At 30.5% G+C, this 1,070,895-nt stretch overlaps 122 protein-coding genes, 3 non-coding genes and 1 pseudogene across 166 annotated transcripts; 62 read left to right on the forward strand and 64 right to left on the reverse strand.

Annotated features, from left to right (window-relative positions):
- Window positions 1–206: 206 nt before the first annotated feature.
- Window positions 207–107,501, reverse strand: LOC134832165 (protein still life, isoforms C/SIF type 2-like). 5 transcript variants are annotated; one of them, XM_063846092.1, is made up of 32 exons: window positions 107,379–107,501; window positions 100,907–101,345; window positions 100,731–100,849; window positions 98,753–98,930; window positions 98,065–98,698; window positions 97,109–97,334; window positions 96,890–97,049; window positions 96,603–96,659; window positions 96,402–96,513; window positions 94,931–95,248; window positions 94,737–94,866; window positions 60,197–60,342; window positions 57,401–57,680; window positions 54,962–55,093; window positions 40,486–40,668; window positions 32,351–32,551; window positions 26,848–27,075; window positions 25,442–25,628; window positions 18,639–18,753; window positions 15,508–15,659; window positions 15,211–15,374; window positions 14,890–15,060; window positions 12,439–12,633; window positions 11,384–11,492; window positions 9,289–9,468; window positions 9,054–9,191; window positions 7,254–7,411; window positions 6,543–6,875; window positions 6,269–6,464; window positions 5,161–5,335; window positions 4,995–5,098; window positions 207–1,347 (listed from the first exon to the last, which is right to left on the reverse strand). In XM_063846092.1, exons 2-32 carry the CDS (start codon window positions 101,196–101,198, stop codon window positions 1,268–1,270), a joined length of 5,853 nt encoding a protein of 1,950 aa, XP_063702162.1. In that variant the 5' UTR covers window positions 101,199–101,345; window positions 107,379–107,501; the 3' UTR covers window positions 207–1,267. The 5 variants fall into 5 exon arrangements, with proteins under 5 accessions (XP_063702162.1, XP_063702161.1, XP_063702160.1 ...); XM_063846091.1 differs by having other exon boundaries at window positions 96,905–97,049; window positions 98,753–98,957; XM_063846090.1 differs by having other exon boundaries at window positions 98,753–98,957.
- On the forward strand, window positions 37,847–39,681 carry LOC134831724 (leucine-rich repeat-containing G-protein coupled receptor 5-like). The gene has a single exon (XM_063845530.1). It carries the CDS (start codon window positions 38,025–38,027, stop codon window positions 39,411–39,413), a length of 1,389 nt encoding a protein of 462 aa, XP_063701600.1. The 5' UTR covers window positions 37,847–38,024; the 3' UTR covers window positions 39,414–39,681.
- Trnah-gug (transfer RNA histidin (anticodon GUG)) lies at window positions 95,313–95,383 on the reverse strand. Its single transcript has one exon. It is a non-coding gene; the product is annotated as a tRNA-His (tRNA).
- A 5,381-nt stretch (window positions 107,502–112,882) lies between the features above and the next one.
- On the reverse strand, window positions 112,883–114,823 carry LOC134831117 (protein artichoke-like). Its single transcript, XM_063844770.1, has one exon. The coding sequence runs from the start codon at window positions 114,798–114,800 to the stop codon at window positions 113,277–113,279; it is 1,524 nt and encodes a 507-aa protein (XP_063700840.1). The 5' UTR covers window positions 114,801–114,823; the 3' UTR covers window positions 112,883–113,276.
- Window positions 114,824–124,611: 9,788 nt separating this feature from the next.
- LOC134829974 (nose resistant to fluoxetine protein 6-like) lies at window positions 124,612–129,067 on the reverse strand. Its single transcript, XM_063843298.1, has 7 exons — window positions 128,920–129,067; window positions 128,718–128,863; window positions 126,623–126,763; window positions 126,268–126,571; window positions 125,650–126,210; window positions 125,404–125,584; window positions 124,612–125,344 (listed from the first exon to the last, which is right to left on the reverse strand). Exons 1-7 carry the CDS (start codon window positions 128,993–128,995, stop codon window positions 124,648–124,650), a joined length of 2,106 nt encoding a protein of 701 aa, XP_063699368.1. The 5' UTR covers window positions 128,996–129,067; the 3' UTR covers window positions 124,612–124,647.
- A 1,493-nt stretch (window positions 129,068–130,560) lies between these two features.
- Window positions 130,561–133,234, reverse strand: LOC134828902 (nose resistant to fluoxetine protein 6-like). The gene is made up of 8 exons (XM_063841893.1): window positions 133,165–133,234; window positions 132,962–133,107; window positions 132,565–132,705; window positions 132,210–132,513; window positions 131,593–132,153; window positions 131,348–131,528; window positions 131,179–131,288; window positions 130,561–131,135 (listed from the first exon to the last, which is right to left on the reverse strand). Exons 1-8 carry the CDS (start codon window positions 133,232–133,234, stop codon window positions 130,561–130,563), a joined length of 2,088 nt encoding a protein of 695 aa, XP_063697963.1.
- A 1,952-nt stretch (window positions 133,235–135,186) lies between these two features.
- On the forward strand, window positions 135,187–142,369 carry LOC134831219 (adenylyl cyclase X E). The gene is made up of 12 exons (XM_063844893.1): window positions 135,187–135,890; window positions 136,712–137,394; window positions 137,958–138,338; window positions 138,402–138,603; window positions 138,918–138,980; window positions 139,043–139,170; window positions 139,226–139,438; window positions 139,492–139,864; window positions 139,922–140,065; window positions 140,136–140,260; window positions 140,316–140,410; window positions 141,149–142,369. The coding sequence occupies exons 1-12, from the start codon at window positions 135,642–135,644 to the stop codon at window positions 141,961–141,963; spliced, it is 3,471 nt and encodes a 1,156-aa protein (XP_063700963.1). The 5' UTR covers window positions 135,187–135,641; the 3' UTR covers window positions 141,964–142,369.
- Window positions 142,370–153,788: 11,419 nt separating this feature from the next.
- LOC134828903 (protein eiger) lies at window positions 153,789–161,565 on the forward strand. The gene is made up of 7 exons (XM_063841894.1): window positions 153,789–154,142; window positions 154,433–154,567; window positions 159,247–159,503; window positions 160,313–160,471; window positions 160,531–160,684; window positions 160,861–161,142; window positions 161,197–161,565. The coding sequence occupies exons 1-7, from the start codon at window positions 153,972–153,974 to the stop codon at window positions 161,428–161,430; spliced, it is 1,392 nt and encodes a 463-aa protein (XP_063697964.1). The 5' UTR covers window positions 153,789–153,971; the 3' UTR covers window positions 161,431–161,565.
- A 712-nt stretch (window positions 161,566–162,277) lies between these two features.
- Window positions 162,278–163,601, reverse strand: LOC134832126 (DNA repair protein RAD51 homolog 1-like). The gene is made up of 3 exons (XM_063846028.1): window positions 163,395–163,601; window positions 162,986–163,333; window positions 162,278–162,928 (listed from the first exon to the last, which is right to left on the reverse strand). Exons 1-3 carry the CDS (start codon window positions 163,500–163,502, stop codon window positions 162,344–162,346), a joined length of 1,041 nt encoding a protein of 346 aa, XP_063702098.1. The 5' UTR covers window positions 163,503–163,601; the 3' UTR covers window positions 162,278–162,343.
- An 862-nt stretch (window positions 163,602–164,463) lies between these two features.
- Window positions 164,464–168,181, reverse strand: LOC134832124 (putative alpha-L-fucosidase). The gene is made up of 2 exons (XM_063846023.1): window positions 167,079–168,181; window positions 164,464–164,942 (listed from the first exon to the last, which is right to left on the reverse strand). Exons 1-2 carry the CDS (start codon window positions 168,173–168,175, stop codon window positions 164,540–164,542), a joined length of 1,500 nt encoding a protein of 499 aa, XP_063702093.1. The 5' UTR covers window positions 168,176–168,181; the 3' UTR covers window positions 164,464–164,539.
- Window positions 168,182–169,611: 1,430 nt separating this feature from the next.
- LOC134828904 (putative alpha-L-fucosidase) lies at window positions 169,612–171,256 on the forward strand. Its single transcript, XM_063841895.1, has 2 exons — window positions 169,612–170,982; window positions 171,040–171,256. The coding sequence occupies exons 1-2, from the start codon at window positions 169,612–169,614 to the stop codon at window positions 171,148–171,150; spliced, it is 1,482 nt and encodes a 493-aa protein (XP_063697965.1). The 3' UTR covers window positions 171,151–171,256.
- Window positions 171,257–171,798: 542 nt separating this feature from the next.
- LOC134832125 (proton-coupled amino acid transporter-like protein pathetic) lies at window positions 171,799–183,941 on the forward strand. Of its 3 annotated transcripts, none has more exons than XM_063846027.1 (7): window positions 171,799–172,010; window positions 178,685–178,795; window positions 181,656–181,745; window positions 181,803–182,482; window positions 182,537–182,669; window positions 182,733–182,988; window positions 183,050–183,941. In XM_063846027.1, the coding sequence occupies exons 2-7, from the start codon at window positions 178,713–178,715 to the stop codon at window positions 183,212–183,214; spliced, it is 1,407 nt and encodes a 468-aa protein (XP_063702097.1). In that variant the 5' UTR covers window positions 171,799–172,010; window positions 178,685–178,712; the 3' UTR covers window positions 183,215–183,941. The 3 variants fall into 3 exon arrangements, with proteins under 3 accessions (XP_063702097.1, XP_063702095.1, XP_063702094.1); XM_063846025.1 differs by lacking the exon at window positions 171,799–172,010 and adding an exon at window positions 178,264–178,380; XM_063846024.1 differs by lacking the exons at window positions 171,799–172,010; window positions 178,685–178,795 and adding an exon at window positions 180,030–180,345.
- Window positions 183,942–185,050: 1,109 nt separating this feature from the next.
- On the forward strand, window positions 185,051–185,972 carry LOC134831088 (iodotyrosine deiodinase). Its single transcript, XM_063844731.1, has one exon. It carries the CDS (start codon window positions 185,073–185,075, stop codon window positions 185,970–185,972), a length of 900 nt encoding a protein of 299 aa, XP_063700801.1. The 5' UTR covers window positions 185,051–185,072.
- A 4-nt stretch (window positions 185,973–185,976) lies between these two features.
- On the reverse strand, window positions 185,977–189,219 carry LOC134831087 (CCAAT/enhancer-binding protein zeta). The gene is made up of 4 exons (XM_063844730.1): window positions 188,993–189,219; window positions 187,254–188,931; window positions 186,981–187,197; window positions 185,977–186,915 (listed from the first exon to the last, which is right to left on the reverse strand). Exons 1-4 carry the CDS (start codon window positions 189,155–189,157, stop codon window positions 186,033–186,035), a joined length of 2,943 nt encoding a protein of 980 aa, XP_063700800.1. The 5' UTR covers window positions 189,158–189,219; the 3' UTR covers window positions 185,977–186,032.
- Window positions 189,220–189,308: 89 nt separating this feature from the next.
- Window positions 189,309–190,126, forward strand: LOC134829504 (kxDL motif-containing protein CG10681). Its single transcript, XM_063842588.1, has 2 exons — window positions 189,309–189,483; window positions 189,539–190,126. Exons 1-2 carry the CDS (start codon window positions 189,329–189,331, stop codon window positions 189,903–189,905), a joined length of 522 nt encoding a protein of 173 aa, XP_063698658.1. The 5' UTR covers window positions 189,309–189,328; the 3' UTR covers window positions 189,906–190,126.
- LOC134829503 (cytochrome b-c1 complex subunit 2, mitochondrial) lies at window positions 189,986–192,720 on the reverse strand. The gene is made up of 4 exons (XM_063842587.1): window positions 192,569–192,720; window positions 192,279–192,424; window positions 191,390–192,218; window positions 189,986–190,440 (listed from the first exon to the last, which is right to left on the reverse strand). Exons 1-4 carry the CDS (start codon window positions 192,611–192,613, stop codon window positions 190,132–190,134), a joined length of 1,329 nt encoding a protein of 442 aa, XP_063698657.1. The 5' UTR covers window positions 192,614–192,720; the 3' UTR covers window positions 189,986–190,131.
- Window positions 192,721–194,620: 1,900 nt separating this feature from the next.
- LOC134829677 (TOM1-like protein 2) lies at window positions 194,621–197,862 on the forward strand. Its single transcript, XM_063842888.1, has 4 exons — window positions 194,621–194,859; window positions 195,733–196,184; window positions 196,242–197,085; window positions 197,148–197,862. The coding sequence occupies exons 1-4, from the start codon at window positions 194,790–194,792 to the stop codon at window positions 197,228–197,230; spliced, it is 1,449 nt and encodes a 482-aa protein (XP_063698958.1). The 5' UTR covers window positions 194,621–194,789; the 3' UTR covers window positions 197,231–197,862.
- Window positions 197,863–199,674: 1,812 nt separating this feature from the next.
- On the forward strand, window positions 199,675–201,968 carry LOC134828370 (succinyl-CoA:3-ketoacid coenzyme A transferase 1, mitochondrial). Its single transcript, XM_063841319.1, has 4 exons — window positions 199,675–199,835; window positions 199,958–200,153; window positions 200,499–200,885; window positions 200,943–201,968. Exons 1-4 carry the CDS (start codon window positions 199,761–199,763, stop codon window positions 201,833–201,835), a joined length of 1,551 nt encoding a protein of 516 aa, XP_063697389.1. The 5' UTR covers window positions 199,675–199,760; the 3' UTR covers window positions 201,836–201,968.
- Window positions 201,969–202,000: 32 nt separating this feature from the next.
- Window positions 202,001–203,018, reverse strand: LOC134828371 (syntaxin-8-like). The gene is made up of 2 exons (XM_063841320.1): window positions 202,351–203,018; window positions 202,001–202,292 (listed from the first exon to the last, which is right to left on the reverse strand). Exons 1-2 carry the CDS (start codon window positions 202,916–202,918, stop codon window positions 202,129–202,131), a joined length of 732 nt encoding a protein of 243 aa, XP_063697390.1. The 5' UTR covers window positions 202,919–203,018; the 3' UTR covers window positions 202,001–202,128.
- Window positions 203,019–203,230: 212 nt separating this feature from the next.
- LOC134831596 (1-acyl-sn-glycerol-3-phosphate acyltransferase gamma-like) lies at window positions 203,231–210,360 on the forward strand. Of its 2 annotated transcripts, none has more exons than XM_063845370.1 (6): window positions 203,231–203,403; window positions 207,091–207,424; window positions 208,097–208,428; window positions 208,488–208,688; window positions 208,749–209,106; window positions 209,386–210,360. In XM_063845370.1, the coding sequence occupies exons 2-6, from the start codon at window positions 207,241–207,243 to the stop codon at window positions 209,529–209,531; spliced, it is 1,221 nt and encodes a 406-aa protein (XP_063701440.1). In that variant the 5' UTR covers window positions 203,231–203,403; window positions 207,091–207,240; the 3' UTR covers window positions 209,532–210,360. The 2 variants fall into 2 exon arrangements, with proteins under 2 accessions (XP_063701440.1, XP_063701441.1); XM_063845371.1 differs by lacking the exon at window positions 203,231–203,403 and adding an exon at window positions 203,825–204,079.
- Window positions 210,361–211,328: 968 nt separating this feature from the next.
- On the forward strand, window positions 211,329–212,443 carry LOC134828905 (1-acyl-sn-glycerol-3-phosphate acyltransferase gamma-like). Its single transcript, XM_063841896.1, has 4 exons — window positions 211,329–211,616; window positions 211,732–211,932; window positions 211,988–212,333; window positions 212,391–212,443. Exons 1-4 carry the CDS (start codon window positions 211,329–211,331, stop codon window positions 212,441–212,443), a joined length of 888 nt encoding a protein of 295 aa, XP_063697966.1.
- A 1,781-nt stretch (window positions 212,444–214,224) lies between these two features.
- Window positions 214,225–214,695, reverse strand: LOC134828906 (zinc finger Y-chromosomal protein-like). Its single transcript, XM_063841897.1, has one exon. It carries the CDS (start codon window positions 214,693–214,695, stop codon window positions 214,225–214,227), a length of 471 nt encoding a protein of 156 aa, XP_063697967.1.
- Window positions 214,696–216,069: 1,374 nt separating this feature from the next.
- On the reverse strand, window positions 216,070–217,405 carry LOC134828907 (phospholipase B1, membrane-associated-like). The gene is made up of 3 exons (XM_063841898.1): window positions 217,214–217,405; window positions 216,567–217,155; window positions 216,070–216,512 (listed from the first exon to the last, which is right to left on the reverse strand). The coding sequence occupies exons 1-3, from the start codon at window positions 217,403–217,405 to the stop codon at window positions 216,070–216,072; spliced, it is 1,224 nt and encodes a 407-aa protein (XP_063697968.1).
- A 1,888-nt stretch (window positions 217,406–219,293) lies between these two features.
- On the reverse strand, window positions 219,294–220,960 carry LOC134828908 (phospholipase B1, membrane-associated-like). The gene is made up of 3 exons (XM_063841899.1): window positions 220,739–220,960; window positions 220,068–220,674; window positions 219,294–219,826 (listed from the first exon to the last, which is right to left on the reverse strand). The coding sequence occupies exons 1-3, from the start codon at window positions 220,958–220,960 to the stop codon at window positions 219,381–219,383; spliced, it is 1,275 nt and encodes a 424-aa protein (XP_063697969.1). The 3' UTR covers window positions 219,294–219,380.
- Window positions 220,961–235,546: 14,586 nt separating this feature from the next.
- Window positions 235,547–236,104, forward strand: LOC134828910 (zinc finger protein 135-like). Its single transcript, XM_063841900.1, has one exon. The coding sequence runs from the start codon at window positions 235,547–235,549 to the stop codon at window positions 236,102–236,104; it is 558 nt and encodes a 185-aa protein (XP_063697970.1).
- Window positions 236,105–258,546: 22,442 nt separating this feature from the next.
- On the reverse strand, window positions 258,547–270,540 carry LOC134830834 (protein suppressor 2 of zeste-like). 2 transcript variants are annotated; one of them, XM_063844423.1, is made up of 5 exons: window positions 270,400–270,540; window positions 264,730–264,990; window positions 263,162–263,429; window positions 262,591–262,822; window positions 258,547–262,159 (listed from the first exon to the last, which is right to left on the reverse strand). In XM_063844423.1, exons 2-5 carry the CDS (start codon window positions 264,923–264,925, stop codon window positions 259,367–259,369), a joined length of 3,489 nt encoding a protein of 1,162 aa, XP_063700493.1. In that variant the 5' UTR covers window positions 264,926–264,990; window positions 270,400–270,540; the 3' UTR covers window positions 258,547–259,366. The 2 variants fall into 2 exon arrangements, with proteins under 2 accessions (XP_063700493.1, XP_063700494.1); XM_063844424.1 differs by having other exon boundaries at window positions 264,730–264,993.
- A 9,745-nt stretch (window positions 270,541–280,285) lies between these two features.
- Window positions 280,286–285,229, forward strand: LOC134828911 (polycomb group protein Psc). The gene is made up of 5 exons (XM_063841901.1): window positions 280,286–280,993; window positions 281,153–281,243; window positions 281,404–281,607; window positions 281,996–282,119; window positions 282,185–285,229. Exons 1-5 carry the CDS (start codon window positions 280,603–280,605, stop codon window positions 285,227–285,229), a joined length of 3,855 nt encoding a protein of 1,284 aa, XP_063697971.1. The 5' UTR covers window positions 280,286–280,602.
- A 12,484-nt stretch (window positions 285,230–297,713) lies between these two features.
- On the reverse strand, window positions 297,714–300,759 carry LOC134828912 (tyrosine-protein kinase RYK). Its single transcript, XM_063841902.1, has 6 exons — window positions 300,651–300,759; window positions 300,455–300,582; window positions 300,140–300,395; window positions 298,992–299,324; window positions 297,978–298,932; window positions 297,714–297,926 (listed from the first exon to the last, which is right to left on the reverse strand). The coding sequence occupies exons 1-6, from the start codon at window positions 300,757–300,759 to the stop codon at window positions 297,815–297,817; spliced, it is 1,893 nt and encodes a 630-aa protein (XP_063697972.1). The 3' UTR covers window positions 297,714–297,814.
- A 3,503-nt stretch (window positions 300,760–304,262) lies between these two features.
- On the forward strand, window positions 304,263–306,643 carry LOC134829819 (uncharacterized). Its single transcript, XM_063843093.1, has 2 exons — window positions 304,263–306,005; window positions 306,064–306,643. The coding sequence occupies exons 1-2, from the start codon at window positions 304,788–304,790 to the stop codon at window positions 306,271–306,273; spliced, it is 1,428 nt and encodes a 475-aa protein (XP_063699163.1). The 5' UTR covers window positions 304,263–304,787; the 3' UTR covers window positions 306,274–306,643.
- Window positions 306,644–310,586: 3,943 nt separating this feature from the next.
- Window positions 310,587–313,702, forward strand: LOC134831096 (lysosome membrane protein 2-like). Its single transcript, XM_063844743.1, has 7 exons — window positions 310,587–310,870; window positions 310,973–311,373; window positions 312,347–312,550; window positions 312,601–312,991; window positions 313,053–313,178; window positions 313,232–313,356; window positions 313,420–313,702. The coding sequence occupies exons 1-7, from the start codon at window positions 310,750–310,752 to the stop codon at window positions 313,609–313,611; spliced, it is 1,560 nt and encodes a 519-aa protein (XP_063700813.1). The 5' UTR covers window positions 310,587–310,749; the 3' UTR covers window positions 313,612–313,702.
- A 142-nt stretch (window positions 313,703–313,844) lies between these two features.
- LOC134828372 (scavenger receptor class B member 1-like) lies at window positions 313,845–339,782 on the reverse strand. 3 transcript variants are annotated; one of them, XM_063841322.1, is made up of 8 exons: window positions 338,840–338,865; window positions 320,835–321,135; window positions 317,881–318,133; window positions 315,621–315,987; window positions 315,339–315,560; window positions 315,124–315,277; window positions 314,943–315,064; window positions 313,845–314,884 (listed from the first exon to the last, which is right to left on the reverse strand). In XM_063841322.1, exons 2-8 carry the CDS (start codon window positions 320,893–320,895, stop codon window positions 314,504–314,506), a joined length of 1,560 nt encoding a protein of 519 aa, XP_063697392.1. In that variant the 5' UTR covers window positions 320,896–321,135; window positions 338,840–338,865; the 3' UTR covers window positions 313,845–314,503. The 3 variants fall into 3 exon arrangements, with proteins under 3 accessions (XP_063697392.1, XP_063697391.1, XP_063697393.1); XM_063841321.1 differs by lacking the exon at window positions 338,840–338,865 and adding an exon at window positions 330,406–330,621; XM_063841323.1 differs by lacking the exon at window positions 320,835–321,135 and having other exon boundaries at window positions 338,840–339,782.
- A 2,298-nt stretch (window positions 339,783–342,080) lies between these two features.
- Window positions 342,081–345,972, forward strand: LOC134829243 (lysosome membrane protein 2). The gene is made up of 5 exons (XM_063842247.1): window positions 342,081–342,385; window positions 343,974–344,287; window positions 344,349–344,645; window positions 344,701–345,289; window positions 345,351–345,972. Exons 1-5 carry the CDS (start codon window positions 342,154–342,156, stop codon window positions 345,632–345,634), a joined length of 1,716 nt encoding a protein of 571 aa, XP_063698317.1. The 5' UTR covers window positions 342,081–342,153; the 3' UTR covers window positions 345,635–345,972.
- Window positions 345,973–346,117: 145 nt separating this feature from the next.
- On the reverse strand, window positions 346,118–347,782 carry LOC134829244 (protein lin-7 homolog C). 7 transcript variants are annotated; one of them, XR_010161915.1, is made up of 4 exons: window positions 347,619–347,782; window positions 347,089–347,489; window positions 346,721–347,032; window positions 346,118–346,213 (listed from the first exon to the last, which is right to left on the reverse strand). XR_010161915.1 is itself a non-coding variant. In XM_063842248.1 (3 exons), the coding sequence occupies exons 1-3, from the start codon at window positions 347,653–347,655 to the stop codon at window positions 346,877–346,879; spliced, it is 594 nt and encodes a 197-aa protein (XP_063698318.1). In that variant the 5' UTR covers window positions 347,656–347,782; the 3' UTR covers window positions 346,118–346,876. The 7 variants fall into 7 exon arrangements, 1 of the variants encoding a protein (XP_063698318.1); XR_010161914.1 differs by having other exon boundaries at window positions 346,700–347,032; XR_010161913.1 differs by having other exon boundaries at window positions 346,684–347,032.
- Window positions 347,783–347,864: 82 nt separating this feature from the next.
- On the forward strand, window positions 347,865–350,350 carry LOC134829658 (spermine synthase). The gene is made up of 4 exons (XM_063842860.1): window positions 347,865–348,447; window positions 349,094–349,202; window positions 349,291–349,413; window positions 349,466–350,350. Exons 1-4 carry the CDS (start codon window positions 348,169–348,171, stop codon window positions 350,056–350,058), a joined length of 1,104 nt encoding a protein of 367 aa, XP_063698930.1. The 5' UTR covers window positions 347,865–348,168; the 3' UTR covers window positions 350,059–350,350.
- A 1,552-nt stretch (window positions 350,351–351,902) lies between these two features.
- On the reverse strand, window positions 351,903–359,164 carry LOC134829972 (protein nervous wreck). Of its 3 annotated transcripts, XM_063843296.1 has the most exons (7): window positions 359,117–359,164; window positions 357,917–358,146; window positions 355,735–357,857; window positions 353,321–353,398; window positions 353,195–353,220; window positions 353,048–353,075; window positions 351,903–352,993 (listed from the first exon to the last, which is right to left on the reverse strand). In XM_063843296.1, the coding sequence occupies exons 1-7, from the start codon at window positions 359,147–359,149 to the stop codon at window positions 352,536–352,538; spliced, it is 2,976 nt and encodes a 991-aa protein (XP_063699366.1). In that variant the 5' UTR covers window positions 359,150–359,164; the 3' UTR covers window positions 351,903–352,535. The 3 variants fall into 3 exon arrangements, with proteins under 3 accessions (XP_063699366.1, XP_063699364.1, XP_063699365.1); XM_063843294.1 differs by having other exon boundaries at window positions 351,903–353,075; XM_063843295.1 differs by lacking the exon at window positions 359,117–359,164 and adding an exon at window positions 358,375–358,702 and having other exon boundaries at window positions 351,903–353,075.
- Window positions 359,165–361,882: 2,718 nt separating this feature from the next.
- Window positions 361,883–374,101, reverse strand: LOC134829602 (PHD finger protein rhinoceros). Of its 2 annotated transcripts, none has more exons than XM_063842768.1 (5): window positions 373,582–374,101; window positions 371,641–372,228; window positions 371,360–371,576; window positions 370,476–370,665; window positions 361,883–370,415 (listed from the first exon to the last, which is right to left on the reverse strand). In XM_063842768.1, the coding sequence occupies exons 2-5, from the start codon at window positions 372,141–372,143 to the stop codon at window positions 362,629–362,631; spliced, it is 8,697 nt and encodes a 2,898-aa protein (XP_063698838.1). In that variant the 5' UTR covers window positions 372,144–372,228; window positions 373,582–374,101; the 3' UTR covers window positions 361,883–362,628. The 2 variants fall into 2 exon arrangements, with proteins under 2 accessions (XP_063698838.1, XP_063698837.1); XM_063842767.1 differs by lacking the exon at window positions 373,582–374,101 and adding an exon at window positions 372,915–373,002.
- A 340-nt stretch (window positions 374,102–374,441) lies between these two features.
- LOC134831920 (uncharacterized) lies at window positions 374,442–375,765 on the forward strand. Its single transcript, XM_063845760.1, has 2 exons — window positions 374,442–374,614; window positions 374,668–375,765. The coding sequence occupies exons 1-2, from the start codon at window positions 374,573–374,575 to the stop codon at window positions 375,763–375,765; spliced, it is 1,140 nt and encodes a 379-aa protein (XP_063701830.1). The 5' UTR covers window positions 374,442–374,572.
- Window positions 375,766–375,826: 61 nt separating this feature from the next.
- LOC134831919 (armadillo repeat-containing protein 6 homolog) lies at window positions 375,827–377,835 on the reverse strand. 2 transcript variants are annotated; one of them, XM_063845758.1, is made up of 6 exons: window positions 377,757–377,835; window positions 377,592–377,684; window positions 377,287–377,418; window positions 376,573–377,230; window positions 376,255–376,520; window positions 375,827–376,195 (listed from the first exon to the last, which is right to left on the reverse strand). In XM_063845758.1, the coding sequence occupies exons 3-6, from the start codon at window positions 377,401–377,403 to the stop codon at window positions 375,827–375,829; spliced, it is 1,410 nt and encodes a 469-aa protein (XP_063701828.1). In that variant the 5' UTR covers window positions 377,404–377,418; window positions 377,592–377,684; window positions 377,757–377,835. The 2 variants fall into 2 exon arrangements, with proteins under 2 accessions (XP_063701828.1, XP_063701829.1); XM_063845759.1 differs by lacking the exons at window positions 377,592–377,684; window positions 377,757–377,835 and adding an exon at window positions 377,482–377,552.
- Window positions 377,836–378,143: 308 nt separating this feature from the next.
- Window positions 378,144–408,711, forward strand: LOC134828363 (homeodomain-interacting protein kinase 2). Its single transcript, XM_063841309.1, has 7 exons — window positions 378,144–379,364; window positions 390,718–390,983; window positions 396,803–397,123; window positions 402,939–403,039; window positions 403,756–403,965; window positions 405,033–407,283; window positions 408,208–408,711. The coding sequence occupies exons 1-7, from the start codon at window positions 378,971–378,973 to the stop codon at window positions 408,337–408,339; spliced, it is 3,675 nt and encodes a 1,224-aa protein (XP_063697379.1). The 5' UTR covers window positions 378,144–378,970; the 3' UTR covers window positions 408,340–408,711.
- Window positions 408,712–414,761: 6,050 nt separating this feature from the next.
- On the forward strand, window positions 414,762–422,106 carry LOC134831420 (tetraspanin-9). The gene is made up of 4 exons (XM_063845147.1): window positions 414,762–415,014; window positions 420,647–420,835; window positions 420,893–421,288; window positions 421,645–422,106. The coding sequence occupies exons 1-4, from the start codon at window positions 414,949–414,951 to the stop codon at window positions 421,906–421,908; spliced, it is 915 nt and encodes a 304-aa protein (XP_063701217.1). The 5' UTR covers window positions 414,762–414,948; the 3' UTR covers window positions 421,909–422,106.
- A 2,172-nt stretch (window positions 422,107–424,278) lies between these two features.
- Window positions 424,279–436,770, reverse strand: LOC134832528 (TRPL translocation defect protein 14). 2 transcript variants are annotated; one of them, XM_063846587.1, is made up of 11 exons: window positions 436,018–436,770; window positions 435,439–435,506; window positions 435,105–435,142; window positions 433,566–433,603; window positions 430,497–430,643; window positions 427,209–427,337; window positions 427,015–427,151; window positions 426,737–426,950; window positions 426,346–426,676; window positions 425,366–425,547; window positions 424,279–424,657 (listed from the first exon to the last, which is right to left on the reverse strand). In XM_063846587.1, exons 1-11 carry the CDS (start codon window positions 436,112–436,114, stop codon window positions 424,563–424,565), a joined length of 1,476 nt encoding a protein of 491 aa, XP_063702657.1. In that variant the 5' UTR covers window positions 436,115–436,770; the 3' UTR covers window positions 424,279–424,562. The 2 variants fall into 2 exon arrangements, with proteins under 2 accessions (XP_063702657.1, XP_063702658.1); XM_063846588.1 differs by lacking the exon at window positions 430,497–430,643 and having other exon boundaries at window positions 424,283–424,657; window positions 436,018–436,769.
- A 2,534-nt stretch (window positions 436,771–439,304) lies between these two features.
- Window positions 439,305–441,629, forward strand: LOC134831200 (RNA polymerase II subunit A C-terminal domain phosphatase). The gene is made up of 3 exons (XM_063844864.1): window positions 439,305–439,513; window positions 439,572–439,665; window positions 439,719–441,629. The coding sequence occupies exons 1-3, from the start codon at window positions 439,305–439,307 to the stop codon at window positions 441,543–441,545; spliced, it is 2,130 nt and encodes a 709-aa protein (XP_063700934.1). The 3' UTR covers window positions 441,546–441,629.
- Window positions 441,630–441,641: 12 nt separating this feature from the next.
- On the reverse strand, window positions 441,642–442,250 carry LOC134831201 (small ribosomal subunit protein uS17m). The gene is made up of 2 exons (XM_063844866.1): window positions 442,056–442,250; window positions 441,642–442,001 (listed from the first exon to the last, which is right to left on the reverse strand). The coding sequence occupies exons 1-2, from the start codon at window positions 442,164–442,166 to the stop codon at window positions 441,642–441,644; spliced, it is 471 nt and encodes a 156-aa protein (XP_063700936.1). The 5' UTR covers window positions 442,167–442,250.
- An 85-nt stretch (window positions 442,251–442,335) lies between these two features.
- LOC134830556 (transmembrane protein 11 homolog, mitochondrial) lies at window positions 442,336–444,871 on the forward strand. 2 transcript variants are annotated; one of them, XM_063844075.1, is made up of 3 exons: window positions 442,336–442,352; window positions 443,271–443,601; window positions 444,366–444,868. In XM_063844075.1, the coding sequence occupies exons 1-3, from the start codon at window positions 442,336–442,338 to the stop codon at window positions 444,585–444,587; spliced, it is 570 nt and encodes a 189-aa protein (XP_063700145.1). In that variant the 3' UTR covers window positions 444,588–444,868. The 2 variants fall into 2 exon arrangements, with proteins under 2 accessions (XP_063700145.1, XP_063700144.1); XM_063844074.1 differs by lacking the exon at window positions 442,336–442,352 and adding an exon at window positions 442,383–442,735 and having other exon boundaries at window positions 444,366–444,871.
- Window positions 444,872–445,925: 1,054 nt separating this feature from the next.
- LOC134828913 (alpha-tocopherol transfer protein-like) lies at window positions 445,926–446,554 on the reverse strand. Its single transcript, XM_063841904.1, has 2 exons — window positions 446,173–446,554; window positions 445,926–446,113 (listed from the first exon to the last, which is right to left on the reverse strand). Exons 1-2 carry the CDS (start codon window positions 446,552–446,554, stop codon window positions 445,926–445,928), a joined length of 570 nt encoding a protein of 189 aa, XP_063697974.1.
- A 2,485-nt stretch (window positions 446,555–449,039) lies between these two features.
- LOC134828914 (clavesin-2-like) lies at window positions 449,040–451,138 on the reverse strand. Its single transcript, XM_063841905.1, has 5 exons — window positions 450,727–451,138; window positions 450,365–450,448; window positions 449,501–449,647; window positions 449,303–449,447; window positions 449,040–449,247 (listed from the first exon to the last, which is right to left on the reverse strand). Exons 1-5 carry the CDS (start codon window positions 451,136–451,138, stop codon window positions 449,040–449,042), a joined length of 996 nt encoding a protein of 331 aa, XP_063697975.1.
- A 905-nt stretch (window positions 451,139–452,043) lies between these two features.
- LOC134828915 (protein FAM135A) lies at window positions 452,044–457,324 on the reverse strand. Its single transcript, XM_063841906.1, has 10 exons — window positions 457,007–457,324; window positions 456,762–456,949; window positions 456,373–456,706; window positions 456,242–456,316; window positions 453,786–456,180; window positions 452,926–453,064; window positions 452,794–452,873; window positions 452,603–452,734; window positions 452,364–452,547; window positions 452,044–452,302 (listed from the first exon to the last, which is right to left on the reverse strand). The coding sequence occupies exons 1-10, from the start codon at window positions 457,322–457,324 to the stop codon at window positions 452,044–452,046; spliced, it is 4,104 nt and encodes a 1,367-aa protein (XP_063697976.1).
- Window positions 457,325–462,433: 5,109 nt separating this feature from the next.
- On the forward strand, window positions 462,434–491,038 carry LOC134829941 (capon-like protein). Of its 4 annotated transcripts, none has more exons than XM_063843252.1 (10): window positions 462,434–462,533; window positions 464,093–464,302; window positions 481,412–481,483; window positions 481,551–481,646; window positions 481,703–481,867; window positions 486,194–486,359; window positions 487,397–487,500; window positions 487,562–487,729; window positions 487,791–487,907; window positions 488,197–489,209. In XM_063843252.1, the coding sequence occupies exons 2-10, from the start codon at window positions 464,192–464,194 to the stop codon at window positions 489,073–489,075; spliced, it is 1,878 nt and encodes a 625-aa protein (XP_063699322.1). In that variant the 5' UTR covers window positions 462,434–462,533; window positions 464,093–464,191; the 3' UTR covers window positions 489,076–489,209. The 4 variants fall into 4 exon arrangements, with proteins under 4 accessions (XP_063699322.1, XP_063699324.1, XP_063699321.1 ...); XM_063843254.1 differs by lacking the exon at window positions 488,197–489,209 and adding an exon at window positions 490,173–491,038 and having other exon boundaries at window positions 462,447–462,730; XM_063843251.1 differs by having other exon boundaries at window positions 462,447–462,730.
- Window positions 484,667–485,852, forward strand: LOC134832387 (uncharacterized). The gene is made up of 2 exons (XM_063846392.1): window positions 484,667–485,778; window positions 485,840–485,852. The coding sequence occupies exons 1-2, from the start codon at window positions 484,667–484,669 to the stop codon at window positions 485,850–485,852; spliced, it is 1,125 nt and encodes a 374-aa protein (XP_063702462.1).
- A 4,512-nt stretch (window positions 491,039–495,550) lies between the features above and the next one.
- LOC134828916 (leucine-rich repeat-containing G-protein coupled receptor 4-like) lies at window positions 495,551–498,545 on the reverse strand. The gene is made up of 4 exons (XM_063841907.1): window positions 498,417–498,545; window positions 497,937–498,280; window positions 497,167–497,737; window positions 495,551–496,597 (listed from the first exon to the last, which is right to left on the reverse strand). The coding sequence occupies exons 1-4, from the start codon at window positions 498,543–498,545 to the stop codon at window positions 495,551–495,553; spliced, it is 2,091 nt and encodes a 696-aa protein (XP_063697977.1).
- Window positions 498,546–499,582: 1,037 nt separating this feature from the next.
- Window positions 499,583–510,667, reverse strand: LOC134830107 (laminin subunit gamma-1). Its single transcript, XM_063843478.1, has 14 exons — window positions 510,584–510,667; window positions 507,883–508,398; window positions 507,429–507,733; window positions 506,025–506,334; window positions 504,235–505,620; window positions 503,506–503,703; window positions 502,476–502,589; window positions 501,663–502,411; window positions 501,047–501,600; window positions 500,856–500,989; window positions 500,671–500,786; window positions 500,522–500,608; window positions 500,163–500,463; window positions 499,583–500,095 (listed from the first exon to the last, which is right to left on the reverse strand). Exons 2-14 carry the CDS (start codon window positions 508,268–508,270, stop codon window positions 499,884–499,886), a joined length of 4,854 nt encoding a protein of 1,617 aa, XP_063699548.1. The 5' UTR covers window positions 508,271–508,398; window positions 510,584–510,667; the 3' UTR covers window positions 499,583–499,883.
- Window positions 510,668–512,091: 1,424 nt separating this feature from the next.
- On the forward strand, window positions 512,092–513,763 carry LOC134832777 (small ribosomal subunit protein eS4). The gene is made up of 4 exons (XM_063846927.1): window positions 512,092–512,150; window positions 512,450–512,708; window positions 512,952–513,049; window positions 513,259–513,763. The coding sequence occupies exons 1-4, from the start codon at window positions 512,148–512,150 to the stop codon at window positions 513,682–513,684; spliced, it is 786 nt and encodes a 261-aa protein (XP_063702997.1). The 5' UTR covers window positions 512,092–512,147; the 3' UTR covers window positions 513,685–513,763.
- Window positions 513,764–514,530: 767 nt separating this feature from the next.
- On the reverse strand, window positions 514,531–515,119 carry LOC134829597 (DNA-directed RNA polymerase II subunit RPB9). The gene is made up of 2 exons (XM_063842760.1): window positions 514,915–515,119; window positions 514,531–514,850 (listed from the first exon to the last, which is right to left on the reverse strand). The coding sequence occupies exons 1-2, from the start codon at window positions 515,017–515,019 to the stop codon at window positions 514,572–514,574; spliced, it is 384 nt and encodes a 127-aa protein (XP_063698830.1). The 5' UTR covers window positions 515,020–515,119; the 3' UTR covers window positions 514,531–514,571.
- A 39-nt stretch (window positions 515,120–515,158) lies between these two features.
- On the forward strand, window positions 515,159–528,816 carry LOC134829596 (uncharacterized). The gene is made up of 4 exons (XM_063842759.1): window positions 515,159–515,320; window positions 520,634–520,906; window positions 525,990–526,565; window positions 526,628–528,816. The coding sequence occupies exons 2-4, from the start codon at window positions 520,764–520,766 to the stop codon at window positions 528,705–528,707; spliced, it is 2,799 nt and encodes a 932-aa protein (XP_063698829.1). The 5' UTR covers window positions 515,159–515,320; window positions 520,634–520,763; the 3' UTR covers window positions 528,708–528,816.
- Window positions 516,430–518,437, reverse strand: LOC134831813 (uncharacterized). The gene is made up of 2 exons (XM_063845635.1): window positions 518,216–518,437; window positions 516,430–518,094 (listed from the first exon to the last, which is right to left on the reverse strand). The coding sequence occupies exons 1-2, from the start codon at window positions 518,234–518,236 to the stop codon at window positions 516,844–516,846; spliced, it is 1,272 nt and encodes a 423-aa protein (XP_063701705.1). The 5' UTR covers window positions 518,237–518,437; the 3' UTR covers window positions 516,430–516,843.
- A 2,187-nt stretch (window positions 528,817–531,003) lies between the features above and the next one.
- Window positions 531,004–531,600, reverse strand: LOC134828917 (oocyte zinc finger protein XlCOF15-like). The gene has a single exon (XM_063841908.1). It carries the CDS (start codon window positions 531,598–531,600, stop codon window positions 531,004–531,006), a length of 597 nt encoding a protein of 198 aa, XP_063697978.1.
- Window positions 531,601–537,980: 6,380 nt separating this feature from the next.
- Window positions 537,981–538,551, reverse strand: LOC134831850 (probable DNA-directed RNA polymerases I and III subunit RPAC2). The gene is made up of 3 exons (XM_063845674.1): window positions 538,455–538,551; window positions 538,303–538,400; window positions 537,981–538,244 (listed from the first exon to the last, which is right to left on the reverse strand). The coding sequence occupies exons 1-3, from the start codon at window positions 538,470–538,472 to the stop codon at window positions 538,046–538,048; spliced, it is 315 nt and encodes a 104-aa protein (XP_063701744.1). The 5' UTR covers window positions 538,473–538,551; the 3' UTR covers window positions 537,981–538,045.
- A 52-nt stretch (window positions 538,552–538,603) lies between these two features.
- On the forward strand, window positions 538,604–539,632 carry LOC134831050 (partner of Y14 and mago-like). The gene is made up of 2 exons (XM_063844689.1): window positions 538,604–538,795; window positions 538,873–539,632. Exons 1-2 carry the CDS (start codon window positions 538,768–538,770, stop codon window positions 539,499–539,501), a joined length of 657 nt encoding a protein of 218 aa, XP_063700759.1. The 5' UTR covers window positions 538,604–538,767; the 3' UTR covers window positions 539,502–539,632.
- Window positions 539,633–539,783: 151 nt separating this feature from the next.
- Window positions 539,784–541,422, forward strand: LOC134830950 (zinc finger protein 154-like). The gene is made up of 2 exons (XM_063844569.1): window positions 539,784–539,941; window positions 540,000–541,422. The coding sequence occupies exons 1-2, from the start codon at window positions 539,792–539,794 to the stop codon at window positions 541,272–541,274; spliced, it is 1,425 nt and encodes a 474-aa protein (XP_063700639.1). The 5' UTR covers window positions 539,784–539,791; the 3' UTR covers window positions 541,275–541,422.
- A 2,277-nt stretch (window positions 541,423–543,699) lies between these two features.
- On the reverse strand, window positions 543,700–548,044 carry LOC134830290 (probable cytochrome P450 305a1). The gene is made up of 3 exons (XM_063843718.1): window positions 547,524–548,044; window positions 545,034–545,283; window positions 543,700–544,974 (listed from the first exon to the last, which is right to left on the reverse strand). Exons 1-3 carry the CDS (start codon window positions 547,609–547,611, stop codon window positions 543,819–543,821), a joined length of 1,494 nt encoding a protein of 497 aa, XP_063699788.1. The 5' UTR covers window positions 547,612–548,044; the 3' UTR covers window positions 543,700–543,818.
- Window positions 548,045–548,488: 444 nt separating this feature from the next.
- On the forward strand, window positions 548,489–548,580 carry Trnay-gua (transfer RNA tyrosine (anticodon GUA)). The gene is made up of 2 exons: window positions 548,489–548,524; window positions 548,545–548,580. It is a non-coding gene; the product is annotated as a tRNA-Tyr (tRNA).
- Window positions 548,581–549,791: 1,211 nt separating this feature from the next.
- Window positions 549,792–550,682, forward strand: LOC134831818 (uncharacterized). Its single transcript, XM_063845640.1, has 4 exons — window positions 549,792–549,940; window positions 550,005–550,101; window positions 550,156–550,430; window positions 550,482–550,682. Exons 1-4 carry the CDS (start codon window positions 549,853–549,855, stop codon window positions 550,541–550,543), a joined length of 522 nt encoding a protein of 173 aa, XP_063701710.1. The 5' UTR covers window positions 549,792–549,852; the 3' UTR covers window positions 550,544–550,682.
- A 153-nt stretch (window positions 550,683–550,835) lies between these two features.
- LOC134831957 (methyl farnesoate epoxidase-like) lies at window positions 550,836–553,197 on the forward strand. The gene is made up of 2 exons (XM_063845813.1): window positions 550,836–551,582; window positions 552,430–553,197. Exons 1-2 carry the CDS (start codon window positions 550,836–550,838, stop codon window positions 553,165–553,167), a joined length of 1,485 nt encoding a protein of 494 aa, XP_063701883.1. The 3' UTR covers window positions 553,168–553,197.
- A 4,260-nt stretch (window positions 553,198–557,457) lies between these two features.
- On the reverse strand, window positions 557,458–625,694 carry LOC134832636 (nuclear hormone receptor FTZ-F1). Of its 2 annotated transcripts, none has more exons than XM_063846729.1 (9): window positions 624,153–625,694; window positions 581,283–581,657; window positions 568,336–568,553; window positions 567,049–567,356; window positions 566,783–566,981; window positions 558,902–559,160; window positions 558,719–558,819; window positions 558,335–558,659; window positions 557,458–558,252 (listed from the first exon to the last, which is right to left on the reverse strand). In XM_063846729.1, the coding sequence occupies exons 1-8, from the start codon at window positions 624,961–624,963 to the stop codon at window positions 558,513–558,515; spliced, it is 2,418 nt and encodes an 805-aa protein (XP_063702799.1). In that variant the 5' UTR covers window positions 624,964–625,694; the 3' UTR covers window positions 557,458–558,252; window positions 558,335–558,512. The 2 variants fall into 2 exon arrangements, with proteins under 2 accessions (XP_063702799.1, XP_063702797.1); XM_063846727.1 differs by having other exon boundaries at window positions 558,719–558,843.
- Window positions 598,081–600,133, reverse strand: LOC134832388 (all trans-polyprenyl-diphosphate synthase PDSS2-like). The gene is made up of 3 exons (XM_063846394.1): window positions 599,964–600,133; window positions 599,465–599,908; window positions 598,081–598,753 (listed from the first exon to the last, which is right to left on the reverse strand). The coding sequence occupies exons 1-3, from the start codon at window positions 600,131–600,133 to the stop codon at window positions 598,081–598,083; spliced, it is 1,287 nt and encodes a 428-aa protein (XP_063702464.1).
- LOC134832391 (all trans-polyprenyl-diphosphate synthase PDSS2-like) lies at window positions 602,563–603,841 on the forward strand. The gene is made up of 2 exons (XM_063846397.1): window positions 602,563–602,702; window positions 602,758–603,841. The coding sequence occupies exons 1-2, from the start codon at window positions 602,563–602,565 to the stop codon at window positions 603,839–603,841; spliced, it is 1,224 nt and encodes a 407-aa protein (XP_063702467.1).
- On the forward strand, window positions 606,278–607,958 carry LOC134829726 (all trans-polyprenyl-diphosphate synthase PDSS2-like). Its single transcript, XM_063842956.1, has 3 exons — window positions 606,278–606,688; window positions 606,747–607,187; window positions 607,242–607,958. Exons 1-3 carry the CDS (start codon window positions 606,330–606,332, stop codon window positions 607,900–607,902), a joined length of 1,461 nt encoding a protein of 486 aa, XP_063699026.1. The 5' UTR covers window positions 606,278–606,329; the 3' UTR covers window positions 607,903–607,958.
- LOC134829727 (facilitated trehalose transporter Tret1-like) lies at window positions 607,916–609,545 on the reverse strand. Its single transcript, XM_063842957.1, has 3 exons — window positions 609,421–609,545; window positions 609,129–609,361; window positions 607,916–609,074 (listed from the first exon to the last, which is right to left on the reverse strand). The coding sequence occupies exons 1-3, from the start codon at window positions 609,458–609,460 to the stop codon at window positions 607,980–607,982; spliced, it is 1,368 nt and encodes a 455-aa protein (XP_063699027.1). The 5' UTR covers window positions 609,461–609,545; the 3' UTR covers window positions 607,916–607,979.
- LOC134832394 (facilitated trehalose transporter Tret1-2 homolog) lies at window positions 610,764–613,406 on the reverse strand. Its single transcript, XM_063846400.1, has 2 exons — window positions 613,128–613,406; window positions 610,764–612,185 (listed from the first exon to the last, which is right to left on the reverse strand). Exons 1-2 carry the CDS (start codon window positions 613,404–613,406, stop codon window positions 611,115–611,117), a joined length of 1,350 nt encoding a protein of 449 aa, XP_063702470.1. The 3' UTR covers window positions 610,764–611,114.
- LOC134829234 (facilitated trehalose transporter Tret1-like) lies at window positions 615,367–620,174 on the reverse strand. 2 transcript variants are annotated; one of them, XM_063842234.1, is made up of 3 exons: window positions 620,138–620,174; window positions 616,948–617,026; window positions 615,367–616,886 (listed from the first exon to the last, which is right to left on the reverse strand). In XM_063842234.1, the coding sequence occupies exons 2-3, from the start codon at window positions 617,024–617,026 to the stop codon at window positions 615,520–615,522; spliced, it is 1,446 nt and encodes a 481-aa protein (XP_063698304.1). In that variant the 5' UTR covers window positions 620,138–620,174; the 3' UTR covers window positions 615,367–615,519. The 2 variants fall into 2 exon arrangements, with proteins under 2 accessions (XP_063698304.1, XP_063698303.1); XM_063842233.1 differs by having other exon boundaries at window positions 616,948–617,077; window positions 620,138–620,157.
- On the forward strand, window positions 620,296–622,427 carry LOC134829235 (facilitated trehalose transporter Tret1-like). The gene is made up of 3 exons (XM_063842236.1): window positions 620,296–620,422; window positions 620,485–620,717; window positions 620,787–622,427. The coding sequence occupies exons 1-3, from the start codon at window positions 620,383–620,385 to the stop codon at window positions 621,879–621,881; spliced, it is 1,368 nt and encodes a 455-aa protein (XP_063698306.1). The 5' UTR covers window positions 620,296–620,382; the 3' UTR covers window positions 621,882–622,427.
- A 1,086-nt stretch (window positions 625,695–626,780) lies between the features above and the next one.
- LOC134829291 (medium-chain specific acyl-CoA dehydrogenase, mitochondrial) lies at window positions 626,781–628,828 on the reverse strand. Its single transcript, XM_063842317.1, has 3 exons — window positions 628,447–628,828; window positions 627,115–628,252; window positions 626,781–627,052 (listed from the first exon to the last, which is right to left on the reverse strand). The coding sequence occupies exons 1-3, from the start codon at window positions 628,462–628,464 to the stop codon at window positions 626,943–626,945; spliced, it is 1,266 nt and encodes a 421-aa protein (XP_063698387.1). The 5' UTR covers window positions 628,465–628,828; the 3' UTR covers window positions 626,781–626,942.
- Window positions 628,829–628,833: 5 nt separating this feature from the next.
- Window positions 628,834–637,921, forward strand: LOC134829290 (mitogen-activated protein kinase kinase kinase 7). The gene is made up of 8 exons (XM_063842316.1): window positions 628,834–628,962; window positions 629,032–629,139; window positions 629,208–629,393; window positions 629,454–630,197; window positions 631,423–631,492; window positions 637,053–637,282; window positions 637,342–637,452; window positions 637,514–637,921. The coding sequence occupies exons 1-8, from the start codon at window positions 628,873–628,875 to the stop codon at window positions 637,655–637,657; spliced, it is 1,683 nt and encodes a 560-aa protein (XP_063698386.1). The 5' UTR covers window positions 628,834–628,872; the 3' UTR covers window positions 637,658–637,921.
- Window positions 637,922–639,807: 1,886 nt separating this feature from the next.
- Window positions 639,808–641,870, forward strand: LOC134830459 (probable peptidoglycan muropeptide transporter SLC46). Its single transcript, XM_063843958.1, has 2 exons — window positions 639,808–639,975; window positions 640,154–641,870. The coding sequence occupies exon 2, from the start codon at window positions 640,208–640,210 to the stop codon at window positions 641,678–641,680; it is 1,473 nt and encodes a 490-aa protein (XP_063700028.1). The 5' UTR covers window positions 639,808–639,975; window positions 640,154–640,207; the 3' UTR covers window positions 641,681–641,870.
- LOC134830460 (pre-mRNA-splicing factor 38) lies at window positions 641,815–642,927 on the reverse strand. The gene has a single exon (XM_063843959.1). The coding sequence runs from the start codon at window positions 642,879–642,881 to the stop codon at window positions 641,904–641,906; it is 978 nt and encodes a 325-aa protein (XP_063700029.1). The 5' UTR covers window positions 642,882–642,927; the 3' UTR covers window positions 641,815–641,903.
- A 64-nt stretch (window positions 642,928–642,991) lies between these two features.
- On the forward strand, window positions 642,992–643,937 carry LOC134829539 (kelch-like protein 22). Its single transcript, XM_063842639.1, has 2 exons — window positions 642,992–643,143; window positions 643,199–643,937. The coding sequence occupies exons 1-2, from the start codon at window positions 643,039–643,041 to the stop codon at window positions 643,925–643,927; spliced, it is 834 nt and encodes a 277-aa protein (XP_063698709.1). The 5' UTR covers window positions 642,992–643,038; the 3' UTR covers window positions 643,928–643,937.
- LOC134829537 (solute carrier family 35 member C2) lies at window positions 643,920–645,835 on the reverse strand. The gene is made up of 3 exons (XM_063842638.1): window positions 645,705–645,835; window positions 645,326–645,625; window positions 643,920–645,264 (listed from the first exon to the last, which is right to left on the reverse strand). Exons 2-3 carry the CDS (start codon window positions 645,575–645,577, stop codon window positions 644,224–644,226), a joined length of 1,293 nt encoding a protein of 430 aa, XP_063698708.1. The 5' UTR covers window positions 645,578–645,625; window positions 645,705–645,835; the 3' UTR covers window positions 643,920–644,223.
- A 1,749-nt stretch (window positions 645,836–647,584) lies between these two features.
- On the forward strand, window positions 647,585–690,996 carry LOC134831830 (uncharacterized). 3 transcript variants are annotated; one of them, XM_063845655.1, is made up of 8 exons: window positions 653,730–654,204; window positions 659,021–660,047; window positions 677,685–677,744; window positions 681,361–681,418; window positions 685,714–686,022; window positions 686,091–687,974; window positions 688,033–688,377; window positions 690,678–690,996. In XM_063845655.1, exons 2-8 carry the CDS (start codon window positions 659,934–659,936, stop codon window positions 690,692–690,694), a joined length of 2,787 nt encoding a protein of 928 aa, XP_063701725.1. In that variant the 5' UTR covers window positions 653,730–654,204; window positions 659,021–659,933; the 3' UTR covers window positions 690,695–690,996. The 3 variants fall into 3 exon arrangements, with proteins under 3 accessions (XP_063701724.1, XP_063701725.1, XP_063701726.1); XM_063845656.1 differs by lacking the exon at window positions 677,685–677,744; XM_063845654.1 differs by lacking the exons at window positions 653,730–654,204; window positions 659,021–660,047; window positions 677,685–677,744 and adding an exon at window positions 647,585–648,167.
- Window positions 690,997–694,573: 3,577 nt separating this feature from the next.
- LOC134831527 (phenylalanine--tRNA ligase beta subunit-like) lies at window positions 694,574–696,343 on the reverse strand (annotated as a pseudogene).
- Window positions 696,344–696,539: 196 nt separating this feature from the next.
- LOC134830649 (ER membrane protein complex subunit 10) lies at window positions 696,540–697,464 on the forward strand. Its single transcript, XM_063844198.1, has 2 exons — window positions 696,540–696,704; window positions 696,769–697,464. Exons 1-2 carry the CDS (start codon window positions 696,633–696,635, stop codon window positions 697,402–697,404), a joined length of 708 nt encoding a protein of 235 aa, XP_063700268.1. The 5' UTR covers window positions 696,540–696,632; the 3' UTR covers window positions 697,405–697,464.
- LOC134830648 (large ribosomal subunit protein mL64) lies at window positions 697,461–698,424 on the reverse strand. The gene is made up of 2 exons (XM_063844197.1): window positions 698,016–698,424; window positions 697,461–697,960 (listed from the first exon to the last, which is right to left on the reverse strand). Exons 1-2 carry the CDS (start codon window positions 698,359–698,361, stop codon window positions 697,461–697,463), a joined length of 846 nt encoding a protein of 281 aa, XP_063700267.1. The 5' UTR covers window positions 698,362–698,424.
- A 177-nt stretch (window positions 698,425–698,601) lies between these two features.
- LOC134831192 (G2/mitotic-specific cyclin-B) lies at window positions 698,602–700,800 on the forward strand. The gene is made up of 4 exons (XM_063844854.1): window positions 698,602–698,729; window positions 698,943–699,070; window positions 699,130–699,311; window positions 699,372–700,800. Exons 1-4 carry the CDS (start codon window positions 698,694–698,696, stop codon window positions 700,460–700,462), a joined length of 1,437 nt encoding a protein of 478 aa, XP_063700924.1. The 5' UTR covers window positions 698,602–698,693; the 3' UTR covers window positions 700,463–700,800.
- Window positions 700,801–715,090: 14,290 nt separating this feature from the next.
- LOC134831976 (uncharacterized) lies at window positions 715,091–782,070 on the forward strand. Its single transcript, XM_063845832.1, has 6 exons — window positions 715,091–715,210; window positions 758,653–758,820; window positions 772,719–772,789; window positions 779,422–779,795; window positions 779,856–779,973; window positions 781,715–782,070. Exons 3-6 carry the CDS (start codon window positions 772,721–772,723, stop codon window positions 782,039–782,041), a joined length of 888 nt encoding a protein of 295 aa, XP_063701902.1. The 5' UTR covers window positions 715,091–715,210; window positions 758,653–758,820; window positions 772,719–772,720; the 3' UTR covers window positions 782,042–782,070.
- LOC134831707 (holotricin-3-like) lies at window positions 732,412–733,418 on the reverse strand. Its single transcript, XM_063845508.1, has 2 exons — window positions 733,380–733,418; window positions 732,412–733,321 (listed from the first exon to the last, which is right to left on the reverse strand). The coding sequence occupies exons 1-2, from the start codon at window positions 733,392–733,394 to the stop codon at window positions 732,857–732,859; spliced, it is 480 nt and encodes a 159-aa protein (XP_063701578.1). The 5' UTR covers window positions 733,395–733,418; the 3' UTR covers window positions 732,412–732,856.
- An 18,707-nt stretch (window positions 782,071–800,777) lies between the features above and the next one.
- On the forward strand, window positions 800,778–810,371 carry LOC134831884 (uncharacterized). The gene is made up of 5 exons (XM_063845714.1): window positions 800,778–801,097; window positions 806,697–806,860; window positions 808,210–808,411; window positions 808,470–808,804; window positions 810,253–810,371. The coding sequence occupies exons 1-5, from the start codon at window positions 800,785–800,787 to the stop codon at window positions 810,343–810,345; spliced, it is 1,107 nt and encodes a 368-aa protein (XP_063701784.1). The 5' UTR covers window positions 800,778–800,784; the 3' UTR covers window positions 810,346–810,371.
- A 5,768-nt stretch (window positions 810,372–816,139) lies between these two features.
- LOC134829341 (serine/threonine-protein kinase NLK-like) lies at window positions 816,140–819,227 on the reverse strand. Its single transcript, XM_063842381.1, is given in 4 exon segments — window positions 816,140–816,989; window positions 816,992–818,176; window positions 818,231–818,837; window positions 818,907–819,227. Coding segments are annotated over 3 exon segments (1,362 nt in total). The 5' UTR covers window positions 818,322–818,837; window positions 818,907–819,227; the 3' UTR covers window positions 816,140–816,903.
- A 1,411-nt stretch (window positions 819,228–820,638) lies between these two features.
- On the reverse strand, window positions 820,639–821,635 carry LOC134830961 (SAGA-associated factor 29). Its single transcript, XM_063844579.1, has one exon. The coding sequence runs from the start codon at window positions 821,588–821,590 to the stop codon at window positions 820,736–820,738; it is 855 nt and encodes a 284-aa protein (XP_063700649.1). The 5' UTR covers window positions 821,591–821,635; the 3' UTR covers window positions 820,639–820,735.
- A 52-nt stretch (window positions 821,636–821,687) lies between these two features.
- LOC134828723 (peroxiredoxin-4-like) lies at window positions 821,688–822,739 on the forward strand. Its single transcript, XM_063841709.1, has 2 exons — window positions 821,688–821,794; window positions 821,929–822,739. Exon 2 carries the CDS (start codon window positions 821,942–821,944, stop codon window positions 822,671–822,673), a length of 732 nt encoding a protein of 243 aa, XP_063697779.1. The 5' UTR covers window positions 821,688–821,794; window positions 821,929–821,941; the 3' UTR covers window positions 822,674–822,739.
- A 630-nt stretch (window positions 822,740–823,369) lies between these two features.
- Window positions 823,370–825,441, reverse strand: LOC134831479 (tRNA pseudouridine synthase-like 1). Its single transcript, XM_063845213.1, has 5 exons — window positions 825,347–825,441; window positions 825,157–825,291; window positions 824,870–825,088; window positions 824,056–824,145; window positions 823,370–823,987 (listed from the first exon to the last, which is right to left on the reverse strand). Exons 1-5 carry the CDS (start codon window positions 825,391–825,393, stop codon window positions 823,492–823,494), a joined length of 987 nt encoding a protein of 328 aa, XP_063701283.1. The 5' UTR covers window positions 825,394–825,441; the 3' UTR covers window positions 823,370–823,491.
- Window positions 825,442–826,593: 1,152 nt separating this feature from the next.
- On the reverse strand, window positions 826,594–829,133 carry LOC134830476 (chromatin assembly factor 1 subunit B). Its single transcript, XM_063843978.1, has 4 exons — window positions 828,927–829,133; window positions 828,620–828,809; window positions 827,726–828,233; window positions 826,594–827,661 (listed from the first exon to the last, which is right to left on the reverse strand). The coding sequence occupies exons 1-4, from the start codon at window positions 829,047–829,049 to the stop codon at window positions 826,716–826,718; spliced, it is 1,767 nt and encodes a 588-aa protein (XP_063700048.1). The 5' UTR covers window positions 829,050–829,133; the 3' UTR covers window positions 826,594–826,715.
- Window positions 829,134–829,414: 281 nt separating this feature from the next.
- LOC134829451 (integrator complex subunit 14) lies at window positions 829,415–849,576 on the reverse strand. The gene is made up of 3 exons (XM_063842519.1): window positions 849,324–849,576; window positions 830,776–830,946; window positions 829,415–830,711 (listed from the first exon to the last, which is right to left on the reverse strand). Exons 1-3 carry the CDS (start codon window positions 849,474–849,476, stop codon window positions 829,425–829,427), a joined length of 1,611 nt encoding a protein of 536 aa, XP_063698589.1. The 5' UTR covers window positions 849,477–849,576; the 3' UTR covers window positions 829,415–829,424.
- Window positions 831,097–832,442, forward strand: LOC134829456 (replication factor C subunit 5). Its single transcript, XM_063842525.1, has 5 exons — window positions 831,097–831,289; window positions 831,351–831,641; window positions 831,701–832,075; window positions 832,137–832,214; window positions 832,270–832,442. The coding sequence occupies exons 1-5, from the start codon at window positions 831,175–831,177 to the stop codon at window positions 832,416–832,418; spliced, it is 1,008 nt and encodes a 335-aa protein (XP_063698595.1). The 5' UTR covers window positions 831,097–831,174; the 3' UTR covers window positions 832,419–832,442.
- On the forward strand, window positions 832,947–834,515 carry LOC134829452 (transcription factor grauzone-like). Its single transcript, XM_063842520.1, has 2 exons — window positions 832,947–833,057; window positions 833,116–834,515. The coding sequence occupies exons 1-2, from the start codon at window positions 832,947–832,949 to the stop codon at window positions 834,502–834,504; spliced, it is 1,500 nt and encodes a 499-aa protein (XP_063698590.1). The 3' UTR covers window positions 834,505–834,515.
- On the reverse strand, window positions 835,604–844,303 carry LOC134832401 (uncharacterized). The gene is made up of 5 exons (XM_063846413.1): window positions 844,111–844,303; window positions 842,812–844,054; window positions 838,719–838,910; window positions 837,901–838,070; window positions 835,604–836,985 (listed from the first exon to the last, which is right to left on the reverse strand). The coding sequence occupies exons 1-5, from the start codon at window positions 844,237–844,239 to the stop codon at window positions 835,633–835,635; spliced, it is 3,087 nt and encodes a 1,028-aa protein (XP_063702483.1). The 5' UTR covers window positions 844,240–844,303; the 3' UTR covers window positions 835,604–835,632.
- Window positions 837,136–839,548, forward strand: LOC134829449 (dnaJ homolog subfamily C member 2). The gene is made up of 2 exons (XM_063842517.1): window positions 837,136–837,664; window positions 837,729–839,548. Exons 1-2 carry the CDS (start codon window positions 837,405–837,407, stop codon window positions 839,371–839,373), a joined length of 1,905 nt encoding a protein of 634 aa, XP_063698587.1. The 5' UTR covers window positions 837,136–837,404; the 3' UTR covers window positions 839,374–839,548.
- Window positions 841,230–841,945, forward strand: LOC134829458 (mitochondrial inner membrane protease subunit 2). The gene is made up of 2 exons (XM_063842527.1): window positions 841,230–841,399; window positions 841,457–841,945. Exons 1-2 carry the CDS (start codon window positions 841,342–841,344, stop codon window positions 841,906–841,908), a joined length of 510 nt encoding a protein of 169 aa, XP_063698597.1. The 5' UTR covers window positions 841,230–841,341; the 3' UTR covers window positions 841,909–841,945.
- LOC134829453 (zinc finger protein 85-like) lies at window positions 844,362–845,949 on the forward strand. The gene is made up of 3 exons (XM_063842522.1): window positions 844,362–844,515; window positions 844,574–845,669; window positions 845,739–845,949. Exons 1-3 carry the CDS (start codon window positions 844,402–844,404, stop codon window positions 845,909–845,911), a joined length of 1,383 nt encoding a protein of 460 aa, XP_063698592.1. The 5' UTR covers window positions 844,362–844,401; the 3' UTR covers window positions 845,912–845,949.
- On the forward strand, window positions 846,995–848,445 carry LOC134829455 (zinc finger protein 567-like). Its single transcript, XM_063842524.1, has 2 exons — window positions 846,995–847,178; window positions 847,232–848,445. Exons 1-2 carry the CDS (start codon window positions 847,065–847,067, stop codon window positions 848,414–848,416), a joined length of 1,299 nt encoding a protein of 432 aa, XP_063698594.1. The 5' UTR covers window positions 846,995–847,064; the 3' UTR covers window positions 848,417–848,445.
- A 127-nt stretch (window positions 849,577–849,703) lies between the features above and the next one.
- On the reverse strand, window positions 849,704–852,005 carry LOC134829450 (uncharacterized). Its single transcript, XM_063842518.1, has 6 exons — window positions 851,826–852,005; window positions 851,615–851,745; window positions 851,456–851,557; window positions 850,559–851,395; window positions 850,348–850,501; window positions 849,704–850,275 (listed from the first exon to the last, which is right to left on the reverse strand). The coding sequence occupies exons 1-6, from the start codon at window positions 851,890–851,892 to the stop codon at window positions 849,752–849,754; spliced, it is 1,815 nt and encodes a 604-aa protein (XP_063698588.1). The 5' UTR covers window positions 851,893–852,005; the 3' UTR covers window positions 849,704–849,751.
- Window positions 852,006–854,983: 2,978 nt separating this feature from the next.
- Window positions 854,984–870,690, reverse strand: LOC134829457 (homeobox protein orthopedia). The gene is made up of 8 exons (XM_063842526.1): window positions 870,475–870,690; window positions 867,808–867,989; window positions 867,555–867,713; window positions 856,435–856,504; window positions 856,238–856,366; window positions 855,989–856,114; window positions 855,338–855,522; window positions 854,984–855,203 (listed from the first exon to the last, which is right to left on the reverse strand). The coding sequence occupies exons 1-8, from the start codon at window positions 870,506–870,508 to the stop codon at window positions 855,018–855,020; spliced, it is 1,071 nt and encodes a 356-aa protein (XP_063698596.1). The 5' UTR covers window positions 870,509–870,690; the 3' UTR covers window positions 854,984–855,017.
- A 6,752-nt stretch (window positions 870,691–877,442) lies between these two features.
- Window positions 877,443–878,998, forward strand: LOC134829454 (oocyte zinc finger protein XlCOF6-like). The gene has a single exon (XM_063842523.1). The coding sequence runs from the start codon at window positions 877,450–877,452 to the stop codon at window positions 878,899–878,901; it is 1,452 nt and encodes a 483-aa protein (XP_063698593.1). The 5' UTR covers window positions 877,443–877,449; the 3' UTR covers window positions 878,902–878,998.
- A 12,549-nt stretch (window positions 878,999–891,547) lies between these two features.
- Window positions 891,548–914,901, forward strand: LOC134828918 (retinal homeobox protein Rx). The gene is made up of 6 exons (XM_063841909.1): window positions 891,548–891,803; window positions 892,308–892,433; window positions 896,440–897,333; window positions 897,935–898,101; window positions 914,113–914,278; window positions 914,339–914,901. The coding sequence occupies exons 1-6, from the start codon at window positions 891,548–891,550 to the stop codon at window positions 914,899–914,901; spliced, it is 2,172 nt and encodes a 723-aa protein (XP_063697979.1).
- Window positions 914,902–917,264: 2,363 nt separating this feature from the next.
- On the reverse strand, window positions 917,265–918,104 carry LOC134830787 (transcription initiation factor TFIID subunit 11). The gene has a single exon (XM_063844370.1). The coding sequence runs from the start codon at window positions 918,051–918,053 to the stop codon at window positions 917,382–917,384; it is 672 nt and encodes a 223-aa protein (XP_063700440.1). The 5' UTR covers window positions 918,054–918,104; the 3' UTR covers window positions 917,265–917,381.
- A 1,120-nt stretch (window positions 918,105–919,224) lies between these two features.
- LOC134832448 (SH3 domain-binding glutamic acid-rich protein homolog) lies at window positions 919,225–921,844 on the forward strand. The gene is made up of 2 exons (XM_063846465.1): window positions 919,225–919,388; window positions 920,784–921,844. The coding sequence occupies exons 1-2, from the start codon at window positions 919,335–919,337 to the stop codon at window positions 921,315–921,317; spliced, it is 588 nt and encodes a 195-aa protein (XP_063702535.1). The 5' UTR covers window positions 919,225–919,334; the 3' UTR covers window positions 921,318–921,844.
- Window positions 921,845–923,373: 1,529 nt separating this feature from the next.
- On the forward strand, window positions 923,374–924,188 carry LOC134832447 (ubiquinol-cytochrome-c reductase complex assembly factor 1). The gene has a single exon (XM_063846464.1). It carries the CDS (start codon window positions 923,459–923,461, stop codon window positions 924,140–924,142), a length of 684 nt encoding a protein of 227 aa, XP_063702534.1. The 5' UTR covers window positions 923,374–923,458; the 3' UTR covers window positions 924,143–924,188.
- LOC134832446 (transmembrane protein 70 homolog, mitochondrial) lies at window positions 924,099–925,060 on the reverse strand. Its single transcript, XM_063846462.1, has 2 exons — window positions 924,489–925,060; window positions 924,099–924,432 (listed from the first exon to the last, which is right to left on the reverse strand). The coding sequence occupies exons 1-2, from the start codon at window positions 924,978–924,980 to the stop codon at window positions 924,226–924,228; spliced, it is 699 nt and encodes a 232-aa protein (XP_063702532.1). The 5' UTR covers window positions 924,981–925,060; the 3' UTR covers window positions 924,099–924,225.
- A 77-nt stretch (window positions 925,061–925,137) lies between these two features.
- On the reverse strand, window positions 925,138–927,665 carry LOC134832445 (general transcription and DNA repair factor IIH helicase subunit XPD). The gene is made up of 3 exons (XM_063846461.1): window positions 927,481–927,665; window positions 925,529–927,426; window positions 925,138–925,470 (listed from the first exon to the last, which is right to left on the reverse strand). Exons 1-3 carry the CDS (start codon window positions 927,611–927,613, stop codon window positions 925,213–925,215), a joined length of 2,289 nt encoding a protein of 762 aa, XP_063702531.1. The 5' UTR covers window positions 927,614–927,665; the 3' UTR covers window positions 925,138–925,212.
- Window positions 927,666–929,680: 2,015 nt separating this feature from the next.
- LOC134832878 (retinoblastoma-like protein 2) lies at window positions 929,681–933,377 on the forward strand. The gene is made up of 6 exons (XM_063847081.1): window positions 929,681–930,011; window positions 930,079–930,218; window positions 930,277–932,336; window positions 932,399–932,562; window positions 932,634–932,819; window positions 932,879–933,377. Exons 1-6 carry the CDS (start codon window positions 929,835–929,837, stop codon window positions 933,053–933,055), a joined length of 2,904 nt encoding a protein of 967 aa, XP_063703151.1. The 5' UTR covers window positions 929,681–929,834; the 3' UTR covers window positions 933,056–933,377.
- A 47-nt stretch (window positions 933,378–933,424) lies between these two features.
- LOC134832877 (probable E3 ubiquitin-protein ligase HERC4) lies at window positions 933,425–939,606 on the reverse strand. Of its 3 annotated transcripts, none has more exons than XM_063847080.1 (7): window positions 939,469–939,606; window positions 939,063–939,148; window positions 938,843–939,005; window positions 938,455–938,688; window positions 936,165–938,391; window positions 935,757–936,096; window positions 933,425–933,677 (listed from the first exon to the last, which is right to left on the reverse strand). In XM_063847080.1, exons 2-7 carry the CDS (start codon window positions 939,129–939,131, stop codon window positions 933,525–933,527), a joined length of 3,186 nt encoding a protein of 1,061 aa, XP_063703150.1. In that variant the 5' UTR covers window positions 939,132–939,148; window positions 939,469–939,606; the 3' UTR covers window positions 933,425–933,524. The 3 variants fall into 3 exon arrangements, with proteins under 3 accessions (XP_063703150.1, XP_063703148.1, XP_063703149.1); XM_063847078.1 differs by having other exon boundaries at window positions 938,828–939,005; XM_063847079.1 differs by lacking the exon at window positions 939,469–939,606 and having other exon boundaries at window positions 938,828–939,005; window positions 939,063–939,352.
- A 1,709-nt stretch (window positions 939,607–941,315) lies between these two features.
- Window positions 941,316–945,537, forward strand: LOC134829478 (dnaJ homolog subfamily C member 5 homolog). Of its 3 annotated transcripts, XR_010161918.1 has the most exons (9): window positions 941,316–941,442; window positions 941,906–942,044; window positions 942,109–942,261; window positions 942,327–942,399; window positions 942,460–942,524; window positions 943,966–944,028; window positions 944,278–944,482; window positions 944,579–944,899; window positions 945,057–945,537. XR_010161918.1 is itself a non-coding variant. In XM_063842556.1 (8 exons), exons 1-8 carry the CDS (start codon window positions 941,420–941,422, stop codon window positions 945,071–945,073), a joined length of 738 nt encoding a protein of 245 aa, XP_063698626.1. In that variant the 5' UTR covers window positions 941,316–941,419; the 3' UTR covers window positions 945,074–945,515. The 3 variants fall into 3 exon arrangements, 2 of the variants coding, with proteins under 2 accessions (XP_063698626.1, XP_063698627.1); XM_063842556.1 differs by lacking the exon at window positions 944,579–944,899 and having other exon boundaries at window positions 945,057–945,515; XM_063842557.1 differs by lacking the exons at window positions 943,966–944,028; window positions 944,579–944,899 and having other exon boundaries at window positions 945,057–945,520.
- Window positions 945,538–947,130: 1,593 nt separating this feature from the next.
- LOC134829981 (uncharacterized) lies at window positions 947,131–952,680 on the forward strand. Of its 2 annotated transcripts, none has more exons than XM_063843307.1 (3): window positions 947,131–947,318; window positions 950,078–950,158; window positions 950,212–952,680. In XM_063843307.1, the coding sequence occupies exons 2-3, from the start codon at window positions 950,078–950,080 to the stop codon at window positions 952,519–952,521; spliced, it is 2,391 nt and encodes a 796-aa protein (XP_063699377.1). In that variant the 5' UTR covers window positions 947,131–947,318; the 3' UTR covers window positions 952,522–952,680. The 2 variants fall into 2 exon arrangements, with proteins under 2 accessions (XP_063699377.1, XP_063699378.1); XM_063843308.1 differs by lacking the exon at window positions 947,131–947,318 and adding an exon at window positions 947,714–947,777.
- Window positions 952,681–954,369: 1,689 nt separating this feature from the next.
- LOC134831735 (uncharacterized) lies at window positions 954,370–962,049 on the forward strand. The gene is made up of 4 exons (XM_063845541.1): window positions 954,370–954,411; window positions 959,871–960,190; window positions 960,245–960,806; window positions 961,932–962,049. Exons 2-4 carry the CDS (start codon window positions 959,872–959,874, stop codon window positions 961,972–961,974), a joined length of 924 nt encoding a protein of 307 aa, XP_063701611.1. The 5' UTR covers window positions 954,370–954,411; window position 959,871; the 3' UTR covers window positions 961,975–962,049.
- Window positions 962,050–962,885: 836 nt separating this feature from the next.
- LOC134829715 (calcium-transporting ATPase sarcoplasmic/endoplasmic reticulum type) lies at window positions 962,886–981,507 on the reverse strand. Of its 5 annotated transcripts, none has more exons than XR_010161935.1 (11): window positions 978,442–978,584; window positions 977,356–977,504; window positions 971,536–971,553; window positions 970,738–970,820; window positions 968,102–970,270; window positions 967,110–967,225; window positions 966,815–967,051; window positions 966,643–966,760; window positions 966,462–966,579; window positions 963,144–963,481; window positions 962,886–962,963 (listed from the first exon to the last, which is right to left on the reverse strand). XR_010161935.1 is itself a non-coding variant. In XM_063842937.1 (10 exons), the coding sequence occupies exons 2-10, from the start codon at window positions 977,471–977,473 to the stop codon at window positions 962,929–962,931; spliced, it is 3,012 nt and encodes a 1,003-aa protein (XP_063699007.1). In that variant the 5' UTR covers window positions 977,474–977,504; window positions 978,442–978,584; the 3' UTR covers window positions 962,886–962,928. The 5 variants fall into 5 exon arrangements, 3 of the variants coding, with proteins under 3 accessions (XP_063699007.1, XP_063699006.1, XP_063699005.1); XR_010161934.1 differs by lacking the exon at window positions 963,144–963,481 and adding an exon at window positions 963,751–963,873; XM_063842937.1 differs by lacking the exon at window positions 963,144–963,481.
- A 12,728-nt stretch (window positions 981,508–994,235) lies between these two features.
- LOC134830494 (NADH dehydrogenase [ubiquinone] 1 alpha subcomplex subunit 5) lies at window positions 994,236–994,764 on the reverse strand. The gene has a single exon (XM_063843996.1). It carries the CDS (start codon window positions 994,694–994,696, stop codon window positions 994,325–994,327), a length of 372 nt encoding a protein of 123 aa, XP_063700066.1. The 5' UTR covers window positions 994,697–994,764; the 3' UTR covers window positions 994,236–994,324.
- Window positions 994,765–994,803: 39 nt separating this feature from the next.
- On the reverse strand, window positions 994,804–996,436 carry LOC134830642 (transcription factor TFIIIB component B'' homolog). Its single transcript, XM_063844189.1, has 2 exons — window positions 996,314–996,436; window positions 994,804–996,244 (listed from the first exon to the last, which is right to left on the reverse strand). The coding sequence occupies exons 1-2, from the start codon at window positions 996,356–996,358 to the stop codon at window positions 994,832–994,834; spliced, it is 1,458 nt and encodes a 485-aa protein (XP_063700259.1). The 5' UTR covers window positions 996,359–996,436; the 3' UTR covers window positions 994,804–994,831.
- Window positions 996,437–996,502: 66 nt separating this feature from the next.
- Window positions 996,503–998,808, forward strand: LOC134829521 (uncharacterized). The gene is made up of 2 exons (XM_063842611.1): window positions 996,503–996,675; window positions 996,736–998,808. The coding sequence occupies exons 1-2, from the start codon at window positions 996,579–996,581 to the stop codon at window positions 998,730–998,732; spliced, it is 2,094 nt and encodes a 697-aa protein (XP_063698681.1). The 5' UTR covers window positions 996,503–996,578; the 3' UTR covers window positions 998,733–998,808.
- A 1,584-nt stretch (window positions 998,809–1,000,392) lies between these two features.
- Window positions 1,000,393–1,004,506, reverse strand: LOC134830385 (monocarboxylate transporter 14-like). The gene is made up of 3 exons (XM_063843849.1): window positions 1,004,369–1,004,506; window positions 1,004,222–1,004,300; window positions 1,000,393–1,003,645 (listed from the first exon to the last, which is right to left on the reverse strand). The coding sequence occupies exons 1-3, from the start codon at window positions 1,004,396–1,004,398 to the stop codon at window positions 1,001,550–1,001,552; spliced, it is 2,205 nt and encodes a 734-aa protein (XP_063699919.1). The 5' UTR covers window positions 1,004,399–1,004,506; the 3' UTR covers window positions 1,000,393–1,001,549.
- A 7,485-nt stretch (window positions 1,004,507–1,011,991) lies between these two features.
- On the forward strand, window positions 1,011,992–1,015,797 carry LOC134828919 (uncharacterized). The gene is made up of 4 exons (XM_063841910.1): window positions 1,011,992–1,012,040; window positions 1,014,326–1,015,164; window positions 1,015,225–1,015,457; window positions 1,015,512–1,015,797. The coding sequence occupies exons 1-4, from the start codon at window positions 1,011,992–1,011,994 to the stop codon at window positions 1,015,795–1,015,797; spliced, it is 1,407 nt and encodes a 468-aa protein (XP_063697980.1).
- LOC134831610 (uncharacterized) lies at window positions 1,015,744–1,017,233 on the reverse strand. The gene is made up of 4 exons (XM_063845390.1): window positions 1,017,051–1,017,233; window positions 1,016,878–1,016,996; window positions 1,016,632–1,016,822; window positions 1,015,744–1,016,571 (listed from the first exon to the last, which is right to left on the reverse strand). The coding sequence occupies exons 1-4, from the start codon at window positions 1,017,056–1,017,058 to the stop codon at window positions 1,015,813–1,015,815; spliced, it is 1,077 nt and encodes a 358-aa protein (XP_063701460.1). The 5' UTR covers window positions 1,017,059–1,017,233; the 3' UTR covers window positions 1,015,744–1,015,812.
- Window positions 1,017,234–1,017,458: 225 nt separating this feature from the next.
- LOC134828921 (angiotensin-converting enzyme-like) lies at window positions 1,017,459–1,020,801 on the reverse strand. Its single transcript, XM_063841911.1, has 5 exons — window positions 1,020,472–1,020,801; window positions 1,019,510–1,019,698; window positions 1,019,209–1,019,453; window positions 1,017,702–1,019,151; window positions 1,017,459–1,017,634 (listed from the first exon to the last, which is right to left on the reverse strand). The coding sequence occupies exons 1-5, from the start codon at window positions 1,020,711–1,020,713 to the stop codon at window positions 1,017,460–1,017,462; spliced, it is 2,301 nt and encodes a 766-aa protein (XP_063697981.1). The 5' UTR covers window positions 1,020,714–1,020,801; the 3' UTR covers window position 1,017,459.
- A 9,647-nt stretch (window positions 1,020,802–1,030,448) lies between these two features.
- LOC134830406 (CLIP-associating protein) lies at window positions 1,030,449–1,042,544 on the reverse strand. Of its 4 annotated transcripts, XM_063843879.1 has the most exons (21): window positions 1,042,410–1,042,544; window positions 1,041,302–1,041,800; window positions 1,037,065–1,037,874; window positions 1,036,872–1,036,988; window positions 1,035,581–1,035,957; window positions 1,035,335–1,035,522; window positions 1,035,136–1,035,186; window positions 1,034,850–1,034,984; window positions 1,034,568–1,034,681; window positions 1,034,372–1,034,392; window positions 1,034,119–1,034,211; window positions 1,032,956–1,034,061; window positions 1,032,807–1,032,894; window positions 1,032,646–1,032,744; window positions 1,032,360–1,032,588; window positions 1,031,881–1,032,050; window positions 1,031,681–1,031,822; window positions 1,031,446–1,031,620; window positions 1,031,184–1,031,390; window positions 1,031,003–1,031,127; window positions 1,030,449–1,030,938 (listed from the first exon to the last, which is right to left on the reverse strand). In XM_063843879.1, exons 2-21 carry the CDS (start codon window positions 1,041,491–1,041,493, stop codon window positions 1,030,884–1,030,886), a joined length of 4,494 nt encoding a protein of 1,497 aa, XP_063699949.1. In that variant the 5' UTR covers window positions 1,041,494–1,041,800; window positions 1,042,410–1,042,544; the 3' UTR covers window positions 1,030,449–1,030,883. The 4 variants fall into 4 exon arrangements, with proteins under 4 accessions (XP_063699949.1, XP_063699951.1, XP_063699950.1 ...); XM_063843881.1 differs by lacking the exon at window positions 1,034,850–1,034,984; XM_063843880.1 differs by lacking the exon at window positions 1,034,372–1,034,392.
- Trnal-uag (transfer RNA leucine (anticodon UAG)) lies at window positions 1,039,714–1,039,795 on the forward strand. The gene has a single exon. It is a non-coding gene; the product is annotated as a tRNA-Leu (tRNA).
- A 445-nt stretch (window positions 1,042,545–1,042,989) lies between the features above and the next one.
- On the reverse strand, window positions 1,042,990–1,044,046 carry LOC134831480 (uncharacterized). Its single transcript, XM_063845215.1, has 3 exons — window positions 1,043,598–1,044,046; window positions 1,043,242–1,043,535; window positions 1,042,990–1,043,181 (listed from the first exon to the last, which is right to left on the reverse strand). The coding sequence occupies exons 1-3, from the start codon at window positions 1,043,838–1,043,840 to the stop codon at window positions 1,043,107–1,043,109; spliced, it is 612 nt and encodes a 203-aa protein (XP_063701285.1). The 5' UTR covers window positions 1,043,841–1,044,046; the 3' UTR covers window positions 1,042,990–1,043,106.
- A 96-nt stretch (window positions 1,044,047–1,044,142) lies between these two features.
- On the forward strand, window positions 1,044,143–1,045,670 carry LOC134828922 (G patch domain-containing protein 4). The gene is made up of 2 exons (XM_063841912.1): window positions 1,044,143–1,044,237; window positions 1,044,295–1,045,670. Exons 1-2 carry the CDS (start codon window positions 1,044,192–1,044,194, stop codon window positions 1,045,668–1,045,670), a joined length of 1,422 nt encoding a protein of 473 aa, XP_063697982.1. The 5' UTR covers window positions 1,044,143–1,044,191.
- Window positions 1,045,671–1,045,820: 150 nt separating this feature from the next.
- On the forward strand, window positions 1,045,821–1,053,067 carry LOC134831392 (cytosolic carboxypeptidase-like protein 5). The gene is made up of 10 exons (XM_063845112.1): window positions 1,045,821–1,046,306; window positions 1,046,488–1,046,610; window positions 1,046,725–1,046,867; window positions 1,047,741–1,048,597; window positions 1,048,658–1,048,816; window positions 1,048,873–1,049,075; window positions 1,049,666–1,050,476; window positions 1,050,538–1,050,748; window positions 1,051,492–1,051,647; window positions 1,052,012–1,053,067. The coding sequence occupies exons 1-10, from the start codon at window positions 1,046,210–1,046,212 to the stop codon at window positions 1,052,888–1,052,890; spliced, it is 3,639 nt and encodes a 1,212-aa protein (XP_063701182.1). The 5' UTR covers window positions 1,045,821–1,046,209; the 3' UTR covers window positions 1,052,891–1,053,067.
- Window positions 1,053,068–1,054,359: 1,292 nt separating this feature from the next.
- Window positions 1,054,360–1,057,189, reverse strand: LOC134828923 (protein lethal(3)malignant blood neoplasm 1). Its single transcript, XM_063841913.1, has 5 exons — window positions 1,057,181–1,057,189; window positions 1,055,717–1,055,837; window positions 1,055,537–1,055,668; window positions 1,054,645–1,055,479; window positions 1,054,360–1,054,585 (listed from the first exon to the last, which is right to left on the reverse strand). The coding sequence occupies exons 1-5, from the start codon at window positions 1,057,187–1,057,189 to the stop codon at window positions 1,054,360–1,054,362; spliced, it is 1,323 nt and encodes a 440-aa protein (XP_063697983.1).
- Between the last annotated feature and the right edge of the window lie 13,706 nt (window positions 1,057,190–1,070,895).

A 1,070,895-nucleotide genomic window follows, 5' to 3' on the forward strand; every position in this document is an offset into this window, starting at 1 on the left:
CTTTTTTATTAATATTTTAATTAATAATATATTTTGTATTAGTATAAAATATTGAATTCGTTATTTTTTTTAAAGATTGTGAACGCATAATAATAAATTAATAAAAATTTCAAATAAACAACATTAAATTCAGTCTATTCTATATGTTTGGAGTATTAATAATAATAAAAATTATTTATTTTTATATAAAAAAAGGAAAAATTGTGTGTGTCTTGTGTAATTTTGTGTGTGTAATTTATCGTAATATCATGTATTTATCATTATAGTGCCATTTTTAGTGATTCAAAGTGATAAAAGGAAAAAAAGTTATCATCTTTGACTATTTCTTCATATATTTTTTTATTTTTTTATGAATTGCGGACTAATATAGAAGCAACTTTTGCAAAAAAGTGTCGGTTCGGGAGAAAAAAAAACTCAAAACTTGATAAAAGGAACAAACAAAGTAACGCCGAAAAAAAATTCGCCGAGAAACGTTCGATCACTGTCTATCAATTCTCAAAAGTGAACCCCCAAACTTTCCTCGTAGCGCAGTTTTAGCAGGACTGGATCCGACAAAGTGCTTCATCAAGGAGACTGCGGGAGCCCCACTGCGCATTTTTTTTGTGTGTGTATATAAATTTATTGAGGAACCTTGTTCTCTTTGGAGTAGTGATCTACAATGATAACCTCAGGTTTTCTTGGGCATTTTTTGTTTGTCATTCGGGTGAAAGGAAAATTTTTGGATTTTTTTTTTGAGTAAAGTTTTTTCTTTTTGTCATGCATTTTTTTATAATACATCTTTTTTTCAGCATGACACGATCTCGGACTGTCGTTTCGTGGAAGGACAGTCGACTTTACCCCCAGGATGACTCTCCCGGTACTCAAATTGGTTGAGGAGGCTGAGTGGGCCCCCATTTGACGCGAAATTTTTTCATCACTTTGCATCACTAAAAAATTGGTGTTTGACTAGAATTCGTTTATATTTGCATTAAAATCTATTTTTCATCTAAAAACATATTTTTTTGCATTAAATTTTTTGTCTTTAAGTTTATAATGTTTATTTTTTGGGTTTATACATGTAATAGTAGGGTGTACATTACTTTCGAGTGAGTTTTTTTTTTATTTAGTGTATAAGTGAGTGACGTGAGCGTTTTATTTTTTTTTTCTTGTCAAAAATGAGGTTTTTTTATATAATTTTTCTATTAAATTTTTTTTTTTCATATTATTATTATCATTATTTATTTTTATTAGATTATTTTAGATTTTTTTTTTGTTTTTTTTTTTAAATCTATTTAGTGTCATCTTTGCGTGATGTTGACTGTGCATCGCCTAAACTAGTCATGTCTCGTGGTTTCCACACTGGGGACCCTACAATTAAAAAAGAAAAGAAATGGAAAAATTGGCCAGATTAGAATTTATAATCATAATAAAAATTAAAAATTAAGAATGATGATGCAGATGAAGTATTTGTAAAAAACAACAAAAATGTGCAGTCTAGGATTAATTTTTTTTTAATTATTTTTTTTTTATTAAAATTATAATTTTTAATGATAATTCTAAGATATTTTTTTTAAATTATTTTTTTTCATGCAATTAATTATTATTTATTTATTAATAATTAATTAATAATAATAATTAAGTATGATAACTTTTTTTTTTTTTGGAGATGCGCACCAATTCGTATTAAAAATCGATTAAAAATTTATAAACATTAAAATTTTTAATGATAAAAATAAATAAAATTTTATACTTTATTTTTTAGTGCAAAAAAGCAATGTTGCAAAAATGTGCAGGTTTTATGCAAGATACATAAAAAAATTTAAACATAGTAAAAAAAAAGAAAAGCTGATGCTAACATGTAAGAATAACAATGAAAAAACATATATGAAACATGAGTGATGAGTAAAAATTTTGAGTAAAGTAGAAGATAGGAAGATAGAATGAATAAGGAGGATGATAAGCAACAAAAAGTTGTAGGATCTCCCGTTTTATAACACATCATTATGATGCAAGTAATGTATAATATATGATATAGTGTGTGATAACCAACTGACTTCCTAAAAAACAGGTGGTGCACAGTAATTATATATAATATATATTTTTTTATGGTGATGTGAGGAGTTATCATATTTATTTATTATTATTTTTTTTTCATGTGTTTTTTTTATATAAATTTTTTGTTTTAAATAAAAAAGTAACAAAAGGGGCTGTGCATGTTATATATTTTTTTTAGTTTTACTCTATCTATTGTTTTTAAATATTATTATGTTTTGTTTATAAACATTAATATATGTATGTAGTAAAATTTTTATTATTTCATATTTTGTTTAGAATTCCATCGGTTATGTTTTTTGTATGTAAATATTTTATTTTTTTGATTTGCGACTATTTTATTATTATTTTTTTAAACAACAACATTTTTTTTTGTATTTGTTATAATAATTTAATATATAATAATATAATTTTACTATTTTTTTTTATTAGAAATTTGATAAAAACTTTTACATCATATAATTTAATTTTATTAATAATGTAAAAATTTCTAATAATAATTAAAAAATCAACAACAAATAAATTTAAATAAAATAATTTTATAAATCCTACAAGTATTATTAAAAATGTATAAAAATTGAATTTATAGATTAGAGTGTCATATTTTTTAATTTTTTTTTTGTATTTATAAAAAATAGCAAATTCTATAAAAATTTATAATAAATTCAGCTGTTCAGGATGTTGATGATGATGATAAAAAGTATACATTAGAAATATTTTTTTTTAGAATAAGGATTTTTTTTTGATCTATTTATTTTTGCAACGTCTATAAACATTAAAACAGATATAGACACATGTTATTATTTTTAATATTTTTTTTTTAGAAGAAAATTCCGAGTTATTATTTTTTTTTTATTTATTTATTTATTTAGAATTGGTTAATTTTTTCAGGTTTCCTGTAAATTTTTGTTATATTTTTTTATGGTTAATAATATTTTAATGTTATTAAATATGTTGCATAAAAATGTATGTTGAGCAAATTCCTTGAGCAATTTTCATTTGTTTAAAAAAAAATTTTTTTTTAATGATAAATTTTGATTTTTTTTTTCGAAAAAAGCAAGGAACGATAGGAAAATTATTTTTTTTTTATTTTTTTTCAAAGGAAATTTCAAAAATTTCATTATTTGCTCGTTTTTTGGTGTATTTTTTTTAATATTTATTTTTCGGGATTAGATTTTGATTTTTTTTTTAAGGAACTGCTTTATTTTGATTTAATTGCTATTAAGCCATCGTTTATTTTTTTAATATTTATGAGATTATTTTTGATTTTCATCACGGGGAACATATAAAACGTTTTCAACGACGACGACGAGAATTTCAATTTTTTTAGACGTGAATTTCGTAAACATCATGACAATCGATACAACCTTGATCGAAGGAGTTTCCGCGCTCAAACGAACTATTCGAGGCTGAATTTTGCAGCGTGCCTCGCGGTACCTTCTTCCGTGGACGACTAACGCGCCCACGGGCCTTATGCTAGGAGGGTTTTCGCGCGTACAAACATTCAACGCATGCCGGATGCTCAATGGATGGATGTCGCGGCAAACTGTCGGCACTGTACCCGAGTTGTGGCGGGTAGTCCGGATATGCGGATCTCGCGATAATTGTCTCATCGGAATACGATCTTTGACTGCCGGCGCTGTCTTGTCTGAAATACCGCGGATCTGGCGGCAAATAAAATGGCGGCGGCCCATGCCCATAAGGACTTCCGTTGCGCGGGGATCGATCGAGACTTTTCGAGGGACGTTGTCGCGGATCCCGAGGTTCGGGACTGGAACACTCGAAACTCGGATATGGCGAATATTTGTAATAACGCTCCGAGCTGCGTTGCGAATCGAAGCTGCTACGAGCCGAAGCACTCAAACTGCGACGCCCACGATCCGGCGAACGACTTTCGAAGCTACTGCGGGGCGAAATTTGACGTACAAGTAAACGTGGATGATCGTAACCGCGATCTGGGGACCGGGCATCAAAGCTCGAACGAGGCGAAATCGAAGATTGAACGAATAAACGTGATCCGGAACGATCAGGTGATCGACTTTCGCAAACACTGCCACGTGGGGAAAGTCCCGTATTGGGGGAACGAATGTCAAAACTGCTACAGGGACTAAGACTTTTTCGAATTGTGCCATCGGGGCTTCGCGCTTTGTTATTTGGGCTTGTGGCGCGTTTCAAAATTCCGATTGGAGCGCCATCTTTATCCGTTTTTGGACTCAAACTGCGTTTCAAGATGCCCGTTTCCGAGGATCTACGAGACGATGGGCTATGACGACGTCCCTTTTCATCGGGGCTTTTGTCGCGGGACCCCTGTTTGATCACCGTTAAGCGCTCAATGTCGAGAGAATCTTTCGGCGTTTTGACGCGATAAATTTTCACGGGACTATTTCCGTTGGATTTTGATCGATCAGGTGATCGAGAAAGTTCGATGCTTTGTCGCGGGGATTTTAAAATCTTTTTCGGGGTTTGCGCGCCATCACCTTTGGGCGTCGGAGTTTTTTCGCCAGTGGATTTGCGACGTTCCGTCGAGACGAAAACCTTGTCGACTTTCTTGTCGATTGTGACAACTTTTGTTTTGAGCTCCTCGGCAGGCGATTCGTCCGATGTGTTTGTCGTGGTTTCCGGTCCCGTTGAGATTCCGGCATCGCTGCTGTCGGTACGTGGCGGCAATTCTTTGTTCGTGAGCGGTTTCGTGGATGTTTGTTGGTACTCGTAATGCTTTTCCTTCAAATTTTCCATGTACTTTTCGATGTCGTGCGTCATATCTGTTTCAATGCTCGTTTCGCGCTCCAAACCCTTCAAGTGATTGTCCATCACTCGATCTGTATACTTTTCATCATCATTATTATTTCGGGCGTTTTTCGCGCCATTTTCGTTAGAATTATTGCTAGTGTTGCTGCCATTTTCGACGACAACATCGGCATCATCAACGTGGGAGGAGGGAGTAGAAGTGAATTCTTGCTTACCTAAATCTTTCAATAATACTGGTTGGTAGTTTGATGGTGCATGGGATGATTGTATTAGTCGTGCTTGGCTTCCTGTACTTCCGACCGATAAGGTTGATGTGGTGCTAAAAACGAGAAAATTTCAATTAATTTTTTTTTGGCGGGAAAAAATGGCGGGAAAACTAACCTTAAAGTTAAGTGATTTGGTGTTCTGCCTAAGGTTGCTTTACTTTTTGGCATTGTGCCAGTTTGGGAATCATCTTCACCCTCAGATTTAGTTCCTGGATCGATTTTTTCGTGATCGTGGATGTTTGTCGTGGTAATTGTTGTCGTTGTTCTACGAGGCGGCGGAGGAGGAGGAGCTGAAAATTTTTTTTTTATTAAAAATGTCCTTTTAGGTTTTTTTTAAATTAAAAATTAATAGATTTGACCAAAACTTTGAAATAAAAATTTTGTAAAGTTGTCAATTTTTCGAAAAAAAATTCTAAAATGAGTTTTTTTAAAATAAAAATTTTTTTTTTTTAATTTAAATGATTTTTTTTAATTAGAAATTAGAATTAAATAAAATAAAATTTTAGAAATGGCTTTTAATTTTGATATTCATCAATTAGAATTTATTTTTAAAATTTATTTATTTGTTAATTTATTTATTTTAAATATTAATTTTAATATAAATCAAAAAAATTTTAATGTCTTGAATTTTAAACCTAATTAAAATATTTTTTTCGTTTATTAAATTTAATTAAAAATTATTTTTTATTTTTATCTATCTGATTTAAAATGAAATTTTTATTAAAAAAATTAAAATTTTTATATTTTAAATTTTTTTTACTTAAATTTTATTAATCTTTTGAAAAATTTTCAAAAAAATAATTTTTTTTAAGAAATTTAAATAAAAAAATTTCAAACAATTAACTTTAGATCTTTAAAATAATTTTTTTTTAATTATTAAATTTAAAAATATATTTTTTTTAAAATATTTTTTTTAAAATAATTTTTTTAAAAACATTTTTTTTCGCTGCATTGAAACATTCGTTATTCCAATTAATTTGATTTTTTTTTTCTGTCCAAAGAATTTTTTTTTAAATTTAAATTAATTTTTATTTTAATTTTTTTTTCTTTGAATATTAAACAAAAAGTGCAAAAAAAAATCAACAAAATAATTGGAAAATCGTTCATTTTAGATAAAATTTTAAATTTTTTTTCTCAAATCGATTTTTTTCTCTAAAATCAAAAAACGGACAAAACTATTTGGATTCATTTGCCTTAAAAATGTAAAAATTTCCAAAACTCACTCTTGCCACTCGATTCTCCGACCGTTTTGCTACGTGTTCTGAAACCGCATTGCGTTACGACCTGCACAACGGGAGGCTCGTCAGCGTCTTGGCTGCCCGACAAGTTATCGTAATCGATATTTCCCGACGAATGACGTTGAGTATTCTTATTTTTACGTGTCTTGCCGAGCGTTTGTGACCCTTGCATGATCGTGATCTGATGCGGGAAGCGGATTTTTATGGGAAAAGGTAATGTTAGTAAATGCAAAAAAATTTGGTTAGTTCATCATCTCACTTGTTGCTTGGGGCGTTCTAGTGTCTGCGACGACATGGAACTCGTGCTGCCCATGAGACCTTTCATCGGGATCGACATGTTGCGCACACTTTCGCGAATTATCTGCCGAATTGTCTTGAGGAATGCGTTGCGGAAGTCCGAGGTGCTGTTCGAGAGCACGTAGACCTTTTCGCTGCGTCGCTGCAACTGGGACCGCAAGTGAATTAGCTCCCAGAGGAAATGCGAATCCATGTCTTTGGCAGATGAAGCTCTAACTTGCACTTCGGTGACTGGAATGAGAACCTGATACCGTATTATTTCTACTTCGTTTGGTGCGTTCTTGTTCGAGACGCCCTAAAAATAGAAAAAAATAGCATTAATGTCATTAAATCTTTCTCTCGTTTTCATTGTTATCCTTCTACTTTATTCACGTATTTTTCGCACACACACAAAAAACGACTCATTCGCACTGCATTTGGAAAGAATTTATCTTTCTAGCAGTAAAAAACCGCTGTAAGGGACGTTACATACCGCCTTCTATTAATTTTAATCCTATTATGCAAAAATTTCGACAATGCGTTACTCGGCAAACTCATTCGTTGCTCGTTACTTTCGGAAGGATAATATGCGCTTTCCTGCTTAGCAGCATATTTCGCACACCACTCGACGCACCGAGCATAAAGTAGAATGAAAACGCAAAAAAAAGGAGTAAAATAAAAAAAAAATATTTACCATAATTTTCTTTTTTTGCCGCAAACGTTCCTTACAAAGGAAAACCACAGCGGTTTTAAACACAAAGCACATGGCATGTAGTTCAAGACCCTTTTTAATTTTACCCAAAAAGTCTGAAATATTAAGCCATTCGACGCCACCGTAGTACAGGAGATCACCTGAAATTAGAAAAAAATTTAAATTTTTAATCCTTTTTTTCGGCTTTAAATTTTAATTTAAATAAAAAAATAAATAAATAAATATCAATAATGAACAAAACACGTCAAAGTGTCGCCTTTTTTTGATTTTGAATCACGGGACGACATTTTTTTCAAAGGAGAAAGGGAAAATTGGAAATGAAATGAGGGAAAGTTATTTGCAAAGTCAATTTATCATACACAAATTTAGACACTCTTGACACATTCCCTGAAGCTAACAGCTCGAACTTTTTATTTATTTAATAAATTAAATGTGTCCTTTTTTACCCAATTTTCAAATGTTGAAAGTTTTTGTAGCGAAAAAAAAATTGTGAGATAGAAGCGTATTTTTTAAACGAATAAATTTAATTTTAGTTCAAAAAAATTTTGAATAAAAATTATTTAAGGCTTTTTAGCTTATTTTTTTTATTTTCATGAAAATTCTTTAATTTTTCAACAATTTTTAATTTTCAACAAGGCATCATTAATAATAAAAAAAAAAAATATGGGAAAAATTTTTTAAAATTCAAAAAATTAAAAAAAAAATAAATTTTGTGAAAAAATTTAAAAAAATAAATAGAATTTATTAAAAAAATAATTAATTAAAATTAAAAAATATTTCATAAATAAAAATTAAATATGCTTAAAATATGTAAAAAAAATCATAATTAATAAATTGATTCTAATTTTTTTATAAAATTAATTTTTAGTTTAAAATTTTGTGATATTTAAAATGATTTAAATTTTTTTCATGATCAAATAAAAAATTCTGGGAAAATTAAAAAAATTTTTAAAAATTTAAATTAAAATTTCGAAAATTTTTCATTAATTTTTTAAAAAATAATTAATTTCATATTTTATTAAGAATTTTTAAAAAAAATTAAATTTGCGATTTTTTGTAAAAAAAATATTTAAAAATTTCGTTAATTTTAAATTAAAATAAATTTAATTTTTTTAAAAAAATTAAAATATTTTTTTTAATTATTTGGCTTAAAAGAATTGAAAAAAAAAATAAATTTAATTTCAATTATGTAATTTTATAAAATTTTAAAGTTCACCTTTATTTTATAAAATTAATTGTAAAAATAATTCCATAAAAATGTTCAAAAAATAATTTACAGAATTTTAAAAAATAAATCTTAAAATATAAAAAATTAAAACCCTAAAATTTTAACTAAAAATTTAAACGAAAATTTTTTATAAGTTTTTTTTATTAAAAATAAATTTTTGATTAATTTTCAACTTCAAACGTCAGAAATTATTTTTTTAATGAAATTTTTTGATCCAAAAAACTCTTCAATAATATTTTAAACTTCATTAAACTCGAAAAAAATCAATAATTTCTGATATTATTTTTGTCTATTAAATCAATCAACTGTTAAAAAATCCCTAAAAAGGTCCCCCTAAATCCCCTTCAATAAATTCGGGTCCCGAAATCCCCCCAAGGTAACACAAAAAAATGTTCATTGATTCACAGACACCCGTCATTCCGCTTCAAAACCCAATTCCATCAACTTTGCCGTTTGTTGTTCATCATCATCATCAAACACGATGAACCCGCCTACCCTCGCTGTGCTACACGCAAAAAAAATCATATTTACATAATTTAAAATGCCCACTTTACCTGGACTCAAGTCAATTGGTTGTTTACACGACTTTTGATGTTGTCGGAACAAGTGATCAAATATTGCGCCATACTCCTCGTGAATTCGTTGCATCTCGTTTATGTGTTCCGCCACTTTTTCCATGCCTTTGAGTGCCTCTGCAGCGCGCGATGAAATAAAAAAAAATTTGTTAGAACGAATTTTTTTCAATCAGAAAAATTAGCGAACAAACAACCGCATGACGATTTTACTCACCTACGAGATGTAAATGCTCCTCGCAATGGGGATCCGTTAAATTTCTTAATTGCTGCAACAACAAAGGATACTTTAATATCCTTTGTATTGGCTTAATTAGATACGATTCAAGGGTGCTGCTGTGCTGTTGTTTCGGGTTACGAGCCAATAAAAATTCCTGTAGTGCCTGATTACCTTCGTCTACGATGCGGCGGCGGTGAGAAAAATATTGAAATAAATAGAAAAAGCAAGAAAAATTCGTTTAAAAAGAGGGTGGAACGAGAGAAAATAAAAAAAAACACGAAAAGGATTGTGTGTGTGTCGAAAATTTATGGCTTTTTACATAATTTTATCATTTAATTTGTTCCCTTTTATGCGTCTTTTAAACGTTTTGTTGTGTGCCGCCCGGAGAGAGAAGGAAATCAGATTTTCACTCCTTTTTACTTATATCCTAATAATGCCGTAAATATGGTCAAATATTGACAAATTTTGGGGTATATTAACCCATTTTGTGTGTGTCTGATGTGTTGGCTCCTCATCATCCATCTTTTTCTCTTGAAGTGTCAATCATTTAACGTAAAACTCGAGATTTAATCATAATCTCTTTTTCTCCGTTCTCTTTAACTTTTTTTTTCTTCTTCTTGTTTGAATTGACAAATTGAAAGCAAACGCAAATTTTCGATAGAGATACCGGAGGAGATTACAAATTTTGAATTTTTAAGTTTAGTCGAAGCTCGAAAAATCTTCAAAAATAAATTTAAAAAACTATTTTTTGAGGATTTTTTATGATTTAATGGAAAATTTTCTATTAAATATTAAAAAATTAAAAAAAAAATAAATAAAAATTTCATTAATTTTAGAAAAAAATTTAAAAAAAATTTGCTTAAGCTTAAGTCACTTACTGACGCTGTGACTTAAGGCAACTTAAGAAATCTTAATTCTCATGATATTCTTAAGTCATGATATTTTTTTCCCGCAATTTCGTATAAAATTCATAAAAATGTTTGATTTTTGATTTATTTCTAATTTTTCTTAAACTTAAGCTTAAGTCAAGAGCATATTAAGTCAAAATATTCTTTAAGTTTACGTTTAAGTCTTTTAAGTTTTTTAAGCTTATTTTAAGTCATCAGTTTTTGTAGCCCTGATTTGAAATTTTTTAATTTGAATTTTTTCAAACTTAAGCTTAAGTTATAAAATTTTAGTTAATTTTACTTTTAAGTTAATGTTTAAAGCTTACGTTACAAACTTAAGTTTCTTAAATTTTGAAATAAATCAACTTTTAAAACTCAGATCAACAAAAAATTATTTTTTTGAAAAACTATGTTAATTTTAACTTAAACTGATAAAAATGTTGACTTAAACTTAAACTTAAAAGATTTAAACTAAACTTAAATTAGAAAAATCTTTTGACTTAAGAGATATTCGACTGAAACTTAGGTTTCAGCTTTCACTTTCTGATCGAACTTTAGAAAAAAATTCTGTTTTTTGTAAATTTTAGAAAAAAAATATAAATTAAATATTTATTTAAGTCGACTTAAGTCAAATGAAAATGACTTTTACCTAAGCTTAAGTTTTAAATTTTGACTTAAAATATTTTTTCAACTTTAATTTTAATAAAAATTAATTTTTAAATAATTTTAGAACTGAAATTTTAGAAAAATATTTTTAAAAAATCATAAAATTGCAAATTCTAAGCTCGAGATTCAAAAATTTAAATTTTTATAAAATCTACTAAAGGACGACGTTTAGCGGCGATACAAGGGAAATATTAGGGAGGGAGATCAAAGCAGGCAAAAATTCCCTTTAATCAAGTTTCGCACACCTTTAATTTGATTTTGGAACACACTCAATATTTTTTATTGCTTTACGTCAGAAAATTTACATTTTTTTTTCTCTCATCGATGATGACGACGATGACGATGTAGAACGAGAGAGATGCGGAAATTGTAAATTTATATAAATAAATTGGACACAAAATCATGATTTTTCGTATTTTTTTTTTGCATTTATCCCATCCGACACACACACAAAAAAAATGATGAAAAATAAATATCCTGCGAGAAGGAAATTTCGATCCATCCGAGGTTGGGCCACTATTTAGCTACAAAATACTCACTTGGATGAAGAACCTTTTGTGCCTTGCTGTGACTTGCACAAAATGATGAATACAATTTGAAATGATTAACATAATACAAAAATGCCGATCCAATGGCAAAGAGAACGCTCTGTAACGAGAAAAAAAAAAAAATGTGATGTAATAAAATGTTTTTTTTTCATTCTCGCTGGCATGGCGTGCTTAAGAGAGGAAGCTGATGATGATGTGTGAAGCTGTAACGCGCCCACTTTTGGCTGATTGACGTATTAAATGGGAAATTACGTAATAGTGACAAATGATACTGACTTTCCATTCATTTTTGGCGCTTAGGAGACGAACGAATGCGAGGAGACGACGATGATGGTGGAAAAATTCTTCGATTTTTTTATTTTTGTCGATATTTCGGACGATAAATTGGGCTGCGATGGAGTTGTTGGTGTCATGCTGGGTGCGAAATTGAACGGCGATTGGAAGTGTGTCACTCAAAAGTGGTCAAAATCCATCAAAGAGTAAGTTTTTGTTTGTTTTTGGATCATTTTGGTGGCAAAAATGCCATTTTTATGAAAATTTTTATTTAAAAAAAATTAAATTTCTTGAATTTTTGTGTTAAATTATGAATTTTTGTGAGTTTGGTAGTGAAATTCGACCAAAAATTTAAATTAAGGTACTTCACGGATCCTAAAATTTATAAATTTTGAATAAATTTAATCGAAAAAAATTTCTTAGCATGAAAATAATTAATATTTAGAACATTTTTTGCTCAAATTTCAATTTTTCATAAAATTAAAAATTTTTTTGACTCATTTTTTACTCAGATTTTTGATAAAAATTTTCAAAAAAAATTTTTTACGAAAAAAAATATAGTCTTCAAAAGTTCAAAAATTCTTAAATTTTCATAAAAACTCCCCTTTTCAGCCAAAATTTGTCTTATTTAATTCATAAATGAGCAAATCTTTTGTCTTCACATCCCATAAAATCATCTTTTGTTTCGCATTTTCACCCCTAAAATCCGGTCAGCTCCTCTTTCAAGCACAATTAAACCCGAAATTTATGACCTTTGCACAATAAAAACTCACCTTAAACTGACTTGAATGGTCAAATTTATGGAAATCTGGCTCCAATTCGAGCGCTTCCTCCAAATTTTGCAGGAATTGTCGTTGAAAATTGAAAATCTCTTGTATATTTCCAAACAACGCGGCAATCTCGGCATTTGACAAAAATGTTTCGCGTTTCAATGGCTCCAAATAATGCTCGAGTAAGTTGTTAAGATTCTGTAAAGAAAGAAAAAAATTACGAATAAGAAAAAAAGTCGAGAGAAAAAAAGAGGAAAGGCGTTATTATTATGAAATACACGCAGAAGAAAAGAATTTAAATCATTTTCATAAATAATGTGCTTGTATTTCCTTTTTACGAGTCGAAGTCGTCGTCGTCGTCGTTTTTGTTGTCGCTGTCGTCATGAGTTTGTGTTAAATAAAGAAAATTTTTTTTCAGGACGAAAAAGTTTTCCTTCATTTTTCATTCTATTCAACTATGAAATGAGTCATGGGAAATGTAATTATTAATGTGTCGTTTTTTTTGCTTCACAACGACGACAGATTTTCGCTACTATACAACTTATTTATAAATTAATTTCTTTGTGGTGGTTACTGGTTCACATCCCGTAATTTTTTCTTCTTATTTTTTTTTTATTAATAATCTCAATAATAATTTTCTTTGTTTAAAATTAATTACTTTGTTCCTTTCTCGCTTTTTTTTTTGTTTTTTTTTCGTTTCTGTCATTGAACCAATCATTTTTTGCGAAATATCTTTTTTTTTGTCAATTAAGGGGATGGACAGTTAGTTCATTTTTCATCCAAAGTTGTACCGCTGTCTAAAGAAGATATTTTTTAAAAAGTAAGAAGAAGAAGATGTCTTCAAGTTAATCACTCCGAAAAAAAAATTGGAGATGCGAAATTTTTCGTAACTAGGACACATTTTTCCATTTCAAGTATTTAGAGGATGCCAAAGTGTAAATTTAACACGCAATAGAACGATTTTTGCATGAAAAAATTGTTTTCGATCCCATTAAGCAATCATGATTGAAGGATTTGTTTGAAAAAAATATTGAAGTGGATTATGTGAAATAAAAAGTCTGTCTGTTAAAGTTAGTGAATATTTTAAATTTTACGAATTGAGCTTCAATTCAATATTAAAAAAAATATTCAGAAAATTTATTTAAGTTTTTTAAAAAATTTGTTTTTTAAATTTTAATTTAATTTTTTTAATAAAAAAACCAAATAAATTTTTTTATTAAAATTTTAATTTAATTGAATTGAAAAAATTTGAAAAAATTTAATTGAATTTTATTAAAAAGTAAATAAATAAATAAATTCAATTAAATTTTATTAGAAAATTTTTAAATTTTATTTAAAATAAAAAAACATATTATTATTATTTTAATTTCATTAAATAAATTATTAAATTTTCATTTATTAAATTAATTTAAATAAAATTATTAAATAATTATTTTAAAAAATAATTTTAATAAAATTATTAATTTTTAATTTAATTAAAAAAATTAAAATTGGCTTTAAAATATTTATTAAATTAAAAATTATTTAAAATTTAAAAAAATATATTAAAAGTATTTTTATTTAAAATATTTTTATTTTATTTTTTTTATTTAAATTTTTTTTATCCAAGTGATTTTTATTTCTATATTAAAATTTATTTGAAATTAACAATTTGTCTCTAATTTTTTTTAGATCTTTTTAAATTATTTTTTAAATTTCTAAATAATTTTTAATATAAATATTTTAAAATCAATAATTAATTTATCATTCAATATTAAACAATTAATTAATAATTTTAATAATAATATTTAAATTAATTTAAATTAATATAAATTTTAAAAAATGAAAAAAATATCTAATAAAATTTAATTTAATTTATTTAAAAAATTGAATTTGCCCAACTTTAAATAAAAAATTATATTTTTAAAAACTTTTTTTTTTGAAAATTATTAAAAATTGACAAAAATTAGTCAAAATAATACGCTTTTGCATTATAAACCAGACACTTAATCAAGTTTCAAATTTTCCATTCTTTTTTCTATTCCTCTAATATTTTTTTCTTCACAGTAGAAAATGCTTTTCCACCAATTTAAATTATCTTACATATTTTTCTCTTTTATCTTTCTTTCTATTTTTTTTTGGTGCTCACTGTTTCACGAAAATTTTATGGAATAATATTAAAAACAATATTTCGCGGAAAAGAATTTAGAAGCGAAAGTTGATTGGTTTCCACGAAAGCTCGGTGCCCGTCAGAAAAAGAAATGTCTGTAGAACTGTCACAGAAGCGCGTGTTAATATCGAATTACTTTGCCTTGTTCCTCAAGTTTTTCAGATTTTTTTTTTGCGTCATTCGTCGTCGTTCTCGTCAATGTTTTTGTCACGAAGATTAAAATCATTAAAAAGTTTTTTTTTGTCTTTTTGTTTTTTTTTTTGTCTTGTCTTGCGTGTGAAAAATGATGTGTCGATTACACTTACCTTAACGTACGAGCGCTCCGTATCAATCAATTCCATCACTACTTTACGTAACTTTTCGGCGTCAGATAATTGACGTGAGCCTGTCAGCATGGTGTTACAAACTGATGATGCAGCTGATCCAGTAGGACTGGATTTGCGGGTTTCTTGCGGCGAACGACAAAATCCCGTCACCTATTTTTTTTGAGTGATCGAAGAAAAAAAATGTTTTCGTAACTAATGATGTTTGTATTGAACTCTAATGCGCATTATCTTTTAATGGAAACCTAATTGATTGCGATAATCCCTTTTGATTGAACGAATTTTCGCAGCGCGATAACTTACCTCGCCAGCTGTTTTCAGCAAATTTTCAATTTCAAAGCTATTGCCACGGGAAGACTGCTTGGAATGCGGTTGTCCCATCATCATGCCGGGATCCGCAGACGATGGTGCCGGAGAGCTTTCGACTTCGGGCGAGTACGTTTCTTTGCCTGAAAAATACGGACGTCCTTCAAAAGGTGAAGGCGACAAAAATTTTTTGGTTGCAATTAACAAGAAGCATTGGGAACTAATTTTCTATGCTAAATCACTAAAAGGACGCAGCACAACGAAAAATTTTGAAATTTGGCATTTTATACTTACTCCAACCAGGCGCCGGCACAATTAGCCCAGAAATCATCTCCTCGCTAATGACGGGCGGCTCCGAGGGCGGCGGCGGGCAAACTAACGACTCAATCATGTCGTCTGTCGACCGCATAACGCAACCCAGTTCGGGAGGCTCCGTACGCGATGATCTTTAATAAAATTAAGGAAATTATTTTTTGGTGAAACCAAATGAGGGAGAAGAAGCGAGTGAGAGAGAAGAAAAATACGCAAGTAAGTAATGGATTTTATTGTCGTTTTTATTGAAATGTACACACAAAATATTTGCATACGCATTGTTTCAAGTTGATTTCGCAAGAAGAAGAAGCGAGCGAACGTACGCCGAATGTTGTAGATTTAATTGAATTTAGTTGTTATGTCCCTTTTGAATGCGAGAGATGATACGAAACAAAAACTCGTAAAAAACTTGAAAGAAGTACTTCATGATTAAGAAGACAACGAAGAGGATAACTGCACTGTGGAAAATTGAGTTTCTCATTGTTTTTTACGAAACAGGTAGGTATGCTGAAATTTTGGTAAGTTCTAAGATTTTCATAGTGAATGTTTTTTTCGAATTTTAGATGAAGCTTGAAAGACCAAATGTTGACTTAAAATGTATCAATTTTCTTTCATGAAGTCCAAATTTAAGTTTCTGACAGGTTCTTCTAGCAAAATCTAATATGAAGTGTCAAACACGTTTGAGATAAATGGATGTTTCAAGTAAGATTTTTAAATAGTAAAGAGAAGACTTTCTATATTTCATTTCAACAGGGCAGCAGAGCAACCAGGGCTTAACGATTCCTTCCATGCCAATTATTTTTCTCTATTTCTCTTCCGAATCAACTCATCTGATCCAAAAATCATCAATATCATATTTAACATCAACTTTGACATCATCTTTAATCATAGAAGCCTGAATTAGCAGCCATAGACTGAGAAGACCTTCCTTCTGAATTATCCTTGACTGATTTTCAAAACTGTAGCCATTTTCTCAAGAAGGTTTAATTTATCAGCAAAACGAATCTGTGAGATTCTTACTTGTTATATTGGTCCACGCTTACAGGATGATATTAGATTTTTTCACTTGCGATCTTACTTATAGCAAATACTAGCATTTGACGTACTCTTTGATATGGTCTTTGGCGACGCGCAAGTCACTTGACAACTCAATCGCAGCACTCATCTTGTTGAACTTAATCGCTCCCTTATAAAAAAATGAGTTATGGCTATTTGCAGTTCGATATTGTGGCATACGGAGCTTAGCGCAACTTGTTCGGTTAGGGTTCACTGATAATTGTGAGGATCTCGGTTATGTAAGTCGGAAGGAGACTAATTTTTGCTTTTTGAATCATCAAGAGTGTATTGAAGTAAATTCGCTGTTTCAAAACCTACAGATTCATAGTATGGCAGTATCGTTTCAGGATTGTTTATCAATCCATTAAAGTGACTTAAAAGCCTTCAACATCGATCTTCTCAATTCAAGTGATATTTGTTGACAAGGTTAAAACTGAATCTCTTTTACTGTTGTTCTTCTTAGAATAATCTTTGGATGATTTGATCCAGATTACTAAAAATATTTAAATATTTGTTTGTATTGCACTTTCAACATATTTCAAAGCGTTTCTTTAAAATTCTTCAACACTATCACAGTCTGTTGTACATTGTTTTGACATTTGATCAAGCATTCTTACATCTCTATACCACAATGATCCTTGTTCATTGTATGATATGTCTTGTCGTGGTCTTAAAATTGCATTGTTTCTCAGGTTTTATGGTTCGAAGATTTTATGGTCGAAGATTTTGGTCAAGTAACGAGATCGATTTGGAAATTTTGGAAACTCCTGTTTGGAAACTCGTGGTTTGACTTCAACACTGTTTATTTCACCCAACTTTTCACGACGAGACTCGAATCAAAACTGACTCGCTCTCGTTTCTTTCTTTCATTATATTCTCAATCTTATTTTAAAAACTACTACTTGGTTTACTATTGCTTTCTACTATTCTTCCATACGATACAGACCTCGATACAGACAAATGTTGGCAACTTTGTATTTTTGAGCTCCAGGTTCCTCAAATTTCTTCATTGAATAGTCTTTTGTTCAAAAATTTTTTCATCTCGCTTCATATCTCACGAAAAAAACTCTACTGCGAAACACCAATTTTTCACAAAGCAAGATAATGTAAACGAAACGCTCAAAACAGGTCGACTTAGTCCAGTGCGTATTTTGACAATTTTCCTAATGATATGACATCTTCTCCACTGTCGATGACGACGACGACGACAAAGTTTTGAGTGTAAAAAACTTTTCCTCTTCTCCACTTTTTTTTTTGTCTGTCTTTCATTTTTCTTGGTTCATGCCGAAAATTTTCCTCTGTCACTTTTTTTACTCGTACTTTTATTTTATTTTATTTTACTAATCATCATTATTTCAAATGGGCTCCTCTCGTCCCTTTCCGCCATCGTCGTCGGTGCTGACGTTGTTGTTGTTGTTAGAATCGAGCAAATCGACGAAAAAAAAAGTAAAATAAAAAGATAAATAAACAAAGATTGCCAAGATTAGTCGAGGAATTAAGGAAAAATTAACAGCATTGGTTGTGTTCGCGTCGCTTTCATTAAACTTTTTCTTTATAATAACAATAAATATTTTAATAAAAATAATCATAATAGCGAAAAATCTAAATAAAAAAAGACAATAAAATAAAAAGACAGATACCAGATTTTCGAACAATGACGTCGTCGTAGTTGTCGACAACATCGCCACCAAACGACGACGAGCAGCGATGGCTTAATTAAAAATGTTTTTGATTTTTTTTTCTGTGCGACTGACAAACTTTCGCACAAACTTTGTACTGGATTAACGTTGGTTCGGTCGGTTACTAGCAATTTTCAATTAAATTTTATCACACAAAAAAAGGCTTGGAAGCCTTTCGCTGCTTTAGCGTCGCATCGCATCGCATCGAAAACGGAGCATAGTAAATAATTGAATCACGTCTCACTTTTAATGCGGTTAAATTTCTGTTTTTTCTATCTCTCTACAACTCGCTTTATCTCAATTTTCTAACGAAATTGGACAAAGTTGATTACTTCAACGAGGCTAGAAGGAAAAAGAAAAAAAAATAGGATAACTTACCTCATCATCATGCAGAGAGCTTGCTCCTCTTGCAGCACACTTTCCAAATACATCATATCGAGATCGGAGACAATTGCACCATTGATTACCATTATTTCATCTCCTTTTATGATTCCTGTGGTGTTTGTTGTTGTTGTTGTTGTTCGTGTAATAAATGCAAAACAATGAAGAAAAAGGCCATTGAGTATAATGATAAATATTTCAGATAAAAGCGAGATGTTTCATATATATATTTATTGGGTATCCATTGGATGAGGACGAAGGGATTCTCTCTCGTACAAAAGGTAAAATTATGCCGATATAATAATGGAATGATGAAATGATACAGATATTTAATAATAATGGACAGAGTTCATTGCTCACCCACCCAGCCATACGACGCGCTGCTTTTGTATTGCAAAATAGTTGTTGCTATTTGCGGAGAATGGAATTGGTGTCAAAAGAACAATGAGAAAATATGCAGTTACTTTGTCATTATTCAACCTTCCCCCACACACACAACACGATATCGTTCAATGAGATAATTAATAGCTTTCGGTTAGATTTTGCGAAACGGGAAATCGAGTTTTGTGTGGTTTGGCGACTGTCTGAAACGTGGTTTAGAAAATGAGAATTTATTGTGAAGAGTAACAAAGAATTATTTTTAAATTTTTTCTTTGGGAATTTCACTAAAAAAAACTAAGTTTCATAAAATTTTCAGTAAAAATTTAAAATATATAACCCACAAATTAAAAAAAAATATTAAAAAATCTATTTTGAGTTTTAGAATCATAATTTTTTAAAATATGAATTTTTGTTGAACAAAATGTTCGTGAAAGCAATTTTCAAATTTTATTTTTTTTATATTTTTAATTTAAATAAAAAATTCATTAAAAATGCGTAAAATTTATTATTTTTGTTTTGTTTTTATTTAAATTAAATTGTTCTTTTAAATTTAAAAGAATTAACTTTGGGATAAATTAAAAAAAAATCATAATTGAAAATAAAAATAAAATAAAATTAATTAAATTAAATAAAATTTTTTTAAAAATTTAATTAAAAATTAAATTAAATTAATTTTTACAAATTTATATTTAATACTAAAAAAATTAAATTTTACTATTATTATTTAATTTTTAAAATTTTATTTTTTTTGGAATAAAAATTTAAATGATTTGACATAAAAAATAACCAGATAAAAATTTTTGATTATAATTTCAAAATTTCTAATAATTTTATAAAATAAATATTTATTATTAAAAAATTAAAAATAATTTAAATTAAGTAAAATAATTTTAAAAAAATATTTTTTAAAATTTAAATCATTTACCTAATTATTTAATTTTTATTATTTAAAAATAAATATTTTTTTTTGAGAGTGCCAAATTAAAACTTTTGACTAAAATCCTGGAATTTTTAAGAATTTTTCTACTTTTTGTAAAAAAAATTATCCTCTTTTAAATAAAATAAAATTTTTAAAATTAAAATTTTATGATTTTAGCTCAATTTTAACGAATTTTTATAATTTTTTTGTCTTCTAAAATAGAAAACTTCACAAATAATCGAAAATGTACTTGAATGAATCCTTAAAAATCGATTTCTTTTTATATATTGACCGTTTTAAAAGAATTTTCTTCTTGTGTTCAAATCCAGACAGACTTCTGTCTCACACGCGAAACAAAAAAAAAACGGATAAACACAGAGGAGGTAGGTACAAAAGGAAAAAGGAACGAGATAAGCATTTTATCATTGAGATTACACGTTCCGGGCGCAAAAAAGAAAAAGATTCCAATAAATTTCTTCCATTGTGCGAGCGATGAACACAGACACGGGCGGGCTAAAGAGAAGCTTTATAAATGATTGAAAAGATTGGTTTGAAAGGAGCGACGAAGAAAAAAAGCGAGGAATTTAATAAGATTTTTATTTAATTTTTTTCCTCCTGCTGCAGCGTCGTTTTAGCTGAATTTGATAAAAATCTGCCGTTATTTTTTTTTTCGGGGGTTGTTGTAATAAAAGTCAATCATCCATGGTGATTATAATTGTTTCTGGATCTATTTAACAATTATTCGGTAGGCACAACTAGCGCGCGAAAAAAGGTACTTAATGACCGAAAATCTCCGACATATTTGCCAGATAAGGTTTGAATAATGACGAAAACGCGGCAAGTAACGGGAGAAAGGGGAAAAAAGTACAAACACTTAATCATTCCGAAACAATTAGAAGATAGATAGAGAGAGAGAGAAGAAAGAATAAAATTTCTATTTGTGTTGTTTCTTCATTATACAATTTTTTTTTTGTTTTCGTGTGAGTTCTTCGCTTTTCGTCTTATATATATTTATATTCATTTTCGTTTCCTTCCGTTTTTTTTCAACTTTGCTGAGTGTGACGACGACGACGACGAAGAAACAACTTTAATGAAGATGTAAGATGACAGCTCGTAGAAACAACACGGAAGCACAACACACAAAAATTTTATCGCACTTCGGAGAGATATCGTCTTAATTAAAATGTAAACAACAACAGAAAACAAGAAGGATACATGACTTATATCTGTTGGCTCATTAGTTACAAACACCGGAGTAGCAAAGGCACGAGAGCGCTAGAGTGCCAAGAGATCATGTGGACATCCTTTTTTTGTTGTTTCAAGTGTACGCGACAGGGATGGCGAATTAATTTGCGACAATTTTTGGTAATTTTTTTCTGGGAAAAGTTTCAAGGGAAGGTCAGTTATTGATTTTGAGCAAGAAAAATAGTGACAGATTTCTGATATTTTTGTAAGAAAATTTTCAGTTTGAGGTCAAATGTGATTTTTGATTTAAAAATTATTCATTTTTAAATTATAATAGTCAAAAAGTCAAATTTTTAAAAATAAAAATCCGATTAGTGAGTACTTTTTAAAACAAAAGTTACTCTTAAATTGCTCAAATTGTAAATTTTCTTAGAAAAAAATTCAGAAATCAGTCAATTTTTTTCTTGTCAAAATAATTAAATGACCTTGCCTTGAAATTTTTCTAAGTAAAAAATTACCAAAAATTGAGAAATAACTTTTCCTTGAAGATTTTTTAGAAAAAAAATTATAGAAAATTATAAATTTTAAATAGGTACAGAAAATTCATCAAAAAGTCAAATTTTAGTATTAAAGATTGAAAGTCTACTCTTAAAATTTTTTAGACTTAAACTTAAAGGTAATTTGATAGAAAACAATAATTTTTTAGTCCACATATTTTATTTTTTTACATTTTAGTACTCCTCAATTTTTGAAGAATGTGTAGCGGAAATATTAAAACTACGTGTTTACTTGTTTTAATCACTCGACTGATTTTTATTTCATCATAAATTGAGTAAAATTATTTTCTAAGCATACTTCAATTAAATTAAAATTTTTAGGCTCAACGTAAGTTTAAGGTTCAACGTGTATCACTCACTATAAATGTGAGTCAAATTCAATTTTCTTGTTTTCTAATGATTTTTTAAAAATCAAAAAATAAACAAAATTAAAGAAATTTAACTTGAGACAAAAATTTAAATCAATTTACTTAAACGAGTGGCTAAAAGATTCAATTTTCACATTTTAGTACTCCTCAATATGACATTTAGACAGACAGACAAACACAAGACATATTAATTTTTGTCTAAAATTTCTTAAAATGCAAGAAATAATCATAAAAATATTCATTATTTGTTGCATTTTTAGAATAAATAATAAGTATGTCCATTGTGTTTGTCTGTCTGTCTACATGTCACATTGAGGAGTACTAAAATGTGAAAAATTCTTCTATTGCCTTCCATTGAGTAAAATTGATTTTAATTTTCTTTTCTAATGTAAATTCCATTAATTTTGTTTTGTTTCTCGCTATTTAAAAACTCATTAAACTACAAGAAAATGGAATTTTGCTCATCATTGCGCTCAACATCCCTGCTTTCTCATCCTCACTTACTCCAAACATTTATTTTTAAATCAACAGCATTTTTTGATAGTCATCATCAACAAGACTCACATTTATCTTGCCGCGCGCCATGAATTGTCTTCTCGGAGGCACAAGATGATGTTATGCAAATGGGACTTGTCACTTGTAAAAAATTATATATCAGACAAATAACGAGAAGTAAAAACAGAGAATTTCATTAAAGATTATCGCATTAATACATGTCACTGAGAGCTTTTAAAAATACAAACAAATAAATATTTTCTTCGCATCTTCTGCCGCCATCCACCCGATGACGATAAAATTATTTGACGAAGTAATTGCCAGAAAGTTGTTTACTTAGACGAAAACTCTCTGTGAGTTTTTTTCCGCAACTACTTTCCTCTTAGCTATTATTTTGTTATTATCAACGAGCTGAACACGAAAAACACATCAAAATATTGTTTGCGCATAAAAAAAGGGAAAAAAACTTATAGAGCGCAAAAAAACATGCGGATAAAAAAAAACGGAGGATGAGAACGAGAGAGAGAGAGACAGTTTGTAACTGGGTCACGTCTTGCAAATCAATCAAGACATACATGGAAAAATATTGCGTTCGGCCGACGCCGTCGTCATTATGTCATTTGTGGAAGTTGTTGTTGTTGTTATTGTCGCAAAAACTAAAAAATGTTAGTTTAAGAGCTCTCGTCAATAAAACCCCATAAAACTTGTAACAATGCTCAAAATTTGTTTCATGTTTTGCCAAAATGGATTTTGGATGTAAAAATCGAGATTTTTGGGCAACTAATGTTTGGATTGCGTGAGTGGACTACTACCACTGGTCGAGTGTCATGCAAAATTTTCATTTTAACTCGAAATGTGACGAGCTGCAGCTGCAATGGATCGAGATTGTTCAAATATTATGAAGATTTTTGGATTGGAATGAATTGAAGTGCGTTTCGAGTGTTGTTTAGATTGACAAAAAAGGTAAAATTTTGTTTTATGGATGAAGTTCATTTGGGTGAGTGATTTTTTAAAGAAATACTTGAAAAAAAAATTTATTTTAAAATAAAATTTTATTTTTTTTCACTTTTTTTATGATGTCAAATAATAATTTTTATGCATTTTTAGCCATAGGAAGATTTTAATTTAAAACTGACAAAAATAAATTTTTCATGAGATTTTGTTACTTTTCTTCCATTTTTTGAAGAAAATTTATGATTTTTGTAAAATTCAGATGTAAAGTACTAAATATTGTACTAAAAAGAAATTTGTACATTTTTTTCATTTTAAGGAATATTTTTATAGCCAAAAAATTGTCAAATTAATTTTTACGATTAATTTTTAAAATTTTGACAAAAAAATTATTTTACTGAATTTTATTAAAATTTTTAAATTTTTTATCTGATTTTTATTGCAGCAATTTTACTACTTTTTATTAATTATTTTTTCCAATTTTAATTTTTTTTAAATATTTTTTAATAAAATTTCACGAAAAGCGTTAGAAAGAAAATTTTAGAGCATTTTTTATTAATTAAAAATTTTTAATTAATAAAAAAATATTTAAGGTTTAAATTTTTAATATTTTTTAATTAATTTGGAGATTAATTCTTTAATTTTTCTTAGCAAAATATTAAAAATTGATGAAAATATTTAATTTTTCAAAATTTTTACTAACAAAATATTAAAAATTGAGCAAAAAACAAAATTTCTTTTAATGTGCTTTTAACCAAAAAAATAAATTTCTAAAAAATTTTTACCTTAGAAGCAAAATTTTTAGCATTTTTAATTTAATTATTTACATGAAAATTTTTTTTTGGCAAAAAATCTGATTTTTAAAGAATTTTTCTGAATAAAAACAATAAAAAAATTATTCAAAAAATTTACAAATTTTCAACTTTAAAGCCAAATTTGAGAATTTTAACTTCAATTTTTGGTTAAAAAAAAATTTTTTTACGGCAACAATTCTGATTCTTTAAGAATTTTTCTTTGCCTCAAAGGTGATTTATGTTCATTTTCATTTAATTTCCCTCAAATTTTTCCTAATTTCTGTCGCTATCTCGTTGCGATCGAAGTTTTGTCCCTTTAATTGCGCTCCAATCGAATTAATGGGCCATTTTCTTGCATCAACGAGCTATCTCTTACTCCGTAAACACGCTTTAATGTCCATTCGTCCCTTTCCAATTCCATTAAACTCCCGTTTTCATGATTGATGTAACTTTTTCGTATAAATTCATCTGCGAAGAAGACATTTTTCTCCGTTCGTCGATGTTGTTGTATCAAAACATGCTAAATAAATTCCAAATTAATTTTTCTTTTCTCGTGTGTGTGTGTGTGTTCGGTATTTTTGGTTATTTGCTCCTATTTCGCATCTAGATCGAACAGTAGTCGGTTCGAAGCTAACCTTGTTCACATTAAAAGGTAATTGCTTTAGTGCGGACTACGTGATGTGAAAGAGAATGGATTTTTGTTTGATTAAACTTGTGTGCTCGCATGTGTGTGATGTATTTAATTGTAAATGTTCAGGAAAATGTTTTTGTACAAATTTTTGCGGAATTAAGTCATAGAGAAAGTATTTCTCTTTTTTTTTCGGAGCATTTCGGATTTTGCTATCTAATACAATAAAGGTAACCACAAAAACTTTTTAATTTAATTTAGGGGTTGCCATGACACTCGACACACGACGTTCGCCAAAAGGAAGAGGATCAAAAGTTATCAGAACGGGGAGTTTTACCTTCGTCACCTCGAGATTTATAGTTTTCGGATGAATTTATGGCTGAATACATTACAACACGGCACGGAGTGAGGAGCAATGAACAATAAAATTGATATCTGATAAATTTCGCGTCGACACAAAGACGACGCAAGCACAAGGGGTGACGCAAGAAGTAGGAAAAAAATACATAATAAATCACTTACCATTTTGCATAGCAACACTTTTATCTTCGACACGACTAACGTAGCAGCACAACTCATCTTGACGATCCGCATTCTCAATAAGTTCCGCTTCGACAGAAAAACCCCACATTTGATCAAGTGTACTTCGTTGTATCTCGACTTGATATAATATTTTGGCACATACCTCTACGATCTCGTGCGTGTGCAACTGGATGGAAGACGAAGGAAAAAAATAAAAAAGGAAGAAAAGAAATTCTTATTATTATATTGAAAGTTGTTAGGTGCGGTAAAAAAAGGAGAAAAAGGGAACATATTGACAAATCTCTTTGTCGATAAATAAATTTTTCTTCGGCTTTTCAAAAAGAAAATAAGGCTGAGGCAATTATTAAAAATATTTTCGATTTTTTTTCTTTGAGAAATTTTTAAGAAATGCAATTTTTTATAAAAAAAAAAATAATTAAAATTTTATTAAATTTTTTTTATTAATTTAAATAAAAAAAAAAAATAATTAATTTTTAATTCAGTTTGAGTAAAAGTCCGAGAATTTATTCAATTTTTTAAATTAATTTAATTTAATTTTTTAAATTTAAATTAATTTAATTTAATTCGGATTTAATTTAATTTAAATTATTTTTTTTTAATTAATTTTTATAATTAAATTCGATTATTAATTAATTTAAATTTTTTTAATTTTTTAAATTTATTAAATTTTACTAATTTATTTTAATTTAATTTTTAATTATTTATTTTTTTTTTAATTATTTAAAAAAAAATTTCATGTTGTATTTATTAATTGAATTAAATTTTATTTATTTAGGTAATTATTTAAATTTTTTTTCATAATTTTGTTCCAAATTTGTAAAAAAATTATGAAAAACCCTAAATTTATTGATTTTTTATTTACTTTTAAGGTTTTAAGTCAAAAAACTATTAAAAAATTTAATTTTGCCTGATTTTTTTAAAGATCAAATTTTACCGTTACATGAGCTTTAAATTTAATTTTTTCTCAATTATTCAATTTTTTTTTTGTTAAAAATCATTAAAAAAATTATAACTTTTATGAATTTAATGAAGAAAAAAACCCTCTTGATTTTATTTTAAGTCAATTTAATAATTTTTAATTTGGTAATTAATTTTTTTTTAAATTATTTAATTAATTTTTTGTAATCAATTTATTTAATAATTTTTAATTTAAATAAAAAAATTATTTATTTTAATTAATTTTATTTAATTTTAATAATTTCAATATTGACGCAAAATTTTAAGAAAATTTCTTTTCTATTCGATATGAGATAAAAAACTTAATTTTAATTCTTAAAAACATTTTCAACTTTTGTATCGTCCTAAAATCCTTTAAACACATTTTCTTTGAGAAAAAATAAAAAAAAAATAATCAAGCAATAAATAAAAAATTCGCAAATACTTACAAATGTCTCAATTAAGTCATTCCGGTGTGGCACAAAGTAGTTGTGATCCTCCATGTCACGTCGCTTCTTGACACGCACAAAGTGCTCCATCTGATTCAAATTTTTGCGAGCGCATGCCGATGCCAAAAATTCCTCCACAGACATGGCATCCCGTAAATATACTGTCACATATTGATTATCTGGCACAGCAACTTTGTATGTTTTTTCTGGATCATCGCGTGAATTCATCTGATATTTCAATTTTTTTTTGTTTTTTTTTTTCAATCCGATTTCAAATCAATTGCAAGAGTCAATAAAACATCGGGTGAGAGAGCAATGCGCGAGTAGCGAAGAGAAAAAGGAATAAAAAAGAGGTAGAATGTGTGAGATTCAATTTAAATTGGCATATTAATTGATATACTTTCGTTCCTGTTTTGCTTTTTTTCAAGTTTTTTTTTTATTTTTGATTTGCGTTTGAAGAGGAGACCGTTTTAATGACGAAAAAATTCGAAGAGAAGCTTAATTGTGATTCAAATTTGTACACTTTATCAAGTTACGACGAGAATTTTTTAGCAGTAGAAAATTGAAAAAGTTTATCAGGACACTTTTTTAAACTTTTATTGACAGAAACGGATTTTTCGAGCTTAAAACTTTTATTTTTGGGAAAAATAATTTTAGGGTTGATTTTTTTTAAATATTGATTATTTTTTTAAGATTTGCTGAAAAAATGGAATTTTTAGCTTAAAAATTAAAATTTAATAAATTTATTAAAAATTTAGATTGAATTTTATCTTGAATCGAAATCTTGAAAATTTTGTCAATTTTATATTTTTTTATAATTTTAAAATTTTAATTTAAAAAGAATTTTTTAATTTAATTTTTAATTTTTTTTTATTTAAAAAATAATTATTTTAAAATAATTAATAAAGTAATTATTTAAAAAATCTAATATAAAAAGAATTCTACCATATATTTTAGACAACTTTTTTCTCCATGGCGTTGAATAATTTTTTTTCATCAATTTAATGATTTTAAAATCATAGAAATTATTTTTTATTAAAATATTTAATAAGATAAAATTGAAAAAAATATTTTTTTATTGTAAATTAAATTTAAAAAGGTCAATTTTTGTCAAAAAATATTAAAAACATCGAAAAATCTCCCTTTAATGTTCTTTTATTTACACATTTTTCCCACTTTTTAACATAAAAGCCTCGAAAAAATGTCTGTCATGATCAAATTCAATCGCTTTTTGTCTGCCAAAACACGATAACCTCTCAAAATATTGAATTTAAAACTTTTTTTATTGCGTTTCTCTACCTCGTCATGCCAACAATTCCGATTTTGAGCCATTTTCCACTGATAATCCTCGCGTTACATCATCAATCATGCATTGATCCCGCAAACCAAACAATTTTCGCAAAGTGCGTCAAGATTAACTTCCCCCGTAATAAAAGTACCTTCAGCTAAAACTAACATCATTACTTCGCATTTCGTCCTTGGCATGCGTGTCTCTTCGCACGTCGCTCGCTGACAAATTCTCATGCATAAATACACAAATTCACCCCAACAACGCAAACCGTCGTCATCAATAAGTCATTTGTAAATAGTTTTGGCTTTTCCTGCGAGTGCGATTAGAATTTCTGCTGAATTGAGAATTGGAACGTGTGTGTATTGTGATGCAAATAAATCGGAGCAAGAGGCCATCAATCATTATTCCGTCGTTCGTTCGCTGCTCGCGAGATTCATTTGTTTTGTTTGTTGTTTGGAGAGGAGCTTAATTTTTTTTATTGCTAGATGGAGACGTCTGGTTGATGAAATTTTCGCTGCAACAAGCACTTATCGGGGATACCGCAAAGTACTACTCGCAAATAAGTTTGAGCGCTAACCAAACAATTTTCGACGATCGTCGGTTTCATTATTTTTATTATTATTAGAAATCTGATACAACAACTCGAAGTTGGTTTAATGATGATGACGACATGTTTGCCAGCTAAACAACATTCATGTTCAGTTATTACAATATTCATCACAATATTATCTCGCATTCTCTCTAAAATAATAATAATAAACGACATGTCATGTGAGTGTATCAGTATTAAAAAAATTGGGATTTCATGGTGTCTCGAAAACCAAAATTTTTTGCGAGAATTAAAAATTTAAAAAATTTTTTTATTATTTTTATAAATATTAAATCACAAAAATCATCACCAAAAATGATAAAAATAATTTTTAAAAATTAATAAAATAAAATTTATTTAATTTAAATTAATTAATAAATTTTAAAAATTAATTAAAAAATTTTAAATAAATTTAATTTAATAAATTTAATTTTAATATTTTTCTCTTATAAACAAAAATAGCATTAAAAATTATTTTTAGAATATTTTCACAAATATATTTTTTTTTCTTTAGTGAAAAATATTTTAAAATTAAAAAAATAAAAAAAAAATTAAAAATTATAAAAAAATTAAAATAAAACAATAATCTCTAAAAAGAGAATTTTTTTAAATTGAAAATATTTATTTTTTTATAATTCGAATATTTTTATTTAAATTTATTTTTTTTTAATTTTATGCAAGATCCACTAGAAAAAAAATAATGAATTTAATTTTTATAAAATATTTTTTTATTTAATTAATTTTTAATTTGACCGACAACATATTAATATTTTTTTTATTTTTGAAGATTAAAATTAAAAATTTCTTTTACGAGCCAATAATGTTTTTTCAATTTGAAAAAATAACAAAATTTTCCATTAAAATTTATGTTAAATATTGTTTTCGATTTTCAATCATGTAATTTTGTTTGAAATCTTAATAAAAAAAAAATAATTTATTTAAATAAAAAAAAAATATTTTAAATAAATTTTATTTAATATTTTAGTTAATTTATTTTTCCATAAATTTTCTTATTTTTTGAAAAAAAATAAATTTTTTTTTCGCGAAATTTTTTCAGCTGGCGAAACACAATTTTTTCACAATTTACGCAGAAAAGGTTATTATGATATTTTATTCAAAGAACGACATGGAGTGATAAAATATATATTTTCACCTGCCTTTCTAATAATTTTCCTCAAGAGAATTCCCCGCCATGCTACATATTTCTGTTATCATCATCCACATCATTATATTATCATGAATATCAAAAGCGAACCATCACACACCGCAATAACATTGTGTACCTTTCAGCTTATCCTCCTCCACATGCGTCTATTTTCCATTTTTAGTGCTCGACCATAATTTGTGTGCCTTTTGTTCGTAATAACAACGCGACGCTGCCGAAAAAAGTCATTATTTGCATTGTAACCTCGCGCGCCGCCAGTTCCCGCTAACGTATTTGATTAAAAATGAATGCACACAAATTGGAAAATTGCTCCGATATATAATAATAATATACTTTCGCTCTAATAAATTTTCGGCAGACAACTTTGTCAAACAACGAAAAAAAAAATCTCTCATAATAAAAATAATAATAATCGAAGCGAAATCGTGTGTGACTGTGAGCGGTGTGTGTGCAATGAATTTGTTTGTTTTTTTCCCTTAATTTTCATTTGTGGACAATCATCGGGCAAGCAAGCAAAATAACGTTGACAAGGCAGCAGTGAAAAGGAAGACGAAGCAGAAGAAAAAAAAAACATCAGAAAATTTCCACTTGAATTAACTACAAACAAGGTTATTTATAGGTAGGTAAGAATTTTTATATATTTTTAGTGATGGAGAAGAGGCAAGCAGAGTGCCGGAGATGAATGAAGAAAAACAGCGAATTGACATTTTTTTTCGTCTTCAGTTTTTTTTTTTTCTTTTTGTGTTTGGCTCGAACTTTTAACCGCAATACTGAATTATTTATATGTACTGGAGAGAAGAGCATAATAATCAGTGCGTGACAGTGTCGTTTTTGAGTGGATTTTGAATGGAAAATGGCTCTGAAGAGGGTTGTCTGTCAATTTTTTTTGAGTGAAAAATTGCTTGAGAGTTGATTGTTAATGATTTGTCGAATTAGAGGATTTTTTATTCAACGGAAATGAGCTATATTTATTAAAAAGATGTTAGGGAGTGTTCGGAGGATGATTTATTGAGGTTGTCTTATCGAACGAAGCTCAGATGTTTTTTTTTTTTGTAAATTTGCTTAACGAACGAAGCTCAGAAGTATTTTCCCCAATTTTGCTTATCGAACGAAGCTCAGATTTTTTTCATTTCTGAATTTGCTTAACGAACGAAGCTCCCATTTTTTGAAAATTGCTTAATTCGTTCGTTAAAGGATTTTTTTTTAAATATTCGCTTAATGAGCAAAGCTCAAAAGTATTTCCCCCAATTTTGCTTATCAAACGAAGCTTTTTTTCTAAAAGATTTTTTTTCCAAATTTGCTTAACGAACGAAGCTCAGAAGTATTTTCCCCAATTTTGCTTATCGAACGAAGCTTAAAAGATTTTTTTCCAAATTTTCTTAACGAACGAAGCTCAGAAGTATTTTCCCCAATTTTGCTTATCGAACGAAGCTTAAAAGATTTTTTTCCAAATTTGCTTAACGAACGAAGCTCAGAAATATTTTTCCCAATTTTGCTTATCGAACGAAGCCTAAAGATTTTTTTTTCAAATTTGCTTAACGAACGAAACTCAGAAGTATTTTCCCCAATTTTGCTTATCGAACGAAGCTTAAAAGATTGTTTTTTTCAAATTGGCTTAACGAACGAAGCTCAGAAGTATTTCCCCAATTATGCTTATCGAAGGAAGCTTAAAAGATTTTTTTTCAAATTTGCTTAACGAACGAAGCTCAGAAGTATTTTCCCCAATTTTGCTTATCAAACGAAGCTTTTTTTTCTAAAATATTTTTTTTCCAAATTTGCTTAACGAACGAATCTAAGACATTTTTTTAAATATAAGCTTAACGAACGAAGCCATTAAAAAAAATATTCTTTGATTTTTTTTGAAAATATTCTTCAAAAGTGTTTCTAAAAAATTACTCAGAAACATTCGAAAAATTTAAACTTGAAACGAAAACTGACAAAAATCAAAAAATATTGATTTAATCTTTCGAACGAACCTTGATCTCAAATTTTAACGGTCATAATTTCAAATTTGAAAATTAGTTGAGTTTGTCAATTTTTATCATTTTCAGTGAATTTCTTGAAAGACTTAAATATACTAATAGAAATTAAAAAAAAAAATTTCTTGTATATATATATTTAGACATTGACCTATCGAACGAAGCTTTTAATTTTTTTTGATATTAATTTTAATTTTGAGTTTTGTAATTTTTTTTAGTTAGAATTGTTTTAATAAAATGTTCATTTTATGTTTATTAATTTATAGCTTGAGTATTATCTCCAGTAAAAAAAAATATTTTTTTTAAGTTCTGTATTTAAGAATTTAGCTCATCGAACGAACCTAAAAAATATTTTAACGGTTTTTTCGAATTCGAATTTTTGAATTTATCTCCTCTGGATGCAAAACAGGAACGAACTTAATTTTTCAAATATTTTTAAACAAAATATTGAAAATCCATAAAAATAATTCAAAACTTACCTGCATCGATCGTCGACTCGATCCACTATTCGATCGCGACAACAATGGCGGTCGACGCTTCGTTGCGCCGCGTCCTGCGAGCAAATTGTTCAACAGCGACGGCGACCTTGCACAAATAAATGCATGGAATGATGAAACGGTGAAAACGCCTAATTTATTCAGGATGTTCTTCGTTGGCCGTGACACGTGTGTCAGTAATGACTGTAATGATACGAGGAAAAAAAGATGAGAAAATTTATTATTTTATTTTTTGAATTTATGTCAACGTTTCGTGTTTGTCTCGAAAGCAAGGAAAAAAATTTGCTGCTTTTATTTATGGCGCGTCGGCGTTGCTTGGGAGTTCTTCTATTTAGTCGAGAGAGAGTGTAAGAATAACATTTAAATTTTTCGTGTATGCCAAGATAGACACATCTTATAAAATGCATAATTCATAAGATACTTTTATGCAAAGTAAAAACAAAAGAAGGCTTTAGCTGCTCGTCTCTCGTTCCTAGATAGTGCTTCTTGGCAAGTAATGTTCAGCAACAATTTGTCCCACATTTGTCGACGTCGTCGTCGTTGTTGTTGTTGTTGTCTTGTGGCGATAAATTTCTATTTTATTTACCGTTCATTTGAATAAATAAACATAAAAAGAAACTTTGTGATAATGGAGACGCCCAGTAAGTTGTCAAAAACTTTAAATAAATTTATCATTTGATAAGCTGATGTTGAAGTTATTATTTTTTATTGTGCAAATAATGTCGTCTCTGCCAAACAGAGAGACGGAGCGAAAAAAGATGAAACACACACAAAAATATATAAAACAATAAACTTTTAAAGTCTCTAAAGGAGTTGTGAAATGAAATTGTTTTTGTTTAACCACATGGGGAATTATTTTCTGACTATTTTCATGTTTCTTTATCTTTCCTACTTTTTTTTCTCTCTCTCTCTCTCTGGCAACGTTGCTTCATAATTACACAGATCACAGATACACAGACGGAGGGAGCGAGCGAATGGCAGTCCACAGGTACACTATTAGTGGTTGAAATGTTTGTCTATGGCTTTGTTACTGCAGAAACACGCACGAGGAGCAAAACAGAGGGACAAAAAAATAAATGAAAAGGATATCAAAAGAGGAGAAGAAGAGTTTTTTTTTGTACATATCACATACAAAAAAAAAGGAAAAAAAATGCGAAAAACAAAAGATATAGTCAAAGCTCTTGATGATGATAGTGAGACTATTTGTGAACATTGCGACTCGGTGCTGATGAACAAAAAAAAAGTGAAGAGAAAAATATTTTTTATTATGTACGCGTGGGGTATACAAAGAACTATTGGAGCACACGAACGCTGGAAAATAATTTTCTATGATATGTTTTTTTCTGTTGTTGGATTTTTTTTCATGAAATTAAATGAAAAAAAGTGGTTTTTGAGGCTTTTATGTCTTTTCACATGTATGAGACTTTTTTTTTAAATTCACTAAAAATCATCAACTTTAAATTTGAATTAAAAAATTTTTGAAAAAACTTTAAAAATTGAAAATTTTAACAAAAAAATTAAATTTAAAAATAATTTTAAATTACTTAAATTTTATTTTTTTACCTAATTATTAATTTTTCAAAATTATTTTGTGTAAATTTTTAGAAAAAATTTTTTTTTTACAATTTTTTTTAAATAAATAAATATTTTCAAAATAAATTAACAAAAAAAAAAACAAAAGAAAAAAAATAATAATTAATAAATAAATTTTTTAATATAAATTCCTTGACATTATTTTAAAATATTTTGATTTTTTTCAATAGCAAAATTCAAAGGTCGAAAACTAAAAACTGAAAATTTTAACTTGATAATCATAAATTTTTTAAAAAAAAAAATTCCTTGACATTATTTTAAAATATTTTGAATTTTTTTCAATAGCAAAATTTAAAGGTCAAAAACTCGAGTTGGAGTTTTATTGATAAAAACTGAAAATTCTAACTTGAGTCTTCAAGATTTAAATTTTGATATTAAAAAAATCAGAATGTTTTAAAATAATGTTGAGGAATTTTTATTAAAATTTTTATTTATTATTATTTTATTTCTTTTGATTTTTTTTGTTTATTTATTTTGAAAATATTTATTTTAAATAAAAAAATTAAAAAAAAAATTTCTAAAGAAATTTATTAAAAATTATTTCTTTTGAATTTTCTTTCAGTTTATTTATTTTGAACTGTTTTATTGATAAAAAGTACTTTAAAAACTCAATGAGAAAATAAAATGTTTTTTTTTCTAAGACTCTGAAGGTCTAAAAATAAAGTTAAATTTTCATAGGAAATTTTCCAAATTTTTTAAATTTCTCAAAAAATAAAAACAAAAATAATTATTAAAATTTAATTAAAAATTTTATTTTTTTTAAAATGAAAATTTGAGTAACAAAAGTTCGAAAATTAAAAAAAAATTAAATTCTAACCGAAAATACGCTCAAAAAAATCCTCAACTAAAACCATGACTTTCCCCTTAACTTTTCATCTCTCGCTGGCTCATCACTTCTGATGGCACACAATCAAAGAAACAGCACAAAAAACGGAACAGATAAATAGAACAATACCAACTTCTGTAGTAGAGGCAAAAAAAAGCATGCAGGAAACTTCGTCTTTAATGATAATGATAAAACTTAGTTTCACAAGCACTTTTATTGATCAACATCAACAAAAAAAAAGGAGTCCAACTCAGTCATAAAATTCCAATTTAAAATCGAAAGAGACGAGAGAAAGATGAAAAATCAAACCGCTCATCATAATCAGAAACAAATGCCACTTAAAATTCCCTAAATTATCATTCATCTGCACGTTCTTGCCTGAAATTTCATCGCATATCTCTCCTAATTTTCACAGTATGGTGCTAAAGTGACACACTATCCTCATCATTTTTTTTTCTGCTTCTATTCCGAATCGAATGTTGTTTGCGAGCGTTATTTAAACAATATGAGAACTTTTCTCCTCTGTTTGTTTATTATCATTGTTATTATTATTATTATATATGACGAGTGAGCGGAGTGTATTGTTTTTCAGAAAAGCAACGAACGAACGAATGTGTGGTGTTAAAATCACATCCTCAAAAACTAACTGACTGACTGAGGTATAGAATATCACACAATTGAACATTTTTCGGAAAACATGCCAGAAATGCTAGTCAAAAATGGATGCTATTCAATTCATGGCGTGTTGTTGCCGTTCTCTAAATGAAATTTCGCTCGTACATTGCCTGCTGGAATATTTTTGAGTACGCTAGACAAAACAAGACAAAAATATCAAATTTAATTTTAATGATTCTTTTTATTTTTTAGGCGTTTTGAGTGGGTGTCTAGATACTTTCTCTCGCACTACGCCGCACGTCGAGACAGACAGACAAACAAATGTTTGATTGAAAGGCTTAAAATCCACTTAAAGTTCTTGTTGTTTGTGTCTGTCAGGCTTTCAGGCGTTTCAACTTGAAATTTAATCAATTTCTAAGCTTTTGGAATCCTCGAAAGCTCTTCAACGAAAAAAAAGAAAGAGGTGTAAAAAGGAGTCAGTATGTCAAAAAATGTCTATCTCCTTTTTTCTTGTGAACAACCGACAGAAGTGGCTCAAAGTTATCTTTCTTTCTTTTTTTTGCTGCAGTGAAAACCCTTTTTTGTCGTCCTTTGTGTTGTTATCTATTGATGATACAATGTCCTCCAATAATAAGTACACACAAAAAAAAACTTTTTGATTTTCAATATATTTTTCTTCGTCATCTTCTTTGGGCTGTGCTGCAGATGAAGATGAGCAGAAGATGAAAAACGACAAAGATAGGATCTTTGAACGGCAGCAAAAAAACACGAGAGAGAGAGAACTTAAATGACACTCCAGGCAAGCTGTTGTCGTTAAAGTGTCATAAAAACTGAAAAGGGCATTTTTTGCGTGTGTCTTTTGTTTCGGGATCTCGCTATGGACGAGAAGAAAAGTCATTTCGTCTAATAAAATGGTTGATTTGATATAAAAGAGATGTCAATTGATCTCTTTTGCTGTATTTATTTATTGGGATGTTTCAACCGATTCATGTGATGAGCAGGGATTTTTTAGCGCAATTGTGTCAGAAATATCCTCATGGAGTTTCATGAAACTGTGATTTTTTGAATTCAAGTCAAAACTGATGATGAAATGAACCTGAAACCTGAACCTGAAATGAGGTTTATTTCATCATCAGGTTTGACTTGAATTCAAAAACTTACAGTTTCATGAAACTCCTAAAGATTTTTCTGACACAATTTTGTTAAGACATCTTTGCTCATCACATGAATCGGTTGAAACACTTTGATTTTGGGCTTCATGAGGATAATGAAAATTTCATGATCCTATTGAGTTCAAGAGGGATTAGATTAACTCTATAGAAATTGAATTAACCCTTTAGAGAAAGCCCTCAAGGGTTAATTGAAGTTCTAAAAGTTTAATCTATTCCTTTTTGAATCCTTTTCTCAGGTTAGGTTTAAGGATGCATCAACGCGGTCCGGAGATCTATTGTGATCTTCTGATCAGAGGATTATTTTTTATTTTTATTTATTTCTTTCATCTAATAAAGACTACATTAATTAAAATTATTTGTATCTGACGGAGATCACTTTCTTCAGCTTTTCACTAAAGGCATTTCGTGCTCATTAAAAAGACACGTACATGTGTGGATTGTGCTGTTTTGCGAGTAAGTTGTGTGTTGCGTTTTCGATTGGAAGGCTCTAGCGTGGCGCAGCTGATATTCGTATGACGAAGGGATGAATTAAAGGGATTAAAAAAGATTTTCTTCATCAAAAAGCCAACTTTTTCTGTTGAAGACTTGAAATTATCATCATGTAGACCTAAGAAGACCTAATGATCATTGTAGATCTTTCATGGTTTGTTCTAACCAGTAAAGAATGACTTCAAGGAACAAACCATGGAAGATCAACAATGATCATTAATACTTCTTAGGTCTATATGATGATAGTTTTAAATTTTTGATTGAGAAACAAAGCGTAGAGTAAGTAGTATGAAAACTAACTGCTTACTCTACCCTTTGATCTTCAATAGAAGACTTGTGGTTGCAGATTTTTCCCATTGATGTAGATGATATATTTATTCAATTCATGGTTAATGGTTTAGGGCTAGTTTACTTTATTTTAACGTTTTTAATCACATAGCCTTTAGATTTCTTTTTAAATCAAGTCAATGTCAATACAATAGTATCACAGGTTTTATACAATTCGTTCGAAAAATGATGCTCCTTGAAGCTAGAAGCTTCCAATATAATTAAGCTGTCGTTCAAAAAGTTACTTTAAAAATTCTGAACAGAACTTTATCGATAAATGTAACCATGAGTAACACTTACGAAACAAATTTCTATAGAAAACGATTTGAAAGTCATCTGTTATCGCATAAAATGCAATTCAATGTCTCGCCTACGCTTCCATGAGAATTCTTTCTTTGAATCTTTGCATTGCAGTTTACTTCTGATTGTGAAACACTTCGCATCGAAAATGAAAAGTCTCATAATTGCGCTTTTGTATCTTACATCGATTTATGTTTTTGTAACTTCTCATTCTATTTTTGAGGTAGAATGTGATGTCGATTCTGATCACTTTGACTTTTGTGATCCCGATGGGACTTCAATTATTTGCAACATTGATGACCTTCATCTTTCGCATAACTATTCAAAGGAAGCTATGCATTCGCATCAAGAACAACTTTTAATCACAAATGCCGACGAACATAATTTTACAAAAGTTGTCATTCATACCGGATATTTTTATCGCTTTCCAAAAGAGCTGCTGACACAAATGCCAAAAGTAGAGGAAATTACTTTTCCTCCGAGTAAAATGCATGAAATTTTGCCTGAGACATTTTCAGAAGCAAAGTCGCTTAAATCTTTGTCGCTGTCTTCAAGTGAGTTAAGGGAATTGAAAGCGAACGTTTTTCAAGGAGCAGATTCGTTGAGGGTTCTGAACTTAATGGAGAATAAAATTAAGGAAATTAATGTGAAAGCTTTCAATGGTCTTAGTGCATTGAGAGACTTGGATTTGACGTTCAATGAATTGACAAACATCCATCCGAAAGTTTTTGATAGTCTCACTAGCTTAGAAGTTCTTCATCTTTCGCATAATAAGCTCAATGTTATTGATTCAAAATTCTTTAAAAATAATAAAAACTTGGCGGAACTCATTCTGGATTGGAATCATTTGGATACCGTTGAACTTCAGCTTCCCAGTAAATTCAAAAGTCTTCATTTGTCCTTCAACGGAATCAATAAATTATCTTTAAAATCTAAAAACGAAGTGAAAATGACAAATCTTGAAGCTCCCTTTAACCGTCTCGAGGATTTGAAGATTGGAGATGACATCGAGATCAAAGAGTTGGATCTCGAGCACAATACATTTGAGTCTTTAAGCTCTTTGAAAAAATTAAGAACACTAAAAGTGCTTCGACTAGGCGGCAATCCAATAACGGATTTAACTGACCTCAAAGTTTTTGATAACTTGTCAAAATTGTACTTGAACGACGCCTTTATGGGTTATAATCATAAAACATTTTCCGGTTTAACAAATCTCCAATTTTTATCTTTAGGTGGTGCGGGACTCAAAACTGTCGACGTAGCATGGTTCAAAAATCTCCCAAAACTGACAACTTTGGAATTAAGTTTAAATAAAATTAAAGAGATAGACTATGAAGCTTTTGAAAAGCTGCCTTCTTTGAAGAGATTGGAAATCGGTATGAATCGCTTTAATTGTTCTTACATCGAAAAAATGTTGGAATTTTTCAATGGCACAGAAATTAAAATAACTGATATGAATTTAGAAGATTTTGTTAATGGCAGAGACCTACATAGCATTTGGTGTGAAAATGTCTGGGAAGATGATGATGATGATGAAGATGAATTTAGTGAAAATGGAATTTCGGGAATCCTTTTTGTCGTACTTGGAGTTGTAATTGTTGGAATAGTAACATTTTTCTTGGTGAAGAAGTTTGTGATAAAAAGTGGCGTCTCTCGTCGACCAAATAGCAACATCAGAAGTCCTGAAGAAGGTACTGAAGTTGGTTCAGTTGAAGTTCCATAAAGAAATGGGGAAGATTTTTACTTCAAATTTCAATAATTCGCATATTTTTGTTAATCTTAAGTGAAATTATTTTAAATAAATGTAAATTTTTTTTTCACGCTATACCTTTAGGACGTCAAAACTAACATTTTTCTCCATGGAACATATGCTCGGAAATGCATCGTTTCGCTAAACATTTATTACCTTCAAATTTTTGGAATGCAAAATGAATTAAAAATATTTAAAAAATAAGGCAGTCCAAATTTTTGTTCAAAATTTATTTTTTTTTTAGATGAAAATATTATTTTTAAAAAATGAAAATTCAAAAAATTTTCATTTAGAAGGGTCTTGGAGCTCTTTACAATTTTCATAAATCAAATTTTTTGATTAATTTTTGCTTTGAAAATGTACTTTTGATATTATTATTAAATCAAAAACAAGGTTAAGGGCAGTTATGTTGCATAAAATAACTTCATATTTGCTAACTCAAATGCAATTTTTGCATCGTTTCTATAATATTTATAATTTATTATGTTCTAAAAGACCAAAAGCTAAATAAAATATTTTTACAAATTGTGAGCTCTAAATTTATTTTATTTTAATATTTATTTTTATTTTGTCTAAAAATGAACTTCAATTGCTCCTTCAAACGAACGAATTTATTTTTAAGATTTCATAAACATTTATTAGAATTTTATTGCATTCTGATTCCACGAATCTCCCCGCATTGGATCCCATTCCATATTTTTTTCTAATTTTTTTTTCATATGACTGACTGACATTCCATCATCATTAAATTCCTTCAGAAGACGAAAGTCATTCAGGTGAAAAAAATTGACAATTGAAAAACAACGGGATGTTTCTTTCTTCTCCTTCAGTTACTTAGGTAGGGAAAAAAAGGAAAAAAATCGATTTCCCAAAATCGGATATAAAAAAAATTCCCTTTCTTTTTGTTTATACAACAACAACAACAACGAAAAAAACGACGACAAAAATAATGTCGGGTTTATTGACTTTACTTGATTGGATATAAATTTTTGAATAACTACTTTATCTTTTATTCCGTTGTCTTGCGATATAATCTTCCACTTACCTTGGGGTTGGGTAGCTCGCCACTTTGAAGCGACGCCATGTAGCAACGGAGGCGGAATTGCTCGCAATGCAAACGTTCCAAGTTTTCCTCCCACTGCAGAATTTGGTTGTTGATCTGGATGCGGGTGTCCTGGTCAGTGACGACACTTTGTTGCAAATCGGCCATGTGCTTCAATTTGTGATCCTACGAAAAAAAGGGAAAAATTTAATATTCAAATAACATTTTTATGTCTCTCCCACTCTCTCCTCCTTTGTCTCTAAATTTTATTTCGTATTCATGATTTGATTCCGAGTCTCGCACAAACTCACAACTTATCATGTTTATATTACTTGCAAATCATAAAAATATGAGAAAATTTATTATTATTATATATTTCGTGTGCATGCCAGGCGTCGCATGGGATTTGCCCAATACACACAATAACATTACGTGGAATGCAGATTAGAGCTGGAGCGAAGACGGAAGAGTCCCAATAACGTTGCCGCACCACAAATGAATATAAATTGAGCATTCTTTGACATTTGAGGTTTATTTGCATGCAAAGTCGACGCGTTCACAGGGCAAAAAGTACTAATCGTGTGAAGAGGTAAATCATTTTTACTGCTTTTAATTTTTTTTTTTTCATTTCAGTTTGTAACAAAGGCAGAACGCAAAGAATTCTCAAAAATATCAAGTTCATGCTCAAGCAAGCGAATGATGTACGTTGTGTTGTGGCTTGCAGAGCAATAATAATGTAACATGAAATGTTTGTGTTCGACATAAATTTATTCAGATTTGCGTTTTTTCTTTTCTTTTAACTGATGTTGCTGTTTATGGTGGTTCTTTGGCAGCATCGGTTGTGAAATGACTTTGTAGCTATAATGATGATTTAAGGGTTTTCTTATTGAACAAAAAATAAGATGAATGGCTTTCAAGAAGTAATTTTAGAATATTTTTTTCGGATAAAAAAAAATATAAAATTCTTTAAGATTAAAAATTTTCCAATTTAAAGATTTTTTTCATTAAATAAATTAAATATTCTGAATTAAATAAAAAAAAATATTTTTGGAGTCAATTAAAAAATTAATTTTTATGTAAAAATATTTTTTTTAAATCCATTTTTTATCAAAAATAATTCTAATAAATTTATTTAAAAATCAAAAATATGAAAAATCTTAAAAAAATATTTTTTTTCTCAAAAATAGATACTTTAATATTATGAATGTCCCATAAATTTAATATTTTAGGTGCCAAAATATTTAAAGTAAAAGTCCCCTCAATAAGGTTGGCAGTGATCAATCATAAAAAATAGGTCATTGGACCATTATATCTAGATTTCGCACTTTATTTACTTTGAATTTTATTATCAAGAGAGATTCTTTGAAATTTTTATCTTATTTAATGACATTTGACCCAAATTCGATATGAAAAAAATAGTATTTAAAAAAAAAGAATGTAATATAATTTTTGATATTTTTAAAATTTTGAAAAATATAAAAAACAGACCCAAATAATTCAATATTTTTTTTTTAATTTAAAAAATTTATTGAATAATTTCTGAATTTAATTATTTTTTTTAATAATTTATAAAAAAAATAAATTAATTTATATTTTATTTATTTTTTTATCCCTTTCCGTGTTTTGTCCACAGAGGAGGACATTTCAAAATTTGGAAAAACTAATTTTTCAATAACTTTAAGTTCAGAAAGCCAAGGCTTCAAGCTTTTCAACAAAAAAATATTTTTGAATTTTGGTCTTTGAAATTTAAGAGAAATTTCAAAACGCGCAAAAAATCGAAAAAAATTTGGCCACGGAAAGGGATTTAATTTAAAATTTTTATTTAATTTTCATATTTTTTTTAATTAAGAAAAAAGGAAAATTAATAATTTACATTAAGGCCGCTCCAAATTTTTTTCTATGTTTTTGTCCCCTGCCCCATTTCAAAAGCCGAAAATTCAATGGGGCAAAATTTAAAAATTTCATCAAATTTTTTGGTTCTTTTCCTTACTTTTTCAAGGAATTTTCAAAAATTTTTTAAAATATTTTTTTTTATTTTTTTTTGTGCTGAAAATTGTATTTCAAAACTTTAATTTTTTTTTTTTCAAAAAATTACTTTTCAAAATTTTTTGATAGTATTTTTATGAAATTTTTTTGTTAAAATTTTTAACTTGAAATACATTCAGATCAATTTTAAATCATCAAATCTCAATGTATATACCATAAAAACATCTAAAATATTCATGAAAGACCAAAATTTGTTAAAATTTTTTCATTTTGTATGAAACAGTATTTCAAAACTTTTTTTTTTATTTTGCCCCCCCCCATTTTGAAAAAAATGTTTTGGGACAAAAACATCGGAAAAAATTTGGAACGGCCTAAATTTAATTATTAAAATTATTATAAGAACCTCGATAAGAACATTAAATGAAATATTTTTTTTTTATTTTTGGTTTTTTAATTCAAAAAATAATTTTCGTCACAAAAATTGTTTTTAAATAAATTCAGAAATTATTCAATACTTAAATTTTTTTAATTATTTTTTTTTTATTTAAAGTATCTAAAAATTATATTATTTTCTTTTAAAAATATTTTTCATATCGAATTCGGATCAAATGACATTGAATAAACTCAAAAACTTCAAAAAATCTCCATTTACTTATTTTTCGACTTAAGCTCAGTTCAGAATATTTTTTCATTCAAAATTAATTTTTCTTCACATATTAAAGCTTAATTCTCATAAGTTTTTTTAAGTTTAAGCCAAAATTTTTTTTCAATGAAAATGACTGCCAAAAAATTAAAAAAAAATAATTTATAATTTTTTTTAAAAAATTGCAATTTTTAAAAGATTTTATTTTGAATATTTTTTTTTAATTTTAAACAATATTTAATCGTCTTTTGTAAAAAAATCATCTCAGTAAACAACCAGTCGTCTCCACTAAATTTTTTCCCTCAAACGTTCTTCTCCCATAATGCCCATGAATGCGGCAAAAAAAGATTGAATTCAAAGAAAAAAAAACGCTTTTTGCTTTTGTTAGTAGCTTTGTAACTCAAAATCTCTCTCTACCACTCTCTACACTTTCGCATACAAAAAAACTTGCCCTGATTATGATTATACGATATAATTTTAAAATGATTTCCCCAGAGAACTAAATCAACATATCCCCATCCGTAGTCGCATTATTTTCTTTGAAGCAGCCCAGATTAAAACCACACACACACACACACTCGAACACACGCGTTGCCTTATTTTCCCTTTACTTGACCAGACCACGACGAACACTGTCTGCCATTTTCACAAATTGATTCCGACAGGCAAAGCGACACAGCGATTAACCGGAATTTAATTTACGTTCGTGCTCGTAATTAAGGTTTGCAGCGAGCAACAATGTTTAAATGCCATATAGCAGTAATAATGACAATAAAACATATACAAGACATTAAATGCAACCATAATTAAGGTAAATGTCAATTTAAGTGCATCAAATGCTGTTTTTGTTGCGTCCTGCGGGACACAAAATTTCCTCGCACGAAATGCTCCTTTTTTAAATTTTTAGATACTTATCTAGCAAAATGTTATCCGAAATGTATTATCATTGTTATTACACTCATTTTAGTGTATTATTCTCGATTTTTTTCCGTTTTCTTCCTCGTCGTCGTTGTCGTCATTGTCATCGGGATTTCAACTTTTCAACGTGGTGAGTGAGTAAAGTTACTACAAGGGGACGATGAGCAAGAAGAAAAAAAAAATAAAAAAAAATCTTGCTCATTTTATTGTCATTAAAAACAGGGGCGATGTAAATTTTTTTTCTCTGTGTTATTTTTTTTTTTATTTTACGACATCCTTCTGGTAATTCCTTAGTTGTTATTTTTTCTGTTGTTGTCCGTTTTTTTATTATATTATTATTATTGTGTTCCTTTTTCTATTCTTGCAGGATCAGATACAGCAGCAGCAACAACAGAACGGAAGAAAAAGACGACGATGGGGTTGAAAGCGAGTGGATTATAATAAAAAAAAAAGTGTGTGTTGTCATGATACTTGTCTCGTTGCCGTCTTCTTTTTCTTCTGCTGCTACCACTCCAACTTGGATTGAAATAAAAATTCAAGCAAAAAAAGGAGTACTCATTGCGTGCGATGGAATGCTATAAAAAATGTGAGTTTCGCAAGTTTAAATTTTCGGAATGTGCATTGGGGCAAAATTTTTAAATTGGCCTTGGGAAAAGTTTTCAGAATGTACATCGGGGCAAATTTTCAGAATTTTTCTTTGGGAAAAATTCTACAAAGTTTATTGGGACAAGCCTTTAGAATTTGCATTAGAATGAAATTTTAAATGTGCTTTGGGAAAAAATTTCAGAATGTGCCTTGGGACAAAATCTTAGAAAGTGCTTGGGACAAAATTTTTAGAATGTGCCTTGGGACAAAATTTTAGAATTTGTCTTGGGGCAAAATCTTAGAAAAAGCCTTAGGATAAAATTTCAGAAGTTGCACTATGGGATAACATTTAAGAATGTGCATTGGAGAAAAATTTATATGTCCCAATGCACATTCTGAAACTTTGTCTCAAGGCAAATTCTAAAATTTTGTCCCAGTACAACTTCTAAAATTTTACCCTAATGCACTTTCTATAATTTTGGCCCAATGTATATTTTAAATTTTTCTCAAGACACATTTCAAAATTTGCCCCAATGCACATTCTGAAAATTTTCCCCTTATTGTTGGTTGGTTAATTATTAATTTTCACGTCTCGCAGATATGTTAGCTTGCGAAAGATAATTTTTTATAATTTTAACATAAACTGAAGGAGTGTAAATGCACCTGTGTGCCACCATTAATTATATTTTCATGTTTTCAAGTGCTAACAATGTTGCTTGGCTCGTAGGTAATGAAATTCCATGAATTATTTGGATCACTAAATGCGCTGTAGAAATGTTATATTTTTTTTTGTCTGCTGTAGTGAAATATCATTTATCATAACAAAGTAACTAGCTTACGCTTTTATTTTTGCAATTTTGTGCGATTTTTCGAACAAACACTCGTTCCGCATGAAGAACATTATGAAAAACGAGAGAGATCATAATTTTATGAGTCATATCTATCTTGAATCACTTGTAATCCGTTTTAATCTGTTTTGTTCTTTCATCTTTATTAAGATTAATGTTTCAAGCCTTTTTTTTACATCGGGATTTTTTGCACTCGTTTAAGCTAAGGCTCACTTCTCGGCGTAGGAACAACAAAAATTTAATAATAAAAAGTTGTACATATTTTATATTCAATTAAGAGGAGTTTGTAATCCAAGGATAAAGCACTTTTAGTGTTATGACACGAGACGATTGCATTGTTAGCATGTGGAAAAAGGAGTGAAATCGTAAGTTGAGGGAAATGTAAAATATTGTATTAAAATTGTCAATTTATGAAGGCACTTTCTAATTTCGATTTTGGCCCAATAAGTTTTAAATTTGATTTAATCTTAAGAAAAATTTAAAAATTTGCCCAATTTTAAAAATTTAGGCCCTACATTCTAAAGTTGGTTGGTTGGTTGGTTCATACTTAATTTCATGTCTCGCAGATATGTTAGCTTGCGAAAGATAATTTTTTATAATTTTAACATAAACTGAAGGAGTGTAAATGCACCTGTGTGCCACCATTAATTATATTTTCATGTTTTCAAGTGCTAACAATGTTGCTTGGCTCGTAGGTAATGAAATTCCATGAATTATTTGGATCACTAAATGCGCTGTAGAAATGTTATATTTTTTTTTGTCTGCTGTAGTGAAATATCATTTATCATAACAAAGTAACTAGCTTACGCTTTTATTTTTGCAATTTTGTGCGATTTTTCGAACAAACACTCGTTCCGCATAAAGAACATGCGGGGGAAAAAATATGAAAAACGAGAGAGATCATAATTTTATGAGTCATATCTATCTTGAATCACTTGTAATCCGTTTTAATCTGTTTTGTTCTTTCATCTTTATTAAGATTAATGTTTCAAGCCTTTTTTTACATCGGGATTTTTTGTTGCCTCTCACTCGTAACAGAGCTTAAGCTCACTCAGGCTCACTTCTCGGCGTAGGAACAACAAAAATTTAATAATAAAAAGTTGTACATATTTTATATTCAATTAAGAGGAGTTTGTAATCCAAGGATAAAGCTTTTAGTGTTATGACACGAGACGATTGCATTGTTAGCATGTGGAAAAAGGAGTGAAATCGTAAGTTGAGGGAAATGTAAAATATTGTATGTTCCTTTGGGATAAACGAATGAGGCTTACATTTGGCTTAATTTCGTGTTTTTGAGGTAAAATTGACAATTTATGAAGGAACACTAGCAGAACTTTTCGATAAATTTATTTTTTAACAGAAATTTGATTTATTTGCAAGAAAAATTTAATTTATAATTTTTTTAATTTAATTAAATAATTTTAATTAAAAATTAATTTTTTTAATTTTATTTGTTAAATATTGGTTAAAAATTTATTTAAAAAATTAATAAAAAAAATATTTTAAAAAATAAATTTATACTAAAATTAGATTAAATAAAAATAAAATTAATTTAATTTATTTAAATAAATTAATTTAAATTTAATTAAATTTATTTAATAAATTAATTTATATTAAATTTATTTAATTAGTTAATTTAAATTTAATTTAATTTATTTAATTATAATTAAATTTAATTTATTATTTCTAATAAAAAATAATTATTTTAAAATTTTTATACTTTAATTTTTTATCGTAAAAAAATAGTGGCAATTATCATAAGTTTTTTTTAAATATTTTTTTGTAATTCTATTGAAAATTAGTTAAAATTTATTTTTAAAATTTTATTTTTAATTTTAAAATAATTATCAATTTTACTTTAAGTATCTAAATATCAGATTTTTAAATTAATTAAATAATTTTAATTTAATTTAATTTATATATTTTTTTTTTATAAAAAATACGGAAATTTTTTCATCGAAAAAAAAAAAAATTGGCAAAAAATTTTTTGATTCAATTTTCGTAAAATTAATTTAAATAAAATTAAAATTAATTATTAAAAATTAATTTAATTTTTTTTAATAAATTTTTAAATAAATTATTAATTTTACATTAAATGACTTAAAGTTATATTTTTCAATAAGAATTTTAAAATTAAAAAAAAATTGGCAAATAAAATAAATATTTGCAAAGATCAAAGAAAAAAAAAATATCGCCATTAGAAAAATCTACAGAAAAAGACTAATAAGCTAACAACATCAACCCTGAGGATGGATCAATTTTTTAAACAAGGAAGTAAAAGTTAAAAGAAAATTTTATCCTATTAGAAGGAAGCTTTAAAATCACATGACCAAAAATTTCAAAAAACATTATTTAAAAAATTATTTAAAGCTTAGTAAAAATATCATTTCTTTAAAAAAATTTTTCCTTCCTCATTTTTGTCTCACGAAGAAAAAATTCGTTCGTACGAAAATCCTGCACAACACTTTAAACCCCATAAATATTCACGCTGACACGTATCTTGCCGCACACACACACACTTCACTTCACACGATTCATGCTCGACACACAGAGAAAAAACGACGACGACGACGAGAGAAGTCGACTGATGCGAGCTTACGGAGTTCGTATCCACTCACAGTCCTTATAATATTTGTTTTTAAACGAGGCTGGATTAAATATGGCAAACCAAAAATGAACGCATATAATATAAATAAATGTCAACCATGTTAGACACGTACTTTAGTGCCTTAGCAGAGCGTTCTCGTGTCGTGTCGGTTGTTAAAATGAAACTTAGTCAGCAGGAGCAAGCAAGCAGTTTGGACAAATTATGACTACGGCGCATTTTTCGCCATATCGTCTACAAAGTTACAATGATTGAGCGATAAACCGACTGCTAGTTTTAACGCTTGAGCCGCAGAAAAAAAGTTGACATAAAATTTTTTGAGCTAACAATGTTGCTCTCTTTATGGTTATAAAATATTGTAATGAAAGTTTTATTATTGCAGACGTTAAAATTAATTGAGATTTCTGTGTAAATTCCGTGCTGCTGCTGCTGCTAAGCACATGACACGAGACGGCAACTTTGTAGTTGCTCCCAACTTTTTAGAGGAATTTTCATTATGATTGTAGACTTTTATTAATAAAACAAAAGTGACATTGTGTGTCAGCCACACACATCGAGTGAGTGTCACACAGAGCAAAGGAAAAACGAGATGACGACAAAAAAAAATAAATATAAGCAAACGATAAAACTTTGTGACTGACAAACGACTAACAACTTCAAAAGCTTTCATCTCGACGTTAATTAATGTTTTTAAAGCGTTTTCATTATTATTTTTTTTTTCGGAAAAGGGATTGAAAGAGGATTAAAAGTCGTCGTAGCACTACTTTTTACTATGTTTTAAAAGATTTTTCCATAGATGAAGTTTTGATTTTAAAATAATTTTTGTCCAGGTTTTGAGATGGGTTTCTTAATTAATTTTACTATTTTAGTCCTTTTCCGGGAAGTGCTTTTGAAGTTGAAGACGGATTTGAGGTTTAAAGGATTTAAAAAAAAAAATTTTTTTCCTCAACGTTGTCACGTTGGATATTTTTTGATATTTTTTATCCACAATTTTATTCAGTTTTTAATGTAAAGTGCCTCAGAATTTAATTGTAAAGAAAGAATTTAGCAAAAATTAATTTAATTTTTTTTTTGCAAATTTATATCATTTTTTAAAATTAAATTTAATTATAATTAAATTAATTTCATTAATTAAATATTAAATTAAATATAATTAATTAAAATAAATTAATTTAATAAAATTTTATTTAAATATTTTTTCTTAATATTTCAATATTTATTTACCTATTGATTTTTTAATTTGTGTTAAATTTGAGTTTCCGAGCTTAATTTTTTTTAAATATACTGAATTTTTATATCACGTCATATTAAAATTTTAAAGCAATTTTCTACATAAAATGACATAATTCTTGATGAAAAATTGCCAAAATCAATTTTTTGTTCAATTTCTCAACTATTTTGGACGAATTTTAGAATTTTTTGTTAATTTGAGTTATTTTTATTTTTTTATTTTTGAATTAAAAATTTTTAAAGTCTTTAAAATTAGAATAAAAAAAAATTAAAAAAAATTAAAAAAAAAATAAAAAATTTAAAAAAAAAATATAAAAATCAAAAAAAAAAAAAAATTAGAAATTAAAAAAAAATATATTTAAAACAATTAAAATAAATAAACTTAATATAAGAAATAATAAGAAATAAATAAAAAAAAATAAATAAAATTTAAATAATAAAATTTTAAAATAATAAATTAAAATAATTTTTTTTAAATTTGTTTTTAAACTAAAAATTAAAGAAAATTAACATAAAAAATTCATATTCTTAGTATTTTTTTTAAAATTTTTTATCCAAGTAACTTTAAAGATTTTTTTTTATCAAATAATATTTTTTTACCTCAAATTTTTCTTCAAAAGTAGCAAAAACATCTTAAAAAAGAAATTACTCAAAAAATCCATCAAAATTCTTGAAAACTCTATTAAACCGACACTTAATGGTCAATCGTAACACGAAATGACGTCTTTCGCTCCCATCCAACGGCAACAAAAAATCATTGGAAAAAAGGGAAAATCATTACCCTTCACTTCACGGATGGCTAATATAGCAATAACGCTAACTAATAAAAATAACCTGACGAATATTTTCACGTCTCCGCCGAGAGATATCATCCAGAGATTTTCACACACGCCATTAACATCACCGTTTATGAGCTAATTTCATCCACACATGTACCTGCGTTAATAGGAATTTTTCTCGCTCCATCTTTATCTTTTTAGTTTTTATCACTTTTTTTCTTCTTTTTTCTCGTCTTCTTGAAAATTGCTCCGTGCTGTCGTCGTCGTCGTCGTTGTAATAATAATCATCATTTCATTTTAAGAAATTGGACTATTTATTTCTGTGTTTTTCTCTCATTTTTTTTTTGCCAGAAGAATGTTCGCACAGGTAACAAGGTGCGCGAGTGACAGAGAAGGCACGAGAACTGTCACTGGTGTTATTAAGAAAATTGCATATATTAAAGTTACTTGTCTGAGGTTGATAGCGCACGACAAAGTAACACAAGTGGCAGCCGTGTCATGAAAATTGTAATAAAAATGATAATAAAAATAAAAGAAATTCTTTAATGGAGGTACCTTTGACATTGTCTTCGTTGTTCGTATTTGTTTACAAAGGTACTTCTAGTAGGTCCCGACACTGATTATCTTTTTTTTTTATTTTTTTGTTATAAAACACCGGAATATTTTAATTTCTACCGGAAATGAAAAGATAAAGACTTGTGACATCAGAGGAAAATATAAAGTTTCGCCACTTCACAAAATTTTTATCACAAATTTTAATGATACTTTGACACATTTTGGAGATAAAATTGGGTATTTTGCTGGATTTGTCGTCATTGTATCTTAATAATTTCCATTAAAAGTTTAATTTTCAGTAGTTTTTGAAAAATTTCTAAGAAAATTCGAGAAAAACTCGTAAAAAATCATAAATTTTCCGAAAAATCTTGGAATTTTTTTTATTTTATTTGAAAAGTCGTAAAAATTTAAAAATATAATTTCAAAAATCATGAATTTTCTGGAAAATAATAAAAAATCAAACTTTTATTTATTTTTTGAAAAATTATATTTGAAAAAAAAATTGAAAAAATAATAAAAAATACAAAAATTTCTTAATTTTTTTTTTCTATTGGTGAAAATTGGTCAAAAGTTTGAATAAAATTAAAAAAAATCTGGAAAATTGCGGAAGAATAGATTTTTTTTTCATTTTTCAAAAAAAAAAAAAATAAATAAATAAATAATTAAATTAAAAGCTCTTAAAACATCTTTAAAAACTTATGAAAATTCATGGAAAGCTCTAAAATTGATGGAAAATCATGTAAAACTATTTTTTTTCAATTTTTTTTATTCAAGGAAGTTTACAAAAAAAGTTTTAAAAAACTTTTGAAAAACCATGAAGTTTGAGGAGTTTTAACTAAATTAAATATTAAAATTATAATTATCATTAATTAATTATTGAAATATTAAAAAAAAAATATTTAATGAATTATTATAATTTTAATAAAAATTTATTTTTGGTATTTTTTTTTATTTATTATGGATAACTTAAAAAATTTATATGTTCGTGAATTTTAAGCAAAAATAGTTAAAATTTAAAAATTGGTTAAAAGGTTCTTAACATATCAAAACAAAAAAATATCATGGATAAATTAAAATTTTTGCAAAAAATCGAAAAAATAAGACGAATCTTTAAAAATGATGAAAAATTGTAAAAACTCTAGAAAAACCATAAAATTTTCGAAAAATTCATGAAAAACTTAAAAAGAAAATCAAAATGCGTCAAAGTTAATTCTTCCATTAAGAATAAAATGTTAAATATTTCAATCTCGTTTCCTCCTCTCGAATTGTAACTTTTTGTAAGGTAGGCGCGTTGATAAAGACACGAACACGGATTTGTTCATCTGTGATAATTAACTCAAATCTTGTCCCGGTACGCGTTGTTGTTACTCGGACAAACATAATCTGACATGATTTCTCCCTAAATGAAATAATTTCATTTTCGCAACTCCTTATCATAAAATATGTATTTTAAGATTTTTCCTTTGCTGTTTTTTTTTATTTTCGTTCGTGCTCTTTCACCTTTTTCTACGACGCGCTCATGTACCTCATACAAAATTATTATAATAAATTATTTTTGTAAACAATGCTGATAGCAAACGTATAATTTTTCGCATTAACGAAGAAGAAGAAGACGCGCCAAAGACGAAGAAGCAAAAAGGAGAAAAAAAATACAAAACATTCTGTGATATAAATAATGTTGAAAGAAAACGATTTAGCTTCAGCTTCACTTTTGATTAAAAATTTCCTCTTTGCTGAATAAATAACACAACACAACACAAGCGAAAAAAAAAGATGAAAATCAAAAAGTGCTCTCCGTGGCATGGCAACCAATCATTATTATATTACACAACATTTTAACAAACATTCATTATACATTACTTACACAACAAGCAGCGTTCGGGGAAAACTAAAACGCGAGGATTTTTAATATTATTTTGTAAATGCTTATAATTTTGTATTATAATAACATCATATCAGAAACGAAATCAGCTTAGCGCGAATTTAAGATTTACTTTTTTTTCCTAGTTATTTATCGTTCGTTGCAGGAAAATTTTTCATCTTTTCCCGTTTTTCATCTTTTTTGAATTTTCGAGGTGCATAATTTAATATAATGCCGTTATATAATTAAAAAAGTAATGAAAATGTCTTAAAAAGTTAAATTTTTGACATATTTTACGTCTTATTTTGCACTTTTTAGATTGCAATGCTGATTGCATACATTCCGGGGACCGCCTCTTATTTCAATATTAATTTTGTCAAAAACCCGCAAAATAATGAATGATGTTGCTATCCTCTCTAACGGCACGACGGACGAACTAACTCATAAATAATGTAATTAGAGACCGCAACAAAATAAATTTTAGTCAATTCATCTAGCAATTAATTGAGTTTTGTCATAAATTCGGTCGTACAAATAGTACTTAGTAGGTCAGGTCTAGAGATCGCAGGCCATTTATCATTTACGGAAAATTTTCTGTAAATATTTTAATTCCTTAAATGTGGAGGACCCGAAATTTGATCAATTTGACACTCAGTCGCGATATATTTTCTAGTTTACCTCCGGCTGCTGGCATTTTACATCAATCGAATCATCCCATCGACAACGACACAACGACGACACACGATGATGATGACTCTAACAAGTTATTAACGTGTGATATGAACCAAAAATCGCTCGAGGGACTGAAATTCAAGCATCATGCATTTAAAATGAAATTAAAGTCTCATTTATCTGCCGACGGATGATGATGTTATTGCAAAACTGTAATGCACATAACACTGGATTTTTAGATATGGTATCGTTTTCAACACGCAGACACTGGCACGATGAGGTGCACGGTGGGTTAAAAATTAAAAAAAAATCAAAATTTATTCCAATTTTTCCAAACCAAGCATTTTTTCATAAACGGCTTTGACTTTAAAATAATTTTTTTAAGTCAAAACTTATTGACTTAAGCTTAAGTTAAAGTAACTTAAGTCAAATTATTTGACTTAATTTTTCTAATTTATTTTTGAAACTTTGAAATAAATTTTTTTTTCTAAAATTTGATCAAAAATCTTTAAAAAGTCAAAATTTTATTAACTTTTGACTTTTTATTAAACTTAAACTTAAGCTTTTATAAGTCAAGTGAAAAATAAAGCTTTTTAAGTTTTAATTCTAAGTTTAAGTTAAAAAATTTTTAGGGCCCTTTTAACGGTCAAAAATGTTTTGGAAATTAAGTCGTAACTTAACTTAACTTAAAATATTTTTTAATTTTTTACAATAGCTTTAAGTATTTAAAGTTTATTAAGTTTAAGTTTAAGTTTTATGTTTAAGTCAAAAATTTTTTTTTGACCTCATGAGGTTAAAGTCAATTTGAAGTCAAGAGTTCCTTTTAACGAAAGTTTAAGCAGGGTTGTCAATCTTATTAAGTCAAAAGTCTAAATTATTTGACTTATGACTTAAGCTTGAATAAAAATCTTTTAAGTATGACTTAAGTTAAATAAATTGACTTAATATACCAATTTTTTTTTAAATTAAAAAAACAGAAATTTTTTTGGCTTTGTTGAATCGAAAATTACAAAAAAAAAAATTTTTGACTTAATTCAACTTTTTCCTAATTTTAAATTTCTTAAGTCAAAATACTCTTTAAACTTAAATTTAAGTTAAAGTTTAAGTTCAATAATTTTTATAAGCTTAAGTTTGATTCATAATTTTTTTTAGCTCTGTTCTTAAAAATATAAGGTTGCAAAATCGACTCTGAGACTTTTTTTATTAAATTTTTTTGGAAAATAAACTCAAACAAGGGCCCACCGTGCAACGATACCTTTACTGAGAGAATATATACAAGAGAGAGGATTTACTTTATGGTAAAAAAGGATTGTCGTCATCTCATCTAGGGTTTAATTATTATCATTACGATGATAGTGTAGCAAACTTTTTTCGTTAGTGTGGCGCACAAGGTAAAAAGGAGCATCATTAAGGAGATAATGTCAGAAAAAGGGATAAAAGATAAAATCAATTATTGATAATCACTCCATTTGGTGTTGCTTACGTGCTCATCTACCTCTTGCCAGCCAGTCGTCGAGAGGCACGACAAAAGACACACAGGAAATTGAAAAAAAATCCCTATTTCATACTTTTGAGTGCGAAATGTGATGAGAATTGCATATCGATAGGGGTAAGGCGTCGAAATTGAAAGAAAAAAAAAACATATCTCGACGACGATGATCGCACATGATAATAAATAATGATTACACGTCATTGTTGACTTGCAACAACGCACGGATGCGACATGAGAGCAAGGAGAGCGAGTGTGAGAGAGAGAAAATATTCAGGAAGTAAAATAAAATTCCTTTCGGCACTTACCGATTCAATTGCCTTTTCTAAACGATAAATTTCCTCTTGTAGCAGATGAAGTGTTCCGGTCTTGCCTCGGTGTCGGGCGAACGCTGCAGCACAAGCGCTGTGAATACTATTTACCCAATTCTCCAATTCAACCTATAATGATGTTGTAGGAAAAGAAAAATAGAAAAAAATATATTAGAGACATTTTTTTCAGCATTAAATCTAATACGAGAAAGGTATTAGAGTTTAAGTTGGAATCGAACGATGATGATGATGACATTTGTCTCATTTTGTTATTTCTCATAATAATTATCGGTGCAAATGCAATTGAATGCACATGAGAATGAGATTTTTGAGATAAAATATGAAACAAGAGAGAGTGAGTGTAAAATGTAATTAAAATCCAATCAAATTGAAATCCCTGAATGTGTGTCGCTTTTACAAAATGACTTGAATGCAAAAGTGAAATAATATGAAAAAAAAACTTAAGTTAAATTATTTTTATCTCGTAGTTCATTTCGTTCGTCTTTCTGTTTTTGTTTCTGTTCTTCTCTGTTTTGATGAAGGTTGTTTTTTCTGTAAACTTAAATTAATTAACGCCAAATTTTCTTGATGTGTTTTTTTGATAAAAAGTGAATTTTATTGATTTTTTTAGAAGTTTTATCAATTTTCTTTATGAAATTATTCTTTAAATAAAAATAAATTATTTTTTGAAGAACGTTTATTAAAAAACTACTGAATTTTATTTCTTAGCTCAAACTCGATTTTTAGTTTATAGTTGATTTTGAGTTGAAAAAAATTTTTTTTTAAATATTCAATAAAAACATTTTATTTAATTGAAAATTATTTAATTTTTTTCTGTAAATTTAAATAAATTTTTTGAATTCTTTCCACTAATCTTCAAAAAAATTTTTTTTGTTATTTTATTAAATTTAAAAATTAAATTAATTTTAATAATTTTTTTTATTATTAAATTAATTAATTTTTTTCTGTCAATTTAAATTATTTTTTTTAATTTTTAATTTTAATTTCCAAATTATATTTTTTTTAAAAAATATCAATTTTATTTTAATTTTATTTTAATTTATTTTAATTTTAATTTAATTTTAAATTTAATTAATTTTAATTTTATTTAATTTAATTTTTTTAATTTAATTTTAATTTAATTTTAATTTTAATTTTAATTTTAATTTAATTTTAATTTAATTTTAATTTAATTTTAATTTAATTTTAATTTAATTTTAATTTAATTTTAATTTAATTTTAATTTAATTTTAATTTAATTTTGATTTAATTTTAATTTTAATTTTATTTTAATTTAATTTTATTTTTAATTAAATTTAATTTTAATTTTAAATTTAATTTTAATTTAAATTTAATTTTAATTTTAATTTTAATTTAATTTTAATTTAATTTTAATTTTAATTTAATTTTAATTTAATTTTAATTTAATTTAATTTTAATTTAATTTTAATTTAATTTTAATTTAATTTAATTTTAATTTAATTTAATTTTAATTTAATTTAATAATTTAATTTTAATTTAATTTAAATTTAATTTTAATTTAATTTTAAATATTTTTTTTTATTTAATTTTTTTTTTATTTAATTATTTTTATTATTATTTAAAAAATAATTATTTAATATTATTTTGATCCTATATATATATTTTAATATTTTTATTTAATTCTAAAAATTATTTTAAAAATTTTCAAAACTTCTTTTAAAAACACAAAAATATTTTTTTAAAGATCATTTATGCAGAAAATTATATTTATTTAAAAAAAAATGAAAAAATTTAAATTAAAATGAAAAAGATGAATATCAAATTTTCATTTAATTTCTCAAAATGAAATATCTTTTAAACTCAATTTTCCCTTAAAATCAATATTATTCTTTATTTTGATATTTCCAGTCATAATTCCAGTAAATTCTCACATATTTTATATTATTTTTTTTACATCGAAAGCTATTTTTATTTTTACTTTGCAAGGAATCTTACGTGACAATTTTTTATCATGTCAAAGCATTTCTTGTTGCTACTTTTTTTTCTTTTCTGGCATTTCTGCCAATGAAAATTATGCGATTGGAACAGACTTTTATCTTCAATATTTTTTCCTCTTTTTTTTCTCCCTATTTTGCCTCTCCTCGTAGATCGTGCGCGATTCATAAAGAGAATGAAAAAAATAAATAAATACATGTTTTTGCAGGAACTGCAGTGTCACAAAGTAAAATGAAATGTGTCATCCTTTTATACAAAAGCAGTAGAACAGAAGCAGCGTCGCATCAGAGAATAGAGCTGAATAGAATAAAACCGAAACGACTTTTTTTCAACAAAAAAAATAAAGAACAAAGAAGGTAAAAATATGGAAAGAAGGAAAAAAAACGCAAACGGATATAAATTTCAAGAGATTATAGAAGCATCATCATCATCGTGTGATCGTGTTTGTTTTAGTCTTACCTGACACGGTGCTTGGAATAAATATGCATCGCCGAATGCCGTGCTCAAGCAGAAGATGTAATCACGTTTCGGGTGCTCGGGAATCGGTTGCATGATGGCACCATCGACAATGATGAGATGTTTGGGTGCCGCCTCGACACTGCGTCCTTCGCGCGAGTCGCACGGGTAAAAAAGCAACGTCGTGCCTTTCAGACATACCCAGTAGCCTTTCCAGCCGCGTTTGCGTGCCAGCTCGATTTGGTGCTTTTTGCGGAGTAACCATTTTTTAACAGATAAAAATCTAGAACGAGAGAGAGAGCAAATAAATAATTTTGTAAATAACCGTAAATCGCAGAAACACGCAATATTGACATTTTAAAATGAATAAAATTAAATTATTAAAATAAATTGTAAATGTTCGACGATAATAATAAATATGTACATTTTAGTTTGTAGTACATTGGCTGAAGGGCATTGCTACCTGTCTATCTATTTTTGACACAACATGGATTTTCTGTCACCGCACGAAACAACTTTTATTACGTCGTCGGCAGTGAGAGAGACACATGGCAAGCCTGGCATGGTATTTAAATTGAATTTAAAGAAAAAGGAAATTCAATTAGTTTTTAGTATAATTTGAATAACATTCGCACACAGCCTCATCTCTCTGGGTTTTTCTCCGGTTTGAGTGTGTGACATCATTTCTGTTGTCATTTTCCATCAGCATGACGAGCGACAACTCGGCAAAAGACGTAGAATAGAGGTAGAATAATATAATATGGATGGTAGGTGAAATTTGTAATACACACAAAATAACAACTGTAAAATTTATATTTTAAATGATTATTTTGCGGCAGGTGCAATATTATTATAGGTAATGATGATGATACAATTTTCAGGTAACAAAATTCAAGGAACCAGTGTGGGAAGGAGTAATGACGATGTTAGGAGAACATTTTCAACAAGGTTTGAGGAAAAACTATTTTTTTTTGTTAAATAAGACTGAGTTTTTGCAAATTTTTACTTTGTCTTGAGGAACATTTTTTTTAGTTTTTAATAAAAATTTCATATTTTTATTATTTTTGATAAAAAATAAATTTTTAGATTTTTTTTTTGGCAAAATTTCTCTTAAGAAATAAATAATAATTGTAATAATTTTAAATCTAAAAAATCTTAAATATTTTTTCAAAAAAAATAATAAAAAAATATTTTAAAAATTATTTACTTATTTTAATAATTAATGTTAAAAAAAATGGAATTATTTTAAATTTTTGGTTTGAAAATAAAAAAAAAATCGAAAAAACATTAAAAATATTTTAAAAATAATTATTTTTATAATGTAAATTTTTTTTATTCAAATTAAAATTTATTTTTTTTATTTCAAAAATTTAAAATCTTTAAAAAATTTTAACTCTCAAAAATTTGATGATTGAAAAAAATAATTATCTCTAAATAATAAATATTTTTTTTTTAATTTATAAGTCCAAATAAAAAATATTTAAATAAAATTAAAATTTTTTTTAAACTGAAATTAGATGAAAAAAACGCCTTTAAATGGCTTTATATTTTTTAAATAATTTTTTTACATGAAATCTTAATTCTCATAAAAATAAATTGAAAAAAAAAATAAAATAATTAATTAAATTCAATCAATAAGTTAAAAATTTTTAAAAGTAAAAAATTATTCTTCATAATTTTATAATGAAAATTTTAAAAGGACTCTTAAATGTTTCTCCTTATCTTATAAAACGAAGAAAATTCAAATTTAATTTAGAAATTTAGAAAGTTTCAACTCTGACGAAAATTTGAAATGCGGTAAAAATACTTAAAAAGACATTTTTCCAATTGAAAAAACCTGCCTCACATTAATTTGAACTAATTCTTGAGAAATTCAATTAATTTTCTAACAGACAGACAGTTTCCCCGAAAATCCACTAAAAATCCTTTAACTCTTTAAAAACTTTCGATACACACGAAACTTGTTCGTTTTCTTGATGATCTGTCATTACTGGCGCGTCGCGTATGTAGAATGTCGTCAAAAACTCTTTCTCGGAAAATGTTTTAACTTTACAATTTTCTTCTTCGTTACGTTTCATCATCGTCGTAGTTTTCCATGTTTTTACCTTGGATTGTTACGTGATTTTACTCGAGAAAATAAACTATAATTTTCTTTGTTCGCAAACTCACGACGACGACGGAGCGCAGAAAATATCTGTATGTGACACAATTTTGTGCAAGTTTTCGGGTAAAAATATATATTCATAGAGAGAGATATTTTCAATAGTAGTTGTTTTACAACAATGACGACAATACACGTACATCGAAAAAAAATGAAAAAAATAGAAAAATAAAAAAAATTGGTATGCCTTTAGGTGCCTGCTCAAAATTTCCATATTCAAACAATTTTCTCTACAATTATCTATGCATCGCATGGCAAAAAATGCAAATTACAGCAAGAGGAGCTGCTCTACCATGTAAAATCTCTCACATTTTATAACAAATTGTGTGCTTTAAAAAAAAAGTTGTTTCAAAAGTTTTTCTCCGTAACGAACGTTTAATTTTCGCAAAATTTTCTCTCCTATATTTATAAAGACTTGTCGTTTTTCCAAATGTCTTAATTTGCCATGTCATGGAACTGTAAATGTTTCACAAATTACTGGAATTGTTGAAGCGTGTAAAAACATTGTTTTTTCTTTTAAACGAAAACTACAGAAAAATAAAAATTAATGCCACACCGAGTGAATTAAACGACATGACGAGTAACGAGCAACAACACCTCGCCTTGTCCATTAAAACAAAAACGAGCAAATTACTTACCCAGCTTTTCTTACTGCACCTGTACAATTGAACGATGCAGCAGCTGTGCCAGTTGCCTTTGCTTTGTACGGTGACGCCATGACACTTTCTCCATCATCCTCGTCGGAGACAGCAGTAGTTAAGCTCATACGATCATCATCTGAAATCTGAAACGAGAGAGAGACACGAAAAGTTCATTAGAAAAAAAAAAGTTTTTTTTTTGTTTCGATAAAATTCTCCGGAGCATGACCTTCTGTGCCCTAATTTGTGCCATAAATTCGAAAATAACACAAAAAATATTTACAAAGTTGTCGTTTGGAGAACAACTAACGATATTAACGCATTTTAACATACAAAATTTTGAAACCACGTGACCTTAGAAAATTTTCAAGCCACTTGATCTGAACAAATTTTCATACCACGTTACTTAAAAGATTTTTTTAAACCACATGACTTGGATAATTCTTCAAACCACGTGATCTAAAAAGTTTTTCAAGCCACGTGAGCTAAAAAAAATCAAACCACGTGACCTAAGAAATTTTTTAAGCCATGTGATATGAAAGAATCTTAAACCAGGTGATCTGAAAAGAAATTCAAACCACGTGATCTAAATTTTTTAAATACGTGATGTTATGGATCTTCAACCCACGTGACTTAAAAGAATTTAAACCATGAGATCTGAAAAAACATTCAAATCACGTTATCTAAGAAGTTTTCAAGCCACATAATCTGAAAAAATTTCAAACCACGTGACTCAAGAAATTTTACGCCACGGGATTTAAATAATTTTTAAACCACGTGATCTGAAAAAATGTTTAAACCACGTGACTTAACAAATTTAAAACCACGTGACTTAAAAATATCTTCAAACCACGTGACCTAATATATTTTCAAAACTGCGAGAATTTTAACCCACGTGACTTAGGAAACTTTACGCAACGTGATCTAAATAAGCTTTTAAACCACGTGACCTAAAATATCTTCAAACCACTTGAACGAATTTTTCTTCGAAATGCGGTAAAAAAAAATTCAGACATTTCACGGTTAATTTGTTGTACTTAATGTTCTCTAGGACGCAACACAGATCTCGCTACTTAGGGCAATGTTGATTGAAATGCGAGAGGGTCTCTAATTGTTCGCACAAAACAAAGCAGAACGTAAAAACAGGCAGATAGAACGAGATGGAGCGAAAGAAAGAAAAATATTCCAGTTCATTTGATACGCTTAATTAAGTCCATAATAGGGAGGAAAACATTTGAAACTCAAATTTTCAGTTTATTCATGACGATGATGAGGACGACGACGACGAACGTTTCGTTGTCTATTTGTCTACACGAGCAAACCAGTCAAGCTAAACGTGAACAATGAACGTCTAAATAACTTTAGGCATTTAAATTGCTCACGTTCGTTTTTTCGTTTCGCACACACACACACAAAACAACACGAAAAAAGATGACAAAACTAAAGGAATATAAAGCAGCCAGCAAGCAACCTCTGCGAACAAGCGTCACATAGGCATATAATTATAATCATTATTATTAAATCTACTTTTTGTGTGGTGTCATAAATTTATTTTTCCTCCTCTCGTTCTCTCTCACTCGAAGCAGAAGAAAAAGAAGCAGCAGAAAAAAAAACTAAAAATAAAGTAAAGGATCATGATGTGCTTTATTATGTGAGATGAAAAGAGAGTGTGCCAGAGATATTTTCTTGCTTTGTTGGCAAGAAAGAGTCTATTATTAAATTTTGCGTTTGAAGCATCATCTGCGTTTTAGGTGAGTTTAAGACTGTCATGTCCCCTTTTGTGAATATTTAAGGTGGAAATTTATTTTCACACATACACGTTGTCATTTAAGATAAAGACAAAGAAAGACATCACGAACATCCTTCATCTCTTCTGCGTTGTTGTTCTCGCATAAAATCCCTTAAAATGTTTATTAATTGATATTTTCCGTACTTTTCCCATGATTAAGAGTTTAAATGTCATTTTTTGCGAAATAATTCTCCTTGTTGAAATTTAGACGTTTTTTCTTATATATTTTTAGAATTTGTGAAGAACGGAGCACAAAAGAAAATTTTCCCTCTTAGTGAGAGATTAATTAATTTTTGTTTTTCTTCAAGTTTTTTTCTGCTGCTTTTCTTCAAATCTGGTGAATAAACAAAGATTTCAGTCATAAAGCGATTATTTATGATGGAGATGGATAAGGAACAGAAAGTGACAAAAGATGGATTTTCAAGAAAATTGTTGAAGGACGGAAATTCGCAAAGGGGAGATGTCTGGTTGTTGGTTGTTTTTTTGTCAGACTCGTTAAAAGTTTTTCTAATACAATTAGAAAGTTTTTTTTTGGCGGATATCATGACGTCTTTTGTGACGACTTTCTGACAGAAAATGGTAAAAGGTTATAATTTTCAACTTTTTTGCTAAATGGTAAGTCCAACAATTTTCTTTTTTTTTTTTTTTGTATGAAAATTATACTTTGGGCATTTTTTCTTGAGAAATCAAAAATTGCCAGAAATTTTTTATTTCAAAGTTGATTTTGACAGAAAATATTAGAAAGTTAAAGTTTTTTATATGAAGTTAGATGAAGATTTATTTTAATGAAAAATTTTATAGAATATCAAATTAGTGAATTATTCAAAAAAAATTAAATATTAATTTTTAATTAATTTAAAATTTTTATTATTTTATTAATTTTTTTTAAATAATTTTTTTAAAATTTTATTTAAATTTTTTTTTAACTATTTTTTGCCTTGTTTTTAAATTAAATTATTTATTATATTTTTTTTAAAGAAAAAATTAACATTCGAAAATAAAAAATCGACAAAAATATTGATTTTTCTCTTTTTTCGAGATTTTATTTGTCAATTATTCGCAAAATAGCGAAATTAACATTTTTTGACCTTCCAGTCACTCAAAAAGTTGACATTTTTCTTCATTTATTTACTCATAACGTCTTTGGAAGCTAAATCACTTTATTTGACCCGAATCTGTCCCTTTTTCTCCAAACATTTCTTTCTTTCTCACTTTCTTCAATTATTTTATTTATACTTTCCCAAAAAAAGCAGTATCGCAACCGTCATCGTCGTCTCCTGTGTCATTAACTGCCATTCCTTTATTGGGTTCATGCGTGTCCAATTACCGAGAACGAAGTCGCTTGCTCACCAAACGAAGAAAAAAACAAAAGCGCAAAAAAGGTCTCGATGCTAATAACAGCAATAATAATAATATAATGGATGATATTTAATCAAAGGTACGCAGAAAACCCCGTTTTTTGACAGAGAAGAAAGGTCGTGACATGTTCTCACCTTTACTTAACTATTGAGTACGCAATTTCAATTCATGACAACGACGACGACGATGACGAAGGAAGAAAATTTATGCAAGACTGAATCTGAACGGACTTGTCTATTTATATCTGCTTTGCGTATCTAATTTACCCAGAAATACTTAATATTAAGCAACTATTATCATTATTTCGTTGCCCGCCTCTTTCATTCCCCACACTCCTTATACGACGACAAAGCCGTACATAAGCAACATGCGTATTAATAATTCAATTAAAAATCGATTATTATTAATTAGGAATGCTTTTCCCTCATGGTTATTGCTAATATTGCTATCTCGCGAAGAACGTAAGCCGCTCATGACGATGATGAATGTCAGTCACTAACTCTTCCATTCATCATTCATACGCCAAAATTATAGGGAAATTACAGGAAAAACCCTAATTTGACCCAAATTTCGTCTGAAATTCCGGGTTTAATCAGCAAAGTACTCGCAGCGAATTAAGACGAAAGATTAAGACTGTGCGTTGTCGTGCCCGTGCGTGAAAAATAAATAAATATGAGGATTATTATTAAAAAACTTTTTTTTTCGGGCTACGTATCTGCATGGAGAAGCAGAAGTTTGTCAAACTTTTAGTCATAAACATGCCAAGTTTCTTTGTCTTTCGTTGGCACAAAATCGTTGATTGGAATCATGAAACTTGTATTTTTTCATCTTTCTAGAGAACAAGACACAAGAAAAAACAGCAAAAAGTCATATCCATTAAATATTTATTAGGTGTCTGAATATTACTCTGGAGAACAATTCTCTCACAATTTTTTTGTTTTTGTAAAAAATTATAGTTGGGGATTCCAATTGATGGACAGTTTTATTGCTCGAGCATTGAACGGGAATTTTCTGAATATAACAAAGTCGAATTTGGAAAAAAAAGGTAAGTAAATTTATTTTTATTATTTTTATTTTAATTTTCTTTTACAGAAGAAGTTAAATCACATGCATAATATCAGTATGAAGACAAAACTTGAATCAAAATTTGAAAACCAACTAGTGAGAAAAAGGACTATCCTGAAGCGAATATTGCCTTCAAAAATTTATTCATTAAGCGAGCAAGAATCACCATGCACTTGCAAAAGTAAAAACCCTTTTTAAGCAGAATTTGTTTAACGACTCAAAGTGCTTAGATGGAAACACATTGTATTTTATCATTTCATATTTCGAAGAATTTTGATGACCTAAGACCTTGTAAGCCGATTTTCAAGCCTACTTCATGGTTTGTGTGCGTAGTCTGGACTCAGAATGTTGAGTCATGTGAACAATGGACATCAAAGTACGAAAATTTTTGCTTTAGTAAAGCCTTTGATGGTCCAACCATTAAAAAGATCATAATGAATTTTGAAATAAGGGATATTTACGACGCGTCAGATTTGGCTGCAGGCGCAGGTGCAAGGCGAAATTGTTATCGGATACTTCTTAAAAATACGGAACGATGCACAAAAATCTTACGGAGCAATCAAAAAGGAAGCAGTAGACGTTATCTTGGCTATAAAATATTTCAAGAGCTACCCGTTTCCAAAGTCATGCGTATCATGTCTCTCGTTTCGCCACTCCGCAAGAAACTGTCCGAAGAACGACCCCACAATGTTCCTTTGCCGAAAGTGCGGGATCGAGAGCAAACAACAAGCTCGTGTTGAAATATGGGGTGGAAAATTCACGGTAATCATGGACCTTCAGGCTCTAACTTACACCCGTACTTGCGCTTGGAAATTACGACATGATTTTAAAAGACAGAGCGGCAGATAAACACCTTTGAAGTAACTAAACTTCATGTGAAGTGAACAATAAAGAAAAAAATTACAAGAAAATTGGTTTGGAGTCGGTATTGAGGCAAAAAAAGCATCACCTGATATGGTCACTTTAAAGGAATTTTAAATCAAACTTATTTCACCCAACAAAGACAAAGTTAAAATATTTTCCTCTGTCTATAAAATTTATTTTAAAAAATTAACTCACATTCAATTTGATAACTCAGAAACTGTATTTCAGTTCAGTTCAATTTTTTTTTTAAGAAATCAGAGTTAAAAATTTTCAAAATTTATTAAATTAAAATAATACTCGAGCTTCAATCCGACCCAATGTTTGGAAATCCCTAATTAAAAAAAAAGTTCCAAGCATTCCAAAAATAAATCAGGATAGATGCGTCAGTGCGTTCAGTGGTATTTTTGTAACCCAAGCCCATTCAAATTAATGAATTCAGATTAAATTAAACTAATTGAATTTTACATCCTTTAATTTGATTAGCAGGCAAACGTGCGACGACGACTTTTTGTTCTGTAGCTACATTTGTGTTTGTGTATGTGGAAACCTTTTTGTTCAAAATGTATAATAATAATAATAATATTTATTAAAATCTAGCGTATAGTAAAGAGGAGCCTCATAACTTGATTTTCAATGATGATGATGATTTGTTTGTCGTCATGAAGTGTTAGCATGTGTGTGTGTGTCAGGCAGGCAAGCAGGTACGTCGTCGTCGACGAGCTTTTTATGTAAATTTTCAATTGTGTGACAAACTTTTGAATGTGCGGAGGATAAAGCGAGATGTGAATATGCAAATGACGTTCTTCATTATCAACCAATGTGTGTGTGTGTGTGCGTAAATGTGGTTGTGTGTGAAAAGACAAAAACGACACTCGAAACGACAGAAGAGGTGCTGAAAGGTTAAAGGTGTGTTTGTCCTACAATTGACGTGATTATTATTATTTTATCTACTATCGTCGCTATAGCGATTCTCTTTTGAAGTTTAGCGCGTGAGCGAGGTGTTGAAAGAGCCCTTATTTTATTTTTAATCTACTTTAACTTTCGAATAAATTGAAATGAAATGTCTGTCAAGCGAGAAAAGACGAGGAGTTGCGGCGAGATGAGGAGTGAAGAACGAGACAGAGAGAGAGAAAGAGAGGCTTTATTATGAATGCATTAAACTAATTAAAAAAGTTAAAACCATATTTACATCCAGGAAAGTTTTTATTGCTCGTCGTCGTCTGTTTTCTTAACTACCTTCCTCCTGCTAGAAGGTAGAAGGAAAAAGTATGAGAAGGATTTAGAGAGCGACGAAAATGTGTACTGTCCAATGATGTCGTCGTCGTCGAGAAAAGACGTTAACAATAGAATTTAATCGCAAATATCTGACTGCACCATCATTTTATTCTCATTCATTTATTATTATTATAATAACAACACAAAGCTCCCTTTTGTTCTTTTATCCTTCGCTTCATCGTCGTCGTCGTCGTCGTTTTCGTCGAAGTTGTCGTCAACGTAGAACCGAGTTCAAACAATTTGCTGCTATTCTCGTGGTACTAATATATTAGCAACACATCATTGTTTTTATTATCGATATTTTGTTTCCTATTAACACAAACACACGCTCGCATTGAAAAACTACACAACTTATGTTTCCCCAATGCCTACTTTATGTAACAACATTCTTATCTTCACTCCCTCTCATTCGCACATGTATGCCAGAGACACATTCCCAATGACAGAATTATATTCATCACTTACGACGCGTCCTCTGCAAGCTTTCTTACAACAAGAAATAAAATATGGTTCGTTACAATGAATGAAGAGCCCGAAACCGAAGAAGATGTAGAGGAGACCTGTATCTGCAAAAAAGCAGAAGAAGAAGACCAATTGTTGTTACATGCATATGTGGATGAAAATGGATCGTCTAATTTTATTATATTTTGTATATGGACGACGATGGTGGTCGGAGCTTTCATGTTTTTCAACATCTCCAACGCATAAATTCTCTGATATTATTTTAAGGAATTTTCGGTTAGATTGAACAGACGAGGCATTGTCGTGGTCACAAGAGAAATGCAATCAAAGTGAGGTGATTGATTAATTGGGACAGAGAGATAAAGATTAACATGGTGCCAGGTTACTCCATCTCGTACGTATGGATAAGGGTTTGAAGTAATTTCAAGGATATAAATTTAATATATTGCAAAGTAAACATGAGCTCATCAGGTAATGTTTGGAATTTTGGACATGTTTTGAAATTATTTGAGATGAGTTGATTTAATTAGTAAGTTAATTTTTTATGAAAATCTGTTTAAAAATCTAAATTTGATTTTTTTTAAATTTTATTAACTGTAAAAAATAATTATTTTTGAAAAAATTTAAACTCTGGTTCAAAATTGATAAATAAAAAAAAAAATTTTTAATATAAATATTTATTTTTTTTAAATAAATTTAATTAATTTTTTTAAAATAAATTTAATTAATTTTTTTTATAAAAATATTTTTAAAAAATTACCAAAGAAGTATTTAATTTTCTTGATAATTGCATCAAAAATTGAAAATTCGATGATTTAATTTAAAATTAAAAAAAATACCTTTTTAAAAAACTTTTTTGTAAAAAATTGCTATATGAGAGATTTTTATCTAATTTTGTAGGAACCAATTTTGGTTAGTTATAGCAAGTTTGAAATTTTTACATTCATTAAACTTTAATATAAAATTCCACAAAATACCAGACGTTTCCACTTTCACACAAGATTTCCTCTTGATTCCGGAACAACCTCTTTTTTTTGACTGGATTTAAAAAAAAAGATTTACGTTAATATTAAGCCTTCAAAGCAACTTTGCGGTTTTTAAAATTAAAATTTCAGATAAAAATCAAGCAAGCGTCCATTCATCTCATCGCAGCAGAACTTTTTGCATCTCTTTCTCGGTAAAACGAAAAATGTAATTCAATGTTTGCACAACCAGAAAAACCCAACACATTACAGCATTATTGCTCCAACGAGAAGCATTCGAGCAGAGCAGTAAGCAGCCATAAATTACACAAAACAGGAAATTAAATCTCGTTGTAACTAATTTTAAAAGTTCAATCATGCTGTAATAAATAAAAGTGCCTGAAACAGAATCGCTCCTCCGTTTACTTTACACTTTTCCACTTCAATGTCGTTCTCGTCGTCGTCGTCGCCACGCACGATAAATATCTTCTTTTTCTCTCACTCTCGCTGCTGCTGTCGCTGCTGTTTCTTAACAACCTCCAACACGCTGTAGTACATTATTGTTATTATTTTTCTTTTATTTGGATAAATATCGTTGTACATGGCACAAGTACAAGAAAAAAATAAAGAAGTAAAAAAAGGGAATTTACACAAATCGAAACTTTTTTAAGCGTATCGTAATCTGAAAATAATGCGCAGATACATCCATCGCTCGCTCGTTTTATGTGTCACGCCTAATTTTTGAGCGAAAACTCATCATCTGAGAAAAAAAAAATACGAAAGTTGTCGTTTTGAGGAACAACCAACGATAGTATCGCATTTCTAATTTTATACATTTTTATAAACTTATTAAAAATTTCAAACCACGTGACCTGAGAATTTTTCAAAATACCAAAAAAGGTTCAAAATAGGTCACGTGGTTTGAAAGTCTTTAATTTTTTCAAACCACGTGACTTGAAAAATTTTTAAAGCACGTGACTTGCAAAGTTTAAAGTCATGTGGTTTGAAATAATTTCAAGTCACGTGGTTTGAAATACTTTCAAGTCACGTGGTTTAAAAATTTTTCAGATCACGTGGTTTGAATAACTTTCAAGTCACGTGGTTTAAAAAACTCTCAAGTCACGGGGTTTGAAAAACCCTCAAGTCACGTGGTTTGAAAAATTCTCAGGTCATGTGATTTTAAATTTTTTTCAAGTCACGTGGTTTGAAAAACTTTCAAGTCACGTGGTTTGAAAAACTTTCAAGTCACGTGGTTTGAAAATCTAAAAAGACCCAAAGATTTTCAAACCACGTGACCTAAAATTTTTCTAAGCTACGTGACTTTAAAGTATTTTCAACCACGTGACCTGAAAAAATTTTCTCAACATTTTTTCTTCGAAATGCGTTAAAAAAAATAAAGGAAAAAACACTCAGCTCAGAGATAAGTTACGAGTAATCGAATACTTCTTCAGCTAGTCGTCGTAAGTAGATGATTGTTACGCGTGGCTGCGTGCTGCTGCTGCCTGCCACTAAAATAGCACACAAAAAAACGCACAAAGAAACAACTATAGAAGCATGGCGAGTTGTTTAGTATGCCAGAAGCATCCAACCTTTTATTTTGATGCCTCTTCTCCCGAAAATACACACAGAAAAAAATATGATATCCTTTTACCTGGCGCACAAAAGCAAGGCGAAAAACGTGGCTTGTGTATTTATTTTGTAAAAAGCCGTAACTTAACCTTTTATTCGAAACACACAACTTTTTCTTTTTTGCGTGCCACAATGCTCACTTTCTGCTGACACAAAAATTATGATTTGAAGTTGCTTTTTCTGCTTCTTTTGTTATAATAAACATATAATTTTATTTATTGCTTTGCTGCTCATTCGGCAGTCCCAGCCACACATGATTTTATTAAAATTAAGTAAATTTTTCCATTTTACACCCAATTCGAATCCCCTCCGCGCTTTTTGCACGTAATAAAATGTTAATACGTAATTATGTTATTCGTGTGTCTGTGAGGATATAAAAAAAGTTGCAAATATTCATTTTTATTATAAAATCGTTTAAATCCACATAAATAAATAATGAGTAAGTGAACGCAAACAAACACGCATGAACGCACACGATAATGATCAACTCAGCTCGGCAACGCATGAAAAAGTAAAAAGTATGCGGTTTATCTAATACGCACGACCTTTATTATTACCTTCCAGTCCTTCACGTTTTGTCGATCTCTCTCTTTGTATCTCGTTCTGTTATTCTTTTTTTTCCGCTGCCTGCCTTAAATTTCATGATTATTACCGTTATTATCATCATCCATATTTAATACGTGTGGGTTCTGTCTCGGTTATGTTTTTATCTCTTTAGGGATTTATTTGTATTTCAGCTTGTTATGCGAGAGTTCAAGCGATTTATACGGGCATGCAAAAGAAGATTGTTTCCTAAGATGAATTGTTTTTTTTTCTGTTACAATTGCTGATGGTTTTTTTTTTATTTTCTCTTCTGTTTCGTGTACCTGATTAACAAAAGTTAACAACAAACAGAATTTTAGATTTGAATCAAAGTTCATGAGAAAATTTCTTCTTTTCCCCTTTTTTCGAAGGCAATCATCTTCCTTCCTTCCTTCCTAACATAATAAATATATTTGAAATAATCCAATAGACATTTTTCTCGAAAATATTCGAAAATCCTTTTTGACCAAAAATAACACAAACATTTTTCACACCATTATTAAAAATGTTTATAAAAAGAGGGTTCGTTGTGTGTTTGTAAGTGGCAAGTGAATGGAGGTTCATTCATATTTTGAAACCCAATTTTTTTTTTTTTTTGGCCATAAAGAAGACATACATACAAACTGAACTTTATTGTTTGTTCAATTTAGACATCATTTTATTTTATTTATTTTTTGTCGAAAAAAATTATTATGGAAGTCCTAAAAATGAAGAGAAATAAAGTTATGTCATGTAAAGAACTGAACTCAAATGAGCTGTTCTGTGTGTTTGCCACGACACAAAATTTTGTAAGAAGAAGAAGAAGAATAAGGAAAAAAAGTGGATAAGAAAGAAATTTTAAATGGAATTTGGTTTATCTGGAGAATTTTGCTTCGTTCTCATTTTCATTTAATTTCTTATTTTTATGAATTGGAACGTTTTGCGAGGGAAAATTGTGTTTAATGGTTGATTTTTGTCTGTCTTTTGTTTATTCAACCATTTTTTTTTAATTTTTAGTAATTTTCATCTAAGCCGATGTTGAGTTTTTGTTTAAATTTAAAATTTTTGATCTAAAAATCTGAAAAATAATTTTGAATTCTTGAATCCGTAATTTTTCTCAAATATTTCTAAATTTTTTTTAAATCCAAATCGTTTTAACTAAAAATTTAATAATTTTTTTTTTAATTTTTAATTAAATTGTTAAAATTATTGAAAGTTTTGATGTTTTTTTTTAGCTCATTTTTAGCTTATCAAAAAATTTTCTGAAAACTTGAAAAATAATTTTTAATTTCGTTCCATTTTTTAGTAATTTTAAGTTAAGTTAAGTTACTTTAGTTAAAATTGTGAAAAATTTAAAATAAAATAAAAAAATAAAATTTAATTTTCAATAAAAATTTTAAATTTTTTTAGTATTTTTTATTATTCATTATTATTATTTTTTATTATTTTATTATTTTTTTTATTATTTTAGTTATTTTCAGAGTATTTCAATTAAAAAATTAAATAAATTAAAAAAAAAATAAAAATTACTGTCAAAAAATTGTGAAAAATTTAAAATAAAATAAAAAATTAAATTTTAATTTTTAATTAAATTTTCAAATTAATTTTAATTTAAATTTTAATTAAAAATAAAAAAAAGTTAGAATAAGAAAATTAAGGATAAATTTCGTTTTTCAATACGAAAATTCTTAAACATTGAAAATATTTTAAAATTTTTTTTAAGAATTTTAAAATTTTCATTTTTTTATATTGCCCCATTGGATTTTCTACTTTTGAAAAGGAGTAAAAAAAAACGTAAAAAAAAATTTAGAGCGGCCTAAATCATTTTTTAATTAAAAAAAAATTTTTTCTTGAACTGCTGAGTTTTAAAAATTTAAATCCGTAATTTATCTCAAAATTACATTTTTTTTTTAATTTTTAATATTTCAAAAATTCTTAAAATGTGATATTTAATGCATTAAAATATTCTGGAGTGCTTTAAAGAAGAGATTTCTGTTTACTTTTTCCTTCCAAAACAACACAATTCTCTTAAATTTACTTTTGTTCAGATACCTTTTAAATCAAAAACAGAAAAAAACATTTCTTGTATTGACTTGAAAAACTTTCAATTGAAATCCAATTTTCTGCCAAAAAAGCGCTTTGAGGCGAATTCTCTTGCTCGAGCCATGTCATTCATGTCAAAATCAAGTTTTTTATCCACACATTTTTTTTTTATTTGTATATTAAATTTATTATCGTTTTTAAAGCTCTCTCTGTGTATGGGGCGGCATTAACAACAGCATATTCACAAGTAGTAGACACTCAAAAATAAATACACGTTAAGGAAAAATGATATTTGATTTTATGATTTGCTTCAATAATGTATCAATTTGCATATAAGAGACATGCGTAATTTATGTTCTTGTCGGAGAATTGCTGGAAGAAAATTTATTGGCATGTATTTTATGACTTTTGCTCTTTGTGCTCACATAAAATTTGTCCTGATTCTATGCTTCCTTGCACACTGCTGCTATTGCTGTAAGTTGATGGCAAAAGGAAGTAAAAGCAAAGCAAGAGCAAAGAAAGAAAAAAAAATGAAGTACGTTCTTGTGATTTTGAAGACAAGTACCCATAAATTTGTGAGTAAGGAGAGTAGTAAATAATTTGCAGAAGGGCTTTCCCGATCAAGCGTACTTGTGAATATACTCGGATATAAATTCACTTTATCGATAAATAATATTATTTTCCGTTTTGATGGATAGATTACGGCACACTGACACACTGACAAGTAGCATAAATCATCTTCCGTTTGATCTCATCTCACTCATTTATCTCGCACAACTAGAGGCGAATTACGTCATAAAAATCAAATAAACAAGTTTTTTTTTGTTTACCTTTCTGAGGAAGCGTTCGTTGCAATCCTTTGCCGTACTGCGCCAATGTCGATGCCGGAAACGGGAATTGCCCAATTTGAGGGCTCCTCGTAGTTCGGCAGCTTCGTCGACGATTCGTTTGATCGTGAGAAAGCGTATGCGGTTACATCGATGAAGGGGTTTAACTAAAGCACCAAGTTCTGGCTCCGATTCTGGACCGGATTTGTGGTCGTCATCTTCATCGACCCAAGCGCTCAGGACGCCCTCTACAAAGTTGTAGAGCATTTGGATATTTGGCTGGCATGGTTGCCCCGCGTTCGCTGGTTGATTTTGTTGCGCGGAATCTTGCAAAGGTTTTATTAATTTACGGTTTTGACAGACTTCGCGTAGCAAGTTTTCGCCAAAATGCACAGTTTTGTTACGAGGTCTTCGCGAATTGAGCGACGCGGCGGAGATGCTTTTGATGAGTTTGCCATTGGGCGTGCCGCCATTGTGTTTGTGATGCGACTTGGCAATGGTTGATTTTAGACGTGGCAGCGAGGATTTGCCATCCTCTGTGGTTTTGAGACTCGTGGGATGCGAACTCGAACGATGTGTCGACGAAACGCACCTTGGCAGTGAGTTACTTTTGACTTTGTTGCAACGCGTGGTGTGCGCGGGCATTTGTTGCGTATTGCATTCGTAGCACGTGGATGCACAGACTTTGTCTTTGGTTCTCGGCAGAGAGGCACAACGAGGCGTATCATACATGTTCATGTAGCAGTTGGGATCCGTGCATACGGGCAAGTAAGGGCACGACGGGTCTGTGCACGGTTCCCAGGGCTGCGGCGTTCGTGAGCGCGAATGCGACGAACGTTTCTTGTGGTTGTTTTTGTTTTGGATCTCCATTTCGCTCACGGTCGCCGAACGTTGTGTCGTGTGGCGTTTCGAGCGATCTTTGCGACTGCGATGATGTTCTTTCGCATCGCCGGTTGATGTTGTCGTGGCTGTGTGAGAATGTGGCGTTTGTTTATGGGCAGAGTCCTTCTTCGCAGAAGAAGAAGACGAAGGTTTTGGCTGATACTCGTAATGAAATGTCGTTTTTCCTCCCGCTTGTACGGGAGCGCGTTCCGATGTGGGGGTCACAACCTCACTCGCAGAGTGTTTTAGTTTCCTATCGTGATGCGTTCGATGATGATGTCCCGAAGACGCAGATGATGCAACTGTCGTCGTCGTCGTCGTATGATCAATCCTATCACTATTCCTATGGATATCGACACAACTACTTGGTAGCTCTATTATATTTGGCTTATCTCTAGTTTGTATCCGCTGCTGATACTGAATATTACGAAAGTTTGTTATTGGCTCAAAAAATATTTCTTCACCAGGGCCAAAGGAGAATCTCTTGTCCAGCTTAGGCACACTCTTACTTTTTGCGGCAATTGGCGCCGGTCGAATCATATCCAAGTCCTCTTCGCGCCTTCGTCTCATATCCTTGGCATCCGCCAGTTGCTGCTTCGTCAACCACTGAATCAGATCAATTTTCATCGCCGTATAATCCGGGGGACCCGAACTTTGACGCTCTATCGGTTTCTTTAGAATTTCTTTAAGCTCATCTTTGAATTGAAGACGCATTTTCTGACTTGGATCTCCGCTGCTGCGTTCATTTCCGCCACTCGGGGGCTTTGATTGCCCCGGCTTTGGCGGCAATGCTGGCGGAGGTGCCTGACTCGATTGCTGCGATTGAAGTTGCTTCTCTCGTTTTTTCGTTAAACTCAGAGCATAGATCACCTCACTGATGTCACATGTGAGCAAGGACAAATCACTCGGGCCCGATGGGAATTTTTTTCGCATACTTTTTCGCGTCCATTCGTCATCTTTTGAGCGACCTCCTTCCGCGGAGCGTGACGATTGTCGCTGATCATGGGAACGATCGAAAACTTCGCTACGGAGGAGATTTTCGATCGTTGCATGTTCAGCTTCAAAGCTCTTGCGAGCGGAGGAAGATGCGCCGTGTTTGGATGACAATGCGGATTTGCTGCGGGATAGGGTGTGAGATTTGTCGTGCGAGGACTGTTGTGCAGGCTGCTGCTGCTGCTGTTTGAGAGAAGAGACAACATCGCCATTGCTCAAGTGATATGAGTTTTGTTTGGACAATTTGAGTGCCGATGCCTGTCCCGGTTGCTGCTTTGATTGTTGCTGTTTGTTGCTTCGTTGCTGGATGATGCGGTCAACAACGGCTTTTAAAAATTCATAATCTTTTGTTAACTGTTTTAACTGTGCCTGGTCTATCCACTTAAGATCGCCATTTAGCTCCTGTAAAAATTTAATTAATTCCTCATTGGTAAGTTCTCTACTTTGTTTTGCCAATGAGTCTGCTTGTGAAGAGGATTTTGCATGTTGTTGTTGCTGCTGCGTTTGCTGTAAATCTAAGGAAGTTCCACTCGTCGATGCATGTTGTAACTTTTGTTGATGAGGGATGTTATTGGAAGTAGTTGTCGCGGTTGTCGTCGTCGTCGTTGTTGTTGGTACGGAAGAAGAAGCTGCTGCTTGCGCTACATTACTGGCAGACGCCGACGTGCCAAGTGACGCCAATCGATTGCCAGTCTTTTGCGCCAAAAGTGCTCGCTGCAACTTCTCCATGTCGACGTTACAACTGCATACTGCGCCGGGACGCGGTGTTTGTTGTGACCCGCCACCGCCATCTTTTTTCGAGGCCGTTGTTACGCGGCTCCTGCCCGGGGCCACTGGCGTAATTTGCACTATCACACAACAACAATGCAACGATAGGGTCTTGTTATTATTGTTGAGCGGTGTGTTTTGTGTGTCTGTGTCTGATTGTGACGCTGCCAGAATGTCCGGATTTTACTGCGACGCCGTTGTCGTTGTCGTCGTGCTGCTTCTGTGTCTCGACGTGACTCGACGCGCCTCTCACTTGTTGTTACTGCTACTACTTCAGCTTCGGAACAACAACGATTACTTAAGCTTTGTTCACTTTTTGTTATCCTATTATGCGTTACTTTACACTTATACATTCCCTCCTGTTATTTTTGCATGAAACATTAATTTTTTTTGTATCTTGAAACGCTGCAGCAGTCAAAATTTTTCTTAATAATTTTTTTCTACTAATTTTTTAACTCTAATAGTGTTCTACATTAAATTCGTTACACAACCTTCTCAATACAAATAATGGCATTTTATGATTTTTTTTTTGTTTTGTTCTACAAGAAGACAAATTTTTTGATGTTGCTCCGCCAATATCTACGTGAGATAGCTCCACTCAATCACTTTTGATTGATTAGACGAAAAATTATTTCTTCTCTCGTTTTTTTTTTCGTTTGCAGTCTTGAGTTGAATAAGTGTCTGTGCTTTTCTCCCCTTTTTAAACAATAACACGTATGCTTTCAATTTAGACGTTTCACTTTTTTTTCTTATGTTATTTTCTCTGTTGTTGTTGTTGTTTCGCTGGCTGCTCGTTCATTCGCGTAAGTGAGGGAGAAAAATGAGAAACAATTTTCTTCAAATCCTTCACAAGATTCTTTTGATTATTATTTATCAAAATGTAATCATCCGTTCATTCACTAAAATGTTATTTTTTTTCCACCAATTTTTTTCTTTTATTATTTTTTTACACGTGTAAAAAAGTGTGTTTCTTTATATTTATATATTTTTTTTTGTTATATTTACACAGGATTTGATGTCATGTCACGTCACGCAAGTCACACACAATAAACGAAGAGGTAAGGACTAAAATCCTGTTTATTATTATTAAAATCTATCTTTTTTTTTAATCACAAATTATTTGACTTTTTTTTCACAAATTTACATGATTTTTATTTTATTTTTTTTTTTTGTTTATTTAATTATTTATTTATTAATAATTTATTATTATTTTTTACATTTTTTTTTTGCTACAGAAAATTTCGAATCTCTTCAATTCTTCTTACATAACAACATTTTTTCGCATGTCACTGCTACTGATAGTGACTGGAGATTCACAAGTCTTCAAAGAAATATTTTATGTATGTATAACTTTTTTTTCTCTTATTTTTTTTTTATTTTATCTATCGTCGTATCCTGAGCAACTGATGTTGCTTGATGATGATGATGATAATGTCTTCGAAACCATGTATAACTACAAGTACTTATATAACAAACATAAAAAAATTGTGTATCAAGGGTTCGTCTATTATTTTTTATTATTATTATTAACACAACACACGTCTGTATATTTTATATAGATATATTTTTTTTTTGTTATTGATGTCGAATCTGTGAAATATGATGTATAGTTGTTACACAAACACTCGGAAAAATAATAAAAATTTTTTTGTTATTTTTTTATTTCAACAAAAAAAAATATTTTGTAGCATTTTTAATAAATATTTGTTGTTGTTTTAGTTTTTGCTATTTTTTTCTAAAATATTTTAGTTTTCCATATTTTTTCTGTTCCAACTTTTTACATCATCATATTTTGTATTTTATTTTATTTTATTCCATACACGATTTTATACACGACACAATAATTTGCATTTGCCATATTGATCGATTGCATCTTTTTCATGTCCTTTTGTTTTTTTTTCTCGCATCTCTTGGTTTTATCTCACCCAATAATAATACATCTTCTGTACTGCTACAGACTTTCCGTATATCTTTGATTTGTTTGCGTTTTATGTGATATATTTTTTTATATTTTTTTTTTCTATATTTTGACTAGAAGTTAGTTAGTAATAATCCGAATTCCACACACGTTCACACACTGTAAGCGTTTGCGACTGGAGATAGTTTGTCCATTTTTTTCTAGTCATTTTTTCATCCTTTTCGCCGTTGTGAGTGTGTGTTTGGTGCGCGAGATGAAAATATATAAATCTTGTTGTGTTTATATTGTGTAGCAAAAATATTCGCGTATCCTTAGACTTCTAAAGTTTCTTAAGTTCTGTTTTTATTTATTTTTTTGTTGTTTGTTTGTTAATGATAATGGACCGCAGTCCCAAAATATCTAATAATAATGGACGCAATTTTGCAAATAACTACTCTTTCCTTTCCTCGTTAGCTTTTTTTGGCCTTCGCGCGCGACGACGATCTCATTTAGACTGAATTCGGTCCGCTCTGTCACAGTCCTTGAACGCCCATATTTTTTCATTAGCAGCGTTCGCTCTCTCTTTCTCTCTCTCTCTCGTCACGGCAAATTCTCTCGTTGCTGCTTTGTGTGTTTAACGACGAATGGAGCTCTTGACTAACAAAGGCTCGAAGGTAGCAAAGTTGCTGTCAGATGTAAAATTTCGATGGTAGCAAAATGTAGAGTTTTTAACGAAAAGAGCGCGCATCGCATGGCGGAAGGAAATGCGTGCGCCAGAACTGTCCTTGCTTACTTTTTGTGTCGCGTAGAGTACAAATAATAATAACAAAATCTCATCGAGATGAATCTCGTACGGGCACGAGATGACATACGATGCATGTGGCTACCAAACAAAAGCTGGTGATGATTTTGCGCAATGAAAAAACTAGGATAGAGACTCTACTCTAGTGAAGTAAGATCAGTTTCATCTCTGAATCTACTCGAATTTACGAATGTTTCGTGTAGGTACGAACGTTATACGAAACAGTGAAAAAGGATGACGTACTTTGTCCTGCTTTTGGTGTTTGTGCGAATAAATGTGTGTGTGTGTGTTGGAATAAAAGAGACCTGAGCTACGACAGTCAATTGCATGTTTTTTAGGGATTTGCTATCATCGCAGCAGGACCTCGTCCTCGCTCGTTCGTTGTATGCGCTACCAATGTATGTTATAAAATAATTTGTTGTACAGCGAAACATACAACATTTATGTTCGTCATGTACAACAACAACAATTGTACATAAATTGAACATCACATTACATTGGGAATATTCATAGAAAAACGGCGAAATACACATAGCGCAGCGAAATAAAAAAAAAATAAAGAGTGGAGTTGCTATAAATAGCACACGGCAGAAAAATTGTATATTTTTGCTCTAGCAACCTCCACCTAGCAACATATACATCGCAAGATATAATGATGTGAGGCAGCAAAAAAATAAAATAAAAGCGAAACCACGAAATGAGAGAAACAAGTGGAAACGTCTGGTCACAGGACACACATGATGCATGCCAGAGATGCTTGGGAAATTTTCGTTCGAAATAATTGTTCGACACAGAGTAACAATTAACATTTAATTACAGGAAAATATTCTGCACACGACAAGTACATAATGAGAAGTTAATTGTTGGTTAACATCATGAAAAGGACGACGATACCTCTTCGTAAATTTTATTTCTCACCCCCGCCTCCGTCACCCCATTGCTCGCTATGATATACAAACAACTCTCCAAACACGAATTAAAATTGAAAAAACTCACAACGAAAATTCGTCATAATTATTTATCACAATATGAATCACTTGCGCCGAGAAAAATAAAGGGAAGTGATTACGGCAAAAGTTTGAATGTACCACAATAGGATATTATGATTGTTATTTGTGAGCGAGTGCAGCAGCAGCAACAAAAAAAATCGTATATACAGAAATATTTATAAAACCACGAAAATAATGATGACACTCATTTCGTGCCTTGGCTTGCTTACGAGCTGTCTCGGTGTAACAGATTTTTTTTTAATATTAAGCGAACGGGTGTTAATAATCATAATAAAAGTCACAAAGAAGGGAAAAAATGATAAATCTACGTGTTTAGTGAATGCGGCGAAGATGTATACGAAATTTTTGTAACATGTCAGATATTGTCATCAAATACGCGGGATAACAAAAAAAAAATTGAAAAATTATTAAAGAATTTGTTTTGAAATTTTTGGTAAAAGATGTGAGCGCATTCTGTAAGGTAAGTTTTTTTTAAATGTAATGGTGAGTATTTTTTTTTCTTTATTTAATATGTAAAATAGTTTTTTTTTTCTTTTTCAGATTTAAAATGATTAAGAATGCATTTCTAAGATTTTTTCTTCTATCTAAGAAGCTAAGAATGATATCCAAGATGGTAGAAGTAGATTATGAAAGTTCCATGTCTTAATTAAAAATTTTTCATCGTTAAATATTGAACACAAAAGATAAGCCGAAACAGCCGAAAACGATATTTGGTTCGATTTTAGTTAGCTGAACTATATTACGACTGACCTACCTTAGGTCAGACTAGACATACAATTTTTGGAAAGATATTCCTTGGATTACTTATAGCTCTTCATTATCATAGATATTGAAAACAAAGGACGAATAGGATGCACAGGATCCGCTAATTGAGCTTGAGTTTATTGTGGACATGTGTAATGCTTGCGTTCCATTGTGGTTGGGTCAAGAGAATCCAGAACATGCAGGAAGACGTTCATTGCCCAAGAAAACAATGGACCGTTCCTCTGAATCATCTTCATCAGTTCGCTAATGTAAGATTTTAGATTTAAGAGAATTTAGATTTTAAGTGAAAGCCTAAAACCGCAAATGAATAAATATAACCATGCAACTAATTCATAGGAGCAACTCTTGGGAAGTGCTTGTAATCACATTTGGAGTGTAGGTAGAGGTTTGACAAATTTATATATATGGACATCAAAACGACATTCCATTGATTATGAGACGTTGCCTTCTATTTTATTTTGAAAGAAATATCGTGATTATAGAGCCAATGAAAAAACTTATATCCCAAAAAAAAAATTTAGTATAGTAAAGCTATTCAGTTTTTATTAAAAAAATCTATAATTGCAAAAATTTGCTCAAAGTAGCTTATTTCTTTTCATTTTCTTTTAAATTAATTTCAAATATTTTAAATTTAAAAGTAATTTATTTAAAACCCATTTATCAAAATTATTAGAAAGTTTTATTAATTGATCTAACGGACAGACACTTCAATGCCACCAAAAACGAAATTTTTTCTCGAAAATGCCTAAATTAACAGAAAATGTACATAAGTTACAATTTACAACACATTGTGTTCCATTCTAAATATAAATATTTTTTCATTATTAATTTTTTAAAAGCATAAATATTGCCCGTAATTTAAACTTATTGAAATTTTTTTCTCGCAGACTTGTAATTTAATTTTTTCCCCCTCATGAACAAAAATGGGCACAAAAAACAGCACAGAATGGTCTTTGACAATAAAATAATTGTAATTACAAAATAATTAAACAACGTCCTTAGCAAGGATTTTCACTTACAAAGCACGAAGAAGTATTCGAGATAAAAAGAAAAAAAAATAGAAAGACATACTTACGATTACTGCTTCGCAAAAAAAATGCATTGAATGTATTTTAAACTTACCTGAAAGAAAAAGAACAAAGAAATTATTAGTATTATTAGAAAATTTTTCTGTGCAAGAGAGAAGGAACGTGCATGACCGAGAATGAACTCAAAGAGGCAATTATTCTGTCTGATTCTCTCTGGAATCCAGACCGATTGTCGAAATTTATCGCTCAACTTTCGAAACAGCAAGAAATCTTTATACAAAACGATCCTCATTATAATATTTTGTAGTTTTATTACACAGAAAATCTTCAATCATCCACACGAGAAATTTTTTGGGTTGAACGTCCCTTTTTGCACTTGAGGCGATTACGATGCCAAACCCCCCGAAAAAAAAAGAGAAAATATTCGTCAAAAAGTATCGCGCTAAATAAATTTCCATATCCTACACTCATCATTATTATTATTATCATTTACACGACGAAACCGAAAAAAAATATCGCGCCATTGCGAAGATGAAGGAGGATGATGATGGCATTAAAATATGTCTAAAAGGTGTATAAAAGTGGAATACAAAGATGATGAGGAGAACGGAAAAATATATGCAAATCAGGATACTTTTTAAAGGGATGCCGACTACTGCAGCCTCTTTAATGTATGAAAATGATATTAAGTGGGGTTTGCTTCATTAAAAAACTTTCAAAAGTTGTGTTTGAGTAACCTCAAAACTCATTCGAAATGGAACGGAACGGAAAAACCACGTTTTTTTACGTTAAAATAACCAACCAAAACAAAGGTGAATTTGCAATTTAAATGTTTTTTTTTGCTGTGCTAAAGTGAGTGAGAGTTGCAATATTCAAATATATTTTATAAACAAATACAAAACTGATTGTTCACTAACAATAAAGCACCCAGAGAAAGCGAGAGACAGTCACACAAAGACAAAACACACACAGAAGAAGAAGAAAAATCACAAAACTTTAGTCACAAATCTATTTTGGATTTTAAAAAGTTTTGTTGGCGTTTGTTCAAGAAATTCAATTTGGTGAGTTTTTCTCTGTGTGTGTGTGCTTTTTAAAAAAGTATGGAGGTAAAATAAACGTAGAAAGGAATCGAAAGGAAAGCACAATAATAAAATTGTCTAGAAAACTATCTGTTTATTTTATTTATCATTATGCTTACGGTCGGCATTTAAATACGACGAGAGAGAGAGGAAAAAAAAGGAGGACGACGATACAAAAAACACAAAGAATTGATTCAAAGAGAAAGAAGTATTGGCAAAAGTATTTGAGTTTTCTACAACAATATTCAAATTGGGATTTTAATTTTATTCGTTTCGTTTTTTTTTTTTGGAGCAAAACGAAAGAGGAAGAGGAGACAAAAACAGTGCTAAAAGAATCATTAGTAACAATTAAAACTTAAAAGGTACATAAATTTATTGAATGTTTTGCTACGTGTTTTTTCGTTTATTTGTTTTTATGTTATTTACTTTTGTGAACAAACTTGCACTTGCAAAGGGCACTTTAATTATTAGTTTTTATTAAAAAAAAAAAAAATATATAGGAACAAAAAGTTGCAGCTGTATATTGCTTTTTGATCAGTCATGATTTTTTTTCGTTTCTATGAAGAACTATTAAAATTTTTCAATATTTGTTCGATATTCAAGTGACATATTTTTGTGACATTTTAAATAAAAGTCATGCACCTAGATTTGGTCTTAAATATTTTAAAATTGATATTTTTCATAATTTTACACAAATTTTGTCATTTTTAAAAATTTTATTATTTTTAATTTCTAAATTTTTCAAAATATTTAAACTTTAGAAAAGCTTTTGGAACAATTTAGGCAAAAATTAAATTTTTAAATATTTTAAATTAAATATTTTATTATTAAATTTTTAATTATAAAATTAATAAAATAAAATGATAAAATTCATTTGAAAATTATAAAATTAATTATTAATTTTTAATTATAGATATTTTTTTAAATTTTAATTTTAACATTTAAAATTATTAAAGTTAAAATTATTTTTTAATTTTTATTAACTAATTTATTATTTTGTTTTTAATTTATTTTTTATTTAATTTTTATGATTTTAACTAAGGCTGCAAAAATTTATGATCAAAACTTAAAAGACTTCAGATTAAAATTAAGTGAATATTCAAAAAGTTTTAATTTTTTCCCACATCATCCGATATCAGCATTTCATCGAAAAATAAATGGCATGAGATTTTTTGATTTTTTGTAGCTTAAAATTGAAAAAAAATTTTCTAAAAATAGGATTTAGTGCAAAAAATCTAAGAATTTGTTTTTAACTCCAAATCAATGACCAAAAAAATTCATAACTAAATGATTTTCTACCGAAGTTTAAGAAAAAGTTACTTAAGTCAAATTAAAAAACTTAACTTTTTATGAGCTATTTTGAGCAACTCTGGGATTGAAATTGAACTTAAAAGACTTATGAAACTTAATATAAAAAAATTTTAAAATATGTATTTCGACCTAAGATTTTTTTTTTTAAGAAAAAGTCAATTATTTTTTGATTAAATTTTAGAAAACAAATTAATTTTTTTTTCTAAAATTTAATCGAAAAATGATCGACTTTTTCTTAAAAACTAAATTTTAGGTAGAAATATTTTAGATTTTTTTTAAGATTGAGTTTCTAAGTCTCTTTAGTTTGACTTTAAGCCCCGAGTTTGTAAAGTTCAGCTCAAAATATCTCATAAAAAATGTAAACAAGTCACATTTAATATTCCTCAACTTCACCTCATCAGTTTCTCCCCCTATTTTTTTTCCTTACAATTCCAACAAAAAGCTACAAAATAATGACACTGCTGCGGCAGAAATAAACAATACGAGAAAGAATGTTTACAAAAATGGAATGGCAAAACGCATTTTGTAAGAAAATATAACCTTTTTCTTCCACATTCTCCATCATCATCATCATCATCGTCGTCGTCGTTCTTTTTTCATCATCATCCTTAACAACACACTACACATTAGTCCTCGATGTCACCGTTGTGCCGAACCGAAGAATGTAAAGGGAACCAAAATACATTTCTCTACGTGCGTAAACAATTATTTCTGAACTAAAAGAACACTGGTTGTTAATTAGGTCAAAAGCTATTTTGAAGAATTGTTTTCTTCTTCGTCTTCGTTTTTTTCCCTCTACCTTCCTCTCGTCGTTTTGTATCTTTTACAACTATTTTTTTTAGTTGGTAGGTTTCTAGTTTAGAATTACACATGCGGGCTTCCATTGTTATGATGTCATATTTTTATCAAAAAAACGAACACAAACAAACAATTTTCGGTGAGCAATTTTTTTTCTTGTTTTTTTTCTTCTTGTTTACTTTCGTCTCGATTATTTTTCTGGGATGGTGATGTCATTCTCGTTCACTCATTAAGCAATATTGCAAGAAATTCCTTCCAGGTGAAAGTTTTTCGTGCTAAGACAAAGGTCCATTGTGAATGAAAAATGCGTGAAAACACTTCCGTGCAAAAGCAAGATGAAGAAAAAAAAACTAAACAAGAGAGAGAGCGAGCGAAGAACATTAAATAACAACAAACAGAAGCAAATGTTTTTCTACGGTTTCTCTATTATTTATAGCAGAAAGTTTTTGTTGTTGCAGCATCTATTTACGGCAACTGATGCTTTATGGCTGTTAAGAAGTCTTATAATAGTTTACCATGTTAGCATGTGTTTTAAAATATTATATTTTGTAAAATATTTTGCTGTCTGTGAAGTTTTTTTTTGTGTGCTTTGCTTTATTTTTTTTCCTTTTTCTTCCGCATCTTATCTCACTTTCTGCTGAAAACTGCTTTGAGTCCGTAATTGACCGTCCTTTCATTCATTCACTTTAATGTTTATTACGGTTGTTACTACAAAGAAGTACAAAAATTGACTCTCTTTCGCCGTATTTCTCGGCAAAAAAAAAATACGTAACGCGGGACAGACAATAAAATTTACGATGCATGTGTTGTAAAAAGCGTTTTTTTATCTCTCAATTTTCTCGTCTTTCGTTTTTTTTTCATGTCTGCTTTTTTTACATCCTGTTTTTTTTTTCGTGTATTTCTTGTGATGCAAGAAGAAGAAAAAGTTTCCTTATGGAGAATGTAATAATAATAATTATTGTTATAAAGAAAATGATAGTACCTAGTAAAGCGAACGAGAGGAGGCAGCAAAAAGAAAACAGAGACATTCATTTAATTTTCATTCAAATTTGTAGCGATTTATTTCTGATGACATAAGGTTGATATTGAACAAAGGAAGGACATCACCCGGAGAAATGCGAGATGCGGAGAGAAATAATAGATTAATTCAATGAAAATGGCCTCTAATAAAGGTTTTTTTTTGTGTGGAGATTTTTTTTTCGCTTGTTGTTGTTGTTGTGAGAGATGGAAGCCCCATTGGCATAAGGAGAAGAATGAAAAATGATGACAAATTTTTGTTGGAGGGTAGAAGTGCTGATAAGAGCGTATTTTTTTGAGGAAATTTTTTGAAGGAAAAAGGTAAGTTTTGTAAAGTTTAAAGATAACTTGAGAGTCAAATAAAAAATAAATGATTGGCTTGGTGCTTCTAAAATCTTATTTTAACATTTTCGGTCTCCTTTTGGGGAAAAACAAGGTCAATTGTTAACTCATTCGTAATATATCTCAAAAAGTGATTTGGAAAGAAGTAAATTGTTCGAGCTGGAAAACTTTAAAAAAAAAATATTTAAATTCTGATCAAAAATTTAGTTAAAAGTCGTAATTATTTTTTAGGTTTTGAAAAGTTAAAATTTTGGCAAAAGTAAAGATAATTTCTTTATAAAATTGATAAAATTGTAGAAATTTTAATAAAAAAAAAAAAAATTTTTACAAAAATTAATTTTTTAAGATACTTTTTTTTGCTTTTGTAGCAATTTCAAAATAATTAATTTTTAAAAACTGATAAAATTGCAGAAAATTGAATAAAAAAATTAAAAAGAATTTTGGATAAGATGGGTGACGACAAAATGGGTGATGATTCCAAAAAACAAAATGGAACCTGATTAAACGTAGAAATAATTTTAGAATTTAATGTTGAAGTCACAGATTTTCTTGTCTTTTTATGTACCTATTATTGAGAAATATAAAAAAATACGTCTTAATTTGTCTGTAGTTTCTCTCAAAGTGAAGAACTCTCGCTCAAATTGTGACTTTTTAACATTATTAAAATTCTTTAAATGCTACTAGGGAAAATTTAAATTTTTAAGCGGGTATTTCTTGTTCAAATTTTTCAATATTTTTAAAAATATATATTATGTCATTAATACGACAAATTCATATTGAAACTAAAAATAAAAATTTTAATTTCAATTTTAGCTCCAGAAGAAATTTTTAATAAACTGTTTTCCATAAATTAAAAAAATTCGCAAAAAAATTTTAAAACAAATTTTACTTAAATTTTTTTTTTCACTGAATTTCTGAAAAACGAGAAAAAAATTAAAAATATTGCTTGAATTTCTTTAAAAAAAAAATTCATGTTAAGATTTTTCGGGTCTTAAAATTTTTTTTCTAACTATACAAAAATTATCTATGATTTCAAATTAGTCACTTCTTAGGTAAATATAAGGGATTTGATCACTTTTAATTATAGAATAGATGGACAAAATTATACAAATTTACACAAATGGATAATTACAGATTTCCTAAACTATAATTGTGGTTCAGTACAAATTATGACTTTTATAACAAATAAATGTTCAATATCAATTTTCGAACATCAACATTTAATTTTTTTAAAAATAACTTACAAGAATTTCTTCAAAAGCAATATATTGGCTTTGAGGCTTAAAAAAATTATTTTATTATTTTCTTGCAAAAATTCATAAAATAAATAAATAAATGAAAATTTTCTTAAAGCTGTATTTTAAATCTGATTTTAAACAAAACTTGCTCAGAAAATTTTCAAACCACAATGGAGCTTTTAACCACATTTCCAACCAAAAAACATCATGCAAAACACACAAAGAGAAAAAACTTGATGATTGAAGCTAAATTGTGCCAAATTGCGGTTATTTAGCAAGAAAAACGTCTGTCCATCCATTTTTCTTCCATTTCTCTATACGAAAGCCTACGACAAAAAATTCTCCTCTAGTAATAATTTTTTTATTACACAAACAGAGAGAAAACTGTCCAAAATTACCCTCAAAAAAAAAAAGAACAGAAAAGATAATCAACAAACACAGTTCTTTTTGTCTATTTGTTTCCTTTCACTATTCGCCGCGGAGAAAGAGAGTGAATTGAGTGAGTGATGCCCTTGTCCTCATTCACTTCACTTCAAATATTCATGTGTCAAAAACAATGTAACTAGAACACCACACAATTTTTTTTGTTGATATCTCATCTAAATACACCGCATTTATTTTATATAGTTCATCATGTCAAATTATTACCTGAAGCGATTCCTTTTTTCGTCTTAACGGGAATAATATTTATGATGAACGAAAATGGGAAAAAGTGCAAGAAAAAATGTTTACACCTCCCTTGTTTCGCCTTAAAAAAATGAGCTAAAAAAAATAATTTACTTATTTGCCCTCCAGGTGTTTGTTATGTGCACTTTTTGTTAATGTTGCATCACGATTCGCCGTAAAAAAGACAAAAACTCTTTTTTTAACGATTTTTTTTGTCTTTAGAGCAAAATGACTTGGATGGCGTCATATAAAAAAGTGTCAAAGGTCAAGTATCGACAAGTTTGTTTGAACAAAATGCGTGTGAAAAAAAGCTCCTGATTCGAAGGAAAAACTAACGAAAGTTTTTTAAAAGGAAAATTCATTAAAGCGCCCTCTAGCGGAGCTTTTCAAAAGTTGGAAATCGGTAAAAATTCGTGAAAAATGGAATGAATCGGTTATTTAATCAGTTATCAGTGAGGAACAGAGAAAAATAAAGAGAAAGTAAAGAAGTGTACTTCACTTCAATTTTCGATGGATTTTTAAGATAATTGAAGTAAGGCTTAAAGTAATGAGTAATGAAATTTTTTACCGTATGTCATGCTGTTTCATGTCCTAAATTTTTCTTCCTTATAAATTTTTTGACCGGCACAAATTTCACTTAAATTTTTTTTTTCACTTTTTTCTTTGGTCTGTTTATTAAATTTAAAATCTTTTTAAGAGTTATTAATTTTTTTCTCAACTTTTCATTTAATTTGATTTTTTTTTATCACGAGACGTGGCTCTAAAATTAAATTATTCAGTCAAATTAATTCATTAACACACTCCTCCCAGAGGACTCGTCAAGCGTTTAAATAGCTTTAAATTTTGCGTCAAAAATTGTACGTTTCACCGGAATATCTCACTGTTTACTGTTGATTGTTTGTTTCGTTACATTGTCTCTCTTTCTCTCTCCTTTTTCCATCAAAAAAAAAACTTTCTAATGTAAATTAGTCCGTAAGTCACGCACATGTCATGACGACTCTTATTTGCCGCCGATAAACAATAAAAACTAAATTATTTGTTTGGGTTCGATTTTTTTTTCTTCGGTTTTCCTTTTTAATGAAATTTTTCTTTTTGATCTGTTGTTGATTTCTATGATCCTGCACTTTCGATGCTAAATCATCGTGAATGCATTGAAATAGGTCAGACATGCCAGCGACGTGAATTTATCGCCTTCGCTGCATTAACATTCTTGACATAATTAGACTTTTTTTCTGCTTGTAATAACAATGAAATAATTGTAATTGCTGTGTAATTGTGTTACTTTGCATGTGCCATGCGAAAATCTCTAATGGCGAAAATAATAAAATAAAAAAAACACGAGGAAGGAGATATAGTGGCAAAAGTTTGATGACTCGACAAATTCTCAAGAGCAATAAAGGATAATATGAGAAAAAATTAAAAAAAAAATGTTTGAAAATTTTGCTTGAAAAAGTTTCATCGAAGTAATTTGAGCGCATTTTTAGAGCAAATTTAAAACAAAAAGTGACGTTTATTGACGTTTTAAAAGTTGAACAAAAGTCAAAAGTGTCAAAATGAATCTTTTGTTGTGAATTGATGTTAAAAAATTAACAAAATTCAATAAAAAATGAAAACTTTTAAAAAAAAATTGTGAATAAACGTCAAAATAAATGACAAGTTTTGACGTTTCACCCATCAAAACTGTCAAAATTTGGCTTTGTTCTTTCTTTCATGTTCAAATAATGAGAAATGTTGACAAAATTTATCAAGTTTTTGCACTTTTTGTTCATCAACTTTTGAAAATTCTCTTGTTAAAGTACTTTAAAAATATTTTTTGACAGTTTAAACGTCAACCTGTCAAATAAACGTCAAAGAAAAATTTTTTATTATTTTTTATCGAATTTTAGAAAAGATTTTTTTTTTTTATAAATTTTTGAAAATTCTGCAAGATCTTTTAAAAATTTCTCACTTAAGTACGAAGTTTGACACTTCATCTGTCAAATAAACGTCAAAAATGTCAAAAAATTTCATTTTCTTTAAATTCACTTAAATTTATGAAGTTTTTGATACAATTTTTGACTTTTTAAAATTGAACTTATGAATTTTTAAAAAATTAGATTTACTTTTAAAAAAATTCACGAAATTAAATTTTTTGACAGCTGTCACTTTTTCACCAAATGTCAAATTTAATTAAAATTTTCTCATTTTATCCTTTAGCTTTACAAAAAAACCGAAAATCCTTCTTGTAAATCCATAAAATGCACATTTTCCCCCTCAACCTTCACGAAACGCTTTTTAAAAAAATGACAACTAAACGATTTTCCACAACAATAAAAAGAAATCTCGTACACAAAAGGTTCATCGATATCTTTTATTAGTTTTTCCTTTTATTTTATTATAATCTGCAACCTTCAATCGTTAATCGCTGGCAAAACGCTTTGAATATTGGATGCGAAAACATGGAAAAGCGATCGTTAAACACGTGTCATTAAAAAAATCATCATAAAGTCGATTTAAATATTTTATCAAGTAAGAAGCATTAAAAAAAGAGAGATAATTAAAGCTTTCTTCTTCCTTTTTTTCCTTCTTCTTTTTCTTCTTTTTTATGACATAACAAGACGACCTCAGGTCAAATGCCTCGTAACAAAAATGACCTTGAAACGGAAAAGTCCTCACGTGAGTCAACTTTATGTTAATGGCTTGACAAATATTTGATGTCCCCTCAAAAAAAAAATATAGAGTACCCATCACCTCTATGCGAACATAATTAAATAAACATTGATGTCATGAATTCAAATGATGATTAATTGACTGTATTTGTAATCAATCAGGCAGTCGTCGACGTCTCTTTTTTGACGTTAAATTCCACTTTTCCTCGATTCTTTCTCCTACATTCAATTATTTTCGCATAAAACTTTCATTTTGCACGTATTTGGATCAATTTGATGCCGAATACGACAGAAAGAGTAGCTGAACGGAGAGATTGTCTTGTCTGACCTATTTTGTCGTCGTCATCTCGTACTTGATGGATTTTTGAATGGAAAACGTTTTTGACAGGTCAAGTCATCAAAATATGTGGGTTAGTATGCAAATTTTCAGGTGAGTTCATTTTTCGTTGGAAGTCGATAAATTTCCACGTTTTGACTTAACCTCAAAAAAAATCCCACTATTAATCATGCGAAAGCCAGAATTTAACTTGAACTCGCACGAGTCATTGACTTTGAATGTCGTTCAACAATTTTTCATATGAAAATTTTCCATCGACTTATCATTATATCCTTGTTATTACAGATACACAGATGGTTTCTTGTACAATATTATTTTTCTTTCATCACTTCTTTTCCATGTGTTTCTTCTTCTTCTTTTATTTAATGAAAAGAACACTGTCACAAAATTTTTGGTTTTTCCCAAGTTTGACAGGCAAAAGGGAGACAATTCAAACCACAACTAAATTGTAAGTATTATTCGTTTGTTTATTTTTGGGTTTCTTCACTCAACTATTTTGCCATGTTTCTATTTTTTTGGAGGAGACAGCTAATTATTAATCCCGCAACTGTTCGCAACGAGATTCGGTAACGAAACAAACAATCATCGATAAATTATTAAAAATATATTTTTTGTACAATTTATGGCTGTTGGTAAATAATTCTCTTTATGTCTCTTTCCTCAAACACAAAACAGATACAGAGAGATCCGAGTCACCAAAATATCGCGCGCGTATGCGAACTGAAGTCACGTCAGAGTGTAACTAGTGAAAGAAAAGAAAGAAAAAGCTTTTACTTTACTTTTCCTAAATTTATGCGTATGTACGGCGCGCGTACATTGACACCGATGTAGTAGTGTTTGTGAAAACTCAAACAAAAAGTTACGGTATCGTGTTTAGTGGTAGTGGTACGATGGTCGCAAATACTATAAACACGACGAATATGCACGAAGGGGAGCTTTTCGCACGATCGCACGTGAATGAAAAACAGCATCCCACAACAAAAACGGGAAAAGATGAAAGTACGCGTCGTAGGTCAGGAGATGATTTTTGGCGCACTGTGAGAAGGAAGAAGGTTCGGCTGAAACGAACGTGAACCGAACACCGATGTCACAATATTTGTACACGGTATGTGAGTGGAAAATGCAACAACGTATGACAAGCAGCTGTGTCCTAGTTTCCCTTTTTAAGTTTCGAAACGGAATCTGTGTCACATTTAAAGGTATTCAAGGACGTTCGACAGGCGATCGGATATGGGGTTCAATTGTGACGGGTCCTTTTTTGGTTTTCTTTGATTTTTTGTTTGCTATTAATATGCTCTTTTAAAGACAGTGATGACATTCTAATAGAGTTTCCTCTATTCAATGGGCAGTAAAATTTCTGCATCTCCAAGCTCTATTTATTTATTGCAACAACAGGTTTAAAACCCTTGGCTACATAAAAACTAATTTTCATTTGGGGCGAAAAAGCCATTGGAGACATTAGGACAATCAGGATGGCTTTTAGCATAAATCCTCTGTATAAACTAAAAACCAGGATGTTTTACATCAATTTGAACTATCGCTTATGGCATACTTGGTCTAGTGAAAGGACGGTGACAAATAAAATTTTTAGGGACGACATTTAAATAATTTTTCTGTTCTCCTTCAAAAAGCTGGCGATTATTGGTTCCAAAAAATATTCAATCAACGAAATTTTTCAAAATAAATAAAAAAGAATGTGATGAGGTATGCAATGAATTTTACACGCCATATTTGGGAAATTTTCCACGATTTTTCCATTAATTGTCTCGATTTTTCTGTTCCAAAACTTTCTTTTAGTTAAACCTGACACACTTGAAAAAACTCCGAAGAGATTCGTGAAGCAGAATTTGCGTGATTGCATTTCAAAGTTTGTATGGATTCTAAGTTTCAATTTAATTTAGAAAATTGAAACTGAAAATCCAAATAAATTATATCAAAAGTCAAATTCTGCTTCACGAATTTCTTTGGGGTTTTTTGAAGTGTGTCAGGCTTAGAAACAGAAAAATCAGGACGATTTATGGAAAAATTCGTGAAAATATAAGAAAATTTCCCAAATTTGGCATGTAAGATTCATTGCATACCTCATCAAATTCTATTCTATTTTTTGTAAATTTCGTTGATTGAAAAAAATCGATGGATAGAACGAAGTATACGGGTCACGCTAATTTTCCTAAAATAAAAATAAAAAAAATAATTAAAGTCATAAAAAATAATATTTTCGGTTCTCCGTCACTTTCTTCGACGAAAATGAGGTGGGTGACCTACAACAAAAAAAAACGTTAACATCGAAACCTACAAACAACGTTCGAAACAAAAGAAAGCTCTTCGTGAGAGATGTGGCAAAAATCCATCCTCCTCCGAGCATGCGCAAAACGTCTCACTAGCAGGTCACTTTCCCAAACCTGCCTGAATGTTTATTGCCTACGGATGCTGTGTGTGCGGTACCGTAAATCCTTACCGTAAAACTTAACAGAAAAAAAAACTGAATCAAAATCGTTCGCCATGAATACGCTTAATTAGTGTACGACGCACTCAAACACTCACATTCAAACGATTATCTAAGACACGACGAGTACGTAGCTCACTCGCCAGCCACATGCAAAAATGATGTAATAATTTTTCGCGGATTCGTACGGTTTTTTGCCTCTGTTTGTTTCTGTCATATGGTACGTAGGTGGGCTTTTTCATCGTAACGTCAAACGAGGAGGTTATTTATGAATGTGAAGTGTGTGCAAAAGGAAGAACGAGCGCTAAATATCGATGGAATGCCAAATGAAGCGCTCAAATATTTATGGGACATCTCGTGTGTGAGTGTGTTGGCGTATGGACCAGTTTATGGAACGAGGAATTGGCCCGAATTGGAGAGAAATAAAGGGAAGTTGAGTTAAGCGCCTTTTTGGTTTGAAATTTTTATTAGTTTGGGGCTTTAAGCCAGAAATTTGTTGATTTTGAGAAAAATTATGATTGAAAAAGCCAAGATTTCAAAAATTTTTAAGGATTTTGAAATAAAAATCACAGAAATTTAATTAAAAATAAAAAATCAAATATTTTTTAAAAGCAAAATTTTTAATAAAAATCTCATAAAATAAATTTTTGAAGAAAACAAAGTAAAAGAAAAAAATTTTTAAAAATCATTTTAATGCAAATTTTTCACTAAATCTTATTAAAAATGTTGAAAGCGACCTAAAAATGTCTTTTAAAATTTAATTTTTTTTAGTTTTTTAACTCAAAATAACAAAAATATTTAAAAACGATCAAAAATTAAAAAAAAAATTGTATGAAAAAATGTATTTAAAAATTTTTTTATTTTTTTAAATTTATTTAATTTAATTTTGATTTTTTAAAAATCAAATCTTGGCTTTTAAGATCAATAAAAAAAATTTTTTACAAAAAAATATTAGACAAATATCTTAATTTTTCATGAAGATTTATTCAAATATTTAAATACTCAAAAAACGTAAAAATTAATTGAAAAATATTAATTTTACTCTCAAATTTTTTTTTAAATGTTCGTAAAGTCAAAAATTTATCTTTAAAAGATCAAAATTTAAAAAAAATATTTCTCAAAAATTTCAAAAAATTACAAAAATTTTAATTTTCTGAAAAAACTTTGAAAATTATAGTAAAAAATGTCTCAAAAAGACAAAAAACCCACTTTGGAGCCATTTTCAGCCGTCAAACCAACACAAAAATGTTCCATAAAAATAACACTAAAATATGTTTTTCCAATAAAATCGGTCCGTTGTCTCATGACAAATTGAAATAAATTGAATTAGGTTATGTAGGACGCCATTTGAAAAAATAATAAAATTAAATTATAAAAAAGCGATGAACTGCCTCGAAATTTGCTAATCAATCAATTTTTGTGCAGTAAGGAAGAAAAAGTGCGATAAGAGTCTATTCATGTTCATTCTTGATTCGGCAAACAATGAACTGCTAAAAATAAACTTTTTCCATCAAATCGAGTGGATTGAATTTTGCATTATCAAGCAGTTTTGGAGCACACTTTTCTCAAATATACGAGAGTTTGAGGATTGTTTAATAATTAGATCCTAAGTAAACATTTTAATCTTCGGTCATACACGCGAAAAATGTTAATTTTAGAAAATAATTTGTGACTTACCTCAGAGGATGTCAAGTAGCAAAGACGTGAATCTGTCGACTCGATAGATGCTTGATGAACCATTCCGTAACGAGACTCACGATCGCTCAAATAATCCGAACGTAAGCTGTCTTGACGGTCAAATTGTCCCCTGAAATTAATTTTTTTCATTAAATTTCTCATTTTTTTCGTAGATTTTCAAAGAATTTCCTTACCTTTGCTCAAAGGAATCTGCTCGCGTGCTTTTGTAACCCGAATCATTCAAACTGCTATCTTGTCTCAAAGACGGCAGAGAATCCCATGGCGAGCGTTTATGTCCACTGGATGAACTAACGAGTCCCGTACCAGATCCGGAGCCAAGTGTCGAACTGCCTGAACGCCATCCATCCGAATGACGGAACCACTGAGCACGTGCCGACTCGCCAATGCAAGAAGCGCAACGAGATGTCGTGTAACTCGAATTATGGTCGCTCAAGTAACCGCGATCTCGTTCAATTTCGCGTTGACGTTCGCGGATTAATTCGTTGCGATCACTAAAAAAAATTAAAAAATCAAGGTGAGATAAAAAAAAAAATAAAAAAAAATGACAAAAAAGTTTGTCACTTGAGTGAATCGAACACTCGCCGTCACAGCCACAATGTGAAGTCCTGCCACTAGACCAAAGTGACTACATGCATATGGCACGCTTAAAATGGAATATATTGTGTGTACGATGCGTCTAACGTGAAGTAACGAAGAGAAAAGAGGGCAATGGGAACGTTACAAATTCTACTATGGGAACCTTATAAATTATTTTTCTTCGAAAAAAGTCGGTAATGTAGAATATTATTTGAATTGGCTGGTAGAGAAATGCCGTTTTACTAAAGAAAAAATCAAATTTTATCAGAAATTTCTGATTTTTCTTTAAAATTCGTCAAAAAAATACTTAATTTGAGAAAAAAATTAAATTATTAAACTTTTAGGTTAAATTATTTTAATTAAAAATCGAATATTTGATCATCAAAATATTTAATTTGTAAATAAAAGTTAAATTTCTATTCAATTTTTACAAAAAATAAGACTTTTGAAGGAATAAAAGTCCCTAAAGCTCCTCAAAGTGCCACTAAAAAGTCAAATTTTGTCAATTGACTCTTAAAAATTATCATTTTTTAAAATATTTCTAATTTTTTTAAGCTTTTGATCATTAAAATTGATAATTTTTCAATTTTCTTTTTAAAAACTGAATTAACAAGTCTCTTGAGGGCATAAAAACTACGAAAAATCACTAAAAATGACACAAAAAATTAACTTTTGAGCTCTTGACTTTAAAAAAATTTTCATTAATTCTTAGAATATTTTGACCTTTTTTCAGTTTTTAATCAAATTTTTTCATAATTATTTAATATTGATGATTTTTTGATATTTTTCAAATTTTAGACATTAAAAAAATCTTCTAACGAATTTAAATTTATAAAATTCCCTCAAATTAACCGAAAAAGAAAATTTTGATCCAAAAATTTTGAATTTTTTAAATATTTTTAGATTTTTTTTTTTTTTTTGTCAAATTTGAAAATTTTTACAATTTTCTTCAATTTTAACATACCGACAAGCGAAAATCCAATAAAAATCGCTCAAAAGCCACAAAAAATCAACTTTGGTCTAATAACTCTTCACAATTTCGCTTTAAAATGACAAAAAAAGTCTCACCTGTAATACCCATCCATTCCTCCGCGATCTCTTTCACGATTCGATGGAGGTTTTTCCACATTCAACCTGTGTGGCAATGGCAATGTCGATGATTTTGCACCAGCGGAAGCACCTTTATTCGAAAAAAATTGAAAATTATTCAAAATTCTCTGAAAAAAACTTGAAAGCTATTCAAAAGAACATAAAAATATAAATAATTACGTCTTTTATTAGTAGGATATGGACTCCGCTGTGTATTAGGCAAACTTTCAGCCAGCTCTGTAAAACACACACGTTGATAGAAAATTTATCATTTTTGAAAAAAAAATGAAAGAAAGAAAAAGCAAAAAAGCAATGACGAAAATTTGTTTTGAAAAATCAATTTTTGGGCCAATTGGGATGAAATCCGGCTCGAAATGATATTTTTTTGTTTCGGGTGTTAGTACTGCGAAGCGCGCGGCGCAAACATGAGAGCCATCAGAGAGGAGACCAGAAGGAAAGAGTGTTACCTAAATTTTCCATACTTTGTGATAAAAGAGCCTCGAAGGTGTGCAAGCTGTACGATTCGGCATCCATTCCCTTGGCCAAAGTGTTGCGCAAGTGCATTTCGTACTCGAGCAGGAGTCGTGATGTCGGACTTCCGGGAGTTGGTGTCACATTTGGTTGTTTCTACGACAAAAATTGAGCTTTAAATGTGAATTTTTGATAAAAATTGAAAAATTTCTTACCGGATGATGATGCGAATGACGAGAATTGGATCGCGATCCGTAACCCTGAGGTTGATCTTGATCGGAATTGCCGTTGCTGGAACTCGGGGTTGTCGCGTAGCACTGATTATCGAACATTACGTTGTCCGATGGCGGTGAACTCTCTAAACATCCACGTTCGCGTTCAAGATCGAGATACATGCCACGAGGGGCTTGTTGGTAACCACGTCCGATTTCGTGTGAGGATCTGAAATTAAATTTTTTTTATTAAATTTTGGTCAAAATAGAACTTTAACTGATATTAATAATATCCAATAGTTTTTTTTTAATAAAATTTTTAAAAATTTAAAGGACAACAAAAAAAATTTTTTGAAGTAGAAATTTAGCTAAAAAATGACTAAAAATATGAAAAAAAAATTAAAAAAAATTTATTGAAATAAAAAAAATAAAAAAAAAAATTTTTTTGCAATAAAAAATTAAAAAAAAAAAATTGAAAAAAAATTTTTTTTTTTTCATTCCTTGGGAATTTTTTAAAAAGTGAACTATAAAAAATATTTTGTTGGTTAAAAATATGAAAAAAGCAAAACAAATCTCATAATAAAAATTTATTTTAATTTTTTTCTCTTTTTTTTTTTTGTAAATTTTTTTAAAAAACTATTTTAAAATCTCTTATTTTTTTAATTTTTTTTTCTAAATTTTATATTTTTTAGTTTTATAAAATTTATTTTTTTTTAATTTTGAAAATATTATTTTTAAATTATATAAATTTTTATTTATTTAAAAAAATTTCTAATGATAATTTTTTACTCAAATACCGCAAAAAATTTGAAAATCAAAATTTTTATTTAGGAAAATTTAGTAAAATTTGCTAAAAATTCCGTAAAAAATTAATAAGTTTGATCATAATTTTATTTTTTTTCTATTTTTTTCAGAAAAATTATTCGATTTTATTTGAAACGAGCTTAAAAGAGACTCACCTCGATCCGGAGAAACGCGATGCCTGACTAGAAGGTCGTGAAAGCGTATTATTGTTAATAATATGCGGATTATGCATCCCTCCATGCGAATGTCCCATCGTATTTGACCCAATATTGTAATAATTATAGCGTCTCCGTGTCATTTCGGGCGACGTTACGGGACTTTCTGTACTCGGCATGGGCTTCATCATGCGTTTCAACGTCGAATTCTGCTCCGAAAAGATATTCATGTCCTCCGTGCTCTTACTCTTGCTGCGTCTCGTGTTATTATTGATGATATTGTGATGCATTTCGGTGCCCGTTGATGTCGTTGACTTTTGTTGGAGCGTTCCGCCGGCTTGTGTGCCCTCAGATTTGCTCGTTTCCTGTCGTTGCAACGTTCCGCGCGTCTCATTTCCGGTTCCCGTGGTCTCATCTTGACTCTGAGACCCCACATGGTTCTGCGTGGATGTTGTTTCGGTCGATGTCATGGTGCCCGTTTCCGATTTGACGGGACGATCAGTTGCGGTGCCGCCTGCTTGACTTCCCGCAGCGACATTATCGTACAAGGAGGTGCTCGAAGTGGCGGTTGCGACCTTTTTGGAGTCTTCGGCGTCGCCGGTGCGCGTTGTGGTGCGTGGAAGAGTCGAGGAACCTGAAATTTTTTCAAGTTAAAATGAGTTTTAAAGAAATTTTTGTCAAAAATTACCTCGATAACGGGGATCTTGAGCGCGAATTCGCGCATATTGCTCCGCTGTCATGCACGTACATTGCGGTTCGCGGGCCCTCGATGGCGATGCTGGCGTACTCAAAGGCTTCCGTTTGGTCTTCACTTTGCTGCCACTCTTGCCGGGCGGATCCAACTTCAGCGAGTAGCTCGAGGATGCCTTTCGTGAAAATTTGAATGAAGGCGACTGCAAAACGTCGCACTATCATTAAGTGAGTCCATTGGGATATTGTAGGGATGTGTTTACGTGACTAGGATTTTTATTTTGTTTGTTTCGTACTTATCTTTTTTTATTTTTTTTTTTGCAGCACGACGGTGGAAAATGTGTCAAGACCAACAGAAGCTTTCTTTGAAATTATATTCAAACTCACATAAAATTCAATTTAAATAAAAGGAGAAGAGAAAGGAGCAAAAAATTGAATAGAATGGAAAAATAAGTTAAAATTTATTTCATTAAAGGAGAAGTACGGAAAAAATCCATAAATAAATTAAGGAAAGAGACAACGAAAATTCTTTTTAATTGAGAGAAAGACACAAAATGAAGGATACAAGACACACAGAACAAGAGGAGAGGTACACATATGCACTACAAATATCCCATTGCGCTTCATTTATTTTTTTTTATTTAATTAGAATTAGGTGTTAGATGTAAATTATAACGAGAAAGAACTGAAAATTGGAAGAAAGCGGCAGAAGCAGGTAACAAAAGGTTTACAGGACACAAGCTATGAAGGGACATCGAGTTTTTTAAAGGAAATTTTAACAGACCACGCAAGTAATTTTTCTTTTTTAATGTCAAAAATTCTACCAAAAATTTATTTTTTAAATTAATTTAATTTAATTAATTAATTTTATTTTAATGTAATTTTTTTAAATAATTTAATTTAATTTAATTTAAAAATTTTTAAAATTTAAGTTTTTAGAAGATTTTTAAATAATATTTTTCAAAAATTTAAAAATGTCATAGAATCAAAGCCAAAAACTAATGAAAAAGTCCAAAATCTTACAAAAATAATTTTTTAAAATATTTCAAAAGGAAATAAATTTTAATTTTTATTGAATTTTGAGCTCAAAATAGACAAATAACAAATTTTAAGGAATAATTAAATATTATTTTTTTCGTTAGTTTCAAATTTTTTTAAACTTCAAAATTCATTAGTTTGAAAAAAATGTCAGTAATTTTTATTTTTGACAATTTTTGAGCAGAAATAAATTTTTCAAGAATTATTTAACAATTTTTGTTACTTTTAAATTTTTTAAAAATTCCAAATTTTAAAATTTTCATTTTTTGTGTCAAATTCAGTAAAAAACAAGCAAAAAGTTACAAATTGCAATAAAAATTAAAAAAATTTAATAGAATCAAAGTCAAAATACACTAAAAAAAATAATCAAAATCTTAAAAAAAAAAATTCTAAATAATTTTAAATATTTAAAAAGGATTTAATTAAATTAAGTAAATTTTCATTAATGTTTGATTATAAAAATTGAAATATTTTTTAACAAAAAAAAATTAATGATTGGAAGAATGGTAAAAATTTTGATAAAAATTAACGCGTGCGATATATTTTTAATTTTTTTTTTTAGAAAATTTTAATTAAAAACTTGCAAAATATTAAAATTAAAGAGAATCCATATCAAAAAATTTTTTTTAAATTGCAAAAATTTATTTAAAAAATGTCACTTGCATGGTCTCAAAAGGAAATTGGGAAAAATTTCACAAAAAAAAAATTCTAAAGGAATTTCAAAAAGGTTCTCTACAACTCTAAGGAAGACTCTTGTACAAAAATCGAGTCCTTAAAAGGTGATTTTTTTGTATAATTTTCATGAAGTTATTGTCTGCTTATGAAATGTGTGTAAAAATTTTGTGTAAAAAACTTTTTTTTTTTCAGCAAAAGCTGCTTCGCCAATTTTCAACTCAAAACAAAAATCAAAAAAATGAAAAATGTGTCAAATGACTTACACAGCACTCTCGGAATTGCTTTGCGTCAATGGGCGAAGTGAAGTTCAAGCCCCACGTGTCGTTCGTCATCGGGTCTTTCCAGTAAACGAAGCATTCGGATGCTTGTCCAATGCGAGTTCCTAAAAATAAATTGAGAATTTTAGGTTTTTTCAAGGATTTAAGGAAAAATAACGTACCTGGTTGCACAAGTCGCACATCGAGTATCTTGTCGACCTGACTGTTGTACGCGGTAATGTGAAAAACGCATTCGGGCGAATCCTGGATGCATGTGATGTTAACGGGCACCAAATCCTCGGATACTTGCTGCCATTTGACGGTGCCGGCGCCACTTGCTGACACGTGGAATACTTCGGCCCACAACCTCAGGAGATGACCGTCGCGACGTCGTGACGATTGCCATGGCGAGTCCTCGTAGCGGTATGCCTTGCGCATGAGGGGCGCACACGAACAACTCAATTTGTTGCCCATGGCGCAACTTGGACAGCCCGATTGACCTCCCGAGGCACCTGAGTGTCACCACATCCCGCCGCCAACGTCAGCTCTCGACAGCGCCTGCCCCCTATTGAGCGATTGTGATCGTTGATTATGTCTGTGGCTGTGATATCGGCCGCCTCGCTGCAACGGGAAACGAGATAAAGCGAGATTAGAAGGGCGGAAATTCCGGATTTTTGGTGATTTTCGCGACTTTTTCTGCATTAACGGGCCGAAAGCGAGCGAAAAAGTCATAAAGATCCAATCGATTGCGTAAAAAATTAACATTTTGCATATAAACATCGCATTATCGCACTTTTCTATTAGCACAACGACGACAACGACACAAAGAGAAATGTGCGAGAAGACGAAGAACGGCAAAGATAAGCAATATAATGGGAGTAAGCACATGGTTTTTATTCCTTCGTCACACTGCCACGTACTGGCAACGCAGATAACAATAACACAGACACACACGTACCGCGACGGAGAAAGAAAACTCTCGCAAAAACAACATTTTCGTATGTAGGGCAAGGTATATCTCCATTTATGCTCCAGCAGCAACACACACAATGGAATGTCAGATGTAAAATATTGATTTTTTGATTTTTTTTTTCGTTCCCCCCGTTTTTGTGTTACTTTCTTGTCTTTTGTTCAAAAAAAAAAAAAAAGAAAAACTTTTATTAAATCAACAATTTTTCCCTTTCATGGAGGCACCGCTCATGAATATTTGTGTGAGTCTGGTCAATAAATCGATATTTGAAAGAAAATTGCTTCGTAAGATGGCAGAATATCTGCCGCTTGATAAGTCATAAATAATGTGAAATGTAATGAAGAATCTCGTTTAATTGACCTGGTACGTGATGTTGCCAGAATTATGATGATAATGATGATGACGATGATGGGTGTTTTGCGTTGAGAATGGTTAAAGTGGCATTTTTTTCTTTTTTTCAAAGAGAAAATTCGATGGAAATTGGAAAATGAAGGAAAATAAAATTAATGGAGAAAAGGAGTGAAGAGGTTTTGAAGTAATCTCTCGTCATTAATTTGAATAAAAAGCGTTAAATTTGTTTGAAATGTATTGAGAGATACTCTCGAAAGTGTTGAAAATGATTTTTTAAAAAATTAAATAGAGCTCAAAATGTCATTTTCTAACATTTTTTCATAAAAATATCTTACAAATACTAATTTTTTCAACAAATTATATGAAATTTCTTCAAAAAATTTACTTTTATTCATTTTATTACAATTTTCAATCAATATAAAGTATTGAAAAAATTCAATATTGAGTAGATTTCTTGTGCAGAAGCCATTTAGAAGTGAATTTTTGCTATCAATAATTTTTTTTTAAATTAAATTATTGAAATTTTAGAAATTTTTAAGCGTCAAGCAACTCTAAAATTGAATTTGATACAAAATTTAGGCAAATTTAAATATAAAAACAATTGAAATTGACAAATTAACATCCTGAAGTAGTTAAATTAGGCGAAAAATTTTTAAAATTTTTTAAAAATCGGGTATAAAGAAAATTTGGCTTGAAAAATTAACATTTATTTTCTTCTCTAAAATTTTAAAAAAAAAATTTTTTAAAATTGTTCAAAAATTAAATTTTTCTCATTTTTTTATGAATTTGATAAATTAAAAATTAGCTTAAGTAAACATTGAAAAAGTTAAGTTTTGCGAAAAATTTTGAATTCTAAAATTTGAAAAATGTTCACAAAGAATTAATAAAAATTGAATTTAGTCAATTTTATGGAAAATTAAGAATTTTCTTAAGTAATTATTCAAAAATTAAGTTTTGTAAATATTTTGAAGCTATTTTCTGAAAAAAAATAACAAAAAGTAGACAAAATTTGCAGCTTTTTGCTCAAAAATTTAGAAAAAACTGATAATTTTTCTACTTTTTGTTATTTTTTACCACAAAAAGTTAAAATTTAACGTTAATTTGCTCATCTTCTAGGTCAATAACTCTTCCATAATGCCAAATTAGGACTTTTAAGCTAATTTTTCACCTAAGCTGATCATAAGACATAATTTTATGACAGTTCTTCTTCAATAATGTTAATCGATAATTTATTCGAAAGAATTTTTGCAATTTTTATGAAGAAAATCGAGCATTTTTAGTAAAAACACTCAAAAATTGAGTTTTGATGCTCCTTTCCATCACTTTAGTTACCAAAATCGGCAAATTTTGAACTATTTTGTAAATATTTACTCACTAAATTGAATTTCTGAGCAAAATTAGAGCTTTTATAAGTCGCATTAAGGCTAAAAGTTAACGTCACGACTCAAAAATGTTGAGTTTTTAAAACAAATTTTCAAAAATTTTACTTCTGTCAATAATCTGATGCTCTCAAAATCTCTTTTTAGTCACAATTTTGATGAATTTCACTAAATTTTAACTAAAATTCACTCCCAAACCCCGTCACTTCCGCCTTTTAGTCAATTTTTCATACTTATAACCTCCCCAATTCACATGTTTTCTCCTTTAAATGCACTTCTCATTAACAATAACACCTCTTTATCTCATCCATTCACTGCCAAACCTCGATGCACCTCTTCTTTTCCATTCATCGTCTCATAGGTCACCGCATTTTTTTTTTTTTGCTTTGACAGTGACACAAATCTCGCCTATTCACAACTTTACTCGACACTCGGTACGGTTTTTATTCATCAAAAACCATTCACGGCTCACAATTTCTTTTGTTTAGTTAACTTTTAGTCTCTATTTTTTTTTTATTGCTAAACACACTTTAGTTTTATTTTTTTAACAATTTCAACCATATGCCGCTTTTGCTGCTGCCTCATACGTGCCCTGTGTCTACTGGCTCACCTTTAAACGCATTGATTGACCACTTTGTTCATTCAAAAACAGCTGTTAACTCGTTAAATACGACTTCTTTTGCAGTAATTTTTATTTTTTTTTTTTTGTGTTTGGCAATGGCAGCTTCTTAAAAAAGTCTCGTAGGTACCGAACGTGTGTGTAGAAATAACGGCTGGAATTTGTCTAGGTACGGAGTCGGGTCGAATAAATATGGAAAGACAACGTTTCACTTATTATTATTATTATTTTATCTCATATGTGAGATTTATGGCACGTTTATGAATTCTTTTTGTATCTCTACAGATTTTGCATCTGTTTTTGTTTGTTTGTTTGATGGTTATTTATGTTTTCGTTATCATTTTTTTCTCTTATCTGTTTTAATTTTTTTTTCTCTGTTTGTGATTTTGCAATTCCCAACATGAATTTCTTAATATTTCACGGCGTTAAATATTTTTTTCTGAAGTAGCTGCGAGAGTTAGAAGTACCAATTAACACCTTTTTTGCTACTTTTTTGTTTGAATTCTCGTTAAATATTTATTTTTACATGGTTTTTGTTGATTTTTCGGTCAAATTTTTACATTATTTAATTTTTTAATTAATTAATATTTTTTTTATTTTTTGAAAGTTTTATAAATAATAATTTTTAATAATATAAAATAAAAATTTAAAGTATTTAAATTTTTTAAAAAATTAATAATAAAATGATTTTATAAATTAATTAATATTTCAAAAATAAAAAAATAAAATTGTTTAATAATTTAAAAATTATTTTAAATATTTTTTTTATTATTTATAAATTATGCATTTTATATAATTTATTTAAAATAATTTTTAAATTATTAAACAATTTATTTTTTTATTTTTCTATTTTTAATTGATTAATAAAATTATTTTATTTAGAAATTTTATTTTATATTATTTTTTAAAATTATTTTTAAAATATTTAAAAAAATTAAACAATTTAAAAATTTTTAATTTTTTCACAATTTCTTTTATTTTAAAAATTTTGTATTATTATTTTTTTTAATTTTTCAATAGTTTTTAAATAATTTTTGAATAATTTAATATTTTTTTAAATATTTAATTTTTATCACTTTTTTATTTTTAAATTTTTAATTAATTAATATTTTTTTATTTTTATTTTTAAAATTTTTTTAATAATTTTTTAATTAAATATTTTTAAAAATTTGAATTTTTAATACTTTTTAAAATTTTTAATTAATTATTATTATTTTATTTTTACAGTTGGCGCGATTTTAACACGCGGCTTAACATTACGACTGAAAGATTTACACTGCGACAAAGTTACGATACACAACGTTGGACTTATTAGAGATATTAGAGGTGTTTGTACAAAAAATAAAAAAAAATATGTGTGAAGAGAGACGATCGTCATTCATTCCATATGTGTCGAGCATAGAAGAAATTTTGTTATTATGATTGTAAATGAATTTACACTTAATTTATTGGGGAACGAGAAATGACAAAAATGACTTAAGACGAACGCTTCTAATGGAAAGCAAATTAAAAGAGGGGCAATAAGAACTTTTTTAACGTTTATTTCACGTGTTTTCTCAGAAAATAACAACAAAAAATAGTAAGTGAATGAAATGTTTACTATTAAATAAGATTAAAATGTTACAGTTAAACAATAAAAGATAGAAAAGAAACATGGAATATCTGTAGGAGAATTTCTTCGCCCACGACAGACAAATTTACTATTTTTATGTTTTGATATCTTTTTATAATTTTTTTTTGTTTTCTATCTTTTTTTTCGTCGTTTGTTGGATTATTAGATGAATGTTTTTGATGTTCAGTGAAGAAATTTGGAATATTTTCATCGATCACGCGTCGGGTGTGGGTTAATGCGGTTTTTAATGTTAATCATGATGATAGAGAGTTCACGAGTGATCTATTTCGATAAATTTATAAAAAAAAATAAATAAATAAGTATTGAAGTGATATGAGGTTGAGTTTTTAATTTATGGGCGATTTGTGCCACAGGTGGTTTTAATATCGAGAGATCTTTGGTCTAAAAGGTAATTTTTAATATTGAATTTCGTCGATTAGTGGAGAGAAAAGACAAAAAAAGTTAATTTGTCGTTTTAAAATTAAAAATTTTGTTAATTAAATTAATTTTTGCATCAATTTTTGGGAATCGGTGCTTTCTAATTATTAATTTTGCGAGACAAATCAAAAAATATATTTTTTTATTAAATAATTTATTTTAATATTTACAACAATTAATGAAATTTTAATTTTTTTTCGGAATAAATTTAAAATTTAATTTAATTTAAATATTTACCAAATTTTAACTTTTTTAAAAATTATATAAAAAAAATATTTTTATTATTAATTATTTATTTTATTTTATTATTTTTTTTTGTAAATCTAAATGTTGACTTTTTATCTTAAAAATTTATTATTTCTCAATATTTTTAGTTAAAAAATTTAAAAAAAAACTGTAAAGTTGCAAAAAAATTAATTTTTTTATAATTATTTATTTTCATTACCTTGAGAACAAAATACATTTTTAGAAGGATTTTTTTTAAATAATTTCAATAACTTCTTTTTTTTTATTTTTAAAATTCAAAGATGATATTTTCAAAGAAAATTTGAAAAAAGTTACTTTATGGTAACATTTTAAAATAAATTTAGCAATATTAGCATGAATTTAATAAATTTTTTGGACAGGTATAAATTATTTTTCAAATACAAAATTTTGATTGGAGAATTTCTAAGTTATCGTTATTTTTAAAATTATTTATTATATTTTAAATTTATTTTATTTTTTAAAAAATTACTAAAAATTCAGGTATATATTTTAAAAATTTTAGGGCTTTTGTTAATTTATTTGTTTTCACAGAAAATTCAAATTTTTTGATAATTTAACTAATTTTAGAAAAAAAATCTTTAAAAATATTTTCCTGAATTTTTAATTAATTTATTTTTAATTTTTATGAATCATAAAAGCAACTTAATATTTTAAAAATCTCAATTTTTAAATTTAATGAATACAGAAATTAATTTAAAATTTTCTAAAGCTCTTAAATTTAATAAAATAATTTTAACTTTCAATAATTTTTAATAATTTTCCATAAAAAAACATTAATTCCTTTAAATTCACCGAAATAATCACAAGAATCATTCCATAATGACATCATCATTGTCCTTAATTACATTTCCACGTACGTCACACTTCCACATAGTTTTCCTTATAAATTCACACAAAATTTTACATTAACTTGCATTTTTCGCACACAGACACGAAATTTTCCGACAACGACACAGAGGAAACCAAACTTAATTAACTCCCCAATGCCAACGCGAGAGAAACAAGTCCAAAAAATTACCTCTGAAAGGTGGCTCCAATTTTCAGCATTTAATTTAGCTGCTTCAACACTACCTTTAGCGCCCATGATTAATTACTTTTAATATTTTTGTGCACTTTTTTCGTGTTCTGCGAGACTTTTTTTTATTTTAATTTCGAGATTTTAATAATGGATTTTTTGTGTTTTTTCACAAAAATGCCTTTTTTTACTCTAACGTAGTATTTTAGTAGTAGGAGAATGACGAGTAAAGTGTCTCTATATAATTTTATTTTTTTCGTTATACGAAGTGAGTTAGATTATGCAGGAGGACGACGACTAGTCATCATAATTTTTGGTGAACATTTATTTTATTTTATTTTATAAACACTTTTTTGTTGGTTTTTATTTAAAAATATGAATAAATGGTTAAAATTTTTGTTGGTTATCACTTGGTTTTAAAATATTTATGGTGTTATTTAATGTTTATGGTGATTATTATTATTAATTTTTATTTTTATAAATATTTTTTAGTAACACTTTTTATTAAAAGTTTGCTTAAATTTACTTTACGAACAAACACTTAGTGGGTTTTTATTTAAAAAATCTGCAAAAATCTAAAATTTGGTTATTTTTCATCCGTTTTTTGTACATTTTTCAGCATTTGAGGACATTTTTATTCACTCACACACCCCTTTTACGCGAAAATTATCTAAAAATGGCACGAAAATTTTTTTTAAATTGATATTTTTGGTAAATTTTTCACTTTTTTTGAGGAAAAAAACTTTAATTTTCCTTTTTTGTCAATTTTATCGATTAAACTTGTCCCAAAAACACTTAATTAACTTTTTTCTTTGCAACTTTTGTCTTTCCTTGCACAATTTATGTTGTCTTGTCTCGTGATTTTTTGAGTTTTTGAGAGATTTTTCACACTTTTTCCTGTAAAAACTTATTTTTCTTCCCGTTTTAATGCAAAATTTTCCGAAAAAGTCGATTTTTTCATCGCCAAAACGGAAAATATCTCCAATAAATCCCACTTAAAAACAAAAAGTGTGCTGGTACGCTATTTCGATCGATAGTGAACACATCGGCTGGTCCTTTTCCATGCAATTCTCTATTATTCAGGCAGCTCCGTACGCAAAACGACGAGAAGAGAAATAACAAAATTTTTGTACACAGAGATTTTCCGCGCTTGTACGACTTTTCGCCCGAGATGAAATCTCTCGGAGAAAATGTCATCTCAGTTGAATCGCATCAAAACATCATCACAGCGCGCTTGTGAGAGAATTTGCTGCTGCTGCCGGAGAGAAATTCGCAGCAGAAGAGCAAAAGTGTTGTTTGTATTGGTTACAGACTAAAATGTAAATGTGGGTGTTTTATGTATTTTTTTTTTGTGTGTCGTTCAAAGTCGCAACCACCCATCGACGATATACGCGCGGAGAACGATGACGATGACGACGACGACGACGTGTAAGCATGGGAGCCAAGTGTTGGAAAATAGGCCAAAGAAGTTTAAATTAAAGTTTTATTAATCATTTTGTACGAATAAATTCGAGAGTGGAGCATAATAGAAATTCAATGCAAGGTGACGTCTTCTTCTTCGTTTCTTTTGTTTTTTTTTGTCGAGTGTCGAAAAGTGTCGAGAATAGAAAATGGTTAATAAAATACTGACAAAGGGAAATAAATTTGAATAAATTAGATGAGAATTGCATAAAACGCAATGCAGATGGGGAGGGAAAAGGTCTGAAAGGTTGAAAAATGTGTCGATTGAAGGTCAGAAAGTTGTGAAAAATGGTTTTTTATGATTTTCAGAGGGATCTGAGGTCGGAGAGAAGGAAAATCTCGAATCAAACAGGTGGGAAGTTATGAAGAAATAGGTCAGGAGTGTCGTTACTGGAGAAAGTTTAAAGTAGGTATGTGACTTTTGGGACGTTTTTAATTAAATTTTGTCAGGATTTGGTAGAAAAGTTATTTTTAGGATGATTTTTTGATGAATTTTTAAAGGTTTTAAATAAAATTATTTAATTATTCGTTAATATTCATAGAAATTCATAGCTTAATATATTTTTTATTGAATTTTTAAGTTAAAACTTAACAAAAAAGAAGTTTTTTAAGGAAAATCCTTCGGTTTTAAGGATTAAAAAATAAATAAATTTTTAAGTTTTCATGATTTAAGTCAAAAAGTGCAAAAAAATTACAAAATTTAACTTTATTAAAATTAAAAAAAAAAATTGATAAAATTTAAAATATTGAATTATGATTTAAATTTTTTAATATTTAATTTAATATAAATTATTTCTTAGCTGAATTTTTTTTTTATTTATTTTGATAAACAATTATTTTTTAAATTTAAAAATATTTTGGGAAATTTTTAAGTTACAATTTAATTAAAATTAAGCAATTTCTCGGTAATTTTATAAGTTTTTGATTTCAAGATTTTAGGATGTAAGAAGAAAATAATTTACAAAAAATTTCATAATTTAAATCAAAAAAAAGTTTATAAAAAATATTTCCGTTAGGCCAACAAATCAAAATTTTTTTGATTTAAAAAAAAAATTAATTATTTTTAAAAAAATTTTTTAATTATTTGAAAAAAAATTTATTAAAAAAAAAATAATTTTTTTGAAATTTTTTAATTTAAAAAAAAATCTTTAATTTTTTTAAAAAAAAATCTTTAATTTAAAAAAAAATTCTTTAATTTAAAAAAAAAGTTACCAAATTCAAGTATAGGAAATGTACGAAATTTACTTATGAATTGAATTTTTTTTTACTCTCTGGCAAAGAATTATCCAAAAAATTTTAAATTTCATGAAATTTAGCATTTTAATGGATTTTAAGAAGACTTTTAAAGGCAAAAGTCAAGTTTAAATCATTAAATTAAACAAAATAACAACGAAAAAATTTATTAGGCTCTTTTACATCGAAAATTTCTATTAAAAATTAATTTTTGCATAAACAATTCAAAAATTATCCAAATAAGACTTAAAATTCATAAAATTTATCAAAAATCATCCCAAAAATCCTAAATTTTGAAGTACCTGCACACTTTTTTAGCTCTTTAACCCTAATTTCTCACAAATTTCAACCCTTTTCCTGTAAAATCTCCCAAAAACTCCTTTAGACAAAAAAAAAACCCTTGTATCGCACCCACTCGTTTAAACATTAACCCCTCATTCCTTAATCCATTTTCTCAGCTTTTTCGCAATTTTTTCTTTGCAATCCCTTCCTCTTGCATGCCAATTCCACGTCAGTCAGCAAGCGAGCGATATCTTTTCTTGCGGGGCGTGTAAGTGAATAAAAATATAAATTTTATTAGCTGCGCTCACATACTCGCTACTAGAGTATTCAATTCCTTTGCAATATATATTTTTTTTATGTTTTATTATGATGATGATGATTACGTATATATTCGTTACTTTTTTTATTTTATTTTACACACGACTTCAGTGACTTCACTTTTTTTTTTTGCTCTATGAACTTTTCTTTTTGCACGAGAATGTTTGGTTTTTATTTATGATTCGAATGATGAATTATGACATTTTTTCTTCGAGAAAAAGATATTTTTTTTTTCGTTAAAGGTGTCGTCGCATAATTTTTACGATCGGGAGGGCAAAAAGTGACCGATCGAAGTTTTTACGGGGCAAAAAAGTGATTTTTTTGAGTATTTGAAGGTAATTTTAGTGCAAAAATGTACAAAAAAGGATGAAAAATTTTCCTTCCTTATTTTTTTTTTCACAAATATACACTTTTAAGGTAGTCTCGTACTATGAGACGAGAGACGACGATGATGAGTCCTTTACAAATGTACACAGAATGAATGGTGGAAACACATACATGCGCGTTTCGTACGCACACACACTCTGCACACTCACTGATTAATGTTTTATATAATATGATTTTTCACAAGAAACTCCTCGATTTTTTTTTTGCTGCTGCTTCTGCTGCTTTTTTGAAGATTTATTTACACTGAGATGCTTTTCGCACGGTTTGAGTTGAGATTTTTACAAAAGAAACTTCACTACTCGCGTTTAAATTTACAAAAAATATCAAGCTTGAGCTTTTCCAAGGGAATTTTTCCCTTTTCTACTTTTCTTCTGCTGCTTTTCTTCTGTGTGTGTTGTGTAGGAAAAATGTTTTATCCAATTTTATGTCCGACACAATGGATGTACAATCTCAAACTGAGTCGAATTTTGTGTGCCAAATTGAACGACGAGAGGAAATTTATTTTTTTCATCACTTTAAGGGATGCTGCGAGAGAGAGAGAGAGCTTTTTGTATAGGAAACTAATTCGAAGTGAATCTAGTATGATATTTTTTTGAAAATTCGGAAGTTGATTTTTGGCTCGAAAGGTTAAAGGTCAGCTTAAAAGACCTTGTAAAAATTATTTATTAAAATTTTTAAAAAAATTTTATTAAAAAAAATTTTTTTTGATTTTTTTATTTAATTTTTCATGAAAAAAAAATTCAAATCCATAAAAAAAGATAAACAAATGACAAGGGATTTACCTCCACATCCATGATTTATTTATGAAAGTATCAACGTAGCTCCAGTGACACAAAACTGACAACTCTCTTTACTTTTCCATACGAACGACGCAGAAAAAAAATAGAGAATCAGATAAACCAAAACAAGAGAAAATCCACGTAAATGGGAAGCTGCGGGCGTGGTTCGTAGACTGAAATTCGTTAGGGTGAAAATTTGGAAAACTTTTGTATAGGAAAAGTTTAGCGGAGACACGAACACGGCAGTGACACGAACGACATGTAAATTAGCTCAAAAGGATGAGAATCGGGAAAATCAGATGTTTTGCTCTCGCAAATTTTTGTTTGTTGTGGATGGTTATGTTAGGCATCATACAATAATGAATTACATAATCATCGTGTCTCGGGCGGTTGTCTGGTTGAGCAAATGAGTGAATGATGAAATTGAATAATATGTGGTAGAATGCGTTGCTAAATTTTTGTTAATTTTTTTTAAGAAATTTTTTCGGGAACTAAAAAATGGGAAGAAATTTGATGATATGAATTAATATTTGTGAATGAAAATTTCAAGGACATATCTTAATATTTTATATTAAAGAAAATTGTTGAGTTTCTTTGAGAAAAATTTGTTAAATTTGGGTATTTTGACAAGCTTTCTAATTTTTCTAATTGAGTTTAACGTCATCAATAGTTTTTTTTTTTCATTTCGCAAATTGAAAAAATTTTGCAATTTTTTTTCCCCGAGAGTTCCTGAATTCTAAGCAATTCTTCCGTGAAGGTATCATCTCCTTTGTTTGAATTTCCATCATTAATTTCAATTATGTCATCTTTCAGAATATTTTTTCCGCCATTTTGTTGCGATTTCTCAGCTGCATTTTAATAGGTGTTCTTTGTAGGCTCATTTTAATAAATTCGTTAGACAAAATGTTCAGCTTTGTTTTTGAATTTAGAATGGAGTTGATAACTTATTAAAAGTGCTTAAATTTATTTTTTAAATTAAATTTTCATTAGCAGAAAAAATTTAACTATATTCCTTTCAACGCCTACTCAAAATGTTGTATTTTATTTTATGTTTTTTTTTTAAATTTTATTTCACATTTCATTGACCTAAACCTTAAGAATTTTTTAAACTTAAAATTTATAAAATTTTATCTAATAGTTATATCTAAGAGATTCTAACTTTTTCATGTATTTTTTTACTGATTTTTCTATTTTTTTCAGTTCCTAAACCTTCTCATAACTTTTTCTAAAAATTATCAAAAATTTCCATAGAGATTCTTGAAAACAAAACTGAGTTATTGCGTTACATCACAATTTTTTTTATAAATTTTTAAGTTTGATTTTACACAACTTGATCAATAAGATTTAATTTTACAATCTGAATAAAAATTTTTAATTAATTTAATTTTAATTGAATTTTTTTTTTATATTTTTGATTCTTAGCTAAAGATTATTATTCATTTCATGGATCCATTATTTCAGAATTTCTCATATTACTAGATGGTCGATAACTAAAACTTACTGGATCTACTGCCTTACTCCTTTTATACTTATAAACTGCAAATCCAATGACGATACCAAGGGCCGCCATCCCAAAAACTAATCCCCAAATTAGAGTCCTATGTGGATGAGGATCCTCTTTTGTCTCTGTTTGACATTTGACATGTTCAACATTTGTTTCTGGACTTTCTGTATCGGCATCCCAAACTTGAATTTTTGTCTGCAACTCAAAATACTTCAACATTTGTTCCACGAACGAGCAATTGAACGGATTATCGTTGACCATGATTCCTCTCAATCCGGGAAAATATCTATGAACCTCGGTAAAATCAAATTCTGTCAATTTGTTTTGATTTATTTCCAAAGTTTGAAGATTTTCTAATGAGTTTTCAGGAGTTCCGAACCATTCAAAGTCAAATTTGGTCATGGCTGTGTTTGATAGTTTTATCCACTTGAGGTTCTTTAAAGGATTGAAAACTCCCTGGTCCAAGCTTACTTTGTTTTGACTAAGATCCAATCGTTTCAAGTTTGGAAACTTATCAAGGCCCTGAATGTGTTTCAGTGAATTATTAGAAAGAGATAGGACAATTAAAGATGACAGAGATAAGAGACTATCTAAATTTTCCATTTTGTTGTTGTCCAATCGAATCTGTTTCACATCTATGGTTGAATCAATTGTCATGGAGGAAAGTTCATTGTTGTTTGCTACGATCTCTATTACTGAGGCTGCAGAGTTGCTTGATTTCAAACTAAATGATTTCAACTTGTTATTTGACACTTTGATATCCCTGACTTCTGTTCCGATGTTCAGCTCTAAATTGTTTAACTTATTATCACTTAAAATTAGTCCATATTTTAGGGGATTGTTGACGAATGCATTTGATGCAATTTCTTTTAATTTGTTATTGTTCATATCCAAATACTTCAAATTTGTCAAAGGTGCAAAAGTTTCGGCTTCAATTAATTCCAATTCGTTGAAACTAAGAACCAAAAATCTCACTTTTGGTGTACACAAAAAAGCCTTTTTGGAAATAATTTTTATCTTATTGCCATGAAGAGTCAAAGATTCTAGATTTTCCGCACCGCAAAAGGTTTTTTCACCAATTTCCGTCAAGTTGTTTTTTGAAAGATCCAAGGTCTCGAGATGTTGTGCACTGGCAAATGTAGATTCGGGAATTATTTTCAACTGGACTGATGTCATTAAGATTGTAGTTACTTCTGGCAGCTGCTCGATCAGTTCCACAGGAAAGACGAAAAATGTCGAATTCTGAAAAAGCACTTCGGGAAATTCGATAAATTCGCTGTCCAATATTCTAATTTTTGTGAAATTATTTTTCACATGTACTTGATGGAATTCACAACTATGTTCAGTTTTGTAAGGACTCCGCCATGTCTTGGGGATTTTTTCGCATTCCAATTCAATTTCTTTCACACTATAAACTGTGACAAAGTATGATGAAATTATTATTGAAATTAAAAGGCGCATCTTCAAAGGCACGTCCACACTTGATAAGAGACTGAAATAAACTGATTTGCTTGTTTTGAAGTTCGACAAAGAAAGATTAATTTCAATTACGAATTTAATGATTACTAATATGATCACGTCATCTCTAATGTCTCATAGACGGAATATGATGAAATTATTAATTACATGTCGGCTTATCAAAAGTTCCGCAATTAATCAAACTTTGATTCTTCGCAGATAATTGACCTTTTGTCTGAGATTTATTTTGATTTCACAATTTCACAAAAACGAACTTGACTATCCCCCTAATTAGTGAACGACACAGCCATGACACCCGACGAAGATCTAGACTACAAATCCCGCTATCCAGGACAAACTACTCGCGAAATAGCATCTTTCACGAGGGCTTGAACTTTTACAACGAACTCCCTGTGAATGTCCGTCGAACTGAAAACGTTGTGTACTTTAAAACTGAACTGAAAAAAATCTTGACCAACGTGTACTGATCTGTTCCTACGTCCCTTAAGTTAAGATAGCTTTAAGTATTAGAATTAGTCAAAACTCTGAATTGTTATCCTAATTAATGTTCCCTACTACCGAAAACAGCAAATGCTTAACAAATGTCTAACCTTGAAACTATGCAAAAATTACTTTTTCAAATGATAGAATTTTTGACTCTTAGTTTCCTTCAGTTTGTTCAAAAATTACCTGATCCTTCTTCTTGAAAAACCTTCATATAGCTAATCTTAACTCACTACAAAAAGCCCTAAAGAAATTTTTGAAGTAAAACTTGAGTTATTGCGTTACAAATGGATTTCGAGTTTCAATTTTATACAAAGATGAATCAAGTTCATTCACTTTAACTTCTCATTCCCTTGTCATAACAAATTTAAATCACCTCCATTATCACTAAAGATCACGAAAACTTTCCCATAGTTTCTCGTCATATCTCTTAACGTGGTGAAATTCAATCTTTTGCTAAAATCCAACAAACTTTCTTTTCTTTATTCCAAATACCTCAAGGCACCAATTTTGTCACTCTAGTTTTCTTAACTCTCACAAAAATCATTTCCTCTACCAATATCAATTCATTCAATATAATAATTCAATAATTTTTTGTCTTTGATTGCTTTTCTTCCGATTTCACACATTTACTCTCAGCTTTAGTACACGTGATACGATATGAATGGCCTAAAGTGCTAAAATTCCTTCATTTCCAAAACTTTCGAGTAATTAATTTAATTTGTACAGAAGAAAAAAATTGTAAAATGGACAAATTTGAACAAATTTAAATGAAATGAGTAAGCAAGTCGTTGCAGAAAACAAAACAGAAAAACAACAAAACTTTTTTGCAGAAAAGTTTTCATCTCCATTCATAACAATAATTTATTATGATATTACTAATAATAAGAATAAAGTGTACTTTTGCTCACACACTTGTTCATTCATACATTTTCCATCATCAAAAAACTTTATCTCATTATTATTATGGTTTTTTGCGTCAAAGTTGCTCTTTTTACATAAATCATTTTTTTTTCTTCCTCTGTCCGTTTCTTTTTTTTTTACTTTTCAATTTCATTCCGAATTTAAAACAAAATTTAATCACGTTGGGATCGTTTGATGATGATGACACTCTTTCTAGTTTTTCCTTTTGAACTTTGAAACCAAAACTTTTTCTCTCGCGCGCGCACTCATTTCACCTACAGGCACACAAACAGGCGAGAAACGTAATTTGTTTCACTTGTCATCTTTTTATCTTTGGCAATAAATTCCGTATCTTATATTCACCTAAGGATTTGTTCCTCTTCTTCTCGCGTTGAATTTTTACTCGAAGTACATCGACATGTTATTGACTTATGCGAACGTATGTCTTCGTCGTCGTCGTTTTCCTTCGTATGAAGGAGGAAAAAAGGCAAAAACATAAAATTTCGTAACTTTTCCTCGCTTCGATACTTTTGCTTGAAACATTGCAAGTAAATATCTCTAAGTGACGAAGGAAGAGCAAACTATACGCTCGGATGTTACATTGATAAATAAATAAAAAAAAACAACATAAAAAGTCAATATATTCATATTATTTTGTCGGTACAGTAATAAAATGTTTCTTATTACCATTATTATTATTATTTTTTACGCACACTCACATTGACGCGTGAAAACTTGACCTTTTTTGCCGTAGATGCACGAGAGACAGGTGAAAAATGATGGTTCACGTGTCGTGATCGTCTGTTTCTACATCTCGTTCTCTTGACTTCTAAGAGAGAAAAAAAGCACGAAAAATCAGAGGTGAAGATAAATACATTAACTTTGAAATATTTCATTCAATTATCGCGCCACGGAACGGTAGTCTGTGCGTTGCTCGTAAGGTGTTAATTACGAAAATGATGTTTTATTCAATAAAAACGGATAAAACTGAGGAACAGATATCGGAGTGATGGCGATATTTGTTGCTGTGGAGAAATGAACAGAAAGGACAAGAACGAGTGGGAAAAGGAAGTAATTTACTGCTTTCCGTTTTCTTGACTTTTAGTGCTGTTTTTTTGCTTTGTATGGAAATTTATTAGAGGTTGTTGCTTTTTGTGTCTTTTTAAATTTTCTATTTTTATAGAAAATTAAAAATTTTCAGGGATCGTTTTTAATCAATCGGAGAAAAATCTCTTCAAAAATCTCCATTTTCTGTAAAATTCATTCAGAAGGATTGATACTCAAAGTAAGTTTGGAATCATGAGGAGGAGTGGTTGTTAATTGTCACAGTGACGTCATTGATCATAGAGGCAGTTGACTTCCGGATTATCGACGAAATAGCAACTTTGTTCAAAAGCAAGCGTTAGGTCAAAATTAATTGGAAATTTTTTGGTAAGTTTTTTCGAGCAACTTTTTTTTGTCAATCTCCAAGTTTGAAAAATAGAATTCCAGTGATAGCTAAAAAATAAAAAAAAATAATAAAAATACATATCAAATATACCTTCCCTATGAAAAAAATTTTAATCGTCCATAACGTGCATAATCTCGAACAATTCCGCGCCACAGGACACTCTTTCAAATATTTATGCTTTGTATAAAATGCTTTGAAAACGGTCATTTTTCGGTTGACAATACAACAAAAGGATGCCAACAAACAAAACAACCGACTTTAAAGATTACACGCGAACTAGGTTGATCAACAACTCAGATAAATCTACGTTTTTTCCTCCTGTACAGAACACAAATGGTATCAAACATCAAGTACAGACAACATTCTCACGTCTTCTTTACATTTCCTTTAATTATTTATTTACAAAAAAAAAGAAACCTTTGCCTTAAATCAGGACTATATTTTTGTATTTGACACATTCATTGAATCCGTATTAAGGTTATTTTTTTGTTGTTGTAGTAAAGTTTAGTAAATAAATGTAATTTAACGTTAAATTGAGAGTGAATTCCTCGCATTATTCCGCTATTTATTTGTAGAAAAGAGTTAAAACTTACCTTTGGTTGTTGTTGCCTTAACTAGTTGCTCAATGTATTACAAGCACGGAATAAACTCCCAAGTTATTTTTTCTTTTTTTTCTAGATTTTATATTTTTTTCATGCACTACTACGAGCTATTTAAAAGTGGGTGAAGAGGAAATTTATTTTTAAATTCAATTTAACTCTATTTGCTGTAGTTTTTTTTCGTAATGCACTGCCACTGACTATATCACTTTTATTTACTTATTGCATTTTTTTATCACTTGCTTTTTCTCGCTCGTTGGCTGCTGCCTGCCGAGGACTTTCCTATGTAAACATTATCTTTTTTACTTATATTTTTTAATACTTTTCCTCCATTTATTTTCTTGTATTTCTTTCAAAATATTTCCATTATAAGATAATCCACTTTAATCCTGGGTAAATCTTTAATTTTCTGTTATATGTATTAATTACTTGTTCAACCCAATTTTCTCGTTTTTCCTTTTTTTGGTTCTTTCAATTCCGAAAATATTGTCAATTTCGTTACTTCTGGTCGGCGAGTCAGTCAAAAGATAGCAGAGACAAACATCATCACCCAAGGGCATCTCATATTGTCTTCTTTCTGTTTGGTTGGTCGTGCGTAGAGATTCGCAGAAAATACATAATAAAAATAATAATAAAGAAGAAAGAAAAACTATTAAGAAAATAGCATCAAATTGTGTTACAAAAACAGACGAGGGAAAAAATAACACAAAATAAATGACAAATTTGAAATGGGCTCGATCAGTGAGTGACAAGTTATGAGTGACGAGAGCGCATTTTGGAATTATTTTGAAATAAAATTGAGCTTTTTGACAGGAAAACTTAGAATACGAAGATCAGCTTTTAATTAGGAAAGGTAAGTAGTTTTGAAAAAACTTTATAAAATATTTATTTTTATTACAGGAAGATGAAATGAAAACCTACAGATTGTGGTTGATCGCAGTTTTCTGATGAATAGAAGAAGATCTTTGACAAAAAAATTAAGAAATTCAAAGACGTTTGGTTATCGTAATTATTTATACGGCGTAAAGGAAGTCGGTCGAACTTTAAATTTTGTGAAGAAGAAATCGTGAAGTTTAGTACTAAAGTGTTACATTTTTGCGAGTGTTATTCTCAAGCTCTATAGATCAAGCAGAAGTTGGATAGAAGAAGTAGGTCACTGGCAATATCGAGTTAAATTTTTACTCGATTTTCCAATAGTGAATTACAATAACGCCTGAATACAAGGTTAAAAGAAGAGACTTAATGCTAATTAAGCAACCAATTATAAAGCTTAAATACTCTTAATAAGGCTTCATAACCAAAATTTGGGTTCTTTTGAATAGTTACTTAAGAGTCTGTCTTTTCTGTGGTCAGAAATATCCACTAAAGTGAAATACTTTAATTTAAAACCAAAATTACTTGCAAGTCAAATAAAAATAGAGATGGCAGAAGAACAAAAATTCTTTCGGCGAGTTCAACAGCCGGGGAAACTATTAGTGAGTTTGCACTAAAATTTCTTAATATGAACTGGACTTAAATAAAAATTAAAAATGTAAATATGACCAAACCTAAAATATTTACAATAATTAAAAATTATTATTGAACACTACGATATAGCTATTGACAGTGAATAAATTCATATTTTTTCTCTACGATAAACAGACAGACACTTTAACAAAAGCAATTTTTTTATTTTTTTTTTAATGCATTTTTAAAAAAATCTCATAGCTTTCACAGTTTGTCATTTTCACTTTCAGCCTTTTTACACTTAAAACAAAAAAGAGCTTAAAAGAGTTTTCTAAAGTCTTTTATCCCTTTCATTTCTCCTGCCTTTTCACTGGCAAACAAACAACGTGACTCTGTTCAAACAATAAAAAATAAATAAAATACAGAAAACTGTCGTCATGATATCAAAATGTTTCGTTTTCAAAAAAAGAAATCTCTTCGTTTTTCTATTCCTCCTATTCAAAACAATTAAGTAATGGAAGAAGAACAAGAAGATGATGAAGACATCAAACTCATTGTTTACACAAAGTAACGTTAGATAAAGGAAACCAATCACCAAACAAAATTCTGCCAGTTCATTCAAGTTGTGTGCTCGTGTGTATCAATTTCGACCAACAGCGTTCATAATATTCATAAATTTCATTACTTTATGTAAATATTTATCACACATACTGTTCTAGTAGTATGTTCTGTTACGTAATGTCACAAAAAAAATTAAATTGGGATCCAACTATCATCATAATAGTATTTATTTACATTACATGTGGATGAAGAAATATGCGAGCACTACTGCAAAAAAAGAGGTCAAAAAGCTGGCAGATGACAAAATTCAAAAGTGCAATGCGCTTTTAATGGCGCTTTAAATGCCAAGTAGGACCGAATTTTTATATCACGTAACTGAAATTTGATCTAGATTCGTGTCTGGAAGATAAATTTCCATGCATGAAAAGACACCTAGTTAATTAATTTTTGCGCAAATATCTTAATTGTTCAATTAACATGTAAGGTGATGATGTTTGTCGTCTGCTTTTAACACTGCAGTCACTTTAAAATATATTTACATTTTTAATTTAGCACGTTTTGTTAACAATTTTTTTATAGTTTTATATTAGTTTATTAATTATATTTTAGTTTTTTTGTCTTTTAGAATTTTTTTCACTGTAAAAACGGCACACCGATGATCGAATTGAGGCAGAGGATTCGCGAGACGAAGTGCGCTCCAGTCAAAATTTAATTTCGTTCTGAGGCGCTATCAATTTGGGAAGATCCATGTAAGTTGTTTGGTAACTCACGCGAGTTGCGCCGTTCGAGTGAGTGGCATGGAGGCAAGGACATTGTATTCACAAAGAAAAATAAATTTCCGTACTAGAGACTGTCTGGAAGATAGAACGAAAAAAAAAGGATGAATGATAAGAGAAAGATTTTTTCTTCTATTCATAGAGTAAGTAGAAGAAACGGACATTTTAAACTTTTTTTTTCGTCACTTTTCTTTATAAGACGAACATTGCACGGGGAATTCTTTCTATGCACAAAAATATTTGCAAAGAAGAAGAAGCAGGAAAATGTGAAAATTTCTTTTTCCGAAACTTTCCTTGTTTGTCTAAATATTTTTGTAGCATTCCTGGCATGTTCATTGAAGCAAACAGCACGAGGCACGAGAGTGTATGTTAATTTATGTCTATCACATTCGAGCGACGAGAGGGAGGTACAAGTAACATGTAACATGTTGTAGCTACGGGGCGAGTAAAGTTAAGTTAATATAATAATTTGTTTGTATTAGCGAGGTTATTTATCTTTTGCGATATCAATGTCACGACTCACGACGACCCATCTACGAGATGACGCGAATTTGGCGGATGTCGAGGGAAAAATCCATTTCAAAGTCAAATCATAATCTGATGCAACATACTCCTCTCTTCTCTCGCTCTCGACGAGGACAATGCCAACGACGACGACGACTTCTTTGCGTGTTTAAGTGACATAACGGGCACTTTACTCGAGTGAATTCCGTTGCTGACTTTACAAAATTTTTCAAACATATATCATCACGTCTCTCGTGTCGCTCGTTGTCTCTTCGTCCAATGTATCGGTAGCTTTTTTACGCTACAATCCCGCTTTTTATAGGCAACAATTTGTAGTATTTCTCTGTGTGAGAGTGGAAGTAGTAGCACAAAAGGGAGGAAATGAACGGGAAATGCAAGTGCTTTTGTAACTTTTACATGGCTCGAAGGTAAGTGAAGTTTTTCAATTTCTAATTTAATGTTCTTTTTAATTTTTTTTTAGGGAAAATAAGGAGATTCTTCTATGAAAGAAAATATTGGTAAGTAACAAAAATGATACGAACTTCTGTTGACCTTTGAGAGAAAAGTTCTCAGATCAATTTTAGGTTCCAAGCTGAATTGAAGTTAGAGAATGGTAACTGCAGAAAAAGATACAAATTCGGATATGTAAGTGTGTTTTTCAGATCAAAGCCTCACGAAAGAAGAAAAGCTGCTCTTAAACTAACCGTGAGTTGCACGAAAGATGCGAGCAGGAACTTGTCGAAGTCGAAGTGAAAAGAAGAAAATAGGGCTGGGTGGGGCATACACTTCGTCGCGACGCCGATCACATTAGCAGAAAAGCTCTTTCGTGGAATCCTCAGGGCTCAAGGCGACGCGGAGCTCCCCGTAAAACTTGAAGACGAAGTATGGAGGCCGAAATTCGAAAAATTGATCGCAATCTCACCATGCGATCCATCGCAACGTTGGCAACGAACCGCTAAAACTGGAGGGAAATGACCGCGACCCTATGTCTCTGAAAAGGGGTGAAAAGGAATTAAGTCAAGTAAGTAAATTAATCCAGGAACGATCCATGAGGTAAGTTCTAAAAACTTAACAAATCCATGTGCCAATGTAGCAACCTGAACTGAAACTATTGTGGATGAAATGTAAAAGAAATGTACTATTGTCGTGATATAAAAAATGAATTAAACCTAAAGATAATTTTGACATGGAACAGCTTTATTGCCAACCATCTACGAGTCTCTACAGTATAATAATCGTAAACATATCAAAACGCGACTGTAAAGAAACTATGAGACAACAGATCCTCTGGGATTGGCAATTAATGATTAGTCTGATAACCTGGCTATCAAACTTACAACGCAATAAAAACGATGAAAACACCTAATCAGCCCAATAAATCAAAATCAACCTAAACCGAATCAATATCGACGTGAACTATGTGAATTTCAAAAAAGCTGCGCGCAAATTTGTGAAAACCAGATTTCGATCTCACTGAGACACTGAAAACAAACATCATCCAATAGAATGAACCAACTCTGGAACGTTGGAATCTCATCTTAAGCTCGACTAAATCCAAAAACCTACCATCCTCCAGAAATCCCGCCAAATTTTCTCTTTCACGTGAACATTGTATGCCAAACCATTAAAAGCCATAAACATAAAAGGCCACTCCTTTCACGCTTCGTGTCCCCCATTCAAAATGCAATTTACCTAATCATATATGACTTGACGGTGTCTCTTGTGTGTCGTGTTTCACTTACATACGTCATCATCATCAAAGGACCTCATCGAATTCGCTCTTCATTTCAAGTTCGTTCGTCTTTTGATCTAACTTCCTTCTTAAGAGTTGCCTTCCTTTAACTAGCTCTCAAGTACCAAAAGGAGAAGAAGAGCAAGAAGGTCAAGTTAAACAACACTCATAAAAGTCATTTGGAAATTAATGCGAAGCGAAACTTATCGTTCAATCCTTTTTCGTACATTCCTTTTTATTCTCTGTCGTCATGTAGCTTCTCTCGTAATACGACAAGAAGGCATATCAAAGCGACTACTATACAAAATCCCATCAACATCATCATCATCTTCTTCTTCTTGTGTCATGTTAGTTTATGAAAGGAGACGAAAATAAAAGGAGAGTAGTGTTGTAACGAAGTGTACATAAGTGAGACGTTGAAGAGGGTAAGCGAGACTGAATTCACAAAAACACAAGAAAAAAAATCCACGAAACGACAAAAAGGGGAAAGATGCGCATGACTACGAACTCATACAGCGGTTTAGTCACGAATTCATTCATTTCCACAGGAATGTGAGTTCCTGCGATTCCTCTTCCTGTTTAACTTTACTTTGCTTATCAGCCGGAAATTTGCTCGGTCATTAAGGCATTTAGAATATTTTCGATTTAAATTCCTTAAAAATTAAAATTTTTCCCTTACGAAAAATAAAATTATATAAAGTCGATAAAGTAGTTAGCTCCTCCCCATTGTGAGTACGTTCCATACGCGATACGTGATTTTATCGGTTTTTCTTGCATTTTTCGTATATTTCGCTAAACCAAATGCCTTTTTAACCTCGTCGCACGTACATTTCAATTAATTTGCATTAAAATTCAACTAGATCTCGCTCCCTTCGTGGTCATTTCTGCAAAGAATTTTTTATTAAAATAGCGCATGATCACATTTTCTCCCCTCTCGCAGTCTAAAATTAGTTGAAATTCGCATAAATTTTGCAAAAGCGAGATCCGCCATGGCGTAAGTATAAGAGGAAATTTCGCATCTACTGTAAATGGGTCGATATGTCACTTGCTCTGTGCAAAGAGTTTCGGGTGTCACTCTTCCAAACGATGCCCAACAAAAAAAAAAACAAAACACTGTATCTGATATCTATGATGTCAAAACACAAAAACGGAAACCAAAAACCCAAAAATGAGAAGATGATTCAACTTCTAGATAATGCAAAAAAAAAAACTGAAAAACGCTGGCACGGGAAAATTTCTCGGTGTCACAAGTCATTTGAAAAAGTAAAACTAAAATGTCATTAATAATGTCATTGAAAAACACTCTAATTACAGAGAAGTGGATGCGATTGACCTTTTTTTGGTGAATTATTTATTTTAAAATTAATTATTTAGTCTATGAATCTTTTTTCGTTAAACTGCCATTCGTTGTTTTAATTTCTGAGTGAAATCCATTCACTGATTTAACGGTTCCATTTCCGTTTTTATCGACAACTTTCGGCTTTGATTCCCATTCTTTTTGCAAATTCGCTGCTGGAAGTTCTACAAGAACGTGCACTGCTGCGCCTGAGAGATATGAAAGACCCGTTGTGGCAAGTACAAGCCACACAATTTTGATGAGACTCATGTAATGTGGTTCATACATGTCGCCCAAGATTAATTTTATCATCGTAATATGCGTTAAATAGAAGCCAAAGTTAATTTTGCCCAAAGGACGGAACACGGAAGCATTGAAAAAGTCTTTCCATTGTCCTCCCATGCCGGCACTGTAACCTAAAATGATGACGCCGAGCATCCAGCCCCACATATTGCGATGAAAGGCGCCATAAAACGTAATCCACCAAGCGGGTTTTTGAAATTCGTATGTAGAGAAAATGTATGGGGCTCCAAAGATGCCAAAAAGGATCAAAGGCACGACTGAATTCCATAAAAACATGAAAAGTTTGGATTTTTTGACGTCAATGTTGTTGTCTTTGACTTCACGATAGATGAAAGCTGTTAACATGCCGAAAATATAACTTCCCATGCTGGCGTAAAATGGAATGTGGAAGTATTTGTATGAGTTTTCATGGCGGTAGAAGTAACGAGCAGCTCTGAAATTAAGAAAAAAATTAAAATTTCTTCAAAAAAAATTTTTTTGATAATTTCTTACTCGACTGTTCCAACATATAATCCATCAAGATGATATTTGTAGACAATATAACCCGGAATAAGGAAGGTAATGAAGAGACTTGTACTGAAAATGAGTGATTTACGTCTCGGAATGCGAGAGATGATCGCCAAAAGTATGAATCGCATGATGAAAAGTTGCATGTCAGTTGCTAAATACCACGCTGCAAAAAAATAAAAAGGTCAAATTTCGATTAAAATGTTAAATTTCGATCAAACAAATGCTTACTTGGCAAAATACAAGGTTCTCCTGCTCCAACAAAGTTATTAATGTACAACAAATTAGTCCACCAATTCGCTCGACATGAAGCTCTTTCCTGTCCTGCAAGCTGAGCCCAAATTGGTCCATTATAAGCTTTGCTTACCCAAGTAGCCTCCATTAAAATCGCAAAAGCATGCAAAGGTGTCAGTCTCAAATATCGTTTTTTCAGGGCGTCCCAAAAATCTGACGTCGTTAAAACTTTTCCTTGTTTAATTTGCTTAGCTGGACCCAATGTCAACAAAAAACCAGCGATCGCTAAATAAATTTGGTTCGTAAACGTCGCTCCAGAGAAGATTTTGTGAATGAAATTTTGCGAATTTGTCTCCAGGACGTCATGATTCATCGAAGGCAACATACTTAAAATGGAAAAAATATGAACGACAGTATTTCCGAGCATCACAATGATTTTAATTGACTCAAAATACGTAAAATCATCTGCTGGCGGTCGATTATTGTTCACCGGTTCAGGATGGTTCACAAGTTGATTCCAATTTCGAACGACAGAAAATGCCAAAAGTGTTCGATTTGCTAAAAAAAATAATTTTTTAAAATAAATTTTCTTGAAAAATCATTAAAAATACTCACAATTAATGGGAAATTTCCGATAATGTTCGGGATTTTTCCCGCCCTCATCACGTAATTGAGCGTCATAAAGACTTCCGATGAGCGTCAAAGCAATTAGCGACAAAACCACGACAAGAGCAAAGAAATCCAAGAGATCAATGGAAAACGATTCCGACTCGTTCGTGTTACAAAACTCAATTTCCGACCAAGATTCGAGTCCGTACTCGTTCAGCATTTCCTGATTCACGCATCGGTTAATTGCCTCGTGATAAACGATCCGCTGCTCTTTCGTCGTCGCATGCAACTCAATACCTGGATGGTAAATCTGAAAAAAAAAATAATTAAATTGTTCTCGGCACGTTCAAATGTAAATTACCGCACTGTCGATGTCGAACGTTAACGTAACTCGCTGTTGTTGCGGCTTCTGTTGAGTCAGCTGTTTTTCACAGCGATTCATGCACACACCTCGCGTGACGGTATCGTGTCTAAAAAAGTGGATTTTGTACGATGAGAATTCCTGAAAAAAATATTTTTTTAAAAAAATGTTTTTTTTTTGTATCAATATTTGCGTAAAACGCGTAAATCACAAATTCTAATAATTTTTCAAATATTTGCTTAAAAATGACAAATTTCTTACGAATTTGTTTCTTTTTGTTTGTTCACCGAATTAAACGCAAATGTGAAAGGTTTCAAAAATATTATCAAATGTCTGTGTTTATCTTTGTGTCATCATCACCATCATGATCACCGTCGATCGATCGTCGCTTTTTTTCTTTTAATTAAAAATAAACAAAGTAACAACATCGTGACGGAAATACTCTTCTTGCAAATAAGAAACACAAATCAAATACGATGAATCGTTTGATCTTTTTCTCGTTGTACGATGACCTTGACAACGACTTGCAGCAACGAGATCTGTGGCGTGTATTGCGGCAGTGGAAATTTATTGCGGCGATGAATAATAAGTTAATGCGTGTCATTATAATTAAGGGATTTTTCCCCATTGAATACAAAAGTTGTTTTGAATGGAAACAATTAAAAGGTCGAAGTCATTGCGATGAAAAGAATTTAAAAAGCACTTGATGAGTGCAATTAATGCGTTAAATCAAATAAGTTTCTAAATTATTTTAATTTTATAATTTTTCCATACAAAATTTTCAAGCGAAAATTAAAATTTCAATTTTTCTGAAAGGTGCAAACCAAATATTTTTTAAAAAAATGTAAAATTAACATGATTTTTGGTTGAATTGTTCGAAAAATTGCCAAAAAAAAATCATGTCTAATTTATATCAATTTTATATACCTAATTTTAGTATCAATTTAATATGAAAAAAAAAAATTAATATCAAAAATCATTAAACCTGAACATATAAAAAAATTTGCAGCGATTTTGTTGCTATTTATATCTATATTTCGTTTGTGTCAAATTGTTAACTTTATTTTTTTCAAAAAAAAATATTTTTCTTCTTTATTCAGAACAAGTTACTGCAGTAAAAACAAAAACAAATTTGACAGAATCTCATATAAAAATCTTTTAGCTTTTTCAATAATTAAAATTTGCATTTTTTGAAAATATCGATAAATTTTTATTTCTAAACAGGGATGTACACAGTAAAAAATCTCACCATTCGATATTTGACGATTTTCAAATTTTTGGTCGAAAATCAAAACTTTTTCAAAAAATTTTTTTTTTAAAATTTGCATTTTTTGAAAATATCGAGTAAATTTTTTTCACCAAGAAACATATGCCCGCAAGATTTTTTACTGTGTAGCTAACCGAATTTTTTTTTAAAAGTTAAAATTCCCCAAAGCACCCTATGACCCTACGCGACTGTTTCTAAAATTTTTGATTCCTTTTGCCTAAATCTCCTCCGATTAATCGAACATTGACATTTAAATTCAAAACAATCCAATTAGAATTTTTTGTTAAAAAAAAACAAAAACACAATAAAAAAAATTCGTTAAAAATATTTGAAACTCACTTCTCTGTCTTTAAATACCAAGCCTGCAATTTGTGAATGTAAATCACACCCGAGTCGAATAATTGACCCAATAATGGATAAAAACATGACCCAATAGATCACTTTTATATTCAATAAATCCTTTCACTTTTTTTCTTTTGTTTTTTAATGCAAAAAATGCAATTTTGCAAAAAAAAAAATTACTAAAAAAATTCCAGATGAATTTTTTTTTGTTTAAATAAAAAAAATCACAAGTTTCATAAAATTAAACTATTTTTTTTAAATTTAGAAAATTTCTTTCAAAGTTCAAGTTTTCATCAATTTTAGATAAAAATAAAAATTTAATTAGTTAAATGAACAAAAAAAATTATTCTGTCCTAAAAAAATTATTTGACTCAATTCGGTGAAAAACAAATATTTGTCCATAAATTTCGTTAAAATTCCCATTAATGCCCCAAAAATTCGCTGCTTCTCAAATTTCACAACTTCCGTTTAACCGTTAAAGCTTACCTTTATGTACCTCCACACCTCCGAATTATTGTCCGGCTTTATATAAGTTTTCGCCACACAATAAACTGCCTTTTCTCTAAATTTCTTCGTGCAATCCAAATAACTGTCGTGCTTATGTAATGGCGGCATTAATTCATAATTTTTCACTAAAACACAATTTTTTTTTATTTTTCAATTAATTTGACTCGAATTTGACACTTACTATCAATTACATCATTGCTGCCCTTCACACAAACAGCAATGAGTGACAAGAGCGCCAAAACACACAAAATCTTCATAACGAACTTCTTTCTTATTGCGCACGGCGAAAAGTGAAATAAATAAAAAAAATTGTTACACCAAAAAGTGTTGAAGAAATTATTTAAGTCAACAAAAAAAAAATAATTTTTTTTCCGTAATTTTTTTTTACGAGGTTTCGTGGTGAGATGCTAATAGTGCGACAAATAATTCAAAACTAAAAGTTGCGGATGAACAGCAACAAGACGAGACTCGGAAGACGAAGAATTGCTGTTTATTGAACAATGTTTAACACGCGTCGTTCGTCATGCAATTGTAGCCAATTAAAATCCTTTACCTCTTCAAATAGCCGTACGTTAGTTTGTTACTCGCCGCAGTTCTAAAAGGTTTGAATGGAGATAATGATGAATAAAAAAGCCGCGCGTTCTCGTATTTTTACCTCAAAAACGTCATTTATTGGGATTTTTTATTGACCGTCAATGAGTAGGTATCAAACGTAAAAATATCGTACGATGGAGACGACTGGTTTGCTTCTGAATTGAATTAATTAGCACCTTTTTTATGAAACACTTGCTTTAACGATCGAGTTCCGTCAAAATTTGTTTTCATAAAAAATCGTAAATTATGAAGCTCTAATGATTTTTTATTAGACTTGTGAGTGATTTGGATGATTTTTAACAATGCAACAAGTTAATTTAATTAATGAGAAGTTAATGCAAATTAATGTAAAAATTGTTTTGATTGCTTATCGGATTAAGTTTGAAAACTTTTAATAAGATTTACAGCTTTTAATGATTTTTATAATTAAAGTTTTTCAACAATAAATAATAAATTTATACTTATTGCCCTTTGTCTATATGAAAGGTAAGGTAGGGCGAATATGTATTTTTGGTTTTTCTAAAAAATGGTTTGTGGGCGAAGAATCTACTCAAGACAACGAGCAATATTACTGGAAAAAATTTTTTTTGATTTTCGACCAAAAATTTCAAAATTGCTTGAAAATTTTGAAAATCGCCAAAAATCGAAGTTGAGGTGAAATTTTTTGAGAAAAAATTTTTTCACTAAAATTGTTCGTTGTCTCATTAAAAATTCTATCATAGGGCACCCAAAATTCAAATAATCCTCAAAAATATACTTTCTTCAAACAAAATTAAGTAAAAATAAGAAAATAAATGATGGTTTTACAAATAATTTTGATCGTTTAGCTTAATTATTCAATATTTTAATCAAAAAATTTCAAAAAGCAGGAAATTTATTAAAAAATTTCAAAATGATGAATTTCTTTTAATTTTCTTTTTTTATCCCTTATTTTAATATTTTTTGAACAATTTTGAACTTTTTTCTATTAAAAATAATTAAAATAAACCCAAAACTTGAGATTTTTATTAACAGTAACATAGAAATTGTAAAATTGTGCAAAATATTATTAATTGATCGTTCGTCCTTGAAGGACAAGTTCGAAGGATAAAATATGGAAATGAGAAAAAAATATAACTAAATAAAAATAAATTTTTTCTATAATCTATAAGTAAAAAAAAAATATGAACCTAATTTAACAATCAATTGTAAGTAAATAATTTTTTCTAAATTTATTTAAAAACTTCTTCTAAAAATCTTTTTTCTTTACAGTGCCATTTACCATCATTTCCTGTGTTTCTGATAGAAATCCATTCAAATTTTTTGTTTGTATGTTATTCCCATTTTGATCTACACGATCTACAACTTTTGCCTCGACTTTTGGTTTAGACTGCCATTCTTTCTGCAAATTCGCTGCTGGTAATTCAACCAAAATATGAACTACCGCTCCCGAAAGATACGAAAAGCCTGTCACAAAGGTTGTTAAACACACAATTTTGGAAAAACTCATGTGATGTGGTTCATACATGTCACCCAACATCAATTTTATGATCGTAATGTGCGTCAAATAGAATCCAAAATTAATTTTTCCTAAAGGTCGAAACACGGAAGCATTGAAAAAGTCTTTCCATTGTCCTCCCATGCCAGCACTGTAACCTAAAATGATCACGCCGAGCATCCAGCCCCACATATTGCGATGAAAGGCGCCGTAAATTGAGATCCACAACGAGGGTTTTTTGAATTCGTACTCGAGGAAGATTAACGGAGCCCCGAAGATACCAAAGACAATCAATGGGACCACGGAACGCCATAGGAACATGAAAACTTTTGGATTTTTGAACGTCAATGTTGTTGTCTTTTACTTCACGATAGATGAAAGCTGTTAACATGCCGAAAATATAGCTGCCCATGTTGGCGTAAAATGGAATGTGGAAGTATTTGTATGAATTTTCGTGACGATAGAAGTAACGAGCAGCCCTAAAATGAAGAAAAAAGTTAAAAATTTATTAAAATTTTAGAAATTGATGATTTCTTACTCAATCGTTCCAACATATAATCCATCAAGATGATATTTGTAGACAATATAACCCGGAATAAGGAAGGTGATGAAGAGACTTGTACTGAAAATGAGTGATTTACGTCTCGGAATACGAGAGATGATCGCCAAAAGTATGAATCGCATGATAAAAAGTTGCATGTCAGTTGCTAAATACCACGCTGTAAAAAATTAAAAGGTCAAATTTCGATTAAAATGTTAAATTTCAATGAAAAAATCACTTACTTGGCAAAATACAAGGCTCTCCAGCTCCAACAAAATTATTAATGTACAACAAATTAGTCCACCAATTCGCTCGACATGAAGCTCTTTCCTGTCCTGCAAGTTGAGCCCAAATTGGTCCATTATAAGCTTTGCTCACCCAAGTAGCTTCCATTAAAATGGCAAAAGCATGCAAAGGTGTCAGTCTCAAATATCGTTTTTTCAAGGCGTCCCAAAAATCTGACGTCGTTAAAACTTTTCCATGCTTAATTTGTTTGGCAGGCGCTAAAGTCAATAGAAAACCCGCGATCGCCAGATAAACTTGATTTGTAAATGTCGAGCCCGCAAAAGCTGTATAACTAACATTTTGTGCATGTGATTCCAGCATCTCGTGATTTTGTGAGGGTAACATACAAAGAATGCATAAAATGTGAACTGCAGTATTTCCAAGCATCACAATGATTTTAATGGACTCAAAATAAGTAAAATCATCTGCTGGCGGTCGATTATTGTTCACCGGTTCAGGATGGTTCACAAGTTGATTCCAATTTCGAACGACAGAAAATGCCAAAAGTGTTCGATTTGCTAAAAAAAAAATTTTTTTAAATAAATTTTCTTGAAAAATCATCAAAAATACTCACAATTAATGGGAAATTTCCGATAATGTTCGGGATTTTTCCCTCCCTCATCACGTAATTGAGCGTCATAAAGACTTCCGATGAGCGTCAATGCAATTAGCGACAAAACCACGACAAGAGCAAAGAAATCCAAGAGATCAATGGAAAACGATTCCGACTCGTTCGTGTTACAAAACTCAATTTCCGACCAAGATTCGAGTCCGTACTCGTTCAGCATTTCCTGATTCACGCATCGGTTAATTGCCTCGTGATAAACGATCCGCTGCTCTTTCGTCGTCGCATGCAACTCAATACCTGGATGGTAAATCTGAAAAAAAAATTAATTAAATTGTTCTCGGCACGTTCAAATGTAAATTACCGCACTGTCGATGTCGAACGTTAACGTAACTCGCTGTTGTTGCGGCTTCTGTTGAGTCAGCTGTTTTTCACAGCGATTCATGCACACACCTCGCGTGACGGTATCGTGTCTAAAAAAATGTATCTTGTGTGACGAGTATTCCTAAAAAAAATCAAAACAAAAAATTATTTAAATATTTCGCTCAAAAGGCAATAAAAGTTTATTTTAGGTATAAAAGAGAACACAAAAATTCACTTCATTTTTATTCATTAATGCAAAAAAACCTGAATTTTTGCCCAAATTCATTCAAATGACCAAAAATTTAGGTCATTAACATTAATGATATTCAAGTGTCTCGTTTTTAGTGCGTTTTATTGCACTTTAAACTTTATGAGTTCTGGTTTTCCGAAAAGATTACCTTTATGTACCTCCATACTTCTGAATTATTGTCTGGCTTTATATAAGTTTTCGCTACACAATAAACTGCCTTTTCTTTAAATTGCTTTGTGCAATCAAAATAACTGTCGTGCTTATGTAACGGCGGCATTAATTCATAATTTTTCACTAAAACACAAAATTTTCTTTAAAAAAAAATTTTTTTTCAATTAATTTTTCACTTACTATCGTATCTACTGCTCTTTACACAAACAGCAATCTGTGCCAAAACTACCAAACTACACAAGATCTTCATTATAATATTCTTGCGAAATTTAAAAAAAAATTATTTCAAAATATTTGTCCAAAAATTTAGCAAAAAAAAATATTTTTGCATCCTTTTATCACGACGTCCAAAACGAAACTAAAATTTGCGAATCAATAGCAACAAGAAGAGAGACCGAAAACTTTTTTAAAATATTCAACAAGATCACGAAATGATAAAACTGACCCCTGTTTTAAATAAATTTTCCATAACATCTGTTTTGATAAAATTTCGGCAAAAAAAAAGCAGTGAATGAACTGTCAAAGCGTGTAAAAAATTAAGAAATTGAATAAGACTGCTAATTTATGCAGTTTAAATTTTGGATGTCACAAACCTGTTAGACAAGAAAGCCGTTCGTTGACATCGGATATAAAAATAAAATAAGCGGTATGAGCAATAAAAATATTACCTAGACAAGCGCCAGACGTAGTAAAAATACCGGAAAAAAGTATAGACGTATAGTTCATTGAGAAAAACAATGCACTCTATAATTTGAGGCAAAAATTAATTGAGGTTCAATTGTTACTTTTAATGTTGGGCTCTCAATTCATTGTAATTAATAAATTAAACTTCATTGAGGAAAAGTGAGGAAATAACTACAGTTTTGAAAATCAGTCAAGGATAATTCAGAAGGAAGGTCTTTTCAGGCTATGGCTGCTAATATAGGCTTTCAAGGTCAAGAAAATGCTAAAACCGGTAAGGATGATGATGCTGATGATATTTAAGAAGGTGTTAAGTTGTCGTTTATTTGATGTTGATGATTTTTGGATCAGATGAGTTGACTCGGTAAATAAGAGATAGAAGGAGATAACTGGTAGAAATTGATCGTTAAGCCCAGGTATCTTTGCTGTCAATTGTTTTGTATCGGATGTGTTACAACAAAGTAAATTACAAATTTAAATCAAGGTTCATCAGCCAATTTTAGGCTTCTTTCGTTGCTTGATGCAGAAACAATATGCCTTCTGGAAAGCGCCTCGCTACAAATTTTTCTACGATGTTTGTCTTTCTGTTCTTCTTCCCAGGTTAGTTAAAGGTAAAATAAAGCAGTGGGACTCAAGGGCACGTACCTGTTGGGTATTTTTAAGAGTTTCCGTAGAAAAGAAAGAAATTTTTTAATTTAATTAGGAGTAATATTTAACACGTCTATTTAAGTCGACGTCAGAAATAGAAAGAGACGACTTACGACCTGTCAAAGGTCAGCTGATATCGTTGACCGGTCTTGTTCATGTACTTTCACAACAATAAGGTTCTCCAACGTTTCATAGGAAAGTTTTCCAAATCTTATTTTTTTTAATAAATTTTCTTTTCATTTCCTCTAAACAGTTAAAAATTTGAAATGAAGAATAAAGAAAGTTGGAAGGCCTTAGAATTATTCTTTGTTTGACACTTAGTAAATTCGTTTGATGGAGCAATTCCCTTATCCTGTATCAGGATCAGTAAAAAATTAGTTTAACTTCTTCATATGGGTTTCTTCTCATTATTCGTAGAAAATGTAGTTTTTTGCGATCTTTTTCATCAGTGAGGTCCAGTTTAAAAAGTACCAATCGAATCCATCCAATGATTTTCCTAAAAATTAATTTATTTTAAATAAATTTAAAACATAAAAAAAACTTACCTTAAATTAATTTCCAGTCAGGGCTCTTGACTTCTTATTTCCGTTCCTGCTTTTCATTCATCTCCATTTCTTGCGCTGCCCCTTAAAGTCGGCAATCTGTAACTCACTTTTCAATTAACGAATATCACTTTTTATGATTCACAGTTCACATCAAGTCACTTAAAATCCATTTATTATCGGAGAATCTCGTGTAAAATTTTTATTTTATCAAAGCTCTGTTTGCCGATAATGAAGTCTCGATATCATTGTTTTACATTATATCGCTTATCAATAAAATTTTACAAAAGTGATAGCAATAATCAGTAGCTGATTAGACGTCGCAGTGTTCAGACCGTAGATTTTTTACTGTGGCTCGATTGGAATTCGCAGATCAAGTTAGACATTTGGGCTACTTTTCATCGTTTCTAGTACACTTGACTTAATAAGGATTAACAAAAATAGGTCATGAAAGAATTTTTATCAATGAAATATTGAAAAATCAATGAAATTAGTGCAAAAATAAACCAAAAAAAATGAAATAAGTCCATCAAATTTAATCAATTAATCAAAAAAAAAGTCTATTATTATGTCGTTATCACGTACCATTGATTCCACTACCTAGTCAAGTAGAGTGTGTCAGATAAGAGAACTTGTCACGAATATGATGCAAATATTTCTATGATAACGACGATAATAAAAAATTGAATGAGTGACAAAAACAATAACAGAGAGATCGAAAGAGAGTGATTTATCGTTGTTAGTTCTGAGTAAACAAATAAACGGTAGCAAAAATAGTGAATTAATATGGATTACACTGAAGACTATGCCGTGGAATTTGACACATGCGATACCACGTCACTCAAGTCGAATCCGCATTTTAACCTCGGAAAATGGGAAATTTCCTTTCTCAAGAAGGAGTGTCAGAATCTTGGCTTGGAGAATATTTATCAAACGTACATTCAGCGCGTGCAAAGGAGTTTTTTGTCCATTTTCTTTGTGCTGCAAACAATTATTAATCTCATTCATGTGATTATTATTTCGACGAATTCGAGAGTGAGTGCAATTATTTTGAAGAATTTGAGGAATTAATGCATTTTAAAGAATTTCTAAGAAATTTAAAAAGAAAAATCGAGTTATTGAGGAGTATGAAATTGAGAAAAAAAATTTTTTTTTTGATAACAATTTTACAGATTTTGGAAATTTTGTTAAGTATTCATTCAAATTTTAATTTAAAAATTAATTTAAAAAAAAATGAAAATCAGTAAAATTGGGATCAAGCAAAATATTTAATATTTTTCTGTATAAAAATTTAATTTTTTTTTTAAATTTTCAAGATATTCACAGGGTTTGAAAACTTTAAGTACTTCAATGTCAAAAAATTTACTTACTTGCTTTTGCTACAGAAAAAGTCAAAAATAGATTAAAGGTTTAACTTAAACCTAAAACTTAGTTTATTTCTCCTTAAAGTTCAAGATTGAAGTCATTTTGGTTCATTTTTCAACAAAAAAAAATCAAAAATTTCGTTATTTTTAACCAAAAACTGATCAAACAAATGAAATTGACTATTTCTCATAGATCGCTAAAGTCAAAATATTTTTTACTTCAAAATTTAGCCAATTTATTCCTAATCAAGTCTCAAATTCTCCATTAAGTACAAAACTCTATTAAGCAAAAATTGTATTAAGTAAAAGTCAAAAAGTTTTTTAAACCCTGATGAGGAGTACAGAATTGTGAAAATTTTATATTTTGGCACTGAAAAGTAATAAAAAAACTAATCTGGCTTTTTAAAATATTTTTTAAAATTTTATCTGACTTTAAGATATATTTCGCGATTAAAACTTTAACTTTTAAATTACTTCATCTTACCTTTACAGCACAGCTCGGATTTATTTCCAGACATAATTTGTTACACAGTCCCGTTACTCGTCGTTTGGATCTCCTTATTCGCCACCTTCAAAGAGGATTTTGTCAAAAAATACCCTTACGTTCCTTTCGTGGCATCATGTATCGCTTTATTCTCTCTCATTATCGCTGACTTGACGATCCCGATCTACCATGCGATGCACACCTTCGTGAATCCCCCACTGCGAGTAGCTTACGCCTCACACTTACTCTTCGTCATTTACATGTTTTTACCTTTAAAAGACAACTGGTTAACTGTAATTTTGGGCACTGCAGCTACTGGCAGCTACATCATCGTCTTCATTTACGTCACGTACGACATTTCCGAGCAAACGACGCCACTGACAAAAGTCATCACCGAAAGTATTTTCCTTGTCGCCGTCAACTTTTTCGGAATTTATCACAGATTGATGAACGAAATTGCGATTCGAAGCACTTTTCTTGATCGTCGGGAATGTGTGGTTGGAAATTTGTTGCTGAAATTCGCGAGAAATCAAGAAAATGACTTGTTGCTGAGTATTTTACCGGACCACACGGCACAAGCGCTGGAAAAAGATATTGCCGAGTTGTTGCTGAAAATAAGAGCGGAAAAGCAGAAAAATCGGATTCCGCAACAGGTTCATATTGGGAAGCAGTGGCGAGGACATGCAATTAAGTGAGTGAGACTTATACAAAAATCTTTTTTTTTTTCGATTTCGTAGATTTTCAAAGCAATAATAGGGAAATTTATCTAACAAGCAATATTGAAAAGTGCATTTTTCCTTAAATTTTTTAAGAAAAATTCAAATTTTCTTCTTAAAATTTAGAAAAATTATAGAAATTTCATAGTTTTCTTTACAAATTTTTCCACTTTTTATCAAAAATTTAACATTTTGTTAAATCTGAATTTTTTTCAGTAAAAAATTGGTTTGTTTCATTTGAAAATTGATCATTTTGCACTAAAAATTAAAATTTTTTATCAAAAAATCTAAAAAAGTAAGAAATTATTGAATTTTAAGCTGATTTTTTGAAAGTTTTTATTACTTTAAAAAAAAAAGTTGGATCGAAAATATAAAAATTTGAAATTTTTTAAAATTCTTAACTCTCGATATTAAATAATTCTTTAAAAAATCTCAAAATATTTTGGGAAAAAATCGAAAATAAAATTTTAAATATTATTTTTTTCCAAAATTCACACTTTTCAATAAAAATCTTCTAAAAATTTAAATTTCTTTGCAGCAAATTATACGTCGAAGAACACAAAGACGTCTCAATTTTGTATGCGGATGTCGTCAACTACACAATGATGACCACGCAACTTCCTGTTCGAACCTTAGTTGAAACCCTTCACGAGCTTTTTGTCAAATTCGATGACGCCTCAAAGGAATTCAACGTTTTACGCATAAAATTCTTGGGCGATTGCTATTATTGCGTCGCTGGCGTTCCCGTGCGAAACAAAAGACACGCCAAAAGTTGCGTTGATCTCGGATTGCGAATGATTCGTGACATCAGAGACGTGCGATTGTCGCGAAATTTGGATATTGACATGAGAATCGGAGTGCATTCGGGCAGCATCATATCGGGAGTTATTGGTTCGTGCAAGTGGCAGTACGATATTTGGTGAGAAATTGAAGTTTTTTTGAATTTTTTCGAAAGTTTTGATTAAAAAATGAAAAATTTTAGGTCTCGTGATGTGAATATTGCGAATAAAATGGAGTCGACGGGATGTCCGGGAAAAGTTCATGTCACTGCGCAGACATTGGAGTTGCTGGAAGGCGAGTACATGTACGAAGATGGCACGGAGGCAGCGAAAAAGGATCCCACGTTGAAGCAATATAACATTCAGACGTATTTGATTGGACCGCATTATTACATGGATAATATTGTAAGAGCTTTTTAATGGGGTTTTGATGATTTTTGTAGCGATCTTGTGCTTTTTATGGCTTTAAAATCACAAAATCGATCTTAAAATGACTCTGAAAGGAATTTAAATACATAAAAATTGAATTTTTGTTCGAAAAAGTGGCTTAAGGCGTTCAAAAATGATAAATTTCAACATAAATTTTCCTTGACTAAGGCCAAAAATTAAAAATTTTGAACATAAATTCACTTTTTTGACGTAAAATCTCTAAATTTTTCATCAAAATATCAATTTTTCGAAATTATTCTTAACAAAAACTAATTTTATGATTTTTTTAGTTCTATTCTCAAGACGATACCAGTGGACTGCGACTAAGTTCGGGTGTGAAACGTAAGGTTGGGGTAAGAATTTTACTTTTTTGATGCATTTTTCTTCACTTTTACTAATTTTTAACACTTAAAAGTCCCGTAACATGGATGGAAGTCGCTCTAATTTCATGAAAAGCAGCATGGAACGCTATCGGGACATCATGAAGCAAGCAGATATTGAAATGGCGCGCGAACTCGATCGCATGCCAATCGGAAAATTCAAGTAATTTCTCATTTTTGTTATTTTTTTACGATTTTCTAAAAAAAATTTCTTGTAGTTTGAACAAAGTTTTCACCACAAAATCTCGTGAGCCGCGCAGAACTCCCGAAGATGAAGATCGTGACTCAATTTCAACCCTTTGTTTGTGTTTGTCGCCCAAATCCCGTGAAATAAGCTTTCTATCAGAGCCGGATAACGTCTTGAAATACAGTACCTTGATGGTATTTTTCGTTTTTGTGGTCATTTTTATCATTCAGAACATGAATAAGCCGTAAGTTTTGTTAAAATTCTCCAAAAAATTGCTGAAATGAAGATTTTTTTCAGTTTCAGCACAATTTATTGGACAATAATCTCCGTTTCCGGCATAATTCTTGCATCAATTCTGCCAATTACGTGGTTTAATCGCTTGTGGGACATCACAAACCCCGATGTTGACGTTTCCATGCCCAAAAATCCCTTTGCCAATCGTTTGTACAGGTTTTCAGATAAGCTAACAAGGAATGCTTTGGCTCGTCATTGCATTTATTTGGTCTCAGTACTGATTTTGGTGATCGTTTCCTTCATCCATCTCGTGGATTGTAGCTCAGATAAGGTCGTGTATCCGACAGTGGAGCCAATTCCAACCGTTTATACCGGATTTATATCTCGAGCTGGTATTATTGGGGATATTAGTACTAAATGGTGTCTTAATCCGTGGGTAAGAGACTTAAAAAATTGATTTTTCAAGCAAATTTTGATTAATTTTCGTTAAAAGTCTGTTACAGAATGTCTTATTTTGACCATCGGAGTGACTTTTATGTTCCAAAAGATACATTTTATACTGAAATTGACGATTGCTCTCATGATTTTGTCGTTTTATTCGTGGATTGTGTTTGGAGCGCTGCATACAATGTTTAGTGTAAGCTCTAAAAGTTGAAAATTTTGAATTTTTGAATGAAATTCGATGAAATTTGGTTCAAAATTTACAGAATAGTGCGTCGGTTAATCCAACTCTCAGTCCAAATGTGGCTCATTTTCTTGCAATTCTCTTCACAACTGTCATTTTTCACTTAATTGATCGTAATTCCGAGTATATTGCGAAAGTTGATTACAAGTAAGGTTGATTTTTATCACTTTTCGAATGAATTTAATTAATTTTTTACTTTTAGTTGGAAGCAGCAACTTCTGAGGAAGCAACAAGAAGCTGAATTGACCAAGGAAACAAACAAAATTTTGGTTCACAATATTTTGCCAGCTCATGTTGGTATGTTTTTTGTCATTTTTTATAATTTTCTTAAAATCATAAACAATTTCTGTCAATTTTCTTCGAATTTTTAATTTTTTTTTATCAAATTTTTGAGAAAGTTCAATTAGTTTTGTCAGTTTTATGCGAATTTCAGTTTTTATTATAAATATTTTTGACAATTTAAGATTATGTTTTTAAATTTTCTGAAAATTTTTATTTTTTCTTATAAAATTTTAAGATTTTCTCCGAAATAATTAAATTTTATAATTTTTTTGAAAATTTCAAGTTATGTTTGGAGATTTTCTTGAAAATTTAAACTATTTTTTATAATTTTTTTTAGAAATTCAAACTATTTTTATCTGTAAATTTAAATTATTTTTGTAAATTTTCTCGAATTTTCAGTTATTTTATTATTTTCTTAAGAAATTTATTTTATCTCAAAAATTTAAAAGAAATTATTGTCAATTTTTTAAAATTTTAAATTTTTCTGTCCTTTTTCCTGAATTTTTTTTTTCAATTTTTCTTGAGTTTTAATTTTTTTTTCAATTTTTTGAGAATTTTGAATCATTTTCTAAAAAATTTTAATTATTTTTCAAAAATTATCTATATTTTAAATTATTTTTATCAATTTTTACCAAATTTTCTTATAAATTTAACTTTTTTGTCCATTTTCTCAAAATTCAATTGAATTTTCTTAAAACTTTTAATTAATTATGTAAAATTTTTGCTAATTTAGAATATTTTTTATTTTTTCAGCCGAAATTTACATCAACCAACAATCCCTGGCATACGAATTTTACAACGAAGAATACGAAAATGTCGCCGTTCTCTTTGCCACCATCACAAATTTCGACGTAACGAGTGACGTGCAAAACGAAAAAGGCATTTTGAACGTTCTCAACGAGATAATTTGCGATTTTGACGATGTCCTGCTCTCGTATCGCGGTCCCCAAAAGATTGAAAAGATCAAAGTTGCTGGCTGGACTTATATGGCGGCATGCGGTTTGGATCCCGGGCGTGGCGATGCTTCTGTGGCATATCCTCACTCCTTAATTGGACACAATTCGTCACTCGGCAGGTCTTCTCACTTAAGTTCGACTGGTCGTCGCAGCTTTAAACCGATTTTTCCGGCGCCGAAACAAAACCAACGAAAATCTCAGAACGTCGTGATGGTTTTAACGGAATTTGCGTTGGATTTAATGCGAAATTTCCAGAAATTTAACGTGGAAAATTTCAAAGATACGTCCCCAGGATTGCTTCGGATCGGCATTTCGCATGGAAAAGTGATGGCAGGCGTGGTTGGAAGCAGTAAACCGTTGTACGATATCTGGGGCAATAGTGTCAACATGGCGTCGCGAATGGATTCGACGGGAGTTCCGGGCAAAATTCAAGTCACGAAGGAAACGGCGAACGTTTTGCAGCAATATGGCGTGCAATGTGACTACCGAGGCGACATATTCGTCAAAGGTCGCGGGGAGATTCCAACCTTTTTCGTGCGAATTGACGAAGAATTGAACTTTGTTCGACGAAATCCGAACTCGTTCCGGCCCGCCTTCGAAACGAAACTCTAACATTTGACGTGATTACGAAAAATTTTATTATTTATTGTTTGTCTTTCGTAAAAAATAAATGAAAAAAATTGTATTATTTGCTCACGGAATAATTACACAAACAAAACAACTGCCTCGAGAACGGAGAATTTCCTTATCTGCTTTAATATTTATATCAAATTCCTACACAACATGACAAATATTTGGGTAAGATGATGATACAAACGCACGCAAGACGTTAACTCTCTCACTTGTCAACTTGCCCGTTGCCTCGTAAGTACTTGAAAACAAAAAAATATAATGAATGGTAGAGTAGACGAGGAGAAGTCGCATTTTTTTCGCGAAACGAGACACTTTGATGGATATACAATAAAAAAAACTTCGTATGTTTAAAAATAACAACAAAAACAACAACATTTTTGGAATTCCATTAAATGATAACTTTATGGCACCTCGTATGACACTGATGATCTGTTTTAATTTTTTTCTTGTTTTATTTTTGCGGAGATATATTTTCCAGAACACCATGATGGAGACGGCTAGTCCGTGATTTTTTTTTTATTTAATTTTTTCGAGGTTTAATGGGCTAATAGTCTGTCTGAAGTTAATTTTTTTATTCAAAATTTCCTGAAATTGATAAAAAAAAAGAATAAAAGCGAATACGTACAACTTCCTATATTTAATAATTTGGTTTGTTTTTCCAAAATTTGTTATATAGCAAAATCGTATTTTTAATTTAAAACCGGATTTTTCTCGTCCCAGTGCATATTTTACTTTTTTTTAAATATTATACACTCGACATTTGCCCCAGTTGACATTTTCAAAGATCTGGCCCAATGCATAATAAAGATTTTTAACCCAATGCGCATTTTCAAACTTTTATTTAATGCACAATAAGCATTTTTTTGCCAGTTCACATCCTAATATGATTGACCCAATGTACATTCAAGATTTTTGATCCAATGCACATTTAAAATTTTTGACCTAGATGACATTTTGACATTTTTACCCTAACAAACATAGGCTCAAATAAATTGGGCAAATAAAAAACAAATCACCAAATAAAAATTACTTCAAAAACAATTCTAGGTGTAATACTTAATTTAAAAAAAATGTATAAAATAGAAATGGAAAAACAAAATTAAAAACTTTTGCACACCAAAGCTGAATATACATTTCATAATGTTTGACAAATATTTTTTATGTTGTTTTTCTCACGTTTTGAATTATATTTTAAACATGAAAGCAAAAAAAATTAATAATTAATCACCATTGATAACCTTTCACGGATAAGAATTCTGAACATCTTTAAAAATTAATAGAATGTTGGTTTCAGTTTCTGTTCAGATTTCGCAACAAAATGAAGCTTAAGCTCATTATTCTTGCTTTTATTATTTCAACTTGTTCTGGAGATTCAATTAAATCTCATAAATGTGAACAATATTTTGGAACTTGTATTTTTCCTGGCATAAACTTGACTTTAGCCGATTACGAATGGCAACCAATGGCAGATGACCCGGGATCAGTTACATGGATTAGTTTTGAATCAAGTGTCATTCCATTTGTGTACGATAATATTTGCAAGACTTTTCCAAATTTAAATTACTTACATTTGACTTCAAAAAATATTGAAAAAGTAGCGGAAAATGCTTTTCATAACTGCACAAATTTAAACAGTTTGTATCTAGATAGAAATCATATCAAAAAATTACACCGAAATACCTTCAAGGGATTGACAAATTTGGAAGAACTTTGGCTTGACTCTAACAAATTAACAGAGCTCGATGACAATTTGTTTGAAGATTTGCACAACTTGAACACTTTGTATCTATCCGGAAATGACTTAACCAGTTTCGAACCAGGAATTTTAAGAAATAATCCAAATTTAGAAAAAGTCACGTTGGATTCAAATGACTTGCTGAATTTAGATGTTGAAAAAATTTTGAAGTTGTGTCCAAACCTCACAAGATTATTATGGAGTGACAATCAAGTATCTTGTTCTCGAGCTGAAGAAGGAAACACTTTTTTGAAATCCAAAAATATTGATTTTAAAGATTTAATGAACTTCAAAAGTCGTAATTATACAACAGACACAATCGATGGCTTTCAGTGTGTTCCAGACGAAACATGGAAAACGTTATTCTCGAAATCAGATGAAATCGAAGAAATTAATGAAAAAGTTCAGGAAGTAAAAGTCGGAGAAAAAAAACTTGAAACTTTTGGAGACGAACACGAAGAATTAAAGCTTAAAATGGAGTCAATGGAAAAAGACATAAAAAGTTTAACTGAAAATATGGAAGCAGTGATCTTTCTCTTATACTCCATCAAAGATGAAATGAAGAAAATGAATGAAAAATTAAACAATTTTAATTGCGTTGATGACCGAAAAGAAGAAATTTCTCAAAATGCGCAATCAGTTTATGAATACTTTAAAAAACAAAACAGATTGAGATTTTTGAAAGAAAAATATTTTTGAATAAGTTCAAACAAATTTGTATAAAAATAAATGAAAATTAAAAAGAAATCGTAAGCATTTTTGCTGAATATACATTTCATAATGTTTGACAAATATTTTTTATAATTTTTTTTCTCACGTTTTGAATTATATTTTAAACCTGAAAACAAAAAATTAAGAATTAAGCACCATTGATAACCTTTCACGGATAAGAACTCCGAACATCTTGAGAAACAAATAGAGTGTTTGTTTTAGGTTCAGTTTCTGTTCAGATTTGGCAACAAAATGACGCTTAAGCTCATTATTCTTGCTATTATTATTTTAAGTTGTTCAGGAGATTCAATTACATCTCATAGCTGTGAAAAAGGTTATGGACTTTGTACTTTTTCTGGCATATACTTGACTTTGTCCAATTACGAGTGGCAACCAATGGCAGATGACCCGGATTCAGTTGATTCTATTGATTTTCAACGAAGTATAGTTCCGATTCTGTACGATAATATTTGCAAAGCTTTTCTAAAATTAGAATACTGGATTATGGATTCAATGAGAATAGAAGAAGTAACAGAAAATGCTTTTCATAACTGCACAAATTTAAAAAGTTTGGATCTCTCTGGTAATCATATCAAAAAGTTACACCCAAATACATTCAAGGGATTGATAAATTTGAATGAATTTCGGTTAAGGTCTAATAAATTGACAGAACTCGATGAAAATTTGTTTGAAGATTTACACAACTTATGGAAGTTTGATTTATCCGACAATCGCATAACCAGTTTTCGCCCGGAAATTTTAAGAAATAATGAAAATTTAAACGAAATCTGGTTGTATTTAAATGACTTGCCGAATTTAGATGTTGAAAAAATTGTGGAATCGTGTCCGAATCTTACAAAATTATACTGGAATGACAATCAAGTATCATGTTCTCGAGCTGAAGAAGGAAACACTTTTTTGAAATCCAAAAATATTGTTTTTAAAAAATCAATTACTTCACTTTACTACTCTAGAAGTCGTAATTATACAACCGACACAATCGATGATTTTGAGTGCGTTCCAGACAGCACATGGAATACGTTATTTTCGAAATCAGATGAAAACAACGAAGTTGATGAAAAAGTACAAGAAGTAAAAGTCGAAGAAAAATAACTTGAAACTTTTGGAGATGAAAATGAATTCAAGCCTAAAATGGAGTCAATGGAAAAAGACATTAAAAGTTTAACTGAAAATATGGAAGCAGTGATCTTTCTCTTATTCTCCATCAAAGATGAAATGAAGAAAATGAATGAAAAATTGGACAATTTCAGAGATAACCGAAAAGAAGAAATTTCTCAAAATGCGCAATCAGTTTATGAATACTTTAAAAAACAAAACAAATTGAGGTTATTGAAAGAAAAACAATTTTAATAATAAGTTTTAATAAGTCTAGGCATTTAAAAAAGGATGAAAAATAAAAAGAAATTGTAATCATCAATAACAGATTTATTGTTTTGCCAAATTTGCGTTTATTACGGTTTATTATGGCTTTTTCTCTTTGCATTATCTGCATTAAGGTGATAACCTTTCACGGATAAGAATTGCTAGCATTTTGTGAAATAAGAAGAATGTTGTTTTTAATTTCAGTTTCTTTTCAGATTTCGCAACAAAATGAAGCTTCAGCTTATTATTCTCGTTTTTATTATTTCAACGTGTTCGGGAAATGCAATTAAATCTCATACCTGTGTAAAATATGATGATCCTTGTATTTTTTCTGGCATAAACTTAACTTTGACCAATTACGAGTGGCAACCAATGGCAGATGACCCGGATTTAATTTGGAATATTAATTTTGCATCAAGTGTAGTTCCAATTGTATACGATAATATTTGCAAGGCCTTCCCGAAATTAGAAATTTTATATATATATTCACTGAAAATTGAAGAAATAGCAGAAAATGCGTTTCAGAACTGCACAAATTTAAAAAGATTGTATCTATATGATAATCGTATCAAAAAACTACATCCAAATACCTTCATGGGATTGACAAATTTGGAACATCTTTGGCTTGACTCTAATAAATTGACAGAACTCGATGTCAATTTGTTTGAAGATTTGCACAACTTAAAAAAGCTAGGTTTAGCCAGAAATGACTTAACCAGATTTTCACCAAAAATTTTAAAAAACAATAAAAATTTGGAATATCTCTGGTTGAATTCAAATGACTTGCTAAATTTAGATGTTGAAAAAATTGTGGAATTGTGTCCGAATCTCACAAAATTGAACTGGAAGGACAATCAAGTATCTTGTTCTCGAGTTAAAGAAGCAAAAAATTTTTTGAAATCCAAAAATATTTATTTTTATTCTTCTTTGAGTTACAAAAATCGTAATTATACAACAGACAAAATCGATGATTTTGAGTGTGTTCCAGACGAAACATGGAATACGTTATTTTTTAAATCAGATGAAATTGATGAAAAAATCCAAGAAGTTGATTTATTGAGCGATACTCAGAAGCAACTTGAAACTCGTGAAGACGAACACGAATTAAGGCTTAAAATCGCTTAAAATGGAAACAACGGAAAGAGACATTAAAAGTTTAACTGAAATTATAGAAGCAGTGGTCTTTTTATTATTCTCCATCAAAGATTAAATAAAGAAAATGAATGAAAAATTGGACAATTTCAGAGATAACCGAAAAGAAGAAATTTCTCAAAATGCGCAATCAGTTTATGGCTCCATCCATTTACGGCGTCGGATAAAAATGGACATTTTTTGACCCCCACCCTCCCTATAATCGGAAACCGTCGGAATTTAAAGACCCCCCTAATTTACGACGTACTTTTTTGCAACATATACCCACCCCCCTTTCAGGAAAAATTGTTTAAAATTTAGCTCAAATTTAAATAAAAATTTGGGAAAAATTGTACATGTTTACTCTGTAAGTTACAAAACAAAACAAAAAATTTTGAAGCGCTTAAATATGTATTTCTGAAAAACTGAGACAAAAAATCTTAACTATAGAGAATTTGTACGACGTCGTATTTTCCTTTTAACCCCCCCTCCCCCTACGTCGAAATCCATCGGAAACTCATGTACCCCCACCCCCCCTCAAACTTCCGACGCCGTAAATGGATGGCGCCTTATGAATACTTAAAAAAACAAAACAAATTGAAAATATCGAAGAAAAAACAATTTTAACAAAAAATTTTAAAAAGTCTAAGCAGTTAAAAATGGATGAAAAATAAAAAGAAATCGTAATCATCAATTTCAGATTTCTTGTTTTGTCAAATTTGCGTTTATTACGGTTTAATATGATTTTTTTCTCTTTACCTTTGATAACCTTTCACGGATAAGAATTGCGAAAATTTTGTGAAAAAAATAGAATGTTGAATTTAGATTCAGTTTCTGTTCAGATTTCGCAGCAAAATGAAGCTTCATCTCATTATTCTCGTTTTAATTATCTCAACTTGTTCAGGAGATTCAATTAAATCTCATAGCTGTGTAAGAGATTATGAAGTTTGTACTTTTTCTGGCATAAACTTGACTTTGGCCGATTACGAGTGGCAACCAATGGCGGATGATCCGGATTTAGTTTTAAATATTCAGTTTGAATCAAGTGTAATCCCAGTTGTGTACGATAATATTTGCAAGACTTTTCCAAAATTGCATTACCTTAATTTATATTCAATAGAAGTTGAAGAAGTAACGGAAGATGCTTTTCATCACTGCACAAATTTAGAGATTCTAAGTCTCCTTGGCAATAATATCAAAAAATTTCACCCAAATACCTTCAAGGGATTAACGAATTTGGAAAATCTTTGGTTTCAAAGTAATGAATTGACAGAGCTCGATGATAATTTGTTCGAAGATTTGCGCAACTTAAACTCTTTGTTTATATCTGGAAATTACATAACTAATTTTTCACCAGAAATTTTAAGAAATAATAAAAATTTGAAAGAAATCCGGATAAATTCAAATGACTTGCTGAATTTAGATGTTGAAAAAATTGTGGAATCGTGTCCGAATCTTACAAAATTATACTGGAATGACAATCAAGTATCCTGCTCTCGAGCTGAAGCAGCAAACAATTTTTTAAAATCCAAAAATATTGAGTTTGATGATTTACTTAACTTCAAAAGTCGTAGTTACATGACAAAAAAAATTAACGATTTTAAGTGCGTTCCAGACAGCACATGGAAAATATTATTTTCGAAATCAGATGAAATTGATGAAAAAGTTCAAGAAGTCGATTCATTGAGTGATATTCAGAAACAACTTGAAACGCTTGGAGACAAGCACGAAGAATTTAAGCTTAAAATGGAATCAACGGAAAAAGAAATAAAAAGTTTAACTGAAAATATGGAAGCAGTGGTCTTTCTATTATTTTCCATCAAAGACGAAATGAAGAAAATGAATGAAAAATTGGACAATTTCAGTGATAATCGAAAAGAAGAAGTTCCTAAAAATACGCAATTAATATATGAATACTTTAAAAAACAAAACAAATTGAGATTATTGAAAGAAAAACAATTAAAATAACAAATTCTCAGAAAAACTTACTCGATTTCAATTAAATAGTTTCTGTTCTAATCCAAATTTCATATCAAATTTATTTTTATAATTTGCTTTTCTCGGAAAATGTTGGAAATTTTTGAAAAATAGTTTTCAAAGGGAGACTAAGGGGGGATCTTGGAGTGTCCAGAAGTATCCATATAAGATGGCATATTTGGATTTTTAAAATTTTGAGGTCCCCCGAACAAGTTTTTTCAAATTTCAATGATTTTTGGGCTATTTTTCACCAAAATTTCAGGTATAATACATAATCAAAAAATGTATAAAAAGTAGAAAAAAACCAAAAACTTGAAACTGTAGGTTTCGTAAAATTAAGGCTCACACCAAGACTAAAAATACATTTCATTATGTTTGACAATTTTTTTCTACCTTAATCTAAAATATTAAGAATTAATTACCATTGATAACCTTTCACGAATAAGAATTCCGAACATCTTGAGAAATTAATAGAATGTTGAATTTAGATTCAGTTTCTGTTCAGATTTCGCAATATAATGAAGCTTAAGCTTTTTATTCTCGCTTTCATTTTTTCTACTTGCTCTGGAGATTCAATTAAATCTCATAGCTGTGTAAAAAATTATGGAGCTTGTACTTTTTCTGGCATAAACTTGACTTTATCCAATTACGAGTGGCAACCAATGGCAGATGACCTGGATTCAGTTACATGGATTGATTTTGAATCAAGTGTGGTTCCGATTGTGTACGATAATATTTGCAAGGCCTTTCCGAAATTAAAAATTTTATATATGGATTTACTCCAAATTGAAGAAGTAACGGAAAATGCCTTTCATAACTGTAAAAATTTAATAACTTTGAGCTTTTCTTCTAATAATATCAAAAAATTACACCCAAATACCTTCAAAGGATTGACAAATTTGGAAAAACTTTGGCTTAACTTTAATAAATTGGCAGAACTTGATGACAGTTTGTTTGAAGATTTGCACAACTTAAAATTTTTATATTTATACAAAAATGGCATAACCAGTTTTGCGCCAGAAATTTTAAGAAATACAAAAAAATTAGAATCCCTCCGGTTGCATTCAAATGATTTGCTGAATTTAGATGTTGAAAAAATTGTGGAGATGTGTCCGAATCTCACAATATTATACTGGAATGACAATCAAGTATCTTGTTCTCGAGCTGAAGAAGGAAACACTTTTTTGAAAACCAAAAATATTGATTTTAAAGATTTAATGAACTTCAAAATACGTAATTATACAAAAGATATAATCGATGGTTTTCTGTGCGTTCCAGACGATACATGGAATACATTATTCTCGAAATCAGATAAAATCGAAAAAATTGATGAAAAAGTTCAAGAAGTCGATTTGTTGAGCGGTGTTCAGAAGAGATTTGAAAAGCTTGGAGACGAACACGAAGAATTAAAGCTTAAAATGGAGTCAATGGAAAAAGACATAAAAAGTTTAACTGAAAATATGGAAGCAGTGATCTTTCTCTTATTCTCCATCAAAGATGAAATGAAGAAAATGAATGAAAAATTGGAAAATTTCAATAACGTCGAAATCCGAAAAGGAAAAATTCCTCAAAATACACAATCAATTTATGAATACTTTAAAAAACAAAACAAATTGAGGTTATTAAAAGAAAAACAATTTAATTGACAAATTTGTGGGAAAACTTAGTCGACTTCAATTTTTGTTCTAATCCAAATTTAATATCAAAATTTATCAAGTTTAAAATGATATTAATAAACCAATTTAAAAAAAAAATATGTAGGTGATGCATTATATATTAAAACGACCGAGTCTGGAAATCATGGCTTGGAGATTGAAAGACCTATAAAAGATAAGAACTTTTGCGTTTTTTGGATTTTTTTGATTTCCGAAAATTAAGTTTTTTCGTTATTCAGCCCAATTGACTACAGTAGACCCAAAATCGTAGGCTTAAATTAGGTAGAATTAAATTATACCCTGAAAACAAAAAAAAAATTAAGAATTAATTACCTTTGATAACCTTTCACGGATAAGAATTGCGAATATTTTGTGAAATATTTGTTTTAAAATTCAGTTTCTGTTCAGATTTCGCAACAAAATGAAGCTTAAACTCATTATTCTCGCTCTTATTATTTCAACTTGCTCGGGAGATTCAATTAAATCTCATAAATGTGAACAACCTTTTGGAATTTGTACTTTTTCTGGCATTAATTTGACTTTGGCCGAATACGAGTGGCAACCAACAGCGGATGATCCGGAATCAGTTTCAAAGATTGATTTTGAATCAAGTGTAGTTCCGATTGTATACGATAACATTTGCAAGGCTTTTCCAAAAATGAATTACTTATATTTGGTTTCAATAAAAGTTGAAGAAGTAACGGAAGATGCTTTTCATCACTGCACAAATATAGAGATTTTGAATCTACTTGACAATAATATCAAAAAATTTCACCCAAATACCTTCAAGGGATTAACGAATTTGGAAAATCTTTGGTTTCAAAGTAATGAATTGACAGAGCTCGATGATAATTTGTTCGAAGATTTGCGCAACTTAAACTCTTTGTTTATATCTGGAAATTACATAACTAATTTTTCACCAGAAATTTTAAGAAATAATAAAAATTTGAAAGAAATCCAGATAAATTCAAATGACTTGCCGAATTTAGATGTTGAAAAAATTGTGGAATTGTGTCCAAACCTCACAGGATTATACTGGAATGACAATGAAATATCTTGTTCTCGAGCTAAAGAAGCAAACAAATTTTTGAAATCCAAAAATATTGAGTTTTCTTCTGGTTGGAGCTACAAAAGTCGTAATTATACAACAGACAAAATTAATGGTTTTGAGTGCGTTCCAGACGATACATGGAAAACGTTATTTCCGAACGAAAAACAATTTAAATAACAGATTTGCAGAAATTTACGAGCCCTTACGAAAAAAAAAATCAAAATTTGTTATAATTGCTTTAAAATTTCCGTCATTTTGGTAGGTACATTTCAATTTTTGATTTTCATGCCGAAAATGGAGATAGTTGGCTTTTGAAGGATGCCCCATGCTTAAATTTACCCCATTTTCCCCTACATTTTTAAATAAATTTTAGTACTAAAATATTTTAAAACTTTCATTTGGGGTCCTCACAATTCGTGTTGAAACTGTTGGAATTGGAATTTGAATGGAAATTGTTAAAAAGTTTGTAAGTTATTTCGATTCAACAATTGTTGGAAATTCCAACAGCAAAATTTTTGAAAAGACAATTTTTTGGAATTTTGACAGAAGCTGTCAAATGAATATTTTTTGAAATATCAGTTATTTTTATTTTTCTGGCTATTTTGAACCATTTAAGCCGCATAAATGAAAATCAAAAATAAAGTCCAAAATTTTTTAAAATAAAATTTCATAAAAAATAACTGTAAAAAAATTTTGAAAAAAAAAAAAAATTAATAATTTTATTAAAAATATTTTTAGAGAAGAAAATTTATGATAAAATATGATTTCTAAAACAAAAATTAGAATAAATTGAAAATTTTTCAAAAATTTAATGGAAATTTTCTTGAAAAATTATGAAGATACACCCAAAAACGGTAATTTTTGGTTAAATTTTCAACTTTTTTTTATTTTGCCCCATTAGATTTTCGACTTTTAAAATGGGACATCGGATTTTATTAATAAAAATCATTTTTTTCAAGACTTTTAATTTTTTTTAATTTTAATTTGTTTTTTTAATCTTTAAATTTGTTTTTAAAAAATAAAATTATTTTTAAATTATGCACCTATTTTAAATAATTAATTTTTATAAATTTATATTAATAATATTATTATTGGGAAAATTTTATTATTTTAATTGTAGAAAAAATTATTATTAATAAAGGTAAGGAAAAAAATATACATAATTAATATTATAAAAAAATAATAAAAAATTTTTAAAATTTAATTCAGTTTTTTAATTTAATTAATTAATTATTTTTTCATTTTTAGAAAATAAATTTTAAAAACTTCTGAAAATAACAAAGAAAAAAATCTAAATTTTTCCTTCAATAATTTAAGTAAAAAAAAGCGCTCTAAATAATTTTTTCCGCATCACTTTAAATTTTTAACCCACTTCGACCTATGATTAATTGATAGAGTCAACATCATCATCTCGTCTAGTCCAAAAATTTCTATTCCAACAAAAAAGTCAGAAAAAAAAATCGTTTCCTTTTATGCTCATTTTTTATCCACACACACACTGACTCGTTAACTTAATTTAACAAACATCTCGCCAATAATAAAAAAAATATTATTTATTAAATCTCGTAACATGTTACATTTAACCAAACACACAAACACACATAATAGTAATAAAAAAAGCATGCAAAGTGTCTCATATAGTTCGCTCCGCACACAGAACAAATAGACTCTCATCACCTTCATTTAAAGCATTAGAGATACGACGACGACGACGTTTATCGCGCGCTCTCTGTACGACGGAGATATGTTCAAAAACGCAAACCGACCTAACAGAGAAGAGTTACACGAAAAAAAAGCGCGTCGTCAGTTGTTACCGACACTCTGTCCGCTCAAAACGTGTTTCTAGCGCGCTGCCCGCGAGAAATTCATTTAACGGGAACTTGCCTATTTTTGAACAAAAAGTGGAAAAATTTCAAGTCTGTTTAATAATTCGCGATAAATTTATCACGAGTGTGTTTATTATTACTTCACATTCTATTTTTACGAGTATTTGCAATTTTTTTTATTTTTAATTTTTTTTTTGGTCTTGTTAACATGAGTGCATTGACGATGGTGGTTGTGAACGACAAAAAATAGAATTTAAAAAAAAAAAGTGAATGAAAAAAAAATTAGAAATTTGCGTCGAAGAAGAAATGACGACAACGAAATGCAAAACAAAAAAATAAACCACTAAAAAAAAATTCGCAGAAAAAAAATATAAAATTAAATAAAGAAAAGCAAAAAAAAAACAAAAGTTGGTGCCAAAGTTGCCTACGAGTGAAAGAAAAATAAATTAAAATAATTTGGAGTGAAACGAAAACACGAAAAAAAAAACAGAAAATTGTTCAAATAAATTTCCAATAAAATGACCGCTGAAACCCTAAAGCCATTTTTGTCACTTACGAACGGAAACATGTTGACACCGGGCAACAACGACGCCACCGACACCGATGGCAAACGCAGCAAAACAACGTTTCTCCTGTTCCTTTTCGCTGGACTCGTGTTGATATTTACCGTTACGGTGCTAAGTTTGTTGGTACGTAAAAAAAATTTAATTTTAGAATCTGCTTTATTCGATTACGCACGCAGAAATCCATTAAAAACACTCTCGCCTCTCGTGTATAATTTATAGTTCTTTTTTTATCTGACACGGGTGAAAAGGTCAACTATACGCAAATTTATCTATTTTTATATCGCTTTTGATGAGATGTGGTTGATTTTAACGAAAAATTTAAAACAAAGTTGACTCATGTGCGAATTTTAGCGAAGGGTTAATGTCCGAATGAATTTTTTTGACATTTTTTTTTTTTTAATTTTTCATTGCAGATCATTTATATCGTGAAAGTGAATGATTTGGAGAAGAAAGTTGGCGAGATCGAGCATAAATTGGTAGAGACAAGAAAACATTTCAGATTTGCGGAATATGATGAACTGAAGGATTTGGACGATTTTGAAGATACGGTGAGTTGGAATTTCTTTTGAAAATTTTTTCTTTAGTGAAATGGCCTTGAACGAAAGAACGAACAATGACTTTCGTTTTCATTAATGAACGTAAGAGACGTCGTGGATTAATTGTAATAAAAGGCGTGACAAGAGCATTTTTTGTTGTTGTTGCCAAGATTGACTCTCGTAAAAATTTTATAGGGTTTTAATGCAATTAAATGAGGAAAATTTCGATTTTTGTCTTTTGAAGATGAATTAAAAAAAAAAATTAAGATTAAAAAAAAAATAATTTATATATCGCATTGACAATTTATCTTGAAAAAATTATGTAAAAAAAAATATTATTTTTCTTCTATTTTTATTTAAAATTTATTATTTGAAACTTTAGGTTTTTAAATATTTTTTTTTTTTCAATTTTTCTAATTATTTCATTTGATAATTTTTAAAAGTCATTTATTTTAAATTAATTTTCTTAAAATAATATATTTAAGTATTTTGCATTTATTTAAGAAAATTATTTAATAAAAAAAAAATAAAATTAAAAAAAAATTATATTAAATTTATTTAAATATTTATTTAATTTTAAAAAACTACTTTTAATTGAAATCATTTCTTGAAAAATATTTAGTTTTATAAGTAAGAATTAATTTTAAATTAATTTACTTAATTAATTAATTAAAAATGATTTTTTTAAATATTTTTTTTGACAAAAAAATTTGCCATTTTTTAAGAAAAAATCTGGCAAATAAATAATTTTTATTAACATATTTTTGGAACTTTTATTGCTTTGTCGCAGTTTAATTCCATCAAATGCAAAATTTATTGCACAAAAAAAAAATAAAATCCAACTCATAAAATTCGACTTTGTACAAGTTCACATTCGTTCACAAAAATTTTACAATTTTTTTAAAGTTCATGATCAAAGTCGCGTTACAGATGTCTTTTTAAAATGCTTCAAGAATAGACTGTGACAAATTGCTCTGCGTTTCACAGAGAATTTTGATTAATTTAGTTCTGCTTCGTCTGATAATGACAATGACTTGCAATGCACTCAATTTGTGCGTTATTTGTCAAAAATAAATCGCCTTTCATTAGTCATCATCTCATTACAAATTTTTTTCGATGTTCATTTTTTTTTATTTAATTTCAAAGAGCAAAAGAAACCTCTTAAAAAATTATTTTTAAATAGAAATTTTAAGGGGTATCCCATATGTTTCATTACTTGTCGGCAATTTATTATTTTTTTGCGTCAAGGTCACTTTTGAAAACTAAAAATAAATTAATTCTATCAACAAATTGTTATTATTAGCGAACATTTTGTATTATTATTATTTTAAACGAAATAATCTATCTCTCTGCTGGAATAATACGAGAAACAATTTTTCGCTAAAAATGAAATCATCTCGAAATTATTCATTAATTAGTTCATAAATTCCGTTGTTTATTATTTTTAGTGCGAGAGTAGCATCTGTTAATGATTTTGAACTCGTTACTGGAATTTTCGTGTTTTGTAACAAAAAAATCGGAACCCATTAATAAATAATTTTAAATCGCTTTGATAAAATGCGGAAATGTAATACGCGATCTTGCACAAAAAAGTTTAAATTTTTTTTAGACAATTTAATAAAAGAGAGATTTTTCACCAAATTACACCCACAATCCGCACTTTGTGTTATTATTTATCGTTATTTATGGTCCACTTGTAACAAAAACTTGTAATAAGTGTTGTAAATTACTTTAAATGATGGTAGGCTGCTGGCAGGATTGGTCCACTTCTATTTGTTTAAATTCGTTTAAAAACCGGGAATTATTTACACATGTTTTGAATTTACTCGAAAGAATTTCAAAACTTCCGTGGCGGTGCTTTTTAAGCTACACATTGACCTATTGTCCTCTATTATTGCATCAGCTAGTTGCTGTAAACACGATTTTTCAATTATTTTATTAATACACTAAAATTTTTGTAAATAAATAACTCAATCATTATAAACAAAAAATTGAAATCGTGTAGCAAGCCACAAAAATATCCCATGAGCAATCAAATCAATGAAATCACTTCATAACTTTTTTAACGATATGCAAATAACCAAGTAAATTAATCCATTTATGGTATTGACATTGCTCGTGCAATTTATATTTTTTATTGATACATATTTGAAAGTTTTTCGTCTGACATTAGAGACGAAATAAAGCGCGTATTTGTGCGATGCACAATACTTTCCTGACCTTTTACACTTTATTATGCGACCCCGTCTCGCGTAGTAACTTCAGTAAGTGAGATGATCATGATGCGGTTACGATAAATCATAAACAGAAATAAAAATAAAAACACAACAGCGACATTTTATTCAATTATCTGCTAATCATGAACGCCGCGTTATTTGAATTTTACATTCGTATGTAAAATGTAAAGTTATAGTGTGAGATGATGAATGGTTGTTATTGTGTCTAGTTTTGTAAAGCGTTCATAAATTATTTATGCGGGAAAAAAAGTTTTAATTAGTGTGCATCATCATCATCATCTGACGGACGACTACTGGTACTAGGTAAGAGATTATTATTGTGTAAAGTTGTTGCATTTCGTACTTTGTTCTAAATTAGAACTTTTGATTTTTAGAGACTTTGTCGAAGTTTAAAAGAGGAGGAGATGTGAGCGCATTTTTATCGATGAACCACAAATATAAGGAATTTATCAATTTTATTTAATGATTAACATTTATATATGAAGACTAAAAGGAAGAAATTTTTGAATAAGGCATGTATTTTCATAAGAATTACAAATCAATTTAGGCTGAGGCGAATACTTGACACATAACTACTTGATCTCATGGAAAGACAAAAAAACAAAACATAAAACTCATGGTACAATAGTTGTAATAGATATTGAACTTGATGACAGTCTTCACAAATATGAACTGATACTAAAAAAAGCAACAAACAAGGCATTTGCAAAGCACGATAGAAAATTATGCAAACAAAAATTATGATAACAAGCGAGATGATCTGAACTTAGATCTACTCAGAATTTTTTGAATTGGAAACGACAAAATCTTTGAAAACCGAAAATCCAAGCCATACAGATACTTTTTTCCCATAGGAATGTATGAAGGTATTTCTAAGACTAAAAACATTGACAACTTTGTGTATGGGTTAGTCTAGAAGTTGCAGCAAAAGACCCACAAAAATAGTCCAATGTAACTAAATTCAGCGAGTGCACTTGTTTTAGACACAAAAAACCCACCAGGTTATAAATGCTGTCACCGATTGATGGATACAAGGAGTGTTTCTTATAGCAATGTAAGACAATTTTATTTCCGATACCCAGTCAGCTTGTCTTTTGCAAATCGACTCATAGGAATTCACACCAAATAATGGTTTAATTGCTACAGAACTAATTTTTTAAGCTACTGATCAACAAACATTTGAAAATTATAAATTCAGTAGAATTTTCTTGCCATGGATGCATTCAGGAACGCTTATTGCTTCCATCATGAATTATTTCTGTATTTTTTCTTCAAATGCGTTAAAGTTAAAATTTGATGAATACATCGGAAAACATTCTAAAATGTTAAAATATGTCATTAAAAGTCAAACATATTGATTAAAAACAACATGTCTTGTTATATGCTTCAGTAACAGACAGACACCTTCAAAACTTCAAACGAAACGCCCTACCAACAAAAAAAAATTGTCGAAACACGTTCAAATTTCGTCTGCTCTTTTTGTCGTGCTCGGCACGCATGGCACACATTCAAACCCATATTTTTTCATGAAAAAAATAAAAATAAAATATTAACTAAAAAATAAATCAGAATTGAGATGACAACAGACAGGCTCTAGACATTTTTCAAAATAAACTCTACAAGTGTAATAAAATGTTACAGTTTTTGTTAAATAAACCAGCTAAACGTAAATACAGACATCGACACTCTCTGCGTACTTGATTATTATTATGATAATTGAAAGTTATTGTAGGACTGTAGGTTCAAGTTGTACTCACTCGTCACTTGCTGGTTGATTTGCTGTGTGTGCATATTCACAAAAATAAAAAAATTATATGAAAAAAAAGTATGTAAGAAATTATTATAATTTGAACAATGAACAACCGCCCGGAAATGTGTAGTCCGACGACAACATGTTTATCTTTATTTAGTTGAAGACAGCTCTTTCAATTTTCTTCTTTCATTCAATTCATTCATTCGGAGCGAAATTTCATTCGATAATTATTATTGTTTACTCTTTTCATCATCATTGGTTCTATTCAAGGCCTCATTCCCCCCGAAAATAAATAAAAATTAAACTGAAACATTTTTTGATTAATTTAATTTTTTTTTTCATCTCTTCGAATGAATACGCACATTTTTGTGATAATAAATCAGCAGCTTATTTGCTGTGCCAAAACTATTTATGACATTAATGACTTCACTCAAAGCCTTTCGACAGAAAAAAAGTAAAATTATGTGTGAATCGCAATTCTTTCAACACATTAATAACTCTTAATGTGTCTGTTTGTTATTTTGTTCAGAAATTACTTTTTTTTTTCTATGAAATCGATCGTGACATGATTAAGATTTATTGAGTTTACCAGACTTGCGACTAGTAGTGACAAGGCCAATGTCCATACCTGACAACTTTTCAAGAATTTCCATAAAAGGATTGAAATTTTTGTTAATCTGTTGCTCCATTTCCTTTTACAGTACAACCGAAACCGTCATGTGGACGATGCCAAAGACGAGAGACGATTGTATGGCAAGGAGAAAAATGTTCCCGAAGAATATGACGACGAGACATTTTTAGATGAGGACTTTGGAAGTGGCGATTACGCCTACGACGATGAAGACGAAGATGATAGCTTGGAATTGTACAGCGACGAGAACGACAATGAGAAGAAAATTAGCGAAGAAAGTGATAAAAATAATATTTATGATGACATTCTGAAGAGTGAATTGAAAAGGTATGACTTAAAATTTTTAAAAAATTTTTGACTTAACCTTTAACTTAAAAAAAACTTAAGAGACTTAAGCCTTAAGTTGGAGTAAAATTTAAAAAAAAATTGACTTAAGCTTAAGTTTAACAATAAGTCAAAAAAAAAAAAAGATTTTTAAACTATTTTTGAGGAAAAAAAAAATTAGGTATATATAATAAAATTATATAAAAACTAAATTTTGCAAAAATATTAAAAAAATTAATTTTTACCCAAAAATTGTTCAAAAGTCAAAACTTAATTAATTTTTGACTTAAACTTGAAATTTTTTTGTCCCAAAGTCTTATTAACTTTTGACTTAAAAGCTTAAGTTAAGTTGTTTTCAAAAATTTATACAAATTTTTTTCACAAAAATTGTTAAAAATTAAAATTTTATTAAATTTAGACTTAAAAACTTAAGTTATAAAAACTTAATTTGTTATTTTTTAAGTTTTTAAAACTACATACATATGCAGTTTATTAATTTTTAACAATTTTTGTGAAAAAAAATTGTAAAAACTTTTGATAACAACTTTACTTAAGCTTTTAAGTCAAAAGTTAAGAAGACTTTACTACAAAAAAATTTCTAACTTAAGCTGACTTATCCTTAAGTTTAAGTCAAAAATTATCTAAGTTTTGACTTTTGAACAATTTTTGGGTAAAAATTATTTTTTTTCAAAATATTTTTGCAAAATTTAGTTTTTGTATCTGACTTAAGCTGACTTAATGTTAAACTTAAGTCAATAAATTTTGACTTAACCTTTTTTTGGCTCAAATTTTAATGAAAACTTACCTTTCAGAACTCGTCATCGTCGCGCTTTAGCTGGATTAACACGTCAAGGAGTCCCCATAATGGAAGAATCGTACTTGGAACGCCGAAATCGCACATCAAACGAATATTTGGATCCCTTGTTGACCTCTAACCGACCACGTATGAAGTTGGATTGGAATGATGCAAAGTAAATTTCTTCATTTTCCTTCAAAAAACTGATTTTTACTAATTTTTTTTTTTTTTTAGCCATCCACGCCGCTACCATCATCAACAATCGCACCACAATGCACATGAAATCCACAACCAACATCACGCTGCGCTTCCAGTTCATCACAAACACCGACAAGATGACAAAATTGTCCTTACCGATCGCAACGGAGTACCACGAGGTTACGCTCAGGTGATTAATAAACGAGCTCAAAGCAGTAGAACAAACGGATATTACTACAGACGGGTGGTAAATACGAAAAAAAAGTGTTAAATGTCTTCTGGAATGTTTAATTGTTGTACTGTTTTGTCGTCTATGGTCTTAAAATCCCTCAAAAAACAATTTTTAACAAAAATTTCATCTTTTAGGAGTCAATTCAAGCCCCCGTGGAATACGCCATGCCTCCAGTTCGCCCAATAACCGCAGCAAAAGCTGGAAAACCTCGAACTGCTTTACATAAATTCGCTGTTCAGCTTGTTCGAGACCCTCGGATTACTTCGCAGCATGGGCATCATGTCCGTCAAGGCATCATTTACAACGATTGGATGGTCAAGCAATCGCATAACATGCCGCACATTCATCACTTTATGAAAATCGATGCTGGTGTCGTCAAAATTAAAGTCGAGGGATTGTATTATGTGTATGCTCAGGTAAGAATTTTCCCCAAATTTTTCTAATTTTTGCTAAAATCGATGTTTTTTTAGATTTCATACGATTCTAACATGAACACCAACAGTTTCGTGATCGAACGAAATCAATCGCCCGAGTTGCAGTGTTCGTTGTCGCCGACAATCTATCCGAATCCAAGTACTTGCTTCACCGCAGGCACGCTCTATCTCAAGAGTAACGACATGATCTACGTCAAAGATCTGAATAGTCACAAAAGTAACATTAAGGATCCCCATAAATCGTATTTTGGTATCATAAAGTTAGCGTAAAAATTTTTTTTTTCATCAGAATTTATTTAAATGTGCCAAGGAAAAAGTTGAATATTTAAAAACAAAAAAAAAAGTTAGGAGATAAGTTAAAACTACAATTTTTATAGGAGATAAGATAAGCAGATAAGGTATTATCAAGATATTATGTTTATGTTGTTTTTTTTTTGTAATAATTTTATGAATGCCACTGTTAATGTTTCGTAGAAACTGCGATTTATGGAAATTTTTTTGACCTAATTTTAGTGCGTTATTGTTCTGAAACGAAAAATATGAGAATTACGAAGGAGAATCGTTGAACAAGGTGATGGGAGATAGTTGGGATGATCGAAAAAGTGCTCCAGGCACATCTCAAGAGGATCTTACGAGATAATTGGAACAGTTTTTAGCCATTTTTTAATCATAAAAGGCTTAAAATGAACAAATTTTGTCATTTTTTGAACTAAGAAATTTTTAAAATGATCAAAAAAGTGATCTGAGTACTTCTCAAGATGACTTTTCGAGATAAATTGACAAATTTTTGACAAAATATGAAGATTTTTAGGCATTTTTGGCTCATTGGAAGACTTTCAAGCATGAAATATGCCATTTTTGAACCAATAAATGATCAATCTTCAAGATGAAAGGGACTTTTAGTTCCGTAAATGGACTAAAAATGTCATTTTTTGATCTCTGCGTCAGTTTTTTGAAGGTTAAAAAGTTTTTTTAGCATTCAAAAAAAGCTCCAAGGTCATTCTCGAAGACACATTTTGATAGAAAAATTAATTTTTCCACATCTGGATTTAAAATTCTCGCCTTTCAGTCTCTCCTATGTCATTTTTTGACATTTCAAGCACCTCAAAACCTAAAATTACATATTAAGACAAATATTTATTAATCAAAAAAAGTAAAATCTCATCAAAGATCAAAGAAAAAATCACTCAGTAGCATCGCCAATCCCGGATGCCTTGATCGCGAACATGCATTCCGACTCTGGCAGGCATGGCGAATCATAAATCTTGCACATTCGGTTCTCGCCGCGTCCTTTTCTCAAGTACAAACGCGTTGTACTTGCATGCGCGATGATATTCCCGCCGATCGGCTTCTTCGGATCTGCCGCAAACATCGAAGCGCCATCTACTTGTGCCACAACTTGGTTCGTTATCAACACTGCGACCCCATATTCGTCTGCCAACTTCAATAACATTCGCAAAAACCGGGCGAGATGCATTTGACGAGCACTTAATTCCCCGCGACCACTGAAATCGGTGCGATATAAGGCTGTGGCGCTGTCTACGATGAGCAAAGCGTAACGAGATTCCGCCATCATGGAAGCTGCTTGGATCAGAAGTTGCGTTTGGTGGTCCGTATTGAAGGCACGAGCAAAGGCGACGTGATCTAGCACGGCATTGGCATCCATTTTGTAACGTTCGGCGATGCTGAGTAAGCGTTCGGGACGAAAAGTGCCTTCGGTGTCGATGTACAAGCATTTTCCTTCGGCGCCTCCTTGGGAAATTGGGAGCTGCGGATGAAATTTTGTTATAAAAAATGACAAGAATTAAAATTTTTCGTGATTTACTTGACAAGTAACAGCCAACGTCAAACACAATTGAGTCTTTCCAGTGCGAAATTCGCCGAAAACTTCTGTGATGGATCCCGTTTCCAAGCCGCCTCCCAATAATTTGTCCAATTCACGTGAACCAGTGGTGATTTGAATAATTTCCGCGCGTTTCTGATGGAAATCTGTGGCAGTTGTGAATCCAATGGGCACGAGTTTGTGTGCCTCGGTGACAAGTTTCTCTGCTTTGGCTTCCGAAATGCCTTTTATCATACAGAGAGCTTTCTTTGGAGTAAAAGCGATCGATTCGACGGTGTAATATCCGTTTTCTTGCAATTTTTTGATGTCGCCAGAGGTGATTCCGTTGCCCTAAAAGTTAAAAATTTCTTAAATTTCATAGGAAAAATGAAAATAAAGCCAAAAAATTTACCTCCAATTTCGAGACAGGAATAGGTCCTCCGATTTCTTCCTCGTCTTCTGCCACAGATTGGCCCGTTGCGGTTGTTTGAATCGTCGAACGACTTGCTTGGTCAGTCATTTTTGTAGCTGGCAGGATTTTGGTTCAAAAAAATCTAAATTTGATTAAATTTTCCAACAAATGCTTTGTTTATGCAGTGATCGCGGGAAAATTTCGATAAGTGAAACGTCATTTGTTTTGAAAATGTCAGCCAATCAGAGCACAGTAGAGTGGGTAGAATTTTTGATCATTTAAAAAATCGTTTTAATGCTCAAAATTGGCTTATTAGGACTCAAAAAGATCAAATTGAGATTAAAAATTAATTTTTAATAGAAAATCTAAAGATTTTTAAAGAAAAAATTAATACTTGAGGTTTTATCTTTAAAAATATAAATTTTTGAGGTTAGGATTCCTTTTTTTGATCAAATTTTGAGGTTAAGTTTTTCAAATCGAATATTTTTGATAATTTATTGAACTTAAAATATAAAAATTAGAATATTTGAAGTTATAAAAGCTTAAAAACAAAATTAAACTATTGCAGAAAATCAAATTTCTAACTTTATAATGATCACTTTTTGAGGTTATGAAGATCTTAATTTGAGGTTAGTCAACGTTTTGAGTAATAATTTAATTTTAAAGAACAAAAAGTGAGTTTCAAAGACTTTTCCAAGTACATATTTATCTAATGATCTCTTATTTGCCATTTAGAAGTCCGAAATTCAAAGATTTTGAGGTTATCAAAATTTTTAGGTTATCTAAAAATCAATAAATGAGCGCCAAAAGCCAAAATTTACCTTTTGAAGTCAATTTTTTCTCAAAATTTAAAAAAATATCGTACAGAACTCTTCTTGAAAAATTTTTCGATCGAAAATAAAAAAAAAAAAACTATCAACCACACCTTGTATTACCTAGAAATAATTTAAAATAGCAATTAAATTAAATATTAACACGATGTAAATAAATCATAACACAACCAAACCTACTAAATATTTAGTTTTTAGAACAAAAAGAAAAAAAAACACGAAATTGTTATAATATATAAATGATTATATAGTATTTGCATTTGTTTAAAGAAAAAATGAAAAATAAAAAATTATTTAACATTGACCAAAATTCACTCATTCACTGAATGTCGAACTTTTTTTCACCACAGTACTGACTTTGAATGTCCAAGCCAAGCTCAGGCCATAAACATCGATCTCTTGCTTGTTTGGAAAATATAAAATGACTCCTTTTCGAGAACTTTCCGTTTTAATTCTACCTGAAAAACCAATTAGTTCGACAGGAACATCAGCATTGAAGGTTTTTGCCAAGTCTCGTAACTCAACGAAGCCTGTTTCGTATGGATATTCCAAGACAATCGCGTAGACATTTTGTGTAAGGGTCGTCGTGTTGTTTTCTTTATCCACGATGCGATGAATTTTCTTATCAGCTGTATACCACACGTCTTTCGTGAGTGAGTCGTTTTGGTGTTGCCATGGAATGGATCCGTAAATTGCTTCGCCGTTGTTTTTGAGCCAACTAAAAATAATTTTATTAAGGTAATGCCGCATTTCGATGTTATATATCTACGCTTTTTTGTATTCCTCATTTTACAATTTCATACTCCTCATGACCCTTTTGCAATTCATACACTTTCAAAACAAAACCATGTCAAAGAAAAAATTTTTTTTCAGTTTCAAATTTTTGGCAGTTTTGAGTTATAAAATGATTAAAAATGATAATTATTGATAAATGATAAATTTTTATCCATTTGGAGCAAGATTTGACAAAAATTGCTTTGACACAGTTTTTGACATAGTTTTTGATTTAGTTTTTCTTTATGTCAAAGAAAAAATTTTTTTTCAGTTTCAATTTTTTGGCAGTTTTAAGTTATAAAATAATTAAAAATGATAAATTAGAGCCCTCTGACAAATTTTTATCCATTTGGAGCAAAATTTTACAAAAATTGCTTTGACACAGTTTTTGACATAGTTTTTGATTTAGTTTTTCTCTTGATTTAGTTTTCAAAACAAAACTATGTCAAAGGAAAAAATTTTTTTTCAGTTTCAATTTTTGGCAGTTTTAAGTTATAAAATAATTAAAAATGATAAATTAGAGCCCTCTGACAAATTTTTATCCATTTGGAGCAAAATTTGACAAAAATTGCTTTGACACAGTTTTTGACATAGTTTTTGATTTAGTTTTTCTCTTGATTTGGTTTTCAAAACAAAACTATGTCAAAGAAAAAATTTTTTTTCAGTTTCAATTTTTTGGCAGTTTTAAGTTATAAAATAATTAAAAATGATAAATTAGAGCCCTGTAACAAATTTTTATCCATTTGGAGCAAAATCTGACAAAAATTGCTTTGACACAGTTTTTGACATAGTTTTTGATTTAGTTTTTCTCTTGATTTGGTTTTCAAAACAAAACTATGTCAAAGAAAAAATTTTTTTTCAGTTTCAATTTTTTGGCAGTTTTAAGTTATAAAATAATTAAAAATGATAAATTAGAGCCCTCTGACAAATTTTTATCCATTTGGAGCAAAATCTGACAAAAATTGCTTTGACACAGTTTTTGACATAGTTTTTGATTTAGTTTTTCTCTTGATTTGGTTTTCAAAACAAAACTATGTCAAAGAAAAAATTTTTTTTCAGTTTCAATTTTTTGGCAGTTTTAAGTTATAAAATAATTAAAAATGATAAATTAGAGCCCTGTAACAAATTTTTATCCATTTGGAGCAAGATTTGACAAAAATTTTGACACAGTTTTTGACATAGTTTTTGATTTAGTTTTTCTCTTGATTTGGTTTTCAAAACAAAACTATGTCAAAGAAAAAATTTTTTTTCAGTTTCAATTTTTTGGCAGTTTTAAGTTATAAAATAATTAAAAATGATAAATTAGAGCCCTGTAACAAATTTTTATCCATTTGGAGCAAAATCTGACAAAAATTGCTTTGACACAGTTTTTGACATAGTTTTTGATTTAGTTTTTCTCTTGATTTGGTTTTCAAAACAAAACTATGTCAAAGAAAAAATTTTTTTTCAGTTTCAATTTTTTGGCAGTTTTAAGTTATAAAATAATTAAAAATGATAAATTAGAGCCCTCTGACAAATTTTTATCCATTTGGAGCAAGATTTGACAAAAATTGCTTTGACACAGTTTTTGACATAATTTTTGATTTAGTTTTTCTCTTGATTTGGTTTTCAAAACAAAACTATGTCAAAGAAAAAATTTTTTTTCAGTTTCAATTTTTTGGCAGTTTTAAGTTATAAAATGATGAAAAATGATAAATTAGAGCCCTGTAACAAATTTTTATCCATTTGGAGCAAAATCTGACAAAAATTGCTTTGACACAGTTTTTGACATAGTTTTTGATTTAGTTTTTCTCTTGATTTGGTTTTCAAAACAAAACTGTGTCAAAGAAAAAAAATTTTTTCAGTTTCAAATTTTTGGCAGTTTTGAGTTATAAAATGATTAAAAATGATAAATTAGAGCCTTCTGACAGATTTTCATCCATTTGGAGCAAGATTTGACAAAAATTGCTTTGACTCAAATAACTAGAAATTACTAACAAAAATTTTGGGGCACACCGGAACACACGACAAGTCGAGTTTAATACCGCATTTTTTCTATGAAATGCGGTAAAAATTAATTTTTGAAAAAAATGAAACTTACCGTCCCATTTGGGTCAAACGTTCAACGAAAATAGGTTCAATAGTGCCAAATTTCGTAGGTCCTACGTTAATTAAAATGTTTCCATTGCAACTAACGGTTGTCACAAGTTCCCGGATGATCTCTTTAGCTGACATGAAGTCCTCGAATTTGGCATTTCCACGATTTCCCCAACTTTTTCTGTCGATCGTGAAGGCATTTTCCCATTTATGATGCTGAAGTGTCCCTGGATTGAATCTGTCGGCGCAATTATAGAAGTCGCCATGTTTGCATCCAGTTCCGCGTCCCCAGCGATCATTCGTGACGATCGAGTTCCGCACTGGGCTTTCGTTATAAAGCCACGCCAGAAATTCTTCCGACTCCCAATAAGTGTCGTCTGTCTCCCAATCGCCATCGGACCATAAAACTTCGGGTTTGTACTTTTCAATTATTTCTTTCATCTCGGGCCACACTTTGTTCTTGACGAAATTATTCGTGGAACAATTCGATTTTATATCAGCTAAGTAGACAGGATTGAACCATTCAAACAGCGAATGATACAAACCGAATCGTAATTTGGTATTTTTCGTTACAGCTTCCCTTAATTCGCCCACCAAATCACGATGCGGCCCATTTTCGACGGCATTCCATCCGAAAGAATACTTGCTCGGCCATAATGTGAAGCCGTCATGATGTTTACTTGTCAGTACGATATATTTGGCGCCAGATTGCTCGAAAATTTTCGCCCATTCCAGCGGATTAAAGAGTTCAGCAGTGAAATCTGGCGCGAATTCTTGATACGTGAATCCAGGTTTGTAATTATCTTGCATGAATTTCACGTAATTTTCATCATGGATGCCTTTCCAGTTCCACCAAAACCATTCCGAGCCGAAAGGAGGCACCGAATAAACTCCCCAATGGATAAAAATCCCGACTTTTGCTTCGTCATACCATTTTGGCAGCGGGCGAGTATCCAGGGAGTCCCAATCTGGCGTGTAATTTCGACGAGGGGGGAAAATAATGTCGAGCTCGTCTTCGTGTTTCGTGACAATTTTATATTCTTCCGCCGCCGCCGCAGAAATGAAAACGACGACGATAAGTACTAAAGTACGTCCGTTCATGTTTAATTTAACTCATAGACTGATTAATGGAGTGACTGTTGGTCAAGTAACGACAACGATTGTGATTGTTTTATCAGTTGTGGTGCCTTTGTATGGGTGACTGATGTGCCGGTTGTAAACAAAAACAAAATGTATTGACAACATTAAACAATAGGTTGGCTGGATTAGGCGCATTATCTAAATTGTGACCGATAAATAGTGGAGATACGGGTTGGAAAACAATCGAGATTTGCAAATAATCAATCAAGGATGGGATTTTTATCGCTTTTATCAGGAGCATTGTTAACAGAGGTTTGTATGATTTTTAATGAAAATGAAATTTTGAATTTATTTTTCAACAGTTTTGAATTTAAAAGTTTTTTAAAGGTTAGAAAAGTTCAAAAATGAGCTCAAAAAATTTTTTAAGGTTAAAAATTGAAGTTTTATACAAAAAAAAAATCTAAAATTTCATTCAAAAAAATTTAAAAACTGTAAAATTTCTAATTAAAAAAAGACAAATATTTTCTCATTTTTTTAGACCCAAAATATGGTACCTATTTTTTTTAATTTTTTAATTTTTCAAAAATTTTAATTTTTTAAAAATTTTTAATTTTTTTTAAAAAATTTTAATAATTTTTTTGTCCGATTTTTTTTAAAAATTAATGTTTTAATTTTTTAAAAATTTTTAATTTTTTTAAATTTTTAAAAAATTTTTAAAAATTTTAAAATTTAATTTTTTAACTTTTTTTTTAATTTTTTTAAATTTTTTAATACAAATTTTAAAAAATTTTAAATTTCATAAATTTTTAACCATTTTAAACATTTTTTTATGAAAAAAAGTTTTCAAATTTTTTTATCTGAATTAGAAAATTTAAAATTTTTAAGTAAAATAAAATTCATTTTTTCGGACAAATTTTAAAACTTCAAAAATCCAATGGGGCAAAATTTTTTTTAAAAATTTTGAAATCAAAATTGAAAAAATTTATTTGTATTTTCAAATTTTATCAAAAATTTTTGATTATTTTAAAAATGTTTTTGAAAATTTTTGAAATTTGGAAAAAAAAATTGTCTTCTTAAAAATATTTTTCAAAAAATTTTTAAATTTTTTTTTTAATTTTAAAAAATTTTTTTTAATTTTTTGGGGATTATTTTAATTTAAAATTCTTCTAAAAATTTTTAAAAATCTAAAAAAGATTCAATTAAAATTTGAAATTTCTTAAGAGAATTGAAAAATTTGATTAAGAAAAATTCCTTGCTTTATACTTTTTAGGACACTTCACTTAAAAATTTAAATTTCATCAAAATTTTTTCATTCCCCTTTTGTTTTTATAACACAAACTAAACATTTTATAAAAAAAAATATACAACTCTTAACAACACTCGACTCTACTTATTCAGTTAGTCACTTCACTTCATTCCGTTTAAACAATTTGTTTAAACAGACCGCAGAAAAAAAAATGAAACATTTTTTATCAACAACACTTTTTTTCTTCATTGCATTCGCGTTATTCATTGAAATTTCTTCTTTTGACTCATCATCAGAGGACGAATCCCGCAACGAACTTGACTGGATTTTCCCTCCGTGGAAAAAATACACGCCCGATTGGAAGAGTTTGGATTCTCGCCCTCTCCCGAAATGGTATGACGAAGCAAAAGTTGGAATTTTCATCCATTGGGGAGTCTATTCCGTGCCAAGTTACGGCTCCGAATGGTTCTGGTGGTACTGGAAAGGCGCCAAAAAATCCGATTACGTGAGTTTTATGGAAAATAATTACAAACCTGGGTTCACGTATCAAGAATTCGCGCGAGATTTCACCGCGGAACTTTTTAATCCGAACGAATGGGCGAAAATTTTCAACGATTCCGGAGCGAAATACATCGTTTTGACAAGTAAACATCACGAGGGCTTCACCTTATGGCCTAGCAGGTATTCGTTCAGCTGGAATGCGATGGAAGTTGGACCTCACCGAGATCTCGTTGGAGAATTGAGAGAAGCGATAACGAGCGATACCGGTATTCATTTTGGACTTTATCACTCACTTTTTGAGTGGTTCAACCCCGTTCACGAGGCAGATAAGCAAAATAATTTTACGACACAAGAATTCGTGTGGAACAAAGTTTGGCCCGAGATGAAAGAGCTCGTAGAAAAATACAAACCTGAAGTTTTTTGGTCTGACGGTGATGGCGGCACGACACCCGAATATTGGAATTCCACAGATTTCTTGGCGTGGCTTTATAACGAAAGTCCTGTGAGGAAAACAGTTGTCACAAATGATCGCTGGGGCGACGGAACTGCCGGAAAACACGGAGATTTCTTCAATTTCGCCGACAGATTCAATCCGGGACATCTTTTGACGCATAAATGGGAAAATGCCTTCACCATTGATCGTCGTAGCTGGGGACATCGTGACGAAGCCAAGTACGAAGACTTTATGACGCCTGAAGAAATCATCCATGAAATTGTTTCAACGGTGAGTTGCAATGGAAATGTCTTAATAAATGTGGGTCCAACGCGTTTTGGGACTATTGAACCAATTTTCGTCGAAAGATTTACCCAAATGGGACGCTGGTTGAGACGTAATGGAGAAGCAATTTACAAAACGAAGCCTTGGATCCATCAAAATGACACTTTGAGTGGTAATGTTTGGTACACTGCCAGCAAAAAAGTTCAAAAAGACCCCGAGAGTGGAAATAAGACTCAATTCATCTACGCCACAGTCTTAAAATATCCATATGAAACGAATTTCGTTGAGCTCGGAGCTTTAAATGAAGAAATTTTCAACGAAAAAGTACCTGTTGAACTTTTAGGATACCCCGAAGAGATAAAAGTAAGCTTTAAATCCAAAATTTTTAAACAAATTTCTAATATTTTTTTTTTTTTTTAGATTGTCCAATCGAAAAAGGGATTTTTCATCAAATTCCCATATAAGCACTTAATCGACCATTATGGGCTTGAATACGCTTGGACATTCAAAATTAATGTTTTCGTCAAGTAAACGAACCAAACATTCAAAAATTTCGTCAACAAAATTTTGAGGAGTACTAAAATGTGGTCCCAAGCCAAATTCCATTAACGAGGGAAAAAAATTCAAATAAATTCAAGAAACACGTGTTCAATATTTTTAAACATTTCTCTCATCGTATACAAAATTGACCGCCGAGTTCATTGAAAAAAAAATTTTTTTTTAAAAAATCTCAAATTACGAGACCCAAATATTTATGTCTCTATTACAAATTTTTTTTTTACAAAAAAAAATTTGTTCTTCCGCGAATGACTCACAAAAAAATTCTTGCCAAATTTCTCTCTCAAAAATTTTTGATAACACAAAAAATGAGCAGACATGCGCGGTTTAATGAGTTCCCCCTGAATCCATTCCCTCTCATTTATATTTACAACTTACCGAAAAATTTTACTACTACTACAACTGACGTGCTTTCATACCGGTAACACATTTAGTTTTTCATTCACGTAACGTTCTACGATAAATTTTGTGTGTGAGAGATTTAACGTGCTTGTGCGAGAGGCAGAAAAAAGTAAACTCACACATGTGTTCCTGCTGATGTTTCATTAACAAAGTTCTATGTAGCGGCGCGCCGTCACATTTGCGCTCTGAATTCGATTTTCTGCTATAAAGTGATGAAAAAATATTTTTTGTCTTTAGTGTACTCTCGGCAGCAGACCAGAAAAAACACGAATCGATAAAAAAAATTGTAATTTTTTGAAGTTTCGGGTGTGTTTGTGTCTTGTAACAGAGTGCAAAGTAAACACTGACAAAAAATTTAATTTTTTGTGACAAAAAAGTGAATTAAGAAATTAACAAAAATTAAAAAAAAAATATTTTCCTTGAAAAAAAAAGTACGTATTTATTTTTAAATTTCTTAATTTAATTTTGTATGAAAGAAAAGAAATTTTGTGTTTAAAAATAAATGTTCCCTTTTTATTTATACGTATTTAAATATTAATTCTCATGGAAAAGAAAAAAATCAATAACGATATTTCCTTTTAATCATAACGACGTGGCGTGAATAATTTGAACAATGTGAACGTATTGCGAAAAAAAAATCTAATGACAAAATGATGCCACGTGGTTTCGGTAAATAATACGCCGACGTAACACAATGCATTTCCGATAAGCAAGTTTTGTAGTACTAGAAAAATGTTTTTGCGACAGACGATGCCATGGAATGCATTAGAGTAACGAGAAACTAATACCTTCCTTCATAAATTTACCTTTAAATGATTTTACAAGGAAAGACGAAGTTTACACTGAATCGCACGCTTTAGTAAACAAATCATTCACACAACGATTGACTAGGCAAGCAACAGTTCGCGCTATTAAGCGGATTGCTTTTTTGTTATTATTTATTGATAAATAACAACTTTGACCGTGATTTGATTTCTTTTCTCTTTTTTTTTTGTGATTTAGTTTAAATTGCGGTTCATTCCCCTTTTTAATTTTGTCAATTCTCTTTCTTTTGTATAAGAAAAGAAACGTAGACTAGACAGCTGGCTTTTGCGCGTAGCATACGTGCTTATTCCTTTTATTCCCGTATTGTCTGTGTATTCGTCTAACAACTTTTTTTTTGTTGCCTTTTTGTTGTTAAATACACGTGACTCTGGTTACCGGTTTTATATGTGAGATACATATCATAAAAGAAAAAGTTTATAAAACATTAATAAAAGTTCAAAAATGGCAATTGTGAATGTCTCAAAAATCTTGATTAATAGTTTGTGATTTTTAGCTTCAATTTTGATTGAGTTGATGAAATTAACGTCATTTCTCGACACTTGAAACCGTCATTTATCACTTTATGCGGCTTTTCTTCTCGTTGGTGGTCGATTTCGGGTTTTGTTTGTTTGAGCACTCTCACTTAACGAAGTGCCTTTTTAAATGATTCTTATCAAATTGTGTCTTATAAATATTTGTGTCTACAGGCGAGTGCATTTTATTTTATCATATTTGTGACAATTTTCTGCTACCTACTTGCTCATTTAATTTTTGTCGAAAAGTATTAAGGAAGTATTTTATTTGAAAAATTAACGCATTTTGGGTTGGTTTGTCTGTCTGTTTAAGTCAACTTAAGTCGTTGACATAAAGAAACTTAATGAATTATTTTTTTTTTAAAAGAGATTTTAATTTAATTGTCAAACGCTCAACAGGCAAGAACCCTTGGCACTCAAAAAATTTTTTGGGGTAAAAAAAGTCATCGAAAAACGTTCTCCGGCATAAAAAAAAACCATCTTTTCAAATAAAATACAATAAATCAATAAATTCTCAGAGTTCAGGAGTTTTGCTTCTTTGGCCCAGTTTGGTGATGCGATTTGAGTTACAGTTGACATCACATAAGACATAAAAAGATACAAGAAGAACTGAAAGAATTTATTTAATTTGAGTTAATTTTGTTGATTTATTTATTTGAGTTAAATAGTAACTGCGAAATACCTTGAAGAAAGCTGTGAACAATGATTCTAAAATTATTTGAATTTTTTCTATAGTTCTTCTTCTTTTAATACACGAAACCATAGTTCTAATCTTTCAAATCTAAAATAGACCTGGGCAAAAATTCTTTTTTTCCAAATCTTTCGGTACTAGATTCCGTAATCTATTCGTAGCCACTTTTCGTTGAGGTACAACATGGCCTAATGAAAACATGAAACAGCTATTAATGTTAATCCAAAACGCTATGTCAGGACGGTATGTGGTCTTCTGTTTTAGGAAGACAATTCACCATCAATTCATTGCACAAGCCTAAAGGTAGAATCGTAATAAAACTTTTACAGTATTCGAATCGCATCAAAGGACAGTTTCAGAAAAGGAGAATGATAAACAAACAACTTCAGTATTAGGGTTTGAGGGAACTTATCAGACAAAAGCTCATCATCAGGAATTGCACCAACAATGAAATTTAAGCTCAAAACATCGTTAATTCCAACAAAACATCCATATTGTCCAGGCCTAAATGCGAGAATATACTCCAATTTCCTTTTTGTGCAATGAGATCAACTGCCCTGAACTGACATCAACAAACTAATATTATGAACTAGAAGAATATTTCTTGAACATTTTCAGATTTGCATTTCACAAGTTCAATAGTTTTTCCTTAGAACAGAACCTTCATTTTTTCCCTCTAGATTTTCTTACAAATTTAAAGTCCGTGTACCTGAATTTCAGGTCCTGAAACAAAAAATATATTATGTACCAAAAATCCATCTTTCCATAAAATGCGCTTTTATCCAATTTAAAATTCTTACCGCCATCCACACAAATTCTCATTTCAGAACACACCTGTGTATGATAAGACGAGATTGCATAACAAAAATTTGTACAAGTACCGCGTTTATTTATTTTTAATGTGACGCTAATAGATTGTCATAACGTGTCTCTCTGGTTCCGTGCAAAGAAAATAAAAATTAAGACGCATATTAAAAGTTCATTAGCATATTTGAAAGCATTTTATGTCAAGTTTTAACGAATAATCGCCCCATAAATTAGCATCTCATAACCCTATTTCTTTTACAATAGTTGCCTACGACAATCAATTAGAACGGAATTGATAATTTAATTCTTTCCACAAATAAATTACATACGCGAAAATGCTACTCAGAGACAGTGTCTTGCATCTTTTAAGCAAATCGAGCGCCAGTCTCAATTTAGAGAGATTATCTGCATTCTCGTCAAAATGATTGAATGCCAATCATTGTTTCTAACCTCTAATCCATAAATTGCGTCTAATTTCTATAGAAATATTTTCATATGGCAAAAATTTATCCGCATTAGTATCGCATTAAAATTGGATTGCCAATATTATCGATTTATCATTAATTTAATAAATGCAATCAATTTCGTCGTAACATGAAGAAATACGAAGAAATTTGATACAAAAATTTTTTTTCATGTCAACTAAGTACATACAAGATGTCGATAACCGACGACATTCTTTAACAAGAAACTAAAATAAATATTAAAGGAACACGAAAATGTAGTTTGATGTTGCGTCAGTCAATTCAAACTCAACCTCAGTGTTTGGGTGTTTCATACGAATGTGAATGATGAATGGGTGCAACAATTGTACCTACGTAACATAAATATTTAACACAGCAAAAAAAAAAAGTTGTACAAGAAGACGCTATAAATAGAAAGGGCAAAAATTTTCATGACGTTTTGATGATGCAACTTGCAACGCCATTTCACGTGTGCGCAAGTTTTTCTCGGCAAGAATGTTTATTATCGGGAATTTCTGATGGCTCACTGTTTACACTTAGTCATGTTATACAAGCTTTGATTTTAGCGGGAAAGTGTTATGCAATATGCCGTATAAATATTGCGAGTTTATTTTTAAATAAAAAAATTTGCAAATAAATTGAGAATCAAGTTTCTTCAGTAGAATGAAATAAAAGTAACAAAGTGAACTTTGGAAAAATATTTTTTAAATAAAAAATAACTCACCTGTCAGTCAGTCGAAACCATTCCAAACAATAACAACGAATCAATAATTTATTTACAAACTTCGTTCTTCTTCTTCAACATTAATAAGTGGTAACAACTAGACATCAACGTTTAGTTTTCAAGTTATCGATTTTTTTCGTTTAACGAGTTCAAGGTTAGTTGCTGTAAACTTTTCGTAACTAAAAATTTCATAATTAGGGTTAATCAATTGTTATCAATTTTTTACATTCTAGTTATCTACTTGATCGACAATTTATGATTTCCTAAATATTTTATTGATTGTTAGCATAAGTGTTCTAAATTAGGTCGTCGCTGCCGCATATTCCGCCAATGTAATTGCCTTAAATAGTGAGACATTTGTTAGAATCAGACCTTTCACACACGGATCAGGTTTAGCGGTTTACATTGAAAAATGTGACAGACAAAAAGCCGTAAATAAACATAAAATTTGTCGTTTGTTCATTTACACTTTTTTTTTGTTAGAGAAGAACGTGTCTAGTGACGACAAAAATAAATATTGATCAATTTTTGTTAGAAGTTAACAATCAGCGTGACTTGACATAAATAGATATGTGTATTTTTAGCCAGGTGAAAAGTAAATAGTTTTTGGTGATAATTATTTATTTTTTTGCGAAATATGCAATGCACGCAATGTTTGTTTTTTGATTACTTTGTGGAAAGTAGAATGAAAAAAAATGCAAAAAAGCAGAATTTTTGTGCTACTTGGCAGCAGGTTCATTCATATCCAAAAATGTGTTAATTTTATTTATTTACAAACAAAGAAATTATTTTTAACTGGAAAGTCTGTGATATACGAACCAAAGCGTTTTTTCGTCGAATTTTTAAATTTTAATAAGAATTTATTTATTTTTAATATTTATTGTTTTAAATGTTTTAAAAAGTCAAGTTCAGTTCTGTTTTTCAAGGTTTTTGTTTAATATTTCAATTTTTATTATTGAATTTTGAGAAATTTAATAAAAACTTTTATTGAAAAAAATATTTGTGATGTATTTTTGAAGAGTAGTCTTTTATAGAATATTTTTTAAAAAAATGTGAATTTCTTATTTAATTGAATTAAAGAAAAATTTAAATTAAAATTAATTCTAAATTATAAGTTAAATTAAAATAATTTTTTAATTAATTAAATAATTATATTTATTTTTTTTTTAATAAACTACAGAAAGTGGAATTAAAAATTATAAAAAAAAATTTCTTAAATTTGCAAGAAAAAAAAAATTTTTTTCCAAATTTATTTTCAAAAAAAACATTAATTTGGTTTTTATTGATTTCTGATTGAATTTTTTCATCAAGATCGTTTAAAAATCCAAAAAGCTTAAAATTAATTCAAAAACTAAAAAAATTATTTTTATTAATTAATTTATTCCAAAGCTAAAAAAAGAAAGAATTCCAAAACCAGACAATTTAATTTTAAAAAAAATTACCAATAATTTTAAAAAAATTTTAGTTTGAAATTAATTTAAAAAAAAATTACCAATAATTTTAAATTGAAATTTTATTTTTTATAAATTTTATTTTAAAATTATTTAAAAACTTTATTTTTATTAATTAATTTAATTTAAAACTAAAATTTATTTAAAATTATTGGTAATTTTTATTTTTTTTTATTAATTAATTTAAAACTAAAATTTATTTTTATTTAAATTAATTAAACTCATAATTTGTTAAATAAAATATTTAATTAAAATTCTTATTTAATGTATTAAAAAAAACCCAAAAACTGATAAAATAAAATGAAATATTTTTTAAAATATTTTTAAAAATTTTTAAATTAATTTAACAGACCGACAAAAATTTTTTTTAAATTTTTTTGAAAATAAATTAAAAGCAGAATCAATGAGCTCGGTCATCGACTTTTGTGAATGAAAAACCTTGACAAATTCCTTTGTACACATTTCGCGGGGTTGTTGATATTTAAAATTAAACTGCAAGTGAAGTGCACCAACGACGACGACGCAAAAATTTTTTTCGGTACCTTTCAAAATGATAATAATAAAAAAATTAAATGTGGATCACACGACAGCCGAAAAATTGATTAAATTACATTCGGAACATGTCACTGGGACGCAAAACGACGACAGCGGCGTCAAAAGTTATCTTCTCTCAGGTGATAAAAGTCAAGGCGAAACTCGAAACAAGAACAAAACAACTTTGATTATTTCAATAAATAAATGTGTGAAATATGAAAAATAAACAAAAAACAATGTACTCGACGATAATGTACTCTTCTAGGGACTTTTTTGTTTATTTTTCCTGCCAAACAATAGCAAATAAACAAATAATGATCTTTTTTACTGATTGGAGGCACATGATTAAGCTCATTAAGGGCAGAATTAAAAAAAATCACATTAAATTATGTCATGCACGAAGATTGTCTCGTCATTAATTTTGGCAAATCGCCTGCGAGAGATGCGTTTCTACATCAAAACTTCCGACAAAAAAAATTACGACTTGACAAAATTAAAAAAAAAAAATTAAGCACAACGCACTTCTATCTTTTGTTGTGATCTTGCACTACATAAGATTTTGTCTGCTCTCTTTTTTCGCCTTTAAATACTTTTCTTTATGTCTGCGAACCGACCTAACGTACAGCGAGCGTCTAAATTCTTTTATAAAATTTTAAAATTAGATTCAGTCTAGTTTAAAGCGTTGTAACAAACGGTCGTTCACACGAGTGATAAGAATTTTTTTTTAAAAATTATTTTTTTTGTGTGTTTTTAAAGATAAAAAATTGTTTTAAGAGAAAAAAAATAAAAATCGGTAAAGAAAAGAAAATTTATTATCATAAAAAAAATATTTGCGTCAAGCTCAAGTTCAAGTTTATGGTTTTATTGATCAAATATTGAATTGCTTTACATTTCTCGTCTTGTGCTTTGTTGTTATTATTCGTGTTTCATGCGTCTTTTGTTTCATAGTTTGTGATTTTTTTATTAAATAAATTTAAAAAACTAAAAAAAAATTAGAAAATAAAGAATTTTTAATTTTTTTTATAAAACAAAGAAAAATAATTTTTAAAAAAATTAATTAAAAATTCAATTTAATTTTTTTTTTCTTTTTTTTCCAGCTGAAAATCTTCCAAAAATTATCTAAAAATGGTACAGAATGATTTCGAATCGCCTCCATCGCAGGAGATGGACACTTTTTTGCCGAAAGATAGTGTCAATGGAAATGGCAAGTAAGTAAAAAAAAAATTTTTTTTGACATAGACTTGATCCCGGACTATAAATAAGAAACAAAAAAAACGTGAATAGAACAAAATTAAATATTATGCAATGGTCATTCATTCATTTTTATTATCAGCAGTTAATGGCGTCTATGATTTGGCTAGTCAGACATGGGGAATTTTAAGCCGCAATTAAATTTTTATTGGCTTAAAGAGTTTTTTATTTGCGAGTTTCCCACACGGATTCTTGTTTGTGAGTTTTTATTTAAAAATTCGATGTTCCGAACGTTTTGATGTCCGTCGGATTTTTAAAAATATTTTTTTTTTTTAATAAAAAAAGAATATTCAGGAAAAAAAATGTTAGTAAAAATTTAAAAAAAAAAATAATTTTTATATTATTTTCGATAAAAATTTAAAAATCATGAAAAAAATTAATTTCTGAATTAAAAAAAAATTATCATTTCAAAATTACTTAAAAATTTTTCTTCAGAATTTTTTTTCAGTTTTGAACAAAATTAAGATTTAAAAAAAAAAATTTTAATTTTTATATTATTTTCGAAAAAAATTAAAAAATCATAAAAAAACTTAATTTCTGAATTAAAAAAAAAATTATCATTTCAAAATTGCTTAAAAATTTTATTTAAAAAAAATTTATTTATTTATTTAAAAAAAATTTAAATTTTAAAAAATAATTTTTTATTAATTTTTTTTATGTTAGAAAATTTTTTCAAAATGAATTTTAAGCAATTTTTAATGAAATTTTAGGCTTTTAAGATTTCAAACTGCTCAAATGATGACAAAAGTAATTTTTAAATTTAATCAATTTCAAAAGAATATTTTTTTGAACAAAAAAATTTAGTCAATTAATTTTTAAAAAAATATTTTTTAACTCTTTTTACAAAAAATTGTTGATTCTGAGCTTTTTTGACTAAAAAAATTCTAAAATATTGAAAAAATAAAAACAAAAAAAAAATTTTAGAACCAAAATATGCTAAAGTCATAAAAAATTTTCATCCATTGACGACTTTCAATCACCTTTTATTGTCATGATGCTCATTTAAGCATCACTTTCATGTTTTGTGACTATCTTGACCTTGAACAACGGCACATCACATCCTTATCACCTGCCTTTCTCCGCTGTCATCCACTTTTGTTGTTATCCGAAACGTGGTCTAACGGTCAATATTTTTTATCGAAATCGCTTCCATGTGTCGATCATTGCAGTTTTTGTTTATTTGCACACGACACGTCGTAAAAACGAAAGAAATTTGTATCTACTTACAAAATACCCACAAATAAAAAAAATCAAAATACGAAGAAATTATTACAAATTTTATGATTAGTGTGCAGCTTTTTTTAATCGTTTTTGCTGTTGCCGCGTAATTTTAGAAGCAAAAAAAAATGCATTTTAATTTTGTTTTAAAGCAAAAAGAAATAAATTCAGTGTAAATTCTGAACTCGATGGACACAGGTGGCGGCGAGAAAAGACGCGATTTTTGGATAAGCAGTGCAAGTATCGTTGGAACAATGAGCGTCGAGGAAACGCAAGACGGCGAAGTCAGGTGTCTATTAATAAAATATTTTTAATAAAATGCGAGAGAATTTCTTCGATCGACGATGATGATGATGATGAAAAAATGACGACTACGCGTGTTTTGTCTAAAAAAATTTTTAATTTTTGTTGTGAACGATTTGAAGGATAAGAAAATTATAAATCACGAAAGCAAAACAATCGAGAGAGAGAAATTGTGAAAGAAATCGTGATATTATGAAGACATTAAGTGCTATATATCGTGAATTATTGCCTCAGAGTGGTTTTTAAAAAAATTAGAAAATTTTTTTTGAGGCTTTTTGATAATTTTTTTTAAAGTGACGTGATCGCATTTGATCAAAAAGTCCCAAAATTTAAAATTTTAATATTTTTTTTTATTTTTACTCAAAATGAAGCTTTTTTTAATTTATTTTATCATTTTTTTGACTGAAATTCAGTAAAACTCATGATTTTTGGGTTCTTAAGCCTTGTTGAAGAAGAATTTTTAAAAAACAAGCCTTAAAAATAAAAATGTTAGTCGATTTTAGTGCAATTTTAGCCAAAATGATCCTTAATTAGGCAATTATAGACAAAAATCATAAAAAATTGTGATAGAAAAATTCAAATTTGTTCAATTTTTACTCAAAACGTTATAAAAAGAAGCTTTTTGAACTTAATTTTTTAAATTAAAATTTAAATTTTTGACAAAATTTATCATAAATCATTAATTTTGAGGTTTTTTGAACTAATTAATAGATAAATTTTCATGTTTGAGGTCAAAAATTTAAAAATTTGAAATTTTTTAGCTAATATTGGCTCATCAATAAAAATCGAAAGCTTTTCAATACAATTTACTTAATTTTAGGTCAAAATTTTGACTTAAAGTCATCAAAAATAATTAATTTTAGTGTTCTTTAGCCATTTTTAGGATAAGTTTTCATGTCTAAAGTTAAAATTTTAACATTTTTTAGCTAATCTTTGCTTAAAACTTTAAACACGAAAGCTTTTTTCAATTTAATTTACTTATTTTGGGTCAAACTTCTGACTTAAAGCCAATAAAAATCATAAATTTTGGATTTTTAAACCACTTCAAGGGTGGCTTTTAATCGAGAAAAGCTCAAAATTTTATAAATTTAGCTGAATTTGATCAAAACTCACCCAATAAAATACTTTTTGAGGCATTTTTAAGCAAAAATTGGGCAAAAATCATAAAAAATTGTAACGGACAGACCAAAAATTGACCAATTGAACGACATTTTTTACCCCTGAAATGCTTGAACTTGACCGTGAACGCTAATCCGAAAATTTTCACATTCCATTTCTTTCATTTTTTTCTTTCAGATATAAAATCACACCTGCCAAAGATGCAGAAAATGGAACTTTATCCGAATTTGATCCTTTTAAGGAGCGGCATGTGGAACATCCAACAACGTAAGTCCTCTGATTTCACTAAAAATTCATTTTTTAATAATTTTTTTCCATTTTTAGTGATCGCGACACTTTGATGCATTTACTGAAGGCGAGTCTTGGCACCGGAATTCTCTCGATGCCCGTTGCTTTTTCGAATGCCGGAACAGTTGTCGGTATTTTTGCCACCATTTTTACTGCCATCATTTGTACGCATTGTGCCTATGTGCTTGTCAAGTGTGCCCACGTCTTGTATCGTCGCACGCGGAAGACCCAAATGACCTTTGCCGAAGTCGCGCAATATTCCTTTGAAAAAGGCCCGAAATTCTTGCGACCTTTTTCGAAACTCTCCTCGATGACGATCCTGTTTTCGCTTTTTGTGACATATTTCGGCACGTGTTCCGTGTACACGGTCATCATTGCGGCGAATTTTAATCAAGTGTTCGAACATTATGCCGGTTACGAGGTGAATATGCAAATGGCGATTGCTGCGTTGTTGATTCCGTTGATCTTGCTTGCTTGGGTGCCGAATTTGAAGTATTTGGCGCCCGTTTCGGCTGTGGCGAATGTTTTCATGGGCGTCGGATTGGGAATTACCTTCTATTATTTGGTTACGGATGCACCTCCAGTCAGCGATAGACCGATGGCAGTGGATATTTTGAGGATTCCGTCGTTCTTTTCGATTGTAATTTTTGCCATGGAAGCTATTGGAGTCGTGATGCCCTTGGAAAATTCCATGAAAACTCCCCAAAACTTCATTGGTAAGATTTTTTTGTGAAAAAATTGACATTTTTTAACATTTTTTGCTGTTTTAGGTCTCTGTGGTGTCCTTAATCAAGGCATGGCTGGCGTAACTCTCGTCTATATCTTGCTCGGCTTTCTTGGTTTTGTCAAATACGGTGAAGCAGCACTCGGAAGTATCACTCTTAACTTACCAGTTGACGAATAGTGAGTATTTTTTGCCTAAAAAATCGTGAAAAAATGTTAAAAATTCAAAAATTTACTTTTTAGTCCTGCACAAGCCGTGAAACTCTTGATCGCATTGGCTGTTTATTGCACATTTGGCTTGCAATTCTACGTTTGTGTTGAAATTGGATGGAATGCCATCAAAGAAAAGTTTACCAAGCGCCCATTGCTCGTCGAATACGTCATGAGAACAGTTTTTGTTACCGGATCTGTCTTGTTAGCTATCGCCGTGCCCACAATTGCTCCATTTGTTGGTCTCATTGGCGCCTTTTGCTTCTCCATTTTGGGTTTGATCATGCCGGTAAGTCAATTTTTTCACAATTTCACTTCTGAAACCTTAAAAATTTAAATTTTTATTAAAGGTTCTTATTGAATTCGCCACTTATTGGGACACGGGCTTCGGAAAGTACAACTGGATTGTATGGAAGAACATCGTTTTGATCCTCTTCGGTCTCTTTGCGCTCATTTTCGGTACAAAAGACGCCATTAGAGACATCATTGCGGAATATGGAGGAGATAAATCCTAAACTGGAAAAATGTGTTGAACACCCCTGATGAGAAAATTGCAGCTGAATGGACAAAATTTTGTGTTTGTGTTTGTACAAGTACAATAATTATTATTTATTTGCAAGCTAATTTTGTTAAAAAATATTTTTTTTTATTTTGTCATTTTCAAAGAAAATCGTGAATGTTGAATGAAAGCTATAGCAAAAGATTAAAAATGGGTGAAAAATATTTATAGTATTATAAAAAAAAATAAAATTTTCAATTAAAAGGCCAATTATTAAAAAAATTGTGTGATGCTTAAAAATACAAAAAAAAAAAATAAATATTTAAAAATTTCAATGCAATATAAAAAAAAAATAAATTCAAAAAAAAATCTAAAAAAAAAGCAATTAATTTTTAATATTCGTTCATTTTATCGAGCCTCGCTTTTACAACAACCAAAAAAAAAAAAAAAATTATAAAAAACATTTTTTTTAATAGAAAATTTTATGAAGTAGGTAAAAATCAATTATTTTGAGAGGAAGTGTAAATTTTGGCTTTTTCGGTAAAAATTAAGAGAAAAAGCTGAAATTCTTGTTTTATAAAATTTATACAATATCCTAAAAAGAGTATGAAAGACGTAAATCAAGTGCCTCTTGATCATTATTTTAATTTTTTAGAATTTTTTTAGAAATTTTTTTAATTGAATGATTTAGTTAAAATTTAAATTTTAATGAAAAAAAAAACAATTGAGACGAAAGTAACTAGACATATGATAATAATAAAAATGAATGAAAAATATATAAAAAAAAATACATTGAAATAAATCAATAAAAGTATACTAATAAATATTAAATTTAAAAAAATATTTTTTTTTGTTGATTGGAAAAATTTCTGTAGAACTAGAACTTTTGACGAGTTGGTAAGTAAATTTTATTTTGAATAAAAATATTAATTTTTTATTAAATTAAAATAATAATTTTATCACCTATAATTAATAATTTTACTTAACAAAATTATTTATTTTTTTTAATTTAACCAAAAGTTTTATTTTATTTAAAATTTTATTTTTAAAATTTTTTAAAAACAACTTCTTTCATTATTTATTTTATAAAAAGTCATTTAAAAATTCAAATTAAAAAATTAAATTAAATTATTTAAGAAAATTTTAAATAAATTTTTTTAAAGCAAAAAACAGAAAATTTCATTTAAAAATATTGTTTAATTAATAATTAATTTTTTAAAAAATATTTTTAGCATTTTATTTTCATAAAAATATTATTTTATTTCAATTAAATTTTTAAATTTTGATGAAAAATTATTTTTTAAAATAAAAAAAATAAATTAAAAATGAAATTAAGTATATAAATTTCAAATTTCAAAATTTTCGCAAAAAAAAAAACAGTAAATTTATTTTAAAAATTTTTTTATTTTTTTAATTTTTAAATAAAATAATAATAAATTTTAATTTTCTAAAGATTTTTGCTTCCATTTTTTTTATTTTAAAATTTTTATTATTCTAGTTTTTACAATTTAATAACCAAAAAATAATCATAAATCCCAAAATCTCATTTCCTGCTTTGATGGAGACGCCTGATACCAATTTTATTCACCTTTTGCCGTTATTTAAAAATTCATTTCTCACATGGAGACGCCTTGTACATTTTTTGCCTCTAAAACATTCGTAATCTGCCGTTTACAACTTCATTCATTCATCGTTTTGTTTGTTTCTGCTGCGTATTTTGTATTTCACACACGTACGTCGGCGTTTTTAATCGGTCAAGTTTAACCACATATTTACTGTTTACCCTTTATTTACAATCTCATTGTCGTTACAACTTTGTTTCATTCACAGCCTCAGTCTTTTATCAACATTTGTCGCGCACACAACTCAAAAAAATGATTTCTTGGAACTTTTATGAGTCGTGGGTGGTTCAAAATTGGCAATATTCCGTTCCGACGTTGGCTTTTGCGCTCGTTTTGTGGAAAGTTTTGTCTTATCAAGCGCCGCAGTTCGAAGAATGTGACGAAGAAGTGACCAAAGTGGCTCCCCAAAATCAAACGAAGAAGAAATTAAGCGAAGAGGAGTACATTGGCGAATTTCAGGACGACTCTTATGACGAAGTTGACACCCCTGCGTTGGAAGAAAAGCCTCACATCCCATTTTACGGAGCTACGGTCATCTTGGATTCGGATCCGACGAAATTTTATGAGATCATGAACGATCGCCGGAGTGTCAGGATGTTCAGTGATCGCCCAATTGACTATGAAATCATTGAAAAATGCGTTCAAACTGCCGCTACAAGTCCTTCGGGAGCTCATACCGAGCCATGGACCTTTTGTGTGGTCCAAGATGCGCTCCTAAAGGCTCAGATACGCGACATTATCGAGTCCGAAGAACTTGAAAACTACGAAAGACGCATGTCGCGAAGATGGGTCACAGATTTGAAGCCGCTAAAGACGAATTTCGTGAAGGAATATCTCACGACGGCACCTTATTTGATCCTAATCTTCAAACAAACGTACGGAATGATGGAAAATGGCAGGAAAAAGCAACATTATTACAATGAAATATCAGTTTCGATTGCGACAGGCATCTTACTTTGTGCCTTACAAGCAGCAGGATTGAGTTCATTGGTGACAACTCCCCTAAATTGTGGTCCCGCATTATCGAATTTGCTCAAAAGACCGAAAAATGAGAAACTTTTGGTACTTTTGCCGGTTGGATATGCCGCGGATGACTGCACAATCCCAGATTTGACGCGAAAATCCATCGATGAGGTCCTAGTTAAATATTAAAATGTTAATTTTTACAATTGTTTTTTATTATAATTTGTTAGATTTCACTAATCTACGATTTTATTTCCGTTTTTGGAACTTCCGGTTGACAGGTTTTTGCGTCACGAATTTTTTTCCATCGAATTTTTTGCCTTTGCCAACTTTTCCTGTTGCTTTAAAGTTCGTTGCGAATTTTTTGCCGCCTTTTTTATTTGCCATATAATTTTTAGCACCACCTTTTTTGCCTTTTCCATGAAAATCGTTCATTTTCGAGGCTTCCCATGCGAGTTGCTTCAACGATGACTTGTCTTTGTTGAAAATTTCCCCTAATGTGCCGTGATCTTTGCCATTTGTCTTGCTTGATTGCTCCAACATTTCCGAAAAATCATCCGCAGCAGCGAAAAGTGACTCAGAATTAGCAGATTTGAGCTTTTTCGCGAAAGCTTTGTCCGACATTTGCTTCCGCCCGCGTTTTTTACCGCCGAATGAGCCGTCACTGTCGGAATTTTCGTCGTCGTCGTCGTCATCCTCGTCTCCGGAGAAGGTCATGACCGAAGCATCATCATCCTCGTCGTCATCGAGTTCATTTTCGTCGAAAGAAACGGACCCAGCATCACTTCCCATTTCCATTTCGTCGTCGAGTTCTTCGTCGGAACCGCCTTCTTCGCCATCCGAGTCCCATTTGTCGTCGTCCTCGCTATCATCTTCCTCATTTTTCTTTTCTTTCTTCGATTTTTTGTCTTTTTTCGACAATTTTTGGCCCAATTCCTCCATGTAGTCGATATTTTCGTCGTCACTTTCCATGGCGCCAGCTGCCCCCAAGTTATCCAAATATTCGTTGAACTCGTCGTCGTCCACGGATTCCACTGAGGAAGCAACTGAAGCGGCATCATCTCCATTTTCTTCCTTTTCTTTGAGTTTTTCGTCGATTTTATTCTTTTTGTCGCGTTTTTTCTCAAGGAACCTAAAAATTTTTAAAAATTTGGATTAAAAAAAAAATTTTTATGGAAAAATTGAAGGAAAACTCACTCAAAAATGAACCTTTCCTCTTCGGTACAATTTTGTTTGGTCAAAAGATGCACAGAAATGCCCCTCGAACCCTGAGGTTGATATTTATTTTTATAGATGAGACTTTTCTTGTGACTTTTGGCTGCCTCAGCTTTGGGATTTTTGAAAGAAAATCTATCCAAAAACGTTGAAACTGAAAAATCTCGCAATGGATCGCCATAATAGGTGAGATTTTTGTCTAAAAATAAAATTATTTTTTAAAAATTTGAGTTTTTCAAGTGAAAAATGACTTACGATTGATAGTTTGTTCCGTAATTTTTTGCACCGAAGGATGGAAATGCTTCAAAAGTTGAATCAACTCATATTTTCGGGTAAATTGAGCCCCACTATACTTGGGATCACGTTTGTGCGGATCATATTTCGTCGGTTTGCGTTCGTCTTCCGTTTTTATTTCAGCATTTTCAGTGTTTTTCTCGTTTTTTTCTGTATGAACCCATCCTTTGGCCTCTTTTTTGCTATTTTTTGTGACTTTTTCGGGTTTTTTCGGTTCATCTTCTAACGCGACATCGTGATAAACTTCTTCTTCGTCGTCATCTTCGTTGAATTTCGCTAATTGCTCTTCTAAATTCTTTTCTACCTCTGCTGGAAGCTCTGGCGATTGTCCATCGATCAATAATGGAGCCCTTGCTTTCAGGATTTTATTCACAACAACCAAAACTCCGATGATTTTCGACGGCGGATAAGCCAAAGCTGCTTGTAAAAGTCTTTTCAGGAACGCTTGAGCTCGTGGCACGTCCCGATCATTCTGAACCGCGCGATGGAACAAGTGGAAAAATAAATTTGCGACTTTATTTCCCGCCAAAATCAGTGCTGGGTCGTTAATTTTCTTGTAAAGTGCCGAATAGAAGCGATCCTGGTCCGACATTCGTTGATGAAGAGTTACTTCCAGCAAAACACTCAACGTTTGAAGAGAAGTTTCAATTTCCGCCAAATGAATGAGGCGATACATGGTCGCGATTGTCTCGTCCGGCACCGAAACCTTCGATCCCAGCGTTTCCATGGAGGTTCGAATGCACAACAAGATGAGTTTCATCATTTTTCGGTTAATTTCGCCCTTTTCCGTCATAATTTTGAACATGGAGAAGCAAATTTTCATCAAACGATTAGCAGCGCTTTCCGTTGCATACCGCGCGAGGCACGTCAAGAAGCTCAGAGTGAAATGTCGCGCATTATCGGAGATGTTATCACGAAAAAGGACCTTTTCCGCTTCAATTACCATGACTTCGACCATATTTGGATGCGCCCGCATGACTTCCATCAAGCGATAACTAGCGGTTGAGGCGATTTTTGGCTGCGGATCTCCCAATTTGTTCACCAGGATGTTCAGTAAAAGCGCTTCCTTCTCCGGACCATGCGCTAAAAGCTTGGAAGCAACGCGAATTGCAACAGATTTTGCTTTTTCATTCCCTTTGCTTAGGGTTTCCTTCAAATTTTGTATGAAAGTCATGTAATTCTCGCGAATTTTCTCTTCAAAGTACCAAAAAGCGTAAATTTTACTTTTTTCCTCCTCACTCAAGGTCGTTTCGTTCTTAACTTTTTTCCAATCGTTGCCGCGCTGCATCAAAGACATCAGTTTTCGATCTTTGGGGATGAGGGAATTCATAAAAAGCTGCGATAGCACTTCCACGACATCAGGCGATGCTTTGTTGGTGTGTTTCGTTTGTCCGATGAGCGTTTCCAGGGCGGGTAAATTCGAAAGAGGGTTCGTTTGGACAAGCAGAGCTCCAGAATTTGCTTTATCCCGGGCTGTTCCTTGATGTAAAGCCGTTTCCAACCATTTACTGTCACTTGGGTTGTTTTTCTTTGCCGCCTCGGACTCGTGTTGGAAGGATTTTTCACATTTTTTGAGGATTTCTTGCTGTTCGGCGTCTTTTAGTTCTTTGAAATCTACGAGAGTGTTGAATTTTTCATACTAAAAATGGAAATTAATGTCAATTATTGATAATTTTTGAAGGAAAATCGAAATTTCTTACATGTTCGAACCAACGTTTGTCCAAATTTTTCACATCAGCATCGAATGTTTGAAAGGCATTCCCGTTTTTCTTGTGTTTGTAAGGCTTGAAGACCTTTTCCGGGGCTTTTTTCTGCTCCTCAGCCTTTTTTGTGCTTCCATCGTCATCGAAATAAATCTTTCCCATGGTTAATTTCTTTAATTTTTATTAAAAATTGTTTTTCAGATCAACATTCTACACGTGAGAATTGTTTTCCTTGAATTAACAAAGCGATTTTACACTTCAAGTCACTTGGATTTCCTCGTGAATTCCAGTCACGTTCATTAAACAGCTGAAAATTCATCAAAAACATCAAAAATGGAAAATCCGATGGAGACTTCGATGCAAGAATCCGAGCTGGAATCGATAGAATGCTTTCAAAACTACACCGCGGCGGAGGTTTTCGTGCAAGGACTTGCGGGTCTCGTTAATTTTTCCGATTCCGAGGTCATGATACGAGCTCAGAAACAAATGTAATTAAAATTTTCTTAGAAAAAATTGCAAAAAAATAATTTTTTATCATTTTAGGCTCCAACGCTTTGAAAAAACCAACGAAATGCTCGTGAATTGCAACGCCTTGAGCTCATCGAGACTAAAACTCGCCCAAGATGAATACAAAAAAATGACAAAGTTACTGCTCGAGATGAAAAAGGACTTGGATTACATTTTCAAGAAGGTCCGAATCATCAAGGGGAAGCTCAACACGCAATATCCAACAGCTTTCACACTTGCCGAAGCGAAATTTAAAGCAACGCAAGTCCTAGACGAGAACGAAGAGGACGAGGAAATTCTCGGAGTGCAAATAACGGAGGAAGGAACGGAAGCAAAACCCGAAAAACCATCAGAAATTCAATATGTGACATTAGAAAGTAACAAAACCGACTCTAGCGAATAAGAAAAAAAAATGAATTAAAATTAAAAAGATCTCAATCATTCCTCTAGTCGTTATTTTTTTCAATAAATCTCGAAAATTCCTTTTTTTAACATATTTTTCGATTTTATTTAAGTTTTTTTTTTGTAATTTTTTTAATAATTTTTTGACAATACTAGACTCGCCTCGTTAATTATCCTTTATTTTTTACACTAAGTCAAGCATTGGAGCGGGAAAAATTTGTTTTAATTTAGTTTAATTGGTTTACTCGTGGTACATGTGAGAGGTTGCCGACAGCACCAACGCTGACTTTCTTCGTTTGCAAGTTGCGGGCAGCCGATTTGACGTCGGAAGCGGAAACGCCATCGATGGCAGCGCAAGTTTCAGCCAAGCTTTGAACGGTACCCAAGGTGCCAGCTTGTTGTCCCATGCAATCAACCAAACCGGCTTCGGATTCCATGGCGAAAGCAACAGCTGCCTTGAGGGCTTCCTTGCCACGTTTGATGTCGTCGTCAGAGACAGAGCACGATTTCATGGTTTTGACGCCAGTTTCGACGGCCTGGAATGAGATTTTGGGTTAAAATTTATTTATTTTTTTATTTAAATTGAATTTTTTGCAATTTTAAAAAATTATTCAAAAAAAAAATTAAATTTTTAATAGTAAAATTTTAAATTTTTTCATCTTTTTAAATTCTTCAAATCCAAAAATTTCATTTTCTAAAATTTACATTTTAATATTTTTGTCAATTTTTTATAGAAATTCACCAAAATTTGAATATTTTATTTATTTTTTATATTTTTACTTTTAAAAAATTTTCAAAATTGCTAAATTTTTAAATTTTCCAATTTTTAAAAAAATAAAAAATAATAATTTTTGAAGATTTTTTGTAAAAATATGAAACTAAAAAATAAGAAAAATTTGTCGAAAAGTCATAATTTAATTTACTTTTAATTTTTTTTAATTAAAAAAATTTTTGACTTTTCAAAATATAAAATTTTAATTTTTGATACGACTTTCAAAAAATAATAAAATAATTTTTTACCAAAATTAATTATTTTTTTTTAAATTTTTTATAATAAAAACATTAAAATGATTTTTTTTACCAATTTTTGGTTCATATTTGCCAAATTTGTTAAGAAAAAATAAAAATTCAATTTTTTTAAGGCTTTAAAAAAATGTTAAAGAAATTTATAAGCTCTAAAAAAATTAAATTTTAATTTTTTCTTCCAAAATTTGGCAAATATGAGCCAAAAAATTGTAAAAAAATACAATTTTAAAATTAATTTAATTTTTTAAATTAAAAATTTATTTTTAAAAATTTTTTATGTCGAACTCCGACAAAAAAATTACCAAAAATTTAATTTTTTAAAAAAATTTTTAGATGAATTCTTTATCAAAATTGAAAAAATTACTATTTTTAATATTTTTTTCGAAAAAAAAAATTAAAAAGATTGGAAAATTAAACTTTTTTTTTCTGAAAAATTGAACTTTAAAGAAAATTTCTTACTTGTCCAACAGCCTTAGCTTCACCAGAAACGACAAATCCGAACAATCCAGTGTCAGAATAGCATGCATTCAATGTTTTAACCGAAGCACATCCAGTAACTTGCTTCGTCAAAGCTCCATTGTTGGCACCGTACTTGGTATGTGGACCAACTCCTGCAGCATATTGCAAAACAAGATGAGCCAAAGCCTCCTTTTGGTTCTTCCAGCCAACGCCTTCGGCAGCAACGGCAACCGAAGCAACATTTCCTCCCTTTTCCCAACGAATTTCGCTTGGGCCAACGTGCTTCGAGACGGAATCTGGTCCAGCGCCCGAATCCAAGCCCAAACTTTGCGCATAACCGACGAGTTGTTGATGATCGACATTGATTCCGACAACGGCACAACGATTTGCGGTGCAAGTCGAGGCGAAATAGTGTTGCAACGTTTCACTTGACAACTTGCCAGCCTTGTGTTTGGGACAGAAAATGGAATTTCCCAAACCGCCATCGAACGAAGCTTCGTGCACGAGTTCCAAGGCCTTGACGCAGTCGGAAATGCGTTTAATGTCTTCCTTAACACGTTTCGCGTTGTCTGCCAATTCCCATGGCTTGAAAACTTGACCGGTGACGGCAGCTTCCAAGAACTTCAAACCCGTTTCCAAGTGATTGCGCGTCACTTCGACGTTGTAGGCGACGAGTTCGCGATCTGTGGTGCACGACAAATTGCCACCGACTTCTTGCAAGTTGCGGGTAATGGCGAAGCCAGTTGCGTTCTTCGTGGACAAACCAGCGGCGATGCGCAACAAATGAGTGGCACCCAAGGAGTCGGAGGTTTCGTTGCGGGAACCAGCTCTAAAAATTGAAATTTGCGTTAAATTTGAAAAAATTTCAAAAAAAAAAAATAGAGGTTACCTGAAAACAATCGACACTCGCGAAACGGGAGAGTTGGACTCGCATGAAGCAACAACCATCTTGCTGGGGAGCGTTGTGGTGTGGATTTCTCCGGATTTGCGGGCGCCATGAGCCTGTGCGGGAGCGGCATGTGCGAAACCGCGTTTCTATTTGGCGAAAAAAGATAAACAAAAGTCACTTTGAGACCATTGGAAAAGTTTACGTAACATTTTCGGGCACTCGTATTTTCACGGAAACCAACTTGGCAACTGTCGTTTCGTGTGAATTTTCACAAATGCGCGTTCACTTACCGTCAAATGTCTCAAAAGAGGCGTCTTGCTAGCGTTACAGGCCATTTTTGTCCTTGTTTAAGCAGAAAATTGAGAATTTTTTTGATCGTTCGAACCACAATCTCGAATCCAATCACCAATGTTATACGGTGAGTCGGTTGAAAATGATGAATTTGCGTTTTAATCGACGGAAAACGTCATTGTTATACGTGAGACGAATGAAATTGATAAATGTCAAACAGTGATTTAATTTACAGAGGTGTGGCTTTAGAGGGCCTGAAAAGGGGCAGTGCCCTTTGAGAAATCTCAATTTTTTAAGAAAGGCACTTTTGAGCACTTTAAACATTTGATGAAACTAATTAACTTAAAAAAACCTGAAATATTTTCATTCAAAAAAAAATTTTCCTTTGACATAGTTTTGTTTTGAAAACTAAATCAAGAGCAAAACTAAATCAAAAACTGTGTCAAAGCAATTTTTTGTCAAATCTTGCTCCAAATGGATAAAAATTTGTCAGAGGGCTCTAATTTATCATTTTTAATCATTTTATAACTCAAAACTGCCAAAAAATTGAAACTGAAAAAAAAATTTTTCTTTGACATAGTTTTGTTTTGAAAACTAAATCAAGAGCAAAACTAAATCAAAAACTGTGTCAAAAACTGTGTCAAAGCCATTTTTGTCAAATCTTGCGCCAAATGGATAAAAATTTGTCAGAGGGCTCTAATTTATCATTTTTAATCATTTTATAACTCAAAACTGCCAAAAAATTGAAACTGAAAAAAAAATTTTTCTTTGACATAGTTTTGTTTTGAAAACTAAATCAAGAGCAAAACTAAATCAAAAACTGTGTCAAAGCTATTTTTGTCAAATCTTGCTCCAAATGGATAAAAATTTGTCAGAGGGCTCTAATTTATCATTTTTAATCATTTTATAACTCAAAACTGCCAAAAAATTGAATGAAAATATTCAAAAGATGAAATCTATCCCGAAATTATGCAATGCAATTTTCAAAACAAATTTTGTGGAGTTCTTGTTTCTAAATAATGCAATGAAGTTTACACGACATATAAATATAAGAAGTTTTCTTAATTCTTAACGAATTTTTCGAGATTTTTTTTTGCTTTTCTATTCTTAGCCTGATACGCTACAAAAAATTCACGAAGTAAAATTTGGCTTATAGTAAAAATTTATTTGAATTTTCAGTTTTAATCTTCTAAATAAAAATAAAGCTCGAAAAACCATAGAAATTTTTAAAATTTTGAATTTCATTTCACAAACTCTACTTCACGAATCTTTCAAAAATGTGTCAGAATAAGATAAAAAAATGTTTTGGAATTCAAAAAATAGGACAATTCTTAGAAATTTGTACAAAATTAAGAAAATTTCGTAAATATGGCGTGTAAGATTTATTGCATACCTTATCATATTCTACTCGGTTTATTTTGAAAATATCGCCAATTGCATACTTTTGGGATTATTTTTTTTCATAAAACAAAAAAAGTTCAAAATAAAACCAAAGAAAGCAAAACATCACTTAATGAAGCGTTAAATGGTCTAATTATTTTCGGAATTTGGATTCTGAACTGATACATTATAAATTTTGAAAAAATATTTTGAAAATTAGATTTTTGTTAAGGATCATATTCAATACAAAAATCACGTAAAAGCAAAATTTCTCTAAATTTTTTGAAATTTTCTAAAATCTTAAACTTTGAAATTTTCAAATACAATTTTTTAAAAAATTATCCGAGGCAAAAAAGAGAATGAAATTTTCTTAGGAAATAATATTTTTGAAAGTTAATAAAAATTTAGTTCTATCTATACAGATTTCTATTCAAATTTATTCAAAAATAGTAAATATTATAAAAAATTCAAAAAAATTAAAAATTATAAAAAAAATTAAAATTTTTCCCAAAATTTAATTTTTGATGATTTTAAAATTTTGTGAAATTTGTGCAATTTAAATGCTTTTTCAACTAAAAATTCAATAAAAAATTAATTTTCTTTCCAAATAAAAATTTTCTATGTGCCTGTCCCAAAAAACCTCCCCCCAATTCCGTCCCTGTTTTCTGTTATACTGTTATTGTGAAGCGAGAGAGTGAACAGGAAAATCGCGAAAAAACATAAAAACCTCTTGAAAAAATCTCCTCGTATCTCGATAAATGCAACTAAAAGTGCATTGAGACCCCCGAAAACGCAGCAAAAACGTATTAAATCCGGAAAATACAAAAAAGTGACGCAAAAATGGCATCATTATTGAACCAACTAAACTCAACTCTAAATCCGTTTAGCACGGTAATCGGTCAGAAAATCGGTGAGTATTTGTCTAGCCAGCTGCTTTTCGGTGCTTAATTGAATTAAAACCTGCTGTGGAACTCTGGCATCTGCCTTGCGAGAGATCAATTCTCGTCCAATTAAGTGATGAATCATTGTTTTGCGTGAAAAGTGAGAATTGACGTCGTACGTTTTTTTTTGTGTTCTACGACTCGAGAACGACGAAGATGGACAAGGAAGGGGGGCAAGCGGTGTTTTTTCGCCACTTTTCATGTTGACTTGCTACACAGACAGCCATCTGATAAGGTTTTTAGGATGGTGTCTGATGATAAAGACAAATAAATTCGTCATGATACGAACTAATTGCGCGATAAGATAAGACCAAAAGCCGAGTTTTCGAATATTTGACCTTTCACGATGAAAAAAATTGATGTTTTTCGATGGAAATCGTAATTAAAACAAACATTGTTGGGAATTACATAAAAAATTGTGCTTTTGAGCGGCAGCTGGAACGGTGTTTACTTCACTTTACGCTCCAGTTGGCTGTGTCACAACAATTATTGTTGTTTTTCCGTGGGTTTTTTCACGCATTCTTAAAGAAATTGTCATTTTTTGAACGTTTCACGGTCTTTTGACCCGAATTTCGTTCAATAAAAAATAATTTCTTGTCGAAAATGCGCTTTTAAGTCGAATTTTTAGTAAATTTCTTTGAATTATTCATTATGTCCATTACTTCGTCTTCTATAATTTCATGTCTAATGACGTGTTATGACAATTTGAACGTAGCCTGATTGCTTTTCGATGTAAATTGAGATTGCCTGTGGTTAATGCGTTCCACATTACTTCGATTTTTTTTTATTTTTCTCTAAAGTATGTTAATCTAATTATCGATTTTGCTTTTTTTTCTCTGCAGAACAAGCAACGGATGCTAATCTTCCGACAGAGGATTGGGCTCTGAACATGGAAATTTGTGATTTGATCAACGAGTCATCAGACGTTGCCAAAGATGCGGTCAAAGCCATACGGAAACGCCTCAACCAGAATGCCGGCAAGAATTATACGGTGATCAAGTACACGTTGACGGTGCTAGAAACTTGCGTAAAAAATTGCGAAAAGCCATTTCACGTGCTGATATGCAGCAAGGAGTTTTGCAACGATTTGGTGAAGTTAATTGGACCCAAAAATGGGCCTCCTGGCGATGTGCAAGACAAAGTTTTGAGTTTAATCCAAATTTGGGCCGACGCTTTTCGATCGCAGCCCGACTTGAAAGGCGTTTCTGAGGTTTATGAGGAACTACGAAGTAAGGGAATTGAGTTTCCGCCCACAGATTTGGATTCTTTGGCGCCCATTTATACGCCGCAAAGGGTAAAAATTTCATTTTTTCACCTAAAAAAATTTTTTTTTGATAAAAATCATTTTTAGAGTGTTCCCGAAGAGCCCCATAGTCGTCCATCGAGCTCGCCGTCGAACCATCCGCCGCCACAAGCACAACAGCATCCGCCATCGCCCGCCATGCACGCCATTCCAACGTCGTCGCCGGGTCACGTGACGCCCGAACAACTCGTCAAACTCCAATCCGAGCTGGAAATTGTCCAAGTGAACTTGACAATTTTCTCCGAAATGCTCGCCGAGCTGAAACCGGGTCAAGAAGATCCCTCGGAATACCAACTTTTGACTGAACTCGCTGCAACGTGCAAAGAAATGCGCGGGCGCATCGTCGAGCTGATCGGAAAAGTAAACAACGACGAAATCACGGCGGAACTTTTGCGACTTAATGACGAACTGAACAACGCTTTTCTCATTTATGCGCGTTACGAGAAAAATCGCGATCCCAAAGCTGTGCAAGCTCCGTCGGCGATTTTGGGCGCGGCATTGGGTGTCGGGCCGAAATCCGCGGCGCAGAAGGAACTGATTGACTTGAGTGGCGAAGCGAGTGGCGGTTCAGATCTGACATCGCAACTTTCCGGCTTGACAATGGGCACGGCATCGTCGCAACTTTCCAAGCTGAATAGCGTTCAGGCACAATCTGGCGCGAAAGACGAGTTTGATTTGTTGGCACAATCGCGAAAAGGGTCGGGAGATGCAGCAAAAGCACCCTCGGGAGGTTCGACTGCCGTTGGATCGTTGAAAGATAACGAAATTGACGAGATGGAAGCGTGGCTTGGGAAGTCAGGACCCACATCGGTAGTTGGCGGAGGCACTGGCGATGGCGAGGAAAGTCTCACAAGCAAGGAATTTGATAAATTTTTGGCTGAACGAGCTGCTGGTAAGAAATTTAACTAAAAAAAAATTAAAAAATTTTTAAAAATTGAAAAAAAATATTTTTAGCTGCTGAAAATCTACCAAATGTCACAAACAACTCGGGCACGCCACGAAAAAAGAAGGCAGAAGAACAAGACTTGCTATCGTAAGATGAAGAAACAATCTTGCCCCTCACAACTTATGATAGAGAAAGAGAGATGATTTGAATTAAACATTTATTTTATGCGTGAGTTCTGTATAGAATTTAAGTTCAAAAAAAAAATTATATCGAATTTCGATATTAATTGGTGTAAAATTTACGAAAAAAAAATTATTCAAGACAGATTTATATGCAAAAGAGTGTAAATTGTTTTTAGAAAAGTGCTTTTATTGTTGTTTATTAATTTTAAGTGAAAAAAACGATGAAAAAAGTCAAAAAATTGTCTGTGAAGAGACTCTTATATACCATTGTATTTATATTTATTCTAATATTTTTTTAATAATTTTAATGAAATATATATTTAAAAAAAAATTTCCACCCTAAAATTGAAGCCATCACAAAAGGCAACAAGCTACGAAAAATAAATTTGTAACAAAGCTTTAGCATCCTTTTATTACATTAAAATTTCTAATCGTCATAAAACTAAAGAAGAAAAACCTCGAAAAATAATTAAATAAAGAATGACACCGATATATCTACACGAAAAAAAATATTAATTAAAGGAGAAAAAGTGTTAAAAAGGGGTTTTTATAAAAAAATAAAAACTACAGAATTTTTTCATAACAGTACTAAATAAATATTTCAACATAATATTAAAAATAAATAATAATAATAAACAAAATATTATCTATAATAGTTCAAAAAAAAAAAAGAAAAATAAACAAACATTTATATAGAAAATTAATTCTGAAAAATAAAATAAAAATATGTGCACTAAAAATTTGTTTTATTTCATTAATTTTAGCCCAATTTATTATTTAAAATTAATTAAAAAATTAATTTTAAAAATTGATAAGGCCGCTCCAAATTTTTTTTGAACTTTTTGTCCCATGCCCCATTTCAAATGTCGAAAATCCAATGGGGCAAAATAAAAAAAAAAGTTAAAAATTTCATCAAAATTTACCGTTTTTTGGTCTTTTTTCATATTTTTTAAAGGAAATTCCCAAAAATTTTTGAAAATATCTCAATTTTTTAGAATTTTTGTATTAAAAATCGTATTTGAACATGAATTTTCTTTCAAAATTTTTCGATAGTTATTTTTACGAAATTTTTTTGTTTAAATTTTTAACTTGAAATACTCTGAGATAAATTTTAAATTATCAAATCTCAATGTAGATACCATAAAATCAACTAAAATATTGATTAATGACAAAAAACTGTTAAAATTTTGTCATTTTGTATGAAAAAGTATTTAATTTTTTTTTATTTTGAAAAATTTTTTATATTTTGAAAAAGAGATTTTGGGACAAAAAGTTCGAAATAAATTTGAAGCGGCCTAATTTTCAATTAATTTTTTTTTAAATTTTTATTATTATTTTTGTTTTTTGTTGATCTACATTAAAAATTTTTTATTTAAATTTTTTTCAAAGCGATTCAACTTAAAAAAATTTAAAATAAATTTTCTTAAAAAAAATTTTTTGAATGATTTTCGAAAAAAATATTTTAACAGCAGAAAATTCTTGTAAAAAAGTCATTTATTTATTTTAGGCAAAAATTATTTATTTTTTTGAGAATTTGTCAAAAAATTATGAAAATAAACCAAGAGCCATTTTTCAAATCAAACAGATTAAATTTTTAACTTTTTTTTTTTATATTTTTCCCATTGTACATAAGAAAATAATAAAAAAAATTGTTTGATAAATTTTTAATTAAAAAATTTTGTAATTGATACATTTTTTTTCATAAAAAGACTTAAAAATATTTGTTTGCTTAAATTTTCTATTGAAAAAAAAATACTTTTGAAATTTGTTTCAAATTATCAGTTTAAAAAAAACATAAATTTAACCAAAATTTAAAAAAATATCAAAAATCCAACAAATATTAATACAAAGTCACAAATTTATATAAATGGATAAAAAGGTAAATGACTCCCGTTAAACGACTTTTTGACATTCTGTTTCAAGTTTCATTAAATATTTTCATTAAAAAATTAAATATTTATACTGTTGATAATTTAATCAAAAATTATACAAATTTCTCAAATAAAAAAAATGAAGCTATAAGATTTTTTAAATTAAAAATTGTTGAAAAATTTGAAGCTGAAAATTTCCTTTTGAAAATTAATAATTTTTTTTCATGTTTTTAAAATCTTTATTTAAAATTTTATTCAAAAAAGTTTGAATAATTTTAAAATTTATTAAAAAATTATTTAAAAAAAAAATTATTAAAAATTTTACCAAATTTTAATTCCTCATAAATTTCTCATTTTTTTTTCGAGTAATGAAAAAATAAAAATTTCTTAAAAAAAACTACAAAACAAAAATTAACTCTTAACTCACCTTCCTAATTTCTGCATTCCACACGAACAACCAGGCGTATGCTCGCTGGGTCATTTTTTTCCGTAGCTGCATAGAAACATCAACATCAACAAATGCCTCAGTACGATCCGCACCACGAACGTGAAAACAAGTCGGTGACGCAGAATTAATATTATTATTTTTCGCTTTTATCCACATTTTGCCTTTAAAAAATCGCTCAAAATGAGTTTATCACGTTTGTCCAGCAAAATATTGACGAATTATCGCCTGAATTCGCGAACTTTCGAGGTGTCAAAGGTAGGAATTTGCATAAAATCGGTTGTTGTGCAAAAAATTTCCGGATACAATGTTGCGCTGCTAAAGTGGTTGCGACTTATTTTTAACTTAATTTATGCAAAAAATTAAATTTTTCGTTGCAGATATTGACTTGTCGCTTCTACTCGGTGAAAGCTTCGAAGAAAATTTTCGCAAATTGTGACGACGCGGTCAAAGATATTCCCGATGGAGCAAAATTACTTGTCGGCGGTTTCGGACTTTGTGGCATTCCGGAGAATTTAATTGGAGCCCTGCTGAAAAAAGGCACGAAAGACTTGACAATTGTCTCCAATAATGCCGGTAAGTGAGCCAAAACATCAACAAGGAAGAGAAATTTTCACACTTTTTCGAAAAATTCACACGGTTCGATGCCATCACGACACGTAAATATTTATTAAGTAATTCTTCAAGGTCGTGACGTCGTCGTTTATTTGCCGTAGATTTGTGCGCGTGTTATCTGCCTCTCGGTAAATAAACAAATTTTTTCCTCTCATAAATTAAAACAATTATAAAAATTTAAATCTTGCTCTTACAACATTGTTAGAAGCCACCTCCCTGGCGTTACAGTTGATTAATTAGTCCGTAACAAAAGAAGAACACGACAATAAAATATATTATTATTAAATAAACAAATTTAATCCATAGGCGTTGCGGACTTTGGTTTAGGACTTTTGCTACAAAATCATCAGATAAAACGCATGATCGCCTCTTACGTCGGCGAAAATGCAGAATTTGAACGGCAATATCTCTCCGGCGAGTTGGAGCTGGAATTGACGCCACAAGGAACTTTAGCGGAGCGTTTGAGGGCAGGAGGCGCGGGAATTCCAGCATTTTACACCCCAACCGGGTATGGAACGTTAATCCACGAGGGCGGAGCTCCCATCAAATACGGCGAAAAAGGAAAAATTGACATCGCAAGTCAACCGCGACAGATGCAAATGTTCAACGGAAAGCCTTATATCCTCGAGGAAGGCATCACGGGCGACTTTGCGCTCATTAAGGCCTACAAAGCTGACGAATTAGGGAATTTAAGTAAGAAATTTTGATTTAAAATGACAAAATTTACCTCTAAATTTAAATTTTTTTCAGTTTTCCGCAAATCCGCTCGTAATTTCAACCCCCCAATGTGCAAAGCTGCCAAATGTACAATTGTCGAAGTCGAAGAAATCGTTCCTGTTGGCTCCCTAGACCCCGATTTCATCCATATGCCAAGTATTTTCGTGCATCGCATCATAAAATGCACCCATGAGAAACGTATCGAACGTACAAAAATCCGCGATCCTTCGAAACCCGTCGCTGCCGGCACTTCTCCCGCCGCCAAAGTGCGCGAAACCATCGCACGACGTGCCGCACTCGAATTCAAAGACGGCATGCACATCAATTTAGGCATCGGAATGCCAATGTTGAGTGCGAATTACATCCCCGAGTCCGCCACAGTACTCCTTCAATCGGAAAATGGCATTTTAGGTCTCGGTCCGTACCCGCTAAAAGACGAAGTTGATGCCGATCTCATAAATGCGGGCAAGGAAACAGTCACTCTCGTTACAGGAGCCTCTTATTTCTCATCTGACGACAGTTTTGCGATGATTCGCGGCGGGCACATCGATGTCACGGTCCTTGGGGCGATGGAGGTGTCGCAATATGGCGACTTGGCGAATTACATGATTCCCGGAAAGCTTGTGAAAGGCATGGGAGGCGCCATGGATCTTGTTAGTGCGCCAGGAACGAAATGTATAATCACGATGGAGCACACGGCGAAAGACGGATCACCGAAAATCCTTCCAGAATGTCAATTGCCGGTGACGGGCAAGAATTGTGTTGACATGATCATCACGGAAAAGTGCGTTTTTACCGTCGACAAGGAAAGTGGATTGACTTTGACGGAATTGGCGGAGGGAGTGACGGTAGAAGATGTCGTCACGAGTACCGGAGTCGAATTCCAAGTCGCTGAAGACGTTAAACCGATGGGACAGGCAGCTTAAAAGCTGATTTTTGAGCATTTACGATATTTTTACAAAAAATTTCTATTAAAAATTTGACCAAAACTCAGTTTTTTGGATAAAAATCCATTTTTGACACACAGAAGATCCCCAGAAAGTAACTTTTTGAGCCTCATCGCTGCAGTTTTTCATCAAATTGGCATCAAACTCCTCTAAAAATATATTTTTTTGCTCATTTTCGTAACAAAAAGGCATTAAATCGGTTAAAAATTAATTCAAATTGAGTAGATATGGGGTTATTTGGTATAAAATCCTGTTTCAGACACACTCGATACTCATTTCAGCCATATGACAAGTACCAAAATGAGTATCAAGACAGCCAATAGCATGTAATAACGACATAACGAGGGACTTCTCACGATTTGTGTAATGTGTCGTGTTTCCGCAGCCATTCTAACGTCAACGTTTTCCATGTCATTTCCGATTCCATCGAGTAATTCTATGAAAAAATCATTTTTCAACAAATTTTCTTCACAAAAATTTTTTTTTTCACTCACCTGATTGATTTTCTACTTCATCATAAATGCGAGTTGCAATGTCCTTTTGCCTAGAAATAATTTTTGACAAACTTTCGAGTCCCTCATCTTGTTCCCGTAGCACTCGAGCGTTCTGTTCCTTCATTTTTTGAAGAGTTTTCTTGCTCAAAAGCCCTTCTCGGTCATCGGCAATTGGATCGTCATCATCCTCGTCGTCTTCTTGCAGATATTTGTTCCGTCCGAGCAGTTCTTTCCTCTCCACGGTCTCTAAAGCGACACTTGAAACACCTCCAAACGCCTGGTTGAACTGAATTATCTTCGACTCGAGCTTCTCAATACTCCGAATTCGTCGTTCCTCTTCAGCAGGCGTCAATTCTTCGTCACTTTCACGCAATTTTCGCTTCAGTTCCTTCACTTCGCCACTAAATTGCGTCAGTCTGGTACGAATTCCTGCGGAAATGCTTTGATATCGTTCCGAATTCGGGAGTTCATTGTTCCTTTGTTGGATTTGCGAGTGAATTTCCACCGCTAAACGATCACAACTCTCGAATTCTGTCTGCCAATCAGTCTCAATCGGGATGAGAGTCATTTTTTGCAAGAGAAATGGAGTTAATTAAATTAAAAAATGCGTGGAATAACAACAAATTGTTGCGTTTTGCGAGTCCTTGACAATGTAAACAAAAATATGCCAAAATCAGGTGTTTCCGAATTGTGCCTCGGGTCTTTGTGAGATGTATGAGAGTGATGAACAGCTGATCCGCACCAGCATGCAAAAAAAAATTCCTGCCAGCCCCAGAGCACATGGGCAGGAATTTTTTTTTGCATGCTGGGGCCGATCAGCTGTTTATCAATTTCATTCGTCTCACCCACAACCTGAATGTGACATCTGGTCAGCGTAACTCCGACGACACTCGAAGACGTAATTTAGTGTTGTTCATCGCTTTTTCGCGTTAAATTCCTTTAATTTGCACAAAATTCAAGCAGTAGTTAAAAAATCGGACTAGAACTAAAACAACTTCAACAATCACTTTACCACAAAGAGAAATCTAGATGTCTATTTTATAGAATATTTATGTAAGTAAATATCGAAAAACTCTCCAAAATAACACACGAAAACGTGGAATACAGAATTTTTCGCTGCTCCAGTGATTTTTTACAATAACACGGCATCAAAATGAGTCACAACAACAAATGACGCTTCAAAATTATGGAAAATTTCAGAATCAGTCCCGTTCTGGGGGTCTTCTGTGTGTCAAAAAATACAAAAAAAAATCTTCCGATCACGAAATTTCTTCAAAAAAAAATTCTTATCTGCCGCAGAAGAGGAGAAAGCGAGATAGAACATGCACCGGTCGTACGTTCAACAAGCGATCGATTAGCTAATCTTATCACTCTTAATCAATCATTGGAATTTTTTCAGTGCCAATAATTTATTTTCGGCCCGAATCGCGGCGATTTGCCTTCTAAACACGTAGTTGCTGCATGACTTCGTTCTAGCGCAAAAATAACAACACAAGTGGCCGATTAAACGATAGTTCGCGATTGTTGGCGCAGTGTAAACAAGTGACGGAGGTGTTGATGTCGATTAAAGTGCAAAAAAAATGCAAAAAATCGCAATTAAGTGTCAATGAATGGATGCCATAAAAATTTATAATCAAAAGATTGTCCCCCAAAGTAGTTCCAAGTCTAAAGTACGTGCGAAGAATCGTCGATAAGTGATATCATCATTGAAGAACTCTCGATTTGTGTCGTATGTACTTTGACTTTAACCCCTTTTTACACTTTTTTATTTGTTCGTCGCGTACTTACACAGCGATAAATTGCGATAAACGACGTTGAAAAGTTAAAATCAATCAATTCCTCGCGATTATTCGAACGGAAAAACATAAATTTTTGATGATGAAATATTGATGAAAATTTTCCCACGCGAACAGTGTTTACATTTTTTTATCGTGAAAATTGAGAAAGTAATGAAAAAATTCTTCTGGTGAAATTTTTTTTTGGCAAGAACTTGTTTCCGTAAGTCGAGACGCGATTAACTTTATTTGGGTTATGCAATGCGGCAATAATAATAAAAAAGTTGCAATAAACCGGTTTTGATAAAAGATTTTTTTTTTCGTGTAAATTTAAAGTGAAATTTGATTACTTTTTTAATAGAGTCAGATGGTTTTGGCGTGGCAAGGTTAAGAATTTTTTTATGTTTGTTTATTTTTAGATTTAATTTGCGGTTAGGAATTTACATAAAAATGGAATTAAAGTGTGGTTTAGTGGAAAATTTTAGTCAATAGATGGTCTGAAGTGACTTTTAAAGTGAAAAGTTAAAGTTATTTACAAAAAAAAATTAAAAGTTTTAAAATTTAATATTTTGATCATGTTTGGTTAAAAAAAGTGATAATAGTAAAGAGTGAGAATTTTTTTTTAATTTTTATTTTTTTAGAAAATGTAAAGAAATGAAAGTAAATGAAAAATTCTTAACAAAAGCAACTGGAATTGAGCCAAAGTTATCAAGATCGATAAATTTTTATGAAAAAAAAAAAAAAAAAATCGACAGTGAAAATGAATAAATTTTAAGTAATTAATTTTTTAACTCAAGAATTAAATGTATTCTTTTGTAGATGAGTCTGAATAATTAAAAATTCATGGATCTTTTAATAATTCCGTGCGCGATTTTTAATTAAAAAAAATACGAAGAACAATTGAACCGCTTGACAATTAAAGTATTTTTTGAGAAAAGAAGCTTTTTAAATTTTTTTTTTTTTTTAATGAGCGAAATTTGTATGAAAATTTTAAGTTTTTTGATCTCAAAAGTTCATTTTGAGCCGGATTTACATAAGAATCGAGTGATTTGTGGACAAAGATTTTTTTGTGAATTTTTTTTTACTTTTTTTGCAAAGAAATCTTGACTTTTGAACAAAAATCTGCTTGTAAAAAGAAACATTAAGAAAATTATAATTTCAGACGCTTCAAAATATCTTTAGATCTTGTAGTGGAATGACTTAAAATTATTTTTCTCAAATAATTTTTTAAAAAATTCTCGGTAAATTTTTAAAAAAGTTAAATTAAAATAAATTTAATAAATTATACCTAATAAATAAATTAAATAACTTTTTTTTAATTTTAAAAAAATTGAAAATCACTTAAAAAAAATACAATTTTAAAAAGCAGGGCTTAAACTAAAGCAAAAGCAATATAAAAGCACATTATTTTCCAAAAGTTTTTATGGTTTTTGATATAAAAAATGAAAAAAAAAATCTAAAATAATTTACTTTATTCACATTTAAGGATATTATACACAAAAATTGGGCAAAAAATGAAAAAGTGAAGAAAAAAGTCGAATAAAGCAAAAGCAAAAGTCGAAAGCAGTTTAAGACCTGTTAAAAAGTTTAAAGGTTACAAAAATATATTTAAAAAAAATTAAAAGAAATATTCTGGTAAAGTCTATTGAAAACCGGTGTCTAATGCGAAAAATTTGAAAGTCATTAATTTCAATTAAATGAAAATTCAAAATCGAAAATGTTCTATTGAATCACTCTAAAAACGCTTAAAAGTGTGAAAATTTAATGAAATTGAAAATTACAGAGAATTCATTAAATTTTCAAATTATTAATAGTTCACTAGAATTACTGTTCGATAATTTTTATCGATTCTACAGAGTAACAAAATTATAATTTCTTCTGAAATTTATTGTAGACTTAATGAAGAGTGTATTTAGTTACAAAGAGGAGAGAAAACAAAACTTTGCAAGTAAATTTATATTTTTCTGCACAGCAAAAGTTAATTTTTAAGCAAAATTATATAAATTTCTGTTCAAAGTTTAAACATTTTTTTTTAATTATTTTTTAAAAATAATAAAAATAAAATTAATTTTTCATAAAATTTTTTTTGGTCTCAAATCGACCATTTTATAAAAAAATTTGTCTCACAGGAAATATTTTTTTAATAAAAATTACTGCTTTGCCATCACTTTTAAGTAGGTATTTACTACATTTTTGTATTTTGTGTCAATTTTGTTTGCTTGTAAAGTGTGAAAATTAACTCTCACTTGAATCAGCACTTTTCTAATTGAATTATCAAGAAAGTGTTGTTATCTAGTCACGTTCATTTATTTGACCAATTTCGATATCTTAAAAGAAAAAAAAATGCTTTCTCATGAAAAAAGTAAGGAAGCTACTTCTCGTCCTTTTTTTGTAAATCACGCATTTGTAGAAAATTTAAGGTAGCATATTGGGTTGAAATAAAAATATTTTTTTTTTTCGATAAAAATACAAAATTCACAAAGTTCAATATTATCATTAACTTTTGGGTAAAATCATTTTTCACGATCAATATTTGACCTTGAACTTGAATTATTTTCGATAAAATAAACAAAAAATGTTTAAAAATTACTTGCGAAAACCCAAATAAACCATAAAAATAAATATTTTATGTGAAGCAATAACAATTATGAGATTATCTCTTTACTTCTGCAACAAAATATTTCGTGCCCACAACAGATTATCGCAATTTGTTATCATTTGAAACGATTTTCAACAATTTTATCTACCGGTTGATAAACACCTGTGTGTAATGAATCGATTAATGATCAAAGCGATTAGAAACTTCTCCAAAATTATTTTTTACCAAGCCATTTACTGCGAAACCTTTGACCACAAAAGACGGAAGCTCGTCAAGTTTTTTGATATTTTGTAATAATTTCACCTCAAAAATTATTCTGCGACCTTTTTTTTATTAATTTTTCTTTTTCCTTTTGTTTCCTTTCAGACACGAAACGTTTATATCTATAACCATTGCTGAAAAGAAGAAGAAAAGTAACCACCTGTAGTATTCATATACGAAAAAAAAAATATTTATATAAGGATCTTTATATACAATAAGCAACTTAAATAAGGCCAATAAGGGAGAAATTTCGACATGTCAAACATATTAGCAACAATAAAAAAGTCAACAATTTGCCACTTGACTTTAGCAATTTCGTACTTCACGTCAGGACTGATAATAAATGTGGCACAATGCATTCTCTTTATCTGCGTCAAGCCATTTAACGTAAAATTGTACAGATATTTGATGTATTATCTCTGCTATTCCTTTTACTGTCGTGAGTATTTTCTATTCCTAAATTTAAAATTTTAATAAATTTTTGTGTTAAAAATTTTTTTTTTAAATTTAATTAAAAAAAAATTGCAAAAAATAAGAAAAAAAAATTCAACTTAAATATTATTTAAAAAATATTAATTTAATTAATTTTAAAATAATTATTTTTAAATATTCTAATTTTTACTCCCAAAAAAAAATTATTTTCATGATGAAAAAATTTAATGAGCTTTTTTTTGATTATTAAAAATTAATTTTAAATTAATTTTTTAAAAAAAAAAAATAAATAAATTTTAATTTTTTTTTTATTTAAAATATTTTTTTAAATAAATATTTAATTTAAAATTAATTATTTAAAGTTTTTTTCAAATTTTTTAAAGTTTTCATTAAAAAAATATTTTTATTTTATTTTAATAATTTTTTAAAAATTGAAAATAATTTTTTAAAAATTGAAAATATTTTTTTAAAAATTGAAAATAATTTTTTTTAAAATAAAATTATTTTTTTTGTTTCAAAAATTAAATTTTCATTCAAAAAAATATTTTTATAACTGAAAAATAAAATTAAAAAATTTTTTGAATATATTTTGAATTAATTTGTGACAAAAATAATTAAATTAAAATTTCAAAAAATATTTTAAAAAATTTTTAAAATTAACGCAAATTATCTCTTACAGAGTTGGTATTTATCGCTGATTGGTGGGCCGGATGTAAAATTAAGATTTATATAAGCAAAGAGGATTTGGCGACGTGCGGCAAAGAACACGGTCTCCTCCTCATGAACCATTTCTACGAAGTCGATTGGCTCCTTGGATGGGTCTTTTGTGATAAAATTGGCGTTTTAGGGAATTGCAAGGCGTACGCGAAGAAAGCCATCCAGTACATTCCCACGATTGGATGGGCATGGAAATTCGCGGAATTTGTCTTTTTGGAACGGAATTTGCAGAAAGATCGCGAAATTATCGGAAAACAAATCCGAAAAATTTTGGCGTATCCACATGCGGTCTGGGTAAGTTCAGAAAATTTCAAAAATTGGAAGAAAAAATTAAATTTTCTTATTTTTTGTAGCTTTTGCTAAATGCTGAGGGAACTCGTTTCACTAAAACCAAACACGAAGCATCCGTTAAATTCGCCGAGGAACGTGGAATGACTCCTTTGCAGTATCATTTGATCCCGAGAACGAAGGGATTTACCGTGAGTCTCCCATATTTGAAGGAAAATTGTCCAAATGTGTACGATATTAACCTCGCTATCACCGATGATCAAGTTGTAAGTTCCTTTTATCTTCAAATTTCTACAAATTTAATAAAAAATTAAAATATTTTTTAGGAAAAAGCGACAATTTCGAATCTTTTGAAGGGAGAAGGTGTCGAAGCTCACATGTACGTTCAACGTTACGACACAAAATCCATCCCCGATGGCGAAGAAGCAGCTGCGGAATGGTTGCAGGAGCTTTTCCGTCACAAAGATCGCATGCAACAGAATTTCCACAAACATGGAAGCTTCTTCCATGGCTTAGATATCGCACCAATTGAGCCTATTACCTTCGAGCCACGTCTCGCATGTCTTTTGAACACCGCTGGATGGACCTTGACGACACTTTCCGTCATGTTGTACTACTTAGGACTCTTGTTGCTGAGTGGGCGCTTGATACCATTCTCCATTGGTATCGGACTGCTTGGTCTTTGTAAGTTTTTTACTGAAAAAAAGGATTTTATGAGAAAAAAAGTTATTTTTTTTAATTTTCAACTTTAATTTTATTTTTAAAATTAATTTGAAGGATAAATTTAATTGAAAATTGAACAAAAAATTATTTTAAAGCTCAATTTTATCATAAAAAATAATTTTTTAACTTAAAAAATTTTAATTTTTAGTCCAACTTAATTAAAAAAAATTTAAATTTTCTCATAAAATCACTTTTGTTCTCAAAAAAATCAAAAACTTAAATTTTTCTTCCATTTTTCAGTCTACTGGTTGCTAAACAAGTCAATCTCCTACTCAAAAATCGAAAAAGGCTCATCGTATGGCAGCAAAGTATCCACTCCCATCAACGGCAACAGTCGCCACGAGAAAAACCACAACAACGGAAATTACGTGAAAAAGGACGATTAATATTATCTGCAACAACAAGCAAAAATTATCATTGATGACGTAACTCTGTCCCACAGAAAATCACACAAAAATCGACAAAAACTTGTAAATGTGTGTCCAAGTACAAACAATAATAATTATTATTACATTTGAAAAAAAAATCGGAAAAAATCGTAGAAATCGAACAAAAAAATTAGGAACAATATTTTTGCAACAAAAACACTCGTAGACGATAATTTAGAAATTTCTTTTGTAGCTTGTAAGTTTTCTTATTAAATTTTTTCCTGTCTTTGTCTCAAAAAAATTTTTTAATAATTTTTTTTTTCGTACTAAAAATTGCCAAAAAATGCAGAATAATTTTTTTTTTTCGAAAAACCGCCTAAAAATGTAAATATAAGCCGATCTCGATCAGATACGACGCCAAATTTTCAGAAACTAAATAAAAAAAATATATTTTAAGAGCAACTCTTCACTATATCCTACCGTGGCTATACTTGTTGTAACTACTTATTATATTCTTTATACTCTATTTAAAAAATATATATAAAATGTTGTTTCTAAGATGATGAAAAAAATAATTAGGAAAACAAATTTCACTGTTTTTTGATAAGAAAAAAAAATAAACGAAAAAAAAATTTTATGAGCCGTTGTCATTGCAATAAAAAAAAACACAAAAAGTTAGTTATTAGTTGTCTGTTTTTAATAAAAGCGCAAATTTTTATCATTATATTATTATTGTATGTTATAAACTTCAAAATATTATAAAAAGGCCCTATTTTAAACATACTCATAATGTTTAACTGAAAAAAAATACTGTTAAAGCTGTGAATTTTTTACACTTTTATATGCTTGAATTTGATCTGTTTTTGCTTAAAAAATTTAAATTTACAATAAAAATTATTTTAAAAAATATTTTTGGTTACGGAAAATATTCTAAAAAAAAGTTTGATGGTCTACTGATGTTTTTTTTTGTATTAAAAATTAAGAAAAAATTACTTATACGAAATTTTGAATAAAAAATTTTCTGTTTTTGGACAAATGATGGAAAAAAATGTGTTTTATTTATAATGTTAATCAATAAAAATTTTAAAAAATAATTATTTAATTTATTTTTCTATTTAATTTTTTTTAAATTTATTTAATTAAATTTTATTTTAATTTCTCAAATTTTTATTGAATTTCCTTAAATTAAAAATTATTTTAAAAATTAAGAAAATATTATTTTTTATTATTTTAATATATATTTTTTTATTAAATATTAGAATAAATTTGAAAGTAAAAAATATTTAAATTAATTTTAATTTAAAAAAAAAACCTAAATTAAACAAAATGACAATTTTTATCTAGTGATAGTTAAAACCGGATTTAAATGTCAACAACCGTTATCGTTCTTGCAAAAAATTTGACAAAATTAAATTCAAATCATTGTAAAAGTGAAACCGGTTGTGTGTCATTAGAAATTTTGGACCATTTTAGTGAGAGAAATGACGCCGAACGGTTGTTATTGTTGATTTTTTGAAAATTTAAGTGATTAAAAAAATGTTGGCATCCATTAAAAACTCAAATTGGTGTCATTTAATTTTAGCAATTTCATTTTTCACGTCTGGATTGATATTAAATGCCACTCAATTCGTTCTATTTTGTCTCGTGAAGCCTTTTAATGAGAAGTTATACCGATTTTTCATGTATTATTTGGTTTATTCGATTCATGCTCGTGAGTAAAATTTTTGTTATTTTTAAAAATTTTTGGTTTTAAATAAAATTTTCTCTGTAGAAATAGTTTTTATTGCTGATTGGTGGGCTGGATGCAAAATAAAAATGTATATTAGCAAAAAAGATTTACCGGCTTGTAAAAAGGAACATGCATTTTTACTCATGAATCAGTATTATGAAGTAGATAAGCTTCTTGGAATGTCTTTTTGTGATAAAATAGGAGATTTGGACAATTTTAAGGCATTAACGAATAAGGCAAATCAATATATTCCAACAATTGGATTTGCATGGAAATTCGCTGAATTTATTTTTCTCGAAAGGAATTTCCAAAAAGACAGAAATAATAACGGAAATAAATTAAGGAATGTTTTTGCGTATCCACATCCAGCTTGGGTGAGTAAATCTTAAGAAATTAATTAATTTAAAAATAAAAAAGTAATTTAATTAAATTAATTTAATTATTTAGGTATTTAATTTTTTCAAGAAATTTTTTTTTTAATTTTTATAGTTTTTATTGAACGCTCAAGGAACTCGATTCACAAACACTAAACATAAAGAAAGTGAGAATTTTGCAAAAGAAATCGATTTGGAGCCCCTGGAATATCATTTGACCCGGAGAACGAAGGGATTTTCAGCTAACATCCCTTATTTGAAGAAAATTTGTCCAAACATTTACGATATAAATCTCGCAATCACCAAAAATCAAGCTGTAAGTTTATTTAAAAAATCAATTTTCATCTAAAAAAAAAATTTTTTTTTTGTAGCAAAACGCGCCAAATTTCTTTAACGATGAAAGTATTGAAGCACACATTTACATCAGACGCTTCGATACAAAAGAAATTCCTGATGACGAAGAAAAATCCGCCGAATGGCTACAAAACTTATTTCGAGAAAAAGATCATTTTCAACAAAATTTTCAAAAGCACGGAAGCTTTTTTCATGATTTGGAACCAATTGAGCCAATTACGTTAAAACCGAGACTTGTGTGTTTGTTAAATACTGTTGGATGGATATTCGTAACAATTTCTTTTGTGATAATTTATTTTGGGTATTTATTGGTTAAAGGACGATTTTTGACATTTTCTGTTGGAGTCGCTGTTTTGGGACATTGTGAGTTTTTAAAATTTATTTTTTTTAATGAAAATTTTATTTTTATTTATTTTTTAGTTTATTATTTGATGAATAAGACGATCTCATACAGTCAAATTGAAAAAAGTTAATTATTAATTAATATTTATTAAGAAAATTATTAAAAATAAAACAAAAGCGTAATTTTAATACATTTTATTCATATATTTAATTCTAATTTAAAATCTAATTTTTTTTTCACATTTTTATTGATTTTTTTTTTCATGAATCATGTTTATATGGCGGTTAAGGCTATGTTTAGTACTATAACTTTTATCACAAATTGAGCATTTGTAAAGCTTTTGACTTAAATGCTTAGTTGCTAGATGTTCTCTTAATCGCGTTGAGGATTGAAAGCCTTTTTTGCAAACGATACATATTTGTTTAAAGTTTTTCTCATGCATAATCTTAATGTGTGTTTGCATATAATTAGTGAAGAATATTTTGTCACAAAATTTACACTGTAATCGAGAAAAAGTTTTCAGATGGATAGTTTTCATATGGGTTCCTAATTGTTGTTTAGTAACGCTCTTTTTTCCACAAATATCGCAAGTAAATTTTGGTTGTTCGTGTGTTTTTTTATGTTGATTAAAATGACTTGCATTGAAGAAATACTTTCCGCATTTTTCACACTTTCTTGGTTTGTGATTTTTCAAGTTATGTTCTTCCATATTTTCTTTTAAGATAAATTTCCTGCAGTATTTACATTTTTTACTGATTGGATGATCTCTAATAAATTGATTGAGATGGATTTCCATGTGTTTTTGTAAAGAACCTTTTGTTCCGAATGATTTCTGACAATAATCGCAGACAAATATTTTTGATGCTTTTGCCATCCTAGATTTTCGTATGATTTTCTGAATGGTACTGTACAAAAAAATTTAAAATAGGTTCTTTATATTCTTTTTTTTAGTACTCAATATGAATCATGATATGGGTATGAGCAATAAACTCCCTATTTTTTGACTTAGGCCGTTCCAAAATTTTTTTGATGTTTTTGTTTTATTTAAAAAATATTTTTAAAACACTTTTTCATACAAAATGACAAAATTTTAATAATTTTTGGTCATTAATGAATATTTTAATTGTTTTTGTGCTATCTACATGAGTTTTGATAATTTAAATTTGATATCAAAGTATTTTAATTTAAAAATTTAAAAAAAATAACTGTCAAAATATTTTTTTGGAAATATTTTTAATAATTCTGTCAAAATATTTTTAATAATTCATATTAAATTTTAAATTTAGTTTATGAATAACAAATTCTTGAAAATTTAATATATTTTAAAAAATTTTTGAAAATTTCTTAAAAAAATATCGAAAAATACCAAAAAATGGTCCATTTTTGAACTTTTTTTTTTATATTGCACTCCAAATTTTTTTCGAACTTTTTGTCCCAAAAACTTTTTTTCAAAATGGAAGGTGCCAAAAAAAAATTTGAAATACTTTTTAATGCAAAAATGCAAGAAATATTTCATGAATTTTTGACCGTTGATCAATATTTTCGTAAACTTTAATGTATAGAGAATTTCTTATTTAAAATTGATTTGATAGCAATTCAACTAAAAAATTGAAAAATAATTTTTCATAAAAAAACTTTTAAAAAAATTTTTCGATCATTAATTCATTAATTAATCATTTCAATCATTTAATGATTTTTGAAAAAAAAATTTTTGAAAAGTTATTGAAAAATTATGAAAATAGACCAAGAACGGTAATTTTTGGTGAAATTTTCAACTTTTTTTTTATTTTGCCCTTTTGGGTTTTCGACTTTTAAAATGGGGCATGGGACAAAAAGATAGAAAAAAATTTAGAGCAGCCTGGATTTTTAATGGATTTTTAATTTATTTGAAGAATTTCGAAATTTTGTAACTTAATGTTTAATTTTTTTGTGTCTTTTTAACAATCGTCCATTACCATAACTTTTATCACACTGGTCACACTTAAAGCCATATGTATGTTTAACCGTTATGTGGTTCTTCAGATTAATTTCAGTCTTAAACATTTTGAAACATGAATTTTGAGTGCAACAAAATGGATTGTTTTCATGTAGTTTGATGTGTCTTCGGTAGTTTGATGTGAATGATTTTCCGCATTTTTCACATTTACCAGCAATAGTTCTTTTGTGAATTGCCTTGATGTGCATCTCGACGGATTGTTGAGTTGAAAATGATTTTTCACATATTGAGCACTTGTAAAGTTCCTTCTCTAAATGTTTCAATGCTAGATGATCTCGTAAGTCTGATGATTTTTGAAAACCTTTTTCACAAACGATGCATTTATGTTTGTAGTTTTTCTCGTGAACTTGTTGAATGTGATTTTTCATATATGTAACATACATCATTTTGTTACAAAATTCACATTTTTCTCGAGGAAAATTTTTAAGATGAATAAACATCATGTGACTTTCCATTTCTTGTTTTCGTGTTTTTTCCTGTCCACACAGATCGCAAGTAAATTTTTTACTGTTGTGTGCTTTTTTATGTTTATAAAAAGGACCTGCATTGAAGAAATACTTTCCGCATTTTTCACACTTTCGTGGTTTGTGATTCTTTCGATAATGATCTTTCCAATTTTCTTTTAAGACAAATTTCGAACAGCGCTTGCATTTCCGACTGTTAGGATGATCTTTGATGATTTCACTGATATGGGATTCAATATGTCTACTTATGTTAAATTTAGTTGTAAACGAGTTCTGACAAAGATCACAAATAAATTTTTTCTCCTCTTCTGTCATTTTTTGGTTGATTTTCGGAACTGTACTGTTTAAAATTATGACAATGAGTTTATTTTATACCAAAAGACAATTTAAAGCAACTTGAAAGCTCCTCCTATTACCGCTCATTGAAATGATTCATCTTCATATCCTTCTTTTAACGAAATGGAGTTACCCGTAAGCTTCGTCATACCCGTCGACAATCTTATTCGTTATTAGAAGCAAAAATATATCCGAAAACTATGCCACTTTTTAAATAAATCGACTAAGGCTGATACAATTATCAAAAATGTTCTTGGTTTTATAGATTTTCTGAATATTATGTGGGATGTATATCGAGTATCTCACAAAGCAGAAAAGTACAATTTTCTGTCTAATTGTTGAGAATTTTGTTTTTTTTTTCAAAACCAATTTATAAAATTGGAATATTTTCTCTTCTAAATTGATGATTTTCAACTAAAAATGTTAAAATGTATGAAAATATTTAATTTTGAACTAGTTTTAACGCAATTTTTTAACTTTTTCGACAGATTTTGATTTTCGATACAATTAATACCTGAATTTGCTTTTTTTTGAAAAACTTTGATTTTCAAAAAACTCGAAAAAAATTGAGGTTGAAATTTTTTGAAAAATTTTTTTTTTTCACTAGAATTGTTCATTGTCTCGAGTAGATTATTTTTTGCCAAGAAACATATGCCCGCAAACCTACCATTGCTTCAGAAAAGCCAAAAATATCAGTTTTCGACGTCTCGCTTTTTTGTGATGTAGATTTTTTACTGTGTATGGAAATATTTAATTTTGAACTAGTTTCAACGGAAATTTTTATCTTTTTCGACAGAATTTCTCAAAAAATTATATGTTAAAAAACCGAAAACATTTTTGATAATTGTATCAGCCTAAGTCAGCCTAATTCGTAATTTTTATGTTTTTTTCATTTTTTTTTATAATTTTTCTGAAAAACTCAAAGTCAATCAAATTTATCCAAAAACTAAAAATCTTTATTCAACTATTTCCTTTTGTCCTTAAATACGGCATCTCCTTCGTCGGACACTTGAATTCCGTGAATTCCTTCTTCCAAGTCGTACTTTTCCTCCCATACGGTTCCAACATGTTATTCCAATAGGCATTTACTGCTCTTGCATATCCTCTCTGACTAAAATGGAAACAATCATCCGACAGATACCGATAATCCGTGGTTCCATCGTCATTCGATTGAAAATCCGAATTTATCGTAAAAGGATTGTAATTCACTGTAAAATCCGTCAAATTATGAAATTCATCACGATCTGTGACATCTTTTTCCACAGCATGCCATTGATGGATAACTTTCTTGTATTTTTTTCGATTTTTCCCGAAACGAGTCGAAAAGAAGCAGGAACAGAAGAAATGTTGCATTGGAATGCATTCCAGAGGGATTTTTGTGTATTTAAGGGAAATTGTGACGTCTGAAAAAAGATTTTTGATGAAAAATTTATTAAAATTTTAAAAAATAAACTTACCTGGAGTGGAAATGACGTTCACCATTGTTCGTGGAAGATTATCACGAAGTATCCTTAAAGCATTGAGCAAATTTTTTTCATGTAATTTTGCGATGACTTCTGGATTTTCGTAATGACAAACATCTGAACAAAAGTCATTTGCTCCAACAAGGAGAGTTATGAGCTTCCAATGTTTGTGAAGATCGATTTTTGTCTCATTTTTCATCCGATTCACCAAAACTTGTGCCATAAATGGAAGATCTCGAGACCAAGTAGCTGCAACTGCCACATTCAGTTCGGGACCTTTTTGATGCGAATATCCATACAAATTTGGATTGAATTCCTTTAAAATATTTGGTAATGTTAGAAATTTCCTCCAAGTTGCTTCACCGCCACCGGACCATGACATTTTCTTGTTCGTGAAAAGGATTTGCAAAATATTCGTCGCCATGGCGCCATTTCCGGTCGTTAGTGAGTCTCCCATAGCTGCAATGACATCAATATCACCGGGACGTAACTTATGCACAGAAGTTGGAACTTTTCGACTTCGCCACGGAATACTCAAGTCGCAGAAAAATGGCTCAGAAACGTTAAACTGCTTTTGGATTTTCTGTCAAACGAATCAAGGTAACTTAATTTTAGCTTTTTTTCAGCGAAAAATAACTTACACCACGCTTCATGTTAATATTGAACGAAGTATCATCTTTTCGAGGATCAATGAAGTTTCGGAGTCGAGCAACTGCTGCTCGTAACATTGGGCGATACTGAAGTCCATCTGCGGGATTGACATCTTTAATACTCCACGACCTGCCCACGAAGCTCGTCGTGATAACAAAAAATACAATAATGACAGATTTCATAATTTTATAGCCGATATTTTTAGATACACGCAAAATTTTTTGACAAAAGAAACTGGTTTAACGAGATGCGTAACAAAATCAATAAATTTGTCAAATTTTTTTGAAGATGAAACAAAACAAACCATCGCGCACAGATGTTAAAGATCAACTGAAAGTGAAACCATTAACGGCACGATCCTGATGTTTTTGTCGCGGAACCTGATTTGTATCGGTGCGGATTATAAATGGGTTGGTGTGTGTTTCCGTAATACGAAAAATGACGTAGACATGAAGGTGTTAGACTAAATATTTTATTTTTTTATCTTTTTTTTATGATTAGGTAAGTTTATTGAACTTTTGTGTTTATTTTTTGTTAAAAGAATTTTAATAACGTAAGAATTTAAATTTTTTGTAGCGTTTAGTTGCGTTTTTTAAAACAAAGTCGTGGCTTTTAAGAAGGTTCTTATAAAATTTTATGAGTTTTTTTTTTTTGAATATGAGCCAAAAGCTAATTTGAAATTTTTTACTGTAAAGAATTGTTTTAGAAGAAAAAATTTTTTTTTAGGTAAGATTTTATCAAAAAATAATTGAAATATTAAAAATTAAAAAAAAATAAAATTTAAAAAATTAAAAAAAAAATTTAAATTTAAAAATTAAAAAAAAAATAAATTTAAAAAATTACGAATTACGAATTACCCAAGAATTACGAATCCGTTGTCGACAATTTTAAGAAAACACGGCATCCACGTTGTAACTAGGAACCATAACACCATTCAAGATGCCCTCGTAAATCTGAAGGACAAACAGTTGCCAAAAAATACATCCGGAATTTACAGCATTTCCTGCAAAAATTGCGATTCCATCTACATTGGTCAAAGTCGACGCGCCATCAAGGATCGCTTAAAAGAGCACGTAAGTGCAACAATTAACGGACATGCATGGAAAACGAGCGTAAGTGAACATATGATCAATCTGAATCACGAAATTGGCAGCATGCAACGAAAAAAGTTTGTGAAAAATGATGCAAAACTTGACGCATGGGAAAGTTTGCTAATGTCACGAGAAAGCAAACTCATGAATAGAGAGCCGCCACCCGTATCATCTTATCTATTCAATTCGATAAGATGATAAAAAACGTTTTTTCTTCAGTCGTGTGCCAGACGATGACCTGACAAGTCGAAACATGTTGCACAAATAAATGTTTTTTAATTGAGGAATTAAAAAGGTGTTTTAATTGTTTCTTTGTGTTAAATTAAATTAATTTAATTAATTATTTTCATTAAAAAATTTCAATTAATTCAAAAAAAAAAAAATTACGATTAGGTATTTTGAGATTCTGGGATCTTTTGTGTGTCAACAACTCATTACCTATTGATGCTTAAGTTTTTTATTCCTTGCAACCGATGAGACACTGAAAAAGCTACAAATACTCTGCAACCTTGCATTGAGCTCAATTCACCTAAAAGACAACAGATCCAACGTAGAATCAATGCTACGGGATATGAATCTGCTGGATGTGAAACATCGAGTATACTTCAATACACTCCTGCTGATTCACAAAGCAAAAATTGGTCTTCTCTCGACTTATACAACCGAGCGCCTCACAATTGTCTGCCACAATATCGAACTTCAAATAGCCAGAACTCATTTTTTTATAAAAAAGCAAGTGAATTCATTAAGATTAGTGCTGCGATTGAGTTGTCAAGTGACTTTCGTGTCGCCAAAGATCAAAATAAAGGAGTACGTTAAAGGCCAGTATTCGCTAAGATAAAGTCGCGAGTGAAAAAATCTAATATCATCCTGTAAAGATGGAGCTAAAGAGCTTTTTATTTATATCTTATATGAATGCCCTTGAATTCTTGAAAAAATATGTGACGTTAAGAAAAAAGTCGTTCTAAAATTCTTCAAAATTAAAGCTCAAATGTATTTAAACTAAACTAAGCATCAACGCAGTCTTAAAGTTTATTTCTTCATTTTAATTTAAATTCCATCTACCTTAACTATTTCCCTTTGTTCGTAGATATGGCATCTCCTTTGTCGGACACTTGAAATCCACAAATTCCTTCCTACTCCACGTCGTACTCTTATTCCCGTACGGCTCCATCATATTATTCCAGTACCCATTTGTCGCAATGGCATATCCCCTCTGACTCAAGTGAAAGCAGTCCATGGACAAATACCGAAAATCTGTGCGCCCTTCTTCGTTCAACGGGAACACTAATTTGCTCGTAAATGGATTGTAATTGACTGTAAAATCTGCCAAATTATGAAATTCATCTCGATCAGTGACGTTCCTCTCCATTGCATGCCAATCTTTGATAATTTTCACATATCGTTTGCGATTCTTGCCGAAACGAGACGAGAAGAAGCACGGGCACTCGACATAGTGCACTGCTACACACTCCATTGGCTTCCCAGTGAATTTGAGGAGGATTGTTACGTCTGTTTTGAGGAAGAAGAAGAGGAAAAAAATGTAAATATGTAATAAAGAAGTGAATTGCTTAGGGTTGAAATATTGGATTAGATGTTTCGAATAATAGGTGAGGGGAGTGAAAATGCGGTTCAAGTCAAAAGAGGTTAAAGTGTTGATTCATCTTCTGTTTTTGAGTAACTTGAAACTTGGATTGCATCAGAAAAATAATAATTACATGTAAATAAATAAGGGTGCCTAAGAGATATTTACCAGGGGCGGATACAACATTAACTATCGTACGTGGCAGATTATCACGAATGGTTCGTAATGCAGCGAGCAAATGTTTTTCATGCAATTTTGTGATAACCTCTGGTGTGTCGTGGTAACACATGTCCGAACAGAAATCGTTCGCCCCAATTAGGAGTGTTATCAGTTTCCAATGATGTTTGATATCGACCTTCGGATCACTTTTCATGCGTTTAACAAGCACTTTGGCCATGTAAGGGATATCGCGAGACATTGCTCCAATTTCCGCTACGTTAAACACTGAGCTTTTGTGATACGACAAGCCATCAGCTAACGAATATCCGTAAATGTTCGGGTTATATTCCTTCAAAATATTTGGTAGTGTTAAAAACTTTCTCCAAGTTCCTTGACCACCAATCGACCAAGACATGCCCTTGTTCTCTGTCATAATTTGCAAAATGTTTGTCGCCATGGCACCATTTCCAGCTGTCAACGAGTCACCAAATGCCCCAATGATGTCAATGTCACCCGGAAGCAATTTGTGCACGGAATCAGGAACCTTTTGACTGCGACGACCAACATTCACGTCGCACAAAAACGGCTCGGAAGCCTTGAACTGCCTCTGCAATTTCTGCCGAAAGAAACTTGATTAAAAAATTTTCACGTTCGCGCAATAAAGCAACGAAGCGACTCACACCACGTTTCATGTTGAGATTAAACGAGTACTCGTCATTCCCGTTGGAGCCGATAAAATTGAAAAATCCTTCACGTGCAGTTCGTAAAATCGGACGATACTGATGCCCGTCAACGGGATTGACGTTTTTGATACCCGCACTGAGGTCAAGGACGTTCATCACAATGAATATTAGGAAAAATACAGCAATGGCACTTTTGTGTGATATCACAGATGATGGCATGATGGATAGTTCTTTATTTAGTAATTCTAGCCTAGAATTTGATATAAATCAGAAATGTGTCATAATAAATCGAGAGTGATTGATGAAATCTCGCATAGATTGTTAATGACATGGAAATTGAGAGTGAATGCTATAACGGATAGTTCAAACAACGCAAAACATCGTTATGATTCTGATGCATGATACGCATTTTAATCTGTGGATAATTTGTTTTTGTGGGTTTTTTGTCTTATTAAAAGCAATTTATGTTAAACAGTCACGCAATAAGGTGTGATAATAAAAAGTGTAGCATAAAAAATAGTGCGGAGTGCCAAAATATTACGAGATAATTGTCGTGAAACGAAAGACTTGAGCGCATTTTGTTTCAATTTTTTTATTGGATTGAATTCAACCTAATATTTAGATAACTTACGAAAAATAAATCGGTAAGTATCATAAGATAAATTTATATTTAATTTTTTTTTAATTTATTTTTTTTTTATTTAATTTTTTTATAAATGGCCAACCATGGAATAAAAAAAATGAAATCGTATTGAGAAAGAGAAGATAACGATTTTGCAAAATTGGTACTGATGATGAGAATGATTTTGAATGGACAATCGATCACAAAACAGCAAAAGAAATTTGTGGTTAGCGATCTTAAGATAAAAGTACTCAGAATTTCATTGAAGTTGGGTACACTAACGTTGGGTACGACACTTTATGGGATACGTTAATAAAAAGTCTCCTGGCAAACTTGAGGGCAAAAAAAAAGAAAGAGGTTGAACCGCTATACAATGCCGATAAGTTTTACGAGTAAGACAAATCAAAAAAAAAAACGTAAACTTCCTCAACAGTCCTCTTTTAAAATATTATAAGTATACAATGAGGTAATATTTCGGCAACATATCCAAGCCATTAGGATATTCTAAGATATCATCAAAAGGTACAAATTCATAATTTCAAAGTTCAATTTAAAATGGAAATGACATTATTAGATTTAAAAGGAGTAACTGCTTAGTAAGAAAGCAATCCAGTCAGACTTGCGGCTATTGTTCGTTGAAACAAATTAAGTATTAGATCTATAAAAAAAAACGTACATCTAACATCAACTCGGGTTATTTTCACCGTTTAGTTAAATATCACTGAATGACTCAATTTTTAGAAATAATTTTGTTGAACTATAGCATTTCTCATATATTCGGACAGACTCCTTAATGAACATAAGACAATTTTTTCTAAATAAAATGTAAAACAGACCGGAATGTAAAAAATCAAATTTAATCGGTAATAACTTTTTGATATTGACGCATTTTTTGCCTATGAGGAAATATTTGTTTTTTTTTGCGTAAGAACACAAGAACTTTTTAAAAATTACTCTGACAAAAATCTAATCTAACGCGTCGTGCCTTACCGAATATTTATCAACTACTCAATCTATCACATCGAAAAATGATAAACATTTAGCACATTCCTCATAAATGCTTCTTCTGGTCGTTTCGATACGCAAACACTTATGTCGCACGCATGTACAAAAACTTTTATCACACCTCAGTTTAATCATCACTAATTCGTTTACTCTAACGTTTTTTAACATTTTTTTTTTATCTAAACAAAATCTCGTCGTTGACACGTTCCGAATATTTCTTCCGATTTGTTTTTGCACGACAAAAACTTCAAGCGGTTATCAAGGACAACGAAATGCAGGTCAATGCAGTTTTAATTGATGATGTTATTAGGGTTAAGGGTAAAAACAATCTTAAATCATCAGCAGTAGGTGGTCAAACTGCAACATTAAAATTTATGTTCATATATTGTTTACGGTGGTAGTTAAACCCTTTTTTCTCACATAAGATAATTTATTGTCAATTTGTGAGAAAAATACAACGGAACTGCTCAAATAATTAAATATCAGCAAAAACAGATACTTATCGAGTGCAACACTAATAATAATAATTACAGCAATGATATAATAGCCACGTAACTAAACAGGTAGTTAATTCAGAATAAATTTTAACATTGTCTCAGTCAATATTGTTTACATTTTGATTAACAACTTCAAGTGGTTGATAGGTAGGTGTTTTGTTCATGATCTTTGAACGGCTTACTAAAGATGACAATTACGAAAATGATATGATTAATGTTTTGATACATCGTAATTTTATTAATCGAGGATCTTTTATGAAAAAAGGGATGATGACGGTCATTTGATAGCTAGTGATTCACTTTTGGTGTCGAGATAGAATAATTGAGTAGGAGATTATTAAGGATAATTATAGATGACAATTTTATTATTATTATTAAAAGTGTATTAGAGGCTCGTCAAGGCAGTATTAGAATGTTTTTGACAATGTGATGCAATTTACTTGTCGGAAATTACTTTGATGAAGTGTAGTTGGAATCATTCGAACGTAAAAAAATGCATTCAAGATCTCAGGAAAATATCTATAGTATGATGAAAAGTTAATAAATCACTCTCTGTATCTTTAGTTCTATTGTTCTTGCCAAAGGCAACCTAACTGACTGGGAAATAATTTAAATGAATTCAGTCTTATCTCTTCAAAATCAAACTTCAATGATTTTATCAACTTGGCGTTGTATTTTTATCAAGACCCAAATTGATCAATATCTGAAGATTTTTGGAATCACTTGAGGAAGAATGCGGAAACCTGGGGCCTTGTTCCCGGGAAATTTGCAAAAATTATAAAGATGTTTCAAATTTTTGAGAGAAAAATGAGGAGAATTTGCAATTTTAAAATTGAAATTTTTAAAAAACGTACAAATTTGACTTAAATAAAATTGTACATCTAATTTTGAGGATTGAGTTTGGATCTCGGAAAATAATTAATTTTTTCCACGTCTAAAAAATAATTGGAGTTAGTAATATATTTCATGATTTTGTTCTTTAGTTTAGTTGAACCTGCTAAGAGGACTATAAAGATTTTCTTTTAGGTTCTCTTCTTCGAACTGGGTCCGTTTAAGTTGAAAAATCGCTTCAGTATCGAGTTTTCATTTTGTAAGCTTATAACTTTTGGTTCTTTTTTGAAAATAATTGAAGCTTCTTTTGATATTTTTTTGTCAATTCAGTTCAAAAGAAATAACACAGCAAAAAAAATTATTGTTGGTAATTTTCCAGAATTGCTTGTTTGAAATTCCTTTTTGTTTACAAAAAAAAACTGAACTTTGAGATTTAATCATAAAAGTTCTAAAATATTTATTATTTCCTTTTTAAAACGATCTTTCCGTACACTAACACTTCCCATTCTTCTTTTGATATAAAAAAATCAACGTGACATTGACAATTTTAATTTGTTTGTTCCTCTTGTCTCATCTTCAGATGACTTATAATCATCACTTTAGTCTTTTCACTTCTTATTATTATAAATAAGTACCTAAAAACTACAACGGCAAAAAAATAATCAGGTCGTTCAACCTTCTTGTACGTTTCTGACCGTTTTTAAATCATTTTACAATTACAATCATTACAACAATAATATTTTTTTATTTACAACAATTTACATACAAAATTCATCATCGAGGTCATGCAAGTTCATTTTCACGTGTTTCGTTCACGTTCAATACTCAATAAATCGACATACTTGACACCTAACTATCCAATTGACCCAAATCATTACATCATGTTCTAACGAAAAAAAATTAACATATCAAAACATAAAGCGCATTTTAAGATCTCACATGCTAAAAAAATAAACAAACAACCGGCAACAACATATGATTCGTGTACGAATTCGTTGCACTTGATACGACCGACACCAAAACTCGTTGTTGACTTGGATTAAATTCATTGCCTTTGCGACGTATGTATTTCAAGTTCAAAGCTGCTGCATTTTTTGCATTATGCGCGCGAGACAAATGCATAAAAAAAAACACAAAAACCGTAATTATTTCATTGGGTGTCACTTTTCTTGATGGATTTCTCTTTTTTTTCGCAAGGACTTTTCTTTCCAATTCTCGTTTTGCTTTGTTTTAAATTCTTGTTTAAATAATTGGAATTGTTTATTAACCTTGAACGTGAATTACGAGCCTTTATTTGGTGCATTTATTGAGTCATTCAACTGCCGTTACGTTGCAGCTATTTTTTTCTTTGCAAGAATTTGCAGAAGAAGAAGGAGAAGAAGCAAAAGTAGTGGCAAGGATGCGCTACTCAGAAGTTTTTTTTATGGGAAACTGGTTAGACTGGATTTGAGGTCAAAATTCTGGAAAATTTATGGAGTGTTCTTGTTTTTTTTTGTTTGATATTCTTTAACTTTCGTATTCTTTCTTTGTTGATTTTTTTATTTTTTCGTTTTTATTGAATTTGCATCTTTGAATAATTAAATTATTTAACGAATTTTTTGAAATTAGCTTATCATTGATTTTTTAGTTGATTAATTTAAATTATTTTTTTTTAAATTTAATTTAATTTAATTTTGTTTTTTTAATTAATTAATTTTTTTTTAATTATTTTTTTAATTAATTAATTTAATTTTTTTAATTTAATTTAATTTTTTTTATTTAAAATATTTTTTTTTAATTAATTAATTTAAAAATATTTTTTTATTAATTAATTCAAATTAATTGATTAAAATTTAAAAAAATTAAATTATTTTAAAATTTAAAAAATTAAATTAATTAATTTTATTTAAAATAATTAATTAATTAAATTAAGTTGATTTTTTTTTAAATTTAAAATTAAATTTAGAAAAAATTAAAATTAATTAAATTGACTTTTTCATTTTTTTTCTGTTAAATTTAAATTAAATTATTATTTTTTGTCTCTTAACGCTTTAACCAATCTTAAGGTTATTACCGATTAAGTTACGATTTCATTCATGAAATGAGTATTTTTTCAATTATTTTTTTTTTTATTAAAAATTCTATCGAAATTTAAATTGAACTTTCGCGCACGACTGCTAAATAATGACTGAATATCGCTGAAACTGAAATCTCTCACGGAATAATCAGCGCGACTGTACAGAACGCATTTTATCTTCCTGTAATTCTGTTTAGCATGTACGTGAGTCAATGCACTCTTGATACAAAATTATCTGAGATTTAAATTATTTTTTGTTTAAATATTTTATATCATAAAAAAAAATTATTTTTGGAAAAAAAAAATTTTTTTTGGCGATTAGTAAAAACCTCTCAGGTAATTTTCTTCTCAATGCGTAAATGTTGTTGAGTTAACAGACAGTCGGGCTTCTCCATCTCTATACCGACAATTAAACGCGTGTTCTAGCATGCTGTCAACATACGAAGCATGCTGTCGGAGCAGTACAGACAGTCCATAAATAATAAAGTAAGTTATGAAAATGTTGTGTGTTGGACAAAAGTTGCGTTGTTGATATAGTGAAAATTGAGTAAATAAATTATTTCGTACACACAGTAAGGAACATAAATTCTCGAGAATGCGAAATGTGTGGTGCCTTTTGTTTAAATTCTATAGTAGGATGTTACTCGTTTATTTATTCATTTGGACAGCATTTTATACGTCAGCAACATTCAGATTTGTAATGTTCTTTTTTTATTGTTACAATACAAGACGGTTACAGTGCAAGTATTCAGTTCAAAAGGAAGAGATCAAAATTTAAACAAATGAGTTACAAAAGAATAATAACAATTTAATAAAACGTCTAGACATCAGGTCCAAAGTTTAATGTGACTTAATTAATTATTGTTAAAAAAGTTACAAATTAAATTTGAGTTATTATAAAATATTTATACAATGACATTTACACAGTAAAAAATCTACGTCTCGCGCGGCGAGACTTGAAAAAAAATTATATTTTTGGCTTTTCTGAAGCAATGGTAGATTTGCAGGCATATGTTTCTTGGTGAAAAATGATCTACTCGAGACAACAAACAATTCTAGTGAAAAAAAAATTTTCTTTCAAAAAAATCTTTTTTTTTTTAAACAAATTTTTTTTTTTTCAAAAAATTTTACCTCAACCTCGATGTTTGGGGATTTTCATGATTTTCAAGCAATTTTTGAATTTTTGGTCGAAAATCAAAATTAAAAAAAAATTTTTTTTCAAAAATTCAATAGGTTTGCTTGTTATGCCTAAAAAAGTCTTGAACAAAGCCACTAACATTTTTTTTAAAAACTCGTAATGTAATAATCAAAAAAATTTGAAATATTTGGCTTTTAGAGTTTCTTAAAAAATGTATGAAATTTTTCGACTTTTGAATTTAGCTTGTATTTTCAAAATTTTTTTTTTGATTTATTTTTATCCTTTTTTTTCAATTGAGCTAATAGAGTTCATAATTCCTTCGAAAAAATAAGCCTTTTCTGTAGTTTTCAAATGAGTTTTTTAACTCATTAAAATTGAATCAAAATCAAAATGTATATGATACGGGGATAAATTTTTCATAAAAATTTGGTACCCCAACGTTAATTATTATTACCTTTTTTATGATAAGACAAATAGCTATTATGAAGAATTTGTGTTCAGCCAAATTAAAGACTTGAAGTAAGTTAATAAAGATCTGTTAAATTATATTAATTTAATAAGTATAGTGTGTCATAAAAATTTAATGGAGTTCTCTGTGTTTTTATATTCTCCCTCTTTTTTAATACGAACACATGAGCGACGCATAATAGAGGCATTGTCCCCTAGGAGTTTCAATTAACAAAGGCAATTTTTCTAATTTTGACTTCTAGTCAAATTTTTTTGACTCAGTCTTACACGTCGCATTATGACTTATCAAATTTCTTTTATGAGAAATCAAAATTAAAATTCAATTTATCTGTTCATTTTTGATTTTGCAGAGCAACATAAAAACTCAAACTTTCATTCAAGTTGAATTGATTAATAAAAATTCTTTTATTTTATTGAAAAATACGTTGAACTGTGCAATAATTGTTATATAGCGATATTCTAAAGACATTCTTCTAAGTTTTTCATAAGTCAGTTTGACTTAAAAGCTCCTTTTTCATTCAAAAAATCTCGAAAAATTTCCTAACAACAAACATTTCTCGCTTTCGTGAGTTGTTTCGCCATTTTGGAGAGAGACTCAATATTTGGTGATTTGCGCGCCATCTACTTGTTAAACAAGGAAACGACGAATTTTTTCTCTACTTGTCAAGAAAATCAATGGAATTCATTAAAGAAAAATCTCTTATGAAAAATTATAAAAAATACGCAAATTTTTGGGTTTTAAGAATCTAATTTACTTTTTATTAAAAAAAAATCTTTAAATAAAACTAAAATCCAATAGCTCATAACATTTTCATAGAAAATTCATCTGAAAAGTCAAAATTTTCTTAAATTTAGAAATTTTTCTTAAATCAATCAAAAACCCATCTAATGTCATTGAATAATTTCATATAATTTCATTCAAAATTCTCTCAAATTTCCGAAATTTTCACTAAAATCAAAATCTAAACCTCATTGCACTTTTTCTTTAATCCAACTTCGGCTGCTTTTGCTTACTTTTGCACCATTTTCCTCCAAGCACTTTTGAAAAAACTGCCACTATGGCACTTTTTTCCTCCAAGCAGTTTTGAAAGCAAATGCTTACTATCTCCTTCTCACTCTTTTTTATCTTTTCTCTCGCTCTTTTTTTTCGTTCGTCAACGCCCCCTGAAAATTCAACCAATCATCGCTCTTTTGAACACCGAACAAGGGGAAATCCGAAAAGCTTCACTTCGGCTCGCTAACAAAATGTCGAAAAAGTGAAATTGAGTTCGACAAAAATTATTTTAACAAAAAACGAGAAGAAACTGACGCAAGGGTTCGTGACAGTCGCTTAGAAGAAAATTTCGGGTGCGAGAAAAAATGGAGAATTTCTTTGTTTGTCTGAATAAAATTTGTTAAAATTTGTAAAGAAAACTTTCGATTATGACAATTTGAGGTAATGAAAAATATTTTAGAGCACTCAAAGATTGTGACAGAACAAAATTTTGAAACTTTTTAATGAAAAAAATCAGAAAATATAGAAAAAATGGAAAAGCCGCACCCAATTTTAATGAGAATATTTTTTTGCGATTTGTTCAAAATTATCGCAGCTAAAAGCAAAATTTTGATAAAAATGAAAAGAAATCAAACTTGATAACTCATTCCAAGTTCATTTCAATATTTCATGCGAATTTTAATGAAATTTATAAAAAATTCAATTTCCTGTCTCGTAAATCTCCATTTTTTTCATAACAACAAAAAAACTCGTTTTTATAACAAAGAAGATAAATCTTGAATCGCACACCCTGCAGCAATAAAAGGAACAAAAGCCTCATCTTGCCATAAAAGAACATCGCTGCGTCTCATAAATCAGCAATAATATGCAACGACGAGAAAAAATCCAATATTTTTTAGCTTTATTAGAGTTCAACGCCCACGCATGCGTTCTTTTAGATTTATGCTTTGCTGCCTTCGTAAGAGCGAAGAAAGGCATCACGAACGTGTTGGTGGTTAGACTCGAACGAAGAATATTTTATGTCGTGATATTTTTTATTTGCTTTGTTCTTGTCTTTTTTTCTTGTTTAAACAAAAGAAAGAATGTGGAGGAATTTGTCGCGTCGCTTTCATGGAGGATTTTCAACCTTAACTCAGACTTTGATGAATCGACTCGTTCCCGAATTCATTCAAATGAACACCAATTTAAATTTTTTATTAACAATTGTTACGCAAGTTTCAACAGAAAAAAATTGAACGCACGACGCTCGATGAAGCACACACAAAAAAAGCAAACAAATATAACCTTCAACGAAACTTGTTAATTAAAATTTATATTTCGTTTTTTTGTTGTGTTGTGTTGCGCGTTATTGTATAAAAAGTCATGTCATGAGTGCCAAGTTTTGTGCGTATTGAAATTTTTCATCGTTTTTTGTTCGTAGTCGATATGAAGTAATGTAGAAAATGTAAATTTAAACAAAAAAGGTCGAATTTATTTAAAAATAAGTAGATTAAAAGGGCGACACAAAAACGTCGAAATGACTTTTGCTTTACAAAGGAAGTCGTCTGTTTGTCAAAAGTGACTTGAAATTCACTTCAGATGCTAATCTCGAGTCTCGACATTTTTCAAGTCAAGTAGTTGAAGTACTCTGAACAAGACGATAAGTGCATTAAAGCAGTAATGAAGATGAGTGATGAGTAAATTTGCTAATGTTTGAAATTGAGAAGTGACATTTTCTATTTCGACGTTTAAATGATTGAAGAGATATTTTTGACATCTTGAAAGTAAATTATATTGACTAAACTTTCAAAAATTAATTTTACTTCTTTTTTGCTAGGTACAATTTTTATTTTAATTTTGTTTATTTTTAGGCATATCTGCCCCTCTTGTTCATCTTATTACAAGCCTTAATGAGCCTTAATATCAAAATGGAAGGAGAGACTACCCAACTAAGAGCCCTTACATCAATTTATCGAACTTGAAGTTTCGATTGCTGATTCTCAATCGATAAAAGTCTCGAAATAACAAAGTAAAAAAAATGGAGAATATCTCAAAAATTTCTTACAATATCTACACGAAGAAGGTTCTCAAGTTCAGAGGTAAGTTTTAATAATTTTTTTTGTTTTAAATCAAAATCAAGGAAAATATCCCGCATTACGATCGTAGACTCGCCAAAATGCGACTGTGGAATGAGCTACGAAACGATCGATCATGTTCTGTGGGACTGTCACTTGCTGATAGGCGACCTGGCATCCGAACTACAAGAAATAGGAATTGACAAAAACACAGGAAATTCGACGTGCTTCCGATAAACGCCAACTATTTGAAGGAAAATCGGAAAATTATTTAATGTCGTCCCAAAAATTTTTATGTATTTGTTCTCGTCCTGTCTCTAAACCAATTATGCCTTCCGCGATGGGTCTATGTTGATGTAAAACATCCTTGTTTTTATTGAAAAAAAAGGAAAATATCACATTGATAAAAGAATCGAAAGAAAAGTTTAACAGCCATAAGGAAGACCATTAAATCACAGGCAACAAGTGGTAATAATTGAAAGTCAACTGGACTCAATTCACAAAAAAACGTAACGAAATGTACCCACTTTTATATCGTCAATAGTTGCTAAAAATCGTAAATGTTGCTCAATAAGCGATTAATAGCGAGCTCTTCAACTTGTTTTAAAAAAAAGTCAAACCAAATGACGACTATTTGTGGACTACCTTTGCTTAACCAGAAGATAATCTAGAATTATTTAACAAGAAATACAACTCTGAATGATCTCTGAAGGAAAATTGAAGGCAGTGAAGAGTTTAGTTCGTACCTTGATACAAACAAGTCGAAAAACAAAACCTAATAATTAAAAAGAAAACCCTCATGCTTGATATTAAAACAAAGACCCCGTGATAATATTTTGTATGGAACGAAGGCTTGAACTTTTTTAATAAACTCCCTGTGAATATTCGCCGAACCGAGAACGTTGTCTATTTTAAATCAGAACTAAAGAAAATCTTGACTAACGAATACTGATCTGTCCATTAAGTTAAGATAGCTTTAAGTATTAGAATAAGTCAAAACTGCAAATTGTCTTCCCAATTTACGTCTCCTACTGCCAAAAACAGCAAATGCTGAAGTTTAAGCAAAGAAAAAATAAATAACTATAATATTTTGAAATTTTTGAGCAGAATCAAGACATTAAAAAATTTAAAAAAATATTAAGAAAAAATCTTAAAAGTCAATTTTTATAGAAATGGCAGTTCTAAAAAAATGAAATAACAAATTTTTGATTTTTTTCCATACTTTGTTAGATACAGACCACATTAAAAATGTATTTAAAATTAAATACACTTTAAATGCCCCATAGCATAATAAACTCATTAATTTCACAAATTCATACAAAAAGCCCATTCCATTATTTTTTCAAAAATCAATCCAATTTTCCCAAAAATTCAACACAACCAAATAATACAAACGCTCAACCACATCCAATTCATCAAACACGCTGCCCATTTAAATTTGACGTAATTAAAATTAAACACCTTCATTAATCGCTTTCATGTTTCGCTATTACTGCTAAATGCTCATCGAATTTCACTTCATCATTACCTCGCATGTTCCCTCTCCCTGCTCTTTATACATTTACGAACAACGCGACGCATCAAAAACACAGCAAGTGTCCAATTTACTGCTGTAAAAAAAAGTATACAACACACTCTCTAAACGCACAAGGCACACAACATATTTGCAATGTGCTACAGCTACGTTCCCCCAAAACACCAATAAATCCCTCACAATACAAATATCTCATCCCATCGACAACGCATCCAATTACTCCTATAAATTATTCCTCTCTACAACTTTTTGCATTTATATTCCGGCTTCAATTGTACGACAACACTCGGCGTGCCTCACGTACAAAATTTTCCTTTTTTTTTTCGCAAAACGTGTATATGATGCGCATACAGTTCATCACGATGATGATCACGAACAATTGTAGCAATGACACATTTTTATTTCCAAATGTCCGCAATATACGAGAGACGCTTTTCTCAACGGCATGCGAGCAGTAACGAGCAAACAACAACAAAAAAAAAAACGTTCAATACATTCTCGCCATTCCATTTTTTCTCCCCCAATTTATTATTCCTTCGTCAACAACAACAACAACAACAACGATGATGATGAACATTTGTGCTTCGTATTTTTTGTTGATCCTTTTTAAATAAAAAAAATATAAATTGCATCGACAATAAGAATAGGGCAGGCAGTTCGTCTCATATACGCACACAAAAAATGATTCTAATATCCGGCATGAAAAAACGATTAACGTTGTTGTTGTTGTACTATAATTTGTTGTGCTTAGATGAAAAAAATCTCATAAAAAAAGTTTAAAATGCCTCTTTTATCTTCTTTTTTTTTGTAGATTCTTCTTTCTCTTCTTCATTCTTTTCTCACCACTTTGATGAAGTTGTTCAAGTTTTATTCTGCTTTTATGATTTTTATTTTATGTGTGGCGCTGTATTTTTTTTCCTTCATTCCGTTTTATTTAATTTGTTCTTCAGGGCATTCTGCTGCAAGAACTGAAGGTTCGCCATGAAACAATATCAAAAAAAGTTTCGAGTTAAAACTTCTTCTTCTTTTATTTCACGGTTCAGTTAAATTATAAATTAACAACTTTTTAAATTACAATGCACGAGACAAGTAATTTGTAATTACGCTCCTCTCTTTGCTGCATTTTACTCGTCCAGGCTAATGTATAGATATATAACTCGTTTGTGGATTTTTTTTCCGCAGAAGAAGCACGTTTTGTTGTTTTCGCTTTAATATCAATAATTTTATTTTTCATATTTTTTTTATTATGCATGTTGGCAGTAGTGTGCAGTTAACATGAAGCAGCGATGTGATACGTGAGTTCTTGGAAAAATAAATGGCTGTTATGCATTTTTAATGATTTCGCATTGCGGTATTGGATTTTGAGTTGACGATGTCAGAAAGCGTGGAAAGTGGCATGATGAGTATCTAATTATTATTAGAGATTAACTGAAATAGATTCCGCATGAATTGTGGTTTTATGCACATTTGCTTAGCATCCTAGCTCGACTTGTAGCGTGAATATCATTTCTTCCCAGTGGAACAAAATCACCTTTTTTAAGGCCCTGTGGTCTTGAAAATAAGGCCCTGAAAGAAATATAAAAATATTGAAGAAATATAGCTAATGCATAGCCTACTTCTTCACCCCCACTCAATTTAGTAATTCGTTTCTAAATTTTAGAAACTTGACCTTTTCCAATGGTTTGGTCTTTGCCAGTTGATCCTTCACGAGAAAAAATTGGAAAGCCGTTTCCAAATCGATCATATGTATAATTTTTCCTTCTTTTCTTTTTTGTTGGAATTTTGGAGACACTTGAAACGCCTTCTACCGGAAATACTCCCCCACTTGTTTCAAGCTCTAAGATGTTTCCTTCTTCGACTTTCCTATAATCACTTCCAAATACGTCCAATTGATACAAATCATCCTGAAGATATGCATTTGCAAGTACGTTCTTATCCTTCATTATAATTTGAAGAAGTAGGCTATGAATTAGCTATATTTCACAAATATAGAATAATTCATAGTCTTTAAATATAATGAACTTTAAGTTATCTGTTGACGAAATGTCTAGCCATGGTATTTTTTGCTAAAATAAATTTCCAACTGATTAAGAGTAAAATCAAAACAAATAATACCGCGCTTAAAAGACTTTGTGAACGGCATATGAGCCATCAAAGAGTCTTTTGCTTTTATCAAAAGACCTGTCAAAGCCAAAGTAGGCGAAAAAAATATCGATAAATCATTTTTGTAACCATCCAAAACTAAATTCTCTGTAAAATTGCTTTTTTACGATTTCGGTAAAAACTTTACTTTCTTAATTGGCGGTAGTATTCCATTTAGCTGAACTTAAGATGAGATTCCAAAGTTACCTGTTTTTCGTAATAATTTATAATTTTTTTAGTTGATATCATCAAAGTGTACCGACATGGTATATTTTCATTCACGCTTTCCAATCTCATGTCGATAATATTTTGCCAAGGGTATTTGTTTTCATTTTACCTTTACTTTTCATCAATTAATTAGTTTAAGTTGTCAATTAGGCCTTCTTCGAGCATGACAGAATGAATATTTGAATTAATTCAAGTCAATTCAAGCAATTCTGATTCGTAGCTCTTTGGTTTGAAAAATTCATGAACATATGTCTAATTGAATGGGTTATTTCCTTTTAAAGAAAAAATGTACATTTGCGATTTTTGAAAATCATTTTCGATAAAACCTCATATAGGTTTGAAGTTCACGTGAATGAAATATTCTGTTTTGAGTTCGTTTTCATTTTAATATAAAAATTACCCTATTTATTAATTATTTTATTTAAAAATTTAATTTATTATTCGATGTGTGTATTGTGATGGCTGGATTAGAACTGAACGAGAAGAGAGAGTGAAGGGAGAAAAAATATTTTTTATCCCGAGTAAAGAGAGGATATGCAAGTTCAAACATTTATAAAAACCAATCGAATTAAGGGTTATTTGTTTTTCTAAAGCTTTGTTTCAAAGTATCATAACAAAAAAAAGAACTTACCTCACCCAAACTGAAAAGTTTCCGCCCCTTAACTCATTAAAGAGCTTTATAAAGAGCAAACAAGTAATAAAACTTGTTTTCTTGTCGCACTTATGAATCATCAAACTACCTGCAAGAATAAAATAAAAAGAAATTTACTTTAATTTTTTAAACAGTTCAAATTCAAACGTAATTCAAACAAGACAAGTATTCTTTTAAAAAGAGAAAAAATGTACATTTGCGATTTTTGTGGAAAATCATTTTCGATAAAACCTCATATAGAAACTCACTTGTTTGAAGTTCACGTGAATGAAATCATCAAGCAACATCCAGAGAGCCGAAAATGCAACTTTTGCACAAAATTTGTCTTAAAAGAGACGATTCGTGATCATTATCGACGAAAGCACAAAAAGTGGCAATGTGACAAGTGTCCTCGGAGCTACCGTAACGGAGGTTCACTTAGGGAGCACAGAATAACTCACTCGGAGCCCAAGTACATGTGTGACATCTGCAATATTCTTTTGCATAAAAAACATACTTTAGCAAAGCATATGGAAAATGTTCATCTGAAAACAACGCCTCGTTCAAAGTGTGAGATATGCGAAAAGGTTCTTCTGACGTCAGAAATGAAACGACACATCCGGAATGTCCACGAGAAAGATTTACAATACAAATGCGATATTTGCAGTAAGGGCTTTCGAAATATCACCGGGTTACGAATTCATTTGGCTCAGAAACACTTGGAACAAAAACTTTACTTTTGCTCAATTTGTGATAAAAATTACGAAACAAAAGTTGGACTTAATCACCATATTGACACTTTTCATGGAGCAAAACCGAAGTTTGAATGCAACTTGTGCGGAAAAAAGTTCGCTTCTCGTAATTATTATTTTAAGCATATGGAAACTCACAAAACGAAGCCGATTTCTTGCACTGTAGCCACTTGCCGACGAATGTTTCCAACCGAAACCCTGATGAAAAAACATGCAAAAGTTCACGAAAAGAAAAAAGTTGCTTTCAATTGTGAAAAATGTGAAAAATCTTACACGACAAAACAAATGTTGAATCGACATGTCGCAAGCGTGCATCTTGGAACCAAATACCAGTGTCAGCAATGTAGTGCAAAGTGGACTTGGGAGAACGATTTGTTCAAACACATTCAACAGAAACATCGTAAGGCTTAAAAATGAATCACAAAAAAATATGTTTTCAATAAATTATGAGACAAGACGGCTTTCTTTACCCAATAATCCCTTGATACCACACAAAATGTCCTGTCGAGCAAACTTTGAGACGCAGAATATTTGAGACAGTCACGCGATATTGTACAAAATTTATCATATTTTTACCTTTATTGCTTGCACATAAACTTTTGCATGTCACAATATTGACTCCGTAACAACAAAACTAGCGAGAGAGAGAAGAGTTTATTTCATTTCGAAAGCCATGTATGAGTTAGCGAACGTGTTTATTTGCCACTCGAGTGAGAATGACAAACTATGACATATTCAGCAAAAATTGTCTTTCCATCTCGTCTATTCCTATGTGTTACTATTGTTGCACAAGTTTCAAAAAAGTCATTTGTAATCTGATTATTGTTTTGTCTTGTTTTGTTTTCGATTTCGACATCAAATATGGCACAAAGTTTTAGTCTCTTGTGAAATTAGTTTTTTTTTGTCGCGTTGCGACATTTTGTGAGAGATAAGATTAGAGTTTTTATTTATCTCGTTCAATGTTCAATGCTATATGTGCTGGGCATGTATGAAAAAAAGTATAAATTAAGTTTAATTTGTGATAATTTGATAAGATAATTTTCTAAATTCTGATGCAAAATGAATATTTTTGTCGTATTGTTAGTTTATGGTTACGAGGTAATTTTAAATGATCAATTGAACAGGTCCATTACGGTAACTGAGATTATATTCTGGATGCAATTTTAAGTTAATTTAAAAAATTAATCAAAATCCATTGTAATCAATAAAAATCCATCAGATACTGTTAAAAACAAAAAAAAAATGAAACAGAGGTGTAACAAGGGTGCGGCAATTCGTTGACGGGACCAATATGCAAAAAGACGCAGTTTTGGAGGAAAAAATATTAAGAAAATTTTTAACTTATTTTGTCACATTTTTATCATTTTAGAGCACCAAATAGACCTTTTCTATTATAAATTGATTAATTTTTGTTAGTTTTAATCAAAATAACGCAAATTTAAGGATATTTTATTCAAAATTGTAAAAAAATTAAAGTGCCATTGGATAAAAATGTGCATTTTTCAAATCGCCGCACCTAAATTTAACGGTAAGCCTTGAAAGATAGGAAAAATTATAAAAATTTTGACCATCGCGACGATTATTTATACAAATTTTCTATATACATTCTTTTATTTGAGCCAACCAACGAGGAAAATTCGACAACCGCAACTGCCTCATTGTCTCAGGCGTAATTTTGCCAACCGGCGCACAGAAGGTACAAATGACTTTTCCAATTCGGAAATTGTTTTCAATATTTTTGGATTTCATGGAGCAAATTTTTCAAATGAGGTGCCGTTTTTTTGGAATGAAATTTCTTTCTAACTGTTCGTTAAAACGTCATCAGAGTAGAATGAATATAAAAGTTTTATCGCGGCGTCTTCACATGCAACGTCTTCTCAAGCGGTATCGCAACACTCATCTTCGACACCTGTAACCTCAAATCACGCAGCCTCGAAAAAAGCATTCCGCATACCCAAAATTGATAAATGCTTAATCCCAACACCCGAACGGAATGCAGCAATTACCGATCGAACAAAAACGACAGAAGCCAAACCAACAACAACATCTAGGAACAAAAAGCAATGACACAAACCAAGGTATAACTTATCAGCCACAAAATGACCAGCGTAATATCGGTTCCTTTCGTCGTAAAAAGCATCATAATGGATCTGGGAAACGCAATTTCTCTTATTGCAAGGGCGAAAATTCTGCCAGCCGTGAAAATCGCCTTCAATGTTTAAATAACTTTCTCAAATTCATCTCCAATGCAATTTCACTGTCATTGAACGACATTTCAAAATCTTCGAAAGAAAACCAATTGAAAGTCCTACTCTGTGTCTCATCATGGTACGAAATATTTCTGTAGGTCCGGATCCTCTCAGCACCCTATGAAGCTACGTGCCTGCCGAAAGGTAACTGATTAGTTGTTTGCTCGTTTTAATAATTGAATATAATCTTCCGAAAACTTAGATTCTTTGTGATGTTTTTGGCTTTTATCTCGGCGAAAATATGCTCATGTAGATAGCTTTTTCTGTCTAAAGCTTTATTTCATGATCTAAAATCATCTTTCACAGTTTAAATTAGTTGAAATAGCAGCATTGAAAATTTAATTAGAAAATTTGGGCAATATTTTCTAAGACTCTTGAATATCATTTTTTAAACGAAATGAATGAGTCGGCTAATAAATTAAAATGAATAAAAATTAGTTACCTTAAAATATTTTATAAACTTGTTTTAAAGAATCCTTAAAAGCTTGTTAATATCCAAACGCAGACCAAAAAGAATCCATATTGAAACAATTAAACCAAAAAACTTTCAGATAAACTTCATCTTTGTTCCCTTTCAACGCCAGCCAGCTCTTATTACTCTCTGCATCAGTCATAACATTGCAACATCTGCTCTATTTTTCTAAAAAGAATCAAAGTTGTTAATGATATCCCAAAGCATTTGAAATTCTAGACATCCCCAAAGACACTCATAAATTTTCAACATCAAATCTCTGTAACAATTTTTTTACTGCTTCAAAGGTGTTAAATATCACCGAGCACTCATTAAAATGACCATCAACGACATCTCTATCATCATTGTAATTTATCATCATCGTCATAAAAAAAAATATAAACCTCAACATTTTTTATTAGATAAATTTCCATTTTTATGACTGGTACAACTTGCATGTTGTCTTTTGCCCATAAAATGCACACGTTCCGATTCTAATCAAAAGCTATCATCTCTACATTTTTTTATCTGCTTTTTCTTTGCCATCGTCTCATCGAAACGACAATGGATATTGCTACTAAAAGTAATGAAATGATATCGATATGATCCTGTTCGTTGCATGTTTTCCCATCATTTTCTTCGTTTCATAGGTTGGCAGAACTCACATGTTCTGTTCGTTGTACTCCACTCCAAAGACCAGTCAATAACACTTTAATTTTGTATGAGTTCTTCATGTTCTTCTTGTTCGTCGTCGTGTTCTCCATGTATAAAAAAAAATATTATTGTAATTCTTGTGGCCTCGTGCGTTTCGTTCTTCGGTACGACGTAGCATAACTCTGCATCGACAGACGGTTTGTTTGCACGAAGAATTACTTTAAATTTGTTAGCATTAACAATAATAACGTCCAAATCTCAAAAGTTGTCGGGAACATGTTTCTTCAGTATTTCAAAAAGTTTTAAAGAAATTCGAAATTTTTTGAAAAATTACCAATTAGAAGCCCAGACAGACCCTTGAACGTTCAAAAATGCATCAAAAAATGCCCCAAACACGGTTATCGACAAAATGCCTTAAAAAGAAAAACTTTTTTTTGGATCGATATGCCGACGACACGAGACGACGCGCAAACACTCCAACTGCGCATTTGTCGTAGTAGCAAAACCCGAACGCCATCCGATGGATGGTCGATTTCCACTCGGGTCGTGTCTCATCGTGCATCGCTTTTTTCACGTTGAAAGTTGTTTTGCTATATGCTGAATCGGCATTTAGGGCAATATCACTTTAGTAGATATTTTTTTTTTTGTATTTTAATTTATTTAATGAATACGTAAGTGTACAAAACGAGAGAGAGAGAAGTGGAGTGTTGTCGATCCCATGTACGGAATATTGTTGTTGTTTGAATTATTCAAGAGGGTATCTGATTTTGGTTTGGAAATTAATTTTTTTTTTGTTTGATTCGGAGCACGTTGTTCGAACAGCGGCCACTAGAGAGCGTCTGGCGAGTAAACGTGAAAATTGGCGACGAGGGGTGCTGATGTTTGATTGCCAATTTTTTCGGCATTAAATTTAGAATATGAAGGTAGTTGTGTCGGTTGATGTTATGACAATGACACGCTATAAATAATCGACGCATTCGTTGATACGTCGCTCACTCAACTTGCATGTTGCATACGAGGAATGAAAGGAAAAAAAAAGAGAACGAATTGAAAAACTATTTTTAATTATGGAGGGTAAATAAAAGTCTGTTTTTCGTGTTTTGTTCTCTCTTTTGCTCGTTATGCTTTTGAGGCATTTTGATTGCATTGCATGCTTGTTTTGCATTGTTTTCGGTCGGTGGGTGGAGGAGTGATATGTTTTTGAAATATATGAATAAATATTGATGAATGATGATTATTAAATGTTATGCGGTGGACACGAAACCGAACAATTTTCGAGGGAAATTTGATTTGACAACGCGGAAGAAACGAAAGTCGTTCACGCGATACTCGACATTTTGTTGAGTTTTTGCAATTATTTTGCGACTTGAGACAGCAATCACGTCAACAAAATGTCAATATCGGTAAAATCACGATTTTTTGCATATAAATAAGGAAACTCGATAGACGATTGATGTTTGTATGTTTGCTTACATGACTTCCGATCAGTGGCGGATTAAATTTTTTTGAATTCAGGCTTTCCAAAAATCATAAGTTTTTTGCTTGGTTTGGATTAATTGGAAAAATGATGATGCTTGAAGAAATTTTTTGGTTCTTCTCGATGCTCATGGACTAAATTTGAGCCTGAAGTAAGTCCGCAACTGCTTCCGATGCGAAACTGAAAAGATAAATAAAATTGGAGATGAATAAAAAATGCACGAGATTTTGGTGAAAACTTTGTTGTAGAAAAGTAGAGTGATGTATAGATGAAGCAAAAGTTTGTATCATTTATAAATGATTTTTATGTTGTTGGATGTTCGTCTTATGCATGTTTGAAGAACGTGAATTTCTTTTAAATTGAATTTTTTGTAGCAAGATTTTCCAAGTCAGATGGGAGAAGTTTTCGTAATTCTTGTTTGAATTTTTTATTTCATTGAATTTCTTTTGCCGAGAAGAGTTTAGTCTGTTGGGTATATTGGTTACATGTTTAACAAGATTTTGGTTGGAAATAAAGGAAATATGTAGAATTTGGCAGTTGCATTAGCAATTCCAATCTCGACAATTGTTTCAATGAATCTTTGATTGGTCATTAGGGAGAATTGGGAGAGTTATCAGTTAGTCGGTCAATAGTGGATTTTTTTTATTTAGAGCAAAAAATTAAAGTTAAATATTTCAGAATTAAAATTTAGGTTAAATTTTTTACCAACTTGCCTTTTATGGGAAAAACTAGAAAAATCATCTATAAATTACTCATTAACTCAGAAAATTTCAAACAAGTAACCAAATTTTGTGAATTTTGTAAAAGAAAAAAGAACAAAAATAGCGGAATTCATACTTGAAAGTCATATTAAATGCCAGATTAAAGATTTTTAAATATTTGAAGAGAGTAAAATTTTGTCAAAAATCAAAAAATTCATCTTTTATGGACCTCATAAGTTTATTATTATTATCAATTTAAAGTAAAAATTAGCGAAATTCATTTTTAAAAAAATATTTCTAAAACAATAAAAAAAAATTGGTTCAATTTTACAAAATTTTCAGATGAAGATTAAGATGTATTAAATAAAAACTAAAATTTTTAAAATTAAAATATGAAATTTTCCATAAGTTTGGTTCGAAAATTCAAATTTAAGCTATTTAAATGAAAAATCAACATTTTTTTTCATTTTTCTTCAATTTTGTTGAGTTAAGCTCGATATTTGATATATCTTAATATAAAACTCCATTAATAATCCATTAGTCGACATGTGACAAGCCAACACGAGACGAGCAAAAAGCAGCAAAACAGATGAGTCTGCTTTCAATTTACCAAAAATGATGATGAAACGGATGACAAAATGATAAAGTAATTTGATTGAAAACATATTTTGGTAACGAAAATGTGATGATATGAAAAAGTGACTATTTGATTTACTTTCAAAGAGAAAACTTACGAAATTTTGGCTATTAAATTTATTAAATCACTCTTTGGAGCAAAATAATATTTTTAAAGTTATTTTTTTCCCAAAATTGAATTAAATTTTGACATTTTAGAAAGATTTTTTTCAATGAAAATTCCTTTGAATAGTAAAAAATTTTTTATTTTCTGATATTTTCAGTCTTTAAAGGTTAAAATATAAAAAAAAGAACCTAATGTGAGATGGAATTTAAATTTTTTGCTCCATGAGGCTTTATGAGGGAACATTTTTAAGTAAACAAGCCATAAATATCAAAATATTTTCATTTCCGGTTAAAAAAATTCTTTAACTTCCGATAAGTAATGAAAACTTCAAGAAAAAATATTTACATAAAATATGTAAATAAATTCTCTTCTTACAAAAATTTATCCAGGAAACGCTCAATATTTATCAAAGAGTAACTTTTTGAATATTAAATATTTACTCAACAAAATATGCTAATGCTCCATTTTTCAATTTATTCCTTCGAAATAATTTCACGTAATAGATTTCAATAGATCAACTCCTCGTAATTACGTCTAATTTTTCACGAACAAAATTAATCAACTTTGTTGCCTGCGCGTTTCTAGATTATTTTCGTGATTAATGTCTTTCCATATTTCATCCAATAGGTACGACGTGGAAATCTCTGTACAAACAAGTAAATATAGAAACAAGTGAAATATTAGACAAAATAAACAGAAAATGACGACAGTGATTGATTTTTTACTGATAAGTCACTTGACTCCATTCTTTACTTTGACACTCCATTCTTTCAACAAAAATCTCAAGCGATAAGAAAATCTTTAGAGAAGAGACATCATCAAACCAAAAGAGCAATTTCATTCAATTTCTCTTGTTGTAAGCCATAAATCCTTCCAATATTTCACTTTAAGACATTTTTGAAGCCTTATCTGCAGTTTTTTTATGTGTGTCACCTACTGCAACATTTTTCTATAATTTTTTTGCTCAAGCCACAAATTTAAAGATACACTTTTGTGCGAATTCCAACACAAAAGCTTGACGGAAATTTCACATATAACTCTCTCCCTGGCGAATAGTTTTTCATTATTTTCATTTTTCTCTCTTCCTTTCGCATGTCAATACAAAAAATAATGGAAAATGTCACAAAAATTCTGCTTGTCGTTCATTTTTGCATTATTTCTATTTTTTTATTTATTGAGTTATCTCCGTGTGCCTTTTGAACAGTTCAGGACCTTTTTCTCTTTTATTAAGGTTTCCACTTCAATACCAACGAAAACAATTTGTACGGAAATAAAAGTAATTTTTGGCATTAGTCCAACTTTTTTTTTGTTTAAAACGGAAATTCGTGACATTTTCAACAATTTAAAGAAAAAATGTCTTGAAGTCAGAAACGTGGAAAAGGGAAAGTTTTGACATTTCTTAGCCAATTTTTCCATTAAAAAGTTTCTTTTGTACATCATCAAGTGTCAAAAAGTTTGTTTTTCTCGTACTTCTTGGACACTTATGACATTTTTTTCTCACACAAATTAATCAAATGAAGCCATATTTCGGGCAACAAACTTTCCAACACTTGACATCTAATATCATTTCGATCCCTCACAATTTCCTTTTTCTATCAATTTTTGTTTAATTAAATTTTTCGTATTCCTTTTTGTTCACTTTTCCGGATTTTTTCTTCGTTCCAATCAACGAAATATGTCACATTCAGGGATGGATTAGATATTTTTGTTAAATTTTGCGGTCAATATGAAATTTTTTTTATTTTTTAATGATTTTTATTTGCATTTTCCAAAGTAAAATGGTTGATTTTTCTACATAGATTTAGTAAAAAAAATTTAAATTATCAAAAAAATTTTTTTTTCACGAAATTTCATAAAAAATGATGAAAATGTCAAATTTTTCCTTAAAAATTTAAGTTTTAGAAAATGTTTTTGAAAAATTTTTGGGTATGTAAGGTCTTTTAATTTTTTTCATGATCCAATATCAAATCTAAATTTTACTTTAATAAAAAAAATGTCACTTTTAGAGACGGTATAAGAAAAAATTTTATAAGTTTTTACGAAACACTTATTAATTTTTAACTAAAATTCAATTTTTTTAAATTAAAATTCTTCAATTTCTTGGTCTAAAAATGAAAAAAAAATAAAAATTTTATAAAATATTTGACAAATTTTTCATTGTATTTTCTTAAAAAGTAAATTTTTCGACTTAATTTTTTGTAAATTTAAAAATTTTCAGTTATTATGGCTTTCAAATTTCCAAATTTTTCTCAATTGATAGTTAAATCAATCAATTTCTATGAAATTTACCAAGTTTTCACAAAAATTGAATACTGCAAAAAAATTCTGAGACACATTTCACTCCATCTCTGCTCAAACGAAATCCTTTTATTAAAGAAAATTCATAAAACAAAAGAGAAAAAAATTAAAGTCTCTTTCATAAACTACACCAAAAAATGCCAAAAAACTTATTCTTCCGACAAACGACGACGTGGCTGTGTTGTTCCACATTGTGAAAGCGCTTCAAGCTGTTTTCCTGAATGTTGAATGAGAATGCATTTTTGTGCCAAATTTTCCTTGTGCATTTTTATGTGAAGCTCGTTCAATGTGCCTGCTGCTGCTGCTGCCACAATCAAAAAAACAAAAAAAAAACGAGAACAATGTTCGCATTCATCGCATACAATAACGGAACGGAAACACAATTTTTGCCTACTTTTTCCATTGTTTTAATTTATTCTCGCTCTTTCTCTATCATTTTATGCCCGTTTTTTTTTTTGCATTTTCTACCTCTATGTGAAGTGTTTTAACGCGAAATAATAGAAAAAAAGCTAATCACTAAAAAGTAACTGTTTAGCGAAGTGAACAAAAGAAAGAAAGCATTCATTGTCGAGTGCGACCAAGTAACGTGTAATTACTTTTCTTTCTTTTTGCTTGTTCAGTTGTCTAAAATTAAAACTTTGATTGATCGGAAATTAATTGAAAAGAATTTTTAATAACAAAAAAAAAAAATCGCCTAAGAGTTCAAGAGTTGCGTTCGTTAAGCGCGTCAAGTTCCCTAATCCGCATCTAATCCATTTTGTAAACAATACAAGTGCTTTTTTTTTCGAAAGTTCAACACACTTTTTCATGTTGTTCGGTGTATTCGCGCGTACAACTTTTCGAAAGTTTAGTGATGCGCGTCCGACATGACACACAGCAAGAAGAAAACCCGCAAGCTGCTTGTTATCTCCATCCAACGATCGTGTTAATTTATAACTTTTTTTGTACAAATTTCTCCACTCCACGCCGTCATGTCATAAATTTTGAACAATTCAATGCAAGGCATTCATTCAAAGAGACCAGCGTTGAATTAAGCTGAATAAAAAAGAGATTTTAGTAGGAGATAGTATCACCGCACGTCACATATATGTACGAGCTACATACGTACTGACGACTCGACTCTGATTTTAATACATTTAACATTATTATTATTATTTTATTATATATATTTTTACATAACTTAGCAACCCAAAACCAATTTAAGCGTTGTACGAGAACGTATTAAAGCAAATAAGGCAGTAACAATGCGCGTGTACGACGAGAGTTGTTGTTGTTGTACGACGTTGATGCATGAGGGTCTGTGGTTTGGTCTGAAAATGAATATAAAGTGGAATATTAATTGAAGGCAGTGGCGGCGTTACATTTTTTTTTTTGTTCGAAAAATGAGATTTTTTAGCTTTTTGAGAGAAATTTTGACCGAAAATTTAATTTTTGTATAAATATTTAATTAAAAAGTCTTCTATAGAGCTTTGGGTAGATCCTAATTTAGAGTAAATAGTATTTTAGAAAAATTTTAGACAAATTTTAGTACTCATTCTAATAAAAAAGTTTTTTTCAAAAAGCTAAAATAGGATTTACAGACTTGGGGTCTATCCTAATATATAAAATCTTATACAAATTTTTAATTTGCTTAATTCAAAAAATTCTAATTTTAATTAATTCTTATATTGAAAAGAGTCCGTAAATTGAACACAATGCCATTTAACTCAAACAAACAAGAACTATTAATTTATTCTTTAAATTGCCTTAGCCATTTGCAGCCTTAGGAGACCTCATGAATAACTTATTTGGGTCGAAAATGCCTTTTCAAACTCTCAGTTTTTGGGCGATTAAATATGTTCAAATATGTACATCATATTCTACGTCTCCATGTTCCGCCTTTAATCCAAATACTTTCTGGAGCTTCTCATCGAAAATTAGAAGTTGATTTTGTTCATCCATGTCATATATTTCAGCTAAATGGAATTCATCGATCGATAAATGAAAATCGTTGCAAGTTAAGTAAGGTTGTAGTCTCTATCCAGTCGTCTGTGTTAATCGATAGGCATGATCCTCTTCTTTTCTTTACATTAACAGATTTCACGTCTTAACCGGTGCTTGGTTAGAATACAAGAAATAATCTGGTAGTGTCTGAAAATAACATTAAAGTATGAAAATGTCATAAAAAACTTAAAAATTTCAATGATCTCTGTTATACCATCACCAATTTTTATTTTAGGCACTGCTTTGATCCACAAATTTAAATTTTAAATAAAAAAAAAATTTAAATGACTTTTAATTAATTTATAGCCAAATTTTTCAATATATTAATTAGTCTTCGAAACTAAATATCTCTAATTTTGCATAGTTTAGAACCCATCTTGGTAAAAAAAATCTGAAAAAATTATTTTTGTTAATTAAAGACACAAGAATAACTTACCTCACAATATTTTCAGACCCCTTTCCTTTCATCTGATCCATAAAATCACCGTCACTTGACCTTCCGATCGTAATTTTTCAATCCCCTTTTCTGTTGACGTCACTGCCACCCATGCCTCGTAAGTCGAATATGATCCCATGATGATTATATTTTATGTACCTCTATTCTCCTCGTATGTGGGCATTACACGCTGGTGGCGCACATACACGAATTGAAAACATACAATTTGTGTTATTACTTCGGCTCGTACATCTGTGGCACCTACGCACCTACTCTTTACGCTCTATGCTCCTCGTACAGCGGCGGCTTTCTGTAAATAAATGAACGAACGTAAACCAATTTAAAAACATTTTCTATCCAACTTTAATATGAAACAACTCAATATTTTATATCATCGCATTATTTAGCGCATGAATGTTTTTGCTCAAAAAATCAGATTTGAACGCCGTATCTCTCCGTTCGTTGTGAGAACAAACAATATGATTTTTATGCAGAGGGGTTACTTTTTTTTCGGTAAATGGAAAATTTTTTGACGAAGGGAAAGAACAGTGCTTGAAGCATTAGCAAAACTTTCTCCCCCTTATTTTTTGCTGCCTATTTTGAGTAAAAAAGGTATTAAATATTCCGTGCTACGATGCTTCGACGTAGCGAACGAGGAGCTTTTTGGCATCAAAAACGATGATGAGGAGGAAAATCAAGTTAAACGAGTGATTTTATTTGTTTGCCTATGGATAAAGGTATTAATTTTCTCTCGTCTTTTTGGCCGAACGTCGTTCGTTTGTATAACATTTTGTAACATCATCCGACGAAATACCGATAAACTTTGTCTAATGTTGATGACTTGCGTCTTTTTCGAAGGACACAGACTGGTCTCTAAATTGCTTTGTGATAAATTCAATTTTCGTTCTTTCGGTGTCGGTTTTTGATTGTTTCCAGATGAAAATTGGAAAATTCAATAGAAATGAGGGAATTGACGCAAATTGGTAGAGGTCTTTGTGGTGAACGTTACATGTGTGATGCATCATTTAGTACGTCAATCTCGACCTTTTTAGCAGGCAGGTAAACAAGATGGACGAAATGATTGAAGGCAAGAATTTTTACTGGACCTGCAACTGTATAAGGTAAGTTAATGATGTTCTGAAAAAGATTCGAAAACTGAAGATAATAAAAAAAACTTAAGGATCTGTAGTAATTATGACCAAAAAATGATCGATGAAGATATCAATCATGCTGAAATTGGATATTTTGCTTTTTGTGTGAAGAGTTTCAGGTGAGATTTTGACAGAAAAAGGTCTGTTTTGTATCGTTTAGGAGAATTTTGTTTCATGTTTGCCTCCATTTTCGATGTAATGATTCACAAAGTAAATAATTTTTGTAAAAAATCCATTAAGACTAATTTCACAAAAAATATTAAATTAGAAAATTTTGTGAAAATTTTTAGCTAAAAATTTAAAAAAAAATTAAAATTTTATTTTATTTTAAAATTAAAAAAAAAATTTTTTCGATTTTTTTTTTCGAACTCAGATTAAGTATTCATTTAAATTACGAAAATTAATAAAAATTTAATAATTTTTATTTGATTTTTAATCTTAAATGTTGGTCATTATATTCAATTTCTCTGCAAAACTCGTAAAAAATGGATTACTTTTGATAATCTTTTCACCTTTTCTCAAAGTCATTGTTTGATAAGAGTCATTAAATTTGGCTGTTAAAGATAAAGCTTTTTATATTTTTTTTTAAGTTATTTTATATTTTTTTTTATATTTTTTTAAATATTTTTTTAAATATATTTTTTTTAATTTTAATTTTAATTAAAATAAAAAATAATATAGAATTCTTAATTTTACTTAAAATTTCTTTAAAAATTTAATTTAATTTTTAATTAAAAACTTCACAAAAAATATGATTTTGTTGATTCTAAGCGCAATTTATAACCTTAGAAGCCTTTTTAGAGCATGAACTAAGAAAATTAAGAAATTAAAAAAAAATCAATGAGATAATTTTATATTTTCATTAAAAAAATCGGATTAAAAATAAATAAAATTTAATTTTTTAAAATAATTTTTCATCATAAAGACCTTTTTTGATAAAAATTTTACGAAAAATTACCTTGCAAACCAAAAATTCGATTAAATTTCGTTAAGATTATCAAATTTCTTTTGCTATTATTTATTTTTGCACATTTTTTACGAATAACGACAAATAAAAAACATTTAATCTCACTCCTCAGACAACTTTTCCCATTTTATTAAGTGATAAATCCCTAAAATCGGTCAATTTTGTCTCAAATTCACCTTAATTTAATAGAAAAATAAAGTTTTTGGGTCGTTTTCACACAAAAATCGTTAGGGTGACTTCTTTAATTGTGATTTATCTCTCCAATTGTTCCGTATTTTATTACTTTTCGTTCATATTGCCACTTGAAATCTTGCAAAAAGGTAGTTTCTTGGTTCGACGAGTAAATCTTGAGTAAATCTCCAAGTCATGATTAGATGCAAATCATTCTGATTTTTGATTGGAAAGACAATTTTTGCGTCTTGCGTGTATTTAATTAAATGCAAGTCATATTTGCAAATCAAAAAGCTATTAAAAGCAACATCCTGCAGAAAATTGAAGTGAACAACGCCAACAAATAGACAGGTGGCAAGCAATGCTTCATCGAACAAAATGGCCACTTCGACAAAAGCTGCTTTTTTTATGGACAACAATTCATTAACGAAACCCGCATTTAAGGTAATTTTGGTATTTTTTTAACGATTTAACTGTTAACAGTTGGTTTTTTGATTATTTTTTTTTTCGAGACATTGAACGAACGAAGGAACGAAAAAAGAAAAATTGTGAGAGAAGAAGAAAAAAATTGTTTTAAAACTAATTTGCAGTAAATCAAACGAAAAAGTCTTGCAGACCGAGAGGAAGCACCAGCAGCAAATATTTCACTGCACAGAGAGAAATAGGTTGAAAGGTCAACTTTCACATGTTATCGGATGGCAGCAAACTTTTCCTCCGCTGCACAAAAGACAAAGTCTTGACCAACACACGATAAATGATTGCATCCGAACGGAAAGGAATGACATGAAAAGTTATTGGATGCCTAGGAGAGTACATGGATAAATTGTTTTTCGCATAAAAGGAAAGTTTTGTTTCGTTTTTAAATAAATACCAGAAGGAAGAGAGCGAGATTGCATCTCTCTGGGCAGCAATAAATATGTGAAGTTAAGTCATGTGGAGAAAAGTTTCATAAATTTCCAATTTTTTGTTAAAAATGAATTATAAGGAGAAGCTTTTTTTCTTCACAAAAGGTCAGTTTTATTTTTAATATCGGTTGGAAAGGAATTTTTGACATCAAAAGAAATCATTAAATAGGTCAATGATTGCGTAAAATCAGAACATGAGACTTTTGTGACCGAGTTTAAGAACTATTTTACAGAAGAAATTGTTCAGAAAATCGTTTAAAATGTGAATTTTGTTTAATTTTTTGTACTTTAGATCTTTTTCATGTGATTTAAAATTTATTTATTTTTTTAGATCTCATAAGGTACCATCCATTTACGGCGTAAAAATTAGTTCAAATTTGAATGGAAATTTGTGAAAATAGTTAAGCAAGTTAAAAAAAAACAGATCAAAAAATTTGAAGCGCTTGAATATTTCTTTTTTTGGATTTATTCTTTTGGATCCCATAAGCAGTTGAAGATGCATTTTTAAGCCCATTTTTTCAAAATAAAACCTAAAATATTTTCTAATTAATCCAAATCAAGCAAAATCTCAACGAATTCATGTTTTTTTGGAAACTAATAATTTTTTACCAAAATATGAAAATTCACTATTTTTCAAATTTAAGCTTGTGTTTTACTTTTTGTTATTTTAAATTATTTTTCTTTCTATTTTAAACTATGTCCTATTCGTGCCCAATGAAGAATTTAATTATCGATAAAATATTTTCTTACATTAAACAAACAATCAAATATTGACAAAAACGAGACTTTTTAAAGGTTTCATCGATAAAATTATTTTGATGAATTTTGCATCAAATTACTGTTTTGAGAACAAATTTGTTTGATATGATTCCTAAAATATACCTCGAAATATTATTTTTTTACATTTTTTCTTACTTTTGATTCTTATGTAGCAAAAAGAGGTCATAAAATTTTCAACAAAAATGAAAATATCAAATCTATGAATTCTTGTATCACTTTTTAAAGCTCAAATATGCTTATTAAAACATACAAAGAAGAAATTCAAGAGTAACTTCTAAGTATTCTTATATGTTATAAATTGGATATCTCAACCAATTCTGTGGCTTTTCACTATAATTCCTTTCACTATTCTTACAATTTCTTTTTTATTTCGATATGATATCATCAAGAGCAAACTTTGAGCAAAAGGAAAGGAAAGGAAAGATAAAAAACTTTTGCCAATTAAATAAATTTCTTTTATGTGCAAGAAAACTTAATTTAATAATATCGTTCCTTATGATTCTTTTTATAAAAAAAAAATTGTGTGAAAGGGACTTTAATAAGTTTCATTGTTGAAAAAAATATATTCAAATGAATTTTACTACAAAATGTATTGAAAAAAAAAGTTAAATTTGACTAAGAATTGTCATTCAAATAAAAAAAAATGAAACTTTATTACAAAGAACATCGAACAAAAAATACTTCAAGCACCCTTTCACTGACAAAATTAAAAGCTAGTCATCCCATTTATAAATAATTCATTAGAAATCGATATTTTTTGTATAGTTGTTAAAGGGTTTTAAATGAAAAGTTTTTGATTCAATGTTTATTTAAACGAATCGTTTCTTTTTTAAAAATTGGTATAATCTTAGTTTTTTATGCAAAATGTATTCAAGAAAATCTGAATGAGCCTAATTATCACTAAAAAAACTTTTTTTATGAATATCTTTGAGTTTTAAGAACTTTTGTCTTTATAATTTTTGTCAAATTAATTAATCGAAAAGGTTAAAGATAAAATTTTTTGATACATTACAACAGGAAGAGCAGTTTTTTGGAAAATTTTATTTTTTTTATTAAAATTTATTGATTAATTTATTATTTTATTTTAAATAATTTTATTTAAATTTTATTCTGACCAATTCGTCAAAAAAATATCAACAAACTATTACAAATAAGAAATTTTTTCATTTTCTGATGAATTTTCAAAATTTTTTTTACAAATTTTTAAACTTTTTTTTTTTGTTTTGAATTAGAAATGTTTCTGCCTCACAAAAAAATCAAAGAAAATAATCGTAAAAAAAATAAGATTTTTTTTTATCTTAGATAGAAAATTATTTTTTTTTTAATTTATTGATTAGAAAAAATATATTAAAACATCTTATATATAAATATAAATTAATAATTAATTAATTAATAAAAAGAAATTTGGAAAATTCGGTTGGATCGGGCATACCCTTCGCAAAGATCCCGAGAAAGTATGCAACAGGGCCCTTGTATACAACCCACAAAGATCCCACAGAAGAATTCGCCTTTAAAACACCTGGTGAGTGGCAACTAACTAACCTCGGAGATTTGAAAGATCTTGCGAATCAACGAACCAGATGGCGACAATTCGTGGACCGCCTTTGCTCAACATGAGGACAGTCTCGAATCTTCGGACAAGAGACAAGACGTAAAGTAATTTTTCAATTAAATTCTGAAACTATTTATTCAATTCAATCTCACCTTTCCATAAAAAAAACTTCATTAAACATTCAATCAATCTCCATTTGTTTCTTGTTAATCAATCACTTACCTTGATGGTTTCCTCCTTCTCATTATTAGACGCATTATTTTGTATAACAATAAAAATACTCACAAACAATAACAAGCTCAACTTCCTTGACAACCACGACTGACGACGACGACAAATGCGTTCAATAGCAATAAATAACAAAACAACAATCGAACAATAAAGAATAAAAATAAAACAAAATTTATACGATTTGATATAATTTTCCAATATATTTTATTTAAATTAAATTTACACAATTTTGCATTAATTTCTATTTTTATAATAAAATTTCTAACACAATTTATACTCATATAGCGTAATATATTGACATAAATTAGTTTTTGTAATAAATAATATAATATTTTACTTTTTCATAGACTTATCATAATAATATTGCAATAATTAAACTTCTACTATACTTCTACTAGCATAGACGACGACAATGTACGGTAGCTAAGTAGCGTAATGTGTGTTTTTGTATTTTATTTTCGCTCGTTCATCATCATTTGTGCACTGCTGAGAGCATCAGCAACCACAACGACGACAACGTTCGACGAGAAAGAAGAAAGGAAAATATTTTATTTATAAATATACAAACAATGACCACTCTAATAATAGTATCTTTTGTTTTTATTATATTATTACACATTTATATGTTTTTTTTTTTAAATTATTATTATCTTCATTTTATTTCCTACTCATGATTTTTTTTTCTGAGTATGTACGAGATTTCATTGGGAATCGTTCTAATTGCTACTAGTTATTTAGGTACATTTTTCATTATTTTTTTTTTTTTAATTTAAATTTTATAATTTACTAAAATATCAAATATATATATAGAGAGAAAAAAAAACAAGTAGACACAATTTTATTTATTTTTATACATTATGATGATGATGTTTTATTTTATTTTTTTTTTCATACAATTATTTAATATATACACATATTGAATAAATACACAACGAGTGAAGAATGAATGAATGAGTGAAATAGAGCCGAGCAACTACAAATATGCTTTCAAAATAAGTAGTAAAGTGAAGTATAATTTGTGTTGTTGGAGAGATGAAAGAGGTATTGTACGTTGATATTTTTTTTTGTATTTCACGAATATAATGACTACAACAGTTATGTGCTTTTTTTGTTGTTACCTAGTTGTAAATATGATGTTGATGGAAAAAAAGAGCTTTAATGTTATTATTTTTTGTTACTTCTAAATTCATTCAACTTGATTTTTTGCTGATATTACAACAAGAGAGTTATATTTTATTAACAACGAATACAGTACGAAACTTTTATTTACAATTTTTTTTGTTGTGTAATTTATTTTTTTTTATTTAGTTTTTTTTTTTTTTTGAAAGGCTAGTGAAGTGACTGATGTTTTAATTTACGAGTACAATATGATGATGATGATGGAACGTTTTTTGCAATAAAATGATGCCGAGTCGGGTTAACAGGTGTTTTAAAGTGGGATATTAGTGTTGAAAGGTATGAAGGATTGATACTAAAAATTAGGTTTTGAGTCCATTTGGGTAATATTTTTAGAGAAAAGTCTTTTTAAAGGAAATTTTTTGATGAATTATGAATTAGAAAACCCTAAATGGGAGATTTATGAAAGTTTGAAATACTTTAAACGAAGCTTCTTGAGATAATTTTTGTTCAAATGTTCTCTGTTTTGCTATTTTTCGCAACCTAATGGGAAAAAATTCTATAGATTAGTCTAAAATTATTTCCTAAAAGTCGGTCCCGGAAAATTTACAAAAATCATAAAGAAATTTTGAATTTAAAAAAAAAATTGAAAATTTTTAATTTGTAGAATTACTTAAAAAATGTATAAAATTGACTTAATTTATGTTTTTTTTTTCAATATCTTGGGGTTACAATAATTTTGGGAAATGAGTTTGGCTCCCGGGAAAAAATAAACTTTTTCCATAATTTTTTTCAAAAAGTAAAAAATTGTTCAATTTTGTGAAGTGTTAAAATTGAAAAATTTATGACTTAATTTTTTTAATAATAGAATTTTCTATTTTAATTGAAAGTCAAGTGGTAGCATGACAAATTTTGCTTCTGAGTTCAAAAAAAAAAAATTTCTGAAGCTTAAAAATCTTAAAAATTTTATCAAAAAATTTCGATTTATTGATAAATTAGCTTAAAAATCTTGTATTTTATACCTTTGAAAGACTATTGAAAGAGTCTCCAAAAAAATTGTCTTAAAAATTTTTAATCTTTGGATTTTTTTGGACTCTTTTAAGAGGTTTTTGAACTTTTTTTTGATTCAAAAATGTATTTTGAAACCATCTAGGGATTTAAAATGTTGAAATTTTCGAAGATTTTTTAAAATTTGACGTTTTCTATTGACTTATTGTCCAGAAAAAGGTCTATAGATTCTAAATTTTTAATTTACGAAATGAAAAATTTTCATAAATTTGGTCTCCAATTATTTTTAAGCTTAATTTCTTGAAATTTCACGAAAAATTTAAAAAAATCAAACTTTTGAAGACCATTAAAAATTAAAACTATTCATTTTATCATCCAAAAACATTAAAAATAATTTAATAGATAAACTTCGAAGTAAAATTAAATGTAAAACCTCGTCAAACAATCCCAACATTTGACCAAAAAACCAACTTGTTTTCATTCCAAATTCATTTTAAAACCACCTCTGTTGACAGAAATATGTGGTGTTAAAATATTTAATTGATTCCACAAATAAAATAGTAGTCAGTGCACGTTGTGTTGAATCAATTGACATCGATTGAGTAAAAATAAAACATTTCAGTAAATTGAAAAGAATGACCAGAATTTTAATTAACGTCCTTGTCTCATGATTTTTTTCTTTCTTTCTCTTCAGATATCTCCTTCTTTATCACTAAATACATTCAACAACATTTCAGAGAGACAGAGGAGAGATAAGAAAACCGACAACATTATTATTAACAAACAAAAGCAATATAAATGAAATACCAGAAATGTTGTTGTCACCACACAATTTTGTATTTAAATTTCATATTTTATTTTCATTAATCATACATTTGTATGGTATTCACATTCATGAAAGAAAAAAAAATATGTTGTTGTACATTTATCCATTGTCATAAATAATAAATAAAAATAAAATAACATATAACCGACAATCATCCGCACGCAAACATTTTCAGTTTCTATGCGACGACGACGACGCGACGAGTTCGTATTGCACTTTGGACGACGACGACGATAAACGAGTGCGTTGCGTTCGAGTTCATTGAAAATAAGAAACAAACACACAAAATAAAAACACAGAAAATATCAAACAGAAATGATCTCATTCATTTATTCATTTTTATTCGAACTCGGCTTCGCTTTTGGGTGAATATTGATTTCAAAATGGCTAAAAAACCTTTTTTCATTAATTTTTTTTTCTTTTCTGCTTTTTGTTAGTTTTTTTTTTTGTAGCCACGTGAATTCATTTCAAAAAAACTTGAACAATGCGGGAGGTCAACCTTTCAGTTTTTTGTTTGTCCATCATAAATTTTGTTAGAAAAAGTGAGAGGTTTTTTTAAATTTTAGTGAAATGGAGAAAAAATCTCAGCAAAAATTGACCTGATTTTTTTTCTTCTCTTAAGCAGGCTTTGTGACTTAATCCTCACCACAGAGCTATACCACAAGTCAACTTTAATAATAACAGCAATAAAAATGATGATAATACGATATTTTTATGCCAAGCCAGAGACACTGAAGAGTCACAGAGGAAAAGTAAATATTATTGTATGAGCAAATCTAAACATTTGCGGTAATCCAGCAGTTATAAAATACTTAATTTATGAACAAGCTGGTGGCTTAGTGTGCTTGACGAAACTGAATATCATGCCATGTAGGCAATTTTGGTGTCAAATTTCATGAAAAAAAATGTTGTTTCATTTTTTTTATCATCATCGAGTTAATTTGAAATGATTTTTATTGGCAAATTTTGTGGTAAAAATTAAAAAATTATTTTTAAAAAAAATTTTAAATTCAAAAAAATTAATAAAAATTGAAAATTATTTTAAAAAATTTTTTTAAAAATAAAAAAATTGAAAAATTAATAAAATTAAAAAATAATTAAATCCAAAAAAATTAAAAAAATTTAAAATTATTTTTAAAAAATTTTTTAAATAAAAAAAAATTTAAATTTTTACCTAAAAATCATTTCTAAGCATCACTTTCAGCTGTTTTTTCCGGTCGTTATCGGAAAATCTCTCTAATTAATTCAATTTTCTTTTGTGTCTCTTTGCATATTGACAAATAATTTGAATATATTTTCTCATTCCACACAGCCGGCGTCGTTGTTATCACGGGGAAACTCGATAAAATTTTCTCCAGAGTCTTTGTCATGCGCAGTTCCAACTTTTTTTCTCTACGAAATTCCCGAAGTGACGCTCGTTCGGCTTTTTCGCATGAATATTTGAGTCGAGTTTAACAATAAATGGAAATTTAATGAGGTGTGATACGATCCTTTTGTCACATCATTAGGTAACGGGGGGACAGAAAATCTCAGTATGTCCTTTCTAATTTTTTTTTCGTGTTGGCATTGACGGAAGTTGAGTGATGATTATCACTGTTAATGTCGTTAAAACGCGTATTTTTTTTCTCTCTCAAACACAGAAAACATGCACTCATAATTAACACGAGAATGCCAGACATTGTCAAAGTAGCTTGTTATGAATTTCAAGAATTTGTTTTTAAAACTGTTTCAAGCGCATTCCATGTGAAGCAATAAAATATTACGTGCAGTTGTATTTAGTTAAAATAAATATGTATAAATTTTTTGTAACAAAACATACACAATTGAGTGTCTTTTATCGCACAAAAGTTGGATATTGTTTGAGGAAGTGACGCAGAAGTGCATTTTTTGTGGAATGATAAAATAATTTTTAGTCGAAAAGTTGGTTTTTTGTTGGATTTTGATATTTTCAGGACTTTTAATGAACATTTTAACAGAAATTAGTGAAATAAACTACTTTAAATTTTCTCGAATTGAGATTTTTAAGAGTTTTAAGGCTGTTTTCTTAACGATAATGACCAATCTTGGGCATAACTTGTTCAGATTTCTATCAAACTTGTCATAAAAAGCCTTAAAATGTGTATTTTTTGCAGAAATAATAAACTTTCTGAAAGATTTTTACACTTTTACTGATACTTCATGCTTAAGAATTTTCTGATTTTCATCAAAATTCACTTAAACTTTTTAAATTTTAATTCAAAAATTGAAATTTAGAAATTAAATTTATTCTACAAAACCCTGAAGAGGTTTTGGAATAGAAATTTTTGGGCAGTAAAACTCACTTTTTTATATTAGGAGACTTTAATTGTCAAGAAGTTTACAATATTGAATAGCTTTTGGCCATTTTTTACTCAAAAGATTAACTTTATCTCAAAGCTCAAAACGATTCTTAAATTTTTATTTTTTAAAGAAAAAAAAAATTAAAATTTTAAAATAATTTTAAAATTAATTAATTTAAAATTAAATTATTTTTTTTTTAAATAAAAAAAAATTTTTGAAAATTTTGAATTTTTTTTTTAATGAAAAAAATTAAAATAGTTTAATTTTAATAAATTTGGAAGACTTTTTGTTTATTTATGATTTTTTAATCCAAGCTTAACCATTTTTTTTTTTGACAAAAGATAGTATTTTATTTGAAAATTATGTTTCTTTTTTTCAATTTTTGACAATTAAAGTCTCCTAATGTAAAAAAGTGAGTTTTACGTCCCAAAAATTTCTATTCGAAGGCCTCTTTAGGGTTTTGTAGAATAAATTTAGTCTCTAAAGTTCAGTTTCTGAATAAAAATTTAAGAATTTTAAGAAATTTTGATGAAAAACTTTTGAATTGAAACCTTATTTAAATATTTTTACTCAGAAACTACAATTTTCAGCCCATTTCAAGCTAAAATTGAATCAAAAGTTGTAAAAAATGAGTCATTAAAAAAAACAACGACATTCCGTTGATTCTTTCCAGAAGCTCGTTATGCAGAAATTTGCTCTAAATTCATTAGCGTAAGTGCTCTTAACAATTTGCTTCACATTCAAACACATTTGCGATTGGATAAAATTTTACGACTTGTTATTAACGTTGTGCCTGTTTAACAATATAATTTTTTTCTTTTCCTTCCTTCATTATATTATTTATAAATATAAATCTTGAACAACGAAACTCGTTTTCTTTATCAAGTTTTTTTTTCAATTTTTTCTACAAACAAGATTTTGCTTTATCGATAAAAATATTTGTTACGGCGATGCTTCGTTTTGATAAGAAAACGTTGACGATGATGATGCATTCAAATGTTTCGATGGTTTATTTAAAAATTTTTAAAACAACCTCCATAAATGGAATAAAGATGTTTTAAATGCATCATAAAAGTTAGTTGTTCATTTGTATGAGCAATGCATCGCTATCGAATGTGACAGAAGCGTGCTCGTTGCTTTTCAACTAGTAGATTCGACATTCGAGGTATGGACCTACGGCTACGTGCGTTGTTTAAAAATACATTTTTGCAATAAAATTTGCATTTTCATGTCGACGCAAACGGGCACAGGTTGGTGCAAAAGCAGAAGAGAACATTTAAAACGTTTGTAACGAGAATAAAGACAGAAGAAATATTTAAGGGGAGATTTATGCTTTTTTATATCTCTCTCATGTGTAGTTCTTCCGTGCATGTGCTTAAAAAGGGACTAAACTGTTCATTTTATTGTATTCGTTTCCTTCATCATCATCAAAAATGTTTTGTATAGAGAAGGTGTCGGTGTACATTGCGTACGAAAAGTAAGTAAAAAGGGTCACTTTATCCGTAGTTCTATACAATTTTTTAATGCCCTGCAGCGTATCTGTAGTCAAGTCATCATCATATTAGTATTGTTTTAATGACATTTTTAATTTTATTTATTTGACAGTAGCTCTAGATTTATATTTTTACGTACCTTCGAGGCAATATCAAGTTAATTCTAGTCTTCGGGTGCGATGCGTTGTCGCTGTTGTTCCTTCATGTTGTGCAATTGTTGCACTTTTTCGTTTAATTTTGACGAGGGATTGTTAGCTCCAACTTTCGCTAATGACGGTAATTGTCCCTGATTTCTAAACGCTAAGATTGAGGGATTTGGAACATTTCTCACTGACAAGTTTTGTTGTCGCATTAATCCACGATTCTTTAACATTTCTTGATTTTTGGGATGAAGTGCAGTAAGTCCAGGCATCATGGGTTTCGCAGGTTTATTGGTACCATTAGTGCTTTTGGGAGCTGCTGTACTATTGTTACTTGTAGCTGATGTTGGTTTTTGTCGTTCTTCCGGTTGTTTCTTTGCGTTAGTTGTCTCGCTGCTATCCGTTAAGTCGATTACTTGATCAATTTTCTTGCTGCTTGCACCTCCAGTTGGCGATAATGACAAATCCAGTGCCTTATCTCCTTCGGCACGTGGCTTACCGGAAGCCGCTGTAGCAATTGCCTTACCCATTTGAAGTGACTTTTGTATCTTAAACAAGGGAATTGTGCCCGGTGGTGGTCTTGTGGTCTTTTGTGCGGGCTTTGCGGATTGTTTTTGGTCGATTGCAGGTACGGTTGATGGAATTTTGAGGATTTCCACGGCGGGACGATTCGACTGTGGAGCAGGTACTTGAGAGGATTCGCCAACGCGTGTCACGCTAATTGATGATGGAGCAATCAAGCGTGGCAACGGTTTCTTTTGTTGTTGTTCATTGCCTTTTTGTTGCTGAGGCGTTGTTGGCGGAGATTTGGGAGTAGGAGGTTTGCTCATGACGGGACGAGGTTCAGGCTTCATTGGAGGCATCATGGGGGCATAAACGTTCTTACGAACACTCTTTTGGTCGTCCATGATGTGACGCGGTGTCTTGGGCATCGGCATGGGAGTATCAGAGCCAGCTGGGCGTTTCATGCCGTGCGTTGGTTGTTTATTGGGGAACAAAGTTGGCAATTCGAAGGATTTTGGTCGGTTTTGTGGGAGAGATGTTGGCGGCATTGAGAGCGATAAAGGACTTGTGCTTGTTGGTCGAGGACTGAAAGCTCTTCCAGCATTACTTGGCGAGCTCATTCTTTGCATTCGAATATCAAATAAGGAGGCTTGATTGAATGGAGGCATGAGAACCATTTGATTAGCTGCCGCAGCTTGTAACTGTTGTGCCTTTTGGAACATTTGGAAAGCTTCCATGGGACTCATAGACTTTTGCATGGGATTTTGCGGTTTGTTTTGTTGTTGTAACTGAGATTGCACTTTATTCTGTTGTTGTTGTTGTTTCTGTTCTTGTCTTTGATTCTGATTCGCATGAATAGGAGACGCCGCTTTTTGTAAGGGACTTGCACGATGCTGTTGTTGCTGAATTTGTTGTACGGGACTATTAATTTTTGGCGGCGTTTGAGGCGGTTTTGGAGATTGAACCGGCGATTTATTCGGTTGTTGTACACGTTTTACGATATCCGAGATGCTATCTTGCTCCTCAGGAATGTTTTTGTCCATGTTCGGGATGAAAACCATTGCTTGCGGTGCTTGTGGTTTATGCCTCACAGTGCGTAAAATTGAACTAGTTGGTGGTGTTTTGTCTGTATTTGTATCGACTTTGCTTGGGCTTTTGTTTGATTGATGATGCTCATTCGATTTCTGGCTTTGTTCTGAATGACGTTTTTCATGCTTGGATGGTGGCTTACTGATCTTTACTTTCAACTTGACTTCATCGTCTAATGTTAGAGACGAAACCTCGGCATGAATTTTGCGTTTCTTACTATTTGGCTCTTTGGAATGTTTCGCCTTTTTACGCTTTTTGTGAGATAATTCATCAGAGCTTCTATCACTTTCGCGTTTTTTACGTTCTTGTAGCTCAGAAACGGGCAATAATCCAATATTTTTCGCGTATTCCTTAACGTCGACATTCGCATTTGGACTCGGTCTCTTTTCAATCGGAGAAGGGAGCTTCAAGATAAGTTTTGGCATTGTACCTTCAGTTTTGGAATCGCCTTTGTCCTTTGACTTGATCGTCGGTAATTCTATCCTCAATTTGGGGATCTCAGGTTTGTTTTCAGACGACGAGCTCTTTGGCGACGAGGAACTTTTCTTTGTGTTAGTGTAACATTTCTTGTCAACGTCAATACGGAATTTCAGCTCATCTTTTGTCGGATTATTTTGATTTTTTGCTTCTTTCTTTGCACTTTGTCCCGTTTCTTTGGCTTTTGACTTTTCATCGCCGGCTGATTGTTTGGGCGATGTTGTAACAACAGAATTTGTTGTTGCTGTCGTAGATGATGCCACTGTTTGTTGCGTCGGTAAAGACGACGTTTTGTTGTTGTATTCAGATTGTTTTGCTACCTCATGCGTGACGGTTCCACTTTTGTTGTTCGTACTAACGTTAGTTTGTTTCTTTGTTGCCGAATCTTTCGGCGGTGAACTAAGATTCGTTCCGGAACTCGCACACCCATAACTTCGGAGTCGCTTGAAATCCGTCGAGGGAACTAGGAACTGGGAATCGTCTGCCGCTTTTGTCACGTCATTTGTCGCGTAGCTTCTGCCATTGCTACTGCCGTGATTGTTTCGACTGTCGTTCATCGTGTTTGTATAGCGATTCTCGGCATTGTTTGAAAAATCACTTTTATCAGTTGTTTGCTTACGGCTGTCATAATGCGACTTATTGTTGTAGTCAACGGGTAAGGCAATGTCTTTGGCATTTTGTCCTTGTTGCTCGTCATTGTTGGTCGGTTGAAGGAAAATGCGGTACATGAGTTGCAAGGGCGCAGCCTAATTTTGACGCGAGGAACAAAAATTTGATTGTCGTTAAAAAAAATGTTTTTTTTAATTTTATTTTGTCGTGATTTTGCGAGAAAATTGCATAAATTTTGCAAGAATTCCAAATCGGATTTTTTTAAAGTCAAAATTTTTTCATATTTCTTTAAATATAATTACAAAAAGTTTTTGAAAGTTGATTTTAAGTAAAGAAAATTGTAAAAAGTATTTTAAAAAATTATGCGAATCTCTCGCAAAATCATAACAAAGAGGCAGATTTGCTCCATTTTATATCGAAAAGTCGTTAGCAGCTCATTAAAATGGTGGTAAATATAAAAAACGTCAGTCAAAAAGTTTCGGCATCAATAATATAACAACAATAAAAGAGATGAAACAAGAGCATGCACGTGACTCATACGAGCGCTTGAACGTGTGTATGTACTTACCCTTGTCCAATTGAAACAATATGCCACATCCATCAACGTAAACTCTTCCGTCAATACTCTGTCTTCGCATATAATTTCAATATTCACATCGCGGTCCACATTGATGCCGTACTTGGCCGAAACAAATCGCTTTAAATGATGCACGGTGACTGCCGCTGGGCATTGTAAATAATTAATTGGTGGTGCTATTCCACTCCCAACTAATGATTCTGCATGGTAGGTGAGTGACAGGCTAATAACGTTTTTTTTTATTTTTTATTGTGTATCATAAACCAAACAATCATCATTTTTTTCCACAGCAACGGCAAAACGACGACGACGACGACGAAGGATGGAATATAAGAGAAGGAAAAAATATTGTATATAAATAAATATAACCGGAGAATATAGAATAATATTATAGGCGTCAATTTTAAATGTGCATACACAAAACTCTTTTGCGATAAACTTAAACACACAAAATAAAATTCCGACATATGTAAATCATAAAAAAAAAATAACAAATCTCAGTCAACGTTTGTTTGTCGCAGTTAAACAAGCGCGCAAAGAAAGTTTGTCGTTCAGTATTTACCTGATTGGTTCGTCGGGCGAGAAGAAATGTTGTTTGCCAGATTGACCCGCATTGGCGGTTTCCTCGTCACTCGGTGTCTGAATGTTGTTCATTTTGTTGAATTTTTTCGTCTTTTGCACCTCGGATGCGAATAATCCGGGCACGACTTTGTACACGAGGGCATTGATGATGTCGTCAGGTCGCAAACTGGCCTTGGAGAGATTTTGCAAGTTGCATTTGGGGCAGTACGTGTGTTCGCTAAAGTGTTTGACGATGCAGGAGCGACAGACTGTAAAGAGAAAATTTTGTTTTTGAGTAATTTTCAATGTTTTGCGTTCCAGAAAAACTACTGAGGGCTTAAAAATGCTTAAAGAGCAATATTTTAAAAGTTATTTTCAAAAAATTGACCAAAGTGACATTTTTCAAGAAAAAATTTGAATTGAAAACTGCTTTCGAGACATTTAAAGGATTTAAGTTTTCCACGTAAGTTTCCTGAAACTCCGAGTAAATTAAATTTTTTCACACAAATGCCTTTAATTGTTCCTAAAACGCCACAAAAGTTGCTAATTTCTACAAATTTGCGTCATATAATTACTAAGAATGAATGACTTTCTTAAGGAAATTGATTTTTAAGTTATTTTGAGGCCATTTTAAAGACTTTTGTGTTTTATACAAGGAAGCCAATAAACTTATAAATAAAAATTTTTATACAAAAATGCCTAAAATGGATCAATAAACTCCAGAAAACCATTTTCTAGGACTATTTTTTTCAAGTTTGTTTAAAAAAATTTCTCAGGTTTGAAGACCTTCAGTAGAAAATTGTGGTTTTCAAGTATTTTTAGGATATTTTCGCCAATTTTTTCTTCCACAAAAGTTTCTGAAGGCCTTAGAAAATAAAAATTTCAATACAGAAACATCTAAAATCTTCCATAAATTGTCCTACGAGCATTTTCTGGAGCTAAATAGTTCAAGTTTGCTTAAAAAATTTACTCAGAATTGAAGACCTTCAATAGAAAATTGTAATTTTCAGGTATTTTGAGGACATTTTTACTAATTTGGTCTTCCACGAAAGTTTCTCAAGGCCTTAACAAATCTAAATTTTAATACAGTATCGCCTAAAATCTTTCAGAAATCGCTTTACGAGCATTTTCTCGAGCAAAGTTTTGATTTTTTCAAGCAACATTCGCCAGTACGCTTCAAAAATTTGTCATTATCATTCCGAAACAAGTAAAATCCGAACGAAAAATGTTGAAAATCCGAAGTGTCGCATGTGTGTGTGTACTGTATGTCGTGTAATTGCATACATGAAACGATCGCGAAAAACACACGTAAGAGTATTTGTGTCGCATGCGCAATTTTTGCGTCACTACCGACGACGACGTTACTGTTGCTACTCTAGTGGCGTGTTTAAAGACATCTGAATAAACAATTTGTATGTGGCATTCAATTCCGAGTTTACAGAAAATATAAAGTATCAAAAGTTGATAAAACTTTGTCTTCTTAGCTGGTTGTCGTTGGCCCCCGTGTGAAAAACGGCGAAAAAGGACGAATGTGCGTCAAAGTGTGAAAAATTGATTTTTAATACTCACAGGAATGCAAACAATCTGATATCGCTGTCGCATCGATGATGTATCCCTTGCACACGCTGCACATCAGGAAATTATTAATTGCCTTTAATTTTGGCCGCGGTTTGCGTGTCTGCTGGGCGCTGCCGCCTTGATTGGTTTCCATCGTTTTGCTGACGATGTTGTTGTTGTTCGTATAATTAGTATTGATGCGATTCATTATAATTTTTTTTTTCGAATGTTTCGTGAGTTGCTGCTCGAATATCCACAAAGTTGTCTTAATATCTGCTGGAAGAAAAAAAAGAGAAAATTATAAATTTAGCCAAAAATGCGGTAATTATGGACACGATGTTGATTGATTGCGGGAAATTATGAAATAATGAGATGAGTGCTTCTGAATATGAAATTATGAGTCATTAGAAAATTTTACGTTTCCTCGAAGTTAGCCGATAAAACAAAAAAGTATGACGCATGTTAAAAAATTACGTAAAATTATGAAATGCAAATCAGGTTAAAAGTTCCTGATAAGAAATTATAGTTGAAAAAATTCCAAACTTCGTTATTTATGGAACGCTTTTTGTATAATTTTTGGAAAATTCGAACAATATTCAACTAAAAAATTCTAATTTTTGTAGTTAATGGATCAACATATTTCATCCATCTTTGATTTTTATAAAAAAAGTGTCTTCAGAAGAGCCTTTTTCTCAGTAATTTCGAGCATTTACGTTTTCAGGTTACTTTTTAGGGGCAATTATTTGACTCAAAATAATATCGAAATAAGATCAAAGGAACTTTTTGACCTTGTCAAACAAGAAAGATCTTGAAAACTTATTCTATAAAGAGATTTTTAAGTCAATTTATTGAAAAATTATCATTCTAGAGGCTTTATCGAAGGTTTTAAGGTTCAGAAAATTGAAAAGTGTTAAAATTTTCATCTCTTTTTTTCACAAAAAAAAACTTTTTAATTCAAAATTTAGCAAATTGAGATCTGATTTTGACATTTTTATATTAAAAAGAGCTTGTAGGTTGAAAAGCAAAAGGTTAAAGGTTGAAAAAGTTCAATTTTTGACTTCAAAATGAAGACCTCAAGATGGATTCTTCGCAAAAATGATTTTAAAAAATGTCAACATGCTTACTAAAATAATATTTTTCAAGAATATTTTAAAGCTTTTTTGTAAAATTTATATCTCACATCACCCGATATCAGCATTTCATCGGAAAAAATGGCATGAGATTTTTTGATGGTTTTGTATTATTAGGCCTAAAGTAGTCCAACCTAAATTCTATACCAAACCAAACGGATTTTAGACATTTTTAGTGCATTTGGGTATATTCAAGTACCTTTTTGACATACCCGATCTCACTAAAAATGCATAGAAACACTTTGGTTCGTTCTAGAATTTCAAATTTAGGTTTTTTGGACTACTTTAGGCCTAAATAATACAAAATCATAAGATATGTCATTTTTTTCGATGAAATGCTGATATCGGGTGATATGGGCTATTTGATCAAAATTTACAATAAAAAAAATTTAGATAATTTTAGATTCAAAATCTAATCTATTTAATTAGATTTTAATTAAAAAAAAAATGGAGTCTTATCGACATTTTTATAAGGCTCTTCATTTTTTTTTTAAATTTTCACAACCCATGTAAAGACCCAAAGTCTATGATTTTTAGCAAAATTCGAAAAGTTAAACCAATTTTCTAAAATCCTTTCTGTCATTTTTTGACTTTTTTTTTTGAGAAGAATCACCTTCAAAGCTTTGATAACCAAAAATCTCCAACAAAAACTTTTTAGCACCTTCCAGCAAAAATAAACAATCTTCAAAAAAAAAACACAAATAAACATCAAACCAATACCACGTGCTCCATTTATCTTGATGTTAATTTATTGCTGGCAACTGCGTAGGTGTCTTCATCATCAAACCAAACGTCAACGGACGTCGTCGTCTCTCGTGTTAATGTCTTCGCATCGCCCAAAAATAGTTCATACAAATTACATTCTAATACGCGCACGTTGCACGAAGGAACGAAGATCGAAAAATAAACAAACACTCGTCGTTCGTCTTCTTCTTTTTTTTTGTTCTTCTCCTTGCACGTCGCCGTTCTCTTCTCCGTTCGCTTCTCGACTGCTGCCAGAACAATGTTCAACAATATGTCGTGAAACCTTCGATTCATTTTTGTTTTTTTTTTTCTTCGATGTTTGTTTGAAAAATAAAAGCTCTGTATGCGTCTCACACAAGTTATGCCTACATGATTAATTCTTGTGTTTGAATTCTGTGGAACGGCAACAACAACGCCGTTTGATGATGGTGATGTGATGATAATAAACTCAACGTACACTGCAATTGATAGCGAAAAGCATAGCAACATAGAATATGCGCATTTTATCGTCGTGCATTGAGGAATACAATTCACTTCAATCGCAGAGCAACGTGAATATGCTCGAAAGACGACGCGAACGAAGAAACGAAGAATAAAGAGAAAAAAGCAGAATAATAATAATAACAAGTAGTGTAATTTTTCTTCATTCTTTTCTTTTTTTTTCTCTCAATTCAAATTATCAAGACTCGAAAACGAAGAAAAAAGAAGCGAAAGAACAAACCTTTCAATGGCATTAAAGTTCGTTGGTCGTCATCGCGGTTGTCCAGTTGTCGTTACTTGTTCTCCCGTGTAAGATGATGTTTATCAGGAATGATAAAATGTTTGCCACTGTGCAGTAACTGCAATTGTGATGCAGTAAAAATGCAGCAAAACGGAGAGAACACTAAATAAGGCGTAATTGCTGTACTTGACGACAACGACGACGAAAGAGTATTTTTTATCGGCTTCCTTATTTTATGTTTGGCTTGTGTACAAAAGTGGTTGTAATTGAACAACAATTTAAATGATTTAGCTGGAAATTGTCGCGGAAACAATGAAACAACTTGCGACATTTCTGTCCTTCTATGATGAGAAGCAGAAACTGGCAAAACGTGATTTGATTTGGACAGAATTTGATTGAAATTGAAGTTTTTCTGATTTTTTGCAAAATGAAAAATCGTTAAAAGGTGACAATTTCTTTAGTTTATGTCAATCTTAGTAGGAAATCAAAGAAAAAATGTTAAAAAATTATTGATTTCATGAAAGTTTTAAGTTTTGACAAGCAAAACTTGTCTCATTAATACAAAAAAAGTTTAATTTTGAACTAAATTAAAAATTTTTATTCAGAAAATTAACACTTTAAGTGAATTTTCAGACAGTTTTCATCAATTAATTATTCAAATTAAAAAAAAAATATTTAAAAAAACAAAATTTTTTGATCATTAACGGATTAAAAATATTGAATTTTCCTTTAAAAATGGCTAAAACCTCAAGGAAAAGCTAAGAAATTTGTCATTTTATCCATTTCAGTTCAAAATTAAACTTTTTTTTTTGTATTAATGAGACAAGTTTTGCTTGTCAAAACTTAAAACTTTCATGAAATTAATAATTTTTGAACATTTTTTTCTTTGATTTCCTACTAAAATTCTCAAGAACTAAAGAAATTTTCACCTTTTGACGAATTTCCATTTTGCAAGAAATCACAAAAACTTCAATTTCAATCAAATTCTGTCCAAATCAAAGTGCAAGAAATCATAAATTACCATTTTCTCTTTGACTCTCTGTTTAATCACCTCTCATTTCAACTGCTTTCATATCATCAAAGTTCATATACTTTCAACAACGAGTCACTCAAGGTGATAAATTAACATCAATTAGCGGATGGTGCAGAAAAAGTTTAATTATCAGATGATTGATATGAGGTAAGATGTTGTTTCGTTTAACTTTTGTTGTTTTAAAAAAGTAAAGTGAGAGCAAAATCTTCCACTGAATGGCTACAAGAAGAAATTTATGAATGAATTTGCGTTGATCGTGACTGAGACATAAACAAAAAATGTTGCAAAAATTAAGAAATCGCTTAAAATATGAATTAAATTATAGGTTCGCTATCGGTTTTGAGTTTTTCGATCATTCGTTGAAGGAAATATTTTGAGCGGTATATAATTTTTTGAGGAAGAAAATATTTTTAGAGTGATTTTTGATTTGCGAAAGGATTTTAACTTGATAAAAATGCAACAAGAAGATTTTTTATTGACTAGAAATGTTAAAAGAGGCTCTTTTTCATTAAATTTTTGTAAAAAATTAATTCAAAATACATTTTTTGACACACAAAAGTGTTTTAGAATGACAAAAGTTAAAAATTTTACTTTATTTTAGGACAAATATTGTAAAAGTTTGAACTTTTGTCATTCTGAAAGCCTTTTGTGTGTCAAAAAATGTATTTTGAAGTAAGTTTCTTTCTCAAAAAAACCTTTTAAAGCCCAAATTTAGGCTTTAACGGAGCTAAAAAAAATTAGATTTAAATAATGCCTTGTTTTCATAAAAGAGTTTCTTCATTTTTGCTTAATTATTATGATTATTTGTTATCAAAAACTCGTTCAAATACCTCAAAACGGATTTTAAAAAAAAAATTATATAAAATTTTTATACATTTTTTTTATAAAATTTTAAACTTAAGGTAAGTTTTAGCATATTTTGACCCAAAAATAAATCAAAACCATATTTAATAAAGTAAAAATTCATGCAAAAAATTATAAAAATCAAATATTTCATTCACCTAGAAACAGCCAAACACCTCTCAATCACTCAAAAAGATCATTCTTATCACCAAAAGTCACGTACCTTGAAGGTTTTTTTTTGTGCCAAGATAAGACAAAACAAATCGAGAATCGAAAACCAATTGGTCTAATCTACAAATTAAAATCTGCGGATCTTGCTATATCTTATCAAAAATTTACACATATACCTAACACGCCATCGCGATCTCACGAGGTCGCTTCATGACTTTTTGCTCGTTTTTTTCAATCGAGGTTACAAAATGTTTAAAAAAATAGTTAAATTGAAAGTAACTGAACCACTAACTGTAATATTTTTGCTCTACAAAAGCTAAATAACACACGAAAAAAAATCGAGATTTTCAGTGAATATAACACGAATTTACGAACAAAACCTCACAAAATCAACCAAACAATAATAATAATGAATATCATCAAATATAATAAGTAGAATCGTGATTGTAATAAAAAAATTTGTGTATGGATTATTATTATTTTTATGTTATACGACGCGAGTTTTTGTTTTGTATTTTCTGTACGAGACCCTACGAACGTACAGCGCAAGAGATAGTCAAAGCTAACATCGACACCGACGAATTTTCACGAATTTCTATGCACATCCATTCACTCCGAACAAGCGTACGAGGTGAGATTATTGCCAAAATTCACCGCCAAGAAAATTCAACATCACCACAAACGTGCAAACTCACCAACTCACCACTCAGATGAAATGCTTTGCGGGAAAAAAGATAGTAAAAAAAAGAGAAAATGTGTGTTCTTCTGACATCTTTTGTACCAAACAACGCTCTCTGTACGAGACCACGAAACGACGCACATACAAACAAATTTCACTCTATCTAATAATACGTGAAACGTGCAGTGATCGTAAAAGTTATTATTAATTCGGGTCGCAGTACGTATCATACGCCTACAGGCTGTACGAGTATACGAGAGAATCATGTGTGTTTTTACGCTACTCTAGCGGTATGTGTTTTATTATTATTGTAGCGTAGTAAAAAAAAAATAAAATAAAAATATAAAAAATTCAAACATACCTTTGGTGATCGCAAAAAATCGTCTTCCAAAATTAATTGACACTTTTTTCACCACAAACACTCATTTTTCACTTTTTCCGATTTTTAATTAATTTTCCGCTAATTCACTTTTTTTTTGTAATTAACACAGAGCACAGATTTTATGGCCGGAGCGGTAACAAGATGCTTCCATTCACCACGAGAAATCGTACTCGACTAAACATAATGTGCACGAGTTTCGTGTGCCAGACCGCCGCTGTCGTCGTACGTCATACTCATACAGCTAAAGAGAAAACTTGAAAAATCGAACCGCCTGCCGAGCCACACCCCCAAGCGGAGCAGTTAGCCAATCAACGGGCTTGACGTCGCGTCGAATTTTGACGACATTGCCCGACGACACGAACTTTAATATCCATTTTGTACTGCGTCGTGTGCTATTTTTGAATGCACGACGACGCCGAACACTTTTTCGTACAACATCACACATCGCATGAAGCAACAAAAAAGGTTTTGTGTTCGAGACAAAAAAAAAACAAAAAAAGCACAAGAGAAAAGAATGAAAAGAAAAATGTAGAATATGTTCGTTGTATTGTGTTCACGAAGGTAACCCTCGCACAATACCTACTCTCAAGAAAATAACAAAAATATATTTCTTCCGTTATTGCGTCGTAGCGCGGCGGTCGGTAGCATACATTTTATAAATGGGTACTAAAAAACTTTACGATTGATGAGTTGTTGTTGTTGTAGCTGTTATTATGTAATAATTTGGACTGATTGATGATGAACGTTTTATGCGTCGTGGTTGATGCGAACCAAAACTGCTGGTTGTTGTTATGTTTCGAGAAAATGATGCGATGATAAAAAAGGGTTTATAGCGCGCCATATACTTTTATATCGCACCGCGTTATTGTGAAGAGTAGTTGATAAGCTGGTTGCTGGATGATTGTATTGGGTGTGGCTGGGCATTGGTCAAGATTAAGAATTAAAAGAGAACAAGGCAAGAATCATAAAAAGTGTCAATAAAAATGATTGTTTAGAAATACTATAAGAGGATTAAAACGTCGTATAAATATGAAGTCAATATTGTGACTTAATGTTAATTGACGTAATAAATAAATTATACAATAAACGAATTGATCTCAATTTATTGACGCAAATTAAAGCTTTAGAGATGAATTTCACGTGTATGAAGCAAATTGTTATTGGAATGAAAATGTTTGACTAATTTCTTTGTTCACAGAGACATTTAATTGATATAATTGGTTTTTTGTTTTTAAACTGAAATATGAATTGATATTTTTAAAAGGAAAAAATTAAAATACTTCGCGCTAAATCTGAACATAGACATTTGGAATCGAGTCAGAGCCTTCTACTTTACATGTAATTTTGATAATCTTAAATAATTTCTTTAGTTAGAGCCCAACAGGTTTCAATTGAATCAGACTTGAATAAGGTTCAGACGTCAATAAAACTTTTATAACTATGTATCATTAAAAAACAGTAATGGTTTTGAAAATTCAAATCACATTTGCCACACGCTTTCAAAAATAATGATATTTTAATTTGTGACCATTCTTCAATATAACCTTTGTTTTGTTTTACATTTTGGAACTCACGTACGGTTCTTATGCGACGCTTACTGAAAACTTATACTTATTTAACCAGAAATAACTTATGTTTCATCATCCATTACAACTCAACGTTGTTATCCATGTTAAATTCGTAGCATTTTTGCACAGATACTTAATACATGAGCCTGTTGGATTGAACTTTTTAGATCCTTGAATTATCACAAACATAATTTCTGTAGTTTTTGAACCAATAAGTTGCCTATTATTGTTCTGATAGTTATTTAACTTACCACTTACTACATTATTTTCTACCTTTTATGCTTTACTGACATTTGTTAGTCTTAACTTGTTGGAAAATTGTCCTCAGAGTGCGTTTTTTTTATTTATTATGTTTTTTTCAACGCACAACAGACGAAAGCCTTTGGCAGGTCTCATATACATAATTATAATGTTATGGGAAAGATCGATGCAAAATCTCCAACATAAAAAACCCATCTTTTCAAATAAAAAAATATGATGAATTTCATGGCTTCACGACTGTCTGTTTTATTTGTTCCATCCGATGTCTATATAATGTATCATCAGCTCTCAATTTCTTATTAAAGTTTTCGTCATTCATCAGAATTATTGTAGTATCACATTAGTCGATTCAAGACTAGATAAAAAAAACTTATTTATATGTACAGCGATAATTTCGTTTTTTGTCTTAATTCTCTATAATTGCTCATCCGGAAGTAATTATTCATAGCCACTTTTGTGATTACTTTTTTCGCGTACAACCTGAAATTAAATTTTTCATCATGAAATTAACTTGTTACAATTTTATCCTTTCAAAAACGGGCTATCCGTTTAAACGTGAGCATCATCCCACTCATATGGGACATTAATTTTTATGTATGTTGCTGTAAAACGTGTTATTATGCTATTTAGAAAAAAGTGTCTCACAGCTGGGACATCCTTAAAATATTTTAATGTTCGAGATTGTAACTTTTTATAGCGCCTTTACAATAAAATTTACGTAAAGTTGTGTTCTTTTAGCTAACTTAAAAGTTTTCACTTTTTACGTTTATCGTATCTTTTGCCTTTGGTAAGCTAATGTAAGAAAACTTGAGAAAATTGAATAATTTCCAACATTTCCTCTTACATAATATTCTTGATTTTACAAAAACAAGTTTCCCTAATATGCCTCGTTAAATGCTTTAAAAACATATAAAAAACACTTTGTTTTTGTAATAAAAAAAAATCGGGACGTAAAAGTAAGACTAAAGGCTTAAAGAGGATTAAGTTGTTCTATTTACAAACCTCCTATTGTCACAATTTTGCATAAAAACACACACAAATGAGAATACATAAAGAGACGTAACTTTCGGACAAAAAAGGTAACAAAATATGCAAATTACTTAAATATCTTTTTCAATATCTTTCTATTATTTTGTGCTATCAATATTTTTGCGTAATACCTCGAGCAACAGTGTCCCTCATTTGGAATTTTCTTATGTATTTCTTGTTTTTGTCACTGTCGATTAAAAAGTTTGTTTCTTAGGCAGAAGAAAATTCAAAATATTTAAAAGGAATTTTTGCATTTGTACTTGTAGGTATTTATGTAAATGTAAGAAGATGAGCCAGTGGATTTTCGTATAATTGTAGTATGAATAATTCACACTTCTTCAGTGACTTGTTAAAATGCAAAGGAGCAATTTGGTTTGAAAATATTTCACTCCTTAACTTTTAACATTTAAAAGATGTTTTAATTCAACGAAATTAAATGTAACTGCAATGAGGATAAAGTAAGTAATTAGCAAGAGTGACAATTATAGTTTTCATTAAACTTGAATGGACTTACAATTCGTAACAAATGATAAGTGAGCCTCGCTTAGATACTTCCTAATTTGATTCTATTTCTATTTCATTTATTGCAACTACAGGTTTAAAACCCTTAGCTACATAAATACTAATTTTCATTTGGGGCGAAAAAGCCATTGGAGCCATCCACCGGCATAAAAAACCCATCTTTTCAAAAAACATTTATTCATAGTGTTTCGTCATCCTTCTCAGAGTAAAGGTCCTGCATCCTTCTTGCGACGGCCACCGGAAACATTCAATGGCCAACCAGAAGAGATTCTCCAACTTCCTGATGCAGCTAAAAATTGGTTAAAAGGATTGACTTTATGATTCTTTTTGAATTTGTTAAGGCAAAAGTTGCTATTTTAGTTCATTTTAGACAACGAAAAAAAATTTTTGACTTAAACTTAAATTTAAATAAGACTTAATTTTCAAATTTAAGTAACAAAATCTATAATACTTTGTTTAAGTTTGAGTTATAATTAGTCATAAGTCAATTAATTTATGATTTTTTACCATTTTTAGGAAAAATATATTTATATATAATTTTTCTATTATAAATTTTTGCAAAATAAATTTTAATTTAACTAATTTTTTTTTGCAAATTAAGCTTCAGTTAAGAGAAAAATAAGTTAAATTTCTATAATTTCTGACTTATGGCTCAATTTATCCAAAAATAAGACTCTTAAAGATAAAAGGAAATTATTCGAAATTTATGACATCCATTAATTACAGATCAATATTTGTCACAAACATCAGCACCTCCAATAACAATAAAAATGATTTGTTTTCAATCTTAAAAGCCACTTTTTTTCTAAAGGGTAACATACAGTTGGCACATATTATGGCAACATATGTTCATAGTGTGTTGAAATAAAAAAGTCATTCGAAAACGCATCAAATATAGGCCCATATTGCGTAATATTATACATTCGTCCCCGGATAGATATTCCATAAAACAGTGAATTTTCATCAACTTTTATTATTATTACTTTTTGTAACGAAAATACGCCCTTGCCTTTACACAAAAGAGTAGAAACGACTATCTCTAATCAAAATTAATTCTTCAATAAAATTCAAAATATGTACATGTTCATTTGAAACGATTGATGTTTCGATGAATTGAATAATAATGCGAGCCTTCACGAATCAATACACACATATACACTCGCCACATGCTCAATACAACTTTGTTTCACATTACAATTCAACCTGATTAAGATTATCTTGTTTGTTGCTGTTGTCGTTTGACTGAGCATTTTATTGCGTCATGTGACAGAGAAGTTTGAATTCATTAGTATGCATGATTAAGAGAGATAAATGACTGCTATCCACACAACACAATCGCTGTAACAAATAGTCACACCTCTAAATTGACTGTTTGCCATAACAATGCCACTCAAGTCAGGCCGATTAAGACCGATTGTCATGTTGACACATTTTCCGATGAAATGTAGAACGAACAATTGACAATCATCGTCGTCGATGAGGAGATTTATCTCGCAATGCGGACTGCTATTTATCAATTTTGCCGCACATTCCATCACTTTGCGTCGAGACAGACATTCAATTTCCGATTTGAAAAGAGTCTCTCACTCCAACGACGCGCGGTTTTTTCGCTATTTACTGAAATCATTTATTTATAGAGTTATATAAAAGACCAGCCAGCTCCTGAATGAGCAACAACAAAGATTTTTCTTCATGCATTTTAAAGAAAATAAACAGGAAATTGCCTATTCGCTAGCGCAGCGCCATCCACGAAGATAGATGAGACAACGACAACGGTACATTCATATTAGGTCAAGTGTGAAATAAGGGATAAAAGTCGTCGTTCTTCGCATCTTGCAATTTATTTACGAAAATAAGGAGCAGACGGAAGATCTTTTTTGCACACACACAATAAATATAATTCGGAAGAAGAATAGAAAAAATTTAACGAGCAGCTGATGCAAAGTCTTTTGATATAAAAATATATAAATTGTGACAAATTTATCACATGGCGCTACTTCTAGGATTTACGCAAAAATAATTTAATTTTTTTTTCTTACCTATTTTTTGTTTTTTATTTTTAGTGAGATGTCAGAAATGTATCCAACTGTTGTTACTTTCTCCTCGTGGCATGGTTTACCGACATTTTTTTTCCAGCATTTCATGCCTATCAAACTTTATGATCCAGAATTGTCAGGAACAAATGAACCCCTGCCGTTGCTCGGAACCTTAATTTCTGTCAGGTACCAATTTTCCCTAAAAAAAATAGACTCACTTAACATTAAATATTCAAGGAAAAAATCTTCGTTTACATACGTACTTACTTACTTTGATCGGTCCGTGTCCCCTTCTCTTCTTCTTCTCTTAATATGTTAAAAAAAATAAATTCCATACATTATATATATTTTTACATAACATTTTAAATGTACAAGGAAAAAGAGCGCGTCCCTTCCATTTGTAATTCTGTCAAAAAAAAATAAAATAAAGAAAAAAATAAAAGAATAAAAGCGAACAACAGAAGAAAAAGAGAGGAAGGAAAAAAGGTACAGAGGATTTACTTTTACATTAGATGGCATTTGTCTTACTTTGGTCGTTGTCGCCTTTGTCGCATACACACGTGAACTTGAGTTCGAGAAAGACCACGCAAACGATAGATGACTGTATTTAAAAAGATATTTGTTGGTATGAAGATATCATTCTTGCTGCGCATTTGTCTTTGCTGGTTAAGGACCAGTTTGGATTATTTATTCTTAGAAATCTAATGAAAAGTAACGAGCAGAAATTTTTCATGTGAATTTTCACACAAAAGAGCCTTAAAGGGTTAAAGACATGTTTCAAGGAAAAATTGTTCTTTGATGGGATTTTAGCTCTTATGTCTTAATTGGAGACCATTAAGAATCAATTAATAGATTTATCGATGATAAATTACTTTTTAATGAAGTATCCGATAGAAAGTAGAAAATTTTCCGATTTTCTTTTTTCAATAAGCGAGACCTTTCAATATGCTTCTTAGTTATTTTAACCATACTTCTTAGATTTTTTTTTCCATTTTTTGGTATATGATGAAAATTCTACTAAAACATTTATCAAAAAAATTACGCGCTAAAAATCTTCATCAAACGACATTTCCAGTTTTTCAACTAGTTTCTTACGAAATCTTCAAAACATCAACAATGATCGCCCTTCCAGTAGTTCACATAAGCGATCTAATTGATTTTGCATCTCAAATTAGAATTTCACAGTTGTTAGGTAACAAATAACACACAGAAAAAAATGAACAGCAAATATAATAATTAATAACTTACGGTTGCAACACACTCATACATATGTACTCACCTCGTACGAGGAGTTAAGCTACTTGATATTATTTACTCTGCTCTCTATCGCCTCACATAATTTGCTTTTAAATTTGCCTTTCGTTCGCTTGCCGCTGCTGTTGCTGCACTTATGTGCTTCGGACCATATGCTCGATTTGTACACTTTTAATGCACCATACGGACCATATGTGAGTGTGCGTGTGTGTTTGTGTGAATGTGTAATTAATGCATATTTACAAAGCAATTTTATATAAACGAAGAGGGCACCACATGTGATGTTTTTTTATAAGTGCAATATTTACACAGACCATATATACTGCATGAGCCTGTATACGGTACGTACATAAATGTTTAATAGATGATTTCGAAGAAAAACCTTCAGAAGACTAAATTTGTGAGGCAAGTCACATCTATGACACTCGACTCCAGTCTCATTCTCAAAGCCTTCGTATTCTTGTGATAGCTCGAATATTTATCATCATCATCTATAAAAGTATTCTAGAGTAAGAGCGTCAATTCATGAAGTAAATACTCGTACAGGTCCATACCTCTATATACACAAGCTTTAAAACCTGAAATTAACGGACAGAATACATCAAGGCACGAAAGATAAACAACAACTGTACGTACGAACGAAAGAAATTCCTCGTACACATCGTGTTTCTGTAGTATTATACGCCGTACGACACGTATGCGATGCCATCGACACATGATCATTTAAGCATTACCCCCCTTTGAAATGATGCAGCTGTATTGGTCCCTTTATACGTCACAGACCGTACACACGTTTCGTTCGAATTCTAAAAGACTTTAATTTTTGCCACCACTTTCAGTTACAGTCGTGCTTTGATCCGGTGCAGATGTGCCATTACCGTGCTCTGTGGAAAAAATAAATAAAAATATTTTTATCAATGGAATTGAATACTGAATATTGATAAAAGAAAATAATTAAAAATAATAATTATTCGAATTGAAAATAGTGCCTGAAGAGCAAATAATAAATAAAATTGTGCTTTTTAAAATAATAATTTAAAATAAAAAACGTCTGCAAAGAGAACGACAAAATGTGTAAAAGACAACAATCTATATAATACATACAACCAATACAGACAAGGATATTAACGATAGTTAACTATATACTAGACATCGTACATACTCATACTATCATATACACAGCGGTGTATACATATATGGATGGATTTATATACAATACAAAAACATTAATATTTTAATGTGATACAGAACGAGGTTTATTATTTTTATTATATATATATTATAAATATATAAAATAATTTACCCCTCATCTGTAACATTATTATTATTATATAAATAAATTTTACATACAAAGGTAGGTAATTCTTTTATTATACAGTTTTTATTATTATTTTTTTAGTTTTTGCCTTTCTTTTTCTTTTGTTGGCTGCATTTGCAACCAAACCTGACAGCAATGTAGTGATGTTGCTTGCGATGTATAATGATTATTATTATTGTTATTTGTAGTCATAATAATAATAATAATGTGTGCATAATGTAGACAGGAGTACAGCAATTGTAAGAGCGCCTTTTTCGCGCTGCTTCTGCTGTTGTTGTCGCTTGTTGTACATTGCGACTCTGCCAGTAGTATATAAAATATACATGTTTGTTTTCGTGCAGTATTTATAATATAGGAAAAATATTAAACATATATAGTATATTTATTTATTTATACATAAATATAATGTTGATTCAGTACAACTGCACGGCAGAGCGAAAGATGTGTTATTAATATTATTATGTGACATAGGGGATAAAAAAATAATATTGAATTGAATTGAATTCAATTTGTGCTCTCGCATGGAAATTTATTTCTGTTGTAAAGAAATTTTTAAGTGGTGTCGTAATTTTTTTTTCTTGTTCATGGATTTAATGAAAAGTAATAAATAACGTAAACGAGCAGATTGAAGTGTCCTTTATTTATTACATTAGGACTGCAGCTTTAAAAGTTTATCCGATTTTTATATTCTCGTAAATTAAACAAACAAGATTTGTTTAAGAGTCATATAAAAAAGGAGTATATATTGCGAAATTGGCGCGCGCTTAAAAGTTGGTGAAGTGAATTAAAGTAATTATTATTATATAAAATTTAATTTAATAATTTTATCGTCCTACCCAATCCTATGAAAAGCGTCTTTAATACATTAAGCAATGTTTAAGTTGTTTAATCGCTTGTACATCCTTTCTGATCCAAATGTAACCCGCAGAGTTGAAAGGGTAACAACATTCGACATCTATTCACCGTTCGTACACGGCAGCAGCTCAGATGTTTGAAGGAAACCTATATATTTCGCACGGTTTATTTTCGCCGAAATAATCTCCTCTCATTTCATTCGCATTTTATCTTTGCTAATATTTATTTTTAACGTACTGCTCGTGTATGGCTGTATTGTGTTGCCTTTGTACGCATAGGAGAGCTGCATGAGCTGAATGAATGAGAATGTCTAAAACATGTGAAAACTCTTTTTTCGGTCTTTCTCTGTGTTGCCGCTGCTACAATGCGAACGTATATAAAGAGTACTTTATATCTATCACGCACCCTAAAAAACATGTTAGCATTGTCATGTTCGTACTACACTTTTTTTGTTAGAAAAAAAAAATAAAATAAAAGTTTTAAAAGTAAGGAGAGAAGTAAAGGAAAGAAGAAATGAGAATTAACTAGTAAACTTTTTTTTAGCTGTTAAAGCAAATTTCGGGTAAAAGCAGTTTTTGTTGTATTAAATTTTAAATTTTATATTCAAAAATGCTCGGATTATATTTCTCTTTCTCATATAGTGCCATGTACAAAGTGCTGTGTTATTTATTTATTCAACATGCGCGCTGTATATAGGTACATGTCGAATATTGAAGTAAAATATAAAGCAAAGCAAACAACAGACCAACGTTCCATCGTAGATACCGGGAATTTGATTTAGAAATCGTTTTATATCAGTACATGGGCTATAAAGCGATGTGAGTCCTATTTGTAGCAAGCAGCGATAAAAGATATTGTATTATGTGCTGTGTGAAAATATTTAGAGGAAATTTGATCGGCTGAGTTAGATATTATTTTTTCGTATTACGTATGGGAAAGTAAACTTTAAAGACACACGGACTCCCACTAAGCCGTACAAACACAGAAATATCATCAAAATATAATTGAACGATACACGATAATATATTACGAGATAAGGTTCATTTTATTCATTCCAACGAGGAGCTGCTACTCTGTGATTTGAATACTAAAAACATCGTACATTCAAATTGTGTCTGCTTGTTTCGTTATAAGAAAAAAAAAGTAAATAAATTCACGCTTTTTGTTTACGTTCCGACCGATGTCTGTGTTAGTGCATGTTTTTCTTTAACTTTAATATCTTTAAGGCCAATACAAAGTTACTTGGTCGTAATCGTATTAAATATATCTTTGACAGTTTTCTAACCTTTTTTTGTTTGTATCTGATTTGTATCTTATTAGAATATCCAATCTACCAATAATGGCGCCAGTTACATCGGATTTGGTACAAATCGCGCGCAAAAGTATCAAAACTAGTCCTGTCATGCAACATCATCATCATGAGCAGCAACAACAGCAAGCAGCTGTAGCAATGCAGCAACCACAACAACAACTACAAACGCCAGTCATCGTCAAAGAAGAACCCAAAGAGACTGATTTGAAGTCTGTGGTGACGACGACGACACCACCAACATCTACCATCAAATTACCCGAAAAGATGATAAAGCAAGCTGTTTCGACGGACGAGTTACTCTCACTACAGCAAAAATCCAATAAAATTCCATTAAAATTTGTCAACGCACATATCACCTGTAGCATTTGCAAGGGATACTTAATTGATGCGACAACACTTGTGGAGTGTTTACATTCATGTGAGTTTCCATTGTTTTACCAAATTTTATTTGTTGTGCTTTTAATATTATCGACATCGACATCCACTGATGACCGCAAATGATGTTGTTGTTTGCCGATGCTCGCTCGAAAGTTTAGTCAGTAAATTAAAATTAATGAAAATTTTACCCGTTTTACAGTTTGCCATAGCTGTATAATGAAGCATTTACGTATACAGGACTACTGCCCAAAATGCGATGTGCTCGTGAATAAAGCAAAGCTCAATATAAAGTAAGTAGTATTGTTATCGAGAGTTAATTGAATTTGAAATAAGCAATTTATTCCACTTACCCTCTTGTAATGTTCATAATAGCGGGATAAGACATCTTCTTAACACAAAATCTAATAAACTAACGTCTTGTCTTTTTATTACCTTTCTATGAATATGTAGACCAGACACAACGTTGCAGGCAATCGTTTACAAATTAGTACCTGAGTTATATGAGAAGGAATTGTTAAGGCGAAGGGCTTTCTATAAGATGTGCCCGAAGGAGGCGGCTCTCGCCACACCCGATCAGCGTGGTGACGATACAGAAAATTTAATTTTCAGTCCAAAGGAAGCGCTTTCCCTATCACTCGAGTTTGCCGATATAGAGTGAGTAGTAATTCAATTTAAATGCATGTTTCTTCTTCGTTTCATTCGTTTTTATTTTTTTGCGTGATAAATGACGTCTACATAACTTTTGGCAAAAAATTCTGCTAGTTTTTTTTCTGCTGAACGTTTGTCTCGCACATCGCATGTCCATTAAATTTTCGTTTCGTTTCCTGTTTAAATGACCTATCTCCTATCGTTTTTTGTGCGGAAAGTGTCTTTTTTTTAACAAACACGAACTTGGAGCACAAAAGAAACGAAAGTTGAATAGAACGAACTGTGATACAACTTTACGACAAATGATAAATGGATATTATGTTAACATATAACAAACGATATTTCAATTCAGTTTGTTCATGTTTCTTTCGTTTATCTTCCTTTTTCCATATAGGGATTTGCCAAAAAAGTCTGAGCTCAAGAAGCCCATTTACTTACAATGTCCTGCGATATTCCAAGTGTCTCATTTAAAGAAATTTGTATTGTCAAAATTTGGCATCGATGGCAATCTACTGAGTGTAAGTGTATCAATTTTGCATCTTGCAACGACAGATTTTTTCTAATAAAAACGTTTTCTTGACAGGTTGAACTCATGTACAAGGTAAAGACGATTGTCTTGCCAGATCATTACACGCTCATGGATATTGCGTACATTTACACGTGGAAACGTGACGCTCCAATGCGCTTCTACTTTCGTGTCATTAAAAACTTGCAGCCTCTAACAAAGACGGAGAAACCTATGGAAGAGGCAAAAGCAAAAATCAAACAAGAAAGTGATATCAAGTGCGAAACAAACAATAATAGTGTTGATAATGTGATAAACAAAAATGAAAAACACGAATCGATTAAACTGAAGATTGAATTATCGAAACAGGGTAACATGGTGAGCATACTTAAATCCGGCTCACAATCAGAAAACAATCAAAGTGATAAGAAAGAAAGCAAAAGTGTGAGTTTCAAGCCATTAATACCAAAATTACTGCTAATTAACAAACCAAAAGATCTTAAACACAAATCCTCAAGTGATATAGACAAAGCTAAGCTCAAAGAAACAGTGAAAAAGATAATGAAAAACAATGAAGGCAAGCATGAAAGAAAGAAGCTTGTTGCTTCGGAAAAATTAGCGAGAAAAATTAGTGAACTCGCGAAAAAACACGAAACATCGACAAAAACTACCGTGCCAGAAATTGATCCCAAAAAGTCTGAATTTTTAAATGCATTCCAATTAGCGCCGCGTAAAGTTGTCACACCAATCGTCGGTGCAACGTCATCAACATCGTCACCGTCCAAAACTCCATCTCAGTCATCATCGAGTACCGTAACGCCAACATCGCAGTCATCCGTCACATCATCGCCACAAAAACCGCTTCGCCCGATTGCACCAAAAGCTGCGATACCCAGTCTCAAGCCATTGTCTGCGTATCTCGGTGCAATGCCGAAACGTAAAAATAAGGAACCAACAAAGAACGGCATGCATAATGGCGGTGCAAGCAATAAAAAAGCAAAAACGAACGACCTGAAGCAAGTACTTGAAAAAATTATTCGCGAAAAAAGTAATCAGAGTAGCATGGCGAACGATAAAAAAGAAACGATATCATTCAATTTGGCACCGTTCCCAATTGGGTCATCAAAAGCCGAGAATACAACGTCGTCATCTCTAACAACTACAAATACGACAGCAACACCAACAAAGACATCACAGTCACCTAAAATCGACAATCATATGCCAGTTTCTGTCGCTAATGCTTCTGTTGCTACTGCTCCCACCTTGCCATCGTTGAAAGGGATTTTACCTGTATCAAATGTCAATGGCGGGCTACAAATGCAATATCAGCAGCAACAACAACAACCACAGCAGACAGATGTAAGTAATAAGAATAAAAATAATGTTAGTCCTAAGCAAATAGTTCCTAAGCGAGCATTGTCTCCAAATGCAACAAAGAACCCGTTAGAACCAGTGTTCAAGAAACCAATGAATATCACTCCGACATCTACAGCTAAGAAACCAACTCCCGAAAAAGCTAAAGACAATCAAAAGACACCAAATAAGAATGTTAATGCCGCGAAAAAGGGTCCAAACTTTCCGCCGATCGCGCCTCGTAATGTGCCATTTACGCCTCCACACAAACCAAGTAATTATTTGAACTTTGCACTCATGAATTCATCTAAAAATGGCTCAATGCCAATGAATCGTACACCCATGTACAGTCCTTTCTCACCAATTTATGCTCCAAATTCTCCTCAGTACACACCGAACTTTAACATTCAACCACGACCCACGTACAAGTACACGAATCCACAGGCCTATGCGAACTTGATGGATAACATGTACAAAACTAATGAGCTTTTCCCTGCCAACAATAATGCTCCAAAAGCAAATTCTCCGAAAAACATTGAGCCTCCAAAGAAGAGTCCAAATGGAGAAATGCGAAAATCTCCTCAACTCTCATCTCAAAATAAGTCACTTATACCGCCAATTTCCAATCCTCCAATGAATCAAGTCAAGAGTATTAGCCCTACAATGAAGAACCAAGACAACAATAACAAGAAACCGAACGCCAATTCCCTCTTGAACAAACTCAATTTTCCATCGTCCTTATCGGTAACACTAACAACAGACACGGATGATTCACGCACCAATTCTCCAAGTAACAAAAACCATTCCAGCGTTAATAATTATATTGAGATTGTCAAGTTACCCGAATCACCTACAAATCATAATACGACAAATAATACGATGAACGGTAACAACAACGGCATCCCAACGAACATTGTTGGCGGCAAACAAACGCCATCACCCGGCAGTATTTCACCGCCAAAAACTATTATTAAAATCGACGATGTCAAGAAAATGGGTGAAAATGTGCATAAAGACATCATCAACAAGGTAAACGAAATGTGTTCGACAAACGGTAATGCCACACCAAATAATAACAAAAGTCCCAAGACTACCGCCGAGAATGATAATAAATTAAACAAAGAGAACGGATCGAATGCAAACGTGCCACCCCCTGCTGCCGCTAAGCAAAACGGCAATAGCAAGGAGACGTTCCAAACGAAATTCCTCGAGTCGATTCTCCCTAAGCTCAGTGAAAAACAAAACGAAAATGAAAAAACAAAATCGCCAAAAAACAATCAGAAAAGTCCTACGTCACCTGCCTACAGCAAAGCTGTACAAAACAAACTCGGTGAATTGCGAAAGATTTCTCCCAAGCCTCCACAAAACAAAGTAAAAATCACGCCGCCACCCAAGGCATCTCCTACTGGCATTCCTCCCCCATCTCAATCGCCTCTTCATTTCGATCAACGTTCCATGCAACAAATCCCGAGTCCCACATCGACTCCAAATTACGCATACGATCCCGCTAAATTGGCAACTTTGTTCCAAGATTTCGCAGCTGCCTCGCAAAATCCCATGCAAAACATGTTCACTGGCATGCAAGCGAATCAAGTAACGCCCTTCAATGCCGTGCCGATGGTAAATCTCATGCAACAAGCATACTTGATGGAACAATGGCAAAAGTTGCAGCAAATGCAAAAGAGTGCGGAAAAGACGTACATCGAAAATTGCCTGCAAAGCTTAAAATCCTCCAACAACAATCAAGCGTCGAGTAATAGACTTGAATAGCAATTAATTACAACATCGCCGCGCAAAAGTAACAATAGCAGCAGCATGGAAAATGAGCCATAAATTATGTGGAAAAAATCCGTTCCTTATACTCCCAAAAAATAAGTTTCTTTCGTAATAATTACAGCAGAGTGGTTCAATTAAAAGTTGTTGGCTTGGAAATGATTCATTAACAGACCGAGCTTAGTAGTGGAAATGGTTGTGATAAAGTGTATTAAGTAAAAAAGATTGTTCGAACAAACTACAAACTAATTGAATGTGTGTCTCCTCAAACAAAAACTCATACCTACCTAGACACGAAATTCAGTAGAATTATGTGGTGCATCGCTTGTGTTTGACGATAACAAATACAACGACACATTCTGTGTCTGTGTATTGGTAAATGCAGTCGGCATTCATACCGACAACATATATGAGAATTTAATTATACTTTATTTTGAATGTGTCGTCGTGCACAGAGTACATTTTTGTTTATGAATTGGCATTCATTCAGAGACGCTCCATAATATCTGCTAGCATTAACATTTGAAAGAAACAGCAGAAAAAAAGTATAATTTTAACTCATAAATATTACAACATTTGTCAAAGTTACGCTTTTTCGTCTTAGCTGGTTTCTTTTTATTATTAAATATATCATAAAATATAAGGGTTGCCTTTTGAAACTTTTTTTTTGTTATTGTAAAAACATTCCCCTTCGTCTCTCCTCGTCGTGCAAACTCTGTCAGTCCGTGTGTTAAATAATCTGTCGTTCGTCTTATGCTGTTATTTTTGTTTAGAAAATACAGTTTTACCCTAACCTCTACAGTATACAGTTATACACACGAAAAAAACCCTTGTATTTTGTTAGAAATTCTACAAGTTTTTCGACAGTACGGTAGCGGTTAAAATATAATAATAATAATGATCTCTGTTATGTATTACTTTACAACTTTACAAAAAAAGACGTTTTAAGATATCGACGTCATTCTACTACTCACTTATACTATCATACATAGATACCCAGAAATATGTATTAATGACGTGAGAATGCACAGGAAAACAGCTTACGTCATTATAAATAATTTAGTCTTTCACTCTCTCTGATTATTATTTTATTGATTTATGTCTTTTTTTTCTCGAATGGAAAGAGACTCTCAGTCAACTTCAAAATCTTCGTCGTGTTTCAAATTAAGGCCTTTATGAGATGTTTCTAATATGTAACAAAGTATATACTACTACCATGGAAAAAGTTTCCTTGACAATAATTTTAAGAGTCTCGATGTTTACTTATTATTATAATGATACAAAAACAAAAATGAAAACAAACAAAAAAAAAACTTTGAGCCAAAATTGCTTTTCTAGTTAGTTTACGCTGGATGTAATTAAATGATAAGCCACGATGAAGATAAGTTATGTGTTAAAAATAATATGTTGTTACACTGTAGATATAAAGTTACTTAATTATATTATTATCAACTACTTACTCCTATTTATAATACTTAAGAAAAGATGAAAAACACACAAAAAAGTCATAATGTTTAGAATTTTTGTACATTTCTGTAATTATTTTTATTAATTTATGTGTAAGTTGTCTAACATTATTCATTTTTATAACATAAAGTCATGATAATAAAACAAAAACTTATTTTGTACAATGAACGTAAAATGTTTTAATTAATTACATTTAAAAGTTTTCTTGAAAAGTGAGTGAAACCAAAGGTAAAATTATAGAGTGGAAATCCAGATAAAGGTAAGTTTTTCTTCTTCTTTACACAACATTATAAACTTTTTCATGATACTGATTTGCATGAATTGCGTTATAAAATGTGTTCTAACTCATACTCGAGTCGTCGAACTTGAGACATTTTATAAAGTAAATATTTGAAAAAGTTTTTATTAACTAAACTAGCTTATCCTTTAGCTCTTGAAGTGTTTCTTAGTCAATTAGTCCATTTAAATTTTGGACAGAAAAATAAAATAAAAATTTATTTAATTGAATTCTTGCATCTTCGAAGTAAAGTGTCAAGATGGATTTAAGTTTATTTTGGAAAAAAATGATAGTTAGACGACATCTGAAATGAAATAGGATTAATGCATCATTTTTCTTTTAATTTTATTTTTGACAAGAAGAGGATGTCATCATGCTGTCAGTTTTTAACATGAAAAATTTCTAATGTAAAAAAATTTTAATAATTTTGATTAAATCAGAATGTTCTTTCAAGCAATTTTTCCAAAAATAAATAAAGAGATAATTCAGAACTTAAACAAATACTGAGGAATTGAAGTTCTTAAATTTGAATTTAAGCCATAAAAAATTAGAAAAATGGCCTGAAATGTAGATTGAAAAGAAATTTTTAAACTTCAACAAAAAAAAATATTTAGAACAAATACTTTTCATGAGTTTCATCAATAACCTGAAACTAATTGGCTCCAATCAAAATTACGAAAAAAAATTAATGAGAAGTTGCTATATAACGAATCAAAATTTAAAAATGTCAACTGGGGCGAAATTTTTAAATGTTTTTTGGGTAAAAATTTTCAATTATGCATTGGGTCTAAAATTTTGAATGTGCATTGGGCCAATTTAGTTAAAATGTCAAATGGGGCAAAAATGATGAATTTTCATTGGGTCATACATTTTAAATTCGCATTAGGTCAAAGTTTTTAAATGCGCTTTGGGCCAAAAATCTTGAATGTGCATTGGGACAAATATTTTAAAATGTCAACTGGGTCAAATTTTTATTGTATAATAATTTTTGGGTGCAAAGTTCAAATTGCTTTGGGCATCAAAAATCTTTAAGTCAATATTTTTTTTGAACTGCGTTCAAGTTACATAAGAAAAAAATTTTATGCACTGGGATGAAAAATTCAGTCGTAAAATAAGATATTTTTGATATTAGCTATACAGCAATGATGTTGCTATATAACGAATTTTGTGAACACAAACCAATTCATTAACTAGGAAATTTTACGTATTAAGAAGGAATATCAATTTTCGAGTATCAAGTAGAATTATTTACTTCAGAATTTCTTGAGAATTTTTAAAAATAAAACTTAAAGCTTTTAAAAATTAAGTTAAAATAATACTTTTCTTTACAAAATTGATCATTTGTAACTCATAATTTCAAAAAATTGACTCTTGAACATATTTAAGACTTAAATAGATCAAAACTTTGCCAAAATTTTATAATGTTCTCATAAGAGATTTCAAAGCATTTCCCAAAAAAAAAAAATACGAGGAAATCAAAAAGATTCTAAAATGTTATCTTCGCCTAAATTGTAATTTCTACAAGAATTTTGCCAATAAATGCTAAATTGACTGAAAATATCGAATACTCATATACTGACAACGACCAAAAAAGACATTTCTCAAAAGACCAAAGCTCATTAAAAAATAAAAGAATGATAAGTTATGTAAAGCCTTTATCTCTACTTTTGCATGGTTGGCTTCAATATTGTTTGCGTTGTCTATAAATTCCATAAATTGACCATTAGAATGATTTATGCTTCCTAATGTCTCTATACACGACTTTGTAACGTAATAACCAATGGCAGAAGTCTAGACGAAGATTTCTTTTGTTTGCCTATCAATCTTCATCTAATAATATCCTTCAGGGATGATAATTTATTGGGCAATATTTACAAGATACAAGACGCAAGTACCTGAGTAAGAACAGTAAGAAATTCGGTGCAAAAAACCTACTAATTTTAATTCCCGACTCGCATATAAATTGAAAAAGTGAGGTGCTTGTGGGAAAAAGTTGTTACGCAAAAAAGTTTATCAAGCGAATCCTCATTAAGTTCAGCGACGTGCGACTGTAATTTTCCTAATGTCTCTCTGTGCTCTTTCATTACGTGCGCTCCTTTCTAAGCTGCCAACATAATGAATGAATCGTAAAAGTAATTGTCAAAACGTCTCTCTGATAAATTACTTATAAAACTACATTTATCTTCGCATCTCATCTCATCATCTCCATCAAGCCTTCAATTGAATTGAATTACTTGAACGAACGAACGACCGAACGACGAAGGATCATATGTACAGTACACTAAAAGCAACAACACAATACACTCCAAAAATTCTCTAACAAATACTTTTCAAAAGAATTTAAAGTGTAGAATTTCATTTACTAAATGCGCTTCTATGTACTTTTTTCCTTTCGCCTCTATTCATCTTCTCGTTACTCTTATGTAACAGCACCGATGAACCTCTTAAAAAACATTCTCTTATATACCGAACAGCCGTGCAAAGTACATAAAAACAAAACGCACAATAACCAAACTAACAGAGTGCGAGTGCATGAATGAGTCGGATCATGATGAAGAAGAAAAAAAACTCTTTTGAAACGCAAAGTACATAAAATTAATAAAACCAGCCTGTTTACAAAATGTTCCAATCCAATATGTACAGTTGGTATTCGTAGCGTTCGGATGGTGTGTTTGTGTATGAATTGACTGGATGGAACATAACTTGTTCGACACGTAGGTATCTACGGAGTACATGAATGAATGCACAGAAAAAATAACATAATTTTTTCGTTTCACTATGTTTGGTAAAAACAAGATATCCAAGTTTTTCGTAGAGCGTTTACAGATTTTTTCGTGCTCTTTTATGGTTTTTGCGTTAATCCGTGAAGCAAAATTTTAAATTTTTAAAAGAAGTTTGATTATTTTTTTTTATTTTTAATTTTTTGCAAAAAAATTTTAATAAAAAATTTTAGTTTTATATATTTTTTTAATAACTTTTAATATTTGATTAATAATTTTATTTTTTTAAAATCAAATTAAAAATTTAAATTTTTAAAAAAAAATTTAATTTAAAAATTACAATAAATTTTATGTTTTTTTTTTTTTTTTTATTTTTCTTTTTTTTATTTTTTTTTTTTTTTTTTTTTATTTAATTTATTTAAAAGTTTTTTTTCCTTTACAAATTAGTTTTTTTTTTCTAATTTCAATTTTAAAAAATTTAATTAATTATCAAAAAAAATAAAAAAGAACATATTATTTAAAATTCCTACAATAGTAAAAAATTAGAATTAAATTTGTTTAAAATTGATAATTAATTAAAATAATTTGAAAAAATTTTTTTTCTCAAAAAAAAAACAAAAAATAAATAAATAAAAAAATAAAATTTTTAATTATTTTTAAATTAATTTTTTTTTATTAAATTTTAATTAATTAATTTAATTAATTTTTAAATTAAAATTAAAATTATTTTTTTTTAAGAATATAAAAAAAAATTAATAAGAACTTTTTAATTTTTATATTTGATTTAATTAAATCTTAGTTTTAAAATATTAATGATTTAATTATTAAAAATTAATTAAAAAAAAATTTAAAGTCCAAAATTAATTTCTAATATCTCAAAAAACAAAGCGCCATCTACTAATAACATCATTTAAAAATTAATGGGGAGGGCGATACGTACAGAACATACGTGACCTATAGACACAGACTATGGGGTAGAGGTAAAAATTTTAAATTTATCTCCAAAACTCGGATTTTTAAAAATTAAATTGCCAAAAAATGCGCTCTAATCATTTCCTGCCTCTCCCCATTCAAGCGAACACAATTTTTTCATTTCTTTAACAATACCGGTACCTAAAGTATCTACAAATAGCACGTATCGACACAACTTTATGTACACACAAAAATCATTTCAGGGACTTAATACTCTTTAACATTCTGTTTTGGTCGTATTTATTCACTCAAACTAGGGTGCGTCTATTTTTGCAGTCCCTCAAAATATTTCTACATAACTCTCGACGAAAAAAATGTTCATCCTACACTTAGCACAATTCAATCGTACCTATATACGTAAAATAAACGCAGCAGGCCTGTTTTATATCTGTTTGACATTGTGTCGTGTTTTCTTTTGATCAAAATGCTCGAAACACACACACACACACAGAAACGCACGCTCTACTCATGCATGTGAAAAACGTAAAGCAAACCAACTCAAAGCAAAGTACATAAAAATATATTTTTAACGTTCGTAAAACGTGCTTCGTATATAAAAGGAAGAGAGAAACGAATAATAATAATGTAAATGTTACAAAAACAGACACGCACACAGACACAAAACTTTTTATGCTTTATTTAATTTCCTCATTTGATGAACGAATTGTGAAATGAAATGAATCCAGTACATAAGGGACTTGGAGCTTTAAAATAATAGGTATGAAAGGAAAATAAATAGAAATTCTCTTCGGGTGAAGTGATAAAGAAGCGAGCGAGTGGAATATGAGAGAATGGGAGTATGCGCAATTTTTTTTGCCGTTTCCTTATAAATACTTGGTAATTATAGTGAAGTTAAGGTGTGCTCTGCATGTTTCGATATTAGTGCTTAAAGACTCCCTTTCATGCTTCAATGGTGTTCCCTCTCGACTTTCGACGTGAATAGTAAATAATGATATATAATGAGAGTAGTTTGTATATAGTAATCAAATATATTTTATGGAAGGGTAAGCAAATGCGGATATACTTTGTCCTTCGTCGTAGTACCTTTCGATGGATGATTGTAAAATTTGTGTTTTTATTGTTGTACAATCGAGGGAAACGGACATGTGGGACATGATACGACGACTGACGGCAGCGGATTGATAGGAAATGGAGATAACTTTAATATTTTATGTCATGTGGAAATGAATGTTGTATGTTGAACATGCTGTTTTGGGTTGCTACAGCCTGTTCGATAAAATAAATTGAATTAAAAATGAAACAGAATGAATATTTTAATGGATTATTTATTCAGTTTTTTTTTTAATAAATATTTAAAAATATTTTTATTGAAAATTTTCGGGTTGGTCAATTTTTTCATGATTTTAATTATTTATTATTAAAAAATATTTATGATTTAATGCAAAAAAATCCGACGATATTCAGATTTCCACAATAATTATCTTGAATTTTATACAGTTTTACAGAAAAAAAAACAGAAAAAAATACAAAACGAAATTCTTTATGAATAAAATAAATTTAAAAAGTTAACACGCAAAAAATGGATAAATATTAAAAGTTAGAAAATTATCGTTCAAATTTAAAGGATATTGTTTCCAAGCTCTCTTCAAATAGAAGAAGAGCTCAAGTTATTTGTGAGACCAATGAAAGTCAATTTAACACTGAAGAGTTCTTGAAAATTATCAGTATTTATATGGAATATTCTATGGTCGAACGTCGACATTTGGATATAAGAATTAGTCATCAAATATTTTACGCATGGGTTTTACCACAAATTTTTGAAATTTTTGGAAAATAATTTGAAATAAATATTTTTCAATATCAATTTAAACAGAAAGTTATTTTGCACGTCACTCCAATTACGTTTTTCATCAAAAAGAATGCTCCACGGCTAAATTTGGTATCGTTGGACTCGTTAGGGCCTAAGCTTTCAAAAAAACCTAATTTTAAAATTTTTCAGCCAGCTTCCTAAGAGTTATGGTCAAAAATGTCGAATTTTCATACAAATTTCAAGAATTTAAGAACATTCGTGACTCAGTAATAAATGATTGAATCAAGAAGAAAAATTTCAAAAATATATTTAAAACATCAAAAATGAAATTTTTAAAGCTTACTTTACTAAAATTAACATCTAGTGAAGAAAATGAGTCATTAGACATTCAAATTAAAGGACTCAAATACATCAAATAAAAGTCTAATAACAATTTGCGAAACCATCATTTATCGTTACTTTTGATAGAAACATTCTATATTGTAATCTCTATCCATCTAGTTATAATGTTCAGGTTGAAAATGTTCGAATATCAAAGTTCTATTCATTAAATTCTAGTTAAATTTGATGTTTTGTTGATATAATTTGATTAGCTACGATACGACTATGTAGGTATTATTTACCCATTTTCGGCTCAAAGGAAAACTATTATATTATACAGACATATCAAAATTTATTTTCATGTCTCGGGAAAGTGTTGCATATATGACTCGTGCGTTTGACACGTTCTCTTTTGGTAAAGAGATACCGATCTCTGCAGTGGTTAGACGTTTATTTATATAAAGAGGAAAAGTAAATGTGAGTTCGGAATATCGTCATGATATTTTAAAGGTATTTTCTTTATAGAATAAAATTTACCAAATGTGAATTTGGATATGCATGAGAATATTTATTTTTCGTATGAACTAAAATGTTTGAAAGACGGTAAAAAAACATGAAATTTGAGGAAAATTGAATGAGAATTTTTTCCTTTTTTGAGAAAAAAAAATAAGATCCTTTCTATAATTTTACTAAAAGTTACTCTGGTTTTTTGTTTTTTATTTTATTTGTTGAAAAAAAGAGAAAATTTAGTCACTGGAAACGAAAAAATGAAACAAGGTTATAATATAGAAGGAAAAATATATCTACAATTATAATGACTTTACTTTAAAACAAAAATAAAATAAAAATCTTTTTTAGCTTTAAAAAGTTTTTCGCATGTAATTTTGAGCAAAAAGAGCCCATATCATAAAATTAGGGATATAGCCTCAAGGATTCTCGCCTTTAAAAAATTCCTCAACTTATCAGATTGTAATATAAATTTTGCTTCTCTTTGCCTTCTCGGAAAATTTCTTCATGTTATATTTTTGTTTCGTTATCAGCAGACACCAAAAATAAAACGTAACCACAAGAGTAATAAAAATTATAGCCTCAAAATATTTCTGTCTGTATTTTAAGGTTATCTAAAGAGGATGGCTATCAAATCCTCCATTTCATGTTCCTTCGTGAATTTTCTTTTTAAAATGTATTTTTATGACAAAAATGAGACATCAAATATTATTTTATAAAATTTTATTAAAATTCATCTCAAATAACGATTAATAGTAAAATTTTCAAAAAATATTAAAAATTTTGAAATTTTATTAATTTTAACATGTCTCTCAATTTCTTGAACTTGTTACATTTTACTACCGTATTAACTCAATAGTTCGTGTTTCGATGGCTTTTCATCCAAAAACTTTATTTTCTTCCATTTCAAATAAATTTTTTATCGTAAAAAACATCAGCGAGAACCCCTCATGCAAAATTCAATACAAAATTTACCAAAAATGACCTTCAAAAGCCTTTTTCAGCTTCAACCGAAAAATAGCTTAACATAATCTTTCATTTTCTGTTCGAACCATCTTGTACGTTCCTCGTATTTGATGAACAAAGTCACTTTATGGTACGTACACTCGTCTAAACCTAATGGTACTTTTTTCCAAAACTCGATAAAAACTTTGATTTTTCCGGAAAAAATTAGTGAATAATGTGCTACAGGTAATGTCGATTAAGAATCAATTCAATTTTTGACCATAAAAGTATGAGAAATATGAAAAATCAGCAAATTTTGGAAACGAAAAATCGCCATTTTATCCATTCGACGCACTTGAATAAAAATCAATGAATTCAAAGAAAAAATTCATATTTTTCTTTTATTTTTTAAAATTTCGAGCAAAAAAGTTGTGAAAAGTAATCTTTGGGAGTTGAGTTTTTAGTTGATATATCATTTTCCAAGTTTGCTACGAGAAATATAGGAAATTTTGCATTTGAAAAAATATAAACAATGAAAGTTAAAACTTTAGTGAGAACTCTACAAAAAATGGCTACGAGACGAAAAATGAACAAAAGTCATTTCGTGAATAAATTTTTGAGTATTTTTGAAAATGTTAAAATGTAACAAAGTTAAATACGAAAATATCTGATGGAAAATTGAAAAATTATGAGAAAATCGAGTCTTAAAGAAAATAATTTTATTAAGTTTTGAATCGAATATTGGTAAAAATTATTTTCGGGAAAAATTAAAAAAATGCTAGAAAGTAAAAAAAATTATAATTCATCATTTTAAAAGATTTTTTTATAGTTTTTAGTGCAAAAATTATTTTAATAAAAAAATTTTAAATTTTAGAAAAAATTTCTAATTTTTATGAAAAGCTTTTTGTCTCCATTGTTCATGAAATCAATATTTTCTAATGGAATTTTCATCCAAAAAATTCATGAATTCATACAAAATTCAATAAATTTCCAATATTTGAACATCAAATTCATCAATTCTCATACAAAAACTATGAAAATCCTACTAAAACATCAAAAAATTAGCAAAAATTCAATTAAATTCTTCATTTTTTATTTTTTTCGTTCACTCAATGAACGCAAAACTTTTTTACATTAATTTTTGTAGATTCACGTTCATGAATTTTGTTTTGTAGAGTAAAAACCATAAATAATTCATATGACAGCACGTTTGTTGGATCAAATTCTCCCTTGTTCGGTTTTCTCAACTTCGGGTTCTCGCTTTATGCTTACTGAATTTAATCATTTTTGAAAGCAAATGCCATCAACTGAGGCAAAAATGCTTTCTGCTGACAGATTTGAAAGCAAATGCTTACTCTCTCCTTCTTGCTTTTTCATCATTTTTTCTCCCTCTTTTTGATTAACTCCGCCTTGTCACGTGCCTTCAGTGGCGGATTAGGAGCCCTTTAGTAAATGAAAAAGTTCGAGAAAATTTTGGGAAATATTTTTAAAATTAAAAAAAAATCTGAAGGACCCGTATGCTTCGTTCTACCTATCGAAAGATTTTTTTTTTTTTTTTGAAAAAGCAATTTTAGAAAATAAAAATCGAATTTGAATGTAAAAGAGCCTCAGATTTGCGAAAATTTCTTAATTTTACAAAATTATACGATTTTACATCTATTGAAAAATTTTAAGAAACCCAAAGAGATTCGTGAAAGGGGATTTGAGGAATGATGCTGCAAAATTCATAAGAATTCAATGAAAAAAACACAAATTTTTCTCCTTAAAATCTATACAAATATATTTTCTTAATAATTATTTATTATTTAATTTACTTTTTTAAAATTTGATTTTTATTACATTATTTTTGTATTTTTCTGCATATTTAGCTAGTTTGCTGCCATTTTTTGCCATTCTTTCATAACTTTTTAATTTTATTTTAAGGTACATTTAAATTATTTTTCATCATCATGTTTGATTTCCAGTTTTTTTTTGCTATTTAACAAAAATAAACATTTACTTAGGAACTAAGTTTTTATTTTACGACAACGCGAAGCTTTAGCTGCTTATCGATCATCATCATCGTCATACATAAAACTGTACGCGATAAAAATTTGTCTTTTTTTTTAGCACAAATTAAATTTTTACGTATTTTAAGCCAATTTTAAGCTTTTAAGTAGTTTTAAAAAGGATTTTTTTTCTTAGAGTTAGAGTTAATATTTTAGTTAGTTGTTTATTTATTTATTTTTATAAAAACAGCGTTAATTCAAGATTTATTTTCAATTTTTTTTACCTGCATTGTTTGAATTCTTATAAATAGTAAATTTTTAAACGGATTTGAACAGAGAGGGAATTTTTCCCTTATGTGACTGGTTTTTTTTTTAGTGAAGGGATTGTTTTGTTAGTGATTGAGGGGAACAAGTAGAAACACTTAAAAACTATCAATTTTAATTTTTAGATGAAGGATTTGAAGGTTAAGTGACGCATTTTTATTATTTATTTTAATTTAAATTTAACGAAATTTATTTTTTAGCATCAAGATTTAATTTTTTTTAAATTAATTTAAAAATTAATTAAAATTAAATTTATATTTTTTTTAATAATTAAATTATTTACATATTTTATATTAATTAAATAAATAAATTATTAAAAAATAATTATTTATTTAATTTAAATTAATTAATTAAATAACTTTAAAATAATATTTTTAATTAAATTAATTAATAAAGATTTTAAATTAAATAAAAAATAATTTATTATTTAATTTATTTTTAATTAATTAATTATTATTAATTTTAATAAATAAATTATTTTAATTAAATTAAATAAAAATATTATTTGAATTAAAATAAAATAAATTAAATATCATAAAATAACCAAAATTATTTTAAATAATATTTTTTGAACAAAAAAATTAATTAAATTAATAAAAATATTTTTTTTAAAATCGGAAATTATTATTTTTGATCAAATAATTTTTCTTTTTAAATAAAATTTGGTTAAAATTTGAATAAAAAAATTATTTTTAAAAATTAAGACTTCTAAATTAATGAAAAATAAATCACTTTTACCCCAAATCCTTCATAGAAAATTAAAACATTTTCCGTTTTTTTGCAATTTTTGTGTAAATACACTTTAGTTACGTATATAAGTAGTACATAGTATTTAGTAGTAGTAGATTCACAGCAAGAATCCGTATGGCAATAATTTATTTTTTTTTCAACTTAAACATAATTAATTGCGCACTGAAGCTCGAGACACTAGAAAAAAGCAAATTTTTAACAACATTTAATTATAACTTAGTATTTTTTTACAATTCAAGACTTTCGAAAAAATCTCGAACGAAACTTAATTTTACCTTAACACTTTAAAATAGAAGCAATAATTAACTAGAAAAATGAGCTAGAATAAGATTTAACAGCAGTTAAGGTACAGAACATAAATTCGACAGTTACTGAGTTAAGAATATTTTAAAAATAGAATTAATACTGAGTAAGAAATTTCCATTTGTGGCAGTAGATTTGTGCATTTTTAACCATTTTCTGTGCATTTTTTGAGCACGTGTTGTTCTAATTCAATGTTTTTTGGCATCTAATGTGAAAAGTTAAAGTCTTCCGGTGTGTTTAAATGTATTTTCCGAGGTCATCGAAGAGCTCATGCAAGTAAGTGAGCATTTGGATGAGGGTCGGGCGATAATCGGGATCTGCGGACCAACATGACGACATGATTCTGAAACTATTTAAAGGTATTAGAACAGTTTTTCATGCGAAAAAATAATTTTCTTACAATTTATCCGGGCAATTTTTAGGTTGTGTCAGTCGAAATCCATCCGACAAGTAAGGTAAAAGTTCAAAAGCATCGACTTCTTCGTAGGGGATCGTTGCCAATGTCGCCAATTCCCAAAATAAGACGCCCAATTGCCAGACATCCGATGCCGTGGTGACTTGACGTCGTTCCAGCGCCTCCAAGGACATCCATTTGATCGGTCGATTCTCGTTGTCGCCCGTGCAATGATATTCCGCCGAGAATAAATCCTTCGCCAGCGCGTTATCGCCGATGCAAACGTTCGCCCCGATTGTAATCCAGCAATTTCGTGTCGCAATATCGCCATGCAGCAAATTATTGTTGTGCATGTGGAGCAAACCGCGTGTGATGTGCAAGGCAATGTCGACTAATTGACGCGTATTCAGCGGGATGCCGTTCGCAATGTGAATTCCGTCGCGATAATTCGTCAAATAGGACTTTAAATTGTCTTTTGGCAAGTCATACGCGACTTTTGGTGGTCCCGACAAGTCCGCGAATGCCGCAATGGGAAAAAGTAAATTTGGATGCTGCATATCGGCGAGTAAGGAAGCATCAGCAAGCAGGAATGAGACTTGCGTAAGAGTTGCATTCTCGACGACGGTTTTTACGAGCGCAGGACGCAGTTGCCCAACACCTTCGTGCAAATTTCCTCGAAAAATTCTTCCGTAAGTGCCTTGATGGAGCAAAATATCGGTTTCTATCAAATCTGAAGCAACTGCCATCGCTTTTAACTTGTCCGTGTTGAGTTTTTTGTTATGCGAAGCCCTGCTATGAAGACTTTTCGATGGAGTTGACAAAGTACAGACTTGCGTAACTTGCGACGAGGCATAATAAGATATCTTAGAAGAAGCCACAGACTCTGCTTTGTCATATAAATGCGGTTCTTGGTACTCTCCGTTGAGATTTGTCGTCGCATAAGGTGAAGGACCTCGAAACCCTACAAAAAAATTAAATTTATTCAAAAATTTTCTTAAAAAATCATTTTTAGGTACTTACAACTATAAGTCGTCTTCGTAATGTCCGGCATTTGATATTTATTCAAGCTAGCAATTGTCGCATAAGATCCCGATGCCACGCTCGAAGGTCGAAAGTTCGGATCTAGCTTGATAATAACACTTTGTGGTCCATTGTAACCAGCATTGGCGTATGTCGCACGAAAAGTTGTCGGCGATGACATGTAAGAGCGTTTTTTGTTGCGGAAATAGGAGATGCCAGCAGCGAGTGCCAAGGTCATTGTGATGAAAAAGGTAAAAGTTGCAGCGACAAATGCACTCGAGTCGTCCTCGTGGTTGAGTTTGATGGTTTTTGTTGTTTGTGATAGGGCGACATCTGAAAAAAAGTGAAATTTTAGGTTTTAATTAGATTCAATTCACGGAGTTTTGTGAAATTTGTTTAAAAAATTTGATGAAAAAAAATTTTTAGATCATTTATTGACTGAAAATTTTGAAATTTAGTCAAAAATTGATCTAAATTCATCAAAATTTATAAAAATCCTTCAAGAATTTTAAAAGAATTATTTAATTTGAGCCTTTTTCTGTTGAATATCTTAAAATTTATTCATTATCTGATCAAAATTTATCAATTTTGCTTAAAATTTTTATCAAAAAACGAAAAATTTGATTCATGACTGAACGAAAATCGGTTGTTCTGACAGCTAATTGTTCAAAAATTACTAAATTTGTTCAAAAGTTGAAGGAATTTTGTTAATTTCAAGTCTTCGTTGATTAAAAATTGCTAAATTTAATCGGAATTCAACCAAAAATCGTATATTTTGATGAAGTTTTTAAAGAAATTTATTTAAAATCGTAAAAAATTCTAAATTTTCTTTAAAAAAAATAATTTTTATTATTTAAATTAGACCGAAAATTTCAAAAAATTTTAAGATTTCGGTATCAAATTAGCAAAAACTCTTCATTTTGATAAAAAATTCATTAAAGTCAGTCAAAAACTGCAAGAAAAATTTCAAATTTTTGGTTCAATTCAGATCCAATAGACCAAAAAAGGTCCATTTTGATACAAATTTCATTAAATTTTTTCAGCATCTGAACAAAAATGTTGAAATTTGAGGCTCAATTACTCAAATACGATTCATTTAAGTCAAAAATTCACTGATTCTAATTAAATTTCACAAAAATTAAACTCACCTTTCAACTTCAATCCATGCTCCAAGCAAATCTTATTCCTCTTCACACTAAAATTAACCTCTCCCTCATCCGTAGACCCGACAATCGTAAAGTGAACTTGCATATCCACCTGTTGTGACACATTTCCAAAGCAATGCAAGTGCAGCGAAAACGTTCTTTTCGAAAACGGCAAGAATCCTTTTGACGGAATGCTCAACGAAGGCGGCGCCAATGCATTTTGCGTGAGATTATACTCAATGGAAATCTTATAATGCAGCTAAAAACAAAAAAAAATATTAAAAAATAATTTTTTAGGTAAGAAAATTCAACATTTACCGCTTGTTGTGCCAAATTCTGCCACGTAAACTCGAGCTCCTCGATCGTATTGTTCACCGTCAACACATAACCCACCGCATAGTTGTTGACAATTCCATTTTTCACGTAATACAACTCCGTATCCAAGCCTAAAGGACAAAAGAAAATTTATTTTTCATGAATTTAAACAAGGGTCGCTATGAAATTCGATACTTACCCATTAATTTCTTCACTTCCGTCGAATCGAGCAAGATGTTAAAGTGACCAGCGATAGAATGGAGATTCAGTAGAAACAGTAAAAGGTTGAAAAGTTGCTTAAAATTCATTTTTAGACGAGATTTTGGGCGTTACATAAGTTAAAAAATGCAGAATTTTTAATTTTTAAATTTCTAAAAATTCCCATTGAAAGTCAATTTCCGCGTTAATTGACCCCAATTGACTAGTTTGCGAATTATTTTATCGAGGGACGCCATTTTCTGTGTGTAAATTTTCACTCTAAATAATTTTATCAATTTTTTCTGGTATACATGATGTTCAAAAGAGGCACTTTTAATGGTTAATTGATCTTTTTTTGCAGATTTTTGTCGGTTTCACGGAGTTAATTCTAATAATTGCTCTAAAAAATGGGCATTTCGCGTCAATTTCTTCGGCGAGAGACAAGGAGAAGGTTTGAAAGGTGAGACACTACTGAAAAATCGCACGAATTTCTATGGAGACGACATGCGCCGCGCATTCTGAGGGAAGCGAAATGAGGGAAAAATGGGAAATGAAAGTGAAATGCAATAAATAACATCTGTTCGGTGTGTGTTTCGAGTCCTGTGTGTGTGACTCATCGATTATTTTCCGTTTTTTTGTGTGCCGTTTTGTGTAAATGGAAAGTTCTGACACTTGTTACATTGTGCATTAATATGCAGCACGTGTGTTTGTACTTGAACAGTGGAAAATTTAACGTACGAGGTGAAGATATTTTTATTGGGGGAGAAAAATTCGATTAATTCCGTTTGAAAAATGCTTTGAAGTAATGCGAAATAGGCAGGAAACTCATTAATGGACCCTTGGGACTGTCAAAACCGGCAATTTTTGATTTTTTTGGCGACTTTGATGAGGGTTGACGAAAAGTTTTGACGTTGGGTGGTACCCAATGTGGCGAGATATCAATCAAAATTGCATCATTTTTGACTTTTACAACGTAACTTGAGGCATTTTAATTAAAATTCATCAAATTTGCCTAAAAATTTCTTAAAATTTTATGAAAAGACGTTGAATTTTTTGAATTTTTTTCGATATTTTGCGAGTTTTACATCTCTAAGAGGCGATTTTATTCACATTTAATATTTTTTATATTAAAAAGTCTTATCTCTTACTTTTTATTATAGGAAATGTGCCCTTTAAGCCCCAGCCAAAGCACATCAGCTGTGATTTCGTAAGAACATAAACAATTCCTCGCTGGTTTTAGTGAAGGAATTCAACCAAATCGGAATAATTTGTGATAATTTCTAGTTAAAAGTTACCGGTAAGGCTTTCAAAGTCAAAATTTTCAACATTTTTGTTGAATTTCATAAGAATTTCGGTCAATGACTTGTTGTTAAGCGATGATTCAGAGTTCTTATAAGAAGTTCAACACAAAAATTTCACAATTTCCAGTAATAATTGTTGTTTTATGATTCATTTCAGACAAAGATGTGGCCACTTATTATGGCATTTGCGAGGAGAAATGCTCCATTCATCACATTGCCGTTCGCGTTCGTCATCGGAGTGATCGGATATAACTTGGAGAGTATTTTGTCAGATAAACATACGCCGTATAGCAGTAAGTGATGTTCTTTCAAGGGCATTTTAGGTTGATGCAGGAACGGGTTATAGAAGGGAATGTTATAAATGATCGAGTTTTTTTGTTAAAAATCGATTTAAAAGAATTATTTAGTCACTTTTCTTTAAATTTGAACACAAAAATTCGAAAATTTTGATACTTTGAAGAACTTTTCAGCACATTTTGTGGATTTTTGTAGCTGTTTGGTGCAGATTTTAGTCCAAGATGCTTCTTTTAGGTCATTTGAAGATCTAAAATGAGAAGTTTTTAAGAAAAAAATTTCAAAAGAACCTTTAGGAGACCAAAAAATTCACATTTTATACTGAAATTTTCCTCTTTTCACCAAAGCTTTCTTCTAAAACTCATTTAAAAGTCATTACAACCCATCAAAAAGACAATTTTTTTTTAAAAATCCACAATTCAGTCTAAAATTTTAGATTTTTTCTCATTATAATCCCAAATTTTATTTTTTTTTTCAGAATCCATTCAAGAATCCCGTGCGGAGCGCATCGCCAGCGAACTAGACGATCCCACAAAAGTAGATAAACTGAGACTTAACGAGAATGTCCTTGGCAGGAACCTGTCGCCGTCATTACAGAAGTGAAACTCGTCTAGTACCTGACAAAAACTCTACTTAGTTGACTATTAATTTTAAAAATAAATGCATTTTTAAAAAAACGTTTTGTCTAATCACCCGACTGATTCACGTTCACTTTCAACTTATGGCTTAGGTCGCTTCAAATTTAATTTAAAATTTTTTGTTTAATTTTTTTTCCTTTATCAAATTGCGATAAAAAAAATATATATAAAAAAAAAATTTTTAAATATTAAAAAAAATATAAAAAAAAAATTAAAAAAATATTTTAAAAAAATATAAAAAATAAAAAAATAAATAAAAAATAATAAAATGAAAATTGTCTATGAAAAAATATTTAAAAATTAATTTTTTGTAAAAATAAATTTTTATTAATTTTTTAATACCTATTTTTTTATAAAAAATGACAAAAATTCATTAAAAATTTTCATTTTATTATTTTTTTTTAATTTTAATCGATTTTTAAGCTATTTTTATCGCAATTTGATAATTTAAAATGAAATTTAAGACATTTGTAGCGAAAAGTTTTGAAAAAAATGCTCAATAATTTCATAAAAAAAAATTTTGAGAGAAAAATTCGTCAAAAATTACGTAAAAAATTATTAAAAAAATTTTTTTTTAAATATTAAAAATATCCTTTAAAAATAATAAATTCAACCCCGAAAATTCATTTTTTATTAATTTTTTAAATTATTTTATTAAATTTTTATTTTTGGGGCTTAAAACAAAATTTTTAAATTAAATTTGCAGCACCTTATCGCAAAAAAAATAAAAATTAAATCTAAATTTAGCCCATTCTTGTTCCATTGACATCATAAACCAAATAATATTCAAACGTGATATGTAAAAAAGCATAAAAATAGAACGACACGCAATTGGTCACGTACAAAGGATTTTCCCGCCTTTACATGGACACGTGACGCGTGGAATTTCAAACTGGAAAACTTTTAAAATTTTCTACCAAGTTTTCATTGGAAAAGGTCAAAAACCATATTCATTGCTCAATGAAGCTAAAAAATACAAAACTTTCGCTTTTTCTTTGTTTATTTTCCCTCGCAACGGAAATAACGAAAACATTTTTTGAGTTGGCGCTTTTTCAGTTGCGGTCGTTATGCGAACTAAACTAGGGCGATTTCGTTATAAAAAAGTGATTTTCGCTGGTGTGAGGTAAATTTTTTATTATTTTTTTGATGTTTTTGTTAATTTTTTGTATTTTTAGGGATTTTATGGTCAAAAATTGTTAAAAATTAAAAATATTTTTTATTTTTAGTAAAAATTTAAGAAAAATCATTTAAAATTGAGTCATGGAGTAAATTTGTGCAATCATGACGCGATCGTTGTCACCCGTGCCAGTCGTTGTCGAGCTGTCTGATTCCCAATGTTGAAATTGCTCGACTAAGGCAGTATTTCTGTATTAATATCATTGAAACAAAGATGGATTCACATTAAAAATTTTTTCGTACGAAATATTTTACCAAAAATAATGGCTATTAAACGTGAAAAACCTGAAAAAACTCTCAAAAAATCAATCGTAACTGCAAGTGAAGTAAATTTGTGTGCTCGAAATTGTGAAAATCGTAAAAATAACGCAAAAATCGTGAAAAATTTGTTTTTTGACGCAACAACCTTTCGTTTTCGTCGAATCAGTAGCAGCAGTAGAAATATCACGAAGAACAAGTTATTAACCAGTAGACACAAAAATCGCAGAGACGTTCAAGGACAAATTCAAACAGTGAAAAAAAGAGACTTTTTGCGAAAAAATCAAAACTTATTAGTGACTGGAACGCGATTGTGGTTTCCAAAATGACATAAGGACAAATTATAAAAAATGTGAACATTAAAAAAATATTTTTAGTCAAAACAAAAAAAAAATCGTTGAATCATTAAATTGCAAAACACACACAAAAAAAAAGTTAAATTAAATTTCAATAATTTTTTCCGCTTCGCAAATGGATACAACGACACTCCGACAACGTTCAGCGTTCATGACGTCGTTTCCAGGTCGCAAGGGAATTTTCAACAGTCCTTTCGCCGCCGTCAATCATCGTAATTTTGCCACTTCATCATCAGCGAACGCGTTGCCTTATCTGGGCGTCGTTCACGATTCGTCAGCTGACACGGTTCAAGGTCATCATCCGCAACAGCAGTCCGACTCAAAAAGCGATATGGGAGGATTAGTGTCGATTTTGGGGAGTCTTCCATTAGTTGGGGTCGTGCAAAAACTTTTTACAAGCTTTTTTTCGCCCGCCGCCTCGCCAGAAAAATCAAAAATGGAAGAAAATCGCGAATCACCAAAGAAATGCTCGCCCGCCAGTGACGAGCCAATGAGCATTTCGACGTACATCAAAAATCTAGAGACAAACTGTGATAATTGTGGCGACAGAGACGCCCTGCCACGCAAGCGAACCACCACACAGGGCTTCGTAACGGTGCTGCAACCGCCTACGGCTGCCCAAAAACGTGCCTCGCCCTTCAACCCGAACCATTTCTACCACAAAAGCAAGGTGGCGGAGAAAAATCGGCTGGAAAAGCAACGTCACAACATCCGGTGCGACATCCACGACGATTTTGATGCCATTAGCAGTGGCGACGACGACGATTTCGACCCGATTACGGACGAAACGCAGTTCGCCAGCTTCGAAATTGCCGCAGGAATCTCCCCGAAACTCACAGTTGTCTACAAATCTAGTCCCGATGCCAAGAAATCATCGCCAAACGGATTTATTTTCTCGCTCGAAGACTTTCCCGTGATCCCGGAACGGCGCAACTCGATGAAAGGCAGTCCGAAACGCACGCCCGTGGCGAAAGCGAGCTGTTATCGACGCCAGGACAGCTTGAGCTCCGCTACCGATGACGATTTTGTCGTTTTTGATCATGATTCGGTGCAAAATACGCCGAGCTCGGGTACGGGACAACAACCGTCGCTCAAGTCGTTGTTGATCAATCGACTGAAATGTCGTCAGCGGCAAATTTCCGAGTGCAGCGACGATAGTTGTGTCATCTTTTTCGACCACGATGGGCAATCCGATTGTTGGAGTGACGAGGATTTGTCGGAAGCTGAAGAGGCGGACGAGACTTCGAGCGATGATGATGAAGATGATGACTCCGTAGACACCTTAGATGCGAATCGGCAACCAGATAGTGGCTTTGATGAACACGAGAAAAAAGTAAGACCCTGAAAAAAATCATTTTTTTAACAAAAAATTACCGAAAAACTCATTTTAGGTCCGTTTCAACCTCAAACCAGAAGTGCATGTGATGCGAACGTGGGACTATGCCTATCGCCGAGCACGAGTGGGTCCCTGGGAATGCTGTGCACGCGATCGAGAACGCTTCAACAAACGGATCGCCGACACGGAGAAACAAATTTCGCATGTTTTTGCGCCGGAACATCGTCAACGCATCTACGAGGAGCGATTTTCAGCTGTGAATTAATTGATTTTTGACTTGAGACAAATGCAAAAATATGATTTAACGTTTTTATTTATCCGCGAGGTCACATTTAAACCTAGTTAACACACATAATTTAATCTTTAAAGGGAAATTTATTTAGTTTTAGTTTAAATTTATCATTATTCAATCCAATTAAATGAAGAAAAAAAATCTAAAAATATGAAATAATCTAATTTGAATAAAAATTTTAATAGAAATCGTAAGTTTTTATCATGAAGACCCAAAAAACGCACCACAGAAAAATTGAAAAAAAACCACAAATCCAAATTTTATCCGTAAGATTATTCTGAATTTATAGTTAATTGCATGAAAATTGCTGTAAATTACTTGTAAATGTTGTAAATTTAAGAAAATCAATCGATATTGTAAAAAAAATCATTGAAATTAATGCTAAAAAAATATTATATTATATTATTAGTTCGTAAAAATGAAGAAGAAAAAATATATTAATATATAATTATCATAAAAAATTAACCAGATTTTATTTTTTTCAATAAGGGTTTTTGGTTAGATCGATAAGAAAATCGAGTTCACGTGATTTTTAGAACGCAAAAGTGGTCAAAGGTCGTTTTTGACGTAGAAAAGTTGTGAATTTCTTTGTTCCGAGCGTTTAATCAAGCGTTACACGTTCTAACAACATGTTTCGAGATATTTACAGAATTTAACATGATGAATCACAATAAAGCGGAGGCATGTAAACAAATGAGAATAACAAGCAGTTTGTTGATTGTTCATTTAGAACCTTGCTTGACGATGTTGAGGAATTTGTTGAGATGTTTTTTTCATTGAATGTGGATTATTTTGCTGCTAAGTGATTTTTCAAGATGAGGTTTAAAAAAAAATATTTTTAAAATTTAACAATTTTATTTTTAAAAAATAATTTTTATTCATTTTTTATATTTTTCAATATTTTTTCAAAAATTTTCTTTATAAAAAAAATCGATTTTGGCTCCAAAAAAATTTTTTTTAATTTAATTTTTTATTAAATTTAATTTTTTATTTAATTTATTTTATTTTATTTTATTTAATTTATTTTATTTTTTTAAAAAAATTTATTTTTATTTTTATTTTATTTTATTTTTTTTTATTATTTTTTAAAAAATTAAATAATTTAAATTTTGTAAATGGTTCCTTGACACTTAACTTAATTTTTTCTCGAAAATCGTGTCTATTTAATCAGTTGTTCAAACAAACAGAACTTATTTTTATTTTGTTTCTACCGTAAAACTTAAACTATTGTCACGTTTTGAATAAAAATTGTCTTTAACCTGATTGAACTCACGTGTGAAGTTTTTTGCAATAGAAATAATTAGAAAAAAAAATAAAAAATTATTATTTGAAGAAGAGCTTTAAGAAATTTACCTTCAAAAAAATTTTTTTGACGCCACATCACGAAATAACTAATTTTAATCTACAATGTTGCATTAATTGCATCATCCATTGTTGAATTGTTGGTGATTGCATAGACAAGTTTTCTATGAGATAAAGGTCGTAGTTATTTTTTTTTATTTTTGAGGAATGTTTATTTAAGATTAAGAAAAATATGTTGACAAGTGATAAGAGAAGGGTATTTTAAAATCAGGTAATTATTTTTCTATGGGATCATATTTAAATGAATAGTTCTGAGTCATATTTCAAGTTGCACAGTGGGCCAAAATTGAATTTCTTTTAGCAAAAAAATAGTTTTTATTAAAAATAAAATTATACTGTATTAATTTTCAACTGAAAATTCACTAAAAATTTGGAACTGGAAAAAATTTTCCTTTGATCTAGTTTTTTTGTGAAAATTGTGTCAAAGCCGTTTTTGTCAAATCTTGCTCCAAATGGATAAAAATTTATCAGAGGGCTCTAATTTATCATTTTTAATCATTTTTCAACTCAAAACTGCCAAAAAATTGAAACTGAAAAAAAAATTTTCCTTTGACATAGTTTTGTTTTGAAAACTAAATCAAGAAAAAAACCAAATCAAAAACTGTGTCAAAAACTGTGTCAAAGCAATTTTTGTCAAATCTTGCTCCAAATGGATAAAAATTTGTCAGAGGGCTCTAATTTATCATTTTTAATTATTTTTCACTCAAAACTGCCAAAAAATTGAAACTGAAAAAAAATTTTTTTATTTGACATAGTTTTGTTTTGAAAACTAAATCAAGAAAAAAACCAAATCAAAAACTATGTCAAAAACTGTGTCAAAGCCATTTTTGTCAAATCTTGCTCCAAATGGTTAAAAAATTTTCAGAGGGCTCTAATTTATCATTTTTAATCATTTTATAACTCAAAACTGCCAAAAAATTGAAACTGAAAAAATTTTTTTCCTTTGACATAGTTTTGTTTTGAAAACTAAATCAAGAGAAAAACCAAATCAAAAACTGTGTCAAAAACTGTGTCAAAGCCTTTTTTGACAAATCTTGCTCCAAATGGATAAAAATTTGTCAGAGGGCTCTAATTTATCATTTTTAATAATTTTATAACTCAAAACTGCCAAAAAATTGAAACTGAAAAAAATTTTTTTATTTGACATAGTTTTGTTTTGAAAACTAAATCAAGAAAAAAACCAAATCAAAAACTGTGTCAAAAACTGTGTCAAAGCCATTTTTGACAAATCTTGCTCCAAATGGATAAAAATTTGTCAGAGGGCTCTAATTTATCATTTTTAATCATTTTTCAACTCAAAACTGCCAAAAAATTGAAACTGAAAAAAAAATTTTTTTTTTTTGACATAGTTTTGTTTTGAAAACTAAATCAAGACCAAAAAAACTATGTCAAAAACTGTGTCAAAGCCATTTTTGTCAAATCTTGCTCCAAATGGATAAAATATATTCAAAAGTTGTATTTTGAAATTTTTCAACTATTTTCAATTTTGTTATTAAATTTTTCTCCCATTTTTAATGAGAAAAATGTTTATAAAACTTTTCTCAAAAAATTCTTAAAATTAAATTTTGAAAAAATTTGAAAAATAAGCATGCTGAAGAAAATGTAATTTAATTTAATTTGGAATATTTACTGAAATTTTAGTTTTGCAATTTAGTAAAATGTCAATTATTCAATAATAATCTCATAAAAAAATTTGAAATATTTATGCAAAATAAAATTTTAATGAATTTCCTAATAATATCTATATTTATTTAATTCTATAGTTTTTGATTTAAATGTTATTCAAAAAAAGTTTATGTTTTGTTGTGGAAATTAAAAAAAAAAAATAAAGAATTTAGAATCGATTTATTAAAACTCTAAAAACATTGAAAATTCAAAAATTTTCAGGTCGAAAATTTTCAAAATTTTTATTTTTTTTATTAAAATTCTTTATGCTCGATTTTTTTTTTTCAAATAATAAGTCATACTGAAGATAATTTTTAAAAAAATTTTATTGAATATTCTAATATTAAGTAGGTATCTAAAATGCAAGAAAATACTCAAATTAAAAAAAATTAAAATGTTTTTAAATTTTATTTCATTGGAAATTACTTCAAGTCAAGTACTTCAATTGACATCAGATATTTTTATTTTTGTATGGTTTTAGTGAAAAATATTGATTTTAAGTGAACTTTTTAATTATTTAATTTAATTTAAGTAATTAAAATTTATTTTTTTAACTAAATTATATAAAAATATTAATTTATTTAAAAGCTAATTGAAAGTATTAAAATTAATATTAAATTCAAAAATATTTGATTGGAAAAAAAATATAAAGGAAAAAAAATTATTTATAATCAAAATTGGTACAAATTATCAAAAAAAAAATTCTATCAATGTGCTTCAAGAGATAATTTCAACAAAAAAAAAAATCTTTAAAAAAATGAACTCAAAAATAAATAAATATTTCTGAAAAAAATATCAAAAATAAAAAAAAAACAAACAAAAAAAATGATAATTTACCGTCGTCAGCTGTTAAAACTCATCACAATATTCATCCATTCATTAAAAAATCACATACATTGTCTAAAAATTGTCGTAGGTCAGTTCTCACTCGTCTACATGAATTTTTAATGCGAACACTGCACTACAACCCCCTCAAACTCTTCTAAGTATATACCTCTCGACTACTTACGCATCGCTTACATTCACAAAATAATTCCATGCCATTATCAAAATTGTCATTTATTTACTACTTTACTACCACTGACGTCGCTTCTCTCTATTCAGCATCTCGTACTGCCGGCGTTCGACGTTTTGCGGAGATGATGATAATAAATAATAAGCGAATCTCTTTAAAAAGAGTCAAAAACATATCAACATAATTGTATTTATTTATTTATTAATGAATTGCGGCAGATTAAGTCGATTTAGTCAGTAACGGATTGCGCAAAGTGTCGGATCGCAAAAAATCTTTAAAAAAAATAATTTCGCCGGTTTCGACTTTCTTCGCGAAAAAAAAGTTAATTTAATAGAACGTCATTCGTGATTTGATGAGCGATCAATTCAGTCGCATCTATTCAGTGATAAGGAGGAATTACGCGAAAAATGTCTGAAGACGATGCCGAACGGAACAACAACAAAGATCCAGAAGCGAAAATTAACGCTGCGATAAAATCGAGGACGGTCGATGCTCAGGAAACTCGAGGACGATGCAAAAGGAATTGCGGTAAGTCATTCACTTCGCATCAGATTTTTTTTAGTTTCAAGGACGCAACCCAAATTTTTAAGCTTTATCTCCCGTCTAACGCGATGCGCGACACACTTTTAGGCCTATCAACGTTAGTCATTTTGATTTTTTTCAATATTATCTGCGGAATTTTCCTCTTGCGCGTGTCCTTGTACGAGATTCTCATGGCAGACCGGATGTTGATGCGGCCCGGCATGCCAGCGTATGAATTTTGGAAGAACCCCGAGCCGGAAGTGATCGTGAAGATGCATGTTTTTAACATTACCAATGCGGAGGATTTTCTTGCGGAACGGGATTCGAAGATAAAGTTGGCAGAAGTCGGTCCAGTGGTTTATCAGGAGATTTTGAAACACACGGATGTGGTTTTTAATGAAAATTCAACGTTGTCGTATAAAGCAACAAAGACCTTGGTTTACAGGGAGGACTTGAATGAGCCCGGGATATTGAATGAAACGATAATTGTTCCAAATATGGCCACTTTGGTAAGGATAAAAATTTTTTTTTAGAAAATTTTTAATGATAAAATTAAAAATTTTTTTATCAAAAAATATTTTAATGAAAAAATTAGGAAAAAAAAAATTTTAAAAAAATATAAATTTATATTTTTATAAAAAAAAATTAAGGAGCAAAACCTATAATTTTTATTTATTTATTTAAAGTAATAACTTAATCAATTTCAATTTAATTTAATTATTTTTTTTTAATTCCATGAAAAATTAGGGAAAAAATATTTTTAGTGAATTTTTATGAACAAATCTTAAATTTATTTATTTATTATTTTTTTTTTGTGAAAAGGTTAAGGAATAATTTTTTTATAACTCTAATTTGGAAATTATAAATTTTAAATTAATTTGATTTATTTAATTATTTTTTTATTTTATGTTCTTTTAATTAAAAAAATGGAATTTAAATTAAATTTTTAAATTATTTTTTTTTTTAAATTTAATTTAAAAATTTTTTTTTTAATTTAAAATTATTTTAATGAGTTTTTCTTATAATTTTTATTAATTCTATTTAATCTAAGGAATTTTAAAATAATTTCATTTAATTTAATTTTAATAAAAAAAAAAATAAAAATTTCATTTTTTTTAGTAATTTATATTATGAAAAATATTAAAAAAAAAATATTTTTTTATCATTTTAATTTTTTTTTTTACTTTAACAATTTAAATTAATTTTTATTTAATTTAATTAATTTTAATTTATTTTTTTTTAATAATATCCAAAAGAATTTTCAATTAATAATACTTATTTGAGGGTTGATCAATTTGGCTTCTTGTTAAAATTTAACAATAAAAAATTTTAAATTAAGAATTTAATTGAAAAAATTAAAATTTTTAATTTTTTTTTCATATATTTTTTAATTTGAGCTCATTAAGAAGAAAATATTATATTTTTGATTAAAAGCAACTTAATTTTTTAATAAAAATCAAAAAATTATTTTTTTTTTTAAAGGGAATCGCCTCATACCTCAATGACGCTGGATATTTCGTAAATTTGGCGGCAAAATCACTCATGTACAAATACGACGAAGAGCCTTTGCGTAAAATGACGGTCTACGATTACCTCTGGAATTACAAAAGTGACGTCTTATCCACTGCAAAAATATTTGGAGGATCCGTTTTAGTCCCCGTAGAAAATATGGGAGTGCTTTACAATGTAAGAATTAAATTTTTCATAATTTTTTATTCACCAAATGATTTTTTTAGATTTACAAAAACTGGTCCGATCACTTGAACGTGAAAATGGGTCCCAAATACCCCAGCAGTGAATTTTTCCATCTTCTTTCTTATAATTACCGTACCACAGTGCCTGGATTCAAGCTCGAACATGGGGATTGTAACGCTACGATCCTCGAAGCCACCGAAGGAGCAATTTATCCGCAACGTTTGACCAAAAATTCGACACTTTTCTACTGGCGGAAGACTTTGTGTCGTCCTGCGACGCTGTTTTTCGAGGAAGAAGTGCAAAAAGGACCTCTGTTAGGGTATAAATATGTACTGCGGAATGACGTTTACGATCATCCTGACGACAAAGAAGACTGTTATCGCGGGAAAAATCTCCCCGATGGGCTGAGTGACTTACAAAAGTGCTTTCATAGTAAGGCATTAACTGAAATTTTATAAAAAAAAAATATTTTTATTAAAATTTTATATTTTAGATTTCCCAGTTGCGGCATCAAAACCACATTTTTACGGCAGAAACGGATCGTGGATGGAGAAATTGAGTGGTTTATCGCCGAAACGAGAGCTGCACGACAGCTATGTCATCGTTGAACCACAAATGGGTAAAATTTCCATCAATTAAATTAAATTTTTCTACTAAAAAAATTGATTTTAGGAACTCCCATCGATCAAGTTGCCAGATCTCAAAGTAATTTAATCATCAAACAGCTAAGTGTGGCATATCCACTTAAAATGAGGCTCTTCTCCGACACAATTCTTCCAATGTTTTGGGTAGAAATCGTAAGTTTTTAATTTTTTTCGTCATTTTTAGTCAAAATTATTCAAAAAATTGAAATTTTTTAGCACCAGCCGGACCTTACGCCATTAATTAAGAATGTGATCAACTTCACAATTAACATTTTGCCAAAGTACGAAGGGTTTTTGGGTCCAATTTGTCTCGTAAGTGCCCTCGTATTCACAATTATTTTAATAAAATGCGTCAAAAGTGATAAAAACTCGGGAAAAAAGATAAAATTAAAAAAGGGATCAATTTAAATTAAGTAGGGGAAAGTGTCAAGTAGTGCCAAAAGTAGATTAATTTTTTATTTTTATGATTTTTTAGTAAAATTTAAGGGTTATTATTAAATTTTTTTACGTAAAAAAATATTTAAAAATTTTTTTTAGTTCAAATTTTTCAAAAAAAGGTAAGAAAATTAAGAAAAAAAATTTTTCTGTCTCATATTTTTACAAGATTTATTTTTCTCTTTTTTTATTTTTTTGTACATTAACAATATTATTCACTAATTTTGCCTATCAATTTCCAATTTAATTAATTATTGCATTTTTATATGGACCTCTTTTTCATATCTTAACATAAAATATAAATTTACATCATTTTTAACGCTAAAAAATGAAAATTTTTACGAAAAACTTAATTTTAATTTCCTTTTCTAACATTAGGTAAGTACAAGATATCAAAAAAATAAAAGTTAAAAGCTAAAAATATCTTCGAAAAAAATTTTTTAAGCTTGGTAATCCATGCTCTAAAGTACTCGAACGATCAATTCGTCGAAAACTTTAAAAATTTTCTTACATTCTAAATTTTTTATTGTCAATTTTCACAGCTAAAGTTTGCCTTTTTTTATTTATTTACATTTTTGAGTCTAGAATTGAGCAAAAATTTTAAAATTTCAACGTAATAAAAAAATGTGCGGTCTCTCATGTCGCTCGTGACTCTTGGGTCTGGTAAAAAATGGCAAATATGGACATGCGAGAGAGTGAAAGAAGGAAAAATGTGCACGAGTAGAAGATAAAAGTCCCGAAAAATGACTTAAAGTTTACATAATATAAGGAGTCAGTCCCATATTCATACGTAAAAATATAAATACAACCCTAATACAACGTATTTTTACCAAAAAAAAAATTATTTTTTTAACATAATCCGCAATTATTTTCCATTTCCGTTTTCCATTTTAGCCTTTTTCTTCGCCTGATCCACAGATGCCGTCGCCAGGTAGTTGCTCGACTCCAAATGAAGCGTACTTTGTCGATGCGAGTTCCGGATGAGGCAGTAAACGGACGTAATGAAGAGCAGAATGCCGAGCGCGAACATCGCAATGCTGCCGTAGGCTTGAGCTTGAGGCGCCGCCACTGTCGCAAGTGTCATGAGATCCGTAATCATGTCGGGTAAGCCGTCAATGCCCTCCTCGAACCACAAAATGGGGAAGACAATGTCGGGGAAGGTAGCAACTTGCTTGATGTCGACTACTTGACTGACAGCCAAGTTGATTTGGATGCGAGCGCGACCACGGAGAGCAGTTCCCATGTCCTAAAAATGGATTTTAGTTAAAGAAATTGATGATTTTTGACAGAAAATCAGGACTTACGGGTTGAACATCAATGAAAAGTTGATGTTTTTCTTTTTCTGGAGGCGAAATACCATCAACGGCGGTTCTTAATGAGTCGTCAGCTAAGTAGAAGTGAGGGAAACTGAGCAAAACAGGTGAATCTACAAAGAAATATTGCATTAAAATCTGTTTTAAGGTCGAAAATTGATAAATAACTAACCATATTGGCACAAAGAAACGTTGAAGAGTCCATTTGGAGCGCATGGAGGTCCAGCGGGGCAGAAACACATGTTATCGGGGTTCTTATCGACTGATGCGAAGACCATTTCGTCGGGGGTGAAGCGATATCCAGTAATGTTTGCTTTAGTGTTCACCTAAAAAATCATGAAAAACGTTAAAAATCTATCAAATTTCAGCAAAAATCTTCAAAATTACTTCTTTTTCGAACTTCAAAGGCAACAAACGACACAAATCCTTCTCGAAAACGTACAACGTGGTATCCTTTGTGATATGCGGTGGGAAAATCGATCCATCAGATCCATTCAAACGATTACATTTCTCCGAAGTCCAGTGCGACAAATGAGTTTTGCCGTTATAACGTTCAATAATACCGAATTTAGTGATGTCCGTAACTCCGGTCCATACAGTTACTCGTTCCTACAGCCAAAAATTTCATTATTTCATATTTCAATCAAAAAACCTTCAAAAAAAACTTACATTGTGAGTTGAATTCTTTCCGTACATCAAACCAAACTCGTCATACGGCAATTTTTGTTCCTTCGGCACGACATCTTTTGCCAATTTCAACAGCGGATCTTCATATCCCCACAAAAGTTGTCCGACAGACACCTCAACGAACGGCTTTATCTTCAAGATATCCATGATACTGGCCATTGCAAGTCGCAAAAAGCGAGCGGCGTGCTTACTTTGTGACGTGGCACTCAACATCGGGATATTCGGCACAATTACCAAGTCATCTTCGCTGCCGGCGGAGAGAGATTCGTCGAAACGATATGTTCGTTTGTAGTTGAAACTCAGTGTGCCGTTCTTGTTATCGACAATATTGACTTTTTCCCATTTTTGTCTGAAAAAGATAGAAACAAAGAGATTAGCAAAACGAGACCTTTTGACATTCGAGGTTCGCAATAAAATCGCAATCTTGACCTTAACACTCGCTTGACGTCATTTTCTTACTTAAGTGGATTTTGTTACAACGAGAACATCTTCAAGATGCATTTGAAGAAAATTCGCGTGCCTGCGAGATAATGAGCTAAAAGTGCCGTGAATTTGATTCATTTAACGCAACGCATCGTCAATAAATATACAGCAGAAGCCACTTCAATCATGCAAATCATTTCGCGATTGTTGAGTCGATTCTCAAGGTTGCGTTGAAAAAAAAGTGTTCTTTTGTTGGAACTGATAACGATATTCGCGTCATTGAAAAAGGTCGGATTTGCGGTTAATTTGTATTCTAGACTGATTGCGAAAGAGGAGATTGACACTTGCCAAAAAATTGGTGAATGGAAAATTTTTGAACGATTAAATGAAGGGGATTCTAAATTAAGTTTGTGTTTCGGAAATTTATGAGAAGTTGTTTTATGGTGTTTGAAGTTAATTTTCCTGCCACTAGATGTCGTTTTTATTCAATAGACATTCGAATTTCTCAATAGATGTCTCTTTTTAAAAACTTACAATAGTCTAAAGAACTTCAAATTTTTTTTAAATAGATATCACTTTGAAGCTTAAAATATCCAACAGAGGTCTCTGTTTTCATAAAAAATCTTAAAAATGAAAAAATGACGCTAGATGTCGCTGTTAGTTTGGGTTAAAGCTTAGATTAGCCATAAGAGGTCTATAAGAAACTTAAATAATTTCGCAGAAAAAATTCTGTGGCTCAAATTTATAATTTATGTCCTGTAGAAGATTTAAAAAGCTCAACCCTTTTGAAAAAAAATATCCGCTAGATGTCTCTGTTAAAAGCTTAAAACTCTTATTAGCTACTCTAAATGTAAGAAAAAAAATTTCTAAGAAAACCAGAGTTGTCTAAAAATTTAAGAAAATGTATGAAACTAGCCTACAAAGGTCCCTTCTGAACTAAAAATATCCGCCAGATGTCTCTGTCAAATTTTAAGTGATTTATTTTGAAAAATTTGAAAGCCTAAGGACCTCCTGAAATTTTCTCGACTGCCTTGTGTCTCAGGAAATTTGGTTATGAATTTTTAGAATAGTATTTGATAGTTTATAGATCCTAACAGAGACATCTAGCGTTGAATTGATAAAATCAATAAATTTCATTAACTTTTAGTCAGTTCTCACCTAAAAATGTTCTCCAGATTTCATTTTGAAACCAAAAAAAAATAATTTGAGGTTATTTGTAAAATAAAAATATCCGCTAGATGTCTCTTTAAAAAGCTGAAAACTCTTAAAACTACTTTAAAGTTAAGAAAAAATGTTGTTTTCAAAAACGATCTAATGAGGTCCCTGAACTAAAAATATCCACTAGATGGCTCTTTATAAATTAATTTCTTACCAATAGAGGTCTCTGAAGTCTCAAAACTTTATCGAAAAAAAATTTAACGTACAAAAAACTCGATTTTTCAAGTCAAACAACATTTCACGCACATTCTGGCTCCTTTATAACAAAAAAATCGAACCCAATGACACAAGGAAAAAAAATTCTTGTACTAAAAACTAAATAAAGCTCAACTATCAACTGTTTCTGACAACCCGTCTCGTATTACATAAGAACCTGTTACAAACTTTAGGACTGTTTGTAAACAACTACAGCAAAAAATCACATTTTAATCGAATTCAATGTCAATCTGAGGTGAATGTTAAGGTACAATTATCGTAACGGGAAGCAAAATAACTTTTCATGACTTAATTCTTTGAATCGCTAATCACTGTTTCTAGCTAAAAACGCCATTTCGTGAATATCATCGCGATTGCAACAAAGTTTGATGTAAAATTTACTCACACATAGCAATATGGTCCCAATTCATTGACCACTGGCTTGGTTCCGTTGTTCAAAAAGTCATCGGCATTTGTGACGTTGTAGATGTAAATTTTGATGACTGGCTCAACTGGCGGATTTGACCACCATTGATACGATTCGCCATCCTGTCTGAGGGCAACTCGGGAGTCAATGACGTAGGTAAGAAGTGCATGGAACCCGAACACGAGACCAAATCCAAGGAGAATTAGGAAGAGTGAAAATGCGATCACGAGCCCTGAAAATAAAAATAAAAAATAGGAAAAAATTTAAAAATATAAAAAATATTAAAAAAAATATTTTAAAAAATATTTTAAAAAAATATTTAAAAAAAAATATTTAAAAAAATATTTAAAAAAATATTTTAAAAAATATTTAAAAAAAATAAAAAAAAAAAAAAAAAAAAATATTTAAAAAAAATATTAAAAAATAATTTAAAAAAAAACGAAAAAAATATGAAAATAAAATAGAAAAAAAAAAATTAAAATTAGTTTAAAAATAATTTTTTGACCTTTTTAAGGCAAATGTGCGTTGTTTACGATTAAAAAAATAAAAATAAATTATTATTACATTTTACGAGTAAAAAAAATCAATTGACGCAACAATAACTACAACGAACTTCATGTTCAATGTCAACATTAAAAAAATATTTTTTTTACTGTATCACTTTTTTTTTTGGACGCACGCATATTTAATACGTTGCTTCTGTAACATTTTGACGGTATTTCGAAAGAAATTAAAGCAAATTATGTCTGAATAATTGTTGGGAGCGCGTGAACTTGAGTTTGAGACGACATTAGGTGCGTTTAATTTTTCAAAAAAAAAAAAGATGTGATTGAGCGAATTTTAACATTGAACTTGGACGAATAGTTTTTTGCCATATTTTAATTTCGTCAATGTGTGTGACGAGCAATTCATTCATGAATCGGCGCAAAAATGACATAATGAGCGAAAATTGATTCAAATTTGTGCGCAAACATTTTTTTTTTGCTGCTAAACAAAAACTTTCTCTTTTAATTCAATTTAATTTTTCGTACGCGAGGCATTTACGCGAATGTAGCGTAGGTCGGCGCACATGTAGACAAAAATTCATTTCTAACCCAGATTTAAGTGACCAGCTGTTTTGTTTGCTAATATAAATTTGTAGACATTTATTCGTAATTATTTATTTATTTATTGCTGGAACGGGTTTTCCGCTTCTCTCTCTCGCGCTTTGTCGCACTTTTTTTCGAGCAAGTGAATTTTTTTATGTCACCTCAGGTGATCGCAGGTATTTTTTTTATTTTTTTGACCTGACTTAATAAATAAATCATTTCAAAAAAATTTATTTAGGAAGAAGAGGAGACGCCAGGTTGTTAAAATTTGTTGCGATATCACCAACTATTGAATATTTATCCGTCGTATGCGATTATGAGAACAGTTTATTGCGTAAGAGATTTTTTATGGGGTGTTAGCATAACAGAAGCTGACTGAACGTGTTTTGATGTGAAGTAATAAAAAAATGTGTTAAAAGAAAGAGAGACGATTTTGATGGAACTAATTTGATTGATCGATTGTGATTTTTTGAAGATAGTTGTGAAAAATGACAAAAAAAGATTGATTTTGTATTGAAAAGAGGAGTAGCGGAATTCGATTTAAAAGTAAATATTGACATGAAAGACATCAAAAGGTTGAAAGTTATGCGTTTAATGGATATTTTTGTGAGTTTGAATGGAAAAATTAGGTCAAATTCATGAAAATTTTGGCACCTTAGGGTTTTTCCATAAAATTTTTGAATTAAAAAAAATTCGTAGAGCAGAAATTTGAATAATTTATCACTAATTGTCGGTTAAAAATAATTTAGAGCATTAAATTTCTGGTCAAAAAAGTTTAATTGACATAAAAACTAAAAAAAATTGCAAATTTATGACTCAAAGTTAGTGTTAAATTAAAAATAAAAAATTAATTTATTTTAAATGAACTGGAATTTTTTTTTTAATTTCAAAAAATCAATTGAGGTTTGGTAAATTCTGATAAATTTTGATTAAAAATACAAAATTTTATTAAAAAATATTATCAGAACCAAATTTTAAGGAAATTTTTTAAACTATAACTTGAAAATATTCAAAATATAGATACTTATGTCGAAAAAAAATCAAAAAATTTTTTAATTTTAAAAAAAAAATTATTTTTGAATTTAAATAAGATAAATTTTGAACATAGAATAATAATTTCGTAAAAAATTATTAATTACCAAAAATATATTTTTGTTTTAAAATTACAAAATTTTTATAATTTCTACTATTTAATTTTTTAATTTTTATTTTATTTTCGATTTTTTTTTAATAAATCGTTCAATTTTTTCTATTTTTAGTTTATTTTTTATAAATTTTTATTTTTTTAAAATATACCTATTTTTTTAAATGTGTTATTTTCCGAATTAAATATTTTTTTACTTAAATTCATTATTTTATTTAAAATTATTATTAAAAAATTAAATAAATTATTAAAAATTATTAATTTATAAATCAAAAGTAAGTACTTATTAAAAATTAAAAAAAATAAATAAATGAATTTAATTAATTAAATTAAATTGTATTTGGATTTCAAGAAATTTTATATAAATTTTGTAAATTAAAATAAATTCCTTATTCAAAAGTTACAAATTTCATATCAACTTCAAAAATTACGGAAACTCCTTGATACCAATTCCTTCAAAAAATTCCATTACCTAGTTCCGTAAGTACAACTTTTTGTATCAATCCTTCTTGTACATTACATGAACTTTTTTTTTCATATAAATTAAATTACGTCAATTAAACCACTTTTTTTCGTGCATTAAATTGAACCAATAAAGTTCACTTTTTAACACATGAAAAGTAAAAATAAACATGAAAATTACACAAAATGTGAGAAAGGTCACCACAAAAAGTCACAAAAAAAAAGAGTTTTATACTTACACCACTTCCTCAAAAAATTACTGGATAATTTTGCACACAATTTACTTTTTCTTCCATGCATTTTTTTGTGATTTTGTTAAATTACTTTATTTTTATTTATATTTAATTTCAATTTAAAAAGACTAAAGCTATGATTTGCTTGTCGAGTTGGTCTTGTATTAAAAATTGGTAATGATATACTATGGCCGAGTTTGTGTGTCGTTAATAATTATTCATTTGTGTTCTTTTGATTCGTTGCCTTTGTTGATGATGATGATGAAGTTGTGGTTGATGACATTAACGGTGCCGCTTGTCCAGTGACCTTCAAAATTTCACATTTAAAAAATAATTACGGGATTTTTTTTTGTTTTTTCGAAAATTGCGAATCGTGATTAGAACGGAAATTGATTAGACCGAAGGTTTTTCTTAAATAATTACCGGAAAAGTTATTTCCGATAATTTTTTGCCTTTGATAAAGTCAAGCAACGGCAGTCAGTCAATGTTGCAGCGATTTCGTCATACACATGAATTTTTTACATGCAGGACAAGGTGTACTTGTTTCGTTCATTTTTATGAATTTGCGGCATTGACTCGACAAAAGCACGATTTTCGTTGCATTATTCACTCATTTTTTCAAGAAAATATCCAGAAGCAGCGCACGCCTTGTTGTTTATGGATGAAATTCAATTTTTTCAATTAAAACAATTAAAAATTAAAGCCGAGAGGATGTCGGATGATGATGATGAATGACGTGAGAGGTGACTAAACACAAGCACAATTGCATGAAAATCAATCATCTTCTTCTTAAGAAAAAAAAATCTTAAAAAAGATCGCAACTTGCAAACAACTTCCTTAAAAGCATACAAAATTCGTTTTGACCCCGAGACAACCTGTTTCGTTCATCTTTGTCCGTTTTTTTTTCATTTTGTTCCGCGTGACGTTTTGAGTTTAAGCCACAAGTCAAGATCGAATTCTTTTGAAAGCAAATAGTGCGTGTCATGATCTCCATTTGGTCGTCTCTTTGTTCACGAATGGAACGCGGGCGAGGATGACAAGTGAAAAATTACTTCCAAGTCATGTCAAAACAAGAAGAGTTACAAACAGGAATGAAGCGACGCGTCTACCTGTTTTTTTTTTGTCAAGGAAATGTCTTTTGTTGTGTCGTGTCGTGAGATATTTGGATTATTGTAGAGATGTTAACAAGTTTTAGTTGAAAGATTTTTATGTTTGGATTGATTTTGATGAGGGTTGGGTTGTAAGTTGAAATTTTTTGAAAAAAAAATTATTTTTAGAAATTAAATTGAATTTTTTTAACTACGAAGAAAAATTTTTCAAATTAATTAATAATTTAAAAAAATTAAATAAATAAAAAAAATAAATAATTAATTAATTAATCATTTTTTTTTTGTTATTTATTAAATTTTTAATTAAATTAATTAATTATTATTTAAATCAAATTAAATTAAATTATTATTAAATAAAACTTTTTATAAAATCCTCTAAAAATTTCACAAAAAATAATTTAAAAATTATTATTATAATTTATTTTGAAAATTTTGAATTAAAAGTTCATTTTTAACTTAAAATTTTCTTAAGAAGACCTTTTTTGGTCTAAAAAAAAATATTTTATAAAAATTTTGTTAATAAAAATACTTGAATTTTATTTTTAAAGTTAATATTTTAAATTCTGTCATCTGAAAAAATTCAAACTTTTAAAAAATTTTCAATTTTAATTAGTTTTTTTTACTTTTGAGAAAGAAAATATAATTTTGATATCAAATTTAGTTTAAATTAATTGCCTTTTAGGTAATATTAAGTTTTTTTCTGTAATTTTTACAAAAAAAAAAAAATTATTATTGAAATATTTAAATATTTTTTTTTTTAAACCTTGAGTAAAAGTTAAGCTTTTGACCAATTTTGGGCAAAAAATCATAAAACACAAATATTTTAAGCTTATCAAATTTTACCAAGGCCTCATCTTTTTTTTATAAAAATAACAGCAAATGATTTTTTAATTTTTTTTTCAACAAAAATAATTTCAAGAACGAAAATTTTATAAATTTTCCACAAATTAAATATTTTCTTGCATTTTTTAACAAAATTTCTACCAAACATTAATTTTATTGCTAAAAAACTGTATTTTTATTACAAAAAATATTTTTTTATGTTAGACCCGATGATAATTTTACAATTTTGTGCTATTTTAATTCCAATCTTTCACCTTCAAAATGTAAAAAAATCTCAACTCTCAAAATGTAAATATTTTCAAACATTTCCCCTTTGTTTACTTGATTTGTTATGCATTTTTTTTTTTAAAAAAAAAATACCTTGCATGTTGTAACAACAAAATAATCTCATTACAACGTAAATAAAGTCAGCTAATTGTTCAAACAAGTGTGCGACCTTCATCATCGACTTTTAACTCTCAAAATACCTCTAAATTTGCTTCGATTTAAACTTTGCTCGATTTCTCAACATTTTCTCACACATGAGCTTTAATGGGTCTCTCCATCATAAAAATTACTTGATTAATAATTTCACTAATAATTTATTTGGCTTCCATTTGAACTGAAAACTGCGATTTACCAATCACGGTAAAAAAAACGAGCGAAATGCAATTAATTGTATTATTACCAAACTCCGAATGAATGAATGAGAAATAAAATTCACACCAAATGATCTGAGACTGAATGCGCTAAATTGCGTCACACTGAGAGTTCAGAAAAAAAATGTAAATAAAAAAAAAGAAGAATGATGTGTTAATAAAACTACAGAATGAAAAAAACAATAAGAAAAAATGTTGCGTAAGACTTGTGTGTGAATCAATCAATCTCTGACTTTTTCTGGAAAACTTTTTTTCTGGTTCAAAAGATCAACGAGAGAATCGAGAACCTCCCCCTTAAAAAAAGCAAAATCTGATCATTGACCGCGTATCAATGACCTGTGGCGAGACTATGGCTCTGAGGTTAACCGCAATTGTCATTCCGCACTTATTTTTTCATTATGCTCATTATTACGCTGCACTTTTAAGTCATTAACTTAATAAAATAACAATAATAAAAAAATAATTTACTGTTCATCCGAAAAAAGACATTGAACAAAAAATTTCTCTTTTCATTGCAAAATATCTCGTGAGACAGACTCGGTCGAACAGCAGGTAAAGTACTTTAAATGAGATTCAAGAAAAGTCCTTCGCTGCGTGTAAAAATGCGACAACGGCGCGTCGATGAAGAAATTTCTCACATACAAATGCAAAGATTAAAGCACTTATGCTGGATGGATGGAAAAGAAATGAAGAAATTGCAGCAAATGTAGGTTAAGTTACTCGCTGCAATTATTATATTATTAAGCACGCCAAAATATCTGCATGCATAAGAGGTGAAGTAATGCTTGATTGACAAGTTTATTGAGTAATAGCGAGAAAAATGCAGTCTTGTTCTCTTGTACTGTACATGTGTCATGTGATTGACATTACGATGACAAAAGCCATTCTAGACAGCGAGTGAGGACCCACCCAAAGAGTTATTGTTGCATTCAGGGCTGCTAAAGTTATTTAAGTCAAAACTTAATGACTTAAGTTGAAGTAAGAGTCACTTAAGTTTGACTTAAGACTGAATTTTTATCAAAATTTTTCTAAAACTATAAAAATATTCTCAAAATTTGGTCTAAAAGCCAAAAGTAATTGACTTAAGCTGAACTTAAGCCTTTTTAAAAGTAAGTTAATTTGACTTAAGACTTAATTTTTATCAAAATATTTAAAAAATCTTAAAAATTTTATCAAAATTTGGTCAAAAAGCTAAAAATAATTGACTTAAGCTAAAAGCCTTAACTTAATTTTGAGTTAATTTGACTTAAGACTTCAAAAAATCTAAAAGCCAAGAGTAATTGACTTAAGCTGAAGTTAAGCCTTAACTTAATTTTGAGTTGATTTGACTTAAGACTTCAAAAAATCTTAAAATTTTATCAAAATTTGGTCAAAAAGCTAAAAATAATTGACTTAAGCTGAACTTAAGTCAATAATAAATTACTTAAGCAAAATTAACCTTACTTAAGTTAAATTAACAAAATTAACTTAAGCTTAGACATTATTTTTATTAAAATAATCAAAAATCATGATATTTTTCTTCAGACGTTGATTAAAAAGTACAAAAATCAACTTAAGCTTATGACTTAAGAATTAATAATTTGACTTAAGAATTGACCTTTTTAAAAATTTTTAAAAATCACAACATATTTCTCGAAATTTGATCAAAAAGTCAGAAATAATTGACTTAAGCTTAACTTAAAACCACTTTTGTTTGACTTAAAACTTAATTTTTTTCAAAAGTTTTTAACTTTAAACTTATTCTTGAACTTAAGTTTAAGTCAAAAGCCCTTTAAGTCAAAAAAATTAACATTATTTCACTCAACTTTATGTTTAAGTCATTTAAGCTTAAGTTTAAGTCATAAGCTTTTGCAACCCTGTTAAATGCATATCTGATCCAGACAGGTATTATACCTTATCTAACTAGTTTCATGTGAAGTGCAACTCTTTTTTTTTGTAAACTGACACGCATGTGATTCATCCATCATAACGTTATCGAATTATTTATTACCAAAAAAAAAAGGTTCAACATACTCAGTATTGTTCAATGTGTGGATTGTGTAATAAGTAGCAGAACGTCTGAACCCATTATAGTGGCTCGACATTGTACGTAAGTATTTATACACACATGATAACAAGATTTAACGTACTTCAAAAAAAAATAATAAACTAAAAATAATATTTTGTTTCAGCTACGATGAGCGCGCTTTATGAGCTGAGCTACAGGCTTTGTAAATATGTTTACAAAACACATGTTCGCTCATAACTAGGTTAATAGTACAATTTTCTCGCTTCGACGACACTCTGTACAACAAAGTATTTAACTAAAATTATTACTTGTAATTACAACGTTCGAAGATTAATTTTTGCATCGAAAACATTTTATTTAATTACAGGAAAATTTTAAATACTATATTTTTCAAAGTGAGAGAGCGATAACAACTAACGTAGTAATTAAAATATCTCTAAACAAATTTTAGAAACTGAAAAAGTTAGAAAGTGATTTATATGCACAATGAGCTCAAATTTGAATCTCACTTCTGAGAAAAACTCTGCGATCAAAGATTAATCATGCGTGATTTTCGTCAAATAGCAAGTGACTTATTCAGATATAAATTTTACAAAAAGTTCAATACCCGACCTACTTTCCATTCATTCATTCACAAAAAAAAACAGCAGCAGCAATAAAAGAGCATGTGTACCGGTAATGTCTGAGAATATTGCTGTCCATGCGTTTGCTTGATCAAAACAAAAACACAAAAATGAATTAACATTAATATGCGATTGTTAGCGTATTTATATCGGACTATGGAAATACCAATTTATGTAGCTATGGACAATTATGGACGTATGAATAAGAAGGAAAAGAATTTGCAAGATGGAATTTTAATTGGATGTGAGCGCTTTTTGGATTGTCAGGTAAGTAAAAATATTTAAATATTAAAAAATTAAACATTTGCTCTTATTAGTTTTAGATGCTGCTGCAGCAAATCAAAAACTAAGGCTGAAAAAAAGACTGAATGATCTACTTAAGTTTTTAAGAAACTAAAAAATCATCAGAACAGGCTAAAAACCTCATATAGCTTTAAGATTGGTCTTACAACCATATATCTGAAATTGAACTTTGAAATCAGTGTGAAAAAAATTTAACTTTTGATTTTGGATCCGACAGATTCAGATGCGACAAAACATAAAACGACGAAAAATACAAGTCAAACGGTGCCTTCCAAATTTGTTGAAATTTATTTAGAACCTACCGCCTAAGCGGATGCAAAACATTAGTAAAATGCCAAACGTTCTGTAAAGGGATGCAATAACACTGTTATTCAAGACATTTCTAACAAACAAGATTATTGGAGGATTTATCTAAGCTTCGCCTAGCTTATGTCTCCGTTTTTCAAATTGATGACCTTTATGGCAAAAGTACGTTACTCAGGAGAGTTTATAATATCCGATAGTAAATTGACTGTACAAATTAATTTAAATGCATCGCGTCAACTGAAATGAGAAGAACTGAAAGCAGTACTAAGATATTTAATTTAATTTGATATTTTATGAGAAGTTTTAAATATGAAAACTTCCCTTTTTGACAAATTTGTGCATTTCAATTTCCGTGTATGCATAAATGGATACCTCACTGTATAATATAAACAGACAGACACTTGACAAACGTAGCAAGTTTTTTTTCATAAGAAACGCGGTAAAACCATTTAAAAATTCTTGCATTAAATTAAAATGTTTGGCGATTCCTTGCTTATTTTCACGCTCAGTCGTTACTCTTTTAGCGCAATTCTACTCAGTACTTCTGTATTTATCTCTAATCTTCAATGATCTCAATTAACTTTATACTTTACCGCTTCCACTTAACATTTATGGCTTTTTCAAAGCTCAACTGCTAATTCCACGTTGATATTAGAATTTAATTGCCAATATTTTGTCACAAACGCGTACGAAAAACAACCGTTTTACACCATAAATTTATGCATATTTATACGAATTACGATGACGAAAATAAACGTGTTCGCTATCGTTTTGCGGTATGTGTGAAACTTATTTATAATAAAATTTTTAAAAAGTTTAGCAAGTGTTAAATAATAAACAAAAAACATACGAAAAAACAACAATTATTCGTCAAAACAGCGACTTTACTACAAAAGCTCGCTATTTATTCAAGTCAATGTTAAATTTATGAAGTAATTTTTTCTTCATTTTTTTTTCTATAGAAATAAATACGTCATGAGTTCACAACTCTTGTTGCGACGAAGACGACTTGACAATGACGAAAGCTGCGTAAGTGGCAGGAAAATTGCCGTGCAATTGTCAATTAAATTTGAATACTTAGAGATTTTGTGATCACTCGGTTATAAAAACGCATGAGCATGAGCACTGGCACGAGCGAATACAAAAAAACAAGAAGAAATGAAAAGAAGAATTTCACTTTTACTTTTAAATTGATGCAAATTTTGTGGTTGAATTATCATTCAATTGCTTCAAGAGAGACAGGCACGCGCTGTTCTTCGAATAAAAAAATCAAAACAATCGACGATGATTCATCTCGAGTCACGTCTTAAAGTCTCTTCTGATTAAAAATACCGAACTGATGACTTTTTATCAATTAAATATTTATCAGTTTCTAGCAAAAAAGCTGAACAATTAAAAAGTCGTTTTAAAAAAGTCAATGTCAGATCTCTCTTCCGTTTTTTTCAGTCACATCCCAGTAGTTAAATCAGTTTCTAATCTCCATTTTTTTTTTTAATTATAACTTTTTTATTACAAGTTCAACTTGAAAAGTTCAACTTTTGCATTTAATGCTAATGAATATCCGGGATTGTTTGCAAATTCTCGCGCAGTATCTTATCCAGGTAGAATCAATTGCACAAAATTTACATAACTTTAGTGGTCCATTAATGGCAGCATTCCATTCGTCGCTTATAAACACACAAATACAGGCGCACAAGAAGACATGAACGACAAAAAACCTGCTTTTTAAGCCACAATTCCGTTATACGATTGCATTTTCTATCTATGCTAGTTCGCCTTCGCGCACGTCTAATGCATTCTGTGTCATATGTGTGTTCGATTATGATGCAAAAAAAAATTGTTTTTATACAAAAAACGAAGCACAGGAGATTATCGCTGCAATTTTTTTTTCTCGAAAATTAAATAAAATTACAGTCAGTCAGTCAGTAATTTATTTAAAAAATTTTAACGATACAACAACCACACTTGACTGGAAGCTGCCTTGATGGTGTATCGTTTCGGTTGTGGAGTGAAATGAATATGTAATAGAACAATTTTTATTGAAAAAATATGTTTTTTTTTTAATCAAACAGGTTTGACTTGAATTTTGTTTGGCTCTTGCATCTGGGCCACTCGCACTGGTTTTCTTAGATTTTCTGTCACCAAATGGAGAAGTCTAGTTTTTTTTTGTTTAATTTTTTTTTAGGTACACAAAATATAATTTTATACAAATGATGCATGACTAAAAATTTTCTTGCTTGTTCATTCGTTGAGGTCTTTCAGGTATAAATATAAATAAATTTTATTCACTTTGTTATGTTTTCACATAAAAATACACGAAAATAAATTTCGCGCGCTGATTTTTTATCTTTTTTCTCATACATGGCAAAATCTGCGAGATAAACCTTTATTTTAACACACTTATTATGTAAAAAAAAGTGTATGAAGTCAAATATTGCATTAAGACATGATTAAACACCGTTTCTGCAAGTGAATGAGTAAGTACTTTTACTACACGCGGACTTTTGTGTAAATAAATTCACATGCCAGAAAGCGCCTTAGTTTGTTTTTTCAGTAGGAAATTTATTGCAAAGTTGTTACTAAATTTGAAACTTTAGCCTTTGAGTTATTTTTAAACAAAAAATATCGTTTTAAAAATATTTTATTCAAATTTTTATTTAAAAAAATAAAATTATTCAAAAAATATTAAATTTCTTGCTTAAACCCTTAGCCTTGATCTGTCAAAATATTTTTTAAGGGCTTTAAAAATTCAAAAATGGATTTTTTTCATAAAAAAAATTTAACTAAATTTTTATCAGTTTGAAATTTTTTGTCATAAAATGTCTTTTAAATTTTAATTTTTCAATTTTTTCACATTTTGAAGCTCTTTAAATTTTTTTAAAAATAATTTTCACCAAAAACCAAAACTTTTTTTTACTTCCAAGTCACGTTTCTAATCAATTTGCACCAAATTTTATTGATTTTTATAAAAAAAAAATGCTTTCATTTTTTTTATAGGAAACCCAAAATCGATCTTTTCGATCAAAACCACATGCAAAAAAAAACTTCCACGCACGACTAATTTTGCAATTCAAAAATTCAATTTTTATCAAATGGTCAAATAAATGCAGATAACGAAATTGTGTAACCGCGCCACACAAAATTTCTTCCTATTATTTTTTGGCGTTTGTTTATTTATTTGTCCGTTAACACGAGCTGAATTGCAGCCACAAATAATATCAAAACCAAACAAAAAAGGAAAAGTTTTTTTTTCTTTCATTTAAAAAATAAACAAAAATCTGATAATAAATATTTTTTGCATGCATTTCAGAAATTCCCCCGTTATATGTCTGTCTGTCTGGCTCGTGGTTGAGTAAAAGCAAATACTTCGACGTGAGGTAAGCAAAGTAAGGTGGTTGCTTGAACAAAAAACCGTTTTTTTTTTATCGTGGGTTAACTTTGGTTTCCTTTCACATCACAAAATATTTTTTTTTTATATTCAAATTTTTTTCTTAGTTTTTTTTTTATTTGATACAAAAATTAAGTTCTTGACAACTAATTAATTAATGAGTCACATCCAATCCCAATTTTTGTTCACTTTTATTCAAGGATTTTTTCCAATCGATATGTGACACCGATATATCCAACAATTGACGTGACACAAATTTTTATTTTTTTCGTTTAATCAACTAACGTTAATGATCGCAATTTTCGAATTTTTATTGATTTTTGCACTGATGTTGTAATTTTGTAAGAAAAAATACATACAAGTCTCTCGTTATTTATTTAGCGATCGATGATGACTTGTAATGGTTAATTAATTAACACTTTTTGTCCTTCTGGACCTTTTTTTTCGTCAAAAATTTAAAATTTGTGCGTAAAGGTAAAGGTCGTTCCTTTACAACACAGCAGTAGGGGTTGTTGGAATTTTTTCTGTTGAACAAAAAAATTTTCCGAGACGATTTGAATTCACGAAGCGCTCAGAATCACGTTCACTTAACAACTGAAGACTGAATGTTGAATAACAAAAGTTGCTTATGCTTTAGTCTCTCAATATCGTACACAAAACTCCAATAAATGTTATAAGAAACCAGTTCGGTATAAAGTTTTTTCATTCGTAGACAACAAAAAAGCTCGTTTTTCTGTACGGATCGCGCAAATGAACGAATGAGTGACAAAGACGTTCAAGCAAAAGCTTTGAGAAATAGTCACTCAATAGTTTTTTTTAAGTGGAGTAAAAAAAATGTGTGCGTTTAAATGTCTTATCGAAAAATTTATTATATAGAGCCGATAGCTGAATATATTGGAGATACAGATACTTAGATAGAGACTTTGTATTTTTTGTGCATGTGGAGAGGAATGTTATGTGTTAAAGTCGAGTCAAGTCGCAGTCGTGCTGGGAGTTCAAATTTATTTTTTTTTCTTCGATTGTATAGAAATGTAGCAGAAAAGAGTAGAGAAAAATTTAATTTACACACTTGATTAAAAACTCACGTAATTCGCATAATAAATGCATTTGATTGATCGTTATTGGTTAGTTTCAAATGGGTGGCGAATTATATTGAAAAATATTTTTCGGAAGTCTTTGACTGAAGAGTTTCCGATTCACGCAATCGATCATTTGAAATGTGAGAAATTTGTTATTTGTTGTCAAAAGATATAATTAAGTAGCAGAAAAGTTTATTTTTAACCATTTGTGTGGTAGAAAATTAGTATGCAAAGTGCATAAAATAACGTTAAAAAATTTTTAACAGTCAAAAATTTCATTTCATTAGAAAAGAACTGACTTGAAAATATGTTAAGATTTTAAGATTGGCAGATGTAGAAAATTTTAAAGCTGATATTGTTCTAAAGTTCAAAAACAACTTTTAGCTTGGGCAATTTTTTAAGATTCTTGTAAACTTTTTATATTGAAATACTATTCGGGATTAATTTTTGTAACTTTACTTTACTTTTTCGATAGGTCCATCTTTTGTAGATGATATTGACCAAATAGTTTATACATTCATGTCAGGTAAGGTTTCAATATGATGAATTATTATAATTCACAAATAGCTTTAGTTCGTCTGAAAACTTTCGCGAATTGATCGATGATGTTACTACTCGTTTCATTTTGTTGTATTCGTTTAATCCTTTGTAATAAAATGAGTTCCGTGATTAACTTGTCAAGTTCAAGTTAGTATTTATGCAGTTTGAAATCACTTCTTCTTCGAAGCTCATAAGGTTCTTTGTCAATTTGTCAGTCAGGTATTCAGAGAGTTAGAATCATATCATTTGTGGTTTTGTTTAAGCAAGTTTGTGTCATTCAGTATAGTCTCAAAATCCCGCTATCCCGAACAAATTACTCACGGAATAGTATCTTTCACGAGGGCTTGAACTTTTTCAATAAACTCCCTGTAAATGTCCGCCGAACCGAGAACGTTATCTACTTTAAATTAGAACTGAAAAAAATCTTGACTAACGAATACTGATCTGTCCTACGTTACTTAAGTTAAAATAGCTTTAAGTATTAAGTATGCAGTGCTCTTCAAATCTCATCTTTCATCAGAATCTAAATTGTGCTGCAGTAATCAATGTGTGGCTGTATCAGTACTTTGTAAAATGTAATTTTTGTGTCTTAGTCCAGCATTTTTTTCATTCGTGTCATAAAATAGACTTTCTTGGATATTTATTTCATCACTAAGTTACCATCTAAGTTAATTTTTAAATCTTAGTCTTTCATCGATCATGATACCTAGATATTTCATCTCATGGAGTATTGTGTTGTATTTTTAATTTATTTTTTCTATCGTTTTTTCGTTACATTACTCTTTGTCATTCCAGTGGCACAAAGTCTTTTAATCAGCAAATATAAAATTGTTGTTGTTGTTGTTGTTGATCGTCCTTTGCGATGATTTGGGCAGGTATCTTTTAAACGTTCACATTTATTGATAAAATTTAGAGCGTCACTTAAATTCATTAATATTATCACAGTCTGTTTCATATTGCTTCGACATATCATTAAAGATTAAATTGATTAAAAAAATTTACCTTTTTTAAAGAAAATTTTTGAAAAATAATCCATTAAAATTTTAAAAGGATCCATGATACTTTGAACTTCCAGAATAATTTTTGAAATGATTTTTTAAAAACTTATTTGAAACTAAATAATTTAAATTCTAATTTTGACACTTGAGTTTTTTCAAAAGAAAATTCATTTAAAATTCTAATCTGATCTGAAAACGAAAACTAAAAATCATAAGAAATTTTTTGATAAAACTGACTCATTATTTGCACGTATTTGCAAACAAAATCACAAAAATTACTTAACCCCTTCCTAGAATCCTCGGGAAAAAAATAACAAATTTGTATTTATTCTCTCAATTAATTAAAGTCATCTCACCTCTTGCCTTGACGCCTCACCAGTCTAAACAATTTGTCATCAAATAGCAATTAATCATAAGATGCCGCTCGTACTATTTGCTCACTTCTACCACTATTGCCGAATCATCGCTAATGATTATCATCAACAACACAACAACTCATCATCAAAAAACATTCCCTTTTTATCGTCAGCTTCTTCTTGTTCATACAAAAAAACGTTTTTTTTTTCGATTTATGCAAATTTCAACCAAAAATTCTTGACAAAAACAAATGACGTCAAGACAAATTCTTCTTACATTCCTTCCATTCTCTGAGATTCCATTTGGCACGAAAAAAAATCAATTGAAGTGAATTGAAGTGGATTTTAACGGTGTTGGTGTTGTTTGAAGAAGATTTGCTGAAGAAGATGATGCGAGTTCAGAGGGAGATGAACCTTTTGAAGACAAGTCACCTTTAATTATTCTTTGTCGTCCGTTTTTAACAACTTTAATGCATAAATCTTTGTTATTTTTTATGTTACCGCAGCAGCCAGCAGTTTAAGTAAACATTCAAAGCGAAACGCAAGAAGAAGAAATGAGAGATAAGTGGAAGGTCATGAACAGGTAAGTGTCTCTGAACGACCATGATAATCATTTTTCTGCATGATCCTGCTACTTGCCATTGTTTCGTGAGTCACTTCCTTCACAATAGACTCCATTTACAGCTTTTAGAACGAATCAAGTCAGTCACAACAATCATAAATAATTATAATTAAGTCCATTGACGAGTGTTGCACATTGAATATTTTATTGGCATTACCCTGACTCTTCGTCGGCTATGTATTCTCATTTGCGCGCAAAGGTGTTCAGTGAATGTCATTTTTCAAACACAAAACACTCCATTCAACATTAGATGTCTAATTTGGGACAACGTGGCCGATTGTTTGTTTGTGTAATCACAGCACGTGCATGCTCGACCATCGTAGACGTTCTTTGTCTTCTTCTTCTTTTTCGATTTCTGTTGCAAATAACCTTCGAACGCATTCATAAAAAAAATCAACAAAAATAACTGTGATGCAAATACCTACGAGACAACAACAGAAAAAATCGATAGTGATTCACAATTCTCGGAAGATACACGTCGATTTTTATGTTATTTTGCATGAAATCATCACAGCGAGAATTCTTAATGTTGAAAGTCACCTTTCTCATATTTTTTTTTCTTTTTTCAAATAAATTTATGGAAAACTTTGTTTTATAACTTTATAGAGGGACCTGTTATGAGATAATGATAAAAAGAAGAGTAACTGAGGCAGGCAAAAAAAAAGACGACTAATAAATAAATAAACTGGTTATGATAATTTTTTTAGTGGATGTTATCGAAGATGAGACGATTTAATTTTTGTGTGAAGTTATCAAACACGTAAAGGAGAGAATAAAAAGGGCTTGAAATGATGCGAAAAAAATTTTAACGGTAATTTTTTTTAGTTGACAAAAATTTTTGAAATTTTTTAAATATCATTATTTTAATGATTCATCGAAAATTTTCGATCATTCATGCAAGAAATTTTAAAATTTAATTAAAAAATTGACTTTTTAATGAAAATTTTATAGAATTGACTTTTTGTTGTAAATTAACAGACAAATAATTTTTTAAAATAATTTTTAGTAATTTAACGGTAATTTTTTGAATTGACAGATATTTAAAAAAAAAATAATAAACTTTTTTTTGTGATTTATTGAAATTTTTTTAATACTTTAACTTGAAAAATTTAAATTGAATGAAAAAAATTTACATTTGAAAAAACATTTAAGAACCTTCTAAGTTTTAAAATATTTTAAATTTTTTAACAAGTTACTTTTTTCAACAAAATAATTTTTTAAAAATTAAAAACAAAGAAATTAAGTTTCGCTCAAAAAGAGTCTCCAACGAGTTTTTTTACGAATTTTTGTATTGAAAATGATTTTAACGGTAATTTTTTCTCTAAATTGAAAATCAGATATTTAAAATTTTTTAAAATTATTTTTTACACTGTTAATTTATCAATGTAGATACCTTAAAAACAACTAAAATATGGATCAATGACGAAAAACTGTTTAAATTTTATCATTTTGTATTAAAAAGTACATATTTCAAAATTTTTTTGTTGCATTTTGAAAAAAAGTTTTTGGGACGAAAAGTTCGAAAAAAATTTGGAGTGGCCTTATTTGATTTAATAAAATATTTTTTTAAATTAGATTAAAAAAAAAATTAAGTTTCGCTTAAAAAGAGTCTCCAACGAGTTTTTTCAAGATCGAGGAACTAAAAAATTAAAAACATTTTAACGGTATATTTTTAAATTGACAGAAATTTGAAAACTTTCAAAATTATTAATTTTTATTGAAATTGATATTGAAAAAATAAAATTCAAATTTTAATAAAAATTCTCTATATCTCTGAAATTTTGCGAAAATTTAACCACGTGGTCAATTTATGCATATTAATATACAAGTAAAATTTAAAAAAAAAAAAAAATTACTAAATTTTTAACGGTCATTTTTCAAACTGACAGAAATTTGATAAATCACTTCTTATGTCAACTTTTCATAATTTATTATAATTTTTCCATTAATTAAAGGAAATAAAAAATTATATCATAAAATTTAAATTCGGATATCCAAATTTAAACAAAATTAAAATAATCGGAAATGTTAAATTTTGCAAAAAATTTCCTTTCAAAACAAAAAATTTCGTACCTGAAACCGTCAAAAAAATCACAAACTTTCAATTTTTAAACTGCAAATCCATCCTCAGTGACACTTTCCTCCTCATTGTGTATGCTCATCCTCACTCTGTTTTGCTTCCAAATGTGAATATGATGCAAATTCACTCGACGATCGTTGATCCAATTATTACGATTTTATTTTGCATAACTTGCTATTTAGCTTGTTTCTCGAAAAATTTACATACTTGTCACTCTACTAAATATTTTTGTTTTTTTTTTCTTCTTACGTAAATCAAGTTTTTTTTTGCTTCTAAAGGAAACAGAAACAAAAACAAAACTCTAGCAGGAACTTTAATATTCAAATCGGATTGAGGGGGAGAGTAATTAAAATATAAAACTAAATAAAATCGCGCAAAACCTTCACCTGCAAAAAAAAAATTAAACATATCGACACGAAGGTAAAAAGTGCATTATCCTCGTTTCATTTTAATTTTTATGAGCATACATGTTTTTTTTTCGTTGTACTCGTTCGCGCACACATTTAAATCGAACAGCAATTTATTTATTTTATATAAAAATAAACACAAAAAATGCAATCAAGGTTACAATAATTATGCAATTTTTTTTTGTACGTCGTCGTAACCGGTCGTCGACATGTTATTTTGTGCGACTCTGAACTGATATGGAGATTGAAAATGATTGAAAACGGATTGATTGAGTTGAAACAATTTTTTGACTCGAATTAGATTGACTATCAATCGAGCACTTTTTAGGCGCAGAGTGATTTAATAAGGGTACCCTTGAAATGTTTGATTTTTTTTCGAACATTCATTCACGAAATCGCTCAACTTTCGTCTTTTATTTGAAATTTTTTCAACAACCAGGTGTCTCCATCGAATTTCTTGTAAAATTAAAACGTTTCGAGTTTCATTTTCTGTTACCACGTATCGACCTTTTAATTACCTTTTTCGTAAATTGTCATAAAAATACGTGTCTAATAATGACCTTTGCTTATTATTTGCTCATATGATGAGAATTTGGCAAGGCACGTTTACGCACGAACCTTAAGACATCTAAATTTGTAAAAATTTTTTTTTTTTTAATTTAAATTCATCAAAAGAACCGAAATTTTTAGCGGAAATGATAAAATTTAATGAAAAATAAAAATATTTAAAGCAAATATTTAATTTTTCATCATTTTTTTATAAAATTAAAATGTTCGTTGCATATCTTCAGGGGTTCCGTCATGCTTGAGATGATAAAAAATCTCAACATTGAAATGTAATATTTATTTTATTTGCATTAAAAATGCTGTAATTGCTGTTTGACAACACAAACCGGTTTCTCCGGAGGACTTTCAACATCCTCCAGAACTGCTCAGCCAAGGATTGTTCCGGAGTTGTGACATCTAATGACAATTCATCGTGTCTCAGTCTAATTCCAGTCTGTCATTATTTTCTCGATTGCCTCAATCAATCAACACACCCAACGCTTTTCACGGTTGAAAAAGTTCGTCGCTTAACTCGCATCGAAATCACTTGTAAAACCAATTTTTCATCGAAATTCCAACAAAATCCGGCGAATTTTGGGCCCTTGAACTAAAAACCAGCAGCTAGAAGCACGCATCGTCTTGCTTCAATAACATTTCACGCTTAATTAGGATTTTACCGGTTCTCGTGAAAAGCTGGTAGAAACTCACGCATGACTTGAGTGATAAAAATAACAAATAAATGCAACGAGAGAAACTCTTTTTTTCTAATTTAGGTTGAAAATTCCGTTTCATTGCCAATAAAAATGTCATCAACCACAAACGACAACTTCCTGGCAACATTTATCATTCCATCAAGTTGTTTTTAAAAATAATTATTTAAATCCTATAAACGCAAAGTATATTTATTTGCATTGAAATGTCTTCCATGACCAAACCAATTTTCGATATTATTCAGCAAAAATCGAAGCACAGAAAGGTCAATTATACAATTAGATCGACGACATGACCGCAAATGTTTATTTACAAAAAAGGCAAAAACGTGTCAAGAATAATTTATGCTTTAAATTAATAACTAAATTGTCTCACATTTTGATGGAAAACGTGAGTGGAGTAGTTGAAGATTTGCTTGGCAAAGCATGAAAAGTTGGAGAAATGGATGAAATTTTGATAAATTATCAGTTTTTGTGAACTCTGGATTGTTCGTGATAATTTTTAATTATTTTATAATTTATTTTCTTTAATCTAATTTAACTTTTAATAAAAAAAAAAATTAATTTTAAATGATTTTATTTTTTAAATTTATTTTTCTATTTATTATTATTTCTTTTTTTTGTTAAAAAATTTAATTTAATTTTTAAATTTTATTTAATTTACTTTATTTAATTTAATTAAATTTAATTTAATTTAATTTAATTATTTTATTTATTTAATTTAATTTTTTTGAATAATTAAATTTACTTTTTTTAATTATTTAATTTTATTTTTTTAAAAATAATTTATTTGAATTTTTTTAAAAATTTTATTTATTTATTTTTTTTTTTAATTTAATTTATTTTTTTAAATAAATTAATTTATTTTTTTTTATTCATTTAGAATTGAATTTTTTTCATTATTATTATTATTATTATTTTTTTTTTTTGATGAAAAAAATCATAAAATAGTTCGAAATTTATTTAAAACTAAGACTTTAAAAAATTCAGAAGCTATTTTAAATAATTTTGCTAAAAAAAGCCTTAAAAATTTAATCTCATTTTTTACAGATTTATAACTTTTTAATATATTCTAAGACATTTTTTGTTTAGAAATGCACGTCAATAATCTACAAAAACGACTCTAAAAAAATTCTGAGATCATCAGAGTACAAAGTTTAACCAATTTTATTTTTTATTTTATCAAATTCAAATCAAATTATTTTATCAAATCATTTATGCAAATTTAAAAACGTTCAAATTCAACAATTTCTCATTAAATTAAATGCAAAACGCAAATTTTTATTGAAAATCACTTTTAAAACAATTAATTGCCTTGATTTTTTTTCTCATGAAGCATAAATTTCGAAGTTGAAAGTGATAAACTCTTCTTAACATTTTTTTTTGTGGTCAAAACTCACTTTTAATTATTTTTTCATTCGTTATATATTAAAAGACCAAAAAATCTGTACTTACATAGCTTGAGAAACTTTCCTTTGAAATAAATCTTCATCTTGTTAACGTTGAAATTTGATGATAATCTTTTGTATTACTTTTTAATTGTTATTTTTTTCGGATATTTCTTAAAATTTTATTATTTAAATTTCTTTCTCTTTTTGTTTAGATTTTTTTGTTGTTAAGAGGGTCAGTTTATTGCCCTTTGTTAGATTACCTTTTGCTTTGATATCTAATTTTTTTCACCTTGAGTCGAATTTGACACTTGTTTAACACTTTTGTGCTTTATTTTTGCAAAGCTTCGGGCTCTTTCCTGCCCGCCGGTTCAAAAAATTTTTACTAGAAAATATTTATTTATTTTTTTTTTCGCTCATTTAAACATTAAATAATAATAAAAAATATTTGAAAATAGGAAGTATGAAACGTTTCAAAAAATAAAATAAAATATTGCGCGCCCGAGTTATGTCGTGTTCGTGTGTGGCTGATCCAAAACTGACTGAAACGGTTGGTTTTGTGTGTTATTGGAGTTGAGTCGTCGACGACGACGACGACGTAGTTGTTACTATTGCTGTGTTGTGTGTTTGAAAGAAAAAGTGTGTTGTTGATTACAAATTATAAATAACGAACGGAACGTGTGTGAAATGCAACTTTTAACGATTTTTTTTGCGAACAAGGAGATTTTATTTGACATTAATGACTATTAATGAATTACTAAGAATACTAAAAATTAATAAACTACAGAGAATTAAACTTCGATTAAGGTCTTTGAAGCAATAACGGGACCTCCAATGGACAACAAACGCATTCGATTGTCACTTTTTTGGTCATAAACTAATAATTCACTTTCTTTCTATCGATACAAAAAGTTGTTCGCTTGATAAACGCCACATGATACACATTTAAATGCCTTACAAAGTACGTGGCTTATGCAATTTTCGTAAACAACCGATAAAAAAATTATTAAATCGTGATATTTTTAACATCTTTTTGCCACAAGACATGCTTCTATGCGAAAATTACTCAAAATATGATAACAACCTTAATTATCTAACGCCAAAAAAAATTAAAACAAAAGACTTGAATTACAAAAAATAAGCAGGACATGTTCGTCATAAAACAAAATAGATTCAAGGTCCTCGTAGTTTTGGACAAAAAAATCAACCTACCACTTGGTATGCTGTTATCGTCGTTTGGTGTATTGTATCGGATGCCAAACAAGGCGTGGGCAGCTCAATAAATGGACAATAGTTAATATCGGTTCGTTTCTGCACCGTTGAGTGTTAGATATTTCGCGTTGTCGATACTATTTGGTTGTTATGCAAAAAAAAATGAAGAAGATAAATAGAGTTTTGTCACCGATGAATGAGTAAAATTTTGATACATTTTTGAATGGATGTCGTGTGGATTTGGTTAAATTGTTTCAAATTCGTAACAAAAATGGACATGGGATGGTGTAATAGTTGTTTTGCTGTTTTTGGGAGAAATTGTGGTCGTCTTCTTTGAGTTAACGGGATTGAATGACGAAAGAAAGCAGGTGCAGGAATTTTGAGTTTTTTAAAGTTTTTATGAAAAATGAAGCAGTGATGTAGCCTAAGGAAAATACGGGGGTACAAAAGAGCTACTAAATATGTATGTATATTGACATTTGAAAAAAATATGGCTTATTGACTGAATCATATTGATAGATAAATATTCAATTGAGAAATTTTCTATACTTTTAAAACGAAGGAAATATGTAAAAGAATCATCTGATTTCCATCTTCTTCGCATTTGTATAATTAATGGTCATCATATTTCTTACATTAATTTAATTATCGAATATTTTCAACAATCAAGTTGTCATATTTAAGATCAGGTGTCGAATATAAAAAAAATGTTATAAAAGAAAAGAAAATATTCGATAATAAAATTAATCTTGTGCGAATTTAAATGTTGTTTGCCTGACTTATTTTACTATTATTAAAAATTTGATGATGATATTGCAGCTTTACAATTTTTTGAGTTTCAGCGTTTCAATGAAACTAAAAAACGAAGATGCTTTTAAAGATAAGGAACTATTGCACTACATTTTCTACATTTTCACTATCCATGCTCTCCAAATAATTGTTCTTCTGCAGAAAAAGTTCTTCTATATCATTGGAATTGCATATTTGTGAGTTTTTTCAGCCACATACTTCGTAATACTTTTTGAATTTATTGTTGGTGATAAACTTTCAAGAACAGATCATACCTACATTAATATGCACTTTTCTCAGCCATTTTCATAGTGCGTTGATTAATAATGTTGAATGTGACATAAACCAATTTTGTATTTTGTTCTATCCTTGACTCTATTAGGTTGAGAGAAATGCTTTCGTTTGGCTTCATCTATGTTTTTAACATAATTAATTTTGTCACCTACCTTATTCAAAATTTTCGTTCTACGTTTATCTAATGTTTTCATTTGAACCAAATTCTTAGCCTAGAAATAAACTGATGGCTATTCTGCACCCCTTCTTCTAAAAGACATTCGTTCAAGGTACGCCACTGATTAAATTAAATTAATAATTGCAAAAAATAAAGACATTATTTAAATAATCAAAAATCTTACTCTGTTATGATTAAACCTGTCCTGCTTATAAAATTTTTTGATTGATTGATTTTAAACTTTCTGATATTTACCTTATTCTCGTTTTTACTGGATTTTAAGCATTGACTTTCTTGAGTACCAAATTCTTTTTTTCCTATATGAACTTCATCTGTTTTCCATAAAATTTCATCTTTGCATCGATTAATTGGCAATTAGGTCAACTTATTGACTACATCAGATAAACTCTTCCAAAAAGTTTCGAGAAGAAATTTGTTTTTTATTTTTTTTTTTCAAATCAAATGTTTTGATAATTTTTTTCTAATTCTCGTTTCTAGTGACTTCTCATCGTTTCGTCGTCAGAGACTCAAATGAGATGAATTCACAACTGTTTCTTATCACTTTGTTCATTTTTGTAATTCGATTCCGAAAAAAAAGAGAATCTTTCGTCACAATTTTGAGTTTTAAATCCACATGTCGACTTCTCCCATGAACATTGAACACTTGTACTTTATTTACATTGACTGTCGATTACTGATAAGGACAATTCATTCACTCACATCGCCTTGTGTCGTAAACTTTAACAATTAAGTTTCTCTTTCTCCTCTCACTTTTGTGGAGTTACGTCGCTCGCTCGTCGAGCAACTTCAACAAAATTCACTTCGTTCTTACGCCGTGCTATCAGTTACAATTTGAAATGTGAGTCCGTGAGTTGTGTGCGCTTCGTTTGCTCATATTTCTCGAAATAAATATTCAAAAGCAAAGCAAAATGTCGTCACATTCATTTTCCGACCTGAACAAGCAGCTGGAAACAATAAAGGCGCAAAAGTTGGAAAAATGCGAAAAGCAAGCGGAAATACAAACGGTGAATGTCGTGAATACCGTCAGAATTAAAAGAACAAAATGTCTTGATAAGATACTCCAATTTATACAATTGGACGAACACGAATGCAAGTCAAAGCAGGAACGCACGAGAAAACAGCAATGTCTCCATTATTTCAGTAAGTTTGTGTCCTCATTTACGGAAAAATTCGTCCTCGAAATTGCCCATAAAAATGCTAAAAATATCGCAAGAGGACAACGTCCTGACCATATTCATGTTCGCAATAACAATCTTAGAGGCCAATCTCGTGCGTACGAAACAAGAAAAAATTTTTTTATTCTGTTATGTATTACGGAAAGACACTGAGAGGTCAGACCTCTTCTTCTTCTTCGTTTTTTTCAATATTCATATGATATTTTTTTTTAAATCGTGTATTAAATTAGTAGAAACTTCATGCTTTACTCACAAGCGATTATCAGCAAGTGCCAGTATTCAGTGCCGCTTATCAACTTTTTGATATTTTTTTTTGTGCAAACTACGTACTTTTTTTTCATCATGTCCGAAATATATACCGCGTAGCGTATAACTTTGTATGAGATCTGTGTGTAAGGTTAGTGCCAGAAAATTCACTTCGCGAATCAGAGAGGTGAGATATGGCATGAGACAAACCTTGACCTACCACAAAGTTGATTCGTGGTCCCATGAAAGATAAAGATTTACTTACCAGGAAACGTTTTTTAAATAAAAAATTGTGATGAAACCTGTAAAAAGCGGATCTGACAGCTGATCGACCAAAATGTAAACAACAAAGATGGCGGATAATGTTAAATGCGCCGAATTTATGGATTTTTGAAATTGAAAGATGCTAAATGAAGGAAAATTGATAATTTAGTAAATTATTGAATTCAAATAATTTCAAAACTTAAAGCTTATATCGCAAAATTGCATTTTTCAAACATAACCTCAAAAAAAAAAACGCGCCAAATTTAAGATATTGACAGAAAATTTATGGATTTTTGCGAATGCTTAACTTAAAGCTTATATCGCAAAATAGCATTTTCAAACATAACCTCAAAAACTAAAGGCGCATAATTTAAGATCTTGACAGATCCGTCAAAAATTTGATCTAACCTGATCGCGATTTCGTCTAAGATAGCGGATAAACGTCTAAGATAGCGGACAATATAAAATGCGCCAAAATTTAAGATCTTGACAGAAAATTTATGGATTTTTTAATTTTTACGAATGCTAAGTGAACAAAAATCAACAATTTAAGAAACTATTGAATTCAAATAATTTCAAAACTTAAAACTAGTTGTGAACTAAAGTGAGTTTTAAAAACATAACCTCAAAAAAACGCGCCAAATTTAAGATCTTGACAGATCTTTCAAAAATTTAATCTCACCTGATCGCGATCTCCATCCCTGCCTCTTTATCAGTACCTCTAGTAGGAATAAGCAATTATAAATATTGAAATTGTAGTAAAATATTAAGAGATAAGGCGCGAATTAAACAGAGACTAGCAAAAAAGTGAAACAAAAAAATCGTGAAAACCCAGGAGAATTAGAGAGAACTGATTAAATTTCGTTTTTTTTAAACGCGTAGAACCTCATGGAATATCTTTATTAAATAACGATTAGCACTTTTTTGCCTCTGTCTCTCAAAACTGATAAGAAATCGCGCAAAATGGCGAAGAACAAAGAAGATTTTATTTTTTGTTTGTTTGTTTTTGCTGATAGACAATTTGTCACCTTTTCTTTTTGCAGTTATTTGGTTGATTTTTGTCTTCCTGGTTGCCGTTACCTCTGCCTGTTTCATCATGTGGTTCACAAATTACTACGAAACGACGCTGCAATCGAATCTCGTGCTGGCCAATAACACAAAAGCGAAGCAATGGTGGGAAAAGACGCCAATTTACCCGCTTCTTAAGGTTTATATTTTCAATTATACCAACACGGAGGAGTTTTTGAGTGGTCAAGATGATATTCTGAGGATACAGGAGATTGGACCACTAACTTATAACGAAACTGGGGAACGAGTCGAGTTGGAACATCATGATGATAACACAATTAGTTATCGTGTAAGTGATTTTTTAATGATTTTTTCTGAAAAAAAATTAAAAAATGATTTTTTTCTTGTAGGAAAGAAAACATTACGAACTGATTCCTGAACTATCGAACGTCGATTTGTCAAAACCTGTGATCGTGCCGAACGTTTTATCAATAATTGCGGATACAAAAGTCGGTCAGTTGAATGTTTTCGAGAAAATTATGCCAAAATTGGTATTAAGACCATCGATATCGCCATTTAAAACGCTCAACGCGACGGAATTTCTTTGGGGATATGACGACCCAATTCTACATCTGCAGAAATTGCAATCTTTTATCTCAGGGGACACGTCGATTAAGGTCGATAAGTTGTTTGGCATCATTCGAACTGTAAGTTTTGTTCAAAAAATTTAAAATTTTTCACTAAATTTATGATTTTTCATAGAAAAACGGCACAAGCCTCGATAAATATCGCATCAACACGGGCGAAAATGACATCAGCAAGCTCGGAGTCATCGTTTCGTTCAACGACAACGAACGCCTGGAGCACTACAAGGTAGATTCGTGTAACGAGATCAACGGCACCGATGGTTCCCAGTTCCCGCCGCATCTCGTAGCTGACAAATCCGACTTGCATATCTTCATTAACACACTTTGTCGGAAATTTCCGTTGGTTTTTGAGAAGGAAGTGACAGTTTTCAATGGAATTCCCGCCTTGCGTTACAAAAACCCGGAAAATGTGTTTTCGCATCCCGATGAGAACCCGGATAATCGATGTTATTGCGAAGGAGGCGATTGTCCGCCGAGTGGCGTGTTCGATTTGTCAAAATGCATCTTTGACATGCCCATTTTAGCATCTTTTCCGCATTTCTATCAAGGCAATGAGAGTCTCTGGAAGAATTTTGATGGTATTCGACCGGAAAAGGAGAAGCACGAGACCTATGCTGACATTCATGGTAAACTGGCGTTTCCTTTAAGTGGCGTGTCGCGCTTCCAAATCAACATTAAACTGCCGAAAAAGACAGAATTTCCAAGTAAGTCCTTGATTTCTTGAATTTTTTAACAAAAAATCATTAAAAAATTAATTTTTCGTAGATGACTTTGCTCAATTTCATAATCCCCGTCGAAATCACACCTATGACATCCTCCCGCTTGTGTGGATGGAAATCACCGGAGGCGACATCCCCATCGAATTTCAAGAGATCATCTATCACAGCACCTTTACCGTCAACGTTTTCGAAAGTAACGTGCGTTATGGAACCGTTATCATCATAATTGTGTCATTTTTACTCTTCTTAACTCTCTTTTTCGTGTGCAAACGAAGACCAGAACCCGAAATGGAAGTCACCTATATCCACGAAACAGTCCATATCTCGTAACTGCCACGCTGCGAATAGAAAAATTGACGAAAAAAATGTTGAAATTATTGTGATAGATAAAATTTTGACACTTATGCATCAAATGCAAGACAAAATAATGAAAAAATTGTAGATAATAATTTTTTTAGGGATAAGGCGGCATGTAATCTCACCAAAAAAAAAATAGACAATAATAGTACGAAATACTCCAAAAAGTCAGGAAATTATATTTTTAACTAGTTTTTTCAATTTTTTTGTGAAAATAATACAAAAAACATATCAGCGAGTTAGTTTTTAAGAATTTTAATGTTAAAAAAAGTTTTAGAAAAAAAATGAAAAATAAAAAAAAATATGAAAAAAATTATTTTTAAAGACTTGAACGATAAAAAGGCAAATTTTGAGTAATTCTATCACGTTTAACTTTATTTTTTATTAAAGAATCTGGGTTTTTTTTATATAATTATAATATTTTTCTCTATAATATATCATCGAATATAATTTTACTTTAATTAATTATTTTTTAAATTTTATTTTAAGGTAAGAAATTCATGTGCTGACTTCCTTTTCGAGTACTTGTCGAATGAAAGATGTGAAGAAATGCTGAGAAACGCTCCAATTATTGTAGTCACGAGCAAAGAGCAAGTAGGAATTTTCGATTTTTTGATTATTTTTTAAGTACTTGACAAAATTTTGGCTTTTAGAACCCAGCAGACGTCATTTTTTTAAATTTTTTATGAAATCTAGCAAAAAAATTGTTCAACACTGGAATTTATTTGAGTATTTTTGGGTTTCTTGAAATCATTTTGAATTGATTTCAAGTGAAAAGCTGCTTTTTTAATAAGTTTCGGTTATTTTTGGAGTCCTGATGATCGAAAATGGAATATTTTTGATCATTTTTTAACTGGTTCAAGAATAATTGAACATTAGATGCTTATAAAAATTATAAAAAAATTGACGTCTGAAGCCAATTTTTGCATTTTTAATCAATTTTTGGTTTATATTCACTTAAAAATTTTTTAAATTTATCTCAAAAAAAATTTTTTTGATAATTTTCATCCGAAATTTCCCACTTTTCCAGCTTCGCACGTGACGATCGACTGTAAATACACTTTAACTATCCATAATATTGCAAAAATTTGCGTGTTTGACGATTTAATGACTTCTTATGTCAATAACATTTGTCTTCTTTTTTGTTTTTAAACATCCTTGGCTACTAATATTTCTTATGGCGATTAATTTATATACGAAAAATGTTCGAATAGCTTAGTATTGAGAGCGCTTTCGATTAGCCCGTTGTCTGTCGAACCGCAATTCCATCTCCTCTAACACTTTCGGGGTGTAACGAACGACGAGTTTGACTGAGCCAACGGCTTGTTTCAGTAATTCGACTGCTTTTTCGTGGTTTTCACCTTCGACGTTCTAAAAAAAATTTTTTAAATTAATTTTTTTTCATTAAAAATAAATTTTTTACTCACAGTTCCATTAACAGAGAGCAATTGGTCACCCCGCTTGAGTCCCCCATGACGATCGGCAACTCCGCCCGGAATAATTCTCGAAATATAAATGGGAGAATTTTGTTCCTTGCCTCCCATCACGTTGAAACCCAAGCCTTCGTCTGTCTTTGGCAGCTCAACGACACGCGGATGCGCATGACCCTCGCTCGCCGCAAAGGCAGCAACTGTAGCTTTGGCAGTAGCGGAGGCGCGAACATCTGGCGACCCCTGGATATCCACTGTCTCGTAAACGTGCTCGTACACTTCACGCACAGCATTCAAAAAGTCACTTTGGAGCACCTTTTGCAGCGCAGCGAGCTTCGTGACGGGCACTTCTCCGCTCGCTTGCAGTTTTTCGAGCAAATCGATGGCGCGCGAAACATCTAAAAAAGTCAAATAAATCACAAAGGGATAAAAATAGAAAAATTTTATGGGGTGTCTTCGTCTATTCTTCTATGTGGGCACTCATAAATGCTCATATATAGGAAAAATTTCTTTTGGCAGGTACACACCTTTCGCCAAAGTCAATGGCTCTCCGCAATTCGACATGATTCTGATGGATTTCAAGCTGCCTTGATGTAATTTTTAGAGGAAAAACGCGGAAAATCTGTTATTGAAAGTCACAAAAAGGATGAAAAATGAAAAAATTCTTGTACGAATTTGATTTTTGTTTTGAAATTTTTCACGAATGACAGTTCGGTGACAGTTTTGACAGGAATTTCGGTATTTATCTTCTCTCAGTAAATTCCGACAACTTTTTTCTCAAGGAAATCTTTCATTTTTCCTCAATTTTTAAGAGAAAAATCACCAAAATCCAATTTTTTCGACATTTTCTGCAGGCAGAAATTATTTTTTTGTGATTTTCGAAAGTTGTCAAGGTCAAACTCTGAGCTAATTCCGAGAACATCATAAAATTATCGACCGGCGTGCAGTACAGCTGCGTGGTGAGCATCGATAGACCGTCAAATAGAAGAAAAATTTTCACGATTCGCAAGTCGCTCCTCGGTAAAAAGCCAAATTTCCGCATTAACGTTTGCCAAAAATTCCCCAAAGCGCTTCAAGATGTCCGTGCAAACTGTGTTGCTTGACTTTTCGTTGGATCCGACGCGCGTAAATAGCGACGTCGAGTGCAAAGTCGTGATAAAGTCCATCGTGGAGTCGCTGAAAAAGTATTTTGCTGAGCCCGTACTTATTTTCGAGACAACGTGCGGCGACGGATACTTGAGTTTGTTCAAGGATGGCAACACCGTCATCTCGATCCGGTGCTTTACGCGAGGTCTCATCACGCTCAACATCGAGTACTACAAAAAGGACTCGGAGCAGGGAAAAATCTCCTTTGATGTAAGTATTTTTTTTCAGGATTTTTCACCTTTGTGCGAGAGTGCGACAACGATATGCGCGTCGAAAAGAGACAAATGATGCAACGTAAACATTGGCGCGATTTCGCGAGTGACTTTTTTTTGAAATTTTTTGTTTGTTAACTTGCAGCACTTGCGAAATTTGGAAGATATTTTATCTGCCAAGCTGGATTCGAAACGATCCAAGCATCTGCCGCCCATAAAGCGTGGAGGCAAAATCGATTTCTACTTGACCAGCTCAGGTTAGAACCTACTTAGCAAAGATTTTTATAGCAAAAAAACGGCATGCGTTCCAAAAAATCATTTTTTTCTTAAATTTTTTTAGACGTTTTTTACCTAGATTTCTTTTTTTCTAATTTTTCACTCACAAGACCAATAAAAAGTTGGTCAAAATGTAAAAAAAAACAAAAATCTCAAAGTTTAGAGCAAAGACGTAAGTAAGTCAGTCACTTTCGCTCCAAAAACTCACTTCATTTATCATTTTTGTTCAAATTGGATTGATCATCAACGAAAAAAATTTTCTTTTTTTTTCTTTTCATCATTAAAATTGCCCACAACTCACCTGGCCTTGCAAATATTTCGCTTCCGTCTTCCTTTTTTTCAATCGAAACATTTCCATGCATTGTTAGAATGCACGAGAAATTGAAAAAGCTTTGGTTGAAAAGCTCGAACTTAGTCATGGACAATCACTTCCAGCGATCCAAAGAGGGCCCGTGACGAAATACTTCCCATCTGCAGGTAAAGTGAAGTTTTTTTTTAATTTTTTTCTTTAGAAATTCAAAATTTTTTAAAAAATTTAGTTTTAATCAAAAAAAATTTTTTTTAGATGAGCGTCTTATTGAGTATGACATCGATAAAGTGGTTTTCGACAAGCGATCGCAATTCCAGAAGATCCAAATTGTTCACTCCAAGAGCTTGGGTTACATGTTGGTGTTGGATGAGTTACAAAGTAAGCCCAAAATTTCATCAAAAAAGCCGTTTTTCATTAATTTTACTTTCAGACATTGCCGAATCCGACTTAATTTACACCGAAACGCTCATGCAGCGCGGCATCGAGAACTACAAGGACAAGGAAATTTGCATCCTGGGCGGCGGCGATGGCGCCTTGCTCTACGAATTGCTCAAAGAGGAGCCCAAACACGTCGTCATGCTCGAAATTGACGATTTAGTGATGGAAGCATGTAACAAGTACATGAGTAGCATTTGCGGCGACGTGCTGGAACAACGCAAAGGTGCCAATTACGAGATAATTGTGGGCGATTGCATGGTCTACTTGAACAAGTACATCAAGGAGGGCCGCAAATTCGACTATGTCTTCGGTGATCTCACGGACATTCCAATTACGGATACGCCCAGCGGTGAAATTTGGGACTTTATCCGAACAATTCTCGAATCTTCGTTCAAGGTATTGAAGCCGGACGGGAAATTTATGACGCACGGTAATGGCGCTAGTTGCCCCGAGTCATTGCAAATGTACGAAGACCAGTTGAACAAGTTATCGGCTCCGGTAAAGTTCACGAAGGCACATGCTTTTGTGCCGTCTTTCATGGAGGACTGGGTGTTTTATCAAGTCACGTTCGCCAATAACGCTTGACTGCCCAATGGGGACGCAAAAAATGCAACAAATTTCATTTCCTAGCTACATGACGACGAGTACTCGAAGCATTTTCTCAGAAATTTAAACAATTTTATTAGCTGATACAAGCAATGTTACTTAATAGAGATTAATCGGAGACCTCCAATGCACAAAAGTTACCTAACAAATTTTAAAATTATTGAAATTTATACCAAATTACTACAAATAATCATCGATATTCAAATCTTATCAATCAAAGAAAATTTAAATCCAAAAATATTTAGAAATGTAGACGAAATAAAGTTGTGGAAAGTTCAAAAAAAAATTTTTTTGTCATTCAATCATAAGTTTATTTCATTTTAATCATTAATATTTATATATTAATTTTATTTTTTTTTTATTTATTATTGTTGCATTCTGTTTATTTATTTTTAAGATTTATTTATTTATATAACTCTTAGTACCTCGGCAGCTTATGAACTTATGACGTTGAATGAATCGAAGCTGCTAGGAATTAACTTATTAACGTTTTTTTTTTGTCTTTATCTAATAATATAATTATAATTAATAATTAAGATAATAGAGAAGAGGATAACATAGGTGAGTATTTTTTGTTGTGAAGCAGGAGGCGGTTAATACATGTTTGTTTAAGATATAATTTATTGCACATTTTTTTGTGAGTTTTTTGATAGCAAAGTGTGTAAGTTATATCCTAATTTTTTGTGTTTTTGTCGTAAATTTAGTTTAATTTAATGTTTTTTTTAGGGATTTGTGGAGAAAAATGATGAAAAATAAGTGAAAAATTTATTTTAGTGAAAGTTTTAATTTTTCGAAAATGATTTTCGAAATTTTTCGAAAATTTTTATTTGTAAGGACAAAAATTTAATTTGCCAAAAAAATAAAAAACGAATACAAATTTTGGATAAAAATTGGTTTTCGAAAAAAATAAGTTAAAACAAATTTTTGGTTAACAAAAGTCCTTAAAAATTATTCTTAAAATTAATTTTCGAAATTCAAATTTTCGAAAATTTTAATTTGTAAGGTTATGAATTAGATAAAATTTTGAAAATTGGTTTAAATTTGACAAAAATTAATATAAAACAACTTTCGTATTGAGATAATTTTTTAAAAAAATAAATATTAAAATTGTTTTTCGAAATTCAAATTTTCGAAAAATTTGTTTAGTCATAAAAATATTTTCGAATTCCTGAATATAAGTTGTTAAAGTCTCTCAAAAGATAATAAAGAGCAAGAGCCAATTTAGCAAAAGACCAATTTTTACATATGAAAATCTTTGAAAATTTTGTTAAACTTGATTTTCGAATTCAAATTTTCGAAAAATTTTATTTTTAAAATTATTTTATTGAAATATATGATAAAATTCTTCACAAATTTATTAATTAAGTCAACTTGGAGAAACATGATTTTTTTTTTAAATTTGTAATTTTCGAACATATATTTTTTCGAAAATTTGAATTTCGAATTTTAATTTCTATTTTCGAAATTTAAATAATGTCGATATTTTAGTCTTTTTTCATAAAATTCTTTAAAATTTTACTCTTATTTAGAGAATTTTTTTAAAATATTTCAAAATTAAAATTCGAAATCAATTTCGAAAATCAAAAAAACTCCAATTTCGAATAAATTTTTCGATTTTTCATCATTTTTCTCCTACATTGGGCAATAAATATATATAATAAATACTTTAGCAATAGAACTTTTTTTTTAATATAATATTTTTTAATAATTTTCTTCATTAACGTACTTTTGTTCTTTCTTTCTTGTCGTTAATATGTAAATATTAATTTTATCTAATTATTGCTAAAAGTAACATTTTTCCTACTTAATTGAATTTTTAAAATCATAAATGATTAACACGATGATAAGCTTACGCCAAGAATTCCCTAATAAAGTTCGTCAATGTATAACTTAAAACTGTCTCTCGTATGGTTAACTTTGTTGATTTTTTTTTAGTTTAACAGTAGAATATAGAGTAATAATAAATAGCTCAGGCTAATAAGGTACTTTTCTATATATTTATATAATTTTTTATATTTTTTCATTAATTTTAATGATATTTTATTCACTCGACCGATGCTTAGTTTTTAACATTTATCTAACACAAAAGAAGGAAAATTAAAAATTTTGCCTGCTAAAGAGTGAACGACACACAACACCGACTGTGATATTATTTGTTGATAGAAAATTGGCCCATCTTGTCATTTAATTAGCGACTTCTACACAAAAATGATTAATTTGGAGAAGCTGATGAGGCAAAAAAATGGGAAAATAACGAAAAATTAAAAACAATGGTGGGACTTGTACAACATTGATGAGTCTGCAGTATTGCTCTTAAAACTATCGTCTACATGGGGGATTCTTCAACATTAATGACTTTGTATATAATATTTTGTCTGCTTGTTGTAACGATTGTAATATATTAGTAACACTATAAATATCTTACGGTTGATGAATGTCCTCGTTCGGGGATTTTTTTACGCGTTTGATTCCTTCAAGTTTTGAAGTCTTGCCAGTTGTTGCGGTTCCAGTTCGTCGGGTATGCTCGCTCGTCCTCCAACCACTTGCTTAGGCACCTCAGAGTCATTGCCGAAGGCGTTGTCAAAGTTCGCCTCGAAGGCAGCTTCAAAGTTGGCTTCGAAAGCGTTCGGATCGGCGGCTTGTGGTTCGGATTTCTCCTCAGCAACTGCTGATGGCGGAAGGGGAGGAGGCGCCATTTTCGGCGGTGATTTCATCGGTTCGTCATCTTCGTCGGGTTCCGATTCCTCGAGAATTGTGTCGTTGTAAACTTCGGTAACGGCTTGCGGTTGCTGCTGCTGCTGCGGCGGCGGCGGTTGTTGCTTCACTTCAGGCTCCGGCTCGGGCGGCGAGTCACGTGCTTCTTCCTCGTCTTGCGGCAAAAATTCCTTGTCGGCATCTTCGACCATGGGCGTGGCTGCAGTGACACTAATTTGAACACATCCTAAAGCACCATTGCTAGAAGCCTTACCACTTTCTTCGGGATCCTGGGATTGCTCCTAAATTAAGAAAGAAAGGAAATTTTCGATTTTTTTGGTTTTGGAATGTGCAAAAAAAAAAATAACGGAAAAAGTGCTATGCTACATTTATAGAATTTTTTTAAGGGGGAAAAATTTACCTCAGCATCCTCGCACACAATTGAGACTAAGCAGCGTGGAAAAAATGACACATGATACAATAGTTTTGAAAGTTAGGAAAATCACATTCACTTGACAAACACGAAAAGACACGTAAAAGTACTTACCAGCTGGAACTTTCTTCTGTGCCGACGAGGTGAGGTCCAAATCCATGTCCATTTTGTTGTTGTGTTTTACTTTATTGACTGAAAAAAAAATATGGGGTTTTAAAAATTACAAATAAATAAATAAAATTTAAACAAATTGAGTAGTTTTGACCAAAATTTTCATTTTTTTTTTAAATAATTATTTTATTTTTAATTAAAAAAAAAAACTTAAAATTCCTAAAAAAAATTATTTAAAAAAATCAATATAAAAAAATTAAGGGTGTTCCAAAACCGTTTTCTGTTTCGCGTTACATGCTTGAAAAAAAATCCATGGGGATGGGGGATACAGAAATTTTATATAGATTTTCGTTTTTAGTACTGTTTAGTATGGAAAAGTAATAACATTGTTCAATTTTGAGTTATTTCTATGATATTGCTATAAAAACTATGTCAAAGTTTAAAAATGATAAATTCTCTGAATTTTTATCCATTTGGAGCAAGATTTGACAAAAACAGTTTTTGAAAGGAAAAAAATTTTTTTATTTTTTTTGGCTTTGACACAGTTTTTGTTTTGACTTAATTTTTCCTTTCCAAAACAAAACTAAAAAAATATTTCAATTTTTTGGCTAATCTAAAAAACATTTGAAAATGGCTTTGACACAGTTTTTGATTTAGTTTTTTTCTTGATTTAGTTTTCAAAACAAAACTATGTCAAAGGAAAAAAAAATTTTTCAGTTTCAATTTTTTGGCAGTTTTGAGTTATAAAATGATTAAAAATGATAAATTAAATCCCTCTGACAAATTTTTATCCATTTGGAGCAAGATTTGACAAAAATGGCTTTGACACAGTTTTTGACACAGTTTTTGATTTGGTTTTTTTCTTGATTTAGTTTTCAAAACAAAACTATGTCAAAGGAAAAAAAATTTTTCAGTTTCAATTTTTTGGCAGTTTTGAGTTGAAAAATGATTAAAAATGATAAATTAGAGCCCTCTGACAAATTTTTATCCATTTGGAGCAAGATTTGACAAAAATGGCTTTGACACAGTTTTTGACACAGTTTTTGATTTAGTTTTCAAAACAAAACTATGTCAAAGGAAAAAATTTTTTTTAGTTTCAATTTTTTGGCAGTTTTGAGTTATAAAATGATTAAAAATGATAAATTAGAGCCCTCTGACAAATTTTTATCCATTTGGAGCAAGATTTGTCAAAAATGGCTTTGACACAGTTTTTGACAAAACAAAACTATGTCAAAGGAAAAAAATTTTTTTTAGTTTCAATTTTTTGGCAGTTTTGAGTTGAAAAATGATTAAAAATGATAAATTAGAGCCCTCTGATAAATTTTTATCCATTTGGAGCAAGATTTGACAAAAATGGCTTTGACACAGTTTTTGACACAGTTTTTGATTTGGTTTTTTTCTTGATTTAGTTTTCAAAACAAAACTATGTCAAAGGAAAAAATTTTTTTTAGTTTCAATTTTTTGGCAGTTTTGAGTTGAAAAATGATTAAAAATGATAAATTAGAGCCCTAAATTAGAGCCCTCTGACAAATTTTTATCCATTTGGAGCAAGATTTGACAAAAATGGCTTTGACACAGTTTTTGACACAGTTTTTGATTTGGTTTTTTTCTTGATTTAGTTTTCAAAACAAAACTATGTCAAAGGAAAAAAATTTTTTTCAGTTTCAATTTTTTGGCAGTTTTGAGTTGAAAAATGATTAAAAATGATAAATTAGAGCCCTCTGACAAATTTTTATCCATTTGGAGCAAAATGACAAAAATTGCTTTGAAAGTTTTTGAAAAAAAAACAAAACTATGTTTTTTTTTAGTTTCAATTTTTTGGCAGTTTTGAGTTGAAAAATGATTAAAAATGATAAATTAGAGCCCTCTGACAAATTTTTATCCATTTGGAGCAAGATTTGACAAAAATTGCTTTGACACAGTTTTTGACACAGTTTTTGATTTAGTTTTCAAAACAAAACTATGTCAAAGGAAAAAAATTTTTTTCAGTTTCAATTTTTTGGCAGTTTTGAGTTATAAAATGATTAAAAATGATAAATTAGAGCCCTCTGACAAATTTTTATCCATTTGACACAGTTTTTGATTTAGTTTTTTTCTTGATTTAGTTTTCAAAACAAAACTATGTCAAAGGAAAAAATTTTTTTTATATGTCAAAGGAAAAAATTTTTTTTAGTTTCAATTTTTTGGCAGTTTTGAGTTGAAAAATGATTAAAAATGATAAATTAGAGCCCTCTGACAAATTTTTATCCATTTGGAGCAAGATTTGACAAAATGGCTTTGACACAGTTTAATTTAAAAAATTTAAAATTTAATTTAAAAAAGTACTACCTAAAATATCGAAAAATTGATCATCTTTAACTTTTTCTTGTTTAAAATGAGTACAAAATTATTAAATTTTATCTAAAAATTTTACTTACAGTTCAAATTAAACGTCGGTGCATCTCCGCCCGGAGGACTTGTGATGATAACATCAGCTAACGTCATGCCCGGAATAACTGGCGGTGCTCCAGTTGGCGGCAACGTCTCTTCTTCGTCATCTTCAAAGTCTTCATCTCCCTCATCGGAGAACGGCTCGCCATTTTCGTCGCATTCCTCAACAACCAACGACGGGAAATTACCAATTTTGCCATTTAATTCACCTTCCCACCATCCGTCGTCGACGCCATGTGGCTCCTTCGTGATCAAACGAATAACTTGTCCTTCCTCGAACGTCAATTCGTCCTCAGCTGACGCTTCGTAGTCGTAACAGGCGCAACAATACATGACATCCGATGCTGCTGGTCTCGGTTTTGGTTGCGACGATGCTTGAGTCGGAGCTGCGATGACCGAAACTTGATCCGGGGATTGAGCGGAGCTCGTACCTTGCTGGAATTCCTGTTCGTTGTCGACAGTGTAATCAACGGAGGAGAAGGAGAACTGCTGATTGAGTTGTTGGGCACTTTGATCTTGACTCGAGGTATCGCGTTCGACATCCAAATAGTTATGCGGCACGAATCCCTCTTCGCCGCGATAATTTCTTGCACGTAACCATCCATCGCCATCGCCTTCGCCCACAACTTCGAGCTGTTCGTTCTCAACAATTGTCAATTCGTCGGGATTTTGGGCGTTATACGAGTACAAAGCGGTACATTTGAACGTTTGCATCGATTCCGAAGACGAAACTCCTGTTGGCGCTGCAGGCGGCGACGTTTTTGGCGGTTCACTTGATGCTGCACCCCAATCCATTTGTGTTGGATCGTCCCAAACGGCGAATTGCTCTTGTGCTGCCGGTGCTGCTGGAGGCGCCATTTTCGGCTGTGGAACTTCCTCATCCGACGAATCGACAAATTCCTCGGAATGTTGCTGCGTTGTCGTCGTTACCGGCTTTGAAACTGTCGCAAATTGATTTTTCACGGATTTTTGGTCTTCTTGACCTTCGGCGTCGCTATCGTAGAACGAATCGCTGCTCTGATGATCGTTATCGCGCGATTCCCCAGACTTTACGGACATCGAACTCTCTCGACGTGGCATCTCTTGAACACTCGTAGTCTCCGCTTCTTGGATCCAGTCTTCAACGTTGATGCCGCCATCGCGCAAACACTGAAGTCGTGCCTCGCATTTGGCTTTTGTGACCTCCGCTTTACGAATTTGTTCACGGAACTCGTCAATTTTCGTCTCCAAATCGGGTCCATTGATGTCATTCGGGTCGCATTTGTGCCCGGCATCTCGCAAAGCCATGCAATGAGCCAATTTCCGTGAGAAATCTCGAACTGTGTTGTTCGATTGGGCGACTTTTCCAGCCCAACGTTTGCCTTCGCGGTTCAAAGTATCCGCAGCTGAGTCATGTTCGGCGGTAATTTTACGCACTGGATCATTATCGCATGGCTCGAACTCGTATTGGATGTGTTGCTTCAACGATGGATAGTACAAATAGCAACATTGGATGTTATATTCGCGCGTTAATTGTTGCGCCTGATCCCGAATTTTGCCGAAGGAATTTTGAGTTGCGGCACATGTCATGAGCTCGGTACGTCCAATAAGCGCCAAATAATCAGCAATTCTCTCGTAAACGTAGTTCTCCATGGTTGTCATCGTTGTTTGCAAGTCCACGGTGAAATAGCGATTTTGATGCGCATTTGCTGAAGCCAAACTGAGGATGTAGTCGTTACGAGCTCCGGTGGATTTTTCCTCCAATTGCTCTTTTCGGGCGGTGACACGTGAACTGTTCTTCTGCAACGAAGCGATTGACTGGAAAAATGAACCTTTTTTCTTCTTCAACTTTTCTTCGATGTCACGTGCCTTGTCGCGAACATCATGAGCTGAATGCTCTTCGTCGAAATACTGCTTTTTGGTGGCATCAACTTCACTCACGGACAATTGGAGTTCACTTTGGATGTTTTTCAGGAGATCCAGCGACTTCTTTGACTGGTTAATCTTAAAACCGCGCAAATATTTGGCCTCATCGGCGATTTGCTGTTGAAAAACTTCGACGGCAGCTAAACGAGCTCGAGCTAATTTCTCATTTTCTTCTAATACGGTTTGCCAGACACTCCACATGTTCCTAAAATTTCATGAAAAAATTAATTTTTTCGAAAAAATTGTAAAAAAAATATTTTTTACCATCTTTCATCGCCTGAACCTCCAATTTCGGGTATGTTGGGAACATTTTTCTTATTTAAATACTGCGATGAGACTTTAAGCAATGCTTCACTGTACTGCTTCTCGATGGCGGATCGTTTAAGGGTAAATTGCCGAATATCTTCGAGTAATTCGCATTCATGCTGGTTCTTTTGTTGCAATTTGCTGAGCTGTTCCGCGTGAAGCCCTTTGAGAAATTTCGTGTAATTTCCCTGAAAAAATCAAAACAAAACGTGAATCGATTTTTATAGCATATAAAAAAGTGACGAAAGGGGTGAGGGATGCCATAAAAAATGTGGAAAAATATTTTTTGTGAAATTTTTTTCAAATTTTATGAGAAAAACTGCTTTTTTGGGTCAAATTTTGATGAAATTAGGACCCTTTAGTGTTTCAAGGCTAAGAAAATTTGTTTTTCTGGCGAAGATTTGTTAAAAATTTACCTTTCGCGGGGGTGGTTGCATTCTTTCCATGGCGATTTATTTGTTATTCCGTCTAATTTTCACTAAAATTTCCCTTTTTTCTATCGTTTGCGTTATTTCTACACAACTTTTTAATAATCTAGAGTGCTTTTCATTAAATTTTAATCAAGACATTCACTCGAACAATTTTTTTCCAATACATCTACGGAAGAGAAAATCCTTTCCCAAGCATTGGATTTTCCTTCAAACACAATTCCCTTCAAAATTTTCGACTTTTTTCAGTGTTTTTCATAGTGCGCACATTTTTCGCGGATTTTTCTACTAATTTTTCCTCTTTTTCGCGTGTAAAATCCCCTTTTTCCCTGAAAAATCGGAAAAATTCAACTTTTTTTTGCAGCAAATCAAATCACTTTTTTCCTGTCTGCTATAAAAACGGCAAGGAAAAAGAGACGAAAAGCAGCCACCCCCTTTTCGCTCTCAGGCGGAAAATGTGCATCGATGGAAGGTACGGCAAGGCTCTCTCTATTTACATCGAATTTCAAGTGTCAAGTTGTGTTTTGACAACATGCTTGTTCGTTGCTCACGGCCAAGTCGCAACACGCATGTCCTTAAAGCGAAACTCGCAAGAGACATAATAGTGGATGGAAATTTGATAACTGTGAGAAAACGGGTGATAATTGAAGAGAATTTTTCGCGGAACGGAGTGAATGACGGCTGTGACGAGACGTTTCGCCTTGCAGGGATATTCAAATTTACTACTTACGATCAAATATTTCCGTTTGTAGCGTTTTACCATTTTGTTCGTGCGTGATTTGAGCTCGATAACGAACTGTTGGAGACTAAATTTTAGTATTTTTCGCTTGATAACAAAAATGTATCTTATCAGCGTGTAACTTTTTTCGATAATAATTGATATTTTCTTGAGAGTTGTAATGAAACGAGTACTCAACTTTGATATTTTTGAGTGAATTCTTTAGTAGGTTGATCGTTTTTGTGTCGTTAATAATTTTTTTTATTAATTTTTAATTATTTTTTTAGATTCAGAGTTGTTTCAATTTAAAATTTTTGACCTGAAAAAAATGTTCAAAGACGACTTTTGATTAAATTTTTGAATTTTTTCGATAATAAAATGTTAAAAATTAATCAAATTAATTTTTTTAAATATTAATAATGAAAAATTAATCGTTTTCACGTCTTTTAATAAATTTTCATTTAAAAAAAATTATTTTATTTAAAAATGTTAATTATTTAAAGCCAATTTATTAAGAATTAATTTAATTAATTAACTAAATATATGAATTAAATTTAAAAATTTATTTAATTTTAATTTTAAATTAAAGTAAATTAATTAAATTATTAAGATTTTTACTCCTTATTTTATTTTTCTTCCTCAAACCTACTTTTGAGGAAAAATTCCATAAACTTTAAAAATTTCAAATTTTTAAATAAATATATTTCCTTAAAAATTCAATTTTTCAAAAAATTCTAAAAAATTTTTAAATTATTTAATTAAATATTTTTTCAAAGTTCAATTTTTTGAAGTAAAAATTTATAAAAATATTATTTTTTATTTAAAAAAATTAAAATTTTTGTTTTGTAACAAAAAAAAAGTCGCACTTTTTTTCGTCGCACTTTTTTTGCGATTTTTGGGAAATTTGGTGGCTAAAGAATTTCAATTAATAAATTTTATTTAATCTTATTATTCAAGATTATAAAAAAAAAATAATAATGCAAAAGGTAAAAAAAAATGACAATATTTTCTTTTTAGAAGCGAAATTTTACAAAACAATAATTTTAAATTTAAAAATTTTATTTATTTTGAAGCAAAGATAAAAAAAATTAATTTAAATTAAATTTAATTTAAATATTATTTTAAATTAAAAATTATTTAAATTAAATTATTTTAAAATTAATTTAAATTTTATTTTTATAATAGAAAAAATCAAAAATATTAATTTTACTCACCTTTAAAAAGACACCTGAGTCAACGAAATCCACTTGATCAAACAAAACTCAAATATTTTAAATTTTTTCAGACTTTTTTTTATATATAATTTAAAACATTTTTTATTAATCTTTTAAATAATAAAAAATAATTGTTACTACTAATGTACTGTCCTATAATTATATGTTGTTTTTTTTTCATCTTATCAGCATTATATGATACAGAGTTGTTGTTAATTATTTAAATTAATCTTTTTAACATTTATATTTATTTTTTTTTAATTAATTAACTATTCTATGTTGTTGTATGCAAGTTTTTTATGTTACAATTATACAAAGAAATTAAAAAAGATAAAAACAGAAAATAAATTTTTATAGTAAAAAAATTATGGACACAAAATTTTCCTCTTTTATATAATATATATTTTATAAACATTATCATCATAAAAAACTAAAAAAGAATAAAATAAAAGGAATCCTGAGTAAAATATTATTTATTTTGTTTTTGCACATTTTTGAGCCAAAATATAAGAAACGGCTAATTTTGTTTAAAGAGCATTTTTATTAAATTTATAGACCTTTCTAATTATTTTTTTGTTTTAATTATATACTCCTTTATTATTAAATTGTATTATTTATAGGTTTTTTTTTGTAGTTGTTTATTAAGTTAATTCTTTCCTCAGTTTTTAATAATGATATAATAATTATTATATTTTGTTTATGCTATTATTCATTAATTTTTATTTAAATTAAGTTACTTATTTCGTAATTTTTATAAATTATTTATTTACTTTTCATTATTATTTTTTGTTTTTTTTTTTTAAGAATAATAGTTTTTTATTTATATTTTTTTCAAATATACAGACACTGCATATTTCTACAAAAAATTCCAGCATCGCATTAATTAATTTATTTAAATTTTTAATTGTTATATTTTGTGTGTGTGTAATTTTTGTCCGTCCCTTGTTGTTGTTGTTGGTATATATTGTTATAATGTTGGAAATTGTATTTTTTACAAATTTAATCAAAAGTCAACTGAGACTTGAGATCATTTTATGTAATAATAATAATAATTAATAATTTCAGTATCATGACCCATCTTTTAATTTTTTTTTATAAGATCAAAAATCTGTAACTGTACATATTTTTTTTCATGTTTTTTGACATTTGTCTAAAATTAATATTCGTTTATTAATTAATAATTTAAAAAAATTGTCATCTGTTTGTAAAACGTTAACGTTTTTATATATTTATGTATATTTTATTTTTTTAAAAAATAAAACATGTGTTCTAACAATTTTTTGTGTGTGTTGATTTTAAACAAATATTCTTTTAGACGAAAAAACGAGACAATTTTAAGTAGATTTTACTATTTAAATTTAAAATTTTGTTTAGTGTCCTGAATGACAAAATAAGTAATTTAAAATTTTTTAATTAATTTTAATTTATTTTTTTTTTTAATTTAAAAACGGATGATGGAAAATAATTTTTTTTTTGTACAAGAGTATTATCATTTTCTTCATGTTTCTTAAAATGCTACATTTTTACCTTATTCATACGTATGATTAATTCGTAGTTAGTCGTCTTTGATTCACAGATAATTTTCAAACAAATTAAAAAAATAAGGAGCATTTTTATTACTAAAATAATATTAATGATAAAGCAGCCTTTTTATGTATTTTTATCATCTTTTCTTTTTTTTTATCTAAAACGTAACTTTTGTTCATTAAATATTATCATTAAAATTTATTGCAGTTTTAAAAGTAAAATCATAAATAAATGTTTTTTTTTCGGGTGTTAGTAAATATGAAAAATAAAAGTGAAAAGAGCCGTTAATAATTTAAGGAACTGAAAAAATCTGCGAGTCTCTTCCTGCTCTTCTTCCGTTACGTGGTAGGATTTTTTTTTGAGAAGATAGATTTTTATTTTTTTACAAAGAAGAGATCAATTGCTTTGATTGATATGGAAAAAAGTTCTAACTCGAATGAAAAACCTGATTTTTTTATTTTTCTATTTTTATAATTGACCTGAAGACGCGTTTTACTGAAAAAATACTGTCAGTTATGATTAATTTATTTTTTTTGTGATTTTTTCTAAAAAGGTTTTTTTTTACAAATTTATTTATTTTAAAAAATTATTTTTTCAGTTTTTTTTTTGTTATTTAAGAAATTCGTCCAAATTCTATGCTATTCTACTTCCCGCCCCACGTATTTCCCTCGATCCTATCTATGTAGCCAAGTAAAAGCTCAGAATTTCTCAGGCCGCGCGTCATTTTTTTTTATTAAAATTCTATTCTATTTTTTTTTAAAGGGGAGAGAAAGTGTTGCCTTATCACCTCACTTCGCAATCTTTCGATTGGTCAGCGGGAGGTTTTATGGCATCACCCGAGTTTTGCACCGTATCTTGTTCGCTATTTTTCTGCATGTTAACTGGCTCATCTTTTTTCGAATTACAACTTTCACTAAGGTTTGTGTTATTATTACTACTACTTCTAATATTTAGGTTAGAATTACTATTAATCTCATTAGCAGCACCTAAATGCGAGTCAACAGGAGTCTTGTCAGCTTTAGCAGCGTCATTGTCATTGACAACGTCACTACCGCCCGCCGTCAAGGGAGAATTTGAAGGATTTGTCTTTGAGACGAATTTTTTAATTGTATCTTGATCTAATTTCTCTAGTTGCAGACGACATTCGGTAAGTTCGCGTTTCTTTATGGGAGCGGATTCTTTTTTGGTGCCTTTTTGATTGTTCGTTTTGGAAGTCGACGTTTGTTTTTTGTTCTGTTTCTTCGCGGGAGTCTTTTCTTTGGATGCCAGGGTGTAGCTGTCAGTGGTGCCAGATGTTCTTGACAGTTTCAATTTGAGTTTCGGGACTGTTTCGGATGCAGAGGGCGTTGATAAGGGATCTTTCGCATTAGGATCGAACGCATTTGCGGGAGCTTCTGGTTTGAGAACTGATTCCGTCGATGGATTCTCATCCAACTTCGGTTTCTTGATCTTCAATACGAATTTCTGATTATTCTCAATAACCTCAACCTTGCGTTTCTTATCCTTCTTCTTCTTTTTCTTCTCCTTATCCGACCCTTTTTCCTTGACTTTGTCCTTTTTATCGTAATCCGCGTAAACTTGCTTGCGAAAGTTCAAACTGTCGCGTCGCAAGTCCTCCAAACTGTAATTCACCATGTTCTCATGTCGTTTCTTCGGCGGTCTGTCAGATTGTCTGACTTCCTCCGTAGCTGGCTCGATATAATTCATGCCGATTTTGATCTTCATTTTCAACGTTTGGCCAACTGCAGGTCCCGATCGATTCAAACGACCTCGACCCGAAGTACTGGCATTCGACGATTTATCACTGCCCGCACCGATGCTTCGTCTTCGTTCAACTGTCTCATCTTCCACGACGCCCGTCAATTGTCGCAACTCTCGTTGCAAGCCACTAACCTTCTTCCGTTTCTTCGTATCAACAACGGCATAATCTTTGTAATCTTCTTTCGTTGGAATGCAACTCATGGAATCGACGGCTTTTGGAATGCCCGACACGCGATTTGGCAAACTGTATGTAGGAACACTTGGATTCGTGTCGCCCATCGACGATGACGTTTGATCATCGAGATTTGCGTCTTGATTCCAGTATTGCCGAAGCAATTCCTTTTTACGCATGCGACGTAAGCCGGAAGAGGCAGGAGCTGGAGCTTGTGAGATCGATTGTTCGACAGTTTTTTGAACGAAACTTGACGACGAATAACCATCGGGCGCCAAGGGACCTTTGATCTTGAGTTTCAACTGATTTCGTGAGTCAGAGAAGGAAACTTTCATTGTATCAGAATCAACGGAAGCTTCTTCGACTGGTTCTGGCACGATTGCTGTTACAGTAGTTGTTTTATTTGTCGTCACAACTGTCGTTATGCTATTTGTGGCATTTGTAACTGTTGTGGATTCTGTGGTCGTGATCGTGGTTGAAACTGGCGTTTCTTTGGCTTTAGAATTGCTTGCCTTAAGAGCACTTTGCAATTCTTTCTCCATTTCTTCGTCAATTTCAGCCATTGTGTGATCCGCAGTTCCACTATCGAATGCCCCAAGTAAGTGATTGTTAAATAATTCGTTATTCGCACTACTATCGAAACTACTATAAGTTCTCATATCAACAGGTCCCGGCAATACAGGCAACACCATGTCATGTAATGACGTCGAAACATTCGAATTTGGCGTCATCGAATGCGTTGAAGTGTTATTAACCTCAGGAGTCATTAATGGATGATGGCCTTGTTGATGCAACGGCGTATTTCCAGATGGCGTTGTACCAGCAGTTGGCGTATTCGCTGCCGACGAGTAAACAGAACGATTTTTAGGACTGGAAAATTTGGGAGATTGCGATGGTTCGCGTGATTTCAAGTAATCCATGGAAGATGTGTCATTCGACTTTTTGCGATCGCGCAACAACGAAGTACGGAAGTTCTCAAGTTTGTAATTTTCCTCCTCGACAAGATCGAGATCGTAAGCTGTTCCCGCCAAATTACTGTGATTTGTGCCGCCAAAATCAAAGTCGTTGAATGGCAGCGGTTTGGTTCGTCCTTTTTTATTGCCGCCTCCCGAATTCCTGCCACGATTACTTTGACCGGAATTCTTCGTGCTATTGCTCTTTTGACGTCCCTTCACAGCTGGCGGTTCGCCCATCGTAGTCGATCCCTTGCCACGCTTCTCGTTCGCTTGTTTGTTTATCATATCCATTTGTCGCGGACTCTTGCCAGGACTCATTTTCGTGTTCAAATGCGGCGAACGAACTTGATTCTGCATATTTTCGATGTTTTGTTGGTACGTATTGCGAACACTGAGTTTCGGCGCCGTTTTGGCGGGAGATTTTTTGATGTCAGCAAGTGACACGGTGGATTGCTGCACGGATGATTTGCGATCGGGAATTGCGGGAGTTTGTTGCGTAACTTGCGGAATTTGTTGCGGCGGAAGCAGATTTTGTTGTTGTTGCAAATTCATATCGGGTTGCATCATGGCATTTTTATTGCTATGCGGCGAAGATTTGATCTTCAAATCGGGCTGTGGTTGGGCATTTGGTGAACCCATCGGAAGCAAATTGTTCTCCAAGATGTTCGCATTGCTGTTCATGAACATGGGATTCGTTTGACGATAATTTTGGATGTTCATATCTTTGTTTGGCATGCGACTAGCAGCATTGGGGAACATACCGCGAGGACCCATTTGATAAGTGGGACTTGCTCCAAGCGGTTTCTGACCTTGCTGCTGTTGCTGATTGAAGAACATGCATTCCGGTTTGAGTGGGCGATGCTGCTGTGGCATTTGCATTTGATTAAATGGAGGGAATGTCACCATCGGTTGTTGACCATGAGGCATTTGGTTTTGATTTTGCATCTGTAACGGGATCTGATCTTGTGACAACATCGGTTGTTGTTGCTGCTGCTGCTGTGAAACTTGATTGTCGAATGGCTTCGAAGGCATCATTTGTGGCATTTGTTGCATGTTTTGGTTAGTTGGAAGTTGCGAACATGGAATGTTTTGATGCATTTGAGCCTGATTCTTGTTGTCGTTCATTGGATTTTGTTGATTTTGATGCAATTGTTGTTGTTGTTGTAATTCGGTATTGTCGGAAACTGTCGACGCGGGAGATGATGAAACCGATCTTCGTCTCGCAATGATCTCTGCTTCGTTCCATCGACGACCATACATGAAGGAATCTTGATTGAAATTTGGTGATCCCATGCAATTTGTCGCCTGATTTCCGAGTAATTGTTGCTTTTGTTGCGACATGATCGTATCTTGCGTCGCATTAAGTCCCGCCAATCGACAAGGATTGAGTTTATCGAGAGGGCGATCAAAGACATCGTCATTTTCGGGTTTGTTCAAGTCCAAAAGCGAATCTTCTGGTTTCTTGATATCCAACTCTAATGCACTTAAGTCTGTCTTTTGATTCAAATCCTGTTCAGACAACATCGCGTCAGGATTTTGCTTCTTTTGCTTATTCTGACGCAATTTCTGGACCAAATCCATTGTTGCCTGTTGCGTATCTTCATTCGCATCGACTTTCAGCCAATCATTGTGATGCGACGTGAAAGCCAACGGCGTTGGGGGAACTTCGAAATGCGGTTCTGTCGTATCGGCAAGATCATCATTGAGATCAAAGATCGATTTGGGACCATTATTTTTGGAAATGTCAGAAATTTTCGTCGAAGGCTCGGGAATCTTTTGACTTGTGAGTTGAGCGATGTACGGCGGCGAATTCATTGGATCAATTTCCATGTCGGAACTCGTTCTCGTTGGTTTCTTCACAGGAGACTTGTGTTTTTCGGGTGTCGGATTCGACAATCTCGATTCAGGTCTCGACGAGTTTTCGAGTTCCTTCACTGGTGTCTTGACTTTGTCAATAATTGCCTCCGTGGAAGGTAATTCATTCACAATCGGATCCGATTCGCGCTTCGTAGGTGTGACGATACCGGTTTTGTCATTTGTCTCGTCTGTCTTTGTTGTTGGAAGTTCTCTTTCAGGTGATTTTTCAGATTTTTCGGGTTTGGATTTTTCTTCGTCTTCTGGTTGAGTGATTGTTGTAGATAATTTACGTTTTCTTGTTGTTTTGGTGTCGTCTGTGTCTTCAAGATCTTTCTTATCGGTGACTCTTGATTCACTTGCTGCAGAAATTTTGTCTTTAAGGGGACTCGTGAGAGAATCTCGTCGCGTGGAATGCCTTCTTGGCTTGGCATCCACAGCGGGAGACGTCGTTTCACTCGTACTAACATCAGACGTTCTTCTGCGAGACGAAGGTGTCGTCGCATTTTCACTAATTTGTACTTTGCTGTCTCGTCTTCCGCGAGTAGTTGATTTTGCGGGTGTCGTATTTGTCGACGAAGGAGTTGTTGTTGTCGACAATCTTCGCGCAGGCTCGTCTTTCGTCTTTGTGGGAGTTTTAATTTCGGGTTCTTTAACAGACCCCTGACTGGAAGACTCGTTCTCTTTGAACACGGATTTCGTGCGAGGCCTTCCACGAGGTCTACCCGTGTTACTACTACTGGCATTCGTGCCTGTCGACGTTCCCACACCGCTGGAAGTACTTTTGTGCGATACCGCACTCGAAGACTTGCGTTTGGTAATTTTGGCGGGAACGGTGCGTTTTTGCGACTCGACACTCGCGTCGCTGCTACTCTTCGAATCGGAGTCACTCTCGGAGGAACAAAAGACAGTGCCGGCAGACTTGTTCCCCTTGTCGAGAAAGGGCAAGTCCTTGGCTTTGTCACTCGTTCGACGACTCGAAATGACGCTTGCCGCTTTTTGGTTGCTTGTCGACTGACGTTTTTGTGTGACTTTGGCGGGAGGAGCGGGCGACGGTTCACTGTCATCCGACGAACTCGAAGAGGATTTCGATCCGGAGCCTGAAGAGCTACCAGATGAACTACTGGAATCCGATTCGGATGAACTACTATCGCTCGCGTCATTTTTCTCGTCTTTCGTCTTGGAGGAGGAAGTACGTTTTGTGGGAGTTTTAACTTCTGGCTCGGGCGCTGCTGCTGCAGGAGCCACAACTGCCGTTTCCGATGGCTTGAGTACGGTACTTTTGATGTGTTCAGCAGCCTTTTTCGCCGCTTGTCTCTGCGGCACATACGGAAGCGCTTCAATGAACGAATTTTCCTTCTTCGACGACGATGTCGTTTTCGAATCTTTCTTACTACTTTCACGATCAGAAGAGTTACTTTCCTGTCGTTGAAGTGTCTTTTTCGATTTTTGACTCTTTCTATCGGACATTTCATCCACGGATGAAACGCGCGATAATTTCGAGTCGTAATTCGTTTCGACATCGGAATTTTTGCTGCTGTCTTTCTTGTTGAACGTCGAAACTTGTTGCACCACCGGATTCGTTCGCATGAGATTTTCCGAAGCTTTCTTCGCTGCTTGTCGCTGTGGCACTACAAGTAAATCGGCGGGAAAATCTTTCTTTGACGCCGACTTTTCCGACCTACTTTTACTACTTTTCTCCTTGTTATGGTCTAAATTGGTAACTAGAACAGACGATTTCTCGCCGGCATTTTTCAAAATACCCTTTGGCGGTTGTTTGGTTTTCGCTAACGGACTTGTTGTCGTCGTCGTTGTCGTTCCCGTCGTCAAAGCACTCGCGCTACTCACAGCATTCAAGTTAAATTCCTTCATTGCTGCTTTCGTGCGGAACGGATGTTGCTGCGAATCGGATGCCGTGTTATCCGTCTTGTCTTTATCCGTGGAATCGCTATCGGAGTAAATGGCATTCGAGACTTTTGTTGTGTGCGAGTACGATGTAGGTTTGTAACAAATGCCCGTTAGTTCGTCGCTATCTGTGCTATCACTCAGATGCGATCTTTCGTCGTGCAACTCCTTCTCCATTTGTTGCAACGTTCGATTTCGCGGCGATCGGGCATTATTAAACCTCTGATTGTTGGTTTCGTCGTCACTCGAAGTGTCGACAAGGGCATTCGATTTGTATTTTCCGGTAGATTCTTGTTTGGCATCTCGTCGGCGTTTCCGTTCGAGCGTTTTTGTGTTCTGACTTCGTCGACGCGCCGTAATTGCTTTGCCGCTGGCTGATTTGGGCGACGTGACAATTGGCGTAGCAGCTGATTGTCGTCGTCGCGCGCGATTCTCTTCGTCATTTTCGTCGGAAGAGGAAGCCGCCGAGAGATTCGCACCGCCACGCAATGTGCGTCTCGTCCTACTGCGATCACTATCACTTGAGAAGCCCGTGCTGCTGTACAGACTGGCGCTGCGTCGCGACGTTGTCGTGCCATTGACGTACGTGGCGCGCTTGAAAAGATTGTCTGAGGTGTTGTTGCTGCTGGACTTGCTACTACTGAGATTTTTCTTATTGTTATTGTTAATACCATTAATATCTACAGATTGACGCGATTTATGCGGAGATAAGTTAATCTTGTCTAAACTAGAGTTACTGCCTAAGTCTATGCTGCTGGTCGCCTGTCGCGGCGACTTATGCGACCTACTACTGCTGCTCGTTATATTCATTAGACGATCTATCATAACATCAATATTATTAGCTACTTCACTACTACTATGATTACTATGAATATTACTAACTGAATCACTTGAATAAAGTTTATCGTAGATGGATGGGCCATGATTTGCCTCTATAACTGCATTTACAACTGAATCATCTAATAATTTCTTACTACTATTACTACTGCTATTGTGTCGCAGGTCAGCAAGGATGCCGACTTGCTTGTGAAATGTTTGTTCGCGCAACTTGAAGAAGGAACGTGACAACTTTTCGCGTCTACTAACCATGTAACACAAGTTACGGACACGTTCCAGGTCTTGGCGTAGCTGAACAAACATTCGCATCTTTTCCTGCTCTTGATTCTCTTCCTTTTGCGACGCCAATTCGGCGTCTTCGTTCTTTGGTGGTAACAAGGGACGATTATTACCTGATTTACGCTTTAATATCCAATAATTGTAAATATAATTAATACCTTCTTGGTCAATGTCGAGTAAGTGACAACTGATATCCTTAATATTTACATGCTTATGAAACTCAGATTCGATTTCGGCGAGACGTGCGGCACGCACCTGATTCCGTTCCTCCGTCGTCATTTCCTTTCGCGTTCTACGCCTTTTGTTGCCGTCGCCGTCTTCGCCTTCGGTGCCGCTGCCCGTTGCCGATGCATTTGTGGACGTCTTATTGCTGTTACTGCTACTTGTCGTTTTGCCGTCTTTCTTCGTCTTTGTCGTACTGTGTTTCTGGCAATAGCTCCGGAGTTTGACTCCGTCCTCATTGTGTTCGTCTTCGATAATTGCACGCATTTCGAGGCCGTGTTGGAAGGCGCACGTCACATGATACGCGGTTTTGCACGTTTTTACGCTGCACTGGATGCAGGCGCCCACTTTTTCGCGACACAGGATGCAATTGAGCGCCCATCGACTTTGCGGAATGTTTGAAATTTTCGTAATGGGCTCCATGCGGTCCACAGATCCGATACTCACTTCGGGTATCCACAGGGCGCACGAGACGTGAGCCCATTTTGTGCCGGATTTTGTCGATTTCATAGCACCGCCTTTGTTCGGGCACAACACACAATCGGGTTTGATGCCCGTTGTACATGTTCGACACAACCATTGACCTGAACACGAAGATTTTTGAGTCAAATAACGAAAAATGAGGGAGAAAATGTGAATTTTACCTGATGGTATTGCTGTAATTCCATAACATGCTTGATGTACACAAATATTGCAATTATCACAAAAGACCATTTCATTAGCTTCTTCCGAATCCGGCGATCGACACACATCACATATGACATTTTCGTCATACTCGATCCCGAATCCTTCTTCGTTCTTCAATATTGAATGGATTTTATCCCAACACCGAACCTGAAAAATTAAAAGTTGTCAAATTTGTGTTAAAAATTTGATATAAAATTGATCGTTTTTGAAAAATTTTTAAAAATCATGAAAAAAATTTAATTTTTATGTGAAAATATGGGAAAATATAATTTTTAAAATTTTAAGTTTGCAAAATTATTTTTAAATTTTTTTGAAATTCACTTAATTTAGAAACTTTAAAGAGAAAAATGAAAAAAAAAATTATTTTTTATTAATAAATTAATTTGTAAAATTACTTTAAAATTTTATAAAATTGACTGAATTTAAATTTTTTGAAAAATATTCTGGATTTTAAAATTATTCAATATTAAAGATCTTATTTTAGAAAATGAATTTAGATTCAGTAAAATTACATTTTTTCCATAATTGACCAAAAAAATTATAAAAACCTCATTAAAAAAAATTTTTTAAAGGAAAAATTTATAATTTTGATCAAATTAAGCTCCTAAGATCAGGTCTTAAAACAAATCTCTTTTCCCGAGAGCAAAATTTTAATTTCTCAAAAATCAATAAAGTAGCAAAAGTTCAAAATTGTTTAATGAAAAATGCCTTTTTAAAGATTTTAGAACATTTTGGAGGAAAAAATTTAAGAATTTTTCAAATTTTTCTCATGATTTTATGAATTTTTTTTTAATTTTTGACGATGAATTGCATAAATTTGTGAAAAATTGATGAAACTTACCTCTAATTCTTCGACGACTCTCTCAAACTGCGTATCTGAGATGGGCGAAAGTCCACTTAATGCACGTTCTCCATTGCAAATCTTGAGCCAAGCTTCGTCACATTGGTCGAGGTCGTATGCACAAACAGACTCTGCCATCGCTGGCGTGTGTGATAAATAGTGTTGTTCATGTGAGAAACTTTCGTCTTTCGTTATTCGAATGTATTTATTTTTTGGCCTAAAATTTATAAAATTTTTTAGTGAAAATTTAAATTTTAAGGAAAAAATTAAAAATTTCTTACAATTTAAAGTCCTGTCGTCCCCGTTGAATGTAATTCTCCCGAATGTTGTTGACAGTTGCTTGCGGCAGGGCATCGGGATTGACGGGCACTTGAACGCCCCGTTCCCACTCCTGTTTCCACTGGTCGACAATGAGCCAGTACTCGTCGTGCGACAGCGGCTCGGAATCCGGTAGCTTCATGGCACTGATTAAGTCCTTGCGGAACAGCTCGGCAGGTGCTTCGGGCGCACTCCGATTGTAGATACTCTTTAGATCGTTATGTGGTTTGGGTTGCCATGACTTTGACGTGGAGGCAATTGCTGCGGCGGCATGCGACGACGACAGTCCGTTGTCGCTGCTGTTGTTGTGATCCGCGAGCGCCGCCGCGGATGCCGATGAGGAGGCAGCATTTTTACTGTGATCCTTGTTTGTGGATCCCGGCGGTCTGCCCTTGCGGCGTTTTACGGGCGGATCGCCGTCATTTTCGGGCCGTTGCTGCGACGGCCTTTTCCCCTTTTGGGACATACTTTTTCTCTTAAGTTTTCTCCCTTCGTAGTTCGCTTTGAAGTTTACACAAGTTACAAAATATTAGCTGGTACGACATTACAATCTGCGGAAAAAAGAGGAAAATTTCTCGATTAGAATAAATTTTGGTGTGTGTGTGAAAATTTTATTGTTTTCCTCGACGATGCACGACACACCACACTCGCAACGCACGTACTTTGCGCGTCTATACGATGCTATTTCATGGGCATGATATACATGCTGCAAAAGTAAACAATTTTTTTGATCAATTTTATGTTTTGTTACATAAATTACATCATTCATTGCACAAAACGGAACATCACGTCGCGTCTGGCGCGCCATTCCATCGGAAATTCGCGAGAAAAGCGGGCCTTTTTGCGAAAAAAAACTTTCTTCTAGTCACAAAATCAGAGATTGAAAAAGAAAATTATGCGCAACTTATATGAATGTACACACAGAGAGCGAAGACGACAGAAGTACACTGAAGTAATTGCAAAAATTTTTCCTTTTTTTCGTTTTTCTCGCGATTTCGTGTCCCGAACGCGGATCTCATGCATTTTCAGATGTGGCAATCACTTTTTTCTACGCAAAAACGCGACTTGAACGAGATTTTGGGCGAATTTTGATGGAATTTTTGGCATTTCTGGTAAACAATTTGTAATAAATGCCCGCCATTGTATTTTTCACAACACTTTTGCACCTAAAACCGATTGCGAGCGAGTAATTAACACCAAACTGCCGTGCAAAGCCACGTTAAAAGCCCTTTCTCACCACTTTTTCTGCGAATTTTGGAACTTTTGAGCACAAATTATCTTTTATTATTTATTCGGCTGTCGGCCATGTTAATTTTTAGTTTTTTTGACTCGACTCTGTGCGTGACAGCGATGTGTTGCGACTGTCATAAAAGGTCAAACCCACTTGGAGTTGACGAAAATACCAAAATAATTGGATTTTCTGCGTGTTTTTAGTCGAATACTTTTGGAAAATCACACAAAAGTTCATAAAAATCACTTAAAATTGTTAAAAATTCCTTAAAAATCCATAAAATTCTTGAAAATTAGTAAAACCATGGCATAATATCAACAATTTTTTAAAGAGTTGATCACAGGTTTCGAGCTCCATCCACTGCACATTTGAAAAAAACTCAAATTTTGCATAAGGTTCTTATCAATTTCATTCAAAACATCTTTTAAAATGTACGATTTTTCAATTTTTCCTGATTTTTACTCAATTTTCCACTTGAAATTTTCTTTTAATTCACATTTCGAACCTTTTTCTCAAACATTTTCACTGCTTTTAATTATTTTTTCGTTTTTTCTCTCACAATTTCAGGACACTCGATAATTTTTTGTGCAAATTTTTCACATTTTCGTTCGTAATTTATCCTTTTTTGGATCGAAATCCAGAATCACAGAGGAAAAGTCCTCGAAATCTTTACCTTTTGTATTTTAATTCGATTTTGTTATGATTTTCCTTGACATTCTCGTACGTCCCGTGCAGGTCGTGGGTGTACGAATCTGTTGTTTGATGCTGGATTTTCACGATTTGTAAAGTCCTTTTAATCCTTTTATCGGTCACTGATGTTGACTCTGCGAGCTTTGACTGCACAACTGCAGCGTTTAACAGTTTTTTACGTAAATTCCCGTTTTGATGTCCTTTTTATGACTCACACTTGGTGCCTTTCCACGGAAATTTTCGTTAAAACTTGAAATTCTTTAAAAATTTTATGTTTTTCTCGTTTAATTCAGCGAATGATCTTCAGTTTCTTCATTAAATGCAAAAATCTGATGAAATCTCGGATCGTTTGTGAGAACTCCAGCAAAGTTTTTTTTGTCTATCTTTTGTAATTTTGTTTTTTGCTCTTCCTGTCACTGGATTTCTCGTAAATTTTGCGTGACTTGATGAAAAATGTCTCTTGCTTTGACTCAAACGAGCGAAATTCCATAAATTAACGCGATTTTTGGCGAATTTTAAGAGATGTTTGTTGTTTTGACGGATAGTAAACAAAAAACCAAAGCTTGCTAATTCAGATTTTTCTTGTCAGTGAGACGAATGCAAGTGATAAATGTTGGATTTGCCATTTTTGCTGATTCAAGATGTCATATAGACCAAAAGAACCAATCAGAGCAAAGGGGGAGGAGTTGGAGCGCTGTGATTGGTTGAACTAAAAAGACGTCATCTGATTGGCTGGAGCTCAGATCAAAACAAACCGAGTTCATCCATTTCGATTGTTCATCCATTCCGTTCCGTTTATACTTTTCCATACATCTCCTTCGAGTTGGTTCCGATCGGCGTTCACCGAGATTCACTCAAAAGCTGAAAAATTCAGAAGTTGGGCTCGTTTTGATGCATTTTCATCCGTTTTCGTAGCACTTTTTGGCTAAAAAAAAATAGTTTGAATTAAGAAAAGTGCTCCTCCTGCCTCCAAGATGAACCGAATTTCCAAAGACGAGTCCTTGTCGATGTCAATGGTAAGTTACGACATTTCCCTCCAACTGTTTTTATTCAATTTTCTCACTTGCAGGAGCATTTCAAGCAGAAACAAGTCAAAATCACGAAGCACCAAAAGGCAGTCCTGGTCGATTTCTTGGAGCAAAACTTCGAGTACAGCAAGGGAGCGTTCAAATTGCTGCCAACGACGACGCACGACGACAAAAATGTCTTGTGGGAAGCGATTGCGGAACGCTTGAACGGCATCGGGCCCGTCAAGACGCCGAATATGTGGCGAAAAACCTGCGCCGACCTCCGGATGCAAATCAAGAAGAAAGTAATGGAAGAAAAGGAACTCACGGACGACGACAAACGAATGGTGAAATTTTACGGACTACGTTTGGACCCTCTTGTCTCAAGTCGTTTGGTGAATGATCGCGTAACAGCCGGACAAAAGTCGCGAATGGTCGATTTGATGCGTGACAACTATTGGTGGAACTCGGCAACGCAGAGACTTGAACCGGCGTCGAACGAAAGTCTCGAATGGGACGAAATCGCCGAACGTTTGAACGAAATTGGCGGTTGCGTGAAGAATACGATGGCTTGGCGAAAGTGTTGGAGTGACATCAAATGCGATGTTGGCAAAAAATTTCAAAATGGAGCCGTTCCGAGCACTTTAACGGAAGACGAGTACAAAATTGCGACACTTTATGGATGGTTAAATGCGGAAAATTTGCCGCCGAACGAGACTTTCGAGCAAATGGATACAGATGCTGCCGTGCAATATGTCATCGAGCCATCATCGGTCGTCATAAAACCCGAAAAAACCTCAATTGACGACGAAGAAATTATTATTACGGATGATCCGCCCGAAGGATTCGAAATTGAGCAGCTTGAGGAAGAAAATAATGAACCACAGGAAGTGTCGGAGGAACAAACACCCGAAGAACGAACAGTTTATGTGACCCAAGCTGAAACCCAAACAGATGACGTACCTAATCCAACATCAAATAACGACACAGTGGCGAATACGATACTTTTAGAACAAATTCTCGCCGCGCAACAACGTACAAACGCACTTTTAGAACAACTTTTGCAACGAAATTCCGCCGGAAATGACATCCAGAATGGAATTCTCGACGAATTGAAGAACAATTCTTTCATGATGGTGAATCGTGCGTCCCAAAAATGATGAATGCTTGTTATTTTTGCGTTAAGTAATAGCAGTACAATACAAAAAATTCAAATTTTTTTTAGTCATTTGCGATCGGTTTCTCACTTTTTCCCTTCCATTCTTCGTTCAGTTGGACTTTCAAGCCCAAATCACGCAATGCTGCCTTCACGTCGCCTTGAATTCCGGGATGAGCCTGCATCGCCGCATTCAAAACGTCTTCCACGCCATGCGATGCCCATGTTTCGCACTGATTTCGTGATCGGGAGACCATATTACGGATTGCCCATGCAGCGTTACGTTGCACTAATTTACTGCCGGGATGGATTTTCATCGTTTCAATGATCGATTCGGGGATGCTGGTGTCGAAAAGGGCATCGGCGTTCTCCTTAACTCGCAGAGCAAGGGTTGAAATGCATACAAGAGCTGCTTTAGCCACCGTTTCATTGGACTAAAAAATAAATTTTTAAGATTTTTAAAAAAATTTATCGAAAAATTTGATTTTTTTACCTTAAAACGACTCAAAGCAGAAGCAATAACAGTCACCGCACCGCATTGAACGATCTGAACTTTAACTTTGTCGTTTCCAGCAAGCACTTTTAGCAATTTCAGAGCTTCTCGAACGACTTTTACCGAATCTGGGAACTGGATCATCGCATCCATGACGTATTTGAGCCCATCAGCTTCCTTCACGGCTTCACAAAATTCATTGCGAACGGTCAAGGCACCAATTGTCAACATCAAATCTGCTACCAGGGACTCGTTATCCTTGAATTCTGGAAGAAAAATGTTAAAATTTGATAGAAAACAGGTAAAAAAGTTGCTTACTAGCTAAAAGTCCCGTTAAATCAGTCAAAGTTTCGGTAGCGATGAGCCTTGCATGGTCATGAGCTTTGCCAAATTCAACTCTGACGTCGTCATCCAAGATCAAATAACGAAAAACAGCGCAAATTTCCTTCACCAGAGCTTCGTCTTCGTTCGCCAGGAGCGGTTTGAGGTGCGTCATGAGAATATCTGCTTCGACAACTGCTTGACGGTTCATTTCGTGCATGATGCAGGACTTTTGGATCCATTTCAGGGTATCGCAGATGACTTGTTTGTCCTTTTGGGTGTCCAAACACTTGATAATTGTATCCAAACATGCCTTGTCAAAGACATCGGGGTTCTTGTGCGTGATTGAATTAGCTGCCAGAATAGCGTGATGTAGTACAGTTTTCGCATCGTGACTATTTCCCGTGGAAATTTCGTCCTGAATGACTTTAAGAACGTACGAGAGAGCATCAAGTTTTGCCGCAAGTACGCGATGCGGTACGGAAATGTTGCATTCGGCAGTGAAAGAGGTCAAAATGTTGATTAAATCGTCAGAACTGAGTTTAGAACTGCCATCGGTGTGGAATTTGAGCTTCTCGATGTACTCGTTGAGCAAAGGCACTCCTGTTTCCGCGTTTATGGCGAGATCTTTTATGATGTTTCCCAAGTTGATGCCCTAAAAAAAGACAAATTTCAATAAAAATTCGAAAAAAATTTGAAAAATCAACTTACTTGAGCCTCCAGCTGTTTAATGGTCTCTTCCCGAGCTTCCTCCACGGACATGGAAAACTCGACGATATTTTCTTTGATGATCTCATCATAAGTTTCCTGAGTAACAACTTTTGCCATTGTCGAATTGAATGTCTGTTGAACCGAAAAAGGAAAAGAAACTTAGTCAGTCAACTGTGAATGCAAAAAATAACACACCCACGGTACAAAATAACAAGAAATAATTAGAAAGTGCAGCGAGAACAAAGAATACTTCCCACAAATTTCAAATTATTTCTCTCAAAATGTCTTGAGTAACTGGTTTTTACCTTTTATTTATTGCGTTTTAAATTTTTAATTGAATATTTTGGAGAAATTCGCAATTTCTTTCTCTCAGTTGGTCCTGATGGTATTGTAAGTTACTAAAAATTGATGAAAAATTAATAATTTTTAATCAATTTCTATTTTTATAAAGAGATTTCTTATTGAATTACTTTAAAATTTAATTTTTTTTGTAAGTTTTTTAATTAAAAACGAAGAAATTTAATTAAAATTCAACAATTTAACGAATCCTTTTTCGAAAAATAATAACAATCCCAATGCACAGAGATGAAATTTACAATTGTGACATGGGATCGTTATCATTTTCATTCGTCTCATGCCACTCATAGTCACTCATGCCACTCATAGTCACTCATGCCACTCACGGCACTCAACCCCAATGCAGAGAAAATAATTTCCGACAAATCCCAGTGCAAAAAAAATAATTTCCGACATCGTACCGTGTACGTGTATAGAAACAGACATCCAGCCTGGAATAATGGAAGCGATATTGGAAATAATGGAAGTGCTGTCAAATTCCATTCAGTCGCGATTGGACAGCCGTCGAAGTAACACGCAAAGATGGATCAAGTGCGAAATGTACAGTGAATTTCTTTTAATTTCGGGCTAAAAACCTCTCGAGGTTAGGAAAAAAAGTACCAAAAACACATCCCCACGACTTGTAGATATTTTTAACGCGAACGAAATGTGAAAAAAGGCAAAAATTCAAGCATTTAAACACAAAAAAAAGAATATCTCTAAAATACAAGTGAGAAAGAGAGAGAGAAAAAATACGAGAATTACACGAAAACGAGTGAGATAGTGAATGGAAAATTCAATAATAATGGCAAAAACGTATTAAAAAGTTACAAATACATACAAAGAACGCCACGACATGTTTTATTATATTTTTTTCTAATCAATCACTGAAATTTTATACTTTTGTTTTGTTATACTATTATTATTTCTAATCGCCATCATCACCACCATCACCAATTCTCGGATATTCGAAGAAATTTTTGAATTTTGAAGCAAAGAAAAAAAGAAGCAGCAAACAAACGACTTACAAGTGTCTCGTCTTCGCCGTCGTCGTCGTCGTCGCGTAGAGAGAAAATTGTTTTGTATTCCACGTAGCATGTGAAGCAAAAAAAAAGAGAGTCGTAACAGCTGCCTCTTGAAAAATATCTAAAATTAGCAGGAAAAATAATAATAATTGTGTAAAATATTGAGTGGAAAATATAAATCATACGAAAAAAAAAGTGAAAAACTAGGTTTCTCTTGCACTCACCACCACGAAAAAACCAGCAACAACAATCATCATTTCTTATTACTTTTTTTTTTGGTCGTTGAATTTTTAACTTAACTTCTTTCCGTGTGTGGGCAACAAATGAACACTTTGCACTTTGACAAAAGTCACAATTCAAGCCCTAATTTAAAGGGTGTTGCGAACGGCAACGCCTCAATCAGCTTATCGTCTTCATCGTCGTCGTCTGCGGCATCCACAGCAGCAGCAGCAGCCACAGTTGGAATTGTCTTGCCACAAGTTCAGCAGCAGCAGCATCAAAAAACCCAACAACACGTCTATGAAAATGGCGAATTGTTAGGCCAAGCTGATATCATTGAACGAGAATATCAGCAGCAGCAGCAGCAACAAAGGCAAGTTGTTAAAAGTGGTCGTGGCAAATACAATCAAGTCACAGCAACAACTTCGTCCAGCAACAACAACAGCAACTCTAGCAACAGTCAGGCACAGAAAAGTGTCAAAAGGAAACTCGAAACAGGTAAGATTGAGATTTTTTTATTGCTTTTTTACGATTAAGAAGGTTCTGGAAGGTGTTTTTCTTGATGTTTCGTGGCTTTAAGGCGGATTTTGTGGGATTTTGTTTATTTTTTAACAAATTTGTGTCTTTTGAAGTGAAGTTTCTTGAATTTTATTGGCAAATTGAAGCTTTTAAGACCAAAAATTGACTCAAAAATTAATTTTTGGCAATTTTTTATCAAATTCGGAAATATTTTCTCAATATTTCTTTAATTTTTGGTGAAAAAATTGAATTAAAAGTTATTTTTATTGAATTTAATGAACTTTTTAATGAAAAAATACAAGATTTCAAGACTTTTTTAGGGCACTTGATCGAATTTAAAGACCTTTTTTAATTTTTTCTATCAAAAAATCAATATTTTTAAGTCTTTTTTCATGAAAATCCTCTAAATTTTCCCTTTTTTTGTTGAAAATTACAAGAATTTAAGTTTTTTTATAAGGTCTTTGGTCGAATTTAATGACTTTTCTCAAATTTTTTTCTATTTTCGGTGAAAAAATTAAGAATTAAGGTTATTTTTTAAGGCACTTGATCGAATTTAATGAACTTTCTCAAATATTTCTTTATTTTTCATGAAAAACTCTTGATTTTAAGTCTTTTTTAATTAAATATCTTAAATTTTTCTATATTTTTGTGGAAAAAATGAAGATTTAATATTATTTTTAAGGTACTTGATCGAATTAAAAAAACTTTTTTAATTTTTTCTATCAAAAAATCAAGATTTAAAGTATTTTTTTATGAAATTTCTCTAAAATTTCTCCATTTTTGGTGAAAAATACAAGATTTTAAGTTTTTTTTATTGTCTTTTCCAATTTTTTTCTATTCTTGATGAAAAAAATCAAGATTTAAAGTCTTTTTCAAGGACTTTTATTGAAATTAATGAAGGGTTCCGTCAAAATTTGATATTAAATGACCCGATGTTCCTCATCAACATCAATTTACTTGGATTTCTTTCTTTTTATGACATCCCAAGAGACTTCGTTAACCCCATTAATGTCATTTTTCAAGCCTTTTGACCCTCATTTGTTCTCCTTGAGACACAAATTTCACCCAATAGTCTTCTAAAAGATCAAAAATCATAAATTTCAATATTTATCGTTCAATTTTTGACCTTCATTACAACATTTCTCGTGCCAAATAATTTTTGTTTTCGATTTCTTTCGAAAAAAAATCTTCATAATTTACTTTCACATAGCTTCAAAGCCCTCCGGAGTCATTTTTCATAAAAAAAACTCGTCATCTTGGCATTTTAGAAACCCAAATTTCGCAACGAACCCATCATTAAAGCTGTCACTTTCCACTTGTAGCAGCAAAAAACGCTGAAAAATGCTTGAAAAATAAATTTTATTTTATCGCCAAGACACAAGACGAGAAATTGGGTTCAAATCTCTGTACATTCACTTACTTCGTCTATCGAAGAAGAAATAAATAACGAAGAAAAAAAATCAAAATTAAGAAAAATTAATGCATAAAACAAGAGTCTCTTGTTGCTTTTATGATGTTGATTTGATGATGATGATGAAACTTCGTCTTCTTCGTTGTCTCTCTCTCTGTTGCTCGGTTCGTTGTTCATTTATGTATCGACTCGACTCGACGACGCAAACGAATTAAAATGAAGGAAATCTGCTTATATCATCAATTCACAAAACAAAAAAAAAATTGAAAACGTCGAATAAATGTGTTTTGATTCGAGCCCCAGTCGAACAACAACAAAATTTGTGATTTATTTTGAAATATAAATAAAACATAAAAAAAAGATTAAAATAATCAAACGAAACGTCAATACGAACTTCTTCGAACAACGTAAATCTAAAAATTTCCTCACTAGAAAAAAAAATTGCAAAGCAAAATTCACGTAATTAATTACCCTAAATTTATTTGATAAAAAAAATTTTTTTACACGAAAATAAAAAAAAAATAACAAAAGAAACAAACCTCATACCTTGCCTTGGAAAAGTCATTGACTGCTTGTTCCAGATACTATTGAATGCGGTGTGGCTAGGTGTTGTTGTAGGTACCTTAGCGCGCGCTGTACGACCGTTCAAAAGTTATATTTTATTATTATTATTATTATTTTATACTTTTTTTTACCTACAAAAAACTTTAAATCGTTTGCGTGTGTAAAAAATTTTTTCGGTGTGCGAGGAAAATTTTTTAGCCCTCAATTGTTGTGTTTTCGAATTCGATTCAATTTCAACGAAAAGCGAATGCAACAGCGAAAAAAACAAGTTTATTAATAAAAACCTGGCAAAATGATCAATATAATAGTTAAAGCTAATCAACATGTTGTCGAATAGTTTTGCTGTTTCAAGATAGGGCGAACAGATTTTCCCTAATTTTTGATTTATTTTTAGTTTTCGTTTATTGAGGTTTTAACTCAGAAAATTAAATTAAGCCTTAATTTTCTTACTTCTGACTTTCGGCAAGAAAATTACATTTTTAGGGTTAAACTTTGATTTTGTACGTTTTTCATATTAATTCTTCAATATGATCGTCAATAAAAATTTAACTTTAAAAATTTATTATGTGTGTAAGTTTAAATTTTTTGAAAAAAATCATCATTTCTTAAAAAATTTTTTCATTAAAATTTAATTATTTTTAAAATTAAAACTATTTTTTTCTTTTTGGTCATTTATTGAACAAAATTTACGCAATAAGGAGAAAAAATTTTGATAAAATAATAATTAATTTTTTTTTATTTAATAAATTTTTGATTTCATATTAAAAGAGTTTAAAAATAATTAATTTTTATTAATTAATTAATTAATTAAATTAATTTAAAAAAATTAAAAAATAAAACTTATATATTATTAAATTAAAATAAAATATTTTATTAAATATCAAAAAATTAAAAAAATTAATATTTGATTTAAATAAAATTATTTAAATTTATTATTTAATAAAATTCAAACAAAAAAATTTTTTTAAATTATTTATTAAATTATTATTTTTCAATTAAAATTTAAATTAAAAAAATTAATTAATTATTTTACTGCAAATTTGAAAAAAAATTATCAAAAATATGATTTAACGAAAATTTTTATTTTTTTATTTTATTTTATTTTATTTATTTATTTTTTTTTTGTTTTTTAAAAGTGCATGTAAAATATACAGAAATTTCACATTTTCTAACTTATACATTAATTTATTGATATATCATGAGAAAAATTTTTAAATTTACGAGATCAAAAACTCTAAAGTCGATTATTGCAAAAGCTTAAAAAAGTAAGCAAAAAATAAATATTTACATATTTCGCAATAATTATTAATTATTAAAAAAATTAATTTTCAAAAATAATGAAAAAATGTCAAACCTATTTTTTTTTTCAAATAATTCAAAAATTAAATTTTTTAACCTTTTTTAATTAATTTAATTAATTAAATTAAATTTTAAATAAATCAAATTTTTAAATTAAAATTTATTTTTTTTAAAATGAAAATAAAAAAATTATTTTAATTTTGTCCAATTAAAAAATTAATTGTTAAAATTTTAAATTTTATTTTATTTATTTTTTTAAAATTTAATTTAATTTTATTAATTTATTTTTTAAATTATTATTTTATTATTGGAATATTTTTTTGTGTAAAATTACTTTATATCCCTGAAAAATTTATTAAAAATTACAAAAAAAAATCGATAAGAAAAAAATTTCCATCGTCCCATATTGAGTCTGATTCGCCCTACTCTCCGTCTTTCGTCGTAAATATTTTAATCATAACAACAAACAAAACAAGCAATTGCCTCTCTCTCTTCATTAGCCCGTTACGATACCGTCCTGCTTAGCTTAGGTTTGGTTTGGTTTGAGAAAAAAAAACCCTACTGCTAAAACCAAAACCGATTTTCATAAGAAATAAAACAAAATTATATATCTCTTTAATATAAATAACAATCAACAATCGACACACACTCACATTCGAACGAGATACGGGCAGCTTGCTTGCTTGCTTGTGTGCGAGACGACAACACTTGCGTCCATACCTCATACGGGCCACAAAAGATTAAAAAACATCATTTCAAGTTGCTCTCCGTACGGATTTCGTTCGACTTCATTTTAGGTTGAGTTTATTTAATGTGTGTGCGTTGCCGTTTCGACGCTTGTGTTGTTTTCATATTTTTCGTTTGTGGCTAAATTTGCTGCTAGTAACAGTATTTATTTGTTATTATCGTCATCATTTTATAAATTTTACACGAGCGAACCGCGAGAGAGGCCTCATTATTTCGAATCGCGCGCTGTCTGTGTGTGAATTTCGAATCGTCATCAAAAAAAAAAGTTGCTTGATTGATGGAGCGTACGCGTGTCAATTTTGATTTTACGGCACACAGGGCAATTTATGCGTATTTTTTAGTGCGTAGTTTTCCGTTTGTTTGTTTTTTCGCTGCTTTTTGGCACATTTTGTGTGTCTTAATTTTGCTTTTTTTCTACAGCGAAACCTTCAGATGTCGTCTTTTTCGCCGTGAAACGATTTGTTTTTGTCAAATTTCAGTCAGAGTGTGGCAAGATGGATCGCTAAGTTGGTCAATGTGTGACATTTAAGAGTGTCTGGAGGTTGTTACAGGAACTAAAATTAAAGAGGAAGGCGGTTAAAGTTATAAAAAAGCATGAATTTGACGGAAAAGAAACAGATTTCACGATTGAATGAGAAAAAAAACTCGTTTTTAGTTAAAAATGAATTCATTAAATCGGAAATTCTTAAAAATTAAGAAGATTTTTGACTTGAAAGATGATTTTTTGGTCAAATTATATCTTTTGATGAAGATTTTTGATCCAAAATGCGTTAAATTAACATTTTTCAATCCAAATTCGGTAATTATGGGCTCAAACTGGTCAAATTTGGGCTAAAATAAGTCAATTTTGAGCTCAAATTAAATATTTTTGGGTCATATTTGGCATTTCTGGGCTTAAATTTGGCATTTTTGACTTAAATTTAACATTTTTTGTATCAAATTTGACCTTTTCGACTAAAATTTGACTTCTTTTGGATACATCTTTACATTTTTTTTGCTCAAATTTAATGTTTGAAGGCTCAAATCTGAAATTTTTTGTCTTATATTCGACATTTTTGGCTGAAATTTAACGTTTTAGACTCGAGTTTGACATTTTTTGCCTCAAATTTTACATTTTTAAGCTTAAATTTTATATTTTTCGTTTCAAATTTGATATTTTTGACTCAAATTTCATTTGAAAAGATCAATTTTTGAAGCATTATTGTTCATTTTTAATCTTTATAACATGCTGACACATCATAAACTCCAAAATTAAGCAAGAACAATACCACATTTGCCTCTTTGAGTGCTTCATCTTTCAACATCTTCATTAAAAACGATCAATTTTGCTTATAATTACCTGCCTTTTATGGCATGAGAGCGATTTTCAAGTGTTTTTGACCATAAACGACCCTTTTAATCACCAAAAATGTCAGAAATTGATACTTACAAGAGTCTTTTTTTCAGTTAAAAGTACTTTCAAACTTAAATTTGGATCATAATCTGACCTTTCAAGCCAACTTTTTGTCTGAAAACCACAACTCCATGCTTCTTTCGTCTCATGAACACTCATTTTTTTCTGCGAATCACTTTGAAAAGGTCAAATTTCATCCGTCTCATGGCCGAGAACGTGCAAATTCACAAATTTCCTATTTTTATCGACGTCAATTTCTGCGAAAAGAAAATAAATTAATCGTTTCCACGAATTGTTGACGCCTTTTAATTACCTTATCTTTTTTCCAATAACGAGAAAAATTGTTTTTTGTTGTTTTTTCTCAGGAATTTATGAATTTTTGATCGAAAAGTGCTCGTCTAGACTCGTGAATGACTTGTTGCCGCACTGAAAATTCACCTCGAGCGCCTCAAATCGGAAATTATGTTACTTGATTGATAAAATTACGTGAAAAATGACAATTTTCTGTCTCCTCTTCGGTACTTTATCGACATTAACGCATAAAATATGATGTTTGTTGTTGTGGGAACGAATAAAAAGCAGCAAAGTATGAGGAAGAACTGCATAAACTTTCCATAAATGCAGCGAAAAATACGTTTCCTCTTGCATTTAACGACGAAGAAACGGCGCTAAACACATAAAAATTTGTTGCCGTTACAAAATTCACACATTTGCCCTCATCCGTGTACGGAAATGGCATCGGAGAGTAACAGACGTTCTTCGAATGGGGTGAAAAACCGCCATTATTACAACTGCCACGCTCGAAATGCACGAACCTGAGGGTGAATTATTGCAAAGATGCGATCATAATTCAATTTCGAGTGGTTTTTAACGCAATAAGCGGCAGTTGTAACGACAAATTTAATCTTATCAACGGTTATTGGCGTCGATTTTGACTGATTACGTCTGAAATCCACCTGAAATGAGAGAAAAATAAAATTTTTCAACAAATAAATTTGATAATTGTCTAAATTTTTTGTTACTTTTACCCAGACGTCGCATTTTATGATGTTTAATGAGAAAGCGTGCAACGCAATGCGTAGCGATCCGACAAACCAGACAAAAAAAGAAAGTAAATTTACCCAAAAAAACGTAAAAAAATCATGTGCGGCGTTATTTTTGGTGCGTATTCGAAAATTGAGGACAGACGATTTTACTTTTTAGACGTGACAAAATACGAAGCGACGCCAAATTCCACAACAACACACGAAATGCCGGTGGATTTTCCCAAAAATAAGTTTTTCTCGAACCGGGGCGCATGCTCGGCTCGTGTGATGACGACGTTGTAATGTCCACGGACGACGTAAAAAATATTTTTCGAGTCATCCGATATGGGCGGGAATGGAACTTTGTCCTCTCTGCGAATCGATCTTTGACGACGACACGTGACACTGACTCACTCTCAGTCGTCGCTTTGTCTGACAAAACTCCACAACGGAGGTCTTTTTAATCAAATAATAAATAAATGATGAGCGAGATAATGAATATTAATAATCAATTTGTGAGGTTTCCTTGTTGTTGATGTTTACAAAGTTTGACGGGGAACAAAGAACGGGCTTTGTTGCGCGACTGACAGGCCTTTGTTGGAGTAGCTGAGTCAAGTTTTTGTGGAATTTCTTTTGTGATGGATGTCTGGAACGCATCAAAGTTGGCCTTCGAGGCATGTTTTTGTTCATTTTTCATTGTTTTTATGGGCTTGGAGCGACATTTGCTTTGTCTTAATTATCCGCTTGTGTGGGAGAATGGCTCGAATTGTGAATATTTTGATGTTTTTAAAGCCAGATGTTGATAAAAAGTCGTTTGATGGATGCTCCGGAGATAAATAAGAGGCTCGAGATGATCTGAAATGAGAAAAAAATTATTAGAAAAGCCTTGAAATGTTAATTTTGGAGTAAAATAAGAGGAAAAATTATCTTAAATGGACTTGACAAGGCTTAAAATTGTTTGAAAATCCTATTAAATAGCTTTATGAGTGTTAAAAATTAAAGTTAACGTCAAGAAAAATTTTTTTTGAGGCTTACAAAAGTGAAAAATTTCGATAAATGGGCAAAAAGAAGCCTTGAAGTCATTATTTGATGACGAAAAATTACTAATAATGTTAAATTTGACCCTAAATATTCACCAAAGTCACTGAAATCTGTCAAAAATTGACTCGTTAAGGTCAACAAGTGTCTTACATTTTTCAAAATATGACCTAAGATTGATATGAAATGCATTTTGCTATGAAAAAGTAGTACTAAAAGTACATTTAATAGCTCTAAGAGACGATAAATGAATTAAAAAATATAATTAAGACGTCGAAAAACTATTTCAAATCCTTAAAATTTAAGAAATTTTTTAATTTTGTTTCGAAAAATTACCTAATGTTACTAAAAATGAAGGAAAATTGACTCGACAATGCTTGAAAGTGCCATAAATTTATAAGAAATTGACGTTAAATGGGCTGAATTGGCTCTCAATGCTGAAAAAGTACTACTGGAAGTGCATCAAAAAGCTCCGAGACTCGAAAAATTGATAAAAAATGTATCAAAGTTATTCAATTATGACGAAAAATTCATAAATCTCTCAAATTTTATCCAAATTTTTGTCAAAATTCACTAAAAATGATTGAAAATGGACTCGCTAAGGCCTACAAGTGCCCTTAATTTTTTAAGAAATTGACATAAAATGACCTAAAATAGCTCTTAATGCTAAAAAATTATTAAGGAGAGTACTTTCAGAGACAAAAAATTGACTAAAAATGTCTCAAAGTTATTCAATTTTTACGAAAAATGCATAAAACTCACAATTTTCATCCAAAATATCAACAAAATCCACTAAAAATGATCCAAAATTGATTCGATCTGTAAAAAAAATTAAATATTTAATCCAAAAATGCAAAAAAAAAAATAATCAAAACTCACCCTCATTCGACTACCAGACATTTTTATATGTTTTTACAACATTCCTTTGCCCGAGAACACAGACACCGGCAATCATCTTTTCCAATAAAAAAAAAATTCAATCTCTTTTCATCAATTTTCAATCAAATGTGAATGCAAAACTCGATAAAAATATTTGCATCAACAAATCATCATCCGATGTTTATCTTTTAACTTTTTTTTTCTTTCTCCTTCGCCTCGCATCTCATATCAATATGTACTTTTTCCATCGTCTTGCCAAACGAGAAAGAACCATTTAAGACTCTAATGAGGCATAAAATTAAAAAGAAAATCTGCTCCAACGACGAACGATCCCAAACGGATTATTACAGGTCACAAGATTTCTCTTTTTTTGCTCCGCATCCGACCTTTGGCAAGTGCCTGAAAATATTAAAAATTAAAATTTTTATGGATAAACTTACCAAGAGTCGTCGTCGTCGTCGTCAGTTGAACAACCTAATAATCTCGTATTTTTTTCGAAATCCGGTTACTTCTCATCTGACATATCATCAGTTCAAGTTTTTTTTCGTTGTTGTTGTTGTCTTTCTCTTGCGTTTTGCGGTGTGGTGCGGAGAGAAGTCTCTTTTTAATGAATGCACAAACACACGAACATTTATTATTAGTGATAACATGTTTTTTTCATATTTTTACATACAATGCCAAAAACATGCAAGACGGGAATGGAATTGAATGGAAGGCAAGGCAGGCAGGCAGGCGATGGAGAAGCATTTATGGCGCTTTGTTCGAACAAAAAATAAAAAGAAATAAATGAAAAGTAATCATTAAAAAGGGGGTTTAGTGAGACGTAAGACAATTATGGCAAAGTAATTGCTGTGTTAGGGTACGTTGCTGTCGTTGAAGGTCGATGTGGAAATTGTTGCGCAAGGAGAAATTTTATATAAAATGATTTTAATGGTTTTTGAAGGAGCCTGCGGCATGGGAATGATGAAATATGGTGATTTAGAAGCACTCATTAGTGGTTATAAATCGAATTTTCGAAATGTGTTTGGAGGTGTTGCGGCCTTTTCCGTCAAAATTTTCACGATTTAAAGGCTTTGTGTGTTTTTTGGTTTAAATTTTTGCTTCTTGAAGGCTTTTTGTTCCATTTTCGGTCAAAATATTTCCATCTCGATGTCTTTGGCTTCCATTTTAGATCAAATTTTTACTTTTTAAAGTATTTGTTTTAGAGTTTTTGGGCAAAATATTTACTCCTAAAGTCTTTGACTTCCATTTTTGGACAAAATTTGTCTTTTTTGATCATTATTTTTATCAAATCAAGTCTTTTTTAATTATTACCGATAAATTTATTAAATTTTCATTCAATTTCTGCTATAAATGAGACGTTTTCTATCATTTTAAGAAGATTTTCGGTTAATTTCATTCAAAAATGACAATTTTTTCTGAATAACTTCCTCTTTTTCCAAAAAATGAGGAATTTCTTGAGTATATCCTTTTAAAATTAGCTCATTTTAGTCTTAAAATCGACTTTTTCTGAATAACTGAACTTAAAATCTTTCAAAGTAAGATCTTTTTTGATAGATTTTGAACAAATGTAATTGACTTTAGGTCAAATTTGCCTCTTTTTGAAGTTCTTTTGAACTTTTTGTACAAAATTTTGCCTTTTTAAAGACTTTGAGCTCCATATTTGTTCTAACTTTTCATTGTTCAAATGCTTGCCTTCCATTTTATGACAAATTTTTCATTATTTGAAGGTCTTTTCATCCATAATTCTTTTAAATTTGAACTTTTTCATCCATTTTTGGGGTCATATCTTATAATTTTTATACAAATTTTTGTAATTTATGTTTGATTTTTGAGACTTTTGAGGCCTTTTCACTCATTTTTATAAAATTTTAGTTCACAATTTGTCAAAATTTGGTGATTTTTAGTCAAAAATGTAAAAAACAAAGTATTTTCTTGGTAATTTCCTTAAAAATTGACCAATTTTTGTGTAAAATTCACTTTTTGGTTATAGCTGACCTGAAATTGATACAATTTTGAGTCAATATTAATTAATTTTATATCATATTTCAAACATTTAAAAAACTTTGTTACCTTTTTGTAAAATTTTAAGACTGAATTTCTCGTTTCTCATCAATTTTCCACCCTACTTGATATGATTTTAATCAAAATCTCCCACTTTTTAAATCTTTTTTAAACATTTTCTTTCAAATCAATGCCATTTCGATCGAATTACGTCCTATTTCAACAGATTTCATCACCGCCAACGCTTCCAAACACTTTTAATTTCACATTTCTCCTTTGCCAGATCCATCTTTTCCCACTCACTAACCCACACACAACGGAATATCCTTCGTGCCATTTCACCATAATTACGTCATTTTTTCCCGGCAATTCCATTTCATCATCTAACGAAAGGACGAACGAATGCAACATGACGAAATTCCCATGCTTGACTTTGTTTTGCGTGAATATTTCACGAGAATGCTTTTGTGACTGCCGAATGAATTTCTTTTGACATTTACGTATCGCACATTTCCCCAACAAACGGATATAATAACAATAATCAGTGTTGAGCCCACACAAAGCTTCGTAACAACAATAATTTTCCACTTACACAACATTTTTGAAACATAAGTTTTTCCTTCACCCCTTTCCTCCGTGTACGCCTGCCACCCTGTCTGTTGCTTTTTACGTGAAAAAACGGAAAAACCACTTATGCATTTATGACATCATTTTACGAGACGACACGCGTAATAGCTGCTGATTAGGATCAATTCATGTTTTATCACAGGGTTGCATCGAACGTGAGTCATCGAACATTCCATTTTCCATTCAAAATCCCTTCAGTCCGGTAATTACGGCTTTTTAGCACATTTTGCCATTTTTTTTCTTACGAAACCTAAAAATAAATAGGATATTATTTGCCTTAGTCACGAAATTTTCTTCTTACCCGCAACTGATTAAAAAAAATTTTTTTTTTCATTCTCTTTGCAGCTGAGTGTGATTGCGGTTGTGTCGACAGCACCACAATAATTGTCAGCAGTACAACGTTGGGTCCGTCGGGTCAAAGTAAGACAACGACCAGCAGCCACATCATGGGAGCTCCGTCGAACGGCAGCAAAACGTCGCACTCGAAAATCGCGAGTAATCACACGACGACAAATGTCGCGGCGTCCAGCAAACGATCGAGCAGCGGTGCCGATGGTGATTACCAATTAGTACAACATGAAGTTCTCTTTTCCTTATCGAGTCAATATGAGGTGAGTTGAAAATTTTTTATTTATTTTTTTTTTTTTGTGCTAATGACTGACTTGTCATCAACGATACAATTTTTGTTTGTTTGTTGGGTTTATTGACAAAAAAAAATAAAGCGTTTAACTAGCAACAAAGAACGGTGTCGATGAACCTTTGCTTCGCACAAAAGAACATTTGTCATTTTTTGCGTGTTTTTATTAAATCTTTGCACAAAGACCGTAACAAAGATGGGTTTTTGTGTCAATTTTTGGACACATTTTGATTTTTTTAGTGATGAAAGGAACATTTTTGGGTCTGTTTCAAGTGAAATAAAAAAATTATTTTTCAAAATTTAGATAGATTTGGATGAATGTCTGTGATTTTTTCGAATTTTGAAGAATGGATTTTATAAAAATTTTGTTTTTAGTGAAAAATTTTAAAATATAATTAATTTTTTGTCGATTTTCAAGTGGTAATTTGGATGAATTTCGAATTTTCGTTCAAACTGAAGTTGAATTAAAAATAATTAAAATTAAATTAAAAATGTTAAATTTTGACCGAAAATGATCAAAAAGCTCTTAAATAAGCTTTAAATTGCATTTCGGTTAAAAAAAAATTAAATTGAATTTGACAAATATTTTAAAACATTTAAGCTGTTTCAAAATTTTCAAATTTTTGGTTAAAAAATACTTCAAACTATGCAAAATGTCAACATTTTGAACAAATTTTCGCTAAATGTCAATTCAAAAAACCTACCGTTTAAAATTTGAAATTCGCTTTTTTGCAAATTCAAGCAAAAAAATTCTTTAAATTATCCAAAATTTTTACTCTGTTCAAAAATGTTCATGAATTTATTGCTTTTTATAATTTTTTATCACATTTAGAACAAATTTTCGCTAAATGTCAATTCAAAAAATGACCGTTAAAAATTTGAAATTCGCCTTTTTGCTAATTCAAGCCAAAAAATTCTTTAAATTATACAAAATTTTTACTCCGTTCAAAAATTTTCATGAATTAATTGCTTATTATTATTTTTTTCTCACATTTAGAACAAATTTTCACTAAATGTCAATTCAAAAAATGACCGTTAAAAATTTGAAATTCGCTTTTTGCTAATTCAAGCCAAAAAATTCTTTAAATTATGCAAAATTTCTACTCTATATTCAAAAATTATCATAAACTTATTATTCTAAACTCATTTTTATTAAAATTTTGTCTTATTGCATAACTCAAATTTAAATTTCCCAACTATTTATCATCAAAAAGGCGCTCATGTGAATTAATTCCTGTCAATTTATACAAATTTTTTAAGTGTTCCCAAAAAAAAACTTTAAAACATTCCAGCATCAATCGAAAAATCATTCCCGTTTGCAAAAAAAAATCTTCCCCATTCAAATTCATGAAACTTTTTGTTAAATATTACATGAACGAATTTTTGCCTCTAATTTACGCATGGCTTAAATTCAATGACATAATAACATTTTTTTTTTCTGAATAAATACCGAGAGTCGAGAGTCTCTTTCTAAAACGTTCGCACATCATCACATTTTTCGCCATCGTTGTTGTTGTTGTTGCTGTTATATGAATTGTAAATAAAATGATAAAATGCGACACATTTCTCATCGTGACGACGTCGAGCGAGCACAAGTAAGCGACTCGAGTACAGTCATTCTGATATAATATTCATATATAATATATAGGCTAAAGTAGAGTAATTAACATAGTATACAGTTCGTTCGTTCTTTTGAAACGAGCCGCGTATTTTTTTTTATTATTTTATTTTTTTTTTCTGCAAAATTATTGTTCAAAAAAAAAAACTAAAAAACGAGAAAATCTAGAACAATAACTGCGCGCTAACCGGAAATATTTGCTCATTGTGAGTTAATGGAGAGGTGAATTTTTTTTTAGTTCACACTTTTTGGACTTTTTAATCCTAAAACCGCAAATAAAATTAAAATTATTAAAAAATAAACAAATTTCAAGTTTGTACAAGGGTTTGTTGAATGGCCTTCGTGTCAATGACGTTCCAGACTGAAAGGTTCGTTGAATAAATCTCGTGAAGCCCTTCAACTTTATGATGATTGCGAAAAGCTTTTGTTGATATTTTAATGGATTTAACAGCATTAGGACGTGTTTTTGTTTAGTAACAAGCGATTTTTATTTGTTTTTTGCGTTTTAAGACGGAAGTTTGTTAATTTTTGATTATTTTTAGCAATTTTAATTCTTTAAAATAATTTTTTGATATATTTTATTAAATTTTTGAATTTTTAAAGCTATTTTGGTTTCAAATAAATATATCAAGTTTGACTGAAATTTTGATTTCAAATTAAAAAAAAATATTTTCATTCAAAATTATTTTTTAAATTGTTTAATTAAATTTAAATTTTTAAATTTAATTTAATTATTTTAATTAATTAAATTTTTTAAAAAAATATTTTTTTTATTTTATTTAAAATTTTAATAATTTTTGTTTTAATTAATAATTTTAATTTAATTTTTAAATTTATTTCATTTATTTAAATTTTTTAATTAATTAAATTATTTAAAAAAAATTATTTTTTTTATTTATTTAATTATTTTTTTTCTAAAATAAAAATTAATTTTTTGAAATATTTTTTTATAAATTTCATTTATTTTTTTTTTAAACTTTATTAATATAATTTTGCCTCTAAATGAAGTTTTTAAAATTTTTAATTAATTTAAATTTTAAAAATATTTTAATTAATTTTTTAAAATTTGAATTAAATAATTATTTTTTTAAATTGTATTGAAATAAATTTTTATTTTATTTATTTATTTACTTATTTTTATTTATTCAATAGTTTTAATTTTGAAATTATTTTTTATCAAAGTAAAATATCGAAAAAAATGGAAAATTTCTTAATTAAAAATCATAAAAAAATTAAAATATTCACAAAAAATATAATTTTTAATTAAAAAATCGTAAAATCACCCACGTAACGTTTAAAACCTAAAATATTTCCTTAATAAAATTATCTTGAATCAATAAAAAAATACTTTAACACCATCTTAAGCTTCCTTTTACAGAAGATATTTACTAAAAATCATCCTAAAAAGGCATTTTTATATCGCCTCATCTAACTTTAAAAATTATTTTTATCTCGAAAACAACTTTTGAAGCAACATTAACGTCAAAAAATCATTCCAACTCCCTCAAGACAAGACAAAATCCGTAAAAAAAACTCAAAACCTGCTTAAAATTCCGCTCCTTTTTACCTCTTTCTGTAACTAGGACTTAATTTTTTTTCAACCTGAAATCGGCGTCACGTCTCGAAAGTTGAATTTTTACTCGATTTTTTTTTCGGGTGCAAGCATAAGTTGAAGCAACAGCCCAGCAAGTAAATAAAAACCCGAATGTAATTTTTTTTATCGCAATTTAACATTTGCATTTACATTACCAAACTGAGGCGAGTTGCGACGCTACGAACAGCCAAAAACACGCTAAACATGTATCACAACGAAAAAAATGTTGACCTGCTTATTCAAATTTCAGGTATATTTTACGCGTACTTTATCTCCGTTTTTTTGCCTTTCCTTTTATTTATTTATTTATATTTGTTTTATTGCCGTTTTGAAGTGAAATCGGAATATCGGATGATTTTCTTTTCTTCCAATTCCCCATTGCAAAAAAGTCGTTAAAAGACGACAGGACCCTTCAACGAGCTCAAAAACTTTCGAAATCAAAGCAAAATCTCGCAAATCTCTAACAATGAATTTTTATTTTTAAATTGTGTTGTTTCGCAGCGAGGCCCTACAGGTACGAACGTATTAAAAATCACACAAACACACACACACGCGAAAAATTCGAAAACAAAAAGGTAAATTTTATATTTTAGAGAGTCATCGTGTGTTGTACTTCGCATTGTTATTATTTCACGTACGGATTTTTTAATCGCCGTTGTTGAAATTTATATTATTTTTTTGTGCCACAGCGCTTCGTGGCTGTACGAGACACGATTTCATTATTATTGTTGTTGTTGTTATTTTGAAAATTATATTAAATGTAGATTATCATTATTTTATTGTTGCAAGCGGCAGCAGCTTGAGTGAACGAGCAACGAACGTAAAATGTACACGTTTTTTTTTTTTAGTTGAATGACACTTGAAAATTTCACCTTTATCGAAAACGAGCGAATGTGTCGAAAAACGTCGAAGTGGTGATAAAAGTCCCTTGGAATAAATCCAGAGAGCGAGACAGACACAAGAAGTGAAAGGTGAAGTCAGAAAAGTCAGAAAAGTCGCGACATTACTCGACGACATTCGACTTGGAATGTTGTTTCAATGCAAGTTAAAATTTACACGACGATTGCAATAAAAGCAACAACAACGAAACGACTACGATGAGAGATGCGAATGATCAAGAGAAATGAAGAAAAGTAAGAGAGAGAAAAATGCATCTGTGACAAATATTTGTGTCTTGGTTGATTCCCCATGAGACGCGATATGTTTGCGTTGCGTTATTGTTGATGATGTAGCGACCTTCTAACACTTTTACAAAACAAATAAACATGTTTTTTTTGTGTTTTTGAAGGGAAACTTATGAATTGAAAGTTTTATGAGGATTTTTATGAATTTGAAATTAAAAATTTTAAAGTCTAAAGCCAAAAGAGCTAAAAAACTGAGAGCTGAAAAGTTAGAAAGCTAAGATTTTCAAAACTGACCAACTTTAAAGCTGAAAAACTGAGAGCTGAAAAGTTAGAAAGCTAAGATATTCAAAACTGAGAAGCTCTAAAGCTGAAAAACTGAGAGCTGAAAAGTTAGAAAGCTAAGATATTCAAAACTGAGAAGGTCTAAAGCTGAAAAACTGAGAGCTGAAAAGTTAGAAAGCTAAGATATTCAAAACTGAGAAGATCTAAAGCTCAAAAACTGAGAGCTGAATAGTTAAAAAGCTAAAATATTCAAAACTGAGAAGCTCTAAAGCTGAAAAACTGAGAGCTGAAAAGTTAGAAAGCTAAGATATTCAAAACTGAGAAGGTCTAAAGCTCAAAAACTGAGAGCTGAAAAGTTAGAAAGCTAAGATATTCAAAACTGACAAACTCTAAAGCTGAAAAACTGAGAGCTGAAAAGTTAGAAAGCTAAGATATTCAAAACTGACAAACTCTAAAGCTGAAAAACTGAGAGCTGAAAAGTTAGAAAGCTAAGATATTCAAAACTGAGAAGCTCTAAAGAGCTGAAAAAAATCAGAAATTTTAAACTGAGAATCTAAAAAAAAACATTTAAAAGCTGAAAATCTGAAAATAAAAATTTTTAAAGAAAATTAAAAAACTAAAAAATTTAAAAAATTTTAAAAAAAAAATTAACATTTTTAACAGCTGAAATAAAAGAAAATTTTAGGCTGAGAAATTAAAAACTAAAAAAAAATTAATATTTTAATAGGTTGAAATCGTTTTTCTTTCTCAAATCTGCAAAAATATGAATACAATACGCTCACATAAATCGCGTTTTTCACTGTTTCGCCTGTCTCGGCATTTGAATTTTTCATTTCGTTTCCGCTAAAATTATGTTTTAGACGGCGCGATAGATAGAAACCTTCAACATTTCAATCATATTCATACAATTTGCTTGCTTCGCTCTTTTTATTACTTAACTTGCGCATTCAACAGCAGCAACAAAACAACGAACGAACGTATTTTCAAGAAGTATCATGGTCACATACTCTGCACTACGAGACGTGTTTGCAATCAGGGGGTCTCTTATTCAATCATTTTTATTATTAATACATATTTTTTTTTTTTAATTTTTTCATGGACAAGTCAAGTCACACACTGCGTTCGTACAATTTCACGTCATTCTAATGAATTTTTTTTCTCGTTTTTCTTTTCAGGTCTTGGAATTTTTGGGTCGTGGCACCTTTGGGCAAGTCGTGAAATGCTGGAAAAAGGGCACGTCGGACATCGTTGCGATCAAAATCCTGAAGAATCATCCGTCGTATGCGCGCCAGGGGCAAATTGAGGTGTCGATTCTCGCGCGACTCAGCCAGGAAAATGCCGACGAGTTTAATTTTGTGCGTGCTTACGAGTGTTTCCAGCACAAGAATCACACGTGTCTGGTTTTCGAGATGTTGGAGCAGAATTTATATGATTTCCTGAAACAGAATAAATTCTCGCCGTTGCCACTCAAGTACATTCGACCGATTTTGCAGCAGGTAAGTGTCGATTTTTTCGATAGTTTGTTGACAAGAGTTGTCTATTGACCTTTTGGTGCGACGGAGATTTAGTCAAGAGATACAATGCGGCCTTCGAGAAGTTAGACTGATAAGAAAATAATTACAAAGTCGGTGTTTATTGCCTCTCGAAGGCGGTTTAAGAGGTTAAGATAGTGATCAATTGAAGAAACGCGCAGGAATTTATTGCAAAAGCTCGGAATTAATTTAATTTTTCATCAAAGTTGAAGGATCTTTTGAAGTTTTGAGCTGATTTAATGACAATTTATCAGTTTATATCGGAAATTGGACAAAAACTTTCAATTTTTATCATTTTTTGCTTAAAAATTTTGACAATTTTCATAAATTTTGATAAATTTGAGCTAATTTATTTTCAAGATGTTAAATATTTCATCATTAGAGCTCATTTTTAAGCGAGTTTTAATCAATCTCTGTTATTTTTCCTAAAATTTTGATTGTTTCTGGTCTGCTTTTGGACATTTTTGATGTTTTTCAAAATTTTTTGTACAATTTTTAACGATTTTTGACAAATTTGAGCCATTTAATTGACAAATTATCATAAAATTTTTAAATATTTCGTCACTAGAGTTCCCTTTTACTTCATTTTTTAGTCAATTTCTGGCACTTTTGCTCAAATTTGGAAATTTTTCGGACTTTTTTAAATTTTTTGTTCGAATTTCAATAAACTTTGATGAATTTTAGCAATTTAATTGACCAATTATCATAAAATTGTTAAAAATTTCTTCATTAAAGTTCTTTTCTGAGTAAATTTTGATCAATTTTGTTAAATTTTCTTCAAATATTGATCAATGTCGGTCTATTTGAATCATTTTTCGCACATTTCCGTCAAGTTTTTGTCTAATTTCCGTTGATTTTACTCAACTCAAGTCAATTTATGAACAAATTTAGACAAAATTCGGTCCCCAAAATCTTTTTAATCGTCATTTGACACCAAAAAACCACTAAACCTCCTCTTTAAACAGCTTATCACTTCAAAGAATCCCATTTTCTATCTCAAACCACTTCCTTTTATCATCAATCACCGACAAACTATCCATTCTAGCGTCGAATCCCGTCTCTTTTGTACACAAAGAAATCCATATTTTATCATTTTTTTGAATAAATGTGTCAACATGTTTATTTTTTTGCTGTTGTTTCTTTGTCAGTAGTACCGAAAAAAAAAATTTGCATTTGCGTCACTTCGCATCTTGCCTGTAAATTGTTCAAATTATCGACAACTGTCCAACGAAAAAAAATATTCACTTCAATAATCTGTCATGTCTCACAAAAGAAGAAGATTACTCAACGTTTCAATCTAATTTCAGTCCGAATGCCAAAAGTAATACGAAAATAATGAGCCCGATGTATTAAATTATCGAGCGAGCGAACAAAATAAGAGATTAAGCAACGCAGAAAAAAAAACGAGTTACGTGAATTTTTTTCTGCTTCGGACCAAAACGAATCAACAAGGGCCTAGTTTTCTTGTTCTAAATTGATTTTCGAGCAACAACAACGAAAAAAAAAACTTCATAATGGGGGTAGTCGAGTTACAATTCAGAGAAACCTCAATAACGTACGAAAAATTTCTTCATCTCAGACGACGTTGAATTCGCACTAACACAACCGAGCGAACAGCCAAGAGAGAGCAATAAGAGCACTTTTGTAGGTTTCGCATTATATAAAGCAATTTCGATATAAATATACTACATTAAAGAGCAACAACGAACGAATGACGACAACGTTCGACTGCAACAGTAGTAGGCAATTACTTTGCTTATTCAACATACAAAAAAATAAAATAAAATAAATGAAATACAGACAAAAGTGGCAAGCAGCCTGACGGAGCAAGTTCTCTCATTGAAAACAAGTTGTTGTTGTTGTTGTATAATTTTTTTTGTCGCATTTCGAATTATTTTTTGAAAAAATTCGATATTTTTCCAATGATGTCGTTTATGATTTTATCATGTTTGTTACAATTTTTGAACTTTAATTCATAAAAATTCTTGGAAAATTTGGAAAAACTACGGAAAATTGGAAAAACTTTAAAATTTCCAAAAATTTAACAATTTTTGACAACAATAACAATTAAAATTAGAAAAAAAATTAGAAAAGCTTCGGAAAATCTTGGAAAACTTCGTGAAAACTCGGAAAATTCATGGAAAAGTGGAAAACTTTAAGTTCTAAGGAATCTTAAAATATTTTTGTGAGTCTCAAGAAATTTTCCAATAAGAAAAAATATTCAAGATTTGAAAATCTCGAAAAATTTTGTGAAAATTCGGAAAATTCGAAGGAAAACTTCATAGGAAAATTTTGAAAAGCTGAAAAAGTTGAAATTTTGAAACCTTCTTAGTATGTAAATGTCCTTTGTGAGTAACGTAATTTATGAAAAACTGTGGAAAACTTTAGAAAATATTGGAAAACTTTGTGAAAACTCGGAAAATTTTGGGAAAATTCATGGAAACGTTTTTAAAAGCTAAAAAAATTTAAATTCTTTTAAATCTTCGAATATTTGATCGAGTCTCGTGAGTAACATAAATTATGAAAAATTATTGAAAGCTTTGGAAAATTTTGGGAAAGTTTGTAAAAATTCGGGAAATTCGAAAAAAAAATTAAATTATTATATAGCTTTGAGTATTCACAAAAATTAAAATTAACTTTGAAGGACAAAAATGTGATGAATCTGAGAAAAACCATGAAAAATTTCGGAAAATTCATGGAAAACTTCGGAAAATTCATGGAAAAATTTTGAAAAGCTGAAAAAAATTTATATTCTTTTAGAACTTCGAATACTTTTTTGAGTCTCGGGAGTATCTTAAATTATGAAAAATTATTGAAAGCTTCGGAAAATCTCGAAAAATCTTGGGAAAGTTTATAAAAATTTGGGAAATTCGAAAAAATGTGAAATTTTCTTTAACTTTGAGTATTCACAAAAATCAAGAAAAACTTTGTAAGCTAAAATTTGTGGAAAATTTGAGAAAAATCTAGGAAAACTTTGGAAAATTCATGGAAAACTTCGGAAAATCCATGAAAACCTTCAGAAAATTCATGGAAAATTCGAAAGATTTTCTATTTCTTAAAATATTCGTGAAGTCTCGTTAGCATAATTTTCATGAAAAATCTTAGAAAACTTTAAGAAAAATCGGAAAAGTTTAAAAATTTTCCGGAAAACTCATGAAAATTCATCAAAGACGTCTAATAAATTGAAAAAAATCTTTAAAATTATAAAATAAAACAATTAAAAATACGATTAAGCTGTTCGCTTCACGATTTCTTTCCAATCACGTTTTCGAATGCTCACACAAACACACGACATCGTTTGTTCATGCGAATGACAATATTTATAATCATGAATTAAACAGGTACTACACCTCATAGTTGATAAATACGACATCGACTAAACTCGTGCGTTGGATATTTACACTCACTTACACACAAAAACAAAAAAATATTTATAAAATTAGTACAAACATCATTCATGACGACGATTTTTTTTTGTGTTTTTTACAACCACAACTCACATGTGTCGTCATCAAAACATTTTTTTTACGCACCGTGTTCATTAAATTGCGTGCTAAAAAAACAATTCTCGATAGATAGATAGAAAAATTTTGTCTCTTTTTCAAGTGAATTCAAACTGTTGAACACGGACCGAGAATGTTAAAGGCGTGACATTCCCATTATTATTGCTTTATTAATGCTAATATTTGCGTTTCTAATAAAAACCCGAGTTGTTTACGCCAAGTACAGAACAACAACTGAAAATAAAAAATTGTTTGTAAAGACAATTGATGATGATAGCAATGACGGAGGATTTCAAGGCTGTTCGACCGTGATAAGGGTCTCGCATCGCATTCCATGCCACCGAGACCACGTTTCGTGCCGCGTATATCGAAATTGTACGTTTTCCACATTGTTTTATTAATAGTTGGTACCGAAAGATGTGAATAGGCAACGTGACATGATGATGCGGAGAATTTTTTTTATTTTATCAAAACTTTTGTTAGAAAAAAAGATTTTTAGATTTTTTTGGAGACAAATGAAATTTTTTTAATACTTTTTCCGTAAAAACGAGTCTAGGAGACGTAATAAAAACAACCAGTAGGTACAATACCAGAACAGCAAAGTAATAATAGACACGAGGCAAACAAAATGAATAAAATTGTATTAATATAATGATGATGACAATGTCGGTCGTTTATTGTCATTGTGTGTATTTTGGTGCCAATACATGTTGAGAAGCATTGTTTTTTGAGGATTGGTGCGAGTTTGGGATGAGGATAGGGGTCTGTCTGGCATGTTTTTATGATGAAAATATATTTTTAGAGTGAAAGTTAGGATTTGAAGGTCAGAAATTAACGATTTTTTGTTCAAAAAAAATTAATTTTGATCGAATTTTCTCAACGTATAAGACCCAAAAATGAGTATAAAATTATTTTTTTTAATTTACTTCAAAAATATTTTTAAAAAAATAATAAAAAATATTGAAATTTTCATTTTTCCATAAATATTAATTTTTTAAAAATTAATTTATATTTAATTTAATTAATTTTAATTTTTAATAATTTTAAATATTAATTATTAATAAATAAAAATATTAAAAAATTAATTTAATTTAATTTGAAATTTTTAAAATTTTCCAACAGACTACAAACCCCTCATTGGGATCTATAATAAGGTTTTTAGAGAACCGTAGGGTAAAAGTGATGATGGCAATGTTGTGCGTCTTGACGAGACAAATATTTCTGCATCATTAGATTTTTGAAATTAAATTAAATTTAATTAATTTTAATTTTTTTTAATATTTAATATTTAATAAAAATATTAATTAAAATTAAAAATTAATTAAAATAAAAAAAAAAATTTAAAAAAAATTTATTAATTTTTATTAAATTTTTAATTTTATTAATTTTAAAATATTAAAATTTTAAAAATATTAAAAATTTTTTTAAAGATTTAAGGCTAAAAAACTCTCATTGTGGAGCTTAAAAATTTTTTTTTGGGATCATTTTAAATTAATATTTTTAAAAAATTAAAATATTAGTTATTTTTTTAAAAATTTAATTCTAAAAAAGCATCTTGGGATCTAAATTTTAGAATTTTTAAGTCATAAACGACACATTTTGCAAAAATTATTAAGTCTTTTGCCTCTAAATAATCAATTTCTGACATTCTGACTCTAAAAATCGAATTATTTGATTCCAATTTTGCTACTTTTCAACTAAAAGTAACACGTGTCATCAATATTTTGAATATTTTTGAGCGTTTAATCGACTTTTGATATTAAAATCTTCACTTCTGACGTCTCAAAATTATTTTTTAAAAAATATTTTCTTCAATTTTGCTCATTTTGGTCCAAAAATTTAAAAAAACAATTAAAAAAAATAAAATTTTAAGAAATTAATTTAAAATTTCTGAATTGTCTCATATAAACTCTTCAAAAATACAAAAAAAAAATCATCAAAAAGCGCTCATATCTCCCACAAAAACGCAAGTTTCTTTAAATCTTTCAACCACATCTTCAAATATTTTTATAAATTTTTACAAAATTTTATATTAAAAATTGCCTTTTGTCAGACTTCTTCTCCAACTTTACACACAAACAAGTCATGTACCAACATGTCCAAAATAAAAAAAACCAAAAAAATAATATTTATGCCAAAAATGTCCTCGAAAAATTTTATCTTTTTTTCTTGCTTCTCTCTTGTCTAGCAACAATTTGTCAACAACGTGCGTGAAGACGAAGAAAATCAACGTTTCGCAATTTTTTACTAATTTTTTTTTTGTTGTCTCGTTTCAGGTTTTGACTGCGTTGTTGAAATTAAAACAACTTGGTTTAATTCATGCTGACTTGAAGCCCGAAAATATCATGTTGGTGGATCCAGTGAGACAACCTTATCGGTGAGTGACCTCCGCAAAACAGCCGGCAAACTGCGTCAAATCGAGATGATGAGTCATCGCGTCGCCACTCCACGAGGCACAAAATTTTTCGTGAATGAATGAATGAATGGTGTTTTCGGGGCGGCAAAATGTGGTTATTTTTCCGTTTAACCCAAAATACGAATTTTTCGTACATTTTCTTCGATAGTTGTTGTTGTTGTTGTTGTGAGAGCGCAAACTCAGACACCATCCAACTTTCGCTTTAATAATAATAATAATAATTTTACTCCGCATTTTATGCTGTTTGGATGGCGATGATGATGATGTTGTGACGTGGGCCGCAAGATTTTTCTTGTCTTTTCGTACAAAAGTCTTCGAAATTTTTTTCGGAGATGGAGAAAAGAAGAAAAAAATGTCGTATGGCTCACATGCATGCGGATTGTTTCAAGTTCAAAGTTCAAATTAGGTGTCAGACGCGCACATGCGACTATTTTTTTCGTGCAAGATTACGATAATAATAATAAAAATAAGAGTGAATCGTACAATGATCCGACGGCGTGCCACATAATTCATGCGAACGATACGAAAGAAAGGGATGGCTGTGTGTGAAAACGAAAGTTATTTTAAGGGGTAAATGACATAGATGTGGAGCGACGGCGGCGTGTCTGTGATTTAGAGCATTCAATGCAAACTAATCTCTTTTCCTTGTTTTTTTTTTCGTTTTTTTCGCAATTTAGAGTGAAAGTCATTGACTTTGGCAGTGCATCTCACGTCAGTAAGACCGTGTGCAACACCTACTTACAATCACGATATTATCGTGCCCCGGAGATTATCTTGGGTTTGCCATTCTGCGAAGCGATTGACATGTGGTCGCTCGGATGCGTCGTTGCCGAACTCTTTTTGGGATGGCCTTTGTATCCTGGTTCATCTGAATATGATCAAATCAGGTAAGAATTGAAGAATTTTCATTAAAAATTTTAAAAAATCACTTTTTGTCAACAATTTTAATGGATTTTGTCGAAAAAAGTTAAAAATTATCAATAAAGTAATAAAAATTTCTACAATTTTGGGATTTTTTGTAAGAAAAATTCATAATTTTGACAGTTTGATATTCCTTTTATTGCAAAAATTTGTTAAAAAAATTAAATTTGTAAAAAAAAATAAAATTGAATTGAAAATTGAATTTTTTGAAAAATCAAGTAAAATATAAAGAAATTAAAATACTTTTATCAAGAAATATAAATTTTGTAAAAATCGTCAGTTTTTGAATTTTTGACTTAAAAAATTTATTAAAAAAATTAAATTAAAAAAAAATTACTAAATTTTTAACATTTTTTATTCTTTCTTCGTTTATTATTATAATTGATTAATTTTATTAGTTTTTAGCTTAACTTTATAATTTTAATTTATTAAATTTATTTAAAATTTTAATGTTTTAACTTTTTAAGCCAAATTTAAGAAAAAAGTGTTAAAAAATATTAATTTTAATGATTTTTCATGTGATTTTTTCTCATTTTGATTATTTTAATAATTTCTAAGCAAATATTTTTAAAATATACAAAATTCTTAAAAAAATTTAAACTTTAAAGCTTCAAATTTTTTTTACTTTTTTTTATAAAATTTTTAAAAAAATATTTTTAAAAAAATTATTTTTTCTTACTTTTCAACGGATTTAATGATTTGAAGTTAATTTTTGATTATAAAACTAAAAAAATTGCATCTTTCAATTTTTTTATATTTAATTTTAGAGTTATTTTTAAATTTAAAAATAAAATCAAAATTTTAATTTAAAATTAATAATTTTTTTTTAATTTAAAATTTTATTTTAAAAATTCAAATTTAATTATAATTTTTTTATTTAAATAATTCTCTTGAATTTTTAAAAAATTAAGATTTAAGCGTAAAAATAATTATTTTTTCGATCAAAATCATCCAAATATGACAAAAAGTGATTTTTTTTTAAATTTAATTCCTTTTAAAAAATACAAAAACTTACAATTTTTTTCATTTTTAGGTACATATCACAGACACAAGGCATTCCAACGGAGAACATGTTGAACAGCGCAAGCAAAACGGCGAAATTCTTCTATCGCGACGTCGAATCAACGTATCCCTTCTGGCGCCTCAAGACTCCGGAAGAGCACGAAGCCGAAACGAACAACAAAAGCAAAGAAGCCCGCAAATACATCTTCAACTGCTTAGAAGACATCGGACAAGTGAATGTCCCAACCGACATCGAAGGCGGACAATTACTCGCCGAAAAGACCGATCGTCGCGAATTCATCGATTTACTGAAACGCATGCTGACAATCGACCAAGAACGACGAATTACGCCGGGCGAAGCTCTCAATCATCCGTTCACGACGCTGGCGCATCTCGTGGACTACGCGCACTGCAACAACGTCAAAGCCTCAGTACAAATGATGGAAGTGTGTCGTCGCGACTCGTCGATGATGCACAGCGTGCAACCAACAACGGCTACCTTGGTAACGAACTTTGTACCAAATGCCGCCGAAAATATGACATTCACGATAAACAACCAGTTGCAGAGTCAAGTGCAACGCTTGGTGCGCGAACGTGCCGCCGGACCCTCGACTTACGATAATTTGTACCAAATTTACGGCGGTCGAAATGTGGCACGACAATACGGAAATTCGCGCAATGACGCGTTCCAACATCAACTTGTGTCGAGTATTTTGTGCCCGCCGGGCTATCAAACGATGCCAAGTCCGACGAAACATGTCGTAGTCGGGGGCACGGGAATGCAGCCGCAAATTCAGGTCCCACCGCAGCAGTATGTGAATGTTCCTGTGCCAGTGTCGATGGTTGAGCCATCGTCGGGGCAACGAATGTTGCTAACGAACGCCGTGCAATCGAGCGTTGCATGGCCCCAGGGCGGCAGACAACTGGCAATTGTTCCATCGTGGCCTCAACAAGCGCCGCCCCATTCGCTAATCGTCGATTCGGCGCCTTTCCTCAATGTCGAGGAAATTTACCCGAAACATCATCTCAATATTCCCCGGAGTCATGACATGAAGAAGGAATCCCCCTTGCATCATCTCGTCGTGCCCGGCAGTGGGCGTCATGACAAGAAAGAACCAAATCAACTGTCGCCCGTGAAGAAACGCGTCAAGGAAAACACGCCGCCGCATCAACGGTACAGCAGGCAACACATTTCGCCGCAATATCATCACGCCTCGACCTCATCTTCCCATCAAAATCTCAATTTGAACAACTTTTACAACAATAATGGCGGCAATACCGTCACCACAAACAGCAACAATGCCCAGGTTTCGTCAAATCACCATCATCATCATCATTACAACAACAACAATAACGTCGGAAATGTCGTTGCGAACCAACTTTCCGCCGCGGGACATCTCTCAAAGCATCCCGCAACCATCACCATTCACGATACGCCATCGCCGACTGCCGTCATTACCATCAGCGACAGCGAAGATGACGAACCAGCACCTCCGCCGGCTCATGCCAAGAATCGCACGCAACCCCAGCATTCACGCAGCTCCCGAGTCATCGAGAAAACCGGTTCTTCTGGCAATTTAACGTCTGTAACGACATCTCGTGGTGTCATCAACGATGGAAGTCAACGCAGTATCCCTGCACAACAGCGCAAAAACGTAATTTCCTGCGTTACGGTCGCCGACAGTGACAGCGAAGAGCGTCGCAGTCCCAAAACGAACATCAAGTACGAACAACACGTCGGTCAATCGCAGAAAAAACGACTTTTGGCAATGGCTCAAAGCGAATGTCTCCTCTCGAGCAGTTCATCGACGTCGTCGGCGACACAAGGCGCGCCCCAACTGCACGTTCCCAAACAAGAACCAAGTGATTTCATCTACGACTATCAACCAGTGGTCGATAAACGGGCATCCTGGGCTCCCGGATCCTCGTCATCCGCTTCGTCGTCGTCAAATCACCACAAACGCGGGGCTCAGCAAGACAACTTGGCGGCACATTACAACAACATGCCGAATCAGCAGCAGGCGAATCAGGCACCGCCGCCCGTGGCACACGCGAAAAATACGCCAACTTCGTCGACAGCGGCATGGCCAGCAATGTATCGTCAATCGGCGCATCAGTCGAACACGCCGTTGGGCGGATCTCCCGGCGGAAGTATTTTGCCGCAGGAGATTTATGCGCAAGGTGAGCTGTATCGCAGACCAACGGTGTTCGTGTCGCAGGCTCCGTATCAGCCGTATCACAGAATTGTTCCCCCGCCAGCACATAATGCATCCAATAGACAGGTGAGTGATGATGGAAAGGCGATGCAATAGTTGAAAATGTTTTGATTTTTGTAAATTTTGATAAAATTACGAAAATTTAGAATCAATAATTACAATTTTCAATAAAAATTCTTAAGAACTTTACATTTTTTTTATGATAATTAAACGTTTTTCATTAAAAAATTTAAATTTTTTCATAAAAATTAAATATTTTTTAGTTGAATAGTTGAATCTTAATATTAAAAATTAAATAAATATATTTTAAAATAAAAAAATTTTTGTCATTAAAAATTCAAAAAGTACAATTTTTGAGAAATTATTATTTTTTCTTTGTAGATTTTGACATTTTTAGTACAAAAATTAAATTTTTTCATTGAAAATTTAATTAAATATTTCATAAAACCTATAATTTTTTTTCTGAAAATTTAAATCTGATTATATTAAAAACTTAAATATAAATAACTTTATAATGAAAATAGAAATTAAAAAAAAATACAATTTTATTATTTTTTAAATTTAATTATTTTTTGCGAAAATTTTGAACTTTTTACTTTAATAAATTTGTTAAAATTTTTTTTTAAAATTTTACAAAAGAAAATTTTAAAAAAAAAAAAATTTTTTTAAAATTTAAAAAAATTAAACAAAATTCATTTTTTTTAAATTTAATTTTTTTAAATTAAAAAATTAAATATTTATGTTAAAAAAATATTTTAAAAAAATTAAATTTTTTAAATTTTATGTTGAAAAAATATTTTATACGAAAAACTCAAAAATTTTCGAAAAAAAATAATTTAAATTTAATTTAATATTGCTTAAAAATATACATTAAAAATCAATTTTTTTAGAATTATTTTAAAAATTTTCAACTATTTCGTATTTTCCAGCTTAATTTCATCTCAGAAGATTTTTTTACTAATTAAAAAAAAAATCTTCTTACTCTTTTAGGTCTTGCCAACGCAACCACTCCCAGCGCATCTACCCTTTCCCACGCAATATAGCCACTTTGGTCCTCTTAGTCCCGCACAAGTTGCCGCTAAACATGGACCATATCCTGCCAACTTATGGTTTCAAGATTAAATCGTTGTAAATCTTATAGAGATAAAAAAAAAATATTGATAAACATGAAGATAAAATGAAAGATAAAACGTTCACAGCACAGTATTTTCGTCCTGTTTGTTTGATTGTTTGTCTCTAATTTGCCGTCTAAATACGATTTTTTGACCAAGAACATTCTCTCCGTATAATTGATGTTTATGTTTTTACTCTGTGAACAATTAAATATGAATATAATGAATGATGGTAGTAATCATTATAAGGAAAAAAAATTAAAACTTAAACATATTGTTAAAGAAAATATTAATGAAATCATATCAAATTTTGTGTTTATATTAAAAAAAAAATATTAATTAAAAATTATATTAGCTTTTTTGTTCAAATCAAAGTGGAATGAAATTTTTTATAAAGAACCCTTCTACACACTTGATTTAAATATATATATAAATATTATTATTAACATAAATTAATTATGTACTTTGTGTAATAAAATAATCATTAGTTTGTAGCTATTAAAATTATTATTATTATCAGTTTTTTATTTTATTTTTGTCAATGTCAATTGATTGGGTAGAAGGAAATAATTTAAAGACTTACAATGTATAATGAAAAATAAAAGAAAATAATTTACTAAAAAAAATGATATTATTCATAAGGAAATACAAAGAAAGTAACACACACATATGTATGTAGAACATAGTTTCATTTATCATTATATTCCTACATTAATTATATTATTATTTTTTATTTTAAACAAACTTATTAAACGTATATGAATAGTAGAAACACGAAAAATAATACAAATAGATGAAAGAAAAACACCCTTAGTCTCAAGTTTATCTTACAAATAAATAAAAAAATATGTTATTTTGTGATGGAGTGTCTAACTTTAAAATATTAAAAAAAATATATATATAATGAATACATATTATTATATAAAACATACAAATTATTATCGAACACTATAAAATAATCAAATATTTTTATTCTTCTCAATGGAAAAAATTAATTTTGTTTTGAATAATTATAACGTTATAATACGTTTCATACAAAAAAATTAACAAATTATAAAAAATATATATATTTAACAAACAAAAAGTGATGCTATTATTGATTGAGCAAAATTATTATTATTATATTATTTGTTTTTAGGTGTTCCTAACATACATAAAAAACAACAAATTAATTCTGAAACATAGTGATATAAGCATACTTATTATTATAAATTAATTTTTTTTAACATTTATCATCAAATCATTATGATTTAAACAAAAAAAATAAATTTAAATACAAGAAACAAAAAATATAAATAATAAATTAATAAACAAAAAAAAACATTTAATGAACTTTATATATTTAGAGAAAACTATAGACTGTAGTATTTTTTTACATATATATATGATTATTATTCTGCTGCGTTAATGCATTATAAACATAAAAATTAAATGGAAAAGTAACACATTATTATCAATTTTAATTAAAAAAAAAAATACCTTATTATTATTATTATAAATTACAAAAAAAGAATGGAAATTATGATAAAAATATATAAACTTATAGTGAAAAAAAATAAAACAAATAAATACACAAAAAGATTATCTAATACACATTTAGAATAAGAAAGGAGATTCAGGTTCCCCGTAAAAATATTAATCATAATATTAACATGGGTTAAAATATAACAAAAAACAAAAAAATATATATTATATATGATAAGCGTACCATAAACTTATAAATAAATACATATTTGTTTATCATTTCAAAATTAAAAATAAAATGCGGATTTTGGGTGAATTGAATAAAAAAAATATAATCAAAGATGGCCTCTTTTCAGTATTTTTCTTAATTGTGAGCCATCGTCTAATACAAAAAAAAAACTAATAAATACATGTATTGTCATGTTTATCCTATATTAATTATTATCAATAAATAAACAAATAAATGAGTATAAAAAATAATCATCAAGAAAGTAACAATAATTTGAATTATATAAAATGTACGTAACATAATGTAATAATTTCGTTCACGTCTCTAACTAACATATATATGATACATGATGAATTTGGCACTATTACAAATAAATATATATTATTATATTATATAGATATGCTAAATATTAAACAAAAAAAAAAAATACAATAATATAGATAGAGAACAACCGTAAATACAACAAACAATGATTATAATTTGATATTATCATTAATTTTTCATAACATTTTTTTTTATTATTTTATAATTAACATATAATATATAAATCTGAAACAAAACATGAGCATTATGATATAATTTAGTTTTTTTATCATGTATTAGGAAAGTTATTTTTCTTTTGTGAATCATTATTAGCTTAATACTATTAATATAAATAATTATTATTATTATGTTTTTATTATGATTTCATGTAACTATTGTAATTATTATTCTAATTATATATTATTATTATAAATGGATCAAAAATATATCTTATATAAAAAAATACGCATTGGAAAAAAAAACATTTTTTTTATTATTTTCATATTATTATTTTTTTTTTTTTTATAAAGGTATGTTATTATTTTATATATTTTTTCAAACATATATTTTGAGCATTTAATAAAATAAATTATTAAATTGATGGTAAAAAAAATAAATGTTCATCAATAAAATAATCCTAAATGTGATTTTGGGCACGTTAACAATAATTAGCTTTTAGAATTTGTATCTTTATATAGAACATATATGTATTATTTAATCAATCAACAACACATAGTTTTCACATAACATACAAGTAATAATCAAAAGATGGAATAAACAAGTAGAAATCATTACTCAACAACATTAATAATAATATTCATTAATAGCGACCTGTAGCGGCCTAAGCGAAATATAAAGGGAAAAAACAACATTATATAACATATGCAAGTGTGAAAAAGTTTTCATTTTTTGTGTGTTGTGATTTTCTAAGTACAAATTTCAGCTACTTTTTGTGTATCTTTGGTGGATATGAGTTAGAAAAAAAGTAGCTTTTTGTATTCAAATTATTGTCTTTCTTCAGAAACTTAATAAATAATCATCAAAAATAAAAGTTTTATAAAAAAAATTACAAAATATATATAAATCTCAAAATTAGTAAAGCTTTTAACTCAAAAAAAAAATATAGAGGATGAAAAAGCTTTTTAGAACAAAAAAAAACTTTAAATATTCATCATTTTTATATGTATGTAACATTATGTAGCCTTATATAAAGAAGACTTTTAAATTTAAGTGTTAGCGAATCAATATTAGTTACTTTTCATTTTTATTCACTCTCAAATCCAATATATATAATTTTCTAATAATTGAAAAAAAACGAACAATACAATATTAAAATAATTCATAATAATTAATAAACTCTTTCTCATCTTAAAACAAGAAACATAACAAAGAAACGCTTTTAAACAATGTAAAACTAACCACCTTTTGTCTATTGTAAACGTATAACCGTCATACGAATAGATTTATAACAACATATATAACTTTTTAGAGTACATTGGCTTTTAATCAACTTTTACATACATACAACAACATATATTATTTTCCTGTTCACGCACTCCAATTTTTAGAATATTTTATATTTATACAATAAATAACACTCAATATATATATATTTAAAAATACATAATGGACCTGACAATTTTTTACAATATTAGAACATATTAGAGCATGATTTGAAAAATATCAAAAAATAAATAAAATTATAATATATATTGATGAAAACTCATAATAATTGTGAATGGTGAATGTTTATTATACATATAAACTTTTTTCATGGCAAGTTTCGAAAGTATACTTTTTATAATGTTTAATATTTTTTAATAAAAAAATGTTAAACATTATAAAACTCGAAACTTTTAAACATTAAATTTCAAACTATACTTAAAAAAAAACAAAATATTTCAAAACAAACCATACATACATAAAAAAAATCATATTTAGTGAAAAAGTAACAATATATATATTATATATAAATTTTTGCCTTAACATTTGTGACTGTAGTACACATATAAACATGATGTAGATTTGTACTAACAATATAATAATAATAAATATTGATGTGTAAATAAACAAATAATAAATCAAATTATATCACAATTAAGAATATATAGAATTTTAATCACATTTGTATGTTTTATATAAAAGAAAAAAGTAATAAAGCGATAATAATAATAAATTACAATGAAATAAAGTCCAAATTCCAATGAAAATCCTATTAAACTTATAAACAATAATTATTCTTTAAAAACATTTTATTACAATAATAATAAAAAAAAAATTACAACAATTTTATATTACTTTCTTATTCTTTATACTTTTTTCTCAAGTTTAAAAACAAAATATTTAGTAACCTACAAGTAACGGAAAAAAATCACAAAATATAGAAATATTATGGCTGTTTTACACTCTAATAACTAATCTCTACTACAACATAAAAAATATTTATAAAGAATTTAAATAAAAATTTGCATCCCACTTGATAAATATATAAAAAAAATTGGTAAACATACATATTGATATGTAACATTAAAAAAATAATTAGAAACACACGCTATAAATATTCCTCGTAACTTTTCAAATCTCTTTCGTCTAAAAAAAAAACTAAAAATACTTATCTTACAAGAAAATTATAAACAATATGTTTGTAGAGGTACAAAATTAATAAAAAATAAAAATTATTCAGCTGTACTGGCGTATAAAAAATGTGATGTAAAAAATAATAATTATAATAATGAAACAAAATAAAAGTTATATTTGTACTGTAAAAAAAAATAAGAGAGCTAAATTTTATGTGACCATTGATCGACCCGCAAAAATTTTCCTATAACATTATTATTATTATCAAAAACAATATTATTATATATTATTAACAATAACAATTTTATAATTTAACAAAAAAAAATAATAATAAATAAATAAAAGGTTTTTCATAAAAATAAATAAAATAATGTCTAAAATTTATATAAAAAAGCATAATTAATAATAAATATCATTATTTGTAATAATAAATATGTAAAAATTGTAACTAAAAAAAAAACATTTGAAAGGAAATTAATGGAAAAAATGATACAATGAAAATAAAATATTAAAAAAAAAATAAATATTGCTGTGTCAATAAAATATAGAAATTTATAACTATGAAAATTGTTGTTTATTTTTTTTTCTTTACAGAGGTGGTAAAAGTTTTTTTTTTGGGATACAAAATCATTTCCCAAAAAAATTAAATTTACAATTTTTTACTTCAAAATAATGAAAAAAAAAAACCTAAATTAAGTCAATTTTGTAAATTTTTTAAAAAAGTTAAATTTTCAAATTGTAAATTTTCCCAAATTTTCTCTTGAAAATTTTAAATTTCTTTATGATTTTTGTAAATTTTCCGAAAACGAGGTTCCTGCAATTTTTCCACAACCGTCTTTAAATTTTTTAAATGTTAAATTTTTAACTTAAGATTAGGCCGCTCCAAATTTTTTTTGAACTTTTTGTCCCATGCCGTTTTTTGGTCTTATTTCATATTTTTCCAAGGAATTTCCTTAAATTTTTTTAAAAATTTCAATTTTTAATAATTTTTGTATAAAAATTAAACAAAAACACTTATTGAAATTTTTTTCATCAATTTAAAAATATTTTTCAAAATTTTTTGACAGTTATTTTTACGATTTTTTTTTTTTGTATAAAAAAATTTTATATATAAATTATATGCATATTATACACATATTATATAATATATATATTGTACATAATAAACATATAATATAGAAAAAAGTAATTTTAAAAACATTTTTTTTGTGATAAGGTTCCTGAAAAAATAAAATTTCATTAAATTTGCTTGTTTTGGATGAATTGGAATGAATTTTAAGCTTTTTAAGATTTTTTTAATGTTAAGTATTTCTTTTTTTAACATTTTGTTGGTGATAAAGTTCCTGAAAAAAATAAAATTTTATTAAATTTGCTTGGTTTGAATTAGTTAGAACAATTGTTAAGCTAGTTTTTAAATGTTAAGTAGTTCGTTTAGTCAAATTTTGTTGTAATTCAAAGGATTTTAATATTTTTCTCGGATATTTTCCTTTAAATTCCTCTTGTTCCCTCTCTAATACAATTCACCACGTGAGTAACCGAACAGCCACCTGTATCACCTTCACCTTATTATAAATATTTGTTATTATTATGGTGAGTATTCTTTATTCATTTTTACCACAAACACTTCATTCACTCGACTCTACTACAAGTACTTCACTTCACTTTACATCAAACCGCGTTCATTTTGGTCTTTTTGTTTTTTTTACACTTTAAAATTTTAAACACTCACACAACCAAAGCCACACATTGGAATATGTAAATTCTGTTCACACACAACGACGTGTCGTTTTTTTGGAAAACTAGTCTGCCGCTTTGTACGCGATTCCAATTCGTTTCAGTCAGTCTGTGAGTTACTTGCGTACGAGTCGGAGTAAGATGTGCGCGTTGCACTTAGCTAAAAGTCAAATAATTCGATGACCTGTTTTATACATTGTTGAACTTTTGAGTACAAAAAGGAATTTTCGGAATGTTTTCTTATTAGAAAATAAAAAAAAATACAAATTTAGTGATTTTAAGGATGCGAAAAACAAAGAATCTGCGTAAAAGATGAAATTAGCAACAAAAATTAAATGTTTGAAATATCTAGTATATGCCTATATAATATTGCTGACGGTGAGTACTCGTTTTTACAATAAATGGCTAGACAACCACCATCATTGTCGACTTGCAAGAAACAACAGTTTTAACATATATCATGAGGAATATTAAAGTAATTGAATTAGTGGAAATGTGCTAAAAAAACAGCTAAAACTAATGAAAAACTAATAATTAAAAAAATTATCGGGCAAACACGCAGCAAGTTCATTATACCAACTTCACATAGTGGTTTCAGTTGATAAAGTTAATAAAAATTTCATTTACATGTATTCAGGTAACACAAAAGCACGTACTTGTGGGTCAGAAACAAGAGAACTTCATTTATTGAATTTAAATGAATTGTATTGTTTTCGAAAAAAAGTGATTTTAATTGATTTACGTCGAAAAATGTCTTTTGAAGGTTAACGAAAAGGCGACAAAGAAATCTAAACATTAGATAACACAAATATTATACTTTGGTGTACCTACTTAATGAATGTACATATATCTAAAGTTATGCAGTGGTTTCCTGACACTTTTTTTTAAATAAAATACAGAAACAATTATCTATTATTATTGTCAGTATATTGTTGTATAACATAGATAGATAGCCATATTTGAAGATTATTTTGAAAAGATATTTAAAAAAAATACTTCGAAATGGGTTTCTTATCTAGTTCATGTTGATTGTATAGTGCCATAAAAGTGATTCAAAATAAGGTGAATCAACGACCTGACATGGATCGAATGACGGAGCATTGAAGCGATGAGCTCGTAGTTTCTTAATGAATAAGTGATATTTGATATATTGAACAGTGGCAAATTATTGAAGTGGATTTTTTGAGAAAGTTACTCGAAATTATATTGATTTCCGATTACTTAGTGATAAATGAAAAAACTTCGATAATATGATCAATTGATGCAAATGTTTTTCTGTGCTTCTTAAATTTTCGTCTAAAAGTCACAATTTTAAAAATTTCATTGGCTCTTTAAAGAAAGTCTAAATTTGTATAGAATTTAGATTAAAAACCTTGGAATATTTATATTAATGTCATTTAAGACTATTGACCCTTCCAGTGGGAAATTTGGGCCTTTTTTACACCGTCAGAGTCTAAAAAAAAGTCCTTAAAAGGTTTCTTAACAGTTTTCCAACTTTATGTAGTTTTTTTTAGACAAAAAATTTTTAGAAGAATGAAAATTGGAGTAAATTAAATATTTATGGCTCAATAGTTCAATTTTAACACGAAAATTCAACTTTTGAGCTCATTTATATTTTTCTATCGAAAATATAGAAATTTTTGACAGCAAATCATAAATTTTACTCAAATTTTCATTCTTCTAAAAAAAAGTTTCGAATAAACTACACTATAAAAAATCCATGTCTCGCAAGCCTGAAAATTTGCGAGACATGACGCGAGACACCGCGAGACACGGCGCGAGACATGGTGCGAGACACGATGCGAGACACCGTAAAAATTTTGTAAATTCGAAAAATTGATGAAAACATAAGTTTTTTCTTGAATTTTTGATTTTTTATGACGTCAATGTATTTTTGGAAGTCAAAAATGTAATTTGCGATGCCAAAAAAGGTTGATTTTGTTCAATTTTATCAAAAAATCTCTAAAAATTGTCAAAAACCAGTTTTTATGAGGAAATTTTGTGTTTTGACGCTTCCTTTGACTATTTCTAATCATAATCCATCAAAAAAGTTTTTAAAAAATTGAAAAATATTGAAAATTAAAAATTTTATCTCCCCCAAATTTCTTGTCCTGGTGTCTCGCACCATGTCTCGCACCGTGTCTCGCGCCGTGTCTCGCGGTGTCTCGCAAATGAAAGCTTGCGAGACACCGTGCGAGACATGGATTTCTTATAGTGTACAAAAAGTTGAAAAACTGTTAAAAAATCTTTAAAGGGCTTTTATTTGAGACTCTGAGGGTCTAAAAAGGGCCAAATGCCCCAAATTTCCCACGGGGCTCTGAAATTGATGAATTTGTAAATTTTTACTTGGTTTGGATTAATAAGATATAATAAGCCTTAAAACACCTGAAATACAAAAATAAATTATTAAATGATTCAATTTTTGAATGTTGGCGCCAAATTAATTTGATGAGAAACCATTCTTGAATTAATTTTCTATTCTATGTAAAGAAGGTTCATCACGCAATGTTCTGAGAAGTTATTTGCACTCAAAATCACGAATTTCTTCGTTTTTTCTATTAACTTTGATTGCTTTAATGAATATACCATATTTCTTTGAAAATCTGCATGAATCATTAGAAAGCACATATGCTTGAAGGCCAACAACGTTTTCTGGATAAGACAGACACATGTCAATCATTCGTTCTTATTTGTTATAAAAATGTACTTAATAACGCAGACTCCTTTAATTACTTCATTTTTTCACCATGAAGATCAATATCTATCTCATTTCATTCGCTTGCAACATTAGATCATGTTCCTTCTATAAATACCTTGCACTGTCTCGCTGCTCACGATCATTGCAACTAATGATATCCATTACAGTACATGACACTTTTACACCATATTAAATGAATGTTGTATGTTTATAAAAACATCATTTTTCATCTCAATCATTACTTGTAACTAATCTTCCGTATCGTCGTTCGTCGCTGCTGCGATATTTATAAATATTTTACTAAAAAATCGTCTTTCGCTCCTCATTTATTTACACAATGTTATTCTTTTTTCCATAAACAAAAATGCGAATCTGGCGAAATATGGATCATCCATCGCGTAAACTTGGACTCATATACACTCGCACTTTGCGGAAATCAAAAAACGAATTCTGGGTGTATCGTTCATGATTAATTAATTTAACAGTATTTTATGAGTAACAAAAATAAACATGTGGTATATCTTGTCTTAGACATTTTTAGAACTTTAGTAATACAATAATGGGTAATATTCACTACTTTTTTATTTCATCTTTTTATGTTGCCTGTCAATGTTCTCAAATGTTTATGATATTAACCTACTGTTTGCGTTGCGGAAATGTTAACGAACTAACGAGAGATGATATTGCGGTTTTGCGTTTACATTTGCAATGAGTTTTTGCAAAATTCTTGCATTCTAAGTGTAATTCTAAACATCTTTTTCTAAATTTAGTTTTAATGGGTGACGCAAGTGTTTGGAAGTGATTGACGTTTCTGACCTCAGAGACATGCTATATAAATCTATTCTGAGCGCGTAAAAGTTAAAACCATGGAATTAAGAGAAAAATTTAGTGACATTTGTCTTAGATACATATTTGAGTCATCAATTACCGAGATTACGATTGCCCCATACGTATACATTTACATGCCTAATTTAACGTTTCAAATGTATTTAAATTTCTTTGTGTTTCGTAATTCACTTTTCAATGAAGAATTCAATACATTTTATTTGATTTTTTTGTTTTGTTCTTGGATTAACTGACTGAATGAGTTCATATTGAAAATTAATGGAAAAAGGCATTTTTCAAAAGAACACAATGTTAGAAATAATGTCTTTGATGTATAGTTGAAAGGTTTTAATGTGAGCGCATTTTTGTTTTAAATATAGAAATAAATATCGACAATTACACGAATTTGATATTTTGATGAGAAATTTAAAAAAAAATTGAAGAGAGCTTAGAGAAATCATCTGTGATGTAAAAATTTTAACCCTCTGGCTTTTTTCGAGGTACATTGTTTTGTTTATCAAATGCAAGGTGTATTGCTTTTATATGCGTCATTAATACAAGGGATGTTTTTTACGAAATTTTCTTGGTTGAAACGATCGAGATTTACAACTTGCCTCTTCATAACTGCTTCAGATCTTTCATTTGTCAATTTTTTTTTTATTAAATCTTAGGTCGAATTGATTTTCAAAACGATATTTTCCTTCCATTTGAAGCCTTTTTTCCTAACTTTATTGGCAAAGACGGAGTTTTGCGAAGATTATGGATTTGGTCTCCTCTTTCAAGGTTATTGAAAAGTACTCGTCCAAGCCAATTTTCTTCCTAGGTACCAGGAATGGTTGTTTATTTTGATGAGTAGCTCTTCTGCTGCTTTTCTGCCTAATTTACTCTTTGCGTACTTTAATATCATGTGTACGAAATGTGCACAACACAGAAGTAGCCATGTGTAATCGTTTTTATTAATGCTCATATTTAGATACTTTATTAAAAAGTCCATTCATTCCCTTACAAGCACTGTTCATGAGCGCAGCTGACATATCAATTTTTATCGGCTTTATAATTTTGCGCTCCTTTTCATACAATGATTTGAAACATATTTTGTGCTGATCATTTCCATGAGCACTACAGGGATTTTATTTACTGTCGTTGTCATAATTGCGCATCTAAACCAAGGCGGTAAATATGTTTAAGTTGCAGAAGATCAGAAATATTTTCATTAAGTCTTCGTTACTTCTGTTTTTTAACTGGTCTGAAAACATGTATAATTTTCCGGCTTACGAGAATTTTGCTAACAAACGGGCATTGCTATCTGCTCTTGGCTTTTAAGGTTGCTATTGATGATAGGAATAACATAAGTACTTATAAGTTGGATTATACTTACCTTTTAATTGTGTTTCCGATATCAAGTTTGTATTTTCAAACAGAGTCTTAGCTTTATGATATAAGGCACTTTTAACCATATCCTAAAATCCATAAACAAAATGTATCTACAATTTGATTCTACTCTACATTAAACAGACAGACATTTGCCTAAACCAATTTATCCCAAATTTCCCCAAATGAAATCTCGAAAACAACAACACATAGGATGACTAAGAAAATGAAAAAAAAAATTTTTTTTTTCAGACTGCATTTTCATTTGTTTGTGTATAATATATCTGTTTAATTATGTCTCTCACACTGCGTTGTATGTACAAATCAACGTCGTAACGTTACACTAATGAGATTTCAAAGTAAACAAAGAATTGTATGATGATAGTACTACTATTGTGCAACGCCTCAGTTTATGACTTTTTTCATCGTGATGGATTTTGATCGACGATGAAACGGAAAGAACAAAGGGAAAAAACATCAAAAAAACTTTTGTTCTTTCATTATCGAAAAATTTTCTTTTTTCAAAAATCAAAACTATCTAATTTCTCAAAAGATTTTTCTTGATGTCACGCATGCATCGCGCCAACAGGTGTCATGTCATCATATCATGTAATAATTATTCTTACCGAGAAAAATCAGTCAACACCTTAGTTTTTTTTTTCAGCTTCTGTTTTGCTAGTTTATATTGTAAATCAGAACTTAACCTTGAATTGAGTATTATGACACAATAAGTTATTAGTTTTATTTTATGCGCATATAGAACAAGTAGAATAAAAAAAAAGTCGCGAATTTTGAAATCTGTTCCCACAACTGACACTTTGTGATTATCGTTGTGCAATATTATTATTGTCTTATGGCGCAGACAGGAGTTCACTACAAGTACTTTGAAGATTTTTTTTTGTATTTCAAAGAACTCGAGTCATAATTTTTGTTTCTTTGTCAGTCTTTAACGACTGTTGGAGGGTCTTAGATGTCTTGTTACATTAAAGATTTCTTAGACAAATAAACAGAAAAAAATGTTATCTTTAAAGTTGTTGTTTCTTGCGTTCGCTTTTTGTGTAAGATATGACTTTTTCAGTACCTTAAGTAATTTTTTTGAATTTTTATCGTTTTTAGATTGTCGGAGCATGTCAGATCGTGATCGGAGGGGGACTTATCTACATGCATATGCGCTACAAGTCAATCACATATGATGCATTTTATTGGCCTGCCATTATTTTACTCCTTTCGGGACCAGCTGTCTTTCTCTTATCTTGGTTTGGCTGGAATGCAGCTGCAAAAAAGCATCGTTCTTACCTGACAGTTGTAAGTAAATCCTATTTTTCATCAAAAATTTTTTTATCCTGATAAATTTTCTTTTAGTTCAGTGTCGGCTTAGTCGCGTTACTTTGCGTGCAGTTCTGGATTTGCGGATATGCCGTGTCAGTTCGAGAATCTCTGCCCTCCGCTGCCGAATATCAAATTTCCAATTCGTTCCATGAGTATTTCCGAAACCAAAGTGACACAAATCACATTTGGAATCGCCTTCAGACCGACATGAAATGCTGTGGGATCTTCGGTGTCATGGATTATCGTCATGCGTCGCAACGTGCTTCCCAACCAGCAATTCCATGGGCGTGTTGCAGTCAATCCGAGGATCCGCACGAGCCATTTTGCAAACATGTCTTCCAACGGGGATGTTTACAAGCGTTATCCGAGGACAATCGGAAGGGATTACTGATATGCGCGTTGACGGCAATCGCATGTGCCGTTCTACAGGTTAGTGATGGAAAAAAAATTTTCTTAATGAACGTTTTTCTGTGTGGATTGATGCTGTTTACATGTTAGCGCGCTTGTCAAACATTTAAAAATAAACGTGGAACATTAACAATGCATCACTTTTTGTCGTCGTCGTCGTGCGTTTGTGATGATATTATTTAACCGAATTAGAAACAAAAATAAATTCCAACAGCTGCATCGACCGCGCACGCTAATGTCTCTCGGAGTTTTGATTGCCGCGAGATTTATGGCTCTCATACATTTCCTCTGGCCTCTCTTAATTTATTTATCGCATTCGACATGAAATAATGACACACAAAAACGGTAAATTATATTTTCCATTCATTAAATTTCAGAGTTTCGGATTGTTCTGTGCCATTCAACTGGTTATTTTGCTCGGAAGAACGACGAGTTTTGATGTTGAGCGACGCGAAGGCAGTGCACCGGCACGAACGATGGAACGGAGAGAGCAGAAAGAGTTGACGCCGCTCGCTAGTTCGCCATCGAGGAAGAAGGCGCCGCCATTGCCTGTGGGAATTCCTGTTTTACCTCCAACTGCAGGCGAGAAAAGTCATTACAAGAGTAAAATGGAAATCGAAAAAGAGAGAAATGGCAGTTAAACTGCCGATAAAAAAATTTTTTTTATACGAAATCACGTGCTTCCAACGATTAGAAAGGAACAATAATTTTTAAAAAATAGTAATTTTACATGAAAATTTTGCATTTTACGTCGAATTATCACACAAACTTTAGTACTTAGATGTAAGTTATTTTATAAAAAAAAAAATTTAGATACTTAAAAATTTTTTTTTACTTAAATTTTGTACTTAGAGAATGTAAATAACGTTCATTTTGCTTTCTTTTATTATATTTAGGAATTAAAATTTATTATACGAATAAATTAAAAAAATATTAAATTTATTTTTTTTTATTTTTGCTTTAAAAGAAAATTATTTGTACGCTAAAAGAAGAAATTCAGATAAAAATAATACATTTTTAGGTGAGAATATTTTTACAAAAAAAATAATTTAAAAATTTAAAAATATTAAATAATTAATGAATTATTATTATTTTTTATTAAAAAATAAAATTATTTATTAATTTTTTAAAATTATAAAATTATTTTTTTTTTAAATTTATTTTTTTGAAAATTAAATTAAATTGATTGAAATTAAATTAATGAAAAAAATTAATTTATTAAGTTAATTTTTTTATTAAAAAATATTTTTTTCAAACGATACTTTTTTTTATTTAAAATTAAGTTAAATTAATTATTAAAATATTAATTATTTTTTTAAAATTAAATTTTAATTAAATTAGTTAAAATTAAATTAAGTTATTTTTTTATTAAAAAATATTTTTTTCAAATTAAATTTAAAAATAAAAAAAATTAAATAAATTATTTTTTAAAATTATTAATTATTTTTTTAAATACAACTTTTTGAAAATTTAATTAAATTAATTGAAACTCAATTAATAAAAAAAATAATTTAAAAAATTAAACTTTTGAACAAAAATAATTTTTTAAACATTAAATCAATAACTTACCTTTTTATCATATTTTCCAATATTCAGCACAAAAATATAAATGAAGCTTCATTTATCGTATAATCCGTAAAAAAATAACAACACACATATTTTTTTTTCTTTCCGTGTTTATCTGAATTGTAAACATTTTTATCGCCAGGATCTGTTTTTTCATTTATTTTTCATAATAATGATTTTTTCAACATTCTTTTTTTTCACAATATTATTAAAAGTTACAATTTTTCCTCAATAATAAGAATAATAATAATGACATTTTTGCACCACTTTACAATTTTTTTTTTATTACTTTTTAAAACATTTATACATATTAAATATGTATGATCAAAATTTTGAAAACATGATATATTGGTAGGACTTATCACATTTATAAAGTTTTTAAATTTATTTTTATTGTTTTTGCGTCTTTTAAAGTGCACAATAATATGCAACAAAAACATCGAAAATCCATCAAAAAGTTCTTTTCTAGATAGAGGTCGTGTTTCTACTAAAATTTTATAATTATTTTTTATTTTTACTCAATAGTAGTTGTTTTCGTAATAAGTAGGTATACAAAGTTACTTTTTTTATAATCTTATATAATGATATATTTTTTTCTTTTTATTATTATTTTTATTACTTTATTTTTTTGCAGCAAATAGAAACTTGGTTGGTTTTGGCTTTACAATTACATCGTTTGTTTCCCGTATATTTTTATTGGTTTCGGTTTTTTTTTATAATTTTCTGGTCTGAATCGGTGAAATATTTTTTTTTCATCATCTTTCACAATAAACACCGATTTTTTGTATATATTTTTACTTTTTATTAAGAAAAGCGTATTAAAGTAGTTGTAAGGCTTTATTAAAGATAAATATATATTTTATATTTTCATGAATGTAGATGATGAGAAAAATTAAAAACTTGTACTCTACTCTTCGACCATCAATTACATTCCAGAAATTGACTCGAAATGACTAACTTTTTATTATTTTTTTAGACAAATAGATTTTTTTTTGCTTTGCTTTAAGTACAATTGAGACCTGATCAGATTTCTATATATTTAATAATATAATGTAATGATGTAAATGTATTTTATGATGAAAAAACGAGGTCTCACAATCACATACTAAATGTTTAAAATGTCTAATGATTTAAGCATATCCTTAATACTAGTTACCATTCAAGAATCTTGAACACAAGAATGAACAAGCTTGAATTTTATTATAAAATGTATAACTTATACGAAAAAAAAACACAAAAAAATCACACTTAAAATAAAAAATAAAGTGAATGGCAAAACAAAATGACTTTTTTTAATATAAATTTTTAAATTTTATATATAAAACATATATTTTTTGTAATAATAATATCTTTAGAGATCTAATTTTTTTATTGTATATAATATAATATATAATAATAATGATTTATGAATCCAAAAAATATTTTTTTATTAATTTAATGATGAGCGAAAGCTAAAAATGTGCAATATTTAAGCAATTTTTTAATTTATTTTTTTATATATAAATATATATAATTGATTCTTATGTTTATTATTAATAATAATAGTGATGATAACTAAGCGAGCACGTAAATATTAATATTTTATTTTTAAATTATTAATTTTTTCGTGCTCGCTCACAATATTAACAATATTATTTATACATAATCAAAAATAATAATAAAATTTATTGAAAAAAAAAATTAAAAATAATAAAACTGCAGGATGCGATCAATTAAACAACAAAAAAAGTTAAGCTTTACCATTCACATATTTTTTGGAGTGACCGTTCTGATGCTTCTGCTTCAGATCAGTGATGATATCAGTGGTTTTGTCCCCAAAGTGGTCTATGTCATTAAATTTTATGAAAAAAAATAAATAAATATATTTTTTTTAAATTGTAAAAAAAGTTTCAACCAATTATGATGTTGCCAAAAATGCATTATTATATTAGGCCAAATGAGGTGTGTGTGCGTTTTTTTGTGCGGATTATGGAAAAAAGAGAAAAATACAAAACAAATTTCATTTTTAATATTATTTTTATAAAAAAAATGTATAATTATAATATATAAAGATATTTTTATATGATGAGATTTTTTTGTTAAAATCTAAATGGATGACTTGATTTTTTTTTTTTTAATTAAAATTTGATGAAAGTGATGAAGTACAAGGGTTACATTTATAAATTTCTAACATTAATATTATTTTTTATTACTAATGATTTGATAATAAAAAGGATAGACACCTATAATAATATATAATAGTATAAGTAGCATGCAATAGTGGTAAAATTTCTAACAACGTTTCTGGACGTGTGGCTTTAAAAGTTATTTTTTTGGAAGAAATCGCCATGATGAGTGTTTTGTGTGTGAAAGTGGGTTCATTAAGTGGGTTTCGTTTCTTTTTTTTTTAGAAAAAACTTTTTTTTTTCATGTCGCGACGACAAAACAACAGCTGGTTATTAGTAGCGCAAGTTTAGGATGAGTCATGATCATCTTCGGAATTAACTCCGGACGTACTAGGTGTTACCTGTGTGCATTTACAAATTTGCTTACCATGCAACGAATAGCAGAATTTCTTCGTATTGCTCCAGTCTTCCTTGAGCGACAAGTTATACATTGAATAATCGGGGCAACCGGTAACTTCTTTGACAATGTTCAAGAACTTTGGCAAGCTATTGTTCAAGGCGTCGCCATCCAACGAGGTGTAGGTCTCCAAAAGCATCAGTCCCTTGCATCTACGGAAGAAAAAAAATAATTTTGATTGAAAAAAAAAATTATTTTTTAATTTGTAATAATTTTAATTGAAAAAAAATTTTCAGGTCGAAAAAAAAATATCAAAAGTTTTTTTGATTTCATGAATTTTTAATAAATTAGGATGAAAATTTAACGAAAATTTATAAATTTATTATAGAAAAGTACAAATTTTATTAAAAAATTTAAAGATTTTATATTTTTTTAATATTTTAATTTAAAAAAAATTCTGAAAAATTAATATTTTTTTACAAAATTTAATATTTTTCACAAAAATTGCTTAATAACCAAAAAAAACTAAACTAAATTGAAAAACTTAATATTTTTAACTAAAAAATTAACATTATACATTTAAAGTTAAATATTTTTAATTAAAAATTGAACACTTTTTATTTTAAAAATTATTTATTACTAAAATTGATCAATTTTTACTAAAAGTAGAAAATTTTTAGTGAAGAAATGAACAATTTTAATAAAAATTTACTATAAATTGCACATTTTTAATAAAAAAAATAAAATTTTCATAAAAATATTAGGATTTTGTAGAAAAAATTGAACTCAAAATGTGAAAAAGTAAAAAAAATATTGACTTTGAACTGATTTTAACAGAAATTTTTATAATTTTAAAAAAATTGTTGGTCAAAAATTCGCTAAAACTTGAACAAATTCTTACTTTCAGGATATCAGATACAACAAAATGCTTCAAAATCTTTTAAAACTTCGAAATAAGAGGAAATCGAAAGCATTTCCGATAATTTTTCCGCTCAAAGGAAATTACTCACCTCGGATGACTCGGCTCCTGATAGATATCAAGTTGAAAGTATTGATTGTTCACGAGGAAACAACGACGCTTCTTGAAAATTGTAAAGTGGGCATCGTCACGCTGACTCAAAATATTCAGATAATCACGATGCGTCAATTGTGTCTTCACCTCGATCGATTGCCCGTGCAAATGGGGTCGACGCAACGTGTGAATGTAGCTGTAGTGCCCATTTTGACCGCGTTTACGCAATCTGGCTTGCGCCTTCATGCCAGCTGACTGCAAATAATTGTGAACCACCTCGAAGTCTTGGAAAGGCGGAAATTCTGCGTCAGACGGTAATGGTCCAGCAACTAAAAAAAATTGAAAAAATTAATAAAAAATAATTTTTGACAGGAAATGATGAAATTTACCGAGAAATTTGAGTTTACGCGAAGTGGTTTTAAGCCGATCTCCCGTATCAATACCCAATTTTTGGCAAACACACTCAATCATGCGATTCATCTTATGCTCAAAATCTGTTGAATTATCCATGACATCGAAGTACGGGTGACCAACCCAAGCAGCAGCTGATTTGTAGTCGAGTTCACGTGCCAAAACTACGCCTTCCGAGCGACATGCGTGGTCCTAAAATAAAAAATTGACAAAAATTCATTAAAAATTTTAATTTTTTATAATTTCAGTGACTCACCTCCGTCGAATAAAACTCCTCGGCACCATTTGCAGCAGATACCATGTGCACAATTTGATTGTAACGATTATCACGCAGGTCAATGGTGTTCCATTTGTTGCTGGACATCATTTTTTCCCATTTCTCTTTGGAAATGTCTGCAAAAATTCATGTCGCACAAATCTTCGTGGCACTTTTCATCGCAAATTACTTACATGCACTGGCATCCATGACACCACGATCGCAAATAATCAAACAATTCCGCTTGCAAGTGCGTCCCAACTCGAAGTACGTGTTCTCAATCTGGATCATTGTGTGAATTAAATTCTCCTGGAACTTGTAAGCTGCAGAAAAAACCAAAAATTAGCCGAAAATCGATACAACGAGTATCGAGCAACATTTTTAGTAGCTTGAAACGTGCGCAATTTCATGACCCGACCCGGATGATCCGTCATTTGGCTCAAAATTCGCTAATTTTTTTGGTCTGTCAAGGTCACGTTTGTCAATTATTATCTTGTATTTGCACACGGTGCACAAAAATTCCGCGCATACATGAAGACGACGACGACGACGACACGTTACTCAAATATTATTAAAAGAATTAATCAGCAGACACATGAGGAGCGAGCGATATAAACATGATAAATTATTATTATTGTTAGGAAAAAAAAATTATTTTAATGATGGACATTCATTACTTAAATAACTAAATGCCAGCACAAAATAAACAAAAGGAAAGAGTCACGTTCTGCCATGATGATCGGATTTGCTCTGGAAATGGATGCCATGTGCCTCTGTCGTCACACCAAAAGCAAATTAATGAAATGTGCAAACAATGAAAGTGCATTTTTGGTGCCAATTACAGTTAATTTTGTTGTTTATGGTCGCAATTTGCCAAGCAATTACCGATGGTTTTGTGAGAAAATTGACCATTCGTGCAAAAGAATGTTGAAAAGAGACACGTGTGACACAGATTTCAACAGAAAAAAATGTAAAAATATAACAAAAAGTTTTTTTTTTGACATGTGGCATGCGGAAGTGATCATATTTTTTTAAATTTTATATTTTTGTGCTAATTTTCTTTAAAGGTCTCATTATGAAAAAGGTGAAAAACCTTTAAATATTTCATTTTTTCCGGATTTTTTCGTAAATTCACTCATCAATATTGTATATTTTTGTTTAAACTGCCAAAAAATTTTCAAAAACATTAAAAAATTTATTGTTCTAGAACATTTTTAAATGTTTAAAAAAATATTTTTTATGAACATTTTTTATTTTTTCATAAATTTCTATTATCGATGCTTTATGTTTTTGTTAAAAGTACAAAAAATTGAATAATTATCGACCTATATTATTTTTTATGTTCGAAAAAATAATTTTTTATGAAAATTTTTCACATTTTTCATAAATTTATTCATCAATTTTACATTTACTTGTTCTTACAGCAAAAAAAAATCAAAAAGAATAAAAATTATTGTCAAAAAAATATTTTTTCATAAAATTTTAAATTTTTTCTTATTCTAATTTTTAAAATTTTTCTAGATTATTTTTTCACGTGCAAAAAAAATAATTTTTTATGAATTTTTTTCATATTTTTCATAATTTACTCATCAACTTTACATTTAGGCCGCTCCAAATGAAAATCAAAAATAAAGTCCAAAATTTTTTAAAATAAAATGGGGGGGGGGGGGGCAAAATAAAAAAAAATTTTAAATACTTATTTTCATACAAAATGACAAAATTTTAGCAATTTTTGATCGTTGATCAACATTTTTGTTGTTTTTTAATAATCTTCTTTGAAACTTTTAAATTAAAAATTGATTTAAGATCATTTTAAGTTAAAAATTGAAAAATTAAAATTTCATAAAAAATAACTGTCAAAAAAATTTGAAAAAAAAATTCAGTAATTTTATGAAAAATTTTTTTAGAGAAGAAAATTAAAGTTAAAATATGATTTTCAAAACAAAAATTAAAATAATTGAAAATTTTTTATAAATTTTTTTGAAAATGTCTTGAAAAATTATGAAAATACATTATTATTGATCTATATTATTTTTTATGCTCGAAAAAAATAATTTTTTACTCAAATTAATAAATTTACTCAAAAATTTTATATTTATTTTTTCTAACTGCCAAAATATTTTTTAAAAAATATTAAAAATAATTCAATTTAAATTCAAAAAAATATTTTTTATTAAAATTTTAAATTTTTCTCATCGATTTTCTATATTTTGGTTTTAACTGCCAAAAGATGTACAAAAAATTTAAAAATTATTTTTCTAGATCATTTTTTGACGTGCAAAAAAATAATTTTTTATGAATTTTTTTCATATTTTTCATAAATTACTTATCAATTTTACATTTATTTTAAAAAAAAATAACAAAAAAATTAAAAATGATTGTTCTAGATCATTTTTCATGTAAAGAAAAATATTTTCTATGAAAAAATGAACATGTGTGCACATAAAAATTTGCAAATTCATCGTCTTATGACATATGAACCACCTTAAAGTTCAAAAAAGTCAACAAAAATCACTTTTTTAAAAATAATTTTGGCATTAATTGCAAAAATTCGGTCAATTTTCTCACAAAATAATTAACAGCTGTTGACTTAAACTCATTAAAAAGCTATAAATTAATAAATTTCTTTTCTTTTAGAGGTCTTGAAAGGTTAATATTAACTAAAATTTAAGCTTGGATGCCAAAATCTTACATTTTACGAAGCCTTTTGGCTCATTAACTAAAAATTTAGCTTAAATTAAGAACTTTAGAAATCCCAAAATTGCTAAAAATTCCTAAAAATTTCGAAATTTTCATTAAAATTCTCATAAATCACCCTCTTTCCTGTCCATCACTTTGAATTTGGCAACAATACCTCGTTCTCAGTATTACTTGGCTTTGTAGTCAAGCCCATCGTGTCAAGACTTGATAAATTAGTTTACCCACTTTTATTATATTTTGTCTTTGCAAACAACTGAGACGCGAGAAAAAAGTAGAACATTGCTGCAACATTTGTTAATTAGGTGCAAAATTGTTGTTTTCATTCATGAAATTCAATTTTTTGCAAAAAATTTTCAATTCTTGGCGCAAAATTGAAGTCCAGTCACACGACACGTTGCACGGAAGTAATCCACGCGCCTTTCCAAAGCAATTGTAATAATTATTTGTTATGATGACGTCGTACAATTGTTCGATTGCACGGCATTATATGACAAATAAATCAAATTATCTAGATAAAAGTCGCTCGTTGCACGTGACATTGCTTAGATAATGCGCGCGGAATTTCTCTCACAGTCCAACACAGGGTCTGACCTTGTTTTTTTTTTGAAGGGCGATCGTTTGTGCGTGGGCGTGCATTTTGTGTAGTTTGTACGACGAAAAAAAATAAACAAAAGATCATGTGCCGGCAAAAATTTCGTGTGTGGTGGTTTTAGGAACAAAAAAAAAGCGAAAAACTACATCACAAAGGAAAAAAATGGAAAATTTCAGAGGTCCGAACTCACCCTCAGCTTTGGTCGGCTTGTTTGCTTTGACGGAAGCCGTCAAACATCGCGGACAAGATGCTGTTTGGTCTTCGCTACCGTGATCGGGCACCCCATTTTTGATGTCTTTTGCGAGGCTCTTTGTACTTTGGCTACGTTTTTTGGCAGCTGATACGCAAATGTTTTAAATTTAATTTTTTTTTTGTTTTTTTTTTCATTATTATTAGACACAATCATATTATTAGTAGTAGCAAAGTATTTAAATAAGAGAAAATGAGAGAGAGAGAGACATCATCAATCTTGTTTTTATTTGCAAAGCAAGCATTAATGAACAAATTTGACAACAACTAGACACTCTCGGATGTGCGAGCGAAAAAAAATTAATTTTTGGCTTAAAAAACTAAAAAGAAAGTGAAAATGAGGCGATTTTTTGAATGAATTTTACGAGCAAGTGACACGTTTGCCCTTCGTGTGAATGAACCAACGCGCCAAAAAAGAAACCATCGATGACCGATAAATGTCATGAAACAGTTTTTTGTTTGTTTCTTTATCTTGTTTATCAATTCGAGGACAATTATACTAACGAAGCAGAGTGATCTTTTGACATCTCTTGTGTCATTTTTGTGTATTCTTAATATAATAATAAAATAAAAATAATAAACATTGCGTGCTATTTTAGTATTTGAACATGTCTTTTGGCGTGATGTCAATTATTTTGTCGTTCTCTTTTTTTTTGTTATTTAGTTTTTTTCGTATTGTCGAAGCAAAACAAAATAACTTGAGACATTAGCTATGCATAAGCAATGAAGAAGACGTTTTTTGTTTATTGGTTTGTTTGTTTGTCAAATTTTTTTTGCGGGAAGTGGATATTTGGGCAGAAATTAGTGATAAGGGGAGTTTTTTGGAGTTTGTCTAACTGGAAAAGTTAAAGCAAAAAACTCGAAATTATTTTCAAAGAATTTTAGGAATTTATAATTTTTTTTTTTAATAAATTTTATATCAAAAAATTTATTTCTTAATTATTTTTATCGAACTTCGGCAAAATTAAAAAAAAATAATTTATTTTTCTTGAAATTCTGTTAAAATTTTTCAAAATATTTTTTTTGTTGTTTTTTTTTAGTTTTTTTTTTTTTTAATTTTTTTAGTAAATAAGACTTTCATATAATTTTTATAGTACTTTTTGATCAAATTTTGTAAAAAAAACGTTAAAATATGAAAAAAAAAACTTTAAAAGAAGTTCAGCCTTTTTTTAGAATTATCATTTAAATAAGCATCATTTTCTTTATTAAAAGTGCTTAAATTGTAAAAATATTCTAAACTTAAGAAACTCTAAAAGGCGTGGAATAATTTTCTCAGTTAAAATTTTGATGAAATTATGATGGATATTTAAGTACTGGCAGCAAATCGGTTAAAAAAATACAAAAAAAAAATTTGAGAAAAATTAATTATTAAATTAAATTTAATTCAAGCTAATAAAAATATGCTTATTTTTTTAAATAATTTAATTTAATTAATTTATTAAATTTAATTTTTATTTAATTTAATTTTTGACAAATTTTCATCAATTTTTTTCATTTTATTTAAATTTCATATTTTAACCCTGAAGGTTTTTCAAGAAAATAATTTTACCTTCATGAAAAAAAGTTACGAAAAATTAAAATTTCATTTGTTTTATATTTTGAAATTGTTTTTAAAATAAAATTAAAAGGTCGGCATATTTGCATAAAAATTCAACTTTCTTCTACAAAGTTGTCTTAATGGATTCTTGAGAATATTTTTTCTGAGAAGATCATTCAGTATTTTTCTTAATTATTCTCCATTTATCGAATCCGAGAAACGTATATTCTTTTTAAATTGAGAGCTTTATTACAAGTATAAAAGTATATTTTATTTATGGATAAATTATAACTTTTTTTAAAATAATAACATTTTTAATATAAATAAATAATTTAAAAATAATAAATTAAAACTTTATTCATAAAACATTTTTTTTATTTTTTAATAAATATTTTTTTTTTGTTTTTCAAAAAAATTAAATCAAAATTTAAAAAACAAATTTAATTTAAAAAAGCGCTTTAATAATTTTTTTCTACCATTGACTTTTAAAACCCCTCAAAAAATTCTCATTAAAAAATTAATAAATAAAAAAAGTTTTCGTTTAAATACAAAAAAAAAAAATCGATTCCCCAAAGTGGTACACTCGAAAAAAAATGTTAGTCAAACACAAAAATTTTTAATGGCTGTAATAATAAAAGTAATCGCAATGAAATATGAAATGTTTAACAAATAAACTAAAATTACAACTAGTTTTAATTAACATGATACCACGCGAGAGCTTGAACATTGACGATAACGTCAAAAGGTGAATGTCGTTATTATGGCTTCGTTCACGAGTCAATTTTCAATGTTAATTAGATAAATTGCGACGATTCCGAAATATTCTATTCCGCACTACAAACAAGAAAAAAAAATGAATTTCGTGTCTATTACACCGTAAATAAATAAAAGTAAATTATCTTTTCCTTCATCATTATCATTCGTCGAATCGATAATTCGTTTTTTTTTTCTCTGTGTGTTTCTCTCTTGAGCAGTCATGGAAATGTTGTCAAGTCCGTACATTTGTCATGTTTGTTGTCCTTGAATTATTTAATATTACCCCCTTTTCCACATTCATTTGCATAAAAAATAATATCAGTTTACGGCGTTTCATGAAGGAAAATGAAAAAGGAACAAACACGTGGCAGGAAATCGATAAAAAAATCTTCTTTTTCTTCTTCTCCGTTATCATCCAGATTAGATTTGATTTGCAGATTTACTTTGTTCCTCAGATGATGATGATAAGATGTGATTTTTTTTTGTTGTTAGTTAAATAATTTACAGAGATGATTATGATGACGCGTTACAAAGTACTAGGCGTCGTCATTTTTTTCGTATTTCTCTTCTAAAGTATTTAATTTAATAGCAACGGATGGCGAACAAGTGTGTAATAAAAAGCTACATGAAAAATATTGCCAGATACTTGGAATATTATGCAAAAAAATAAAATGTAAACAAATAACAGAAAAAAAATAAAAATTTAATTGTACTTACATTCTTCTTCGGTCAAGTCGGAGAATTTGATGCCACCGCTGAAAAAAAAATTAAATTAAAAATTAATCAATGAGGAAATTAGAAATTTTAAATTATTTCTTATCTCATAAAATTTGACTGTCGGAGTAAAAAAAAATGAGAGAGACGATAACAGAAAACGATTTAAAGTGGAATCTTATGGAATTGCAAACGAATGAAAAAAAAGGTCAAGGTTAAGAGCTTTTACTTTGTGCTATTTCATTTCAAAGTACGAACAACTGCGCAAAAAATTGCATGTAAAAGGATGCATTTGACACACAAAACGTTGACACAAAAAATTGAAGAGACCCTGAAAATGTCGTTTGTTTGCGAGCGATGTAATGAGGGGGAACTGTTGAATCTTGATATATTTTGTTGAATTTATTTTTTTTTTTTTTTTTAAGAAAGTTGAAGGTTTCGGAAAAGATATTGAAGAAAATTTATTCGTGCGATGCTCTTTTATGGCTTTCTTTTTAACAAAAATGTGTCACTTTAAATTTTATTTTAAAATTTTTTATCGATTTTTTTATAGAAAATTGTCAATAAAATTTTAATTTGATTTTTTTTAAGAAATTTTGATCAAAAATATTAAAATTTTATTTAAAATTAAAAAATAATTTAAAATTAAAAAATTGATCAAAAATCAATTTTGAAAAAAATTTATTAAAAAAAATTTATGGATTTTTTCTGAAATTTTGATACAAAAAAGTTACTTTTTATCAATGAAAATAATCCAAAAGGTGAATTTTAAAGTGAACTTTGCCTTTTGAACCCAAGATTTTAGTCTTTTTTGATTAAAATTTAAAAGATAACCTCAAAAGATAATCACAATTTTTTATAAAATCATGAGAAAAAAATTTTTTTATAATTTCTCACCAAATAATATTCAAAAATCATCAAAAAATTAATTTTTAAAGAAAAAAAAATTAAATTTCGACGATTTTTGAATATAAATTTTTGAAAAATTAAAAGCTGCTTCCGGAAACATGACTGAAGGTCAAAATTTAATTTTTTTTTTATCATTTTATGAAAGTTCTTTCTTAAAAAAATAAATTTTTAATACGAATAAATCCTTTACGGATCCAAAAATCGTCAATTCTTTAGAATTTCGTCTGTCAAATATAAATTTAATCCCCAATTCTCATCAAAAACGTCATTTTTTATCTCCTAATCCACTTTTACCTACTCAAACTCACACAAACAATGCCATTGTGCCCATCTAACCAACTTTTAATGAAATTTCTTTGTCTCTTCCCGAACAAAAACAGGTCACATTATCGCTGTAAACGTCATTCGCCGACGCAAATCACCGGTTTGATAAGTGGTTTATCGATAAAAATCACTTAATCCGCATTCAACAACACATACAAAGTCTAAAAAGTGCGTTTGACATGATAAAAAATTGAAATTGCGTCTCTCGTGTGACTTAATTTGACTTGGGTGGTGATGACATAACAGTTATTATCAAACAAGAACATCAAAGTGATTTATCGTACAAACAAAAAGTGTTCTTCTGCTTACCTCAAGAGAACGGTTGCTGTCTCAGGTACACGAAATACCTACAAAAGAGAAAAAAACGAAGAAATGTCATGTTAAGGTGAATTTTTGAAAAAAAAAAATTAATTAGATTAAAAATTATCGCTTTATGAGTGAGTTTGTCCGTCAATCAATCACAAAAGATGACAGATTATTGAACTTTTCGTATTGAAATCGATTGAAATCTAATCCGGAAAGGTGTGTCTACAAAGTTTCTACGGAATAGAGAGCCTTTGTGCACACAAAGAAGCTTATCATCTCATTTCATCATGTCTCAATATAAATAAAGACATGAGAAAACGTGATGTGTGATACATACCTTCCATCCAAGATTCTCGAAAAACGTACAAAGACGCGCCTGACCAGTCGTCTTGCCACCACATGGACCTGAAATGCACAGAAAAACGAAAAAAGGAGAGGAAATTAATCATTATTCGCTTGGAAATGGCCAATTACGTGTCCCAGTCTATTGAATCCCGTGAGACAAGCCAAAAAAGTAGCGAAACTGGCAACAATCCAAACGAAAAAATACAAGTTTCTTCTAGAGAAGCGAGTTCAAAGTAGAGGCGAAAAGAACCACAAAACGTTTTCATCATCAAATCATCATCGAAGCGAAATAAAATAAAATGAACGACAAAAATCGCCAATAAAATAGTATTTATCAACATCGTCAGAGACGCGAGAAAACATTCCGAGAATGAATGTATTTGTATTGTAACAAATAATAATAAAACCGCGTGGTTTTTGCTGTGCTACGCAGTTCATATGTAGAGCACCGCTGTGGTGATGACGTTAATGCAAAAAAAAAAAAAAGAAAATTATCGTTCAGGTTGTTGTGATTTTTGTCGACCAATTTCGCAAGTAGCTGATAATTTAACAAAAATATTTGAAAACTCACCTCCAGTCAAAACCAAACGGTAAACAACGGGGTTTTGGACCCCCTTTGCAACATCATCTTCATTCACCATGTTTGTCGTTTTAGGGACGTCCAGCATTCCTTCTGGACTGTGTTTGATTTTTGTTTCTTGTTCGTCCTTCGGTTTGATAAGATGCTTGCTTTTGCGATAACCGACGATTTTTTTTTTCGACAAAGTTATTAATAATAACAAATGCGATTAGACACACACTCCTCTCAGAATATTTTTAGTTCGACGACGACAACGACGACGACGTGTAAAGGTAATGCGGGGAAAATTTTATTTAGAAGAAAAGAGGTTAATTGTGTGTGTGTGTTGTTGAAAAAATATTTTTTCCTTGTCGAAAAATTTTTTTACTCCTTTTTTTGAATAATTAAAATTTTGCCGAGAATTTCCTTCCGTGTAAAGAAAATTCCCTTGTGACTGCTCGGTTCGCTTTCACACGACGACGATGAATTTAATTAATGACCGAATTTTGAAAAATTCAACAAATTTTGAGAGAAAAAAAAAAGAATTTTTTTTTTCGTGACTTTAAAAACTAAAAATTATTGATTGTCGCACACTGATATTTACACACATTTTCACTAAATAGACGAACTATTTAATTGATTTGAATTACGATAAATACTCGTCTCGCTCATAGTTGCAATTGAGGGTTTTTTTACTCAACAATTTTTTTTTTCACACGAATCGGAAAACACGATGCGCACGATGCGAGGCTCACAACTGTAATGTGGCCGTCAGCTGATGACAGTGATAAAGAAAGTTTCCGTCGCTAATTCGAGAAGCGGGGTAGGTGAGTGGATTTCAGGGGGAAATCCATAGTGACATGATGACCCTTTGGAAAGTGCGTCATGTGATGGAAAAGTTGATGAGGGATTTCATTCAGGTTTTCGTTAAACATTTTTCTTTCTTAACAAAAACTCAAAACTGCCAAAAAATAGAAACTTTCTTTTCTTTGAAATAGTTTAAAAACTCAAAACTCTTGCTCCAAATGGATAAAAATTTGTCAGAGGGCTCTAATTTATCATTTTTAATCATTTTATAACTCAAAACTGCCAAAAAAATAAAACTGAAAAAAAATTTTTTCTTTGACATAGTTTTGTTTTAAAAACTAAATCAAGAGAAAAACTAAATCAAAAACTGTGTCAAAAACTGTGTCAAAGCAATTTTTGTCAAATCTTGCTCCAAATGGATAAAAATTTGTCAGAGGGCTCTAATTTATCATTTTTAATCATTTTATAACTCAAAACTGCCAAAAAATTGAAACTGAAAAAAAAATTTTTTTCTTTGACATAGTTTTGTTTTGAAAACCAAATCAAGAGAAAAACTAAATCAAAAACTGTGTCAAAGCAATTTTTGTCAAATCTTGCTCCAAATGGATAAAAATTTGTCAGAGGGCTCTAATTTATCATTTTTAATCATTTTATAACTCAAAACTGCCAAAAAATTGAAACTGAAAAAAAAATTTTTTCTTTGACATAGTTTTGTTTTGAAAACCAAATCAAGAGAAAAACTAAATCAAAAACTATGTCAAAAACTGTGTCAAAGCAATTTTTGTCAAATCTTGCTCCAAATGGATAAAAATTTGTCAGAGGGCTCTAATTTATCATTTTTAATCATTTTATAACTCAAAACTGCCAAAAAATTGAAACTGAAAAAAAAATTTTTCTTTGACATAGTTTTGTTTTGAAAACCAAATCAAGAGAAAAACTAAATCAAAAACTATGTCAAAAACTGTGTCAAAGCAATTTTTGTCAAATCTTGCTCCAAATGGATAAAAATTTGTCAGAGGGCTCTAATTTATCATTTTTAATCATTTTATAACTCAAAACTGCAAAAAATTGAAACTGAAAAAATTTTTTTTCTTTGACATAGTTTTGTTTTGAAAACCAAATCAAGAGAAAAACTAAATCAAAAACTATGTCAAAAACTGTGTCAAAGCAATTTTTGTCAAATCTTGCTCCAAATGGATAAAAATTTGTCAGAGGGCTCTAATTTATCATTTTTAATCATTTTATAACTTAAAACTGCCAAAAAATTGAAACTGAAAAAAATTTTTTTCTTTGACATAGTTTTGTTTTGAAAACCAAATCAAGAGAAAAACTAAATCAAAAACTATGTCAAAAACTGTGTCAAAGCAATTTTTGTCAAATCTTGCTCCAAATGGATAAAAATTTGTCAGAGGGCTCTAATTTATCATTTTTAATCATTTTATAACTCAAAACTGCCAAAAAATTGAAACTGAAAAAAAAATTTTTCTTTGACATAGTTTTGTTTTGAAAACCAAATCAAGAGAAAAACTAAATCAAAAACTATGTCAAAAACTGTGTCAAAGCAATTTTTGTCAAATCTTGCTCCAAATGGATAAAAATTTGTCAGAGGGCTCTAATTTATCATTTTTAATCATTTTATAACTTAAAACTGCCAAAAAAATGAAACTGAAAAAATTTTTTTTCTTTGACATAGTTTTGTTTTGAAAACCAAATCAAGAGAAAAACTAAATCAAAAACTGTGTCAAAAACTGTGTCAAAAACTGTGTCAAAGCAATTTTTGTCAAATCTTGCTCCAAATGGATAAAAATTTGTCAGAGGGCTCTAATTTATCATTTTTAATTATTTTATAACTTAAAACTGCCGAAAAATTGAAACTGAAAAAAAAATTTTTTTTGACATAGTTTTGTTTTGAAAACCAAATCAAGAGAAAAACTAAATCAAAAACTATGTCAAAAACTGTGTCAAAGCAATTTTTGTCAAATCTTGCTCCAAATGGATAAAAATTTGTCAAAGGACTCTAATTTATCATTTTTAATTATTTTATAACTTAAAACTGCCGAAAAATTGAAACTGAAAAAAAATTTTTTTTGACATAGTTTTGTTTTGAAAACTAAGCTTTATAATTCTGTTTCTTGAAGAATGAGATCTAATAGAAGAAACATGTACATACCTTAGATTTATAAAATATGTTATTTACTGAGATTCATTAGAAAATTTTTGGCAACAATATTTTTTATTGATACAATTTGAGTCTTCTTTTTGAGTAGGATTAGGATAGCTCTTCACTCACAAACTTTTAAGCAATTTTCAGTCAAACCTCTTGAATTTTTTATATTAATTGCTTACTCTACACTTAAAATTATTCAAAATTACTCCATTACTCTGAATAAAATTTCATATGACACTTACTTTTTTTCACAGGGTCCATATTTGAATTAGCGCAGTGGCAAATTTCCACACATTGTTTACCTTCATCCAAAAATTGCCGCAAAATGAGCAAGGAGATCCAAATAATCGCTGCTGAAAAACTCAAAATTAATAAATGGAAGATACGAGAAGGCTCGCAAATATCAAATGGGAATATTGTGTTGCTGTATCATGATCCAGATGATGCCACCAAAGCCGTTAAACGTCTAAAATCCAACAAATGTGGCGTTGTTAAGAAACGCTTGTTCAAGGAAGGCGATGTTGTTGATGCTGGGTGAGATTTTTTCAATGATTTAACTAAATTCCAGTCATTTTAATTAAAAAATTTACAGCGTGGCTATTGTTTCGTTGAGCGAATGCAGTCACACGACAGTTATAAAAGACATGTGCGCCGATTGCGGAGCAGATTTAAGGCATGAGGAAGAGGTAATAACAGATTTTTTGTTAAAAATTCATTAAATTTATAAATTTTTTCATAGGGCAACACCTCCGAAGCATCAGTCCCGATGATTCATTCCGTGCCAGAGCTAAAAGTGACACAGGAACTCGCCGAAAAACTCGGAAAAGCCGATACCGAACGCTTGTTAGGGGATAAAAAGTTGGTTTTATTGGTAGATTTGGATCAAACACTCATCCACACGACAAATGACAACATCCCGAACAACCTGAAGGACGTCTATCATTTCCAACTTTATCCAAATTCGCCGTGGTATCACACGAGACTGCGTCCCGGAGCGTTAAAATTCCTCGCCAACATGCATCCGTTTTATGAATTGCACATTTGCACTTTTGGCGCGAGAAATTACGCTCATATGATTGCTCAATTTCTCGATGAAGACGGAAAATTCTTCTCGCAACGCATTTTATCACGCGATGAGTGTTTTAATTTGACCAGCAAAAAGGATAATTTGAAAGCGCTCTTTCCGTGTGGCGATGCCATGGTTTGTATCATCGACGATCGCGAAGATGTCTGGAATATGGCGACAAATTTGATTCAAGTGAAGCCCTATCACTTCTTCCAACACACGGGAGACATCAATGCGCCGCCCGAATTGTCCAAACACGAGTTGGATGGCACGCAGGGAGTCGATTTCAAGGAAATTTTGAATCAGGCGAGCAAAAAACGGAAGAAACAAGAAGATGAAATGGCTTCGGACAAAAGTGACGGCGAAACATCGAACCAATCGAGTGATGTGGAAGTCGAAATGGTGTCAGAAAAGAAGGATGAAGAAGCAAAGGAAGAGGAAAAAGTTGAAGAAAAACCAAAAGAAGACACAAAAAGTGAAGAAAAAGAAGAAAAACCGGCAGTTGTTGAAAAGGAATCCAAACCCTTATCCGACAACGAGGAAAATTTAATCGAAGTCGAAGATCCCGACGACTATCTCTTGTACCTGGAAATAATTTTGAAGAAAATTCACGCCGCCTTCTACGAAATTTACGACAAAGACGGGTCAATTCCCGACCTAAAAACCCTCATTCCGAACGTGAAAGCTCAAGTCCTGGTCGGAAAAAATCTCGTATTTTCCGGCATCGTCCCGAACCACATCCCGCTCGAACAAAGTCGCCCCTATAAAATCGCCAAAAGTCTCGGAGCCACTGTCATGGAAGGCATTGACGACACAACAACACATCTAGTGGCTGCCTGTTCAGGCACTTTCAAAGTCCACTTGGCCAAAAAAAATCCAAATATAAAACTTGTCGCTCCGGAATGGCTTTGGTCGTGCGCCGAACGCTGGGAATCTGTCGAAGAACAACTTTTCCCCATGCCCAAAATACCGTCAAAGATGCGTCAACCGCCGCCGCATTGCAGTCCCGATCGAAATGACGCAAATTCCTCTGTCGAACCCGCAAAATTCATGGATACGATCAATCCGCTGCTGAGTTTTTCGAATGACGAGCTCGATCAAATGGATAATGAGTTTAACGAATTCTTCGATGGGTCCGAAAGTGACGATTCGGAAGACAACACGATCGACATCGAGAATCCGCCGGAAGAAAAAACGCTCAGCAGGAAGCGGAAACGACTGGAGGAGAAGCCAAATGCATCGGATTTCTTCACGAGACCCGAAGTGAAGAAAATTAACTTGAGCGGCATCGGAAATGACGAGGATTCGAACAGTAGCAAGTCGTCGGAGGAGGATGACGAGTCGCCAAGCGTTAAATTTCGACGGGGAGAGGTCCCCTCAGATGTTGAGGATGGGTCCAGCAGCAAAGGGAGTGACGAGGCGCCTGATGATGTGGATGATGGCGAATGGAATATGATGGGAGCGGCGCTGGAACGTGAATTTCTCGGCTTGGATGAATGATGAAATGGAAGTTTTTGTGTTGTTATCGTCCGTTAAGAATAAAATTTGTCGATTAAATTGATTTTATTTGCCTAGAATAACTAAAAATAACGAAAATTACTTCGCATAAGGATGTTCCTTGCCATCGTCGTGGTATTTGATGTAAGTTGGCTTATCCGTAAAGTCCCGAATGCCTTCCAAACGACCTCTGGGAGGTTGTTTTTCGTAATCATACGCAGTTTCTTTCTTCCCGAAGAGCTTATTTTTCTCTTCGATTTCGTCGCGATACTTGCCGACGACGACTTTCTTGCCTGTGATCGGATCTGTGATGTCTCCCAATGGAAAGACGATTTTTTCGACGGAGTGCGTTATTAATGTCGTCAATTTCTTTGGTAACTCCTTTATTAAGACAATATCACCGGTCTTGCAAATCTTTTGGGGATCATGTGCGAAGATGTATTGATGCTCATTGAAGTACTAAAAAAAAATTTATTAATTTTTTTTGAAAAAAAATTGAATTTCCAACCTTACCATGTTCAAATTCTGATCCAGAACCATCTTTTTCACCTTAATTTTGGCAGCATTCTTTTTGACACAGGGCCAGACTTTGCCCAAAAGCATTGTTGAACGAGTTGCTGCCATTATTTATTGAATTTTCAACGAAAAACAAGTGAAAAAATGGAAATTTATGAGAACAGCACCTCAATGTTGACAAAATTTCAAAGGCATCGGATAGTAAATCGCTCGAAATCCATATCGAAAGTGGTCTAAATGGACATTCGCTGCTCGAAAACATCAGTTAGTCAATAAAATGTCAACAAAAGAAGGGTAAGTACTTGATCATCTCTCAAAAAACTTTAGTAAAAGTCACCGTTCGTCATCAATAAATCGCAAAAATTGGCAATCAGTGTCGCAAAAGTACTTCCCTCGCGGATTCCGGTGCAAATTTTTCACTTTGTCATGCAATATTTGGCCTTTTCTTTCCAAATTCATCATCGCGCGAATCCTCGTTACGATTTTCCCTACAAAAAAAAATTAAATTTAAGACTTTTTCACTTTACTAAATGTTTTGCTTGATGTCTCTCACTCACTTTTCACATATGACACATCAGTGTTCCAGCTACTACTACCAATAATTTCAGTTCAAAAGTAAAGTTAATCGAAAGCAACGACTATAGAATGTCCTTTGATCTCAATTTAAGCCCAATTGAGTAAGTAAAGTTGGTTCTTTTCACACAAACACACACATTTTGCCACACACAAGAAGCCACGAAAACTGTGTCATCACCTTCGTAGTAATAAAATGCATAATTCAACTGCTTTCTCTGTTAGTGCCGTAGTAGCCGATTATGTAATATCAAATATTTTTGTTCAAGTAGTTGTTGCTGTCATTCTTTTTTTCTCCATTTTTTGTCATCTTTCATTTTTTTAGTGACAACTTTTATGATTTTCGACCAAAAAACGCCAAATTTTTGCTGAAAAAATGAACTCGCGAGAGCACGGAGAGACCTTTCTCACCTTCCGCGTTCATAATAAATTTCCTCGAATTCCTACCTTGACCTTGAATTTGACTGTCGTACCGCTGTCTATAGGTTTATTGCATTTACTTACTTTAGATATCAGAAAGCATTCCACGTTGTATGATTATCAAGCGTTAATTGTAGCTGTTGTTAGCGATGCACGGCCAATTGCAAAAGGTCAAAGTTCAGATTTTAATTTTTTTTTTTGCGTTTTCCGTCTTTTTAGAGAACTCAAGTCTCCGTCGTACGTGATCCGGGAGGTGTACGAGGACCAAGATTCCTACGAAAAGTTCATTGCGGAGCTGGATAAGGCACTGGACGAGCATTATGAGACAATAATAATTGAGCCTGCTAAAGTCGGGGATGAGACAAGTAGATGGATTCGTGTCGGGAATTGTCTGCACAAGACGGCGATGTTGTCGGGACTCGCATCTGTTGCTTCGGGCATCATTTGGCCCAAGAATCTACACAGCATGTGTGCGTGCGCTGCCATATCAACGTTTTGCTCAAGCATTTACTGGATTTCGTGGAGTTATGATCCGTGTGTGAAGTATCAGGTGAGGGTTTTTTTCACTTTGGGTCGGTTTAAATTTATCAAAAAATTTTTGTCTTACGATTTTTGTCAGTTTTGAAAATTTTTTCATGAAAAATGACTAAATTTAAACAATTTTTGACAATTTTAATTTTTTAAAACCATTTTTTTAAGATTTGCTAATTTAAGATTGATTTCAGAACAGTTTTAGTTCAAATTTTTTTTTATAAAAAATCATAAAAGTCGAAAAATTTTATAAAAAATAATTTTAAAAAATTACATTTATGTCAAAATATTAATTTTGGTAAAATTTTTTTTAAAAAATTGAAGGTTGTCAAAAAATTTTCAAGTTTTTTTTTCAAACTTCTGAAAAAAATCTCAAAAAAAAAATTATTAGGTATTTAAATTTCTAAATTTAAAAAAAAAATATTTTTTTCTTTGAAAATTCTTAAAAAATCTCATAAAATATTTATTTTTAATAAAAAATTAAAAAAAATTAAGTTCCAAAATAATTCTTAAAAATTTTTAAAAATTTATTCATTTTTGTTCAAAAGTTTTAAAATAATTGAAGGTTTTTAATAAAAATTCTTCAAAATTTTTTTATAATATTATAAAAAATATTTATTTAAGAATATTTATTGAATTTTAGTGCAATTTTCAACTTTTTCCCTAAGCGCTTAATTATTTAAATAATTTTTCAAATGAATCAAGAGACAAAAATTAAAAAATAAATTTGAATCGACTTAAAATTTCAACAAAAACTTATTCCAAATATTTTTTTCATTCCAGATCGAAACGAATCCTCAAATTTTAAAGAACAAAATTCCAAATTTCAGTGATTTTTCGTCGCCCGTCGTGTTAAAGTATAAGGACAATAGTATAGCTAAATATATTCATCGGAGTTGTTGCTTCCTCGCTGTCTCTCTGTGTCTATTTCGGGTCTACCAAATTTTCCGCGGGAACAATATTAGCATTAGAATGGAGAACTTGGCAGTTGTTGAGAATTTTTGAACTGTTCACCGGTTTTTTTCTCATCCATTCAGATAAAAATCACACTCACAAACCCACACTCTCGAACACCTTTGTTGGCTATTGATTAAGGAAAAAAATTTCAAAAAAAGCACGTCACCAAAACCGAAAGAGAATCAAAAAAAGCTTTACTGTTATTGCTGATATGGAATGAAGAACGAAAAGAACTGCAAACAGTGCATTTAACAAACAAACAAAAAAGGAGCGTACTTCTAGTGAATTGAATCAGTTTTAAATTATATAGTTTATTAGAGTTAATGATGAAGAGAAAAAAAAATAATAAAAAAATGTATAAAAGATGAATTTAATCGATTTCCAACTTTCTAAAGCTTCCGGTAAGAGTCGCGCCTTGAATGACAGATTCGCAGTTTTTGCTTTTTTCGACGGATTTGGAGCTGTTGCTGGAAATGATGCCTCGCGTGCTGAGAATTTGCATTTTGTCGAGACTTAGAAGGCGATCGCGGTTCGCCAGGAGCTCCTGTTTCCATAAATCGATCATTGTGCTGAAATAAAAACAATTTTTTTTAATGATTTGAGCTTTAAAAAGGTAATTTTTTCGTCAAAATTTGTTAAGTGAATTCGTTAAAATTGAATTTTTGGACTGAAATGAGCCCCAAAAATTAAATTTAGAAGGAAAAATGAAGAAAAAATTTTTTTTCAAAATTGACTTTTTGAGTTAAAATTGTCCTTAAAAGCGATTAAATCTGAATTTTTGATCAAAAAATTTAAGAATTTTAAGTGATTTCTGAATTAAAAATTGAATATTTTCTACAAAATTTGTAAAAAAACATATTTTTAAATAAATTTAAATTAATTTTCAATCAAAAATATTAAAGCTTAAAATTTTAAAAATATTTTTAGGCTGTAAATCGAGCCTACATGAACAAATTTTTCATCAAAACCGTAAAAAATTAATTTAAAAATGAATTTATGACCGTAAATTTTTAATTTAATTTAATGAAAAATTTAATGCCTCATCAAAAATTAATGACTTAGACCTTAAAAAATAATATTTTCATCAAAAATAATTTTTTTAATGTCAAAAATGATACAAACCTCATTGGAATTGTGCCTCCCATCTCCGCAGGTAACGTTTTAACATCAAAACCCTTAACAAAATCCTTCTCATTCACGTACACATTGAGCCTTTTCTTGATTTTATCTGAAACCATTCCCTTCGCATGATCAATAATGTACTTAACAGCAGAAAAAACGTTGTAAATGTGAATTTCCTTGTGTCTCATTGGAAGAGATCGTTCACCCCATTTAATGATACGAAGAAAATCTACAAAAATTTTTTTTAACAAATTTTTAATGATTTTAGGTTAAATTATCAATTTTACCTGTAATATTGAACATTGCCACATGTTTTGGTCCAACAGACCCAAAGTCACCAACATGCACAAATCCCAGCACCTGATCCGCCTCATTCTCTACCAGCGTTTCATACGTCATGAAATGCGTTTTAACCAAATCCTCGCTGTTACAACGATCAATATCGAAGTTGCCTTCAAAAAAAAATGCAATTAATTTCGAAAGACTGAAAAAAAAGTGAAAAATTAATTACTTGCTGTCGAAATAATCACTCGACGTCCCTTTTCATCGCGAATTGGCGAAACAAACATGTATCCTTGGTTCACGAGATGCTGCAAATTCGGCGATAAAAAGTCCAGCGCAGTAACGTAATTGCACAAAACACGCCTCAGATTCAAATATTTCAAAAGTTGCTGTTGCGCCATCAAAATGCTATATTTTTTCGTTCTCAAAAATCGCAGCAAGAAACTTTCGTCGTCTCGAACATTTTTCACGTCTTTATTCTGTTTGAGCCATTCGCGCATTTGACGCAGTGACTCTTCACGTGTCGCTTCTGTCTCCCGTAGCTCATCGCGAGCGATTTTTGCGAGCTTTTTCATCGCTGGATGATCGAGCGCGACATTATTATTGTCCATTTTTCGAAATTCTTGCTGTTGAACGACCGACTTGGCGCACCATCGAACGACGACTGACCAACAACTTTTTGTCTAAAAGTAAAAATCGACGAAAAAAAAAGTTCATGCTAAAGAATTATGTAAAAGTGCGGGTTTTGCAAAAGAAAATAACGAGAGTTAACTGGTTTTCGTGTTGAACACAAGTCGTCGTGCAGTGCAATAAGTATCTATGTTACTGGGGTAGGTTATGTCTCCAATGCATTTTTAGACAACAATTTTTGCACACACATATATGCAATGTAGAAATTTCTGCAGAAAACGAGTTCTCTAATATAGTAAACACGTTTCGTCGTAAGTGTTTGCTGTTTACAACGAAAAAAAGTTGAAGAAAAAGTGCAAGTAAACTCTCGTTGCTGAATGAAGTGATGTAAGAGCCATTTACATTGCTACATTATTTCAAGCAGCGAATTTTTGGAGTTTGAAAGGTAATTACAAAAAGAAGTAATTTTGAATGAAGAAAGAAAAATTTAATTGTAATGAAGGTCGTTAAGTTAAACAATTTTTGCTCATCATCATCAAAATGCATGGTTGGCATGATAAATGACTGAGCGAGTTCAATGTGGGCTAAATAACTAAAAATAATGAATGTGGAGCATGGACTTGGGTAATGACAAAAGCGAATTAGGTACGGTGCAAATATTTACTTCTTTTTAGTTTAATTTCATTTTTTGTTTAAAATTTTAAATGCATTTCAAACAAAATTATTAAATTTGCTCCAAATTGGTGTCTGATGTCCCTTGATACAAAGAGGTTGATAGTTTATTACAAAGTAGGCGTTTCGTTTATTATTTCATTGGTAAGTTATTGATTCAGGTAAGTTTCGAACTGGTTAACTATCAAGAACTCAATTATTCATGGTAATTATTACTTTTAGATTAGAACTACATACTTTCAGGAACACCTGTTTTCAACTTTCGAAATGAAAGCAATGGATGTCGATGGTATACTTATAAACGTAACTACTACTATTAATATAGGACGAGAAGAGCAGCCCTTTAAAAAAATTAAAAGCATGTGAAAGAAGCTTCTTCTTCTTCATCATAAATACTTTAATGTGTAAAATGAACAAGGCTTAGCAAAACAAGACAAACAATTAAAAACGTTAACATAAACCTAATAAAAGAGTGGATTATTTGACTGGAATTGAACTGCCAAACATAGAAGAATGAAAATATAACAGTGCGTATCAAAAAAGAGAAATCTCGTGCTTTAGTGTTCAGAAAGGAAATGGAGGAGTAAGCTGACATGGTTAGTAGACTGCTGTCTTTCGCAATTTTCATTCTCACAATTTACAACAGATTATGGGACCAGCACGCTTCTACTGCGCTATGAATTGAAATAAATCGAATATGAGATATTGTTGAAGCAAACACTACATACAAAGCTCATTTATCTCAGACACTTGCGAGACATATTTAATTATATTAAAATTCAAATTCCGACGATTCTTTTGACATTCCAATACAAGATTCTTCAAATATTTCCCTGAATAATAAATTGAAAGAGCACAATAAGAATGACCTAAGAATCTTATCAACTGATGAAAAAAATAAAATCTTTGTCTTGAATCGATCTTTTGAGATTTTAGATGCTTATGAAAAATTTGCAAGACTCTACCATGAAGTACATTATATTGATTAGTACAAAATTATTATTATATTAAATTATTAATTAAAAAAAAATTATTTTGTCAAGCTACAATATAGATGAAACGCGCTTAAGTCAACGCTCAACCCAATGTTAACAAAAATTAAATTTTCAATTATTTTACTTTACTGTATCAATATCACAAAATATCACACCGGTAAAGATCTCCTCTCCTCCGCAAAGTTCAAATACGACTAAAGCTAAAATTGAAGACGTTTCTAACAGCAAAATTTTTTTGTTCTTTCAGGAACTAATATTCACTAAACTTTAAGTACTTCAGTAAATCTCTCTTATAATAAAATCTACTTTGCATATTCAATATTCATTATTATTTAACGTTTTTGTTCAATTTTTTTTGTCGTGTCTGGCAAAATGTAAATGACCTTGCAAATCATTTTCAATTCTTGTAAAAAAAAAACTTGTATTAAAATTGTTAATTGAGTTGCAATCACATCGTTTTAAGGAGCTTTAGGGTAAAAACAAAATAATTATTAATTAATATAATTTTACAAAACAGGTAAATTTTTTTATACATAATTTTTTGTGATGTAAATTATTATATTTTTTACGGACTCACGTGTGAATGAATTATTTAAACGATGACCATGACATTCGTTATTACTCGTACCACGTAAGAGAGTTCACTTGACGACTTTTTTTGCGTATACAGGAAAAATTACCTTTTATTGTAACTTATTGCTTTTTTTGACAATGAAGGTCTTCCTCAATCTTGCGCTTTTGTTGAAGTAAAGAATGAGTTTTTTTCTTTGCACACAACCAATATATTTAAAATTGTTTCTTAATCTAACTCCAGTTTCCTAAAATTACCAATCACAGAATCAGCAAAAAGTTTCTTGTTGCCTTTGTGTCCTTGATCGTGGCGACGCCCTATGATGCCACGATCGTCAATGATCTTCATGCGATCCAAGGCCATTATTTCGTCGCGTTTCATTGCGAGTTCTTCACGCCATAGTTGGATCATTTCTTGAATTGTGTACTTCGAACCCCTTTTTAAATATTTTTTTATTAAAAATTGGTTCGAAAAAGAAGAAGATTTTTTACCCCATTTCAACTGGAAGTATTTCAGGTGAGAATTTCTTCTTTAAGTCATCAGGATTTGCGTGCACCTGAAGTCTTTCTTGCATCTTTTTACTCGTTCTACTTTTGCCAACGTCAATAATCCATTTGACACCGGCACCAACATTAACTGCCAAAAAAATTTCTTAGATTTTAAACCAAAAAAAACAAGAATTTTCTCACCAAGATGAATTTCCTTATGTCGCATCGGTACACTTTGCTCAGCCCATTTCAAAATTCTGCTGAATTCCGTCGGATTCCACATCGTAACATGACTGACAGACAACCCGTTAAAGTCACCAATGTGCGTGAAGCCCAATATTTGATTAGCTAATAAAAATAAAGCAGATGTGACGAAAAAAAATGAACGGTTTAACAACGCACAGTATATGATTATCTTGATATATTTGACCAATATAACGAAGTTTTGGAGATGTTTCACAAACACTCGAGTGAATTAATTAACGAATCCCCAAAAATCGGTGGTTGTGAAAAATTTTTTTGGTCTGTAAGGGCGATACAATTATCAAAAATGTTTTCGGTTTCCTGATTTCTTGTTTTTTGAGAAATTCTCAGGAATGATGTTTAATAAAAATTAAAGGAAAAATTTAATTTTTTACACTTTTAAAAAAAAAAAAATCAAAATTTCAGTTTAAAATCATATTTAAGTTCATTTTTAATTTTTTCAGAGCAAAATATGAATTTCGTTGAAGAAAAATTTATTCCTTTTAATTTTCAAAATTACAAAAATTTCCAAATTCTGAAGAATTATAGAAAATTAAAAGGAATAATTTTTTTTTAAACGAAATTCAAAATTTGCACTAAAAAAGTTACTAAAAATTGAAAAATTTTCTTGAAAATTTTTTAAAAAAATGAAGAATTTTAAACTAAATTTTTTTTAAAGTGTAAAAAATTAAATTTTTCCTTTAATTTTTTATTAAACATCAGTAATCTTTTTGACACTTATTTCTTTTAATTATTTTAAAAATTTATTAAATCGAAAACATTTTTGATTTTTGTATCGGCCTAAGTTGTTAAACTACTCACTTGGTTCACAAAGAAGTGTTTCGTATGTCAAAAAATGAACCTTTGCCATGTCTGATGAAGTGTATTTGTGGGCGTTAAAGTTTTCTGTAAAAGTAAAATTTGTAAAACTTCCAATTAAATTCGTTTTCATCAAAATTGGTCTTAAAAAGTGAATTCAGCAGTCAAAAAATTTAATTCAGCACTTGAAATGTGAGAAAAAACGGTTCAGTAGAACAGAAATGTGAACCTTCAAGACTTAAAAAGAGATCATTTCCAGACTTTTAGTTGATTTTTAGTTCAAATCTGATAATTTTTTGAACCAACATTTCACAAAAAACTGTTTTTCAACTAAAAACTGCACTAAAACCATTCTTTAAACTCACTTGCAATCCCAATTATGACTCGTCTCCCATTTTTATCTCGACACGGCGACGGAAACATGTATCCTTCGTTAATAATTTCATTCAAACTGGGCGACAAAAAGTCCAAATGCGCCGTCAGATGAGGCAACGTCTTTTTCAGATTCAAATATTTCAACAACATTTGTTCCGCCAACGGAACATTGAATTTTTTCACCCTTAAAAACCGCAGAAGAAAATTCTCATCTGTCTGAACATCTTCGATATCCGGATTATTTTTGATCCAAGCCGTCATTTGACTCAAACCGACTTTTTTGGCATCTTCCGTCTCACGTAACTCCTTCCGCGCGGCTTTTGCTGCCGTTTGCGCCACTGTCACGTCACTCGAACCCATCGACGGCACTTGCTTCGTGCTAATCAAATTAATCAAAGGCATTTTTTTCGTAAAAATTTTTTGTCCGAGGCACGTCTTTCGAACATCACAACGCGGCACCAACTGATTCGCTTGTGCAAACATCAACAAAAAATTCACGTAACTTCCACTAAAAAGATTTGTTTTTCTTTGATGAGCACACGAAACACTCAAAAAATACATTGTTTCGTTAACGACCGAAGACGCAGCAGGTAGAAGTCGAATTTTTACAACAAAATTTCGGTTAAATGCACTTTAAGGGGATCGAAAAAAAACGAGTTATCCACTTGAGACTCACAGCAGTTGTTAATCGTGAATTAATCGACAATTACATAACTTGAGCATCCACGAACGTTGAACTTGATTTATTTTTTTGAATTTTTAACAAATGATGGAATTACGTTCAAGGTCAACACCAAATGAAACACGAGAAATATTTGAAATAATTCATTTTTTTTATTATTTGAAGTCAAAATCTGTTTAGAATACGTTTCGCACCTCTTCTCTCGTCACTAACGAAACTAATAAACTAAAGAAAAGAGACGAACTTTGCTAACGAGTAACATGTCAATCATTATTTGATTAAATATTTGATTTTTTGTTATCATATTTCACCGTTTTTCGACTAAAAATCTAACAACTAACAGTTTTCGGGACAAATTTAATTGAAAAATAACGAAAAATCACATAACGCCTGGTACTTTGTAAGAAATTGACTAAAAACTGCCCTGTAACTTGTCACTTTGCTCTAAAAAAATTAACGAGAATCTATTTTTTTGATCCGTATGCGCCCAAAAAGAGGCATTTTCTCTATTTTTCCTACGTAAAATATTTTGATTTACTTGTTTTTTGTTTGTTTTCATCATAAAAATTCCTAATTTCCTATTTTTTATTATTTTTAATTTTAGTTAATGTTGATAAATTTGTTTCTATGTAAAATATTTGAGGCCAGCAACTAGTAAGAACTTTTCAATAAAGAGTTCGGAATCGAGGAAGGAAATGTGAGCCGCTCTGCCGATGAGAACTGATGCATTTGTCATCCGGGGCAAGGCGTGATGCACATCAAATCGCGAAACATTGATCGGATCCGTTTTCGAAATTATCGGCGACAGGATGTTGTGAACCATTTCTTTGTAGGCGATGCCTGTCGGGGAGTTGTCTCGTTGTGCTTGTTTACAAATTTCAAGTCTACAAAGAAAAATTTTAGTTTTAATGAAAAAAAAAAATTTTTTTGTAGGAAAATCGTTACCTCGCTGAATGAAGAGGAACATAACGATCTTGTAAGGAACCAACAAGTAGAATATTCTTAAAATGATGCAACGTGCTCTTCTGACTCAACTTGTAAAGGTAACATTGTCGCAAATCTGAAGCGTCGCGCAAGCACAATTGCAGTAACGAACCCGATTTCTTCCATTTTTGCATGAACCACATGCCTAAAAATTAAAAAAATTATTAAAATTTGTCAGAAAATTCAATTTTTAGACTTACCCATGTTAACCAATCCACTAGTATTGTAAAGTGTGCCCAAGTGTGGTCCAGAGAGTGATAGGAAAGTTTGTAATTTGCCTAAAAATGGCTTCATTTGTGGTTTGGTCAGTGCTGCTCTCACCAGAATCGTTCCTAAAAATTAAAAAATTGTTGAATTTTCATACAAAAATTTTAAAAAAATATTTTTTTACCTAATGAGTGTGCCACAAACGAAATTTTAGCGGGATTAAGTCCATACGATTCGATATGATATAAAATTTCATTAACTAATCTGTAAGAAAAAAATTTTAGATCAATTTTCGGTACAAAAATAAAGAATTTACCGTTCAGTCATTGTATCAAAGTCGGAAAATGTGTCGCCTTGATTTCGTTCAGACATCAAAAAGTCCAAATTAGCACCCGGCAATCCTAGTTCTAGGTAAGTACGAAAAAGTCTCAAGTCGTTGGCGTTTCCATCGAGTCCTAAAAATGCAAAAAAAATTATTAAAAATTTTTTTAGGGTAAATTTAGGCTGCTCCAATTTTTTTTTTCTATGTTTTTTTTTCATGCCCCATTTAAGAAGTCAAAAATCCAATAAGGCAAAAAAAATTGAAAATTTCATCAAAATTTAACGTTTTTTGGTCTTTTTTTGAAAAAATTTCAAATATTTAGAGAATATTTTCAATTTTCAAAAATATTTTTATTGAAAAACGAGATTTTATATAATTTTTTTTCTCTAAAAATATTTATAATTTTTAAAATTTTTTTATTTTCTTTTTTGATTAAAATTTACGAATTAAATGTTATTTATTTAATATATTTTTTATATTTTAAAATAATTTTTATCAAAAAAAATTTAAAAAATTAATTAATTAATTATTTTAATTTTATTCAATTAAATTAATTAAAAAATTAATAAATTTAAAAATTTTTTTTAATTTAAACTTGTTTTAAAAATGTTAATTTTTTATGAAAAAAAATAAAAAAAAAACTATTTTTTATAAAAAAAATAATATTTAAAAAAAATATTTTTCAAAAAATTGAAAAAAAATATTTTTATGAAATGGTTTTGTGAAAAAAAAAATGTTTTTTTTGAAAAATATCCAATGAAAAAGTATTTCAAAACTTTTTTTTTTATTTTGCCCCATTTTGAAAAAAAAATTTTTTGAGACAAAAATCGAAAAAAAATTGGAAAAAAACTCACCATGAACACAAACAATCAAATGCAGTCCGTTGGGCGAAAAAACCCTCAGCTCATCGCTTATATAGAAATAAGGAAGTTCCGACGCTAGCTTCGTAAAATCCGAATAAATTGAACCCATGTAATTGACCTGTTTCCGAAATTCCTCGCGACATTTCTCGAATTCAAGGAGTGGCGGTTGCATCACTTGTTTTTCACTGCCCGAGTCTCTAATTGACAACGTGTCCATTTTTTGCAGCGATTTCGGGGAATTTGAGTGCGAGATGCCATTATTCAGTGACATGCGACTCGCATTGTAGCTGTTATTCCGTTCCATGCCGAATAGCTCGTTTGTACTTTGGGATTTTGTGATGATTTTACTGCTCGGTTTGTCACTTTGGAGCTGCTGGCCGATCGTGCACATGTGATATAGCGGGTTATCGATTGCTTGTGCCTTGAAAACGGGATGTTGCTGTTGTCGCAAAAGCTGCATGTTGTGAGTTGTTGTCGGTAAAGCGACTTTTTTAGGTTTTTGTCGACGCTCGTGCGTTTCGGAACGAGTTTCGGACTGGACCTTGGCTCCGTTGACATTGTTGTGATTAATTTCGTCCGAGTCACGAAACTCCTCGGGAGGCAATGGCGTGAAAATTGTATCTCTAAACTGTTCGGGTGGCACAAGTTTCAAGTCTTCGATCGTGGCGTCGTTGGCGTTCGGCAGATCAAACTCGGATTTTGATTTTTCGCTGCCTTTTTTTGTTTGGCGCGGCGGTTTTTGCTTGAGACCTTCGTTTGTTTGGCGTCGCCCGTTCGTTAAATAGCCGTAAGTGTTCTCTTTTTGCTCAGAATTTGATTTTTTTCCGTTTATTTTTAGACTTTCGCTTTTCACGAGGCGCGGCGAGGACGAAGAGCTACTTGGGAGACTGTCACTTTGCACTCCAGCTTCAGCATCTACTCCATTTAAATGTTCCAGTTGATGCGGGACCGACACAGAACTCAAAATTTTCTTTTGGTTCTTTGAACGTGGAGGCATTTTACATCTTTCGTACAATCCTTTTTCACTTTCGGTACTACTGGAGGAGGAATCTCGTTGCGACGCTACCGAACGACGACTGCGACTCTTCTTCCGTTGATGTTTGTAGTCCGTGATGCGAACGCGGGAGTATCTGAAGGAGTGATGAGACCTTTGTTGTTGCTGCGATTGCTGTTCCCGCTTTTGCCGGTTGATATTTTGAGTTGATTTGCTCCGGGGCAACGTACTAAAGCTTCCGCCCATTTCTCGTGGCGTGGAATGATGTTTCGAATAACGTTTTTGGCGTGCTGGAGGTGTGGTTCCATTAATTGTTGAATTTTTTGGCAACGAATTGAAGTGAAATCCGTTTTGAGACACCGATTTTTGGTCTTTTGGAGCATTTTCAGCTCGTTTTCCGGGAAATCTATCTAAAGTCAGAGTACATTTAGTCTCTCCTGTTCCTTCTTCGGTGCTGATAAGTTGCGTAAGTTCAATATCGTTCAAACTAACCATGCCGGGAAACATTTGCGATCCCGGATTTTTATACTTTTGCTTAAACTCGTTGATATTTTTCAGCAAATCCTCTCTTTGTTGGATGCCGGGACGCTTTTTCAGTGGCAAACCTAGGTCCTGTGAGGCTCGAGTGACTTCCAACACTTGCAATGTCTTATATAAAAACTCTTCGTTGCCTCTGGTGCCTCCATAGAACGTTTCTGAGCGTGGCGTGATGCAATTCGGTTCTTGTTCCAGCTGATCCAGGGACTTGCTATGACGCGTAGGTAACACCCCACATGCCTCGACACAATTAAAATTCCCGTAATTCAATCCATTTTTAGCGAAATGAGTCCCGCGTAAGTCAACTTGAGCCGCCTGCGGAATAATTGTGAGACTTGCTTGAAGAATATCGCGTCCCAAGGCGAATCGCGGTGTCGTTACGCCGCCCATATATTTACAACTAACCGTGTCTGGCTCAACTTTACACGAACATTGCGGCTGTTTTGGGTTCTTTAAACTGCCGTTCATCGATCGATTTGATAAAATTGACTGCGCCCGAGGACGATCCTTGGCTTCGTACACGCCACTGCCATTCATGAGCATCGTTGGCGTCGGTTCGTTACTATTTCCGCCAATTTCGAATTTGTCCTCGAAGATCAGGGGAAGTGTCAATGCATCTCCGTCGAGTGCCATGCAATGAACGGGCAACATTGGAATGCTTGTGAGATACTTTCCACGTGCAACTTGGCAAATTTCGATGTAATTTTGACCGTTTGTCTCGTAAATCTGCTGCCTGGAATGGTTTATCACGAAAAATCCTTCACTGAAGCGACGAACACGTAAGGTGTGGTTCTTTTTTGCTAACAAATTTTTAATGGAAGTTTTGGATGTGGCGGAAACTACCTTTCGCCATAGCTGGAAAGACAAAAAATGATGGGATTTGCTCAAAAATGGAAAAAATTTGAATTTTTCTTACAGAAACGCACTCCGCACACAATTTGGCAATATTGGAATTGGCATGCGATGCAAAATCGTCCTCATTTTCCATCGTCTAAAATTAAAAAAATTAAAAAATCTTAAATTTTCATGAAAAAAAGGAAATTTTACCTCCGCCGATTCCATAATTTGTTTCAGTCTTTGTTCTACATTTAAAATTTTCCTATTACTTTTATAATTAATTGGAGTTACAATATTAAATTCCTCTAGCGTAATATTAAGAGAGTCGAGGGCACCCAATAACAGCTCACAAATTTCCTTGTGAACATTCCGAGCGTGTCCCAGTCGTTGTGAATTGCCGCCCGCGCATCGTATGGAGTTGCCAACTTGCGTTCCGAAGAAAAGTGCATCTAATTGTCCGGATGCAAAGTCCAGGGGACCCGTTGGAGGCGTGCGACAATTCAATTTTGAACTTGAATTCCATAATTTGGTGTTTTTGTGAAGACTAAAAATTTTTAAAAATAATTTTTTTTTCAAAAATTAAAATTTTAGGGACTTACTTGACATAATTCGTCGAAATAACGATCAAACTGGCGTTAATTTGGATCGAAACAGCACTCAAGTGAAAGTAATCGAACAATATTGGTAAATGGTAATGCAGGCCAAGCACGGGATGGAAGTTCAGCTGTAAAGTACGCGATGATACCATTGACATGTCTTGATCGCTTGCTTGATCGCCGAACCATAACTACAAAAAAAAATATTTTTTTAACGAAATTTTATTTAAAAAATTTTTTAAACTTACTTCAACGGTTAAAACGAACTCTGCTCGCTCAATTGACTCCTTCAAATGTCGACTATCGACCAGCAAATGAACTCTAAACATGATAACATCTCGTAGCAGAACCTCCTCGTTCCTGTATAAAATTTGAAAAATCCTTGAAGCGCCATAATTCTGCCCGGGGAACGAATCCTCGCCAATTGTCGTCTCAAATTGCACCGGCAGGATTTTCGGCAACACTTTTAGGTAGCATTTCAGCTGATACAAGCCCCGTTGAAACAAGTCAATGTTATAAAATTTGTGTAATTCGATGGCAAATTCAACTGTCGCTTGCAAATCCATGGAAATTTTTTTGCTAGTTAAAATTTGGCTGCTAATTAATCACTCACGCTCACGCATTCCATTTATTTTTTCATAAAAAAATGTTTTTAAAATGTCTTTTTTCCTTTTTTTTTCTCGGATGGATTTTTCTTCTTAATGGACCGTTTTTTTAAGCTAATTATTATTTTTTTGTAGAAAAAATTTTACGGCAAAAAATTCGTCATGATCGTTGTTGCATATTGCCAGTGACTTGACTGATAATCTCTTCTCACATAAATATTTTTTGTGTCTTTTTTTCTGAATTGTTTGCTAGTTAGAGGTGTTTGTCCTATTTATAGACCGTTTTGTTGATTCTGCTGCTGCTGAGTATTTATATCGTACTTGAATTCCTCCTCAATTTGAAAATTTGTTTTGCTACATGTTGATTCGCGTTATAAATATATACAAGGTAGTGCACAAGTAGAAAGAAAAGAAAAGAGAGACATTAATATAAAAGTTAAACAAAAACAAAAGGGAATGAAGATGGATTCAGTTTTTTAAGAAAAGTGCGTTTTTGAACGGAAATGAGTCTGTCTGTTAAAATTTTTTGAAATTTTTTAGTAATTTGGTTTCCTAAATTTGTTTTTAAATTGTCAGTTTTTTCTTAAAAACATATTTTTAGTGAAAATTTTTCAGATCCTAATTCACGAAAAGTTCATTTTTAATTTTAAAACATTTAGCTCCAAATTTTAAACTTTCAGCTTTTGGCCTAAATTGCCTCATCTTTAACAAAAATTGTTAGGTTTTAATTTAAAATGTTACTTTTTTCATTAAAATTCATAAACTATCACTCCTAAAACTTTTTTCTATGAAAAAACCATTAGAAAGGATTTTTTCAGTTTTTGGCCTAAAATGCTTCGCTTAAAATTAAAATTGTTAGTTTTTGATTAAAAATATTGATTCTTTATCAAGTTATATTAATTTTTAGTTCTGAACCTTTATTATGATAAGAAAATTATTTTAAAGCTTTTTCAGCCTAAAAATCTTATTCTGAGAGTAAAATTGTCAGTTTTTGGTTAAAAATGTTAATTTTTTCATTAAAATTTGGTAACTTAAGTCCTAAAGTTTTATTTCATGAAAGAAATCATTTTTAAGAATTTTTCAGCTCTTGGCCTAAAATGCTTCTCATAAGACCAAAATTGTTAGTTTTTGAAAAAAAATGTTTATTTTTTAAATAAATTTTATTAATTTCTAGTTCTGATCTTTTATTATGAGAAAAATCATTTAAAAGTATTTTTAGCTCTTGGCCTAAAATTTTTATTTTGTGAGAAAAAATTGTCAGCTTTTACTTTGAAATGATATTTTTTCATTAAAATTTAATAATTTTCAAATCCCAACTGTTTTTTCAATAAAAATTTCAATTTAGGTCAATACAAAACAAATAAAAATTTTTCAGCTCTAAAAATGCGCTTTTGTCCCATATCAAATTTCTATTGACATTTCCTTCCTCTTTTCCTTTTCAACTCTTTTCCACTCATTTCCGCAATATCCGAAGTTATTTTTTTTTCTTTTGTCTATGTGTGTCAAATCCTCATTCTTTCAAAAACAGCAAAACCTGAATCCATCCTCGTATGTCGCACTACATCAATCATCTCATGCACTTTGCAAAAAAAAACCCTAATGAATGCACTCCGAACATGCAATGCACTCACAATTCTCGTAATTCATCAACATCTTGATTGAAAATGAGAAGAAAAACATCATAATTTACATTTTTTTGTGTGTCTGCTCCATTTATGTCTCCGATGTGGGTCGCAAAATTATGCAAACGACAACGACGACGACAATATGCAACGCAACTAAAACAACATTTTTAATTAAGAAGATGCTGTTGACATCATTTTCTTTGGCGTTTTTCCTCATTTTGTTTCATTTTTCGTTATTACTCACTCGCGTTTATAACTTTTACGTACTTTTGAAATTTGTGACATTTTCATCCGAAAAAAATTAAAATTAATAGAGCCATTATAATTTATCCAATTAATGTTAAAATGTTAGGCTTCCACTTTATGAAATTAAGTTGACTTGCTCGTGTCGAAAGAAATTTTCCTCATAAGACGTTACACACTTTTAAAGTATAATTTAAAGCTAATTATCTCTTTTATTATTTATTTAAAAGTTTTCTACACCTTTTTTAACAACCAATTTTCTTTGATTTTGTAACTTTTTTTTTTATTATTTATTTATTCATTCACCCCGTTCTCGTTAGTTGTTTTATTATTCTAGAAGTGTTCGAGGAATGTCTGTCCCCTTATTAAGCAAAAATTTATGAAGCAACTTTTAAACTCTAAATATTTTTAAGCTATTAATATTAAAATTTATCGAGGATAAAAATTTTTCCTTCTCCTCTGCTTCTTCTTCCTTGTTGGTTTGTTCTCTGCTAGGCGAAAGTCAGGCGAAAATCTGAAAGGCAGCTCGTGCGCAGCTGCGAAACCTTTGACATTTATTATTATTAAGAGGTAGCGTATTATGTCTGATTGCGGGAACGAAGGCAGGTTGTTGTCAATGAAAAATAGGCTTCAATCGCAGGAATCGCGGAAGTGTGAAGCGAACGAATCATTTCTCAAGGAATTTCCTTGTAAATTGCTGCAAATATTTGTTGCGAAAATTTTTGTTTGTTTTTCCCATGTTGGCATATGCTTGACACGAGGGGTTATTTGTCATGTTATATCACATGGAAAATCATTATTTTACCGTCAGTCAATGACTTTTACAGTGTTTTGCATACAAACTCATTTTTTTTACACATGCCGCGTCGCGTATGTTGAGTTATGATTCGATTAAACTTTTTTTTTCTACCTTTTTTATGGATGATGTGATAGACCTTCGTACTTCAATTTTTGATTGAATTTGAAAAAGTTTCCGTATTGAATTATTTTAACTTTATTGGAGGGAGGCGTCTCCATTTGAGCATCAAATACTCCCTTGATAAGGGAAAAAACGTTAAAAAAAGAAATAAAAGACAGACAGAACATTTTGTTAATCCGAGTAAATCCTTCCTTTATGTGATTTTTTGTTGCTCTGTATGCTTCCGTGGATCATCATGCAGAGAATATTACGGAGCAATATATTAAAATAGTGTCAATATGCCTTCAAGGAGGCTATTAAATTAAAAGGGTGATTCGTTGCCCATGGTAACCAGACCATTTTACATCCAACTCTTGGACAATGACCTAAATGTCTTTAACGATTTACATGATTTGGAGTCTCTTGGGCTTTTGTATTCAGATTTCCAGACATTTATTAAAGTTTCATAGGAATCCTTTGAGATTGGGGATAAAATCTTTAAAATCCATCAGATGACGGGAACATAACAACAAACCTTTCGCGCATGTCTAAGGCGGAAAATCGTCAAGCCGAAGATTTGTTTACATTTTTTGATGTTGTTTCGTCGTGTCGTAGTAGTACGACAACTACAGGTGTTTGTTTTGAACTTATGTAACGTAATAGACAGATAGATGAATGAATCGACTTCGTCGTCTTTTTCGTAGTACTACGATGATGAGGAGCGAAAAATAATGCAAGGCAATGCTTGACAATGGTGCGATGATCATTACATAGATGTAGGAGTTAATTTGAATGAATGATGCATGAGTTGCGGCTTTCAATGAACGCAGAGGTCAATGAAGTCCTTTGTCCCAAGTTGTTGTAGGATTTGTCTGAAGGTTAATGAGTTCATTGGCTTCATATATTAACATAGAAAAATCCTTTTTTATTATTTTAAAGCTCTTTAAAGAAAATCTTGACATGTTTAATAAATGTTTGAAAACTTGTAAAAAGTTAATCCAAGCCATCAACGAGCTCAAAATGAAAAATGTAACCAAAATTTATCACACCCTGTGGTGCCTTTCATTCATGCGCACTTCATTCAACCCATTTTTAGCAAAATTTTTGCCGGTTTTTGACATATCCTTTGGTTTTATACGCCACAAGAGCTCGTACAAGTAAGTACAACTCACGAAATTGCCCGCTGCTGATTCACAATTTTGCTTTGTTTATTATTCCCATATGGACTATCCATGCACTTGTACGCATCTGTATCCACAACATATATATCCATAAGCATATTGAAAACACGTTTTGTTCATATCCGCGTGAACATACGAGTTTATGTATATCAGTTCGGTCGTTACAAGTTTTTGTTTTAAAGTGCGGGGGGAATTTTTTTGGGGAGGGTTCTTTTTGACAAGCATGTTTATGGTTTTTTAAAATACTTTCTTCGAGGCACTTTAATTTTACTTCCTTTTTATAGTTGTAAATAAAGACATTTTTTATTTCCTCGGTCAAACCATTGTATTCGGAGATCAGCTCACACAACAACCCCAATGGATTGTTGATGACTATTCCATCTTCCATTTCTTGCTTATTTTTCTATATTGCTTCCATCTTATTAAGATTTTTTTTTAAGCTTTTTTTTAATACAGCATCCTCGGATTTTTAAAATCTTTCATCTTTATTTCGGTAACGACTAAAACCCTCCTTCATATTGATTGCCTTTTGCACAAAATGTTTTAAAGCCATATTTGTGTTGAGGTGATAGGTCAAATTATTTTTAAAATTTTTTAAAAGCTTAGATAAAAAATTGTAAAAGGCTGAATTATCGTAGAAACAGAAAAACTACTGTATAGGTAGTCAGTTAGACTAGGTATTTATCTCCGGACAAGAAAAACTTTTACTTAGACAAAGGTATTTCGGCGTTGTAAATTTTTTCCAATAAGATTTTTAAGAACTATTTATTTCGTCTAACTTTTAGTTGGTCGGATCTTACCTGCTTTGTTTATCTTGGATGGTCTTTAGAATTTGTTGAACATATAATTTAAAACACAATAATCGAAATCGAATAAAAGAGAAAGCTGAAAAGAAAAAATTGTTAACAAATGATAAAAAAAAATATTTAAAAAATACTGCTTAAAAAAATTGTTTACAAGAAGTAGAAGAAATAGAAAACATTTTATAACATTGTAATGACCTCACACCACTACACTCGCACACGCCTTCGCTTTATGAATTGAACAGTAGTGTAACTTTTGTGTTCACTTTTGAACCCAAAACATCAACCAGTCAGTTTGATTGAGATTGTTCACGCAACAAGGTGGTTAAAGGCTTTCTTCTTCTTCCTAGCATACAGTATAGTTTTATTATTTCAAACATTAGTTCTTTTTTGTTTTGTTGTATTAAAATAATATAAATTGTAAGTAGTGTGTTGTGCATCTTCAACGGTCTCAACGGACAATGTGAATCGTAGTGCTTTTAAATATAAATATTATTCAATTAAAAATAATAAATATAAATTCATAAATGCATATGAATGTCAATTATTGCTGTTGAGAGTTCGTTCGTTGTCGTTCATAGTACAAGAACAAAGTGAACACTACAACACTTCAAAGGGTAATTTATACAACATCAACAGTTTTTTTTGTTGTTTCGTTTCACAAATAAATGCATTTTAAAAGTAAACATCAGCAAATCGGTTAATTTACTGGGAAACGGAAAAAAATAAAACGCGCGTGAATTTGCAAATTATTATGGCGAGTCCAGCGAACGCAGTAAAATTGGAAAAATATTTAATAATGAAATGAAATGAAATGAGTGCAATCCAAAAATACACAAAAAACACACACAATCACACAACCCCCGGTTTATTTTTGGAGAATGTAATTGAGTCGGTGCTAAATATTATGTTAAAAAATATAATCGTCGTTGCCAATAATATGAAACTATTAATAACAATATTTATATAAATCAACCAGTGTCTAGTTAGCTTTGTTTCGCATGTACTTACCCGTAGAGACGCACGATCGATTGAAAATTTGTTTATTCTTTTATCTCATATGTGTAATTGTTCTGCTTATTGCCACTCATGCAGATGATGATGATGATGATGGTCATTGATGATGAAAAACAAACGCGCGGACCCCAAATTTATGCGTAAATATTCCGCATTGACGTAAAAAAAAGCAAAAATATTGCGAAACAACATTTTATATGACAACGACTCGAGATTTCTGCTGAACAGATACTCATTTTCCGAGAAAAATGCGGTGATGCCGCGTTGATAGGTGATGTTGTCTGGCAAATCCCCGCAAATATATGCATCATTCACTCATTTCTCGACGCGTTGTATAATAATGACTCAAATGTTGCAATATTCTATAATAATAATATCATATAGATCGCTATATGAAACAAAAAATTATTAGCGCTAATATTGTATCTTGGAGCAAACACGACTTTTTGCCAGCAATTTCAACTTCTGTATTCGTGTATGCTGCATGTGAATTGCACTCCTCCTTATGATTGATTGAAAATTTAATAAAAGAAACGAATTATGCGCCAATTTGATTCGCTTTCCGATGGCCATCTTGCTTACTTATACCCTCCCAGCCATTTGTTATGATCTTTGTTCCCTGCCAGCAAATTTTTGTAGAGAGAAATTTTTCCAGCAAGCAGGGTCAACAGATCAAAACAGTGGCTGGAAGGGTATTTTTCTGTAACAAAATTCCCTTTCACGCACGTAAAATATAAAATATAAATGAAAACGAAGGAAAAATTCGTAGAAAAAACAATGAACTGACAAAACTGACACGAAAATTATTGTCAAAATAATGAGAGACTGTGTTTATTAATAAATAGTGCCAAAAATAATAAGAATAATAATAAACAACAGGTTTAAATAGTGATTTATTGAGCAAAAAAGCTGAAAAGAAGTGAATTATTATTAATTATAACAAAAAATATTAATTATTACAGAAAAAATAAAAAGAAAAAAATGACGAAGCGTCATCACTAAAATTGAAAATAAGAGGAAAAGCAATATTAGAGACTCCACACTTACATCTCATCGCAAAAATGCCTTCCCAGCAGCCGTATGACTTGGTGAAAGATCACGAAGATCCGGATTTACGCGTTCCAGTTCAGGCTGAACAAGCCTTTTTCCAAGGAATTAAATTTCCTGCTAAGGTAAGCGTTGCTCAAACTTACTTTCTTTGTTTCGCACAAATGAAAAAAAAACTATTTTTATACTTATATGGTTTCCACAATGAAACTATTTATCTATTTCGCTAAAAAAAGGTTGTGTGCGAGTATTTCCTAGAAAAAAATAACTACAATACGATAAAAATTGTTTCATTTATGTTTTCTTATATGCTGATATGGAAGTTGCACAAAAAAAATATAATAGAGAAAAAAAACATGAAATGAATTCTTGAGTATGGGCAGGAAAGCTTTGTACACTGAAAAATTGTTTAGTCTCGTAGTATGTGTTTTGTGTTATTATCTTCTCTAGTTTCCTTTTAAGGGAAAAATGCTTACATTCTATTTTCTTTTCTTTTCAATTCGATTCAAATGTAAACACAGTTATGTTCGTCGTTGTCGTTGATGATCATCAGCAAGTTGTTTGTAGTGATTGAATAGTATTAAATTTCTCTCGGCGAATGTTTCTCTCCTTGCGTCTTCAGCAAATGCAACATTGAAGGCATTCATGCGACGAAGACAAAGTGTGACTCTTAATGATGATTATTCGATATTTTGTTGCTTTTTGCATTAAACGTGCGGAATGGCATTGATGGAGTATCAGCAGGGATGGAAGAATTTTAATGAGCTTTTATAGTTTTTGATAAAAATTATTAGTAAACGAGTTTGAAGTGATATTAAATGTTTAAAAAAAAATTACAAACTACTTCTAAATTTTATTAAAAATTTCAAATTTTTTTTTTAAATTATATGTTTGAATCTGGAAATTTTAAGAAATAGGTATCAAGTAATTATTTAAAAATTCTCAAAATTATTTAAAAATTCTCAAATTATTTAAAAATTTTCAAAATTAATAAAAATATTTTTTTTAAAAATTCTCAAAATTATTTAAAATTATTAAAAATATTTATTTTTTAATTTTATTATATTTTAAAATTTTTTTTTATTAAATTTTGTTAGAATTTCGATTCATAATTTATTAATGTTTTTTTATTTTTTTTTTTTTTTTTTGAAGCGAAATTATGAATTTTGCTAAAATATCAAAAAAAAATCCAATAAAATTTGTAATTAAATTTATAATTATTAATTAATTTTTAAAAATTTAAAATTATATTTATTTGTATTCAAATATAATATAATTCAAATATGTTTAAAAATCGATTGAAAACTCATAAATTAATTTTGGGTGTTTAATCTGAAAAAATTAATTATTTTTTATTCAATTAATTTATTTTTAAAAACTTCACTAAGATTTCAAGAAAAAATTAAATTTATTCTAAAATTATTAAAATTTGGATCAAAATTGACTTAAAATAAAAACATTTGACTGAAACTGAAAAAATTACTTTTAAAAATTAAAAAAATAAAAAAATAAAGTTTTAATATTTTCACTTAAATTTCTGAAATTGAGCCTTACATATTATTTTTAATAAATTTTTAAAAATTTTTTTTTATTATTATAAAAACACATTTAATTTGTCAAAAATTTAGAAAAAATCATTAAAAATTAAAAAAAAAAAATTATTTTATTTAAAAAATTAAAAAAAAAAATTAGAAAATTTGCCAAATATTAAATTTAAAAGGAAAATTAAAGCCTTGCAGTTTTTCAAAAAAAAATCCTTCCAACCACAAATCCCTGTATTTTTCCTCTCCATTAAAAATTGTCAACTTATCACGTCACCACAATGCACACTCCTGATGCAATTCATTCTTTTATGAGTCACATTGCACTCCATCCACTCACATTTTTGCTTCAAGTGCTGCAGCGCAAAACTGAAACAAACAAAACAAAACTCGCATATTATTTGCTGCTAGATGAGATAAATTGCTTGCAAGTTGCAACATATGTTTTCTGTTTCACCACCACCACTTTGCCAATTGCCACACATGCACAGCCAGCACCTCTCGCTATTATTTTTTATGTTTTTTTTACAAAAAGCGAAAAAAAGCTGCAACGCTAAGAAAAAGACAAAGAATGCAATTTAATGTGCATTGAGCTTTGTCTATCTATCGCGCGCCTCTAACAAACGAAGTAAACGACGACGATGACTGTGTAGCTGTGTTGCACTTTGTTTTTAGCTCCGAACAATGCAACAACGTGAATAGTTTTACTGTTTCCGCTAACATTAATTCAATACATTTGCTGCCTGCCTCGCATTGCTTGCGCTGCATATGTGTTCGTGTTAGAGAGCAAAAGCAATGGATGATCAGTTCTTTATGTTTTATGTTTTTCTCGCGCGCGTAGAAAATTTATTCCGCATTTTTTTTTTCCAATTATGTGTTGCGAAATTTATCTACGAAATAAAACAATAAAACCGTCATTACAATAATAATAAAAAAAAATCATATTGACTTTAAACAAAGCATAAAAATCCATTCAAATTCAAACAGATGGACACAAATAGTAATCATTGACGTCACAAAATCATTTTTCAACATCACTTTTCGGAAACAAATGTTAAAAAAAATTAAAACTTGTAATCGTGTCGTCTTCTAAGAAAAACACGTTGCTACGTCGAAAATGACCTCACACACGTTTTTTTTTGTAACTTTTTATTGTCAATTGATGAATAAGTGACAATTTACGTCGAAAGTGACAAGGAAGCAAAAATCATTTGTTTTCTTTTTTCTTCTTTGAACATGAAAAATTCGAATTTTGACGTTTTTTGTGGAATTCAAGAGATGATTGGCCTTCTCAAGTACATTTCTCAATGGCGGAGGTCATTTTGCGTTGAAGAACATCCCACAAGAGATTAACGGACATCCGAAAATGGGCAGCTTGGATCGATTTTTGGGTGAAAATGGGGTCAATGTCACCTTTAAAGAATTAGAGAATTAAAAATTTAGATAATTAGGTTGATACAATTATCAAAAAAAAAAATTTTATAATATTTTTTTAATTAAAATAAAATTAATTTGAATTTAAAAGTAACTTAACTTAATTTAAAATAATTTATTATTAATTAAATAATTTATTTTTAATTAATTAATTTTTATTTTTTTAATGAATTAAAATTAAAACTTTTTGAAATTAGAAATTAAATTAAAATTAAATTTTAAATTTTTTTTATTAATTTTTTTTTTAATTTTAATAAATTTTAATTTAAATTAATTAAAAAAAAAAAAAAAATTAATTTATTTTTTTTATGACAAGTTTTGAGAAAAAATTTCTAAAAATGTTAAATTTGAAATAAATTTTGACCAAATTTTATTTTGAGAAAGATAAAAATTTATGTAAAAAATATATTAAGTTTCAATATTTTAAAAAAATTTTCAAATTTTTAATGAAAAATTTTCAAATATTTTTAAAGAAAAATATTCATCTTTCCTAATTTTCACAATTTTTGTACCAAAAAATTCAAAATCTTAAGATAATTTAGAAGAAAAAATATTTTTTTTTATTTAAAAATCTATAAAATTAAAAATATTTTTGAATTTTTTATCAGCCTAATTGATTTTAAAACAATTCCAATTCCATATTGAGCGATTTAGTAGCGCCCGTCTTTTTAATTTAACTTTCAGAACGGAAATGACACCGCACCGTATACAAAAAAAGCTCATTATTTCTGTTTACATGACGTAAGTCAAAAATAAACATTTGAAACAACAATATCACGGTGATTATTAAACGATGATGGTTTTGTAATACAATATCAATGGGTTTCCGAGATTCTCGAGAATATGATGAGCTTGCACGGATGGAGTGTAGCGACGTCGTTTGAATACAATATTCCGATCCTTATCTCTTTCTCTAGCTGCCTGTGGCACTGTGGTGATATTAAAAATACGTGACGAGCATGTGAGACTCGTACTTCTGCCACGAATCGTCTAACAAACAAACGAAACTAACAAAGTCTCTCTCAAAAACGAGGCGCACTGCCTTAAATTTTAAATTGAATTGGAATGAAATGAAATAAAAAAAATAAAATAAAAAAAAAACTACAAAATTAGAATTCATGACACGCGATAATGGATCTGTTCTTTGACTGAGTCTTGCCTCGTTGTTGTTTGGTTTCCCTCCTTTTTGCCTTTTGATGATGAGAAGAAGATTTTAAAGTCAGCTTTACAAATCTAAAAAAAAAAATAAAAATTATAAATACCGAGAATGAAATAAAATCAAGAAATATCAATTTTTTAGTCTACTCTTCATGCTTTTTTGAGCTTATTTGCATATATAGATAGTCAGACATCAACACGCCGAGCACCGCACATGTCTGACTTTGATTATATTTATTCTGTCTGTGTGTGTTTGTGTGAAACGCGTGGTCTGATATTTGATGTCTTTTGGAACAGACATTATAAGAACATTAACTTGGCACGACAGGCAGACAGACGAATTTTCGGGTAACGAAAAATCAAGACCGCTCATGTGTTAAGCATGATTTAAGTAATTTTAGGATGAGTTACAAAGGAAAACTTTGGGATTATTTTTGGGTTTTAAGCTTTTTTTATTTTTGTTATTAAAAAATAAAATTTTTGCGATAAATATTTATTAAAGAAAAATTATTTTTTTTTTAATTTTAAAATTTTTTTTGGAGTTGAAATTTATTTTTTTTTCACTTTTTCTCTTGATTTAATTTTTTATAAAAGACTTTTTTTAATTTTCAATTTTAAAATTGCTTCATTTTTTTAATTTTAATTAGGAAATTTTTTTTAAAATTTTATTTGTTCGAAAATTGAGAAATTTTTTATTTAATTTTTCTTGAAAAATTTTTTTTTTCCAATAAATATTTTTTGAAATTTATTTTTTTTAATTTTAATTTAAATTTTAATTTAATTTTTTTTTAAATTTTAATTTAATTTTTTTTAAATTTTATTTTAATTTAAAATTTTAAAATTTTTATTTAAATTTTAATTTAATTTTTTTTAATTTTAAATAAATTTAAATTTTTCATTTAAATTAAATTTTAATTTAAAATTCTTAAATTTTATTCTGGAAACTTTAAAAAAGCTGAAAATTTAATTTAATAAGGCAAAATTATTCAATAAAATTTTCTAAGAGGTCTAAAAAATTTTTTTTTCGATTATTTCTTAATGTAAAATTCCAAAATCGATATTTTTGGCGAAAAAAAAAATTATTTTTGTGTCAATATTAATGAGTTGAGTTGAAAAATGATTCTCATTATGATTAAAATATATTTTTATACTACTATTTATGTTGATTTTAGTAACTTTTTAATATAAATATTTTATCTTATGTTTTATTTTATTTAAAAATATTCTATTAAAAGTAAAATTTTATCAAAAATTATCTATTTTAAACGAAAAAATCGTCTCTTAATAGCCCGAAAATAATTTTATTGATAAAATTCAAATCTTTAAATCGAAAAATCAAATTTTTCTAGTCATTAAAGTTCTATTTGGCTTGAACAAAATTAATTTACAGTACTAAAGAATCAAAAGAAAGACAAAAATTGAGCCATTTTTACTCAAAAAAGTCATGAAATACCAAAAAAATGTTTTTTTTTACGAGAAAAAAAATTCTTAACCTTTTAATAATTTTTTTTTATCAAAAATTACCTTTTAAACTTCCTCAAACAAGCCTTTTATCACTAAAAACGTCTCCCCAATGTCTAACTTTACTCCAAAACTCAAAATCCAACGTCTCCATCGACCTCTAAACACAAAAAACTCTTCGACAGATCATTAAAATGCAATCAATTCACCTTTTTTCGTTCCGTGAATCTACCTTTCAATCACTTGTTGTCCCATAAATCTAATCGCAGACACTCAATCTCGGCTTATTTACTTGTTCTCATACTCGTTCATTCAAATATTCCGATAAAAAAGTTGTTCTACTAAAAAAAAAAATTGAAACCCCGTTTTTTCTACGCCTGTATGATTTAGAACAATATCATTTAGAACCCATCCATTATAACAATATCTTGTACTAACAAACAAAATGAACACAAAAAAACCCGAAAAAAAAAACTACAGTTCACCGTGTGTCGGTACCAAAAAGAGCAATGTCAAGGTTATAAAGTTAATATTTTGTAACAAATTTCAAAAGACGAGAAAAAGTTTCGTACACTTGATTAAATGTTTTAGTCTATGCGAAATAAAAAAAAACCGGGCAACAAAAGGTGAATGAATGATGGATTTTTTCTGTTTCTCGCGTAAATCACGATTTTTTTGCAGCAAAACTTTTACTATTGCTTATCATTGATTGATTTGCGGCAGCGGCGACAAGTGATGATGATGATTGCAGCTGAAATGACGACAAAAAATGCAGCTGTCCATAAAGTGAAAATCTACTCACGCACACAGCGTTAGTTGCAGCCCAGGCACAAATACAACGAAACAAAGTGTGTTTAACGAATTACAACAACAAAGAGAGCACGGGAGGGTCATTAAACCTAAAATAAAAAATAAGTATGTTACATTCATGAACTTGAATCGATCGAAGTTAAAGTACTTCTCCACTCTCTGCTGGCTATTATATCACAACAACAATACAAGTTTAAAAAAATTTCTTGCTCTCTTTTTTATGTGGAAGTTTCGTTCTACTGCTTGATTCTCCATTTAATTCTAGTTCTTCTTCTACGTCGTTTTTTTTATTAGTTTTTCACATTTTATAACTTTTTTAATGAGATTTTTCTAAAAAAAAAAAACAAGAAAAAATGTGTTAATGTTGGTTTAATGCGAAAAAATCATTAAAAACCCTCATAAATGGCGCGACGACGACGACAGACGACCATTTAATTGTCCATCTGTTCGACATTTGGGACATCAGCTTGTTTGTTATTTTCCACTAATTCGCCAGAACTAAAAAAAAAATATTTTTTTTTTACATTTTTTGTCCTCTTTGATGTTTCGTCGTTCGTTTTGTGTGTCTCTGAAACGAAAAATCGAAACCAACTCCGCCAAAAGTGCCTCGTCCTCATTATTTCTCGTTCATTGCACTTTTCCTCGTGTTTATTTGTTACTTGTTAGTTAGTTAGTTAGGTGTGTGAGCTCTCTTTATTTTATGAAAAATTCAAAAAAAAAAAAACTAAAATTGCTGACACACCTGTATTGTTGTTGTTGTTGCCGCCGACGAACTGATTGTTGGCTCGCATTTCGCAGAATATGAAGGGAAACCATGCTTTCTATAATAATAATCATTTTTTTCGAGTTGTGCATTGAAACTGAAAAAAAACAAAAAAAAATTACATGTAAAATGCCCTAAATTATATTTTAAAGTTAATTTTTTTGTTGCTCAACATGGAATGGAAGATAATATGTGAAACACAAGCGAAAGAGTAACATGATGAGTTTCATTAAAAAAAAAATTTAAGAAAAAAAAACAGTTAATCAAAAAAGTGAAGTTTTAAATTTTGTCGACATTTTATAAAAGTAAAAAAAAAATTAATCGCAAGAAAAGAATTAAAAAGAAATTTGAATGGAAATAAACAACGAAGCGATAAATAAAGTGAGGAAGAAAGAAGTTTTGAATTACTCATTGGATACGCTCTTTTTTTCTGTGTCAAGTTCCATCCAAAAGTCCAAAGTTGCTTTGGTTATCTAGAAAAAAAAGTGGAATGATTTTTTTTTCTATTTTTTCTACGTGACTATTTGATTGTAGGTTGTTTGTGGTTCTGATTTGACGGCATTTTTTGACCTAGAATTGTGATTTTGAATGCGTTTTTTAGAGTTTATGAGTTTTTTACCGTTTTATGATGGATTTTTTTAATGTTTCAAGAGGTTGTTAAAATTGTCACGATAGATTTTGTTTGATTTTCTTTGACTTTTTTTCACCTTGACCTTTGGTTTTGTTAAGAATTTTTAATTATTTTGATTTATTTTGGGAATTTATTATTTTTTACCGGTTTATAACCGATTTTTATTACCAGATTTCGATTTTTTAATGTGAATTGTAAAATTTTGATCGAAATTTAATTTGTTTAATTAATTTTTGAAACAATTTTTTAAGAATTTTTAACTTTTTTAAGATAATTAATGAAATTTAATAATTTTACCGATTCATAACCGATATCTGGTTATATTCATAACCGTAATTTGAACTTTTGATGTTTTATCGCTTTTGATTTAAGATTTTTTAAAAGTAAAAAATTGAAGATTTATTTACATATCATAAGACTCCAAGTTATTTTTTCAAAATTATTTAAATAAATTGCAATTTTTAAAAAATTACCACTTTATTACCGCTTTTAAACCGATTCGTTAGTTCTAAATTTCTTTTTAAAAAAATAAATTTAAATTTTTCTCCGTATTTTATAGCTTGAAGAACATTTTCTGCACTAATATCATTAAATTTTCAGCTAATTTTTTAAAAAAATAAAATTCTTACCGCATTTTAACCGATTTCTGGTAATAAATAAACCGATTTTACCAATTTTCTACCAAATTTTGCAAAGAAAAAAAATTCAAACTGTTAAAGCTTTCTCAAAATCATTTAAAAAAAGTATTTTAAGTCGCAAAATGACTCATGTTCATTGAATTTCAAATCCCTTACCACATTCCAACCGATTCATTACCACATAATATGCGTAAAATTCCTGTTGACATCCGAAAAAAATGTCACGAAATAATCTTTTGCGTTACTTATCGCAACAAACTTACTTAACTTCGAATGATGGAACACATTGTAAGTCACCAAAGTAAATAGTAAGCTCTTCTTTGCATGATTTACGAACCAGATAAAAGAAAATAGAAGAGAACAAAACAGGTTTATGTGTTCTTTACATCAACAACAGAATTGTATCATGAACTCGTGTAGCTCTTGTTCCGCAGTAGTAGTATTAAAAATTGAATATAAAGCAAGTGGAATTTAACTTCTTCGTCTCTTGTTCGTCGTTCATTACTGCGCCACACAAAAATCTCATCGACTTCACAAGACGACGTCGATGGACTTTGAAAGTTTACATTTTCTAAGCAAAAATAAAAAAATAACAAAGCAACTGCAAATATGAGTCACCGCACCGTTTTGGTTGATAGACTCAAGTATCTCTTTCTCTACCCTTCTTTCCGCATGTTTTTTTCGTTCGTTATGATTCAACGCTGATTATTATTACAAAATGCAGACCACCAAAAAAAATGGAAAAAACATATGGTCGATAGAAATGTTTGTTACGCGCGAATGATTTTAATCAGAAGCAGGGAATGACCAAGTAACAAAGGTCACTTTCGCGTCTAGGTCCTTCCTCTTGATTGTTTTGCTGGTTGTCATGACGACATTTTCGATAACGTGTCATTTCAACTACTTATCGGGCTGAGTTATTATTATTTACAAACCTGTTATAAAAAACGGTGCGGCGGTGGTGAATGAAAACGACAAATACACGCACAAGAGTTTTCGAAACGTGAAATCACACGAGATTCCGAGAAACAATCATTAATGAATTCTTCCGATCGCTCGCTGCGGTGTTGCGTGATTACAAATTCACAGCGAGTCGTGTAGGTGTTCCACTAACTAACTAAACGGTATGAGCCCCACCTAATAACAAACAAGAAAATTGTTCGATTTGTGATTGATTACTCTCTCTTCTCTCTATCTGCATTATCGAGATTCATCTCTGTCAATCTCGAATAATAATCACAAATTAGACGACACAACTTGACTCATTAACACGTCAATTAAAGATATTTTAAATTAGTTAAATTTGTGGATTCATTAGCACACTTCATTTGTTAAAATTATTTTTGTTATGAAATAATTCGTAAATTCACAAAAGTAGGTAATTGATGTGCCTCTGTTGGGTATACAAAATATTACGAACGAACGCAAAATATTCCAGCAAACTTATTAGACCCAATTAACAAAATTTTGTTTATCATTCTGCGGTAGTTTATGGATTTTCTTCTTTGCGCTTGAAACAAAAAAGCGGCAACGACGACAAAAGATGACAGCGATGACTGATGCGCTCTAAATGTTTTATTAAATAACCGGTTCGCAAAAATATTAAAAAAAAAAAGATTTTAATAAGAAGAAGGTGATTAAAATATTTGTGGCTGTTAAAATATAGAAGAATGTTACACCGGAAAGTTTGGTTTTATTGAGATTATGTAAAAGATTGATTTTTCTTGCAGGAAGGAAATATTAACCGATTCGTTTGTTCAAGTAATTTTTTGCAGAATTTAAGTTTTTTGAATAAATTTATGTTATATTTATTAAATTTTAATGTTTTTTTAAATAAAAGTTGTTTAAATTAAGATTCAGTTTTACAAAACTTTAAAATTTGGAGCTTTTTAATGTTAATAACCGATTAAAATTCGTAGAACCGATTGAAATTTTTATAACCGATTGACAATTAAATTAAAAATTTTTGTTAAATTAAGATATTCGCAGTAAATTTTACTCAAATTTAGTTTTAATTTTATCAAAATTAAGAATTTGTGAATTATGAACCGATTGAAATTTGTGAAACCGATTAAAATTCGTTAAACCGATTAAAATTTGAGTAACCGATTTTAAAATTTTTAGTAGTTTATAATTTTTATTTTCAATGAGCTTGCTTATTTTATAATTTTATTCAAATTAAGAATTTCAGGTTATTTGGTTTTTATAACCGATTAAAATTCGTATGCAATTGAAATTTGTATAACCGATTGACATAAAATAATTAATTTTTTGGTAATATGAATAATTTTTGATATAATTTTAATATTTTCAAAAAATTTTAGGAGTTTTGAATAAAGTTTGAATAAGTTTGAATAGGAGTTTTTGAACTTACTTTGAGTTTGACTTTAAAATTTCAAGATAACCGATAAAATTTTTTTTCAACCGTTAACAAATATTGTTACAAAATGTTAAACTTAATGTCATCAAATTGAATTTTAATTTCCTTTTCAATAAATTTTTTGTCCTTCATTTGTCTCCAATAAAAAAATTTGTCCCTTAATAAAAAAATTTCCATTCAAATAACTTCCATAACCGATAAAAATTTGAATTACCGATTGTAAAAACTTTTATTGGACCTATTCCAATTTGTTCCGAAAAACCGCCATTAAAGCATCCCTTTTTCATCTCCATTTCGCACTTTTCCTTTAATCCAAAAATTCCTCATAAAACCAAACTTTCCATAAAATTTATTAAACTCATCTTCATCTTCGTCCTTGTTACTTTTTGTCTTTTCTTCTTTTTTTTTTACATAGATACTTTGCCAAAAACATACCTTTTCCTCCTCAAGGTACTTTCCATAACTTTTTTTGTTCTTTGTCTTTTGGTAGTCGCAGTCCATAAACCTTGTGTGCGTTCAAAGCAACCCACTGAGAGAAATTTGATGATGATCATCATGCCTTCTTGTCTTTTGCGCCATCCATCCATTCATCCATCTAGTAAGCCAGCCATAAAAAAGGTCTTAAAATGGGCTCGACAAAGGAAAAATTGCACAAAAAAAAAAACACAACAACCAACAAACAAATAATAAAAAGTAAAATGAGAGAGAAAAAAAATAGAAACTTTACCACGACGACAGTCCTCGACAGAAATAAATTCATAGTCCTTAATGGCATTTTTGTGTTGAAAAGGATCGGATAAGTTTTTTCACTCCTTTTTTTTAATATAAACAATAAATTTGCATCATTTCGCACTCCAATGTACCACAAAAGTTTTATCACCACACAAGCATGAGGCACATGAAGCACTTGCTAAAAAAAAAGGAGAAAAAAAAGAAATACATATTTGAGTCATTTGCCGATGATGATGAGATGAAGCGAGGAGGCGTGAGTAATAATATTGATTTTTTTGCGGCTGATATGTTTGTACAACATATTTTTTTTTACGTGATTTATCTTTTCTGACAATTTTTTTTCTTCTATGAATTTACGTCGCACAACGGAAAAAGACAGTTTTGCCGAAAAAAAAAGAAAAATCATAAAAAAAAAGTTTCCTCTTCTCGTGAACATCACTCTCGTTTTTTTCGCGCTAAGTAGTGGAAAAAACATAAATTAATCATACTTTTATTTATGTGTGACACTTTTAAGAGCAACTCAGGTGTTTGACATGCATCAAGACAGAAATTAATTGAAATAACTAACCTACATCGTTCAGTTCATTCAAGATTTTCTGCAGAAAGTGAAAAAAGTTGTATAATAAAATAATTAGTTTATGTGCGTCGTACGGTGCTAAAGGTATAAAATTGCCTGTCTTCGATATTCTTCGTTTTTTCTTCTTCATTTCACGCACAAACCCAAACCAAGTGAACCGACGAAACCGGTCATTTTATCATAATTTGCACATCTTATCACATCATTGAGCAATCAAACCAGAGGAAATTGAAAATTTATTCAGCTAATAGTCCTTTAATGCGATCACGATTACGGAATTTGCTTCTCTAATAATACCTGAGAGAGCAGTGAGATACTGCTTTAATCAGATATTCAATAACACTGATTTTTTAAGACGTAGTTGAGTAATATGTTTATTAAACATGTTTTCAGTGTGGCTTTAAATTATTATTTTATTATTGTAAGATACGCAAGAATGTTAATTATTTACTATTTTATAGTACACGATGGCAGTAGTGGATTTTTTACATACTGCCAGCAAGTGAGCAAGGTTTGTGCACGACAATCACTTGTTTTAATGAAGAGACTTGATAAATTTATTTTAAAATAGACTTCTGGTATTAATTTGTTGGAAAATGTGACAAAAAATCATTACGAAAATTAATTTATGGAGGAATTTTTGTGATTAAAAAATTTTAATACAAAATATTTTTTTTTGTAAAAAAATATATGAAATAATTTTTATTGGAAGAATTTAATGATATTTTATCAAAAAATCGCAACTTTTCCAACTTCATTTTCCATCCTTGAGTTAATGAAATATTTGAGGTTTTTGATAAAATTTAAATTTTTCGATTAATTTAGTTTTGCCAACAAGGCGAATCATGTTAGAAAAATATTTTATGTTACAAAAAAAAAGTTAATTAAAATTAAAATTATGAAAAAAAAAAAAAAAAAAAAGATTTGAAATAAAATTTAAAACAATAAATATTTTAATAAATTAATAAATTTAAGATTTTATTATTTTTGATATATTTAAAAAAATAATAATAATTAAATTAATTAATAAAATAATAAGTAATTACTTAAATATTTAATATATGAGGATAATTTTTTTTTATTTTAAAACGTATTTTTGCGCAAAATTAAGCATTTTTAGTTTAAAAAGTATCAAATTTAATTTTTTTTTTCGATTTATGTTTTTAATGCTCTTTATTTTGACAAAATAAACAAATATTATTCATTCTTAATTAAAATTTTCAAATTTTTTGATTAAAAAATTCAGTTTTGAGAGATTTTGGTGAGCAAAAAATTCATTTGAAAACTGAGTTAAACTTAAAATTAATAAAATTTAATTAAAATAATATTTTTTTTAATATTAAATTTTTATAAAAATATTTAAAAAAAATAAAATCTGAAATTAATTAATAAAAATATTTATTGTTTTAAATTTTATTTCAAATCTTTTTTTGGTAAAATTTTAATTTTTATGTACCTAATTTTAGAGACCAAAATGCATAATTTTTTAGCAAAATTTTTATATATTTTTTTACTCAATAAAATTTAAAAAAATTAATTATTTAATTAATGAATTTTTCATATTTTTTAATTTTTATTATTTTATTTATTTTTTAAAATTATTAAATTTTTTTTTTTAAATTTTTTTATTATTTTATTTATTTTAAAATTTTCAATGAATTAAACGTAAATATTTTTTTAATCGAGAAATATTTTTAAACTAATTTATTGAATTTCAATCAAAAATCAACAAATTTAATTTCATGAACTTTTAATGATTAAAAATTAATTTTGAAGCCTTAAAAAAATAAAAATTTCATAAAAATGAAAAATCCGCCACTAAATTTCGCCCGTTAGAAAAAATTCACTTTTACCATTAGAGACAAGTTTCTTGTACAAGTTGGTTGAAAATATGCCAACAAAAAGCGAAATGAAGCAAAAATCAGTAGAAACGATGAAGAAATAAAAATAAAATAAAAACTATTTAATTGAATTACGATAAACTTTTTTATGAGTTTATTTTCTGATCATTTTCCGTTAATTGCAATAAAAACAACATTTAATCGATGGTACATTTCTTTACTGGACTGGACTTTTAGTATTTTCCATAACTGCCTCCGTATGAGGGAACGCAAGGAACTTGAGAAACGACTGGAACGCATCCCGTGAGCAAATTTTGTCCGCAATTGACTTGAGGAGCTTTGGCGGCATACGAGTGAGTTTGTTGTCCATAAGGTTGAACGTAGCCTCCTGCGCCATATCCGCCAGCTTGGGCACCTCCATATCCACCGGAGACTGCACCGCCGCTTCCGTAGGCACTGACAGCAGCAACAAAGATGGCGAAAATTACGATGAGGAATTTCATTTTAAATTTTTATTTTTTGTGTCTTTTACTGAGAACAAAGCAAACGATTGATACATTATCGGAGAAATTACGTCGCTTTATATAAGGCGAAAAAAATTGTCATCAGCATAATTGCAGTTGACGCAAAAAAATTTGTGTGTGTGTAAAAAACGTTTGTTACGTTTTGAGGACTTTTTAGTGTGTCATCAACAATTTGTTCGTGTCATTGTCCCATTAAACGCAAAGAAAGGTTTTTCGCGTGAAAGTTGCGCGATATGACGCGCTATGAGAAACACTTTCCGGTGTCAACAACTTAACATGACCTTAAGTTAACATGCTAGCGAGAGGAAAAAAGTACACCAAGTGTGGTAAATAATTAGTTAAGCAAATAACAAACACATAACACCGACTAAGTCTTATCTCATACATAAAATCTAGAGTTAAATATTTCTCGGCAAACACTTTTCTTGGCGGCGAAACGTTAATTTTTTATGAAAAATTGGATTTTTTGCGGATTTTTGTCTGTCTGAAGAATTTTTGACTTAAATTTCCTCCAAAAAAGCGAAAAATTTAAATTTTTTTATAAAAATAAGCTCTTATGAAGCTGAAATTTTCTCGTTAATAATTTTTTTTTTGATGCAAAAAGTTAATTTTTGTCGAAAATTGATGATTTTTATCGAAATTTAGTCTTTTTGATGAGTTTTTGGTGCAAAAATTATTTTAGAAAAGTCCTTTAATAAATTTTTTTATTAAAAAATTCGCTCTCATATGCCTAAATTTTTCTCGGGAAACACTTTTTTGCTGCAAAAACGCTTTCTGTTCATAAAGGTACCTTTTAATGCGATTTTTGATCTATTCGATGAGTTTTTATCTAAAATTTCCTTCAAAAAATCCTTAAATTAACAATTTTTGACCAAAATGAACTCTCATCAAGTTAAAAATTTTTCGTCAAACAATTTTCTTTGTTGTTAAATGTTGATTTTCGTTGAAAATTAATAATTTTCTATGAAATTTGGTCTCTCTGATGAATATTTGGCTTTAACCTTCTTTCTAGACAAACACTTTTTTGCTGCGAAAAATTGATTTTCAATGAAATTTGATGATTTTTTATGAAATTTGGCCTATTTGATGAATTTTCGGCTATAGCTTCCTTCAAAAAATCTCGAAATTCAAATATTTTTACCAAAAATGCGCTTTTCTGAACCTAAAAAAGACAAAATTTGGCATAAAAAGATAAAAAAAAATATCAACTTGTCGCTTACGGACAAAAACACGAAGAAAGTTGTTGCTGTTTGTACATTTTATCATGTCCCATCCGACAAAGTTCTATTTTTCTCTATTTCTTGTCTTTCGTTTACACGGAAAAAAAAACTTGCAAAAATAAAATAAAGTGTCAGAAATTGCTGATTTTCATAATAAATCACCAACTTTGTACTTTGAGGTGACATAAATTGAAGTAATTTGTCAGCGTTATGCAGTTTCTTGGCCTTTTGTTGTTATTCGGTCTCATTTTACACGTCATTAAATTACCCAATTTTTAGTATAAAACAGTTAAAGTGCATCGCAGGCAGCTCAGTTTCTGTTCAGCCACGTCGAAGTTCACGATGAAAGTCATCGTAACGTTTGTCGCAGTATGCGTTGCTGCAGCAACTGCCGATTATGGGTACGCTCATCAACCGTTTTATGCCGCTAATGGTCAACAAACGACGCGTTCCTTGGATGAATATGCGCCGGGACATGGTAAGGAGTCATTTTTGGGAGAAAAATCTGGTTTTAAAGCAAAAATTTGGCAGGTTCGGTGAGCGGTGGATATGCTCCAGCTGCGAATCATCATGGAGGCGGCTCTCTTGCCAAAGGATATTCGGGTCAAGCAGCTCAAGGAGGATATGCCGGGCAAGTAGCTCGTGGTTATGGAACTCAAGGACATGGAGTTCAAGTTGCTCAAGGCGGTTACGGAGCTCAAGGACATGCTGGACAAGCTTCTCACGGAGGATATTCGGGTCAAGTAGCTCAAAACGCCTACGGAGGTCATCAAGGCAGTGCTAAAAGTCATCAAGTAGCTCACGGAGGTTACTCTGGACCAGCTGTTCAAGGCGGATACGGCGCAGGACATGCTCCTCAAGGTCAATACTCGCACGGGGGCGCAGTTCAAGGTCATCAAGCAGCTCACGGTTACGGAAATCAAGGCCATGGAGGTTATTCCGGTGCTGTTTCAGGTCATTCTGCTCAAGGACACGGCGGAAAAATGTCTCACGGAGGTTATTCTGGGCCACAACCTCAAGCCGGTTACGGAAATCATCAAGCAGGACACGGCGCTCATGGTTCTCAAGGCGGATATGGCGCTCCAGCGCCTGTTTGTCACACTTGCGGCTCTCAGGGACACGCTGTTCACGTCAATCACGGCGGTTATGGGGGTCAAGTCGCCCATGGAGGATATGCTAATGCTGCTCCAACTAAAAACCGATACTAAAAAAATTATTTTAAACTTAAATTAGTTCATTCACAGTCAAGTAAAGTGCTTAATTTTATAAAAATATGGGGAATAAATGAATTTTGTATCAAAATTTCATATCACTAGGCAACAAATTATATTTTAACTTTATCCTTTTCCCATTTTCTCTGCCAAAACTTGTTCTTCGTGCAAGGAATTTACGTGTTTGGATGAAAAATTAGATAAAACCTACCTGAAACATCTAAAAATCGATTGTAGTTATTTTACCTGACCTCAAATTCCCATCATACAAAACCAATTTTAATTAATTTTTCGTATTTTATCTCATCCACAGTTGATCGGATGGCAAGAAGTCCAAAGACCGAATACGCGAGGTGAGATTGTGTCTGCCATGAGACGTATTCGAGTAAGTTTTTCCTTATTTTTCGTCATTTTTGCCAAAAATAACATTTTTTTTTCTAATGCTCATTTAGTATGAAAGCAAAGTGCAAAACACAAAAAAGACAAAAGTCGTTCTCCAGATTTCCGTTGATGGCATTGCGATATCGCTGAAGAAGAAAAAACGAAGGGTAAGTCTCGCCAATCGATCAAAAACGTAATTAATTGTGTTTCTTTTGCAATGCAGAAAAAACAATGGCACGCTGCAGATGATGTCCCAATTATGTCCCACCCGATCTATAGAATATTTTACGTTTCCCACGATAGCAATGATCTTAAAATATTTAGTTATATTGCGAGAGATGGCGGCAGCGACACATTCAAATGTCTCGTATTCAAAACGACGAACAAGGTAAGCAACAAAAACCTTTAAAAAACAATAAAAAATGAGAATTGCTGCTTTTAATATAAAAATAATAATGTAATAATTACAAACAAATATCAAGTTAGTAGAAAGAAACGCGCGTCGCGCTTCGTATTGACAATAATTATTTTACGCTCGAATATTTATTTTTGGCAGCGACTGGCAAAAAATAACATTTCTCACTTATTTATTATATTTCAAAAAAAAAAAAAATGAAAACATTTTGACGGATTTTCTTCATTTACGTGCGATCGCCTTTGTTGTGGTCACATTATTTTTTACGCTAATGGCATCACAGTTAAGGCGTCGTCGCATCGCACTTTGAGATCATTATTTACATCATCACGTCTGTGGTTGCCGTTACCGTCTAAAAAGAAAAAAAAAGCTTTTTTAATTTAAAAAAAATTTTTTTAGAAAAAAACTTTCCTGAAAAAACGCATTTTTTCCCTCCTCCTTGGGATCAAAGGCCACTTCACTTCCTTTTTGTTTGTTTCGCACACAGAAAGAGGAATTTGTTGGCATCTTTACAGACAACTTTTTTTTTGTTGGTTTATTACACTCATAACATCATCAAGAGCAGTAATGATCTTCATTAACGTCGTAGTAAAAACCAATACAAACACGAGCGCGAGCCGACGTCTTAGAGATGCGGGAAAAAGTGCACAAAATTCGTCTGTCCGTTTTGTTTATTTGTTGATTTTTTTTTGTGCGTGAAACTCTGATCCACTGACTCTGTTGCAAATGAGCGGTTTTTCCACTACTTGACGACTTTTGCCATACGACAAAATTTTCATGCAGAGATTCGGAGAAAAACCAGAGATTTGGATGAATTTCGAGAGAAATTTTCTTAATAAACAGTTGGGAAATTAAAACGTACCGTTGAATGGGGTGAATTGATTTTTTGCAAAAAAATTTTTCATTAAAAAAAAAATTTTTTAAATTGCTCTAAAAATGTCGAATATCATCGTTTTAATTTACATTTTTAAAAATAATAATAAATATTTAGAAAATTAAAAAAAAAATTTTTTTGAAAATATGAAAAATCATGAATAAAAATTAAAACTTAAACTCATCAAATTATTTAATATTTTTAACAATTTTTTAAAAAATTATTTAAGTTTTTAAAAAAATTATGAATTAGGTATTTGTATAAAAATAATAGGAAATGTCATCTTTAAAAAAAAATTACAAAATTTTTAAGTATTTGAAAATATGAGTTTATAAAAATTTATGAGCTATTTTTGCACAAAAAAATAAAATAAATAAATAAAACAATTAAATTTAAATATCTGATAATTTATACAAGTAATAAAATTTAATAAAAAAAATATTTTTAATCCAGAAAATAATTTAAAAAAAAAAATGGAAAGCGTTCAAAAATATTTTAAATTAATTTTTATTAAAAAAATTCTTCAAAATTTAAAAACTTTAAATATAAAAAAAATAATAGTAATTTTAAAAGAAAAATAATTTTTAAAAATTTTTTAAATAGTTTAAAATTTATTTTTGACAAAAAAATATCAGTCAAATTTTAAAATTAGAAAAACAATAAAAAAAATAAATTGAACTCATTACTCAATTTTTTTTATCCCCTGAATATTTTGAGAAAATTCAAAAAAACTTTCATTTTTTTATATTAGAATAAAAAAAAATAGCAAAATAAATAAAATCATTTAAAAATGTGCAAAAAATTTTGATATTCATTTTTATTTAAACGAAATTTCTGAAAGTTTGAATAAATCAAAAAAAAAAATCATATAAAAAAATTTTCTAAATATTTCCTCTAAATATTTTGAAAAAAAAATTGGAAAAATAGATTTTCATAGAAATTAGTAAAAATTATTCAATGTCACCCCATTTAACGGTAGATACTCGCTAAATGTTTCAATACTCGCTTAGACTCTCTATGATGTCTAGCCAAGAAATTAGTTTTAATGAATCTTCCAACGGATTCGGATTAGAAAAGTAATTCGTGGAACGGGAAAACTATTTCTTCACACATAAAATAAATATCGGAAATTTCGCAAATTGTCATCTGGAAAAGAAAATCAGAGAAAAGGATCAGAAAAATAAATAAATAAAAATTTATTTGTGTTAAAAATTCAAAAAATAAAAAAAAAATAAATTTAAAAATTCAATAAAAATAATAAAAAAAAGAGAAAATTGAGATATAAAAAAATTAAAGGTGAAAAAAATATTAAAACAAAAAATAAATACACAAAAAAAAGAAAACTATTTTAACCCAGTCCCAGAGTGTATCAAAAAAGTCTCAACATTATTGTGCGAGAGTTCTAAAATTAGACTCGCCGTAAAGCAGCAAATTCATCCATGCTCCGATATAGACAAAAGTAAAGCATGTCAATTGAAGCTCGTCGCTTTTATTGTATTTAATAATTTTTCACGAGAGCGCGCGATGCAGGCCACGTAAAAAAATCTCTTCGCCACATATAAATAATGACGACAGATTTGAATGATTGACCTTGATGTTTCACAGACAGGTGCGCTCTCGAACCGAACAGTGCTGGAAATAGTTGTGCATCTCAGACTCTCGCATCTCTGTCATCGTCGTCGTCGCTGTTGTCCCGTACGTCGCTAGAAAAATGTGCAAAAATCACGAGCGAAACTAGGAAAAGTTGCCAAAAAACATTATAAATAAATATTTTTAGGGGTGTACAAGACTTCCTCGTTAAAAATATTACAAAAAAAATAATAACACAAATAATTGCTCAAAAAAATTCGATGAAAGAAATTCACGTGTGCAAATAAAAATAAAAAAAAAATAAAATGATGAAGCAAAGACAAAGTGAAATATCGTCGTACGACTCGGATGAAGTGCCCAGCAATATTTCGTCGAAATTGGATCCCTCGTTGTCGCCAGTGACGCGTCGCAAACACGAATTCCGGTTGGCGCGATTGCAATCGGAGGTGATGACACGTGCACGATCGACACTTTTCGGCTTGGGTGACGTCTGGAAGTCAAAAGTAAATGGATCTGCATCGACCCCCACATCGCCCGTACCCCCCTCAAGCATGGGTCAAATGACAACGCCGCCTCCGCGCAGTCCCAAATCCAACCAAAATGCCGTCAAAAATACGTTCGAGTTCTTTTTTCCGCGCAAAAACAAGGATTCCGTGAAAATTCGCAAGGGAAACAGCGAAAATAATCTCGTTTTGTCGCAAAAACCGGCAAAAATCGGAAAACGCAGTAGTGATAGAAGCAGTGATAGGATGCCGAAAAAGCCAGATCCAAAGGCAAAGTCGCAGCAACAGCAAAAACGAGGCGTTGACGATCGCGGCAGACGTCTTTCGCGCAACCAAAGTGTCGACATGAGCGAAATGGCGTACAAAAAGAACGGAAATCACGCAAAAGACAGGTCAGATGTGCTGAGCAGGTCCTTTGACGATGGCATTCATTACTTGTCGGATAGCGATGAGTTCCGCCCGCGTTCGTACAACGACACTTTTAGCTTTTTGGATGACTTTGACAACGAAACGCGGTCCATTTATGACGGCGACACGCTGAAACGACGCAAAACGGGCGAAAAACCGGTCTCGCCGCGCCATATCTTGTTCAACGACGAAGACGATGTGATTTTTTTCAAGACAAGTTCGTGTCCCGACAAATCCGCGAAAAAGTCGGAGAGGTATTACGATCAGGCGTCTGTTGTAAAGCCGACGAAAGACATCCCCGGCATCCTCCATACGAGAAATAGCTCAAAAGATCGTCATGGCAGCCCGCGACGAACGAATAACGCGAAAGATTTCGCGGCGCAAAGCAATCAGGAGAAGATTATCAGTGCCCGATTGAAGATTCAACCGCCTGGAAGTCAAAATCAGGAGGCGACCAAACAAAAAGTATTAAAAAATGTCGATCATGACCCGTATTTGGACTCACCGTCGTACAAACAGACATCCTCGCCAACGCATCGCAATATTTCAACCGTAATAATCGAGGAACAGGAACGACTTTTAGCGTCGGAAGAGATGGCAGCACGGCAAAAACCCCCAAACGATCGAGAACGGAAAATTTCGATCATGAAACAACCATCTTTTGACTTTGAACACGCTCATGCATCGACATTACCGCGAGCGCGTGCACACGAAACCAAAAATAAGACCGTGAAACGCGACGCGGATGAATTTGAACAAGCAACTAGCAACAATGGCAACAACGGGCTTCAACGATGTAGCAGTTTAGACTTGGAATTGGAGGTAAAATTGTTAATTTTTGACACAAAAAGCGGCAATTCTCATAAAATTTTAATTTTTTCTCCTTTTTTGAACAAATTTTTTAATAAAAATTTTTTTAAATAGTCACAAGCGATGAAAGTTGTTCGTACCGTTGGACAAGCATTCGAAGTTTGCCACAAATTATCGATGGAAAATAACAGTTATGCCGATGATCGTTCCGAACAAAGTATATCCGAGCATGAGAGATGCTCGCCCGAGCCATTAAGTGACTTAGACGACATTAAGAAAGGTAAGATGTTGACCATGAAGTGTGTTTTGACGAGACAACGACACGCGAATGACGTCAAAAATATTATGAGGGGATCAAAAATTCTTTGTTTTTGTCACTTTTTGTTTGCCAAGACAAACATTTGCAAGATCGCTTTTTCATGAAAAAATTTTTTTCGGTTAAAAAGTGGGAATTTTAGTAAAAATTAAAATTTTTGAGAAAATTTCAAAATTTTTTATCCTGAAATTGAACGAAAATCCTTTAATGGGAGCTAGAATTATTTTAAAATTTAAAAAAAATCAGGATTTCAGGAAAATTTTAGATTTAGAATCCCAATATTTGAAAAATTTTGAATTCAATTTTTTAGACAGACCTCTCATAAGAGCCAAAATCTTAAAAAAAAAGTCAGATTTTAATCAAATTTGAATTTTTTAAGGGTTTGTTTGTAAAAGTTTTGATGATTTTTCGACAAAAATAGCTCGAAAAATCTCTAATAGGAGCAAAAATTCCTACAAACTTGTAAAAACTTTAAGATTTTAGTAAAATTTTTAAATTTAAATTCAAATTTTGAAAAAAAATTAGAAGTTTTTGCACTCATAGAAGCCAAAAACTCACAAAAATTAAAAAAAAATTGAATTTTTATAAATTTTGAAATGTCAAAGGGAAAAATTTTAAATAAAGTAAATAATTTTTAGACTCAAATCGCCCTAAAAATATTTCATGAGAACAAAAATTCCTTCAAACTCCTAAAAAAATTCAGAACTTTAGTGAAAATTTAATTTTTTAAGGAAATTTTTGAGAAATTTTGAACAAATTTCGACTTCAAACCGCCAGACAGACTTTCGTGAGAGACGAAATCCCCGTGAAATGACAAAAATCACTCAAAAACACTATGAAAATAAAAGAAATATAAATAGACTTGTAAGAAAAACATTATAAAGCGTGACTTGGACACATTATTTTTTTCGTGTGTGCGTTTTAAAATAAACAAAAAATTAACAAAATCATTTAATTACGACTTTTCTCTCACTTCTCTTCCCCGCCTGAATCAACAATAGATGCGACGCCGATCACAGCCGAGCCTCAGTTAATCCGACCAAATCATCTAGATATAATTCCCACAACACATTTCAATTTCAATCCGCCACCGAAGAAACTAGAGGTAAGTTTTTCTCCCATTTTTCGACAATTTTCAACCTTTTTAACGCAAATTTCTTCCTTAGACTGGTGAAAACGATGACAAAACGCCGGATACTCCAAACACACGCGAGTTAAAACAATTGCGGGAACAGTTGGAACAACAATCACTCCAAACGAGACAAGCATTAGCGCAGTTAATGTTGGTACGGGAACAGCTACTGACGGAAACAAATGCAAGAATCGAGGCACAAGTAAGAAAAATTCAAAAATTTCCTAAAAAAAAATTTTTTAACGAATTTTTTTGTATTTTAGGCACGTACTCAGCAACTTTTACAACAAAACCGTGAACTTTTGGAACATATCGCTGCAATTGGTGGCTATCAAGACTCGGATCGTGCTGGCGCAGGAAATATTGGACTTGCACCTCAAGTGAGTAACGATTTTTTTTGGTTGAAATATTGACGTGTCGCGAATTTACTCGATCGCATGATGAAAAAAAAAACGCAAACTAATCAAAATTTGAACTTTTAACAAGTCACAAGCTTATTTTTATGACTTCTGTGTGAGACAATTAGATGTGTACGCTTAAAAATAACCAAAAAGTAGCATTTGCCGTTGGATGATGGAGGTAAGTGCGTTTTAATTGGAGTGTTTTTGGTGGTCAAAGTCAGTTTTTAAAAAATATTTCTGACATTTTTCAATTTTTTTGCATTTCCAGTCATTTTCGACCCTCAGTTTGGGTTCGCCAGGCGCCTCGGGACTCAATATTAGTCCCTTTAGTACGTTAAATAAGCAATTTCAACCGTCCTCGTCAGCATTGGCGATGAATTTGCAAAATACCCTTGCCTCGATTAATCAGTTGCAAGGATTGCAGCAGCAAAAGAACCAAAATGCCGAGTTATTGGCACAACAGGAGATTTACAATTTGAACCAAGAACTGTTAAATAAGTTGCAGAACCTGAGTTTGTTGGGACAATTAAATCCCGGCTTCACTGCCAGCGGCGTTCCATACGGTTTGTACGGAAATCAGCAGCAGCAGGCGCCACAACAGCAATTTGGCAGTCAAAATAGCTCGCCGAGCGGCGGCACGTTAACGCCTCTCGGCAACAACAACAACAACAATCCGAATGTTGTGAAGCAGCAACAGTCACCCTACATGAGCACTCCATTAAATAGTAATAAGTTAGGCTTAAGTCTAGATGAGAGTTTGGATAACTTGACGACGACGACATCGGCGACAACCACGAGTCCCGCAAGCAGCAAACGCAGTCAGGAATCGCCGCAATTTATTAGGCCGTTATCGCAATTTGGCACCATGACGACTGTCAACTACGATGGCAAGGTGAAAGTTATTGTCCCAGTGACGACGACGACGACAGAGGAGGAAGGACCAAAAAAATCGAAAAAAGTGTCGATTCCGGGCATTGTGACGACAGACGAACGTGGCACGCTGAAACGAATGGCGTCGGCGACGTCGTCTTGCGGCTCGGCAACACCGAGTTTCATTACGCGAAGCAGCAGCGAGAAAGTTCCTAGTCGGAGTCAGATGATGACGGAGATGCAGCGCACGCAATGGGCGAGACACACAACCAAATAAGGAGTTTCTGTTAATTTAATTCATTTTTTTTTTCTTCAAAACCCAAAGTATTCCATTTTGATTCCTCCCGCGTTGACGAAGGAATGAAGGAGCACGCCCAAAGTTACTTTCCAAAGTTATTGTCACACATAAATACACGCGTTATAGAGAAAAATTGTACATAAATAAAGAAAATATGTTTTAATTAAATGTTTTTCATTTATTTTTCATTAAAAAAAAAATAAATTTATTTTAATTTTTTTTCCCTTGATTTTGAAAGAAGTCGAAAAAACAAAAAAAAAATATTTTAAAAAATTTAAAAGAATAGAATTAAAAATATTAATTTTATTTTAATTTTTTCTAAATATTTTTATTTATACCTAATAATATTTTTTATAATATTTTTTTTTTAAAAAATTTTTTTTTATTTTAAAAAAGACCGCTCCAAATTTTTTTTTTTTTGTCCCAAAACATTTTTTTCAAAATTTTTTAAAAAAAAAATTTTGAAATACTTTTTATAGTGTCGTGCCAAAATTTTAACTTTCATGAATATTTTAGATATTTTTATTATTATTTTATTTTTTTTAACAAAAAAAATTCATAAATATGTATAACCATAAAAATTTTTGAAATTAAAATTTTCACAAATTAAATTAAAAATTTTAAATTTTGCATTAAAAAAAGGAAAAGGAAATTTTTAACTTTTTTTTTTTATTTTGTCCCATTGGATTGGATTTAGAGGCAGGGAACAAAAACAAAGAAAAAAATTTGGAGCGGCCTAAACATATTTAAGATATTTAGATATTTTTATTATTATTTATTTCATTTTTTTTTCTTACACTAAAATTTTCACAAATTAATTTAAAAATTAAATTTTGCATTAAAAAATTAAATTAAAATTAAATTAAAATTTTCACATAAATTAAAATTAAATTAAAATTAAATTTAATTAAATTAAATTATAATTAAATAATTAAAAAAAAAATTATTTAAATTATAAGAAAATAAATTTGTGGGACAAAAATTTATAAATAAATTTATTTTTAATTTATTTAAATCAGAAAAAAAAATCTTACCTCAAAAAAATTCTTATATTCACAAAAAAAAATTTTTTTCAGCTCTCATCAACTGCAAAAGTCGCCCGATGGTTCAACCAAATCCAGTGGAACAACCAGCAATCCCTTTCGCGTCCCGAAAGCGGTTTCGTCTCCGGCGATTCTCGTTCCGAGAAGACTTGTGATAAAAACGGCGGCGTTGGCTTAGGCAATGACAGCAGTAAACCCATGTTGGACGACGTCGACTATCACAGTGCCAAAGGCGAAGGCGATCACGATTTTACGGATGAATTTTTGTTGGTTGCCGGCACAACGAGTCTCTGGAGCAAGTTGAACGTGAAAAAGCGGAAAAAGTTGCTGAAATTAGGAAAAGTTACGACATTTTAAGAATGTCTCAAAAAATACGAGAAATACGTAAAGAAATTGTAAAAATAGCTTTAATTTAGTTAATTTAAAGACGATTCCAAGCTTCTTGTTAAAGTTTTTACTGAAACTTTATCGAATGAAGTAATTTTTTTGGAAAATCATCAATTTTAGAAGATTTTTTATTTTTATTAATTTAAAATCTTTCGTTAGAATATTTTTTTTAAAGATTTTTTAAGCACTTAGATATAATTTAATTTTTAACTTTTAAACTTTTCATTCCCATTCTTTAAAAAAAAGACAAAAATAATGTGCCATCTAACAATTTTTCTTGCATTCCGGTGCTAATTTATTTATTTTTTCCTCTTGAAATACTCATTCCATGCCTTTCTATTAAAATTTAATTTTTTATCTCAGAATAAAAGAAAAGACAAAAATTTAGTGAAAATTTCTTTTTGAACCATTCCAATAAATATTTAATTGAATATTTTTAGTGTAAAAGTATTTTTAATTGAGACTGACTAATAATTGTAAAGTATCTACGCAGATTTAAGCAAATAATTGATAAATTGTACAATTTGAGTTTATTACGGAATAATTCTTCTTTTGGAATAATTTTTAGGTAATTTAGTATTGCAGCAGTTGGAAAATATTAATGATTAAAAGTAAAATAAAGAAAAAATGTCGATCGAAATATTTTTTCGAGAATTTTTATTTGATCATGGATTGTTGAGGCTTCAATTAATTGAACATTTCTACAGAAAATTAAATTTTAATTTTTTTAATCGAAAATCAAAAGTAGGTATAAAAATAAAAAATAATAAAAAGATTTTTTCTAAAAATCACACAAAAAAAAATTAATTTTACTCAAATATTTGCCTTATTTTTTTACAAAAAAAATTGTATGATTTCTTTTTTTATAAATAAATTCATTTTAAACTAGGTAAAAGTTGATATAAAATCTGGAGTAGAACAGAAACTATTTTATTGAAATAGAGAAAAATTTTCTGCAATTTTTTTTATTTAAATTGTTTTTTCTTCCAATAATCTTAATCTGTTTTGTTTTTTAAAATATTCATATATTGCATTTTGCGGAATTTCTTCTTTTCGGTTATCAACGAAATTAAAATTGTTCAATTTTTCATTCATTTGCTTCATTTCATCTTTGATGGAGAATAATAGAAAGACCACAGCTTCCATATTTTCAGTTAAACTTTTAATGTCTTTTTCCATTGACTCCATTTTAGGCCTAAATTCATCGTTTTCGTCTCCAATTGTTTTAAGTTTCTTCTGAATATCGCTCAACAAATCGACTTTTTGAACTTTTTCATCAATTTCTTCTGATTTCGAGAATAACGTATTCCATGTGCTATCTGGAACGCACCGGAAACCATCGATTTCGTCTGTTGTATAATTACGATTTTTGTAGTCCTCCGAATAATTAAATTCTATATTTTTGGATTTCAAAAAAGTGTTTGCTTCTTTAGCTCGAGAACATGATACTTGATTGTCACTCCAAACCAATTTTGTGAGGTTTGGACACAATTCCACAATTTTCTCAACGTCTAAATCAGGCAAATCGTTTGATTTTATCCGGATTTCTATCAAATTTTTATTATTTCTTAAAATTTCAGGTGAAAATTTGGTTATGTTATTTCCGGTTAAACTTAGCCTCCTTAAGTTGTGCAAATCTTCAAACAAATTGTCATCGAGTTCTGTCATTTCATTATTTTGAAGCCAAAGATTTTCCAAACTTGTCAATCCCTTGAAGGTATTTGGGTGTAATTTTTTGATATTATTAATCATGAGACTCAAACTCTTTAAATTTGTGCAGCTGTGAAAAGCATCTTCCGCTACTTGTTCAACTTTTATTGAAACCAAATCTAAGAAATTCAATTTCGGAAAAGCCTTGCAAATGTTATCGTACACAAACGGAATTAAACTAGATTCAAATTCAATAACATCTGAATTAGGATCATCAGCCGTTGGTTGCCACTCGTAATCGGCCAAAGTCAAATTAATGCCAGAAAAAATACAAGTTCCCCAAAATTCTTTACATTGATGAGATTTAATTGAATCTCCTGAACAACTTGAAATGATAAAAGCGAGAATAAAAAGCTTAAGCTTCATTCTGTTGCGAAATCTGAACAGAAACTGAACAGAAACAACATTCGATTTATTTCACAAAGTGTTCGGAATTCTTATCCGTAAAAGGTTATCAATGGTGCTTAATTCTTAATTTTTTGGATTAAGGTAGAAAAAAAAATGTCAAATATTATCAAATTCATATTCAGCATATTCATATTCATATTGGTGTGAGCCTTATTTTTAGGAAACCTTAAAATTTGAATATTTTTCATCTATTTATTTTTCATCCATTTTTAAAATGCTTAGACTTGCTAAAACTTATTGTTAAAATTGTTTTTCTTTCAATAATCTCAATTTGTTTTGTTTTTTAAAGTATTCGTAAATCAGTTGCGTATTTTGAGGAATTTCATCTTTTCGGTTTTCACTGAAATTGTCCAATTTTTCATTCATTTTTTTCATTTCATCTTTGACCGAATATAACAAGAAAACCACTGCTTCCATGTTTTCAGTTAAACTTTTTATTTCTTTTTCCACAGACTCCATTTTGTGCTTAAATCCATTGTGTTTTTCTCCAAAAGTTTCAATTTTTTTTTGAATATCGCCCAACAAATCGACTTTTACTTCTTGAACTTTTTTATCAACTGCTTCGATTTTATCTGATTTATAGAATAAGGTTTTCCATGTATCGTCTGGAACGCACCTAAAACCATCCATTTCGTCTGTTGTATAATTTCGATATTTTATTGTCCAAGAATAAAACTCAATATTTTTGGATTTCAAAAAAATGTTTCCTTCTTTAGCTCGAGAACATGATACTTGATTGTCATTCCATAATAATTCTGTAAGGTTTGGACACAATTCCACAATTTTTTCAACATCTAAATCAGGCAAGTCATTTGAATTCAACTGAAGGGATTCTAAATTTTTATTATTTCTTAAAATTTCTGGCGCAAAACTGGTTATGTCATTTTCGGCTAAATTTAACTTATTTAAGTTGCGCAAATCTTCAAACCAATTGTCATAAAGTTCTGTCAATTTGTTATTATCAAGCCAAAGTTTTTCCAAATTTGTCAATCCCTTAAAGGTTTGTGAGTGCAATTTTTTGATATGGTTCGAAGACAAGCTCAAAACTATTAAATTTGTGCAGCTGTAAAAAGAATTTTTCGCTATATTTTCAATTTTGATAGAATCCATATATAACTCTTTTAATTTTGGAAAAGCCTTGCAAATATTATCGTACACAATTGGAACTACACTTGATTCAAAATCAATCTTTGAAACTGAATCCGGATCATCCGCCGTTGGTTGCCACTCGTAATCGGACAAAGTCAAGTTTATGCCAGAAAAAGTACAATATGAAAATATTCCTATTCCACATTTATGAGATTTAATTGAATCTCCTGAACAAGTTGAAATAATAAAAGCAACAATAATGACTTTAAGCTTCATTTTGTTGCGAAATCTGAACAGAAACTGAATCTAAACCAAACATTCGTTTTAATTCTCTAAATGTTCGGAGTTCTTATCCGTTAAAGGTTATCCGTGAAAGGTTAGATGAAATGGCTATTACCGTAATGTAGATAATTCTAAGAGAAATAATAACCGTTAAAATTTATGGCTATTTTTAAAGTTAAGTGAATTTTCTTAAATTTTTTTTATATATTTTAAACGATTTTTGGGATGGTTTTGAATTTTTTTACACTATAACATTTTATCATCTTCAAGTGCACCAAAAGATAAAGTTCGTGTCGAAATCGGCCAAGAAAATGTTGAAAAAGTGCAGAAAAAACAGCTATTTGGGTCTTTTTAACTTAACTTAAATCTAAACTTCAGCAAGCATGTGAAAGAAATCAGCAAATAAGTATCTCCTGCAAGAGCGGCAATTTATAAAGCTAGACGTTTCTTACATCACGCATGTCATTGCAAGCTCTGCAGAATAGAGTCCTTAAATTACTTTTTTACCTACTGCCAACGACACCAACAACAAACTATACTCGCATTATTAAAAAAGCTTCCTTGTGTGGTATGAATGAGTTTCAAGTGACAAGATTAATATGATAGTTGATCAATGATGAAGTGTATCACATTACGGGTCTCGCGTTTCGAGAACGATTGCACTCCGCGACGTCCTGACTCAGATTTGGCGCGAGATAAATTTCTTCAGCGGAACCGAAATGTTTTCAATCAAGATTTTTAGCAAATATAAAAATATGAAAATATCTTTAAAAAAATAGGAATTACAATTAAAGATCTAAAAGAACATACTTTCATTTAATATGCCTATCTTGATTTTTTTTTTTTAGAAATTATGATATGGTCTAACGTTCGTAGTTTTGATAGTTTGCTCCAACTCTGCTCTAATAATTATTTTAGCAGAGTTTAGTCTGCTCGAGCAGTTGCTCCAAATTTTAAAAATCTAAAAATCGATAAAATGCAAGAAAAAAATATTTTTGGCGCTCAAAAAAATTTTTTTCATTAAAATTTAGTGAAACGGGGTCTCAGATGTGTCAAAATAATGAATTTTTGTAATTTTTGACCATAATGAGAGGTTTAAGAGCAATATGATCTATGAAAAATCTTCATGAAATTTTCTCAGCTTTCACGTAAAATCATTAAATTACTAATTTGAACTGACATTTGTCAAGTTGTGGAAGAAATTCAGTAAAAAATCGTCAAAATTGAAGGTTGAGCGATAAAAATGACAATTTTTGATACTGATGTATTTTCAAAATCGATCTATATGAGTGTGTTATACATCAAAAACGTATAAACTTTTGTTCTTCAAAAAATTTGATAAAACAAGTTTTAACTTCAATTTTCGTAAAGAGAACAGATTATCAAATTCTCTTAGAATTGTCTACATTACGGTAATTTTTATAGATTTATTTTTTTATAAAATAACTTATTTAAAAAAAGAATTAAAATTTTGTAGTAAAAATGATTCTGATTTCTCTCTATTTTTATCCATTTTTATTTAAACTTGTTATAACTTATTGTTTTTGTTTCAAAAATCTCAATTTGTTTTGTTTTTTAAAGTATTCATATATTGCATTTTGCGGAATTTCTTCTTTTCGGATATCACTAAAATTGTCCAATTTTTCATTCATTTTCTTCATTTCATCTTTGACCGAATATAACAAGAAGATCACTGCTTCCATGTTTTCAGTTAAACTTTTTATTTCTTTTTCCATTGACTCCATTTTATGCCTAAATTTTTCTTGTTCGTCTCCAAGCGTTTCAAGTTTCTTCTGAATACCGCTCAAAAAATCGACTTCCTGAACTTTTTCTTGAATTTCTTTGATTTCATTTGATTTCAAAAATAACGTATTCCATGTTTCGTCTGGAACACACTGAAAGCCATCGATTGTGTCTGTTGTATAATTTCGATATTTAATGTTCCAAGAATAAAACTCAATATTTTTAGATTTCAAAAATGTGTTTGTTACTTTAGCTCGAGAGCAAGATACTTGATTTTCATTCAAAGCCAATATTGTGAGTTTTGGACACAATTCAACAATTTTCTCAACATCTAAATCAGGCAAGTCATTTGCACATAACCAGAGGGATTCCAAATTTTTATTATTTCTTAAAATTTCTGGATCAAAACTGGTTATGTCATTTCCGGATAAACTTAGCTTCTCTAAGCTATGCAAATCTTCAAACAAATTGTCATCGAGCTCTGTAAGTTCATTATTTTGAAGCCAAAGATTTTCCAAATTTGTCAATCCCTTGAAGGTATTTGGGTGTAACTTTTTGATATGATTTAAACTTAGTTTCAATTCTTTTAAATTTGTGCAGTTATGAAAAGCATTTTCCGCCACTTTTTGAATTTTGAGTGAATTAATATTTAGGTATTCTAATTTCGGAAAGGCCTTGCAAATGTTATCGTACATAATTGGAACTACACTTGATTTAAAATCAATCTTTAAAACTGAATCCGGATCATCCGCCGTTGGTTGCCATTCGTAATCGGACAAAGTTAAGTTTATGCCAGAAAAAATACAAGATCCCAAAAAGTGTTTTACACAGCTAAGAGACTTTGCCGAACAAGTCGAAATAATAAAAGCGAGAATAATGACTTTAAGATTCATTTTGTGGCAAAATCTGAACAGAAACTGAATTTAAAACCAACGTTCGCAATTCTTATCCGTGAAAGGTTATCAATGGTAATTACCGTAATGTAGATAATGCTAAGAGAAAAAACCATAATAAATCGTAATAAACGCAATTTTGGCAAAACAATAAATCTGTTATTGATGATTACAATTTCTTTTTATTTTTCATCCATTTTTAAATGCTTTTTATATATTAAAATTGTTTTCCCATTTACAATTTTTGTTTTAACGAATTCATATCTCCATTTTCGCGCATTTTTGCGAGAAGTTACTAATGGAGGAATTTTTACTTTTCGGTTATCAACGCAGTAAAAAATGTCCAATTTTTCATTCATTTGCTTCATATCATCTTTGATGGAGTATAACGAGAAGACCACTGCTTCCATGTTTTCAGTTAAACTTTTTATTTCCTTTTCCATTGACTCCATTTTAAGCTTTAATTCTTCATATTCGTCGCCAAAAATTTCAAGTTTTTTTTCTTAAACTTTTACTTCCTGAACTTTTTCATCAATTTCTTTAATTTCATCTGATTTCGAAAATAAAGTATTCCATGTTTCGTCTGGAACACACTGAAAGCCATCGATTGTGTCTGTTGTATAGCTACGATTTTTGTAACTCTTAAAAGAATAAAAATCAATATTTTTGGATTTCAAAAAATTATTTGCTTCTTTAACTCGAGAACAAGATACTTGATTGCCATCCCAGTGTAATCCATTGAGTTTTGGACAAAATTTCACAATTTTTTCAAAATCTAAATTCGTCAAGTCATTTAAATGCAACCAGATTTCCTTTAAATTTTTATTATTTTTTAGAATTTCCGGGTGAAAAATTGTTATGTCATTTCCGGATAAATCTAGCTTCTTTAAGTTGTGCAAATCTTCAAACAAATTGTCATCGAGTTCTGTCAATTTATTGTAGGAAAGCGAAAGTTCTTCCAAATTTGTCAATCCCTTGAATGTATTTGAGTGTAATTTTTTGATATGACTAAAATCTAGACACAATTCCTTTAAATTTGCGCAGTTATTCGTCCGCGCCAAAGTTTTTTTTCTTTTTCTTGAATTTCTTTGATTTCATGTTTCGGAAATTTGAACTATAATTTTAAAATAAATTCAATATTTTCATCTTTTAATCTCCAATACTTTCTGTTAAATAATCATGTTCTTCGTTGCGATGACCGAAAACGTATGATATTCCCTTGGATTCTAAGAAATTATTTGCTTCCGAGGCTCGCGTGCAAGAAACTTCATTATCAGTCCAATACAGCTCTTTGAGATCCGGCAGAATTTCCACGAGTTTCTCAACTTCCAGATCTGACAAGCCATTCGAGTTTAGATATATTTTCATCAATTTACGATTATTTTTGAGATTTTCCGCAGGAAATTCTATAATTTTATTTCCACTCAAATCTAAGGTATTTAAGTTGTGCAAATCTTTGAATAAATAATTCACGCCATTTAGTTCCTTCAGTTGATTGTGATCTACATCAAGATACTCCAAATTCGTTAGTCCTTTGAAGGTATTTGAATGTAATTTTTGAATCTGGTTTTGTGAAAGATCCAATTTCCTCAAAATTTGACAGCTGTGAAAAGCATCTTCTGCAATTTCCTGAATTTTTAAATCTCGTAAATCCCAAATTTCCAAAGATTGGAAATTTTTGCAAATATTGTCGTAAAAAAATTAATCGAAAATTCGGTTGATCTGTCGTTGGTTGCCATTTAAAGTCAGTCGGATTCACTTTTACATCCGAAAATGTGCAAGCGGATGCAGTGTTACAGCACTTATGAACTGGACTTATTGAATTATTATTCGGATTATTTCTCGTTAAACCGTAAAAAAGCAATCCCAGCAGGAAGATTTCCAGTCCAGTCATTTTCTTGCAAAATTTTCGCAACAACTAGCCCAAAATTTATAATCATTTTGGTCATCAAACATTTGGTAAATCAAAATCGAAATTTTTATGATATTTCAAAGGAACTTGTTTCATTGCTGATTTATAGAAAAACAAAAACAAAAATAAATTTATTTTTTAATTTTTTTTTCTTTTTTTTGAAAAGATTTTTAAAATAATTAAAACTAAATTATGAATATGTAAAAAAAACTTCATAAAATACTTTTTTTTATATTATTTTTTTATTTATTTTTTTTTTAATATTTTTTAAAATTTTTTTTAATATTTTTTTTTAAATATTTTTTTTATTTCATACTTTATAGTGCTAAGTACGGTTTTCCAAAACTATAAAAAATATAACTGCTGAAAATTTTTTAGTGGTAAAGAAAGAAGGAGTTATGTAACATTCCTGTGATTCGCAGGCTTTTTGGAACATTTTACTGTCTAAAAAGCAAGTTCATGCGGATAAGAGGATTTCGGCGAAAATTTTTTTTGTTCATTTTTTTTCGCGCTAAACATTCCTTGAGTCATAAGAATCACTTTTCTCCATGAAACATATGCTCGGAAACGCATAGTTTTTGCGAAAACGCGTGAGAACGGATATTTTTCAATTAAAAAAAAAATTTTTTAATAGAAATTAAATTAATTATTTTAAAGAAATTTTAAAGTTGTGTTTACGATTTTACAAAAAAAAAAAAAAAATAATTCAAAAAAATTATTCTAATTTGATTGGTTTACATTTTACAAAAAAATAATTCAAAAAAATTATTCTAATTTGTTTGAAAAATTGCTAAAAAAATTTCTAAAAATTAATAAAAAAATATTGCTCTATTTTTTTAATTGATTTTTTTCCATGAGAATTATTTAAATTACGGTATTTCAAGAAAAAAAGCTTCAGAAACTAATTTTGTCTAATATTTTTTATTCGACTTAGAAAAATTCAAGCTATATAAAGTCTTTATCGATCAAGAAAATAAAAAAAACTTTTAATTTTACACATAATAAACTTTATTCTCATATTTTAATCTTCATATATCGTAAAAATTAATCATAAATTTCAAGTACATTATTTTATTTAACTTAAGTCTCGGAGAAAAAAAAGTAAAATTTGTAAGTAATTATATTCCATTTTTATTAATATTTGGCCATTTCGGGAGAGAAACGTTTTTAAGGCACATCTATGGCAGTTTTTTGTAATTTAGTTACTGGGCACTGATTCATATTTTTTTTTGTTTCTGTTTTTTTTTTGTACTTAACTTATAAAAAATATTAAATTGGCTTAAATGCATCAGCAGAGAGAGACAAACATCGAAAATTCCTTTAGGGTTCAAGTCGCACACGTTTGAAGCATCCATCGGGCAGTGACTCGGCAATCAGTCGAATATTCGTGACCTCAGCTTCCAACATCCGGATGTCGTCTTTGTAGTTTTTGATCATCGAATTTTGATTGTTCTTGAGCTCCGTGAGGGATTCCAAGCGGGCATCCAAGTTGGCACGTTGGAGTTCGGCTTCGGCAGCGGCGAGTTGTTGTTCTAAAAAAAAATAAAAAAAAAAAATTTTAAAGACATTTTTCGGTTAAAAGAAGAAAAAAAGACGCACCTAATCGATTCAAATCCTCAACATCGATATTTCGTAAGCTGGCAAGTTCTTCGGTGATGGCGTTAACTTCACGCAAAGCCTTCTCAACTTGCTTTTGGGCCTCTGCTGCATCGGCATTCGCTTGACCAACTTTGTCCTTGGCTTCCTTCGTGAGTTCGTCGTCTTTTTTCGCGGCATTTTCCAAGTTGCTCATGCGGATCTCCGTGGAGGCGACACGTGCATTCAAGTTATCAGCTTCACTGCGAAGGAGACGCGCGGCAACTTTCGTTTCGTTTGCCTTGCGACGAATGTTTTCGGCGTCCTGTAAAAAAATTAATTGAAAAAAATCGTTTTTTCTTGAAAAAATTAGGAAAAATTACCATTGAAGCTTGTTCAGCATATTTCTCTTGTGCCTCTTGAGCATTTTTACGAGCATCGTTGGCATTATTCTTCGCTCCATCAAGTGCCTAAAAGAAAAAAATATTTTTTAAAATTATTTTTTGAGTCTTTAAAGGTGAAAATTTTTTACTTGTTCAGCAGTATCGACCAAAACTTCAGCATCTCTGATTTGTTTCTCGATGTTTCCAATTTGTTCCAATGCAACGCGCGCATTTTCGGATGATTGTTTAATCTTATTTTGGAATTCTATTATAAAAAAATGTAAAAATTAACAAAATTTTCGTCATTTTTGATGCGTTTTGACTAAAAACTCACCAGCAAGAATGTGATAAGTTTCGTTCGCTTCCTTCAAAGTCTTGCTTCCACGTTCAACTGCCTCAAGAGCCTTCGTATGTGACACTTTGACATCATCTAACATCTCAATTGCTTCTGCTTTTTGTGCTTCCGCTCTAAAATCACAAAAAAATGTTGAAAAAAATTTTTTTTTTAAATTTATTCGAACTTACCTTGCGATCAAAATCTTCGCCAATTCGATATTTTCCGCAACTTCCTTCAGCAAATTGTCATGCGAGTCCACAACTTCGTCCAATTCCTTCAGAATTCGGTCACTTTCTTCAATTAATCGCTTCGCGTCTTCCTTAATTTGTTTCGTGTCGATTTCCGGAGCCGATAACGAGTTGATGTTAGCGAACAAGGTCAGGGCATCGTCGTAAACTTCATTTGCCTTCTCCAGGGAGTCTTCGGTGATGCGTTTGACAGTTTCCAATTTTTGTGTCAATTGACTCAACTCGGTTGAGATATTTTGCTTGATGTCGGCGTTGATTTGTTGTTGCAAGTTATTCGTGTTTTTGGCGACTTCGAAGGCTTTTGTTGCCTTGTCGAGGGCTTCTTGGGCAGTTGCCTTTGCTGTTTCGGCTTCCGCTTCAAGTTTATCGGCATAGGTACGTGCTTGACGCGAAATCTCGCTAATTTCCTTGGATTGGTTGTCCAAAGAGGCGGAACGTTCCTTTGCGCGTTGAAGTGCTTGATGCCCATCTGTTTGAAGAACTTCCAAAGCGTCCTAAAAAAAATTAAAATTTTTAATAAAAATTGATTTTTTCAAGTTTTTTCTTTAAAAATTACCGTTAATTCCTTGTTGGCTTGCAAAATAGTCTTCTCCAGCTGAACAGCGATTGAATTAGCTTTGTCCGTTTCTCCGTTGGCGGTTTGTTGAAGTTGATCCGCGCTATCCAACAAGTCACGGATGTTCGATAATTTATCATGAAGCTCATTGACACGTTCAACGAGAGTCAAATCGCCACCGCCAGCTGCTGATTTCGCGTCATCCAACAAAATATCGAGTTTTTCTTGGGTTGCCTTCAATTTCGACTCGAATTCCTCGTCGTCGCTGACTGTCGGATTATTGGCAATATCTTGCAACGTTCGTTTAAGAGCGTCTAATTTCTCGCGATGTTCATTTACGGCATCTTGAACCAAATTATAGCAATCTGGACAATCAACGCATCCCTTTTCACGATCATAAGTATTCTCTTTGCACCGATCGCAACGTAAGCCTTCGACATTATCGTTACATGGACATTGCCCGTTTTGGTCGCATTGACGTCCCTTTGAGCCGATGGCATCGCAATCGCATTGTTTGCAGCCCTCCGTCGAGAATCCGTATTGGTACGCTTGACATTGGTCGCATTTGTCGCCCGTGACGCCAGGTTTGCAATAACATTGCCCAGTGTAGATGTCGCACGACGAGTTGAAGGAACCAACTGGATCGCAATTACAACTTTCGCAACCATTTCCGGAAGCAATGTTCCAATAGCCGTTCTTGCATTCGTTACAATCGCGACCAATTACGTTGGGTTTGCAGTTACAATTGCCTGTGAAATGGAAAAAAAGTCATTTGAAGCAAGAAATTTGATGAAATTTTTAAAAAATTCTTACCAGACAATTGATCGCACATGTCAACTCCATCTTCAGTTTGTTCCGTGCCACGACGATAACATCTGCATTGCTCGCATTGACCGTGGGGAGAGGCAAATGGATCTCCAAAGTGACCTGTTTGAAGAAAAAAATAATTTTAAACTTGGTTTTTGGTAATTTTTCAACAAAATTTAACCTTTTTGGCACTTATCGAGTAAGGAAATCGCAAAATGAAGCAAACACAAGACAAGAAATAGACGAATGAACGTCATTTTTGCAAAAAATAGACTTAAATAAGTCAATAACTCTCTTATCTCGATAGGAAACTTATCTTGTTTATCATTCAAGATAACGATTTTCTTATTTTAATAAAGTCGTTTCAAATTTATTTCAAATTTTTTGTCCCAAAAAAAAATTTTTTTAGAATAATGAAGGAAAAAGTTTTTAAAATATTTTTTTATATAAAATAAATAATTAAATTTAAAGGAAATTTTCTTTCATGTGAAAGAAAAAAATTAATTTATTTTAATTAAATTTTTAATTTAATTTAATTTTTTTAATTAAATTTTTAAAAATTTTAATTTAAATTTAAAAAAAATTTAAAAAAAAAATTTATAAAAAATGATTTAAAATTTAAAATTATTTTTTTTAAAATTTTTTTTTAAGTTTTAAATTTTTTTTAATTAAAAATTAAATTTTTCAATTTAATATTTTGCCCCATTGGATTTATGTACTAATTTTATAATTTTTAAATTTTTTTTAATTAAAGGCTTGAAAAAAATCTGATTTTTTGAATTAAATTGATTTTAATTAAATTTTTTTTTTTAATTAATTTTTTTTAAAGAAATAATTTAATTAAAAAAACAAAAATTAAAAAAAATATTAAATAAAAATTTTGAGAGAAATTCATAGAAAATCCGTCTTAAAATACTAAAAAAAAATTAAAATCTATTTTTTTTTATTTTTGAAAATTTTTTTCTTACAGTTTTAAATGAATTTCTAATGGCTCAACATGAAAAAACCCTAATTTGAGCTCATTTCAATAACTTACCTGGCAAACATTGTCCGCAATGAGGTCCTGCAGTGTTGTGAATACACTTCAAGCACTCTCCTGTCGTACGATTACAGTTACCAACAGCATTTGGATCAACATTTCCATTACAATCGCATGCCTGACAAACTTGAACTTTTCCAGAGACGCCAGTTGGATCACCATAATAACCATCAGAGCAAAGTTCGCAACGAGAACCTATTAAAAAAAAATTTAAATTAAAAATTTAGTAAACAAAAGTAAAATTTAGTCAATAGATGTCAAAATTTTGAGTATCAAGCAGTATGAAAAATTAAAATTTTTATATAATTTTTTAAAATTTTGCTTATTTTTGTGCATCAATTTTTCAAAATTTAAAGTTAAGGTTAAATTTCTTTACACATTTTTACATTTTTAATTAAAAATATAACAATTTTTAACCTTTTTCTAAAAATTGAAAATAATTTTCTCAAAAAATTAAATATTTTTAATTAAAAAAAATTAAAATTTAATCATTTCAAAAAAAATATATATATGTTAAAAAAAATTCATTAAAAATTAAATAAAAAATTACATAAAATTCACTATTTTTACTAAAAATTTTAAAAATTATTGTCTTTTAGCAAAATTTTTAATAATTTTCTTCAAAAATTCTCAAAATTCGAAATATTTTCTAAACATTTTTCAAAAAAATTACAAAACACTTAAACCAAAATATTTTTAACTAATTTTTCACTCAAAAAAACTTACCAACATATCCAACAGGACATTCGAGACAAATAACGTCACCTCCCGGCATTTCCAAACAAGCTCCATTATCGGGACAAGGACATCTCTTACAATCAAACGGCGTTCCACTCAATGCATTTCCGTAATATCCCTTCGCACATTGTCCGCAATTGTCGCCCGCCGTGTTATGCTGACAGATGCACCGCCCACTCTCCGAATCGCAAATACTCGCATGTTTGTTACAATCGCACGGGATGCAAGGCATAAAAGGACCTCCTGGAGGACTATGACGATACCCGGGAGCGCATGACTCGCAAAATTGTCCCAAATAACCTTCGGGACAGGTACATTGCTCGATCCACGAGGCAGGACGTCCCGCAGCGCCACGATGCGCCGTTTGCAACTCAACTTCATCGATGAAACCTTCGCCTTCGTGCGAATACGTGGCACGAATTTTGATTGCCGTCAAATTGCTCAAAATTTGCATGAAACCACGCGCCGATTGACTCGGTTGCCACGAATATTCGGAATTTTCGTGCAAACGGAAGGAATATTCGCGGATTTGCTGATCGGGCAGTTTGTTGTCTTGCGAAAAGATGGGCAAGGAGATTTTCGTGCCGGCGCCTTCTAAGATGACGTCATAGGGGGATGTGTCAGGTCGCTGTTGTCCGACAAGTTGCAAGCGGAATTTCAAAACGCGATTGTAGGAGGCACGTTGATCGCCGAGGAAACGTTCCGGTGCGAGGAAATAGATGAAATTATTGCCATGAGCACTCACCCCGATGTTCTGGCTGTATCGATTGTATTTCAAATCGACTGGATGATTGTCACGATCGACTGCCATCCATTTTTCCTGATGCTTATTGAAGTTGGAAGTGGTTGAAACGATCGAATATCCCGGCGCCGATTGACATTCCGAGGTGTGTCCGTAACAGAAACACGGCGTACATCCAAATTTATTGTCCAAATCGAGGTTGAAGAAGCCGGGTTTGCATTCGCGACAATGACGTCCCTCCACGTTCTCCTTGCAGAAACAAATTCCGGTGTCGGGATGACAGGCAGGCACGTTATCGAGTGATCCACGAGTGTCACAATTGCAAGCTTGACATCCGTGCGGACCGAAATTGTAGAAATCGCTTTCGCAACGATCGCATTTTTCGCCCGTCACGCCTGGCTTGCATTGACACTTGCCCTCGGAATTGCACTGAAGTGATCGGGAACCAACGGGATCGCATCCGCAGTGAATGCAATAGCCGTCGTCACGCATGTAGAAGTTCTCCTTGCAACGTTCGCAATTGGGACCGTCACGATTGGCGGCGCAATCGATGCAATGACCTCCGTGGCCCGTCAAATTGTACAAAGCACGGTCGAAATAGCATTTTTGGGAGAAGCCGTTGCAGTTGCAAGCTGAAAAAAAAATATTTTTTTAATTTTTTTTAATTTTTAAAGGAAATTTGGGGCTTTACAGTTGACAAAATACCACTTTTTGAACCGTTGTGGCGACAAATCGGACTGAACATTGAGATAAGGCTCCGTTTCCGAGAGCAACAATGAGATGATGAAAAGATATCCAATCCACATCGCGATCAAATTCAAACTGTATCGAAATATTTCTCTCATTCTAGCAGAAATATGAGAAACAACACAAAAAAAAAATCAATCACACACACGTCAAATCTCGTCAAACGAGAAAAACTGTGTTTGTTCTGATTTATTATGGAAAAACTTTTGTTTCTTTCTTTCTTCGTGTGCCCGTAAAAGGAAACTTGTCGCACTTCTTTTCATCATCTCGTCGAGCAATTGATACTTACGTTTACATTCGTGTACATTTTTCATTGTTCCGCGTCCCCATGGCACGTCATTGTAGAAAGGTAAACATTTTTCGCAGTCCGGTCCGTCGGTAAAGTGCTTGCACTCGCAAACGCGCGTTCGTTCGCCATTGAAGCCCGTACTTTCGACGCATTTCGATGCGTGACCATTGCATTTGCAACGAGCACCCACCGCGATATCGGCAATGGCGTAAAAGTAGGATTTCAAGACAGCGGCATCGCCGAAAACTTCGTCGCCGAACGTGTTGAGGCGATCTAACGAGATGAGGATGTCAGTGGCAGTTACCCATTGCTGCAAGGAAATGATAGAAAATTAATTAAAAAAAATTCACGAGGTAATTTGAATTTAAATAAAATAAAAAATAAAATATATCTTGAAAATAAATTAAATTAAATAAAATAAAAATTTAAAATTTAATATAATTTTGAAAATATTTGGTAAAAATATTTATAAAAATTTTTATTTAATTTTTTAAATTTTTTTAATTTAGATTTTTTTAGATTTTCAATTAAAAATTTTTTTTAATTTAGATTTTTTTAGATTTTCAATTAAAAATACTTTTAAAAAATAAATATAAAAATTTATTAAATTTAATTTTTTTTGAAATCTAAAATTTAATAATTTATTAAGAAATAAAATAAATTATTTTTTTAAAATTACCAATCTTGTTAGATCAACAAAATTAAAAAAAAAAAAAAAATAAAAATAAAAATTTCAAAAATTTAAAAAAAAATCATAAAAAAAAAAAAAAATATTTTACAAAATTTGAAATCAATTTAAATTAATTAATTATAAAATAATTAATAAAATTAATATTTTATAAAAATTAATCTTGTTATGCAATGATTCATTTTTTAAATAAAATATTAATAAAAAAATTTGTTTAAAAGTTCTTAAAAATATAAAATGAAGTAAAAGAGATAAAAATATTTTTTAAAAAAAAAAAAATAAATAAATAATAAAAAAATATTTTTTTACAAAAAAAATAAAAAATAAAAAATATTTTTAATTTTTTTTTTTAAATAAATAATTAGAATTAGATTAAATTCAATACTTAGTTAATAAGAAATTAAAATTAATTATTTTATTTAAATTAATCCAAATAAATTCATTTTTAGTTAAATTTACATTTCTTGTTATGTAATAATTTATTTTTTATAATTTTTGATATTGATGAAAAATTCGAAAAAAAATTAAATTAATTTAAAAATCACAATTTTAATTTTTATTTTGACGAATTTAGCATAAAAAATTAATATTTCAAAAATTGATCATTTTATTGAAAAATATTAATTTTTTTAAAACTTTTTTTCTTTAAAATTTAGAAAATCTTACTCTCGAGGGTCATTAAAGGAAGTTTATATAAAAATTTAAAATTTTCTTACCTGCAACTCGGGACTGTGATCAAAATTGTAGGCAGAAGGACGTCCTTCCAAGGTGGCAAAAGCGATATTTCCATCGCGCAACGGCGAAATGTCACTGTACTCGCTCGTGCAAAGAGCCCGTTGCTCATCCTCGCCCTGCTTAATGGCAACCGTATCTGGTAGTCCGTAGGTATCACGGCACGTTGCACTATAATACTGATATGGTATCCATGGTCCATTTTCGGTAACTCTCTTGTAGATGGCAAACGATTCGGGACGCGGCGAATAGAAGACCAACCGAATGTACGTGATGTCAAATGACTTGCCTGTGTTTGTGAGAGTTTATTTTTTTTTGTGGGAGAAGAAAAAAAAAATAATATTGTTATCAACGACGACCTTTTTTCAACAAAATCTTGTATGTTACGACGATTTGACGATTTTTTTAAAAATATTTCAGAGAGATCACGTCACTCACCTAAATGTAATGTCAAATTGACCTGATTCGGACTTTGGATACCCTCGAACATCGTCTCGGACTGCCACCATGTGGGATTCAGGGGATCATGGATATCCGTGAGGTATTGCGATGTGTGGTCGCCCTGATGGCACTGCTCGCAACTCTTGCGATTCGCGTAGCCCGTTTGCACGCAAAAATCCGTGGGACCGTCCTCGCCACATGTATTGGTGGCGCCGATGTGCACTTTGTACGCTGCATTCTCGAACTCGGGCACGCAACGTTGCGGACGACCATATGGATCGTTACACTCGAGCGGTGGCTGATAATGCTCATTATCCGATGAACTTGTGGCAGCAGCGACGACAAATAGGAACACGACACTCTTCCACGTTAATTTGGTACTCATATTTAGATTTTTATTTTTTTTTTATTTTTAATTCTTTGTACTTCAATTTTTTTTTCTCTTTTAGTTTTTTTGGTAGCTTCAACACTCCATTTTCCCCACGAGCGCTAAAGAATGTTCACGAGGAGGAGCTGCAACGACAGAAAAAAAGACGAAAGAATTTGTTCAAAATTCAAATTCTAACTAACACGCATCACGAAAATCTGTGTGAGATGAAGTCCCGCGACGACGACGTATGGCTCTTACACACAGTTCTTATCATCAAAAGTGAAGTATGTACGGCGGAAGTCCGAAAGCGATAAGAGCAAGAAGAAGCGCTCAACTTTTTCAATGCGATGCGAGCTCTTTTTACACATTGGAAGGCATTACATAAAGCATCGGAGTGTTGTAACGTGGTTCGATTGATCATTTAAATATTTTTTTCGGGTGACGATGATTAGGAGAAGACACTTGAACTCGTGTGTGAAGCTCATTTTCGGGGAGAAAAATTTAAATTTTGACACGTCTGTCGGTTTTGAAGGACTGAAGTGCATTTTTTGTGAAAAATTTTAATTTTTAATTAATTTTTTGAGGAATTATTTGGAATTTTTGAATCCAAAAAAGATATAAAAATTTTAATTATAAAAAGGCAAAAAATTTGATAAAAATCAAAATTATTAATTAAAAATGAATTTTTTTTCTCGTAAAATTTCAGCTTCTGACTTTTTTAAAGCAAAAAATTAGAAAAAAGTGCCATAAAGAAATTAAAAAAAAATAAATAAAAAAAAAGAATTAAAAAAATAAAAATTAAAAAAATAAATTAATAAAAAATTAAAGAAATAAAAAATGTCAGAAATTGACATTTTTCATGAATTTAAATATTTTTTTACTAAATTTTCGTCTTTGAACAAAAAATTTTTACTTCAACTTACAGTTTTTAATTCCTTAATTGTCAAAAAAGTATTTATTTTTTCTTGAAAAATTTGAGGAATTAAAAAAGATTTGGTAAATTTAAATTTTTAAATGTAAAATTTTGATTTTTTTGACCCTCGGAAAACATTTTTATGAAATATACTTAAAATGTCTTTAATTTAAAATGATTTTTTTTTTTTAAATAAAAATCAAAAATTTTTATAAATTTTGTAAAAAAAAATTTAATTCCTTTAAAAATATAATAAAAAATAAATAACATTAAATAAAAAACTCATGAACTTGAAAAAGGACCTAAAATCTTTTTTTTCCACAAAATTTACGAAAATTTTTTAATTAAAATTTTTTTAATTAAAATTTTATTTTTTTTTTAATTTTAAATTATTTAAAAATTAATTTTTAATTTAATTTAATTTAATAATTAATTTTCTAATAACTTAAAGGATTTTCATTTTTAAAATTTTTTAATGAAAATTCACTTAAAATCATAATTTTTCACCAAAAAAGCGCTTAAGTCTCATTTTTTACGTAAATTCAAATTTTTTCACTTTAAAACTCCATAATACTCCAATTTTCCATACTAATCGTCGATACCGTCTAAATAAAATAAACAAATGTGTGTAAAAAAGATCATTGTACTTTCATTCACTAGAAAATTTCGAGTCCATACGCAGAGATAAGTTAGTCACAACAACATGTAATAACTTCTACTTTGTAAAATTTCTTCAAAATTTAAGCATGTATTGGTCCAACCAACTATGCTTTTTACATTTGTGTGCGTTTTCGTCTTAAAACTTCGTCTTATGTTCCGTGATTTCATCAACACTGTACTTTTAATTGACTCTAATAAACTCTTTTGCGTACGAATTGTATCATCTTGATTGTTTTCTTCGGAAACTTTTTAATTGAACTTTTGGTTATTCACAAAAATGATTCAGATGTCGGTCATGAAGCTCCATTTGTTTGTTGTTTTTCTTATTTTTTCAATAGAAACACACACACATTCTCGTCTTTTTGTCTTTAAGTCCATCTACAAAGCAGCGAAGTTGTGTGGCATTAAAATTTATTTAACGAGAATAGATTTTATTTTCAACAACTTTTTTTTATTGCTTACGATACATTTTTTTAAATGTTTTTTTTTCTGTCGACAGCACGACGTATGATTATTAAAATGCATATTGCAGCATATTTTGTCTGTGACTCGATGCATTCATTCACATTTTTTGCCATATTGTTTCTTCTTCTATTCTAATTAGGACTAAAAATAACTTCATTAACTCTCAAACTCGTGCGATGTTTCAAATCGTCTCTCGCCTCAATGGACTTTATCTCACTTAATTTCGTGATTTTTTGAATATTTTTTTGGATTTTATGAATGAAGAATATTTTTCACTCGTTTTGACCTACCGGTAGAACATTTTCAGGAAATGAAAAAGGAAAAAATGATTAAATTTTGACTTGTTTTTCTGGTGAACGAAAGAACCGATTCACGTCCGAAATGCAACTGAATACAAGAATGAAGTAATGAAGTAAAGAATCTCTCCTATGAATAAAGTGCGCGTGTAGTGGTAGAAGCAAGTGAATGAAAAAAACAAAAACATATGCAACATGTGATTGTTCACTTTTTGTATGCATAGAGAGGGATGAGAAAAGGAATATTGATGGCAATATATTGCTTGGATGGGGATTTTGCGCCATTTTTCGTTGAGTTTCGTCAAAAAAATTTAACAAAAAATTTGTTTCGTTAAGTTTTTTCGATTTTCGATTTTAATTCTTTTTAATTTTTTTTTTAATTTTAAATGAAAATTTTATTTGTTCGTTAAGTTAAGTTTTCGTTAAGTTTAAAATACATTTTTTTGTTTAAAATTTTTTAGTATTTTTTTAAATTTTCAGACCACTAAAATTAATCCCTTACTAAAATTGTTTTCTTTACAAAATATGAATAATAATCATTAAAGTTTCGTTAAGTTTGGATTGAAATTTTCTTTTTCGTTTTTTTTTTTCTTAATAAAAAAAGTTTTCGTTAAGTAAACTCTCCTCTTTTTTCGAAAACATTTGAAGTTAACGAAAACTTAACGAGAATTTTAAGAAAATTTCTATCCAAATTTTGAAACTTAACGAAAGAGTTTTTAATATTTTTCGAAAATCTATTTTCGTTAAAAAAATCTTCTCCAACAACTTTTTTGAAAAAGATTTATTCATTTTATTATTCGAAGTAATATCTACATTTTCAATTCAAAAATTTCGTTAAGTTAAAGTTTCAGTAGAAAGATTTTTCGTTAAGTTTCTATTAAATATTTTTACTTGTGAATTTTTAAACAAAAAGCTCAAAATCTATATTTTTTTTCTCAAATTTGGATAAAACTTGCTTTTATACTTAACTTTAAAAGTTTTCGTTAACTTTATTCTTAATTTGTTAAAAAAATAAAATTAAAGATATTCGTTAAGTTTTTCTTTAAAACTCTACCTCCCATAAATTACCTTCGTTAAGTCCATCATTTGTTAAAATTTAATATTTCTTAATGTAAAAAACTTTCGTTAAATCGATAAAATAAAATTTTTGCACAAAATCTTTCGTTAAGTCGATAAAACAAAGCAAATTTGAAGAAGATCTTTCGTTAAGTTTCAGTTTTAACTTTTCACTTGGAAATTTTCAAATAAAAAGCTCTAAATTTGAATTTATTTTCAAAAAAATTGTAAAATTAATGAGTAAAAATGAACAAAAAGTGTCAAAAACTGAAATTTAATGCATTTCAATAGATAAAAATTACCATAAAAGGTCCTTAAATGCCTAATTTTAGCTTTTTTTGTGGTTCATGAAAGTAATTTTACCGATTCCAACCGATTAACGACTTTTTCAAACGTGTCGCCAATGTTCAAAATAGTGATGCCCATCAAGTATCGCCGACTGTCAAAATATATTCGTTTTTGACATCGCTAATCTCCTTCTTTCTATTCTGTGCTTTGAAACATGGTGAGTGAAATTTTCGCATTTTCCAAAAATGAATGCGATTTAAGTGAAATTAAGCATCCAAAATGGTCAAAAATTACAGTTGAAGTGCATCGCCTGCGATATTGCTAGAGGATTTGCGTGCAAAATCGCTACTCTCGCCGTAAAAAGTGATTAAATGTAGTTTTGGTACACGTGCAAGACTTTTTGACAGTAAACCTCCTCACACATACACCACATTTGTATGACCATTATCGAAGATGCTTAATTTCCTTGTTTTATCTTGGCTAAAAATGAGTTTTTAATGATTTTTTTTGTTGTAGGCTCGAGGTCCCAAAAAGCATTTGAAGCGTTTACATGCCCCAAAGGCATGGATGTTGGATAAATTGGGCGGAACATTCGCCCCACGTCCATCCCAAGGTCCACACAAACTCCGTGAGTCCTTGCCCTTGGTCATCTTCTTGCGCAATCGGCTAAAGTATGCCTTGACCCGTCCCGAGGTCACCAAAATTGTCATGCAACGCTTGATTAAGGTCGATGGCAAAGTTAGAACTGATGCCAACTTCCCCGCTGGATTCATGGGTGAGTTAAGATTTTGTATTTTTTTACATTTTTATCGCGAGTTGTATCGACCACTGTGCGGAAATTATTTTGTATAGTTTTAAAATGACTCGCAGATCAATATTTCTTGTTTGCCCTGGGTAGCGACTTTGCAGTGCGAAACTCAGCTTCCTTAATGGAATACATTTCACTCATTTTTCCCTCAAAATTTACCATTTTTGAGCTCAAATCAGTTAATAATTGGGATTTTTTTGAAATTTTCAGATGTCATCACCATCGAGAAGACCAACGAGTACTTCCGTCTCATCTATGACGTTAAGGGACGTTTCACCGTTCATCGTATTTCAGCCGAAGAAGCTAAAGTAAGTGACTTTTCCACGAAATTTGGGCCTGTCGAAGCTCGCTATAATGATTTCTCACATTATTCGAGTCAATACATGGCCAATATTGAAATTGTATCCGACGGTCATTGTCTCTTCCGTTCCATGAAGAGTTGATAACATTTGTGATGCAGACATTTTACTCATTTTTCGACATTTTTCTAACAAAAATTTCCATTTTTTCTCAACAGTACAAGTTGTGCAAAGTCAAGAAGACCTGCGTCGGACCCAAAAAGGTCCCATATTTGGTTACACACGACGGTCGTACCATCCGTTTCCCCGATCCAGCGATCAAGATCAACGACACCGTTCAATTGGACATTGCCACGGGCAAAATTACCGATACCATTAAATTCGATTCCGGCAACTTGTGCATGATCACAGGCGGACGTAACTTGGGTCGTGTCGGCACTGTCATGAGCCGCGAAAAACATCCTGGATCCTTCGAGATTGTTCATGTGCGCGATGCCAATGGTCATACTTTTGCCACGCGTTTGACGAACGTCTTCATCATCGGCAAGGGCGCCAAGGCTTACATCTCGTTGCCAAAGGGCAAGGGTGTCAAATTGAGTATCGCCGAGGAACGTGACAAACGATTGGCATCAAAGGTCGCTTAAGTGAAAGGAAAACTTTGCAAAAAAAAAATTATGGGAATGATTCCAAGATAATAAAAAAAAAATTACAAAAAAGCAAAGAATTTTTTTTCTTCATTTTTTGATGGATTTTTAGTACTTTTGAATCATGTTACGTTAAAAAATTCAACTTTTTGAACTAAAAATTGATTAATTTGGTTGATTTTATCGAAAAAGTCATAAATTTTACAAAAAAATGCTTTGAAATAATTTTTTGTATATTTTTAAGACAGAAAATCTTTGAAATTGATGATTTTTGAGTTCAAATCAGTCCAAAAATTCACATTTTATGTCTTAAGGAGGAAAAAAGTATGAAGCTGAAAAACTTTTAGATAACAAAAAATCATATGATGGAAAAATTTTGAGTTATTTCAAGGATCTAAGGGTTTAAAATTTAATTTCTCACGTTAATTTGACTTTTTAGGTCAAAAAATCTTTAAAAATTGACAAAAATCTGACCTCTGAGTAAAAATTAAAAAAATTAATAAAATTTGTCGATTTTTCTTTAAAATTCATGATAAAATCGGTTTAAAAATGATATTTTGCAAATATATTAATCAAAATATCTAAAAATTTTGAAGATACTTCATGTTTTTCAGGAAATTTTTACCGAAAAATGTATTTTTGATCTCATTTTATTACGAAAAGTAAAAAATTTCGGGGTTCTAAAGCAAAATTAAGCCATACAATGAAGAATATTGAATTAATTTTAATAGATTTCGAAAATTCAAAGGCAATTTCAGCTAAAAAAAAAATAAATTTTTACATAAATTTGGGTTTTAGACCCAAAAATTGATTAAAATTCGACTTTTAAATAAAAATCTTGCAAAATTTCCTTAAAAAATAATTTTTATTCGCATCCATTCTCGCACCTACTCGGTCCATCTGTGACAACAATTGGGATTTGTGCACACATAATACAATCTCATCTCTTCTTCAGCTCTGCGCGTTTGCGCTTGGAAGAAAACCGCTTCTCTGCCGGCACATTTGGGACACGCGTGATCTTCGGTGCGCGGCAACGTCGGATCCGAAATCACATCTGGCACAATGTGCGTCAATTCGTCAATTTCGTGCATAATTTTGTTCACGTAAATGCAATTCGAGTCAGCTTCTTGCTTGTAATCGCAATTCCGGCAGGCATACAAAAGGACCTTTTAAACAATGAAATTCATGAAAAATTACGAAATTTCCGGAAATTCAATGCAAACAACTCACTTTATTCTCCTTATCCTCCTTCGGGTACAACATATTGTTGCATTCTTGGCAGAAACGGATGCCAACGAAGCCTGGTCCATCGTCGTGAACGTCGTAATTTGCCATTTTGTTAGAGATTTATTTAATTTTTAATTAATTTTTCAATCTGACTCCCGAATTTCGAGTGCTGGCTTTGTTTTTGGGCGAAAATCCCAATGCACAATGTGATTTTTCTGTCATTTTGAACTCGATTTGTGACATGGGCTCGCTTCAATCGCCATTTTTAATAAAAAATTCCTTAAATCATCATCGTCCAGCAGCGAAAAAAGTTAAAAATCAGCAAATATCTCGTCTCAAATGGATCTAAAACAAGTAAAAACTGTGCAGCAAAATACTAAGAACTGAATTTTAGTAAAGATTTGTCTCGGTAAGTGGTTTTTGGATAGGAAAAAGTGGAAATAAGTGACTCTCGAATGTAATTACGTAATTTAGAAAGTTGTAAAATAAGATTTTTCGTAGAAATGAGCATCGAAAGTTTTTAGTAAATAGTAGAAATTGTGTAAAATACGAAGAAAAATGTTCCTAAACTACAATTTGTTGGTTCAAAATGCAAATAAATGGAAAAAATTAATAAAATTGAAAAATAAAAAAAAAGTTTAAAATGGCGTCCGTTTTGTTTATGACGAAAAAAATTGTGGGAAATGCCTCAACATGAAGCGTCCTGTTACGAATTGTCTGAAATTTTTTAGTTTTTTCCTTTAAAATAAGATGAAAAGTGCTTTAGAATTAAGAAAAGATGAAGGTTTGGTGAGAAAATCGACGTTTTTCTTGTGCTGTGATGAAAAAGCAGTTTGTGACGTCATCATTTGTCGTCATAGCAAACTGTTAATGCATGAAAATTTGCTGTAAATTGGCTTTTATGGAAGAATTTTGGGAAAAAATTACCATTTTTCTTTGAAATTTATTTTTAAGAATTTTTTTGACTCCAATTTTCTATGAATTTTCTTCGAAGAAGCTCGAATTAAGACTTTTAACACTAAGAAAACATCGTTTTTAGGTATAAATTTTACTTTTTAGAGGACTTTTTACTTGATTTTCTTACACAAGAGTCTCGTTAGTTAAACTTTTCTTTGAAAAAAGCTCCAATGAAGCTCTGGAAAGCTTAAAATTCAGCATTTTTAGGTACAATTTTAGCTTTTTATAAGACTTTTTACTCAAATATCCTCAAAAACACTCTTTTATGTTTAAATTTTCTTGAAAAAACTTCCACTGAAGACTTTTAGAACTTAGAAATCAGCATCTTTAAGTACAATTTTATCTCTAAAATTAAACTTTTTCCAATTTTTTCTTGATTTTCCTTAAAAACAGGCCAGTTAATATTAATTTTTTCTTAAAAAAGCTCCAATAAATTATTTTAACGCTTAGAAATCATCAAGTTCAGGTACAAATTCTACTTATTAGAACTTTTTTTACTAAAACTTCGTCAAAAAGAGTCCCGTTGATGGCTCTTAACTCCTTAAAAGTTATCGACTGAAGGTAAAAATGACTTTTCCAACTAGATTTTCTTCTAAAAAGTTTATAAAAGAGCATATTAGGCTTGAAATGATCATCACAAGGTAGAATTTCTCAACAAAATTTGCTTTAAATTTAATTTTTGACTTAATTTTCTGAAATAAAATTTAAAAAATGATCAAAATTTAGTATCATTGACCATTGAATCGCTGAAAATGAACCAAAAAGCGTAAGTTATAGCATTTAATGGAGCTCTAACTGACTTTTCTTGACAAGCATCGACTTATTTTACCTTAAAAACCTATTTTAAAATTAAATTTTTTTCAATAGCAATAAGTTACAAAGCGAAATCTTATTATTTATTTCTGTTCAATATGAAACATTTTTTAAAAACAAAGCAATAAATTAAAAAAAAACAACAATTTTTCTCTAAAACTCTCATTGATAATCGTACTCGTAATGTCTTCGACGATTTCCGGGCATGCCGGTGCTATTGGCGATCGTATTTGCTTCCGTCGTCACCTCAGACGTCATTTCTTCCGGAGCTGTTGGCGCTTCTGTCGTCACTGGTCTACCGCGTGGCATTAACATTCGCTCCGGCAACTTGGGTCTTCTGTTAATTTTCTTCCTCAGGCGCACACGTGGTGCCATATATGCCGTTCGCATGGTCGACGGAGGCGCCGGAACATGCTCCGTTGTCGTCGTCGATGGTTTTTCACTCGCCGCCGACATTTCCGCGCTCGGCATCATGTGCAGATATTGCGAATTTGCGTTCTCATTGCCTGCAGCGGGCACAAATCGTTGACTATCAAAGTTAATTATGACCTCGTCTTGCGGCATTTGAAGATTATTCGCCAGTTGTTTGATCAATGGGATATCGCCGGCGGACAAGGCATTCGCGAGTTTCACAAAATCATCGTTTGCCGGCACCGAAAATGCAAATTGACCGTTTTTCGAGAGTTTGTAGCAGTTGGCGAGGAATTCGTCGTAGTTTCCGATGGGCGGCACGAAAATTTCCGGCAGTTTTTGACGGAACGCGTTTTCGTATTGCGTCTGGGATGGCGTGATGGATTGCAATTTGGTGCCGATTGTGACGACACGTTGCCGCATCGCCGCTTTCATGTTTGCCTCGTTCATGGGGAATTGCATGGGAGCGGTGTCTTGTGTGCCGATGATGTCGCTGATGACTTCTTTCTCGACTTTCATGGGAACTGGCTTACTTTCCATTTCGGGCATCTTTTTCAAGCTATTTTCCTTCTTGTTGGGCGACTTGTAGACAATTTTCATTTCGTCACCTTTTTTCGCGTCACCCTTCGGGGGCCAATGGTCATCATGATTTGTCGTATAAGCCGTGTAATGACCGTAATTTTCTTCGTTCATGACATTTTTGAGGGGAGTTTTTATTTTGATTTGCAACGCGGGATCCATATCCGCAGGCCAATATTGCACAGTATGCCCGCCCGGCATTTTTATCATGTTTTCCGGGATTTTATCGTTAATTTTTGGCGAACCGATGCGTCGAACCACTGTCGTCGTTTTCACATTCGAACCGCTGCGATCACTGAAGTCAGTATGCGCATAACTGTAACTCACATCGCCAAATTCGAGTCCGCGCTTGAATTTCACAAAACTCTCCGAAGTCGTGTGTGATAGTGTGACACAGTATGAAAGACACCACAAAAAAAGTACCTGAAAAAATTAAAACTTTGAATTTTCTTGATCACCAAAAAAAATTTTTTTTTCGTCTCTCAAACACGCGGTAAGTATTTGAGAACGACAGACTCCTTTAGCAGCTGGCTTCATCACTTACTTTAACACAAATTTCATGCATTTTGATCACATTCCCAGAATAAACTTCCGATTACAGCAAAAAAAAGTGCTTGTCACGAAAATCACGTTAAATATGTTTTCTTTCCTCGTTTTTGCTTAACAAATGTGAAATGCCAGTTAAATGTAAAATTAAGACCGCAACGACTGTCGTGTAACTAAAAGAAAATTTAGATGAAAATCAATATTTATACGGTTCAAAAACTTTCCCTCTCATCTCGTGTTTATCGATGTTAATGCAAACTTACTTACAGCATTTGCAACATCAATGGCATTGACAATGAAAATTTTTTAAATTTTTGTCATAATATTTTTTCAGGCTAAAGCGCATTTTTTGAATTAATTTTTAATTGAGGTGAATATCTTATTAAAAAATTTGTAAAAGAAAAAACTCACCACTTTTGTAATTTGAAATTAATTTAAGGTATAATTTATTTACAAATCATGTTTTTTTTTATAAAAGTGGAAATTTTATTCACCTCTTAATGTGTCAAATTTTAGATAAAAATTCACCACAAAATTTGAGAATTTAATGTATTTTGTCTTAATTTTATATGTTTCAGTAGTTTTATTTTTAAAATATTATTAATTTTTTTATTTAACACATTCTGATAATTTTAATTTTTTTTTGATTAAATAGATAGAACTAAAAATTTAAAAAAAAATTATGAAAAAAAATGAATTTAGTTTAGTTTATTCATTTCGACAATTCAAGTCGTATCAGTCTTATACTATTTGGGGTGAAAAAGCCATTGGTAGATGACCGCCGGCATAAAAACCCATCTTTTGATTTCTTCTTAATGGCTATTTCTTAATTCTAATAATACATGTTTCTTAAAATTATTAGCAGATATATCTCTCGAGAACACGTCACTAAATCGATTAAAAGATTAATGCACATCTATGAAAAATCTCTGATGCAGCAAACTTTTGATGTCTCAAAAAAAAACGCTAAATTTCTTGTTGGTTGATTTTAATTTTGCTAATGTAAGATTTTCTGGTAAAAATCTAAGCTTTGTGTGGTAAAATTTCTTGAAAACAAGTTTTTAAGCTTATTTTACGTTCGTTTATTGTTTTATTTATTAAAAAAAAAATTGTGAGATTTTAAAAATTTTTTTGTTGAATATAAGGATCTGAGGTGAATTTGAAGGTTTTGTATGGCAAGTTTTTGTTAACTTTCTACATGTTACAATATGCTTAAAAATTTCATAGAATTTGCTGATTTTCTCGGAAAATTAACAAAAATCAGAGAAAAATTAAATCAATTCAAATATTTTAATCAAATTAGGAAAATTTACAATTTGAAAATTGAAGTTTTTAAGAAATGAATAAAATTTATTTAGAATTTTTTATTTTTTATTTTTACTATTTTGGATTCAAAAATTGCAAATTTAAAAAAAAATAGAAAATATCTAATTCAGTGAAATTTTTGTAAATAAATGATAGGAAACAAAAAATTTTAACTTACCACGAATTTAGGTGAAATTAATGATCTTGTAAACTCACCAAAAAACATGACGTTTGCTCTCGAGAAATTCTCCGAGTTTTAATAAAACAAATTTGAACATTAACGAAATTCCAACAATTGATAGAATGAAATCTGAAATTCTCTATATGTTTGCTTTAAAAAAAACAGCTGCACAGTAAAAATTTAAAAAATAATATTTTTCTCAAAAAAATTCACCTTAACTTCGATTATCGGCGATTTTCAAGCGATTTTGGATTTTTTTTGGTTGAAAATTAATTTTTTTTTCACTAAGATTGTTAAGATTACTGTTTACGAATTCCATAAGAATATTTTTAAGAAGACGAACAAATTTACTTGAGACAGACAGACCCATCCACACCGGAGCCATTTTCTTCACTTCCATTAGAAATGCAATTAACAAACTTGCACTGTTTTCATGTAACAGCCGACAATCGTAAAGCCCGCATTGTATTTATGCGTAAATGCTGCAAAAAGCAGAGATCTAGTTTTAATATTACACGAGCGAGGACCTGTTTTTTCGTATCTTTCGTTTCTTCGGTGCTGCTGCGTTGGATGTCAATTACTTCAAACAACCGATAATCTAACGTAATAGAAGAAAAGTTGCTAAACTTGAAATTAATATTATTTTAAGTGTAATGTTTTGAAAAGTGATATCAATGATAACGATCGCGCCTATAGCGAGGCGTCTTTATTTATATTATTACGTTACGTGATGTGCCGTTTGTTGTGCAACTTTTAGTCAAATTGTAATGTTTTATAGATGTAAAAAAAAATATTTTTTGCTTTATTAATTAGGAGATACATACCTCACTTTTACGAATAAATCTTAATTAAAAAAATGACAATGTTAATGCTCTTTAATTAGTTTTGCTACAATTTTTGCATTTCTTTTTTTTTCATTTTTAATTGCAGACACAGCAGATTTGGTGAGTAGGAAATCGGACCCGAACTTCAACCACAAACTGAGCTAAAAATAAAAAAAAATAAAGAGAGATTTTGAAAAAAAAGAACAATTTATAAAAAAAAAATATAAAAATAAAAAATGAGTGTTATCATTAGACTTCAAAACTTGCCATGGTCCGCCAATTCCATGGACATTCGTCAATTTTTCCGAGGACAGTCGATTCCAGATGGCGGCGTCAATATCGTCGGAGGCGAAAAAGGCGATGCCTTCATTGCGTTCAGGTAGAGTAAAATTTTCTTTTCTCCATTCTTCTTGTCTCGCCATCAAAATGAGCAACAAACAACATGACTAAACCATCCATAAACAGTTAGGAACGCAAAATTTCTGTGATATTGTTAATTAAGTAGTTGAAACAAGCAACGAAAGAAATTGTGATAAAAATATTGATTTATTTACCTTTTTTTTTATATGGAAATAATTTTTAATTATTGTTTTATGTCAATAAACGAATGTAGAGTTGATAAAATAAAATGAAAGTAATTATTCTATAAAAATAAAAAAAAAATATGAGAAAAAAATGACGATGATGAAAAATAAAAAGTGCAAATATGAAATCAATCACGTCGAAAGTTATCGCTCAACGTTAAATTAATGCCAACATCGCTCTCAACACTCTTTGATAATAATGACTAAGTAAATAAACAATTACTGCTAACTACTCGGCAATTCATCGATGATGTGTAAGTATTAGATGATAAGGTTTCTCTATGCAAAATTGCAACAATAGAGTACAAAATGAGGTTTTTGACTGCACAAAATGGAATTTGGAGCATAATTTACTCAATAAATCAACGTTTCCTTTATGCAAGAAGAGAAATTAATTGAACTGAACTAAAAAAACATAAAAACCTTAATCTTCTGTCGTAAGGTAAGAAAAAAAGGCAAAATATTTCCATTAAGATTTTTATTAATTTTCTAATGACTAATTAAAAATTGCAATCAATTTCTGAAATTTGTAAATTATTTACAAATAAAATATAATTAATAATTTATTAAAAAAAAAATATTTTAGATTATAAGACGTGCCTGGCAAAAGTTTTACTGAGGTAAAATTTTTAGAAAGATTTTTTCGATTTGATTTTTTAAAATATTTCTCTTATGTGGTCTCCACTCTCTTTTACAATTACTTTCGTACAGGAAATTTAACAAAATTTTCTTTGAAAAATCGTAGGACATTTAAAATTTTCATAAAAAAATATTTAAAAAAAAATGTTTTCAGAAGTTTTCAACTTCTAAAATATACTTTATATTTAAAAAAATGTAAACAAAAAAACATAAACAGATCAATTTATAAAAGATGAAACAAGATAAGCTAAATAGGAGGTTTTCTAAATACATTTTAAAGCTACGTTTTGTAAATTATCTTAAATACCTATTTAAAGTTAAATTAATTATATTTTAGCAATATTTAATTGTTTTCAACCATTGACTTATTTAAAACTATTGTCTAAACTTTGAATATACGTTTATTCTTTCTTTAATTATTTACATCTACTAAATTTTACTTCTAAATCTACTTGAAGATTTAAAAAAAATTATTTAGGCCGCTCCAAATTTTTTTTAAACTTTTTGTCCCATGCCCCATTTTAAAAGTCGAAAATCCAATGGGGCAAAATAAAAAAAAAAGTTAAAAATTTAATTTTTGGCACATTTTCATGATTTTACAAAAAATTTTAAATATTTTAACCTTTTAGCATTGAAAATGATATATTATAAGGAATTCTCTTCTCTAAAAATATTTTTTTTTCTCTAAAAAAGTTTTTTTTTTGTGAAAAATTATTTTTAAATTTTTTAGTTGAATTGCTCTAAAATCAATTTTAAATAAGAAAGTATCAATGAAGATACGAAAATATTGATCATCGGCCAAAAATTGATTGAATATTAGTCATTTTGTATGAATTTCAAATTTTTTTTTTGATCCCCTTCCCATTTTGAAAAAAAGTTTTTGGGACAAAAAGTTCGAAATAAATTTGGAGCGGCCTTAAGATTAAAAAAAAAATCGTGAAAAAATATAATAACTTACCAAAAACTTTAAGATTGAGCCTTATTTTTTCGAAGCCTGAAAATTGAATACAATTTCTTTTTATTATTTGTCTAGTTTTATTTTAAACTTGATAAAATTTGCTCCAAATCGACAATTTTGTTTGCTTATTTGTTATTTAAATTGTTTGATCATTTAAAAGTTTTGAGGAGTTATTTCTTTTCAGAAATCGACATAATTTTTTATCCATTTTATTTTTGATGGAGTGTAATAAAGTGAGCACTGCTTCCATATTTTCAGTTAAACCTTCAATTTTATTTTCCATTGACTCCATTTTATGCTTAAATTCTTTGTGTTCGTCTCCAAGCGTTTCAAGTTGCTTCTGAATACCGCTCAACAAATCGACTTCCTGAACTTTTTCATCAATTTCATCTGATTTCGAGAATAATGTATTCCATGTATTGTCTGGAACGCACTCAAAACCATCAATTGTGTCTATTGTATAGCTACGATTTTTGTGCTTAAAAATAAAAGAAAACTCAATATTTTTGGATTTCAAAAAAGTGTTTCCTTCTTTAGCTCGAGAACAAGATACTTGATTGCCACTCCAAATCAATTTTTTGAGGTTTGGACACAATTTCACAATCTTTTCAACATCTAAATTTGTTAAGTCATTTGAATTCAACGAGATCTTTTCCAATTTTTTATTATTTCTTAAAATTTCTGGGTGAAAATGGGTAATGTCATTTTGGTATAACATAAGCATCTTTAAGTTATGCAAATCTTCAAACAAATTGTCATCCAGCTCTGTAAATTCATTATGTTGAAGCCAAATCTGTTTCAAACTTGTCAATCCCTTGAAGGTATTTGGGTGTAGTTTTTTGATACGATTATCATTTAGATACAATCTTTTTAAATTTGTGCAGTTATGAAAAGCGTTTTCTGTTACTTCTTCAATTTTGAGTGAATACATGTATAAGTTTTCTAATTTCGGAAAAGCCTTGCAAATATTATCGTATACAATTGGCACTACACTTGATCGAAACCTTATGTTTAAAGCTGAATCAGGCTCATTCGCCGTTGGTTGCCATTCGTAATTGGACATAGTCAAATTTATGCCAGAAAAGGTACAACTTCCAAAATAATATTTTACACAGCTATGATATTTAATTGAATCTCCCGAACAAGTTGAAATAATAAAAACAAGAATAATGAGCTTAAGCTTCATTTTGTTGCGAAATCTGAACAGAAACTGAATCTAAAACCAACATTCGATTAATTTTATAAGAAGTTTTTTTTCTTATCAGTGCAACGTGGAGGGTTATCAATCAAAAAATCTATTAATTAAAAAGTTTCTTTTAAAAATAGGTCGCTCTTATATAAAAACTTAGAATGGATGAAGAAAAAATTCTTAAAATTCCAATTGTATTTTTAATTTGGACTCAATTTTAGTTTCATTTGAAGGCTCTATGATGAGTAAAAAATTTCAGATAAAATATTATCAAGATAAAATTAATAATAAAAAAAATAAAAAAAAAATCGCGAATTCATAAAGTTCGTTAGTACGCTAAATACGCGCTTTACCATTTCACTGAGGTACAATATTTTAAATCAACGTATTATGATAATATTCAATTATTGCTTATGTCTGATTATCGACAATAAATTATTATTTATGATGTTGATGCACTCGTATGTTCGCGCTTGTCATTCTTATCTGTGTGGAAAATTCATTAAGTATCGTCGTTTTTTTTTTAACTTTTCGTTAAATTATTATAATAAATATATCAATTAAGTGCAGTTAAGAAACTTTGTATGTTTCAGATAAGGAGACAATGTTTTCTATATTATGCAAAAAGAAAAAAAAATATATAGAAAAAAATAATAATAATAAATTAATTTATTTATTTAAGAAACAAGAATAATCTAATCAAAAAAGTTTAAATTTTTTTTTTTATAAAAGTCGCGATGATATGAGGTTCAAAATAAATTCTCTTTAAAATTTTCAAAAATTCATAAAAAAAATAATTTGACCTGCTACAGCCAAAAAAAAGAATAAGTATCGAATATTTTTTAGTCCTCTATCAAATCCAATAAGTTTCAGAATTGTTAAGAATTTTTCAGAAATAATTTGTTGGACCGTGTAATTTTTTTTTGTTGTAATATTTAGAATTTTTTTAGATTTTCATTTCAATTTTTTTCACTGGTTAGGCCGCTCCAAATTTTTTTTGAACTTTTTGTCCCATGCCCCATTTCAAAAGTCGAAAATCCAATATGGCAAAATAAAAAAAAAATTAAAAATTTCCTCAAAATTGACCATTTTTTGGTCTTTTTTCATATATTTTCAAGGAATTTCCCAAAATTTTTTAAAAAATTTTTAATTTTTAAGAATTTTTATATTAAAAATCGTATTTTAACATAAATTTTCTTCTTTAAATTTTTTTTCAAAAAAAAGAAATTTTTTTTAAAATTTTTTGACAGTTATTTTTACGAAATTTTTTTGTTTAAATTTTTAACTTGAAATACTCTGAGATATCATTTAAATTAACAAATCTCAATGTAGATACCATAAAATCAACTAAAATATTGAATAATGACAAAAAACTGTTAAAATCCAAATGGGTTAACATTTTGTTATTTTGTATGAAAAAGAATTTCAAAATTTTTTTTTTTATTTTGCCCCCCCATTTTGAAAAAAAAGTTTTTGGGAAAAAATAATTCGAAATTTTTTTTTGTTGTAAATTTGGAGCGGCCTTTTTCAATATCAATTTTAATCAGGCTATAATAACATGAATATCAACAGGCATTTTATCAACAGCATTTAATCATTTCGCTCATTTGTGAAATTATGAAACAAGCAGGGAGGTATTCAATGCGAAGATAAGAAACATCAACTGACTTTTCTAAATTTCTTACAATTTTTAAAATTTTCGTTTTTAATTTTTTTTAAAATATTTTTAATGTATAAATAATCAAGTTTATCGATTTAAGTTAATCCAAAGACAAAATAGCGAATTACAAGCTATTGTAATGAAAAACAAATGTTTTGTCACCTATAATAAATCCATCATGATTTAAAAGACTTGTTAAGCCATTAACTATATTTATACAAACTTTCTTATAATTTATAACGTAATATTTCATCTTTCTTCTCTTTCTTTCTCTCTTTCTTCGCTACTTAACGACTACAAATTAAATGATAAAATAAAATTACCTGCATCGTAATTTTGCGGTTACCTCGCATTATTTGCGCCAAATGGTTTAGTCATGTGTTTTGTAATTTTCCGTCAGCATTAAATTAATTTTTCTCCTTTTCTCCGCAGCACGGACGAAGATGCCCGTCAAGCAATGATGAAAAATGGCACAAAGCTCAAGGACAGCACAATTTCGCTTCTTCTCTCGTCGCGTGCCGAAATGCAAAAAGTCATTGAACAAGCACGTGCTCGAACTCTTTCGATGATGTCAAACAGCGCCGCGCCTCCTGCTGTCACGCCAGCTGTTACAGTGCCATCAGTTGCTCCCCCCACAGTTGTTCCTACAATTCCTGGCCTCAATACCGCCATTCAACCGCCCGTCATCAGTTTATCGGGCTTCTTGGCATCGAATACGACGCCTGCGATGCGCACCAACAACGTCATCGAGATACCCGGCTTGTCAAATGGATACACAACGGCAGCTCCGTCGTTGCTTTTCAACAATTTGCCATCAAATATGCCGACAATCGTTGACACGACGGGACAAGAACGCGAAAAAATCATCGGAAAATTCGGCTTGAACGAAAATCTCGAAAGGGAATCGAGAGACAGGAATTCTAGGGACAGAGATCGTGATCGCCCACGCAGAAGTCGACGTTCCCGGAGTGATAGTAGTGACAGTTCTCGTTCCAGATCGCGTGAAAGGTAAGAAAAAAAATGATTTTTATTTTTTTAATGGAATTTTAACGTATTTTTACCTTTTTTAGACATTCGCCACGTCGTCGTTACAGTCGTTCACCCGATCGACGTCGTTACAGTCGCTCTCCTGATCGTCGCCGGTATCGTTCCCGCTCTCCACGTGATCGTTATTACCGTAGTTCGTCGCGCGAACGCAGTTATGACAGCGATCGAGATCGTCGAGGCTCTCCGGTGCGCGGAAATAACCAACAGAACCAACCGCAAAACCAAAATCGCAACTTTTCCAGTGTTTGGGCAGTGCCTCCGATGATTCAGCCGCAACAGCAATCCAACACAACGGCAGTTTTTCAACCGTATACCACAAAAACGGGCGTTCGTGGAAATGGCACGAGCAACATGTCCTCAAATAACGACGTTGGCTTCGGGCGAGACGTATTTGGGCGCGAAATTCGCAATGATCGTGCCGAGGAACCCGATGCCTGTGTCAAAGTCGAGAATTTGGACAAAAGTACGGGATATGGAGAGGTTCGACGTCTCTTTAGCGGGCTTTTTATCACAAATAACGGCATAAAAATGATCAACGACGACTACGGCGAACGAATTGGTGTCGCATTTATTCGTTTCGCGAAACGAAGTGACAAAATGACGGCGTTACAGCGCAACGGCACCATGTTACGAGACCGGAAATTGAGTATTTTGGATATTAGTGATAAGGAATACGATGACGCCATTGATTCGTACAGACCGTCACACAATAACAGGCATGATAATCGTTCGCGGAAGGAAGATGAAGCTCCAGATGCAAGCGGACCGCCCTTTAGCTGCTTAAAAGTTCACGATTTGCCGCCTTTCGCCAAAGAACAAGACATCATCAAGATATTTTCGAGCTTTACCATCATGCAAATTGTCATGGGCCGCAATCCGAAGAAGATTTACGAGGCTTACGTTAAATTTTATCGCGAAGACGATGCGAAACAGGCACTTTTGGCTACCCCCAGCTTCAGAATGGCCCACAAATTCGTGATGATATCGAAATGTTCGGATTTGGAGTTCGAAGCTGCCCGAAATGAGTACGAATGTGCCACGGAAGTCGTGGAAGAAGTCGAAGACGTGGAAATTGTCGAAGAAAAACAAAAGTCTCCGTCGCCAATTTCGTCGCCCGTGGAAAAATTCAACGATCCTCGTATGGCACGTGATCCCCGTTACCGAAACAATCACAACGAAAACAGCAGTTACAGCAACGGTAGTTCCGTACAAGCGTCACCCATGATAAATGACTACAATTCTGACAGCAATAACGGCGGACAAACCCCTTCCGATTACAGCAGCAACAACAATTCGGCTCCCGTAACAAGTCGCGATCCCCGAAGACGCGTCGATCCCCGGGTACAAGCTCAAATCGACAACTCCAAATATCTCCTGTTGACAAATGTGCCCTTGCATCTCGCCGAATGGGATATTTCGGAATGGCTGGAGCGTGCAGCAGGTGCTGAACCCACAAAAGTCACGTTACTCCTGAATTCGCAGCGAAAATTCAACGGAGAAGTCGTTTGCGAGTTTGAAACTTCGGAACAGGCGAAACGTGGAGCTGCCGGAAAAGACAATCAACCGCTCGAGAAGCAAAATGTGCGAGTTGAGGTCATCCCCAAATCCCGCTTTGATGACTTAATGAACGTTAAGCAAGAAGAAAAAGTCAGAAATAATCCGCCGATGGATTTACCGCCAGTGCTAAGGCAAAATTTGCCGTTTACTAGACCGCCAGGCATGAACGGGATGCATTTACCGCCCATGGGTTACGGACCTCCGCCAAATATGATGATGCCAATGAGAAATCCGCCAATTATGCCGCCGAGAATGGTGAATGGCGGTCCGCCAGAAGACGATCCGAATTTCAATGCGCGCGTAATTCTCATGGAAAACATTCCCTACAAAGCTGGACCCGAAGAAATTCTCGAATATTTTGGGCCGGAATTCGATTTGACGCCTGGATCGATTATGCGAAGGTTCAATGAACGAGGACAGCCGGCGGGCGAAGCGAAAGTACTTTTCCATTCGGCAGCAGATGCGAAACAAGCATTCAACCTGCGAAAAGGAAATAAAATTATGGGAAGATCGGTCTATTTGAAACTTAACGCTGGAATGCAATAAGTTTTTAATAAAAAAAATTTTTTAATTAAAAAAATAATTTTTAACACCAGAACCTTTTTAAAATAAGATTTTTTGTAAATATAGTTCTTAAAAAAATTAATATAATTGTACAAATAATAAAAAAAAAGTTAGAAATTGAAAGTTTTTTTTTCATGCAGTTTGCATCTTCTTCATATAAAAAAAACAAAGAAAAAAAAACATGAACGAGGGAGTGCTCCATAAAAAATTGTAAAACTTCTCAAAAATCGTGACTAAATCATTCATAGCTGCTCTCATAAGCACCACACTAATGGTTGTTGTTGTTGTTTAATTTCACGAGATTTTTTAGGGATTGCCTTCGATCTATGAGAAATTCGAAGACAGGTAATTTTTTGCACAAACCTCATATCCACTTGCAGCGAAATAAAACATTATTTTTGAAAAAAAAAAATTAAATTAAATTATGCTATTTATTCGTTTTATTTATTACAATAACATTACTTAGGTATATGAAGCAGCATGTAAATGCTAGTATTTAGAAAGGCACTGTTGCATTTTAATACAATGTTAGGGATGGGTTCAAATGTGTTTGCTGTACGACAAGGTTCACATTGTTTAGTTTTTTTTCTTGTACAACTGAAGAGTTGTTATGTTGTTTAAAGAGAACGGTTTTTTTTCTTCTTCATTTTTTGTTTTAATATGTAATCAAACATTAGTTAAAGGATTAGTTTATGGCCCATCGAAATATATCACGATTTTCGTTGTTTTGGAATTTGTGTGAAAAAATGCTCCAATGTGGTTTTTGGGACTGTCTGTGGTGAGTTTTTTTTTGTAGAGATGAAATTTGTGGTGAATAATTTTTTTAACATGAATTTTTGATAGTTGGTGAACTTTTTGTTTTTATGTCTTGGTTTATAGTTTGAAGAATTGATTTTTGATAAAATTATTTTTGAAAATTAGAAAAAGTTAAAAAAAAACTTTAATTAATTCGTAAAATCAGATTTTGTTTCATCGTTTGGAGAATTTAAACAATTCGATGAAATTATTTTTGAGCATTGGAAAAAGTTGAAGACAAAATTTTATGAAATTTTTTTGAAGATTTTATCAAAAGGTCTGATTTTAAGTCATTGTTACTAAAAAAAGTTTTGTCCATTTTTAACTTAGCTAGCTCTAAATTGGGATTTGGTGAATTTTTAGTGGTGAGTTTGTCTGAAATTTTATTTCAAAGTCCAAATTTTGAAATAATTTATCTTTAAATTCTTTATTAAACATTTAAAAACTTAAAATTAAACATTTTTCATAATAAATTTGAAAAATTTTCAGTTTTTGAACGTATTCAAATATGTACATTTACCTTTTAAAAATATGAGATATTTTTTTTCATATAAAAAAAATTTGAACATTGACTTCTGATCTGATCCAAACATCTAAACTGATGATCTGAACATTAACTTAAAATTTGATCTCTTTTAAAAGTTAAGCTAAAGTTTTTCTTCTGTAGCCATTTTTTTTTTAAATTTGTGTTAATTTTTTTATGAGGTGAAAATTTTAAAAGTGGTGAATTTTAATTTTCTTTAGAATTTGACACTGTAAAATTCATTTTTATTACTTTTTAATGAATATTTTTTGTTTATGCGTTTTTTTATAAAAAATAAATATTTTTATACATATTTGTTCAAAAAAATCTCTACTCGAAGTTTTGTTGAGTTCTTCAGAAAATATTCGATGAATTGGAAATTTTACATCTTTCCGTCATAAAAAAAAATATTTTAGTTTGTCTATCATTTTTCGACATTTTTTTTTTTTGAGGTGAAAATTTGAAAAGTGGTGAATTTTAAATTTTTTAGAATTAACACTGTCAAATTTTTTTTTTATTACTTTTTAACGAATATTTTTTTATTTTAAAAAATATTTTAGTTTGTCTATCATTTTTTGACATTTTTTTCCTTTTTTTTAGCCTTAAAAGTCCAAAATTCAATAAAATTCTGTTAAATTTGTTCTTTTGGTGAAAATTTGTATTTGTGGTGAATATTTTCAAACCATTGAAAAACGCGCGCAAATCAAATTTCCGTTAACCACAATCAATTAAGCGCCGTTCCTTCTTCTACAAAAATTTAATTCTCACACTAAATATTTTTTTTATGTAATAGATTTCTCACAATGTATCTATTTAGGTACTCGGTGCAGTGAGTAAGTGGTAATAACATCTATCATCAGCAGCAACATCAGCTAACTCTAACCGGTTTAAAGGTAATATTGGTTCTTCTTTTATTTTCAATAAAAATCCAATTAACAATCACAGACAACCTTGAAAGCTCTAAATCTCATTTTCCATGAAAGTAACGTGCCGATATCGATGAGTCCTGTAACTATTTTTATTTTTCACCGTTTTCTTGCAGATATCACAAACGATTTTCTTGTTGGCATCCATCAAACTGTGACACGCCAAAATGTGGTCCGTTAAGTGATGTTTTTCCAGATAAAATAATCCGCAGACGTGACATTGGAATTTCCGCTGGCGCTGCGGTTGATGCACCATTTCGTGACGCTTCAAATTGAATTCCTGCGAAAAACTTTTGTCGCATTTGGTGCACTTGAAAGGTCGCGATCCCGAATGCACGAGAATATGTATATTGAGTTTTGTCGTTGTCGTAAACTGTTTTTCGCAAATGTGACATTCTTTGTTTTTGCGACGTTTGTAGAGCTTTTTAGCGGGTTTTTTGCGCTTTTTTGGCGGATTTTTCCGCGTCGGCGGGATTTTTTGTACTTTTTCGGTAACTATTAGTTCGAATTCGGGTGGATTTTGCAGGTAATCACTGAGATCACTGAGCGAAATGACATCAGTCTGGACAGTGTTGAAGAACAGGAGATCCCGGACATCGATTTCCGACAGTGGCTCGTCGATGCTCAACATGGCGCGTGAATTTTCTGATCATCACACTGTTCAATTACCGTTCAATAACTGACATAATATTGCAAACGACGGTTTGTTATATACCAACCTGTGTGAATTCATTCAAGAATCAGGTACGCGAGTGTACAGCAGCACGACTGAAGATGAAACGGAGGAAGAAATACGAAACCTTTCACTTTCATCGTTGCGGTTTCTTTAATGTAAGCGATAAATTAGTCGTTCTAGGATGCCTTCAAGCGATTCTACATCAAGAATTTTCACAAATATTTTAAAAAAATATTAAAAAAATACTTAAAAAAAAATTTAAAAAATACTATAAAAAAAATATAAAAAAGTGTTAAAAAACAATAAAAATAAAACATTGTACGGCGCCTGTACATCGGAAACGCAAAATTTAGAAAAAGTCCAAAACAAAAGTTGTTTCTAATGCCAAAACCTTCAATTTGAGCTGGAGAACCGTGATCTACAAAAGTTGAAAAAATTTTGAAAAATCGGTATGTGAGCCCTCATAATAAGAGGATTTTGACTTAAATTTTTTTTCATCAATTTTTTTTGCTAACATCTTTAAATGGCTCCTGTACATCGGAAACGCAAAATTAGAAAAAGTCCAAAACAAAAGTTGTTTCTAATGCCAAAACCTTCAATTTGAGCTGGAGAACCGTGATCTACAAAAGTTGAAAAAATTTTGAAAAATCGGTATGTGAGCCCTCATAATAAGAGGATTTTGACTTAAATTTTTTTTCATCAATTTTTTTTGCTAACATCTTTAAATGGCTCCTGTACATCGAAAACGCAAAATTTAGAAAAAGTCCAAAACAAAAGTTGTTTCTAATGCCAAAACCTTCAATTTGAGCTGGAGAACCGTGATCTACAAAAGTTGAAAAAATTTTGAAAAATCGGTATGTGAGCCCTCATAATAAGAGGATTTTGACTTAAATTTTTTTTCATCAATTTTTTTTGCTAACATCTTTAAATGGCTCCTGTACATCGGAAACGCAAAATTTAGAAAAAGTCCAAAACAAAAGTTGTTTCTAATGCCAAAACCTTCAATTTGAGCTGGAGAACCGTGATCTACAAAAGTTGAAAAAATTTTGAAAAATCGGTATGTGAGCCCTCATAATAAGAGGATTTTGACTTAAATTTTTTTTCATCAATTTTTTTTGCTAACATCGTTAACATCTTTAAATGGCTCCTGTACATCGAAAACGCAAAATTTTGAAAAAGTCCAAAACAAAAGTTGTTTCTAATGCCAAAACCTTCAATTTGAGCTGGAGAACCGTGATCTACAAAAGTTGAAAAAATTTTGAAAAATCGGTATGTGAGCCCTCATAATAAGAGGATTTTGACTTAAATTTTTTTTCATCAATTTTTTTTGCTAACATCTTTAAATGGCTCCTGTACATCGGAAACGCAAAATTTAGAAAAAGTCCAAAACAAAAGTTGTTTCTAATGCCAAAACCTTCAATTTGAGCTGGAGAACCGTGATCTACAAAAGTTGAAAAAATTTTGAAAAATCGGTATGTGAGCCCTCATAATAAGAGGATTTTGACTTAATTTTTTTTCATCAATTTTTTTTGCTAACATCTTTAAATGGCTCCTGTACATCGAAAACGCAAAATTTAGAAAAAGTCCAAAACAAAAGTTGTTTCTAATGCCAAAACCTTCAATTTGAGCTGGAGAACCGTGATCTACAAAAGTTGAAAAAATTTTGAAAAATCGGTATGTGAGCCCTCATAATAAGAGGATTTTGACTTAAATTTTTTTTCATCAATTTTTTTTGCTAACATCTTTAAATGGCTCCTGTACATCGAAAACGCAAAATTTAGAAAAAGTCCAAAACAAAAGTTGTTTCTAATGCCAAAACCTTCAATTTGAGCTGGAGAACCGTGATCTACAAAAGTTGAAAAAATTTTGAAAAATCGGTATGTGAGCCCTCATAATAAGAGGATTTTGACTTAAATTTTTTTTCATCAATTTTTTTTGCTAACATCTTTAAATGGCTCCTGTACATCGAAAACGCAAAATTTAGAAAAAGTCCAAAACAAAAGTTGTTTCTAATGCCAAAACCTTCAATTTGAGCTGGAGAACCGTGATACAAAAGTTGAAAAAATTTTGAAAAATCGGTATGTGAACCCTCATAATAAGAGGATTTTGACTTAAATTTTTTTTCATCAATTTTTTTTGCTAACATCTTTAAATGGCTCCTGTACATCGGAAACGCAAAATTTAGAAAAAGTCCAAAACAAAAGTTGTTTCTAATGCCAAAACCTTCAATTTGAGCTGGAGAACCGTGATCTACAAAAGTTGAAAAAATTTTGAAAAATCGGTATGTGAGCCCTCATAATAAGAGGATTTTGACTTAATTTTTTTTCATCAATTTTTTTTGCTAACATCTTTAAATGGCTCCTGTACATCGAAAACGCAAAATTTAGAAAAAGTCCAAAACAAAAGTTGTTTCTAATGCCAAAACCTTCAATTTGAGCTGGAGAACCGTGATCTACAAAAGTTGAAAAAATTTTGAAAAATCGGATTTTGACTTAAATTTTTTTTCATCAATTTTTTTTTTGCTAACATCTTTAAATGAAAAATCGAACCGTGATCTACAAAAAAATTTTGAAAAATGGTATGTGAGCCCTCATAATAAGAGGATTTTGACTTAAATTTTTTTTCATCAATTTTTTTTGCTAACATCTTTAAATGGCTCCTGTACATCGAAAACGCAAAATTTAGAAAAAGTCCAAAACAAAAGTTGTTTCTAATGCCAAAACCTTCAATTTGAGCTGGAGAACCGTGATCTACAAAAGTTGAAAAAATTTTGAAAAATCGGTATGTGAGCCCTCATAATAAGAGGATTTTGACTTAAATTTTTTTTTCATCAATTTTTTTTGCTAACATCTTTAAATGGCTCATGTACATCGGAAACGCAAAATTTAGAAAAAGTCCAAAACAAAAGTTGTTTCTAATGCCAAAACCTTCAATTTGAGCTGGAGAACCGTGATCTACAAAAGTTGAAAAAATTTTGAAAAATCGGTATGTGAGCCCTCATAATAAGAGGATTTTAACTTAAATTTTTTTTCATCAATTTTTTTCGCTAACATCTTTAAATGGATCCTGTACATCGAAAACGCAAAATTTAGAAAAAGTCCAAAACAAAAGTTGTTTCTAATGCCAAAACCTTCAATTTGAGCTGGAGAACCGTGATCTACAAAAGTTGAAAAAATTTTGAAAAATCGGTATGTGAGCCCTCATAATAAGAGGATTTTGACTTAAATTTTTTTTCATCAATTTTTTTTGCTAACATCTTTAAATGGCTCCTGTACATCGGAAACGCAAAATTTAGAAAAAGTCCAAAACAAAAGTTGTTTCTAATGCCAAAACCTTCAATTTGAGCTGGAGAACCGTGATCTACAAAAGTTGAAAAAATTTTGAAAAATCGGTATGTGAGCCCTCATAATAAGAGGATTTTGACTTAATTTTTTTTCATCAATTTTTTTCGCTAACATCTTTAAATGGCTCCTGTACATCGAAAACGCAAAATTTAGAAAAAGTCCAAAACAAAAGTTGTTTCTAATGCCAAAACCTTCAATTTGAGCTGGAGAACCGTGATCTACAAAAGTTGAAAAAATTTTGAAAAATCGGTATGTGAGCCCTCATAATAAGAGGATTTTGACTTAATTTTTTTTCATCAATTTTTTTCGCTAACATCTTTAAATTGCTCCTGTACATCGGAAACGCAAAATTTAGAAAAAGTCCAAAACAAAAGTTGTTTCTAATGCCAAAACCTTCAATTTGAGCTGGAGAACCGTGATCTACAAAAGTTGAAAAAATTTTGAAAAATCGGTATGTGAGCCCTCATAATAAGAGGATTTTGACTTAATTTTTTTTCATCAATTTTTTTCGCTAACATCTTTAAATGGCTCCTGTACATCGAAAACGCAAAATTTAGAAAAAGTCCAAAACAAAAGTTGTTTCTAATGCCAAAACCTTCAATTTGAGCTGGAGAACCGTGATCTACAAAAGTTGAAAAAATTTTGAAAAATCGGTATGTGAGCCCTCATAATAAGAGGATTTTGACTTAATTTTTTTTCATCAATTTTTTTCGCTAACATCTTTAAATGGCTCCTGTACATCGAAAACGCAAAATTTAGAAAAAGTCCAAAACAAAAGTTGTTTCTAATGCCAAAACCTTCAATTTGAGCTGGAGAACCGTGATGATTTTGAAAAATCTACAAAAGTTGACTTAAAAATTTTGCTAAATCTTTAAATCTCCTGTACATCGTATTTTGAAAAAGTCCAAAACAAAAGTTGTTTCTAATGCCAAAACCTTCAATTTGAGCTGGAGAACCGTGATCTAGATCTAACCGTAAGCCCCCATAATAAGAGGATTTTGACTTAAATTTTTTTTCATCAATTTTTTTCGCTAACATCTTTAAATGGCTCCTGTACATCGGAAACGCAAAATTTAGAAAAAGTCCAAAACAAAAGTTGTTTCTAATGCCAAAACCTTCAATTTGAGCTGGAGAACCGTGATCTACAAAAGTTGAAAAAATTTTGAAAAATCGGTATGTGAGCCCTCATAATAAGAGGATTTTGACTTAAATTTTTTTTCATCAATTTTTTTTGCTAACATCTTTAAATGGCTCCTGTACATCGAAAACGCAAAATATAGAAAAAGTCCAAAACAAAAGTTGTTTCTAATGCCAAAACCTTCAATTTGAGCTGGAGAACCGTGATCTACAAAAGTTGAAAAAATTTTGAAAAATCGGTATGTGAGCCCGCATAATAAGAGGATTTTGACTTAAATTTTTTTTCATCAATTTTTTTTTGCTAACATCTTTAAATGGCTCCTGTACATCGAAAACGCAAAATTTTGAAAAAGTCCAAAACAAAAGTTGTTTCTAATGCCAAAACCTTCAATTTGAGCTGGAGAACCGTGATCTACAAAAGTTGAAAAAATTTTGAAAAATCGGTATGTGAGCCCTCATAATAAGAGGATTTTGACTTAAATTTTTTTCATCAATTTTTTTTTGCTAACATCTTTAAATGGCTCCTGTACATCGAAAACGCAAAATTTTGAAAAAGTCCAAAACAAAAGTTGTTTCTAATGCCAAAACCTTCAATTTGAGCTGGAGAACCGTGATCTACAAAAGTTGAAAAAATTTTGAAAAATCGGTATGTGAGCCCTCATAATAAGAGGATTTTGACTTAAATTTTTTTTCATCAATTTTTTTCGCTAACATCTTTAAATGGCTCCTGTACATCGAAAACGCAAAATTTAGAAAAAGTCCAAAACAAAAGTTGTTTCTAATGCCAAAACCTTCAATTTGAGCTGGAGAACCGTGATCTACAAAAGTTGAAAAAATTTTGAAAAATCGGTATGTGAGCCCTCATAATAAGAAGATTTTGACTTAAATTTTTTTTTGCTAACATCTTTAAATGGCTCCTGTACATCGAAAACGCAAAATTTAGAAAAAGTCCAAAACAAAAGTTGTTTCTAATGCCAAAACCTTCAATTTGAGCTGGAGAACCGTGATCTACAAAAGTTGAAAAAATTTTGAAAAATCGGTATGTGAGCCCTCATAATAAGAGGATTTTGACTTAAATTTTTTTTCATCAATTTTTTTTGCTAACATCTTTAAATGGCTCCTGTACATCGAAAACGCTAAATTTAGAAAAAGTCCAAAACAAAAGTTGTTTCTAATGCCAAAACCTTCAATTTGAGCTGGAGAACCGTGATCTACAAAAGTTGAAAAAATTTTGAAAAATCGGTATGTGAGCCCTCATAATAAGAAGATTTTGACTTAAATTTTTTTTCATCAATTTTTTTTTGCTAACATCTTTAAATGGCTCCTGTACATCGGAAACGCAAAATTTAGAAAAAGTCCAAAACAAAAGTTGTTTCTAATGCCAAAACCTTCAATTTGAGCTGGAGAACCGTGATCTACAAAAGTTGAAAAAATTTTGAAAAGTCGGTATGTGAGCCCTCATAATAAGAAGATTTTGACTTAAATTTTTTTTCATCAATTTTTTTTGCTAACATCTTTAAATGGCTCCTGTACATCGGAAACGCAAAATTTAGAAAAAGTCCAAAACAAAAGTTGTTTCTAATGCCAAAACCTTCAATTTGAGCTGGAGAACCGTGATCTACAAAAGTTGAAAAAATTTTGAAAAATCGGTATGTGAGCCCTCATAATAAGAGGATTTTGACTTAAATTTTTTTTCATCAATTTTTTTTGCTAACATCTTTAAATGGCTCCTGTCCCATATGATGCATGAAAGTTGAAAATCTAATGATGGGCGGATCATGGGCGAAAAATTTCATTATGTTTTGACCCTACTTTGAGCCCTCTGTCTCTTAAAATAAAAAAGTTATGGCTGGGATGGACAGAAATTACGGTAGTGATTTGTAAGAAAATGTTTATAATAAGAAATTATGAAATTTTAATTAACTTTCAGGTTCTTTTTTGGGATTCACATCGTCTTTAGGGAACTTTTCTATTAGATGATCGCAAATTTTGGTCGTGTCTTCGAGCGCTCGTTTGAAAATATCAATCGCCCTCGTGCCTTCCGTGGTCTGAACCTTAAAATGCATCGTATTTTCCGCTGGATGGGGGATCGTGTATCCACAAAATTGCACCTCAGGACTGCAATTAAGGAGAAAAGTTGATAAATTTAGAATTTCTAAGGGATTAAAGGACTTACTATCGACCGATGAGAAATTTTAAGACACCCGCAAGTGTGTGGTCTTCATTTTCGAGTATAAATGTGCGACAATTTTCGAGATTTTCATCTCCAGCAAGCTAAAAAATTTAAGAATTAGTGAAAAATTTTAGTTAAAAAATTAATTTTTTTACCTCAGCAAGGACTGGCATTGTGAAATTAGCAAGAAATTAATTAAAATTTGTCGGAATTCTTGTTTGTTTTGGGTTATGTGAGGCACGTGACTGAATTGCATAAGGAAATCCATAGTGACGCTCAGCCAAAATTGAGACGAATGAAAGTGCCTCGTCTCAAAACGTAAACAAAGCATCTCGCAAAGCATGAAAATTAATGAAAACTTCCAATTCGTGAAGAATCGAGGGGAGTTTTAAGTCCGTGCGCGTTACGGGTGCTCGTAAGTTGGTGTTTTAACCGCGGAGACCATTTGTGTGGATGATTTTGTGAGCCATGACGACCTACGAAACAGATGTTAATGGTACCTTTCGCCATTTTCCTTTCCAACATCTCCTGCGACGCAAAAATTTTTCTAAATTTTTTCTCCTTGCATTTCAGGCAAATTCATTCCGGCCACTCAGCGCCCCGACGGAACGTGGCGCAAGGCGAGACGCGTGAAAGACGGATACGTGCCGCAGGAGGAGGTCCCGTTGTACGAGTCAAAAGCGAAGAAAATCCAGGCAGCAGCGCAACAGAGATACAATCCTGCGATTCCGTCGCTGCCCGTTGGCATGTGTCCCCTCGTTGCGCAAGCAGTCAAGGAAAAGCAAGAAAAACAGCTGAAGAAGCAACAACAAAAAGAACAGAAACAGGCGCAACAAAACCAACAACAGCAGCAGCAGCAGCAACAACAACAACAAAAAACAAAAGTCAATCCAACGCCAGGCGTGCTAAATGTCACGAGCAAGTTCGAGGCAGTGAAAAAACCGAAGTCACAAAGTCAAGTTGCCGAACTTGCCAGCAAAGTGGAAGAGTTAACAGTCAATTCGGGCGACGACAAGCAAGATGTCGCGAAAAAACTAAAGAAACTCCGCAAGAAACTGCGGGAAATCGAGGAAATTGAGCAGAAAATCGAGTCAGGCGAGCTTGCGAAACCCGAAAAAGACCAACTCGACAAGGTTGGGCGAAAGTCGGAGGTCTTGGCGGAAATACAAGAGCTGGAGAACACGAGAAAACTTGTAAAGTAGCACAGAAACAGTAAAAAAAATCTAAAGAATTGAATAAAAATTGTCTATGTACATCGAGTTTCGTGTGTCAATTTGTCTGTGAAACACAATTTTTTGTTAATTTTATGCGCAAAATATATAAACGGAACGTATTTAGCATTTTTTTCATCTCACAAGCCTTTAAAAATGATTTTTTCATGAAAAATCTTCCAAAAATAACCAAATTGAGGTTAAAATCCAAAAAAAAATTGAAAAAAATTGAGGCGTTAGAAACGGAGAAGCCAAAACAAACCACCGAAACCTAAACAAAGATGAGTTTGGAGCCTAATTTAGTGATAAAAAGCGAGTCTGAAGCCATTTGTCGTTTGTGTGCGCGCCAAAAAGACGATTGTACCATCGATTTGTTCATCAACAGCAACTTGGACCTCCTCCAGAAGATACGAGAGCTGCTAAATGTGAAAGTAAGTCCCTTTCTTGTACCAAAATTTTCCAATTTTACTAATTTCTATTGATTTTCAGATCAAACCGAACGATAAAGTGCACAATATTTGTGCGTCATGCAACGAAAAGCTCCAAATTTGTCACGAATTTTACGAAGCAGTGCACACGGCGCAACGACAGCTGCTGGAAATTGCCGCTAAAACAATCAAACAAGAAGAAGTTCCTGTTGAATGTGATGTTAAAGTAGAAGATGAACCTCCTGAGATCGAATCTCACCTGTTTGAAGAAGAAAATCACGAATCCAGTGTCTCTTCGAGTGATTTCGAGGACGAAAATGACGATTTCACATCATCCAAAGACAAATTTCAGTCGGATCAGCTGAATAAATTTTATAAATTTGTATGTCATCAGTGTTCGGTAACGTTTCCTACATCCTTGACCTATCAACAACACATGCGAAAGTCACATCAGAATGAAAATCCGACAATTTCTTGTTGTAATCTCACCATTTCCTGCCAGCGCGGGAAACTTTTGGAACATTTTCTGATGCACACGAGTCCCGAGGAGCTCCAATGTCGCATTTGCAGCAAACAGTATTCGAATAAACGCGCCAAAAGACGTCACGAGAAGACGCACAGTCAAAAAAGGAAGCGTGGACCTCGATTGCAGTGTCCCAAATGCGATCGTTTCTTGGCTGACAAGGCAACGTTGCAAAGTCACATCAAAAATGTCCATACTCCCGACGAGGAAAGGCAAAAATACGAGTGTCATCATTGCGGGAAAAAACTTACGACGAAATTTTCAGTATTAAATCATCTTGTGGTGAAGCACGGGATGCAAGCGGAGACTCCCGTATCAAATAACGAGGAGATTTTGTGTCCATTTTGCGCGAAATGCTTCAAAAATCGATCCACATACAATTATCACTACCAAGTCAAGCATAATATTGTGACGACAGTGTGTCCCGAATGCGGAATTGAGATGAACAAGAAGTCCCTCCGAAGTCACATGAGACGTACTCACGATTATCAGCCGCAAAATTGCCCGATTTGCATGAAGCAGTTCCGAAATATGCATGCGGTGTTGTTGCACAAGAACCGGGTGCATGTCGAACCGCGGCACGAGTGCGATATTTGCGGAAAAATGTTCAAAATGAAGGATAAGCTGAAGGAACATCGCAAAGGGCACATCATTGAGAACAGATTTCAGTGCGATATGTGTAATGTGGCGAATAATGACTATGCTAATATACTGAAGCATCGGAAACAGGTGCATCCAACAGCCACGCCGATACCTCATGGCATGGGAAAGAAGCTGCTGGAGATCGGATATCAACAAATTGTGACTATTTAAGTGAATTATATGCGAAATTTGTTCTTAAAATTATGAAAATTTGATTTTTAGTCGGAAATTTTACCATTTTAACGTTTTTTAAGTGAAATTTGTTCACAAATCATTCTGAGAGTCGAAATTAGTTCTATTTTTGTCCAAGAGCTACTGTTAAATTTCTTTGGCAGCTAATTTTTCGGTTTTTTGTGTCCCCCTGAGTCGATTTTTTCTTCAATAAAGGTCCCGAAGCAACATTTCTGGCGTCTAACCGAGTATTTAAGGGTGTTCCAAAACCGTTTTCTGTTTCGCATGCTTGAAAAAAAATCCATGGAGGATGGGGGATATAGAAATTTTATATAGATTTTCGTTTTTAGTACTATTTAGTATGGAAAAGTAATAAAATTGTTCAATTTTGAGTTATTTTCTATGGTATTGTTATAAAATTAGCGTTTTGACTTAATATTTCCTTTCCAAAAACTATTTTGAAAAATTTTTCTATAAAAATAATCTAATTTAAAAAAGTTTTCAAAATGGCTTTGACACAGTTTTTGATATAGTTTTGCTCTTGATTTAGTTTTCAAAATAAAACTATGTCAAAGAAATTTTTTTTTTCAGTTTCGATTTTTTGACACTTTTGAGTTATAAAATGATTAAAAATGATAAATTAGAGCCCTCTGACAAATTTTTATCCATTTGGAGCAAGATTTGTCAAAAATGGCTTTGACACAGTTTTTGACACAGTTTTTGATTTGGTTTTTTTCTTGATTTAGTTTTCAAAACAAAACTATGTCAAAGGAAAATTTTTTTTTTCAGTTTCAATTTTTTGACACTTTTGAGTTATAAAATGATTAAAAATGATAAATTAGAGCCCTCTGACAAATTTTTATCCATTTGGAGCAAGATTTGTCAAAAATGGCTTTGACACAGTTTTTGACACAGTTTTTGATTTGGTTTTTTTCTTGATTTAGTTTTCAAAACAAAACTATGTCAAAGGAAATTTTTTTTTTCAGTTTCAATTTTTTGACACTTTTGAGTTATAAAATGATTAAAAATGATAAATTAGAGCCCTCTGACAAATTTTTATCCATTTGGAGCAAGATTTGTCAAAAATGGCTTTGACACAGTTTTTGACACAGTTTTTGATTTGGTTTTTTTCTTGATTTAGTTTTCAAAACAAAACTATGTCAAAGGAAAATTTTTTTTTCAGTTTCAATTTTTTGACACTTTTGAGTTATAAAATGATTAAAAATGATAAATTAGAGCCCTCTGACAAATTTTTATCCATTTGGAGCAAGATTTGTCAAAAATGGCTTTGACACAGTTTTTGACACAGTTTTGATTTGGTTTTTTTCTTGATTTAGTTTTCAAAACAAAACTATGTCAAAGGAAAATTTTTTTTTCAGTTTCAATTTTTTGACAGTTTTGAGTTATAAAATGATTAAAAATGATAAATTAGAGCCCTCTGACAAATTTTTATCCATTTGGAGCAAGATTTGACAAAAAATGGCTTTGACACAGTTTTTTTTGCTCTTGATTTAGTTTTTAAAACAAAACTATGTCAAAGGAAAAATTTTTTTTCAGTTTCAATTTTTTGGCAGTTTTGAGTTTAAAATGATTAAAAATCTCTGATTTTTATCCATTTGGAGCAAAAAAAAACACAGTTTTTGATATGTCAAAGAAAAATTTTTTTTTCAGTTTCAATTTTTTTTTTGAGTTATAAATTTAAAAATTCTTGATTTAGAGCCCTTGAAAATTTTTATCCATTTGCTCTTGGCTTTGAACAGTTTTTGATTTAGCTATTGCAAAATTTTTTCAGTTTCAATTTTTCTAAACTTGTTGAAAAACAGCTAAAATATCGCTAAAAAAGCTAGAAAAACTTGATTTCTTATGAAAAAGTATTTAAAAATCTATATAAAATTTCTATATCCCCCATGGTGATTTTTGATAAAAATGATAGGGGAGGAAACGCGAAACAAAAAACGGTCTTGGAACACCCTAAAGTGAATTTATGCAAACAAAAAAATCTAAAAAAAAAATAATTTTGTGAAAACAAATTAATTTTTCAGGCTCTTGAAAGCAAATAGGTATTCAATTAAAATTGCCATGTAAAAATTTTTCAACAAATTTAATTTTTTTCAAATTTTCTTTTCAAATAAGCATGCAAACAAGTAGTCTAAACATGAATTTTCTACACAAATGTCCCTCTGAATAAAAATTTTTTTCTTCAAAAACAGTTCCTGAAGAAAAATTTTAGTTTTTTTCTAAGAATTTAAATTAATTTTATGCAAAAATTAGTATAAAAAGTGAATTTTTAGTTCAAAATTTTACTTTTGAAGTCTTCGAATTTTAGTTAAATTTTGCCTAAAACATACCTTGTGAATAAAATTTCTTCCAATTTTTGTCTGAAGAAAATTTTTGAAAGTCTCTAGAGGCCAAATTTTTATTCCTTATCCCTTCAAAAGACCTCGTAATAGAGTCTCATGAAGTAACATTGGCCATCAAAAAGCATCAAAATTCAATATTTTCAATTCACTATATTGATTAAAAAATAAAAATACAAAAAAAAACTCATTTAACTCGTGACTTAAATTGCACCAAATACGGTTTCGGGGACAGTGTAATGCCCGGCAGGAGATCCATCGACGGCGGATCCTTGCCCTCTGCCTGCACAATTTCATATTTCTGTAAAATTCCGACCAAAAACGTGAACATGCACGCACGCGCCAACGAATCGCCCAAACAACGACGCCTTCCCTGACCAAAAGGCATCAGTCTCTCATTTTTCACGAGTTGCCCGTCGCCATTGAGGAATCTCTCGGGTCTAAAAACCTCCGGATCGCCCCAATAATCCTTGTCCATGTGAACTGTACGAAGCCCCATGAGAATTGTGGTGTTTTTGGGGATGCGATATCCGCCCAAAGTCGTTTCACGTAACGCTCTTCGTGGTCCGCTAACTGGCACAATGTGGAAAAATCGCTGAACTTCGAACAAAAAGGCTTCCGTGTACGGCAAAACGGTTTTATCGCCGATATTTGGGAGTTTTTCTTGCCCGATTGTGTTAAGGATCTCGGCAAAAACCTTTTTTTGGATGTCGGGACGAACAACCATCATCATGAGTGCCAAATCGATCGTAATTGAGGTCGTTTGCGATCCCGCAATGAAAATATCCAAGATAATCATCGTCAATTGGACTTCAGTAAATGTCGAGTCACGGTCATGTTCGCGCTCTTTCATCTCCTGAATGTAAGCGTAGATCAAATCATCGCCTGCCTTGTCCTCGGAATACGTTTCCTGATGACTTCTGATCGTTTCCATGAAAAATTCGTGCAGTTCGTTGTTGAATTCCTTGATTAAATTGTATCCCGTGTATTCGGGCGCGATAAATCGCATCCACGGCATTTGCGATAACATGCCGCCCGACATGTCAAACACTTTGCTGCGACGATTCAGCAGTTCCAGCAACCGAACGAGACGTTTGTCGTTACGAGAGATTCTAGATCCGGTGGTAAAGGTCCACAAAACGTTGATCACGGATGGCGGCAAAAACTTTCCAGGCCAAATTTCTGCGCCATTTAGGTCTTTAATAAGCGCCAACAGCTCATTTAGTTGATTTTGAATGTGACTTTCCATCGTTTGACGTCCGTAACCGAGTTGACGCAAGTGACGAACGACGAAATTTCGATGTTCTGCCCAATGTTCGCCGTCAGTGCAAGTGATTCCCAAGCTAAAAAATAAATTTTTAATTGAAAAATTTTGAAATTTTTGTGAAAATGAAAAATTTACCGCGTGCCCATCGTTCGTAATCGCAAGAAAAAGTTATCGGGACGTCCATCGAACTCTTCCTTGTTGTGAACTTCCTTGACGATTGGATATGTGAGCGCAACGACGACTAAATCTGTGCCGAGTTTTAGTCCCAAAACGGGACTTTTGTGCAATTTTGATAATTCTTCGAAGGCTAAATGTTGTCCTCCAACTTTGCGGGCGAGACTTCGAACGTATGGCGTGTTGCCGACTATCGGTAGCCATTGAGGGCCTGAAATGAAATGAAATAAGAAGAAAATTTTAGAAAAAATTTCATCAATAAGGCTGATACAACTATCAAAAATGTTTCAGGTTTCCTCCCACGTAATTTTTTTGAGAAATCCTCAAATTCTTTTGAAAAATATCAAAATTTACGTAAATTCAGTTGAAAATTCGATATTTTCATACATTTATAAATTTTTAGTAAAAAATTATCAATTTTGTAAAGAAAAATATTCTTTTTTCCTAATTTTCAAAATTTATATTTAAAAAAAATTTTATCATTAAAAATTTCAAAGTTTCCATGCCCCATTTTAAAAGTCCGAAAAATCCAATGGAGGGAAAATAAAAATAATGATAATAATTTTTCAATATTATATTTTCAAAATTTTTCAAATGACTTAAATTTTCAATTATTGGTTGAAATTTTATTTTTGATATATTTTGAAATTTTTCAAAAAAATTTTTTCATAAAATTAAATTTTTTTTTTTTTTTTTGACATTTAAATTTTTAAGAAAATAATTTTTTTAATTTTTAAAAATTTTTTTAATTTTTTTTGAATTTTTAATTTCGAAAAATTTCAAAAATATTTTAAAAAAAAACAAAAATGTTTCAAACACACAAATTGTAAAATTTTTAAAATAAGTATTTCAAAATTTTTTTTTGTCAATATCAATTATATTTTCAAAAATTCCCACTTTATTTTTGAGGGCCAAAAAAAAAAAAATTTATCATTATTTTGAAAACTTTAGAGGTAGAACGAATTTTTGATAAATTTTAAATAATTTTCTTAAATTTTAAGTGAAAAATGTGATTTTTCATGTTTTCGCGGCTATTTTTAATGAAATTTAAAAGGTTTTTGTAGAAAAATAGTAAATTTTTGATTTTTTAAGATTTTTTATTTTTAAAGTAAAATGTTGACTAAAATTTAAAATTTGATTTAATTTTTTTAGGTTCAAAAATTAAAAATTTCTTATTCTTTTAAAATTTAAAAATTAATTTAATTTAAAATTTATTCTTTTAAAAAATTATAGATCGTAAATTTTTTTTTATCTCCGGGAAACATTAAAAATATATTGAATCAATGCAAAAAAAATAGGTTTTTATATAGCGAAAGAAAGAAAATTTTTAACCACATGCTAATCAATTGTTATATCAATATATGAGAATTTTGCAAAAAGTAACACATTTTGGCTCTTTAACAAATAAAAATTATTTTTTGTTGAATTTTTAAATATTTTTTAAAATTTAAGCTCAAAAATAAAAATTAAAATTTTTGAAATAAAGCAAAATATCTTATTTAAAAAAAAAATTTTTAAATATTTTAATTAAATTTAAAAAAAATAATTAAACATCTGTTTCATTTTTTGAATGAAATTTTATTTATTTAAAATAAAAACAAATAAATTTTTATTACAAAAAATTCAAATCAAAAGATATTCTTGAAAACTAGAAAGACCTGAAGCAAAATAAATAAAATTTCACAAAACATGTTTAATCAACATTTTTTTTGCATTTCCTGTTCATGAACTTCAAATTTTTTTAACACACTTCCGATCATCTTTTTTAATCAAAAATTATAAAATTTAACGAAAAAATAAAATCCTTAAAAAACCAGTCGTCTCCACAGAAAATCCTTTACACGAAAAAAATAATTAAAAAAAAATCTAAAAATCTATAACAAGTAAAAAAAAAAATATAACAATGCAAAAAAATTAAAACCCGGTCATCGCATCAGCAATGAATGTCATTGACACTTCCGTTAAACTAACCCAAATATCCCCGAAATACGTGCAAAAAAGATCGAAACTCATTTACCCTGATATTGAAACCGCTTCCAGTCACATCACACTCAAACAAAATCATCTCTTATCTAACTAGGTTAAGTTCCGCGTTAATTTTACTCCAGCATTGCTCCGGATGACTCACACACATGTGGATGGATCGTCGTCTTCAAACACACAACACGTCGAGTTCATTCACCTTTGTACTTTTTTTTTGTAAAAAAATTTTTTCGTGTAATCTTTGGGGCGGATTACATGTCTTCGTTTTATCGCAAAACGCGTAAAATTGAGTCAAAAATGCGAAAAAATAAAACTTTACAATAAACAACTTTCTTTCTGCACATAAATTTGAGAAAAAAAAATTTTTATGGCAAAATGTGGGTAAACTGGTTTTTGAAACGGTTACAGATGCAAAAAATAATTGAAAGTCATGCACTTCCTAGATCGATCGCGAGTTTGTTATCTCACCTGGGGGATAATTTTTGGGTCTTTTGAGTGCCGCGATGAGCCAATATGACGTCAAAACGACTGTAATTGCCACTAAAATCGCCAACATTTTTTTCGCTTGTCTTTATTTGAAATTTAAATTATTTTTTTTATCACTTCTGGTTTATTTTTTGTCTTCTTTTGACGTCTGTTTGGTCAAATTTGGTGCATAATTAGCATGTCTCGCACGTCGTTCCCGCAAATTCAGACTATCGCTCCGCGAAGCGATTCGTGATCATGATAATGAAAAATTCTGTTATCGTTGCTCTGCGGAATATTTTTTATTTTCTGTTATTATGTAATTCTCAATTAATCTCCGTTCTGATGATGATTCCGTGAGATAATGACCGCATTTATGCCATGCGATAATCCCGAAATGAATTTCTTTGTTTTGTGTCTTTTTGTAAATATTTACTTTTTTTTTGTATTTCTCTCAGAACTGGATTTTTTTTATTTGTTTTCTTTTTTTCGCCGCACTTGTTGCCGAGACACGTCTTGACGATTTAAATATTTCAGCTCGACTGGCGATCTGCGGTTGTGGTTTAAAGTATTATACACTCTCTTGGTGATATTTCTTGCATGCGAGTGTGTGAATGAATTTGTCGTCGCGAGAGTTGCTTGGAATGTGGAGAGGAATTTGTTTCGTTGTTATCAGTGATTGACGATTGATAAAGAGATGCACTGAGAGTATTTTTTTTAAATTGTGAATGAAGGGGGCGATTAATGATTAATTTTTACTATTTTAGTTCAAAAAATATTTTTTTTTCTAAAACGCATTTTTTGAAATTAATTTTTTGCTGTTTTGTGTTTCAAGGCAGACAAAAAGTGAATGAACCTGTCTTATCATTTTTAAAAATGTTTCGTCGTATTTTTATCAATTTCAAAGTCAAACAGGTTCATTTTTAATATTTTTTTTTGAATGATTTTTGTGAATGCAATATTATGTGCCGCTCTTAGCTCAATGGTAGAGCGAGTGACTGTAGAACGCAAGTTAATTGTAGAAATCACTAGGTTGCTAGTTCGATTCTGGCAGAGCGGAAAAGTTGATTTTTTTGGAGAATTGTCTTGAATTTTCTGAAAAATAATTTTAAAAAAATAAATAAATAAATTGAAACAAATTAAAAAAATTTACCTTTTCTTATTTTATTTTATTTTTTGAAGTATCAGTTAATCATCTTTAACATATTTTTTTCAAAAACTTTTCAAACAATTTATAAAAGAATTTTTACTTATAATTTAATTAAGAATTTTATTTTTTTTAGAGAAATTTAATTTTTTAAAATTTAAAATAATGAAATAATTTAATTTTAATAAAATAAATTTTAATTATGTGAATTTATTAATTAAATTTTAATTAATTGATAAATTAAATTAATAAAATTATTTTTATATAATTAAATAATAAATTAAACTAATTTTATAAAAATAAAAAAAATGAAATTTAATTCTTGAAAAATTTTAAGTTGAAAAATTAAAATTTTTAACAATTTTAAGTTTTTTTTAAAAATGTTTTAGATTTTCCTTAATATTTATTTTGAAAATAATTTTTTTTAATTTTTTAATATCGAATATATTTAATTTACCTCAAAAAAAAAAAATTCGAAATTTTTAAATTTCGAAAAAAAAAATAATAAAAAAATAAAAATTTATGTTGAAGTCAGTTTGACTTACTTCTTCATTTTTTTTTCTTGTTTTTTCTTCACTTCGATTTTGACAAGCTCTTGCTCGAACTTTTCATACAACTTTTGTTGGGCCATATTATTTAATGGACAATATTTTCATTATTCTTTTTAAAAAAAATTTAAACTTTAATTTTTTTTTATCAAAAAATTTTTTTTTCCTCTAAACATTGAAAAATAAAGTCTCATGTGTCGTTTTTGGGACAAAAAAGGTAAAAATAGTAAATTTTTATCACTTTTCATACAATTTTCTTGTTATCCTTTAGGAAATCAATGTTCAAAAAACGACTATTTTATATCCTAAAATGCCTTGAATTTTCATTTTAAAATGAAAAAAAATTAAAAATATTTTTTTTTAAATTAATTTAAAATTTTTTTACCATTTTACCATTTACTCTCAAAATTTGCGAACCCCAATATCCACTCCTATTATAATAAACATCAAACAAATATAGACTTTTTGTAATTTACTCACCCTTACGTACTTTGTAATCTTTCCTTATCAACGACATATTGATAAAAATTATCTCCACATTTTATCGAATTTTTGTTTCATTTTGATTGCAACTCGTCTTGTGGAAAGAACAATTGTTTCTTAGTCATCAACTAACAAAAAAAAAAACCCACAAAAAATGGTTGAATTTTCCTTCGTAAGTTTCCCCAGCGCCAAAAATGTCGAAGTTGACACATTTTTCATAAAATTCGACCTGAAAATCGGATGTAAGTCACATTTTTTCATTTAATTTTTAATTTTTGTCGACGTAAACACACAACATTCCTCCAGGTTTCGTAACTTCTGGCCTCGGAATTCTCTTATCGTCGATAATGATCGTTTTTTCTGCTTTTAAAATGACAGATGAGTGTGCCACACCAGCGGAATGGTAAGTTTTTCCAAGTTTTTAATGATTTTTAATTAAAAATTTGATTTTTTTAAGTCTTTTGACGCAACATCCACTCCTACCGCAATTCGCTGCCTTCTTCAAATTCATGCTAGCGGCCCACGTGTTGACTCTGGCAGGCGAAATTTGTCTTCTTTTGGGAACGGTACTCAAAATGGAGGCTTTGTTGAATGTCTGGTTGGCTATTCCGACGGGCGCTTGCTTCACCTACAGCACAGTTTACAGTTTTTTGGTGTACAAAGACTTTGCGGCATACGGATACAGTGGCGTTGGCTTCGCATTTAGTCTGATCGGGTTGATTTTGTATCTCGGTAAGGCTTTTTTCGTCAATTTTTTGTGATTTTCATGACAAATTTTTGCAGCATATTTGATTTACGCCTGGATTTGTGTTTATTCGTTCGCGAAAAAGGTGTCGCAATCGTAAGTTTTGCCATTTTTGGACTAATTTCGGATGCATGGAAGATAGAAATCATCAGTTGACCCTTAAAACCTTAACAAAATTTACATTAATGCACGTAAATACACGTGACCTCTAAGATGAACTCCAAAATAAAAGCCAAAAATACCGTATTTTTCTCTCTCTATGTGTCTAAACAGCATCTAGAACTCGTTCTTGTATCGTAGGCAACGCGTCATTAGAAGTTTTTGTGCATTTTTAATGTTTCCAGCTCATTTTCGATGCACAGTTACGTGTCGATTGTCGTCGTGTTAGCATCATGTTACTGAATATCGTGCTGCTTTTCTCACTTTTTGTGCTTTTTTGCTGGCGTGACAAACGTCCCAACTTTTTTCCGCCGGGCCCGCCATGGATCCCCATCATCGGCAATCTTTATCTCATCTACGAGTTGCTGCAAGAGCAAAAATTCTACTTTCGCGTGTGGAATTACCTCGCAGAGCGTTACGGAAGTGTTGTGGGTCTGAAATTGGGAACGAAAAAACTCGTCATTGTTTCGGGCAAGGAGATGATCAAGGAATTTTACAGCAATGAGGATTTCGATGGCAGACCAGATGGATTTTTTTATCGCATTCGAAGCTTTGACAAGAGACTCGGGATTGTTTTCACCGATGAGCGGGATTGGGAAGTCCAACGGAAGTTTACGATGAAGACGTTGAAGCAACTCGGGCTTGGGAGGACAAATATGGTTGAACATATTGAGCGGGAAGCTTACGAGATGGTCGAATATTTCAAGGAACGCAGTAAAGATGGGTCTCCGATTGAAATGCATGACGGATTTGATATTCCGGTGTTGAATGTCATGTGGGCCTTCTTGTCGGGCAGCAGATTTGAGTTGGATGACGAGAGATTGCCGGAATTGACGAAGATGATTCATGATTCGTTCCGTGTAATTGACATGTCGGGTGGATTGTTGAATCTTTGGCCGAGTATAAGATACTTTTTGCCGGAAAAGTCGGGATATAAGCCACTTTTGAGGACTTTGGAGCCGTTGTGGGCGTTTCTGCAAGTAAGTAAATTAAAATTTTAAAAAAATTTGATCAAGAAAAGGGTTTTTGATGAAATTTTGGCGCAAAATTTAACTTTTCAATACTAATTTTTAACAAAATTAATTAAAGAAAAGGCTTTTTAGTTTAAAAAAATAACTTTTTATAATTTTTGATAAAATATTTAGCCCGAAAAATACCTTTTTAAATACATTAATTATTTTTTTTAGTCTAAAAATTTGCTTTTGATGCTTCAAATAGTCATTTATAGATCAATTTTGTGTTCTCTTGTACAAAAATCTTCAAAAAAAATTGTAAAAAAAATAATTATTCATAAAAAAATTAAAACTTACCGAATTCTAACGAAATTTCCTTAAAAAATTATTTTTTTTATACTTTTTGATAAGATTTTAGCACAAAAATTAATTTTTCAGAGCATTAAATTTCTTAAAAATTAAATTTTTTAAATTTTTTTTTAAAGAAATGCTTTTCAGAGGAGGAAAAATTATTTTTTAAAATAGTTTTTGATAAAAATTTAGAGTAAAAATCAACTTTTAATTCCTTTTTAGTTTTAAATGTTATCAAATTGTCAAATTTAGTCAAAAAAAGACTTCTCAGCTTACAAAAAATTATTTTTTATACTTTTTGGTAAACTTTTTCGATCAAAAATTACCTTTGAAGGACATTAAATGCCTTTTGAAGTGCAAAAAGTTACCTTCTGAAGCCTCAAATTGCTATTTTTCATCATTTTTGTGCCTTTTTGAACAAAGATCTACGAAAAATATTAAAATTGTTCATAAAAAAATTAAAACTTACGAAATTCTTACAAATTTTCCTTAAAAAAATAATTTTTTCTTTAATTTCTTGCAGAAAACAATTGACGCCGCTAAACCAGAACTCGATAATCCCGATGCCCCTCGCTCCTTCATCGGCAACTATTTAGAAGAAATGCGTTCCAACACTCGCGATCACACTTTTACCGAAGAACAACTTCTCGCCCTTTGCGTCGATCTTTTCCAAGCTGGTTCGGAAACTTCCAGCAACACTCTCGGCTTCGGCTTGATCTACGTTTTGCACAACCCGTACGTGATCGACAAGATGCGCAAAGAACTCGATTTCGTCGTTGGCAAGGAACGTCTTCCAACGCTTTCGGATCGGACTCAACTTCGTTACACGGAAGCCGTTGTTTGTGAAATTCTTCGTTTGTCGACTGTGGCTCCGCTGGCAATCGCTCATCGAGCACTTTGTACCACGCGATTGGGAAAGTACATCATCCCAAAAGACTCGCTGGCGATGGTGACCTTGAACACGTTGCACATGGACAAAGATTATTGGGGAGATCCGGAAGTTTTTCGCCCGGAGAGATTTATGAATGCTGAAGGAAATTTGATTCAACATGAGAATTTCATGCCGTTTGGTGCGGGAAAGCGACGATGTATTGGCGAAAATTTGGCAAAATCAAGCGTTTTTTTGTTCTTTGCGTCTTTTATTCATTCGTTTGATATTTTGCCACCGTCGAAGAGAGAATTGCCGAGTTTGGAACCAATTGACGGAATTACTTTATCTCCTCAACCGTACAAAGTTTTTCTGAAATCAAGAAAATATTAACTTTTTTATTTAATAAAGCGTTTTAGTTTCAAGGCGTTGCCTTAAAATTTTGAATTTTAGACGAAATTCAGTGTTTTTATAAAATAAAGCGATTCCTTATTAATTTAAGGCGTTGCCTTTTAATTTTAAGTGTAGGAAAATGTTTCGAATTTGATCAAAATAAAGCATTGCTTTTAAAAATTTAAGGCGTTGCCTTAGAATTTGCGTATTTTGAATCGAATTCATACATCGTAGATACTCCAAATGCTGAATTAACAGGCGAAAATTTGTATTGCGTTAAAAAAGCGTATTGCGCGTTAAATTTCTGATCGCCTGTGAAAAAATCTATGATTCTATATTTTACTTGTTGTACAAAAATTAACGTGACGTCAACTTTTTTTATTATAACTTTTATTTATTTAATAAATATTTATTATTTTATTTTTATTTACGATAAGACACATTCAACGTGCTGGTCAACGTATAGAAAATAAGGAGATGCATGAAGTAAAATTGCGGTCCAAAGTAACTTGCCATTGTTGAAGTGGTGTGAGAACTTTTCTACGAGGATTACATGAAGAACCCTGTTTCGTTGCTCAGGATTCGTCCCTTTCCTCGCACAATTTTCCCTCATATTCACCGTGAAAAGTCCCCACCAACCAACATATTCTCCATCTCCGCACGCATCCATCTCCAAAGAACATGTTGCGGCACACGAAATACGGGAACATGTGAGACGAAGAACAAACAACGAACAAGGAGGAGAACAAATATGGATTCGAGAAGCCGTCAAAAAAATCATCAAATTTACTAGAAATTTTATTTAAGAACCAAGCGTTCATCATCGCCAAGAGGCGACGCCTTTTATTTCGACATTCTCCATCTTTTACACTGAAAATCAAAATCACCGACGGAACGCGACACTTCTTTTGTACCATCACTGGTTCCATTGCTGCTTTTGCTTTTCAGTGCTCCGTACGAAATTCACCTAACGCAACGTCGCAATAAGGCATCGCCTTAAATTTATGAACTCCTGTTCCAAATCTTTGATTTTTAGAAAATCGAAATTTATTTTTAGGAGCCTTTTAACGCGACAAGGAAAGCGAAAAGGAAGATCGCGCAACACTCTCGAACATTATTTAAATATAGCATTAAATAACAGTCACAATTATCTCATAGCTGGTTCGCTTTTAGTTTCAGAGCTATGCTAAAGTTTATTTTATATTTAAATGAAAATAAAATTATGAAAAAAAAAACTTTTGCCAGAAATGACTTGGCGCATTGCATAACGCCGAAGCTGGATAGAGAACGAAGTTGAAATTTCGTAATGAACGGCTATAATTGTGAATGAGGTGAAGAGCACTTTTACTTTCCGTTGAAAAGTGAACTTTGTTTTTGGGGTTTTCGTTTTCGGTGAAATCGAAATTAGTGAAATTTCGATATTTAAAAAAAAGTGCGTAGATGAGTTAATTATTGAATCCAATAGAAAATGATTGATGGAAACTTTGTTAGAAAATGTTCTACAACTTTAAGATTTCATTCAGAATGTTTTGTTCTATTAAAGTTCTTGAACAGAATGATTGGTTTTTGTTCTTTAAAACTAAGAAAATGAAGCTAAAATCCTTTTACGAAACATTTTCTAATTTTATCTCGAACGAGAATAGAATGAAAATGTTCTGCGGATGCCGAATAGTGCTTAAAAAGTCATTGCCTTAAATAAAATTATGAAATAAGGCGACGCCTTAAAAATTTAATATTTGAAAAATTAAAGAAAATAAAGCGTTAGGGCTTACAGAAGATGAACAGCGACAGCGATAAGAGCCGAGGCAACGACTGCTTGAATTAAAAATGCTAACCTTAAATTAATTAATTAATTGAATAAAAAATTTTAGTTTTAAGACGAAAAATTTTAATAAAGCAAAGAAGAAGAAGAAGCTCGAGAAGAAGAAAACGTTAAAAAAATTAAAAGTTTGTATTAAAAAACATTTTCTAAAATTTTTCAGTAATTTAAAAAAAAAGTTTTTTAGAGACTTTTCTTTAACTTACCTTTAAAAAAAATCACGTCAACCCATTATGAGCCCTTCATTCAAAAATTTCACCAAAAATCTCATAATTTAACATTATTCTTTAATCATATGTATAATATAATACAATCAATAAACGATTAAAATGATACAGAACAATTTTTTTTTCATTTTTTTTATTATTTTATTTCAATAATTTTATTGTTATCAATTAATTTTAAACATAATTTTAATAGTAACTAAAATAATTTTAATGTAGTTTCCATTTTTTTATCAACTTGTGTTTTTTTTATGTTTAATAATAATAATATATAGTAAATATATAATATAATTAATAGATAATCATAAGTTTAACAAATTTATATAGAAAAATAATGAACATTGTTTTGTATTTTTTTTTTGTTATATTTTTTTTCGACTTCTTTTTTTTAGAGCAGATTAGTTAGGTAGATTCTTATGTTTTATTTTTTTCAAAAAATATATATTTTCTCTTCTTCTTTTAAATATTTTTGTTTTTTTCATCTATTGAACTGCGGTTGCTGAATTTGTAAGTTTACTTTTTTTTATATATTTCTTTTTTTATTTTTTATTATTTATTATCTCCCGAAAAAAATACACACTATTCGTAAGTTTATCATAATTCACAATTTAAAGTTGTTTTAATCCGTTTTGTAGGACGTTGATTTATTTGTTTAAATATTTTATTACGGTTATGACCAAAAAAAAAATTATCAAACCTCCACCAATACGCGGTTTTTTTTTGTAACTTTTTGAAAATAATATTTATTTTTAATTATTAATTTAATTTTTTTTAAGGAAAGAAATTTAACTAAAAAAAAGTTTGTTACTCGATTTTTTTTTTACAATTATTATAAAATTAATTCCTTGTGTCCAATGTAACCTATCGCTTGATTTTTTAAATCTAACAAAGTAATGTGATGATATTATTCATATTTTATTTTTTTTTTATAAACATTTAATTTTTTTTTAACTTTAATTAAAGGGGTATACTCTTCTTCAATGTTTTTTTTTTTACAATTTTTTTTTATATATATTTACACATTTATTTTTTTTTAATAATTTTTCTGTTTTTTTTTTAATTATAAATAAATCAATAGTTTTTTTGAACATTTTTCGTTACTTTCTTTAATATATATATATTTATATGTATGTTCATCATTTTTTGAAAGAGTGAACTCCCAATTTTTTTTACTGACTTTTTTTTATATATTTTAACTTTTTACAACAAATGTACACCTATATATGTATATGTTTATGATTATTTCGTGGTTTTTTACTTAAATAGTTTTTTTTCCCTTAAAACGATTATTTTTATAGCGCATCTATCCTTATATAACAAGTGGTTAGTGTTAAAAAAAATTATTTAAAATATATAAAAAAATATTTATCAAAGCTTGACAATTTTTTTTTCATCGTGTGTGTTAAGAATATAGAACAACAAACAAAAAATTATTAATTTTAATTATACATTGTTTTAAACTAATTTAATTAATTATTTTTTTTAAATTAAATAGATGATGTTTAAAATTTAAGTTTGACGAAAAAAATATAGTTAAAGTAATGGAATGTGATTAACTTTCTCGCGGAAGAAAATTGGAAAGGAACTCGCTCGATCAGGATTTTTTTTTTATTATTAAAAAAAATAAAAATTGTGATGTATTTATTGAAAAAAATATTAAAATTGAAAAGAAATAGGAAAAAAAAAATTGTGATGCATCCTGTTTAAATCCATTTTTCTCTTTATTGTTGTCAGAAGTACGCATTCGGTGGGGACCATGCATCCTACAAATTATTATGGGGGATGAAAAAAAAATTTATTGGGAATCGAGCGAGTGTCCTGAACAACTTTCGTCATTAATCCTTTCTTATTCTATCCTATCATAACCTACAAGTTCCTAACATGTCACAGCATTTCGTTCATTTTTTTTTGTATATTCTAACCTTTCATCATACTTTTCATTTAACATTTTTTTTCTCAATTCAACTTTTTTCTTACGATTTTTTTTTTATTAAAATATTTTTTTTAACAAGCTTTTTTTTATACAATAACAACAATATCACTTTACTTTCTTCTGATTATTTTTCGTTTTTTGTGCTTACTAAAAATTAAAAAAAAAAAAATTCTTCCGGTGTCGTTCTGCTAGTTAAAAATCTTTAATATTATTATGCCCATTTATCCCAAGAAAAAAAAGTAAAACAATGAAAAAATTAAATTAATGTTTGTCCTCTTTTTTTTTAAAAAAAAAAAGTTTTTTTTTTATAGTTAAGCAAACACAGGGATAAAGAGGGTTGGTAACTCTGATCCGATATATTTTTTTTGTATCATTAAAGGCCATCAAGCTTTTTAAGCCGTTTTGTTACGATCATTTGTAATGAAGCTGAACATTAAAAATTGCACGCGAAACCTTTTTTTTTAACTTTTTTAAAGTTTTTAGTTTCGTTTTTTTTTAAACATAAATCGCTGAGAAGCTATGGTAACACGTTCTTACGTTAATTTTTTTCTTCTTTTCTTCTTTGGCACACAGCAATTGCCGTATTTTTTTTAATTTTGTCAAACTTGCGCCACACTTGCTGATTTTTTTTTTTGCTCTACCAAATAATAATATTTTTTTTTATTTTTGCCTAAAATTAATTTTTTTATAAACTAAATTTTAAATTAATTATTTTTTTATTATTAAAAAAAAACGTTTGAGCTCAACTCTAAAACAAAATATTTTTTTAATCACTAAATTTTTTGCAAATTAATTATAAATATTTTTTTATGATTTTTTTTTTAAGTATTTCAGGACATTAATTACGTCAAAATTATTTTTTTTTGTGTTTTGTTAAAATTCTCTCACAATTTTTTTTTGTACATTTATTTTTTTTAAAGTTATATTTTTTTATAACATTTATTTATTTTTTTTAAACGGGTTTTAAAATTTAAATCAAGTGATGCGCCTTAAAAGTTGTCTAGTAGTACAATTTCTCGTGATGTTCGTGTTGTTCTTGGTGAATGTGTCTGGGAAGATTTTTTTTTATATTTTTCTTTAAATATATTTACAAAAGAAGGACAGAACAGCTGAAAAACAGGAGAAATTTCGGAAAAATCATTAGCGTTGTTCATTTTTTAATTTTTTAAAAATAAATTTTGTAGAAATTACCTTCATTCAAATACTTATGTCTCCAAATTAAGTATTTTTTTTTGTTTTCACATCTATTCGTCTTAATAGTAATAATAGTACGGAGTCATCTCACAGATGTTGGATGACCAAATAATTTAGTTTAAAATGTAGAACACCAAATTTTAATTTTTTTATATTTTTTTTTAGATGACGACGCTTATTTTCGCTTTGCATGTAACATTTCCATGAGGAGCGTTTGGGACGGTGCACTTCCTTGACAGTGTTTCATATACAAATGCTCTTCACCTCGAGATGCCATCATATGAATTTCTGGTATAATACTGAGCAATTTACTGAATTTATCCTAAAATCACAAAAAAATCATTAAAATTTATTTTTTTAGCAAAATTGGGAAAAACTTACTGTAACCGATGGATAACACGTGAGCGTGTAGTCGAGCAGGGCTGCCTGAACGTTCTCGTATCCCTCAAGGACGCACTTGCGATTGGTGATGCCGCGTACATCTGTAGCATTATTTTGAAAATTGTCTATTTTTGATTTCATGTTGCTCAAAAGTGGATAAATTCAAAAGCATTTAAAACTTACCGGGACAAAGTAACAGCAGGAATTTCATGCAAATGTAATCGCCAACGTCGAATTTCAGCTCTTGCAATTTATTCTGGATCTCGGCAAATTTGTCGGCGAGCGACGGTACTCCGAGCAATCCCAAACCGAGCAAATCGAATTTCTGGCCGTTGTGGAGCGTCGTTTCGTCGGGCAAGCCATTGTGGAGCCGCTGATGCAAATGATCGAGCACGAGCATGTCGGACCAGGAATTTTGCAGCAATTTCATTTGATCGTCAACCTGAAAAAAATTAAAAAAAAAAATTAAAAAGGTAATTCACGCTGATTCATACGAAAAAAAAGAAACAGAAAACTACAACCGAATTAATTTTTTTTATTTATTTTTTTTTTCGTGTTTACTACGAGAGTAAACAGCAGGCCAGCCAACATTATTACGATTGTTGAGTAAAACTAACCTTGGCTCATTTACGCAACACATAAATAGAAACGCTACAACCAAAAATAATATCGTTCGTACCTGTGAGTATTTTTTTTTTGGTTTGTATTTTTTTTTTAAACATGACTCGCGAGTGATATTTAATGAATGAATGCAGCAACAACTTTTGAAATTAATTACATGTGACTGCTTGAAGAGTTGATGGATGGAAATTAGATGATTAGCAGTTGAGCAAGTGATCAAGTGTTAATTAAAGGAAAAATACTGATTTTTAATAAAATTGCATTGGAATGATTTTTTTTGGAGAAGTTTTTCGAAAAAAAAAATAATTAATTAAAAAAAATATTTAAAAAAATTTATATTTAGAAAAAAATATTTATTTAAAATTAATTAAAAAAGTTTTAAAATTAAAAATTTAAAATTAATTAAAATTTTTAAAAAATAAAAAAAAAAATAATTATTATTTAATTAAAAAAATATTAATTATAATTAAAAAATTATCAAAATTCAGATTTATTTTTTGTAATTAAATTAAATTATTTTTTAATTCAAATCATCAATAAAATAATTAATTTAATAAATTTTTTTATTAAAAAAAAATAAATAAAAAAAATAAATATTTTAATAATTTTTTTTTTTATTAAAAAAAATTTTATTAAAAAAATAATTTAATTAATTAAATTAAATTAATTTATTTATTAACTTTTTAAATTTATTTTAATTACATATAAATTAAATAAATTTATTATTTAATCAAAAAATTTAAATTTTTAAGCGAAAGATAGTATAAGAACTCAAAATAAATTTTCAAAAATTAAATTAAATTATTAAAAAATAATTTTTAATTAAAAGAAATAATTCTCTATTAAACAATGGGATTTTTTTTTCAATAAATTGTAATAAAAGTAAAAAAAAAATTAAAATTTTTCATCAAAATAATTTTTAAATTATTCAGATTTAAAAATTCAACTTCAAATAAGACGCAAAAAAGCTCAAAAATGATAACAACAAAAACATTTTTGTTTAAATTGTTGAAAAAAATTCCCTCAAAGGTACTTTAGAGTATCAATAAATAAAATAATTGCCTTATAAATTCTTTCAAGATATAAATTTTTGATTTTTAAGTCAAAATTGAGAGCAAAAATTTACTTTTTAATCCTTTTTCAAGAATTACTGACCTCAATATATTCAAAATAATGCATTGAAAATAAACTATAACTTATTTTTTGTTCTTTTTTGATAATTAAATTATTTTCTTACAATATTTTTTTTAAATCCTTAAAAACCTTTAAAAAGAAGCCTATTTGACTAAAATTTAAGTTTTCTCCATAAAAAAATTCAAAATCTTGTCGAAAATCGCATGAAAAAATTCATGAAATCGAGAAATTTCCGTAAAATCCTTCATTCTTCGTAAAAAACCAGTCGCCTCCTCTTCACTAATACTAAATTCTCTTTAACTCCAAGTCACAATTACATTAGAAAATCATCTTAAAGGCGTATCTATGTCAAGTAAGACACAAAGAGAAACAGCTTTCAATGCATTTTCCACCTTGAAGCGCATGTATTCCTATTTTTCTCTCTTTCCACAAACATTTTCCGCCGAACGTTCAACAAGAAGACGACACAAAGTAGCACCATGTACATAAGGAAAAACCTACTTTTCTCTGGCACAGCGGCACGAAATCCTTTTTTGAATCGAAAATTGATGTGTTAACATATATTAGCAGGCAGGCGGGCAGGCAGCACTGGCATCAGTAACATTCTCAAAACATGATGCCGCTTCATTTCATTTACAAACGAGCAACGAGCGAACGACGAGCGGGTATGTAGAAATAACACACAAACACACTGAAACAACAACACCGAACCATAAATATAAAGTATGCCATGAAAATTTAGGTCGAGGACAAAAATATAAGCAATACACGATGTTCGTCTCTCTCTCGTGCGCGCGAGCTTGTACGACGATGTGCGATTAGAGGCCTACAAGTAGTATTGTGTAAGTCTCATTTTTTTCGTATTTTTTTTTTGTATTTTATGCGAGAAATCATGTTGCTCGTGCACGACAAAAAGCCGCTTTTGAGAGAATGTGAAGCGGCGAAGGGTAAGAAGAGGCGCGCGGAGTTGGATTTTTCTTCTTGTTGCTGCCGCTTTTCCTCGTTTTACGTACGGAAAACTTTCGTGTAGCAAGAAGTTGTGATGGGAACAAATGGTATCATCTTCTAGTTTTATGTCAATCGAATATCAAGTAGGTAGAAATGCATGAAAAACAGCAAAAATCTAATTTTCGAGGATAATGAAGATGTTTTTTTAAGGAAAAAAAATTTTTTTTTGAGGAAAAACTCGTAAAATGTCGCCTTTAGGTCTCATGCAGTAAAATTAACCGAAGAAACTTTGTTGGAAATTATCCAAGGAGGGATTTTTTCTGAGTGCATCAGAGTCAAGGGTGATAATTTTCATAATTTTCTTGTCTTGGAGCAGTAAATAATATTTTCCGCATTGAATTTTGACGTTAAGAAGTGGAAAAATTTGAATGAAAAAAGTCTTAAAAGGAACAAATTTGACGTAAAAATGGAAAAATTTGAACCAAAAAGTCTCGGAAGGAGCAAATTTGACGTAAAAATAGGAAAATTTGAATGAAAAAAGTCTTACAAGGAACAATTTGACGTAAAAATGGAAAAATTTGAATGAAAAATGTTTTGGAAGGAACAAATTTTCTGTAAAAATGGAAAAATTTGAATGAAAATGTTTCACAAGGAGCAAATTTGATGAAAAAATTGAAGAAAATGAATGAAAAAATTGTCAAAAGGAACGAATTTGACGTAAAAATTGGAAAATTTGAATGAAAAAAGTCTCGGAAGGAACAATTACTGCCAAAATTATCAAAAAATCTTGAGTAGGAGACAAAATTTTTGAATGAAAATTCATCAAATTCTTCCTTGAGGCAAATTTTTTTGGAATGGAATGCTTTTCAAACATTTTCTGAGTAACAATCAATGACTAGTTTGTTGTTAAATGATGTTTTGAATTATTAAGTGACTCTTCAAAGTGATATTTTTAGACCGAACCTTTTGTTGAATTGCTTTTTTTAGTATTGAACATGTCAAAAAGGTGCTTTTGGAAGACTTGAAACGTGAAATTATGAGTTTTTGATGCCTCGAAGGGACTTCAATGAGTCATAAAATTCTTCAAAAAAATTTTTTAGCTTAAAATTTTCATTTTTAGACCTTTTAAAGCATTTTTAGAGTCTTCATGAGGTGATTGAAGATCAAAAAAAATTTAAAAATTTTGTAAAAAGACTGAGGTAAGTCTTAAAACATTAAATTTAATTATTTTTTAATTTTTGGCATATGAAAAAATTGTAAAAAAATTTGAATGAGGTCACAGATTTAAAATTCAAAGCCGAAAAATTGCTTCAGGAGTGAAATTTTTTATAGTTTTGATGTTTTTATTAAATTTTTATAACATCATTTTATAAAATTATATTTTTTTTTGACTTTTGATGCTTGAAGACTCTTTAAGCCTTTAAAAAAATTCAAGAAACAGCTTTTTATGAATTTTTCGGTTCAAAATTCATCATTGACAGACTTTTTGAGTAACTTCAAGTATCTTGAATGACTTTAAAAACCTCTAAAAATATTTTTAAGCATAAAAATTTCTTCTAATAATCCAATTTTTACCTTTAACAGCCATTAATTTCACCCCAAAAGCACCAATTAATCATTTATCACGAAAAAGACCTCATTTCCAATCAAATCTCTAACAAAAATCGCCCCAATTACTCCGTGCCGTAATCGCCTGTGTCCCCAAAATCCATTTTCCAAGCCTTTTAACGACGGAAAAGCTTAAAAACACTTTATCAAACATGAATAAATTTCCAGGACGATGACGAATATGCCGTTGCACGCCACACAACATGAACAACAAACAATACCGGAAAAATGTATGTGGGTTAGTGGGTCACTTCTACGCCACTCACTCAATAAAAAAAAACACAGAAACATAATTCTGTTCTGTAGCGGAATAAAATTCAATAATAATTAGGTTTCGTGTTGAATTGATATTAAAAAGAAGTGACCTGCCGTCTCCATTTTCATTATTTTCCGACATATTTTCCTCGTTTTCCTCGTCTGTGTGCAAGAAAATGAGGAAAAATGAAAAATTTATTTTAATATTAATAAAATTCCATCACATTTCCCACAGACGACAAACAGCAAAGTGCAATTGCGACAGAAATCCGACTCCAATTTGGATCATTTTTGTTATTATCTCCTTTTTTTTTTGCTGATGTTTGAATCCTCCTCCGCATCGATGTCTGGTTTTTACATGGCTGCGCATCAGGAAATTGTTGAGGGAAATATTTTGTCGTGTCTACATGCGGCAACGGAGGAACAAAGAAAATTTCAAGGTCGTTCGGAGCAATTTATTTTATTACCTTGTCGTCTTGCATGCACATCGGATGTCATCACAAAAGGGCATTTTTCAGTTTTTCCCAGAACCACTTGTCGCCGTACTTCAGAAAAGTGTGCGTTTTCACATAAGCCCTCAGCTCTGGCTTCAATTTCTCCCGATATTCGTCCAAATTGTCGGAAATCACGAGGATCACTTCTTTTCCGGACGCTTCCATGGCTCGTGCGAGCTTAAATTCCTCATAAGCCCAATAAGAATCGCCGAAATTCTTCGAGAGAACGATAATTACTTTGCCCGAAGCCTCAATTGAGGCGACAATTTGCGAGTCGATGCGTTCCCCGACCCTCCAATCACGCAAATGAATGCAAAAAGTCATCGCGACGGGCTTTTCCTCGAAATGATTGATGATCTCGGTGACAATTTCCTCGTCATTTTGCACGAAGGAAATGAATGCCGTGTATTTGCAGTGAGAAACTTGATGTTTGGCACGACGGATGACACAGAGACGAAGCATTGTTTTAATTTCGAGCTCGTATTTCACGTAAAGTAGCACGAGGACGACGAGAAATGTCGATATTGATGACAGCAGGAGCAGGAAAAGCTTTTGCGGATGGGTGCAGATGTCATTTTCGACGTGCAAAAGGGTTCCATCGGAGCAGGTAAGGTTCTGGTAGTCCCTGAAGATCATCGAAAATTGACGAATTTTGTTGTAATTGTTGCAGGAACAATCAATTGGGTTCTGGGAAAGCCAAATTTTGGTCTTTTTGAGCTTCGGGAAGGCGTCTACAGCGATTTCAGTTACTCGAGACATCCGTAAGTCAAGAATTTTCAAGTTCCGTAACACATGACGATCAAAAATTTTGTTGATTCCAGTGTTTCTTGCGTAAATTCTGAACTCAATGCTCGGTAAAATCCAATACGAGTACGGAACTTCGGGTAAAACTGTTAAATTTGGATTCTCGTTGAAGAGTAAAGTCACTTTTTTGGACAAAATTTGGTTGTAGAACAAGTTTTTGTAGAAATTATTTGACATTTTTGTTAAATTCCTCTTCGTGCAATTGACGATCGTCTCTTCTTCTGGCAGAAAATCATTCAAAAAGGCAATTTTGTTGTAAATTGGACAATTTTCGATGTAACGAAAGAGCTCCGATGCGTTCTTGGAACACGGCATGAGGTCAGTCACTAACAAAGATTGAAATTTTTCGAAGAAACAATGATCGAAATTCGTTGAAAATGCGTGTTGAGAGCGTAAATGCTTAAATTGGCAGCTGCATGGAGGGCGGTTGAATCGTAAATCGATGCTTTTGGATGAATTCCAGAGTTGTAAGTCGCTTAAATTGTTGAAGGCGAGAGAAATATCCGTGAAGTCGTTCTCAAAATCGAATTTTATGAGGAAATTATGTGACAAGTCGAGCTTTTTTAGGTTTTTAAGGCCCTGGAATGGTCCGAATTCCATTAGTTGATTGTGAGAAACGTTCAAAACTTTCAAATTTTCCGGAAATTGAACATTTTTTAATGTTTTTAGGTGATTTTTGGTCAAATCCAGTACTTGCAAGTTCATAAGATGATCAAATAAGGCGCTTTATTTAAGAAAAAAAAGTCAAAATTAGAAAAAAACATCTTAAGAAAATTATTAATACGAACTTTGGAAGACTTTCGATGATGTTTCCTGTTAAATTTAGTGCTACTAAAGATGAATTTCCAAGAAAAAGGTCCTCCGAGAGGTTATTTAAGCCACATTTGATACATCCAAACGACGTAACATTCGATTTTTGATTAAAAATCCCTTTTGGAAACTCAAATTTGGCATTTTCGTACGTGAATTCTATGTGAAAATCCATTCCAAGTTGAAATTCGTTCTCGAAAAATTTCTTGAGATTGAAATTTGTTAGATTTGTGTCAATAATTCTTAAGTTTTTTAAGAATTTAGAGCTTTCAATTGCTTTCCAGTCATTTACTTGAACATCATTTAACTCCAAATGTCTCAAATTTGGTAGTTTTTGAAGGAAATTGAAGTCATTCAGTAACATTTCTTTCAAAATTAGGCGGTTTATGTCCTTAAAAGTGTCAAAAACGCTTATCGATTGAAGCAAAACCTTCTTTAGGTCCAAAAATTTCACTTCCGAGCCTCTTATGGAGTCATCAAGGCTTAAATTTCTTCTTAACTGACACTTTTCTATTGAAAATTTTTCAATTTTTATAATTTTTTCTTCAAATTTCAGGTCTTTTTGAGTCAATTCTCGTTTCGGATGACAACAAACGACTCGAATTTCATCAAAATATCGCTCCACGGTAACTTCTTGTCCTCCAAAACACCCTTTTACGTTCGAAAAAAGTCCATTTCCAGCACAACTTCCCGTCAAAAAGCCCAAAATCCACAAAGTAACTATCACGTGCATCGCGAATTTCCTCACTGACGCTCCAAAGTTAATGAAACTTCAATTAAGCATCAATAGAATCTAAATTGCTAATCATGAGAACCACCAATTTGCATGACATTAACAGCTTTTCACAACAACTACGAGGAAGAAATATTCATTTCGTGTCGAAACTGCAACAAATAACAAACCGGCCTCAAATTCGATCGAAAAAAGAATCAAGAAACTTGTCTGTAACTATCGGCAGCAATAAAAATACGAAAAAAAATGTACTAGAATCCAAAACAACTGAAAAATTACATCATCAACGAGTGACGACGCCGTTTATTTTATTTTATGTTTTTTTTTTTTATTTTGGATTGCAGCAAGACCGGAATATGCATCGTTTTGCGGATTTAAATGGAAGTGCAGAAAAAAATCAACTTTTCGTCGTACCGTGAACGAGGCACGTAGTCGAGGAGGGGGGAGACGTTCGTTGAAGTAAATTCGCATAATATCGCCACACAATATATTTAAAATATTTATGGCAAAGATTTTTTACGGTGCATGATTATTCTTGTTGCAGTTCTGTTTCTTTTTTTTTTCGTACGTGTATTTGTACGTTCAGCTCAAATTGACAAGTAGGTCAACGATATAATTTTATAAGAAAAAAAAAATCGTTTTTTTCGCTGCGCTTACCTTAAGATCTTTGAAGAATACTGTGTTTCGCGCCCAATCAACTTGCGAGAAGAGATTTTGGTCCAATACTTTGCACATTAATTCAAACAGATCCACCTCGCATTGGTTGTACGATTGACTCTGGAGCAGCGAGAAGAGTGACGTTTGCCATTCTCGGTCATCTACGGACTGGACGAATTCGCGGATCATTGGGGAAACTCTGAAAAAAATTATTTTTTTATTAAATTTAATTTAAAAAATTTTTTTTAGTGACAAAAAATACTCACCTTAAGGTCTCGGCTTGAGTGCTGCCCGTGTCTGCGGTGCTCGATGGATTTGTACTTGAGTCAAAGTTGAAAGTTTTGGGACTAAGTGAATGGGGCGATGCCGTTGTCGAATTTGCCATCCAGATTTTCGAGTCGGAGAGCTGCGTTGGTATTGTGGTAGCTGTGTTTGTTGTGGAACTAGAATTATTCGATTGACCGCTGCCGCACAATGAGAGAGTGGTTGCGGTGTTGTTTGGTTGATTAACTTGCCCAAGTGCGATGGCAATCGGACTCGGCGACGAGTCAGGTGATGAAGTAAGTGATGACACCTGCGGATGGAAAATTGCAAAAAATGTTAAATTTTATTGATTTGAAGTTCATTTTCAGTCAAAATTGTCATTATTTGGTCTTAAAATGGATCAAAACGTAAGAAATCGAAAATTTTCATATCAAGTTGATAATTTTTTTTCGAAAATTTTAATTTAAGATCATTTATGAGACAAAAATTTGCTTTAAAGATCAAAAATCAACAGTTTTTGATATAAATTTGGTTGAAAATCTTCATAAATATTGATTTTCAGTTTAATTTTGAGATAAAAATTTATTCTTGGAATATAAAATTAACAATTTTCGAACATTTTAATAAAAAAAATGTTTAAGATTTTAATTTTTAGTAAATTTTTGAGACAAAATCCGAGAAAATGATGAGATATCAGAAGTTTTTGACATAAAGCTCATACAAGTTTTCAAAAATGCTAATTTTGAGTTCATTAAAAAGACAAAAATTGACTCTTTGTATGGAAAAATTAGCAATTTTTGACAAAATTCTTTTAAAAAAATTCTTTTGATACTGAAAATTTGATAATTTTTACTTATTTTGATAATTTTAAGGGTCCAAATTGTCATTTTATGTTCATAAAATTACTCTAAGGATCAAAAAAAAAATTTTTTTATCCTAACATGAAAGAAAATCCTCGAAAAATCAAAATTTCCGAGGTGTTTAGTTCAAATCAAGGAAAAAATGTTCATAATTTGTCCTTAAAATTGTGAAAATTTTCCAAAAGTTTCAAAAAAAGTCAAATTAAGGACTTTTGGCACTAAACGACTTCTAATTAAAGCTGTAAAAATTTTAAATTTCATGTAAAAAAAATTTTTGCTTAGTCATAAAATAACTTAAAAATTAAAAAAAATCATTTTTGGCCAAAAACGAAAGAAAATTTTCAAAATTAATTTTTTTAAGACTTGAACCTTGTCAAAACTTTTAATTTCTTGCTCTTAATTACTGAAAAATAAGAAAAAAATCCTCACCTGTGGAATTTGAATTTCTTGTTTGATCTGCATACTCGAATACGGTGTCTGATAACTTGATTGTGAGAGAGATAGCGAATTATCCTGCCCATTCATGCCACGAATTGCCTGCAATGCGAGTTGTCGTTGTCTGATAATCTGCAATTTTCGCGCTCGATCTCGCTTGTACATTGGTCCGAACTTGTTGCGACCGCCACGCATCCGATCAGCTCGAACAGCTACAAGAAAAAAATCACAAAATTAATCAAAAAATTCAAAAAAAGAGAAAAAGAGATTGCAACCGCAGTAATTCGCTCTCTTACATCACACGCGCTGTTTACATTCAACATTGAAAATGCAAAAAAAAACACACAAACTCTATTGAGAAAGAAATGCAATAGAAAAAAAAAAGTATTATTGAACTTTACTGCACTTGAAATGCATTCACGAACATTAGAGTCGCTGCTATGCGAAGTGTGTCTATGCGAAAAGAGAGAGGGAAATTATTTCACGTTATTTCAATGTTATTATTTATTATTTGTGTACGGAGTTGGTGGTACACTGCAGTTTGCGATTATATGCAAAAAGTAAGTTTTTCACATTACTGCATCACAGCACACGAGACATGATGGTCTACTGACTTTTTTCACTTTTTTTTTTCTTTGCTGCACCAACTACAGGCACGCATGTTTGATTGCGTTGTGTTATGTCATCAGTCGTGCTTTTTTTTTGTATGTCAGACAAGTGCAAGTGTAAAGTGTAGTGTACGGAGGCGGCGGCGGATGGAAAAATGTTACGCAGCGTGAAGAGGTTTTGTACTTGAAAGCGTGTGAAAAGAGAGTTTAAGTGATTTTTTGATGGTTTTGAGTTTGAGATGCTTGAAATTGATATTAAATGTCACTTTTTTGACAGTTGATGTCAATTTTGATGTTTTTGACTTTTAAGAGGTAAAAATTCATCATTTTTCAGACCTTTTGTAATTTTTTTTATTAATTTGGTTCAAAAATTGCAAAGCAAATGTCAAAATTCTTAAAAATGTAATTTTTTGACAGTTGACAGATGTCAAATTTAACATTTTGTGACACTTTAAAGACAATAAATGTTCGTTTGTGTAAAATTTTTGATAAGTTTGATAACATTTCATCGAAAATGATCAAAATTATTTAGAAAATTTCATATTTTTATAATTGACAAATTTCATATTTTGACGTTTGACAGCTGTCAATATGAAATTTTGACATTTTAAAGGATTTGGAAGAAAAAAATGCGTCAATTTTAAATATTTTTGTAAAACTTTGACAAATTTGATAACAAAAGCTACCATTGATGATCCAAATTTTCCAAAATTAATTTTTTGACACTTGACAGATGTCAAAATTTACAATTTTTAATTTTTAGAAACTTATTGAAGGGGAAAATTTATACTTTTTGATTATTAAATTGAATTTTTAACAACAAAAACTATATAGAAGTAAAAATCTGAAAATTTTATTTAAAATTTTTTGACATTTTTTTGACAGATCTGTCAAACTTAAGACATTCTAATTTAGTTTTAATTCTAAACTATGACTATGAGAATAAATTTCAGCAAAATTTTAACTTCAAATCAATTCTAATTGAATTCTTGATCTTGAAAACGTCAAAAAATATTAAAATGTCACATTTTTGACACTTGACAGCTGTCAAATTTTTCATAAATTAATTAATTTAAATTATTTCAAGTACAGAATCTTATCAAAAAATAATAAAAAATCAATTTAAAGAAAATTTTCAAGCCTTCTGTGTCATTTTTGTCAAATCTCACGCCTCAAACGTCACAATTTTCAACCCTTTGCTCTAAAAACCCTAATTTTCATGACAATTTTCAATCAGATTTCTCCGATATTTCCTTCCAATTATTTAAAAACCTTCAATAAATCAGCAAATAATAACTTTAATTGCTAATTAAATTGGTCATTCTCCAACTTGACGTTAATATTTTACATTCTGTTAAAACTATAAAGTACACAAAAACTCCATATTTTTTTTTGTTTGAGTTGAGATTTAATCTGTTGCTCCATTTATGTCAATCTTGTAAAACAAAATAAAATAATAATACCCACAAACGAGTGGATTTTTTTTGAGCAACATAAAAAAATAAAACAATAAATTTTTTTCGCATTGTTTGGGAAATATTTAAAAAAATACCTGAAAAAATCCACTTTTCGTCAATTTTGCTAAGAATTTATATCCGAAAAATATCTCGCTCACTGCTGATCAGACACTCGAACAAAAACGAAGTTGGCCTAGATGACCATCGGTGTGAAACGTTGTATCAATTTAATTATGACTGAGAATGGGCTACACACAACATTGCAATTTTTATGTACATGACCATTTTTACGCGTCAAGAGAAGTGTGTAGAAATATTTCCACTTCTAAAAATAAAATTCGCATACAAGAAATAAAAAATACCTTCCAGCGAATTTTTTTTTTGCACGCTGCGTTACTTGTGTGTGTATTTAATGGCAAATAATCGATGAACGACGTCTAATAATAATAATATTGACCTATACCGGCTCGCAAAATGAGTTTTATGAACTCAATTTGCGCTGTGCATGTGCAATGCGGCTCCATTAAGTGCCGTGATGTCATTAAAAGGCATTCGTCGTCGTGTCGTGTGCAAATAATTATCATTCATGCCGTTCAAAAGGCTTCCAGAGAGGTGTCTTATTGTTGAAATCCATATCGATCTCGTCATATTTCACTCGCGCCGAGTGTTGTTGTAACACATTTTCGTACAATGATTGCCAAAAAATATGAATGAATGAATAAGCACAAAAAAAAACGTCGAAAAATTACATAATAATAATATATATCGGATTAAATTTTTTTTTTCGTCGTCGTTGTTCGTCGTGATTATTGCTTTTGTGTGTGTTTCAAGACATTTTGGGCACGGACATACACAATCGCGTCATTATTGTCGAGAAATGTAGGTCATGTACCGTGTGTAAAAAAAAATTGTTGTTGTTGTTGTTGGCTACGAGTGCGGTTGCAGTCATTTTGTCTGCTTTGATGCTCATCGAAATGTTGTAAGATGATGAATTGGATGATTTTGTGGGTGGAGAGAGAGCAAACAGGTCGCTTGTGATCGATTGTGAGCATAAATTTGCGATGACTCTAACAAGGCTTTTTGTGGTTTTGACATGCGTTTGACAGATTTTTTGACATTTTGAAGGATTTTGAATGTCAAAAGTCAGCTGGAAGAGTTTTTTTTTGGTTCAAAAAAGGTTATAAAAGGACAATTTTAGTCGATCGCAAAAATTTTTAATATGGAAAAGTCAAAAATCTCATTTCTTTTTCTTTCAAAAAAAAAAGTTCTTGTCAGTTAAAATTTCAAAAAAATCATATTGATGAATTTTATTAGTAATTAATTAGTTCAAAGTAATTTTTATTTAAATTTAATGAAATTGTACAAAAAATCAGTTAAAATTTTCGAATTTTCAATTTAAAAAATTTTTTTCGAATTATTCGACTGTCAAATGATATTTTTTTCCTAAAAATATTTTTATTTTTTTAATGAAAAAAATCATTTTTTTTAATTAAATTTTTAATTTTTTAATTAATTAATTTAAATTAAATTTAAAAAATAATTAAAATTAAATTAATTAATTTTAAATTAAATTTTAAAAAAAATTAATTTTAAAAATTAGAATTAATTTTTTTAGGTATTAAAATTGTTTTTTATTATTTTTTTTTTTAATTTTAATTTTTTTTATATTAATTAAAATTTTATTTTTTTTATAAAAATTTTAATTTTATTCATAAAAAATTAATTATTATTTTTATTAAATTTTTAATATTTAATTAAACATTTAATTTTTTATTCAAAATTTAATGAATAATTAAAAAATTATAATTTAATAAAAATTAATTTATTTTTTTTTAATAAAAATATTTAGAACTCTCAAATAATGCATTCAGGTATTTTTTAATATTAAATAAATATTTCCCAAATTTCCGGATTTTTACTTTTATATGGGAAAAAATTATGAAAATTTTAAAATAATTTCAATATTTTTAATGTATCTTGGCCTTTTTTTTTGATAAAAAAAATTATTTAATTTTTTTTTTATTTTTTAAATAAAATTTTCTTAATTTTTAAAATTTTTTCTTAATAATAATAATTTTTAATATTTAATTTTTAATAATAAAAACCTAAAAATCGCAATTAATTTTTTTAATTTTTTAAACCATTAAAACCCAGATCAAAAAAACGACCGAACCCCCATTAAAATCGAACAAAAAATCAATTTCTTGCATATTCAAACATTTTTCGCTATTAACCTCACTCCACATATGAACGCAAGTACCTATTAAAAACCATTCATTACTCGTTTTTTTTTGCAATTGAATTTTTGGGCTAGTTTTCATTCAGCAGCTTTTACAAAAAAATATAATTATGTTCGAATTTTGTGTCCGCCGCCGTCGAAAAATGTCTATTAACATAGTTTGTGACACTCCCACACAACGACAGCGACCCGCTCACACAATGCACCGTGCAGGCAAAAGTATTCGTGTCTGTTCAAAAAAAAAAAAAAGTTTATTTTTAAGGGAAAGTGACATGTTGAACAAATATTTTATTTTTATATTAATATGTTTGGAGCTGCTTTTGGATAAATACAAGCATAAAAGTACTTATTTCCACTTGAATGATTTTATTGCAAATTATTTTGATTTTTTTTGGAATGTTTTTGTTCTTATGTTGTTCCAATGTTTAGTCAAGCATACTTTTTTTCTCTTTTTTTTTGTTTCTTTGGCCTGTGAGTCATGTTGCGAGTCCTAAAACTGTCACTGACGACGACGCATTGCGCTGCAGGAGGCGAATCTCATATCCTTGCTTCTGCTTCTTTATTTTTTTTATTGAATTTTGACCGCATTATTTACTTCGCCATCGAAATCAGTTCATTAAAAAAAAATATAAACAACAATAAAAAAAATTGTTATAAAAAGAAAAGTAGTTCAAGGATATTTTCTGCGCTACGTTGCAATAATTTTTTTTTGCGTTCTTGTTTTGTGGTTGGCGGTGTGTTCAATGCTCATTCATTCATTCCTTCATGGCAAGATTAAAATTAATCTTCTCTGGTGCATTCTGTCGTTCCTTTTTTTTCTTCATTTTATTTTTTTTTTTTTCATTTCATTGACAACACCTGTGTTCGGCGTGCATTCGTTCGTGTCTGTAGATGAGAGATTCAGTCGAAAGTTGCATCGAAATTTATGTAAATTTAATTAAAAAAATGTTGTTTTTCGTTACAATGCGCGTCAGTTAGTCATTCAGAGTCAATCAATGCAAAAAAAAAGCAATGCAAGTTTAAAGTATGTCGATGCTTATTATGAAATAGTAGGTTTTTATGTCAAGGTCAAGCAAGTAATTTAATGCATTCATCGACATTGATGTTAATTTTAGTAACAATAAAATTAAAATATTTCGAATATGAATAAAAAATTACGTTTTTGCCAATCGGTTCGGTGGCGATATGGAAGGATTTTGAATAATAATTTTTATATTTTTTTTTTAATTGTAAAGAGCTTGAAATGTGAAGTTTCTCGAAAAAAATACAAATTTTATATTTTTTTTAAAAGAAATTTGACATTTTAACAAAATTTTCTCTATTTTTTATTAATTTAAGGATTTTCAGAGGAAAAATATTCAAAAAATATAAATATTTGACAAGCATAACAGTTATATTTTTAATTTTTTATGTTTTTCAAATAAAATCTTAAATTTCTGATGTTTTTTATATTTTTTTTTTTTTTGGCAATAATTTTTTTCACATTTTTTGATTTTCTTCAATAAAATTCATCACATAAAAATTTAAATAGCAAAAAAAAATAAAATTTTATCTTAAATTATGGCATTTAACTTTTTTTTTCATAGAAAATACGATAAATAAAAAATTATTAAATAAATAAATAATTATAAAAAAAAATAAAAATTAACAAATTTTCAGTTTTTTCCATTTTTAATATTTTAGACAAGTTTTAACTAAAAAAATATATAAAAATTAATTTAATTAATTAAATCTTTGATTTTTTTTTAAAAAATTATTATTTATTTTTTTTTATTTATTTGATTTATTTTTAAATAAAAAATATCAAATTAAGTTTACTTTAAAATTTTATAGACTTCTCAAAGATTTTTTTAAATAAAAATATTGAAGCAAAATTAACTTGAGACACAGAATTTATTTATAATTTTATCAAAAAATTAATTAAAAAATTAAAATTAATTAACTTAAAAAAATTTTATATAAAATTCCGAATACACAAAAAATTTTTAAAAATAATTAATTATTTAAAAAAAATTAATCAATATTAAAAATAATAATTAAATTAATTATTAAGAAAAATTAATTAAATTAAATTTAATTTTTTTTAATTAAATAATTAATTTATTTAAATAATTTTATTGTAAAAAATTCAATTCAAGTCAAAACAAAAAAAATATCAACATATCCAAACTAATCATAAAATCATAAAAAAAACTTTAATAAATAAGAAACGAACCTCTCACTTTTTCGGTTTAAATGAATTTGTAATTCAAAAAAATTTCAAAACAAAAACTTTTTATGAGTCATAAAAATCATTTAAATCCAACAAAATCCGCTCTGCTCATAATATTCAATAAAATAAATTATTTCAAATGCACAAATTCGCTTTCATTCTCTTTTTTTCTTCTTACATAATTTCACATCAACAGACACTAATAGTCGTCGCGTATGGTTGCTCTTACTTCATCTCTCTTTTCACGTACATTACGTTACAACTTCGCTCCATGCAATGCAACTTCATGTAATAAGTGCAATAATAAGAAATAAGAAAAGAGAAGAAAAAAAAACCTGATAGATTTTTCAAAGTTAATGTTATGAATGCTGCAGTCCGTGAATTGAATACCGTGTGCCGTGTACGTCGTTCGCTATTTTATTTTACATTTTATAGAAAGAGAAAGCACTTGACATTGACACAGTTTCTATTATGTATATTTTTATTACGATTTCATAACAAAAAATTTATTATTGCTGTTAACGAGAGAGATAATCTGAATAATGAGATATGACTGTTGCTTGTCGATTAATTAACGCGTCGCGTGAGATTTACGATGCCCTTTTTCCCTTCAATTTTTTTTTTTTTTGATTGATTTTTGAATTGAAGCTGAAAATTTAATTTTTTACTAATAAAACCCGATTTTAACGCATTTCGAAATACTCGAAAAAAATTGCGTACGAACCTTTTTTTTGTAAATGAATTAAATTTCGGTTATTACAAAATCGTTCATTCATTGTTCGACAAAGCAAGAAAAAAAAGATAAATTACTTTTTGGTATAGTGCGTGAATGTAAAAAAGTGTGCGTAAAGGTGCGTCGAAAAACTGCGTAGCGTATGGATGACTTGATTTTTTTTTGTGGGTTAAGCAATTTGTCTGGGTCGGTTTTTGATTTTTTTTTAGTGTGTCATAGGTAGTTAAAAAAAAATTGAATAAGCGATAAAGATTTTAAATTTGAACATGGCAGTGTGTTGTAGGGTTTTATGGAGCCATAAAACGTATTTGGGGCAATTTGGAATGCGTTTTGTGGATTATTAAATATTTAGTTTGGAGGTGATTTGTTTCGGTTGATGGAAATTTTTTGACAGAAATTGATCGTAAATGTAAATTTTTTGTTGCTAATTAGGGATTTTTATGGATTTTATTTGGGTTTTTATGGAAATTAAGTCATTTTTTTTTATGAAAAAGTTTTAAATTTTTCAGTTTTTGACCTCGAGAATATTTTTTTCTTGAATTTTATGCATTTTTGACAATAATTTTTATTTTTTGGTTAAAAAATATTTAAAAATTAAAATAAAATTAAATTATATTAAATTAATTAAATTAAATTAATTAAAATAAAAAATAAAAAAAAAATTTAAAATTCTTTTTAAATTAAAAATTAAAAAATAATTAAAAAAAATACAAAATAGCCCTTTAAGCTCTTTAAAATTATTCTTTTGGTCAAATTTTATGACTCAAATAGACAACATAATTTTTTTTTACGAAAATCATAAGAAATTTAGTTCTTTATCAGAAAAATTGGGACTTTAAATACTAATTTGGTCTCAAAAAAAAAATATAAATTTTTTATTTTACCAAAATCTATTTTTCAGTTTATAAAAAAATTGATGAAAAAATATTAAAATATTTTAATTTTTTAATTATTTTAAAAAATTCATGTTCATTTCGTTAATTTTTCGAATATTTTTATTCAAAGATTGTTCTTAAAATTATTAAAAAATTCTAAATTTATGAAAATTTATCAATAAAAATTAATTTTAGGCCATAAATTAAAATATGCAACAATTTGTTCATAAAATTTTAAAAAATATTTTTCATAGCTCAAAAAATTATCAAAAATTATAAAAACTTTCTATATTTTTAAAAGAATTTTTTAAAATTAATTTTATCTAATTTTTTTAATCCTCTTTGAAATTCCAAACGCATTAAAGGAAAGTCCCAAAACTTTCAAATTATTCCACTTTTTCAACTCTTTCCATGTTTAGAAACCACAAAACTTCTTATCTCCCCATTTTTATCAAATTAAATAAAAATTCTCCAATTCCGATTTCAACTTTTTACTTTTTGTTGTGTGTGCACCCATAACATGCACCGGCTTTTTCATAAATTTACTGGTTATTAACAGAAAACCGGTTGACTATTACATCACTTACTGCACTTTACTGCACTCTACGAAATGCAGCTCGTTTGCACATCGCCAGCACGTACGCTACACACAGACTCTCTGACACACATTTGCACTTGTTTTGACTACATACCGAGAATATCGTGAGTAGTCTTGTTTTTAATAACAAAAAAAAAAAAAAACTAAAAATATGGAAGTGAAAAATGGAAGTACGGTTGAGCAACAAATGCAGCAGAAAAAAATTTGCTGAGCGAGCCTCTTTCGTGTTTACTACGATTTTGTCGTGAATGACACTTTTACTATCGAAATATTTACAAACTTTTGGTTAATTTACAGCAAAAAAAAAAAAAATAATTTAAAATAAAAGTGATGGCGAAGCAAATAATGAATAAATAAACAACAAGTGCAGTCACATCTACTCGTAAAATGCTCGTAATAAGTGATTGCCCTCATTATTTAGAAGCGACGCGGCGTTTATTTCGTTCGTCAGATGTGCGAAAAACGTACGGACGAGGACCTAAATTTGTGTCCTAATCGACGATAGCGATAATTCGGACCGCGCGAGATTTGACGATAACGCAAATATTGCGCAATAAATGCAAAATAATTTTGTTTTTGTCGTGAATTAATCGCGCAATAAATTCTAATTCAGAACAAACGACGCACGATGCAACGACAACGCGCTCTACGGAGTGAAAAAGGGTGATGTTAACCCATTATATAGATTTTTTTTTGAAAAAGGAGTTAATCTTATATCTTAAGAGGTCAATTTAAGCCCTCTAGAGATTAATTTGACCCCTAAAAATTTTAAAAAGGGATTAAATTAACTTCTAGAAGGGTTAAATTGACCTTTTTAGAGATTAGATTAACTCCTTTTCCAAAATAATGGACTAAAAGAACCCCTTAAGTCATTTTAGGGGTCAAGTTGACCTCTAATGGGGTTAAATTAACCTCTCAAGGGACTAAATTAACTCCTTTTCCAAAATAAGGAATTAAAATAATCCCTCAAGAGATTATTTTAAGCCCTTAAGAGGTCAACTTGACCCCTAAAATGACTTAAGGGGCCAAATGGACTTCTTAAGGGGTTAAATTAACCTCTCAAGGGACTAGATTAACTCCTTTTCCAAAATAAGGGAGTAAAACAGCCCCTTACTTCAACCCCTTAAGAGGTCAATTTGACCCTATTTGCATTTTTAGGGGTCAAATTGACCTCTTAAGAATTTAACTTGACCTTGTAAGCCTTAAGGGATTAGATTAACTCCTTTTCTGAATAAGGAATTAAAATAATCCCTCAAGAGGTTAATTTAAGCCCTCAAGAGGTTAATTTGACCCCAAAATCTGACAAAAGGAATCAAATTGACTTCTTTTGTCAGATTTTGGGGTCAAATTAACCTCTCAAGGAGTGAATTTCACTCTTTTTCAATCCGTAAAGCGATTTTTAGATGATACCAGTTGTTTGATTGCCTCAGTTCCTTCCTAAAAATGCTAAAAATACAGCATAATGGGCATTGCAACACTTTTGTGTTAAACAAAATGCGAAATTACAGTGTTTTATTGTCTAAACATCTCGCAATAGGCAAATATATAAAACAAAAAAAAAAATTAAAGTTTCCAACAACACAAAAAAATTGTAATAATAATAAAAACAAAACAGACACAAAAGTAAAAAAAAATACAACATAATATTCGAAACGAAACCAAAAGTAATTTTTTTTTTCAATTTCATATAAATACGAGTAAATTCACACACAAACAAGCGAAAATTCTCACTCACGCCGCTCAGAGCTGTGTGCTGGTATTTGCGCGCGCGAATGAAAATGAAAACACTCTGCAGCACTGCCGCCATCGAGAGCAGCACATACAAGACTCTCATAAAAAAAAATAAGGTTGCGTTATATGCTGCTGGTACATCCATCGATATAAAAATATACGACACGAAAAAAAAAAATAAAATATAGAAGAAGCAGAAAAAAAAAGTTACAACGACGATGAAGACTATGTCTGTCTCGCTCTCGTGTTCCTTCCGATTCAATAACAAATAAAAACGGAATCATATTCAGTTGTCTCGGTTAAACATGACCTACTTTAAGGCAATTTTTTGTAGGCAACGTACGTCGTCGTCGTCGTACACTATCATGTAATATTAAAAGTATACATGTTCGTTATGTCTATAAATATCTGCTCTGCGCGGCGATGTACATGCAGCATTTAATGTAAATTTAGTCAATATATATGAAAAAAATTGCCTCGAATCTACCGTGGAAATATAAATTGGAAATATAAAATAAAATTTACTTGCATTTTTGTGGAATTTTTCGTTTTTTTCCGAAAAAAAAATGCAAAAACCAGGCGTTTCCATCCGACTTATATACAAAATGCATAAACAAACATATAGATTTCCCTTTTTAGCTCTTGTGTATGCGATACTTTAAAGTGAGGGTAGATTTTATTTTGCTTTGTTTTATATTGCAGTTTATCGATTTTTCGTACTTTTTTTCATATAAACGGAGAGTGGCTTACAATGCAACTGAAACTGGGTTATGAACGTTCATTAAAATGTTTTTATTTTTTTTTTTTTGAAGTAAAATTAAGAGTTGGTAACTTGACCTGTGTACGTTGGTTGAATGAATGGTCAAAGGTGCTTCTGGATTTCCGAGAATTGATTTTCAAGTTCTTCGGGGAAGAATGCAAAACGTGTCGTTGAGGGAGTGAACAAGTAATGTAAAAAGGAATTTTAAGGATTTTTCAAAGTTTTTCAAGAGAAATTTGAATTTTTTGAAGTTAAAAGTTCTAAAAGTTTTGGATTTGAAATAATTTGAGTTTAAAATAATTCAAAATGTAGTAAAATAACGGAAATTTCATTTAAATATGAAAACTGTCAATTTTGACAGGTGTCAAAAAATACTTCAAAAATTATTTTATACAATTTTATTATTTTTTTTTAATTTTTTAGAACTTCAAATTTTATTAAAATTTATTAATCAGTTACTTTTTGCAAAAATTTTAATTTAATTCTAATTTTTTTAAAAATATTTATTGAGTTTTTGTATGACAGATGTCAACTTAGAAAAAAAAAGTAACAATAATTTGTTTTAGAAATTTATGATTTTTAACAAAAATGTGTTTGAAATTGACAAATTGACTTATTAATTCATTTTTTACTTTAAAAATTATTCAAAGTTTTTTTTTAAATTTTAACTTGACAGCTGTCAAAAATGACATTTTAATTAAAATTTTATTAAAAATGTAATTTATTTTATTTTTTTTTTAAATTAAAAATTTTAAATTGAAAATTATTAATTTTTTTTTATAAATTCGGTATCAAATATTCATCAAAAATATTTTAAAAATCTTAAACGTCACTTTTAGCGTCAATTTTATTGAATTTAAATTTCAAGAAATTTTCCATTTTTAGGCAAAATTTTCTTTTTAAATTCTTTGTTTGAAAATAAATAATCAAAAAATTTTTAAAAATGCCTTAACATATATTAAAAATTGTAAAATTTCATTTTCTGACATTTTTCATATTTTTCAAAGTTTTTAATTTAAATCCTTCTTTTGTACAAAAAAAAAAAAAAAAATAAACACATAAAAAAATTTAAAAAATCAAAAATTCTCATTTGAAAATTTTAATTAAAAAAATCATAGATTCTCATTAAAAAAAATTAAAATATTTTTTTTTTGCAAAAGAAGATTTTTTGCAAGAATCTCATTGAAAAAAATTAAAATATTTTTTCTTGTAAAAAAAAATTGAATTCTTATAAGAAAATCTAATCAGAAAAAAAATCTACTTGTCCACTCCTTTAACAAAAAAAAAATCCTCATAAAATCAATTATTTCCTCTACTTTAAAATTCCTCGTAACATAATAGAATCTACGTACTTTTACTCCATTTTCTACTCGTGTCAGAAAATCCATTCATTAATAAATAGAAATTTATCGACGTTTAATATTATTTTCATTTCACATAAAAAAATCCTCGCAAGTAACTTTGATTTTATTATTTCGACACATGTTCGAACCTTTTTTTTGGCATTTTTTTCGAACAATAAAAATGTATTTATTAAAAATGTATTAAAATATCATCTTCACACGTTCATCTTCACTTTTTTTTCTCTCGTCTCGCGTTATTATTATTCATCTTTGCTGTATAAATAAAAATGTCATGCGACCTTGACACACTTTCTTACACATTCGTTCTCCATTCATTTTTTTTTTGTGGATTGCAAGATTAATAAAAAATAATTTTTCGACTTACCTTCGAGTTTCATGCCCACTTCCAAGCATTTCTGGAACCGACAGAAGGGACAACGTTTCCGCTGCGTTTTGTCAATGTGACACTGGCGCTCGGCGACGCACGTATAAACTTTCTTATTTTGTACGGTACGTTTGAAGAAACCTTTGCACGACTCGCACGTGAGCAAGCCGTAGTGATATCCGGAGACTTTGTCACCGCAAACGGGACACAGCTCCTCGATGATATCTTTCAAGTCCGTCTGATCGGGCAATCCTGCCGCCACCGACGGAAATATCGAAATGTAACCGGGATTTTGGGAGTTGCTCGAATTGTTATCGGCATTGCTCGAGCCTCCATTTCCATTCCCGTTGCCCGTACCGCCGCCACCTGCGTAACCTGCAACCGCAGAAAAAACGTAATTTTGATCAAAATTGTACATGTAATTGCTTGTGTTTTGCTGCTGTTGCTGCTGCTGTTGCTGATACACCGAAAGTTGCTGCTGCATTTGACTTTGTTGTGAGGCGACCGGATGCGACGCGGGCGACTGCAGATTTGTCTGGCTCGCGTTATTATTGTTGTTCGTGAGGGCCGCGTGCATGGCAGCCGCTACGGAGCTATTTTGGCGCCCGTTGGGCGTGTATTGCGTGTATTGGGGCGGCGGCGGCATGCCTTGTGATTGCAAGCCGCCGTTTCCCGTTGCACTTTGTGCATTTGTGGAACCGCCATTTTCCGATAACAAGTTGAAGGGAGACATGTTAAGTGACATTATGCCAGGTGATGTATGTTGATCCATATCTAATAACATTTTTTTTTTGTGATTTTTGCACGAGATTTTTTTTTTGTTTTAATTTTTGTTTGATATTTTGAGAGACGTCACACACACCCACAAAATATTCACTTTTATCACGTATTTTTTTTATTTTATTTTTTTTTTGGCAGTTGAATGGTTGTAATTGCTGTTTAATATTTTTTTCTATATATGTGTGTTAATTTTATTTTTTTTGTGATTAAGTAATGGACGTATATAAGCGCATATATCCAATTGGTATCCAATATTTATTAAAGTTATGCAATGTAAAATTTTTGTATTTCTTGTAATAATAATTCACGTGTGTTTTCGTCAATTAATATTTTTTTTTTTATTTTGTCATAAGAGTAAAATTTTTTTGTACTTGATAATTTTTGATTTTTTTTTTTGTATAAATTCGTTATTTTTATAAAATAACGTTTTTTAAAGCAGATGAGAAATTTTTAAGGGCACTCTATTTAATTTTTTTTTAATTTTTATCCTTTGCACACTCGATAAGGCGTTCGTTACGACACTACAAAAATATCACATTCCTTGTTCTGTGTAAGTTTAGAGACTTTGTTGGAATAATAATAGTAATCCACATGCCTCGTAAAATTTTTTCGAATAATCCTTTGATTCACTTGCGTACAATAATAATATTTTTTTCACGCTCATGTGTGTGTTGCGACTGCGACTGTTGATAGGTATACGCTTATTATTATATTCTTGACCTAATTTCATACTTTTTCATGTAAACATCCAATAATAGAGTACGACGACGAATATAGCACATGACACATTTTTATTATATATCTCTCATATTTTTTCCTTTTTTTAAATATTTTTTTTTTTAATTTTTGTTGTTATTTTTCCATTTTATATCATTTTTGCACTTTTTTGATATTTTTTTGAGGCAAGTGAACTCAATTCACGAGATTTTTATTATTTTTAATTTTTTCTAGATTTTTATTATTTTTTTTGTATTTTTTTATTTTATTTTTAATTATTAACAAGTAATATTAAATTATAAAATTTCTTTGTAAAATAATATTTTTTTGATAGTTTTTACACGCAGCAAGAGAAGCGCAAGTGAAAAATCGACTTGCCGACAATACGGACTATGCTTAACTAAAAACTGTGAAAAACTGTTTTACTACATGACACATGCACTATGACGGCATGTTGTTGTAGAGCAGAGCGGAGCGTGTTGTACACTCTATGCTGCTCACGACAAATACGACGACGACGACAACAACGGGCCGTACGTATTTTTTGGGAGTACCTACACTGCCATTGTTGTTATTATTGCAGCAATAATAATAATATTCATTCATTTAATACACAGAGCTTCTCTTAGGTACGAAAAAAAAAATCTTTTTTTTGGATTTTTGTAAAAATTGCAAAAATTCTGACGAGAAATTTGTGTCAGAACGAGAAAAAATGACATCAGGGTTTTAATAAATAAATATGTAAAGTGTACTAAATAAATTTCATATTGAGGTAGGCAATATACAGCGACGACAACGCATGTAAGTATGTACTCCCAAAAAAAAAAACTTTGTGTATTTTGTAACAATTTGTAGGTAAAGTATATAAATGCTCGTAGGTTTCGTGAACGAAGTGCAAAAGAAGCCGAAACAACTCTCACTCTCATTTGCTCGAGCATGATCATGCCCGTACAATACACATAATTTTATGCTCTCAGTTTACTTGCTCACAATGTATGGATACTTATCGTGCGGCGGTGTGTGAATAAATTGCATATACGATGACAACGGCGACGAATGGCAGTATAAATGTCAACATGCATGGAAATTCTGTTCCGAAATGGAGAATTTTTAGTTTTTTTTTTTGGGTTTAATGGAAAATTTTCAGAGGAAGATGATTTATGAAGGGATTTATTTTAACGGAAAATGGCTTTAAATGATGAAAAAGTGACAGCTGTCAAAATTATTTTTTTAAATGTCAAATTTGTGATAAAAAAAACATAAAAGCTCATAGAAATTATTAAAAAATCTATTATAACGATGAAAAATCATTAAATGTCAAATTTTTTGACAGCTGTCAAAATTGAAAGTTGTTCTAAATGTCAAAAAATTAGAGATGATGGTTCATTTTTGTGATAAAAAGAAGCATAAAAGCTCAAAATTGACAAAAATTTCATCAGAATGTTCAAGAATTGATGAAATGTCAAAAAAGTGACAGCTGTCATTTTTCACAAATTTTGTAAAAGTCGAGAAATTGCAATTCTAAATTGAAATTTCTGCAAAAGTTATTCAAACAACTTCAAAAAATTGATAAAAATGACTTCAGAGAAATTAAAAATGATAAAATGTCAAAAAAAGTGACAGCTGTCAATGTCAAAAAATATTTCAAATATCAATAATTGTTACAAAAACTAAATTTTCATCAAAAAAATTTAATAAAACGCTAAAAATATTATTAGGGCGGTGAAAAAATTATCAAATGTCATTTTAAGTGACAGCTGTCAAATAGCAAATAGCTGTCAAATGTCAAAATTTGTATTTCATTGCCCCAAAGAAGGACTTTAACGACAAAAAACTGTCAAAGAGCTCAAAATATTCTTTATCAGATCCTAAAAAAAACTTCAAAACGGGTAAATTTGACACCTGTCAAAGTTAAAAATTGTCAATTTTGACATCTGTCAATGTCAAAAATTATCTTTTTCAATCAAGATTTTACTTTTCAAAGTATTTTAACTCTTTACATACAACTTTTTGAATTCACAAAATTCAAAAAAAGACATCAACTGTCAAAAATGACAAACGTCAAAATTTAAAAATTTTCCATAAATTTCCTTCCTTCATTCAACTTTAAAACTCAATTTCATAACATTACTCAAACTCTCCTTTCCTGATAATGACTCAACTCTCCGCAAAAAAACAAAAGAAAAGAAAGAAAGGTGAATCAAATGAAAAAAAAGTTTCGTCGTCAACTTGAAAAACAACAGCAAAAATCATCATAAATAAACAACGGAATTGTGTTTCGCGGAAATAGATGAAGGCTCCTACTCCCCAACTCATGCATTGTCTCGCGTTTCATTAAGCATCAGCAGCAAAGACAGCAACAAGAAGAGTAAACAGTAAACAAGCTTTCATTATATCCACAACAAAACTTCACTTTGAGCTTTGCTTTGAAAAAAAAAAATAGAAATTTTTGCCAAAAAAAAAAATAATAACAACAAAATTTATAAATATTGACTCAAACAAGTCATAAACAGTAATAAAGTCTTTTCTCCAATTTCTTTTAATTTTATTTTTTTTTACCTAATAATAACAATAATAATAAATTTCTTGTTGTTTTGCTGTTCTTTCAAAAATATTTCAGCAACAGAACAAAATAATTTGAATATGAGTTGCAACAGAGGCAACACACAATGGAGGAAGAGTGTATTTTCTTTCAGCTCGGGTCATAAACAAAACATTTCTTCGACGTTTTTTTTTTCTACCTTAAATATTTTGAAAAACAAAAAATAGAAAGAAGAAAGCACTTTTTTTCATAATAAATAATTGTTTCATGCTGAGGTAATCATAAACGTGTTATACTTTTAACTTATTACCTGACACAATGTTCCCGTCTCTTTTTAATTTTTTTTTTCCTTTGCATGCATTTTAAGTTGTAGAACGACTCGTACTTGGGGCAGTTAACAACAAGAAAGAAAGAATTTCCCTAGAACGGTTTAATTGTTTGTTTTGCGTTCGTCATTGTTTGTTGAAATTGTAGTAAATACGAAAATACGGAAGATCTGAAGAGCAGAAAAAAAATATAACGAGTGAAGACGAGTGACATGTGTTGTTGTTATTTTGTTACAAAATGTAATGTTTCGCATCATGGGGTGCTGATTAGGAGCAAATTATGGATGATTATCGCTTTATGTCGTCTTGGGAGATGTCGTGTGGACCTGCTTGTGCACTTAAAGAATTTTTTGTTTGAAGATGTTTATCTCGAAAAGTTGTCAAAAAGTTGCTTTAATGACGTTTTTCGAGAATTTTAACAAGATTTTGACAAAAAATTATATTTTGAGCTGCTAGAGATTTATTTTTTCAGTGAAATTTGTTTTTTACAGAAGAAAATTTCAAAATATTTTTAAAATTTTACAGAAATAGAATTTTAATGACATCTGTCAAATTTTTTGTAAGTTTGACAGATGTCATTTTTAATATTCTTGAAATATTTTTTGCTTAAAATATTTTAGAATTAAAAAAAAAATAACAAATAATGGCTTAAATGGGTTAAAATACCGAATTTTCAACAGTTGACATTTTGACAGTTGATCAAAAGTTACATATTTCACATTTTAAAGCTTTTACAAATTTAATTTATCCAAAAAATATATGGAAAAAATCTTCAGAGGTAAAATTTGAATCATAAATTACTTAAAATTAAACAAAAATTGACATCTGTCACTTTTAACGTCAAACTTTGACATTTCCTAAACTTAAAAAAAAATTCTACATTTTTTAAAGAATTTTCTTTGAAATTCATCTATCGAAGAATCTTATTTCTTTAAAAAGATAACTCGGACTTAAATTGTTAAAAAATTAAAAAAATTTTGACATCTGTCAAATTTTGAAAATTATGAAACGTCAAAAAAAGTTTTTTATAACATTTTATTAAAATCTTAACACTTAAATAAAATAAAATTTTCCACTAAAATTAATTAAAAGATTTAACAAGAGTTGACATCTGTCACTTTAAATGTCAAAATTTGACATTTCCTAAAATGTAAAAAAAATTTGTAAGAACATTTTAATTTTTAGTAATTTTTTTATTTTTGAAGGGATACCTTCAACCAAACAAATTAAAATTAACTTCTCCCCTTTCTTGACCTAAAAAACTTCTGTAAAGGTGTCACACGTGTCAAAAATAATTAGAACTTTCATTCATTCGGTCACTTCCGAAATCACGTTAAAACTTGTTATTTATTATTAGAACACATGTCTTATAATAACTTTTGTCTTGTGTAAGGTAATGTCCATTCTTCTGGCATTTCCATTCATTCTTCGTTACATAACATATTTTCATCATCGCCAAAACATGACAGACATCCAAAAAAATAAAATAAAAAAAAATTAACAACAAAAAGATTCTCTCGTAAATAATTGCTATTATTTCCATTCAAAACTAGCAATTTAGCATGATTATTAACATATTTTTGTACATTTTTATTTATTTTTTTTTTGTCCATAAAACAGCCGAATTTCAGCCAAAATTTAGCTGTACGTGCCCGTATGCAATGCGTCGTCGTCGTCGTCATACGAAGTACAAAGTATGCTGTAATAATAAGTGAAAGTGTGGCGGCGACCTACTTTTCATATAAAACGAACAGAAACAATGCTCGTCGTATGGTCTTTTGTACTTTTCGTAGTCGCCGCACCGTACGGACGAACGAACGAACGCTGTGAGCAGCAACAAAATTGAGCGCGTCTGTCTGAGAGGAAATGTACATTGTTCGAACGTCGAATGTGGAAATAGAACGTAGCTGTGCATTTCAATGCGCTGCGTGGCGAGATATATTACAAAATATCCCCGTGGGCGAAAATGGGTCAAATTGATCTCTCAGGAGTCAAATTGACCCCTTGGGATCAAATTGACCCCTTAAGTGAATTTTCTGATCCCTTAAGGCTTAAGGGATCAATTTTTTCCGTTAAGGGCTCAATTTGATCTCTTAAGGGATCAACCTGATCCCCTTTTGAATTTGTCATCCGCAGACCCCTAATGAATCCATCTAGAGGTCTCTTCAAGAGGTCAATTCGATCTCTTCAAGAGGTCAATTTGATCCCTTCAAGAGGTCAATATGATTCCTTAAATCTTAAGAGATCAAATTGACTTCTTGAAGGGATCAAATTGACCTCATGAAGGGGTCAAACTGACCTCTAGAAATGTTTAATTTTCTGGGTCTGCGGATGACAAATTCGAAAGGGGATCATGTTGATCCCTTAATGGGGGTTCATATTCACTCCTCGAGAGTCAAATTGATCTCTTAAGTTAAGGAATCAGAAAATTCCCTTAAGAGATCAATTTGACTCCCGAGGGGTCAATTTGACCCATTTTTCGCCCGTAGGGGATAATAATAATAAATACAAAAATGTATATCGGATATGGTAGATTTTTATGTGTGTGTCGTAGCGAGGCAATTAGATCTACAATAATTGTTGTTGTTGTTGCAGATCGGGCTGTACATGCCTCGAAAAATATACACATTTATTATGAAATTGAGAGATAATGTTAGACAATTTGTAAAATATATTACGCACACGTAAAATAATAAAATTCGAATTAAATGTGTGTTTGGCGCTCTGTATGAACGTTCAGCTCATGCGCACACGTGACTTTGTTTGTTTTGAGAGTTTCTTCGAGATCTTCTCTCTCTTATGACGAAAATTCTTAAGTACCCTAAATTGATTGAATATTTTTAAAAAATATTTCTTCCAGAAAAGTGACGTCACGAATCCTCTTAAGAAAAAAATAATTCAAGGACGATCAACTGGCTGGCTCACCGTCTTGGCGAAACGCGCGACGCACGTCGTCAATCGTCGTCTACTCAACACTCATGCCGCTCGTCGGCTCTATATGTGTGACACAATTTCTGATGCGATCATGATTACATGCGTTCTACTGACCTACTTTTCGAACACAGAAAAAAAATGTTTCAGACACTTGTACTTTACTTACTTACGACAACAACGACGAATGATCACGTAAACATTTTCGGCTCGAGAATGAAAATGTTCTGAAGAAAAAAAAAGAAAAGTCTAGATTTAATGCGAAAAAGAATTTCGAGAGGTATCCTTTTATGGAAATATGCGTGAACTTGTCGGCGGTGAGTAAGCGAAAAAATATTTTACTTTTTTTGTGGGTTAGGTCAGGAATATCTTTTTTTTAACTTTATTGATGACATGCGTTGAATAAAGTGACAATCACGTGAATGTTGTAATAAAATTTTTATTTTTAATCGGGTGTCATTGATGATGATTTATGTGTAAGTGCGTTTTTTCTGTGTAAAGTGACGTGGTTTTTACTAAGAATTGCTGCAGGAGTTAATAAAGTTAGTAAAAGAGGAAATACATTTCAAGAAGATTTCATGGAATTCGAAGCTGATTGAATTAAAATTGATTTCTTCGTAAATATTTTGATGATTTCGGAATATCAGAAGGATTTTTAGTATCAAAATTTGAATTTAAATTTTTTTCAAGGTGAATTTTGTATAAAAATTATTCATTAAAAATTTTTTTCTTCAAAAATTCATCAGGTGACATAATTTTTTTTTAAATAAAATTATTTCAGAAGATCAAAAGATTCTTTGGAATTCGGAAAACAAATTTTGAAGATTATAATGAGCAAAAATTGGAAAGAAATACTCGAAAAGCTAATTTTCTGCAAAGTTTTGCTTGTGTTCATTAAAAAAATGCTTCATTAAAAAAGAGCTTGGGAGACATTGAAAAAGTTACTAAAATTCTAAATTTGTCTATCATTAAAAAAATGCATAAAGAACAAATTTCAAAGATCAAGCCTCACGATAAAAACCCTTTCGATGGTTAAAAAATATTAAAATAAAAATAAATATGATATCTTAACGACATTTAAAAGTTTTTCAAGTCAAAAAATAATTTAAATTATTAAAAATAAAATTATTTATTATAAATAATATTTTTTCAATAATAATTTATAATAATTTATAATTTATTTATAATAATTTATTTAATAATTAATTTAAAAATGATAAATAAAATTATTTTATTTTAATAAATTAAAAAAATATTATAATAAAAAAATTATAAATCATTAATAATTTAATAAAAAACATAAATAAGAAAAAAAAATAATTAAAAAAAATAAAATTTGAAAGCTAAAAATTGATATCATAGATTAAAAATTATATCTCATAATTTATGATTTTTTTAATGAATAAAAATTTAAAAAAAAAATAAATAAAAAATTAGTAATAATTAAATTAAATAATTAATAATAAAAAAATAAAAAAAATTTAAAATTTAAATATTATCAGAATATGAAAAAAAAATTAAAAATAAAAATAAAAAAATAATTTAATAAAAATTAAAAGTCAATTTATTTAAAATTAAATTATTTTTAAAAATTACCATAAGAACCTAAGTACTAAAATTTTTAATTAATATAATTTTTAAATATCAGAAAAATAATTCAAATTAAATTAATAAATTAATTTTTATCAATTTTTAAAATCCTTAAGAAGCTGATAAAACTCTCCGTAAAATATCTTAAACAATTAAAAATTTAAATCTCACAAAAAAAATCCGTTGACCTCCAAAACATAACTTTCTTTTTTAATCAAAAAATCCTTGAAGAATCTCCCATAAACCACAACAAGACCTTCAAAACTCTCCTCACCGATCTTTCACAACGATCATTTCTAATACAAAAACATTAATTTCTCGAAACCGGTCCCCATATAACAACAAAAAAAGTCATTAAAATAATCATCATCATGTTTTTCATAATTTTTTTTTTTTTAATTTTCAAATGTCTCTATTGCCCAAAAAATGCACCGAAACTGAATTTTTGCGCAATAAAATAAAACGCTCAAAAACAATGATTAATTAATAGATTTGATACCGTAACAACTAAAAAAAAAATCAAATTATATGAATAAATCAGCGTCATTTGGAGGCTATCTTTGCATCATTTTTTATAGACATAAACCTTTGCTTTGCTAAACACGCGTTTCGTTGTGCTTCGTAGTAAACAGTGGAAAAAAAACTAACGCAATACCTACACGACTTGTTTTTTTTTACAATAACCCTGCATTTTATTATTATTATTTTATATTGCAACAATAAATTGTGTATTTGTCGACGCTGCTGCTGCTCGCTGAACGTATCGACGGACACCGACGACGACGACGACGTCGACGCTACACACACAGACACCTCTCTATTATAGTAAGTAGGTAAGCGGCTTTACTCGACTGATTGAATCAGCATATTAAAAATTAGCTCAAGTGCATTGTGTTTTCAGGTCAATGTTGTCAACTTAATATAATTTTTTTTTATTTTTATTTATTTATTTTCATATTTATTTACATTCTCTCGGGTGTGCGGTGCTGCGTTCATGCATTGTTGATGTTTTTTTTTTGCAAATCGTTCAAGATCATTTTTTATTTTTTTTTTCTTATCACGAGACCCGTCGAGATTTCTAAGATGAGGCTCGCAATTGACACACATTGATAAATAAAAAAACAAAAAAAGTTGATAAAAATTACTCAATTCTGGTGTTAATAAGCACGACACGCACTCGGATCGGAATCGTGGATAGATAGATAGATAACTGACCTATTTTTGCGTGTTTCAAAATTATATTTTTTGATTTTAATTTTGATTTGCGTTACGAAATCGGTGCGAAAATGCGTGTATGGTCCGTGGGTGAATTGGCAAATTTTTGTCTAACGTTGCGTTAAAATGTGCGTACAAAATGATTTTTGAATAATTTTTACGAAAAATATTTTTTTTTATGATTTATGGCACGCAATTAGGGTAAAATTTTTTGACAATGCCAGGAACAACTCCTGTAAAAAGTTAAAAATTTTTAAAAATAATTTCTAATAATTTCTTTTTAATTTTTTTTTGTTTTTTCAGGTACCTGAGAAAAATTTTCTACCTGCGAAAAAGGCTCCTGTGACAGAAGTAAAATTCTAATCCTTTCTTTGTCAAAATATTTACCGTTTTTATTACTATAAGCCAATAAAGTTTCCATTGTGCAGCGAGTTCGAATGTTGTGCCCGGCAATTGTTGAGTAACTTTTAAGTCAGAATTCTCAAAACAAAACTAGGCTAGTCGGCTGTTTATGACGGCGAACAAAGAAAAAAGGGATGTTCTTGGGATAATCCTTTAATTTTTGATTTTTTTAAATTTTTTTTATTGAGGCACGCTTTTTGACTCAGTTTGAAAAAAAATCTTGAAGAATAATTATTAAAAAAAAATAAATCAAATTTAAAATAAATGAAATAAAAATTTTAATTAATTTTAATTTTTTTAATTAATTAAAAATTAATTTTTAATTTATTATTTATAATTAATTTTTAATTAATTTTAATTAAATAAATTTTAATTAATTAATTTAAAAATTAATTAATTTATAATAATTAATTTTTAATTAATTTTAATAAAAAATTTAATTAAATTTAAAATAAAAATAAATAACAAATTTTTAATAAAATATTTAAATTTAAAATAAATAATTTTTTAAAAAATTTATATTCTAAATAAATATTAAAAATTTTTTAAAATTAAAATTTAATAAAAATATTAAATTATTTAAATTAAAAAAATTAAAATAAAATTTAAAAAAATTGAAATTTAAATTAAAAAAAAATAATTTTATTTAAATTAATTAATTTATTTTTTAAAATAAATTTAATTTTATTTTTATTATTTAATTATATTTAAAATTAAAAAATATTTTTTTTAAAAAATTTTGAATTATTTAAATTAATATTTATTTTTTAAATAAAATTAAAATAAAAAAATAAAATTTAAAAAAATTGAAATAAAACATTAAATTCAATTATTAAAAAAATAATTTATTTATTTAAATTAATTAATTTATTTTTTAAAATAAATATTAAATATTTTAATTTAATTTTATTTTATTATTTAATTCATATGAAAATTAAATATTTTTAATTAAACTATTTAAAAAATAATTAATTTGAATATTTAAATTAATAAATTATTTATTTTTTAAATAAAATAAAATAAAATAAAAAAATAAAATTTAAAAAAAAAACATTTAAAATTTAATTATTTTTATAAAATTTTAATGTTTTACATTAATGACAAAATTAAACAAAAATAAATAAAACAAATTATCACTAAAATGATCGAATAAATTATAAAATAAATAAAAAAAAACACGGGATTGCGTAATTTTCACTCGCATTAAATACATTATGAGTGAGTACGAGACTCGAAAAAATATAATAATAATAATTTAACAAAAAAAAAAAATGAAACAAAGATATTCATGTTGATAGTACGCAATAGTTGTACGCCACGTTTTTTTTTTAAATCGCAGCAGCAGCAGCAGCAACAACAACAACAAAAGAACAAAACGTTTAAACGTGAACAATAACAATGCGAGTTAAAAAGTTTATTCAATGGAAATCTCTCATTGCTAGCTGGCTGGCTGACTAGTGGAAGTGGAATATTACTTATGTTGATGAATGTTGAAGTTTATGAATGTTTCTTAAAAGAAATATTAACAAAAAAAATGTGAAGCAAGAGGAATAAATGATTTCCTTTTGTCTTTTTTTTTTGTTTTGTTTTGCGTGTCTCTGCAGTAAAATCGTAATTTAGCGCATCGTTTGTACAAAAGTGGCGAAAAAAAGCAGTACTTACACGAAGAACAATAAAAGAGGCGAAAATGAGTGTTTTCTTGGAGTGATGGAGGTATCCAATTGGAATGGTTTTTTTTTCTTATGAGATGCTTTGAGAGGGTTTTTTTGTGACTTATTGGAGAAAAATTTTGAAAAAATGTAGTAGAAGATTTAATTTTGTTCTTTTGATAAATTTTTAAAAAAAAAATTTTTAGTAAATTTTATCATTTTTATCAGAAAAACTGAAAAGAAATTTATTATTTTTAATTTTTTAATCAAATAATTTTGCTTAATTAATTTTTAAATTTGTTATAGATTATCATGTATTTTTTTAAAATTATTTTATGCATCGAAAAATTTTTTGAGAGAAATTGAGAAATTTTATTTTCAAATTTTTATTTGTTAATGTAAAATTTTCGTCAAAAAGCTTTAATTTTTAAAAAATTAATTTCGCTTGAAATCATTCATAAAATTTTATTAAATGAATTTCAAAAGAATTAAAATTTTTTTTCTTGTTTGATAAATGACCAAAATTTATTTTTTTAAAATCTAATAAAATTGCCGACAAATATCAAAGAATTTTTGTCATTTTTTTAACATAAAAGTGCTTTTAATTAAAAATTTAATTCAAAAAATGTAAAAAAATTAATCAAAAACTTGATTTTTTATACAAAATCTATATTTTTTAATCCAAACCAAGCAAATAATTTTATTTTTCACAAAGGCAAAGGAAAATTTTGCTTCAAAATGATGTTGAAAGGTAAGAAAAAAAATTTTAATGCTGAAAAAAATTAATTATTTTTTTTAAAATAATTTTGAATTTTTTAAATTATTTAATTCAGGCAAAATCGAGCCAGATTCTTTTTTTGAAGCAAATTTTAATTAATTTTAATTTTTTTTTTAACACAAATTCATTCACAAACGAAAGTAAAAGTGAAATCATCAATCAACAATTACTCGTCACACCACCAAATCATACCAAAAAAATTATTCTTAGCACCGAATTCTATGTCAAGAACCCAAAAACAAACAAAACTGACCTGTGTCATGCCATTTGTCGTGCTCCCTCGCAAGAAAAAATTCTCTCTAATTCGTGTTTCTCTCGAATCAAAAAGAAAAACCATCAAAAAAATTGGCCAAGTGCAGTAGGCCATGTGAACATTTGAAGATTTGTATCGCGGCACACACAAACAGCACAATGTGCGAACAGCGACGCGCACGATAGATTACTCTATTAATATAAAATACACTCACAAAAATAAAAATAAAAAAAAAACGACACACGAAAAATAAATAGAGTCTCTAAATAGTCGCTCAATCATACAACAACAACAACAAAAAAAAATTATATACATTTCGATAGCAGCGTCTATTTTGTGTGCGTTTTATATATAAATACAATTTTTTTTTGTGATATTGTAAGAAAAGTGGGTCACACACATTCACATTCGGTCGCTGTACGAAAAAAAATACATTAAAAAAATTAAGCGAAACACTAATCGTTTTGCCTTGCTCGATTACTAATTGTGCTATGATCGACGACGATGCGACGACGCACTTTGCTCGACGTGCTCGAAGGAAAATTCTCATTTTTGCGACTCACGAGACCTGAAACTTTTTTTTTTCGGACCTACCCACAAACAATGAATAATGACTCGCGCATTAACAAGTAGAGAGCAGCAAGCATGCAAAAGCCCCCCGAAAAAAAAACTCGTTTACAAAAATTATGATTACACACACACACAAAGACATCGCGCTGTGCTTGCTTGCTTGACGATTATGCAATCAATTACCAAAAAAACGTAAAAAAAAGTCCAAAAAATTATTGCGTGGAGCGGAGAATGAAAATGAAGTGTCGATGAATATGCAAAAAGTTGTAAAAATCCAAAAAGAAAAGAATTGATAAAAACTTGATTTTGCCAAAAATAAAGGCGCGCAAGTAAAAAAAGAGACTCTGATCAATATTAACATAAAAAATATATTTATAAATGCATGAAATAGTAATACAAAAGATGAAACTGACCTTCACCAAAATACATAAATGAATAGTTAATGTTGATGGATGGATAAATTAGTAGAACAGCGCGGTGTTGAGTGGAAATTTTGTTTCTTTTTTCGTGGATGTTTGTGGAAAATGGAGTAAAATTGTAGAATATTTTTGGGTTTGTTAAGAAGATGAAAATTCAGTGGAAATGATGGATGGTGAAGGGAACAAGTAGAGTAGAAAGTGATTTTTTGGACATTTTTTGACATGCTTTGTCAATTTCTATGATTTTGATGAAAATTTTATTGATGGAAATTTTGCATAAATTTGAGTAGAAATATAGAAAATTGTCATAACATAAAAAAAATTTTGGAACATTTTATTATTTATTTTTTCCCAAAATAAAAAATAATTAATTAAATAATTAAATTAATTTTTTAATATATTAATTTTTTATTTTTAAATTGAAAAATTTTAAATACCTAATTTTATTTTTTTTAAATATTTTTTTAATTTAAAATAAATTGTTGGGAAGTTCTTTGATATATTTTTCACTAAAAACTTATTTAAAAAACAAAAAAAAAATAATAGGTAATTAATTAAATTATTAAAATAATTTTAAAAAATTGAAAAAAAATATTTCTTTCAAGATTATTTTTTTTTTTAAATATTGAGTTTGATATTTTTTATCAAAATTTTCCTGAATTACGATCTTCATAATATTTTTTTATATTTTAATTTTTTTTTTCTGTGCACAAAAATAAATTATGGCAATTTTGATATTAAATATTTTTTGTAATTTTATTTAAAATTCCATATTTTAGCCAGAAAATAAGTTTGAAGGTTAAAATCCAGAAATAATGCAATTAAAATTACAAAAATTAGATTAAATTTCCATAAAAATGTGAATTTGACGAAATTAAACTTTATTAATATTCGTCGACCTTTGAATATTATTAAATAAATTTTGAAGAAAAATCTTCAATTTCAAGAAAAATTTTTTTTTTTTAAATTTTTAATTATTTTTAAAAAATTTTCAGCAGCTTTCTATTTTAATTAAATTTTTTTTATTATTTATTTTAATTTAAATAACGAATTTGTCTAAAAATTAATTTTTATTCCACAAAATAAATTAAATTAAATAATTTTTTTATAAATTAAATTGTAATTTTAATTAGAAAATTAAAATAATTAAATAAATTTTTAAATTAAAAAAAAAATTTTTTATAAAAAAAGATTTTTTTTAAAGTTTTTGTTATGTAAAAAGAACAATTAAATAACTTTAAATCAAAATTGTAATTCTATTAATAAAATCTTTTTTACAAGACGAAAAAAATTTTAAATTTGTTATAAAAAAAATAAATAATTTAATTATTATAATATTTTAAAAAATTATTTAAACTAACACAACGAATTTTTCTAAGTAGGTATTAATTTTAAAAAAAAAAAATAAAATTAATTTAAAATAAAATTAATTAAAATAAATAAATTTTGTAGCGATTTTTTTCAATTCGTTATTATTTTAAATAAATAATTATTTAAATAATTTTTAATCAAAATTGAAATTTTATTGATGAAAAAATTATTTTATAAGACGACAAAAAATTAAAATTTTTTATTTAAAATTTAATCTAAAACTTCCTTTAAAAAAATAATTCTCTCAATAAAAATCATTCTCATCACAAATTTTTTTTATCATCATGATCCAGACAACAATTCCCTTCAACATCATACATTCCCAGAAACCAACATGCAGACACAATATGAAACGTGAACCGTGACCGCTTTCCCTTTTTTCATCATCATCCATACACCTATTTAATATTTTTTTTTTATTTTTTGCCAAAAATGTGTCATGTCTCTCCTGCAAGTCGTATTTTTCTTACACAATCAATTGCACTCTCACGTTTCTGTCTTGCTCGGTTGCTGCTTTCTTGCCACACACACCTATCTTTGCATAAAAATCTCAACTTTTTGGCGTATCTAAATGTTGCATTGATAAAATTAACAAAAAAAAAAATGAAGTTCGAAACCAGATCTACACGAAAATTACAAAAAAAAACTACAAAATTATGTCTGGAGAGTATACAACTTTCCCTTTTTTTGTGTACTTTACTACTTGAATCGCACAAACACTCAAACCGCATCGCACTCACACACATGAGTCAGGGCGGCATGTGTGATACCTTCGAAAAATTTCGACAAAAAAAAAAATTTCATGTATTTATTCAAGTTTTTTTTTTCAAGCAAGCCTTTTGTTATATTTGGTCGGTTATTCATAAATTTTTGTACTTTTTGGCGTAGAGAGTCGATTAAGTGCAGGAACAGCCAGTTTGTTGTAAGTACATATGGAAACATTGTTATAATTTTTTTTTCGTTCAAGTTATGTAACTTCATTTAGCAAGTTATTGAAGTTTTTTTTAAAGCGGGCCAAGAGACATTTTTTCGTCGTCATGTGCGATCAACGGCAAAGGGCAAAAATTATTGCACTGGTCGCGTGAAATTATGTAATGCGCGTTGTTTCGATATAAGGGTTTCGATGTCACAAACGAAAAAAAAAAAAATAAAAGAAGTGGGTAAGTAAGGTGAAATCGCGTCGATCAGCAAAAATTACGTTTTTACATAAGAAAAAAATAAATTTATTTTAAATAATTTTTTTTTTGTCAGAATTTTAAATATCTTGCATCGCTAAAATGATATTTTGCAGGGCGGTTCGCGCATCGGACGGTTTGAGTTGGTTGAGTACTTTCATCGCTTGTTCGCAGTGTTTTCGTGCCAAATTTCGCGTTTTCTCCAAGCCGGGCCCCTTGAGGATCTCGCTGTGGATGTGCGCAAAGTTGATGTCGTCGACAGTTTTCTTGCCCTTCTTGATTTCCTCGTAGAGCGACGGATCGTATTCCAGATGGAACAAAACGGGCGCACTTACGAGACTAAATTGCGCTCCCGACGGGATTGTCGTGAACTTGAATGGCTCCAAATCGATGCAAGCTTGCCATGCCAGAGCGAGATTTTTGCCAAAGAGGTAGCCTTGCTTCTGTAAGTCTTCGTCCAAGCCGGCGAGTTTTAAGGCGCCTTGACAACTTTTGCCCAAGAGACTTCCGGCACTCAAAATGTGACGAACTGCCCACTCTTTCTCGGGATTTCCCATGACGCCTTTCATGTCCATGGCTTTCAAGTTGTCAATGTCCATGGAGTCGACTTCTTCCATGTTGGTTTCGCTTTCGGGTGACTTGAGACGCGGATCTGAGGGAAGAGGATTGTTTTGGTCGTCACGTTCGCCGATGAAATTCGCTTCTGACAGGTCACGGAAGGAGGATGAGATGAGTTGGTTCAGTTCTTGATTTCTAAAAGGTAAGATTTTGTTTAAAATTCACTCTTGGAGGTTGAATTTTCATAATTTTGCCAATAATTTTTAAGATTAGAATCGAAATTTTGATCTCTAGAGATGATTTTTTGTCATTTTTTGATGATTTACTTGAAATTTCTATTAAAATTTATTTAATTCGTCAAATATTTGTTCTGAATTCAGTTCTAAATGACAAAATTTGACAAAAATTGTTTTGAAAAGATGATATTTTAGCTAAATTAGACGATTTTATACCAAAGTTTTTCAAATTTATGCTAAAATTTGATGATTTGAGCCAAAAATGCTTTCAAATTTGACAAATTTCGCTCTTTAGGAGGCATTTTTCTTAAATTTAAGGCCTATTTCGTAAAAAGTTGTGTCAATTTTGATAATTTTTTAAAGTAAAAGCTCATAAAAAATTTCAAAAATTCATAAATTAGAAATATTTTACTCATTTTCTTTGAAAAAATTAAAAAAATATTCAAAAAAATTCTGATTTCATTCAACAAGAGTTCTAAATTTTCTGGTTTTACACTTATTTCGTTCAAAAAATTGAACTTAAATTCAAAAAAAATTATTTTCATTCAACCGGAATCCCTAATTTTTCCATTTCAAAGCTGATTTCAATCAAAAATTGACAAAAATTTATATTTTCTGATCAAAAATTTCAATTCTTAGCATCGCAAAGCCGTTTTTAATCAATTTTTACCTCAATTTAGCGATTTCCTGTGACGCACTTCCCAACAAATAATCCCCGCACAAGAGAGCAATTTTATTTCCTCTGATCATGTCACTCTCGTTCGGCAACTCATTACCAGCATTCTCCAATTTTTGCAAATTAATCAAGCCCTGATGCACCAAATACGACGTCCGAATCATTTCTGTCACTTCCGCCAATGCCCGTTGCGAATGCAGCACTCCCGAGCTCGTATCTTCATCCAAAACCTCGATATTTGGTCCGTAACCTGCTGCTTTCGACACTAACAACACAATCAAACCCCATGCCTGCACATTCGTTTTCCCGTTATAGATGAGACTTTTTGCTGTTTTCAACAACGGATGATTACTTCCGACCAATTCTCGCAGTTGAAGTGCTACATTCGCAATTTCGTCACTCAATAACCATCGGAGACTCAAAAAAGACGTCGGATAACTACAAAAAAGGTGAGTTTTAATGGAATTTTTGTGAAATTTGAGACTTTTCTCACCCAACGATTTTTTCTGCGTCACTCACAGCTTGATTCCAGTCCTGTTTTGAGGGTTCCGCGCGCCTTTTTTCCAAACAATAGGTTCTGGCAGGCACAAAAGAGACACCTGGATGCGTCGCCACTCTCGCATGACTCACATAATTCCGGATCGCCAGTCGCAATAATCGCATTTCGCTCCAAAAAATCAAAAATTCTTTGATACGTGTCAAGAAAAAAGATGAAAAAAGTTAAAATTTCGTTAAAATGCGCGATGCGTCAGAGATTTCGAAACCGAACAGATCGAATGTCGTCTTTTTACTATCAAATATTTCACGATTTCTAAGGAAAGACGACGAAGAAGTAAATATTACACGTTGCATCATCCATGTAAGTCTTGACCAACAATGCTGGGCATTCAAAGTGACACTGTTAAGTCATACTTTGTTGCCGCACAAGAGCAAAACCTGTTCGTCGCACATAAAAGAATCGGAATGTCAATGGTACACTTTGACAAAATTCACGAACAGCAACGAAATCTCGCGTAAAAAAGGAACTTTTCTCGACTCGGATGGGGCAAAAAAACCGCGGGAAAGCGTCAAAAGTTGAAAAACTTACGTGTTGTGGCGAAGAAACAGCTTCGGTGACTGAATTTTTCGTAAATTTTTAAGGTTCCAGTGCGCACAGAGCAACAAACAACTGACAAATACACTAACGGAATAACGGAAATCAGAGTTTCTCTTTAAACATTTTTATTCGTAACAAGCAAGACAGGCAAAGCAACACATGACGATCACACGTATCGTGACCGAGAGTGTATAGTTGTGTTTACAAACAACAACTTCTTCGTCTTCTTTTTTCTTCTTCTGGTTTTCATTCATTCACTATTGAAACCGATCGTTTGCTGCTTTCACTTCAACGATAGTTAGTGTACGGTTCTTCTGCTGCTGCTACGGTTGTAAGTAATTACGCGTTATTCCATTCCATGGGTTTTCGTTACCTCAAGTTCGGTTCAACGACGATGAGTTACAACAGCAGTGATCTTCATTTGGGAGGCAATTTAGCTCAAAATATTGATAAAAAGTTGTTTTTAGGCTCAAAAACTCGAAAAAAATTCCAAAAATTGATAATTTATCAAAAATTCGCGTTACCCGTAGACTTCGTTCCACGAAACAGCCGAATTTATTTTTATTTTTCAAAGCAAAAATTTATTAAATTTACCAAAAAATTACTTTTGACTTTAAAAAATTGAGATATTAAGAGAAAATTCTTTAAAAAATGTTAAAATTATCAAATTTTTTTACCTAAAAGTCAACAAATTCGTCATAAATTTTTCTCCAAATAACATAATTTAATTTTTTGACTACTAAAATTGATGAATTTCTGCGTTTAATTGTTAAAATTCAAGTTAATTTAATTAATTAGTGTCTAAAATTAACGAATTTATCAAAAATATTAGTAAAAACTGGTCTTCAAAATGACATTTAAGATCGTTTTTGATCCAAATTTTGAAGAAAAAGTGACTTTTGAGCCTCTAAGTTAGAGAAATTTTACTTAAAAACGTAAAATTTCTTGAAATAATCGAAAACTGGCTCTTTTTATGCCTGAAATTATTCGAATTTGTCATTAATGTATCCGAAAATGACGAGATTTTAACTTATTTGACCAAAATTTAATGAATTTTCTCCTCAATAGATGAAATTTATGTCAAAATATCTCATAAATAGACAAAAATTGTGTCTTAAAGCAAAAATTTCACTTAAAACTTGACTTAAATTGACATTTTTTCAAATAATTAATGAAAAAATCGCACCCTAAGTTGAATATCCCCGTCAAATACCTGCACATACCATCGCTTAATGAGCCCAGTTACTGTTCATCATGAATTTACAAAGTTTAACGCAAGTGACTTAGTATTTCTTTGGCATTTCTTTACATGAGCCGGGACTTTCTCGATGGAAATTATCAAAGTCAAAGCCATGAATTTCAGTTTTAAGCCCTTCAAGAGGAAAATTTCGTTAAAAAAATTCAAAAAAGTGAAAAATTCGTTGATTTTGTGTCAAATTACGGTAAATTAAGGTGAAACCAATTACAAACAAAGGCAAGTGAGTGCGATTTCTCTTCCGTTAAAATTCATCGGCGGTCGTCGTTGCATTTCTTTTGCATTTTTATGGAATTTAAAAAACACGTCATTCATTTTTTTGTTGGTTTTTTGTTACAGAATGGATGAGATTTGAAATTTGGAGCACATTGAACTTGGAAATTTTAGTGAAATTTGAATTGAGCTCAGAAAATTTCAACGAAATGGTGAGTTTTAACAAATTTTATGATTTTTTGTTTCGAAATAGGGTCAGAACTGCATCAAAAGATGAATTTCATGAGAATGCATGTCACGTAACTATCACTGAAAGACTTGCATTGTTCTAAAATTGTACTTTTACCTCTGTTTTTTTAAGAAATTTCATCTCAGAACTTAAATTAGCATGACAAAAAAGCAGACAGAACTTATAAAAAGCTCAGAACTGCAGAAATTCTGCAGTTAATTTTAGTTCTTCTTAAGTTTAACACAAAATTCGATGAAATAAAGCACTTTTTAAAGTAAAATTTGAAGTTTTCAATCAGAATGGCTCATTTTTTAAGGCTTTTTAACAAGAAATCCATCAAAAAAGTTCATTTGATGCCAAAATTGGAACTAAATTCTTCCTCAAGATGCTATTTTAGTGACTTGAACCGAGCTGTGAGTGAAGCTGAAAAGGTCGTCGGGTACATTTCTCCTTTCGTGCATCCAAAACTTTCCATTTTATTGAATTTTTTGCAGTTATCCATCATTTTTTCTCAACATGCGATGTTTAATGAGCCCAAAAGTTGCATTTTCTTTGAAGAAATTAGACGGAAACGATCATTTACTGCTAAAAACAGCCAAAAACCTCATTAACGACGAAAAAATGTTTGGATCCATCGTGTTATTGTTCTCAAAAGCAACTGGTTTCAGTCCCAATATGCCGAAAATGCAACTTGACGAAAAGACTGGAGTCCTGCAGTCGCAACGAACATTAGCGGAAGTGACAGAAATGCTAAGGATGACACATTTGGTGCATCAAAATATTAAAAATACAAGAAAAATTTCAAATTCTGGTAAAAATTCATCATTTGAGAATGAAATAATTAACGGAAATAAATTAGCGTTGTTGGGAGGAGATTCTTTGTTGGCAAAATCAATAGCTGAACTTGCAAAATTACGAAATCAGGAGTTACTTGCTTTAATTATGTCTTGCGTTCGGGACTTTGCGGAGTCAAATTTCATCGGAGATCGTGACGAACAAAATTTTCCCCTTCCTTCGGATCCAAAAAGTTACAAACCAGTCAATTTGGAGGCGGATTCCATGGACGAGGATAATCTCAAACCGATAAACATGAAAGGCGTCATGGGAAATCCCGAAAAAGAGTGGGCCGTTCGTCACATTTTGAGTGCCGGAAGTCTCTTGGGCAAAAGTTGTCAAGGCGCCTTAAAACTCGCCGGCTTGGACGAAGACTTACAGAAGCAAGGATACCTCTTTGGCAAAAATCTCGCTCTGGCATGGCAAGCTTGCATCGATTTGGAGCCATTCAAGTTCACGACAATCCCCTCGGGAGCGCAATTTAGTCTCGTAAGTGCGCCCGTTTTGTTCCATCTGGAATACGATCCGTCGCTCTACGAGGAAATCAAGAAGGGCAAGAAAACTGTCGACGACATCAACTTTGCGCACATCCACAGCGAGATCCTCAAGGGGCCCGGCTTGGAGAAAACACGAAATTTGGCACGAAAACACTGCGAACAAGCGATGAAAGTACTCAACCAACTCAAACCGTCCGATGCGCGAACCGCCCTGCAAAATATCATTTTAGCGATGCAAGATATTTAAACAAAAAAAAAAAAACAATGGAGAAATACAAAAATTACCAAATTTCATGTCGTTTTAGGTGACAAGCCAGGTAAACCGACTCGTAAGTATTTTTTTTTGTGATTTTAAATATTTCTTTATACGAATAACTGAAATTTTGAAGTGAATTTATTTCCATCATTTGAATGTGATTCTCTTGAGTTGACTTCCATTGAGGAATAAAATATTAAAATTAATATTTTCTTTAGAATTTCATAAGATTTTCCATATTTGAAATATTTAAAAATTAATTTTTTCACATTTTAGAGTCTGTCGATTGATTAATTTTTACTAAAAAAATCACAACTTTCAAAAAAAATGTGTGAAATTTTGCATGATTTTTATATTACCTATAATTATTAAAAAAAAATTACTTTCAAAATTGTTTTTTTTCGACTTTGATGATTTTTCATTATTTAAAAAAAATTAAAAATAATTAATTTTGACTTTTAAACTTAATTAAATGGAAATTTTGACAATTTTTTAATAAATTACTGACCATACTTAATTTTGAAATTTTTCCTATATTTAATCCTCATAATTTTACAAAAAATAAAAAATAAAATTAAATTAAAAAATTTAGGCCTGAAAATTTTTTTTTTAAATTTTGAGTTAAAAATATTAACTTTTATTATTTTTTTTTTAATAAAAATAATTATTCTTCTTAATTTTTAAAATTAATGAAAAAATTATACAAAATTTCAGTAATTCCATTAAAACTCATACTTTTGAGAATGCTTCATAAATATTTTTTTATCCAAAATTAAACATTTGTTCACAAAAACCATCCGTCTCCATTCCAAAAGATCACCAGGCGTCGTCGTCGTCGATAAAAAAAAACAATGAACAAATTATTCGCAACAACAAAGCATGACATGACAATAAAAGAAACAAAACAAACAAAAATAAAATAAAAAGTGTGAAGATGCAATTCTGTGTGTTGTTTAACATTGACCTGAATTCTGCAGCAATACGCTCGCTACATGACTATGTAAGTTTTTTTTTTCGCTGTTTTTACTACTCGAAAAGCTCGCAATTTAATAAATAGGTGTAATGCTGTAATAATACTAGATTCGGAATGAATATTTATAAAAAAAAAAGATATGGGTGTTCGTAATTCGTTGTAAAAACGTGAATTTCAAGGTGAGATATTTTTTGTCTCTTTTGGGAATACAAAAAAAAAAACGAGAAATTTCGACATTTTCTCAAAATTTTCATATTTTTGTGTCAAAACTGAAAAATAGAAATTTAAATTTCGTCGAGATAGATTACAGACAGGCACACAAAATGCACATCGAGCATGCATTCAAGGTAGTCACAAGTAGCTATGCGAGTCGCTCGTTATTATGTATAACATCATGAAATTGAATTGATTGTCCTTGACACACTTTGTGCTTGAATGCATGCAAATAATCATTGTTTTTATTAACTTATTAGTAAATAAATCCGAAATTTATTGGAAATAGATAATCTGGGGAGAGGTTTTGCAAGGAGAAATGCGCGAAAAATGTGACATGAGAAGGTTTTACGGGTGATTTTTCGAGATGTTTCGTTGATTTTTTAATTAGAAAAAAATATTTGGTGAGAATTTTGAATTTTTAATGCTTGAAATTAATTCTAAAAGTTATTTTTATTAATTTTTTTCAAGTTTTGTTATCTAAAATTATTTTTTTTAAATTTTTTATTCAAGTTGTGACATTATTTATATTAAAAAAATCAAAAATTAAAGATTTAAAAAATTTTTTTTATCGAAAATTTTAATCAAAGTGACTTTTTATTAATTTTTCTTATAATTTTAATAAAATTTTGAGTAAAAAAGTGCAAATTTAAAAAGAAATGAGACTTTTTGTCAAATAATGTTTGGTTTTTAATCCTTTTATGCATCTTTAACGACCAAAAATTGCTTTTTATGATAAATTTTCATCATTTTGAAAAAATTTTTAAAAATATTTTGAACTTTTCTTACCAAAAGTTACTTTTTTAGTAAAAATTTAATCATTTTGAGAAAGATTTTGACTAAATTTGTCTAAAAATTTAATTTGATATCAGATTTATTTCAATAATTTAAAAAAAGGTAAAAAAAATTTGAACATTTTTAGAATTTTTTCACCAAATTTAAAAAAAATTCTTAAAAAAATCTTTAAAATATTTAAAATTTGCAATAAAAATTCAATTTTTAATTAAAAATTCATATCTCAGCTTCTTATTTTATCATTTCAGATGAAAAATCAACTCATTTGGTACTTTTCATTGAAATTTTTAATACTCTTGATGATTCAAAACCTCTTCAAAGTGAGAAAATTGTCCATTTTACATCAAAAAATGGCGTTACTTCAACAGATTTTGTCACCAAATGAGGTTCCGATACAGATTCCAGCCTCTAATTGCCGTCAATTTACATTTTCTTGCTGAGAATTCTCATGTTTTTGCGAATTTTTGCATTCTCGAGCATTGTTAACGCTAACAAACAATGCAAAAGAGACGTTTCTTATCATTCCGAATAAAATTCTCATCAAAACAACTCGAGACACGGGCAAACAGAGAGAGGCAAACTCAATTTTCACATGTGTCTACACAAAATGACGTTATTTTTGGCGATTGCGCATCTGGAATGCATGTTGCAATCCTAATGCACTTCATTCGTGACTTTGATATTAAAAATAGAACTGCAACGCGTAAGAGAATTGTGCATAAAATGTCGTCTTTGCGCTTAATTGTAAACAAAAATGTCGTTTCCTTGCTAAATCGAAGGTTTTTCTGCTCCGTGCCGCAGTCAAAAGTGAAGCACGACTGGAATCGCGTTGTGAGCGATGCAGAAAAAATCGTCGGGTAAGAGAATTTTCCTTGAAATTCAACATTTTTCATTGAAAACTCGAATTTTTCGCAGTTATCCATCGTCTTTTCTCAGTCTCCGATGGTTGTTGAGCGACGAACTGGCAAATATCGCGCTGCATTTGCGACAATTGATCGGAAGTAATCATCCGCTGCTGAAAACCGCGAAAAGTCTCATCTACAGCGGCAAATCACACAACATGCAAACGTACGGTTTGATTGTTTTGCTGTTGTCGAAAACAGCTGGCACGGCAACGGCGGTTAATGAGGAGGATCGGAGTGCGGGCGTGCTGCACTCGCAACGTGCCTTGGCCGAAGTCACGGAAATGTTGCGAATTTCTCACATGATTCATCAGGGATTGTTGAATTTACAGACATTGGAGGACCATGGCAATGAGTTGACGAGCAATAGTGACCAGATTTTCGGGAATAAAGTTGCTGTGCTGGGCGGCGATAAATATTTGGCGAAAGCTTTTGCGGAATTAGCAAAATTGAGGTAAATTTTTCGATCAAATTTGCTAAAAATTTGTTAAAAAATTATTTTTTTTAGGAATCAAGACCTAAATATGTTAATTGCAACCGCTTTTCGTGACATGTCCGAGTCAAATTTCATCGGAGATCGTGACGAACAAAATTTTCCTCTTCCTTCGGATCCAAAAAGTTACAAACCAGTCAATTTGGAGGCGGATTCCATGGACGAGGATAATCTCAAACCGATGAATATGCAAGGCGTCATGGGAAATCCCGAAAAAGAGTGGGCAGTTCGTCACATTTTGAGTGCCGGAAGTCTTTTAGGCAAAAGTTGTCAAGGCGCCTTAAAATTGGCGGGCTTTGGCGACGATTTACAGAAGCAAGGATACATTTTTGGCAAAAATCTCGCTCTGGCATGGCAAGCTTGCATCGATTTAGAGCCTTTTAAGTGCAAAAACCTTCCCTCGGGAGCACAATTTAGTCTCGTAAGTGCTCCAGTGTTGTTCCATTTGGAATACGATCCGCAAATTTACGAAGAAATTCAAAAAGGAAAGACTTCCGTTGACAATATCAACTTTGAATTGATCCACAGTGAGGTCTTAAAAGGTCCTGGCGTGGAAAAAACTAAAAATTTAATCCAAAAACACAACAAAATCGCGCTGGAAAAACTTTTGTTGTTTCCCGACTCCGATGCGAGACGCGCCCTTGAGAAAATAATAGTCGCCAAACAAGATTCTTGACTCCGCGCCACCTAAAAAATCATAGAAAAGACATTTTTTTAGAATAAAACTTTATAAATACCGTAAAAAACTTAAAATTATTTCCCTTTTCCTAAAATCTGGACTATCCGTTCAATGCTGACGCCTTTCGTTTCAGGTAACATCACTAAAATTACAGTCGCCAAAGCGCATTCGATCACCGCAAACACCCAAATCGCTCCGTAAATCTTCAAATATTCAACCATATACGGGAACACGAGCAACAGAATGAAGCTCATTGTCCAATTTCCGATTAAGCACAACGAAATTAGGGGTCCCCGAACTTCTTGTGCGAAAATTTCTCCAACGATGACCATTGGGAGGGATTGTGCTCCATTCGCTGCGACAAAAACCAACAGTGATAAACAAATTAACGGCACCCATGAAAACGAGGAGACATCAACCCCGACATCCATCAACATCGAATGCAGGCCCATGATGGTGACAAAAAAGGCAGATCCATACGCGGAAACTAGAATTAAGGGCTTTCGACCGACTCGTTCAACGACAGTGGATGCAGAAATTGTTCCAGCGAGTTGAATTGAACCAACAATGATCGAAGAAAGGGCTGGCGAGAGACTGGAACCCGCTTCACGGAATATCATGTCGTAATAATTGGCGAAAGTGAAGAGTCCGGAGAAGATGACGATGTTGACAAGCACATTTCCGATGATAAATCCACGTTTCGCCGCTCTATCAAGCTTTAATGAGGTACATTTTACTCGAATTTCGTCTTTTTCGACGTCAAAACCTTCGGATTTTAATATTTCCGCACTTTTTGAGTCCGTAAAAGGTCCATTGTTGAAGAATCTCATCGCATCAAGGGCTTCTTTCTCCTTTTTTATCATCATCAGGTACTTTGGAGTCTCGTGCATGAACGAATATCCCACCAAAAACATCGTACAAATCCCAATTGAGATCCAAGGCACCGCAAAATAGCTCGTGTAGTTACAAACGATGTACGCGAAGACAGTTCCTGCATTTGTGAAGAGCATAATGAACGATCCCAGCCTCCCACGGATCTCAATACTCGAAATTTCGCTCACAATCATCGGGATTACTTGAAAAACGCCGCCCGCAGTGATTCCTGCAAGAAATCTTGCGACTAAAAGTGCATAAAATTCCGTTCCGAATTCGATGAGTAACCAATGGATCTGAGAAAAAAGCATTTTTAGCAACATTTCGGGCGGAAAAAGTGAAAATCTTACAACAGCTGGCACAAAAGTCATCATCATCCCGGGTTTTCTTCCGTATTTATCGGCAATCCATGCATATAACATCTGCCCGAGAGCACCTCCAATACATAAAATTGACCCAATACATGAAACTTGGAACAAAGTTAACGCTCCCGATGCCAATGGAGTCTCATCTGACATCAACAGCGGCAAAGTACTCGAAGGCCAGCCCACGGTAATGCCGTAGTTGAAGGTCATAAGGTTCGCTAAATGTAAAAATTTCGTGATTTTAACAGAAAAAAATTTTTTCGAAGGGATTTCTTACCACAAATTACTGCGAAGTACTGTTTTACGCAAGAAGTCATGACGAAAAAGTAATAAAAATCTGGCTATTTGCTGCTTTTGATGACAAATACGAAGAACACAATGACAGAAACTCGTTTAAGGGACCGTTATCTGACGTTTTATCAATTTTTAAGTTTATGGAAAGATTTGATTATCGAGTATCTTTTGAATTATCGGGCGTTAAGAACGGAGATAAGGCTCAAATCTCGTGAAATGAAGAATTCGCAATATCATTAAATTGCAAAAAGTATATTTTTTCAGTAAAATTTTGAAAGAAAAATTAATTTTATGCCCTAACAATTAAATTATTGAACGTAAAAATTAAATTTTAGAAGAAATTTCATTTTTCAAAATTTTTCAATTTTTTTTTTAATATTCTATAAAGATTTTTATCAAAAAAATATTAAAAATTAATGAAAAATTTTATCGAAATCTGAAATTTTTAATGTTAGAAGTGATTTTAAGTACATTTTTTCCAAGAAAAATTTTTTTACAAATTATTTCCATAAACAATCAATCAATTTTTTAAACAAAAAATGTATAAAATTCGTAAAAATTTCAAAGGATTTTCTATGAAATTAATTTTTAAAAATTTTTTTGAAGATTTTCATGTAAAAATGTTCTTTAACTCATTTATTGGCGTTCTATTCTCCAAACATTATTTTTATAAATTTATCATTTTTTAATAAATTAAATAAAATTTTAATTTTTTTCTAAAATAATTTTCTTTAAAAAACACAAAAAATAGAATTAATTTTAAATTATGCAATTTCTTCCAAAATTATTTTTTTTCCTTCAAAATTTTCATTTTTTAGATATTTTAATTTTTTTTTTTTAAATAATTTTTCCTTGAAAACACGTAAAAATTGATCAAATCTCAGATTTAGAATTTTTTTTAAAATTATTTTGCAACAAAATTTCAATGAAATGGTCCGTTTAAGACATTCAATTGAACTAAACTTGCTAGAAAATATGCTAGCAAATAATTAAGCGCAATCAAAGATTGGTAAATATTTGAAAACTGGATTGGTTGGTTGACTTGTAATTTAATAAAAATCAATTAAGATTTTTTTTCGTCGTTGTTTGTGAAAAATTTTACTCAAGTAAGAACTTACAGTTACTCGAATAAGCTAAAAATTAATTTTTTACTGCAATTTTGAACGAAAATTTAATTTTTTGTATTAAAAATTTCAATTCTGAACGAAAAAAATAATTTTTTATTTAAAGTGAGTAAGAAAATTTTCAAAAATAAATAAAAATTTCCTTCTAAAATACAATTTTCATAGAAAATCTGGAAAAAATCACCTGTTGACGATCAAAAAGTAATTTTTCATGATTTTCTAACAAATTCCCGCAACAATTTCCGATTAGACATCGATAAGCCGATATCGCGAGGGATTCCTACCACTTGATCGTAAGAGGCCACATAGCAGCAAATGACGTCAAATCGTTCAATTTCTAGTTTTATTGCATAAACGTACAAAAAAAAGTAGTTATTTACCCTGTCCTACTAACCCAGTGACAGTGACACCATTCTAAACTAAAATTATTTTGCTGTACAAAGTGACTATTTACATTACAATCATTAACTATTCGGCTGCGTGACGTTCCATGAAGGTGTACGGCAGTCGAAACATGCGCGTTAAATAATTTACAAACGAAATCTGGTGCGTTTCACGTGATTTCCTTCGTTCCCCTGAGCCTTTCGACAATCACCTCGATGGGAATTCCCTTCGTTTCGGGCATAATGACGGCGATAATTGTCATCAGCGACGCTCCAATGACGGAAAATACCCACAACGCGCCGTACATCTTCAGGTATTCCATCATGTAGGGAAAAATTAAGACCGCAACGAAGCTCATGAGCCAATTTACGATGACGCACCACGACACAAGAGGTCCTCTTACGTTTTGAGCGAAAATTTCGCCGATAATGACGAAGGGAATCGATGTGGCTCCATTTGCGGCGACAAAAACTAAAAGTGACAAGCAAACCAGAGGAAGCCAAGCCACAGAAGTGACATCAACAAGCAATGCTGTCTTCAAAAATGAATGAAATCCCATGACGGCGAGTAAAAAAGCCGCTGAAAAAGCTGAAATTAAGACTAAACTTTTCCTTCCGAGACGCTCCACGGTCAAAGAAGCCGAACAAGTGCCGGCAAATTGAATGGAACAAACTACCAAACTCGAAGCTGATGGCGATAACGAAGATCCCGCTTCTTTAAAGATCGTTTCGTAATAATTCGCCAAAGTAAAAGCTCCCGTAAAGACCACGCTGTTCATCAAAATCGTTCCAATAATCAAAGCTTTTCTCGTTGCCGGCTCACAAATGTCTGAAAGTCGCATTTTGTAACTTTCTTCACTTTTTTCTTCAATTTTTGGGTCGAAATCTGTTCCTTGGAAGAATTTTAGCGATTTTGAAGCGTCTTTTCCGCAACTCATGAGATATTTCGGGGTTTCTGGCACGAAACTGTATCCCAAGAGAAAGACAAAACACAAAACGATCGGAATCCAGGGCAAAAAATAAAAGTTTGTGTAGCTGCTGAGGGCGATTCCGACGATGGCGCCTCCATTATGGAGTAAAATTAATAAAGATCCGAGTGAACCACGAATTTCAACACTCGAAACTTCGCTAACGATGAGCGGGACGATCTGGAAAGGAGCTCCTCCGGCAAAGCCTGTGAGGAATCTCGAACAGAAGAGGCTGGAGAAAGTCGTGCCGTATTCGATGAGGAGCCAGGAGATCTAAAAATTATGATTTTGAGTAAGAATTTTTAAAAAAGAATCAAAAATAAGGTCCAATAATTAAAAAAAAAATTAAGAAAATTCAAAAAAATTAAAATTTTTTTTTTCTGAATATTTTTAAAAAAGTTTTCGAATATCGAAGGCCTAAAAATTAATTTTTATTTAAATTTTTAAAAATATGCATTTTTTTCTATTTTTTAAATTTTTCAAAAAAAGTTTTTTTTTAAGAAAATTTTGAGTAAATTTTAATTAAAAAATGAATTTTTTTTATTTTTCGATTTTTTCGAGTCAATGTAAAAATTTTGTTTTTTTTTGTATTTTTTAATTTTTTAAAAATTTTTTAATTTTAAAACTTGATATTAAAAAAAAATTTAAATTTTAAAAAATTTCATTGAAAATTTAAAAATTTTTTTAAAAAAATTTTTGGTCAAAAAATTTTTTTTTTTAGATTTGTAACATTTTTTAGGAATTTCAGTAAAAAAATGAAAAAAAAAATTTTTTTTTTTGAAAATTTTCTTTGAAATATGAATTGAAAAATTTAATTTTTGAAAATTTTAGTATAAAATCAGGTTCAAAAAATTTTTAAAATTAAAAAATATAATTCAATAATTTTTTCCTTGTTTCTTTTCAATTTTTTTTTAGGGAAAAATCAAAAAAAATTTTAAAAAAATTAATTTTTTTTTTGATTTAGGTTCAATTTTTACAATTAAAAATTTAATTTTTTCCTTGATTTAAAAAAATATCAATTTATAAAATAAAATTTGCAAAATTTGCTAATAAGTGCTCTAAATATTGTAAAAATCGATTTTTTTTCGTAAAAATTTGTTTAAAAATTTTTTTGCCTCACTCGTTTTTTGGATATTTAAATTAAATATTGGACTTTATTTTTGATTTTTATTAAAAAAACTTCCAATAATTCATCAAAAAATTAAATTTCCTTACAATCATCGGTACAAAACTCGACATAATCCCAAATTTCCTTCCATATCTCGAGGCAATCCAGGCATAAAATAAAGTTCCGATCGCTCCTCCAATGCACAACACCGAACTAACCCACGAAGCTTCAAAAAGTGTCAACGGTCCATACTCCTGAAGAGGCGTCTCACTGGATTTCAGAAGCGGCAAAGAAGCTGAGGGCCATCCAACGGCAATCCCATAGATGAAAGTCATCAAATTCGCACATGCCACGGCGTAATATTGGGCAAAAATTCCGGAAAACATCTTCTTGACGCGACAAAAAGCGACGCGACACTGCCGAGGACAGCAACAAAGAACCGAGAAATCATCTCAATTTATTTAAATTACTTTTAATTGCTTTGTCATAAACAAACAAACGATAAATTTTTGATTTTGAGTGAAATATCACTTCGAAATCCCCCCAAGATAACGCCAGAAAAGTATTTTTTCGCAGAGAAATTTAACGTAAAGCGGTTCAAAATGCAATTTTAATCGCTGATAACTTTTATCAGTGGCTTATCTCGTGAAAAACCGCACGAAGCGCCATTCAACGAGGCGTGATCCAAACGTTTCCGCTTCAAATTACGTCACATTCACGGTCTGGCACCTCATCATTAAGTAATTTCGCGAACGAAAGTGAAACGGAAAGTGAAATTGAGTCAGAAATCGACACAGAATCACTCCAAAGTGGCACAAACGACGAATATGAGCCGAAAAAAGAAATGCAAAAACACAAATAAACATCAAATTATCGCTCGCCGCCTCGTCAAAATGGTCCGTTTATGCGATTAATAGCGAAAAAAGTGAAATCCAGTGATTTCTCAAGGTCAACTTCTCGTAAATTCTGCAAAAATTTAAAAATTTTTTAAAAATGGTGAAATTCTGTCCCGAATTCAAAGCGCGAATAATTAAATTTGGATCGAAATGATTCAATTTTTTGGCACTTTACATGCACACGTCGTCATCGACGCGTCGTATAATGTAATAAAATGAAAAAAAGTGGAAAAGTAGGCCACGGTTAACCTATTCTATTTATATTGTTTAACATATTATTTTTGATTTCGTGTAATAATGTGGCGTGCATGCGGTTACTACGTTCGTAAAATGTTCGAGAGCGATTTTTGATGATTTTTTTTGGATGGAAAAGTAATTACTGGACAATGTTCTTATCAAAAATTCAAATGAAACGTGACTTGTGGGTAGTTTTGACGTGCGAGTTGCATGAATAATGCACATTTTTACATGAACTGACCTTTTTTGTCGGTTTTGAAGTGGCTTGGATGAACTTTGATACATTGAGTTTTGCGAAATATTGTCAAAAAATGCAGTTTTTGGTTAAAAAAAATTAATTTTTTTAAAAATTCTCTTACAAAAGGGGTTTGAGTCGAAAAAATTGACCAAAAATGATCAAAAAAATTTAGATTTCTTAAATATTTTTATCAAAAATGCTAAATTTTTGATTTTTTTTTTCAATTTATGATATTTAAAAGCAACTTTTTTAGATAATTTATGTGAAAAAATTAATCAATGAGACACCAGAAGTCTCCATCGAAGACATAAAAATTGAACTTTTATGAAATTTTTTAAAGTCAAAAGACGAAATATTAAATTTTTAAAGAATTTGGTTCAAAAAATGTTCAGATTCAATAATTTTTTTTATTTTTTGGTCTCATATGGCAGCTCATAAGAGCTTAAAATAAAATAACTGAAGAAAATATGACCAAAATCGAAGTTTAAAGTGAAAAAGTTGAATCCAGAATTCTTCATTGGAGATAAAAATTGAACTTTTATGAAATTTCTTCATTCCGAAGAAAGACTTTTATAAATTTTTTAAGTTAAAAATTTCTTCAGAATACAAAAAATAAAATTTTAAAGAATTTGGTTTCACGAAATGTATCAAAATTTGTTTATTTCAACTAAATTTTACGAGCTTATGATAAAATTTCCATAAATTTATGAACAAAAAGTTCTAAAATTTAATGTTTTCTATGATTTTTTAAGGTTTTCGACTTCAAAAGGTTCTCCCCAAGACAAAAATTCTCGAATTTAATGAAATTTTTGTAAAAATTTCACCTCAAAAGTAATTTTTTTATAATTTCGTATGGAAAAATGTCTCAAAAATTCATAATTTTGCCACAAATTAACGACTTCCAGATTCTCGAAGACACAAAAACGCATAAATTGAGCGACAAAAAGTCTAGTAAAGTTCCAGATGTGTGTCAGTCGAGTTGCATAGTAAGCTCAATGCGCGTTGTACGTCGTACGTTGAGTGAATAATGCGCTTGTAAGGCACGCGAAAAGTATGTCAGTGGGCCAAGGACACTAAAAATTGTTATTTTGTAAATAAATGAATGTTTATTAGAATGCATTTCTCTTACTACAGCTTGGTACTAACTTCTGTAGAACAACTTTTTGCTAAAATTTCCGTTTTTTCTCGATTTTTCCCAAGAATATCGACAATTTCATCAATTGTGCGTCCTTTTGTCTCGGGAAGAATAAAAACTAATATCGATGCTATCACAGTTCCGATTGCCGTGAAGACCCACAATGCTCCCGACATCTGTAAATATTGAATTAGGAACGGAAAAACGAGTACAAGTACAAATGCCAGCATCCATTGGTACAGGAGACACAAAGAAATTGCCAATCCTCGAACATTTTGCGCGAAAACTTCGCCAATTACGATGAAAGAAACCGTTGTAGCGCCATTTGCAGCGATAAAAAGCAGCAACGAGAGACACAAAAGTGGCAACCACGCAAATGACGACACATCAAAGTCATTTTCTTTGAGGAACGAATGAGCGCCCATCACGCCGAGACAGATCGCAGACCCATAAGATGAGGCAAGGAGCAAAATACGACGTCCAGCACGCTCAACAACGATTGTGGCAAAGTACGAACCTGCTAATTGGATGACGGCCACTATTATGCTCGACGTGGATGGCGATAAATTGGATCCCGCTTCGGAAAAAATCGTCTCCGTGTATTGCAGGACGGTGAAAACGCCGCTGAAACAACAACAGGACATCAGTAGGAGCGAAAGTCTGAAGGCATTTCGTGTTGAAACGTCAAAAAGTGACTTTAATTTGATACTTGATGGCTCTTCGTTCGATCTTTGTACGGTAATTTCCTTCACAAAAGGTTTTCCACTGAAAAATTCAACAGAATTCTTCAATTTTTCGTCATTTTCTGTGCCTCCCTTCATCATGAGGTACTTTGGTGTCTCCGGAACTATCGAAAATCCAACTAAAAAGGCACAACTGATGCCAATTGCTACCCATGGCACTATCCGATAAGGTAAAAATGCACAAAAAATGTATCCCAGTAAAATCCCTAAGTTGGTAAAGAGCAGCAAAAACGATCCCAGTATCCCCCGAATCTCCACATTTGACACTTCACTCACAAGCAATGGCAAAATCTGATAAGCGGCACCTCCGATGAAGCCACTAAGGAAGCGGGAAACGAAAAGTGCATAAAATTCTTGTCCAAAAACGATGAGTAACCAACTAACGACAACTGGAACGAACGAAATTGCCAATCCAGGCTTCCTTCCGTAACGATCCGCCATGAAACTGAAGAAAATTTGACCAATTGCGCCTCCTACACACAATATCGAGCCGACCCATGATGATTCCCACAGCGTTAATGGTCCCGAAGTCAATGGTGTGTCGGTTGATTGGAGGATTCGGAGACTGTTTGAGGCCCATCCAGCTGCTATTCCGTACAAAAGTGTCATTAAATTCGCTAAAATTTGATAAAAAATTAAATTTTTTGAAAAAAAAAAATTTTTTAATGATTTTTTTACCACAAATAATGGCGTAATATTGCGCAAAAACGCCTTTTGGTCTAAAAACGAACATTTCTGAAGAATTTCTGTTGTGCATCTGTTGAAAAATGAACAGGTTTCGTCCCGGATTGAGAAAAATCGTAAAAAACTAGTATTTAAAAACGTAAATTTTGACTTTTATCACTCGTGAGAGATGCAAAAGACTGACTTTGAACTTGAACAAGCAGCAAAATGGCTTTAAAATAGATAATAAAATTGAAGATTAAGTCGTCTTATGGCTTTTATTTAACTTTTTTACGTTTATCATGTTAGTTGAAGAGCTTTCAAGGCAGCCAGAGACAATTCTTTGTGGGTTATTGACTTATTTTATCTAGAATTTCATTGTTTTTTATCATTTTTGTCGGATTTTAATGAAATTTTGTTTCGTTTTAAAATTTTTTCCTATAAAAGTGATGAAATTTGTTCTCGCGATGGCTGGAAAAACCATTTTAAGTGAAATATGGTTAAAATTTACATCACTTAGAATAATTTTATGTCAAAATTATGCAAAAATCGAAGTAAATAATGATTTTTTTGACATTTTTATTGATGGTCGATGTCATTTTCGCCTTAAATTGACCTAAAAAGGCATCAAATCGTTCTTAATTATTCCGAAAATTTGTTTTAATTAACTTTTCATCGTTAAAATTTTGATTTATTTCCGATTGAATGACCGTCATAATTTCCATTTAATCAAAATTTATGAAATTTCGCGCTTTAATGATGTAAAAAAATTATCACCCAACTTTTAATTAAATTGAGTCGCACAACAAATTTCGATACAACGATCGCCATCTGTTAGCTTGCAGGCACAGCAACTACTTGTCGACGTCACTGAAATATTTTTTTTCATATAAAACGTTAAAAACGCGCCAAATCATAATTTTTGTCGGTAAAATAGGTCAGAATAGTAGTGCAGTAGGTGACCTACTTGTTTGATTGCACGCAAAAAAAAACTGACCTAAATCCTTGCACTTGCTCCCATTCCGATTATTTATCGTCCAACTCGTTCCAGCACGACGACGACGGGAAAATACCTTGAAACGGAGACTTGTTGCTGCACCACTTTGACCCAATTTCGCGCGAGATCCATCCCACGTTCAACATCTGATGCATTCTCGCTCTCTCTCCCGTCGCTTTTCTCTCGAAGGGAAAAAATGTGTTTTCATGGAAACAGTTACGGAATTACATTATTGGGTTTCCGCGCATGCGAACTGGAGACGCGCCAACTGACGACCTACAGCAAACGGAATCGGAGTGAGTAGCTTTACATCATCCTTCTCTTCGTCGTCGTTCCGTTTGTTACATGACCTAGTTTGGCAAATTGTTTACGTGCTGTATGGTCCTTTTATGGCTTTTTAGTGTTGTTTGAGGAAATGCTATTGATTGTTTTTGATGTAACAATTAATGAATTCGTTTGTTCATTTTTTTTTTAAATTTTTCTTTGGATTTTGTGTTTGATGTTTTCCGTTTAAAATGTTAATTAAATCCTTTTAAGGGGGAAATTCATGAGAATTTAAAGGAAAATTTGTACAAAAGCGTGGGAGTTCTTGCTCAATTACGGAGAAACTTGTTTTCTAAGGACCTTTTAAGGACTTATTTTGATCTTTTAATCCTTTTTGAGGACTTGAAAGCGTCCTTTAACCTAAATTTGGGAAAATTTTTTGCTATTTTTGGAGTTTTTGGTTTAAAAAGTGGTATTGGAAGAATTAAAAATTATTTTTTTAAGAAAAATTTTCTAATAAAAAATTTATTATTAATTTTTTTTAAATTTTTATTGAAGTTATTTTATTTTTCTTTTTTTTCAATTTTAGCTAACTTAGAATTTAATTAAATAAATTAATTAAAAATTTGAACTTTTAATTTTTTGCTATTAAAATATTAAAAAATTACCAAAGAAGGTAGAAGTCACTTGATTTTTTTTAATTTTAATTTTTAAAATAAAAATTTAGATGCTTCTCATATCAAATTTTGACCTCTAAATAAAAATAAAAAATTTAATTTTAATTTAATTTTATTTTTAATTTTTTTTTTAATTAATTTAGGCCGCTCCAAATGAAAATCAAAAATAAAGTCCAAAATTTTTGAAAATAAAATGGGCAAAAAAAAATTTTTTTTTTTGAAATACTTATTTTCATACAAAATGACAGAATTTTAGCAATTTTTGATCGTTGATCAACATTTTTGTTGTTTTTTAATAATCTTCTTTGAAATTTTCAAATTAAAAATTGATTTTAGATCATTTTAAGTTAAAAATTAAAATTTCATAAAAAATAACTGTCAAAAAAATTAAAAAAAAAAAAAATTCAGTAATTTTATGAAAAAAATTTTTAGAGAAGAAAATTCAAGTTGAAAAATGATTTTCAAAACAAAAATTAAAATAATTGAAAATTTTTTATAAATTTTTTTTGAAAATGTCTTGAAAAATTATGAAAATACAGCAAAAAACGATCAATTTTGATGAAATTTATAACTTTTTTTTTATTTTGTCCCATTGGCTTTTAAAATGGGGCATCGGACTTTATTTTTGATTTTCATTTGGAGCGGCCTTAATTTAATTTAAATAAAAAATTTTTGCAATTTTTCTTTTTTTTTCTTTTCAATTTACAGACAAAATTTATCCTAAAAGCTCAGAATCACCAAGTTTCTCTATTTATTTTTGAATTTTCAATCAATTTTGAAGTAATTTTATATAAAAAATTCATTTTAATGGAATTTTAATTTTTTGAAAGGACTTAAAGTGTCCTTAAGCTTTAATTTTGTGTAATTTTTGATCAATTTTAAAAGTTTTATTAAAAAAAATTATCGCAGCATTTTAAATGGCTTGAGATAAGAAAAAATTTCTTATAAGAACTTTGATGTACCGTTATTTCAGACTTTAAGTTGATTTGAGACGATTTTATGTGAAATTCATCGTTTTGTTTTTTGTTCTAACTTTTTAAAAATTTTCAAAAAAGCTTTTAAAAATTTTCTAATATCTTGATTTTTGAACTTCTTCATTTAAAACTTAACTTTTGTAACTCTTGACGTCAATTTCAGACCTTTAATTGAGTTTTAATTACAAATTTTCACCTATTTCTTAAGTTTTTTTTAACTCAAAATAATTTTAAAAAGCTCAAAGTCGTCATTTTGCACCAAAACTCTTATCAAAATAATCAAAAAGACTTACATTACAACAAAATGTAAAAAATTCGCACTTTACGTGAAACAAATCTCGTGCGTTGCGATGACAGCTCAAACCAACGGTTCTTTTTATCTTGACAAGATTCGGATTTGGATTAAGAATGAGATAAGCAGTTAGTAAATAGAACCTTAACACGAAAAAATTCGCTTGGTGCCAAGAAAAAATTTCACTTTTACGTGAGCCGAGCAGAGCATTCGACGAGAAAATTTCCTCTCTCACTGCCAGTAATTATGGGCGGCATTCTAAAACAGTATTATGCAGTTATCTCAGGTAAAATTTAAAATTTTTCTCATTAAATTTGATAATTTTGGCGAAAAATTCAACATTTTCAGCGAACATTGTGACTCTCATCTACGGCGTTGCTGTTGGATGGCCTTCGGCGAGTCTTCCGCTACTTCAGAGCGCCGAAAGCCCCTTGCCCGGAGGTCCGTTGACGCTGCTCGAGTGCTCTTGGATCGGTTCTGTACTGTGTTTAGGCGGCGCGAGTGGACAAATTTTCTTTGGATGGCTCGCTGGGAAATTTGGAAGAAAGCCAGCGATTCTCTTTTCGTTCATACCGGGCGTTGTGAGTAACATTTTTCTCAATTCTCGATAAATTTCATTAAAATTCACTTTTTTTGACTTTTTTTTTCAGGCAAGTTGGTTACTCATCGCTTTCGGGACCGGATTTTATCATCTCTTTATCGCGCGTTTTCTCAGTGGATTCATTGGAGGCGCCGCATTTCAAGTTGTTCCGTTAATCGTGAGTGAAGTTTCGAGCGTTCAAGTTCGCGGATCACTTGGATCTCTGTTGATTTTATTCCACAATGGCGGAATTGTCGTTGGATACGCGTTATGCAGTTATACGGATTATTTTTTCGTGCCATGGTGCGGAATTGGGTTATGTGTCATTTTTCTCGTGAGTTATCTCTTTGTGCCAGAAACTCCTGCTTATCTCGCGTTACAAGGGGATCACGAGGCAGCGAAAAAATCCAGAAATTTCTTCAAAAGTGATGAAAAATCGGAAGATTTTGAGTTGGAAAGCAAGAAAATGATGGAAAAACCAGAAATTTTATACGCGGAAGAGGAAAAATTCAAATTTTCAGACGTTTTTACGCCAGCGACGAAGAAAGCTTTGATCATCGGAGTCATTTTAGCCAACACGGTGTCCTTTTCCGGCGCCTTTACCCTCACAAATTACTACGAAACGATTTTTCGTGAGGCTGGAAGTTCATTATCGCCTGCCGCATCGAGTATAATTGTCGCTTCCATTCAATGTGCCGGCTCTTATTCGACAACGCTGACAGTTGAACGTGTAGGACGCAAATTTTTGATCCTCGCATCAGCTTATGGGTCAGCAACGTGTCTTGCTGTCATGGGATTATACTCTTGCTTGAAGGATTTGAACGTGGATGTCTCTTCTTATGGATGGCTTCCACTTTTGTGTCTTTCCTTGCTCGTTTTTATCGCAGCAAATGGCGCCTCGTCTGTTCCCTATGTCGTAATTGGCGAAATTTTTGCTCAAAATGTCAGAGGATTTCTCGTTTCGGTTTGTAACATTGCAAATTGGACCACAAGTTTCATTCTTGTGCTCGTTTTTCCCTACATGATTGAATATCTAAAGCTGTACGGAGCATTGTGGGTGTTTACGGTAATAGGATCAATTTTGGCAACCATTATCGCTTTCATAATGCCCGAAACGAAAGGCTTGAGCATCGAGAGAATTGTCGAGATACTGGGAAGCCGGTAGATAAGATACGTAGCAAAAATGTTATAAAACAATAAAAAATTGTCAGCGATAAAATTGCATGTTACTTGATTGCTAACGTTCCGCACTCACACAAATGCGAAAAAAAAATCGAGAATTCAAAAGGTTTCCTACTAAAATACAAAAAAAAAACACGGTAACGATCAAGCTGCGGCAAATGTGTGAGTGAATCGGAATCGGTGTGGCTTTTTCCACTCTTGTTATTGTTTATTAGATAGGCGAGCTAGAGAGGCTATAAAGTTACACGCAAGCAAGAAATCAGGTATAGTAGGTCCATACATTCGTTGGATAGATAATATTTAATTGGCAAGTATTGACGACGATTTTATGACTCGCGTTGCTCTCTCAGTTTTTTAGCATTTAACACACATTTCGAACGCTGCTACTGACTTCTAATTCACTTCCGATCGTCTCTCACAACTACATTCCGTCACTTTTATTAGGTATATGCGTTTCAATTTTGTTATTCTGTTCAAGACATGTGTTACTGCTCGTCTTTGCAAACGCGTTTCATTAAAAAAAAATTAAGCGCTTTTGTGGTTTTTGGGAGTGTCTGTCCGTTACTCTATTGGATATGGAAGAATTTGGAAGAGGAGTACAAAAATTGGTAAGTATACTTAAAAATTGTTTTTAAAGCAAATTTTAGGAAAACATCGAATATGGAAACAAATGACCAAATAAATTGTAAGATATTCATTTATTGTTGGAAGTCACAATGAACAAAGGAATTCTACTTTCTTCAGGTTCGGTCATCCTTTCTGTTCCATGAGACGAACAATTTTTTAACAAAGGAATGCTATATTTTTCATTTATGAACAAGATCAACTATCGTCACCGGTTAATTTGTTATCAATTAATGTCATTGTCCTAAAAGGGAAGACCGAAAAAAACTTATGAGAAAAAAAACCTATAACGTTAAGTCAACCAATACTGAAATTTCTTGCTGATCCAGATCGTAGAAGTAACTTTCAAGAATAAGATGGACAACAAGATGATAATATTTCAGACAACCAGAACTTTCCCTTAAAAAAATCTGCATTTTTCCTGACATAGGTTGCGATGTATTTCACAACTTTTACAAGCCAGTCTCGTATTGAATAGAAAAGGTGTTTTTGAGAGGACTTTCTGATATTATTTTATGTCTTTTTTAAGCACTATTATGAAAAAGGTCATTTTCCTTAGTTTTACTAAGTATGATGGAAAATTAAAATGAAACTAAAATTTACTTTTTGGTAAGACTTCTCTAAACTTCTACATCTAAAAGAAGAGGTATTAAAAGAATCAGTAGGAACAGCCAATCGTAACCTTAAAACATACTGAGGGTAAAGCCATCAGTAAATGAGTTCAGTCATTAAAGTATTTACGTAAAGTTTCATCAAGCAAGAGATAGTCTCAAAGCTTTAATTTTTACAATTTTATAATTTATAATTTAAAAATATTTCATCAAAAGTAGTCACTTTTGGAAAAATTGAACATATTTTTCCCAAATTTAACGGCTTCGAAATATCAACTAATCTTCAACTTAAAATTATTTTTTCAAAAGTAAGATATATTTTTTATTACAAAAAATTAAATTTTTTAAAATTAATTAAATTATAATTTTCAAAAATGCGCTCTAATCAATCATCACAAAAATGTTCTCATAGACTTCACTTGTATCATTTTGTACGTAAAAACATACACTAATTTCATTCAAAAAAAAAGATTGGTCACAACAACACATAAACAAGTTTATGCGCCAGAAAATACACAAATTTAATAAAAACGACGAAAAAAGACACACTTAATGGTTACGCAATATCATCATTGTTTACATTTTGAATCTTCTTTTTCTCGCGTATATGTACATATTTTATTTTTTTTATTCAGAATATTTCTTTTTATTCATGCTGAATCGATGTAGTACTAAATATAAGATGACTGAAGTGGAATTGTTCACGAAAAGAACATCCACATTGGATTAATTTCTCATTAAAAGAGACACAAAAGTTTTTTTTTCCTTTCATCCTCTGTGAATGAGTATATCCAACCATTTTGTCCCGCGCGCAGTACGAAGAAGAGGACAATGGCATGAATACCGAATAATTTGAAAGAAGAGAATGAAATTCAAACGAAAGGGTTAATTTTTTGTTGTTTCTTCTGCTATGTCTTCTTGATGTATGGTTTTTTGATGATTTTTTTTTCGGTGTATCAGCAACTTTCTGGCAGCAGTAGTCAGGTAGAAAAAAAAAGTAAAAATTAAAGAAAACTTACCTTCGCTGGTGTCATCGGTGCTACAATTATTCAAATCCTGAATGTCGAATTCGACCATATTATCAGCTGACATGGATCCGTTCGCATCCTCCGTCGTCGTTTCGTTATTCGCTTGCACGATAATCCCGGAGGTTGTTGGCGTCACTTGTTCACTCGTGGTAACGAGATTCTGCAAAGTCGTTACTTCGCAAAGGGCGGCGTTCGTTTGGGAGTCAGACGACGACGTTTGATGACTCACGGTAGGAACTGTCGTTGTGGTAATAATAAGTTGCTGCTGCTGCTGCAGCATTTGTTGGTAATCTTCCGTTTGGATTTGGTGAGTGGAGACAATTACGTTGGTTTTGTTGCTAGTAGAATTACTATTTGGAATAATGGCTTTGTTAGTATTTGGTTTCGTGGGGCCGAGCAATGCGTCATTTGGCGACGAGGAGGTCGTCGTGAGACACAGCGTCGTTTGGGAGGTGGGTGAACAAGAGCCTTCGGTGATGCTGTTGTTGTTGATGATGATTTTGCGACCGCCCGAGAGAATCGCGACATGACTAGCGGATGATTGGAGGTTTTGCAGCGGGACGACGGAGGAGGACGACGCGGATCCCGACGACGACGAAGGCTCGGAAATTGTGAGAGCGGGATTTGGCTGCCCTTGGTCGCAAGTAGAGACGATGGCGACAGTGATATTGGCAGCATTTGCACTCGAAATGTTTATGAGTTGATGCGATGCGGATGCTATCGAGGGTAATGCATTGTTATTTAATTGTTTGACGACACTTGTTGTTGGTGTTGTTGTCATAGCTGCTGCTTCTTCGTACATTTTTCTTTCTTTCTTTTGTGTTTTTGTTCACTACACACCTTGACACTTTGAAAAAACCTTGACAGACTGACCCGCAATCTCTTCTATTTTATTATTATTATTTTAACTACTACTCGATTCATGCACAAATCACTAATTAATGCCATTCAAACACTTTTTTTCTTATTGGAATCACTTTGCACTGTTTTTGCAGCGTTCGGGGCACTGCTGCGAGTTCGGCGGACGATGTGTCAATGCGATTCCCGTGGATGGCGAAAGGGAAACGAACTTAAATCATTGAAACACGGAAACAATCTGGATTTTAGAACCCATTTTCGAACAACATAACAAAGTATTACGCGATACCGAGTCGTTTGGAGAGGAAGAGAGCGAACTCGAGCTGCATATATAGGTCTGTGGGACACCTACAGCACGTACGACACAAACACGGTACGCAAAACAAATCGGAATCTCGATCGAAATGTGTCGCGGAATCGGAACGGAATGGCACTTTTACTTTCGTACGTCACCCCGTGTGTGTATGTTCTCGTACGGGCGTCTATGACATTGAAATTTGTTTTCTTTTTGGTATTAACTTCCTTATTCCCGATTAATTCTGATTGGAATTCGCATCCAGGCGTGTCACCGCACAATTCGCACGAATTTTTCCTGCTTTTTGCAATTTTTATGCCTCGCAATGCGCCGTTTTTCGCGGAAATAATGCGATCGAACGAACAAAATGAATTTGTGTCGTTTTTTTTTATTAGAACACTGAACACTTCGCTCCCGTCTTTTTCGTATATGGCCTACGCTATGTCCGTGTACGGTTGCACGAGTTTGGGAGCTACAAGCACTCTCAGAAATAGGTCGCGGCGTCGTCACTAACACACAGGCAACGTCCTCGCATCGACAGTCTCTGACCTAATTTTGAATTTTCCCATTTTCCAGGAAATTGTTGCGGAAGGGGCGCGAGAGAAGTTGCATAAGAAAACGACTTGTGGCGAGATAACAAATTTGTGTAACGGGAATACGATTCGTATTGAGGTAGTCAATGGGAAATTGTGTCACGATAGCGCATTCCGATGGACTTTGAATTATTTTTTGATGCAATTTGTTAAATTTATTCAAAAATTTTTCTGGAATTGTTTTAAATTTTTAAAAATTTTTTCAAAAAGGTTAAAATTTTATAAAAATTTCTTAAAAAAATTGAAAATTTGCTCAAATATTCTTTTGAAAAATTTATTCAAAAATTCTTCAAAAAGAAAAAAACAAAAATTTCGTTAAAAAATTAAAATTTTTAAAAATTTTACAAAAAAAATATTAAAATTGTTTAAAATTTATATAAAAAACATAGAAATTTTTTTAATATTCGGAGAAATTTGATTTAAAATGTTTAAAATATTTTTAAAAATAATTATTTTTTTTTAAACTCTTAATTTTTTTCAAAATTCATGTAACAAAAGCGCATTTTCATAAAATTTTTCATTAAAAATCATCAAAAAAACCAAACTTGATGAAAAATTTTTAAAATTTCTTAATGAAATGGAAAACTTTTAATGAAATTTTCATCACAAAATTAACTTTTTTTTAAATTCTTGTTAAACAAATTTAAAAAATAGACAAAATTTGTCAAAAATTAAGAAATTCTTTACAAAAAATATTTTTTTTTCAGAAAATTCGAAATTTGATGAAAAATTATCTAAAAAAGACAAATTTATTTAAAAATCGCAAATTCTTATCAGAAATGAGTAACTAAAAATTACCAAGAACAAATTTTTTCTTAAAAACTTGGGCGAAAAGCAACTTAAATACAATTCTAATTGGAATTGGAACAAAAATTGATTCGAGTAAGTATAAAATTTATTTTTAAAATTTTTTCAGTACAAAAAAATGTTAATAATTTTTTTTTTCATGCAAGAATACAAAGAAGTAATTGATTGTTGGACCCATGGGGCGTTTAAAACTAAATAACGGACAAAAATACTCCAAAAAATGCTCTTTTAGCCTTTCAATGCTTTCTCAACCATTTGTCGGGAGATGATAAGACGTTGGATCTGGCTCGTTCCTTCATAAATTTGATAAATCTTGGCATCGCGCATCAATTTTTCAACTAAAAAAAGGTAAAATTTATTTTTTTCCTTATAAAAAAATTAAAAAATGTTCATTTCTCACCTGGATATTCAGTATTAAATCCATTTCCGCCAAAGATTTGCACCGCATTCGACGCAATTTGGTTGGCACAGTCCGAAGCATGAGCCTTAGCAATCGATGCAAAGTACGAATTACGATTTCCTTGATCTGTCTCCCACGCCGAGCGAATATAAGCCATTCGAGCAGTTTCTATTCCAATTGCCATGTCAGCCAACATGAAAGCGACTGCCTGATGTGCGATAATTGGTTGTCCAAAAGTTTTCCGTTCCAGCGCATATTTCAAAGATTCATCCAAGCATCGTTGTGCCAAGCCCACGGCACCTGCAGCAACGGGGGGACGCGTTTTATCGAACGTCATCATGGCAATTTTGAAGCCTTCGCCTTCGCCAAGCAAGACATTTTCCTTCGGGATGCGAACATCTTCGAACGTGATGCCTCGTGTGTCGGAACAACGTTGTCCCATGTTGATTTCTTTGCGTCCCGGTTGCACGCCAGCCCATTCGCGTTCAACAATGAAGCCCGTAAACGCTTTACTTGCGGGCGCTTTTGGATCTGGATGCGTTCTGGCAAGCACAAAGTACCAATTTGCGACGCCGCCATTGGTGATCCACATTTTATTGCCGTTCAAGATGTATTCGTCGCCTTTTTTCACCGCAGTTGTCTTTAATCCGTTGACATCGCTGCCAGCACCGGGCTCCGTAACACCATAAGCAGCTACCAGAGGCTCTTCCAACAATCTTCCGAGATATTTTTTCTGTTGTTCCAAATTTCCCGCCAAAATTACGGGAGTTTGTCCCAACCCGGATGCTTCCATGGCGGTTTTGATGCCCGTACATCCATAAGCGAACTCCTCCGCCAACAAACAACTCGTTAAAACACTCATATCCATACCGCCCACAGCTTCGGGAATGTGATTATTCAACAAGCCCAACTCCCAGGCCTTCTTAATGATGGGCCACGGATACTCGCCAGTCTTGTCATATTGCGCCGCAACCGGAATAATCTCTTCACGCGTGAATTTCTTCGCCAAATTTACCATTTCCTTCTGTTCGTCGGACATTCCGAACCAAAAACCGCCATTTGCCGCTTCTTGGGCACCCGCAGCGCTCTTCGACGAAAAGCCTCGTTGCAAAATTGGTCGCGCCGCGGTACGCAAAAGCTGTAAAAAACAAAGAAAGATAAGAAATCGGTCAAAAATTTGTTGTTTATCTCGCCATTCATGTACGAGTGTAAACAGAAAACGTAACGTGTAAAGTCCTAAAAATACAAAATTGGACTTTGATCGGCGAGCGAAAGAAAATTATTGAAGCAAACTTTTTTTTTGAATGAAACTTTTAAGGAAAATCAACTTACTTGTGTAATTGACGACATTTTAATGGAAAATTATGTCAACTGGTTTTTATCTCAATAGAAAATCAGATATTCTGAGTTAAAAAAATTTAAAAGTTAAAATTTTTTCGATTTTTTTATTAAATTTTTGACGTTAAGGAACTTTTATGGCTTGATAATCGCGTAAAATGTACTAAAAATGACTAAAAACCACAAAATTAATTGAAAAATCAAAAAAATATTGCACGGGATGTGACCGAGACAAAACCGAGTTCAAGTGAAATCGCCGACAATTGCTGAAAATCGTGTTTGACGTTCATCGATACGGCGGAATCACTCGAAAAGTGCTTGCATGAAAAATTTTATTTACCAAAACATTGCAGAAAATCGAGGATTTTCCGGAAAAATAGAGTCCCGTTCACACAGAAGCCCGCAACAAACGCGTTTTGGATGGCTGGTCAACGCAACGACGACTTTGATGTGTCACAATTTGTCGCGGAAATCCCCTACGAAGAAATCGATCACAAAGATCGAAAAGAGGTGATTTTTTTTTTGGAAAATCTCCATTCACACATTTTTAATTTTCCGAAAAAAATAATTTTTTTTTAGAAAGTCGGAAGTGGATCCTTTGGCACAGTGCATCGGGCGAGATGGCGCAATATCGATGTTGCCGTCAAAATGATCGAATTAGAGTCCAATTTCACATTTATACGGGAAGTAAGTGATTTTCCTGGATTCAAATTTTACATTGAACCGTAATTTGAAATTTTTTTCTTGTCTTCAAGGTTCGTCAAATGGCTCGGGTTTCACACAAAAACATCGTTAGGCTCTACGGGGCATGCACAAAACGCCCGAATGTGTGTCTCGTGATGGAATATTGCGAATATTCGCTCTACAAAATTCTGCATGTTCAACGGCATATTCAGTATTCGGCTGGGCATGCGATTTCCTGGGCTCTCCAATGTGCGGAAGTAGGTTTCTGTAAAGAAAAATTAAAAAATTTTTATTAAAAATTTTTTTTTTCGTTTTAGGGCGTCGCTTATTTGCATGCGATGACACCAAAACCCCTCATTCACAGAGACTTGAAGCCGCCCAACCTGTTGCTGCGTGAATGCGGTACCGTATTGAAGATCTGTGACTTTGGCACGGTAGCGGATAAGGCGACACAAATGACAAATAATCGCGGATCGGCAGCTTGGATGGCACCGGAGGTCTTTAAAACGTCAAATTACACGGAAAAGTGCGACGTGTACAGTTGGAGTCTCATTTTGTGGGAAATGTTGTCGCGAAAACAGCCGTTTAATGAGCTCGGGAACGTTTGTAGCATCATGTGGTACGTTCACGAAGGGAATCGGCCGCCGTTGCTCGATGGATGCCCGAAATGTCTTCAAACGATCATGGAAAAGTGTTGGGATCAAGAACCCACGAATCGACCTGCGATGGCAACAGTTGTGGATTTAATGACAAAATTGCTGCCGCTGTTTCCGGGAGGCGATCAACCGTTGAATTTTGAGATTCCGAGTAACAGAAGTTCGGATGACTATGAAGACTCGACACTGGATGAGCCGTACTCGAATACAGTAGGGGAGACAACGTATACTTCGAAAATGTACAAAGATCCACGGAATGCGACGAGTAGTGAGCCGCAAGAGTATTGGACAAGGGATTTCGATCGCAAAATTAGAGAAAGACCGCAACTGAGTGATCGGATGAATGGATTGCTGAATAACTCGAATAGGGTGGCTTTGACGCCGTTGCAAGTTGACGTCGATAAGGTGAGTTTTTACACATAATTGTTTGAAATTTTGAGTTTTGAAGGAGTTTTTGTCATTTATGGTCAAATTTTATACTCAAGTGAAAAACTTTTTGCAGTTTTCATAAAAAATTTTTTTGAAATCGAGACAAATTTTTTACTCAAGTGAAAAAATTTTTGCAGTTTTCATAAATTTTTTTTTGAAATCCAGACTTTTTAAAAAATTTTTATCAAAAATTTACAAAAAATGTTATTTAGAGGTTCTTTTTAAATTAATTTTTGAATGAATTTCTGTATTTTCGTTTCCCAAAATTCAAAGTTGAGACTCTTTCATCAATTTTCACAGAAATTTTCCAAAAATGTTAGTCAAAAGTTCTTTTTAAATGATTTTTTGAAAAAAAATTTGTATTTTTTTTCCTGAAATCATACAAAACTGAACAATTTTGATTGAAATTTTTTCAAAAAATTACTTACGAATCATTTTTGAATGAGGTTTTGAATAAATTTATATATTTTTTCTAAAATCATTTAAAAATTAAGGCTTATTTAAGAAAATGTTCATCATTTTTAGTAATTTTTTTTTTACTCATTTCTAATATGATTTTTCTAATATGAACTAATTTCCATATTTTTCTCAAAAATTATTTAAAATTTTATTTTTTTTTATCAATTTCAGCTAAAAATTTTACTCAGAGGTATTTTTAAAAAATTTTTTTTAACAAAATTTAGAATTTTTTCTCGATTTTTCCAAATGTTGCAAGGCACGTAATTATACAGATACGCCTTATAGTTTTTGCATTTTTTAAAATTTTATTTTTTTTTTGTCATTTTTAATACTTTTTGAAAAAGTTTTAGGACAAATTTCATTTTTTTTTCTTCCAAATTGTTTAAATTTTTGACTTTTTTCATCAATTTTGACCAAAAATTTAATCAGATACTCTTTTGAAAAACATTTTTAATCAAATGTTTGAAATTTTTCTCAAATTTATTAAAAATTTTGAATTTTTTCCTCATTTTTAATTTTTTTTTTAAATTAATTTTAGGACAAGTTTCTATACTTTTGCTCCAAACTGTTTAAAATTGTGACATTTTTAATCAATTTTGTCAAAAAATTGAAATCAATAAAAATTTACTGACAAATACTTTTTTAAAGTAGTTTTTAAATGAATTTCAATAAAAATTGACTATAATCGATCAAAAACCTCTCAAAATATCAAAAAAATTAATTAAATTTTTTTCATTTTTAGAACGCTTGGGCCTTACCAGAATACACAACGGAAGATGAATCAACAGCGCATGCCAAAGGACCTTATCCAGGTTAGTGAAACACTTCGATATGACAATTCGCGACAAAATCCACGCAAAAAATGCCACCCGTTGGAAAGCAATTTGCAATAACAGATCAATTGCAGTCATTTTTTTCATTAAACGTCGCGAAAACACGCATTTCACTTTCACACTAACACCTCGTCTGTCATTTTTCATCGTCGTCGGCTTGTCATTTGTCGGTAATAAGAGATTTTTCGCTACAATTTGGCGAAAAGTAATAATAAAACACTCACCTCGAACGATTCCGCGACTCGATTTATTGACTTAATCATCACTTTCGGCCATTTCGCAATGCAGCAAAGCAACTCTTCTCGTCACTTTGCACTTCTTCAATAATTATTGCAATAATAAACAATGTCTCTTGCCGTGTTGACTTGACTTTTCGCGATTTGTGGTCCGTGCACGACGATGAGTCATCGTCAACTGCTGCGCCAAAATAGATTCTAATCACGAAAAGAGAGCAATTTTATCGCGATGCATCTGCTTCTCTGCACGCCGCGCACCACTGACAAAAGAGACGAAACAATTTCGCCACAGAAGAAACCGCAAATTGCATCGAGCGACGTGATAAATGTTTTTTTTTTTCGAATGTAACAACACCACAGTTTAATTATAAAATACAATTTTTAGATGCGGCACGGTCTGCGATTAGTCAGAAGAAAAATTTTTTTTTTTGCATTTTATCAACTTGCGCGATGCGCGGATGAGTCATCTCTCTCTCGCGGTCTCGCGTAACATTTCTCGGATTCCTCGGTGTTTTTCCTTTCACACATTTCGAGTGACGAGCATTTATCATCGCGCGGCCCGTAATTAATGCAAACACACCAAAGAGCCGCAAACAGACATGTGATTAGGACGCGTCTAATCAGCGAACGAGTCGAATGATGATTTGAACGACGAACTATTTCAAATATGCTGCTTGATATTTTTGAACCCAATTAATCAAGTGAACGGTATTTTGAGATTTGACTTGCCAGCTTCTTGAATGAATTCTCGCAAACTAACATCTGGTCTGCTATTTTTCGATGAATCATCGAGGAACAAACAATAAAGAGATTCTTAGAGAGAGAGTAGAAGATGATGAGGAATTCCGATGTTTCGTTTTCAAAGAATTGATCATTTTCTAGGATTTTCATAATTTTTTGCGGTGTATAAAAGAAAAATGTTCGAAAATAAGTTCGAATTTCGAAATTCAATTTAATCTCGAAATTTAATTTAGTTCGAAAATTTCAAAATCGAGTTTTAATTTCGAAAATTATTTTCGAAAATAAGTCAAAATATAAAATTTTTGAAAAAACGTTGAAACACAAATTTTCAAAAATTAAGTTCGACTTTCTTAATTTCGAAATTCAATTTAATCTAAAATTTTCGACATTATGTTCGAAATACAAATTTTCGAAAATCGAGTTCGAATTTTTTAATTTCGAAAATTAATTTAGATCTAAAATTTTTAAAATTAAGTTAAAATATAAAATTTTCGAAAAAACGTTGAAACACAAATTTTCAAAAATTAAGTTCGAATCTCTTCATTTTGAAATTTAATTCAAAACTAAAATTTTGGAAATTATATTTGAATGTCAAATTTTCGAAAATCAATTACAATTTGAATAATTTTTCGAAATTCATTACGAATTGAAATTTTTCGAAATTTAACTTAATAAAATTTATAAAGATAAAAAATTTTCTCTTACTTCTTTGAAGAAACTTCAATAAAATTTGATATTTACGACTTTCAATCAAATTTAAGTTTTCTAAACAAATTCAAATGTTTTTTCGGCGTTCAAAAAATAATTATGTTACTAAAATTTTTAAATCATTAAAAATATGCTTAATACTTGAGTTTTCGAAATTAAGTTCGAATTTCAAATTTTCGAATTTTTTTTAAGAATTAATAATTTCAATTTTTTTTTAAATTTTATGATATTTTTTACGTTAAATAAAAATTAATTGAAAATTAAATTAAAAAATTAAAATTTTTCTTTTTTTTGCAAAATTTCCCAACTGTTTACAAAATTCCCAACTCGCACGCCAAAACGTCAATTCAATCATTAATTACCTAATTGATTAATCAACACTTCACTTTGCACCTCACTGCGACTAAATATAAATTTTTAACATACTTTCGTGTTTAATTAATGTTCTGAGCATTTGCAACAATACATTGTAGTCGTCGATGGGTGTCGTCGCATCATCACCGAAAGTTCATTACACTTTTCTTCTTCCATCGGAAATCTCTTTCTCATTCTAAAATATAAGCAAGAAAAGCATCGAAAAATTGTTGACCGTTGTTGTTGATGCAACGCTACTTCTCTATTTTCAACGACTTTTCAACGCAATATGGCCAACAACCATGACAATCGCAATTTCACTTTAGTTTCATTCGTTAAGTCAAACGGATCGCATGTTTTTCCTCTCTGCTTCTTGAGAAAATGGACCGAAATTAACAACAACATTAATAATAAAATTTAATTAAAAAAAAATTTAAAATAAAAAAAAAACATGGAAAGAGTTACAACATTTACAATTCTGATGACAGGTGGGTTCGATATCGACTTCGAACAACAAAAAAGTGAAAATTTTTTGAGAAAAATTCTTACCTTGTCAAAACAACAACATTCGTGAAGAATGAATCAGAGTGAAAACACTTTTGTCTTTGCACGAAAAAAACGACAAGAAATATTTTAAATTTAATTAGAGAAGAAAACGTAAACAACATCATCGACGACTGTGTGTTCGAAAAATAAATAGTAAACAAGGTTTCTTTCGAAATATGCGCGATGTTCTTTGTACAATTTCGAAAATCGCACAATTTTTTTATATTTCCGATGTTGATCAATCATTTGAATCCCGAACAAGTGGTCAACACACTTCTTTCGTCGCTCGCTGCCATTTCGCCGCGATCGACTTTGATGCAAAATGAAAACGGGGGAAAACATGCTTCTCAAGTAAAAGAAAAATAAATAAATAATAAAACAGTAGAACAGATGTATTTAATAGTATTTTGAATGTACGCCACGAATTTACTTGATTTTATATTTGTACAATATCAAAAGGCGGATGAATCATCGAGTTCTCAAAATAGAACGCAATGAAAAAAAAATCGGTTCGTTCTTCTGCTTCATCTCTGTGTTGTTATATAAAATAAAAAGAAATGTGTTGGGATAGATTGGGAGACGACGACATCGTGACTCAGAGAGATTTTTAATGACTGATCAGATCTTAACGGTTTAAAATTTGAATTTTCGAACAATTTTTTTGTCTTATTGATCTTGACAGATCCTAACGACTAAAAAATTTGAATAATTTTCGAAAAACAATTTTCGATTGTATCTTCGAAACAAATCTCAATTCAATTCTTCGAATAAATTTTTATTCGATCTTCGAAAAAACTTCGAATAAATCTCGATTCGATCCTCGAAAAAAAATTTAATTCAATTTTCGAAAAAAATTTGACTCGATCTTCGAAAAAATTTCAATTCGATCTTCGAAAAAAATTTTATTCAATGTTCGAAAAATTTTTTCGATATTCGAATAAATTTTAACTCGTTCTTCGAAAAAAATTGCAATTAAATCTTCAAAAAAATATTTGAGTTTGATCTTCGAAAAAATTTTAATTCGATATTCGAAAAAACTTCATTTCGACCTTCATTATATTTTTAAATGATCCAAATTTCAATCGATATTCGAGTAAATTTCGACACGAGCTCCGAAAAAAAATTATTTAATATTCGAAAAAAAAAATTTAACTCGATCTTCGAAAAAAAAATTCAATCGAATCTTCAAAAAAAATTATTTTGAACTCGATGTTCGAAAAAAATCATTCTGATCTTCGAAAAAAATTAAATTCGATTTTTGAACAAATTTTGATTTGATCTTTTACAAATTTTCGAACGATCGAAATTTTTTCGAAATTAAAAAAAAATAATTAACAAAAGCCAGATTTTTGTTTCTGCCTCAAAAATCCATTTCGCTAACTAGATTGTTTAGATTACGTGGCGCCTGGTTTTAAACAAAAATACTTTCAATCCACTAGACTGCAATTTTCGGCTAATTTTCATTCAAATTAGTTTCGTATTTTTTTTTCTCTCAAAACTTTTTCTGTGTACGTCGCCGTGCTAGACAATTCATTTATTATTTATTGCATTTGCACCTGGCTTGACATAGCATAACGAAATGACATTACTCATAATTTTCATCGTTGCCATTATTAGCTTCGTTTAGTGTAAAATTATGTTTACGATGTCGATGATATGTTGTGCGTGTCGAGACGCGCGGATGACTCATCCAACGCGAGAATTGGGTCAATGAACGAGAAATTTAGATTTATGCTCGCGACATGACACGTGCGAGATGAGTGATTGACAAATATGCTCCGCAAATTGGAATCCTGACACACAAACCGTAAAAGCTTGAAAGAAAAAAAAATATATAAAGAGAACAAGTAAAGTAACTTTTGTTGTTATTAAAGTTAAATATAGACACGAAAAAAATTACATTCTTGGCAATGATCTATGACATTTCGTTACAATAATTACACTCAATGGTCATTTTTTTCATGAAAAATAATAAAAATTCATGTCCTTTTCAAAAAATTGTTCAAAAAAATCGATTTTCGAAAATTCGAAATTACTTTTCAAATTTTCGAAAAAATTCGAAAATCAATTTTTTTCAATAATTTCTCGAAAATGCGATCAAACATCACATGAAAAGGCCAAAATTTCCGCAAATTCATTCGGCAAAAGTAAAATTTCTGTAAAATTCATTCATTTTCCCCTCAGTTTAATTTTGGATGTCGGCTCGCGAACAAGTCTCGCATGAAAACAACGTGAAATAGATGAATTAGTCATCATAATCGGCAAGCGTTTTCGTATTTTTTCAAAAAAAATTTATAAAAAAAATATATTGTCCTCATTTTTTTCGAAAATTTATGCGTCAAACGATGAAAAAGAAGAAAATGTAACGAATATTCCAAAAAAATGTAAAAAAAATGAAAATTTGACGAAATTTTACTTACACGACAAACAAAGACGACAAAAAAAGATTGCATAATAAATCATGAAATGCAATTTTGGTTTAATTTGAGTGTCCTCAGAAACAAGTGATCTCTTGAAAACAACAAAAAATTAGAAGAGGCATCTTCTCAAAATAGTTTGGCGCGCGTGCGTTGAGAATTTTGCCATATTTGATCAAAAAAAGCGAGTCGCGATGAATAATTAGACAAAAAAAAATTGAAAAAAAGGACAAAAGTGATACAAAAAATGAAAAATTCAACAATTTGTGATACAACTGCTGCTGCAGCAACGATCATAGCAGATTCCCTTCAAGGCTGTTGGATTATTTACTGTACGCTTCGTCGTCGCCAAACTTTTCTGTTATTTTGATTTCCTTGACTTTATTTTTACGTTTTTTTCTTCTTTCGCGTTCGTCTCTATTAAATTAATATAATTTCCAATTAGCGTCACATAAATCTATTAACGCTCGCGGATTTTTTCAGTCTGATTAGTCTCGTAATTTATTTGTAAAAATTTTTCATCATTTTTCGTTGCAGCAAACAGCCAAGGCAATGAACGTCTAACGATCACAAAACGCAGCGGCTCGTCCGAGTCGACAATTACAACGACAAACACGAGTGACAACAGCAGCGAATCGTCGTTCGACAAAAATTCGATCAAATATATGCTCGATCCGCACTTGAGACCCATCGATCCGGATCCCACGAGTCGCATTTCCAAGGAAATTTACGCCGATCACATTCGGAAAGCGGAAGAGTATTTAAAAGTAAGTCATTTTTTTGAAATTTTAACCAAAAATTTTCATTAAATTCAATTATTTTTTAGGTGCAAACAGAACTGGCTTACACGCAACAACGCAAAGACGAGATACTGGCACAGATGACGCCAGAAGAGAGAGAAAAAAAGCTGATATTTCTTCAACGTTTAAAGGAAAAAGTAGGTTTAATGCCGAAATTCGTAATTTTTTTTGAAAAATTCATAAAAAAAATTTTTTTAGGAGGAAATTATCAAAATTCGTGATGCAATGTTGCGCCAATGTGAAGCCCTGAATCTGCATCGACCGCAGCAGCAGCAACAAGGAACGCCAGATATGCCCGCCGAAGAAGTGGAAGAAGGTTTCATCTTGATACCAAAAAAGTAGTCTCTCCTAAGAATTTTTTTCTAGCTTTAAGTTGAATTTTTCTCGATTTTACGGGAAATTTACGAATATAGTTTTGTAAGAAACGACCAAAAATTTTAACAATTTAAAAAAAAATGACTAAGAGAATGATAGGTTTAAGTACAAATTAACAGAAAAAGATCAAAAAATCGCAGAATAGCAACGAAAAGCTTTATATTTGAAAAGCCTCCGCAATGAATTTAGCCTCTAAGTAAGATATGTGATAAATTTTTATTGAATAAAGTGTTACCAATATTGGATTTTATCGATTTTTTGAGTTAATTTTTAAAGTTTTTGACTGTGATTTCGTTTAATTGGTTAAATTTTGATAATTTTTCGTTTAAAAATTAATATTTTGGGATAAAAATGTCAAAATTCGGTTTTTAGTATAACTTGGTAGGCAAAATTTTTTTGAAAAAAGTAAAAAATATCCCTGTTTTAGATTTTTTTTCAAAATTATATCAATTTTGTTGTCTAAAAATAATTTTAAGTTCCTTGAAGGTGAGTTTTTGAGTTCCTGTTCGAGAACTATGATAATTTCTTTGACTTATTTGACTCAAAATCCTTCAAATTTCGTATTTTTCATCATTTCAAAGAGTTTTTAGTAGAAATTCTGTTCTAAAAAGTCAATTTAAAAAAAAAACCAAAAAATTTGTAAGAAATTTCCTTTTATTCCTCAATTTTTAGACCCTCCTTTTCTGAGTTGAAATGTACAAAACGTTGTTGCCACGAATAAACGCATCTCCGTACTTATTTTTGAGTTGTCCATTCACATATTCCTCCGTTTGATCCAAAGCAATGTTCATGTAGCCATCCAAACAGGCGAGAACTCCACGATAATCGACTCCGGAATTGAGTTTCACGACCACTGGACGTCCATGGATTTGGTTGATGAACTGCGAAAGAGCTTCTTTGCGAGACATTTTACTGAAATTCAAAGTTTTTCGATTAAAATGAGTTCTTTGGAAGTAAAAATGAGGATTTATTTACCTAATTATTCGATTTTTTCGTGAAAATTTCAACTCAATGCGGCAAATCGTTTTGATTTGTTGTGATGTTTTCTTCTGATTACAAAGTTCAAACGAAAATTACTATGAGTTGGAATCAGGGAAAGACTTTAGGTTGATACAATAATAAAAAATGTTTTAAATTTCATAAGTTGAATATTAAAAATGAAATGTATTTACAATTTTCTTGAGAATTTTTAAAAATTCCTCATATTTTTGTATGTAAAAATTTAAAATTAACTGAGATGATTAAAAATTTATTTTTTTCTTTAAAAAATTTTTAAAAATTAGTTTTTTGAATTTATTTTAGTAATATTGTTTTTTTTTATAAAAATAATATATGGAAAACTCATTTGTAAAATAAAGACGTTTTGTCAATAATTAACAAATTTGCCAGCTTTGAAAAAAATATTCGCATAACTGAGATGTAAATCAATACCACTTAAAGTTCAACCTTTTACAAGACGAAATTTCTAAAACAATGACAAAAACAATAAAGCCATTAATACAAGGCATTAATTATTTTTGTGTGACGATACAAATCTCTGCAATTCCTCTGCTTTGGAAGGAAAACTCCATCCCATGAACATTTCTGAGGTAAAATTTGTGAAAAGGCGAAGTTTGCACTCATGCATCATTTAGGCTCAGTTGAAGCGGCAATGAATCAACGGCAAATCAATCGGCAAACGATTCACCATAAAAAATGTTCTCGTGACGTTATCCAACCGATCTCAATGCACGATGAGCAAATGGCGCTCCCAATCTTTCTTAATTGCTTTTTTCCACAATAAGGACATATCTTCTGTTTCAATTTTTTTGAATTTTTGCTGTTTGCTTACTTGATGGGAGTTTGATAGCTTTTAATTTGTACAAAAACGAACATAAGTAATACATTCCCTTATATTTTACTTACTGCTTTACGTACTTTATTTGAAAAGTTTCGATTTTTACCTGAAATAATTTCTAATTATGTATAAAATTTAATAAATATTATAATATATAATAAATAATTATAAAAATAGATTAAATTTATTTAATTTGATTGAAAATTTCTCAAACAAAAAAATAATCAGAAGAACGAGACTGGAAAAATTTTTCATATTTGTCTCGGCCTCAAGAATTTTATTTACTAAACAAAGACGGAGTAAATCTCTTTTTAATAATTTCGATATTTTTTTTACATTTTTAACCAATTAAAATTTTAAAAAGGCAACTATTTAAACCTGAAATCCTGTGTAAATGGAGTCAGGTAGCTGATCCACGTATCATTACATAATCGAAAATCCATTATTGGTACGAAACTTTCTTCTTTTGTTATTTTCAATTAGTCCACTAAGCTCGTAATCAGAGACCTTCGAACGATACTTTTGTGACAAAAAGTTACAATTTACTGATAAGAAAACTTCAATTAATCTATTTGCATTCTAATCAAGTCGCAACAAGATTTCTAACGTTTCAATTATATTTTCAGTATCTGTGATTATTTTAACGTCAAAAGGAACATAAACGCCCCTCACGCAGCAAAATGAGTGAGCCATCAGCATCAAGTTCTGTGGAAACTCTCGCTACTGCGTCATTGGATGGCGATCAACCGTCACGTCGTTTCTTCACTTTGGAGCCTGTGGTGCTTTTACTCTTCTTCGCCTACAATTTGGGAGCTACTGTCTTCGTGGATCAAATAATTTTCCAAGTTTGCGTGTCCGAGCTCAAGTATAATTTCAGTGATTGCGTCGTTTTGGGCACAAATAATGAAAGCGAAGCCGTTCAGGATCTCGAAAAACGCGTGCAACCCTACGTCACCGATCTAATAATGACAAAATCGCTCGTCGAGGCGCTCGTTCCTGCATTTTTGAGTCTCTTTATTGGACCATGGAGCGATATTTTCGGAAGAAAACCCATAATTACCGCATCTTTGCTGGGATTTTTCCTCACATATTTGCTAATTTGCATTTTGTGTGCGTTTTCAGACGTTTACATCATCAATCCGTGGTATTATGTACTCGCATCGATACCCGTAGCGACCCTGGGCGGTGTTTGTACGATGATAACGGGCATTTATTGCTACATTGCGGATATCACGACGGAAAAAAATCGCGCAGTGAAGATGGGTGTCGTCGAAGCCGCCTTATTTGTGGGACTTTTGCTCGGATCTGGGCTCAGCAGCTACATTTACGCCTTAACAAACACGACAACAGTCTTTGGAATCGCCGCAGGAGCCGTTTTAATCGCATTTTTGTACACAATTTTCTTCATTGAGGAAAGCAAACAGATGAGCGAACTCGATTCTCGTGCCTCGATGTTCCGCGAGCTGTTTCGACTCGAACTGGTACGCGACATGTTTGCAGTTTGCTTCAAACGGCGTCCAAATCACGATCGCGCCATCATTTGGATGGTCATGATATCGCTCGGATTCTCAATTTTCATCATGGAAGGCAATCAGCAGGTATTTTTCCTGTTTGTGCGCGACAAGTTCGCATGGGACGTCCGAAAATACACAATTTATGCGACAACTAACACAGTTTCGCTCATTTTTGGTAACTTGATCGCCATGTACGGCTTGAAAAAGTTCTTTAAATTGTCAGAAACGACTTTGGCGATCATTGCCTTCTCGAGTTGCTTCTTGGATTCGATCATTTCCGCCGTGGCTTTCATCTCGTGGCACCTTTATCTGGGAATTGGACTTACTTTGCTCAAAGGATTGGTCTCCCCCATGTGTCGATCCATCCTGGCAACCACTTCGGAGCATTCCAATACGTCAGGAAACGAAATTGGCAAGTTATATTCGTTCACAACTTCACTTGAGAGCCTTATGCCGATGGCAGCTGTCCCACTTTACACGCAAGTTTACAAGGCAACGCTGGAATCGGGCTTTCCAGGTGCTTTTAATGTCATTTCGGCAGTAATTTATGCTGGAATCATCGTTTGCATGGTGCTTGTGAGCGTTTTTCAGCGATTCTATCATCCCATTAGTTACTCAAATGTTATTGTTAATAGCTAAAAAGTACGTGACACAACCGAATCTCATAAAATAATTAGCTTTAGAGTACAAATAATTGAATTTACGCCGTTTAAATGTAAGAAAAAACGATTTTTTGCACGAAAAACGCCTTCATTCTCTGCTAAAATTAGAAAAAATTAGAATTAAGTATTAAAAGTTCGAATATTTTGAATTATTTTTTATTTTTAATTAATTTTTAGAAGTCAATAAAGTAAATTACTCACTAATACCGTCTTTTACGGTCCGAATGACGCTCCGGAGATCGTCTACTATGTCTATCGTCGTAATGTTTCGAATATCTTCTATCAGGAGAGCCTCTTCTATCATACATTTTTGGGCTCCGACGTCTTTCGTACTCCCGTTCGTCCCTTCTGCGGTAATCTCTTTCGTCTTCTCGTTCCCTATGTCGCTCCCCACGGTCCTCATGACGCCGTTTTTCGCGTTTTCGTTCCTTTTCTTTGTGCCGATGGCGTCTTTCGCGTGAATCTGAGCGGGATCTCGACCTGCTTCGACTTCTGCTGCGACTGCGACTTCGTTTTTTCTTCTCCTTTTTCGATTTTTTCTCCAATTTTTCGATTTTTTTCGTCATTTCGACGACTTCCGTGTCCGATGATTCGTAATCTTCCTCTTCCATGTCGTCGTCGAGATCTAATGCCGAGACTTTTGGCGGTAAATCGTTATTTTCTTCCAAAACGTGGCGTTTTTGGATGCGAGGAAGAATGATATCGCAAACGCGTTCCTCGCGCAGCAGTTCGTCAATGAATTCGTCCATGTGAATGAGTTCAAATTGCCCGGCGCGATTTTGTCGTCGAAGTTTTCGATTGTCGTTGTACAGGGGCTCGAGATATTTGTAACAATCGATTGCGGAGCCCGTGAGACGGAGGTAATAAGCTCCCAAAACTCGCACGTACTTTAAATCCTCATTTTTGATGAATTCGATGATGATATCTTTTTCCGGTTGGATTTGGAGCATCTTTAGAACTAAACACAAAAAAGGCGTCGGTTTGATATTTCCGCCGTAGACGCCGCCAATGTAACGCAATTCCATCGCTTTATCGACCAAGAGCTCCGCGGTCAAGGCAAAACATTGCTCCTTCCAATATTGGCAGTCGTAGATGCGGGAACGGATGATTTTCTCAACGAGGTACTGCGGATTTGTCCCGTGAAGGTTTTTTGCTTCCTTTACTGTGCGATTTGCCATTCTTTAGTGATTTTTTTTGGTAAAGAATGATTTTTCGGCACCAAAACGTTTGTAAACAAAACTAGAGGTTAGTGACGGATTTCAGAGGAAATCCATAGTGACGATAAACAACCAAAAAAGCTCAAAAGACAAGAAATTGTTGAAAAATTGAAGAAAAATGACTCAAACAACCCTTTCTTGGGTCGAATTCAGGGATCACCTGCAGGATTTGTGCCACGAATTGTACAACGATCAACGGATGTTCACAGATTGTGTCTTAAAAGTAAGTTTTCTCTCATGAATTTTATTCTTTCTAACTTTTAAACTTATTTTTTTAGACCGAAGGAAAGGAAATTCACTGCCATCGATCGATTTTATCCTCATCAAGTGACTATTTTAAGCAAATTTTTGACTCTTATCCCTATGAATCGCTCATTCCCGAGATAATTTTACCAGAAATCTCTTATAATTGTCTCAAATCTCTCATTTGCTTCATCTACAAAGGCGAACTTTTCATCGATTGCAAGGATTTGAACGATTTGTGGGAGGCAGCGACGTTACTTGACATCAAAAGTATCAAAATCATCCTCGATGGCTTCTTCTCCCAAAGTCAAATGCCCAGTTTAGATGATACCTTAGACGCTTTGGTACAAGATTTGCGAGATACGGACACAAATACCTCTAATGTAGTTGATGACAAGCCCGACGAGGTTCAAGAAATCCAAATGGAACTCATTGACGCTCTAATTCCCATCGTTCCTGTGGTTCAAAATTTGCCTGAAGTGCCAAAAATTGCTCAAATCGAGGAATTTTCGATTCCAGTCCCGGCTAAAATTGATAAAAATGTTAAAAGGCTCCAAAATTTCCAGAAAAAAGATCGAAATCCCGTTCAATCGTTGCGAGAAAAGGCATTGGCGTATCAAAAACAACTCGAAATGGCGATCTGTGAATGTAAAAAAGGCGCTTCTTTAGCGGAGTCCAGTGAAAAATACGGGATTTCGCAGGAAATTATCTTTAGAAATATTAAAAACTTTAAATTGCCGCACATTAAACCGCCGGATAATTAATAAAAACATTTTTCCATAATTTTATTAGTTGTAAACGTCAATATTTAAGTCCACATTTCGTTATAAGTTTCTAAAAATATGTTTTTTTGTTGAGGAAACGCTCGCAAGTGTTTCGGAAAGTTTGAATAAGTTAACAATACTTGATAAATACGTGACGCGCACGTAAAATTGGTCAGACCATAGTGTTGGAATGTAAAGTTCGCAAAGGTTTGAGCGACAATTAGTAGGTTTTAAAGTAGGAAATTCACATAAAATCACAAAATTTCTTAGTAGGTGTCCGTTTCGTCGTCCGTTTGCTATCTGCGGGGGTCTCGACGCTTCAAAACATCGTAAATAACATTCGAATCTTCGTTCTCGTTCTCGTCATCGGTCTCGGAAATGTCGAAATTTTCACTTTCGAGCAGCGAGGCTTCGTTACTGGTGCCAGCTTGACGACGTGCGGCACGTGGATACGTTTCGTAGCATACTGACGACGTTTCTTCTTGTGCCTTGGCGTAACTGCAATATTTGTTTAGCACGTGACAGACGATGCCGCCGAGACACAAACACAATCCAAGGACATTTACGAGCGATAACGAGTCATGATTGAATTCTATCGCGAGCACAAGTTGACAAATCTCCTTAAAGATCCCCACGACGCTCAGCGTGAGACTGGAAGTGTACGAAAGTGTCAGAAATTCCGACAATTCCATGATAAATGCAATAAAAGCGCCTGCCGAGAGTTTCATCACCCATTCCATGATGACGTCTTGTGGCAGGGAATCCAAAAAACCGCTGCTATCGACGAGTTTTCGTCCTTCGAAGATCACCGTGATGGGTAAAATGCTCAAAATCATCCATGGTTGCATGTGATAAATCATATCGACGGGATTGTGAAGTCCCAATTTGGATTTTTGCATTATTAGTTGTGCCAAACTCCATCGGAAGCCACTCATAAAGGACGCGAAAAGGATCAAACAGAACCCAATGAGGTTAAATTGCGTCGATTTGTACGTAAACATTGTCAAACCGCCCGAAATCATGACAACAATCGCCATCAGGAACCAAGATTTCCGTTCCAAACCGAGCGCGATGGCGAAAATTAAGATAAAAATGATTGTCGTCGACTTGGTCATCGTATAAAGTGACACTGTGACAAGTTCCAGACCCCACGAACTAAATCCGATGTCGATGCCGGCACACAATCCAGTGGGAGCCATTTTCTGTACGGAAGTCCTCCAATCCAACATGACGCGAGACTTGCCGGTGATGCATTTGTAGAGCAAACGAACGATCGCTGCCAAGATAAATTTTGTTATCAGGTGATATGAAGTCACGAAAAGAGGAAATTTGAAGCGCTGCAAGGAAATTTTCATGAAAATCATGGAAAAAATGAAAATTTTACTCGAATTTTCTCACTTTAAAGATCCACTGATTGTAGAATGTGAGTGTGATTGACAAGACAAAGTACGACGTGATAACAGCTGTTGTGATGCAAGACGTGTAACAAAGCAAATCTCTCTTTCCGATCCCGTGCATTGCATTTCCCTCGTTCGCTGTCGTGATAATTTCGACTTTGCCCGACTCCCGAAACGCCTCTTCGTCGTACATTTGGTGATGCGACGAATCGGGATCCTCTTTGTGGATTCTTTTATACTTTGGTCCAGCCATTTCTCTAAATTTACTCGCTCGATTTTCACTAATTACAGGTTTTCATGTCTGCAAAACCAAAATAGATTATGTGGCATTAATTAAATTTTTTGGATTTCTAAAATTTTTTTAAAATTTTTTTTCGTACCTTAAAATTACTTCCATATGTTACTTCAGCTGTTTGCGTGTCACTTTAGTTAAATGTAGGCAAATGAAACGATAAAGGATGTCTTAATAATACTAAATATTTTGATGATTTATGCGCATGTTTACTTTTTATTACCGTAAAGCGTTACTTGTTGAGTTTTTTGTTTGTTGTCTGTCTGTTTGATGATTCACGGAGGTAAGAAAAGGCGAGCAAAAGTGCATTGGCGATAAAAAAGGTTTTAGAAGTGTCAAAATTGAAAGTTGTTATTTGAAAAACCTACGAAGGGATTTCCGTTACAATTTTTTAAATAAAAATTTTGGACTAAAATATTCTCAGAAATTTTAATATTTAATTTATTTTATTTATTTATTTATTTAATTTAATAATAATATTAAATTTATTTCAAAGTTTTCAAATTAATATTAAAATTAACAAGCATTTAAATTTTTTAAAAATCATTAATTAATATAATAAAAATATTAAAAAATATTTTTTCAAAAATTATTAAAATATTAAAATGTTTTTGGAGAAATCTTAATTTAGGAAAAAAATAATTTAATTAAAAATTCAGGAATTGAAACCTTTAAAAATAAAAAAATGCTAAGAAGTTAAAAAGCTTAAAAAAAGTTTTTAAAAAAGTGAGGCTTAAATTTTTCATGAGAAAATTAGAAAAAAAATTTAAATTGTAAATCTAAAAATTTTACGAAATTGTTTAATTTTTGGTACACTTTGAACCAATTTTTTAAATTAATTTTTTTAAAATTATTTTTTTTTAATTTTTAGCCAATTTTGAATTGAAAAGTTTCAATTTTGTAAAGAAAAATAATAATTTAAAAAAAATATAGTTAAAAAAATTACTATTATTAAATATGTTGAATGTTAATATTTAATATTAATTAATATTCAAAAAATATTTAATATTAATTAATATTCAAAAAATATTTAATTAAAATTAAATTTATTTTTAATAATTTAAAAAATTATAAAAAAAATAAAATAATGAAAAAATTAAAAAAGAAAAATAAATAAATAAATTTTAATTAAATTTTATTAAACAAATTTTTTATGAAAATATTTCAATATTTTTAGAAAAATTTTTCTATTTAATTTATTATGAAAAATCCTTAAAAAAATTAGAAAAATGAAATTTTATAAAAATTCATGACAAAATTACTATAAGAACTTTCATAAGTTTTCCAATAATTTTTCAAAATAAATAAATAAATTTATTAAGAATCATCTTCCGCAATTTTCCGCTTCCTTTTGCATAAATTTTTATCTCGCATGTCTTCGTCTTTTGTCATCTGCTTTCATCGCATCTTCATTCCGCTCACGTTTCGTGCCATTTATCTTTACAACTTGCTAAAATGTAGCTAAAAGTTCTTCTACCATGTGATTCATTCACGTTTTTAATCTACTTCATTTCTACAAAATTGCACAAGCTTTCACATTTCGCCGCGTCGCGATAAGAACAAATTACTCAAAAAGCACTCTATTGTCGATTGCATCATGATTTTCCTTGAATTCTAGTTTATTGAGGTCTCGTATCATGAGTTAAAGCTCAGTGAAGCCTCTCCTTTCCTCGCACACAGAAAAAAAAGGTACAACGACGACCATCGACTTTCGTATCAAATTTAATTCAGCTGTTATAAAATATAAAATATACCACCATCGTCACCACACCAACAATTCAGTTCGTCGCCGCACGACACACAGCCTAACACAGCAACTTACATTCAGTCGTGCAACGTCTCAATGGATTGGTCTTGTATGTAGAGTAGTAGTTACAAACAAAAAAAAAAAAACAAGAGGAAAAATTTTTCATATGCGGCAAAATAAAATTTCGAAGCTCAGTCGTATTTTGACGTGCTTTGCATGAGGCAACGCATTTTTGGGCTCAGCTCGCATTTTCTCTCAAAATACGGAACAGATTTTATTAATTTTTGTGACGGCTTTTTAAGAATAATTTTTTGTGTTGCGGGAAGTTGTTGTAAAAGACTTAAAACTGACGTTGAATTTAGTGACAAAAAAATAAATCAAAAGTGAGGACAAAACACTTTCAAAAAAGTTGTGTACACGTTATTACTTAAATGACCAAAAAAGTTGCTTTTGGTGTTCTACGAACGAAACCACAATATTACAAGGTGTGTCGTATTCGTCGATGTCGTGTTGAATGACCTTACCACACGCTTAACCAAAATTAATTCAAAAACCAACAGAAACAAAGTAAACAGAGTGATAGTAAGCGCAAGCAGCTTTTAATTTTTTTAATTGAAAATGTTTCCGCACACCACGTGCATGCTCTTCAGAAAAGCCACGACAGACTCCGCTGAGCGGCGCAACGACAAGTGGGTCTTATGTGCACCGCGCAATAAAGACTCCTTCATGATTAAATTGCGTGATAAGAACGACGATAGTGATAGAACAATAAATAATGGGGATCAACAGCGGCAACAACAACAGGTGAGTCAATTTCATTCGATAAGAATTGTTTTTCCACTTTGATAAGTACTTTCTGCCACACGCCATAATTGTCACATAACGAACAACAAAAAAATCAAAGCCCTCATTAATTTACTTTAAAAACATCGATTTTTTTCTGTGGTATAATATACTATATCGATTCACGTGAGTGACGTCGAGCTAATTGTTTTATTTTTAATTCCCCCGTCGTGTCGTCGATCACCGCCCGTCGACATCGTCACTCGACGATTCTATTTATTTATGTTTCAAATTTGTCAATTTTCTCAAGTATTTGTTAATTCGTTACTCATTTGTTTTGTATGTGATGCAGATCAATTTGCGCCTTTCCTCTTTATCTTTCCAAGTGGATTAATTTAATTTTAATGAATGATTAGAGGTCGCTTACTAAGTTGCGACTTGCGATAAGCCCTTGCAATGTTGTGTGTTGTTTATTTTAATATAGCACTGCATGTTTATAAATAAACGTGAATAAATAGGTAAAAAAAATTCTTGATCCAATTATCATGTCGTAATCGAATAAAAAAAAATTAGCGATTTTTAAATCTCCATTATGTAAATTGTTCTGTTTTTGTTTTGCCATCGTATTGTTATAAAATTATGTAAGGCGACAATGACATACTTTTTAAATGGAGCTGACAGCGGCCAATTATTTTGTTTCTATTCTTTCGCTTCTAGAAGAAAAAAAAATAACGTTTGTGTGGAAATTTTATCGCGTTACATCTTTTGTATCTTGAAAGATGAAAATGTTGCTTGACCTTGTACCTTTATGTATACTGTACGTTTTGAAACAATAACTCTCTTCTATATTGATTTCTTTACAAGAAGAAATTATGTGTTAGAAAAGTGATCATCATAATGTTTAATGGGTCTGTCTGTTGGTGAATTTTATTGAAATGTTAGTCCTTCTTAATTTTTGAGTTATAACTTATCACTTTTTATGAAAGTTTCTACGTTGTGAGTAGAATTTCTTTGGGCAACTGCTAAATCTTCCTATAACATTGAGCTATATCGATAGTTCTCCATAATGGTATCTTACCAAAATTCATATTGATTAAACTCAAAGGTCTACCTTTCGTTATTATTCTCACCTATTTGCTTGATTTGTGTTTAAAATGCTGCTATTTTAACAAATATGTCTCTAGATTAATTGTGACTGACCTGATACTTACTTTAAATATGTTCAATAGTTATAAGTATATGTCGGTAAGCCGATTATTGTTTTCTTCTGAAGGAAATGAGTTTTTTTTAGAATGTTTCAGCTCTGGATATTCTTTCAATGAAATATGTAGTTATGGTAGGACTTAAGAGTTCTCCGTATACTATTCTTCATTTAGTATCAATCCTTGCCTTCTATTTCCTTCGCTGTGACTTTTCGTATCACAAACAGTTTATCCATGTTGTCTTTACTACTTTTAAGATTTTTTGTTCATTAATTTGAATATTTCTTTGTCGACAAAGTCCTTAATGTTAAATGTTTAATCCGTGGTTTCCTCTATGGTTTCCTATGGCAAAAGTCCTATGTTCAATATCTTTATAGTTTTTGATCAGTATTTGCTGAAAAAAATTAAACTCCAAATAATTTAACTCAACTTTAATTGAGAATAAAAAATCATAAGTAAAAGCTTACCTTTTATTTAAAAAAAATGTCACAAAATGCGCTCAAATCTCCTTCGACTATCATTTCACTGAAAGGCTTTCTTCTTGTTCTACCATTAAAAAAAATTTCAGTTGTAATAAACTAAAAGTGCACCTTGAATATGTTTCGTGCAAAAAAAGCCACTGAAAGCACTTTTTTGTACCTATAATGTTTGTGTGTTAATATTGGATGAATAAAACGTAAAAAAATAATCGACCCGCATATTTTTTGGCATAGTTTATTCGAATGTAATGTTACGAAGCCTTGAATTGATTGTCCCGAATAAATTTGAATGCATATAAGTTTACTCAATGGAGTTGCCTGGTTGTTCTCATTTTTTCCTTTCTAATTTATTTTTTCGTTGTTCAAAATTACCCAACAACTGCGAAATTGGTTAAAATCAGGAAATTACCACTCATCCCTTCATTTTTATTGCTATCTGTCTGCAAATACTACAAGTCGAGCCGAGTCATGTCAAGTAAACTAATTAACTTTACATCCTGAATAGAAAACATTTTTTTTTGTCAAAACCTCGTGCGCCCTTAATAGTAGTACAATAATTATCAACGTCGTAAATAAATCAAGATGTGCTAAAACCTAAATAAATACATGTATCTACTAACAAAAACAGCGAAATGTTACGCGAAAGTGCACCGATGGATGAGTTTGTGCATCGTAGCGTCGCGCTATTTCACACAACAACAAAAAAACAAGCTTAGAATGTCCCTGACCTCTATATCTAACAACCTAACAACATGACATTCGGTGAGTGTAAACAATTTGAAACGTGTGTGAGTTTCTGTGCAACCAAACCAGAAGAAGGATGTTTTTACGACGAACACAAAAAAAAACAACAAACGTTAAAGATACACATAGGGGTTTCGCTTCGAGAGACGCAACAATTGTTCATCATTACACACATGCTCGTCCGTTTGTCGTTCGTTCGTTCGTGTCCATGCAGGAAAAAAGTTGAGACATGCGTACAAGAAAAGGGGGAAATGCAATATTTTTGCAAGTAACGAACGAGAGATGTCGATCATGTCGATTACTTTGCAACATGCTGACAGTTGGCATGCAATGGAGATGTTTGGCGGAGCTCAGAGACCATTTCGAAATTTTCCATTCGAGGGAATTTGCTGGAAGGAAACTTCTGGCAAACGAATGTATTTATTTACATCGAATAGAGCAAGTTTCTTGTCAGGTCAAGTCAAGCAAGTTTGATTTAGTGCCTATTTATTACTGTGTTGTGAATGGTTCATGTTTCGCAGTAGTTTTAAAAATTGGTAAGAAAGTTGCGATAATTTTTTTGTTTTTTTTTTTAATTTACAGGAAAGATTATGTTTATAAGTTGATTTAAGACTAACAATGCATCTGAGGTTTGAAACCCCTAGATATTGTGCAAATAAAATAAGAACTTAAATTTTAAATGATAAGACTGATGCAACTTGAATTGTCGAAAATTGAGAAATTAAATGAACCCAATGCACATTTAGAAATTCTGAAAAACTGAAATTGAAAGTCCATTAAAACTTTGTAACGCTATAACTCAAGTTCTGTTTCACGAATCTCTTAGGAGCTTTTTGTAATGAGATTCTATTGACTTAAGGAAGGTTTTGACGCAGAAAAAATGGTAAAAATCCTTGAGTGAATAAGAAAAATCTCCAAATATGAAATGTAAGCTTCATTGCATACTTCATGAGCACAAATTTTAATTTTACTTCAAAGAAACATCAATTTCATACTGAAAAGGTCAAAGCAGTCCAAAAATCCTAAATTAAAAATTCTGGAACGAACCAAACGGATTTTAGACATTTTTTAGTGCATTTGGGTATATTCAAGTACCTCTTTGACATACCCGATTTCACTAAAAATGCATAGAAACACTTTGGTTCGTTCTAGAGTTTTAAATTTAGATTTTTTGGACTACTTTAGGCCTAACTAATACAAAACCATCAAAAAATCTCATGCCATTTTTTTTTGATGAAATGCTGATATCAGGTGATGTGTCTTTTTTCTATGTTAATTGTCTGATATTTTCCATTCTTCAAAAAAAAACGAAAAAAAAATTTCGAAGAAACTTTCGACAAGTGGAACGAAGTCTATGGGTCCAAAAGTTTAAAGTAAAAAATGATTTCTTTAGTGAAAAATATGACACTTGTCACATATTTAAGTTTAAAATAAAATTGAACTTATCCAATTAAATCATTAAAAAACTTACCTGAAGCAAATATTATGAAAGAAAAACCTCGCACGTGCCTCGAAACATTCACACGACGCAAATTTCCTACAAAATACGTTGAAAAGAAGAAAAAAGCTGTAGATAGAGATGTAATTCATTACTCGTCGATTCCCAGGTGAAATTATCTAGTCCGTCCCAGTGAATTGCTGCGTGTCATGCATATTCATAAGTTATTCAACGTACAACATTTTTTATCCATCTCCATGCTCCTCACTCTCTATATATCACTCGCCTTATCTTCGCAGTTATTTAGCATTTGAGATAAACAAGATACTTAAAAACAATTTGCTTCTGCTGAGCTGCCGTTAGTTATTCATTGCGACTCTATGACATGTAATGGAAACGACAACTTATTAAAACAAGCTCAAATTGTTAATTTGATTCCGAAATTTCCATCAAACCATTTCGTACACGAAAAATTTTGGAAATTTTCATGTGAATTTTATATTTATCACTCCTGTGTGTGTAAGTAAGTTGTTATATCATCTCGTAACGGGACACAGAGATCCATACTGAAAAATAGATAGATAGATAGATAGAGAGAGAGAGATAGTAAATAAACAAACATTTTGGGGCTAATTAATTAAGGATATATAATTATTATTACTATTGGCAACTGTTGGTTTTGATTTGCGTTCGACAATAATTATTCAAATATACCTCGGCAACGCAATATTTGGATAAATTATAATGATGTAGTGTATAAATAGTACCTACCTTTGATCCTCGAGCAACCTTCACCCTTTCCCGGCAAAAAAAAAAGAAAAATCTTTTTTAATGACAATTTCTCTTCAATTGACAACGACGCACATCACAAGCTAAAGATACGGAAGTAATTTCATTCAAAAATAAATAAATAAATATAGAATTTTTGCAGCTCTACGAACGAACGAACGCATAATATAATTAAATGTTCCGTAGGTACAACGAATTGCGGTACACACTCGTAAAAATTTCTTATCAGTAAAACTGGATACCGCTCTTGAACTGCGTGGTTACTCTCTTCGTTTTTTTTTATGTGTGTATCGCACGCAGCACGCACGTATCAAGGCCTGAATTGTTGTTCATGGTAACCGTGAGTGACGTCACTCGTAGGTCTATAGATACACAAGTGATAAAGAATCCCTCTAGGAGGGCCTATCAAAGGAATTTCCGTTTTTCCAAGATTTTTTTATAATTTTTTTTTTAATAAAAAAAAATGAAGTTGAGTCAGAATTGATGATGGAGAAGAAGAAAAAAAGTGCATTTCCAGAACATTTGATAGCAATAAAAAAAATGAACGACTGAAGGTAATGTTCAATGACTTACCGAGTCTCTCTCTCAGATGCAGTCGCAGATGATGATGATGATGAACCCATTCCATACAGCACGAAAATTGTCTAGGCCTAGTTTTTTCCATATGTCACACATCATGTGTGTCTCTGTGTGTGTGTGTGTACCGTTCAAAAACTTATCTGGGTTTCGCTGGGAGAGAAATTCGTGCGCATGCATCGAATGTATACACGAATTCACTCAAGATGGCAACCCTAACAACAATCGTGTATGTGTACTAGAAACGGTTCTCTCTCTCCTCGTACGGCAGCGCGATATTCTCTATCAGAACACCGTTCGCTGCTCGAACAAAAACTCAAATCAATGTATTAGTATGTTCACGGTTACGGTATACTCAACAACTCGAGAAGAAGCAGAAAAAAAGGCAAAAAAAGAAGAAATAATAAATAAAAATACATGAAAAAAATTATCAATTGTAGTGAAAAATTTTGTACATTTCGTTACTTTTGGAACGTCACTCGTGAGATAATTCGAAAAGTCTTGCCGTGCTAATGTGAGACTTGCGTATTTTATCCAGCAAAGTTAGCCATTTTACAATTTTTACACACCAAAAAAAAAATCCATCGAGTTTTAAAGTTATACGACTTCTACACACTGACTCGGTCACAAACTCCACGAATGTAGCATAGACCAAACACACACACTTCGCTCCATTCATTGCTGCGAGTGAAATCGAATTATTATTATTATTATGAAAAAAATGTTTTTAAAGTTTTAATCAACCGAAGAAGTGCAGTTTTCCATACCTACATACAAAAAAATAAAATCGTCTTCAGCACAAAAAATCCAGACAGCATAATTTTTGCATCGTACGTAGATAAAAAAAAAATTGACATAAATGGAATCAGAGAAAAAATGAAGATTTATAAAAAAAATATTTTTTTTTATAATAAAAAAAAAAAATGGTCAAGGGCACTCATCTCACAACTGACATCCATCCATCCATCCATCCGAGCGAGCGAACATTGATAAGAGAATTCCTGACCCTTTTTTTTCTTTAAATGAAAACAAGCAAAAAAAAAAAAAAGTTTAAAGACTCTTCAAGGAAATATTTTCTTATTTATTTTGTGTTGTGTGCGCCAATGTACCAACTTTTATTAAAAAAAAAAAAAAAATATGAAAAAAAATTGAGTGAACGTAGCGAATGCATATGGTTAATGGAATGTTAACAATATAATCGCGCACTCGCCAATATCACCGTAGATCTCTCGTGTAGTATTAAAAAGAAGCAAACAGGCATGCTTTGATTAAAAAACATTTTTTTTAAATATATTTTTATACTCACCAGTCATTCAATGCTCCGTACCCGAACGAATGTGTGGCAAAATAATAAATAAATAAATAAATAGATCCGCACATCATTTTATATTCAACTGCTTCAACAGCCACTGTTAATTATTGTTAACTAAGAATAGAATTGGATTTGAATTTTATTCGATTTCGTTCCACACACATCGCATCACATCACAATACGCAGCGCCAGGCACTGAAGCACTTAATGAATGGATTGCTGATGTGAACTGATCACCATATATCGCGCGGAGCTAGCTGGGGGATTGATTAAATGCGATAAAAGTTAATTCTTGGTTAAACAAGCGAGACTCTGATAATAAAAAAATGTATATATTGATGATATATTGTGAGGGAATCGCGTGTCGGGGAGTTGGGTGAAATATGCGCGGGAATTTTGATTTGGAGCTTGAGGGATTTTATGTTGGATGATTGAGATGGAATTGGCAATTAAGGGTTAAAAGTTATTTTAATTGGTCAAAAATTGTCAAATAAGCAGAAGAAAAAGAATTTTTAAAGATTTTTGGTACTAATTTTTTTTTTTCTGAAATCTAAATCATTGAACATTTTTAATAATTTTTTGAGCAAAATAATATAAAATAGGAATAATCTAGCTTCAAAGTCACAAAAATTTAAAAGTTGACGATCGATTTTTAAAATTTTTTTTAAATTACAAGTGACATAATATTATATAAATTGTTAATTTTTCAAATTACCTTTATTTGATTTTCTTAATTAAATTTATATATTTTGTACTTCAAAAGTGTCAAAAAAGAAAATTTAAGCAAATTAATGTAGAATTTTGTAATTTTTTTTAAACAAATCATCTTTTTCACTTATATGAAATGTGAAGAGAAAATTTAAAAAAAAATCTCCGGAAAAAGTTATTCTTGAGAATTCGTCAAATTTTTCATAATTGACTTTTTCATTTTTTTGTATTTTTGAGCTTAAAATCAAATAAATTCTCAATGGAAAATTACTTTTTACCATAAAATCAAACAAAAAACAAAAGAAATTTGCTTTATTTAGACGATTTCTATTGAAATGTCGAAGAAAAATTTTTTTAAGTCACGTGACCAAAATAATTTATGTTTAATAATTTTTATTTTGTGAGATTTTGTTTGATTTTTCTTCACTTTTATGTTCAAATTTGAAAATAATATTGACTAAAATTAAAAAAAAAAATGTTAAGAATCAACATTTAACTTCTGAAAACGTTAAAAAATTACAAACAAAAAATTAAAAAATATTTATTTAACCAAAAAAAATAAAAATATTAAATTTATTCGCCGTAATTTATAAATTAAGAAATAATAAATTAATAATTTTTTTAAATAAAATTTTTTTATTTATTTGGCAAAAATTTTCTTCTTTGAACATAAAAAGTTGATTTTTGGTAATTTTTTATCAATAAAAAATATAAATCATGGGAAATGATTCAAAAAAATTAATTTATAAGGTCTTTTATTTTTTCAAAGGTTTTTTTTTTATTTTTAGTGCGAATTAATATTTTAAGCTTAATGCATTAATTTTAAATCCAAAGCAATTTTTTGATAAAAAAACAAATTTTTAATTAATTGAATAATTCATAAAAACTCATAAATTGACTCTTCCTATAGTCAAAAGTATAAATGATATCTTTTGAATTTTAATTTTAACTTGCAAATCTTATCAAAATTCTCTTTAATTTTGCAAATTTGTCATTATGATTCATAGTAAAAAATTATCAAATATCCTTATCAAAAATATAAATCACAAAAATGAGAAATTTTGATTAACGGTCAATTAAATTTTTAAAATTTAATATATTAACGTGATTTTTTTATGTTAAAAATTTAATTTTTTTCTTAAAAAGTGAAATCTTTTTATGAAACCTCTTCAAAAGAAATTATGTCGCAAGATCTCTTATCAGCACCACTCGTGCGAAACACAAATCCCTCACATTGCGATAAAATTATTGATTTGACGGCACTTTGTGAACCAACTCGCCTCGTCAAGAAGTAGCGAGTTTAGGTAATAAACAGATTTAAATTGCCTTATCCCGTCTATCGTCGTCGTCGTTGTCGTCTCATCTCGCAAAATAAGTCATTTTTGTGAGCAATTGATTTGCATGTAAATTAAGGTTTTTTGTTTCTGTTGTTTTTGTTATAAAATAAAATATATTATTTATCATGCCGTGCCAGTGCCATATACGAAACAGTTTTTAAATGATATTGCGCATGCAAACGTTGTTGTGTTGTGTTGTTGTTTGAGATGCGATGTTTTGTGTTTTATTGTGATAGACGTACAAATTACTCGGCAAAGTACTTTACAAGATTATTAAAATATTTCTCGACACTCGTTCTCGCTCTCAAGCCTCGCAAATGAATGAATGTAGCAGATTGATATGACACAATGCACCTTTTCAAGTGTATTACATCATCGAGTAACGTATTTGGATTTTTTTTTCTTCTGTGTGTAATTATTAGTATTATCAGTCGTTCATGCAGTATTTTTAGCAAAAGGCACGAAGATCAAACGGCAGATCATCAACATCATTGAATTAGTTATTTAACCTACTTAAAATCACTCGCAGCTCTTAAATAATAAATATGACGACAACATAACTTTATTTATTTACTTTTATGAAATGAGAAAAAAAAATTGAACAAATTGCTCGCTTTAACGAGTTCCAAACAAATTTGTTTATTTGTCGAGAAATCTCTCTCGCTCCAGGAAAATGACGCGATGACAGTGATGAGTTGCTGCTATATTTAGTTAGATAATAAAAAACAACAATTAACCGAAAAATAAGGAAAAAAAGTAATTGTCGCAGAACTTGCATATCGATCAAGAGCCGAGGTGTTAGTGACAAGTGTTAGATAATAGCCTGATAATAATGATGAAATAATTGATGTGTCTGTTTTGATTGTAATTGTGGATTATTACCATATTTATAGACAATTACAAACAGACGACATTGTAAAATAAAAGACATGATCGACAGAGTTCACGATTTTTTTGCAGCAATTTGCAGCGATGCTGATAAATATAAAAAAGTTAAGGTGCGAACAAGTAACTTTTAGTTGACATTTTGTTTGACAGATGTCACTTTTTTATGTCTAAGAGACAAATTTGAAATTAAAAATATTTGAAAGTTGAAAGAAATTAGAAAGTTTTGTTCTAAATTTCTTCAAATTTGACAGATACTTGACTTTTTTGACAGCTCTGACAAATTCTGTTTATGTCAAATAATTGACAGGTTTGAATTTGACATAAACTGAATTTGTTAGATTTGTTAAAAAAACAAATATCTGTCAAAATTTAGCTCAATTAGAATTATTAGAGATCACGATGGTGTCCTTGTTAATTTTAACTTAACTGTCAAATTTGACTTTTTAGTAGTTCTGTCAAAATTTTGACATATATTGAAATTTTCTGAAAAATTAACTGAAAGCAAGATATCTTAAAACTTAAAATTAAGAGAGAATGTTAAAACTTTCTCCTAAATAAGAATCTTTAAAAATGCCCTTGACCTAACTTCAGCTGTCAAATTTGACATTTTAGTGGTACATCTGTCAAATTTTTAAAAAACTTAAAGTTTTCTGAAAACTTATTGTTAAGAATGACCTAACCTCAACTGTCACATTTAACATTTACGTGGTACATCTGTCAAATTTTCGACAAAATTAAAGTTTTCTGAAAACTTGAAAGAAAGAAAGACAACCAAAAAGTCAAAATCAAGATAGAACTTAAAAACTTTCTCCTTAATAAGAATCTTTAAAAAGTGCCCTTGACCTGACCTCAACTGTCAAATTTGACATTTGACAAAACTAAAACCATAAAATGACAAATTTATGTCAAATTTTAGTTCATTTTCCAACTTTTAATCAGTTTTGAAAGCTCAAGGTACTCCAAAACTGACATCTCTATTGCAATTCGTCGAAAAATCCCTCAAAACGTCAAAAAAGACCTAACCTCAAAACTGTCAAGTGCCTTGTCAGTTTATGCAAGTGGCCAATACTTCCCGTTAAAATCAATCATCTTTCATTATGGAAAAAATGAATTTCTTCTGTAGTTTTGCGTGTTTTGTTCTGTCAATAACTGTCAATCCGTCAATATCCATTCAAAAAACTTTTACTTGCGAGCACCGTTAAAACCTCATCATAAATCAACTCGCAAATGGAAAAGTTGTCAGTTTCGAGAGTGATTGGCAACGAACGATTCGATTGCTATTCAATGGGTTTTCCAAGCACTTGAAGAGATTTTTTTATTGTTATTATTTTTCGTTGTCGTCCTGTTTCTGATTCCATTTATGAATGATTTTTTTTAACAATAATTTGAATAAATCCTCAGATCATCCGAAAAAATAATCAAAAATATTTTAAATAAAAAATAATGATGGAACAAAGTTTTTAAAATAAAATACAAAATCAAAAAGTGAATGAAAGTCGGGCAAAAACGACAAAAGTGATAAAAAAATTAAATTAAGAGAAAAGTTTTAGCAATGACTACTACTGCCAGTGCCAGTGATGGTGAAGTTAGTAATCAACATGTGTTGTGTCATAATAACTATTATTTAGATGATCTAAATCTTCGTCCGTTGTTGTTGTTGTTGTCATTCGTTGTTGACGACGATGAAACATAAATAGTAAAAATAACTTTTTTTTTTGCACACACACACAACACACCGCACACCATAGAGCGCCATACCGCCGAGAAACATGTGTACCAGATGATATATCAATTTGAAATGCTGAAATGATAAACGATAAAAAACTAAATTCAACAAAAATATTTAGATTTCGTTCTGTGTGCGTGTTGTGATGGACGTTCAACGTTGGTAGTAGTGTGCAAATTTCTTGCAAACAAAAAAAAAATTATTTAAACACAAAAAAAAATATCATAAATTATCAAAAAAAAAAACTGTAGCTGGCAAATCGATCACAAAAAATCAATCACAGTGGCAGCCGTAAGACAACAACCGCAGCACCAGCAATCCAAATTGCCAAAAGGTGCCATCACCACAACGTCAACGGGTGAAGGCAATTTAGCGGATTGTGACATTGTCGCGATTCAACCGGTGAAGCAGCATCAGCAGGACGTGGTTGTTCGTGTCAACACGAGCAAGACGACGCCACAAGGACTAACATCGACGACAACGACGACGACGACGAAGAAGAAGAAGAACAGCAGCAACAACTCGAACAACAACAGCCAGAACAGCCACAGCAATCGTTCGTCCGTGGACCAGCATCGTGCGGCGGCGATGCAAAGATGTGGATTATGTTCAATTTTGTCAAATTTACTGCGACGTGCCATGTGCATTGGCAGCAGACGTGGCAGTGGTGAATCCTACTATCAAGAATTGGCTGAAGCAAATGTGAGTAGAAAAGATTTGAAGGTTCTTTTACTTTTTCGTACTCCTCATTTTCTTTGAAAAAATAATAAAAGGCTTTGGTTTGCTCAGGAGAAAAATTATTGTCTCCCTGAGTACTAAAAGTTCCTTGGAAATTCTGCAAACTAGAAAAAAACTTGAAAAAATTCAATTTTCAAGCAGTTTAAGATATTTTCACAATTTTGTACTCCTCATAAATTTAAAAAAAAGAACTTAAGGAAATGTTTTGGTTCCTTGAAATTCTCTTGAGAACTTCTACTTTAGAAAATTTTTAAAAAATCATGATCTTCAATTTAAAATATTTTCAATTCAATGGAAGAATTTTCACATTTTTGTACTCCTCATGGCTGAAATTATAGAATAAAAAATTCTATATGGAAATATTGTCGGACCTAGAAGCTTAAAATTCCCCGATTTTTTTAAAAATTTTAAATTTTCCATGCATCTCTTCAAATTAAGACAGACCTCATTACGAACGAGATCCCTTTTTGAAAAATTTTCCGTAGAAATAACTCAAAATATAATCGCTCAAGTGTTATTTACCCCTTTTAGTATTATCGTTATCCATATAACAAAAAAAAAATTGTAGGCAAAGTTAAGCAGTTATTGCTACGACAACGTTGAGCAACAACCATTAAACTTCAAATCGGTCCTTTGCCGTTCTTTTATCTCTCCATGTTGCGACACAACATAACAAGACAACAAAAACTGTTTCAAAATAAAAATCTTTTATTCATATTAAAATGTATCGCAAATCGCAAGGATTTTCTCTCTCTTAATAATCCCAGTGTTGAACGTTTTGCGCGTAATTTTTATCGTCGTAATCTGGCTTTGCTTAATAGTTCGCACCTAATTTGGTTTTCTTTGATGCGTCGTGTCGGGAGCTGGAATAGAAGGGATCCTCGTATTCTTCGTACGAGGAGGCTCGGTTGCGTTCGGGTTTCTTGAAGTTTTTGTTTCTTTCGTAGACAAAAGAGTAATCTTCGGTGGTATAGTGCGAGTCGTCGTAGAAAGGATGATCGTTGACGCGGAAATAATCGTAAATTTCTTTGTATTTTGGACTCGAAGTGGGTTTGTAGTAGTCGTAGAGTGATTTTAAGTTATATTTTGGTTCATGGTAGAAATATTCGTGAGTGTCTGGATAATGTTTGTGGTAATGTGTCTCTTCGTAATGAACAGCATGATTGTAATTTTTCTTATTTTGATCAAATTCTGATTTGTGAGATGACTTTTCATACGATTTTGAGTCACTTTGGTGATAATCTCCAGAATGTTTCTGTTCAAAATCAGCAGCAGGCTTGAAATTTTTCTTGTTTTGATCAAAATCTGACTTATGATATGACTTTTCATGTGATTTTGAATCATGATCTTGGGAATGTTTCTCTTCAAAATCTGCAGCTGGCTTATAATTTTTCTTATTTTTATCAAAATCAGACTTTTGGAATGCTTTTTCGTTTGACTTTGAGTCATAATTTAACTTTTCATTGCTATAATAGGGATCAAAATGATGTTCTTTTTGCTTTTCTTCATAACGAGGTTTCGATTTTTCATAATCCGAATATGAGTTCTTGCTTTCATGATCATAATAAGAATATTTTGGTTTATAAACAGGCATTTCATAGTCTCTGTAAGATGAAAAATGATGATCTTTTGGAACATAAACTGGTCTTTTATCCTTCGAAGAATCTTTTTTGGACTCGAGATGCTCATAAAAGAGATTTAAAGAATGATCTTGAGGAGTTTCATGACTCTTTTTCTTATCATCCGATTTATGGCTTGACTTTTCTTTAAACTCTTCTTTGGGATAATCGTAATACGGAGCTTTATAATTTAATTTTTCATGCTCATGATGCTCATAGCTTGGCGCAGAATGCTCATAAACTGCTTTCTCTTGAATTAAAACAATTTCCGGCCTCTTATGTTTTGATTTTTCCTTTGAATCCTTCTTGTCGTTCTTATATTTCTCAGTACAAGCACAATCGACATTTTCCAGCTGGATATTGACTTTGTCAAAATGAGGACTTGCTGCTTTCAATATTTCCACAATTTGTTCCGTCGTTTTGTCGTCTTTACGATTTACATTTTGGGCCAGAGTTTTGTGGTCCAAGGTGAATTCTTTCGTTGGAAGTGCTTTTGTGAGACTATTCTTACCGCAAGTGGGACATGGGCAAGGGCAAGGATGTTCGTACGTTGGGATACCTCGATGATACGAATTAAGCGCTAATTTATCCAAATTTTTGTGAAGTTTCTTTTCTTCTTTTGTAAGTTTTCGATTAGATTTTTTCTCATCTTTGGATTTTTTCTTTTTATCGTCGACACGATGAATTTTGTATTTATTCTTGAATTTTTCCTCTTTTGGCACATGAGTTTTCTTTTCTACTTTGGGTTTTTCGGATTTTTCAGGCTTTTTGTGGAATTTTTCTGGTTTTTTAGTTTTTTCAACTTTTTCTTGTTTCGGTTTTTCCTTTCGACTTAATCCAACTTCATCTTTTACCTTTTTATCCTTGCCCTTATTCCCTTTCGGGCGCTTTTTAAGTCGTAATTTTAAACTTCCATCAGCTTTGTATTCCTTTTTTGTTGCTGCTACCCCGACAGGTCCTTTTGTTGTTAAATGTGCATCAATTATTTTATCAATTTTGTTTGTTAGTTGCCGTAGTTCGCGATCGCGTTCAACTTTTCTCGAATCCGTTCGAATGACGAAAATCGCGACGAGCACCGAGATTAACAAGTACTTTGTTAACCACATTTTACGAGTTCACTTTCACATTTGAGCAGGGAAATGCAAGTGCAGAACCTTTAATAGAACCTTCTATATAAACCTTGAGCTTGCTTTGAATTTTAACACGTTTGCGAGTATTACGCCACGTAACAATACGCAGAAATGCATAACAAAAAAGAAGCAGTGGAAAAAAACATTGAAATTTTTTAAAATTTTTCAAAAAAACAAGGCGTCTCCACTGAATTTTTTTATGTGTTTTAAATTGGGTTCCCATTGTACTCGAGAATTGAACGTATTTATTGTCAAATTTAATTGCTGATAAAATGAAATCGATACAAAAATAAAAAAAAATACACGACGACGACATAAATTTAGCTTCGTAAATCACATTCTCACTCTCAGCTTGCATGAATTGTATTTTATTTTAAATCACGTACGAATAAAATTTCGTACAAGCAGAGTAGAGGTAACACGAGCAAGCCCTAAATATTTTTTTGCTTATGTAAATATTTATATTTTATCGTACTTTTTTTTATTGTCTGTCGATAACTGACCTGCGATCAGAATTGCTTTGCTTTTATTGTCGACTAATTTAATCGATAACGACACGATTTTTTGTTTTGTTTCAACAATTTTTAATCTTTAAGCGGATTAATAGACGACCTCCATCTCAGCATTTTTTGTTTTGCGTTCTGCCATTATCACGAAAAATTCAGCACGTTGACACGACGACGAAGAAGAAGAAGATCCAATAATTTGGACGATTCCCAAGTCGATACACAAGTTTAATCAAAAATAACTTCGGCAAGCGACGACCACGTTGATAAAGAAGCTCTAAATAATGTTGCCTAATAATAATACAATTGGGACGGTGACGATGCCGATGTGCAGTATTATTTGTATATATGAAAACTTGACAAATTGAATTTAATGTTACTTTTATGAGATGTGTCGCGCGATGGAGGTGTCTGGTATTTTTCACGCGTTAATTTTCGTGAAAAAAACAAAATAAATTTTAATTTATTTCGAACAAATGGCGAAAATATTGACAATTGTTTGTACTTGAGAGTGAGTGAGTGAGAGAGAAAGAGTACAGAAGTCGTTAATTTATTAATAATTTTAAATGGGTTTGACGACGAAAATATGGAATTCCAGACCGAAAATAACTTGCCGCAGAAATAAGTTTGGGAATTTGCGTCCTTCGAACAGTGGCGTAAGATTTGAGTCGTAAGTTAATGTCTCAAGAGGGCTCATAAAGTTTGATTTTCTTCGAATTTTATTACTGTCATAACATTTTTGAAGCAAAAAAATGACAGTTATTGTAAATATTATTTAATAAGATGATTTTTAAGAAGTTTTTCAAGAAACAAATATAAAATAATAGTTTGAATTAGCGAAAAAGCGATTTTCAAATTTTTAACGGTCATTTTTTGAATTGACATTTACGAATTTTTTAAGTTTTTCAAGTAAAAATTGGCATTTAATGAAGAAAATTAAATTAATTATTAATTAATTAATTAATAAAATTAAATTAAATTATTAAATTAATTAATTAATTAAATTAAAAAAAATTAAATTAATTAAATTAAATTAAAAACTTTTTGTAAAATTTTGTCAAGATATTGACTTTTTCGAATTTTCGTTTATTTTTTTTTTAAATTATTTAAAATTATAGTTTATCCCAATTTCAATGAATTCTGGTCTAAAATTTGTTTTAATAGAATAATCTTAAAAATTAAAGAAAATAAAAAATAAATTAAAAAAATAATTTTAAAATTAAAAATTTTTTTCAATAGATTTTTAAAAGTTTCACAGAAAGTTTTTTATATAATTTTTTAAAAATAAAAAATTATAAAAAAAAATAATTTTAAAATTAAAAATTTTCTTTTTCAATAGACTTAAAAAAGTTTCTTCGAAAGGTTTTGATATAATTTTTTAATTTTAAAATTATTTTCAAATAAAAATTGTAAATAATGATCTAATTTTCTTCAAAACGAAAGAATTACTTAACATTTATCATATAATTAGCTCCACGTAACTCCGTTTTTACGCCCGTTGCATCATTTCATTACCTCCGCACGTCTCTGCTGCACGTCATTTTTGTTGTAATAATAATAATAATAATAGGCAACGAACGTTTCGTATATGTCGACAGCAACGTCAACGACGAACGCTCGTATATATATTGAATGTGAATAAACTACCTTCAAATTCTGGGCCATATATTCATTTAAACTTATTTACATAAAATTAAAATAAATATGTAAACACTTAAAGAAACGCTTCGATGTTACTTTTTTTCTTCATTTTCGTAATAATACTTGCTTTAGCTGTGGCACATGACGAACGTGGTAGGGGCATGATGATGGCGTTACTGGGTCAATATATTTATGTGTGCCTTGTCAAGAAACTGCAATCCTTTCGACAAACGCACTTAATTTATTATCCTTTGGACTAACAAACATTTCACTTTTCTTCCTCCTTCGTCTTCTCCGTCTCTCTCTTTCGCTCTCGTGGCACAAAAGTAGCAAAATATTTACTTTTGTCGTTGTCGGTTTGTTAATGTTGTCGTACGAGTGACATTTCAACGCAAACAGTCGACGACGACGACGACAACAACGACACATAAGGAAGTGCTATTTGCAATTCATTTGATGTGATTTAACTATTGATGTCACGCTATTTTCCCTCCGTCTTCCTTTTTGCCGAGCTGGCTGTTTTTTGCACACAATATTTAAAATAACGTTCTGTCATTTATTTTGTTTGTTTATTTGTCAATTGTATCACCGCCAACAATGAATAGGACAAACATTGGCGACAACGGTCAGTACTGCCCTGAAGGATTGAAAAGGTTTGAGATTGAACTCTTTAGGAGTCAAATTAATCTCTTAGGAGTTAAATTAAACCCTCAGGAGTTAAATTAAACCCTTAGGAGTTAAATTAATCCCTTAAGTGAACTTTTTTTCTACTTTAAGGGATTAGTTTAACTCCTTTGGAATTGATCCTCTTCAATTTTTAAAGAGTAATCCATTCAAGAGGTTAATTTAACACCTTAAGTCTGAAATCGTTTTGTAGGCTTAAGAGGTTTATTCAGTCCCTCAAAAGATAAATTTGATCCCCTTAGACTTCTTTTAGCTTTAAAGGGAATCAAATTTATCTCTTGAGGGATTAAATAAACCTCTTAAGCTTTCAGACTTAAGGTGTTAAATTAACCTCTTGAAGGGACTGAAGATGGTCAATTTCAAAGTAGGTTAATTTGACCTCTTAAGAAGTTAAAATAAAACCTCAGAAGTTAAATTAAACTCTCAGGAGTTGAATTAATCCCTCAGGGGTTAAAATAACCCTTTAAGGTACTAGATTAGGGGTTTAAGGGATTAATTTAACTCCTTAGAGATTAATTTAACTCCTGAGGGCCTAATTTAACTCCTAAGAGATTAATTTGACTCCTGAGGGATTAATTTGACTCCTGAGGGATTAATTTGACTCCTGAGGGATTAATTTAACTCCTAAGAGATTAATTTGACTCCTCAAAAGGTCAATCTCATACCTTTTCACTCCATCGGGCACTCTTCGACTGTTAGAGAGAGAGAGTTGAGTTGAGCGTATCAAGTTCCCGTAGAGTATCGTGACATGCGAAATGACTTGAAATGGAAATTTATGTTGCAAAGGAAGACGTTAGAGGGACGTACAACGATGACTGAAGGGACAACAACGACGTTATAAAAATAAATTTTTAGGAGGGAAATGCTGCGATGATGACCAACTGCTGTTTTATTTCTCATTTTGCGTACCGTGCTGCTGCTGCTTTTTAATTGAAAATGCTTGTGAGCGAGAGAGATATTCATCGCAAAACCCCGTAATGAGCAACATTTAAAAAGGAAATTAAGTTAAGTGTTTGCCGTTTTTTCATTTCGCTAGCACATCAACTAGCCTAGATGTCGCTCCGTATCGCGTCATTGATTGAAAATTGGGCGAAAACCCTTCTAGCAATTTTTACATTCAATTACATTTTTAACACACATGCGGCAAAAAAGGGGAAAATCACAATTTGTTTGCAGCTTCGACGAAAAAAAAAAATTGGTACACGAAAATTGTGGTTTTGTGTCATCGGCATCATCATCCTTCGTCGTTGTTCACATTATCATCACAATCATGATTACACGGAAAGAGCGGTAAATACAATGTACGACAGGGTATCACGGATAAATTCATCACGAGATAGGAAAAGGAGGAGGAGGAGCACTTCGTGTGTGTGTGTGAGTGTTTGTGTGCAAAACCCAATTTAATCGCACAAAATTTAATTTCCATATTGCGTTTGTCAGTCCGCGACGAGGAAAAAATGTTTTTTGCGAACAATGGTTTCGTCACACACTCAAACACTTTTTTTTTGTATTTAGGAAAAAGTTGCGTGTACGAGGAATGAGCACGTTCGCAAATTTGTTCGCAATTGTGCCAAAAAAAAAAGTCAGGAATGCCAGAGAAGGGTTACGAAATTTCCGTGAAAATTGGTAAAACGGCACAAAGTCACGAAGCGGAGCTCGGGGAAGAAGAAAATTAGGAAACTTTTGTTTTCTTTTTTTTTGCAGGAACTTAATGCGTGAGAAGTTCTTTAAATAAATTTTTATTACATAATAACCAAGGATTTTTTTAAATTATTTAATTTTTTTTTATCTCATAATATGTAATATTTATATTACGAGAACATTTTTTTTTTCACTTTTTTTTTCAAAATATTCTTTAAAAAATAAATAAAATTAAAAAAAATAAACAAATAAAGCTTTTTATATAATTTTTGAAATTTTTGCGTAATTTTTATTTTTCAATTTAGCTCATTTAGGAAAATTTGTAAAATATTACATAATATTTTTTAAAAATTTAATAATTTTTCATGATTTTTTTTTCTATTTTTTCTTTAAAGAAGATTTTAAAAAATAAATAAAAAAAATATTTTTTTTTTAAATTTAACTGAAATTTATTCATTTTAAAAAGGTTCAATTTTAAAAATTTTAATTATTTTTTTTTTACAAAATTTTTAGAATATCAAAAAAGTTTTTAATTTATTTTTTTTTTACTTTTATTTTTTTTAATTTTTTTGTCAAATTCTGATTCAATTCAAAAAATTTTAATTTTTTTTTGTCTATTTTTTCATTAATTTTAAGCCAAATTTAAAAAAAAAATTTTATTTTTTAAAAAAAAAAAAAAAAATTTTAAAAAAATTTAAAAAAAATTATAAAAATCGCAAAAAAATGTCACCGTCTACAAGCAATTTAAAGCATCCAAGGCCCTGTAAAAATCAATCATGTAAAAAAACCGTGCGTGTAGCAAAAAAGAGTAAGCAAGTGCACTTGAACAGAAGACGAGTACACGTTGAAAAAAAAATGTAGAAGAACGATCGATCACTCGATGCGAGATGCTCACAATGATAAAAAAAAACTTTTTCCCTGTCGTAAAAATTTTGTCTTTTGTTTAATTTACGCGTAAAGCCCGCAATAAATAAACTAGTTCGATGACATGAGCACTCGCACACCTCACTGACACTTTTAATTTCAATATTTACACAAATTTTGGTCCGTTGTTTGTTTGTTTACTTTGCAGATTAACACCTGATGACCGTTGCTCTTTTCACGTTTCTTCCGCACACGCAACTCGCCATTTCACGCAGTGTCTCGTGCTTCGTGTCGTTGTCGAGCGTAAACACAGCTGATACTCGTTAACCCTGAACCTCAATAAAATTCTATTTATTTTTATTTGATTTTTTGTAATAAAATTTATTTTTTTTTTTTTAATTATCTAACGAAATCGGACCTCATTTCATACAATATTCATTAACTTGCAATGCGATGTTACAACGTTGGATGTATTTATTTAATAAATGTGTTTGAGAGCCGAGAGAGAAAGCAATAATACGAGTAACAATAAGTGATTGGCGTGTAAAATTTATCCCATCTGGCATATCGGTCTTTGTTCTCGCAAAATGTGTGCACAAAATTAAACGACTATTTAATTAAATTTTGGTAAATATGTGTTAATTAATTGAAGAATCTCGTAAATAAACACAAGACGCGCGTGAAATTTATTGCAGAGGCACGTTCGTTTACGCGATAGTTGTTAGTTACGTCGATAGTTGTTCTCGTTACGGGGCACTTTTTTTTTCTATAGAATAACTTTTTAAATAATTGCTTTAGTTATTTTTTGTTCGAGATTTATATAAGGCAGGTTTGTTTTTTCACTAAAAATATTTTTTTATAAACATTTTCGTCATTTTTAGTTAAAAAAAATTATTTTGATTTAAAAGTTTTGCAAATAATTATTTTTTAAATTTTTTTTATGATTTTTTGAAAGTTTTTTATAAAAAAGATCGATTTTTACCTGAAATAATAATAAAAAAAAAAATATTTTTTAAATATTTTATTTAAAACAACTTCTATTATTATTAAATTTTTTTTAATTAATTAATTAATTTTGAAAATTTTTTAAAAAAAAAAATTAAAAATATTTTTAAAATTTTTTAAAAATATTTTTTAATATTTTTATTAAAAAAATCAAAAAAATTTAATTATTAAATTATTTATTTAATTTAATTAATTTAAAAAATTTCACTTAAAATAATAAATTAAAAATAAATTTTAAAAATAATTTTTAAAATATTTTCCTTTATTTTTTTATTTCTCATTATTTATCAATATCAATATCGTTCGATTTTTTAAAATTATTAAAAATCTTTGAGAGTTTCTGAACCATAAATGCTTTTAAAAATTATTTTTTGTCATATATTATCATCAAAGGAATCGAGTTTATGTGCCAGAAGTCTATACAAAAGAAATTTTTATCAATAGATCAAAGTTTTTCCTTTCGAGAAAACAACTTTCATATCAAAACGCATTTTTGATATGATTAAAATCATTTTAAAAATGCATTTTTTCAATCAGAAAATAAATATTTTTCATTTGATTAATTTTATAAATAACTTCTGTTACCCGTAAACTTCGTTTCATCCATTTAACCTCCTAAAACTATGCAATCAATAAAATTTTCAAAATAGAATAAAATTTTATAAGGTATGCAATGAACATTACACGCTTTATTTTGTAAATTTTCTTATTTTTCAATGCAAAATCCTAAATATTTTTATTCCAAAACCTTCTTATGGCTAAACCTGACAATTTACAAAAAAACTCCAAAGAATTTCATGAAACAGATTTTAAGTTATTTCGTTACAAAATTAACAACTTTTTGTGTAAATGTCGGCATTCTTGTCTAATTTTCAAACTAACCGTTAAAAAAATGCACTTTAGTGCAAAAAAAAAAACTAAAAATCAAAAATAGCAGCAAGTCAAATGAAACCTCATAACAACACAGAACATTTATAGTAGTGCTTGTAGTAGCAAAAAATCATCGTCATGTGACATGACACGAAATCAATAAAAATCTATATATACGTTGTAAGGTACAATATGTGTGACAAGGTAAAACCACCTGCATCACGTTTATGCATAAAATAAAAATTTAGAATTAAAACGACCAAATGAGGCACAAAAACGGGTTGCTGGTTACCTAACGAACGCCGAACATGGCACATATCACGACGGAAAAATCCTTGTAAACAATTGTCTACTTTTAGTTTTTTTTTTTTTTTTGGTTGACAACTGTCATGTCATATGTTACGATGCAGCAGCAGCAAAACTCGACATTCGCATAATTTACAGCGCAAAAAGTGTTTCCGGTGTTGAAAAATGTTTTATGGATCGAAAAAAAAAACTTTTTAAAGCTTCAAGTTTCACCCGCCCGACAGTTTCATGTACGCGTAGGCGACACGTATGAAAAGTACTGGCATGCAACTAAAAGTGCATGTAACTGAAAAAAAAAACGGAAAATAGAATAAAAGGTTAACAACCTCTCGACTCTTCGGTCTGTGATACACAGAAAAAAAAATTTTTTTTTTTGTAGTACCGAGAAAAAACTATACGAGTAATGTTTTGGCAAGTAATCAAGAAAGGAAAAGGCAGGAGTTTTTTCAACTTTGCTCTTCTCCGTTCGACGAGAAATGATAATAATGAATCATCAAACGAGCTCTAAATATTTTTAGAAAAAATGGCAACAAAAAAATTTCTCTTGTTTTTTACATCAAGCGACACAAAATTTACACCAAAATATCAAAAGAACACACATTAGAGCTGCACAACGACGAACGACGTGTGTTCACAAGAAAAATAAATAAATTTTATTATGTCATGGTGATGGCTACATAAAAGCTTTTTATTATTCAATTTTACTAAAGAATATAATAATAAAAAGTTGGCACTCGCACACACTCGTACGCTCCGAAAAAAGGTCCTGGTTAAATCTAATTTTTGAGTAACGTTCAATTTTATTTTGTTTTATGTGTTCAATAAAAATATGTTTCCCAAAAGTACGGAAGGGAAGTGCGACAGAGACAGAACGTGCAGCAAGAACAAGGAACTGATTAATTTGGGAGGATTAGATTTTCGGTGTTTGTTTAAATTTAAATGGGAGAAATTTCGTAAATTATTTTAATATACTGAGAATACACTCGATGTTGAGTTGTTGTTTTGTGTCAATAAACGAAACGAACATAAAAACAGTGGAAATTTCCCAGTTTATCAAAGTTTGTTGGGAATTTTTTTCTGTGAATGGCTTTAAATTGTTTGAGCGCATTTTTAATTGATTTTAAATTTAATTTAATTTAAAAATTTTAATTTTTTTAATAATTGGGTTTTAAATAAAAATTAGACTTTAATAAAATTAATTTTAATTAAATAATTTAAATTATTTAAAAAAAAATATTCATTCGTCGAAATTATTAATTAAAAAATTAAATTTCAAAAATAAGTATTTTTTAAAAATTATTTCAATTTTTTTTTTGTTTTATTAAATTCAAAAACAAAAAATTATTAAAAAAAATCAAATTTAAAAAAATTAATTATTTTATTAAGGTCTAATTTTTATCTAAAACCCAATTATTTAAAATAAAATAAATTTAAAATTAAATAAAATTTAAAAAAAATTAAAATATTTTTAAATACTAAATAAAAATAAATAAATAAATAAAATAAATTTAAAAATAAATAAATTAATTAATTGAATTAATAAATTAAATTTTAAAAATAAAAAATTAAATAAAAATGAATTTCAATAAATTGTTGAAAATTAATAAAATTCTTTATCAATATCTTAAAAATAAATTTTAAAAAAATATTTAATTTCATTATTTTTGCTAAAATTTTATTTTGAATGTAAAAAAATATTTATTGAAACATAAGAAAAAATTAAAATAAATATTAATATTTTAAATAAACATTATAAAATAATATTTTTTTAAAAAATAAATAATAAAACATTAAAGTAAAAACGAATGAACAAATAAAAAATTTTCTTTAAAACTATTTATTTTTCAAACAAAAAAACTTTTTGTTCGTTAAAAATGTAAACAAATTATTCAAAACTACTAAATACGTATTTATACCTCATTGAAATATTTAAACACCTGAAAATTTTTTTTTGCCAAAAAAAAAAACAATTTACTTATTGAAACATTTTCCTCACGTGTCGATTTCAAAAATTCCCTCAGCTCTGCCCTTGCTGTCAGTTCGTGTTATTGTAGAAAATTTCTTGGATGTTTTCGGTCTACCAGCTTTTAAAAAGTCTTCAGGCATTTCTTTTATACCTTCACATTGTTTTTCATTTGTTTATCTGTTGAGGTTATGCTCTGATTAAATTTTCTCGTGTCAGTAACAACACTTTCATTAATATGCTGCGATACGAAGAACAAAAGAGTTACTGTTTTTTTTTAATGGAAGTCAAGTTTATGAAGGCTTTGTTTTTGAAATTGACAAGAATCGAGGCTGTTTAGAATTGTTTTTTTGCAAAAAAACGCGTTTTAGAGCCTAATTTTCATAAAAATTACAGAAAAATAGAAAAAAAAAATTTTTGGGTCCCATAACCTGATAGAAATTAAAAAATTAATAAAAACCACAAAACCTGAGTTTTTAAGCTTAAATAAATTTATTTAAAGAAATTTTCACTAAAATAACTTTTTGATATCAATCAAATTAAAAATTTAAATTTTTAACAGGTTATGGACCCAGTTTCAAACAAACTCCTTATACTAAAGAAAATCTTGAATTTAAATTGAATACTTGAATGAAATTTATCACTTTAAGAGTCACTGAAGCATCATTTCCATCTTTCTTTGTTCAAAATCCGAAAATAACGTTTCCGAAAACAAAATTTTCCACAGACAGACCACCAAGGTATTCAAGTGAAATGAAAAAAGCAATATTTAAAACCAACTTAATGAGAATGACAATAAAACCCTACACATTAAAAGCCAAAGAAAAATGTTTCGAGCACGTATCAAGGACATTTATTTTTTTTCCTGTACACTTTTTTTTTATTTGTGGAATAATATGGAGAGAGAAATTTGTACGTCGTACAATGACCTAGTTTCCAGAAAATCATGTTTGTTGTACTTTTTTTGTGTGTGTATATTTGCTCGATATTGTTGCACTTGTTTTTCCAAGCAATTTTCCTTGTCGCGAGTCAATTTATATTCGGCTTCCGGTTCGTTGGTTCCCTCCTTTTATTATTATTATTTTCGGGTGGGCGCAAAATTTTATATTATTATTTCACGGAAATTATTTTAATTGTTTTTTGTGTAAAATAATTATTTTTTTTTTATTTTTTGATCATTTCCGGAGTTTCTCGTCGCCTCAATTATCGCAGAAATCTTTTGAAGTTAATCCAACAAATGAATGGTGAAGTGGTTAGTCTATTATATTTATTATGTGATGTGTGCGAGTGTGTATGGCGGAAAGTGTCCTCGTTTGCGTGTACGAATTATTTTTTTTTGTCGTCGTCCTTTCTTTTTCGCTAAATACGAGATGAAAATGAGAGAAAACTTTTAATGCATAGATAAACACACGACGCACACACACACAAAATGTGAATTGACGTCATGAAAATCGATTATTTTATATATACAAATGGGATTCGACACTTTCCTGTTTAATGTCTGTCGTCGTCGTCGTCTTTGGATGTCGTCGTACGGCTTTTTCCGAAAATGAGGTCGTGACGGGATAAGGCACCCACTGGGATTATATGGCAATTTTTTGAAAATTTTTAAGTTTTCAAAAAAAAAATAGATTTTAATTTTTTTATAGGAAATTAATAAAAAAAATTGAAATATATTTTTTTAAATTTTGAATTTTTTTTTTGAAAATAATTAACATATTTTTTCAATTAAAAAAAAATAGAAGGAATTAAATATTAAAAGTATATTTTAAACTTTTTTTTAATAAAAATATTGGAAAATTTTCCAAATTTTCAAAATTTATTTTTAAAAAAAATTAAAAAAATTAAGAAAAAAATAAAAAAAACTATAAAAAAATTTGTAGGATTTAAGGGAAATTTTTTAAGAGCTTTAAGTCGGCTTTAAGAAAAAAATATCCTTTAAAAATTTAAAATATTTTTTTTAAAAAATTTTAACAAGAAAAAAAACCTTGTTTCTTTTATTTTTTTAAAAATAATTTATTAATATTTTTTTAAAATAATAAAAAATTCAAGAAAAATAAAAATATTTAATCAATATTAGATGAAAAAAATTAAAAAAATCAAATGAACAAGAATTGAAGAGTTTCTTTTAAAAATTAGGAAAACTTCGTTAATATTTACTAATTTTTTCCAAAAAGGAGAAAAAAATTTCCTATAAAAAATTTGGATTTTTTTAAAAACTGGAGTCTTGATTTTATTTTTTTTCAAAAAATTCATAAATATATTTTTTCTTATAAATAATTTAAAAAAAAAGTAAAGAATAATAAAAATATTAAATAAATATAAAATATTAAAAAAATCACTCTATGAAAATTTAAAGAAACTTTTTTAAGAAAATTTATTTTTTTTAAATAATAAAAATCCCGGGCGAAAAGGATAAATCGCACAACTGACATTTTTGACAAAATTGAGTTAAGAATGAGAAAATATGCCTTAAGACGAGTATTTTAAGATACATTGAGAGATTTTCAAAAATTTTTAAAAAATACCAGTTTTATTTCAATAGAAAGAATAGACGAAAAGGATAAATCGCACAAATGCATGAAAATTGGTAATAAGCCATATATAAAAATTTCTCCAAATTGATTTTTGTTCATGTTTTTGTGTTGTTTATGCTCTGTTATTACATAAAAAGTCAACTTGAACAAAAAAATTTGGAAAAATCTTAAAATTGGAAGATTTAAAAAATCTCATTTTTATATGAAATTTTGTGCAATTGTGCGATTTATCCTTTTTCTCAATAAAAAATTTCCCAAAACTACCCCTTAGAGATTAGATAAAAAAAAATTCTGCACAAAAATTGTTATTATAGGCCAATTATTTACTTTTGTAAGTTTAAAAATGAAGAAATAGTTTTTAAAAAAATTTTTACAGCTCAAAAACCGTAAAAAACTTTAAATCGATTTTTCTCAGTTTGTTAAAAATGTTAGTTGTGCGATTTATCCTTTTCGCCCGGGAAATATTTTTATTACAAAATTAAAAAAAAAAATCCTATAAATCTAAGAATCTTTAAAAAAGCCATAGTCATCCCGCTGGACAGTCAAACAAACACGCGCGACGACAACTAATAATAATCCAAAAATTATTTGAATTTTTTTTCCTGTCCGTGACGAACAAAGCATCGTAAATAACACTTTTCGGTCGTAAAAAAAAACCTTTTCTTCTTATCTGCAGTCCGCTACCATTTTTCACGATAACCGTAAATAATCATTACCGTTCATTCATTACGATCTGGCAGCAGCAGCAGCAGTACGTTACTTTGTAAACAATAGAAATGCAATAAATTGCAGGCCGCTCGAACATTTTTACACCTCTCTGTGCAAAACTATTAATTTTGTTGCAGTTTATTTTCATTTGGACTGCTTTTTATGATTAACGAACAAAAAACGGATGGCTGTCAAAAAAAACGAGCTATTTTAAAAAATTGCAACAAAGTTAACTGATGATGATTCTAGCAGAGTGCACACGAAAAAAAAGAAAGAAAAACTGCGGGTAATGCAATTTTTCGTCGTAAAAAAATATTTTTTACGATCGGTAGCGGAGTATTTTGTGACAATGTTCGCTTCGTCTTGCATCATCATCATGTGAACATTATTTTGTTATTATCGTGAGAAGATGTGCTGAGGGTGATCATATGTGAGCGAGGAACTTGCGATGCACAGGATATGGTTACAAAAGTGCTATTTTGTGTGTGTGTCTCTTTTTTATGGCGGTTCGTTGTTGTTGTTGTTGCGAAAGATACGAAGGTATTGTTGCAAATTTGTTTCTTCCTTCGACGACGATGAAAATGACGACGACGAACGATGGCAATGGGAAATTGATATGACGCGGTGCTTTTCTCATATTTGGTGCAAGATGTGTGTGACAGCGATGTGCAATAATTGACAAGGGAAGTATACGAGGAGTGAATTGTGATTTTTTTTTATTTTGGCAGGAAATCAATTGGAATTTTTCAATATTTTGAGGTAAATTGAGGTCATTGGTGATAAAAATTAATAAAATTCAAATAAAATCAGGGATGAAAATATTTTTCAGTGAGAAATTTTTTTAAAGTTGATTTTTTTAACAAAATTTTCCACAATTTTTTTAAAAATTCTTTAACCTAAAATTTAATAAAATTTTGACTTATTTTTTGACTAATTTTTTGACTAAAAATTTTAATTGATTTAATTTAAAATTACTTATTAATTAAAAAAAAATATTTTTAAATTTAAATTTTTATTTAAAATCCAACATCTAACTTTTTTTATAATTTTTTAATTTTAAAAAAATTTTTTTTTAGATTTAGATTTTTTTGCTTATTTAATTAAAAGTTATTTTTTTATTTCAAGTAAATATTTAATTGTATATTTTTCGACTGATTTTTTTTTTTTCAAATTTAATTATTATTAATTTAAAACTTACTTTAATATTAAAAAAAAATTATAAAAATTAAATTTCTTACTTTTTCTAAAATTTAAATTTTTCCTTAAATTTCTTAATTTAATGAAAAAAAATAAAAAAACATTAGAGTTTACAAAATTTGTACCAAAAAGTGCTTCAAAATGTTCAAGAATTTATCAATTGAATTCTTATATTCTTAAATAATTCATAATTTTTTTTTTAATAGATGCCCAATTTTGAAGAAAATTACAAAAATTATGTTTTTACTTAAAGAATTGGTCCAAATTTGGAAAAAAAAATCATAAAGTGAAGACTTGAAATTATAAAAATTCAAAACTTACCGAAAATCGACCTTCAAAATTGATATTTAATCAAAAATCTACACAAAAATGATCTTATTTAAGAAAATTTGAGGTTAGAACATAACCTCAAAATATTCATTTATTCACTTTTGCTGACTTTTCCTTGAAAATAATTTAAAAATCTCAGAAATAACGCTCATAAAAAGGTATAATTTTTTGTCAATTTCATATTAGTTTGTGTCCAAAAATCGTAAAAAAATAAAATTCTAAGATTTCAAAAAAAATTCTAATTCTCTAAAAACTCCCCTTGTCGCCACAAATTTTACTACTTCTTGCAACTTGCACAATTTTATGTCTTCCGTGAGCATTTTCTCCATTTTCTCGACCCACGAGTCCCATTTACGAAGATTAACATTTTTCTTCATGTTTTTCCGCCTCGTACAATCCTCGTCGTCGTCGCCATCCATTTATATCGCTTTAATAAGCAACAAACTACCCATTCCGCCTCCTACGTGAATTCTTCCGCACACTATCATCATCATCACATAAAATCCACATAAAATAAATAAAATAACTTCTAAAAATTCAATGCAAATAAAAAAAAAATATTTAACCCACATTTTTCCGTTTCTTTTCTTGTCTTTCCAGGTAAGTCACTCAAATCATTCACGGATGTACCTGACAATAGTCTATAAAAGGGTTTCGTATGTGAGTATGCAAAAAAAAATACAACAACAACTCGTACCAATCAAAAATTCTGTTTCAATTCCACGAAAAAAAAAAATCTAAAAATTAAAAAGTCTTCCAAAAGATCCGACAAACTTTTTGTAAACTCACTATACTTACCGCCGTGGCTCACTCACTTCTGTATGTATTCGATGTCTATCATTCAAATGGATTTTCTGACAGTTTTTCCAACCAACCAAGAAAAAAAATTTTTTTTCTCCCTTTTGTAGAATCCGATATTGTGTGTGTAATGTAATAACGTTGATATAGAAAATCTAGATTTTTTTTTTGAAAGTTTTAAAATCTTACTTTTTTTGCTCTAGAAATTACGTAAAAAAATTTTTATTTATAAATATTCGTGTTTTTTTTTATTAAAAAATTACTTTCCAAGCCAAAAATAGAAAAATGGGAGTTTTCTAAAAAAAAAGTGCATGCAAAATATGTGAAAATTAACAAGAATGTTGCATGCAATTTGCGCGATAGATTATGCATGCAGTTTTTTTTGTTCGTTTAAGTGTTGGGTACAACAAAAAAAAAATGATAAATATGTTAAATAAAGCGGAGAAAGCACGTCGTCCGTTGTTGTTGTTCATTTCAGCAACTATCGCTCGGTCGCACTGAAATATAGGAGGGAAAAAAATAATAATTAAATTAACGACGATGACGTACGTAACGAAACTGACGTCGATGAAGAAGAACGTTTTGCTTCATTATATGACAAAGCAGTTATTATCATGATTTTATTTTATTTTATTTTTTTTTTCATCGAAAGTCGAAAAAAAAAATAAAAACACTTAGTGAATAATGAGATATGAAAAAAATATAAAAATTATATAAAAAAAAATTTATGTGAGAAAAAACAAAACACATGACAAATGAAAAATTTACACATTTCTGAATGCGAAGATTATTATTTTTTTCGCATTTTTTGTTGTTGGTATTTGCTTATTTACACACACAACAGAACAGAAAAAAAATTGTTTGACAACAAGGGAAAAAAGTGAGAGAAGTGAAAAGACAATAATATGAAAATAAATGTTGTTTTATTTCTGACACACAATAAAAAATATTAAAAATTGATCGTTTCGTGTTAAAATGTGTCATTTACGCATATAAACAACATAATAAAGGAATTTGTTGCGAAATTTTTCATTGGGGGATTTTTTTGTGTGTGTGCTGCGCGATTTCTGATGATGATGATGAATGGATGACCTTACCTCTCCCGAGTGTAACCTTGATATTTATCAGGAAAAAAAAATATCGGTAATTGTTAATTTTTTGCGACGGGGAAATTGGTTAGGGAGTTGTGATAAAATTTTGCTGATAAATTGATTTTTTTGTAGTTTCGGTATTAATTTTATTAAAATAAAAAAAAAATTAAAATATAAAAAAAATTTTTGGGTAACATTCTAAAATTTTTGTTAAATTAAAAAATTCGAAATAAAATAAATTAAATAAATTTAAAAAAAAAAAAATTAAATAAAAATCCATAAAATAAAAATTAAAAAAAAATTAAAATAGCTTGAAAATAATTTATTTTCCGTTTTTAAAAATTAAAAAATAAAAAAAAATTAATATTTTCAAACTATTTTAATTTCCGAAATATAAAAAAATAGAAATTTCCCGTTTTTAAAAATTAATTAATTAAAATTATTAAAATTAATTAAGATTTACAAAACATTTTTATTATTTTATTTATATTTTTGAAAAATAAATTAATTTTTAAATAATTTAAATAAAAAAATAAAATTAATAAAAAATAATTTAAATAAATTAAAAAAATTTCAATTATGTATTTTTAATAAAATTATAAATCCTCAAAAAAAAATAAAATAAAAATAGCGGTTAGGTGGGAGTTTTTCCATTTTTAAAAATTAATAAGTTAATTAATTAAAATAAAAAATAAATAAATATTTTGAAATATTTTAATTTTTTTAAATATTTTTGAAAAATTAACAAATTAAAATAATTAGTTAAAATAAAAAAAAATAATTAATATTTTAATGATTCAAATAAATAACAAATTTAACTGTTTAAAATTAAAATCATAAAAAATTAAAATTTTAAATCTAACATTAACAAAATTTAACAAAATATCGCCAAAATTTTAAAATAATTAAAAAAAATAATTTAAAAAAAATAAAAAAAAATAATTAATTAAAAATAATTACAGTTGTTCAAAATATTTAATTTTTGTTTTCAAAAATTGACTTTAAAGCCCTAAAGTGCAATTTAAATTAAAAATTAAATTTAAAACTTAAAAAAATAATTTCAAAAATCATAGATACCAAAAAGTTACTAAATATGATTCAAAAATTTGCCATTTTCAATATCAAAAAAATATTAAAATACAAAAATTCTGTTTCAAATATTAAAACTTGTCAATATTTTACAAATAAAAGATCAATAAATACTCAAAACTAACAAATCTCAATCCCAAAAGGCATTTCAAGCATTAAAAACATCAATTTTCTACCTTTTCACTTGCATTCAATGTCAAAATTTCACACACAAGCACATACTTTTCTGTAAAATGTTCACAAAAATCAATTCCTTAATTGCCATTTTTCGGAAGAAAAAAAAGTTCAAACCTAAACACACCTGAGTCCCTTACCTGCAATAAAAATATTGAACGATACATAATTAAAATTTCTAATTTGTCATAAAAGAGTTTGTTACTCATCGAAAAGTTCCCCTTCTCTTGCTTATTTGTCTTTTTTGTAACTTTTACAATTTTCGTTTGTGCAAGAAAGAATTTTTCGTGTGTCATAATTTTGTGAGACAACAAAAAATAACTCTGATAAAAAGTTGTCTTAAAAACAAACGACGACGAGAAGAAAAAAAAGACGTCAGAAAATTATGTCACTCGTGAGTGGGTTGGTTTGTTTTTCAAGACACAAAAAAATATTAAATATTTAGAAATTATAATTAATCAATGTTCGCAAGTGTGACGAACACTACCGACCGCCACACATGCCAACTTTCAAAAAATTTATTATTTTGTGTTACTTTCTCTCGGTTTTATTTTTTTTTTGTGTAAATATTTATTGGAAATTGCAAAAATAGGGACCGAAGGTATTTTTTCCAAGTAAAAAAAAAGAAGACAACGACACGAGAAATTATGACGCAATAAATTATCAATTTATGTTTTTTTTTTGTGTCGTGGCACGTGGTGCTGTTTGGAAATTGCATGCACCTGCCGTGTGTCCTGTCCAGCGATGTCGTAATTTTTCCGGCAGTTAATGGACGTCTTTTAAAGTAAATTGGTCTGAAATTAGGGTCATCATTAATCTCATAATGACTTTGGACGCACGCAACGCAACGCAATCCGGGAAAGGGAACAACACACACAAAAAAAACGTGAAATAGGATTTCAGTGAAAGGCAAAGGCAAATGGTCTCTAATCTCATTTCATGTTTAAAGAGAGAAATTGTAGTAGTTGTTGTTGTTGTTATTCTTGTGTTAATGTAGAAAAAGAAAAAAAAAACCTTTCATCGCCTGCCTTATAAATAAAATACCTGAATGATGATAATAATCCGATCTTCTTCATTATATTCTAATCCATATTATATTCATTATTTCTCTATTTTATTTACAGGTTCCAGAGGTACCAGCAATGGACAATAATGATAGTTCACTATATATTCGTCTAATACGTGAGTATCGTGCCATTTACTTTTTTTTCCTTGCTTGCCTTTAGATTTATTTATCTTTTTTTTTGTGTGTTGGAAATTATGTGTGATGTGAAGGAATGTGATGGAGTGACTTTTTTTTTGTCGGAGTCGTTTATCAATCAGAAAAAATTTGTTCTGAAAGTTAACGTGAAGAATTTGATGGGTATTAGAGTGCATTTTGGAACAAAAATTTGCTAATTTTATTATTTTAATAAATTTTTCATACTAAATTTATTTAATTATTTTAATTTTTTTTAATTATTTAATTTTTTTTTAAATATTTTTAATTATTTAAATTTTTATTATTTTTTATTTTTATTATTTTTAATTTTTTTAAAATTATTTATTATTTTTTTTTTAATTTAATTTTATTTAAAATATTTTAACATTTTTAAAATTATTTTAATTAAATTTATTAAAATTTTGAATTTATTTAAAATATTTTTAATTATTTTAAATAATTTTTATCATTAAATTAATTTAGTTTTTTTTTAAGTGTTTTTAAAATTTTTTTATTTATAAAAAAAATAAATTTGAAATTAAAAATTTAAAAATTTTACAGTTACAATAAAATGAATTTTTAAAATTTTCCTAAAAATCCTTTTCAAATTCGAAATTTGAATAATTTTTTGTTTTTCAAAAAATCAAATTAATAAATTCATTTAAATTATTTTTGACTTGATTAAAATAATTTTTTAACTAAATTAATTAACTATTTAACTATTTTTAATTTTCAATTATAAAAATAAATTTTAATTTAAAAATTTCAATAAAAAAATATGATATCACAGACTTTTAAAATTTTAAGAATAAAAAATTATTCAGTTCAAGATTAATTTTCTAAAAAAATTGTTAAGTTTTCTTGAATTTTTATAGATAAATTTTTAAAATTAAATTATTGCACGAAATTTAATATTTTGAAAAAAAAAATCGAAAAAGTAACAAAAATATGAATTTTAATGGATATTTTCCATTTATATATATATATTTTTTTAAATGTCGAAAAAAATGTACGAAAAATCGAAAATAAATTGAATCATAAAGTAAAATTTTCCCAAAAAGAAAACTTTTTTAAAGAAAATTGATCAAATTTGCTCAATTTAAGACCAACATCAATCAATTGTGAGTTCATTTGTCAGCAACCTCGAGTGATAATTTGATAGTTTTTGTCCAATTATACAACTCTCAAGCGATAAAATAACGAAAAACAACTCAAATTTCCCCTTTCTGTGCAAACTCTGGACCATAAGCTACTTAAAAACACCTTTGAAAGTCATGCAAACACATAAATTTTGCGTGTCAAAGCTTCCAATTGAAAAATTTTTGTGTGAAAATGACATTTCATGTGGGGTTCCATTTCAATAATTGAAGACTTTTCCCGGAAAATGCTGCTTTTATGTGCTTTCGAATTCTCACATTACTTGGCATCAACAGGAATTAGCATCGTTTATTGCGAAATAAAAGAAAAGCTAACGAAACGGAGCTTTCGCAGCAGCAGACAGTAAAAACTGTTTTTCAAGTCGAATTCTGTGGAATTTGCTCACAAAAAGAGAGAAAACATCGTGGAAGGAAACAAATTTGTTTTGATGTTACCTTTATTATTGACTTTCCTTCACTCCTCCGTGTTACTTCTTTTTTTTTTGCACCCATGTTCCTAAATACCTTGCAAATATCTCACTTTTCGTTGTCTCGTTAATAATCGCGCTGTATCTTTTTTTTTACTTTTTTGCTTCATTTCAAAGGCAAAAAACGGGAAATTCAATAAAAAATCAGACATTTGACTGACTAACATGACAAGAGCTCGTCAATTTTTGATCAATCTGTATGAAATGGAGGCGCATGGTATTTTGTATTTTTTTACCACATTTCACAATTTTTATTAAAAAATGCGGTTATATGCCAGAGAAAAGGGAAAATTTGTGGAAAACTCAGAAAATTCTGTAAAAAATTAAAATTGTTACGTCTTGAGGTCTCATTAGCAATAGGAAACTCACAACTCGTGGAAATCCCGGAAAATTCGGGAAAACTTGTGGAAAGTTTTGAAATTTTGTGAAAAATTTAATGAATTTAAAATCTTTTAATGTTTTTAAGAGTCTTGTAAGCAATTTGCAAAGTAAAAATTTTTGGGAATTCTGGAAAATTATTTAGGGAAATTGTGGAAAATTTAGGAAAAATGTTGAGATTTTGGAAAATTTCAAAAAACTTAAAATCTTTTGATGTATTTAATAGTCTTGTAAGCAATTTTTTTAATAAGCAATTTTCGTGGAAATTCCGGAAAATTTATTAAATTTGGGAAAACTCAGAAAATTTAAAAAAAAGTGAAAATTAAAAAAAAATATGAATCGTAAAATTGCTCATCAAAATCTCTTTCAACACGAAAAAGTGAAAACTTGTGGAAAACCTCGGAAAATTCTTAGAAAATTGTGGAAAATCGAGAAAACTTTTTAATTTACATTAAAACGCAAAACCAAAAAATATTTTTTCTGACCAAACATTACTCATCATTCAATTGGAAGAAAGAAACATGAAGAAAGAAGAAATTTCTTAACTAGGCATGCGGACATGCAACACAATCTCCAAATTAAATGCATAAACTTTATTAATTGAAATTTGTGGTTTTAGATTATCAACACACACAAACGCGTGCATTGCCCAATAGACAGCCGAGAATTGACTAGAAACACGTTCGTTGGCAATAAATAACAGTTCTTACGATAAATCTTCATTTAATCACTGTATGCAACTTTAACTTTTCTTGAACAACAATCCGTTTTAACCTAAATATTTTCCTGTGCAGCAGCAAAAAAAAGGCAGCCAGCTAGTTATTTAGTATGCAAAAATAATACGTGTAATAAAGAAAACTTTTTTTTTCTGCATTCCTCGTGCCACACTGACATCGTTCGAGACGGATGAAACGAAATCCTTCTATTTATTTGGATCTTTTGCTGCACGGAGTTTATTTATTTATTCAGATATATATTGACAAACGGCAAAATTTCATAATTGGATGCAAAATTCTAGGGTTTCTAATTGTTTATTTATTTAGTGTTTTCGTCGTCGTCAACTGACGACTGTCCTGCCGCACACTGAGCGACGACGTTGGCAATAACTTTGACATTTTGTAAACAAAGATAAACGGTTAATTAATTGAAATTGATGGCAATGCAAATATTACAACTCAGTTCTGTGTGTGTGTGCGTTTGTTGGGCCACCAACGATTATTAATACTACATTTACATCGGCAGTCGGTTGTTTGCTACTTTTGTTTATCGCATGGATGGTAAATGTTACATGCGCAAGAATTTCCTTCTTTTTGTGTGTCAATATTTGATGGAAATCTTTATTTTTTTTTTAAATTTTGTGGAAAAATTTATAAAGTTTTTATGCAAATATTGGTCAATTTTTTTATTTTTTCTTGTATGAGTTTTGGACAAAAATTTACTTATTTTTAATTTTTTTTTATATTTTTTAAAAATTACCTTATATTTAATTTTTTTTATTTTTCATTATTTCTTTAAACATTGGATGACTTTTCGAAAAAAATTACTTTTTTACTATTTTTTTAAATTTTCATAATATTTTTAAATTATTTTAAATTAATTTTTATTATTTTATTTTTTTTATTAATTTATTTTATTTTTACAAAAATAGTAATTGAAAAAAAATCGAGAAAAAATTTTTGATTTTTATTAATTTTTCTTTAATAAAATTAATTAAATTAATTTTTGAAATTTTATTAGTAATATTTTTTATTTTATTTATTAAATTTTAATTGATGTTTTAGAAAATTTTGTTAAGTTAAAAAGTTTAAAAAGATTTTTAATTAAATAATTTAATTATTATTTTTCAATTAATTAAACATGTATTTTATTGTAATAAAAAATTATGAATTAAGGTGAAAAAGTTAAATCTAAATTAAAATTTTATTAAAAAGTATTGAAGTTAATTTAATATCTAAAACGTTTTTAATTTTTTTTTTTATTTTTTTTTACATTTTTAGATTAATTATTTTCAAGATTTTTAGACAAAATTTGAAAAATTTTCATCTTTTTTTCCGTAAAAAATTTTTTTATTAAATTTTGATCATTTTTTAATCAAAAATAAACCTTTTCTGTTAAATTAAGTGAAAAATAAAAAATTTTCGTTACAACTTAAAATTTTTCTGAACAATTTTCAGACAAAATTTAATAATTTTTTAAATCTTTGGCAAGAAAAATTTTTTTTCTCATAAAATTTTTCTCAATTTTACTAAAACTTCAATTTTTTCTTTTTTACAGCAAACCCCGACGTATCGCCATCATCTGATCAAACGGCACCAACGCAATTCCAGCTGGAGCATCGTCGACTCTCGGATACCGATAGACCGTTACTGGAAGCACTCATGCGACAAGATGCGCAACGACGACACGCGTGCACGGGACGCTTCCTTACGATGCACAAGCGCCGAAGAAAAAAGTTGTCAACACGTAACTTAGCGATAGATCAGGCGATTTTGGATGACATTTTGCACGGACAAGTGCAATGCATCCTGGATCGCGTTGGAAATTGGCGTTTTAATGCCTTTACTTTAGAAACGGTAACGGGAGGTAATTTTTATTTTTCGAAATTTTCTAAAAAAAAAAAAAAAATTTTAAATAAAAAAAAAAAATTCCAGGACGATCACTGCCAGTGTTATGTGTTCACTTGTTCCATTGGTATGGCCTTTTGGACCATTTTAACCTAGACGTAGTTAGAGTATGGAAGCTATTTAGTCTCATCGAGGAGGGTTACCACAGCACGAATCCATATCACAATTCGATACACGCAACCGACGTAACACAAGCAATGCACTGTTTCCTGCAGGAAAAACGAATTCTCACGCATTTGGAGCCGCTGGAGATTATGGCGGCGCTACTTGGTGCCGTAACGCACGACTTGGATCATCCCGGGGTCAATCAGCCATTTTTGATCGCGACATCAAATCACCTCGCGGCCCTTTACAAAAACGCTTCCGTACTGGAAAACCATCATTGGCGCTCCGCCATCGGATGTTTGCTCGAAAGTGGTGTCGCCGAACAAATCCAAGACATTCGCCCGGAGCTCGAGGAGCAAATCCAAAGTTTGATCCTTGCCACGGACATTACGCGTCAACAAGAATTTTTGGCAAAATTCAAGCGTTACATCGACCCAGCGAACACGGAAGACGCTCTTGACATGACGCGACACGAGCATCGCCTCTTTATTCTTCAAATCTCGCTGAAATGCGCTGATATTTGTAACCCGTGCAGGCCATGGGACATCAGCAAAAAATGGAGTCAAAAAGTATGCGAAGAATTTTTCCGTCAAGGCGATTTCGAGCGTCAATTGAATTTACCGGTGACTTCATTGTGCGATCGTCAATCGACATCGGTGCCGAAAATCCAATGTGGATTCTTCAAATTTGTCGTGACGCCGTTGATGGATGAGTGGCATCGCTTCTTGAAGACTGACCTCTCGTACAAGATGATGCGACACCTGAAATACAACCAGAATCAGTGGGAATGTCGATTGCAGGCTGAAATTGCGGAAGAGACAAGAACCGAAATTTCCGATGCCGAAATGTTCGACGATGTTGACGAAGCGGAAATTGACGAACCGTGTCTCGACATCTCGGATAGCTCGGAAACGCTTTTGCCGCAAATTGTGTTGCCGCCGTACGTGGTGCGACGTAGTTCGTTGCAAGTTCCGGGCGGATTCGCATCTCGTAACTTGGCGAAAGATCGAAGGATGTCGGTGCCGTTGCATAACGTACCGAAAATAATTTTACCACCGAAGGACAATAGCCCTCCGCACGCAATACAGGAATACGAGGAACATGATCATATCAAATTCGACCAAGACTCGTTATCGATTTTATCGTCGGACAGCGATAGTGGCCCACGGCGCTCGTCAGCTGGCAGTACGGAGAAGGAACGCCCTCTGAGTGCGGAAAATTTGCTGCCTGATTGTTCGATCGCTTCAATGTCGGATAGCGCGCATGCCGATCGCCTCAATTTGGTGCTTCACGGTGCCTCGAGCGCCAATACGTGCAATACCTTGGGCATCATGACGACATCGAAGCACTTGGTGCGCCAACAAACGTTCCCGCCGTTGCAGCCCTACGTGCGAACGCGTTACATGTCATCGACCGCCGAGCTGGGCGCCTGCCCCGAAGCTCTTGTCGAAAGTCGCAGCACAAGTTCGTCCTCCGGATCGCATATTGACGTCGATTTTAGTCGAAACCCAGCTGCTGTTGTCGCCACGAAGAAGGAAAGTGTCAAACGAAAACAATCTGACGTCACTTCCGCAGATCGGAGCAGCAAACTTGCCAATTTGTGCGCCGCACTGCCACAAAAAGAGAATCTCGATCCGACAAAAATGCGGAAAAATTCTTCAAGACGAAGAGGATCCGCTCCCGTAACTGTCGCTTTACCACCCATGTCGGCGGGAAAATCTTCCGATATCGAGCCAATGGGGTTGTTTGTCAAAACTGACGACAAATTGCGTCGTGGATCGATGCCAGCTGAGGTGATTTCCATGAGTAAGTAGAAAAAATTCCCCTTTCCCTTCCAAAAAAAAATTTATGCCTTACCCTCCAGACGCCACAGAATTCCTCGAACCATCGACCCCGAACACCGCGACAACAACCACTTCCGTTAGCAGCGAATATCCGCATTACGCCAACATCCAAAGACGCAGTTCGGTGCCCGTAGATCCCGCCAGTTTGCGTTCCAGCAACGGGAAACGACGGAATAAGAGTAAAATTTTGCGTCGTCGATCATCGGGAGGGCCTGAACAAATTTTGCTCGAAGGTGCCAGTACGAGCGGCAGTACGTGGTTGCGCATTAAAAGGGCAGCTGGCGAACAAACGACACGAAATGAGAATCCGCTGTCGAAGAGACGGGGCTCGTTACCAGCTGACGTGCTCACAATCGGATATTCAAGTAAGTTTTTTTGAATTTTTAGCGGGAAATTTTTTTCTGTCAATGTGCTTTTAAGTTTTTTTTTGTTTTTTTTTGAGAAACTGTTACGTGTCTAGCAGTGTCTTTTTTTAAGTTTTCCCATTTTTTTTTAATTTGTTGGTTAAAAAATCGCAAAATTAAACAAAAAATCCTTCCTTCCAATTTTTTTAAAGTGGATCAATTTCTGGTCAGCGTCAGTAACAGTACCAATACTACTAACAATAATAATAAAACAGCATCCGACGAGGCTGAAGACTATTTTAATATTGGTTTTTGACTTTTAACCGCCACATCTTCCACTTTGTCGTCGACCTCCTCATCATGTCGTACTCTCGATTCGGCCATCATTTAAAAAAAAACTAAAAAAAAAATTAAAATTAGGTACCGCGTTTGAAAATTTTGACACAAAATTTTTTTGCTTCCTTTTTTTTATCAAATTTTACTCACTTCAATAATTAGCTTTTGTATTTTTTTGACAAATTCACTTTTTGTGCTTGCCAAGCTTTGAACATTTTCCTCTTTCTTCTCTCTCTCTCTTTCTGTGTATTTTTCTCGTTCGCTGCTTTCCACCAAAATACGACTTTAAGTACTTCATTTTCATTTTCTTCAAAATTACAACTTCCGTTGACTCTTGACATCGCATAGCATTCATTAAATTTCATCCTCCTATCATCAACATTCCTTCGAGTTGATATGAAAAGCAAAAAAAAAAAAAAAATAATTGACTATCTATATGAATAATTTAATCTTGTAAACAATCATTTTCTCAGTGTGTGTGTCTGCATTGTTGTACCTCATATTCTACCTCTCTCTAATAAATCTTTCTTTAAAAAAAATATGTAGACTCTGATAGAATTCTGTCTTTGCCTATTTTAATGGAGTGAACAAGTAAATTGGCAATAAAAGGAAGTTTAAGGGGATTTTTTTTTGTTGACAGGTTTATGATCCTATTTTGGATTTTTTTTTACGGTTGGAAATGAAAATTTTATTGACAGTTGTCTAAATTTTAATTTTTTATCTAAATTTGAAAAATTAGAAAAAATTAAAGGTTAACTGTCAAAAATTTTATAATGACAGCTGTCAATTTTAAAATGACATTTTTGACCTTTGGGCCTTCTTATGAAAATGTTGAGCTCCTAAATTGAATTTATTAATAAATTTTAATAAACATTTAGCTTTATGACGTTAGAATTGACAGCATTGAATTTTGACAGCTGTCAAAAAAATTAAGAAATTTCATAAATTTGACATCTTTGGATAAAAAGCTGCTTAAAAATTTCTCAGAATCAAAGAAATCGATAAAAATCAATTAAAATTAAGCTTAAACGTCACTTTTGAATTTGACAGCTGTCAAAATTTTTGTGATATTAATTAAATTTGACACCTTAGGATACTAAACTGTTTTAAAAATCTAAAAAAATTAACCCAGAATTAAATGAGTAGAAAAAAATCTGTCAAAATTAAACCTAAAATTCATTGTTGAATTTTGACAGCTGTAAAATTTTTATAAAAAATTTAAAAATCTGACATCTTTGGATACTAAACTTTTTAAAAATTAAAAAATAATTACTCAGAATGAAATAAATTGATGAAAATCTATGAAAAATAAGCTTAAACGTCACTAATAAATTTTGACAGCTGTCAAATTCTGAAGAAAATTTCATAAATTTAACACCTTAGAACACTAAATTTTTTGAAAAATCTCAGTATTGAAAAAGTTGATAAAAATCTGTGGAAATTATGCCTAAAAGTAAGCCTTAGAATTTTGACAGCTGTCAATTTGTTTATAAGCTTAAATAATTTGACAACTTTAGACACTAAAATTTTTAAAAATTAAATAAGAAACTCAGAATCAAAAAAAAAATCAAAATCTGTGTAAATTAAGCCTAAACTTCACTGTTGAATTTTGACAGCTGTCAAAAAATATTTTTAATTTTATAAACTTGACAGTTCAGTACTACTAAATTAATTTAAAAACACTGAAAATTTGTCAAATTTCATAAATTTTTGTAATTCAAAACCTTTTGACACTTGTCAACTTTGACAGCTAATCCCACAAACGTCGAAAAATCCCATTTCCATTAACTTTACTTGTTCACACCTTGATGCTTGTTTTAAAGTACATCCATAAAATATCCTCATTTTGCATTTTTTTTTAGCTTTTAAACATTAAATTTTTACCTATACTAAAAAATTAAGTTCATTGTCATAATAATCATCATCGTCGCATTTAACGATATATGAAAAATATTTTAATTTTCTACGTTTCTTCTTTTTTACAGGTACTTTACGACATTAAATGACGACTACGACGACGATTTTTTTGTATTTTGATTTTTGCGACGCGATTTTAATGCGCCAGACAAACGATTCTCTCATTCTCTTCTTGCAGAGATCGGATGCGGATAATTTTTTGAACAAGAAAAAAAAACAATGATGACCAAAGATTATTTTTTACGTAGAATTATGATTATAATTATTAGCATGAAATCTAGTTGATATAATTTTAATTATTTTTTTTTTTGTTGAAAATTTTTATGTTCTTCCATTTTAATCTTCCTAAAAAAATTATGGAAACTCCTGGTCTATTCTAAATATTTTCCCCTTTAGTTTAGAACAAAAAAAAAATAAAATAAAATATATGAATTAATTAATAATAAATTTACAAGAAAAAAAAATGATAGCAAAAGTACTGCAATTATGGTTGTTATAAAAAATTAAATGGAACTAAATTGACTTAAAGTAGATGAAAAAAAAAACAAAAACTAGTAAAATATTAATTTATAGAATAACGTAATAAATGAATAAACGTATTTTAACCCATCTTGATGTTGCGAATATATAAATGTGAAAAATATGAAAAATAATTATAATAATAATCGATAACTTTAAAAGTTATTTTTTATATTAGGATTGGATAAAAATGCTTTCCTTCATTTTTATTAAAAACAAAAATTAAGGAAAAGACTGAGTTTTGACCTTTTTATTTTCGAAATTCTAAGTAGTCCTTTTAAAAAAAATATAACATATATTTATTAAAAATAAAAATTATATTTTATCCAATCCTATTATTAATTAATATTTTTATTTAAAATAAGATGTCGACCCAATAAATTTATTAAGTAAATTCCGGCAGGATCCGGAATGTATAAAAAAACATTAAATTAAAAAAAAATTATTCACGTACCAAATTTATATTAAAAAAAATAATAATAATTAATAATGAAAAAAAAAAGTTAGTTTAACTTGAATAATAATAAATATAAATAAACATAAAAAAATTGCTGTGCGAACTAATACAGAAGTAAAAATGTAACATTTATAATAAATATATAACATAAAATACTAACAACAAGTATTTAATAATAAAATAATAAATATTAAAAAGAAGAGTGAATTTTAAGATTAAACCTATTTATTTTAACATTAATAAATAAAAAAAAATTAAAATAAACAATAATTAAATCAAAAAATGAAAACACAGTGTAATCAAAAAAAAAGTAAACTAAATGTTAATATTCTCGATTGTCATTAATATTGATGTTAATGCTAAATAATAAAAAAGTAATACGTTCATGTCACATTAAAAAATAATAAAATAAATAATAAAATGTAATTTTTTCTTCATCATCATCGATTCTGATGTATATGTCGTCGCGTCGATGTTAAATAATTTCCAAAAAAATAAACGTAAAAAAAATAATAAATATTATTGTCAATATTATATTATTATATATACATCATACTAATGTTATATAATTATTATTATTATATTATTATTAATTATTAAAAAAAAAATGATAAAACACACACAAGAAAAAAGAGACCGTCCTTAATCCTTGAACAATCTTACAAGTGTAAAATTAATGTTAATATTGTTCTAAGATGTTCCATACAAAAAAAAAACACAAAAACACTTTAATTTTGTTTTCTTCCGTCTTTTCTCCGAACAACATTCGTATATATCTACCTAGTCACTAACAACTAATTAGAGAACTATGAAAATAAATGTACACACACCACACATTAATAATATAATATATATTATATATGGACCAATTAAAACTTTAACAAAAAAAAAATTGAAAAAAAATCTAGATGATGTATTTTCCTGTCGTCTGCCGGCCAAAAAAAAAAAAGTTTTAACAACTCTTCTATGAACTAACAGGAAACTTATTATAAAATATATATAAAAAAAAATTAGAAAAAAAACGGACACACATTTAGATATTTACTGTTGTAGCACAAGCGTATACATTTATAACCTTTTAGGATCTTTTAAATAAAAAAAAGCAATAAAGACTGCATCTCTCTTCTCTAGAATATATATTGAACAAAAAAAGAAAAGAAATTTTTAAAAACAAAAAATTATATCTCTTAACTCTAGCCTAGAAAAAAACCAACGTACTGACCGAACGACTCCCTCATATCTTACGTCTTCTTTAAAAAAAATTTTTTTTCCTACAAAAAAAAATCCACACACCTTCACACACATTATTAACATTAAAATACATACTTGACACGTCACTTATGAACAATGCAACAACAAAAACCAATAAACTAAATAAAAAAAATATATGAATAATTATTATTATTATTATATATCAATAATTAATACACAACCCATACATAAAAAAATATAATAAATACACAGAAACCATAAAAAATATTAATAATTATCAAAAAAATAAAAAAAAAGTAATAAACATAAACAATTAAACATGTAATAATATTGTCGTGTAGAATTTATTAACTTTATATAAACATATATATTTATTAATTAACAATTTTTTCAAAGGTGACCATATATATTATTAATTATACACTTTGCTATAGGTGAAAAAAAAAATTCGAACCAGTTGTTGTAGGTAGTTTCTTTCCCCTTTTAACTAAAAATTATTATTATATTATGTTTATTATTATTTTATTTAAAAAATAAAATCAAAAAAATAAATATACAAACATATAGAAAACAATATTTGATGTACGATTAAATGGTAAAAAAAATAAAAACTAACAAACAGTCAGTCGTCTGATGTGGCAGGAACACATTGGACAAAGTAATAAACAGAAACATATTTTAATAATAAAAAAAAGTTTAAGTTATCATACATTATTATAACCATGTTTCCGGTAAACATCAGCAAAATATATAAAAAAAATATTTAGATAATGTTGAAACAAAGTAATAGTAATAGCAGGAGCGAGTCTTTGAGCTAATTACATAAAAAGTTTATTTTTATGCACAAAACCATTCTTGGAAAAAGATATATAATGACAAAACTTTTGCTCAAAACGAAATTGGTTTTTTTTTCATGCACTTCATTTCACGATAATTCATTAAAATTTAAAAAAAATTATTAAAATTTATTGCGATATTGAAAACGTAAGTAACGTGCGAAGAATTTAATGTGTTTGTTATTAAATTTTATTACTTATTATCATTAAATTAATAGAGGACAAGAAACAAAAAATATATGAAAATTGACAGCGTTTAATTATAAATTATTATAATTATTATATTACAAACGAATAAAGAGTAATAAGTTCGTGTTTGAAAAAAAAAAGTAAATTGAGAAGAGTAATATTAATAAAAAAAAACAATTAAATGAATATTAAGTCGATGTAACCCGATATTCTTCCAAATATTAAGTTATATATGAGAAAAAAAAACCTTGTAATAAAAAAAACATTATAAACATGACACGTGAAAAAATTATCAAATAAATAAATATTAAAAAAAAAATAAAGTTTTTTAATTATTTGTGGAAGGTATTTAAAAGGTAATTTATTTATTTTTTTTTTTTATTAAATAAATTTAATTGATTTTTATTTATTATTTTTTTGGTTTAATAAAAATTAATAAATAAAATAAATTAAATTATAAAACTAATTAGTTTAAAAAAGAAAAATAATTTTAAATTTTATAATTAAAATTATTTCAAATTTAATTTAATAAATTATATTAAATAATTTTTATTATTTTATAATTTTATTAAATTGACAGTCAATATTTTTTTCGTCAAAAAATAATAATTTGAAGTAACTAAAAAAAATCTTTAATTATTAATAATTAAATTATAATTTGATTAATTTTTATTTAATTTAATATTATCAATTCAAATTAAATAAATAAAATTAATCACATTAATCATAAAATTAAACAAATTACACTCAACAACAAAAAAATTTTTTTTCAATCCGCAGAGAAATCCTTCTGTAGGATGAAAGAGGACCTAAAACTAAACAATTTTCTCCTCTACAGTATAGGTCTAAGGCTTAGAGTTCATCGCAGCACACGGAGTCTTTAGCTCAAAAGCATGCAAAATTCCCAATTATTCCGATACAATCTCCCTTGAAAATGATTTTTGCACATCTTCCCGTCCCATCTTTTGTCCAAGGCACTTGCAACATTTCATGACACGATCCAACAATCCATGAACAACTTCGAAACCTGCTGATTTCGCGCAATTCACAATTCGCACAATGTCGGAAATGTCGAATATTTTTGTTTGCTGCGAGCATTTTGAGCAATCCCGGAAGCAACGTTGTACGACAAACTTGAAATTCGAGCGTTTTCGATGTAAACAGCTGCGATTTCCTCGATTTTGTGATTCAATTTGGCACTGATGTCGTCACGAGAGCACAATGTGAAGGTCAGAGCTTCGGAAAAACCTGCTTGAGCAACCTTTTCTCGTAATTGGTCGGTAAGTTTGTTGATTGGATATTGACGAGCAACTTGAAAAATGCCTAAAAATTTAAATTTAAAAAAAAAATTTAATTGGTATTTTGAAAATTTTTTAATTTTTTGAAGAATTTTTAAATTTTAAAAAAATAAAAAAAAATATTTTTCTTACTTGGAGGTCTTTTTGGGATGTTATTATACCCGTAAGCAATGGCAATATCTTCAAAAATATCGCAAGCATGCAAGATATCGTGACGTGTGGGTCCAACTTCAACATCAATGACGCCATTTGGCTTCAATTTCGACTTCAAATAGAGTTTGTTCAAGTATTCGACAATTATTTCGGGTTTCTCATCGATGCCAATGTACTCATTTGCCTGTTTCGCTGTCATAGTTTCTGTTCTGTACGCGAGCTCGGGATATTTTGTCGTTTTTCCATCAGCTGAAACAACTTCGATAATCTCCGCGACAATTTTTCCTTGCAATGAGACGAAAACAAGGCAACAACTGTGTCTAAAACGCATTTCGCGCGTGTAAATCTGTCGCTCTGCACTCAATGAAGACATTTTTCGTGTTCAGCGTGATTTTCGAATGATCTCCATTGATAATTGGAGGCCACGAAAGCACCACTACATTATCATCGTAAATTACTGGATACACGGGCGAATCTTTGATGATGGGTAAGTAGGCTTTTAACTGTGCATGCGTGCTATACAACTCCATTAACTCAGCTGCGGTGTATTCTTTCTCTTGATTCAACGGTTTGAACTTTATTTTCGTCGGAGGTTTTTCATTTTTTCCTTTTTTTGCAGGAATCATCGCCTTGAAAGTTGGCGGTTGTTCTTTTCCCTGAAAAACAAGCAATGCAGATGCAAGTCCTTCTAAACTGAAACTGATCCGAACGATTTGCAGGCAGCTCAATTCTGTAAATGACTTTCAAAGCAGCTGAATCGCCTTGTTTCTTGCTCAGCACTCCGACGTCACATCATCCAACTCGATGCCAAAGTCAAAGCAGAACAGAAGCTAGAAATTGAAGAAAAATTGCGTCCATGGAGATAAGATGCCGGGTGCCTTGAAGAGCTCATCTCGTTTCACGCCAATAACCGGCATCTTTTTTCACTCAAGTCGCGTGTTTTTGCTCTGTAAAAAACGAGAAAAATGGGAAAATTGATGATATTCGCGAGGTTGTTATTAGACAGGCGTTAGTGCACAGCAGGAGGCGCTACCTCGATCGGAAGTGCACCGATTTTTTCATTTCCGGCACCGATTTTTTCATTTCCGGCACCAATTTTTTCATTTCCGGCACCGATTTTTTCATTTCCGGCACCGATTTTTTCATTTCCGGTTCCAATGAGACGAATGAAAGTGATAAGTCGCCAGATGGCGCTACAAGCACGTTGTCAACATCCTGTTTGGAGCCACCAAAGCGGATGTGCGGCAAAAATTGGAAGCATTTTAATGTTCCGATCATTCGGAATGGAAAAATTGGTGTTCCGATCCAAAAAAAATCCGACAAAAATTAATTAATTTTCCCCAAAAATCTCTTTAAAAAATGAGATTCTTCCAATTCGTGACAGTCTTTATCCTCGTCGCATCTTCAAAGTTCATTGGAAACGTCAAATCCGTAAGTAATTCACGTTAAATCTCAAAAATTTCCTCAATTAATTAACATTCATCACGTATTTCAGGAATTTTCTGATCTTGGTTGGCTCAATATTCAGCTTTTCCATGCCTTGCAAGGAGATGACTTCACGTTACGCGGCAATATCACAGTTACCAACTTGAACACAGGCTCCTTAAACATCAATCAAGAGCCGCTGAACGAAAATGAGAAACTCGCATTGAAATCTCTCGCTGAAAACAACAAACTGTACAGACTAAAGGCGACAATTGTCGGTTCCGATGGTCAAAAATACACTTATTTGACGTCATCTCGCGCTTGTTCCCTCGTCAGATCGCAACTTTTGGACACAATTTGGATCTCCGTGGATCATGCGGGCTTCGTACTTGGCGTTTCTCAGACAATTCCGTCGTCGCGCAAGGGAGACGAATGCGGAAAAATCTCCGCAAGTGACTTGGATGCCTTGGAAGAGTTCAACACGGACGTTTATGTGAAGCATATTGAGGTAGCGCCAGTTCCCGATACCGCGACATTCATCCAAAAGATGGAAATGGAACGTCAGGCACGCGAACGAGGCGATTTGAAGGACAATCGGGGATTTTTCGCGAAATATTGGATGTATATTGTACCCGTGGCGATCTTAGTTTTAATTTCGGGCGTCACAAATCCCGAAAATCAACAAGGAGGCGGCGGTGCACGATAAATTTACGAGTGTTTCTAGCGTTTATTAAAGACTATTTAGCTAAATTGCGTGAAAAATTAACTTTTTTTGGGTTTTTGATCATTTTCGTCGTCGCTGTCTTCCTCTTCTTTGGCCTGCGCCTTTTTAGCTTCGGCTTTTTTCTCCATTTTAAGGAATTTTTCCATGACTTTTTCGTCGCGTTGCTTTTTCCTGGCCTCTTTTCGCATCCGCTTGTCTTCCTTCTCCTTTTGCGCCAACATTTCCTTGAATTTCTCGTCACGCGGATCGACTTTGTACCCAAAGTGACGTCTGACTTCCTCAACGAGACGCTCTTTGCGTTCCTTTATCTCACGTGCTTCGGCTTCTTTCTTCGCGATACGTGCGTTCATGTCAGCCAACCAAGTATCCAGCTTGGAAAGTTTATTCGCGATCGTTTCTTCCTTTTGCATAATCTTTTGTCGCTTTTTTTCTCGTGATTCTGCGTTGGCTTGTTGCATTTCTTGCAAAGTAAAGGGATATGCGACTCTCTCATATTCTTCTTTGTCAGCTTTTTCCGTGGCAGTTGGGTAACAAATTCCTAAAAAAAATGATTTTTTAATGAAATTTCTTTGAAAAATCAAAAAATTTCTTACTTGGATCAATTCCGCTGGCCAATCCATACTTTCCGAATAACCCTCGTTTGTACTTCAGAGTCTGATGAATCCACGATTCAGGTCCGTCGGGGTAAGGAACTTGCTCCATCAAGAAATTTCTGTGAGCTTTCGACAACCGGGACTTGTTTCGGATCTTTTCGAGTCTCTTACGACGTTCTTCTTGGTCTTCTTCATCGTCTTGCATCAGAACAACTGGAGCACTGTCCTCTTCTGCCTCTTTTGCATCACTTTTTGCCACTGCCTTGCTGCAATTTCGACTCAAAACGACGCCATTGGGGCGAATTGCGAGAAATTTCAGCAAATTCAGGCGGTTCAAGTGTGACATTGCGAGAAAATTCGGAAAATTATGAGGAAAAAATGCAATGTTTACAAAAATTATAACCTCTTATATTATTTGAGACGAATGAAAGTGATAAAAGATTTAATTGTGCACTGGGAAATTAGAATTTTATCACTTTCATTCGTCTCAGTTGGGATTTTTTGACCCCAATGCACATTTTCCAGCTAAATGTCATTCGAAGGACATCCAAAATACGCGCTGGTTTAACGGTTTTTTCATTTTTTGGACGAAACTAGCAAGGACCGGACGAGACTTGGTACGAAAAATCAAAAATTCATCGAATTTAAGCAGAAAAAATCAAAGAAAAATACAAAAAAATGTCCAAAGTAGTCCGTGCAGTAAGAAATGATGAGGTAATTACCGAAATTTATCAAAATTTCCGCGAAAACTGCAATTATCAAATCAGGCGCTCGTCTTTTGTCTTCGCTACGACCACAGAACACGTAGTGCCTACGCGAGTGACCGTTAAAAAGATGAAATTTCTTTTCCTTCATTTTTTTTTCGGGGAAATTGCAGCGTCATGCACGTGTAAACTAATAAAAACTTGAATTTTCTCCGTTTTTTAGAACAACACATTGCGAATTAACTTGAAAAAGACGCAGCAAGCGCCCGTTTTGCTGAAGGACACGAAGAGAGCGGCACTTGGCGAAGTCGGGAATCGCATTATCAAGAACGAAAATGTGCAAAAAGAGAAGTAAGAAGATTTTTTCATGTGATTTTGGACGAAATTTATGATTTTTTTTCGGTTTTCAGTATTTTACGCGACGCCAAGCAACCGGGGGGCGTCTACAAAAACATCAAGGCACGAGTCGATAGTGGTTTAACGAAGATAACTACGCGATCCGATACACGTAAGGCACTCACATCGGTTACAAATGTGAATTCACAAGCGGGATTTGCCAAGGCGCTGGCAACACAACGGTCTGCCATCGCAAGTAAGTCCAAAAATTAAATTTTTTCATCGAATTTCAACTAAAAAAAAATTTTTTTCATAGAATCTGGTTCTGTTACAACAACAACTTCAGTTCGTGTCAAGGCAGCTGAATTGCCAAAGCCCCAAACAGCCGTTACGACCTTCAAACGTGAGGAAAGTCACTTGACCCGACGTTCCCTGTCGAAAATCCGTTCAGCTTTGCAATCCCGCAAAAGTTCGTCAACGGAAAAAATTGACGCACTCACACCAAGTTGCGTCACAATCGACACACATTCCGCCAAACTCTTGTCACAAATCGAAAATATCGATATAAATGACGGAAATAATCCGCAACTCGTGTCGCAATACGCCCAAGATATCTACAACTACCTCTTTGACGTGGAACGTGCCTTCCCCATTCATCCGAACCATTTGGCGCAACAAACGGAAGTGACACCGAAAATGCGCCAAATTCTCATCGACTGGATCAGCGAGGTGCATTTGCAGTTCAAACTCGAAATTGAAACGTTCCATATGGCGGTCAGCATTATCGATCGTTACTTGCAAGTCACTTCCAAGGTCAAGCGGCGCGAATTGCAACTCGTTGGCGTGACGGCACTCTTCATCGCCAGCAAATACGAGGAATTATATCCGCCAGAAATTAACGATTTTGTCTACATCACCGACGAAACGTACAACAAACGCCAAATTTTGGACATGGAAATGGTCATGTTTCGTGCCCTCGAGTTCCAACTCAGCAAACCGCTGCCAATTCACTTCCTGCGACGCTTCTCGAAGGCATGCAAAGGCGAGGACTCCCATCACATCATGGCGAAATATTTAATGGAACTCGCTTCCGTCGAATATCACATGTGTCAATTCCATCCGTCGGAAATTGCCGCTGCCTCACTTTACTTGAGCCTGAAACTTTTCCCGAAATCCCGTAAGACTGCCGGCTCGTGCTGGACCGAAACGTTGCGTTATTACACGCGATACACTTCCGCTCAATTGCGACCGATCGTGATCGAATTGCTGAAAATCTTGAAAGGAGCCCCGAGTGCCAAACTAAAAGCTGTCTTTAACAAGTACAGCTCCACGAAATTCGATAAAATTGCCGTGAATCCCGCCTTGAATCAAGTAACGTTGGAAGCTCTTTTGAACACGACAAACTGAATTTCAGAAAATTTTTGTTGACTCTCATTATTTTTTTATTAGTAAGGAACTTTTTTTTGTAGTTTTTAATGTCGCGCCCCCCAATTTCGTCATCGTATTGAACAATGACACTTGAGTTGATAGAAGCTCTCGAAAAAAAAAATTTTTTTTTAGAATTTAAGACACTCAACCATCGAAAAACACTTATAAACGTAATTTTATAGCTATTTAATATATAATAATTAAAAAAAATCTAGTATTCGTAAAATTGTAAGTGATGTACGCGTCACACCTTATATTTGTATATTACTATTAATATTTTTATTGTAATACGGTTTGACAATAAATGTAATGCATTGGTGATGAATGTGAAAAAAAAAGTTTTGTTTGACCTCGAAAATTTTTTTTTGCCCATTTGAATGTTAGGGAGACAGGGGAAGGTAACATCTGGCGTGACTTTGATGACTTTTCGACTCTAATGGGAGAAAAACGCTCATCATTCAACTTTTTTTTCGTTTGGGGATGCGATTTTATCCGAATTTGATGGAAGTTTGTCTCACACGTTGTTTTTCATTTTTTTTTTGGTTTAATGATCGAAAATGACGAATATGAGGGTAATAAAAAGTTGAATATTATGAGAAACGATAATTCTTTGAGGTCGTTTTTTCTGTGATTTTTTTCTGTTTTTGTATTTGTAAGTTATGAAAAATATTATGAGAAAAATTGTGGAATTTGCATAAAATGTTAAGCTTTGTGGTTTGGAGTGAGATGTTTTTATGTAATTTTTTTCTACAAAATTTTTACTAAGAAGGAAGTTTTGCGAGATGGAGCTTGTTATTGTAGAAAATGTTAATTTTTTTGTTTTTCTTTGTTCTTGTGAAGAAATTAAAGGACAAAAAACTTCTTGATTGATGTTTGGTTGCATTGCTGATTTTTTTACAAGTCATTTTTTGACCAGTTTTAAGCCTAAAATTAAATAAATATTCATTCTAAAATTGAATAAATATTCATTCTAAAGATGATTTCTGATCATATTGGGTCGATATTTGATGAAACAAAAAAATCAGAGTTTGGAGGTAAAAACTCTGATAAATTTAACAAGTCATTTTTTGACCAGTTTTATGCCTAAAATTGAATAAATATTCATTCTAAAGATGATTTCTGTTCATATTGGGTCAATATTTGATTCAGCGTTTGGAAGTTCAAACTCTGATAAATTTAACAAGTCATTTTTTGACCAGTTTTAAGCCTAAAATTGAATAAATATTCATTCTAAAGATGATTTCTGATCATATTGGGTCGATATTTGATGAAACAAAAAAATCAGAGTTTGGAGGTTCAAACTCTGATTTTTTGCAAGTCATTTTTTGACCAGTTTTAAGCCTAAAATTGAATAAATATTCATTCTAAAGATGATTTCTGATCATATTGGGTCGATAGATGAAATTGGGTCGAAAAAATCAGAGTTTGGAGGTTCAAACTCTGATTTTAACAAGTCATTTTTTGACCATTTTAAGCCTAAAATTGAATAAATATTCATTCTAAAGATGATTTCTGTTCATATTGGGTCGATATTTGACGAAACAAAAAATCAGAGTTTGGAGGTTCAAACTCTGATTTTTTTTGGAAGTCATTTTTTGATCAGTTTTATTCCTAAAATTGAATAAATATTCATTCTAAAGATGATTTCTGATCATCTTGGGTCGATATTTGATGTTACAAAAAAATCAGAGTTTGGAGGTAAAAACTCTGATAAAACTCTGATAAATTTAACAAGTCATTTTTGACCAGTTTTCAGCCTAAAATTGAATAAATATTCATTCTAAAGATGATTTCTGATCATATTGGGTCGATATTTGATGAAATAAAAAAATCAGCGTTTGGAGGTTCAAACTCTGATTTTTTTTGCAAGTCATTTTTTGATCAGTTTTAAGCGTAAAATTGAATAAATATTCATTCTAAAGATGATTTCTGTTCATATTGGGTCGATATTTGATAAAACAAAAAAAAAATCAGCAATCAATCTTCCGCCGACTCATTTCCTCATCATTTCAATGCAATTTCACAAATCCAAAGCGACAAAAAAAGAAATTTTCTCACTACACATTTACTTTTGCAATTCCTTACCAAAAACTTTAAAACTTTTGCCTTGTCTCCCATCTTTTTATTGTCTTGTCTGTCTAATTGTCTTCAAAAAGTTTCTCTCGCCATGGCTTCACAATTCGCTTCGTACGACGAAAAATCTAGCAAACGATAAAGTTGTCTCCTTATTACTTCTTTTACTACTATTATCACCAACTACAACGAATACGACGCAAATCCCTCTTAAAAGAATCAGAAATTAATCAAATTTAGTTAAAATCCTCTTTTATGACGAGTCACTTTTAATTTTTAACAAAAACAATTACTTTAATTACTTTTCGCGGTTTTTTGTTTGCCTTTCTCCTTTTTTGTGCCTCTTTCGACGCTAATTCAACTTCTTCTTCTTTTTTTGCCCATTCCCTTTTTTTTTTTGAAAAATTTTACTGTAACTGTCTTTTTATTGCACATCATCATTAAATACATTTTTGGCATTTTTCATTCGAGCACGCGGCGCGCGGTAGTGTTGACAACAGCTCTCATTAAGCATTTTATGTCTGTTATTACTTTTGACGACAACGACGAATAAAAGTCGAGAAAAAAAAAGTTTTTCACGTTTTTTGATGACAATTCCCTTCTTCTTCGCGCCATTGTTGCATACTCAGATTTGAGATTTTTTTTTATTTTTATCACTTTATGTCTTTATTTGTCTTTTACAGGAATTTGCATGGGAATTTCCGACAAATCCTTCGACATTGCGATGTGTTGTTGTTGCGATGGCAGTAAATCGCTCGTGGTCGTTTTTGTTCCGAATGCGGCACCGGAGGAAGGAGGAACACGAAGTTTAATGATGTAAAATGTAATTCAAGGCCGCTTTTCGCAACGAGAACAGATGACGAGGGATCATAAATTGATAAGCGGATGTGTGGGCGACTATCAATAAAGACAAACGGGAAATTGCGATAGATGGAAATCCCTTGATTAATGGAATGTCTTACACGATTTTACATAAGACAATGGATTTTAATGGATTTCTTGTGGTTTTTTTGCCTCTTCGCTGATAAATTGAATCGCAAAATTTGAAAAAAAAACTCATTTACATTTCACGTCACATTGCCGCAATGAATTTCACACGTCATAACTATCATTCTTCCCATTAATCAACGTTTCCCGGAGGCACGGATGCAGCAAAATCAACAGCAGCAGCAAAAAAAGTGTCTGTTTGTCTCATTAAACTGTTTGATTCGCAATTCACGTGTACTCATGTGTTAATGATAAGATTATGGCATATAATGGGAATGTAACCAAACCATTGAACAGTCATTACTTTACTTTATTTGCATATTTATGGAGAGTTCCGTGCATAAAATGTTGAATTTTTGGTTTAGTTTCAATTTTATTTTCGCCCCATATTGAGAGATTTTTATTTCATTTTATTTAAAGACAAGAGATACAGCCTCCGAGTAAATTTTCCTGAAAGAGCATGAAAAATGCAAGAAAATAGAGGTACTCATTTGAAATTTTGACTTTTATCAAAGAAATGTAGATAATTCTTATGGAAAAAAAATAATCCGTTCTATTAACGAAAATAGGTTTTAAAATTCGTTTTAGGCCACTCCAAATTTTTTTCGAACATTTGAAATACTTGTTCATACAAAATGACAAAATTTTAGTTATTTTTAAGGTATCTGGTAAAATTCCTTGAAAAATAATGAAAATAGATCAAAAAATGGTTAAATTTGATCATTTTTTTTAACTTTTTTTTTATTTTGCCCCATTGAATTTTCGGCTTTTAAAAAATAATTAAAAAAATAATTATTTTTAAAAAAATCCCTGCACGGTTAAAAAAAAAAACTTTCAGAGCAAAAAATGGCCTTATTAACAAAAATTAAAAAATTTTTTTTTTTCTGCCAAATTTTTGTCTATTGGGACATCTTTTTAACAATTTTGAATTTTCAACAAAATTTTGAAATTTTTGAAATTTTTCAAAAATTTTAACAAAATTTTCAAAATGAATTATTTTAATGAATTTTTATAAGGCGTCATCCATTAATGGCGTCGGCAAAAATAGGGCATTTTTTGACCCCCACCCCCCCTATAATCGTAAACAACCCCCCTAATTGACGACGTGTTTTTTAACATGACCCCCCCCCCCCCCTCACTGAAAAGGAAATTTTTAGTACCAGTTCAAATTTCAATGAAAGCCTGTGAAAAATTTGAAAAAAAACTCAAATTAATGAAAATTTAAAAAAAAAGATTACAAAGTCTGAAATACTTCAAAAATTATTTTAAATAATTCAAAACGAAAAATTTTTTAAATCGTGAATATGGCATATTTTTACGACGTCGTACATTTCTGTTTACCCCCCTCCCCCCTCGTCGGATTCCGTCGTAAATTTGATGAACCCCACCCCCCCCCTAAACTGCCGACGCCATTAATGGATGACGCCTAAATTTATTTTTTGATTTTATGAAAAATAATTTAAAATTTGTCTAAATAATTGCTAAAAAAATCCAAAAATTAATGAAAAAAATTTGTTCTATTGATTTTAAAATTCACATTCCATTAAATAAAACCATTTTTGAATTTATAACGGATTTTTTTCATAAAAATTGTCTACTTTACGGTATTCAGCTGCATACTTGAACCTCTTTTAATGTGTTGAAATTTGAAATTTTTACCGCATTTAAATTTTTTTGAAAAAAATGCGGTATTGTCCGTATGCCCGTATGTCGTGCCAATTTGCCATCTTGCTAATTCAATCACTTCACTAATTCAATCAATTGAAATATGAATTAGCTGGTTTGGTGAATTCTTTTCAAATGACATAATGACGTTGGAAAATATTCTCGATGAAAATTATTGGAAAACTTCGGGAAAACTCGGAAAACTTTTGGAAAATCGGAAAAACTCGAAAAATTTCAAAATTTTACAATAAAAGTGTCGTGAGTAACGTGAAAAGTGAAAACTGGTGAAAAACTTCGGGAAAACTCGGAAAATTCATCAATCTCGTTTGTCTTTTTGATTCAAAATCCTCAAAAATTTCTCGCCTCGTATTTGATGGAACTCCCCAAAGGTAAATTTAGATCAACAATTCAACATGCTTATTCATGAAATTATTCTTTCAAATTATTATCGTTATTATCCCCTTTTTCCAATAACATCGCATCTGCATTCCAATTACGGCTCAAAACATGACAACGACGACGATGACGACGACGACAAACGATAATCATTACTATTATTGTGAACATCGTCATCTCTACCACAGCACGTCAGACTATAATGTTGATGGATTTTCATTTCATTTCATTAAATATATTTTTCCATTACATTTGCTCGCTTGTATACGCCTTTTTTCATCTCATCTCATCGCATCGTTCGAAGCCGAGTCAGTCAGTTGTCAGTGATATTTGCTGTCTGTCAGTAAATTGATTTGTAATGCAAATTGATATAATTTTACAGCGGATGATCATCGTTTGAGTGGGGGCGAGAAACGTTTGGTGCAACAATGTAATCCAGATGGATGCAATAAAAAAAAACAAATGAATTCAAATTGGAAGCAACGATTTAATCTAAATGAATGACTTTTAAGAGCATTTTATTGCTGCTTGTGACTCGCATGTGAGATTGGGCAACGCACGCACGACTGACTGACTGGGCGATCAAAAAAATCATCATTTACGGAAAAAATAAATTTTGTAGGAGACACGCACGTGTTCATCCAATTTTTAAGGATCCAACGTGACAAAACACAAGTGAAGCTAATTTTAGCCACATTTGTCTTTTTCCTTAATTTTCTCTTGCATGAACTGCCAGTCGTCTCCATTTAGCGAACAACTCGTGTTTATCGAAAGAGATTATGATTAGCTGGATGTCTGTTGTAACATTCATTTTTGCTCCCCTTTGATATTTTATGTGAACAAAAGTGAAAGTATTCGTTCAAACGGAACAACTTAACTGCATTTTAATGTTTTTTATTAAAATTTATGAAAAGGACGAATTTTCCGGTTTTCCCCAAGTTTCCAGGATTTTTCCAAAGTTTTTCACAAATTTGTTCAAAGTTTTTCAAAATTTTTGTACCAAGACTCCAACAAAGGTTTTAGAATATTGATAGTTTTTCCGAATTTTCCTCGAATTTTCCACAAATTTTCCGGGTTTTCCACAAATTTTTTAGAGTATTCCAAAGTTTTTCACAAAATTTTCCAAAATTGAAAAAGAGAAACGAACTTTTAGGAAATATTGAAAATTTTAAACGAACTTTCCAGAAATTTTCCAATTTTCACAAATTTTTTAAAATTTTTCGAGTTTTCCAAAAGAACTATTTAAAATTTCGGATTTTCTGTATTTTCCACAAATTTTCCAAATTTTGCCAAAGATTTTCGTAATTTTTTTAAATTTTTAAGTTTTCCAAAAATTTTCACAATTTTTCTCAAAAATAACTTAAAAGAACTTTTTAGGATGAAAAAAATTTTTTCCAAGTTTTCCACAAATTTTCTGAATTTTCCACAAATTTTCCGAATTTTTCCAAAGTTTTTCACAAATTTTCCAGAGTTTTTCATAAATTTTCTTTTGCTGAGTTGTAAGACTCTTACAAATGTAAAGAAATAAGAAAAATTTTCAAGTTTTTCCGAGTTTCCCACGAATTTTCAGAGTTTTCCCGAGGTTTTCCACATAAAATGACACATTATCGCATTTTTTCTCAAATAATTTTTGAAATGCGATAAAAACTAGAGAAAAAAAGAAGAAATATGAAAAGGTTTTCCCTTTCATTACATCACCTTCCATAATCTTTTTGACACACACACAAATACGCAGCAAGATACAGAAAATCAAAGCAAGACAAAAATCAGATAAACATCAGCGACGACGCCGTTCACTGGAGTAGAGAAACGGGAGCGGGGCACGTCATAAAAAATATCATCACACATAAACAAAATTCAAGTTAAACGGGAGCCAGATTAAATATTTACCGTGTTTGTAACTGACGACGACGTCGACGACAGGCAACGAGGGTGCGAGAAGTCAGATGATGCGAAAGAAGAAAACGTTGCTCATTCCACGTAATGCAACTCCACTCGACAACGTGAAAAATATTGTTATGGACATAAATTACGACTCTGATGTCTTTTTAGTCGCTTTTGTGGCTTTGCTTGGCGCATGATAAGGGTTCCTTGCGACCATATTTCTGTCAATTAACGAACGATTTTGTCTTTTTTTTTGTTTGGCTCGTGGCTCCAAATGTCTTTTGGGAAAAATCACGAAAATATTTTTCTCATTTACGTGATGTCGTGTCGTGTCGTGTGTGATGTGGATGGAAGAATGAACAAAAAAAATGTATAAGAAAAATGTTCATGAATAAAGTGATATCATTATCTCTAAAGTGTTCTTTTGTTGTAGGAAAAACTTTTCTCATACATTTTTATTGACGCGTATATGTGTTAAAAGGCAGTGGAAGTTAAGGAGTTTATGCGGGGGATTTTTGATGAGCTTTGATGTCGGTCCAAGTTTTTTTTTTATTTTTTTTTAAATAATTGAATTTCGATTAAAATTTTAATAATTGAATGATTTTGAAAAAAAATTCATACCAAAAAAATTTTTTTTTAATTTAATTCAATTTATTTTAATTTTTTTTTATTTCAAAAATTTCTGTTCTATCCAAGGTTGAAAATTTTAAAATAAAATTTATTTATTAAATTCCTTTAAAAAAATAACGAAATAAGAAAAATACTTTTAAAGAGAATTTTGTGATTAAAATAAATTTTCTGAATTTTAAATAATTAAAATAATTAAAAAAAAGTTGCTTAAAAAAATTATTTAATTTTTATTTATTTATTTTTTTTATTATTTTTATTTTCAATTTAAAAGAAAAGCTTTTTGTAAAATTTCTGAAAAAATATAAAAATTCATAATTTTTTATGTATTATGTGTTAATTATGACTTTTGAATTGCTTCATGTAGAAAAAATTCAAAAAAATTATTTTGTTTTAAAAAATTTAAAGAAATTAGTATAAAGTTTTAAGTTCTCCAATTTCTAAAAATATAAAAATTTTTAATTTTTTTGAAAAATTTCATACAGATTCTAAAAAGTTCTAAAAAGTGATCCGTAATATAAAAAAATATCAATTTTTTATTTTTTTTTAATTTTGCAAATTTAATTTTATTTTTAATATTTTTTATTATTATTTTAAAAAATTCGAATTTAAAATTTAATTTATTTAATACTTGGAAATAATTTTATAGCATTTTTTAATACAAAATTAAATTTCTGAATTAATTCTTTTAATTAGAAGGCAAAAAATTATCAATTGACTTTTTTTTCAAAAATTTCTTATAAATGTTCGTTAATTTTCTAAAAAATTAAAAAAAATCTTCTCAAAAAATAATAAACAAATATTTTTTAATTAAAAAAAAATAAAATTTTACATTAAAGTTTTTAAAGTTTAGAGAAATTTCGATCAAAAATACGCTTTTATTTAAATAAGTTTTTATCGATATGCGATTTTTCTTCACAAATCTCTTACATAACTTACTTCCATTCATTCACAATTCACACATCTGTACGATAAAAATATATATTTAGCAACAAATCAGTGCAATCTATTGTCGTCGTCGTCTCTTGGAGATGTTGTTGAACGTTTACTCTTAACTCCTCGCACACATCCTCCACACACACACACATGGCAACATTGTGACAAAACGAAAAAAAGAAGAATAAGAAAAACTTTTCAGCACCATATTTCAAGGGAAACGAAAAAAAAGTGTCACGTCACGGTTTCTGTATCGTGTCTTGTGGAAGTGTACTACAAACAGTGATGATATCGCCATTTCTGGAAGACAGCAAAGAAAAAAAATAATAAAATAAAAATAAACAACAACAACTTACTTCACTTAGTTACTTCTTCGTCTTCTTCTTGAACAATGACGACTTACAGCAATAAATGGATGAGCGGCGAGCATTTGTGTGCGACACACGACGAAAGGGGAAAATGTAGGTCGGTTATTAAATTTCAACTGACATGTCTGTGATTTATCAGGACGCTTCTTGACTTGTGATTCCCCCCAAAAAGCAAGTTTATTTTAGAATTTTGCAACTTCATGAGATTTTTGTTTGACTAATGCAGTGATTGGATGGTAATGAATGGGTTGAAAATATCCTCGCATGCAAATAAAACTAAATAAATCAACAAAACTATCTCTCCTAACGAAAAGCAAACATGTAAAGTTGAGTAGGCAGGCGATTTTGAGAGGCAGTGATGGCGGTTGTCGATTGAAATTTTGTTCATTTGTTCAATTTTTGCATGAAATTTGATCTTTTTGACAGGAATTTCATACAATTTGAGGAGAAATATGAAATTTTGGATCAATTTTTGGTTTATTTTATCAAAAATTGATACAAAATTAACATTTTTGGTCACAAAATTAGATTTTTTTTTAAATTTTATTTTCCGTTTATTTCAATTTTAAGCCTCTAATGAGAATTTTTAGCTTCTTTTGACATTTTTAGGTCCAAAAACAATAAATTTCGATAGAAATTTTTTTTAATTTTTAATTTTGTAATTTTTGTAAAAATTGTTTTCGTTTAAAATTGTTTTCTGGAATTTCATAAATTTTAAATTAAAAAAAAAGAAATATTTTTTTTTTCGTCAACTTCAGAAACTTGAACATTGATTAAAATTTGTCATTTTTGTTAAAAAGAGACTGAAATCGATTCTGAAGATTAATTTTTAAACATTTTTGCTCCTGAAAATTTAAAAAAAAATTAAAGTGCCTAAAAAAAGCTTAAAATTAATTAAAAAAAAAATAAAAAATTAAAAAAAAAAAAATGATTTTTTTTGGTCTTTTAATTTTTTTTTTATCAAATTTTTACATTTTTATTCAAAAAAAAATCTAAAGAGCTTGAAAAATTTCAAAAATTTTAAATTCTTAAAAAACTTGAAAATTAAAAATTAAAATTTTATTAAAAAAAATTAAAAAAGCTTTAATTTTTAATAAAAACTAAAAATTTAATTAAATTTTTGATTTTTTTTTTTCAATTATAAGCCTCTTTAAGACACTTTAAATTTTTTTAAAGATTTTCAGGAGCAAAAATGTTTAAAAAAATCAACCTTCAGGATCAACTTCAGTCTCTTTCAAACCAAAAAAAAATGTTTTTACTTCAATGACCTTCAAAGTTCACATTTGACCTTGAAATCTTCTTTCTTCTTTTCTATTCCAGCCAATTTCGTGTTAATTTTAAAATAAACGTTCCCCCGAGAAACCCTTTTTTTGATTTATTCAACAAATTTCCGACGAACCCTTCGCCATTAAAGAAAGTCAACAATCCTCTTCTAATTACAAACCAAACTTTAATCAAATTCGGCGAACATAACGAATGAATTTCACTTCGGCGAAAATTATTCGATCCCAAATTACATTCAAAACCTCAACACACAGTTTTGGCAGCGCAACAGCAGCAGCAGCAGAAAAAAAGTTTATTCATATTCCTGTAATCAGATTCGTAAGTAGCGGTGAACTGATCCTGTTTTTCGCATGCAGTCAGTCATGCCAGCCAACGCACACCATCCAGAGAGAGAAAAAGAGAGAGATGGCAATTTAATTTGAATTGCAAATATTTGCATCAAAACATCAAACTTTTTAAAAGCGATCTGTTGTGAGTTGTGGCGTTGTTGTTGTTGTTGTAAAAATATGCATTTCGAACTGGAGGAATGTAACGCAAAAAGTACACGAAACTTTGGCAGCCTTCAAGCAAGGAAATAATTTTTTTTTTGCTTCTGGAAATATTTCAACATCTGCTCATTTTTGACAATTGACGGGCTGGAAATTTTTCTGTAGGTACTCCAATCATTGAATATATAAATTTTTAATGTCAATGCAATATTGATGGATTTTTGTGTGCAATAAGCATTTTTCATTTTATTCCTGCGACAAACGAACGAACGAAGTTGTTGATTATTATTGTCGGAATGTTGTTTTTAGTTGATCAATTCACGTAGAACGTTGGATGGAAAAGTTTCCCCCAGAGGGATTTGACTTGTTTTCTAATCTAAGAAGATTTTTCGATGACACAAACACGAACATTCGGAATTGTTTTTGGCTTCGTTTCATTGCTGCGAATTGTGAGGAGAATTGTGTCTCAGTGGCCTATAAAATATTATTTTATGATTATTATTTTTGGACTGTCGTCGTGCAGGAAATGTAATTTCCTCCGGTTTGTTAGTGCAACGGTCGTAAATTATTATTAGAAAGACGACACGCTTTGTGCGAGGCTTTGGCGGCGGAAGGAAATGAACTTAAGTTGATGTCTTTCTTTCTTTCTTTGTACCGAGAAAAAGAATAAAAGGACGTGAGAAAAGTAAAGTGTGTCGCAAGGAGTGGATTAAGATGATTTTTGTTAGCAATTGAGTAGATCCGCAAGTTATTTAAGGAGATTTGCTCATAAATTGTTGATTTGTTAAGTTGATGGGGCGCCATTACGGTGAATGATGGAACTAAGTCGATCTGTCAAACTATCGGCACGTGTTTTTTTTTTGATAATTCGTTGATATGATAAAAAATCAATTTTTTTAAATTTCTTGAATTTTTTTCATAAAAAAAACTCGTATTGAAATTCGAAATTTTTACTTGTTAAGTAATATTTCTTCAAAATTTTTAATTAATTTATTATTTTAATATTTTTTTTTTATTTCAGGCAATTTTTTGAAAAAAAAAACGTTTCAAAGATCTACGAATAATTTTTTAATGCTAATAAATTTTTTTTGTACCTAATTTTTATTTATTTATTTTATTTTTTTTTTTTAATTATTTATCTTTATTTTATTTTTTTTTTAAATAATATCGTAACGTTTTTTTTCTAAAATTAAAATAAATTCGTAAATTTTTTTTTAATTTTTATAATTTACATTTAAAAAAATAAAATAATTATAAATTAAAATAAAAAAAATTAAATAAAAATTATTAAAAATTTATTAAATTAAAAATTAATAAAATTAAAAAAATTTAAAATTTATAAAAAATTGTTTAAATTATTAATTAATATATTTATCGAAAAAAAATTGAAATTTATACAAAAAAAAAAAATTTCAATTTAATTTTATTGTACAACTTTATACCTAATGTGTATTCATATAATTTTAAAAATAATTTCAAAATATTTTTTAAAAGATTAATTTGTGTTGTTTTAGAATTTCGAGCAAATATTCCATAGTGAAAATAGTGAAATTCCTTAATTTTATTTAATTAATTTTATTAAAATTATAAATTGCAATAAAATTAAATTGGATTTTTTTTTACAAATTTCAAATTTTTTTTAATAAATTAATTAATTAATAATTTAAATAAATTTTTATAAATTTTAAAATTTTTAATTTTATTAATTTTAATTACCTAATTATAATTAATTTAATTTAATTTTATTTAATTTCATATATTTTTTTTAATAAATTAATTTAGTATGCACTATGCAAAGTATTTTTGAACTTTTTTATAAGATTAAATAATTTTATCTTTTTTTTCAATTTTGAAATATTTTTTAAAAATTTAGTGAGTTTCTTGGTAAAATTTCTTGATTATATTTAATTTATTTTTTTTTAAATTAAAACTTTTTTATTTTTATTTAAAAAATTATATTTATTTTTATTATTAATTTTTTTATTTTATTTTTTACTTAGGTACCTAAATATTATTTTTTTGTTTTTTTATTTTTTAAAAATTTTAATTTTTCCTCAAAGTTAGTATTTTTATGTCAAAATTTAAAAATTGACTCAAATACTTCTCCCTTATCTAAGAATCAATTTTATTTTGTAAAAAACAAATAATTGACCAGTCATCATCACCTTTTCAACGCAAAACACACTTAAAAATAGAGCAAAAACCCCACGAATAAAATTTTAATATTATGTTTCTACTGGCCTTAATGACACTTTTATCCCCAATTCCGTTTTCTGTGTCACTTTCGTCGCTCGCTCGCTTCACATCAACTCGTTAAACACAATCGCTTTTATATCCCTTTACAATTTTTTTCTTCTTTTAAACAATCGGCACAAAAATCACCATTATCGGTTTTTATTTTATTGTTTCGATATTTATTTTGACGACGACAATGATTTCTTCCTATTTTATTGTGCCTTGTCCCTTAATGATCTGGTTGACCTAAAAATACAAAAAAAAAATGTAATCGGAGGAAATGTCTTAATTCCACGCGCGCCGAAGCCACTTAATTTTTCTCGCAAATCACCCAACAAAGCCATTAATTACTTAAATGGCCTTCGGAGCGCGCGCCATGGCTATCATCGTTGTTGTCGTTCCGCAAGCCAAATCAAAGATAAATAGAATAAAGATTAAGAAATAATAAAGTGCGTATAATTATTTACGAACACACGTCTTTCATTAGGCTCATAGTCGAGGAAAAACAAAAACAAGTAAATAAACATACGAGAAAAGTACCTCATATAAAAGTAATAAAAATATTCCGTCGAAATGCGAGACGTGGCGCGCAGGCAAGACGAGGTTACCCAGGAAATAGGCAAATAAAAAGCATTCACTTCTGTAATTAAAGAGATTTATTGAGTCTAAATAACTTTCGCAACTTCCACGACGCGATTTCCAGTGCATCCCGGAGGCTGAGAGCAAAAAATTTCCATTTTCTCTCAATTTTCATCTGTTTTCCGTACGAATCGGAGCGAGAAAAAACATGCGCCGCACATTTTCCGTCTCAGTCGTGCTCATCTCTCTCGTGTCACAGGCAACGTGGTGTTGTGCTAGGTCCTCAGTCTGGTTTGCATCATCATCCGCTCACGTAAACGTTGTCGTCGTGTGTCCGTAGATAGCGATTTTTTGCTTTTTCAACTCCTCCAACAACAACAACAACACTATAAATGATAACGCAACAAAATCACCAACTTTAGTTATTTGTCGTGACTCGGAAAGGTAACAACAGCACAACACGAAAAAATAATTTACAAGTGTTCGAAATATTCCGTGTGTTAAATTATTTTACATAAAGTGTGGAAAAAAGGTGTTTTTTTTTGTTGTAGATAAAAAAAATTAAAAAAAAAATATTTGAAAGAAAATTTGTAGGTCGGTGTCAAATTTTTAGCCGAAAAAATTACAAAAGTGGAAAACAAAAAAAAATAAAAATAAATTATCGTTAGTGTGTAGCGAAATTAATGTTATTATTATTTTGATGATAAGATAACCAACCTTCTATATCCTCGACGACGACAAAAATACCAAAAAATAAAACAAAAAAGACCGAATAAAACATAATAAAAGATAAATAAAGAACCTTTTGAAAATTATATACAAACATATTTGATATTCATCAAAAAAAGCAGACACACGAAAATACATAAAAACAACTCAATTCCGAGTAAAAAAAAAGCCGAAAAATATGTTTTTTGAATGATTTTGTGCCAGCTGTAATTAAGCAATTTTTTTAAAGGTCTTTGGCAGTAATTTTACAAAAATTGAAAAAAAGGTAAAAAGGTGAATGAATGGAAAAATATAAAAATAAATTAAATGAGATATAATTATTGCTGAAAGGAGAAAGAAATTCCTTGAAAATAGATAAAAAAAAAATATTGGAAAAAATAAAAAAAAAATTAAAACAGAAAAAAAATAAAGAGTGAGAAATAGATTGCAAGCACCAGTTTTGAAAGCCAACAAAACGTGGTCGGAACTCAAGAGAAGTAAGTAATTTTTATGTTTATTTAAGGATTGAGTTTTCTTCTTTATTTTTCTTTTTTTTTTGTACAAATGTGTGTTACCTCTACTTGAATAGTTGTGGAAAGGAAGTTGTGGATGAAAGAAGAATGTTGTGAATGAGAGTAAAAGCGTTAGTGGTGCAAATAAAAAAAAATGTTATGAAATGGTAGAGAAAATACAAATTTTCTGAGAAATTGGTATTGTTGGGTTTTTAAGTCAATTTTTGTTGGAGTACTTGACAAAATTGCAATTTTACATTTAAAAATTTTTTTTTTTTAATTTTGATGTAAGAAATTATTTTGAATTATTTTAAAGTTTAATTTTTTCAAGGCTTTATTAATTTTTTATATTTTTTAAACGGTCTGAAAGTTCAAAGATACGTTAATTTATTCAAAAATTAAGCCTTTAAAAAAATATTTAAATTAAAATTGAAAATCTTTTTGATAAAAGGACAAAAATTAACATTTAATGTCTTAAAAATTTAATTTTTGAAAAAAAAATTAAATTAAATTAATTAATTCAAAAAAATAATTTTTTAAAAAATAATAAAATAATTAAAATAAAAAAATAAATTAATTAAAAAATAATAAAATAATTAAAATAAAAAAATAAATTAATTAAAAAATAATTAAAATAAAAAAATAAATTAATTAAAAAAATAAATTAATTAAAAAACAAATTAATTCTAAAATAATATAAATCTTTAGAGGTTAGATGTTAAAATATTAACTTAATTATTTTTCAATTTGGCAAAAAAATTCAAAATTTATGGCTAATTAAAAATTTTTTAATCAAAATATTAACTTTTTAATGTCTAGTATTACTAAAAAGTTTGACTTTTTAGGATTTTAATAGATTTAAAATTGAAACCATAAATATTAAAAATTATAAATGCAAAACTTTAATAATAAAATAATTTTCAAAGAATTTATAAAAAAAACTTGAATTTTTTACTTGATTTTCACTGAATTTTGATATTCAGAAAATTTTTGACATATTTTCGATATGAAAAAATAAATTTGTGACGTTAGTGACTTAATTTTTGAAAAAAATCGTATGAAAATTCTAAAATATTCAAAATTTACAAACATTTTTTACTCCAAAAGTCATAAATTCGATTCAACTGAATGATTTTTGAAGCATTTATTGATAGAAAAAAAATTCTCATCTAGCTTGAAAATAAAAAAAAATTTTTCTTACTAATTTTTATGAAAAATTTAATTCTCATAATCAGGAATATCAGAAAAAGGTCATCAAACCCCCAACTGAACATAAATTTTGATTGATTTTTCTAAAAAACATCACAAAACTGACCTTTTCTTAATAAAATTCCTCCCCCCAGACAACTTTACATGACTTTTTCAATTTATTTACAAATCATATCACACAAAAAGGAAACGCCTGGTCATTCACTTCCTGCAATTCAATTTCCCCATTTCGTTCCTTGGTAAAAGCAAAATTCACGTTTGATATTCTTTGCCATGTTCGACCTATCCCAAAAATTATTTTTCCCCAAATAGAATTTATTTAAATATAATTTCCTCTTTCATTTTGCCACAAAATTGTCGAAAAACTATAAACTTTTTCTTCCGTATTCGTCTCTCTTTCTCTTGTTTTTGACCAAAACGACCAGCTGACACACACACACTCTTTGGATGTAACAAATTTACAATGTTCCTTGTCAACTCTGCATCTCGAGTCAGTTGGTTGCTGTTTTCGATGTCGAGTGAAAAAAAAATGAAAAATAAATAAAAAAAATCACTATAAATAAAAGTAAATAGCAACTCGTTGCCGTTTATTCAACGGAATGGGCAAAAAATACAAAATTTTCTGTTATCAAGCGAGACCAGTATTTTTCTTTTGGTGTTTTTCTCTTTTTTTATTCTTTGTTATTGTTTGCTTTTTCTGCTTATCTCTGAGTTTTTTGCTCGCTGATTTACATTTCAAGACCAAGATTTTAATATTTACGTGATGTCAACTCTGTCGATGTTCCACTCGGTTCTAAAAATACAGCAAAAAAAAGGAGCACGGGAAAAAATTGAATTTGCATAAAATTTACTTTTGTTCACTTTTGTATCGGAACAAATTGATGCAAAACAAGAAAAAAAAAGACAAAAGAACTTTATTTGAGGAACGTGTTGGCTTTCCGACGATTTTTTTTTGTCTGTTTTTTTTTTGTTCCAACTCAAAGGTCAACGTTCATTGTCCCACAATCTGTATCGAATATCCTGTCGTGCTTTTCGTGTCGACGTCGCTCTCTATCGAAAATCGTTTAAGGCTGTAAATATTTTTCTGTTATTTTTTTTTTAAATATTGATGCAATCAGTTGATTGAAAATAAAAAAAAAATGTAAATTTATTATCGGCGCTCATGCTTTTCGTGTTTGTTTGTGGGTGTTAGCGAGAGACGCCTTTGATGTAAATGAAGCTCTTTGACAAAAAAAAAATTATGGCGTCGTAAATCAAATTTATCACTCCCGAATGACAAAAATCTTATCATTAGTGTAGACGAGTCCGAGACTTGCTACCTTTAACGCTACAATGAACGCGAAAATATCGAAACGTGAAAAAAAATGAAACGATATCAACACTTTTTTTAAAAAAAAAGCGTTATTTATTGTAAATAGCACATGATTTATGAAGAGACGATGACAAATCTACTTTTTTGTACAACTTTGGTAGACTTTTCATTAAAAAAAAAATAATGGAGAGACGTGCAGAGCGAAAATGTTTAGTGTTAGGGGTGATTTTGATCGATTGAGGTGTAAAGTGTGAAAAATGTCAAAAGTCAAATGGGTCTTAAAGTAGAATTTTAACATTAAAATATCTGATTTAAAACATTTCAATTTGTTTTTTTTTTATTTTTAACGGCAATTTTTTGAATTTACGTTTAAGATTTTTTTTTTAATTTTTACGAAATTTTTGAATTAGCGAAAAAGCGATTTTCAAATTTCAACGGTAAAATTTTCTGATTCAAAATTTGATTTCTGTTTTCTAAAATTTTCAATTCAAAATTTTACCGTTGAAATTTGAAAATCGCGAATTCAAACGATTTTCAAATTTCAATCGGTAAAATTTTGAATTTTCGACATTTATAAGTAAAATCAAGAGTTAGATTTATTTCAATTTTTTTTTTAATTAAGAAATAAAATAGCCTTAATTAGCTTTATATTCAAAAAATTTGACATCTGTCAAATTTGAGTTGACAGCTGTCAAAAATTTCTTGTTAGAAAAGATCAATCAGAAAAACTGATATTGCTTTGACATTAAACTTTTTTACTAAAAAATTTTTTTTGACACTTGACATCTCAAACTTAATGACAGCTGTCAAAATTTTCAAATTTAAAAAAAAATTAACTGTCAAATTTTAAGAAATTCTTTTGTATGGTTGACGGCTAAACTATCTTTATCAATCTTTACGAAAAAAGGCCTAAATGTGACTGAAGACTTATAAATTTTTTGACAGTTGTCATAATTAGAGAATTTTCATTTTTAAATCAAATTTTGTAAATGTCAATTAACTGTCAAAATATTTTCAAATTTCACTCAACTGTCAAAATTAAAAATTAATTAATATTTTGACAGTTAATTGACATTTACTCCAATTATCTCGTCCCTCTAATAACAACAACTGTCAAAAAATAAAAAAAAACATCTTCGGTCACCCTTAACCTTTTTTAATGCAAAAATATTGATGGTGATAGATTAGTCGTCCCACGAACGAATTCTCTATTCAAAGACTGAACAGAAAAAAAAAGAGAAAAAAACTCCGGATTCCAGTAATTTATCTAATAACACGAAAAAATAGACGACAAAAAATTAATCACAAGTTTCTGTGAGTTGGTTTGTTTCGCATAACGAACGAAGAAAAGATGATAAGAAGTGAAAGACGAAAGGAAGTCAAGTCGATAATACTTTTTTTTTGTGTGGCTTCTCGTTTTTTTTTTTTGATGACCTTTCCTTTTTCATTTTCCTCGTTTTTTTTTCATTTAGACGGTCGTTCATTGCCAGGAGACTAAACTGAAAAACATCAAGAATTAAAGTAAAGTAACGGCTTATAATGTGTCGTTTTGGCATTCATGCAATATTAAAGTGCTGTCCCTCGCATGAAAGTTGCTCGACAAATAAATCTCTCCAACGTTCGTTCGTTCACTTTTGTTTCAACTCGCAGAATAGAAAAAAAAACGTTAAAAGAGGAGATTAGAGATAAATATTGTTAGGATTTAATATTAAATTAATTTGTCTTAACTTTTCAATCTATATTTACGTTTGATTGCGTGTCGTTTGTCCTTCGATGTCAACTTTTCCCTCTTTTCTCTCTCCTTCTGTTTCAAATGGAAAATTCGTAGATAAGAAAAAAAATATACCAAAAAGATTAGTTTTTGAGTGCTTGATTAATATCATGGGAGTAAAGGACACGATTTCTCGTCGTGATTTATGTGTTCGAACGAATCTACGAATCCTTGAAGGAGAAATTGAAGACGAACTGCATGAATTAAAAATTGGTTGAAACAATGCCCTAGATATCGAGTTTAAAAAAGTTTAATCTTCCAGTAATCTATGACGAACGAAAAACTTTTTCTTGTTGCAATCATTTTTTCATTTTTTTTTTTGTTAGACTTGCACTTTTGCTTGTTCTTGTTCCTCAATCGATATTATTTGTTCCGGAACTCGTTCTACTTTTTCTTCTTTTGCTCCATAATAAAAGGATGCAAAATGCATTATAATGATAAAATAAAAATTTTTCTTTGTGAATAATGTCAGTCAAAGAAGAACAAGAAGACGAGGAGGAAAAAAATGAATAAAATAAAAAAAATACTCTGGAGGAAATGTTTTTCGAGTACGACAACAACAACGACAATAATAATAATGGACAGAAAAGTACTTTTTGAGATACTAAGTACTTGAGAAACCCAAAAGAATATACAAATTTTTGTGTTTTTTGTTGTTTGGTGGTGAGATGGAAACACTTCATGTGACAAAAACTTACAAAAAGTGAAGTTTTTTGCTTAAAATAGTTTTATTTTTGGGAATTTTAATGGAAATGTTTTGAGTTGAAGTAATATTAAAATGTGATGAAAGATAATTTCTTGCAATTTTTGTTGAATGAAATAGTTTTAAAAGTTTTTTTTTGTAGTTAGTGAAAAGGTCGTTAAAACTCAAGATTTCTTGGAAAAGCTCCTTTGAAATACGAGTAAAAGACGTCATTTAAAGGTGTTTCTTTGAAAAAAGTTTTTTTTTTGTGAAAATTTAAAAATCTTTTCCAGTTAAAAAGTCTTGTTAAAAAAATTTTTTGAGCTAAACAACTTCAATTGTGGATGAACTTTAATATTTTTGAGTATGGAATTTTTAAAAAATTGATTTTTGATTAAAATAATAATTAAAACTCCAGATTTTAATTAATTTATATGAGTTTCAGTTTCAAATAATTTTTGAAAAAAAATTATAAATAAAAAAATAAAAATGTTGATAAAATTCAAAAAATTTTCCATAAAACTCACATTTTTCTGAAGCTTTAATTTTTTAATAAGTTCAAAAATCCAATTAAAAAAAAAAAAAAAGTTAAAAAATTTTCAAAAATTGACCGTTTTTTAATGTATTTTCATAAATTTTTCAAAATTTTTCAAAAAAATTTTTAAAAAATTTTCAATTATTTTAATTTTTGTTTTGAAAATCATGTTTTAACTTGAATTTTGTTCTCTAAAAATATTTTTCATAAAAAATTACTGAAAAAAAAATTTTTTTTCAAAAATTTTTTGAAGTTAATTTTTATGAAATTTTAATTTTTAAAGAATTTTTAAGTTGAAAATTTTTTAAAATTTTTTTAAAATTATTTGAAAAATTTTGAAAATGATTTCATTGAAAAATAAATTTTTTTTAAATTTTGATTTTGGACTTTATTTATGATTTTCATTTGGAGCGGCCTAATTTAAAAAAAAAATTATCATTCAAAAAACTTTTTTTTTATGAAATTCTTCAGATTTTGTTTAGTTCTTATCTTATCAAAAAGACATTATTTCTTAGTTAAAATTAATTTTAGTTTCAAGTAAGAAATAATGTATTTCTGATAAGAAAAAACCTAAAAAAATCTAAAAATTTCAGGAAATTTTAATTTTTTGAAGGATTTTCTTGAAAAAAAAATTTTTTTTTCGAAAATTATTTGAAACCAAAGTTAAACTGATTCCATTAAAAAATAAAAGCCTCAGAGAAATGTGAATTTTATGGAAAATTTTTGAATTTTATTAACATTTTTACTACTCAAATATTGAATTGAAAACATCAAAAAATTAAACAAAAATAAATTTTCAGCTCATTTTGGATTCCTAAAGTTGATTTTTAAAGGAAAAAAACAATTTTCTTACATAATGAAAACATATTTTCATTTCTTTCAATTTTTTTTTGAAATTTCTCGCTAAATTATCAATTTTTAATTTTCCATGATGACTTCTACCAAAAGTTCTTTCACATAACTGTTTTTATTCCTTTCCCTTTACAACTCACCTCAAAAGCACACAAAAAACCTCATTTTAAACCCTTATCCATTTCGCTTGTACTCCCGCTTGTCGAATCGTAAATGTTACAAGCTCAGATGAATATTATAATAATAAACAATCAGACTCGCTGCTTTCAGATGAGAAAAAAGCTGTGTTTGCGTAGCAAAACAACGAAACACGGCGTACATAAATATAAATGAAATGCGAGAACGAAATGTGGAGCAAAAAAGCTTGGTAGTCTATAAAAAACAGTTACAAAATAACAACAACAACAACAACGACACAGTTCATCATGATTCAGAACCATGGAAATTGTATGATTACGTCTATTGAAATGATGATGCTATTTGTGTTCTTGTCTCTTTCTCTCTCCAGATTCATTTTTTGTATGTGTTTTACTCTCGCGCGCCATTCTTCACTTCTCATCGCATTATAATAACAGGGTGAAAATTGTAAAGGATTTTTTTTTTCGCTTTATGTAACACACTTTTTTTTATTTTGTCCTCATCTATTTATCTTTAAAAAAAATGAAGAAAATTGAAAAGATTTATTTACTCAGTGAACGTCAAGGACGTCGAAAAAATGACGATTGTCACAAAATTACACGAAATTAGGTCGTAAAATTTTTGCACTGTTATTAGCCGGAGACGCTCTCTATAAAAAAAAATGAGCTAGAGTACACGATAAGAGATAATCTTTAAGAGGGAGAAACATTTTTTTTTAAGGAAGACATAACACGAATAAGATATCAGTATTAAAACTTTTTTCTTGTTCTTCGTCGTTTTTACTGCCTCTTTTTGTGTGCCCAAAGTTTTTGAACATCGGCATCAATGGCAAAAGTGTGAGCGAGAAGACAATTCAACCACTTTTAACAGATAAAACTTTAAAACGACGACAAAGATTGCATTTCAGAGATTGTTATATTGGAATTTAAACTTTCTTTTTTAAATTAAATTTTGTCATTTTTTGTCTTTTTTTTTTCTTAAGAAATTTCACGAGGAAACCCTTCCAAGAAAAAAAATCTTCATTATTATTATCGTTATGTGACAAGATGATATTTACTCTATTTTGTGTCGCTCTGGCTGTGCAAAACAGAATATTTTATTTTTATCTTTTTCGTTATTGTCTGTCGAGGACGACGACGACGCGACGACAAAGACAACGTCTCCTGAAAAAGGTGTCGATTCACCTGCTTCTTCTGTCGTCTGTGTGTGTGTTTTTGTCTTATTTATAATAAGTAGATTTTGTCCTTTTTTTGGCATGGCTTTATAGTTGGCGCAGTGAAGAAGGAACGGAAAGTTAAGCGGAAAGGAAGGGAATTCTCATAACATATTTATGAAATGGCTCGGAAGACATTTAAATGCAAAATATATGGCTAGATCCTGAATTTTTGCAAAAATTTTTAGGGAATATGTGAGAATTTTTTTTAAAGTTAATGTTGAAAGAGGACGTTCGTTCGAAAAAGCGCGTTTTAGATTAAAATTTGTTACTTAGACGTTTTTTGAGAAATTTAAAAAAATCCTGAAAAAAAATTTGAATTTTTTTAAAGATAAAAGGGGAAATTTCATAATTTAAAAATTAAAATTTTTAGAATTACTTAGTTAGGCCGCTCCAAATTTTTTTTGAACTTTTTGTCCCATGCCCCATTTCAAAAGTCGAAAATCCAATGGGGCAAAATAAAAAAAAGTTGAAAATATCATCAAAATTGACCGTTTTTTGGTCTTTTAAAATGTTTTACAAAATTTTCAACTTTTGACTTTTTGTATTAAAAAATAAAAGCTTCTTGAGTTTCTTCTTTAAAAATTTTTTTCAAAAAAATTATTTTTCAAAATTTTTTGACAGTTATTTTTACGAAATTTTTTTGTTTAAATTTTTAAATTAAAATACTCTGCGATAAATTTTAAATTATCAAATTTTTAATCAAAAAATATTAATTTATCACAAAAAACTGTTAATCTTGTCATTTTGTATAAAACAGTATTTCAAATAAATAAAAATTAACTTAATAAAATTGACTTAATTTAGGATTTTTTTTTTCATTATCTTCTGGTCAGGGTCGAAAAAACTTTCAGACAAGAAAAAAAACTTAAAGCTTTTGCTTAAGTAAAAGTCACAAATGAGTTGAATTTTGCTTTAAAGTCAAAAGTAAGAACTTCTTAAGCTTATTTACTTTTACTTAATATAAAGTTTAAACCCAATAAGTCAAAATTAAAAGCTTAATTTTTTTTTTAAATTTTGGTTTTTTAGAAAAATAAAGTTCTTAATGTTAACTTAATTGACTTAATCGTTTACTTACGTAAAATTAAATAAACTTAAGAAGCTTTAACTTTTGACATTAAAGTCAAAAGTCAACTTAATTGTGACTTTTAACTAAGCAAAAGCTTTAAGTTTTTTTTTTGACTGAAAGTTTTTTTGACCCTGCTTGGGGTAAATATAATTTTGGAAAATGAGTTTGGTTCCCGGAAAAAAATAAACTTTTTCCACCTCTGTCGTTCGAAGAGCTGACGAGAACTTAAAAAATATTTAAGTTCAGTTATAGGCTATTTTCGGTATTTTATGAAAATTTTCATTTTTATCTTGAAAAAGACAAAAATGAATGTTTTTACGAATATCCTCATAATCTCTGTGGAAGGTCAAACCATGATGAAGTAAGAAATCATAAAATATTGTGTTAAAACTGCGTCAAATCGTCTCTTGCACAGCGGGAGAATTTCATTTCAGCAACAACACTTCAAACGTTCCTTCTGTGTTTCCTTTTTTTTTTATCAAATTTGACGCATCACTGAAGTGTAATTTTCTTCTTTTTCTCCATCATTTTATTTCATTTCATTTTTTTCATTCAATCGTTCATTCGTCAGGTTTTCTTCTTCATCATGACATCCAGACCGATTCTGTGGTTATTTGATGTTCTGTAAAGAAAAAAAAAGAGAAAAAGGGGACATAAACAAAAATGTTTGAGGAAATTTTTTACTTTTTTTTGTGTTCTGGATTTCAGCAGCAGGCAGTTCGCAGCAGCAACTGAGCACGAGACAAAAGAAATATTTTTGTTACAATTCCTGGTGTTTTCCATGCTGCTCATCCTCTTTGTTGTGATGCCGATAAAAAAAAAACATATTTTATTTTGTAATAAATCCCGGGAATTTTGTTCACAATAAACAACCGAAAAATGTCAGAACAAATATTTTGCAATAAGGGACCTTTGAACTGGCCAACGCTCCATGCCAGGACTTAATGATGGTCGAATTCTGTGAATTGTTTGAGCCTCGTGGGAGGTATTTTTTCCCCTGTTGCTTTTTTTTCGAGCTAATATATCGCTAATATAACAACCTTTGACTATACTGCTGCATTCCATTCATAATTTATTAAAAAAAAAAGTTGGAAAAAATATTTATAAAATTCAAAGCATGTACTTTGCAGAAATAAACCATTCATTACTTTGCTTGTCTTTAGCCTTCTAACAACTGGAACAACATTGAAGGCAATGTCCTTAGCAACTTAGCAATGCAAGGTATGTAAGTTAACGGGATAATACATGACCTGATGTGTAATGAGAGGTAAAGAATTTATCTCCGTACGTTTTTTTTTCATCATTTTTATGAAAAAGGGTCAAAAGTTTGGATTTTTTGTGTCACCGACCAGGCATGAAATTATGTGATGAGTCATATGACTTCCCACGTTAAATTGGGGATAATAGACGATTTTGACCTGAAAATATAAATTTTAATCGAGGAATATTCATTTTTTGTGGCGCCCACGGTTTTTTTTTTTCATAAAATCCCTTTTTTTGTTGTAAAACTAAAAAAAAGAAGGATCTAAAAAAAGGGAGTCAATAAATTATTTTTACGAACCTTTTTCCGTTAAAGACCGTTAACCATCAATTTTTTCTTTCGTTTTTTTTTTATTCAAACTTAAAATGTGAAGGAAGTTCATCGACTTTTTATCACCACTCAGCTGCTTGTCAATTTTTCAATCAATCCGGATTTTGATGAATTTCTCTCGTGAGACATTGCGTGTTTGCAGGTTGATGAAAAGAATGAAAAAAAAAATAACAAAATTGAAGAAGATAAATGAGGAAGGTCATTAAAAAGTGTCGACTTTTTGTCATGTTATGTCACTTTTGAGTGATTTTCGGGGCAATTAACGGCTAAATTGCTGCAAAAAGGCTTCGTTTGAAGATGAAAAGGTAAAAACATCTGAAAAATTTGATTTTTATGGAAAAATTTTATGATTCATTAAAAAATTAAAAATTAATAAATCTAAAATACCTAAATAAACAAATTAATTAATTTTAAAATTTTTTAAGGAATTTTAAAAATCTTGGTCAAAATTTAATTTAATTTTAATTTTAATTTAATTTAATTTAATTTAATTTAATTTAATTTTAATTTTCATTTAATTTTAATTTAATTTTAATTTTTTTTAATTTAATTTTAATTTAATTTTAATTTAATTTTAATTTTTTTATTTTATTATTTAATTTTTTTAGAATTTTTTTAATTTAATTTTAATTTTATTTTAATTTTTAATTTTAATTTAATTTTAATTTAATTTTAATTAAATTTTAATTTAATTTTAATTTAATTTTAATTTAATTTTAATTTAATTTTAATTTAATTTTAATTTAATTTTAATTTAATTTTAATTTAATTTTAATTTAATTTTAATTTAATTTTAATTTAATTTTAATTTTATTTTAATTTAATTTTAATTTAATTTTTATTTTTTTTTATTTTTATTTTTATTTTTTTTTTTAATTTGGCTTAAATTTTTAAATTAAATTAATTTTAGTTTTTTGTTTTTTTATTTAAATATTTTAATATAATTTTAATTTTTTTTTATCTTGATTAATTAATTTTTTTTTATTTTTTTTTTAAATATCTCAAATTCTCATTCGTTGCTTAATTTGTCCAACTTCGTGCAAAATTCAAATTCTTGTCATAATTCACCATCAAAATTGCCTAAAAAACTGACAATAAATCAATTTTTAAGGTCACCATTTCGAATAATAATCGCGTGACTCTCAATCTAACTGCTTTTTATATCCGAACAAAAACGCCATCACCTCAAAAAAAAAAGAATATTTGACCTTTTTTCCAATTTTATGTCAATTTTAAACTTGAACGCTTTTGCTGCTTGAACCTCTCTCTTGCTACTTCGCCATGCATATAATAGTCCGCTCTATCGATTTGTTCCAATCTCTTTTTTTCTATCTATTTTTATTACATTTTATTTCGTTTTTTTACTTGCATTCATCTTTGAAAAGTAGTCTGAAAAAAAAGAAGATCACGATAATGACAATAACAGAAAATATCGCACACAATCACCTCAACCCCGAAAAAAACACACACATAAGAACGCAGTGAATGAAAAGAAGTTTTTTCATCTACGATTTTTCATGTGCTTTGAATAGAATGAAGAAAGGAATAAATTTTCCAAACCACAAAATTTTCAAATGAAATTTGTTGTTGGGTATTTTATTGTGTTCTTCTTTTGAAAAAAAAGAGAAAAATTTGAGCGCAAATCTATCGCATAGCAAAGAAAATAAAATAAAAGAGATCAATTTCGTCAAATTTAAGGGTTTGATGTTTGACGATAACGATGCTCGTCGAGAGAGAAAAGAAAGAAAAAGTAATCAATTTTTAGTCTTTTTGACAATCATTTCAATAAAGTTTAATGTCTCTCAATTAGTTTAAATTAGTTTTGGTTACTTGAGGGTAAGTCATTTGAAGGAGAGTTTGAATCAATTGAAAGATTGACGACGATAATTGTCATCGTCGTCGTCATCTTTTCGCACAACAACAAAAGCAAAAAGAGCAAAAAATTCCTCTGGTTGGTTGTGACGATAACGGAATCCAGACAAAAGTTACTAATGGCAATGGGTTTGCTTGGATTATCTCTTTGTTCTTCGGAAAATGCTGCACAGAAAAAAGTATGGGACAGAGAGAGAAAAATTATGAAATTTTATATATAAAATTATTTGTTCGCTTAGTTTGTGTTACTATGGTTTCGTTTTTCAGTCGTTTTGCATTTCAAAGGCAATTATTTTAATTTATTTTTGTTTGGTTATCAGCTGAGAAAGGATTGAAATGCGGAGAAGGGGTTGATGAGTGGAATAATTTTGATCATTTCAATTGTGGAAACACATCACGCGATTTCATCATTTAATCGAAAAAATATGAGATTTTTTGGTGGATTTGTGAATTATTTAGGCCTAAAGTAATCGAAAAAAACCTAAATTTAAAATTTTGGAACGAACTATTGAGATTTTAAAATGTCTTTAGTGGATTTGGGGGTTTTCAAGTACCTCTTTGGTATACCCAACCAGACTAAAAAGCACTGAGGCTCACTTTTAGCCAATTTTAGTCTGGTTGGGTATACCAAAGAGGTACTTGAAAACCCTCAAATCCACTGAAGACTTTTTTTTAAAATCTCAAAAGTTCGTTCCAGAATTTTAAATTTAGGTTTTATCGATTAGTTTAGGCCTTACTAACCCAAAACCATTAAAAAAACTCATACCATATTTTTTTGGATGATATGATGAAATCGGGTGATATGGAAATTTGATCATTTTATGTTTTTTTTTACATTTTCAACATTCAATTGAAGTTCAAAAATTTAAATTGAAAAAAAAAATTAAAAACTAAGCAAAGTTTTGAGAATTTTTTGAAAAAATCTTTTAAAGATATTTTTCTTATCTTTTCCAAAACAATTTTTTCGCCTCATCAGACATCAAAGTTCATCTCTTACCCTTTTGCTCCAATTTCTCCAAGTTTTTCTGCTTTTCAGTCCCTCATCAACTTCATTTTCATCTCTACCCCAACAACGTTGCTGCCATTTACCAACTAGTATCCATTTTCCTTTTGCCCCTAGTTCAGATTAGTTTCTATCTTTTACCTATCAATTCCATTACAAGTAACAAACAAACCACAAAATGTTAGAATGATTTCCTCCTTTACCATCCGAAATTGAAATTCATATCTAAAGTGAATCTAAAAAGACTTTTTATCCCATTTATTGTAACGCTCTGTAACATAAACTTAACTCTAGCATTTACACAAGTAACCAAAAAACCCCTAAAATGAGAGAGAGTGAGAGAGAAGGAAACCTTCCTTTAAAACTAACATCAAATTCAACCGAGAGAGAGATATAACTTTTGAAGCATATCTATTCAATCAATTTATTTACAAATTCACAAGCAAAGTTTTTTTGTATGAAAAGTTTCCTTTAAGCCTTTTTTCCACAACATTTGATTAGGACTCGGGAGACAACAAACCCACATACTACACGTCACTTTGTGCATCTCGACTATTTATAAATAAATTAAATCGAATTCTAATACCTTCGACATCAAAGTAAAATTTATAGGAAATATTTTCCAATTAAATGTTTGCAAACTTGAGCAATTAAATTTACTTTTTTTTGTTAGTTAAGTATCGCATGTAAAGAAAGACAAGTTTTCTTTTTTGCCTTTGACAAAGTTTGAACGTATAGAAATTTCGAAAGCAATTTATATTTCAGAACGAGGAGAAAAACGTCCATAAATTGTGCGGTAATTAATTTAATGAAATTAAATGTGTGTTGGCGTTGGTTGCATTTCGAGTGGAAAATAATATTTATCGCGCGGCACAAATAAATCAATTTAAAACTCGGTATACGAAAACTTTTCTGCCCGATAAAATATTTATCTTAATGTCAAATGTCAATAGAGCGAGCGCGCGGCACTTTTCCAAAAAGCGACTCGCCAAGCGACAGACAATTGTGTTTGATAAATTTTGACACATTAAATATTCAAGTGTTGCGTTGTTATTAATATTATTTTCGGGTGGTGACCTAATTATTACGAAATTTTCGCACAACGACGAATTATGTCGACCAGAACGGGAATTTAATGATTTTTCTCAACAGCAACGACGTGATTAGTATTCGTGCATCGTATTTCATCTCGTTTTATCGCTTTACGAGATCCAGATAACGAGCGAAGATTTCCAATTAGAGACCATGTGAGTTGCTCCCTCATAATATCGGCATAAATCATCTTCTTCACGACGAGCGAGAAAAACGAGAGAGGAAACAAGACACATCTTTCATCCCGTGCGACGTCAGAGGCATCGTCTAGCTATTGTGTTTGCTTGAATAGCGAAGGAGTGAAGGAATATTTACAGTCACGGCATTGTTTGAGCAGCAACAGCAACTGATATATGCGAAACGGAGTGAGAATGTGTGTGAATTCCATCCTTTTGTTTCAAATAACACTCCAGTATCGCTTCTTCGCATATCTTTATTTAGCGCATCGCATTCAAATGCCGAGGCAACGTTATTTACTGCTTTTTGTTTTGTTGTTAGTTAAGAGTATTGTTTGTCGACTCGACCAATAACGCACTAACTGATATGAGGATGGTGGCCAAAAGGAATTTTTCAGCAAAGAGAAACTAGAATGAAATTGGAGATTTTTAATGGGAATTTTAAGGGTAAGAAAAAGTGATTTTTTTTTAATTTGACATTTCAGATTTTGACAGATAGTTGTATCAAGTATACTGAGTTATCATAGCGTTGCTTCACAGAAAGACGAGTCGACGAAAATATCAAGAGATGCATAAACTTTTCAAGCCTTCTGGATACAAGATCATGTTTGAGTCTCTCGTAAATATGGTTCCAGATTGTTACATGTCAGTAATTTTCGTATATCCATTTCTTATATTCCTCGACATGAATGAGGAAGCCATTCAAAGCATTAAAAACAACAAGATTTTCCATTTGAAAAAAAGCTTCGACCAATGCTGTCAACATTGCAGATAAGACAACATAAAAAATAAAATATCTGAAAAGCTCTCAAAAAAGACCGTTCATAGTATTCCAAAACACACAGAGTTGTGACTTGATAAGTGTGAAACTGATAAACTTGAATATTACAACATTAATACAGAAGCTGCGAAAAAATTAATAGAATACCTACAAACCTACCTAAAGACGAGATCATGAAATGAAGAACTATGAAAAATAACAAGAGATATAAGTCGGACAACTATTTTTTTGGAACAGTTTTACTATTGAGGATTTTTTACGATGAAGTAATAAAATAAATGGCTATAAAACCAATAAACGATTTGACCAAAGACATAAATAATTTATAAAACATAACCACGAGCGAAATATTACCTTGAGATAAAGCAATAAATCCTAATATGAGGATATCTAGGTCTAAGTTAGAATTCGATCAATACAAGCTTTAGAATTTTTTGATGTTCACAATAGCTCTCAGTAACTTGCTCGTACCCTCAAAAAAAAATTTATAACCTTATTTAAATTTTCTAATTTTTTTTATAAACCTTACGCTGTAAGTATTGACTTACTTGTTCGCTCCGTCAATACCAAACCAATTTTTAATGAAAATTATCTGCAAAATTCCTTCCTTGTCTTATCTCACCTCACTTCATTCATTGTTGTCTGTTTGTGCGTGTCTCTCGTTCTCTTTAACCTAAAAAATAAAAAGCATGTGAACATAAAATAAGACACCGAACCAAACGACGAACATTCCTCGCCTCGCACCAAACAATCATTTCTCGTTTATCCCCGTTTAATATTACACACATTCAATTTGTAAGCAATTTATTGCTATCGCTTTTCGCTTGCAGTATGTCCTCTCTACCCATTGCTGCTCTCGCAGGTTCTCCGAGTAGGTAGGTAATAATAAATGAATTTTCCTTCCACAAACAAGCAGATAATTGAGAGACAATTGATTTAGTAATGTCGTGCCGCATCGCACATGCTACGCGTCGCTTATCCGCTGACGTCGAACAAATTCCATTAAACAAACATTTTTTTTCCGCAGAAATTCCTTACTTTTGTCCACCGGATGTTTCATGCTCTATTAAAATAAATGATTCTGGGAAATCCCTCGAGACGATTAGCTTTTCGGATCCTCATTTTTTTTTCGTTGTTCCTTGGTGCTGCTGGGATCTGCGTTAAAAAAAGGGCCATATATGTAAATATGTGCCTACCGAAAAAAAAAATAATAAAATAAATGAAAAATGTACAAGACAGATGGCGAATGGTGACCCAATTTTTTTCAACTTGTGGGATACGTTCTATATATACATGCGACGCCTTTTTGTCTTATTTTTTTGTTCTTTCTTTTTTCGTCTTCATCGCTCCTGCACATCATTGATTCTTTTTTGCCTTTTTTTATTTTATAGCGTCGTCTTTATCGTTGTAGAAACGCAGAAAAGAACAAGAAAAAGAACTACAACATCTTCTCCTCAATTGCTTTTCATCTTACTCTGCATGTACTTGCAAATCCGGGACTTCACTCCCATAGGGTGATTTTTTCCGCTGAATACTCCGAGATGAGTGACGAACAGAAAAAACTATTAACCGGAAACCCTATGAACTTCAACTCTCACAACTCATACTACATCAACAACATCCTTTCATGTTATTTTTTTCTGTTTTTCTTTGGATCGGCGTGCAACAGACAGACATCTTCATTTACTTTGAACACACACAGATATCCTTTCACTCGCTGGCGTACTCATCCAACTCATCAAGAGTAACAAGGAAAAACCCCTCAAGGCTTCAAGTAATCATGTCTTGTACAAATACAAACACACGCGGGCGGCACGAGGAGCAAAAAAAAACATCATCCATGTCATGAAAATTCATTTTTTTTTATAAATTTTTTTTTAGAGAGAAGTTTTGTTAAAGGTTATTATTAGTTTTTTTTTTACGGTTACAAGATTGCACCACCTTCTGTGTGTAGCTGTTAGTTTTGAAGAGCATCTCGTCGTCGGCTGGTTTATGATAAAAAGAAGAGAAAATTTTAATAATTCATGCAAAATAACATATTTTTTGATGATGTGAAACGCAAACAGGCACGTATTCATCAATCTTGCCACACATATTTTTAGGGCCGACGAGCAGCGACGACGACGACGACGACACGAGATAGATGGCAAGCAAAAGTGCTTGTGATGTGATACGGAGTTGTTGTAAATGGTGTTTGTTTATATACTTGAATGATGTGAGCTCTTGAGGAATTTCGCTGTACGGAGTTCAGTCTATTTATCGTGGAACGAGTTGCGAGAATCAATGAAAAAAGGTCAGGGATGTTCAAGTCTATGGAATTTATTGCAAGATTTTTTTAAGCGCTTCGTTTCTTGGAGCCCCAATGTACATCGACGGTGCCTTCAACATGGACATCTACATGATTTTGAGGTTTGGATGGTGGATTTGAGTTCGGTTTAGATGGAGGGTTAGAATTCGGTTTAGAAGGAGAGTTTGAGTTCGGTTCAGATGGAGGATTTTTAGAGTCAGGATTTCCCTTTGAACCTAGATTACTGTGGGAGCTTGGATTGCCTTTGGATCCTGGATTTCCTTTAGACCCCGGATTGCCTTTAGAACCTCCTGGTGAGCTTTGTCCTCCTTTAGACCCATGACTGCCATGAGAACCTCCTTTTGAACCACTTGAAGAACTTCCTCCTTTCGAACCTCCGCCTTTAGAACCGCCTGAATGACCTCTAAATCCTCCGCGACTTCCGCCTCCTCCTCTTCCTGGACTTGCATTGACACTAATGACAATCAAGGCCAATGTAAGCACAATTATTAACTGAAAGTAGAAAATTTTTCTATTTTGTGACATTTTCAAACTAATAGAATGAACTTACCGAGAGTTTACCCATTTTAGAGCTTTTCTTGAGTCGATAAAAACTTTAACTGACAATCAACAGCAATTTTTTGCTCTTTTATACAAAAAATGAAGGTCTGATAAGAAATGTCGATAAAATTCTTTAATTTCCCTAAGGGGTCAATTGTGATCCCCTTTTAGGTTATCTGCAGACCCAAAAATTTGAATCATTCAAGAGATCAGATAGTCTTTAATCAATAATCCCTTAACAGATTAAATTGACCTCCTGGATTTTCAAATTGTCTTCTTGAAGGAATCAAATTGACCTCAATGGATCAATTATTTAAGTTTCAATTCTGACCCGTTTTTCGCCCATAGGGAAGTGTCGATAAAATTCTTTAATTTCTAAGAAATTGTGAGGGATTTTTATTATCAGTAGAAAGTATATTGAACAAATCAATAAGAATGATAATCTTTAATCACAAAACAAACAGATTATCGATGAATGTCATTGAGAAAGGTTATTGTCATTAGCAAGAAATTTCTTTAATGTTCATCATAAAGTTTAATTTTGCAAACATTTTTATGAAATTTAGTTAAATAGTCAAAGCTCTATTTGTGAAAAAAATTGAATCATATCAGTTTTTGAACCTTGATAATTTTTTTTTCTTACCAAAAAATTTTAAATTTGACTTCAAGTCACCTTTGAACAAATATTTCAGATTTTTTTTCTATTTTTAGCTCACTTCTTTTTATAAATAAATGAACTCCCGACTTTTGACTTGAACACGATTTTTCCATTCTGTCACATCACATCATCACCCAAAAGTTGACACTCCCTTCTCGTTATCGTATATATGAGTTGCTAAACAAACATATCAGATGAAACATTCCTCCAAGTACTGTGCCTCGTGCTGCCTCTTCACATGGCTAAAAATAATAAAAACAACTCTTCTCCTTTCGTCGCCGACATTGTCATCTTGTGCCTGACGTGATCATGTCTCCACAATTCGCGATAAGAATCGTTTCGACACTAACCTGATTGCATCGATGTCTCGTCTTTTGTCTGTCTAGTCTCTCTCCTTCTATTTATTCCGTTTCTCACACCGCATAGTAATTTTTATCCGAAAATCAACTTTTTTCTCTCCATCCTTGTGTCTCGTTTTGCTCGAGTGGGTAGAAATAACTGACGACATCATCATTATTATTAAATATTGTCAAACTCATATACACAAAAAAAAAAATTGTCACAATGAATAAAATGAATGCGAACTCTCTCAAATTTCAATTTATTTTGATACATCTACCTGAAGCGAATAAAAAAATCATACAAATTTCTCGTAATAATGAATGAAATAAAGAACGACATGAATATAAATAAAAACAAGATTTATCATTGGAATTCATGAAAAAAAAAGATTACTCGCTTTCACGTCAACTACAACGACGACGAGGACAAAAATGTGCAGCTTTTAAGCTGACAAGTGTCGTTTTTTTTTGTTTGAGTTTTAATTCATTTTTCATCCTCCACGTTTTTATGTTTCTTTATTCGTTTCCGTCTTTGTTTAAGTTGCACTTTAGAGATAAAATAACTTTCTGAGGATTAGTTTCTTTTCACATTTTTTTTTTATTTTTATTTTGTGAAGCATTATTGTGCGTTAAAGAAAGGAACTTCCATTAAAAGCAACACAAGATTCATTTACGCACTGAAAGCCGTCAAAACAAAGCTTTTTGTCGCTCTGACTGACGAAGAACACGGAAACAACAAAAAAATACACGTAGAGAGAAAAAAAAAGTGAATATTAAATACACTTTAATGTCCCCATCAGGCAATTCTCTTGAGCGTTAAAATGCTTCTTTTATTTTCTTCTGCAATTTGAAAATTGCTTTTACTGACGCTTGAATGGAGATGAGAAAGTAGAAGAAATGTCGTATATTCCTTTATACAATTTTTTTTTTGAGGGAGAAAAAATGTGTTTGAATGCGAAATGTCACTGCTTTGCTTCTTCCGTTTTTTTCTTTCTTTACTTTTTCGTTCTTTTGTCGCAGAGCTTATTTTGAATAGAAATTGTTTGTTTGTTTGACGGCATTAGCGAGACGATCTCTGGGGAGTGCATTATGTTTACGAAATGTACACAAAAGAGTGAAATCGGGTTTTTATGATTTTGAGATTTTTATTGGATGATTTTTGGTTCATGTTAAATGCCAGGCGTCTCCATTATTTCAAGGGAATTGTGGATTTTGATCTTTTTTCAGCTTTTTAGATGATTTTTGAGTCAAAAAAAATTTTTTTTTTGATTTGGACAAAACAAAATGGGGGATGATATGGATGCCACACTGGATCCAAGATAGCCTGATAACAAAAATTAATGCTTTAATTTTTGACCTTTTCTCTTTCTTAAATTTTAGAAGAATAAAATTATATGTTTTTTCGTTCGCTTATTCTTTCAGAGTGAGGTTTTTCTTAATTTTTGTGACGTTTAGCTTAAAAATTTAAATCAAATTGTTCATAGGGCAATTTTTTTAAAAAAATCATCAGGTAATATTGTTCATGATTTCTTTTGACCTTCTTCTTGTCGAAACTTTTCAATAACTTTAATTAATTTCAACAGCTGTTAAAATCCAAGTTTCGAACAAATTGTATTTAAACTTCATCTGTAGTTCAAAGAAATCAATTCCTTTGAGTTACTAACGACACATTTTTGTCTGCATTCCTGGAATGTACCAAAAACCACTCATACTACCTCATTAATTGCTAAAATATGTCTTTGATTTTGATATAATTGGTCGATTTAGTCACTTTAGTCACAGATGATCGTCTCCATGATACGCTTTCATTTAAAATTCTCCGGTAATTCGGCAAATTTTAAGCCATAACCACACACATATACACATGTAGTTTCACTCAAAACCACTTTACGTAATTGAATTTCCAATTCTATTTGCCATTCTCTCTATATATCCTCCCAAAATAATTATCAAATATTAATTACCCTTTTCGAATATTATATGCTCGCTCTCTCTCGCATTCGCATAACGGTCCTCGTTATGTCGCCATATCACATAACGCTAATGCTATTATTTTAAACATTGTGTGTTTGTTGATCATAATTTCGTTTACGATTGCAATAATTACAATAAATAATAACATTTAGATCTAATGACGTTGATACATGACATTCGAAATTAATAATGGCAAATCGTGTATGCAGGAAAAAAAAGACAATTAATTACATGGAAAGTTCTGACAACTGCACAGCGGCGCGCAGGATTATGGAACGCTAAGAGATACCATTTGCCTGGATGAATATTAATGAAATATATTTGCGAAAACGAGGCGTCCGAGAATGTGAAAAATGAACTTGACGTTAATCGTTGTCAGGGTTCTTCTTCTTTGTCTTGCTGCTTTTAGGCGCTGGAATCAGTGACGGAGTTGCTTTTCTTGGGAGCTTAGTTTGTTTGAGGATTTTTAAAGTTAAATTCAATTGCTTGGTTTGAATTAATTGGAATAGATTAGAAGCCTGAGTCCTTAGGCCTTAACATTTCTTGAGCCTTTCGATTATTTGAAAATTTTTTTAAGTAAAATATATTTGCTTGGTTTGAATTAATTGGAATAGATTTTAAGCTTGAGTCCTTGAGCCTTGAGATTGTTCGAGGATTTTTTTAAATGAAATTCATTTGCTTGGTTTGAATTAATTGGAATAGATTTTAAGCTTGAGTCCTTGAGCCTTGAGATTGTTCGAGGATTTTTTTTAATGAAATTCATTTGCTTGGTTTGAATTGATTGGAATAGATTAGAAGCTTGAGTCCTTAGGCCTTAAAATTTCTTGAGCCTTTTGATTGTTCGAGGATTTTTTTTAATGAAATTTATTTGCTTGGTTTGAATTAATTGGAAAAGATTTTAAGCTTTTTCCTTACCTCTTGTGTCTTTCCTTGAAGAATTTTGTTCCACAAGTTCCTCGGATGCAAAATTTTAGCCCTATAAGCCTTTGAGTTTTTCCGCCTCTGCCTAAAATGACGATCATTTTTCATGTTCAACTCATTTAAAATTCATTTGTTAATTAATTTTTTCTTCTCTTGCATAATACTTGCATTCCAAGCGCTCCCTCGCCCGGAGATAATGATGCATAAAAAAGTAGTTCAGTAATCAAATCAACTCAAGTACATTTGTTTTAATTTTAGATTATGAGCGCGTCACTTGTCCTTCTTCTTCTAGATAGTCAAGCACAATACAGTCCTGCGAGCTATTAAAAAGCCATAAAAAAGATTTAAGTAGTGTTTGTTGTTGCTGCTGCTGCTGTCTCTGCGACATATTGGAGAGTTGAGAAAGAAAGAGTAGCGCGACAAATACAAATATATTTAACGACAGACGGGCGCCATCCAATGTTATTAGCTTCCTGCTCCAATTTTTTCTTCTTTCTTTGCTCTTTCTCTCGTATCTTTTCTTAATGTATCCGAGAGAAAAAGAAAGAAAGAGGAAAAAAACATAAAAAATCATAAAAGGGTATCAGCATGTTGTTGCGACTTGACTTGCTTGAACTTTTCGGCGTGCCAGTATATTACGACGAAGAGTGATAACGGGCTGCGGTGACAATTTTTCGTGTCTTGCCATCCATTCAGCTAGTAGCTAGTTCAGAAGAAAGGAAAATATTATATGGAAAAGATATGAAACGAGGTGTTTTATGCATAAATGTCAATATTCAAAAATTTATTCAAATTTATTGGTGTCGTCGTCGTCGTTGTGTTCATATGAATGGCCTGTGAACCTGTCTTTCTTCTCATATTTGCCTCGCATTGAGACTCAATGTTCGTGTGTGTGCTCATTTTGATATCATTTTAAATTTATTTTATGAGATATATGATTTTATGGCATTTTTTGTGTGTTATTTTATTGGGTCTGTGTGTCGTGTCGGGTGAGAAAAGGGAGAAGAGGAGCACAATGGAATGGCAGCAACAAAAGAGGTGACGACTATCAAATAATAACTTTGCGTGCTGTTTTAGATATTAGGTATTTGGCATTTATTGGCGATTTTGAGGTTTTAAGAGCGATTTTAAGCGAATTGAAGTCTTTCTGAGCTTCAAAAAAAAAATTTTTTTTAACTAAAGTTAAGTTTAAAAGTCATCCAAAATAATTTTTAAAAAATTTTTCCTTAAATTTCGAAAAACTTTAAAAATTGAGACTTTTGTTGAAAATTTTAACTAAAAGGCGCTTTTATCACTTACCATATTAGACTTTTAGACTTGTGTCTAAACTTTTTATATTATTTTCACAATATTGTCACCCGTGTTATGATTTATTGACAAATTGCTCGTTGTCTCCTTTTCTCGTCGTCCTTTTTTTTCGTTTTGAAAATTTCTATTGTTCCATCTTCCATATCAATTGATAGATTGTTAAAGGCATGCCAATGGTAATGATATCTTTCTCTTTTCGTCTCACATGTGTTCATCCATTATTTATCATCGAATGATTCAACTCGACTCGTGAAAATGAGTGATGATCCATACTCACAAACGGAATAAAAATCCGCACTATTTTCAATTATTTATCAAAAGAAATTTTAATCAAAAGTTCCCAAAAATATTTCCGCGATACTCGAATTTTGTTCGAGAGACAAAAACATCATCATTAGGCTTTATCATGGCTTCGCTGCACACAAATTCCACAAATGGAAACAACAAACATCAATTAGGACCATCCTAGCTCGACATTGATTCGAAATCATCATCAGATCTGACAAACAGACACACGGAAAATTAGATGACTTTACGTTATTCTGACATCGTCCAGCGGAAAAAAAACAAGGAGCACAAAACAAAAACCGAACAACAAACAATGGAAGTGAGTCGAGTTCATTCATGCGAAAAGTGATGCGGAACACACAAAACATCGCGAATGATTTTTCGGAATTAATAATAACAACAATAATAAAGTTCACTTTTATGAGAGATGATTGCTTTTCGTTCGTCTGTTAGTGGAGTCAGTCGACAATGTGCCGCTGTTATGCGCACAAAAAATGTGGAACAAAGACGAGCGGATATGAATGAATGAAAATTCAAACAAGGCACTTGTGTCTCCATTGTTTAGGGACGATTTTTCCGACGAATAATGGACTTAAGATGGATTTTCTTCGCTTTTCCTTGGCCAACATGCAATCTAATTTACTAAAGTGTGCGGATTTTGTTGTAAAGTCTCCGCTGCTGGAAAGAAGTGAGATGAGCGAAAGAAAAAACACACACAAAGACTGGATTAAATTGTGTAACAGACAATTTTATATATCAATTTAACGGGAAAAAAAAGAGAAACGAGTGAAGAAAGATAGAAACAACTTTCATGGTCGTTTTATTCCACATTGGTATGTTTTTAGTATTGGATTTGGTCAAAGGGGTAGTTCATCAACTGATTTGAATTACTTAGACTCTGCACTATTTTGTATTTGAATTTGAAAAATAATTCAAATAGACTTGGAAATTTTGAGTTAAACAAAATCAAGCAACATCCATCTTTCAGGAAATACAGTTTATCCTGTTTTGAATAATTTTATCGTCACGCGACTTTATCTTAGCAAATACCGGTATTTGGTCTTTGGCAACACACAAGTCTTTTGACAACTCAATCACAGCATTCATCTTGTTGAACTTATTCGCTTCCTTATAAAAACTGAGTTCTGGCTATTTGCAGTTCGATATTGTGACAGACAATTGTGAGGCGCTCGGTTATATAGGTCGGGAGAAGACCAATTTTTGCTTTGTGAATCAGCAAGAGTGTATTGAAGTACCCTCGATGTTTCAAATCCAGCAGATTCATATTTTTTTTAATAGTTATTTTTTTTAATAACCGTTCATTGATTTGGTTCACATTCTATTCAGGATAGTTTTAGCTTTGGATTTCAGCAATTGCATCATTTTGTCAGTATATGATTCTCAAGAAGTGACATCCCGTTACATTGATTCTACGTTGGATCTGTTGTCCCTCAAGAGAATTGCGGGCAATGCACGGTTGCAGAGTATTTGCAGCTTTTTCAGTGTCTCATCAGTTGCAAGGAATAAAATGATTCTGCAATAGTCAATGCGGGTTGCAGCAAGGTCTTGTAAAGTAGAAGCTTTATGTCTTTATCAAGTTTATTCTTCATCATGCCTTTGAAGTATGATTTCTTGGCTACTTTCTTCATGACGAACTCAGCATTTTCTTTGAAGTCAAGTTTTTGATTAGAAAACTAGATTTGAAAAACTGATACCTAATTTGGTAGAAAATAATTAAGATTTCTAACATAAAACGAATTCAAAATGATACTTACTCTTTAATAAAATTCCTCAAGGTTGAAGAAAATTCCAGATCATCGAAATTCTATGAGCTACCCTTTGTCACCTAAAAAAAATAAAAATATCAAGGAAATAAAACTTGTGTATTCGACTTAGCACCAAATACTACAGGGACACAACACAAAACAACATCCATAAAATAAAAATCGTCGATTGCAACATTTTTACGTGCATCTGGTCAAGGACTTGCTTAAACACCCCCAAACGGAGACGCCCACTTGTTTACAATTTTTCGTTTCGTCTCATTGTAAAGTTCAATAGACCATAAAAGGATAAATTTTGCGGCTTTACCTCCTAATTTATAACCGTAAAATTTATCTGTACACACGTTCTTCTTAAGCCCGGACAACGATATGCTACACTTGGTGCGAAACATCGTGTACGACAACCGCAGAAAACATTTATCTTTTTACCTGGTGTCAATACCTTTTTAAAGTCGATGAAATCCCCAATTAATTAGAACCTAATTCCTCCAAGGCTGCGAGGCAATGTTGTAAATGGATTTGGCAGTAATTTATGTGGACAACATGGGTTTTGTTGTGGTGCACTCGACGACGATTCTTTGGCGTCGCTGAAGTGTGATAATGCCCCCTTAAAAGAGTTTCCATCGGAGCAAAGCCGATTTCGTCGAATACAAAGCAATGCTTACCCAAGTTATTTGTTGTTAAGGCAAAGAAGAAAAAAAAAACGACAAAAAAGAAAAAGTATAAAAAAAAACTTTTTGAATTAAGTTTTCCCCGAAAATGTACAGACATTTACTTATAACACCTGAATAGTTTTCTCCACACAATTTTCTTCGTATTTTCTTGTTCAGTTTCGTGTTTGTTGCTTGTTATAATTGTTCCGAAAGAGAGAAAATGTTGTCGGAAAAAAACCACAAAAAGGTAATGAATAGTTCGTTTTTGCTATATACTTTCTTCGTTGTTGTTCCTAGACAGTAAGACGATAAGCAAGGTGTTAGAAAGGTTTCCGTCTTCATTAATTATTTGCAACCAAGAACCCGAGAACATCTCAATTAAATTCTGCCTGGCCTTGTACGAATACATTTCGTGTATATGCAAATACTTCAGACTTGAATTACTTTTTTTTTCTCGTAATAAGAATAAATTTCCGAGAAACGGAAAAAATGGGACCAAAGTCAAGTCATATCAAGCGAACAAAAAAAAACGTCTCAATACATGATGGATGTTGCCCGAGATGGATGGATCTGAAAGAAGTGAGAAGAATGAAAAAAAAATTCAGAAAAACCACTTTAGTTAATGAATATTTTGGTACCTTATATTCGTTTCGGCATCGTGTAACATTTGTTGGTCGTTTGGCGATTTAATGGATGTTATGGTGGCCCTTCTTCTTATTCTTTTTGATTTATGTTCGTCTCTCTCGTATTTGTAAGAAATTTCTCGTTCGGTGGTGTCTTGAGACAAGATTTCGCGGAAAAAAGGGAGAGAAATTAAATAATGAAGTTGTGCGTTTGACGGGAAAATGGCACACGGAGGAAAGCGGAATGTCTAGGGAGATTTTTTTCTTGTTTGTCGCTTTTTGAGTGAAGTAATGATCTAATTTACGATGTTCTTTTTAAAAAAAATTCATGCAGAAGAGATTTTTTGTGTTTTTTGAATATTTAAAAGGCAATTTTTACTCAAAAATTGACTTTTTCACATCACCCGATTTAACATTTCATCGAAAAAAAAAATATAACATGAGATTTTTTGATAATTTTGTGTTAGTTAGGCCTAAACTAATCGAAAAAATAAATTCAAAACTCTGAAACTCTCAGCTCGTTCCAGAATTTTGAATTTAGGCTATTTACTTCTTAAGGTCTAACTAACACGAAACCATCAAAAAATCTCATGCCATATTTTTTTCGATGAAATGATGAAATCAGGTGATGTGTTTTACTTCTAAAAATAAAAAAAAAATAGAAAAAGTACTCCTCATTTCACACTTTCGTACTCCTCAGTTCACATTTTCGTACTCCTCAAGTATATTTCTTCATATTTCTTCGAAATGTGGTAAAAAATATAATAAATTTCTATAAAAATTTAATTTTAATCAATTTTAAGAATTAAAATTTCTTTCAATATATCTTTAAAAATTATTTTAGACTAAATTTCTTTCAAATTTTAGTCATTAAAGTTTATTTAAAGGCGAAATATCTTCATAAATTGCCTTTTAAAGACCAAATCGAGCACTTTTGGTCTCAATCCTTCCATAAATTTATCCTTTCCAAAACCCCAAGTCCAAAAAAAATCCTATTCTCATTGAAAATTCACCTCACATCTTCGGAAAACCTCAAATTATAACCAAAAAGACTTAATTTTTCCGTAATGAGTATCAGATATTGTTACCAAAACAACCCATTGAGGCCCATTACGAGTATTTATCCCCAAAACAAAACAGAGCCTTTCCATTGTTATGTTAAGGGGGAAGAAAATGTTGTTTGTGACAAAACCTTTTTGGCAACCAACCGACTCCGACATGCACAAACAACTCTCGAAGAATAACCAACACGACACGACACACAAGGAGCAACAACAACAACAAACCGAAAAGAATAAAAAGTTTTATTTTTTTTGCCTTTTTCTGCTACGGTTTGTTAAATACTCGAGCAAGGCCGTCGTCGAAACGAACAAAATCGACAACAACGTGTCCACAATGTTTTAGCAACAACAATGCGTTACTTCGTGCTCACATATGTCGATTTATCGAAAACGTGCAAAAAGGGATAAACACCGAGAGAGAGAGAAAAAGTTTTTCCTTATCGTTCGAAGGCAATTCATATTTATATTATAAGTTATGATAAAATAAATTTTCCTACGTTTCGTACGGGACTTTTGTTGACATAGGCAAACAACATGAACTTGTTGTTCTGTGTACATGTGTCTGTAAAATGTCAATTATTTTGACCCGAAATTGTTAAGGTCTTGTTGTTTGTTGTTATTTTTCTCTGCTCCAAATGATGCCTATCTGCCACGACGACGAGAAATATTTTGCGGATAACATTTTGATTAAAGGATTTCAAGGCGAAAAAAAGGTCAATTTATGACGGAAAAATTCCAAAGTTTTTAAAGACACGAGCAATGTGACAGGATAAATGTCTCTGCCGAGTATCATTTGTCGCTCGGAAATGAACTGGCACACGTGTCGTCTTCATCTTCATTTGATAAATGTGCGGTTGTTAAAACAAAGTCGTAAATATATTTGAATAAAAGTGAGTTGAAGGGAGGCCAGCAATGCAGCACATCTCGTACACGGCAAGGACGGTAATTGAGTGCAAAGAGATGTTGTTGACATTAAAACGTCGTGTGCGATGTTACGGAATAAACAGGAAATTACGAGTATTTGCCTTTTGTCTTGGATGCTGGGAGGTGGAAATGACTTGCGAGGAGACAAATCACGCACTGTGATACACGGGAAATTGTCGTAAATGGAGCAAATGAGACGTGTGTTACTTTGAGAAGACTGAAATTATAAGAAAAATGTTGATGAAATGAGATTTGAAAGGCTTAAAAGAGAAATTTACGAAGAAAAATTGAGAAAATTTAACATTTTTAAGGAAATTTTGAATATATTTACATTACGATCGAGATAAATTCATTTTTAAACTAATTTAAAAAAAAAAAAAATTCTAAAGAAATTTTGAATAACAATTGACTCTAAAAATTACTTTGAGCTTAATTTTTATCAAATTTTTATTCTCTTGAAGTAAAAAATTAGATTTTTTATCTTTATCGGAATTCTCCAGATTGGATTTTTGTCCATTTTGGATTTAAAATTGAAATTTTTATTACTCTAAAAGCACAAAAATTTTATACGAAACCAAAATTTTTATAAAAAAGTAAAAATTATTGAAAAACATCGATTTTTTTTAATTAAAAAAATGAAAAAAAATTTTTAAAAATAGTAAAATAATTTCTTATCGATTTTTTTTTAAATTAGAAAATTTTATAAGGACTTTAAAAATTGCTAATTTTCTTAAAAAAATTTTTTAAACAATTTTTTGTCTTATGTATATAAAAATTTTTGTCTTATGTATATTTTTTAAAAATTTTTTGATTTTTTAAATTAAAAAAAATTTAAAAAATTAAAAAAAAATTTTAATTTAAAATTTTAAAAAATTAGAAAATTATTTTTCACCAATTTTTTTTTGCCATTTAAAAAATTTTTTCCAATAATTTTTCCAAAAAAAAAAAATAAATTTTATCATATGAAAAAATAATTTTTTTGTAAAAAAATTTTTCAAACCTTTTTGAAATTTTTGGAAAAATTTTTCAAATAAAAAACGATTTATAAAAAAATTTACTTTTTTTTTAAAATTAAAAATTTTTAAATATTAAAAAACTTGAAATTTTTTTTATTCCAATAATTTTTTTATTATATTTTTAATGCAAAATTTTCGACTGTTATTATTTATTTTTTATTTGAAAAAATTTTCTAATTTCCTTTAAAATATTTTATTAAATAAAAAATCATCAAAACCTAAATTTAATGGAAAATTTTCGCATTTTACTCAATAAATCAATATTTCTCCAATTTCATCATACTAAACCTCAAATTTCCATAAAAGCTGAACAAAATCCATCCGTAACCACGTCAAACCAACCCCTAATCCCGTAATGATCGATTAACTCATTTCTCGCAACGAGCTTCAAAGCAAATTCCATAACAAAATATCCCAACCACAAACGTTATTTACTCTCATAACACCCAAAGCAACGTCTCAATCACGAGAACTTTGACTTCATTCACACACAATCGTTCCGTCGGATTAGAAGTCATCCTGAAATAACAAATGATATGACGAAATTTCATGTGTTTGTCGGATTATAGATGTTCTTTGTCTCACGTTGCATTACCTATACCTTCTGAAAATTGCCATGGAATTAAAATTAGTTCACTTCCCTTGATTAAATTTCTGCTTTTAACTTTTTTCTTCGTTTTCATTGCGAAAACAAACAAAAAACACGAACGAGCAACGTGCCAGCCGTCAAAATGATAATAAAAAATGATAAAAGATAAGGAAGTGATGCAAAAAACATCTTCCGCTATCTATAAATCTCTTGCACGCGGAGATCATCATCGCAGCTACGTGGGCAGTAATAAAGCAAAAAAAAAAATAAAAAAGTTTTTCACAAGTCCGGTTCTTAATCATGATTTTTTTATGATGCTTTTTTAATTAACCAACGCGAGCGCGGAGCAACGAAGGTAAACAACGTGAAAGGAGTTTGCCTTTTCTTTCCTTTCCTTGGAGGGATTTTCATGAGAAGATATTGGATGAATAACATAATTTTTTTTGTTGGACCTTTTAGGCACCAAAAAAGGATTTTAAGCACAAAAGGATCGTCCTTGGGAAAATTTCTTATTTTATTCATAACTTTTTTCGTTCTCTTTCTCTCCATGATGACGACCAAAAATTTATCGTTTAATCATCTTATCTTGATTTCTTGATGTTTTACGAATATTTTTTGCGTTCTGAACAGAAAAAAATACTTTTTGACTTTATTTTTTTCTTGCCACTAGAAAAGTTTTTTTCTCTTACTTAATATTTTTATGCCCCAACTTTAACCACTTTTCAACAGTTTTATTATATTCTCTAAACTTTTTTAATTATAACCGTTCTTCTGCATCCTCATCGTTCTCTCGATTGGCTCGTTGTCGTCGTCGTCGTCGTCAGATAAAGTTTCTTTTTTTAGTTATTAGTTGTTTTTCCTCCCTGAGTGCATGTTTCTGTATCGGTTTCGCATTTAACATAATTATTTATGAAACAGCAGAAAATAAAAACTCGTTATCTTGGTCACACTTTCGAAGTATTTGCATCACTTTTTTTCTAATCGAGGAAACTGTTGAGCATCATTCAATTTTATTTCAATTTTAAGGCAAAGTTGTAAAACAAGTTTCCCCTGAAGTGGTGGAAAATTTTGTATTTTTTGGCTAAAATCTCACAAAAGCCTCATAAATGGAGAGAAAATAATAATAATAATTTTACAGCAAAGTGATTACATGATAATCATCAAGTAGTAAAGAGTAAGTTTATATATGCAAAAGTTAAACATTTTGTACAATATTATTATTTTACATTGCTGCCCATGTTTTTCTATGCGCCTAAATGTGCATGATAGCTTCGAGAAATATTGCAAGAGCGTATGACCAAAAACTTTGCATTTCTGGGAAAATTGCATAGAAATTTATTGCAAGAGACGTTAATGTTGTAATTGGGAGAGACATAGAGAGTAAATTGTTTCGAAAGTTATGTACATGGCGAAAGTTTATGAGTGCCCTTTTATGAATATGCAAGTCGTAAATTTGGATTAATTGAGATTTGGGCGGTTTTTGGTACGTGAAATTGATAATGGAGTGACATCTGGGTCAATTTTCAAAGCTAAAAGGTTCATTGTTTAACCTAAGAGCTTCAGTTTTAAACCTAAGAGGTTCAGTTTTAAACCTAAGAGGTTCAGTTTTAAACCTAAGAGGTTCAGTTTTGAAATCTAAGAGGTTCAGTTTTAAACCTAAGAGGTTCAGTTTTAAACCTAAGAGGTTCAGTTTTAATCCTAAGAGGTTCAGTTTTAAACCTAAGAGGTTCAGTTTCAAACATAAGATGTTCAGTTTTAAGCCTAAAATGTTTAGTTTTGAAACCTAAGAGGTTCAGTTTTCAAATCTAAGAGGTTCAGTGTTAAACCTAAGAGGTTTATTTTCAAACCTAAGAGGTTCAGTATTAAACCTAAGATGTTCAGTTTTAAACCTAAAAGGTTCAGTTTTAAACCTAAGAGGTTCATTTTTAAACCTAAGAGGTTCAGTTTTAAACCTAAGAGGTTCAGTTTTAAACCTAAGAGGTTCAGTTTTTAACCTAAGAGGTTCAGTTTTAAACCTAAGAGGTTCAGTTTTTAAATCTAAGAGGTTCAGTTTTAAACCTAAGAGGTTCAGTTTTAAACCTAAGAGGTTCAGTTTTAAACCTAAGAGGTTCAGTTTTAAACCTAAGAGGTTCAGTTTTAAACCTAAGAGCTTCAGTTTCAAACCTAAGAGGTTCAGTTTTGAAATCTAAGAGGTTCAGTTTTAAACCTAAGAGGTTCAGTTTTAAACCTAAGAGGTTCAGTTTTAAACCTAAGAGCTTCAGTTTCAAACCTAAGAGGTTCAGTTTTTAAATCTGAAAGGTTCAGTTTTAAACCTAAGAGGTTCAGTTTTGAAATCTATGAGGTTTATTTTTAAACCTAAGAGGTTCATTTTTAAACCTGAGGTTCAGTTTTCAAACTTCAGTTTTGAAAGAAGAGGTCATTTTCAAACTTAAAAGAAACCTCAGAAGTTTATTCAAGCAAATCTACTTTCTCCCCAAAAACAAATTCCGCCACTGATTTCAACATATCGCATTTGAAATTCTCCCTTCATAAGGAAATCATGAAACTGAACATAATAATTTTTGTCTCTCCATTTCTGTTTCTCGTTTCACTTCACATCCAATCCACACACACACACACATTTTGTGCCCCGAAAAAAAGGAACATATGAAGAAATTTGCATTGCAATATCACGCCGCCGCCGCCGCCAACGATGAAAAAGAAACTTTTTTATTTTATATTTCCTTCCAGGGAAATGCTATGCTAATGTGATGCACGTCGAGTTCCCTCCTTTAACAGTTACAACTTTTCATATTTTATTTTTATTTCATTTTAGACCTAAAAATGCCTGAAAAAGGTAGCAAAAAATAATTCTAGTGCACACATTTAGCCTACTTTTGGGTTTTTTTTTTCAGTATGTTCTTGGATATGTTATTGCTACCGAACATTAAATAATAAAAGAGACATAAAAGGTAGAAATTTTCAGCCACAAATGCGCTTCTGGAAAATAATTTTAAAATGCTCGCGTCGTCATCGTAAATTTTTTTTAGCTCGAGGGCTTTTACCTGCATGACGAACTTTAATCACTTTATTAGGTAACGCTTGAATATTTGCACGATTTTCCAATTTTCACATTTTTTCAAAGAGAACTAACGAAAGAGTAGTGGCAATAACAACCCGAAGAACAAAGGATATGTAAATAAATGTTTGTGGTTAATTTCCGCCTATTTAACTCCAAGTCTTTGCTCGTTGAATGAAATGGAACGAACACAGAAAAAAAAACATGTAAAAGCACATCTGTATGACTTGACATGTTTTCTAAAGCTTATAACTCTCTTCTACGTTACAGACATTTATCCACGTTTCGTGTTTTTTCTGCTTTGAACTTTTTTTTTCTGTGTTTGTGGCACACAAGAAAAGTCTCTTTCACTCGTATTTAAGACTTGCTCGCACAACAACTATTGTTATGCATACATTTTTATTTCAATTCTTTTTTTCTTCTTCTCCTTTTTTTATCGAGTAAATGAGCATGAAGAAAAAAAAGTACTTGAGGAAGAAAAACAAGCGCCGACGAGTGACATTCCTACACGTGTCACTCAAGATTGTAAACAACAACAAGTTTCAAGTTTTCGACGTCACTTTCCTTTAAAACTCTTTCCTTTTTGTTTGGACATAGTTTTGGATTTATGCCTCGTCGCTTCCAAACTCCGTAATACGAGCCGAGTTGACACAAATTCTTCGCTCAGGTATTTGTCTTTCTTTTCGCATCGGCATCGGCGGCAGCTATTTAGAAAAGGGCAAATAAATTACAAGGCAGGCAAACATTTGTTATTAAGTTAAACGAACGAGAGATCGGATCGGTAGCGGAAAAAGTTTTGCCTGCTGCCGGGAATTTCGTGTATCGTAAATCTACGTCTAATTTAGAGTTGAGAGTGAATCAAATTGAGTGACACAAATAGGTTAAATAGTTGACAAGAATTTTCTAATCAAGGATTAATGTTGGCAAAAAGCATGAATGCCGCGCGGAATGTTGACGTACACTGAGAGGAGGGAATTAGATGTCCAGTTGCGATGTTTGTGAAATTAGAAAGTTACGGTGAAGCAAAAGTCACTAAAATGGGTAAAAAAAACATTTTACAAAGATTCAAAAAAAAATATTTTTAGAAATAAAAATTTTTAAAAAAATCTAAAAAATTTAAACAAATTAAAGAAAATAATTTTAAGAATTAAAAAAAAAATTCAAATTAAAGATTCTTTAAAAAAATTTAATTTTCAAAATTAATATTTAAAAGTCAAAATATTTTTTTTAATTTTTTTTCGAAGTGTATATTTTTATGAATTTTCACTTGAGTTATTTTGTTTCAATTTTAAAACGGATTTTTTGAAGTAAAATTTATTTATATACAAGAGGTATATTTGAAAAAATTTAAGTTAAAATTTTAAAAAATTTCGTATGAAAATTTTAACTTAAATTCATCAAATATACCTTTTCATATAAATAAATTTCACTTCCAAAAAATCATTAAAAAATTGAAAAAAAATAACTCAAGTTCTAATTTTCAAGATTTTATTTGGATTTTTTTTAGAAGGTTTAGAAATAGAAAATTTAGAAAAACAGTTGAAAAAATTTGTAAAAAATTAAAAAAAAAATCCAAAAATTTATTACGATTAAATCACATAAGGGTTGAAATTAGTTTTGAAAATTTAATTAATTTCTATCAACCAAAAAATTTTTCGATGGGTCGACTTGGGTAGAACGAAGTTTACGGGTCCGTTAGTTTGAAGCGAAAAATCTACAAAAAATCATTAAATATTTAAAAATTACTAAAAAAAATTGTTTAAAAAATGTAAATTTGTAAGAATTACTAAATATGTAAGAATTTTTGAGCTCTGCAAAGACTTTTAATCGACTTAAGGTCTAAAAAAATTATTGAAATCTTAAAAAAAAATTTTTAATTAATTTAAGCATCTTAAAATATTTATTTAATATTTTTAGAAAAATTTTGGTAAAAAAAATTATTTTATCAAGCTTAATTTTTTAACCTTCATAATTTATTTATGAAATCAATAAAATTTTTTTTAATATTTAAAATTTTCAAAAGTCATTTCTAATTTTTTTAGAAATTCGAATTATTCGACAAAAAAAAATGTATTTAATTTAATTGTCTTAATTCAATAAATAAATTATTTTTTGTAAAAATTTAAGGTTTTACAAAAGTTTTAATTATTTCATTTTTTGAGCTTTTCTTTTTATTTAATTTTAATTTTAAAAAATTTTATAAAAGTCATAAAAAAGTTATAAAAAATAGTAATTAAAATTATTATAAAATTACTTTAAGGCTCAAAAATGATTTTTTTTTTTGATTTTTCAATCTATGAAACGACTTCAAATGACTTCAAAAAATCACTTCACAAATCCCCCATCGTTTTTTCTCGCCGTGTTATCAAATTACCGCTAAAATAAGCATAAAATCGATGTCAGCGCAGAATTTGCGGTCCACTCTTCCATGTATTTTCCTTTTCATCACAAAAAACCATACGTGTGCCATCACATCAAATTTCGTCCCACAGCCAAAAGTTGTTTGCTTTCTATTCACAAACGAACAACAATCTGTTCATGCTGTCAATATATCACACACATCACACTCATTTAATAGGATAAAGACAGGAGACACGCATAAAAGTATCCTGCCGAGATTTCGCTTATTACTCTCTACAAAATTACTCCAAATTAAATGCCACGCCTGCAAATTTCTCGGAATTTGATGCGAAATTAATTTTGCGCGCAAGCTGCCAAAATCATTATTAAACAAAATTCAATCAACCGAATCTTCAACGGTGTAAGTGTCTTGTTTTGTTTTGTTTTGTTTTGTCTTGTCGCGTCTATTGTTAGCCAAACAGCAAAATTTAAACACAAAGCAAACAATTTAAATGTTTTTGTGCCTCACAGGTACTTAAAATTAGTTTCACAGGGAGGCAAACAACGAACGATCAAACGAAATTTCAAATGAGCCAAAAATAAACTTGTGCAAAAAATTTTGCTTTGCCTTTCTCGGAATTTCATTATTTGATTTTTTTTGTCGATCCAATTAATTTTGCTTCAAGTTTCGTTTCTCGGAAGTTTCAACTTTTTTTCTCGTGAATAATTGAAAAAAATTGAAAGTGAAAGCATTTTTTTGTGTTTTAATGACGTTCCAAGCGCATTTTGTACGTTCAATGAACTTCTGAGTCTGACATCAAAAAACAAACTTTTTTTCTATTTTTTTTTTAAATTTTAACAAAAAAAAAAGTTTTTCTTTGATATTTTTCTTCTTTTGTTCTATTTTTGTGCATATTTTAGCAACCAAAAAATTCTTATTAAAAAATCAGAACGAACTTAATTAAAACTCGTCCCTTAAAATTTTCGCAACGTAAAAAACTTTTGTCGTTACTCGCAGTGAATGTACAAAAAAACATGAAATTTTAACAAATTTAACACAAATTTTTACCCTTACAGACATTAAAAACTGGTACAAGGCAGAATGCGGCATGCCATAACAATTTCTTTTATATTTGTTACTTTTTTCCGAAAAATGTCACCTATCATCATCATTTTGGCTTTTTTGTGGGCTGCTTTTGCCGAGCAAGGCAACATTTTTGTTTTTATTTTTATTTTTTTGTACGACATAACCGTTATTTTTATCTCACAAACGCACGAGCGATGATGAGCGGTGCTCGGGTGATGATGATGCAAATGATGATGGACGAAAATATAAAATTTAATTTGGTGATTTGAGACACAGAATGGGCAAAACGAGCACAAAAAAGGGGTAGAAATGAGGGATTTTGATCGTTAAATGGCTCTCTCGTGGCATTTTTTGTGTGTCTGAGCACTTTTTCCAAGGTCAAAATCTGCGTTCGAGAGACTTTTTATCGCATCACGAGCTGTTGTGATCACAAAAAAGCAAGAGTTGTTGACATTTTCTCACATAAAATCAAAAAAAAAACTTTAAACTTTCGACTTTTTTCGTACAAATAATTTTTTGATGACTGACATTAACTTTAATGGCTGCTCGAGCGTCGTCATCGAGGTGCTTAACATTGAGTGCGAACATTATTCACGCAATCTAAATGAAAATTCATAAGTCACGTATCTTTCGGCTGTTTCTTCATCGAAAAGTAATAACTAATTCACACACACGACGAAAGCACACCGGATACCGAACATTATTAACATATACTTTTACACGCCCTTATATTCGAGTCTGTGTGAAAAAAAAAACAAAACATCACCGAAAAAAAGCAATCTACTCAACAGTCAGTTCCGTTTCCATCCATTGTTTCCGCGGCGTGCTTTTTTGCAATGGTCAGAGTACGTGGGCGATGAGCACACACGTTCGAAGCAGCAACACATGCAGAACAAACATTTCGGGCGAATGTTGATCCATTGGGGAGTTCTGAATGGAGGACTATAGACAACAGAAAACAATGAAAAAATGTTGAGAAAAGTTTTTGGGGTGAATTTTTTGTTGATTAAAGCGCTTTTTGATAATTTTTTTTTTTTTTTTTGACAAAAGTTTTCAAAAAATTGTGAAAATTTTTCAATATTCGCGACAAAAGTTTATAAGTTTAAAATTTTCAGCTCAAATATAAAAAAAATAAATTTAATTTTTTTTATTAAAAAAACAAATAAATTAAAATTAGAATTTTTTTATTTGATTTAAAATTAATTTAATTTTATTTTTAATTCAAAATTTTAAATTAATTTTTAAATTAAATTTATTTTTTTTTATTTTATAGTTGAAAATCATAATTTTTCACAACATTTGAAAAAAAAATTATAAAAAGTTTTAGAATTTTTCATAACTATTTATTTATAAATCTAAATTCCAATTCAAAATCACAATCTAAAACCTCGCCCCAATGCACATTTTTCTTTTGAATGGTTTTTTTAAATGTTAGACTTTGATTTGAAAAAAAAACAAGTTAAGGGTCCAAATCTGGTCCAAAATTGACGAATTTCGTTATAATCCAGCGAACCCGTAAACTTCGTTTTACCCATCGATATTTTTTAAGCAAAAAAATTACCCTAAAACTATGCAATGAACTTATAAATTACAAAATAAATAAAATCAAAAAGTTTATTCAAATTTTCTAATTTTTTCATGATTTTTTTTACAATTTTCCTGTTTCTAAACCTTCTCTTAACTAATTTAGACACACTACAAAAAATTTCAAAGAGATTCTTCAAGCAGAGTTTGAGTTATTGCGTTACAAAGTTTAAAACTCAAATTTTATGTAAATTTTGTAACGCAATAACTCAAAAACTGCTTCAAGAAACTCAATGAAATTTTTTATGGTGTGTCAAAATTAGTTGTGAGAAGGTTTATGAATATTCCAATTTATAGGAAAATTTATGAAAAATTGAAAAAACTTTCCTTTAGATTTTTAGAAAAATTTTTTATTTAGTTTTTGATTTTTAAATGATATTTTTAAAATTAAAAAAGAATAAAAAATTTGGAAAACTTTAACTTTTATTTAAAAATATCAAATAAATTTTTGAAATTAAAGAATAAAAATTCCCTTAAAAAAAAAATTTATCAAATGTCAATTTTGTTAAAGTTCCGTAAAAAGTAAAATTTTTCAGACATAAATAAGATTTTCAATTTAAAAAAAAAAAATTACTAAAAAAAATCGTACAGACAGACCAGTTCAGAAAAATTCTTCCTCAATACATTTTCCATCAACACAACTCTTATCTAAACTTACCTTTATCAAACAAAAAAAACACACTCCACTAATCATATCATTAATGCCGTTACGTTTTTTGGTTTCGTCTGTCAATTTTCACCGTAGTGCGCCGCAATTCCTACATGATTATCGATAAATTGAAAAGAGGGTCCTTAATAATCGTTTCTCTCCGGAATAAAATGTTACATTAACGATAAGTTTTGATGGGTTTTCCGTGTGCTGCGCTGCCGTTCTGTGAAAAAAGTGGTTAAGGTCGTTATTTATCGTGCCACTCACTCTCTTTTTTCGGGTGCTAAATTATTACTGAAGATTTCTATTTATTTTGATGATTAATGTCTGTATTCACGCTATGCCATTCGCGCGCCGTAAATGAAGTAACTTTGAAACTTTTTTTCATTCTTTCTTTCTTTCCATTGTGAACGTGCGTAAAATTTTTGATTAGATGCGTTTTTTTGTTTGTTTTTTTTTTTGGGAACAGAAATTCTGCTAGACATTTAGAAGACGTTTCATGGTCATCCTTTAAGTGGCTTGATATTTATTTTTTTTTCACCGCTTCGTTGTCTTATTATCCTTTATAACTATTTTATGAGGCTTTTAATAAAAATTGCCTCGATGCTTATTAGTCACGTTCGTCTATCATAAAAATTTCCGTGTCATTTCGATGATGATGATGGTTTTGCCTTAAACAGCCGTAAATATTGCCAATGGGCTCGCAGGTTGAAAATTTCCGTATTTTTTCCGGTAGGTACCTCATTTTTCATCGCGCGGGACCTCGTCGTTCGTCATTCGCTTATCTATTCGCGGTACCTTTTTTTTTGCCATATATTGTTTTTATGTTAAATATTTATGTTATTCTTATATTATTCACGGCGAACGCACTCAACTCATTTGCTTGCCGCATGCCGCCCGGTGAAATGAGCAAAAAAACCGGAGGAAATGAAAAACAGGTGATTTTTTCTCCTTTCTGTAGGCGAGCATTTCTCTAATGGACTTATAATGAGGCTCGTTCGTCTTGCAGGCGGTCGTTTTACTACGTCAGGTCGATGTTCTCTATTATCATTTGTTGTTTAAAATAAACGTAAGTTGGTGCGAGGTGAAAATTTTTGCGGTTTGTGGCATTAAATGGACAGACCCATTGGAAATGGTGGCTTTGGAAATGGTCGTAAATTTAACTATGTCAAAGAAAATTTTATTTTCAGTTTCAATTTTTTGGCAGTTTTGAGTTATAAAATGATTAAAAATGATAAATTAGAGCCCTCTGACATATTTTTATCCATTTGGAGCAAAATTTGACAAAAATTGCTTTGACATAGTTTTTGACACAGTTTTTGATTTAGTTTTTTTCTTGATTTAGTTTTCAAATCAAAACTGTGTCAAAGAGAAAAATTTTTTTTTCAGTTTCAATTTTTTGGCAGTTTTTAGTTATAAAATGATTAAAAATGATAAATTAGAGCCCTCTGACATATTTTTATCCATTTGGAGCAAAATTTGACAAAAATTGCTTTGACACAGTTTTTGACACAGTTTTTGACATAGTTTTTGATTTAGTTTTTTTCTTGATTTAGTTTTCAAATCAAAACTGTGTCAAAGAAAAATTTTTTTTTCAGTTTCAATTTTTTGGCAGTTTTTAGTTATAAAATGATTAAAAATGATAAATTAGAGCCCTCTGACATATTTTTATCCATTTGGAGCAAAATTTGACAAAAATTGCTTTGACATAGTTTTTGACACAGTTTTTGATTTAGTTTTTTTCTTGATTTAGTTTTCAAATCAAAACTGTGTCAAAGAAAAATTTTTTTTTCAGTTTCAATTTTTTGGCAGTTTTGAGTTATAAAATGATTAAAAATGATAAATTAGAGCCCTCTGACATATTTTTATCCATTTGGAGCAAAATTTGACAAAAATTGCTTTGACACAGTTTTTGACACAGTTTTTGATTTAGTTTTTTTCTTGATTTAGTTTTCAAATCAAAACTATGTCAAAGGAAAATTTTTTTTCAAGATTCTTTGAATAAATAAATTCGCAAAATTCCAAGAAGAATTAAAAAACAGCCTTAATTCAATAAATTTTCTCATTCTCGGTGACTTTCGTTGCTCATCATCATCATCACCGTCATCATCTGATCTCCTTCTCCCCTTATTTCTTTTTTTTTCGTTGCAACCATCTGCCGTACAAAATATTTTGCTTCATTAATGTTGTGCTCCGGCTTGGCTTTTACTTTACATAAATTTTAATATTCCACAAGTGATGCAAAATTAACAATGATAATCAAGTTATTGCGTGTTCATCGCCGCAATCTCGCTCCTTTGTGGCTTGGATCGCGTCGCACTCTCATTCGCCAAAAAAATCCTCTCATATATTTAATTTTGCTCATATTTATTTTTTTTTGCAAGGCAAAGCAACCGCCGCACCACAAAAAAGACGAAAAAAAAACATCAATTTAGACAGAAACTATTAATAGCAAACACGTTCAAGCCTAGATTTTTTTCTGTGATATTTTTACTCTTGCTTGGGTTTGGTTTGCGCAAACAACAAAAACTTTTTCCTTATTATGAATATTTTATGTCGAATATGAGGCAACAACAATTTTTTCTGTTTTGTAGCAAAATATGCAAATATTCGGTCGGCTTTTAGCGTGAATGAAGCGAACGAAGCAAATGTGGAAGTGGAAGATGATGAATAAATGCAACTCTGGGGAGATGGCGAGCTCATGAGTTTTTTTGAACGATTCTAATAGACACTTAAATTTTAATGGTCGTACGAGACTTTTATTGGTTGAAAAACACTATAAAATAGAAGTTCATTTTAAATTAAAGCTTTAATGTAATTACCCCACATTTCTCTGTCACACACATGTGAGCTGGCTTCGTCGTCGACAATAACAACGAGGAGGAACGACGATGACGACGACAATAACAAGAGGAGAAAAATAAAATATCACAATATAACTAAAAGCAATAACCATTAAATTTAGTGTGTGTGTGTGCGAGAAAAGAGCGAGTGAGTGAGATAGACGAAAACCAAACGAGATAAAAATAAATTGTTAAACATTTTCTGGCAAGAGCAAGACATCAGACAGGCAGCTGAACAAACACGCCACGCCGACGAAGGTAGAGAGACGTCATTCCATGCATTTTATTAGACAGATATTATTCATCTTTTGAACGTTTTGTGGGACGTTTGTTTATGCAGTCATGTCATATTAGTTACACTCGAAGATTTTTCTGAATTTAAAGGGTTTTTTGCTTATTTAAAAAGTTTTTAAAGACTTTAAAAAATTAATTTAAAAAATATTTTTTAAACAGAAAATATTAAATTTTTTATAAAGAAAGAATTTTGTATTAAATTAATGAAAAATTTAAATTAATTCAATTTTTGATAAAACTGAATAAAATTTAAGTAAAATAAATTAAATTTTAGTTAATTAAAAATCAAATATTTGAATATAAAAAAATCGTCAAAAAGAAATTTCAGTTAAAGAAATAATTTTTTTTTATTTTTAAAATTTTCTTATACCTAAATGATTTTTTTCTTAATTTTTCATTTGAAATATTTGTCAAAATTTTGAAGAATTATTTAAAATAAACTTTTGATCAGATTTTAATCGAAGTTTGGAAATTTATAAAAAAATATTCCAAATTTTTTAAAAAATTTTAATCATCGGTATGAAACAATTTGGACCAATCAGAATCATCCTTCATTTGGATGTCAACAATTTATATGGTAGTTCTAAATTTTCTTACACATTACCCGCTTTCAGCATTTCATCAAAAAATAAATGCCATGAGATTTTTTTGATGGTTCTGCCATTTCCAAAAAAACCTAAATTCAAATTCTAGATAGAACATCAGTTTTTCTATGCATTTTTAGTGCATTTGGATACCTCTTTGACATACCCAATCTCACTAAAAATGCATAAAAATACAAATATTTTTGTTCTAGAATTTTATATTTAAGTTTTTTAGACTACTTTAGGCTTAACTATCAAAAAAATCTCATGGCATTTATTTTTCGATGAAATGCTGAAATCAGGTGCACCATGATGTGTAAAATGTGTAAGAAATTTTAGAATTACCATATTAATTGTTGACATCCATATGAATGATGACGACTCTGATTGGTCCAAATTGTTTCATCGGGACCCAAGGCTTCAGCCTACATGTAAATCCGCCACTGGATCTGAAACTTTTCAATTTATTCCAAAGGAGCTTATCTTCCAAACTTGTATTTAAATTAAAGATGATTTTTTTAAATCCTTTATGAGAAATTTTTCTGAAACAAACATAAATTAAGGAGTAAGCTAAAGCAAATTTTCCTTTATTATTATTTACTTAAAAACTTTTCGCAGAAATTACTTTTTCTTCTACTTACTTTTTTGCGATCAATTAATTAGCCCGAAATTAATCCAAACTTTTATCTTACTTTTTTTTGCAGGTCTGCAGTCTCTGTGGATAACTACCGTATGTAGTTCGCAGCTGCAGCAGTATAAGCAAGAAAACCACGGAAATCAATCAATTGCTTATGCTCAGCCCATCGAGAAACCACCACCAACATCTGTGAGCAGTGATAAATTACTGCAAACGCCCACAAGTAGTGAAACAGGTAAGACTCTCTCCTTTTTTTTTGACAACGTAATTTGTCTCCTTCTTTTTCCTCCGTTTAGTTAAGCGAAGTTGAATTATTAATGAGGGAAGGGTCACTTTTCTTTGTCCCTCATTTTATTTTGTTTTAGTGAAAAGACAAAAACAACAAAAAAAACTTACCTTTCTCAAGAAAATTTTCCTTATTTCCTTTGTTTAACGTTGCTCCTCGTTGGTTGGCACGGAAAAACAATAGAGGGAGATAAATATTCGGTTAATTGTGATTTATTAAATGCAATTACACGAAATTAGTGGTAGAAACACTATCAATAATTGTTTCGTTAGTTCGTTGTCAGAGTGCTGGAGTGAAGTTGTGTTAAATACAATTCAATTAAACAAATTTGATTTATCGCCATTGTTTTGTTGCCGCTCGATCTTTTGTGGCATTGTTTGATGAAGTTGGTTTGTGTAACGAAGATATTTTGTGTTTCATTGAATCCGAAGGTATGTTGAGTAATTTGATATTATTGTTGCAACTAAGAGACTTTTTGAAGACGATGCTTTCTTAATTGATTTAAGAAGCAGGTCTATATCGTCGTTTGAGACATTTTTAAAAAATAATAATAAAAAATTTTAATAAAATAATAAAAAATTAATTAAATAAATAATAAAATTTTAAATAAAAAATAAAAAATAATAAAAAAAATTATTAAAAAATAAATAAAAAATTCATAATTAAGAAAAAAAATAATAAAAAATTAAATTAAATTTAAAAAAATTAATATTAAAATTAATAAAAAATTAAAAAAAAAATAAAAAAATTATTTTGTTTTTTTTTAATAAAAAAATTATATTAAATTATGACTTAAGCATAAACTTAAGAGACTTAAGGGCTAGAACTTAAACTTAAGTAAAAAGAAAAACTAAAAACTTTTAAATAAATCTAAATTAGAAGGACAAGTCAAAAAATTATCTTTAGACTTTTTGAAGAAAAAATATCAAGAATTTTATTAAGTTTTTTTGTTTGACTTGTCTTCAGCTAAAATTAATTTGATTCTTGACTTAAAAGTTTTGGCAGGCTTGTCTCTTTCTCCATTAAAAATAAATAAAAATCCTAAATATTTCTAAAAAAAATTATTTTCGTAAGAAAATTTTTTAATTGAAAAAAAATCAAAATTGAGATAAATTTTTTTGAAAATAAATTTGATAAATTTATTAAAATAATTTTTCTCTCATAGAAAAAAATTAAAATTTTTCGTAAAAGAAATTGTAAGAAAAATTCTGAAATCTAATTAAAGAAAAATATTTTTTCTTTACATCCACAAAAAATTAAGTCTTGAATATTTTTTTGTCAAAATTTAGAGTTAACGAAATTTATTTTGCTTGTTTGCCCTCTTCCCATAAATTAAAAATCTATTAGATACGCTTCTGACTTTAAGTGAGAGCAAAATAAATTTGATTAAAAGTGCTTTAGCAACAAACAACCCACACAATCAGACGAAAGCTCTTCTTCGGTGTTTCAATTTCATTCCAAAATGCCTTGATACAAGACAGATGTTTCTCTTCCAAAAAATATTTTTTGCTTTATAGGTAAATAAATTTACAAATTTAACCAGATCCTAACCAAATTTCATGCCTTCACTGTTCCATCTCAGCAAATTTTATTTTATTTTATTTTATTTACACAAAACAACATTTTAAGTGTGTGCTGTTGCTGGTGCTCTATGAAAATGTGTCTTACCACCGACAAAAAGTTGTGTTGTTTTAATAATTATGAGAATTTATGTAACATTTGTTTCAATAATTAAATTACATTAAATAAATTAAAATGTTACTCTTTACGACACGCCACGCAATGCCGCCGATGAGTGTTTGGGGAACGACGAAACAAAGACAAAAATTTTACATCGAAGCGGCCAGAACAAAGCTAAAGCCCAACAAAAGCAATAAATTTCCAATTTTCAATAAACAACGGAATTAATTTTATCGCAACGATTTTTTTATTTTTTTTAATAAAATATGGCTCGTGTCTATCTCGTGTTCGTTGGTCCCTGAATGCACCACGTATCGCATCCATAAATAAAAGTGTGAAAAAAATATGTAATTACAATTTTTTAATTAATATTGTATGCACCTGGTGCATCTTCCGCACCTCGCCTCTCGCTCGACCAATATTGAATGGTTATCTCTTGTCGTCAACGACGACGACGCGTCACTTAGTTTAATGAATGGCACGATGTGGAGTAATTAAAACAATGTTTAGAGAAAAAAAGAGGAGGAAGAGGAAAAAAAACGCAATTAAAATAATCCGCCTCAATGACAATTTTATATCAATCAAGGATTTTCCTCTGTTGTATCTTTTGTGCAAGAGGAGGAGGAGGAAAAATTTTATGCCTACATGAAAAAAAGTTCATACGTGGAAATTTTTCACATTCTAATGAGAGGAAAAAAATAACAAATTGTTTTGTCATCAACCCGCCATGAAAGCCTGGAATGAAAAATAAATAAAGGTTTTTTAATAAAATTTTAATAACAAAAAAAAGTTATTAAAAAAGTAAAGGCCTTATAGCTCGTCGTCATATTCGTTCGTTGAAAGAAGTCATTAAAAGATGATTGTTTCTTTGTTCTTTTTCTTCTTCGATATTCATGAAATCGGTAAAAAAAATTTGAATGAGGAAAAAAATGAAATTTATCAAAAAAAAAAAAAAAATGAAGAGAAAAAGTTTTTTCATATAAATATGTAATTTAGAAAGTCTCTAAGTCATCAAAGGACTTGACGAAGAAGGAAATTTTGTTGAAAAGAAAAATTACAAAAGCGCCTTTTTAAAAAATTTTTAAGAATAAAATTTCAGCAAAAAAATAAGAATTTTAGAAAATATTTTTTCAACATTAAAAATTTCTTTTATGAAATTTCTTTCATTAATTTAAAAATTTTTATCAAAATTAAACTGAGTAAAAAATAATTTTTTGATTAAAAAAAATTAAAATAAAATTAAAATGAAATCAGAAAAAAATCTAAAGATAAAATTTTTATAATAAAAAAAAATATTTTATTTTTATTAAATTAAACGAAATAAAATTTTAAAAAATTAATGATTTTATGAAATAATTCAAACTTTTGAAAAATTAATGTACTTAATTAAATTTTTAAAAATCAAAAAATCCAAATTTGCTTTTTTTAATTCTTTTTAAAAATAATTTTTAACCTAACTTTAATTAGAATTCATCCAAAATTATTATTTTAATTTTTTTTTAAATTTAAATTAAATTTTGAATTTTCAAATTAAAATTAAATCCAAAATTTAAATTAAACTTTTAAATTTTTAAATAAAAATTAAATTTAAAATTTAATTTAATTTTTTAAAAAAAATTTAAAATTACCTTCTCAATTTTTAATTTTTTTAATTAAAATCAAAATTAAAAAAAAATCTGTGAAATATCTAATATTTTACAAAATTTAAATGCAAAATCAAACTTTCGAAATAAAAATCGAAATGAACAAAAATCGTGACTTACCTTCATTTACCTTTTCCATGGTCTTCTTTCCCATCATTTTGATCACTTTATCTTATTCAAAAAAATAAAAGTAAAAAAAAATGTAATAAAAAACTTTCAAGTTAAATAAAAGAAAGAATTTTTCCTTTTATGAGAAAATATTTCATATATTGAATGAGCAAAATGAAAGGAAATTCCATCGTCAGCATTTTCTTCTTTTCTCTCTCTAAATCTCATTAATATGCCAACATGTGACATTCTTCACTCGACAAAACTTACCGAAGATCAGTTTTCTGCCATTTTCTGTCCAACTTTGAAAGAACTTTCACGAAACAATTACGAGTTATGGCCAACTGGAGACCTCCATCCACTTTAAAATTCCATTATTTTCCACTGAATTTTATGAGCTTTTTTCCCACATATGTGTGCAATGGCTTTTGTTCCCTTCGCCATGTATTTGCCATTTATTTCTAAATTTAGGACAAATCGCGTGCTTGAATTCACTTGGATGATGACTTACGTGCATTGTTGCAGCAATTTATCATTTTTCGCAATATCAATGGTCATCGGTCATTATTCTCTTTGGTTTATTGGTTAACCAATGCTATTTTTTTAGTTTGTCTAATATACTCCCGAAAAAAGTTTAAAAATTTTTACATCCATCAAATTGAGTTTGCGTCTGTTAATGAACGTAAATCACGTACTGATAGAAAAATTTACTGCGAGAAAAATATCAATCTATCATTTTTTCACAGCGGGATGAAATTGATTTTTTTTAAGACCTTGACTCATAGAAATTTTTTCAAAAATTTTTATTTTTATTTTTTGAAAAATTTGGAAATTTTTTTGTATTGAATATTAAAAAAATTTGATTTTTTTTTTTAATTTTTTAATTTTGAATTTAAAAAAAATGGAAATTTTTTTTATATTGAATATTAAAAAAAAATATTTTTTTTTAAATATTTAATATTAAAAAACTTTTTTTTATTTTTTTAAGTTTTGAAATTATTTATTTTTTTAATATTAAATAGGTGTTAAAAAATATGTTCAGATTTTTTTTGTAATTTAAAAAAAAAATAACAATGAAATTTGGAAAAATTTCCTATATATTTTTTTTTTGTTTAATTCGAATTAAGCAATTTAATTCCATCAGGTTGGAAAAAATGAAAGAAAAGTTGCTTAAACGTTCATTTATTGTAACAATTTCACGATTTTTGACACTCGCACTGCTATTGACACAAATTGGAACAGCACATAAATAAAAGTTACGCACGAAGCAGAACAAAAACCGAAGCAAGAACATGTATTTTATCGATTATTAAAAAGTTTTCTAATAAATATTTGTATTTGTTGTCTTTGATACACACACATATGAGAGCATTTTTCTCTCTCTTTTGCTCCTTTTTATTGTTTCGTTGTTATTTTATTATGATTAAATGTGTATTGAATAGCTTTCGTCGAACCTCGTTGCCTTCTCACTTCAAATGAGAACAACGACGACATTAAACGAGAGAGAAAAAAATAACAAATAAATAAAAAAGTTTGTCATGTTCAATTTTCAAGGTTTGTTTACACATGTTATTTATGTCCCTGCTCTTTTCTCATGGCTTATGAGCTGATCTCGGATTCGAAACAAAAAATAATGAAAGCAATCATTTTTTGCTCCCGTGACACGACAACGAGATGAGAAATTCAATTTCAACCTTAATATCGAGAAAAATTCAATTTTTGATGCAAATTTTGTCGATCAAGTCTCGTCACTTGCTGGCAGCATGAAACAAAAGCAGCGAGAAAAAAATTGATGTGAAAATTCGCCTGTAGATCTTTCTATCAATTTTATTTCTCTTATCAAACACAAACAGATTATTTCCATCCAATATCCACACAAAAGAGGAGTCGAAAGGTTGTTTTGTTGGTTGGTTGCAGAAATTGGAGCAAAAGTAAGGAAAAAATATATTCATGAGTGTCATAAACTGGGATAATAAAAGACATTGAAAAATCAGTCGGTGGATTAAGTTTAAAATGTATTTCTTTGTCTTTTCTTTATGTATCGGTATTTTTCTTTTTTTTTTTGTTTCAATTTTGAGTGGATTTCGAGGAAATGTTTGTTTGTTGTTTGAAGAAGAATGATGAAGAAGAAGACTTCTGGGCGTATCACGTTTCTTATTTACTGTATGTTGTTTGTTTGGATGTAATTGAGAAGCTCTTGCTACAAGATAGCAGACAACAAAGGGGTTTAAAAAAAATTGATATTCAGCGGAAAATTTCGTATTCAGCAAATTTCCAGCAGCTATTCAGCAAAAGTCAAAATTCAAGAGATCAAGAGTTACTCATAAGTATAAAGTATTCAGCAGATTTTCATGGAAAATTCAGCAAAAAATTAAAAAAAAATATCAATTTGGCTCCAAGATCTGAATACTATTCAGCAAATTTTAAAAAACTATTCAGCAAACTCAGCAAAGGAAAAAATTAAATATTTAATTAAACTCGATTCAGCTGATATCCTGAAGTTTTTTGTTATATTGAGTGTAATAAATCTAGTATTCAGCAAATTTTTATTTACTGTTCAGCAAGTTTTTAAAATTCAGATGCTATTCAGCAAATTTCAAGAAAGTATTCAGCAACAGTCAAAACTCATGAAATCAAGAGTTACTCATAAGTATAAAGTATTCAGCAGCTTCATTAAAAATTTAGTCAATTCAGCTGAGCTTTGTGTTATTCTACAAAAAAAAATTGAATTTAGCAGAAAATTGAAATAAAATATCAATTTGAATTCTGAATTCAATTCAGCAAATTTTGAAAAACTATTCAGCAAATAATAAAATTAAATATTTAATTAAACTTGATTCAGCAGGATATGCTGAAATTTTTTATTATGAAGAGTGAAAAGAATCTAGTATATTCAGCAAATTTTTATTTAATGTTTAGCAAGTTTTTAAAATTCAGATGCTATTCAGCGAATTTCAAAAAAGTATTCAGCAAAAGTCAAAACGCAAGTAATTAAGAGTTACTCATTAGTATAAAGTATTCAGCAGCTTTTAATTAAAAATTTAGTTAATTCAGCTGAATTTTGTATCACAAGAAGAAATCTTTAAATAATCATTAAAAAATTGTGAATTCAGCAGAGAATCGAAAAAAAATTTCAATTCAGCTCGATCTGAAAACTATTCAGCGAATTTCAAGAAACTATTCAGCAAAGGAAAAATTAATTAAACTTTATTCAGCAGAATATTTGGAAGCTTTTTTTGTTATAAATCTTGTATTAAGCAAATTTTTAATATTCAGCAAAAATAATTATACTGACAAGTATTTGTTCAAATTTTTATTCAGCAAACTTTTCTTAGAACATTTTCAATCGCTTCCAGTAAGCATAACTTGATATATTGACCCAAAAATATTTGTAAAAGTCGCTTTTGTAATCCCTTGTCGCAAAATCAATCGTTTTTCTTTGTAACTCTATTCAAATATTTCTTCCCTATTTTTTTTACATTATTTTTCAATGTTTCTTCCCTTTCGATGTACTTCCTTCTTGTTTCCATTATCAAGCAGTATCGAATTTACTGATCCCTTTATATTTATTCCTCAATTTTTTTCTTTCTTTATTGAAAAACTCGTTTTCGTCCCCCAAAAAAGACAATAGAAACTCCATAAAAGAGCAAAATGTGGGTCAACCTGCCTCCCTTATTTCTGTACAAGCAACTGATTTTTCGAGTGATTTTCGCAAAATAAAAACAAGCAAACTTATGATTATCATCTTCCATTTATTATTATCCGATTTTAAGCCTATCTCGAAAAAGTTTTTCGTCTTATGTAATCCATCCGACACTGACGACGACGACGAAAACGACAATGACAACGGGTTAAAAAGTACACAAACAAAGAGCAATCAAAGTGTTTATTTAAAATAAAATAAAATAGAAGACAAGTCGTTCTTTGTTGTGTATTTGTAGAAATTGAAGCCAAAAAGTTGTATTTTTTTTTGTATCGAACCATATTGTAGATGGGAGGGAAACAACATAAATTCTTGTCGTTGTTGTAAAACTTTTTTTTTTCAAAGGCACGTATTTTTGCAACGAAAAGAAAGACTAGAAGAGAAAATATCTGAAAGGAGACGAAGAAGAAATTATATTGTGAAACATTCTTTGCATATTTATAATCCTGCTAGATATAAAAGTTTCCACTGCTAACCCATTATTTTCGAGTTATTTACTGTATTTTTTTTTGTCTCGAATTAAATGGAAATTAGCTCAGTCTTTATCCCTTTTGCTGCTGCTGCACGTTTGGGAATTCTGCAACGGCATACAGACAGCATATGGTACCGATTCGAAAAGAAGTCAAAAGAATAATTCCTTTGCAATCATAAAAGTGTCTAGACGAATAAAGAAAAGACGGGAACGATTAGTGCAAGTGTAATTTCATTTTAATGTATGTTTTTTTCGTGAGCTGCACTTATTCACTCGACAACTCGTCAACACAACAATGCCATTAATCATTTCCAGTGAGCGGATTGCGAAACATCAGCCACAAGTCTTGCAGTTTATGTCTGTCTCTTTTTCGTGCTTTCTGCGGTTCCTTTCGTCATTATTTTTCGCTTAATTTACGAAATTTTCATACGGCGCGTTGTTTGTCGTTCGCTGTAACATAATTGTGATCCTAACACCTGACGGGAAATACATGGAAAATGCAAAACTGACAGTGATGGGGAAATAGTTTTGAAGGTAAAAGAGTTAAATTGCATAAAGATTTGATTTAAAAAGTATTCCGCTACAATTTTTTGTATTCAGCGAATTTCCACCAAATTTAAAAAGTTGAAATATGTAATATTTTTACTAAAAAAATTAATTAAAAGTTTTAGTATAAAAATCGAAAATGAGTGAATTCAGCTCAAAATTTGTATTCAGCGAATTTCCAGCAATTATTCAGCAGGATAGAAAGTCAGAAGAACGTCAGAGTTTTACTGAAAATTGATTAAAAATTTTAGTAACAAATCAAAAATAAGCAATTCAGCTCAGAAATTATATTCAGCAAATTTCAAGAAACTATTCAGCAAGTTCAAAATGCCACAAAATCTTCAGAATTTTACAGAAAATTAATTTAAAGTTTTAATATTGAACCGGAATTGAGCAATTCAGCACATAAATGGGAATTCAGCGAAATTCCAGCAGTTATTCAGCAAGTTCAAAAAGTCAAAAAATCTTTAGAACTTTACTGAAAATTATTTTGAAATTTCATAATTACCTAAGCCGAAAAAGACAAATTCAGCTCAAAATTTGTATTCAGCAAATTTTCAGCAAGTTTACTTAACTCAAAAAATCGTCAGAATTTTTTAAAAATTAATTTAAAGTTTTAATATTAACCGAAAATATGCAATTCAGCTCTAAATTTATATTCAGCGAATTTTCAGCAAGTTTAAAAAGTCAAAAAATCTTTAGAACTTTACTGAAAATTAATTTAAAGTTTGAGAAAATGAGCAATTTAGCTCAGAATTTGTATTCAGCAAATTTCCAGAAACTATTCAGCAAGTTCAAAAAGTCAAAAAATCATTAGAATTTTATTCAGCAAGTTGAAAATTGATAAAATATTGTAAAAAAAATAATTTCGTATCAAAGTTGTCTTTCAGAAAGTAAATTTCAATTTGTTTGATAACCAAAATTTTCCCAAAAAATCTTTTATGCCGATATTCGTACAAAAAAAAGGTCACAGTGCCCTTCAAATTTCCATTCCCTCTTGCAACATTTCCACATCATGAATTTCCCAGTTCACTTAAGTTGCACAATATGAGCTATTTTGGGGTTTTTCCTGCATGTGACTGTGTAAGAATGTTTTTGTCACATGCTCTACTTACTCATTCTGACGACTAGAGAGTGCTGTGAAATATAAAAACGACCGAAAATTAATGCAACACAAATGCGCATATAACCGATTATTATGTGGTCCATGTGGTGCCGAAATACACACAGTTGCACAATAAAATGATGTGTCGTAACTGGAATTGGGATAAAAGAGCCAGGTGTGTGTTTGTGTGTGGGAAAATGTCGAATAAATCAGGCTTTCTGTCTTTCTCATGTGTTCGGGTGTGCGAGGTTTGTATGTTTTTGCGGTTATTTTTGGCAATGTTCACTGTCATGGCCATGTTTAAAAAGGCACAAATTTCGGGGAGAAATCTCTTTTTGATTGAGAGTACCTACATTGCATAGAATTTCTCATTAGTATTCATTGAACATTTTTTCTCGCTGTCTTTTTTTTTAAGAGAAAACGAAAGAAATAAAATGTTAATTATAATTATGATAATGAGGTGACGTGCGTTCGTTTGAACTCAATTCTATTCTTTCTTTTTTTCGTTTAAATTGCGAAAAATATAATTTATTGGAGTAGAAAGTGAGGAAAAAAAGAAAGAGAAAACAAAAGAAGGTGAAACCAAGTTCATGTAATGAAAAGATCTTTTTTCTTTTCACAAAAAAATGGAAAAATAATGAAAGAAACGTACAGGTATGAATCAGAATGAAAAGAAAATTAGACAGGAAAAATTTTAGAAAGTTGTCGTTGATGAAATTTTGGGATTTTATGACTTTTATATGTTCAAAACAAATTTTTAACAAGATTTTATGATAATACACAAATTAAAAGAGAAACATTGCTTACAAATTCCTTCAGAAGTCTTAAAATGAATTTTTTAATCATTGAAAAAGCTTCAAAACATCAAAAATGCCTAAAATTTTGCTAAATTGAAACTCTTGGACCAACAAAAAATGTTAAACTAAATCAAAACTCAAATAACAGACGTCAAAACTTCATAAATTACAACTTTTCTCTTACTTCCTACACGAAACATTCACAAAAATTGTCCAAAACGAAACGAAAGTCAATTAAACTTTTCCGATTTCCTCAAGGTCGCTTTTAGATTTTCTGCCAAATTTAATCTCCATGCCATATCCACCCTTTTTTCGCAAGTACAGAAATATTTACACCGGAAATTTCACTTCAATTAGCATAAAGTACCTTGTAAATGCCCATAAATGCTAATTCGAGTGATTTTTACACGAAAGACAATATTAGTGAACATCCTATTTAACTATTTAGAGATACTACCTACCAAAAAAAATAATAATAAAAATAAAAGCTTGACAAGAGTAGGCGACAAATAGATTTCCATTGAAACGACTTCTCTCTCATGTCATGTGAAAAAGATAAGCTGCGATACACACACCTTTATTTCCCTTTTTTATTTAGTCATTTCTTGCTTATACGTTTTTTTTTCTTCTACCTTTTTCCCGTTGTTCAGATTCTTTTCATTCACATTTTTTTCCTTTTCTTTTTTCTCGCTTTTGATAATAAGCATCATTATGATAATTGCTCTCTCCTTTTTCACTTTATTGTTCTAATAGACACAAACACTTACCCATCGCCTCAGAAGATGTCGTGTGACAGCATGAGATTAAGATAAATAACAAGAACAAAGTTTATTTGAGAAAGAGATACCTATACCGATAATAATATTGCGTCGCGTCGTTCGACTTGATAAATGCGTTGCATCAACTACGTGCGATGAGGAGGAAGAAAAATCGCGAACATTAAGCGTATAAAACATTTTTACACGTCATTAAATTCGGATAAAATGCGTATGTGTGCGAAAAGTTTTTTTTTTTTTTTTTTTTTTTGAAAAAAAAATAAATATAAATTGAACGTTTATCTGCTTATTGCTTTGAATTTCTTCTGAATGACGATTTATAGAGCGAAGTATGCCAATAAATTTTTGGTTTTTAGTTTGGAATTTCAGTTGAGGGGAATTCACGTTTTCGCTATGTTTCTAAGAGGATTTTTGTGTATTTATGTCCTCGTAAAAGGCATTAATTTTGTTCAATGATATCACGATATGGCAAAAGTTTGAATTCGAACAGATTCGATCAAGGATAAATTGTGCATACGGGACTCTAGAAGAGAGCTCTAATGTTGCTACTTAAGAGATTGATAGAAAATTTGAATTTAAGATGCTTTCTTTATAATATGAGAATTTAAATAACTTGCATAAAGCTTAAAAAGGAACATTTTCATAACCTTTTTACCACTATTGATCTCTAAAATGACGAAGATTTAAGTTTAAGGGTTAGTTTAAAATTATCCCATTGTGCACATATTTTAGTTCAGTCTTGCATACCCCGTTGTAGTTGTTGATGTCAGGTCCATCTTGCGATGATTTGGGCAGGTATACTTTTAAACGTTCACATTTATTGCACTTTTCACGTAATTCAGAGCGTTTCTTTTAAATTCTTGAATACTATCACAGTCTGTTTATATTGTTTCGATATTTCATTAAAAAGTCTGACACCGTTGTACCACACTGAATGTTGTTCATTGAAAGAATTTTCTTGTCTTGGTCTCAAATGCGCATTATTTCTTAAATTTTATGGCTGTATGTCGCCCACTTTCTCAATATTCACAGCCAGGTAATTCAGAAGTTGATTTTTTGTTGCCTTAAAACTTAGTATCAAAACATTAAACGAAATACATTGATAGACACTTAACAAATTAGTTTCCTGTAACATTCGACAAACACTGCTTTCTATATTTCCGTGCGTCAAGATTCTTAAGTAGGACAAAATAATCTTTTTTTTAAGGCCCTGCGGTCTTGAAAATAAGGCCCTTGAATTTTTACATGGAGATTTTCCTTAATTTTCACAAAAATAAAAATTTCGAGAAATTTCCATGTAAAAGTTTGAAGGCTTTATTTTTAAGACCCCAAAGCCTAAAAAAAAAAGGTTATTTCGTCCCACTGAGAATCAGATTTGTTTGACATTCATATTAAGTAACTCTTTAGTTCTTCTTGAAGATCTGCATGATATACATGAATTCACATGATTTGCCAGATTTCTTCCTTCATCTTTCCAATATCTCGTGATTTCATCGATTACTGAATCTAATTGAAGCTTCCGAGATGAATTTCTAAAATCTAAAAAAGAAGTTTATTTAAAAATAACTAAAAACACTTACCACGAACCCCTAAATTTTGTTGTAGTGACAATTAAACTCGCCATTTGACATTTTTTGAAGTGACATTAAATAACTCACATGTAAATATTCAACAAACATCCATTCTGATGAAATTCCGTTCCGCTATAACAATTAAGTTTGCACAAAACGCGTCAAATTCTACACTGCCAAAACAAAATTTTTGAATGACCATTAAATCCCATTTTGTTCGTTGCTTAAATCAACATCCAAACTCTCGTATTCAGTCGCCGACCTTCATTGCTTCGCCACAGTTTGTCCACATCGTGCTACCGCCCTAATCCACATTGACATTAATTAGTCAATTTTTCGGTTATTTATTTTCTCCATCATTTCATTTCATTGCCATTTTCGGCGTGGCATTGCGAAATTTATTTTCCTCTAATTTGCTTACACAGCCTCCATTTGCCAAATATGTATACAATACAAAATACGCCAAAAAAGCTAACAATTAGATTCTCCGAATCACGGTCCAATGTTGCTGCAAATTTTTTGACTGCAAAAGCACTTTACGTAATTGATTAGAAGCGCGTTTAAAATTTATTGCATGAAATGACACACTTTTAGAAGCCAAGAGTCGTATGCTATGCTATGTCTATGTGGTTGCATTAAAAATAACGAACACCCGAATTTGAGCATTCAAGTATTGCAAGTTTGTGAATAAAATGTTTTTTTTTCGTCCGAATACAATTTTGGAAGAGGAAACCATAATCGTTTTTGGCTGGACAAATTTATTTATCGTACAGACTCTATTCATCATTTGGTCTAGTCCGATGGCAGATACGGAGGAAAAAAATATACAAATGTTTCTAAGCTGCTTGCTTGCCAGCAAAAACACGACAAAAATACAAAAACACTACACTTTTATTGCCAATGACAGCGTAAAATTGTAAAAATTTCCATATTTCATGTAAATTGCTGTGATTTTTCATCGTTTGTTTCCTTTTTCTCTGTATCTCCCGAACGCCACTACGACGCTAAACACACAGAAACGATCACTTGATTGCTGATGATGCAATAAAAACGAACGAAAAACCGTTTTGTATCTGTGTGTCTGTTGTAATTTTGCGTCAATGTTATAAATTGTCTCAATATATTGGCACGGCTCTTCGTATTTTGATTAAAAAGATTCCACAATGTCGAAACAAACTGGCGAACAAAAGAAAAAAAAAACACAAGCGCGTGTTAATGATGAAACGCAGTCAATTTTCTCGTCATTTTGTCGTCGCCGATAACAAGACACGTGTTCAATTTTCGTCGGTTTGTTGTTTCTGATATTAATATCCTGCAATTTTTTTTTACCGCATGCTAAAAACCGATCGATCATCTATTGTTAAATATCGCCAATAAAATAAAAAATTTCGTATTAAATCCAAATAAATTTGACTAATAAATTTTCACATTTTTTTTTCTTTTCAGAGATGGATGATATGTTCCTGCAATGTAATAAAAATACAATTTACGTATTAAATTCAACTTATCGATATGGTGTAAGTATAATAATCATTAAATTTGTGTCGATGTAATACTCGCTTGCTGACGATGTGTGTCGTTAAAATTTTATGTTCAGGTATTTTTAACAAAATGTGCATTACGGATTTGAAAAATTGGAGCTATTGGGGTTTGTTTGAATGTCTGTCCGTTAGATGTGTCATCAACTGTAAAGTCAGTCAAAGGTTTTATTATATATCATTGTCTCTTTCTTGATGTATTTAGTTAAACCTAGCACAAAAATTAAAAATTTTTGGTTACATCGCCTTTCTGTATCGAGTACCTTGCAGTTTCTTCTTACATGTTTTAATATTCGTCAAATTTCATTAAATTTCAATGTTTCAGAGAAAGTCTTATTTTCTACTTTTTAAAATGATTCGAAGGAAAATCTCTTAAAAGACCACATTTTCTGTAAAGTTAAACTAACTATCTATAAGTTCTATAAGAGGATTGATACTTTAAGGCAGAATGGAATCATCAGGAATAGTTGATGTGTATTTATCATTTAGACTGCTGACTTCCGAATTATCCACGAATCCATCTTTGTTCAAAAGTGATCGTTAGTCGGTGAAAGATCTGGCTGACTTGCTCAGTTTCTGCTTTCTTATGTAGTTCGCTCGTGGAAAAACTTCACAAAAGTTTCAGTTCCCATCTAAGTATTGACTATTTTTTACAGAAACGTGTTGCTTTTTTGATAGTCAACAACAAGGCTTCCTTTTTGAACTTTCAAGTTGCAACTAACATAAATGTCGCCGATTACATAAGCTTCCCTTGTAGTATCGATAGGGCGTTCGATATGGTTTTTTAGACCAGTGTTTTGGTTTTTTTTCCATAGTCAAACAAGAGCTGAGATCTTCTTTTGCAACCGAAGACAAGTATCAAGATCATCCATAAGAACTCCTAAAAATATTTTTGTCAAAAGAGCAAAAAGAAAAAAATTGTAAAAATAAAAAATAATAATTATTAGAATAAGTACAACTTACCTTATAAAAAATTTAAACTAAAATAAGAAAAGCGATCAAGTCTTCCTTCAAAATTTTACACGCAAAATCCATATTAAAAAATTTATTTTAATGTCTTCGTCGTAACACGGCAGCTCAACTCCTTCATAAAAACCGCACTTATGAGAAAATGTAAAATACCTTTATTTACATTACGTGTGCCATACTCGTCATTGTCGTCAGTTATGAAAGATGAAATAAAAATTGACACCAAAGTAATTTTTCCTCGCACTAAACGGTTTTCGTGTTACATTATTACCCATCGTGTAACGACAAAAAAAATGATCCTTCTCGTCATATTACAACCGATGTAATTGCACTCGAAATGTGTGTTACTGTGTTTAAGCCCTGTTCACTTCGTCACCACTTTGTAATAAATAGATGTTAATGACATTTAAATTGGTGGTGAAAGTGACAATAAAACGCGCGTTTTTATGAGTAATATGGAAATTTTTCTCCGTGCAATTTGTCGACGTGATTCGTTCTCCCCTCGCAACTCGCAACATGGTTGACATAAAAAAAAACATGAAAATTAAATCAGTGTCAAGTGCGCTATGTGACACACAAAAAATTAATTTGATTACCATTTACTTACATTTTTAACATGGCTTTTCATTTAAAAACTTGTGGCGTACTTCTTTTAATTAACTATTCAGTCTCCCTCGTGTTACACAACATGATGAGCGATTATCATCTCTGTCCTTATCTTCACGAATTTGTATGAAAAAAATAAATTTTAATTTAAAAATGCATTTTCCGCGTTCTTGACAACTCGACTCGACTTGGCTCTTGACTTGGCAGCGCCCTTGTTAGGTTAGAGCAGTCGTCATGAATAAAAATGCTTTGAATTAAATTAACTGTCAGCCACACGCGCGCTTCTTTACTGCTTTCTGTGTGTCTGTGTGGGAAAAATGAAATGAAAGAGATAACGGCGAGCGAGAACAAAAGCGAAAAGATGGAAAATTATGATAACAGCTAATAATAAAAGTGTGTCTCAGTGGACAGATAATTACTTTGCAAGTCACTGATTCGCAACTAAATTCAATTTTGCCACTCGACACACAATGAAAAACTATCAATATCATAAATTTCCAAACCACTATTCATTTTCCTGCCTACGCTTTTGTACTTTTTTTCTGTGTCGTGACTGACAAAAAAACATTGAAATTTTTCAATAAAACAATTTTCGTGTGTGTGTGTTCAAGTGCTCCTCAACTATAAAAATGCCATCACTAAACTTTTATGCACACATAGAGAGGGAACAATCACACAATATAAATTCACAATCATTGATATTTGCTGTTAAATCGAATGAGAATCGGGTGTATGTGCGTTTCAATCGATGTCTGTCGGACCGTTTATGCTATGTGAAATGATGATGATGCATGTTTTTCCAATTTTTTATATACAATTTTTTTTTGCATTGAAGAGGTCAATAATAAAAATATGATAGAGTAGTTATGAGTGGGTTATTGATTAAAATTGTTTATACTCACACGGAGAACGATATATCCGAGAAATAAAGTGCTTTTTGTCAATATTGTGGAAATGGCACGATAAAAAATTGTCACAAAAATTGAACGAAGGGAGAAGAAAATTTTAAGTTAAAGCGCATTTTTTTTAATAATTTTTTAATTTTTTTTTTTAATTTAAAAAAATGTAAAAAAAAACATTTTTAATGTAGAACTAAATATTTTTAAGTAAAGTTTTTTTTATTATTTTTTCATTTTATTTTATTTTAAAATTATTTTATTTTAAAATTTTATTTTATTTTATTTTATTCATTTTATTTTTTTTATTTTATTCAATTATTTTAAATATTTTATTTTATTTTATTTTATTTTATTTTATTTTATTTTATTTTATTTTATTTTATTTTATTTTATTTTATTTTATTTTATTTTATTTTATTTTATTTTTTATTTTATTTTATTTTATTTTATTTTATTTTTTTATTTTATTTTATTTTATTTTATTTTATTATTTTATTTTATTTTATTTTATTTTTTTTTTTTATTTTATTTTATTTTATTTTATTTTATTTTATTTTATTTTATTTTATTTTATTTTATTTTATTTTATTTTATTTTATTTTATTTTATTTTATTTTATTTTATTTTATTTTATTTTATTTTATTTTATTTTATTTTATTTTATTTTATTTTATTTTATTTTATTTTATTTTATTTTATTTTATTTTATTTTATTTTATTTTATTTTATTTTATTTTATTTTATTTTATTTTATTTTATTTTATTTTAAGATATTTTTTAGATAAAATTTCCAATTTTAAGGACAGACTTCCATTCAATAGCAAATATTCAAAAAAAAAAAATCCCAAACCCTTCGTTATTTCACATTCAAGTGTGCCAATAAATTAATATTAAAAATATTTATCATCTGATAATTTTTTGTACACTTTTTTAATTTTTTTTCCGCGCTGAATTGAAATTGATAAAAATTGATCCGTTTTTTGTCACTTTTTTCGAGAGAGAGATTTGCAAAATAAGACTGCGACGTGACAAAAGCCGTTAGATTGCCGACACCATCAAAATATTATTTAACTTTTCATATTCCGCTCTCTATTCTATTGGGAATGCCAAAAATTTTTGTTCTCAATTCTAAAGTATTTTCCGTCTAAATGTCGTAAATTGCACACGAGAGAGCAAAAAATTTGCATGGAATACGAGACAAAAGTTAATTAATTTAATTTAATTACGAACGAAAAAGTTTTTATAATTCGAAACAATTTGAAAAGTGCGTCATTCGATGATAGAATTTTTTTCCTGTGGCAATGTATGCGAAGTAGTAACAAGGCGCCTCCATCGACAAGTGGCAAAGTTTCAAACTGCAATAAAATTACAACCGAAGCGAAAATCAATTATGGTAAAAATGCATAGAGAAAAAAACCAGAACAACGAGTTTTTTGTTCAAAATTACTCAAATAACTCTCGAATATCTGCAACAGCACGAAAAAACCCTTCACTAATGCAATGTTTTTCAATGATGTCGAATGTTTGTGTTCCAATGAAAAAAAAGCAAGTTTAATAAAGTGCTTTTTTTGCCCGAGGACCGTTCGGCAGTAAATATGAAACGAACGAACATTTTTTCCGTGTTTGTGTGTATTTTCATTTTTTCAGTGATCGAATAACTCTGAAAGACTTTTGACAGGCGTAATAAATGATTTCAAATTTCCGAGAGACTTTTTTCCGACATTCTTTCGTTTATTGATAAAAAAAAGTTGAAATGAGGAAGGAAAACGGAGACAAAAGCACTTTTCTCTTATCAACTGTCATAACGCATGATTTGGCAAGAACAAGGCGGAATGGAAAATTTTTATAAAACGGCTTATGGTCGAAAATTTCAAGCGCATTATCTGCTGTTTTACGCCTGAAATGCACTTTTAATTTATTATTAATCTCTGTTGAAGAGCTTTAACCCATTTTGTTCGATAAATTTAACAGAGAGCCATGCAATCAGTGGACGTTGAGCATTAAAGAGAAGAGCAAAAATAAATTTAAAATATATCGTTTAATTCTGAATGAATAACTAAATACACGTACAACAACAACAACAATGACGATGATGTCGGACAACGGACTTAACATATATACAAAATGGAGCGGAGCATGGCATTGAAAGACATTAGAGAACCTTATCTTTGAAACATGCATTTTAATGTGTGTGCACGAGTGTAGAAGAGTAAATGGGGACTAATGTTGAATGTATACAAAGTGTCAGATTTAGACAGCTATACAATTTTAATGTGCATTGATGGCCTTGTAGGTTGAAAGACAGAGCCTGGATTAATTTTTCATCGCCCTTATGGAAATTTTTTAATTAAAAGCAAAAATCAACTCCTAAAGAGGTAAGTTTGATCCTTTGAAAGATTAATTTATTTTTTAATCCCCTTTGTAGTTAATCATCCGGGTAAATTTAAATTTAGTTTTGCGGATGATCAACTCCAAAGGGGATTAATTCAATCTTTCAAGGAATCAATTTTACCTCTTTAGAAGGGGTTGATTTTTCCTCTTAACATGACCCTTGAGTAGCTTGATTGATTCTTGATACTCAAAGGAATCAATTAAGGGTTATATAAAGTTTTCCTTAGTGGTTCAGCGTATATTACTAATGAGCGCAAGGTCGTCGGTTCGAGACTCGAAATCATGAAAAACTTTTCTGACTCCAATCATGCTTAAAATTTACTGAGATCTTTTAGAAACCTAACCAAATAAAACACTCCAACTGGGCCTGAGGGTAGACTGTGATATTTTCAATGTCAACGGATCAAATGGCGCACGACCAACAAAATTAAAATGTGAAAGAAAAGATGAGATTTTTTAAGCTTAATGCTTTTTCCTTCAACTACAGTGCTGTAATCTTAATTTGATGAAATAAATAAATAAAAACCCTTTGGGACCTTCTGGAAGAGCTGAATGAATTTTGAGGTTGCCTGCTTGGGATGCCAGCAAAGCTAAGTTTCATTCCCCGGAGTTTCCTGAGAAGGTCTACATTATCATGGTACGAAGTACCATTTTACTTAAGAGACCGCAGTGCGAGCCATTCTAGACCTTATAGGGGTCTAGTAAACCCTACCCTACCCTAAGTGGTTAATTTAAGGGGTCCATCTCATCTATTCTTACTGACTCTTCTTTTATCTCTCTTTGACATCATCTTTAATCATGAAAGCCTGAATTAGCAGCTATAGACTGAGAAGACCTTCCTTCTGAATTATTCTTGACTGATTTTCAAAACTGAAGTAATTTCCTCAATAAAGCTCCATCCATTAAAGTAATCCATCAGAAAATTTGATTCGCCCGGATTCGCCAGATTTTTATGTCTCTCAGACATTCAATAAGAGAATGGGCAACTCAAATAATTTTATCCAACGATACTTTGTCGCAAATCCCGCAAATCATAAAATACCCAATAACTTCCTTGATCACTAAACCACCCCTTCTCCCGTCACTGTCTCACCATTTCTTCAACACACACAAATCCGACATCTATACACTCTGGACAGTTCAAAAGACTGATACGTTCAATTCAGACATCATCATGTCTTTCGAGCACTCTTAATATTGCTTGTCTGTCTTTTGCTCCATCCATGTGATATCTGTCGACGTCGTCTCTATTGCTGTTGATGTTGTTCTGTTCTGCAAGTCCGTAAAACAAAAATAACTCGAATGTCATGACGCGACATTTAAAGGATTATTAGTCGACTATGACCAAGCGATGTTTGATAATCTGTTCGCACAGATGTCTACCGCAGCCAGAGAGACAGAGAAACACTCACATGAGCCTTGAATGTTCAAAGCTCCAATAAAATTAATGATGTTGTTGTTATACAAAAGCAGCAACTCTGAGTTAATTAAAATTCGAGTAAATTACTTTGATAAATAAATTAGGTAGTAATAATATTGTTTAATTTTGCTGCCATGATGATATGAGGAACGAAGGAACGAGCAACAAGGAAACGAGCAAGCACAAAAATTAATGATTATTTATGTGAAGGATAATTAATAAAATTAAAAATGCATGAACCTGAGCCACATGACTTTATTAACGGCAAATGATGATAGTGAATATTTTTCACTTAATTTCCCGTTTTTAATTTTTTATCGTTGCAGGAATTTGATATGATCGGACTTTTTGGATCTGCAGCAGGTCGTGCGATTGTGGCAAATAACAACAACAACAATAGCAGCAGAAAAAATAGTCCCGCAAAGAAAGCCTACAAATCCCTGTCAAACATGACTGCCAAAAGTAAATCGCTCGACTACGAGTTGATTCACGAACAGGAGACGAGTAGGAGGGCGCGAAATGCCGCCGCCACAAACAACGTCGCGCCAAGTAGTAATAGCAATAGTCCGTATAACGGCAGCGACAACCTAGCAAAAATCCACAATGGAAAAAAATCAAAATTTTGGAAAATTTTCGAGAGTGATAAGGTTAATAATAAAAATAGTTTAGAGGATATTTCGACAGCTAGCAGTAAAAATAGGTAAATTTCATCAAATTCAACAAAATTCAAATTTTTAATCCTTTTAAATTTTTCGTGTAGTGTAAGTAAGTCCATTAAGAGCACGTGCAAATCGAGTAAAGAGCTTTATCGTGAGGCAGCAGAGTTACTTGGCCTTTCATGTACCCTAAGTGATAATTGCCGATGTCTGGATTGCCAGGTGAGTTTATGCATAAATATTTAAATTCAACATTCAAGTTAAAAACGAAATAAAATAAAATAAAACAAAAAGACGAGAAGATAAATATTAGAGAAATAATTAATTATCTGTTCGTTTTTATTATTTTATTATAAAGGGAAAGTTAGCGCGTGGCACGAACAACTAGAGGCGATTTTCGTTAAACTTTTGAACAGTGATTTTTTCTTTTGTTTTGTGGTAATTTGACGTCATTTATTCGCTTTTAAAAAGAAATTTGTAAGGTTGGAGTTTAATAAAATTTTAAACTTGTCAAAAAATTGCCTTGCAGATAAAATGTAGGTGAAAATTTGAAAAGACTTGTTAAGAAAATTTCTTGTTGAGAAAATTTTTCAAGGAATTTTTGTACTATGTCAAGTAAAGTTAACACTCATTTTTGACACATTTTTGTGTTGTTTAAAAGTTTTTTTTAGTAAAATATTAAAATAAAATTATCTCAAAAAAAAAAATTAAAAATGAACATTATTTAAAAATCAATCGAAATAAAAAAAATAATATTTTAAAAAAATTCTTATCTAATTTATTAAAAATATTATTTTAATTAAAAAATAATTTATTAAAAATATTATTTTAATTAAAAAATAAAAATTAAAAAATAATAAAAGAAAAAATTTAATTTAAAAAAAAAATTCTTAAAATTGTTTTTTGTCACAAAAATTTGATCAAAAAAATTTTCAATTAAAAAAAAATTTGATTAAAAAATTTTTTAAACAATTTTGAGACTAATAAATTAATTTATTAAAAAAATAAGAAAATATTTTAAAATTTTTTTTAAATTTTTATTCATTAAAAATATTAATTTAATAAATAAAAATAATTAAATAATTAATTAAAATTATAAAATAATAAAAATAATTTAAAAAAATTAAATTAAATGAAAAATTTAATAATTTTTTGAATATTTTTTGATTGATTTATCAAAATTTCGATATCAATTTTTAATATTTATTTTTTTTTTATTTTTTGCAATTTTTTAATTTTAAATTTTATTTAACTTATAAAAAATTTTAACAAAAAATATTTTATTATTTAAATGAAAAAAAAAAATTTAAATTAAAATATCCACAGACAACTTTTCAAACTTTTAAACACGAAATTTAATTATATCGAAACGCCTCTCCTAAACGAACAAGAAATTTTACTTCATCATTATGATCATTATTATTGTAATATTTAAATAAAGTGCCCGACAGCCATCGGGACTATTTAAAGATGGAAATGACGAAAGAAAGGCACGAAAGTCGCCGTCTGCTTCGGGGGATTATTTGTTCCGTATTTTTCCTCCTCTACCTACGACACGCGGATGGAAATTCAAATTGTACTAATTGAAATTTGCATTTTATATCGTCTTACATTCAAATGGCAATAAGAAAAGAAAAGAAACAGAGGACAATACTATTTCAGCTTTATTAAATATTCGATTAATTTTTTTTGTATGGAAAATATTCCGTTTCATTTCTAATTCATGCAAATCCGGAAATAATGTTTTTTAATTATTAACAAACGGTCCTCTTGTAATTACAAAACACAAGGCGTCTCCATCCCTTTATGCAAATTTATTTTAAATGCGGAGAAATGCGATCTCAAGAGGCCCGTAAAACATTTCATCGACATCTAATTGATTTTATTACGTGGATAAAAAGGATTTACGACTCTCTAGAGACTTGTCACGTGTTTAATTGAAATTTTTTTTTGTAAATTTTAGAGCGGCTACTTCGATTGTGACGACTCCGATTCCATGTCAGATATGGACATGTCATATATGGACGAATTCGAGGCAACCAATTTTATGTTGATGGAAGATAATGCAACACATGAAAATGTTCAGTACTATTATGAGACACCACATCATTCACATCATCAGCAACAGACGCAGGAAACGAATGTCATCGATTCGCACAACGACTTTGACGACGTCGAGACACTCGACGATAATGATCAACTAATAAAAGCAGACAATGTCGAATGTTCAACAACTTCTAATAACGAGGACGAGCACTCAGCGACAAACGAACAGCAATTAATTGCGTGAAATTGGGGTAAGTAAAATATATTCACAACAGGCAAATGAACCTTTTTTCTCCGGTATTCAAAAAAAAAAATTGTAAAGAAAAAATTGAACAAAAAAAAAATTTGCAACGCATGAAAAAAATTCTAGTAGGCCATTGTTTTTATTTTTATTATTATTAAAACAAACAAACCAAACGAACGAAATGTTTTGTATTTTTTTACGATTTTTTTTTTGTTATCACGAGACTTTTACTTTACATACGAAACAAAAAACAACATTTTGCCCCATTTATGCATCGTAAATATTTACAGAGCGAATATTCTTTATGTAAAGCTTGCTTAGCTTACTTGTTTGTTCGCTGTCTGACTGCCTGCTGCAGCAGCAACAAAAACCTAGAAAAAGGTATGAACTAAATTTTTTCACATATTTTTCACTGTGTGACTTTTTTATATATATTTTAACAATACAAAAAAAAAATGCAAAACAATACTACGAGAAAAAATTCAATTTTTAAAATAAATAAACAAAACAGGTGTAAATTGAATAGCGCCGAAAAAAATTAAATTGTTTTCACATAAATTTTTACGTTAGGGGGAACAATGTTTATGAACTGAGCATCCTGCAGACTGGCATGTTGTTGAGTTATTTTTTTTTTTATTTATAGACATTTTTTATTTTTATATTTTTTCTTCTTTTTTATTACTCATGAAGATTTTTCATCGTTAAAAGTTGTAAGAAAATAAAAAAAAAATATTACTTTTGTTGAATATGTTGTTGTAAATTTTCCTCATACGAACACCTTTGTTATCATTATTATTAATAATCGTTAATTGTTATCATGCAAGATATATATAAATGTTTATTATTATGTTTATTATGATGATTATGTTTATTAAATTTTATTAATTTTGTTACAACAACAATAATTACGACAAAACACTATAATGTATGATAATTATAAATTTATAATAAGATTTAGAAAATGAAGCGACAGAGTTGTAAAATTATTAACGCACACATGACTGCTATACTCCTAGCGATGTTCTATAGATCTGATAGTAAGATAATAATAATAATATTATACATGAAGAAGCAAAGAAAGGAAAGTTATACATATATGACTTTAGTTTATATAAAGAAACAGAAGAAGAAGAAGAAAGATGTTTTAAATTTTAATGAAGAATAAATTGTGTTACTGTTATTGTTATTACCAAATACTACAGCGGCAAACTAATCCAATCGTTTATTCATGAGACGTTATGTTAATATTAATAATCAACCACATCAGTAATTTTGCGTTTATTATCATTTCGTATTTAGATACAGGATACAACTAAAACTGATTTTAATAAATTTTTAGGATTTAATATTAAAATATATATGATAGAATCGCAATTATTTTGCAATTAAATTTTTACATGTGGTTGAATGTTTATTATTATTATTATTTTTCTTTATGTTTAATTAAAATTTTTATAGACAAACATTTTTTTTTTCATAACATTAACATTTAACATAATAAATTTCATGTTAACGAATGTAACAAAATTTTTGTCATTAAAAATAATATTATTATTTATGGAACAATTTTGAAGATGAAAAGCATAATAATAATTAAAGTTTACCACACACCAAAAAAAAACAACTGCGTTGAAAATAAAACATAATTATAAACCATAAATTTTTACGGTCAAAAATATCATTATAATTATACATTATTATTATAATTATATCATTATAATTATGTGTTTCGCCATAAAATGAGATCAAAAAATAACACGACAAATAAAAAAAGAAGAAAAATCAAAAAGTGTGACACAATTTAACATTAAACTTCATTATAAGCCAAAAAAGTGGAAATTTATTAATAATTAATAAATAATGTTAATAACTTATTAAATACTTACAATTACATTATAATATATACATAGCCCATATGTAGCTTATAATGAATAAAAAATATTAAAAATTTATAATAAAATAATGTAATAATGAATAATTAAATTAAAATTGTTGTAAAGTATAATGTTTTATTTAAAATAATATATAAATAAACCTATGAACATTGAAAAATTATAATTATTATTAAATTATATAAATTTAATAATATTAAGGATTCCAAAATATATATATTTTTATTAAATTATTGAAATGAAAAAAATGCTCAAAAAATTATTTTAAAATTTTTAATTTTTTTTAATAAATTTTATCATACAATGAATAACCTACCAGACGTCTCCATTTTAACATGACAAAAATGTTTTATACATTATTATACATGAAAATGAACAAAAAAAATATATAATATATTTATGTTGATAATACAAAACCATTTATTCCATCGTTGTCTTGAAATATGAAGAAATAAAATAAAAAACTATTATTAAAATGTAAGATTCTTGTTAGAAAGTAAATACCGTATAATTATTATTAACTTATAAAGTAAAAAAAAATATTATTATAAATGATGACAAAGATTATTAAAATAAAAATAAAATATAAATGTTTCGAAAACTTAAAGAAAAATCGTCGTTGTCGTCAAGTGTTATTATTTTTCCCTTTTTAACACCATCAAAGCGCACGCAACAACGTAAGTATTCACGCCCAATTACCTCGCGAAATTATTGAAATCCGAGGCAGAGTGTTTCCTTTTTGACTTTTCACTTCAAAGGCGGGAAGTAATTTTGTAATTTCCTGTCGTTGTCCTTCAATTTATCAAAAAAAAAAAAAAAAAATCGCGTTGTTCATCGTCGACTCAGGTCCATTAATATTTAGTGTGCTCTAATGGATGTCACTTGCGCATATTTTCCTTTTCTTCCCTTTCCCACGATTTCCTTTGTAATTATTAATTTAACGAAATTCGTGCTTTATCCCTTTTTTGCTTGGGCGACATCGTTAAAGATGATGATGGACCGTTCCTTGGTGATGTCAACAACTCTCCCTCGTAGAAGAAAAAGGAGATGATGATGTAGGAGATTAAATTGTAATTATAATAAATTTATCGTAAAATTTCATCATCTTTCGTGCGTTGTGTGGAAAGAAGCCTGTCGCACCCCAATAATTTTTCATACAGTTACAAAAATTCATCCTAATGAACAAGGATTTCTAATCTTTTATTACATCTTGTTGTTGTTGTTGTCTCTGCGTCTTTATCATACGCACGCCACATAACGAGGCAACGCGACGCTTGAATAAATAGAATGATGATGATTTTCCAGCTACTATAATCCGAAACCTTTAATAACATAACAATGACACACACATACAAACACTCGCGTTGCCGTCTACGTGGAATTATAATCCGACTTTTTGCGCGGAGAAGAAGCATTATTACGCGCTTCGCAAAAGGCAGGAAAAAATATTATGAATGCTAATTCTCATAGAAAATTAAATAAAGTCATACCGCATTTATTCATGAAAGGAGCTTTTTTCTACTTTTTACACACAAGAGAAGCACGAAAAAAAAACGAGGCACATTCACACTAATTTTTATCATTATTTCGGGTGGTAAATAATAATTGAGGAAATAAAGTAATGGAGAATTTTGATGCTACAAAAAAAATTCCTTTGAAAGGCATGAATAGACTAAAAAAAGTAAACGAGGGGAAGTAAGCAACACACAAAAGGGTTAAAAAGGGTAACGACTTTAATTATTTGATGATTATTTCTTTTTTAGCTTTTTTTTTGTTGTCGATTGGATAAAAATAGAACAGACTTGAAAAGAATTTAAAATCCAGGAAAAAAAAATGATCGTAAAAAAACGCGAGAATAATCTGACGAAGGATCAGAAGGAACGACACTATTAGAATTTATTCGAGGAGCAATTCGTGATGTGAATTGTTAAAAAAAAAAATAAACAGCTGTATAACTGCTGCTTGAGTGAATGGAAGTTGAAGAGGACCATAAATCAACGAAACCGTATATTACATTAACTCACATGCACTCAATATATACGCTCAAATACACTCTGGCAAGATTTGTAAAAAAAACGTAACTGAGTCAAAGTCATATTAATGTTCATTTTTTATGATGTTACAAAAGTTGAAAGGGAAAAATATGAGGTTTTGGGTAGGTCTGTCCGTTACATTAGAATTTATTTAAAAGCTCTTTTAATTTTCTCAAAAATACCAAAAATAGGTTTGAAAACTAGCTCTTTAAAATTCTAACTAAATTTTAATGTTCTAAACTCAGGTCATGTTTTGACCAAAATAATTCAGAAAAATTGCTTTTTTATCATAATTTCCTATTCTAAAAATTCTAACGAATTCTAAAAATTTTTAAAAATTAATTACAATTTTAAAAAATTTCTAAGCTGTTATTTAAAGTCAAATTAAACAAGGGCGGATACAGAGGGGGGACAAGGGGGGCAATTGCACTCCCTTTGAAGCTTAAAAAGCACTAAAAATCACAAAAATGACACAAAATTTGACAAAAAAGGTGATTTTATATAGATTTGCACCCCCTTCGTGGTCCGCTGATAGCTCTCTGGATCCGCCCTTGAAATTAAATTCATTGAAAAAAATCGACTGGTAGAACAAAGTCTACGGGTGAAGTTTAATTCGTTAAAATTTATTCTACCTTCTAAAATTGAATTTTATTTTATATTTTAAATATTCGTCTAATTTCTTATATTCAGTCAAAGTGTTTAAAGGAAAAAGTCTAGGGCCACAAAAACCTCATCTTTTCTTATTTATACTTAATGCTAATAATTCTTTTTAATTCATTCTTAATTTCTATTCTTTTTTGAAGCGATTTTTTGAAGTTAATAAGGTTGGAAAAGTCGTTATAAAATCTGATGCAGCAAGCAATGGGTGCGTTATCGAGGTACTTTCTTGTTGTAGTTGATTGTAGGAGCGGTCTCAGATTTTCTAAAGTCATATTGATTTTTCCTTTCGACAAGTTTATGCCTAATGACGCTCTAATTAATTCACTAATTTAAATGGAATTTAATGCCAGCTCATGAAAAGGAAGCTTTAGACATCGAATAATTAGAATACCTTATTGAGTATAATTCTATGTCAACAATTTCTAATATTTAGACAAAAAATGCCTCACCTGTAAGTTATTTGATAGAAATTTGTCTGACATAAATTACATGTTTCACTTAACGTCAAATTCTCCTTATTAACTATTTTAACTTTTCTTACTTTAATTATGCTCAAAGATACAGAAAAACTGTAATAGGCAGTGACGAATTAACAGGTAGCCTGATGAGGTTGGATCCTTAGGCCCCGAGTTTTCTGTAGAACAAAATTCTTTAAAATGGGCCCAAAAATTGATGAAAAAGGTCCAATAGCCGTCACTGGTTTTTCATAGGAGCCAATCTGAGTAGAGTATAGTAAGAAAATTATACAAATTTGATGATCTATTTGAAGTATTGAATCTACTTTACGATTCAAAGTCCATCCCATATTGAAAATCTTGAAACCTCATCATTTTACCAGCTAGTTAATTCTGTTTGTGATAGTGCGGTATCGTTTGATAATAGTTACTTCTTGTTATTCACCTTAATTAATGCAAATGCGGTGAGTATAATGCAGCATCGAATAACGCTTTTAACCTCTTGTTAATACAAATTCTTCATCTAACTATAAACTTACATAAATGCTTTCCAGGTAAACAAATCGCATCAAATTACGTTCAAAAGATCAAACATATAATTGGAATGAAAATAATGGGAAGGAAGGTATCCTGTAAATAGAGACATGTCAAAAATATCAAGTTGCTTTATATATTGAAGGTTGATGAGATCAAAGACTTACCCAGATAGTTGTAGTTTTCTGAAAAAATGCGCTCAAGTTTCTGAATTCATCAAGTCCTGAAATTGGCTCTCAAATACAATCCAACAACCTGCTCCATCTTCATATAAGAAGAGAATGAGACCAATTACAGTAAATGTCGTTTTTGCCTCTCAATTCTACTATTTTTTTTTTGTAACATACCACAAGAAGTCTTTTGGTATAGTATATGTTTCTCGCCAGATATGAATGAAAGTTTGCGAACATTCTTATATTTTTGTTTCGCTTTATTTTTTACATCTTTCTTACTTATGTTGAAAATCTCCGTACATGTCTTTTACAGCATGGCAAAAGTAATACATATAATCGGATCATATAAATTATACTTTTCTCTCCTTTTTTTCTCGTTTTTATTTTATGGTTGTTACGGCATTACTATATAATTTATGATAAGAGACATTTTGGATTACTTTCGTTTTTTACTTTCTTCGTTTTTTTCTTCTGCTTCTTCTTCGTTTTCTCAGATTAGAAGGCGGATTCTCGCAGAAGGTCACCCCACTCAACGGCGTCATATGTGGAAATGAAAACGGAGAAGAAGAAGAGATTTACATATGAAAGACGAGCGACGCCATCACTCAGACAATAACAGTTGTTGTTTTCCCCATTCTTTTATTATGGCGCCCGCCTTCTGTGACCTTCTGAGAAATCCACAAATTAAGTAAGGAAAAAAAGGAAATATATATGGGAACTTTTTTTTATCAAGATATAGATGACCTTGTGACACCGCATTGTAACGTCTCTCATTATTTTATTTGTAAGTATTAAAAAAAAATGTTGAGAGAAGATGAGAACATAAACAAGTTGAACACACAAAAGACTCATAAAAAATAAATTCAATGTATTTTTATTACATGCCTTCGAACGATACTTTATACGTTCTCCGAACGAGAAAATTTACTACTACGCTCGCCTTGGAGGCATCGTAGCGATCCATCAACAATCCCCCCCATAAATTGTATGTTTTTCTAAGTACTCGACAAGGAGGCGCGCGACACTTGATTGACCTACGAAAACAATTTTACGATTGTTCCGAATCAGCGTCGCGCTTCGTGGATTTCAGACGACGTCGACAAAACATTTATCAAGTTGAAAAGATAAATTTACGGTTATTTATCACCTTTGTGTGCGCCAAATCAATGCAAAACAAAGCAGTCGACATTCATTTATCACACGCGGGTGGCAACCGTGCAAATGTGTGACGATTAGTTTTGATCGCTCGGAGAAATTTGGCTCAGAAATGACTTTTTTTTAATGGAGATCGATTTTAGTGGAGGTTTCCTGTATTTTTTTTATACGAAAGATTGCTATTCAATTTTCCTTGAAATTTATCGGTCATTATTGTACTGCAAAGACTGAAAAATAACAAAGTTTTCTACGAGCGTAGCGGGAAAATAAATGAAAATGTATGCGAGACGCGTAGAGAAACATTTTATAATATGAAAATAATGAAATGAGAAATAAATCTTTTTTTGATTTTATTGTTTGTCTGGTAAATTGAGTGAATGAATAAAGAGATAAAAGTTTTATTCCCGAATGTTTTTCGGTTAAATGATGTTTTTGTTTGTAACTTGCAATTTTTTAGAGGGAAATTTCGGTTTTTAGAGGGAACTTTTTCATGTCTGATGTTTGAAGATGGATTACATAATCGCTAATTGATGGTAATTTTTCATTTTGAATACTAGTTTTAGCATCGTAATGATGAGCTTTTGAGCGATCGTTGAAATTTTGCATTAAAAATTATTTAAAAGGAATAACTTATTCTGGGCTAAAATTATGTAATTTTTGTCAAGTTTAGAAACAGAATAAGTTTTTTTAACCAAATTTTTTTAAAAAAGTATCCCTTGATGGTGAAGTTTAAATGTAAAGTTGACCATAGAAAAAATTTAACGAGATATCAAGATAAAATTTACTTAAAAAAGTAGATTTTTCACAAAGGTCATTTAAAGGTCAAAGGTTAATAATGATATTTATCTTTAAATACTTCTAAAGTCTAAATCTTTTTCTCAAGAGACAAAGTCAGATCAGATCAACGTCTGAACCTTTTTAGAATTCGACTATGGAAATAAAGAAGATAAAGGCTCACACTGAGGTCTCTAAGAGTTCTATTGTACTTCACACCAGCTCTTGAAGGATGTCCCAAAGAAAATTTCTTAATAAATTTTAAGCACAATTGGAGTCAGAAAATTTTTTCATGATTACGAGTCTCTGAAAGAGTCAACAATCTTATGACGACTGGAATGGAAAATACCTCACCAATCTGGGCCAAGAAGGATGACAATCGGCATCACGAAGAAATTCATCTTAATTTTTTATTTGAAAAGATGGGTTTTTTATGCCGGAGATCTTCACCCCAAAAACTATTTTGTGTATATGAGACTTTCAAAGGACTTATTGTGCGTTGGAGAAATAAATTATTATTCAGAGTCTGTTCTGAAAAAACTAAACGTTTCAGTGCGACTTTTGACTTGATTTTTCATGAAATATGACGAAAACTCTTGGGCGAATTGATTTTTTCGACTGAATGGAAAACAGTGAAAAGTCCTTTGAGGCAAGGTTAGGTTTGAGGATACATCACAGCGGTCTGAAGACTTATTTTTTTTTCTTTCAGTTCTTAAAAATCTCTCTGCGACCTCTCGTGATTTCAATTCTCTACACAACTTGTGATGTAATTCAGTTTGTTCAATCATTCATTCATACATTTTCTCGAAGATTAGAAAGTAAAGATAGCTGTTGATAAAAGCCATTAGCTGACTTTTACGGCAACCCACCGACTGGCAGAGAAGATAGAGAACCAGCTCCAAAAACAAATTGCTGCTATCCATCAATAACTTTGATCAATAATTTCCCATAACCTGAAATTAATAAAAAAAAATATTTTAAAGAAAAAAATTTTTACAAAGTTAATAAAAGTTCAGAATTTTTATTTTTTTCCAAAAACTTCTATTTGTGAAAAAAAATTATAAAAATTCTGAACTTTTTAAATTTTAATTCATAATTTCATTCAAAAATATTTTGAAATATTTTTTCAATCTTAATATGTAGATTAAAAAACTTCTGAGATTTTACTCTCATAAGCATCTAAAGTCAAAAATTCGACCTTTTTTACATTTTCCATACCCTCCTAATATACTTCTTATGACACGACACATTGCCTAACGAATCGCATTAATATTGCATTGAATAATTTCCATGTACAGGCGACGCATTTTAAAAAGTTCTGAGAAAGAAAAACAACGCGAAGAATAACAACAAATTACTCAAAGCACACAGCTTCAACTACTTTTCCCACACACCCAACGCACCAACGTACAGCTAAATTGTTTGTTCTACTAATATTATAATGAGAAGAGCTTTCACTTGCATGTGTCTATCTCCCCATACAGATCGGAAATTTTTATCATCATCATTTAAATTCATTGCTGTGTACGGCAAAGACGGCTACGACAAGGAGAAAAAGGAGCTTCAGACAGAGTCGCCTCACAAGTGCGCATGAACAAACATTCATTCAACGTTTCTCCCATCGCATCGCTTCAACAACAACTCAAATCAACTGTTTTTCTGCTATAAAAAGCGAAATCCAAGTCACTTACCTCGCATCGCTGCCGTCAGAGGAAAACTCAAGTTCGCCTGCTTATCGATTTGCTTATGTCACTTTCGTCCATTCACGTTTCCGCGGATGAATGAAGTTTTTATAGCAACTTTTTTATAGCGCTCTCGTCCTTTTTTGTTGGCTTTCTCTCACGCAAAGTCTCTCGCAAGGCCTTTTCCTTGGTCGTGTCGTCGTTGAATATTTATTATACACAGAGAAGAGCCAGAAACCACAATATCATATTGTGCGCGAGACTACAGAGTTGTGTTGTGAGCAGCAGCAGCAAAAAAAAGAAAAATATAAAAAAATATCAAAAATTTTGAGGAAAAATTACCAAAATTACCTGAAATCCCGAGTGTTGCGCCACAGTGAAAAGTGTCCCAAGGCCATCTCGCTCGCAGATGTCGCAAAAACTCAAAACCAGATGATTTTTTGAACGCAAAAACACACACAGAAAAATATGTGGAAAAATTTTACAACAAATTTTATTCCTTAAAAAAAACTTTTAAATGTATTTCTAAAAAAAAAACAACAACAACAAAAAAATCGCCAACGGAATTGTCATAAAATTCAATAAACGAGAAGAAAAAAAAAGTTTAACAGATTATGTGAAGTGTGAAACGATTTTCCATACAATCTGACAAATTGAAAGGAATATTTCTCGTCTTTCTCCGCAATTGACTTGACACAACAACAGCAACGACGACGACGACGTAAGTATGAATAATAAAAAAAAAACACGGCACGCACACAAGAAGCCAGCATAAAATCTGATTAAATTTTATGGAAAACTTTATTTATTTATATTGATTGATTATTGAACTTTAATTTTTATTGCGATACACTCACACAGACAGCCAATCAACTCGCACAGGCTTCGCATCGCTTAGACACACGTCGAAAAATCGAAAATAATAATAATAGAGGAATCAAAAATTTATTATTATTATTTATCATATTTCTATTGTCTCACACACACAGAGTTGATCGGAAATGCATTGGGTTTTTGTTTTGTTTTGTTGGGGCAAAGAAAAGAAAGAAAAAAAAATGTAATGTACATGAAAAAATAATAATATTGTGGAAGGAATAATAATAAATGATAAAGTTTTCCCATTTACGGGTGTTCTGTACTATGGGGGGACGAAGGAGGAGGACTTTGCTTCCATTGTTTGAGGTGCATGCATGAAACATGAATGAAGAAGAGAAGGCGGATGATGAGCACTGTGGGAACGATTGACCTGGAAAAAAAGTTGGTCTGAGCGACTTGAAAATCTTTTGAAAATTTTATTAGTTTCGTGAGGGACAAAGGTGTCTTTTGATTGGATTATTAACTGATATGCTTGCCAATGAACTGAAAAGAAAGGTGATTTTGGAGAAAATCAATGTTGAGATTTGCATTTTTATATTTGTTGGAATACAAGAGGTTTTGGTATAAAAAAAAATAAAAAAATGAGTTTTGAGTTCAAGTTTTGGGTTTTGAATTGATTTTTCGGGTTTTTTAAAGGAAAATTAAACTTTAAAAAAAATATGATTTTTTAGACGGAAACAATAAAAAATTGATAAGAATTTAAAAAAACTTTTGACTTTTCATATACAAAATTTTGTATCTCTAAAATTGACAAAAAAAAAACTTCATTTTAATCAAAAAATTTAATTGAGTTTTAATTTTAATTTAATTTTAATTTAATTTTAATTTAATTTTAATTTAATTTTAATTTAATTTTTATTTAATTTTAATTTAATTTAATTTTAATTTAATTTTAATTTAATTTTAATTTAATTTTAATTTAATTTTTATTTAATTTAATTTTAATTTAATTTTAATTTAATTTTTTTATTTTTAATTTTTAATTATTAATTTTTTTTAATTTTATAATTTAATTGAAATTTAATATAAATTTTTAAAACTCAAAAATTAATCAAAAAATATTAATATATATTTTTTTTAATTGAAAAAAAAAATATCAGATTTTGAGAAAACCAGCAACTTGAGATATTCTTTTTATTAAAAATTGATTAAATTGTAATTTATAATAATTTTCTTAAATTGATTCAAAGCCTTTAAAAATTTATTAAAATTTTTTTGAGACTAAAATTAGCTATAAAATAAAGAATTTACACAAAAAATTTTTTTTTGATAATTTTCTGTTATTTGATATTAATTTGTTAATCAAAAAATTTTTAAAAAATTATTTAAAAAAAAAAACAAAATTATTAATCAAAAATTTTCAAATTTTACGAAACTTTTTCATAAAATATTAGCTTGAATTAAATAATAATTTTATTAAAAATCCTTTGAAACTCTAATGAAAATTATTTTTAAAAAAAAATTTTATTTTTTTTTTTATTTCGTAACAAAAATGAAAATTTTTGACCAAAAATCTCTCATTCCACAAAAACTTTTTTTTTATTTGTAAAAAATGGGTTAAAAATAAAAAACTTACCTCTGAGAAAGAATATCCATCTCAAAACCACTCGAAAAAAAATCAAAGAACACACAAAAATCTACTCTCCTCGCTCGTAAAAATTCCCACTGTGGCATCTCACTCCATTCTTCGCATCGAACAAAACAGACACAAAAAAAACTTAACACAGTGAATAGTTCAATTTTACATTATTTAGTTGTTGTGTTTTTGCTTGTGCTGTTATTGCTGGTTGGATGTTGTTATTGTTTTTCATTTTATCATCATCACGTTCTCCGTCAGCAGCAGCAGAGCAACATCAGCAAACACGGCACAAAAGAATGGAACGAACGTGTAGTAATAAAATGTACTCTATTGTTCTTATTCCCAATAATTAATTTCTCTTGTTGCAACGTTAACGATCTGATTTATTGAGTTTTTTTGTGTGGAAATTTATGCACGAGAGTTTTTAGATTGTTTTTTGCAGTAATTCATCAGAAATCTGTTAAATTCAGTCATAACCTAGTTTTTTTTGCGCGATTCGAGGAACGAACTGCAATTTTACTGCGTTTCAGTGTCAAGTCGTTCTTTTGATGATTTTGTGTTTCGAGAGTACTTCTTCCTCTCGAGAGATTATCTTTTCAGTCCTTTAAATGAAAAAAAAATTTTTTTTTTGCTGCAAATGACGCAACTTTAAATAAACGAACAACTGACGTGTAATTGTAAATCTTGCAGAAAAAAAGTAGTTTATCTGCCACTTCTCTTGTTTTCTGCGTCGTTATGCGGGTCGGTTCTGTTCTGCCATATGTTACGTTATTTTTTTCAAAATGTTTTGTTTGCAAAGGGATTGCCTTCCCGCTTCTTCTTCCGAGGAAGATCAAAGTGAAATTTTACAGCAAATTATTTTATTATTGTGCTCTCTCGGAATTTAGCGGAATAAAGTCATCATCAATGGCTTGTTTTTGTTTTTTTTCTGCCTCTTGTTTGTCTTCTTTGTGTCTTTTTAACGCACAAGGAATTTTATGCACGACAAGACCTTTAACAGAAAAAAAGTCTATAAAAAATATTACAAAAGTAATAACTTACTAAGCTCTTGTGTATTATAAATTCCATTTCCAAAGAGTAAGAGTCGTAAGTTATACACATGAAATGGCGAAAAAAAAGAGAAACAAAACAAAAACTCGCACGACTTGCAAAAAAAAAGTAAAAAGAATGTATAAAAAAAGAAAAGGAAAACACATAAAAAAGGGCAACATTTAACAATAACGGCGAGTTGTGCGAGGAAAATTTTTCACGGGAAAGGAATAAAAGCGTCTTTTTGATTAAAAAAAATATTTTTAAATAATTTTACGACTTTTTATACAATAAATTACTATTTCTAAGCTCTTAGTGTTCTTTAAAAAAAATGAAGTCAAATTCTATTTTTATAATTTTTTTTATTTAAAAAAAAATTACATAAAATTAATTTTTTGACCAAAATTTATATATTTTTCAAGTAATTAAACCGATTAGATTTTTTTTAAATTTTATTTTATTTTTATTTATTTATTTTATTTTTATTTAATTATTTATTTATTTATTTATTTTTTATTTTTTTATTTATTTATTTTTTTTTTGTTAATAAAAAGACAAAAAAAATATTTAATTAATTATTTAGAAATTTTTTGGTAAAGGAAAAATTTATAGAAACTTAAAATTTTATCCTTTTTTTCACCCAAAATAATTTTTTATATTTTTTTTTTTTTTTTAAATCTTGATTGATTTTCGGGTTCATAATTTTCTATACTTTTTAATCAAAAATATTTAATGAAATTATAAATAAATTTTATGTTTAAATGATAAAACTAAGAAAATATTATTTTTTATTTAAATAGCAATATAACCTTAAAATAAGAAAAAACTGAGAGCTATCATTAAATTTTTTTAATTAAAATATTTTTAAAATTAAAAATTTATTAATTTTTAAAGTAAAATTATTTTTTCATAAAAATTTTAATTTTTCACAAAAAGTATTTTCAGACAGACTTCAATACTTTTAAAATCGCATTTTTCACATTTCAACCAAACTATAACGAAATTTTTTCAAACAAGCTGAACATTCGTATCGCTGATTGAGACGCAAAAGGCTTTCATTTGTAATTTGCCGGGTATTTGCAGGTCAAATTTTAAGCTTTTTTCCTTGTCTTTCCTCGCACTCTCTTGCTAAAAAAAAACAACACAACACATTACGAAAAAAATTACGTCCTACGTGGCGCACTTAAGTAGTGAGTAGCAGCAGAAAAAAATTACAGCAGATCCCATCTAATTTATGTCTGCGTAATAATTGGAATTTTTTCCTGCGTTTTGTGTTTCGCTGGAAACGTGATTTTCGCAACGACGACGCAGAGAAATTATCGCGGGAAATGCGCTTGATTTCTGAAGAGTGAGATGGTCGTTTTGTTTTTTTTTTTGCAAGCTCGAGCCAAGTTGTCGAAAGAGTTATGATGACAGCAATCCTGCAATGTTGCCCATAAAATTTCCTGGCAAACATTCGCCATATTTTACGTTTCTCCATGTGAACGAGTGAGAGATGCGGAGATTGTTGCAGATTAATGGATGATGGCGAAGCGATGCGATTGCAGATAATTGTCGATGTCATTAGTGGAAAGTTTTCAAAAAGTTCATTTTCAAAGCTAGTTTTGTTTCTTTTAATTGAATAGAAATGGAAGCTTGAATTTTTAATTTCTGAAGAAAGAAATTTTTCTCCTTTTTAAACAAATTTCCTGAGCTTCATGAAAGAATATTTAAACCACGTGACTTGAAAATTTTAAATTTGACAATTTTTTTAAACTACGTGATTTAAGAAAAATTTTCAACCACGTGACTTAAGAAAAATTTTCAACCACGTGACTTAAGAAAAATTTTCAAACCACATGAATTGAAAAAAAATTACAAACCACGTGACTTAAAAAACTTTTCAAACCAGATGACTTGAGAAAAAATTTCAAACCACGTGACTTGAGAAAAATTTCAAACCACCTGAAAATCAAACCAAATGATTTTGAGAAAAAATTTTCAAAGCACGTGACTTAACAAAATTTAATAAACGAATTGCCTTTTGAAAAATTTTCAAACCACGTGACTTGAGAAAAATTTCAAACCACCTGAATTGAAAAACTTTTCAAACCACGTGACTTGAGAAAAATTTCAAACCATGTGTTTGAGAAAATTTTTCAAACGAAATGCTTTGAGAAAGATTTCAAACAACGTGACTTGAGAAAAATTTTCAAACCAGATGAATTGAAAAAAAATTACAAACCACGTGACTTAAAAAATTTTTCAAACCACGTGACTTGAGAAAAATTTTCAAACCACGTGACTTAAGAAAAATTTTCAAACCAGATGACTTGAAAAATTTCAAACCACGTGACTTGAAAAATTTTTCAAACCACGTGACTTGAGAAAAATTTCAAACCACGTGACTTGAGAAAAATTTCAAACCACGTGACTTAAGAAAAATTTCAAACCACGTGACTTGAAAAAAATTTCAAACCACGTGACTTGAAAATTTTCAAACCACGTGTCTTGAGAATTTTTTCAAACCACGTGACTTGACAAAATTTTTTCAAACCACGTGACTTGAGAAAAATTTCAAACCACGTGACCTGAAAATTTTTCAAACCTCCCATTAAAAAAGTGAAAACCTCATAAAATTCGTTACGCACATCAAGGGAGAGTAATCAGTCAATGGCACGTCATAATAATCGTTGATCAAGTCCATAATCGACACTGACAGCTCCATTGATTTTACATTAATCTTAATAATAATCCCTCGTTCTCTCACTTGAAATTCCATTCATCCATTCACAATCAGTTTTTCGAGCCAATCCTCAACATTTATTTTTTTTGCCAAATACACAAAAAAAATAGGAACCATGTCTGCCAAAATCGCATTTAAATGTAATTATTGGACGTTTCACCTTTAAATTTCGTGAGAGCTCTTCGTGAATGGGGAGAAAACTTTTTGTCTGCGTCATTAGCTACAAAATTGAATCATGTGCCAAAAAGAAAAAAAACAGAATTTATTAGATTAGATTTGTCCGGATTTGTCGGTCATCAAGGGAATGCTGTACGTGACGTTAACGTCCTGTTTTTATATTCAAATCTGCCGAAAAAAAGGTGAAAAATTCGATTTTTATTGTAAAATACCAGGCGTTTCCTCTGAAAAAAATTTTTTTTTTACTCATTAGAGCTCTAAATAGATTAGAATCGCTCGTCTTGCGAGTAAAGTTGACCATGAATTGTGGGTAATAAAGTTTATTGCCGTCATCCATGACTATTTTCGGTCGTTCTTGTGTGCTTGCGTCGGAATTGGGATAATAAAAAATGAATGAAAATTTATTTTTACACCAACCTGACCGACATTCTGTGTCGTCTGTCGAGGTGGTTTTGTAAGAAAATTACATTTTACGGTCTCACCTGTCTCATATATTATTCCCGTGTCGTGAAAAGGGACACTTTTTGACGACATTTTTGGGAGAACCCCTTTTTTGCAGTACATCTTCCTCCGCAAATTTATCGCAAAATTCTCGTGGATGGGGAACGAGTTTAATAATAATGCGAAATTATCTTCGTCATTACTTATTAAGTGATACTTGATCGATTGATTTTTCCTTCTTCTTCTTCTTCTTTTTTTTTTTCTCCTTCGTCGACAAGTTCTTATGAGGACGACGGGCGACATTCGCACGACAAAATGATTAAATTACGTCGTCCTAAGGAGAAAAAGAAGAAGAAGAAAAAGTGCTGGTGATGAAGTGCGATGCGTCAAGATAGTGTGAAAAATTTATTGCTTACTCATTTATTTAGTTGTTTTTAAGTGCTTTCGTGCGAAGACGTACGGAGAGCGAGCGAGTTAGAAAAGTGATCATGTTAAAATTAGAAAGTACTTGAGAAAGAGTGCATGTGACGACGACGCCGTCAAGGACTTTGAGACGATTGAGTGGGAGTAAAAGTGCATCTAAAAGCGTTTTATTGTTAGATGGCATGGAAAGTGGTCTTAAAATGCTTCGAAGGAAGACGTAAAATAGCATTTGAAGACGAACAGAGACTCAGGAAATGGATTCGTGGAATGCATTTGGAATGAAAATTTTGTGTTTTTTCAAGGAAATTATGAGTTATGACTTAAAATTGACACTCTCTGAGTGTTTTTTTTAGAGAAATATTGACATTCGAATATTTTTTTGATAAAACTTTTCCTTAAAAATAAATTTCAAAGACTTATAAATAATGAAGAAGACTTTTTAAATAAATTTTGTCTTGAAATTGGATTTTAAAGCCTTTCAAGATAAACTTTTTAATAAAAAAATTTCTTTAAAACTTTTTTAATCAAACATTTTTATTTTAAATTAAATATTGTTTTTTTTTTTTGATGAATTTTTTAATCAAAATAATCCATAATGAGTCTTTTTGAATATTTTTTTTTTTATTAAAAATTATTAAAAATGGATTTTAGAAGGAATTCTTGGTTCAAAATTGCATTAGAAGTTATTTTTTGTTCAGATTTTTTTTTAAATTATTACATTTTTAAGTATTTTAAGCAATTTTTGACTAAAAAAAATTTTTTTAAATTAAAAAATAATGATCAAAAAGCTTTTTAAAGTAATTTTGTCTTAAATTTTAATTTTAAAGCTTTCCAAGGATAAATTTTTACTAAAAAATTCTTTAAGAATTCTTTTAGCAAATATTTTTTTTTTTAATTTTTTTTTATTTTTAATTTTATTTGGATTATTTTGATTAAAAAATTCATCAAAAAAAATTTTTTTAAGTCAAAATAATTCATAATTTTTTTTTTCTTTTAATTAATTTTTGATTAATTTTTTTTTAAGATTTTAGAAGAAAATCTTGGTTCAAAATTCGCCTTTGAAAATTTTTTTTGTTCAGATTTTTTATAAATTATTAAAATTAAAAGCCTTCCAGAAGTAATTTTTGACTAAATAATAAATTTTAAAAAATTTCTAAAAAAAATAAATCAGATCAAATTTTTAATTTTTAGTCTTTTTGATACAAATTTCGATCAAAAATTGACGATTAATTTTTTTTTTAATTTTTACTCACTAAAAATTTTTTTAAATTAATTTTTAACCGAAAACTTTTTTCTTGATATTTTTTTTTTAAATAAAAATTTGTCCTTTTTCGACTCAAATTAAATTCAAGAGTTTTCAAGATGAAATTTTTTCAAAATTTTCCATTAAAAAACTTTTTAAAGCAATTTTTAGTAAAAAAATAACTTGAAAGCATTCCATATGAATTTTTTTAATTAAAATTTGGTAAAAATTGTTCATAAAAATCCTTCTTGATACAATTTTTGACTCAAATTTGAGTTTTAAGGCTCTTCAAGAAGAACTTTTCTCCTCTAAAAGTCATTGAAAGTTCTTCAAACATTAATTTTAAGTTCAAAATCAACATTTGCCTCATATTAATTAACGAACTAAAATCCCTGCTGAAGCACTTTTAATCTTCATTTGTAAACTTTTCGTCATTCAAAAGTCTCATTCGCCTGCAAAAACTCATCCACAATCACTCATCAAAACATCTGAATGCCTTCTTTCGCCACATTAATCACCTAAATTTATCAAAAACTTTGCATGAAATGTAATGACAACTACTATCTTTTCCCGTTTTTCTTATAATTTCAGACTTTAGCATCGTCACACAAAACGCGGTTTATGTTAAATCTAACTCGAAATGTAACTTTTAAACACTTCGAACTCGAACGAAACCAAAAAAAAAGTGTTTTAACGAACTTTTTATGTGATTTTTATCTTTTTTGTCTTTTAAAATCGTAAATTTTTTGTGTAATATATTGTGCCTCTATAAATTTCTATGATATGAAAATATTTCTCTTCTTCTTCTCTCTCACTCTGTCTATCTTAAAAACTTGAGAAAATCTAAAAAAAAAAAATTCGGCACTAAAATCAATTAAAATCACACAAAAGCATGGCTCCTTTTAAACTCAAGTTTCGCATGGGCGGTTCTCGAAGCACGTCGTCCGAGCACGAAGGAGATGTCGCAGTAAATCACCCAACGGCAACTGGCGGCGGGGGAAACGGAAGTTTGACGATAAGCAACGCAACAAACACCACAAACCAGGGATCCCAAAGTGTGATTAACAGCACCACGTCGCTCATACACTTTGGGAGCACGTCAACGATAGATTCCGATCACAATACCGATAGTTTAGTGTCGCTAGGAAATAATGATCAACGGGCCTTATTACAAAATTGTGGACAAACGTCGACAGATTCAATAGGTAAGTGGTGTCTTTCTCTCTCTTTTGCACATAAAATTTTCTACTTAAACGCACTTTTTTTGTATGAGGAATCTTGGTGTCACGTGTTTGCACAGGAAATTTAACTTTCAATTGCACAAAAATTTTCCGTCGTTCATAAAAAATTTAATCTTAAATTTTCTTTCAACATCATTTCATACTAAAGTTAAATAAAAAAAAAAATCAAATAATTTTCTTCATATAAAAAATTACGATTTTTTTCTACAAAAATTGAGAAATTAAAAAATTATTTCAAATTTTCAAAAATTATTAAAAGTTTTTTAAATTAATTTAAAATTTTTAAAAAAATTTTAAAATAAAAAAAAATTAAATTATAATTTAAAAAAAAAAAATTTTTAAATTAATTAATTTTGAATTTTTAATTAATTAAGTTGATAAAATTTTTAAATTAATTTAGTTTTATTCTGAAATAAAAAATCAAAAAATATTTAAAATTATAAATTTTAATTGAATTAAACTTGATATTAAAAATTAATAAAATTGATTATTTAATAAAAAAAATAATTAATTATTAAATCAATTTATTAATTAAAAATTATTAAAAAAATAAAAAATTTTCGTTTAAATATTTAAAGTAATTTTTCTGAAAAAAAAATTATTTTTTTTTAAATTTTTTTTTAAAAATTTAAATTTGGCCAAAATATTTAAAACTTTTTAATGTCATTAAAATTATTTGAAAATTAAAAATTATTTTTCATTGAAAGATTTTTATATGAAAAAATCTCAATGCTAAGTAAATTAATAAAAAATATAAAAAAAAATTAAAAATAAAATTAAAAAAAAATTAAAAATTGGCTTGAAAATATTTTATTTTTTTTTTGAAGAAAGTCTTTTAAGAGAAATAATGTTTTTAAACTTTTTAAATTACAATTTTGTTATTAAAAATAATTTGAAAGGTCTTCAGAAGCAATTTCCAAGTTAATTTTTTTTTTGTTTTTCAAAAACTTAAAGCTTAAATTTAAAAAAATCAATATTTGGAGAAACGAATCATTCTAAAAATTTAAAAAAAAAATTAAAAGTTAAAATTTAAAAAAAATATTGCTATAAATGTGCTTTTTATGTCTAAATATGCCTTTAAAAAAATTTTACTGCTAAGAATTCGACTTTCAAAAATCATTTTTATATAAAATTAAGAAAAATCTACATTTTTCATGATTTTTTTGATCAAATTTGTCTCCATAACAACTAAAAGAACCTCAAAAGGCATCTCAAATCACATTTTCAGCCTTGAAAGAAACTCTTACCGTTAATAAAAGCCTCTTCGCCCAACAACTCGCTTCACGTTCGACCTTTTCTCATTTAATTAAATACACCTCCCACCCGAAAGTGACAAAGAAAGCTGAAATGAAATGAAACGAAATCAAAGTGCGCGCACACACAAAAGGCAAGAAAAGAACTTCCATCTTATTAAATCAAATCACTAATCAACTTATCTCATTATTATTATATTAAAACTTGCGTATGTTGAACATCTTTTCTCGTGTGTGTCATCATTGTTCTCCGTCTTTTTTGCCGATTTTCTCCGTGATTTCTGCGCGATGTTCCTTTAATGCGTCGTGACAACCTTGATAAGAAGTGAAAAGACAAGAAAATGAAAGAAGAAAAAAAAATGAAAATCACCTAATTTGACACTCGGTGCGATGAATGCGATGATGATGAGATGACGACGACGACGATGATTGCATAACACGAACAAACAGGACATTTCATTATTTCTGGCTGGAGGCTTATCAATTCAATCTCGTGTTGTTTTATTCATTTAACTTCGTGTAATCGCATTCAGTGACCATAAAAATGGATTTTTTATGTCGTTTCACGTTATCTCTTGCCGCACTCGCGCCCGTGATCAATGAATTCGAAAAAAAAATTGTTGCCAAAAAAATGGTAGTTTCCAATTTCACTCCCCAACGTGCCATCAGCGAAGACATTCAAAACTTTTGAGACACCAATTATTATTTTTTTTCTGAAATCACGTCATTAAGTTGCAAAAATATCTCAAGTTCCATCCAAATTGAATGAATTTAAATGTCATCATTTATTTTCGCCATTATTATCCTTCGGTTAGAATGACTCCAACGCGATGGCGGTATTTAACACACACAAAAAAACTTTTTTTTTTGTTAAAGTTGCATACAATTAAATTGCATCGCGTCTCACATTTTTTTGAAAAGGGTGTAAATTGAAATTTTATTCAAAACTTTGTAGTTAAATTAAAATTGTCGGTACTTGAAGATTTTTCTTGCATATTTTAACGTCGTTCATGACACACAAAAAAAACATTGTTGAAGCAAAATGACGATAATTAGATGACAAAAAAAAACATGCAAAAATTTGCAGCGCAAAAGAAGAGTTTGTTGGCAATGATTTAATTATGATCGCTGCTTGTCGAGAATTTTTAGATGGGTTTGATTAATTTTTTATTTTTTTTTTGTTCGATGGAAGGCGTTTGAAGAATTTTAAGTAGATTTTTAAGTGAATTTTCTTTTTAAAAAATTTTAATTATTTTTTATCAACAATGATTTTTTTATTTTTTATTATAAAATATTTTTATTTTATTTTTTTTTTAATTATTTTTTAATAAAAATATATGAAAGATTTTTGGTGAAGAAAATTAATAATATTTATTGAAAATATTTTTTTATGAAAAAAAAATATTCTTCATCCCTAAAAATAATTTTTAATTTTTTTAATGAAATTTTCTTTTATTAATTCATTTATTTTTTAAATTTAATTAATTTATTTAATTATTAATAAAATTAATTTCTGCGAATTATTTTCTTTAAAAATTAAAATTAAAAAATTTCATTAAATTTTATAAAAAGACGAAACAAAAATTATTGATTTTTCTGTCTTCAAAAAGTTTTGATATGAGGTTTTGTAACTGAAATTTTTTTATATAATTTTTTTTTTTTTTTTTTTTTTTTTTTGAAAAATTTCACATAAAAGATTTTAATATATTTGAAAATTCTCAAAAGAAAAATTTTTTAATTCATTTCTGGATTCGCATAAAAGCTTTAATTTTTTATTTTAATATGAACCACAAATTTTTTAGCATTTTTTTGTTTCATATGAATTTCTTTCAATTTTAACTAAATTTTTAGGAACATTTCTTCTTTTCTACCTCAATTTGATGATTATCAGTTCAAATTAGTAATTTTATGATGTCTTGTGAAAGCTGAAAAAAATTAATGAAGATAATTCATACCTGTATTTATAGACAAACATTTAAAAAAAACGTTAATTTTCAATAAAAAAAAATTAATTAAATTTAAATAAATAATTAAAATTTTTAAAGTTTCCTTAAGAAAAAAAAAACAAAAAAAATCTTTAAAAACTTACTTTTCATGAATTTTTGATCTTTTATCGTTAATTAATTAAAAATAATCATCAAAATTTACTCAGAAAATAATCTCAAAAATTCCATTTCCTCATCCAAAAATAATTACTTTTGATCAATTTGAAAATTCCTTATGATTGACTTCAAACCAAACAATTTTCATCTAACTAAGTGCTTTTTTCATCTAACATTTGCCTCTGAAAAAAAAACATCATTGATTCTCGTTTGAAATTTCGATCAGAGCAGTTATAACGCTTACCTTAATGACGATTGAATTCCTTTGAAATTCAATTTTTCCTCCCTGTCTATCTCACACACAATATCGGAGGTATATCGTTTGATTTCCCTTTTAACGATTTTTTTCCTTTCCAATTCACCGCACAAAATCGTCTCACCGAACGAATCTTCCACAAAACTGATTTTTTCCCAATTCGCATGCATCGTCGTGTAATGTAAACACTTCGAAACTCGTTTAAATTTAATTCAATTTCAAATCTTTCTCCTCTCTCTCACTTTTATGTGAACTATAAACACAAACTAAAAATCTAAAATTGGGTCTATTTTATTTCTATTTATTCGTTACTTTTCTCGTCGTCGTCGTCGTCATCCTGGATATGAAAAATACATTTTCAAGTAGTTTTTTATGCAAACAAAGTTGTTATTTGTTAAATAAATAGTAGTAGGAAAAAAATTGCTATCCTTGGCAGGCTCGGCTGGATATTCGACGTCACACCAAACGACGCACGAGGCAAAGCACAAATTGGATTGAAAAGCGTTCGTTGAGATAAAAAGCTTAACCGCATTTTAAATTTAAAAAAATTTGTTCTTTAAACATTTTTCTTCGGAAAATTTCTAATTTTTCCGATTTTTCATGAATTTTTCGAGTTTTTCCATCAATATTTATTCTTAATGTTACTGAAAAGACTTTAACGATCATTTTAAGGATTTTGAATAAATTTCAAGTTTCGATGATTTTCCACGAATTTTCCGGATTTCCATAAATTCTTCGAGTTTTTCACAAGTTTGAACTTCCATGTTGCTCAAGAGACTCTTACGAACGTTTAAGATTAATTTGATGGCTTTGAAATTTTTTATGTTTTTCCGATTTTTCAGGAATTTTCCGAATTTCCACAAATTTTCCAAACTTTTTTGAACTTTTTAACGAATTCTAACTTTTCTGAAGACTCTCAATAACACCTAAGAGCTTTTAAAGTTCTCATTTTTGAAGGAATTTTCAAGATTTTCATGAATTTTCCGAAGTTTTCCACGAATTTTCTCACATAAATTTTCCCTGAGAAAAGATCTATTTAAAATTTTCTTAAAATTTCTTGAAACAAAATAAATTGAATTTATCTTCTGCTAATTCTTAATACAATACAAAAAGATTGAATTAGCAAATGGCAAAAAGGACAAACATAACGGACAGACGGACCAACAATTCCAATTTCGTTCAAAATAAATTTATAAATGCGAATGTAGGAGTAAAAATATGATAATATAATCCGGTGTTTGTCTTGTCATGTAGCAAAGCTAGCTGTATTGATGACGATGTTACAGAGAAGAAGGCTTTTGGGTCTCATCATCATCATTTTCTTCTCCTTTCGTTTGCGGTCGTGATCCAAAAGAGATTTATTTACTAACGAGCGAGGATCAGGCTTTTGTCGTATTTATTTGCTGCTGTAATGACAAAACGTTTTTTTTCCTTCTTTTTGGTATTTGGAAAAATGTATTTTCTTCATGACTGGAATAAATTTCCAAGGCAGACAATAAAGAAGCAGCAAAAAAAAAGACACGACGCGCGAATGACGTCGCCGTTCGGTCAAGTCATTGCATGGAATTGCCATCGCGCGGTTGCCTGCCAAGAAAAGTGGCATCAAATGAGTTAGCTTCTACTCGTGTTCGAAATGAATAAACAATAAAAATAAAAAAAGCAATAAACGAAGAGAGAGAACGAGTGACATTGACGAGACATTAATCAAAATATATTTCTTTAATGGTTGCGTTCAATTTTCTATTCATTTTTATTTTATTTTATTTATTATCTGCGCTATACTACAACTTGACAATTATCGTCGATATCGCAAAATATGTTTTTTATAAAAAAAAAATCCACACAAAAAAAACGGATTTTAATACGATTTATCATTCGGAATCGAAACGCAATTATTGCGAAAGCGCGTCAAGGAAATTATTTTTTATTGTTATTTTTTTATTATTTGACAGGATACATTAATCCATCATTGACGCATACAGAGACGACAACGATAACGACGAGTAATACAACGGCACAAAGTATAGGGAAGAGCAAATCAACAACAACAACGGCCAATAACGCGAAACAGATACCGTCGACGCCACCGCCATCGTACGAGCATGTGTTAGAAGAGGTAAGTTTTTAACATGAAATTGATATTTATTGAGTTTTGAGCTTCCATGAAAGATTTTGGAGAACAAATTTTTGACATTTACTTGATTTCTAAAGGACTTTCTTGTAAAAATTGACGTTAGATGGCTCTGTGAAAATTTTTTTAGTTGACTTTTCAAGAAAAACTGACGTTAGATGGCTCTGTGAAAATTTTTTTAGTTGACTTTTCAGAAAAAAACTGACGTTAGATGGCTCTGTGAAAATTTTTTTAGTTGACTTTTCAGAAAAAATTGACGTTAGATGGCTCTGTGGAAATTTTTTTAGTTGACTTTTCAGAAAAAATTGACGTTAGATGGCTCTGTGAAAATTTTTTAGTTGACTTTTCAGAAAAAATTGACGTTAGATGGCTCTGTGGAAATTTTTTTAGTTGACTTTTCAGAAAAAAATGACGTTAGATGGCTCTGTGAAAATTTTTTTAGTTGACTTTTCTGGAAAAATTAACGTTAGATGGCTCTGAGGATACTTTTCAGTTGATTTCTCAGAAAAAATGACGTTAGATGGCTCTGTGAAAACTTTTCGGTTGACTTTTCAGAAAAAAAATTGACGTTAGATGGCGCTGTGAAAATTTTTTTAGTTGACTTTTCAGAAAAAATTGACGTTAGATGGCTCTGTGAAAATTTTTTTGATTGACTTTTCAGAAAAAACTGACGTTAGATGGCTCTGAAGACAATTTATAAAATTTTTTTTAAGCGAAAATTTACTTTGAACGATTAAAGGGCAATTTTTCAGATTTTTTAGCTTAAATACTTAATAAATATTTGTAGAAAAAAAATATTCTCAATGCTGACAGTAACTACTAGGTCATAAATCTTACCGATAAAACACTCAAAAAAATTATCTTATCACGAAGAAAAAAACTTTCACAAAGACAACTTTAAGTCAAAAATTGTCCCCAAATCACTTCCGCATCAACTCCTGCTCAGCAGAAATAAAAAAAATAATATTTGACTTGTTGATTTATTGGTGCAAAAGATAAACATCAAAAAAAGCACACGACAAGCATAAAAAACGTAAAATTTCCTTACGCTCGTGTTCCTTCCCATTTTCTTCCACGACGATGTTTTGTTTCACGAAAAAAAAAATTATTTGAAGCCCGTATCAAAGTGACACACGATACTTTTCCACAAAATAATGAAATAACCATTCATTCGACGGACTCTCGGATAATAACAGAGGAGACACGTTGACTAGTCCCTCTCACAACAAACAACTTTCTGTTTGATTAGTTCTGACTCATCTTTCATCGGCGGCGGCGTCACTCAGTTGTTTTTCTGAATTCCAACTAAAAAGACGTTTTTTCTCGCTCCACAGAATCGATTAGCAGCACTCGACAAGGAGAATAATCAAACGTTTCTACTTCACACATTGATGCAAAATAGCCACGTGAAGATGTCGAATCAGCAGTTGTCGCACGACGACGGATCTCTGGACCAGGACATGGACGAGGAATTGTGCACCGACTCGAATTGCGAGCAAAACTACGAAAATTACGAGAATCAACACAAAAACGGAGGTAAATTTTCAAGAATTTTTATGAAAAATTTCAATTTTAACGAAATTTCGTTTATCAGACGAACAATCAAGTTTAGTGGGTGGCGGCAATAATGAATGCAATTTGATGGTTGACACCGAATCGATACATCTCTCGGACATTGATTGTCAGTCGTATCACGATAATTCGTATGGCACATATGCGTCGTCAGACCATCATCAGCTGCAGGACATGGAAGAGCCGCAATACGAGCCCGCGACACCCCAACAAAAGCCCGGCAAGGAAATTATCTACAAATCCAGCAAGGAAATGTACAAGGCAGTGGCGAAGGAGTGCGGCATTACGTGCAAGATGTCGGACCAGTGTCGCTGCTACGATTGTCAAAGTCGCTATTTTGACTGTGAATATGAGCAGGTAAGAAGGTTTTTGTCTTAAATCGACACACAGGGACACCCAAGTGGGATGGGGGAATCAATCATGATGTGTGCTGCCTGCGTGGATACTGAAATCTAATCTAACATGTTTTCCTTTTTCATCATTTGAGATGGGTCGAGACACATCTATTAAGGTTTCGTTTTGACAAATATTTGAATTTCTTTGTTGTTTGTGTGTCGCTCCGTCGCCCGCTCACTTGAACTTAGTTATTGATTTATTTTTTCTCGATGGGAAAAGGAGATATCAAGACCGGTTTGATTGATGTGAGTGCCAAATGTTGACCAGAAATTGCTCGAAAGGCGTCAATAATGAAGTTTTTTGATGAACTTTTGATCAAATTTGGTTTAAAAGTGCTTTGAATGGCAATTTTTGGTTGAATTTGGATCAAAAACTTAACAAAAAATTCTTTACATGACAATTTTTGACTAATTTTTTAACAAAAAATAGTTGAAACATGTTAAATTAGTCATTTTTAGAACATTTTTTGATGAAAAGCTGTTCAAAAAGGTGCTAAAATCGCATTTCAAACCTATTTTTGTTAAAAATTTATTCAGTTAGTGCAGCAAATGTCATTTTTTCCTTGATTTTAAGAGAATTTAATATATGAAAAAAATTTTTGAAGTGAGTTTTTGAACAAAATTTGATCTGAAATGATATTTTTATCGCCTTTAGAATAATTTTATTAAAAAAATTATTTTTTATTATTTTTTATTTATTTATTTATTTTTATTTATTTTTTTTATTTATTTTTTTATTTATTTTTTATTTTTTATTGTTTAATTATTTTTAATAAGTGCATCTTTTGATTAAAAGTAATTAAAAAAATTTCATTGGTATTTAAAAATGAAGTCAAAAAAAGAACATTTAAACTCACTTTTTTCCCATTTCTTGCATTAAATGTCATTTTTATACTGAATTTAAAATATTTTTTTAGTTAGGTACTAATTTTAATATGAAATTTTATTTATTTTTGATCAAAAATTATTAAAAGTTAATTTTTGAATTTAATTTTTAAAAATAAAAAATAATTTAAAATTATAAAATTACCTAATTTTGTTCAAAAATTATGAAAAACGAGGCTTAACAGCCATTTTGAAAGTAGTATGGGCGAATTTTGATAATAAGATTCATAAAATTACATTTTATATAGAATTTTGAACAATTTTTTTCCAAAATTACCTTTTTTCAACCGAGTTTCAATCAAAAATCAATTTTAAAATTTTTCGAATACAAGTTTCAGACCAAATTTTGTTAAAATTTTAGTTAAAATGCTCAAAAATTAATTTCAAAAAATTTTTAGAAAATTTTATTTAACAAAATCTTACCACAAAAAATTTTTTATTAACATTCCTTTAACTTTGGGTCAATTTTTAATCAAAATCTCCTCTAAAAACCCTTCTAACAAAATTTTAATTTAAATTTTCCAGAACGAACACGAAAAAACAGACGGCGGCCTGGGTGCTGGCACACCACTTTACATCTCGGAGGTCATGCATGGAACGGCTTGTACTATTTTGTAAGCTTTCACAAGAGCTTTAACCACTTTAATTATAAAACAAAAAAAAAACAGAAAAATATTACTCATTCACCGATTAGGATTTATGGTATATTTAGTGATATGATAAAAATAATACAGAAAGCCTAAAAACAACAACAACAAAAAAGAAAAAGTTTTGTTTCCACACAACACAAAATTATCCTAATTTATTATGGAAGAAAAAAAAACATAAAAAATGAGTGTGTCCTACATAAAAAAAAAGAAAACACACAAAAAACCCTTGAAAGATGCCCTGAGTGCTTTATAATACTTACAACAACTCCTTTTTATGAATTGTGTCGTCCCCATCATCCTCGCCACGCACCGCATCGTGCGTAATAGCTGGAAAAGTAAACATAAAAAAAAATCCTAAAATTGATGTGTGTCGCAATATATATTTATTTATTTAGGACTCGTGAAATAATAATAATTAAACTTGAGGCGACGACGACACACGAGACAAGTTGCCATAATAATGTCATTGGAGCTAATAAAGTTCTTCATTGCTCGTCGTTGCGAAATTTCCCGTGAAAATGACGTCAATTTTTATTATTTATTTATTATGCAAGGATATTAAACCGCCTACCGTCGCCCGAACAGCAAATTAAAGTAACCGGAATTTGTATCAAAAAGCTTTTAACATTTTTTTTTGTTGTACGGCCAGCTCTTCGTTCCTCATTAATGAGCATAAATTGACTCTGTCTGTGTACCTACAACCGAAAATGTTATTAATTAGACAGATGTAAAACAAAATATAAGAGATAGACTCACGCAACCCAAAATTTTGTGAGGATTTAAATGAATTATTGCCGGTCGCTCGTTTGTATTTTTTTTTTTTGTATTTCTTCTTTAGATGCCATTCAATGATAAATTTTATTTATTATTCGAGCTTGTTCTGACGATGTCCTTATTTATACGTTACGAAAAAGAAACAAAAAAAAACAACAGACAAGGTTACACTCCTTAAAAAAAAACTTGATTGATAATTTTTTTTTGAACAAGTAACCAGGCGTTCATTTTTTTTTTTTTTTTTTTTTTGAAGAAAAAAATAACAAAATGGAAAAATGAGGAAGCAAAGTTAAGGAATTAATCACAAATGACAAAAAAAAATCTATTTTTGTACTAGAAACGTTAAAAATTTATGTATTCGTCGTGAAAATGTTTATGAATTTATCATTGAAAAAAATATTATTAGTTTACTGTTGTTGTCGTCACAAAATGCACCTAAAACTAAAAATACTTAATAATAATAAATAAATAATTAATAAAATGAAAAAATAATGTTAATGAGGAAAGTTTCAAAATATTATGACAGAAAATATATAATGTTGCGGGGTGGCTAAAGTTGTCAACGAATATTATTTATGATGAATTATTATGGAAAATGATAATTACTTAAAATTTTGCTAAATAGGCAAAATAGTTCAATTAACTGGATTTGAATGAAATTTGATGCTAAATAGGGATTTTTTATTTTAAAATGATTGAATTGAAGAAAATTTTCGAGATAAAAGTAATAGAAGTTGTCTTTTAGTGCAGAAAATTGACGTTAGATGGCTCTTTGTTTTACGAAAACATTATTTTTTAAAAAGATTTTAGTTAAAAATATGAAATTTTTGGAACCTAAGAATTTTATTTTAGATCTAAAATTATTTTGGCTTTTAAAAAATAATTTTTTTGAACTTTGAACAATTTTTAAATTAACCTAGCAATAGATGGTGCTTCAAAAAATACAAACTTTTCAATAAACCATCAAAAAATGGCGCTTTTGTCATTATTTATTTTAAAGATTTTTGTTAAAAATTTAAAATTTTTGAATATAAAGAATTTTATTTTAGATCTAAAATTATTTTGGGTTTTAAAAAATAATTTTTTTGGACTTAGAAAAATTTTTAAATTAACCTACCAACAGATGGCGCTTTTGTCAAAAAAAAATATTTGAAAATCAACAATAGATGTCGTTATATTCCTTAAAGTTCTTAAAATCATTCAGAATAAAAAAATATGAGTTTTAACTAATTTTTTGTTCAAATAATGTTTTGGTTTATATTTAAAAAAAAACTCTGGTTCGTAAGTTGATCAAAACTTCAATACTGATAAAAAAAAACTGTAGCTGATTTCAAGAAGAACGTTTCGTCGAAAGTCTTTTGGGGGGACTTTCCACGACTTTATAACGTTTCTTCGTTGATCAATTGTCTCACCAGAGAGATCGTTCATGACTTTAGTCACCTGTTTGAATAAAATCTAAATAAAAATAAAATAAATTTATAAACACTTTAAAAAGCAAATAAATGTTATTAACAACGGGTAAAAAATAAAAACTTAAATTTTCATCGCTTCAAATGTTAAAGAAAGTTCTGTTCCTTTGAAAAAAAAATTAAAAAAAAATCTAAAACAGAAAAAATGTTACGGAAGCACAAAAAATATTAAAAAACACAAATACCCAAAGCTGGAAAAATAAAATCATCCACCAATAAATGTGTTAAAAAAACGATAAATTTAGTACTAATGCAAAACTAATTAAGAGCATTGTTACTGGAAAAATAAATGTGTTGATTAAATAACAAACAAAAAAATATTAGTAACTAAAATTTTTCGATGGCATAGCGTAGCAAATTTAAAAAAACAAGAAAATGAGTGCCAATTGCTTTAGAAAAAAAAATGAAAAGTGCAAAAAAAAACGATACCAGAAAAGGCACTAAAGCTTAATTAAAGAAAAACTTTTAAAAAAAAATCTTTCATTTCAAAGCCTTTAATTTTCAACTTTTTCATAAATTTTGAGCCATTTTTAAAATTAAAAAAAAAAATTGAATCAGACCCCGAAGGTCCTTAATTGGTAATCAATCCGTCAAAGTGATTGATTTGTAATAAATGTAAAATTCACCTTTCCATGATATTATTATTAATTAATTAATTAATTAAAATTATTCATTAAGAAAAAAAAGAATTAAAAATGAATTTATTTCCTATGAAAAAAAAATAAAATAAAAAATAATTAATTAATTAATTAAAAAATAGAAAACTGCTTGAAAAAGTTAAATTTTAATAAAAAGTTAAAAAAAATACATGAAGAATTGAGAAGAAAAACCACCAAAATTATTAGGGATAGTCAAAAATTTGTATGCAAGTTTAAAAAAAAATTGTGTATTTTAAATAAAATATCATCAAAAAAATTTAATTATTTAAAAAACATAAAAATTTATTGTAATTGTATACTAGAGAGAGACAGCAAAAAAGAAAGAAAAAAAAATGGGGAAAGAGGCCTACACTGAACAATATTTATATTGGGAAAGGTCATTGACCTTCAATGATTAATAAAAAAAATTTTTTTTGTTACCTTATTACATAGGTACCTTTTTAAAAAAACAGGAAATTATTATTTTAAATTTTTTTTATAGAAAAATTATAAATTTATGATCAAAATTTTTAAAAAATAAATAAAGAATTACGCACGAAGAATTATTAATATTAACAAAAAGTATGAAAAATTGAATTTATAAGAATTGTATTATTAATTATTAAACTTATTAGTCTTCTTCTTTATGTATGATACAGAACTTGAAGAAATACAAACAGAAATTGATTAAAAATAAAAATAAATATATGAAGAAAACCAGTTTTTTACCTTTTGAACTCCGTTGAAGACTTCATGGTATTATTTGTAAATTCCATTAAAACACCTTTTTTACTTTTTTTTTCTTAGAGAAGAACACATTTATACTTTTTTTGTTTTATTATTATTATTTTTCTCAGTAGCTCATTTACAATTTTTTTTGATAAGTACAATACACATCATTTTTGCCTCATTTTATAACTTTTATATTCACTACAAATTTTGCTTGTTATATTTATTTTTTTTTTGTATTATTTTTTATTCATATATTTATAAATGTACGAATGAATGTTGTTTTTTTGTTGTTTCACGTCATATTTATATATATATTTGTATTGATGATAATTATAATAATGATGATGGTATTGATTACTTTAATTATAATAATAATAATTATAATTTTTTTAATGATGAATGTGTGCCGTTTTTTTATTCAAATAAATTCTTGGAGCTTTTTAACTCAATATTTTTTGTAGTATTGTGTGTCAATTAAAAAAATATGATTTTTTGTGATAATTTTTGTAAGACAATAATATTTTTTTTATTTTTTGTTATATGAGTTTTTATCACTATTAACACACATCTAATCAGGTTTCTGTGTTTCTTTTTAAAGTTTTTTATTAATTTTTTTGTGTTTTTTTATAGTTTTTTTGTTTTATTTAAATATTTACAACTTGCTTATTATTATTATCATTTATCATTAACATTACGAATATGTTGAATAATAATTTTTTTTAATAATAAGACAAAAAAAAAATGAAATTTTTATATTTTTTTCCTTTTTAATAGAATAAAATATTAAATCATTATACATACTTGGGGTAATTAAATTCCGATCAGTTTCTCACAAAATTAGGCAGTATTTTTACTTTTCTAATACGAGTTTTTTATAATAAGATAAGAGCTGGTATCTAGTCGGCAGTTACCATTTATATATTCTTTATCACTGGCCATAATGGTAAAAATTGTTTATACTTTTTATGAAAGTTTTATTGCTCTCCAAGACATTTTTTAGTATTTTTTATATTTTTTTTGTTCCGAAATGTTATAAAAAAATAAACTTTAGAAAAATTATTTTCTTTTTTTTAATATTTATATGTTTTTTAAAGTATTCTTTTTTTTTTTTTAATAAATTCAAATTTCTTTCGATTATTACTTTTTAATTTTTATTGTTTTTTGTTCCATATTTTTTAATAATTATAAAAAAAATGTGAAAAAAATGAAAAATATCACACACAAACGCATGAACACACGATTTGAAACAAAAAATGGTAAAAAAATTGTTGGAAATGAACTTTTTTTTGAATTATAATAATAATTTTTATTAATAACACTCAATTCATTTAGTCTTTCACTTCAACATCATATCAATCAAAAATCATGCAAAAAAATTCAGTTCTTGGTTTTTTTAAATCCTAACTACGGTAGTAGTTAAAATTATATTCAAAATTAAAACTAATAATTAAAATTAATTCTAAAGCGAAAAAAATTGTGATACTTTAATCTAAAAAAAAAATTATTCGTAGTAATTGGTGTGTAACTTAAAATTAAAAAAAAATTTAAATTCTAAATTTTTTTGTTTGTTTTTCTAAGTAATTTTAATTAATTAATTATTTTTTAATAGGTATTCGGTTCTGATGTGTCTAAGCTACGATCTCTACGATTTGAAATTTAATCTAATTTCTTAGTTAAATTAAGCCTTAAAGGTAAACATAAACATATATAAAGGTAATGTATACGATATTGATTTATTTATGAATACGATCTAAATCAGGATGGTAAAAATTTTATTTTTTTAATTATATCAAGTCTCATGAATGTTTTTTTTTTATTTTAAATTTAGTTTTTAACTGAAATTTAAATGAATTGCTAAAAATTTATTTAAATGTTGGTACAAAGTATTAAATAAAAAAAAATTAACAATTTATATATTTTGTAAATTTTGTCTCATTTAATACTTTGTAAAAAAATTTTTAAATTAAAAAAAAAATAAATTTAAGAAGAAATAGTTTTTTTTTTATTAAGTTATACTGGAAGATTTTTTTTTGTAATGCGCTTAGTTCAAAAAAAATTTTTTTTTTTTAATTTAGAAAAAAAAATGTTTGCGCTTTTCACTGGTTGTTCTTTAATATAATTTTTGTCACACACATTTATTTATATCAAAAATCCTTCATTAAAGATATTTTTTTATCCATTATAAAGACAATCATTTTTTTTTTTGAGTTACACGTCATAGAAAACTTTGAACTACATACAAAAATTTGTTATTCTTCATATAGAAAGCTGGTAAGACTGGAGAAGGAGGAGAAGGATGATGATGATTTACAGAGAATTACATTCAAAAATTCAATTCTACATTTTTTTTCTAATTGTTTGCCAAATTTTAACATTTTTTTGATTAATTAGGAAATTGGGGACCATCCATTCATTTTTTTTTATATTGCTAGTAGGCTGAAGTTTACTTTTTTTGGCTGTCAAATTTTTTATTCTGTACATTTATTGTTTCTTAATTAATTTTATTTTATTTGATTGTGACATCAAATTTCTAACAATGCGTTTTTTTTATTTTATTTTGTATAAAACATGGTGCAAAATTGGCGTATATTTAATTTTTTTTTGGTTTTCTACTATTTCTTGTCTAATTTCTTTTTTTTCTTCTTTGTTATTGGTAGATTTTTAACATTCGCGATGAATGTTCACAAGTGTGTTGGTGATCAAGTGGTAAAAATGTGTTTTTATATGGAAATGTGCACCATATTTACATAAAGAGAGAGTTTTTTTTTTAACTTATATATGATTAAAAGTATTAAGGAAGAATTAATACTTGCAAGTTTTGTACACGAGGAATTTTTTTTTTTTTGTTTTTTTGTTGAAGAGAGGTGATGAAAAAGATTTTTTTAAAACTAAAGGTAATACCTGACACGATTTTTATGGTGATGCAACGTGCTGCATCATTTCCGAGTTCAATTGAGGCTCGCTTGTTTCTGCCGTCATTCCCATTGGTGTGGCGAGGGAGGCAATTCCGATGGATGGGCCACCGTGGAGCTGGCGAAACTTTTGAAAGCTGCCGATTGTGGATTAATGCACAGTGGCACGCGTCCCGTTTGGAGTTGTTCGGCGATAAATTTATGCATTTCCTCTTTGACTTGTTGCACAGACGTCAATTTGCCGAGATTTCGTTCGTCGAAGGGTGTCGGAGCTGGTGGTTCGAAATCCGCGGTGTATTGTCGCATGGCGCTCGACGTTGTGTAACAGCATTTGCACATGCACGAGTGATATCGGAGCCGCCCCTCATCGAGATACGGATGTGCTAAGGCATCAATGACGGAAATTCGCTTATCCGGATCGAAAACGAGCATTTGACACAACAGATGGACCGCTTCGTGCGTCGCATGTGCCGACAACGTATACAATGCCGACAATGAGGGCGGCTTTTGGGCACGTCGTAACATATGTTGACGAGCGCCATCGCAGGCATGCTTCATATCTTCGAGCGACGGCGTGCCAAGCAGCTCTGTGATTAATTCGAGTTGTTGCACGGGACTCTGAGCTTGAAAGAGGATCCGTCGTCCCAATAATTCGCCAAAAATGCATCCGACACTCCAAATATCCACGGCAGCGGAGTAATGACGCGCTCCCATGAGAATTTCGGGCGCCCGGTAATATTGCGTGACAACTTCCTGCGTCATGTGCTTCGATTTGTCGGGTTCTTCGATGCGCGCCAAGCCAAAATCGCAAATTTTCAGCACGCAGTTACTATTCACGAGCAAATTGCCCGGTTTGATGTCCCGATGCAAGATTCGCGCCGAATGGAGGTATTTGAGACCCCGCAAAATCTGGTACAGAAATACTTTGATGTGGTCCGCGGACAAGTGCTGCGGCGATACGATAATTTTGTGGAGATCTGATTGAAGTAGCTCGGTTATCACATAGATTTCCTGGAAAAAATCCAGATGCGGCGGCTGCAAAATATCGAGGGCCGACAAGATGTTCTCGTGCTTGAAGAAACACAGCATTTTGAGTTCGCGAAAGACGCGTTTCGACGACACCAACGACTGGAATACGTTGGGGAGCTTTTTCAGGGCGACGCGACTACCGTTTCGCGGATCTGTGACGGACCAGACGACGCCGAAGGCACCATAGCCAATTGGGCGATCGGGATCTTGGGGTATTGTCGGCGGGGGTTGGTAATACGGAGCGGCTAAAAATATTTTTATCAGAATTTTATCACAAAAATCGAAGAAAAAAATCTTACCTGCTGCCAAAATGGCATTTTGACTTCCAGATTGTGCCAGATTCGCCCCTCCCCCTCCTAAGGCAGCCATCATACTATTAAATTTTACCATTAAATTTTCATTTCTTGCTTCACTTGCTTCCCAAACCAAAATTTTTTTTGAATGTCCTGCGCTAGGTGTCCTCTCGGGGGATGTTTTTCCACGTAAAACTAACTTAAAACGTAAAATTCGGGTCTTTTACAAGCACTTGGGGGTTCTTCGTTGTAATTTTTGCGGAAATTTCATGTAAAAAAAGTCACTTTCTCACAGTTGCACGACGACGACGACGAGATTTAAATCTGTGGGGAAACAAAGGACACACACTACAAAATGGACGATCTCTTCACAAAAACTGTTCGTTTGTTCTAATCGTCGTGCGTCTATTCAGCATTGCATCAATGTGCATCCAACTGCTGCTGCTGCTGCTACTCGCTGTACGACGTCCAAAGAACAAAGAGTTGCGTGCACGGGGCCTATGGCGTTATACGATTTCTGCTGGTACTCTTCCAAAACTCGTTTTTCCTGCCTTTTTTTTTGCTGCAGCTTCCGAATTCCCCGAATTTTGACGCGTTTTGTACCTGGAACTGCCTGCAACGAGACCCAAGCGTTCGTCAAAAAATTTCGTGATCCGCGCGAGAAATCGTGCCAGAAACTTACCTATCGTGTTTTCTATTCAATTCAACTTTTTACAATAAAAAAAATGCTATGCACGACTGCTATATGCTAACAAACACACACACGAACGAACGAAGCGACGACGACGACGACGAGCACAGATGAGAGAATTTTTACTTGAGGAAATTTTTTTGCTGGCTTTTCCCGCAAATCGCCAACTATTTATCGCTAGATCTTGGTCGAGACGCCTCTCCTACACACACGTACTTGCACAATTAATGAGAATTTTTGTCCAGTTTCATTGAATAAATAAAAAATATAGAACTAAACGCTATTGATTTTTTTTTACAAGCTATGTGTAGTGATGTCCGAACCGTCGACTGAGTACTCGGATTAGCGCATTTGGCATCATTATGGTACGACGTACGTGCTATGGCTGTACGGGACATACGAGAGACAAAAATTGCCTTGATGCTGATTCAAAATGTTTGGAAATGACCGTTAGAGGAGTTCTTTTTTGAGAGGTGAAGACTTTGGAAGCCTTAAAAGGTCCTTTTTGAGCATGAATCCTTGAAAATTTTGACTTTTATGAATGAAAATTAAATTTTTACGTTCTGAAAACTAATTTTTTGATGAAAATTTAAATATTTTAAACTAAAAATTGAGTTTTCAGTCCTCAAAAGTCCTTTTTGAGCCAAAATTCTTTACATTTTGAGTCTTGTTGATGTAAATTTTTAATTTTAAGCATCAAAAAGTTCATTTTGTGATGAAAATTTAAACATTTTGAATTAAAAATTTTAAATTTTCTCTAAATTTGAACTAAAATTCACAAAAATATTTAAATTGATACTCTAAAGTTCTTGTTTTTGAGCTTGAAATCTCCAAAACTTTTTCTCTGACGACATAAAAATTGAGTTTTTACTGCTCAAATATTCTATTTATGATGGAAAATTGAATTTGCAGAACTAAAATTTTCTTAATTTCTTCTAAATTGTCATCAAAAGCCATCCAAAGTTGATAAAATTCCCAAATTAAGCCATTCAAGTCCCTCTTTAGAACTAATTTCTTAAAAATTTGAGTCTTCATGATACAAATTTTGAATATTTTGCATCTCAAGATCAATTTTAATATGAAAATAAACTTTCGTTTTCTTGAAAATCAAACTTTAAGTGAATGAAAGTGACAAAAATTCATAGGTTGACCCTCCAAAGTCCTTTTTTCGAACCTGAAATTTAAAAAAAATATTCTTCATAATGATAATTTTAAACTTTAAGCATCTGAATATGCAATTTTTGATAAAACTTTTAACATTTTAGAACAAAAAGCTGCTAAATTTTCTCTAAAATCATACTCTAAGTCATCAAAAGGCTCAAATATTCACAAATTAATCAACCAAAATCCATTTTTAAATTTAAATTCTTGATAAAATGAGTTTTATTAGTCAAATTTTGAGCTTTGAGCATCTAAAACCACATTTTATGAAGAAAAATTTCTCTCGTTTCCTACAAAATTGAGTTTAAAGTCCTCTAAAATCAAAAATTATTCCTTCAAAGTTCTTTTTTTAGCCTGAATTTGCGTTCATTGGAGACTCATTGAAATAAATTTTGAATTTTTACCATCTAAACATCCAATTTTTGATCAAAATTTAAACATATACTGCCAAAAATCTTAAATTTCTTCTAAAAATAAAAATCTGAAATCCTTCAAAGTCTCTAAAATTTTGAAATTCTTCCTTCAAAACTCCTTTCTGATCCAAAAACTTCCCAAATTTCCATTTAAATTTCATAATTTATTGACAAAATCTCTTAAAATCTACTTCAATACTCTTCAAATTCTCCTTCGTTTCCCACAACAAGCGTCAAATCGTGCTGTCACGGTCCCTTTTTGTTGGATTTGATCGCGATGACATACCGTTGCGAGATATAAAGTGGCGGCGAATACCCTTCCGGGTAATTTTGATCCTCAAAAAGCACCTCATACTCATCTGTCGAGGTCTGAGGCAATGCATGAATGATCGCTTTGTAGAAACAAGTGGTTTGCGGATACAAAGCCATCACTGTCGTCCCTTTGGGGAACAAGGCATGTCCATCAGTCTCGGGATTTGCTCTCATAAGTGGCAACGGAACAATTTTCCGCTTACTCAGGATATGACGATCCTTTTGTTCCTCATCGATATCATCAACTTCGTACTTATTGACGCCCGGCAAGAATTGAACAACCTCCGCCAAGATCCAATTTTCCTCCTCTTCGAGTCCTTTTACGAGAGCGGCGACCATATCACCTGGTTTGGCAACGTAACCGGCTTCTGCTTGCACCGCGCCGCACAACGGAGGGATTTTTTCGCCGGGTTTTGAGACAAAAAGTGGCAAAGTTTGCGCGGAAATTTGGAGCATCTTCATTAAAGCGCCGCGACGGATCGTTTCTTTGTTGCCAGCGTTGCGAGCTTGAATTCGACGCTCATTGCGGATGTTTCGGATGTCCTGAACTTTCTTCAAAGCTTCACGGATGAGATTTTCCTCGGCGATGGCATCTTGCATGGCATTTTTGTACAAATTTTTGAGCTTTTGTTGGTTGGCGGTGGATTTGTCGTCGAACGTTTTCTCTTGTAACTTGACGATATTCGGTTCCGATGCGAGTCTTTTGTTGTTTATGTCGTGCACGAGACTGTTAATCTCCCGGAGACGATCTTCGACTTGTTTGGCGGCTTGTTCCGAGGTCAGAGGCATTTTTAATTTAAGCTTTTCCGTAAAAATCTTTGAATTTTTGTTTGTTTTGGTGACACACGACGAATGTGACGCGGGTCGAATGCCGGCTTTGCTCACTAGGATCACGAAGTCATCACAAAAACAACGATTCTGATCAATTTCTGACGAGATTTGGTCATAAACGGAAGCTTATCGTAGTATTTATTCGTAGAAATCGCTTTTTCGGTGAGTTTTTTTGATAAGACTTGAAAATTTAGTGACGTTAAATATTTTTTCTAATCAATTACTTGATTTATGCTTCTTTCTTACGTGGCTGTTTCTAATCTAATCAACGAATTTTCTTTAATTTTTTATTTTAGTAACGCAGTCATCATGAAAATTCTTCTTTTGACGTCGCTTTTCGTGCTTTTTTCCTTCGTCACAGCTCTCGATGACGCCCAATGTGTCAGTCAGAAGGAGCAGGAATTCTGTCAACCGACAAAACCTCGCGGCGAACACACTCTCCAATACACAAAAGCCGTAATTCAGAAGCCAGCGCCGATTTTCGAAGGTACCGCTGTCGTCAACGGTGAATTTTCGCAACTTTCCTTGAAGGATTATCGCGGAAAATACGTCGTTTTCTTCTTCTACCCGCTCGATTTCACGTTCGTTTGTCCCACGGAAATTCTCGCCTTCAGTGATCGCATCGCGGAATTCCGTAAAATCAATACTGAGGTCATTGCGTGCTCTGTGGATTCGCATTTTACGCATTTGGCATGGACAAAAACGCCGCGCAAGGAAGGCGGCTTGGGAAAAATTGAAATTCCACTTTTGAGTGATTTGTCGCATCGCATTGCCAAGGATTACGGGGTTTATTTGCAAGATGCCGGACATACGTTACGTGGCTTGTTCATCATTGATGCCAAGGGGATTTTGAGACAAATTACGATGAATGATTTGCCTGTGGGTAGAAGTGTTGATGAGACCCTGAGACTCGTTCAAGCATTCCAATATACCGACAATCATGGGGAGGTGTGCCCAGCTGGATGGAAACCCGGATCGCAGACAATTGTGCCGGATCCGGAGAAGAAAATCAAGTATTTTGAGAAGAATTATGAGTTGTAACGCGTGAAAAAGGGAGTCAGGGAACAAATTTTTTATGTGTTTTGAATAAAATTGTCTGAAAAGTGACTTTTTTTGTTCTTAAAATTGGCTTTTTAAACAAAATTTCAGATTTTTTTTGCTCAAATGTTTCGTATTTTTGCATGAAATTTTAATTTTTATACTCTAAAAATATTTCTTGATCAAATTTTTGCCTTAGTTAATTGAAGATTTATATAATTTTTAATAATTTAATTTATGATGATATTGGATAAAAATTTATTTTTGCGAAATTTTGGTTCAAAATACTTTAAATATCGACTTGAAACGTGAAAATAACGAAAATTAAGGAAATATTGAGGATTTTTTTTTTTAAATTTTCAATTTTTTTTTATATTTTGACCACTTTTATGATTAAAACTTCAACTTTATGGAAATTAAAAATTAAAATAAAAAAAATTAGTAATTCTGTTCAAAAAATTTAATTTTTAAGCTTTAAATTAAAGTAAATTAATAATTAAAAATTAAGTTTTTATTTTTTTTTTAATTTTTAGTTTTTAATTTTTTTTTTTTTAATTTTCATAAAGTTGAAGTTTAAATCATAAAAGTAGTAAAAATCTGAAAAAATTAAAATTAATTTTAAAAAAAAATAAATTTAAACAGCTCGATTTTTTTGAAAAAAACGTAAAAATTTCCAGAATTAATTAAATTTTTCCTCAAGAAATTAATTTTTTACTCTGAAAACTTTAAAGTTTTGACAAAACTTATCAATTTTTCAGCAAAAAAACACCTAAATTTGGTAAAAAAAAAATTTTTTTTTAATATTTTTGCTCTCTTCGACTTTATTCCATCTCAATTTCTTTCTGATGCTCTAAATATTCGGCAAAAGGCTCATTGTACTTGTTTATTAACTCCATTTCCTCGCGACGATACAACACTTCACACAAGAAGAGACCACAAGCTGGAGCCATATTAATGCCCGTAGGCCAGTTATGTGTTGCCGGTATCGTAATCATTTCGTAAACATCCTTTTTGCTGTGTTTTCCGTAACCAACGGAAATCAGAATTCCAACCATTCGCCTTACTTGACGATATAAAAATGATTTTGCGGTGACACGGACCTCAAAAAAATCATAAAATTCTTCCGCAATGCCACTGTTCCACGATGTTGAAAGAGATCTTGATTTGGTAAATGTTAAATTGTGTATCGTGCGAATGCTGAACATGCAGTGTTTTTGTCTAATATCTCTACTCATTCCCATAAAGGTGCGGAAATCGTGGGTTCCTATGAATAATGGAATAACTTCGTCTACATGGTGAGGATTGAAATCCTCGTTTCTAAAAATAAAAAAAAAATTATTGTGATTTCGAAATATTAAAGAAAAAAATTAAAGCTTTTAACTTACTGTAAAAAGTAACATCTATCAGTTTCTTCTATAGGAACAAATCTGTTACATTTTTGTTGCTGGTTTGAGGTTGTTTTTGGTACTGCAAATCTGTTTTATAAAAAAAAAAAATTAATAAATAAATTTAATTAACTTTTTGCTTTCATTATTTCAAAGATTTAAGTCAATAAATATAAATATAGTCAAATAAAATTTCACAAAATAAAAATTTTGGTCACGTGACTTAATAGTTTTGCATCTAAATTTCTATAAAAATGCGTTGTTGAAAATTTTGAAATACTTTTTTTGATAAAAAAAATGCATCGAGGTTTATATATTAAAAATTGATTTCAGATTATTTCAAGCTAAAAATAAAAATTTTATCAAAAACAATCGTCAAAAAGCTTTTGAAAAATAATTTCAGTAATTTTTATAAAAAAAAATTTTAGAGAAGACAATTCATGTCAATTCTATAGGTAATTTTTAAAATTTAAAAACAAAAAATTGAAAAATTTTCGATAAATTATAAAAATATACCAAAAAACGGTAGTTTTTGAGACATTTTTAATTTTTTTTTATTTTGCCTTAAAAAAATTTAAGTTCAAGTTGAAAAACTGAATATCATAAATTTTTGGAAAAAATATTTTTTGAGAAGAAAATCTGTGCTAAACTACAATTTTTAATACAAAAATTTTAAAAATTGAAAAAAATTCTTGAATATAAAAATATAAAAAATAGAAAATAATATAATGAAAATAGCCCAAAAATGGTAATTTTTGATTAAATTTTTTAACTTTTTTTTTTGAAGTCTGATATGGAACAAAAATTTTCTTACCTATATAAATAAGTACGACCTACCGCATTGTGACGACAATGAAAGTTTGCCAAATTTGGAGGAATAAGCTTTGTGCTGTTAATTCTCACAGGAATATGATATTTGAAAAACGTCGTATTCAAGTAAGTTGTGATATAATTTGGATTGAACGCTTTTTTGTCAACTCTTTGTAAGTCAACATGCAAAGAATTTCCCAATGCATGGACACCGGCATCTGTCCTGTGAAAAAGATGGAAAAAAGAGACGTTTTATAAAAAAAGCAAAAAAAAATGAATGAAAAAACATACCGACTAGAAATAACACTGTCTATTTCATTTGTTGTATTTAGTCTCTGCAAAGCCAATTCAATGACTCCTTGAACTGTGTAAATGTCTTCTGATTTTTTTCCATTGTCTAATTTCTTGATGGTTCGTTGAATACCCCTGAAATGAAAAATTATTAAGAAATTTGTGTAAAATTTAGAAATTTTAAAATTACCTGAAACTCGTTCCAAGATAAGAAAAGTTTATTAAATATCTGTGCATCGTAAGTTATGTTTTTATTTACCCATGAGGTATTTATTGAAAACAGCTGTCTACACTTGACCTTCCAATGTTTCGCGTTTTCATCTACTTATTGAAAATTTTCTTGTGTTAAAATTAAATTTTAGAATTTTTAATTCCTTTTGTAGTAAAATTTCAATAGTAAAGTGAAAAAGGGTGTTACAACTGTCGAAAATGTTTCGAATTTCATAGACCTTCAAAATATTAGGAAGGAGGAGGGATATCCAGTATCGTCAGTAAAAATTCAATTTTCAATCAAATATTCAAAATTTTGCTTATCAATTTTGAAAATTAAGAGGAATGATTTTAAATATCATTTTTATTCAAAATTTTAATTTACAAAATTGAACATTTTTGACTAATAATTTGAAAAAAATATGAAAATTTATACTACTTTGAAAATTTAATTAATTTTTGTTGAAAATTGCACTAAAATTTTTGATTTTTTTTTAACGTTTTTCGAAGTAAATGTTAATTTTTAATCAAAATTTTTTGGAAGTGAAAATAAAAATTTTTTTAAAAATTATTTTATTTATTTTATTTTCTAAATTTGAATCCAAAAATTTTTTATTAAAGGCGAATTTCTAAAAATTTTGAAAAATTTAATTTTATTTTTTTTAAAACAAATTTTTTTATTTTTTTATACATAATTTTTCAAGATTTTTCAATCAAAAAATGTCTAAAAATGTTTTTACATTTAAATTTTAGTTAAAACTTAAAATTTTCAGCTACTCAAAAATTTTTTTTCGAAAAAAATAATTTTTGTAAAAATACAGAAATTTCCTGTAAAAATAATTTTTTTGATCAATTCATTAATTTTTTGGAGCTTTTTTGAAGAAAATCAATGTTTTTATAATAAAATTTTAGTTTTGATAAATAAAAGTCCTTTCAGTCTTCAAAAATGTTTGAAACGTACGAAGAACTTCTCTTCAAAGCTCTTAATTTTCGATAAATTTTAAATTTTTATGAATCAAAAAGTTACAAAAGGAAATTTTTAACAAAAAAAATCGAAGTCAAAATTTCTTGAACAAAGTTTGATGATTTTTAATGAAAATTCAAATTTTATTCCAAAAAAAGCTTCAAATCACAAAATAAATATCCAAAAAACGATAAAAAAAATTCTTGACTTTCGAAAAACTTACCACTTTCAACCAATTTTCAAGGAAATTTCAAATAAAATTCAAAAAAATTAATTTATAAAAATAATTCTGTTGGTTTATTCATTAAAAAATTGTGTGCACTAAGGAATATTTAAAAGCAGTATTTAGTGAAATAATACAAGTTAACATGGAACGTAATTCAAGTTAGAGCAACTTTTTCTTGGATTTCGGTGTCGAAATTGTCCGAAACTCGACGCGGCGCGGCGTTTTAGGAGCATCCTCGACAACTTCCGTCTCCTTTTCCTCATCGACCTCCATTTTTTGCTCCTCTTCTTCAGTCTTTGTCGGCGCTTCGCCCTCATCGTCCTCAACTACCAAGTGGATATCTTGCGTCTTATCGCTCTCGCCGGGCGACATAAAGGTCTCCGATGCCGAAAGTGGTTTTGGTTCGTCAATAGGCCATGCATCAACTGCTTCATCTGCCATCGATGCCACTTGCGATACTTTCGCCTCGTTATTCGCGGCTTTTTGTGATGACGCTTGAACACGTGGTTGTCTACGAATCGCTATGGGTTGCGGAGTTTTGCTCGTTTTCGGTGTATTTGATGTTTTTTCGTCCTTTGGCGGGGTTTTTACTTCATTTTCTTGATTCGTTCGGGGATGACGACGCACCGCAATTGGCGTCACGGGCGTTTCTTTCTTCTCGGGCGACGCAAATTTCTGATCGACACTCAGAATTTTGTCACAAGGGATTTCGATGATTTTATCTCCGGCTTCGATGATGACCGGTTCGACATTTTCCACGAGATTCTTGCTTTTGGCGTCGTAAATTTCGCCAAGTTCGCCCTTTTCGAAGACAATTATCGAGCAAAATCCGTCAGTGCTGGAGACAATGAGAAATTCGCCGTCTTCAGACCACGCTAAATCCGTGAGACGCGCATAATGGATGTTCGAGACGACAGCAAAGGGACTTTTTTGTTGCGTATCGTACAAATAAACCGAAGAACGGGTCGCTACAGCGAAAATCATGCGATAAGGCAGTGGGATGACAGGAGGGTTTTCTTTCGAAACGCCATCCAGTTTGAAAAGAAGGGGACAAAAACGCGTCGCAACGGTGTACTGATCGGGACTCGGGAGCACAATGGCAGGCCTAGAAGAAAAATATTTGAATTATAATGGGGTCAAAACATTACACAATCAAATATTTCTCTTACGTTTTCCAGTTGTTCCGTGTGTAAATGTACGTTGTGTGAACGGGTTTTTTGCCCTCATTTGCGACGCCAGCGGGCGCCACGACAATTGATCCATCCGGGCTGAAGCTGAGACGTCGGAAAAACGATTGCAGTGTGTCATCGTGATACAATCGCGCTGGTTCTGCTGCGAGAAAATGATCCTTTGGCACCGGTAAGACGCCTTTTCCACTGCGCGCCAACATTTTTTTCGATGCCAAGCTAAACACGCGGAAATTCCGATCGGACGACAGCGTGGCGACATATTTATTTTGCGGATCCCAGGTGACGCCTTGCACGAAACCCTGATGTTCCTGGAAAATGTGCGAATGTTTGCCCCGGGTGACGTCCCAAATCATCGCTGTATTGTCCACGGAGGCACTAATGAGCTGCGATGATGAAGGACTCCATGCCAAATCGTAAACGTCTTCCATGTGCCCGCGCAATATCTTCAAGGTAATCCATATTTCTTTATCTTGTTCGTTGGTGTCGTCTGTTAGCGTGCATGTGGAAGAAAAAAAACGAAGAGAAAGGGAAAAACGGATTAGTCAAAGGTATATGCGTGTCTTTTGTGCATGTATGTGTGCGAACGAGAACGAATGGAGAAGAGACAGTGAAGAGAAAAAAATGTGACGCAATTGTCTGGAGCACGTTTTCGCTTGAATTTCACGTTTTTTCGGATTTCCCGATGATATTTCCCGTAAAAAAGTCCAAAAATGCTTTAAGAATTGAAAGTTTTGCCGAAATGCAAGCCAAATTGCGTAAAAATGCGGGAAAATGTCGCACGGAAAAACGTGACTAACCTCAAAAAAGCGGGCCAGCAGGAACGTGGTACGCGAGAAAAACGCGGAAAAAGTCAAAAAAATCAAAAAAACTCACCCAAAATATTCACAGCTTCGTTTTCTCCCTTCAGCTTCCAGATAAAAATGACACTTTCATCATCGCCAGATGCCAGAAGCTCGCCATTCGGCGACCATCGTACCACATTTACCGCCCTTTGATGGCGTGCCAAGTCCGCAGCACATTCTAGCTCAATTTGGCCCGTTTCTGTGTGTTGCAAGTACCAAATCTTTGATTAGACACGCGGAGAACGGTCAATAACTCCAACACTCGAGCCCTTATTTAAACAACTTTTCCCAAAATTGTTTAAACATGGCTAATGGCGTGTTTGGCAAGAGACACTTACCAAAACGTGGGAATCAGTTCCGCCGCTCGCGAGGCGCCATTTCTTGCCGCATCGTGGCTGGATATCGACACTCAGCACCGGATCGCGATTGTGCCAGGATATTTCAGGAATTTGGCACTTCATTCCTTGCTTTTCACTTTTTTTTTTTAATTGCCAAACGGATAAAAAAAAATTTTTTTACGTGCGAGAGATGCTTTCAAGTCTAATGTCCGCGTGCAAATGGCAGAACGAGTGTTCGTACACCTCTATTTATAGGTTGGCACGTGCGGGAGCGTGATTGAATTAGCGTGCGGCGATTTTTTGAGAATTTTTGGCGCCCCGCCGGAGCGTTACAGTTCCAATGCGCAATTAAAAATTTTTTAAAATTAGTATTGGGCTAATTTTTTATCAATTTCATTCGTCTCAAAGTCAAAAATTACCGATTTTAACCGATTTTATCGTTTTTTTTAGAGGATTTTTAATGAAAATTCAATTTTTAGCTCAAAAAATTACAATTTTTTATTGAATCTGATTGTATTTGGTCGGCAAAGCCACAATTAATGCCTTGAAATCTTGTTTAATCATTTTCCGTAGTTCATTTGCGGAATGTTTCAGTTGAATTGAGCAGTCAGGACTTGCATTCGGAGGCAACAGAGGTATCTCTCGTTCCAAAATTATCGCCAATCCTTCGAGTAACTCCACAAATCCAAGCGATAATGCTGCTCTCTTGATCCTATTTAGCTCCTTGTAGAAATGTTGCGTCTTTTCGGGTAATTTTTTCGCGTGTCTCAGCACTTTTTGAATGTCACTTTGCAATCCTGCCTGTCTAATCCAACATCCGCCCACAATATTCGCCGAATAACTTCGTTTTTCCGTCGGTTTCACCGGAAAACTCAAATTTTCGCCCGGCAAAGCGTCTTCCATCGTGCCCAAATACCGCAAATCCCCCAACCAGGGTACAACATCAGCTCCCGGCGGCAAAACCGTCAACATGAGATTCGATTTTTTCTTGCTGTCGGCATACGAGTAGATAAATCCGAACCAGTTTTCGGCTAAAAGGGTCAAGGCAGCGACATTTTCGATCTTTAGAGCGCCATGAAGTAACACACAAACGGATTCTTTGTTCGAATCGTTCGGGATTTGGGATGAGGACATGCTGCTACCGCCCGAAGCTTCATCTTCCAAAGGTCCTCCGTCGATTTTCGAATAGAAATTACGAATTTCAGACTCTAATTTTTCAAATTCATTGCGAACTTTGTCATTTTCACCTCCAGCTTTGGGCAGAATGAGATGTCGACTGATGTAAGTGGGCGAACCAATGTCAGACAAGCTCAAATATCCGCAAATCTCAATTTGGCGCGAGATAAAACGTGTTGTTTCGACGCCAAAAATGTCTTTAGCGACATGCGGTAAGGGAGAAGGCCATATAATGATGTTGGAATGAAGTTTCGAATAAGCCCCGCATTTGAGGACCGCTTGAAAAGGTTGATAATTCTTCACGGACATCGCCTGAAACATCGCTTCAACCGAATTTTTCGTCAAAGCAGCTTCAGATTCGGATTTTTCGGGTGCTGGCGTGAAAAGTTGCCCTTTTTGCTTCGAAACATCCAGCAATTGTTGATAAAGTTGCGTTCCTTGCTTGAAAACGGAGTCGTTCATGTCCCCGACGCAGATGAAACAGATGTTGCTCGGATATTGGAAAGGCAGCGGATCAACGGGAGTGATTGTCGCATGTTTTCTCGCCATTATCATCGCTCGAACGGAGTTTTGGCCGATCCCGATGCCGCAATCCGAGACCACGATCAACTAAAAAACAAGAAAAATTAGAAAATTTCAGTCTTTTTCAAGGAAAATCGAGGAAAATCCTTACCTGGCAGTAATTTTGGACGCCCCATGTGGTTTGGAAGCGATTATTGATGGCATGCAAGACCGTTTCCAAGCACGTTTTGTCATAATGCTCGACTTTTCCCAAGGCTTGACGTATCAAATCGTAGTCCCGAGTGAAATCCACGACAGTTTCATAGGAACTTGAGTAGACAATCTGTGGAAAAAATGAAAAAAATGTTAATTTTCATTGAAAAAAGTTGTTAAAAGTCCCCAATCGGTTCAAAAAAAAACTGGCGGGAAAACCCATGATGCAAGTTTCTTGTACAAGTCTCCCGTTCAAGCTTTTTAACGGTTGGTAATCGGTTATTAATCGGTCGGAACGTAAACAAAACACACAAAAACTCATTTTTTCGTGAAATTTCGCAGAATTCAAGGAAATAAAATGAAAAAAGACGCCATGGCATCGACGAAAAATGCCCCGAACCTTCCGTGGGTCGAGAAATATCGCCCGGCAACGTTAAACGACCTAATTTCGCATCAAGAAATCATCAGCACGAGTGAGCATTTTTTCCCTTGACTCCAATTTGAGCGCGAAAAATTATTTTTTTCAATTTTCAGTCAATAAATTCATCAAACAGAACCAATTGCCGCATTTGCTGTTCTATGGACCTCCTGGCACGGGAAAAACGAGCACAATTCTCGCAATTGCCAAACAACTCTACACTCCCCAGCAAATGTCTTCGATGATTTTGGAACTGAATGCGTCGGATGACAGCGGAATTGGCACCGTTCGTGGTCCAATTCTCAATTTTGCCTCAACTCGCACGATTTTTAGCGGGGGATTCAAGCTCATTATTCTCGATGAGGCGGATGCCATGTCAAAAGATGCTCAAAATGCGCTTCGAAGAAGTAAATTTCATCATTTTTTGTTGTTTTTAGGATTTTTTTCATAAAATTTATTTTTTTAGTCATCGAAAAGTACACCGACAACGTTCGTTTCTGCATCATTTGCAATTATTTGAGCAAAATTATTCCCGCTTTGCAGTCTCGATGCACGCGTTTCCGTTTTGGACCATTGGCGCCGGAACAGATTTTGCCTCGTTTGGATCACGTTATCGACGCGGAAGGCGTCAAAGTCACGGAAGATGGTAAAAAAGCTCTTATGAAATTGTCCGATGGTGACATGCGAAAAGTCATCAATGTGCTTCAAAGCACGTGGATGTCGTTCAAAAATGTCACCGAGGAGACCGTCTACACGTGCGTTGGGCATCCGCAACCGCGCGACATTGAGACAATCGTTAATTGGCTGTTAAATACCGAAAGTATCAAGGAAATTTATCAAAGTAAGTTTTAATTTTTCATCAAATTTAAGAAAATTTTGTTCAAAAATTAATTTTTTCATAGAAATTCAAGAACTGAAGATCCAAAAGGGGCTTGCCCTTGAAAATATTCTTCGGGAAGTTCATTTGTTCGTACAAAGAAGTAAGTTTTTTGCATTTTTCATTTAAAAAATTTTCTTAAAGCGAATTTTTTGTAGTTGAATTGCCTCATCGTGTGATAAGTAAGTTAATAATGAGGATGGCTGCCATTGAGGAACGTCTCGCTTGTGGATGTGTCGAAGAACCGCAAATTTCTGCCTTGATTTCGGCTTTTTACATTGCTCGTAATGAAGTCTCGATTGAATAAATGTTCGTAATTGTTGTTTTTTACAAGAAATTTGTTGATTTTCGAAGAATTTTGGAACAAGGATGAGGCTCAAAAAATTTTTTGGAAGTTTAGAACAAAGGCAAGTTCACTGAAAATGCTCAAAATTATGCTCGAGAGTGCAATTTGAGCTAAAATTTGTTAATTTTCTGCATCAAAACAAAATTTTTCTTCAATTTTGAGAAAATTATGTTCAAAAAGGCGCCAAAATCTTAATTCATAAGTTAAAATCAAGCGTTTTGGGAACAAAATTATCGAATTTTATCAAATTTTCTTAATTTTTCTATCAAAATTCATTTTAAAAAATATTCCTCTAAATATTTTTAACTATTTTTTAACTCTAAAATTGCTTTTTCAACAACTTTTCATTCATAATTTTAACAAAAATCAAAGGGAAAAAATTTCATTCATCAAAAAATCATGAATTGCCGCTTTGACGTTTCATATGACATTAAAAAATCAGTATTAAAACATAAACAACAACAAACGCAAAACAAAAATTTTAAAAAAATGTTGAATAAATCATGTTATTTGTGTCTCCAAGTCATCAACGATCCATTTTTTGACTCAAAATCTTTAGAAGAAGTAAAGGAACAGATCGAAACCGTATTCAAAATTGAGGTAAATTCAATTTTTTATCAATTTTGCACTTAAAATTCAATGTTTTTGTTAATTTCAGCTCACAAATGATCCGGAAGATGCCAAAATTTGCCCATTTTGTGCAGATAAACTACAAATATCGCTTGAATTATATCAAATAATCATCGAATCTCAAAATTTACTGAGCCAACAGAAGGTAGAATGTAATTTAGAGCTCGTTAAAGTTGAGGAACCGACGATATCAGAGAAACTTCCTGTGATAAAACTCGAAAGAATTATCGTAGATGACCCAGTTTTGCCGAAATTGAAGAAAAAAAGGGAGAAAACTTCACCGAAACAGCGGAAAAAGAAAGAAAAATACGATTTGGTTGAAGAAATTTCGTTAAAAACAGAGAAAATTGATGACAACGAAGCTTTAGAAGATGAAGAAAAGTCAAAATCGAAGAAAAATCGTGAAAAAGATCGACCTTTGAGATGCAATCAGTTCATCGACAAAGCTCAACTCGACGAAGAAGACCGCCAAATCAAAGAATTTTTCCATTTCTCGTGTGAACAATGCTCGGAATCCTTCGAACGTTTCTTTTTATACAAAAATCATCGATACGAAAAGCACGGCGATCCGAACGCTTCAATTGTTTGTTGTGGTCTTCGTTTAAACAAGCGGATTCGATTGCTGGATCACATGATTTTCCACACAAATCCCTCGATGTTCAAATGTCCCGACTGTGACAAGCAACTTCAGAATCGAACTCACCTCAGAGACCATCGACAGCAACATCATCAGCTCCCAAAACGAAGCGGCGTCACCCATCAATGCGAAATTTGCTCAAAAACCTTTCAGCGGATACGAACTTTGCAAAATCACATGGACACCCATTTGCCAAAACATGAAAAAGAAGCGAAAAAACTCTTTTTGTGCAACGAATGTCCCGGCGTTGCGTTCAAACTGAAAGCTCAAATTGCGAGGCACATGCGAAAAATCCATCTGAAGCTCTACAACTTCATTTGCGACATTTGTGCGAAAACTTTTAAGAATAAAAATGACTTTTTGTATCACTACCGCAGCATGCACGACGTGAAACCGCTCCCGAAAATGAAGTGTCATCTTTGTAACGCTCTGCTGCTGAACGAAAAGTGTCTCAATGCTCATATCGCGAGAATTCACAAGCATGGCGGGCCTCACGAGTGTCCCATTTGCGGTAAAATAGCGCCAAGTAGTCAAGCGTTGAGGCAACACAGGATTTATGTGCACGAGTCGGAGCGGAAATTCAAGTGCACGCATTGCGGCAAGGGATTCAAGCGGGAAGTTGAGATGAAGGAACATGTCACGACGCATATCGGAGGAGCGCTGTACACGTGTCAGTTTTGCGAGAAGACTTTTAATTCGGGAGCCAATATGTATGCGCATCGGAAGAGAATGCATCCCGTGGAGCATCAGAGGATGGTGCAGGAAAAGTTGAATAAATGAAAAATTTAATTTTTATGACAAATTTTTGGGTTTTAAGATGTTTAGTTTAATCATTTTTGGGATTTTTAAACGACTTTCGATTCTTTAAGGGACAGTTTTTCACATTTTTAGCTCAGAATTGGCAATTTTCGTCCTATTTGGGTCTTGAGGGGTAAATTTTCTTCTTATTTAATTCATCAGAGGGCAAATTTTTCGATTTTTTCATACATCCTAAGAGGATTTTCATCATTTTTGTTAAATATGAACCGAATTTGTACCTTTAGACGTCAATTTCATTCAAAAGTTAAACATTAAGGGTCAATTAAGCTCATTTTTTGGGTTCAAAAGAGATCAAATTTCTCTGTTTTTCAATTTTTGATCGTCTAAGGATCATTTTTAACAATTTTTGAATCACTAAAGTTTAATTTTTGGCTCCCTTCAAACCAAATTTTTCCATTTTTGATCCGTTAGAGGTTGAAATTGTCGATTTTGAGCTCATCGAAGGTAATTTTTGTACTTCTTTGGGTCTTAAAAGTTAAATTTATTTAATTTTTGATTTTTCAGAAGACAAATTTAACAATTTTTCAATGTACCAGAGTTCAGTTTCGATATTTTTTGTTCAACAACGGTCGAATTTGTTTAATTTCAGCTTAAATTTATTTATCATGGAAACAAAAGATGTAAATTTTTTAATATTTTTACTGAATTGAAGTCAATTTAATTCATTTTTAGGGTTTTAAGTGGTGAGGTTTCACAATTTTTGAACGGTTTAAGATAAATTTTGTCAATTTTTGAACAATTCAAGGTAAATTTTGTCAATTCTTGAACGATTTAATTTGAATTTTTTCAATTTTTCGCCTTTTTGAATTTGAGTTTCATTATTTTTGCCTCATTTAAGGTCATTTTTTTTCCTCTTTAGGTCACCTTCGAACAGATTTGTCAGTTTTTTGGTTCACAAGAAGCCTAATTTCTACATTTTTGACTAATTTTACGTAATTTTTGTTCATTTTTAGCTCATCAAAGGTCATATTTATCACTTTTCAGTATTAAAAAGTTAAAATTTCCTCAATTTTGAAGCCTTTTAACGAAAAATCCTTCAAATTTCTTCTAATTTTAATTTTTAATTCAATCCAATAGTCTAAAAATCTCTCAAAATTTCAAGTTACTCCAACAATTTTTCCCTTTTCCTCCCTTTTTCTTTAATTCTTCCGCATGTTTCTGCTTCCTATGCTTGAAATAATTCGCTCCCGAGTTGAAAGTCTTCTCACAAAAGTCACATCGGTACAACACGCCGCCCAAATGCGTCGTCAGATGTTCCCTCAGGTGAATCGGCTTCTTAAAACACTTCACACAAAACTGACATTTGAACTTATTCGCCGACTTGTGCATGTACCTTTCATGCGAAATCAGTGCATTCTTCGTGGGCGCCTCTTTTCCGCATTCCGAACACACATGCGGACCCGGATCGTCGTGATTCAGTCTCACATGCTTCTTCAAGGCTTGCTCATTTGCCACCCATTTCCCGCAAATCTGACATTGCACCCGAATTTGGTCGGGATTTGTGTGCACATGCCTGTAATGACTCAAAAAATGCATTTTTGTCTTGAAACTTCGGGCGCAAATGTCACAAATGCACGTATAGCGCTTCTCGTGAATCTGCCGAATGTGATGGGCGAGCAGCGATTTCGACATAAAAGCACTTTGGCAAGTCTGGCAAACGTGAGTTTTCATTGCCGCCTTTTCCTCCGAAGATAAATGCGTTTTTTCGTGAGCTTTCAAGTTGCACGACGTTAAAAATCGTTTTTCGCATGTCGGGCAGGCGAAAGATTTTTGTGAATTTTGATGTTGCGCTGCGTGAAGCTTCAAACGATACCGATTGGCGCAAATTTTGTTGCATTCGAGACATGTAAGCTCTTCGGGGTTGATGTGACTCTTGGCGTGATCCAATAATTGACCGCGTTTCTTGAAAATTTTCGAACAACATTCGATCGTGGTGACTTTGAGGGAATGTGCAGCTCGATTATGATCCCGTAATTTGTTTAAAGTATCAAAAGAAGGCATTTCCGTGCATTGTTGACATCGTAGCCCGTAAAATTCTTTGATTATTTGATCTTCTTGGGACTGTTGATGTTTTTTCGATGACTTTTGAACCTTTTTTAGGCTTTGCGGAGCAATTTTAGGCAATTCGGTGGAAAAATTTGTATCACAATCGACATCTGAAGGCACTTCCGAGGCATTTTTCGATGATTTTTCACTTAAAACTCGATGACTTTCCAAAATTCTTTCATAAAACTCGTGAATTTCTTGAAGTTTTTCAAAGCAGGCATCACAAATTGCTCCATTTTGTTGTTCCTGAAGCTCGTCAAGACGGAAAATTTTCAGCAAAGTCTCTTTAACAGTCCCTTTTTCGGATTTTCCTTCGTCTAAAGCCTCATTCCAGTCTTTTAAAGGCTTTTTTGGGCTCAAACAAAGGCGACATTGGCTCATGATGATGTCCGGAAGCCATCAGCTGTTTGAGACGAATGAAAATGATAAATTATCCCAGTTCAAGAATGTAAACTGGGGTATTTTATCACTTTCATTCGTCTCATTCGAGTAAAATGTAAGCAGAAAGCAGAATGTATGCAGTTTGTAAGCAAAGCACCACCATTGTTCTGAAAGCAAAAAAGTGTGTGAGACAGTCAATGCCACACAAAATCCCCATTTTTACGTGGAAAAAGCTCAAATTTTGCCTGTTTAACGTGACGCCAGCCAACGCGGTGCTCGAGTCTCGTGTTTCCCCGTGAAAGGTTGCACGCAAAACCAAAGTGCGTGCCCAAAACGTGAATTTTTGAGAAATCCCCGCGCGTGATTGAGGTTAACACATTTTTTCCCCCAAATTAAGTTGTTGAATAACGCAAAAAAAAAATTTAAACTGCATCATGGAGACGGAAAATACTGTTGTGGCCTTGCAAACGCCCTTTGAAACGCGTCGCGTGCAATGCGTGGGCCTGAATTTCGTCAAGTATCTGGCGACAATCCATTATGGCGAATCGGGAGGCCTTTCGACGAGCAGCAGTGAGGAAAAAATCTCCGATAGCACGACGGAATTCGTTGTAGATGTGGATTATTTGCGTAGTTTAGACCCGAAAGAGTGGAAGGATCAAGACCATTACGCGGTTTTAGGCTTGAAACACTTGAGGTAATTTTTTTCAAACACATTTTCGATGACCTTCGACCAATTTTAACCAATTTTTTTGCAACAGAAACGCAGCCACAGATGACGACATTAAACGAGCTTACCGAAAAATTGTGTTGAAGCACCATCCGGACAAGCGAAAAGCGCAAGGCGAGGAAATCCGCACCGATGACGATTATTTCACGTGTATTATTCGCGCGTATGAGACGCTTTCGGTGCCCGCGAAACGTCGTTCTTACGATTCGGTCGATCCGGAGTTCGATGATACGCTTCCCTCCCAACAAGCTGTCGAAAAGGACTTTTACGGCGTCCTCGGGCCACAATTCGAACTCAATAAACGCTGGAGCGAGAAACGAAACGTGCCATTGTTGGGCGATGACAACAGCGATCGTGATGCCGTCGAAAAATTCTACGATTTTTGGTACAATTTTCAGTCGTGGCGCGAATACAGCTATTTGGATGAGGAAGACAAGGACAAGGGACAAGATCGCGAGGAACGACGATGGATCGAGAAGCAAAATAAACAAATTCGCATCAAACGGAAAAAGGAAGAAAATTCCCGGATAAGGGCTTTAGTTGATTTGGCGTACAACAACGATCCGCGAATTGTGAGATTCAAAAAGGAGGAAAAAGAGAAGAAACTTGCGGCAAAACGCGCGAAACAAACAGCAGCTCAGCAACAAAAAGCCGAAGAGGAACGTCTCATTCGCGAGGCAGAATTAAAGAAACAAGAGGCAGAAAAAGCGGAACAAAAACGAATTGAACAGATCCAAAAAGAGCGCGAAGCCCAAAAACGCGCTTTGAAGAAGGAAAAGAAAATTTTCCGCGATACCATGAAAGCGAACGATTATTATGCCGCCGACGACAAGGAAAAACTCAAAAATATGGAAGGCATTGACAAAATTTGCGAACTCATGAAGACCCTCGAATTGCAAGAACTCAACAAAAATATGGCGACAAACGGCAAAGAAGCGTTCCTGAAAGCCCTCCAAGAAACCGAGGAAAAAATGGAAGAAGAGCGACGTCGGTTATTCGGTCCCCCCAAAACGGCAGCAACCCCCAGCGCTAATTCCGCCGTCAAACCAGCCGTGAATCGCAAACAACTCTGGACCCTGGAAAATATTCAGTTGCTCATCAAGGCTGTCAATCTCTTCCCCGCTGGCACAGTGCAACGCTGGGAAGTCGTCGCGAATTTCCTCAATCAGCACGCCACGAATTTGGGTGATGCCAAGTTCTCCGCCAAAGAGGTCTTGAACAAGACGAAAGACATGCAGCACAGTGACTTTTCAAAAAGCGACCTGAAAGCGCAAACGAACCAAAATGCCTTCGAGTCGTTCGAAAAAAACAAAAAGGAGCTCAAAGTCGTGGATAATTCGGAAATTAGCGTAAACGATGAAAATGCAGAGCAATTGGCGAACGGAAGTACAGCAAAAGTTAATGGAACGCCAATGGTGAACGGAAAAAAACCCGAAAAAACAGAATCAAAAGAAGAAGCAGCAACGACGACGACGACGACAGTTGAACCCAAAACGTGGACAAAAGAGGAGCAAAGTTTGTTGGAACAAGCGATTAAAACGTATCCCGTGTCGACGGCAGATCGTTGGGACAGAATTGCCGAGTGTATTCCGGGACGAACGAAGAAAGAGTGCTTGAAACGCGTCAAGGAGCTCGTGGATCAAGTGAATGCCAAGAAGAAGGCGATGGCGAAATAACTTCTTTTTTCTTTCTTTCTTTCTTCATTCACTCACACAATAAAAATATTTTTTTAATTGTAAAATTTTTCCCGCAACTAACACGAAATTCTTAGTAAAATGTTTGACCCATGATGATGATTATTTCAGATAATAAAAAATTGTCAATAAATTATGAGTAATTCTTAAAAATTTTATTTTTTTGTTTCATTTTGTGAAATAAATTTATTTTGAAATTTTTTATCATTAACAATATTGGAAACTAAAGAGTTTATATTGAGATCCAAATTTATGTTAGATTTTTTGTTCAAAAAAAATTTGAAATAATTTTTCATTGAAAATGTAAGTACATCACAGATTTTTTTAGGTTTCCTATTTTAAAATTAATTCAGAAAAAAATTTTAAGAAAATGGAAATCAACTTTAAAAATCAAGTTCAAATCAATTAAAAATGATTATTTTAGCATTGAAACCCATCAAAAATTGGTTGAAAATTGACTTGAGAAAAAAAGTACGATTTTTGCTCCTCATATGATAAAATCGTACTTTTTTTTTTTGCTCCTCATTGATAAAATCTAAAAATGGAAATCAAATCCTCATATGATAAAATCGTACTTTTTTATTTCATCAAAAATCGATCAGATATCAATGGAAATCAACTTAAAAATGAATATTTATTAACTTTTAGCTTTGAAACCCATCAAAAATTGGTTGAAAATTGACTTGAGAAAAAAAGTACGATTTTTGCTCCTCATATGATAAAATCGTACTTTTTTTATTAAAAAAAATTCAGATTCAAAAATCAACTTAAAAATCAGAAAAGTGACTTGATATTTTTGCTCCTCATGGAAATCAATCTTAAAAATCAACTTAAAAATGATTTTATTAACTTTTAGCTTTGAAACCCATCAAAAGTTGGTTGAAAAGTGACTTGAGAAAAAAAGTACGATTTTTGCTCCTCATATGATAAAATCGTACTTTTTTTTATTTCATCAAAAATCGATCAGATATCAATGGAAATCAACTTAAAAATGAATATTTATTAACTTTTAGCTTTGAAAACCATCAAAAGTTGGTTGAAAATTGACTTGAGAAAAAAAGTACGATTTTTGCTCCTCATATGATAAAATCGTACTTTTTTTTTATTTAATCAAAAATCGATCAGATATCAATGGAAATCAACTTAAAAATGAATATTTATTAACTTTTAGCTTTGAAACCCATCAAAAGTTGGTTGAAAAGTGACTTGAGAAAAAAAGTACGATTTTTGCTCCTCATATGATAAAATCGTACTTTTTTTTATTTCATCAAAAATCGATCAGATATCAATGGAAATCAACTTAAAAATGAATATTTATTAACTTTTAGCTTTGAAACCCATCAAAAATTGGTTGAAAATTGACTTGAGAAAAAAAGTACGATTTTTGCTCCTCATATGATAAAATCGTACTTTTTTTTATTTGATCAAAAATCGATCAGATATCAATGAAAATCAACTTTAGAATGAATATCTATTAACTTTTAGCTTTGAACCCATCAAAAGTTGGTTGAAAATTGACTTGAGAAAAAAAGTACGATTTTTGCTCCTCATATGATAAAATCGTACTTTTTTTTTTTCATCAAAAATCGATCAGATATCAATGGAAATCAACTTAAAAATTATTTATTAACTTTTAGCTTTGAAACCCATCATTGGTTGAAAATTGACTTGAAAAAAAGTACGATTTTTGCTCCTCATATGATAAAATCGTACTTTTTTTTATTTCATCAAAAATCGATCAGATATCAATTTAAAAATGAATAAACTTTTTGATTTTTCGTTTGAGACAAAAACAAGCCCATGCTCAAATATTGTTAAATGTCACTGTCATAATAAAAACATAAAAAATTCGCTGCATCTAACAACTTCTTAGTTGAAATTTATTAAAATTTAAATTAAATTAAATGATGATTAGCTTTATTAATTAATAATAAATAAATAAAAATAAAAATGTTTCGTATGTTAAAATACGTTGTGATAGGAATATCGGTACCAACCTCATTTATGGGTAAATTCCTTTTACAAAAAAAAAAAAAATTTTTTACTAAACATGATTTTCTTTTAGATTGTTTCGCTTCCGTTGCCAGAGTTGATGGAACCTCAATGCAGCCTTGTCTCAATAGTCAAAATTCATCCACACCGGATTACGTCCTTTTATCGAGAACAGCTGTGAGAAATTTAGAATTCAACAGAGGAGATGTCGTCTCTGTTATCAGTCCAAAAGATCCGAATCAGCGAATAATCAAAAGAATTGTCGGTTTGGAAGGTGACTTGATCCCGACACTCGGATACAACTTGAAACATGTCAAAGTACCTGAAGGTCACGTGTGGATTGAAGGCGACAACTCGCAAAATAGTCTAGATAGCAACAATTTTGGACCAGTTTCCGTAGGATTAATTACTGGCAAAGCAGTTTATATTTTATGGCCGCCGCAGCGATATCAAAAACTTGATTCGAAATTGCCGAAAACGAGATTACAATCACTTCTTGCCAAGCCTTTGTCGGTTAGGGAATAAAAAAATTAAATAAAAATACGAATTTTAAGAAATTTAATTGAAAAATTATTTAATTCATTGGATTTTGAAGGTGAATTCCTCAATTTTAGCAAAAAGATGAAAAAAAAAAAAAATTATAAAAAAATTATGAAAATTTTGTGATTTTTTTTTAGTTTTAATTTTTAGGTAGACTAAGAAAAATTTTATTCAAAAAGAAAAAAAAATTAGAAGAAAATTTAAAAAAATCCTTTTTAAATAATTATTTTTTTTATTTTTTGAACAAATCTATGGAATTTTGCTTAGAACGGCCTAATTTGGGTTAAAAAAATTTAAAAAAAAATATTTTTTCTTAGTATTTTGTGATATAAAAGTTGAAAATGTTTTAGAATCATGCTTTCTTAATATTTTGAAAAATTTTCAAAGAGAATGTGAGCAAAAAAAAAAATTCTTTTTAGAATATTCTGATTTTAAAAAAATATTAAAATTTCTGTCAAAATCAGATCAAAAATTAATAATTTCTTACATTTTTAAATTTTTGTTGAAAAAATATTAAATTTTTTAATAAAAAATATTAATTCTGACTTTTAATATTTAAAATTCATGGATAAAAATAAGAAAAATATCAAAGATTTTTTTGAAAAAGGTATTTTATTTACTGTTCGATACTCAAAATTCAAAATTTTTCTTGCCAAAGGTCTCAAAAATTTTAAATTTATTAATTTTTGGCTTAAAAAGTGTTTTTTATGATTTTTATGACAAAAAATTTCAAAGTTTATACCATAAAAAAATTTTTTAAAAATTTAAATCGTTGGAAATTCTTGGAATTCACTCATTTTGTACGAAATTTTATTTATTTTTTTTTTTATTTTACTAAAAAAAACTTTCATGCCTTAAAAAGTTTTTCTTTTTAAAATTATTTTTTTTATTTCAATCCCTTTTCCTGCTTCTCCTGTCGCATTTTTGCCAATTCGACAGGATGCGTCGCTTTTCGATGGGCATACATGTTCGATCTCGAATTAAAAGTCCTCTCACAAAAGTCACAATTGTACAAGGTGCCTCCCAAATGCACTTGCATGTGTTCTTTTAACGCATCCGCCACTTTAAACGCCTTTTCACAAATATTACAAGCGAATTTCCTACTTGCCATGTGCATGTATCGCTTATGAGACCTCAGTGCCCTTATCGTTTGCGATACTTTTCCACAAACGTTACAGACATGATTTCCCCTTTCCGCGTGCATTCCCTTGATGTGCATCCTCAAACACTGCTCATTCAGGAAAAACTTTTCACAAATGTCGCATTGAACTTTTGGCTGTTTCGCCGCTTCGGTATGTGCCGTCGTGTAATGATACCGATATTGGCTCTTCGTTTTGTAGACTTTTGCACAAATATCGCAAACGTAGAGATTTTTGTTGAGATGCACTTGTTCCATGTGTTTCTCCAATTTGTACTTTGACATGCATCCGCTGCCACAGAGATCGCAATAAAGTGTCCTGGCTTCACGTTCTTCTTCCGTGAGATGGATTTCCATGTGAGTTTTCAACGTGCAAGACAATAAAAAGCGTTTTCCACACACCTGACATTCGTGCTTGAGAGCATCTCGTGGCCCATGGATCGTTTTTACGTGATTCGAGAGTTTTTTGGCAGCGGTGAATTGCTTATCGCACTCTTTGCATTTGAATTTTTCCGGATTTTGGTGATATGTGATGTGTTCGAGCAGAGCAACGCGTTTGTCAAATTTGAAATTACAACAGGTGATGATGACATTTGGCTGAAAATGTTCCGTTCGCATGTGTGCCTTGAAATCGAAGAACTTTTGGAATGGCGGAACGGAACACATGGAACACGAGAGATCAAAATACTGCGAAATTAGGTCGTCTTCTTCTTCTTCGACGGATTTTATGGTGACTGGAGCTTCGGAAACGTTTTTTGTAGCAGGTTCGAGTTTTGTTTCTTCAATTTTTATCTCAGTTTCGCCCAAAGCTTCGTTGTAACTGAGTCCTTCGGCGACAACTTCCCCATCGGTGGCAACAACAGCAAACTTTGGTTCAGTTTCCAGCAGGTAATCTTGCGCTTTGACGACCATTTCGAAGAATTGGTGGGAGATTTCGAGATATTTGCAACATGTAGCGCACATTATGTCGTCTTCGCCGGGCGGAAAATGGAGCTAAAAGGATTTTAAATGCAAAAAACATGTTTTTTCGGGAAAAATTGGGAACTTACTTCAATACCGAAGATTTTTTGTATCAAATTTTGCGTTTTCAGGGCACTTTTTTCGATAAATTCATCATTTCCGTAACTCTCATCGTGTGGCGAATACACCGCGAGACACAAACGACACAATTTTTCCATAATTTTCACGTAATTTTCCTTTTTTTTAGTGTTCGTCGTTGATGCTGGTGTCGTTTGTTTACATTTTTCATCAACTGTCAAATGCCCAAAAACGTCAAACTTTGTTTTGTTTTGGATTTTCTGGCTTTTTCTGAGTTTCAAAGGATAAAAAGCCCCCAAAAAATGGGAAAATCCGACATTTGTCGCCTTTGTTTGTGCAAATCTGAGGACTCGACATACACGAAAGATGAAGAAGATCAGCTACTGACCCAAATTAAGGACATTTTTGGCTTTGACGTGAGTTTTTATACAAAAAAAATTTCGTTTTCATTAAAATTTTTAATTTTTCTTGCAGGTAAATCCCGATTCCGAGCTTATTTGCGTTTATTGCAAGGAACGCGTGAATTCTTTTTACTCGTATTACCGCAGCGTGCTCGATAATCAGTTCAAATTGCAAGGAATTGGTCTAAAACCAGACGATACAGAGGCAGGAAATGATCAAAACAGCTCCGACAGCGAGTGTGATGTCAAGGTTTCGGCTTTTTCGGAGATGCTTAAGACTGAATTGACGGAAGAAGAGGTCCCGTTGCTCGACAGAAAGAAATCCAGTGGTAAAAAACGGAAGAAATCTCGTCCGAAAGAGGAGGAAGTCGATGAAGAGGCCGAGAAACGTCAAAAAGAAGACGAAAGAATCGCGAAATATATCAGTTTCAAGTGCATGCTGTGCCCGAACGACTCGATAAATGACTTGACCAACTGGAAAATTCACATGAGACGCGTTCATGACGAAGCTCGCCCCGTGATTGTGTGCTGCGATCGCAAATTAACCGATCGGCGACGGATTTTGTACCATATTGGGTTCCATCACGAGACTGAAGCCGAATTTGAGTGTGATAAATGTTCGAAAAAATTCAAATTAAAGGCTTACTTGTTGTCGCACATGAAAACGCACGAAATTAACACAACCAAGAACTTCCAGTGTGACAAATGCCCGGAAAAATTTTTGTATCGCGGGCACTTGACGAAGCACCAACTCATCCATATGACGCCCGAAGAGCAAGCTCTTGTCAAATTTTACCCCTGCAAGCAATGCGACAAAGAATTTCCTTCGGCAAAAAATTTGGGCTCGCACGTGAGACGCGTTCACAAAAAATTATCAACTTTCGTGTGTCACATTTGTGCAAAAGTTTTCTCCAAGAAGGAACGTCTCACGAGTCATTTTCTGTATAAACACACGGAAAATCCGCCGAAACATCAATGCGAGCATTGCGGCATCGAATTGGCCAATAACGACACGTATCGGTATCACGTGAAGCTGCAACATACGAGTGCGGGATCGTATCCGTGTAGTTACTGCGGGAAAGTAAATGCGACAGAAGTGCAATTAAAAGCGCATATTAGGTTCACGCACGAGACTGAGAGGAAGCATCAATGCGAGTATTGTCCAAAAGGTGAGAATTTTTTTAATTTTCAAAGAAATTTTAATAAAATTTAATTTTTTTTTTTGTGATTTTTTGAAGCTTTTAAACGAGCTGTGGACCTAACAGAGCACTTGAGCATCCATATGGGCGGCGCATTGTATGATTGTCCAACGTGCGATCGGAAATTCAATTCAAAGTCGAATATGCAGTCGCATGTGAAGAAATGTAAAGCACTCGGAGGACCCACAAATGCTGAGATAATGATGCAATAATGTAAATTTTAAGGAAAAATTGAATAAAAATGAGTAAAAATTAAAAAAATCGTATCGAATTCGACAGTTTTTGGTCTTGTCACATGTTGAAAAATATAAATTGATTAAAAAAAAATTTAAAAATATTTTATTAACAAAATTTATCAAAAATTTAAAAAAAAATTATTTTTTTTTATTTGGGTTTTTGACCATTTTTAATTAAAAGGTAAATTTAAAATTTAGTGAAATTTATTTAATTAAACTTTAAAAAATATTTTTTACAAAATTCATTTTTTTTTTTGTTGAACGATCATTTTTACTTAAAATTAATTAGAAATTTTTAAACAAATTTTATCAAAATTTTTTAATAAATTTAAAATTTATTTACAAAAATCATTAAATTTTTTAAGAGATGTGAAATTGACTGAAAAATTTATAAGAAAATTTAAAAAAAATAAATTTGTGATCAAAAGTCATCAGAATTTTTCAAAAATTTAAAATTTTTATTTATAATTCTTCAAAAAAAATTTTTTAATAAAATTCATTAAAAACTTTCAAAAAATAATTAAGAAAATTTTATAATTTTTTTTAAAGAAAAATTTGAATATTATTTTTTTTAAAGACGTGAAATTTATAAAAAAATTTAAGAAAAAAAAAATTTCTGTAAATTTTTGAACACAATTCATCAAAAATTTTCAAAAAATCTTCTTTGTTAGTTTAACGACAATTTTTTACTTAATTTTTTTTTTAATTTTTAAAAGATTTATTAAAAAATTTTTTTTTTTGAAAAAACTGACCTAATTTATACGAAAATTCAATAAATATTCAAAACAAAATTCAAAAAAATAATTTTCTAAACAAAATTCACCAGAATTTTTTAAAAATTTAAAATTTTACATAAAATTGTTAAAAAATTTGATAAAATTAATTTTTTTGAACAAAATTTTTCAAAACATTCGATGAAAAAATTTTTTTTTAATAAAATTTATTAAAATATCAAAAATTTTCAAAAAAATTCTAAAATTTCATCGTTTAACGACCGTTTTTTGTTTCTGTACGTAAGTCCCATGCACGACATACGTCTATTGAAACGTCAAACTCGACATAAACAATCAACAAAAAAAATTCGTCGACAGCTTTTTGGATGATTTTCTTTAAAAATTAACTGAAAATCATGGCTTGCCGTCTTTGTTTGTGCAAAATTGAGGACATGCTGGATCCAACGGGCTTCAAAACGACCTCCGATAAGCAACTAATGCGGCTCATAAAACAATATTTCGGCTTTGAGGTAATTTTGAACTCAATTTTTTCTTAAATTTTACCAATTTTTAAATTTTTCAGATGACGCGGGATCCAAAATTATCCCAAATTGTGTGCAAATACTGCGCGGAAAGAATAAAATCTTTCAACCAGTACTGCGAAGAAGTCAGACAAAATCAAACAAAGGTTCAATACATGAAAATGGATGTCGATGAACCGGAAGATTTCTTCACAGAACCAGTTCTGAACATCAAAGAAGAAGAAGAACAAGAAATTTACACGGAAAAGATTTTAGTGGAGCATCGTCCCAAAGTCGTTAAATTCAATATCGATCGAATTTCGAGATTTATCGATTTTGTGTGTGAAATTTGTACGAGCCAAACGCATTTTAAGGGATTTTTGCCCTGGAAATCTCACATGAAAGACGTTCATGGTAATGATCAGCCGACTTACAGTTGTTGCGATGTGAAACTCATCAACGAAAGGTCCTTTATGGTGCATATCAATCGATATCACGACCCCGTTTCAAGCGATAAATTACTTTTCGAGTGCGCGATTTGCTTAAAACGCTTCAAACACAAGGCACGGATACGAGCGCACATGCAAGTCCACATCCGACACGACGAAAACGGCTATAAATGCAAAAAATGCGACGAACGGTTCTACAAATCGATTCATTGGAGGACGCATCAGTTGTTGCATGAGCCAAACGCGCGATTGGAAGACATTTTATTCCCGTGTCGCAAGTGCCCGTTGGAATTTTCGAGCTCGAAAGACATTCAGGTGCACATGCGAAACGATCACAAGAAGAATTTTCTGTGTGATTTGTGTGCCGAAGTCTTTCACGCGAAATTTGTGTTGCAGGAACACGTCAGGATGACACATTCGGGGCCCGAGAATCGAAGAGCGTTCCAATGTCCGCATTGCGGGAACGCTTTTTTGCGGAAAAATAATTTGACGAATCATATTTCGTTGATGCACACGCAAACGGGGATCTATCCGTGCAATCAATGTGACAAAATTGCGATTACGGAGAAGCAGTTGAAGAATCACATTGCGTTCACGCATAAAACTGATAGGAGATTTGTTTGTACTTTTTGTCAGAAGGCGTTTAAGAGGAAGTGTGACATGATAGATCACGAAAGTATTCACACGGGAAAGCCCCTGCACAAGTGTCCAAAGTGCGAAAGGATGTTTAATAGCAAGTCTAATATGCAGTCACATGCGAAACGGTGCAAAGACAGTCCAGAAGTTAAATTTGAATAAAAATTAATAAAATTTTGAGTTTTTTTTAAAATAAATTTTTAATTTAAAATTCGTTTTGGACCTAAAAATGATCAAATTTAAACAAAAATTTATCGAAAATGGCTTCATTGATACTTGGAGTAGTCAAAAAATTGTTTTTAATAACCCAAAAAGACCGAAATTCGATTAAAAATCCTTAAAATTATTTAAAAAAAAGTCAGATTTGTTGAAAATATTTTTAAAAATTAGAAAACAATCAAAATTTGCCTAAAAATTGACCAAAAATGACTGAAAATTGTAATAAATGTCTTGAAAATACGCCGGTTCACCTAAAAATTTACTTTTGAGAACTCGAAACGGCTGAAAATTGATCGAAAATCATTTGGAGGCATGAAAATTGAAGATAATTTAGAAATTTGTACTGAAAATATTTTAAAAAAATTGAAATTTATAAAGATTGTACAAAAAATTTTACAAAAATAACTTCCCTAAGGCTCAATTTAGCAAAATTAAATTTTCAAGGCCTAAAATTCACTCTAACTCAGCATAAAATCAGTCAAAAATATCAAAAACTGAAGGAAACCTTCTAAAATTTTTCTCAAAGTTGACACAATAATCCGAAAATAATTAAATTTTGTCGAAGAATCTGTCAAAAATTAATGAAATTCTTGAAAATTGGTTTCAAAACAAGCCGGTTTTGCTCTAAATTTTAATTTATGAACATGAAATTTCCAAATTTTAAATGAAAATCCTCAAAAAATGTCACATATTGCTTTAAAAGCCTTTTTAAAGTACTAAAAATCAACAAAAAATTTACCAAAATCATCTCAACTCGTTTATAAAAGTTCAATTTTCATTCATTTTACATTCAAATATTCCAAAGAAACCCATAAAAATCAAGAAAATAATCAAAAATACATCGACTTACCAATGAAACTTGCTCCAAACGTGAGTTCTCTTGCAAATAATCCAAAAAAGTGTTGATCCCATGAACCGCCAGTGAATGAAAAGTCTGCGAATTGTTGCCCGGAACTGTTCTTGTCATCGAAAGTGACACATCTAATGCTATTATCGTCGGCATTTTCTAAAATTTCTTCCTTTTTGTCCCTTTTCTCACTAATTTTTGTTAATTTTCATTAAAATTTCACTCAAAAATCGAATAATTTCTCGAGATAATCCTCAAAAAAATCAAAACAACAACAAAAGCCGGCGAAATACCAACTAGGGAGTTGCTTACTGGGTCGACACTCGTAACGGCATGATGAAAATTAAAAAACTTTCGTCTAAAACTAATTCTTTTTTCTTTATTTTAAGCCTAAATAAGCATTTTTATGATATATTCTGAAGTACAAGGGTTCATTCTTGATTCTCCGCTTCGTCTGTCGTCGATACATTTTCGTTATTGTTCTCCTTTTCTGTCAATTCCAACGCTTCTAAGTCACTCCACAAGCAATTAATGGCCATCGTGCTCTTATTTCCGATTTGATACACGAATTTTTGTATAAAAGCCCAAAAATTGTGTCCTTCCGGCGGATATTCGGCCTTCAGAGCGATGAAAATTTTGAAACACGCATCAACAGCATCAATTAGGGACGGAAATTCGTAGAAAATGTTATTGATAATGACAAAATTTCGCTGCAAATCGCCAAAACTATCGCCAATGGCACCAATTAGCGGCAAAATTGGCAGGGATAATTTATTGAGCTTCGCTTTTCGATCCGTCATCTTCGTTTGCAGCTCTCCGAATGTCTTGGCATACAAGAAACAGCTTTGAACCATTTCGAGTTTTGATGGAATCCAGTTATTCACTTTGATAACCTTCTTTGCTGGCATTATGTAGAAGAGGAGGATGAAGGAATAGTGTAAATAGTGATCGTCACCTACGGAAAATAACGAAAAAAATAAATTTTCAATGAATTTTTGATGAATTTTTGAGTAAAAATGAGACTTACTGTTCTCAATATCCATGTCGTCATCCTGTAACTGCTCAATAATATCCTGCATCTTCGGTTTTGCGAATGTCAAAATTTTTTTAGCGATCGCTGGCCACTTTGTAGTTAACGCTTCCTTTGATTTCGCATAATTTTTATCGAAATCTTGTTTGAGCTGCATAAAAAATTTAAAATTAATTCAAAATTTTTTAAGAAAAATTATTTTTCTTACCAAATTAATACCGTTATATGTTTTTAAAACCGAAAAAGTGTCAAAATAATCGATGATACTGAGTTTTCCCAAGATTTCCTGTCGCTCATCGAACGTCTTTGTCCACAATTCCTTGAATTCGGCGACATTTTTCGTCGTTTTCAGCGTCACAATGTCCTTCGAGCCCTTAATCACAGTCGTTGTCGTGCCAGATGTCACTTCGCTGCTCGCGGAATTATTTAATGGCTTTAAACCGGGTCGCTTTGAGCGTGGCAGGAATGCTCGTCGCACATGATGGTACTTGTCAAACAATTTTCCGCGTGCACAGGTATTCGCATCTCTCTTGTAAGGTTGATAATACGTCTCGGCAACTTCATAGGGGAACACCAGCTTGATCGCATTCGCCCAATAGAGGAATTCTACGGTCCGGATGCGATAATCGCTACTTTTGTTCATCAAATGTTGCACAATTATATCACTTATTTGATTCCGGTTCGAGGAAGTTAGAGTTTTCTTCTCTAACATCGAACGACCGATGACCGATTCTTGCAGTACGGCTCGCAAATCCTTCGCTGGCTTCGTTTGTTCGGATTCTGAGAGCTTTTCGGTGAACTGAATTGTTGTGGTTGCCGGCGATGATGGTTCGGAACTCTTTAATTTCAATTCTGGCGTGCCTTGAGTTGTGGTAAGGAGTAAATTTGACTCGTCACTTGAACCTCCTTCGAATTCGTAAACAACTTCTTCGGTTGTGTCGTCCTTGAGCTCGCCATCATTGAGAATTTGCAACAAATCGACATGATCGTACTTGATGCGTTTTGGGGTGCTGCCGTCATTTGTTGAAAATTGACCTTGTTGTCGCTAAAAAAAATAATTTTTTAATTTTACATGGCAACGAAAATTGAAAAACAATGAAATTACCACTAAATCGTTCTCGTCAATGACTCGAACAAAGACGTCAGTTGTGTTATTTGCCTCCGATGCCGATGAAGAAGTTGTCCTTTCTGTCGTTTCCAATGAAAACTAAAAAAAATTAAAAATTGGCACCCGTAACAGAGTCTTATAAATAAAATTCCTTACCAACTTGTTCTCCTTTCGCTTAAATTCGATGTATTTGTGACGAAAAATCGCCCGTCGTCCCACTTTTGGCACAAGTTCTTTGATCATCTCCTCGTTCAAGTACTGAAACGCCAGTTTGTTCACCTGTTCCTCTGTAACGACAAGCAAATAATTATTATTGAGCACCGCGAAATCGATCCACGAAGGAAAACTTCGGCTGACAGCCACTTACCACGAAAGCGTGTAATTAAATCCGGCAAATTCCATCGTATCAGCATCTCTTGCACGTAATCGTCCATTGCGGCGAGATTGCGTGTGCTTTCAGCAAGGGTCAAAGTCCTAAATTCCTGTCAAAATCCGCTGTTTTTCCGGGAAATTTGAAAAACTAAAATTATTGTAATTTCTACGATAAGCTAAGCGTCCACCATTGCCGAATATTTGACTCTCGGAGAGTGTTTTATGTTGTTTTTTGTTCGATGACCAGATGTTGTCGTTTTTCGAAGAAGGTCCATGGCATTTTTCCGAAGAATTTTCCGAGAGGTATCTGTGGCGCCCTCTATTGGCGAGGATTTTTCTGGCGGATTTGTCGAAAAAATTTCCCTTTCTTGACGATTTTTTAAAAAAATATGCAACTTTTTTGGAGTTTTGTGCAAAATTAGCGCCATCTATGTATCAGGTAAAGAACTTTCAACGAATTTTCAGCGCCCTCTTGTGCTAAGAACGAAATTTTCAGTGCCATCTAGTCTTTCGGAGTGTATTTAAAAGATTTTTTATCATGTCCTTGTTTGAATTTTGGACTATCTGGTCATCCAACAATCTGTGGATTTGTTTTGATTAGAATATACGGGATTTCTATAGATACACGTGCTGAGAGAGATGTTTGTTTGTTCAACTCTCTCACTAAAATTGAAAGTTTTTAATATTTTTCAGGTAAATTTCCATTAAAATTACTTTTAATCACTAATTTTTAAGCTATTTTTATGAATTTTCATCTAATTTTATTGATATTAGTTCAATTTTATTCAAAAAATATGAAAAATTAAAAAAAGTAGGTTTCTTTCTTGAACACATAGATGGCACTCCAATCGATTTTTATCAATTGCCTACTATGAATTAGAAAATCGCGATTTTTGATAGCTGACGATAGCTGTAGCAATTTTGGGAAAGAATTTTAATGATTTTTTGTGAAAATTTAATTATTTTTCTATCAAATTTAGACTTTAAATGATTTTTTATATAAACTGATTTTAAAATTAAATAAAAAAATTATGAAAAGCTTCAAATATTCATTGAAAAATTTATAAAAAAAAGTATTTTAAAAGAGAAACTTTGAAGCCAAATCCATGAAAAATTAAATCTTACCTCAAAAAATTTACAAAAAAAATGTGACTCGTTTTATCATCAATTTTTCTTATATTTCACAATTTATCCATTTTACAGATTTTTTTTTCATTTATGTATTTAATAATAATTTTTCATCATTTACCAAGTATTTCATACAAATATCATTACTTTAGTAGTATACTTCGTTAAACTTATATATTTTTTAAATTTATTTTTAAACTCATTGTCTTCAGTTTTTTTTCGTATATTTTCAAATTTCCACCAAACTTTTCCTTGTAGGTAACGTTTTTCTAGTTTATTGTATTTATTTTTTATTTAATCTGTATAATAATGAATGTTTTAGTAAGGATAAGCAGAAAGAGGACGACGACTATTTTTTTCTTCACAGTAAATGAACCAATTATTTATTTCAGATTTTTTTATTTATTTTATTTTTTTTTAGCTTTAGGTTTTTAGTTAGTAATAGTATTTTTTTTTAGTAAAATGGATACACATTTAATTAATATTTTTCTGTGTCTGTTTGTTAGCCTTAACATTTAATAGTACGCGTTCTCTTAAATTCTAAAATATTTTTTTTATTTAAATTTTACATCATCATCATTTTTTTTATTGTTGTAAATTATTATCTAAATTTTTCTTTTCTATGTTTCAAAATACGTATACTGTTTCTTTTTTAATTTAAGTTTTTTTTTATATTTAGTATTATTACATTTATATAATATTTATATAATTTACTTAGAGACAAGTATATGTTTGAGAAGTATTTTGCGAAGGAAAAATTGTTTAAATTATGACTTAAAGCTAAACAAAAATTTATTTTGGGGGACTTTTATTTCAAGTTTTTGATTTTTAACGGAAAATTTTGAATTAGGGTGAATTTTTTAAAAATGATTTTATTATTATTTTCGTATGATTTTATTATTTATTTCAAAATTTTATTTTAAATTATATTTTTTTATTTATTTAAAAAAAATAAAATAATTTAAATAAAAAATTAATTTATTAAAAAATTTAATAGAATAAACTCCAAAAGTCATCAATAATTTTTTATAATATTTTTTTTTGATACATTTTTTTAAAATTTATTTTTTTAGATTTAAAAAAAAAAAATAAAAATAAAAAATTAATTTAAATTTAAAAAAATTAATTTAAAAAAATTTTATTATTTTTAAAATAAAATTTTAATAAAATTTTTAAAAATTTAAAAAGTTTTAATTTAAAAATTTAAAAAAATTAATTTAAAAATTTATTATTTTTAAAATTAAAAAAATTCTTAACACAAACGATATTCACCAAATTTATTATAAATAAAAATAATTTTCCAAATTTATCAAAAAAAAAATCGGAAATAAAATAGGCATAAGTTTGAAAAATAAAAAATAACTATAAATCTCCAAACAAAAAAAAATGTTAATAAGAATTTTAGTAATTGAGGTGAAAATTTTTATTGGTGAGTTTTTATATTCACCAAAATTCAAAATTTTTCGCTTAAAATCAATTTTCAAAAGAATCAACTTGAAATAAAAGTTCATATATTGCAATACTAACGAGCCTCGATTAACATTTTATACAAAAAATATTTCAGGAACTGAAAATTAAAAAAAAAACTTTTGTGGTGAAAAACTCTTTCAAACCACATTTCGTATACATACAATTTTTTTTAATTCAGTCAACGGATTTTTTTTATAAGAAATTTCTTTGTAAATTCAATTTTTTAATTTTTTTGCTTAAAATTTAAATATTTTTTTTTAAGAAGACGGCACAAAATCGTATACAGTTTTTTTTTCGTTTAAATCTTAATTAAATATTTAGTGTTTCATTAAAAAATATCAGGAACAAAATAAAAGTTTTAAACAGATGACATTTATAATTAGTTGTTAATATTAGGTATTATTTATCTAAACATGTTTTTTTGAGCACATTTTATGAATATTTCTTGCCAACCGCTGATCTGCGAAGCGAAGTGTGTGTCCAAAAAAGGAACGACAGCAATTATTTTATTTTACAAATATTGTTATTATTATTCATTAATTAAAGTGTGTGTATTTGATGCAGAAACACGAGGACGACGGAAAAGACGCTAATACACCGAATTATGATGCTCGTAATTGTGGGCATGCAAGTACGACGGTATCGCAGTCGATGTGGCATTTAATTCCGATGCGCGACGTCTTAGTGCCGCTATACTGTGCCCGCGCCAGATATCGTCGTCAGGTGTATCACCATTGTTGTTCGGTTGCTGTTGCTGCTGTTGCTGTTGTTGTTGCTGCAAATTAGGACAATTATTTGACGTAATGTGATTTGAACCAGGACTATTCTGTAATGAGACAAATGAATTGAAATTTATGCGACAAAATTGCTTTGGCAGAAGAAGTTTTGTACCATTTCATTGCTATTCACTTCGTTTTGTGGCGCCTGATTTTGCTGTTGTTGCTGCTGCTGCGCGCCTCCAGCTTGCGTCGATGACGTGGGTGGTGTGGACGATGAAGGGCAAACGGTATTCATGTTGTTGGGCGACGACGACGATGGCGAACCGCCAGATCCGACGCCCGAATTCAGCGAATGTTGGTACATCATTGAGTCACCTGCACGACGAGGAAACGAGAAAAAAATCAATAAATGTGTGTTTATTGAAAAAATTAAACACCTCCAAAAATTCGTGACTGATCAATTTGACCAACAGAGCAAACAATCAACCTTCAGTGTTATTTTTTCTCTTTCAGTGGAAACTTTTGTCCGCTGCCAAACAACAAAAAAACTCAATAAATATCGATTTTTTTGTCATTTTTTCGCAGTTCGCACAAGAATTTCCATTGTCAAAAATTTTGTCATGAAGGCCAATGCTTTGTCTCGCCCAAGAAAAAAAAATTTTCGGAGGTTAAAAGGCATGCAAGTAAGTATTTTGTTTGTTTGATATTCACTTAAAGTTGTTAATTAAAACAAAAAAAAATGTTTTTAAAGCTCTTAAATATTGATTCACATCTTCGACAGGCAAACAAATCATTAAAAAAAACGAAAAACAACCAAAAAAATATTTTTTTTTCGCCTCACCCAAAGCATTCAGTCCATAATGTTGATAGCCACCAGCACCCATTGCCGACGAAATATTTATACTAGAATTCAAACTACTGTTTAGCGTGGAGGAAAGAGACGCTGTTTGATTTAGTTGGCCAAAACCTTTGCGAAAATCCATGTTGTTATTTGTTAGAAAGAGATTTTCTACTACTCATTATACGGTTTTCCATTCAAATTTTATTGTTAGTGACAAAAGCTAAATATTTTTTTTTTATTTTTACTTACCAGCAGTCATTGGATTTACGCCCCATCGGTCTCCGGCAAACATCGATGTACCACACAAGCCTTCACTCATTGCTATATTCGTAATGTTGGCACCGAATGGCGGCAAGCCATGCGATGGAAGAAGGGAACCTACATGAAAAGTTGTCGTTTGATGTTAGAGAGGGTCGAATTTTCATGGAAAAGAAGAAAAAACTTACCGGGTGCTCTGAAGACATTTGTGGTCTTTTTGCGTTTTTTCCATTTGGCACGACGATTTTGAAACCAAACCTGAAAATAAAAAAAAAATTAAATAATTTCAGGTAATTTTTTAAATTTTTATTTTTTTATGTTTTTTCACTTTTTTTTTAATATTTTTTAACTTTTTTTTTAATATTTTTTAATTTTTTTTCAAAATATTTTTTAATTTTTTTTTTAAATATTTTTTAACTTTTTTTTATTTTGGTATAAGGTTTTTAGATTAAAATTAAGGAACTTTTGATTTTGATAGAAATGTTAACTTTGAGAAATCGTCAATTGTCTAACTGTTGTATTTTTGTTCATGATATCCTCAATGATAAAATTAATTCTAGTCATATCGACAATGCATTTGAAATTCAACCATCACTCACAAACTCAGAAGCCAACATTATTTTCTTGAAAAGAGGTCCAAATCTAACTTTGAAGCAAATTCAGTTCTGATCCACATCACTCGATTTCATCGAAAAAGATGTAGCATTCGATTTTTCGATGGTTTTGTACTATTTAGGCCTAAAGTAATCGAAAAAACTTTAATTCAAAATTTTGGAATGAGCTTGTGAAATTTTTGGCATTTTTAGTTTTGTTGGTAAGAGGTACTTGAAAACCCCAAAATCCACTAAAAAATGTCTAAAATTTCAAAAGTTACTTCCAGATTTTTTTCAATTTAGGTTTTATCGATTATTTTAGGCTTAACGAACACAAAACCATAAAAAAATTTCATGCCATATTTTTTTCGATGAAATCGGGTGATGTCGATAGCATCAGTTCTTTTAGTTCAACCTGTGATATTTAATCAAAAATACCGAAAATAGCCTAAAAACCCAAAATGCTCATTAAAAACTCATCAAAGGACCCATCATTTCCTCAGAACTCGAATTTTTCGCTGATTTCAAAAGTTCAAAAGACTCTGACAGAAAATTTGTCTTTTTTCATCAAACATCATCCACTCTACGAAACAATTTTAATATACATAGCATAACATAGCAAAACAATATTCGAGCTCTTGATGTCTCTAGTACGCCCAAAAATTTTGTTATTACAAATGTTTCCATGAGCACACCAACTCGTATCCATGGCATGGGGCAAAAAAGGAATTTCCATCCACTGTGATGAGTGCTGCTGCTGCGTATGTTTGTTGGCAACATTAATATTGCTTTTTGGAGAAGAAATATGATGATGATGAAATTTTTGTTTCATATTTTATATTTTATGAAATATAAATTCATTCAGTTATTTGCAGAATGTTCCTCATCATTCTCATCGGGCCCATTGTTGTTGCTCGTGTACTTTGAATGGAATGCTACCGCCTTGCTTTGGTTATTGGTTAGTTCGAGTTTTGAGGTATTTCTGATGAAAATCTTTTGCAAAATGGAAATACTTTTTATTTTTTGCGGGAAAATGGTCGACATGAGGAAATATAAAATTTGGTTGTTATATAATTTTTGTGAGTTTGGGGGATTTTTAATCAATTTCTTTGGAATTTTGGGATTTTTGATCCTTTTATTTTAATTTGTTGTTCTTTTATCTTAATTTAAATTTTGATTTGAAATTTTTTTAAGTCAAAAACGTTACTTGATAAATGTTTAACACTTTTTAATGTTTTTTTAAAAATATTTTAAAACTTTTAAGATGAAAATTTGCTTTAAAATTTTATATTTTTATCAAATTTCTCCCTTAAAAGCTCAGTTTTACTCAAATTCCTTCACTTTTGATCCAAAAAAATCCCATTTTATCACAAAAATTACTTTTACAAATCCTTTTTCTGTACTTTTCTCCTTTTTTTCATCTCACATGCCTCACAAAAATTCTTCCACACGCAATAATAATCAGAATCACAACTAAATAATAATGATAATGCATTTTATGACTATTTATTAGACCATTATATTATCTTGTGATTGCTTTTTTAATGCCTTCAAAAATATTATATTGACACCGAGAGAATTCGTGGGGTGGAAAATCTGCCGTTGTTCTCCACACACGTCCCCGTCATAATATCAAAACAAAATAAACAAACAACAGGCATGAGATGCCAAAAAAAAACTAATAAAAGGCGTTAAAATATGGTTAAAAGTACATTTAACTTTTGGAGGGTGCGGCGGCAAATTTTTTTATATTTACATTTTTTTGTCGGCAATTTTTTTTCGTTCGGTCGACACGAGTCAAAGGACCTCCACAAAGGGACATTTCGCTGGAATTCACACGGCAATTGGTTTTTTAAAGGTGTCGAAAGTTAAAATCTCGTAAAAATGTGTGAAAATCAACTTTAAGGTACCTGAAACGCAGCAGACAGCATGGATATAACAAATGCCTCCATCAAAAAAATAAAAATAAATCGAGTGAGATGCAGAATGGGGAACGGCGTGAATGGAAAAGAGAAAGAACGAAGGCAGAGGAAAAAAACGAATGTCATGAATAAATTATTTTAGATTATGTGTAAGTTATGTTTGTCTTTTTTTTTCAGATTTTAATGTGATTCTGTGTTAGTCGATTAATTTTTAAAAAGGTGCATGATGACTTTAATTTGGAAATCATGTTTTGATTTTTTTTTTCTTTTAAATTTTTTAAAGGAAAAATTCTATCGACTTTTTCCGCCCACAAGAAAACATTTTTTGACTTTTCAATAAACTTTATGACGACAAAAAAAGGTTCAGAAAACTTTTTTTTCCTTCATGTGGTGTTCAGTTCACCATCATCACGAGGGAAAAGGGACATGCGCCGTTCAGCCATGGATGGAGGCAACAAACAAGCAACAAAAAAAAAGTAGCAGAAAAAATGCTGTTGAACATTTTCTTTCATTTTCATCCATGTATGAGTTTGAGAAATCCCATTGGGCAGGCAGTCATCGTAAGTAGGTAGCTACCGAAACTATTTCATTTCCAATATATTTGTACAACACGGGTAAGCTTGGCAGTGAGCAAAAGCAATATAATGTTGTCTGAGAGCTGTTGTTTTTTTTATTTATTTTTATTTTTATATCGCTTTTTATTATTACAGCCAAACAATGACAACGACGACAACAACGACAGATTCTCGCTCGCAATTCCCTGAACGCCTATGAATAAGTAACGAAAAATCGCAGCGTTCGTAAATATTGATTGCAATGCATTTTGACTGTATTTTTTATGGCGGTGACAACGATGCGATGTGGATTTGCATTAAAATCATTATTTTGAATGGGAATGACATTTTTTTTTGTCTTTTTTTTCGATGGAGTGATGGATTTTTCGAATGGGAATATGGATTCGGTGAGTGTTGAAAATGAACAAAAGCGCTTTTTAATGAAATTTTAAATTTATTTTTAGATTTTTTTTCTGTTGGTTGGTCATAGTAACCTTTTTAATTACAATTATCATTTTGAAAATCAAATAATTTCTTCAGTCAACCCACAACTCCCGAAACTGATGACATCAATAAAAATCAGTTTCAATAAATACATATTAATTGTAAAGTACCAAATTTTACTTGTTATTTTTGAATTGAAGATTTTTTACCTGTAGAAGGCTAATTTGGACTATTTTCGTTTTCGATGTTTTCTTCTTGAAGGTTGAGGGCATAATGATTAATTTTTGTTATTTTTTAGGAAAACTGTTTGAACCCAGATTCCTATGATTTAATTTTTTTGCCGTTAAACCGTTAAACACGTAACATTACTCATAACGCCATCCTCCTTCACAAATGAATTTTTAGTTACAAAATGTTATTAATTAACATTTTAGAGTAAATTGAGCCTTAAATAGTAATCTGAACTTGACAGAAATTTCTTTTGAATAAATTTGCTAAATTTTTTTTTTAATAAAGTTCAGATTTAAAAATTAATTAAGTTAAAAATAATGATGAGATCTATAAAAAAAATTGAGAAAAAAAAAATTAAAAAAAAACCAACGAATTTTAAAGAAAAAAATTAATTTCAGAGTTCTTTTTCTCGAGAAATTAAAAATTTCAAGCCTGATTGTTTTTTTTTTAATTTTAAGATGAATTTTTATTTATTTTATTAAATTCAGAAGTATAGAAGATTTTAAATTGTTTTTAGGTTTGATAAAAAAAAAATTACTTTTTGGATGTTTTCTTTTAAAAATTTTTGTTAAAAATTAAATTTTTGAGAATTTTAAATTGTAAATTTAATTAATTTTTTTTATTTTAATTAAATTTTTTTATTTACTCAATTTATTTTGATTTTCAATTTTTGGTGACTTTCTAAACGAAAATTTCGTGAAGCTTAAATTTTTACCGAATTTTATTTCATTTTTAAATTAAATTAAATTTTATTTTAAATTAAAATTAAATTAAAATCCTTAAATTTTTTTCTTAATTTTAGCTGATTCTTTGATAACTTTAAAAAAAAAATTTTAGTTCAAGATTACCAAAACTATATTCAACGTTAATCTTGATAGATTTCTGACCTTGAGATTCTTCATCAAACCCCTTAATAACAAAAATTTTCAGACAGACCACCCTCAACACTAAAACCCTCTCTTTTCCATCACTTTCCTGATTGAACACTCAAAAAAATTGTCAAAAAATTCATAGATATTATTTACTATAAAAGGCATCGTTTTCGTTTCGTGCAGAAAAAAACCGGCAGCATGGCATCACAGGTGTCAAATATGAGTAATTTTAATGCAAAATTAATGTTCTCTTTAATGTTATTGCCTCATGAGGATAGATGATGCGCTCTACATTCGGTTTATTGCACGTCGTCTGTTCCGTTGCAACAACCCTAGTTGTGTCTAAGCGAGGAATGAAAATAGAGCAAAAAATAAATGAAGTTAATAAAATGAGTGTGAAAGTAAATCACAACAAAAGTCAAAACCTTTGTAAGGTCTTGGTTCTCATTCCCCCTTTTTTCTCTGCCACTCGTTATCTTTTTTTCGTTCTATGATATTGCAGAAAATTTTCAACATTACACGTTATATCACTTTCCTCCTGTCTTGTCTGTCGCTGCTCTTTTTTTCGTCGTCGTCCTCATCGTGGTTGTAATAATAAAAGCATGTTTTTATTCATTCATTAATTATTCATGATGAATTGTTTATTTTTGTGATGTGCGACTCGACCTCAATCAGCTGCTCCGACAATCGAATTTTTCATCTGGAAGGCGTTGGCCTGAATTCTTTTTTTATTTCGTTCATCAAAAAATTTTTCATTTTGATCCATCAATTGAAAATTTTACTTCGATAAATGGATGATTGAGTGTTTTTCACAAAAAAAAAAATTATTTCCTGTAGAGTAACGCGATGTCATTGTCTTTCGTAGAGCAGGGCATGGCATGACAGCAAAATATTAATTAAATGATGAATTTCATGTTAGTTCGATCAGAATTCTGCAAAAATCCATCAAAACGACTCGAATTGTCAATTTTTAAATTATCGAAGGCAAGATAGGCAAATAATAATAAAAGCAGAGTGATGGATGCAAATGTTTCAATAAAATAAAAGATGAACGTTGATGACGACGAGAGTGGCTTAAAAGGAAAAATATGTCAAAATTTAATAAATAATTTTTGTCGTTGTTTGACGCATTTTTCATTTTTCTCAGCCTTCGTCAAAAACCATCCATCTGGCTAATGGATGAAAATGATCCACTAATATTTCCCATAGGAACGTAATTGATGATTCTCTGACCATTTTCCGAAGAAATTCTCCGAGAATTCCATCACTTCATGTGTGTGTGTGTAATTTAACCCAAATTGTAATTTAATTGTCTGATCGTAATCTAATTGTCGTCCGATTTGCCGCAAAAGAAGAAAAATCCGATAAATATGTTAACAACCTTAATCCTTCGAGTTAATAATGTTTCACCCCCAGAAATGTTCTTTTTTTATGGCACAGCACGACGAAAAATATTGAAAATCATTTTATTCACACTTATTATGCAAACGAAGGATAGTTTTATTTGGCATTATTTGATTATTATTGCGTTGAAAATAATAGAGAGAATAGGGTCGTCGTTTAATGCTGCGCTGCGCCCCCACCCTTCTTCTTTTGCTTTTGTTGTCTATTTGTTTGTATTATTAACATGAACTTTTTTTTGTTGTTGTTGTTTGGTATGAAAACGAACACGACGATAATAATTCACAGCATATGAATGTTATTAGAGACAGGGTTTGCCTTATGTTACAAATAGAAACATTATGTGGTGTCTTGCGGCACGGTGCGACAAAATTGAGATTTTTTACATGAAAAAATTTACGTGAAAGAGACAAACATTGATTTTATCAAAAAATGACCAACATTTATAAAAAGATTTAAAGCTAAATTTAGTTTTATATCAATAAGAGCTAAATTTATTTTTGGATTAAAAAGACTTTTCCTTTTGAAAAGGCTATTGAAAAAAATTTGATGAAATTTGACGGAAAAATATATTCTTTGAAAATTTTTAATCTGATACAAATAATAATTTGATAACTAAAGAAAGAAGAGCTATTGTAAAAAATTGCATTGAACTAATTCTAATTAAATCTTCCAAATTCAAGTAAAAATATGTAAGTGTTTTGCTCTCATAGCATTCCTGTTAAGACTTTTAATTATAGTAGAAGTCATTTGCCAAAAAATGATAATAAATCCAGCATGTGACCCAAGAAAAAATATTTGATCCTCATTTGTTTTTGCCTCACAAATAAATAGAATTATATGATCCTACTAGATGAACAGAGTTATGTCATCATATTTTGTGCCCATTATTGAACTTTGTTGTATGGCAGTTGAGAGGGCGGCCTAAGTGACGTAGCTGAGGTGACAACTTTTAGAATTCAAACAAGATGTCTATAAGAATTTTTTGATACTAAGACAACCATTTTAAGTCGCATATATTAACTTGCTTTTCCTGTGGGATGAACTAGAGAATTTACAAAATATTTCATTTCATTCATTTTCTTTCTGTGATTTCTGTTCTAGACGTCTTTTATTGCATCGAATGGGTTTTCCTTTGCGTAAACTTGTTAGATGATTTTTTCGTTTCATTCTGTCAGTTTTGTTTTGTGAAAGGTTGTTCGTAAACATATCTTAAGCCATCTGTTTCTTAAGTCATTAATTAAAAATAATTTTCCATATGAAATTTTTATACTTAAATCTGAATCTAAGATTGTCAAAAATAAATTGAGATATTTTTTAGATTTTTGAGTTTTTTCATATTTAACTTTGTTAATTAATCAAAATTGAGTCAAAACAAATTTTTTTCATTTAAAATCAAAATTTGCACTTGAAAATTTATTTTTGTCGCACTGTGCTTGACTTTTCACTCCCAACCCATATCCAAGAAAATGTGTTAGAGACCATACTCACAATATTAACACAACATCATCAGCACGAAGAACAGCAACAACAACGTCGACTCGGAAAAGGGAAAATAAATCTCTTTTCTAAATCTATTCGGTATTAATAGCATATTACTAGCCGCATATTTGCACTATTTATCAAACTGAGTAAATCCTTGGGATATTATTTTCTTTTCTCCATCTCACAGCATTTTCTCCGTATTCGTGATGTTGTCTTTATTTGTGAAGGTCTTTTCGCAAATTCATTTTAAAACACGAGGAAGGAGGAAGATTCTGGGGCAACAAGTGAACCACATTTGTGTTTCTCTATAATTATCTTGATTTGATTACTTTTGTCTTCACTTGACTGGATTTGTCTCTATCTCACCGCACAACCTGTGTCTGGTAACTTTTTCACCACCAAATGAACATAAATGAAACTAATTAGACGTTCATTGATTTTTTATGTTGTGATGTCCGATAAAAGTTGCGTAAGAAGAACCCAAAAAAAAAGAAACTTTCATTGCCGTCTCGACTAAATTTTTATGTGAATCACGTTTAAATATTTATTGCTAGCAAATATTAAAAGTTTCTTCCGAAAAAAAAATCTACGTTTCTCGCTCAGGTATTTAAGTGTCGAAGGAAAAGACGAGTCGAGTTCAAAGGAAATATCACGTTTTCGACATATTTCTGTACAAATAAAGCGAAAAATGTAGATTTATTAAAGTTAAAAGTTTTTTTTTTTTGTGTTTAAAAGGCAGTGAGCGGCAGACTTTTTGACTCGAGCCCGTCACAAATTAAAGTTAGGCGATGTTGGGTAAAGTGTTTCGTTCGTATAAACTTGATTGTTTTGACGGTTCAGTGTGAAATTTTAAGTGAGAATGTTGAATCTCGGTTATCTCTGCGCTTTTTTCGTTTCTTGTAAGAATTTCAATGAGTAACGGTTTGTTATTTTTTTTTGTTCCGAGAGATGATAAATAAAATGGGAACGAAAAATTTTTGCTTTGATTTAAAAAATTTTTTTTAGCAATCCTGTTCTGTTTGATTTTTTTTTTTTAATTTTAAAATAATTGAATTTGGTTTTTCCATTTTTCCATCGTTAAATTAAAAAAAATATTTTATTTTAATTAAAAAAAATAATTATTTAAAAAAATTATTCAAGTTATTCTAAAGTTTTAAAAAAATTAGACTATTTTATTTAAAGAGATTGTTGAAAAATTAAAAAAAAATAATTTTTTAAATTATTGAAAATTAATTTTTCTAAATAAGGTCGATGAGCCAAAAAATTTTGACAAAACTTAATTGACTTTTGATATACAAAATTTAAAAAAATTAATTTAAAATTTAATTTAATTTTTTTATTTTGAAAATTTATTTTTTCTGAACAATTAAAAAAAATAAATTATTTTTGTTATTAAGTAGCAAAAGTTCAAGGATTTTGAGTTTTTTCTTCATTCAATCTTAATTATTTTCCAAACTAACCAAAAATTAGTAAATTTTCTTACAACTTTCAATCCTGTCTTAAATCTTTTCCTTCCCTAATCACACTTTCTGACCAAAAACATGACCAACCGAACACGAAAATTGATATTTTACAACAAAATGACACAACAAAACAGCAACAAATGTATAACGAACAAGTAATAAAGTCCTTAATTCCTGACACGTGTCGATGAAATTTAATAATGTTCTGCATGTTTATCATTTCTTCTTCCTCCTTTTACTTATCATTTTACAAATAACCGACAAATTATGTTTGCTGTCAATTCCTCGACCTTACGCAAGGCCAACTTTGAATTCTGATGATATTCATAAGATAAGACATCTGAACACATGTCTTGCGAAACATCACAGAATAAATAAATAAATAAATCAAACAGGTAAAATTTGCTGCAATTGTAACTGAAAATCGTGTCAGCAGGTTGGCATGACACTAAAATCTCAACACGTGTCTTGACAAAAAAATTAATTTCTCGTATTTTTATTTCCAATTTCCAACTACAATTGCACAAAAAAAAAAACAAAAAACGTGTGTAGTTGAAATGTTCCTCCACTCGAAATGAAATTGAATTTTAATTACAACAGATTTAATAAATAAAATAGTTCATGAATAACGTACGAGTACACACACACTTATCCATGCCAACCAGAAGATAAATCAAATTGAAAACACTCAATTTGCTCAAAATTAAATTTAAAAAACATCCACGTTTGTAAAATTTTCACACACACACACAACCCGCCTCTCTCTGACAGTTGCAGAAACTGTCGTGCTGCATCTAACTGAGCAACGACGATGAAAAAAAAAAATGCAAAAAAAAAATAAAGTTTTTCGCATTATATTACCCCGTCACGTACAATGAGAGACATGTGAGTGCGAGCAATGCGTAATCGAGGCAGGAGGAGGTGTGGAACAATTTAAAATTAATGCTATTGACATCAACAAAATGATGTGAGCTTATCTGGCAAAACGACGTGGAATTGATTTTTTTTTTGTTGGGAATTTGATTTTTTTTTTTGTGTTAAAGAGGATTTTCTCGTCGTTTAGTTTTTATTCGATGGATCAGATTTTTTTTACATTTTTAGATTGTCTTTTAGTAGATTTTAGGGTTAAAGCACGTGAGAAAAAATAAAAATTTTTTGAAGTTGGAGAAATGTGAGAAACTTTAAATAAAAAAATTTTTTAGTCGATTTTTCTTATTCAAAAAAAAATTATTTATCAAATAAACATTTGTGAAAAATTTAAATTTTTTTAAAAATAAATAAGAAAAAAATTATTTTTTTAAATAAATATTAATTTTTAATTAAAATAAAAAAATAATAATAAAATTAATTTTTTAAATAATGTTCAAAATTATTATAAGTATATTTAAAAAAATATTTTTATTAGGTATTTTTTATTTAAATTTTTTTAATTATTATTTTTTAATTAAATATTTTTTAAAAATAAATTATTTTAGATTAAATTTAATTAAAATAAATTTAATTTGCGATTAATTTATGAATTAATTAAAAATAATTTATTAATAATTTTAATTAAAAAAATAATTTTATTAACAAATTTTTATTTAAAGCATTTTAATTAGTTAAAAAATATTTTCAAATTTTAAATTTAAATTTTTAATTAGAATAAAATTTTTAAAATGTTTTTTTCATCAAAATTTGATAAAAGTAATTCAAGACAATTTTTGTATAATTAAAAATTAAATTAATTTAATTACATTTATTTCAATTAAAAAAAATAATTTAAAATTTCTTTTAAATTTATAAATAAAATTACATTTGTATGAAAAAAATTAATAAGAAGACGATTATTCTTGAAACTTTATTAAAAAAGTGAATTATTTTATTTTAATTTGACAAAAAATTATCAATATTTAATTTTTTTTCTGACAAATCGAAAAATAAGTAAAAAAAAATTTGCTTAAAAATCAACATATTTAGTTCAAAATTAAAATTTTTAACCAAAAAAAGTTTTAAAAATAAATAAAATCTGGCTTTTAAAGGTCAAGTTCCTAAATTTTCAATAAAAATCCCATAAAAAATACGAATTTAAGGCAAATTTAGTCCATTACCGAATTTAATGTTCTCACTTTCACCAACAAAAAAATAATTTTGGAACAATAAATTTTGCACCATAACAAACCACCCTCACTCTCTTCATTTCGGTTTTCCTGCCAGATTGTGCACAACTTTCAAGTCCCCAGTGACCAAAGTTTGTACAAGAAAAGTTACTTTATTTCCCTTTTTGCCATGATGCGTCTGTCTGACACATTTACAAATCGCGTGAATGGAAAATTAAAGCAAAGAAAAAAAAAGTCGACTCACCTGAACTCTCGACTCTGTCAGTCCGATGCGCATCGCAATCTCCTCCCGCATAAAAATATCCGGATAATGCGTCTTCGAGAAGCACCGTTCGAGCTCGTTGAGCTGCGCTGGCGTAAAACGTGTACGATGTCTCTTCTGTTTACCATTTTTGTCAGAGCCCTAGCCGGGACGATACAATGAAATAATTTTGTTCGACACGAAAAAAAAAGTTAAAGCTCGGAAGCCGGCAAAACTGCAAGCAAAACATTTTTACCTGATCCTGGTGCATGCTGTGCGGATCGCAAATGTTGCCGCTAACGTGTAAGCGTGGCGTGCCGTTGGAATCGGGAGTACCTGCGTTGCCGCCACCGCTGTTCGTTACCATTTGCCCGAACGCATTTGCCGTGTGCAGAGACGTGAGTGCCGCTGACTTGGATAAATCACAATCTTTGGGACCTGAAAAAATGGAAAAAAGTTGAAAATTTCTCGGAATTCATGATTTCGTGCCGTTGTTACATAAAACAAACACACGCACACCAAAAATTTCAGTTAAAAGTTAAGCAAACAATAAATTTGTAAGAAAAAATCGGTCTACTCTGCTGCTGCTTGCTTCTTCGTCAACGACAACAACACTGAACAAAATATATTTAAGGTAGGATTTTTTTTAGGAAGGTGTTAATTTTGACACCTGTATGCGATGTCAGCTACTGTTCGCTACTCTCTTCTTCTTCTTCGCCATAAATTCATTTTTTTTCCTCAAAAAAAAAAACATTCAACTCTTTAAAATCCCCCGAAAAAAATTGATTAAAGCCGCTTTCAGGTAAAATAAAACGATGATTGCTCCTTAATTTTCTTCGTGGGTGTTAAACAGCTTCCAGACGTGCCGCGTCACTCGCTCGCATCATCAAGTATTGATTACAAGTCGAAACAACAAACAAAAATAGACACGGCAGAAGACAGTTAGTCATGAAACTTGTGTGTAATTTAACATGGTACGTGTAAAATATGGAACAATAATAGCAATATCGTGTTATTTTATCGTGCAATGTTTCGTTTGCGTCGTTCCAAAAGTCGATGTTGAGCCGAGTAATAAATAAATATGTAGGAACGTTGTTTAGCTCGGTGCGGTGATGTTTGGAGGGACGATGCGATGACGACGACATGGATTTAAAAGTCATGAATCATGTAATCTTACGAAGGTACCCGGGAAAATTTGTTTGAGGCGATTTGAACATGATTTGAATTTTCGTTGGGTGTTGAGTGATTTTGTCTTTGAAGGAATTTTGGATAGAAAGTGAGGTAATTTTCGTGAGAAAATACGATTTTTTGGTATTTTTGTTCGAATTTCGATAAAATTTTATTAATTTTTTATTATTTGAGGTTAAAATTTTTTGGAAATTTTGTTTTAAATTAATTTTTTTGCTTTTTTTTCATTAACTTTTTATTCAAATTTTAGATTTTTTAAATAATAATTGCAAAAAAAAATTAAATTTAATTTTAAAATTAATATTTCATCATATTAAGAAGCTTCTTTCAGACCTAAAAATTTAAAATTATTACAATTTTAAAATTATTATTAACAATTTTGGTTCACCTTTCAAATATTTCGTAAGTTTTAAAAAAATCTTGGGTAAAATTAAATATTTTGGCAATTTTTAATTAAATTTATTTCTTGCTTTTCTTTTATTAACTTTTTATTTAATTAAAAGCAATTTTAGTAAAAAATTGAACAAAAAATTAAATAAAATCTCAAAATTTACATTTTAAAACATTTAAAAAATTAAAAAATTAAATTATTCAACTTTTGTAAGTTTTGTTAAAAATTGATAAAAAAATGATAATTTTGGCAATTTTTAATAATTTTTTTCATTAAAGTGAACTAAAAAAAAAGTTCTTAAACATTTTTGAATGAAAATTATTTTTAAAAAAAATTAATTAAATATTCAGAAAAAATGTTCTTGATCTCTAAAAGATTTTTTTTTGTTCAAAGATTTTTTAAATAAAAAAAAAATAATTAAATTTAAATATTAAAAATATTTTTTTTTAAATTTTATCATAAAATTTAATTCATTTTTTTATTAAAAGATTAATCTTTTTTATTAAAACTTTAATTTTTTTTATTAAAAATTCAATTTTTTATTAAAATTAATTTTTTTTGTAAACTCAATATTTTTATTTAAAATTTGCTGTTTTATCAAAGTCACATGCTAAAATTTATTTGAAAGCAAATCAATAAAAATTAATTTTAAATGTCGAAATTTACAAAAATTTCTCCAAATTTCTTTTGAAAAACCATAATTTGTTTATTTTTAAGTTCAATCGTGCTTTAACTTTAATTTTTTTCCTCAAAACTTTAATAAAAGCCAATTTTATCTCACTCTATTCATCGAAAAAACCAAAAATTTTCTACCCATTCCCCAAAAATAGTGTCGACATTGACTTCCCCCTTTTTTCACACAAAAAATAAACAATTCCTTGTAAAATTTATAAATATCACGTCGAAAAATGGAAAATAATTTCAAGGCATTACACAAATTAAAAACATTTTACGGATATATAAAGTTTCACGTTTGCATGCAAATGACTCGACTTGCGAAAGTTTTTTGGCTTTTCACACAAAAACACAAAATTTTACGAAACAAACAAAACGCAGAGACATTTATAACATTTAAATTAAAACAAAATGACGGCTTAAATTATTTCCAATTGAAATTATGATTCAGATTTTTAATTAATTACGTAAAACGTGCAAATGCTAGCTGCCGTTGTTGTCGTCGTCGCTGATGATTAATTTTATTTGCGAATTACATTTTAAATGTTTTACACTTTTCGCGCAAAATTTATGCACAATTTTTGGTGGCTAGAATAAATAAATAAATAAAACGCCGAGCATGCTAGCGAACTCTACTAATTATTATTAATTACGACAAACGCGACTCACCTCCGATATTCGATGCGTTCAGATTATTCAGCATGTTAGCTGAGAAGCTCCGAATGCTTAACGCAGACAGTTTGATGCTGTTTCTCGTGCGTTTTTATTATTGCAGCAAAAAAATTATTTTGTTGACGCGAAAAAAAAATAAACAAGTCAAAAAATCATAAAAATCGAGAAAGAGGAAATTTCCTCCGTTTATTGATCTTTTTTCTCTCTTTTTGTATTTCCTGTCTATGTCGCTGTTTGAGTCTCACAACGCCGTGCACGAGTAATAATTATGATAATTTAAAGATCATTTATCATCATTAGTGGCGGTATTTGTCATTATATGTGAGAGTGTTCCGTACGTCGTTTGCATATTTTTCACATTTTTTCACTGTTTTTTTTTTATTATTTTGTTCTTTTAGCATCGATTTTTCATTCGGCAAGTTGGTCAATATTATCACAGGTGACTAGTTTGCGTTTCTGTAAAAATTTTAAATTAAAGAATGAATTTTTTAAGGAAATTTTGCCTTAAAAGTGAAATGCAAATTAAATTAACACAAACAAAACCAAAATAAAATGGAAAATTAATTAAACGGAATTAAGAAATTAATGAAGATGAGTCAAAATTTTATGCTTTAAAGGAAAAAGTTTTAAATAAATTTAGCGTTGGTTGAAAATTGCTTCAAAAATAGTGAAGTTTAGCAGGTTTTTGATGACCGACGGTTTTTGTAAATTTAATTTTTAATTTTTTTAAGTTGATTTTTTAAAGATTTAGAGCAAAATAAGATTATAATTAAATCATTTAAAATAATTTAAATTAAAATTAATTTAAAATTGAACAAATTTTTTAAAAAAATTTATTTATTTGAATTTATTTATTTTTATTAAAAAAAAAATATTGTAACCTCATAAGAATTTTAATAAGAATTTTTATAAAAATTTATTGTAAATTTCTTAGTTTTATTAACAAATCATTAAAAATGAATCTAACAAAGAAAAATTAAAAGCAAAAATTTACCTTTTTGATTAAAATTTTATTAAAACTATTAATTCTAATGAAATAAATTAAATTTTAGAAGACAAAACTAATATTTTACATTAATTTTTTTTAATTAATTTTTTTATTGTTTTTCAAAAAAAATATTGAATTTGAGGTTTTATTTTATGAAATAATTAATTTTCATGAATTAATTAACTAATTAAATTATTGACAAAATACTTTAAAAAAGAATTTTTTAAGCATAAATTTCTTAAATTTTCTTTTTTGTTAAAAAATGTTAATTAAATGTTTAAAAATTTAATTTAAATCCTAAACAAATATCTAAAATAATGAATTTCTGAACCTGCAATATTGTAAAAAAAATGAAATTTTTAGTCAAACCTTTTATTTTTAAAATTTTTAATTTATTTGAAAATAAAAATCCTTTTTAAATTTAAAGAAAAATAATTTCCAAATAGTCGAAAAAATTTTAAAAATATTTTCCATAAAATTGTTAAAATTTAGAATGTTCCGTCGGCTACTGTTTAATAAACTTAATAAAATACTTCACCAATAATATTTAACTTCTCATCAAAAACATCCAATAATCATCAAAACTCAATAAAAATCATACAAAAATAACTTAAATATTTAGCATAGTAATAAATCAAATCAAAAAAGTAATAAATATTAAAAAATAATAAAAAATTCACACATTTATCGATTTATTTTCCACTTTTTATGCTTTAATTGTTTATTTATAATCATAAATTATCATTAATTTATTAATTTCATTACACTTTGAATTACTCGCTTATCATTGTACTAATTATTAATTATTATTTTTTATTAATTTACGACAAAATTGAATCAAATTAACCTCGCACTACTATTAAAGTTTTGTTTATTTTTGTCTCTTATACTTTTTTTTTAATGATTATCGCTCATAAAGTAACTTTTTTATTTATTATTTATATTGTTTTATAGACACACACTTTTCTTCCGTTCTGCTTTTTCTTCGGCGTCTAGAGAGTCTGATTTGTCGTAAGTTTAATGTTTATGCGAGACAATCCATTTTATATTGAATAAGTAAATAATAATGATAATAAATGTTGTATAATGTAATCACCTTCTTCGTCTACTTGTTGTTGATGTTGATGGGTAAAAATAAATCCCGTATTATGCATGTAATTGTGTGGCTGGTAGCTATCTACGCTGATATTTATGTTTTATTTTATATAGGTCTCTCTCTCTATATATATAACTCCTTTAACACCAATTAATTAAGTTTTATTAATTTAATAATAAAGTAACAAATTAAATGTTTTTTCGTCGTTTTTACGATTTTTCTTGCAATTTTTTAATTTTTTCAGGAAATTAAAATTTTTGAGAGATTTTGGAGTTTTTTTTTAAATAAAAAACTTGAAAATTTTCAGTTTTAATAATTTTTCGATGCGACCGAGAGACGCACACCGTATAAACTTAACAATAATACTAAACCTGAAATGAAATCATTTTCATCTCCATTCCGTTTTATTATATTTTAACTTGAAAGATGTCTCGCAGCAAAGTTCTGTATGGTAATAAAGCGGATTGGATTACTGTTTGCCATCGCAGTCACTCCCGCGTGTTGCATAGGAAAATGTTTCGTGCGCAAGACTGTTGTCTCGCTTCTTTATGGGCGTCCCTTGTACGAGCATGTACGCGCTACAGGCAGCAACGAGACAGATGAGTTGAAAATAGTCACATGGGTAAAACTAACAAATTTAAGCTGATGAGGAGAGTCTGATTGTCCCGTGGAGGTTCATTTCGAAAAGACAAAAAAAAAACATGATTTTTATCTGTGGTGCGTGATTTTCACACTGAAAAAAGCAACAGAACCGTTAATTGCAATTTTTGCATCCAATTCACGCGATTTTTCTTTGTCTTTTCACGTTTGATGGATTTTTGTCCGTTTTTTGATGACAAGAAAAGCGACACCGATTGATGATGATGATGATGCGATGATAAAAGCAATAAAAGGGGGATATACAAAGCATTCAAGCAATTGTATTCCGATGAGGAAGGCGTGACACAAAATAAAATTCCATAACAGTTTTAATAATATTTTTGCTACGTTTGATATCCACGAGAGTAGAAAAGTAGCAAAGCAAGTGATACTGATACAGAAAACACAATAAAAATACAAGCGGAATAAAAACGAAAGAAAGGAATAAAAAAATTGTACCTACTGGATATTGAGTTTTTTTCACGAACGCATGTACAGGCGAAAAGTATGCGAGCTAACAGAGGAACATTTTTCAATGGAGGCATACGACGAGGACGACGATGCTTTGTCTCTTTGATGATAAGTATGAAAAATACGTTTGTCTGTTGGCGTCGATTTCTGCGAAACAGGGATGGAAATTCAGTTTTTTAAAGACTTAGAGTTGAATTAAGGATTCAGAAAGGAAATCTTAAGGCAAAAAGTCAAAAGCTGAACATTTTTGGATTCATTAAAAACTCTTCAAAAGATTAAATTTTAATTCAGAAAACATTTTTTTTTAGATAAACTGAATCTTTATTTATTCAGTTTTTGTTAAAAGATCTTAATATTGAAGAAAATTACTTGAAATCTTAAAGACTTCATATTAGCTTTAAAGGAAAATTAAAAACATTCTTTAGATTTAAAAACCTATCGTAAATTCTTAAAACAATAAATGAGCTGGACTTTCTGAAATGAACTTTCTAGTTTTTGGCCTAAAAAGATCTAAAGTTGTTACTTAATTGAAATGAAAAGCACTTCAAACTTTATCAAAACTAATTTTTAAATCCTATCAAATTATCAAAATTATTTCTTGTCACAGGATCATTTAAAATTTCTGAAAATTTTTCAGCTTTTGGCCTAAAAAATTGTATCAAAATATAATTTCTAAAATTATCCAGTTTTAATGAAAATATTCTTAAATTTTAAAAACTAAGCCAATAAAACTGAAATCCAAAAACTAACATTTTCAGCTTTTGGCCTAAAAATAATTTTATCCAAATTTCTTTGTTAAAATCATCAAAAAAGTCAGTTTTAACGAAAACATTTCTAAATTATAAAAACTGAACTAATCACAGCTTAAAGAAAGTTGAAATTCAAAAACTAACATTTTCAGATTTTGGCCTAAAAAGAGCTAAATCCACATTTTTAACACAGAATCAACCGAAAATTGAATTTCCATGCAAAAACATTACCAAACAATAAAAACTAACAATTTCACACCTCTGCCTTTTCCCAATTTATTCACCAAACAACTGCCTATAACATAACAATAACGTTATATTAAAAACACATTCAATGCGTTGCGTTTTATTATTAAGACTCGTCGTCCTCAGTCGATTATTTTTATTTTGATCGTTTTCTCGCCATTCACTTTGTTGCTTTTCGCCATTCGATTCATCAGCGCTACAAGAAAAACAACAAAAAGTTTTGTGACTACCTCAAACTAATTTCTACATTTTATCGCTTTTATTTACGTTTCGTTAGCTTTTATTCGTCCGTTTATTCTTTTTGACAATTGCATCATCAAACAAATTTCAAATCGTGCAATAGAGTGACGAAAAATATTTTTTTATTGCAATTGATGTTAGATTGAAATTTGATTTGAATTTTTTATTGCATCGATTGCAATTTTGATTGAAAAAAATACTCTTTTTTTTCTTGTCGCGTGGGTTGAATCGATGAGTCTCATCCTCCATCGCAAACGCCAAGTTTTCTACAAGGAATTCGTATAAAATGGTAAAAGGGACAAAAAAGGAGCAATTCTCATGCGAGAAAAATATCCACCCAATATTTATTCCATAACAATAATAATAAAAAAAAATATATATGTTCGTATAATGTCACGTAAAGGCGACAAAATATATTTTATTTTCACAAGCTCAACATTTTATTGTATGGCGCCATATACGTTAAAATCGCACTGAATGGGGTATAAAACAAATCCAGCTAAATTCTCTTTTGGTTCTTTTTTTTTTTGCTCGTTGTCTTGCTTTCTTTTTTTCCTTTTTATTTTATTTTCATACACAGCCACTGCGGAAAATGGTCTCGCACTATACGAGGAAAGTTTATTGTATCATCATGCTTAGCAGGCAGCAGAAACAGCTTAACTCCGTTCGCACACAAAACGAAACACGACGACGACGACAACGACGATGAATAGTGTATTTTATGTGTGCGAGTACGGAGGCACATTACACAATATATCCATTAAAAATGCAATTCGTAAATCCAGGAAATTGGAAAATGTCTAATAAATACTGCTTTAATGGTGTTATATATATTTACAACAATAAAATACAAAATAAAAAGAAAGGAAAAAAACGTTTCGAAGCAAACTTTTTTTTCCTGTTTCGTTTTGTCGTCATTTCATAGAAAAAAACTGCTTGAGAAAATAAATACAGGACAAGGCTTTAATTAAAAAAATATTTCTCTCAGCAGACTCTTCAGTTTGTTTCAACTAGGATAGGAAAAAAAGAGGGATGCCTGCTTCCTTGGTTACGACGTCGAAATTACATTCCGTAAAAATTCTGAAGAGTAGCAATAAATAATGAAAAATATACAAAATAAATAAAAACAACATCTCTTTTTTAATATTCATTCATTAATCAGATGCACGTGTCATCGTTGTTGATGTTTATTTCTCGCAAAAGTTTTGCTTTGTCGTTTAAATAAATGTAAGGTGCAACAAAAAATGAGGAATGTGAAGGTGAACAAAGAATTTTTCAATATTTGTTTTTTTTTCGAGGATGAACAGACAAAATGTAACAAAAAAGTAAAGAATTTATTTAAATTTGGTGAAAGAGATTTAAAAGTTAACCTTTTATAATTAAAAATTACTCTTGTCGACAAAAAACAAAGAAAATATTAAATTAACAATTTTGGTTTGAATTTTTAATCATAGGTGAATTTAAATATTAATAACTACTGGACCCGTAGATTTCGTTCTACCATTCGAGTATAGAATAAAAACATTATATTAACAAAATTCAATTTTGTGCGTTTCTATGATATACTCGTATGGAAAATTATTTTTTTTATGAATCTCCTAATTTTTGTTCCGAAATTAGCTTAGAGTTATCAGGAGCATGCTACATAAAAGCTTTCCAAAGATTCACGAAAAAGAACTTTGTAAATGATAAATCTCTTTATTCTGTAAAAACTCTCCACAATCCTTTAAAAATAAGTAACCAGTACTTTGAATATAATTACATTAATACCTTATATTATCACAAAACAGAGAGAAGCTCTGGTTTCAATTCGAGCAGATGGATCTTTGTTTTTAAATCAAGCAAACTTACGGATCACGAAGACAATACCAATTTCTTTCGACAACTTTTTTTATGCAAGGTTTCCTGTGTTAGGCGTGCCGATGCCTTGTATTACTTGGTCAACATGGTTCCAAAGTTTGTTTTACACTTTATCTTAAATGTTTTTCTTATCCATTTCCAAATTTCTGAAGATTAACCAGACCTACAAGATTATCATGAAAGCTCTTTAATATATTTTTTGACGTTAATTTGTTTTTATTTATTGCCTTAAACTACCAATAGCATATATCCAATAAATTGATGACTAACTCGTAAAGTACTAAATGTTATTGCTGAAAAAAATGAGGAAAAAAATTTTAAAGAAATTGCATGTTAATTAAAAGAAAGTGCATGTTGTTTACCTTGTAATTTTTAACTGGGTAAGCGCTATTTAATGTTTTATGTAAAAAGTTTAAATATTTTTTTTTAATAAATGGATCAAAAATTTAGTTAAATTAAGGATATTAATTGTACTAAATATTTTAAGTTAATTAAATTAAATTAAATATTTTTTTTATTTAACCGAATAAGGAAAAATGTAGTTCTACTTTTTCTCACTTTTCCGCTTTGGCAGGAAATCATATCAAAGGGAAGTTGAATTAACTGTAGCGATTCTCTTTATCACTTTTATTCGTCTCAATTTAAAGTAAATTTTGTTTGTTTACAAATTGAAATCACAAAAAATGCAGAGTTTTTGCAGGCTCTGTGGCCTGGAAGTGAGTCTTAAGGACAGTGAAAATGTCTTAGAATCAACGAAACTCTTGAAAAGTATCAAAATTTTATTAAATCTCGTTATAAAGCCAGACGATAGCTATCAAAGAGTTTGCATTTCGTGCAGTCAAAAAGTTCAAAACTTTTTTGTTTATTACGAGGAAGTGCACAAAATTCAAGTAGATTTGGACAATCGAAAGCTCAAAGACTTTATTCCGATAAGTCCCAAGATAGAAATTGAAGACGACAGCTGTTTAACATTCACTGCCGAGTTAAACATCAAGCAAGAACCCGAACCAACTGATCAAGTAATTGCCGATGTTGTTTGCAAAGAAGACGAAGATTTCGACTTACCTGTTGATAATTGTTTTGAGGACAATTTAGATGACGATGAAGCTGACAAGTCTCCGGAGGACAATGACTCGAAAAAAGCTGAATACAAAGAATTATCGGAAAAAATTAATAAATTTTTCGATTTCACGTGTAAAAAGTGCGATTTGGATCTTGGGAATCCTTTCGGGTACCAATTACACATGAAACGAAGGCACAAAAAACCAAATGCCAAAATAACTTGCTGCGGTATCGAAATCCCGAGTGTCAGAAGAGACTTGGTCGTTCACTACTATTCACACACAAACGTTGAGGCGATTTCTTGTCGTTTTTGCGGGAAGAAATGCAAATCAATCACTTACCTGAAAAAACACGAACGAAATCACATTGAAAAACTCACAAAATCCGCGCAAGTCGCATGTGAGGAATGCGGCAAAATGATGGTCAACAGTAGATCTCTGCGACAACACATGGTTAATTTCCACAAACCCATCGAAGAACGACAACAATTCCAATGCGATTATTGTGGCAAAATTTTACACACAAAATCCTCATTAGTAACGCACTTTTTACAAAAGCACAAAGTGGGAAAAGCTAGACCAGTGAAAAAACAAACTGAAGAAGCTGTTCTTTGTCCTGTTTGTGCAAAATCATTCCAAACTGATGCTGGATTCCGATGTCATTTCAAAGCGACGCATGATATTGAAAAAGTTATTTGTCCCGAATGTGGTCAAGAAGTTAACAAAGTTTCACTGAAAAATCACATCAAACGTCAACACGATCATGTTAAAGCGACCTGTGATATTTGTCTCAAAGAATTCCGGAACATCCACACAGTTCTGCAGCACAAAAACCGGGTGCATATTGAACCGCGACACTGTTGCGACATGTGCGATAAAAAGTTCAAAACGAAGGACAAATTAAGAGACCACCGAAGAGGACATTTTGTCGAAAATCGCTTTCATTGTGATTTATGCACGGTAACTTGTAACGATTACTCGAACATGTTGAAACATCGCAAGCAGGTTCATCAAGCGCCTCCTATTCCTAAAGGGATGGGGAGAAAAATATTAGAAATTGGATTTCAAGCTTAAATTTAAAAAGAATTTTAATTTATAAAAAAAATCACATTTTTAATAAAAAAAAAAATATTTAAATAAAAATCAATAATTTCATCTAAAAATAGCAAAACTCAAGTGACAACATTTCAAAATTTAATAAAATGGATTAGATAATTACCATCAACATTATTTCCATATACAGACGAAAAAAGCAACAAACAGATACGTTACGAAGAGATAATTCAATTTCGGAGTCATTGTGTCAAAATATGAGTGATGATGATGTTGTTACACTACCACAGGTCCCCATTTATCATAAAATTTATTTTTACTTTGTGGCATTTGATTTATTTTAAATTTTTAAAGGTTTGTAACTCTCTTTAATATGAAACATTTTTCACCTTTTGAACTTTAATTTTTTCAAAGAAAATTGAGAAATCAATAGAATTTAATTTTTTTTAATATAAATTTTAGGAAAATTAATAACGGTAAATTTGACTGTTGGTGCCATCTATTGAAGTTATGAAAAAATAATTTGTTTAAGCTTTCGTTAATTATTTTTTGAACATAGATGGCGCTATGTAAGGATATTTCGTTAAGTTTTGAAAAGTTTTAAAAGGATATAACGGACTTTTGAAAAGCTTACGTGTTTTTATTTCTATTTTTAGCCGTTTTGTCAAATATTTTTTAAATTTATAAGTAAAATTCTTTCTTAGCTTATCAGAAAAAAAAACATAAAATTCTTCTTTGGTGGGAGTAAAAACTTCATTTAAACTTAATAAACGTCCTAAAAAGCTTCTTAAAAATTTAAGGTTTACATTATTTTACATTTATTTATTTTTTAACGAAAATTTCTTAATTAATCTGTTTCTTTTTACTTAAAAATAAAAAAAAATAATACTAACCTTCATTCTAATCTCCCAAATTCAATTACAATCCATTAACTTCTTTACCATAAATCCACAAAATTTTTGGTCATTTCCGCATTTTTGCCTACATTTGCTTCATATTTTATCACCCACAAAAAATCTTAATCCAGATTATCATTCATTAAATTTTTCCTCTCTGCAGGACATCTTCCTCTTTTTTATACGTGCAAAATTTATCTAAATTAGCACTTAACTGATATTCCTATAAAATACAAACACCTCTTTTGTCAGTGGTTCTCAATAGTTCATTGAAGTTTATATGGGACGACACTAAAAAAAAAATTCCATATTGTTCACGTGAAAATAAAAAAATACAGTTTCGGATAAAGCATTTTATTTATTTTCATTATTGAAATTACACACTTCGATGCCTCAACAATTTCTCGTTGAATATTGTGTGAAGTGGCAGAAAGAGAGAAAAATATAAAACGAAGGAAGGACATGAAGGAATTATCTTGTAAGTTGGCAAAATTGTTATGTTATACGATGCAAAAAGGGAGTGAATGAGGATTTCAGAATAAATTGGAGAAAATTTGCGTTAATAAATCTTTGGAGAGACCCGAAAAAACTGCGGCAATTGAACATGGTGTTAGGTTATTATGTGGTTAGTGAGGCTGTAATAACAATAACAACAACAATGATAATACCTATTTATTTTTGTATCATATCACAGATCATCAGACAATGCAGAATGTTTGTGTCCTGTGTTGTGAATGGAATAAATGGATGGAAACGAGCGAAAAAAAACGCACCGGAAAATCTATTTAATTCTAGTTTATTTTTTGGGCGTTAGACAGGAATGGTTATTTCTGGGTATGTATTAAAAATCATTGAAAATATTCTAAGAATAAAATAAAAAAATATAAAAATTAAAAAAAAATATATTATTTAGGTAATTAATTTAATGAGACGATTTTTTTTTAAATTTTATTTTAATATAATATTTTAAAAAAATTAAAGGTTAAAATATTTAATTAAAAAAAAATAAATAAATAATTTTAAATTAATTTTTAATTTAATTTAATTGTTTGAAAACATAAATTAACGAAAAAATTTAATTAAATTTAATTTTTTTTTTTTAATTTTTAAAGAAAATTTTTTTATTAATTTTTTAAAAAAATGAAAGTTAAAGCATTAAAAAATTGAAAAATTAAATAATATAAATTAAAAAAAAAAACAAAAAAATTAAATAAGAAATGGCTCAAAGATTACAATTTCTAAAATTTCTAATTAAATAAATTAAAAAAAAATTAAAATCAAAAGCAAAAATTAATTAAAAATTTTAAAATTAAAAATTTACAAATTTGATCAAAAGCCAAAAATTAATAAAAATTTTAAATTCTTCTTAATTCATGGAAATCTTTCATTTAAAATTTCGACTTCAGTTTTGAGCTTTTGATCAATTTTTTCACTTTTTAATATAGTTTCTCCCTGCCTATTCCTGCCTAATAAGCAAACCATTTAAAAGATCCAACAACAGAAAAAAACTCAAAAAAGCAGCCATGCGAGTAATCCCTGTAAATAATAATTGTTGACGACGACAATCCCGAACAATTTTACACAGAGAGGGTGAGTTAAGTATTCGTTCCTTCTTCATAACACAATAAATAAATGCAAACACAAAATACGCATATGAAATAATAATAATAACGACAACAACAATAAAGTTCACACCTCATAAGTACTTAAATCCGAAAATAATACCGAAAACATCGTCATCATGTTTGGTGATGTTTGTATCTCCATTGTGCGTGCGAAAAAAAAATATTTTAAAGCTATTATGATAATGGTGAAGAGTATCTTAATCACATTGTTCATTAGTAACAATTAAATGAGGTCCTGATTTTATTTTTTTTTGCCATTCAAGAGGGATCGAAAGAGGTGTGTCCTCACGAGATTTTATTGAAATTTGAACTTTTTTCTTGATAAATTTCTTTTCTCCTCAGGAAATCACAAAAATTGCCCCGAGACATGGACAAGAAGCAACAAAGGAACGACAAATCGCTTAAAAAACGATCAAAACACTCCCCGACCTAACTTTTCGCCACACAATATAATCATCATCATCATCTCTCGAAAGTGGTTATTACGGCTTTAACGATCTTTTTGGCCACATAATTGCACGACAAATTACGGCTCTTTGTTAAATTCTCCCACTCGATGCAATTTTGCCTATTTCCCTTGTTGCATTTACATTCAAATATCGAACGCCTCGAAAGGAAAGTAAATAAAAATATCATTTATTTTATTATTTATTCCCGACTCGACTTTTCTTTCCAGGTTTTTTTTTGGGGAAACGAAATAAATTCGATTTCATTGCGGAACGATATTCAATTTGCGGCAACAAATAAAATCATCATCATAATCATAATAAATGGGTTTGCACATGTTACGGCTGGGAATCGAACAATTGTGTGAAATTATGAAAATGGAGACTAATGGAATCAGGTCTACGCTAAAAAAAAAACTAAGCGGCGAATGTCTTTTTATACAGCATTAAATGGATCATCGAAATTTGGGAAATATACTCTAAAACAAATATCACTTAATACAACTGGCAATTATCTGTCCATTTCATCAACTTGTTAAAATTTTACGGTGCGTTTACTTTTCTAAATGAAAAACTTTTTTTTTCTGTTGTCTTTTTTCTAATCTTCTCGTAAATTAGGTGCTGAAATCATTTTTTCCTGCAAGTCATCCGGTTTGTTGGTTTTAAGTAGAGTGCTAGACAGACACGTACGTGCGTCGATAAAAGACGTAAGAGAGAAGACAAAGGAAGAGACTGTTTAAGTGAGTTATCAAATTACATGTTCGTAACTAATCGTTAACCAGGAGATGGAGCAAGAGACAAGACAATGGAAGTGATGAACGACTGTTGTTTGTAGGGCTTGAAGTGTGAACATTAATTATGTTTTATGGGATGTTTTGTTTGTTCAACATGTTGGTTGGTGATGTTGTCGGGAGATAAATGAAATGGAGACGATGCCAGTTAACAAGTTTGGGAAAGGTCGTTACACGATGGAGAGTGGAGTTCTTGGAAGTCTTTGAGATCATGATGAATCTTTTGTTGGAGTTTTCGCTAACTTTATGAGGGATCTCAAGGTAAAAAAATTAAAGACTGAAGATCTGAATTCAAACACGTGACTATTTAGTAGAAGGTTCTAACTCAAAAAGTAAAAGGCTTGACAAATTATTAAAGGTAAGAAGCTTGAATTTAGTTTGTTTAATTAAATAATCTTAAGAGAAGAATTAATGTATTTTACTTCCACTGATATATTTTTTCATGGAATGAAGCTTTGTATCAACTCAATATGAGGACCTACTACGAAAAAGATTCGATCGTAAGGTCATTTGTTCGAGACTCGAAATAATGAAAAACTTTTCTGACTTCAATCGTGCTTAGAATTTACCAAGATCTTTTAGAATTTTGAACAACGAGACTGATTTGAATGAATTACAAAAAGTGCAAAACCAAGCTTTAAGATCACTGACTGAATCAAATCGGTATACTAGAATCTGTGATATGTTGAAACAAACTGAATTATTGAGTGTCAAACAGAGAATAAACTTTAATGTGCTTGTCCTTATTTATAAATGCGTCAAAGGTCTCTTGCCCGATTACCTAAGAGTAAACATATCACATGTTGGAGACGTTCAGCCTTACCTTTTGAGAAGAAACAATCAACTAAGACCATCAAGTAGCCTGCTAACCAATTCAGTATTTTACAAGGGATCAGCATTATACAACGAATTATCAAAAACCTGTGAATAAATTCCGAAATTTGTATTTTTTTCAAAAAATAAGAAAAAATGAAAAAAAAATTTTTTCAAAAAAATAAAAATTTCGGAATTTATCCATGTAAAAATTTGGGGGTCTTATTTTCAAGACCCTAGGGCCTTAAAAAAGGTTATTTTGTCCCATTAGTGAACTAACATTGAATCAATTTAAAAAAAGAGCAAAAGATTATGTGATTGAAAACATTAAAATATAGTAAACTAGCCCAAATTAAGAACATGAAAAGTAACATATCATCTAAATGATGGAAAAAAATACAACAACAACTTACCTAACCGAAGATTTTCCCATTTCCATTATGTATTACTTGAATTTAATCTTCAAGTTCAATTTTAATAGGACTACTTACTCACTAAAAATGGATAAAAAAAACTTTCAACACACAAAATATCACTTTCAATCAAAAATCGCACACAAACTTACCTTCAAATTACTCCATCAATCCCACACAGACGCTGCAACACACTCCAAAAATTACTTGTCAACACTCTCTTCGTATAAAATACAAATCTCAGTTCGTATCGCATTAATCTCCGACTTGAAATAGTTTTCCATATCAAATATCTCGAAAGGTAACATTCACATTTTATTATTGATTATGTCACAAAATGTTGACAACAATGTAATTTAAAAATTGTTACCAATTTTGATCCATTAAACCTATAATTATGTATTTCCGTTACATTACACTAAACAGTGCCGTCGTCGATCCTTGTCACCAAAATTACCTTTGAATTTCATGTTTTTGTGTCGACATGACCTGCATGCATCTCGAACGTGTGCATTTATGTTTATCTAATAATCAAAAAAAAATTTTGTTGTTTAGTACAGTCGACAGATTGCCACAAAAGATGAATGAAAAACGGCCGAGGGACGGAGATGCTGAGCTTGTTTCGTAACCGCATGCTGTGAAAATTATCTGGCACACACACAAAATTTTGCATCGAAAGGTCTCTTTTTATGTTATTGACAGAATTATTATGTGCACGGCACATGTTCACAGGAAATTTCCTTTCAATTATTGGCAATTTGTTACGTACGATACGCGAATCGATCGAGCATCTAACAACTTAATTAAATCGTTATAAAATGGTTAATTGATTTACTTCACGTTGTGTAGATGCAAAGTTGCTGTTAATGGACGTCCATTTTTTTATTTATTATTTTTAAATTAAATCACGTTTTAATTATCCGGAGACAAGGTACGTAGGTAGGTAGGTGTTCATGCAGCGACTCGATGATCCATTAAATTTTCAATTAAAAATCATTTTGTCTTGTTAATTTCATTTAAAACCCCGGAGAGTGAGGAAAAAAAACGAGCAACAACATCAAACACCATCGATAATAAATTGCATTAAAAATGATTTTGTGGTGTGTGTGTGTGTGTGTGTTGTTGTCGATGTTAATGATTAATAATTCATTTCATTAAAATTCCATTATTTTTATTGAACTGGAGTAGAGATCGGGACCGCAATCAAATAAGTAACAGATGATGATTAAAAGTGCTCCGAGATGATGAGCAACAGCAACAAAAACCTTTTTAGATAAAAATCTCTCAACTTTTTTTATTTGTTTCAATACAAATTAACATCTTCCAGTACAAAACTTACCTCTGTGTTGGATAAAAAGAGATAGAGACTAATTTGCTTTGTAATTTAAAACATTTCTATCAACACACAACAATCTTGTTACGAAAAGACAAAACGGTTGGTTAGAGGCAAGTGATTGAATAAAATGATAAATTTCCTCAACAAAGTGGTTAAGACAATGGAAGAAAAGGTAAAGTGTTTTGAAAGACAAAAAAATGGATGTAAAAACTATCAAATTAAATTAATTTTAGCTCATTATTCCATTTACGAGGCACTTACCAAGACAAATATCGGAAATGCCGAACAACATCTGGAGTAAAGTGCTTTAGGAATTGGAGTCACGAGACGTCTTATTGCTACTTGAGTGTCGAAATCAACTGGATGCCGCATTTCTATTGCAATGAGTAGCAGAAAAGGCATTAAGTATCATTCATGTTCGGTTTTTCTATTGATTTCTTCCTCATAGAGAACTTTTCTATTGAAAAGTGAAATAACCACGTGACCAGAATTAGCGTTAAATCTTCGTTTTTGAGCTGAAAATCAATTTAAAACAGAAAAACTGAGTTCCAACAGGCTCTTTTTTAAAATAGAGACTGAAAATTTTAAAATTGATCCGAAATTTTGAAAAAATCAGGTGAATGAAGTATTAGAAAGTCACGTGACCAAGAACTCTTTAACTGATTTTTCATCAAAACACAAAAAATAAACAAAAAGACATATATTAGCTTAATGATCATCGTCTCACCCAGAAAAAAAAGTGAAGAATAAACAAGAAAGTTTAAAACGAAGGGGAGCCCGAATAATTCAAACGATAATGACTGTCACTTAAATAACTTTTCTTCCTCTTTTTTTTGCAAACTTTTTATTTTCTTGCATAATTCGCTCTCTCACTCTCGTATTTTTCTTGTGCTAATCTAATCTTCTTTTCCATTTATTTTTTTCTTCCTCTTTAGCATCATTTATTTAAAAATGAAATGAGGAAAAATTCTGTGCCAGGTTTAAACAACACCCCGTTCAACATTTTTATAATAATATTGTTTGTTGTTATTATATTTTTCTGCAAAATTTTTGTCACGTCAATTTTGATTTGAGCGCATTTTTGTAACTTTTTAAAGTCACCCTTAGGAGAAAGTTTTATTTTGTAAGTTTTTAAACGTGTTAGATTTTATGTCCTGCGGCAATCAAATCCATGCTGACTTTAAAAACATCCTCGTCGTCCCTGTCCCTGTGTTCATTTAACAAAAGCATCCCGAGAAAATGAAATTATTTATCAATTTTCCATTATTTGCGTCTCAATTATTATTATTTTATAAAATACGCAAAACGACACGAGAAAAGGGCAAGGGTAATGTTTTTTTGTTAAACTGCTTATTTTATCTTTGTGACTTTAACTTATCAAACACACGCTGATTTCGATTATGCCGCGTATTAAAGAGATCCAAACACGACTCGTAGACATATGAGGACGAGAGTTAACCTATGATTAAATCGCCCATATAGTATAAAAAAAACTACAGATTCCTTTTTTGATCACTCGTTCATGAATAAAATGGTACAAATGTTGCAAAATAAATTCTGTAGTTGACAAAGTTCCTGCTCTATTAAAACAAGTAATTGAGTGGCAACTATGAAAAGGCGGTCCTTTACAGCTGTTTCACAATTTATTTTATGTAATGTAATCAACTTTAGCATCATTTGGCGAGTGTACTGTGTTGGCGGCGTGTGCTTGCGAGAATGATATTAGTTGCCACAGCAGGGAAACTACGCTCCGAGGTCTTTTTGGCAGGCACAGAATTTCAATCTATTTTTTGTTGCCATTTATTGACACACGAAGTTTTCGATATTGAATTATTATTATTTTAATAAAAAAGCTAATTTTCGGATCATCATCGAACGAACGGCAGAACGCACTTCAAAATATATTATTAATTTGGAATTTCGAGTATGTCTATAGAGGAGAGTAAATACAGGGGACGGATCGTGTGGAATGAACTTTTTTTTTATTTAATAAATTGAAATTCAAAAACTTAATTATCTTGAAGAAAATTTCGAGTATGATGATGGTGAAGAGCGATAAAGTCAAGTTACTTACCTAAGGATTGACAGTAATGTAAATAATGAAATAAATTTTTCTGATTTTTATTTTAATGTTGAGTCACGGTGGGCAATGAACAAAGTAAAATGGATTAAAAAGGAAAAGTTGAAATTTTTTATCAGGATGCATAAATTTAAAAGTTGTCAGTTGAAGATTGAAAAGTCACTAATAAATGATTTTAATTGATTTAAGAACAAAAAAAGATTAGAACCTTAAGATTTTGTTTTTATTAAAATTTTTTGTAAGACTATGCAAGTCAGCTACAAATTCAATTCTTACTTTTTTTTTTATCTTAGAGCTAAGTTAATGTTAAATTTTTTGTGTAACTAACGTTTGACTGTCAATTAAATTAATGAACAGTTCTTATCTTTGCGAAAAATATCCGGAAGTGAAGCAGTCACAACCCAAGTCACAACCAGAATTTCGAATTTAGCAGATGTTCAGACAATCTGGAACAAATCCAGGAGATCTAAGTGTTAATCTTGCCTGTTGTTATTACGTATGCGTGTACTATAACTAGTTCAATAGGGTTTTCTTTATTTCAAAATTAAAGTACAATATGATCGGCGATGCGTTCAGACCTCAGTAGTCTGATCAGTTTGCAAAGATAATCCATGGAAAATTAGTTCATAGTCACTTGGTTCATGTTAATGTGTTGGTTCATTTAAGCTAATCGATGTGTTTAAAAATTTTATTTAAGACATTTTGATTTTGAAAGCCGATATGAGTTGCTTTTGCCCATTTTGTTGTATTTCTCTAAAACGATTGTTGCTCATAAAGTTTCGTTTTCATCTTTTCACGTGTAAGAACTGCTGCTGAAAAAAAAATTAAAAATAATTTAGTCAATTTCAACTATGTTTTACAAAGTTCGATCATATTTCATTTAAAATCTCATGTTCATCTTTTCACGTGAAAGAACTGCTGCTGAAAAAAATAAGGAATTATTTTGAAAAAAAAAATGCATTTAAATCAATTAAATATTGAAAATTTTTCGTTTAAAACAATTTCTGTTTCATTAAAAAATAATTGCAAAAAATTCTTCAAAATTTTAACCCACTGTGCATAATCGCATAACTTCCACCCCATCTAAAAATAAGTAGATTTTTTCCATTTTTTTTTTCTTCATTTATTTAAATTTGATTTTCTTTTCTACACTTCATCAACATACATTTCAATTTTATACACTTTATTATTATTATGATTACTTTACAAACGAGACTTTTTCCTTACACCTTAAACATTTTCCATTGTAGTATGTCACCCATATACACTCCCATACACGTACAGTGAAAATTAAAATGATGAAAAAACAGTCAACCGATTCACACTCAATATCTTGAAAAATTATACAGCTAATATTATGTCAAGTACTTTGAAGGGAGTGAGTTGAAAATTGATCAAGAAAATAAATAAAGCGAAAAATTATTGAAAAATGGAATGAGAAATAATTTTAGAAACTTCATACGAAAAAAAATCATCGCACATCAATAAACGATAATTAATCGCTACTGTTCGAATGTTGAGTCGAACGAATAAAAAAAATAGTAATCGTAGGTGCGCAAAAGGTTTCTTAATAAATAAATATAATTATATCATGATTCACGACACTCACACAAAAAATCGTTTAAAATGTCGGCTTCATTATAAACGTACCTTCCACATATTATCATCATCAATGCTCGCCGCAGAAGAAGTCATCCATCGTGTTTTCTCCTGCTCGACGTGATGAACGAGTGAATGGACCATTATCTCCTCGATTCTCTCATTCACAAAAATTTCTCATCTTTCTTCCATAGATACTGCTTTTATGAGTTGGTTTGAAGCCACGCCTCATTCGTCGATGGAAATCCCTCCTCAAACATGAACGAAACACGTTCTGTGTCACAGCTCGCATACAAATCCAGCAGATTTAAGAAATAGAAGCAAATAAAACTGATTTAACGTGCATTCATGGAGGAACGACGCACGTACGAGCTTCCCTGTTTGAAGGATTTAATTAAATTTGATTGAGCTATCTATATGATGAAGGTAAATATTATTAGATAGAATTAAATGTTTTAATGAAAATGGCAAATTGTTTGTAACAACTGGTAGTTTTTGTGTGTCTCTCTTCTTGTTTTTCTTCTTTGTTCGTCGTTCGTTCGAGTTTTTGCCGAGTAAATAAACTTTCTCTGTGCTTTCACAGGACTTTTAGTCCAAAATACTCAAAAACACACAAAATTCAATAACATTCAATCAATTTATGTTTTTTTTAGAACACACAAAAAATCCATCAAGACAACCAACCACAAAACCCATTATTAACAACTTTATTTTCTGACAACCACTTGTTCTGTGTGTGTGCGGCTCTACACGCTTTATCATGTTTTCCAAAACAATTTTCTTCAATTAAATTGTAATAATACAATATTATAACTGATTTATATCACAACATTAGCATTCCATAGCGATTTTGATGCCTTCCTTGCCTGCCACCACTCGTTTTGTGTACGCGGCACAATGCCTTGTTTGCCACCCTTTTGTTGTTAGCTACTCATCCTCCCCGCACGTAGAACTCTGTGTGTCTCTACCACATAAATGTAATTTTTCAATAAACAAAAAACGGGGAGAAGGCAGAATTGGAGTGTGCGGGCAATTGACTTTTGAGTTAGAAGAGGACTTGAAGGGGTAGCAAAGTGAAAAAATGCTTTGAGGTAAGTTGGAATTGTTGAATTTTTATCAAAATGTGTTACATTGCAGGAATTTTTCGAGATATTTTTAACAAAATTTTGAAAAAAAATTTTTTTTTATACCATAAATATACCAGAATCGACGAATTTCATTGAAAAATCATCTAAAGTTCAAATAATTTTTTGGACGACAGTAGAAATTTTAAAAATTTTCTCATTTAGCAATATAAGGTAAGGATAATGGTTTTATATAAAGTTAATAAAAAATGTAAGTTTTATTAAAGGCTGCAATAATTTATTACTTAAACTTAAGCCTACAGAATTTTTGACTTAATTGACTAAAGTTTAATTTAAAGAAAAAGTTAAATTAAGTCAAAAATTGAATGTTTTTAAAATTTTGGCCAATTTTTTTGAAAAAATTAAATTTTTTTGAAAAATTTTTAAAAAGTTTTGATTATTAAGTCAATTAATTTGGCTTAAGTCAAACTTAAGTGACTTTTACTCAAGCTTAAGTCGTAAGTCGAGTCGTAAGTTAAATATTTTTGATTTTTTGCTTAATAAGTTTGGCCCTTGTTTAAATAAATTTTTCTTTAAACCAAGTTTGTTTATAAAATTTGATTTAATTTTCAGAAAAAAAACTTCTTCAAACCTAAAATCTACTCCAATTAATCCAAACCAAGCAAAATATTTTACGACTTTATGACATTTTTGAGGATAAAAGTTAAAAATTCTTTTAAAAAATTTTTTTTCAAAGAATTTTCACTTTTCCAATGAACGAAAACAGCTTAAGCTCTTATACTCCTCAAAATTTTATGTCCTTGCCAACATATAAACAATTATCGTACACGCCATACTCACAAAATTTATTTCAATTTTCCCAAAAACAAAGCCGACACATTCCTCCATAGACGTACAAACAATTTTTCAATTAACCAGCTACGAGCGCTCCATAACTCACATAGTTTCGATGTACAAGAGCTTGTTGCTTTTCCTCTGTGCTCTGCACAATACATACAGACACATTTTGTTCTCAGTTGAACGACCGCCCATATTTCTGTACGATGAACACGATCCGTGTAAAAGGGACTAGAAACAATTTTCCTCAAACATAAAGTTTCAAACGTTGATTTACCTTTCACGTGACAAGGTGTGTGTTTTGTCGGTCGTTTAAATTTTATTTTTCGCTCGCTTTCTCGACCGTGTCGGTAATTTTATTACTGCACCGTAGCAGTTGCAGAAGAAAATAAACAACTTTTATTAGGAGATTAATTATATTTATGCACACCAGGAAGAAGAAGAAGAAATAGAGAAAAAAATAAAGTGAATATTTAATAAAAAAAAAATTATTAAAAATTTTGACAAGAAAATAAATTATTTAAAAAAAAGTGGATCAAAAAATAAAACAAATATTGAATAATTTAGAAATAAAAAAATAATTAATCATCAAAAAAGTGATTAATTAAATAAATAAAAAATTAAAAAAAAAAAATATTTATTAAGTGAAACAAAAAAAAATATTGTTAAAGAAGGAAAAAGAAGACAAATGTCCTTGACAAATGTGCAAGAAAAAAATAATAATTTTTTAAACAAAATTTCTCACAATGGACATAATTAATACATTGCCAGAGGTGCAACAGCAAATGTTTCAACGTTTAATTCAGAAATTTATGTCTCCCAACAATAACACAACAAAACAAGTTTCGGAAAAGGAAACGGAAAATTTTAAGAATTTATTAGAGAAAATTCGTGAATCCAATAAAATTGTAAACATGCAAACGATAATGGAAAAAATTAAGGAAAATAATCATCATATTGATGTGGATGATGCGAATATGGAGGATAATTTGAAAAATAGTGGTGAGTGTCTAAAAAAAATTTTTTAGGGAAAATTTTGAAAAAAAAATTAATTTAAGAGCCGACGGTTAATTTTTTGATTTTTCAAATAAAAGTTTGAATTTTCTTAATGTCTTTAATTTCTTAATTTTATTAATTTAATATTTTTTTTAATTTTTAATTAAATTTTTTAAAATTAATTTTAATATTTAAAAAAAAATTTCTGTGAGTTTTTTTAAATTTTATTCTTTAAATTCATTTGAAAAAAATACTTTAAAATAATTATTTTTTTTAGAAAATAATTTAACTTTTTTTTATAAAAATTATTTTTAAATAAAACACTCCTCATATTTTTCAAAAAATTAATTATTTTTTAACAAAAATATTGATTTTGAAGTAATTTCTAATAAATAAAAAAAATATAAAATAAAAATTTATAAAATTTGACGAGAATTTTTTAGAAAATCTTTTAGAAATTTCTTAAAAATTAAACTCTTTAAAAAAAATTTTTTTTTTATCTCTCCACAGATATTGACTACTGCTCTGACGACAGTCGCAAATCCTCAAATTACGGCGGAAACAATCAAACTCTCACACCTCGACACACAATCGACGCAATCTTAGGCCTCAACAATCGCTGCATGGAAAATGGCAGTAAGTATTCTTGTTTTGTTATTTTTTGCACCATTCCTCTGCACTTAAACACACATCAAAAAGCCCAAACTGTTCGTTCTTGCAGTATTTATACTTCCGCTCCTTGCCTGCTTGCCTTACATGAACTTACTTTAATTGATTGCACTTTAATTGCTCTCTGTGTGTGTGTGTTTGTTTGTAATTTTGACTCACACATGAAATGTTTTATCAATCAACCGTAAAATTATTTGATTGTAATTTAATTAAAAACTTGCTGAATGTAAAGTTTTTCGTTGTGATTTGACTCGGCGAGAAGAAAATCCGACTTGGCAGGCATTTCATGCGACGTTAGAAATATTTACAGGTGTACGTTGAAATTTAGTGGTGATTGAACCATAAAATTGCAGGCAAATGGAACGTGTCTATAGCAGCGTGTCAATTTTTATTATTTATTTATTTATTGATTTATTTTTGTTGCGTTCCGTTTGTTGTTTGCATTGTTATAGGCTCGAATGTGTCAATTATGTTCAATCAATGTTTTTAAATTAATTTATAATTTAATTTTGAATGGCTTTGCGCGATTTTTTTTTTATTGAAACAGGAAAAGCTGTTTAACGCGTTTGCTTAAAAAAAGTTATTAGGGAGGAACATTTTTGACTTGTATCTTGATTAAAAGTCATTAAAACACGACCCACGCATTTTTTTCGAGCCATTTTGTGACGTCTTTTGTTGTCACTGTTGAACAAAATAAAAACAAGTCAAGAGAGGTGATAAATAAGCTTCAATTAATCGGCTTATAAGAAACACGTTCAACAAGAGACAGCTGCCATGATATTGATTCATCGTCGTCTTCGTCCAATACTCTACAAAATTCATCCAACTAATAAGTCTTAATTGAGTGTCTAGAGATTTATTTTAATCAAATGGAGCGATTAGTAACACAATTTGATTATTATGTCAACTTCCTTCGTTCGTTCGTCTTGGCAAGTGTTTACAAGACGAGACAAAAAGGAGAGCAGAGTGGGAAAATTGAACAAGACAACATTGTTTAGTAAATGATTTATTTGTCGCCTTTTCTATTGGATGTCTTTCTTCTATTTGATTTTGATTTTTTTCCATGAAAATTTGTTTTTTAATTATTTTTTTTAATTCTTAAAAATTTAGCTCTTATTGATTTTAAAATCTCATTTTCTTAAAGATTTCAGTAATTTTACTTAAAATTGAATTTTCGAATGAAATGGTCTGAAAATGACATTTATAGATCTATTTTACCTGAAAGACTAACAAATTTCCCCATGGAATGAGTTTTCTTGTTCACCCTCATGTTTCTTATCCAAATTAAGAAAACCACTTTATTTTTCCATTTAAAAAGTTAACTCCTTTCCTCTATTGTTTCAATCCACGATCTACCCCCGAGGTGCCTTGTTATTCCGAACAGAACTACAAACTAACTACAACTACATGCAATCAATTATTTCTCATCATGCGAAAATATTTCCCGTTATTTTTATACATTTTTAAACGAAAGCGACTTTTAAACAAATAAACGCTAACAAATACTAATTTTCCCACCCTTTTTCACCTATTGCCTTTAAAGCGAATTCCTCGTTTTCGTTTTTTTTTCATCAATCACACCATTATTATTATTTTTCCGTTTCATTTTTTTTTTCGTTGGTCTGATAAATAAAATAATAACTCAAAAACAGTCACAGACATGGCTCGAAACATAAAATTTTAATTAAAACTTGTTACAATCGCAGAAAAATTATTTTAATGGCTATTTTGCATGTCAATAACCTTCGTCGTCGTAAGACGTGCTGCTAAGGCTCGCACATTAAATCGACACGCAGAAAAATTTTTGCACGCCATAATTGAAAAGGACTCTGACAAGCTGTTCGCTGATATATTCAGTTGTTGCGTTAATGCACTTTTATAACATTTAAAATTTTAATTGAAAGTGAATTTTTTATACGTTCTTATTGATTTTTAATTACCGCTCAGCTAGAAGGACACAAATAATTAACGAGCTTGTATGTTAAGTAGTTAACAAATACACAGAGAGAGGAAAAGTAAAAAAATAGCAGTTATTATGATTAGTATGAATAAACACAGCCATTATGATAATTCGACAGTGATTAATTACCTTGCGAGAGACCGAGTCTCGTAATTAATTGTGGAGGCAATGAATGTAAATACGAGCGACGACGAGGAGCAGGAGACGAATGAACGACAAAAAAAAAGTTAATTGAAACTTTTTTGGTCACATTTTTTTTGTGTGTCGGTATAGACCACTTGCGAGTGATTTGAATAATAATCACATTTTGTCGAAATTGTTTTTCTTTATGATGGAAGGTGGTCACGGTTCGATGGAAATCTTTTTATGACAAAAATTTGTTTGAAAAAATTTAACTAAAAGATATTTGAAAATAACATTGGGTAGTTTTGAATTACAACTTTTGAAAGTTTGAAAAAAAATTGTAAAATTTATGTTTTTAGCTATAAACAAGAAATGAAAGCTTTTGCAAAAAAAATTGATGTTTGGAGCTCGGGAAATTTTTTCACAATAAACACTTTTATATTACGATTTCCAACATAAATATATACATTTAATGGTTTCTTTCAATTATCTATCTTTTTAAGTGACTTAATATTCTTGTCATTCAATATCTCATGTCTCACGATAATTCGGCTTTTATTTTTTGATGTTCATTCACATGGGGAAAAATTATAAAATAATTTTTAATTTGATTAAAAGAAAACTAAATCACAGAAATGCTCGTCGCATTTTGAAGTTGTCTCTCAGTTTATCAAGAAACTCCTCGATTTTCTCGATGCTGTGTTATAGACAGCGTACGAGGTGGCTCGTTGTGTATCATTCTCAGCATTTTGTTTTTAGAGATCCTCTTTTTGTGCGATTGAGCCAATGATGTCAAAATGGGAGCGCCATATGTCAGTAGACTTAGACTTAGTAGTGAGTGAAAGACGTCAAATAAGATTGATCATTTTGGCCATAAATCTATGGTTTGTTGTCCTTGCTTAGGCTTGACTTGAATCATATTGACCTTCCTTACCAATTTATCAAATTTCTTGAATACTCTAAATTTCCTGATGGCAATTGAATCTTAGCCGTGTTTTCTGACTTCAATGGTCTTCCAAATATTTTTTTTTTTTGTAAATTAAAAATGAAACAATCCAATGAGAACCTAAAATATAAAATATAAAGTATATAAAAAAATATAAAAATTTAAATCAAAATCAAACCAAATCCTTCACTTTCCAGACAACCGTGTTTAATGTCATTATAACCATTCTACAACTTATTTAATTTCTTTTTAACATTTCTGTCCGCTGGTTGTCCAGCATATCAGTTCAACGCTAAAAATGACACAGAAAAAAAGTATATGAACTGCGCGTAGATTTCAACACGAGATAATAATAATTGCCTTGGTCAACCCTCGCATTTGATTTTACTTTTATTTATGAATAATTCTCATTATTTTTTTTTTCGTCTGTATAAGTGTTTTATTGAATTAAACTACACTACTCACTCATTCCACGCGTTCGCGAGAGTTGCTTTGTCGCCCGTTCACTAACAACATTATTATTATACGATGATTAAAATAATTGTGGTCAAGTTAAATAATTAAGAATTGTATGCTCTGTGTGTGTGTGTTGTGTTTGTGTAATCGATATGAATGTCCCTTGTGACTTGATTTGACTTGAAATTAACTCTACTTACGGCTTTTTTAGTCCTAATTTATTACTTTTTCCACCTGAGGGTGAAAGTTTTTTTTATTTTTGCTTCTGTTTGATTGAAAAGCTGTAGGTTTTTTATGAGGCGAAGAATTCTCTTCGAACACGCAATTCACAATTATGTATATGATTATTTTAACTAATTTGATAAAAATACTAATTGACTCGTGTGTACACAAAAGAACGAATATTATAACGATATAATAAGCATAAAGTATGATTATGTGCTGCCAATTAACGAATAAAAAAACTTTTTTTTTCTTACCTTTTTCAGCTGAAATGATTGTAGCTACCGACCTATCACGCGCTCCATTAGTTGGTTTGAGCAATCCGCCGCTGCTGCATCACATTAAAACAACTGACAATCAATTTATGACGACGACAAAAAATCAATTTACTCCGCAACAGCAGCAACATTCTCAGCCACTTCCCCCTCCGCCGCCAGAAATGCTTTCAAATTTCAACTACTCATCGTCGCATTTAAAATCGATAATGGATTTGAGTGATCCATCGACGCAACAGCAGCAACAACAACCACCGCATCCAGCATCTGGCGTGAATCCGCAATTTCAAGACCAACATCACCATTTGAACTACATGCGAAATCTCAAAGAGAGCAATAAATATTTCCTCGATGCAAATTACCGAAATTACTGCAAAAATATCCAAGAAATCCAAAGTAATGCGAATTTAGCGAAAATGTTTTCGGGCACGTCAAGTCAACAAGAACATCAAGACGATTCGAGTGATTTGACGGATCTTTCGCCGAAAAATGTCACCGTGCTAAATGGTAGTCACGATGAACGAGTTGATGGAGCATCTGCACCGGATTATCACTACTTACAGTCGCAGTCGTCGCAATCGCAGCACAATGACGCAGCAGAAAAATCAATTAAGCCCAATAACTACGGGGCATATGTCAAGAATCAGTTTGACACGATACGAGCACGGCAATTAGATGAGATGCAAAATAATTGTGATATGAATAATCATCATGAGATGGGGAATAATAATAATAACAACAACAACAATAATGGGAGTAGTGCGAATAAGTTGGCGAATGTGGATGAATGTAGTTCGAGTGAGATGCGGAATTATGCGTCGAGCGACGATTTGAATCAAACCATGTCCACAGATGATAAAATGGGATCGGGAAGTGAGGATGAAGGTAAATTTTTTGATACTTTTGAAAATAATTCACCAAAAAATTTTAAAAAAAATCGAATCAATGTCATTTTTAAGCTATTTCAAAGCTTAAAATTACAAATTTTGAAGAATTTTAAAAATTTTAAAATCATGAAATTTAGAAAAGTTTTATACTTTTGATCAAAAATCTTCATAAAAGCTGTAGAAATTCACTTTAAATTAAAAATTTAGTCAAAACTTCTTAAAGTATTAAAGTCAAAATTGTTACAAAAAGTCAAAATTTTTAAGAAAAAAATATTAAGTCTTATCGAACAAACCTAATAATAAATTAAAATTTTTATTAGAAATTAAATTTTTTGACATTTTATTTGCTTTGAAAGCTCTGAATTTCGTAAAAAATTTTATTTTATTTTAAATTTTTCTTTAAAGAAAATTTTAATCGACTTTGACAATTTGTAGATTCTTAATTTGTCGAACTAACCTAAGCTAAGAATTGTCATTTTAAAATTTTAGGTCTGTTCGACAAGTTCTTCTTTTTAAAATTTAAAAATTAATTTTTATTTTTAAAATTTTTAAGTATAAAACAAAATTTCTTACCAAAAATCTTTGACATTTCTTCCCAGGAGGCGACGACGCATGTTCCAAGAAAAAGCATCGTCGAAATCGCACAACTTTCACCACATACCAGCTTCACGAGTTAGAACGCGCCTTCGAGAAATCTCACTACCCAGACGTTTATTCGCGCGAAGAGCTCGCCATGAAAGTCAATTTACCTGAAGTTCGTGTACAAGTAAGTACCATCTTTATTTTTTTCCGTTTTAGCTCCGTTTCCAATATATTATTGTCATATTTATTTGTACAAAAATACAAATAATATCTGTTACACATTTATTTATGAGAGAATTTCATGACAAAACCTCATATATGTTGATGATACGGCAAAACAAATAAAATCATGTCAAAATTATTGTTATTAGTATTAAAATGCAGCAGCATATGGAAAAGTAAACATTTAAATTCACTTGGTATAGGGTTACCATCGATCGTTGTCGAACGAACCTAAGTACTGATCAGATCAGTAACAATGAAAATGTGCATTGGGTCGTAAATTTCCGCCAAATTTGCTAATAAAATGGCTCTTAAGAGATAACATGTGCGGAAATTGGTGCAAAGCTCTGAACGACTTCGTGCCTTTAGCTAATATTTCAACTTCAAGCGACAAGATAGAAAGACAAAAAAAACGAAAATAAAAAAACCAAAACCCGTGTCCTTCGATTTACTTCGATTTGTTTATCTATAATTTTTCATTTATTCCAATTCAAATTGATGTTTTATTGTTTTTTATTTCGGAAAATTTATTCCGTAAATGTTCATGTAAGCATACCAAATGAGGCAAAATGCATTCCGAAAACTATATGTATCGGTAATTTCAATCTTTTTACGATGTTTGTTGATATTTTTCCCAACTTTTTTTTTTGCCTCATATGTTATTTACTTAACAATTCAATGAAATGATATTTATTTATAAAGAATAAGTAATAACATGTTTAGTCAATAATAAAAAAAAAATAGAAAAACATGCATGTTATAGAATACATATTTCAAAATTTATTAAATAAATCACGACATATGAGGGTTTTAATCGATCCCAATGATCGTCGATTGTGGCTTCTGATAACTTCTAATTACTTTTTTTTTGTTTGTTTTAATAAATAAATATTTTATTTACCCTCATAAAAAAAGAAAATTTTCTTGATTAAATAAAAAAAAAAAAATAAAAATTAGTAAAATTTTGCGAGGAAAAAGTGTTTTTGTGTGAAAAATGAGTAGAGGTAAATAAAAAATGGGAAAAATGCTCGACACGCAAACACCTCAATAAATTTTCTTCATTTAATTTCCGTTTAAAATTATAAGCACGTGTAAAAATTATATACTTTTTTTTCGTTCTGGGTTGTTGTGTTTGTTATACGCGATTCATTATTATTAGATTTCCTATTCAATCATTATAGCATATTAAAAGTTAATGTTTGGTCATATCCTTTTGAGAGGTAGTTATGGGAAAATTGATTGTTTTTAAAATTTTTTGTAGGTTTTTTTTATTTTATGAGATTCTGGTTTTGGGTTTTCAAATAAAAATTGCTCATTTACCCTAATTTACAGATTTTTGCTTAATTTTTCAATCAAATAAAATTTATTTAGCTTTTAAAGATCACTTCAAAATTAAATGATCATTCAAAATAAATAATTTAAAATTTTAAACAAAAAAAATTATTTTAGAAATAGTGGTATAAAATTTTGACCAAAAATAAGTTTCAAAAAAAAAATTATAATTTTTATATTAATTTATTAATTTTAAAAATTTATAATTTTTTATTAAATATTTTAGTATTTTTGTTAAAAAAATTTATCAAAACATATTTTTTTGGAAAATAAGTGAAAATAAAAATTTTAATTAATTTAAAAAATTAATTTTAAAAAAAATTATTTATTTAATAAAAATTTTAATTTTAAAAAACCAGAAAATTAATTTTATTTAATTTAATTTAAAATAAGCAAAAAAGAATTTTTTTATTTTTTTCAACAAAAAAAAATAAATTAAAAATTCTATTTTATAAATATCTACTAATTTTTCAAAAAAAAAAAAAAAAACCCAAAAAATTGTCAATTTTTGATCAAATTTCACATTTTAGTATTCCCATCTCTGTTTTTGACTCAAACCCAAGTTTAATCGGATTTTCTTTTTACGACCCGATAATCCTTGCAAGGGCACGAAACACAAGAAATCCCTCATTTACGGTCGTCATGCTTATGCATGTCGTCGTTTTAATTACAAAAATTTATAGTTCATTTTTTTTTTAAAGAAACTCACACAATAAGTTAACTAACTTTGTACACATGCAATTTACTAATTAATGTAAACATGAAATCTCCGTATATAAATAATAATCGTTAATTAAAACGGATTTAACATTAATTCCTCGCCTTGAACCGAGAAACTGAACCAGCTAATAATTTGCGCGTAATTAAACCCCATTGAGTTGCAATTAGCTCGTAAATTCCTTTTGTGTCCTTTGTGGTTGTACCTTTCTTTTGTTTTGTGCCCAAAATCATAAAAACATAAACACAACAATGGGAAATATTTATGACATGTTCAGTCAATTGTGAAATATGAATTTAAACAAAAATCGGTAGTTGACGTCGATTCGTCGCAAAATCCGACAAATTTAGCAAAAAAATAAAATACACATGAAATGACAGTTAATTAACCCTCAGAGACTCAATTTAGAGCAAATAAAAAACGTGTGCTAAAGATTAATTCAACTTGAATTCATTCACCCTTCAAATGAGCATTTTATTGGTATTTACATAGTTTTATAATGAAATCGCTCGCTCTGTGAATAAATATAAAGTTTAATATAATACAAGATATTAAAAGGTTTTTTTTTTCGTTGTAGTATTTATTTATTCGGAACCGTACGAAAAAGCGGAATAATTCTTTCACTGTCTTTAAATTGTATTTTACTTCATTCAACCATGTTAAATGTCTCTGTGTGTGAGCGTATGTGGATAAATAAACAATAAATAACAAATATATCTTCCCCCAAATAAATAATTTTCATCAACATCATCATCATCATCCCTTTCCCATATTCAATTTGTTCGGGATTTTTGTTACAAAACGGCATTATAATAGTTGTTTAGTTGTTAAGTTGTTTGTTTGATGCCTGCCTTTTCGGTTCAAGTTCTTTTTTTGTGCTGTGAGAGATTTCGTTTCAAGTGACAAGCCATAGAGATGTATCAAAATACACACACACACGGACCATGAAATAAGAGAGAGATGTCGAGTGCATGATTGGCAATAATGATTATTTTATTACTGCACGGATAAAAAAAACGTCATTTACAATCATTAGTGAGTGATTTTGATCAATTAACGATCAAGATGAAAACATTATGTGGAACAATGGAAGGAGGCAAAAAAAATAACACAGAGACAGAAGCGTAATTCGATGACCGTTAAGTGTTTTATTGTATATAAATTTATTTTGATTTGGATGGGGATTGAAGGACAATTGGATCATCAAAATGTGAATGAAGCTAAATTATGAAGTATCAAAAAAAAGTTGTAGGTGAGTTTGAGACAAATTGATTTGATATAAAAACATTAACAAAAATTCTTATACAATTTTTGGCTCGAGGAAACAAATACAGCAGGATAAGTGACATGTTGGAGCAAACAGAACTACTCAGTATATGGCAATGAATATGTTTTAACGTTCTAGTCATCATCTACAAAGCAACAAAGAATCTACTTCCAAACTACTTGACAACTAACATCGAGAGAGTTGGAGAATTGCAATCTTATGAATTAAGAAGAAAAAGTTAGCTCTTGTTAGGTCAAAAACTGAAAAAGTTAGCTCTTGTTAGGTCAAAAACTGAAAAAGTTAGCTCTTGTTAGGTCAAAAACTGAAAAATTAGGTCAAAAACTGAAAAAGTTAGCTCTTGTTAGGTCAAAAACTGAAAAATTTAGCTCTTGTTAAGTCAAAAACTGAAAAAATTAGCTCTTGTTAGGTCAAAAACTGAAAAAGTTAGCTCTTGTTAGGTCAAAAACTGAAAAAGTTAGCTCTTGTTAGGTCAAAAACTGAAAAAGTTAGCTCTTGTTAGGTCAAAAGCTGAAAAAAATAGCTCTTGTTAGATCAAAATCTAAAGAAGTTAGCTCTTGTTAGGTCAAAAATTGAAAAAGTTAGCTCTTGTTAGGTCAAAAGCTGAAAAAATTAGCTCTTGTTAGATCAAAAGCTGAAAAAGTTAGCTCTTGTTAGGTCAAAAACTGAAAAAGTTAGCTCTTGTTAGTCAAAAGCTAAAAAAGTTAGCTCTTGTTAGGTCAAAAACTGAAAAAGTTAGCTCTTGTTAGGTCAAAAGCTGAAAAATTTAGCTCTTGTTAGGTCAAAATTTATAAAGTGATTTAATGCTAAAGTAAAAATTTCCACTCAGTAAATTTGAACAGTTTTTGATGATTTTTTAAAAAATGATTTCTATCCTCGGATAATAATTTTTATTTAATTTTTCATTTCATATCTAATAACTTTCTTTTAAAATGTCAAATTTTTGCTCAAAAAAATTGGAAATTTTGAAGTTAAAAGCTAGTTTAACGTTCGAAAATCTGCAAATTTTTCATTTCAATTCAAATTTTATTTTAACACGAAAGATCGACTTTCACTTTATCAACCCTTTCATTCTTCATATAACACCTGACCTTTACTTACTTTTATTTCCGCCTTCACAAAAACGTAAAAATAAACAAGAAAAATCAATTCCCGCATGATTAGTCTCACACTCACAACTCAAATGCAGAGACAAACAGACATAATTTTACTTTTTAATCATATTATTATTTATGTCCATAAAAATAATTACACCTGCAATATGTTTCACGTTCAACTCAAACAAGGGTGATGGCGAGCGAACAAGCAAGTGACTGATCATAATCTCAAAATACATCGATTAAACGACTTTATATCATGATTCACAAACTAACGTAAAAAAAAAAGAAATACAGCAGCGTGTTGTTTACCTTTTCATGATATGTTATGTTAGGTACGTGTGTCTCTTTTGTTTACACTAAGGATATGTTTTTGTCCAACAACTCTATTATTAAACACCATTATATGCATTGGAAGCAAAAACAATGAAACGAGGTCATAATCGGGCAACGAAACATCGGTAGCAGGAGGAAATCAAAAAAGCATCAATAATTAAATTTACAATCGTTTAATTGATTTTTGTGCAGCTTGTGAACTACTGTTGTTGCAGCACAAAACAAATATAAAATGGAAAACCACAATTTCCATTTTCCTTCGTATGTATGTTCGTTCGTTGTCATCAAGCAATCAATTCACAAAAACAATTATTACTCTATTATCATTTTTGCCTCTTTTACGGTCGTCGTCGTCGTCGTCATCATCGTGCAATGTCTATTTTGTTTAAAACATTTATTTATCCGTACAGGATAGCGGCAACGGAGGACATTTAAAATTTAATTTAGTTATAAATGCTGCGGGGTGGAGAATTTGGACCTAAATACACTCGAAACTTCACATGAGCAGTATGGGGTCACGTATGCTGAACGCGTAGTATATAAAAATAATTGAAATCCACTTTTCCTTACCATAACCAATTAAATTCTCTACTTAATCTACAACGCACACACACACAGACAAGCAAAATAAATCAACTATAATAACAAGTAAAAACATACAACTCAATAAAGTCTCCTGCTCAAAATGGAGATGAAACTGGTAGATAACGCGCATGTCATTCCACGTCGCTCTGATCCCCCCATTTTTGATCTCTAGCCTCTGTACACGAGTCTCGTATGGTAGAACAACAATCACATGCCTGAACGCATCGCTCGTCGTTTATTTTTTTGTCAATGCTCATTAAACGTTAACATTTATTGAATCAGGTCTGGACCCATCCACGAACTCTCCTCGACGAAAAAAACGACTGTGTGAAAAAAGCAAAGTGTGAGGAATTTCGCCGGAAGGCATGCGCGCGCTTTTATCGGTCGGTCGTGTGTTTCGGATGGATATTTTTCAATATGGATGTTGTCAAATAATCTGAAAAAATGTAACAAAGTCTCGTCTTCCACAAAAGTTGAAATTTGATCCCGATTGTTATTTGGTGACATTTTTTCTCACTCCCGTGTCGTCGTCGTCGGAGTTCAAAGAAGAGTTCCGAATATTTGTTTGTCGCACGACGTCGCTCGATGACGATACGACGAGTAAATAAATAAAAGGCAACTAATTTGGTTACTTTCTGTGACGACAATGACAGCCGCGCGGAGTAAATGAATGCCAAAAATGCGTAACTGAGGGGGAACACTGACTGAAAGAACACAAGCAAAGTTAAGTGATGTCAAAAACATTTTCCATATTTAACCGAATTAAGTTGCCTCATTATTTGTAATTATTCGATGTCGTCGTTTTTTCTGCACAAAAGCCTTGCGAAGTACGTCGCTGTGGCAGCATTGCTCGTAAGTTAATTAACAAGAAATATATCAATTAAATCTTAATTAGAAAATTTTGTCTACCATTTAAATGTTTACAAACAAAAATAAATATAATGAGGTAATTTGATGATGTTGATGTGCGACATGATTAGAGCCGACGGGAGTTGCCAAAGTGTGGTAAATTTTAACCTTTGAAAGAGATTTTCATTGACGTCATTAAATGTTAATATTTTTAAAGATTTAAATTAAATTAAATTTTTGATTAATTTTTTTATTAAATTAAAGAAAATAGCGAAAACATTTTTAAAAATTATTTAACGAATAAAATTTTATAAACCTAGAATATTGAAAAAAAAATTTAAGAACGTTAAAATATTTAAAAAAAAAAAAAAATTAAAAATTTCAAAAAAATTTTAATTTAATTTAATTTAATTTTTATAATTTTTCAAAAATTTTCAATTTTTTTTTCAAAAAAATTTTTTTTTGAAAATTTTTGTAAATTTTAAAAAAATTTTTTGGTTCAAGTTGAATTTTTCAAAAGTTAAACCCAATTTTTAATAAAAAAAAAATTAGTTTTTGAACAAAAAAAATTGACAGTTATTTTTATCCAAATTTTTTTTCAAAAATTTTTCAATTTTTAAAAATATATTTCAGATCAATTTTAAAAAATGAAAATCTCAATGTAGATAATAAAAACAAAAAAAAAGGATTTAACCCAAAAATTTTTTTGGTGTATTTTGTTTTTCATTTTTATAAAAAAATTTTTTTTTTAAATTTTGAATTTATTACCAATTTTTGTTTTGGGACATCGGAAAAAATAAATTTTCTTTATCAAAATCTTTTTCAAGAAAATAGCTAAAATTTTCAAAAATTTTTCAAAAATTATTTAACGTTATTTTTTAAAATTTTTTATAAAAAATATTGAAAATTTTTAAGTACGTTAAAATATTTTAAAAAATAAGTTTTAAGCAACAAAAAATTAAAATTTAATTTTAATTAAATCAATTCTACTTTTTTTTCAAAAATTAATTTTAGATCAAAAATTTAGTAAATTTTAAAACTAAATAAGAATTTTTTTAGTTTGAAAATTGAACAAAAAAAATTTTTATTTATTAAAATTTAAAAAAAAATATTCAGATGAAAAAATTGTAAAAAAAAAATAATATTGAATTGAAAAATTTGTTAAACACAAAAATTTCATAAAATTAAATTTGAATTATTTTAAAATAATTTCCTCAATTTGAGGCAACTGAATGAAAAACGAACAAGAACCAACTATCATGCCAATGCTGTAGTGCCTAAATGTGTCAGAATCTATAATAATTTTGGAACTGCCATCGATTTGAACCTGAACAACAAAACAAAGACTTTTAAATGCAAAATCACTAAAAACTCAAGTCTATCAAAAAATCATAAAAAAAATCTGTGCCCAAAAGCCAAAAAATAATTTCTCTCGTACGAAAGATCAAAGCACTTTAACGCAATCTGTCAGGAAATTACCGCTTTTCCCTTTAACAAAATTTCCAATTCTTCAATCAAAACCATTTACAATCCGCATTCTAATGAAACGCTCGTTCAAACAACAACAACAAAACTATAACTAAATTACCGTCAATGCATTAATCTCTAATATTACATAATTGAATAACGTAAAAAAAAGAAACAATCAAAAATAATAACAATCATCATCAACAACACATCAACTTCTATTAAAGGCATTTTGTTCGTTCTATCCAAAAATTGTTCCCTTTTGAATCGCAGGAAACACGCAGCGATACGAACAAACGTTCATTCAATCACACTTGACTCGCTTTTATGATGGAAACAACTTTTATGCAATTTTGCATCTGTTATCATAATTTTTTGACTTGTTGTTGTTTGTTACAAGTGTGCGAGTAAATAATTTTCCGCCTACGTTATTTATTCATATTTTCACCCCTCTCATGATTTTTTTTTTGCTCATGTGGTGACAAAGACTCGATTTGACGACAAATTCGATACTTTAAAACCTTCCTTAATTGATGCAAAAAAAAAAAAAATCAACAGTGACACATTTTTTAAATAAAAAAATCGCAGAAAAACCGGAAAATCCTGATAATTGAATTATCGAGAAATCGATTTTTATTTAAAATTTTGCGATAACCTGCGATGGGAAAAATATTTACGAAAGACAAGTGCATCGACAGAGAAAAATTCGAAACTAAACGCCATCAATTATGTTCAAGTGTGGAAAAGAATTATTAAGCGTCGCGAGCATTCACACACAGCGCCCCGTAATGGATCGTTAATATGCATGAATGAAAGGGTTTTTCGTATAGTTGATGTTATTTCATAGGAAAAAAGGGGTAAATTTCTGTTTATTATCCGTGAAATTTGTGCGTTTTTGTGTGAGTACGAGACACATAATTCGAAATTGACAACATAATGAAGTTATACAGGAAAAGAAATTTAAGACGACGCATGAAAGATTGATTGCTGAATGAATTGAAAAACAAAAAACACTCAACGGATAATTTAATCATTTAAAGACAATTTGAATTCGCACCGAGCTTAGAAGAGTTTGAATGGAGGAAGATAAAAAAATATTAAATTTGACAAAAATCATAATACTTCCTTGACTTGAATGAATGCGAGGAAGGAATGTACGAAAAAAGGTAAAAAATAAAAATATAAAAAAAAATTGAAGGCACAAAAAATCAATTTTTATTCTATTTATTATTTGAAATTCAATTTCCTTGGCATTTTATGTTAAACCACTCTTGCGATGGTTTGTGCGACTCGTCGTCGTAACGTCTTTGTAACGCTTTTAACCTTGTTTGTGTGCAAAAATTTGTTCCATTTATTGAATAAAAAGGAAATTTTTTGCTTCTTCAATTTCTTCTTATTGAAGATTTTTGGAGGTATTAAACTTTGAGACAGGAGAAAAGTTGATTTTTCAAAGTCAGAAATTTTTCGTTAAATTTTTTTTTTTTAATTTTACTTTTTTAACATTTTTGGAATATTTAAAAAATAATATTAAAATTTTTTTAAAATTTTTTTTTTAAAGGGGAAACTAATAAAAATGGAGGGGCAAAAAATTTGAAATTTTTTTTCATACAAAATAATTTTTTTTTAATTAAATTTAAGTTAAAATTAAAAAATTTAAAAATTTTAAAATTCAAAAATTAAAAATAAAAATTTTTTTGAAATTAAAATTAATAAAGAAAATTTAATTAAAATTATATTTATTTAAAAAATTTTAAAAATTTAATTTTTTTTTTCAAAATTTCTTAAAATTTTATTTATTATGAAAAAAACGGTCGTTTTTTAAAATTTTTTTTTCATTTTGCCCCATAAATTTTTTAAATGGGGCATTTTGCACAAAAAAAAAATAATTCAAATTTTTTTTTTTAATTAAAATTAAATTTCTTAAAATTTTTAACAAATTTTATTTTAAAAAATTAAATTAAAAATTCTAATTAAAACTAAAAATTTTTAAATTAAATTTAATTTTTTTTCTTTTTAAAAAAAATTTTTTTTTGTTCTTTTATTTAAAATTTATAAAATTTTAGACTTTTAATGAGTTTTTAACTAAAAAATATTTTTTTAATTATTTTTTTTTAATAAAAACCACTTTATTAAATGCAAACAAGAAACACGAAAATTAAAACCATCCATAAAATTCCTCCGTCACTCTCTAATCACAAAATAGTCAAAAACACTTATTTTCTCACTTAATTTATAATTTTATTTACAACAAAAACTAACAAATTTTGCACCATTTTTCCACACACAACTCCCCTTTTTTCTACACACACACACAGGCAAAGCACGTCAGTCAATGTTATATTTCTAAAGCAATTTGTAATTTTAATAAATAAATATAAATCTACTGCCATGCCTGGGTGTAGCTTCATGTGCAAAGCCAACAAAACAGTCAGTCAGTCAAGCAAAAAAGCAGCAGTACTCGTTCTCTCTACCTGTTAGTACTTCTAGTGTTAATAAAATTATTTAAATTGAATAAATGAACCTGTCGGCTGCATACAAAATTTTTCGGTTTTATTAAATAAAATTATATATTGTGTGGGTTTTCTTCTATCAATGTCTAAAATTTTATTTTTCATGTTTTCGCATTGCATTGCAATGTTTTTTGCTGCTACTAAACGACGATGACGATGAAAATTATGTTTTATTGCATGCAATTCTGATGCGTATACTAACTTTAAAAAAATGAAAAATTAAACAAAAAAGAAGAAGCAACAACGAAACATTTTTTAATGCAGTCTGTCGTGCGCTAGTTTTGAACGTTAAATTACTTAAGTGATCTTTTAAACAACTTTTTGGGTTGTTTTATTAAAAGGAACAACGTTGTGTGAGGTTTAGACGTAAAAAAAAGTTTGGTTTAATTTGTGAAATGTTGATTAGAATTTCATTTGCAGAAGTTAAAATTTTCATTTTCTGGCTTTATAAATTTTTTTGAAGAATTTCATAGAAAAATTCTTCCAAGAAATAATTTTAATGTCAAATTTAAGAGTTTTAACGAGTTTTAATGTTCAAAAAAAATATCAATAATTTTTTCAATAACGACTAAAAATCTCATCAAAAGTCGCCCTATTTCATTTAATTGATAAACTTCCTTCGTACGAAGCCTCAATATTTCCCTTGTAACAATTTTCGCCTCCATTGTGTCTCATAAACCAATTACCACGCAATTTACCACGACACGGCAAGCAACAAAACGAACGAAAAATGAGCCTTAATGAAATAATAATTGGAAAAGTGAGCACCAAATTAGAAAATTAGTTTTATGTGTAAATGAAATTTTCTTTTCTATTCTTCTTCCATTTTCCTTCTTCTTTTCTTATCGTGATGGTGATGATGATGATGATGCGGTATCAAGGGAGGCGGTAATTTTTTCTTTTCTTCTACTTTCGTTGGCGGATAGAAGGGAAAGAAGAAAAAATTTCTTGCAAACTCTCAATATTACATTATCCACGCTACAATACATTTCCATTTTACTTCTTATTATATTTTTTTGACATTTTTCCACCATCATGGAGCTCGACAATCAATTTTCCTCTTCTCTTCCTTTTTTTTATTTTTCTCTAACCACAACGGCAACTAAACACAATCACCATCATCATTCAAGTTTCCACCGTAGTCGGAAATGTTTTTCTTTTTTTTTATTATTATTATATTTCGTGTATCGTGTAATTTTGCCATTTTCAATTTCAAATTGGTTATATTGTTACATGGTACGTTAAACAATTTATTATGTAAGAAACGAGCCCCTTGTGTGAGAAGCCGGAGACGACGACGACGTTGGCGAATGAATGGAGGTTAGATTGAGTTGTTCTATGTGGAAACTTATGAATTTGTAACCATTTGTGATGATGATGTTGGTTGTTGTTTGGTGCAAAATGTGATTATAGTCCTTATTGTAGTTTAGTTGACTGAGTAAATTGTGTGATGTGTGCTTGCGAAGAAGGCACAACGTGTGAGGTGCAAATATTTTTCGCAATTTTCCTTCATCGTCGTCACACACGAGACATGTTTTGAACTATAAGCAAATATTGGAGTAGGAGCGCACATATGTTTACCTTTAGCTTTATTAATATTTTGCCGGAACACAAAGACGCAACACTGATGGACTAACGACGAAGCAAATGCATATTGAAACACATAATAGAATATAAAAATAAAGAGGAGAAAGCAAAATGAACGAACAAAGGCAGTGTTGTGGTGACTTAATTGGACGTTTATGATTACGTTTATTACCATCCATATAAATCCACTTAATTTGTTTGTTTTTGTTACTAATTAATATGGGAGGTACAACATAATCATCGTCGTTCGCTAACTTTTTTTTGTGTATGAAGCGCGTTTTTTAATATAATGACGGAGCCATTTTTCGGCAATTTACAAAATCGCGATGGGAGTTTAAAGTTTTTCGAACTCGAGATTTAAACGGGAAAAAACATGAAATTATTAGAAATGATCTTTTTTGATCTTATTCACATATTTTTGTTTTAAAAAAAGGAATTATTCGAATGTAAGTTTATGAAACTGAATTTTCACAAATTCAAAAATATTAAATGAAATCTTTCAAAGTTCTTTAGATTTGGTTTAAATATTCTTATGAAAATTTAAGGAACTTTTAATTTTTAGCCTCATGTCATCAGTACTCAGTCGATTTTTTATTTTATGCTTCTTTTGACATCTCGCCAATTAATCCAAAAAATACTATATGTTTAAGAACCATTAATAAAAGAAATGTCTGATATAACCTTAAAAGGGTTCGACTTTTTCGTTCAGTAATATATCAGTTATTTCATTTGAGATTTGAGAAATATAGCTAACGCATATCCTACTTCTTCACGCCCACTCAATTTAGTAATTCGATTTTAAATTGTAGAAATTTGACCTTTTCCAATGGTTTGATCCTTGCCGGTTGATCCTTCACGAGAAAAATTAAGAAGCCGTTTCCAAATCGATCATATGTATAATTTTTCCTTCTTTTCTTTCTTGTTGGAATTTTGGAGACACTTGAAACGCCTTCCATCTGATGATCCTTTGGTGTCAAAACTAGATCCATTCCTCTAATAGAAAATATAAAAATAACTCATTAAGTTGTATCAAAAAACTGTCGAATTGTTCAATACTTCAGGTATACATCCCCTTGAATTGAACTTCATCTGTTTTAAGTTTTCGATACCAAAGTTTCAGTTGAAGCTCTGATGCATGTTGTATTTAAGATCTCAGCTCCATTAAAACTTTTAGAATTGCAAGATATTTAATTTCAAATTTAGTCGTTTCGAAAACTCGAGACCAAACTTCATCCGGGAACCTTCAAACCCGAAGGCCATCTATTTATAGCAGCAAGCAAAAAAACTAAATGATCATCTAATTGCGTTCATTTCATCTTTCGGTTAACAAATAACGAAGAAAAAAACACTGAAAAGACCGAAGATGACAAGCATTCATCTCTTCTTCTCTCTGCACTCCGCACTTTTCGGGTCATTATAATTTTGCCGCGTAATAGTAAGTAAAATGTTTTTTTTTGTGAAAGAAATCGCGGTTTACTCTACTCACTGCTTGTAATTGAATACGTTTGGGTAATTTGATCCATACCGCAACTATTTTACAGATAATTAGACAGTCAAATCATGCAGATTACTTTTTTTCCTCTCTGCGTTCCGTTCATGTGTTTGAAAACGTGCGACCGTAATCCGAGTCCGAGAAAATGTTCGGTGTGCGAGAGACATTTACTTAGCGACGGCTAGAAACAATCAAAAAATTCTGTTAGATCGATATTTTGAGCTCCGTGCACAAAACGCAGGCAGGGAATCGTGTACATGCGGCATTTTTTATGTACATGTGAGAAATTGCCTGCCTCACATTTGATTATAAATCAAATTATGTTTTATGTGTTTAGTTGAATCGCTTATTAATTTACAACTAATAGTTTAATAATGGGAACTAATATAAACAACGCATCATGTCATCTTTGTTCCCTTCTTTTTTTTACTCTTTTTAAAGAGCTCTTGAGTAATAAAAAAACTAAAAAACGATGATTTTGATAAAAAATTTTGATCGATAAGATCAAATTAAATGTGACAAATACATTAAAAGTGTGCCCTTCTGTTGAGTCCTTAAGTAATGCATCAGACTCAATTATCTGTCTCTCTCTTCTCCGTAGTTTGTATGTACGAAATGTACCTGAAAATAATTCAAAAAGTTTATAAAGTTTCAAATATCACTTAAAAAATAACAAACGAGGACAATGAATATTGAATAAAGTAAACGCAAAATGAATAAAAAAAATTTCCTTATCGAAATGTCACATCTTGATGCGTTTTCTATTGTAATCGGAATTTTTTTTATAATGAAATGGAATCAATGTTTGTTACATTAGTGGGTTTTAATAATGTTTCATACATGATATCATAATAAAAAAGTTTTTTGTATTCGGAGACAAATTTTTTGTCCTTCTTTTGTTTGTGATTGAATCAAAAAGTAACGACTTTTTGGCGGTTTTGTTAATTTTTTTTCTAAATTTATAATTTTTTTCAATAAATTTGAAGAAATATAATTTAAATTCCTTAAAAAAATTTTTGATTTTTTAGATTATGTTTGATTTTTTCAACTTTTTAATTTTTTTCTTAAGTTTTTGGATCATCAAAATTTTTGATGAAAAATATTTTTTTAAAATTTTAAAATGAAATATTTTTACAAGTTTTGACTAAAAATTATGACTTAAATAATTGTGACTTGATTGTGACTTAAAATAATTAAATATTAAATAAATAAATAAAATTATTTTTTTTAAATTAAGTAAGTTTTCTAGTTCGAATTAATTTTGAAAAAAATAATTCAAAAAATTTCAAAGGAAAAATTTAAAAAAAAAAATAATTTTTTTTTTCAAAAATTAAAAGAAAATTCAAAAAGTAAAAAAAATGACTTACAATAATTAAATATTTTAAAATTTATTTTTTCAAAATTAAGTAAGTTTTCTAGTCAGAATAAAATAATTCAAAAATTTCTAAGAAAAAATAAAAAAAAATTAAATTAAATTTTTTTCGAAAATTTCTTTAAAAACCCAAAAATCTTATAAATTTATTTAAAAAAAATTATGATACAAAAATTAAAATTCTTACCGTTAGATCGATTATTATTTTCTTTGAAGACACAAAATTTAATGCAAACCTAAAAGAAAAAAAAAACAAATAGAAAAAGTTTCAATTTTGAATTAAAATTACTTTCCCATATTCCTGCATTGCTCCCTATAATTGCCAATAAAATGACTATTATTACAGTTGTCACATCAACAAAAGACACAAAGGCATGTTGAAACACCCAACAAACACATCAAAATACGCTGCGTGTGTCGAGCCGCTCGCCCATCGCTTGCATTGTATAATATTACAAATTCCTTTTTCGGGGAAAATCAAACACAAGTCAAGTCTAACAGCAATTTTGAGGACACGTGTCTCGTATTTAATTAACCTTATTTCCATCATTCGGTGGCAAGTTGCAAGTAAATAACTGGCAATAATAACTACTTAAACGTTTGTGTCGTCGTCGCTGCAACATAATTACAAGTTCAGTTGTCCAGAAAATGTTTGAGGTTCCTTTTGATTCGATTCGAATTTGATTTGTGTTGTAATCAATCGTCATGAAACATTTTAATTACGAGAAATGTTTGTCTTGTCATGAAAAATGAAGAATTTTTTACAAGAAGAGTGAATTAAGGTAATTACCGTTGTTGTCACTGGAAAAATCTGATTGCCCGTAAATTTTTCCTGTAGGAAATGGAAAGAAATAAACGTTAATCACCTTTTCATTGCAACAACTCATTTACATAAATGACAAAAAAAAAATTTCTTGTCGTCGACGTCGTCGTCTGGAGAATGAGAAAAGTTTTTACAGGAAAATTCAATTAAAATGCTTTAATTAAAATTATATAAGCTTTCGCAAACATTTTAATAAAGACAATTAGCGAGAGTTGTTGCGACGACGATGGAAAAAAATCGACTTTGAAGAAAGAAATTTACTTTGCAAGACGTGCGCGCGAGAAAGAGAGACATTTCCTTATCAAAAAATAATCATCATAATAATAGAAAAGTTAATTATATAATTTAAAGCTTAATTACCTTTCTTTAACTGCTTTTCAAATTGAAAGTTTTCCTCTCCTCGCCTCTTCTTTCATATCCTTCGTCGCTTATTGCCGCTTGAGTTACGTTGCCTGAAAATTAAATTACTTGATAATAGAATAAATTTTTCATTTTCTCCATTTTTTTTCTCTCGTTTCAGGTTTGGTTTCAGAATCGTCGTGCAAAATGGCGACGCCAAGAGAAAAGTGAAAGTCTTCGCTTAGGATTAAGTCATTTCTCGCAATTACCTCATCGGCTAGGATGCAATGGAGCAAATCTACCCGTGGATCCTTGGTTATCGCCTCCTTTGCTCTCAGCGTTACCAGGTACGTTGCATCTCTGAAATGAATTTCAACTATTTTTAATAGGAAACATTTTCTTTAAAGGTTTTCTCTCGCATCCACAAACAGTTTATCCGAGTTATCTCACGCCTCCTCTGAGTCTCGGTCATAATAATTTAGCGATGGCGGCGAATTTGGGTCTCGCGCATCACCCAAATAACCCGCATGGGCTCCGAATTTCACCGCAAGGCATGATGGCGGGCGGTATGCCGCCTCAGATGAGACTTTCGCCCCAAATGTCGGGTCCTCCCTCGAATTCCGGCGCAGGAACTCCGAATCCTTGCAGTACGCCTCCCAATTTGCCGTCCATTCCGCCGCCGGGAACGATGCGACATATCACACGATCTCCTCCGCTTCCGCCTCAAACGCTTTCGAGAGTGTCGTCGCCCGATGGAAGTATAAGTCCCGGATCGCCTGGCAGTATAAAATGCGGAAAAGATGAGGAAAATGAAGCGAATGTGAATGGCGGTGCGAAAGAAGTCACGAATGCCGTTAATATGACGATCAATACGTCGACAGATATGAGAACGAACTCAATCGCAGCACTGAGAATCAAAGCGAAGGAACACATCGAGAACATTAACAAGGGATTGACGACGACGGTGTAGGGCTAGGAGCACGTTCGAATGCAATCTGGAAAGTGATAAAGATTTAAACTTAATATCCGAGGGGTTTGCAGAATGCAAACAAAATACTTTGTCTGTCACAGGATACGACGACGACGAAGAAGAAGGAGAGAACAAACAAATTTTCCAGACATAATATATTAAAATAACTCCACACAGCAACACAATATATTTCTAAGGATAAGTTTTTGGGATAAGTAGTCAAATGTGTATAAATTTGCATAACTGTTGTATATTTTTCATCTAAGCCTAGAAGAATAAGAAAATTCGCCTGCCTCAAATTGTAAATATTACCCAAAAAAGGGAAAATTTCATGCTTTGATAGTTCTAAAAAAAGCAATCAATGTAAAAATGTAACCAATCACTTTGTCTCAAACACATGCTACTACTTCTACTTAGTGATAATCAAATAATTAATATTGGATCGATTACAAAACATTTTATTAAGGGCAACATGATACAACACGTACATGTCCGTCTAATGTACTATTGATATAATAAATGACTAATATAGATGTAATTGTAACAAATAATAATAGTCGGAACATGATAATGATATTATTTTTAGGTAATGATGTTTTTTTTCGGGGTGTTTCATGTTGAAAGGGACGAGAAAATTTACGAATTAATTCGAGCATTAGATATTTAATGAAAATCATTTTTATGTAAATTTTAAAGAAATTTAAGTTTTTAGTTATTTATTTTCGACATATTTTTTAAATAAAATTTTTTGTTAAAAAATTTATTAGCTACTTGAAAAAAAAAATTCTAAAAATTTGGAACGAATTATTTCAATCGACTTTAAGTACTGAACAGAATTTCCTTTTTTTTTACCAGTACTTTACCTTTTGCCATAAAATTTGAAGAGCAAAAATTAAGTGACATAAGAGGCAATAAAAGAACTATCAAGAAACTGGAGTTGCAATTATCTGAATACATAGATGAAGGACAAATACTGAATAGGTCAAATATTGACTATCAAGAAGCCAACTCATTGTGATCTCAATTCGAAAAACTGTCTTATGTCAAAGCCTTGTTCTGTAGAACAACAATCAACTATTACAGGACGTCAGTTGGATATAGAAAAATTAATAGGAAGGCACTTTATCGAATTTTATCTAACAACTCAGGAAATATGACTCGCAAGAAAAGTCCAGATGATGATTGTTCTTTTAATATTTTTTTTAAACTATATATCAAAATCCATGCTACTTTTTTAAATACCTATTTCTCATAAACTATCTAAGTTTTCCAAGTTAATATCGAATCTCGATTTCTTAAAGAGAGTTCTGACTTTTATTTAGCTTAATTTAATTCATCCTTTATGTAGAAATTTTTTTTTCTTATTTTCTTTCTGAAATGATTTCGAATAATTTATTTATTCTTATAAATTTCTTACAAATCTTCATAATTACCATATCTCTTTTAAAAAACTGTCATGAAAATAATTTTTTCATCGATAATTTTTCGTTCGATACAAAAATTTTCAAAATAAATTTCCTCGTCATTTCTACATGAAACACCCCTCGAAAAAACATACAATTGTGTAAAAAAAAGCATTTAAATAAATATCACCATTACAATTAATATTAAATATAACTAAAAGTATGAATAGAAAATAAATAAATCTAACAGAAAAAATGAAAGAAAGACGACAAACTAATTTATTGCATATCATCAACTATCAATTAAATAAATAATATGAAAAAAAATTAATCAGAAATATAGAAAAGAAGAAAATTAATGAATTTTTTTGATTATTTATTTATAACGATTCCCACTAATAGGCGTCTCGTAAGTATTCAAAATGACAGAATTACCTTCCCCCAACTTTTTTTTTCAGAATTTTCCTCCATTTTCCATCCGTTGAAACAAGTCAACCGTGCTGGGCAAACAAAATTTCCATAATATTGATTCGGGATCCGATCCTTTTCTTTTGCATGGAAAAATATTTTATCGAATATTATTAAAAGCTCATTGATGCTCAGTTTACTCGAATTGATGCGATATGAATACTAAGTAGGAAAAAAAATATTTAACCACTTGACTGAATTTTATTTTTCCAATTTAATTTTTTTTTCTGTGGAAATTACTTCTGAAGTTTTTTCGTGTCCATCAGATAAATTTAATTATTTTTTTTCAATTACTCAAGTTTTTTTTTTTGTCTTTTTTTTGAGTAAATTAAATTCGTATTACGATGATGTAAGCCAAAGGTAAATACAAAAAGTTTTTTTTTCGTCGACTGTGGACAATTTAAGTAAACATTCACGACGCGCCAAGGTAAATTCTCATTAATTTACATCGTAATTAACTTTTTTTTTGTTTCTGAGTAAGAATAACATTCATTAATTTAACAAAATAAAATTATTTTTATTCGTCCTAATTTCTAAAAATATTTTTTCGAAACTCGATGGTTCCGTGGATGACTTTCAAAAGCAGCAAAAATCACCCAAAAGCCTTTATCAGTTATTTTTGAAGAACGGTTTGTTGTATTTCCCCACGGGAATTTGATTTGAGGATCTCAGTCGTCTAACTGCTTCTCTTAAATGCTTCGGTTGCAAAGGCCCTGATTCGCCAGCTTCTTCCATCACATCCAAAGCTTCTTCAATTATTTCGCCGGCAAAGACTTTTGCAATACCACTCATCGCAATAACGACATTTTGTGACACGGAACATCCCGTAATTGTTTGCATGAGACGCTTCACAGCTGCCTTTGGGAATGCGGCACGACGATACATTTCATACCGATCGAGTTGTTCTTCCGTGAAATTCGAGACGAGAACTTGCATTTTCTCGCGTTCTTCTTCCTCGAGCTCTTTTCGACTTTTTTGTTCGCGTTTTTGACGTTTTTCTTTGGAGGAGCCTTCTTTGTCGGATCCACCGCCGGGTGTGCTGTCTCCGTTACTGTTTTGATGATGATACGAAGAAGCGGCAGTTAGTGAATCTGGCAGTGCAAAATCGTCATCGAAGTCGTTGTTTGGCGGAGGTGAGTCTTCTTTTTGCGGGGTTTGTGTTTCATTGTCGCTCTGTGAGAAATTTTCCAAATCTTCGGGTTCAGGAGTGATACTGAGATCTTTGGCTAAGTCAACTTCGTCTCCATTGCCAGACATCATGCTAAAATCGTCTTGTTCCATGTTAAAAATTTAATTTTTGATGAGAATCGTTCTTGATTTGTTTACTACTGAACTAAATTTTGACTGGGCTAAAATCTCAAGGCACATTTTTCGGTTTAGTTGTCATTATGAAGTCAGTTCCGTACCCTTAAAATCTTAAAGCATTTTTCCAAAATTGATTTAAATAATATTTTTTTTTTGTATTTAAATAACATTACTTTAAATAAAACTAAATAATTTTGTTTTTTTTTTTGAAAACAAGGACAAAAATTGTTGTAAGTACAAATCTTTGTGTAAAATAACAAGAAATTTTTTAAAAACTATTCTCCTGAAAATATTTTTTTTTATTTTAAAACATTTTTAGGAAACATTTTAGTAAAACTGAATAAATAAATTAGAACCACAACTTTTCGTTGAAACTTATGCCAACAAAATTTAATGAAAAAGTGAAAAGCCAACAATCAACAAGCCTTTCCTAAATTGGGTTATTTTATTTTCTGACAACAAGTTTTAGAGAACCTGACATGTACATATATCTGCAAAATTAATATGTATAGTACTTTCTTTATCACACTACTAATCAAAGTTTTTTGAATGTTGTGGCTGAAACCCTTAAAAGAGAAAATTGATAACATGTTGCGGATAGAATACGGAATGCACAACGAACTAATATCACAACGATGCAAAATAAAAAAATTACAATAAAATTTAAAGGCATTTCATAAGGCAAATTGATTTTTTTGCACAATAAAACAAGAAATTGAAAAAGAACGTGGAAATAAATGATTTACTTTCTTTAACCAACAATCGATGTATACCAATAAGAAGTTTTCTGAAGCTCATCAGAAGACGCAAGAAGAAAACGAGTAAAAAATCTTCGCTCTTCAGGACTTCATTGATCTATCGAATTACTCTGAGAGTTTTAATACAAACATGTTCAATGACTGGAAACGTAACTAAAAATAAAAACAACCACGAAAAATTTTTATCATAATTTAGAAATCTTAGAACTCTTTTTTTATCCTATTGTGATTTTAGAATTCTCAAATAAAGCAACAAGTTCATTCAAAGAAGCCTAAAAAAGTTTTGAGAAAAAATTTCAATTTCCAAAAAGGGCCCTTTGAACTTATGTCACACCCCTGCCCGTCACCCCAGACGACAATTTCATTCATAGATATTAGTCATTGATCTCGGCACACAAGCAAAAATACGCGAAAGACATCAATAAAAGCTTAAATTCGTGCAATTTTTCCGCAATTCGGGCAATTAACTAGCAAAAGTAGTCAAAACACGTCGTGAAAAATGGTGGAAAGTGAGATAAAAATCTACATAAGCTCTCTCAGTGGCAACAAAGAGGTAAATATCGCATCGAGATGAATGAACGAAGATTTTTCCCATTTCCACCCATATTAAAAAAAGAATTTTTTCACACAAACAAAACTCTTCCTCTCTGGCACAACACAATTATTATGTGATGATTTACAAACAAATAATGGGTCAAATATGGGAAATCTCTCGCTCGTGCGTCTCGCAGTGAGAGTACCAGTGAAAGTGATGAAAAAGAAAAGTGCAAAGTGGTTGCGGCTTTATGCTAATTTTTATTTTTATGTCGCAATGTTGAAAATTCCTCGATAAATTTTCTCAATTTTTTTTTTTGAGTGTGAAACGACGATGCGACATAAATCACGCGAGAAAAATCGCTGTGCGGAGGAAAAACAAAGGGACCGTGACACTGAAAATTGTATCATTTGATGAAAATTACGACGATTCGTGACACCACACCCTCACATTCAAGTAACTTTATTAGTTTTATTCATTTGGCGAAAAAAAGCAAAGAAAGAAATGTTTGTTTGTGGGAGACTTCGTCATCATTGTAATGATAGCCAAAATCTGATGAAAGTTTTTTCTCTCACTTTATTTTTAGAACTACATTGTTGTCGAAATTAGATTTATTTATTATTATTTATTTATCATTCGCGTGTTTCGTCTTGTTTTTTTTTGCGCGAGAAGACCTTGCGAATTACGGACAAAGAGAGCGCGACATCCGGATGATGATTTGTTTCGTCTGGAGTGCACATAAAATGCATTGTTTATTCAGCTTGAATCGATGAATCGTTCGCAGCGGCGTAGATTTTGCCGCATTACTCATTGTGTCACATTGTGTTTCAAATGATAATTTTAACATTAAACTGCGAAATGACATTTTTTGTAATAAATTTTGTCGTTTCAGGGTTTTTATTGTCTGTCTGAGACAAAAATGGCCTTAAAAATTTTATTAAAAATTTTGAAATGTCAAAAAATGAAAAATTTAAGGAAATTTCATTTATTTTCTGAAACAAAAAGACCCGAAAAGGTCATCTTGAGGTCAAAAAATTTCCAATTTCATAAAAAATAATTTAAAAAAGTGTCGTTAATGATCATTTTAATTGTTTTTATGAGCTATTAAATCTCGAAAATGATCAATTTTTACCAAATTTATTTCAAAAAGTGCTTTTATCGGTCATTCCTTCCCACATTGATGCCATTCAACACGCTTTATAGCACTTACAAGATAAAAATTGTCGTTCGTAATGAATGTACGTCGTTGGCAATGGAATGTTAACTAACAGTATAACACCATTTATGGTCAACTTTTTTCTACATGTTTCACCTTCTGGCGCATCGCAATCTAAAACATGAATGAATTCGATCAATTTTTTTCTTATCATCAAATTTTTATCGATTTCTAATTTTTTTTTTTTAATTTTTCAGGTCAAGAAACGCCAACAACGCGTTACGATGATCCTCGACAGCAAACACATTGAGTACACAGTCATTGACATCACGGAGCCCACAATGGAAAAGGAGAAGGATTTCATGCAAGCCAATTCCACAGAAATGGGTGTCACTGTGAGCGACACAAACCCCCGTCATCCACTGCCTCCACAGATTTTCAACGGCGAACAATACTGCGGCGACTACAATTCGTTCGAGCTGGCAAACGAAAATGACGAGTTAGAGGCTTTTTTGAAGCTTGAACCGGCGAAGAATGGCGTCGCGTCATCCCAGCCCGTTGCCGTCAACGGAAAGGCGGAAGAACCGGAAACGCCTGCCGTTGTCGCTGAAGAAGAAAAGCCCGCAGAGCCGACAAATGGCGTGACAACCGAAGAAACCATCACAACCACAGAAACAACGACTGAGGAAACGAACGAAGCAAAAGTCGTCGAAGATTCCGCGGAGACAACTGCCGAAGACAATGGCGCCGCAACTGCTGCCGATGATGCGGCAACTGCTGACGCCGAGTAATTTTTCTGTTAACTAAGAAACTTTCTTTTTTTTTGTATTAGACCGTAAGATGTGCGTCGTCGTCGCTTTTAATTAATTATCATCGGAAACTACCCAAGAAATGCGCTTTGGAAGTCAAAATTGAACACACAAAAAAATTGCTTAAAACTACCCCTAGTTGAAGAAAAAAAGAAGAAAATTGAAGATTTTTGAAGGAGAAAAAAAAACCAAAATGCCTCTTATCCTTTTAATTACAAAGACAAACATCCTAAATACTAATTTTGGATTAAAATTCAACTTTAAGTATAATTAATCTTAAATTTTTCCTTCCCTCATAATTACTTCCTATATACGAATAATGATAAATATTATATATATTACTATAAAAAAAATATTACAAATTATATTTTATTGAAAAACCAGCGAGTAAAAAAAGAAAAGGAACAGCATTGCATATGATTACAATTATATTTTAAAGAGAATCCGATTTTATTTTGTTCTTTTTTTAAATTTTAAGGAAAAATAAACTACAAGTTCAAACTTTTTGTAACTTGCTTCCAAGAAATTATTTTTTTTTAAATTTTGTTTTTATGAAAGTTGGTCCAAAAAATGCTTTGAAGTAAGTTTTTAAGACGAAAAAAATTTAAATATTTTTAAAAAATAAAAAAGCATCTTAAAAAATCATATAAAAATATTTCGAACCGAATTCATGAGTTCAGGAAAAATTTCTTCGTGAATCTAAAATTTTTTAAAAATGCATAAGGCTGCTCCAAATTTTTTTTGAACTTTTTGTCCCATGCCCCATTTCAAAAGTCGAAAATCCAATGGGGCAAAATGAAAAAAAAAGGTTAAAAATTTCATAAAAATTGACAATTTTTAGAATTTTTGTATTAAAAATCATATTTTAACATGAATTTTCTTCTTTAAAATTTTTTTCAAAAAAAAAAATTTTTCAAAATTTTTTGATAAAAAAAAATTTTCAAATTTTTATTTGAAATTCTCTGAGATTATTTTAAATTATCAAAAAAATTAACAAAAAACTAAAAAATTTTGTCATTTTGTATGAAAGAGTATTTCAAATTTTTTTTTTTTATTTTGCCCCCATTTTGAAAAAAAGTTTTTGGGACAAAAAGTTCGAAATAAATTTGGAGCGGCCTAAAATAAAAAAAAAATTGTAAATTATTTTTTGAGGATTTTAAATTTTTTCAGTTAAAAATAATGCAAAATGTAGCTTCGAAGCGAGTATTTGAGACAAATTTTTTTTTCAATTTTAAATTTACAAAAATTGGTTAAAAAATTCGACGTCGTCTTAAGTTGTACGATATTTCGTGATTTTGCGTGATCTTACAAGCCAGTTGTTGGAAGTCGATTCTTTTTCTTATCAAGTCAAAAGCAAATTTAGAGAAGTTTTAGCCTGTTTTCATAGTTCAGTAAGTCCTATAAGTGCAAAATTATTAAAAGATGTGTAAGAATTAAAAAAATAATAAGACATAAATGCCTATTTGATGATTTTGGAGTCGTTTTAGCTTTTAAAAAGTATTAAATTAACATGTTTTATTCAAAAATGACTTATTTTGGGACTTTTGAGTTCAAAAAAGTACCTTGAAGGGTTCAATATACCTCAAAAATGCATAAAACTCTTAAAGATTCTTTGAATAATATCTATCTAAAGACTTTTGGGTTGAGAAAATGATCTTTTTGGGTACCATATCTGCTCTAAAATATAAAAATTACTAAATTATTAAAGCAAAAATACCATTTTTGAAGCTTTTGAGTCACTTTTAGCTGTAAAATTTCGTTCCTTGTAGATTTTCTTTATCCATGTTGAAAAAAACTGACGGTTTTCCTTTAACAAAAATTACTTTTTTGCTCTAACCGACTACTAAAGATATCAAAATTGAGAAAAAGGTTCAAAAATAACTGTTTCAGGTTCTAAAATGTTCTAAAGATGCTCAAAAAATCATTTTTAGAGGCTTTTGAGTTCAATAAAGTCACTTCACGAAGTTGCATGTCCCGCTATTCGTCAAATTTGTATGCCTTCAGTACAAAATTCACCGTTGTCTGCCTCCCATCAATTTTCCCTTCGTTTGTTTACTACATTATACAACAGCACCTCTTTTCCTTCATCTTAATTTATCGGCCAATTTCTTAAAAACCTCATCATGATTCTCGCCACATTGTCGCGGACAGCGTCAATAGCTCGTCCCAGCATCGCCGCTCTCCGAAGTCAAAGGCAACAATTTCCCCAACTGCGTGCCGTCTCGATGTTTTCATTTCTGGACCGCTTCAAGGAAAGCAAATCCGCTCGCAAAGTGAAACCCATCGCTGGCCTCCGAATTTACGAACAAATTGCCGACCAAATCGATTATCCGAGCTTTTTCCATCGCTACAACATGCCAAACACATATAATTCGTGGTTTCTCGTCACGGAGCTGCATGTCTGGATGACACTCACGCGAGTCATGGCAATCGAGGATGCGGGCAGGAAACTTCGTTCGGGCGTCGTAGAGACAATGTGGACCGATGCGACGCAGCGCGCAAAACGAATTCAGTCCGATAATCCGAGTATGATGCGAAAACAACTCAACGTTTTGTCGCAGCAATTTCAGGCCGCTCTCATCACGTACGACGACGGATTGATGCACGACGACAAAAGTATGGCGACGTCGTTGTGGGTCCGGTTTTTCGACAAAAAATGCGAAGATTACGAGAACTTGTCGGTGCTTGTGGAGTACGTGAGACGACAAATTCAGATGTTGGAACGGATCCCGGACGAGGAATTTCTGGACAATCCGAAAATTGAATGGGAAAAAATCACAGATTTGAAGGTGTCACACATGAATTAGGAAATTTTTAAATTAATTATTAAATAAAAAAGTGAATTTCAGTTAATTTTTGACTTTTTTGCTACTAATTCTGCGTTAATTGATCATTTTTTACTCTTTTCCTCGGGTTTTTCGTCCTCCTGTAAGCTCAATTTGAAGTCGATGGGTTTGTCGTAACCCATAATTTTCACATAATGATCGGTATTTTCGAATCCGTGGGGATCCAAGAACAGCGGCGTGCCTTTGACGACGATTGAGGTAAACATTCCGGGGATTTCTGGCACTACAACGTCTTCTACTTTGAATTTTGTCTAAAAAAAATTTTTTTTATTAGAATTTTCATTAAAAAATTAAAAAAAAATCTTACAATTCGCTTTTGCATCAACAGAGAATACGTCAAGGCGCTATATTCGTTGGTTTTGTGATTAAAATCCATGGAAATCACGTATTTTTTGCACACAAAATGCAGTAAAAATGGTGTCACGAAGGTAAAAAAGCCCACGACGCCCATTACGCCAATTTGAACGGCAAGACCGCCGATAATTTTGCTCTGTTTGTACAAAATGGGCTGCATAACCAAGCCAGTAACGCTCGAAGCCAACGAAAAAATCTTCACCGCTTTGATTTGTTTCGCCAAAACTCCATCGTAGACCTTGTAGCTGTCAGTTTCTTCAGCTTTTTTGCAGAAAATTGTGTTTGAGGTCCCGAAACAGCGACGAATTTCACGAAAATGTTCAATGTTTTGGATTTTCGGTGCACACAAAGTCACGGAAATGCCACTTTTGAGCATTTTTGTTGAATGACATCTCGTTGCTTGCGTAGCGATGACGCATTGGCGCAAGCAGAACGTGCGAAACATCCTTCGGCAGTCCTAAATTAATAAATTTTCGGGATTTAAAAGTTAAAAAGGGACTGCAATGATGAAATTTTGTAATCAAATACTCACAAGAATAATTAAATACCTTGAAAATTATCAAATATTTATCAATTTCAGCCGACTCAATACGCTAGAGTGACAAAAAATGGAAAATTTAACGAGATACGATGAAAATTTATTTTTTTTAAACAATTTTTAGATGAAAAATTAACTTTTAAATCCTCGAAACAACTTGAACTTGATTATCTAACTTTTCTTTTTCCATATTTTGCAGTTGTTCGAGCGTAAGTAACGCCGTGCCAAGTTGATCTTCACGGCAAAAGGGTTGCGCCATCTGTCGAAGCCATCGTTTCGCCAGCTGAATCGCTTCTTCAGTACTCAAGTTGCATAAATTATCCGAGAGATGGTCCTGGATCCACTTTGGGAGCTTACTTCTCTTGTCTTGACGTGCAAATCGTTTATCAGCGAAGATCTAAAATACAAAATTTCCGTAAAATTGAAGCCCCGAACGAATAAAAATCGGTTCTTACCATGATACCGTAGTCAGTTTTGCCTCGAATAGCTCTCCCCACACATTGGGCAGCATGTCGCAAAGCATCAAATGTCAGAAAATCATTCTCCCGTATCTGGAACATGTCTCTGAGGAAGTCTAAACGAGCCTTCAGTACTCGCGATTGAGTATAAACGTAAGGAACGCCAAACATGAGCACTGCTCTGCCAAGATGATGGTCAAAATCGACACCCTCCGAGACTTTTCCACGAGAAACTGCCAATAAAATTGCTCCTCTGCCACATTCGCATGCTTTAACGTAGTTCATGAGCGCATAAGAGGTCTCCGCACTGTCTTGCGTCTCGATAAACAGCAATTTGTACTTCAGCAATGTATCGACGATGCCTTGATCGTACCACGAAGCGACCACAGACTCGAGATACAGGTAAGAAGTGAAGAAACAAACGACGCCATCCGGTACCGCTTTCGCTGTTTCCACTAAAAGTTGTCCGTAATTCCGAATAACAGCGGTATCTTCTCTCGTTTCGAATTTTGATGACATCGCGACTTGATCATTGCCTCGCGAAACCACCATCGGCAGTAAACACGGTCTGGCGAGGGTCATAGTGAAGGAAGCCATGACAACTGGGTTGAAATCCAGGATTTTCGGGTACATTTCCATCGGAGATAAAGTTCCTGATGTTATAACGACAGTTTGGAAGCGTTGAAAAACCGCCCGCATCGCAATCGAAGAGTCCAAACAACTAAAATACAGAATCGGGTTCGATACGGAGGGCGTTTTATCATCAAAGGGCTCACAAATTATCGTAAATCCTTGAGTGTAAGTCGAAACGAGGGTCGCAAAGTGCGTTATAACTGTTAGGGCGCTATATTCATGCAATTCTGTGATCTCCAAAGTTCTCATGAGTGATGCTAATCGTTCCGCACAGAATTTTAAGGGCTTTCTTTCGATGCAAACCTTTTGTTGGACGTCTTTAAGGAAGCTCGCGGGACTTTCTTGCACGACATGTCGCACTCGCAACCGAATTTTGATGTACTCGATGAAGCGTCGCAAGAATCCGAGGAAATGTTCGGCATTTCTGATGTTCCCGGGAACAACTTCCTTCAGCACATCATTCGGTAACACGGGATTGGCCAATACCATATCGGTTTCTCGTGCGACATTTGCTTCCCTCAAGCCCTGAACAAGTCTTTGATACTCCTCCGTAAGTCGATTATGGTCATCTTCCTTCACTTCGGCGACAATTTTCTCCAAATTGCCCAACGCAGCGGTACTTCGTTCGACAATTCGCTTGTTAATTTTGACACTCATCGAATCGATGCACACATTATCGATGTTATGCGCCTCATCGAACACAATTACCGACTCGCGACTCATTTCTTTCGACACAACTTCCGCAATTTTCGGATCCAACAAGTAATGGTAGCTGTAAACGACAATTTGCGCCGAAATAATCGCTTGTCGCGTCATGAAATAGGGACACCATGTTCTCGCATGACCCAGTTGCTTCAAATCGTCGATGCTGTAAATGCCGGGCGGCATGAGAGTTTCCTTGCCCTCCGTACTCCACCATTCGTAGTACTGACAAACGGACGTAGCTTCATCCATGTTGTGTCTTTCGCGCACATATGACGCTGTAAGTCCGTAACATTTGGCATCGACGAGTTTTCCTTCGCGTTCTTTGCTCACCTCGCTGTGAATGCACAAGTTTTTGCGCGATGTCAACACAACGCCGAGCAATTCGGGTCGTTGTCCTGCGGATTTTTCGTAATAATCCATGAGAACTTTCAACTCGGCCATGACTTTTTCGATTTCGGGCACGGTGCGACTGCAGTAAATGAGTTTTCGCACGACTCCAGGATTGTGCAACATGTAAGCGACGATCAACGAGAGCAATGTGGTGGTTTTGCCAGTTCCTAAAAAAGGGTTAATTGAGAAATTGGAGGAAAAGAATAAAAATTGAAAGTTACCGGAAGGCATTTCGAGTAAACAATGCCCTTTTGCGTCAATTGCCTTCTTTAGTTCCAACATGTAGGCATATTGCTCGGGATAAATGTACTCGTAGGGGAAGTAAACTTCCAATCCATCTACCATTAACCGCATTTTTTGTGAATTTTATTTGAGGAATTCCGATGAACACGACTTTTGTTTATGTTTTGTTTGGAGCCGGTGAACTGTCAAGAAAATGAGACGAATGAAATTGAAAAACATTAAAATACGTAAAAAATCCGTAAAAAAATACGTAATTTTCATTTTGAATGCATATTTTTTAATTCTGAAGCTTAAAATCGATCAAAAATGGGTTAAAAATAAAAAATTTATCACCATTCGAGTGTCAAAATGGTGATAAATTTTTTTCATCAAAAATCGACGAGATTTGAATGCAAATCATCTTTAGAATGAATATTTATTCAATTTTAGCTTTGAAATCCTTCAAAAGTTTTTTAGATCTTGACTTGAAAAATTTCATGACCGTTTTTATTCTTTTTCGAAAAAACGGTCATGAAATTTTTTTTTTTATTTCTTCAAAAATCAAGCAGATTTTGATGGAAATCATCTTTAGAATGCATATTTATTCAATTTTAGCTTTGAAATCGACCAAAAAATATGGAAAATGTCTTTTTGATGGTTCTTAAGCTTGAAAATTGAAAAATTAAAAATACGTAAAAAATACGTTATTTTCGTTTTGAGAGCCTATTTGATGATATTTAAGCTTGAAAGTGACCAAAACTATTATTTTTTCTTAAATTTTTATTTTGTGAATTTTAATTTCAAATTTGACTTAAAGAAAAAATTACAAAAATTTATTTAATGTTAACAACCAACGTTTCGATAAGCATTAAAAATTTTTAATTTTAAATATTATCAATTTTAAATAATAAATTATAAATTCAATCGAGGTACAGTACAGTTAAATTTCAGCGATTTTTAGATTCAGTAGATGTTTATCATTAATATGGAGTTTGAAATTTCTTTTAGTAGTAAACGATTTGTTTTGTGATCTTAAATAAAGGTTATGTGAGATCTTGCGAGATGTTTCTTCAATTCATTTTCTGACTTAAAATTCATTAAACATGAGTTCAGATGGCAACTAAACGGTTTCTTTTCATGTAATTTTAGATGTCTTCGAAAGTTACACATATTTCTAAAATTTCTTCCACATTTTTCACATTTGGCAACGATAATTTTTTCATGAACTCCTTTTATGTGAACATTCAAATCATGTTTACTTGAAAAATTTTTATCACAAATTGAGCATTTGTAAAGTTCTTCCTTCAAGTGCTTGAACGCCAGGTGATCTCGGAGTTTTTGTGCGATGTTAAATTGTTTTTTGCAAACGATGCATTTAAATTTGTAATTTCCTTCGTGGATGGTACGAACGTGTCTTTCCATTGAGTCAGTTCTAAGCACTTTGTCACAAATCTCACATTTAGACCTCTTTTGTATCTGTGATCCGACAAAAATGTTAAGGTGAATTCGTTTTATGTGTTTGCAGAGGATAAATTTCGTCGAAAAATCTTTTCCACAAAGATCACATTTAAATCTTCCTTCGTGTGTCTTATGGTGTGTCCGAAAGGATTTGGCATTAAAGTAAACTTTTGAACAAAATTCACATTTAAACGGCTTTGGATTTTTACGAATTTCTTCCAGATGTTCCTTGCACTGATCAACGGCGATCGGAAGACCGAATTCCTCAAACGCTTTAAGGCATTTTTCGGTAAATTCAATAGAATCCAGCTCCAAACGATTTGTGTAAACGACTTTCAAGACTTGTTCAAAGACTTTCGGATCAATGTGAGGCAACGTAATTAACTCTTCCTTTTCATTTTTCGAAAATAATTCCCGAAATTTCGGTGAGGCAGCCATTAAGATCAACCGATGAGCCTTAAACACCCGATAATTCTCTATAATTCCACCAATTACGAAGTTGACATCGGAAAAATCACCCGATTTCAAGAGTTCTGTGCAAAATTCATGCCCAAATTGGGTTTCTTTCAACTCAAATAAATGTTTTTTGTGATTCTGAGCCATTTTCCGCTATTTTTGAAAGATAACCCTTTCCATTTCGTTCAAATGTAACCCACAGATAATTTTGTGTTCGTCGAAAATCAGTACTTCATTAAGATTCCTTTTCGTCGGAAGACAGTATCTCTTTCGCGCGATAAAAAAAAAGCCAGGGAAATAATCGAATTAAAATTTTACTGTGAAAATCGGGAAAAACTGAACGTTGCACCAAGTGAAACAGTTGCGGGAACATCACATCCGAGTGCAGGATTGGAGATACAGTGAATTTTACGTGACGCGGAACGTAAATTAGCGAAAAATGCAAAACAAGGCGATCGAAGCTACTGCTGCTGCTGCAGGCTCCAACAACAACAACAAAGAGGAGGAACTCTTTAACACACACAAGGAGCTGTGCGAGGCTTTGAACATGGACGAAGCAACGAAGGAAAAATCCTGGCAGTCTTACAGATCCATCAGCTACAATTACATGCTAAACGTAAGTCGAAATTCAATTTTTGCTTGTTTTTTGGTTATCTCATACAAAAATTGCTTATTTTTCGCAGGGAAATCCGCATCATTGGTTGTGCTGCTCGATTTTTGTCGCGTGTCGACAATCGCTGACGAAAACTGTGGGCGACCAGAGCTCCGTGCTCGAAGGGAATTGCGTGTCTCTTACGCGATTGTTGCGTATTTGCAATATTTCGTAAGTTTTGCACAACATTTTTCACTTTTTAAACATTTAATAACGTCACTTTTCGCAGCATCTACGAATTTTTCCAGAAAATTAAGCAATGGATGGAAATGGCGTCGATCCCCAAGAGTTTCCGCACCAAAATTGAAAAGCTGGAACGCGGATTTGCCGTTTCTGTGTTGCTCTACCGGAAGTTTTCGCCCATTTTCGAGGACTTATTCAACTGTAGCAAAGGCGAAGACAAGGGAAAAAGCAACAAAAAGTCAAAACCGCTGCCTTGTTCGCCCTCCAAGCTGTACGAGCTGGCATGGTGCTTGTTTGTGTCTGCCAAGGGCGAGTATCCGGATCATGCTTGCGACTTGGTCACGTCTTTTCACATGTTGCTGTGCTGTTGTGATCTCATTTATGCCAATGTCATTAACGAAAAACGCACCGATTTGATAAATCCCAAGTTTGCGGGCGTTCCCGCCAAATGGGGCACCGAAAATTTCGACTTGGACAACATCAAGACGCCGCATTGCATCATCGAGGACTTGTGCCAGCTGTGCGAAGGCACTGCCGTGGATGCGCATCACACGAAACGCTACATCTGGAAGCCCGTCATCGAGAAAATGTTCACAAACAACATTTTAAAGGGCAATCCGGAGACCTTTTTGGATCTCATTACGCCCGGAAATTTCGAGTTCAACCTAAAATCGCTCAATAATGTCTACGAAACGTACGTTTTGAGTTGCGGCGAGGTCGACGAACGAATTTTCCTGAAACACACGCAATTCGGATCGCGAAATTTTGGCGCAAATGGCACCGCGGCGACCGTTGAAGACGAAACAATTCAATCGTTGGTCCCGCCAACGCCGCTTACGGGCAGAAATCATCTTCGGGGACGAGATCCTGTGGCGCCGCTTGCTATTGCGCACGATAATGTGAGTAAATTACGTACCGTTTTCGCGAATTCGCCGTCAGAACCGCAAGGGCTCAAAGATTTGTTGGCAAAAACGGAAAATCCGAGCGAATTATCGATGCAATTGAAAAATCGTCTTGCCAGCATGAGTGGCGTCTTCAACAATCATATCCCATCGACAGATCGCTGGTCCTTGGTTGAAGCCTTGTATTATCATCTCTTGACGAACATCCTGGAAGGCGAAGTAAAAATCCGTCCCGAATTAAATTTGCAAGTTTTACTGCGGGAGGATTCGTTGCATCGCACACTCATCGTTTGTTGCGTCGAAATTGTCGTTTATTCGTTTAATCCGCAACGACGCTTCCCCGACGTCTTGAAATGGTACAACATGCATCCCTTCAACTTTTATCGCATCATCGAGATGGTGGTTTTGAATCATCAGGACGCCCTCACGCGAGACATCATCAAACACTTGAACGTCGTCGAAGAACAAACCCTCGAATCGTTCGCATGGGAAGCCAATTCGCCGCTTTGGGATAAAATTGCCTCCATTGGACAACCGTTGCCGCTGTGTCAAGACGTCGATAAGCCAAAAATCTTCGTGAGCAGCGATTTGGCAGGCATTACGCCGCACAATCCGCATTTTAATCGCAAAGTCGATAAATCCGACTTGGAATTTCTCGCTTCGCCGAGCGGCGTGAAGAAGCAACTCTTCATGGAGGACAAAGATGTGCCTAAAACGCCCGTGCGTGAGGTGTCTGTCAAAGCTGTCATCACAAATAGCCAGGAATCGGGTAACGGAGATGCCACAACGCCCGCCTCTAGTCAAGAAGAGACAAAAGACCCGAATTATCATCTGCTTGCCAGCGCGAAAAAGACAAATCCGGCACGTTCGCTTGCACTGTTCTTCCGAAAATTCTATAAAGTGGCGTCAGTTCGCATGCTCGCTCTCTGCAAAGGTCTCGAATTGAACGACGCCGACTTGCTGAAGAAAATTTGGACCGTTTTCGAGCACTGTATCGTCGAGCAAACGGACTTGATGAAGGACCGGCATCTCGATCAGATGATCATGTGTGCTATTTATGTGATATTCCGCGTGACACAAATCACGCAGAAGAACTTTAAGGACATCATGTCGCAATATCGCAATCAACCGCAATGGGCAAGTCACATTTACCGCAGTGTACTTATCGAGAAACGGAAGGAAGGCGACAAAGGAGGAGATTCAAGTGAGTTTTTAATGAATTTCAACCGAAAATTGATGAAAAATAACGAAATTTTGCATTTTCAGAAGTGCCTGAGAAACGAAAGGAACGCTATGAGCCCGGAGATTTGGCGGGAACATCCCAAAACTACGAAGACGAAGAACGCGGTGATATCATAATGTTCTACAACAAAGTTTATGTCAAAAAAATGCAAACTTTTGCAATGAAATTCGCTGATACAGCATCTCAGGTACGATTTTTAGCTTAAATTTCTTTAAAAATCACCAAAAACTCACCAAAATCCTTTATTTTCCATTACAGGGCAGCCTTTTACTCTCCCCGCTGCCTCATAACCCAAACCAGAACATGTCGCCACGCAAAGTTTCCGATCAATTTCATATCTACGTTCAACCGTTGAGCAAAAATTTACTGTTGAAAAGTCCCGGCAAGGTTAATTGCATCACGCATGAGTTCCCGGGAAGTCCCATCAAGGATTCACCTTCAAAAGTAAGTCATAAATTTAAATTTTTACAACGGAAATTTATTTTTTTTTCATCTCCCAACAGGGCCTTGTGGAGATAAATCGCATCGTAAATCAACAACGGTCCACGAAACGACCAATTTTGGCAACGGAAGAGTCCTCTGCCGACGAACATGCCTTCGGAAAAATCCCGAAAATCCCAAGAAAATTGGAAAATTTGATCTCAGACCGGGACAGAAGTCAGGGACCGAAGAAACAATAAATCTACGACTCCCGATTCCCTTTTATTTAATTTTTTTTTTGTTAAAAATTTTTAATTTTACCCCTTTTTACTGCTGCAAAAACTCTTTTCAATGCGATAAAAGATGACTTTTATCAAACCATTTTAGTATTTTTACGAAAAAAATTACTCAAAAAAATTATTAAAAAAAAATAATATAATCAAACGTAGAAAGTTCCATCCGTGGAGCAATAGAAGTTAATTCATAAGCAAATTAAGCACATTTCTTTCTCAATTTTTTTTTTTTGCCCCAGGCAATTTGTTTAACATTATAATATATATGTTTACTATTATTATCCGTATTGTGATTCCAATTATTTTTTAGTCTAGAAATAAAAAAAAACACAAATTTCGAAAAAAATAAAATCACCTTTAATTAATAATAATAATTTATCTCTCTCAACGTGCGTGTTAACAATTAGTGCAAAACTTAACATTTTTTTCGGATTTTTTAAACCAGACTAAAGCCTTGAGTTTGCTGGATAGCTTGTTGCAGTTTGTATTTCAGACGTTCCTTCGTTTTGTAACGCGGCAAATCAAGCAAGTTGAAGCAGGTGTGGGCGACTGGGAGGCATTTGTCATCGTTGGTTGGTTGAATGAATATCTGAAAAACAAAAATTTTTCTTACAATTTAAGGTCTTTAAAATTCATTTTAGTTTATTTGTGGCAAAAAAAAAATAAAATAAAATTAATAGTTTGCCCTAAAATAATTTTTTTTAGATTTTTAATAAATTTTCTGAAAAATTTTTTTAATTTATGATATTTTTTTCTACTAAAATTATTATTTTGACATGAATTTTCCGCTATAAAAATATTTTTTACAAAGTTTCAAAGCTAAATTTTTGAAAAAAAAAAAATTAAATTAAATTAAAAATTTAAAATTTTTCGTCTTTTTTATATTTTAAAATAAATTTTAAATTTCAATTTTTTTTTTATTTTTTTTTTTAAATTTTAATTTTACATTTTTTTAAGTTTTGACCTTTTTTATGACAATTTTTAATTTTATAAATAAGGAATGAATTATCATGTACTTTACGTGCACTACATGCAATTCATGTTGCACTGATAATAGGTAATCTCGAAAATCTCATAAAATAAATTGAATGATAATTTTAAACTCAGTTTCTTTTCAGATTTCGCAACAAAATGAAGCTTAAAGTCATTATTCTCGCTTTTATTATTTCAACTTGTTCGGGAGATTCAATTAAATCTCATAGCTGCGCAAAAAAATATTTTGGAGATACTTGTGTTTTTTCTGGCATAAACTTAACTTTGTCCGATTATGAATGGCAACCAATGGCAGATGATCCGGATTCAGTTTTAAAAATTGATTTTTTATCAAGTTTAGTTCCAATTGTGTACGATAATATTTGCAAATCTTTTCCGAAATTGGAATATTTAGACATGAGGTTCATAAAAATTGAACAAATAGCGGAAGATGCTTTTCATAACTGCACAAATTTAAAGACTTTGTATTTAAATAATAATCGTATCAAAAAAATTCACCCAAATACCTTCAAGGGATTGACAAAATTGGAAATTCTTTGGCTTCACTATAATAAATTGAGAGAAATTGATGATAATTTGTTCGAAGATTTGCAAAACTTAAAGCTCTTGCATTTATCCGGAAATGACATAATCAATTTTGCACCAGAAATTTTACAAAATAATAAAAATTTGGAAAATATCTTGTTGGATTCGAATGACTTGCCGAATATAGATGTTGAAAAAATTGTGAAATTTTGTCCAAAACTCACAAAATTGGTTTGGAACGACAATCAAGTATCTTGTTCCCGAGCTGAAGAAGCAAAAACTTTTTTGAAATCCAAAAATATTCGGTTCGCTTTTCCAATTGACTACAAAAATCGGAATTATACATTAGGAAAATTCGATGATGTCGAGTGCGTTCCAGATGATACATGGAATACGTTATTCTCGAAATCAGATAAAATTGAAAAAAATTGATGAAAAAGTTCTAGAAGTCGATTTGTTGAGTGGTATTCAGAAGAAACTTGAAACGATTTGAGACGAGCATGATAGATTCAAGCTTAAAATGGCGTCAAAGGAAAAAAAATAAAAAAAAAATAAATGAAAATATGGAAACTGTGATCTGTTTTGAAACGGATAAAGTTAATAAAAAATTAAAAAAAATATGTAGTCGATTAAAAAAAATAATATTTAAAAGCACATATTTTGGCCGCTCCAAATAAAAAATAAAATCTGATGCCCCATTTTAAAACTCGAAATCCAATGGAGCAAAATAAAAAAAAAGTTAAAAATTACCGTTAAATATATAAATTTTAATAATTTTTCAAGAAATTTAAAAAAATTTTTTTAAATTTAAAAAATGTTTCTTAATTTTTGTTTTGAAAATCATATTTTAACATAAATTTTCATCTCTAAAAATATTTTTCATAAAATTATTGAATTTACTTTTCAAAATTTTTTGTCAATCATTTTTTTTATTTTTTTTTCTATAATTTTTAATCTAAAATATTCTGAAATCTATTTTAAATTAGCAGTAGATGGTTAAAAAAAAACATCAAAAATATTATTTTACGCTCAAAAATTGTTTAAATTTTGTTATTTTGTATGAAAAAGTATTTTAAAACTATAAAATATTGTTGCTCCTAATTTAAAAAATCTCTTAAGAAAAAAAAACATTTTTGCACTTTTTTCTTACCTTGATGGCTTTCATGCCCATAATGGGAATCCTATCACTTCCCGTAAGAAAGAGCAAAAATTTCTTCTTCTCCTCCAACGGCAACTCATGAAAGACTTCCCAAAACCAACGAACGGGCTCATCTCCGCTCGAATATCCGTTTTTGTACTCTGCCTCTCGTTCCAACACGTGCCAATCGTAATCTTCGTTCCCGATAACGACCTCCATGAGTTCATGGGCACGGAAAAGTTCGAGTATTCGACCTCCACAGACCTTCATAAAGCCTTGGTAGAAACCTTTGAAATGCGATTCGACGGATTTATTGAGGATAAAGTCGACGTACAAGTCGACAAATTCTCGTCTAAAAAGAAAATTAAAAAAAAAAATATTTTTTTCCTTGAAAAATTGATTAAAAATGGAATTTCTTACTTATTTTCCTGCGTCACGTAAATACTATCGCCGCCCGGTTTGAGTTCAAAGGTCTTTGTCTCGCCAAAAACCTCGCGACTAACTTCGAATGTCAAGCTGAAAACGTCTTTCAAGTCACTTTCCTCGTAATCCAGGATGCTTTGTAGCGAATTTCCCAAAACGGGCGACAAATCCTTCAGATCTGACAACTCGACGGGTTCCTTGAGCAATTTTTTGTACAACGCAACGGGGAATGGCAGGTCAATTATTGTGTAATTATAGATGGCGAGTCCGCATAAAATGCCAATTAGCGTGTACATTCCTTCGCCTTCGAACGAGTCCTCGGAGAACCAAATGTACCGACTGTCCTCGTAATACTTGAACATCCCATATTTCAAGTCAAGAATTTCTTTTAGGAGCAACATGAAGAATTCTTTTCGCACGCCGCCCGCATCTTCAGCCTCTTCTCCTGCGAATTTGATCTTTAATGGCTTCTTCAGGTCTGTCGCTTGGTACAAAGCGAGTTCACGGATCGTATCGTCGACGATATTTTCTCGCGTTACATTCAGCACGATGTACTGCAGAGCACTTGTGGGCGCGAAACTGCGCGTAAACATGCTAAGTAAGCCTTGATTGGCTGCCGATTGCATCGCGTTGTACATCTGGATGGATTGATCGGTCTGCAAAAGGATCGTTTTCGCCGCCGCATCAAAGAGGAACGGATAATTGCACAGATAAAAGTTGTGAATGTCGTTGTTCATGATCCAATTGACATATTCGTGCTTCACATCGACATTATCGCTGAGATCCTGCAAGTGAAAGTGTTCATAAGGCACTTTTTCCGTGCGATTATATGACTTGTGGTTCGTCAAATACAGCAGCGCCAACATATCCAGGGCGATTTTCAGCTCCGGATCGTATTGCACCAAATATTTATCCTCGCTCGTCTTGTTTGGCTTCTTCATAAACTGGTTATTGAGGATGTACGTGACGACACTTTTGTAGTTTTCGACTAGACGTTCGTAGTAATCGCGACTTTGGGCGCACCACCATGCCGACACGATTTTCTTTGGGATGGCGTTGAGGCGATGCACCGCCGTACTGAAGGGAACATGCAATTTTTGGTAGTTTTTGCAGTTGATAAATTCGTGATAAAGTGGCAGCAGCAGGAAAATGCGGATTGTTTCGACATCCGGAGGCGATGCCACCAAAGACCCAATGAGATCTGTCGTAATTGACTCCCAAATGAGATTTTTCACACTTTCGTTCTCCGTTTTTTGGATATCCTCAAAGGCCTCGGTTGCCACAGCCATATCCACGCCCGGCATTTTCGAGGTACAACAAAAATGTTTGTCATTCGCCAGTAAAAAGGATCCGTTCAAACAAGCTTGATTCCTGAAAATTATTTCGATCGTCGAAAGTAACTCCAAATCGACTTGCGTGTCAATTGGCAACGCTTTCAGAGTTTTTGTCAATTCTGTCGTCAAAATACAAACTTGTGTACGCGCGTCATGCACCCGAAAATCGTCAGCTTCATCGACGTCGTTCATTTCAACGGCTTTCACGCACGATCGATCTCCGCCGCTGAAAATATGTTTCACCATAAACACATCGGGCACAACCACAAAAGCTGTCGACGAGTTTTCAATCAGTTTGGGGGGCGATGCGTTCGCTACATTCGACCACGGACCGATGACAATGTGCGGTGTCGAGTAATTTTTCGTCAATTTGTTCCCAAGTTGGCCCGAACCGCCAATGCCGAAGGCATAAATGCGTCCTCGCACAAAAACGAGGGTATGTCGTCGCCCGCAAGCGATTTGTGTCACTGTACTGCCCATCAATTCCATCACCATGCGCGGTAAAATCTCGTTACTGAAGTTTCCGTGCCCCAGTTGACCGAATGTACCAAGTCCGCATGTGAAAACGCCGCCATCTCGCGTTAGAAACACACTGAAATCGTCTCCAGCTGCGATGTAACAAACGCCGATGCTGCGTAAAGTCTTCAGCTGGGTCGGAAATTGACGAGAAACGGTGTCGTTGAGACCAAGTTGGCCGAAAAGATTTTTGCCGAAACCGAAAACGGCGCCGGATTTTGTCACGGCGAAGGAATGATTGGCGCCACAGCAAATAAAGGCAATGGGAACTCCTTGGAGGGATTTAATAAGTGTCGGTTTGGAGACTTTTTCACTTGTCATGCCTAATCCGAGTTGTCCGTAGCCATTTGCACCCCATGCGTACAAATCGCCGCCTAAAAATTAACGTTTTTGATCATTATTTCGCTCAAAATGCGAAAAAAATTGATAAAAATTACTATTTGTCAAAGCCAATGAGTGAAATTGCCCGCAAGAAACTTGAATCACGTGCTTCGTGGCAAGACTTCTGATAATTTTTGGTGTCACAATATCGTTTTCCGTGTCATATCCGAGTTGTGAGAGCTCATTGGAGCCCCAACTGAACACCTGTCCCCATTCGTTGATCGCCAACGAGTGTTTCGCGCCTGCAGCTACTGCCGTAATCGGGTAATCCTTCAATGCCGAGATGATATCTGCAACGAAAAACGACCAAAAATCAATATTTTATCACGTTGACATGCAAAGAGGGGGGAAATAAACGCAAAAAAGGATGAGTTCATGCACGTAACACAAGGAAAAAATGGAAATTCGGTGAAAATGGTCAGCACATACGAACGATTGACGTACGCGGTCTTTTTTTGGAAAATTCAAAGCCGAGATTTCCGTGATCGTTGCTCCCGCATGCAAACAACTGGCCATCCTCGAGCAGGAAAAGTGTGTGATTAAGTCCCAGCGCTGCTTGTTTCAAACGTGCTGCCTCTTCCCATTGCATGTTGCGAGGCACGAGAATCTACGAGAAATAATTTTTTCAGTATGTTTTCAAGGAAAATTATCAAAAAAGGCAAACCTGCTCGTCTTCAATGCCACCGAGCCCCAATTCGCCATTTTCGGTGCTTCCCCAGCAGTAAACAGCCATTTTTGTTGTTTTTCTGTCTGAAATGCAAATTTTTTACGGTTTATTTTTGCGTCTTTGTCAATCCACATTGAAATTATGAAATGGAACAATCGAGAATTTTTCTGTGGTTTTTGTTTTAAAAATAACTTCGGGAGCAATGTTTCGTCGTAAATGCGAAAATTTGCAAGAGACACAGACGGAACGCATTTGCAAAAATGTGAAAAGTCATCAAAAATGCATTTTCCACTTTCACTTTCGTTTGGGTTTCATTTCAAAAATTTTCCTCAAGGTTTGTTTATGTATTGACGAGAAATCGATCAAAGTACTGATTAAATTAATGTTTGACCCAATTTCTTACTTTACAATTTTGCGATTGATGAAAATTCGTGTGGAATATAAAATAAACACATTTTCCAATTGAATTAACTAAAAATGGAGGTCTTTTTTGGTGAAAAATTTGGAAAAATTTGCAGACTTTTCGAATAATTCGGATCTTTGTTTTGACACTTTTGATAAAACGTATTAACGTAAAGTGAAGGAATGAGCCAATCACGTGGGGAATTTCAATGGAGTGGATTGTGAATGGGTAATGTTAGGTAAGGTCGTGATATCAGCGAATCAGAGTGAAGTAATGAACGGTGCTTCGAGAAGCGAAAATATTTATTTAAGATTTTTTTTTTTATTTTTTTTTTTTTACAGAAGAAGCAATAATATTTTAATCCAAAATGCAACAAAATAATAATTTAAAAGTCAAAGAAGAAATCCGAAAGAGAACCGCAGATTCAGATTTTGAAGAAAAAAACAAAAAAAGCTAAAAAAAATTATTACGAGCTCGAAGAAAAGCTCGAGGAATCTAGATTTTATACAAAAATGTAAGATTTTGAAACTTCTTTCATTTAATTAATGGATTCTTTAACGAGAAATAACAAAAAAGGAAACCGGGTTCAATTCCATATTTCGTGTTTTGTTATTTCTCGTAAAAAAATTAATAAGGCCGCTCCAAATTTATTTCGAACTTTTTGTCCCAAAAACTTTTTTTTTTAAATGGGGGGGGGGCAAAATAAAAAAAAAAATTTGAAATACTTTTTCATACAAAATGACAAAATTTTAACAGTTTTTTGTCATTAATCAATATTTTAGTTGATTTTGTGGTATCTACATTGAGATTTAATAATTTAAAATTTATCTCAGAGTATTTCAAGTTAAAAATTTAAACAAAAAAAATTCGTAAAAATAACTGTCAAAAAATTTTGAAAAATTTTTTAAAGAAGGCAATTCATGTTAAAATACCATTTTTAATATAAAATTCTTAAAAATTGAAATTTTTAAAAAAATTTAGGGAAATTCCTTGAAAAATAAGAAAAAAACCCAAAAAAACGGTAAATTTTGATGAAATTTTTAACTTTTTTTTTATTTTGCCCCATTGGATTTTCGACTTCGAAATGGGGCATGGGACAAAAAGTTCAAAAAAAATTTGGAGCAGCCTAATGAATAAAAAAAAGGAATTTCAAAATCTTCAACCACGAAAAGTTCAAACGTCAAAGATCAATCCTAAAGAAATCGTAGAAATTATCTATCCTCAATGATAAAATCAACTCTGATCATATCAAAGAAGCATTTGAGCTTCAATGATCGCTATATAACCTCAATCTCAGATCATCTCAAGAGACATGGCTCTTTTCTTGGAAAGAGATCCAAATCTTTAACTTTGAGGTTAATTCAGTTTTTGATAGTTAAACGAGCATTTTTAATTCAACCTGTGATATTAATAACATAAAAATACCGAAAATAGTCTAAAACATAACCTCAAACTGCAATTTGAACCTTATATCAAAATTGGTTAATACAAGATGACTGAAGCAAAATTTCACGAAAGTTGTGATTTTCGTTCCGAATTAAGAAATAATTTATGCTGAGGGCCTAAATAGTTCCAAAACTCGGATTTTGATCTAATGAATTTTAAAAATTAATTTTTTTTAACGATTCAAGTTTTAATATGAAGATCATGCAAAATCAAAATTTTACGCAAAAGTTGCAAATTTCGGTTCAGATGTCAAAATTAAACAAATAAAAGCTTAAATTAATGCTAAGAAAATATTTTCGATAAAAAAAGACTTTCAAAAATACGAAACAGAAAACCCGCCATTTCAAAGAATTCAACGAAATCCGAATTGCCGCTTAGGTCAACTGTCAGTTAGACTTCTTGTCAAAAATAAAAAAAAATATATCGAATCGAATCGCTGTAGAAAATTACTAAAAATCACTAAATAAACAGTAGTGAGAATTAAATTAAATAGCAGACTAGAACAATGGATCCAAAACGGAAGCTATCGTAAGACCCCAATTCCCTTCGTAGCGATAAAAATTGCGAAAAAACGCATCAAGCCATAGAAAATCTCTCCAACATTCCTCAACATGCAATATGTGGCCCAAATTAACCAACAAAAATGGCATTGCACTGCATAAAAAGCCGATTTCACTACTCACAAAACCCAAAAATCTCATTTTGTCGATGAAAATTCCACGAGAATCATTTTCTTGAGAACGTTTGAGATTGTGGAGAAAAAATACACATTATCGATTTTTCACTTTACAACTCTCGCCTGTGCTGTAGAGGAATGTACTGTGTGTGTGTGTATGTGCTGTGGGAAAAACGAATTTTCCTTAAGTAGTGGAAAAGTTGCCTTATCAGGATCTCGTGTGTGGATTTTTGTTCGAGAGGTTTTCTTTTTATGAGTCATCGTGTCAGTGAATGACGTTGATTAATAATTGCAAATGCACTTTTTTCTTTGTAGAACTTCGGGTGATACGTTGTACGAGACGCTAGGATTGCCAAAGACAGCCACTCCCGATGACGTGAAGAAGACATACAGAAAACTAGCCCTCAAATATCATCCAGACAAGAACCCCGATAATCCAGAAGCGGCAGAAAAAGTAATTTTTTTAAAATTTTTTTGGTTAAAAATCATCGAATAATGAAATTTTTTGTGATTTTTAGTTCAAAGAAGTCAATCGAGCACATTCCATTTTGAGTGATCAGACAAAACGAAATATCTATGACAATTATGGGTCGCTGGGCTTGTACATTGCCGAACAATTTGGCGAAGAAAACGTCAATGCGTACTTTGTCGTCACCTCGCCCGCGTGCAAAGTAAGATAATTTGACCTCAAGGTCTCACGAAAATTGTCTAATTTGCATTTTAAATTGATTTTCAGGCAGCATTCCTCGTTTGTTGCGTCGCTACCGGTTGTTTTTGTTGTTTCTGTTGTTGTTGCTGCTGCAACTTCTGTAAGTTTTTCCATATTTTCTTCAAATTTTGAAGTTTGACATGAAAAACTTTCGTTTTAGGCTTCGGCAAATACAAACCTCAGCATCCTGGCCATCCAGATAGCGGCGATTACGAAGGACTCAAGGTAAGGAAGTCGCATTTCATCGAAATTCGCTTAGAAAATTGCACCATTTCTCATATAATCAATTAGTTTTACTACTATTTACTACTTTTTTCTGTGTGTGCGCTTTTTTAATTGAATTTGCATGACTTGTTCTCATAATTTTATCACCCTTCCGTGTACTTTTCCCATGTCGCGACGACATCTCGTGACTTTCTCATGCGTGCTATGTGAGGTAGGTAACTAGAAAAGTCTTGTTTGTCGCTTGCACAGCTTTTTTACCGCAAAATCTCACGTTAATTAGATCGGTGAATTGCAATAGTTGAAGTAACCGATGTAGTCATCGCATCCAATTCCAGCTTTTCGTTCAGTTTTCGGGCAATTCTAAATAAAAAATCAAAATTTAAGCTAAATTTCCTTCAAAAAAACCAAAAAACGTACCGTTAAGATGTGAATTGAAATGCAAGTCAACGTATAACCCGAGATTGGATTACAATTCTTTCGATGTTCGATGATATCGGGACTATTTTTGATCAAAACGAATCTCGGGCGTCGCATGTTCGCTTGATCCACGCATTTTTCCAACGCCGTCATCACAACATCGAAGTACGGATTGTTAAATGGCACATATTCAGCTACCATTTCCGTTAATTTTTCCAAATTGATGCTGTCGCCGTCGAAAATCCCGGTTTGATTGAAGAAACATTCGGCGACACATCCGCCAGCCCCTCCGCTGACCCCGCCGCCAGCAATTAAGTTCAAAACGCCTTTCGTTTGCCACGAAGTCCAACAATTGCGATACGTTGATTCGTTGTAAAGGGTCGGAAACTCACAGCATGTGTGCATAAACTATTAAAAATTCATTGATTTTATTAATTTTTGATCATTTAACATGAAAAATTGATACTTACGACATCCGGCGGGGGTTCAGAACAGTCATAACGACCAACTTTTGCCCCAATTGACGATGAAAACTGTAAAAAGAGACAAAATAGAAGTTTCGCGATTGACATTTCACACAAAAATGACGCATTTTATGGGAATTCAAGCTCATCAGAGACGCCCCGGATGTAAATTGTTACATTTTTTCCTTCCTAAATTCACTTTTCCATTATAATTTTGTAGATTTTAATTTTTTTTTTCACTACTTCTCTCTATAAAATCTCAGTAGAATCGTTTCTCACTTCTCTAGTAGCACACTTTTAGCGCTTTTCTGTACAAAAAATCACTTTTCACATCGATTTAATCAAGAAACTTTTTATTTTTCATGTTTTTCTGCACTCACTTCATCATAAAATTCAACGAATCCATCGATCATCATTCAATTCTGTACCTTGTATTGTGTTTAATTTAAAATTTTATTATTTTTCGAACATTTTTTCTCATCACCATCCAACATTATTTGTTATTATTATCGAAAATATGAACAAAATTTTTTATATCAACCAAAAAAATACCTCGATAGAGAGATGACGCCAGTAGTAGTAATCTCAATGATGGGCCCGTCACAAGTCAACCATCACGGAGGGTAAGGATTTCCTGTAAAAAACTGAAAAAATCTTTTTTGCTATAAAATAGTTCATCAAAATTTAACTAATTAACACACATTACCTTAGAGGGCACAGCATTTTTTATTTTATTTTATTTTTTTTCGTTAATGGCACCCAAGCATGTCAAAAAAATTAACAAATATTAAAATTAATTTTAAAAAAATTGGTCGAAAAATAAATTTAAAATTTTTTTAAAGCTCTTGAGTAATGAAATTTTCTTCCCACAGGAGGACTTTTCCGATTTGGATGACGTAACGGGCGGCAATCCGATCACGGGACAACCTACTGCGGGACAAGCAGGCGGCCAAATGCCAGTTTTCGCAATGCCCCCTCCCAATCAATCAGCAAATCCCTTGAATCCGTTCACGGGAGCTGCCGCCGCCACGGAAAGTACGGGCTTGAATCAAGGAGGACAACCAACTTACACGCCTGGTGAGTTTTTTCTCTTTAATTTATGGCGAAAAATTAATAACTAATCTTTTTCTTCCTTTTTTTTCTCTAAAAAAAATATTTTTCCCGAAATAAAAGGTTATTAAACCTTTAAATTAAATTTAAAGTTCAAACAGGAAAGAAGTTTGTTCGTGTTTCACAAGTTCGTTTCAAAAAAAAAAATGTCAGAACAAATATTTGACTTGAAATTAATTAAAAAAAAATTATAAAAAAAATAAAACGCCGACCTCAATATATTCCTTCTTTCTAAATATTAACTTATACATATTAATCACGTCTCTTTGGATTGATTGCTGACATTTAAAAATTAAAAAAAAATAGTTAAGGAACATTTTCGTTGTTCGTAAATATAAAAAAAAAATAGTTCGTAAAACGGAATTCGTCGAAATAATATTAAAGGTGCGTTTGTTTGTTCTGAATTTGTATGAATTTGAATTTTTTTGCACAATTTTTATCAATTTTTCACTTGTTTTTTTCGTCTAGACTAGTTTTTAAATATTTAAAAATTTTATTTAATTTTAAAATAATTTTTTTATATTTTTTTTTCTTTTTCAAGGTATGACAAATTATTAAAAAAGTAAATAAAATCCAGGATCAAAGTTGCTAGGAAGACCGATTTTGAACATAAATTGACACCGTTCGTTTGTTTCTACTATAGGAATTCATCCAAATGCATGAATAATATATAAATTTATGTGAAAATTCTTTTTTTGGAAGCCAAACATTTAATTATAAGTGTTAATTATAAAAATTTAATCATTTTGTAGTTTCTTTTCTCCTAATAATTATTATTATTATATATCATTACCACATTTTTATTGAAAAAAAAAATCCATTTCAAGGCCCTCAGTATTAATATTTGCCTTGCGATTTGACTTGATTTTTTTTTATTTAGGAAAATTTAAATAAAAAATTGTTTTAAAATTAAATTATTAAAAATTGTCACAAAAAATAATCACAATTATATGAATGTATATGTAATAAAAGTAAAATTAATAAAAAAAAAACCTGAAAAATGAAGAAGATAAATAATAATAATAATACAAAAAAATTACTTGTTTAGTTGTTTCTCTAAATAAAGGCATCTCTATGAATATGAAAAAAAAAAATGTAAATAAGCTTCTTTTTTCTCCATAAAAACAAGAAATATTCGTGTGCTCAAGTCTCATCTCAAATCTCTTCGATTGTAAAGTTATTCGATCACAAACATTTTTATCACCTTTTTGCTTTATTTTTATTATTGTCTACTTATAACACTCAACACAAACCACTAATACGATGAAAATATTTACTTATGAGGAAAAAACAATTAATGACGTCTAAATAATAATAATAAAAAATAATAAATAAATAAATAAAATAAATGAAAAAAATAGCCTAGCAACAAATAAAATAAAAATAATAAACGTTTTACTCTGTTTAAAAATTAAGAAGTTTAAAACTTCAGATTCATACATATTCAGATAATAAGCAATTAGTTATTTATTTGTCATCATAATAATTAATAAAAAATTATTATTATTATTAAAGTTTATTTAAAGATATTTTTAAATGATATATAATGTATTATTATTATGATAATTATTGACAATTATGGAAAAATTAATCTAAAGTTGGAATGTAGAAATTGTGTAAATTTTTGGAGTTATAAAATTATGTATACAATAATTAATATAATATCATTAATGATAATTATCATTATAAACACAATACAATATTAAGTTTATTATGTTTGATATTGATAAAAAAAAAATTAATAATATTATATATGATGACTCATTTTAAAAGTTACAATAATAATTTATATTTTTAATATTATTAAATATTATTAATATTGTTTATAATAATAATTAATTTTATCATTAATAAAATAATATTAAAATTAAAAAAAAAAAAATAATTTTAAATAAATAACTTTTAAAGTTATTTTAAAAATATGATAAAAAGTTATGATAAAATATTAATTATTATAAACAATGTTAATAATATATTTTAATTAACATATAATATTTTTTTTTAATTTTGTGATTTTAATTAAATCATAGCATCATATTAATATTTAATAAAAAAAATCTTCTTCAATTATATTTTCAACGAATAACTAAAAAAAACATAGGTAAATAATTAATGAAAATAAATAAAAAAAATGGATTAATCAATAAAAATTCATAAATAATAAAAATTATATATTATACATATATATATATAAAGTATATAACATAAGCAGAATTAAAAACAAATAATTATATTTACTTCAAAAAAAAAATCTCCCGTGTTTTAATTTAAATAAATTTCATTTTAAACTCTTAACCAACTTTTCATAAAAGGTAACTTTTTATTACTATTTTTATTTATTATCAATTTCTTGACGACACCAAAATTACCATACGAAGCAACATCTGTGAGAGTAAAAAAAAAAGAGTTACAACCTACTCATTCAAAAATTAATTAGCAACGCGAACGCTGGATGATGATCACATACTCGTACCTAAATTATTATTCAACGACGACGTAGTAGGTATAGGTATCTCGAAAGAATTGTTTATACGGTGCGACTCTCATCGTAGCGAGCAAATTTTTTACGATAAAAAAATAAATATAAAACCTACTTAGTTGAGATCAAATTGTCAAGCGATGATCACGTTTATATTATTTCTATAGAAGTCGTCTTGCGTTCGCGGTGTATTGATCATTATTATTATTATTTCAGGAAAAAAAAGTAAAAAAAATTACGCGACATTCATACGACGACGACAGATAGAAAAAAACGGAAAATAACACGAAAAACGTTAAAAATCGAGAGTAAACAAAGAAAAAGGTACAAAAGTGAATTCATTGATAAATTTTTCGGGAGATATTCTTGACCTCCAAACACATTGTTGTTGTTGTGATTCAATAATTACGTGATGCGAAAGATGACATCACTCGAGATTTCTGTATTTAGACAGAAAAACGAAAAAAAATGTTAGAAGATGTTGCGATCATCACTCGAAAATACAAAAAAAAAAAAAAAAAAAAAATAAAAAAGTTTAATGACACAATAAAAAAAAATATATTGACAGTGATGTGATGATGAATTGCTAATTAAAAAAAAAATCGTAGTTGGATACAAATTTTTTTTCAAAAAAAAAAAAAAAAAAAAAAAATCGACGAGTGCGAAGAATGAAAGTCGAAATGTTTGTTTTTAGAAGCACGCGCGTGAATTTTTTAAATTTTTATTTATCATCAACCACAAAGTTGCATCTGACGACCTTAAAATAGTTCAAAATTGCTTTTTGTAGGTGTTATGGGCCAATATTGCTTCATTCATGCCCAATATTACGTCGAACTGTGATTCATTCGCTTATTGTTTTCAAACAAATTATAGGCGCGCACGAGCAAAGTCAAGGTCATCTAAGAATTCTGCAGTCACTCGGCAAGCAACTATTGTTTCCGCAAACAATTAAAAAGCCGTTCGCAGCATTTTTCGCAAAATCCAATTTTTTCTTGAAGAAAATTGAAAAAATTTTTTGATAAAAGCACAAAAGTAACAGATGTTTTTATGTTTCGATGAAATGACCATCGAGTAAAAATAGATTTTCAGCGGATTTGATGTTTTGATGTTCAAAACGAACGCAATTCATGAAATCTGTGGTGAAGTCGCGTCAAGTAGTGAAAAGCGGAGAGGTAACAATGAAATGTTTGCTGTCAATTAGTGGCTCATGTGATGAACTGAGGTTGTACGAGTTGTATGGGATAGCCAAGTAATAATTGCCGTTATCAGATTCAATGATTTTTTTTTAAATCTGTTTAGAAGAGCGTGAATTTTTATCAGAGAACTTCCTATCTCGTGTTTGGATAACGATTAGGTTGATTCTTACGCAAATATTGGGTGACTTTGGAAGGGGCTGATCTCTAAATTGGAAGGTTTGTGATAGAAATTTGATTAAAAAGTTGTAGTTTTGAGTGAAAAGTGATTGAAAAGTTTCATTAAATCTCAAATTTGGACTAAAAAGAGATTTTTAATTAATATTTTGCCTCTCATGTGATCAAAAAATGTAAAAAATTTTGAAATTTTGACACATAAACCTTAAAAAGTCTTATTTTTTGAATGAAATTTTGCATTTAAAATTATTAAAAGCTCTTTAAAGCTAAAATTTTGTCCAAAATTGTATGATAAAAATAACTTTTAGCGACCTAAGCTTAATATTTTGTATTAAAAAAAATTTTAAAAAACTCCTGAGTGACAATTTTTCCATGTTTGAGTTTTAAAAGTGATCAACAACTCTATAAATTCCAAAATTTGGACTGTAGATGAAAGAATTTTTTTTTGAAAATTGTACTTTTTTCAGATTTTTATCAAAATTTGATAATAATTTCAAATTTCTTACATTTAAAGCTTAAAATATTTAATTTTTTTATTGAAATTTTGTTTTCAAAGTCATCAAAAGCTCTCAAAAGTTTGAATTTTTGGGAAGTTTGTTAAAATTTTAAACGAAAAAATGATCAAAAACTTTTTTGAGTACTAAATTTTGTCTCAAAAGAAGTAAAAAGTACTCAGCAGTTACAATTTCTGAATGAATTTTAACTTTGAAAGTTGGCTAAGATATCAGAAGTTCAAAAAAAATGCTCCAAATGAAAATCAAAAATAAAGTCCGATGCCTCATTTGAAAAGTCGAAAATCCAATGGGGCAAAATAAAAAAAAAAGTTAAAATTTCATCAAAAATTATCGTTTTCCAGTCTATTTTCGTAATTTTTTTAAAAGTTTTAATTTTTTTTTTAAATTTTCAATTTTTTCTAATTTTTGTTTTGGAAATCATATTTTATCATAAATTTTCTTCTCTAAAAATATTTTTCATAAAATTACTGAATTTATTTTTTAAAAATTTTTTGACAGTTTTTTTTAATGAAATTTTTTTCTTTAGTTTTAAATAATATGAAATATTCTGAAATCTATTTTAAATAAGCAAATTTCAAAGTAAATAGTAAAAAAACATCAAAAATATTAACTTTTGATAAAATTTTTTTTATGAAAATAGATTTCAAAACTTTTTTTTTCATTTTGTTTTAAGAAAAATTTTGGAATTTTTGATTTTCCTTAAAATTATCATTTTTTAATAAAAAAATTCATTCAAATCCATTTTATACTCAATTAAACCATCAAAAAATTTCGGTCTTTAACTTTAAATTTTTTTAAATAAAAATTTAAGCCAATAATAAGTCTTTTAAAGAAAAGATCTTTCGTTTTTTAGTACGCTCCAATTATGAACAAAAATGCGATGTCACTTTGAACTCAATTTTTCAAATTTTTTATGATGTTTTTGATCATAAATTTTGTCACAACAATGAAAAATTCAATTTTTCAAAGTTTTTGACGATTTTGACACCCACAAACGCTAATCCTTCGTGTTTTCATAAAAATTCATTCATTGCTCGACATTGTGCGGAGAGTTTCGATTGACATAGCAATCACCTTGTTTAAGAAACTAATGAATTTGTGTGAAATTTCTCACATATTATGCACGACGACGATGATGATCATCATCACTATCGATAAAACCGAGCTAAAAGTGTGTCTTATCTTCTTTTTTTTCCAGATGGGTAACTCTTTATGTAAGTCTCAACCACCAAATCGATCCCGAAATCCCTTTGAGGAACTGTGGGCTGGATGCACAAATGTAAGTTTTCGAAATTTTTCGATTTTTAAAATTTTTTTAATGAATTTTTTCAGTTTTGCAGCTGTCCCTCGGGCATTTCGTCACCGCGAAACCATCATTGGAAGAAACAAACGATAAATCCACAAACGCCGTATTTGGGTTCTCATACTTCTGCGACAAAATGGCATCAAGCTTCGACCTTGACATGTAACCAACCGCTGCGACAAAATCATCCGAGCTGTTTTGACAAGGCTCCGGTTCCGCCGCCACGTAAAAAGAGGACTTTGCAACGTTCGCGCAGCTACGAGGATGTGGTCGATGTCAAATTAGTGAAGAAAGATGGCTTTAAAGATGTCTTCGGGGAACCAGTGGCTCTCGAACGACAACGTACCTCAGCCAGTCACAATCATATTTATCACTTGGACGAAACGGAAAGCAATAAAAGTGGAAATTCATTAAAAATTGGAAATAAAAAGTCAGATAAATTCTTTGGAGAAAATTTATCTGACTCGTTGTCGAATGAACGTTACTCACCTGAAGCTGCTGGAATCCTATCTGCCACGCAAAAAGATGAATTGGACATGTTTGTCGAGAAAAACGTCTCAAAAGTGGATCAGGATCGCAATTCTGACGTCGAAGAACGTTTAAGTGACAGTTTAAACAAAAAAGCTGCCTTTTTGATGACCATGCTCGATGAAAGTCCCGACAAGAAAAAGTTCCCGGAGCCCGATGATGACGACGAGGAACGTTATCGCGGCATGATTCCCGTTGAGGAGGAAATTATCGTGCCCAAACGAAAAATCACAAAGTGCATTTGTGACGAAACCGACCATTTATTGCATCATTTGCGACACGGCGAGTGCCACAAACACACTCACAAGCACGAAATCGAAGAAAATCCGGACGAGTTGAAGAAATTGATCGAGAAAAAGGATGTCGCGACAGAAACTCCGCCAATTAAACCGAAGCGCGACTTGAATTTGTACCGAAAAAGTCTCGATTTGGAAGATGAAATACTGAAAAAGGATGAAAAAACGTCTCCGGAGGAAGAAATTCCAGATGTTCCCATGCGTCGCGGGAAACAAGTGCAAAATTTGATGGAACAACTTGTGCAACACACACTTCCGCATTACATGGATATCGTTGAGGACAACTTACATTCGTGCATTGATGGCTCCGCTGCTGTTTCCGAGAAGATTTCCAAGCTAAAGGAACGAAAAATATCAAAAGTGAGCAATAGTGAACAACCAACGACACCCGTTGTGGAGGAAAAAGTCGTTTTGGGATGTCGCGATGTGACAATTAGCCCTTTGCACTTCAATGAGGAACGAAAATCGACCTCGCCGGTAGAGGTTTTGACAGAAAAAGAGTCGGTTGAGAAAGAAAAATCTCCTGAAAAGTCCTTGGAAAAGGAAAAATCGCCGGAAAAGTCTCCAGAAAGGGAAATAATTCAAGAAAAAGTTGAAAAATTAGTCGAAACGGAACCAAAGAAGGTCACAGAAGCATCTCCCGAGCCAAAATCCGATCCAAAACCCGTCGAAGATGAGGAAAAAATCCGTCCCGAGAAGAAAATGTCGGTTCGTCTCCAAGACGATGGTGTTAATCAACTCGAAGAGCTCATCCGGCATCAGCAATTCAACACAACGGAAGACGTGATCAACGAAATTTACAAGAACCAAACCAACATCGTCTACGAATTCCAAAGATTCCTCGAAGATGAGCTCAATAAGGAAGAAAATGCCGCCAAACTCGAAAAAGTCAAGTCCACGAACGACGAATTGCTCGAAAATCAATCTCTTGACTTGGTGTCCAACAGCACCGCAAGCGAAACTTCTTCTGAAGCGTCAACCATCAAAAATTTATCGGACAACGAGAGCGATATCCATCCCAGCAACTACAAATTACGTCGCGAAAGTGTCGACGATCTCGACAAATGGTTCGCGCAAGACTCGCAATTTCCCAATTTGGCTGATACGCATTTCGATCTTGTTAGCACGGACAGCAGCAGTGACAACGCATCCACCGTGCGTGCCATTTCATCGTCCTCCGAAGACGAGGCGGATCAGTATCCGGAATTGTTGCGCAATCGACACCTGAAGAAGACGAAAGAGCTGGAAAATCGTCGGGAAAGCATCGAAGACGTGGATAATTGGTTTACGCAACACCTCGATGTGCCAAATGTCAATTTGTCGCAGTCGCTCGTGAATGAGGACGCGAAAAAGGCGGAATTTTCAAACTATGATGGGAAATTGTATCCCTTTGGGCAGCCACGAGAGCGACAAATGTCCTTGACTGACGAGTTTTTTGCCATTGAGGCGGCGGAAGAGGCGAAAAATCGACAAAAAGGTGTCAGGCGATCGAATTCGGAGTCGTCGTATCAATGAAATGAACGAGAAATTGATGGAAAAAAAAAATATGACTTGTATTTGTAGGCATTCCTCTAATAAGCAATCGATGTAATAGATGATAGAACAGCTTGAAGCTTCTTGTTAATTTACTGTATAAATATGAAGAAAAATGATCAAATTAATATATTTTATTACAAGCTTACGAGATTTTTGTGTTTCATTCAAGGTCGATATTTTGCGATTTATGGTCACGTGACTCGTAATTTATGAGTTCTATTAGAATTTTTTCAAAAAATGAGGATTTATATTATTATTTTTTTTTGAGGATTTATTTTATTTATTTTTTTTACTACTTTAATATAAATTTAGTAGAAATAATTTAAATGTTTTTAAATTTAATTTATAAAATAATTCTATGAATATTTTCATATATTTTTTAATTTGGATATTTAAACTTCTCATTAAATTAGGCAATCAATATTAAAAACCAAATTTATTTATTTTTTTTCCTAAAAGTATTCAATCAGTTTTTAAATGCATAAATATATTTCAAGTGATAAAAATGTTGAAATCAACGCAAAACTTAAATTTAAAAGCTCTAAAATAATTGACAAAAAAAAGTAAAAAATTTATAAATTAAATTTTATAAATTAAATTTTATTACACTGTTCCACAAACCCGGAAATTGCGTCTATCATCAACCGGACCAATTTTATTTGAAAGTAGGCTAAAAATGATGAATTTCCTCATTTTTAGATTTTCCATATCGGGTCTGGGAGCTTTTTTATAGCTATCGACATTTTCGACCCAAAGCAATGAGTTCATTTAGAGCGGCAGTTAAAAAAATATTTCAGTTGAAAAAAACATCAAGTGGATCATTGAGTACCATAAATTTCAGTTTTTCCAAAGAGATCGAGCTCTAACTTTGCACATAGGCTTAAACTAGCTAAAATAACAATTCTGCAAAGTCACAGCCTTCTAAGATTTCAAAAACGGGAGTTACCGTCATCGTCATTATTCTAAGAAAAAATGTTTTCTCCAAAGTTAATATTTCAAAATGAAGATTTTTCAAAAACTTTGAATTTCAATCAAATTTCTATTGGATCATGTTAATTGGCTCAAAAACTAAAACTTTTGTTCTAACACTTTTGAAATTAAGACACCAAAATGTATGAAACGAAGATCGAAAATCAAATTTTGGCTTGTTTTCATACAAAATCTCATTTTACATAGAAAAGCTCCCTGACCCGATACGGAAAATCTAAAAATGAGGAAATTCATCATTTTTAGCCTACTTTCAAATAAACTTGATCCGGTTGACGATAGACGCAATTTCCGGGTTTGTGGAACAGTGTTATTAATATAATATTTTTTTACATTTATGTATTTTTAATAGAAATAATTCATGAGTCTTTAATTTTTTTGTCTTTAAATATTTTTCTTTTATTTTTTTATGTTTTAATATAAAAAAAACTCTTTAAAATTAATAAATATTATGTTTATTTATCATTTACTTTTTTTTTTTAATTATAATTATAATTATTATAATAATTATTAATTATAATTATAATTATTATAATAATTATTAATTATAAAATATATTAAATGTAAATTAAAATTTAAATAAAAATAAATACACATCATAAAAATTAATTGTCAAAATATTTTTAATATAAGTTAAGATATAATTTTCAATAAAAAAATTTTGAAAAATACATAAATTTAAAATTTTTCTAAATTTCCTTAAAATGTTATACAAATAGCGGTAATTTTTGATAAAACATTTTAATCTTTGGTTTTAGATTCAGTTTCTGTTCAGATTTCGCAACAAAATGAAGCTTAAGCTCATTATTCTTGCTTTTATTATTTCAAGTTGTTCAGGAGGTTCAATTAAATCTTATAACTGTGCAAAACATTTTTTTGGAGGTTGTACTTTTTCTGGCATAAACTTGACTTTGTTAAATTACGAATGGCAACCAATGGCAGATGATCCGGATTTAGTCAAAAATTAATTTTTATCAAGTTGAAAAAAACATTTGCAAATCTTTTCCGAAATTAGAAGATTTAGACATGAGGTTTATAAAAATTGAACAAATAGCGGAAGATGCTTTTTATAACTGCACAAATTTAAAGTTTTTGTACCTGAATGATAATCGTATCAAAAAACTACACCCAAATACCTTCAAGGGATTGACAAAATTGGAAATTCTTTCGCTTAATTATAACAAATTGACAGAACTCGATGATAATTTGCTTGAAGATTTGCACAAATTATGGATGCTAAGTTTACCCAGAAATGACATGACCAATTTTCACCCAGAAATTTTAAAAAACAATAAAAATTTGAAATATCTCTGGTTGGATTCAAATGAACTTCAGAATTTAAATGTTGAAAAAATTGTGGAATTTTGTCCAAACCTCGAAAGATTATACTGGAACGACAATCAAGTATCTTGTTCTCGAGTTAAAGAAGCAAACATTTTTTTGAAATCCCAAAATATTGAGTTTCTTTCTATTTATAATTACAAAAATCGTAACTATACAACAGACACAATCGATGGTTTAGGGTGCGTTCCAGACGATACATGGAATACTTTATTTTCAAATTAGATAAAATTGATGAAAAAGTTCAAAAGTCGATGAAATAAAGAAAATGAATGAAAAATTGGAAAACTTCAAATACGTCGATAAACAAAAAGAAGAATTTCCTCAAAAATGCGAAACCAATATATGAATACTTTAAAAAACAAAACAGATTGAGATTCTTAAATGGACAAACAATTTAAATAACAAATTCGCAGTAAATATTTTGATGAAGAAATTTCTGATAAAATCTAGATTTTAGAGTTAATCTTAGAAAATTTTAAAATAAAAATGGATAAAAATAAAAAGAAAAAAAAGTTGTTTTAATTTTTCAAAAGTTTTTAGATTTCTGATAATTTTCCATAATTATATCATTTTTTTTAAATGAAATGAAAAGAAACCCTATGAATAATTAACTTATTTTCATTATTTTCAAAGAAATTTTCATAACTTTTTTAAAAAATTTTCAACCTTTTTATATGTTTGTTTTGAAAATTTTATTTTAACATGAATTTTTTTCTAAAAATACTTTTTTAAAATTGGGTTAAACTTATTTTTTCAAAAATTTTTCAAAATTTTTTGCTTAATGGAAATTTTTTTTTTCATTTAAAGCTTCAGTAATCTGAAATCAGTTTGTCAAAAGAAATTCTCAAATTTTGATTATTTAAAAACAACAAAAATATTGATCAACGGCAAAAAGTTGTTCAAATTTTTTAGGTTTTAAAAAAAATAATAAATAAAGCAGAACTCCAATTCCTTAGTTAAAAAATGCAAATAAATCAAGTAAATTCAGTCCACTCAAATAACTTACAAACAATTTCTAACGATTATCTATTCAAAACTATCGCGATGATCAACAAACAAAATTATTACCATTTTTCACCATATTTTAAGCGCATTACCGAGTCACAGCACGTCTCCGCATCGAAAAGTAATAAAATAATATTCTTCTTTTGTATTCTGTTTGTCTGTCTCCGAATGTAACTCATGGGTAATTGAAAGTCCGAACAAAAGTGTAAGTTACCCACATAAATATTTATTCAATTTACTCATTGATAACAACGGCAGCTACTTAGTTCCTTATTCTGTTTGTACATTTACAACTGATCATCGTTGTAATATAGTGTTCATATAGTAGACGTGGATGGTAAGTAATACTTTTCTCGTGTTGCATTGCATTTCTTTTAAGCATTTGATGAATCGCACTCACGTTTTAGTTGAATTCTCGCCGTTGTCGGTGTCGGTCGTGTTACTTTTTGCTCAATTATTTTAATTTTTCATCGAAAAGTATCGAATTTTAATATGTAGATAACGAAAAAAAATCTGAAAAAATAAAAATTTTTAGAATTTATTAAAAATTAGTGAAAAATAATAAAAAATAAACCTCAAGTAAGTCTAAAAATGTAGAATTAGCTCACTTCACAGTCAATTGGCAGTCAATGTCAGTCAGGATTTCTGTAACAAATCACTACAGAAGATGAGCAAACAACAATTATTTAACAAAAAACAGCCAAGTGGAACAATTAAACACGAAATCCGCATTATTACAACTTGTTTATCCAACAAAACATCTAAAAAATTACATAAAAAAATTATTTTAAAAAATTTAATCACCGGTGTCTGTTAATAAATTTAGGTTGACACACATAAATCCTGCTAACCCGCTTCTCTAATGGCATTTCCATTAATTTTGTTTACGCATTTGATATCGAAAGTGTGAGAAAAATGACTTTTCGATTAACTTTCGGCTCGTCGCTCGCTCGACATGTCAGGAAAAGTGTGTTTATCAGAACAGGTTCGCGGTTCCTTGTATCGATTACTGATCATCACGCATTTAATGGCAATAATTATGCGTACCGTGGACAATTACAGTACGAAAAAACGAATAACAAGTGAAAATAAATGAAGAAGATTCTCAAAAAATAAAAAATTTGCTCCATTTACCGACTTTTTGGAACAACATATATCATTATAGCAAATTAAAAATTAAGGTGATCGATTTTTTTTTTTCGTAATTCGTAGAACGAAGAAGCATCAAAAAATGTATGACAAAAGGGAAAATTCGAACATGAAAGACGTGCAAAAATTAAAAGAAATTTTTCGTTTCGAGTAGTGTGAAGAAGACGTGAGTGTCATGCATAAAAAGGATTGAAGTCTAATTGTTTTATGGGTTTTGATAAGGAATATTAATTAAAATTTTTTGTTACAAAGGTGCTCTATGAAATTTTTATTGTTGGAAGAGACAATATTATTAATAACGTTACATTGTAATTGTGGCGTGAATAAATGAAGAAGAATGAAATTGAAAGAAATGTGTCAATGCATGGCCATTTATGGAAATCGCATTACAAGTTCAAGTTTAATTGAAAAAAGTAAAAGATGCGACGAAGTGGTGTCTGTCTTTAAGTTTTAAATTAAATATGTTTTTAAAAAATTAAATAAAGTTATAAAATAATTTAATTAAATAAAAAATAAATTTAAAATAATTAATAATTATAAAAAATATCGACAGTTATTCTTAAAATATAACTTTTAAAGGCTTTAAATTTATATTTTAATATTTCAATTTAAATAAAATTTTAAGTTAATTTTTTGTTATTTTGTTTAACATAAAACATGTTGTACCTTACCTTTTAGGCTGTAGAATTAAAAAAAAATTATCAATATTAAATTTTTGAAAAATTTTTAAAAAAATTTTCCTGAATTTTTAATTCTGATTTTTTTTAAATTTGATACTTAAAAAAATTTCATTTAGCAAAAATTTTAATATTTTTGTAAAATGTCGATAAATGTTATCATTTGTTAAAAATGATAAACTTAAAATTTAAGCTTAAGAAAGCAGATCTTCATAAAAAAAGATAAAAAAAAAATATAATAAAAAATTTAAAAAAAAGGAAAAAACAAAAATAAAATAAAAAAAATAATAATTAAATATTATTATTTAATAAAAAAATAAGAAATTTTTAGTTAAAATCTCATTGAATATAAAATATTTAGTCAGAATATTAATTTCGTAAAAAAATCTTTTTATTGAAATATTTACTCATAAATATTTAAATTATTAATTAATTTTACAAGGCTTTATTTTATTATTTTTTATTTTTTTATTATTTATTTTTTTATTTATTTTATTTATTTTTAGGCCGCTCCAAATGAAAATCAAAAATAAAGTCCGATGCCCCATTTTAAAAGTCAAAAATCCAATGGGGCAAAATAAAAAAAAAGTTAAAAATTTCATCAAAATTGATCGTTTTTTGGTGTATTTTCATAATTTTTCAAGACATTTTCAAAAAAATTTATAAAAAATTTTCAATTATTTTAATTTTTGTTTTGAAAATCATATTTTAACTTGAATTTTCTTCTCTAAAAAAATTTTTCATTTGACAGTTATTGACAGTTATTTTTTATGAAATTTTAATTCTTCAATTTTTTACTTAAAATGATCTTAAATCAATTTTTAATTTGAAAGTTTCAAAGAAGATTATTAAAAAACAACAAAAATGTTGATCAACGGTCAAAAATTGCTAAAATTTTGTCATTTTGTATGAAAATAGGAATTTCAAATTTTTTTTTTATTTTCAAAAATTTTGGACTTTATTTTTTGATTTTCATTTGGAGTGGCCTAAATAAATAAAAAAATAATTTAAGACATATAAGTGAAAAAATATACTTCGTCACATTAAAATATTGATTTTATAACGATGCCTTCCATATTTTCATAATAAAATCTAAATAATTGACGAATTTCGATATTAAACATAATATTTTTGATAATATTTCTCAATATGTATTATAGGATACAAAAGCAGTTTTAATGCCATTTTGAACTCATTCTTTCACTTTTAATTTAATAAACTTCTAATAAAATGTCAGATATGTCACCATCTGATAATCTGTGAACTCAATCCTGACTTTAACTTTCTCTCATGGACTTTTTATTTACAAGTTCTATCATTTTATGAGTAAAAATTACAAAATGTATATAAAAAAATAAAAAATCAGCCGAAAATTGTTAAAAAATTATTTTTTATAAAATACGATTTAGTATTTTACAAAAAAATATTACAACGACGAGAAGATTTTCTCTCACGAGACCTGTTGGTTGCAGGAATTCCGTATCGAATATCACATTAACATTAATATTTGCCTATGTAAACTACTCGCTACACATTTTTCCTCAGATATGATATGAGAAATTATATTTCTATAAATAAATAATATTTTTCTTTCATCGTCATGTTCGCAACAGTGGAAGAAACAACGATCTAACTAGATATGCTCTGTGCCAACTGCTGCCTGTTTGACGACATTTCCACTTTCTATGTTGCATTTGCGCATCTGCCATACACTGCAGACGTAATACTTTACTTGAAATTTCAACATATTTTCTATGCTTGCCGTACTTTTTCTGCGCCAACTTCTACATAGTTTAAATGTCATCACATTTATTTTGGTTTATTTGCTCAAAAACGAGTTTTTCTCTGCCGTTGCTTCTTCTCATGGGCAAACGAGATAAAAAACTGTTTCAAGGTAAAGAAATGATGAAGTAAATAGGAAATGCTAGAAAATGAAAGCAATAATATACGAGTAACGAGCGAAAAACTCGTATTGGCAACTTGTTTGACAGACAGATCTGGTCTCTGAAGAACGTTAAATCACCGCAGTTTGCCATGCGATTAAAGGAAAGTCTTTTAATTGGCAATCTTGAAAAAATATTATCGATAAAAGTGATAATGATCGCGATAATAACGATGCGCATAGCAAAGAAAGTAAAATTTTCCGTCTTTTTTTTATCTTTTCAGAATGGAAATTCAGTTTTTGTGCCTTTTAGTTGTAATTTATTGCACAACAGCATCAACGGCATCCACAACAGACTCAGCTGACAAACCAAAGTTTAGTGATTTTCGTGACTTGAAGCTGGATCAAAGGGATTCCTCAAAGGAAAATGACTCAAACAAGGCTCATTCGCGGCAAAAACGACTAATTTGGATCACAGACGATGGAAGACTTGCGTTACCGCCTGGCACGGCACTCACAATTACTCCAAGTTTAACGTTACCTTTGGTGCGTTACCCGCCCGATGGATTTTTCTCCAATATTTCGTTGAGTTTGCCGGTTACAAGTAAGATTTTTCCTGAAAAAATTCAAAAATTTTATTAAAATTTCCCGTTTTTAGTGGATTTCGATAAACTTGGACTCACGGATAACCAAAATCCGTTGGGAGTGTTGCCTCCGTTGCTAGCTCGGAGTATGGGACGTGCTGCTGGGACCTTACTCGGCGACTATATCAGTCAATTTTTGAAGTCTCGAGCGAAGAGGAGGGCAAAACGTGAATTAAGTAACGAAATGTTTCACATTGAGTACAACGAGATACCCGAAAGTGATGATGAAAAGCCGCCCAAGCTGCCGGAATCGCATCAACATGCCTTTCATGGAGGGGAAAGAGCTTTGTTGTATCCCGTGCTGGAAGATTTACTTCACACATTTGGCGTTGATGGGAGGGCGTGTTTGCTGAGGGCGATTTGTGAGATAAATGCAAAGGATGTGAAGCATCTCGGGTTGTTCGGGGAGATGATGAAGTTGTTTCTGACAGCGTCACAATCGCCATTTGCAGAGTTGATGGATGACTATGTGAAAGCGGAAAAGGTTGGAAAAGGAGAATTATCGCCGGCAGAGTGCTTTCCGTACTATAAAGAGTGTCCGAAGAGTTTGTTTAAGCAGGATAGGAATAAATATCGGTGAGTTTGGTTGATTTTTGATCAATTTTAGAACAGGCTTTTCTATGAGAGTTCAAAAAAAAAAATTATGAACAAAATTTACCTTTAAAATGCATTTTTGAGTAATTTTTAGGGTAATTTTTCTCAAAAATGTCACTTTTTATGAATTTGTGCACAGTTAAAGTGTCAATTTTTCCATATTAATTCAAAATTTTAAATGTTTTATGCCTAAAATTGACTTTAGAGCTGTTAAGATTCAAATAATCTTTTAATTTTTATCAAATTTTTACCTTTTAATAAAAAAAAAATCGCTTAAAAATTCATAAATTTTGAAAATATTCTCAATTTAAAACATTTTATAGTTGAAGCCTTTTATTTTAACTTAAAAAATATTCAAATTCTATGAGTTTAATAATTAATTTATAAAATTTTAGATAATTTTTTTAAAAATACTTAATAAAAAATTAAAAAAAAATATAATTGAAAAATTGAAGGGCTGAAAGGATAAATCGCACATACGCACTTTTTGACAAAATTGAGTTAAGAATGAGAAAATATGCTTAAAGACGAGTACTTTAAGATACATTAAGAAAATTTCAAATTTTTTTCGAAAATATGTGTTTTATTGCAATATGCCAGATCGCACATATGCATAGTGAAAGGATAAATCGCACATAGCCATACAAACGGGTAAAAAGTCAAATTTTTAAATTGCTCCAAATTAATTTTTTTCAACTTTTTTGTGTTCCTCATACTTTTTTAAGGCATAAAAAGTCATTTTGAACCAAACATTTCGAGAAAACATTGAAATTAGAAGACCTTAAAAATCAATTTTTTGGTTCATATGTGCGATTTATCCTTTTTTTCGATAAAAATTGCCCAAAACGCCTCCTTATTGTTGAGTTAGGAAATTTTCGAGCATGAAAATCGTTTTTATTGACCATTTTTCACTAAATATTAGCTCAAACATGAAGAAATTATTTGAAAATCAAATTTTACAGCTCAAAAACAGATAAAAACTTTAAATCGCTTTTTCTCAGTTTGTCAAAAAGTGCGTATGTGCGATTTATCCTTTCAGCCCTTCAATTATTTTCATCCAAAAACTCATCCAAAAAAAATTAAATTTAAAATATTTTACCATTTTAGGGACAAAAACGCCGAGAACGACACCCGAAACAACCAAATGTGATACAAAAATCGACAACACAAGGAATAATTTTTAAGATGGTTGGCCATAATTTGTTTCCCAAAGGGCTTCTACTGTACTTTTTCTCACTATAAATTATTTTTAAGTGTCTAAACTGGTGTGTTTCCTTATTTATTTAATTTATTTTTTATCATTGGATCCATATTGGATGTAAATCAGGTATTTATTTGATGTTATTTATTGTAAAAAGTAATAAAGTTAAGAAGATTATTTTATAAAAAAAATTTTTTTCATTGTTAGCAGCAAAGTAGGTGAGTAAAAAAATAAAAAGTGAGTCGTTTTTATTTTCACTGATCACTTTTATTTTATTATTTTTCTCTTATATTTCCTTAAATATTCATTTTTCTCGTATCTTTTACATAAATAATATATTTAACAAAAGGAAAAATATGGTATTCATGTTTTTTTTACACTAATCTATAAAAATGTATATATATTTTTTATTACTTTTTATTTTATTTTTTTTTATTATTTATTTTGGTAAAAGGCACAAGATGTCATTTTTTAAGTTTCTCACTCTTTATTGAGCGAGTAAATAATATTATTAATTAAATAATTATTTTTTTTTTGTTTTTTTTTTAATTTTAAAATTTTTAAATAGAATAAAAACAAAAATAGCAATGAATGAATAAATAAACTAATTTATTTGCAAATACATTTTTTTTTATTTTTTAATAATAAATAACAAAACATCCTTCAAAATCGCTGCCATGGGGTAAGTGGGATTTTTATATTGTTCATTATTTATGTTTAATTTTATTTTTTTTTGTTTAATATTACGTTAAAACAATCAGGTTTAAATATTTTGTGACTACTGAAAATTTATTTATTTATTAATGTTTCGTCTTACAAAGTCCACTTATTTATCGAGACATTTTGTTTGTTTTTTGATCTTTTATTTTTTTTACATTTCTGTAACTCTAACATGAGAGACATTTATTTCTTCCATGTGTCGACGACTTTATCGTTGGCTGTGAAAAGAGAAAAAAATAAAAAAAAATAAATTAAAAAAAAAATTTAAAAAAATATTTTTAAATATATATAAAAAATATATAACTAAAAAAATATATGTTAATAAATTTTGTCTAATTATTTTTTTTCTACTGTTAAAATTTACTAACTACTCTACTAATTGTTTGTTAATATTTTACCTGAAAATGTTTGTGTTTGTAGGTAATTTTATATATTTTTTTTGTTACAGTTGTTTGACGTTTAGTACAAAAATTTATAATAAAACTGCTTTATGTTCCATGTGGCAGTTTCTTCATCGATTGTGTGTTTTTTTTGTATAATTATTTTTGTTAATTGGATTTTCAAAAATTTTTTCTATTTAACTGAGGGATGAAAACTTGGATGGGGGACGCGAAAAAAAATAAACGACTAAAAATCTAATGCTAAAGTTTTTTTTTTTGGTTTATTTTAAATATTTAACTTTAAAATTGTTGTTGTTCAGCACGAAAATTATTGGTTTAATGGAACTGGGGATTAGCTGTTGTTTGTTTGGGTTGATTGTTGGTTCATGTTTTTTATTTTTTGGGGGGAAAAAAAGGAAAAAAATTAAAAATTTTAATTTATTTTATAAAAAAAAAATTTGCCATATTAACATTTTTTTAAAAAGCTATTTGAATAAATATTTTTTTTCTATTCTATTAAATTCACGTAAATTCAAAAAATCCTTTGTTTTATTTAATTTCATGTGTAATATATACATTTTCTTATATATGTTAGTTAAAAACAAAAAAAAACTCAAATACTTACTTTTGTTAGTTTTGTGTGTAAAAATAAACTCACTCTCAGCATCAATTTATAATAAAAAACCGCATTTGTTATAAAAATGTCTTTTTGTGTAGCTTAAAACTTAAAGCTGATACCAATGCCACTCTGAAGCCAATTAAATTTAATTATTATTAAAAATGTATAATTTTTATAATGTTAGTATTTTATACTTAGAAGCCACTCCAACCATAATAATATAGTAATAGAAGATAGAAAAGAAGCTTTGTTATTAGTAATTTTTATTAATATTATTTTAAATGTTAAATTAAATGTTATTTGTTTCTTTGGGTGAAATGTAAAAATTATTCTATAATAATAATAATGTTTCTAATCAAAAATGCCTTTCTTTTCATTTTTATTAAATGGTATGATTTTTATTATTTTTGATACATCAGGTTTAAGTGTTGTTGTTCCTTTAAATATTTTTTTTTGTTTGTGGAGAAATGTAACTATTTTAATATTATTATTATTTTTTAACTCTTGATCTACTGTTTTTTTTTTTGTTAATAATTATTGTTATTATTATCATTTTTGTTGTTGTTGTTGTAATTGTAACTATTTCTTATGATTTATCTATGTAGGTTAATATTAACGCTAAACTATTTTTTTGTTTAATTTTTTTTTAATGTTTACTGAAATATAATAATAATTATTATTTATTGTAAAATTATCAATAAGATCACCTATTATGAAGACGTATTCTGTAAATCTTTCTCTAACACTGTATGTATATTTATTATTATTATTTTAATGTAAAAAATTGGTTTATATAGTTTAAGATGTAGTATAGATATATAACTATATAATATATAGATTTCGTTTGTTTTCCAGAAGAATTTTAATTTTTTAATAATAAAAGTCCTTAAGTAGATTTTTTTTTAATTATTTGAGGAAAGTTACAACATTAATTAATAATAATCGATTTTTTAAAATTAAAATTGGATTTTTATTAATATCAGTTGGGACTTTTCAAACCAGTCAAGAAGTAAATTTTCTGGAAATGCCCTAGCTAATAATATATAAATATATTTTTTGTTTAAGTAAGAAGGTCGAATGTCCTTTTCATCATATATCGTTTTACACAACAAAAAGATAAATAATAAATATACTCATGTGATTTTTTTTTTGTTGTAGTAAATGTGTGTTTTTGTGAATTGAATATAGTATAATATATAATAAAGATGAAAAAATGCTACATTTAAAATTTAATTTAATATTTATCACTATTTACACTCAGTAGTAATTATTTTTTTTTACGACTATAAATGAACCATTCACCATTCTTCTTCTTCTTTTTTTAATCATTTCTAGCTATTTCGGACTTTTTTTTGATCTAATTGTCTTTTAACTATAATTTTTTACACGTTCCATGTTTAATTTTCGGGAATTAAGTTAAATCGAATCTTGATGACAAACAAAAAAAATTAAATGAAAATAATTTTCCTACTTAGTTCCTACGCGATTTGACTTTTTTGGCCTATCTATCTACAAAAACTCAAATTTTTCATAATTTTTTTTTTTAATTATTTGATTTTTTTTTCACAACACCATCACCGTTTGTTTTTTTTTTTTATGTGTAATATTCTACCAGACTGTTCTGTTCATTCGAAGCAAGTTTTTATTTTATTGCTTTTTTTGGAACTTATTTTTGTTTTATTCTACACTTTTAATTTTTTTTAATAATTTTTGGGAAAAATGGATAGACACGTAAATTCTTTATGATAAAAAGAGATGGAAAATAGCGAGGAAGAACGATTAAATTGATAGGAAGATTTTTTTTCTTATGATAGCCGATAAACTCATATTTTTGACTGGAAGTTAATTTTTTAATTTTTTTGGTATTTATGGAAATTTTTTTTTCCACTATCTGTCGTCTGTTAGGCACTTTTACGGAGTTTTTCTATTTTTTTAAGTGTGACTGTGTGTAATTTAAATTTTTTGTTAATTTTGAAAATAAAATTAAATAATTAATTATTAAAAAAAAATCAAAGCAAGCAATTTTTCGGTCTGTAATTAATTAAAATTAAAAAAAAATAATTAAATTTTTAAAATTAAAAAAAAAATAAACACCAAAAATATAAGATTATGGGCGGCATGTAGTTCGTTTCCCATAAAAAAAAGTCATAAAAGTGTAAAAATGTAAAACAAAATATAAAAAAAAGCTTAAAACCACACACAGGCAAAAAAAATTTTAGGCCCATTTTTTATGAGATTTTTTTGAATTGGCTTTGAATTGAACGGCATTTTTTTCTTCCTTATCATTAAAACGTAAAAATTAAAAAAAAATCTTAATGATGAAGCGTTTCTCGTACTGTTGAGGCCCTTTCAAAGGGTCTAATTAAATAAATAACAATTAACATTATTTTTTTTTTGCTATAACAACGCGCGCGCGATCTCCTATTTAATTTTAAATCTTATTTATATAATTATGAGCCATTTCAAAAAAATCGCAACATTCTCACACCCAACATAGCACGCGATTTTTTTTTTCGTTTGAGTTGTTTCCATTTTTTGATCAATTTTTTTTTAAATTATTATTATTATTATTTTTTGTAAAAGTAAAAACAAAACACAAGCAAACAAACGTATTTCTTAGATTTTTTGTTTAAACTAAAATGGGCCGTAAAGTAATAGGCCAAAATACACTGCCCACATGAGCACAATCCAGTGCACAGAGTGCAGCCAATTCGTACCGTCTGAAATCTTTCTGGCAACAAATTTGAGTACTTCGTCCAATAGAATGACAGGTAGTGAGAATTTCATTACTGTGATCCATTCGTCGCCATTCAATGGAGTAACTTGGAATACAGACTGCAAAAAAAATTTTTTCATTAATTTTAATTTTTTTCAGAGAACTTTTTTAATGAAACTTACTGAGAGAACATCTACGTATAAGATGACGAAATGGAGGGCGAATGAGAGAGCCATTGAACCGACCAACCACATGTTGCTCCATGGGGGCATAGCGACGAGAGATTGATTTTCAGACAAGCTGTAAATAATTTTTTTTAAGTAAAAAGCGAAAAAACACAAAAAAGTCACTTACGAGTTCATGGCGTTCAACATTTCAATTGTTACGAGAATAGACAAAGCCATGGTCATTGGGTGTGGGCTGTTGAAGATCTTGCAGTCGATTCCCTTGAAGTCATCACCGCCGCCCAAGCATGACAAGTGATGTGTAAGTTGGTAGTAGCTGAGTTGTGGGCCATTTTCGCAGTACATGAACCACCAAACGGCTCCGCCGACAGTAGCGCAACCGACATATCCACCAATAGCCATGTAACTAAAGGTTTTTTTTGTTAGTTTTTGTTCGGATTTGAGGGAAAAAGAGGATTTCTTACCGGAAGAACAACCATCCAGAGATAAGACCTTCATCAGCTTTACGTGGGGGTTTGTCCATGATGTCCAAATCTGGGGGATTGAAGCCGAGGGCAGTAGCTGGGAGACCGTCAGTGACCTTTTTGAGGAGAAAAATTGGTAAAATATTAATTTATTTTTAAACTTTTATCAAAAAATTTTTCGATTTCATAGTTTTTCTTAAAATTTTAAAGAAAATTGAACCAAAAATCGAGATTTTCTTTAGATTTTGCATCAAAAATTTAAAAAATTTAGATTAGAATTTTTACTTTTTTTTTATAAAAATTGATATCTTTCGAAAAAAATTTAATATTTTCATTAAAAATTGAATATTTTTCATAAAAACTGTTCCTTCAGTTGAAAGTATATTTCAAGAAAAAAAGAAAAATATTTTCATAAAAAAATATTTTATTATAAAATTGATCATTTTCTTTGAAAATTATTCTTTATTTTTAAAAAATAATAAAAATTTTTAATAAAAATTTTTTTTTTTTTTAATAAAATCGCATTTACATCTTCTTTAGAAAAAAAGTTTTATTTTCGTAAATCTTTTTTTCCATGAAAAACTATGAGAAATTAAATATTTTTCTTATAAAATTTTAAAAAATTTAACTGAACTAATTAATTTAACTGATTTTTTTTTTTAATTTTTTCACTAAAAATTGTTATTGATTATTTTTTATGATTTCTACATAAATTTATGTTTTTTTAAATTTGTTTTTATGAAAAATTTAATTTTAATCATAAAAAACTGAATATTTTTCATATAAAATTTGAAAAATAAAGCAAATTATAAATTTTGAATTTTATTCATCAAAAATTTTGATATTTTCCCAAAAATAATTTTGATCAAAAATTAAAATTTAAAAATTTTCTTAAATTGTTACTCGATATTAGATTTTTTTTATAAAATTTTCTTAAAAAAAATTAAGGAATATGAAATCGAAAAGTGTCAAAATGGAAAAAATTTACTTACCAAGTTGACCCACAAAAGTTGAACAGGAATCAAAGCTTCTGGCAAACCGAGAGCGGCAGTCAAGAAAATGGAAACAACTTCACCAATGTTTGACGAGATCAAATAACGGATGAATTGTTTCATGTTGTTATAAATGGCACGACCTTCCTCAACAGCGGCAACAATGGATGAGAAGTTATCATCAGCCAAGACCATTTCGGAGGCAGATTTAGCGACAGCAGTACCCGAACCCATGGCAATACCAATTTCGGCCTTCTTCAAGGCAGGGGCATCATTGACACCGTCACCCGTCATGGCGGAAATTTCGTTCATGCTTTGCAAATATTCAACAATCTTCGATTTGTGAGCAGGTTCGACACGGGAGAAGAGACGAGCACGTCCGCAGGCAGCACGTTGTTCCGCAACAGACAAATCGTCGAATTCACGACCCGAATAAGACTTTCCTGTGGTATCCTCATCTTCGGCAAAGACACCGATGCGACGGCAAATGGCTTCAGCAGTGGCTTTGTTGTCGCCCGTGATGACAATGACACGAATACCAGCAGCACGGCAACGAACAATGGAGTCGAAGACTTCTTTACGTGGGGGATCCAACATACCAACGACACCAACGAACGTGAGATTGACTTCGTATTGGTAGAATTTGGTGGCATCGTTCAAATCCATCTCTTCGGGCTTGCATGGGTTGTCGGCAGTAGCCAAAGCCAAGCAACGCAAGGTATCGCGTCCAGTACCGTATTGACGTGTGAGATCGAGAATGCGATTTTTGAGGGTTTGTGTGAGAGGGACCTTGTTGGTGCCGACACGAGCATGTGTGCAACGTTCCAAAACACCTTCGGGAGCACCCTTGACGAACAATTTTGGTCCGGTTCCGAGACGAGAGGATTTCAATGGGACACAATAACTTGACATGGATTTACGATCGCGAGAGAATTCCAAGGTGAATTCCTTCTTCCATTTCGTTTCAATTTCCGTGCGAACGCAGATGGCGGCGGAACGACGATCCAATCCAGTCTTTGTCACGTTGAAGGGGTTCATTTTCTCAGCCAAGACAATCAAGGCGGTTTCAGTAGCTTCACCGACTTTCTCGAAGGCTTGTTTGAATTCGTTGAAATCGATGGCGGAATCGTTGCACATGATGCAAATTGTGCCGAGTTCTTGCAAAGCATCATAATCGGAAGCCTTAACGCGAGATCCATTTTGGAAGACGTCTCCAATAGGTTCGTAAGTTGAGCCAGTAATCTCGAATTCGGTGAAGGAACTGTCATTACCCTCGACCTTTTCGAAGACAAACATGCGGGAGACGGACATTTGATTGGTGGTAAGTGTGCCAGTTTTGTCGGAGCAGATGACGGAGGTGCAACCAAGAGTTTCGACAGAGGGCAAGGAACGCACGATAGCATTCTTCTTCGCCATACGACGTGTACCGAGAGCCAAGCAAGTCGTAATTACAGCGGGCAAACCTTCGGGAATGGCAGCGACAGCAAGAGCAACGGCAATTTTGAAGTAGTAGATGGCACCCTTGATCCATGAGCCACCGTGCGCGGGATCGTTAAAGTGACCAATATTGATAGCCCAGACAGCGACGCAAATGACGGAGATAACTTTGGACAATTGTTCGCCGAATTCGTCCAATTTTTGTTGCAAGGGCGTCTTAATTTCCTCAGTTTCGGCCATTTCTGTGCGGATTTTACCGATGGCGGTAGCCAAACCGGTTCCGATGACGATACCGCGAGCTTTACCAGCAGCTACATTGGTACCGGAGAACAAAATGTTCTTCTTGTCTTGATTGACGGCACGTGGATCGGGAATGGCATCGGTGTGCTTGATGACGGAGACAGATTCACCGGTCAAGATGGACTGATCGATACGGATTGTCGTGGAATAGATCTTGATGAGACGGATATCGGCGGGAATTTTGTCGCCGACAGACACTTCAACGACGTCACCGGGCACAATTTCCTTGGCGCGCACCTTTTGGACGCCAGCTTTGTCGGCACGAATGACTTTGCCCATCTCGGGTTCGTATTCTTTCAATGCTTCGATGGCGGATTCGGCATTCCGTTCTTGCCAGACACCGACGACGGCATTTGCGATCAAAATTAATAAAATAACGAATGGTTCTACGAATGCTTCAACACCTTCATGTTCTTCAAATAAGGCTAATACCTACGAAAAATAAGAAAATTTTCATTAAAAACTGTCACAAAAATGCACGAAAATCAACTTTTTTTGACGCGAAATTCGATTTTAATTAGAAAAACGTGTAAAACACAAAAATTACGACGAAAAAACAAAAGATTCACATTTTTCATCTAACCTATTATCAATTATTTAAGCAAGAAAAACATCTTAAATTTATTATATTATGAAAATTTTCATAAAAAAAAAAATTTTTTTTTCATCTCGGTGCCCAAGCACTAATTTTTTTTTCTTTCTTTCTAAAAATAAGTCAGCATTTATTAGCAAGCACCGCAATATTTGTTGGATGCGACACCAAATATGTTTGTCTTCTCGTGTCGTGTCGTTTTGAAGGTTAAAAATATTTGTTCGCGATCTCTCGCGCGCGCAAAAAAAAAAGTTGATCTTCTTCCGGATTTTTTCCACATTTTTCATCAAAAAAAACGTATACTTACAAATGAAATAATGGCGGCCAACAACAAAATTTTAACTAAAAGATCATCGAATTGCTCAAGGACTAACTGCCAGATAGTTTTGCCTGGAAAAGAGAAATTTTTTTATGATCAGTGCCAACTTTCTTTCATCATCGAATAAAATGTAAGCTTTTTATCGGTTTTTACGATTATTTTTATCATTATCGTAATAAAAATAATAAAAGTCGAGCACTTTTATCTTTCAATCGAAATGCAAATATTTGCACATTTTTCGTGCTGCTACTATAAAATTTTATTTTAATAAAAAAAAGTTCAAAGAAAACGATTTTTTTACGATTTACAAGAAAAAAAAATATAAAAAATTACACAAAAACAGGTGAAAGAGTGATTAATAAACATTTTATAATTACAAATAGTACAAAAAAAAAATTACGAGAAAAAATAAATAGAACGAAAAATAAAAAATTAATCTTGAATAAATATTACATCACATTTTGCATTCGCTCGCAGCGAAATAAGTAAGAAGAGAAAAATTCTGTATGCCAAGAAAATATTTTATTATTATTAACCGGAGTGTGTCAAGTCAAGAGTCTTGACAAAAAAATTATTTATTTTTCGAGAAGAAAATAAAAATTAAATAACAAAACAGATTTTTTAAATGCGACGCGATTATTATATAATAATTAAAAAATTTCGTTGCGATTTTTTTTTTGTTTTTTTTTTTCTTTTGACAAATATTTACGATAATGACAAAAATAATAAGTGGGTCAATAAAATATTTGTAAAGTTCATTTTTTTTGTTCATTTTTTGTTACTCACCCTCTTCAGCAGGAAGTTCTGTAAAGAAAAAAGTAAAAATAAAAAAAATTATTAGATTTTTGTGTAAATTAATTAAATTGAAAAAATTAAAGAAATTTTGTTGGATGTAAAAAAATAACCTGTAACTGTGTCATTTTTATGCATATATATGCGATGCATTTAATAAAAAATGTAGATAATTAAATTTTCCAGCTCATTCAACGGGAAAAGTTGTCAATGGAGCGCGGACATCTTTTAGCGAGTGATGTACTATGGAGCGTTCGATCATTAGGGAGATGCATTTTAGGTTTTAAGGTTTTTTCTCCGGTTTTTTTTTGTTTTATATAATAATTAATATTAATAATAATTAATATAATTAAAATATACTTTTTAAATATGAAAATTATGAAATTAAAAAATTTTTTAAAAATAAATTTTAAAATACATTTTTATGAGTTGATTGAGAAAAAAAAAATTTATTTATTCAACATTTTTTTTTTTATTTTAAAAAAATTAAATATTTTTTTCAAATTAAATTTAAATTATTTTAAAAATTAATTTAATTTAAATTTTTTTAAATCATCTCATAATTATTATTTATTTAAATTTTATTTAAATTTATTTATTTTTTTTAATTTTAAATTAAATTTGATTTTATTTATAATTTTTTTTTTTTAAAAAAATAATTTAAATTTATAATATTTAAAAAATTTATTTTTTTTTTCAAATTAAATTTAAATTATTTTAAAAATTAATTTAATTTTGTTTTCAAATTTAATTAATATTTTTTTAAATTATTTAAAAAAAATTAATTAAATTATTTTTATTTATTTAAATTAAATTTGAATTTATTTATTTAATTTTTTTTATAAAAAAAATAATTTATAATTTTTAGAAATAATTTCATAATTTTTTAAATGTTAAATTTATAATATTTAAAAAATTTTATTATTATTTTTTTTTTATTAAATTTTTAAAAATTACAAATTAGCAATTAAAATAAATTTTTAAAATTTCTATTAAAAATGCATTGCAATTATATCCTCAAGTCTTGAATTTAAGTCAAAATTAATATTTTTTGACAAAAATTCATCTTCCAACTTTTGACATCAAGTAAAATTTTCTCAAATTCATCACTGCCAGCATATTTTATCATGCCGAACATCAGTTCTCATGTAAAAAAACGTTATTTTTTTAAGTGTAATTGATTTTCTTTCCATCTTCCGGTTGAAATTTATTAACCTTCACTCGTGTTTTACGCCTACCTTTCGTTCTAAAGCAAGAAAAGCGAAAAAAATGTGAATAAAATGTAAGAAAAACAAAAACAAACACATTTCATACAAATACACGAGAAAAAAACCTCTTTCGAGTTATTTGTGGATGTGGAAAGAAAAGCATATGGCATTTCCTTTTGTACTGCTTTCACGAGAAAAGTTGCTGTAAAACCGACAAATCGAGTGAAAAAGGGACTGCCATCAATCACTCACTTGGCGGAGACTCGAATTTCCGCGTCAAATCAGGAAATCCATCGGACACCCTACGATCGAGTGTCGATTGATGATTAATAAAGAAAATATAATGACGCAAAAGAGACTCGATTGTTTATTATTATTAGTATTGGTTCAATGTGTGTATTGGCGAGCTGCTGACTGGAGAAACACACAAAGAAAGATGATTTGCCTTTTGAGAAGCGAATAGAAAAAAAAGTTTACGTTCGAGACGAGAATTGAATTGAGTGACGTATTTGCTCTTGAAATGGCAATTAAGATGGGAAAAACATATGGCCAAGTGTGTCGTAATGGAATGCACATCAAATAAATGACTTGAGGGGCACATGGAAACAGAGATCGGGGATTTGGTGAAAGGGGGTTTTGGATTGAGTGACGTCTGATGGTCTCGTTTGAAAGAAATTTGCTTGAATTTGATCGAAATCGAGCTTTGAATGATTATTTTAGGTCAGAAATTGACAATTAGTGTCTTCCTGTTTATTGTTTAATGTCAAAAATTGTCTTTTTATTGACTCTTGAGACGATTTTAAGCATTTTAAAAAATTTAAGATAATTTTTTGAATCAACTTTTGTCATAAAAATATTTTTGGATCAATTTTTTAAAGAAAAATCAGTTTGATAAGGCTCAAAAATTACAAAAAATCATTCGGAGAAGTGTATATTGGAGGTCATTGTCCTCAATTTACTTGTTGTTTGTCTTTCTTGAAGCTTTTAAATTTAAATTTTAATTCTAAAAATTGAAGTTCAACTCAAATCTCAAAAATTCTTTGATAATTTAGCTCAATTTTTGAATATTTTTTAGATTTTATTTCAATTTTCTTTTAAATTTTTTTTTTCTTTTAAATCTTTAGAATTTAGCTAAAATTTTTAAAATATTTTAACGCTCCAAGTTGAATTTTTTGTAAAAAATCCTAATTTTCACCCAAAATTTTAAAAAATTCATGAGGGTATTAAGGGTAATTTTAGCTTTTTTAAATCTTTAATTTTTATTTTTGACAAATTTGAAATTTTTTTTTCAAAATCTTTCAAAAAAATTGCTATTAAAGCCAAATTTAATGTATTTTTAATTTATTGTTCAAAAATACAAAATTTATAAAAATTCTTTGTGAATTAAGAACAAAAAAAAATTTTTTTGAAGCTTCAATTATTTTTTTTTTTGCTAATTTTTGTTTTTTAAACAGGAAAAAAAAAATAAAATTTTAAAAATTCTTTGGAAATAATTTAAAAATTTAATGTTCTTGCAGCTTCAATTTTTTAATTTTAATTTTTTCCTAAATTTTATCTTAAGTCCTGACTTTAACTGAAAAAAAAAATAAATTTAAAAAACTTCTTTATCAATTTTTTTAAAATTAAAATTTTTTTGAGGTAATTTTTGGTCTAAAATTCTCATTTTGATCAGAAAGAAATAAAATTTGACAAAATTCTCTGCCAAATTATTTAAAATTTTAATTTTTAAAACTTCAATTTAAAATTTTTCTCTTATTTTTTTGTCCATAAACCTCATTTCTACTCAAAATTCCTTCAATTCTTCAACCCTCCTTTGTCCAACTTGCCTATTACAGCGAAAAATTTCCACATAAACACTTTCATCTCGTTAAAGCCATCGTACCGTTAAACGGTTTTTCAACGAGGCAACATTTAACTTCAAAGCCTCCAGCTCTCCTTTTGTTCTAACATTTTTTTTTCTTCTTTTTTTCCACAGAAACAAAAAAAACTTCGAGCCTCAGGCAACAACATTGTGTCACAATCTCAACGAATAAAAAAAAATCTGTACGGAGATAAAAAAATTCAAGTTCGCCAAGTAAATAACTAATTTTTTTTATCTCTCTCATATTTGTAGTGCACCCAAATTTATTGTAGGCTTTTTATCGGACAAGTGCCTAATCAGTCGTCTGACTAACATAAAAAGCAGCATTAGATGAGTTGTTGCCGTTTATTTTTTAATCGCAAAACAAATTTTCGTTAATGGGGGACCTTGGAACGAAATTTGTGCAGAAAGTGTCACAATAAAAGGTTTAAAAGCCTCGCTCATGACAAAGTAATTGTTTGCTGTTGTGCGCTGTTGTATTTGGCAAGGGATGAAAAAAGGTAATTAGAGGAGCGAGACAATAGTTTTTAATTCCATTATGTTTATAAAGCGTGGAATGTTGGAGATAAAAGTAATCAAACATCCGTCGAGTTGTTGTTGCCTGTTCGAGTTTTTTGAGAAATTTAAATTTTCACATGTAAAAAAAATTTTTTTCAAGTTTTTTCTAAAAATAACGCGTTCACTTGTAATTCATAAATATTTCGAATGACGGAAAACATTACTTTTGATGCATTGCGTTTCGATGTTTTTTCGCTATTTTTAGGAATTTCAAGATTTTTCAGTCATCTCATCGTCAAATCGCGCCGCGTAATACTTTTTTTTTGACAACTGAACTTGTAACAAAAAGAAATTCAATAGTGACACAAATCACTCGATTTTTCCTCATTTTTTTTTTTTTTTTTTTGAATGACGTAAATTGGTCATCAAACATCAGCAGATAAGGATCGCTCTGCTTCACAAGAAATTCAGGTTATTTGATTAAGGTTTTAGATTCCTACGAAGAGAAAAAAAAATCTTTCGAGATTAAACAAGACAAAGTTCGTAAGAAAAGTATCACAATAGCAGCGGAGCTTGTCTCGTGGCAAATATTTGATGAGATTTTGTGAGTAAACGAAGCAAAACGCACACAAATAATAAATCAATGCGTCACATCAAAATATTTTGAGTGTTTGAAAATTTTTCCGTTCATTGCCGGCCTATTAAGTAAGAGTGCGGAGGCGATGTGTGAGAATAAACACAAAGAAAGTGCAATCAGATGGTTGATTTGCGAGAAAAAAAAAGATGATTTGTGATGGATTCCAGTGGCATTTGGGTTTTAAGTGGATTCACGACATTGAACGAATTTTAATTTCACACTTTGCGAAATTAGTTTTTGTTTAATTTGGGGTTTGATTGTTTGAAAAGTGCTCATAAGTGATCGAAAAATTATTTCAAAGTCAATTGGAGGAGTCAAAAAATTTTTTTAACGAAAATTTGGTATCTTAAAGTGATTTTTAAATTAATTTTTTAATTATTTAAAATTTTGATCAAAAAATTTTAAATTGAAGCTCTAAAATTTTAATTTTATTTTAATTATTTTAATTAATTATTTTTTTTTAATTAATTTTAATTAATTTTAATTAATTAAATTAATTAATTAAAATAACAAAATAAATTAAATTAATTAAAGAATTTAGGTGATATTTTTAGATTTAAATTCATCTAAAGAACTCAAAAATTCTTAAAAATACTTAAAATAAAAAAAATTTAAGTCTTTTATTGATCCGAAATTACTTTAAAGACTTCAAAATTCAATAATTTTTTGTTTTTTAATGCTTTAAATTTTTATGAGGTCTAAAATTTTCTCTAAAAATGAAAATTTCGAAGCTATTGATTAATTTTCAATTAAAATTTGAAAAAAATACACTTATAATATATTTTTTTCATTTAAAAAAAATTTGAATTGACCTCTGAAATATTTTTTTTGTTTAAAAAATCTTCGATAAAGGACTTGAAATTAAATTATTTTAATTTTTTTTAACAAAAACTCATCATGAAGGCACAATAATAGTTAAATTTGGCCTCTAAATTAAAAATTTTTGTCTTTGAAAGACTTTCAAAATTTTAAATTTAAATATTTTTCGTTCATTCAGTACTTTAAATTATTATTTAGAAGTCAAATCACGTAAAAATTACTTAAAAATAGATTCAATTCATCAAAAATAATTCAAATATTGCTTGAAATAATTTTGAAACTTCATATTTTGACTTTAAAATGCATCAAAAGTGCAAAAATTATCATTTAATGACTAATCAGCGTTAAAATATTCGCCTTGACCTACAAAATTCTCACAAAAAAATTCATTATCACTGCCCGATAAATCTCTCATGTCACTTTAACTGTCCATCATTTAATGATTAAATTAAATTTTAATCCCCAAATCCACTTTTAGCACTTTACGACTCTCGCTTGTGGTCCCAACTCAATCAAAACCCGCATTTTTCGCCTTTCTTCCGTCATAAAACCGCCGAAAATTCAAACAATGCATCGCTTGCTGGTCGTCTCATGTACAACCGCATGTTTTTCACCTCCTATATCTGAAGCATTTTCGTGTTATTGTTAAAATTTATTATCTTTCATTTCTTTGTTCCGTAGATCCGTATCTGACGCGCGCGATGTTGACACAGTTACAGGTTTTGTGTTTTTTTTTTTCGTGATAAAGACTTGAAATCCGAAGATTAAGCAATTACAAGTTTTTTACTTACCGTTAGGTCCATACTTTTCTTGGTTTCGTTTTACTTGATCTAGTGTAAGACCCCTTTCTGGATCGACATTAAAATAATTTATCACCTCTTCAGAGGTTTTACTATGTCCGTCTTCCATGCTGACGTATCGCTAAACGATTCACAGCAATCTGCAAAAGAGAGAAAATTTTGTAAAATTTTAATTATTTTCGGAATTTTGTTTGTTTTTTCACTTCATTCACTGACTGCTTTAGAAGTCGCTCGCGAAGAAAGAAGAATTTTTTGAATGACTTTTTTTTTCGGTGTATGTGTGAATTACAAGTCTCGTGCTAATCACAATTTTTTCACTAATAGTAAAAAAAAAGTAAATAATCTACACGACGTTACTCCATTTATGTATGTAAACGACGACGACCACGACGACGAACGACAACAACAACAACTAACGACGTAGTAGTTTAAGGCTAAGCTCTGATATAAGGTTTTCACGTCGATTTTTGTAAATAACTTAATCGCCCAGATAACTTCTCACACACGGTAAAAATGGGCGATTGGAGCGATATGTTGTGACTTTTGGTCTGTGAATGACCGGAAAATGTCTCGTCATCGTCGTCATCAAGGCACGTCGTCACCTCTGGCGAAACCGGTTACCGGTGCGAAACACCTCAAGTCACCTGCGTCAACGCTTAATTCGGTTTTCGATACTTTTTTTTTCGTTCTAATCACTATTCTATGCGTCTTACAGCCCGTTTCGTAGGAATCGACGTCGTCGTCGTCGTTGCCGTTCAATGACACACCGAGACACACGCGAAATGCGAAACTGGATTTGTAAATAATTTTTCATTATCAAAAAAATTGCATCGGATATCGCGAGGTGCTGCACTTTCAGCTGTTCTTCTTCTTTGCCACCCACTTGCCCATCACGAAGAAGGGGTTAAGTAGTCGGCATCATTTTCCGTGCTTTTGGACCTCTTTTCATTCAAAGTCGCTGCCAAACGCGTACAATTTAATTCAGTTTGCGACAAAAAAAACCACAAAACTCCCCGTCATTCATTGTGTTCTCGCGCTGCATTTCGTGAATCGCGACACATTCTTATTATTACTTACGTGGTAAAAATTGTTTCTTTTTTTTCCTCGCTTTGTAATAATGTTCTCAGTTAAAACGATAAAAGCCGTCGAAAGGTCCGCGTGCAATGTTAAAAGAACTACGAAATAATTTAAAGTACGTGCGAATTGCTTTCTTCGAGTCGCGCAACTGTGTCTTAGTAATGATAAAATAAGAATATTTCACACGAATTTAATTTTATTTAGGTATTCAGTCTTTCAGAAAGAGAGACCCACTGGGTATTGCGAGTCGGCTGAAATTGAACTGTTATACATCTGGTATAAGTGAGGCTCGTAGCTGGATTTTGAAAAAAAATTAGTGTGCACAGCAGGCGAGTAACTTGGATTTTTAAAAAATTAGTGTGTTCGAGGAGGTGGGTAACGTGGATTTTTCGAAAAATTAGTGTGTATCGGAGGTGAGTAACTTGGAAAATTAGTGTGTATTGCAGGATAATGACTGGAATTGCCTTATCAATTGCATTCGTCTCAACGGAAATAACGGCAAACCTTATGTTATACAAAATTTAATTTATTTAATTAATTAAATATTTTAATTATTAATAATATTTTATATTAAATAATTATTTAAAATAAAAAATTAAAATAATTATTAATATTTTTTATAATTATTTTATTATAATTTTTTAAAATAAATAATTAATTATTTTTAATAATTAATAATTAATAATTTTTTTAAATTTTTATAATTTAATATTAATAATTTTAAAATGAACACAAAATAATTTATGTGTTTTTTTTTTTAAATTAAAAATAAATATGTATTCAACATATTAGTAAAAAATTTTTGAAGATCGAATAAAGCCAAAATTATTAATAAAATAAAATAAAAATTTGCATTAACCAAAATTAACAAAAAAAAAGTTGAGAAAATTTAATTTATTTATTATTAAAAGTTAATTTTGTTTAAATAAATATTAATAATTTTTTAAATTACTTTTAAAGTTAGTAATTTTATTTAATTTAATGTTTAATAATAATTATTAATAATTTGCAAATTTTAATTTGCATTAAAAATGTTTTATTAGTTATTCATTAAATTATTACAAAAAAATTAAAATTATAAAAATTCTAAAAATTATTAAAATTCATTAAAATATTTTTTAAAAATTATGTTTTATTAAATATTATTAATTATTTATAATAATAATAATATTATTTATTTTATTTTTATTAATTAATTTTTTATTATTTTTCAACATAATTTATTGAAAAAAAAATTAAATTAAGAATACAATTTTATTGATGCATTAGTATTTTTATTAAAAATATTAATTTTTTCATTAATTTTTAGGAAATAATATTTTTCAAAATAATTAATTTTCATAAAAAAATTAAAATAAAATTAGCCTTAGAAAAAATAATAAAAATAAATTAGCAAAAATAACATTAATTAAAAAATTACTCATTTCAAGTTAAATTTAAATTCGCATTATTTTGTTTTTTTTTTGTTACATAACACAACAAGTGGCAGGCATGGCGCTCGTGTCCATCGTTTTACGATTTTATAACTTTTTAATGTTCTTTTTTTCAACACATTTTTCTCAAATTATATTTTTTTTTGCATGTTATACATCTGTGATGTATAAAAAAAGAAAAATAAAAAAAATGTTTTATATTAAAAAATAATAATAAAATAAAATAATTACTCTGAAGCTTAAACAAACATTAAAAGGGCACGACAGCCGACTTGACTTGTCACGGTCGCCAACAACAAACCGCCACGTAATTACGTGTGAAATTCGACGGCAACAGAGAAAAGTAATAATTAGATTGTGGCGAAAAACGTTTTAATTAGATTTTATCGTAGCGACTTGTGTGTTTGTCATTTTTTTTTTTTTGTATTTTGTATTTGTACAAAATAAAATTTCAAAAAAAAATGTGCTAAAAAATACGAGTCGAAAAATTTATGTGTATAATTAAATGTACATATGTATATTTAGAGACAGATATATTCGCACTTATTATTGTGATTTTTCTGTCTGTCACACGTGTTTTATGTGTACTACGCAGCAGCATAGATGTTTGTGAAAAATTTTTCCACTTAAAAAATTTTAAACTTTTCGTCGTCGTCGTGGTTTGTACGGATTATACAGACAGGTGCCGTTATTTGAAACATTTTCAAATTTCTAATAATAAACTTTCCTGAGACTAACTAACAAATATTTATTTTTATTATATTTTTTTATATATATACATATATTTTGTATATTAAGCCAATGGTAATTTTTTTTCTCTTCTTTAAAATAAAATGTTGTTAGAAATTTCTAAATATTTTTTACACGCTTTTGTTTTTTTTCTTTTCTTTTTTTTTATTTTTGTCTTTTCTTGACGTAAATAAATAGCACCGACGATGAACACACGAAAATTTATTTATAATGAAAAAAAAACCTGTGATCCTTGGACTCTTTTTACGAGCAACAAATAATTTTCACACAATCGACAGTCTCTTATATGATATTTTTTCTTGTTCTTATTTTTTTTTTGCTTTTCGTATTTTTATCGGTGTTTTTTTTTAATTTTCACTTTTAATCTTTCGTTTTTCTTCAAACGCACACTATCATTTTATTTTATCTAAAATGTTTTCAAAAATAATTCACACTCAAAAATTCAATTGATGATGTTATGTAATGAAAAACCTTGCTTGCTTGATGTGTGGGTTCTTCGGTTTTTTTTTTTGATACAAATTAAAATTAATTTTTTGTGAGATAATTTTTTTTTCTTCGTTTTTCTTTTAAAATTTTTCTTGTCATTCACTTTTAACCTTTTTTCAATTTTTCTTCTTTCTTCGATCAACTTCTTTTGCAGAACAGAAAAAAAATTTTTTAAAGAATAAAAAAAATTTAATTTTCAAATTCAAAGGAAAAAATAAATTTTTAATTATTGGAAGAGCGAGAATCTTGTGAAACGTACCACAGAAAAGTTCAAACACGACTAACGATCTTAATGATGATCACTTATTTTCAGCGCACATACAAACGGCGCACACAACCACACGTCAGCTAGACAGATTTGATCTTTTCTTTAAAGAAAATCGAAAGAAAAAAGTCGTACGTACGTCGGATTTGAAGAACACAATCTTCTTCTCACACATACGCGAAAAAATAAAATATTGGCTCCCCGCCCAAAATCTCTCCGATTTATATATCTGCGCGATACTTAAATTAAAAAGACATAGAAATTGTGTGTTTTATTCCTTTTTTTTGTCTAACGGAAATTTTCCCATCCCTTTGCACGAAATTTCAAATTTTTCATGCACTTCAAAAAAAAATTAAAATTTAATTTTTCTTGAGAAGACAAAAAAGGTCCCGGAAAATTTTTCGCAACAAAGTAATGACCAATTAAATTTGAACATGTTGCATATGTTGTAACCTTGGAAGCCGATATTGTATTTATTTGTCAGTCATCAGTTTATTTTTTTTTTTTTTTAGCTAAGGACATTTGAACGCCACTTTAGTCACACGGTTGATTTGTTTTTATTTACAACGACAACATCTTCAAAATATTTATTATCAATCGCATCAACAAACGAACGACCTTTGTAAGTAGCAGCAGCAAAAATCTCGTCGATAACTATGCATCGTCGTCGTCGTCGTTCACCAGATGTGTTGCTAAATTTTTGGTAAAAATAGCTCGTCTTGCATTCAATATTATTCATTATCGAAAGTTATTTTTACTGTGCGCGAGTGATGTTTGAAGGGCCTTTCATTCATGTTCATTCATTAATCTCCGATATCATCCAAAAAGAAAAAACGGGGTCTCTTTAAAAAAAAATTATTGCGAAATGTTCTTTTCGCATCATTATACCCCGAGAAATGTACCGAGCATTAGAGAACATGAAAAAAAAATTTTTCGCTACAAATTTTAATTTCTTGCCAGGTTTCATAACAATATTTTTACACAAGAAAAAAAAATATTTAAAATTTGAATCATATTCAACAATTGAGTTGAGTGTGTCGCGCGCGTTGCGGCAGGAGGAATATTCTGCGAACAAAAGCGAAAATCCGAAAAATATTTTTGCCAAACTATTTTCTATCTATTTTTAGAGGATGTTTTGAGAAATTTTTCGCGAGACCATTTAGGAGATTTACTATGTCCATCTTTTGTTGGCTGCGTTTCGATTTTTTCTTTAATATTAAAAATTAGTTGAATTAGAAACTACATGATTTTTGTAGGTTTTTTTGAATATGAAGAACGAAAAGCCCTTTTGAAGATTTTATGAAGGAAAAATTCGTTGATTTAATTGAATTTTAAAAAATGAAGAATTTTGTTAAATTAGAGCTTTTTAAAAATAATTTTAAGTAGAAAGTAAATTTCTTTACGTAAAAAATTACTCATAAAATAAATTAAAAAAAAAAAAAAAAAAAAAAATTAAATAAAAATAAAAACAAAATTCTTAATCGTTTAAAGATTTTGAGCCGCATCATTAACTTTTTTAAAAATTAATTATCAAAATAAGGTTATATCAGCTATTATCATCGTATGTATTGTTGACAACAAAATAATATCATAAATCCAAATTAAGGTTCGATATCCAATCTCGTGCCTCCTCTGATGGTTCATACAATATAAGCTGAAACACGCAGGATCCAATCGACCCTTTTTCTTACTTTTCTATGGAAATCGCGCTTAAATACCTTGAATGAGCTATTTTTCTTAGATTTAAGTTCTGAGCTTCTAAGAATTCATTAAAGAGCCTTAAGAGGGTAGATTGAGATGTTTGGTGACGAAGCCTCTTTTTTTTGTTGAGAATCTGTTAGAGACGAGTTCCAAGATTAAGAAAGTTCAGTTGTTGGATTACCTCTAATTAATTTTCATGTTTAAATTTTCTTTTGACAAGACTTATGTGTTATTCGTTCAACTGTTGGACAGTTTAAAAATGTTAAAAAAATCCATGGTTTGCTTTAAAAAATAGTTGAAAAAATAAATTAATGATCGGTTATTCATTTTTGTCAGAAATAAAATCTAAATACTTTTCCTTCTAAAACCGATGAGTCTTCATTGTCGTTAATAGAAAGCTTTTTTTTTGTTAGATAAATTTAACCTCAGATAGCCTTGAAAGCATGGTCGTTCATGTTCAAGGCGATCGTTTCATCGTATCACACTTTTTGTCACTACAAAGAAAAAAAAAATAAATTTTTTTAGAAAAAAAAAACTAAAATAAACAAAATTAGAAAAGACCGAAAATTTCTCACCTGTTTAAAATACAAAACATTTTCCTCACCTTCATAATCCTTTTAAAATTTTTTTCTTGATCTTGGAATTTTCCATCTGTCTTCATTGCCAAACTATGCCACTCAAAATCTATTTTCATGTCCGTCACGTTTTGCACAAAAATCTCGCACAAAACCCTCAATTGTATATTACATCAATTTGCAATCTTGTAGCTTTAAATAATAATTAAAATCATCTCAAACACGTTCGAAAATATGATTTAAAAACAAGCCGAAATATTGTGTGTAGGATTATCGTTCACACGCCTCATTTCCCATTAAATTTTACATGTATTTTTACATTTCCAGCTCTACGGTCAGTGTAAAAGTGCCGAGACAAAGGAAAAATTTTATAAATAGATATTTTAAGGTCAAGTTTGCAGGCCTCCTCTCTCAAAGCATCGTCCCACACAATCGGAAATTTTTCTAATTGCGTCTTCTGCTAATTCTGTCTCCCTTTCGGGAACAAAAACCTCTGGGTGCAAAATAACGTCGTTAACACGTTATTTTTTTTATTAATCCACACGAGCACGCTTATTGTCGTCAAAATTTATATTAGATTAATATAAATAGCTTTCGGATTGAAGAGAGAAAAAAAATTCACAAGAAAAGTTTTTTTTTCTTTCTTTTCTTCGAACAACGGAACAGTTGTTACACTAAATTTTCTTTTATATTTGACAGACAATTAATGTACGAAGCTTCACTGCGGATAGAAATGGAGCGATATTAACCTCTTTTGGAGTTGATCATCAACAGTCCTGCGATAAACCTCTTAAGGGATTAAAATAACCTCTCAAGGAATTGGTTTGAAGAACTCATCGAAAAAATTTATCAACCAAGTTTACAGATGCCTTTGTTATTTGTGTCATCAAAACAACTTGAAATTCATGAAAAAATTAAATTTACGTATAACAAACGTAAAAAAAAGAAATAGAACGTAACAATATTGTTAAGAATCCAAATACCGTCTAGAGACTCACTGCTTAGTTGAATAAAGCAAAAAGCCAACATCTCAGAGAAATACGAAAAATTGAGCTTTTAATCCCAAAAAAAGGAAATTGAGTGGAACAAAACTAGCAACATTTAGCATGATAAATTTTTGTAACATTATTACCCCAGTTGATAAATGTTAATAATATCTACATATATGTTGATAAAGTCGTTTAGTGCTTACAAGAGATTTTATCAACATTTTATCATGTTTTTATTAAGAACTCTCTCTTGTCCGCTGTTCAGAAACTTAACAAGAAAGGACGCCGCATTAAAAAAATTTATTAACACCAATAAAAGAAAGGTAAAAATACAGCTGTCCCAACTTTGAGTATCCAAGCTTAAACCATATAAAGTCCGCCGTTGATGCTTTACTGCTCAAAGCTTCGAAGCTCGATACTGACGTTCATGAAGATTAAATAGAAAACAAATTAGTAACTGACATCCAATGCGTGTAAAACTGATCAAAAGACGACCAAATTTCAAGAGAATAATATCAAAAATGCGATGACAAATTTCTAACAAACCTCCAGAACTACCGTTTAAAATTAACGTTCCCTATAAATTTATTTCCAAGTGCTGTAAACGTTTCCAATATTTTTTTCTTCAATTTTTTTGTCAATATCTAAATATTCAAAATTACAAAAAATTACTATCTCGTGGTAAATTAACGCTATGCTTCAGAGTAACTTGAGAGATCAGCTTTTGAAGCGTAAAAACATCAAAAATGGTTCAAATAGACTCTCATAGGATTAAATTAACCCCTTTTACAAATAAGGAATTAAACTGACCCCTTCAGTGGTTAATATAACCCCCTTTCAATCCATAGGGTTCTGTGTGAGAATTCTCGTGTGCGTGAAAAACTTCCTAAGCACCATGCAACGACGGCACGAATATTTTTAGTCAACCGTGGACATTTTTTTCTGTTGTTCCGATGAAGAGCAACGTTCAAGGTTTACTTTATTGTCTTCTTGACAGGCACGTTGCAAAGTGATAAAATGATAGAAAAATGCGTACTCACAACTTTTTTTTGCGTCTCAATCTTCTGAGTTATAAATTTTAATTTTAATTAATCTTCGCATTTAATCATAAAACAAAACGACGAGAACAGTTTTTACGGCTTTTCTAGCCAAAAAACGTGTAATAATAACTTTCGTATGTCCTTGATAATTTTCGTGCACTTTTTTTTTTGCCGTGGATTCGGTGCAATTAATATAAAAGTGTGTCGCAATTCGAATTGCATCATAATGAAAATTATTATTATTTTTATTGTCGATTTTATTTCGTATGTGGCATATGTGTCCCATCTCCCTCACTCACACAAAAGGTTCTTGGCAAATATTGAAATATTTGGGTGGACATTAATCAATTTATACCGAGGTTCTTTTTCGTTTCAAGAGACACCTTGAAACGGATTTAAACCTCGAGCGATTAGGAACAACAAGCGCACGTGTCATCGACAACGACATCAACCACGAATGATTGATTATTTTTCTGACTGAACCCGCAACTTCTCACAATTGTCTTTTTTTATCAACAGTTTTTTCGTGTGACAAGACACGAAAATGTCGAAAAAATTCCTTCGAATGCTTGAGAAACGAGTCAAAGCCAAGAAATTTCACTCGCTTGCAACATCATTTCTAATTAAAATTATTTATTTTAGAGAACAACGGAATAATTGTCACCATTAAATGAAAAAAATGTGTGTAAAAAAGTAAAAATAGAGCAGAATTTGGGTTTTTTTCTTGTTGAATTTTCAGAAATTAAAGATAAAATATGTTAAAATTTATGTTACGAAGGCAAAAGAAGAATGTGTGACATAATTGCATTAAAAGAGATTTTATTTTTAATAATGTGCAACGAATTATTTATTTTTGTAAATTATTTGTAACCAACATAATAATAATTGTAGCAGCAATGTAACAATACTGCAGTCAAAATCGCAGTCATACTTTATAATAACATTAATATCTATTATAACTGACACACATGCAGTTTCTAATGAATTACGCAGACAAGAGACAAGGAGAAATGAGTCTCGAGTGTTATATAATAAGTTACAGGTGCGGAACATTTTGCGAGGAATTGATGTTGAAAGGCGACGGAACTTATTTAAAAATCATAAAACGGCTTTTTGATTTAAATTTAAGAAAATTTTAGCTTTTGACATTAAAAATTTTAGCAAAATTTGATAAAAATGTCACTTTTTGACATCTGTCAAATTTTAATTAATTAGATTCTTGAAAATTTATTAGAGCTACAACTAAGATTAATTTTAGACTTAAAAAGGTTAACATTTTTTAAATTAAAAATTTAGAATTCAAAATATTGACATATTTAAAATTTTTGACGTCTGTCAAGTGTCAACTGTAAGTTTATTGAGAGCTCTATTGGAGCTTTAATTAAGATTTTTCTTTTACAAATTTTCTAAATTGAAATATTAGACTTCGAAATTCATAAAAATAATGAAAAATCTTACATAGTTTAATTTTTTGACATCTGTCAAGTGTCATCTGTCAAATTGAAAAAGACTTCAAATATAATCTGAAATAATTTTTTTAAATTCCTCCTATCATTTAATGCATTTACGAAACTTTCAACAAAAAGCTCAAGGTCTAAGATAACAAAAATTTTAAATATTTCAAATTTTGACAGCTGTCATTTAAATTTTTGAGTATAATTCCAAATTTTTAAGCTCATTATTTAAAATTTTAAGAATTTCTGATAATTTTTAAAGCAATTTTTAAAATAATAATTTATAAGAAATTATTTAAAAAAGTTTCTCAAAAAATGACATTTCCTTATATTTGACAGATGTCAAACTGTCATTTAAACAACACAAAAAGTCAAAAAATTGTAAAAATCTCAATAAAAAATTAAATATCTTCATTAGTAAATTTTTTTAAAGTAAAAAATCATCGGAATGTCAACTATCTATTACTTTGACACCTAAAATTTTTGACATTCTTCGCAAAAAAAATTACTTCAAGCGCAATTCAAAGGTCCACTATTATCGTAAATAGACAATAGTTTCAATCATTATTCCCATGCACGTTAAAGATATATTATTAAGTAATCTTTTATTGTAAAATTGCAGTGAAAGCCATTTAAACGCAGCTTCGAATGATGAATGACTTGACATGTTCCTCCAGTCATAACGTGCATTTACAAGAGTTAACATCGCTTTCCGATGGAACACGAAAAAGTCACAAAATGTTGCCATTTATCATCAAAATCATCAACGAGCGGCGTTCAAAAATTCTTGATTATCGTTACAGCATTTCTGGCTGCCTTGCTGTGTGTCTACTTGACACATATTAAACCTTGTTCGTATGATTTTTTTTATATTTTTTATCATCTTATTAATATTTTACATTTTTGTCTAAGACATTTTTTTTTTGAACGCACTGCCAAACGCTGTTCAAAATCTCTTTTTTCTCATCTTTTGCCGACGACGACGTCGTTTGTCGCACAAAAAGCCAATCTAGCAAACATCCAAACATTAAAAATAGAATTTTTTGTCGCTTATATTTAGAAGGAAAAATTACAAATTTTTTGTTCTTCTAATAAAACTAACGGATTTTTTTCATTATTATGTGCGGCGCAACAACTTTTTGTGTCTTACGAGAGCGGGTTAACAGACACTAACAAGTGGCCGCACATTTTGAGGATATTCCAAGTTCACAGTTGCGATGTTAATTTGGATCGATCTCTTTAATTATAAATTCTTCATTCGGATGACGCGTTTTCCTCTAACTAAGCCAAGACGCGACACTTTGTCAATTTTTGCGCGATTATTTCAAAGAGACCACAGACATTTTTCACGTCGCTTTTTTTTCATCTTCTTCATTTTTTCTGTTTTTCTGGGTGAATAAGATATATCTAATTTTTTTTGGCAGACTCGGACTCGTGTTGTTTTGCGATTGCGAAGTTTGAAATCTTTTAATTTCTAATTTTTTTTCTTTGTAGATGAGCAACTTTTGATACTTATTGAGGATAAGAGGTTGGAACAGTTGTGGATTAGGGCGATAGTTGGCGAGAATAATTGTCATGTGGAAAATAGTAATTCTAGCAAATGGTTGGAATCGGGAATTAAGATTGAATTTTAATAAAATTTTAGAATTTTTGATAGCTAACACAAGTTTAAATCGAAATAAAAATTTTTCAATTTTCACTTTTTAAAATTAAAAAAAAAAAATTGAATTAAAAATAACGAATGAAAGTTTAAAAAATTTTAAAGCTGAAATATTTTCTATAATTTTTTAAGAGATAATTTTTTGTTCTCAGCTTCAAAAGTTTGCATTATTTCTCAATTATTTCAAAAAAATCTTAAAAAATATTTTTAAAAAATTTGAAAAAATATTTTTAAAAAATTTGAAAAATATTAAAGAAACTCCAAGGTTCAAATTCTATAATTTCTTTAAATTGGCTAAAATTAAAAATTTTTCATAACCTTCAGTTAGGAAATTTAGTTAGAAACCTAAGAAAAAAAATATTTTCATCGTTGAAGAGAATGATTGTTTTTTTTTATATTTTTAATTATTTTTCAAAACAAAATCAATATTTTCAATTTTTTTTTAATGATCAATTTTCCTAATTATTTTTTTTAAATTTTATTATTCAAAATTGATAGAAAAATACTATTTTCTAAGGATTTCATAAAATTTTGCACTCTAGAACAGAAATTTTGAAAATTAAGAAGAACTATTTTCTTCAACTTCTGCAAAAAATAATAAAATATTCACTTTTTCATTATTTTGCATAGAAGTTAATTTAAATTTTAAAATTTCAATATGCCGCTCCAAATTTTTTTTTTAATTTTTTGTCCCATGCTGAAAATTTAATGGAGCAAAAAAGTTAAAAATGTCATCAAAAATTACCGTTTTGGTCTATTTTCCTAACTTTCCAAGGAATTTAAAATTTTTTTTTTTAATTTTTTCAACTTTTGTATTAAAAATAATATTTTTACAAAAATTTTCTTCTAAAAAATATTTTTTCGAAAATCATTGAAACTTATGTTTAAATTTTTTTTTTAATTTTTTTTATGTGAAAAATTAAATATTTTTCATTTTTTAGTTGAATTGCTCAAAAATTTATTTTTTCTAAGACTGATTTTTAGAAAAAAAAATAATTTTCGCGCAATTTTATGATATTTTGGTAAAAACTGCACCTCTTTAAGATTTTTTTTTGTTGAAAAATTCACAAAAAAAAAATCTTTTAGTTTCCAAAGTTCTTAACTTATGCTGAAAATTTTAATTTTTTTAATTAAAAAATTTATTTTTTATGGATAATTAACTATTTTTAATTTTATTCTTTAATTCAAGCGATTCTTTTTCTCTATACATGTAATTCTAATTCAACGAATCCATTTAATTTAGATCAAAAGCCACCACCACCATTTCTTGTGATGATGATGACTTTGGGTATCTTGAGGATTTTCATAATTATTTTGTCCCATTTGTCCGATGATAGTTTCATCGGAAGCTGGAGCTGCTGCCACAAGCATGACGCACAAGCAAATAAGTACGAGACAAAGAACGAGTTTCTATGAAAAAAAAAAAATTCATTAAAAATTGATTTTTTTTTTAAGTTTTTTTTTTTTGCTAATTTACCATTTTTTTTTATTGAATTTGCAGCTAAAATGTCACTTTTTGAGTTAGTTAGTTACTGAAGATTGATGTTGAATGATGATATCTCGGTCGTTGGCTTTTTATTTATATGAAAAGTTTTTGCTGCAAACATTTTGCAACATTTTGTTATCAATTTGGTGCAAGCCCCTCGAAAAAAAAAATTCGAACAATCGAGAAATTTAAATGTCTTGCGTACGAAAAATAGTGCAAAAAGTGTGCCACAAATGCAAATTCGCCGCAAAAATGCATAACATCATCGCTTAATTATTCGCAAAAAACCCGCCTGTTTGGTCGTGCATCGAGAAAAATAGAAGAAAGACAATAACGGCAAATAATTTATGACTGAAATTCGGGTCATTATTGATTGAAATGGACCACGCTCGTGCCTGAATATAAATTAAATGTCGTTCGAAATTAACTTAAATTTATTTCTAAACTTAATTATTGGTCTAAGCAGCGGTAAGTCACGCAAAACAATTAACGAGCTTAACCTAATTTTTCCTTCAACATCATCAATTTCTTGATTTTCAAGTCCAAAATGGCACCCAAGGGGTTTCCGCCGCCGCCGCCTCCGGAGCTGGATCCAGCACTGGCACTGGCTTCAGATCCCGAACCGCTTTCGACGGGTACATAGATGATGGGGGCTTGTTGTCCGCCTTGTTGTTGTCCATGGGCGGCAACGAATACAACGACGGCGAGAATAACGGCCTAAAAAATCGAAAAAAAATCTCGTTAAACTAGAATTTTTAAAGTTTTTTCAAAAAACTTACCAATAAAAAGACGACTCGTGACATTTTTAGTGTTGCTTTTGTGAAAATTCAACTGAAACTGTTCTGATAAAAGAATATATCTTGATTTTATATCAAAATCTTCGGTTTTCGGTGAGAACCGGATATCCAAATTCACGTATGCGCCGTGTACGGTTTAGGGATTTTGGCAATAAATTCTAATTTCTATGGTAATTTTATCGTGTAGTCGCGTTTTTTTGAACTTTTGGCCGAATTTGAATATCGAGAACAGGTTCTTGCGGTGCACGTGTTCAACTGGTTTTGGCTCGAAGCCCACAGACACTCGTTCGCCGGCGATAATCTTGCACCAAAAAAGGTCAAGATCATGGAAAAAAATATTTTAAGGGCAAAAATCATAAAAAAAACTTTTTTTTTCTAATCTAAACTACAATTAGGTGCCGTCTTTATTAAAATTTGTCATAATAAAAAATCTGTTCCACATGAAAACTTAAACAGTGAATCTCTTTTTTTTTCAGAAATTAGCCCAAGATCAATTTCTTGAGGAGGAGTTTCTTGAGGATGCCTTGGGGTTCGTCGTGTGAAACGACATCGGTTTGTTGTCCGAGGATGGTTTCATCTTGAGCTGGGGCAGCCATGACGAAGGCGATGCACATCAAGCAAAGGGCAATCTGTCAAAAAAATTTTTTTTTTTAATTTTTTGATTTTTTTTTTTAGGTGAAAAAGTGACGAGCCACTTACGAAGATCACTAATTTCGACATTTTTGTGCGTTGTGTCAGAGTTCTAACGTGTGAAGTACGACTGGTTGCGAAAGAAGTTGTCTCAGCTGCTTTTATACTATGCAAGAATTCTCAAGTTTTCTTTCTAAATTCGTTCTAAAATGACGTGATTTTGTCAATAAACCGTTAAAAACACACAAAAAACTTAAAATAGTTGTCCGATAAGAAGGAGAAACAGCAAAATCATCAAAAGACGTAACAAACAAAAATTATGTAAGACCTGTTTTTGTTACAATTTCACGCAAACATCCGTATTCTATAAGGTACTTTAAGCAATTTTTTTTATGAAACCAGTTTTTTATGTAAAAAATGTAAAAAAATGAATTTTTTAAAAAAATACTTTATTCGCTTTTAGGTTTTGATCTATCCCAACAAAAGAAGTTTCCACCATCTGATGTTTTGGGGATCTTCTGGATTTTCAGCTTGTTGGTTGAAAAGGTCCCCAATTGTCTCGTCCTTGGTTGCGGGAGCTGCCATTGCCACAGCAAGCAAGGTGATGAGGAGGATCTATTTAAATATTTTTTTTTTATTAAAATTTTATTTTTTCAAGAGAAATTCTTGCAAAAATTACCATTAATAAGAATTTCATCCTGTTTTGGTCAGTTCTCAAACGTAAAATGAATCTCCTGTTTTTTGCATGCTTGGCTTTTATAGTGGCAAAAAATCCTCGCAGAACATTCGCGAACTACTTAATAAAATAAATATAAAAATGTTGTTTTTTTTCGATAACATTCTTGCCATTCTTGTATTTTTTTCGAAACTGTCCTGTAAGTATATCGCGAACTTTTTTTTTGCTAATCGCTAAAGTAATAAATTAATTTATGCAAATTTTTTAGGTAGAAACAGATGATTTTTTGGCATTTTAACTGCAGTTGGAGATAAATTTCGGTCAAAACAGAAACTAATAAAAGGAAAAAAATTTAGTGAAAAATATTTTTTAAAATTTGAAAAAGCCTCAGTTTGGACCTGATGAACCGGATATTAATTATTAAGTGTCAAAAAACTATTTTTGGTAAAAATAAAGGTGAAAGAAGTTAAAGACCTGATCATGTTAGGAACGCATGACTCATTTTTTAAACATTTTTAAAGGAATTTGAGCATAAATTTTATTTTTTCTAACATTTTTTTTGTTAGTTGAGTTCGATCTGTCATAGAAAAATAACTAAAATTTGCATTTCCTGATAATTTTTAATGAATTTTTGTTCGTTTTACTAAAAAAAATCCTGAATAAAAGTTGAAGGTCTTTTAATCATCAATCATGCCTTCATAAAAAAATAATAATTAATTATTTAAATAAAATTTTAATAAATTATGTATTTATAAATAATAAAATTTTGTAAAATATTTATCTTAAAGCAACTTTAGGTTTTTGGACCTTATCACATTGATTGATTTTCGTCATCTGTGGATCAAAAAACATCATAAAAGTTTAATAACAGTACAAAAGAGCAGAAAAAAAACTTTATAGCACAGTTGAAATGAGTCTCATGATTAAAATTAAAAATAAAAAAATCCAGATTTATCCAGAAAATTTAATATTTTTAAATTTTTGATAATAACTTGTCGAAAATTGATAAGAAAAGTGAAAAATTTTAGTAAATCTTAACGTTTTAAATGAATTTTTAAAAAATTTGAAAAAAATTATGAAAATTTTGTAAAATTCAGGCTCGAAATTATGAAAAATTTTACTTTCATTAAATTTCATGAACGTTTTTAATAACTTAATTTTAAAAAAGTGCACAAAAAAAGCAAATTTGTTTAATATGAAGCCAAATTTTTAATTATTTTTCTATAAAAATTGTTATTTGCCGACTTTTATTTGACATTCGTTGAGTTAAGCCCATTAAGATAAGCTTGAAAATGCTAAATTGAAGACAAAATTGATATTTTCTATCGTTTTTTTGTGGTATTCTCTTAATTTATGATGCCTTAATGGGAAAATTTATGATTCAAACGTGTCTTTTTAACAAAACAAAATCTTAAAACTTAAAAATTTAAATTAATTTTCAAACAACAACACCCACGATAGTAAGAAATTTAAGAAAAATTTGAAGCAAAAGTGCAATTTTTGAAAAGCTTTGATAAAAAAATCTTTTATTTTTATGAGAATTCAAGCTCATAAGACTTTTTATCAGTAAGAAAAATGCATTTACAAAGAAAATTTCATAAGATTAGGAAAAATATCGTCTTTGGATCCACAAAATTGAACTTTTAAAGCCAAATTTTGAGTTAAATTATTTGAATTTTTTGAATTTTTGAGTCTTTTTCTACATTTTTTGTTTAAATTTGATAAAAAAATAGCATTTAAAAATCAAATTCATCAAAAAATTATCAACATCAACCGAAATTATGCCCCATTCACAATTTCACCTTCCTCATGTTCATTCACAATATGCCTCAAAACATTCCCTGTCACATCGAAATAATCTTCGACACTTTCTAATCACTAAATTTTCATATTTATTTCCAGATTTTTACAATATTTCATCGTTACTCCACGCAAAAACGTTTACTTTTGTGGACTAATTTGCGCTGGAGGCCATTGCCATTGCGTTTTAGGTGCCTCAGCAACGAGTGGTTCCCACGGCTTCCATCCCAACATCTTCCGTGCCAATCGCAACTCGTTCTCCGCTTGCACAATGAGCTCCTCAACTTGCCCACACTTGATGGTCTTCTCAATTTCCGCGACATTTGGCGTTGTGGCGACAATTTTGGCCCGTTCTTGCACAATCTTCTCCGTGAATTGACGGTATTTCGCATCAGCTGGCATCTTCGACAAGGCGCGCAGGATTTTGTTGTATAACGAGGTCAGTGTGTGATGCGGGTTCTGGGCAACAGCGAGTCCCGTCAATTTTGTCGAGGTTTTGAGAATATTCGACATTTTTACACGCAGGAAAAAAAACTTTTGCGAATCAAAACATCAAATTATGTAAGGCGAAAATGTCAAACCGGAATGTCAAAAAGGCGGATTTTGAAAAATTAACGTTAAATTTATTCTTAAAAAGTAAGAAAGTTTTCATTCGGCATCGATTTCTTCAGTTTCTTCAGCTTCCTCTTCCTCGTAGTGCTGTTTGAGGATGTCAATTATGCTGCTTGGCAAGTCGAGAGGCTCTTTTCCCAAATTTCCCGTGTTTGGATCCCGCAAATAAACCGCATAAGTGACATTTCCCGCATCATCCTGAGCCGTACATAGCACGAGCGAGTCCCAATCGAGATCATCCATGACGGAATTTGCTTCGGATTCGTCATTTTCCTCCAATTGCGGCTTCATTTCTAATTCATTGTCGTCGTGTGATGCTACAATTACGGGACTCGATCGATTTTCCTGCTTCACATGCGACACAAGGTCCTCTTCTTGCGATAATTCGGCAATTTCTTCACTCACAGACCGTTCGTTTTGCGTTTCACTATCGACAATCGCGTAAATTTCGTCTGCCGATGTCATGCTGCGACTCGTCCGGCTCAGCCATTTCTGCGGATTTGACTTTTGGATCTGTTTTACTTCAGAATTTCGCTTTTTCTTCAACGCCTCTCGTTGAATTCGCTTGTTTTCCGCTTCCTCATCCAATTTTGCTTGTTTTTCCGCTCGTTCGGCATCTTCTTTTTCGAATTCTCGCCTTAAACTGTCGACATCGAAGGCTTTTGGGTTGCATAATGCTTTGTCAACTAAATGCCCATTGCTTTTTTCCTCCTTTTTGAACTTGATTTTGAGATCTCTACGTGTTCGATTGGGAAAAAGTTGCAACATTAGCGAGAAATCGGTCCCTATCGTATGGAGACATCGATAAAATTTGATCGTTTCTTCCGCATTCCAGTCCCTAGTACGTTTCTGTCGTTTAAAAATGCCATATTTCCCGCTCGAGCCATCGTCGTAGATGACGGAAGACTGTTCGATCGCCTGTCTCGCATCTCGTTCCGCGATATTTTCGACCACGAGACTCGATTCGTCGAGAATCATCTCGCCGTTGGGCCCTAATTTGAGTTGTGGCACAAGCGGTGTGTTCGAAATTGTCGGCGGCGCAGGTTTAACGGGCTCCGTTTTGATATTTTCCGTCTTTATCACGATCTCCGAGGAACCGCCTTCGGTTTTCTTCATACTACCGGACATGGGGTTCGTTCGTGGATTGTAATAAATCATGTCTTTCATCGTGAGAGCTGATTTTTCCTTCTTTTGGATGATTTGTTTGTTGGGAATGTCCCGTCGATTGTTCAATTTTCCAAAATCATCCAAGCGACGAATCTTCTGGAGGTCCTTTGAGATGATACTGGACTTGTTGGAGCACACGGAGTCAGTTCGGACTCTTTTCCGCTCGAATAACGCGTGATTTTTGTAGAAATTGAAGGGATTTCGGTCATCTGTGGATGGTGTGGGAGTCGCTGGTGTCGTTGGATAGTGAAATTCGTGTCGTAATGGAGTTTTATTTCCAAACTAAAATGAAGAAAAATCAATTTTTGAAAAAATTATCATTGAAAATTCGGATTTTAGGTGAAAACTTACCTCCTGTTCGGGCGTACGAACCACCTGCGGACTATTCGAATGCATTTCGAACGACTTTTCAGGCCTAAATTGGATTTTAATTCACTTTTCGTGCCTTCATGAGGCTGGCATTTGTTTTGGTTTTGCGTGTTTTGACGTTTATTTTGACATTTTGAACTGTCAAACGAGCTGTCACGCACTCACATGGTAAACAAAACCGCATTGTGCTGTTTTGAATTGAAAATCGTGCATTTAAAAAGCAGAAATTTAAGGATTTTTCATCGCCATGGGTAGAAAAGGAAATTATGCCGAAAGACCGAAGAAGGGTCCCGGCAAAAAAACCAAAAGACAAGGCAATCCAACGTTTTCGAAGGAAATTTTAGGTGAGTTACTGCTTTTGATCACATTTTAAATGCAACTTAATTCCGAATTTTTCATTTTAGACACAGAAAAACGAGATAAACCTCTTACGCATCGCCAAAAACAACGCGCTGTGAAACGAGACGCCAAAAAATTAAGAGTTGAAGAGCTGCAGAAGAAAGTTGCAGCAAAAAAAGCGAAACAAGGATTCACAGACGACAACAGCGAATGGCTAAAACCGAAGAAAAAGAAGCCTGTTCATCGTTCTGATGGCGAAAGTGACGACGACGATGACGAAGAAGAGGAGCAAATGTCTGTCGACGAGGCTGAAAGTGACGAAGAAGAAGAAGAAATGCCACAAAAGCGAAATGGAAGAGCAGCTGAACCCGATTCCGACGAAAGTGATGAAGATTCTGACGAAAATGACGATGACGACGACGAAGATATGCTTCCAATCGAAAAACAAAACGTAAAATTGAAGAAAAAACAGGCACGGGAAGCAAAATTAGCGGAAGAGGAACTCCAAGAGAACATGGCGAACAAAGAAGCCTTTGAATTTCCCGACGACGATAATACAGAAGAGACTAAAACTGTGAGTTTGCAAGATGTGCAAGTCAGAATCAAAGAAGTTGCCGGAATTTTGTCAGATTTTGAGAATTTACGTGATCCGGAGAGAAGTCGAAGCGAATATTTGGAGCTAATTAAGAAGGATTTGTGCATTTATTACAGCTACAACGAGTTTATGATGCAAACTTTTATGGATTTGTTCCCCATTAATGAGTTAATGGAGTTTTTAGAGGCCTCAGAGGTGCAAAGACCCTTGACGATTCGAACTAACAGCTTGAAAGCGCGTCGTCGTGACTTGGCACAAGCTCTAATTAATCGCGGTGTCAATTTAGATCCCATTGGAAAGTGGTCCAAAGTCGGTTTAGTCATCTACAGTTCACAAGTCCCGCTGGGAGCGACGCCCGAATATCTCGCAGGACACTATATGATCCAAGGAGCTTCAAGTATGTTACCTGTGATGGCTTTGGCGCCTCAGGAGAACGAACGTGTGCTTGATATGTGTTCCGCACCCGGCGGCAAAAGCTCTCACATTGCTGCGATAATGAAAAATACGGGAGTTTTGTTCGCCAATGACGTAAATCGTGATCGTTTGAACGCAATTATCGGAAATTTCCATCGTTTGGGCATCGTTAACTCCGTTGTCACGTGTTTGGATGGCGTTCAGTACAAAACTTTCATGAGTGGCTTCGATCGAGTGTTACTTGATGCACCTTGCACCGGTACCGGGGTCATCGGGAAAGATCCCAGCGTCAAAACATCCAAATCTGAGGCGGATATTCAACGTTGCTACAATCTCCAACGCAAACTGATCCTTTCCGCGATCGATTGTTTGAGCGCCAAATCCGCTACCGGCGGGTATCTCGTCTATTCCACGTGTTCCGTGTTGCCGGAAGAGAATGAATGGGTCATCGATTACGCCTTGAAGAAACGAAATGTGAAACTCGTGCCCACAGGATTGGATTTCGGGGTTGAGGGATTCACGAAATACAAGACGCATCGTTATCATCCCTCGATGAAGCTTACACGTCGTTATTATCCGCATTCGCACAACATGGATGGCTTTTTCGTCGCAAAATTACAAAAATTCTCCGATGCTATTCCGAATGACGGCGCAAATGACGAAGAAGAGGAAGTTCCTGAAGAGCCAGAGGAAATTGAGATCCCCAAGAACGTTGACAGACGCGATTGGTACTACAAGGATGCCATTGAAAAGCTTAAAAAGAAGAAGGAAGACAAGAATCACGTCGTAAAAGTATTCGAGAAACCAGTTAAAGCGAAAAATAATGAGAAAAAGGAAGAAAAACCGGCGAAACAACAGAAAAAGATGGAGACAAATGGAAATGTTGAAGAAGAAAAGGCGCCAAAAACTCCTGCGAATGAATTGAAAGCCTTCCAGAAAGTCAACAAGGATAAATATAGCAAGAAAAAGTCGATTGGACAACTGAGTAAATCCTTTTCCGTAGCAGCGACACCCCTTAAAAATAAAGCGGGAAAGAGGAAGTCTGTTGGATGAGCGATGATTGATCCTTTTTCTTTTTAATTATTACCAATTTAATTTTATGAATATAAAAAGTTATTCAAAAAACTCGTATTTTTGAAGGAAAAGCTTAAAAATTAATTTTCTGATAGATGTTTTGTTGTCATGTGAGTTCGCAAAACATCTTTTGTATATACTTTGGGTTTTTCACAATGATCAAAAATGAATTTATTGTGAGGTTTGGTTTGATGCTTCTTCAAAGCTTTTGCAGTTCCGAACGTTCGGAAGCATGAGTCATGATTGCAACTAAACGGTTTCTTTTCGTGTATCTTTAAATGTCTTTTGTAGTGTTCTAAATTTTTAAATTGTCTTTCACATTTCTCACATTTGGCGACAATAATTTTTTCATGCACCGACTTTACATGTCTGCGTAACTTTGATTTATTTGAAAGATTTTAGATTAAGAATGATGGAAAATAACATTGAAGTCCTAATTTTAATCCTTTTCTGCAGCTTGAAAAATGAACCAGTAAACCATCATGACTCATAAACCGATTATCGTATGAGATGCAGGTTGATAGATAAATTTGAACTCGATTGATATTAAGTGCACCGTTGACGACTAACTGTTGTATGCAGTCATTCTCGATAATGACGTTCATAAAGAATAAATATAGAAACAAAAATGGTACTGATAAAATTAGGTAAATTTGGGCACCTTTTGTGCGTAAAACTAAATAAAAAAACTAATAAGGTCCAAAATTACATTTTATTTTTTATCCAATAAGGCGAATAAATTTAATAATATTTTCATTTTTTGTCCCATGAGGATTTTCTCGAGGGGGGGAGGGGAAATAAAAAAAATATTTTTGAATTTTTTGTTTGTAATTTTTTAACGTTTTTAGACGTAAAACGTTGATTCTTAACATTTTTTTAATTTTAGTTTATATTATTTTAAAATTTGAGCTTAAAAGTAAAGAAGAATCAACAAAATCTCCCAAAATAAAAATTTTTGAAAAAAAAATAATTTTGGTCACGTGACTTTCAAAAAAATGTTTTTCAACATTTCAATAGAAATGTCGTAATTAAGCAAATTTCTTTAGTTTTTTGTATAATTTTACCATAAACAGTAATGTTTCATGATTTTTTAACATAAAAATTCCAAAATATGTCAAAAATATTTGTATTTTATATTAAATTTTTATTTTTCATCCTGAATTTTTTCAATAAAATCCGAGGGGGGGAGACAAAAATGGATATATTAAATTTATTCGCCTTATGTTTTAATTAAATTTAATATATTAACTTTTAAAAACTTTAAAACTTTTAAAATTTGAAATTTTTTGTCATTGAAAATGTTTTAAAGCTCTATAAAATTAAAACAATTTCAAGAATTGTATCACCCTTGTTATCAAATACTTTCAAACGAATTGCGCCAATATCCCATTCAACATTTTATTGACCCATCACGAGTTAATTGAGTAAACAAATCAACTAAACCCAAAAAATAAAAAACACAACAAATTCTTTCTTAATATCTTTATTCTCTAAACTTTTTTCTTTGTTTATCACAATTAATAAAATGTTTCATTTATTTTTTTATGTAACTGTGTTGACATACATTTTAATAATTTTTTATTATTTAATTTTACATCAAATAAACTTTAGTAACGATATTGTTGCTCAACTTATCATTTTATGACTCTTACAAATTTTTTTTTTACGTAAAGTAATATTAATAATCATGATCGAAAACATTCTACTTGTACAAAAATTTAATATTAAATTTTAATTGAATGAACACGAATCTTAAATTAATTTTTTTATTTCAATTTTTAATTGAAAATTATTTTAAAATATATATTCTATTAAATTTAAAATAATAATTAATTTTTTAAATAACAAACATGTATAACTCTTGACTTTTAATTTTTATTTTTTAACTTTTTTTTCATATCAATATATATTTATTTTTTTTTTTAATTTGTAAGCATTTTCTACTAGAATTTTTTTTTTCTATAACATACCTGGCTGGACTTTTTTATTTTATAATTTTTTATAGACATTTTGCATTAATTATTAAAAACTTCAGATTCTGAATCAGAACGGCAGGTACGATTCTCAAAAATGCTTAATTGATTCGTGTTATTTCTTGTGTTTGTGTGTGTTTTTTGAGTAAATGGTGGGAAATGTGCTCTGAAGCTGTGATTTTATTATTTCTTTAATTTTATTTTATTATTTTTTGAGTATTGGCAAAAGTTATAAAAATTTGTCTTGAGTAACTTATTTTTATTAAATATATGGCAAAAAAAAATTTTTTTTCTAACTCTCTTGATTTATTTTACTGCCCGAGTTAGATTTAGTTATCTTATCAACTCAACATTACTAATAAATTTTTTTAACAATAAAATTTTAATATTCATCTTATCTAAAAGTGTTGTTACCTAATCGTATTTTTTTTTTATATCAAACATTTAATAATATTAAATATATATAGGTAATGTATAATAAAAAGTTACAAATTATTACAAATTTTTAATTTTATTTGACTTGACACGCTTTTAAGCTCATTTTCCGTTTTGACTCGACAAAATCTCCGATCAACAAATGATTAATTGACAAAAAAGTGTGGACCTGCGATTAAAGTTTTTTTTTCTTTGTAGCGATTATCTCGTAGTTAATGTGTTTTTTATACAGTAGCAGCGCGGCGGCGTAGATAAGGTACGTTTGATTATTATTGCATTTATTGTTGTCTCTAAAATAGTTTTTTTTTTTTTATTAAAATATTTCTTTCTTCTCTCTCGCAGTTTAGTACCTAGATTTTTTTTTGTATTTTTTTAGTCTAAATCACATTTAAAGTTGGGACTCGTCTTGTCGTCGTAATGCCGTGCTATTGTCACCTTTTGCCACAACTGTCGGTTTCGCGCCAAACTTGATCGGTTGATCGTCGGCGTCTTCCTCATCCTCCTCAATTGGCGTCAAAACATCGTCGATCTGAATGCTCACTGGGGAATCTTTTTGACAGCGTTTCAAAAGTGGCGCCAAAAAGCTGAAAACTGCCGAAAGTCCAAATAATCCGCCGGCAACGAAAAAGGGAATGGCATAAGATTGCGTGGCATCATATAAACCTCCGGCAAGCGGCGAACCAACAATTGTCGCGGCACCACGGAACAAAATCAGCAAACCAAAGGCATTCGTGAGCTTATCCAGTCCCAGCAAATCCACCAAAATGATGGATGTGAGTGAAATGTAACCGGAAATGGCAATACCGAACACGACTGCTACTAAAACGTAACCAATATAGGTGCTAAAAAGGGGAGTTGCCCCCACCGCAACTGTCGCAATGACCAAACAAACGTTATTGAGGAACAGCGCATCGACACTCGGAAAGTCGGCAATGTACCCACAAATGATCCTGCCAAAAGTATTCACAATTCCGATGATGGACAAGAGGAAAGTAGCTGATGAGGCATCAATTCCGTCATTTTGCGCCATATCCACGATATAAACGAATGGGACATATAATCCAGCCATGCCGAAAATGTTCGAGATGCCAATGAACATGAAAGCGCCATTTTTCAAGAGACTCACGTCGAGCATTGTACTTAAAGCGGCTCTGATACTTGGCGGCAAACAAGCGCAAGACTCTTGTGCAGTCGCATCGTAGGCAGTAACATCCCCCTGTTCTCTTAATTTTTCCTTTTCATAAGCCGTAAGTGATAAAACGGAGTTTCGATAGTTCGTGAGTGACTTTTGTGATTGGTATTCTTTCAGATTTGTCACGGAACCCGAGTAGAAAATGTCTTTACGGGACAAGGGACGCACCATAAGTTGATTTCCGGTACCGGAAAGAGACATTTTTGACGCTGTTGTCTCGTAATCGCCCATATCGGGTCGCAATTCGTTGCGAGAATTTCCTTTAATGGCAGACAAGGAAGGTTTGAACTTTTCGCTCGATGATAATTTGCGGACACGATCGAAAACTGGCACGCTGGTGTTCTTTGGAAGCCCCGTTTGTTGCGTTGCGAATGCTGGTTGCGACGAGTTACGTGGTAGTTGGGAGTTCAAAGCTTCCGGTTGATCGGATTCGGAGTTGCTGCTGCGATTGCGATGATTTCCGTTGGCGTGCCCGTTATTTTTCGTCTCTTGCACTTTGGATTCCGTGATTGTGGGAAGCGTTGGCACCGAAGGCAGATTTGGTTGTGCTAATTGATCTAAAGCTAAGCTGCTGTGGACTCCCGGGTCAGCGTTGACGGGCATTTTCAAGCGTTTTTCGACAGTGCCGTCGGGTAAATGGACTTTGAAGTACGATCCGCTGATGGAACCTCGTTGTAAATGCACTTGTTTCTCCTCGTACATGCGTTGCATCAAAGGCTTGCGTTTTTTCGGCTTCGGATATGTCAAGGGACGCATTAGAGCCCCAAAAACAGCACAATTGAGAATTAATCCAGCCAAAATGAGATTTGCATTTTTCCAATCGAACACACTTAACAAATAATTTGCCAAGGGAGCAAATGCAAAAGTTCCCACGCCTGAACCACAGACAGCGATACCTGTTGCAAGTGATCGTTTCGTCTCAAAATAATAACCAACTGCCACGACAGCAGGTAGATAAATCATTCCGAAGCCCAAACCGCCCATCACGCCATACGTCAGCATCAACATCGTCACAGAGGTGCTGAAAATACTCAGGACAAACGAAAATGACGCCAAAAGTGATCCTGCGATGCAAACACTGCGACATCCAAATTTGTTACTGAGCGCCGACACCAAAGGACCCGCCAGCAAATACATGCCGCACAACAAACTGCCGACCCAGGCAACTGTTCCTTTGGATTCCTTGAAATAATCGACAAATTCGCCCAAAAATAGACCAAATGTGTATGCGATACCGTCCACGATCATGTTACACATGAAACTTGCGAAGCAAATTACCCAACCGTAACCACCTGTAAGTATGAAAAATTGTTTTCGTTAATCACATGTTTGATTTTTAGGTGAATAAATTTAATTTTTTGACTTTTTTCGAATTTCAAGGAAAAAATTCAAGGAAAAAAATTAAAAATAATTAATAAAAAATTAAAATTAAATTAAATTTTGATGAAATAAATTATTTAAAAATAAATCTTATTTTAATAAAATTAAAAATTAACTAAAATTGATAAAATATCAAATTCCTTCTAAGAATTTAGATAAAAAAAATTTTTTAGCCACGTGACTAAAATTTAATTTTCTTGTTTAAAATCATTTGGGCAAGTTTTAGCTCAATTTTCTTCAATTTTTAGCTAAAAATATTTTTAAAAAATAATTTGTATAAAAAATCATCTTTTTTTCGTTGAAAAATGATGAAAAGTAGCATGAAAAAAATTAAAAAATATTTAAATTAATTATTTAAATAATTTAAAAAATAAAAAATTATGTAAATTTAATTAAATTTATTTTAAAAAAATTATTTAAAAAATTTTTTTTCCAGTTCATCATAATCCAGCATCGAAAAAAGTCAAAAAAATTAAATTGTGACTCACCATCAGGCGGCGGCGGCAATTCCTGTGGATATTCCTCCTCTTCTCCATAATCTTCATTCTCGACTGTGAGCCTCGTGGCCTACAAAATCAATCAAAAAACCATTAAAAAAATTTTTTATTGCCAAAACAATTAAAAAATTGACAAACCTCTTCTGGATTGTGTTCCACGTCTGCCATTATCAGATCACCTCGTGACAGTCAATAAAATTTTTTTTTTATTAATTTTTTCTCCCCAGCCAATCCAGCAGCTATCTCAGCCAAAGTACAGACGACGACTAGAAAATGTTGGTAGAACCGATCAATCTCCTTGTCTTTTTTTTAGTATTTTTTGATATGACGACAACTAACGACGACAACGACGACAAATCTAATAATTTAATTTGCGATAATACCAAATATCAATAATAATCAAAAATTATCGACGACAAAAAAAAAATCTCTTGAGCTCGCTGTTTATCGTACAAATTAACGATTAAGTACAATGCAGCTTGTTTATTTGTAACTATGTGTGGCCTCTTTGGTGCTTCTTTTAGCTGCTACTTCGACGCGATACGAAGCTCTTTGTGGATTTTTCGTGTGTGAGGGGAAGTTTCACATTCTTTTTTGATCCTCTCTTGCGTCGATCGATGGCGTCACGTGAAGCAATTGACAATTTTTGTGTTATCTTTGAAATTTTTGTCCGATGGAATGCGATGTGTCAATGCCAGTTTAGGTAAGTAATCTCCAATAAATAAATTTTTAATAACTAAATTGATAATTAAACTGTTGTGTAAAAATTTCCAGAGTAGTGCTGCACGTCGTCGTCACTGCTCGCTCGCTTATCAACCAATTTATTTATTTATTTGTTCACAAAGAGCGATATGACTCCTCTTTCTCTCTGACTAACTTCAGTATTTCTGTGTGAATTTTATTATTTTTTTGCTTTGTTCTAGATATCTTTATCGGTTTAGCGGGCGTTAAGTCAGCGACCTCGATTGTTGTTGTTGTGAATTTGCAAAGAGAAGAAGCCACATCTGGAATGAAAAAAAAAAAAAAAAATAATTAATTTCTTCAGTCAAAAGGGTTCCGAGAGACAAGACAGAATTTTTTAATGAATGTTGTGACTCTTGCTATTTGCCTCAATTACGTTCAATTAAAAGTTATGTGTTGAAACGAAACTATTAAAAAAACTTTTATTGCTCAGTTTTGCAATAAATAACGAATAAAATCAACGAAACTCAAACAGATAAAAAAAAAAGAGTGAGCAACAAATTATTTGACGAGAGAAAAAAATAAACAAATTTATCAAAAAAATGTGTGTTTAATCAGTACTTAGCACGTGCTACGTGTTAGTAACATACAAAGGCAAGGCGCGAAATGCGTCGACTTGAATTTTTGACGGTGAGTGATAATAAAAAAGTGAGTTGCTTTACAGTTTAAATTTTTTTAATTCTATTTTTTTCAGAATTTTTAATTGAAAAAGCGGAAAATTTTTATCTGAAAGAGTTGTCAAGGGTCAAGATGATACAGATCAACAGAAATTTATGGAGAGGAGTAGATGTGAAGGTCGTTGTCGGTTGAAATTTGACAAGAGAAGGCGTTTTTACGATGATTTTTTGATAGATTTGGCATTTAAATTTATTTTTTGGCATAGAAAGAAGGTTTTTCGGGTGGAATTTGAAAGTAAAAGTTGTTCTAGGTCATTTTTTAGCACAATTTTTAAATTTTTTATTACTTTTTAGGAGTTGTCATGAGAACTTTTGTTTAATTTTGTGCTTAAAATGGAGTTCAAAGACGATTTTTGTTCAAAATGGGTTGCTAGAAGGAATTTCGTGACAATTTTCTTATGAATCAACACTGTAAAAGGGGATTTTTGTTAAAGATATATTACTTGAAGGCGACTTTGTGACACTTTTCAATCAAAATTTTTTGACAAACTGTCTTGAAGATGATTTTTGATCAAAGCAATCACGTTCAAAGGCGTGTGTGTGACAATTTTCGTTAAAATTTACCCTTACAAAGTATTTCAAAGACGAAATTTGGTCATTTTAGAGTTGTAATAGAATTATTTTTGACGAATTTTGTTAAAAATTAAAATAAATTTGAAATAAAATGAATAAATTTAGATTTTTTAAAACCAAAAATTAATTTTGTGCCATTTTTTAGACAGATTTTTTTCAAAAAATCTGCTCCAATGTCAATATTTGGTCAATTTTCTGTTTTAAAAATTAAATTTTTATAAAAATTTTTGGTTAAAAAATTTTTAAAGACATTTTTAGACTTAAATTTCAATACCTGAATCTCTTTTAATGCAAATTTCTGTTAATTTTTTCTTTAAAATATTTTTTTAATTTTTTTTCATTGAATTTTTGTTAAATTTACGCACCAAAATTTTTTTATCGCAAATTTTTATTTAAAAATATCTTCTCTAATTATCACTTCGCGATCAACTACTAATTTTTCATTCAAATATTTAAATTTCATTCACATTTTTTACTCAAAATCTACAACCGGCCACTCCTCCAAAATCTCCTATCACACTAAAAAATCATCGAAATTCATTCAAAACTGTATTTCGTTATCAGTGAATGGCGCCAAACGGAAATCTCATTGCATCATTCATTCAACCTTTTTTTGTAAATTTTTACCGTTCAATCGAAAATCGCATTCCGGCAAAAAAAAAAAATGTTGCCTATCAATTAGTAACATTCAAAACTGTTCCATATTCGTCACTACTAACACTTTTTTATTTAACTTTTTTGTCATTGATGTCATTGAAATAATAAACATTTAGAGTTAAGATGAACAGTTGAACAGGTTTTAAATATCCACATTTTTTTTTTGTATTTGAACAGATTTCAATATTTTTGTCACACGTTTAATTTTTTTTTTGTAACGTGACAATTTTTTTGGCTCGTTGTAAATTTTTAAATTATAAAAAAAAATAAATTGAGTCACAAAATGTTATTTTTTTGTTAAATGACGTCAAATGATGCGATTTCTTATCACGCAAAAATTGCAACTTACAAATTTGTTGCGATTTTAGGACTTTAGACGCCTGCCTACTTTGGCAGTAGTAGAAAAAGTGGAAGAAGAAGAATAAAAAATTAAAAGTTTCGCACTACTATTACCGTCCAGTGCCGTTTGCCGTTTCATACTAACTATTAAGCATAATGTCTGTGTTAACACGAAATGAAAAAAAAAAAGTTTTTAATTCATTCCACACAACAATATAAAATATTATATATGAAATTTGTAATAAAACTATACGACAGAGACCCAAATAAAGCCATACGCGCCGCATCGCATCGCATATACGGAGGAGACGTTGAAGTCGTCGACGCACACACACGGACTCTTTTGCTATATTTCTAATTGTTGTTGTTGGGGCGATATCAATTTTTTGAGTGTCTTCGAATTTCGAGTCGAACGAGGCAGCGAGTGGTGTGTGTTTTTATGAATATATAATAATAATAAATATTTTGATGTCAACATGTTTATTTACATTACGGGCTCCTACGGATTCGAAAGGGGTTATTTTAAACCCTAAAAGGGTTAATTTAACTTTCTTTGGAGTTGATCATCAACAGCCCTAAACGATTAATCCTTTCATGTTATTTTAACTCCTAATGAACCTCTGTGGGGCTAAACTGATCCCTTTTAAAGTTAAGAAAGGCTCAAAAGGAATTAAAATAGCCTCTCAAGGGATTAATTTAACCTCATAAGAGAATATTTTTTCCATTAAGAGGTTAAATTAATCCCTTGAGAGACATTTGAAAACTAAATCAAAAACTGTGTCAAAGCCATTTTTGTCAAATCTTGCTCCTAATGGATAAAAATTTGTCAGAAGGCTCTAATTTATCATTTTTAATCATTTTATAACTCAAAACTGCCAAAAAATTGAAACTGAAAAATTTTTTTTCTTTGACACAGTTTTGTTTTGAAAACCAAATCAAGAGAAAAACTAAATCAAAAATTGTGTCAAAAACTGTGTCAAAGCCATTTTTGTCAAATCTTGCTCCTAATGGATAAAAATTTGTCAGAAGGCTCTAATTTATCATTTTTAATCATTTTATAACTCAAAACTGTAAAAAAATTGAAACTGAAAAATTTTTTTTCTTTGACACAGTTTTGTTTTGAAAACCAAATCAAGAGAAAAACTAAATCAAAAATTGTGTCAAAAACTGTGTCAAAGCCATTTTTGTCAAATCTTGCTCCTAATGGATAAAAATTTGTCAGAAGGCTCTAATTTATCATTTTTAATCATTTTATAACTCAAAACTGTCAAAAAATTGAAACTGAAAAAAAATTTTTTCTTTGACACAGTTTTGTTTTGAAAACCAAATCAAGAGAAAAACTAAATCAAAAACTGTGTCAAAGCCATTTTTGTCAAATCTTGCTCCTATTGGATAAAAATTTGTCAGAAGTTCTTTGACACAGTTTTGTTTTGAAAACCAAATCAAGAGAAAAACTAAATCAAAAACTGTGTCAAAAACTGTGTCAAAGCCATTTTTGTCAAATCTTGCTCCTAATGGATAAAAATTTGTCAGAAGGCTCTAATTTATCATTTTTAATCATTTTATAACTCAAAACTGTCAAAAAATTGAAACTGAAAAATTTTTTTTCTTTGACACAGTTTTGTTTTGAAAACTAAATCAAGAGAAAAACTAAATCAAAAACTGTGTCAAAGCCATTTTTGTCAAATCTTGCTCCAAATGGATAAAAATTTGTCAGAAGGCTCTAATTTATCATTTTTAATCATTTTATAACTCAAAACTGTCAAAAAATTGAAACTGAAAAATTTTTTTTTCTTTGACACAGTTTTGTTTTGAAAACTAAATCAAGAGAAAAACTAAATCAAAAACTGTGTCAAAAACTGTGTCAAAGCCATTTTTGTCAAATCTTGCTCCTAATGGATAAAAATTTGTCAGAAGGCTCTAATTTATCATTTTTAATCATTTTATAACTCAAAACTGTCAAAAAATTGAAACTGAAAAATTTTTTTTCTTTGACACAGTTTTGTTTTGAAAACCAAATCAAGAGAAAAACTAAATCAAAAACTGTGTCAAAAACTGTGTCAAAGCCATTTTTGTCAAATCTTGCTCCTAATGGATAAAAATTTGTCAGAAGGCTCTAATTTATCATTTTTAATCATTTTATAACTCAAAACTGCCAAACAATTGAAACTGAAAAAAAAATCCTCTGACATGGTTTCCTCTCAACAGAAAAATTTTATATCTTGTAGAGATAACTTCATTAGAATTGTCAATGATCATATCTAAATGAAGTTAAAATCACTCCTTTTCTATCCGTAGAGTTGCTCGTGCACGATCTAAGATACGTTTTGTAGATGTTGTCGTTTGCACATGTAGTTCCTTGCTTGCAGCTACTGTATGCACTTAATCTGCTGTTTACAACCTTATCACTTGGAATTTTTCCTGCATTTCGTGCGAGAGATGAGAAAGAGACAACAAGTCAGTCGCCACAGTCGAAAAACAAACTTCATTTTATCAGGTGTGAAAAAATTCTCAAATTTCATTCTTTGTTCTATTTTTTTTTGCTGCCTCAACGCTCGAATATTGATTGATTGAATTGTTTTTTGTAAACATTCGAAAAAAAAAATTTTTTTTTCAATTAATTTAATGGGAGGGTCGCCTTGAAACTGTTTTCATGTCACACAACACTTGTTATTTTCTTATCACTCGGTGATTTTAAGCGAATTTCACGCACAACAAAGCACTAAAAATTCGTCAAAATTTATAACTTTGAACTTGACAGGAGATTTTATTGCAGTTTCCTGTGTAGAACATTTTTTTGTTTCGTTTTTTTCTTTACTGACCTTGTGCGTCATAAAATCCACAATTTTTGATGCTGAGTGGTTATTCGAGTGGCAAAAACGGGATGTTAACAGTTGTTGAGGGACAACACCGAGGCAAAAGCCATTTTCTTTGGTTTTTTCGGGACACACACTTGCTTTATGTTGCTGCTCGAGAACCTTTTTCGCAACAAATAATCAGCTGTGATGTAAGTGTAGGTAGAAATGTACGTGAAGGATATGTACGTGTCCTGGGAAATTGTGTGACTGTGTGTGTGCGTTTGACAGCGTTTGTGTAGGAGGAAATGTCGTTTTTCAACACACAAAGGAAAAATTGTGTGCGCAGTTCGTTTGGAGGTGTGTGTGATAGGGCGACGATGGTGAAAATTGTTTGAAAAAGGCGTTGTTTGGTGATGAAAAATTTAATTTTTATCGAAATTTTGATTTTTTTTAAATTTTCAAAAATTTATGGGTCAAAAAATTTTAAATTTAATTGATCAAATTTTTTTAAAAAATCACGAAATTTTAAATTGTCTAAAACTTGACCAAAAAACTCAATTAATAAAAACTCTTTAATTTTTCTTATTTTTTTCAGTTAAGGACAAACAGAGAATCAGCATGCAACACGGAAACTTTTGACGTTACCTTCAGAAGGACTAATTACGGGCAACATGAACCTATGACGTGGATGTGTCGGCTCCTGAACGAACTAATAAATCATTTTTCCCTAACAGTTTCACAGAACTTGGATGGATATTTTAGTTTCGGTGTTTCACGAACTAGATTTAAACAAATGGCTCTGGAACTGGCAACATCAGACGATTGAGTCGATGGCGGAATCCTATAGGGAAAAAATAATTTGGCTTGTCCAATCGCTGGTGAATTTTTGTTCTTTCTTGTATCTTTTTATGTTTTATATCATGACGACTTTAATGGAAATTACCTCACTAATCTTCAAAACTCATCAAAAATGGGAAAAATTGACTTGCAATGTAAAAAGGGAATAATAAGTCACTTTTTTATAATTGACTTACTTGACTTGCGGTGATTTCCCTCCAGTTTTGGCGGTTCGTTTCGAATCTCGGCCTCCGTACTTCGTCTCCAAGTTTTACGAGGAGCTCCGCGTCGCCTTGAGCCCTGAGGATTCCACAAAAGAGGTCTTCTGCTAATGTGATCGGTGTCACGACGAAGTGTATGTCCCACCCAGCCCCATTTTCTTCTTTTCACTTCGATTTCGACAAGTTCCTGCTCGCATCTTTTATTTAATTATTTTTTAATAAATTCTTTCATTTTCATTATTCGCTTAAAATTGACAAAAATTTTCTTAAAAGTCGCGAAATTTAAATTTGACCCATTATCTTACTTAATTGTAAATTTCAATAAATTAAAATTTTAATTTATAATTTACTAAAGATGATAAATTAAAAATAGGTGAAAATCGGCCAAAGATGTCAAAAAATTGAAACATTTCTTAATTTTTTTTTAATTAAAAAGTAAAATCTCACTAAAAATTAATAAAAATATCTTCATTACGCGGAAATCCCTTCAAAAGAAAGTCATTCACCTTCAGATCATTGTCATGTTGCTGCAATTTTTCCTCATATACATAACAATCATCATCATGCTCCAACATACTGTTCTAGCAATAATAATTAATAGAAGAGCTCTTTGTTGCATGAAAAAACTCACAAAAATGTAAATTAACTTCGATTACAGCAACTAACTGCCAATCCGAACAATACACAAAACATACACTTGACTCAACTCCACTCGACTCGTCAGACGAAACAATACAATCGCTTCCACATAATTGTTTTAATTTGCTGATGCTTTTTTTTTCGCCATGAAGAGAGAAGTCTGTCTATGTTACCGTGAAGAATGGATACGCTCCATAATTCGAGATATTCCATATTGCACCGTAAATTTTTATTTTTTTTAGTTTTACGTTGGATTCGGAGCGAGCAAGAGCTCAAAAAATGCTTCCACGAGCGAATTCTTCGTCAGAATCAAGCAGTTCCCGTCGAGGTAGTTTATTTATTTATTAAAAGTTTAAGACAAAAGAATGGCAGATTAAAAGATAATACGAACGGAGTGTGTGTGGAGTGAAAGAAAAAAAAAGGGAAACCTCCAATAATGCACAGAACGAGCGCAAAAATTCCAAAAGCAAGAGAGATATGATAGTGTAGCAAAATAAAAATAACAACAATTTAATAGTTTAATCGTGATATGCGTGATTTCAATCCTCTCTTCCTTTATGTGGACGTTCATAGGCAGCAACGTTGCCCGCGATCCATCGTTATTACTCGTTTTCGGTTAAAATCGCTTGTTGTTCCTGCCTCGATCGTCGTTGAAGAATGTAATCTTCATAAAATGAAAAGATTTTTTTTTCTTTTCTTAAATCCATCATCAATTTTATCTCATAAAAAAATGGAATTTTTCATAAATTGACTAATGCCTCGCTTAACAGTTTGATCTGGTACTAAGTACTTTATGGACAACGCCTCGCAATTCATCATAAAATATCCCACACTCCTCATAAGTATCCGCTGCTAATTATATACTACCAAGCAAGCTGAACCGAAACCGTGAAAGGCCCCGAGGAATTCCTTCGAAACTCGCACAAATTGGGGCCCGTTATGAATCGTTTATCGTTGTTGCTTTGCTCCAAAAAAAAAAATCGAATGTCACTCCAACATCAATCAAGAACTGTGCGATATGGCTTTATGCACACAAAAAAAATAAAAAGTTAAGAAAGCAGTTCGCGAAGACGTTTCACTTGAGGAACTCTCGAAAATTTCGTTCGTATTTAGTCGTCACATATGAGAACATATGCTTTGCTTCCCTCCTTCTCTCTTTTTTTTTGTTCGTTTGCATCACTTTGGTGTAATTTGAAAACATGTAATTTATTTTGAACGAAAAAAAAATAAAAATACCAAAGCATAAAGTGCAAAACAAAGGTCAAACAATTTAATTTGAGGCGCGCATCAAGAAGGTAACACACAAAAAGGAGGATTTTTAGTGGATTTTGAAGAGAAAAACGGATAATGAGTCACTCGTTAAAGGAAGATAAAGCGCATTTTGTGCTTAAAATTTACTTAAAAAGCAGATTTTGGTTACAAATGGAGTTAAAGAGATTCATTTTGTTCATTTTTGGACCTCTAAGAGTTCATTAGGTTCATTTTTATAATTTTGTTTTTTCAATAGGAACCTCAAAAGCTACTTTTGCTAATTTTTCGGATCTTTTACGTTCATTTTGATAAATCTAAACTTTAAAAGATTCATTTTAGAATTATTTTTTTTCGATCACTAATTTTTAAATAAGGGGTTCATTTTGAGTTCATTTGTTAGTTCATTTTGTATATTTTAATTAAAGGACCTCTAACAGTTCATTTGTTACTCCAAAATTTAGTTTTATTCATTTCTGTTCATTTTAAGATTCATTTGGTTCATTTTTTAAAACGTTAAAAAGTTCATTTTCCTACATTTTGTTAAATTTCTGAATGATCAAAAGTTCATTTTGATAAACTTGAAGCTTTTATAAAGCAAATTTTTGTTCATTTTAGACCTCTTAAGTTCATTTCGTTCATTTTTAGGACCTCTAAATTTGAATTTTAAATTGTAAAAAGTTCATTCGATTGATTTTTGAAATATCTGGAGTTTCATTTAATCATTTTAGAAAAATTTCATTCAAATTTGTACCTCTGAGGTACATTTGATTCATTTTAGACCCCTAAAATTTTTTTAAACTTCTTTTGGGGTCTCTCAACGTTAATTCTGGTCATTTTTTTGAACTATTCTAAACCATTTATGTAATTTTTAAACTTTTGAAGATTCATTTCTAATCAATTTTTTGTACCAAGGAAGTTCATTTTGTTCATTTTTGGACCCCTAACAGTTCATTTTATGAAAAATTTTGAATTTTAATTCATTTTCTTACCGTTTTTTGACCCAAAATAAGTAAAAAATGAGTTTTTTTCGAACAATTTGAAATACTCTTCAATTTTATCTGAAAATTCCTCAACGAAAAAATAACTTGCGATATGGATAAATGATTGAACGACGATAATAAAATAAAAATAATAAATAAATCACAAATAATTTGACGCGATTTTCGTAGCGCAGAAACGAGTACAATCTTGCTACAGGAACAGTTGCATTTACGTTACCGCCACGCATCATCGTGCCATACAGTCCTTTATTGTTGCTGCGAGATATTATTGTTGATCTGTTCCTCTTTAGTTCTTATCAAACGTTCGCGGTGTGCAGATCGTGATTTTTTTGCAACTCGTTTAATTTTTTTTCTCTTGCAGTTGCTGCTGCCTTGCCAAATTATCCGGTAATCAATACTTCGTCGAGTAGTCGTCATGAAGGTGTTGCGTTAGGGGATCGCGGGAGTGCAGCAGTTCGTCTTGATTTTCGCACGCGACGCAACATCCAGCGGAATATTTTGCCCGATTTGGTCTGTGACAGCGTTTTAAGTGGCTTTCGACGGTACAACGCCACGCAAAGAACTTCCTCAGCACCGCCCGTTGTCTCGACTGAACCTGTACAAGAACCGGAAGCTGCTCCAGTTGAACCGGAAATAAAAAATCCTGAACCGGAAATGGGTCAAAGAATTTCCCATCCACAAAAACCAAATATTTCCTTTGCTTGGGTTTTACGTGGCGGCGACCCAAATAGCTCCTCGTCATCGACAACCAGCTCGTCATCGTGCTCCTCCTCAGTTTACCAAAATTCATCCGTTTCGCGTTCTTTTACATGGGACCATCCGCACCACAAACGACGAATACGAAACGCACAATGCAAAAGTCGCAAACACCATCTGTTCAACGAAAAGAACTTGAAAGCGAACGATCTCGACGATTATCGAATTGTTCGCAAGAATTTGCTAGAAACAAGCGAAAAACTGAACAATAATTACAATGAAACGCTGGATTTTGAGTGTTTAAGTCTCTCAACGGCCGAAACGACAACTTCTATCAGCAAGTGTGTCGATAAAGCGACGAATTTGAAGAAGAAACGGTATCGCAGCAAGTCCCGAAGTCGTCTGGAAACCACGGGATGTGATGAATTTTCAACCAAAAGTGTCGCGAAAGAGATTCCTGACAGTAATTGTGACACCTCAGCCTTCGATGAGTACTTGAAAAAGGTGAAAAATGAAAAAATAGTGAAAAATTTTGAAATTTCTTATGAAAAAAATAATTTTTAGTGCTCCTTACTGTGTCCAGCGAACCTCCCGATGGTTCTCGTATCCGACACAATAATGTACCAGACGAGAATTGGATACCAAAGTGAAATTTTTCTCCCTTTAGGGACCTTGATCAAGGGAATTTTCAAAGTTCATGACTGGATTTACGTGCAACTACCTGGAAAAATCGATCATTCCGGTTACGTGACAGCTTCTTCGTGCATTCCCATGGGTATTGTTCCCAAAAAACATCAGTAAGTCACTTTTTTTGCTCCAAAAATTCATTTTTAATTAATTTTTCATCACAGGTCACTTCATCGTCCCCCAAGGCAAGCCCTTCAAAATGCTCGAATCACCTCAAAATCGACAGATAACCTGAATTTACTGCTAAAACCCCGAAATTCTATGCAAAAAAGTGAAAACGCGATGACCGGGACACAATTTGAAGCCTTGTACGCGCGCGTTATCGACAAGCTCCGAACGAATTTAGAAGAATCGGAAGCCAACAAATACAGCTTGAGTGCACAAAATCTAGAAAAATTCAACGTTTTGAGTAATGAAGCGATACAAAAGCAAGAAAATATTAAAATTTAAAGAAAATAAATTTAATCAACAAATAAACGAAGATATACTTAAGTTGTCGAAAACGATTAGAATCATCACAGGAGTGCCATTTGCTTGTGATTTTAGCTGATGAATTACCGAATAATCGATTTTTGTGTCAAAATTTACAACTTTGCCGTAGAAATTGGGTTTGGATTCGCTTATTTTGTGTTTTTTCGCTTCTTCGGCAAGAAAAATATCGAAATCGAAGTCAATTTTTGATGAGTTTGGATCCTCAAGGACTTCAATGATGTCAAGTTGTGAAAAAATCGATGAATATTCATGAGTTTCGTTGCTCGGAAGAATTGTTTTTGCATCGTTAATAATTTTTTCTTCAGTTTGGATGTCAAGTTTTGGCTTTTTAGCGACCGGCGCTTCAAAATTACATGAACCCGTGGAAGAATTTGGTCGATTTCCATTAAAATAGGCACAAGTTTGGTCAAATTTGCCGGAAATTTGTTCGTCAAGTCGTTCAGAATTAATTTCCTTCCAATTTAAAAAGTGAATTTTGGACCTTAAACAGTCCCAGATGTCATTATTTTCGGTTTTTCTTTCTTTTTGCTCTTCAACTTCTTGAGAATTATCAATTTTTGTATCGATTTCTTGGATTTTTCGATGTTTCAAGGCTACAAAACCAGATTGTAATAGATTTTTGTAAGCCATATACTGCTCGAAGGTCATTTCAGCATCGTCGGTACCTAAAAATAGCGCGTAAGCTTGTTCAATTGAGATTATCACGTCGTTGTAGTAGACAACCAAGTCATTCTAAAAGACAAAAACACAAAATTAATCTTTTAAAAAAATTAAATCAGGACATTTTCTCACAATTTCCATCAAATATAAGGCCTCATAAAGTCGCAAATGCGTTCCCTGCTTGTCTTGTTGCCCAAAATAACGATGACTAGTGCCTGTCAGAGCTTTAACTGTAACTGAACGACGTTCTGGATTGAAATTTCCCTGCATTCGTGAGTCATGGCGAGCGATTCGTTCCTTGCAAGAGACTTCTTTGTAATTTCCTGAAAGAAAATCCAAGTTTTAATGATTTTTTAAGGGCTTAACGTTAAATTTTACGTTTAATTCTGGCAAATTCCTGCAAAGTTTCTTCTGAATTGTCGATATTTACACTTTTCAATCCAGTTACTATCAATTTTTGACCTAATTTGTCAGCTTCTTTGATCAATTGGCTTCCACTAAAAGTAAAAAAGGTCAGTTTAAGGTCCATTTTTGATAAAATTTAGTCTTACCTCAACATTTTTTTACTAAAATTATAAAATTTATTCCAAACACCGGCAGTTAACAGCAAATTTTTGATAGAAAAATGACTTGATTTTGAAGACTTTTGATTTTTTTGTGAAGAATGAGTTCCAGATTTTACAAATTTTAATAAAAATCGTCAGAAAATTAATGAAAAACCAAGAAAATTAACAAAAAACACGAGATTCCGGCAAACTTCGCCCTGAATTAAAAAAAAACAATGTTTTGATCTCTTTAGCCAATCAGAAACTCGTATTTCAAGCTCTTTTCTGATTGGTTAAATTTGAATTTCATTCCCGTTAATGTTCGTTAATCTTCAATTTAGGTCACGTGGTTAAAAAACGTTGAAAATTTTCATAAATACATAATTTTTCTTTATTTTTCATGTAAATCCGGTATTTACACTGGACCAATCCATCCATAAGGAATGTCATATTTCAAGATTAAGTTCTCCAAAAAGTCATCCAATGGTTTATAGTACTCCAACAACGCATCTGCTTTAATTTCACGCTCTCCTGTGATGGTAAATAGCACTTCAGACCAATTTCGGGAGGCACCCATCGAGAGAGCTTTCCTATTTTTTTTATTAAAAAAGGTAAATTTTTAATTTTTTCTAAAATTTCAAACAAAATTTAACTAACTTTAACAATTTTCCCGCCTTTTTAGATCCATAAATGTCACATCGGTGCAACGGCATCGGCAACTTTTCCTTTCCAGCGACGATTTTTCCAAAATAAGTGACTTCACATAATCCTTTAAAAATTTGCGCTTGCAAGAAACTCGCCAAAAAATATCGCATCATCGGAATATTGTCAGCAAAGTGAAATTTTACGCCAGCATCAAAGGCATCCGGATTCCTTTCCGGCGGATTACCAGGAGGCTTAATTCCGGATTCTCGTTTCGTGATTGTCCAAAAATGTTCGTTGGCTTTGCTGTATTTGACCTTTCCGCTAAACAAATCCCATCGAAAAGTGTCCATGATGTAGGAAAATGGGATCTGCGGGACTTTTGCTAGAGCCATGTGGATCAATAAGGTAACGTCAAAGGCGCTAATTTGATTAGTTTTTGGCTTGTCTTTATATTTTTCGCGTATTTTTTCGTTAATTAGCTCGTAATCGGGAATATTTGTTCCAAGAGTCTCCAAATCTGTGAGAAAACGATCGCCTAATTCAATTTTTATCTCTTCCACGATGCGATCTTGCTGTTCTTGGCGACAATAGATGCCACAAAGGTACTCCTCGGTGAAGGCTTCGTCTTGTGTGTGGTATAAATATTTGTCTTCGATGAGTCCGAGACGCGAAAGATGCTGCGGTGTCATCATTGCGGTGAAAATTGAGTCACCAACTGCCTCACCAAAGGCTGTCGAAGTTGCATCTTGAAAAATTGACGGTTGTTGGTCGTAGTTCATGTAATATTCGATGTGACCCATTTCATGAACGATGGTGTAAAGGTCATTGATGGTCTTTTCCGCACACACAATCATCCTAAAATCACCTTTTTCGTACATATTTGCCGCAGATCCGTGACACTTTGAGACATTTGAGCTCTGTTCGAAGATACTTTTCTGCCAAAAAGCCTCCGTCATGGGAAATAATCCAAGGGACGAGTAAAAATCTTCACTGCGACGCACCATATCGCGTACATTCCACTTTGTTAACGAGAGTCTGTCATTCAAATCGACTTCGGCATAGGGCAGAATCAAATCCGGGATCAGCGAGGACCAATCCTGGGCATACATGTTGCCGAAAATGTCAGCAGGAATCAAGCTGTTGAAGGTAAAACCTCGAACATTGGGATATTTTTCGAGTAAAACGTGTCGAGCGACGGAAAAAAGCTTCGTGTACAACGGATTGATGTCCATTAACAAATTATCAGCAGTACATTTCAAATTAGGAACATCCAGTTCTTCGATCCAAACTTCGCTGAGGTCACGATAACCATTGTTTTTGGCACCAACATTCATTATTGGGATGGCATCGGAGAATAAAGTGCCGATACGAGGTCCTATCGCTTGACGAACCGACTCCCAAGCCCAACGGAAGATCATGTCGCGTGGCAATAAGCATCTGAGTTCACCAAATGGACTGAAATCTACATTAAATAATATTAATTAAGTATTTGAGGTAAGAAATTTTAAGTTTGAAATACCTCCTTTGATGATTTTTTCCATATCAGGTTCATTTTTCATGCAAATGTAATCACTCGCATTGGCATTTTCTACTTTTTCAGGCACTTCTGCGTCACCAATGCGATAAAATTCGCCCTTTTCAGTCTTCATGTAAGTATTTTTCGGTAAAAGATGGATTTTGCGGCAAAAGTCGAGGTCTTTTTTGACACAAACTTCCGTTTCTGTGTTGATTTCGAAGATTTTTCCCATTATTTGATTCAGTTCACTATGAAAATTTTATTTTTTTAGTAAAATATTGCAATAAGAAGGAAAATTTATTACCTTGCTTGATAATTTGTGAATTTAGGTCCTCTACAAAGAAGATAAATCATCCGGAATTGATCACGTGTAAGCTCTGAATGGAATTTGGTGCTGATGAAATTTGCTTCGTCGCATCGTAAATTGCGCCATTGCGATTTTATGGTTGTTAGCTCCACGCCATCGGAGTTTAAGTGGTCAGAGGGATTGATGCTGTAAGGAAAAATAAAAATTTTAGAAGTTTTTATTAAAAATTTTTCAGTTTTAGACAATTTTTTTTTCATAAATCTCAAAAAAAGGAAAAATTTCAATCATGAAAGATCAAACAAAGAAAAATTTCAACCCTGAAAGATCAAACAAAGAAAAATTTCAACCCTGAAAGATCAAACAAAGAAAAATTTCAACCCTGAAAGATCAAACAAAGAAAAATTTCAACCCTGAAAGATCTAACAAAGAAAAATTTCAACCCTGAAAGATCAAACAAAGAAAAATTTCAACCCTGAGAGATCAAACAAAGAAAAATTTCAACCCTGAAAGATCAAACAAAGAAAAATTTCTACCCTGAAAGATCTAACAAAGAAAAATATCAACCCTGAAAGATCAAATAAAGAAAAATTTCAACCCTGAAAGGTTTCTCAAAAGGAAATTCCAACCCTGAAAGATCTATATAATGAAAATATTAACTTCATAACCTTCAACCAACGAGAAAAAATCGAAAAACTAATTTCCAAGCAATTCATTGACGAAAATTCTCCACTATCAATGAAAATTTTACGACTTTTATCGTCACAAAAATTAATTAAGCTCCCGTTTAATAACTTTTTCACAACAACAAACAACTGATTAACTGATTAGATAAGTGCAATAAAATTTTCCTCGAAAAAAAAAACACTATTGACACAAAACCCATGAAAAAGTCATAAAAATGCTGAATAAATAAATATGTTGCGGATGAGTAATGATGTGATGAAAATGCTTTGAAGTACCTCAACTCCCATGCAATTGCAGCAATAATCTGCGATAAAAGTCGGTGTTGTTCGTTTAATCGATCGAACCAGTCATCGATGTCGTCGTTGTTGGAAAATGTTAAGAGATTAAATTTTTGCAGCAATAAATTCGTTTCGTTTTGCGTGAGGCGAGTTCTTGATGTGGCATTATTTGCACAAATTATCGGAAAAATTCTCAAAATAAAAATTGAGAAAAATGAAAAAAAATTAAAATTTTTCATTTTTGTTTAAAAAAAAAATTTTTTTTATCACTTTTTAATTTTTTTTTTAAATATTTTTAATAAATTTCACTCATGCCACGTTTTTTTTTTATTTATTTCAGATTTTTGTCGTTTTTCATGATTTTTCCCCGATGTCGATGCCTCAACAGTTCACGAACGACTAACTTCAAAAAGCAGCTTTTCCACTTTTATAATCTTCTTGTCTGTTACTGTGCCGCTCGTCGAACTGACTGCAAAGATAATAAAAATGAAAATTATGTTAAGGCAGAGATAAGCGACACAACAGGTGGAAATCCTTCCATGAAACATGCGCGCCTCTCGTCGAAGACATGCCGTTGAAAGCCTTTGGGCATTTTATAAAAATCAGGATTAATGTTTTGGATTATTGTTTATTGCTGGCGGATTCTTTATGATTGGTTTGCGGATTTTTTTTCTTGAGAAATTTAATTTTTTTTTTAAATCCAAGCAAGCTGTGCAAGGGACATCAACACATTTTCATCCAAAGATTTTTATTTTTAGACCGAAAATGAGGATTTACGTTCTATTTTTGTTGCTAAGATTCACTTTTTCATTGAATCTTGATGAATATTATGACTCTGAGTTGACAGCTGAGAAGTTTTTGGGTCTCGAGGAAGGTCACAAACATGAAACAACGACTTCGAAAGAAGATAAAACTGAGCCAACGGAAGTTAAGGACAATAAAAAGCGAGATTATAATGAAATGATTGACGGATTCATCAAAGATTGGTACGCGCCGGCGGGTTATTTGCGAGAAGGAGGGTATTTAAGTCCCGAAAGCGATGTTGGACAGAAGTTTTTGGGAGAAAATGAGACAAAAGCACCTACAAATAAGACGTCATTGTATGAAAAAATCAAGAAAACATTGAAAAAGGTCTTTAATTCGAGCGGATTTGACGATGGCAGTGACGATGAAGAGCTGAACGGGATGTTTGAAGATGCAAATCTCGTTGAAAATGCTGCAGGAGAGAAAATTGTACCGGTATCGAATGCAACGACAACTTCAACGACGATTTCAACTACTACTATAAAACCTCAGAACACTACGACGAGCATTTCAACAACAACTCCGATGAAAAAAGTAGAAAATGTGACGGAAAAAACCCAGTTAGAGCGTTACCCGAAGCTTTTTCGTCAATTTTCGGACGATGACATGCAATTTTTGAAGCATTTCTTATCTTGTTTGAGAAAATCTGTTGATACTTCTACTGAAATTCCGCTAAAAACGACGCCAATGATGAAAAATTCTACAAAAACCAGCATTTTAGAGTCAACTACAGCTTCAACTTCGGTTAAAAGTTCAATTCCGACGACTAAAAGCCCTTCTTTGAACATGACACGAGTGAATTTGACCAGAGATGTTATGCCAAAGAACAATTTTCATCAATTCGGACCCAATTTTGTCTTGAAATGCTTTCGGATGCCCAATTCTACATCAAATTCCTTCAATTGTAAGTCATTTTTGATCAAAATTTTCAATTTTTGACCTGAATTTCTTATTTTCAGGCACTAAAGAGTCTTGTCCCGTTCATCGTCGTTCCGGAAACTTCTCAGAAAATACGAAAAATGTCACTTCCGGTCCTCAAAACAACAAAACGAGTGATAATTTCATGGAAAATAAGCTTCGTTACTTGGCACATTCACATCACCCCATAAGTATGGTAGGAAAATTGCCTCCGAAACCCTTGGATTTGGCAAATGTTCAAAAAATCCTCGATAATGCCAAGTATGGATTGTATCCGGATGACACAAATGACACGGATGTCTCAGTTTTGCGGAAACGTTTCACGCGCGATTATTATTCTGACCTTGATGAGGAGTCCCCGAACGATGAGCTGCAAAAAGATGTCGATTACGACTACAACGAGATGCGTGAATCGAAGAAACGTTCAAAAAAACATCGAAAAAAGGAAAAAATTCGTAATGAAATCAAAGATCCGAAGCCAAACGACGATGCCGAAGTAAGTCCCTTCCTGTCTGATTTCAATGAAATCCAATTAAAACTTACACCTGAACAGGAAATGGAAATTCACAAATTTGAGTCGGACTTGACGGCGTCCCCGGAGACGTTTCACTTCGATGTTGATCAATTTTTGAAAGAAAAATCCCTGTACGAAGGTCCCACGAAGGCTCAAATTGAAGAACAAACCACGCGAAAATATTTCGAATTTAATAACGTCCAAAAAAGGGACTTGAACACGAAATTTGATGCTTATCGGAACCTCGTTCGTGCCAACAAAGAAATTTATTCTCCGAATTTGGCTTACAACTTCAACGATGACTACTCCCGAAACTACCGAAAACAACTTTTGCCCACTTCAAACAGCAACGACGACGAAAACGACGAAAAATTCATCGATAAATACTATTTGCTCAATGACGGAAGTGCCCAAAGGCATCAAAAATGGGCGCCACAAACAACTCAAACCCCAAATCTCTTGGATCTCGATATCGACATGCGACTAAATAAGGAATTCCAGGACTTGGAATATGAAAAAGAGAAAGTTTTGCGTGGCGAGGGCGACTTGCAAGAGACAAATAACGAGAAAAATTATCATTTTGGAGCGATCAAATGAACGTTTGTCAAGATTTTTCTATTTTTCATCGTCGGATTGATGGCGTTCGTTCGATTCTCAATAAAACATTTATTTTAGAATCAAGTTAATTTTTATAAATGGACAATGGAACAGCGTCGGATTACGGATAAAACAGACTGTATCGAATTTATTTTAAATTATTGTGACTTTTCTTTACGCAATACAACACCTACTATTTAAGGATGTTGTTGTCTGTGGCGTGAATGGGTCACAGAGAAAAAGGAGGAAATGGAAGCGTAGAATGTCATTTATTATCATTATTTGAGTTTATCTGTTTTTCTGTGAGTTGGGTGAGAGTAGTAAGTGAGAAAAAGTCAATGAAAGAGTAAAAACTTGTTTTTTTTAAAGGGAAGTGAATTTTTTTACAGTTTCTCAACTGTTTTGATCAGAAAATTAAATTTTGTCTTCGTAAACCCCTAATAACTCTTCGCGTTAATACAACTTTCAATAATACAAGATTTTTAGTTACATTTAATGTATTTTTTGCCCCAATGCAAATTCTAAATTTTTGCCCCATTGGAAAATAGAAAAATTCGCCCCAATGCGCATTCTTAAATGTTGCCCAGTTCACAATTTAAAATTTTTAGTAATTTTGAGCCATAATATGGTAAAAATATCATAAAATAGTACTTTTTTGTTATAATTTTTTTATTTTATATTTTTTTTTAAAACACAAACGCCCATTTTAAAATTTTAGCCCAATGCAAAATTTCACCCCAAAGCGCATTTCTTTAAATTTGCCCTAATGCAAAATATAAAATTTTGCCTGAATAGATTTTGCATAATAGAAAATTTCGTCCCAATGCGCATTCTAAAATATTGTCCAGTTCACAATTTAAAATTTTTAGCAATTTTGAGCCATAATATGGTAAAAATATCATAAAATAGTACTTTTTTGTTATAATTTTTTTATTTTTTAATGCAAAATTTCACCCCAAAGCGCATTTCTTTAAATTTGCCCTAATGCAAAATATAAAATTTTGCCTGAATAGATTTTGCATAATAGAAAATTTCGTCCCAATGCGCATTCTAAAATATTGTCCAGTTCACAATTTAAAATTTTTAGCAATTTTGAGCCATAATATGGTAAAAATATCATAAAATAGTACTTTTTTGTTATAATAAATTTTTTATTTTATATTTTTTAAAACATAAACGCCCCAATGCACATTTAAAAATTTAGCCTAATACACATTTAAAAATTAAAAACTTTTAAAAAATTATGCATAACTAGTTTTGAGGGTCTTCTTCTGTTCCATTACTTTGCTTTTTACTACCGACAATTTGTTCTGGAGAAAACAACTCTAACCATGTCTTATCTGGAACACAAATAAAGCCGTCCAGCACCTTTTCTGTTGCATAGCTTCGAACTTTGAACCCATATTTAAAATAACTCGAAACTCCTCTGAAATTCAAAAAATAATTTCCTGCCATAGTTCGATTGCAGGAAATCTGATTGTCGTCCCAACTTAATTCATCGAGTTTCCGATGAGTTTCCACAAGCTTTTCTACATTCAGATCCGTCAAATCATTCGAAAATATCGAGAGTTTCACCAAATTCGGACTATTTCTCAACATTTCCACGGGAAATTCTGTGATATTATTTACCGCCAAATATAACATCTTTAAGTTTTGTAAATCGGCGAACAAATCTGTGTCATTAAATCCCGTCAATTGATTAAAATCCAGGTCAAGTTTTATCAATTTTGTTAATCCCTTGAAGGTATTTGGATGCAAATACTTGATTTGATTATCTTCAAAATTTAAAAATTTTAAATTTGTGCAATTTTGGAAGGCATCTTCGGTGATTTCTTGAATTCCAACTTTTTGTGCAATTATATTCGTCACTGATGGGAAAGTATTGCAAATATTATCGTACAAAACTGGAATTTCGCTGGATCCAATTCGAACTACGGTGATGGCATTTGGTTCATCTGCCATTGGTTGCCACTGGAAGTCCGTTAAAGTTACGTTAACATCGTAAAAATCACAAGTATCTCCATATCGAGTTGTGCAATTGAATTTTGGAATGTCATTTGCTGAGCAAGTGGATAGAAAAACAGCAAGAAAAATTAATTTGAACTTCATTTTGCAGAGTAAGCCGAATGTGAACTGATTTTTATTCGCAATAATAAGGAAGAATGAAATGTTTTATGAGATTTTAATCAGTAAATATTATTATTATTCGTGACCTTGACTTGTAATTTTTTAAAAAAGATTTTATTTAATTAGCTATTTCATAACAAAGTAAAATTTCTCCACGGTTCTCCAGCTCAAATTGAAGGTTTTGACATTAGAAACAACTTTTGTTTTGGACTTTTTCTAAATTTTGCGTTTCCGATGTACAGGAGCCATTTAAAGATGTTAGCGAAAAACAATTGATGAAAAAAAATTTAAGTCAAAATCCTCTTATTATGAGGGCTCACATACCGATTTTTCAAAATTTTTTCAACTTTTGTAGATCACGGTTCTCCAGCTCAAATTGAAGGTTTTGGCATTAGAAACAACTTTTGTTTCTTTTTCTATTTTGCGTTTCCATGTACAGGAGCTTTAAAGATGTTAGCAAAAAAAATTGATGAAAAAAAAATCCTCTTATTATGAGGGCTCACATACCGATTTTTCAAAATTTTTTCAACTTTTGTAGATCACGGTTCTCCAGCTCAAATTGAAGGTTTTGGCATTAGAAACAACTTTTGTTTTAGACTTTTTCTAAATTTTGCGTTTCCAATGTACAGGAGCCATTTAAAGATGTTAGCAAAAAAAATTGATGAAAAAAAAATCCTCTTATTATGAGGGCTACATACCGATTTATTTCAAAATTTTTTCAACTTTTGTAGATCACGGTTCTCCAGCTCAAATTGAAGGTTTTGGCATTAGAAACAACTTTTGTTTTGGACTTTTTCTAAATTTTGCGTTTCCGATGTACAGGAGCCATTTAAAGATGTTAGCGAAAAAAAAATTTAAAGATGTTAGCATGATGAAAAAAAATTTAAGTCAAAATCCTCTTATTATGAGGGCTCACATACCGATTTTTCAAAATTTTTTCAACTTTTGTAGATCACGGTTCTCCAGCTCAAATTGAAGGTTTTGGCATTAGAAACAACTTTTGTTTCGGGCTTTTTCTAAATTTTGCGTTTCCAATGTACAGGAGCCATTTAAAGATGTTAGCAAAAAAAATTGATGAAAAAAAAATCCTCTTATTATGAGGGCTACATACCGATTTATTTCAAAATTTTTTCAACTTTTGTAGATCACGGTTCTCCAGCTCAAATTGAAGGTTTTGGCATTAGAAACAACTTTTGTTTTGGACTTTTTCTAAATTTTGCGTTTCCAATGTACAGGAGCCATTTAAAGATGTTAGCAAAAAAAATTGATGAAAAAAAAATCCTCTTATTATGAGGGCTACATACCGATTTATTTCAAAATTTTTTCAACTTTTGTAGATCACGGTTCTCCAGCTCAAATTGAAGGTTTTGGCATTAGAAACAACTTTTGTTTTGGACTTTTTCTAAATTTTGCGTTTCCGATGTACAGGAGCCATTTAAAGATGTTAGCGAAAAAAATTGATGAAAAAAATTTAAGTCAAAATCCTCTTATTATGAGGGCTCACATACCGATTTTTCAAAATTTTTTCAACTTTTGTAGATCACGGTTCTCCAGCTCAAATTGAAGGTTTTGGCATTAGAAACAACTTTTGTTTTGGACTTTTTCTAAATTTTGCGTTTCCAATGTACAGGAGCCATTTAAAGATGTTATCAAAAAAATTGATGAAAAAAAATCCTCTTATTATGAGGGCTCACATACCGATTTTTCAAAATTTTTTCAACTTTTGTAGATCACGGTTCTCCAGCTCAAATTGAAGGTTTTGGCATTAGAAACAACTTTTGTTTTGGACTTTTTCTAAATTTTGCGTTTCCAATGTACAGGAGCCATTTAAAGATGTTAGCAAAAAAAATTGATGAAAAAAAAATCCTCTTATTATGAGGGCTACATACCGATTTATTTCAAAATTTTTTCAACTTTTGTAGATCACGGTTCTCCAGCTCAAATTGAAGGTTTTGGCATTAGAAACAACTTTTGTTTTGGACTTTTTCTAAATTTTGCGTTTCCGATGTACAGGAGCCATTTAAAGATGTTAGCAAAAAAAATTGATGAAAAAAAATTTAAGTCAAAATCCTCTTATTATCGGCTCACATACCGATTTTTCAAAATTTTTTCAACTTTTGTAGATCACGGTTCTCCAGCTCAAATTGAAGGTTTTGGCATTAGAAACAACTTTTGTTTTGGACTTTTTCTAAATTTTGCGTTTCCAATGTACAGGAGCCATTTAAAGATGTTAGCAAAAAAAATTGATGAAAAAAAAATTAAGTCTTATTATGAGGGCTCACATACCGATTTTTCAAAATTTTTTCAACTTTTGTAGATCACGGTTCTCCAGCTCAAATTGAAGGTTTTGGCATTAGAAACAACTTTTGTTTTGGGCTTTTTCTAAATTTTGCGTTTCCAATGTACAGGAGCCATTTAAAGATGTTAGCAAAAAAAATTGATGAAAAAAAAATCCTCTTATTATGAGGGCTACATACCGATTTATTTCAAAATTTTTTCAACTTTTGTAGATCACGGTTCTCCAGCTCAAATTGAAGGTTTTGGCATTAGAAACAACTTTTGTTTTGGACTTTTTCTAAATTTTGCGTTTCCAATGTACAGGAGCCATTTAAAGATGTTAGCAAAAAAAATTGATGAAAAAAAAATCCTCTTATTATGAGGGCTACATACCGATTTATTTCAAAATTTTTTCAACTTTTGTAGATCACGGTTCTCCAGCTCAAATTGAAGGTTTTGGCATTAGAAACAACTTTTGTTTTGGACTTTTTCTAAATTTTGCGTTTCCAATGTACAGGAGCCATTTAAAGATGTTAGCAAAAAAATTGATAAAAAAAAATCCTCTTATTATGAGGGCTCACATACCGATTTTTCAAAATTTTTTCAACTTTTGTAGATCACGGTTCTCCAGCTCAAATTGAAGGTTTTGGCATTAGAAACAACTTTTGTTTTAGACTTTTTCTAAATTTTGCGTTTTCGATGTACAGGAGCCATTTAAAGATGTTAGCGAAAAAAAAATTGATCAAAAAAATTTCAGCCAAAATTCTCTTATTATAAGGGCTCACTAAGTAGTCTATTTATTGTGATATCCTTTACTGTTCAAATCTGTGCCATTGTAGAGTTCCTCTAAAAGTTTATAATATTATGTATGTAACTTAAGTATAGTCAACTTATGTAAATTAAGTCGAAAAAATAAAACATTATTGTATTGTTATTTATTGGCTCACGTACCTACTAATAAAAATTTTGGGGCACAGTGTTACTGACACACACACACACACACACACACACGACAAGTCGAGTTTAATACCGCATTTTTTTTTTCTTCGAAATACGGTAAAAATAATTAAAAATAAAAAATCTGAATATCTGAAAAAAAAATTTAGTTTAAATAATTTTTAAAAAATATTTTACTAAAAAATAAATTTTTTTGTGTTTATTTTTTATTATTAAAAAAATTATTTGAACTAAAAAAACATTTTTAATAAAATTATTTTAAATTTTAAATAATAATTATTTTTTTTAAACCTCTGAAAAATAATTATTAAAACACAATATTTTTTTATATTAATTTTTGTTCTGTTTATTTTTAATAATAATTAGAAATGTACACTTTTCACTTTTTTTTATTTGTTTATTTTTTTTTTGTATCTCCTGCTCTCTAAATGTGTTGTGTCTGTGCTAGTATATAATTTAATGTAATGATAATAGTAAGAATTAATTAATAAATAGTTTAGTACTGTTATAGTCACATTCTGTTTTTTTATTATTTTTTTTTTCTCCATTTCAGATTTTTTTTTGTTTTTTTTACTAATATAATAATATTAATAATGACCATGGATAAATATTTTTTTTAGATAATAATTATTTAAAATGCATTAGTTTCTTCTCTTCATCAGTTTTTTTTTTGTTTTGTTTCTGTCACATTTTATGCGCAACCACATTCTACAAAAAAAGAAAATTTTCTCTAAGAAGCTTGTAAAGTCTTTTTATGTCTTCTAGAATGTTACAAAAAAATATTTCTTAACTTTAATTTATTTATATTTTTAAATTATTACTTTTAACAATGAAACAGGTTGATTTATATATTTATTTATATAGTTTTTTATACCGAAAAGACACTAAAAGCAACAATGAGTTAAGAACGTGGTTCGTCAAACAAATTTTAACGAAGTTATAATTTTAAGAAAGTTTTAAAAGAAAGCAAAGTACGCGCCAAGTAAAAACGTAATTTAATATTTTTTAAAGCAGTTTGTAACAGCTCAGCTTATTTTTTATAATCTAATAAAGGTGTAGCATGGGAATTATTTTTTAATACAAAATTAATATTTTTTAATTATTTTTAAATTATAAAAAAAAATAAAAATTAATTTATTAATATTAATATTAATAAAAAAATTAATTTATCAAAAATATTTAAAAATTTTATTAAATTAAAAAAAAAAATAAAAAAAGGTAATTTATTATTTTAAAATATTTTAAATATTTATATTAAAATAATTTGAAGAGTCAATGAAATTTATTTAAAAAAAATATTAATTTTATTTATTTAAAAATTATTTTTAATAAATTTAAATGATTAAAATTATTTTTAATTAATTTATTTTTTAATTTTTTCAAATAATTGTTAAACTTAATTAATTAAAAATTTTAAATGTTTGATAATTTATTTAATTTAAAAAATTAAAAAATATTTTTGAATTATTTCGAAATAATAAAAATAATTTTTATTAATTTCTTTAATTTTTAATTATTTAAAAATATTTTATTAATTGAAATTTCAAATAATTTTTAAATTTAATAATTTTAAATAATTAAAATATTTTTTTTTGTATTAAAAAATTATTCCACACGCATTAAAACATCATTATTTTTATTAATAATTATTTTTTGTTTTGTTTTTATGTTACATTACAGCCTTACAAATTACTGTTACATAATCTTACATTCTAGAATTTGTTTAAATTTTTGATTCTCTCTAATACAATAGCAAAGAATATTAAATAACTGGGTTGAAGTTAAAAAAAAAAGTTGAGATTTACCACGTAAACGTAACGAAACATCGACTTATTCTTATGAAACGATTTAACAAAGACGAATAATCATCATAATATTTAAAAAAAAGTTTTTTTTAGTGCAATATGAATTAACAGTAATGACTTATTTTTTGTTTTTTTTTTTAATTTTTTTTTGTTACAATTTTTTGTGGACCAAAAATAGGTAGTTAGTGATATTTATTATTATTTTTTTTGTTTGTTTGTCTTTCATTGCTCTTTACATTTTCTCTTTGTGTATGTAAAAAAAAAATTTGGGCCCAAAATAGAAAAAAAAATTTTTTTTGGAGGAAAAAATATCACTCGGGAATGACATGAATTTTCTTACTAAGCTTTATTTTTCGCATTTTTTTCGCAAATCGCCGCCGTCCCTTCGAAAGTAATCACTTAGGAGTCGATCATGATGTCGATTTTGTCCCACTTAGCGCTTTCTGGATGTACACGTTCAACAATCTAAAGTTAAAAAAAATGTTAAAACTTAATTTTTTGAAATTTTTAGAGATTTTAAGACTTTTACCTTATTTTGCTAGAGTTCAATAGCTGAAGCTTCGGCTTGACTTTGTCCTCGCCCATCTTAACATACAACTTGACAATACAAAAAACGGCTGCTTTGCGCACCATTGACTGCTGATCCTCGGTTAACTAAAAATTTAATCAATTTTTAATAAAAATTCTTGAAAAATCATGAAAATTCGTACTCTTGCGATATTTGGCATCAATAAATCCAACTGCCCTTCGTTCATATCTTGCCCTTGGGTGTCGACGATTTCCGTTAAAAGCTTCAATGCACACAAATTGCAGGGATATTCGCCTGTAGCGATGACGGGATTTAAAATGGCGACTGTTGGTTCGAGTGGTAAGACGCGCGCCAATCGTGGAATCATCAAATCAATCTCGCGTTGGACCTAAAAAAATTTTTTCTTTAATATTTTTTCAAATTTCAAGCTTAAAACGACTCACCTCCTTGCTCGTCTTATAGTTATCGATATATTTTAAGACAATTAACTCTAAAAAGTTTGACCAGCTTTGCTGCATTTCAGTACTGCGTAATATTTTACTGAGCGTTTGTAGGGCAGCAATCACAATAAGGGAATTGTTTGACTCAATTAAACTTAAAATCATTTTTAAAAGCGCTCTGAAATGAATAAAAAATTATAAAATCACGTCATGAGTGAAAATTCAAATCATTTCTTACTTAAAATTCTTTGACGGCACTTCACCATTTCCGTATTTAATGCACACAGCCAGATTTGAGAGAGATTGAACGATAAATTCAGCATCGTCTTCAACTTTTAACGTAATGGCCGTCTTCACGATTTCACTTTCTTTGAGATTTTCTGTGAAAAAAAAAAAAATTTTAGTTGAAATTCCATAAAAAATTGATAAAAATCTTACTGTCAGTTAAAACCAATTCTCCATTGTCACCAATAGTAAAGTTATGTTTCTTTGGCTGTTGTCGAGTGCCGTCCATGCCATCCATACGAACAGTGTTTTCCGGCGTATTTGACTCTGTTGTCGTTGCTGACTGCGTTTTTGATCCATTGCAGGAGTCGCCAGTGTCAAGTCTACAAAAATTAATTTTTGTTAAGAAATTTTGAATTTTTGTTAAAAAAAAATGAATTTTGGTTAAAAAAAATTAATTTTTGTTGAAAAATTTTGATTTTTGTTAAAAAAATTTTAAATTTTTGACGAAAAAATTTGAATTTTTGTTAAGAAATTTTAAATTTTTGTTAAAAAATTTTAAGTTTTCGTAAGAAAAAATAAATTTTTGTTAATAAATTATAATTTTTTCTTTAAAAATTTGAACTTTTGTTTACAAATTTGAGTTTTTCTTAAAATATTTTAAATTTTTGTTAAAAAAAATAAAATCTTACCCGAAATGCCCATTATAACCATTCGTCGGCAACGAAAACAAATTATTTTCATTATGCCCATGATCGCCCATCTGACTAATGCCGGAATCTTTGCTATTCGCATCACGATCCAACTTATTTTCGAAACTGTAATTCTGAATTTCAGCAGTTGTCTTACGAAGATGCTTGTAAACTTCTTCCGTGTTGATGGAATCTGCTTCGACAGACGTCTGACGAGATGATCGAGGACCTAAAATTAATAAAAATATCAAAAAAATGCTTGAAACCAAGCGAAAAAGTAGCTTACTAGGATGATTTTTGAGAGAAAACGGTCCACTGATGCTCGATGGACTCAAAACTGGCTTCGGACTTGAGCACGATAATGGTGACGAGGGACTGTTTGTTCCTGAAAACGATAAAAAAAATTGATAAAAAATCGATTTTTAATAAATTTTAAAGGAAATTTACCTGAAGTACTTCTACGAATTGACGACGAGATAATATTTTTCGCTGTGTCTTGTGATTGTTTGGGCAATCCGCTCAAAAGGATCGTCATCTAAAAGCAAAAAATATTAAAAAATCACAAAAATTTAATTTTTTCATGAAAAAAAACTCACTGCCGCCGTGTTACAATTGTAAAGATGCACAATACAAAGTCTTGCGGTGCCTCTTAGCTCCATGCTCTTCGGATCGATGGCGTACTGAATGATTTTAACCATAGCCTTGTCAGCTGGCGGCGAACTCACAAACTGCTCGGGCTTGCAATACTTTTGTGCGAGGTCTGAGAGGAATTTGACAGTTGCATGTTTCGTCTTGACATTTGGCGTTTGCACGTTATCCGCTAAAATTCGAAAAACGCACGACATTTGAAGGTCCGCCGGGAAATATTCGTACACCAATTGGAGCGTTTTCCAAATTTTACTCAGCATTGAAGCTAGCAAGTCCGTTCCGAGCTTGTTGAAAAGTCGTGTCAGCAAAATAAAGAGCCAATCGTGCAAATCTTGCGAATGCGCCAAAATTAATTCGTTCACCGTATCCAAAAATAACGCATAGACCTTGACATGAGGATCCATAAACATTTTCCGGAACAAATCGAGGATGCATTGAAGTTGCTGCGAATTCAGGATCTGTCCTTGCGACAAATAATCCGTGAGACTGATGAGCCCATCTTTCCGCTCAGACCAATGACTCGACGCGCAATACTGGATAATCACTTCGATATCCTCGATAACGACACGCGAGCTATCCAAACGCGATCGCGATCCATTCCACGAATAAGGTTCGCCTCCTCTGCGATACGAATCGAAGCTGCGTTCACTGCAAACCGAAGAAGCCTCACTTTCGTCGCTTTCGTCACGCGATTGTTTCCGATGGATGCCCAAACGGGAGAAATCGCTCGACATGTCGTGTTCGTCTTGCGGCGACAAAGCGTCAGCTAAAGCATTTTCCGCCTCCCGACTTGCTTGCAACATCTTTTGGGCGAGCACAGGACGTCCCGGATTCATGGGAGGTCGCTCGTTACGACGCTGGGGCGTGGCGCCGGTGCCATAAACGTTACGTCGGAGCGATCCGTAGTTGCGTGTCGGACTAGTTTCACGTGAATTGGCGAGAGATCGCGGGATACCGGATGTCTTTTTGGGAATGGCACCGGTTTGACGGTAAGCGGAGTATACAGAATGTACGGAGTGGAGACGGGATGATGGCGATGTGCTACGAGAAGTCGCTAAAAATCGAAAATTTTATTAAAAATTGAGTTTTTTTTAAAATAAAATTGACTTACGTTGCGATTGTGACACTCGACTTGTTCGAACTTGCCTTTCAGGTGATGCCTGTGTGGGAGTTGCCGATGAAGCTGCAAGTTTCTTGGCGCGTGCTGTTAAAAATTTGATTAAAATCATCATTAACGTTAATTTTTTTGAACAATTTTCAACAAATCTGGATTTTTTGGCTCATTTTTATTAATTTTTTAAAAAATTTCTTTAAATTTTAGAGAAATGAACCAAAAAAATCCTCAAAAAACCTCAAAACATTACCTTGTTGTGCATATTGGCCCTCTATTAGACACCACAAAACATGCGGATGCAATGAAATTCAAGTTATTACAAAAGAAAAACACAAAAAAGACACACATTTGTTAGATTCATCAAAAAAATTACTTCAAAAAATTTCGTTAGTCATGTCGTCATGCTCAAAAAAGTCAAAAAATGCCAAAAATAAAGCTCAACTTACGTAACGAAGCAGCTCCTGAACTGACTTTCAATCGAGACATATTGGAATATTGAGCTCTAGCGCGCGCTCTCTGTGCAGCCGCAGTATCAACAGCCGAAACACTACGAAATCCAGCTACAATTCAAAAAATAAATAAACAAAAGCACGACAAATAATGAAAAATTTTGTAAAAAAAGGTCTAAAAAAAAATGATGAAAATTGTTAATGAACATTTAGTTAGTAATGAATGGACAAACAATGAGTTAAATGAGAAAAAACATGAAATTTGTTAGTATCATCCACCTCTTATGTTACTTGAGTCACGATGCATTACGGGAATGCCACTACGGAATCTGTTATAATTTCGGGGGAGCGTTGGGATACGAGAAAATCGGCCAGCGAGATTTTCCGTGCTTGTACTTGTAGAAGCGGGAGCGACTTTTGAGTCAAAAAAATATTTTTTTGTAAAAAATTACCATCCAAAGCAGCGTTAAAGAAAAAATTAGAGTCAGAATTGTTTTGCATATTGAGAAAAATGATGAAAAATGGGATGAAATCTAGTCTATTGATGATTTTTTGGGTGAATTACCTGAGGGTTGAGTCGCTGCGGGACTTCTTAATCCACTTGAGGTTCTGCGTTCTAAAGTTTTAATTGCAAAAGTTAATTTGAGTTTGAAAAAAAATTCAAAAAATCAGGCTTATGCAAAAATTTCATGAAAAAAAATTCAAAAAGCATCCAATCAAAAAAAATTAAGCCCGTAACCGACATTTAGAGACGAATCACATACTTAAAACACCACCAGGCATAGAATTAAGACTTGTATTGCTCCCGCGGAGACTAGCACTCATCGAAACTGCACCTGAACTTCCGCCTCCGTCGCGTTCTTTGTCCACGCTTCGCTGTGTCGATGGATCCAAGTTGCCAAAAAGCTGATCTGCCAAATCTGGGAAGTGTCGTCGAAAGCCCCAAAATGCACTAAAATTTAAAAAAAAATTTTAAAATCAAAAATTTTTATAAAAATTGATAAAATTACATTCTACTGTATCTCCTGGCATCACTATCGGCATCCGCAATTCCCTTTTTGAGTGCATCCCGTAATATCGTTTGATTTTTCTCGAGAGCTCGCGTCGGCCACTCCTCAAAAAGTAGAATTAAAATTTTCGACAATGCCGAACGGATGTCTTTCGACTTGGATTGCATGAGATTTTGCGTGACAATCGGCACTAATTTGGGTGCGTGTGTATAGCGAATGATGTATTCGAGGGAAATCAAGCCGGCACTGCTGATAATTTTCGCGGAATTTTGTATCAAGTTAATGAGTTCTTGCAAAATGTAAATGCAAAACTGGTCAAGTTTGTTCTTCAGTACTTTGCTCATGTACGCAAGGGTGATGCACGCTTCACGAATTACCTAAAATGACAAAAAAATGCAAGAAAATGTTAAATTTTAATGATTTTTAAAGGCAAGGTTGGTTTAAAATTTATTTTAAACTTTTTTCTCTGGTTTAATTTTAAAAGTTAAATATTTAATTTATTTAAAAATATGATGAAATTGAAAATTTTTTATATCAAAATAATAAAATTATTAAAAAAAATTTTTTTTACTTGTTTAAAATTTTTTTTTATAATTTTTGTACGATTTTAACAAAAAAATCAGGGAATAAATTAACAAAAATATGAAAAAATGGAAAAAGTTTACATTTTTAATTTAAAAAATTACAAAGTAGCATAAAAAATTAAAAATATTTGCTTTATCGACTGAACGTGAAATTTTTTCATTTGAACTTAAGGATCTTAAGTTTGTTTTTTTTTATAAATCATGAAATTTTTATATTTTTGTCTTGACTTTGTATGAAATTTACAGAAATTTATCGATTTTTGTAAAATTAAACGAAATCAAGGCAAAAAAGTTAAAATTTTAAAACAATATTGTCTTAAGGGACCAACTTTCTAATATTTTTGAATGAACGTAAGAATCTTAAGTCGTGTTAAGTCATTGAAAAATTAAATTTTTAACTGAAATTTATTCATAACTTTAAAAAATTCGAGATTTAAACATCTTTTTGTAATATTTTGAACAAATTTCAGTGCAAAATTTAACGTTTCATTAACTTAACACGACTTAAGATTCTTAAGTTCCTCCAAAAAATTCATTTTTTTGGTCCCTAATTGAAGATATTTTTCTAAAATTTGCATTTTCGTGTCTTGGTTTCATTAAATTTTATCAAAAATCGAAAATTTTCTGTAAATTTTGATGAAAATAAGACAAAAACATCAAAATTTCAAAGTTGAAACCATAAAAATAACAAAAAATATTAATTTTACCTGAGATCGCAACTCTTTCAAGATGTCGAGGAATGAAATTGACAAATCTTTTAGTTGCTGCGGAAAATTTGGATTCGTTTGAACGTTCATCATCAACATCGTTCGTAGTTTCTTGAGCTACAAATAGACAAAAAAAAAACTCTACTTTATCGACTTTTTTCTTTCAAATGGCATCAAGTCACGTTATGCTTACCGCTTCGACACGTTTCTCCCAATGCTGCGTCTTATCGCCGACAATTGTGTTAATTTGCTTCATTTGGTCGTCCATGTCACGTTGCGTGAAAATATTTATTACAGGTACTTGTTCGAAGGATGCCTCGAAAATTTCCGCCGACACAGCGCCCGCTTCCAAATTGCTGGGCGTCGCATCGCCACCGCCTCCGAATTTCCGCGGAGTCGCCGACACCGTTCGCTTCACGAGTTTCGTGGGACGCGGCATTGTCGCGTTATCGACGTCATCCGAGCCAAAAGTGTTTGCGGTAAAAGCTGACGGGAGTAACAAGCCGTCATTTCGTGCCTCGTCGAATTTCTGCTCTAACGTTGCCATTTTGGCGGGCGGCACATCACGTTTCTTCAAATCTGCTCGCAATTTGTCGCCGACGTGTTTGTAGATATCCACCAAGGTTTGCAGCGCACATTCGCGCACCGACACATGCGGATCCCCCAGAAGCAGGACGATTGGCGGAATATAAGCTTTGACGACGAGCGATTGGGTTCCGTACTCGTTCAAAGTGCTCACGATCGTGGTGAGGAACTCTTCGCGCACTTTGGCGTTTTTGTGTTTGAAGCAATTCACGGAGAGCTTATCGACGAGCGTTTGCGGAGTCAGCACCTTGCATTCCAGCAACTTTTGGAGGAGAGCTTGCGCCTTTTCGCGCACTGTGTCTTTGTTGTCGCCCAGGCGGTCGATCACGTGCGGGAGTACTGTTGAGACGTACGCGATGAAATCGTGCTCCAGTCGACCGATTATCTCGATGTATGACTCAAGGGCTCGCTGTGCGATCTGAAATTGTGAGGAAAAAATGTGAGTTTTTGTTATGCTTGACTGAAATTTGATACAGATTTGATTAAAAAAATATTTTTTCGTTTCATATGAGGGCGTTACAAATTTTTTAAAATTTTTTGTTCCAAATTTTTTTTCTGAATTGGGGGCAAAAAAAATTTTAAAAAATTATAAAAATGAAAAATTTTAACAATTTTTTGATTTTGTTATTTTTAAAGCATTTTCTTTGATTTTTTCTTAATTAATTTTTTTTTAATTTTTTCAAAATTTAATAATCAAAAAATTTTTGATTTCAGATCTTTTGTTTAAAAAATTATTTTTTTTAAAATTTTTTTTATTTTCTAAAAATTAAAATGTAATTTGAAATTTAAAATGTAAAAAAATCGAAAAATTAAAATTAATTAAAAAATTAAATTAAATAAATTAAAGTTAGTAAAAAATCAATTAAATTCAAAATTTTTATCATTTAAATATTTTTTTTTAATTTTAATTTAATTTTCATTTTTTAAACTTTTAAAAAAATTTAAAAAATTTTTTTTAATTATCGGAAAATCTTTTTTGAAAAAAATTGGATCTATAAATTTAAAAAATTAATTAAAAATTTTTTCAATTTTTTTTTTTAAATTTAAAAAATTTTTTTTAATAAAATGAAAATCCTAATAAAAATTAATTTTAAAAAAATTCTGAAAAATTACTTAAAATTAATAAACAATTTAAAAAATTTTTATTTTTTTATTTTAAAATTTTAATTTATTTTTAAATAAAAAAAATTTTTGAAAAAAATTGAAATATTTTTTTAAAAAATTATCATGAAAATTCTAAATAAAATACTTTGAAAAAAAAATTAAAAAGTTTGAAAAATTAAGAAAAAAAAAATTTAAAGAAAAAATTTTAAAAATAAAAATTTAAAAATTCAAAAAAAAAAAAACTAAAAAGCGGATTTAAAATTTTAAATTTCAACAAAATAAATTTTTTTTTGGAAAAAAATTTTAGAAAAATTAATAAAAAATTCTAAAAAGAGTAATTTATTATAAATTTTTAATATTTTCAATCCCATTAGATTTTTTCTATTTTTCAAAATCGAACAAAAGAAAAAAAAAGAAAAAAATTATTTGGAGCAACCTGAGACCAAAGAGTGACGAATCAACAACATTTTAACACTTTTGTAACGTTCTGACACCTACAGCCCGACTTAAAAATCCATATTTGCCGTAATTTATGACTGTACCCAATGTAAGTTACAACACAAAGTCTCGTTTGAACTTGAAAACGGTCCGTTATGACATCACGAAAGAATCTGTTCTCACAAAGAAAGTCAAAATTTGCATCAAAACTCACTTTTTAGCTGACAATACCCTCGCTACTGTTGATAATCTCGCTAATTTAATAAAAACAACTCGCGTGTGGGCTTCTATTTTGATGACATAACAGTCAATTCTGACCTTCCACACGACGTAAAAGTAGTTTATCGTGGATTTTCTCGATCGAAACTAACGTAAACTGATTGTTTTTGTTAAATAATCAAAAAAAAATTTTTTTTTCGTTCAGCGGCGCAAGAGATCGACAAATGAGAGGTGTGTTGCTTGCACATTCATCACGGTAGGATGCTCATTACCGATAAACGTTCGTCATAATAATAGAAAATTATATGCATGAAGTAATTTTTCGATCATTTTTATTTATTTTCAAACTCAGGAAGTGTCTTCTGAATAATTTTTGTCTAATTTTAGGTACGTTTCCCATAAAAGTCGTACAGCGGCGCGTACGTGATGCGTAGAACAACAACACAAAATCGATCATGTGGTATAAGTAGAACGTTTGGTAGAACGAACGCACACAGGCAGCGTGGCCGAGTGGTCTAAGGCGCTGGTTTTAGGCACCAGTCAAGAAATTGACGTGGGTTCGAATCCCACCGCTGTCAGTAAAAAAATTTTTTTTTTTCATTAAAATTTTAATTATTTTTCATTTTTTTTCTAATTTATTTTTTTTTCCTTTCAAATTTTAGATGAAAAATATTTATTTGACTTTTGTAAACAAACCAAATTAGTAACAAAAATATTGACGTCGATCCCGTGCGGTGACACAAAACTCAGGTGATGATAAATGATGAGAACAGTTGTTGAAAGATTAGCAATTATTGAGGTTTGTGTTGATTTTTTGTGCCGTTCGTGCAAAAAGACGTCATCAAAAGTATTTTTAACGACAAAATCGAAAGAGATTATGAGGAATTGTCACATTTTTCAACGTTATTGTTGTCATTATCGGTCGATTGTCGATTGTTTTGATAAGAAAACGAGGAATTTCTATCTGATTATGAACAAAAACAGACAAAAGGCGCCGGATACGAGTTGTTTTGTACTGAATTTCAGTCAAAAAGTGTGATGGGAGGGGATGAAGGTCATGAACGACTGCGCTAATTGGATGAAAGGTCAACTTTATGATGGGTTTTAAGTGGTTGTAGCATGAATATTTGTTATTTGGAGTACTTTTGAGAGTCAAAATGATGTTAAAATGCTGTAAAGGTAGAAAATTAGCATTTTTGAGGCTAATTAGTGTCTCATATCATCAAAATAAAGCATTATTTTTGAAGTTCAAGGATCTTTTGATGACTTTGCATGGATAAAAGGCATTAAAAAATGATAAAAATGTCGAAATTTGTTCTACGAAGCATCTGAATGGATCATTTTTCGAGCTTTGAAGTTCATAATTGACTAAAAATGTCATAAAAGCACTTTTAGGAGTCATTCTTAAAGCACCAAGTACTTAAATTGAGCCTTAAATTGATATATTGGGGGTCAGACTCGGTAAAAATTGAATTTAACTTTAAAATTTAAGTTTCTATTAAAGTTACCAGCGTCAAAAAGTCTATAATTAATTCCCGAATGATTGTCAAAACGATAAAAATGGTTGTTTTGACCTTTAAAATATGAAGAAATGACTAAAAATCTTCAGAAAATCTCATTTGCAACTCTTTGATTCTTCTAATTTTACATTTAAGACTTCAAAATCTCCCTAAAGTATCAATTTAAGTCATTTTAATCGATTATAAATGCTTAAATCGACGATCCAAAGCTCTAAAAGGCTCGTTTCGGCTTGAATTTCATCATTTTTAGTCACTTTTAGAACTTTTTTATTCAACTTAAAGACGCCGAAAGGCTTTTATGACCTTCACTTGAAGCTTTTAACACTTCATTGACACTAAAAAATTATTTTTTCGAAGATTTTTTGAGCGAATTGACCTTTTTTGAGAACTTTTATACCTTAAAATTGCCTTCAAAAATCTCTTTTAGACCAAAAATCCACTTAAAACTTCCCAATTTCTCGTCTCTCATGTCAAAAAAATCACTTTTTTCGTTTAATTTTTTAAAAATTTCACTGAATCATCACTGCCGGCTCGCATTTCGACACATTTTTCACATGTACTCACTTTAAAATGACTGCCATTCATCCAAAGTACCAATCCATCGATGAGCGATCCAAGATCCAGGCACTCTATGGAGTTGTCTCCATCCTGCAAATATGCTACCAAGTCATCTGCTAGCTGCGCTCTGACACGCATATCAGTCTTTCCCATGAGCTCAATGAACCCATCTAGATCAATTGGCTTGTGATATGCCATTTTTTGTGTTTATTTTATTTTTTTCTGTATTTTTAATTATTTTTCTTATTTTTTTATCGACTTTTTGTCTTTTAATTATTTTTTTTACACTGATTTTCTTTAAAATTTCCTTAAAAATTATTATTTACAAAAAAATAAACGTGAGATTCTTTTGAATTTTTTTTTTAATATCTTCAGTAATTAATTTTTATCGCATTTTCCATAATTTTCACTAATTTTATGTTTTTTATTGCGTTTTGTTCCATTCACTTGTGAATTATTATTTTTTGTGATGTCAATTCGTAATCCAATTTTGCACGTAATTCACCTGGAAGGAAAAAAAACACAAGAAGAAAAGATTATTTAAGAGACATTTCGAGTGTCGCTGACGTTCGTGCGGTGTTAAAGTTATTTTTGGACCACCGAATGGCACAACGGCAAGCAGAAGAGACTTTGACACTGCACGCACAAATTGCATTCATTCCGCAAAAACAAAAAAAAAAAACAAGAAAAGTCGCTTAAGTGAATTTTTTCGTCGCCAGCTAATGAAATTTTAATTTTTTTCGCTAATAACAAAACATTCAACGACGGCCTCTAAATTTTTTTTGTCGTATAAATAATAAGCGAGCACTGACGACGACACAATTCGCCAAATGATATAAAATGACATCACTTTTTTTTGCATTTCAAGCATCATTAAATCGAACGACGACGACGAATTTCGTGGCAAGAAGCGTCTCGAGTGGTTTTCGGAGCACGCGACGTGACAAAAACTCGCGAAAAATGTCGGTTTTGCCGTGAATTGAGGAGATTTTTACGCGACACCCGATTTTTGGAGAGGAAAATTTTTTGACAAGCCCATTCAGTCGTACGCCATTTGCGAGTAAATGGAAAAATCGGGTTTTTGGCAGTTTTTTGATGCATTTGGGGCACTTACACACACGCCGTCGATGGAGCAGCACTTGGTCAAGGATTTTCGACAATTTTTCTGTTGTTTTGTTCCAATTTAACACTGATTTTCTCATAAAATCGCGGATTTTGCCATTTTTTCGTGTTGTTTACGATAATTTTTTTTATGACACTTCTGTACGGTGTCGTATCGGGTCGTGCAGCTGTACGGGAATGTCCAGGAATGACGTTGACGGAGTCTGGAACCCCCTTTAAGCGATTTGGATGGTCCGTGGATGGTACCGGCGTACAGAGGTTTGTTCGATCAACCAATGGGAGAGCTGGATTTCAGTGTTGTTGGCTGTGATTGGTTAATTTTTGGATCCTGTGTCTATAGAAATGCTCGTTTTGAGGGAATTTTGAATTTAGGACCCCAAAAAAGACGTTGAAAGGACCTGAAATAGCAGCATTTTGAACATTTTCAAGAATTTTCAAGTTTTGTTGGCTGTTATAGGTTGAATTTTGATACTTGTGTATATGAAAAGTCTCATTTTGAGGGAATTTTGAATTTAAGACCCCTAAAAAGACGTTGAAAAAAACTAAAAAATGCAAAATTTTGAACATTTTTAAGGAAATTTACATTTTTTGACGTATATTTAGTAAAGAAAAATGCTTTCCAAGCCAATAATTTGAAAATATTTACACAAAATTAAGAGATCAATAATAGAAAAACAAAAAAATCAACTTTAAATCAACAATGGAGAGGTCTCTTCTTCCTCAGTGGATGGAATTTTAGCTATTTTAGGAATTTCTTTCATACGCTGGAACCAAAAATAATTAAAATTAGCTTCAAAATTTCAAAAAATCTTTAAAAATCTCACTTTAGCAGCATTAACAATCGTTTTGAACGAATTCTTGAGCGATGATTGCCTCTTAACTTTACTTTTCTTAATCTTAATTAAGCCAGGAACTGCCGGAACTTCCACGGGACTCCGATTTTCCTTCAAATCTTCGCCATTTTCCTTGTAAGTTTTCATTTCAAACAATTCAAAGTCGATTTGAGCACAAATTTCGTTCTTGTAAACAACTTTGACATCAGCTTGGAGCACTTCGACTACCTCGTACAAGGATCTGGCTTGACTGGGATCCGAAAATTTGAAGAGTGTGACGATGCCCTGTTTGGAAAATGATAAAAAATTAATGAAAAATTGATTTTTTTATAAGTTCAAAGACTTACATAGGTCTCAACTCTCAAAATATTCGCCGTCATTCGACGTAATTGGTCAAATTGATCCAAAATACATTTCCACGTGGGACCTTCTTCGGGATTTACGGCGAAATTCAACTCGAGTTTGCCGTTTTTTGTGAGATACAGGACGCCAGATTGGTTGGGCATGCCATTAAAGCTGTGTGGGATCATCAAAACTCCAGTGTGGATGAGGATGTAGTCCTGAAAGTTGGATTTATGAGCGGAAAACATCTTTGGAACACGTAAAATTTATGTTGACACGACGGATTTTGGATGGAAATCGACTTTTTCAGGTATTTCTTGTCGAATTTTTGATGAAAATTGAAAAATTTTGCTCAATTTCAAAGTTTTTTGACACTTTTCAGAACTAATTTGATGATTTTAAACGAAATTCAAGACTTTTTGAAGAAAACTTGTGGAAAACGGTCAAAAATTCACATTTAAACACTCCATGGAGGGATTTTTGTGAGGCGCAATAAAATTTTGAACAACATTGAGGCATACAAAATTGTAAAAGCAACATGCTGGTTTGTTTATATTGAAGAAATTTTGAGTCGTGAACAGAAAATCAGCATTTCAACAATGAATTTCGGCGAAAACATCCTCAAAAAGTTCGGATGGAAAGAAGGTAAGTCCCAATTTTCGTAATTTTCAACTTGAAATCATCAAATTTTTCGTTTTTCAGGAGATAGTTTGGGAAAAAACAACAATGGACTCACTGTGCCTATCAAAGCGCACCGAAAAACGAATCTCGCGGGTCTCGGCGCGAGCACGACAGAAGAAATCACGGGCAATAATTGGTGGGAACGCGTCTACAACGAAGCCAGCGAAAATTTAAACGTCGCAAAATCAAAAAGTGGTCAAGTTACCGTCTCCCAAAAAGACGAAGACGGAGTTGAAATCACAAACAAAAGTTATTCCCTGAAAAAATTGAAGGAAAAAACTCAGGATCGCGAAACTTATGGCGGGAAATTTATCAAAGCAGCAACTTTACTTGCTGACGTCGGAAAAGAGACCGAAATCGAAGATCACGTAAAAACGGAAGATATTCAAGTGAAACAGACCAAAACTTTATCGGATGCCGAGCTTTTTGCTGCTTGCGGAGGCTTGACAGCGCACAAAGGAGCACGTCACGGCTTGAAATTAACCGGAAAATTGAATCGGCTGAAGGAACAAGACGATGCGCTGCTCGCAAAACTTCAGGAACGCACAAAACCCGTCTCGGAAGGCATTTTTCGTGAAATTGCGCCATCGGATTTAAAGACGCCCGAATGGCAAAATGCAAAAAACAAGAAAAAACCCAATTTTAACATTTCATCCATCGATGATCATCCAAATTTGCAACCAGATGAGCTCATTGATGTCCTCAACGTCGCCAATTATTCCAAAAAATCGAAGAAAAAGAGCAAAAAAGATCGAAAAACGGAACTGGAACTGATCGAAAACTTCGAATCTGTCTTCGGAAGTGACACAAAACCCGCGGAAGAGGAAAAAAACGTCGATTCTGATGGCGATGTGATCTGTGATGACTCCATAAAAAAATCAAAAGTCGAAAAATTGAGCGAAAATTCAAAGGGAATCACAAAAAAGAAGAAGAAAAAGGGCAAAAAAGGTAACAACGACTACCTTACTGAGAAAGCTCTTGAAATGATTGACTCAGGAAATGAAGAAATTGTCCAAGAAACCACGACAAGCAAGAAAAAGAAGAAGAAAAAGAAGAATAAGCAACAAACTGAAGTCAAAACACCTGAAATTCCTCAAGTACCGAAGAAACCAATCAAAATAAAGGCAGATTCAGGTTCCGAATCGGATGGAAATGAGGTCGACGTCATCGAACGCATCAACGAAGAGCAACATCACCTTCGTAAAAAACGTAAAATCGAAAGAACGGAAGACTTTTCAACGCAATTCGAGCAGGAACACAAGAAAAAGTGCAAAAAATTCAAAAACGACACCGACGACGACAACTGGAGCATGAAAAAATCCAAAAAGAAACCCAGCAAGGCTCAAAAAAAGATGGAAAAGAAACTTTGTAAGAAGCTAGAAGAAACTTTGAAGTAATAAATTGAAATTTTTTTTAATGAAAAACGATTTTTTATGGCGTCATCCGTTATTAACGGCTCTTATAGCGTCATTCACAAACATCGCCAGCTGATGTCGAACTGGATGTCAGCAGATCGGCGACTTACAAACACAAAATTTTTGGTGAAACTAAAAGGGTCAGATGGAAAATTCGTAAATTCAGCGAGAAATCAACTAAAAAACAGTTCAAAAAGTGTTTCTCCGTCAAATTCTCGTGTTCCCGCAGCTGGAAACATCAAAAATTATCAGCTTCCGTCGAGATTCGCTGCGAAATTCGGACAAAATCATCAGTGACGCAATACATTCTCTCTTCGCTCTCGCACGGAAAACAAAAGAAAAACAATTTTCCTCGTTCGGCAGCATCATCAGTCATTCATTCATCGCGTCGCGAGACAGTGCAAAGGTGCAGCGACGAAAAAACGACGCCAAAATCTGATTAAATAACGTTTTGACTGTGCCAGCTTTCACTTCTGCGATAGCCTGACCTGGACTGACTTTGGCGTTCCTTGCGTGTGGCAATGATCGAAAATTATGGCTGTGGCGGCTTTGAGTTTGACGCTGCCTTCGATTCGGGCAATTTGGGCAAAGTAGAGCTCTCAAAAGTTTACAACGAAGGTAATTTTCGCCTTTCACTTTGGAATTTTTTCAATTTTTTTTTTACACGTACACACGTACACATGCACACAGCCCACTTGCATAATGATAACAAACCATAACAACCCGTCGTCACCAGCCACAAAATTTGGCTTTAATCTAAAATTTGTTGTATTAATAGAATTTTTGTTTCCGTACACAGGTACCGAAAAGACTGCTCCCGATAATGTGATTGATATCGAGTTCAACTTGTGGACAAAGCCAGATTGTGCCGGAACGCCGTACGAAAACTCGAATCGAACATGGTTCTTCTTCAGTATTACGGGTAATTTGCAAATTATTTCAAGTTTAGTGTGTCAAGGAATTTCATGTGAATGTTTTTTGAGCACATTTTGTGATTTTATTTCGATGTTTTTGATGAAAATGTGTGTTATTTTAGGTGGTCGCCCTTACCAGGTGGTAAAAATAAACATAATGAATTTGAACAAACAAGCGAAGCTCTTCAGTCAAGGCATGCATCCCGTGATAAGAGTCGGGCCGAATGGCAAATGGGAGCGGATTAAAGAGAAACCAGCGTATTTTGTGAGTTTTTTACGATAAAAAGAATTTATTTTGAAATTTTTGTCTCATAAGAATTTTTTTCGTAAAATTTTTTATTAATAATTTTTAAATTTTGCCTAATTTTTTCATTTGTTTTTAAAATTTTGAAGAAAAACTCTTAACGAATTTAAAAAATTGTCACTAAAAATTTAAAATTGTTAGAAAATATTGATTTTCGAACTGATTTTAACAAAAATTTTGATATTTTTCAAAAATATAAAGTCAAAATCTACCGAAATTTATTAATTTTCTCTATAAAATTTAAAAAAATTTATTACAAAATTTATTACAAATTTAATTTTTTACAAATAAATTCTTCAAAATGGACCCACATTTATAAATTTTCTTTTCAAAAATTAAAAATTCATTACTAAAAATTTAAAAAAATTTAAAAACATTAAGAAATAATTGAATTTTGAGTCTTATTTTTAAAAATTTTTTCAAAAAAGTACCAAAATTCGATATGTTTCTTCACAAAATTAACAATTTATTACTTAGAAAAATTTAAAAGTAAGAAAATATAAATTTTAAAATTATTTTTTCAAAAATTTCGATCTTTTTCAAAAATTTTTTGTAAAAAATGAACCATTTTCTTATATATTAGATACTTTAAGGAATAAAATTCACGTGAAAATATTATTTTTAGAACAAAATACATTCAAAATTAAAATTTTCCTAACAATTTTTTGTAAAATTTTGAAAAATGTTCAAAAAACTGTCAATTTTAAAGAAATTTTTATATATTTTTTTTTAATTTTTCGACTTCATAGTGAATTTTTTTATGAATTTAAAATTTTTTTTTTAAATTTTATGAATTTTTACAATTTTTCATTAAAAATCTATTTTTTTTTTCAGATGACAAACGACAGTTTCATCCTCACGTTCCTTCACAAAAACTCCGACAAACCGGATGCCGTCAAAATCTACTACGCCTTCACTTTCCCCTACACCTACACGGAGCAACAAGATCAATTAGCCATCTACGACGAGCGTTTCGGCAAAGACAGCATCGAAGTCGACCGAATTATCAAAGAGATCAACAAGACAAAAGCGAAAAGTGATACCAAACAGCAATCGCAAGACGATGCCGCCACGAAAGAAACCCGTTTGGAGGAGCAACTCTTCAAGGCGGGCACAAATCCGGGCCAAAAAACAATTGAAATCTACAGTTGTGATAGCCAGACGTCGGTAACGTGCAGTCTCGAGTACTTACGAAACAACTTTGAGATCAAATCGACCGAAGAAATCCTGAAAAAGAACGAATCTGCCGTTCATGCAATGGCTGTGGACGAAAATACGTCGGAATCGATGCAACAAATAACGTCCTTGGTGAACAATGTGCGAATCGAGTTGCAACAAAAGACGACGGAAATTTGTGAAAATGCGAAACAAAGCGAGAAAAGTGACAAGCCACCCACGGATTTCAACGATGAGATTTATTATCATCGTGAATTGCTGATTCGATCGTATGAGGGACGACGAGTTGATTTGTTGACGATTTCTTCGTTTCATGGCATCACCGATAAACGCGAGGAACGCATCCAATCGCTGTTTCCGGAGTTTTTGACGCCTCGTTGTCACGTTTTTAAGGATAAAAAAGTCGTTTTTATCTCGTCGCGTGTCCATCCGGGTGAAACTCCCGCCAGTTTTGTATTGAATGGGTTCTTAACTTTCTTATTGGATCGGAAAAATGTCGTTGCGCAAGCTTTGAGGTAAGAAAAAAAATTTTTTTTGATGAATTTTGACTAAAATTTTAAATTTTTGTATTGCAGGAAGATGTATCTCTTTAAAATTGTGCCATTTTTGAATCCAGATGGTGTTTATAATGGTCTCTATCGCTCCGACGTGCTCGGGCACAACCTAAATCGTGTTTATTTGAATCCAAATCGTGAAACGCAACCGTCGATCTATGCAGCAAGGAAGCTAATACGGTAAATTTTCAATTTTTATACAATTTTCTGTCAAAATTTATCATTTTTTATTTTAGTTTTCATCATTTTGGTTACGACAAACCTGAAACTGAGCGTCCCGTTACCCCAAAATCGCCTCAACCTCCGCCAACGGTTGTTAATGTGACGAACGAGAGCAACATGACGGCCTACAGTGGCGGCGACGAATGCGAAACGATCGATCAGATGACGTCGGAAACTGCAACCACGACAATTGCGGATGCCTGTGACTTTATGAAAGGTATGGAAGCGGGTGAAAGTGTGAAAAGTCTTACGATTCGAACGCCCTTGAAGCCGCCACGGGCAAAATCCGCGCCAAATTTGTTGCTGAGTGTCGCGCAACTCATAACGCCGCCCGAACGTTCCCTCGTGGAACACGAGTTGCGTAAAATTTCACTAAATTCCTCGCCTTTGAATTCTTTCATTCATGTTGGTGGTGCAAAAATGCCGGCCACATCTGACGTCGACACAAGAAGTCATTTAATGCGTTTGTTGTCTTTCTGTAAACCACTCACGTCATGTTGTCGCGCCCCGACAGACGAGTCTGCCGACAAGAGAGACATGATAAAATCTGGTTTGTGTTGAAAAACAAAAAAAAAATCCTAAAAAATTCTTAGAACGTTCCTTTGCATGACAAAATTGCATGCCGTTCGAGTCAGATTTGGAAAAATGAGACGAAAAAAGTCTGATAAGTCGCTTTTATGCACTCGCAGCTTCGTTTTTGCTTCACACAAGTCTTTAGAAAGTTCACTTGACACGTTCGTAGATTTCACACAATTGAATTTTTTAATTTTTTTCATGAAATTAATGAAAATTTTTGATATTTTTTAGATTGCGACGAAAATGCCACCGATTTGGGCTTGTTTTCGGAACAACATTCGTCGCGTGAGAGCAGCACCTCGTCAAATCTCGATGAAAAATTGACGACTTTCATCTTGCCATCGACAAATGAGCCCGAAAAACAATCCGAACTCCGTTTAACCAAATCCGCGACGCAACTCACGACAACTACAAACACTTCCACAAACGTTAACAACAACAATTCTAATCAAAAATCACTGCCAGCTGCAAGTCAAATTCCTCGCCCGAATACCTCAACGAGTGCTCGTAGCAGCAAAGAGAGTGTCAAGTCGCAAACCAGCACGGGAAGTGCTAAAGATCGTGTCGCACTGAAAAATGCCCTCAATTTGCGCGGAAGTAACGTCGTTTCGGCATCTCCGGTGCCAGCGCGTGTCGGAACAGGAGCCGTCATCTTGAAAAAAGTCGAAAACGCAAAAACTTTGAGCAAGAAAGGATCACAAGACAAGACTCAGAAAACAAATCCCGCTCAAATTTCGCACCATTTCCGATCGCACCGCAACGATTACGGTCCCGGACAAAAATGTTTGAACATTTCCTTGGATTTTCTCACAGAAATTGATGAAAAAGGCACCCGTTACATCAATGAAGAGAACAGCGGAATGTTTTTGTACATCGATTTGCATGGACATGCATCGAAAAAGGGAGTTTTTATGTATGGCAATCACTTGCCAACAACAATGGAGGCTGTCGAATGCATGCTACTGCCGAAACTCATGAGTCTCAATAGTCTACATTTTCACTACGACGGATGTAATTTTTCGGAAAAGAATATGTATCTCAAGTAAGATGATTTTTTTTTAAATTTTTTTAAAAAATTTATTGAAAATTTTTATTTTTTTTAGGGGAAAACGTGATGGTCTTTCAAAAGAAGGAAGCGGTAGAGTCGCGATCTACAAGATGACGGGCTTGATAAAAGCTTATACGTTGGAAAGTAATTACAATACCGGGAAATATGTGAATATTTTGCCGCCAAAAGGGAAAGATGTCGATAGTTATCCGTCCAAATCAACTGTTGCTGTGCCGCCCAAATATACGCCAGCGATCTTTGAAGATGTAAGTATTTTTTATTAAGAGTTTTTTAAATGAAACTTTAAGAAAATTAAAATTTTAGACTAAAATTTTTTAAAATCTGAAAGAAAATTAAAAATTAAATTTAAAATTATTTTTTTTTTAATTTTTCATACAGTGAATAAATTATTTTATAGCAATTCGTTATTTAGTATCGTATGACAAAATTTAGTTTTTTTTACATTTTTTCAATCAAAAAATATCAAAAATTTATTATTTTATAATTATTTTTTTTCTTGAATTTTTTCAACAAAATTTTAAAAATTTACTTTATTTACTACTTAAATGTCAAAAAATTTTAATTAATTATTTTTCTTCTTTTTCTTGGATTTTTTTTAAACAAAAGTTAAAAAAAAATTTTAACTCCAAAATCAGATTTTTTATAATTTTTTTCTAAAATTTATTTTTAGAAAACTCAAAATATTTTTTTTTATTTTTGAAAAAAAATTAACATAAATCCAAAAATACAAAAAAAAAAATTAAAATTCAAAAATTTTAGTTTTGAAAATTATTAAAAATTAAATTAAAATAAAATAAAAATTAAAAAAAATGAAAAATATTATTTAAATATTTTTAGTAAGCATTTAAATAAGATTTTTTTGAATATTTTTTTTGGCTTACTCGATTTTTAATTTTTAAAATAGAGCATTGAACTTTAATTTTGAGTTTTATTTGAAAAGCTCTTAATTTTTTTTAAAGAAACTTCTAAAACTTTTCATTTTTTTCAGGTTGGTCGTGCATTGGGCCCAAGCATCCTCGATTTGACTGGCTCAAATCCTCAACCTCGCCTTCACAACTCGGAATATCGCACGTTGCAAGGATTACGGAATGCCCTGAAGAACGAATTGGAACGAGGTCCCGCTAAGCCACGCTCTGCCTCAAAGGTAAATTACACGTTTCGTTGTTATACGGCACAAAGATGTCGCGATCTTATGTTACGTGTATGAAATCTGTTTCAAAATCTGAAAATCAAACCAAAAAAAAAAGTAATAATAATTTTATTTTGTTCAATTTATATTTTTTTGTTAGAAATTTCTCAAAAAGGCAGAAACTTTTGTCACTTTTAGTGATGTTATGTCATGTAAATATGTTTGACTTCTTCTGTTAAGTTATTTTTTTTAGTTATATTTTTACATTTTTTTGACTTATTTATTTGGATTTTCTGCGTTCGTCGTTTTTTTCACTGCGTGTGCCAAAAAAAAATTTTTGTTCATGATAAAAAAAAATTGTTAAACCTGAAATTCACAGGTGTCGAAGGCAAAAACGAAGCGAGCAGGCAGTTTGCCGGAGAACAAAGAGATCGCAAAAGAGAATAAAGTGGCGAGCAAAGTTGGCGTTGTCGGCAGTGGCAATAACAACGTTGGCAGCAACAGCAATAGTTCGAGTAATTCGATTTCCATCAGTTCGGGTTCGCGTCAACAGTCGACCTCAAACGCCAAATTGGGCAAAAAAATCTTCACCAAAACGAATTTCGTGAAAAAAGATGCCGGCATCGCTGGATCCAGCACGAGCAACGTCAAAAAGCCCAAAATTCTCGGCGAATCCTCGTCCAGTAGCGCCCTCAAAACGGATCGCGCCAACAAAGAATCCAATCAAATCCCGCGCAAAAAGATCAAAGTGTCGCCGCAACATCGCATCGAAACGACAGAACCGCTAATCACGTGTTTCGGCGAAACCTCCATCAAATACACGAAAGCCGTCGATTCGTTCGACATGTGCGCCTACAGCAACACAACTGCCACTTTTTCATCCGCATCGTTGCCGAACTTTTTCACGCAGACGCCCGCGTGTCTCGTGGAAACGGATGCCTACGGGCAACAAGTGACAAAACGCCAACCGCTCGAGCTGGAGGACAGTTTGGATGCGGTGCCGTGTTGTTCGTACTCGTTGCCATCGACGTCGGAACCAGCTTTGTTGGGCTCGTCGTCATCCGGGGCGATGCGAAGTGCGAGTTTGCACTCGATAACGCGCACCAAGGAGTTCAAGAGCAAATTTAGCAAGGCAACGTCGAGCAAACCCAAAGTTACCAAGACGGGAGAAAAGGTGAAAATGAAGAAGAAACGCACGTTGCGTGCGGATTCGGCACTCAAACGCAAGAAAAATCGCGTCAAGCCGGTTGTGTGTTAACTTTTTGTTTTGTTTCTGCGATGAAATTAACTCTTTTTACTGTATTTCACTTTATTTTAGAGGAAAGTTCGGTAGGAAAATGCACCTTTTTTGCCTTTCACTGCCATCATCCGATGATGAATGAGCAAACGAAACAATCAGAGTTTTGCAGAGTGTCGAGTTTTTTTGAAAAATATTTTTAAAAAAATCTGAAAAAATATTTCTTACTTTTATTTACCAGAAAAAATGAAAAAAAAAATTAAAATCGTGCAAAGAAAAAAAAATATTAATAAAAAAAATAATTAATTAATATATTGAATGAAAGATTGAATTAATAAAAAAAATGTAAAAAATTGAGAGCGAATATTTAAGAAAAATTTACTAAATAAAGAGAATGAATAAAAATATGATTTAATTTAAAAAAATATTTTTTTTATTTTTAAATCCTTTCTTGGCTTCAAAAAAAAATAAATTTTAATGAAAAAATTTTTTTATTATTTTTTACCCGTGAATAAAATTTAAAATTTAAGGTAAAGAAATTTATGGAAAAATTTTATAAAAAACTCCAGAAAAAAATATGATTAAATTTAAAAAAAAAAATCATTTTAATCCTTACCTGACTTAAAAATTAATTAAATTAGGCGAATAAATTTAATATTTTCATTTTTTGTCCCAAGGTTTTGTCGAAGAAAATTTATTTTTGAAAAATTTTTTAAAAAAACTCCATTCTTAACAAATTTAATTTTAGATATTAAAAATTTGAACTTAAAAAAAAAAAATCAACAAAATCTTTTAATAATTTTGGTCACGTGACTGAACAATTAATAGAAAATTCGTAATTAAGCAAATTTCTTTAATAATTTTACCATAAACAGTTTTTTTTCATGATTTTTTAATTAAAAATTTAAAATATGTCAAAAATATTTGTATTTTATATTTAATTTTTATTTTTCCCCCTGAATTTTTTCGACAAAATCCGAGGGGGGGAGACAAAAATGGATATATTAAATTTATTCGCCTTAATAAAATTAATTTAAAGAATATTTTAAAAAAAAAAAAAAAATTTAAAAAAAAAATCTAAATTAAAAAAAAACTTAAAAAAAATTATAAAATAAAAAAACTTGATTAAATTTTTAAATTAATATTTTAAAAATAAATAAATAAATTAAAAATTTATTTTTAAAATATTTTTTTAAACACAATAAAAATTTTAATAATTTAAGAAAAATTTATTTAAAATAAAAAAAATATTAAAAATTAAGGAAAAACATATGATTTAATTAAAAATTTATTTTTTAATTTAATTTCTTACCTTCAATTAAAATAAAATAAACAAAATATTTTTTTAAAAATATTTATTGTTTTTTTTTACATGAATAAGAATTAAATTAAAAGTAAAAACTGAACACTGCATGGCAGTAAAAAAAATTGTTACAAAAAAATAGGAAAAAATTTCACGGCAGTAAGTTATTTTTTAATTAATTTAAAAATTAATAATTTTCCAAAGCCTTAAAAAACCATTTAAACGAATAATCGTATCGTCGATTTTCGCGTTCCGTCTCTGGATCGGGAGTCTCTTCGGGAGTTGCTTTTTCCAGTTTTATCGTTGGTTGATAGCCGAACTCGTTAGCTTTGTACTCGATAGTGCGTTTGACGCCATCTCGACCAATGCTGAAGTAGGAACCTTCTTTATTGCCCGAGCGATCGCCTTTTTCACTGTAAAAAAAAAATTGAAATTTTTAAAATTTTGAAAGAAATTGACAGAAAATATTTACTTATGTCCATGAAAACCTGCAGTGTAGTTGAATTTATACAAAAGATCGCCGAGCATTTTTTTCATTTCAGCAGCGGAAGGTACAGATGGAGAAGATTTTGAAGGTTTTCCCGAATTATTTTCGTTAGAAGAGCTTGGACCCGATTTTTGACCAGAATTTGAACCTGAATTAACGTTTGAATCAGGTGAAAAGCGATTTCCAACGTTGCCAGGACCAGAAGATGACGAACCTCCTCCATTGGATGTGTTTCCAGATGACTGTCCTTGTCCTGATTGTTGATTTTGACCTTGAGAATGACCTTGGGGTGATGAATTTCCATCCCCTGATTGATTTTCACCGCCTTGTGATTGTCCTCCTGCTTGATTTTGTCCTCCAGATTGATTTCTTTCACCGGATTGTTGATTCCTGTGCTCTTGTTCGCCTCCGTTATTCGTTCCTGTGTCATCAGAAACATCAGAAATTGAGTTAAAATCATCGCCAGGACCGGAATTTGCATTTTGTGAGCCTTGTCCTGTCCCTCCAGAGCCTGTTGGGCCGTTTCCTGACCCTGTTGGCGCATTTCCAGGTCCCGTTCCTGATCCTGTTACTCCATTCCCTGTTCCAACATTCGATCCAAATCGCGTATCGATATTTTCCTGCACCGATCGCTCCGTAGTATCGAATTTTGGAGTAACTTTCGTCACTTCTCGTTCTGGAATGACACAATTTGAGCATCCATACTTCGGAGGAGACGTTTGTTTCTTCGGAGTTGTCGTTGCAGGAGTTTGTGTCGTCGTTGTTTGTTCATTTTGCGACGATTTGAAGGCATTTGGTGACATTCCAAGAGCTGGCGATACTAAAAATCCAACAAAAAATTAAAAATTTTTATAAAAAAGTAAAAATTGACACTCACATCCCTCCAATTTAATATTTTTCATCGAAACAATTTTAAAATTTCCATTCTCATCAGTCGCATAAACCGTAATGTGATAGACACCATCAGCAGTTATGAACCCAAATTCACCCATAATGATGCCATTTTCGTCTAAAATTAAAAATTTTAATATTTTTTCATGAAAAATTTAATTTTTACCTTTCTTTTCGAACCGATGTTGATTATTTTCTAGGTTATATCCGAACTCGTACGGTCTCGATGGTCCGTCATACCACTTGGAGGCGGAAGATACGATGACCAGTAACGTGCTGAAGTAAATCTGGAAGCAAAATTAGCAAACAAAAAGTGCAATAAAGCGATAACAATGCAAAAAACGCATTGAAGCGAAAGATGCAGCAACGAAGAAAAAATGAAGGTTCAGCTCTTTTTGGGTTTTATTATGTGTCTGAACTAACACCACTCGCTGGAATTGTGAAATTTCCCATAAATCGCCCGCATTTTGAAAAAATGTTGAGAAACATTAACAATGTAATGCAGTTTTTCTGCATAGTCAGTGATTAATGGTCTAAAAAGCCGACAATGCGGTGCAACGAAACATAAAAACGGTCAATGGGTGTCTAGATGGTATTGTTTTTTTCTGCATCGCAGCATCTAGATGGCGACCTTGAGGTGTTGTGAGATGATTCTTGAACGACTTTTGCCGGTTTCACGTCGTTTTTGACAAAAATTCGTTAAAATTCGTCAAAAAATGACACTTCCGCCCACAATTTTTACATAAAAACCTTTAAAAAAGTAATTTTTCATCAGAATTCGCCTCTTACTTCCCTTATGAGGTAAGAAAAATGTTAAATTTTAATGACTTCATCATCGTTAAACATCAAGTTGACTCTCAAGTCTCGCTCTAAAGTGCTCTTCTGCTTTTGATCTCGTCGTTATCTCATTAGCGGTTATCTTTTTTTGCTGTCATGTAGCTGAATTGTTACCACACAAACGCTAAATACGACAAATTAGCTTGTTGACCGCTTGTTCATGTCTTAATTTGTTTATTTTTAACTTTTTTTCTTGCAAAAAAATCGCAAAATCTGTCAAAGGTGTGTCTGAAATTCTCACGATTGACAAAAAAAAGTTCTAAACTTGTCACGTTTTTTTACGTTCTTAATCTTGACAGCAGATTCGGATTGCTGATAAAGTTTTCTTTGCAGTTTTTTAACCTTGATTTATCGAAAATCGCATAAATTTTATTTTTTATCGGTTTTTTATGCAAAAAAAAAAAAAATAGTAGAAAAAAATTAACTTCTTTCAACTTTGACCATCTTGCACGCGTCTTAAAAAATTTTTGGATTCCGCTGGGAGATTTATGATGTAATTCAGATTTTTTTCTTTTTATGTAAAATGTTGAGCGAATCGAACATTGTGGGACAAGTCATTAAATTTACATTTTTATTAGAAAAAAGGTGGCTCACGTGTCGTTATTTAAGATTCTTTTCTAGACGGAATTTATTTTTTTTTAGAGAAAAAAAAAGTGAGAGTGACATCACACAGTTTTGGTCGATTCAAGAAATTCAATTCAATCAAAAACAAAAAACAAAAAACGTTTGGTCAAGGACGGGTTAAAAAGCTACCGTTAATTTCGTCGCTTATCGAATAGAGACAAAAACTAACGTAAGTCATGGTCACAAGAACAAGAATTCGATCATTTTATGGTAATTTTTATTTTTTGGGGTGAATTTTTTTTTTGCACTTTTGTTCCGTTTAATTTAGAAAAAAAGTTTTTTTTACGGAGATTTAAGATTTTTTTCTCGATTTTTACTAATTTTTTTTTTTTTAAATAAATTTAAAATTTAAAAAAATAAATCAAAAAAAAAAACTAAATAAATAAATAAAAAACAAATTAAATTAAAAATAAAAAAATTGACAAATTCAAATTTTAAATAAAAAAAAGTAAATAAATTAAAAAAAAAAATAAATAAAAATATTAATTTTTTGAAAAAAATATATTTTTAATTAAAAAAAATAAATTTAAAATTAAAAAAAAAATTAATAAAATAAACTTAAAAAAAAAAAATTAGTTTTTCGTTAATTTTTTTTAAAACATAAATTTAAAATTAAAAAAAAAATAAATACCTAAAAAAAAAATTAAATTAAAAAGAAAAAATTAAAAAAAATGACAAATTCAAGGGCATAAATTTCATTAAAAATTATTAAAATATTTCTTGACCTTTCGTTCATTAATCTCTAATTCCGAATAAAATCTCTTCAAAAATTAAACGAACAAGTGTTTGCACTTGACTCATGATTCGCAACACTTGTTGGCTAATCCCTTTTGTTTAATCTTCGCGACTTTGCGAATAATTCCGATTCGACGCCGTCAAGTATTCGAGAATGCAAATTAGATTCCCTCCAAAAATCCAAAATAAAGAAAGACGCAACTTAATTATTAGCTCTACATTAAAGGTAAGAGGTTTTAGTAAAAAGAAATTATTTAATAAAAAAGAATAATTTTATTTTAGATGAATTGACCAAGAATCAAGGATTTTTGGAAGAATTAAGAATCAATCTGTATTTCATTCAAAAAATAGGTGAGAAAATTTTTTTTTAAAGATTTTTTTAAATAGGTTCCATAGAGCTTAAGAATTTAATATAAATTTTTTTAAAATTTGGTTCAAAACAACACATTTTTATTCGATTTTGTTTTAAAAAGGGTGAGAAATAAATAATTCACATTTTTTTTTTAACAAAATCGAATAAAAAAGTTCTTATTCATTTATGCCACTTAATTACTGTTGTTGACCCATTCAAACAACCGAAAAAAACTTCATTGACTCAAAATTGTTGACCTTTTTTCCACTCAACATGATACATCGTCGGATGACAATCAGCTCAATGGTCACTTATGTTCATCATCGCTTCTATTTTTTTAATAGGTAATCCGACTCCCGCTACACGAATATAGTTTTTATGTTTTTTTGCTCATCACTCGTGTATTTTTATTTTTTTTAACAAAAAAAAATACATGAATTATTTGTCGCTAGGTATTTTATCATACGCACAAAAATAACAACAACGAAAAAAATTGATAAATGTTGTTAAAAACTGGTTTTATGATCAAATTTATTACTTTTTGTGTACAAATTGTTGAATTGAATATTTTTCGCAAATAATTATTTTTATTTCTATCGATCGATCGATGGAACAAACAATTTTAACAATTTTGTAATTCCATGATGATAACTCTATTGCGCCAAGTGCATCATAATAAATTTTTGGATTATTTTTGTAGGAAGAGATAAAGTTGGGATTTGTCATCAAGTTTTTTTTTAATATAAAAAGTTGAAGACAAAGCGTGAGAAAATTCTGATGTTCTATTGAATTTCTCGGTGTAATTATTATGCAATAAAGCGAGATGAGAAGTTTTTGCATGAAAAGAATTTTTGCAGTTTCGTGCTTTATTTTAGAGCGACGAACGTAAAAATTATTTGATTTCAATTATTTTTAAATTTTTAATAAATAAGTTTATGTTAATTTATGATTTTTGATAAAAAAAATAATTCAGAATAATCATCAACAAAAAAAAAAAAAAAAATAAAAATAAAAAAATAAAAAAAATAAAAAAATATAAAAAAAATAAAATAAAATAAATTATAAATCCTAATGACAAAAATAAAAATATTTTTATAAAAAAAAAATTAGACAAAAATAAAAAAAAATATATATTTTTGCTGAAAATATGATTTTCATGCCAATAAATTATTTATTCATGTCCATATTATTATTTAAGGCTTTTTTAAATCTTTAAACAATTTTTGCCAGTTCACTTTAATTTATTTTTTCAAAATATTTTTTTGTCTATTTAAGACGTGAATTTTATATTTTTCAAAGATTTTTTAAATTCATGAATAATTTTTATCTTAAATTTAACACTTAGTTTTTTTAATGAAAAAAAAAAAATAATTCTCACCAATATTTTGTTCATTTTTTCCTATAAATAATTTTCACTCTTTACGATATTTATTGATTTGCTTAATTTTTCAAATTTAAAAATTTTTAATTTTTTGCTTAGATTTTTTTTTTAAAATTATTTTCCATTAAATATTCACTTTTAATAATTTTTTTCACAATTATTTTTTTTAAACTTATTTTCAAATTTTTATTAGTTCATCATCGCTTTAAATTTAATTTTTTAAAAAATCTTCAAAATTTTGTCTAATATTTTTCCCCGCGTGACCAAAATCTCCAAGCAATCCAACGAGAATGAAAGATTATTTTATTCAAATTTTGTTTATATCTAATAATGTTTCTACAGCGCTCATTATTTTTCAGCTAAATACTTGATGAAATAGTCGGAACATCTTCGCCGAGTTTTTTTTTTTGCATACGCAACACAAACATAGCTCATCACACATGATGATGAATGATAAATGTACAAGCAATCACCGCAGCAGCTACAAAGTTGTGAGTACTCCAACTACCGTAAATCTCGCGGCGTTGAATGAAGTCCATTGTGTTGGTCAGTTATTGGAGCGATGATCGTTGGAGTATGAAAATAACTTGATGGTGTCTCGCAATATCGGTGAAAAAAATGCAAAATTCTTTGTAATCAACCGTTTATTGTCTCGTTTATGCGAGAGTCAGTCAAGTTCATGTTCATCTCGTTGGATCGCGTAATCAGGTTTTAATCAATCATTTATCGGTGTTTAAATCTTTTATTTGTTGTTGTGAGTTTGTGAGTTTTTTGTGTCATCGATTGTTGAATATTGATGAACTTTTTGATAACCTGCGCTGTGATTTTGATTAATTGACTAATTGCTTCCTGGATTCTGTTTCTAAACTCAATATTTTGTGTCATTTCCTCCTTTTTTCTATTTTATTTTTTACTATTTTGCTTTTTTTTCAGATATATTACAAGTTACGAAAAATGGCACCAAAGAAGAAAACATACATTTGTGATTATTGTAATAAATCTTTTATTTCTAAAAATGGAATAATAACTCATATGGAAAGTCATATCAGATAGTCATACTTATAAGATACTAAATTAGTACAATTTAAGAACACTAAAGAATGTCAGAAAAAAATATCACTTGTACTTAAATCATAATTTATGAATGTGCCCCACATGACATATGAAACGTATATGGGGCACATTAATAAAAATTACTTTTTCAATCAATCAAATCATGCACCAACACATCGTGAAATTCCAAAAATTATAAATTTTTCTACATACCTATACTTCGAATTCTGCAATGTGCTCTCTTCTCCCTGAAAAGAAATATTTGTGATAACAAAAATGGAACAAATATGTAACAATAATTATAATTATCAGTTGTTATTAGTAAGATTCATGGGCGGATCCAGAGGGGGGCAATTGTACCCCCCTTTGAAGCTAAAAAAGCACAAAAAATCACAAAAATGACACAAAATTTAACAAAAAAGGTGAATTTATATAGATTTGCACCCCCTTCGTGGTCCGCTGATAGCCCTCTGGATCCGCCCTTGGTAAGATTTCTTCATTTTTATTTTTTTATACGTTTTTATTATATTATGCGGTTTATTTGTATTTTTCATTTTAGAAAGAATTTATATTCCGGTACCTCTTGAGGAACAAGTATCCGAAAAATTATTCAATTATTTAGCAAACAAAAATAGTGTCAGCAGTAGTTTTTGGATTAAAAGAATTCAAAGACATGCCGAAAGATACAAAATTAAACAAAAGAACAGAAAATTGTCTTAAATGCACATTGAAGTGAAATTTTTAAAAATCATCAAAGGAAGAATTATTAAAGTAAAAGACGATCATATGAAGACGATTGTGGAATATTGATGAATTTTTTCGATACCTACGATATCCTCAATTTTTATGCCAATTTCCTTCTTTTTTGTATTTTTTTTTTGTTTATTCCATTTTTTAAAATTTTATTTAAAAATTAATTTATTAATTTAATTAACTAACAAATTATTTGTTGAATTAAATAAAAAACTGGAATAAACAAAAAAAAATCGTAAAAGAAGAAAATTGTCATAAATCTTGAGTCCAAAAAAATTTCATAATTTTGTATTTTTTTTTAATTTTTTAATATATTATCTTAAGTTTAGTTTGAGTATTAAATTCTAAAAATGACCACATCTGCCAACAATTAGTATAGAATTTCTCTTTATAATATCAACTTACCTCCCATGGGGAAACCCGAGTCAATTGTCTTTTTTGTTTATGCAATGTTTATGTATAATTTTACCCTGTGTTGGTCAACATTTGTCAACCAGACTTAAAAAAAAATCAGTTTAAGTTCAACCCTCATATGAGCAAGACCTTTTAGTCCAAAAACTAAGGTAATATTTTTCAATACTTTTTTTTACATTTTTTTTTATATTTTTTTTTAAATTAATTTTTTTTTAACATTTTAATTTTTTTTTTAATCTTTCTAGATTGATAATAACGAAAATTACCAAAGAAAATGGCACCAAAGAAGAAAACATACATTTGTGATTATTGTAATAAATCTTTTGTTTCTAAATTTGGAATGAAATGTCATATGGAAAGTCATATCAGTGACTTTATTAAAGATCATCCAGACAGCAGAAAATGTAAGCGTTGTAAAAGATTTATTTTGAAAGATAAATTGGAAGAACACTACAAAAAAACACACCAGCAACACACATGTAAGGATTGCGGAAAGCTTTTTTTCAATAAAATTTCATTTGGAAGGCACAAAAAAATGCACGAAGGACTAAAATTTATTTGTGACATTTGTGGAAAAATTTCCACACAGAAAATAAATTTGGAGAGACACATGCAAGCTGCTCATCTAAAAAATGTTCCTCGATCCAAGTGTGAATTTTGTGATAAAATGGTAATAGCTCGACATTTAAAAGAACACATTAAGTTCACGCATGAAAAAAATTTCATACATAGATGTAACATTTGCAAAAAAGGCTTCCAAGTAGCCCAACAATTGCGAGATCATCTTGCACTGAAGCATTTGGGACAAGAGCTTTACAAATGCTCAATTTGTCATCAAACATTTACCGTTGAGATAAGCTTGAAGAATCATATGGAAATTCATCAAAGTGAAATCATCAAAAATAATCCAAACAGCAGAAAATGCAAATATTGCCCGAGATTTGTCTTAAAAGAAAATTTAAAAGAGCATTATCTGAAGCAACACAAACAACAAAAGTGTGGGGACTGTGGAAAAATTTACTTTAACAAAAACTCATTTTTTTGTCATAAAGAAACACACGAAAAACCTAAATTTACTTGCGATCTTTGTGGGAAGGAAACCTCTCAAAAATCAAATTTGAGGACTCATATAAAATACGTGCATCTAAAATATCATTCTAAAACCAAATGCAAATATTGTGACAAAATAGTATCAACAAAATATATAAATCAACACATTGCATCCGCTCACGAGAAAAACTTCAAACACAAATGTGTCATTTGCAAAAAAGGCTTTTACGAAGCAAAAAAATTACGAGATCATCTCGCTTTGGAACACTTGAAGGAAGAACTTTACAAATGCTCAATTTGTGAAAAGAACTATTCGAATAAACCTGGATTAACGTTACACATCAAAGAAGTTCATGAAAAATTTATTGCCGCCAAATGTGAGAAATGCGGAAAAACTTTTGGAAAAATCGGTAATTACACAGTTCATTTGAAACTTCATGAGAAAAAACCGTTTAGTTGCAGTTATGACACATGTTCCCTAAATTTTGCATCTAAAAAGGATTTGAGTAAACATCTAATGAATCACAAAAATTTCAGTTGTGGTCAATGTGGCAAAGCATTATGTTCTCAATTTAATTTGCAAAAACACATGAAAATTCATCAATAATGAAAGTAATAAATAAATCAATTGACAAAAATGTTGTTTTAAAATTTTTCCTTATGTATGAAGCGTTTTCCTGACAAAGTAAGACCAGAAGCACTTTTTTACATTTTTTTGAAATTTTCTAATTTTTTTTTATTGTTAAGGTCGTTTTAAATGAAACTCAATAGTTTTGACCAAAATTTTTGAAATAAAAAAAAATTTTAATTCTTTTTTCATACAAAATGCAAAATTTAAAAAAAAAATTTGATTGTTTGATATTTTGATATTTTTGTTGTTTTGAGTTATTTACCGTTTTCACATTTTCATTAAAATTGAACAAATTTACTGTCAAATTAAAAAAAAAAATTAATTTTTTATGAAAATATTTTTAAAAGAAGTTCTCATACGATTTTCAATTCAAAAATTACTAAAAATTAAGTAAAATTTCTTGAAAAATTATGAAAATACACCAAAAAACTACTAAATGGGACATCGGACAAAAAGTAAAAAAAAAAAATTGGAGCGGCCTTTTTTTTAACAGAAAATATATTTAAAAAAATTTTCGACTCGACTTACGTTTTGCCAAGTCAGCAAAAGTACGTTTTGTTTGAAACCGTTTGAATCAGAAATCGCTTTGAATGAACATCTCTTGAAACCTCACGAAACTTTTATTTGTGATTTTTGTGGCAACTCATATAACAACAAGTTCAATTTGTATGAACACATTAAATTGAAACATTTAGGAAAAAATGCAAAACAAAAATAAATATTTGGTAGGGTAGTGTTTACTAGATCCCTTAGAGGTCTAGCATGGCTCACATGTTGATCTCTAAAGAGTCCTATTGTACTTTATACTGTAGAATCGTAAGCTTTCTGAGTAAACGGATGGGTCTTACCTTTTTACCTGTCATCCCAAGCAGGCGCCCTCAAAATTCACTCAGCTCTCCCAGAAGGTCCCAAAAGGTTTTTAAAAGATCTCAGCAAATTTTGAGCACGATTTGAGTCAGAAAAGTTTTTCATGATTTCGAGTTTCGAATTGACGATCTTACGCTTATCAGTCAGATACGCTAACCACTGTGCAAAGCTGACTCCTCTACATCCTTCCTCCCTTAGTATTTAAAAAAACCTGCAAACAATGCTCGATTTGTGACATAAATTATCCAAGTTTAAAGGCCTCAACGATCATATGAAGCGGTTTCATGTTCTAGTCATCAACAAACTTTTTAAACTATTTTCCATCAACTTATCGCTGCTTGTTTTCCTCATCATGCGTGCATTGAAGTCCGCAACTATCTCCACGCCGAGTATGACATGGATTTCATTCACATTCAAATTAAATCACGTTCCACGAATAAAATAAAAGGATGTAATAAAATACGTTAATAGTGTCTCGCAGCGTAGTTTTAAGCGGAAAACAACAAAAAATGTCAATAAAACTTTTAAATTCTTCCTGAATTTCATTTTTTCCCTACTTCCTTTCTGGAAATTGACCCAATTCTAGTGTTCAAAAAAAAAAATTACATCTGATTTTGATGCAATTGAATAATTTCTTGTTTATTGATTTTTTATTCTCTCTCTCTTCTGCTCTTGTTGCTTCACTGACGGACCAAGTCTTAATCCAATGTTGAAGTGAAATCCAAAGAACAAAGGAACTGATAATTAATGCATCAACAAATGCAATTGCAAGGCAAGTAAAATGTTAAATCATTGTCCAAACAAAGGGAAGTTCAGATCATTTGAGAGAACAAAAACGCACGAGAGAATTGTTTCAAGTCCCTCTTAATATTTATTTTTCAGATAAGACTTCCTTCCTTCTCTCTTCGTGCAGCTGGAGGAACAAAGAAAATCCAAAATAATTACAAATCTTTTGTGTTTTGCTTGTTGCTCTGACATGGACTGACGTCAGTTTGCTCCAAGCTGGATGAAATTACTTTTTATCTGCTTGGACTCGTCTTTGTTTCGTTTTTTTCTTCTTTAATTTAAATCAATTTTCAGACGAAAGCACAACATTTAAATATAAAACTGGCTCCTGGCTGTCATGAAAAAAAAATTTCTTCGTTTCAAGGTCCGTTGAGAACAATTAATTGATCATCTCATTAACCTAGAAAAATTAAATATTCAAAACATAACGCGAGTCCGACTCTTTTTTTATTTTGTTTCGCGTAGTTTGCATTAATATTCAAATGTGACGACAAAATGATGATGATAATTTCATAATAATGAAAATGGAGGAAGGAAATGAGGAGACAATGGATGCGTAACAAAATGTTCCTTTAGTCGGTCGATTGTTGCATTTAATTTTTTTATTTTCAATTTTTTTTTATTTAGGCTGATACAATTATCAAAAATGTTTTCGGTTTCATAAATTTATTTTATTTTTCATTTATTTATTGTTGTTTCGGTTGAAAATTTCATTAAGTGCAAATTTTTGAAATCTGCCAAAAAAACTGCGATGATTATCAATTTGAACCAACTCAAAATCTGATTATTATTTTGTTAAATTTTATTTATAAGATTATTTTAAAGAGCCACTCAAAAAAATAACAAAATCTTATTCAGATGTTAATTTAGCATCTAAGAGATGCTTATTTGATCGCTGGCAACGTCAAATAAACACGTCAAGAAGTAAAACAAACTTCCCTCAAATGTTGATTATTCGCTTTGAAGGGCACAATTTAAACTTCTTTAGCAATTAAATTAAGCTACCTAAAAGTGTTCATGACATAAATTTAACATCTAAATAAGATTTTGATGATAGCTTTAATAATTTCAGTTTTTAAAATGTAAACAATTTGTTTTTAAGTCAATAACTGGCAACTCGGTTTTTTGAGGTGTTCGAAATTGGTGAAGTCGCACTTTTTTTCGTCGCACTTTTTTTGCGACTTTTGGGAAATTTGGTGGCGCGACGATAATATTTATAGAAAAAAATTTTTTCTGCTTTTGTTTAAAAGACCTTAAATCGAGTTGAATTTAAAAAACCTGAGTAAGATTTTGAATAGAAATTCTTTCAATTTTACTAGCTTATTTTGAAAAATTTGTTAAGGTGCCATTAGTATGTCGAAAATTAATAATTAACTCCAATAATGAAATTTAACTAAAATTAAAAGATTTTTATTTTATTTTTTTTTTTATTAAAAATGTTGTCAAAAATATAGTTTTTAAGCGTTTTTAATGTTTATTTTTTACGTGAATACTTAAATTTCCTCGACTAGAAAAAGTTTTTTCGCATTTTTTACATTTTACCCTGCATTTTACTCTTTTGTGAGGTTTCGAGAGATGTTCATTCAAAGCGATTTCTGATTCAAACGTTTTCAAACATGATCTATGTTTGCAAATAAATGGCTTTTTCTCATGAATTTCCGAATGTCTTCGAAAACTGCTCATATTTCTAAAATTTTTTCCACATTTTTCACATTTTGCGGCAATAATTTTTTCATGAATTCCTTTGATATGTGACGTTAAACCACCTTTAGTTGTAAAAGTATTTTCACAAATCGAACATTTATAACGATCTTCGTTCAAATGTTTCGATGCAAGATGATCTTGTAACATTCCAGCAGTTTGAAATCCTTTTTTGCAAACGACACAGTTGTACTTAAATATTTTTTCGTGAACATGTTTGATGTGTCTCTTCATGTTATGAGATGGAACCATTTTATCACAAAACTTGCATTTTGTTTGTGGAACATTTTTCAGATGAGTCCTCATATGACTTATTAAATCACATCTTTGTGAAGTTTGTTTTCCACAAATATCGCAGATATATTTTTGGTTTTCGTGCGTTTTTTTGTGGATTCTCAATGAATCTTTGTGAAAGTAAACTTTTCCACATTCCTCACATTCCTGGCGTTTGTGATTGTTCAAATAATGTTCACGCAAATCTTCCTTTAATATATATTTTGAACAATGTTTGCATTTTCTGCTATCTGGATGATCTTTCATTAATTGATTCAGATGAATTTTCATGTGGACGAGCAGCTCACTTTTCCATGGAAATTCTTTTTGACAATAATCACAAATGAATTTCTCCCGCAACATTTTCTTTCGGTTTTCGATTTCATAATTTTCTTGATCGAATATTTTGTGAATTAAAAATTGATGTTTTTTCAAAGCATTTTCCGTTTCAAATACTTTGCAGCATGACTTTTGGTTGCAACTGAACGGCATCTTTTCATTTTTTATAAAATGATTTTTGTAGTTTTTCATGTATTTAAAAGTTTGTCCACATTTTTCACATTTAGGAATAATTCTGGGGTTTTCATGCATAATTTTTATGTGATTCTCCAAGCTGCCTTTGTGTGCCAAGTTTTTGTCACAAATTGAACATTTGTAAAGTCCTTGATTTAAATGTTCCAAAGCAATATGACTTTTTAATCTGTCAGCCTTTGTAAAGCCTTTGTGGCAGACGATACATTTATGTTTAAAGTTTTTCTCGTGGGTGTCTTGAATATGTTTTTTCATAGATTGAGTCAAGATCATTTTATCACAAACTTCACATTTTGATCGAGGAGCACTTTTTAGATGAACATGTTTCATGTGTTTTTGAAGGTAATTTTTTGTCGTAGTCCTTATTCCACACAAATCACAAGTAAATTTCGGATCATCGTGAGTTTTTTTGTGTGACATTAAGGAACCTATATTGAAGAAAAATTTTCCACAATCTTCACATTTTCGAGGTTTGTGATTCTTCTGATAGTGTTCCCTCAAATTTTCTTTAAAAATGAACTTTGGGCAATGTTTACATTTTCTGCTGTCTGGATGGTCCTTAATAAGCTCACTCCGATGAATCTCCAGATGTGTTTGTAAGGAAATTTTCTGATCAAAGGATTTTTGACAGTAGTGACAAATGAATTTTTTCGCTTCTTTTGCCATGTTTGGTTGTTCTTGTTTATAGAACCGAATGTACTGAATCAATTTCAACAAAGACCGTCCTTTTTATTGAAAATTTTGACAAACAAAAATCCCTTCTTTTTTTTTAGCAGAGGTACCTTAGTGACTCATTCATGACGATATTTAGTAAGACAAAAGTAAATTTTATAAAAATGTTATAATTTCAGTACAAATGTTTATTTTATTGGTTTTCTTAAACAAAAGATTTTTTTTAGATCTAATGAGACTTCGAATGGTATATTAATCCCTGGAGAGTTGTTAAAGTTTTGTCACATCTATCACACTTAAAAATTTTATGAGGCACTGAAAGATGTTTCTTAAGGGCTTTTTCAGTTTCAAACATTTTGAAGCATGATTCATTATTGCAACAAAAAGGTTTCTTCTCATGCATCTCCATATGTTTTCGGTAGCTATCTAAATTACTGAAAGTTTTTCCACACTTTTCACATTTTTGTTTTTCATGAACCAATTTCATGTGCCTTTTTAAATTAGGTTTATAGGAAAAGTTTTTCTTACAGGTTTCACATTTGTGAAGTTTTTCTTCCAAGTGTTTCGATGCGAGATGATCTCGTAAGATTGTAGCAGTTGCGAATCCTTTTTTACAAATGATGCATTTCAGTTTAAAGTTTCTCTTATGGACATGTTGAATGTGAGTTTTCATTCGATCGATTTGGATCATTTTATCACAAAAATCGCACTTGGATCGAGGGACGTTTTTTAGATGAATAGATTTCATGTGACCTTCCAAAGAGTTTTTCCACGAAGTCCTGATTCCACAGAGATCACAAGTAAGTTTTGGTTTTTCGTGTGTTCTTTTGTGTAGCCGAAATGATAAACTATTGTAGTAACATTTTCCACAATCCTCACATTTTTGTGGTTTGTGATTCTTCTGATAGTGTTCTCTCAAATTTTCCTTAAAAAAGAATCTTGAACAGTGTTTGCATTTTCTGCTGTCAGGATGATCCTTGATAAATTCGCTGATATGAATTTTCATGTGAATTTTCAGATAATCTTTTGTGAAAAAGGATTTTTTACAAAAGTCACAGGTAAAATTTTTGATTTCTTTTGCCATATTATCTTGTTTAAAATCTGAAACTGTACTGAACAACATAAATATGAAAAATTTCTTTTTATTTAGTCATTTTCTCCATTTTTTCGAATTTCGTCTGCAGTATACTCTTATGACTCACTCAAGTATTAAGTCAAATGTACTATTCCTTTTTCACAAATTTATAACGGTCATTTTTTTTTGAAAATAATCTAAAATTTGATTTAGAAAAATACACCTGATTTCATAACTTCATCGAAAAGATATGGCATGAGATTTTTGATGGCTTTGTGTTGCATTAAGTAATCAAAAGAGGGGTTTTAGGGAGCTCTCAAGTACCTCTTTGGCATACTAAGCCAATCTAGAAGTATCTACATACACTGAACTTTGAACATAGTCCTAACTTACATCAAAACTCTAACTTGAATTAAAACTAAGATTTAATTCATTCCACTGATCAGTATTCTACTTTCAGTATTTGTTTAGTGTTGATTTAAATAGTAGGAAGTTGTCAGTGCGTCTCACTTCTAAAGGGAGGCTGTTGAAGAAGTTTATCCTTCTGTTATACTGAAATACTGTTTTGATGGCGTCAGTAATTCATTCAGGACGTTGTTATTTGTAACCCGTATCTTCTTCTTGTATCATATTGATTTTGAACGACAGAAATTTTTAAGATTCCTCCTCAATAGGCCCTTTGTCATCTTGTATTGTTGTTGTTGTATTTTTTCCATCGTTAAGATGATATGTTACTTTTTCATGTTCTTAGTTTGGACTAGTTTACTATATTTTAATGTTTTTAATCACATAATCTTTTGCTCTTCTTTTTAAAATGATTCAATGTTAATTCACTACTAATATCACAGGTTTTTAAATGACTTAATGCAAAAATTTAAAACGAATTTTGAAAATAGACAATTATTTAATGAAAATTGATCTCCATAATACTAATTTAATTATTTAAGTAACCAAAAGTGAAGAAAAAAAAATTAAACAAAGTTAAAAAATATAAATTATATTTAATGAAAATCTAAATTGAAAAAAAGAAAATTGAAAGAAAAATGAAAAAAAAATAGAAGTTGTGATATTTTAAAAAATAGGTCTCTCAAGGAAAATTACATTGTAAATACTTATGTAAATACGAAAAACAAAGCAAATAAAACATATCCCTATCGGAAATATGGACTATGTATAAATACATGTATAAGTGACTATAGGCGCTATTCATGTATAAATATATGTATAAATCCATTGATATATCTATAGTTCAATTGTGTACATGTATTAAAATATGGTTTTATATATGGTTTTATACATGGTAATTTTGAGCCAAAAGTAATCGTGTATATCGAGGTGTATAAATACATATTTTTGATATAGTTTTATACACGGGGATATTTAAACTTTGAAAAACTACAATAATGTGTATAATATATCCATATATATTACTATAGTAATATACATAGTAATATACACAGAGTTGTTCAAATTGCCGGCAGTCTTTGGGAAACCTTCAAAGGGAGAGGACAAGCTTTTTTTAAAACAAAAAGTTAAAAAAAATGTGAAACTAAAAAAATATAAAAAATGTGAGATTAAAAAAGTTAAAAAAAAAACATTAAAAAATGTAA

Source organism: Culicoides brevitarsis, chromosome 2 (genome assembly GCF_036172545.1).
Source record: "Culicoides brevitarsis isolate CSIRO-B50_1 chromosome 2, AGI_CSIRO_Cbre_v1, whole genome shotgun sequence".
NCBI classification, from domain to species: Eukaryota; Metazoa; Arthropoda; class Insecta; order Diptera; family Ceratopogonidae; genus Culicoides; species Culicoides brevitarsis.

Coding starts and splice junctions, on each gene's coding strand:
- LOC134832388 (XM_063846394.1), bottom strand. CDS start 600,133: ATGCGATTATTGCGACTGGCGATCCGGAATTATGTGAGTCATGCGAGA. Junction 599,909..599,963: donor GACGCAGAAAAAATCGTTGG/GTGAGAAAAGTC, acceptor CCTTTTTTGTAG/TTATCCGACGTCTTTTTTGA. Junction 598,754..599,464: donor CAGGAAATCGCTAAATTGAG/GTAAAAATTGAT, acceptor CTTACCTTTTAG/AAATCAAGAACTGAACCAAC.
- LOC134828912 (XM_063841902.1), bottom strand. CDS start 300,759: ATGAATTTTAAGCAACTTTTCAACCTTTTACTGTTTCTACTGAATCTC. Junction 300,583..300,650: donor GGAAGTGAAGAAATTAATGG/GTAAGTATCGAA, acceptor TTTGTCCTTTAG/GCTTGGATACGGAGTTGTAT. Junction 300,396..300,454: donor AGAATTTGGCACAACAAGCG/GTAAATGTTGAA, acceptor TTTTGTTTTTAG/CTGCATTATAAGATTTCCAT.
- LOC134830961 (XM_063844579.1), bottom strand. CDS start 821,590: ATGCCTCTGACCTCGGAACAAGCCGCCAAACAAGTCGAAGATCGTCTC.
- LOC134829243 (XM_063842247.1), top strand. CDS start 342,154: ATGTCGTCACATTCATTTTCCGACCTGAACAAGCAGCTGGAAACAATA. Junction 344,288..344,348: donor ATAACACAATTAGTTATCGT/GTAAGTGATTTT, acceptor TTTTTCTTGTAG/GAAAGAAAACATTACGAACT. Junction 345,290..345,350: donor GAAAAAGACAGAATTTCCAA/GTAAGTCCTTGA, acceptor AATTTTTCGTAG/ATGACTTTGCTCAATTTCAT.
- LOC134829458 (XM_063842527.1), top strand. CDS start 841,342: ATGTTTCGTATGTTAAAATACGTTGTGATAGGAATATCGGTACCAACC. Junction 841,400..841,456: donor GGTACCAACCTCATTTATGG/GTAAATTCCTTT, acceptor ATTTTCTTTTAG/ATTGTTTCGCTTCCGTTGCC.
- LOC134831192 (XM_063844854.1), top strand. CDS start 698,694: ATGTCCAAAGTAGTCCGTGCAGTAAGAAATGATGAG. Junction 698,730..698,942: donor GTGCAGTAAGAAATGATGAG/GTAATTACCGAA, acceptor TCCGTTTTTTAG/AACAACACATTGCGAATTAA. Junction 699,071..699,129: donor GAAAATGTGCAAAAAGAGAA/GTAAGAAGATTT, acceptor TTCGGTTTTCAG/TATTTTACGCGACGCCAAGC.
- LOC134829450 (XM_063842518.1), bottom strand. CDS start 851,892: ATGGACGATTACGTGCAAGAGATGCTGATACGATGGAATTTGCCGGAT. Junction 851,396..851,455: donor TTGACGAGAACGATTTAGTG/GTAATTTCATTG, acceptor TATTTTTTTTAG/CGACAACAAGGTCAATTTTC. Junction 850,502..850,558: donor CATATAACGGTATTAATTTG/GTAAGAAAAATA, acceptor TTTTTTATGCAG/CTCAAACAAGATTTCGATAA.
- LOC134831087 (XM_063844730.1), bottom strand. CDS start 189,157: ATGGGAAAGATTTATTTCGATGACGATGGAAGCACAAAAAAGGCTGAG. Junction 188,932..188,992: donor ACAAACGTTGGTTCGAACAT/GTAAGAAATTTC, acceptor TTCCATTTTTAG/TATGAAAAATTCAACACTCT. Junction 186,916..186,980: donor GAGGAAAGGTTCATTTTTGA/GTGAGTTTTCCT, acceptor AAAAATTTTTAG/GTTCCTTGAGAAAAAACGCG.
- LOC134832391 (XM_063846397.1), top strand. CDS start 602,563: ATGGCTCATTTTTTAAGGCTTTTTAACAAGAAATCCATCAAAAAAGTT. Junction 602,703..602,757: donor GAAGCTGAAAAGGTCGTCGG/GTACATTTCTCC, acceptor AATTTTTTGCAG/TTATCCATCATTTTTTCTCA.
- LOC134829453 (XM_063842522.1), top strand. CDS start 844,402: ATGGGAAAATCCGACATTTGTCGCCTTTGTTTGTGCAAATCTGAGGAC. Junction 844,516..844,573: donor AGGACATTTTTGGCTTTGAC/GTGAGTTTTTAT, acceptor TTTTTCTTGCAG/GTAAATCCCGATTCCGAGCT. Junction 845,670..845,738: donor ATGCGAGTATTGTCCAAAAG/GTGAGAATTTTT, acceptor GATTTTTTGAAG/CTTTTAAACGAGCTGTGGAC.
- LOC134831919 (XM_063845758.1), bottom strand. CDS start 377,403: ATGGCAAAAGTTGTTACTCAGGAAACTTATGATGAGATCATCAAAGAA. Junction 377,231..377,286: donor TTAAACAGCTGGAGGCTCAA/GTAAGTTGATTT, acceptor GTCTTTTTTTAG/GGCATCAACTTGGGAAACAT. Junction 376,196..376,254: donor CTGCTTTGAGTCGTTTTAAG/GTAAAAAAATCA, acceptor TTTATTTTTTAG/TCCAATGAAACGGTGGCTAA.
- LOC134830556 (XM_063844074.1), top strand. CDS start 442,704: ATGTCCTTTGATCTCAATTTAAGCCCAATTGA. Junction 442,736..443,270: donor CTCAATTTAAGCCCAATTGA/GTAAGTAAAGTT, acceptor CCGTCTTTTTAG/AGAACTCAAGTCTCCGTCGT. Junction 443,602..444,365: donor ATCCGTGTGTGAAGTATCAG/GTGAGGGTTTTT, acceptor TTTTCATTCCAG/ATCGAAACGAATCCTCAAAT.
- LOC134831096 (XM_063844743.1), top strand. CDS start 310,750: ATGTCTGAAGACGATGCCGAACGGAACAACAACAAAGATCCAGAAGCG. Junction 312,551..312,600: donor ATATGGGAGTGCTTTACAAT/GTAAGAATTAAA, acceptor TGATTTTTTTAG/ATTTACAAAAACTGGTCCGA. Junction 312,992..313,052: donor CTTACAAAAGTGCTTTCATA/GTAAGGCATTAA, acceptor TTTATATTTTAG/ATTTCCCAGTTGCGGCATCA.
- LOC134829291 (XM_063842317.1), bottom strand. Junction 627,053..627,114: donor ATTTAATACTGAATATCCAG/GTGAGAAATGAA, acceptor ACCTTTTTTTAG/TTGAAAAATTGATGCGCGAT.
- LOC134832124 (XM_063846023.1), bottom strand. CDS start 168,175: ATGAACGGACGTACTTTAGTACTTATCGTCGTCGTTTTCATTTCTGCG. Junction 164,943..167,078: donor CGTTTGACCCAAATGGGACG/GTAAGTTTCATT, acceptor AATTATTTTTAG/TTGGCTCAAAAACAACGGCG.
- LOC134830649 (XM_063844198.1), top strand. CDS start 696,633: ATGAGATTCTTCCAATTCGTGACAGTCTTTATCCTCGTCGCATCTTCA. Junction 696,705..696,768: donor TCATTGGAAACGTCAAATCC/GTAAGTAATTCA, acceptor CACGTATTTCAG/GAATTTTCTGATCTTGGTTG.
- LOC134832165 (XM_063846090.1), bottom strand. CDS start 101,198: ATGGGCAACAAATTGAGTTGTTCGTGTGCGCCCCTCATGCGCAAGGCA. Junction 40,669..54,961: donor TAGAAAAGGCAATTGAATCG/GTAAGTGCCGAA, acceptor TTTTTTTCGTAG/GATCACAAATTGAAGCACAT. Junction 15,375..15,507: donor TGTGCCGGCGCCTGGTTGGA/GTAAGTATAAAA, acceptor CACCTTTTGAAG/GACGTCCGTATTTTTCAGGC.
- LOC134829819 (XM_063843093.1), top strand. CDS start 304,788: ATGGATACAACGACACTCCGACAACGTTCAGCGTTCATGACGTCGTTT. Junction 306,006..306,063: donor TTGATGAACACGAGAAAAAA/GTAAGACCCTGA, acceptor AACTCATTTTAG/GTCCGTTTCAACCTCAAACC.
- LOC134829504 (XM_063842588.1), top strand. CDS start 189,329: ATGGAAAATCCGATGGAGACTTCGATGCAAGAATCCGAGCTGGAATCG. Junction 189,484..189,538: donor ATACGAGCTCAGAAACAAAT/GTAATTAAAATT, acceptor TTATCATTTTAG/GCTCCAACGCTTTGAAAAAA.
- LOC134829235 (XM_063842236.1), top strand. CDS start 620,383: ATGGGCGGCATTCTAAAACAGTATTATGCAGTTATCTCAG. Junction 620,423..620,484: donor GTATTATGCAGTTATCTCAG/GTAAAATTTAAA, acceptor CAACATTTTCAG/CGAACATTGTGACTCTCATC. Junction 620,718..620,786: donor TTTCGTTCATACCGGGCGTT/GTGAGTAACATT, acceptor TTTTTTTTTCAG/GCAAGTTGGTTACTCATCGC.
- LOC134831480 (XM_063845215.1), bottom strand. CDS start 1,043,840: ATGTTTTCCGCTCATAAATCCAACTTTCAGGACTACATCCTCATCCAC. Junction 1,043,536..1,043,597: donor TTTTGAGAGTTGAGACCTAT/GTAAGTCTTTGA, acceptor TTTTCCAAACAG/GGCATCGTCACACTCTTCAA. Junction 1,043,182..1,043,241: donor CGATTGTTAATGCTGCTAAA/GTGAGATTTTTA, acceptor TTTTGGTTCCAG/CGTATGAAAGAAATTCCTAA.
- LOC134831050 (XM_063844689.1), top strand. CDS start 538,768: ATGACGACCTACGAAACAGATGTTAATG. Junction 538,796..538,872: donor CTACGAAACAGATGTTAATG/GTACCTTTCGCC, acceptor CTTGCATTTCAG/GCAAATTCATTCCGGCCACT.
- LOC134832878 (XM_063847081.1), top strand. CDS start 929,835: ATGCAAAACAAGGCGATCGAAGCTACTGCTGCTGCTGCAGGCTCCAAC. Junction 930,012..930,078: donor GCTACAATTACATGCTAAAC/GTAAGTCGAAAT, acceptor TATTTTTCGCAG/GGAAATCCGCATCATTGGTT. Junction 932,820..932,878: donor TCAAGGATTCACCTTCAAAA/GTAAGTCATAAA, acceptor ATCTCCCAACAG/GGCCTTGTGGAGATAAATCG.
- LOC134831976 (XM_063845832.1), top strand. CDS start 772,721: ATGGATGATATGTTCCTGCAATGTAATAAAAATACAATTTACGTATTA. Junction 772,790..779,421: donor ATTCAACTTATCGATATGGT/GTAAGTATAATA, acceptor TTATCGTTGCAG/GAATTTGATATGATCGGACT. Junction 779,974..781,714: donor GCCGATGTCTGGATTGCCAG/GTGAGTTTATGC, acceptor TGTAAATTTTAG/AGCGGCTACTTCGATTGTGA.
- LOC134829451 (XM_063842519.1), bottom strand. CDS start 849,476: ATGCCGACGATAATAGCATTAGATGTGTCACTTTCGATGACAAGAACA. Junction 830,947..849,323: donor GTTTGGAGCAAGTTTCATTG/GTAAGTCGATGT, acceptor TTTTTTCCACAG/ATTGTCTACTCAAGTTCCTA. Junction 830,712..830,775: donor GCGTCCAAAATTACTGCCAG/GTAAGGATTTTC, acceptor CTTGTTTTTTAG/TTGATCGTGGTCTCGGATTG.
- LOC134832528 (XM_063846587.1), bottom strand. CDS start 436,114: ATGCTGGACGTCCCTAAAACGACAAACATGGTGAATGAAGATGATGTT. Junction 435,507..436,017: donor CCGTTTGGTTTTGACTGGAG/GTGAGTTTTCAA, acceptor TGTGCATTTCAG/GTCCATGTGGTGGCAAGACG. Junction 430,644..433,565: donor CGACTTGACCGAAGAAGAAT/GTAAGTACAATT, acceptor TTTGCGTATCAG/CTGCCAAAAAACGTAGCCAA.
- LOC134832446 (XM_063846462.1), bottom strand. CDS start 924,980: ATGTTTCGCACGTTCTGCTTGCGCCAATGCGTCATCGCTACGCAAGCA. Junction 924,433..924,488: donor TGTTGATGCAAAAGCGAATT/GTAAGATTTTTT, acceptor AATTTTTTTTAG/ACAAAATTCAAAGTAGAAGA.
- LOC134832394 (XM_063846400.1), bottom strand. CDS start 613,406: ATGTTTTCCGGAATTTTTGCCCAATATTACGCCGTGGCATGTGCGAAT. Junction 612,186..613,127: donor CGAGTTTTGTACCGATGATT/GTAAGGAAATTT, acceptor CATAATTTTTAG/ATCTCCTGGCTCCTCATCGA.
- LOC134829537 (XM_063842638.1), bottom strand. CDS start 645,577: ATGGCTGGACCAAAGTATAAAAGAATCCACAAAGAGGATCCCGATTCG. Junction 645,265..645,325: donor ACAATCAGTGGATCTTTAAA/GTGAGAAAATTC, acceptor ATTTCCTTGCAG/CGCTTCAAATTTCCTCTTTT.
- LOC134828903 (XM_063841894.1), top strand. CDS start 153,972: ATGACCGCTGAAACCCTAAAGCCATTTTTGTCACTTACGAACGGAAAC. Junction 154,143..154,432: donor TTACGGTGCTAAGTTTGTTG/GTACGTAAAAAA, acceptor TTTTCATTGCAG/ATCATTTATATCGTGAAAGT. Junction 161,143..161,196: donor TGTATTATGTGTATGCTCAG/GTAAGAATTTTC, acceptor ATGTTTTTTTAG/ATTTCATACGATTCTAACAT.
- LOC134831219 (XM_063844893.1), top strand. CDS start 135,642: ATGGATTACACTGAAGACTATGCCGTGGAATTTGACACATGCGATACC. Junction 139,171..139,225: donor ATGCCAATCGGAAAATTCAA/GTAATTTCTCAT, acceptor AATTTCTTGTAG/TTTGAACAAAGTTTTCACCA. Junction 139,865..139,921: donor AATGGTGTCTTAATCCGTGG/GTAAGAGACTTA, acceptor TTTCGTTAAAAG/TCTGTTACAGAATGTCTTAT.
- LOC134830642 (XM_063844189.1), bottom strand. CDS start 996,358: ATGCATTCGAATAGTCCGCAGGTGGTTCGTACGCCCGAACAGGAG. Junction 996,245..996,313: donor TTCGTACGCCCGAACAGGAG/GTAAGTTTTCAC, acceptor TCTTCATTTTAG/TTTGGAAATAAAACTCCATT.
- LOC134829478 (XM_063842556.1), top strand. CDS start 941,420: ATGGATCCAAAACGGAAGCTATC. Junction 942,262..942,326: donor TCACCTCGCCCGCGTGCAAA/GTAAGATAATTT, acceptor ATTGATTTTCAG/GCAGCATTCCTCGTTTGTTG. Junction 944,029..944,277: donor CAAGTCAACCATCACGGAGG/GTAAGGATTTCC, acceptor TTCTTCCCACAG/GAGGACTTTTCCGATTTGGA.
- LOC134829972 (XM_063843294.1), bottom strand. CDS start 359,149: ATGGTAAAACGCTACAAACGGAAATATTTGATC. Junction 358,147..359,116: donor ACAAACGGAAATATTTGATC/GTAAGTAGTAAA, acceptor TGATTTTTTCAG/GGAAATTACACGAAATTTCT. Junction 353,399..355,734: donor ACCGACGTTTAATTTGAACT/GTAAGTAAAATT, acceptor TTTTTTTTTCAG/TCAATAAAGTAAAACACAAC.
- LOC134828911 (XM_063841901.1), top strand. CDS start 280,603: ATGGCGCCAGTTACATCGGATTTGGTACAAATCGCGCGCAAAAGTATC. Junction 280,994..281,152: donor TGTGGAGTGTTTACATTCAT/GTGAGTTTCCAT, acceptor CCCGTTTTACAG/TTTGCCATAGCTGTATAATG. Junction 282,120..282,184: donor TCGATGGCAATCTACTGAGT/GTAAGTGTATCA, acceptor TTTTCTTGACAG/GTTGAACTCATGTACAAGGT.
- LOC134831088 (XM_063844731.1), top strand. CDS start 185,073: ATGATTTCTTGGAACTTTTATGAGTCGTGGGTGGTTCAAAATTGGCAA.
- LOC134829456 (XM_063842525.1), top strand. CDS start 831,175: ATGAAAAAAGACGCCATGGCATCGACGAAAAATGCCCCGAACCTTCCG. Junction 831,642..831,700: donor TCAAAATGCGCTTCGAAGAA/GTAAATTTCATC, acceptor TTATTTTTTTAG/TCATCGAAAAGTACACCGAC. Junction 832,076..832,136: donor TATCAAGGAAATTTATCAAA/GTAAGTTTTAAT, acceptor ATTTTTTCATAG/AAATTCAAGAACTGAAGATC.
- LOC134830459 (XM_063843958.1), top strand. CDS start 640,208: ATGAGTGAGCCATCAGCATCAAGTTCTGTGGAAACTCTCGCTACTGCG.
- LOC134832447 (XM_063846464.1), top strand. CDS start 923,459: ATGATTCTCGCCACATTGTCGCGGACAGCGTCAATAGCTCGTCCCAGC.
- LOC134828370 (XM_063841319.1), top strand. CDS start 199,761: ATGAGTTTATCACGTTTGTCCAGCAAAATATTGACGAATTATCGCCTG. Junction 199,836..199,957: donor GAACTTTCGAGGTGTCAAAG/GTAGGAATTTGC, acceptor TTTTCGTTGCAG/ATATTGACTTGTCGCTTCTA. Junction 200,154..200,498: donor AATTGTCTCCAATAATGCCG/GTAAGTGAGCCA, acceptor TTTAATCCATAG/GCGTTGCGGACTTTGGTTTA.
- LOC134830385 (XM_063843849.1), bottom strand. CDS start 1,004,398: ATGGCAGACGTGGAACACAATCCAGAAGAG. Junction 1,004,301..1,004,368: donor TGGAACACAATCCAGAAGAG/GTTTGTCAATTT, acceptor TTGATTTTGTAG/GCCACGAGGCTCACAGTCGA. Junction 1,003,646..1,004,221: donor ATTGCCGCCGCCGCCTGATG/GTGAGTCACAAT, acceptor TCATACTTACAG/GTGGTTACGGTTGGGTAATT.
- LOC134832777 (XM_063846927.1), top strand. Junction 512,709..512,951: donor CTTCCCCGCTGGATTCATGG/GTGAGTTAAGAT, acceptor TGAAATTTTCAG/ATGTCATCACCATCGAGAAG. Junction 513,050..513,258: donor TTTCAGCCGAAGAAGCTAAA/GTAAGTGACTTT, acceptor TTTTCTCAACAG/TACAAGTTGTGCAAAGTCAA.
- LOC134829457 (XM_063842526.1), bottom strand. CDS start 870,508: ATGCTGAATAATCTGAACGCATCGAATATCGGAG. Junction 856,505..867,554: donor TGACAGAGTCGAGAGTTCAG/GTGAGTCGACTT, acceptor TTTTATTTTCAG/GTTTGGTTTCAAAATCGTCG. Junction 856,367..856,434: donor AAATGTCTTCAGAGCACCCG/GTAAGTTTTTTC, acceptor CTTTTCATGTAG/GTTCCCTTCTTCCATCGCAT.
- LOC134829658 (XM_063842860.1), top strand. CDS start 348,169: ATGTCCGTGCAAACTGTGTTGCTTGACTTTTCGTTGGATCCGACGCGC. Junction 349,203..349,290: donor GAAATACTTCCCATCTGCAG/GTAAAGTGAAGT, acceptor AATTTTTTTTAG/ATGAGCGTCTTATTGAGTAT. Junction 349,414..349,465: donor GGTGTTGGATGAGTTACAAA/GTAAGCCCAAAA, acceptor TTTTACTTTCAG/ACATTGCCGAATCCGACTTA.
- LOC134832877 (XM_063847078.1), bottom strand. CDS start 939,131: ATGGCTGTTTACTGCTGGGGAAGCACCGAAAATGGCGAATTGGGGCTC. Junction 939,006..939,062: donor GTGGCATTGAAGACGAGCAG/GTTTGCCTTTTT, acceptor TATTTCTCGTAG/ATTCTCGTGCCTCGCAACAT. Junction 938,392..938,454: donor CTCATTGGCTTTGACAAATA/GTAATTTTTATC, acceptor GTTAATTTTTAG/GCGGCGATTTGTACGCATGG.
- LOC134828913 (XM_063841904.1), bottom strand. CDS start 446,554: ATGGACAATAATAATGTCGCGCTCGATCATCCAGCGATGAAAAAGCTC. Junction 446,114..446,172: donor AGTGATTATTTCGACAGCAA/GTAATTAATTTT, acceptor TTTTTTTTGAAG/GCAACTTCGATATTGATCGT.
- LOC134828908 (XM_063841899.1), bottom strand. CDS start 220,960: ATGCCATCATCTGTGATATCACACAAAAGTGCCATTGCTGTATTTTTC. Junction 220,675..220,738: donor ATCTCAACATGAAACGTGGT/GTGAGTCGCTTC, acceptor TTCTTTCGGCAG/AAATTGCAGAGGCAGTTCAA. Junction 219,827..220,067: donor TAATGTTGTATCCGCCCCTG/GTAAATATCTCT, acceptor TCCTCAAAACAG/ACGTAACAATCCTCCTCAAA.
- LOC134831920 (XM_063845760.1), top strand. CDS start 374,573: ATGAACCGAATTTCCAAAGACGAGTCCTTGTCGATGTCAATG. Junction 374,615..374,667: donor AGTCCTTGTCGATGTCAATG/GTAAGTTACGAC, acceptor TCTCACTTGCAG/GAGCATTTCAAGCAGAAACA.
- LOC134831596 (XM_063845370.1), top strand. CDS start 207,241: ATGTCAAACATATTAGCAACAATAAAAAAGTCAACAATTTGCCACTTG. Junction 207,425..208,096: donor CTGCTATTCCTTTTACTGTC/GTGAGTATTTTC, acceptor TATCTCTTACAG/AGTTGGTATTTATCGCTGAT. Junction 208,429..208,487: donor CGTATCCACATGCGGTCTGG/GTAAGTTCAGAA, acceptor TATTTTTTGTAG/CTTTTGCTAAATGCTGAGGG.
- LOC134829452 (XM_063842520.1), top strand. CDS start 832,947: ATGTTGAATAAATCATGTTATTTGTGTCTCCAAGTCATCAACGATCCA. Junction 833,058..833,115: donor AAACCGTATTCAAAATTGAG/GTAAATTCAATT, acceptor TGTTAATTTCAG/CTCACAAATGATCCGGAAGA.
- LOC134831117 (XM_063844770.1), bottom strand. CDS start 114,800: ATGCGCCTTTTAATTTCAATAATAATTTCATCATACTTTGTCACAGTT.
- LOC134831957 (XM_063845813.1), top strand. CDS start 550,836: ATGTTACTGAATATCGTGCTGCTTTTCTCACTTTTTGTGCTTTTTTGC. Junction 551,583..552,429: donor CGTTGTGGGCGTTTCTGCAA/GTAAGTAAATTA, acceptor AATTTCTTGCAG/AAAACAATTGACGCCGCTAA.
- LOC134832636 (XM_063846727.1), bottom strand. CDS start 624,963: ATGTACGAAGAAGCAGCAGCTATGACAACAACACCAACAACAAGTGTC. Junction 581,658..624,152: donor CACCGATGACACCAGCGAAG/GTAAGTTTTCTT, acceptor CTGCGGTTGCAG/GTTACGCAGGTGGCGGCGGT. Junction 567,357..568,335: donor AAGAAATTCAAATTCCACAG/GTGAGGATTTTT, acceptor TTCCATCCGCAG/GTGTCATCACTTACTTCATC.
- LOC134829677 (XM_063842888.1), top strand. CDS start 194,790: ATGGCATCATTATTGAACCAACTAAACTCAACTCTAAATCCGTTTAGC. Junction 194,860..195,732: donor GGTAATCGGTCAGAAAATCG/GTGAGTATTTGT, acceptor TTTTCTCTGCAG/AACAAGCAACGGATGCTAAT. Junction 196,185..196,241: donor CCATTTATACGCCGCAAAGG/GTAAAAATTTCA, acceptor AATCATTTTTAG/AGTGTTCCCGAAGAGCCCCA.
- LOC134828371 (XM_063841320.1), bottom strand. CDS start 202,918: ATGACTCTCATCCCGATTGAGACTGATTGGCAGACAGAATTCGAGAGT. Junction 202,293..202,350: donor TGAAGTAGAAAATCAATCAG/GTGAGTGAAAAA, acceptor ATTTTTTCATAG/AATTACTCGATGGAATCGGA.
- LOC134831884 (XM_063845714.1), top strand. CDS start 800,785: ATGGCTCCTTTTAAACTCAAGTTTCGCATGGGCGGTTCTCGAAGCACG. Junction 801,098..806,696: donor AACGTCGACAGATTCAATAG/GTAAGTGGTGTC, acceptor ATTATTTGACAG/GATACATTAATCCATCATTG. Junction 808,412..808,469: donor GAATCAACACAAAAACGGAG/GTAAATTTTCAA, acceptor TTCGTTTATCAG/ACGAACAATCAAGTTTAGTG.
- LOC134829602 (XM_063842768.1), bottom strand. CDS start 372,143: ATGTCCCAAAAGGGGAAAAGGCCGTCGCAGCAACGGCCCGAAAATGAC. Junction 370,666..371,359: donor GAGTCGTCGAAGAATTAGAG/GTAAGTTTCATC, acceptor TTAATTTTTCAG/GTTCGGTGTTGGGATAAAAT. Junction 370,416..370,475: donor AATTACAGCAATACCATCAG/GTAAAATTCACA, acceptor CTTCGTGTTCAG/GTCAATGGTTGTGTCGAACA.
- LOC134829726 (XM_063842956.1), top strand. CDS start 606,330: ATGCAAAAGAGACGTTTCTTATCATTCCGAATAAAATTCTCATCAAAA. Junction 606,689..606,746: donor GATGCAGAAAAAATCGTCGG/GTAAGAGAATTT, acceptor AATTTTTCGCAG/TTATCCATCGTCTTTTCTCA. Junction 607,188..607,241: donor GCGGAATTAGCAAAATTGAG/GTAAATTTTTCG, acceptor TATTTTTTTTAG/GAATCAAGACCTAAATATGT.
- LOC134831200 (XM_063844864.1), top strand. CDS start 439,305: ATGAGCAAGGAGATCCAAATAATCGCTGCTGAAAAACTCAAAATTAAT. Junction 439,514..439,571: donor GGCGATGTTGTTGATGCTGG/GTGAGATTTTTT, acceptor AAAAATTTACAG/CGTGGCTATTGTTTCGTTGA. Junction 439,666..439,718: donor ATTTAAGGCATGAGGAAGAG/GTAATAACAGAT, acceptor ATTTTTTCATAG/GGCAACACCTCCGAAGCATC.
- LOC134831813 (XM_063845635.1), bottom strand. CDS start 518,236: ATGCATGAAATTTGTGTTAAA. Junction 518,095..518,215: donor TGCATGAAATTTGTGTTAAA/GTAAGTGATGAA, acceptor TAATTTTTTCAG/GTACTTTTTTTGTGGTGTCT.
- LOC134829597 (XM_063842760.1), bottom strand. CDS start 515,019: ATGGCAAATTACGACGTTCACGACGATGGACCAGGCTTCGTTGGCATC. Junction 514,851..514,914: donor AGGAGGATAAGGAGAATAAA/GTGAGTTGTTTG, acceptor ATTGTTTAAAAG/GTCCTTTTGTATGCCTGCCG.
- LOC134829539 (XM_063842639.1), top strand. CDS start 643,039: ATGACTCAAACAACCCTTTCTTGGGTCGAATTCAGGGATCACCTGCAG. Junction 643,144..643,198: donor TCACAGATTGTGTCTTAAAA/GTAAGTTTTCTC, acceptor TTATTTTTTTAG/ACCGAAGGAAAGGAAATTCA.
- LOC134829727 (XM_063842957.1), bottom strand. CDS start 609,460: ATGACTTCTTGCGTAAAACAGTACTTCGCAGTAATTTGTG. Junction 609,362..609,420: donor GTACTTCGCAGTAATTTGTG/GTAAGAAATCCC, acceptor TTTTACATTTAG/CGAACCTTATGACCTTCAAC. Junction 609,075..609,128: donor TGACTTTTGTGCCAGCTGTT/GTAAGATTTTCA, acceptor CTTTTTTCTCAG/ATCCATTGGTTACTCATCGA.
- LOC134828723 (XM_063841709.1), top strand. CDS start 821,942: ATGAAAATTCTTCTTTTGACGTCGCTTTTCGTGCTTTTTTCCTTCGTC.
- LOC134828372 (XM_063841322.1), bottom strand. CDS start 320,895: ATGCATGGAAGAAAAAGTAAATTGTGTGCAAAATTATCCAGTAATTTT. Junction 318,134..320,834: donor TAATTTTTTGAGGAAGTGGT/GTAAGTATAAAA, acceptor TTTTATTTTCAG/GGCTCGTGATCGCATTTTCA. Junction 315,561..315,620: donor GAAAGAATTCAACTCACAAT/GTAAGTTTTTTT, acceptor TTTTGGCTGTAG/GAACGAGTAACTGTATGGAC.
- LOC134829455 (XM_063842524.1), top strand. CDS start 847,065: ATGGCTTGCCGTCTTTGTTTGTGCAAAATTGAGGACATGCTGGATCCA. Junction 847,179..847,231: donor AACAATATTTCGGCTTTGAG/GTAATTTTGAAC, acceptor TAAATTTTTCAG/ATGACGCGGGATCCAAAATT.
- LOC134828918 (XM_063841909.1), top strand. CDS start 891,548: ATGGACATAATTAATACATTGCCAGAGGTGCAACAGCAAATGTTTCAA. Junction 892,434..896,439: donor TCGCTGCATGGAAAATGGCA/GTAAGTATTCTT, acceptor TACCTTTTTCAG/CTGAAATGATTGTAGCTACC. Junction 914,279..914,338: donor TTTGCTCTCAGCGTTACCAG/GTACGTTGCATC, acceptor TTTTCTTTAAAG/GTTTTCTCTCGCATCCACAA.
- LOC134831610 (XM_063845390.1), bottom strand. Junction 1,016,823..1,016,877: donor GGAATTTGCCAGAATTAAAC/GTAAAATTTAAC, acceptor ATTTTCTTTCAG/GAAATTACAAAGAAGTCTCT. Junction 1,016,572..1,016,631: donor CCTTATATTTGATGGAAATT/GTGAGAAAATGT, acceptor TTTGTCTTTTAG/AATGACTTGGTTGTCTACTA.
- LOC134828921 (XM_063841911.1), bottom strand. CDS start 1,020,713: ATGAAAAATTTTAATTTTTTTTCATTTTTCTCAATTTTTATTTTGAGA. Junction 1,019,454..1,019,509: donor TTCACAAATTATCAAGCAAG/GTAATAAATTTT, acceptor AAATTTTCATAG/TGAACTGAATCAAATAATGG. Junction 1,017,635..1,017,701: donor AAGGCGGGAAAATTGTTAAA/GTTAGTTAAATT, acceptor TAAAAAAAATAG/GAAAGCTCTCTCGATGGGTG.
- LOC134829981 (XM_063843307.1), top strand. CDS start 950,078: ATGGGTAACTCTTTATGTAAGTCTCAACCACCAAATCGATCCCGAAAT. Junction 950,159..950,211: donor TGTGGGCTGGATGCACAAAT/GTAAGTTTTCGA, acceptor GAATTTTTTCAG/TTTTGCAGCTGTCCCTCGGG.
- LOC134831724 (XM_063845530.1), top strand. CDS start 38,025: ATGCATTCGCATCAAGAACAACTTTTAATCACAAATGCCGACGAACAT.
- LOC134830494 (XM_063843996.1), bottom strand. CDS start 994,696: ATGTCGAATATTCTCAAAACCTCGACAAAATTGACGGGACTCGCTGTT.
- LOC134830787 (XM_063844370.1), bottom strand. CDS start 918,053: ATGGAACAAGACGATTTTAGCATGATGTCTGGCAATGGAGACGAAGTT.
- LOC134829234 (XM_063842234.1), bottom strand. CDS start 617,026: ATGCACAACAGAAATTCTTCAGAAATGTTCGTTTTTAGACCAAAAGGC. Junction 616,887..616,947: donor ATATTACGCCATTATTTGTG/GTAAAAAAATCA, acceptor ATCAAATTTTAG/CGAATTTAATGACACTTTTG.
- LOC134829715 (XM_063842936.1), bottom strand. CDS start 977,473: ATGGAAGACGGACATAGTAAAACCTCTGAAGAGGTGATAAATTATTTT. Junction 967,052..967,109: donor TCTGGATGGTTGTTCTTCCG/GTAAGAAATCCT, acceptor AAAAACCTTTAG/TTACATGGCTATTGGTGGAT. Junction 966,761..966,814: donor ATGTTGAACGCCATGAACTC/GTAAGTGACTTT, acceptor AATTATTTACAG/CTTGTCTGAAAATCAATCTC.
- LOC134828919 (XM_063841910.1), top strand. CDS start 1,011,992: ATGCTTCCACGAGCGAATTCTTCGTCAGAATCAAGCAGTTCCCGTCGA. Junction 1,015,165..1,015,224: donor TCGATGAGTACTTGAAAAAG/GTGAAAAATGAA, acceptor AATAATTTTTAG/TGCTCCTTACTGTGTCCAGC. Junction 1,015,458..1,015,511: donor ATTGTTCCCAAAAAACATCA/GTAAGTCACTTT, acceptor TTTTCATCACAG/GTCACTTCATCGTCCCCCAA.
- LOC134831479 (XM_063845213.1), bottom strand. CDS start 825,393: ATGCACAGATATTTAATAAACTTTTCTTATCTTGGAACGAGTTTCAG. Junction 825,089..825,156: donor GACAGTGTTATTTCTAGTCG/GTATGTTTTTTC, acceptor TCTTTTTCACAG/GACAGATGCCGGTGTCCATG. Junction 824,146..824,869: donor GGTCGTACTTATTTATATAG/GTAAGAAAATTT, acceptor TTTATAAAACAG/ATTTGCAGTACCAAAAACAA.
- LOC134829503 (XM_063842587.1), bottom strand. CDS start 192,613: ATGGCCTGTAACGCTAGCAAGACGCCTCTTTTGAGACATTTGACG. Junction 192,425..192,568: donor CTCTTTTGAGACATTTGACG/GTAAGTGAACGC, acceptor TTCGCCAAATAG/AAACGCGGTTTCGCACATGC. Junction 190,441..191,389: donor AAGCTAAGGCTGTTGGACAA/GTAAGAAATTTT, acceptor ATCTCATTCCAG/GCCGTCGAAACTGGCGTCAA.
- LOC134828363 (XM_063841309.1), top strand. CDS start 378,971: ATGAACACTTTGCACTTTGACAAAAGTCACAATTCAAGCCCTAATTTA. Junction 379,365..390,717: donor CAAAAGGAAACTCGAAACAG/GTAAGATTGAGA, acceptor TTCTCTTTGCAG/CTGAGTGTGATTGCGGTTGT. Junction 407,284..408,207: donor ATAATGCATCCAATAGACAG/GTGAGTGATGAT, acceptor TTACTCTTTTAG/GTCTTGCCAACGCAACCACT.
- LOC134832401 (XM_063846413.1), bottom strand. CDS start 844,239: ATGGAAAAATTGTGTCGTTTGTGTCTCGCGGTGTATTCGCCACACGAT. Junction 838,911..842,811: donor GCAGGAAAAGGGATTGAAAT/AAAAAAAATAAT, acceptor GTCTTGTTCAAG/ACCTCTTTGGCGGAGAACTT. Junction 838,071..838,718: donor CGGCGGAATTAGCGCTGGGG/GTTGCTGCCGTT, acceptor CAAAAATCGTAG/AATTTTTCGACGGCATCACG.
- LOC134829449 (XM_063842517.1), top strand. CDS start 837,405: ATGGAGACGGAAAATACTGTTGTGGCCTTGCAAACGCCCTTTGAAACG. Junction 837,665..837,728: donor TTAGGCTTGAAACACTTGAG/GTAATTTTTTTC, acceptor TTTTTGCAACAG/AAACGCAGCCACAGATGACG.
- LOC134828902 (XM_063841893.1), bottom strand. CDS start 133,234: ATGAAGATCTTGTGTAGTTTGGTAGTTTTGGCACAGATTGCTGTTTGT. Junction 132,154..132,209: donor TCGGAAATTTCCCATTAATT/GTGAGTATTTTT, acceptor TTTTTTTTTTAG/CAAATCGAACACTTTTGGCA. Junction 131,289..131,347: donor TTATATGTTGGAACGATTGA/GTAAGAAATCAT, acceptor TCTTCATTTTAG/GGCTGCTCGTTACTTCTATC.
- LOC134828905 (XM_063841896.1), top strand. CDS start 211,329: ATGTATATTAGCAAAAAAGATTTACCGGCTTGTAAAAAGGAACATGCA. Junction 211,933..211,987: donor CAATCACCAAAAATCAAGCT/GTAAGTTTATTT, acceptor TTTTTTTTGTAG/CAAAACGCGCCAAATTTCTT. Junction 212,334..212,390: donor AGTCGCTGTTTTGGGACATT/GTGAGTTTTTAA, acceptor TTTATTTTTTAG/TTTATTATTTGATGAATAAG.
- LOC134828906 (XM_063841897.1), bottom strand. CDS start 214,695: ATGATGTATGTTACATATATGAAAAATCACATTCAACAAGTTCACGAG.
- LOC134831850 (XM_063845674.1), bottom strand. Junction 538,245..538,302: donor AAATTTCTCATCGGTCGATA/GTAAGTCCTTTA, acceptor CCTTAATTGCAG/TCCTGAGGTGCAATTTTGTG.
- LOC134832126 (XM_063846028.1), bottom strand. CDS start 163,502: ATGACTGACCAAGCAAGTCGTTCGACGATTCAAACAACCGCAACGGGC. Junction 163,334..163,394: donor TTCCTGTCTCGAAATTGGAG/GTAAATTTTTTG, acceptor TTTAACTTTTAG/GGCAACGGAATCACCTCTGG. Junction 162,929..162,985: donor CGTTGGCTGTTACTTGTCAA/GTAAATCACGAA, acceptor TTTCATCCGCAG/CTCCCAATTTCCCAAGGAGG.
- LOC134828915 (XM_063841906.1), bottom strand. CDS start 457,324: ATGGATTTGCAAGCGACAGTTGAATTTGCCATCGAATTACACAAATTT. Junction 456,181..456,241: donor TGTGTGCGGAGTGCGTTTCT/GTAAGAAAAATT, acceptor TTGTCTTTCCAG/CTATGGCGAAAGGTAGTTTC. Junction 453,065..453,785: donor TTTGATTGTTTGTGTTCATG/GTGAGTTTTTTT, acceptor TTGCATTTTTAG/GACTCGATGGAAACGCCAAC.
- LOC134828914 (XM_063841905.1), bottom strand. CDS start 451,138: ATGCCTTTGATTAATTTGATTAGCACGAAGCAAGTGCCGTCGATGGGT. Junction 450,449..450,726: donor AGTCATAATTGGGATTGCAA/GTGAGTTTAAAG, acceptor TTACTTTTACAG/AAAACTTTAACGCCCACAAA. Junction 449,648..450,364: donor AACACTTCTTTGTGAACCAA/GTGAGTAGTTTA, acceptor TATTTTTATTAG/CTAATCAAATATTGGGCTTC.
- LOC134830107 (XM_063843478.1), bottom strand. CDS start 508,270: ATGAGTACCAAATTAACGTGGAAGAGTGTCGTGTTCCTATTTGTCGTC. Junction 507,734..507,882: donor CAATTTGACATTACATTTAG/GTGAGTGACGTG, acceptor TCACAAACACAG/GCAAGTCATTTGACATCACG. Junction 502,590..503,505: donor TTGCGGACAATGTTTGCCAG/GTAAGTTATTGA, acceptor TTCTTCAAACAG/GTCACTTTGGAGATCCATTT.
- LOC134829521 (XM_063842611.1), top strand. CDS start 996,579: ATGGGTAGAAAAGGAAATTATGCCGAAAGACCGAAGAAGGGTCCCGGC. Junction 996,676..996,735: donor GTTTTCGAAGGAAATTTTAG/GTGAGTTACTGC, acceptor TTTTCATTTTAG/ACACAGAAAAACGAGATAAA.
- LOC134829974 (XM_063843298.1), bottom strand. CDS start 128,995: ATGAAGATTTTGTGTGTTTTGGCGCTCTTGTCACTCATTGCTGTTTGT. Junction 128,864..128,919: donor CAGCAATGATGTAATTGATA/GTAAGTGTCAAA, acceptor ATTGTGTTTTAG/TGAAAAATTATGAATTAATG. Junction 126,764..128,717: donor AGGTGTGGAGGTACATAAAG/GTAAGCTTTAAC, acceptor TATTTTTTTCAG/GAATTCTCATCGTACAAAAT.
- LOC134828923 (XM_063841913.1), bottom strand. Junction 1,055,669..1,055,716: donor ACATCGGTTCGAAAAGAAAG/GTAAAAATTAAA, acceptor TTTTAATTTTAG/ACGAAAATGGCATCATTATG. Junction 1,054,586..1,054,644: donor GCAGGTTTTCATGGACATAA/GTAAATATTTTC, acceptor TTTTTTTTACAG/TGAAAAAGGCGATCGCTCGG.
- LOC134829244 (XM_063842248.1), bottom strand. CDS start 347,655: ATGTCGAATTGCGGAGAGCCATTGACTTTGGCGAAAG. Junction 347,490..347,618: donor GCCATTGACTTTGGCGAAAG/GTGTGTACCTGC, acceptor TGACTTTTTTAG/ATGTTTCGCGCGCCATCGAT. Junction 347,033..347,088: donor TGCTCTCTGTTAATGGAACT/GTGAGTAAAAAA, acceptor AATTTTTTTTAG/AACGTCGAAGGTGAAAACCA.
- LOC134830476 (XM_063843978.1), bottom strand. CDS start 829,049: ATGAAGTGCCAAATTCCTGAAATATCCTGGCACAATCGCGATCCGGTG. Junction 828,810..828,926: donor GAACTGATTCCCACGTTTTG/GTAAGTGTCTCT, acceptor GTCTAATCAAAG/ATTTGGTACTTGCAACACAC. Junction 827,662..827,725: donor ACACGGAACAACTGGAAAAC/GTAAGAGAAATA, acceptor TTTTTCTTCTAG/GCCTGCCATTGTGCTCCCGA.
- LOC134828907 (XM_063841898.1), bottom strand. CDS start 217,405: ATGAAATCTGTCATTATTGTATTTTTTGTTATCACGACGAGCTTCGTG. Junction 217,156..217,213: donor ATATTAACATGAAGCGTGGT/GTAAGTTATTTT, acceptor TTCGTTTGACAG/AAAATCCAAAAGCAGTTTAA. Junction 216,513..216,566: donor GAACGTCATTTCCACTCCAG/GTAAGTTTATTT, acceptor ATCTTTTTTCAG/ACGTCACAATTTCCCTTAAA.
- LOC134832125 (XM_063846024.1), top strand. CDS start 180,245: ATGGACACAGGTGGCGGCGAGAAAAGACGCGATTTTTGGATAAGCAGT. Junction 181,746..181,802: donor CATGTGGAACATCCAACAAC/GTAAGTCCTCTG, acceptor TTCCATTTTTAG/TGATCGCGACACTTTGATGC. Junction 182,483..182,536: donor AACTCCCCAAAACTTCATTG/GTAAGATTTTTT, acceptor TTGCTGTTTTAG/GTCTCTGTGGTGTCCTTAAT.
- LOC134828916 (XM_063841907.1), bottom strand. CDS start 498,545: ATGACTGGACTGGAAATCTTCCTGCTGGGATTGCTTTTTTACGGTTTA. Junction 497,738..497,936: donor CTGCCGGATCTCAAAGAGCT/GTATTGGACTGA, acceptor ATGAAATCAAAG/AAATTCAAGAAAAAGAAAAA. Junction 496,598..497,166: donor TTGATGAAAAAGTTCAGGAA/GTAAAAGTTTAA, acceptor TGTTCGGCAAAG/TCTCTTAGCTGTGTAAAACA.
- LOC134831420 (XM_063845147.1), top strand. CDS start 414,949: ATGAAATTAGCAACAAAAATTAAATGTTTGAAATATCTAGTATATGCC. Junction 415,015..420,646: donor CCTATATAATATTGCTGACG/GTGAGTACTCGT, acceptor TATCGTTTTTAG/ATTGTCGGAGCATGTCAGAT. Junction 421,289..421,644: donor TCGCATGTGCCGTTCTACAG/GTTAGTGATGGA, acceptor ATTAAATTTCAG/AGTTTCGGATTGTTCTGTGC.
- LOC134831201 (XM_063844866.1), bottom strand. CDS start 442,166: ATGGCAGCAACTCGTTCAACAATGCTTTTGGGCAAAGTCTGGCCCTGT. Junction 442,002..442,055: donor TGGATCAGAATTTGAACATG/GTAAGGTTGGAA, acceptor ATTTTTTTTTAG/TACTTCAATGAGCATCAATA.
- LOC134829941 (XM_063843252.1), top strand. CDS start 464,192: ATGCCTTCCCAGCAGCCGTATGACTTGGTGAAAGATCACGAAGATCCG. Junction 486,360..487,396: donor CTTAGACGACATTAAGAAAG/GTAAGATGTTGA, acceptor AATCAACAATAG/ATGCGACGCCGATCACAGCC. Junction 487,501..487,561: donor CGCCACCGAAGAAACTAGAG/GTAAGTTTTTCT, acceptor TTTCTTCCTTAG/ACTGGTGAAAACGATGACAA.
- LOC134829454 (XM_063842523.1), top strand. CDS start 877,450: ATGCAGAGTTTTTGCAGGCTCTGTGGCCTGGAAGTGAGTCTTAAGGAC.
- LOC134831392 (XM_063845112.1), top strand. CDS start 1,046,210: ATGATCGAAAATTATGGCTGTGGCGGCTTTGAGTTTGACGCTGCCTTC. Junction 1,048,598..1,048,657: donor GTCGTTGCGCAAGCTTTGAG/GTAAGAAAAAAA, acceptor TTTGTATTGCAG/GAAGATGTATCTCTTTAAAA. Junction 1,048,817..1,048,872: donor GCAGCAAGGAAGCTAATACG/GTAAATTTTCAA, acceptor TTTTTATTTTAG/TTTTCATCATTTTGGTTACG.
- LOC134828922 (XM_063841912.1), top strand. CDS start 1,044,192: ATGAATTTCGGCGAAAACATCCTCAAAAAGTTCGGATGGAAAGAAG. Junction 1,044,238..1,044,294: donor AAAGTTCGGATGGAAAGAAG/GTAAGTCCCAAT, acceptor TTCGTTTTTCAG/GAGATAGTTTGGGAAAAAAC.
- LOC134832387 (XM_063846392.1), top strand. CDS start 484,667: ATGAAGCAAAGACAAAGTGAAATATCGTCGTACGACTCGGATGAAGTG.
- LOC134830406 (XM_063843879.1), bottom strand. CDS start 1,041,493: ATGGCATATCACAAGCCAATTGATCTAGATGGGTTCATTGAGCTCATG. Junction 1,031,128..1,031,183: donor TGATGCCAAATATCGCAAGA/GTACGAATTTTC, acceptor TTAAATTTTTAG/TTAACCGAGGATCAGCAGTC. Junction 1,030,939..1,031,002: donor TTGAACTCTAGCAAAATAAG/GTAAAAGTCTTA, acceptor TTTTAACTTTAG/ATTGTTGAACGTGTACATCC.
- LOC134832445 (XM_063846461.1), bottom strand. CDS start 927,613: ATGCGGTTAATGGTAGATGGATTGGAAGTTTACTTCCCCTACGAGTAC. Junction 927,427..927,480: donor TTTACTCGAAATGCCTTCCG/GTAACTTTCAAT, acceptor ACCCTTTTTTAG/GAACTGGCAAAACCACCACA. Junction 925,471..925,528: donor AAACTGACTACGGTATCATG/GTAAGAACCGAT, acceptor TTTGTATTTTAG/ATCTTCGCTGATAAACGATT.
- LOC134828917 (XM_063841908.1), bottom strand. CDS start 531,600: ATGTTGAGCATCGACGAGCCACTGTCGGAAATCGATGTCCGGGATCTC.
- LOC134832448 (XM_063846465.1), top strand. CDS start 919,335: ATGGTGGAAAGTGAGATAAAAATCTACATAAGCTCTCTCAGTGGCAAC. Junction 919,389..920,783: donor CTCTCAGTGGCAACAAAGAG/GTAAATATCGCA, acceptor TTAATTTTTCAG/GTCAAGAAACGCCAACAACG.
- LOC134830290 (XM_063843718.1), bottom strand. CDS start 547,611: ATGTTGGCGATTTTAGTGGCAATTACAGTCGTTTTGACGTCATATTGG. Junction 545,284..547,523: donor ACCCAAAAATTATCCCCCAG/GTGAGATAACAA, acceptor ATTTCATTTCAG/GCCCTCAATGGCTACCGATA. Junction 544,975..545,033: donor TTACGAACGATGGGCACGCG/GTAAATTTTTCA, acceptor TTTATTTTTTAG/CTTGGGAATCACTTGCACTG.
- LOC134830950 (XM_063844569.1), top strand. CDS start 539,792: ATGAGTTTGGAGCCTAATTTAGTGATAAAAAGCGAGTCTGAAGCCATT. Junction 539,942..539,999: donor GAGAGCTGCTAAATGTGAAA/GTAAGTCCCTTT, acceptor ATTGATTTTCAG/ATCAAACCGAACGATAAAGT.
- LOC134830648 (XM_063844197.1), bottom strand. CDS start 698,361: ATGTCACACTTGAACCGCCTGAATTTGCTGAAATTTCTCGCAATTCGC. Junction 697,961..698,015: donor GGCCAGCGGAATTGATCCAA/GTAAGAAATTTT, acceptor CATTTTTTTTAG/GAATTTGTTACCCAACTGCC.
- LOC134830834 (XM_063844423.1), bottom strand. CDS start 264,925: ATGAATCGCATCAATACTAATTATACGAACAACAACAACATCGTCAGC. Junction 262,823..263,161: donor TCGCCCGACGAACCAATCAG/GTAAATACTGAA, acceptor AAACGTTATTAG/CCTGTCACTCACCTACCATG. Junction 262,160..262,590: donor ATTGTTTCAATTGGACAAGG/GTAAGTACATAC, acceptor CGTCAAAATTAG/GCTGCGCCCTTGCAACTCAT.
- LOC134831735 (XM_063845541.1), top strand. CDS start 959,872: ATGGAAATTCAGTTTTTGTGCCTTTTAGTTGTAATTTATTGCACAACA. Junction 960,191..960,244: donor GTTGAGTTTGCCGGTTACAA/GTAAGATTTTTC, acceptor TCCCGTTTTTAG/TGGATTTCGATAAACTTGGA. Junction 960,807..961,931: donor CAGGATAGGAATAAATATCG/GTGAGTTTGGTT, acceptor TTACCATTTTAG/GGACAAAAACGCCGAGAACG.
- LOC134829596 (XM_063842759.1), top strand. CDS start 520,764: ATGAGTGTTATCATTAGACTTCAAAACTTGCCATGGTCCGCCAATTCC. Junction 520,907..525,989: donor GATGCCTTCATTGCGTTCAG/GTAGAGTAAAAT, acceptor TTTTCTCCGCAG/CACGGACGAAGATGCCCGTC. Junction 526,566..526,627: donor CGTTCCAGATCGCGTGAAAG/GTAAGAAAAAAA, acceptor TACCTTTTTTAG/ACATTCGCCACGTCGTCGTT.
- LOC134831830 (XM_063845654.1), top strand. CDS start 647,982: ATGTTTCCGCACACCACGTGCATGCTCTTCAGAAAAGCCACGACAGAC. Junction 681,419..685,713: donor ACTATATATTCGTCTAATAC/GTGAGTATCGTG, acceptor TCTTTTTTACAG/CAAACCCCGACGTATCGCCA. Junction 687,975..688,032: donor AGCTGAGGTGATTTCCATGA/GTAAGTAGAAAA, acceptor CTTACCCTCCAG/ACGCCACAGAATTCCTCGAA.
- LOC134828904 (XM_063841895.1), top strand. CDS start 169,612: ATGAAACATTTTTTATCAACAACACTTTTTTTCTTCATTGCATTCGCG. Junction 170,983..171,039: donor GATACCCCGAAGAGATAAAA/GTAAGCTTTAAA, acceptor TTTTTTTTTTAG/ATTGTCCAATCGAAAAAGGG.
- LOC134831818 (XM_063845640.1), top strand. CDS start 549,853: ATGGTTGAATTTTCCTTCGTAAGTTTCCCCAGCGCCAAAAATGTCGAA. Junction 550,102..550,155: donor TGTGCCACACCAGCGGAATG/GTAAGTTTTTCC, acceptor GATTTTTTTAAG/TCTTTTGACGCAACATCCAC. Junction 550,431..550,481: donor CGGGTTGATTTTGTATCTCG/GTAAGGCTTTTT, acceptor AAATTTTTGCAG/CATATTTGATTTACGCCTGG.
- LOC134829290 (XM_063842316.1), top strand. CDS start 628,873: ATGGCTGGTCAACGCAACGACGACTTTGATGTGTCACAATTTGTCGCG. Junction 631,493..637,052: donor TGCCAAAGGACCTTATCCAG/GTTAGTGAAACA, acceptor TTTTCGTTGCAG/CAAACAGCCAAGGCAATGAA. Junction 637,453..637,513: donor TTCAACGTTTAAAGGAAAAA/GTAGGTTTAATG, acceptor AAATTTTTTTAG/GAGGAAATTATCAAAATTCG.
- LOC134830460 (XM_063843959.1), bottom strand. CDS start 642,881: ATGGCAAATCGCACAGTAAAGGAAGCAAAAAACCTTCACGGGACAAAT.
- LOC134828910 (XM_063841900.1), top strand. CDS start 235,547: ATGAAACGACACATCCGGAATGTCCACGAGAAAGATTTACAATACAAA.